The 1,121,265-nt window shown below is 43.3% G+C and overlaps 17 protein-coding genes, 2 long non-coding RNA genes and 7 other non-coding genes across 73 annotated transcripts; 7 read left to right on the top strand and 19 right to left on the bottom strand.

Annotated features, from left to right (window-relative positions):
• Window positions 1-29,220: 29,220 nt before the first annotated feature.
• IGDCC3 (immunoglobulin superfamily DCC subclass member 3) lies at window positions 29,221-134,183 on the bottom strand. The gene is made up of 14 exons (XM_074837418.1): window positions 134,047-134,183; window positions 122,870-123,175; window positions 72,213-72,357; window positions 69,343-69,473; window positions 63,697-63,834; window positions 56,624-56,782; window positions 48,518-48,683; window positions 37,709-37,956; window positions 37,009-37,173; window positions 31,815-32,003; window positions 31,441-31,545; window positions 30,230-30,368; window positions 29,549-29,756; window positions 29,221-29,436 (listed from the first exon to the last, which is right to left on the bottom strand). Exons 1-14 carry the CDS (start codon window positions 134,111-134,113, stop codon window positions 29,272-29,274), a joined length of 2,331 nt encoding a protein of 776 aa, XP_074693519.1. The 5' UTR covers window positions 134,114-134,183; the 3' UTR covers window positions 29,221-29,271.
• A 5,175-nt stretch (window positions 134,184-139,358) lies between these two features.
• Window positions 139,359-244,347, bottom strand: IGDCC4 (immunoglobulin superfamily DCC subclass member 4). 2 transcript variants are annotated; one of them, XM_074837549.1, is made up of 20 exons: window positions 241,906-244,347; window positions 206,164-206,493; window positions 197,042-197,183; window positions 191,350-191,483; window positions 173,071-173,205; window positions 170,239-170,394; window positions 169,318-169,728; window positions 168,410-168,574; window positions 167,154-167,291; window positions 165,535-165,708; window positions 164,701-164,934; window positions 159,396-159,503; window positions 158,467-158,650; window positions 157,654-157,781; window positions 156,720-156,890; window positions 156,062-156,199; window positions 155,462-155,567; window positions 154,247-154,481; window positions 146,248-146,412; window positions 139,359-144,458 (listed from the first exon to the last, which is right to left on the bottom strand). In XM_074837549.1, exons 1-20 carry the CDS (start codon window positions 242,009-242,011, stop codon window positions 143,928-143,930), a joined length of 3,891 nt encoding a protein of 1,296 aa, XP_074693650.1. In that variant the 5' UTR covers window positions 242,012-244,347; the 3' UTR covers window positions 139,359-143,927. The 2 variants fall into 2 exon arrangements, with proteins under 2 accessions (XP_074693650.1, XP_074693651.1); XM_074837550.1 differs by having other exon boundaries at window positions 165,535-165,705.
• Window positions 244,348-265,853: 21,506 nt separating this feature from the next.
• Window positions 265,854-292,113, bottom strand: DPP8 (dipeptidyl peptidase 8). Of its 10 annotated transcripts, XR_012624798.1 has the most exons (21): window positions 292,062-292,096; window positions 289,644-289,913; window positions 287,980-288,092; window positions 286,859-287,032; window positions 285,793-285,961; window positions 284,447-284,557; window positions 283,904-284,032; window positions 281,872-281,933; window positions 280,744-280,844; window positions 279,452-279,629; window positions 277,977-278,136; window positions 276,544-276,623; window positions 275,763-275,915; window positions 274,981-275,116; window positions 274,094-274,239; window positions 273,149-273,295; window positions 272,244-272,396; window positions 269,981-270,123; window positions 269,136-269,247; window positions 267,474-268,547; window positions 265,854-266,563 (listed from the first exon to the last, which is right to left on the bottom strand). XR_012624798.1 is itself a non-coding variant. In XM_074837003.1 (20 exons), the coding sequence occupies exons 2-20, from the start codon at window positions 289,900-289,902 to the stop codon at window positions 268,425-268,427; spliced, it is 2,649 nt and encodes an 882-aa protein (XP_074693104.1). In that variant the 5' UTR covers window positions 289,903-289,913; window positions 292,050-292,113; the 3' UTR covers window positions 265,854-268,424. The 10 variants fall into 10 exon arrangements, 8 of the variants coding, with proteins under 8 accessions (XP_074693104.1, XP_074693103.1, XP_074693106.1 ...); XM_074837003.1 differs by having other exon boundaries at window positions 265,854-268,547; window positions 292,050-292,113; XM_074837002.1 differs by having other exon boundaries at window positions 265,854-268,547.
• A 2,359-nt stretch (window positions 292,114-294,472) lies between these two features.
• On the top strand, window positions 294,473-305,992 carry HACD3 (3-hydroxyacyl-CoA dehydratase 3). Of its 4 annotated transcripts, none has more exons than XM_074838057.1 (11): window positions 294,473-294,603; window positions 294,715-294,757; window positions 296,037-296,110; window positions 298,084-298,248; window positions 299,243-299,294; window positions 299,683-299,793; window positions 300,404-300,531; window positions 301,054-301,166; window positions 301,729-301,835; window positions 302,858-302,989; window positions 303,965-305,992. In XM_074838057.1, the coding sequence occupies exons 1-11, from the start codon at window positions 294,517-294,519 to the stop codon at window positions 304,039-304,041; spliced, it is 1,089 nt and encodes a 362-aa protein (XP_074694158.1). In that variant the 5' UTR covers window positions 294,473-294,516; the 3' UTR covers window positions 304,042-305,992. The 4 variants fall into 4 exon arrangements, with proteins under 4 accessions (XP_074694158.1, XP_074694160.1, XP_074694157.1 ...); XM_074838056.1 differs by having other exon boundaries at window positions 294,502-294,603; window positions 294,715-295,050; XM_074838059.1 differs by lacking the exon at window positions 294,715-294,757 and having other exon boundaries at window positions 294,483-294,603.
• A 156-nt stretch (window positions 305,993-306,148) lies between these two features.
• On the bottom strand, window positions 306,149-319,997 carry INTS14 (integrator complex subunit 14). 2 transcript variants are annotated; one of them, XM_074838055.1, is made up of 12 exons: window positions 319,954-319,997; window positions 319,267-319,533; window positions 316,451-316,558; window positions 314,531-314,686; window positions 313,074-313,192; window positions 312,517-312,659; window positions 310,218-310,310; window positions 309,003-309,147; window positions 308,615-308,748; window positions 308,392-308,510; window positions 307,942-308,007; window positions 306,149-307,005 (listed from the first exon to the last, which is right to left on the bottom strand). In XM_074838055.1, exons 2-12 carry the CDS (start codon window positions 319,486-319,488, stop codon window positions 306,754-306,756), a joined length of 1,557 nt encoding a protein of 518 aa, XP_074694156.1. In that variant the 5' UTR covers window positions 319,489-319,533; window positions 319,954-319,997; the 3' UTR covers window positions 306,149-306,753. The 2 variants fall into 2 exon arrangements, with proteins under 2 accessions (XP_074694156.1, XP_074694154.1); XM_074838053.1 differs by lacking the exon at window positions 319,954-319,997 and adding an exon at window positions 319,642-319,940.
• Window positions 319,998-320,980: 983 nt separating this feature from the next.
• Window positions 320,981-339,285, top strand: SLC24A1 (solute carrier family 24 member 1). The gene is made up of 10 exons (XM_074838052.1): window positions 320,981-321,190; window positions 322,771-323,839; window positions 325,624-325,686; window positions 326,713-326,821; window positions 332,651-332,737; window positions 334,670-334,773; window positions 335,444-335,656; window positions 336,034-336,123; window positions 336,952-337,118; window positions 337,756-339,285. The coding sequence occupies exons 2-10, from the start codon at window positions 322,916-322,918 to the stop codon at window positions 338,003-338,005; spliced, it is 2,007 nt and encodes a 668-aa protein (XP_074694153.1). The 5' UTR covers window positions 320,981-321,190; window positions 322,771-322,915; the 3' UTR covers window positions 338,006-339,285.
• DENND4A (DENN domain containing 4A) lies at window positions 339,284-401,308 on the bottom strand. Of its 10 annotated transcripts, none has more exons than XM_074838046.1 (33): window positions 401,096-401,308; window positions 387,735-387,820; window positions 381,308-381,637; window positions 380,444-380,693; window positions 378,765-378,834; window positions 377,032-377,201; window positions 376,090-376,331; window positions 373,745-373,811; window positions 370,428-370,486; window positions 369,631-369,796; window positions 368,910-369,085; window positions 366,944-367,044; window positions 364,774-364,992; window positions 364,382-364,527; window positions 359,271-359,404; window positions 358,243-358,378; window positions 357,430-357,636; window positions 357,198-357,326; window positions 356,778-356,922; window positions 354,565-354,681; window positions 352,839-352,979; window positions 350,820-351,913; window positions 349,720-349,930; window positions 348,502-348,596; window positions 347,284-347,459; window positions 347,035-347,181; window positions 346,364-346,574; window positions 345,859-346,113; window positions 345,222-345,339; window positions 345,042-345,068; window positions 344,362-344,524; window positions 343,341-343,405; window positions 339,284-343,113 (listed from the first exon to the last, which is right to left on the bottom strand). In XM_074838046.1, the coding sequence occupies exons 3-33, from the start codon at window positions 381,613-381,615 to the stop codon at window positions 342,977-342,979; spliced, it is 5,682 nt and encodes a 1,893-aa protein (XP_074694147.1). In that variant the 5' UTR covers window positions 381,616-381,637; window positions 387,735-387,820; window positions 401,096-401,308; the 3' UTR covers window positions 339,284-342,976. The 10 variants fall into 10 exon arrangements, 9 of the variants coding, with proteins under 9 accessions (XP_074694147.1, XP_074694145.1, XP_074694144.1 ...); XM_074838044.1 differs by lacking the exon at window positions 401,096-401,308 and adding an exon at window positions 397,024-398,249; XM_074838043.1 differs by lacking the exon at window positions 401,096-401,308 and adding an exon at window positions 396,460-397,012.
• A 750-nt stretch (window positions 401,309-402,058) lies between these two features.
• On the bottom strand, window positions 402,059-414,558 carry LOC141928760 (uncharacterized). Its single transcript, XR_012624861.1, has 2 exons — window positions 414,185-414,558; window positions 402,059-411,646 (listed from the first exon to the last, which is right to left on the bottom strand). It is a non-coding gene; the product is annotated as an uncharacterized LOC141928760 (long non-coding RNA).
• Window positions 414,559-415,284: 726 nt separating this feature from the next.
• Window positions 415,285-415,356, bottom strand: TRNAQ-CUG (transfer RNA glutamine (anticodon CUG)). Its single transcript has one exon. It is a non-coding gene; the product is annotated as a tRNA-Gln (tRNA).
• A 254-nt stretch (window positions 415,357-415,610) lies between these two features.
• RAB11A (RAB11A, member RAS oncogene family) lies at window positions 415,611-453,592 on the top strand. 7 transcript variants are annotated; one of them, XR_012624788.1, is made up of 8 exons: window positions 415,611-415,751; window positions 423,872-424,067; window positions 425,024-425,217; window positions 425,723-425,803; window positions 440,682-440,734; window positions 443,771-443,846; window positions 444,686-444,960; window positions 448,100-453,592. XR_012624788.1 is itself a non-coding variant. In XM_074836858.1 (7 exons), exons 1-6 carry the CDS (start codon window positions 415,712-415,714, stop codon window positions 443,813-443,815), a joined length of 609 nt encoding a protein of 202 aa, XP_074692959.1. In that variant the 5' UTR covers window positions 415,611-415,711; the 3' UTR covers window positions 443,816-443,846; window positions 444,686-445,030. The 7 variants fall into 7 exon arrangements, 6 of the variants coding, with proteins under 6 accessions (XP_074692959.1, XP_074692960.1, XP_074692958.1 ...); XM_074836858.1 differs by lacking the exon at window positions 448,100-453,592 and having other exon boundaries at window positions 444,686-445,030; XM_074836859.1 differs by lacking the exons at window positions 444,686-444,960; window positions 448,100-453,592 and having other exon boundaries at window positions 440,682-440,807; window positions 443,771-443,824.
• On the bottom strand, window positions 436,904-743,282 carry MEGF11 (multiple EGF like domains 11). 9 transcript variants are annotated; one of them, XM_074836840.1, is made up of 26 exons: window positions 743,004-743,282; window positions 740,559-740,743; window positions 653,401-653,513; window positions 649,239-649,362; window positions 646,632-646,733; window positions 645,002-645,102; window positions 624,407-624,499; window positions 570,278-570,352; window positions 541,263-541,509; window positions 539,466-539,586; window positions 534,081-534,217; window positions 527,365-527,577; window positions 519,127-519,301; window positions 498,572-498,692; window positions 496,808-496,971; window positions 496,294-496,396; window positions 482,573-482,719; window positions 479,784-479,918; window positions 474,936-475,064; window positions 472,478-472,606; window positions 471,642-471,770; window positions 469,017-469,145; window positions 468,631-468,864; window positions 446,684-446,740; window positions 439,720-439,926; window positions 436,904-439,368 (listed from the first exon to the last, which is right to left on the bottom strand). In XM_074836840.1, exons 4-26 carry the CDS (start codon window positions 649,352-649,354, stop codon window positions 439,208-439,210), a joined length of 3,225 nt encoding a protein of 1,074 aa, XP_074692941.1. In that variant the 5' UTR covers window positions 649,355-649,362; window positions 653,401-653,513; window positions 740,559-740,743; window positions 743,004-743,282; the 3' UTR covers window positions 436,904-439,207. The 9 variants fall into 9 exon arrangements, 8 of the variants coding, with proteins under 8 accessions (XP_074692941.1, XP_074692947.1, XP_074692940.1 ...); XM_074836846.1 differs by lacking the exons at window positions 570,278-570,352; window positions 740,559-740,743; window positions 743,004-743,282 and adding exons at window positions 453,586-453,652; window positions 461,891-462,009; window positions 721,184-721,376; XM_074836839.1 differs by lacking the exons at window positions 740,559-740,743; window positions 743,004-743,282 and adding an exon at window positions 721,184-721,376.
• DIS3L (DIS3 like exosome 3'-5' exoribonuclease) lies at window positions 742,162-759,958 on the top strand. 2 transcript variants are annotated; one of them, XM_074836848.1, is made up of 17 exons: window positions 742,162-742,344; window positions 744,683-744,836; window positions 745,629-745,757; window positions 746,411-746,546; window positions 747,535-747,711; window positions 748,632-748,710; window positions 749,652-749,831; window positions 750,816-750,985; window positions 751,802-751,963; window positions 752,680-752,927; window positions 753,783-753,875; window positions 755,416-755,949; window positions 756,792-756,946; window positions 757,054-757,232; window positions 757,565-757,710; window positions 759,179-759,353; window positions 759,429-759,958. In XM_074836848.1, the coding sequence occupies exons 1-17, from the start codon at window positions 742,215-742,217 to the stop codon at window positions 759,738-759,740; spliced, it is 3,159 nt and encodes a 1,052-aa protein (XP_074692949.1). In that variant the 5' UTR covers window positions 742,162-742,214; the 3' UTR covers window positions 759,741-759,958. The 2 variants fall into 2 exon arrangements, with proteins under 2 accessions (XP_074692949.1, XP_074692950.1); XM_074836849.1 differs by lacking the exon at window positions 742,162-742,344 and adding an exon at window positions 742,619-742,710.
• Window positions 759,959-760,666: 708 nt separating this feature from the next.
• On the bottom strand, window positions 760,667-1,072,506 carry TIPIN (TIMELESS interacting protein). 6 transcript variants are annotated; one of them, XM_074836855.1, is made up of 8 exons: window positions 1,072,495-1,072,506; window positions 767,831-767,989; window positions 766,511-766,604; window positions 765,507-765,582; window positions 764,330-764,452; window positions 763,736-763,799; window positions 761,692-761,898; window positions 760,667-761,323 (listed from the first exon to the last, which is right to left on the bottom strand). In XM_074836855.1, the coding sequence occupies exons 2-8, from the start codon at window positions 767,961-767,963 to the stop codon at window positions 761,166-761,168; spliced, it is 855 nt and encodes a 284-aa protein (XP_074692956.1). In that variant the 5' UTR covers window positions 767,964-767,989; window positions 1,072,495-1,072,506; the 3' UTR covers window positions 760,667-761,165. The 6 variants fall into 6 exon arrangements, with proteins under 6 accessions (XP_074692956.1, XP_074692955.1, XP_074692954.1 ...); XM_074836854.1 differs by lacking the exon at window positions 1,072,495-1,072,506 and adding an exon at window positions 768,919-768,965; XM_074836853.1 differs by lacking the exon at window positions 1,072,495-1,072,506 and adding an exon at window positions 768,841-768,930.
• Window positions 762,708-762,844, bottom strand: LOC141929025 (small Cajal body-specific RNA 14). Its single transcript, XR_012624944.1, has one exon.
• Window positions 772,600-775,858, bottom strand: LOC141928744 (uncharacterized). Its single transcript, XR_012624855.1, has 4 exons — window positions 775,768-775,858; window positions 774,205-774,253; window positions 773,276-773,316; window positions 772,600-772,856 (listed from the first exon to the last, which is right to left on the bottom strand). It is a non-coding gene; the product is annotated as an uncharacterized LOC141928744 (long non-coding RNA).
• Window positions 776,013-817,197, top strand: MAP2K1 (mitogen-activated protein kinase kinase 1). Its single transcript, XM_074837236.1, has 11 exons — window positions 776,013-776,324; window positions 794,793-795,003; window positions 797,752-797,898; window positions 801,049-801,126; window positions 801,661-801,712; window positions 809,002-809,126; window positions 811,982-812,189; window positions 812,661-812,725; window positions 814,166-814,227; window positions 815,227-815,272; window positions 816,280-817,197. Exons 1-11 carry the CDS (start codon window positions 776,245-776,247, stop codon window positions 816,391-816,393), a joined length of 1,188 nt encoding a protein of 395 aa, XP_074693337.1. The 5' UTR covers window positions 776,013-776,244; the 3' UTR covers window positions 816,394-817,197.
• SNAPC5 (small nuclear RNA activating complex polypeptide 5) lies at window positions 818,875-821,406 on the bottom strand. Its single transcript, XM_074838016.1, has 3 exons — window positions 821,259-821,406; window positions 820,713-820,802; window positions 818,875-820,130 (listed from the first exon to the last, which is right to left on the bottom strand). Exons 1-3 carry the CDS (start codon window positions 821,346-821,348, stop codon window positions 820,005-820,007), a joined length of 306 nt encoding a protein of 101 aa, XP_074694117.1. The 5' UTR covers window positions 821,349-821,406; the 3' UTR covers window positions 818,875-820,004.
• RPL4 (ribosomal protein L4) lies at window positions 821,676-827,721 on the bottom strand. The gene is made up of 10 exons (XM_074838012.1): window positions 827,410-827,721; window positions 825,796-825,967; window positions 824,832-824,938; window positions 824,297-824,435; window positions 823,630-823,754; window positions 823,125-823,254; window positions 822,555-822,711; window positions 822,303-822,386; window positions 821,979-822,099; window positions 821,676-821,885 (listed from the first exon to the last, which is right to left on the bottom strand). The coding sequence occupies exons 1-10, from the start codon at window positions 827,704-827,706 to the stop codon at window positions 821,757-821,759; spliced, it is 1,461 nt and encodes a 486-aa protein (XP_074694113.1). The 5' UTR covers window positions 827,707-827,721; the 3' UTR covers window positions 821,676-821,756.
• On the bottom strand, window positions 823,009-823,079 carry LOC141929028 (small nucleolar RNA SNORD18). Its single transcript, XR_012624947.1, has one exon. It is a non-coding gene; the product is annotated as a small nucleolar RNA SNORD18 (small nucleolar RNA).
• Window positions 823,326-823,393, bottom strand: LOC141929029 (small nucleolar RNA SNORD18). Its single transcript, XR_012624948.1, has one exon. It is a non-coding gene; the product is annotated as a small nucleolar RNA SNORD18 (small nucleolar RNA).
• On the bottom strand, window positions 824,503-824,602 carry LOC141929022 (small nucleolar RNA SNORD16). Its single transcript, XR_012624941.1, has one exon. It is a non-coding gene; the product is annotated as a small nucleolar RNA SNORD16 (small nucleolar RNA).
• Window positions 825,019-825,090, bottom strand: LOC141929027 (small nucleolar RNA SNORD18). Its single transcript, XR_012624946.1, has one exon. It is a non-coding gene; the product is annotated as a small nucleolar RNA SNORD18 (small nucleolar RNA).
• LOC141929023 (small nucleolar RNA SNORD16) lies at window positions 826,033-826,133 on the bottom strand. The gene has a single exon (XR_012624942.1). It is a non-coding gene; the product is annotated as a small nucleolar RNA SNORD16 (small nucleolar RNA).
• ZWILCH (zwilch kinetochore protein) lies at window positions 827,728-842,771 on the top strand. Of its 3 annotated transcripts, none has more exons than XM_074838009.1 (18): window positions 827,728-827,805; window positions 828,269-828,320; window positions 829,515-829,607; window positions 829,720-829,838; window positions 830,520-830,716; window positions 831,236-831,315; window positions 831,608-831,763; window positions 832,006-832,077; window positions 832,416-832,509; window positions 833,392-833,447; window positions 834,709-834,811; window positions 835,797-835,876; window positions 836,091-836,247; window positions 837,262-837,290; window positions 837,673-837,809; window positions 838,099-838,194; window positions 838,284-838,402; window positions 839,084-842,771. In XM_074838009.1, exons 4-18 carry the CDS (start codon window positions 829,744-829,746, stop codon window positions 839,173-839,175), a joined length of 1,563 nt encoding a protein of 520 aa, XP_074694110.1. In that variant the 5' UTR covers window positions 827,728-827,805; window positions 828,269-828,320; window positions 829,515-829,607; window positions 829,720-829,743; the 3' UTR covers window positions 839,176-842,771. The 3 variants fall into 3 exon arrangements, with proteins under 3 accessions (XP_074694110.1, XP_074694109.1, XP_074694111.1); XM_074838008.1 differs by having other exon boundaries at window positions 827,734-827,960; XM_074838010.1 differs by lacking the exon at window positions 827,728-827,805 and adding an exon at window positions 827,976-828,033.
• Window positions 841,104-846,941, bottom strand: LCTL (lactase like). 3 transcript variants are annotated; one of them, XM_074838013.1, is made up of 9 exons: window positions 846,852-846,941; window positions 846,215-846,310; window positions 845,494-845,548; window positions 845,238-845,399; window positions 844,251-844,525; window positions 843,768-843,894; window positions 843,107-843,306; window positions 842,505-842,568; window positions 841,104-841,219 (listed from the first exon to the last, which is right to left on the bottom strand). In XM_074838013.1, the coding sequence occupies exons 1-9, from the start codon at window positions 846,939-846,941 to the stop codon at window positions 841,104-841,106; spliced, it is 1,185 nt and encodes a 394-aa protein (XP_074694114.1). The 3 variants fall into 3 exon arrangements, with proteins under 3 accessions (XP_074694114.1, XP_074694115.1, XP_074694116.1); XM_074838014.1 differs by lacking the exons at window positions 842,505-842,568; window positions 843,107-843,306; XM_074838015.1 differs by lacking the exons at window positions 842,505-842,568; window positions 843,107-843,306; window positions 846,215-846,310.
• On the top strand, window positions 1,054,074-1,098,121 carry SMAD6 (SMAD family member 6). The gene is made up of 4 exons (XM_074836850.1): window positions 1,054,074-1,055,657; window positions 1,058,038-1,058,094; window positions 1,059,875-1,059,952; window positions 1,097,220-1,098,121. The coding sequence occupies exons 1-4, from the start codon at window positions 1,054,865-1,054,867 to the stop codon at window positions 1,097,759-1,097,761; spliced, it is 1,470 nt and encodes a 489-aa protein (XP_074692951.1). The 5' UTR covers window positions 1,054,074-1,054,864; the 3' UTR covers window positions 1,097,762-1,098,121.
• The last annotated feature ends 23,144 nt before the right edge of the window (window positions 1,098,122-1,121,265 follow it).

The following is a 1,121,265-nucleotide window of genomic DNA, read 5'->3' as shown; positions in this document are numbered from 1 at the left end:
AACATGGGAGAGAAACAGAAATTAAACATGAGAACTGAAAAGTTCAGGGCTTCTCACTGTTGGGGAAGTCACTTGAGTTTCTTTCTGACGGTTCTAAAAAGAGCAGAAATGGGGATTTTGTTGCGCTTCAGCTGTGTCAGATCTGGGGAGCTGGTTCTGGTTTGTCTCATACAAGAGATAGCTGCCAAGATTTATCTTTGTTGGGTGTTTTGCAGGAAGGGAAACAGAAGTGAGAAAGGTCTGACTGGCTATCTGAAGCTTGGCCAAACCTCACTCTGCACGAGACTCTCAATGCCAGACTAGAGCTGTAGGGATAAATAGCAAGAGCCAGGCTGTCTGCTAGGGGCCTGCACACCTTAAAAATGGGGTTTTGAGCCCAAAAGAGCAGTCCAGACTGCCTGTATTTGGAGCTGAAGGTCTCAAGGCAGTCAGTGGTGGGAGGTGTGCACTTTTGCTGGCCGGTCAGCACAGGGAGGGCCGTCAGCTCAGCCCACGCTGGGCAGTGGGGTGGCACAGCAGGTGGGGGGGGCTCAAGCCCCCAATCCTCCCCTCTGCACCTCCTGCCTGCGTGTGCCCAGAGCCCCCCTTGGGCACGGGTGGGATGTGGAGATGGAGCTGGTCACGCACCACTGCCTAAAAGTGACTGCGCTCTAGCTTGGGAAACAATAAGCCGCTGCCCATAGAATTTTTACGATTAGTTTTTGCTTCCCTTTTAAACACCTGTCATCCTCTTTTCTACATTTTTTTCATGATTCAAACCAGCATATGACAGATGTGTATTGCAGGAAGGCTACGAAACCTTTTGCTTTAGAGGTGAGGGCAGGCAATGAGCTGTGAGATCAGCAGCAATCTGCCCAACTGGAGGTCAGGGAACTGAGGCATAGACACAATTTCACATGGCATGAGCCTGTGCGAGGGGCAGCTCGGTGCCACCAGCTCCTGGGGGCAGCAGGGTCCTGGGGGTCCTTGGCAGGAGGTAGCAGAGGAGGGGAACTGGAAATTAGAATGTGAATGACGTAAAAAAAATAATCTAAAAGAAAGATCCATGAACTGATGATGATGGATGAACCTTCTTGCTTCTCAGGACTGTTTGTTCTCTGAATTGAATGGGGTGTGTAGCTCTGGTGCAACTTGAGCACTGCATGAAGAGTATGTAGGGAGCTGCTCCAGCAACCCCACTTCTGCTGAGCTCCAAAATACCCAACCCAGGACCCAGAGAGGCCTGTCCACACCCTCGCTCCACCCTTAAACTTCTGCAATTCTCAGCTCCGTGGCATTGGAGAGGATAAAGCAGCACTTAAAAGACAAGTTTTGCTTGGAGACATCCAGCCTTCCCCTGCGTCTGAGCATCCCATCTGCTGCGTTGCTCTTTTTTTTTTCACCGAATGATGCCTCTTCGGAGTGAAAACAGCAAAAGGAGAGTTTGGCCTTAGTTAAGTGGGGTGTGGTGTGCCTGCTGTGGCTCTCTGATTTTGTGATTCTCCTCGTACCAGGAGGAGATCGTGCCCTGTGCTGGTTTCCATTTGCCGGCTGATGGCAGCAGCGCATCTGCACAGGGAGACGGGGCGGACAGGGCTGGGGCAGGCAGCTCTGCCTGCTCACCTGCCTCTTCCCTTCGCTGCTCTGACCACACTGCACCAAATATTGCAACTTGGCGTTATAACGCGGCTTCCCGCCGCCCTGCTGCGAACCGGTCATCGCCTCCGATCAAGTTGTACCCAGGAGAGTTATCAGAGTGGCATGGAAATAAGTCTGCTGCTTCGGAGGGGAAAAACTGTGAGAAACTTTCTTTGTCTGTACACCCACCTGCTGATGTGTCCTCTTTGAGCACAGCAGAACTGATGAATCATCTCCAAAAATAAATGCCAGGCACTGAGCTGTTCCTCTTCTAAAGACAGGACTGATACTTCCTTAGGAGCTGGGAGGCGACGGGGCAATTCCCTCTCCCTCGTTTGTCCCACTGCTATCCAGCTTTTCTCTGGGATGTGTCAGTGCATGGCATTGTGTTTAAAGGAAAAGAATATTCCCCTCCTGCCTTCTTAAACACAAACAATGATTTTAGGGGAAAAAAGAGAACAATGCGCTGTTGTTATGTTGTTCCCCACCTCAGCCTCACACTGAAATATTTAAGCTCCCCCATGAATAATGCAGCTTCAGCCCCAAGCTTGTTTTGCACTTCACACTAACCGGGCCCATAAAACAACAGGATTGCTCCCAGCATACATTATGCCATATAGGACATCTCCCACCAAGCAAAGCTTTGTTTTCGCTGCCACAAAGGCTGTTGGGATTTTTTCCCCATCTCCAAGAGAGATAACGAGCATGAGAGCTCTCACTTTAAAATATTAGTGGAAACAAGTCACCTGTGTTTTTTTACCTGGTGCTAACTAGATGTGGTCTGCAGTGCATCTCCCACTTACGGCTCATCCCGTGTAGTTTCTTTTTTATCCAACTGCTGTGCCCTATAGTAGGAGAAAAATATGCTGTATTTAACTGACAGGCAAAGACAAGATGAGCCAGGTCAGTAGTCTGCTCTTTCACAACAACAACAACAGGATTTGTCTGATTTAAAGAAGAAAAAACATGCTGAGTGATTGTGTAGATTGAGTCTCTCTCTGAGCAGTTTTGTGCTGGTGTACTCAGTGCCTGCAAGTGACTATTCGATCTGATTTACACCCAACTGAGAGCAGTCAGGTATTGTCAAGTACTAGGAGACAAATTGATATATTGGGAGTCAGGATTGCTCTGTAACCCAAAATAGGAATTATTTCTTTCTCTTGACTAGGAATTGGGTACCTCAGATGCAACAAGGAGCAGGGACAGCAAGCTATAATGGCTTGAGGTTCACACATACCCTACAACATAGAACATATCCCTTTCCATGTCCTTGCAAACTTCAAGAGAGATTTTTTGTAGCATTTTAATGACTTTGCTATTCAGAACGGGATCCCTTTGGTGTCAGGTTTAGTCACTCCCAGCCATACTGTGCGAAGCTTACCCCTCTCAAAGGAAAAGGAAAAATGAGGCAAGAGAAAAAAAATGTGCCCCCCCCTCACCTTCCCATGAAGATACCTTTACACTCACCCTAAACTACAAAGGTGAGGGTCTTGATGAATTTTGGATTAAAAGGAGCAATGTGCCTCCCTGGACATCTGCTCTGTCGTCAATAATTACATTAGGATCTGTCACATAGGAATTGCCATCTGTGATCCGGTCAGAGGCCTTTCAAAGGGAAGGAAATGGGAGGGTGGAGATCAAGGAATGGTTTGCTGCAGGGAAGAGTGACTTGCAAGCTCCAGAGGTTCATGTTCTCTTCCTTCAGTTCTTCAAATCACTCAATTCCTCCATCAGCTTGAGGGCAAAGGTAGAAAAATCTTGGGTTTTGGAAGAATCTTGAGAAACCTCTGCTGAAGGGAGGACATGAAGCGGGGATGGGTAGGATTGTCTGCAAGGTGGTTAAAAAAAAAAAAGGATAATACTGAGTGAGTGCAAAGGTTCATCCTGACCTGAACCTTCTCCCCAGCAGAAGGTGAGAGTGATGCTCAGAGAAGAATACGGCAGAAGAAAGGCATGCAGGGTGTTCCTAGTGTGCTCTGCATTCTCCATTGTGCTCAGGGGCTTTCCAGGTTAGATGTGGAATGTCTGAGTTGAAGAGAATCAGCCAAACTCTGAAGTCTGGTGCAAACTACAGCAGCACAGAAAGCAAATTAAAAGTGCTGCCTGGACAGGGGGTATTGCCCCTCTTCCAGACTGCACACATCAGGCTTTGACTTCTGAAATGAAGCAAGGTTACAGCTCGCCTTCCCCAGGCTGCCCTCGCGGCACGCTGCGTGCCAGCGCATCTCCCGCCCCTGCTGCTCGTGCTTCCCATGCAAAGGTTGTGGTAGTGACTCCCGGGACCATTGCAAGTGAAGATGAAAAAAATGGTCAGAGGCCTAAAAAAGCTGGGAGAGGTTTTCCAGCTGCTCTGTGAAATTTTGCATCATCTGGATTACAGCACCTGCTAACCCTCTCCCAAATCAGCCCTGTTTGGAAAGATGGGTGTCTCCGGAAACCCATCTGCTACCACGGCTGCAAAAGCAATAACATTAAAACCTCCAGGGACCCAGTGATGCTATTTTCCACACGTTTTGTTTTTCTCTTTATTAGCTAGGTATAAACTTTCCCCATAGAAACCTAAGATTAATCCAATCACCAGCCCATCAGCTATTTATTTAAAGAGGTAAGTCCTCATCTTGTATTTTGGCCATCAATCCCCATTAGTTTCCCTATATGGTTGATTGAATAGTCCATTGCCTGTACTAATAAGCACCCATTAGTTGTCCCACAGAGCTTTAGTTTTATTAGAAACAATTCATGTCAGTCTAGGCCAGACAAAATGCTTTTAGCTGGATTGTTTTGATTGCATTACTTGGAAGGTGGCATCTGAGTGTCTGGAAGGTTACGGAGATGCAGCATCCGACTGAGCTGCTTTTGGGTAGTGCCAGGGCATGTACGCAACGCAGGAGAAATGCGTTGTGAGTGAGGCAAGGATTTGCTGCAAGGGCACACGGAGTGCATTTAAATCCGCAGAAATGGCTCTTTGGTTTGCCCCGTTTAGGTCAGTCTGGAAGGAATCTCCAAGGATTTGAACCAAATGTTCCCGTCACCTTCTGTCTGGCTTTGGCCTTTCAAATGCTGGTGGATCTCAGGATTTGCCATGGGTGTTTCTCTTCCCTTTTCATTCTCTCTTTTTATTCCTCACAACTCCAGAAACTCCCATTTTCACAGCATTTTGGGCTGTGGTAAACTGTTTACAAGCAATTTGGCTCACCGCTCTTCAAAAAAAAAGTGTGGAAGGCAGGAATTGCTGCAAATCACTATTCAGCTGCTCTTCATCACGCCAGCTCTGGCTTCCATCTACCCGACAGCCTTGCTAAAAGGATAATAATGCTTTAAAAATTAGAGTCAGCCAAACAACTACTTCATAAATTCATGGCCTTGCCCTGATCCTTTCCAGAAGTTTTTCTTTCAGATCGAGTCCATGTCAGACCTTGGATTCCTTCCCTTTGGAAATGCTGCTGCTTTTCTACCTTCGGAGCGCTCACTGGGTCACCCAGATAGGCAAAGGGGGGGTACCAATTATCTGTCATTAGCTCAACATAAACAAGCCTTGTTTCGGGATAATCTTGTGATCTCTCCTTCAGAGAACATGGGATAATCTCTCCGTGATACTGGGATTTTGTCCTTGATAGATAAACCCGTCCTGAAATCCTATTAAGAGCTATTCTGCCTCCCCTGAAAAGAGACAAACTCACAGATGAAACAAACTCCTGCCAAACTCAGAAGAGAGCCTTAATGTTGTCTACCTGATGGGCAACAGCTCTGTTTTGCAACAGCTGTTTCCATCTGTACCACTTCTGAAAGCAATTGAAGATCTAACACAGCCCTGGCTTTTATATGGGACCGATGGTCCTTCTCAGCTCATTGAATCCGCCTCGAGGTACCAGCAGACAAATATACTGGGGGCTTGCTCGAGCTGTGCTGGGAAGGCAGCACTTGGTGGAAAGGCTGGCTGAGTGGGTGTTAGAGCATCTCTTCAATCTGCATCGAGGGATGAATTGGCCCGTTGGGTTTTCCACATACCCCAAAGGTGTGGAGTGCTAGAGGAGCTGGGCAGGAGAGCTCCCACCATTGCCAGCCAGAGGTGAGGTTCAGCTTTATCGTTCTTCTTTGTAATTTGGGGAATCTCAGCAGGAAGTACCTGACTGACAGATTCTAGGATTTTCAGCCTGGTCCCCAAAAGAAGACAACCTCTTAGTCTATGTGTCCTTCTCCCAAAATAATTCTGACCCCAGTGTCTGACTTTATCTGTGTGAAGAGAGGGACAGAGATCTCTAAAGCTTTCAGGTTTCATAAAATAGAGATTTCCATCCTTGGAGATGCGTAATGGCTCTGCAAATATTAAAGCCACTGTAAGGCCTAATGTTTCAGGCCCTTTAAACCACCCTGGGAACCTCTGCTTTGGCAAAGGGGCTGTAGAGGGAATATTTGCTGCTTATTATGGCTGAGAAAATATGAGAACCAGTAACCTGGCCAATGCTGAGCCCTCCACAGCTCGTGACATGGATAGCTCAGTCCATGCCCCCTCTTCTCTCTTTTCCTCCCAGCTCCTTGCACCCAGGGCAGTCATCCCAACCACACACCGCAGCACCATCCACCCAAACAGAAGCAGTGAAATCCTTACCCTTGCCTTGTTGCATACAGAGCAAAAGAGGGACCCAGGGCTGCCACAGCAAACCCCGTGAAAAGCATCACAGTGGCCAAACTAGGAGGTGAACCTTGGTGGGAGTTGAGCTGGTGCTCTGACTCCTATCAGAGGAGCCTGATGCCAAACTCATTTAGCTGAGGCCATGCAGAGATGCTGAGCATGGCCGGGACAAGGCTCCTTGGTGCCTGTCACATACCTGGGTGCAGCATCTTCAGCCATCAAAAACTGCAAGTGCAAACATCATCATCTTTGCTTGACTTCTTGGTTTGCAAGGAAAAAAGATCGCTGCATCGATGGGTGCTTGGTGGCCTTCTTGCTCTCGAGTTGACAATATGTTGCCTTTTTTTTCCTCATAGAAAAATGTGGTAATGCAGTGCTGCTGATTTCCCATGAATAAATAAAATCGATAAACATCCCTAACTCAGATAAAAACTGTCTTTGAAGATACTCAGGTCTTCCTATGCCTGGGATTAAAGAGGAGCCTTGCAGAGAGGAAGTTTAATAATACACAGTGGAGGTCAGGATCTAGGGAACGAGAAAAGTTTTTTAGGATCCACATTTCCTTGAGGCACAATTTTGTACCCTGCTTCCATCAGGAGTTTATTATTAATAATGATATTTTGCATTACTACACCTCCTTGGATGTGAAAGCCTTGGAGCCCTTTGCATGGTGACAGTCTGGGTTTTAGCCCAGGTTTCTCCTGTGGTTTGCTTTTTAATCATATGGGGCTTGTTTTAACCTTTTTGTGCCTCTTAAAATAGAGAATTTATTTTTGAGTATCAAATCTGAAAAAGGCAATGTGTTGGCTGGTTTCCCATAGCAGGATCATGCCTTTTGGCTGACATACAGATTTTTAAGATGCAAAGAAATATTGTCTTAGCAGCAGTCTCCCAGACACCACTGCAATAAATACAAACTATCTTTTTAGCAATTCCTGCTCACTCTTCAAATTTAGGGGTTTTATATCATTAAGGAAGTTGTGACAATAAAAGAAAAACAAATCCATCAGTTGTGGGGGGAGTTTGAAAATGTTTTTTATAAGAAAGGAAGATTTGATAAAAAATATTGAGTGAGGTGTAAAAATGAAATCTCTTATTTTAGAAATCTGACAACTCCAGCAAAGTCAAATTGCATCTCAAGGGATGTCGACGGGAAGAGGGTGCCTACCCAAGTCTGGGATTCATAAAAAAGGAAATAAATTAGTCTATGTTGTCTTAGTTTTTTGGGTTTTTTTATTTACTCAGAGCTGTTCAGCCGTGAAGGACTCCAGTCCCTGTTGTGCATCTGTAGGGTTTGTTGTGCCTGGGCATCAGTGTCTCCTGTAGCTGTTTTCATGTCTGAAAATAGTGATGGTGATCTAAATCTCTTGGGTCCTTTTCCTTCACGGTGTTTTGCTTTGAGCCTCCTCTGGGCATTGGGAGGCAGGGAGGTGCTTCCCCCACGAGTCGGGAAGCACATCTCCAGCTCCTTGGGATGTACAAGAAGGGATCTTCAGGCTTCTCCAGTTTTGGGGAGGAAAGTGTGAATATATGATAAGGCCTGTTCCCTTCCAGCGCTGTTGCCAAGTCCCACCAGTTCTACACTTCCCAACCTTTTCTAGTGCCCCTCAGTAATTTCCCTCGGTGCAAACAGTAAATTTAACCCTGCAGATCAATTTTGGTGGATCTGCAGCAGGGTCTGGGTCTGGCACATCTGCCACCAGTGGAGCCACGAGTTGCTGGGTGAAGGATCTCTCCACTGCAGAAACCGCTGGGTCTGTAACATGTCTCCTGTGCAGCATCGTCGCCTGAGGACTGGCAAGCATGTGTCCGATCTTCAAAAATAAATCCATCACAGGAGCAGGGAGCGGATGAAGCTGCTGCAGATATAAAGGTCAAATTATAAAGGCCATGTTAAAATATGCTCATAGGAAATGACAGCTTATAAGTACTCTGTTATCTAATTACTTATGTCAGGCAGATAAGTCTGGACAGCAATTATTTTTAACCTAAATCATGGAAACATCTACTGTAGGAGGTTTCCTGGTTCTCAACATTTTTTTAATTACAATTTTTGGGGCAAAACGTGGAGCTTTGCAGGACAAACAGCTGTCTTAAAGGGTTGGATTTTACTTTCTCTGGAGTCTGAAGGTGGGGATGCTGCTTTAGTTATCTTTTTTTCCCCGCTTCTGAGAAAAGTAAACCCTATGCATTGTAGTCCACGGGCAGCTCGCAGTGCTGAGCCTTGTTTGCATTGCATATGGGGGAGGCTGGAGTTTATTTTCCTGCTGACATTGCTGGAGACAGGCAAAGGAGAGAGCTGTGGCTGAAGACAGAAATTCCTCATGCAGGAGGAGAGCAGCCCCTGGGTCCTGCTGGGCTGGTGAGATGAACATTAGCGTGGTAATTTGGAGAGGCTGAGAGTTGGTCCTTACCCTACCACAGACTCATTATATGACCCTAGGCTGATCGCGGGATTAAGCAAGGGATTGAGAGAGGAGCCACGCAGGAGCACATGGGGCTCGTGGTCTACACAAACACACAAGAATGGAGATCAGAGTCTCTGACTCCATCTCTAACTGCACCCAAAGGGATGCCGTGAGAAGACCCCAAGCCCAGAACAAGAGCATGGGATGGGTAACCATGTTGTCATTTTGCAGGCAGGTATCACAGCCTTTTGCTCCAGCCTGGCATGCAAAATCCAGGTCCTCTTAGTCCAGCATCAGCTTCCAGCCTCTGAATGATCTAAAATCTTCCCTCATGCTGTTGGAGAAGCTTTCTAGCCAAAAATATTTCTCTGTGCCTTTTGGAGAGAGATCTTGGGAGATCCTGGGAGCATGTATCATCTTACATAGCACTTAAGTCTCAGCTCTTCGACCTGTGCCTGGGGGAGCTGCCCCTGCTCTCTCAAGGTCTTTTGAATATCAGCAGAGACGTTCATCATCCTGGGGCCTCAAGAAAGGTATTGATCACGTATGATGAATCGGCACATGTGTCATGCAGGAGGAATGATTAGTTAATGGATGAAAGATGTGAGAGCTCTTGCTTTCATCCCAGGTTGCTGTTTGTTCCTCCTCCCTGATGTGAGGCTCTTCCTGCCCCGGCGGTGTGGGAGATGCAAAGGAGAGTGAGAGATGGGCTGTAGGATGGGAGGCAGTGGGTGTTGGTGGCACCTTCTCCTGGGGACACAGTCTGGGTCTTCCCAGATGTCACCTCCACATTTGGCAGTTGGATTTTGAGGAGAGGGAAGGTTAAATAAAACACTGCTTTTGTCCATGGTAGTGAAACCAAGAGGGCCTGGTGCAGCAGATGACACAGGAGGACCCCTTGATGACATAAAGTTTTTCTCCAGTTTCCCACCAGTGCCATGGAGCTTAGATGGCCCTTTTGTCTGCAGCATAGCCCCTGCAGCTCAGGCCCAACCTGTTACCACAACATCTGAGCACGGCAATGAACATCGCTCCAGCAGTGCCCTTCCAAACCAGATAGATTTCCAAACCAGGGACGTTTATTCTGCAAGCAGCATTAGTGTTACTAGACCAACTGAAACTGCTAATGAGTGGCTTGGGTAAAGATTTACTGGTTCAAATTGAATTTTCCCTCTCTCTCCCACTCTCCAAAGATCTTTTACTTTAGAGAAGCATAATTCGTTTCACCTCCAAGGCTAAAATGTCACCTTCTTTTAGCTTTCCAATTTGGCCTGACACATCCCTGAGCAGCAGGTTTGCAGTGACACTTCAGCCATGTGGCATGGAGAGGTGCCACATGATGTGGTCCATAGGAACCATGAGGGACACGGGTGGGTGCTTGAAGCACCAGTGCTAAAAAATATCCATAGTGGGATCGCTTTGGAACTCCATAGGTTTGGAGACAAAAGGAGGAAGGAGGAGATGCCACGTGCCTCTTGGTCACGCTACTCTCCCAGCCTGCAGGAATTACTGCAAATAGTGATTTATTAAATCTTTGTAAACCAGCACAGTATCACATGTTCCCACTGAGAGCTCTTCTGCATGAGATGTGATTCCAAAGGGCTGTTTCTGATTGATTATTTTCACCCCCGATTTTTTCCCTATATGAACGTTTTGGAAGAAAAGCACATTATTCCAAATGTGATTAAGTCATTTGGAAGAGGATTATGGTGTTTTGGAATAACACCCTCTTATTCCAGAATGAGATCAGTCACACAGGGAGTTAATCGGAACCAGCTATTTTGCTCCTCTGGGAAGCCTCCATCACCATGACGAACAGTCGGACTATGAGAGTCACTCCCACCGCCTGCTGCCCACTGGTGCCTTCTTCCACCCGTGGGGTCTAAGGCCAGCTGGTGCATTATGACTCAATAATTTCAAGATATAATTTAATTACTTCTGGGCTTGTCTCAGGGCTTTCTGTAGTAGTGAAGACCTCAGAGTCCTCCGTAGAAATTGCAACGAGTAAGCATTTTCTGGACCAAAGATCGAGAAGATTCATAATGTGCTGTTGCCTTCATGAGGCATTTGCTTCCCCCAAAACCTCCCCATTTATTTCCGTAAGGGCTGGATCAAACCACACTGGAGGAATCTGTGCTCCACAGCATCATTCTTCCCATCAACTGTGGGGCTGTGCTTCCCCACTGGTGAGCTGCATCCCTTGGCCACAGTCACGAAGGGCACCAGCATCACCCGTAACGCTGCAGCCTCCGCACGCACACGCAGCTCTGCCGCCGCAGCCATCGCACTTGGGATGCAACAGCTCAGAAACAATGGGCTTGCATATGCCACAAATTATTTTTTTCATCCTCTGATATGTATTTATTATTGAAAATTAAAGGGTTTCCTAAATTTTTATTTCCAAGCTGGGCCAAACACAGCTTAGGCAATAAGCAATGCATATTTATTTCCAGCTCGAGCACGAAAAATATAACTTCTTTCCTCGTGTTTCTATAATTTCTTTTCTGTGCATATGCAAATTGCCGGTTTATTTGTGCAAGATTTATGCAGCTAAATGATGGGGAATTATAGAGGCAATTCAGCACTTAGAAAGGAGAGAGACAATTGCTGCAATTTGCTTGTGCCATGCGCTAATTCGTTCAGAAAATGCTTTTGCTCATTTATTTGCACCAAGCACCAATTTCTGCACCCCTAAGCAAGCTTGGGAAATTTTCTTCAGGGTCAATACACTGCAAATGGTATATATTTCTTTCTGCCTGTGCCATCACCTCCCCATAATACTTTATAGAAATTAGTAACAATAATGAAATATAGCTGTGATTTCTCAGTGCTGGAGAAACGCAGCCAGTGCTTGTGAATCAAACATATTTTCTGGTCAAATTGGCCATTTAAGCATGCTGCTCAGGAAGCTTTAAATCTACCTCGATGGATCACTACAAGCTAAACTCCAGGGGAGGAGAAAACACTGTTGGAAGCAGATTTTTTCCCTGATTTTTTCCCTGCCAAAACTGAACCTGCTCTGCGAGGTAATGCTCACAGGTTTGGGGGAACCTCTCACCCCGGCGCGAACTGAAGCATCGTGCATGCTCCCAAGCATCAGCCTGGCTGATGCAGCGAGATGTGGCTTGCAAAGCCAGCAGCAGCAAGAATTGGGGCATTTCCAAGGTTTTCTTCCATGTACCTTCTGGGTGAGGCTGAACAGGGAAATCCCACAGGGCTGGACTCAAAGAATCAGAATCGTTTAGGTTGGAAAAGAACTTTAAGATCATCAAGTCCAACCATAAACCTCACACTGCCAAGTCCACCACTAAACCATGTCCCTAAGCGCCACATCTACACATCTTTCAAATACCTCCAGGGATGGTGACTCAATCACTTCCCTGGGCAGCCTGTCCCAGTGCCTGATAACCCTTTTGGTGAAGGAATTTTTCCTAATATCCAGTCTAAACCTCCCCTGGTGCTACTTGAGGCCATTTCCTCTTGTCCTATCGCTTGTTACTTGGAAGAAGAGACCAACAGCCACCTTGCTCCAACCTCCTTTCAGGTAGTTGTAGAGGGCATAACGTCTCCCCTCAGCCTCCTTCTCTCCAGGCTAAACAACCCCAGTTCCCTCCTTGCAGGACTTGTGCTCTGGACCCTTCACCAGCCTTGCTACTCTTCTTTGGATGCACTCCAGCACTTCAATGTCTTTCTTGAGGTGAGGGGCCCAAAACTGAACCCAGTATTTGAGCTGCAGCCTCACCAGTACCGAGTACAGGGGGACGATCACTGGCCACGCTATTTCGGATACAAGCCAGGATGCTCTTGGCCTTCTTGGCCACCTGGGCACACTGCTGGCTCATATTCAGCCGGCTGTTGACCAACACCCCCAGGTCCTTTTCCACAGGGCGGCTTTCCAGCCACTCTTCCCCAAGCCTGTAGCATTGTGTGGGGTTGTTGTGACCCAAGTGCCAGACCCGGCACTGAGCCTAATGCCTTAGATCTGATGCCCGGATGCAGGATGGAGACAGGACACAGGAACAGAGGTCCAGAGCCCCAGGAACTAACCTGGAGGTCTTGCAAAAGGACTTGTTGTAGTTAAATGTCACAAGACAGCTGGTGCCCAGCATTTAGGAGAAAGGGAAGTGATTTAGGTTTGGCCATTATCAGAAAAACATGTGTGGAGGACGGGGCAATGAGAAGAGCAGCCGTTTTCTATTAGGATAAGAGTAGGTCAGGTGTAGTTAAAACTGGGTAAATGGAGCAGGAAATGTGGCTGTATATTACTCACCCAAGATATATTGCACACATTAGCTTTGTTTGATCGGGTTATTCGGAGATTCGGCGCTCCGAGTGGTGTTTTAGGGTGGCCAAATCCAGGCTTTGTACTCTATTAAAATAAATATATTGCTAGTGTTTAATAAAGTCGCCAAGTTTAAATGTAACCGAAAGTCTGCAAGTGGTCTTTTCTGGAAGTCTGGGGTCTTAATGAATCCATGCCTGTGATGGGCTTTTGAAGGTGGAAGGTGTGATATTAATATTGTTTATGTAGCAAAATGATTTATGAATATTCATTTAATGATGTTACCGGCTTCCAATGTGTTTCTGCTCTTGGGAGCTCTAACGTTTTTTCTATCCTGGCGGAGAGCTGCCTTGTGCAAGGGCCAGAGGCTTTGCTGTAAGCACTCTTGGGCTACCCTGTGCCATAGAAATGTGTCTGGGCTGGTGGAGCAAGGCTGGTCTGAAATTCGGCTGTGAAAACTGCACTGGTTTTGCAGAAGGATTAGGAAAATATGCTTTTCTCTATTAAAAAGCCACACGCAGTGCAGATGGCATTATTGGCACTGGGCAAGTGAAAATGTGTTGGAGGTATTTTTAGTTCTTGAAGCTTCTGAGTCTTAATGAAGAATTGTGTATCCTCTCAAAAGCAGAAAAGTGGAGAAGGAGCCGCTAAGGCAGACAGTCATTATACTCTAACTTGCATTAGGTGATCTTCTAAAAAATAATATCTTTATCTCAAATGTACCCTATGAAGCATCTTCATCTGCATTTACCTTTAATATTTTTTGACCCACCCCTTGGTGCATGGACAAGCTCTTTATCATGTCCCTGTGACTCCTTCCTAACCTCTGGGATAAATATATCTGATAAATATGTGCTTCTGGCACGGCAGCGTCCCTCTTGCCTTTCAGTGATGGAGGACTGAGGTCTAGGTCCCTCTGAGACACTTGGATATACACGGCCGGGCTCAGCCCATGGCTGGGGGATGTGGTGAGGGAGAGCAAACCTCCCTGGGGCTCAAACCCTGCTCTGGGGCTCAGCTCAACTCTGATAGCCCCAGATTTAGGCATCCCAGTGGGAGGGGGAGCAAGTCCAGGCAGGGAACCTCAACCAAGTGTTGGACCCGTTCCTTCGCCACCTGAGACCTCCCAAATCCTGCTCTCCAGGGAGGAGCCTCTGCTGCAGCTAAAGATGTTGCTGCAAACAGAAAACCAAACCAAGTGTCCTGGCTGTGGGGAGACTTTCCCAGCTCCCCATTCCCTGGGCTGCCCTGGGGCGATGCTTGGTGCATCATCTGCAACCGCCGGCCCATCTGCGGGCAGTAAATCCCGCAGCAGCGTTTGGAGCTGACCGCGGCTTCGTTCCCTCTTTGCCTCCGACAAAGCTTTATTGTTTCAGCGTGACCTGCTTTTAGGAGCCCCCTGGGTTCCAGCCATATATCTGTCCTTGCCAAATCCTGGAGGGTGGCTGGGACCTCGGCGGGGTCAGCGAAAGGGTACGTCACGGCTGGATGGCAATTATCCCCTGGGCTGGGAAAAGCCAGGGCCAAGGCTGCACCATGACCTGGAGTCTTTTAAAAAAAATCTTTGAAGGGTCCGAGGCTAGCGAAGCACTGGGTTGCTCTGCAGCAGCATGTCCTCCGCATCCTCCCCCAGGCATCTTCTGCAAAAAAATTTCCCTGCTTCTGCTTAATGGTTACTTTATTTGGACATCACAGAGCAAACACATAACGTTTTGCCCTGCCCTGGGACACCCCTGAGCTGGTGGGGAACAGCCTTTGGCTCTTAGATGGGCCCTTTCTGATGAAATCCCGCAGGACTGAAGTGCCATGCTTCAAATCTGTGGGTTCATGAGTTTTCCCTTTCCCATCTCTGGGCACCTTCTGCCTGGCAGAGCCACTAAATGGGGTTAAATCCAAAAGACACGGCAAACCACAGATGTGCAAACCACTGGGCTTGTGTTAGAAGGGAGATGAAAAGCAGAGTCTGGATGGTAACAAGCAAAAACAACCAAGGTGATTTGTACCCGGGACAGCTCAGGAAGGGACAGCTGGGGAGGGGTCACTGTTCCCTGCCCGAAGGACTGGAGAGGAGGCAACTGCTCCAGAGGGAAGCCTCCACGTGCCTCCTGATGCTCAACAGCACTTTATTTATTTAATCTCCTCCAAGAAAAAGCAGCCCAATTGCCTCTCCTGACTGCAAACAAACTCCATCCCTGGAAGCGAGCGGCAGCACCCGGCCAGCCCCTTCCTACAGCTCCGGTGGGAGTGAAGGCTGCTGGCTCCCATCAATCTGCTAAAATAAAAAAAACATGGGCAGAAGGTGCTAGTTTTGAGGAGAAGGATACTGTCACGCCGGGGAGATGCCAGTGTGTCCTGTATGCATTAATGAAACACTTTCTTTCCGGTTAGGACTTGAAGGATGCTCATTGAAAATCAGGCTGCCATGGAAACGAAAGGTGTTTAGTCTTTTGGGAATGCTGTTGGACGGAGGCAGGGAGAGGTGCGGGAGGGGGGAGGAACAGCCTCTGCAGATGAGGCATTTTAGCAAAACCCTTGCTTTGCCATCGGTTGGTGCCTGTCTGTCGCACACGGCTGCTAATTGTGGGAGAGAAGGGTTTGTCTCTGCTGGATGCTTTTCCCGGCCCCAGGATCCCCCCTTTGCCCTCGGCGTGTCCCTGCATGGATGTGGCACGTGGGCCCTCGTGGCCGCAGAGGCTTTGCTGTAGCAGCGACGTGGGGTCCAGAGGGATCATCAGCCACGGAGCTCTGAGCATCCTTCTGGCTTTTGGCACCAGTTCCCTGATGGGAGGCAGCAGGTTGGGGAACCTTCAGCTGCTCAGAGCCCCCTGGTCCCAGCAGGATGGGTGCTGGCACCCCTATCCCCGACATCCCCTGCCCCACTCGTCACAGATGAAGCCTGGGGAGGTGCTAGCATGGAAAAATAATGGAATTATTGCAGCTCTCCTCCCTGCTCTGTCATGTACCATTCATTTTAATTAATGCAACATATCCACGCTGTGACAGCAGGATTAACGAAGGTTAGGAGGTTATTGCAAAACAGTGTCATCTTCCGACACCTTGTCACTTCCCAGCACTGTCCCCGAACCAAACTCCCTCTCCTTCCCCTTCTTTTCCCCTCTCCATCCTCCGGCTCTTGCTGGGAGCCCGTGGCCGCAGGCAGGAGCTGGGGGCTGAGCCTGCTCCCCCTCGGCCCCATGCAGCCCCTCACCATGAGAAGTACCTACCAATGTGTGTTTTAATTAGGATAATTAAATGAGTTGTCATTTTGCGGCGGGGATCCCTGTTGCACGCACGAAGAAGCTCTTCGTGGTGGCTCATACAACACCCTGCAACATTTGACTGTAGACACTGGTGCTGCCAGAGGTCATTAAGGCTAATTAATTACAATGATACGCAGCGCTTTCTGTTGGGCACTTCTTTAGGGGCTGCCGTGGCGGTCCAGTGCAGCATGGGCAAAGTCAGGGAGCTGTGCGATGGCTCAGCCTGGGTTTGAAGGCAAACTGCAAAGAAATAGATAAAAATTGCAGAACAGCCACCCTTTCTTCCATCAAATGTTCCTGAAATCGGCACATTCCCACAGAAAACCTCAACTTGTGATGGAAAATCCTCAGCGATGGGGGATGGGGCTGCGTGGGGCTTTCAGGGCCCCTGCCCGAAGATCAATTAACCTGTGATTTGGATTTCTCCTCCCGCAGTAGTTAATGCTCTGCCAGTGTTTTACCACCATATCCACATCCGTAATTACAGTGACTACACGGATCAATTAGCAGCTGCTTAAAGCCATTAGCAGCCGGCTGTATGGCCAGTAGCAGCCTGTAGCTCATGGCCAGCAGCCCTGTGCGTGGCAAAACAGCATCGGGAGGGACCCATCCTCCTGGTACCTGCAGAGCGCAGCCCCCTCATGTATTTTAAATTTAAATTTTAATCTTGTGTTCCTCGTTGCACGTCAGTAGTGATGCCCTTAGCAGGGATGCTGGGTGTCCCCAAGGTCTGGGGTCAAAGACTTCAATGTGGGTTCTCTGATGTGTGATAAAATTGGTCTCTGCCCACTAAGATGCACAAAGGTGGGCAGGATGGACTCGCGCTGGCGTTGCACAAACCTGCTTTTTCCTTTCTTCCAATTTGCACTTTGTCGGGCTGCAAATGTTTCATTTCTCTGGGATTTCAGCATCGCCTCTTGGAGTTGGCCAAAAGATGACACTTCTGCTTTGTGATGGGCTGTTGGGGCAAAAATTTGTCCTTGTTCAGTGCTGGAAGAAGACCAACGCCCCCAAGGGTCTGGGACTCTCTTGAAACATCCATTTTCTGAGGGAAAAGCAAAAACCTTTCCTGGTGTCTTATCTACAGGGGTGAGGAAACTGCGGGGGGAAGCAGAGTAGGTATGTGAATGCATTTTCATACCTGAAGCCATAAGGGAAGACAAACATTTTCTCTGTGCCTCAGTTTTTCTGTTGGAAATGTAAATATTGCCCCTACCTGCCCACATAACCTGCAGTGCTTGAGTCACGCAGATTCGGAGCTCGGTGTTTTAGGTTAAAAGGTTTATCACTGGCCACCTCTGGTGGGCTGGCTCGGGTTAAAGGGTGGAGAGGAAGCTCCAGGCTCTTCATGAAGTCATCCTGATGTATTGGCAAGCACAAGCACCTCAAATACAAGGTTTCCATTCCAAATATAAGCATTTTCATTCACTTTTTATCTTACACCAAAAGAGGACAGCGAGCAACATCCAAAACATTCCCCAAAGAGGTCATTTCTTTCAAGGTCTTCCCAAAAAGTGCAGGTTAGAAAAGTCCTGGGAGAAGCTAGAGGCTGTTAACCAAATCTTGTCATATTCAACATGTCACATGCAGGTACTTTTTTCCTCTTTTCCTTCCTCTGATGAAAGGATTTACCAGGTTTAATGGTGGCACGTCCCGACCTGCATGGCCCCATGTCCAGTGTGTCCTCGGTGGCCTGGCTGTCCCTGGGCAGAGCCCGGCGTCCCCAGCTGGGAGGACCCCTCTGCATTTGAAAAATGTAAATAGCTGGGAAGATGCTTTTTGACTTTTTCTCATCATTTTGTAATGATAGTGAAAAAAAAAAAAAGAAGATTAAACTGCTGTGAAAACCGTAATATTTTCAATGGGGCTGAGGGACCCCCTATGCTGGAGACCCCATTGGGGCTGTGCTGGTCCATGGGGTGGTCAGAGGGTCCATGGGGCAACGTGCGGGTCCCTGGGAGAAGCTGGGGGAGTGGCTTTCCCAAACCCAAATCATAAATCACACATGTAAAAAGTCACTCGGGGCACTCTCTAGACCAGAGAGCGGCAACTGTAAATATTTTTAATCTAAAGGGTTATTTTCTCTTTGGGAACTGGATCACTCTGTGTGTGACTTACCTCGTTTCTAGATTGACATACGTGGGGTTTTATAGGCACGTGTGCCCTTGTATCTCATGGTTAGTCAATAGTGCAAAAACATACGGGCTGTCATGTACTTTTCCATGTATTCTTGTTATATAGGATACAAAAATAACTTGAGGGTTAAAAAAAAAATAATCTCGAGGATGGTACTGGTCGTGCTGGATAAAATCCTGTGAACAAAGCAATTGGCATCATTTCACTTGCAAATTGAGCAGCGAAGCAAAATACCATTTATGAAACTGTAATTTATTCTTGGAAAATCAAGCACTTACAATGTCGACTTGTCGCAGGTTAAGTTACAGAAAAGGGAAAAAATAGATTAATGATGAACGTGACAACATTTCAGGGTAAATCATCACAGCTAAAGCCTTTGAAAAGCTTGTACACTCCCTGCACAAACTGGATTTTAATTTTTTTTTCTCCTGAGAACATTAAACCGGCGATTGCTTTGAGGCTTGGTGATGCTGACCGCAGCCGAGCAAGCAGTAGCACGGTCCAGGGAGGTGCCTTCGCCCCTTTTCCCCCATCCTGCTGCATCCCGTGCTGGGGAGCCCTCACTGCCTTCAGAAGCCAAAAAGCAAAGTCTGGATCATTAATTTTTTCCCATGTCTGCAATTAGTCAACCCCTTAAGGATCCTCTTTCTTGCACATGTGCATATTATATTCTTATAATTTGGTCCTGTGCAACTGAAACCAGGCAATGTGGACAAGCAAAGTCACCCCTCCAGTGGGGACATCACTGGTGCCACCACTGGGGCATCAAACCATCATCAGCTCCTCCAGAGGAACCACAGGAGATGATCCATGACCTGGTTCCTTGAAGATGGTCTCCCAAGGTGTCCTTTCTGCCCTGACTTTTACTCCCCATCCCTCTTAGCCCTTTTTCTTCTGACCAGGAGACCACTCCCCACGGCATGGGCACCCCTTGATAGCCAGCAGACACGGTGGAGTCGTTGCAACAGTGATGGGAAGAAAATTAATGTAATTTGCACAGGATGAGGATAGGGCTCATCAGAACAAGTCAATGGGTGATTAGGAGGTCTGGCCTCATCACCTGGTGTGGGGGTATTTCTGGACCATGTAGAGCCGTGAATCCCAGCTTGGGGTTACACTCAACATGCATCTTTTATCTTTATTAAGGGAAATAACAGAAAATAGTCCTACTCCCAGTGATTTCTGCACCAGCACCTTGTAAGGTCTCACCCCCAGTGCTGGATCCTACCTCTGCCTTGGGAATGGGGTCTTGGCAGGGAGGGAGGAAATTCCTGATCTTCCAAACAAAGTTTCAGATAAAGAAATTAATTAAGCGGCTTCAAACGTATTATTGCTGGTGGTGACCGTGTCGTGACCGGTACCTGACACCCTGCAGAAGGGTAGGGGGTGTCTCGAGGAGCGTTTGGGCCCACAGGGTGCTGTGGGGGCAGGAGAGCGCCCGTGGGGCCTGCAGGAGGATGAGGTGGGCAGGCGGAGCGGGCTGGAGGGGACCCTCGGTGGGGAGCCACACCGGTGCTTTCAGACCCACCTGCAAGGGACACCCTTTTCTGACAGGTAGGCAGCTGTGATGAGTTTGCAAGTGCTCAGTGCAGGTGAGGGGACCGGGTCCTAATCCCAGCACCCCCATTCCTTTCCTCCAGCGCTTCAAACACTCTGGGTAAGCCCCTACATGAGGGTTTCATGCAGGATTTAATTCTGCCTTTCATGCTTTGGGCAGGCAGATAACATCAAATGCAGCGGGGTGGCGTGAGCAGAGGTGCGCTCTTGGCACGCCGTTAAATCGCAATCCCCGCGACGAGCTATTTGGGTATTTCCATAATTCGGGCCGAGGCGTCGCTCGTCTCCCTGCGGCGCTCGCCGAAGGTGATGGTAAAACGGAGTTCGCGACCCGAGGAGCTATTGCCGGCTGTAATAGTGTGTCACGTATTAAAGGAGCATGTTTGAAACCACATTATATTATTAAAATTCATAGGAGTGATTTATAGGGGTTTTTAAAAACAGCAGCTTGCCAATATAAATTGGCTTAGGAAAGTCAACTGTAATCCACCCAGGTCCAAATAATGACATTTCCTCCAATACATCCAAAAAGCTGAAAAGCAGAAAATAATATCCAGGCTCCAGAGATAAGGCGAGCACCCAAGGGAAAGAGGACTCTGAAATATTCATGCAGTCGTAGATTGGATGGTGGAAATGGCCGTTCCCAGCGGCTGTGTTTAGGGACTGATGAATTTAGTTACTGTACCTTTATATTTATCGCTCAATAAACAAGACAAGCTCCTTTACGATGCCGAGCAAGACTAATTTAGCTATTTTAGCGGTAAGGAAATGGCTTTCTGGGCAAGACGAGGGTTTGATAGTTTTGTATGAAATTAGGAGACTTTTAATTTAGCCAAGGCAGCGAGCGCTGGTGGGCTCTGATGGAGCTATGAATAATGGGGCTGGAGACCCAGATTTGAGGATTAACCCCCCATCCTGGATCAGGTCTGCAGCGGATTGGGGTGCCCGGCCCCTGTTTTTTTGGGGGACCCCACACTAAGAGCAAGCGCAGCCTTTCAGGGCTGCCTGCACCTGCTGATGAAGATGTCGCAGCTCTTGATTTTTAAAGATTATTTTTTGAGGCAGAGACCATCCCTATAAAGTTTTTACAGCAGCCGTGCTGGAATTAAGCGTGGCTTCATAAAAGTGTCAGCAAATGAAACGGTGATGCCCGAGTGGTATTAGCACTAAAATGACCTTTCGGATAGTTAGGGCTTTATGGGATGTTATAAATCCTCCCTGTGTTGGCAGGGTTATAACTAGGACATTAGCAGGAACATCTTCTCCAGCAATACCCAAGGCAGGAACCCAGCGTTTGGAGCCAAAAATACCCAACTTTTTTTTTTTTTTTTTTTAAGTATTTCTGGAGCTGAAGAGTTGATATGAGATGTTTTCTGTGGAAATTTGAATGTGCGCAGTCAAAATGGGGTTTCTTTTATTAAAGATGGGTTTTGAACACTCAGGTAGGGCTTTTTGAGGCTACTAATATTTCCAACAGCCGAAAAACAAAGCGATTTAAACGCATTGCTTGGGTTTTTTATTTCCTTAGTTTCTAAGACTTTAGATTAATATTGTCAAGCCTTTTTTTTTTATTGCCATGAAGGCACGGAAAGTCCTTTTTTAATGAAAGCCACAAGCTTTATACAATACCTTGACTCTGCAGCTGCTGTCTGAAGCACTGTATTCCACTGAACTTACACAAAAATCCCCCGAGTGAGCTAGCTCTGATCTTTTTTTCACCTCCTGTCTTGCCACTGGGAAATAAAATCAGTTTTTATGCTTGTATTTGTTATGAAGTGTATATTTAGACAATCTGTGCTGCAATTTGGCAGTTTCGAGAGCTTTGGGGAGTTGTTTGAAGCGACTCTTCACTCACCTGCTTATTGAAACCTTCTTTAGAACGTGCTGCTGGGCTCGGACTCATTCATTTATTCCCCGCAGCCCTTTGCTTTGACTGTCCTTTGGCATCGAGAGCAGCAGGAGGAGGAGAGGACAGTGCTGTTCCTGCAGCCAACTCATCAATAAATGGTGTTTTCCCAAAGCAACCTGTCCCGGGGCTGCTGGGATGGGCTTTGCTTTGCCACTAACACCAGGGAGATGCTGGGTCCTCCGGAGGAGTCCACGCACAAGTCCTCACTTGCAAGGCAGTTAATTACTTTCAGCAGCAGCTAATTGCCTCTGCATCCTCCACCCAGCATCAAAATCTTCTGCGTGCTTAGGTGAGCTTTTAGAGGGGACTGAAACTGTTTCTTGTTGCCGTTAAGATGCTCGAAGCATCAACTGCATCAGCTTCCAGCATCCTTTGGGACACGTGGTTTGCTGGAGCGTTGGGTGTTTAGGTTTTATTGCAGGGTACCTGCTGGCTCTCATTAAAAGCCCATCGCCACGAGCGCACCCGGAGTTTGGCGATGCAAGTAGAGACCTGATAAACTCATTGCTTGGTGAAAGAAGGGCTCATCTGCAGCTCGTGTCACTTCTGAAGTAGCTGGTGGCAGCAGCCGCCCTTGTCCTGGGAGGGACTTTCTGTCTGTAGATGGTGCAAATGAAGCAAGAAAAAAGCTAAAGGACCTGGAGAAGGCCAAAGGTGTTGCAATGTTTCCATTCTGGTGGTGAATTGATGCTCGCAGTCCAGGTCCTCAGCTCAGCTGCATGGAGGGGCACTGTCTCCAGCTCCCTTCCCTGCCTTTGCACAGGTAGTGCCTGAAAATGGGGCTGAAACAGTCCAAAAGTACAGGATATTGTAACTAGGTTGGATTTCTGGCTGGTGTGTGGTGGCGGGGCTCTTTCAGCCCCTGCAGGACTGTGTCTCTGTGCCCACTGGGATCAAATGAGCCCCAAAAAAATCACTGTTAGCCCTGTACCAGCTATCTCTTCAAGTGGAATAAAGAAAACGAACCCAGCACTGAGATAGCAGCAACACCCTCCTTTCTCCGTGCAGCACTGCAGCACGTGGGATGGTTGTGAGAGGATGACCCATGGTTCTCAGCCCCCATTTTGGGGCAAGGATACACCTTTTCCATTGGTCCCATGGATGCCGCTGTGGCATCAGGCTTTGGGCTTTATACCTGGCTGATCGGCGCCTCATGGAGATGGGAATGTTGGGTTTAACCACTCTGCCCCAGACGTTGAGGTTTGTGCCGTCCCGGTTGGTGGTGTGCCCGCGGCTCGGCGCTGCCTGTGCCCGGGGATGCCCATCCCACCTCAGCCATCGCAGACCAGTTTGCAGCTGGGCTGGAAAAGGCCAGAGCATGGCTTTAATCCGGGGTTTCTGCAAAGAGCCACCAGGTAAAGCGATCTCCCGTTAGTGCCCAAGGCAGTGGGAAAAGCAGATGGCAGCAATAGCTGAGCAAGAGCCAAGATTAATTGGAAATTAATTTGCACCTTCCAAGCACGAGGTGTCACACCGTGATGCTGGAGCTCCTTGTCTCAACCACCTCCCCAGCTGCCAAAAAGCCACCAGCAGCCCCCAACACTCCAGCCCACCTCCGCTGATGGCTTTGCCTGAGGTTTAAGAGCAAAGCAGCAAAATAAAAACCCCTCAGCCCTTAAAAACTGCATTTTGAAAGCTGCTCTTTGAGAGGAGCCAAATTCACCAGATCTACCCCGAGCTGCCCTGCACGATCCCCACGCTGCAGCTGTGCACGTGCTGCAGCACAAAGAAAGCACCACTCAGGCTGAACCACTCGAGCTCATTTATTCTAGCTTTATTTTTCTTGTACAAGTAGCCACAGGCTAAAATCTAAACAGAGCAAACTACAAAAAAACTGGGTTTTATTTTTTTTTATACAGAGCTAACAATCGTAGGATCAGTGGGATTTCAAATATCAAGACAGTTCAAAGTAAGAAAGGTAGAAAATAAACAGTAGAAAAGTGCTTTGCAATTTGGGTTTTTAATATTACTCCTAACGGTTGATTCCCGAAGAGGACTGGGACAAAGGTTTAGCATCGTTTTTATTATTACTATTACAAATGTAAAGATATTGCGAGTTTAAATGATGGAAATACGATCAAAGTAAAAATCCCTCTTTGCTTTGTAAGTAAGACCCTGATCCAAAGCCCCATGAAATCAGGCTTTTCCCAAACTCGCTGGGCTTTGCACCGGCCCCGTCCCTTCTTGTTACTTGACGCTGAAGCTCAGACTCTGCTCCCAGAGGAAACCCAGAGCCGTTTCACTGATTTCCAGCGTTACGGTGGGTTTTGGTGCTGAGGGCCTGCACCAGCAGCGCTTTCGGCTGGGGATGTTGGTGCTTCACATGTAACCATCTCCCTGCCCGCAGCTCCAGCCCAAGCTCTGTCCCTTTCCTTTCCCTTTTTTAATTTGGCGGGTGAGGGAAATAAATGAGCAAGCATCAAGTTGCTAGATAGGATCTTTAATCTGCCCTCCCTGGTGCAGCACAGGGAGGGATAGATTTCCAAATACTGTTTGCACAGATGAAGTAACTAAGTAAGTAGCTCCCCCACCTCCACTGCCGTTTGTTTTCATAAGCTTTTAATTTCCTTTTTTTTAACTGATCTTCCCAGACTGAAGTGCTGTCAGTCAGCTCAGAGAGGGCTCAGACACTGCACCGATCCCCCCTGAAATGCCCTGGGATGGTTATCTTGGAGGAACACCCCCGCGGGCAGCAAAAACCTTCCCTTCACCATCCAGAAGCAACAACGCTTCGTAGCTTCTCTCCTCCTTTATTGCCAACTTAAAATGTACAGTCCCTTGGTATAATTTTGGGTGGAAGCTTTAAAATTCCCAAACTGGTCCAGCACTTAAATATATCAGCATCTTTACAAAACAAGGAAGAAGAAAGATACGGTAGACAAATAAATACCTGAATCCAACAGCATGAAAATACCCTGTCACAGCATAAAACTATTCCCTGTTCAACTAAAGACAATGTGGATACTATCCCTGAGGTAGCAGCCATCTCTGGTAAACTTGAGAGCTCCAAGAATAAGTTGTGCCCATTATGGGTTACCAAAAAAAAAAAAAGTAAATCAGGTTTTGGATAATTTATTCCTTGCTGTAATTTCATCTCACCACAGCCAGAAAAGCAAGAGGGTTTTTTGAATCTGCCCAGAAAAGACAGCAAGTTGAATTAGTGGAATTATTGGCTTGGAAAAGTACTAGAGGATGAGATTCCTACCCCAAATGTGGGCGGTTGCCAGTGGCTTATGCCAGATCCAACACCTGCTCATAATCCAGCGGTTTCACCTCTAGATAAAACTGATTCCTCCCATCAAGAAAAGGGGGACAAAAAAAAAGAAATAAGAAATCTGGCAAGCTGTTGCTTAAATGTTTTAAGCCTATAAATGAATTATCAGGGCGAAGGGAACACCTGCTGTTAGCTGATCCCTGGCAGGCGGGCAAGGACGGGTGCAAAGGCACCAGTGACAACCGCTGGGACAGTCCGGCTGGTTCGGCCCTCTGGTCCGGGTACACAGAACAATGCCTGGACCCCTTTGCTATGGCACAGCCCCACGGCCACACACCATCTCCCATTTCTGGTCCTGGGTGGTGGGTTTGGTGGCTGGTGGGTTTGCACTGTGGATGCAGCAGAGCTTTGCCTCAAGGCTCAGGAGGGATCATCCCTCCTGGGACGCTGCCATGGTGGCTGCCAGCGGGGAACACGCTTCCAGAGCAGAAATGCTTCTCTTCAACCAACAGCCTGGCCCAAGCCTGAAGGTGATTCCTTTGAAAAAGCTTCTGATTCCATGAAAACAGATACATGATCCTGGAAAATGTGGGAGGAGCGTTTTTGACACCTGTAAAACCGCATCCAAATCACCGGCAGCATGAGGGGACCTGCGGTCCTACATCTGTCCAAGTACGACAAGTCTACCCAAGTACAACATGTCTACCCAAGTACAACCGTGCCCCAAGCACAGAATAAAAATCCAGTGGTTTCCCTCAAACATGAGGCAGCAGTTTGGATGAACCAAGGACAGACTTGAAGCTGTGCCCCACACTGAAACCAAACACAAGCTATTTTTTTTCGTTCTTTTTTCCTTCTTGTTTTACAGATGAAAGGCCAGACATACTGCAGGTGATGTTTTCCCAAGTTTTCAATTGGCACAACTTTGCCTCCAGCCCAGCTCAGGCATTGATGAACGGCAAGAGGGGCTGTTACATGTCGCTTCTCCAGCTAAGTGGCATCTAGAGGTACTCCACAGCACAAAGCCAGAACGTGCCATTTCGAGGGGTTTTTGCCCAGTTTTGTGGACTTGGGAGGCTTGGGTAATTCAGGGAAGACCGTGTCCTCCTGCTGGATTTCCAGACTTGAGCCTCATCCCTTCAGGGGCTGACCTGCCGCAACCATCTACATTAGATTCCAATGATACGGATTGACAAGAGCAGAAAAGAAACCCCAAAAAAGAGGAAAAGCTAAACATCTAAAAAATAGTCTTTAAAGATTTACATCCATCTTCAGCTGTCTCAAACCAACACATAATCTGCACTGGTTTAAGCCATCACATTTCTGCATAATTAAAAAAAAAAGAAAAAGCTCTATTCTTGACATACTATCATATTTCAACTAGTCAAATGGCACAGCATTTCCCTTTAATAAAAGGAAGTAGTGACAAATACTTGTTACTATTACAATATCACAATAATATGATATTAAATTAATAGCATGTTCACAGCTCCAGGAAGTCTGAGCTGAAAGCTAGTCTAAATTCTGTGTTCACTTTGGCAACAGTACTTATTCAATGTGAACGTCGGCGTTACACACACAAAAAAACAATAAAAAGAAAAGCTGGGCTGGAGCAGGATGGCAGGAGGATATTGGGATTTCTTTGATATGAGGTTATAACTCGATCTGTTTGGCATCTCCTCCTCCCTCCTGCCCTTTCCAAGCCCTGGATTCCTCCAGCTCCCACGATGGGCTGGGCTGTGCTACCGGTCTTGCATGGTGCCACCAGTGCCGTCCCCCCATGGTCCCTTCCCAGGCCGTCCCCAGGTCTGGCATTGCGCAGGAGAGTGCATCCCCCCATGGTAGGTGTGAGCAGGAATCAGTCTGACGGCCCATTTAGCCTCTTTAGTGGGGTGTGGAGAGGCTATTTCGGGGTTTAATACATAAGTTTAATTTTTCACATTTTTTCTGCCCTGCAAGATGGCTACAGGAGAATTAATTTTAATGGGAGAGGGCTATGAACACGGAGCCTCAAGAGCATCTTGCTCTCAAGGTCAGTGTCGTTCCACCTGCTTGGACCAAGCTGGATCATTTGATCTGGAAGGACAGAGTCCGGCTCACAACTAGCCCAGCCCAGCCCCAGGACACAGCACAGGGGAAGAGATGTTTGCCTTATTGTCCTGTATATTGTATTATTTACACAGTTATTGGTAGCATCCCATTGCCAAATGGGAAGGTGATGGGGGACGTTTCTGACACAAGGGACTCTCCCACTGCTACCATTTAAAAAAATACAATTATTACTTTTTTTTAAACTTAAACTCATTTCCTTTCCTGATTCCTTTCACCTGTCCTTGCAAACACAGCGACGTTTGATTTACTACCACCTATACAAAGAGTTCAGACCTTCACATTCGCCTGGTTTTAACCAACTCTCCAGCACTGTCTGGCCAATGTCCCTGTCCCCTGTGCATGTCCCCATCTCACCCCATGGCCGATGCCAGTCACACACTGGCTCACAAGGCTGCACCACACCAGGACAACCCAGAAACCACGGTGGCAGGTTGTGGTGGTTGGTCCCTGGAGGGGGGGGTCACGCACAAACCCTCTCTTTGGTGTCGGGAGCTCCTCTGCCCACCCTGGGCATGGGGAAGGGGCAGCCCCCAGCATCCTCTGGTGTAGGGTCCCGCTCTACATCACCACCCAGGAGCCCTCCTCGCCTCATCCCTCCCAGGGAAATGAGCCCTTTTTGGCTCAGCTCATCCTTTGTGTGATCTCCTGCTAGCTGGAAATAGGCTGGAGGACCTGGGAGCAGCTCAGTAGCATCTCAAGGGGTTTGGGAAGTGCTGTATCTGGGTGCCCTTGTAGGTGCTCCTGATGGCAGGGTGTGCTTTGAAGGGACAAGACAGTGACATCCAGGTTCCCACCTCCTGGGGGTGTGTGATGCTGCTCGTGCTGGCACATGCCATAAATCATCCTGCTGGGAATCAGCCTTGGGGAGCGGCACACGGGGCAGGAGGGTGCTCTGGCCCCAGCGCTGGCATCTGAGCACCCTGCACATCCCGCTCCATCCCAAATCCACCCGGGATGGACCAAGGCAGCCACCACCAGTGCCCAAATCAGCCCTGCGGGAGTGCCGATACCGGCAATCCATGGGGCATCGAGCGGCATGCCTGTGACAGCCCCAACAATCTTTAAAGTAAAAAACCATGATACAAATCTCCACCACACAAAAAGAATCACACTGGAGCCCCACTACGTGCCTAAAAGTAAAGCTCATAACACTAGTGAAGCATCTGGCTTCGCATGGGGCTGGGTGGGAGAGGCAGGAATTGGGGGAGAGGACGGACACACACACACACACACACGCACACACGAGTTTCTATCACGCTTGAGGTAGAACATTGCTTTCAAAGGTTTGGAAGTGCTTTACATGGGAACGGCGACAACAAACCCACCGAAGCGGCAGGTACAGAGCGTGACTGCTGAGGTAGGACCAAGCTTGTACTGACCAAGTGCTACGCTACTTGTTTTTTGAACACGAAGGAAGACGCAGGTATTTCTGCTTCCCAGAAGACATTCATTCCGGTTGAGGTAGGTTCTGAGTTCACTCGGGTTGTCTGTCCAAGTCTTTCAGTAGCCCTCAGGCAGGCATCCTTTGACACACACACTTTTTTTTTTTTTTTTTTTTTTTCATATTATTTAGAGTCAATCAGCAAAAAAAGTATCCTGAGAAATAGAGAAAAGTGTACAAAATCATCAAATCCATGGAGAGACAGCCTTCCCGGGCCTCGATATTTGGAGTCAAGTTAGAAGGATTTCTCCAAATCCAGTCTTCTGGAAATAAAAAATAGATCCAAAAAGTAGTCCTAAAGCTGCTGATCAGGAAAAAGTCTGGGACGTCAAGAGAAGGAGGCTCCACCATATCCCCAGTCTGCCAGAGATGGGAGAATTTGCCAAACTCTGCCAAGGAGTCTTTTACTTAGCAGCTGCAGGGAAAATCCATCGTGACCAGTCTCAATAAAGCTGTCGTCGGAAGAAACACACCGAGATGCCCGAGAGAGGTCAGTAAGATAAACTTCACAGAGTTTCCAAAAGGCTGTATACATATATATATATTTATATATATATATAAAAATAAAGCAAAACAAAAAAATAACAATCAGACCGTAGAAATCTTCAATTGACCTGAGATTGACGACTCGTCATAAAGACATCACCAGCCGCGGGTTTGGTTTCTGGTAACTCCTACAAGAGGGTTCGAGTCTTGGCAGTTTTATCCTTCATTGGCGGGCCCCTGGTCAGGAGCCAGAGCAGCAGGGCTGCCGCCGCGGGGGCTTTTCGGGAGGGGGTCTGGCTGCTCCTCAATGATGCTGAACTCGTCCAGAGGGAGTGTGGATATCTGGGTGTCATCGTGGGTGGCTGGCGGGCTGTGAGCCGACTGGAGAGAGAGAAGAGGACATTACGATGACGGTGGCACGTCACCGATGATGTTCTTAGACACAGAGCTGCATCTGCATTTCCCAGGCGTGCTCCCATCCCGCTGGACTTACCGTTATTCCCTTATCCTGCTGCTCCTGGGACGGGGATGCTGGGAATAATCTCTCCAGCTCATTCATATCCAGCTGCTTTCCATTCAAGTCCCGGTCATCCCTGTCCCTGCGAGCGGCCCCGTTCAGGACGAGGCCCGTGGTGCTCCGCTGGCTCCTGGGGATCTGCGGGGTTGACAGCTGCTCCTGCACATTTTTGCACATCAGCAGCCTGAAAAATAAAGAGATGGAGCTTGAGGGTGAGCAAACCCAGTGTCTCACCTCCCTTCCTTCCCCTACGCCTGATTCTGCCTTATCCTTGTGCTACGTGCCTTCACTCCTTAAATCCCTCCTATAAAGTCATGTCTTTTCCCCTCACCATGAAAGGGCTTTTGCTTTACAGGGAGGGTCAGGGCTTGCCAGAGCAGGTAGAGTGATGCTCCCGGGAAGTACCAGGTCCCTCGATGGGGACCGGAGCTGATGGGGTGTATTTGGAGAAGCTCGCTGGGTCTGCGTGCCTGGGAGGGAGTCAGGCAGCACCCCGCGTTCATGGGAGCCGGGCTGTGCAATCACCCACCACAGGATGCATGTCCTGAGATGTGCAACAGCCCATCACCATCCTGGGGGTGCAAGACCCCCGTGGGGATAACCACACGGCATTAGGGACCATCGCCCCTCGTGAGCAGCGGCGTGAGCAACCCCTACCTTCCTCTGTACCCAAACATGAGGAAAAGGACGCAGAATATGATGCACGTGACGCCGATGTGGATCCCAATGATGATGCCGGTCGTGGAGGTTTTATTGTTCTGCTCATCCTTCATGCAGTCACAAGGGGGGTTCAGCACTGCCAGAAGAAGGGAGGAGCGGGGGGTCAGTGGTGCCATTTTCCTATTGCTCCTCCAGCTTTTGAGGAGCTCAGAGCAATAGTTGGAGCCTGGGTGGTGCTGGGAGCTGTGTATGGGGAAAAGGAGAGCAGGGTGGGGGGCTGGGGGGGGGGGGCGGGGGGTCACTGCTAGCCAAAGCAGCTCCCCTGCTCCTGGTGCCCTAGGAAGGCCATCACAGCAAGCATAGGACTAGAAGGTCCATAGAGAGCCAGCACCATTACCCAGGCTGCTGTTACTAGACACAGTTAACGAACATTTTTGCAAAATCTTGTGTCTGAGGTGGGAGGTGAGAGGCAGCCACCACACCAGAGTGGGCTGATGTCTGGTGGAAAGCACCAAGTAGGCAGATGCCGACGAGATTAGTATTTACTCCAACACAGACAGAGGAGTAATAACTATCTTTTGAAGATATTCCCACCAGAAGGCTTAAAAGGCTTTTAAGACCAGCAGGATGTTTTTTACACATAGATGAATATGAAAGGTGTGATCAGTTAGAGATTCCCTCTAGAGATTTCCCCTTTTCTGCCACATAATGCAGTGTTAATGCTCTGCAGCCCTTCTCCTTTCCAAAGCCATGTGCCCTTCCTTCCTGGCACCAGTGAAGGTCAAAACATCCAGGAAAGCGGAGACACTTGGTGCACCACATCTCACCCAAGGATGGCAGCTCTTAGCTTATGCGTGGGGGTTTGTTCATGTTCATGGCCTCACCTCTGGTTTGAGCTTAGGGGACAAAACCATCAATTAGAGGAACATTTAGTTTGTCTTCTCCCTCTTAGTAAAAAAGTCATCAGGTTGGACTGGCCAGTGGGGATAGTGCAAGCCATGGGGCAGAGAATCCACCCCTACCAGCACCAGGTGGTCCCAGCCTCACAGAGTTTTGCTTCATTGTTATTTGTGATGCTGAAAATAATTAAGTGGCTGAAGGTGAGATGGGGCATAGAGCCACGGGTGTCTGGGGGATGTGTCTCGCCTTGCCACCCTTCTGCAAAGCAGTTTTCACAAACCAGCACCGAGACTGAGGTCCTGTCTCACCTGTCCTTTCCACAGTTTCCCTCAAGGACACGAAGCGGACAGTGGAATTTCCATCCCCGTGCTGGTTATAGGCGAGGAGCTTGACTTCATATACCACCGACGCATCTGTTTTGAAGGAGACACAAGAAGGGCATTTCAGGTTTCATCATCAGCATTATCTCCCTCAGTGATACTTACTTAGGAAATGCACATCGTACCAAATACCCACAAGATGCTGCAAACAAGTCCTCATTACCAGGCAAGCACCCCAAAAACCTGGGGGAGGGTTGCAGCATCTCCCGTTTCGTGGCTGTGCAACACATCCCAGCTCTCCCATCACGACAGGCTCTCCCAGGGTCAGGAGGGGACGCGGCTCAAGGCGTCACCATACTCACCCAGGTGGGTAATGTTGTACGCTGTTACGTTGCTGGGCAGTAGCACTGGCCCTGTGTACTGGGAGAGGTGGACCTTGCGGTAATACAGCTTGAAGCCTTCGTGCTGGCCCAGTTTGATGGAGGGCTCCCACGTGGCCTGGATGGTGGTGCTGTTAATGACTTTAATAAAGAGGGATGGCATGGCTGGGACTGAAACAGAGAGAGAAAGACAGTGGGTTGCATGTGCTTTTTTTAGTCTGCGTGATGAGAAATTCCCCATCAGGCTTTCCCTGCGGTCACTGCACCAAAGAATGTGCTAGATGAGATGATTGAGAAAAATCAGATCAGATCAGATCCTGGTTTAACAGCTTTAAACTTCTTCAGGGAGCTGTAGAAGTTTCCAAGGGTTTCCTCTGCTCAGTTCAGCAAGCAAAGAGGCTACTTTTACACTCTGGTTGCAAGCTGATGCTCAGCCCTGTCGGGTCAGGGCAGGAATGCAGCAACTTCGGCAATGCATTCCCAAATTCCATTTTTTTTGCTCTTGCCCTGAGGGTAGCGAGGACCTTTCAGAGTGATTAATCCCCCAGGGAGAAAGGAACCAGAAGGGATGGAGCTGGAGACATCCGTCTTAAAAGCGTGCTAGGTACCTGCACTGGCTTGCAGGGTGTGCAGGAGCTTGCTCTCCCCCTTGGCTTTAGGAGGGAGGTTTGTGATTCTGTGCTGGGGACTTAGGAGAGAACCAGGGCATCTTCATTACCAAACAACTGAGCAGCCTGAGATCCCTGCAGAGCTGTGGCTGGCTTGTTTTAGTAGGCAGGCACTTACCTGGCCTTAGGGGCGCACGGGGGTTTAGCTGGGAAGATGTCCCTGCTGCTGCCCGGTGTCACCGAGGCCTGATTCAAAGTCCACCAGGATCCCCTTTGCTCCAGTCAATGCCCCAAAACCCTGCCCTCGTTCTCGGGGTGTGCTGCAGCAGGAGGGGGGAGTCACGGCCATTCCCTCCCCAGGTCTCCCAAACAGCTGCCCAGCCCCATCTTGCCCCATCAGCCTGGGCTGAGAGGCAAAGATTTGCAAACCAAAGCCAATTTTCTTGTGATGCAGATATCTGGGTTTTCCAAAGCTGGTTCTGCACCAAACCCTGTGCCAGAGCCCTGTGCAGTGCTGGGGCACACAGGACCACATTTCCCCCAAGCCTCTTCCTTCCCCTCTCCCTCCCTTTCTCATACACTGATCACACCAAGGCAGAGATGTGTCTCAGCAGGCCATTTCACTGATGATTTTTTTTTTTTTCACCTCATTTCCACAAAACACCCCCAGGCCAAATGCTCCCATCGGTTCCCCAGCCTTTGGCACCATTCAGAAGGTGCAAAGCACCAGGTGCTGGAGGCTCTGCTCCAGCAGCGGGAGGGAGAAGGGTTTTTGGGCACTGCTGTACCAGGCATCGAGCTCAGCTATACCCTGCAGCAAAATTATCCAGCAGAACAACAGCTCTGCCTTTCCAGCAGCCTCCAGGCTTTGAGGCAAAGCTATTTTTCCAATCCCACATGATTACAAGCTCAGAAGTTCCCAAATATAAGGATTGCTGGGCTTGCATTAAACCGATGCTGCTTTTTGTCTTGTTTTTCCCCAAAGGGTCTCTAAAGGATGAGCAGCACAAACCCAGCCTTTGGCAGAGAGTTCAGCACAGCCACTTAGTGAGTGATGGTGAAAAGCGGATGAAATGTGGCCGTGTCAATCTAAGACTGACGAGAGCTAAAAAGGGCATTTCCTCAATTTAATAGTAAAAGCAAAACCGCACAGCACAACGGTTTGCCTTTTCCCAGGCACTGAGACCTCAAGCTTTCCCACGAGGAGATTTAGGGGAAGGAAAGACATCTCTCCTGGTGAGCAGGAGGGTCTGGGCAATGCTGTCTCTTCTCAAAGTGATGTCCTCCTTCAGGGTGCAGCGGCTTTGCCTGATGCCCTCCAAATACGCATGGCGGGAGGAACAAGTCCCTGCTGACGGGTGAGCATCTCCATGTGGATTCAGGAGGAAAGACTCAGAGACCAGCTGTCCTGGGTCAGGTTAATGAGATCCCATCCTGCCTGAGTGCTGCCAGTGGGAAAAAAATGGGTCGAAGTCCATCTTCTTGCTAGAATTCATTCTGATGTGCATTTCACTGAGGGGAAGGTTGTGCTTAGCATTTTTTGGGCGCAAAACACAGAGTAAATTCTATTTATACCAGAATGTACCATTCTTCCCAAGGCTGCATTTTTCTGCAATACAATTAAATACTCTTTTTTCCTAATTCTCCCAATTCCCTCTAGGGCAAAATTAGGAATTGTCTGGATCCCCCCTCTGAGAAGTTGGACCCTTGCTTACAGCATCATTTTCCAAATCACGTGTGAAAACGCCAGAGAAAGGGAAATCGCATTATCCCATGGACAAAGAAACACTGATGTGGGCCATCCTGATTTGCGAAGAGTTGGCTTTATTTTATGGTTGCAGAGCCTTACATTTAATAAAAACCACAAGAATATCTCTCCTTCAAAGTATGGAATATATAGTATTTATTCAAACTTTGAGTATATATATGTATAATATTGATTATATGTATGCACTCGCAGAATGCATGTGCTGTTTATAATGTTATTACACAAATAAGTGTATACAGATGGAGTATATCTCTGTGTGTGTATAAATATATGTACACACACTAGTGTATAGGTGCTTCACAGAAGTATATGTAAGACAATATGGATCTACTATAAGTGAGGCATCTCCCTCATGCTAAGGGCTGGGATACTTGTTTTCCTCTTCCGTGCTGTTTGGAATTTTCCCCAGGTCATTTCAACTTTCTTCTTGAAGGCGTCTTTAGCCGAAGATGACTAAAGGAACAGTCTTCATCCTAGAAAAATGTCAAAAAGTCCTGGAGAAAACCCTAAAAAGCATTAAAAGACAAGAACAAGGAGTGTGTGCTGCTTAATGAAGTGGAGAGAGTTTGAGATTTAAAATACCATGGCATTTGTGAAATGGTGTAAAGGAGAACGACAGGGAGGAGATAAGAAGACCTCCCTAGTGAGAGAGGTTTATGGAGGACAAGGTTCACTTGGGTACTTCCTCTAGAGCGTCTCCCCTTCTACTTTCCATCCAAAACTATCACTGGCACAAAGGAAGGAGCATCGTGCTTCTAGAAAGCATTGGAGGCTTCAGCCAAGCACACTCTCAGTGTATTCCTAGCCCTGAAAGCTGACCTCTCCAAGGTGAAAGCAGCCCTGCTCCTCAGTACCTTCACCATATTCCTACTCCAGACAACACCAGTATAACACAGTCATTCAGACCAGTCTCCAGCTGGCAACATCTCTGCTGGCCACTCCCAACAAGCGCTGCCCCGGCTCTGCCGAGCTGTTCCTGGCTGCCAGATTCACCCACCACGTCCCTTCCACACAAGGCAGGACACTGCAGCATGGTGACACAGAGGGCCCTGCCACCACAGGGCTTTGGGCACGTCTCTGTGTGCATCTCACGCGCGTCATGCTGAGCCAGGACGACAACACCGAGACACGGCGTGTCGGGGAAATCCCGTCCCTTTCTGAGGCTGTTAGCACAGATCCAGGGGCTCCCTGAGCCCAGGGGAGTCACAGCTCTCTGGGGCACCTCAGGAAGGCATGGGGTGAAATGGCTTGGCTGTGAGAAGAGGCAAATCGACAGCGAAACCTTAATTTGGTGACAAAAGCCACTGGATCCCGGCTCTCTGACCCGCTCTCTCCTCTGTGAGCAAAAGGCAACAGGCACCCGAGTGAAGCAAAGCAAACAAATCAAGCCAGAACTGGGGCTTTTAAATCTCTTTTTATCTTCCTACAAGGCAAACGCAAACTGGGGTTGAGTGATCTTAACCAAGCCAGCTTGTCCATCCTGAACATGGAGTTAATTGCTGAAGCTTTGTTACATAGGACAAGCTTTTTTTAAAGGATAGCAGAGCAGGACAGTGATGCCTTGAAACTTCAGAGAGCCAGGAAATTTATGATCCCATTACTGGATACCTAACTATTTCTGTTGTGATTGAAGGTAATAATGACAAAAAATCCTCTTTAGCTTGACCCAGACTTCTGCAGAGACACCAAGCTCTATGAAGCATGGCTGGCTTCTAGCTCCAGTAGCTGAACTCAGAGCACTGGGTCAAGGAGTTTCAAGTTTTGCCTTAGTCCATCCTTCTGTGTCTAAATTGGAAGGAAAAACAAACTCCAAGGGTGACTGATTCCCTGCAGAGTACCAAGGAAAATAAACTTGCAGGGTAACAACTTGCAGGGTGAGGATTTATTGGCGTTGTTGCTTAAATGCTGTAGTAAACATCGGCAAGGGCTGAAAATGGAATGAGAACTGGATCTCCTATCTGGAAGTCAACACACTCTTTCATTTGATCGTAAATAACGTACTCACACTCAAGGCCCTCTCTGCTGCAAATTCATAATTACTGAGTGTTCATGAGAACGATGCAATGTTCCTAAGAAATTAGTGTCAGTACGTGAGATACAGAGGTGCTGGAGAGGTACATGAGTCTCTTGGAAAATGTTCCTAAAATGCCAGCTGACAGATCGCACTGGGGCTGGGGCTTCTGTCTGGTGTCTGTGTGCAAGGGTCCTGCATTAGAGCACCCACGTTCTTACTGGGGAAGTTAAGTGGTGGCCACATCTGGGAGGCCAAGTCAGAAAAAAAGCCTTGGAGATTGCTCTAACTTCCCACTGAAACAGAAGGCTGGGCCAAGCCAGGGATTTGTAGGTCAGGACAGCTCAGCTCTAGTGTGATTGCTCCAGGGTAGAGCAGAAAAAAATCAAATTTTAAGAAGTGTGGCACATATCAAGTAAGAGCTGTGAGTACCAGAGCTGCTGGAGGATCCTGAGATGCTGTTTGAGCAGGAAATCTGAATTTAGCAAGCAGTTTAGGAAAAGCCCAGAGCAGCTGCAATGCATGAGACCAGCCAGACTTGCACTCACCCTCTGCTACAACATCAGCTGTGTGAGGCAATGCCGTGTTTAAGGCAATCAGTAGACCCCCGTGTAACGATACAAGTGAATTTTACACAATATCCCAGAGTATGAGGAGGAGCGGGAACAAGGAGCATCAACACCACAGGCTGTGCCAAAGCGCTCCGGAGTGGGTATCGGGGTGACTGGTGCTGCTGCTACGCACAGCGGGTTTCAGCATCTGATGGTCCAAGCGCAAAGCGTTCCTTACCTTCTCCCAGCGTGCTCACCACTGTGACTTCTGAGGCTTTGCTGGCACCCCGGGAGGTGTAAGCCTTTATATAAAAGCTATAGCTGGTCGAGGGCTCTAAATCAGTCACTAGCCGCTGGAAGGTGCTTTTGCTGACAGCCTCCTGATACTCCCTCTCTACAGGATCTGAAGGGCAAAGAAAGAGAGAACAGAGCAGCGTTAGGCTTTGCAAGAGGTAAGTATCACAGAATGGTTCCGATTGGAAGGGACCTTAAAGATCATCTAGTTCCAACCCCCTGCCACGGGCAGGGGCACCTTCCACTAGCCCAGGTTTCTCAAAGCCCCGTCCAACCTGGCCTTGAACCCTTCCAGGGAGGGGGCAGCCACAACCTCTCTGACAAGGAGCCTAAACAGATGTTTCAAGTGGTAATTTTGATCCCTAAGGTGGATACATAGCTGCCCACATCATCTTCTGCTGACATTTCTGTGTGCTTTGCTAGAGCCCTAAGCAGGCAGCACGACCTGACCACACAGTTTCACCCTCCCCACCCTTTTGGTATTTACATCAGTGTTACTGCCTTGTCTCTGTCTTTCAGAAACATGGAGATGATGTGGGTAGCAGCACTGTCTACTGCAGCACAGACCTGGTTTACCTTGTGGGCCACGTTGGTAAATTATGGGAAGGCTGAGGATGCTCTGGGCAGTGGGTAGAGCACCGTACCTGCAGCTTTCCGAATGTGCAGCACGTAGCCGATGATCTCCGTGGTGTTCTGCAGAGGCTCTTTCCAAGACACTTGGATGGTGGTTGCAGAGACCGTCTCAGCCTTCACGCTCTGCGGAGGACCGGGCAGCCCGTCTGCCCACAGGACCGTCAGGCGAGCGCTGGCTTGCGTGGAGCCGGCGCTGTTCTCGGCGATGCACTGGTAGATGGCTTCATCCGCCTGGTTGATGCCGTAGATGGAGAGAGTGCTGCATGGGGACACGATGGGGACAAGCAGCTCACTGGGTGCTCTGCAGTGGATGTCCCTCCCCTCCCATGCCATGGCACCCCCCTGTGCTGGCCCTGATGGCAGGGCATCCCACATGCCTCTATTTCCACAGAAAGCTTCCAGAAAGCTGTGGGCTGGTGCTTTCACAGAATCACAGAATCATCTAGGTTGGAAAAGACCTTGAAGATCATCCAGTCCAACCCTTAACCTAACATTGACAGTTCACAACTCCACCAGATCCCTCAGCGCTGGGTCAATCCGACTCTTAAATACGTCCAGGGATGGGGACCCCACCACTTCGCTGGGCAGCCCATTCCAACACCTAACAACCCGTTCTGTAAAGAAATGCTTCCTAATATCCAGTCTAAGAGTCTTTTGGGGAAGGAAAAGCCCAGGAGGTGGACGCATCATTTCTCAGATCCCATGACTGAGCAGATTATCTCTGTCTCAACTTGTAGAGACTGTGGTTCAAGTACAGCCAGATGGGGACACAGGGTGGGACAAGAAACAGCAGGATCTGAAGCCCTGAATTCAGGAAGATCCCAGCCACACTGCAGAGATAGCTCCGTGGCAAGTGCACCTGTACACCCAAACCAGCTTTAACTGTCTTAGTTCCAGTACACACCAGTGAGACCCATCCAGACACTGCACATAGTTGCTAAGCCAAGTACAATCAAGCGCAGCCAGAAAGCCCTCTGGTGATGCTCTAATTGTATTATAGCACATTAGAGCAGTCTTAGGGTAACATCGGGATTAGCTGACTCATCCAGCAGGGTTACAGCCTCAGCTCCTGCTTCTGCATTTTCAGAAACATGATCACCACAAGCCAAAAACCAAAGCTTATGAACAAGTTGCAGGTTTTGTCTGCAAAACCTCTGAGTATCTTTTTGATGCTGGCACATCAAAGCTTGCCCTCCCATCGCAGCAACCAGGACAGTTCCTCCAGCGTGCTCTTACGGCCCTCCATACTGGGCTTAGGTGCCACTTTCAGCCTCCAAGATAAAGACAGGCACTGGCTACCCTGATGGAAAACACCCTAAATGAGGGGGGGAAAGCCAGTGATGTACCAGCTTCCCAAAATTCCTGAGCACGGTACCCATCTCTGTGCCACCTCTGGGAGGGATGTTTAGTGGCTTGGTGGGCACAGGGACAACCAGAGTCCTCGTACACATGGACACCTGAACTGAAGGTCCTTTCTGAGCTGCATGACCCTCTAGCAATGGCTGTGTACAACTGGAGCAAGTTCAGGGCCAGCCCAAGACTTGCACTGTCCAGTATCTTTAAAACAACACCAGCAAATACTGACTCAGAAATAATTGTGCAACACATTAGCTCTATCTTTTCTTAATAACATTTGTTCACAAACAGGGATCCATCAATGAAAGCTCTGCTCTCTCCAGGGCTTGCTCCCGTCCTCAGAAATCAAGCCTGGAACAACGCGATTCAATTTGTGTGAATAAAACACCCCTCACCACTGCCTCCCCTTCCATTTTAGAGCATCACTCAGATGTGCACCACTCTGGATTAATCCCTATTTCTGCATCTGTATTTTTGTGAACTGTGGTTTGCTCTGGCTTGGCATGAATGCTTGGGAGACCATGATGCCTCCAAGCTTCAGCATCATGTTAGCTTCCATGAGCTTTCTGGTTGCTATTTTCCTGTAAAAAATGACCCAAAACTAACCAAATCCACATCCCTTGCTTGCTTCTAGGGAGAAATAAATTATTTTTTTCTCCTGCGGTGAATTCCAGGTGGACTTGGGACTTGACTGCACATGAGTAAATCCCAAGCACCCCTGCTGATGTGAGGGGTACTTCATGCCTTTTTGTGGGTCATAATCAAAGCTGCCTTTTATGTAAATGAAAAATTGTACATTGAAAGTGAAAATGATAAATAACTTGCCACTGCCTGCCTGTATGTCAGAACAAATGCTTCTTCTAATTGCAGCAAAATATTGGTCTTCCTATATTAAAATTTATTATTGCTGTTGATTTAACATTCATATTTCTGCCTTGCAAATTATTGGGGCCATGGTGAGTGAGCAAATGTTTAACAGTCATCTATTTATGTCCTGTGCCTTTGTTTCCTTGGAAACATTGTAAATGGAATATCAAATGTGATGGTTTCAGCTGATATGGTGATTTTAGAGAATCAGCCCTAAGCTCCTCTCATAGCCACGGGCTCAACGTATCTGATTAAATGGAAGGAGAAAGGCAGAGCTGGGAGGGGGGCACAGGGAGGAAGGACACGATGTGTGGCTCAACTGTGTCAACAAGGGCTGATTCCTGTGAGGACAGATGGCAGAAGGCAGGATTACACCGTCCGAAAGCTGTACTTGCAGCTCTGCACAAAGCAGATGTGTGGAAGGAGCAGCAGCACTTCCTTCTGCCCTGTCAATGCAGGGATTATTTCCAGGTGGTCGCTGTGCATCTGGGCACCCAGGAGCAGCCAGGCCGGGCTGGCACACTAGTCAAGAGCAGGATTAAGCTTCCCAAGCATAAAGCAGCCCAGGAACAACGAGGAGTATTTAGGCTTTGCTGCCTCCAAGTGTATTTATTTGCTTTACACAGAGAGAGGAAAAGATGCAGAGGAGGGAAGAGGGGAGTTTGGTTGGAAAGAAGTGCAAGGGTGCAAGGAGCCTGATGGCAACAGCATGATGCTGGAGCCAAAGACATCTCTTCTGAGAGGACTGCAGGGTGAGCAAAGCTCCTCTTGGGTGACACAGATGATGTGCTGGATTGCCAGTGATCCTGGAACAGGACAGCGCTTGGCCACTGGGACCCAGAGCTGGGCAGAGCCTTGGACATCCCAGCTGCCGCTCTGCAGAGGTGCCAGGGTGGTCAGTAACACTGTCACACACAGTCAAAGCAGAAGAAATAAACAAAATAAATTTCCACAAAGTGGACATGGCAGGTAGCTGGAAACTTGCTTTAGGCTTTGAAAAGTTAATTTTCATTGAGATTTACAAGGCTGTGTTTGGATGTACCGTGCAATAAGAGCCTTGGCCATCCATTACCTAGAGCCCACGTTACCTGGAACGATGCTCGGGCAACGGGGTCAATAAAACAACAGGATTTTTGGCTATGCCTATAAACCTGGCTAAGGAGCAGAAACCGAGTGTGGAGAAGTTGGAGAGCAAAATGCCCAATATCTAAACACCAGCTTCATGAGAATCAGGGTTTTCTCTCTCTCTCTGTTGGTCCCTCTAACACCCACAGGCAGACCTCTGAAGGAGGCTGCCAAGCTCCCTGCAAGCCCCGGCGTGAGCTCTGAAGCACACTGGTAGCTGCGATGAGGAGGGCAGGAGCTGGCAGTGAGTTACATGAACCCCAGCATCATCCCAGCTGATACTTCTGCTGTGCGTCCATTTTCATCTTAACTGTTGACAAATTCTTCCTGCCTTCACCCACCGCATCAGCCCCTGGGATGCGGAGGATGCAACGCAGCAGGGTCAGCATTTGGTCCAGCAGCTTTCCCAGGTTTTGCTGCTTTTTGTCTTTTTTATTTTTTTTAAAAAGCTCAAACAAAAGGAAAATATGTAGTTGCTGTGCAAGGAGGCACAGAGCGTCTCTGCCCGTCAGCCATCTGAAATATGCAGTGTCCTTTTATTTCTCCCTGTCAACAGGAAAAAAATCTGTCACTTTGGGACATCTGCTGTTGGAAAACTTTCCCGCGAGTGCCAGACTGGCAGCGCCGCGAGCACGTCAAACGAGGCGAGATGCCAGAAGGCTTTCTGCTGGTCACCAAAGCCGCTCAGCGAGCCGAGGGCTCCATCACATCTCCGCACAATGCCCTGACAGGCATTGATGGAAGTGGGGAGAGGAGCCGCTGCAGATTCACACCCGGCTGAGCTGAAATGAGAGGCCTCCGCTGCTCGAAAGCCGCGGTATTCCCAAGCTGTCTTCCCAGTTCATAGGCAATCAGGATGACTGATCTGGCTCGGGTCAGGGGTCCGGGCCAGTGACCGGAGATCGGCTTTCCAAAGGCTCCTCTGAAAAAGTCTGAGAACTGAAGGAAGCCTCTTCATCGATTCAGCAGCACAAAGAAGAAGAGGGGCCCATCTGGAAGGATATCAGCATGCGTGCGCACACAGGCGCACAAAAGAGGGAGTGTGATGAAATTAATGCAGAGAGCAGGCTGTGGCTAGTGGGGAGAGCGTTTTAAGTGCCAGCAGCTACAGAAAGCCACCAGCGCCTCATTCAGATGCCCCGTCCCCGTGCCCTGCTCTGCTTCCATTTGTTGTGGGTCGTGTTGTGCCGTGCTGCACCGAGTGAACCACTCCTGGGCTGCTGGCCGGTGCCATGCTGGGAAGGAGCTTTTTCCCCTCTGGTGCCGATTGTTGGCAGTTTTGCAGAAATGCCCTGTATTTTGAAGGTTGCCTCGTAACAGGCTGAGAATGTGACGCTCAGCAGCCCAGAGGGACACTGCATATCGTCCCCAGCCCTCTATAAGCGTGTTCTTAAACCTCCAGAAATTAAATATCATGCAGGGTGAAACTGGGTTGTGTTATGCAGGAGAAGGAATCCTTTCCATACAAACTGGTTTATATTTAGCAGGTACTGCAGCCCGCTGGCCAGGATCCCAGCCTGATTCTGCGGTCACAGACTCGTCCTAGTGCAGTTTCTGGAAGGATGCTGCTGGTCCCAGTGGGGCGCACGGTGCCGTGGGGAACCAGCACACACTCCACATCAGTGCCAGATGAAAGGGCCAGCAGACTCTCATCCTGCAAAGTTGGTTGGAGATGCTGCTCCTCACACCCCTGGGAGAGGACAAGGTCTGGCAGAAAGGGGATTTGGCTGTACAGTGTGCTTTCTGCAAATGGGATGCTGTAAAATGGCATCACATTTGCTACAGGAGGCACAGCAGTGGCATCGTTTCATCTTGAAATGCTGACTCTTCTTTGCTGGCTTCATGACACCTGGGTTTGCGCTGTCTTGACACGACACATGCGGTGAGCCCCTTTGGGAACTCACCAGGGCTCAGGCACCAAGGTGGGACAAGCAGTGGCCGGGCTCAGGTCCACAATCTAACCAGACACCAAGTCTCTAGCCTTGGAGACTCTGGGTCCCTTGGTTCAGCTCTAGTCCACATCAGAGGTGGTCTGAGCCTTCCCAGGTGGGAACGGTGGAGCTGTGTCCTCCCATCCCTGCAGAGCTGGGAAGTGTACCCTGGCACAGGCAGGAGACCACAGCCAGAGCTGGCTGCTCCTTCTTACAAGACTTGCTGGTTATCTGGTAAATGCGTTGGCTGCCACTCAATCTGTTTTCACGAGCCAGAGATTGCAAACACAGACTTAACGGAACCCTGTCCCAGGGAGGGAGCAGAAAAGTCTTTACATCTGCAGGACCACAGGGAAGCAGAAAACATCTCAGGAAAAGCTACTGGAAGGGAGGGCAGATGCCTATGTTGGTAGGACTGCTAATGCAGACAGCTGGGAGAGCTATCTGCTGCTAAATGGAAAGTCCCCCAACCCTTTTTCCCAGCAAGGGGCATGCGTGTTGGAGAGGAAAAAGACCCAGCCTAATCCAGGGGAGGCTGATTTTGGGCTGACCCACGATGGGCTCAGTCCTGCTTCAAAGGCTCCTGTGTAAGGACCATTCTCTGCAGACTTACTTTGCTGTATGCAACAGTTTGAAGAAACACTGAAAACCCTGAATCGGTGATGCACTTCAGCAGCTCAGAGGAGCAGCAGACAGAGAAAAATTACACGGGCAACTTGGTAGCAAAATAATTGCGGCCACATGAGAAGGAGAGACTGATGCCCGTTGCTGTTGGCTGCTCCAGGGCTGCTGTAGATCCCTTTTGTGGGATACAGCTGTGTGATCCCAGCACAGGATCCCTGATCAGTGCAGAGAAAGGGCTTAGTGGGGCTTTGGGCGCTCGTGTGGAGACCTTCCTTGTGAAGGCCATTTCCACGTGTCTTCCAAACAAAGTCAAACCCATAAATTATTCTTAAATCAGGAGCAGCTGGTTCACATCTCAGTCTTCCATGTACTTATTTGTCATGCTTCTGGGAACTGAAATATGATTTGCTATATGGTACCCTTCCCATAATAACCAACGTTTTTCAAACTCATTGCATAAACAACCTGCAGGCTTGCCTGTCCTCCCTTAATGTGTCCAAATCCCTACAAATTCAAGTTTGTGGGGTGTGTGCACCACGAAGGGATGTACAAACCCATCTGCATCTCTCCGCACTCAGCTAACGAGGGTTTTATAGAAAAAAGCCATCTTGTGAAGCACAGGCTCTAGTTTCTCTGGGTTTGGTACCAAAAGGGCTGTCTGGTCCCATGTGCTTGGGTGTTTGTGCTTGAGGGTCGCCCTCTGTATCTGTGCTAGGATTAAGCAGCATGACAAGTGCAAGAAAAGCAAAGTTGTCCTAAAGTTTATTTACAGAGGAATATTTTCCCTGATGAAGCTTGAACATTCACGGCCCTTGAAGCGAGTCATTTTCAGAGCACTAAAACAAGCGCAAACGAGTGAAGAAGAATTTAAAAAGGAGACAGTTCATAAGCGAAGGTCACTGAGAAGACCAAATGCCACCTGAGCCCAAGTTCTAACGAAGCCTTTTTCCGGTGGAACAAATGAAGTCCCTTAATTACCATTTTGTAAATAAAATCTTCTTGGAAAATCAATATTTAGAGCCTGCCTTCTCTGAAGATGTTGGCCTTTGTTCCTTGCTATTACGGCAATATAAACCCCATAGTGTGATATACTTCTAGGCTGAAAATTATCCCCTGAACCTGATTGGGTCAAAGAATGGAAGGCAATAAACCTTTCAGAGCAGTAATTCGGGTACTATTTCATGCTTCCTTGTAAATTTTGAAGTAATAACCTAGAAAGCATGATTTTACACAAGCCCACAATTAAATTGGCCACTAACCACCCCTTCCTCCTGCAGCAATACGCCTGCTTTCGGGCTGGGCTGGTGATGCCAGGTGGGAATTTTGCTGGAAATGCTCATGACACCTCTCAGGTATTTGGATTATGATTGATCCAAATCACCCCAGGAACAATAAGGGCAAACGGCATCTCTGATCAACAGAAAAGGACAGACCCTGAAGCTGCTGGACATGGGAATGGCTCCACCAAAGTCAAAAAGGCTCCATCAGCTTCTCCACCCGAAAGCATCACCCTGACAGCTATCAGCTCCATCCCCAGCCCAGGGACTGCATGGCAAGGCAGCCCCATCGTCATCTCCTTCAGTGATTTTTATTCACAGCTTTTAATGGAAAACCCCACAATTCCCTATGCCTGAGCCTTCATGCATTTTTCATTAACAATTATCCGCTATCCCAGAACTGCTTTTGATTTTTGCTAATCATCGATTGGATATTTTGTTCCCACACAGCTGGCATTTTCAAAACATAACAACCACCTCTGGAGAGGGCACAGCAGAAGGCTGATCTTTAATGCTAATGTGCCCAGAAACCGTCAACACATCAGGTGATGAGAATTCACATCTAAGGGACCACAAGGGAAGAGGTGTTTATCGGACACAGCCTGTGAGACTTATTTTACTGTGCTGAAAGGCTGGAAGTGCTTGGCAAGTGATCCTTTGATGTCGTACCAGTAGCCACATCCAATCTGCAGTGAATCTAGTCCTGAAGCTGCTGTCCCATCTCAACAACAATGGGATTCTGAAGTCTCCTGACTTTGAGGGTTTGCTCTCCTTGGGTTTGTAGTTACTGCACACAAGAGACAGCGTAGGGTGACGTAGATGTCAAAGGACCCTTCACAACTTTGTGAAGCAACAGTTTGATGGACAGATCTTCCCATCAGCTCTGAGTTTGTGCAGACAGGCTACTGCCCGCAGGAGCAATGCCTCAAGCTTGCAGGAGCAGAGCAGCACCTTGAACACACCATGTTCTGCAGGTCTGGACCTCACTTCTAGCTGTGTTTGTGTCTTTCGAACAAAGTTGCTCATAACGCTACATTTTGCAATCAATTAGCACATGATATGATTTGGGATGATTTACTCTTTTTTTCTAAAAATCCCTTTGGGGGCATTCAGACCTTTATTGCCATATTAAGCAGAGTTTTAATCCAAATGAATTTTCTAGGAAACCATGTAATCTAATTAAAAAGCTCATAGTGCAGTTTAGTAGCTTCATTACTAGTAGATTCGAGATCCATCTTTACACGGACAAATATTTTCCAAGTGCAATAGACTGATAAATCCAAGGCATAATCACAAACTGATTCTGCCTGGAACTAAGTGGGTTACAGCACTTAGTCATGCCCATGAGAATGAAACAAAGGACAACTTGAAAAAGCTCAGAAAAAAACCCAGCCATTGATCTGTTTCCTCCAATTCATGGAGCACCCAGCCCCGCTGTACCAGCGAGGGCATTTTTCAGACTGACAGCTTTGGAAACCACCAGGCATGGCCACTTGCCTGAAGTTGGGCGTCAGAGTAGACCAAGACTAGTGCTAAAGAAGCCAAAAGTTCAACATCGTCAAGTACAATGGCCTTAGGGCTCAGCTTTACAATCGCGTTACTATAGCTTGAGAAGATGCCATGTGTCAGCTGAGCCCCAGTAACTGGCTGAGCTCCCCCAGCCTGTGCCAGATGCAATGTAATCTGATCAATTTAGCTCACAGTGGAAAAGACTGACACTAAATTGCATTAAATGATTCCCATAAGAAAGCAATTACCTCGATGTTCACCAAGTCGCAGTTCACATGCACGTGTAGTGCAGCTCCAGGCACAGGGACCTAGCCAGGAGACATGACCATGACCAAAGACCCTACTTTTACTTTCCTCAAACAGTGAAGAGGAATGATTTCACAGGCAAAACACCTGGGTGAGATGCAGAGCTGGATTCAGTGTGGGTTTTGTCATGGATTTAACAACCGCTTGTAAGGTCTTTGGTCACTTCTGACTCCACTTTCTGGTCAATAAAAGGGGATGCACTAATTTCCCTTCTCTTTTTCTGCTCTGTTCATATTGTAAGGGCAGACATGCCTCAGAAACCCATGCAGTGAACTAGAAGATCACAAGCCTGGATTGAGGGGCATTATGTCTGTGCACACACGAAGTTCCCTGAAGCTCTAAAAGCTTCCATTTCGGAGAAAACCTCCACTGATTGGGAATATTTTATTACAACTCATACCTTATCCTCCTTGCAACTCACATCCTTCCCTCCTTCATATAACAAAGCTTTAAAAAAGCCTCAAACCTCAAAACAAAAACCCATATTATAGAGAAACTTAGAAAAATAAAGTCATTGTTCTCTCTTGAGGAAGAAGCCATGGTGCCCACACAGCACTTCCCAACAGTCTAAACTGAAGGTCCGGACCCTCCAGCAAGGTTGGGGAGTTGCATTCATGAGATGCATTTGTTAATACAGATAGCAGCTATATGACACCATAGAGTACAAATCTCTACCAATAATTTAGGTTTACAACACAGGCACTATTATTTTTCAGTATACTGTTCCATGCTATTTCCATAGAAACTATGTTGTCAACTTGTAATTTTCACACTAAGTGCATCCCACCATATTATCTTCTCACATGAAAATGCAGTTATTTAGTACTCAAAGAAAACACTCTTCCCCGGTGAGATAAAAGGCTGAAGTTTAGTGAAAATCATCTTCCATGCAAATATTATTTCAAATGTATTTGCATTTGCACACGCAGGCAGGTCAATGTTCAGGGGTTAAAGTATGGTTCCTCCACTGCAGAGTGAGTGTGGTCCCTGCCAACTCCAGGGACAACATTCAGTCCTTCCAGAAATACCCAGATGATGATCAGGACTGAAGACAAACTTTTTCTGGGTTCCTGTATCATTAGTCAAAGTCTAACGCTGATGTCTTGGTACAATAAAGCACAAAGCGCTGAAATGTAAGCTTACAAAGTGCACCTAGCAGGACTAGAGCCCAAGTTAAATCCACAGACCTGCTTCTAAACATTACCACCTTCACATTAGCTCTTTGCTAATGCAAAAAGCCAACATCTCTCCCACCTCCCTTTCCACCGGAGGCCAGACAGTTCAAAATAACAGCTTTTAATTCAGACTCAAAAGCAGGGTGAGGGAGCATTGCATCAGTCTGAGGGATGCATGACAGCAACCCACCTCGCCTGCCGAAGCCGAGCCAGCTCTAAAGCACTCCCTTTTCAAGGTGCTCAAGCAGCAGGGCTGGAATCTCTCTAGATCACTCATGCCCCTCTCGGCCTCGAGCACATTAGCCACTGCCCAGCGCAATGGGGCTATGCCAAAACAGGGCTTGCACAGCTCACCAGGACGCGCTACAGACCCCACTGCTCTCTGCCAGCCTTCACCAACTGGTCCAAAATGAGCTACTGCACACACCTGCCTCAGATCTGCTGTTTGGGCAAAAGTTGAAGCCTGTGTGAGCCAACTTGCTCTTTGCCCAAGAATGACACCTGCAGAGACAGCTACTTCTGGACCATCAGGTGATGTCAGTCCTCCATCTGTGCAGATTGACGCCGAGGAACGGCACAACCCAGCTGTGTGTCCCACACTGCTCTCCATCCCACGCTGCAGTGCCAGAGGCCAGCGCACGAGGACTTACCTGTTGTTATTCTTCAGCTTAATGTGGTCGCTGGTCTCCAGGATCTGCCCGTTCCTCAGCCAAGTGATCTGGGGCGGGGGTTCCCCCTGGGCTACGCACGTGAAGATGGCAGTAGTCCCCACAGGCCTGGAAATGGACTGGGGATGCTGCACAAACTCTGCAGGGGCTGCAAGGAGAAAGGAGAAAGAAGGTGAGAAAAGTCATGATGATCCCACTTTCTCTTGGTACAAAGAGCAACCTTGTAGCTTGGGCTTCAATAAGCCCTGTCTGCCTGGAAATGTGGGATACTTGGCCAACCCAACATAGGCAGCAGATAACCACAGTTTGGATGGTGTGTCTGTAATCAGTGCAGTGCTACAATTTAGTTACCTATCCTGGCACTCACAGCTTCATAGAAGGCACCTGAAGGTCAGCTCAGGGCTGTATGGAAAGCCCAGGTGGGTCCTACATCATTCAGGCAAACAGCAACAGGGTCTAAGCCCGCTCACCTCTCCCCAGTCTCCCACTGAAAGCAACCCCAGTGCTGCAAAATAATCCATATCTGACAAAGGTTATTTAAATGCATCCTGCCTGCTAGGGGAGCAGGCTGGAAGGTCAGTGGCCCCTGGTTGTTTGCACAGACATAAAATGGAAAGTGTATTGTACGTAACCCTTCGTAGCCACGTGGCACCACGCAGGGCCATCGTGCTGGGAGAAACGAGCCCTCTGCTATGGAGGCTTTCAAAAATCAGCACATACTGACAGTACGAAGAGCGGTGAGGAAGGAAGGCTGCAACTACAAGCGGCAATTATAGTATTTGAGGTTGGGAAGATCTGCTGTTTCATCAATGGCGGAGCTAGAGCAATGTCTCGTGGCTTCACCCAAAGGACTCATACGGCATTAGCAAACTGCTTACAAATGGAAAGAAATGTATGGATGTGCATACAGCAATCTAGCAGGTTGTTCTTCCCCCAGTAAATATCAGATTTACTGCAGACTATCCTGGTAGCAATAGACTGGGGAGCTGTTTTTACCCCAGATCTGCAGCCCGGGACCCTTGGGCTCCTGACAAGCCTGGCAGAAGTCTCCACCATCCCTGTAACTGCTGCTCACCTCGTAACCAAATGTTTTCACCTTTAACAATAACATTTTTAAACAGAAAATTATTTCCTCCTTCCAGCAGCTCAAAATAGATTTAAAATCATTTATCAGAATAAACCAGTGTATCAGCCTACAGAAAGCAGGGCCTGAAAGACACTGTCAAATAGGTGAGTTTATTCAGGCAGTTATGCTTCAAATGGCAAAGTGATAAATATACTCCATGTTGCTGCTGAAACCTAAAATCAGGTGGAACTGGCAGCAGCCACAATGAAGACAAACAGATAAGAGGCACGGGCCTGTAATGGATTTACCGACTAGCGTCACGTAATGGATGGCTGATGTTAAATTTTTCCAACAAAAGCAAGATTATCCAGGGAAGCATGTTCAGGGCCACTCTCTGGCATTTTCTAAGCATGGTGTTGGTGGGCTTTGCCACCAGCAGAGATGCTGGGATGGGAAAAGGGAGCAAACTGATCCAGCAAAATGTGCTGAGGGGTGGCCAGGTTGCCGGCGGGAGCAGCTATGCAAGAGCCGAGCCCCATAGTCCATGGCCAAAAACCCCCTCTGGGTTTGCTGCGGGAGCATGGTGTGATAAAGCTCTTTTCCAGCTGCGTGCGTGCAAGGGAAGAGCATCACTACTGCTGCAAAAAAAAGGCCAAAGCGCAGTGCAAGGTGCAGGTCTGTAAGAGCAAAGTCATGAACATTCTAAGTCCTGCAAGCAGAAAGATACAGAAACTCACTGAAGAGCCCATCTACCTCGAGGAGCCCCCTCTTCCATTTTTAATAATCAAAGGGAAGTGGAGCACGGCAGGTCTGACTTATGTTAGCAGTAGGGGGTGTCCGCCGGCAGAGTTTATTGTCAGGCCACTTCTGCTGGCGCTCGGGTCTACTAATGAACCTGATCTCAGCAACCTAATGGACACATATTTCCAGAACCTCCTGCTAAACTTCCCCAGGTGCCAATCGATCCCTTGTCCTTCTTTTTTCTCCTACATTTCCACACCCCCCCCTACATTTTTCCCCCCTTCTAGACTTATAAATGGAAATAAAATTCAGGATGGGTTCAATAAAAGTTGGAAGCATGGATAAGCAGTGGGAAAAACCCCTCTTCACTGCAGTGAATGGTCCCTTTGTGGCATACAGTGAGAGCATTAGAGACTTGATTTTCAAGACTTCCTTAACCTCCCGCCCCCCGCTTTGTGCTGGCGGGGTTTTGCAGGAGCAATTATTTTGCAAGTGGCTGTGCAACTCCCTGCTTTCATCTGAGCTTACAAGTTGCACCCGCAGTACTCGCAGGTGCAAAGCCATGATGCCAAGGAAGGGCACAGCCATCTTCCAGCTCCTTGCTGCAGCTTCATTAAAGATCCTGCCGCTTGGCTCTCTGCCTCTGCCTCCTCCACCCCCACTTCACTAAATCTCAAACCCACCATTTGTTACAGCAGAACCAAAGTTTAAATATGGAAAGAAGCATCCGGCGTAACCCTTCTGGAATCGGCGGCTCTCCTTATCCTCCCTTATTAGCCCGTGTCAAGAGGGAGTAATTGGAGCGGTGTCGCGTGTGACTCGGGGGTAACAAACGTGCAGCTGCGGCCGCTGGCTCGGCGCCAGCGATGCTATTCAGGACCGCGGCCCCTCGGGTTCCTCGGGTCCCTGCTCCCCTCTGCCGTCCCTCCTCTTTGCTGTCTCGCTAAACACAACCAGATCAAAACCCTGGCCCCTGTTTAACTTGCTTAAACTCTCTGGGGAGCAGGTGGCCACTCCTTCAAACAGCTTCCACCTCCGCTGTGCTTGAGCTGTCCCTGCGCAATGCCATCCCTCACTGCAAGACACGGGATGCGCTTCTGCTGTTCCTGCTCCTCCTGGCTTTCTCCAGCATTGCTCTGTCCCTACTCCTTTTGGTGCAGAAGGAGAGGCAGTGTGGAGCTGTAGTGGCAGAAGGGCCCAGGTCACAGCAGAAACTCATGGAGTTAAAAGGCTCCTTGTCCCCATCACCAGCTTCCAACAGCATCAGAGAAAGGACGTGGTCCGGGTGCCACCAGGGTCTTAACATGGGGACAGACACTGCTGCAAGGAGATGCCCCTCTGCTACCCTGGACCTGCCCCGCTGTTCATACTGGCAACCCCAGGCAGGGTGCCCTGAGGCAGCTGCTGGCATATGGCCTCAGGGCGAATGGCTCCTTTCCTGGACAGAAGAACATCTGCTCTCCAACTCCCAGGTCCTCTTCCTGCCCTTTCAAATGATTTCAACAGGAATAGAGTTTGCCACCTCCAGCCCTGGGTTAGTGGGAAAGGAGTAGAAGCAAAGCCCTGCCTTCAGCCAAGCCCTGCCTTCAGCCAAGCTCTCCACCCCCCTCGTCATTCATAATTAATAGAGCATCTTGTCAGTGCTCATCTCACCCTGCACAGAGGTGCAGTGGTCTGAATGCCTCTCCCCCTTCCACGCTACATGCCGGAAAGCCATTGCTGGCGGTGAGAGGAAGCGCTTCTCAGCCCTCCATGAAGATAACAAAAATATTAATGAAGATCACTGTTAAAAGCACAGGATTTGAAACTGGCAAGGAGGAGTGCGCAGGACCCAGCCCTGGCTTGTGAAGTATGAAGAATCTAGAGCACTCATTATTCAGGACTTAATGGGAGGGAGGGGATCATGAAGTTTTAATGAATATTTAAAGACTTGACATTGGTATCAAAAAGCAATAATGCTTAATACCACCCCCAGAATCATTAATGAAGTGCTTCAATAGCTTTTACTGTGTTCAACAAACTGTGATAGCATGAAGATGCACTTTAACAGCGGGTTGTGATGGGAGGCCTCAACAGGCTCCATCTCTTTAGGGACATCTCATCTCAGCAGTGACCTGCCACCAGTCCCACCCCCCCCAAGATAACAGGGAGCTTTGCTGTCCCTGCCGTGAGTTTGTGGCACGGTGCTCGTTGCAGCACCCAACAGCTCACTGAGAAGGGCTGTCCTAAGGATCAGGGAGCACTGAGAGCTGATGCACCCGTGCCAGACGAATCTCTGCCCTGTGCACCTCAGTACGAAGCCATCATTAATTCTCAAGTAGCCAGTGGCAGGGTGAGGGAGGGAGGCTGGGGTGAGGAGAAGGAAGAATAACATGGAAACAACAAAACCTCATAAATTAGGCTACCAGAACCTACAATAAGGGTCGAAAGAAGAAGATGGGTCTACAGGGAAGTCAGTCAAGCACATCATCAGATGACAGGAGATTTAAGACAAAGCTGCTGTCCACATGGCTTCTTTCCATTGACTACAGAGGATGCCCAGATGCTTACGTGAGTAACTTAAATAGTGAAGTTGTAGAGCTGGTGGGACTGCTAGGGCCAAAAATGGGACCTGTGACTGTGTCCTCTGGGAAACAGCCCTGACAGAGAGGTTGTCATGGGGGCTGTACATCAGCCATCAGTGGGTATCATGAAATTCTGGTCCGGGCAAGGTGCAGGCTGGAGCTCTGCAGCAGTGGGACATGCTCCCACATCACCTACCGGCATGCTCCTGGGAGGTTGCTCCAGAGGGCTCAGGCACCCCAGCTCACTCCAGCATCCCAACGGATGAGATCCAAGTGCCCACCTGTCCCTGCGTGGTGGCTTTTCTTGAGAAGGAAAACATGGGCAGGAAGAGGACTGCTCCATGGGGCACGTTGAGCCATGCAGCATGTACTGAAGCTGGTTTTGCAGCATGAATTTAGGGCTAAACTCGAGGACAAACCAAACTCGAGGACAAACCAAGTACCACAGAGCCAAGCCTAAAACACAGCAACTGCAATATATCTGCTGCTGAATTCAACCCCGCAGCCAAGGCTTGCAATGCCAGCCAGCAAGAACGATGGAAGAAACATCAGGAAATGCAGTGGCGGCCGGATCTGCTGGACCAAGGAGCGCTGCCCGGTTCTGCCAGCAGAAAGCAAAGCGAACAAGGCAGTCATTGTCAGCAGAGCCTTCAAAAACATGTCCTTAAGATGGGCATTCATTTATGAGATGGGATCTCATTTTTCTGCATAGCTTTCAGGAGGAAATGAAGCGTGGAGTGGAGAACACTAGTGACCATCTGGCCATTCACAGCCCATCAGTTTGTTATGACACCAAACACATAATAAAGCACAAAAGATTGCACAGGAGGTAGAGAGAGAGTGCTTTGATATATTTTTCTTTCCTTGCCACCGAAGCCTGCTCTTCCCTTGCACCACACGCACGCATACCCTCCGTTTCAGTCGGCGATGCATTCGGCCCTTCGACAACTCCCCCCGTGAGACTTTCATTCGCAGCCCAGCACAAAGCAATATTCAAATGGCTGCGCCAGGATCTGAAGAGAAAATGGAAACTTTCTTGTGTGAGAACCTTACAAAAGAGATCAAAGGAGCCTAAATGGCCAGGGGAGGGCAGGGAGGGAGGGAGAGGGGGATTGACGCCTTCTCCTCTGAAGGGAGGAGGAATTCCCAGGAAGATAATAAGACGGCGTTAGATGATCTGAAGGAGAGCCTGCAATGGGAAAGGACATTACTGCCAGAGCAAGAGCAGAGCCCTGCACCAGGACACCTCTGCCCACACGGCTGCTGTGATGGGGACGAGGACCACCGCTGGCAGCAGGAGGGAGGATGGGGTCTCAGTCCCAGCCTCCCGCTAACTCCTTGCCTTACAACAGGAAACATCGCATTTCTCCCCCAGTTTCCCACCTATAAAACGTGCCTCCTTCAAAAGACGAGGGCCAAGTTAATTTGTGCCTCCAGGCACTTCAAGGGTCCCTGCATAAATGCAGCAAGTACCTGGCCTGGCGTGCTTTGAGGATGCTGTATTGTCCTAGCCCTGTACTAACTTCCTCTCCAACCAGGCTTTTGATAGCCCGCTCTTTGCTTTTATTCTCTTTACGGATGTAATTTGCATCACTGACATCTTGACAAAGATAAAACCCACAGTCTCCCATGTCAGTCATTATCGCTGTTTTCTTCCCAGAGAAACCTGAACAGCAATCATTTGTACCTCTCAGCTGGAAAATTCAGGCAAAATGAGATTCAGAGGAAGGAAAAGCTGTTTCCAGAGGGAGGGTGAGCAAACCTGGGATGAGCCCAACTGCCTGGCCAGGGTCTGCCATTAGCATCCCTAGAGAATGACAGCCCCCCGAAAGACATGAAGCACTTTATGGATTGGCAACACAGGTTGGGGTCCTGGACGCTGCAGCTCATGTCTACGGGCCACACCAAGGACGCACTGGCCACGCTTCTCCATACCACTGCCAACTTCTCTGCTAATGCTGAATGCAGGAGCATCCCCCTTGCACAGTGAGGCTGGGCTCCAATGGCCCTGCGATTACCATTTTAGGGACAAATTCTCATCCTGGTTCCCCAGGTGAAAATCCACAGTAATTCTACCCCAGATGAACTCCAGCACTAGACCAGCTGCTCAGGAGTTGATGTTCATATCTCCAAAGAGACTGAAAACTGACGATCTGTAGCAATGAGAAGTTGTGCTACCTTTCCCCCCCTCATCCAATTGCTAACAGGAGCAGTCAACAGTAGTCAATAGCTGTATTTTTACAACTTCTCAGATTTTCCAAGTAATTTCTTTTGGTTCCGCCTGCCTGCCTCCTGGACATCAGCTTGGCAGTTGGGTTTAGTAGACCTCTACTACGTGCACCACGTGCAGAGCTGGCCTGCAGCAGCTCTAAAGGGTTTGTATCAGTACAGTGAGGTTGTTCTTAATGCCTGGGTTGGTGTTTCTTAATAAAGGGACTCACAGATGTGCCTACCCCCTTGCATTGCTTACCCAGAAACCCAACAGCAAAAGAAACGTCGAGTTTACACCGCCTCTCATGTCTGATCAGCAGCTGGGACTCAGGAGGCACGAGCAGCCCTGTACAAGCACCCTTTCTACATCGCTCCTCGCTGCTCCCAAGGCAAAGGGGAACAGGGATGCCAGCACCCAGGGACCATGGCTGCTGCACAAGCAGCGCGGTGCCGGATCACCGCCAGCGACTCCCGGGACCTGTCAGGTGAGCATCAGGGCTGGAGCAGGGCACTTTCCCCATCACCAGCATGAAAGGTTCAATTAGCTCGCTCCGGCAGGAGGTGTATAATTTTAGATTCAGGATATCATCAGTCAATAGTTAATGAGTGAACTGATGAGAGCGCGAGATGCTTTAAGTGGACTAGCTTGAAGAGGAGGTGAGTGCCTGTAATCAGGGGCGGATTACTGCCATTCAGAGCACGCTGCCAGCTGGGTTTGCCTTCTGAAATACTTGCCTGGCTTCCCTCAGCCTAGAGACTGGTTGCATGAAGCATGTGGAGGGGATTTGTTTGGTTTCTTGAGTGCTGATCTCTACTGTGGGCTGAATCACCCTTTACAAGTGGCATTTCAGGACAGTTGCTGCGGGGAATGGGAGCAACCTGCATCACAACCCCAATAAAGGGTGCTTTATTCACGACGTGGCAAGGGGTTCAGACACAGTGTCAATTGCTAAATAAATCAATCTCACTGACTTTTTGGAAATTATTTTAGACACTGGTGCCATTTCAGTTGGAGAGTAATACTCTGTGATACCCACTCCTGGATATCACTGCAGGAGTGATATCTATCATGCAGAGGGGTTCAAGATGAGAATAGTGCCCATGTCCCCATATCAGTAAGGGCCATGCAGGGGTGAGAAATTAATTTGGCTGATTAATTCAGCCCTGGCTTTCTGTTGAGATGTACAAGTATGATAGCAAGTAACAACTGGTGGCTGTTAAGCCAAATAAGTGCCTGTGATGGGGTGGGAAACCACTGCAACCTGTACATCTGAGGTCTCAGTTGAACGATACCTGGTTGCTATGCATCTGTGTGGGACACAGAGACTTACACCCACCTGGAAAACCCCATGTCTAGCAAAGAAGTCCTTTGTCTGATACCATCAGAGAAGCAAAGTCAGCATCTGTCCATCCCAACCCATCACAGTGCCCAGGCGACATGTAAGTCCTGTGCAGAGGGCACAGCGAAGTGGGCATCACCGCTCCCTGAGCCCCAGGTTTCCTCACCTTGTACAACGAGCCTGCCCTGCGCGGTCCTTCGCACCCGAGTGCCGGGTTTGTTCGCGGCGCACACGTAGATGCCAGAATGTTGTACGGTGAGGTCCGAGATCATGAGATTTCCTGTCCCCAGCACCTGGATCCCCTCCACACCAATCGGGCGGCCATCTGAAAGAAGGGGAAAAGGGTAAGAGTCACATGCTGGACCTCTGAGTGAGGTTCTCCAGGGCACAATCCTCAGTGAGATCCAATCTAAGTACTTAGGGAGTGGTGCCATGCTCTGTTACTGGGATTTGCCAAGTAAAGTCAGTGGGTTTTAGCTGATGCTCTTAGCAGAACTGCCTTCTGCAGAAAACCAGGATCCTCAAGTGTCTGCCCAAAACCAGACTTTGTGCTGCTTCGAAAACCAAGGTACCATCACAGGAAACGTGAAAGCTTTCAGCCACACGTTCAGATTAAGATGAAGCACCCAGAACACTGTCCAACAGAATGGTTAAACCAAGTTAAATCCTATCAGCTTCTTACATTAGACTGACCAGGGATCCAATCAGCTCAACAGCCTGCCCCAAGCAGAGATGCTCCAGGAAGGAGAAGATCAGCCAACCTACAGCAGCACTTCCCCAACGCACTCTCCCAGCTGCCAGCATTTTATGACTTGAGGATTTTCTGAGCCAGAAGTTATGCTTTTTTGCCTAATTACCCTTGACGGGTTTTTGTGGCTTCAGAAACTATGCAAACACCGGATTTTTGACTCTTAGCTCTTCAACACACAATAGCTCAGGGCCAAGGAGCCAAACTCTAAGCTGGTGGTTAGGTCTGCTCAGCTGCTCTAGCTTAGAAGGGCAACTGGAAAGGGCTGCGTCCATCCTGAGTGCTGGGTCTGAAGCAGGCTGGCAGGAGAGCAGCGATGCTTCCAAAAAACCATCCCTGGGCTCCAACACAAGGTCTTAAAAATTGAAGCGCTTAATGTGAAATAGTTCAGTATGAGGGAATTCACCTTTTTCCAACAAAGCCTGTTTTCACTGGAAAATTCCCAGCCAGCTCTAATTACAATGTGTTTCATTAGTATCAGGCTATTGCTTTTTATTGTTTCATTGGTTTGTGTTTTAAGACACTGTCTGACAAAGGCAGCTCTAAATCAGTCCTAGCATGTGTCAGGGTGTCTGAGCGGAGGGACAAGGCAAGGGAGTAGTTTTACTGGAGGAGCAGTTAAAGAGAGCACACTTTCATCAGATGGGAGATGGGAATCCAGTTCCTCTCTTGCCTTTGCTCATGGAGAAAGTTAAAGAAGCTACAAAAATGGGAGAAGCAAGAACCAGCCCTGGTGATCTCCTCACGTGACCATCCCCTGATCACTCCATAAAACTGCACTCCACGACACCAGAAGAGCCTGTGTCTTATGCTTCAGAGTTATGGCTAGTAAAAGGAAAAATTAATCTGAAAAATCCCTCCTGGGAGCTCTGTTGGTCTGTGCCATAATCTTGCTAAGAAAATGGAAGAAGCCAAATAAAACCAGAACTGCTCTGTAGGAAGCAATGGGTCATGGGGAAAGATCTGAGATGCTCTAGCTGGTTTTCACCCCTGTGGACCACCTTCTGAGAGATGCTAGGCAGTGGCTGTTCAACCTGTTTTAAAATTTATCATCATCCAGTGGGCAGAACAGTTTCCAGGGACATTTGGTGCTGAAGGACCTCAGACTCAGGCTGGTTACCAATATTCATGGCACACAACCACTTCAGTGGCTGCATCTGGTGTAATCCAGCAATGGGAAACCTTGATGGAAGACACAGAGGGAAACACAAGTTGCCACGGGGCTGCTGCAGTCACCCCATTATCCCCAAGGATTTCCTTCACAGCCTCTGACGTACAACAACACGGCCCTTGACCGAGACCTGGCTTATGCCTGACCTCGAGCAGGCTTCATGCTTCAACACATGCAGAGCTAGTTAAAAGTTATCTTGCAATCGTATGCTTTAGCTGTAATATCATGCTTTGCATAATAAAGAGTATTATGAGGATTTGGGCCATTCATAACTAAGAGGTTCTGGAATAGCTTGGGAAAACATGAAGGGAAAGCAGCACTCAAGGAGAGGGACAAATTAACCATCAATCCAGAAATGCCACTGTGCAACCTGCTGCCCAGCAAGTGCTTGGATCCCCACGGCAAGAGACGCGATGGGATGGAGAGCAAGTGTCTCTGGCAGCATTAGTGAGAGCAGCGCACGTTCATCAGCTCACAAGCCTGGACCACAGAAGTGAGGAATCCCATTTCAGATTAACAGCAGCATCCTGCTAGGAAACACCAGCAAAACATGGACTGAAAGCTACAAAGCACCTCACAAACATATCTCCTGCCATGCTCTTTATATATTGTTTTTCAGGAAATTTTTAAACTTAAAGGTTTCCTTGCTTCATTAGGCAGGCAATGCCAGACCACTTCATTATTTGCATTGCAAAGAAAAATGCTCAGGTCTTTTAGAGAGAGAAAAACAATGTCATTAAATGATTAAACGATCACATAGCTGGCCAAGCCACTGCAGCAGTAAATGGCCCAGTCATAAAAAGGACAGTAAAACATGACCTGTCCCACATTTAATGAGCGATAGGAAGGAACCATTCCTTTCAAACATCATTTGAACTGAAGTGTAAAAAGGTCTGAATTAAATTAAAATTGAACTTGATTTCATCTTTTAAATTAGACCTCTTGGAAGTCCATATTTACAATAGGTGTAAAAATCAAATCTCTCTCTCAAGGGAGGAACGGGACCAGTGAAAGATGTGAAGTGGCCATACCTGGATGGTTCATCACATCATCGCCTTAAGAAATACCACAGAAATGTGACTTGAATGTCAGTAGTTTTACTGTATTATTTATAACATGCTACATAATTTAAGCATGCAAAGACCCAGCCTGCAGCAGGTACTCCACACAGTCCAAATATCAGCATCGATACATCCTCAGTTATCTCTCTAGCTCCAGATATTAATTAGAGGTGTGGTGGTCTGAAGAAATGTCTCCTGTCAACCAAGCATCTTTTATTTCCCTGAAGAACAAAGCTCTCCAAGCTCAGAAACCTCAGGGGATCTGCCATTTGATTCAGAGTGTGGCCACCTCTAACAGCCAGCAAAGTTCACAGTGCCAGATCATTCCATATGCCTCTTATTCAACTTCTCCTTTCCAAAGAGCGCTGAAAAGGACTTCTGGAGAATTATCTCTCCTTTCCTAGCCTGCTCTATCCTCCTTACTCTACTGTGTCTCACCCAACCTGAGCCATCCTGTGATCAGTTCAAAGGTCTTCAGCTAACACCAAGTCCAACTTAGTAACACCGACAACAGATATAAATAATAGAGTATTTACACAAGAAATTCCTTGCATCCTGAAAGCTCAGCACTTTGCAGAAGTGCTGTGCAGAGGGACTGATGTCTCACACCTGCTTTGCAATGGTTGTTATCTATTTTAACCCTGTTTCCCTTACACAGAGCCCTAAAGAGCAGCTTTGGATCAAGGGATCCAAACCCTGAAAACCCACCTTCCTGGCATCCCTTGCCATCACCAAGTCATGTCTCCATGGAGGAGATCTGAAAAACTGCAAAAGCTAACACTGTTGCTCAGTTCCCAAAACTCTCAGGACCCACGCAGGCTTGAAAACGGTGCTCATTTAACATGACTTTCTACTTCTTTTTATGAAGTCAAACACAAAAAATCTGAGGGCTGAAAACAAGCCAGTCAGGGTGGAAATGTCTGATAGATTCTCTCTTGTTGATCTTCGATTGATGAGGGCAGAAGGTGGAGGTTCAGTTGGTTGTGAAGAGCAGATGGACAACCAATGAATAAAGGAGACCATTCTCAAAAGGGGACAAGGTCCCAAAAGATGCTCCAGCTGTGGATAAGTAGAGGCTTCCAGGTTCCCCATTAGGGTGAAGTCTGGATGAAAGACGCCTGCGGTTTTGAAGCCGCATTATTTATTTTTCCAAGGTGTATGTGATGCTTTCTGGAGACCATTCTCCGCCTGCAAAGCAAGTGATTGGCACACCAGCACCAATTACGGAGACCCGTTAAAACGTGCCAGGCGATATGAATATGCAACAACACGAACGCCTTTCTTTTATAAGTAGCAACTAGAAAGAAAGTAACAACTTTCTAATGTTGATCATTTAGGTCTTTTGTGAATTCTTTGTATTGTGCCATAGTAGCCTTCCACTTTTTAGACACATGGGTCTCCTGCTCCAGCGGACACTGGGCACTGTGGATTAGCATATTTAGAGTACATTGCAACAGTTGACTATTCAGTATGTGAAGTGGTGAAATTTACTCTATTATTTCTAAACACTTACAGGAACGGTGCTCCTGTCAACCAGTCAGCCATCTATTGCAAGCTTCTGTGTCCAATAAGTTACCAATTAATTGGCTCCTACAATTGTTGTATAGTTTACTTCTTGAATGGCTCCCTCTTTAGTAATTTCCTTCCCATTGTGCGACCCTTTCTGACAACTTCTGTATAACGCTATCAGATAATCACTGTCTTTTCTTTCTCGCCTCACTTTTCTATATCTCTCTAAATAGTTTATTATTCTGCCTTGGTACCTTTTATGGAGGCCAGCTCAGTGGCCTGTCAGTTAAAGGGTAAGGATACATTAAAATCGTCATTCATTCAAAAGGCTTTGCAGTAAGTGCCCAGGATATTCATTTGTGCACACATACAGGTCCAAGCCTGAAGTGCGTAGCTCTGAAAGGAAAAACCCTATCTTCCCTGAACAAACCCTTAATGATTTTACATTTCTCTCAGAGCCTGCTCTCTAATGAATGTTGACATTTCATGTAGGGTGAGACACAGGAATTCTGTTTGTGGTCAGGGGCTACAACATATTCCCAAGGAAATTAAATTCAAAATTGATTGTGTGACACTCAAAAACTGGCCCAGAATTTGAATTATTTCCTTCAAGCAAAATATAGCTGCCTTTCCCACTGAAAACCAGCCAGGTTTTAGCAAAGCCAAAGCAAAAAGTGCAGATGTTGTTTATGGCTTGTGTTCCCCTGTACCAGAAAGCTGTAAAGCAAAATTGTTCTTTTGCTCCTTTCTGATAGAAGAAATGCCACAACATCAAAACTGTGAGCAAAGGGGTTCAGAGAGACACTCCAAAACGGCAGCGTGCCCTGTGCAAAGGCCCAGCACAATGGCGATGCCACGACTCTTCTTTATTTTGACCAGACAAGAGAGATGTTCACACATAATTGACTTCTGTTGTTTAAATTAAGTCAGGCCTATTGATAAATCAGCCGCATCTGTCTAAGACTTTGTGGCCATGGATTTTTTTTATTTCTGGGAGTGGATTAAAAGCATTTTTTTTCCTAAGTTAAGTAAATTAACTGGTTATTTAAGCTGAACCAGCTCCGTAGGAGGAATTTCAGGAAGAAGACCTTCACAGGAGGAAGCTGCATGTACAGATGACAGAAGCTCGGAGGACCTCCCTGTCCAGTGCAAACCTCTCTCCCTCCTCCTGATCACACAGACACGGAGACATGAAAGCACTTCTGAAATGGCTACAAAGAGATGACAAACCCACCAACTCATCAGAGAGTCTGTACACCACATCGCTGTCGAGATTGGTGTAATACTAAACAAGATCTTGTGATGCTTTGGACAGGAAACATTCGTGCTGAAGGGGAGGGAAAATAACGGGATCTCTTTCCCATTCAGTAGCTCCAATTCTGCTGCCGTGCTGCAAAGCAGCATGGAGAGGATATTTTTGGTGGAAGGCAATGCTGAGCTCAGGCCATCCAGACAAACACTGCACAAAGCTATTACATCTTCATTATTGCACTGCTCTATAGAGACAAGTGTTTTGAAGAAGGTAATAAGCACTTATAATTAAGGCAATTATAAAGTAGTTTATTATAGTTGAGCGCTAACATAGAGCTGCCTTGTGTCCAAGAGAACCAAAACAGTGATACAGCCTATCTGGGGAATTTTTAAAACAGCATCAATCTGATGGTTATGGCTCTGGAGAAAAAAAAAAACAGTTAGTGGCAGAGACAAGCTGATTTTACAAGCCACCAGAGGATGGAAGCAGGAGGGCAAACATGGAGAAATTGTGCAATTGATGCTGGATACGTGTCCTGGCAGATGGCTCTGGAGTGGGAAGTCACCCTTCCCATGAGCTGGACCCTGACCCTTGGAGAGCCATGGGGGTGAAGTCCCACATCCAGCACAGATGAGACAGGATTACCCCTGTTTGTGCTTCACAGCCACCCGGGGGGACTTGGAGAGATTAGCATCCCAAAAATGACATGACCTCGCAGACCGCAAGGGCTTGGGAAATACTAACTGAACCCAACCTCACAGTGCACAGACACGGAGTTACAAGCTCTGGAGGATAAAACAAAAGCCATCAGCTCTTTGCTCAACACAGATTTCTGTAGGGCAATGGAAGTGTCGCTCTGACCAAAATAGTTTCTGAGCTACTACCACAAAGTTAGAGCCTAAAATAACCCTTGATTTCAGACTGGGAGAAGCATGGCACTTGGCTCTTCCTCACTTGTATGATGCCATCAGACACTGCCTCTGGTTTCCATGCTGATTAAAAAAAAATATCACGGACTCCAGCAGCAAGCATTTGTTTTTCAGAGCTTCAGACACACTACTTAAAACACTCTCTCCCCTCAATTTTTTTTAAAAACTCACTGAACAGCCAGCAAGTTTCTTTCAAGTCTGTTTTATGTGAAAGATGTGTTTGTGTATGATTTTGCTTCTCTGGGCCAACAGTGGTGATGTTTTTGATTCAGCTGAAGAAGATGCTGTCACTTGAGGAAAGATAAAATTATCACCTTTCATGAAACATCTACAGGTTTAACCAACCCACTTCTCTAACAGGTAAAAACAGGATCTTGTCAGAAAGAAAAAACAAAGTGTAGACATGAGGATGAAAAGCACTTCAAGCCTACAATTAACTTCACTGGGAAGGGAAAGGGTGAATCACTTGTTGCATAAAATAGTCAGTGGCACCTACCTATTTTCCACATGATGGCAATGGAGAGGAGGAGGAGGAGGAGAAGGAAATCCCGGTCACTCCCGGGGCTTACCTAGGCGGCTCCAGGAGACAATGGGCCGGGGATTGCCCGTTGCGATGCACTCCAGCACAGCGGTCTGGTGTACCGTCAGCGTGAGGTTCTCCGGACCAACGAGAATCATGGGGTCCTTGTAAACGGTGGAGTGGGAGCCTGCAAGGACAGCATCATCATTAAAAGGCATCTGATTCTCTCTTGTTTAATGGAAACAACAAGGGCTTCATGCATCCTCTAAGTACAAATGATGTGACTGGTGTAATCCTCAATATATTTGGGATGTCCATGAAACAAAAGGAGCACAATGTTTGCATGAGTCACATTGTCTGAACGTTTTTTAAGTGTGAGCTGATATTCCTGGGGAAAACCCCTCCAGCCAACTGACCCAGCCACAAGCAGCCCTGTTAAAACCCAGATATGGGCAGCACAAAGAAGGAACCACGCTGTGAGCTGTGGAGAGCAAATGTGCAGGAAAAACATGATATATAAGAAGGACACAAGCTGCAGGACAGCTCATGCAGACGGGAATGCAAATAACTGAAGGAGCTGCTTTATCTTTCAGCATCTCAAGCCATAAAGTAATCCATGCAGTCCACAATGCCTAAATCTGCCTCTCTGCAAGCATCCTCACTTGCTGCTGGCGTCATTTGCTCCAAAAGCCCTGTCCTGGGACACAGAGAGTGATGGAGGTGCCAGTCCCTGACTCCTGCTGAGGGTCTTTTTGAGAGGAAACTCAAGGAATCTCCTCTGTCACCTGCAGCCCACAGAGTGGTCATTTCCCTGCCTCTTACAGCACCCCTATCCTGGCCTTGGGTGCAGGGAGGGGATGCATCCCATTGCTCCGATATAATTGTGATACAATCATTGCTCAGGATGCAATCGCTAATCATTTATTTGCACTACAGTAGCACCAAGTGGTAGCAACCAAGAATTAAACCCATCGTGCAAAGATGATGCACAGACCCGTAATAAAATAAAACCCTGGACCAAGGACTACAGAAACAAGACAGGCACAAGACAAGCAGAAAAACCCACATTTCACCAGACAGGAGGAGACTGCGGGACAAAAACATCATCCTGTGTCAGGTATACTACAGCTGAACCTGCATCTCCTGAGTCCCCAAGAAGGGCCTTATCCTGGGCCAAAGGCTCCTCAGTCCCATTTGTTGGGAGCAGGAGAAGGGGAAAAGAAGGAGATACTCTCAGTTCTCCATAAGTAGACAGGAACACTGATAATTTCTGCATTAGTCTTCTCCCCATTTCCAACGAGAGTTGGGTTATACTCCAGAAATGCTGAGGTCAAGCAGTGTTCAAGGAATTTCAACAATCTGACAGCTGCTGCTGGCAAAAATGGTTTGTACACCTGCGGAAATACTTGAGCTGGTTGTCTCCTCCTGAGCAGGAGAGAGGCACAAGGAGGGCTGGGGAGCTGAGCTCTGCCACGGGCTGGGCTTTGCTGTAAGGACCATCCCACACCGACTCCTGTACATGGACTTTCCAGTGTTCAAAAAGCTTGTTAAAGAGAAGCGATCCACCAAAAACTATCTGCAAGGGCTTTTCTCCAAGAATAAAATTTCTTTTCTTCCTGCACTTTTTAGCGTTACCCTTTCACAGCAGTTCGGGGGCTGAAGTCAGGACGTTAGCAGGGGGATTTTGCAGCAGTCCAAGGGCAAGCACAGATCAGAGCAGCTCATTTGTTAATCGTTCCTACAGGGGCTAAACAGGGAGCGATAAAGCAGCTCAGAGGTTATGTCTAAATGGGCAAAATCCAAGAAAAATCACCATGTCAGTGTGAGTTAAGAGCTGACTTTCTCACTAAACACATTTCACTGCAAGCCATAAAATGCAGATTTTTTGATGAGAATCGGAATGCACAATAAATTCATATGACCAGCTGGTTAACCCCAAGAGATCTGAAAAACAATACCTTCCCCCTCAGTACCTCGGAGTGCCTTTAAAAACCATGTAGATTTATTGTTCTAAATCACAATACTAAATGTTCACGCTTAGAATAATATGGTATTATCATCGTATTATATAGTGATTTCAATATTTCAAAACATAGAGAAATGAAATGAATTTTCCAAGGTCACCCAACAATATCAGTAAACGGGAGCTGAGACCAAAGCAGAATTTACAAAACACTCTATTTTGACAATAAACTATAAAGAAAAAAAATTACGCTCTGATTTATACTCTGAGTCCTAAATATGCATTCAGGTTTTCAGGTGTGGGCTCAGCTCCCTGAGTTTGGCCAACCTCTGCCCAGCCCTGGAAGTAGCATTTCCACTACTGCTCACTTTCTCCTGCAAAGGCCACGTAATGGTCCCTTAGGGCTCTGCTGCCTCCTCGATGTCGAGCCCAACACCCGCAGCAGTGCCAGCTCCAGGGCCAGAAGGGCCAGTGACCCAGCAGGGATGCGGCAGTCAGACGCCAGCACCACGCAAAGGGGCTGACCGTGCCTGACCATCGGGGAGGAGGTTTCCTTCTCCAATCAGAAAAGCTCTTTGATGCAGGGTCAGGAAGGAAGGAGTGACAAAATGAGGGACTTGTGGCAGGCGAGTGCTGCTGGAGCACAACAGGGTTCAGGGCAACACGGCGGGGATTTATTCTGAAAGGGAAAAAGGCTCTAATGATGCATGTGGTCCCCAGGGACTCTGCCAGTAGCAATCGCAGCGAGGACGGGGAGGTCCCCGCTACCGCCAGGAGTGACAGGCACTCTAGCAGGGACGGGAGCGTCGCCAGCACAGGCTGTTAGATCTTGATCAAAAGGACAGCAGCAGAGAGAGCCGCAGCTCGCACTGAAAAGGTGTCAGGGCTGAGAGGCAGGCAGCCCCTCGGGAGCATCTCCGCTAAGCAGGCACTTGAAAATAATCAATCACTAGGGCTGGAAGACATATCCGTGCCGCTTGCTGCCGGCAGCCCCACCACCGCTGCCGGCAAGAGGAAGGAAAGTGCTGTGAGCAGGCTCCTTCATCCCCCACAGGCAGCCATCCTCCTCCTTTCCAGACAGGCTGTGGCAGTGCCCTGCAGGGAAGGGGCTCCCAGAGCCCACATCCATCCCCTCCCTCCTCCATCCCCAGCCAGGGCTCGGTTTGGAAACCCCAGTGAGGCAGACCTGGTGCTTCTCTGTGGATGAAGCAATGGCTGAAATTGCTGCCCTGTTAAGAAAAGAGGGAGCCCTCCTGCCACCATGAAGAGCAGAGAGCACCATTCCCTTTACCCCTCTATGCGAGACAGAGGTGATGGAGAGATTTGCAAGATTACTGCTTACCCCATCACGCCTAATGACGTGCACAACAGCACTCACATTATTTCAGTATTTACTGACATAACACCCACACCAGTGAAGCAACATCCCTGTGCTACCTCTGCAGCACACCATAGCCTCTGCCGGTGTGCCAAAGCTAGCACATACCTGCTGCCCTGGTCTAACAGATATTTGTGTGCTCTTAGCAAACACCACAGAGCATAAACCTTTTCCACTGAGGCTTAACCCAATCCATGGGCTTGAGAGCATGCAAACGTCCCATTATGGCAGCTCTGCTGACAAGCAGTCACTGAAGCATGGTCCAAGCCCTTCAACAGACACTTACACACGGTGCCTGTATTCATCATTTGACTGCTTTAAGGAAGAGAAAAACCACAAACATTTCACAGACAGGAAACCTGGAAAATATCCATCTGAAATGAGGGATGGTCAGATGAGAACAAGTAGCACTTTCTGCCCTGCGAGAAATAATAACTCAGACTGGTAAACTGACACAACGAACTTCACCACATTGATAATTTACTGCTCTTTTAAACTTCCACGTAGCTACTGTTCACACAGATCAAGAAAACAGATAAGTAACAGGCACCAAAAGCTCCCAGGTCTTTCAGAACCAGTTAACCTGCTTTCTTTCCCCATCAGAGTTGATATATACAGCATCACTCTTTTCTCAGCTTCACCCCATTTCACACGTGCTGCTTTTTTACAGTCAACAGAGGCTAATCTGACATTCGGTACAGGCATTAAGTCTCCTACTCCAGAACCACTGGCCAGGCAGCTGTTCCGGAGGCTGAAGGCAGGCTGTGAGATACGAGCATACGCTGGCAAGCCTCCAGCCACCGGGTACCAGCAGTTATGTGTATCTGATGGACAGAAGGATCACAACTCATGGGGGGCAGACTCTTTGCTGCAAATAAAAAAGCTCACGGAGAAACACACACCCAACCAGCCCTGTGCAGACTTCCCTTGCCTCTTATCTCCAAAGCTGCAATCTCCATTCCCATAGGGAATCTGGGATGGTTCCCGCCCCGGAGAGCCACAGATGCATCCCCACTGCTGTCACAGGGGACCATAGTGGGTACCCTGCATCTCAGGGGGGTTCTGACCTGCATGGAGTCCTGTATCTCAGAGGCCACCCTACCAGCAGGACATAGCCACAATTTGCAGGTGACTACTTCTGTGGCACTCTTATGTTCTCTGAAGTCCAGGAGAAGCAAGTTGTCCTGTTTTCATACAAGGAGGTTGAGCATATCAAAGGCACTTCTGAGAAGAGGGCACGAAGGTGTCATTCACTCCTGGCTGCTTGATCGGGCTGGGTTGTATGACTTGACTTAACACTTTCCACTTCCTTCATAGTAGGAGCAGCTACTGAAACATCAAGCCAGACTTCTGAAGCTAAAAGTGTTTTGATTTAAAAAGACTGACAAATGAAGAAAGCCTAACTAGAAGGTGACAATCTAACCTCAGGTTTAGAAACTGGCTGATTAGTTATTGTTCGAAGAGGCCTCCAAGAGATCAGCTTGGGTCCCTCATGGACAGCTAATGGAGGATGGGCAATGGGCAGGTCAGTGGAGGGCAGCTCAGCTATGGGAGCATGGTAGTGTATTTGCACCCTAATCTTTCCTTCGCTGTGCCCAAGGGCATCACTTTCACATGCCATTTTGTGTGCTTCCACAAACAGGCCAAACCTGTGCACATGCAAAGCGGGGATGTGGGTTGCTTTGGTTTGTCCTTATCGCTTAATCACATCCTACCTCTGGCAGCACGAAACCAAACAGCAAGTATGTGATTTTGGCCTTTTTTTTTTTTGGAGAGGAGACCATAAGGCACTGTTATTTCTTTAGCCAAAGCTTTCAGAGATGAAAACCTGTTTCAGTCACTGATATCAAATGTGGATGGAGAACCAAGTAAAAATTCAGCCTGGGGTGCTCAGGGCTTCTCCTTCTTGTCTTCCAAAGAAAGGTTAGCCTGCTTCAGTCACAAGGCAATGCTGACAGCCTACAGAATATAATTCCCCCATTAGATAAATAATTGAGCACCCTGTGTGCTGCAATTACTTCCAGAGTGAGCAGATCTCATAAGGAAATGATGAATCTTCCACATTTCCAAAAGAATTTATTTAATGTAGAGCTGCTGTAACTCATTTTCTCACCGTCCTCCCTCTACCCCGAAACTGGCACTAATTTACAGGCAAAGAGACAGATTTATCTGCTATCAAATGGACTGATCTGGCAGGAACTAATAACAATCCAGAACAAGGAAGGTGTTATGGCTGGACAAAGGAATGCTTTCAGTGCTCTTAGCCTGAAGATTTCTTAAACTGTCCGGGTCCAGAACAGCAGTGGGAAGAAGACAACGGAAAGACAGTCAGGACAGTGTTTACTGGTACTAACCTGACACGGTGAGTCTGGCCTCCCGGCTGAATTTCACATTAGCAATATTGCTAGCAACACAGTGAAAAATCCCACTGTCTTCTGCTCTCAGTCCTGTAATCTGCAGGACTCCCTTGGGAAGCAGTGTGTACCTGTGGGAAGAGAAAAGCAGAAACAAAAACTTGCAAATCCGGACGTGATGTGAAAGCAGCCTGCAGAGCCGTGCAGGTGAGACAGGCCAGCTCCCCACATCCCAGTGCAGAGGTGCCAACACCACCCGAGTGACGCAGCCCCCGGCAGGCTGAGCCCACACTTGTCACTGCATCAGTTCTTTATTTTTTCCGGATACTTGAGCCTCTGGTCTTTTTTTACAGCAGGGCATGTTCCCTTTCTTTATCTTCTGATGCATCCTGGAGAAAGGATGACTTTTGCTGGAATGCTACAAAGTAGGTACTTCCTATTTAACCTGTGGAAAAGCTTTGGCAGTGCAGTTGCATGTGAACACAGCTGAGGTGGGAGTTATCACTCATCAGCTGAAGCACAGTGACCACAGCAAGCATCAGGGGAAGTGTGTGCTCCATGCTCCCAGCTCCAGGTCCAGGACTCAAATCCACATGACCTTAAAACCTCAAATGAGTGGAGAGGCATGTTTAAAGTAGATATTGAGTGGGCATACATAAATATCAATAAATATTTTATGTATTTAAATCATAGGTACATTTAAATCATGCATGCATACACACATATTTGTATACATACATTACAGGTTGCTTGGCAACCATGTGTTTAAATTGGCTGGTAGTAAGTCATTACACTGTGATGAGTTAATAATCCATTTCCGTCTGGAAGATGAAGTATAGCTTTTTCGATATCAGCATATGGTTAAGTGCCTATAAGCTGCTCCCTGTGCTGGGTTCCAAACGCGCAGCTCAGTGTCAGTGGCAGCGTGACAGCAATCAGTTTTACATGTCCCGAAGTTGATTGCAATCTCTCTGGGACTTTAAAATGTCCATTGTTTTGGATGAATTATACCACAAGAAGCCTTCATTTTTGTTAACAATCTGCCCACAGCATTAGAAGATTCAATTCCAAAGCTATTATTCTGCCTTCAAAGCCTCCAAGTGCAAGACTCAGCATACAAATTTATATACACTTTATACGCAGAAATGCACAAAGCGTGATTAATGCAGAAATCCAATTCAGTTAGAGAAGCAAACCTCATCACCCAGGCCTGTTGGTGTCAGAGATTAATCTATGGAGCTGACAATAAAAACCCTCCCCAGTAACTTTGCTCCTACAAAAAGCCAAATCTGTTCAAAATCAGGTCACTGAATGTAAGGAAACTGCTCCTAGCCCACCTTCTCGAGGGCTTGGGCAAGTTCCCTGAGCCAGTGGAGAAGCAGTGGGGATGAGCATAGCTTGGGGCTCTCTGGATTGGAGAAAAATCTTGGAGCTCCTCAGTCTTGGAGCTCCTCAGTCTTGGAGCTTCTCAGTCCTGGTCACACTTAAATCCCTGTCACATGTCTAACCATCTTCACACCTGTGACCCTGGGCTCAACTGGAAAGGGGTAATAATGCACGAGGGACTTCAAGGGAACTTCTCCTGTCCTGCAACATCTCTTCAGGATGCACACAAGGTGCCAGGCCCAGTTCTGCACCCCTTGTTTCTGCTGATACCACCTTGGACCAGTCACCCTGCTCTACCACATCCCCAGTTTAGCACTTGTATCAGTAAGGAGCCTTCAGAGGAGATCAAGTTTAACGAATCAACCTTGTGCTGGGCTAAAAAAAGCTCAGATGAAAAACACAAGGAGAAACAAAACCTGACAGTTGCAGTTTTCCACAGCACGGTTGGGCCTCTTGGGTCCTTCTACTGTAAGTTCACTGTAACGCTGAAAAGGTCAGGCATTGTTCCAGCCTTTGTGTTTTCTCCTGCCTCCAAAGAACACAACCACGTTCTGCTGCAGAACTGACATTTGTAAGCATAGGGGCTTTCAGGAAAATATTTACAGCTTCCTGGTTTCTCCTATTCCCAACACACAGACGTCAATTTGTGATTCGAGGTGAGACTGATTGTCTCCCACCATCAGTTATGCAGCTCCCGAGCCACAGCTGGGACTGCCGGAGGCTGCTGGCATGGAGCACGCGTTTCCTGCCACCTGTCCTCCATCGGGCCCCACCGCTGCTCCGAGGATCAAACCGTGATGAGGGACGTTTCCGACACAAAGGGAGCAGCCTGTCAAACACAGGAAGTGAGGACGTGCCGTCCCAGGTCTAGGCTGGAGAAGGGGGGCAGCTGGGGTGTCTCTTTAGGAGGGTTCCATGGGAAATGGTGGTCCAGAGCACTGCAAAATGCTCTCTGCAGAGCTTCCCTGCTGCCACACACAAGGGAGTCTACCTGGGAAGGAAAGTCTAGTGGCCATAGTGTAATTCAGCGCTTGAAAGAGTTCAGGACCCACATGAAAGACCCTAAGTCATGGATATGACTCAGAAACAGTTGCACAAAATGGGGCCATGGAGGGATGATGGATGCCAAAGCTACCCTGGCTCTGCTAGGATTTCTGAGTGGGCTCTTCATGCTGGAATGTCAACCTGGAGGAGGGCTGATACTCTCAGGGAAGGTCAGTGCAAGCCCTTGCTCCTTCCAAAATCAGCTAGAGGGGTTTATCTAGCTCTCTTGGGAGATGCAGAATTTCTTCACAGTGTTTGGCCAAAAGGAGCCCAGACAACCCACAACACTAACTGAAAGAATCTTTCATGGCAGAAATGCTGGCCAAGACCCTCAGCCCAGGTTACTTGCATCCTAGCACAACTGTGAGAGCAGTAGCAAGCCTGGCCACCTTTTTCGCCCTGGAGAAAGGACAGCAGTACATGGCTTGGACAGATCCTACCTTTCGTTGTCTGTGTTGACCGGCATGCGATTCTTGTGCCAGAGGATGACCGGCTCAGGCAAGCCGTGGATCTGGCACTGGAATCTTGCTACACCACCTTCCTCCACCACTGCATTCTGAGGGTGGATGTGGAAGTCAGACATCGCTGGAAGACAAAAAGAGAGACAAAAATATTCACATGTGAAGAGAGATACACTGTCAACAACTTCACATGGCCTAGAAACACCCCTGTTTTCCAGAGCTGGCAAATAGGATTGTAACACAAGAACAGAAGGCTGGTTTGCAGCCTAATCTCCTGCATGGAGAAACAAGACTAGTGGTAAATTCTTGCTCTACATCTGCCTCTGCACATTGAACTGACTGACTCAACCAGGACAGGAGATGGTGCTCCATGACCCACATGCTCCACGGCAAGGTCTACGGGGGCAGTGAGATACACAGACACTGCACTGGCACTTATTGGAGGTCATTCTCAACAGCTTCAGCACGCTCTGGACCCAAGCTCACATCAGAAAAGAGATGTCTATCCTTTCTGTTGCTGCCAATATCTTATCTGTTGTAAATATCATTTTGATATGTAGCTTGACTCCTATACTCATTTTGTTTAAATACCTAGACCAAAAAAGCTCCCAGATACCCTAGTAAAACTTACAGCCCTTGATTTCTATCTCTGTTTGGCAGGTGCTCCAGTTCACTGCATACTCTGCCTTCCAGCACCACAGAAGGAACAGTCACATCCCCACACTGCAGAGCAACAGGCTTCAGCCGATAGAAAGAGCAACTGCCAAGAGCTCTGCAGCTCAGCAAACCAAGGCTTTTGGTGTTGGAACCACCCGACAGCAAATGACGAACCTCAGCGTGCCCACGCAGGATGAATACAGACCAGCCAGTTTCAGCACAGCCACAGCTGTAACCATTGTGCGGAAAGACGCTGGCATGCTGTTAGAGCTACATAAATAATACAGTAATTATTACTATTAATTAAGTGGAAGGTGCTGCCTGTTGACTCTGCAATAAACATATTCGAAGCTAATAAACATCCCAGTGGTTATTTAGCTCATGATTCATTTATAGTGCTGCATCTGCAGGAAGATCTCTCACATTATCATACAAAATAAACTCCAAGAGAGCCCCTTGCTCTGCCACCCCAGCCCAATAATATCCTTCTCCCCAGCAAGAAAGCCTTGTTCCCTTTTACATGCGTCAAGTGTAACGAATGTACCTCTGGTAAGGGACAAGCTGCATATGTGTCAGGGCAGCTTAATCATTCATCTGCAAACTCCAGTTGGGCCCAGGCAGATGGGAGATGGCCATTAGCAATCATACATTAAATATGTGTTGCATTAACCCGCACTGCTCCCGCAACCACCACTCTCAACCTGCTGACTGCAGACTTGTTAAGCTGACAGAGTAACATGGAGCAAAGCCGTAGGGTTGGGAAGGCTTTGCAGCCGTGAGGGTGGGATGGGCAGCCAGCCCCAAATTGGGATGCACCGATGGGAGCAGGACCAGGAGGTGGCTGTGAAGTGCTCCAGCCAGATGGGAACACACTAGCACAAGGCAAAAGATCATGCAACTTTGTATTTCCCTTTCCCAAGATGAAAATTAAGGCAAATACCCTCTCTGGTAAGGAACGGAGCGTAAGGGTGGAATAGGAATTTACCCGATTCACACAGATTTAGCCTTGAAATGAGCCTGTTCGTGGGCCACAGCACTCAGCCATGTGGGAAGGAGCCCAAAGGCTGCTGGGGGGTCACCCACACCAGGTAATTGCCCTTCCAAGGTGGCAAGGGATGCTTCAAAAAATGGGGGGGTCCAGGGGTGCCTGTGGCAGGAGACCTCAAGGGACCCCGCAGAATATTTCAAGGCTGCCATTTGGAGGTCCAGACCACGACGAGCATCTTGCAACCAAAGCTTATGAACTCTCACCAATAAATGAATCCAAGAAATAATGAGAATAACACAAAGCTTGTTAATAAAGAAAAAAAAAAAAAAAAAGAAAAAAAGCAGATTCAGATGCCTGCAGAAAAATTCCTTTCAAATGTACAGATGCTCAGTGCTGAGGTTTTTCGGTGGCTGACAGGGTTGATAAGAAGAGGGAGGTGTGAATGAGAACAGCCCTGGCACAGACTTTGCTCTGCTGGCTACAGAATTCATTGCTGTTCCTTTATTTCAATAATATCACCTCTTATAGGTAAAACTGCAGCAATAACCTCTACTCTTAAAGACACTAGTATTAATATTTATCATGAATAAAACATGGGAAGTTATAAATAATTCAGTTATGAGGATGTTAAGTAAAATATTACTCTTCAACAACCCTATAATGTGGCTTTGAAGCACAGTTTTATGTTAAATGCCTAGGAAACACTGTGACCCTTGCCAAGACCAGCTGGTTCGCAGAAGATGCATTAAAAATTCATGCACCTAGCTACAAAATGCTATTTTTAAAACAGGTTTACGAGTTTATTTACAGTTACAGAGACAAAAGCTTTTGTAGCATCTCCTGTAAAACAGCAACAAAACTTGAACGCAAGTGATTACCTGGGATGCTGTTTTCAGCCTGGAAATAAATCACTGGGTGTATGGAGAGGAGAGTGATAGGAGCACAGCTGCTTTACAGGGCATCGTTTGGAGGGGCTAAATCTCTGCTGACCCACGTGGGATTTTTATGTAAGTCCCAACTGCCTGTAACAAACTCGTACAGTGGAGCGCGTGCTCCTATTTGTCACTTGTTTTTCAGCAGCCAACGCCAGGACCTCCGTTATCAGCCGGGTGCTATTGTTTCAGCCGCCACGGAGAAGAGCTGCACACCAGCCCGGGTGGGTTGGCCAGCAGCCAGGGAGCTGCATCTCATTTCTATGCTAATGGCCATAATAATTTTAAAAATAAATACGTGCAATCACAATATTCACCCACGAGCTCCTAAGAGGGGAGTCACCCTCTAATCCATCTGCCTGTGGTCTCTGTCATCCAGCAATGCAGCATCCACGTGCCAATGGAGGGACTGGAGCTGCCTCAGGCCCCTTCTACTGTCGTGAGAGGGGGTGAGTGGCACCCTGTTGCCATTCCACTTCTCTCTGCCATCTCCATGTGTAACACAGTCTGTTGACACACAGAGTGAGTGTAGGGTAGTCATGGAGCCATAAAATCAACCTAAATCACATGCACACTCGTTGCTCCATATTGATGCTCCAAGCCATGGTGTCTCAGTGCTTCTGCTACCATCACACCTGGATTTTGGCCATGGTACACACAGACCAGCACAGGGCAGGGAAAGACAAATCAAAATGGGCTCATAGCAGATGGGGAATGGTCCTAGCAGCCCTCCCACACTGCAGGCACGGGTGAACCTCCTCCCAAAGATGTTGGCCAAGGCTAAATTCAGATTGAGTTGTCTACAGCCACACTGACATAAGGCAGAGGAGTTCCTCTTCATCTCTCCTTCCCCCATGTTGTATCATGGAGGACCTCAACTAGGATGAGGTTGCATCACAGGTGAGGTTCTTCCCTAAAGAGAACCCCATGCTTGGGATCTCCCCCCACCTAACCCTCACTCAGATGCAGTCCCCAAAGGCATGTCCTGCAGGCACAGTGCAGGAGAGCAGCAACTCTCATCCTCATCCATATTCACAGAGGATTCATTCCGGCAAACGAATCTGCTGGTTCTCCCTTAATCAAAGCACAAACACTCTCTCCATCCTAACAGGCCCCGTGGAAAGGCCAGCGGAATAAAAATGAAAATAGGTATCGAGTGAAATTTTCTTTACTTCATGAAAAACTAAATTGAAACCATTAGTGGCCAATCCTTTTTTGCTCAGTACAGCATTAGTGCTAAGCCAGAGATTGACCTAGATTTTATATAGAAAAAGAAAACATTAACTTGGTATGTTAAAGCAAATCCCAGGCCTGTTAGAATCATTAAAACGCAAACATTATTATCAACTGCAGGCACAAGGGGAGGAAGAAGACTTGAAAGGTTCAGCGCCAAGCACGGTGTTAGGAGAGTACGTCGGAAGTCCAGCTAGTTCTGCACTCACATTGCTTTTTGCTTTTAAATGACTTATGGCGAAACAGATACCCAGGTTGGCTCTGACACAACAGAATGCTGGGGAGGAGCTGAGCATCCTCATCACCACTGATGCCATGCAGTCCACAAATGATAGCCCACAAGCGAAGACTCTTTCACCACATTTCTGCCACCAACCTGTTAAATTCAGACCTCTTTCCAATGCAGGCACATGGTTAAAATGCCTCAAAGTTGACACAGTACAAGGAATGAGAGTTTAATGGGGACATGCCTCCAGTATCTGGGCTCCCAGACAGCCCTGCCAAGGAGCGCAAGATCCATTAGCTCCATTACAACTGTTGAAGGTGAAGTCTGGGAGGCAAATGCTTTGCCCAGTGTGAGAGAACAAGCCATGAGCAAAGCCAACCCCTTCCAAGAGTGGCTCCATCCTGATGCTGGCAAGGGCTGCTGATTTTCATACTGAATTTTCCAACAAAATTGAATTTCCCCTTGGGTCAGCAGAAGTCAGGGTCATTTTTAAAACAACCATCATGCCAATTAAACCCAGACCTAAACCACTCTCAAATCAGCCTGACAGCTCCAGCAGAACCAACCCTTGGTATCTGTGATATTTATTAAGCACCCATCCTCCTTGGCACCACAACTCCTTCCCAAACGCCTTCCCTGCCCCAAAGCCAGCAGAGGGATGGAATCCTCTTCCATTCCTGCCTGCCTTAGGAGACCTCATCATTAAGTTAGCAACCTGCTGAGGAATATTTTCAAGGAGGACGTCAGCTGAAGGCTTAGCAGATACAGGTCTCGTATTTGCTCCCCTCCATACTCTGGAAATGGAGGATTTCCCTGCAAGAAAGAACCAGTACAAAACATGGGGGGTGTATAGACACCACAAATCCCATCCTCTCCTCTCTTCCCCCTGCTTTCAAACAGGGACGCTTTCCCAAGTCTTTAAGAAAAAGACACCATATCTTCTTTCACTATTTTTTTCAAAGATGCATTTTTATAAAGATAAAAAAAGCCCAGATCACAACAGCCCGGTGGCTACTCCAGCTGCAGAGCAGCCTCCGTGCCTGCGAGCCGGCCCTGCGTGTCTAATGATGCTATTGTGCGAGGTTGTTGCTGAACTGCCATGAGCCCAATTTTGAATGCAAGTTGCTTTGTGCATAGTGAAGCGTGAACAACAGCGCCGCCCATTTATCTATTTAATTCTCCAGGAGTAGCAGGAGCGGGGGCCTTCACTCACATCTAAAGGGAAGGAAAATCGCCTTTCTCTCAGCTTTGGAAAGGGAGGGAAATATTAAAGAGCAGCCGTACTTCTCCCAGCACAGATGAAAATCCCCTCTGCCCCTGCCCACTAATCATAGGGGTGAAAATCCCAAATCTCTATTGTCCATGCCAGGTCTCAGATCTCAAAAGAAAAGGCGCTGCAAGACTCATGAGAGTTTGAAGCAAGGAAGACATTTTGGAGGAATGTAGCTCATTTAAGAGGAACCAAAATACGTGGTGAGATGAGAGAGGGAGGAAGCCCCATCTCACTTTGTGCTGGACAGATGTAGAGGGAAAGAGGGTCAGTCCTGCACACTTTTTATTTGCAATATTTGCAGACAAATGTTTATTCCTCTTTTGCTTTCGCTGTTGTTTGGCCGGTGCTGATAGGACTGCTCAGAGGAGGGATGGAGGATGGTCCAGGCTCCCCACCCTCTCTGCAGTTTGCATCCTCGTGTCTCTGTTGTTGTCACGCTCATTCAAAGCTGAGTGAAATAATTTAAACAAGGTTGAGAAGACACCCCATCAGATGGACTTCTCTGGTTGAGGAACAAAGTCTCCACCTGGCCTGTTTCTTTTTTTTCCTGCCCTAAGCCCCTGGGATTGGTATGAAAGGGAGATAACCGAGCTAATGCCTCGCAGTGGGACACAGCAGCTGCCCATGGGAGGGAACATGCAACAGATATTTTACAAGAAGAGGGGAAAAAAAATATCTACCGCTTCATGACTCAAGTCCACCAGGAGGTAAATTGCTGCTTGATCTGGGACTATGGTTTCTCAATTTTTTGCATAACATGCAAAATGACTGCAAGACAAATCCAGCTTAGGTCACCTCCCCGCCACACCGCAATGAGCAGTGCCGATGGATCCTACCAACCCATGATTTACTGTTTGTTTTGGTGCTTTGAGAAGCAAGTGGAAAAAAGCACAGAGCCCTACAGGGGTTCTGTGTAGAGATGATAAATATCCTGTGGAAGTAATGAACACATCTCCACTGCACGCAGACCAGGGGTCAGAGGGAACATACTCAGGGGCTCCTGGTTGCTCTACCTACCCTGCTTGAACAAAGGACTAGGGCTGGGAGGAGGATGGGTTGTCCCTGCAAAGGTCCCTACAGGAACTTTATCGTAGCACCTGGAAAACCTTCCAATGCCTGTGCTGTGGCTCCACTCCCCTTCCTGAGGCTGCCCTGAATGCGCTCCCCATCACCAGGACACCCAGCCTCACCAGCACAATCACATGCTCCTCCAAGCTTGTCTCATAGTCCTAAAGAACATTTATATATTTATGGTATTGATTATAGCTCGCTTATTGGAAAAATAACTACACCACCATCAGCTGTTGATGCAGAGGTACTCTCCCGTGAGTGGGAAAGATTTTTGTCTGGATAAATGCAGTCTCTGCACCATGCATGGAAATAAACAGGGGCCATACACCCCAAGGGCTGTTTTATACTGAAGTGTCTTATAATTTCCATAAAGCTCACAAAGTGCTATCCCTCTGGAGAGAGATTGTGCCCACACTGTCCCAGTAAAGCATGCCAGGGAGCATCCCCAGCATCCAACACCCCACCATTCTTGCTGTCTTGACTTGGGAGGATAGAAAGCACCAGGGGAGCTGCGTGTGTCAGATTAAGACCCCGAAAGCAGCCGGCCTTCACCACGCTCTCCCTCATGCAGCAGCACTGCCCAAATGCTGCCTGCTCAGACCCAGGACCCTGGAGCCAGAAATCATCCCGGCCTGGAAAAAGGAGCAGTGAGTCTTGGTGATGCACAAATGCCCTCTCTGAAGCCCAGCAAGCACCCAGGGCTGTCTGAGCATCCTCAAACCTTTCTTATAAACATATTGGTCATTTTACAGAGACAGACACAGGGGACACAAAGTGACACCCATGGTCACAACCCAAATCCAGCATCATCCCTTGAGTACCAATGGCACACTCTATGCATGAGGCAATGCTGCTCCTTATAAATCACTTTGAAAGATGCATCGTGGCAATCCCACGGACCAAATTTCTCACTTTCCTCCACGTTCAGAGCACACGGCAGCATCCCATCCCATTACCTGCTATGCAAAGCGGCATAAGGTGGTTATTCGTCTTCCAGCACCCTCTTGTTTTGCAAGGGAATCGACTAACAAACAGCGCCTTTAGCGCTCTCAAATTGGTTTCAGGGAGAGAAGAAGTTTCTGGCGAAGAGGGAGGCATAGCTGGGAGAGACCTTTATCAGGGAGCGCTATTGCAGTAATTTTTCAAGATGAAATTGCTCTCTGGCTCATGACAGCGTTTAGTGTATCCTGAGGCGACCATTTGTGAAGCCAAACCTGTAGTCCTGCCGCCCTGCTGCTGGAGGGAAGGGGGAGTATTAAATGTCATAAACAACTCTTAATTTGCTTGGGCGGACTGCATATGGGACTAGCGATGTTGCAGTGCAGGAGGAGGTTATCTGTCATCACTACAGTGCTCCGGCACCAAGGGTGAAGCTGGCCGGGCAACACTGGCCGCTGTGACACCTGCCCAGTGGTATGTGTCACTACGAAGGGCTCTTGTGTTTCTGTGGGGTGACTTTTTAAGAAACCCCACCATCACACAAGGCTCCCCAACTCCAAAGCAGGGCTCCCCTCCAGCATCACAAGAAGATGATCCTTCCTGTTGCACCCACAGCTCACCCCGCTTCAGGCAACGGCTTCTTCAGGACCTCACCGCCTCCCAGGTTCCTCTGAAGCACACATTTGCTCTTTGCAAAATACCTATGATTTTATCCTACTCAGGTATCCCTGCAGACCCCAAAAATAACGAAAAAATGATGGGCAAGCTGTCCTGCAAACCTCCGTGAGAGGTTGGCTCAGCAAGGGCAAAGCAAAGCGTACAGCATGCTGCCAGCAGGCAGGTCTCTCCTGCCAGATTCCCATCCGGAGCTCCTCGTGTTTTTCCTACTTCGACACACATAATTAAGACAAATTACATAGTTACCATTTTGATTTGTTGCACAATGACAATGTTTTCCATCCCTCTCCCAAATATTGATGGAGATGGTACAAGAGGAAGCTACTGCGCAGCCGTTTTTGGCCCTGGATCACTTTGTTTGCAGCCAACTCCTTCTGATATCGAGTGTGGACGAGCAATCCAGCTTTTTATCAGCTTGGAGAGGCAATGAGCCATCCGAGCACAAGGCGTTATCCTGCCCCGCCACAGCCCTTGCAGCACCTTGAGGTAGAAACTTCCCTGCTCAGACCTCCCGGTCTGCAAAGCCAGCAACCATCCCTGTTTTTTTGTGCTCGCCAACAAGCACACGCTTCATTTCAGCATCTCCGGAGGCAACGGTGGAATCCAGAAAGGTGAGGGAAAGGAAGCTTTTCATCATGACTGCCCACAGAAATGCCATCAGCTTCGCTTTCAGACAGGGAGCTGTCCTGATTTACAGGCTAATGAATTTTAAATGAGATGCATTTTTTAATTTTTTGTTGTCAGCCCCCATTTTTCTGCTAGCAATCATTCCAATAATAGCTTTAAATTTTCAGCATCTGTTTTTACCAGCTCTCTTGTAATTAGTTTACTAATGTATTTCACTGTGCCTTTGTTATTTTCAGAGAATTACTTCATTCCCAGCTATCAGAGATAGTGCACTTCAGTCTATAAGGAGTTTGGCCTTTGTTCCCTCGTGGTTATTCACATGGGGGAAGATGGCTCAGTGAATGACAAGCCTTTCTATCACCACACATTCTCCATTTAATGTCTTTATACTGGCTCATTAATTACCACAGAAAACTCCTTTCCGAATGGAACCTGTGATTTATAGAAGACTTGGGCAAGGTGCCATTTTTATCGGGCCGACAGCAAACAGCACTAGTGTTGGTAATTCACTCTTCGTTTCCCCTTCTGCTGCAGCAGGGCCAGCCCTGCCATGGTGGGAGTTTTGCCTGGGCAAGGGAGCTCAGCCAGTGCTCGGTGCTGCCGAGCCACGGCCGTCATGCTGCTCCTGCACTGCTGGGATGACCAAGTCCATAGAAAATTGAGCCTCAGCCCATTCTGCCTGTGTACCGTGGTGCCCACTGTACAGAGAGAGATATTCCCTTGGGCAGTGGCTCGATGAGTGCCTGGAGGAGGTGGGACTGCCTCCAAGATGATGCTCTGCATCACTTTATCAAATGTAGTGGTCCAAGGAGTTGCAATGCATACAGCACAACATCTCTTAGCACTCAGTAAAAACCCAAGCACAGCACGAAGAGAGACTCAGGCTTTTGTTAAGGACCAGGCAGTCAGACACGATGGAATCTGTGGTACCTAGACACACCTCTCTGCCATGTCCGTTACACAGCCCGGGCTGGACGGAAGGTTTGAGTCCCAGCTGTATCTCTCAGCCTCCAAAACTTCACATACTTTCAAACCTCCCAGTAGCATGGGGTCCAGTCAGGGGGAAGAGCTGCACCAAGACATAAGGTAAAGGCTCCCTGTAGACCCCAGGCAGCTACAGCACAGGAGAAAGGCAGCTGCCCTGCCTTCAAGAGGGAGTAACCCCAACAACGGTCTCTCTGTCCGATGGAAATTAACTTTAAATCTTTCAGAACAGTATGTCTTTCACCACATCCATACTCTGCTGAGCATGATGAACTGCCCCCTTCTTTATTAAGGAATGAAATAGAAATAGAAACAGTGCACACGTTGACTAAAGAAGTTATTCAAATAGAAGAACAATCACGAAAGGCTGGATTTCCATTGCTTGACACAGAGCAGCCGCCAGACACCATTGCAAGGGAAATACTCAGCATCCCCTGTGCACATGGGGAGGAGAGAGGAGAGACCAAAGGACCTGAGTGCACATGCAGAGTAAGTTGGGTACAGAGTCAGCATTACAAAGGATTGCCCTAAAGCTCCTTTCTGTCCATTTTAACTCTGAATTTCATTCAAATGTAGGTGATTAAAAAATGCTGAGTGCTCCTCTGCTCCCATTCCTTGGTGGTGAGCACAGATATTGCGTTATGATGTTGCCAGGTCCAGATTGAAGGTGATAATATCAAAGATGTAGATAGGACTGAACTGCCATGATACTGAGAAAATCCAGCTTCCTCCAAGGTCTGCTTTTCCTCCTAGCAGCGGCTAAGCCGTTAGCTGTCATCTCATCCCTGTGGCTGAGTTACATATATAAATTCCTGTTCACTCCTTGGCAATAGCAACAGCTTCCTATTTTGCTGGCAGTGATCCAGGGGAAATTCAAGCTGAATTACAACCATTCTTCAGAAAATAGGCCAAATCCACGAAAGCAGGACACATGACCGCAGACGTAGAGCTCGTCCTTTTTCTATTTATTTCGTGGCGAGAAGCCCCGTTGGCTGAAAATAGCTTATCTCTGGAAGTCCCCCTTTCCGTTCGCGGCTGCCGCTCCTGGCTGCTAGCCAAAGTATTACCACCTCAAAGAGGAAGTTCATAGCTCCGGCGTATCAGCTCCACTGTACAGGACGTGTGGTTTGATGTTTTCACCGATTTCTCTCTGCGAGTTCGGAGGAGACAGGGATTGTATTTCTGTGCATGAGCCAGCGAGTGTTAACTCCTTTCCTGCACCTCTGCTCGGATGGTTGTACTTGGGGTTGTACCCCAGCATTGCTTGTCAGCGTATACGCTGTAGTTTGTGTACACACACACACATATGTACATGTATGACACAGCACGGGTGGTTACATGGGCTGGATTCTGTGAGCCAGGGTGCCTCCAGACACCCATTCCCACAACAAGGTGAGAGCTTACATTTCATACCGGGTCCACATGAAGCAGCCACTCCATCCAAAAGCACCTCTGCACCCGCAGCAAGTCCTCTCTCCTCCCCGCGTGCCCCACAGCACCCTAAATACAACCGGCAGACACATCACCATCCCAAAGCATGAAGATGGACAAGTGAGGACACAGGAGAACTGTTATTGGTAAGAAGGATGTGGAGGATGGTCACACAGAGGAAGGAAGCCTTGGCAGAGTTACAAACCACAAATCTCACCATCTTAATCTTCCTTGCTATCACCAGACCATCACCAAACCCGAGGAGCATGGATGCATTCCAGAAAACACAGCTCTCCAGGGAGGACTGGCTTTTTGTTGATAAGAAGCGGGGATGTTTATCTCCCAAACTCACTGTGACACCTCACCCTGGGCCCAGTTTATCAAATTAAACTCATTACCTTTGAGGACTTGTTGAAAAGACATGGCAGGAGAAGAGAGGCAATGCTCCTACCACCCTGCTGTGCCGCTCCCGGCTCAGTGCATTCTTTCCGGCCTGAGCCCAGCAGCGGTGAACAGTGGGACAACACCGCCTGTGAAATCCCCAGCAGCACCAGAACATCCCAGAATATCATGTCAAGGAAGAAAACCAACAGAAAGAGGAGATGCACTGATTTACTGTGAGGCCGCCACACGGCTCTGCCATTTATTGTATGTACAGCCACACCATGTAGGGCTGCACTCACTGGGTGTGTTTTCTGTATATAAGATGGTTTACAACACCAGGTTTCTGTATGGTAGAAAGATAATCTCACCGTGCCTACAGGAGAGTGACGTATAGGTGATCAGCCATCGCCCAATCTCCATACTGTGTCACGACCAAATACAGTATTTTGCAAATATATCTGTTACTCACGAGGAAAAGGAACCAAGTTCTTTCTATGGGGAATTTTTAAAACAAGCAATCAAGCAAAACAAAATTTCAGCTTTGAACACTTTGCTACAGCAATCAGATATATATATCAGATATTTATATTTTTTTGCTTTTTCACCATAGATTAGACAAACACCGGTAACCTCAGGTGGTGTCTCTCCTCTCTTCCCAAAGATCTTTGTTACTTTTTATGGGAACAGGATACGACAAGAAGCCCTGGGTAACACGAGGCGAGGGCAGTGAGGCTCGAGAAGCCTTTGATGAGCGTAATTCCCGAGGGGTTCTCCCGGACGGGATAACTATTAGCTCACAAGGAGAGGCTTGATCGATTTGCTGGGAGGAGAAGAGGTGGGAAGAGCCTGTGTTAATTTCCTACTGTGGAATCTGCAAATATTTTACCCAAATGTTCGTTCTTCGTCATGCATTTGTGCATCCTGCTCGGGCAGGTTGGGATGGGCTGTCAGACTCCCTGAGCCGTGGTCCCTGCCTAGGAGACACAGATTCTCCTGTGGGCTCATGGCTACCACCAGCTAAGCCCTCTGCAAATGCACCAAGCCCCTATGCCCCCCATCGCTCCCCACCCATGCTGCCAAATCACCCCGGCAGCAAAATTCAAAAGACAAGAGGAGATCCTAAAAAGGTACTCAGCACCCGATGCCCAGCCTGGAGAAAGGCTCAGCACTGCAGCTCCTGCTGAACGAAGAGCTAGAAGAATGGCTGGACACTGAAGCAGCCACGCAATCCAAATTTAGATACCAATATTTGCCTTCAAAGGCTCTCAGTGATGGGAGAGCCATACAAACCTGCAACTGCCCAGCTACAAGCAGAAGAGGGATGCAGTCACGGCCCTTTTGCAAAGGCTCCCTGGCTTTGCTGGCTGGGTGCACCCATGGGAGAGGGTGATCTCACCCTGCACAGCTGGGACTCCTCCGTCCCCATCACTGCTCATGCACTGTCAGGGTTAACAACATTTAGTCAACTAACTCCCCCATCGTCACAAAATTTCATTTTAATTAAAGTTTGATAAGGGTTTGGGATGCGCACGCAAGTGTGGAAACCTGCCTGGGCTGGAGCGATGCTAAATGTCAAGGAACAGCAGCATTGCAAAAGTATTGTAGGTTTTAGAGAGCAGGCAGAGGTTAAATGCTGCGCCTGAATGGAGGGGTTGCAGGGCGGGCATTTTTCCTGACTTTGAGCTCTGAACTTGAGCTTTGCCCCGGTGTTTGCAGCACACTGGGGAAATCAGAGCCAAAGCCCTGCAAGCCTGATCTTCAGGGGGCCTCTGCAGGGATGCTCAGCCCCTCCTGCACCAAGCCTGGGGAAATCAGTCCTCTCTCTCCTGAAATATGCATCTTCATCAGAAGAAAACACTTGCCCCCCAAAACAGGCACCTCTCTGGTATTAACAAAAGAGATGAAAACTCAGTAACAAACGTGCAGTTGTAGCACAGACTTAAAGACCTGAAAAACTGCTGGGACACCTGAAATATCCAGGACGGTGATTAAATCTATAAACATTGTGGCCCATAATGATCCCCCAGGAGACCCACTGTGGTACCCTAATAACTTGTTTATGCGACCAAATTGTCCAAGAGGAGATTCTGTGTGGGGGTGCACACCCACGGGGCTGCACACCCCACATGCACATTCAGGTGGGGAATAAAGGTCGGGAAATAGCAAAGTCCATAAGATACTCGCACGGGAAAAGGCAGGAGCATCCTCATGGAAAACATCACCAGGAACTTCACAGCCCTCCCCACCATGAAACAAAATAAATAAATAAAGAGAGCTCCAGGAATTAGCTGTGAGAGTGACAGCGTCGAAGGAAAATAAAAGCAGAAGCAGGGGAAAGAAAGAAAATCCAGCCCGGCTTGCTTTTGTGTCTCGCACAATGGGGCACGTCAGCTCCGGAGCCTCCGCAAGCCATCACCCGCCATCTGGCACTGGGCTGGACCACTAATGGGAGGCCCCAGCGCCCCAGCTGACTCCCAGAGCCACAGGGGAAATCAAGCTGACGAGCTCCCCACATTAAGCTATCTAAATTAATGCAGATGCGTGGCCTGCTCGCGAGAAATTTGGCTGGTGACCGGCGGCAAAGAGAGCGGCAAGAGCCGGTCACGGCGTGCCACGAACCAACCCCACGTCAGCCCAGAGTTACAGCCCAGCCATCGTCTTAAGTGGGGCCGGGGTGGGTGCGAGCTGCCCTTGCTCATTTGCAAGACGAATTGTTGGCAAGGGGAAGCGCAGCCCTTTTCACCAACCGCTCGCAGCTCAGCTGCGAGATGCACAACACCGGCCAGATGCAAATTCTGCAGCAGCGGGGACAGCCCAGATGAACACCGCCTGCCCAATACGTCGCTCTCAAAACCAGCCTTGTTAACTAATGTTCCTGTAATACCGTACTGGAGCAGATCAGCTAGGAAATTACTGTGCATGGGGTATAAGCAGGGAAGGGGATGAAGATGTTGATATGAACGCTCGGGGCCAGGTTCAATAGCAGTACCTCTCCCCAAGAGCAACCCCACTGATTTTAGCAGGGTGGATCCCAGAGGACTAATCACCCCACAGGAACATTTACTGCCATGAATATCTGATTTCCCTAAGTGCTACGGTACAGAATAAGGGCATGAGAGCCTGCTGTCCTGGTGAAGCAAAGGGTTGGCTGAGCACCTTGTCAAGGACACGATATCCAGGTTCAGCGCCTTTCCTTGCCAGCTGTTGCATTAGGAGTGAGAAGAGAACAAGCTACAAGGAATTAAGGATGCACAGCGCTCCCAAGGAATGGAAATGCGTATTGGAGAGCCCGTCTCCAGCCCGTGGTGGACACGAGATCCCACCTCCTCCCCTGCTCCTAACACAGCAGTGGGCTTTGGGGCCAATGCAGAGACCCGTGCCTCCAAAAGCTCCCAGGGTGCTACCCTGGGGACATCTGGGTATGCTGATCGGTACCTAATGCTGTTTCTGTGGTGTAAGATGCAGGTCTGAGCTCTCTGAAGGGACTCGGCTCTGACTGGAGCAAAAAGATCTGCCCCCTCCATCTGGGCACAAACAGAAAAGTCAACCTTCAGGAAAGGTTTTTCTTCTCCCCTTCATCACCAGCTTCAGAGAACTGATGGGAACCCAGCTCCACAGTGGCCCAAGCCAGGGATCAGAGGCAGCGGGGTTAATTCAGACACAGGCAAAGAGCCTAGGAGGATCAACGGAGCATCGCTCAAGCCCAGCACACCAGACTCAAGCCCAGCACACCAGACGGCTCTTGCCACTGTGGTTTCACTACAGCCTGTGCCACGCAGTGACCAGCACTGCCTACCCGCAGCTGGTCCCTCACACACCGCGTTGCTCCCCAGCATGACAGAGGCAAACGATGCCCTCGCTGGCTTTTTGCATGCCTTTGCCATGGCTGTAAGCAGCAGCCTGCTTATTACTAGTGCCAAAAACCAGTCATATACTTCCCCAGGGTGAACTCAACCAGCAGGACCTCCAGAGTATCGCTGTGATAAACCTTGGGCCACGCAAAAACCAAACCTTTTAACAACTGAGGCACATTTCAGCATCCCTAGGTGCAGCTGCTGTTGCACAGTCCAGGGAACCTCTCGGGGTGGCAGCGATGCTTTGCAACAAGCAGGTATTTGGGGATCTATCACCGTCACTGACAGCTGAGCTCCAGCTTACAGCACCGAGGGTAAACCCAGACCCTTTCTAATGACTTTGGATTCATAACCTAGTCCCACAGATGGAAAATTTTATTCCCAAATGCACAGAGACCCACACAGCAGCAGCCTGAGTGATTATGGTCTCTGTTCTGCAGAGCTGCTATCATTTGCAGGGAGGCAGAAACACCCCCATTTTACCTGAAGGGGAGGGTGGTAGCATATGGTAAGCGTAGGTTACACTCAGCCCCAGGAGCAACGCTGTAGCTCTTATACAGCTCACGCCGCCTCCGAATCGTGTTTCAGGTCCGTAACGTCCCATCAGAAGAGAAGCAGAATTTTTGCTGGGGTAGGAGAATGGGAGAAAAACCTCTCCACACAATTAATTTGCCTCCAAATTCAAGCTAGTTGAAATAATATGTTGGTAAACACAAAGCACCATTGGGATAACAGCTGAGCAGAGCTTTATATTAAACAAGCATCCTCAGATGAAAATATCACTCATCTAAAAGGCATCACCATTCATTCATGCTCAATAAAACACAAAATGGTTACAGATAGAGCTGATGGAAAATGAGAGAGAGAAATGGAAGTAAAGGTGAAGCTGCCAGGCAGGAAACAGTACAAGAAGAAAAAAAAAAACCAACACTGTGAAGAGGTTGATTTAGCATTCCACTTTAGGAGAAATTTCAAAAGCAGGTTTTAATATCTGATAAAACTTCACTGCTGGTTGCCATACTGCCTGACAGAAGCACAGAAGGGGACTAATAGCCCTGGCGTACGACATGATAAAACATTTTAAGCCGCATGGCTTTACTTGGACTTGCTACTTTTAAGGACATTTTACGGTTCACTGCTATCCCTCAGTGTCCTACCAACAACCCCTGAGCATGCACAAGCTCTCATCTACCACCAGGCAGGTAGTTTCCCCCAAGGCTGAGTTTTTCCAGCCTGTGGATTGTCACAGTTGAATATTAGCACTTGGCTGCATTGCTGCAAGGAACTGCAAGGGGCTGAGTGCCAGACTGCCCGGGCTGGTGGCTCTGGTCTTCTCGCCTCACATCTGGCTCCTTCGGAGCTCTCCAGGGCCTGTCCTGCTATAACAGGACCCCTTCGAAGCCCCCCATGGTGCAAACCCTCCATCTGACTGGCTGGACGCTGCTGACTTTGCATTAATGAGAGACACGGGGGCTAGGTTTCAAATACACTTCTGTTTTATAGGTGATTTCCCAATCTAATGAAGAGGCAAAACATTATCTGTCTTTTCTCCTCTTATTTCCCAAGGAACAAGAAGGCTTGGAAACATCCTTCTGCTTCACTAATAAAACTCTTATAACCCCCTTCCCTGACAGCCCCTGAGCAAGGGCCCTTTTCCTAATCAGAAGTCTGGGATAAGCAGGGAAAGGAGTGGTGTGATCTGTATTCACAGCCTGTCCTAGCTCAGGTGGTGGCATGAAACATCGGAGTCACACTTGGATGCAGGCTGCAAAAACAGTCCCCTTCATGGGCTGCCCAGGGATTGTTCTTGCCAGTCAATGCATGCAGAAGGCTTTATTGGACACAGCACAGCAAAAGTCCCGCTGCCAAGATTTAAAAGCTATCTGGCCACTCCAGGAAAAAAAATAAATAAAGGGAACTAAAAAAATAAAGCAACTAAAAGGGGGGTTGTTGGCTGGTTTGAGTCCTATTTTGTTTGATTTTTTTTTTTTTTCCAATGGTCTGGTACCAGCGTGTATTTCCTGGCATTTTCAGCCACCTGTCATTTTCAGTTGGATTTTACATTAGGGGAAGAATCAAGAGCCAGACAAATATGGCTGTGGGATGGACAGATCTACCTGCACATCCCCCTGTACAACCGCAGGTCTCAGGGCAGCCCGCAGCTGCACTGCCATGCTGGTGCTGCTGCCAGGACAAACTGCTCTGGTTACTGGACAGACTGTGTGACAGCAGGGACAGAGCTCTTTTGACCCATACCTCTGCATTTCCCAGATTGCCAAACTGATATAGGTGCATGGGCAAAACTGTTGAGACTACAGAGCAGGCTATAGATAACTTGAGGCAGAAGATACCAGCAATTTTTCTAAAAAGCATAGGATCATCAAGGCAACAAATAAACCCAACAGGTATCAGTAAATTCCATGCTATATTTCCAGATGGAAGGAGGAAGAATCAGGACAAAACAGACGGCCTGCACGCAATAATATTTCTTGGTCGCCCCTGGGATGCTGCCCAACACAGAGTGATACTTTATAAATGATCCCTCCCCACATGGGAGACAAGTTCAGCAGGACGAGCAAGAAGAGGCACGAACCCACTGACTCCCATTGAAGCTCTGGGGCTGTGCTAACTGAGAAACGACAGGGTTGGCCAAGGCAGATAATTACCACAAAGCCCTAAATTAGAAGGATGAAGAGGAAGAACATGGGAGAGAGAAAAAAATATCCAAAGGAATATGGCTTAACTATCCTGGAGGAGCCTTCACCGACGGTCCGCTATTGCCTCCATCCACACATGGATATCTTTTAAAACTGTTTCTAAATCCAGGAAAACTCTCCTGGCCACAAGCACAGGGTCAGAAGGGGGAAGAAAAGGGGAAGAAAGCTACCGAGGAGGAGGGTAATTTTTTTTTTTTTTAAAATACATAAATCAAGACAGGGAAAAGACTTCATGCCCCAGAAACCCAAGGCCAGGTTACTCATACATTCAATCATAAACTCCAGGAAGGAGAGGTCTTTCCTTTCTTTCTGCAAAATGCTTTTTTTATGTCAGGAATGGTTTTAATTAGTGTGCCCGAAGCTTGCAAGCAGCTCTGGAAGCTGAGAAGCCTGCCCCATTAATGATCTCAAAGAAGACTGAGCACCCCAGCAGGATTTGTCCCAGCTCCCAGGGACAGCTCATCTCTCTGGCTCCAAAATGGAGAGCAGGCAGGAAAATGGAGCAAAATAAAAAGAGGTGCCCACGCCATGATTGATGGTCAGGTTTCCAAAGGTCCTCAGCATTTCTTGGGAGACCCATCCTCCGCAGAGAACTCCAGTATGGCTATGAGCAGCACCAGCCCTTTCCTCCCTGCTTCTGAACGGTTTGCAGAGGTCAGCACAAAGACCCCTAACAGGCATTTCACCCAGTGCTGCTTCAGGCCACACGTGCCTGAACATTGCTAAGACCTCCAAAAGCAAATACCAGTAATCACTGGTCCAACTGGGCACACCTCCCCTGCTGAAAGGTCCAAGCCATTTGCAGGGTATACATGTGACACCCGTGCATTTTGCACTTCGCCTGGACCACAAGTTTGCTCAGATCGTGGCTTGGCACATGGCAAACAGCTGGGGAAAAGCTCCTTTTGGAGATACCATTACCCTTTCCCTATATTTCTTTATCCCAGCTGATGACAATAACCACTCACTAAAGCAGAGTCTTATTTAAAAGAGCATACACCACTCCCCTCGACACTAAAATAGCAACCTGACCTCAATAAAGTATAAAACAATTAACTTACTAATTAGTCAACAAATAACTGTTTCACCCAAGTAGATACTAAGTTGTTAGGAAATCTATTAGCATTTCTACTGTAATTTCATGCTTTGTTGATGATGAATAAAACAAGGTTGAATGGGACCTATTCACGTCCAGAGCACAATGCCCAGTAGCTGTAAGATAGCTAGTGGGAGACTTCCTCAAAAGAGCCAAATATCGGGACCAGAACCTCTGGCTGGATGGTGGCACCACCACCACAGCAGCACTGAAACCTGGCAGGGATGGTGTGCATGGCCAAAAGGAAGAGCAAAGGCTGAGAAGTTGATAAGGAGGAAGCAAGCTCTGCCTGCACTTCCCATCCAATGTGTAGGACAAGTTCATGCATGCAAGTGGGTCGGGCCAAAAAACCCCCAACATTTTGCTTAAATTAATTCTTTCAAATTCCCCCAGCCAGCTCTACCAAAGGCAATAGAAATCTTACCCAAAAAGCTATTTTTTTTGACACATCTCCATGTGTCCTTGTGCTGTGGTCAACAAGCAAGGCCATCAAAAGCCACCAACCCATATGCATCCCCTCTCCACTTCCTGTCAGAGAAACCAAGCACCCCTCGAGCACAAACCAAAGGTCAGCAGACTGCATGAAGACCCCTAATTTACAGCATGCTGCTACCAGCCCTTCTGCTTAATGTGGGCAAGTGTTAATACAAGTGTCTGTGCTGGTCCCAGGGATGAAGACTGGGGTCTCCCAGGTGACATCCATTTACAAGATCATCTTCTCATGTCAGGATTTGCTCCTTGGTTGCATTCTCAAGATGAACCAGGGGAGATGTGAGTGTCTTCCAGCCCTGCCTACTTCTCACCTGCCCTGGCTGTGAAACCTCGGTGTGCAGGCCTGATGGAACCCCATCATGGGAAGGGACAAGGACACAACTAACTCAAAAAGTAAGACTACAGTCTTGGACACATGTGTTCAAAGATGTTCAAAGACAGCGATGATATACCTAAGGCCAGAAAGAAGGGGTAAAGCATGTAAGCTGCCATTTAACAAAATGTACCAGAACTTCCTCAGGTCTGTGGTCTCTTTCCTACCTGTTGATGAAAACCACCTAGAAAATGAGTGTGAAATTTGGATCCAATACAGTGAATCAAGAGGTGCTCTGGACTGCCAGCCAGTCAAGGCACAGTCTGTCTGCTGGGGGTACATTCAGCATGCAAACTGGTTTCACAGCCATTTGCTAGGGAGGGGAAGGAGGCTGTAGACTCAAGCTGTCTCATTCACACCGATGTACTGGGATTATCAAGCCCCATGGTAAGGGTCTCGAAGGGAAAAAAATTAGTTGCAATGCTTGGATCAGTGAAATACTCTGTAGCCATACACAGCATTTAACTTACACTTCCTTCACCCAAAACCCAGCATCCTGCTTAGCATCACCTTGTGATTCCCAGAGAGCTTCTCAGAGACCTCGCAGCACACCACACCCAGCCAGAAACAGGTCGACACAACCAACTGCCTGCAGAGTGCCTGATTCCACTCGCATCCACCCATCAAACAGAGCCCCTGCCTTCCTTTCATCCTAACGTACGCCAGCTTCAGAAAGAATTTGCATGTTAGAACAATTAGATGTGAAACATTACATGTCTTATCTCAATGATATTACATAATTGGATTTGCAGCATATATAGATAATGAAAGCCAGAGCTTCCAGCAGCCAGAAATATAAATCATAGGCTTCATTTTCTGCAGTTAAAGTTAGGAATATTTTAAGAGGCCCCTGCAAATACGTTGTTTATATTAAGAAATCGAATCATGTTATTAGGCCCTCCATTTATCTAGTAAAATCTTTAAAAAGCTCATAAACTCGTTACTTTATTAGTTCAGACTTATTATATGTATTTGAAGCAATACTCAGAGGTATTGTTAAGCTACTGCAGGCAAGGGTTACAGGTCTTATGTATTTTCCTTTTGGTAATACCAGATGTGTTGGAGGTGGCAGCTGTGCCGGGGGCTTGTTGGGAAGCCCACCGCTCAGAGCAAGCCCAAGCACACTTTTGTGCATTACTGTTCACTGGAGACCTCCAGCACATTTAGCGCATGGGCAGCTTTGCTTTTTCCATGGATAACTCTCCACCTGCCTGCCCACCCCTCCAACCCATCCTCCCCCAGGAGGAAAGGCCACCTGAGAGCTGTCTGTGTAAATGCAGCTGTAATCCTGCTCCAGAGGTAATGATGCCTGGACTTCTTGCACTAATTAACCCAAACGAGTTCCTGCTCTGCATCACTGGAGCACCCACGGAGAGCATGCAGGACCCTAGTGTGACTTGCGTATCAGAGAATCGTTTACAGAGCTGCTCTCGCAGCAATTCATCTCCATCATACTCTCTGATCCGGAAGATTTATGCAAATAGCTTAATGTGTTAATTTACATATTTGATGAATATGCATTGTCGTGCCCATAGAAGTGACAGCAAACATCCTAATTACCAGCACACAAGCCTGATGAGGCTGTAGGATGAAAGGAGCTTGGGAAGCAGAACTGTGCCATGTTTCTGCTGGCTCTGGCTAGGTTACACAGAAGGCTGCTCCGCACGCTGCCCGGCTGCTCCCGGGGCTGCTGCCCCCATCTCATCGCCCAGCTCCTCCGCCGTGCATCGGGACCCTCAGCTTTCATAGGGGCAGGTCAAAGAGCATCCGATCCCAAAAGCCTCCCAGTATTGCCAACACATGTGCTTTGATCTCCAGCCTCACAGCGGCTGGCGTTCCTCCCCAACCCCGCTTGCGGGGATCTGCAAGAGGATCTCGGCTTGGAGTGGAATAAACAAGCCCATCCCCAGCAGCTGCAGAAAAAAGCCTTGACAGGGGACCCCAAAGCATCCTCAAGGCCCAGAGCACAAAGTCACAGATCCCCAAAATGAGGGGGATTTTTTTTCTCCTTTGCCTATCTTGTCATTTTTAACCCACTCTCTTGATTTTTGGGGGTTGCATCTGATTCAGGAAAGCTTAAGGCTCTCCAGAGCAGGATGTATGAACACAAGGGCATGGAGCCTTGTGACCAGCCTCCAGCATGAGCACTCCCAGGCAAGCCAAAATCATGCTCCAGAGTCTCCAAGAGATGTGCAGGACCCCACTAAATCATTTTAGGCAGCACTGCTCCAAGGGGGCTACACTTTTAACAGCTGCTCCAACGCACAGGCAGTGCTTCACATCATCATCCTGGCACCACTGAAGGTTGTGCCCCCAGCCCACAACCTCCACACAGAATTTGGCAGGCTACAGGGTAAAAGGCATCAGCAATGTGGCTTTCGCCACACTGCTTCCTCCATCCCTCTGCTTTCCCTGGGCTCCTTCCTCCCAGAGCAGCTGTGCACCAGGTGAGCTGGCCTGCAGAGAGGCTGGGCAAGGGGCTCACAGCCCCCTGTGACCCCGCAGCTCCTCTCCCCCCTCCCCGATGCCTGCCTGCCTTTGAAGCTCGGCTAATGACAAAATGACATCCTGCTCCCTCCGCCTCCCCCTGCCCGCTAACAGGGGCCCCTTGCCTGACCTTAAAGTGTGACGGCTCCTCAGGTTCAAAGCGGAGAGAGGATGCTCGGAGCTGAGCCCCAGCCAGCTACGGCGACACTGCTTTCAGTGGGGGGCTGGCAGGGGGGTCGAAGGGGCCGCAGCGAGGAGCCCCGCGTCGCCCCGTGCTTCGACTCTCCCCTCTGACCACTCCTCGCTGCCTGGCCAAGAGGAAACCGGCCATTTCGCAGCCCCTGGACGTTGCAAACCACCACCACGTTTTTCCTTGCACTGTGGCCCTGAAAGGCTCAGGAAAAGGCTGCTTTTCTCTGGCTTCTTTTTTTGCCAGCTGTAACGTTAGCAGATTCAATCACTACATTGGGAGTTTTTATCTGGAAATCAAGCCCCTTCCAGGTGATTGGCCACCACAGCTCCCTGTGCCACCAGAGTCTAAATACTTTATAAGGTCTAATTATTGATGCAAGCAGACAGGACACTGATCACTCCTCAGCAGTGTTTCAAAGAGGTAGATCAGATGAGAGCTAGCTCTCTATTTGATATGCCATTAAATCAGGTTCCCCTTACCTGCTTCTAGGCTCAAACACTGGTGAAGACACATGAGACTATTTCTTAACCTGTCTCCTATCTCCTCTTTAAAAAAAACAACACAAAACTTGAACAAAGCCTTCCCAAGCTTTCCAAGCAGACAGAGAAAATATTTTTACTCTCTCCCTCTGCAGTTTAATATCGGCAATCAGTTACCATTGGCTCAGATTTATTTAATGGGATGTACAGCATGAACAAGCAACCGTCTACTATTAGAAGCTGGGGATGCAAAAACTCCATCACTGGTGGCTGCAACCATCGTAAAGGCCATTAAGGGAGCTAGTCTGCCTAAATGCACATAATCAGCAAATTTATGGCCTGTTTCTTCTGTTCCAGTGAGGAATTGGCAGAGGCAACAAAGATGTGTGATGCTGACAGCTTACAGGCAGGGCTGGTGTGCAAGCTTAGAGATACCGTCTGCCCCAAACCGGCAACAGTTTGGTGCACAAATGTGCCACGCATCTCACGACAGCTCCATCGCACACATACACAAAGCTGCCCACTTCAATTTAATTGATTCCCCCAAGGGCTTTGGTATGGGTTTTATAGTGCATAACTAATACTGATAAGCAGGCGTGATAAGGTAGTGTTATTACCCAACTAATGGGTCACTTCATCCACAAATACTTTCTAATTTAATTGAAAACAGGAACATGAGCTGCAAGCAGTCAAAACCTCTGGTATCATCCGCACCAGCATTCCTGGTTTTTTTGCTCTCCCCTTCCCACCTTCAGTAGCTGGTGAACCACGGCAGATGTCACAAAACCTTGTTTTGTGGCTACGGATTCACAGTTGAAGATCTCTGGATTCAATTCAGCTACTCAGCGAGGAAGTGCAGCTCCCAGGAACTTCAAAGAGAATTGCATCCATCACTTTCAGCAGGACTGAATAGACCTTTGCTTATACCTACCTCCCTAAGTCTGCCCTGGAAAGGAAATTCCTTGAATAACTTTCATGTGCTTAACCCTTCGGAAATGGTAGGCATTAATAAAGCCCCTCCTCAGCATCCGCTTGCCTGGCAGAGGTTGGAGGCCATCCGTGTCTGATCGGCAGAGATGTTTGCCGATCATTAGCAGAAAAACACACCTCCGCATTTCCATTCTGCTGGAAAAGAGTGTATTTCCAGTCTCTCCTGAGGACATTCCTGAAGAGCACAGCTACCATTACACAAATTGCTTTAACGAGAGCCTGGCCTCCTCTAATAACAGCTACGGGACCAGACAGACATATCAGATGAACTTCTCAGTTACTGGGGTACTGGAGAAAAACACAGTGACTTCTAATTCACAGAGAATGAAGTATTTTCTCCATTTTCAGTTGGTCTAATGCTAGCCCTCCTCCTCAGGGGTGTTTTTGCCCATTCTTACTGATCCTGTGCTCGGTACCGCAGGGTGCTACCACATGGCAATGCTCTAGCTTGGCTCACACTTGGAAATCAGACCAATCCCTATGGTTGGAACTGAGAATTATAGAAGTATTAGTGATTACATCTCCCCCTTGTACCTCCAAACTCTGCGAGAGGCTACAAGCCCAAGTTCTGCCACTGTTTAACATCAGAAGTTTTCTTTAACTGGGAGAGACAGACCTTAGAGCAAAACTGAGCCCAGTCCAGTGGCAGAGGGCAAGGGCTTGACGTGGTCCAAGTACCAGAGCGTCGCTTGTGCTGTGGGTGGGCACATAAGTGGGCTCACACCGTTAGCGCACGCTTCATCTGTCAGAAAACACTGGGGTTTGCAAAGCTTTGAAAATAAAATGCTTCCAAGCCGGTCTGTGAGTGCATTTCCCTTCATTAGCACTAAGATCAACAATTTAGCAGGAGGCAGCTAGGGGATAGCAAGACCAATCCAAACAGTTTTACTTAAATTCCAACTAAATGAACCCAGTTTTCTGGGCTTTTAGCAACGGAGGGATAATGTATGCCTATTAAAGAGCATGTCAAAGCCCCAGTCACACAGTCTGGGCATTCAGTTAAAGTGAAGGTCACAGATCTGTGCCCTGGGGCCAGAGGAGAAAGGCTCAGAGGAAGAGGAGTGGCCATCTGGTCCCCCTGCTTATGCAGAGGTCACTGCTTTCTGTCACCCCCCCTGTGGCCTCTGACTTCTAGGACTCAAAGAGAAGGAAAAAAAAAAAGCCAGGCATGATGAAAGTGGGGCCCTGATGTGCTGAGACAACTTGCTAAAAGAGCTCTAACTAAAAACAGCCACATGCTCTGCATGGTTAAAGGGACAGCTCTCCCTCTCCCAGCGGCTGCTGCAATGCTGATTCCTGCATGGGAGCATTTTTCCACGTGTGGAAAATAGCTGGGATGAAATACTGAGCATAGTAAAAAAGCCTGCCAAGCCATCAGCACTCCAGCAGCTCTAACGGGGAACCCGGAAGCCTGGTGTAATACACTTGAATACAACAGCACTGTGATCAGGACGGAAAGCAAGGGGAAAAACAGAAGTACAGCCTGTTTGCAAAGCTCTCTGAAGTGCCAGATACTTGCACATGCCTGAAAATAAGATTGATGCTATTCATGCCCGGCGTGCTTGTTTCCTGCTTGGCAATGGCATGTGCACTGAATCGAATCCGCTAATTGTTCCGTCCGCACCATGATTTGCAAACTAGATCGCTTAGGAGCCAAGAGAAAATAAATGAGGTGTTTATTAGAAGGAAGGCTGGTTTCATATTCTTCATAAAAGCAAACCAGCTCTGATTCTCAGCGCCGTCTCCAAATCGCCTTTCTGGTTGAGATGTGACTTTGAGCTGCTAGGGCTTTTATTCCTCCAGAGATACTCATTCAGCATTCAAAGCAGAAAGGCATTATAGTAACTCTGCCATTTATTTTCAGAGTAAACAGGTTTCTTGTTCATTAATTACATGGGTCTTCAGATAACACAGACAATTTCCCATTACCTGGACTCTGTGCAGTTTGTTCCCTGCATGCCAGAACACTGTAGACTTTTTATCAAGCAGTTCTGCTTCATTTTAATCTGTGATTTATCTGAGGGCCCAGCATCGGTGCCTGAAGGGTATTGTTTAAGTAACAATACTGATGTACACATTCCCACATCAAATGTCAAGGGAGAAGAGGGCTGCTCCAGAGGATGCATGGACTCAAAGGAAATCATTAAAAGCCACTGGCCTGCAGAAACTAAATTGTATTCGAAAAGAAAAACTAACAACAGACAGGAAGCTACTGGCAACCAGGCATGGCTTAGGAAAGCAGCTCTGGGGGGAATAGCTCGGTTTCCCCTTACAAACTCTCATCATGGCCCAGATTTCTTTCTTAGGCAGTGACAGACACGAATTTAGATTCCAGTTCATACACACAGCCCCGGTGCATGGATCGGTGTCATTTGGATTTAATTCTTGTTTTTCCCAAAGTGCCGTGGCTTCACACCACATCTCTCTGAGGCAACAGCAAACCTGCCACCGCCTGTGGATGGAGCCAGGATTTCACCAGCCTTCCTCGCTCCCCACCAGCTTTGAAGCCACTGGAAATTAGTGCAGCCCCATCAAAAGCAACAACTCCAATTAAAAGCTGTCGAGACCTTTCCTGCTTTATATCCCAAATGTGCTCCTGTCAAAGCACACCCTCAAGCAAGCACAAATCAATCTCAGGAACACCACAGTTTTGTGACAATAGGAAAAATAGATGCTTCATATTTGCTGACTCTTCCTGTATTTGCTCAGGAAAGAAGAAGTATTTATTCCTAGGATGGGATCTGCAGTGCAATTGACTTAGAAGCTACTTTTAAATTAAAGGAAGAGTGCAGTGCTATGTAAAAGGCTAATTGGCGCAACGCAGGGAGAAAAGAAAGCAAACCATTAGTTTTGTCAGAATAATTTTTAAAAGACCTAATAAAGCAGGACACCGTTATCTCATCCCTGCTGCTCAAAAAAGTCAACAAATGCTACTAACACACCAAGGATGGAGGCAGCTTTCAAAGGTGTTGTGCAAAGAGTCCTCAATCCAGCGGAGCAGCAAAGCACCTACACAATGTACAGCTGAGAGTAAAGTCACCAAGTGTTGACTTCGAGGCCCAGATACTAGAAAAGCTAATGCTCCTGGAAACCCCAAGGAGACGGATACTACAGCCCTCTGGAAAGCCAAGCTGTGCATGTTCCTCCAAGGAGGCTGGACTGGAGCCTATGAGGATAGCAGAGAAAAGAGCTGCTGGTTTTATTTTTTCAGTAACAGGTCATGTTAACAAAGTCTTGACACTATGGAGGTCCTCTGCAAACATGGAGAAGCGGGAGGGAGGGAGACCCTGGCACACCATGACCCCAGGGTACTGGCAGGGACCCACACAGATGCCACTCTCTGCAGTCACATCTTCTCGATGAGTTTCCAGGCCTGCCTGTACCCGTTCTCTGAAGGAATGTGGCATTTTAGGGAATAACTTGGGGCAGGACTTTGAGCCCCAGCATCATCACCTCTTTTCCTCCAGGAAGCCCAACAGTTTTGCAGATCTTCAGGAGCACAGGGCACAAAGCTGTTATCACTGAGCTCTGGAGGCTTCCTAAGATAAAATAGCTACAAAGATGCTATTTCCTTAGGAAACCAATACAAAGCAGAGGGAGAAAGGGAGGATGCCCTCCTAACCTGGCACCAAGCTAGGCACCATCAAACTTTACTAGCAGGCAAAACCACAGCTGCTTTCATTTTGCTGTTGCTTTACCGTGTTTTGATCAAAATCAGACTGCATTTTACGTTACCAACTATCAGCAGAGCAGCTCCTAAGGTCCATGTTCCTGGCTTGCTAATATGGTGCCTTCAGCAATTAGGAGTTAGCTCATAAGAGTGAATTAACACAGCTGGCGCTGCCTGATCCCAGCCCAATTCAGGAAACATCCCACCTAAGAACAGCCAGGTAACAGGCTCAGCCTGGTTTTAAAGGGACTTCAGCCCACAGCTACATGCTGTCCTGATTAGGGATGCTTTCCAAGAAAAACCATCACAGGAAAAATGTCACTTTGCACCATCACCAACATTTTACTCAGGCTGTAGGATCCTCCCACTGAAGAACTGTCAGCTCAAACCACTCGCACAACTCCCAGCTATTTCGTTTCCTTCTTTCCCAAGGCCATTTCTCTGCTTTAGCCACCTCCAACATGTCATGAACCTGCATCTGCAGCCCACATGAAGTCCTCCAGCTCTTCATGACCACAGCAACCCGCCAGGAACCAACCTGGGCTGTAAGGTCCCAGAGACATGCATTGCTTTTCTAGCACTACAGGACTCTTGGTGATACCACATCCAGAAAGCAGTAGCACCAGAAATGCCACTTATCACTCAATAATCGATAGACATCGCTGTATGTAGAGCGGTTGCACAGTGAATTCAAACAGCAGCTCCAAGATAAGCTGGAAACACAGCAGATCTCACAGATCTCTCAAAACGATACAAAATACCAGTGTCTTTAGGGAAAAAACATTTCCAGGGTGCTTCACAATAAGGAAGGGATAGAGGAATTAGATGCTAATTCATCTGCAAATATAATTAAACTCTGCAACACCAAGACTTCATTGTTAATTTAGTTGCACATCCATGTCATATGTGCAACAAATCAGAAACAGGCCTATTAATTTACAACTTTACATATAATATATTCAGAACGTAGCATAAAATGGCAGGAATACAGGCAGTTCCATCTAAAACTCTGCAGTTGGTAAATTAAATCTATCTGCAGCAAAGTAAATTGAAATACATACTGAACTTATTACTGTGTCTAGTTTAATATCTACAAATGGGTTGGATTTCTCCAGGTGAATATTAGCCATATGCAGTGAAAGAAATTTGGCTGTTTCCATCTCTTTTCTCACAATATTGCTCTTGTCCTGGAGGGGCTACTTAGCCCCAACTGGCACTGGGACTTTGGGGTGAATGGCTGGGGTACAGTTGCCAGCACACAAAAGTTTCAAAATTTGACTGTCTTCCACATATTAACAGGAATAAATACTGTATTTTCAAAACACAGCAGTGTCTTGTAGCATCCCTGCAAGATGTCAGACACAAAAACGGAAAAATCAAGATGTTTTGGTCCTTCACAGAAGCACTGAGGTGTCTTCGTACTTAGGTGACCATCAAAGATGCGTTCAGGAAGGTCAGGGATGTCCTACAGGCTACTACAACCAAGGCCTTAGACACAATTCAGGGGGAAGAAAATATTCATGTAAAAAGTTTTTTCCACCCAAGACTGTCTACAGGATCCCTTTGCTCCCAAGCCAGCAGACTCAAAGACAATTGGACCAAACATCTAACCAAGACACCCAGCCTGAGCTGTGCAATGATTTCCTAACTTTATCTAAAGAAAATCCGGATGAGCACATGACACTGTGCTTGAATTTAATTTAAAAAAAAAAAAAAAAAAGAAAAAAATCCCCTTTTTCCACCCCCACCACACTGTTCCTGCCTAACGGGCTTTATTTAAACAGGAGTCACCAATAGCCCTCTCCCCACCCCCCTTAATACTTTCAATCCATAATGCCTGAAAGGCTCTTTCCCTGGACCTTGCACGGTTTATAGGGTTAATTGAATGCACACTGATCTACTAAGTGTCCATAAGAAGAAGCACCATTCTTTAAGATGTCATTTCTCCCCTCAGCTCCCTCCCCGGCCCCCCGGACAATGCTGCGGGGCTGTGCCCGGCCAGGCTTGGCCCCAGTGAGGTATTGTTCCCCGGCCGGGGGGGGCTTTGGAAAACAAAGCAAAACAAAAGAATCCCTGACATGCCTAAAAAAGGAGACTTCATGCCAGAGCTAACCTTTGAAGATTTATTCCCCGCTGCCCTTGTGACCCAATTCAACCTCCATTACTCAGGAATTCCCCAGACAAGCCCCGAAAGGCAGGGATGGAATTTCGGACTTTCTAACTCATTTGTTTGTGCAGGACAGGGTGGTCTGGCAACCCTGGCCAGACAGGGAACTCGTGTGCTGGGAGAGGCTTTATATAAATATACATCTGTATTTATAGGTACTTTAGGTATTATATGTAATTATCATGAAGATTCCCTCTCCCTCTGCTTAAAATTGCAAATCCCCACCTTGCACAATGTGACTGGATTGTAATAGGCTTTTGTGCAGTTGCTTCCCTCAAGCTTTAGAATTCAACGCCTACTTCTGGGGCTGGAAACTGGAAGGGAAAAGAAAAAAAAAAAGAGAGAGAGAGGCTCATCTACATTATAAAACTGAAGCATGTTTCTCTTGAGAATATCTGTAGTGGGGTGAGAACTTGGGAAATGCTCGTTTGGGACATCTGCTCCAAAACACCTCTTGCAACAAAGCTTTGGGAGGGTTGTGGGGTGAGCAGCACCCACAACACGCTGGGCTGGGCAGCCCTTAATGCAGGGCCATGGGAGATACCCAGACAGATGCATCTATGCCTGGCAAAAAGTCAGAGAAACCCTAAAGGAAAGATGTAAGAACCATAAAGTCAAGATAGATCCACCCCCAGGAGTGCTATCTCTGCATCACTCTTCTGTCTGCGGATGGCTTTGCCAACAACACCAGGGGGTGGGGGAAGGAATTCAATTTAACACTAAAAACTTGGAGGAAATAGCTTGGGAAGGAGTCATAAAAATGTCACATACACCTAGTCTCATTAGTCCAGCAAGGGACATGTCCCTCCCACCGTGCTGAACGCAAAACAAGCCAGAGAGCATGATTATCCCAGGTCCAATTCAAGCCTCTGAACGCCATCTCTTGCAGAGCCCTGCCAAACACAGGCTCTCTCTGGGGACAAACACCGCAGCCCCATGGGGTGGTCGCAGCCCACAGGAGCAAGACTGTTGCAGCTGCTGAGGTCCAGGCCAGGAGCGGCACCCTCTTCAGGGTTTCTCTCCCTGGGGTCCGCTTTCTCTCCCTGCACAGTAATGTGGGTGAGATTTTTGGCCCGTATTTTGCTCAGGGCTCACTAATCAGCCATGGTTACCCTTGGACCCTTCTTCCAGGATGGATTTTGCATGCCTCAGGTGCTGGGAACAATGAGTTGTCATACTCTGGAGGAAGGGGGAAAATAATTCTCTCCCCATGGGTAGCGATAGGTGACAAAACCTGGCTGGATGGAAAATAACCACCTGGTTCTCTAGCTGCCCACTGGCCATGTTCTGCAAAAAGAGCTACAAGCTGCCTGCAGAATTCCTCAGCTTGGGAAGAGCTCAGGCCAAGACATCTCTGCCTCAAGCCAACATCTCCCAAGGTGGAGGGGGACCTCCCCAGGGAATGGTTCTTATGCCAGCCCCGCCACATTGTGCTCGGTGGAGAAAACTAACACAGTTAGAGCTGCTGAACACCTCAGAAATCAAGAAGCCAACCAAGGTTTATCTGCAGGAGACCTCAGAGACATTTGTCTCACGGAATCACAAAATCATCTAGGTTGGAAAGGACCTTGAAGATCATCTAGTCCAACCGTTAACCTAGCACTGACAGTCCCCAACTATACCGTATCTCTAAGCGCTATGTTGACCCTACTCTTAAACACCTCCAGGGATGGGAACTCCACCACTCCTTCATGCCGTGGGAGCTCCACACTCCCACAGCATGAAATACTCACACTGCTGCTTTCCTCTTCCAAAAGGCATGATTCTGCCTACTTACCTGGGCAGCAAGGCAGGAGCAGGAGCGCTTGCAAGCCATCAAGCGCAACATGAAAATATTCTGGGCCACATAGATTTTATACCCCAGCATAGATGTGCCTTGTTGGAGAGCAGGTGGTTCTTGCCTGCCTGCAGGACCATCCAACCTCAACAGTGGGCAAAATCTCTGCCCTTCAGTTACAGCACCAGAAGGATTTCACCAGCGCTTGACACTCACAAGCACAGAGCATTTAATCACTGAAGTTGGTTAAGTGCAGTAATTAATGATCTTACCACGATTTGTGTGTTAAAAAGCATTGAATTAGAATGGGACCCTTTGATGTTGGCTTTGAACAAGCACGAATGACTCCAGCAGAACAGGTCTGAATTCCTCCCTGGGCAGGGCACACAGCCCCAACAAGAGACTGAACGCTTTCACACTCCACATCAGCTCTGCGACAGAGCTCTGGACTGTTTCAGCATCATCCTACCCCTCCTATTCCTTCGTGTCCCCTCAAAAATGACAGTGATAGCATTCACCTGCTTCATCAGCCCTGCACGAATTCCCTCGCTAATCTTGGAAAGGCCCTTTGTAGATAGAGGACTGTTCTCAGCTGGAGCTGCGCTGATATACACCAGCTGGAGGTCTGTCCCATTAAGGGGTAGGTGTTGCTCGGCTCTATTTTCAATACCTAGGAAAAAGGCTTGAGAAATGAGGTTATGCACACAGCATGGTGCTGCATGTGAACTAGTAAAAAGAGCTTTACTTCTGCCTAGCTGATGCAGCCCTGAGTGACTGGCTGATTATTCCATCTATATACAGTAAGGCTACACTGTAAATATGTCAGCATCGTGTCAAACAAACCTCAGAAGTGGTAAGTACAAGGTGAGAGTCTGGAATGTAAAAACAATCCCATTTTTTTGCTGGTATCTGCTAAGTACGTTGGCTAAATGTCTAAACTGTTATAGGAAAGAGCTTCAAAGTGACCGTTGTGTAGCAGAGCACACATCTCAGAGATGTATGCAACACAGACCCATGCACCATGCTAGCCAGGGAGAAGTTGTCTGTAAAATTCACTATATCATTATCCAAATCATTTACCAAGTCACAGCAGACATACTAGAAAGTCTCCTGGATTTCTTCTAAAACTGCCTTCCCTAGGAAAGATTTCAGAGGACGTCAGCATTAAATCCCAAGTAGCCACACCACCTGAGCTAAAAAGCCCCACAGACCCAAAATGTCTCCCAAACAAACCCAGGGTAGGCTGAAACACCCTCACTAAGCAAAACTCCATTAAACTCCTGACCTTTCTCATTAAGATAAATGAGGTTTGACTGTCACTTTACCTTGCCACCCTTTCACTTAAAACTGAGAAGGAAGCAGATGCTTCATTAACATCCATCATGGGTGTTCACAGGTCTCGGTGTAAGGAGTAAGCAATCTGCTACCTCTTAGAAATCCTGGGTGACATCCTCCATCGACCTGCAGCGACGCACACTCCTGAAGTCCCTGGAGGGACAAAACTCCAGGTGTGAAACTAGGGCTTTGCTAGGAGCCCATCTCTCACCTCCACGTCTCAAGGCAGCCAGATGCCCAAGTCAAACACCTACAGCTATGAGGTCTGTGTGATCTCTGTATCTGTGGTTAGGCTTAAAGATTTTCTAACTCTTAGCCAAGACAACTCATCCACTGCAGATACAGACCCAGGAATGGAGAACTGTACAATCAAAAACCCCACACACTAATAGAGGTGCATAAACTCCCATTAGCTGGAGAGAGGCTGGGTGGTGAATGAGCTAAATTGGCTGCACTACAGAGCGCTTTCTTTGTTACTGCTTGAGACTTTCTTGCCATGGACTGAAAAACTTCCGACTCAAGGAGCACTGAAAGGTTTCAGGAGGAAAAAAAAGAAAAAAACCACAAAACCCTGTATCTGTTTTCAAAATTTTTTAAATACCCAGGGTTAAGCCACTCATTTGAGGACCAGCAGCTACAAGGCAACTCTGACACAACCTGCAGGACCCAAACAGTAAATGATGTGTATACAACTAGTGGAAAGTTCCAGTCTCTTTTCAGGCCCACAAGGACAAGCTGGATTTAACACACCACGAGATCCCCTGGTCCTTCTCCAGATTCTCTGCTAGAAGGAAACCAGAGGAAATCTGAGCTAGCTCAGTCCAGAGACTCAACTACATGAAAAGCCAGTCTGCTTTAAGCTCTGTTTGCACCCATTGTGCCTCCCTAACATTTTGCAGCACCAAGGAAAATATTTAAACCCTCCTCAGTACACAGGTACCTTTGGGAACCAGTGCTGAGCCCAGTCTGTTTGCCCACTCGGACCCACATTTGTGCGGGTCAGCAGGCATCACATCCTGCTCTGCTGTGCCAGACATCGGGATAAGGGTCCAGCCTCAGGTGAGCTTCAGTTTCCTGCGCTTTTGTCATATTTCGCCATGGTCCATCTCAACCCCATGGTCTTTTTGGTCTATGTGCTTTACCTGAAATATTGCAGGAGCTACCCAGCTTCTCCAAGGAATCTAAGAAGAGGCAAAAGTATCTCTTTGAGAAAGCCAGCAGGAAAAAGACCCTGGAAGGAAGGTACGAGAGCAGCGCTGCAATCAGACCCCAGAAGGACAAGAGCTCTGCATCCCAGGTGGATCCACATGCTGTCGTGCAGGGGGTCATCTCATGCCACCTTTTACCAAACCGCAGCTGTATTGCTCCTCCAATGGGAATGCAAAACAGAGTTTGCATCTTCCAGCACTACTCACCCAAATCTCAGGCAGGAGTTACTACAAGGAGCACTAACAAGGAATAAGAAATTCCCAAGGTGCCAAGATCGTGTAAATGAATCACACTTCAAGGCACAATTCAACCATTCTTGTTCCCACCTGACAAGACATTCAGCAACTTTTCTCCAGTGAAAATACAGCAAGTCTCCAAGTGAGAAAGAGCAATAGATTAGACCCCTTAGAAAAAAGATAAAATGGACTATTGGCTGTTTAAGAGTCCTTGATTTGAGGAGGATGGGATTGTGGTTCAATTTTATCAGCTGCTCAATAGGTGCATTTAATGAACTACATTGCTGGTGGTCTCTCCACTCAGATGGGGATTAGCATTAAACTGGGAGAAAGCAAAGCAATTTGATGGAAAAACACACAACTGGGACAGAGACTACTTCGACCTCCACAATGTCATGGAAATTTGCGGCTGAACCCATAAAAAAAACCCACAAAAATCCCAGATTAAAAAAATAAAATCCCCAAAAGTCACCTTTAAGCAATCCTCCATTTATTTCCCATTAAAAACTCCTGGTTGTATAAATTGGATTCAAATGAACTTATTTACATTTGCAGTAGGAACCTGAAGTCAAGCTGTCAAAATGTCACTCTGTCACTCATGTTTTCATTGCACCCCGTCACAACACTGAGACATTTTCCCCCCCCTCAACAGCCTCCTTGGACACAAGGGAATGAGTGGCAGGAAGGAAGGACGGACGGCTGCTGGGAGGGTGTCTCGTAAGGATGCTGCAGTGGAAAAGTGTTATTTGCCTGTGAATTCTGGCACGCCGGACTCTTATTGTCATTGGCTTTCAGCCAAGCACTCCCAGGACACAAAAAGTCAATTTATGACAGGATTTTCATTGACTCACTACCCCTCATTCCTCACGCTTTTGGGGCAACTTATTATGAAAGCTGGCACCGGCCATATGCGGAGTTTTCACATAAGCGTTCATCCTAATTAACAGCATGTCAGGATGGAGAGTAAATTACAGCAGGCCAGGACTGTGTTCATGGTGAAAAATAGTGTGTTATTAATCTGGAACAATCTATTGTATGTCAAGGATTACATGACCCCTCTCATATTCCTTAAAAAAAAAAAGCCCATGGGATAAAAAAACCCAGTCTTTAAAACCATACAGTTTAGAGCCATAAAATCTCGCTCTTCTAAGTGAAGTTTCCGAAGGCAGTAAAAATCTCCAGAATGAAAATAAATTCCAAGTAAGACCGAGATTTACCACTTGAGGCTAAACATTCAAGGGAAAGCATCAGTAAGTTATTACTTTTCATTTTATAATAGGATGCTAATGGTGCAGCGGAGATGAGGACTACATTTACATCAGTCCCTACACAAGGACAGGGCAATGATAAAGGACCTAATGCCATCTCTTCTGTTTTGTCCCCAGAAGAGCTTTTTCCAGGCTCTCTCCAGGCCCAGCAGCTCCCAAATATTTTGGGACCAACTTTGGAAAACAAGCTGGAGCTGCACACGGGATGGTGAGAGACAGCAGCATTTTAGAGACACCCACACAACCCAAAGGCAGAAATAAATCTCCTTTTTGGCTGCTACCTGATAGATATTCTTGCAGGATCAAGCAACAAAATAACCACAAACTGATACCACTCCTAAACAGAAGTCAGTGCTAACAGAGCTAGGAAAAAAAGAGATTTGCAGCTCTGAGCACCAATGACAAAGTATATGAGCTGCTGATGGAAGGAAGAAACATCCAGCAGCCAGGCTGTGCATGCACCCGACGGTATGGACAAGGTCCAGATCAGCACACAGAGGCAAGAGATAAAATAGGCAATCCCATGGCTTTTGCTTTGCCAGGCTCCCACCCCGGGAATCAGCAGGGCAGTCTCTGAAATCAGGGATTATTAGTCTGAGCAATTTAACACTTAGTCTGAGGAATGCTACCTCTGGGAGGAGAGCCATGGAAATAAGGCACATTAATAGAAAAGCAAAGCAAATGATGGCAAAGCTTCCAAGTAATGCCACTTCCAATAAGGCACAGGAGATGGACTAACCCCTACAGACCATCCAGCCACGTGCAGGGTTTAATCTGTAATGAGTGAGTACCAGTGCGATGGGAGATCTCAGCTGCCTGCCATACCTGGCCCTAGCGCTGGCCTTAGTTCTTCTAGCCAGGCCTGGAAACCTCCCTGGTTTTGCAAACAGGCCCCTATCTCTGGCAGGGAACACAACTGCAGTCCAACAGCACTGAGAAGCACTTAAAAAACACTGCCCAGCAGAAAATAAGGAATAACCCCATGTCTGACTGATAGCACGAGAATTACATCAATACCCCAAAGGATGCACCAGTCTTGGCCATGCTGCTGCCTCTTGGGACCTGGGTTTCACTTGCTGCCAGGAAAATGCCACCAAAGCCAGAATTACTAGGATGGCGTAAGGTCCTGCAACTCCCACCTAGTTGCTTACTGTGCCAGAGCACTTTGCTAGCCTTTCTGGCCCCTGTGCCATGAAGAAAAGCTGGAAAACAGGATGCTTACAGTCTCCAAAACCAGGAGACAACCCAAGGTATCTTTTAGGAATGATCTTTACGTCCAGATTCTGATTTTTAAATATAGCTGCTCCCAATCCAGAGATGGAAGTACATCCCGTGTATCAGAACATCCCATGTTTTACTAATCAGTATTAAAAATAATTAAAAAAAACCCACCTTATTCTCAATACCTATGTCTTGCCCTTTTCTCTGAACCAGCTAGTTTGGACCCTGTCAGAGTCAGGAGATTGCATTAACCAGAGCTGATGTACTAACCCATCAATCCCACACTCCTCAGAGATGTTGCCTTCAAGCTCATTATCCAAAGCCTAAATTGCAAAGAATTAGATACCTACACTCTGCATACCAGCAGGAAAAGGGAAAAAAAAAAAAATCAAATACAATTCACAAGCCCACAATCTAATTAGGAAAAAAACTTCCAGTCCTGAAGCGTATGTCAGTTTTTCATCCTGCAAAATGCATACTAATACCCTCTCCCCTGCACGCTGCGTGGGACTGCCATTACGCTGCTTCCACAACATGCCAGAAGTGATCAGCATTAGGCCTTCCTAATGTGTCTCAGAAACAATAGCAATTACAGAGTCGTCCATTCATATCTAAAAGCTTACCAGACTACAACTTCCCTCAGGAGGCTAAAGACATTTCATCGAAGCAATTATATTTATGTAGCATTAAAGTACTTTCTTTAAAGCCACGGCAGTTACCTTTTTGCATTAGAAGCAGAGCAGTAACGAGGAGCCCTCTCACCTGATCCAAACTCCTTCAAGCATATTTTTTGCCTGTTTAAAGATTGCTAACACACACACACACCTTGAGGTTTTTGCTGCCTTATTTTTAATGTTATTACACTCCCTTACCCAAGGGATCTGACATGCAGATTGGAGCCTATTTACATGACAAGGGACCAAAATGGAAAAAGCTCATCAGTTTATTCAGCTTTCCCAGCTCTCATCATGTCATCAAGGACCTTGTGATGTCTGGCAATGCCGTGAAGCCCCAACTTTCAGCATTTCGCAGTTCTGTCAACCTTAGCTCTTGTTATGTTAAAAGCGAGATGTTTTCAAGCTTTTTTTTTTCCTCCACGAATCACAAATACTAGAAACATGATTTAAGTGTATCATAACAGCTAAAAGTCAATAGACGACCTAAAGGAACTAATAATTTGCTATTTTTTAATATCAAGAATTCAGAACAAGTGTTACAATTTTAGGAGGGGAAAGACAGCGCAAATCAGGTTTTTAATGCTGAAAGCTGTCAATATAGCACATTATTTATTTTCCACTTTTTTCCCCCTTTTTGTACAGGAAGCAAAGCAGCTCCCCAGAAATATTCCACCTATGAATTTCACAGCATGCATCGCAAAAATCAGAATGCGAAGCCTTGGCGTGACATCTCAAATCTCTGCCATTCAACAGCTGATCATATTTTCCCTTTGAGCTGCACCAGTTGCACCCCACCAGCACGCCTGGCTCGTGCAAGGTTGCCAGGAGGTGCCAGTGGCAAGTTCGGCACCCGGGATCCCGGCTTGAAGAGACATTTCCTTCAAAGCAAATGCTGCACTTAGCTCTGATATACAGGGAGGATTTTTTTAATGCCTGAAGCACTAACAAGAGGAATGGATTCCTTGTGTTTGACCAACATTTCCTTGGATCTGGGCTCTCCATCTTCCTTCCTGAGCTCTTTGTGCTGGAGGGCAAGAACTATCACAACTCTGCACACCGGTGCTGCCCAGCTCTGGATCCCAAAAGGATTGCCCAGTGCCTTGCCTGTCCTTTTTGGGTAGGAAACCAGCAGCCTGAATTTTGAAGCTGGCAGAGCATCTTGCAGGCACGAAACCTGTTCCCATGCCTCCTGCCTTCCTGGGTCCTTCCGGGGATGCCGCAAGGCTGGGGCGGCTCCTGGCTGCCTTGCCACGTTGCGGCCAACCGTTGTACTGGCCTAAGGATGAACTTGTTGCCATGGCAGGAGTCGAAGCATGCGTTGCGCTACCGGCATGGCGGCGAGCGGCAGCATGAAGCGCCGGCTGCTCCTCCACAACGGCTTTTTGTTGTTTCTTTCTCACCAAGGCGGCCCTGCCACAATGCGCCCATCCTCTCGCCAGGCTGCAGCAGCCTGGCAAAATCCAGCTGACCGTAAAGCACAAGTAGCACCATGGCCGAGGGCCCAACATCCCAACATCACATTTCTCTGCTGCAAACTCTGCCTCTTCCCTGCCTGCTGCCGGGCACAGCTTGGGAAAGCAGACCCCACGGCACAAGGTGAGCCTCCCAACGCAAAGACAGGACATAAGGGGTTGTCAAAGTTTTGAGGCAAGAGCTCTGTCCAATACAGAGAAGGAAATTTTAGGTGAGGGGAAATAGCATCATTCAAAAAGGAGGTTGTCTCCAGCTAATGCATTTCCTCACTGCTGCTGGGATGTTTGTCGCAGGACAGGCTTAGCTCGGCTGCCGGGTAGTGCCTTTTAAAACTCCCTTACAGCTTTGATTAGCCTTGCTAAAACTAAGGGCATCTCTCATTCATACACTAATTAATGGCAGGCTCAGAAGAGGTTGGTGTTCCTCATCGCTGCAGATTTTAACAAGGAGAAATACAAAGGTAGACTTAAAAATAAAAGCAATGCTCCTTCCTGAGCAGCGGTTTCAGTGCCTCAGAGATTACAAGCCAGCCCTGCTCTGCGTGTCAGCAAGCCTTTCCAAAATAATGAGCCTGCTTCCGTCCCAAGCAGCTCCTGTTGCACTGGAGAAATGAGCAGAAAGGTATTATGGGCTCACACTCACCAGATGGATGTCCTGCTTTGTTCTCCGCTTACAGAAAACCCTACACATACAGTTTGGATTATCTTCATTGTAATTCTAATCACCACCTCTCTGTAAGGGAGGGAGGGAGGAAGGGAGGGATCCTTGCCTCGGTCAGGAGAGCTAATTAAAAGTTGTGAGTCATCCAGACTTCTCCGCCCATTGGAAATGCTTTTGGAAGATCAGGTAATCTCTCATTCTTGAGGGAACCTAGTTAGCAAAAGAAAAATTAAGCAAGCTCCCCTTGGGCAGGGAGCTGTACAAGAACAAATCCCATTTCCCCTGTGGGACGCGGCACCGTGAATCACAGAGGTGCTTCAAACGTATGCAAACTATGCTTTAAAACAGAAAGGCTTGTACATGTTCCCCAGCGCAGAAACACAAACACCTCCTGTGTATCTACACCCACGTTGACTTTTAAAACTCGTTGTTTAAGAGGCTTTTGCATATGAACATACGATGCAAGGACCTCTGTCTTCTCCTAAAAACTTCTGAACCCTCTGGCTGGTTCCCAGATGGTTGGGTAGAAGCTCAAAGGTCTCAGAAAAGCCAGACCCACGAGCCTCGTGAAAATCGACAACCGGCAGCGACATAAGGTCCCTGCAGCGCCCCAACTCCTCAACCCCAAATTAGCTGCAGAGCAATCAGCGCGAGCAGTGCGCCTGGAGGGAACCAGCCTCCTCAGACCCGCTGCGGTGGGAACGAGCTGCCGGTGCTGATAACCGGCTCTGACAGCTTCAAGAGGGGTCAGGGCTCCGTGGCACCAGCTCGGCGCAGTCAGTCTGTGGGCAACAGGCCCCCAAACCCAAAGGGGCTGGGAAAGGCTGGGGAGCACCAATGCCTCTGTCCCTGATTCCTGGAGATACAAGGGCATCGGGAGAATTGCCCAAGGTCACATGGGACGGCAGTAGCAGAGCCAGGCTTCCCAGGGCATCAACCACCACCTTGCTTCAGCCAAAACAGTCAAGTCTGGATCCTTAAGACTTACGCTCAGGCTCTGTATTTTGGATGTTGACTAGCCCCTGTCATTTAGAGGTGCTGGGTGCCTGCAGAGCCTGAGCCCTTGCAAAGATCTAGAGCACCCAGGGGTGTCCCAGGGGACAAGGAAACTGGTTTTGGCTACCATTAAAAGTCCCAGGGGACAAGGTAGCTGTTTTCTCTTTAGCTACCATTAAAAAAAAAAAAAAAAAAGATTGTTTTTATTGTCATCTTTCAAATGGCCAGTCCAGCATTCAAAGACATTGTCTTCTCTCTCCCCTCCCTTTTTTTTTGAGAGTTCAAGCTGACCCCCTTGGGGCCCTGCCTCTCCTCTCCCCCCCAGCATTAGGATCACTAATGAAAGATGAAGTCAGGACTTTCCCTCCCACCCCTTTACGCATTGCCATGGGAAACCATGGTGAGCTGGACATGGATGCTACTCCAAGCAAACAAAGTGCCCTGAGCAAGCACCCTCACCTCGGACGAAGCTGCCATGCTGGGGACCAAAGGGATGCAGCCGCATTGCCTGGCCATTCAGGGCAGTGTCACCACACAGAGCTCAGGACAAGAGCAATCCCCTGGACTCAGGCTGAATGTCCCACTGCCCTCTGGAGAAGACACTGAGCTGCAGGGAAAGAAAAATGGTAATGGGCAAACCACACCAAGGAACACGGGAAAACAGAACTGCCGCTTCCACCTGATCGTTTTGGAGGTTTGCTCAGTACCATTAATCTGTTTGGATTCAAAGCCATTTAGCCTTTGCTTCATGGGAACCCCACAGGCCCTGGAGAACTCTCTTGGCAAAAGGATGCTCCAGTCGATGCTCCTACCTTTCTACCCAAGGCAAATCCAACCAAAAATAGGCATGATTTCACCAAAATGATCTCCAAACTGATTCTGAACCAGCACAGCCTGGGAACCTGGATATTTGCAACCAGCTCATCCCAAACACACATTAGCTCTGATGTTTTGTTGTATGTGAAGACTTAGGCGAACCTGAATCATGTTTCTTCAATGCTCAGTGAAGCCATGAACTCAGTTTGCACATCCTTGGCTTTTCCTTGCCCCTCCTGCTGCATTCATGACATCCTCCTTGAGGATGGTTCACTGTCCCCCTTCCCTCTTTGACACATCTTCCAAATCAGCGTTTTTCCTCTGCAGTCTCAGCAAAGCAGTGCAATCCCTGGCAGGACGAGCTATGGCTTGAGATGAGGATGGGCATCATCTTGCCCACAAAGCTGGGCAGGGAACGCTGCTCAAAAGCTACCAGGCAATTTGCAGTGCCATGCTCCAAGATGAGCAAGGCGACTGAAGAAACACAAGTTCCTGCTCCTGGCCCAAAACATCTCACAGGATCAACCATGACTTGATCCAGTAGGTTTGCTGTCCCTACCCTTCCTGGGCACAGCACACAGAAAAACACTTGGTTTTTCCTCGATGAATAAGCACAGAAGGATCGATCAAATGCAGCGGAGTACAATGCTGCAGCTGAAGTATGCACACACTGAGCCTTTTCTGCTACCGCAACACTGCCACTCATTTACACACCAGCAGCCTAAAACTATCTCTTTTGTACACCCAAATTGATCCTCACTCTTAATTAGTGCTCTCAGTTGCAGCAAAATTTCATTTGTTTCTTCCAAATGTGGCCTGATCCATTGTCCCTCTCCCATGACCTGTGAAAATTAGTCATTGAGCTCAGTGACAGTGGTAAGTGCAAAATGCAGCATCAAAGGCACATAATGGGGGCCTCTTAGGACTGACAAAAAAACACCATTAATCAAGGCATGCTCAAGAGTTGCCAACTTACTGAGGCATGTGAGCGGCACTGGTCCCGAGTGCGGGCCCTCTCGCGGGAGCCTGGATGCAGAGAGATTCGTGGGTGCAGGAGAGCTCCCCACCACCCCGAGGACCTCAGGTAGGTAGGTGCATGTGGGCAGGAACAGCTACCCTAGCATTGCTGCTCCCTGGGCAGATGGTCTCTGCTCGGCAAGTCCCGAAGATTTGCCCACCTGCTTTCCAAAAGAGGTTACAGAGCCGTGCTTTTCCAGGCAGCTCCTTAGTTTAGAGAGTGGGGATGGAGCTCATCTTGTGATATCCAGTGCACTGCTTTAACTGCCCCTACTCCTGTCAGGAGCGATGCATGGGACACCACACCAGATCAGGAGGGAGATGTCAGCATCCCCGTCTGCGCTTCCAGAGCTAACACGGGAGCCTGCAGGTTCCCAGAGCCAAACACACGACACGGTCCATCAGCAGCACCCTACGCCAATGCCCTTGTGTGAGCCCAGGACCAAGCTTATGGGGAAGGCACAAACTGCACAGACAAACCAGAGCGGTGCGAAAGCTGCAGCAAAATCACCCGGGGAATTATCCCAGGGGCCTGAGAGCCCTATGGACAAACCTGCACAGGTACAAAGCCAGGGCAGCCCTGCTCAGCCGGTGAGACAGCAGCGGGGCAGCTGAAAGGGTAGGGACCAGTTTTAGTTGGTGGGGTCAGAGAGAGTTTTAACATCACAAAACCAAAGCAAAGAGGTAAACCTCTGCAAAATTCAAACCTCCGCAGCAAAGCAGTGTGTCTAAACCCTCTCCTGCAAATCCATGTCATTAAACAGAATAACTTGGACTCGGCAAATCCAAATGACTCTCACTTTCAAGGTCCTGCATTCAGAAGCCCACAATGGAGAACAATGAGGGAGAGAAAAAGCTGAAGATCTTGACGCCGCATTCAGAAGGCCATCTGGTCCGGCCGGCACAGCCAGCGCTGGGAACGGGCAGCGTCGTGGGTTGAGATTTAATCTGAGCCACTTATTGAGTGACCTCAGGCGAATCGTTTGACCTCCTTTTGCCTCAGTCAACCCAACTGTAAAATTGGGTTTAAAGCAAGAACCTCTCTGAAAACCATATGCTGTGCCTAGGAGGAGTGGGAGCAGACTCCCTTCCCAGCAACAGGGCTGCGACGGCGGGTAGAGCCAAAACCGGAGTGGAAGAGGCGGTGCATGGAGCAGGGATCCAGCATCCCTCCGTGTCAGGGAGCTCCAGCCAACGGCTCTCCCAGGTCTCATCCCACCAGCCCTGGGAAAACAGCTTTGGCCCCCGTGCAAGGACTCAGCCCTAAGAGAGGATTTGTGAAGTCTGCCCTTGCTCATATCACTGCTGCACCCAAAGGCCCAGACACTCAAAGCAGGGTCTCCAAATCCTGATCTCATAGCGGGCAGGCTGCTGTGGGCAGGGATCAGCACACAAGACACAGCCCTGACAAAATCAGGTATTTTTCTCTACAGCTTCCATGCCCTTTTATTTATTTACATATTTTGCTGTTTTCAGTAACTGTGGGTTACAGCCATGACCAGAGCTTTGAGGCAAATGCAGCGATGTTTTCCTTTAACTCACTGGTTACCCGCTAGATCAAGAGCATTGATTGCTCTGGTCAAATGCCCCTGAAAATCAATTCCTACTCACAGCCTTGCCAATGAACAGTGGCAGCAAAGCAGCCCCCCTCTCACCTGGACACCAGCCTTCCCCCGGCACTGCACACCCTTTGCTTCTTGGCAGGCTTGCAGGGAAGCGAGGGCGCAGATGAAACACCATACCCAGATAATACGGGTCCCCAGTAAACAGAAAATAGCAGCTTACCCCCCTCAGGGTGCTCACAGGGGTGTGCAAACAATGACACTGACAGTAAACCCACCCTGGGTTCAGAGAGGGGAAACTGAGGCACAGCTGGTGCATGGATGTTGCTGGCCACACCAAGGCCAGCTGGGACCCTTGGGGGGCAGAATAAGAGTGAAAGCCATATATAACCATCAGGTCATCTCACCAGCCCACTGGAAAAACGACCATGTAACTAGTAGCATTACAAATCCTTAAGATGAGATGAGCCTAAGTAGATAAAGAGCTGGTCTAGGTGACAGCACCAAAAATATCCCAGGGTGATGACTGCAAGCAGAAGACTAAGGTAGCAGAGACCTGCCCTCCTGAATAAAATAACAGAGGAGGGTGGTCCCACGCTTCAAGAAGAGGCTGGAGCAAAGCAGCAGGCAGAGGGACAGGCAGTGTCACACCACCATGTCATCTCCACAGAGCTGCTCATGCAGGTACTGGCAGAGCATCATCCTGTGTTAAAAAAGCAGACGGCGAACTCAGGAGCAGCCTCATGCTGCAGGTGCGGTCTGCAGAGATGTCAGAACTTCCTCAGCTGTGCTCCAAGAGTTAATTGAGACAAATAACTCAACAGTGCTACCATTAATGAAATTCTTCTGATATATTTCCCCTGAGCTTTCTATAAATGACTAAGTGACATTACTGCCTGCAGTGCAAACCCCCTGTATGAGAGATAACATTGCCGGAGCTAAGGTTGGCGCATCCACGTTGGAAGCCTCGCGAAGAAGTGCAAGATGATATTTAAATAACTATCACACTGCTAAGAAATGAGCAGCCAAAAGAAATATGGTCTTATAATGTGCTCAACTCTCAGGATAAATCCTGGCTGTTACATGCAGACACCGAAATGCAGTGGGTGGTAAGTGACAAAGTCTTTTAATCCCACAAATCTAGTAAAATTCCCAGTCAAATCTCTCTGATCTTCCCCCTGTGACTCCTATATTTGTGCATTTGTTTTGCAGCACACACAGGGCCAAATACTGCAGTACAGATTGGGAGGCAGCATCACATGAGCCAGCATGTCCTAGAGGCAGCCAAAAGAGCTGATGGAGGGAAATAACCCACTCACCCATCATACCCATCCCCTGGAAACCTCCCACAGTCTTTTGGCTTTACTTAATTTCTTTTTCTTTCCTTTTTTTTCAGTAATTCCTCATGTGTATTTTTCCCCTCTGAGACCCACTGCTACAAGCCCAGAACTTGCTTTGGGCTTACCCAGAACCATAAGCATTCAAAGCACAGACAACAAAGAAACATCACTGCATCAGTACTAAGCCCTTCTACTCAGCATTTGAGAAGAAAGGGCATTAAATGCAAGCAGAGCCACAACTGAAAAAAAAAATAAAAATCTTGTTTGTGGATAAAGGAAACTTGGCGTGCAACACCAGGGGCTAAACTGCAATAAAACGCAAGCGACCATTAGCCAAAAGTTCCTGGGATTAACACAACCAATGTTTCCAGAGCCGCAAACCGACACCAGGGCACCTGCTTTCAAAGCATCCCTTTACCTCCAGCACGTGTTTCGCACCACTAAAACGTGTCATCACAAAAGTATCCTGCTTCCAACTGTGGAAACGGGTTCACTTGATCTAAGCACAAGCTATAGGTAGGGCTCTGCTGACAATACGGATACTGTACACACACAAGAAAAACCAACAGCAAACCCACGTGCTTAAGGTCTGCCTTGATGTTTTGAGCCGAGACTCACAATCTGCATCCAAACAGTGGCATTGCCCAGGAAATACCTTGGTGACAACTTTGGTGCCACCTTATTTAAACCTTAATTTAAAATGCTAACTTCATAATGAGTGGAACAAAACTGTGTAAAAACATTTCCCACTCTAATCCTGGTTTGATCCCCCCAGTATGGCCTTCTTTTGTAATTACATCCCTTTGTGATCTCACTCTAATGCCTTGTATCGTGACCCATAAAATAATCAACCCCCTTTGTCTCTCCCTAATCCTTTTAGACTTCCTTCTTGTCTCTACACTCTTATAAATGCTGCCATTATTTGGGCTCAGCAGCTCTTCCCACCACCCCAGAGCCTGGAAAGGGGGCTGCAGGTTAAACCCTGAATATATTCTGTGCAGAGAAGCTGAAATGATGGGAAGACCTTTGCTGCTTTAAAAAATCCACAATTCACAACCTTCTCCCTCAGTCACACAGCTTGGCAGGGAAACCAAACTGCAAGCATGCGTATGCACCAGACCTCCCCCCTTTTTATATTTCGCAGATGACCTTGAGACCCTTGGCCTGGAGGTCGCAGCGGCCAGCACGTTTGCGGGGAGAGCGTGCTTGGTCGCAGGCTAGGGGAGAGGAGCTGCTGCTGCTGTCTGCAGGGATCAATGCAGAGAAGAGATGTAACATCTGCCTTGCCTGGCTCTCAATCCTGCCCTTCTGCCAGCGGGGTAAGTGCCATGGATGGCCAGGCACAGTGGGATGAAGGAGCGGGATTTGGGGCAGGACGCAGAAGGGAAGGGGGTAAGGGAGCAGAGAAGGGCACGGGGATGTGTGCTGCTATGCTTGGCTACCAAAGAGTCCCCCTGCAGCAAGACACAATGACGAAAGAGTCTTTACAAGTTCAGATCTCTCCAGAGCTATTCTCACGTCCCCCAGTACTTCAGATACTAGGCAGGTCCATTCCACCAAACTTCAAGAAACCTCTCTGGCTCTAAGTTGCACAACTGACTGACTTTCCCTCTTTCTTTTTTTTTATAGCACCAGATCAAACACGGAAAATTGCTACTCTCAGGCTGGACGCGTGCAGAGCCTGATCCGATACCCAGTTTGATGGTGATTTCCAATTAGTGGTAACTGCTTGTTATTGAGTGATATAATCAATGGGTCTTACTCCACCGGCCGGGCTGTGATTTATGATGATGTGGAGCCAGCTCCATCAAATTACAGCATCAGCAAAAAGGGCTGGAAATGCCTTGAGACAACATGATCAGAATCAAGTAAGGCCAAGTTAAGCAAAGGGTGGTGATGAGAAGAAAGGCGGCTGCATTTCGGGGAGCTCACCTTCCGAAGGAGCAGACTCTAGCTGTTACTGCTCAGAGGGTATCTTCATCCACAGAGAGCAAAGGCGTGCATCAGCTTCTGGCATGCACAAGGGAAATACAGCTCCTCAAAGAGACCCGCGAACACACAGCCAAGCAGTGCCTCCAGAGAACACTCTGCCTACAAAACTGATTTTAATTAAGACAGCTCAGAGTCATGCGAAATTATGAAACTGTCATTAGGAGAAAGAAAAGATCTGTATTCAATAACCTGATCAGATTATAAAAACATGTTGCATTCCACAACCTTTTAAACTAACACACCAGAGTTTGAACAGACACAGAAACAGCAACCGAAAAAATTCCAACCAGCATGTTAGGCAGAGGGTGGAAATGCCGAGGGCCTCTGCTCAACTCAGCCACGTGTAGGCTTCTTGCTCACTTGTACTTGTTCAAAAGAAGGTTACACTACAAAAATATTATCAATGTGTTTAGCACCTGATCTGCCAATCCACAAACCAGCCAAGGTCCATTTCCCTCTGCTGGGTATCTTCGGTTAATAATGACGACATACAGAAATTCTCCTGAATCTTAGTTAAATAAATTTAATGAGTCAGTTCTTAGGAGGAAGGTTTTAAGAAGTGCCTGCTCCGTGGGGAAACTGCATGCACCTCAAGCGCATCGGGGCCGCACGCGCAGCGGCTGAGAGCAGCATATTCTTCCAGTTAAATTTTACTCAGTGCCAAGTGTTGAAGTAAATTTGAAACATAAAAATATGATATCCAGCCCACATTTCCTGAATGCAAATATGTACATTCCTCCGAGCCAAGAAGATTATATTCCAAGCAATAATACAAAGCCAGGGTCTGTAACGGTGATATGAGACTAACAGCCTGCCTTTGAAGACAGCGAAAAGTGCAGGAGAGCTCTCGAGGGGCTCCGGTCTGTCAGATCCCTTTTATTCCTCAGTAGCATGGCCTTGATCAACTTTCAAGATTTTTGTTTGTGAAAGGTTTTTATTTCTCCTTTGCTTTTGTGTTCAGATGTCAGGCTCAGAGGGAAGAAGAGATCAGCACTGGGATGAGGTTTTACCCACCGGCAGTATTTACTCTGCTCTGCAAAGGTCTGCTTAGTGCTTCGTTTTTTTTTTTTTTTTTTCTCCTTCCAGGCAGCAAGCACCCATTTCTTCGATGCAATGCTCCTGTCATCTCTAAAATGGGGATAATTACCCTCCTCCTTTGTTTGATTTGCTTAACGGGACTTGGGGCAAGGAGAATCACTATTCCTTGTGTGTAACCACCCTGAGACATGGGGGCTCGAAGGTACAATGGTGATTCATTCGTAGGAGATTTCACCTACGTTTAAGCTGAGTCCTAAGTGCAAGTCCGTGCTCCTGCAGTTCAGGCACAGCAGGCGAGCTCGCCCTCAGCAGCAGGTTACATTTGCCCACAACATCCCAGTTTATTCCCATTATCCACAGGCACCTGTGGCATCGAGGTCAGGTGCCCCCTGTTTTGTGCTGGCTTCTCCCAGATCTCTTCTCAGAGCTGGCAAGAAACCAAGCCTGAAGCCAGAATAGAGTCCAGAGCATTTTCAACACAATCTCTTTTTCATTTTGATTCACGTGAAACTATGGCTACAAAAGGAAATGCTATTCAGGAACACACAGCACATCACATACATATTGATGCAGGAGCTGAGATAACAGTGTTTATTGACAATCCACTATCCCAAAGGTAATTCCTTCAGCTCTCATGTCTCCTGTTTACAGGTCCGAGGAGTTTGACATTGTGCGTCAGCCAGCTCCCAGCTCATAAATGCCAGAGCCGTTCACCAAAAGTGCTCCAAGGTTTAGCACCACAAGACTGACAAGTTTGAGATCCAGCTGCTAATCTGGCATGGACCCAAAGCCCTTGGCTCCTGGACAATGTCACTTCTTACACTACTGAAAAGCTAGGTTTGCAGATGGCCACTTCATGCACTCGGGAATTGTTATACACAAGGGCTGGAGTGTTCCCTTGGTGGGCTGCCAGCCGGCCCCGGCGCTGCGGGGAGCGGGCGGCAGCGCTCCGAAAGGCCCCCCCAGTTTGGGGAGCGCAGCCAGAGGATCACAGCCCCAGACTTTACCAGAGACTTTTCCTGCTTTGCACCAAAAAAATCACAGTGCAATTTGCAAACGCAACAGAAGCGGTAGTAAGTGGCTTGCACAGAAAGAACAACGGTAGCTGTTTCCCAGACAAGTTGGAGAACCCTTCAGTAGAACTTATTTAACAAACCAGCATTAGGCCAGGTCTCAGGGCCCTACCAGACACCTGTCCTCACACCCATATATAAATGACACCCAGCAGCGACTTCTGGTTGAATGCAAAAAGGATCAGCAGCTGCACCCCCAGAGCCCACAGAGCCTGTGGGCAAAGCCAGCCACACAACAGGGACAGAAACCACCACAACACCTCAGCTCTGCCGTCAGTCCTGGGACAAACCAACCAGCAACCAGAGCCAGCAAGGGGGAACCCAGCAGCCATGGCAGGAGACCCAACAGGACCCACTGCTCTGGCCATGGCGATGCAACTGGCTAAGGCGGGTACTGTGCAGGGCTGGAGTCACAGCCTGCCCTGTAATTCTTCCTCCCCCACCTTTAAATTTCATTCCCTCACTGACATTTTCATCTCTCTCCTCCTCCCAGCTCCCCCACCAGACAATCTGTCTGGTGTTGTTAGCCTTGCCCCCAAAGGCACTGCCATGCCAGGTAGTAAATAAGACCTTGCTGCCTCCACACTGCCTGCCTTAAATAACAAAATGAAAGAAACCATGACCTTCAGAGGTCTTTGCCTATGGTTTGGAAAGTGCTGCCTGCCAAGCAGAGCCCAGCCGTGCTGCACAGCAAAGAGGCTTCCAAACCCACCACAGGAGATACACGAACCACAGACTACTTCACCACATGACTTTAACATAACTTACCCCTCCGAGACAGGGAATTTACTGCTAGAAGGTGGCTTTTAGTTTTCTCCCTGAGAAGGCCGATTAGCTCTTCTTTCACACCTAGACATCTACACAGATTAGATCCCCACACCAGCTCTAGGTTCTTTTTTCTCTTCCCCCTCTTTAATCCTCCCTCCCTCAACACCCAGCACCCACCACGCTGTCCTCCTGCTTCCCAGCAAAGCCAGTGGCCCTTGCAGGATTGCCCGTACTTACTCGCTGCCTGAATCTTCGCCTTCCGGCTCACCACCAGCCCATAGTGGTTTTGTGCCATACAATCGTACTCGCCTTCATCCGAGGACCCATCTCCCCGGACCCTCTGGAAGCGGGAGACGTAGAGCGACCCGTTGGCCAACATAAAGGCATTCTCGCTGTCCACGATCATCACACCATTCTTCCGCCACGTGATGGTGATGGGCTGGATGCCCTCCACCTGGCAGTAGAGGATCAAGGGTTGCTCCTGCACAGCTATGTCATCGCTAGGCTCCACAACGAACGCCAGCTCGGAGGAGTGGCCAAAATCTAAAATGAAGAGAGAAGGGCAGAGTCAGCGGTGTGTCCACAAGAAGCAGCAAGAGCCAACTGCTATAGCAGCTAACAGGATGATGAAAACATTTGGGATAGCGTGGGCTACAAGATGACTACAGGGTGCAAGTGTTTCAGAGAAACGTGAAACCCTTGGGCATGCTTTGCCCCCCAGGGCTTTGCTCTCAAAATCTTGGGGCAGAATTTCCAAAGGCACAACCACAGGCAGAGACCTTCAAGGCTACCTTCGGAGACTCCAGTGAAGGGGACAGGCAGTGGCTTGCCAAACCCCAGCTCCAACTCATACCCCCCTGCAGATTGCCTCTCCACCTCCCTTTGCAGGGGTGCAGCAATAGGCAACAAAAACTTGCACAGCATGGGGCATCAGCCATTCCCACCCCAGAAGCAGAAGTTTACACCAGTTCAAGAAATCCACTCCTCTCCCCCACATAACCAGATGGGGAGGGGGCTGTGCTGTACCCCAGACAGTCCCACACAGCCAGCATCTTTCTGACAATTCTCCCCCTTGGCAGAGCGGGAGGATGTTTGCCTCTCGCACTTAACACCGTGCCCTTCTGTCGCTTTGGTCTCTCTCACGCTGTAACAGGCAAAAGGATGGTGCTATTCAGTCCTTAATGAAGAGCAAGTTAAGCACCAAAATACAAATGCACAATGTTCTGGCTCAGCGACACAAAAGGTGTCTTGCAAAGCAATTACACTAAACGACGTCCATGAGAGATAAGTTATTGCATAATTTGTACCAACAATAGGCAAACCCTCACTTCCCATCATACAGATACATCCTAATTTACTTCTTTTGCCAACAGAAGGTTTAAACACTACATCTTTGGCATATTATGCTTCACTTGGTCCAGCACACCTTTTTAGGGTATAATTTGCCATACAGTCATGATTAGATGCTACAGAAGACTACAGTAATAGAGCTATTGTTTAAAGATTAGCCCAAAATACAAGCTGACATGAAAGACAAAAAGCGACCAAGAAACAGGAGTCAAATAAATATCTGAAGGGTTTAAATACAGGGATGGAGGTGATTTCTTTTGGTTTTGTTTTTAAAGAAGAGCAATGGACAAGAAATTCCAACAGACTAAGAAAACTACCATTTGATCTGAATATGGGGAAAGCCTTTCTAACAGTTCTTGTGCAACAGCCCATCGATGGGTGGAGGTTTCCAGCTGCTCAAACCTGCAACACAGCTTCTCCCCTCTTTCATGGGCGCAGGGGGACTGACTCCATAGCTGCTCACAGAACTGGGACGCACACGGGCAATTTCTCTTGGCAAACACCAGCCACAGCACAGTTTTTGTAATGCCCGTCCCTAATACAGACTGCCACCAAGGACAAGATCCTACTGCATTAGGCTCAAAAACGGAGTGGAGGGCAGATTGTTGATGCATGGTAAAATAAAAGACATGAGAAGAGGCAGCTATCCTAAAGAAGAAAAAAAAAAGGTCTGTCTTTTCTGCTCTGCAAACCAGTGAGATTTTTTTCTTTTTTTCTGTAAATCCCCATTGCTTTCTACTGCAACTTAAATTGGATTACGGGGGATAAACATTGAGTGCAACCTGAGCCGAGGCAGATGGACGGAGCAGACAAAGAAGGCAGGGGTAGTGCACAGCAGGTCAAAGGTACTGCCGTCAAGGTATGAGTGTGTGCAGGGAATGGACAAACTCTACTTAGTGACAGACACCTAAAACACACACTTTATTAACCCATTAAGTCTTAAAATGTCAGGCTAGCTCCAGCCATCTCAGTGATCTATCGCTCACTGTGACTTCTTTTTTATGAGATAGCCCTGGGGTCCTCTCAGCAAGTTAGACTACAGCCAGCACAAACCCATCAATTACTTTTTTTTGTGAAAATTAAGGAATTAGATGAATGCTCTGCATTCTTCTGCAAAGTGGCCAGAGTCTCAACAGCACCTACCATGCTGGGGTCCCATTCTCTGCATGGGCACTCCTAGCAGTTAGATACAATAAGGACCCCCCCTGAACCGAGGGGGACTTCTGACTCCAGAAAGATTGAACAAGATTTCAGGATTTAGCCTAACAGGCAATCAGAAAAAAACCCTGATGAAATAAATGCCTCATCTTCCCCCAGCTCCCCTGTACTCTTAGATAAAACAGCTTATTATTATATGTACAATAAAAGGAAGAATCAACATAATTACATGTCCTTCCCACAATAGCTGTCATTCTAATAACCATCATTAAGGCCTGTGATTGGAGATAATCATGTTTACCTCCATAAACATTCGGTCCACATCCTAACTCAAGGCTGCACGAGCAGCAGAAGTGATGACACTCATTATTAGGACCAGTGCCCTCAGACACCCTCAGCCGGGGCGGGGACGGACACTGGCTGGTCCTGGGATCCAGGAGAGCGGGACTGTGCCTCAAGGTGCGACACCAGTGTGCAACTGGTTTGTAACACGCAGATACCTCACAGTGTCCAGAAAAAAGCCCAAACAAACTCCTCCTCAATGGGTGCTTTTATCATGAGATGCTTTTCTGACCTTGAAGAAATCCCGCTGACACTTTTCTGGGCCTTCAGGACCAGGTGACTAACTAACCAGACGTATGGGGAGAAGCAAGCCCACCCCATTTGGGGATTTGGGAGAAGCCAAGCTCCATCTTTCACCCTGACACCGGCTTTCCATGCAAACTTAGACAAAAGTCTCTCTTCTCCTGAGATACTTAGATGCTGAAAGATGCAGAGAGGCATCTGCTGCTCTTCAAAAGCCCCTATGCCTTTCCCTGGCACCATGGGCACATCCTAAAGCTGCCTATCTGCATCATTAAAGAGATAGATCTGGAATTGCCTTAAAAAGCTGAGCTTTGGTCCTCAAGGGCCTCAGTATCCCACTCTGCAAAAACTACAGGCTCTGTCTTTCCAGGGGTCAACGTCCAAGTCTTGCAAATGGGTGGCACTGTCGGCAACAACCAAGCTGGCAAGCTGACCTCAGTGTGTTTCTGCACCACCATGGTACCCCACCCCAGCAGGTCGCCAGCACGCAGAAAGCTCTGAGGAAGTGGCCATGGGCTCTTCTCCAGCCAAAGGTCACCATGAAGTCAGCTCCCTTCCCTACAGCCCTCAATCTCATCGCCTCATTTGGGGGCACAGAGTGAGCTTAGTGGGAAGGACACCTCTCTCTCTTCTACAAGGTATCATGTTCCTCAGAGTTTTTGTCAAAAAGTGACGGGCCCTGGGATGCGCACCATCAGGAATTGGTATGAGAAACTAGTCCACAAAAAGCCCAACCTAAGATCCATGTGGCTGATGCAGAGCCACTCTAGAGAGAACTGCATGCAAGGCATGGTAGCAACTGGGTGCCTTACACCTTCTTTGTCCCCTTATAAAGGGCCCCCCTTTATCTATTTGGCTGTAACCATGGGATTATTTGCATTAAAAGTGGTTTTCAAGGATCAGGCTTCAAACAGGGATGTTGGGATTTGGCCTTCCAAGACTGGCACTGTGGGGCTCCAGGTCTCAAAGGTGGACTCTGAACGCAGAGCCCTGCCTCCCCGGGACGCTCAGGATGAGAGACAAAGGGATAGGGACACTCACAGAGGAATCTCCACGGCAGGACAAGAAAGTTCCTAGCATTTTCTCCAGAGGTCAGCTCAGACAGCTGGAAGGAGAGCACATACAAAGCAAGGAGGTAACAGGGGAAGAGAGGGATCCAGCTCCGTTAGCATAAATAACTGTAGTTAGCAGTGAGGCACAGAAATGATGCTGCAAAGTTGGAAGTAAATGACACTCTGAAGGCACATGGAAATGGTAAAAGTGCAATTAATTGAGAGAGACAGAGAGGAAATCGCCAAGGCTGTGCACATTCACTTGGGGTGTCTGAAAGCCCCATCCCTCTCCAACAGCTGGCTGCGTATCCAAACACAGCTCATCCCACACAATGTCCCGGCTACCTCCCTAAACCGACTGCGAGGCAGCGTGAGTCACAGCCTCTCTCTGCTCAAGGCAGAAACTGTAAAAGGCGGCTCACGGCAGCTTGAGTTTGTAGTTAGAGGCAGGGGTGTTACGCAGGCAGCTGAACAGACTGCTTGTCTCAACACCAGCAGGCTGCGCCGGGGAGCGCACGAGGGAAAATAGCTTTGCTTTCTGAAAAAGGATGGAGGGAAAAAGTGTTATTAGCTCTGACATAAAGGCCATAAGAAAATTATTGGAATCCTCATTCTACAAGTCTCCTTTTGAGAAACATTTACCATCTCCCTAAGCAATACAATATGTGACTATATGTGCAAATATTTAACAAAAACTACTTCCCCTATTGATCAAGAAGACAGGCATGCTCAGAGAAACCAATTAGCACTTGTGCTTTTGAACCAAGAGATTTATTTAGTGCTGAGAGAAAGAACTTCGAATTAATGGGAAGCTTAAAAGACACTTTGAAGTACATTTAAAAAAAAAAAGTTTAATTATTTTTTACTTGACACTGTGATTCATGTTCAAAGCTTCAAAAGAACTTGCTCATACCCTAGCATTGCTCTTTTCCATTTGGGAAACATGATTTTGGCTTTCCTTCCTGTGCTTCCGAAAAATACAGCAGCTAATCTCACCACTCTAATTAGCAGTGACATCCATCGCAAAGGACCTCGGTAACATCACAGCTCATCCTCCTGGACCCTGTCCAGACCCACAGCCAGCAGGGCCATCCCTGCCCCAGCAGCACGCGGTCCGGACAGATGACGCCCATATCATTACTCCCGTTCTAGACAGGGAACATTAATCACAGTGAGATGAAATGACCCACCAAGAGCCCAGTCTGAGCTTGTGGCAAGGTGAGATACCACAGGAGCAGTCACGTCCACCCTGCTCTTCCCGGCACAGGATCCTCAGGAGCACTGGCAGGGAGACCGAAGCAGCCCCAGCTCCTCTCTCATCATACCAACCAGCATGACATCCACCTGCAAACTGCCCCTCATGAGCAGAAATTCATCCTCTCATGGTTTACTGTGTTTGTTTCCAGCATAACACAGCATAAATCAGCAGCAACCCACCAGTGAGCCTTACCACCACCGACAGCCACTCTGGTCCTGCTTCAATAAAGCCCCTGGAGTCCCATGAGCCCAGGACCAGAGGTTTTTATAGTCAGGTGGGTATTAGGACCAAAAACCTGGGTGCAGGTTGGGACAGTCCTACAAAAAGTGGCTCCTGTTTTTTTCAGTGGTGTGTTTTTTTTCAAAACCCTTCTGCAAATGGGAGGATATGGAAGGAAGAGATATCTGGACCTGAAAGATGTTCTCCAGCACATTGTAACAGGTTTCAGGCTGATGAAACTGGCAGCCTAAAAATCCAGTTGGTGCCCCCTTAAACCTCCTTGAGGCTGACCCAGACCCTAAGGAGAAAAGCACTACACTGCAGTAAAGTGCAAATTGGCTCTTTAGGGCATCCAGAAAAATTTATATTTAAAGAAGAGGAGAATAGGCTATAACAGGCCCAACATCTTGCCAGTAGTAAAGTTTACTAGCTCAGATTTTTTTATTCCCTTTCCTTTCGGATGGGAGGTTATATAAAGTGATTTTTCCATCAAGGCGCATAAACCACATCCACTTATTAAGTGATTGCAGGAGGTCTCTGTCGAGGATAACACAACCTCTCAGACACCTGATGCAGAGCTCAGAGACATGCCCAGCATCGCTGCCCTCAGCGGGAAGACAGATTTTAGCCAAGGAAGACAAACACAGACCAAAGACCCAGAGAAGTGGCCCCAAATAATTTTCAGATATTCGAGACCAGACTGGGCAAATCCCAGGAGGTCGCTTGTTAAACACAGCGTGGGAGCTGGAAGTATTCACAGCACAAAGACCCTTTCCACGAAGAGCTCCGAGTCCTCACAGGCTCCCCCATCTCTGAAGAAAGCAGGGTGAAACCTGTTAGTATAGCTGGAAAGGGCAAAGACCTTTTCTGAGTTAATTGTCCACAGTAGCTCCATCCACAGTGAGGCATCCAGAGAGCACGGCAGCAAGCCAAGCGTAGGATGTGTTGTTATTTGCATTCCCCACGTGTTTCGCAGCCCTGACCAGATCACAGTCTCACCGCAGAGGGCATCAGTGATACAAATACGGAACACGAAACAACTGTGCACGAGAGGACGGCAAAGGCAGCAGCCAAGACGGGAAAAGCCAGGGCCCCTCCAGGCTTCAGCCCCCAAGGATGCTCTAACACAGGACAGGGAAGAGATGGTTTCAGCTCCCAACCCTGCAAGAAAGCAGCAGGGAGGTGGCTGTCCCTGTGGCCGGTGCCTTGCACAGACCTGGCAGGGAATGGAGTGGCCACGCAGTGGGTGATGGTGCCCGTGGATCAGAGACATGTCAGCTGGGAGGAGAGTGAGGGCACAAGGCTGCTGAGAGACCCACAGGCTCCTCAGCATCACAGTGCCAAAACCCACCAGCCAGCACATTCCCCGTCGCCCAGCCCCTGGCTTTCAGCTGGGTGGCGTGCAAGGAAAGGAAAGGCAAGGTCCTTCTGGAGGAAGAGAAGTTTCTGTGCACATGAAAACCTCTGAAATTCTTCATCACATCCAGGGGATTCAAAGCAAACAGCACTCTCCTCCCTGCCATGCCCTCTGCCATATCACCTTCTCCCCTGCCACTCTGAAATTGAGGATGGAGGAAAGCATTGCCTCGCTCCTCTCAAGGAGCCAAGCATCGCACTGATCCCTGGTTGCTCCAAAACCAGAGCTGTTTCAGCGAAACACTAGCACTTCTCTCCCTTTTCACGTACTCTCAGGTTTCAGCAGCAAAGATCCTTTTGCAAAAGCATCTTCACAGCTCTGCAGAATCACCCGTCACAACCCGCATCCTCCTGACTTGCTGTTAGCTTCATCAACACAATCACACGCGCAAGAACAAAAAAAAAAAAAAAAAAGCCAGCAAATCCTTGACTCTGCTCAGAAACTCTGGTTTTAAATTACCAACACAGGAGCGGGTCTGGGCTGTTAAGTGACTGGGCTCCTCTCAAGTGGAGGGTGCGATACAACAGTGACATCTGATATAATAGCAAGGCCAGATCAGTGTGCTCTGTGCTTTTCTCAGTACACTCGCCTATTTGCCTCTCTCTTCTCTTAAAGTGCAATTATTGACATGTTTGCCTCCTTAACCATCAGTTTTATATGCTTGCCAATGACTCCTGAACATGTGTAAACAATTATTTTTATTTTCTTGCAAAACCAAAATGTTGCATATTCTTTTGGATAAACGGACTCGGGTAGATTTTCATGAGCCCTGCTACATAATTTATTAGTTTCTAAACTCTGTAAAACTAAAAGCTCCAGTAAAGTTCAAATAAGTTTGTGATTTCAAAGTAATTTTGAATGGACTATTCCTGTTCCTGCCCAATGTTATTTGGTTGATTTAAACAGGAATTCTTAATCTGCAAGGGGAGGCTCCTGCATTGTTTTGTTAGATCAAATAAAAGGACAATATCCAGAAGCCCAGGAGTGCAAAGAATGAAATATAGCGGGGGAAAGGGGGCACAGAGAAAAGCATCTTCCGTCCCAGATCTGTTGCAGGCTGAAAAACTAAGCGCATGGTCTGCTCAAACGCGTGCTGGATCAGCTTGCTGCTTCGGGAGGAAAAGCTGGGTGCCGGCAGCAGCTTTGCACAAGCTCCACTACACGCTGCTCCCCATGCCGCAGCCCCGCGTCGGGGCCCCATCCTGCTCCCGCTGGAGCCAGCACTGGATCCTAACACTGAGGCAAGGCGAGCGAGCAGGGTCCAGCCATCCCAGCACGGCGAAGAAAGATGTTTCAAGGCAGTGGGGACAGGGAGGTGCAGGGGAGCAGTGTCCCAAGGGTTTGAGAAGCAAGGAGCTGGGATCACCATGCAGGAACTGCTTGGCACTTCACTCACTGCGACATGGGACTCTCCAGAAACAAGGACTTCGGAGAAAGAAAAGTTCAGACAGAAAAAAAGAGACAGGCTTTCTCATTTGCACGCATAAAATGAGAGCAGTTTTGCAGCTCTCCGTCAGGCACTACTGCTGCTGAGCTGCTCCACGCCAGGCTGACTGCACCAGGGTACGTGGGTGAAAACTGGGGCTGAGCAGAAAGGAGGGGAGCAGGGAATGGGGCCGTAACCTTAAATCTGGGGCCCTCTGCCCAGCTCCTCTCCCTGGGACCCTCTGCCAGCTCCTAAACAAGTGCGGGAGCTTGTGCTGTGCAAGGTCCAGAGCCTGACAGATAATAAGAAGTAGTGCAATTAGAGTAGTTTAGGATTTCTAACTCCCTGTGCGGGGAGTGGCAGGGCAGATCAGGAAGGGACCGACCCGCTCTGCTCCCCTCTCTCTCAACTGCTTTTTATCTACTTCCAATGAGAAGTTTCGTTTCGGCACCCCGATGGCCCCAGCAGACGTCTGAGTCCCACCAGCATGGGGGGCTGCACGCTCGCACCCCTGCGTGAGCTTCGCACCCAGCACAGGTCCCAGACATGGCGCAAAAGTATATGGTTGTGAGACGACCACCTCAATTCACGGGCTGCCTGCTGTGTGTCCACCATGCGGGAAAACCACGTCCTGAGATTCTCCTGTTGAACCGCCCCCCCTCCCGAGAGAGAGACAAAGCCCCGACGTGGGTTTGAATTTCGTATAGTGTCTCTGAGTGTTACCGGGGAAATTATACCTGATACCCTCTATATATATTAAGAAAAAAGACAGGGTATTACACCAATTTAGGAGAAAGCAATCCTTTTTTTGCGTGTAAAAAAACCAACAAAGCCACACAGAGTAGGAATTAGTGAAAGCTTATAGCTTCAATAATTTAGAAGTTAAGCCTACTTAAATATAAATGATGATGTTTAATTCCAAGGCTGTTACTGAGCAGAGCCGGGGAGCCTCTCGTATCCTATGCCTGTCTTTGAATGCCGGGCTCAGCAATAACAGACAAAAGCTGTCCACCACCCAGAACAAAGAGCTCCAGGAAATTAAAAAAAAAAAAAAAAAAAAAAAAAAAAGAAAGAAAATACTGTCTCGCTGCTGAGCCCACTCCAGCACGCTGACCAGCAGCTCGCAACGCCTGGTTCACAGTGACCAGGCCAGCATTTTGGGGAGTTTGAAAACTGCAGGGGTGGGAACAGAGCATCCCGTCCCGCGCAGCGCGGCACCGCTCCCGACACAGCATCCGTCCCTGCGGCGAGGCTTTCTGCTCCGGCGCTGACTGACACCGACACGGGGGGTTTACTGAATTCAGCAGAGCACAGAGGCACGTTACCTCGCTGTTAACTGTGTTTAGAGCATATAAATCCAGCAAACGGGGAAAAAAACCTCCTCAGAACAGAAAAACTTTTAAAGTGTGGCAAAGCACTCTTTAGCGGGGCCAGCAAAACACACCCCAAAGTCAGGAGCCACTGACTGGAAGTCAGGAGCCAACTCGCAGCATAAACAAACACGCAGGGCAATTTGGACAGCAGCAGGAAATAAACTAGACACAAACTCAACTTCCTAAAGCTTTGATTTGAAAAATTCACTTTTCTTTTCCTCCCCCACAAATTAAGTACTTTTTCAACCATCCTCTTGCACTGCTGCGTACCCAGGAATCCCAACAGAATAACGAGACCTGCTTCATTACATTCACTTCACGGATAACTTGTATTTTCCGCGAGTTACACTGGGTTCTCCTCCTCGCTGTGGCTGCTATGAACCACGTGGCGAGATTTATTATGGGAATAGCCCACAGCCTCGTTTCCTAAACACCACGGCAGTAATCTCCGATTAATCTAACACGCGCTTTTCTCCCTCTATGCTGGGCTGCTTGCACATTTTTTAAACAATTCCTACTTTTCTTTAAGGCTGCTAAGCAAAGAGGGGACAGGATGCACACGAGTATTTCACTGCAGAACAGCACCTTTCTCAGATTAGACCCGTGCTTAAGCAGCATCACCAGTAGAAGGAAAATATTGCAATTTATCAGCAGGGCATGTGCACAGTAGGTCCAGGGAAAAATCCCTTTGATGTTTTTGTAGTTCGGCCCTGGTCCGGTGGGTGGTGTTACCAGTTGCGGCTGTCTGAACCGAGCCAGGCATCACAGGAAAGCACAATACTTGTAGGTTTAAAGTAGCTCGTCGTCATCCCTGCAACTTGCAGCCCAACATCTCTTCCGTAGCTACCACCTTTGCTGACCAACGCGACTCGTTTGCTCGGGCACCGTCTCCCGCTCACACCGCCCGTGACGACTTCGGTCTGGTCCCCGAGCGCGGGTGCCCAATCACGCCACTGCCACGGCAGCCACCCCATCGCTCCCCAACGCTGGCCGTGGGGGCAAGAGCCTCCCCGGAGCCCCTCCGCGCCAAGTGGGGTTTCCACCTAAAAACACAGCTTTGGGGAAACACTTAAGGGCTGTTTGCAGATTCAGGTGTTGGATGGGATGATAGAGAAGGCTGCAGCCAAAAGCCACGACCCCAACGTGCCTTCCCGGTGGGACGAGCCCCCCGCTCCCGCCGAGGGATGCTAACACGGCGGTGGAACAGCTCCACGCCGCAACACACGCGTGCCGGGGCCGCGCTCGGTCCCTCCAGCCCCCGGAGCTGTTCGGCCCCGTTCAGCCTCCACGGCGGCCCGATGCCACGGGGACGGGCTGGGAGCGACCAGGGAGGCGTGCAGGGTTGGGACCGGCTGAGGACCAGCAAGGGGGACCGGGACCCGCCGCCAGGCTGGGGAGGGACGTGGGGGACCAGCCACCACGGGGGTGATGAAGGGACGCGAAGTGCGGGAGGGACCGCGGACGGGACCGACCGACCGACCGAGGGGCGAGGGCGGCGGGGAGCAGCCCCGGTGCCGGGCGCGGCGGCGGCAGGTCCGTCCCCCCGCCCGCTCCCCAAGCCCGGCCCGGCTCTTACCTCCGCGGCAGCCGAGCAGCAGCAGCCCCAGCAGGCAGGCGGGCAGCGCGGAGCCCGGCGGAGCCATGGCATCCCGGGCGGGCGGGCTCGCCTCCCTGCGCCCCACGGGGAGGGAGCAGCCCGCGCAGGAGGGAGGGAAGGAGGGAGGCCAGGCGAGAACCACCCCCCAGTTGCGAGAAGGGGAGGGGGAGAGGGGGGGAGGGGGAAAGGAGAGGGGGGGGGGGGAAAGGAAAGGGGGGAAAAAAAAAAAAAAAAAAACGGCAAAAAGCGGATTTCAGCGCTACTCCCCTCCGCGCGAGCACGCCGCCGCGCCGGGCGGGCGGGGGGGCGGCGCTGAGGGAGCGGGGCCGCCGGCGGGCGGGGGCGGGTGGGCAGCGCCTTGCGCCATCTTGCGCATCCGCCGGGGCGCCGGCCGCGCCGCGCAGGGTCCGGCCGGGCTGTGGGTCCCCGCGGTTCCCGGGCGTGGCGAGCGCCGAGTGTCCCCTCACGCGGGCCGCCCGCGGGGACCCTCAGCGGAGCCGTGTCAGCAGAGCCCACTTCACGGGTCTCCCCTCAACGGAGCCCGCTCGTCAGAGGCCCCTCACGGGTCTCCCAGCAGGGATCTCCCCTCGCCGACTCCACGGGGCTGCCTTCACAGGGCTCCCCTCACTGGGGCCACCACACTGGTCTCCCCTCAGCGGTCTCCCCTCATGGGTCTCCCGTGACCAGAGCTCCCCTCACAGGTCTCCCCTCTCTGGGGCAGCCTCGCAGGTCTCCCCTCAATGGAGCCCTCTCATCAGAGGCCCCTCTCGGGTCTCCCAGCACGGATCTCCCCTCACCAGTTCCACTTCACAGGGCTCCCCTCACTGGAGTCACCACACTGGTCTCCCCTTACAGGTCTCCCCTGACCAGAGACCCCTCACAGGTCTCCCCTCTCCCGGGCAGCCTCACAGGTCTCCCCTCAATAGAGCTCGCTCATCAGAGGCCCCTCACCAGTTCCCTCCACAGGGCTCCCCTCAGCAGGGCTACATCACCGGGCTCCCCCTCATCCGTGCCTGCTCACAGGGCTCCCCTCACTGGGCCCACCTCACCAGTCTCCCCTCATGGGTCTTCCCTGACCAGAGCCCCCCTCACAGGTCTCCCCTCAACAGAGTCCTCTCATCAGAGCCCCTCTCGGGTCTCCCAGCACGGATCTCCCCTCGCCAGTTCCACTTCACTGGTCTCCCCTCACTGGGGCCACCTCACGGGTCTCCCCTCCCCAATGCCCTGTCATGGCCTCTCTCAGGCGCGGCCCCACAGTCCCCCAGAGCGGGAAACCCCTCCAGGGGTCCAGCCTGGACTGCCAGGCCCTGGCTGGCCCCACCATGCTCACGGGATGGCAGCCAGCACCCGGCCTTCCTTCCCGAGCTTGTGGTGGTGATATGGGAAGAAGTTTCCTTGCCTAAGTGCCTCTGTCCTGCCCTTCACTGCTCAGAGCAAACTGGTTTCAGCATTGGTGTCGGGGTCTGCCACAGCGGGCAAAGGCAGGGTCCCATCCCCAAGCCCGTGTGGCTGTGCCCCAGGTTGGGGAGCTGCCTCTTGCCTGCCCTTAGGGATGGGACTCAAAAATCTGGCATTAAAACAAGGGAAAACACTGATGAGGCAGTACAACTTCCAACTGGTCCCACCAAGCATCTCACTTTGGGGTTCTTCAAAACAAAACAATGCCTGGAGGTGACTGGTGTTCTCAGGAAGCAGGGCTGCGGGATCGCAGAGTGATGGCCGTGAGGGGATTCTGGGGACAGGAATGAAGAAGAGCTTGGGCTTGTCCCCCACCTCAGTGCTCCTTATTTTAAATGCTATCAGAAGGTGGCTTGCCTGGGTCAGTCACACAGCTGTTGGACCAACCAGCTCACCCTTGAAGAGGCCCCAGTGAGGAAGGACCCAGTAAGGGATGAGTCTGCTCCTAAATCCTGTCACAGCAATCAAGATAATTTGTCTGCCCTCCTGGCAAGAAATGAGGATAACGCGTCCCTGCGTGGCTCTCAGTCCCAGCACCCACACAGTATTTTGCTGCCTCCAGCTGATCCTTCCTGGTCCCTTGGCCCACATTCTCTGCAAACACACCACCAGCAGCAGCAAAAGTCATCTCTGCAATGACAGCTCCAAGTCTTTTGTGGAGTTTGGGGAAAAAAAACAACTGAAAAAAACAAAACAGTGGATTCTAACTAATTTATTTTTTCAGAATAAACACAGAGCTTGATGAAACAGATTACCAAACCCTGTAACCGTGCCCAGAAACCTGGTGAAAAACCTTTTCTAAAGATGAGCAATGCGTGACTCCCCGGGATGGTGCACCCTGAGCATGTTGGAGCCAGCTAACGAGGAAAGAAGACGTCACTACATCTGCTCCACATTAAAGCTTCCCTCATTTAGCGGAGGGCTGAGCTGTACGAGGTTGCTTTCAGCCGGGGAAGAATTTGCTCTGGCTCCATCAGCCTCTCAGTAACATCTGAATTTCTGCGCTGTCCCTGACCTTTTGGCACCAACCCTGCTCCTGTTCCCCAGCCATCTCCCTGGCTCCTGCCGCGGGGCCCTGCCAGCATTTCTGTAACGCTCGCAGCCATCACGGGCTCGTGGCAGCTCCCGGGCGCCGTCGGCACCGGGGATGGCTTGTGGGAATTAATCATTCCAAAGAAAATGAAGTGCCATGTGTTTTACAGGGCTTGTTTCCCCCGGGAACCACAGATTTTGGGTGCTTTTGGTGCCATGAGCCATGGCAAGACCCAGGTGCCAGGGGACATAGCTACATGTTTAGGGCATCACCGAGTTCAGCCTTGCATCTTGCAAATGACACTGGTGACATCGCTGGTGTCACATTCAAAAATCACAAGTGCTGGTGGTCCTGCCAAACAACGGGACTCACGTGAAAAGCTATGAAATTTTTAAAGAAAAAGGCAGGTTTGGGGCTCTTAGAGGCCCTGAGAGCAGGAATCCAGAGCACTCCTGTTTTTCTGTGCTCCTCTGTAACCATGAGGGCTTAAAAAAGTTGCTTTGTACTGGAGGCAGGAATTTGCTTATCACACTGTGAGCAGAAATTGGAGCCTTTTGAAAAGCAGCGGGGTTACAGGAGCAGCAGTGCCCAGCCTGAACCGAGGCTCCAAACCCCTTCCCTGCAGAGCGGTTGTGGAGTCCATCCCTCCGTCCTCCCTCCCAGAGGGACACAGGGTCTGTCTGTCCATCTGTCCTCCCTCTCCACAAGGTTATCCTCCATGAGAGCTGTCCTCAGAGGGTGTTGCTCACCCCTCACCCCTTGCACAGCGAATTTCCATCAGCTCCGATAGTGCTCCTGATTTACACCAATTAACTGCAGACTGAGGTCCCCAAGACACCATTAGTAGTTTCAGTGGATGAAGCGGGAGATTAACTTGTCTGAATTCACTCCATTTATTATTCTATGTGTAATTGTGGTTTCCCTGTCTGCTAACAGCCGGGGAGCTTTACACTCACGTACATACATGCAGGGTTTTAGCAGTGAGCAATGGGGAGGGCAGCCAAAATTGTGGCACCCACCTCGAGGCACTGAACTGAGAGCTGTCCCAGCCACGCTGGGACAGCCCTGGGGCGTGCTCCTGGAAGCTACTTTCCCCAGCAGAAACCATTTTCCGTCCGCTTTTGACTGTGTAAGGACATAGTTGTCATGGTGGCAGGGGCCAGCGCTTGTCACCACACCAAGAGGATGCCTCCTGGCACTTAGCTACCTGGCTGAGGAGGAGCTGCGTGTTCTCCGTTAATTGAAAACAATTGTGCCACTGATCCTGCAGTTTTGCCATCAGTGGAAATGAGTGTGAGGAGCCAGCATGAACAATGAAACCCACACAACTGTACCTGCCACACAAATCACAGAGGTCTGAGTGTTGCCGTAACTGCTGCTCCAGTGCTCTGCTGGAGGGGAGGAGGCTGGAGGAGTCCCCACGAGATGCAGTTTCCACCGCTGAGCGTCTGTGGAGCATCCCTCGCCGCTTCGCTGCATCATGCAGCCCATCACCTCACATTTCCCGGAGGGTCGAGCTGGGCAATGCACTGCACCAGGCACTTGTAACTTACTGAGTTACCTCAGACCCCACCAGCTCCAAGCCCGCTGGTGGTAATACTGCCAGCTGCATCACAGCAGCGATAAAGGCTGGGAAGAGAAAGAAATGCAAACAAACACCTCGCTCTTATCTTCGCTTCTCCATGGTCCTGGCTCCCCTCTAACTGCTGTGTCCGTCTGTCTGTCTGCTCACCCGTGCCACCCCACTGTGTCCCCTCTCAACAGCCTCCCACCAGCGCCTCATGCTGCAAACTGCTTGCTGGAAGTGGGATTTGCAGTCACCCACCCCACCCCACCCCCCCAAGGTCCTTCCTTGCTTCATTTGTGGGGTTACCTGTCATCAGGAGAAAAACCCATCAAAGTTACATACTCTGACAGAGTTCCCTTTAACCACTATCAGAGAACACTACACTAAGTGCAGATTTATTACCTCTGTAATGCAGATAAAATGAGATTTTATGGCTCTGTAGTCTTGGCAGCATAAAGTAATAATGGAAGCTATCTACTCAAGTAGGGAACGCATCCTAGGAGGAAAGGGAGATGCATGGGAGGTTAATCGTGTGTCCTCGGGCACTGCCAGATATCCTCTCGCCAATCTCGCTGGATGCGAGCCACTGAGCATTCAGCCCAGCGCGCCATCGAAGAGAAGCTTCACCGTTCGTTTGCTAGATGCTTCTGCTTATTTTTCACACTAAAAACATTCCCAGCAAGAGGAAGCATGAAACCAGACAAGTATTTTTTCTTATAGGAATCAGTTCAAAACTGAGAAATGAGCAGGCATCAAGAAATGGCTCATGAACCCAAACTCTGCCCGCACCTGAAATCCCAGAAGAAGCACGAGTGTGGCTCCTGCCTCCGGCTCCCACCAGCGAGCTACCCCTCACCGTGGAAGGAGCTCCACCACGCCGCCCGGGGCTGCCAGCTGCAGCGTCTTGTTCGGATCCTTCCAGACGCGAGTTACCCAGAGAAGCACGAGGCCAGATTTGAGCTGCTGGGAAACGCACATGCAGGCCGTCCCTGCGCCGCAAGGCGCAGCTCTAACCAGGCTGCCACCTTGCAGGCCCAACTTTGGCAAATTCACGCAGACAGAGCGCTCTCCGGCCATCCTCTCTGTGTTTTGAGGGGCAGGGCATGGCCCAGCATCTAACAGAAAATTCCCCGGGGTCCAGCCACTCCAAGCACAGCAGCAGAATCCGCCTTCCACGACATCTTTCTCTCGGAGTAAGAGCTGTAACAGACTGAATCGTGAGACAAATCCCACTCTTTTTTTAAAATATTTTATTAATAACCCATTAGTTAAGGAATATAAGGACAATGTCTTCTTACACTTTAACACTAAAGAGTATTTGTGGAGTAAGAACAGTCTCTGAAGAAAGAAAGTTATAATTAAGTACAGCATGGAACCAAACACAGACACAATCTTCAAACGAGATCAAGTTCTGGTTACACATTCTTACGCACTGTGTAGAAAATTAAATTAAATTCCAATACAAGCAAGGGAATACAATAACAGAACTAGATGGTAGATTTCTGCCGGACTAAACACTCCTTTTCTAACAAAAGTATTGATTAGAAAAGACACGATGATCCCTTCAAAACAACTATTTCTAAGGAGATCAAAACCATATATAAGTGCTCTATTAAAATGGTTGTTTTCTTACACAGCGTATTTCATGGGCTGATCTCAGGATTGTTAGCTAATAATGCAAAAAATTCTCAAACCCTAGATTATAAATTATCTCATTTGAACTATTTAAACCAGAACTTTGCTGTCTGTTAAGTAAGAAATAAAATCAACAAAAAGTTGAAAGAGATTTTTATCCAAGTCATGTGTTTCATGTAACAAGGAATTAAAAATGAAAGGATGAGAATTGCAACTCTTGCAGCAGCATGGAGAATATACAGTTGTGTAGCCAAACAGTAACATTAATACTACAAAATTATGCCAGTGAGACAAACCTGACATTTTAACAATGTAAAACAATATACACCAGAAAAATGTTGAACAGCAATAATCTTTAGTGTTACTGAAAGGAAGGAAAGGGAGAAAGAAGCCTGATGTGTAGGAATATAGATTAAGTATGATGGGTAATTAAAGGTATCAACAGTTTGTGTGTCTGTGAGAAATCTGCAAGAAAGCTACTTATTTCATGATAAAAAAATATATGCACTGGTTGTTTCAGCTTCACACATAAAATTTGTATTATCTGTCTTCTTCCATTCATTTCTAGCTGAGACTAGAAAGGTCCCACGTGCGTTCAGGACGGGAGGGACCTGGGCTACAGTCGAGTTGGACAAGGACACCCAGCACTCTGCGTGCACACGCATTCATAGCGAGAACAGCTTCACTGCTGCCGGTCAGCACTGATCTCTTGGCTCTGAGGGAATGGCCTCGATTTCTGTAGCTGAGGTCTGCCATGCCAGTCCACGGCACCACCGTACTTGGACATCCAAACGCTGCCAGTTTCACACGCTGGTACAACTCAGTGGGACGTAACGAGATCAGAATAAGCCTCAGCCTGAGGAGACAAAGTATTTCTGTGCTGCATAAGCAGAATTGTTTGCGCTCTGCCGTATCTCCTCCAAAGCTTTCGGAGCACGTAACTAACTCGGTGGTTTTGTGATTGGCCCAAGGTGATCCAGGTGAACAGTGCCACACCGCACCAGCTTGTGCTGGCTTCAGTGACAGGCAGGGACAGCTTTTGGGCAGAGCAGCAACACTCACCCCATGGCTATATGACTGCTGAAGTCAGTCCAGACAAAGTAGAGGGTGCACGTACATGGGAATGCCCCCAAAACTGTGGCACACTCCTGAATCAGCTGCTGGACTGAGCCTCCACCCCACAGGCCCCTGATGGAAAGCTCAAGGCTGGCACATCACCTGCCCCAGGCACAGTGTCACAACAGGGATCCAGGAGAACTCCGCTGCCCTGGTCATACCCGTTGCTGGCCAAAGTCCTGCTGGCGCTGCCCGCTCAGCAGAAGCGCTCCTTCAGCATGCTTGCAGGCAGATGACTTGGTTTTGGAGGTGAAAGAAGACATCAGGGGTTGGTGTGAGAAGTCACCAGCTCTGGAGTGAGCTTTTTGGTCACTCAGAAGCGACAATGTGGCTTGTACAGGGTCTGTTCTGTCGCTGGGGAAGGGTGAGGACTCTTCCATAAAACTAACGGCGAATGGAGGGTCCAGCTGCAGAAGTCTCCCCCCACCCTCTGCAGCTAACACCCGATACTCCCCGGCTGCAGGGTTTGTACCTCTGCAATCGCATCCGCTCCCATATAACTGTGAATTGCCCTTATTGCCCACAATAACACTTCACTGCCTTACCTGTAACCCTGCTAGGTCATTAGTTTCAAAGTCTTGTGAGTGAGTTCTGAGGTTATTTACACACTTCCTCTGCCCAGTTACAGTTTCTTGCCTTTCTAGCCTCTTGCTCTGGTAGCGCACACACTAACTGCTGCCCAGCCTGCTCACTAGCACTGGTTTCCAGTCTCTGAGACACAGCCTTTCAGAGTCATGGCGTTTCAGAGCATGGAACAGCATTTCTGAGACTCCTCAAGACACCAAGCAGCAGCCGGAGCAACAGAGCAAGTGCAAGGACTGGAAATACAGCTGTTTACCAGAACAGCATGTCATGCTGGGAGGAGACCCTGTAGGAAGGGGAGAAGTAGAAGCTCCAATATCCTTCCCAACAGGGTACATGGAGGCCTGGAAGTACTCCTCTGCTGAAGAGCTGGAGCTAACAGGGTTTGATGGAGGATTGCAAGGACATGGGCTGGTCCAGCTCAGCTCCAAACACAGGGCACGCTGCAACAGGGCTCTTCACAACCAAAGCGGGGATAGGGTGCTGGTGGAGCGAGGTTCTCCTTGCTGCTAGCAGTGATATCTCAGTCCAGATTGCACCACAAGAAGGTTTTTTATAGGATCTCAAGTCAGCACACAGCTCCCCATATAGCTTTGGGGGAATTTCAGTAACAAAAGAGGGAGATGGGCATCTTTCCCCTCATTTTTTAAACAAACAAATGGCCAGATCTCTGAATCCTCCAGGAAGGCAGAACATTTACCAAACACCCAATGAATAGAGTCACCGATCCTTGTTGCCCCCGTGGAGCTGGTCCAAGCTGTAGCATTCGCAGTCAAACTCTGCAAGCCTGGAACAGGGCAGAGACAGGCTCAAGAAAAGGTAGAGAAAAGTTCACCCCACACCAGGAGGCCGGGCTGAGAGACGTGTCAGCAGTAAGAAACAGCGTCTGCAAGGAAGAGTCACTGGATGACTTTCAAACCAGACCGACTGGTATGAGACCAAAGATTTTATTTTAATTTTCAAGCTCTGGTGTTGCTCTGCTCTTAAAAAAAAAAACCCAAACCCAACAACCAAAACCAAAAGCACTTTGGCCAGGACTCTCAGAAGTCACTGGAAAATTTCACTTGTTCATCCAAAGCCTTCAGCAAGTCCACTGCTTACAGAAGGCTGAGAGCTGCTCTCTGGAAATCAAAATCATCTGAGATGCCTCCACTTGGGCACAAAAAAAAAAAAAGAAATAGATGTCCCCAGGATCACAAGTTACTTTTGCAATTGTTGATTCTTTTTTCCCCAAGATAACAAGTTACTTTTGCAATTGTTGGTTCTTTTTTCTCTTCACTAGTATACGCTTGTTCAGGAAAGATGGAGCAGTCTCCTTTGGCCAGCTACTGCAAAACACAGTCCTAGAGAGAAACACAACCCGACTCTCCCGCTGTAGGGAAGGTGTCCTACAGCAACACTTCAAAACAAAGCAAGAGAGACAACAGGTCTGCAGCACTATGCATTAAAAAAGAGTCAACAACCAGTGCAAACATATTCTTTAGAAAAAGGCAGTATAAGAATAAGTTAAAACCTATAATGGACTATAACAAAAGAGTAGATCTACTGCTTTTTTTTCTCCAACAGACATGAGGTAGTTGTGTTGTTAGGGAGGAAAAAATAAAGAAAGAGAGAAGTAGTAAAAATGCTACTCTATACCACACACTACTCCACTTTATAAAATTAAATAATATAAAGATGTTCCAAGGAAATAAAAATACATGTTGTACATTAAAAGGACAGATGTGTACCTAAAATATTAGGTACAAGAACCTACATAAAACAAAGTCCAGGTTGGTGAAATGACCCAGACACTGAAGAAGGTTCTATATAGTACAAGTTGTTAGAGGCACTCGTAGAGTGTGTAATAAAAGGCCACTACATCAGCCTGCTAGTCCTAGATACTGCGGTAGCGTACAAAGAGAGCCTTATCATCCTTTTAACCACGGGAGGGCAGAAAAGGCTGGTGGTTACAGCTCACTGAATTTGTTTGTGTTGGTTTCCACCCCATTGTGGGACTCCTCTGACAAAATCCATCCCGATGCGGCGAGGCAGTAGGTAATGCCAAGGCGCTCCCTGGTGAAGAGACAGTTGAGAAGAATCGCTCAGTGTACCCTGCCTCTTCCCAGCACTAGAAGACGTCTTGTCAGTCGCCTCAAGGACTACAGCGAAGTGACAACCCCAGTCTAACACAGAAGGCTCAGTTCTAGCCATGGTTTCACGTCAGACTTTGGCAGATGGCTCAATCCCGCTCCCACAAACACCGAGTTACTCATCAGCTGCAGTGGGAACAAGATGGGCCCTTACCAATCTACCTACTGATTTCTTGAAGGCAATATGTACAGCTGACAGGTCTGAATCCTGTTCTGGTGAGCTGCTGTGCCGCCTTACCTCCTGCTGGGCTGAGTCGAGGGTGTGCAGCACCTCACAGGGACAGGCCCTTATAGCACTTCTAGCTCTCCCATGATCAAAATCAGATTAGTTCACTCTTTAATGATTGTGGACACATGCCATGCTCTCAGATGCTGAGGATGAACTGGTTAAACCAGAGTTACTACAGAGGGGGGCCTCCTCCAGGGCCGGGGAAAGAGATTGGCACTTGACTGGCTGCACATCCCCGCTGCCTTCCTGGATGGAGTCCGAATCTCCGCTCTCCACCGAATCCAGACTTTCCCCATGCCTGTGGAAGCCGTTGGTGAGCCCACGGATGCAAACGGCCTCTGTTTTGGTAGTCTTTCTGTCGGTACGTAACAGCTTGTCCGGAGCCTGAGCCTCAGAATTGCCCGTGCAGTCCACCAGCACTTGGCTAGAGTCCTGCTGGGTGCTGGGCGAGCTGGGAAGAGCCAGCTCTCCTGAGGGGAGGTCCTCAGGCTCCTGGTCCTCGGTTTCTGTCTCTTCACTCTCCAGGGTGTGCAGCTGGGAGTCGTAGTCTCTATCGGAGGCTGAAAAATCAGAATGGACAATCACCTCTGCTTCCACCTGGTGGAGGTTGGCTGGTGGGTGGCTTTTCTTTGCTTCATTCTGTTATCAAACAGGGAAAATTAAAAAAAAAAAAAAGAAGGTAAATGAAATTCAGATAATTGAGGCTGTGACCCAAGTGAGCACAGAAATGTATTTCTTTTTAATCCCACAGAGTGCAATGGAGTGTACACACGCCTCTATTAAGCATTATCTTGATATGTTTCTCAGAGCTGAAGTCTTAGGAAGCATCTCAAATCACCTCAGGATCATTATTCGTATTTTACGTTTGGGAAAGTAAGTCCCAAGAGAGTGAAGTGATTTGCCCACAGTTTCTTGGCAGGCTGGAGCAACCATTCCTCCAAGCCTCAAAGACCACAATTTCCCCAACTCACCTGTCTGTTTCCTTATTAAGGGCCAGATTTCTAGAGGGCGAGTGGGCAGTGCTCTAGGAAACTGGCTTCCGAGAAAGCTCATGCTACAGACCCACAACTAGATACCAGGGCTCCCTTCCCTGGTTTAATTCTGGCTACATATCACAAAGTGTTTGTTTGTTAGAGCCCTGGTCACAGCTTGCAAAAGTTGATGTAAATTCAAGCACTTGAATTCAGAAAGAAAACAATCAGTTCTCCTCCGCAGTGTTTAAGCAGAGTTCAGGCTCCAAAAATCTGGCTAACAAGCAGGTCATTCTGCCTGATTATCATTCAATAATTTAACAGACAAATTATTCTGGAAGCTCACAAAGAGTTGTCTAGGCAATCAGTGCTCCGATTCTGGGCTGAATGTGATTTAGTAGCAAGAAGACAATTCAAAGTATGGAAGTGATATCCCACGTATAATTTGCACTTTCTGTTAAAGCCAACTTTGTGCATCATTTACATATTTTAACACTTTTCTCCTTTTGTTGACAAACTCTGATGGGTAAGCTGTGCTGTAAACAGTGCCCTGTAATTGGGTTGTAAAACATTGTCTTAACTCCATCCACAATGTTAATTACATCCTGTGTTTAATTGATTTTCACACTACTATCTAGGAAGGAAAAACAGGTAGGTTACCTAGAAGTATTTGCTGGGGGTGGAGAGTGAACTTTTTAAAACAATAACCAAAGAAATCTTCTGGTACAGAGCAGGTGTCAGCTTGCTTTGCTCAGACTGTGGCACAGACATCACGATCCTTGTACAACCTCTCCCAAACACGGGAATGCATATTTATTCCAATGATGCAATACCAGAAACAGGATTTCCTCCCAGTCTGTGCACCCACATAAAGACGACAAGTGTAGTGGAAATTGCTCTACCCTATCTGGAGAAGGAGTTTACATCATCCCTTGATCTTTGACTCCCTTTACAGGCAAAAATGCCACCCTCCTTTGGGCGAACACACTGTAGATCTTAATGACTGTGGTGAGCACTGCAGCTCCTCACTCATTCGGCTGCTTGCTGCATGGCCCCAGCAAAGACTCAAAGCAAACTGCTGGTGCCTGGCTCCAGGTCCTCAGGAACCGGGACTGCCACAACCCTGCAGACAACAAAGCTATCAGACGCCCCTGGGCCATCACTGAAAGAACAAGGCTACAGCACAGGCCCTCCAGGGCTGGCTGGAGTCGAGACAGAAGATCGGGGGAGAGCTGAGGCTTTGAGTGACGTTTGGGAAAAACAAACAGCTTTTACTCAAATCCCATCAGTCTCGCTGGCATACACTCCTATACCCAGGGAAAAAAATAAAGCCCATGATCAGCCAACTAAAGCTAGCTCAGAGAAGAAAACATTTTCTCCAGTGCTGCGAAAAGGAGATGGAGAGCATAAGTGGAAAAAAATCACATCAAAATACACAAGTCAATAAAGACACCCACCATCACGGCATCGTAAACCAGAGCTTGTAACAAAAGCTTCTGTCCTGCGCTGGAAGGGAGCTTCAGGGATCCGTTCACAGCAGAGAGGGGCTCTTTTGTGATAGTGTCCCCGTATCTGGCTAGGCTGTTTGTCCAGGGCTGGTTGGCTGATTTATTCCATGAAGACTGCAGAAGAAAAGTGGGAGGAGAAAAGATCCAATTATCACAGATACCGATTCTTATCCTCCTAAACCTGAAATGAGAAGCAGCTTGAAAAAGGAAAGCGCAACTTGGGAAAAATACCATGGTGTTGGAACACACAAATTAAATGTGGAAAACACTTCTGATGGCATAAAAAAAAAAAATGCTTGCTGCAACGGACTCACAGAGTCGCTGCTTTAGAGCGGGCTTTATTGCTGTTACGTGGTCTGATGCAGAGCAAGTGGATAAAAGTTGCCAGACAGTTCACAACTGGTCGCGTAAGACGCTTTCCACCGATTCTCAAATTTTGAGGCCAACAGGTATATGATGGCACAAAACATCATTTAAAGGTCCACTGAAATCAACTCCCTGCAAAGCTGCAAACAACCCAGAGCACTGCAAAACTGGGAAGGAACAGGGACGGTGGAAATCTGGAGCAGAATGATTATGGCATTTGCTTTGGCACAAGCGATGCTCTGCAGCATGGAGGACCCTCACCTGTGTGCACTGGCACATGTAAGAGCTGCAGACAACGCTAAGCTGCTTGCCCTGTGGTGCAGACAGATTTCCTGCTCTAAGCTAGGGCTTGGGTAAACACTCTGCCATTCCCCATCAACACAGAGGCACAAAATTGGGGGCCTTATTTTTTTTTAATATTTTTTTTTTTTGCAACAGACCACCAAGCAATTCTTAGCTCAGCTTTAAATCCCCTGGGCAACCAGTGTTACCTTGTTTGTAGATCTAATTAAATTATATGGGCTGAACGCAATTTGTTCTGGGTTCTCTCAGCTTCCCCTCGCAATAAACTGTTGAATGCACACCTCTGTGTATGGGAAATGTGTGCCTTTAAGAGCTGAAGTTATTTAACAGCTCAGACTATTAGTTCACAGGCAGAAAAGTATTTTCTTTCCAGGTTCTGATTTTATTGGGCTGTCCTGCATATACCTGAGCTCAGCCTTGGGACTGACTCACACACACATATATATACACACACATGCATGCTCAGATTTATGGAAGACATGAGCCAGTTATCTCTGTGCTGGCTCCACAGATGTTACATGTTGCCTGGACAGAAGTGAGAGGCCGTTGCAAGGCTGAAGCGATGAGAAAATCCTGACCTGACACTTGTGCATGTGTGCATGTGCATACAGAACAGTGGTGGTGTGAGCATGACTGCTGTGTGGGGTGAAGATATATGGCACATCTATTCAAACCCACTAACTGCCAATTGCTCACTGTCAGGCAGGAGAAACCCAGGTTTCAGCTCTGCATATGTGGCCGCCACTTACACAGGCCAGATCTATTCCAACCACCGTCAATGTAGCACAAGTCCGGCCGAGATGGCAAGGAGATTTCTGACATCAGCCTGACCTTGTGTGAGTCATTTGACCTCCTTGTGCCTCAGTCCATCTGGCTGGAAATTAGGTAGAAATACATGACCAGATGTTGTATGTGAGCCAGGCATTCCTAAGTCAGCTATTTAGCAAGAAGTAAATGCTACCTTGTGCTGTTGGGGCTGACAGAAGGCACGTTAAAGTGCTCATGTAGGCAGTGAAGGGCTGCCCGAGCCTTTCCTGAGTGCTTTTTGTCCCCCCCCGACTCAAGTACCAACAGGGCTCCACACCTTGCAGGAGGCAGAGCAGCATTACATCCCAGCACCAACCCCAAGTCCTAGGAGCTTTGCTGCTGCCTCAGGATCAAACCTTAAGAAAACAAGTAGTAAAGGGCCTCGTTTATATGACAGCACCCTGTAGAACAGTGACGTCCAAACCCAGCGCTGTGGATATCAAGTGTTCGTTAATTTAGAAGTGAATGCTGGAGGCAGTGTCTGCCATTCCTCTTTCTGCAATTCTCAACAATATATTCTGAGCCAAGAGCATTCCCTAATTGCTCCCTTTCTAAGTGGACAATCATTAAACTACACATTAATAGCAAGAAATCAAACAAGCGATCACACACAGCTCACAATAAGTAATATCACTAGACGTGAGTACTCAAGGAACGCGTTCAATTTGCTTCTGCTGTCATCTGAAAGGCTTTCTGCAGCTACATCGCTGACTGATGGCTTCTGTGCCTTTTCCAAGGAACATACGTTACTGAGCAAATACTGCCTGGAAATTTCAACGTTGAACCTACACAAATATGCACACATGCACACAAATGTGTGTCCTATTATAGATGCTTACACGCATATTTGCCATCAGAAAGATCTGAGCATCATATGCATACACACACAGAGAGCAAACTTGAAAACCTTCTTGCAGGCATCTTGTGAATACCAAAAAACGTGGAAAGAAACAGGCAGCTCTACTGCAATCCCCAATGGACCATCTGTTAGCGGAAATGTCAATCTGCCATGTTTACATAGGTTTTGATGACTCTGGGAACAGCCTGTTCAGCTCTGGCTGAAATTGGCTGCAATGAAGAACAAACTTGTTTTGTACCAGTTTGCAACTTTCAACAAACAGAAAAACCCATCAACCACACAACATGGCCTATATCCCACATGTTGTTCAAGCACGTTATGTTTGAGAGAAAAAAAAAAAAAAAAAAAAATCCCTCTTGAGGCTCAGTCTCTAAGGTTGGGCAGCAGCAATTAACTCTAGGTCTGTTTTCATCACAGGCCTGAAGGTCTTGTGTGCCTGAAAGCTTCTCTGCTTTTTTAAGCAGTATCTTTTGGTGCTTATAAATGATACTATTTCTTTCTAGTCAAGGGGGGCTAGTGAACGGCTGAAGGAAGGAAATGTTCTCTTGGTTTTTACAATAGAATAACGAAGGCGAGGAGTGTCAGTCTAATACTAATTTAAAGAGGGAAAAATCCCTTTGTCAGTTCACTGCAAACACAAGAATGAAAACTAATAAAAACATCTTCCAATAAAAGGTGTTTCCATTACAGCTAAATCCTTATCAAAGCAAACAAGCCTTTTCATTTTAGCCTTTTCACAGAAACTCTGACTGGTAAAAACGTGCCTAGCTCATGTTACCTTTTCAGTGACAAGTAATGATTTCATGCAAATATGCGAGCTTAGAATGAACACGTAGGAAATGTTGATCTTGAAACCTTCCCTGTTTTATGAGGATGGTTATTTAAACTAGCTTGAAATCTTGTGTGAAACAAGGCTTGGGACATTTCAGATGGGCCCAGCTTTTAAGGGTGTCATAGAAGAGGGAAAGGACTCATTGTTGACTGGCACCACAGCAGCTGGTGGGAGTGGGAAAGCTCCATGTCATGCAAACATACAGCTGCACCTCTAAACAAGATGCAACACAACACAGACCTCTCCCCCCACAAGGTAAAGGAGAATTTCTGCTAGCTGCCAACGGGAGCGCAGCTCTCATCTAAGACTTTTCAGAAAACACTGAGATACTTTTTCCATGCAGAAAAATTTCAACACGAAAATGACAAACAACCCGGGTAGATTCAAGTTCCCTAATGCATTTCAGCTTTTACTTTCCGAGCCACGGGGATGTTTCACGGGAAACGCAGTCCCTGCAGGGAGGAGGCCCACGGGGAGGGAGCAGGGCAGCAAGCAAGGGAGGTTCCGGCTCACAAGAAGCACAACGGCAAACATTTCCAAGCCAAAACACTTGGGTTTGGCTTCATTCAATGAAAAGCTGAAGTCTTCCATGGAAAGCAGATGCTTTTTAACATTCTCCCCCACCCCCTAAATCGCTTGGCCCAAAAGCAGCAGTGACAGAGATGTCTGGAGCTGAGCCATTTTATCATCCTCAGTCCATCTGTCAGGGGAAACAGAGCTGCATCACCACAGCCCGTGCACTGTGCTGTCATTTATAACGCGGGCTACTGGGGGCATCAGTCTGGGGATCACTTGAAAGGGGAAGAGAGTAAGAGAGGAAAATCACTTGCCAGTGTATTTACAAATCCTTGCGTGTGACCACTGGGAAACACACACAAAGGAGGGAAAAGGCACCGCTAAATGGCCGAGCATCCTCCTGCCTAACGGAGCTGCTGGCCACACAGAGGGGCCCCGTGCCGGCAGCTCGGCTGCAGCAGCATCTTGCTGTCCTGCAAACAGGGGCAGGGTGGCCAGGCGGCTCTGCGGACTGTCAGCAGCAGAGACTGTCCCCTCTTCCTCCTTCCTGCACCCCCAGCATTCCTTGTAACAGCTCAGGAGGAATCACGGCCCTATGTCTGAAGGAACTGCTGATCTTGAAAACAACTGGGGGACTTCTCAAAACACTTGCCTGTGATTCTTTGCAGGAGTCAGTTAAATCTCAGCGTCCTTGAAGTCTTCCTGCCCTTGGTCTCACTGTTCTCCAGATCCTACAAAGTGACATTTACTGACTTCCGACTGCTAATGGCATGAGGACAGTCCCTTCTTTGTATTTGTACACCTCCTAACAACACAGAACCTCCAATCTCATTAGAGCTTGGGCTGCCACAAGAATTAAAACCAATGAAGAGTAACCCATGAAATGCTAAGTAACGAGCCAGCATGTGAAAAGCCTGCGAGCACGGGAGCAGCTGCCACTGCCCCTGCCAACGGCAAGTGCCACCCACTCAACACAAAGCAGGTTTCTTGAGGACAGAGAGGCAAGCAGGCAACTGGAGGCCACACAGGCCTGAAGCTGCCAGTTCCCTGGCATCACAGCTACACAAACCTGCCCAACAGGAGCATCGGACTAAGAGTCTGTCCCTGCCAACACCCTGGTGCCATGATATGCTGTTAGATAAAAGGAATCCTCAAGGCATTTCTCAGTCCCTTTCTTTATTGACTAAGACTGAGTGATAGTACATGACCTAGAGTACCTTGGGGAGCTTCCACCTGCCAGACTGGACCAGGAATTTTCTTCCACAAGGATTTTCTCTTTCCTGTGGCTCTACCACATTCCTTGACATGGGTTTTCACAGCCTCAACCACACACAGCATGAAAGAATAAAAGAGAAGGCAACAGAGGCAGCTGGTCATTCTAGGGTACAGAGCTCCTGGCTGCACTCAAGCAGGGTCCGGGGGGTTTTGGCAGCCTAGCTGACATGGCTGCTGGAAGAAGCTCTTTGCAGTGTACAAGACAACCCAGGGAACCTACAACCCACTTTTGGGCCTTGACTTGTAGCATTTTGTCTACAAGCAGGGAGATGGACACACCTCTAGCTGCACCTTGCTCTGATTTACATCTGTAGTGGGGACCAGGCATGTGTGTGCTGGTCCGGCCGTGCCCGTGAGACCTGCCCAACTCCCTGCCACCCAGCCAGGTGAAATCACATCGCCATCCTGACATGGGGCCTACTGGCAACTGCAGCATGAAGATGTTTTTGGCCTGAGTCTTTTCACCCTTGAATATACACGTTAGAGAATGGGGAGGATGCAGCGGTGCTCAGGGCTGGCTCAAGGTGGCACTTCCAGCAGGAACTGGGCAGCGGAGGGAGTGGGGCTTCCTGTGTGGGAACACATCTCCCTCCAGTGCCCACTCCCAGCAACAACAGCCTGTTGCTCCTGGCCACCACTCGAGTTCTCCTTCACCTTCAGGTCATCCTCACCAGTCAGAACGGGTGACAGCACCGCTCTCCGGGTGGCTTTGTGCAGCTGGTCCTCAGCGATCCTTGCTTCCCTATCCACATCCACCAAAAAAACAAGCTCTTTATTTTGCTGGCAAAACTCCTCGGTGAATTTAACCCTTGGTGGCCCTTCCCCATCCAATTATGGGGGCAGAGACACTACAGCCAGAATCGCCCCCTCCCCAGAGCTCTGATCTCTGAACGTAACTCCACTGCTTGGGCACTGCCAGCCTCTGCGACAGATGCTGGGGGCTCCAAAATCTCAGGCTCAGCTCTGAGCGGCTAGGCATTAGCACTGTCCTCTCCAACCCCTGCTCTGCACACAGGAAAATCTTAGTGTAAAGCTTTGCAGACAGGATCGCTGCTTTGGAAGAGAGATCTGGATATGTTGCCCCCAGAAGAGGCCTCCCAAGGGAGGGAGCTTCCCCCTACCCCGACCTGTTCTCAAGGCAAGTCACCATCACTGAAAACATTTGTTCCTTATTTAACAGAAAGAGCTGTAGGAAATTCCTCACACTCTTCGGCTTGGGTCCAGCCAGGCAGCCACATTCCACCGAAATCCATAGATGCGGCTCAGCCACAAGCTGCCTCTCCTTCAGCTGAGCACTGATCTCCCACGGCGCTTGGGGAAGGCCAAGAGCATGGCTTCAGCTCACAGGACTATTAAAACCAGGGGAAGACGTTGCGTTTCCACCCCTGCGCTGCCACTAACAGCAAGGATGGGTCTCGCGGTTAGCCCGGTACCTGAAGTCACCTTCCCTCCAGTGACACACCAGCGCATCGTTAATGCAAACGTGAAATCCCATGCGCTCACAATGCATTTGTTTTACTGAACCTCCTAATTACTTTACATGCTCTCCCTGGGCTACAAAGAGAGACATAAACAGATTAACTAAATTAGGCCAATTAAAGGTTCCCTAATGGAATGAAATGTTTCAGGCAAGCTTCAGAGAGGAAATGGGCAGGGAGGAATGAAAGACAATGCAATGTCAGGCAAACCAAGCAGGACAGGAAAAGACTACTTCAAAAAAATGTTCAAAATAAAACACAATTTCACCTCTTGTATATCTTCAAGGGTATTCCAGTGAACACACTATTTATGGACAAAGTTCCTTTTACTCTAAGCAAAAGAATATCCTGGAAGGCAGAGCATCTGTTCTAGACATCACACTTCCTCACACCATCTATATGCCACAGCAACAGGAAGAGTGCAGCTTCCTGCAGCAGTTTGGTAGCTGCTTCTTGGGGATGAGGGGTCACCGTGCCAGGGGATGGAAAGGGCTGGTAGATGGCACGGGGATCCCAAACTTCCATCTGACAGCCAAGATTACCAGCACCTTGCAGAGCCAGGACAGGATCAGATCCTGGCTTCCCAGCAGTGACACTCTCACGTCCCGCTCAGATGAGGGAGACAAGTGACTCAGATTCGTAAATCCCCAACAGAGTGGACAACGGTGAGACAAGTCTCAAAGTCCAGACATTTATTAACTTCCTACTATGTACTAACTGGATACACGATAATTGGCTAAGTATATAACAAGTTGTGGCAAACAACACAGCATGCCTTGTATTACCTAATAGTAGTGAAGGAAAATGGGAAAAAGGAAAGGAGGGAGATGGAGAGAATAGAGAAATGGACATCACTGGTCTGGGTTCCTGCGTTGATCCCGCCAGCGAGGGTTCAAGGAGGCATCTGTCTTCTCTGCTCCACTTCACTCTCTGGGCGCCCCCTCCCTTGCCCCTGCCTTGATTCATACACAATTTCCTTGGGTCCATCCCCTAGGTCGACCCACATACCTACATATCTCACATATGGGGAGCAGTAAGGTGTTTCATGGGATGATGTAATTAGCAATGATCTTACTAGTCTTTGTTAGCATATTCAGGGATGTTAACTTTAATATGCATTTTGTGGATAATGAAGCAAAGATCATTCACTGGACAGATGGCCCCTGAAGTCTGACCAGGTGCACCAGAACAGAACCGTCCTGTCTCCACAGGGCTCCCCCCTCCAGCTGCACCCTGTGTTACTGAGGCAGCCTTATCAGCTTCGACCTCCACACTATCCACCCCATGACTATAGTTACATTTCTTGCGAGTGTTTGAGACATTCCTTAGCTCAGAGTGTCTCCACTCCCCCCACTATCCTCTATCTCTTTCTCAGGTTGTTTTGCTCAGTCTTTGTTTCTCGCAGGTCTGTTTCTTTCAGGACCTGTTTTTACAAGTCGTTGCTCACAGACACAGCAAACAAAGGCTCTTGCCTAGGGTGGGAGCCCAGTCACCATGTGCATGGGTCCTTACCTTCTTCTTCCCGTGGACGACGTCCTCAGGGAGGCTCGTGTGGATGAGGCTGTGCACTTCCGTCAGTTCCGTGATGTCCCCCAGGGGCACGGGTGCATCCTCGGGGAGTGGCGACATGAGGGACTCCAGCTCATGTGAGTCCAAGGTGGCACTGGGAGCTGCCACCCCTTGCCTGCTCCGGTGGTAGTAAGTGTGGTTGCCAGCTGCCTGGGAATCCAGGCCTGGCAGGGCCTCCCTGAGGGAAAACAAGCACGAGTTGACATCTCTCATGAGCCTCACTTTCCTCTGTCCCAAACAGCCACAGACTGACAAAGCAATCCCCTCCGGGCCACTCAGCCTGTCCCTGTGGAAATGACCAGGCCCAAGTCCCTTCCCTGACGTTCCCGAGGAAGGGGATCCTCTATCCACATCCTACTGTAACACCTTTCGCTGCAGATGCATCTCCACCACCTTCACTACTCCTAAAGCTCATACAAAGCATGGTGCTGGATGCAAAGCCCTCCCCTCACCAGTGGATCACAAGGGCAGCAGACAACATGAGTCCCAGCACCAGAGCAAGTGCCCATGGGGAGCTGTGTCTCTCCTGTCATCTCTGCTTTACAGAGAACAGTTGCAATGCGACAGAGAAGTTTGGTGGCCACATTAGGACGAGACTTCAGAAATTGCTTGTTCCTAGTCCTGAGAGCTGCCCTCACAACTAAGCTGGTTTCCAGTCATGGTCTTTCCAAACGCTTGTGGCTGGATTCAGACCCCCGGAATAGCAAGGGACTTTGGGTTGAGGCTAGTCCTCCTTAAACCAGCCCATCACTCACCGGGAAGTCTTTCATCTTTTTCCCAACTGGAAGTGAACAAACCCCTTCCAAACATTCTTAGAGCTGTCCAACCACAGAAGCAAAATACTGCCCACACTAACAGATGCAGGTAATAATCTAGCAAATAGTGTTTTTTCCCCTTTCTCAGTTTTTTTCTTTCTCTGAAAAAGAACTATTAGTCTAACAATGCAAATTAAAGAGAAACTACTGACAAAAGTGGAAAGACTACACTAAGTATGTTCCTTAGCCCGCTAGCAATCTCAAGACTCAGTCTTTGTATTAACTGGTGTCATACACCATGCCCTAAACACCCCAGCTGAACATGCAGGAGCAGCTCAGAGTGTATTTTGCCTCCTTCCACATCAGCCGCCTCCACCTCCTGCAAGGGCAAGGGGACACCTACCTCTGCTTGCTGTTGCGGAAGCTGGCACACATGCAGAAGAGAATGCAGAGCAGCCCCAGGCAGACTCCCACAATGATTCCCGTGACAGAGTGGATATCCAGAACATCTAGTAGGGGAAGGACAGGTACATCATTTCAGCTGCTAGCAGGAAGAAGGTACAAAGTGCTTTATGTTCAGAGAAGCACCAGCTTCACTAAAACCAATAGGTGATGCCTCTATACACATAAAGGAAGAAGATTACTTAGCAGTGACAATTTAGAGCAGCTTAAAGCAAACTGACATCTATGCACATTCATTAATTTCAAGCTACACAGGCCTAACAGAAAGGCAGCAAGTTGCAGGTGGCATGTGCCCTTTCACAGGAGCTGGGATGGGGAAGAGGGATGAAGTTCAGCTCTGGGATGGGTTCTGGGGCTGCCCGAGGCCTATGAAGCTGCACAGCTGAGGACTCTGCCATGATCCTCTACACGCCATTGTATCTCACACCCTGTGTGGTGCCATCAGGCAATTGCTTGGCAAACAGAAATGCTGCTGCTGACAAATCGCAGTCTTCAGCAACGCAACTCGCTTCCTGCACTGAGACAAAGGGGAAATTCGTACCAGACAACTTCTCCCGGAGGGTGTGCACATCCTTAACGTTTGAATAGGGACCAGATCCCACCACCGTCTTTGCTCCCATCTTGAAGAAGTATCTGGTATCACTTTCCAGGCCATGCACTTCAGTGCTGAAGATATTTCCTGATCAAAAGCAAGTCAAAAGAGGTTTAAAATGTGCAGTTTCAAAAGTATTCAGAGGCTGCAGCAAAGCAGCAGTGGAATTCTGTTGGACCATCAGAAGCGACAGATTTTGTGTCTAAGAAGCTCTAAGAAGTAATTCATACACCTCTTCAGGATTAATGAACTTGCTGCTTAAAGAGCTGATGATACAGACTGTGTGTGGTGTTGCTAGTATACATTCTCCTAGGAATTATTATCTGCCAGCCTGTGTCTGTGGGATGTTTGCTGGATGACAATGGGTACTGCAGCCCTAGACATGTATTACTGCATCTCTCTCAGTAGTCGTGTCCCTGGACTCTCCTATAAGACCAGCATATGCTCCAAGAAAGCTGGCAGCATGAGCTCTCGAATGTTTATTTGTATGTGCTCAAAGGGAGGCAAAAATCAGAGCAGCAGGACTGACCAACCAGGGCTCCGTAGGCAGAGAAGAAGGCAGGAGGAGAACTCAGTGGGGTGTTAAGAGTACCTCAAGGAGGCTCACCTTCTCGCGTCAGCAAGGTCCACATGTCATCTGGCTGCGTGTTGTTGGCGTTGTACAAGATGAGGTACTCCACAATGATGCCGTTGGGCTCGATGGGGGGGCACCAGTGCACCTGGACAGCGTAAGGGTTGAGCGGGTGCAGCCGCAGGTCAGATGGAGGAGTCGAGGGACCTGGCAGAGATAAGTAAAGACCCAGAGTGAAGAGCAGAAAAGAGGAGGAGAGCATTCAACCCGCAGGGCATGACAACTGCTCTCTGCCTTCTCTGAATCCTTCTCAGTGCTGCCACAATCATGTTTGCAAGCATAAAATGCTGAGTGACCTCGGTGGCCGGACATCTCCTCGAACCAAGCTGTGGAGCGTGCAGAGAGGAGGCTGCTGAGCCCAGTACAGGGCAGGACTTGCACATCGTGGCCAGCCAGCCAAGGGAAGCGTGACAGTGCTGATGAAACCATGCAACTCGGTTTGAGACAGTGCAATGTTGGTCATATTTGAAAGAACATTCCTAGCACACCCCTGCTCCTTGCTGCTTTCTTCTCCATCTTCCCCAAAGCCCTTCTTGAGCTGCAGCTAGACCCAGCTAGGGGCATGACACACAGCACCTCCAAAGCCCATCACTGCTGTGCTGTGAAGCTGAATACCAGAGCTCTCCCCGACGAGTAGGGTTTCTCTGAACCCAGAGGTAATCCCCCAGTAACAACAACTGTTGCCCTAATTCTCTTTACATGCTTGTCTCTGTTTACAAAGCAGCACTCCTTCAATGGGTTTGGGAAAGCCACCAGGATGTTTAGCAGTTCTCAGCCTTTTATGCACTCAGGGACACCAGAGCTTGCAGGCGACCTGAGATCACATCTCTCAGGGGTACGATAGGAGGGATTTGACAGAGTTTCAGGGAAAGCCAGGAGAAATCAGCATTCAATTCCCATAAATACTCACGGTCAGGAAGGGTGAACCGTTCCACCACGCTGCCGAAGGGCCCATCGATGCCAACACCATTGGACTGCACAGCAAACTCATACCTGGTGTAGGGCTTCAACCCACTAATGAGAATGTCTTCATCCGAGCTGCCGAAAGAGGACACATTGCCAAGGCTGTGAACACTAGATAATTCTCCCACCCGCTGCCGCTTTTGTACCTTACCAGGAGCACTGTAAGAGATTATCCTAACTCCTACAGTATTTGATTTTTCACCTAAAGCTTCACCTCCTGCAGTCATGTGAATGCAAGAGCACTCAGCTCTCAGATACAAAGTAGGTTCTCAGCCTCCAGGATCATTTCTGATGTACTTGCAGAGGAAAGCTTGAAAACACAACCTGGTTATAGGCTGAAAACCTCCACAAGAATCCAGATTTAAAATGCATCCCCAAATTATTATAATCGCTTAAACTCTAGCAATTTTTAAACCAAACTTTTGAGGACCATCTCACAAATCATGAATGCCTTGAGACTGGCCATAACTGCACCTGGCTGTGTTATTAACAGGGAAACAAGCATGTAAAGGTCCAACCAGAGCAGAAAAGATGCAGACACCAGCCAGTAAATGATCCCTTGGTATTCAAGTCATAGACAAGCGCCAGTGCCACATTTCAGCAGTTCTCAATGTATCTGTGACCAAGGCAGACTTTTCCAGCATGTGAAACACCCAGGATTTTGCTCAGTACTGGAGCTTCCCTGCAAGTTCCTCCTGCCCTGTGTTTATTCCCGACATGAGCAATACATGGCAGATGAACCCTTAGCATCCCTCTTTACCTTGTGTAGTATGTAACAAGAGAGGCATTTTTCAGGCCCCAGGGGCTGAAGCGCACAGTGTAGTTGACAATTTTGACAGTTGTGAAGTCAGGTTTCTTCCACCTGAGCCATATGGAAGTTGAGCTGTTGGACTCTGCATAGACTTGGACTGGAGGCAGCGGAGGACCCTTCTGCACAGGGGGATCTATGGTGCAAGACAAAAAGAGATGTGGAGATGTACATGACAGTAAGGCAAGGGACAACAATCGTGGACACAGAAAACATGGAATAAAACAGGTCTAGGTTGTGAAGCCAGCACTGATATGCTGGCCTCCAGTGTAAGCCTAGATGCCTGGCTTAGCCCCTCTGTGCATGCAGTGGGCCACGCTTTTCCTCACGTGTAGAAAAGATCACAGTGAGGATCCATGCACCAAGGTGGTGGTGTGGAGCACAGGAGGCCAGCTTCAGAGCTACCCAGCTGCCAGGCCCACGCCAGGGTAAGGAGCAGCCCAGACTGTTCACCACCCCACACCAGACCAGCAGAGCTGAGAAAGGAGCCTAGGTCTTCAGAGCTTTTACTTTCTTTATAACACAGCAAAAAGCCTGGCATGCTGCTAATTCACATTCTTGAATCTTTGTAAGAGATAAAACCCAGGTTATTTGGCATTTCCAAGACCATCCCTGAGCCACCAACGGGGCCAGAGAGGACAGGGTGAAGGCCACCCACACCCAGTGTAAGAACAACCCTAATAAGAAGGGGGATATTTTGCTCCTTTCTCTCCTTCCCAATGGAATTTGCAATGACTGCCAAAGGGAGTTTCCTTACATCGGGACTTTCCCAATTTTTGTATTGTCCTTCTTCAAGTTCACCTTCTGTAATTTTACCTCTACCCTTCCTTCGAAGCCACATGCCAAGCAGAAGAGACACAAAAATGAAGGGCATTTCTCACCTACTGCTGTTGCAGGGGCCTTTTCTGTTTTGCCCTTCCAAACCGCTGCATAACCATCTTCGTGTTTATTGAATGCCACCAGCTTCACCTCATAGAGTTTCCCAGGAGCTGGAAAAATCAATCAGGGTTTGTCTGGGGTTATTTTTGTTACCAACCCTCCCCAGTTAGACATGTTTTCTTTGATCTCACCATCTGAGAAAGCAGCTTGAACAGAGTTGTAATTCCCAAAAATACAGCAGGGAGTCCCCCATCCACTTACAGGCTTTCCACACTCAAATACTGTCTCACAACTGCTGCACGTATGATCACAACTACTCTCTAGCTCTCCCCTCACTTTTTACAGAAATTATCAGCAGCAAATGGACTCATCCCAGCCATTGTGTTAACCAGTGTCACGGCCTGCAGCACATCATCTCAGGATCTCCTGATTTTTCTCCCTTACAAACTACTGAAGACACCTATGCATGGTGACTCCTCTTCCTCCCCCATGGAAGTAGATGCACTGCACTGTTTATTCCTGAGCGAGGACACCCTCTCCTCTTCACAATGCACTTCCCATTTCCAAAATCCTTTCTGATTTATTCACTGCTGTGTAGATAATCCTTCCAGCAAGTCCTCATGTGCCCTCTTAAGTCACTGGCAGCTTTTGTTCTACGGTGACTATTTTGCCTCCACAGCAGAGTTTCTTGACTTGCAATCTGAAAAGCAACAGCGCGTACAAAACCCACACTGGAAACCTGAGGGTCCTCATCACACACTCTTCCCATCAGACAGCCGTGCACTCTATGGGGAACCTCACGCTTGGACCCGACAGAGCTGCAGGACAGGGCGCTCTGTCTCCAAGTGGTGCTGCCTTCATCCAAAATTCATTTCCCTCTTTCCTCCAGCCTTTCATCAGCTGAAATACTCCTCTGCTGTGCTAAGTAACATCTCAGGCTTTTTTAATGGAGATGTCTAATCAAGGAAACAACTTGGGAGATACGAAGTTCTCAAATAACACTCGTCAGCTTCTCCCTTAAGCAGTCAGCCCATTCAGAAGCTCAGCGAGAGCAGTCCAGACTGTCTTTGGTTGCCTTGGCTGCAGCACATTGATGAATTTTGTTAATTTGGGACGTGCTTGTTCATTCCCTGCCCTGATAGATCACTGCTCTCTTTGCCAGACAACGTAAGCAGAATAAAACCTTTCTTATTGATGCCAATTTTATTATTACTGCACTGATTACGCTCCCAGAGGCTAATGGTACCAATTACTGAAGGCTTTCTCTGCTCCACAACACATGTTCGCGCTCAGAATATAAAAACAGTTCAGCCACATTTTTCTCCCCAAAAGAATCCCAAAAGCAAACAGTTCTGTCTGCCTCCAAGGAAGCCTGATCTGCATTTCCACACTCTCCGGCCACAGGAAAACATTTCAAAACCACACAAGGGGGATGAGACCAAAGGGCACTCAACTGCCAAACGGCCGGGACCAGGGGCTTGGAGGAACAAAGAACCCCCCAGTCCGTCTCTTGCCAGCACGCACACTCCATCTCCTGCCTGAGCATTTGGCTGGGCTTCACTGGGACGCGAGCTCATCACGCATGATGCGATCCAAAACAATGAGGAAGAGCTCACAGATGTGCTGCAGCTGTGGGCAGCTCCTGTTGGAGAATGAAGTGAAGGAAAGGACAAGTCCTCCATCTTCATCCCTGGGTAGGATCAATACAGCAGCCACTTACACGTGAAGCCAGGGGAGCTCCACTACAAGATCAAGTGATTCACATTCTGAAAATAGGTGTATTTTGGATTTCTCAGTGAGAGGCTTGGCTTCAATTTTTATACACAGGCCCAGATGTTTAAGCTCTTAGAACATGTAGACATAAAGCTCTATCAAGCTGTCAAGAAGCTAGTAGGCAGCATGAAAACAGATGTATTTCACTGCATTCCACCATACATTAAATATAAGCAGAATAATCTAGTCCAGATCATTTCAAATCACTAATCTGGATGACTGCATAATATATTCAATATGCTAAATATGTTGTTTCATTCATTTTTCCAAGGTGTTCATGTTGGGCAGATGCCATATGTCATACTTTCCTGTAAGTGGGAAAATACCCTGATCTCCAGGGAGTCACTCCCAGAGGAATGCACTCTTCCTTCATGGGAACGTGGAAAGCAGGATCAGATCCTTACAATTTATTTTTCATGTAAATTATGGCCCTGGTAGTTGCACACCATTACAGAGACTAACTGCTAGAACATAGATGGAAATCAATGAGACTTTCTCAGGGAAAAGCCCTCCTGGTGATACAGGACAGCTTCCTTTTGATTTTGTGGGCTCATGAAATTGCTGTATTTCTTACGTGCCTTTGAACAGCTGCTCACCTCTCTCACAGGATTTCAGCACATACCTCTCAGACAAGATACAAGGTGTGTTATTAGCAGCGATAACACTCTAAGGAGACATGGCTTGCTCCAGAGGTTAGCATGAACATGGGAGAAAAGTCTTCTCTTATTTCAGACAGCTTAAATGGAGAGAGCTGTGTCATTACCAAAGGCAAAATCAAGAAGCCAGATATTGGGGTAAGGCAAAAGATGAGGAAGTCTTTAGGACAGAGAAGTGGTGGTGGACAAAGCTGGCGCCATTTCAGTAGCAGGACCAGCCAGTGCAAGAGAAAACAAGAATCTTGCACTGGACCAGCACAAGGAACCTTACTGCCAGCCTAAAGTTACAGGAAACTAGGGAAGGGAAATGCAGGCAGGGCTCTTTGCTGGTGTAATAGTTGTGCTATCACACAAAAGAGTAACCATGCTCAAGAAGCTCTGTCCAAAGCTGCTTTCTGCACATCCATCCACCTCTGTCTGAGGCACGCCTCAAAAGGAGCTGTCTCCCCAGAAAGTGCTTCCCCTCTTGCCCTGCTGAGCTCCTGGAAAAAAACAAGGAAAATCAGGAAATCAAACTTGAGCTATGCAGGAACAAGCAGTGGAAGAAGAGTTTTTTCTCTCAGGCCGCAGCCCAAACCAAGCCAAGGGGCAGAGCGCTGGCTCCAGTGGCACTGCAGAGATGTGGAGCCGAAGGGTGTTTAGTGACCATGTTGCAGCAGTACGTAGCCTCCAACGGGGAAATTGGACCTTCTTTGAACTGACATGGTATGCAACCACGTCTGAGCTACAGCCTTGTCTGTGCCTAGCCCTGGGACGTCCTGACACCATTTCAAACACTGGAACAGGCTTCCTAGAGAGACGGTCAATGCCCCAAGCCTGTCAGCATTTAAGAGGCATTTGGACAAGGCCCTTAAGAATTTGCTTTAGCGTTTGGTCAGCCCTGAAGTGGTCAGGCAGTTGGACTAGATGGTCGTTGTAGGTCCCTTCCAACTGAAATATTCTATTCCATATAAACAAAGAATATTCTATTCTAGCTTCATTCTATTCTGGCTCCATTCCAACTCCATTCCATTACAACTCCATTCTAACTCTTATCCCACCCTAACTCTTATCCCATCCCATCCCATCCCATCCCATCCCATCCCATCCCATCCCATCCTCTCTCTTCACCAATCTGTAGTTTCAGCCGTGACACCTCTTCAACAGCCCACCTCCCATGGGCCAGCCTGGGTAAATCTCACTCTCCCACCAGACAGCACCACTCACCACATGCAGCTCCCTCACCCTGACATCAAGAGATGGTCCCAAGAGACAGTGTTAGGCCTCTTGCTTGCTTGTTTTTACAGAGGGATCTTAGGAGAGATTTTGACTGCTGTGCTTCCCAGGCAGACATCCATGAGCTGGGAAATCCCCCCAGCTGATTCCCCATCAGCCAGTGTGCAGCAGCACAGGTCACATTAGGGCTGACAACCTCTCCTGAGACTGCTACCCACTCTGCCTACAAGACCCCTAATGCAGATGTAAGTACCTGCACAGGGTAGCTCCCCTCCATAAAACTAAACCCTTCTAAATCCCAACCACGCCTCCTCCTTGTTTCATGTCCAGACCCCCTGCCTTCCTCAGCACAGCCAGATTCCTGACCCTGTCCTTTACTGTATGCATGCAAGAGCACGTCATTCAACAGTGCAAGGGGGAAAAAAGAGAACATCCACGGCTGGAAGAAACCCGAGCCTCTCTTCCTGACACAAGGATAGCCGATACACGACCGCCAAATCATAAGGAAACCATTAGGGCTTGACGGATGCCCAAATTTAAGGAAGTAATTACAGAAGAACAAGCAGCCTTCTCAGCATCATCATGCCAGAGCATTTGGAACCAATTCAGCCCACTCCCGGGTCCCTCCGCTAACTGACTTGCCAGTGGTTAGAGCTGCGCATGATGATGTTCACATGTGGTTTCCTCAGTGCAATAATTACAGACCTAAATTCTTCAGAGAAACTCATAACTGTTAACACCCTCTCAGTGGCAGGATGGCTGCAACATAGCTGGAAACCTACTTCGTGATGACACAAACTGTCTTTCCAGGTGCTGCAGCCTGGTTTTTACACCATGTATAATATACATGCCAGACGTGCACGATGAACCAGCACAAGAAACACTCGCCCTGCAGTCTCAGCTCACTGGGCAGTAACAGCAATGAAGCAGGGGATGGAAGAACTCTAAGAATCAGAATCCTGTTTCAAGGATGCATCTGCCATGACTCTCTTCTTTCTCTCCATCCTGTATCAATGGGCAAATCAACTAATTGGTACGATCAGATGTTAGAAACGTAACTCCTTATGGGAAACGCCAAGCGCAGTTAGCCAGGGAGGCAGATCTGACTGTGGTGCAGACTTGTTCTCCAGCCAGGGACACTCAACTCTTCTATCCCTTTTCCCTTAGTGGGAGGTGGAGGAGAACACTGACCCCAAATTAGAATGCTGTGAATTAACTCATCTCTGCATTTTAATACAGAGAGATTTCAAATAGCATGCAATTATGGAGTTTCTTAGAAATACACAGGGAAGGAGAGATCATTGTCCTGACTGGAGATTTTCATCTAGGCACTCTTTATAGTGACACAATAAAAAACACTAATTGATTCAGATCCACTTATTAGCGTATTCTAAGTATATTAGTAGCCCCTGGTTAAAAAATACAATCCCTGCTACACTGGCATCAGAAATTTCTGTTTTAAACTCTGCTTAGAACAAACCCCAAGAGCCCCACTCCAGAAATTATTTTGGGTGCTCTTAAAAAAGCTCACAGGGCCCTGGTCCTGTATATCTGCAGCCAAGCAGGTAACTGAGCCTCTTGGAAGCACCCGGGACTGCTACAAAGTGCAGGAGACAGACCCTGGGTTTCCACACCAACTGCTAAGAAGATGTAAACAGCTAACCTAGTCGAGTCAGCTCGTACTGCTTCACTTTCTTCTTTAGTTTTATGGGTCCTACGTCCCAGCTTTCATCTTCAGCACCATCCAAAGGATTTTCATCGCTGGACTCCTCTGGGCCCACTTCTCGGTAGTAGAGCTTGTACCCAGATATCTGGGCATGGTTGGCTGGGGGCTGCCACGTTATCAGGAGAGACTCCATCTTCGCTCGGACTTTTAATTCTGTCGGGGCAAATGGAACTAGAAGAACAAGACAAGAGAAAAATGTTCAGCCACTTGTCTCCATTTCCCTGCTCTACTGAATTCTCCCCGTACTGGGTAGTGAGGGAGGGGTGTGAGGAAAGGCTGTCCCGTGAGTGGGATGTCTCCACCGTCTGACAGTGGAGAATGGTACAGTTATGCTCTACTGTTGACTTTACCAGCTGGGTGATATAGGAAAAAACAATGTCACAAAGTCACTATGGGAGTTTCTCAACGTATTCTGAGATATATTCAATATATTCTGAGTCTTCAACCACTGCCAGAGTCTGGCTTGGGCTCAGCTCTGTCTGGCAGAATTGTCTATTCACTCCCAAATGTCATAACATGGGAGTTCAGGGCTTTTGTTTCTTTCTCTAAGAATTTTCACAGCTGCACATGGAGGGAGAAAAGACCCACTACCCAGGCAAGCAGCAAGATATAGACAGGCTGCTGAACAGAAAGATAAAGGTGGGTACTTTGATTTAACCAAAACCAACGGTTACAATTCCCTAATGAAAGCAAGTACCTCTGATTATGCCTCAAGTTCCCCAGTGTCCTGCACACCCTGCCCCGAATCCCAGGCATTACCCAGCCTCCTACCATGCGTCTGGTTGTCTCTGTCAGGAGTCCGATGCTGGGTCCACTCAGAAGGGGCCCCGTAGCCCACGCTGGTGCTGGCCGCAATGCGAACTTTGTACACTTTGTTGGGATGGAGCGAGTAGAGAGTGATTTGTGTCTCATTTCCACCCACTTCAATGGAGGTAACCTGATCTGCTGAAACCAAGGTGACACCATTGAAAACATGGGTTTCCCAGTCAAAGGGAAATAGAGCTGAGCAGCCACAAAGCCTGGCTACCCCCTGCTGGTCTGCATGCCCTGGGCTGGCTTGGCTTTGCCCAGGGCAACCTCACACCACCATGAAAAACTAGAACTAAACACTGGGCAGAACTGATACCGGGACTGACAGCCCCCTTTATCACATTCAGCACTGCAGGTTGCCTTCAGCACCACTGAGCCTGCCTGCAGGGAGCTGTCAGAAACCTTGCTGCTGCTGACGTGATGGCAGAACATGATGGTATGTTCCAGTGCTTCTCACTGCTGTGTTTAAATCCTCACCTTAATTTGAACCAGAACTGTCCAGCAGCCGTGCTTTCTGCAAAATTCACACCTTCACCCACATCAGACTGAGGTTTTATCACTCCCTCTTCAGCCCACCCAAGTTCGTAAGGGAGATAACAGGAAATTTATGCTGTGAATGGTCTGGGATTTTCACTGTAACAACTAATTGGTCTTGCTAAAGATTCAGATTGCCTGTTTGGTGAATGCAGAGGTCTTGCTTTTCAGCTTCACATGGCGTAAGCTCAGCTGGGAGCGTTGTCCCTGCTATGTAACAGCATATTGCTGAGTGTGATCCCTGGACTGCAAATGTTTCCAAGGTTTTATGATGCCACAGAGCCACATGCAGGCTCAGGGCAAAGAAACAAGAGCCAGGAGTCACAGCGCAGACTACTAATCCAGATCAAACACATGGGAACATGTCCAGCACTTCATCACATTCCCTGTCCTTCTCTTCGCAAGAATCATGACCCTGGGAAGTGAGAAGCTGCAGAGCTTTGATGGTTTTAAGAACAAATACCCAGAAGGATTTGCAAAGCAAGCACACATGGAATTGGAACAGCCGCATCCAGCATAGGTAAACGTTACCATCCCCGCTGATGGCTTCTCAGACTGTCTGACAATATAAATAAAACCGGATCAAACTCAACAACAGAGCAACACAGTCTGGCCAGGATACTTGCCTTTTTTTTTTCCCCAGAAGGATCACTTTTATTAGGCTCCATTTTAAAGGAATCAAATGCATTTACCCTTCTTCCCCAACCAGCATAAACCTCTTCCCCTAAAACACCGATGGCACCAAAGGGTTGCTCATACAGACATTCATGGGGCAGCACAAACACACAAGCATCAGGCCATTCCCCTGGGGACACTGGCTCCTCCACAATCACAGAAAAAGGCACCTCAAAGTAGTGTGAAGTAGCACAGTGCTGCACTGCTGTGATCATCAACAGCAGAGCCAGGCTAAGAGAAGGCTGTTCTCCCTCCTCAGGTAAAAAGGGGTCCCCCCGTTTTCGGCCTTGCACCTCCTGCCCTCGACATGACATGCTGTTAACGCTGCTGGAGTAGAAGACAAAAGTGCCCCCAAATGGTGTTGCCCTCACCTTCCTTGAGGGTGCAGTAGTCAATCTTGTACTTCGTTATCTTGCCGTTACTCAGCTCTGGAGGAGGAGGCAGCCATGTCACACGGATGTCACCAGGAGTCATGCTTGACAGGGACAGCTGAGGGGCAGCACTAGGAACTGGGCAGAAGCAACAAGAAGAAGTCAGTAAAGATGGGAGCAAGACCTCAACACATCTCTGCCAGCTCTGAGTTGGCTGGAGGCCATGACCTGGTCTTGGCCCTGCCACAGCCACCGGTGACATGCTGTCTGTCCCGGGGAGGAACCAATATCCCACAGCTCTTCACCAGCTCAGAGCATCAGTGGGGTGTCTGGGGAGGGAGATTATGGGCTGCTCAGTGCCACCAGGCTGATCAGAGCCTGCTGGCCACGCCACACTGCTCCCTAGGGACCCTGTGTCCACTGCAAACCGGGCGGTTTAGCACAGAGTAGCTCATCAGCCTACGCTGTACTGTGGAGCATGAAGGACACACTAAAGGAAACAGCTCACAGATCCAGACTTCAGTCTGGGAATCCTCATTCCCTTGAGAATCACAGCTCTGTGCTGCAGGCAGCTTTCACGCTTTCAACTCAGCTCTTCAGGCTTCAGACACATACACATGAGACCACGCAGTTCGCTATGTCAGGAGTATTAAAAGCACGTCATGCACCCTGCAGCATAGCGGGAGCTTGCACAAGGTCTGCCAAAACCATCGCTTCTTGCCTCTGTCCTGCAGTCTGTTGAAAGCTGCACATGTCCTCCCCCGTTGGGCAGCTGTCCTTCTGGCACTCTGCCTTTACTGCTCGCAAAACGCTACATGATAAATGGTAAAATCAACACAAACTACTGGCTCTTAAGGGATCCAACCTCAAGGCTGCTCCCACCCCTACAAACTGCAATAGATGTCTGTCTTCAGAGTTGAAATCAAGTCTGGCCCAGAGTTGGGTTTGGAGCAATATCACATTAGCCAGGTGAAAGCCCAGAGGTGCAGTTCCCACAGGATTCTCACAGGCCCCAGTGTCAGTGAGGTTGTTTTCATGCTCTTCATCACCCAAGCTGACGATCAGACCTGGGTGCTTTGGTTTTGGTTGGTTAGTTGGTTTGCTTTTTAAAAGGGCTTCCGACAAGAAGCTGTAGGAGCAGCAAGCAGGTTTAGGTTTCTAGGAGCTGATACTATTCTCCATAGCATATTCAGTGCTCACCATGAAACAGGCCAATAACACTTTTTAGGCACCAGTACCCATCTAATTCAACGCACCGTCCTCCAGGGTCTGAACAATGATGGAAGAGGATGTCCGGCTGGCTCCGAGCTGAGAATATGCGACCACATAGAAGACATAGTTGGTATTGGGTTCTAGGTCCTTGACTTGCAGCTCAGTGGTATCGTTATTGACAGCAAACTGGTATTCCACATTGTCTGTCCCTAGAGCCAAGGAAACACTGATCAGCAGGTCAGCGAACTGCCAAGACACTCCTCGAAAAATCACTTAATTCACAAGGTCCATAAACCCACCTTAAAAATCACTATGTCTTTCTCCAATTTCCCCAGCACCTGCACAAAACCCATCTCTTACATGAATTCTTTGGGCAGAAACATTCAATGCCTCAATGTTAACATCTCCATTTTGACTCAAGCTCCTTAATCCATGCTCAGGCAGCTGCAGTTACCAGCTTAATTTTCAGAGGAGCTCTGGCAACAGTTCAGCAAGAGTATCGGCTTGCTGGCTGTTTGGGAAGACAGACCCCAAGAGATCAGAGTGCTTCACTTCAGATTCTCGATGTGAATAATTTAGTGATTACCCCTGTACACAATGTAGCTGTTTAGTATTTCCATTACTAATCACATCCTTTGCATATAAAAATCAATGAGTTGGAGGAAAAAGTAAAGAACAGAAATAAATTTCCAGAAGTGCCTGGTCCCACTAGAATCAAGACAACTCAGCTACGTGGACACACTACTGCTGGTCCATGAGTTAGTTATGTCAGCTAATCCACAGGCACTGTCACGGGCTGACGCTGACTCAAGAAAATTCCTTTACCTGCAATGGAAAGGGCTAAACTAACCAGAATTGCCTCACACTTGTCACTAACTGGGAAAAACAGTCAACCTGTGCCTTGTGTCTGGTACCTGCCACACAGCTGTGTTGCACCGGAGATAACACCTACCCACAGCACGCTGGTAATGTAACGAGAAGCCGATGATCTGTTCGCTGTTGTACTCTGGCCGCTCCCAGGACACAAGGACTGTGGTGCTGGAGAGGGACACGGCTGACACCTTCTTGGGAGCGCTGGGCAAACCCTCCCGCACGATCACCGAGAGCTTGGCAGTGGCACAAGCCATGCCCAGGCTGTTCTCAGCCACACACTGATAGTAACCAGCATCCTCCAAGCCGATCTGATTGATCACGAGGCTCCCACTGCTCTGCACCTTCACCCGCCCGTTGGAGAGGATGGCCTCGCCGTTTTTCAGCCAGTGAATGGTTGGGGCTGGCTCGCCCTCTGCCTTGCAGACAAACCGGGCTGTGCTGGCTCGGGTGCGAGAGATGGTTTCAGGAGCCTGGGAGATGCTGGGTGTAGCTGGGAGGAGAGAGGACAAGTTAATGCAGGAAGGAGGAGGAAAAGATGGCAAAGCAAATCCCTTCTCCTCCCCACTCAGTGCTATGTTTAATTCAGTAGCAGCTTTGCTTACAAGATAGGATTTGCCAGGCAGACTCTAGAGGCTTAATTTAGACTCTGTCCAAAAGGAAAAATAAATTCTGTATCAATCATGTGCTGCATTCCCTGATCCTAGGCTGTTCTCCCTGCTGGCTTCCACGATACTGAAAGTTAATTGGTGATACAGATTTCCATGGGGGAACCCTGGAGAACAAGAATAAGGCATAAAATGGTTCAGTACATACAAGGAACTAAACCCCAAATTAACGAGGTGACTCTCCCACCAAGACCCATCCCAACTCAGGGCCTCCTGGCTCTAACCTGGCTTCCTTCTTACCCAACACAGGCCACAAATGCAACTTCTTGGGGAGCTCCTGGATGTTGGTCCAGGTAATCTACAGCTACCTGGAGAATTTATCCCACTCTACTCACCAAGGACCCGGAGCTCAGCTGCGGCTGTAACGAACTGCCTGGTCTGGGGTTTGTTAGCACGGCAGACATACACCCCTGAGTGATGGGGCTGGCTGGAAGGAATGAGGAGATTTGTCCGGCCCAGCACAATCACATCTGTGGAAACGGGCTTTCCATCTGCAGGGAGAAACGTGTACAAATGTGGGAGGGAGCCCCAAGCTGCCCTTTATGAGGGCTTGTAAACAACGCATCTACTAGAGCCAGGATCACAGCTGGGGAGTGGAGAGACCCTCACATCCCAAACCCCAGACCAGAGGAGGATTCCTACTGGGACACTCAGTGCTTGACTGAGCATCAGCCAGCCCAAGCCAACATTGGCCCAAGGTTTAGTTTAGCCTGTAATAACCAAGAAAGTTCTGTTTTGTATCAAAATAGTCTCTGATGCCTAGGGTGTGCCTGCAACGAGACCCCCTAGGAATAGCACGTTCAAGGGAAAGCTATGCTAACACACATTTTGGGAAAACTGCTGGATCTGCCTGCTGACCCCCATGCACGAACACACACGCCTCCTCCTCTCACTCCTTAACGCAAATGTCAGCAAGAGCACTGAATCACTAACAGCTCAGGGGCTCTTCCCTCCTCTGGGTCCCGGACACGAACCCAAATTTACTGAGCTTCCCAATTCATTCTTTGCCCCCAGCCTGGCTCCTGATCTGTAAGGTATCAGGAAGACACCTGGTTCTCCCTGGGGCTCCAGTGCTTGGGTCAAAGACATGGGCTGTGAGCTGCCCTCGCCCCATTCTCCTGGCTAGATGCTCAGCCCTGCTGAGTAGGGAGGGAGGAAAGGGTGGCTCCAGCTCCCAGGTCAGAAGCTGAGCCATCCTACACCATCAAATAGCCTCAGGCTCCTCAGCATGTCATGGACAAGGCAGCAGGCTGGTGCTGCGTACTGCTTATTCTCAGCACTGCTCTGATGTGAGAAACACAGGGACCATGGCGTTGGTACCTCTGAATGAGTGTGAGGGAACAAAGCCAAGAGCCGGGGACAGAGTATGGACCAAGCACAGTCTGGCCAAGGAAAGGCTTGGACGGGAGGTCAGGAACCCATGGCCAGCTCTGGCACACGTTCGCAGATTGGGAGAGCCAGCCAATTTGTGCAGTACCTGTGCAACACCAGACCTTGTCCCTCTCCACCTGCAGAAGCACGGATGTCTTTCAGACAGCAAAAACTCAGCACTAGCCTGCCTTTACCTCCCACAGATTCAGCTGAGCCTGTATCTCCAGACAGAAGCAAGCTGCCCACCTCCACTGTGAGCAGCTGCACCTACTTAGCACCATCAGCAGGGAATGCAGCTGAGATCAGATCCTCTGCCCCCTCCACCCATCCTGGGGGTCTTCAGATGGCCTCACAGTTCAGTGGCTGCATGCTCAGAGGAGGAGAAAATCTGTGCACCCCATTTGCACTAGAGAGGCTTGAAAATCTGACTCCAGATGGTAGCAATTAGCTGACACCACCAAGGCTGGCAAGAGCCAAAGTGGCAACCTGGAGTTACAATCCTTGGTGTTACCTACATGACTAATCGTCCAGTAACCAAGCCTGCTCCTTAACAAAGTCTTGGAAAGAAACATGCTTGTATAACACAGAATTGCTAGTGCTGTTAATCCATCTTTTCTAATTGAAGAGTCCACACTGGGAAGCAGAGGGGGACCAAGGAAACACTAAAATAAAGCATGCAAGGAACTGTTTCACCAGCCTTTCGTCCCTTCCCCCTCCTCTTCCCCCCATCCAAAAAACTTTCATAGTGATAATTAACTCTAGTAATATCCACTCTACTACAGGTACCAGTAGCTCTCAGTAAAGCAATGAATAAATGATCTAGCATGGGAAAGCTGAGTATTTGCAATTGTGAAGTGCACAGGATAAACCAGAAACATTTCTGCCAGAACATTTAATCCTTGCTGATTTGATTTCCAAAGTTGTATCCTCTGAGATTTTTTTTGCTCCTTTCTTGTGGGGAAGAGGAAATATTTATATACACTAAAATCACTGCCTGTGGACAAGTCTGGGCTGAAGACCAACCACAATAAATGGTTACAGGGGAGAGAGTCTTAAATCATGACCCCGATTTATGAAAATGACTGAGAGCCCTTTCTGGGGGAGAATCGACTCCTGAGCTGGGAACATCTTCAGTCAGAGCCTCTTAAACTCTGGATGTGACACTCTGTGAAGTGACACTAGCATCCTACTCATGACTTAGGCTATCAGCCCTGGGTAATGTATGGCTCATTTGTACACCTCTGATGAGACCTAAGCATCTTCTTGATCCTTCCATTGCCAATCTGACCACACTAAGATTTTTGAATAAAAACCTCCCAGCAACATGCCCAGCCACTCCAATCATTAACAGATCTTACCGTGTTTTATAATCCTGCAAGATAATCCAAGTTTTTTTCTCCAATGCAATGGCAGATTCCACAGAACCCCCACTAACCTCTGAGTCCCTGGAGGAGTGGCATAGACCAGACCCCACCTCTGTGACCTTCACTGCTCAAGCTCATACAATGAGGATGACTAATTTAGATCAAAAGGCACCCAGGCACTAGAACTTCATATATTTCACAGGTCAAACAACTATAAAGTGAACTGCATGCTTTGTATCTTTCTAGATTTAATTAGTAATTCTAGTTTGTCAAGGACACCCTACACTGCGACACCACCTGAGCCATTAGGAGCTGATGTAACAAGCACCCTTCCTGTCCCACAGATTTTTCTGCTTTTTAATAGATTTTTAAAATAAAGTATCCACAGGTTCCTCTTGACAACAAAAGCTGAATTCTGTCCCTCATGCTCACCCTGTCGTATCCAGGAGACGAAGGGGGTGGGATCAGCAGCTGCCATGCACTCCATCACCACACTCTCCCCAGCCACCACCGTGGTGTTCACCGGCGCGGCAATGATGGTGACATCTCCTCCTGCTGGCTGGGAACCTAATGTCAAAAATAAAAAGAAAAGTCTTGTCCTTCCAAATTGTAAAGTCCCTAGAAAAACACAGAACATAGAGCCCAGACATCTCGGCCGTGCTTCCCCACGTAGTCTCATGTGTGGTAAAAGCTCATGCCCAGTTGGAGGAGAAAAGCAGGTCTTGCTTTTACATGACTACAATATTTTTGCTAAAGAAATGAACTAAGGGGTGCCCTGCAGATTTACTCTAATCATCCTGACCCTAGTGAAAATTAATATGGGGATTTTCACATGGAAAATAAATAAAGTTTCAACCTAGCACCTTCATGGACTGTTGCTAAATGGATGTTTGCGAATTAGATAAAACAAGACACCGCTATCCTCAAACAGAGCAACAGCAACACCACACACCCTTTGCCAAGGCATTGTAACAGCTCAGAAAGAATCTATTAACTTGGTTAAAGAAATTCTAACATCCAGACACTGTACTGTAAAGTGCAATAAAGAGAGGTCAAGCCTCTGTGTCCAGGCCTTCACCTGATGGCACAAAGACTAAATCAGTCATTACACATCTGGAGGAGATAAAGTTATTAGCTTCTACGTGCACAGACAAACAGCCAACATGTAAATCAAAGGAGTGCTTACAGGAAGATCTACAGGCTTCATTGCACAATGTCTTGAGAACGGGATGGGGATTTTTTTTGCTTGAAATGAACCTTCTGCCTGTGTCTGCCCACTGCTGAGCAGAGGTTAAGGGAAGGTTAAGGAAATGCCTTTCCAGTGGCCAAATTTCTGTTGTCAGATAAAAACAACCGGAGCACTCTTGAGCAAACCAGACTGTTCATGACCCTTGACAGTAGCAACCCTGTTCTTCCAGCTCTCCCAAATATGTCTAACTCTGACAGACGCCTTTGTTGTTGTTCTCATGAAAGGAGAAATAGCTGCAGAGGAGTCATGTAGCACAAGAAATTCTTAGGCCTGGTCCAGGTGCTCCCATGACCCAACAGAGAAAGTTGGTGGCAGCACGTCTCAAACAAAGAAAAGCAGGAGCTTTTTGCACAGCACACAGTTAAACTTGCTGTCTCAAGATGCTGCAGCGTTCAAAACCAAGAGGTTCAGACAAGCTCATGAAGGACACATTTACTGGAACTGGTAAATACAAAGGTCTCACTGCAGTCCCCAGCCCAAGATGTTCCCAGATGCTGAGGGAGATATCCAAGGAAAACACCACATCCTCCCTGCCTTTTTTACATGCTTTCCTCTAGCATCTTCTGTGGTCACTTTTGGAGATGGCACCGCAATGGCTGGACCTCTGGCCTGACTCACACTGGCCATTCATGTGGCATCCAAGCAACACTCTTTCGTACTTGACTTTCTTGTGAATATAAACCAGAGAAGCTTTGGCCTCAGCACATAGGCCTGCCTGCAGTGGCAGGAGGCTACACACTGCTGCACCGAATGCGCTGCACTCTGCCCATCCCCAGGCTCACTGCCATTTGCTCTGGTGCAGAAGTCTTGCCAAAGAGAGTTGGTTCAACACTGAAATTTTCTTGCAGCCTCTACACGAGTGAAAGGGATTTCCATCTGTAGTATTATGTGAGCACAGTTTAAAAGGAGCTAGTAAAATCCCTGCGGCACCAAGGGAAAATGGGAGAGAGCAGGAGCCAGAGCTTGTCCAGCAGATGGAAGCAGAGACCGAGGAGCGCCCATGGTCCCCAACCTGGGGCAAGGCTGGACCACACTAAACTGCAACCCCAGCCCTGGGCAAACACCAGCAGTAAGAGCTGCCACCGGGCACGAAGGAAAAGCTAAGCCAGCCACCCTCCTTCCTGTGGAACAAGTAGACTACACAGAGAGCCTGGAGCGTACAATCTCCTTTTGTGCTTCCAGCACCGTGTGGGCTGCCCAGGGCTTTGCTACATTCATGTACATTAGCTGATCACATTGTCCATGGCTACAGATGCTTTCAGCCTAACAGCCATCACGTCCAGCTGCAGCAGGAAAACTTGGGGGACAGAACAGGGACAGGAAGAAATCACATCAGACAATAGATTCAGAGGCCTCATTGAGAAACAGATCAAAGTCCTGGCCACTCTTAACTGAGGCACCAAGGCTGGGCTCAAGAACTACTGAGACAGAAAATGGGCTTAATGTAAAAACAGGCACAAAAGCTTCCACAATGGGCATGTAAGCTGAAGGATCAGAAAAACCCAAGACTCTGGAACAGCAGCTTTCTTTTAACTCCAGCTCGAGTTCAGCAAAGCACTAAAATCCATGAGTAATCATTAGTCCTGCAAAACAACTGAGCACAGGGACTCCAGTGAGACCCAGCCGGACGGGTGAGGATGCTCAGCACATTGCTAATGCGAGGCCTCTACCCTTTCTCTACCCTATACAGCAGAGAGAGTTGAGGCAACATTGGATAAAGAACAAGGAGGAGCTTTCCAGCCAGGATTTGAAAGGAAACACATAAGAAAGCATCAGAAGCAAAGGAAAAGGCTTTTACAGCAGCCATTACAGGGAAGGCCACAGTGCTGGGAAGACACTAGAGAACCCAACGAGTTGTAATGAGGTTGGTTTTAAGAGTGAGCCAGGGAAAGAGGTGCAAAGGAGCCAGGGGAGGAGTTGCTCTCTGCTGAGGGGCTGGCACCATGGCTGGACACAGTCGCACACCTCCGCAGACCCCAGGCTCAGGGCCGGCTCACCCTGCACAGGCCTCAGCAGGCCTCATCTGCCCACCCTGGAGACCCTTTACCCATTGTTGGGCCATGGCAGCTTTTGATGAAAATGAACAGGGCAGCAGTGCCTACACTCCAGGCCCTTGGAGCAGGAGTATATGGGGACAGACTTCCAGCCTACCACAGGAGTGAGCTTCTTTATCCAGCACCACCGGCTGCTGCTGTACCTGCTGGGCAGAACATGGCTGAAACACGTCTGTGAGCATAAAGCTGCCCTTTTCTGCAGTGCTGGGGGAAAAAATAAATTTAGAGCAAAAAATAACACCAGCCAGATGGCAATACACTCTGTGCCAGATTTCCAAGTAGCTTTCTCTACCAAGCTCAGGGCAGAGGAAGAGAAAAAGCTCCTCAAACCTGATTTAAACATTCGTCTCCTGCATTCAGGTGCATGGTCCCAGGTGCTGGCTGGCAAAAGCACCTTACAGGTTATAGAAAATTCACGTGAAGGCGCTTGTCCCATGTCACTTGGTCCCTAGACAGCTGTCTTGTAGTGCTGCCAGTCAGTAGGAGAGGGATTTTACAAGCTGCACAAACCCTCACTCTGAAAGAGCCCCAGGAGCCCAGCTCTGCAATCTCCTGGTTTAGCAGAGCCGCTGCTGTAAAAGCACAGCCTAAAGGTTCACCTTTCCTTGCATTTCTCCTGGCTGGGGAAGGAGCAGCGAAACACTTCACCACACTCACCCGGAACAGTCCCGCAGCAGCACCGCCTGCTGCCCTTCCCTCTGGTGCTGCCCGTCCCGCACCCTGGGTGCTCTGGAAGAGAAAGAGCAAGGAGCTCGCTGAAGGCCGGGTAACCAGCCAGCAGAAACCAGGCCTGGTGACCCAAAGGGCTGACAACTGGCTACTGCTCCATACTTACTCTGCAGAAGGTAGAAAGAGAGTGGTATCAGGGCTTCCTCACAGTCAGACTCAAGGTCTCTCTGACAACCAAGAGCAGTAACAGCCATAGGGATCTGTAGCTCAGACACCTATTTCTGCTTTCTTCTCCCTTGGCCAAAACTCTGGTTTCAGCCTTGAAAAACTATTGGGAAAACATATTAGCCCAGACCCCACATCTGTTTGCCACTGATTATTATTGAAATTATATTACAAAAACAAACAGTTCTGCTTGCTTTCCCAGTACATTCCTGGGTGTGTGCATGGATGAATGCCCCATATACTGCTTGCACACACAAACGCATTTCTTCTCCAGCTTTGTATTTCACTGTGGGTCTGTCAGAGCAAGTCTACAAGTCAAGCCCCTCTTTAAATTGAGCCCCCTTTAGAGTACATTTTTCACTTGTTATCTCAATAGGCTGGTTGGACAGGGTGGATCACAGGTTAACTGCTACGAACTGGGTTTCATTTGGTTTGAAGAGTTTCCAAGAACAGCACTAAGCTAACCAGGAAAACCCCCACACAGGGGATTCCAACGAACATCAAAGAGTAAAACCAACGTGAGTTTTTTGTCTCCACTGCCATTAAGATAATTTCAGGTCAAGAGGGAATATTGTTAGAACCAGAGGAAAAAAGAGCTGCAGTTCCCAAGACATCTTTCACTGCCTGAACAAAACAGGTCACTGAATGCACCTGCGCCATGCTGTCCTTTCTGTGGTACTAAAAGCTTTCACAGTGCTGCTATTTAAAATTTCATCTTTGAGATTCCCCCCTTGCCCCCAGCTTTGTTTTGTTTCTCCGAGTAGCAAAGCTGCTCTAGGCAAAAGCTTTGCATAGCCCAAGGCACAACCCATGGATTCGTATCAACACTCACTGTCACTGATGGCCTTTGTGGACTGTCTGCCCTTCTAAATCAGATGGATTGATTTTACCCTCTCTTACTGAAAAAAACGCCTGTAGGGTGCCAAACGCAGCTCTGGGATGACTCGGAGTAGCGCATAGGACTGAGAGAAATGCTCTGGGCACTGAAAGAGTCAGAGAAGAAGGCTCTTTTCCTGCACAGTTCGTCCACCCATGCACATGCTTGTGTTTGCACAAGGAGATGGCAAGGGTGCCATCACACAGCAAGAGACAAAACTTACTGATAATCTGCAGAAATATTTCAAAATATTCCCCCAGGTTTTATTGTATATGAATGACTCACTACAGCAGACTTCTCAAGTTATGCATTTTTCCACTTCCCTATCATGAGATGGGAGTCAGGCCAAATTTGGGTGCTCCGCTTCTCTGTGCCATTGCCCTCACGGGCATTTCTCAGTGTCTGGAGCTGGGTTCCAGGGCCAGGTAGTGGGCAGGCACCGAGGAAATATAACACATCGCTTATGATCAAGTGTAGTATAAAACCAAAAGGAGGTGGGGAGAGGAGCACAGGGAACCTTGAGCAGCAAGCGAGCCTGCCAGACAGATCTCAGCACACAGGCTGCCTAACCTCTAACGACCCAATCTATCGTTTCAAAGTGAAGGGGAACTGTGAGCAGGGATGTGAAGGGAGGCACCATGGGGAGCTGCTTGGGACAAAGCTCAAAATGATTATTTGAAGTTACAGCCTGAGTTACAACATATGTCAGTGATTTCGAACTCCAAGAGTTTACAACTTGGGTTTGCCTCTAATGCACCCATGCAATGCATCAACTATCCTCTCCACCCTCCCTGCTCTTGTTAGTGCAAAGTATCAGTGAAGAATTCAGGCAGTGCAACAGAAAGAAAATGTTTTTTGTTCAGCCAATTTGTGATGGTTGTTTGCAATGACAAGAGGATGACTTCTTGGACAGGAACTAACACCTCTCTCCTGACTTCATAAACACCCTGCCTCGGCGAAAGTGCTGGAAGGTTAAACATGACTTGCATGGTGACACATTCAGCTCTCAGCTGTCAGCAGTTCAAGATTTGGAGATATCCAGCAATCAAGCAACAATCTTCTGTTCTGCGAACTTTCTCACCCTCTCCGGAGGAGGAGCATGAAACCTTATTCATCCCTGCGAGCCTCCTCCGGGAATAGATTCTAGCACTGAGCAGCTGTTCATTAGAGAAAGTCAATGCTGTCACTGCTGTTATCCTGCAGACAATAAAGGAGCAAATTACCCATTGCAAAGCACACACCTTCAAAAATGCAGGCGCTGTGTTTGCATAGCATTTCCTACTCCCACTCCCTAGCACTCTCCCCTTTCTCAGGCAACTCACAGACCTCCTGGACTGTTCAGGAAGAAAGGTAACAGCAACCACAGAGGAGAAAAAACACTCTCCACATCTGCCTCCCTCCTCCCTTTACACTGTCCTGGAAATTTATCTACAATTTATTTCTACTTCTGGACTAGACCCGGGACAGGAGGTATCTAGCATGTAAAAACTTCTAGGCAGGACACTTGCCTAACTGTATCCTAACACTGTGACATATCTGCTTTGGGGCAATATAAACAATTGCAGATCTCAAAGCTGAACATGCTTAGCAAGAAGCATTTCTTCTTTATAACTGTTCTCATCTGAACGCGGCACTGCACAGCTTTGCAAACAAGAAAGCAAAGCAAAGCAGGCAAGAGAGGAACAGCACAGTGATTTTTCAGAAGTGGCTGGAGATGCTGAATGCTGCCCTTCCGACACACGACAATTCAGGCCTCCCCACAGTATCACAAGTCAAACGCTGTCTCCTCTTCTCCCCAGACACAGCTCTCACAACCACGCATCCTTTCTGAAAATTACCATTTGCTTTTTTGGGTTTTTCTTCCACCTTTGCTATACTAGTCCACGTTGCAGTTTGAATCCAAGTTCTATTTTCCTCCATCATTGAAGCTGGGGAGGGATGATTTTTCGTTTCAAGATTATGGACTCAATTCACTAAACATTTGGTACTGCTCTGATGGTTCTCAGCACAGAAAACTCCTCCTCTGCAGAAGATCAGGCTTTGGTTCACAAGCCTTGCAGGAGCTTTTAGGTGTGTGCCTCAGCAGAAACTCCAGCACTGACAATGCTTGGGTACTGGGATGGCGAAAGCTGTCCCAGTGCATCTGGCAGCACCAATGCCCACAGCCTCTGCCATTAGAAATGCTCCTTTCTTTCCCTCTTCGGGCAGCTGGGTCAGCGCACAAGTCATCCTGGAAGGGAGGCTGAAAAGGAACCTGGCTTTTATTGCACAAGCGATGCTGTATTGGTGTAACGGGGTATTTCTGCCCAGTAATATAAATGAGCTCAGTAAGTCAGTTTTGTACTGTCTTTTTACCTCACATCCTCAAAATATTTTGTAACCAGTCATGCATTTGCCAATGCAAACATTTAAATGAAAAGCTGAACAAGGAAGAATTTATCTCCACCTTTTGGAATGGGGACAGAGTCTCTTCCTACTAAGTTAGTGCTGCAGCAGAGCAGCTACGCAGCATTTGTCATCTTTAAAGCAGCATACAAAGAAACATACATAAATGATTAAAACACTGATGTTCAACCACTTTCTTAGCGCTACTAAGAGACCTCCACATACAGTACTTGTATCTCAAACTACTATCACAAAATCCCCAACAAAGTAGTCAGCAAACAGATCCCAAAATACATGGTGCAACCTGCAGTTCTAATAGCAGGCACAAAACCTGCTCCTTTAATGTCTGCATATACATACATGCGAAATGGAGAATTTAATAGATTAAATACACTTCTATGATTTAAAAAAAAAAAAAAAAAGAGAGCACGAGATATTAATGAGTTTGGATGAGCCGTGTTCATTCACTACCTGGACACGCTCCTCAGACCGGCACCTGCCACAGCTTCTGGTGTCTCTCCACGGAGCGTGTTACACACCAAGTGTGGCAGAAGGAGTTGTTCTAGGAACTGCTTTTCACTTGGCTTGAGAAATAGCCTGTTAAACATTTTCCCCAGCTCTGTGGCCTGTGGCTGGAAGCCTGGGGAGCACGCAGATCCCAGTCCAGACAGGCAGAGCAGCCATCGGGCAGTCCTCTTTCATTCCCCTCGACTTCTTTATACAGCTGACAGATTTCAACTCAAAAATTAAATCCTTTAATGTATTACCTCAGCCACAAGTTGACACCCTGAACTATGTGTAACCAGAAGCCCAGAAAGAAGCTGAGTAGTGGCAGGTTTCCAGGAATTGCCTTGGATTTTTAGGGGGCTCTTCCCCCACCCCCAAAACCCTTGATCCTTCAGGGTGCAGAGTTTTACATGTCCAGGGTACGGTTTAGCTCTGCTGCAAAGCAGTTGGAGTGTGCTTTGCCCACCACTCCACTTCCTGTAAAGCTGTCAACATTGGCTCTCTGTTTGCGTACATGCATTTGAAACTGCTCTTCATCACGCCAAAAGGGACGGGAGCCAGCCAGACTGCACGATGAATTCCTGCTCGCTTCCCCAGCGAGCACTTGGAAGTGCCTACATTTGTACCGCTCCGAGCGGGAGCTAGGCAAAATAAACAGGAGGTGCCATGCTGACAGCCACGGTCATGCAGCCCTGTAGCCCCACTGCACAGAGAGCTGCTGCTTCTTAGGAGAATTAGGGCTCTTCTGGCTTTCTGCCACAGGCCCAAAATCAGTCAAAGGGTTGGAGACCTCAGGCCATGCATCTGAATCCTTAAAAGCCTGCAGATACATCACAGAGAGCTTCTGGGAGGCAGAAGAAGCAGACCATGAGCCAGAATGAAGAGCAATAGGAAACCCAAGCTTAGGGCACAGTGGACACAGACCTACCAGAAGGACCGTGTTGGAGCATCACTGATAATGTCACAATTTTAGATAATAACTATTAATTGAATAAGCCTTTCACCATTCTCATTTTCACAGACCTTAGTGCAAACAAACTGCTTAAAAGAAAGTCGCTCAGTGTACAGTAGGAATTAAGCCTCTAGATCAGATGGAAGGTCAACAAAAAGAAGTGAAGAAGGGAGCAGAGGTACCTCAGTGTCTGCAGCAGTTTGGAGAATGGCAGAGCAGTCTCCCTGTCCTACTCTAAGACCCAGGCAGCTTACGTTACTCAAGCTGAGCCCTTAAAGCACTGCAAGACCCAGCCATTCCCCAGCAGCTCCTGGGAGTACAGACAGGAAACACAAGGACTGCAAGAGGATGCTTTGCAAAGTTATTACTGCAACAGGAACCACCACACTACACCAGGCACATCCCACAGCTGACAACACCGATGCTACTGCAACACGCTGTTCTCAACAGCACAAGGACGTGACCAGACCCCATCCTTGATGCGACCTGTGCTGCTCCAGTCCTTCAACCTGTCTGGCTGCTGCAGGCATCAATCCTTCATACAGCTCCAGCACAGTGCCTCAGCCCTGACCAGCCAGAACGATGTCCCAGCTCCCCAGCAGGGTCAGGCTCTGGTCCAGCAGTTCAAGAGAAAGAGTCCCCGCTGGTCTCTGCCACTAACTGCGCTGCTGTGGGCACATGTCTCAGCATCTCCATGACTCCATCGGCTCAGAGTTCGTAATGTAGCTAATTCACAGAAATGAAGGTGCGAAAGTAAAAGCCAGAAAGTATCAGAAGACCCTTAAGAAAAGCCACAGTATCAGAGATTTAAATATAGACACACACCCCCAAGTCAGTAAAACACCAAATGGCCCCTAAGCTTGCCAACCTCTGGGATTCAGTGGGAACACTCCTTTAAACATCATTACACCAGCTCTCTTTGTCATTTCAGAGGCCAGCACATCACCTTCCAGGGTGATGCAAGAGAGATCTCCAAGAAAAAAGCTGTAAGGCAGGTAAAGATATTCTGTTACCTCTTGCACAGAAACGAGACAGAGACACAGTCAATAGAAGACCCTTCTGGCTCACAGGTCACATGGCCCGAAACTCCTCCTTATTCAGTCACCTCACCTTGTGTCTGTGACTGGACCCATTTCACTCCAATAACTTCCTTCTTGTGCTCAGAGGCTGATGTTTCCCAGGGGCTGACACCTATTTCATCAGATTGATTTGCAATTCAGATTTATTTGCAACCTCAGATCTATTTGCAATTCACGTACATCTAGCAACAGCAGAGAGGGAACAGGCTGGAGGCCCTGGGCTGTGCAGAAGGACACAACCTGCTTTCTTTGTGACCAGGGCTTGTGCTCTGCCCCATTCCGTCTGCCAGAGATGGCCACTCACATTACTGTCATGCACGGCTTTGAAAAGAGAAACGTGATGGGAAGCCACCTCATAGTGTGGTGTCCCTGATGCCAGTATGCAGAATGCTTCCTACAAGCTACGCTTCAAACACACAACATGCTGGGAGCCTACAGTAACACAGTCTGGCAGCAAACGGAGACTGCCAACTTGGAAGGGAGAACTAAAGGCAGATGGATGCATCTGCATTAACTCAGGACAATGAAAATCTGTTTTTCTAGGAAAAGTCTGGAAGGAAAGCTGGCTTTCCATGGGGAAAGATCATTAGTGATATTCACAGATTCTGTCAAAGCCCTTCGGCTGGACTCTTGCTGAGTGTCGCAGAGAGCCCCGATCTGTCTAAGGCTGTGCCTGAAGACACGGTATTTGGAAACACCACCTGCCCCTCCTTATCCCATCCTCCTTCTCTTTTCCTGCTTCTCACTCTCATTCACAACCCATGTGGCATTGCCCTTTGGCTGCACTGGAAATAGAGCTGGGCAAGAACATCTCTCACTTACTGAAGGCAAACTCCCAACTGTGTCCTGAGAGATCCCTGGCATCCAAGATATCCAAGCGAGAGCTTGGAGCAGCACGGCTCAGCTCCTGATTCAGCCTCCCCCATGATTTGGGCCAATTCACCCCATTCTTGTTCCTTAGCACCACTAGGCCTGTAGATACTGGTGGGTCTTTGAGACAGGGACAAGCCTCCTCCATATGTCTGTCCCGTGTCTAAAGCAACGTGACCGTGAGCTTTGCTATGCCTCTGGACACTTGCAACATCTTCACTGCAGCTGTTAGGATGCTGTAAGTGCCACAATGCACCACTAGCCCTCGACTTCAGAGAGCTACTGAGGCTCTGCTGTAACACAGATGATTAATAATTAAGAAGTGCCATCAGGAACCCAACCATATCAACCTTCTTGTCCTGGAGCCCATTGCAAGCTGCTGACCTAATTATGATCTCTATTCTTAGCTCCCTTCCAGGCTCACCATGCAGGCACAGCCTGTTCAGTACCCTCCGGGAGAGGCCGGGTGTGATCCCTGTAGTGCAGATGTGCTGATGCACCACAGGGTTACACCACCATGAAAGACTCTCAGAGGAGGACTGAATGGAGCCAACTGCTTAAATCCCACTTCAGTCCAAGCCTTACCAAACACCAGCTCTCATTTCAGGAAGCCTCAAAAGCGCAGCAGATCTGAACTCATAAGAGATGCATGTGAAGAACACTGGAGGACTGCAAACCATCCCTGAATCCCACCATTCCTGGTCTTCAGGAATTGGAGGCAGAGCTGCCTCTAACACACAAGCCTGGCCATATCTGACAGCTCCAAACATCACGCACAGCCACTGTTGTGTGTGGGAGAGACCAGTTCCCCCTCAGGATCTGGAAACAGCTCACCTACTCCCAGCCATATATCCCTTGTTCTGCTCTATTACCCTTGACACCTCTGTTGCCACTCACTTCGGTGCCAATCCTGGGCTTAGCCGTTCTGCTTAATGGGAGGTGAGGGCTCTGAATTTTGTATCAAACCCTCTGTCACCGCAGGCTGCTAGAGCTGTCAGGAGCGTGGCATATCATAGCCCCACCAAACTTCACAGACAGCTGAGCTGAAACTCCCCCTCCGGCTCCTGGGAACCGGCTGCTGACACTTGAGCTACGAGAAGCTTTCCCTCAGCGATGCGAGCGGTGTGATGCATGCTGGCCCCGTACGAACTCCAGCCAAGGAGGGAGCTGTGTGTTTGGGTGGGTGCCTGACACATGTCTGCACCAGCCCTTCACAAGTTTCACCCAAAATCTGTGGTCTCAATCCTGTTCCATGCATGCTTGAAATCACTAGCATTGCTAGGCTCAGTAAAAGGGAGATGGAGTGGAAGTTTACAGCTCATGTTAAGCAGAAGGTCACTTCTAGCTTTAATGACCTATTATTTATTAAGCTGGAAATGCTGTGTATCTCCTCCCTGATCTTGTCATTCTCTGGAGCCGCACTTACAGTGGTTTGCTTAGCATCCACTGCCACAGTGGAGGATCAAGAGCATTTTCACAACCCAGCAGATGCATTATGCAAACAGCTTCAGATACCTGCTGCCCAGGAAGCTGGAGCTTTGAAACACACATAAACAGAGTCCTCGTGGCTGAGCTTTTGGGATGTGAAGTGGTGAGCAGTTCCCTGCTTAACTGTCAGTAAAGCAAGAGAGCAGAGGGCAAAGAAAAACAGGATGCTAAAAGAAGAGAGGGAGGAGTGACAGAGATCTGTGCCCAGCAGAAGAGGCACAAGTAATGGGGACACAGCAGTTGTGGGCAGGAAGTGGGACGTCCCCTTCTCCAGAGGTGAAGCATCACTTGCTGGTTAAATCAACAACTCACAGTAAAGATACAGCTGCCTTATCCCACCCTGTGTTTTCTCTCTCGGTGCATTTCCATGACCTTCTTGCCTCCTAGAAGCACAGCTTTTAGCAGCCTTCTGTCACACACACAGCTGTGGAAGCTCTCCCCGACACCACCACAGGGCCCTGCTGCCCCTGCCACGTGGGTTCCTGCTGGAGGACGACCACCCCGACCAGGCGGGACCATCACCCCACTCTGCAAACGCTGCCCTTTGCCATCAACGGCAGCACACACACTGGGATCAATGCCCGGCTGCGGTCAGGGAGGTCAGCCCAGAGCAGCACTGACCTGAATCCCAACTTTCCCGTCCCCAGATTGCACGGTACCCGTGTTCAAAGCTGCAAGGGGAGCACAGCACATGTTGTCAGGGCCCAGGCGGAGCGCCAACCCAGCATCCAGCACGTCTTTCGCACATGCAGGGACTGAAAATCCACTTGTGGTAACAGCATGTCTGTTTCTGCGAGGTGGTGGCCAACTGCGAGTGCTGCTCACTTCATCACCACCTTCCCCTCCATCCCCAAAGCTCATCCCATTCAATAGCTGCATTCTCCTACAGCCCTCTGGAGCAGGAACTACCCAGGTCCCAGCAGCCTGAGCCAGGCTCTCCCTTGGTACCTGCAAGCCACTGCAACAGAAACACCAAAAGAACAAAAAACATGAAGGTGTTTCAGCTGCCTCCAAGCTCTGTCCCTGTTATCATATTTCATACAAATATTTGGCTGAAAAATACATTTCCTGGGACACTGCTGCAGCAAGCTGCTACAACTGTCAACGTAAATGATGTTCTGCCAACGGCAATCTCGCAGTGTCATCTCTAATAACACAGTACTAAATCCTGACTCACGGGGGACGTGCTCATCTGCTGGCAGGCTCTTCAGTGGCATGCTCAGCCCAGACCTCAGCCCTGCTGTACGTGCGCCCATCGCCCTGATCTGTCCTCCCCATTCCTGCATTTATTGCAGCACAGGCAGAAGATCATGTGGAGCATGCCCGTGAGACCACTGCCCAAACATCACAGCACAGATGTTTTGTTAGGGTTGGGGAAAGGCTGTTGCATGTTCTGATTCTTGCCAGCCTGGTCTGAGGCAAAGGTTTTACCCATATACATCTCACAGCAATCACAGCTACTCTGCACGCACGGATCAGGAACAGGGTGCAGAAGACACAAGAAAAACCCCACACCCACAATCAGGTACGTATCTGCATCTTCCTCTGCAAGGCACCTCAATGTCCTGCTCACCTGACAGACAGATCTCCAGCACCAAATGCCCAGAATCACTCTCCAGACTGACCCATCACTTCTAAGAGGGCAACTCCAAGCCTCTGACATTATCCCTATTTACAGGGGCAGAAATTGAAGTGGTAAGGAACTGACTCTCCTCTGTGGCTCAACAACAGAGAGGCAAAGAAGAACCCAAGAGTCCTCGCTCCCAGCACCGTGCTTTGTTCACTCTTCTGCAATGCCCATCCTGTAAATGTGAAAAGATACAAACACTCAAATCTACAGGAAGCAGCTGTAGGGTCAGGATCTCAAAATGGATGGTCTTGTTTTAATCTCTTGTATTTCTCCCAGCTCAGTCAAAACTTTATTATATTCTAAAATTGCTAAGATCTTTAACTTTCTTTAGGTCACTTAGGGGACACCACACTGCTTACACATACTCAAAGGGATTAAAAACCAAGGAGGAAGGAGATTTTTTTTCAAGACTCCCAACACTGAAAGTGTCTCCAAGAATTAAAAAGATACCTCCCATTAAAGAGTAGTGAAGACAAATCTGAGGAGGAAGAACACAAATCAATGTCCTACTCTCCACTTTGCAGGACAGTAAAATTTGGGTTAGCTATGGAGAAGAGAGATCCCAGTATCCACTCAGTGGGGAAGATGCAATGGGAGTTAGGGGGAGCGACACTCCTTGTGTCATTTAAAAACAGAATGGATGAAGTCCTTGCAAAAATGTACTGTGCTAGCAGAAGCACAGCCTCTGATGGCTATTTGTGCAGCACTGGGGATGCAAACCACACTGTATCAGCAATAGCGTGGCCAGCAGGGACAGGGAAGGGATCTTACCCCTGTACTCGGCACTGGTGAGGCCGCACCTCGATTACTGTGTCCAGTTTTGGGTCCCTCACTACAAAAAGGACATTGAATTACTTGAGCGTGTCCAGAGAAGGGCAACGAAGCTGGTGCAGGGTCTGGAGCACAGGTCTGATGGGGAGCAGCTGAGAGAACTGGGGGTGTTTAGTCTGGAGAAGAGGAGGCTGAGGGGAGACCTGAAAGGAGGTTGCAGAGAGGTGGGAATGAGTCTCTTTTAATGGAGTAACAAGCGACAGGACAAGAGGGAATGGCCTCAAGCTGCGCCAGGGCAGGGTTAGACTGGCTCTTAGGAAGTATTTCTTTGCAGAAGGGGTTGTTGGGCGTTGGAATGGGCTGCCCAGGGCAGGGGTGGAGTCCCCATCCCTGGAGGGGTTTAAGAGTCGGGTTGACCCAGCGCTGAGGGATCTGGTGGAGTTGAGAACGGTCAGTGTGAGGTTAATGGTTGGACTGGATGATCTTCAAGGTCTTTTCCAACTGAGATGACTCTGTGACTCTGTATCAGTTGTGAGGCAAACACACAGAAAGAGTAGCTCTTATCCCCAAGAAAACACACGAAGAGCAAGCATGTGCATGACACGGAGGGGAAAAGTGAAGTGACAGGCAAAATGACCTTCTGAGACCACACAACGCTGTGTTCCCCAAGCCTTTCTGCTACTCTTTGAGAGCCGCTCTATGAAGCATGACAACACCTACTTGCGTATGTCAAGGACCTGGGAACATGACCAGGACTCACAGGGAATTAACTCTTTATATATGAGTTCAGAGTAGGCCTCCAGAAAAAGGAGCTACAAGAAACAAGACACAACCCCGCCAAGAACTGACCCCAAGCAAAGGCAGAACGCACAGATGAAGCGCCTGGGAAAAGCATCCTGCAGCCAGCTCCTAATGCCCTTTTTGCCAGAGAGCACAGCAAGGCTGCAGTGTTCATTCATCATCTGTCCAGGTGAGGCGTGAAGGGATGGAGCTGCCAGATGTGTTTGGCGCTCCATCCACCAGGGAGCGGTGGAGATCCAAGGGGAAAATCCCTATTTCGACAGCAGGCTCTGTTTCAGGGCTGCGTGACTGTATCCCGCTCTCCCGTCTGCTCTCCTCCCTTCCAGCTCAAAACACCGCTTCCCCAGGGAACGTCTGGAAATTTGCACCATGAAGTCTGCACAGCTGAAACATCTGCAGTGCTTACAGCCCCACCATGCACCACCGCTCTCTGCCCTGCCTATGTAAGGCCAGCGTGTGTTTAGCCACCGACACACAATACAGCCTTCCTCACACGATGGGGAAGTCACACCGTCAAGGGAAATGACACTTTTGGGGTTTTTAGGCCATGCAAATATGAGAGAAGGGGGTCACGCCAATTGCTGCCTCTACTGGGAAAAGGTCTTTAATAAGGGAGATGGAACAATTCCCAGCCATCATATCGGGAACAAGGGGGAGAGGGGGGAGGAAAAGGACAACTGGGCAGAAGAGCTACAGGGAAACGGATTCTTTTGCTACGCACAGCCAGTTCAAATCCAGTGCTGTCAGGGGCAGAGGCATGAGCACGAGATGTTCCCAGGCCTGAGGGCTGGTAACCCAGTGCAAGTGGAAGTGTTTGCATTATAACCAGCACGGCCCCAAAATCTGTCACGAGCACGCAGACTCGGTCATCATCACACAGCGCTGCCCAGTGCTGTCAGTGGGGCAGCAAAGCTGCAGGCTCAGCTGCTAAGGAGACACTAAGTCCCACTGCACAAAGCTTTTCCAGGAGCCTTGGCGGTGCAGCAGGACTGAAAGACTGGACTCCCATCTTACCTCAGCACAAATGACTCACTAGCCATCAGCAAGGAGGGAAAAAGTAGTTCAGTTGCTCCTGCCTGCAGATATGCCAGAGTTTGGTCCCTGAAATTTCCAAATAAGCAACTCAAGCAACACTAAGTAGCTGTATTTCAGGCTATTGTTCTTTTGGCTGGTTTTTTTTCCCCTGGAATTTTTTGTTTGTTTTGGTTTAGTTTGGTTTTATTTTTTTACAACTGGCAAAGGATTTCTGCCTGACCAGTTCACTCCAACTACTATCAGCTGTTTCTGAACAGGGAGGAAAAGACTCCTCAAGCCAGTCCAGGCATCCAAAAATGTGCCTCTGATGGTGAAGTGCTGAAACAAAAAAGGATCAATACCATGCCTGTCACTCGTGGAGGAGTTTGCAGCCTGCACAGGTCACTGCAGTTTCCCATCTGTCTCAGATATACTTCTCCCCAATTATAAAAAACCCCAGAGATTTAACAGGCATGTTTTTCATCACTATCAGCTCAATCTGGTGAAAAACTCAACCTCGCATATTTGTTTTTGCAGCCAGCGGGTGGTGTGGTGCTGCAGAAGCGAGATTTGGGTGAGAACTCCAGGCAGAAATCTGCTCCGGCCGGCTGGTGCGCCAGAAGGAACGCTTCCCATTTAACCTCTTCCATTGCCTCCATTCGCAAAGCAGATCAAACATTGCAGAGTTACAAGATACAATTATGCAGAACGAGTTATGATGCCAAGGACAGCATATTCACCTTTGTAACTTGATCAATATTACTTATCAATAGCGAAACAGATCCAACACGGGAGCTGTCTCTGGAGGGTGGAACTGCCCATAGCAAGCACTCCCCTCGCCTCTGTGCTTCATTAAGTGCATGGAGAATCTGGCAGGGGCTGGCAATTAGATACAGAGCATTCAACTGCTCACAAATTCTCTGCAGATTCCACACAGATTACCTCCACGACACAATCCATTGATCAGAGGTGCATTCTCAGGCCCCACAGTTAATTACACTCCCTGCTGATGGATGAACAGCAAAGCCATCTCTGTGAAAATACATTGGTAGCAGAATGCCAAGCAATGCAATCCTAAACAAAGACAAAAGGGGCTGGGAAGGATTTCAGAGCTTTCAAGGTTAAAGCTGACTACAAAATATACTGGGGTCAGCACGAAGAGGAGACAGACGTGGCAGGGGGGCACTGTCCCCAGAGAAGGGACAGCTCAGCCCGGCTCCCAGCCCTTGTGAGTTTGTCCACTTGCAGGATGGGTATTATACAACGCTGGGGAGGCAGCCAGGCATGCTGGGAAGGATGTTGGAGTCTGGGGACCCCCCCTGCACTGCACTTACGCTCTCAGCTACGTTCTCATGTCCAGACTTGCCCACTGTGCTCTTGGTTTACAAAGAAAAATGCACTAAGAGACTGAGGCCCAGAGTGGGAGGTGAAGGATCCCTCACATCCAAAGCCTTGCTCCAACGGTCTGTGTCACCAGAAGAAATCCCAGCTGAGGCTGTTTCCAAATACCTCAAAACCATCTCTGGAGCCTACCCAACAGCTCAGCAAAGAGCCAGCAACACAGACACAGAACGCAAGTCAGATGTCAATGTGCCAGACCTCCTCTGGACCCTGCTAGGCAACCCAGGCTATACACAGCCCTGCCAACTACTCCAGCCAGCTTGGACAAGCACCTTCCTCTGTCTGTGCCAGCCTTTACTTGTCTTGCCACCCAAGGCCACTGGAGTTAAGATTGCAATAACCTGCACTTCCCCAAGGTGCAAGCAGGGTACCTGACCCCTTCTAAGAGCCCCAGAGCAAAAAGGAGTCTAGGGCTGTTAAAATCCACCTAAAAAAAAAAAAAAGAAATCCCTTGGCACAGAGAGAAACAACCCCATTATTCTTGTTGGCTGCCTAGTCCTGGGGCTGGCCAGAGCAGCCAGCTGTGACTCCCAGGAGGCAATACCTCCCAACCCAGCCTGCTTATCCCATCAGAGTAAAGAGAAATCTTTAATAAAATGACTTCTCTGCAAGTTTTATCAAAGCCTGCCATGTGCAGAGCAACACCAGCAGGAGAGATTGCCACTGATATTTCAGCTCATATATTTTGGCTATCTGGCAGACACATGCCTAGCCCCACGTGCTCCTGCCTGCACCTTACCTTTCAGGACACTGAGGACTGCATCATTGCTGTAGCGTTTGCGGGCGGCGTTGGTTGCCACGCAGTGGTAAGCTCCAGCATCACTCTCCCGCACATCCACGATTTGGAGGACACCATTTGGAAGAGTTATAAACCTGAGTGACCAAAAGGAAGAGTGTGAGTCACGCTATGCCTTGCCCGAGCTATTCATCAATTCAAAACCCTTCTATCCCTTCTTTTTCACCTGTAGATGTACCACGTACAGACCCTGGTAATCACAGCAGAGTGAGACAGACAAATCTTTGAGCTGCCCAACTGGTGGTTCTTAAAAAGCAGCAGGTACAGACCTATCTGTGGCACTGGAGTTTTCACAACATAGGATCTTGCTTTTGGGAGACCAGGCCAACAAGGTTTTGCTGCTACAAGCCAAGTGTATAGTATAAAACAACTACATACACACATACACATTGCTACATGCAGATTTGTAGACATCTCCAAGTGTAAAAGTGCCTTCACACACACTACATTCACCACTTGCTTTTCACAAAGGTTTGGTAGACATCAAAAAAACACATTGCAAGGACATGAAGGGACCAACTGATACACAGCTACACCTTCACAGTCCAAAGCAGCCAGGACACAGCTGTCCAAAGCTCCACCATTCCTGGGTTGTGCTCATTGCTTTTGTTCTTCCAAGAGTTTCTGGCTTTCACAAACTGACAAACTTACAGCCGGGCATTCAGAATCCCCCCGTTTGCCCATGAGGTGCTACTGGGCAGCACTTCCAGGGAGTGAAATGGCTACATGGCTCATACCATGAACACAATCCTTGCTGCATTATACTGAACAAAGCAGATGATTAGCAATTAGCATAAAAGTAGGAGCTGGCTGTCAGTATCTCCATTTTCTGCCTGGATTCCTAGATGGCAGCCTCTTTATTCTTGAATGCAAGGCGCAAAGCCTACATGATCCTTTTTAATTATATATGAGATCCATTTTTAATTGCAAGCCTCTATAAACAGAGCTGCCGAGCTTTGACAAGCAGCTCTGGGTTATCAGTCTTCATTATGAAGAGGACACATTCAAAGGCAATTGCTGAGGGGAGGGATAGCAGCTATTCCACAGGAACAGCAGAAAGACAAGTTATAACCATGAATGCCAGTCCTTCCATCCACAAAGATCCCAATAAGTAAACCCAGTAAGTAAAACTGTGGTCCTCCAGATGCAGAGACAGCTGGAGTGCCATGAATGAGGGTCATGGAATCAGGAGGACCTTAAGAGATCACCCATTCTGTGTTCAAGCCACGGTCACCAACAGCACACCTACTCCTGCAAACATTTATTCTAAGTCTCCAGTAATGGAAATACCTCCCCTGCCCTAAGCAGTCTGTTCCAGAGACAAATATCCCTGCTGCGAGTCTAGCATCTATCCTGAACCTCAGTTGCTGCAATGTGAGCTCATCACTTCTTGTTCTCTTCACAGCTGATGAAGAAACAGAAGAGCAAATAGAGCTCCTCCAGTGACCATACTGTCTCTACTGGCACAGTCCTACAGCCTGATTCCTGGACACAGACTTGCTGAAGCTTCCCATGTACACAAGGCCAACTGCCCCACATCCCTACAGTCATGCTGCCACTCTTGAGAAAGACACTTTTCCAAGGATCGAGCTCCAGAAACCTCAGAGGAGGTGGTACCCTGAAAGCCCTCATCAAGATGCCTCATGAGGATGCAGGAGAACGGAGACAAATATTTGCATCCTCTCAGCTCTGTGGAGGGAAAGCCTCCCACTGCGATAATATTTATTTTTGTCGTGCATCTGCTATTTGATTCTGTAATTAATATCAACATATTTCAAACACCAGGCAAGGCATCTCCCAGCCACAAAAAGACACTCCAATTATGAATCACAGATTCACTGAGGCTGGGAAGGACCTCGGAAAATTGTCTATGGTCTTTCCCCTCTCAGAGCAGGGTCAGCTAGACCAGGTTGCTCAGGACCGTGTCCACGGTCGCACTCAGCCAACTCACTTGGCTTCTCTTGAGGGCAGAAAACAAGCCACTGTGTTTCTAAAGACAGCAGGAGCTGGAGACAAGGGGGAGTGAGTGGGGAGACTCAACACGTAGCTCAAGATGGTCCCTTCGGCGAGGCCAGCAGTAGAGAGATCTGCATTGCTCTCCCCGGGAAGCAAGAAGAGAAGAGAGGCAGGATTTCTCTATCCACAGTTTCTCCCAGTTGCTCACAAAGCCTCTAGCTCTCAGCTGCTCACAAAGCCTCCAGCTCTTCAGGCTCCCAGCAGCTCAGGACTAGAAGCCTCCAGGCTGCCTGCAAGGGCATTCTGCTCCATCCCCAGGCTCTCTGCAAGGAAGCTAAGTTTGCCCAATGATTCAGAGCAGTCGGCTAGCACTAGCTTTCCTTCCACACAAAGGGCAGATCTTTTTGTCTGCTCACCTTCACTAGAGATTAAGCAGAAAACAAAAACCAAAGCATGGACAGACAAAGGCCCTGGTAGAAACAGAAATGCTGGAAGCTCAGCAGTCTCAGGAGTTTTGCTGTTGACTGGTACAGTGCCAGGATCTCATGAGACTGCCTTGAACGGGGGCAAAAGGCAAGCCCCCCACTTGCAGCAGGTTGCTGTTTAAAGGGCAGCACACCCAGAGAAGGGCCTAACTACCATGGGTGCAGAAGGCAGCAAGCTGCAAGAGCAACGGGGCACAAAAATGTTGCTGTTCCCCTCTCTGCTCCTCCCTGAGCAGACTCCACACGAGAGCGCAGACCATTACCAGGGTGACGATTACCAGAGTGGTGCTCAAGAACGGAAATCAAGTACCACTGCCTTGTGTCCAAACCCCACAACCCTACAGCCCAGTGCACTGTGCTGTGTGTATAGCAGAGAATATTCCAGCATTAACAGTCCAATTCCCTTTCTTACATTCTCCCCAGTAAACTGCTGGCACACCCTCCCTCACAGCCTTCTGAAGGTACACAACATAAGACTAAAGCACCGGTCCTCAGCACAAGTTAGAAACCTGCAGCTTCACTGAAGACTCAAAGTTTCCAAGCAAACCCTTTTGCTCGCAGCTCAAGAGCCCTGTCCATGAACATATTAATAAGCCATGTTAAGGCACTCCTGACACATGACAGAAATAAACTCTCCACACAGATAAAATCCTCACTTAGCCAAAATGGGGAAAAAGATACTGTGATTGCAGACCATGTGATCTGTAGGGTATGTGTTTATGTGCAGACCTCCGAAGACCTCCAGTTCCTAGCAAGTACTCATCTTGGCTCTAGAGAAAATAAACAGCACTTTAGAGCCTGGTGTTAAATCCGGCCAGCACCTAAAACAGAGAAGAGACTATGCCAAGAGATGTAGCACACACCCCAAAGCAACTGCAGTCTAGTGAAATTCTGCAAGCCACCTCTCAGCAGCTGCTGCAGATTTAAGACCATATTTTGTAAAAGCACTTCAGAGCCAGAATTGCAAAATACTTCTGTGCCTTACTCACGTATGAAAATTAGATTTTGTCCTGAACTTCAGCAGGGCAGGAAAGATATTCTGTAAACATCAATAAGCACTTCACTACCCTTTGGGTTGTCTAAGTATTTTTAAGCTCAGCCATCAGCACCTTTGAGATGACACCATGCTAGGACCTGTACTCAAGGGCAAAGGCCAAAGAGAGTGCCCAAGGGGAAGATCAACACCAAAAAAAAAAGAAAAAAGAAAAGCAGTATCAGTTTCCCATGATTATTCTATCCCTCTTAAAAGAAATTATAAGTATTGATGTAGTGGCGTTATCTCAAAGGTTGCATCTACAGCCCCAGAGCGTGATTTTGTACATACACCTAACCACACTATTCTGGAATATGAAATCCTCATCCTGACGCCTACCTATCCAAATGATTGCATTTTCACAGGCTCATGAGAAGTGTGCGCAGGAGGGAGTCCACAGTAATCAGGCTGGCCTGAGATCTGGTCCTTAGGCATGATGGCGGTATGGGTAACAGAGAGGTCTGGTTGGCAGCCAATGTTTCCTGGAATTCACTTTAATTCCTTCGAAAGCCGGTTATATTAAATCCAACAACAACCACCAGACAACAACAAAAAAGCAAATCCTTCCGAAAAAGCATATTAGCTAAAACATGATTTAAAAAGTGAGATCTGCAGCCGGAGATTACGCTCTGGCTTTTACAAGGAAAACAATTTTCAGGCTGCCCGTGTTGAAAGCAATCTCCGAGCAAGTAATTTCACAACATCCATCGAGCTGTCTCATTAAAAAGCTATTGCCCTATCTATGGCACACTTTCCGCTGCAATCCCTTCCTTTTTGTTTTTTCTTTCTCTTTTTATTAATTAATTTTCTTCTCATTAAAAAGCAACAGCCTCCTATAAACCTTTAGATGCCACACTTCAGACTCAAGGATGTAAGCCGTTATTCTTACGGAAACAGTCATTGCTGCAAAATTATTCCTAAACCTTACCCCACCCCTCTTTCCTTCCTCTCCTCCTGCCTCTTGGCTTAACTTCCCTGGGAGGGAAACAGCTCCTTCTGCAGAACAGAAAACGAGTTTTTAAGAACTAAAGGACAATGCAGTCACTGCTTCCCTCCAGGAGGGACATCTGCAGACCAACTAACAGCCAACTAATGGTTTATCCTTTTCTCATGCTTGTAACTGACTTTCATTAAGGAAAAGCTATCATGCTGCAGGACTTTTATCTTTCCCCCAAAAAAAGAAAAATCAGGGTCTTTTACTAGACAACCTCTAACCATGGGAATAAAAGAGATGGAAAGACGTCCCAGGTTACTGAGCACACACAGTGCTCTAGAAAAATCATTAACCCTGAGACAAATCTGTGCGGAAAAACAGGGAAGAAAACGACCACCTCTAAAAAACCCACAACCAAAATGAAAGAAGAGCCACATCATGGAGTTCAGCTGGGTACGCCCCATACCCCCAGTGCTGTACCCCCACAGTCAGCTGGAGAAACATTCCTCACACCAGGCCCTAATTCCCCAAAGATATCTACCTCACTTAACTTCACACAAGAGGACGAGCCAAAGGCAGTCCACGCCACAGCCTGCTGCACCCTGTTCCATACACACACAGGCCTTTGCAGGGCGCAGGTTCTGTGCCTTAAGAACTGGCACAGTTTCAAGTTTCTCTATTCACTTTTATGCTGCTGTCTGCCCTTCCACATGCTCTTCTGTTTCCCTCCAGTGCTCTGGATGGGGAGTAAATGGTTGATGTAAACTGTGCTGAAATTGTGCATCTTTGCATACAGACCTTCCAGGCCACTGGAGAACTGAGGCTCGAGTCTCAATTACTTTGTTTATCAGCCAATTTCATTTCCTTGAAACCATCTTTTATACAGTGAACACTTGATCCATCACAGCAAAGGTTCCAGAACAAGAGATCAGTAATAAAAAAGGGCTTGGTTGGGTTTTGTTTTGGTTTTGGTTGTTTGTTTTTGTGGTGGGTTTTTCTGGTGGGTTGGACATTTGGGGGAAAGTTAATTTTATTTAGGTGTTTTAAGGACCTGTTTGCATGGGCCCCTTGAACACCTCCTCTTATGTCACTTAATTATCAGGTCCAAACCTGGTCTATCATCTCTCTCTTCATACTACCTTTTTATGAAGGATTTCCACATCATAAATGGTCAGGTTTTGTTTTGCTTTTTCTCAAGCTGACCCAGGAAAGCAATCAGGGAGTCACCTGGGTTCTGCTGGAACAGCTTCATTGTCCTTCTCCCAGGTGATGACAGGGGAGGGCAGTCCTTCGATCCGACACTCAAACCGGGCCATGCCATTTTCTTCCACTGTCTGCGACTCCGGCTGTTGGAAAAAGCGTGATAATGCTGGGGAAAGAAGAAGGGAAGGAAAGTTAATAACTCATGTGTTTCTGCTGAGAAACGCAAACCTGTTACAATGTATGAGTTAAGAGGACGGCTTTTCTCTCCTAAAGATAGTCTGAAATTAATTCCTTACTTTCCCATGTCCTACAGACCCTCAGCAGTCCTGACAACAGTAACTGAAAGGTTTCAATGTGGAAATTTGCTTCTTGCGTCATTTTCTCCTTTAAGGCAACAGTGTGCGAGAAGACAGGTAATTAGCTGGATTCAGCAGTTACCTCTCTAAATTGCTTCCTTGTCTGTTCACTTGTTCCATTGGGGAAGGACATGTAGAATGAGAAAAAGACGAGGGGAAATGCCACAACCCTGAGAGATGAGAGTTCCCCCTTACCTTGGAGCATTCCCGCAGCCACAGGAAATTAAGGCAAGAGGACAAACAAAGCCAGATGTCAAGTTACTTACACAGAACAACTGTCCACAGGCTGCCAATGCTGGAGACTAGGGGAAGAGACCATAAGGGTTATGATCCTCCTTCTCCACAGTGAATAGCTTTGCCTGCAAAAACCAACTTCACCCTACTCAAGCAGATGGGATGCAGCCAAGGGGAGAGACACAGCCACCTGGCTAAGAGAAGGAGGATGGATTTCAGACATGCCAGGACACTTGTTTGCTTTCCAGGGCTCACCCCTGTCTATATGCTTCTTTCTATACTAGAGAGGCTGAACTTGCTTCAGAGACAAAGCAGTAACGTTTGAGATTGCTCTTGGACTACATCCTTCCCATCGTCCATACACAGCTGCCTCATCTCCCTCCCCTTCCACGCACACAGCAAAACCCTACTGACTTCAGTGGAGCAGAAATCCTCCCCCTGGAACTGTCATCATCTGTCCTATCAACAGTATAACCCAAAGGCATCTCAGTCACACGGTGGAGTTTTGAATATGCATGCAGGCTCCTTGATAGGGACAGAAAGCTTGTATTCTTCTCCACCAGAAGAACTGGCTTCTGCTTTCAATAAGTCTCTGTTAAACTGTCTTTGCTGTTAAACCCACCCTGCAGTACAAATGCATCCAGCAATGCTGTAACACAAGTACCAGAAATCCTGAACATGGCACAATAAACATAAATTTCAGCCAGAAAACAGGCTTGACTGCTGGGCCAAGCACAGCGCTGTGCTTATAAGGACCCCAACTGACCTTCTGGTCCTCCAATACAATTATGTGCTTGTCCCACCACCGCTTCCCAAGATCATCCATCATTGCTTTGGATTTTATAGGACTCCAAAACTGAAGTTTTATTTGCATCACGCACACACAAACATACATGCACACACATACACACTTTAATGCAGTGTTAGCTTGAGAAAGTATGTACAGTTTTGAAAATTAAATGCTTTTACATGACCCATTTTAACCTCGGCATATTCTCAGCTGTCATTAGTGTTTTTCTTTAATTTAAATAGTTATCACATGTTTAAAGCAACTCATTGCTCTCCGCAGCAGCTACAGACTTAATTCTCCCACCAGCTGTCCGCCAAGTCTAGTTTTTCATTTCAATACAAATGGCAATGAAAAATGTTTTCCTGGAAAAAATTGAGAAAGACATTAATATGCAAGGCCCCAATTCAGCCAACTGCTTTAGTATTTTCAAATATACACTGCAGAGTAATTTCTACGGATTACAAGATCTTTTAAGCTCATGTTAATAAAACCTGCTGAACCGAGGAGTTTGAAAGAAAACCCATCAAATGCCAGTGCACATTCCGGATGGCACCATCAAAACAACCTTCCCCTGGCAGCAGATATCCTTAATGCTCTTTCTCGTTATTCTGTTTTCATCCTACAAGTGTAAATGAGAATACTTTGGCAGGCTCCAAAGGGTCATGTACCCGGAAAGGTCACAATGGGAGGCAGGAATCCTTTTAAAAAGATGAACTCTGTAAGCATTTCTGTTTCCTCTGCTTCATGTCAGGTAACCTGTTTCTCTTCTGTTCATTATTAAGTGGCATCATCTAAACTGATATGATGAAGTCTCAAAGTTTACAGCAGCTTTGGACCAGTCTTCAGAGACCAGGGAACCTAAATGGAACATGGTGTGCATGATCAGCAACACCACTGTCACCAACAGATGTGAAAAAGCTCCGTAAATCCCAGCAGGCAGCTCCCCGCTCTCTTAGCTCTCCCTCACGGCTACAGGCACGTATATTTTGTACAGTTTGGTGAGAGATGAAGGATGCTTAGCGAGCCAGGCTTAACTCTGCACATTCTGGCATGAACTGCAAAGGTGTACAAAAGGTGACAGTGCCTCCTGGGCTCCCCGGGGTTACCTAGACAATAACCTGTCCCAAAGCAAGGGGCCGCTGGCTATTCCTCCCCATCACCTGCCAGACCTGTGTCTGCAAGCTTGAAATTCCCTGCTGAGAACCGGATCCTGCCCTTCACCTCCATCCAGCCCCATCTGCCTGCTGTGCTCGGCTCTGGAACGGCTCTTCAAAAGCAAAGAGCCAAGAAATGCACCCGTGACAGATTTCTCATTAGGATGTGGAGGAGCGTGACTAAACAGTGACCCTGATTAGGGAGCGTAGCGTCCCTCTCGCTCCGAGCGGCACGCAGGAACAGCCAGGCTTCCCAAGCAGAGTCACAGCTCCCCAGCAGAGCCCACAAAGCCCAAGAGCTCAGCGGGTGCCGGATGTTCAACCCTGGCAATGCAGAGCAAACTGCGTTTTGTCTGTTGGTGACTTCTCATGATAACTCTTGGGGTGGGATTCAGAGGCTGAGCAGCTCTGTCATATTCCTTTGACAGGATCAGGATAGGGAGAGTGGGGATCAGTGAGGACAGGATGAAAAAAATCACCTCTGCAAGCTCTGAGAGAAGCAACCTGTAGCCTCCCCAGTGAAGGAGAGGATAGGGCACATGAACAGGGATCTTTTGTGCACAGAAAGCGACACCAAAACAAGATAAGAACAGTGAAAAGGTATCTCTGATGCAGGACTGAACAAGAACCCTGGATCTCAGTACTGGCAAGGCTCAGGCAGACACAGACTTGCTGGCCGGCTCATTGCTGCTCCAGGCATCCTCTGCATCAGCTTGAGGCCAAGACCACAGCACGCTGTGTTCCTCCTCTCTCATCCCAAGGGGTACCAGGGTGGAACAGGGGAGACAGAACATGTCCAGCACCTACAGCATGACCCAATCTAGGCTCAGAGCCATGCTGCAAACAGCTGGCGCTGGGAGGAAAGAAAAGAATTGGCCAGCGCAAGGCAAGCAGGCTGTGGAAGGAGAGGACTGGAAAGCAGGTCCTGCTACTCTGATGCACTGCACAGAAGTGCGTGCGGGTCACAGCGAGCACAAGACAGGCTCCAACACACTGCTCACCCTAGGGCCACGGGGATCCTTAGGAGGGGCTGCTCTCCTGCCAGAAAGACGTTGTGATGGAAGGGACTACTGCAGAAGTGCTGCAAGTGAGAGGTTTTCACGTATGGAGGAAGGGAAAGAAGATGCTTGAGGGGAAAAAGGAAACAAAGACAACAGATACATACTCGACATTATTTTCAACTCCTCAGCTAGGGTTTAGCTTGCAAAGCCATCCCGTGCCACAAAACACCTCCCAGCTCTATTGCACCGATTACCTGAACACCTTAATAGGCCACTCAGTAAAAATTACCCACTGCAGGTGAGAAGGTGAAGAGCATTACAGCAAATTGCCCTCAGTAATGTGCCAAAGCACCAGGCTCTGTGCCTTCAGGAATGAAGCACGCAGCTCCCTCCCCACTGACATGTTAAACCCAGCTGGAGCCAAACCGTGTGTGCCAAGACTTTTAGCCCCAAGCCCAGGGGTGACTGCAGTATGGGGAAACACAGCACCCTCCCCCTCTCCCAGCAGCCTGATCCGTGCAGGAGGCTGTGAGCTTGGAAAGACTGCCAGCCAGCAACACTACACCCCAGGCAGAAAATGCAGTCTATGCAAGGAATTCGGCCTTCTGAAACGGACTTGCAGCTCTCTCCCACAGCACTTTGCTCCCAGACTCTCCGTGTGCTCGTCCCCTTTGTATCTTTTACAATTATTAGTAGGTATTTCTAAGATGGGGGCAACTTTGGCCCCCACTGAGATCACGTACACCGCCCAGACGACCTGTCTCTGAACAGCTCACCTCTGAACAGGCCGGGGGGGTGGAAGGGAAACACGCACAGAAAGCCATGGGAGCGATTTACCACGGCCCCACAGCGCGGTGGAGGCAGAGCCAGAACTGGCTGCATGGCCATATGGCAGCACAGGACCTGTGCTGCCCAGTTAATCCGTACAGGGCTTGCTCCTGCCTCTTCACAGACACCAGTTCTCCACCTACTTGAAACAGTATCTGAAAGTCACATCTGCGGATGGTCCAGAGCGTTTCATCTGCCAAAGGATTTCCTGCCCAGCCTGGCTCTGCCTACAGTCACCAGCGTTCACTCACCTATGCACCTAATCTACACAATAAATAGCATAAAATCCATAAAATAAATCCTTAAAATAAGAGTAAATCCCAGTCTGCCTTTCCTCAAATCCCAGACACGCTGTGTGTTGCAGAGAAGAGATGTTCTCTGTGTGGAGAGCGGATCACGAGAGCCTGTGTGCGTTGATTCCTGCTGTGGCCTGTCCCTCCAGGTGCAGTAACACACCAAACCTCTCCTGTGCTTGCTGCCAGCAGCCACACAATGCAACACAGGCCCATTCCCTCCAGGCACAGCAAACATCTTCATCTGACAGTCACAATTACTGTAATTTTCTAGAACCTCCCTCGCACAAAATGTTTAAGCTAAATTAACAGCTTTAACAAATCTTCACAAATGTAGTTATTAACAGTTAGAAAGCTATACCTTCCCACAACTAAAATAACACTCCTGGTATTTCCACGTGGGAGCGTGCAGGGCTCGGAGAAACCCACAAACCTAATTCATCAGCCTGAGCAGCTGTTCAGTTAACAGGCACGCTCACACCAAAAGCAGTCACAGACTCGCTCCTCCTCGTCTGCCACGGCCACCACTGACACGAGGTGTGGATGGCCGACCACGGATGGATCCCCAGTCTGGGGAAGGAAACACGCTGCGGGTCAGAAGCACAGGCTGATTGCAGGGATAACATATCCCACCTGCTGAACAGGTTTTTGTCTACTGGCCTGTACTGATCGGCAGTGCCCAGGGCAATCAGCACAAAGAGTAACTCCAGCCTTGGATACACTACTGTATTCAGCAGCAGGGGGAAAAAAAAAAAAAGGCCTTTACGATCCTCATTTGCACCAGCTGAATGCTAATGTAGCAAGTGCTTCTGCCCAACCCACAAAACAAATCCAAGCGAGAGATGCATTTCATTAATCAATTCCCTCGCTGTTCTCCATTCAGAAATGAATATGTTATGTCAGGTGCATGCGCATGCCACAGAAGCAGCGCTTTCCCTGCGCAGATGATAATAAAAGGAGACCTGAGTACACTCAAGGAGAGAGTTGACCTGAAATTCCCTGTTTCTGGGAGAAACCCAGAATGGGATGGAGAGACACGTCACCTATGTACGCCGCTCTGGAAAAATCCAGGGGCACGGAAGGGCAATTTAAGTCACTCTCCTGGTTTTGAGATGTCTCCACTGTTCTCACTTGTGAGACACCAAACAATAAACCCACATCCATACATTTTGTCAAGGCACAAACCATTGCCATCAGGCAAGAGACACCATGCGAATTTCAACACAAGTCACCCCTAAAAAGGAATATATCCTAATTGAGGGTGGCTGGGATTGGGGCAAGAGCAGCTGAATAAACCCTCCTGGATTAATAACGCCTTTTCTACTCCAGGTCTCCCAACTCCCCAGATGATATCTGTGTGTAGGATCCCTGACTCCATCTTCACAGCCCTCACAAGTCCCTTAACCCCAAAGAAATACTGGAACCAGCTATTTATCTGGCACTACAAATCACTGAAAAGAGGGAGCAGGAGGGATGGGTGACCAGTAATCTGTGGGTGCTGCTGCTAAACATTTTCTGAGCAGAAAAGGAGGACGTGTTGCAAAGGTCAAAGGTATTCCCCTGATCTGGCAAAAGCTTCACCCGCCATCAGGAGTGCTAGTTTCTACAGCACAGTGCTCACAGAGTGAAACACGTGCTCAGTCAAACCTGGACCGCCCTGCCTGGGGTACCAGAGATAAATACATCCCAGTGTACAGTGGGAGTTAGGACATCCACTCTGCATCCTCACTTACCACAGCTCTGAGCAAGTGCGAAAGCACCTCAGCCCTGACGGTGTGCTGTGCAGCTGCATCCATCAACACCTACAGAAGTCACTGTACTAGAGAGGAGTGTTACTGTATTTGCATTATTTTCTAACCTCATCTGTTTGGTAGGTCAAGGAATCATTTATTGGCATTCACACATTTAATATAGCTCCAGGAGCCATTCCTGAATACAAAGGAATTTTATTCTTGAATGCTGCCCAACAATTCAGTGGTTCAGATCTTGGAGTGTCTCAGAGATCAAAACAAAAAACAGCCTGAAGAGCCCTTTCTTTCATCTCTTTCATTATAAAGAGCTACTCACCTCACAAGACAGTTCCCCACACCCAGTGGAGCCACAGACTATGTGTCACGTAGACAACCGTCCATCCCAGCCTCCACACTGCTCTTCACTGACTGGAGTTTCCCCTGGAGTTCAGAGATTTACACCATGCTGAGATGGGGTAAATTCTCCTGTTGGGAACATCTCAGCAAACCCAGTGGCACCTACTGCATTCACCAGCTACTGAGAGAGCTACAGCTGCTTGGCTCTGCCCTGGTCTCAACATGCCTTGCTCGGCATCAAACTCCTCAAGTCCCCTCTATGTTCCTCCCCAAACTGTGCTGTCTGTTCACCAGGGAACCCAGAAGAGACCAACGGTGACCTGGAGGCAGCTGAGCAGATGTGCAGAGCCAAATCCAGTGTGTTAGACCTAGAGCACATACCCAGCACTGCCATTCTCTCTACTCAGGGCTCTGACCTCCTCCCTGCAGCTCTCCAGTTGAACTTGGTCTCAGTTCCTTGCAGAAGAGCTTTTCCAAGTCCTTACAAGACCAGAACAGCAGAACAGGCTGGAAAGTATTTGATCAGCTCCTCATCTGCATTGCTCACAGCTCTTCAGGCCCAGCACCAAGAACTAGGACTACAGGAGGGGAACCCTCAGATTAGCAAAAAGGTGTCAGAAGAGGTTACCCTACCCTGCCTGCCCATTTTAGTTCAAACTCCCCCTTCTGCAGTTTTGACACTGCCAACACCACTCAAATGCACCATTAGAAAGTCAAGAACAAGAACAGCCCAGTAACCTGCATCAGAGAGAAGAGAGGCAGCCACGAGGCCAGGAGCTCTGGGTCTTGTCTAGCCATGGCAAGATTTGTCAGACACAGAAAGAGATAATGGTAGAAGGCTGCCTGGGAGCACAAATCCAATGCCACAGTCTAGTTTGGTCTCTGTGGGAGTGAAGGATCTCATTATAGGTATTTCAGACCACACTGATGCACAAAGATTTCCTTATCCAGAAGCCCTGAGCACACTGCTCTCTCCTGCTGCATAATACAGCTGAAAAGCAGGGTGATGGACACATCCTTCCATACTGGGACATGCTTACTGGCACTGAAGCATTGTAAAACCATTTTGGCTTACCTGCTTTCCTCCCAGACCTGAAATCAGCAGCACTGTGCTTTAAGAGAGCATGTTTGGGAATTGAAATTCAGTGCATCTGTCCCCACTGGGATCCTGGTACCTCCCTTGGCTCCACCAGGCACACAGAGAGCCTCAACACTCCTGCTCACTGCAGTCAATCAGATAAGTTGTTTTACCGAAGATTAAGCTCCTGCTCTTCTGCCACTCACTGCGCTAAAGGCAGAGCTAAGCTTTCACAAATAAAAGCCATCAGAAGGGGAGACATCCAACATCCTGTCCATCAGGACCTCACAGCGCAGAAGATGAAAGACCCCAAGGCCTCCCTTGGTGCATCAGTTCCCAGCTATGTTCACAGTCTTTATCATTTTCATAAGGCCATACTGAGACACACTAAAGCCATCAAAGTCACCAGACATTCCAAATGGGGAGAGCAGTAGGTGCCCCTAGAAGCCTGTTAAGCTCTAAGCCAGCTACTGAGAGCAGGGACAAAGGGGAACTTGGACCACCTGAGTAGAGCCTGGCTTGTTTCCAGTGCTTTTTGCCCCTCAAGTGACCACCCACGTCCACCTGACTGTCTCTCAGTGATTAACTCTCTTTATCAGTGTACCCACACTCTTCACTCAGGGCAGATCCTGATCTGGACAGAGTTGCAGGGCACCCACTGCCACCTCTGGGATGTGGACAGAAGAAAGAGCTCAGCACAGTCGAGCTGGGAGCACACAGCACACCAATGCAAGCGTCCCCGTCCCAAACACAGCCAGTCCTTCCAGCTGTCCCCACGCAAGTAATGCAGGTGCATTCCTGCACACACCGTCCAGGGGTGACTCCTGCAGAGGAAAGGCAATGCTTCCTCCCAACCCCTTCCCCATCACCCAGCCCCTTAGCTTCAGCCAGCACTCACAGATTTAGGGCAGTGCTCCTTATCTATGTCACTGGAGCAACAAGCCCATCATAGGCTTGGCAAGGAGAGCCAGAGCTGTCATAGCCAGACCCCCACAGCCACCTCCCCATGCAGAGGGTGCTGCACTCAGGGCTGCGAAGAGTCGAGCTCTCTGCAAAAACAAGCACTGACTTCTGGAGAGTGAGGAGGGTCCTGTTTTTAATTCATGGCTGATGGCACTTACCTGGGAGAGTTACATAGGATGTTAACAGTGGGATAACAGAAAGACACCATTGCTTGTATGGGGACTATCCCAAATCCCACCTACACATCATTAATAGAATTTCACTTCATAGACACTTTATCTCAAACTCTCTGGGAGGCAGATGGTCTGTATAAACACCAGGAGGGGAAAAAAGAAAATCAACAAAAAACCCGCAACACTTACTTGAAAATCTGACTGCAGCCGTTTGACTGGTGAGAGCCCCTAGGGAGCTGTGAGACACGCAGGAGTAATTACCCTCAGCATCAGCCCTCTCAGGATATTTACTGTCCTTTGCCACGGCCTGGGATGAGATGAAGAGCGATCCATTCGGAAGCACGTGGAGATGTTCCTGCTCCACTAATGGAAAACCATTCTTCTTCCACGTGATATTGATCACCTGCTCAACAGGGGACAGGTTACAGTCCAAAATCACAACTTGGTTTGGCTCCAGTATCACCTTTGCAGGACCAGCACTACAGCTCAGCTCCAGAGAATCCCCTTCCAACAGCCTCCCTGCAAAGAAAAGACAGCGTTGCAGTGGGAGTTGCTTTCCTTGGTTAATCACATCCCAGTTTTACACAGCAAAGGAAGTACGGTTCTCCATGAGTGTGGCTGGAGATAACAAGTGAAATTTAGCCCTGTTAGGTGACCCATGACACTTGCGCACAGCACCCTCCATCACACATTCCTAGGGCTGTACAACCTGCACCATTTCTGCCGCCCCGCACTGTGCCCAGCAGCCACCCATTCTGTCCGCACTTGGTTTTTCCACGCTGGATTCAATCAGAGAAGAACTGGAAGAAGGTGAAGTGACGACAAAAGCAAGAGCAAGCACAGAAGATGCAGCAAGGGCCCCAACCTGCCACGGCAGCCCATGACAAGCAAGGGCTCCCCCTCACCTGCACACCAGAGCCTCCTCCGAGGCTGATCAACCCCCAGAAGACAACTAAGTGCAAGCAAAGGTATTCAAGCCCACCTTGGTACACCAATGCCAATAGTTACAGCTTGGTTGGAGCAGTTCCCCCTCAGGGGGAACTGGCGGCAAGAGCTCAAGCCCAGCTGGAAATCCAGAAAGACAGTGTCTCCCACCAGTTCATGTACTGGGAAACACATTTCAAAGAAAAGTCAACAAAAAAAGGGCTAAAAATGTGACCTGCTGTCTCTGAGCCTTTTATCCCACATAGGTGAATCCAGAATGAGAATGGATGGATGCATCTGCTGCACTAGAAAAAGATATTCCAGCTGCAAGCAGACAGTACACAGAACGTGCCCTTAGGCAACCTGCCTCCTACAGCCGGAGGCCACAGCACTGACCAGCAGCAAGCTAAGCTGAACAGGTCTTGGTCTGGCCGATTTCCAAACCCACGGACTCGTAGGAGAGCTCCACCTCCGAAACAAGGCTCAGCATTTCCTGAAAGAATATTGCCATTAATAAAATGCATTTGCTGTTAGAGTTCTCCAGAGACACTAAGTCAATGTTAGCTGGCAGCGCTGCTTCCACACACCAGCAATTTCAATCTCTGCTGTGCTCAAACCATCACCATCCACTCTTTTTATGGCTCCACTCCAAATTATTTTGTCACTGCTCCAATCAGAAATGTTTCCTGCCTCTATAACAAGTTTATCAACACTGGATATGAACCACATGGCTCCCTGCCCGTCTCCTATCGCAGAAGGCTACAGATTAATTTTATAGGAATTCAAACACCCTATTAAACCTGCTACTACCTACTGCTGATAAAAGGGCTGCATTTTAAAAGAGTGTGTGTTAAGCATGCAATTAGGGGCAATGACACGCAAAATTACACATGGAGAGATGGAATTATTTCAAGGCGTGTGCCGGAAACTGCAGGTGCCCCTGAGAGGAAGGGCCTAACCCTGCCCACATGGGGGGCTGATTTGGTGCCCACCCAAGCCTGCGGGGATGGGAACTTGTCAGGTTTGTCATCATTGCCAGTTTGCAGAATGACCACCGAGAACTTGATGTTGGCCAACTATGTCCCTTCAGTGACAGGAAGCTACACGAGAATCCCACCTGCCTGATGCCTGTTGATTGCCATTATTATGGGACAGAATAGACTCTGCCCCAAACACTGTCATCTTCACCAGGATGTCCACGGGACAATCTCCCAGCCCCCAAAGCCAAGCCCGAGCAGGATGCAGAGATGCCCATTTCACACCATGTTACACAGCCTGCACCACAGCCAGGCAGCTACCACCATCACGGAGCAGCCTGCAATTCTCTGGATGTAGGGTTTTCCCACACGGATGCTTCCACTGTGCTGCTAACTCACAGTCTGCAGGAAGAAGGCACAGAGAGAAGCAGCAGACGTCATTGAGCTCCCAACATGCACACACTGCAACGTAATTTCTGGATTTGTCAGCCAGCACAGCCCTAGCAGGTTCCTTTCTGCCCAGCCCCCTCAGGTCAGGGAGCAAGCTGAGGAATGCCACTAGGCAGGGACTGTCACCAAATGTCCTCCTGTAAGGGCAATTCTGCCTGTTCGTGTCTCCTAGGGAAGATTAGTCCTTTGAGGATCACAGCAAGCTACAAAACTCACTCACTGGCTCTACAGGAGACTGGAAGTAGGGGAACATGAAGCTGAAAGGCTGCCCCAAATGCTCTGGAAAGACACTGCCACTGGAAGCCTTCCATCCAAGACAGCCGGTACAAAAAAACTGTATGAAACGGGGGAAAATTAAGCACAGAGCAAGTTACCACCAAATAAATGCGCAGAAGGTGACATGGTCAAACACAGGTGAGGGTTAACAGTCTGAGTCTGGGGAAAACTCAGCTGAGCTAAGAACAGGAGGCACACCAGAAGCTGCAATGCTGTCACTGCTGTGAGAACCCCCATCCACAGAGGAGCAGCGACCCAGACGCTGCTCTGAAGGGATCTCCCTGTTGCAGCTGCTCCTGGCAGTGTGTCACACGGGGCTTAGTCAGCCTGTGTGTATATACCACCTCCAGGGAGGTAGGGCTGCTAAGGCAAGGGCTGAGGCATGTGATGCAGAGCTTATTTCAAAAGACGTTGAAACTTTGTTGGCTAAATTCTTAATCCTTTGCCTTTCCTTAAATTTGTTGTCTTTAGAAGCACACGTAGACTGAGAGGACAAGGAATTAACTCAGGTCACAAGTCAGTCCCCTTACCCAATGGCTCTAGCTTTCTCTTTGCATCTTTCCCCTTGATTCTTCCTTTACACGTCGCTGCCAGCAGCGACACAGACGCATCTCAGACAGCTCTTGTGCAGCACGAGCATTGTGAGCACTAATGCTGCCTGTGCCTACTCTTACGCTCCTTTAACACCAATCCTATCCTAACGCTGCAGGGCTGGGTGGGCACAGCCATGTGGAATCAGCTGGCTCTGCAAGCTGGGCATCCCACATGCCCTCTGCCACCACACACACACAGGCTGTCCTCCTGCCTCCATATCCTCCATGGGCTCCTGTTCCATGCCAGGCAGGCCTGTTCATCCCTTGGGGAAACAGCCCCTTTATCTGTCCTATTTTCTATTTTCTTCAGACAGCAATTAAAATGGCATTTTGCTGAAAATACTCCTCCTCTTCAAAAGGTGAAGAGCGAGGGGACAGCTGGCTGGCTCAGACAGCCAGGAATAGAGCAGAGATCTGCAGAGCAGCTTCCCACACCAGCACAGGTCAGTAAGAAGCAATTATCAGCTTCTTAAACTTCAATCTCTTAAAAATCAACTCAACCTGTTTGCAGCCGAGTAAGAACAGACAGCTCCATACCTGTATCACAGCAGCAGAAGTATTTGCTTTTTAAAAATATGTCATGATGTTTCTTTATCCCTAAATATCACCTAGCTCTTTTCCCCAAAGTCACAAGCTACCTGGATCCAAGCTTCTGGTTGATATGTTAGAGAAAAAAGGGCCAGTTGCAAAACTCTGTGGGTGCAGAGCTCACCCACACCAAACCCAACAGCCCGGTTCAGGTCTCTCTCTGCTATACCAAGAGAGGAGAAACAACCATTAGAGGGAAATACATTTGAAGCCTGGACCTCCCAGAAGCCCAGGAGCATGCTTGCCAGGGAATGCACTAACACCGGGAGCAAAGGATCCTCCACCAGCAGAGCGGTCTGCTCTATCATCGCTATTTGGTGCACTTGCTGAGCTGGTGATGACAACACCATCTTGAGGGCTATTGACAGGAGGGGGCTGCCTTCCTTCATGCTTTCACACCAATAAACACACGATTGCACAATATCTTTAAAGAGCAATAGTCACTCCTTTCCTGCCAAACTATTCCAACCACATAATCCACCCAGTAACAGCAGAAACCATTTACAAGCAACCAACCTCCAGGGTATCAGTATGTTTCTACTTGCAAGGTTCTACTGCACCAACAAGCAATGTAGGCTCCATGTGACGATGGGAGCTCATGACCATACTCAAACCACTGCCCTTTATACCAGGAGCACCAAAAATGTTTCTAGAGCAAGAAGCCACATAAAAACCCAGATGTACTCACAACCCTCAGGGCTCAACTGAGCACCTGGCAGGAGACCATGACAAGGTCAAACATATGTGATAACCCATCGCTGTCTGTCACTTAACACAGCCCGGGAAGGCTTCCAGCTGGGCAAATGAAGCCCCCAACTGACATCAGGCCGCTCTGACCTGTCCCGAATCATTCAGTTTCCTTCCTGCCCTTTTGGCCCCAAAATACTGCAAGTTCTTGGGGACAGACCATTTGCACATACGGAGGTTGGAGCAGCAGGGCCCAGGACCTGGACTTGCAAAAAGCTCCACTACAACTCCTGTCCTAAGATGTTCAAAAAACTGTATAAACACTCCCTGCTTAAGGAAAAAATACCTTCCAAGCTCTGGAAAACGTAGAAGGAGGTCTGGTTCAAAACACCGCACTAAATTAGCAAACCTGACAATGAGATAAAAGCCCCTTCAAGGGAAGGGATCAGAAGAGAGTAAAATTACTCCAAGCAAGATCAAAGACAAATGAAATCAGGAATGTTAAGTGCTTACAGAAGCTGCTGACTATTTCCAACCTCCATTCTTCACCATATAGTGACAGAAATGGATACGACCCTGTTTAAACACACAGCCACGCGTTCGCGCGGCCTCCTGCTCACCTTCACCCTCTTACCTGCCGGAGGTAATGCAGTAATGAATGTAGTGAAGACTACCCAGAACAACCACCTGCCTCAAACAGCAAATACAGCCGCTCCAACTGACAGTGACATAACACAGAAATGGGCTTCCGAGCCAGAAGCTAGAAGGTCTTTTCACACATCAGTTCAAGGCAGATGTTTCAGCTACAAACCTGTGCTTTGGAGCCTGAGAGCTTTTTGCCTTTGGCTCCTCCTGCATGCAGTTTCAAGCTTCAAAGCCTGGCAGAACTGTAAGTTTTCAGTTCATGGATCTCTAAATTGAGGCCAGCGAACCCCGTACAGCACTGCCCTATGGTGGGCAACATCACATACACATTCAAAGCAGGCTTTTACATCACAGCACACAAAACCACCTGTCTACCAACTACCCAGAGACAACCCAATACGACCGAGAACATCTCAAAACACTTCTCTGGGGGAAAAGGGGCCAAAAGCAGAGTGGTCAGTTGCAAGGAGAGAGGAACAGCGCAGTCTGTGCCCAACCAGTCCCAGGTAACCAGCCAGGTTCATATTAAACTCCATTAAACCCAGCAAACTGCTAAGCTATTCCAAGGCAGACAGTAGCAGCTTTGACATTATAAACCTATGTGCAAATACACACTTACACGTAGATATATACCACATACACATGCATTCACATACACAGAGTTCTGGGGGAATGCAGATGTATTCAAACATAGAACATGCCCCAGAATGGAGAGTCTTTGATGCAGCAAGTAAAAAGCATTTTGTTCCCACGAAAACTGTATTTTCTGACCCAGGCTCTGCAGGGGTTTTTTACTCTCTCCCGTGTTGCTAACCCCTAGGCAACATTACGCACAAAAACAGCCCAGGAGAAAAATGTTCTTTTTCTCTCATTTATTTCCTCACTTCCATCAGCCAGCCATCCACCTCCGGTGTCCAGGCCCAGTGAAGTAAATTAAAAAGTCTCCTGTTGAGTGGTATAAAAAACAGGGCGTTTTCAATGAACAAAGGTTGTAAAATCTTCAAGGCACAAAGCTGTCCTCTCCCCTCCATGGGAGCACAGCCCTGCCAGGAGCATGCTTGATTCCAGATCCAAAGCAGGCATCTGAAAATCCACGTTAAACCAGCCAACGTCTCCCTTCCCAAATCACACATCTCAATGTACAGCCAAATCTCACTCCTATTATTTCCTCTTCCTGACATCGAATGGAGGCAGGAATAACCCAACTTACCACAGAGCAAAGGGGAAAAAAGAATGAATTCTCTTGGTTCTGTAATTTCAAAACTATAAATAACCAAGTGAAGTGTGAGCTAGCAACACAGTGAGGTTTGACAGATTCCTGACAATGCAATTACTTGGTCAGAGGCAAGACCCTCAGAGCAGTGTTTCCACATCCAAGACACACAATACTCCAAGCCCATAGATCTGCTGGGAGCTTGCACTCCATGGCTGAGAACAGCACAAAACCCCACTTGTCTCCTTGTACATAGTGTTATTTCCCTTCCCTGGGATGTAATCACTTAAAACAAGAAGGAAAGACCTAGACAAGGGAGATGCTTGTTCTGGTGAAATTTTGGCTATCAGCAGTAAACATGTCCTTGAGCTCTGTTACACAGCACAAGCAAATAAAAGGTTACTGTTCAACATGAGACAAAATGGCTTTGTTCAGAGGAGGATCAGTTGTGTTTTGGTAATTACTTTAAAAACAAAACATACAGGCATAAAAGGGATGCATTTCTGTGCACTGGTGTATCTATGCTTCTTTTTTTTTTTTTTTTTTTTGTACAGCACCTAACACAGCTGGGATCAGCTGATCCACAATCCCTGAGAAAGGTCCATGAGCAAGCTCCCAAATGGCACATCACAACAAGGACACACGGCGCTGTCATGCTGGTTCAGACAGTCAGTGTATGTCCCAGCTCCAAATGCAGCCCTGCCATAAACTCAGCAGATAAACCCATCCCAGTTACACAGCACAGCTCAGGCTCTTCTCTGGCTAGTGTGAGGACATCCCCAACAGCTCCCCATCACCGCCACAACCAAGCCACCACCCAAAGGGGCTGTTGTAAAGGCAGATGGAAAGGCCGTATTTAGGGGAGATGCACTATCTTCTCTTCAACAAACTGATTCAGCTGGGGCAAATCAAAGAGATTTAGGTGCATACAAGATCCCAAGGCACAATCATTCCTACAAATGCCCAGCCCGGCAATTACAAGGCTTAGACCTTCACTTCAAGGCAGGGGAGGCCCATCTTTAGCACAGCCGAATGAGGCCCCAGGATCAACTCAAGGACAGGACCCAACCCAAAGCAACTAAACCACTGACAGCTTCCAGCGCCTTCACACGAAAACCCTCAAACACTTCCAGCCCAAAACAAATAAAGTTGCACCGAGCCAGACAGGACCCATTACAGCACAGGCCTTGGGAGATTAATACTTCACAGAGAGCAAAGTACAAGGGTTTCTAATCTGACACACTTCCAGAGCTGACATCACTTCTAGTTCTTGGCAGCCGGAGATTTTCCTGGGGAGCCGCTGTTGTGCTGCAGGTCCCACAGCCTGGAGCCTGGCCAGCGCGTTTCCTATTCCACACACATCTGGCACTTTGGAACTGGCTTGTGCACCTTGCAGAGCTCCAGCCAAAGAAAACCTTCCCGGGAGCAAGGAAAGCAGCTCAGGCGAGGTGATCAGAGTGCTTGGTCGTCGTGTGTGTTCTGCGGGATATCAGACGGTAAGAGGAAAGGGCTCCTCTCTCCCCTCCACATCCCACAGGAGGTGGCAGGAATTCAAACTGCAGTTGGGCCTCTGCACTGTCGCCTGTCTTAATTTATGTATTTATTTTGGATGCTGAACTCGTGGAACTCAACAGCACAATTAATCTCATTTAATCAGGAGCGAACTGCACTGAAGAAAAGTGGAGTTACTACTTCCAAAGGGTTTTCCTACCTCTCAGCAAGCCAACTACTGTGCCATTGTTCTGCTCAATGTAACCTTCTGCTGATGATCTTCAGACACTCTCAGAGCTGTAGAAAATCTTTACGTTCTCATTGTCTCATTCAAAGAGCGACTATACTTCAGTGTGTCCCCATTAAAGCAACACAAAGCCCTCTTTCTTCTTGGAAACTTTATGCATTGACAATTAAAAGTCAATAGCTTGGTCTCAGCCTGTTTTTAGAGCAACTGCACTTGGCAAGTAGTGACCCAGAAAGAAATCTGGACAGAGGTCTCTGATGAAGTCTGCACTCTGGGCGCTCAGCAACATCAGCACTGAAAGCAGAACCGGAGGAGCTCTGGGGTTGGAGCATCCAACTCCCATGATCTCTACAGAATGGGAGGCTGAAAGAGGAGCTGGGCACCTAAATCTCCTTGTGCATCAGGTCTTGAGCCTCCCCATGGCACAATAAAACAGAAAACATTTTTCCACTCAATCATAATGAGGCCTGTGAGATGGAGGGGTCAAGAGCCCTACATTCCCTTCTCAGTTACCACATGTTACTGGAACTTTCAGCCTCCATTTAGCCTCTCTGGAACAGAAGGCTCCTAAAACTATCTCCAGGGCTGCTGGAAAGACCATTTTATTAATACTTGATATCCCCGCATAGCAGAGCGGTTCCAGTACTGAGCAGCACTCGCCAGTGGGAAGCAGGCCTTATCCTAATTCTGCATATAAGCAAGCTAGATGGTCTGTTTAATAATGCAGCGTCTCCCACTGCTGCAGGAATATTTATCCAGCTGGCAGCAAGGGACTCTCAGATCATCCCCTGTCACTAAGCAGCTCCCAGCCTTTCATGAGCAGCTGGGTGCCAGACTGCCACAGCGTGCAGCAAGAGACTGCACTCAGAGACTGTCACAGGGTCCCCATGTCAAGGGGTAAGGTATGAGGCTATGTCAGGAGTGATCCCCTCACAGACCCAGCCACAGGGGAGGAGTGTGAGGTGTCATGGTCACTCTCCAGCTTGGGCTCAGGAGCACGGTAGTGCCCCTCATGTCCCAGTGCACATCAGGACCCAGGATGAGCACTGGCAGAGCAAGCTCAGCTCCGTCCATGCCCAGGCCAGCGGAAATGCCCTGGAGCTGGCTGCTGAGCACAGGCTTGGCCATCCCACAGCCTAGGCCAGTCTCAACTGCTATAGGCAGCTCTAGAACTGCATTTTAGACAGGAATACTTTGTAATATGCTCTCAGGATTACAGGCATTGCTCTAAAGTTTTAGGAGGGTCATGGTCCAAACACCCTTCTGAGCAAAGTGTCACGTAGGACCAAACACACTTGAGCCCTGTCAACTGCGTCTGTCCAAGTAGGTGAGCTGGGCATCCCTAGAAAGGTCAAAAGGGAGCCCAGTTACTGCAACAAGACCAGTGGAGGGATTATGCACAAAAATACCCTCTTCCTACAGCTCTACTTCACTTCATTATAAAGATCTTTGCATCTAACAAATCTTTACGAGGCTTCGTGGCTTTGGAACATCGATCCAACCCGTTCACTTCATAGTGGTCCGTTATTATATTTTCACATGTATACAAAGCCCTTCCATTGAAAAGTTAAATTAATCATAATTTATCAATTTGTTGTAGCATGCTCCAAATGCAACTCTCCCTGAAGAACGATGCTGGGCAAGAGCCTCTTGCCTTTGTTCTGTTCAAACCCCCAGTTAAAAACAAGAGAGCAGAAGGGATGGCATGAAAAAAACATTATCTAAAACACATGCAATGCCGCATCGCAGTTTATAGCCATAACTGAAAAGTATGATATTATCAAAAGCTATAATTAAGGTAGATAGGTTAATGACTAGACTCACTTAGATAAAAGCAAAGGCTGCCAAAGCCCTGGTTAAATGAGTATCTTTGTGTATAAATATAACATACCAGGCATCAAGGAAATAAAACAGCTGAAAAGGTCCCTGTCTAAGTATTTTTAAAGACACTTCTGATGCTCCTAATGCTGAAGCCAACTGCAGTTGCTCATTTCAGACACCCAAGACCATCGGAGCCACCAATCCACGGCTCATGTAATCCTGGAGACTGCAACTCAGTAAAGTATCAACTGATTTCTAGGAAGGACTCAATCCTTGTCTTAAACTGGAGAGACATGGATTTGACAGATGGACCACTTGGTGGATAAGAAATTGTCTGGATGGTCACACTCAAAGAGTTGAGGTCAACAGCTCGATGTCCAAGCGGAGAGCAGTGATGAGTGACATTTGCCAGGGGTTGGGGTTGGGACCAGCACTGTTTAACATCTTTGCTGGCGACACGGACAGTGGGATCGAGTGCACTCTCAGCAAGTTCCCCATCAACACCGAGCTGTGTGGTGCGGCCAACACACTGGAGGGAAGGGATCCATCCAGAGGGACCTGGACAGGCCAGAGGGGCCCGTGCAAACCTCATGAAGTTCCACAAGGCCAAGGGCAAGGTCCCGCCCATGGGTCAGGACAATCCCCAGCACAAATCCAGGCTGGGCGAGGAGTGGATGGAGATCAGCCCTGCAGAGAAGGACTTGGGGGTGTTGGTGGATGGAAAACTGACTGCGAGCCAGCAACATGCGCTCTCAGCCCAGAAAGCCAACCGTGTGCTGGGATGCAGCAAGAGCAGTGTGGCCAGCAGGTCAAGGGAGGGGATTCTCCCCCTCTGCTCTGCTCTCGTGAGACCCCCCTACTGGGTCCAGCTCTGGGGGCACCAACATCAGAAGGACACGGACCTGCTCAAGTGGGGACAGAGAAGGCCATGAAGATGCTCGAGGGGCTGGAGCACCTCCCCTGTGAGGACAGGCTGAGAGAGTTGGGGGGCTTCAGCTGGAGAAGAGAAGGCCCTGGGGAGACCTTAGAGAGGCCTCCCAGGACTTAAAGGGGCTACAGGAAAGGTGGGGAGGGACTCATCATCAGGGGGGTAGGGACAGGACGAGGGGTAACAGTTTTAAACTGAAAAAGGGCAGATTTAGATTAGATATAAGAAAGAAATTCTTCCCTGTGAGGGTGGTGAGACACTGGCACAGGTTGCCCAGAGAAGCTGTGGCTGCCTCCTCCCTGAAAGGGTTCAAGGCCAGGTTGGACGGGGCTTTGAGCAACCCGAGTTAATGGAAGGTGTCCCTGCCGATGGCAGGAGGGTGGGACTGGATGATCTTTGAGGTCCCTTCCAACCCAAACCATTTAAGATTCTATGATAAATGCCCTCATATTTCTGTAGAAGCATCAGGTTTGCCCAAACATCTTATCTGTATCTACAAATGATGCCTAGCAGATAGGAATAAACACAAAACCAGCTCTCAAGATTGATTTCAGTTTCATTGAGATGTGTGTTATTCTGATGTATCCCCTGCAAACAAATGGTTCAGAAAGATGAAGCAAATCAACAGCAGTAATAATTTATTCATCGTGCTGAATTGTCAATGGCAATCATAACACTGAAGTGCTTGACTTGTTCACGAAGGTTAAGCCTTTGTATTTTCTCTTCTCTGACCCCAGAAAGGCTTCTGAAACAGCAGCTGAAGTACAGAGCAGGCCAAAATCCAGACTTGTTAAACTCAGCCTTTTCCAGGTCTTCTCCCCAGGGTGTCTCGCACTACAGAGCAGAACAGGGAAAGCCGTCCCTGCGTAACAGTAATATCAGCACTAGCCTCCCTTGCATCAAAGGATGCTTATTTGAAGTGCCAAAGTGACTTCAACACTAAAAATCGCTGAAAACCTCTTCACAATCCTCCACACTCCCCAATCCAGGGAGGGCTGAGCTGTTTCTGTCACTTTCCCACCTGCTCCACACCAAGCACACAGCACACTGAACTTCAGGCTTTGCTCTATAAACATCTCTGAGGAAGCCTCCACCTCCTAGCTGTCATCTTTCCCTTCTTAAAAAACTGATGAGGAACCGCTGAGACAATCTCTGCAGGAGCTGCTGCAAGCGTGGGATGCATGGGGAACTCAGGACAGAGCCTTGGGTTTGCATTCATAAATTTACAGTGTAGAGGCATATTAAAATTACAAGCTTGAACAAGCGTGCTGGAACAATAACACATCAGAGTCCTGTAATTGGGCCCTGAAATACACTTAGTGAAAAATACAGACCAGCTGCAATGTTGGAAATGCTCCTAATGCAATCCAAGGTAATTATTGGTAACAGACCATCGGACAAGTGCATTAATATGCTCTGATCAGAGAGAGAATCAGATGGACAGTCTGGCACAGCAGCTTGTACCTGCAAATTATGTAAATGATTTGAAAGAGCAAAGCCCCAAAGCCCTAGAAACACTAACTCTAATGAAAGTTATTAAATGCTATTTTTGTTATCTGCTGGTGTTAACATTAGAAGGCCCATTTGCTGCAGTGACTATAATTTTGCTGCTGAGCAGCAGTCCAAGCTGAATAAGCCTGGTATTTGCCATTTTAAAGGACCACATCATGCTAAAATGACTGACTTAGATTTACATGATTTCACGGACAACATTCAAGCACATAACTACTTCCTGCACTTTTCACTAATGTTGGAAAGGAAACCCAGTCATTTTGCTTTTGTTAGATGCAGAAGTTCTTGATTTTATTTCATGCATCGTATTGCGTTTGATCTGCAAACAACACGGGAGTCTGAAACGACCTCCTGTTACAACGTTACCTATTTTTGCACTTGAACTATTTAAGTTCAGCATATTTTTAGGATATACTTTCATCTCTACATGCATGAGAAAGCTAAAAGTGTGCAATATGATACAAGCTTCAGCATCATGCCTCTTGAGAACAGTCACTTAACCAGAAACTAGTATTACCAAATAAAATACACAAAGATCCTTCACCTGTGGGCTACAGTTAAAGTATATTTTGTAGTTCTTTTCCCCGCCCTTAGTGGCTTTGTGTATTCCAAAGATACAAATATAAACACATTAAATTGATAAATATTCAGCTCCAACAGTGAATATTTCATCTGTCAACTTCTCACCACCCTACAGAAAAAGAAAATAAAATAAGCATCATACCCAATTTCAAACCTTGGGAAAAGTCAATGCACAGAGGAATGATACAGTGTCCCCACCACAGGTCTGAAACTAGCAGCCAAACTTCCCAGCAAATAAATCCCATCCTCTCTACCAGACAATTCTTTAGCCTTTGCAACTCGAAACTTTTATACACAAAATGCAGTGTAAAGCTCTGGATCAAACTGACAGAGCATATCCTGCTCTCCCTCATTTTAAAGGCCTACAGATACTTGGGCTATGCTTTGTAATTTCCAAAGGCAGGCACCACCTGGAATTTTGTTTTATTTTTTTCACATTGCAAGGCTGTTGAAACGGGGATGGAGAGCCACCCTGGCTGAGTGGGTAAATATTAACCCTGTGATAAGCAGCCTGAGGTCGCAATGCGGGGATGGCTGCTTGAGCTATCCTTAACGAGATGGACATGCTTCCAGCTGTAATGGAGGCTCCAAAGACTCATCCACCTCCAAGGCACAGGCTCAAATCCAGTGAGAGCCAGAGCCAGCCCCAGTGGATTTCATGGCCCAGTTCATTGTCCATTTTGCTTCACAGCAGGTCAACCATGTCATGAGTCACCAAGGACAACAAGAAAGCTTGGCAGCAAAAGGAAGAGGAAGAGCATGTTGCAGGGAAAGGAGGACGTGAGCCCTTTGACTCTGCCCTCGCCTGAGTATACAAGGTCTGTGCTTCCAAGCGTCAGCTTGGCCCAGCAGCCCTAACGCACCCACCACGGCAATATGCAAAGAAGGAAGGCAATGACAGCAGCTGCTCTAATTTATTAGTTGTCTCTGTTCACGCTCACCAACCCTGCACTAGGACTCACTGCTCCATTTGCAACCAGACGGAAACGAGTGTGACTTGAGGCAGTGGGAGAAACACTTCTCCATCACGTGTACCTTCCCCTTCACAGGCTCTGCTTCCAGTTGTCTTGCCTGTCATTAAAAGGAGCTTACAACACCCTGCTGAATGATGTCCTGTAATCAATACAAGTAGCCATAAGATCCCCTGAAAAGGATGTGGAAGCACAGCTCAGCAGCGATATTTATGAGCGCAGGATACCGCAGACCAGAACAGTCCCAACTCTCCTGAGAATTTCCACTATTTACACTGAGATCAGAAAATTAAAATGATATTTTACGCTTAATGGTTTGAACAAGACCTGTGAAGTCCTTCTCTCGGTCCCATTTACAACACAAACACCAATGACAGAGCAGCAGATGGTCAGAAACACTCCCCTAGAATATTCAGGCGATTCAACTTGAATCTGTGCCCAAATCATTTAACTTTAATGGATTCTTTCATTAACAACCAAAGAAAGGGAATATGGTTGCCAGGACATTAAAATCACTTTTTCAATTATACTGTTATAAAATCGAACAAATTAGCTGTAATTCTTAGCTGAAGCCTAAATGGAAGCACGACTTTATGAAAGAAATGAAAATTGATTTGGATTAGTGGGCATCAAGGGCTTTTTAAAAATTAACAAGATTCTTATGACTTCATAGCATGGATGGATTAGCTGGAGGTTTCACTGCCCTGTGTGTGTTACCTGCCAAAGCACGGCAGCTGGCTTCACAGCATTTGTTACAGCGGGTTTTAATTAGACTAAGGGGAGAGGATGCAAGGATTGAAGCTGGAAACAAAGTTCCGGAGAAGCTGGGTGGTATCTGAATTCACCTTCTGGACCTGGCCCAGTAGGGTCTTGGCAAAAACCAGGGAAAACAGAACCTCTAAGCTTTAGCAGCATAAGGACTGCAGGCTGCAGTATTTTGCTTGGGGTGGTCTTGCTGAAGATCAAGGCAAAACTGTACTGGATGCTTCACAAACACAAAATAAAAATCAAGCCCAAGATGCTTGCTGTAAAGAGCACGCAACTTTAATGCAATTAAAAAAACCCCCAAAACACACCACACCACAAAAAAACTCACAAAACCCCAAACCAGGTAAGGGTAACAATGGAGGCAGCAGAAAAAGCAATTCATAAAGGAAACAGCAGCTGTAACACTGGGCACCAGATGCAAGGTAACTACAACACAGAGCAATGGTGTCACTCTAGGAAGGAAGAAAAATGTCCTTTATATTGTATAATATGAACTTAACAAAAGAGATGTTCACTGAATGCAACTTGCATTGATCCTACAGACCAGGAACTCTGAAATACATTTTAGAAAGCCACCCCCCTGCCAGGGAAGGCAGTGATTTGGAACTGCTGCCCAGAAAAAAAGAGACTGAAAACCAAGCTGGACACTTTTACACCTGCACTGGACAAAGCCTTTCTTAAATTTATTTGGGTTTGAAAAAAACCGCACTACTGGGAACAATCCTGTTTTGACCCCTGAGAGATGGACGGGATGTTCTAACGCACACACTCCAGCCTGAACATCTCCAGGATGATGCACTGCGAGAGCACCTGCCAGCTGGCAGAACTGGCCTCTCTAAGGTAAATGCAGCAGAACATTTCAAAACCATTTTCATGAAATCTTGCAACACAAAGCACTTTAGATGACTCCCCTTTACGAGTCAGCATTTCATATTTATTTATTTCTACTCTTTATTGCAACACAGTGGTTGACAATTTGCATCAGTAAAAGCTGGCTTGAAAAGTTAATCTTTCTTTGGACAACCCTCAATATTACTTCTTTGCCATAATCATGCTGGTTTGTCAGCCTGTATCTCACTTTCAGATATGCCACAGGGTATTATTTTCCAATAAACCAAGAGCAGCCGTACCCTTTGAGCCAAGCTTTGTATCGCAATTGCTGTGGGTCTCCATGTCATTGTTAGCAAATACGAGAACACATTTTAATCCAGAACCTTTCAAACTCCATGTGTCTTAAAGTTCTTTTAATGACCCAAAAATCAGGGCACCCTCTGGTTTTCTGTTATAACTAATGGCAAGATTTGTCCTAGTAGAGTAGCAACTACACAGGCAAACATAACACGCACAACCAAGAGCTTTATCTCATCTAGGGCAGTGATCTGAAAAGCCTGGAGTTAAGAGTGCTTTAAGAAAGGACACCCTCAGAGAAGACTATCACTGACAGTCATCTTTCTGCAAGGCAAAGCAGAATGGGCTTCTCCAAACTGATGCTTTAGGCTGAAGGTGACTTAAGCAATATCCTTTTACTTTTGCACCACTGCAATAGCATACGAGCGTGCACGCCTCAAATTACTGTGCTTCCGCTGAACAGCAACAACTGCCAGGGTAGGGAACGGTAATTTCCAGCTAAAAGCACAGGAGCTTCCCGACCCAAACTGCCTAACCCAACCAACTAGCACAGATAAACACATTGAGCTGTACCTGTGAAATCTGGCCTCCAGGCCCATGCTACTCCCAAGCAGAAGCAGGCAGAAAACTGGCACTTCTCACCACATTGTACACACACCAGCACCTTCCTGTGCATCAGCTGTGATTTAAGAGTACCTACGGGGACTTCTGAATATCCGTTTTGACTACTGTCTGTGAGAAGCTTATTATTATTATAATTATTAGTAACAATTATACAACTATTATATATGTTAATATATGTCAACAGAATAAGAATATTAATATATTCTCTACAGAGTATTCCACAGAATTAATGAGATCTAGTAATGAGCCTAACCTCTCTGACATCTTGCTGACACTTATTTCTATGCAAGCTACTAAATTCAGTGTGCATCTGCTCAAGCAGTGCACTGGCTTGCAACTAACTCAATACCTGTAGGTCAAAAGGATGTGAATGCTGATGAACAGAGGCTTGTGCCTTGCTTGGGGTAGTGACGGAGAAGGGAGACAGGCATTTATATTTGTTCCTGCTACCTGTATCATCAAGGTGGTACCCTCTATCGCAGGGACAGGCAGCTCTGAGCAGCCAAGTCTCAACCCACCCCAGCTGTCTGCTGCCCTGAATGCCAGTCAGTCCCCAAGAGCTTTTTGCTATTGTCACATCAATTCAGGTACACTGCAAGGCCATCCCTATCTCCAGTCCCACCTCCTCTCAAAGACCTTCAAGCTTGGCAGTGCTGCAAGCTCAAGGCGACTCCAGTGAGGCTGCTGTTCACAACACTGTTTTGCCAGCGGTCGCAGCTGGGACACAGGGCTTACCATCCTCTGACACCTTCCCACCACACTCAGGTGCCAAGGAAAGAAAAATCAGCTCTCTCCTATGCACTGGGAAAGAAATCACAGGGCAGTCCTAAAGACAGTGAAATATGTCCCAGGATCCTCAGAGCCAGCCACAGTGGGTATACCACAAGGGCAAACAAGGCAACTTTTGTGTTATTTTGCATCCTACCTCCTCTACAAGTTGAGAATTGCGAAGAACAGATTAACTTGCATCATTTCAGCAGCAGACCCCAAAAGCCCTAATTCTAATGTAGTAAACAGCAGCAGAATTCCCACCAACAGAGGGGAGGATTTAGCCCTAGAGAAGTTCAAAACAAAAGCAGCATCTGTGACTCACCCGTGAGACCCACAGCGCACAACAGTGTAAAAATTACATTCACATGGACCTGATGCTGCTTCATGGAAAACAACTCCGGAGCCTTTCTGATTGCAGATCCCACTTCTGAGCATGCTTCTTGCCCTCTTTTGTTCTTTATAGGGTATTTGCATGGAAACATGAGCTCAGTTTCTCAGCTGCTCATCTCCTCCTGCTGTCTATCCTTCCCCAACAGCAGACAGACTTTACAGAGAGCCTGTTTTCATGCAAATAGCCCTGACTGATGGCTACAGAGGAACAGGGCATATGAGAACCTCCCAGAGCAGCTACCATGCTAAGGATACCCCATGTGCATAAAAGCCATCTCACCGTTTCACTGATGAAAGCTGCTGTGTTCATAGGAAGTGTGCACTGGGAGACTTTCCAAGCATCTTCCAAGGAAAGCAAGTCTTTTACTTTGAGACCATGTTAAGAAGGTCCAACTGTGTAGGACGTAGCATCAATCACCAGCCAGAAAAAGCCCTGCTAGCCTGTAGTATCCTCAAACTCGGCACTAGCACGTGGTACCAGGGAAGAAGAACCATCAGTATGAGACTCAGACTCCTTCATAAACACAACAGCTACAGGAGGTTCAAGTTCTGCTCTTGCCCCTGAATCTTCCTGTAATTTTTGCTCTTTTATAAGCATATTACTGTTGTTCCAGTGGGTCAGTTATGTGGAAACTCTAACCAAAGGAGGGAAGCTGGCAGTGACCTGCTCTGGGTATCTAACTCCAAGCGTGAGCCAGACAGCACTGTCAAAGGGCAAAGAATACACTCTGGAAACAAAACCTCTTTGTTCCTCTAATTTTGTTCCAGTTAAGTCAGTTCAGCTGTTCCATATAACCAGTCAAAAACATTCAGCATTTCCCAAAGTATTTTAAGACTTCAAAGTTGTAGGTTTTATTTTGACAGTTTTAAAGCGCATAGCTTTTTTTTCTTTACAGATTTTTTTGCATTAAAAACAAGACTGTTTAATAAATTAAGCTTTACAACAACCACTGCCGCTCTGCTTTCATCATGGCTTCAATTAAAATATTGTTTCTTGAAGACAGCTAACAGCTTCTGGGGAAAAAAAAAAAAAAAAAGAGGGTGTTTCACTGAGAATGTTTTCAATAGACTCAATTTGTTAAAACTTGTGATTAAAACCAAACTCCAAGTAGAGCAGCCTCAATACCAGGGGCGTTTTAAATTTGTCCAAGCTGCTGATCTGAACTCAAAAATTCCCAGCCCTAAATGAACTTACCTAAAAAGTAAACTCTCCAACACTCAACAATGAGGAAAATGTCGGAAAAATACTGTTTAGACCAGTGCCTGGCAGCTCAGTAGAGATGGGAGCTCATCAGGAGCAGGCTGTTCCAGTACAAAACCTTTCTACATAACCCAGGCAACAGATCTGACCTTTTCATCTACAAAAAACAGTCAACCCACCACTGAACTCATTACTGTGGGAGATCTGTCCCTCAGAACTGTTTTGCTCATGGTCTTGGGGCCAAACCTGTTCTGACAGAGATTGCCTCCTGTCAGGAAAGTGCTGGAACAGCTCAGGGACAAGACCCCTGCTGAAACCAAACCTGTCTGAACTCTCCCCACGTAACCTGAGCTTCACACCGACATTGTCACAATACCGAAGGGGAGCCAGGCAAGCAAGCAAGGGACTCCAGTCTTCAAAAGCAAACAAAAGAGGGTTATAAAAACTAATTAGCTGTTTGCACTCACTACTGTGCTTCTCTGCAAAGCTGTAATCACAGCAGTCTTTTTGAAGCAAGTACACCTCTGAGGGCTTCTTACAAGCAGCACTGGGATGGACTGGGCTCGGCCAGCTTCACAGTGCCAACAGCACAGACCCTAATCCCACAGTTTTGAGGCCAAAGCTCCACTCGCACAGTTCACAGTGCAGCCCACAACCAGCTGTGTCAGCACAACCGAGAAAGCAGGATCAAGCAGCCGTGGGGAAGAGCTTTTAAGCCTGTGATGCTGCCAAATGCTTCGTATCACAGCCCTGCCTGTTTGCGTTTCTGCCTTGGGCCCCATCTGTAGCTTCCCATCCATGTAAAAGCTGTCCCCAGGGAGAAGAAAGGCCACTGTCCATTTGTTCAAGACATCTCAAGCGCATCCAGTTTCAAATGAAGTAGGTGGTAAAACTCCTAATGCTAATCTTTTCCATGCAATTCTGAATCTCTCGTCATCTGGGGGCAGGGAAGATCAGAAATGGAAATAGCTGGTCCAGCGGCCCCGATCAGTCACTGCCAGACACCAGTGCAGCTCCTGAGCCCTCCAAGGCAGCATCATGTCTTCACCATCAGAAACACACACATACACTTGATTCTTCTCTCAACAACTTCTTCAGACAAAGTGATCTTACAAAGTAGGTCTCCAAATGCAGTATCAGTTAAATCACTTAGCAATAACACATAAGGAATAAAGTATCTTTAAAATATGGTTACATCCTGTTCCAGAAGTCTTAATGGGCCATATTTTTAGCCCAGGAATAACCTGAAAGCCAGTACAGACATACTGCAGCACTGAAACGATGTCACTGTAAAGCTATTTCATTACAAGCCACAGCTCTCTTTGCAAAGACAATTTCTTCTAATAGCCCAACAAAGCTGGTACAAGGTTTTCCAGCATGCATATGTGTAGGGCAGCCAGAAATGAGCCCAACATATCATGTAAAAGTTTAGAACCAGGAGACAGAAACCAAGAAACACAGGAGATCGGTCCCTTTCAACACACGTCTCAGCAAAGGTCACTGCAATGACTCTGAGCTGGAGGAGGGCCAGGGCACCGTGCGTGCATCTGTTGGAGATCCCACCCAGGCTCCAGGCAGGCATCCTCAGACACATGCTAACTGCAAGATCAGAGGAAGCAGGAGCTCAGGGGAGACCACCCATACTCTTGTGCCTCTCACTACCTGCAGTGACAAACTGCCCAGCACAGCCAAGTAGGTACCAGCTGGCAGAGCTGCACAAGGGAGCACAGACCCTCCTCAAGCAGCCGCTGTTTTCAGAGCTTTGTTCACACCCAGGTCAGCACAACACTGAGCCACCATCACCTGGAGGTGACAGACGACGACACATGGAAGACAGAGGCAAGATCAGGCATCTGGCACCTCAACTTGCTTAAGCTTGATGTAAGCAGCTCTGGAAAGAAAAGGGCAGATGGGGTACAAACCTGGGTCTTAACGCGATCCAGAGATGCCAGTGCCAGGCACTCCAAGGTCACTTCTGCTCATGCACAGGGATTTGAAGAATTCAGCAGCCCCTGCAGCAGCTCAGCCCAAAACCCCTGGCTTGAACACTCCACTCCAACTGCTTGGAAGTCCTGCAGGGCTCATGAGCTCAGACAGGGCTGAGGAGAGGCATCGACACAGCCTCCACCACCCATGACTCTAGAGGGGGAGCTGCATTGCTCTCCTATTCCCTCTAAAGGGCATACAGGTCACAAAGATGTCCCAAGCAAACGTTGGAGAAGCTGAGACCCTGTCGAACTTGGATGGGCAGCGTGAGACTTCATTGTCTCTCAGACTGTAGAGAGAAACTACACTGCGTTTCTGGAAGCTGCTACTCCTGCATGATCCTGGAAGAAAGCTGGAGCAACAGAACACCCATACAGTCCTTATCTCCCTCATTACGAGGAAAAGAAGTTGCCCAACAATCTAAAATTGGCTTTTCCTCTGAATCAGTTCCAAAGCTATCTCAGGAAAGCCATGTTATCTCCCACCAGCCCAAACCACTCCTATTTGGTACTGAATAATAAAGCCATTAGTACTGAGCAATCACACTATTACACTGTTGTTTTACATGGCTATAATTTAACAGTTCCTCACTGTTTGCTTTAGGAAATCTATTCTTGAAAGGTCTATAAAATTATGAACTCTTGCTTCAGTTTGAAAACACATGCACAAGCAGGGATTTCTGTTCTCTAATAAATCACATTTCCCTACTAGTAAACACCAGCTTATAAGAAACATCTTTTGTTTATTGAAAGTAAATGGCATGTGGACATTTTAAACAAAAAGAAGGTGGGAGGCTGAGGGTAGCAAACATTATGTTTTCCACTTTCATTTTGCCTTGTGTCTCAACAAACATTCCTAACAGCTCTGTTTTCCAAACCAACTTTCTCCCAGATGCTATCTGGAATCATAGAAAGGGAAAGAAATATTCAAGATGTGCAAGGACTACTTGACTTTGCACACTCATTTTACACAGCAATCAGTGTTCTGGCTTTGCAAGCCACAGGGAGCATTATTAGGAGTAAGTGATAGCCTTGTAGACTGGTTGGCTTCACCTACAAAGTGGAACTGGGAGGGTTCACTCAGACCCCTCAAGCCGTGGAAGGGGGAACCAGAATTTTGCCAAGCTTTTGTGCCAGGTCAGCTTGCCACCACAGGACCCAATGGATTGCCTTCCACCCAGCCACAACTGCGCCTAAACTTGAAAGATGACTCTCAACACATACAACAGCAAAGATAGAAGGCTAGAGAAAACAGCTATTACAGGCTGCTCAGGACCAGTCACCTGTAGCATCTGAAAAACAAGCTATTACCCTCAATGGTTTTTGACTGTGGTCATGGCTGTTCCCATAAGAAAAGGGCAGCACAGAGAAACTGACCCAAAGAAGACCCAAGGAACTGTGCCAGGATGGTGTACATTCTACTGTTTCTGAATTTTTCATCATCTTAAAGATCAAAGATCTTAATCATCAAAGATCTTTCTCATCCCTCTGCCTTCAACTGATGATCAAGGCATCAAATATTCCTGCACTCTTTTTCTTTGCCTTCTTCCTACCTGCAGTTTAGTGTTCCTTAAACCATATCTGCCTCAGAAGCTCCTTGCCTACACAAGAGGTGCAGCAACACTTCGCTAAAGTGTCAGGATGGGACTAGCTACAGTTAATAATATTTTGACCTGTTTCACTCAAACAGAATATTCCTTGTATCCAAGCATAAATACAGAGATATGTCTCTGTCAGCATCTCGGAAATGACATGCAAATACACGGCTCTATCACAGTCCTTGCACACACGCCACTGAACTTGCTACGTTTGACCCACAACCTTTGTAATTATACATCACAGCACTCGAAAGTACGCAACAACCAAACAGCACCTCCGTAGAGAGAGGGATAATGGGACGCAACTCCACAGCATCGGCTAGGCACCCGTGTTCTCAGAAGACAGAGGTGAAGCACCCAGCATCTTCTACTCAAGTCAGAGGGAAAGCCCCAGGCAAGACACAGCTCAGTCCCCGCTGCCACCTCCCTCTGGCAAGCCTTGACACAGAAGAGACACATCTACATCCGAAGTGAGCTCCAGGATCCTGCCTCAGCTCCCAAAAAGAGGGCTACAGCTGTGTACTTTTGGGAATGTCCATCCTGGTTTTGCTCCTTAAGTTAGTTTGTGAAACTGCTTCATGCAGCCTCAGCAAACACCACCTCTTCCCTTCCTATCTTCGGCCATCTCTTCTCACAACCCATCAGCTGTGCCCTGTCCAGTTGTTTATTACTTCCAGAAATGGCCTCTGGCTAAGCTAAGAGAGTTTGCAAGCCACCATGGATGTGCTCCATGGACCACTGCCCCCAACACAGCTCCTTCTGCCGCTGCCTTTCTCAAGGTTACAGTCTTGCTCTGCATCTCTCTTCTCTTAGAAGAGCTGAACAGAAAAGAGGGGAAAATCCAGTTTGACAAAACCCTCCACACATAAGACTGTTGGTAATTATGTGAAGGAACCTAAAACTTTCTGCTGAGGAAGCCATTAGGAAGTCACATGCACAGAAAACAGGCCTGAACCATCCCCAGGGACAGCAGATGATGTTAAGTCAAATGGCAGATTCTATATATCAATAATCTGCTTTCACAGTCCTGATGAAGAAAGAACTCAACCTTGCAAGCTGGACCTTCATGAGTGTTACCCAAAAAAGGCATTTGCACGGCCACGGATGGAGTCCAGAACACGGCAGCTTTTCACTTCCACCTCATTCACCCCATCCAGGTCTTGAAGGAAATCCTAGAGCACCTGTACAGCTGGGGAACACACACGCAGCCCAAGTCAGCGTGCGCCGTCAGAAACAAGCCCTTTCATGAGGCCTTTTTCTCCTACCCCTGTACAGCTGGCACAACAGCTAAGTCTCCCTGACAGCACATGGATTTCACTGCTACTCACAGCACAAATAAGATAATTAGGCCAGAAATTTTCAAAGTCCTGCACTGCTGTTCGTAATGAGATTCTGCAGTTCACCTGAAAATAAAAAAAGGAAGGAGAAGGGCAGGTAAAGCCCCTTCTCCACCAACAGCCTGAACTCTAACTGTGAAACCATTCATCAAACAGCTTAGTCCAGCTTCCATCAAGAGGTCTGTGCTAGCAGCTGGGAAGTCCACCTACAACTACAATTCTTAAAAAAGAGGATCATTCATATGGGGAAACCAGTGGTATGACACATTTGCCAGTAGAACATAAGCTACAAGCAGAGAAACTGTGATGTTTTAGTCAGTGACAGCCCTTTTATCTTGCTGTGTGCTGGCTTCTCCTCACAAAAAGGGACCAGAGCACATTTCTGTTCTTACCTGAAATGCTGTCTGCAAAGAAAAAGGGCAAAGAACCCTTTTGCAGAGGTGACACTGCTCTGACATGCATCCCAAAACACATGCACTCCTCAGACTGAGCTGAAAGCTTTCACAACTAACAAAATCCCCTGGCATGTATTTAGAACTATTTATTGTATGTTTCTGTTTTTTAAAGTTAAGCAAAAAGCCTCCCTTGTTTGCACCTTTTCTTCATAGGCTGTGGTTCAAGTCTGCAGTGTCCCTCTCCACGACAGGTGTAAAGCGCCATAATATAGAGCAGATATAAAACGCCAGAATGGCTCTGGCTTCAGTCCTACGAGGTCCCCAAGAAATCTGCACATACAGCCCCTCTCTCTGCCCCTTGTGCTTTCCCGCTCTCTTCAAAACAGCCAACCTGTCCCACAGAGCCCCAGCAGCAAGGCCTGGGTGTGCAACTTGTCACCCCAAGATGACACAAACCAACTCTCCCATGCCATATCGTTACAAAGTCACCTACCCCCGAGAAGAAAAGTCAGACTCATCAAACTCCTGCCAACTCTCTTGCATTTCCCAGATAATTGCACAAACCATGAATTAATGAGAAATAATGAGCCAGCACACAGGGGAAGAGCAGACAATTCAGAACAGCAACACAGAAAACTAACGGGAAAGTATGTTTTAATAGCTCACTGCAAACGACTGTCACTGCAAACCTGCATCACCCCAAGAGAGGTTGCACTTCTCTCGGAGGACACAAGGTCCACAGAGTTCACACACCACCCACGCAACACAAGAGAAAGGTGAGGGGGGCTTAGGCCAGGAGTTAATTCTGCAGAAAACAGACAGCATGGGCAGTCCAGACAAAGCACCAGACTCTGTCCAGGCGCAGCTTTGCCACCATCCACCGCCCGGCCTCCAGGAAGTCACAAAACCCATCTGTGCTTCACTGCCTGGCTACAGGCTGCAGCATCTGACACCAGCTCCCTCCAAGGGTGTGGACTACCCCTGGCTTTATCTAGCTATGCTCTGCTCCTTTTTGTTATCACTTAACCCACAAAGGTACATTATCAATACAGCTAGCCAACCAGCCTTGCTTGGACAATAGCAGATAAGAGGGTAGGTTTGAGAAAGAGACATTGAAAATAATAAAACAGGAGATGCTAAACTGTTAAGTCAAAGGAGTGCCCACAGCTAGACAATGCAATGATCTTACCAAGGGCTTGACCATCTCAGGACTTTGTATCCTCCTGGCATAATTTCTCACCTAGCCCTGTTTTAAAAGACAGTATCTGATTGTGATCTGGAAACTCAGTTATCATTGAAAATGCAAAGTAAGCTCTTACAGCTCAGGGATCAGACTGTGTCAGGAGAAATAGCAAGACAATGCCCATATCCATGGCTACTAGGATGCACTTGAAGGTGGAGGAGAACAAGGAACAGTATCATTTTTGAAGATGGTTAGGACTGAGAGTCAGAATGGGTGGGAATTTGCCCTCCTATTTCCAAATTTAAACTTACTTCTATCATAACAACAGGATGAAAATTTATTTCATAGCCTATATTCCAAAATCCCTCACACCTACTTGGCTGTTTAACTTTCCAAGATCTACAGTGCATTTACCCACTGTCAGTGCAAGTTTCTCTTCAGAGCACATAAATCTTTCCTTTTTCCAAAGCTACAGCCAGCTGAAACCTGACAGTTTGAGGACAAAGCAGTAAAAGGACTGGGTCTGCTTCCAAATGGTGAAGGACATGCTCTCAATGCTCCAGTATCTGAGCAGCAGAACGCCTGTGAGGACCATCACACCACTCTGGGGCCCTCCTGTATCAATGGGGTCCAGGCTCGGATATGATGCTTCTCCCTGCTGTCTCTGGGCTTCTACTTGTTTCACCAAAACACATCTAAAAACACCTGGACTTATACTGACATTTCAGCAAAAATGCTCAAATCACCCATTTTTCTCCACAGTCAGGAGAGGTTTTGCCTCTGTGCATCAGACTGCTAGATGAACACTACAGATGGTGGCTGCTCTGGACCAAGGAACACAACCTCATTTATTACTAAAACCAGATTTATTTCCATTAATCTAGACTAATTACTGCTGCTTCTCTTTTAATGAGGTCCTGTGTGCCTCAGCACATAACATCAGCACAAGAGAAATCCTCATCTTCATAACCAGGCAATTTTGGGCCATTTTGAATAGCTCCTCCTCTAGTGTAAGAAGGAAATTATGAGAATGATGCATCTTCCAAAGAACTAGTTTCATTTTAGGGCATGCTGTGTGATCATTCTCACATTCAGGTCAGTAACAGCCTTGCAAAATCTCCTTGACTTTATCCAACTTTTACTACTGCTGAGCAGGGATTAACATTAATTGAGCCCACCCCATATTAGCCAAGGATTATTTGTTAGTCACCAGCCTATAATCACTTGCATTTTCCAGCAGAGACCTTCACATCGCTCAGATAGCTTGTGGGATAATCCAAGTCACATTTTTAATGAAATCTACATAAAAACACACATCCACACCCTTGTCTTCCCCCTTCCAAAATACCCAATTAGTTCAGCTTAGGAAATGCCATAAAAATTAGTACTGTGAAATTTCCAGTCTAACAAGTTTCTGGTGAGAAGAAAATATTCCCTATGAGGGCAGTACTTTTTTAAACCCACAAACTTTAAAATACATAAACAAGTAATCAGGAATTTTCATTTACAGGCCTGCACATACCACATACACATCTCCATATTCACACTGCACCCACACACATCCAGTGTTGATGCACCACAGACAGGTAGGTACTACCACAACTGCACGGCCACACAAACAGATGCATTTTCTACAGCACCTATTCCCCATCTCAACAGGCCTCTACATCCAAAACACACACCTGCAGCACACTGCCCTGCAGCATTTGGACACCTACTCCCTGAAAGTATTCATGCTCAGCCTCTCAGACAGGAATTTTAATACCTCATTTTACAAATTAAAAACTATGATGCAGACAAAGGGTTGCCTGAAGCCACTCTTAAGTGTGTTATGCAGCAGGGAACCAAATGTCTCCCTCCCAAAAAAGTCCTACTGTTGGCTTCCTGCTTCTGAAGGCTCACTGCTCCTTCATGGACACCACAGGGCAGAGGCTGGAGACATCTGCACAAGAATATAAAAACTGCATTGTGTAGGTGACATGGAAATGGGCAGAGGCATCTTTACGAGTGGGAGAGGGCAAAGCTCCATACGCTCCACCTGTGCTTGTGCTGATGGAGGACATGGCTGAGATGTTATTTGGTGAAAGCTGCGGTAAGACTAAGACAGTATTTTTCTATGCAAGTGTAACTACATCGTGTGATTCCAGCTCAGACAACAGCCTTTCTCTTCAAAAGCTATACGGAAGCTGCACATACGTGCCCCATCCCGATTCTTCCTCTGCTTTCCTGCGTGTGAGCATCCTGCTGCAACACCTGAAATCTGCCTCAGCAACAGCTCGGCTGCTCACTAAAGAGGCACTCTCAGAGCTGAAGGTTTCTTTAGTTTTCCCTCTTCTTGGCTCCAATCCCATCACATCTGGAAAGCCACATCGAGCACCGACAGTCCGAGCTGAACAGCAGCTCCACACTGAGCTGCAGGGAAACAGGTGCCCCCAGGGACTCACCGGGTCCAGATCCAAAAAGTCAGGCTCTGAATCAAAGTAGCTTAGAACTTTCCTCTGCTGAGCAAACACCTAACTGCTGAGAAAATCTGGGCTTTTACACACACTACTGTTAGCTACGGAGGGCTTAGATTAAGGGATGGAAAACAGGTGAAAGACTCAAGGACCTGCATGTATTCAGTTTAGCAAACAGCAGGTTACCAGGAAATTTGATCAGTGTACACATACTCAGAGGGAGGCTTTTCATACCAGTGCCTGTCTTCGTATACACCTATAAACCACAGCTAGGTAAATTCAGACTGAATGAAGGGTCACATTACTGAGCGAGGATATCAAACCAGCTTACCGAGGGGCTGTGATGGACAAGCACCCACAAAACATTTTTAAGTCAGAATGGGTGTTGTTCTTGAAGAGATGCTCTTGTCCAAGTACAACCATTAAACCTGAAACAAGAAATTTCCCCAGCTTCCCACAGTACACAGAAAAGTGGCACAACCTCGCTAACCTTAAACCTACAAAACTATCCAAGTGCCTTGACCGGTATAAAAAACAAAGAGTGAGAAGAATTATTTGACAGCTCAGCCTCCTGCCCGGATGCTGAAGTGTTACTGAAGCCTTTCACCCCACACTTAACTCCCTCAGCTGCTAAATAGAAAATCCTGGCAGCAGCCACAAGCCTTAAGTAAATGGGAAGCTATTCTCTGCCAGCAGCTGGGAGAAACTTCCTTCTCTCCCCACTTGCACGTAAAGAAAACCTCACAATAGTACTTGAGGTAATGCTGCTAGCCAGATTTTCAACTGACAGACTCTTGAGGAAAGCCTCCAGATATGAAGTCTGCTCCTAAGGACCCTCTTCAAGTGGATGACATTTGACTTCAGGAACGTACGGCTCATCTCCTCCAGGAAAGGTTTGCTTTGTTTTCAGTACAGAGAAAAGAGTACAAAGGAAAAGAGAGAAAAGTTGCATTTACTGTGACCTAGGAAAAACAGAACTAAATAGTTTTGATCAATATTTTGATTTCTCTGACAAAAGCCGCAATCAACGCTGACATAAACAACTGGTTAGCAAGCGGGGGGGGGGGGGGGGGCAGGAGGGGTAAATCAAACCAGAGTTTCAAGACACTTATCTTTCCATCACAATTGCCACCAATGACAGTAATTTACATGGCTAATAGGCAGTATTATGTTTACAAAATCATTCTTGGGAAGGAGGATCTAAACAATTTTTGCCAACTCAGCAAAGGAGCTCGTACTGGATCAGATGCTGGTTTTCTTTTTCCCCTTTTATCTTCTCTGTGTATTTTGCCAAGATGCTTTGCTATACAACAACACGCAGTGCCTTCACAAGCACACACAAACTTGTGGAGGACATGATCGCCCTCCTATGACAACCTGAATTCTCTAACATCAGGGCTACTTGAGCCTTTACGGCAGAGGAAAACCCCTATCAAGCAGGAAATAATGGAGTCAAGCCAGCAGCCCCAGATCCTCCACCCCATGCTACACTTCTTACCCCACTGCTGAAGATAACCTCAAACAAGTCCCAGCATCTCATACACAAGCCTTATCTCCCATCCCAACACCATGGGCTAAACGCCCTAAACATCAGCCTGAACATGTGCTAATTCTCTGCGCTCCCTGACCCTTGTCTTTTTTAGTCAGAACGAGCTCTCTCAAGGCTTTGCCAGCAGTCAAACAGGCGAGTGGGACTGGTAGGGCATAGAAATGGGCTGCAACTCGCCTGGTCCCTCTGGTTCAACATGATTAAGAGAAGGACTGTACATGTCATCCCTTTAAAGCAACAATGGTATTTCCAGAAAGGTAACAGCACATCCCATTAGCACTACAAGGAGCACACTGGAGTTTTCCACTAGACGATCTCCAAAAAAAGAGACAAGAAGGGGACAAAGATTTCCAAAGGAACATAAAAGCCTTTTCAGTCACAGTAATAACAAATCAGTAAACACTTGACTAGTTTTCATATCAGGCACAATTCCACTTTTGTCTGGAAAATACATGCACCCATTCTGCAATCAGATCCAACTCGCCAGCCAAGAGGCACAGAGAGGACAGTTTTGCATCAAGTGCAAAACTTCATGTAATTTTAAAACCTAAAAGCACTGCTGATGCTTTTGAAAAAGAAGATTTATCATAGCCCTGCATGCATAAACAGCCAGGTTTTGCCAAAACCCTTGGTGTATTCACACAACACAGTACAGGAAATCCATCCCATTAAGTAATGACCTTTTTGGTCACACCAATTAACTTGATCATCTATCGACAGTCAATTTAGAAACTATTGAGGATGCACATTTCCCAGCACACAGTGAAACATAAAGCAGGACCTTATCACATTCCCCCCAACCCACTGCCAGCCTGGGATCACTTCTGCAGCTCAGGTTTGCTTCACCTCTGCTCCAAATTCTGCCATCCCAGCACCTTCCTCTGCAGTTTTGTTTTAACTGTTTAAATTTCCCAAATTCTTACATTTAACAAGGTGCTAGGCCATCCCAACTCCAAAGGGAATGTGGTTCAAAGACCCAAGCAGGAAATGGCAGCAGGAAAGTCAGTCAGAATAAGGGAAAGGGCTGACTGAGACTGAGCACAAATCCAATAGCTTCACACATTAGGTTTTAGTTCTCCCATCAATTTGGGCTGAGAGCAACCTCTGGGGACGCTAACATTTCATTAATGCACCTTTAATATGAACCACCTGTCCTCAAGAAATCCACATGAGAGATCTTGAAAAAAAATTAAAACATTAAAAAACAAGAAAGCATAGAATAAACCAGGTTATTCAATAGCTCAGCTGAATTTAATAAGGCAGTAACAGGCAACTGTGTTTAAAATGCAGATATAGATTTTAAAATATTTTCAGAACATCTGATATGAATATTTCAGTGGAATACAGTAATTGCTTATCATAACCACCACAAAGTATGTTTATTACCCACAGAGATAACACACTGCATCTGCTGGACTTCTCAGATACAGCAGGCCTGTATCACAACAGCAGGATCCCATGGATTAAGAGCAGAAGCGGATCTGACTCAGAGGCACTGAAAGGCACCAGTGACATGAACAAAAACACATCCAAGGGAGAAGCACCACGACCTACACACTCACCAGTCTTGACACCTGCAAACAGGAAAGTGTTAGCTATGCTCAAACAAGGCTGATGACAAGTGCTTCCCTGTTCTCCCAGGGAATTTCTCTTCTCAGCAGCTCCAACTCTAGTAGGTATTTACCTTCCTGGAAGTAAACACTGACCAGCTCTTCCCCTCCCTACATGGCTCTGTTAGTCATCAGAATTAGGAAAATTCAATGGTGTTTCAAGGATGACTTCAGCATACCAGTGAAAGTTAGACAAACTAGAAGAAGCTCTTCGGTCCTTCCCCCACATCTGGTGGGGGGTTTAGCATCTCTAGAAGAGCTCATGAAAACACAGCTCAACTCTGCTTTCTATGAAGATGGTAGATTCAGTTTTAACAACCGTGGATACTCTCACCAAGAAGCCATTAAGTCAGAATAGCCTAAGCAGCACTTAGAGGTCACTTACTCACAGGATTTTAATAAATGCAAGAAGGGTGCTTAGAGTGATGGTGTTCTTCATATGCTTACAGTGTGCAACAGCATCTTCTGCCCAGCTGGAACAAACAGGGAAACTGAGGCAGAGACAGCAAGTGACCAATACAAAGACAACAGAAAGAGCCAATGTCACAGCAGCTCCATGTCCTGTGTTTGGAAAACGCTTTCCAAAGAAGAGAGGAAAGCAAAACAGCTACCAAGCCCTGTGATGTGAATGGTGGCATAACCATAAAACAACAGCATGTTTTAAAGCATAAAAGACTTGAAAAATAAAATAAGTGGATACAAGGACTTGAGAGCCTGATTTCTTTGTCTTGTGACTGGATTACCCTGTCCTACCTGAACAAGTTGCAAGCTCTGTTCAAAGCTCTTCCTGCAGTTGAGGCACTTCAGGTTCCTCCTGCAGTTGGGTTTTCCAGTGCTTCTGCTTCAGTCCATGCAGAAACTGCATCTCTCTCCTCTACCTGATCACTTATTTTCAAAACCCCTGAATTCTCCGTATCCACACTACCTATGATTGACCAGCAAGTCCAAGAATTATTTGGAAAAGGAAAGGGAGATGGACAGACAACCAGACAGCATGACTAGGTAAGTCTCTCTCTTGGAAAACCAGGCTAAAAATACTGTAGACAAGCTGGTCCAGTTCTTCTCCAGAAAGTAACAAAATTGCACCAGAGTTGATTTTGGCCCAACATGCACTTGGCAAATACTGATAACAAGGATTTACCATATCCCCTCTAGTATTACAGCTGACTATAAAGCAAACATTTGCTTCCTACAGATAACAAAATGACTACGATCGCTCCGGGTTTGTAAAGGTTAGGGTTTCTGCCATCACCCAAGGCAGGCCTATAATTCTTAGTGTCCAAGGAGAAAACCCCCACTGGCCTCAGTTTTCCCTCTGGTACCCACTCACCTCAAGCAGAGACACAATTTGGGATGGATTCCAGCAACAAATTACAATCAGATTAAATATTAATTCCCATTTTAATTATATAACCATGACTAGGCTTAATGGCCAGGCAGCCATTTAAACAGGAGAGGAGCATGTAAATCGTGCAAGCTGCATCTCTTACACCGTAAATGCCCAAAGTGGTTCACAAGCCCCTGGATTCCCTGGGAGAACAGCCAGCCTTTGGGAAGGCAGCTCCGAGGGAAACAGAGTTCAAAACACCCAGCAATACGGTATCAGGAGTCACGAATTTGTGAGCCAACATGGGAAACTCAGCACCCTGCCCTCCGGATAGTTATATAATATAGTGATGAAGATCATATGCATGCTGAATACTTATTGATGGATTTTATCCTCTCAACACCTTCGACAGAAAAACGTTCAGCATCTCTACTTTTGTCTAAAGATGGGCCCTGAGGATACCACAGCAGATGAAACAACTGGCCCAGGATCACAGCGGACACTCAAGAGAGATGTTCCGCATGTCACAGCAACACCCAGCCCACCCCAGCAGCTCCCAAATGCAGGTCGTTCTGATGCCCCTGATGCAGAGAGACCTGTGCCGTACCACAGAAGCTGCCTCCAGCTCCAAACCAGGCTGCAAACATGCACACAGGGAGACTCATCTCCCTTCTTCCCCAGGGAAAGGCAGATTGCCAAACATTTTCTTTTTAAATTATTACTTGCGCCACTCTGAAGTGGCTCGCGTACCATCAGCGATACGCCCACCCCGCGTGGGGCCCCCTGCAGCAGATCAAACTTGCTCCAGCTGCCAGCAGAAAGTCTGCTGCAGAAGAGGGGGGAGACATCACGAAATTACAGGTTCTGCTTCATTTTGGACTTCAAGGTAGTGAAAAGACAGGGCACAAAAAAAAAAAAGAAGGAAAAAGGTAGGGAAAACAAAACCAAAACCAAGCCTGAGAGCTTTCTCCTTCAGCTTCACACACCAGAAGAGAAACAGAGAAATGCCAGCAGAAAATTCCCCACTTTCGAGCAGCCTCTGCCGTCAGGGCTTGGAGACCGACCGTCATGACAGCCACAGCACAACAGCAGCCAGCTCCCGCACGAGAAACCTGCCCCTGGAAACACGATACAGGCAAAACCACGCTAACGTGGTGAGCACGAGTGTTTGGCACTGTCGGTGGGGACTGTAAGAAACACCCCTTCTCTGGACCGCTCATCCTGTCCCCTTGCAACCCAGCCCACGGACAGGCGACACTGCCACACCACAGTCAACAGGGCAAGTGGATCTGCATGCAGGTGACGATGTCCTGCAAAGCGCAGTGACCGCAGCAGCAGCGCTGCGCGATCCCCCAACAATGGCAACACTGACTTCCCCAGGCTAAGGCACTAACTGCACGCAGCAGGCTGCCGGGTTACACCGCCAAGACGAATGCGACAGGAAGGATGAAATAAATCAGAACTAAAGTTAGGTGATGTCGAAAAAGGAAATCTGTTGTATAGCAAGAGGGCTCGACCACAAATCCAAATGACATAAACCCAGATGGATTTCAGCTGATCCCTCGGACGGAAAGCTCAGCCCACTTCCCACCAACACGTCCCCTGTAGAGAGCCCCAAGGAAAGCAACCAGCACAACCCCCTTGCCAGAGTCAACTGAAGAGGGGCTGGTTTGGTTTTTTTTTTTTTTTCTTAAACCCTTTCCTGCTACTGCAGGGAAAACAAGTCTCAAAGTAGGACAGGCAGAAGGCTTTCAAAACACTGGATCACATCGCCAGCTAGCGTAAACTGGCACAGCTTCCATCAAGTCCACAGAGGGGGGGACGTTTTCCAGTCTACTTCTCTCCTAAGTACTTCATACCCAGAGAGGCTTGAACTTTGGATCAAAACACGCAGGCTTTGGGATCAAATGCAAACTTTCCCAAAACCATTTCAACCCTCTGCCAAATTAATTTCAGATTGAAACAAGTCCATGTTTTTCTTTACAGAATGAAACCCACCTGTTGGAAAGCACATCCGCATGTACCAAGTGGCACGTCCACAGACTGCATGGACATGCTCACTACCTCGCTATACAGTACATGGCCCATTGAGAGAAAACAAACAGGAACAATTTTCACTAGTTGCTTAATTGCTTGCAAAAAAAGCAGAGAAGCCACAACTGCAAACTCCTGCAAAGCATTTGAAGTTTTGTGTTGAAGCGGGTTTGAAAACAACATCCACTCCACCACCCCCCTTTTTTCCTTTTTTTTTTTTTTTTTTTTTTTAAATCATTGTTCTCCATTACAAGCTTGAGGATCCACTTTGCTGTTTGCTCAAACAGGCAGGAGACGCAGCTCCCACCCACCCCAGCTTTTCCGTTCGTCTGATGGTGGGGTCACCGACTGCCATCTATCTAGAAAAACCCACAAGCACTGATGACAATGGGCCATTTACATGAACCGTTACTCATTTCTACACACGCCCACCGTAACGCTACACCTATATCAAATGATAACCTACGCCTTACAGTAGCTCAGAATGTTCTGCAGAAAGAAAAGAAAACACTGCAGCTGTCCCCCCACACTGTATTCTCCCCCAAAAGGCTATTTTCAAAGCCATAAACATCCTCTGTGCTGTTACTATGTTCTGCCAAACCTGAATGCATCATCAAAAGGAATAAAAATGTACAATGACATAGGGATGGCTCCTCCACCGCAATCCCCAGCTTAGGAGGCTCTTTTAAATGAGAAGAACTCCAGGGCACACACATGGCTCACATTTTTCAGTGCAGCTCTGCCAGCCTACACCTTTCCAATCCCTTCTCAGGGATGCAGACAAAAGCTTTTGCGGGTCTGTGGACGCACAGGGAACGACCCACGCACCCCAAGGTCCACAGCTCCAACGACCCTCGACGTAAACTTCGACAGCAAAGGCAGAAAGCCGGCCAGTGCGACAGGCGTACGTGTACCCACGCACGGAGCCGTTTGCGTAACCGTTGCAAAACACATGGGCACGAGGAACGTGGCTATTCCTGGGTTGCTTCCTCGACCAACGGGAGGGACATCTGCCCACCCGGGTGTCCTGCGCTGGCGGGAGCGGGGCGAGGGGAGGCGTGAGTCCCCACCATGACCCTGCCGGACACCTGGGCCTGCTCCAGGCCAGCCCCACGCCGGACAAGTGCTTCAGCCACCAGCCAGCCTGGCACAGCAGCCGTCCCTTCAGAGAAAACTTGCCGCTAGCAAGGCAGAGGCCCGGGGGTCACTGCTGCTGGCCCGCTCCTTGCCCCAGCCCGGTCGCTGTGGGGGACGCCCTGTGTCACCCCCAAAGGGTGACCCCAAAGGAGGCACCGTCCAGACGTGGGTTGAGGCCACGAGTGTGGTCGTTGCCCGGCTCAGGGGAACGAAAAGCAGCCGGGAGAGAGAAGGGGATGGAGATGGAGAGGGGGGAGGTGAAAAAATGGCCACGGGGAAGGGGAAGGGCGGCTACTGAAAGGGGGGAGAGGGCGACTAGGGGGGAATAGCCACTAAAGGGTACTACGGGAGGGGCGAGAAACTGCGGGGGAGAGGGTCCCGGCCGAGGAGCGCATCCCCACGGGGAGCCGGCGGCTGCCCATGGCCGAGCGGGGTGCGGCGCAAAGGCGAGTGGTGTCGCAGCCCCACGCGCGACCGCGGCCGCCCGTGGGCACCAACACCCCCCCCCTTCCCCTCCTTCCTTCCTCACCCACCTTGCACGGCCAGGACGGCGAGGGCGGAGAAGCAGAGACAAAGCAGGTCCTCCAGCGCCATGTAAGCCCCGCCGGGCGCCGGGAGCAGGGGCCGCCGCGGCCGCATCTACGAGGGGAGCGCGCTCTCCCGCCGCCCCACCGCCATCTTGTGCGAGCGCCCCAGCCCCGCGCTGCCCGCCGGCGCCGCCGGGCCCCGCTGCCGGGGGCGGCCCTGGCCTGCCGCTGCTCCGCCTTTGTCAGCGGGTTCGCCGCCGAGGCGAGGGGGGCTCCTCCCGCCCTCCTCGACAGCGCCGGGACCAACAGGTTGCTGCCAGCCCGCGGCGGGGGGAGCGGCCCCGTTTCCTGAGGGGAGGGAGCGGGGCCGGGCTGCCGCGGCAGGTGCGGGGCTCCTCCGCCGAGCCGCCGGCTCCCCAGACCGGCAGACGGGGGGTTATAAACATTTTATGTGCTTTTTTTATTAATTTTTTTTTTTTTTACGTTTCTCTTTAGTTTTGTTTTTCTTTTTTTTTTTTTCCTTTTTACCTCAGGTGAGCATGGGGGACCCCGCGCTGCTCCCAGCCATCTTCCCCCTCACGATGCTCGGCGGGGCGGACACCTCTGCCAGCCCCTCTGTCCCGTCAGGGCTGCGGGAGCCCTCAGCCACGACCACCCTTGGCCGCCCCCCGCTTCCCGCTGACAGACAGGCACAAGGCACCCAGCAGCTCGCACGGCAACAGCCAGCCCAGGGCTGGTGGCCACCCGAGGGGTGATGGCTGCCCTCCCGCAGGCCTGTGTCTGTGGGGAGGAGGTGAGACAGCCACCCCGCACAGCCCCGCCGGGCTATGGAGGCAACCAGACACCGGTGACCATCTCGCCATCGGTTTGCAGTCCCACGGGGGCTCATTTTGAAGCACAACTCCCTCAGCTGTACATCGTTCATTGGGCTTTTCAGGCGTCAAAAGTCTAGCCTATGCTTCTCAGCTGTCTTGAAAAATAAAGCAGGCTGTCCGCACCCCGTCGCTGCGGAGAGGGGCAGGACCCATCCGCCAGCCAAGCCAAGCAGTGGAAATGAGGCGGGGAGCTGAAGGGCGCTGAAAGATGGAGACCGAGGCCGCTGCCTCCCCAGCTTGGCTGGGTCCCAGACACAAAGTCACGCTGCACGACTGCACATAAAGCCGCAGGTGCAGGTTTAGTCCTAAGGGCAAATGACACCAAGCCCTTCTTTCGGCACCAAGCAGAAGGCAACCGCATCCGGAGCGGGTAGGAGGGGGTCCGCTTTGGCCTCCGAAAGGAGAAGAGGCTGCCCAGCGCACCGGGATGTTTTATCGCAACGGTGTGGAATGCAGAGAGGGCTCCAGCTACGCAGAATATGAAAAAAGAAACCTTTTTAATCCAGACCCTCCTATTTCTTAGCTTGTATAATGAACTATAAAAACTTAAATGAAACCAGAAAGGCTGCGTGGTGGGAAGCAGGTTTCCCGTGTGTATGAGTTATGCAACTGTACGTTAGTACTTGGCACTCTCGGCACAGACAAGCCCTGGGAGCCAGCAGCCCCCTGCTCTGGACTCAGACGTGCAGGGAAGCTTTGCCCAGCATTGGGCCCCTCCTGTTTGGGGGGGCACTCACTGCAAAGGAGGGAGTAATAAGGCCACAACAAATCCACCAACTCTATTCCCGCGCCCTGCGTATACTTACCTCCCTGCGGAAAGAAAAGGGGATGGCAACAGCCACACTCCCTTCTGCACTACTCCAGTGTGGAGCTAAAGATTAACAACCTCTACAAACCCTCCTTTTTCTCTGAGCCTTTCCCACCTGCTCCTTCCTGCATGGGGTGGTTTTAAAGGGGCTGTCAAATTGCTTTAACGAGGCTGTAGAGGAATGTCTCCTCATTGTGTCTGCAGTGGTTTCTTTCAGACACGCCCCTGCCCTTTTTTGCTCAAATCCAAGACATTTCTTCCTCCCTTTAAGCAAGGAAACCTTTACCTAAAAGTCAGGCAAAATATAAATAAGGAAAACTGCCTGTGGTCAGTAAAATACTGCATGCTCTGGTTAATGGCACCTGCCTATGTTAAGGCATTGACCCAGCTCCCTGCTAACAGGTCAGGGTTAGAAGCAGGCACTACCTAGAATCAAGAGACCCAGGTCTAATTCTAGTCTTTGCTCCCTACCTGACATTACAGTGTTACTCGATTCCTCCGCAGCACCTCTCTGTCTTCCTGCATGACAGTGGAAACAGGAATTAAACCAGTATTTTGACAAACCCAAGCTTGCAACAGATATGTTTCTTGAACATCTGTCCCTGGGGAAAAGAAAAATAAACAACTTAGCAAACAGCCCCTGAACTGTGAAAGTGCCTGTAACGTGACCCGGAGCACCAGTTCGTTTCTCACTGACAACACGTGTACTCTGCGAGAGTAACACCAAGTCCCCACCGCCCACCCCTCTCACCCACATCGGCACAGACTGACTGAGCCCGCGACAACCAACGTTTCCGCGAGGCGACTCCTTCACAGCTGCAGCCAGCGCTGGCTGACACGTGCCTTCGCAGGAGCCCGTCCTGCGGCTGCAGGGATGTGTTCCTGGTGTCACACCTCCCACGCAGGCTCAGCCGCCGCGGGGACGCCCTGCGCTGCGTGAAATGACTTCTTGCAGCATTTACAGAGGAAGGAGAGCCTGGAGAAGGAGCCACTTTGTAGAATCGGGAAGCGTCAGGTAACTCCCTGGCTGTAAGTCCATAAAGAACAAAGTAACAGCAGAGGTGCCAACAGAAGGGACATTCCTCCTCCAGATAATGGCATTTCTGCCCCAATACTTATGGCAAGAAAAAGCCCCCATTTATGTGCTGCAGACTCCCCAATGTTCCTGTCCCTGTCAGCAAAGAGTTTCTTTCTACCTTTCAATAGCTGCAAACCTCTGATACTTTGAGCTGAGAAAGTGTGAATGGCAAAGAGTAGCAGCAGCAAGTGGCAGGTGTTTGTAGTTCAGCTTTTGTTCCTCCTTCCGGAGATATAATTTCTGTGCTCCAAAAAAAAATCTTTGGCGGGTCAGGTATATGGACAGTATATTGTACACATCTCTTGGTTTGTGTAAGATCCCAGCAATGAAGAGCTCATTAGGGAAATCCAGCAAGAGCTGCTATAAATTTATCTAGCTCAGCAGGAGCTTTTCCCGTGCCGCCAGCCTGTAGCCAAGGGTGGATCCACACTTTTGGAAGGTTGATGTAGATGCAAGAGGCCTCGAAGCACAGCAGCACATGTTACAGAGTTATCTGAACCAGGATTTCTCCAGGCTGTCAATCCAAACACATGCTAAAGCAGCCCCTGTCCACTTCCCGCTGGCAGCTGTAGGATTCAGACTACCAGGATCCATTTGTGCAAGATACTAAACAAATGCAGGTAAAGAACAACACCTGCTCCCAGAAAAGACTGCCTAAAATAAAAGAAACCCAGAGAACATGGAAAAGCCATTTCAGAGAGAAAGCAATGAGGAACAAGAAGATTCACAGCACATTGTGTGTTTTTATTAAATGGGCAGCACAGTATTGTTGCAGGTCTGGGTTCAGTCTGAATCCTACCGCTGAAAATGCTTTCTGGCTGCCTCCTGTGGGTGGGGGTTCAGCATTAGTGCTTGAATGAGCTCGGAGCTGGACAGAGGAAAGGATGGTGCTGAAAACTTAATTGGCAACAACAATAACAACAAAATCAGTCCCCTGCTAAGGTCCTTGTGCAATCACCCCAGAGTTAGTGCCAGCACAAGGAAAGCAATGGGAATCTACAGGCAGAGGCACGAGGAGGCTTTCAGTGGCAGCACAAAGCTGGATCAGCTCAAACTCCTCACAAAACTGCAACCTCGGTCTTCCCAGAAAAGGAGTCTCTCGGGGACCTTTACCACCAGGACTCGCTTTGTTGCCAGACTTCTTCTGGTCTGGCAGCAACTTTGGCGCTAGAGGGAACGTTGACTTCCAGATGAGAAAAGTGACGGTAGCCTCCTGTTCTGTATGTGCGAGCAATGCCAAACAGGAGCAGCTGGTTGCACATAATAACATGCATTGTGTAAGTGAGCAACACAATAAGCAATTTGCTCGACAACCCAGGGACATCAGGACAATTCTGTATAACAGAGAAGAAAGAAAAGAGGAAAAAAACCTGTGATGACCAAACCCTAAGGGAGCCTCAGTATACTACACATTCATTTCATTATGCTTGCTCTTATAAATATTTATTACACAGCCTATCTCATCATTCTTCCAGGAATGGGTGTTGTGTTATTGTTATACCCAGGGAGGGCTTTCCCTCTTCCTCTGGTCCTGCTGCAAGCGGTCGGCAGTTGCCAAAGATAGATAGGGAGCAAGAGTGTGACATTAATTATGGAAAATGCTACTTAAAATGGGGCTCAGGGGCAGATATTGGCAGGTGCATTGTTAGGAGAAAAACGAATGGAAGAGGAAAAGGCAGCAAGTAATGAGATTCGGAAGCTTGTATTTAAAGTATGTTCACGGCAAAAGGGATTTCTGCAAACAAGGGCCCTGGCCCTACAGCCAGAGCCATGTGCGAGCGGAGACTCTCATACCCTGCAGAAACCTGCGCAGATCCAGGATGAGGGAGTTTTGATTCAGACAAGTGCCAGGCTACGAAACAACAGTGAGGCTAAGGTGTATTCTGAGTATCAACATCACCTGACTGTCTACACGGGGAAAGCTATCACATTAAAGTAACATTAAAAAATTCTAGTATTTATAAATCTTTGCACATAAAACTTGGAGTGGGGTTTTTTTTTGTCTCTTCGATTTGTATGGCTACCTGAGCATCCCCTGTACCCTGCTCCTTGCTCTTACTGGGACTTGTCTCCCAAGCGAGGCTTTGCAAAATCAAATGCCAACTTGCCTTACACAGGGACACATTGGCCGATTCAGTATTCGAGACGAGTGACTTGGGGTGGGTTACTGACGTTCTGATTTAGAAAAACATGCCGAGACAATCCAGGCTGCGTAGATCTTAGATGAAATGAATCTGTTTCATTGCAGTTAGTCTGTCACATGAGTCTTTTTTGTGCGTATTTGTTAACCAGCTTGTTCACCGTCAGCTATAATCAAATAAAGACCCACTAGAAACATCCCAATGTGTTATAAAGCAGTTGCATAAGAACATCACTGTCTTGTAAACATGCATGACTATGAAAAATAGTATTTGCTCATAAACAACATCTGTGGACTTCTCCCTACAGCAGTTACCGAGTACCAATAAAAGTTTTGATCCCTAAATAGTCTAAATTTTATATGCTGCTACGGTACCTACTAACTAAGGCTGGTTTTAGGCATAAAGAACACGTGTAACATCAAGGAACACTGCACAGCCGGGGCTGCCATCAGAAACACCCGTCAGGCTCCTTTGTAGTGGGAAATGTGTTCATGTGCCAAAAACAAGGATCTGTTCCGAAGTTTTATTAGATCTACAGAGCTGGCTATAAAATGCCATGCTAGAAGCTAAACAGCCGAAGCAGGGAGACTGCCTGGTGCACATCATCATGCCACCCTCTTGTGGCTAACCCCAGAAAATATAGCAGTGTACTCCCAAGGACACGGGGTAAATGCCACCAGGTTGTTTTCCAAGTGCCTCACTCCACGCTGATGAGCACACTGCATGTGCAAGCAGCGGGGTCCATCTTTTAGCTTGGTGTCAGTTGAAGCTAGCTCAGGAGCAGAAAGCAAAGTTGGAATAAAACCATTCCTGCACTTTGGAATCTTTGGGATCTGGAGCTGATCTGAGGACGGGATTTCATTCCAGTCCAACACACTGAAGGTCTGCAGATGTTCATGGTGGACAGATGTTTGACTTCTATGTCTCTGGCTATTCTCTACTCAGAAACTGGGACCTTATACCTGCCTTTTGAGATAGTTTTAGCTGTAAAATTCTGTCCTTTGCTAATATTTCACACAGAGACAAAGAACCTGATGCTTTTATGCATTTTTATTCCTGCACTGAGAATTCCCATTGCCCTTTACCTTCCGGAGAGCCCCACAGGTGAGCACCAGGAAGGTGACTGGCCAGCTCTCACACCCCCCTGTCTACATAAATAGTTTTAATACTGTTACTCAGAAATGGCCAGTTTGCACCAAAAGCAGGCACTGGCTTTCGCAGCGTCCTCAGTGCCCTCGTTGTATAACGCAGGCTATTCCCATCCATCAGACAGTTCTGCAAACCTAAATAGATGATGTATTTATTTATGGATTACTGACCACAAGAAAGAGAAGCTTTGCACTATTGTCAACCTTACAGCATTCGGTCTGCTATAAATAATGCATCATTGTTCGGTGTTGGTTTATGGTTTAAGTTCCAATGAGCATCGCGGACCAGCAGACTCAGCAAAGATGAAGGCAGCACGGGGTATTAGTAAGAGAAATAGTACCATCCTGACGAAGAGTATTAGAAAAACAAAGCAAAAATGTAATGTTCTCAGAGTTATTTTAATGTCAACTTCTGCAGCCAAAGACCTGCTTTTACCTCTAATTGAGAATCACACAAATCTATGATTATCCTCTGATTTTCACTCTGCTTTCTCCCAATTGTGAGCTAATTCGATTTCAGATAAACACTAATTAACACAAGAGGTCACCGCCGTGGCCAGCAGGCACCGTTGCAACGTGGCATTCAAACACACCAAGAGATCAAAAGAGCCTCCGCTGCTTCCTTTGAACTACCCAATTAAAATTTTCACAAATAAAGCTATTGTTTTACATCTGCTTCATCCAGGAGGGAGAGAGGGCAGAGAGCTAAGAGATCATTGCCTCTAATTGGGCTGTTTTCCCTCTCTTACAGGTTTCCTCCGTGTGGGTTTTTTCTCTGGACCAGGAGAAGAAAAAGATGTCCAGACCATTTGCGATGCAGCTATTACACTGCAAGGCTACGGCAGGCTGAAAGCAAACCATGGGGAATCTGATTTCCCTCTCATGAGCAAAAAGGGCATCAGTGCCTTTCTTGGAAAGTTTGATTGATAGCCCTTAAGAAGGACTCGTAAAATGTGTCTCTCTCTGGCTATTTAGGCAATTCTCTTTTGAAGATGAAGGAGAATATTAGATTAATCCAACTGCTATAATAGCATTATCTCCTGCTTTTAAAGCAAATATATTTTATGGTGTCCGTACTCTAACGGAAACAACCTGCGGCTGCACAAGCCCTGGGCTGGTGCTTTGCTGCTAAATGTGCCGTGGCCTCCTTGGAAGGGGTTTTCATCCAGCTTCTGGGGAACTGGTGTAAATATCAGACTTGTGCCACCATCCCACGTAGATCGCTTGTGGGGAACAGAGAAAGCATGGCTGGGGCAGACCACGGGGCCTGAATTCCACTCCTATCCATTGGGGAGCTCACTTAAACTCGGGATTAGGGCAGATTAGCAGGAGTGTAGGGAGAAGGCTGCCCGGCAGCTCTCTGGGCTGTACAGACAGGGAACATCAATCTTGAGAGCTGTCAGCCCAGAGCATTCTGGAAAAAAAATACATGGAAACACCGACTGAGTATCTGGTGTTATCAGAGGCAAAGGTTTAGTAACGCTGGGAAGCAGATGGGCGCACCGCTGCGAGAGCACGCTGTATCCCACAGGAGGGTGTGTTCAGGCAAGCCACAATAAAACCCTCACTACCACCATCCAGTATCCCGAAACATCACCAGAGGAGAAATAGTCCTAATGGGAAGGGACTTGAGGAGCAGGTATGTCTTGGCTGGGGCACATCAACTTACCTCCGCATCTGCCTGCTCTGGTCTGCTCGTTGCCAACCCTGAGGAATGAGACAGCTCGAGTCTGGTGGGGACTTAGTCCCTTGGGCAAGGAAGAACCGATTAATGATTATTCACTCCTGGAAAGAAACGTTATCTCCTCTCAGCAGCACTGAAGGGAGAAAAATATCAAGATAGCGACCACAAAGGAGATCAGGCCGTGGCTTATGCTCTCTAATGGCTTAAACTCACCCTCTGGGGAATTAATTTATTGGTGCCAAATGATGAAAGAAGATCAGGACTCCCCAAAACCAGAGTGGTTGCTGTGAGTTTGTGAAGATCAGCTCCTTGCCTGGCCCTGATACTGTGACGAGCTTTGCCTGGCTGCCAGGTCTCCAGGCAGAGCCAGAGAGTGGCTGTACCACGCCTGCCCTTTGCACAGGGCCCCAGAAAGTGGCCAGTCTTCATGATATTTGAAAGATGCCTGGCTTCGCACATCTAGCTTCTCACCTTGCACGTTGCACTGGTCTTTGGGTTGCATCTTCCGCAGCTCCACTCTTGTACCTTCATTCACCAGCTGAGCCAAGCTGACCCTCCGATGAAGAACCTGTGTTACCTTAAAATACTCCTTTTCCCTGTAATGTACTCCTGGATGCTGCAAACAGTACATTGCTTGTCCCAGGATTTAATCAGATTAATTAAGCTGCACTTGTATTAATTTAAATTACAAGTATCTGAGGGCTCAGCCAAATCAAGTGATTTATGGGCCATATCAATCTAATTAATACCACCAACTCTTAAAATAAAAACCTAATAAATGAGTTTATTATACAGATGTAAGATCAACTTATTAGTTTTGGGTCTCTAGTGACATGGCCAATTCGATGAAAGTTTTATATCCTTGTTGGGAAAAGGTCTTTTTTTTTTCCCTTCCCACTTGCTGTATTTTTAAAAAGTATCTTCTACAGGGCAGGGCGAGGGAGAAAGAACACAAGCTCAGTTATCAAAACATTAGCCAAGCCAAGAGATCCCCAAAGCCTTGCTGTACACAAATTGTGTGGGTTTTATAACAGCAAGCGCCCACAGGAGAATAGTTTATCTGGCTTCTTGCAGGCAGACCCTGCCCTGGTCTGCGTGCTTACTGTTAAGCAGTCTGAAACAGTAGTTACCAGGGGATGGGAATGGAAAAGGAATAAGAAGAGAATTAAAAGCGTCTCAGAAGCAAATCTGTGGCGGAGCACGCCATTTGCAGGAAGGAGCTGGGCTGCTGTGGAAGCTGTGCAGCTTGGCAAGGTGACTTTGTCGGGCTGTGACGGTGCCATCTGCAGCAGCTGGAAAGCCAGAGTGCCCTAAAATGTCGCTTGCACAGGGACAACTTAAAGATGCAAAAGTCATCGCAGTGTGGGATTTCAAAAGTTATGGTGGGAAAAAAATAAAAAGAGTGTTTTTCTGCAGAGAAGTGAAATGCCACAGTGAAAGTAATTACAGAGAGTACAGCAGACACAGGTGAAACGAAATACAGAGTTGAAGGTGGAGAGCCAGGCTCGCCCATGCCGTTACCCGTCCCCCCAGCTCGCCGGCTGCTCTCCCCATCATTGCCCTTGGCAGCTCGGCTCTATGTTGACTGGCTTTTCAGCAAGATGCTTTCGCTTCAGTCCTGGAGTTCACGCTCGATTTCCCGAGCTGTAAGATTGTTTCCCTTGCTTTGCAAATCCCCCCTTGGAGCAAACAGCTGCGTGAGAGACACACGGTGGAGAAAGGAGCAGGCTCCATCTCTTTACCCTTTGCTTACAAAATAAGTTCTTCAAACGCGCTTGTCTTATTGTGTTCAGGATAACAACCTTCTCCAGCAAAGAAAAGGGAAGGAACTAGGAGGACTTTCTGGGGGGAGAAAATGGGGCAATTTATGGAATAATTACATAAAGAGAACGCCATCCTGTGTGTCTGTCGCTGTGATTTATTAGTTACACAGAAAATTGGCTGATTGGACCATAAAAGATGGCTGCAGGCAAATCTGAACCCCTTTGCTTTCCTCTTCGCCACTCCACGCACACAAAAGCCAATGAATTAACTCAGCACGTTTGTAACACGCTTGGAGAAATGACACATTTTCACTATTTTAAAAGAGGTACCAGAGCAAAGGTGCTGTAAGGAGCTGTTTATTGCCCACGGCCACATTTACAATTCCTGCTGCAAAGCCGTGGGCTGGCTGCTTACACAGGAACCCTCTGCAAACTCCACCCCACCTTTGCTGATGTACATCAGGGTCTGGGGGTACTTTATTCCATTTCACCTAGCGTTAGCTGGATCACTCCGAAGATTTTTTGCAGTAACCCCTGCCCCCCCTCTGGCTGTTACACATCCTATGTGCCCCCACTATTATACACCCTCTTTCCGTTCACTGCCCCCAATTATCATTTTGCATTTGTCTATGTCCAGCTGCATTTTCCATTTACCAGCTCATTTGGCTAAAACATCCTGATCCCTTTTGCATCAGATCAGGTGGCTTCTACTGCTTTCCACATACCACTCTCATTTGAGTAATTTATATTTATGCTAAAAAAGAAAAGCATTTAGTAACCAAAGGCACTGTTAGCTGGAGGAGGGGGGACCCTGGTTAGGAGGGGACCAGACAGGAGGAAACCTAAACTTCCAGATCCAAGGGGGACAGGATTTGAGCATTTTCATTCCTCTTCAAAGCTCAGGACTGTAGGTCATCCAGGGCTGGGAATTCATTCCTTCCAGAGATGTTTCATCATGGGAAAAACTTCCCCATGGTTTCTTTGTGCAACTACTGTTTGACAGCTCTGCCAGCTCTATACCACCACTTACCAATGTCTTTTTTGAGTGGCTCCCTGCTCAGTCCAAAACAGCCTCTCTGGCCCAACAGCGTGTCTTCGGAAGGAAGCGACAAGCTCACATCTTCCTGCATTCAAACCTGCAGCGACAGCTTGTAAAACTTTTATCCCTTTGGTCTGTGGGCAACCTGCGGTGTATCCCACCCACATGGCCCCGGAGCAGCCTCCAGTCCAAGGACGGGGCACAGAGCAGCACGACGGCATGGAAAGCAGGGGGCTGCCATGGAACTTGGGAAAGAGGGTTGATCCTTAGCTCTACCGCAGCCCACCACGGAGCTGGGCAAGTCTGAAGGTCCCCACGTCCTTCAACTTCCCGCTGGCCAAGGGCAGCCGACGCACGACCGGTCGCAGGGTGAGGTCCCTCAGGTCTGCGCAGGTCGTGTATCACAGTGGTACCTGGAACAGGCAGGCTAAAAATAAGCTGGAAGGCAAAATAGCAACAGCGCATTGGGAAAAACAACCCACAGGATGATTTACAGATGAGCAAACTCCCTGCGAAGCCCAGCGGGGAGGGTTATACCTTACACTTTCCAAAACACAAACTCCTCTCCAATAATTCCTGCTCACCTGTTGTTAATCTGTTGCTAATCTTGCTGCGAGCAATATTATTTGTTGCTTCAGGCCATGGGTTGAGGATCACCAGCTTCTAATGATGATAAGAGCAGAAGAAACATTTATTTTAACTAAAACAGGAGAAATCATCTTTATCCTTCCCGTTGGAGGAAAGTTTCTCGTGGCTGCTGTGTGCAGAACAGCAGGCAGACCTCAGCGACCATACTTTGTAACAATACTGCAGAATTACTTGTTTTATTTAAAAATGCATGAGCTGGAAGAGGAAAGAATTTGCGGTACAAATAGACTTTATTAAAAATAATTATATCCAGGAAGAGCGGGGATAGGATTTATCACAGCTGTGGTTCCAGGCAGCATTTCTACGTGTGGGCAGGGTCATTATAGAAGGTTTCTTGTAAAGTGATGTCTGCTGAATGTGTGGCCAGTTATATCAGAAATTTTCGAATGAAAGCCTGAGCTAATCCAGGAACAGTGTTAAAAGGTGTAAAATGGCCAAATAGCACGGAAATGTTTAAATCTGTCCTTTGCTAAATGTTAATGGAGAAACTCTGCGTAACACAACCAACCTCCAGCAGAAGAATTGGGTCTGGCCAATAAAAGGATGAGAAATGAAAACTAGTTTTATATAAAGATAAAAAGTAACTTTTACTTCAGTGCAGCTTCAAGCTGCATTGAAAAGAGTTGGGTTTCCTTCTTGGACAATCTGTATTAAAAAGAAGACAAAAGATTTTAATTTAGTACAAGGTCGTAGTCTGGCTGCAAAGAAAAGTAAACGTCAGCGTAAATACAAGGGTGAAATTGGGATCACTGAAAACAATAATAATGAAAATCATGTCTGAAAGCAAAAACAGTCCAAGGGGCCGATGCTCTCACAGCGACACAGCACAGGTTTTGGGAGAAAATTGCCCCCCCGGCATGTTTTGCTCCCTGGTTTTCAGGGTCTGCAGTGATCTCGGGTGCGTTTGCACACACGTGTGGGCATGAAGCTGCTCCAGACAGAACAGATGAGACAACCCAAGATGGAAAAGACACAGGGCTGGGACCCTGCTGGGGCTGGAGACGATCCCTGCTGGAAGGGAAAGGCTCCAGGAATGGGTTTTTAGCCCAGGACCAGCAGCGGGGCTGGTGCTGCCTTTCCCAGTGCCGACTGATGCAATACCCAGCCCAAGCCCGCAGACAGCTGCGGCACGGGAGTGGAAATTCCTCCCGACCCAGAGAGCGCACAGCGGGGAAGAGCATAATCTCCGTGATTTACAGGCTGCGGCTCTAGTTTAAAATACATTAGACTCCAACTATTTAATTACTGGGCACTACCAAATCACAGAGACAGAGGAGTCAGTCACGTCTGCTAATGCCAACATTTATCATCCTATTTATCTACTCCAGCTTCTGAGACCCGTATCGAATCACTTTCCTGTATTAGCTAATAACGTATGAGTTTATTCCTTGTACCTCTGGGCGGCCCTCGATGGATATTATAGCACTGCTGGCAGCACACATCCACCTAGGGATAGATAAACTGGTTTAGAGCATATAAAGAATTTTAATCATCAACCAAAACTCAAATCCAAATCAAAACCTTTTTCTCTGCTGTCTCCTGCCCCCAGATACTAATCCTCAGGGGAGAGTAAATGCAAACAGTGCTTGGGCTCACTGTCCAGCCAAAAGGCTGTAAACCTCCTGATATTTCTGAGAAATCATTAAATAACTACATTTTACCTGTATGAAAGGGCATGGAAAAATTAAGTGGTTGTCTGAGAGCTGGGGAGCGGGACAGGGTGCTCTCTGGGCAGCAGTTCACATCCCTCCAGCAACATGTCCCCGTCCCGCTTGCCCATGCAGGGAGGGCAAAAACCAGATGGTGCAGGCATGGGGACAACGCCGGCTCTCGGAGCGCTGTTAGACACGAAATCAGCTGCAAAAGAAATTCAGTAGGTGAAGAAAATTTATCTGTGGAAACATTGGGTGTGCAAGAAACATCGAAACTGCTGGGCAATGGGCGAAGCCACTCCTTGTGCTCAGGCTGTTCCCAGTAAAGTCCCAATAAACCCAGCGTGATCTTCCTCTGCTTTTCCCACTAAGAACTACACACCTTTCATTTTGCTCGCTTATGCTGCTTTCCATAAGGAAAACAAGTTTTAATTGCTCTATTTGGAAACTTTCAAGCAGTCTCATTTTCAGAAGAAATACTCAGCATCCTCTTGGCTTTGCATGTGTGTCTATCCTCAAGCTGGGCATTAAGAAGGAAAAAAAGAGGCTTTTCCTCCTCCCACAGAGTCCCAAAAGAGCACAATAAAGCAAATGTCCTTTTATTCCATGGCAGGTTTCTTTTACTGGTGCCTTTTACTTCCATCACTATGACAGTTATCTCATTATTGCTTATATATTAGAGCCCACCATATATAAATATATAAATACATAAATATATAAATACATTATCTGGTGGTTCATTATTATCACCCTCTATCAAATTTGCCAAGCAGGTGATCCTGCCTTTGAGACTGGTAACACTTAGAAAACCCGAATACCCTGAGCTCTGACCCAGCGCTCGTTACTGAAAAGGCAGCTCGGTAACGAACAGAGCATTGCAGGGAAATTATCTCCAGATCTTCGCAAAGTCCTCTGGAAGAGTTCAGACACGAAGCTGTCTTAATTGATAGTGTGGCCACTTAGGGGAGCAGTATCCATAGAAACTCAGGGGCCTTGACAAGATGACAAACAACACTGCGAGAGCCTAATAATAGCAGAAATAATGAGGTGTGGCCAAAAAACCCAACAACAACAAGCGAGGCATCTCGCGGTATCGAATGGGTGGGCCCAGCCTAATGAAAGCCTGGCAGATAATGGTGACGGCTGGAGGAAGGCAAAGAACAACTGGAGGATTGGAAAAAAAGTCACCGAGGCCAGATGGGATTTCTGTCCTGGGGAAAAGCCCCATGGCAGTCGGTGCTGTTGGGGACATGGCTATGAGGCTCTGCTTTCTGTATACAGCCATAAATCAGGAGCAACGTCAGGGGGAGCATCTCAGGAGCGTGGCAGCGCTCGCGCAGGAGGCCGGGCGTCTTTTGGAAGAGTGACCCCATAGCGTGGCCCTGGGGATGGTGCTTTGGGCTGCTGGGGATGTCCAGCCAAGCTGGGACCCGTGGAGCCCTTAGGAACTGCGGCAGGTGGTCTCAGCCCCTTTTCAGAGCCTCTAGTTGGTTTTAATCACCTCTTGACCCAACTACGGCTCTTTCTGCTTGGCGCAGGCAGAGCGATGCCACTCGTGGCACAACTTTCCCACGCGCTGCGGCGTGCGGCGGGAGAGCCCAGCGCCCACCGATTTGGGGCTGCGTCGCTCCTTGGGCTCATTGTAGCACCATAACTCATTGTTCGGGGAGACCTGACCTTTTTCTTAATTAGCTTAAAACTGCACAATAAAAAAAAAAAAAAAAAGGAAAAAAAAGAGGGGAAAAAAAAAAAAGAAAAAACCCCGTAAAAGCCAGTCGCAAATCAAAAGAGGCAACAGTGAGAGCAAGCAATGTGTCACCACAAGTGTCCGAGTCAATGGAAACCTTGTTAGGTGGGGAACAAGGGTCTCGGCTAACAAGCTCTTATCTGTGTTTTTGTTTCTATTGAAGGTGCATGTCATTAGGAGGAGTGTTAACAAGAGCTCTCAATAGCTTCATATGGCCAATGGCCTCTGAATATTCATGAAGGTGTGAACAGAATGTGGGAAAGCGGTGGAAGAAAAGGCAAGAAAAGCGGCAAGAGGGCTGATTGTGCCAGGAAGAAAGGACCCAGGGCTCTGTGGGAAAAAGGGATCCTGAATCCCTCACACAAGAGTGTATTCCCCAGGCAAAACCTGTCCTTCAAGCTGTGAGGCTGGTATTGATGAAGCAAAAGATGTGGGATTTTTCTGAGCAGTGCTGGCAGGGAACCAGCTTCTGTCATTTTAGGTGACCGTGGCCAGGTTTGGGGTTTTTTTTAAGCTAAAATCATAGTGGCCAAACCTGGAGACTTGAGCATGAACAATGTAAAACCCAGATGTATTTTCCAGCCCTACTTCTACCTGCGGGGCAATGCAAAGCACCTCTTACCCCACCGGTCCTCCCAGGGATGAGCATCAACACCCTGAGACCTGAGGCAGCCTTGACCGCGGACGCTGCAACCTCATGGATGATGCAACTTCAACATACAGCGTTATCCTCAATATTAATGCACAAACCCCAGCAACCAGCCTGGCGGGGACGTGCACGCTGCAGCTGCCCGTCGTGTCTCACAGGGGATGAGGCAGGCACCTATTTTTTGAGATGTGCAACCCTCTCTCCAGGCTTCTTGGGTCCCACGAGGGATCCAGAGGGTCATTTTTGCTGGATGCCCTATACTGAAGTGGGGATGTGCTCACAGGGGATGAAGACAGCAGGTCAAGGAGCACACCCAGACGCTGCTCCAGCGCTCACCAGGTAGAGGGGAACAGCTTGTCTGCACCCAGATATGCACTGCTCAGCACCTGCCTCTCCACACCTCCTGGCATCCCCACCCGGAGAAAAACCCCAGATTTGTCTCTGGCAAGAACCAAGCAGGGCTGCCTGGGGGGGGCCAGGTGGGGAAAGGAAAGGTGCTTTTCCTATAAAACACCTCTGCAGATTTTACAGCTGCTGCTTCTGCACGATCACAGGGCCAGGGATTTGAGCTGGGCTGTTTTAACACGGAGCTCTCGCTCTGCTCATTTTGGAGCAAAATTATACTGCAGAGTTGCCTCTTCTTGAAAGGCTCCAATCTCGCGTGTCAGTCCCAGATAAATAGTTTTCATTCAACAAATCAATGAATAGAAACAAAGTACGGCAAAATAATGTCAAGTCATTTCACTGATAACGACAGCTGCTGGGCTGCACAGGAGAATGGGAGAAGCAGGAGGGGGGTGCGGGGGAATAGATTAAAAAATGTAAAAAGCAGTGAATCACAGCTGGGGGGAAAATCATAAAACCACAAGCCACCACTTCTCCCACACAAATGTACACAGTATTTACTCATCTATTTCTAACAAAATTTAAAGTAGAATAGAAAAGGAAAAGGGAAGAGGGCAACACGATGCAAGTGAACTGTCAAAACCGTCCTTGTTAGAAAAGCAAAAGGGCTTTTTTTCTGGTGCAAAGACCTGACACAGAATGCAAAGCAGCATGGCACCAAGTGCCAAGCAAGTGGGATGCTGCTCCGGCCCCACACCACCACCCCTTCCTCCCACACGTTCTAACTCAACACTTTTTGGTCATTGTTTGCTCGCTGTTGGTTTTCCTTATTAGACGAGCTCTGTGGTGCTCAGAGCTTTGTTGATGGGAAAAGAAGCTGTGAATAAAAAAAAAAACAAACAGGCTGAAAGGAGGTGCTGCCAAACACCCACTTCACAACATACACACCCAGCCACAAAGTGGGAGAAAGTTCCTTGGGCTCAACACCCGCCCTGGAAATCACCTCACCCCCTGCCACCGACAACACGGTGGCATTAAGGGCTACAGGGTGACCTCTCCGACATCTCGCTCACAGCCAGCCACAGCCCCTCAGCTGAGCCCTGCCACTGCCAAACTGCCCCAAAATAACCTAAATTCCCTCCCCACAGGGAGAGGGGGCTTAAGATGATGCTCTGCAAAGTCTGCCTTTTAAATCCCAAGCTGCAGCTGCTCTTTGCTGCATGAAGTCTCCCTCTCGGGCCAGAGGTTCGCAACCTGCCCCAGCTGGGCACCTTCCTCATCTCTCAAATTTCTGCAAGCTTTTGTTTGGTTTTTAAGTTACCTTTTCAGCAAAAAACAGCTTGAAGTTAATTAATGGCTCCTTGCAGCTCCTGGAAGGGCTTCTCATGGACACGGCCCTTGATGAAAACACGGACGCTGCTGAGCAGAGTGATGAGAGCCAAGTCTGACACAAAACGCTGGTTCAAGGGGGTTTTTTGGGCCTCTTTCCCTCACTGAGGATTCATCAGGCAGCTCGGAGCCCCCCATCTCCTACCAGACCCCGAACGTGCAGACTAGCTTCAGCAGCACCTCGCACGGAGTAGGATTTGTCCCTGGAGGGTTGTGGGGTTTGCTTGGGGTGGAAAGGATCACACGCATGAGGCTCCTGTGGGACGAGAGCCCTGGCACGGCACGTGGATGCTGCCCATCCTGCTGCAGACACACAGCACGGAGCCGAGGCGCGGCACTGCTATCCTGCCTTTCCGAAAGCTTCCCTGATACCTTCGCCTGGAGAAACATGACCCTTCGAGAAAGCCACCTCCAAATATGAGAAACCCTGGGAAAATGAGAAACACCAGAAACATCAGCAATGGCCAGGAGTGGCGCCGAGCTGGTAGGAAGCACCAGGAGGATGGTGCTGTGGCTCAGAGCTCATCCAGCAGCTCCATACCCTCCTTCTCGGGTAGGCTGACCCGGCGCTGCTGTGGCGTGCGGGGACCTGAGCCGGCATCTCCGGGGATGGAGCTGCACGGAGGCAGTCGCCAGGAGAGCTGGCTGCCCCGCAGCAGAAGACACCGAGTCTGCGTGTGGGAGTTAAAACTGTAACCCAGCTCAAGTTGTATGACAACATGTCTATTTAGACAATATTTTGCCTGGAAGACCACCTGGAGAAAGCTTCCAGAGGCTCAAACCGCTCTGTTTCTGCTCCATTCCTGCAAGTTTGACTCTCCATTTCAAAGAAGCTTTAAATTTTCAACTAAAACACTGTCAAACACCACTGTAAAAGGCTTAATTTAAAGTGCAACATCTCAAGTTTTCCTCTCATCACGATTTTGCCTGCTGGAGCAGTCTGTTGCGGTTTGCTTTTAAGAGAAGAAATCCAGAAATTGGGAATTCCCTGGGAAATGCGCGGCCCAGCTGGGGCCAGCCTGGGGGTGCTGCGTAGGGAGTGAGTGGGGAAAGCTCACAGGGCCAACGTGTGATGGCTCATGCCTGTTCCGGGGAGCCTGAGTTAAATGGCACCAGTTCTTCATGGGTCTGTTGGCAGGGGCAGCCTGGAGGATGATCATCTTGAGAAAAGACGGCAGGGAGGGAAACACAGCCCTTTAATAACGAAACTGCAAACAGTAGCTGAGATCAATCCCGTAAGTTGAAGAGAAGGTTTATTTTGCCCAAGCTATAAATTCTTCCAGGAAAGATTTTCCCCTTACCCTGTCCCAGATCAGCATTATGACCCCAAACATTAAAAATAAACCATGACTTCAGCCCTGAAGACTCTGCTAAATCTTCACTCCTTTCTCTTGGGTCTCAGAACCCTCCACGGGTACAAGAACTAAGGACTGGAAACTGTGAACCCCCTGTAGGAACAGGCCTTGGGCTGGACCATGCGTGGCATAATACTGAAAGAAGTCACCTGGGGCTGGGGAGCAGTTTTTCCAGAGCAAATATCTTCACATCACGAACCTCAAACCAGGACTTTTTGTGCTCTTACACAGGAGGATTCAACCTGCACTTCTTGGTGCCCTCTTGCACCAAGGACCAATTTTGAGCATCACTTCGTGGACCAGCCACGACAGCAGCACAACCACAGCTGCTGGTATGGGATTTCAGGGTTGCTGCTGTGCCGCGGCCACGTGAAGGTCAAGAGGGAAAGCCCCACTGCACCCCAGGCCAGCATGGTGCAGAGCAGAGACGAGCGCTTTCCCTGACTCCTGGGGTATTTTCTAGCTCCTTCCAGCAGTGAGCAACAGAAAGCACACATGCCCACCAGATCACCAAACTGCAAAGAAAACCCTCTTTTAAAATGTGGTGGAAAACATGTTTTGTTGCAGCCTGAAAAGGCTGTGAAGCGCTCGGGCTCCGGCTGCACCGATGCGGCGGGAGGGACGAGTCTCCATGGGAACCACACGCTTGTTCATCTCAAACAGGCGAGGGAGCAGCCTCGTAAGGTGCCATGGCTGACACCTCGCCAGGGGTGGGGAGAAACTGGTGCTGAAAAGCCCAACGAGTCGGCAGAGCACTCGTGGCGGAAGGGCAACTTGCGATGCCATGGCCATGACTGGGTCCGGGTCAGAGCAGGGGCCCTGCCACTCCCCTGCCTGCAGCCACCATCGACGTCGGTGGATGGAGGTGCACAGGGAAGGGCAGGATTCTGCACCCTGACAGCCCCCCCAGGTGCTGACCCAGCCAGGGTAATGGGAAACAGATTTCCCTCTTCCAAGAAACAGGAAAAATTTTAAAAGATTCCTGGAATTCCAAAGGAAAAGAAATGAAGCAAGGGCTCTGCTGGCATCCTAGAGCCCAGTGTTCACAGCAGGGCTGTTGCTGCTGTAGCCAGAGTGCGACCATGTGCCAGGACAAGCCCTTCTACACCCTCTGCACACACATGTGGGCCCTTCGCGGCACTTTGGAGCATTTTGGGGGCTGCGGGTGAACGAAGAGCCCTGAAAATGATGCCCATGAAAACTAGGATGGGTCTTTTTACCTAGAGCATGAGGACACCTCCCATCAACGATGCCAGTGTGACATTAGAGCTGCAGGCACATGAAGTGGGGACGAGCACCCCTCATGCCCAGCTGGACCCCCCTGCCCCGCACAGCCCCACAGCAAGTCCCACACCAAAGCACCAGGGCACTGATGTTATTTGTGTCTGTATTTAGGGTGACAAAGGCAGGACAATCAGAGCTCACAGCCAGAGAAGTCTGGAATTTAACTTAAAACTTCCTGGGCTCATACATCCAAATGGATTTTTGCTCTTTTCCCACTGACCTCCTTTTTCAAACACTGAAGAGCTCCCACCAATGCCGAACATCTTCCTGCAGGCTTGAAAACACTGTGAGGAGGGCACTCAGGTGGCTCCCTTGGTGCAGGATGGGGCATGACCATGGCTTTCACGTCCCTGATGCAAAATTAATTTGAAGCGCACTAAGCCACACACCTTTCCCGAAGACCATGGCTGCTTTTTGGTTTAACTGGGACCTTTCCTGTGTTTTCAAAAATCAAAGCGTGAGGGTTTTAAGGGGTGTTTGTTCCTGTGCAAGGGGTGGCTACAGAGACAGGAGACACAAAGCTCAGCAGGAGCCCTTCAACCCACCTGCTGAAATACCCTGAGAGTGGTTAAACTCACCCCAAAAACAAGCACCGTGTGTTTTGGTACCACACATTGCGAAGGGCGCTGGGTGCTGCAGCTCGTGCTTCTCTTAGTTGGGGTGTTTTGGACTCTGGGAATGCTCACTTTCACATCCCTCACGTCTCTGGAGAGAAGCGATGGGGAGGGCAAGGAGAAGGGGTGAGTCCCTGCAGCACAGCACCCAAACCCAGATCCCACTGGCGCGGGTGGCCCAAATACTCAGGCAGGGAAAGACAGCTGAGAAGCTATTAAAAAGGAAATTGTGTTTTCAGGCGAGATTAATGCGATTTGCAGGGATGGCAACAGGAGACAACCACCATGTTGAGGTAGGAAAAATCACAGTGGTCAGGATCAGCTTGTCCCTCCCAGCTGGGTCACCTCTCCCCAGCTCGCTGGCCTCTGCCTCTCTGTTTGCCCCAGCTCCTTCCTCTGCTGGATCCCTCCGTGTGGATCCAGCAGTGCCCACACAGAGCATCCAACATGGGGCTCAGCCTCCTGTGCTTGGCAGAATGATAATTAGAAAATAATTACTGCCCAAATGAGGATACTCGGCCGTAGCAGATGGCTTCGGGTGCCTGGCCTGATGCAAAGCCTGTGCCAGTCTCCAGAGCTTAAGAAACGGGCAGAGAGGGGGACAGCCTAATGGCTCATGGAATTGGTTTCCTCCTCTGCTGTGAACACAGGTTGATAAACAGTCACTTAAAAGACCACGGCTTGTTTTCCAAAGTCATTTAGAATTAGAGGGACGGCACAAACGCTCGTTTGTCAGCGCCACGAGGAAATGCAGCGAGCTGCTAATTTGTCAAGCCCAACCTGAGGTACATGTCCCTGCCTGCAGCGCCGGAGCAGGAGCCATCCCCTCCACGGGAGAGCTGCTCCCTCCCATCCAGCTCCAGGCTCATCCCATCTCCAGCCCAGCCCAAGAGGGCTGTGCCAGCTTGGGCCAGGCTCTCCGCTCTGGCAGAGCAGGAACATTTTATAAGCCAGCAGGATAGCACAGATGGAAAATGAGTTTACAATATTCACATTTCCAGGATTAAGACCCATGGGTGTTTCTAACTAGCAGGAAGAACTGCCAGAATTTGTATTAAATGATACTGCTGAAAGCTCACCTTGATTCCTCTGTCTCCAATGACCATGGAAGGGGTGGCTGAAGAGTGGGTGTAGCTCCCCCTGCTCATCCCACCCCAAACTGCAGGACACAGCAAGGCCTTAGGGCACCTGGAAGAGGACAGAAACACTTTTCCGTAATAAAATCCTCCATGGAGAAACCTCCCTCCCTGCTCTTTGGTGATGAAGACACGCCTGCACACCCACCTCACAGGCACCAGCAGGTCCCACCACCAGCCACAGCCCAAAAGCCCACGGCCAGTTGCTGGTGGGACACTCATGTCCCAACTTGTGTTGCACAAAGGCTCCTGAAGAAGCTTTGCCATGTTATGGTAGGGCCTACACAAACCCCTGAGGGAGACACAGTGCAGCCTATCAACACACGGTTGGTTACCTGTGGATTTCTGAAAGCCACCAAAACAGAGGGTGCTTTACTGGGGGTGAAAAACCAGGAACGTGCGAGTAAAAACGTGACTCGTGAGTGCCCCGAGTGCCCCCCCAGCCCTTTTGGGGCAGCACTAAGCATCTGGGGTGCCAGCGAAGCTGTGGATGTGCCGTATCTGGTGCGACAGCTCCGGCTGGTGGCTGCCAAGGGAAGGTGGTTATGCCAAAATGCTTGATCTTCCCGTTTGTATCAATCTACCTAACCACAAGGGACAAGAAAAAAAAATCACAGCTGCTTTTGCTAAACACCCAACATGGATATAAAACGCACACGCACATTTTCCATCATTGCTGCTTTCCACAGCGCAATGAGGGAAGAGATTTAATTACACACAAATTCTACTAAATCAAGAAGAGAGACAGTTGAAAATAGGGGGAAAAAAACCCATTTAATTCAATTTATTTAGCAGCATCTTTATTGCAACAAAGGTTTTGTAATAAAACGCAGCAAAACTAATGTCTCCACTTTACATGATTAAAAGCCATGTAGCTAGAAAGGTGGGGGAGGGGGGGAGACCAATAAACCCACTGGAGTGAGACATGCAATTTTGTTAACGCAAACAGCAGGCACTTCATGTTCTAAAATTAAACACCTGAACTTCTACTGTGCAGAACATCCAAGTAAAAACTGCATGAAGATCTCTCTTCCCCTTCCAAAGGAGCGGCCCTTAGAACCGTGAGGGGGATACAAAAAGTCTTTACAGGGTTCTGGTACTCAAGTAAACAGGCAATTCAAGGCAGTGTCCTAATCTGGCTGATTATTTATTTATACTCTATTATTGCCTTGTCAAAAGTTGAGCGTCACGCCAGCAGCAAAACAGCCTGCCTTACACACGGACACACACAGCAGAAACACAACCCACTTTTCCTGGCAGGGAATAAGGGTTGGGGACCCCCAGGCTCAGAGTTCGTGAATTCTCCGTAATTTGCCACACAGGCTCAGACGTACAGCGCTCCAGGGCTGAAGCATTACTACACCACCCTGCTCAGACAGTGTTTCCATAGCTTATTCCCAAATCCCACTAGTAAGTAGGGAATGCATTTTCTATTCTAATATAATGAAGTTAGTTGATTTTCAAAGCTTTACTTGGTGCTTTGAACTCATTTCATTGAGTTTATAAAAATTAAGCAGTTCTGAGTAGATACTAATTCTACTTTGTTCTGAATAAAAATATATAATTGAAAACAAAGCAGGGTAGAGGGTGCAACTCCAACGCAAAGGGTGAAACCAAACAGCTTTGTGCATTGCACACTCAAGAGGAATTACTGGAAGCTCCGTTAAAATGGGATGAAAGAACGTGCCTCCACCAGAAACAAGCACAACCAATTCCGACTACCGCAAATGAGAAGAAACTGCTGGCATCAGCACTCAACAGCTTCAGTATCTCATCGCTCAGATCCCCATATTTCATACTTTTTTTTTTTTTAAAACATACAAAATTAAAACATTCATCTCAAAGATACCTGTGCAACTGATTTCCACCATGCAATGACGGCTCAATCCTGCTCCTGCTCAGAGCAGGTGTCCTGCTGGGCACAGAGCAGACCTCTGCTGAAGGCAGGGACACACTCACGTCTGGTTTGGGAGCAACAGGGATGGCTCCTCCTCACACGTTTTTGCTCCTCAGACAACCTCCCCTGCACATGCTCCCCCAGGATCTCACTAGTTCTGCTGAAACTCGCATTAACCAAGACATTTTTTAATGTGACAAAGTATAATCCCAAGTATCAAACAGGCTGGAAATCTCTTCTTGAGTGACAATACCACCTCCTGGACTGCAAGGTACGACCTCGTCCTGGCGCAGGTGACTCCAGCGGCGCTGAGCAGGGCAAAGCCACCGTTCTCAGTGCCAGCTCTGGTCATGTGGCCATATGAGGTGCAGGACTATTACACCCCCCTCCCCCCCCACCCACTGCTGCACCCACCCTCAGCACTAACACCTTCCTACCTCTGCAGTCTCAACTTGCCCTTCTTCCCATGTCACCGGGAATTTAGTTGTTGACTACGTAGGGCTGAATCAGACCTCATATAAGGCATCTCTCATACCTTCACCTACAAGCAGGCATTTTCTGCAAGAACTACAAAACTCTGGTGGTAAATCCTCCCAGCACTTCCACAGGATAAGAGAGCATGGGGTCTTAAAGTGCTTAACTACTGTAAAAAGAAAAAAATATTTGTAGGGAAGAAAGAAATACATAAATTATGTTGCAAAATAGAGTACTTACAGTACGTTGTACTTTAATAGCTTTTCGATATATATATTTAAAACAATGGAAGGATGCATTATTAAAAAGTTATATGTCAGCACTTACAATCACACCCTGTGCTAAATCAAAACCTAGCCTGGTTTACTTGCATAACATTTAGTTTTTCAGTTCCCAAAAAAGCACTGTTTGATGAAGGCCATTTTTGTTCTGTTTTTTAAACAAAAGGATCAATTTAGTCTTAAAAATCATATACATTTACATTCAAGGGTCATCACCTCTAGAAAAAGAACAAAACCACCCCAAAAAGCAAGTTAATTTAATATTGAACAAAATATAAACAACCTTGGAAAAGGTGATACTATCCACGTGTAATTTTATACATATATGTATATATGAACAGATATAGATATATGTATATATAATACAGCATAAACACATAAGGAACACAATGGAATTCCATAGTAACAGCTTATACTTGTCTCTACTCACTGTTGTGTTTTTCTGTTCAAATGCATCAGCAGACGTATCCGTCTCAATGCTGACTATAGCACACTCCATAGGGATGCTGCGTTTGCTTCAGTCACAATTAACTACTAAGTGAAGACATTACAGGAGCAGGGCTCCTTCCCTGCCATGCCCTTCCCAAAATAAAAACTGTAAGCCTGTTATTGACCTGCTAATGGTATTTTAACTGATCCATTTATAACCACTGTGATCTGAAAAGCAAAAAACAAAAAAAAAAAGTCCAAACCAAACATTCCCATCTCGGAGGAAATCTGCATTTACTGCATGCCTGTTGGCTTCAGCTATCCTTTGTGTAACCCAAAAAACAGAGCCCGTTCTCACACACACATTTTACAACCGTGTAACTGCACCAGCTCCGATAGCTTTGGTGCATATGTCCAGCAGCCTAAGTGAAAAACGATGCGGTTTGATACAATACAGGCAGATTGTGTTAAATCCCGGAGTTTCAGGATCAAGCTGAACAGTACAAAAGCAAGGAAAATACAAGGTTACAACATGTGGAGTACTAAGAGCGTAAACACTGAGAGTGATTCCAGATTTTTAGAAGATTAAAAGAAAATCATGCTCTGCTTCTCTCTAGCACCAAAACAGAAAGAAAAGGAAGTTCTTAGGTTTCTAAGAAAACCATTAAAACTTATAGCAGTCTCAGAGGCAAGCCCCAAGGGGAGAATTTCCTGGATTAAAGAGAATCATTTTGCTATGGATTTCTATCCTAAACGACCTGCTGCAAGTTAAAAGTGACTTCACACACTTATGATGCTTTTTAGCCAAGCCTGCTGCTTAGTTAAAACCTCACTAGCAAAAACACAACTGGGATTGCATATCCTTTAGGCTTAGCAGGGTTACCTTAAGCTATACAGAAGGGGGTTTCTCAAATACAGCATCATAATCATGCTACACAGCAGTGCTACAAAGGACCCAGGAATGGAGAACTGAACAGAGTACGAGCCTGGGAAACAGTCCCTCAAATAAAGCAGGAAATTCAATGAAACAGTTCATATTGCCTCACACATAGTGTTCGTAAGGTCTCTCCTCACCAAATCCTCTGTAGACCTTTGAATCAGAGTATTGAATTTTAAAATCTTAACAGGATGCATATACCTATATCATGCTGATGTGATGGTAAGCAAACAGTATTGCAAAACCAGCTCCAGAATGAACACCAGGGAAAAACATCAATGAGAAGTGGGCTGCACTTTTAAGCTTGTTTTAAAATTCACAGAGTTTCAGCTCTTTGACTTCAGTTTGTTTGCATCTCAGAATAAAAGACTGCTATGCCCATATCACAGTAAAGTATTATTTCACTTCCCCACTGAAATCAAGTACAATCAGGATAGGATCTCAAGCTGCTAAACAAAAAAAAAAAAAGAAAAAAGAGAAAAAAAAAAGAGTATGATTTATCCTGGGGAGAGAAGAAATCATCAAAAAGAACCTAGCATCAACTAAACTGAACCCAAAATTTAAATTCTTTAGGAGGCAGCTTAAAAGTTGTCTTTCTTAAAAAACAATTAACACCTAGATAGGTGATGTGTCTAACTTGTGACCAGCTTCTAAGGAGCAAGACACATCCCTTTCATGAAGCCAAAAGGCTAGATGATAGCATTTCAAATGTAATACAAGTTGTAACCATTCAGGTAAACTCTTTCCGTGTAGTGAGTAAATCATCCACTATTATGTAATAAGATACCAAGGAACACACTGTAAAAATACATCAATTGTCATAATGCTTTTAAAAAGTGAAGATCTGGTGCTGTAGAAGTATATTATTCTCAGTTTCAGCTCCTCCCCCAAGAGAACACCCATGGTACTGCATTATACCACAGACGTGTGACTTTATTTACATATTAAGCTTTAAAGTTATTAGGTCACTGTACTTTAATTTCCTGTATGGCACCAAATTTACTTTTAAAAAAGTGTCTCCGTGTGTGTGTGTGTGTGTACATGTGTGTACATGTGGCAGGCACCAAAATGCAATGTTCCATCCTGTTTTCTCTAGTTTCCTACATCTCGGTCGGTAAAGCAGCCAGTGGAGCAGAGTTCTGCAGAGGTCAGTTACATTGCCTTCAGGGCAGCAATCCGAGAGCCCAGGTTCTCTTGCAGGTAATACAGTAGATGGAGTTCATAGTGCTCTCCCGACTCAGGTACCCTTATACTGTGTCTCTCCTGAGGGTAGATCTGAAATATAAAGTCATAAGTATCCACAAGAGTTGCAGGCACCAGCATTTAAACCGGTCCCCCAAAACATTCATGTAGTCTCCCTGCATTAACTCAGCCCCTGAGCTAATACACCCCATCACCCTCCACTGCCTGAACCCAGACAACCACGGCACCCTCTGACCCAGCTAGCGCTGCGCTGGAGGCGATAGGCCTGGCTGGAGAGGCAGATCCTGCCCAGAGCCATCACGTAAATCAGTGTGTTCCCAGTTCTGCAGCACAGTGTGGGATACCTGGGCTACATCTGCACAGAACCAACAGAGTTTGATTAAATGCATAAACCTGTTCCACACTGCACAAATGCTGCTCTACTGCCTCCAAACTGCAGATCTCCTCAGGAGCAGCCTTAACCACTCTTAACTGCTCATTTGCCTATTTTTTATTTTTTTAAACTCATAAAATCTTCATTTAAAAAAAGCGTTAGGCTCAAATACTACAGTTTTATCCTGGAATTCCAAGCTGCCCAGCACATCCATGGTACAAATTCCGATTTTGGACTCCTGAGTCAAAGACAGACACATTACCTTTATATGCTGGTCCCAGCCTTACCTGTAAATCATACGGTTTCCCAGCTCTCACTAAAAAGCTGAGCAAAATACTAGTGTGTGCAAAGTGAACATTCTCATCCAAGAATCCATGTAGCAGCAGCAAACGGTTTGGTCTGAGAAAAGCAAGAGACAAACATTTCTAGACAGCATCCCAAAACCCACCAGTCATTTCACAGTCCACAAGTGTCCCTTGAAAACACTTAACAAAAAAAATATTTGCATTGAAGGCAGCAATTTCACTATTGTGAATTGCTCTGGATGGACGTGTCTCCCAAACCTATTCCTTCCTCCTCTAAAAGTCCTTCCTGCATATGCACATCACAGTCAGACATTTCATCTGTTTATCTTCTTTATTCTCAGAAGTATTTCCTAGCTTGGACAATACAACAGCTTAACACTTACTCAGAATCACTGCTGATTTTCAGCTCTTTGGCAAGAAAGCCCATGGTCTCAGCCTGCTCTGCAGTCAACTCTGTACTGATACAGCCTTAGAGCATGCAGAAAGCATTCTGATCAACTAACTTTTATCTAGCTTAATGTGGCTCTAAAGTGCTTATCATATAATTGGAGATATGTTTGTCATTTCTTTAGACATAAAAGATAGTCTTTAATTATGGCTAGGATAAAAGGGATTACACGGAATGGCCTGTAATTATGCAAATGTTCATTCAAGTCTATTAAGTTTATTAGTGTTGGATTTTTGTCTTTTTTAAAAAATTATTATTTAATACTAGCATTTGTGATTCCAGGATTCAATTGCCAAGAAGAAGGAGATAAAAATGTGCCCATGGGGCTTGAACTTTCCTGGTAGGAAGAGTAGAAGGCAAGAGCCAGAACCAAACTTACTCAGAAGGAAACTTCTCGGCTTGCATGGCCACTGATCCTAGGTAATAGCCCTGCTCGTTGTGATCCGGGTGGCCCATGTAACGCTCCGTGTAACCAGTGTCATAGAAAATCCACAGCGTGACGGGTGCTCCGGCAATGGCAACCTGCAAGTTCAACAGGGGTCTCAGCATCAGGAGGGGAACGGCACCACCTGACCACTGATCTGGGGATGTCCCTCCCTCCCACAGCTCTATCCCACTGCCGCTATAACTGCTCAAAACACACTGGTAGGTTTACAATCCACAGGCTGCAGTGGAAAAAGAAAATCAATCCTCACTCTCCCTCCCACAGTTCATACATATCAGCACAGTTCAGCTACAACCTTTGTGTGCTGAAAACAAGGCAGCTGCTGAAAACTAGGAAGATCCTACAGACAAACTAGAAGCAACACTGAACATACCACCTACAAAGCCTGCTGACGGAAGGGGATTTTGTCCAAAATGCAGAGTGCTCTGCTTCTGGGTTGCAAAAACCTTTGTTCATCTGAATGTCTAATAGAAACTGGGGTCGAGAGCTCTCTAGGACTCAGCAAACTACCTTTCATAGCTACCACCAGCTTGCAGAGGCTCGTGAAAAAAAGACCAGTGAGAAAAAAATAGCCCACCACCAAAAAGCCTTTTGCAAGGCATGTATTTTTAAAAGTAAAAATATAACAATCCTTAAGGACTTAAGACAAGTAATTATTAAACCTCCCAGGAATATTCAGGTTGGGCTTAGACAAAGCAAGAGCAGCCACAAAGAACAAAACACATCCCCAAGAGCAGTATCCAGCTCTTACCACACATCTCTACCTTTGAGACTTGCCCAACAGCAGTCTGGCCATTTACTATAGTGGTCTAAAGTCACAAAATCACAAGAGCCTCTTTTCAGTACCTCTCCCCATCCCCAGGTTGCCCTCCTGGCTGCTTCAGAACACACTGCTATGAAGCAGCATAGGCAATTTGATCTGGGAATAGATCAGTCTGCAAAGAAAGTATTCTCTCAGAGCAGGAAAGAGGGGAGGGGGAAGAGAAGGAGGTGTCGTTTTTCAGCAGGATCATTTCCCTTCCTTGGTTGACACCACAAAGAGCTCAGCTGACACAAAGCTGGCAACAGCTGAGACTATATAAGGTACCTCAGCACAGGTGACCTGAGATTGGTATAGCTATACCAGCACAGTTAAGTGATTGCAAGTTCCACAGTCCAACAGTTTAAAGCTCTCTCACACACTTCCAGAGAGGGAATATCCTTCTGTGCTCAGCTGAATGGGGTGAACAGTTGTTCCTCCTCACCCCAGCTCACACGAACAGACTCTCAGATATTCCAGTAAACCTGGCCTACCTAAACAGTCCCACACTCCTCTTACATGCCAGGCTTCTTGGATGGCAAGCATGTTCTGCCCAAAAGCACCCTGCTCACTTTAATGCAGGAAGCCTCATGGACAACACCACACCTTCACATCAGGTTAAGATAATATTTGGCTCATAATCAAACCACAACTTGGAGCTAGGGGAAGCAAGCACAGTGATGGTGCAGTCACACCACGCTCTTTGGGGTGGTTACACTCAAATAAGAACACCACACACTCCTGGAAAGAAAAGCTGCAAATCTGTGTGGAGAGGCAAGAAAGTGCGGCACTTAATTGCACAAATGCAATTTTCTGATTTGAGGCATCTCTGTTAGTATTAATTATTGGGGCTGTACTGGTATCACTGCCTCTGAAAAGCTGAGTCCCACAGCTGTACCAGTACGGACTCAATGCAAACACCAGTCCCAGACACTTCTCGGAGCCTATGACATCAGGCTTAGAGCATCTCATCCCCACACTTCACACAGAAACACAAGTGGAGAGAACCAAGGGTACAACCCAAGATCACACAATAAAACTGCTATTGGAATACCCATTGATTGCTGGCTTTAAAAGGTAATGTGGCTTGTTAGCAGGCACTAGCCTTAAAGAGTGAATAGATTTTCAGATCTGTTGTCTGCAAAGTACCAAAAATATAACCAAAGCCTGGAAGCCTAATTAGAAATACCACGGAAGAAAAGTTTGTTAGAAAAGCAACTTGTCTCCAAAGTCACCCAAATAGAAGAGTCTTGAAGGAAACAGCCAGAGGACTGTGTCCTCCCTTGTCTAGAGCAAACAAAAAAGTCTTTGGTGCTGTGAACACCCATGGGAGGTTACACAATTAAGGGAGAAATTCTGTCTGTACCACTAGAATAAGTACTCAACATATGAACATACCCTGAAAATATCTGACCTCTGCATTAAAGCCATAAGAGAGAGGTAGCCTCCATAGGACCAGCCGTGAATGCCAACACGATCCAGATCGATGAAGTCATACTGGGATGCTAAATACTGCAGCCCTTCCACCTGGTCATCAATTTCTATTTGTCCCTGGGAGAGGAGAGAAAAAGGTAAATTTTGTCAGTTCCAGACAATGGTTACATTCTCAGGATTTCCAAAGGTAACCACCTTCAGACCCTTGCTGCTTCTGTTTGTGCAGCACCCAACCAGCACTCCACTGTGCTAGGCACGTTACACAAAGATGACACCTTTCCCCCATAAGACAATAAATACATCCTAACCCACCTTTTAACTATCCTTTTCTTCATTTGTCTCCTTGCCTGGGGACTAAGATTCTTCAGTGTTTTTGCTGTTACAAAAGTAAGGCTGCATTCTAGCTCTGTGCATGAAAACGCCATTCCCACCGCACAGAGCTACGCTGCAAAGCCAGCAGAACCTGGCACAGGCCCTCTCTGCCTGTACACATGGCCAAACACACGCACCCTCTCCAGCCTGACCCAGGAACTGCCCTAAATAGCAATGCCTGCTGTGAATGAAACCATTCTGCTTCATGTGAGCAGCACAGCATTTCTGGTGGGAGTCAGAAACCCCCTTAGGAACCACCTTGCATTATGCCTGCCAAGCTGGAGTTGGTTCACAACCTCAAACCCTGACATTATATGTCCTTCCCACACGGAGCATCTTTCCTCCCTGCTATGCGCAGTTCCCCTCCCCAAACCTAGGCAGCATCACACAGGCAATGCTGGGCATCTGTGCCAGATCAGTGCTTCAGCTTAGATAATACTGGGACTCAAATCTGTCTCTGGCTGAAAACGAAGAGCCAGACTCAGAGCTCCACTTACCATTTTGTATTTAAAGGCTCCTTCAAACTTCAGCCCTCGGTGGCAGGATCCCCTGTTGTCAATGACAACAACGACGTAGCCTAAAGAGGCCAAAGTGTTCAAACGGAAATACTTGATTCCTTTAAACCGATTGTTCACTAGCTGTACCTGGAATAGAAGAGCAGCAGTGACGCAACCACATACGTAATGGAATCCAGATGTCACCACTTAATCCAATTTCAGATTTTATTTGTATTTACCTTCCTTTAAATGGTTTATACACTTTAATAATATAAAGTTTTCAAGATCCCTCCCTCCCTGCAGGATTCCCTCTCCCTGCTGGTGGTCTGCTGTCAAATAAACTCTCTTCCCCCAGGAACAAGCCATTCTGAACTGAGCTCCACTGCAGCACCAATGGGCACAGCGCAAGCGGGGCGGCTGCTGACTGCACAATGCAAACCTGAGCCTGCAGCTCCGCTCTCCACTCTGTTCTTTCTCAGGAGAAAATCTTTCTCTTCAAGTCTCACTTCAGCTGCCTTGGCCCATAGCAGGGCACAGTAGAGTTGGGGGAACCAAAGAAGGGCTAAGGGGCTGGGAGAAGGACAACTGGGGAGCAAGCTCTCCTCAGCACACACGGTCAGTGCTAACAGAGAGCTCCCCTCACAGACACATGGGGGAAATGTAAACAAAGAGCAGGAGCCCCTGCGGAGGAGGAGATAGTCACTGTCCCCTGTTCTATCTGCACTCCCCTTTCTCCCAGTTCCAGCTCTGTTACTCCACACCTGCTCTCAGACAAGTGGCAGTGCCTTGACCTATGACCTGGAAATCATGACCGCTTACAGCACCTTCAGCCAAGCAGCTACCTATCAAACAGGCAAAACGTTGCATGCTCTCCTCAGCACCAAGCAGGAACTGTTCATCCAGGAGAGCAGCCCACCCCTCTGCTCACCTACACACCACACTCACCTGAGGCCCTCCATAGATGAAGAGCACAGTGGGGTACTTCTTTCCAGGTTGCAGATTGTGAGGTTTGTACATCATCCCATAGAGTGTAAACCCTGAGGAGCTCTCGAAGGAGAACACTTCTGGGGGAATGTAATCAGGAAGAGGGCCTGCCACGGAAGGGAACAGAGAGCCTGGTTTAAAAGGGAATGGATGAATAACGCAGCTCTGCTTTGATCCTGCCCCATCACCAGTCTCACTGCAATCCCAGTGGAGATCTCCCACGCCTTCCAGTGGATGTGGCTGGGACCAGGCAGAGATGGGGAATGCACTAGCCCTAGGCGAGCTTTCTCCTATCACGTTCCCATCTCTGCTCTCCTGTGAGCAACAGTAACTCTTCTCCCCTGACACAGCCATTACAGGTATCCAGTCCCTTCCGAAGCTCACTTAGGACTCAGGACACTAATACAAGGAAAGCACAGGATATGGAGCATACCTTAGGGAACAGAAACACAACAGAAAACTAAAAGCCCAAGAGCTGTCTCAAAGACATGAGTAGGCAGAAGCACACAACTATTTAAGAAGTGGGTGCCCCTTGCCAGAAGCATTATATATGCTCGTTAGCAGGCACATAGCACAGAGTAAATGAGCGCACTTAAACCCCTCCCCTAACACTGAAACTGGCTGTCTGCATCTTCTACTGGCTCTGGCGGTAGAAACTTGGTAATTTCCACTCTAAATTCCTTCATAGGCAGTTTATACCCATTTGTCGCTGAGCTGAAAATGTCACTCCTGTACTTCCAAGAACTCACACAAGCATGAGTTTCAGAGACAAGTCTAGTCACCCACAACAGCAAATCTCAAGCACATTCTGGGGTATCTTTGAGTCTGTGATCCTGGTTGTCCTTTACCTGCTGAATCTAAAATGGTAGCCCAGAATTCTTTTGTCCTGTGAGCTGCATCATCTTCAGGTCCTGTCAGCCGGTAAAGTGACACACAGTGTGGGTTCTTCTGATTACTGTACTTGCTGATGAACATGTCACAATCCTACAGAAAAACGGAACATTACCTTGAACTCCTCAGTGCAGAGGCACAAGCACAAGTGACCATTTCTTTCTGCATTTAGACCTTTCAGAAGATGCTTATGGACCAAATTAAACCAGGAAGTCTGAGCACTTTTGATAACAGCAGATAGACTCTGAGAAGTTACAGTCCTTAGCAAGACTCAGATATTAACACTCCAAAGCCAAAAATACACCTGCAAAACCAAATATGGTATGCAGACCTTGTCACACATTCTCTTCTGGGTAAAGCATTCCCAGCTGAACAGGTTACTGCCCCAGATGCCCAGAACCCTGCCCAACACTGCCACCAGTTCATCTCCTCTGGCGATTGTTCCATAGCCCACTTCAGGTGAAAAGAGCCAGGCTCAAACAGTTCCAAAAAATTCATTCTGGCTCTTTTAGCCTGAAGCAAGCTGAAGAGCAACTGAACTGGGAGATCAAATCTGGTTTCCAGGGTGGGTTTATGCACTCACTGTACAACATGCAGGAGCACACAACACAATGTAAAAATCTGCTTGTTATATTCAAATACAGCCTTGTCTGCTGACTGATGAAGGACAAGACTGGTGATAAGCCACAGCACACCCAGCCAGCCCTGCCTACACAGGGCCTCACAGGCAGACAGGTACCTGGCTGACACAGCAGGCGTGAGAGTAACCATGTTCCGTCAGCCGCTTTACTTCTCCAGGATTCTCGTAGTTAACAACGTACAAGTGATGCTCTAAAGGCGAGTCTTTTGTGCCTTGAAAGTACACCAGTTTTTTGGCTTCATCGACATAGATCTGTCAAAACCAAAACAACACATCCCTCAATACTGTTTCTTGCTAAAACAATACCCAGTTCTACCACCTCCAAGTTTGCCCCCGTCTCACTTCCATAAAGTTGAGTTATAGCCCAACAGTCTACAAGGAATAAGCCAAATGACTGTTCTTACTGTCCACAACTCTGTCAGTTATAATTTGCACTTCACACCTTGTTGCTCAGCTCTCTCATGCAGGTCCTTCACTCTTCCCAGTCTCCCTGGCTAAAAAGAGACAGGGCTAATTTATGCCGATCCTTCCTATCTCTTGATTCCAGGACAGCAGCAGCTGGACACCATCATGACAACCTGCTGCTCATGGAACACGTGGAGTTTCCTCACTGCTGTCTCACAGTATTTTTGCTCCCTTCTCCTCCTCTTTAAGCCTTGCACTTAGTGGGGAAGACTCCTGGTTGACAAGGATCCACACAGGAATGTGCAGGAAAAGAAAGCCGACTAATGTCACCTGTGTTGCTTTCCCACTGCCAAAATCACAACCTCTGGTCCAGAACAGCGTAATCAGAGGTACTGAAGGATGAAAGCACACTGTAGACCAAAAATCCCACACGGTATCTTTGCAGGATATCCACGCAGCAAGAGCAGAGACTTACATTGGATCCATGTCTGCCAAGCACTTCCCATTCTCCACTGGTAATCGCTATCTCCTCTTTGATGGGGCACTTGAAGTCACCTGCAAATAACCAACATAAAAGAGATTTTACAAAACACATGGTCACAATAATACCTCTTCCTCCCAAGCTTTTTTAATAAACTAAACCCAAGAGCAACCTGCCTTTGCAGAAGACCCACGCCTCTGCCAGCTTCCCAGACAAATGTTAGGGCTAGTACTATTTAACATTCTGTGAAATATATGTTAAAGGATTCACAGGATTCAACCTGAGGCCTGGACACCTTGCCTGCTTTTTTTTTTTGTTAGCATTTGTCACTTGCACAGAAATAGAGGTTTTATACTGAAAAATGGGTGTGCAAAGGGAATCTCAGATGTCAAAACATGGGGAATTTTGCAACAGGGTGGGGAACAACTCTGTTTTTATAAGATGGTTTCATTTCCCTTAGAATGAGGGAGATTTAGCGAGAAAAGAAGTCAGATGCATTCAGAGAAATCTAATCAACCCAGGATATAATGCTATCTGGAGAAAAAAAACCCGACAGTTGCATGAAACTACGACCTCTAGTAAAATTAGGTGTATTTTTTGTGCATGCAGAGCTTGGTAAGTGCCTTCAATACACACCAAGTAAATTAACTATCCCAGCATGAAACTGTAAATTAAAGAATACATGCAGAGGAAAAAAACATTCTGGGAACTCTGCACACAGCTATATCATGCATCTGAGCAAGACCAAACTTCGACTGCAGCTCGGAAGCACGTGGTCCTTGAATATTTTTGCTTGAAATGACTCTTCCTGCATTTCCATTTGCAACAGCTGCCAGTAATTTTCTCCTACTAACATCTCCATCTATACAGCAGTACCATGATTGTTTTTAAGAGCAGAGAGGAATTCTCTGAATAGTTCTCATATCACAGGGTTTGCTCTTTGTCAGCCTCTCTGCTACCAATCTGCTTTTAAAAGCTGACAGGGACTATGTTGGTTTTACTTGCAAAATCAAATCCTGAACCACTGTGCACCTATTAGATACACTGGACCCTGCACATCAGAGCTAGCTGTGTTATTGCTATAATGATTAACCTCTGGCAAAGTCAGTGCAGAAACAGTTCCAACATTGACAAGGAAAAAACAACTAAGTGCATTTCACAGTATCATCAGGAGCTTGTTTTCCACTTCATTTTTTGAAACTTTTCCCTCTAGCCCATGAGGAAGAATCAGGGTTAAAACTAAGGCATGCTGAATACAGAATCACCCCTGTAAAATTTCAAGAGGAATGACTGTGCAGTGAAGTGCTTTCCTGGACAACAGCAGGAGTTTCCAATAAGACAATAATTCCTGCCACCTGGAAGGACATTTGTTTCCTCACTAGTTGGCAGCAAATGCCCAATAAAAGCAAAAGAATAATTTCACTTACTTGGAGCAGGGAGGCCTCCACACGACCGTTTATACTTGCTCTCCTTCAAAACTGAGATGACTTTGTATAGGTGCCGGAATCCTGTTTTACACTCAGAGGCAAAAATGAACTCTATCTCATCTTCATGGGTTTGAGGGAAAACATAGAAGATATCATGGATCTGTGGAGACAAAGCAGTGGATTATTGTTATTAGCAGGAGTTTGGCACTGAAGCTGCACATAAGTTCCTCTCACTGCTCGACACAGACAACAGTTCACACTAGCAGGGTGCAGCACTGTCCCTTACTGGGAGAGCCAGTTATGCTCATGAGCCATGGGGTGTCTACAGACAGCTCCACATGCGCTACACAGCTCCAGGCTTTTTGCTAGTCATAAATTCTGGCCAACAAACTGATTAAGTTTCTCTGTACCTGCCTTTCTAGCTTAGATACAAAGGCTGGTCCAGCTCTGCAGACAGCGTACAAGAGCCACCCAGCAAGCCAGAGTTCAGTGGCCTCCTCTGTCCAGTGCTGTCTAGAAGCCCACAAGTGAAGGGTTATTTCAAGAAAGATGAGCTGACATGATCTTCCCACTCATGAAGATGCCAACTCTTGCTTCAAGGGACAATCTTTTGAGGGACGCAGGGGCATTTATCGGCATGGTGTGAGCTGTCAGTCAAAAACCACTCCAGCCAGTAAAAATAATGGAGAAAAGACAGCTCACACCATCCTGAAACCATGCACACTACTAATAAGGAGAAAACGTGGTATCAGAGAGAGCACTTGCTGTATAGGGACCATTCACTGGAAGGCTTTGTGCAAATGATGTCTGCTGCGAGACCCAACTACCTGTCAGTGATTGATGTGCCCAGGCCTTCCTGCACCCTGGCACACCTCCATGGGGATGTCATTGTAGAGACATCAATCTTTATCTGCAGAAGTGTGAACAGCAATCATTTTTACAGCATTAGCCTAGCACACCGGTGTCCGGTCTCACAGCACAGGCCCTAGGGCACACTTCTGAGAACATTACACACAAATCTATTTCACCAGACCATATGTAGTTAAGGAGGGGTTTTAGTGACTGCTAACAGACTCCTGGGACTTGTTCACCCATCATCTAGATACACCCTTGTTGTCTGACAAATACTTCATCTGCTGGCACTGCTAGTGGTGAACAACTGGCACCAAGAAGTCAGAGCATGTCAGCAGGTAACACTGTGGGCAAGGGGCTGCCCTGGGGTGCCAGAGGCCTGGGCTCTGCTCCTAGCTCTGTCTGACCACAAGCAGCCTCAAGCAAAGCAGCTTTGCTTTCACATCCCAAATCTCTCTGTTCTCTACATACTGTTTTTTACAGCAAGAAGCACAGAATACACGCAGAACTTGCACAATGGGAACATTCTCCCAGGCAGGAAAGTAACACCAATGTCACTCAAGTGCTACAAACAGGGTCTTCAACAACAAACTGTCAGAGAAGGCCGAAATTCAAATTCTTACATTTATCCAGATGTCTGTTGTTTCTTCATAAATAATGAAAGGTGTAACAGAATCTGGTACAGCATCGATAAGTTTCTGTCTTTCCATTGCATCATCTTCTGTAGGGATGAATAATGCAGGAGGGATCAAGACTATCTGAAGCCGAGTTTGGGAGCGATCCAGTAAGATGGACCAGATGCTGTTGAGGAGACAGATATTAGAGAAAATAACATGCAACCATGAGCATTAGACAGGCCTGAAAACCTCAACGCTCATTAGCACTAGGCATTTTGAGGGAGTCAAGAACGTTCAATTTCAGATTAAGCACAAAGCCACCTGTAAAATTTCACCCACATAAACAAATCTCTTCCATAACACAAGAACCTATTTCACTTCATTTCAATATTGCATAAGCACTGCAGGTTCAAAAGTTTAATTAATTCTATTCTCCCAGATTTGAATTGTGCTTTAGGGGAGAAAGAAGAGAAAAATCAGAGGGAATAATGAAGCAGAAAAAATTTCAATTGGAATTTCAGGATACTTGTGAAAATACTCATGTTTTAAACCTATACCTGGCAGAGAATAATACTGGCACCTAAATGGATTGGCAGTAGACCCTGCCATACTTCTGATGGCTTTGCATGTAGCTCTAACAATAATCCTGCGAAAAGCAAGATAATGTAGCAAATGTGTCCCTGCACTTCTTCCACATTTGAGGGGGTGAAAAAAAATATTAAAAAGGTGAAAGCCATCTTTAGATTCAAGAACTGAAGTGCAATTCTGGAGAAGCTTCTGGTGAGTTAGAAACACCGTACTACATCATCTACAGGGTTAAAAATGACATGCAAATGTAAGTAGCACTTACAGCAGGTTTTCTGATCAGTAAGTCTGGTCAGCAAGGATGGTCCAGTGGTTAGGGCGCTAGCCTAGGGCCTGGGGGACCTGGGCTCATTTCTCTCCTCAGCCACAGACTTCCTGTGTGACCATGGCAAGTCACTTAGCCTCTCTGGGCTTCAGTTCCCCATCTGTAAAATGGGGACAATAGCACTGCACTCTCTCTCACAGGGATGCTGAGAGGACACATACATCAAAGGCTGCAAGTGCCCAATACCAAAGCAATAGGGCCAGGTACCAGAGAAAGAGACAAGAACTCAGTTTTGGTTTTGGAAAAATTGTCCCCTTTGCACAAACAAGTTTGTAGCAATGTAAAAATGAAAGCAGGCTTAAGCTTGAAGAAGACAGAGACCACTACATTCTGCTTCTAACTGTAATGCCCCAAACCCTCTAAGCAGAGACAGGATTAACATACGCACTATTTTCCTTCTGGCGTCCACCCAGCTCTAGCAATGTACTCTACTCCTTCAAAGAGGATCTCGAACGGCTGAACTAGCTCTTTATCCACAACATCTGCAATCTGTTGACAAAGCAGCAATTCAGTGACACTGAGATGAACCCCCACAACCAGTTTTCATGCACGATGAGAGTCTGGACACAGAAGACTTCTTCTGCGCAGCTCATGTAATTTAGATTGTTCAGCCTTTGCAACACAGGGGATTCAACCCCATCTGTAGCCAGAAACCAGCATAGTAGGCGAGCTGTGCACTGCCAGCACAGCCAGGGCTTGAGAAATCTGGATCGTTTATCTCAGACAAGTCACTTGAACACTCAGTCTCCCCATATAAAGGGGAGGTGATTTGTACCGAGCTATTTTGTAAGGTGTTTTAATTGGTAGATGCTGAACATTCTGCATGACATCCAGTCATCAACGTGGTTCTAATCCATGATATGCAATGCTGCAGTCTGTCCCTGCTAGGACTGGGGACAAGTCACAGCGGTACCCCAAGGGTCAGGACGGCTTTCCCTGCCTTTGCTGGCTGACGTCAGCATCGCTATCCCAGCAGGTGACTGCTGATGGCTGAAGTAGCCCAAGAGTACAGAGAATCCCAATAATGTATGGCTGTTACTGTATCTGTTTGGTAAGATTAACTTCCCAACTGTTTGAAGATCTTGGACTGGGCTATGGAAATTTCTGCATCTGTTAAAAAAATCCCCGGGCGAAAGTAAAGTTCATCTCTTTCCACACGTTCAGGCTTTTGTAAGGTGATACATTGTCTTTGCAATCAAATTTTCCCAATATATCCAGCCAATCAAGAGATCTGTCACATAAGAAGGTCTAACCATCCACACCTAAAATACCCTGCTCTGCAGCTGAGTTCATAAACCAGTGGTAGGGAAGGAAAGCACAGCCTTGAGAAATACTGCTGCACACACAGACACCAAGTATCTGCGTAGGAATGAGCCAAGTGCACTGCCTCCAGAGAGGCCATTAAGCTATCAAAACCAAGGAAGTTCATTTGTACTGAACTGGAAAATGAATTTTACCAAAAAAGAATCACAGAAATTATGTTTATTTGGAAAAACAAGCAGAACATAGAACTTACTCTGCCTTCCACATTGATTGTCACTTCAGATATCTTGAAAGTGACCTTTGGATTTGCTGTACCTATAAAAACAGATGTTAGCAGTCAGGCACAGAGGGCAGACTTGAACTGTGGATTATTGTGGTGTTATTCATACAGAACTGGAAAAGGCAAACAGCAGAATGCTCTTTGATCAAATAGCCTACTTGCACATGCAAGAGACAGCAAAGAACCAGGCAGGGAAAAAAGAGACTGCAAACATGAGGCAGACTCAGTGGATTTAATCCTGCAAACAGATCTGATCAAGAAGCATGCTATGTCACAGCCAGTCTTCTCTCCCACCGTCAAAGGCAGCACATGCTAGTTGGAGGTAAATGCTCAGGAGTGTCAGGACAGCAAAGCAAGCTTTGGTTTACTGTCTGGCTGTTATTCTCAAGGTGGTACACAGAAAGCAATCCAATGCTAAAAAAGCATCCCTGAAAATTAGAGCAACTCACACTTAAAAGCTTATTGCCGTAACTAGTGCAGTTAAAGTAATAAAGCTACATATTTGTGTTGAATATTGAAAATCTAAAGTTAACTCTTCACACAAAGCCAGCAACTCATCCTGCTGTACAGCCCCCGCAGTGCTAAATGTTGGGGCCTGCTCCACAGCAAAGGTGGACTATAAAGAATAAAGCTGATGGCGGTTGAACCACAAAAAGCCACATGTGGCAAATTCCAGGTACTCTGAATATTCTCAATGCTGCTGTGAAGTACTCCCACTTCATCAACCCGGTTTATACACAAAAAACGATGCACTGAGGTGAGATGACCTGCCTGGGGCCCCAGTGCTGGCCTATTTAAGTACTTATCTTCAACCTGTGAAGAATTTTCTCCACTACCTCAAGCTCTGCCCTCATAACAACCCACTGAAAAGGGCTACTGTCCCTGCAGCTCAGACTGGAAACTGAGGCCCAGAGATTAAAGCCTAGATCTTTTTTTTAAAGGGATTTGGGCTTTGGTTGGCTCATTTACCTAAGCTGCTGAAACTTAGCACTGAACAGAATTATGACAAAATACTCTCAGAAATCTGGGGGTACACAAGTGACGAAAAAACACAAGGAGTCATCTTTTGCTTCCCAGGCTAACACTGAACCTTTCTTCCTCCTTAAAACAAGTAGTAAATCAGGATCATAAGCAGAAAATTTTTCCCAGTGGATCAGGAGATCTGCAAGATCTGAAATGAATTCTGCAACTTGGAAAGGTCAGCAAAACAGAAGACATTTCTCCAAAAAATGAAGATTTCAGGAGTGAGGAAAGTGAGTGAGACACTTAGTTAACTGTGAGCAACATGTTCTCCTGAAACAGAAGGGAAATCTCAGAAGAATGAGGGTCAGACTGTTCAAATTTGCCCCATACACCTGACACATGCCAGTGAATCAGTCCCAGCAGGTCTGCATAAGTCCCACTTCCCTGGCTTCCAATGGCACTCCACTCAGTATGCTTCAAGCCTGCCCTCACCCCTCTCTACTGCTGAAGCCTCCAGATCATTTACTGTTTGAAAATATGACAACAGGGGGTTTTCCTGGCAGGCTGTAAGCATGCTGAGTTTGTTGTTCAAAGTCCAAGAGCAATCATGAAAACCAGAGTCCTTCAGAACTTGAACTACCAGGGCATTGCCAGCAGCTAAACAGAAACCCTCCTGAAAAAGCAAAAGCCCATAAATCTGCAGCTTTTCCCTCAGAGACACAGGGCTGTAATGAGAATCAACTCCTCGACAGCTCAGATCTGCCAGGATCTGAGACAACAGCTCCAAAATAGTGACAATCAGATAGAGTTTCCGCCAACTCCTGAGAGACCCAACTCAGAGCTCTTAGTAACCGCATGGCTGGGATATCAGTACAGTCACCAGTGACTAATCTAACCTTCACAGCAGCAGTTTCCCCAAACACACTTCCAGCACCTGGGCCCCAATTCAAAAACTACTCTAGGTTAGGAGAGTCACTGCTGTCAGGCACATGGAATAAAATATGTCTCCCGGAAACAGAGATGTAAGGCATCAGGGTCTCACCAGTTTTGGGGTACCGGAAGGAATCCGTTCTTCTTGTCTCCAGCATGGGTGATGTGACATGAATAATCTCCACCTCTGACTCATCATTTTCTTCATAAAGAATTTGAAGAACTTTACCCCCATTCAGTGCTGTAAATGAATTAACATTTGCTGGTCAGAACAGCTCTCATTATCAGTTATTGCAGGCATCAATACTCATTATCAGTTATTGCAGGCATCAATATTCTCCCAGGAGCACAAGCAGGTTGAAAGGATGAAGAAAAATCCAACAAAGTCTGTGATTCATATTTCATTAAGCAAAACGTTCTGAGACTCTTACAACTCCTACCACTGTTGTGAGAAGGAAAGTCTCTTCCCCCAGTAACATGTGCTCACAAGGCAACTGTAACAAGCCCACCGCTGCGGATAGTTTAAAAGGAGCTACGAATATAAAGTTCCTATCTTGCATAAAGACAAGTAGCAGAAAAAAATAACTGCACTGGACAGCACAGCAGTGGAGCCCCTACTTGTGTCCGTCAGACACACCGGATCCATCACACCTACTTGGCTGTGCCTTTGGGCTCCACCAGTAGCCAGTGTATCTGTCAAACTCCTCCTGCAGCACAAAAGTAGCCACGCCAGCAGATTTTGGATCCTCCTCAACATTGGCCAGTTCTAAAAAAAGACACAAAAGAATTAGTTCATGATTTATTGCAGAATCAAACCAGTTCTGCATTATCCCAAACACGGCCCAAGTTCACCCCCCAAGAACAATTACACAATAATAAATCTGACTTCTCAGCAGATTTCTCTTCTGCTTCCACTCTGCTCTGTTGATTTATTTAGGGAGGATCTAATCCTCTCTGACATGGCAGCTTCTTTTAGGAAAGGAAAGCAATCCTCCCTTCTTACTCCTACCCGATTAGTCTCTCAATTTTCTATGTACTAGTCGAAGAAAGAAAATGCTCTCTCTACCTGAGCTCAGTGAATTGGAACCACAACTTTTAAGCAAATCAAAGAAAAAAAAAGGACAAGACAAACCCTCCTGAACAACTGAAACTGACAATATCAACATTCAGAAAAACAAAAGCATCAATATTTCATTCACTGTACCAAAGTAACAGACTTACATAACATCTCAACATGATGACATATCCATAGGGCTTCAATATTTTTCCTGTTACCCTGGAGGTAACTTAGCAGCGCTCCATAAATAATTATCATCTGAGAAGGAGTCATTGCTACAGTTTATTTTTAATGTACTTACATAATATTTTAATATTTAACATTTAAATAAGCTAAAGAATTATTATAAAGTGTCAGAAATTTTAGTTCAACTAAAATTTAAATTATATAATTTAAATACAAAGTATGATTTTAAATACAAAATGCAGTAGATTTTTAAAAAGTGTTTTTTCCACAGTTTCCTATTTTCTTTCCTCCAGGATACGTGTCTAAAACAGAGTTGGAGAGGGTAAGAAGTGAGGACCTAAGTTCCTGAGCATGAGGGGCCAGCAGAAGCCACAGTGCTATTCAGAAACTGCCTATATTGTTTCTAAAAGGCCCTGCAGCCTGATTTCACTGACAGAAACTTTCCTCCAGCTCTATTCCACCCACAGCTCTTCCACACAAAACAGGCTGTTCCAGTAAAAAGGAATGCACTGTGTTTCAGAAGAGCCCTTCCGTATGTATTCAACAAATAACTCACTCTGCCAGATTCCACAGTGCAGGGAATAGAATCATCCCACAATATCTGCACCAGAGGAAACATGTAGAACGTGACAAACAAGGTGGAATAAACAGTGGCCATTCCCCCAGATTTCAGAAGAACCCCTAGTGCCATTGCTTAATTCAGTCTAGCAAGAACAAGTGCAGAGGAGGTGCAGAGATTTTAATTCAGGATGCATTACCATTGTGCACAAATGTTAGCCTTCTTTCTTCTCTGGTTTCTATATTAGATATCCAGATGTCATTGCTATGGATAAATGCAATCCAATTTGGATCAGCTGGACAAAGCTTGGGATCCATCCGGATATTTGGACAACTGGTCTCTACCAGAATGGGTCTTAAAGGCTGTTGCTGTTTGAAAGAAAAGAAAAAGCACAGTAAGCAATGATAACACATGGACACTTACAGAAGCTAACCTGGATCATCAGAAGGTCTCTAAGACCACAATATCATGGACACTGACTTCAAATACAGATGTTTACAACAGAAGAATCAATTTTAAACACAGAAAAATACTGTGCAGATATTTTACAGGGAAAGTTGTGCTTCTACCATGGTTGCACAGACCCCACCAGGGTCTCTTTCACCAGTGCTGAGGATTAGCCACAAATCAGACGGCAGCTTGCCTAGAGAAGCCTGGCACACTTAAAAACAGCACCCTAAAAAAGGCCTGGCAGAACATAGAATCTTGTCCTCCAAAAGCAATTCAAGGTACAGTAAATTCCCCCTTACAACAGAGTTTGACAGACATTAGGCATTTGTTATAATAATAAGAAATTATTTCAGCTTTGAACTCCAGCTTCAGCACCAGCAGAGTAAAGGTTGCTTGTTCTGCAAGTTACACAGCCAAATCTTGTAACACACACAGCAGTGACTGCTGAACAGTGACCTCTAAACCACAGCTTGGGAACAAAAGCTCCCTCTGACGTGACTTCTCACTACATGAAAGAGCACAGAGCATCACAGCCTTTGCGTTGCTTTTTACTGGCATTGCTACTTGTGAAAAATCAACAAAATCTGGTGTTCTGCCTTGCTGCTGCAGTTTCTACCATTTCTCATAATTCTCCACCTGAGTTTCTACAGCCATGGAAATGCATGCCTTCTCCATGTTTCAAGGGTTATCGAGGCTACTTGCCATGCTCGTGCAGCAGTGACTGATGATCACGCTCTGCTTTCACTCTAAGCCAAAGGAGCTTCTAGCCAGAGGAAAGCAGTACTGCAGAGAACAAGAGAGGTGAGTAAACTCACAGTGAATCCGTGAGGGCCTCCATCTTTTACGTGATAAATTCCACTCCCAGCCTGAAACAGAAAGGTGCCACTTTCTCGGTGGTAATCGTAAGAGGCAATCCCAATGGTGCCAATTCGCTTCCTCTCCCGTAGCAACTCCTCTTCACGAGAGTACATCCCATAGTCCAGGATGGCCTGAATATGGGCAGAGAAGCACAATCAACACCTCTGCTCTGCATCTCTTACTATACTGTCAGAGCGTCTGCATGCCAAGCTTCCAGGAGCAGATGGCTGTGCAGACACCCTCCTCCCCCAGAATCCTGCTGGCGGCTAGAAGCCCGCTCCTGCTTGTGCCTCTGCCATCAGCACTTGCAAGTGCAGGCCACGATCAGATCCTACACAACTGTAAACCTGACAGCCACTTCTCCCATAGGAAGGCCAGTGTTATTTCCATTACTCACTGATATAAGAAAGATGAGACTGAAGGTCTGTTATTTCTAGAACAAGCAGGAGTCTTTGCTAACTTTCACAAAGACACACGGTGACTGGTCTGGTGGGAGGAGAGCACAGCATGAATTTTATGTCTGGCTGACAGCCTCAGGAAATAATACGGGAAAACACACACCTAATTCCACATGGCATTTGTCCCCCCTCCTCCAATCTGTCACAGTGCATGGGGTGGGACTGGTGTGGGCTTGCTATGCACGGAGGTGAGAAGGGTCCCAGTGAGTGGGAAAGGGATCCTCTGCTCCTGCGTGAGTCACAGAGCCACTCACTGATCCTCAGGGGCACTCTCACTTCCCCCTGCAAGACAGTGATTATTGGAGACTACAGGCTCCTTCAGCAATCCCCAGGATCTCACAGCAGAGAATCTGATGCAAATTAGTACTTGCAATCTCTGCCGGCAAAGGAGGAATCATCCAGCACACACAGTTTTTATGACGCACAAAGGCTGTAACTCCAAACACTGATGAGAAAGCTGTGCTTGGTTTTGAGATGGCTGCAGAGGTAACCAAGTACAAGGAGAATCTTAAAATCTTTAAGACGATAATCTCCAAATTTTAACGATGGCTTATAGGTGGAACCCCAAAGCCCGTGTACTTGCTACGCTGCCAAGCAGAAAGAAAAAAATCAGGACCCACCGGAAAAAGATCCAAAAGAGGCTTCCAGGAAAGCAACAAGACGGCAGCTTTGTTTATGGTTTTGGGAATCTCAGAGTAGAAGAGCGTGTTCTCCCTGTTCTCCCCAGACATTGCTATTGTGAAAGTGAGGAGGGGACAAAAGAAAAAAGTATATTAGCTTTCTGTTAATAATCCAAACACTCTCAAAGGATGCCCAGGAACAGTTTCACAGGCCCTTCCTACCAGAGAAAGTACTGACGGTCTCTGCACTGCAGCCTCGGTCTGGGAATTCTGCTTCACAGAAATGCAAGTCACGGAGAAAGCAGAGAACAAGGAACTACACCCAGGCTTACCCCACGCTGCCTGAAGCATATCTGTGTTCTTGAAGGCTGAGGCCCCTTTTATTTTATAAGCTTTTAAAAATCAAGGAAGGCCTTTCTGCTAATTCCCCTGGCTAGAATACAGCATGATGCAGCTTGTGTTTCAAAGATAATGCGTCTTTATGAAGGCTTGAACATCCCTTTCCTGCTCCTTTCCCTGACTGCTATTCAGATTTCTGAAAGCTCAGGCATGTAGGAATCAGCCCAGAGGGAGCCAGATGTGCCCTGGGGAACTCAAGTCTGACCTATAGCTCAGGAAGTGGCACATAGGAAACCAGAGCTCATCCCAGCTGGGGTCAGCCTTAATTCACCCTCATTGTGCTTCAGCTCAGCATTATTCAAGGATTATGACCCCCATCCTCTAAAAGGGGAAAAAGAGACAGATCTTTCTGACTATGTCACAGCACAGCACATGCAAAGCCTCTGAGAATCACAAATTGGAGCTTAAGCAACTAGCCTAAGCAGCAAGCAGTAGGGCTGGAACATGGTTCCGGCTCCTAGGCCTTTGCTCCAGCCATTGCTTCTCACCCTAATGCAGTTTTTCATGGACTTATGTTCAGCTTTTGACAAAAGTGTTCCTCTACCACAAGGTCTGCTCCAAAAAACCACCCAGAAGGTTGCTCACAGCATCATTTACAGTGCCAAAGCACTTCAAGCACAGCTGCAATTTAGAAATGCAGATATAAAGTGAACACTGATTAGTGAAATAATGCAGAAGTGAGTCACTGAGGCCAAGAACAATAAATTACGTTAAGTTCTTCATTATCAAGAACAAAAATACTGTCCCTGCTCTACACTGCCACTTATTCCCTCCAGAATCCCTGGAAAACCTACTACTGTAGCTGAGGCACAAAGGACTTTCAAAATTACATTTATAATCTCTGTTTTGGAAGGAAACTTTGAAGGAGGAAAAGGTTCTACCCACTAGTTGAAATTAAGAGAAAGGAGATCAAACTGACACAGCTTTTAGAGAGGGGACAGTGTACTTGGAGTGAGAGAAAACAGACTGAACACACTTAACCTGCCCTCCCACCTAGGGAACACGCCCCAAAGGACACTTCACAGTTCTGTTCCAGCTCCAGCAGGCCTAAGGGGTCACCTCCAACCACACCATTTCTGGGGGAGATTACATCGCAAGTTTTAATGAGACATTACGATCACAATTGTGACATCTGACCAGCCAATCTGCCCTGAAATCCACTATGATTTAACTGCCACAAACACCCAGCTCTCAAGAACAGTCAAATCCGAACAGCCTCTGCAGTGACTGCTTAGTCAAGACACAGGCTGTTATAGCAAGCTTACCCAGATAGTAGATCCTATCGGAATGAGGTCCTTCAGGGTCATTTTTCTTCACAAATGTGAAGTCATGAGGGGCTTTTGCCATCATGTACCCATGATACTTCCGTGTATCTGTGAGTAGTTTCCGAAGCTGGCTCCAGGAATGTCTCTCTACATAGAAAGGTTCCAGTTTTGGCTGCTCCTCTCTCTGGACCTGCTCCTCACGGCCCGCAGTTTCAAAGATTTCAAGGCCCGGCTGTTCAGTTTCCATGGCTGCTGCCATGTTGCATGTTTCTGGAAAAACAGAATAGCAGAGGTTCAGCACTGCCTTCCAGAAGCCCTGCAAACATTCACTTCAGGCTCCCCAAACACACCACAGCAAAAACATTATAAGAAAACCACCATTTCACGCAAGGAAAAAAAAAACCACAGCAGAATGAAGAGGATTAGGAAGGAGATTTCTGCTGTGGAAAACAAGCTGCCATCACTCAGCCTTTCAGAATGGGACTAAGAACTTCATAGAGCCACACAGATTTATAGTCTGCCTTTTCCACGCCCCCACATGCCAACTACTCATTTCAGTTCATGAAGTGGATAAATTCTTCCCCGTTAAGCTCCTACCTGCCTCTTCCTCCCTGTGAACTGCACAAATATCACCTTGTTACACTGATATCAGAACAGGGGATGATTAGGACCGTAGCCAGATCTGGGACAACCAGCTGCTTAGAACAAACAACATCAGTAGTTTATTTGGAACCACCAGGCCATACACAATGGGCCTAGGCAACTGCACGCCCTTATTCCTGTTATTCTCCTGTAATTTCTTGGGTTTGTTTGCATCTCCTTTCAAACAAGGCTTGAAAGAGTCTAGCAATGATCACCACTATTATATCATCTCAGGGATAATTACAAATACCGTATGGATAAGACTCTTCCAGGAGTGTGAGGCAATACCAGAGGAAAGGAGACACAGTGAAAAAAAGCATTTCCCAAATAAATTTATCTGCAGCATAAGTCTTATCCTCCGGAACAGGTTGTTAATTCAGCAGAAATCTCTTCCTGCAGTCAGTTGTGCTTTACAAAGTATATCTGAGCTGGAATTAACAGTCCAGATGTCTGGTAAGATGAAACCAAGTCCTTCCACTGTAAATCCCAGGTCTGAGGGCAGCTTCAAAAGGATCCAAGCTATAAACTCCCGCCACAAAGTTCATTGCCAAAGGGCCCAAGGTGTAAGGATTGACAATCCTCAAAAGGAGAGTTTTTTCTATACATAGAATAGAAAGACTGCACAACTGTTCTGCACACTGCTAGGGCCCAGCTTGGTGGCCTGAGCCTGACAAAAACACCAACACGGACTAAATAAAGCATTCTCATTGAGCAAACAGGCACTAAGGGACCACAGAAACTCACGGCACAGGCTTGGGTAGCAGAGCTACCCGAGGCAAAGCTCCCTGATGGTCTGGCTCTCCTGCTGCTCTACACAGCAGCTGAGATACCTCATCACAGATGAGCAAAAAACGAGACAACCTACACCTTGGACCAAATCCATTTTAACACAAACTGATAAGAAGGAAAGCAGAGCAAGTCTGGACTAAAAGTTTGGTTCCACTTTTGACAATACAAACACAACTAACACAGGTCTTTCTTTTGTCTGAGTTATTTACAACCAAAACCATGACACAAGTTAAACAGCCCTGTAAAACTGGAAGGCAAACACCTACACAGAACAGTGCTCTGCTCAGACCGCGTTAGAAACTGAGAATGAGACTTCAAACCTAAATCAGAAAACTCTCATCTAATTTGCAGAATTCCAACAACAAAAAATCTCCTTTCCCCACCTACACCCAGATGCTGGTATGTCTTAACCCGACCTACTTCTCACTCTTCCCTCCAAGAAAAGAGAGAAAAACCGAAGAGCAGTAGACTTTAACAAGCAAACAAGAGTGAGAACCGCCACCCGGTGAGGTGATGTTAGTCCAGGGTAACGCGAGGATCTGCCTCCCAGGAGATCACTGCGGGACCTCTACCGCAGACACCTTCTGCCACGTGAAGCATTTTATTTCCACCTTCCTGCAGCCAACAAAGAGAGACCGCCCCGTTCTTCATACCAGCTCAGGGGACTCTCCGGCACTACAACACCGTAGGACGCCTCGTATCCGCAGGTTGCGCCGGAGGGGCAGGTCGGGCCCGAGCGTGATAACGGCCACGAGCCTGCCCCTGCCGCCGAGGTCGGAGGAAGCGGGCAGATCCCGGGAGGGGCCCCTCCACCGCCGAGGGCGGCGAGCAGGCCTGGCCGGGGGCGGAAAGCCAGGTCGCCCCGGGGCAGACCCCCTCCTCCTCCCAACCCCACGGAGTACCAGCAGCTCCCCCCAGGACGGAGGGAAGCCACCTCCCCCGGGAACCCCGGTCCCCACGAGGGTCCTCACCCACCCCGGTACTCACGGCGCTCCGCGGCGGCGATGCAGCCGAGCCGCCCCGCCGGGCCGCTTCCGCTTCCGGGAGGGGCCGCGGGGTCCCGCCAGGCCGGGCAGCGCCCCCTGCAGGAGGGGAGGAAGTGGCGCCAGCTGCGCCGGGCACCGCGGGGTGCGGCCGAGGGCGCCGCCTGTCGGCCGGGAGGACCGGGCTGGGCGGAGCGTGGGGGCGGGACGCGCAACACTCGCCCCGTGAACCGGGATCCGGGACACCCCACCCCCCAACCCCTGCACGGAGGTCAGGTCATGCAAACCCCCATGCCTCCTTCAAAAATCGGCTTTTTTTCCCCCCAAAAAGCTAGCACTTCCACACCGACACGCTTCCCACAGCAAAAATATAAAAAAAATTCCCAGCTGCTAATAACGTGTGTTCAGCCCAGGGCACCCAGAGGCTCCAGTGTAGTGAGCCCCCAGACAAACGTTTCTATACATTTGAATTTCCCTTTGCAAAGCAAAGGCGCTTTTTGGAGAGCAAAGCCTTTTTGATCCCCTATAAACCTGAAAAAATAATGTTGCTGCAGGTGGCAGGTGCCCCCTCCTAAACACATATGCAAGAGAAGCCCCGGGTCACACACAGACCTGGTGGCTGTTTTTCCATCTCCCACGCACTGGCCCAGGGCTTTTGTTGGCCCCTAAAGGGTATATGGGGTTTTCTTTCCAAAATAAGCACCCCAGCAACTATTGCTACAGCTCACACACCTCTGCAGCAGCTTTGCAGCCCCAGGGGCTGGCAGAAGTTGGAAATCCTTCCCTCAGAAGCAGGCTGAGACACAGAGCTGGTGTCTCTTACCTACGTGGAGATTTGCCCAGAAAATGTACTGTGGGAGCACAAGAAAGCGCCCTGAAGCTGGGAGAGGTCGCCCCAAGCTGGGATGGAAGGATGAACTTGCCAGTGCAACGTGGAAGGCCATGGGCGAGGTGTCCTTGTGTGAGCTGCTGAGGGAGCGAGGGGTGGCCTTTTTAAAAGCAGCACCAAAATCAACACTGCCCTTTTTTAGCTTTATTAGCAGCAAGGTCTTGGAGTACATAATAATTACAATGTAAGACTTTAAAAAGGTTGGGGTGTGTGGTCACGGGGCAGGCCACAGAAGGCACGGCATTTTCTAGATTTTTATCAGCCTCCCTTGGCTATGGCTAAAGCGGCTTGAGAAGCTCCCTGTGCCCTTGCAGGAGGCCACCCCTCGGTGAAGGCCTGTGGCACAGTGGGAGGAGAATGGGGGTCAACACCAAGGCAAACTCCAGAATCACAGAATCATCTGGGTTGGAAAAGCCCTTGAAGATCATCCAGTCCAACCATTAACCTCACACTGACCGTTCTCAACTCCACCAGGTCCCCCAGCGCTGGGTCAGCCCGACTCTTAAACCCCTCCAGGGATGGGGACTCCACCCCTGCCCTGGGCAGCCCATTCCAACGCCCAACAACCTCTTCTGGAAAGAAATACTTCCTAAGAGCCAGTCTAACCCTGCCCTGGCGCAGCTTGAGGCCATTCCCTCTTGTCCTATCGCTTGTTCCTTGGTTCAAGAGACTAATCCCCCCTCTCTGCACCCTCCTTTCAGGGAGTTGTAGAGGGCGATGAGGTCTCCCCTCAGCCTCCTCTTCTCCACACTAAACCCCCCCAGTTCCCTCAGCTGCTCCCCATCAGACCTGTGCTCCAGACCCTGCACCAGCTTCGTTGCCCTTCTCTGGACACGCTCGAGTCATTCAATGTCCTTTTTGTAGTGAGGAGCCCAAAACTGGACACAGTAATCGAGGTGCGGCCTCACCAGTGCCGAGTACAGGGGTAAGATCCCTTCCCTGTCCCTGCTGGCCACGCTATTGCTGATACAAGCCAGGATGCCATTGGCCTTCTTGGCCACCTGGACACACTCCCTGTGGGTTCGAGTGATGGTGGGACACACTTGACTGATTTGACGTCCCACATGGTATAAAGCTGCCAAAGGGGGCTGAAAGCCAACGAAAGAGCTGCTAAAGGGGGCTGAAAGCCAACAGTGCCCGAAAGGCGTCGCAGTTCAGTTAAAATACCCGACGCGCTCCCTCACCCAGGTCACTGCCATCACGGCCAACACCTCTAGACCTGGCACCCTGACATGAGGGCACGGGGGAGGCCACACACGGACCGGCGGGGACACACAAAGCCCCGAGGGACCGAAGTGGAGAGTGGGGGGGGGGTGCACCGGACGACGCCACAAGAAGAGCTCCGGGAGGCAGCGGAGCCCACAGCACCCCGGGGAGCGAAGGACCTCCAGCCCTTCCGCGGCGGCCGCCATTACCACCCCCGCCCCTTCCGCGCCGTGCGCAGGCGCAGTAGAAAGGGCCCGCTCCCGCGGTGGGCGCTGTGCGCAGGCGCCGGGAACGCCCCTCCCACACCCCCCCCACACCCCCTCCCCTCCGGTGCCGCCTGGCGGGGAGCGCGGCGGCGCGCGCCATGGCGGGCCCCAGCCTGCGGCCGCACGTGCACTGGGCGCAGCGGCACCGTGAGCTCTACCTGCGCGTGGAGCTGAGTGACGTGCAGGTACCGGGGGGGGGGTGGGGGACACGGATACGGGGTGGGGGGACATAGCGAGACCCCGCGTGTCCCGGGTGCGTGACCTGCCGCCTAACGCTGCTTCTCCCCCCGCTGCAGAACCCGGACATCGCCATCACCGACAACGTGCTGCGCTTCAAAGGTGGGGGCTCCGGCCTGCGCGGGGGGGCTCCTCCAAAGCCACGGCTGCTCGCTGAGCCTGGCGGGGAGAGACCTGGGTGCCCCCCGCCGCGGGGGAGAGACCAGGGTGTCCCCCAGCCATGGGGTGCCGGGGGGGGAGAGACCAGGGTGTTCCCCGCCGCGGGGTGCCAGGTCCCCGTCGCTACCCTTGGTGGAAGGGGCCAAGCTCCGTGCTGGGCGCCGGGCATGTATGGATACGCCATGACACGCACCCATCTACAAACCCTTGTATTCCAGCGCCAGTAATGATAGCAGGTTGTATCTTATCTAATAATAATAAAAAAACCCCTTTCCCCATATTTAAATATCAGTGAAATTTCCATATCTCTCTGCTGTCCTGTCTCAACTGAACCCCTGAGATAACTCACAGCAATTTTTCGTTTCACAAAGACCTTGTTTGCAACTGTTATCAAACCTCTGCATCGGGAACTAGCGCTCGATTTGAAAGGTAAAGCAGATCTCTTCCTAAAAGATGGTTTTGTTTCAGACGGACAGCTGCACGTTGGCAGCACCGTGGAGCTTGTACTGGTTGGCTTCTCCAGGTAGCACTTAGGATATGCTGTAGCTGGTTTTATTTGGGTTTTCTTATTTATTTGGTGGTTTTCTTTAAGATGCATTGTCTAGGAAATGCTGCCTCCCCGGTGAGCCACAGCCAGGGCCATTTGATAGGGTGTTGTCGCACATCGTGTTCACTTCAGGATCAGTTTACGGCATGGAAGGGTGGAAATGAAACTTGGTGTGCAGGTTTTTGGAGCCCTTCCGGAGACAAGACCCGCGTATGCAGGAACTGAGAGATGAACGCACCCTCCTGCCGTTGGAAGGAGACTCCCCACATCACGCTCCTGCGGACCCACCAGAGACGGGTCTCCCTGGGCACTTGCTTGTCGGTGCAGAGCCTGGATTCCCCAAAGGGGGATTTTCAGTTGGATTCCAGTTAGGCATGAGCAGCCTTCTGAGCCCCTCTTTTGGGAATCTCACACGCTGCCTTCCTGCAAGCGAGGACCCTTTTCCAGCCCTGTACAGAGTTGCAGCAGCTTTAGCTGCTGACTCCAGCAGCTGCACCTCTGAGCAATGTTTGGGTTCTTCCCTGTTACTGTGTGGTTTCCTCTTGCCTCCCAGCAAGGCAGGGGGAAGCACTGTAAATAACCGCTGAAGATTTCTATGTATAAAGCGTCCTTTGCAAGTGGGGTGTGCGGAACTGGCTAGGACCTTCACACTGACTATTAATTCTTGTCTTTTAGCTCAGGGTCATGGTGCCAAAGGGGACAACATCTACGAGTTTCAGATCGAGTTCCTAGAACCGGTTGAGCCTAAAGTAGGTATTTTTACTTTTCCAACTCTTTAAAAAAAAAAAAAAGTAATTTTTGAAAAACTTGAAGGGAAAATGGCTGCATGCAAAGTCCATAATATGCTGTTTAGATTTTCCTGGTGACTCTGTAACTGCTACAAACCAAAAGCCATCTGTGGCAGTCTTCTGTCCCAGTGCTCAGCCCTCATCCTGCCTTAATGCAAATCACCTCATTGCATATGGGTCAGCTTGATACCTTACATGTATCAGTTGATAAACAGTAGTTGTAAATTTTTTTAAGGATTTAAAGCAGCAAAATAATGGGAGAATCTGGCAATGTGTTGTCTGATGCAACCTTGACTGGAGAGCAAGGGACCACTGTGCTGCAAAGTGTCAGTGTGATGTTTCATGGCTTCTTTTGCAGCCTGACAAAACAAAGTCATGAGAATTCCTGCTTCTGGTTTGTACAGATTTCTTAGGTTGCCAGTATAGATACGTTGTGGCTCCTGTTGCAAAAAGCTTTTCTTAATTCCTGTTGTAGTCTGCTAGGAGAGAGCTCAGCTGGAAGAGCAGCCCCTCCGTGTTACTCACCAGTGGCCGTAAAGTCTGTCTTTACCTCTCAAAGCTGTTAGAGGCACAGGAAAACTCTGGGCTCTGCTCCCAGAGCAGGATTTGTGCTGCTTATTCCTGGCTGCCTGTTGGGATAGCTGCAGTCAGACTGCGAGCCCCCGTTCACCTCTGCTGCTTCAACAGGGAGGAGACTGCCAGAGGGTGAATTTCTTGGGTCAGTCAGCAGGCAAGTTTCTTGTGTGGCTCCTACCAGGTATTGAGTGGCAGACAATGAACATCTCTTGGTTCCAGGATCTGGTCACCAGTTTGTCGTCCGGATTGTAAAGCAGCAGCTGCCTGTTTCACAGTGTAGGGAGAGGTGCCTGCCACCACCCGTGCTTGTCCTCTGTGCTGGCAGACACGGGCTGTGCTGGGTGCCAGGCCTGGAAGGCAAGCCCTTGACTCTGCAGAGCAGCCTCCTTCCAAAAGTCTAGTCACTCTGAGTCACTCTGGAGGGACTGGAGGAGAACAGACTCTGAAATGTGTGTAACCACAGGTAGTCGGGACCAGGAAGTGTTGCAGTCCAGGGATTTCTCCTTTAGCTTTGATGTGTACCATGAGTACCTCTTGCTGGTGCCAGGCTGGCCACCAGCGAGAGGTGGAGCCTCTGACAGTCAAGAACCAGGCGTGAGTAGCTGTAACTTACAGCTGCAGCCTTCAGATGTCCTACCAGCATCCAGGCAGCCGTGACAGCAGTGCTGCTGTGACGTGCTCAATTAAGAACGCAGCTCATGGCTCTTCTGCATTGGTTTCAGCTGGTTTGAGAGGCAGTCCCACGCAGAGCACCCTGGCATGGGCGCAATGGTGGCAGTAAGGGTGAGCCCTCAAGGTGACAGTGCTTTGGGCTGTAAGGATGGAGGGATTGTGGGCTGCCAGTATGCAGAGTGTGGCTGTGGTGGAGAGGCCTCGTGGGGTGGCAATGACCAGGTCCATCAGCTCACTGTTGTCTCCAGGTGTTTCCTAAGGCTCTTAGCTCTTCCTCGCAGAAGTCCCCTATTTTGGACAGGGACCTGATAGCAGTGTTATTTTTACCACTGGCTAGAGGAAGTGGGTGGCTCACAGTACTAAACGCAAGGTCTAAAGCCAGGATCATGGGTTCTGCCTAGGAAGGCTGGCACCAGGGTCTGTGCTGGCTCTTTGTGGTGGGATGCAATGTTCCTGTGTGGTATGGGCAGGCTTTCAAGCTGCTTGTCAAGGCCTACAGCCATCACAGTTGCCATCTTCAACTGGGCTGCCCTTTGCTTCCATGCCTTGGGTGGCAGAGAGATGGTTGTGCTGCAGCAGTCCATGTCATGTCTGCCTCCTTGACAGGGAGAGCCTGGGTCTCAATTCAGGCTCAGAGCTTGTTTCTTAGGACTTTTGCTGATGTATGCTCCTGTGCCTGCCCTCAGCCTATATGCAGGGTGACTCAAAGGCAACTGAACATCACTGTGCAGAAAAAAGAGAGTAACTGGTGGGAGAGACTCACCAAGCAAGAGAAGCGCCCGCTCTTCCTAGCTCCTGACTTCGACCGCTGGTTAGATGAATCGGATGCTGAAATGGAACTGAAGGAGAAGGTCAGTCCTGTGGACACATGTGGCTTGTGCCGCCAGCTATACAGCCAGGGTGGCTGTTTCCTTGCATGTGAACTTGTGTTCTTCATTTACCTGGAGTTGTTTGGCATGCTGGTTGTTACTGCTGTTTCACACAGATCCCACGTAGAATTGGTTAAACAGTTCAAATTGCAAGCAGGAGTTCAGAAACAGGCACATTTATGGTTTGAAAGAGCAGCAGTTAGCTCAGCACTGGCCAGGGTCTGCAGCTGAAGGCTTGCACCCTTTGCCCTGTGCCTTTGCAGCCCTGTGTCCCAATCCACGTGAAGATCATGTTGATGTGCCATATGGAGCCCAGAGACACCAGTCCCAGACATTACTTGTCTGGAAAGCGGGGATTTCTGAGGCTTTCCTGAGCCACTGGGCTGGCCCTGATGGCATGTTCCCACCATCTGCTAAGCTCAAGCAGCTTTCTGCAGCAGGGAAGCACAAGGCTGTCTTGGAAAAGACTTGAACAGACCACATTTCTGCAAATCTGTTTTACAACAAATGCTGCCCTGTTCCCCTCCACAGCCACTGAGCTTAGCTGAGAGGAGAAAGGGCCGCTGCAATGCCGGGAGCCAGAAAGCTATGGTGAAGGGCAGGCAGAGAGCCTGGGCTGGATGTTCTCAGTTCCCTTCGGGTCACTGGTGGGTCATGAAATGTTTTAAGGAACAGCTCTAAGAAACAGTAATAACTGAGAATTAACACAGAAAACAGCAGGCTTTTTTGGCAAAAGCATCTAATTACTAGAATAAAATACATAGTGAAGGCAGGATAACTAGTTAACACCCTCTGGCTTTCACTGCACCATAATTTCTGGATGATGAATGTGCTGGTTTATGCAGGTGAAAATTTAAACCCTCTAGCAACTGCCTGCTTAGCTGAGTTTTAAACCCGCTAGCTTTGCAGTAGTATAGTTAACAAGTCACTTGCTAATTACAGTAACAGTCTTTAAAACCTTATCCTTCATCCTAAGGAAGAAGAAAAGATTAACAAAATGAAAATAGAATCCAGAGTCCCAAAAGACCGTAAGTAACCTTACCTCTTTAGTGTGTAAGATGGGGTTTAGAAAGCTTCTGTCACTCCTATATGCGAAACCTCAACTCTTACGGAGCAATTTTGACTGGCTTGGTGCATCTTGGAGGGGGGGATCTTTGTATCGTGAGCCATTCAGACTTTTACTAAAAATGGACTGCAGTTTCCAAGGAATTTTAAAAATCTGACTAGGGAGAATTGAGTTCTAGCAGATGATGGTAAAAGCAGACAGAACCCACAGTGCATGCAGCAACCCTTTTATCACAATCAATAGCTTCCCTTGTAAGCTTTATTCTCATAAAGCCTGGTTTGCAGCTGTACTCTTTGCAGAGGTGTTACCATTGTACTCTGCTCACCTGATGTGTTTATTATTGATTTTAGCCTTCAAACACTTGAAGAAGGGATACTTAATCATGTATAATCTTGTACAGTTTTTGGGATTCTCTTGGATTTTTGTGAACATGACAGTACGACTGTTCATCCTGGGAAAAGGCAAGTAACAAGCACTATTTTATTTACACTGGGGGTTTTGTTTTGCTTTTTTAGTACTTTCTAAATAGTGAAATCTAAAGAAAGACCTATTTAGGAAACAAAACCATAAACGCATTACTGAAGCGCACAACAAAAGCCTCTCAAAAGCCATCACAGTGTCAAGGATAGGAAAACATTGTCCTCTTGTAAATCACAACTGCATATTCTGATGAATGATACTTGTATTCTGCCAAGATTACTTCTAACGAAATCAGTTGGAGCAAAATGTCTCACTCACTGCAATGTTAGTATTTTTGAAAATGAGACGGGCAGAATATTTTGTTTTTGAAGCAAGAACGATTCATTCTGCTGAGGTACAGCGCTATTGCTTTTTTTGTAAAGTAATTACCAAAATAGCTCTTGATCCTTCTGTTTATGAAAAGAGCACTTGAGCAGTGTTTCTGGCCTAACTGCTGTGACTTCAAGATAAGGCCTATAAAGAAGTTACATAATTATGCATAATGTTTTTTTCAAATACAACTAGAATCCTGTTATCAAAAGCTATGCTGCTGCACCAGCTTCCTGAACAAGGAAATTCATTTGTTCTCTAAAATGGTTTCCTGTCTTACAGATTCCTTCTATGATACATTTCACACTATTGCTGACATGATGTATTTCTGTCAGACCCTGGCATTAATGGAGATCATGAATTCACTAATAGGATTAGTCAGATCACCGCTGATACCTGCTGTACTACAGGTAATATTTTAAGATTCTTCTTGCTTCTCCCATGCTTAAAGTAAACCTCTATTTTACACAAGCGTTGAGACTCTCCTAAACTAAGTGGTACAGCCTCACTGGCACTGGACTAGAGAATATATTATTCAAGAGGCAGGAATCTCTGCTTCCCAGTCTTAGCTGTGGCAGGCTGTCTTCGCCCCATCACCTAGGTAAGATACTTCAGGACACCAAAAGCAAGAAGCGGCTGATGAAAAGTACATGATTTTGATTTGGTGCCAGTGCCCTTTTTATCCTTGTGGTGGCTGTGCATAAAAATGATGATTGATGATTTAAGACTAGGTCCCTTGGGTTGCACCTAAATACAGAGCAAAATGCGTGCTCATAAGCAGCAGGTCACAGCTCAGCTGCTGAGTTAGTTATGTGCTCAGCGTATGTTTCAGGCATGAAGAGTAGATACGCTGCGTGTTTTCAGCAGCAAGGACTTGCTCTTTCTTTTGGTGAAGCATGTGACTGTTCCTTAATTTGTTTTTCCTTAAACAGGTATTTGGAAGAAACTTTATTTTGTTTGTTGTCATCGGAAGCGTAGAGGAAATGCAGAGCAAACCTGTGGTGTTCTTCATATTTTATTTCTGGAGTATCACTGAGCTGTTCAGGTTTGTGGGATTTTTCTTCTAGCAGCTGTGTACAGAACAATGTGGTGGTTCCCAAGAACTCTTTAAAGAGGATTTTGATCTTTGTACCTTTTGGAAAAGTGGCACTAGTGCATTGGCCCCAGAGGGTAAAATCTCCTTTAGACATGGACTATCACAGCCTTCCTAGGTGGCTCCATCCAAAAGCTGGGACAAGGCGAGTCTGAAAATAATACTGCCCTGAACCTAGGGAACCTGTTGCTTTTCTCCTGGAGAGTTCTGTTGCTTTGAATTGCCCTTGTTAAGTGAGCTGCACTATGCTCTGTTTCTCTCAAAAGTATTTTGAAAGGTTTATTAGGCGAGCCAGACAGTTACATTCATCTGTATGGTCAGAATAATAGCATTAGTTCTGTAAACTGTCAAACAAGGGTGCATTCATCATGATCCATAGGAACAAGTTTTTGAATATTCTTGTGTCATTTGGGAATTATGTTAACTATACAGCATATATATATGCAAGACTAATTCTAGTAGCAGCTGCCATTTTAAACAGTGTCTGTTTCTTCTCACACTGAATTGGCTTTAGGTATCCATATTACATGCTTTCATGCATCGGCATTGAATGGAAACCACTAACCTGGCTCCGATACACTACCTGGATCCCTCTCTACCCCTTAGGAGGCTTGGCAGAAGGTATGTCCAAAAAAGACAGTTTAATAAATAATGAATTCAAGGCTGCGCAAATAATTTTTTTGGCTGCTGGACTTAAAAATGATAGAACAACAGATAAATGGACATTTGCTTTGAGCTGAACCAAATGTAAGCATTTTTGTCTTTCTTACTGAATCTTTTTTTTTTTTTTTTAATTTGATGTGAAAAGAAGTCTTCCTTTTGGGCACTGGAGAGGAAAGTAAAGGCAACAAAAGGTTACCCAAACAAAGTGACCAAGTGTGGCCGCAGTCCACAATAACGCTCATTTCCCTCTGCTGATCCAAAGCAGAGTATTTGCTTTTGTCTGCTGGGCTCGACTTGGGTAGCCTAGCCTGGGTTCACACCAGCTCACAGATCTTGACGTTATCTTGTAAATCACTGCACAGGACAGGCAGGGCTGATTCTTCCTCTGAAAGCAGCATAGCCTGTTCTGAGATAGGCACGGCACTTGCCAGACAGGGCTCTGCTCCATTTCTGCTTGGAGAGTGATTGCTCTGTGGAAGAAGGAGGCAGCTAGTCTTCTTGCTGTACCCCTCTAGAGTGGGGGGCTTTGTGGTGTAGTCTTCTGTCTTAACAGGTCTGGATTATTTTTATTTATTATTTATTTAAGAAGTTTATCACCACTCAGCTTCTAGCTGTAAGAAATGTGTTGTACCTGTCGGAACCTGTTTCTGTGAGCCAAGAGTAGGCTTGGGCATTGCCCACCTCCAAGCACAGGAAAGACTATGACTGATCCATTGCCGTGGGTATTTCTGCATGGTAAATACTGCTGGCACAGGCCCTGCAGGCTACAGCTGTGTCTGAGAACAGTGTCTCACCAGGCAAGTTCATAGACTTTCGTAGCTGACCTGCTCTACTGCCTCTGCTAGCTGCTTTCTGTCATGCCGCACGTTTAAAATTCAGAGCTAGCAAATAAGAAGGGAATATCCTGAAAAAGTTGGTGTGGGCTGGGCAACTGGATATTTTATCTGTGTTTGATAATGATGGTGGCCTTCTGCTTTCAGCCGTCTGTGTCGTTCAATCCATTCCAATCTTCAGTGAAACAGGGAAATTTAGTCTGGGATTGCCAAATCCACTGAACGTCACAATCCAGTTTTCATTTTTGCTTCAAATATACCTTATAGCCTTGTTTTTAGGTAAGATACTTAATTATGTTTCTCACTATTGATATAAAAAGGCCGGTTTCCTCTGAATAAGTATGTTTTTCGAAGAAAATTAAATTCCTGCATCTTGGGAATAGTGGCAACACAAAATTGCTTGAGGTTAAGCATTATCCTTGTTGCTTGTTTATGTAACTTTGTCAGAGATGGAGGGGAACACACCTACACTAAGCACTGGTTGGCCCCCCAAGAGTGAGACCTTGGTAACAAGTTAGCAGCATTATCTACTGATCACTTATCTTAAAAGAATAATTTTTACATGTATTTATAACCTCAGTATACTTAGTTTCACCTTTTACATGGTTTTTGAGCTTTGCAATGATTTAGTGGAAATCTGAACGGAATTTCAAATTAAGGCAATGTTTAACTAAACAGCATTATAATCACTAATGCAACATGAAGTCATGTTTTTCCAGGAACCAATATAGAAAGCTCTTTAAATAGCAGCATATTTAAAGAAAGAATGGTGCTTGATACATACTTGGTTTCTGGTGTTACATTTTTAAACATAAGCTAATTTCACAGTATGCACAGCCAGTATGTCGGGTATCCACAGCTCTGTAGAATCTAACCTAGAATTTTAAATTGAACTTTCAGTAGATTTCTCCCGTTCACAGACATTGCTTAAAGAATACCTTTAGTGAAGTTTCACTCTGAAATACCTGTTTCATCCTTAAATGGTTCTGCACAGCCGGTGTTGGAACTTTTTAAAAGTGACAAACCAACATCCTGAGCAGCCGGGTACCAAACAGCCTGTGCAGCAACTCCTGCCTCACCCAGCAAGAAAAAACTTGCATTAGCTTTCAATGCTATACACTCTGTTAAACCATCACCTTTTCCTGTGGTCGTTGGTTTGTTTGTTTGTTGTTCTTGTGTTTTTAAATTTGGTACAGCCATCTAGGGTTAAAAAGACACAGTGACGTCCTACCTAAACATTTCATTCTTTTTCAGGGGTATTTGTAAACTTCCGTCATCTGTACAAGCAAAGGAAACAGCACCTTGGACCAAAGAAGAGAAAGATGAAGTAAAGGAGGACTGCAATGCTTTCTTATCTAACTTATCTCAATGACAAGATAAGCCTCTAATTCTTACGGTTTTACCCACTGTAAAGAATTTTGTAAAATTAAATGATCACGCTAGATTTCATGATTTCATAGTGAATTCAGGTAACCCTCCCATATCCTGTATTTTGTTCCCTTTCAATCATGTATGCATGGCATTTACCACTGAACAGTAACATTTAAACGTGTATCCTGTCAACTACCATATTAGAAAGAAATCCTATTATCTGCATATAATATGCTTATAAACAGTGGAGCAGCACTAAATAGAAATAGTGTTTATCTTTTAATTGGATATTTGCTCTTTCAATATTGCATGCAGATAGGGCTTCTGATGTGGGGATATATTATTAGCTGGCCCATGCTGTTCCTAGGGTGCAGTCTGAGACCACTGTGAACAGTGGTTGGATGTTTATTAACGGTTGAGGTCAACTTGCTCAGCACATACCCCCTTTTCTTCTGCAGCGTACTGATGCTGCAGAATTCAAACTGGAAGTTGCTAGAGTCGATTTAAATGCTACCAACTTTAGTCTGTTTCTAGTTTAGCTTTAACAGAATAGGAGCGCTATGTGGATCTTAGAATTCCTGCAGCAACACATCCTTATCGAGTCATTAGGGAAAGGAAGCTGCCACTCTGTGACAGGGTCGGAAACACCTTCCTGATCATTAATGCAAGCACTGAAACAGAACAGAACAAGGAAACATAGGTACCAGCTTTCTCCTAGCCTGTGAATAAACCCCAGCAGAACTCCATCCCACCCATGCAAAGGGAAAATGTGGAACTGTCATGGGAGACTTGGGCTCCTCCAATCATTCCTGGCAGGGCTGTAGCTCCTGTATTTAGAGCCTTCAGAAAGGCAGTAAAGATTGCTTTTCTACTTAAACTTAGGGGTGCAGCTGAGAATTTGGTGTATATGCTTTGTTGGCTGGCCCCTGGTGGGATGGAGTAGTGAGTCAAATAAATGGTGTATCATTTTGATAGCATGTATCACATCTCAGTAAGGGCGATCCCATGCAAGGTTTGAAGGGACCCTGTCCTCTGTGCTTGCTTTAAACAACAGCAGCAACAACAGAAAAAGAGAACCTCCTCTCCACGTTCTAGGTCATCTACTCTCTCACCTGGAAACCTTTGCTTCAGTTGGCTTAAATTCAACACGCCCTTCTTCACACCTAGCCTCCTGTAGTTAATTCCAGATCCCTCTGGCCTCCTTAATCCAGTTTGGAAAATGTACAAAAAGTTTGCTCTAAACCGTATTGTGGTTACAAACAGGTTGCTTCACAACTGCCATCGCCCCCAGGGCAATGCAAAGCAACGCCAGCAATCCAGAACTGGCACTGAAGTGGAGATCAGCTTAGTGCCATGTTATTATTATCACCTTTTTCTACTGTAAGACAATATGAATCATCCAGAAAATTATTTTCTATATTAAAGATAACAAACAGCTTACTGCTTGTGATATGGACCCAGTGATTGTTACCATAAAGAAAAGGAAATATGAGATTTTAACAAAGAACTGGTATAAGCTCCACGCTGCATTTCACAAATTGTGTTCTCTCACCAAGAGGCATAATACAACTTTTCTTTAGGGATACTTGAGACTCCTGCTCAGAGGAGAGTGCAGCTTCACTCAGGAGAGCGTTATTTACACACTTAATATTTCACTTAGCCCACACTGTATCTATGTTTGAAGTATGTCAAAGGATTGAATTAGCCGAGTAATGGAACAGCAAGGATCACTTTCATACTTTAATTTCTCCACTGGGCATTTAAACTTCTGTTTTGAAATCCATATGTATTCATACATTGTATTTCTCAGTGAAACTGTGGTACCTAGTGCAAGCTGTCATGGATCTTACACTACTGAATTTTAGTCCTTCAGAAAGAATGTGTTTATATTAATAAAGATTTACAACCAAATTTTGCTTTAGTTCAGTTGTTTGTTCTTTCCCTGAATGTGAGAAGTTGTATAATTTATTATTTAACTCTTGTGATAAACAGCTGAGAGCCGAGCCTTGGCCAGGTCAATGTTTTAGGCCACACAGACTAGTTGCTATGTAAATAGAACAGATCCAATTTAAAATTTCATGAAGAATTACTCTTTATTAATATTACACAAATAAAAAACTTGTCTCACAAGATTAAGTTACTCTCACAAGCATAAGCACTGCAATGCAAGTGATAACTCATTATGGCAGTACAGACTGGTTTTCAAGTCGGGCATAAAATTAGTGACAACACCCTGAAATTAGCTGTGTATCTGATCTGGCACAGTGATTCTCACACGTTTTCTTTGGAATAATCAAGTTGGTGTATAAAGTATAGTAGCTGCCTTTTAGGATACCTTTACCAGTAAGTTCAGTTATGTAGTAACTGCATTTGGGGAGGCCAAAAGCCATGAGCAGTCTGCTGCCTATAATGGCATTTTCTCTCTCCTCACACTAACTCCCACCCTTCATCCAACACAGTAGTTGACTTTGGGACACTTTCCACAGTTTCCAGGTCTGACTAAAGCCACCACAAGCTAGCTACATTTATTTAGAGAGCACTGATGCAGATAAGGGACCCCGTTTTGATAGGGAGCTCTCCAAACAATAATTAAAACAGGCCCTAGAAGTAAACAGGAAAAGAAAATCTGAACCACTTGAGTCTTAATCTACAGAAGTTCCCAAAATGGAGACTCACATTCTTTCAGTGGTGCTACTGGAAAAGTCTGTCTGCAGTGGAGCAATGTTATGATCATAGGCAGCGTATTCTGATGCTCCAGTACTTGCCACTTTAAGCTGCTGAGCAGCATGTGTGAGCTGAAACGCTGCATCAGGATGAGCCGTGTCAGGAAGCAGAGTGCACTCCCGCTCCAGCATGTCTGCCACGCCTTTCAAGAGGTCCAAAAAGCCAAAGGCCAGAGCTGCCTTTCGCAAACGATTAAGTTCCTGCAAAGAAGGAAAACCCTTTTTAAAGCCACTGTAAGCCTTTACATATGGTTTTCTTCTTTTTTTAAAGGCAGGCTTATTCACTTAGAGGAAAATAACCTGAGTGATCGGTACAGCTGCTGGAAACTGCCCGGCTGCTCATGAGATGATAAATGCTTCAGGGCTGAAGATGATAGTGGCACAACCAAACAGTTGGTTTTCCCTTGATCCCTTCCTATAAACCTCCACTTCTCCCTTTTCCCTTTTGTGCATTCAGCTATTGTACCTGCCTGTTTTGTCCGTGTCCCAGCTGGGGGTGGCCTCCAACTGAGGCTTCACAGACTGCTGCCTTTAACCACAGTGTCCAGCAAAATGTATATATATTGATTTTTCTTCACTATAAACTGACAAGTGCTTATGTGCATTTAGGCAGGGTATTCATTCTTGAAGTCTCTGGGGCTACAATAACAGACTGCTTCAGCAGTAAGCTTACAGGAGGAACAATTACCTCCAGCTACAGTCTAGATTATGGATTATTATGATGTGGCCAAATGTGCCTGGAATTTTGTATTTCTCTGCTTCAGTTGTATTAAAAATGTAGGAGACATTTTCAGACTCAGAATGACATCTGTGTTCCTATTCCTCTCCAGTTTATTTCTGCCTGGACAACAGCATAAAATCTGCAAAGAAGTTCACTGTGGAAGTAGCAGGGATCACGAGGGGCACCTGTAAACATGACATGTCTATGCCACCCTGCCAGAGAACACGGTGGCAGCGAAACCAGACGCCCCTGTCTCACCTTAACTCAGCTGTAAAATAGAGCCAGCACTATGTGTGTTTTTGCAGAGCCCTACAAGCCTGCACAGAACATACCAGACACAGACAGTATGTGCCCCTCTGTCAAATGCACCACTATCACTATGGATCAAACTCAGGCCAGCCTAAAATGTTACTCACTTTGTAGAAGGTTTGAGTTTTTTCAGGGAGTTTCCTTGCATTTCTCAAGATCTTCTGTACATCTGTCTGCAGAAAAGAAAATTTGAAAAAAAAAAAATCTTAGCAACTGCTGGGGAAGTTGCAGAAAAAAATCTTCAACTATTTATTGATAAATTATGCTGACCATTGACGATACTGCAGCTCACAAAGGCTGAAACATAAACGGTAATTATACTAAATCCAATAAACTAGGGCAGATGCTACGCTGGAGACACAGCTTTCATTAAACAAGCTATGCTTTCTGATTGCATTTTAATCATGACATTTTAAAGAGGCAGCGTTTATAAAAATGAAAGAAAAGCAATAAAGCAATTACATTAAATGGACAAGACACACACAGACTCCTCTTTGCTGGCAAGATGGCTACTGCTGATCAAAGCGAAGCATCAAGTCTAAAACCTGTGTCATTACCTGGAGGCCACTTGGTTTAATCCATACGGTAACATTCTGTGCGTAACTGCGCTTGTTCTTGGGTTGCAAGGGGAAAGGGCTCTTATTGTCATCCTCTCCGTAAGGATTTTCTTTCGCATCTGGGAGAAAAAAGACAATAAACAGACTTAACAACTAAGACTTGGCAAGGTCATTCACGCAACACTGAATATGTAAGAGTTATTCAAATCAGCGTGAGCAGTACCTGAAATGGGTCCAAGCTGCGCCATCTTTCCGAGCCATGGAAGGGGCTCAGGACCAGGTTCAAAGAGCGACATCATGAGATTTGACTTCTTCTTGCTATCAGCTTGTGAATAGAGCATGCCATACCACTCTGGCCTATCGAAAAGAGCAAATCCCAAAGGCTGAAAATCTTCCACCCCTCTTTGCCTAGAATTTGCCTCCCTCCCACTGTGTAGAGGCCCACTATTTGCTATTTATACTAACAGAAACATATCCACAGCTAAAAATCCACAGCTTTGTCTAGCAGTGCAGAGTTCTCTACAGAATACAGATATAAATAAGCATAATTTATAAATAAAGCATAAATGAGCAAAGTAAGAGATTTTTCAGGCAGACATCCAGCTCCATACCCCAACTGGACGACAGCCACCATGCCTTCCACTTTCAGGCTGCCATGTAATAAAACACAGAAGTTGGGGATTTTCCCAGCAATCTGATTAGCTGAATTCTCATCTTCGGTGTCATCTGTGATCCCAGGTCCCACCTCATCACCTTCTGGGGAAGAATAAAAGCAAACCAAGAGAACATAAGAATAAATTCAATCACACTAGTTCCATTTCCATGACACCACCCTGTGTTCTTCTGACATGGAAGAGTTAATTAATACTTTTGTAGAACGAACAGCTGCTAAATGAACTGTTTGGGCAAATGGCACTATAATGCCATATAAATATTCCACTGCATCCTACTCACAAAACAGTTACCAAAAAACTGCAAATAAAACCTCAGCTTTGAAGAAACTAGAAGTGTAACGAAACGGCAGCAAGAGTCTGGCAACAAATACATGTCTGCTTCTGAACCAAAAGCATCCTGAATTTCAAGTCCTCCTCTCCTATGCAATTTGTGGTCATTATGAGAAACTTACTATGTTTTAGCAGCTGGAATACAGCTGTGACTTAACTGTTAGTATCTTCTAAGGTGAAAGGCCTAGCAAGATAAGAGTGTTAAGACAGAGATGAAAGCATATCTAGAGCTTTCATTCTTCTTTACCAAAAGAAATCTCACTTTCTTTTTGCTCCACTCCAAGGCCATGATAAAAGAAAAGGGGAAGTCCTTATCACAAGCACTCAGGTAGCTGCGAGTCAGTGATATGCTTAACCATCCGTGAAGCCTACACCAGTCATTTGTATAGATACATATATACTCAGCCCCAATGAGCAGCAATTAATGCTCAAGTACAACTGAGCAATCTAGTTGTGATTAAGACCAGATTTTTCACAACAACAAATCATTCCAAGAACCAATTAGATGCAGGCATTAAATATTAATCTTTCATCACATATTTCATGGCCCGTAACTATTTTTAGCTTTAAGTTTAGCCTGTTTTGTTAATAATGATGCTATAGGGACACTGTTCCCTCTATTAACTTTCTAAAGAACACAGTATTCAAAAAAAGAAGGAGCTTGTGTTCAAGGTTTTAATTTTAATGTAACCACACAAACACGTCTTTAGAGACATCTGGCATTTAATAAAGCATAAAACCTGTGCTTCCAGTCTAAACCACCACAGATGTTACAAGGGAAGCTTAAAGCAGTTTTTGCTAAAAGACACAAAACTTGCTCACCTCTGTTAAGTGCAATGGGCAGCACCAAGTGTCTGGACAAGACAGGAGGGCTAGAAATGTCAGCTATATCTACAAAGCCAACAATTTCTAGATCTGTGGGGAGACAACAGGTTTAAGTCAGATTTGGAAATAGCTGAAATGTATTCAGAGTCAATTTAACATTACCATTTCTTACACCACTAAGTTTTCTGAAGCAGTGACTAGAAGTAGCACAACAGAGCCCCAACCCTGACTGGGTGTCTAGGTGTTAAGATACAAATATTCCTACATAATATTACGACACTCTAAGATGAAAACATAACTTTCATCACTCTTTCATCATTCATGAACTCTGCTGCTAGACAAATACAAAATTGTGCACATTGTTTGCTTTCCTTTTGAAGTTATAAGATGGCAATGGATTGTGTACAGTGCAAAAAACAAAGGACTAAACCACATCTACTAGCTTCACACTGGCATCACAGAACCTGCAGGGATTTCCATCAACTCTAGCAGGGTTAGCCCCAGTGGGGCATGTTCTCAGGACTGGGAAGACTAAGTTGTGGTTCTTGAGTTTTACATGCCCACTGGAAGTTTAAATGCAGCTCCATCTCATACAGAGTTTGTGGGCATTTGCTGGTAAAAGACTGAGGCAGCCATGTCCTTCATGCTCAGCCTTGTCTGATTTCCTCCCCACTTCTTGGCTGCAAGAAATATCGTATCGGCTTTGTGTCTCTCAGCCATGTGAAGGTTTTGGATGTGGTTTAGGATTAGCCTTTGACCAGCTCTACACTGGCAGGGATGTAGGGAGTACCTGCTTTGCAAACTCTTCTCTACATGAAGCATGGTGACACATGTGCTCCATGCTGACACACGTTGATGTGCTTTAGCTGTGGACACACATCCATATGTGTATGGCACAATTAGAAATTCAACATGTTTTCAACCTGCACAGCAGCCAGAACTAGGGAGCACAGTCTTCTCCTTGACAGCCCAAGCCACGGACCTGGCCCAAAGGCAATTTGATTGATTTTTCTCATAGCTGAACAACAAACACTTGATTAAAGCCATGGAGGAATTCAGGGGCTGAGCACACCAGACGGTGCATTTTAATGCACACAGAACAAAATTTCCTTCATGCCAAATTCCCATCTTTGGAATGACAGAAGGAACTCTAAGACCAAATGCAACACAAAGCCTCCCTCATCAAGAGACACTGCATGCTCTTTTTCTTTGCTTTTGCTATTTTGGTACAGACGCACTCATTCCTATTTAAACAGTATGCAGCTAAATAAGAAGCGATCACACCCCAAGTGAGAAATGTTTTTTCTCTTGCAGATTTAAAAAAACCCAAACAAATCAAGGCAATCTTGGTGGCAGTAATTTATGGGTTGCAGTTCACTTCCTTGCAAAATTTTACCACTATTGTGTCCTTATTCACATGCAAGCTGTGCACATTTTGTTGATGAACAGAGAAAAAAAAAGAAGTCTACAGGACAGATTCAGGAAATTAAATTGCCAGTAGAGCTAGAAACTCACAAAAAAGACATGAGTTTCTAGTGGCTGAGTGCACTACTGAGGAGCTGAGAGCAATTTTGATGCTATAGTTCAAACTTAATTCTTAAAGCAAAGCAGTGAAGTTCAGTGTATTCTCTCCAAGAAGTGTACCTAGCCATTCATAAGTCACAGGCATGGGCTATCTACAGCCTACCTGCTGTCCCCACTAACGGGAGGGCTGAGAAATGTTTACTTTGCACAGTTGTTTTTAAAAATAACTTACTATTGGTAAGAAGTGCCGGAATGACAGACAAACTATAAAGACAGGGATTTCATAAATCTCAACCTTTACTTCTGCTGCCTCACCAATTCTTCTTGACTTCACTCCTAGTGGATTTCTTGAAGAAACTTCCAGAAAGATGCTAGTTTGTCTCACCTGATAATACAGAGTCCTTCTGATAAAGGCAACTCTAACACAAAATGCAGCCCTTTCTCAAACACACCTCTCCCACTCTCCATGAAGCTTATGAGGGTATTCATGGAAAGCAGCCTGTGGCTGTCTTCCACAGTCTTTGCACATAGAAATTGTCACCCTGAGCTTTGAAAGTCCCTCTTCCCTACTCCAACCCTATTACCAGGTGCACATGGCTGAAACAGGATGATGTTCTTGTCCCCTGGTGCCACATATACCAAAAAATTACACAGTCAGTGATTGATCCTTGCAGAGAGAAAGTGGGTGAAACATATAGGATAAGAGGTGGTAGTGAAAAGGTAGAAATCAAATGGATTTAAGTGAAAAAGCAGTCAAAGATTTGAGAGTTACCTGTATTAATTGCTTTAGGGATGGGGTCTATTTCCTCATCTATAATGAAAGGTTCTGGTCTGGGAAATACTTGCACATCAGATGTTAAGTGGCCGCACTTGAGAACAGCATGGAATGGTGTATAAGCCAGGTCTATTAGCTTTCTAGAACATGATCAGTTATTAAGAAAAACATAATACATATCACATGAAAACAGTTTGTCTAAAGAACACTACTTAGCTCCCAAACTTTTTTTATAACTACAGTTAATTCAATATTTCTAGTGTTGCTAAATTATGAAACAAAGCAGCATATTATCACACTGATGGCAAACTAACAGTAATTGTGGAAGTTAGTATCTTCTCTCTGTCAATCATAAACAGATACTATGATTTGGTTACATAATAATTAAAATAAATATCGACCTTAACCAGTGAAGGTCAAGATGAAAATACAGTTAACAAGATCATAAACTAAATGAAAATTAGAACACCTCATATCATCAGATTTCTTATTATATTTCTTTTCCTTTACAGATACTAACTGGAAACCTTCACAAAGGCGTATTATCTACTAACCCAAACATTGACTGGACATTCTTCAGGCAAAGGGGTCCATCAATGGTGAAAATCTGCCCTTCCCCATTGTTTAAATCTATGAGCCGTTCCAGGCAGTCTAAGGAATCTGTGCTTTGAAGCTGTAAAAAAATAAAGTGAAATGTTTCTGTTTTCTTTTTGTTCTCTTTTTATTAACCAGTATGTTTTCAGAAAATACACACAACACAGCAAAAAGCATCCAATTGGATGCTAACATGATTTTTTGTTATCTCACTCCTTTCTGAATAATCAACATTCTTGGTCTCCCAGGAAATGTACTCCTTATGTTGCATTTATATTAGACCAGATGCAGCATTTGGCACGGTAACAAATAATCATAGAATATCCTGAGTTGGAAGGGACCCATAAGGACCATCGAGTCCAACTCCCAAGACATTGCTTTATCATGCTAGGTTCTGCTTCTAAAGCAGGTTCAGGCAAACAAAAATCCCAGAAGCTCTTAGTCTTCAAGAGCACAGGAATGCCTTAACTAGTATAACATTTTATTGGCAATGTTCAGTTTCCAGCCCCTTCAAAATAACATAATTTTTAGGAGGGAAGGCAGATATAATTACTCCTGAGAAGTTCTTAGAGAATGCTTGTGAAAGCACCTAAACTTGTCAGTAATAGAAGAATTATTTTAAACATTTTCCTAGTTATTCTGAAGTGTAAACAATGCTTCAATCCATCAGCTTAATCAAGAGGATCATCCTTGATAGAGACCTTGAAGCATGCCTAAGTAGAAAATCCTTCTGTGATCGACAGAAGAACACAGGTGTCAAGTCAAAAGCAATGCTATGAATAAAACCTGACCCAAGGAACTTTAGTCTATATAGGCTTCTTTTTAAACATTTTTTATTCAACAGAATTCTAACTACTGTGAAGATTGTTAAAGCTGGTATTGAGATTTTTCAAAGGTACCTGAAGAGAAAGAAAACAGTCACCTTTCCTTCAAAACTAGGGGAAGCTGGTTTGAACACTGGCTTGGAGACTTCAAAATTTTGCTCACTCACATTTCTACATACAGCTATTACTGTTTAAAGTGCTGAGCATCTTTGCAATAGAAGTAATTTATTCAAGAATTTAACTGTAGATTAAGAAAAGCCCCCAAAGGCACTCAATGTAATTAATGCAATAAAAGCAATAATATAAACAGGGAAATAAAGATTGCGTAATATTCCTCAGGGAGAAACTGATATGATTTATAAAGATTCTGATAATAATGCAACAGATAATAACAGTGCAATAATAAACTTTGAAAAAGATACTATGGTTAGATTTCACCAAAGAACTAACACTAAGCACTGGAATGTCAACTCAACTTTAAAACTAAGCACAAGAACATCAAAGTATGTTTTGTGCTGACCTGATCATTAGTTCAGAGAAGACCAATAACTATCCAATGCAACAAAGAAGAAGGTACGTGTTAAAGACATCACCTCTTCGAGATTTGCCATGCACATGACATACAACTTGGATGGGAACGGGAAAGGCAGTGGAAAGCGGTTGCTTTCACTTCGCTGGTTGTGAGTAGCTAGAGAGTGCCGTAGGGAGCCTCTGCCGATCCCCAAGCAGCCATCAGTGACAAGAACAACCTTGAATGGAAGAGGATAGATCAGCATTTTCAAGACAAGACACGTTTCTATCTGCAGAGGGCAACTATACACCAACATTTCAGTAGTCTTGCTAGCGGCATGCACGTCTATACTGAAAATCCCTGCTCACCTGGGAATTTCCATTCCTGAGCTGTGGAAGGAATTGCAAGTAAAATTTCCAGAAACAGGCACATAAATGAGAAACTGCAGATTTAACCACTGTATATTTGCCATGCACATAGTTTAAATCACATGTCATTGTAATTAGGCAATTGCACTGAAATTTAAATTTCATAGCCACCAACACACCATGCTGGGCATAAACATGACCATTTTAAGTGTATACTAGAAGCACAGTGACTATACAGCCCAAAAAGCACCCTGCTGCTGATGGACTCAAGAACTTTAGGTTTATTTTCAGATGGAAGATAAAGCTCATTTCTTCTACAGAATCTAGAGGGCAACCCAACATCCACTACAAGCCACAGAAGCCATACAGTAGGTAGTATTAATTGCCCTAACTCTTTGCAAACAAATACAGCTGCAGTATGTTCACATTTTGCAGCAGAACTATTAAAGCAAAAATATGCATTTTTCCATTCAGTTGCATGTCCAAAGTCACTCCTTGTGGAAACTGCACTAATAGGTTATGTCGAATAATGTAACTATTTACACTCAGTTGAGACCCAGTCATATCCAGAGTAATAAAATAGCTCTTCTTTTCACACTGCACAGCAACAGCAGGCATTATTTTTTGGCTGAGAGGTAAGGAAAATCAAATCCAATCGAAACTCAATGCTACATCAGATTTGTATTCTCTCTTCATCTTCAAACTCTCTCTTTTACAGTCTCTTCAGTTACCATCTGTACCGTTGCTCGCCAGTAACATTTTCCACTACTACAAGATCCTGCACAGTACACTCCTGACTGCCTTTCATCACGTCCTCACCTGAAGGTCCAGTAAAATGAGCCATGACACAAACAAGAGACCAAATTGTTGAGGTCTACATTATGCTTGGTTTTTACATCTTATCCTTGTTAGATTATGAAGCATTGCCTAACCAATAAACACCTATCCTTTTCCTCCTTAAGGAATATTGCTTGCGACATCTTCCTAGCTCACTGAGCTGCAAAATTACTGAACTTAAATCCTAACCCAAAGACCAACAGGCTCTTAAGTGCCTCAGAAAACCAGGGGCTAAAAGCAGACTTTGCCATAAGAGGCAGCAAACTCGTAAGGCTGAGAGCTGCAAGGGCTGAATGGAGTGTGTGAGCAGATGCCTGCCAAATGACTTGTTAGGGAAAGACAACAGATCAAAACACACTCAGCAGTAGTCCCATGCTGTTGCTTGACACCTGGAACTGTTACAAGCCCTGGAAACCATCAGGTACTGGAGGAGAAAGGTTACTGTATGTGTGACTACACCGTTTCCAAACTGACCGAGGCTCCTGGGACAGCAGATTGCATGCAGATCAAATGCCAAGCCTGCAAAACAGTACTCTTGGGCCAGATCTTGTAACCTGCTCCACTACAAGAACACATTGGACAGGAAGCAGTCTAGTTTTTTGCTGTAGAATATTTTAATAAAGACCACCTTCTGCTCATATTCCAGATATATCCAAAATACTAATTCTTTGTCTTCCTGTAGCACCAGCATGCCTGAGAGTATTCAAAGTTTTCAAATTACATTTACATTTCCATCAGCAACTTACAGGGAGTACTAAGTATATGCTAGATCCTAAGAATAGCGAAATCAGTCGTACCTGGCAAGGAATTGCTGCACCCCATTCCTGCTGGACAATATTGCAAACCCCCAGCAGCGCTGACTCTAAACAGGTTTTGTCATAATCATCCATGTTACTTAGGGCTTCCTGTAAAGACAAACACCACTGTCGTTGCTGGGTGAAGTATCACCACCAGGAAACACTGAAAAGTTATTCACGGTTCTGTGGTAAGTCAGTATGTTTGCTTTGCATTGTAACACAGCTGTACTGTCGCACAATGCAAAGTGCTATGTTCTTATATATGACCTGCAAAGTTAAAAAAAAAAGAAAGAAATATAGAAGAAATAATGAATGATATCACAAGACAACAATGACAGCTGACTTTGAAGGAACTATAATATTACAAACACAGCTCTTTAAGAGAAAAAAATCCTTTGCATGTCTCAAAGAAACAGTAAAGTCAAAATCTGAAGCAATGTCGAACATGAAAGATTTAGCTTAGAAAATCCTCTCAGGCATCAGAGCAACTTTAACTTCTTAGGGATTCAGAAAGTAGACCGCAAGGAGCTTGTCTCAGAAAAAATCTTTGGCAGAGAGCGTAACAGAATCCAAAACTCATATCCGCATCCTGTTTCCATAACCATAAACCAGCTTTTCTCCTTAAAGTGAAAACTTCACACTTAACACAGCATCATAAGAAGGGTGTAGCTGTAAAACATGCTAGAGGAGCTTGGCTGGATTCTTGGCTTTCAGAAATTCCTCAGATGAACTCCCAGGGAGGAGAAAATAAATCAAAGAGAATGCACTGGCATTCATCTGCTAAACTGCAAACATACCAGAATATCTTTTAAAATCTCTATGTTCCACAATGGACAAACCTAAACCATGGTGCCCTGTGACAGCGACATGTCATTTTGTCCTAATATTACATATGATAACTAGATACATATGTACAATTTTTACTGGATTCAGAGACTTTCAGTGACTTACTGCATTCATGTGAAATTTCCCTCTTGGACTTTCTCCTTTCCATTTTCTTCCAACTTCCTGTCACATCTGTGAGGCCTAAAATCACTTATTCTCTTTCTCAACCTGCTTCAACCACTACACTCTTAAAAGGATCTTCTCTTCTCTCTACCAAATCACTTAACTCAAAACCTTTCTAAATGGTCCTTTCTGCTGCATTGTTTATCAAGAGCAAATCAACAACTACAGACAAAAACATGAACATCACAGAACCACTTTAAGAGCTTCATCAGACAGCCCTTTCCTCCAGCCCCACTTTTAACTTAATTAGTCACACTCCAGTGGTTACCTGCAAAGGCACGATTTGCAAGGTAGCAAAGTGTTCCAAATGCATTGATCTCACCTATCCTTAAAATAAGGATTGTGGTGGGTTGATCTTGGTTGGGTTCACCTCCTCAAATAGCTGATATTTCTAAACACTTTTCAAAAGAGTTAAAAATGTTCCTGGTAGCGTTTTAGGAGTTCATTTCCAAGTGTTTCCCATTTCTTTCGAAAACAACATCCTGAAATCACTAATCATTCTGGAAACTACACTACAAAGGTAGCTTGGCAAACAGTGAATTCAAGTGTGCTGCCTTAAAAATGACTTGCTGGGTTGACCTGGGCTGGAGGCCAGGTGCCCCCCAATCCGCTCTACCACTCCCCTCCTCAGTCAGGCAGGGGAGAGAAAATACAACAAAAGGCTCCTGGGTCGAGATAAGGACAAGGAGAGATCACTCACCAATTACCATCATGTGCAAAACAGACACAACATGGAGAAATTAGTATAATGAGAAATAAAACCACATCTTAAAAGACACCTTCACCCTGTCCCTCCCTTCTTCCTGGGATCAACTTTACTCCTGATTTTCTCTATCTCCTCCCACCCAGCGGAGCAAAGGGATGGGGAACAGGGGTTGTGTTCAGTTCATCACCCGTTGTCTCTGCCTCTCCTTCCTCCTCAGGGGGAGGACTCCTCACACTCTTCCCTTGCTCCAGTGTGGGTCTCTCCCACGGGAGACAGTGCTCCATGAACTTCTCCAACATGAGTCCTTCCCACGGGCTGCAGTTCTTCATGAACTGCTGCAGTGTGGGTTCCTCCCATGGGGTGCAGCCCCTCAGGAACAGGCTGCTCCAGCGTGGGTCCCCCGCAGGGTCACAACTTCTGCCAGCAAACCCGTTCCAGCGTGGGCTCCTCTCTCCACAGGGCCACAGCTCCTGCCAGGAGCCTGCTCCAGCACGGGCTTCCCACGGGGTCACAGCCTCCTTCAGGCACCCACCTGCTCTGGTGTGAGGTCTCCCATGGGCTGCAGGTGGGTATCTGCTCCCCCGTGGGCCTTCACAGGTGCAGAGCACAGCTGCCTCACCATGGGCTGCACCATGGGCTGCAGGGGAATCTGCTCCAGCGCCTGGAGCAACTCTTACTCCCCTCCTTCTTCACCGACCTGGGTGTTTCACATATTGTCACTCCTCTCTCTGGCTACAATTGCCCTCACAATTTTTTTTTCCCCCCGTGTTAAATGTTTTATCACAGAGGTGCTACCACCACCACTGATGGGCTCAGCCTTGGCCAGCAGGAGGTCTGTCTCAGAGCCAGTTGGCATCGGTTCCATTGGACACGGGGGAAGCTTCTAGCAGCTTCTCACAGAAGCCACTCCTGCAGCCCCCCCGCTACCAAAACCTTGCCACGCAAACCCAATACAAGAATAAAACACTCAATTCAAGACGTTGTGCACAGAATGACAAGAAATCACACAATTTCAACATGATTTGGAAACACACGTGGGGGTTTTGTATTTCTTTTAACGTTGGCAGCTTACTGCTTTTGTAAGCTGCTTCATGCACCTTACCTGGAGCGTGTTGTAATCTCTCGTAAAGGGCACCATCAGCTCCCAGAGCGATGAAAACACCACCAAGGCCGTGAACTCCAGCTTGTAGTTGGTCGCCATGTGTTCAAACAGCATGGTCAGGCCGTGGACTGCCAGGTGTTTCCGCTGGTACTCCTCGGAGCCCTCCACCGACACCGGCCGTGTCATGGAGAGCGACACGTCCATCACCACCACCGTCGGCATGATGAGCTGCTCCTCTCTGCTACCGCCGCGGAGAACAGTGATCCCCTGCATGGAGGGGGAAGAAAATGGCACACATGATTACTGAAGCTGCAGTTATGGAGTGATTCGTCTCGTCCTCTGGCCCCACTGCGCGGTGCGGGAAGCAACAATTACCCTTTTGCCCCCCAAAACGCGGGATTTAGCACAGACTGAGTCAACAGGTCTGCTCCCGCACCACACACAGGATATCCAACCGGCTGTAAAGGCCTGGAAACGGCGAGCGCGGCCAGGGCTGAGCCTCGATGGGGGAAAGGGAGCAGCAGTGGCACTCCGAGGGCCGCGGAGAGGCCCGGGGGCCCCCGGCAGGGAGCCAGCCCTCCCTCCCGAACCTTCCCCCTCAACGGGGCTTCTCCCCGGAGCCCTCCCCCGGGGACAGCTCGGGGTGTTTCGGGGGGTGAGAGGGGGAAGGGAAATGGTGGCGCCCACCCCCGGCCCGCCGTGCCGCCATGGGTCCGTCGCAGAAACCGTCCCCCCGGAACACCGCTGCCGAGGCGGGAAGGGGCCGCTCCCCACAGCCCTCAGCCCTTCCCGCGCAAGGGCTCCCCGCGGCGGGCAGTGAGAAAAACGGTATTTTCATCGGTAAAAGCAAGAGGAGTCTGTAATGCTGCATGCGTTAGGGAAAGCGGTTGAGTTAGATGCCAGTATTGTGGTAACGTACTGCCACGATAAAAAAGGACTGCTATGCTTAGAGAAGAGTTTCTGAATAAGCACCCGGAGCGGCTAAGGGACCTCTTCTCCCCGTTCTGTGAATGTGGGCGTGAGGATGGGGGATTCAATAAACTCTGTTGCAAAACTGTCCATCCAGACAACCGTTTGCTTTAAAATTATCAAATAATTATTTTCTAATTTCCCCGTGAGAAATCTGCTGATTGGATTGTTATGACCATTAAATCTTTGGGCAGAAATGTTATTTCTTCCTTTGTGGAGCTGCACCGTGTCAGCGCCGCTTGGTACAGAAGAGTTACTGAAACACCATCCTGGGGTTGCTCTGCCAACGAGGGACTGCCTGCGCACGGGGCCCTGCGGCGTCCCTCTGCCTTGGTGGTCATGGTGTGGGAGCTGAGCGATTTTTGCAGGAGACAGTGAGTTTTAAACCTCCCTCTGGCATTGCAAAGTAGACTCATGGCAGAGGCCAGCAGAGCTGCTTCTCTGGGCCTGTCAGCTGTACAAGATGCCTCAAAATGAAGCTACGTGCAAGCTGCCTTGTTTAAGTGACCACTGCTCCATGCAGAGGAGCGGTGTGATTTACCCCCGCTGCTCTCTTCTGTAGCTGCTGTGAGAATGATACATGTCTCACAGTTGGTGCTTTCATCTGGTAGTTTGCAATGGAGATAATCGCCTGTCCTCATACTGAGAATAACCTGGAGTAGCAGAGAAAGATATTGTCTTCAGAGATAGACCCAAATCTACACAATGCTATTTAATCTTCTTAGGGACTGCAGGTATTAAACTGGATTGGCTATTCCTCCAGTAATATGTCCTTCACACCTGACCCTCTCTTGTATTAGAACTCTGCTAGCAGAGGCATCGTGAAAATGGGATCATTTTCATCTGCCTCTCTCTGCAACAGCATCTCCCATCTGGCTGTTAAGTATCAAAGAAGCTTCCAGCACTCCGCTCAACCCTCGGTACTCCTCTTCCTTTTGGACAGCATCTTTGGAAGGTAAGCTGTGGAGGTTCATTTGATTAGAAACAGATCTCTTATGACTGAGACAGTCCAACCAGGGAGAAAGGAGTTGATCAGGATTTGACCTGTAAGAGAACTGCTAAACTTACAAGACTAGAGAAACAGAGGCTGATGGTCAGGTATTGTGAAAGGCTGGCGAGCTCTTACAATTGATCCTAGATTTGGATATGCTTCTGCTTGCAAAAGATCTTTCAAGTAGGTCATTTTGGACAGAAGTAAACCCAGTGTTTAAATAGGAGCGTGTGCATACATCTTCTGTTCTCTCTGTGTCATTCTTTTTACTCTCTTATCTTTGTTAGGAAGGGTTATTTTCTAATAATGTGCATTTTGTTATACATATTATGCAGTTCTGCCATATACATGTTTATGTTATTCTTACATATGAAAAGCAAAGCTTATATCATCTATTTATCTAGGTACTCCCATGACCCTCTATTACTGTTGGCCCTAGTGATCCTCCCAACTATTTAAAAGAAGATAATAATGCCTGTCTTGCAAGAAATTTAGGCTGATTACTTCACTGGGTGTTATGCAAGAGGGTAAGTGTGTGCGAACTTGCATGAAGAGCTTATCTGAGAATGGCTTACAAAACTGTGATCACATCCAGCTCAAAAATAATGTAACATTCCCACTCTGGGGAAAAAAGAATCCATAAAGAGTGATATTCTAAGGTAAAACATTCAAGCAGTACTGAAGGGTAAATTTTGTCCAGCCTCAAATCACTCTACTCTCTCCATACTGTCACAGCTGCGGGCTCTGTCACTCTGGCATTTACAATTTCTCTCCCTTCCTAAAAGCTGTTCAAATAATTATGCAAGATATGCTAATTATCCCCTAATAAAAGGTATGATTACAATTCCACTTTGCCAGTTCTGATTTCTGCAGAAAGGCTTGAAAAGATGTAGTCATAGAAACAAATGAATGCTCAGCACCCTCAGTTTTACTAGAACCAAGTCTTCCTCATGCTCTTCTCAAACTGAAAGAAAAAAGCTCACCATTGCTTGGTGTGTGTTCTGTGGGAGTGCAAGGCTGGAGAACCATGGAGCAGCATAGCTGGGAACTGTCAAGCAGTTTTCATCTTCCTGATGAGGTTGCTTGGGTGAATAACTGGTCTGTGAGGAGGGAGGTTTTAACAGCATGATCTTGTCTTCAGAGCGTCACCTTTTCCAGCAGTTTAAAGTAGGTTTCTTGACAGAGCCATGTCCTTTCCTCCTGCAGAACACTGACCCAGTAATTAATATTACAGAATAACAGCTGGACTCAAGTGAAAACACAAGCCGTAATAACTCCTGGATATGGGCATAAGGTGGAATCAGAATTCAGCTCAGATTGGACTGTTTTGGCAGCTCCTCTCTATTAAGCCAAACCTTTGAATATTAATCAACATACCCTACAGTCATAAAAGAAAAAGACTGAAACCTGAATCTAGATCTGCCTGTACTCATTTAAGTCTACTTCTTTTTATTGAAAAATAGAAAAGCAGTCATTGAAGTAATGTTACCCGAATGCTGGAAAGTTGCAGTACTTTATTTTTTACACCAGATTTTCTTTTGCAGGATTTTACACTTTGTGTCATGCAGTTTCACTACTGATGCTTAAGATCAACGAGAATCTCCGATGGTGGATATAAGTGTAAATTACTGATCAAGAGAAGTCTTCAGTGGCTTCTGGACACGGCTTGGATTTTTGAACCTTTAGGAAATGCATTTACCACGGAGAAGGCGGCTACAACGGAACCGAATCCTTTTCTTGCTTGCCATAGTGTTGGCCCTCTCTCTTTATCAGCTCCAGTTCAGCCCCTCTGCCCTTCCAGCACCACACACAGCACCCCAACCCACGGACCCTGTCAAAGTGACCTCCAGGGACCTCCCCAGCAACCAGACTGCTGTAACAAGCAATGTCACAGCAACACCCAAAATAAGGCACTGTGTGTATGTGGATCCTGAGCCAACTGTGCCCATCACTACATCAGTGGATACAACACCACAGCAAGAAAATGTCAGTGAAAGCTACCCAGGTGGAAAGCCACCATATGAGTCTAAAGGAGAATATCCCCAGGACCTATTCAGTGTGGAAGAACGCAGGCAAGGGTGGGTTGTACTTCACATCTTTGGCATGATATATGTATTTGTGGCCTTGGCCATAGTGTGTGATGAGTATTTTGTCCCTGCTTTGGGAGTGATCACAGAGAAGTTGCAGATCTCTGAAGATGTGGCTGGAGCCACCTTCATGGCAGCAGGTGGATCAGCACCAGAACTCTTCACCTCCCTCATAGGTGTCTTCATCTCGCACAGCAATGTGGGCATCGGTACCATTGTGGGCTCAGCAGTGTTTAATATCCTCTTTGTCATTGGCACCTGTGCCCTCTTCTCAAGGGAGATACTCCACCTGACATGGTGGCCCTTATTTAGAGACATCTCATTCTACATTGTAGACTTACTGATGCTCATCCTGTTTTTCCTAGACAGCGTCATTGATTGGTGGGAAAGCCTCCTTTTACTGACTGCCTATGCCACATATGTATTCACTATGAAACAGAACGTGTACCTAGAACAATGGGTGAAGCAGGAGATGAACAAGAGGCTAAATGCTGTGCAGGCAGCATCAGCAGAGGATATACAGAAGGTTGGTGTCCTTATTGTTCAGAGGGCAAGTTGGAAATAATTCATTCTAGCATAAACCACAAAGAAAAACTGCATCTCCTTCACAAAGTGCATATTCAAACAAAACCTCAGAATACAGGTACTGGTCAATAATTATGGTTATAAAATGAGGGAAATGCAATCTAGATAGTAGAGGTTCTAAGAAATTACAGAACACCACTAAAAGGGAGTTCTACTGTTGCAGTTACTAAAGTTACCAGTTGTGGTTGCTTATCTACTTTCAAAGACTTGTGTGGGATTTTGCTTACTCAGTTATTGTAAAGGAGTTTAAAAAAAAAACCCAAAACGCTTTCAGGAACACATTCTTAGTCTGGGAACAAGATCGGACAATTCTGTTAAACAGGGGGAAAAAGGCTTCTGCTAAGAGGCTCTGTCTGGTTGCAGATGAGAGATGTTGGAGGAAATTCTCTTTTCCCTTTCTAAAGGTACGTGTGTTGCTGGGACGCTGGTGGTATCACTTGTTACCCAATCTGCATCACAGAAGAGGATCTGGCAGCCTCTGGCAACCATTGTTACCTCTCCCAGTCAGCATTTGGCAACAAGATTGAAATGTCCAAATCCATTTCCATGCACTGGCCACGGCTGCGTGCACTCAGAGATGATTCTGTAAGCTGCTGGTGCTCAGACGGGGAGTTTTGTGTAACTACCTGTGCCAGATTTGAGACCAGGGCCCTTCACTCATTGTCTTTTGAAGGAAGAGTTGACTGCTTACACAAAGACAGTATCTGAAGGTGTCCCCAGTGCCAGTTACCCTTTCAGACTAGCAGATCTGGCCATGGTCTCTAGAACACTTGGGGCTTTGTCTTCCTGAGTGTGCCTGCCCACTTCTTCCTCCTCTGTCCCTCCCCAACTCTCCTGCTGCCTCTTTGTCCTCTTGACCTGTGCTACTGCCAACTGTTGAGCAGAGACCACTAGATTTCAAATTGTCCTCTGGCATTGGCATGCTTTACTGGTCAGATGTGTGTCACTGGCACTCAAGAATGCCTTGCCCTTTCTGATCTCAGCACTCCACATAATTTAAGGAAAGAAAGGAAGAGGGTTGAGGATAGATGAAGTGGTGCAGAATTGAGAAAGTGCTTTTCTTTCCTCCTCCTGGTCTGTCTTTCAGCCAGTGTTTGTGGCTGGGAGTCCTGAAAGCTCATGTGTTACATTCCAGTGTGATGCATGTGCAGGACACTGCAGCTATACACATACGTCACTGTGGACATCACCAGTCATCACGAATTGAATCCAACCCTTCAGACTGAAGGAAAAAAACCTGCACTTTAAGTTTACAGAGAACTCTCATTAGCGTACAGTAGCATGACAGGGAGCTGCTGGACCTAACCCTTGGGAAAAATAAATTACCTATTTGGAAAATAATGCTGATCACTGGAAAAAAATACCCCTTTGCACCTTCAGTCTGCCTCCGCTGGAAAATGAGTAAGGATACAGATGTTTGGGCATGAAGTCTGGGGCTGCCTATATCCCCAGGAATCAGATGGTAGCAGCCATTTGAGTCCACCTCCAGGTACCCGCATCCTCGCTGAGGAGCTGTAGGTGGAATCCTGTTTCTCTTGGAGGCCACATGGTTTTCAGGAGAGCACGTGTCTTCGGCTCTTTCAGTATCATCCATGCATAGTCATCTACAGATGACAGCTGTCCCACTTTCTCACAGACAGTAGCCTGAAGAGCTGTCATTAGATCCTGAAAAAGCAGGTGAAGCAGTAGTGGTGTTCAGTTGTTTTTGTTCTTGCTTGCTTGCAGAAAAGCAGTGAGACAGTTGCAGATGATGGAGCAAAGAAGCCAGCAGATGTGAGGAAGCTGCAGGTAGGTCTAAGCAACTTTAGGGGGATCTGAAGTCATTGCATTTTGAACCTCTCCCCGTGTCAGGGTGTGAATAAAAGCGTCAACTTCTGTGTCGAGAAACCTGGACCAAAGTCTACTCTGTGCAAAGAACCAGACATGCTTGACACAATATCCACAGCTTACTTAAGAGGACACCTGGCTGAGTTGTGTCCTCAAAGGAATTTTTATAAAAATTAAGAGACAGCTCAGGCTTCTCAAGTGGATTTGACTAGCAGAGTGCTATTCTTTCTATGCTTTAAACAGGCATAGAGAAATTCAGAGCATGACTTTTCTTACCTGGTTTCATGGCCAATTTTCCTCCTGGGCTCCCAAAGCAGAGGTTGGTAGGGTCTGTCCTTCCCCACAGCAATCACTGGAGAGCTCATTCCTCTGCTACTGGTTAAACTGCTGACCCTTTGTCTTCCCCGTTGCACGGAGAGGCCTAGCTGATGTAGTGGCTGCATACGTACGTAACGTAACAGATGTTAGCTTCCTCATATGGATGCTGCTAGTTCCTCTGTGCACTTAACCGACCTCTAGTAATTAATGTTCAGTCAAAAGCTCATTAGGACTCCGGTGTTGACTATATGAACAGAGCACCAGAGCTTTCGAGTTTTAAGTCAGGACACCTGATGTGACCTTGCCTTATAGCAGCACATAAATCTACACAGTTATTAACAAGTTTATGACTAAAAGCACTGCATGCTTTGATTATTAGAATTTATAATAACATTGTATTGATGCTGAGTCTGTGCGAGCCCATTGCATTTATCTAAGGGCAGGCTGGCCTGCTCTCTCAAGAGCATGTCTCTTGCTGTGAACGGTCGGTCCTCATGGCCATCCTGTGAACTTGAATGCAGAGGCTGTTTAAAATCCATGCTGAGGCTGCTCCTCGGGTTGGGGAGATCAGCCTCCACATAAATGCATCCCCAGGGCAGAGGCGAACCAGCGGTGGAGATGTTTTGAGGAGGAAACTGCTATTGACTGCTGCATTGTACCTTTCCATAGCCTGCATCTGCCTTACAGCGAGGCAGCAGCTCAGCCTCCCTGCACAACTCCCAAATGCGCAGCACCATCTTCCAACTCATGATCCACACCCTGGACCCCCTGGCAGACGGTGAGTGAATGCTCCTCGCCTGAGAGACTTGGGTTTGCAGCCCTGAGCACAGAGCAGTTTAACTGGGAATCTGGGGTGTTGGGGATCGGCGACTCATGAAATGCAGCTCTGAGTATCACAGATAATGTTAGGTGGGGGGAGCTCCGCAGCAGTGGGACGTATCCCTTCCGATTGCATGGCTGGCAAGGACAAACTCGTCACATTTTGGCCCTGCCATATCTACTCTGCCTGCACCAAGCTGGTTACTGCTGCGGTGGCAGCTGCTGCTTGAGGGGGGATGAGGGCAGGTAGAGCCACTGCAAACAGTAGTGGTCACTGCAGTCCCCCATCTTCTGCTGTCTCTCTGACAGCAGGGGCAGCAAATGTGAGTTACAGGCTTCCTCCATCTCATAGCATGTCACACCTTCCTCCCTCCTCTTAGCTCAGACCTCACCCAGGCTTTGAACCAGCAGCATTCAGTGCTGACTACATTTTTGAGAAAGAGCTGCTCAGCCTATATCAGCCCCATTTATAATGGGAAGATGAACACAGGGAGAGCTCATTACCTGTACACCTCCCCAGCTGTGCACACAGCCCCTCACAAAGGCATAAACCTAAAGAAGAGGAAAAAGAAGTTAAAACCCTTGAAGAACTGTCATTTTGACAGTGGTTAAAATCCCAGCTGAGATCTAAAACACACACTGTGTTCCAATTGTGATGGTTAAGCCAATCTGTACTTGATTTAGATCAACACTGAGCTCCTCTAAAAGTCCACCTGCAACACTGCGGTATCATCACTGCCATGGTCAGCTGTACCCACAACACTTTGCAGGCAGTGGGCCAACTCCCCGTGCCAAGGGCTGATCGGCTCAGGACTAAGAGACACCTTCTTTTAAACTGCCCAGGGTTCAGGGACACCACATCTCCAGCCAGACCCAGTGTCTTTGTACACAGGATTTTAATGTGCTGCTTTGTATCAACTTTAATACAGAGTGTGGAGGTTCATTTTCACAGAAATGGTGAAGCATGTTCAAAAAATACCTCTTTTTAGATTTTCTTTCCCAGCTCAGCACACACTTCACCCCTCCACTGCCCTACTTGTTCTAAAGAGATTATCTGTTGTCCATTCGAAGAGAGATTGAAGCTAAGCAGATCAACACCTTTCGTGTCTATCACAGAGGTTACAAAAAGGACTCTCCAGATAAAAATCCCAGCTGCACAAACTGACCAAGGGAACAAAGGAGGTTTGATAAGGACAGCAAGACAGATAAGTGTCCACTTTGACAGATTTTAGTGAAGACATCCATCATGTTACAGTCACCTAACAAGAGCCAGACTCATCTAGGTTTGCTCTACTGCCCTTGCCTCCTGTCCCCCCAAAAGGTGCTATCAACAGCACAAGGATAGATCCAAAACCTTACAAGAGGACTTGCCATTGTCTTTAGGATTGGAAAGTGCCAGCCCAGAGGGACTGCTTCCCCTCAGAGCCCCTCCAGCACCTCCTCATCCTTCCTGCACCTCTAAATATCTTTGTGCAGCATCTTCCCAGCCCAGGCCAACACACACTTCACTTTCTGGTGCAGACTGGTGCCCTGGTGAAGCCCTGGGACCTCAGCAGGAGCTGTGGGGGCCTGAGGTTGCCAGCCCAGGCCAAGAAGAGTGCTCCAGTGCTGCCCCAGCCAGTTCAGCCCAGAATACACTGCTGTTGTAAGCCACTGGTCTTGCTAGAGAGGCTGTTATTAAAACGGTTTGTGGATATTGAATAAACAGGACTAGTGGGACAGTTGGATCTTCTCTGAAAGACAACTTCCCCTCTCATTTCAGCTAGGCAGACTTTGAGTTAGTCTCTGTATGCGGCAGCCACTAGATGGGAGTGTGACCATATGTACTTAAGCAAGTCTAATACAACAGGGACCGTGCGAGGATGGGCTACAGTCTCTCCAAAAGGTTATTTCTTAGACCCTTTACTAGAATAATGACACTGAGTTAAGGGCAAAACCTCTGCTCCAGGTACATGCCTCTTCCACTCAACACTGCTAGAACAGGAGACAGCTCCTTAGAGAAGATAATGATAAAGTTACTGATATTACAACAGCACAGCACTCAAAATCAAGGACAACTGTCCCAGGTCCTGTGTATCTTGTAGGAGTCACTCCTTACCCTGATAAATTCATACCTAAAGAAAGGGAGTCTGGAGAAAGGGAATCATTTATGAATAGACTGAGAAACCTAAGTGCCTTGAGGACCTTGGCCAAAAAGATGGAAGTGACTTCCCCAGAATGACTCCGGAAAAGGATTTGAGCCCTCCAAGGCATATCAGGACTGCAAGCTCAGCCTTTGTGTTAATGGCACTGCAGCCCTGTGGTACCCTCAGGACAGCTGGGTGCCTAGTGCCCACTGAGCACCAACAAAACCCCTCCCTTTGCAGTGTGTGCAGCACCGTCTGTACCAGGCACATTTCTGTAATTAGGTTGCAATATAAAAGAAGATCCAGTTTATCTTTCTTCAGAGGTCCTTGTTCCTTCTTGCCAATGCCTGTAGCATCAGAACTTGGAGGCTGTGGTAAAGAATACTACAAAAGAAAAAGGTTGCCAACTATTGCTCAGCAGTTCCTAACTTAACCTACTGAAATTAGGATCTCTGTAAGATTTCCTTTTTTTTTTTTTTTTTTTTTTTTTTTTCCTGCAGTCGCATTTTATTTGGGCAGCACAGAAGTGGTTCCAGGGCAGCAAGGGTCCAAAATATGGAAAAACTGCCAGTACTAGGCCTCCAAAACCAACTTCAAGAGGAGGTTTTAGAAATATGGTAGAAGTCTGAAATACAAACTTTGTTTCACTGTTCCTAATGCAACACCCCTTGTGTGAAAACAATTTCTCATTTGAACAGTGAATTAAGTTCAGAATGTTTGGTTTTTTCTTTTTGTATTAGGAAGGGATCATTACTTAAGTCTTTTTCCCTGTCTACAGGAGACTGGGTGTTTCACTTCAGAAGTTCTAACATTTACATTGCATCCTGAATTATACTTTTGATAGAAGCTTTTATTTTTGAAAGTGCTTTGTTTTTTTAAAATGAGGAATTTCTAGCAACTTTGGTCTTTTCTCCACTTTCTCTGAAAGTGTGTAGAAGCAGAGCATGAGATCTTTTAAAGATATCCGAGTTAGACACCAGAGGGAACTGTTGGGGAATTAAAGGAAGCAAGGATTTTGGAAAGACTGAGGAACCCTCTCTTTTCTGAACCCCCAGTTTTACCATTGGATTATTCTTTAAACTCTAGTCATACAGGGAAGAAGACAGAAGCCTGCTTTTACTTTTGAATGAAGAAAAAGACTCCAGGAGCAAGGTTGTATGCCCCAGTTGACAAGCTAATGATTTTAGAAATTAGACCAGAACAGAGCAGCAGGCAGTGTTGCAGGCTAGAGTTGAGCTAAGACGACTGAAGGCAGCTACACTTTCTACTTGCTTCATCAGAATTCAGTCACTTGTTTTAAGAGAATCATGATACAAAGAAGCAAAAGGAATCATGAGATTTTTTTCCCTTCCACTTTTAGACAGAAGAATCTTCAAATCCTCCAGGTTTATGCCAAATTTTAAAGAAAAAAATCCTTCCTGCTGTTCATGTTGTAAGTTAGTCCTGTTAGATTAAATATTAGAGCCAAAGAATTAATTAAACATACGAGCCAAACTCAAGATAGAAGCTCAGCTGCCACCTTAAGTCCAGCCTGGATGCTGTCAATCCAAAGGATAGGAATCTTCCTGAAGAGCATCTCGGGGCTGCTGAACACAGACACCTCCTTTGTGACAGGCTCTCCAACCAGGGCACGGAGTCACCAGCACTGAGTGCCCCAGGGGACTGCAGTCCTGAGCGAGGATGGAGCCTGCAGTGCTGCTGAAACAGCCAGCACGCTGCCTGGCTCAGCTAATCCCCAGTGCTAGCAAGGACTGAGCGGACAGACATCCTTCCCCCCCATGCTGACCTGCAGATCTGGCCAGCTTAGATCCAGCTCTTCCTCCAATCTCAGTCCATCCTGCATGAAGTGTGTGTCAGAGGAATTAACACCTTTTTAAATGAGGCTGATCTCATGAGAACTGGATAGTAGTCTGGACCTAATCTGTTTATCCTGACAGAGAGATGCTCACAGGCTCTCCTCGGGTCAGCACTCACAGCCTGCAGCCTAGGTGAGGGCAGGAAGCCAGGGGCTTGAATTTATATAATCTCTTTCAGGCTGAGCCTGACCGCCCTGACCCTGCTGACAGAAGCTTTTGCAACAGCTTCTGGGAAAAGCTGAACAGAAAGATGCATTGCCCACTGGTTAGAAGACACTGGAAGCAAAAGGTCACCTCTTCGTTGCCCTGCACCGACGGGTATCCTTGTACTTAGCTTCAGCTGGGGCAGGGGGGAAAGGAAGCAAAGTGCTTCACAGCCCCTCTGGTAGGCTTCAGGATTGACAAGGAGCAGGGAAGGGGCAGGCTCTTTAGTCCCAGCCAGCCTCTCAGAGGAGAAGAGCTCATCCTTTCATCTCTGTCCAGCCATTCCAGTGCTCAGTGAAAATCCCAGTTGGGGAAAAATGTTTCTGTCAGACAATAACAGGAATCTCACCAGGACAGGACTCTTCCCCAGAGGCCTTTAGCGTCTGAGCATGTCCCAGTTTTTGGACATATACCAGAGTCTACTGATTTTCACAAGGTTCAGCTCAGAACGGTAGATCCGCCTGCATGGCTCAGGGCCTCGGACCTGCAATTTCTATTAACTCAATATCATGGTGATGAATAAAATGGCAGCGCCCTGTCCTTGAGGCAGATGACAACAGCGTGTTCTGGTTGCATAGTCAACAGTATAGTAGATTAAATCAGTGTAATAAAACTTTCAGAAGGAATTAATTTACAGCCCTGCACACAAGCCAAACGTAGCATGGCCAGTTTTTTGTGGCTACTGTCCATGTGCAAGCCCTGTGACCCTCAGCTTAGTCATTGGGTAGGCAGCTCAACCGAGGACATAGATTAGAGAAAATGAGGCTTTTCTTTGAGCCGATGACTTGCTCACTTTCAACGGGAGCAGGAATTAAGATATTTCAGCACAGCACCTAACTATGGAGACACACACACACAGTTTCACAGTTCACTGTAAAACAATAATAAAGCAGCTCAGCTGAGCAGAGCCTGGTTTACAGTGGAAGAAGCCCTCAGCAGCCCCAGAAATACAGTACTGGACACTGCACTGGTGAAGGTGATCTCTTGGGTAGCCTGGGCCTTGTTGAACCAGGAATTGAGATCAACTCCAGTAGAGTAGACACTTGTGTATACTTAGAGAAATCAATCGTTTTCCAGATAACTGGAACATAAAAGGTTTTTATTTTCCCTTGCCATCGGGTCACCAGGCTGCAAGCAGCACAGTAAAGCCTCTTCAACAGTCACACGGCGGAAGGAAGGTGTCATTTTTAGCTTGCCTGAAAAATATCAACAGTCCTTTGGGAGCAAAATAATATTGCATTGAAACAACTCCTCGGTTCTTTGTGCATTTGCTTCCTATGAAGTTCAGATATCTCCAAATTACTGACCTGGAAAGGATTTCTCTTCCCTCTTGATTATTTTCTAAATATTAAAGTATTGGTTACATGTCAGATTGTTGGCGTAATTGCCATAGTACTAAGCATTTAAATATAACAGCTATGATCAATGAGCAGCAGCCAAAACCCAGAGCCACAGCCAGAAGGACAGCTGACAAGTCAGTGTTATCTGCAGCCCATGCAAGAGGAAAGGGGCAAGAGAGTGTGCGTGTGTTGGGGGGAGGCAGGCAAAGGGAGGCTTTGCATAGCTGAGAGCTGCTGCTGAATGTATCCTTCTCATCCACAGCAAAATTTAAAGACAGGGTTGACATCCTGAGCAACATAGCCAAGGCCAAAGTAGAGACTCCGACTGGACAAGGAGCTAAACCAGAAGGTGAGTGCAAGAAGAGTCAGTGCTGTCTGCCTTGTTTTGCACTGCAATCCCTCACCTTCCCAGCACCCAACACCCAAGAGCTGGCAAAGAAACACTATGGTCTAACACAGCTTTTCTGATATATCACTGGTCACAGAAGGCTGCTATAATAATGCAGCAGAAATTAATCAATCTACGCTACCAGTGGGCAATAAAAGCCATCCCCACAGGAGTGGTTAGCAAGAGCAACCACACAGAAAATGCTACAAGGATGCAGTGTAAATTGCCACCAGAAGGGTGGAAGAGGGGAAGTCAGGCCTTTACAGACAGCAGTTGGGTGCTGCTATGCTGCTGATCTTTGGCAGACCCTGCAAGGGAGATGGTTGTTGAAACAAAGTACCTTCATTTTAGCTTGGAAATTTGGCACACTTGCAGAAGAGCACAAAAGATTCCTCCAGAGAGAAAAGCCACGCTGAGTTTGTCTATATCAATTCTAAAGGTCTGTGCATGCTCCCTTTTAATAGTTTTTGTCTTTTCTACAACACCACTGATACACAGGCTTTCTGAGCTGATCCAGAGGCAGCAGCTGGCCTGTGCTACAACACGGGTCTATGCTGTCAGCGAGGCTGGAAATTTTGAAAAACAAGCAAACCTTTGTGTGGAAGGTCCCACCTCCACAAGCACCCTGCTGCAGTACAGCAGTCGCCTGAGTACCTCACAGCCCTGGGCCTCACCTACGTGAATGAAACCAAACTTGAGAAAAATACTGTTTAAGAAGCAAGGAAATTCTCAGTGTGAGTTATCAACACCATGCTGACTTCACTGAACTGTGAATTTTCATGCCATGACATGTTCCACAAATGTTGGTCCATAGAGCTGTGGACATTTCAAAAGCATTATTGTTCTGTCTCCCACTCAGGGCTGAAAGTATCCCAGGTGAACTCTCTTCAGGCCTGGTTTCAGAAATCTCAAATGGCACTCACTGAAAATATACATTTCTGAAAATCTCCCCTCTAGACTTTCTCCCTCATGCATCTGTGAGGCACTGTACTGGATTGGCTGACCCAGTTCAGGATTAGATACCCTGTAACACCCCATCCAGGTGCAAATCATGGGATAACATGATCCTACTGACTTGACAGGCTTGACGATGTGGAGGGGATCCCTTAACCTCAACTGCAGCAGTCAGAAAAGGGCCCTTGCTGGGCCTGAGCGGAGCGCCAGGCACTCCCTCTCCCCCCTGCTCTGTGTTACCCGTATTTCTACACACCATTCTGTACAGAGGTTTCTGCATTCCTCTGGGCTAGGCAGGTTAACACAGGAACAGCACAGAGGACTTCAGTGTGAGGTTAATGGTGGGACTAGATGATCTTCAAGGTCTTTTCCAATCCAGATGATTCTGTGACATTGCAGTTACTTCCTTGTATGTGTCAGCACTTTCCTATTTGCATTTGAATACCTACCAAGTGATCAGGGATTAAAGTCTGGCAGCACATAACAGTCATTTCTCAGAAGCTTTAAAGAATATCAGTTCCCTGGAGAATGCCATGCTCTACTAGAAAAAAAAAGGGGAAGGAAAGCTTTACATCCTTTCTGGCTTTTAATGACTTTAAGAATCCAGAATGAAACCAAGAAACACTCATCAGTTGGAGATCGGATAATTAGCATTTCCTTGTTGTTACGCAGGTGCCTCTTCCAGCAGTTTCAGACAGAAGGTCATAGGAGTGCCAAGGTATCATTCTTTGCCAGGTGGGCCAGATTCTGCCCAGTTTATACTAATCACAATCCACAGCAGACAGCGAGGACAAAGACAAAACCTAAGTAGTCAGACTAGGTTTAACATGAAATGCCACACACTTTTGTAAGATGCTCAAAGCTCCCTGCTGATCAAGGGGAAGGTGACCACCGGCTGCTAAAATGACTCAAACCACTATTCCTTCTTACCACTTCTAGGAGAAGAGGAAAAGACGACACCAAGCACCGTTCAGGTAACTCCTGCCAGTGACTCTGAACCCAGCAAAGACAAACAGAAGGCAGATGCGCCGCAAGATGAAAAGGTATTGAAATAAGTACCACAGGCAATAAGCGCGCAGGTCAGACTAAACTTCACATGTACTTTCCTTCTTCCCTCTCTAGAGCTTTTGGCATAGGACCCAACCCATTTCCTGTAACTGGCAACTATAAATAGACTTTGTGTGTAGTGATGAGTTATATCAAGTTGTTAGCTGAAACATCTCAGCTTACAAACACAAATCAGATCCAAAATATGACAACAACTGATACTGTGAAGTATTTTCTCCTCAAATGACTCTTCTGTGGTCAGAGGGGTACTCCAACATGAGGGAAGATATGAGTACCTGCCTGTCCTGTGTTCATCAGTACATGTTTCTGTTTTGTTTCCCAAATTCCTCCTTTCTACTGATGTAATTTAGCTATTCTGATGAGGAAAGGTTTTCAAGAACAGACAGTAAATTGTTTCGTTTGTGTCAAAACACTGTCTAAAGGTTGGCTCTAGTTAACCGATACAAATTAGTTAACATAATACACAGGCACTGAGATAGGGTATATCTGGATTTTGTCCCACAATAGCAAGATGGAGTCTGTGGCTGCCCTCAGCCATGTTACAAATGTGACCTCTGCCAAGGCAAGGCCATGGTGAATAAATGCTGTGCAGCTCCTTGTTAGCGTGAAAACAGATTGGCTTTTTCTCTTTTTTCTGATCTACAGCCCCCTTCAGACAACGATGCCTCAGAAGATAGCAGCTCTGACAGTGAGGAAGACAGTGATGATGACAGCACAGATGATGATGATGATGATGATGAAAATGATGAGCCATTATCTCTTGAATGGCCTGAATCTAGGAAAAAACAAGCAATTTACCTTTTCCTCTTTCCCATTGTCTTCCCTCTCTGGAGCACTATGCCTGATGTTAGAAACCCGGTAAGAATCTATCTTCCTTCTGCTACTGGATTCATTAACTGAACTATAGATTTCCTCTCAGCAAGAGTCCCCAGTTCTATTTTTCTATGTCTAGAGTCTTTGCATACTTGAAGTGCTGTTAATGCTGCAGGGAGTGGGACAGGAGCCCCAGCTGCAGCAGAGCATAGTTCCAGAGACTTAATTTAATAAACCACAAAAGACAAGCAGCCACCGGTCATCTAATCAAGCTGAACAAAACTAAATACAATTAGAGAGACTAGGGTCCATGTTAAAGCAATTGATTGCAGCAAAGTGTTACAGGTGAATAATTTTCATTAGGGATTGTTAACATTCCTGAAACTTCTCCCTGTTTTTCTTTTCAAACTTGATTTTAACAGAACTCCAAAAAGTTCTTCGTGATCACATTTTTTGGATCCATCATGTGGATTGCTGTGTTCTCTTACCTCATGGTGTGGTGGGCTCACCAGGTGAGGCGTTTATTTTCTCTGCAAACAGGACCATTTCAGAATAGGTGGAGAGGGAGGGAACAGGGTCACTATGGCATTTTATCTGATGAATTACAGCTGCGGTCATCCATCAAAACAGTAGAAGCTTTGTTTTGTTAGAACCCGAAAGAGAATTTTCAATTTCATTCTTTTCAATTTGACAAAGACTCATTCTTTTTTGAGAGCTTCCAAGGGAATTTGTGCATCAGCGACAGGAAAAGTGCCATCAAGATTTATCTTAATACTGCCTTTCCATTGATGAATGCTTCTGTGCAGAACATAATTATCCCTTACCTAATTAAAATTCTAGGAAAATGCAGGTTCTGATTCTGGAAGCTGCTAAATGATCTCAACTCCCATTGCCTTAATGTTCACCTGGTATTCTGGGAAATACTACTTGCATCTTGTATTTAGTGATATATTGCACATTCACAGTCTAGTTGATCATGCCATAAATCCAAAGCCTGTCATTTCCCAAAGCTCTTGGACCATACAGAGCTGATGTTAAATCTGGAGAGGGGAAGGTAGGAAACAGCCAGAAGAGGTGAATGTAGGACAGAAGAGTTGCACTGTAACTGGCTTGACCTTGCTTAGTCTTGGCAACACTCCAATCAGACGCTCTACGCTACAAAGCAAATCCAAGATCAACAGACACTATGAAATTTAACTTTTTGTCCTATAAAGCAAAAAAATAGTACCACATTTAAGGGGATTTAGATTATTTTAACTCAAATGGCACAAAAGACAGCATAGAGCAATTAAATTGCACGTTCCAAAACTAACAGCCCTACCCAACTCTGTGTTCGTTAGGTCGGTGAAACAATTGGGATATCAGAGGAAATTATGGGGTTAACCATACTGGCAGCAGGAACATCAATCCCTGACCTCATCACCAGTGTCATCGTGGCACGGAAAGGCTTAGGTGACATGGCTGTCTCCAGTTCCGTAGGCAGCAATATCTTTGATATCACTGTTGGGTGAGTATTAGTTCAATGCTAATAGATGCCTTTCTTCTGGAATACAAAGCTAGCTGGTTTTATTCCAAAAATGGTCTTAATTAATTTCATTTTAGCTGTAATTAAATGAAGGGCAGCTGGGCAACCAGTCACTTTTTTTTTTTTTTTTTAAACTTAACCCAGCCAGGAAAGAGAGATTTTTATAACTTAGTTCATCATCTTCACCTAAGTCTGAATCAACAGAGAATTACTGATTTTTCAAGACAAAAATGCAAAACACCTTTGGCTAACATCAAAGATTTACAGACAGGATACTTATCTAGTTAGAGACAGTCAGATCCCATGCAATCAAGGCTCAGGATCAGTGTCTATCTTTCATCAATAAAGCATCAGGAGTTCTTCATTATAGCATGTCAAGACACTTAATTCATAGGTATTATCTTAAAAACCCTTTTAGATTCTGAGATTGCATAGTGATAGTGCAAGTATTATCCAATGCAATTTGACACGAACAACATCAATTTCAGATTTATGCCAAGTTATACTGATTGCAATCATGTGGTTTTTTCAGTAACAGTTTGGAAAAATTGCTTCGTTATGATGCAGAAAATGAACTGCCTTAAAACATTTATTTCAATTACTTTTCATTTACTTGCAGTTTGCCAGTTCCTTGGTTCCTTTTTTCTGTCTTCAACGGACTCAGCCCAGTTGCAGTCAGCAGCAATGGTCTGTTTTGTGCAATTGTTCTCCTTTTTCTCATGCTCCTATTTGTGATTATCTCAATCGCTGTATGTAAATGGAAAATGAACAAAATACTGGGGTTCACTATGTTTGCTCTTTACTTTGTGTTTTTGGTCATCAGTGTGATGTTAGAAGACAAGATAATATCCTGCCCAGTAACTGTATGACATTTGGACACCTCATGAGGTATATAAGCATGTATCAAAATCAAAAGGGGTTTAAGGTAGCAATTGTTCTACTGAAAAAAACAACCAGAACTATAACAAACTTACTGAGAATAAAATATCTTTAACATACTAAAAAAACAAACCTCATGTGGTATGTCAGTCTCTACTATTTTCCTTTAGGATCAGAAAAGATCAGATAACGATGTGACCAATATCAAACCACATGTTTAGGCATTCATGGAAAGGCTGATACGATATAGATGCGTGAAGTTTTCAGTTTGGCTGATCCCCTCAAGTTAATGGAGCTGAGTTTCAGCACAGAATATTTACTCCTTATAGAAATATTTTCAGGAACACACTCTAAATTACTTAGTAAACTGCTCAAACCCACTGAAATCAATGAACTTCAGCAGGGTCAGACCTCTACGGCTTGCCTTTACAGAACTACTCTGCTTAAAATCATTGTGCGACACCCACTCTGTACCTCAGAAGCGACCTCCCTCACATCGCACGTAAGCAATGAGTACAGCGGTTCCCGAGGTCTGTGCTGCAGCTAGTTTGCCACGACCTCCCTATGCAGAGGTAGTTTCATCCTCTCAGTAAATGCCACAACAAAGCATCCGTAACTGGTGCTCCACATGTACCTCCAGGAAAGTGTACACAAACATGGGCTGTGCTTCCAAAAAAATGCTTTTTGCTGGCCCTGGGAAGCAAGAAGACTGGGAAATGTAATACTAAGGTTTTCGAGGAAAATGCAAAGCAGTAAGAGTTATTCCTGCATGCAGAAAAACACAGGATTTGAGAGTTACAGAGCAACCCTGAAAGCCATCCATATGACTCCTTTTAAATCTGTACCTGATCTTGAAATACAATCCCTAAAATTTATGGTAAGTGCCACCATACAAGTGTGATGTCATATGGATTGACATGTTACTGTAACAAGGCTAAACGGATCTGGGGTTAGAATAGCACAGCACCACTAATAAAAAATAAGACCAGGAACCAGAAACACTACAACAAAAAGTTGAACAGCTTGAGTTTTGTTTTTATCCTGACACTAATGTCTGAAATTTACAGATTATTGTATCCAGCACTAATTCTTGTTAGCACTGTCTTCTACAGAGCCACTATGAAAAAAATGCCACTGACATCAACTATCAACAAACCTGAAAGGTTTATTGTTAACAATGCCTCATGTGAGCAAACAATGTAGTTAAGAGTTGCAGACATTTCTGTCATTCTAATCCGTCTAATAAAATGTTATTGAAAATAACCAGAAAGATTTTAAGCTTTTTATTGACTCACTGTAAAACTTTTTGGATGAGACAGAAAAAAAAAACTTAACATTGTGAACACTGACTTTGCATATTTTAAAGGAACTACAAACCAAAGCAAACATCCAACATACTGGTTTTTGGTAAATAAAATTTAAACATTACATATTTACAAATCTACAACCATTCATTTAAAAAGTGCTGCTTGCAGACTAACAAAGTACCATTTTTTCAATCCCAGTGAGATCATATCCAGAAATACCTCTATTATTACTATTTGCATCTCCCATTTGTTATACAAAGATTTTACATGCAGGAATTTTCCCTTTCTTGGGGTACAAATCATTTAATTTGCCAGTGGAAGTCTAATTCATCAGGCTGCAACTGTACCAACAGCAAACCTTCTCAAAATGGGACACAGTTAGCAGTGTCATAGAAACAGCACAATTTCTATTCACATTTCAGTATTTCATCTCCAATAATTATTCCAGTGGAACCATAAGTAAAGCAAAATATATATTGCACTGCAAATGTAAAACCTTTGTTTAAGGTTTTTGACATAAGCATTATTTAGTACACAAAAGGAGAAAATTCAGTTCATACAAAATTTTAAATTGAAAATATGTCTCAAATACTTTATTTATCCATCTTTGCGATATTGGAAAATATACTCAAATTGCTTTTCTAATAAAGGACAGTGAGATCTGAAAACTGTTTCAACACTGAATTGTATGATGCTTAGAAATTATCCACCTCAGGACCTACATTTTGAACATTATGACTTGAATGAGGAAAATTTCCCACTTAAAGTATATCACTATTCCAACTATATTTTATTATAATATTTCTACAGTGGACTGACTTGCAACAGACTTTATAAACCAATTATTAAGTATGATGATTTCACCTGATGAACTACTACATGATATAGTAATTTAAAAGCACACCCAAATGAACATCAGCAATGCTTCAGGAGTGCCACTCTGAGGATGCAAGAACACAGTAAGATTATTTGTCTGAAGGATGCGCACACAATCCTTCTCATGGTACAGTATATACTCTTCTGAGAATACTGGCAGGACTGTTGATATTTGAATGAAGTGGCAAACTTGTTGGCTTTCTAAGTCTGAGGACAGTTGGAAGCACTTACAAGGGAGCTGGGACTAGAATGGAGAACGTGGGCCACGTATACAAGTGTTGCATCTATTCCTGTGCCCGCACACGCAGTTGCAGTGTCACGTCCTAGTAAGAGGTGGTTAGAGACCAGGCTCAGTTGCTTCCGCCAGACTAAAACAGGAAGCGTGAAGCTTGCTTCATAGCTCAGTACTCTTAACACACCGTGGCAGCTCTGGAAAAAGCACTTGCTCTCCTTCATGGCTTGAAGGTCTTATAAAACAGTGGCTGCCCCAAGTGGTAAATGCCACAGGGAACAGAACTGCAAAGAGCTAGGAATGCTACCGTATACACAGCACAGACATGGGTTTAAACACACAGCAACTACTGTTTGCAACGTTCAGCTGGTAAATACAGTGTACCTACTGCACAGAGCAGAGCATACATGCACACTAATTGGTACTTACAATGAGCATGTTGAAAAAAAAAATAACCTGGTGTTTTCACCATAGCTCAGAAGAATGAAGGGGGTGTGTATCCACCCTATGCTGATACACCGCTTACCTTGTACCTGGGTGAAAAAGGCAGCTGTATTTCATGCATGAGGACTACTTTACAAACCTGGCAGTACAAGAGAGCATCACAAATTGTTAAAATAAATTAAATGTGACAAATGTTGGTAAGTGTAGCATTGCTAGCTCCACCTCAGGGTGGGGGGATACTTTCAAAAAGGTCAGCTACATGATTAGCAGCAAATTAGAGAAGAGGTATTACCCAATGAAAGCTGTATCCAACAAGACTGCATCTTGCCATTATCACCAGCATATACCTGCAGCTCTATAAATTTTAAATCCTTTCTCTTTAGGGCAGCATCTTCTTACTACTTTACAGAGGTCTGGGAGGAGCTTACATAGAGCTTCATAGCAGCATTACTTCTCATTTAAGCCTCTAAGAGGCTGACTCTATTTCATTTAATAAAGTAAATGTGAGCTTTAAAGTTTATCTCCTTTCTGTCTAACTAAATATTGCTGTATTATTACACTTGCAAACTAAAGAGATTTTTAAAAATACCTGCTGGTAGGCAGACTGAAATATAAGGTCTAATGTAACAGCTGAATATTTAGAAGTATTACAACAGCAACAACTAAAAGAAATTAGAATTGGAAAACCAGTAAGATTACTTAAAATAAAGCTATTTGTTAAAGCATGGTTTGATTTGTTTAGGGTGTTTTATACAATTCAATGTCTGTTTTCCCACCTCCATACAAGACTTCTGTTATTTTCTCTGTAGCCTACCTTCTGGTGAGGAGTTGCTATGTGACTGAGAGCACAGAACATTTTTTTAAAATCTCTAGAACAAGAAAACACGAGTCAAAAGCCATGACTCCACCCACAAGGACTGACATAGTTTTTCTTCACAGAGAAAAAAAAAAGTTGTTTTGCCTGTGAAATAGAGACCAAACATTCCAAGTACATTTAGCTATGCACAATATGCCCCAATAAGTTACATTCCCTATATATTCCCTGTAGCAAGTTTGCTGTATGTACTTTAGTTAAAAGCTTTGGATTAGCATTATGTACGTGTCATATTTAGTGTGTTTCAAACACATCCACCAAGACTCTGAACACTGCATGTTTATGAAGAATTCTTCGCAGGCCATCATTTGCTTTGTATTACATCTGTAATGAGGTCACATTAACAAATGCCAACAGCTGAGATGAACTAATTCTGTGACATAATCTGTAGGACTCTTCAATACACTTTCTCTTTACTGGGGAGTGGGGGGTGAAGAGAGCAGGAGAGGAAGAGAAGGAGATTTCTACAGAAGCGTTTTACAGAGACATCAGTGTGTTCATTAGTAGAGTTTTACAGAAGTTTACCATACCTTCCCCTTCTGATTGCTGTGGTAGCATGTTTTCCATGTGTGCATGAGAGAAATCCTGTATCTAGAGTACTGTCTAAGTGAAGGTTAACATCTTCTATTCTGCTTTAAAAACAAATCACTCTTCAAAAAGTAACTGGACGAGTTACTATAAATAGCAGTGTACTGCAAAAAAAATAAGCACTGTATTGCTTATGCAGCAAGTCCATTTAAAATTCACTCCAGTAATTTAAAAAAATTAAAAAAATATCAACTTACTATAAACAATTTAAAATATGTATAATACAACTTTGTATGCTCTTCATAACATCATGAATATTCTATGTAAACAATAGATTTTGAAGAATTTACTTCGCTCACATTAGTTTCAGTGCATTGTTTCTGTCCACCTGTTATTTAATTTTTTTTTAAGAAGGGAACCGTAATATGTTGTCCCAAGTTAAAGAACTGATTTTGTTTAGAATCTGCCTTTCCACACATTGATTTGCAGAAAGGACAAGGGACAGGGAAATAATATTTGGCCCATTTTTCACTCTGTCCATTTCTACAACTGTAGATAGGCCTAGTTTTTCCAAGGCCTTCTGCCATAGTACATTCGTACATACGTTCTTGAACACTGAAGACTGAGATGTTCCTTGTGACTGAAGTGGTTATTTTACACAGGTACACATCATAGATATCACCTCTTTATCTAGGTATATTTAAAGATATGGTTCTCCAAAAATCTTTCTGCATTCCATCACTCCAGTACTTGGTGGTCTATCACAATTATGAGTATTCTTCACTTGATTAGCTGTGAGACGATCATAGGCCATTTTGTACTCTCTGTCAAAAGCATCTGTAGAAATAGAAAAACAGCTTCTATAGATAGTGCTCAAAACCACAACCCAAATACAGTGACAGCTAGTACTCTTATCAGCAGAAAGTAACTGTAAAGTCCTTTTTATTCAGCTCTTACCACAAAATGGCACACATCTAATCTACAGATGGGGGTTTTTTTGGAAGCTGAAAAACTAGTTTGCATATTCATCATCTATGCTTATTTGAAGAATTTATAAAACTTACCTATATCAATGTTATCTCTTCCTAGGGCAACAAGTGAAAGAAACAGTATTTCTCTGTAAAGGCTCCTGAAATTGTAAAAAGAAATGTCAATTTATATACTGCAATAACACACCACAAAACAATCTGTATTAAAAATAGATTGAAGCATTTAAAGATAATTTATTTTTTAAAAGTGGAATTTTGAACACAATTCCTGATTGCCACCTCCAAAATGTCGAAGTTTGTGACCTCTGGAGAACCTGGACTTCCCACACAGAGTCATCACTTGTGGTAGGTCTTTGATGCAGCTTCCAGCACATACCTCCAGTGCATGCAGAGTGAAGCACACACTTAAGGAACTCAACCAAATTCCACCAAATTTGACAAACAGGCAAGGAGCTTGTTCTTCTGCATTTCTACGTTATCTTGAAAAGGCAGGCATAAAAGCAAATGAACACCTTGTCAATGCTTTAGGTGTTGAAAAGCCTGCTATATATTTTGTTATAAATAGAAATCAGTAAATCCAGGCAAGAAATACAAATTCATAGGAAATAGTTTTCACTAATTCCACTGCTAAAAAACCTTCCTAAATACAAGACTTAACCTCTCTTCTTAGCTCCCCTTCTGTTCTCTACTAGAAGCTTAAAAACAAACAAAAAAATCCACCCATGCACCCTAGGAACAGTATAGGGTTTTTTATTTAAAAAAGCCACTAGTATATAAACAACATTTAATAGCAAACATACATGTGTATACACAGTCCCTACTTGATGTCCCAGAGTTAAGAAGTAAAAGAGGTGGCTGTAAAGAGGAGAGGGAGAGGAAAAAGTGAACATATTTTAGAAAAAAAATTGAAGAAACTAAATTTGTGAAAGTTATCACAAAAAGGAAAAATATTTAACAGACTGAGCGATACATTTGAGAAGACTGCTGAAGAACAGTGCTTTTTTCTTTAAAAAACACAATATGAAATTATAACTCATATTACAATAGCCTTATTGTTGCCCAACCTTGCTCCAGTTAGGCATGTTTGTATTCTTACCGCTGTCTCTTAATATGTGGCCATTTGTTCAGTCTCTCCAATATTTGACTCATTGGTCCGTACACATCATTCATCTTAATGCTTTTCACCATACTTCTCAAGAGCTCCTGGTTAAAAGAGTCATCATCTTTTTGCAATAAATGGACCATCGGGTACTTCTGGGCTGAAAAACATTAGAAATGCTGTGAGAATAAATACATTCTTTGTGTAACAAGTAGAAAGTTATTAAAAAAAGGTGGGAGTCTACACAAACTATGAAAACATTGACATATATGTAATGAACAAAGAAGAATAAACATCAAGTTAAAATAATATCAACATAAGGAAACACAAAAAGCACATAAGAGAAAACTCAACAGCTGTAATGGGTCATGAGCTATTTTCAGGCACATGATCCAACACTGGCAACAAAATTCTTAGTAAGCAAATTCTAAAAGTAAGAAAAAAAGCTGAATGGGTGAACTGTCAATGTAAGTTCAGTGTATCACTGAAACATTCCCTCTGATTCCTCCCTTCCCAATGAAGAAAAAGCCACTGGAGATACTGGTCAATGATTTGAAACAGATATGCTGGAAAAATAAATTTGCTCAAGCAGTTTACTGCTCAATATACAAGCACCCTCCCTCCCTCCCAAAAGAAGTCACACAAACTAGAATAGCAACACCAAACTTAACACTCACTCTCAAACAAAAGAGTGCGATTTTGACCTGCAAGACAAAAAGTAGTATGATCAAAAATCAGTTATGTATCTTGTGTGAACTATTCACAAAGACATCTTTTTCCAAAACACATTCTTCAGTTGCATAAAGTGAAAATTGTTCTTTAAAAAAACACCAAAAAACCCAAGAAACAAAGCTTACTCTGAGCATTCCACAAAATATACAGAGGCTGCCTTGGATCCTGATGCAATTTCATATTGTCCCACAGCATCTGAATAAGAACATATTTACTGTCCTCTGACATACAGTTTCGTGGAATCTGAACAGGGGAATGCATAAAGATATTTTATTACAAAGTCATGACAGAGGACTTCTGTATTTAAAATATATCTTCACATCTATAGGCCTCATGGTAAAAAGCTTTAATATTAAAACTGCTGTTAAACCAGAGAAAGCTAAATCTGAACAGGATATCAGTGACATAGCAAATGAGTATTTTGCATATCTTCCTACAGTCCTAAAAATTATAACTTCCCCCTCCTTCTACTGCTTAACTAGTCAAACTGCGATAAAACCAGCTAGAAACTTTTCTTTGTAACTTTTCACAAATTACAGTGTGACTAGTTAAGAGCTAAACACCTACCCCACACAAGTACTGCTGAGCCCAAGTTCTGGAGTTACACATATTTTCCTTCAGTTGACACATTCTTTACCAATTCAGACCTGGGCCCAGCATATTGTAAAACATATTTCTAGGAGTTACTGAATTATCTAATGATTTCCTATATGGGAAAACAAGCATTTCTTGTATATCAATATTCTCTATCTGATTCCATACCTTGGAGTTTTTATTACAGTGCTCAGAAGAAAGTATTAATCCTGGTAAGTTGCTGGGCAGGTCCAAGCGTCTGAAATACCACACCAAATTCCAGAACACAATAGGATGATGATCTACAAAGTCCGCCACTGTTATTGCATGATCCCCTTCGTTTTCAAGTAAGCTCTCAAGCTCCTTCCATACCACTAAAGGACTGAGATAAGGAACTGTTATAGGATCAGGACTAGGTAAGCGCCATTCTAGGCCCAAAGAATCCTGTGGTAAAAAAGAAAAAATGCCATTAGTTGGAATGTAATTATCTTTAAAAAGTCTTATGAATGCTTTTGGTCCATATGAGACACACCAACACCTAAAAGCTACAACTAATATTAAGTAATAAAACCTAATATTTCTTGTAATTTGAGATGGTTAATTCTGTTCTAATTAATGCTGGTTCACATTAATCTATCACACACTTTTTAAAAAAAAACAAACCAACTACATTTAAGGTAGAAAAACTACACACTGTTGGTCCTTGCAAAGTAGCAGGCAGGCTACCAGTAGGAATGATATGGCTGATCTTCTGGTTTTCCTTCTCATCTTCTTCCAGTGGACCAAAAGTACTGATGCTCCTTGCCACAGGGTGACTTGTGCATTCTGACCCAGAGGTATTTTGTCTTCTTCCTGAGGGGATCTGGATACCTCTGGCACAAATATTCTCATGCTGCTTAGATTTGCTAGGGTGGGGGGAGGAAGAAAAAAAAAAAAAGGTTAAGAATCTCAGCTTTTTGTTTTACTCTGAGTGCTCAAACAAGTATACAAGACAGAAATCAATTGGAAATAATCAACCTGACACCTCAAGTTCTACCCTGTCAGCCACCACACTCATGTTACAGTGCAAGTTTTATTTCCCCTTGCACTGTTAATGAACACAAACATCCCATAAAGAGTTCATAAACTCTGCAGAATTACAGATGCCTACATGAATTTTTATACTGGGGATGAAATGGTAAACACCATGCTGAAAAAGCATGACATGGCCAACTCAGAGGTAAGGGAGAGGCAGCAAGGAGATCCTCTCTCAAATCAATTTCTCCTCTTCAGAGAGTATCTTATTAAACTTATTTCTGTTGATAAGGAATACATGCATATCCCCAGAGAACCTGAGTAATGTCTCTGCAGAAAATGCAGGTTTACCTATTTGAATTTATATCCTCTTGAACAGACATTAGAGATGTAGCGAGGCCAACAGTAGCTGCAGCGTTACAGGACTTTCCACTCTGATTTGAAAAAAGTGATGGGAACTGCATGTTTTCTGTAGAAGGGCTGGACTTCAGAAAATAGCTGCAGGGAATGCAAAAAGCTTAATATTATCTAAAAAACCCAAATAAACACTTCACAATTATGAGCATTCAAAACAGAGGAAAATTCTAATAATATTATTACCGTCCAGGTCGCCGAAGATCTCTGATTTCTATGCTTAAAAAAGGCAGAAATAAATTGCCACAGAATGGACACGTGGTATTGAGATTTGAATCATCTGCTGTCCAACCTGCCATGATTTCTTCATCATGAACCAAACAGTCACAAGTTCGACACCGTGAACAGCTTGAGATGAGGACCTGCAGACAGCAGATAACAGAACTCCCTTGTAACACATTCTCAAAACAACTCTTCTTTTACAAAGCTGTAAAACAGCCAAAATCTTTGCCCTTAGATGAATACTACTCACCACCTGCATGCAAGTTCAGGCACATTTCTGTTCCAGGGCTTTAGGCTGGAACATTTGGGGTTAAATTTATGTATTTCAGAACAGCTATTAAATCTTAAATCCAAACTGCATTAGCAGACAGCTGATATGGTAAATGACTGGAATGAGCATTGTCTGAAAAACTTACTAAATGTAGGTCTCTGTTCTACTGTAGCAAGTAGATGGATGTGGAACTATGCTTGTGAAATAAATATACTTCAGTTAAGTGGGTTAGGTGATCCTTTTATGGCTTCCCAGAGTAAAACCAGCTAGTTATTAAATATTTTTATTAACAATAACATGTAATTTGAAATCTGTTTGCAAACAATAGTACAGGAATATTTATGTAGTTACATGAATTATTCTTAGAATTTAAACACTCTTCTGTAGTGACTGCCAGTATAATAAAAATGAGGGGAAAAAAAGAGATGAAAATAACCAGTCATTAATCCAAATCCACTGAAACAACAAAAAAATAAAAAGAAAAAAAGAAAAAGGAGCAAAGCCGTAATAATGAAAAGCAAAATAATCTTACTACAAGCCACAACAAGAAATAGCTAATTATCTATTCTGTATTTTTAAATGTATAGTGCTATTTAAGACTTGGTATTTTCACTTTAAACAAATTTAGCTGCACAAATTTAGCTGCACAAGGGATTTAGATGCCTGAATTCAGTGGCATCCAATTCTCAAACTCTTGAGAACTGCAGCTTTAAGGACCAAAAGATGTGCCTTCAATAAAGACATTTCTAGAGCAGGATTTGAAATTAAACCTACTCTGTCACGGAAATATTTATCTATCTTTCAGAGGATTAGTTTTAAGCTTTGAGCTTTAACAGAGATTCAGATAGCATTTATATTTAAAGACATATGCTTTTCACGTATCAGTTAAAAATCAATAAATTATCCTGTACCTCCATAGCGTAGTTCTGAAACACACTGGTACTACTTGTACTGCAAGAAGATATCAACTCTGATTTATCAGGTAAAGGGAACTTTGAAAGAGAACCTATTAACAGAAGAAACCCGAAGCATTAGTTATTCAGAATATGCATTTTTGGTAAACTGTTTTTCTGGTCAAACAACACTGCAGAAGATGCAACAAATCAGACAGAAAGAAATGTGAAGCTGGAGTGTGAGGCTGCCATCTGCCCAGCACCAACAACGGCAAAAATAAAATCTACCAACATAGAATTTCCATATGTTCAGTTTTCTCCTTGTACAACAGTTGGTAGCTTGGAAACAAATTTTACAGATTAAGTAATTCATATCCACACTTTCTGTCTGGACAAAAACTAGGGAAGGATTAGAGGTGCTGCTTGTAACTGCAGATATCACTGACCCTTCTCTTTGCCGCACTGAACGAGCCAGGCTCCCCTCAGCCTCAGGATGCTCCAGTCCCCCGGCTGTGACGGCAGCCTCCACTGCCCCTCTCCAGTTCCTCCACATCCTACCAACTGGGGAGCCAAATCGGGGCATGCTCTTCTAGGTGCCAAGTGGAGGGCCCTAAGTAGACAGATCTTCCTTTCATCCTGATTCTGCTTAACACACTGTAGTCCGTAGTGACAGTAGTACAGAAATTGATACAACAGTCACTACCAAGTATCCAGTGCAGATTAGGGGAAAAGAAAAAAAAAAAAACCAACAAAAAAGTCTGATAGTCAGCCTCAACATTAGGCTTATAGAAAATTATTATAATTTTCCAAAAAGGATTTTTACTACTTTTAAAAAAAGAAAATCTGATTAATAAAGTTACCATTTGAAAGTTTTTATAGATGTTTTCTGGAACTGTACAACTTAAATAAGATAATTAGATGAATACTGAAAGACCCAAAGGGTCTCCTATTTGCATAGCTGTAGCACCCAGAAACTTATTCAGGGTCAGGATGTTACTGTGCAAGTTATTCCACAAGAAAGAACACCCAAAACAAGGTTCTACAATAAAAATGTCCATAGGTAGGGACATATCTATATGAGTAATAGGTTTGAGGTAGGAAAAGAAAAATTAACCTTCTCCACAAAAAGGTCTAATGACTAGAATGATCCCAAACTGAGAATTATGAAAGAACAACTTCTAAAACTGGAATATTTTAGTTCAGATCAATGAATGCAGGGCAAAAGCAGTCTCTTACCACACTGGTCAAATTGTTTTGATGAGCCATCGTGGGAAGCTGAGCTTTCTAGGCTTGCCCTGCTGAGGCCAATTCCCTTAATTTCTGATGTGGTAGTCTCCTGAGGAGAAGCACTTTCAAAATCATTGCAGACATCTTCATCAGTTAGAGAAGTAGATTCTGAGTCCAGAGCTCCAAGAGATGAAACACTGGCTCGGTCTGAATTTTGATCCTGAGAGAAGAAAACAAATTCCACTGAGAAAAGGAAAGGAAAGCAAAAATATTTCTGAAAATAGAAGGTAGCTGCCTTTGTCTCAGTAAATTCAAGGTGTGAACTCCCCCTCCTTGGAAAACCCTTCAGCTCAGAACCGATGTGAAAGAAGGCAAGTTTCACTCAGGGTTAAATAGCTACATGAGGATTCTTTTTTAAAGGTTCTTCTAATAAAAATATTTAAATGAAAACTTAAGCATTTTAATCCTATAACTCTTTCCCACCATTGCTATAAAAGTTATCAGCAGCCATAGGATACATTAGGGTAGGCAAGGCATCATTATCACTTTAGTTAATTAGTCTCAGGTTGGTTTTAAGCACATTAGGGCAATACAGCAACAGCAAACAGCATCTATTTTCATTCCCAAGGACTGAGAACAAAATGAGTTTTGGTTTGAGTTGGTAACAGCAAAGAACATTCTAACCAAATGACCTCAGCCCAAAATTAGCCTTAAATTACTTTGGTAATCAATACAAGATTTTTTCATAAAAGCAGTAAAGACTTAAAAACATTATTGTTTATTTAAGTATTTTTTCTTTAGGTAAATAAGGGAAGGCAGAGCAGTCTTCTCTGCCCTGTCAACACACCATAGTATACTTATGTTTTCCTATTAAATATACTCCAAACCCATACTAGACCAAAATTTTATTTTATTCAGGACAATAAAATTAGGATCCTGGCAATTCAAGTATGGGTAAAACAACTTAATGCACATAGTCTACCATGACGCATGTCATTCAAGTGGGGATTCATCACATAGGAGTCAGCAATTAAACCTTTACACAGCTTTTCCCTTAATTTATAGCAACTTAGGTTTTCTGGGGGGCGAAAAAAATTATGAAAATTTACCTTTGAGGATGCAGCGTACATTGTAAATTTTGAGTACCATTTGCTAGCTTTCTCTGCAACCCCTTTTCCAGCAGAAAACATGCTGCTTTTTAGAACATCAAACTTAGGTGTTAACAGCGTATCCAAGTTGAATGACGGTGAAGACACAAGTGTTAATGCACTAGCTGCATCCTGGGACTGTTCCTTTGCTGGACTGTTTGGGGAATAAGCTGGGGAGGACCAAAGCCTGTCTCTTGGCCTTTCTTCATATTTTGCATGATAACTCTTGGATTTGGTAAGATTGGATGGCCTTGGGGAGTTTGGGGGAAGGCTGGACCTCCTACAAGGTTGGATTACTGTTGGGCTCTTTTTATTAGCATTTCTGTCATCACAGGGTTTTTGCAACTCGATACTTGGGGCACGACTTGACAAAGGGCTGCTCATATTGTTCATGTACATGACTATTTCTTCAGCTAAATCTCGTCTTGCAGATGGAGTAGAAACACTTCTATCATCATCATCCTCCTCATCCTCTTTCTGTTGTTCTGTCTCGGCAACCAGCAGAGACAGTGGATCAAATCCAGTTTCAACATCTGTCTTTTCAACCGGCTTTACTGGAAAGCTGCTCTTTCTTTGCAGCTTTCTAGATTTTTCACTGGAGGATTTCACTGCTGTAGATGTTTCAGGTTCTGCATCCAAGTCTTCCAGATCAAAGATAACAGGAGACTCTGTTTTATCCGTAAAACTGCAATCAAAAGCTGCGTCTTCATCACTAGATTCTTTCTCCAGGCTTTCTCTCTTAGATCCTAAAGAGGAAGTTCTGATATTAAGAGTTTTTGGCCTTATGCTTTTCTGTAATGCACTAGATAGGATTTTGGCATCAGCTCCTAGTTTTTCAACAATTTCTCCAGGGTTTGCTTCTCGATTTATTCTATTTATCATGAGTCCCACTAAGCCATCTCCACTCAGGTTACGGTTCCTGCTTTCCCATGGTATCTCCCTTAAGTCAGGTTCTACTGCGCTTTTATGTCTTTTTCTTAAGGATTTACTTTTTATAACTTCTGCTTCACTGGCATCCTCAAAAGATGATGTAAACAGCAATCCTACAGAACTCTCTGAAAAACAGATGAAACAAGGTGCTTTATTTCTTGCTATGCAAGAAAACTAAACAAAATTACTAAAGAATGCAAGTTTGTCTCATCTTTCGAACAGTTTACAACACAGAGATGGAGTTCACTATGCTAGTGGTTGAAAAGTTGAGTTGACCATTATCATAATTTTTAAGAAGGGTCAGACAATAAAACATTTAAAAGGGAGCCAAATCATACAACCCAAGTACTTTGAGAGACACCATCAAGAAAAGTCTCAGATGTATTTAGTTTCCTCTTTTGGAGACATACTCCATTATTCAGAGGTTTGAAAGCTAGGGACAGCAAAGGTATCTAGGAAAAGGAAAAAAAAAGCAACACTTTCTAACCTGATGAATTAGAAATGGAGCCCACAAAAGGAGTTTGAGAGATTTCTCTGGCAATATTTGCCAGAGCTTAAAGATGCAGACTTGAAAGTATGATATTACAGTATTTCAGGCACAGCTGACAGTAATATAATAACCAGATTTGACATTACTAAAGACTTGTGAAAATGCCTGAAAGTTTCTTTTAATTGTACTGCATAGAAGCCTCTTGTCTATCCTGAAAGAATTTATTAGTTGCTGGAGGTTATAAGAAAAAAACAAGACCTGGGATTTTGTAAGCAGATGTTAACTACAGCAAAACAAAACAAACAAGAAAAAAAATCTGGAAATGCACAATATTCAGATGCATCTCCCTGACACAGCATATGCAGACTCTAACCTAAACTTGCTCCCACAAATCAGCCACTGCCATTACACCAATAAAATACTGGATGTTTTACAGACAACAGAACTCAGGCACAATACTTAAAGCTCTTGTTAGAAATGGCGTGTGTGTGTATATATATATATATAAATATATATATAAAACTACACAAGAATCAAAATCTATTTTTTCATCCACTCACCCGTGCTAGCTTCTGCTACAGTATTGTCAACGGTACCATTGAGCCGCACTATGCTAGAAGCGGCTTTTTCGTTACTTGAGGTCTGATAATTTAGTTTAGGTAGGCAATCACCACTCCCTTTTGCACTCTCCACTTCGGACACTGTAGATAGAAGAGGACAGAGAGTTCTTTAGAATCAAAGCAACTTAATTTAGGTCTCAAGTTTCCATTACCAATATTAGATGCTTTATGTAGAATTAAGTGACAGCATGTTGTACATATCTCATGACACATAGGCTGATATCTACTTGGGCAGAGGCTTTCAAGCTGGAACAAGTGAACTATGGATATTTAATTCCCAGCATTACTTTTATAACTAGAAGTTCCATAAGCTTCTGTACACGAAGTCCAAGTAACCAGTACTTGCATACCAAAACTTGTGGTGGTTGCAGAGACTAAGACTGCCTTTGTTCACTTGCAAAAGATAGGTGTAGGAGTATTTTCTCCTGCCTTTGCAAGAGCTCAGGGCCAATAAGTCTGTCTTCGTATAGATCTCATTACCCCACGACCATGACTACACAAGAGAAATGAAGCAAGTGTTGTAGTATTTATATTTATGTCTTTGATATGAAAGACAAATTCTGTTGTCAGGTGGCTACCCAAAATAGACAATTACTTCTCTAAAGGAATGCAAGCAACTTAATATTCTCAAGTTGTAATCAAAAGTGCAAAACATTTTCAGCATAGAATATTACTACAGAGAGCCACAAACTTGCCTTAATTATGGCTAAAAATAATATAAGCTTTAGGCAGAATTCACATTTTCTGTGTTCTCAAAAGTTTCATTAAACCTAAATAGCCTGCCTGCCATCTTACAGGTATGTTCTTATGACTGTGGGTAACATTTACACAAATTTTCAAGCAAACTGAAAAAAAAAATACTTATGCTAGAAGGAAGACTGTGGTGAAAAGAAAACACTGAAGTAACTTTTCTGGTTCCATATTTTCTCACACTTTTACATGATTTCCACTTGACAAGGGGACAGTTAACTCAAATATTGGGGGAAAACACACTGAAAAATTTGAATAATCATATTATTAGGAGAACATTTATTATGAAGACTATTTTCAATGAATGTATACGGGAATCTATAGTACTTATACATTTTTACTACACAATCTGATCTGCTCTACGCTTGCATTAAGTCTATGCTGCTCAGCTGCAGTTAAGGGAATCATGAATAGCAGATGTAAAACCTGAAGAAAAAAAAAAAAGTCCACAGCAAATCCAAAGCCCTTCTCATTTCTGATCCATCTCCTAAATTTTGAGAATTCCAGGGAGCTGAGTAATTTAGACCTCTCACAGACCTGCAAAAATTCAGCTGTTTCCTTCTTGTGGGATTTATAAAGAAAACAGACTGGTAGAAAAGGCTTTCTTGTAGATTATACCTATAAAGCAATTTAATTTTTTTAAAAGACAAAAACATTAAGCTGTAATTATCATTAAGCCTTTATATTACCATTATCACTTATTTGAAACAGAGGAGGGAAAAAAGAACTGTAATTTTGAAAGTTAAACCATTAGACATCCAGAAAATTACATTTAGAGGAAAGAACTTAAGGCATGAGCGTAAACTGCCATTATCACATACATTCACTGTAAAAAATTGAGCTGTCCCACTTAGGGATTTCAGCAAAAGCTATTTATCCACAATGAACTAGATATCTGTATTCACAAGATACATACAAGAACTGGAGTCACTCTCTCTCTTGTCCTCTTTTTGTTCTTGTATATCTTGAAGAGAAGTTTTCCCTTGCCTGGCTTCTTTGAATGATGTGTTATTGCCAAAGTCTGAAACTCCCCCTATCATAACAGGACAATGACAGAAGACAGACAATTATGGTATTTAATAGCGTGACATTGTTAGACAGAATAAATTGAATATCCACAGCAATTCAAAGGCCTCTTATCAAGTACATTCCAATTAACAGTGAACATTTTACCACAAAAAAAGTGAGAAAAATGATTGGCTTACTTTTACAGTATAAACATTGAAGCGATGCTCTACAGGATGAAATTAAAGGGGTAAGTTGCAACATTTCTTTTTAAATACTGTACTAAAGCACTGCTTGTCTTTGATTCTGTTGCCTGGTTTATTTGATCAAATTGTCTCATCTTTTCAAGAACTCTAAGAGGCATCTAAACATGGTTTCATTTTAGCGTAGTATGTTTCTCAGAGTTAATGCATGTAATTCTCATGGTTTTATTCTAGAAAGTAAAAAAAATTGAAACAATGCAGCAGCAACCATGAGTTTGTTTGCAAAATATGATTAAAATAAAAATAATCAACGCCACCCAAAAACACCCCTGCAAATGTTCAAGCCAATATCTGGTCATTCTTAAGACAAAACACTGACTCAAGTGTAACTAATATAGTCTCATTGAGTGATTTAAAGAACTTAACACTAATATGGTTGTTCGTCCTCCAGGTTGTTACAAAGCATTAGCACCAAGATAAAGCAAATTAACAAAGCAGAATAAGTTTCTGTTCATTATAAATGTTAAGTGAGCACTTCAAGTCACACTCATTCTGTGTCCTTTGTCCAGGCCAACCTGGAGTCTCCAGCAGCCCCACAGCATCTTTAGTGGTTTTACTCTCCTGCAGTCTAGGAGATAACAGTAAGCACCTGTCCAGGATCAAGAGGCTACAACACAGCTGAAAGTCAGCTTCTTTCCCTCTTTTCCCTAAAGAGGCTGCACTGAATCTCTACAGAGAGGGTAAAGACCTTGTTGCTATTATAAAGATAAGAAAATATTCTGGAATTTATGAAGAAGTTTTTGGATTGCCTGAAGAGTCAGCAGGCATTCTAGCTATGTGCTTTCACGCAAAGAAATATCGAAAAAAATCAGATGATGTCAAAAGCAAATCCCATTAGTTATATAAATGACAGTTACTTAGTAAAGAACTAATTACACTTCCTTAGTTTACATGGTCTGAGTTGAGATCAACACTGCTAAGCTCTTATACAGTGCTTTGCACAGATAGGTTTAAAAAAAAAATCATTAATCAGGAAGGTCAGCTTCATGAAGAACAGGCAGAGATAAAATAAATTCGTTCAAGGTCATCTAGAAGACTAGTGACAGAGCCAGAAGTAGGACTGTAGTCTCCCGAGTCTAGAAGAAACACTTTAGCCATAAGGCCGTCATATCTATTCTGTTTGTCAGGGCAAAGACTTATTTGTACATATTTGGAATCACAGAATAGCCCTGGTTGGAAGGGACCTTGAAAGAGGATTCAAATAACCTTCATACATTTATGCATGTATATTGTAAAGGTCTTCCAAGGTCAGCTACAACTAAACTAACTATATTGCTGGTACTTTAAAATGTACTATCTTACCTTACTAAGTTACAAATACTGTGGGAAGTAGTACCTACAAAAATTACAAACTACAGGTGATCTCTAGCATAATATGGCCATTTGAATATCATGTAAATCTTTACTGGAAAGAAAACCAAAGTTTACAGCCTCAAATATTGTACTTACATTCTAGATAAAAATAAGTATGTTAATTTCAGTTGGTACGCAGAACCTGCAAACAGTACTACAAACTCAAGGACTAGTTCTAGTTGCCTCCTAACTCAGGTCAAAAAAGAGGGCAGAACAAAAAAGGTAAGGCTGGACAGAAGTTTCTGCCAGTTATGAGACTGGCTATTGCATGTAGGATAATTATCACCTAGATCTCAGGTTCATATTTTGTCTCCATGAAGAGCTGATACAATAAATAAAGAGCAGACTATTTTGGATTCAAATACAAAAAAAAGCTGTTTTTTAAAAATCATGCAAGAACTTATTTTTTTTCCTCTAAAATGGTTTTATCATCAAATTCACAACAAGAAAATTATTTCAAAAGCTTTCTATCAGCATGAAAATAAAGAAAAGGATGTGAATACTCTACCAGGAATGGCTGTATGTGAGGTGCTTGCTGGTAGCTTTTTCAATGCTTTTTTAAACTGTGCTATTCCTAAAACAACGTTTCGTATTTTCATCCATAGGAAGTAGCCACCTCGATTGCTTGAAGGCCAGGTACTTTCCAAAACGGCCTATTTTGGAAATATCAAAGTCAAATAAAGTAATCTTAAGAAACAGTCAGGTGTGAAATCATTAACTTAAATAAATTGGGTTACACTGACAGTTCTAAAGTAGACTTCTAAACCTACAAAAACAAAGACAACACAGTTATTCTGTCTTGTATTTCTTCCAGTTACTAGAAATGACAGAATTACATCTGAACTGCTCCCTTATTTTGCTTGCTTCTATTTGCCTGGATAGAATTGCCTTTTTTTTTTTTTTCCCTTCCTCTTTCAAAAATACTTACCTTATTGTAGTAGCCATAAGTAATGGCATTAGGGTCAACACCAGCTTTCTGCATTTCAAAAAGCACTCTCACTGCTAGCACAGGCTGACCATACTGTCCACATAGCTGCATGAGTACTCGGTAGCATACCTGAAAATACACAAGTTAGTATTGTGCTTCTATAGTCAAACACGTACTTCATTCAATAAAACCCATGGGGTATTTCTGGAATTCTGGGGTTGACTTATTTTACCTCATCAGGTGGATCTATTTTTTTGGTATGCATTTTTTGTAGAACGTCATATGCAGTTCTCAGAGCCCTGACTTTTGAATGGCACACTTTCACATACGCAGGAAGGCAGATAAACCAAAGACCATAGCAGTGACGCAACAAACATCTGGACCACATCTGCGGTATGGATGAGTACTTCTTAGCAATTTTATGTGCAGATTTGATTTCCTGTAAAGAATCATAAAGATTATTTGTGTATATTTACATACACATTACACAAGCCTGTATGTTAAAAACTGAACATGTATCATTATACCGACAGAAACAGCAACATTAATATGAACATAATAAAGTGGAAAAAGAAAATGAAAGCAGAATGATGCCAAAAACAATTTCTGTGCAATATTCCCCTCCTAGAAACTTGCATTTCTTTAAATTTATGTCTATTGTTTTTGGACTGCATTTTTTGTAAGAAACGTTTCAAAGTCAGAGCCCCTCTTAAAGCCCTGGACAGCGAAAAGCAATGAAAAAGTGGATGTGGAAGCCCAACAGTTAATGCTCAGGGAGAACAGCGTGAAGAATGTGGAAGGTATAGGGACAGCAGAGCAAATGACAGTCTGTGTACAGGGGCCCTGTGCAATACAGTGTAGGCAAGAAGCACAGGTAAACATCCAAAGAACAATTAGCATGGCTACCCCGCAGTCACTGTAGCAGTGAAGAACCGTTAGTTAGGCTGCAGCCGCTGCCAGTCAGTCTTTATGGCCAAATTCAAGACAAAGGCAGCAAGCTCTCACTTTCCGAAGCGCCTCATGCCACAAGAATACCTGCAAGTACCTGTTTAGTTCTTCTGAACATTGGCGATGGGCTGTTGGGACTACTGGCTTTTGAAGACAGTTTGTTATTTGGTGCTGTGAGAAATCCTTCAGGGCGCTCAAACAAATCCAGTCTTAATACTGGAAATCCATTGTAGCTGTAAAAGAAATGCGTCATTTCACTTCTGTAAGGCAGTTCTAAAGCAAACACATCGCATAATAGCAAATGAAATCAATTGCACAGTTGCACTAGAAGTTACACAGGAAATAGAAAACACAAAAGTAAACCTTTAAAGACACCATTGACAAAGTGGTTTACTAATCCATCTCCATGATTTCATAACCCTGCACAAACAGTCTCTTAACCTGCTATTTCTATGTAAGCAACTTAAATTGATAAATATATTTGCTTTCATAGCATTTTCTTTAATTAATGTGTCAAATGCATTAGTATTGATTCTAGTTAATAAAAAAAATAATCTGTGTGGCTTAGTCCCTACTGAGCTTCACATGACAGATGTTTATAAAAATCAATATGAACAATATCAAACTATCTAAAAGATTAAATTAGATTTTAAGATGTTTCTCAGAAGTAATAAGGAAACCAATAGACAGACTCATTTGACATAATTACTAAATTAGTAACACCAGTTTTCAGTGATTCTTTGAAATACTCTCTCTTTCCAAAGAGCATCTGCAGCTTGTATCGTTATCAGCAGTAGCAGTAGGCCAACAGACTGGGTCCATTAATTTCAATTTTAACCTTAAAAAGTGTCAACAGCTAGCACAACGTAATGTGAACATGCAGCCAGCTTTATTAAGTATTATTGCTTCTGTCTGTACACACACTCAAAATCATTAAAACTTGAAAAGAGCTGGCACAGTAGGCATTTTACACACACATTTTTACTTGAGCAACATAAAGGGACAATCTGTACAGATTTTACAGAAAAATCTGTACTTCGTGGCTATCACAAGAACCTAGAAACTAAACTCTACAAGGGCAGCTGTTAGGATTTGTGCTAGCATCTTGCTGTGTCCTCAGGTTACCTGTATTGTAGAGGGTGCTCTTCGCCATTTGGCAGATGAGGGATCTCAGGTGGTGTTATAAAAACTGTATGCTCACTTTTGTATGACTCATCCAGCTCTATAAGTCGTGTTTCCCCAGTTTTGTCCATGTCTACCTGGAGAAGTTATGTTAAAAGAAAAAGTAGTTACTAGTGTTATTGTATTTTCTGTTGTTACAGCTATAAGGTCAAGCAGGACAAAGTCTGTATTGGCAAAGGACTGCATCTTAAAAGTAAGGATGACTTGCAAAATTATGAGAATAATAAGTGTTGCATCCTTTTTGTAAACTTTACCCCAACACAACAATAATTGTTTAACAATATACTCTGAATTGACTGTTTTCAGGTAAATATTACAAGTAGTTATACAAAGAGGTTAATCTTTCTGGATACAACCATTTCTGGAACCATGTTTCCAACTGCAGCAGTAAGTTGAAATTTATTTTTAAACATGAAAATAAGACCTATTTTTTTCCTCTATTTTAACCACTGAAAACAATAACAAACTTAATCCAATTGTCTGAGATAAACAGAATCTACAAGCAATGCTATCTAGTAATTTCAGTCACTTACATAGTCATTAAGGTCATGACAGTTTGCAGACATTGCAGAAATAAATATGCATTGAAAGAGATAATGGAATAAAAATGTCTGACCTCACTAAATTAAAGGGGGACGGAAGTAACTTTTTATTTTCTCTAAGAAAACAGTAATTGAAAGGTGAAGGGTAGCTTCATGATTTTTTTCTCTTTCGGATAACTCAACAGTTGTATGTGTGAAGACAAAGCACATACTGCGTGGTCCTGTCCTCTCATAGCTAGGATAGAAATGCAGTTCATGGATAACAAAGGCAACTTGTAATAATACTATAATTAAGCATAAATTACAGCTGCACCTGTTTTGTTTTGAGCTTTGTAGCTGGCAATTTGACCATAAATCTTTATTTTGCTAGCCTGACTGTTGCAGAGAGGAGGATAGATTTGCACTCCCCAAATTAATGCCCCTAATTTAAAGACAGCAGCACAGACATATTCCAAGGCTCCAGGCAAATTTCAAAGCATCAAACTGCAGGATCAAGTGGGAGAAAACTGTCCAACAATTTCACTGAAAGAATTCTATTCCATTGCTGGAGACAAAAGTAAAGAACCATAGCAAAACTTGGCCACCCCAAACAAGGTTTTGGGAAACTATGAACTGTTTCCCTTTGAGAAAAAGAACAGACACGCCTTTAACTTACAAGCTTCCTACTGCTACTGCTCGCATTACAGAAACCACTAGGAACAGAGCAAATATAACATGGATTACATTCCACCCAAGAGCCTTTACTTGACATTTGTACTTGTATTTGTATTGTTTTGTCTCTGATTTTCTGTCACCAATTGTGTATCCTCCAATACCTCATAAGCGCTGCTTCTGCTTGTGGCATGAGACACGTCTCCATCTCAAAGAGTTGACGCTATCAAAAACTATTTACTTTGTAGTGCACAGACCATGCTTTTTATTCACATATGGATAGCCCCAGTGTTCAGCTCAAATACTGTCACAGTTTACATTTATAGCCGTTATTGAAATGGTTTAAATGGCAAACAAATTACAGCCAAATGGTACATTATTTCAAAGAAATGAATAAACAACCTGTGGAACCCAAGAATGCATGTTCTTCATGCCTTAAGAGTTTAGCAACAGAGAATTAATGAACAAAAAGAAGTATATTCCACAGTTCTCTCCCTCCAGTGAGGTGGAAATACATCAAATAGTTTCAGTAGAATTCTTGAATATTTAAAATTTGATAAACATACAAAGAGGTGTTCTTAATTACACATTTTACTGCATGAGACAGATGGAAAGTATTAGCAAATCGAACCAGCCAAGTAGCAAGAACATATGGCTCTTGAAAAGTAGGAATAAACGAAACCTTACTTAGTAATTTAAATACTTCTAAGGATGTAAAAACCCCACAGTTACAAGTTTCACCAGTGAAATACAATAAAGCCACTGGCTTAAATATTGAATTGAGATAATTTTTGAATTCCTGGAAAAATGAAAACATGAGAGACAATTACACTATATCTTTCAGTAGACAAAATGAGTAATCAATTACAATCTCTGCTGCTGCTGCCTAGGATAAAATAACATGTAGAATAGATTACTCTTCAGTTTAAACTATTCTTATAAATTATTTGAGGCAGGTCTTAGATTATATTTTATAGATAACTAATTTCACAGTACATAAAAATTGTCTCAACCCAGTGGCTTATAACTAACCATAAGAAAGTGTTGTATCATCTTTCAACCCATGACATCACTCTTTCACACATACCTTTTCAGGTACTGGTTCACCTAGTGAAAGACATTAATACATAAATAAATATTCACTTTAGTGGAATCATTCAAATCTCATATCTATCTGGTCAAAGTAGAGCATCTTGGCTAAAGCTCTAGTTCGTATAGCATTCCTTGGTATACTTCAATATTTTGACTTTGTATGTTACTGTTAAGCATACTATCAGAAATAAGAGAACTCAAGAAAGAGAAGCAGGAAAGAGAAGATGAGGCAGATATATCATCATTCAAAGAAATCCTACATGGGAACACACTCCCTCATGTCAGTGAAAAGCTAGTTTCACAAGCAATTCTAAAGCCATGACAAATCTTAAATGCATAGCAATTCCCATGCCTCAGTTTCCCCACAATTATCACTGGCATAGAAGTAGTTGTCCCATTAACAAAACTGAATGAAATCCTCACTGACAGAAATAGATCAGAGAAGTATAAATGTTTTCCATAAAATTTATTCTCATGGCACAGTCACGAGCATTTTCTTATAGTGGAAAGAAGCTGCCCACGGCCTCAACTAGCAAAATAACTATCACTATTAGAACAGATGAGTCTCTGCTTCAGCTGTACAAGTGGTTACTTAACCTTTTAGAAAAGGTGAAAGCTCCAACAGTTCCACAGATTATGTGCAGTCTCACAGTAGCATCAGCAACCTAAGTATTACTTTTTCAGAAGAATTGTTTGAATTCCCAGACAAGATAACGTTAGCTAGGGCATCAACTTCAGTGCCCTCATAAACCATTCTATAAAATGAAATATAACAGATAGAATTTGACACTTACATAGTCATTGCATTCTGAATAAAAATCCTATTTAACATTAGTCAGAGAACTAACCTGCAACACGATGGAAACTAAGTACTGCTCAACAGTGTTTAGACACTGGGGTATGTATATTCCATTTTTAAACACTAACTGGCATAGAACAAAGCAAGCACTACATGTTAAAGGCTTTTTAACTGAACTATAGGATAACTGAGTGAACATTACAGAAATGTTTGTAATTAAATCCATTTACAACCCACGCATACCTGCAACTCATGCTGTAGAACTGAGAAGCACACTTTTGAGAACTACTACTAATAAAATATTGAGACTAGCAAAAGCCATAGAGCATTAAATACCATTAGACCATGCTTTTTTATTTCTCTCAAACTTAACTGCTTTCAGATTTGTTTTCAAAACAACTCCTTTCAGCTCTTCTGCACTTTCATAGCAGAAATAGCCATAAATAGAAACTATAAATAGCAATTTTCATAGTCTTCAGTATTAATTCCTGTGGAACAAACAGCAGGTGACCTACTTTACAGGCAATCCTAGACAATTGTGCATTACTGAAACAGCGTCCCAGAACAGTATTACAGGTAGCCATTAAGATGACAAGTACATGTGTAATTTCTTATAATATTAATAAAAATTTCTTTCATGTTACAATAGAAGCAAAGAGGGATATAAGATTGTGGGTTTCACTTCAGTTCTTCTGAAAACAAAAACTAAAGTGAAAAAAATTCAAGCAGCCTCAAAACAGTTCTGTAGATCCTCTTTGGAAATACAGTGAGTTTTCAGAAGCTAATATACGTAAAATATACTGTTTAGAAAACTAGGTCTTCACAGTGCTCAACACTATACTAATGTGGACCTTTCTTATAAGTACCTTAGGATTTTTTAGAAATCTGAGTGATACTTCTACAAAAGACTAAAAGGGAAATCCACTTTGAACTGGGAAATCCAACACTTGGTGAGCTCCAGTCCAGCAGAAGTTCTAAGCTTGTTTCAAGAAAAACACCTATTGTGATCACGTTGCACTTTCACTCTCCTTGTCGCATAACCTTAACAATTGCCCTTCCTTCTCATTACAAAGGGGAGAATTAGCATAGCAGCAGATAGCAAGGTGTTCCTTTACTGCAACACAAACACAACAGTAAACAGAACCCACACAAAATGTCAACCTACCTTTGCAGCTTATACATGACACAACATAATAAATCTTGCTGGCTTTAAGAAACCTATACATTTCACATCCATCAATATTTGATAACAACGTCATTGCAAAATATTCTTATCCAAGAGAAGAGTATCAACATAAGCACTATATTTAAAATAGTTACATCAGCAAGCTGGTTTTGGGGAATTGGGGAAAGCAAGTGACAGCAGTATGAATGAAAGGAGAATTGACAGAGATTCATTTTAATTATTTACTTTCAGTACAAGCTTTCTAAAAATTCTCTAATAGTAACTAGAGAATTACTATTAGAAAGAATTGTTTTTAAGCACATTGTTTAAAAAAAGGTCAAAGAACCTTCTATTTATAATGATTAAAAAAATACTCAGACTGCCTTATATCTATTAGTGTGCTGCTCATCAACCCCATTCCTAAATGGGTGCATGAAGTATTACACAAGATATAAAAATGCTTGTAGTCTTATCTAAGGAATATAATTTTCTGATGAAGAAGCTCAAAGTTGCTACTTTACAGTCAGAATATTACACTTCCTACTAAGCTTGCATACATGTGAAAATTAGCACTTCTAATTTGTTCTTACAATATTATATTTACACTTTGAAGAATTTGAAGCAGAAAATGAAACAAAGCCCAACAAAAAAGGAAAATGGAAGGCTCCAGTGGCTAGAAAAAAGGAAGTAGAAGAAAAAAGAGAAATAAACTTGCACTTCAAATATATTCTTCTTGTACTATATCAGATAATGTAAATAATAACAGAAGTTAAAAAAACCTATATTCTTATGAAGACATGCTTACTTTATCTACGCAGTCATCAAAAAATGCAAGGCTTGCATCCTTATCACTAACAAAAGAACACTCTTCAATGAAGCGAATAAACATTTGAGTTTTGGTCATCAGTGTGTAGAACTTCTGATGTGAACGATCTCGACTTTTGAGGAAACCTACGAAATGAAATTAGAAGCATGTAAGAATGCCTAAAACAAAAAGCCCTCACCAAAAAGTCAGCATACATTCTACTACCGAGCAATAACCTTTCTGTAATCTTTCCCACTACTATGCAATTTCTTCTACACTTACATTTCTAACATCATTCACAACACTAACACTGCAACTATTTTTATTCTTTAAATAAGAGAGAATCGAAAATAAAAAATTAATATACATAAAACAAGTTTATGACTCTTCACCTTGTAGCTCAAAGAGAGAACTTGCATCTGTGGCTGTTTCAGAGGGTGCCTCTGTTATTGGCCTGAGATAAGACCTGTAACCTTTAAGTATTGAGGCCATGAAACACAGGAATGCTTCCTGGATCTCCAAATCTAACAGATGCAATTTCTTCCCAGAATTAAAATCATAGTCATTCATTGCTAATTCCATTAATGCATCTTCTCTTGGTCGCTGTTGCACTGTGAACAAAAACAATATTATAACGTTTCAGATCTTTTCTTTTTTTTTTTTTCAATATTGATAAAAAAAATTCTCTTTATCCTACTAGATTCACTGATTACTGAGCTCCATTAAATTTGGAACAGATTAAAATATATGCGATTAAACTCAATCATGGCATGCGACAATGGATTCAGCTTGACCTTATACAACTCATGTATCTCTGGATAATGCCAAAAGCAAGACACATTTACTTCTTCAGCACATTAGTTACTACAGCAACAGAGAGAACCAGTATGGACAGAGCTTAAAAAAAACCCTCAAAGAAAGCTGTTTATAAAAACATGTCAAATTTTATACAAGAGCTGATTAAAGAAGCATATTTTAGGGACAAATACATAGATGGGATGTGTGTTACTTTTTTTTTTTTTTACAGTGCCTTTCATTTCAAAGTATTCCCAAAAAGTGGAAGATACATATTAAGTATCTATACACTCAGAAAAATACCACTCAGATACAAAGTGAAGCCATCAAAACACAACACAATGCAAAACACTGGTACAGAGAGAAAGCAAGCATTTTTTTAAAAAGATCTAGCAAAATCCCTATTCTTAAAGTAGATACTTGTATCAACATTTTAAAGCCATCAGAACTCTAGCTAAGACTTCACTGCTACACACACAAAGTATGGTAATATTCTAATGATGTCTCAAGTGAAAGGATGGTTTCATTACTGTCCTTCCACATAATATAATTATAGTCAACCTCATATTGATACCATGTTAAATTCCTATTATAGAGTAAATTGTTTAAAGATCAGCACCACTATTTTTATAGAGTATAGAGAACATAAGGTTTAAGAATTTTTCTAAAGAAATCCTCACAGTAATACACATCAAAATTTTGAAGCAACAGACAATTTTTATCACCTACACACATTTTCTTGTGCAGCACACACACTTCAAGTTTACCTTCTATACATTTTAACTGGGACACGATTAAATTCTAGTGACCTCAATAGCCAAGAAGGTGTAAACAGCCTTTAAAAAAAGCGCCCTAAATTACAAAGATCTCATGCAATATGCTTTCCAGGTATGTATTTCTCAAACATGCAGTGTTGATCAATCCCATCCTTTTCATACTCTGATTTAAGTCTTAACCACTTGCTGTCTCTGCCACAGCAACTTGATTTTACAATTGTGTTACTGCTCCTTAAGGCTCCCTCCAATGTCTATGGAAAACATTTTCTAAGCAGACAGGTAATGTCAGAGTGCTGATGGACTTCCTTCCCCCTTCACAAACCCTATTAGCTATGACACCCAAGCACATCAGCTGGCCTGGACTACATTTATATTTCCAAATGTTTTGTTTTAAAGAATTTCACTAAACATCATCCCTATTCATATCCCTGCTTTCTCACATCAAGGTTCAATATACCTTGCTCTGCAATATTTGAAGATTCTATCAACAACCAACTTTTTCTTAGAAGCGTCCTGTAATTGTGCTATACATTTTAAACCCCAATGTTTATAAAACATTTGTTATTTCCATCTTAAAATTTTAAGATAAAGTACTGTCAGCTTGAGTGTCAAAGTTATCTCAATTGTCAAGACTTGAGCAGGCTTTGAAGACAAAACAACGGTCTTTATTAGGTCCTGGCCTACTCTTTGCTTTACTATTTCCTTCTCATAAAAGCTCTGCACTTTTTTTGGTACAAGGGTAAGATCAAGCACCTCCTTTATACATACATACATACATACATATATATATATATAAAAGTCTCTTCCACCCTAGAAGCCCCTACATGGGTTCTAATCTCTGGACTTAAAAGCACAGATTTTCCTGCTCTGTACAAAAACATCATGTTTAGTGTTAACGGGTGACTCCAGAACATATTTAATTAGCTATATTTATCTGTTAATATGGCACACTATATCCAGTGTAAATCTTACTATGAACTTTCCCACTCACATTCTGCCAGTTGCTGATATAAATTACTTAAAGTGTTCATCAGATTTTTACACGGTTTCTTTGGTAAGATCTTCCATGCAATAGCTTTCTTATCTCCAGTTCTGGAAGGGGAAAAAAAAAAGTATGAGTATACGCTGGAATATGTGTGTGTATAGCACTGTATTCAAAGAATTTTTTCTATCCCACCAGAGAAATGGGAGAACAGTGAAGTGTATTGAACAATTTGCTCCATTAAAACAGAAATGAGAAGGACTGAAACCAAACCAAAGTCAAACTTGATTTACTATGTGGAGATTTGATCACAGACATCCAAACCAATGCCCCATATTTCAGGATGATGACTATGCAGCCAGTCTTTAGCACTGAAATGAATCCACTTAGAACTCAGGAAAGATGGATTAATAGTATTAAGCACCTACCATTGCACAAGCAGCCACCACACATGCTGTGTTCTGAGCTGTAATTACTTAAACTAGAATGGAGATAATGACCAGAACGCTCATAGTAACCTGAAATCAATTTGATAACTACTTTGTGTTTAATGCATATAGATTTGGATTTAACTATATTATCATGATGAAAAAAAGTTACAACGTTCTTTGTCAACAGAGGGCACCAGCAAACCTCAAGAACCAATCATTCAAAGTTGCAAAAACTGTAAACATTTGTTTTGACACTTTTTTCCATACGATGAAACTGAATTAATCTGTTCTAAGAAAATGCATAGAAAAACAGCTAACTGTAGAATGAAAACAGAAATAACTGGAAATAAATTATTTTCCATTAATATGTAGCTAATTAGACAAATACCAAAAGAAAAGCACAAACATGTCCCTGTTAACCAAAAAGTAACAAACCCAAACCTGAAGTTATCGCAGCCTAATTTGAACTAGCTTCTAAAAACTTCAGAGCAGAATTGCTGTACAACTTGGTATCAGCATAAAATGCTTAACAAAACCTTCTATTTACAAATACTTATATGAAACCTTCTCTAAATCCACACACAGCTACTGAAGCAAAATAAACTCACAAATAAGAAAATTTAGGAAGAAAAAAGTTTGTTAGGCACAGTAATGCTGAAAAACTGGTACCAACAGGAGGATGATACCAACAGGAGGATGATGACCAAAGACTTTGAGAAGTTACATGAAGTATATACTGAGTATATTAAACACTATACTGAAATAAAAGTTTAGTTCTGAAATACAGTTTTGTTTAATTTTGTGTGTTTTAGAATCTGGAATTAGAAGCCTTACCCTCTTGTCTATTTTCGTACCACATCATCACAAGGAAATAATTTTTTGGTTTGAATATCATAACATGGATTGTTTCCCAGTGATTTTAACAGTGCACAGTTGTCCCTTACTAGTATTTCAGATACTAGGTAGTATGACAGAAAAGTGTAGTACACTGTAGAGTTTGGAAGGAGAAATACTATAATACTGTTATTTCAGTTTGTTAATGATGGCATGATCCTAAGTCTTAATGAAGACTCTCTCATCCATGAAAGTTCACATCTCTAATTCTCAACATGAAGTTCCTATACTTCATACTGATATGGAGTATGATTTAATTGTTATAATTTTCAAGCAGATGCCCCTGTGAAGGTACTAGAATTTCTTCAACACCACGGAAGCTGATCATGAAAAACGAAAATGACTATTCTCCTCCAGGGACAATGAAGTGAGACACAATATGGTTAATCCAGGAAATGTGCCAGCGTGTGCAATAAGATTTTAATGTAATAGAATAAAAGGCAATAATGTTCCATGAGGATTGCACCTCCACTCTGCTGTGCTGAACACGAGATAAAATTTCTGGCATGCTCATTTCAAGAAGATGTATTAGGAAGTTCAGAGGTTTAAAACAAACAAAACTCCCCAAAGTTTTGCCAAAAAGCCAGTTTTTGCCTTTGAAAACAGGAAGCAAAAAAACATGGGAAAAAAAGTTGTTAATAAATACTTACTGAGAAATTGTATTGGTATCTAGGTCAACACAGCTAACGTCTGGTGGAGGGTCATAGAGATCAAAGTATCTTGAATCAATTCCCACTATGAATGGGCACGGTGCACTTAACACATCTGCCAGTGCCAAGGGACAGAGAGGAATATATGGGCAAGGCCAGTGGAAGGGAAATATCATCTTAGAGAGACAAAAACATAGGTTAAACATGTATAATAGTATAGTCTATGCAAGTATAAACCACACTTCACTAACTGCCACTTCAAAATTATTTAACGTGGCAGATAATTACTACTGAAAATCTAGATGCAGATTATTAAATGAAAAATGCACTCATTTCTCTAAAATTCAATGTGTTTAATTTGTAGGAAAAAGCCTCTTCAATGCTTAGTGAAGACAGGCAGAAAAATAACATGCATTTAAAATTCTTCTGCAAGAGAGAACGCAGTGCTATTCGAGAAAATCAGGAACTCGTATTTAGTGCATCGTGATGACCAAACAACATGCTTATTTACAATATTTACACACAAAGAACCAACAACAGTTACTCTTCTCTTCTGTCTTTGTGGGATATCATTAGCAACATAAACTTTTCTCTCTAATGATCTTTATTTTTATTCTTAAGTAACCTTTAGGCCTAAAAGCTCTACTGCTAATTTTAGATTTTATCTAAAAACCATTCTTTTCTCCACTTACATGTGTATGATTAAAAGAATGTTACTTACAGAGACTAATGCCTCTGTCACACTAGTAAGGACAGAAGGTCGCAATGAATGGATGAGAATTTTATGTTCCGTCACAGCAAATACAAGTAGAGTTACTGCATTTTCAGGTCCTAAATTCTGAAGTAGTGTAGAAAACTTGCCTCCACTGTTACAGAATATAAACACACTGGTGAGTTACAAGGGACCATAAAAAAAAAAAAAAGAAATGTTCAATAACAGAATGGGAAACAAGGCATTAAAGTAGGATTTTACAAACTTAAATCTGCAAATCTTTCTTTTAAAGAGATTGCAAGGCAGATTACTTGGTAACTTCACTGTTTAGTGAAGAATGGTTACTTTCCAATAGTAACCATGATTCCTTGAGACTCTTCAATCAGTCTAGACTATTTTCAGGACACATGCATGATGATTTTTCTTTTTGAGATGCAATTTACAAGCAGAAAACATACATTGCTTTAATCAGTCTCCTGCACAGAGACATGACATTTAAGACAGTTACAGAACTCCTTCAGTTACCTTGCGATACAAAAGCTGCGCTACCTTGGAAGCCAGGTACCAACTCCTAAAAAGGGGATCTAACAGTCTGTATTCTGCTTCAAGAACCACTAAAATTATTTGAAAACACAGATATTGTTCATTGTCAGGTCTAATCACATAAATAAACTTCAGATACACTAGCTCCAAAAGGCACCAGACTAGGTAATTAACTTGTACAATTACAACACAAAGTACCAAATCTTTTCCACAATGTAAGTCAGAATATGTTTCACAATTAAACAGAAAATACTGCTACTTGCCTCAGTGGAAGGGGTGATGACACAGGTTGGCTAAGAATCAGGTTATCATGTGGAGATAGCTGGAAGATTTTAAAATACATTCTTTTTATTCTGAACTTTGGAAATATTTATTAGAAATTACACAACTATAGCAAAGAACATCTAAAAACAAAATTTAAACTAAGCCAAACCATCTATATCCCAGTTGTGCAGCACTGTTAAGAAGCAGCGTGCAGCACTGTTCATTGGTATCTTTTAGTAAAAACCAGGCAAAGCACACTCTTCCTTTCTTAGTCAGAATTGAATACATTGCATATTCATAAAGAGGAATTTAAACTAGCTAATACTACAAAAATTGAATATATTAACTGCTGAAAAATTAAACCTTCTGTATTTTAAGGGAAGTGAAGATCCATAGTTCAAACACAGCTTTCAAGGGCTGGGGGGAGATTCTTTTTGGATTTAGGGGCAAATAGATGGACAAAAATTCGTGAAAGGGAAAGATGGCAGGTCATAATATAAAGTAATACTTTCTTCAGAAGATATGGGAATTAGGCTTTTAGCTGGTAGAAACGGCTCAGCTCATCTTAGATAGAATCTTTAAAATTTGCATTAGTTGAAGATGCAAGACAAAGATCTTATTAATTCACATTTCTTTCTTACAGTGATGTGACATCAAGAGAAATCATTCATATATTCAGCATGAATAGTACTCAAATGAGTACAAGAATACAGATATACAATCAATTTATCAAAGGTCAGCTGATGTTTTCAGCCATAGTAATCCAAGGTAACAAGATACCAGTTTGCTTAATCCTCCCTGCTAAGTGCTCACACATTTTCTATCTATCATACAAAACCACACATACCAGTTGCAGTAGTAATTCAGTAAGTCACAGCAACTTGTACAACTAAGGTGCGAGTTCCAACCACTTTTAGTAAAATTTCCTATCTGAGTATGTTTCACCTTAGACCCCACTGCAGTCAGAAGATCAGATGAATTAAAAATACAAATGCTGAAGCACTAAGTCACCTAACACTGCTCCTGGACAGACACACAAAATGTATGACATCAACAAGAGTCTCTGCAATTCTGCTTCCTTGCATATTGTACATCACAGAGCTTTTGAAGGCTGATGTTACATTTAGCTTCAGTGACAAATGAGGATGGCCACACCACTCTACATGCTACATTTGTCTTCAAGTAAGTCACCCTGTGACAACCACCACCATTACCTTGTTCGATGAAAGAACTCAGAGACCCCTATTTTTCAGCCTGAGGTAACCTTCATAAACTACCCTCAGAAAGGAAGCATCAGTCTAATATCCCATGACTTTTGTGTTTCAGCAAAAGTAGATAAACAAAATCAAGCATCTATTCAAAGTGCATGTCTCCTTTCAGCAGAAGGGGCACTTACTGCTGCCATTCTTCAGAGGGAGAAATATATTACTCAACACACTCCTGAAGTCTGCAGGTTGTGAAAACATCATTAGAACAGGAACATCTGTGTCATAAGGGGATGTCACACATGGAGAACAGAGTCTAGCAGACTTCAGATCAGAAACAACCTATCAACAATAGCACTCGGGAACATTCCTGAGTATTTCACTAATGGCTATAAATTCTTTGAAACTTAAGTCAGACACATGTCATGTTCTCTCTCACTTGTAACAGACACCAAGAAGGATCTAAGAATGGGTTACACATCCAGACTGGCATACATGTAGTTATTAAAATATATCAGGTCTCATTTTCAGAAAGCATATAGGCATTTACAAGGCATTCTACAGCAACACATATTCAGAAGGATTTGCTATACTAATTATTTAGCAAAAGACTACCATGTTTTTTACATTAACAAGCTTCAGAGAGAAATTACTATTTCTTCAATGAAATGGAATCCTAAAAGCTTGTAATTTTCAAGAATACAGACACTTCCCACACTATTTTTGGGAAAGCATCTTAGATACAATCACCTGTGATTTTATTCAGTGCAGTATCAAACAACTCAAAAGTCCCTGAAAGCAGCTGGAAGGAAGTACTTGCTCACAGACCTCAGCTACCACTGCCTACTTCAAAAGCAGCATGTTCTCCATCTGTACTTTGACAGAGTTCCCTAAAAATTCAGACTAGAACACTTAAATGCTTTTCTCTAAACTCACTTATAGTTCTCTGTAAATGTGTGTTTAGTGTTCCCTAGCACAAATATTTCATTGAATGTGAATACAAAAAATCCCAAGATGTAAAAACACTGGGTTTTGACTTGAACTTTAAAATCATAATAAAAGTGACAGAAGCATCAGATACAGTTTCAGTATAAGTGTTCTTCAACCCCTTTTCAGAAACAGTAATAAATGTCACTTCTTTAGATATCCAAGTACTCTATATTGAATACATTCTGTAAAGACATAACCCAAGATTGCATTTACTCTGAAAGACTTCACCAGCATAAGGGCTACTACATTAAGACTGAAAACTGCACAGGGCTTTCCATATTTTATTTCATACAAGCGTAACAGAGAGTAACATCATTTTGTAACAATTTGTTCAAAATCACAGGATTGGTATAACAACTACAAGCAGAATAGAGTTGACTTTTCTCAGCAATAAAATTTTAACATGTCTCTGCCGGTTTTGCCTCTTAGGAGAAAAAAAAAAATATGAAGATTTAATGACGCTTCACTTAAGAAGTCTTTGAGATAGGGATTTCCTCTCTCCTACCAACAGTGACATCGGTGAAATTTCAAATAATAGGTAACCTAATTCTAGCAATTATACCATTTCACTCACACACAGTAAAATATGGTAGGTCTTGCAGGTAGGCTAGAATAAGGGTCATATTTGATAGAGAGTGCCTCTGTTGAACGTGTGTGGCTCCTGCAGTTTTCAGTAAGAGCTATCCATTATGTAGAGGACAGCAAAAAGCCCTTCGGGAAAATGGGTAATCGTGAATATATGCTTCACATCTGGTTTTAATTTTATTTATTTACTTTACACTCAACCTTCATACAGTAGCAAGAAGAAAACAGTTCAAATGCTATTGCAAAAGTCAAACCAGATGCTGATTTTGAGTAGTTTTTCATTAATTCTCATTTACTCTGAAAAAAAAAGTTCTAAGCTCACTAAACAGTTTCTTATAATATCTCATTAAAGTCCTTAACTAAACTGGAAACAGAACAGTGAGAAATCTGTATAAATTAAGTGTATGAATTTAGGAAAAGAATCCTACACAAAAAATAATTTGAACATAAAAATTACATTTTCCATTTACTAAACTATTCAACAGCTATTTTGTCTTCACTTAAGACATAGCTATTAAGAAGAAATTTACACTTACCTGAACTAGAATTCTTGGCCTCTGAGGGGATGGAAAAGGAACTTTATGCATGAAATGGGAAATGTGTCTAGAGGAAGAGAAAAATACTGATTTAGTAGAAATAAGCTTAAATTGCCTTACCTGAAGACAAAATTATTGCCAGTAAGAGAAATTATATAAAAATGGCACATACTTATTCAGAAGATAGAGAGCAAAAAAAACCCAGCACCCAAACCCTACAGGGATATTTTGACCTTCAAAACCTATTTTTCTACTAGTGACAACCAAAATGGCAGGCTAGATTATCTTTCAGACTACAAGCTTGGTTTGTGAGACTGAAAAATTACATGGAGCTTTTTTTTTTTAAAAAAAAATATTTGTAAAGTAGAAATATTGATGTTTGGGTATCACAATACCATTTTACAATCATGCTTCTGAGACTGGCTGGAAATAGCACTATACCTCAGAGACTAGCACTGGTGATTTGCAAAAAAAAAATTAACATCTGATTATCAAGGAGAGTCATTAAGTTCATCTATTTTCTTCACATCCATTTTCTTCACTTCCAAATACAAAATGTTATGTACGGTTTCTGATGAAAAAAGTGTTAAAGTTTTTCCATATACTACAAATACAGAAAAATGTTTTTAATATTTAAATAAGTTCTCAGTTTTATGAATTGATTAAACATACAAACATTCTAAAAGTGTAGGAGTTCTACATAATACACACTTCACATGAAAAGAAACTACATGCAATCAGTAGAAACTCAGGAAGAAACAGGTAATCCACCATAAACTGCATGCTACAGCACATACTTGACTGTGATTTCAGCAACTCTTACCATTATTATGACACAGACAACCAACCAAATTTTGAAGAAATTCAGACAAACCCACAAATAAACACTGATTTATATAGAAGACTCATTTTACGTGTTTGATTCAAAACTACATTTTTCGAACATCTATTTCAATGTAGCTGCACATTACGCTACCAGATGTATTCAAAAAGCCCCATTTTTACTGTGTTTTTAATTTTGTATACTTCTGCTATGCTTAACTTTTTGTTGCAGTCCTATAATCAATAACTGGCATTAACCAGAAGCAGTCTTGTGCCTCCTCTTCACCACTCCTCAGCTGACCTCCCTTGTGTCAGCATCAGTGTCTGTGCAGCCACATGGCAAATGAGAACGGGAAAGGAATCAGGCTGATGACAGATCTGGGGTTTTGTCTTTATTACCAGTGTATGAAGATGGTGGCAGAAATACGGAACATACAGCAAACATCAAGGGAAAGACCTGCTGCCTGCAGAAGCAGGGCTGACTGAAAATGTTGAAATACATATGTATGGCACAGACAACCTTCATCATCATTAAAATAACTGAAGAATCTAGGCTAGATTCTATATTAACTTCATTCAAGTACAGTGTGGCTATATTTAAATTATCCACAGTAAATTGACCAGTTTACAAATCAGAGAAATCAGAATAAGCAAATAAATCTGTAAAATCAAAATTAATAAAACATTTATTGTATTTACTTCTCATTTTATTAATTCCTGAAACCCAAAACCAAAAATAGTTCCCGGCTTAAAAAAAACCACATAAAAATCTTTTCATTATTGGAAGTATACACTATTAGCATTTTAAAACAAGTATAGTAGATATAAAGTGGAATAATGAAGTGGATAAACAATCACAAAAAATGCTCAATCTACAAAGTCAGTGTCACAAAAGTTAATACTGAAGTTTAGTCAGAAAAAAAGACTGATGGTAATACAATAAAAAAAAGCAAATAGTGCATTCGAAACCTGATGCATTAAAAAGTTACATTAGCCTAGAAATGTTAAATGGTATTATGCATCAATTACAGATATCAGCCACTTTTGGGATGTAAGGATTCCCTCTGCATTTTAAAATGTGAAATCCTTTACATAAGAAGGAAATTAAGTTTATTTATCACAAACAGAGAAGGATTACTAGCGCAAAAAATTCAATCTACTTTATTATCTCTCACTACACAACAAATAGGCATTTGAAAAAATGCAAAACTTAATGTATGCAACATTGAGAAAGGATTTATAATCTTGCTCCTCCTAATCACTCTGCTAAAGGGTGAAAAGCTAATTAAAAAAGGCTTTCAGAGATACCTTTGCATGCACTTAAATCACAAACAAAAATCTAGGCTTTTTCAGGAAATAGGTAAAGATACATTTAATCATTGGAGAAAAACGCTTAATCTAGTGTAACCATTATATTTAATGTTTGATGACTACAGTCAAAAGGATATTATAGGAAGTTTAGAAGTAAAAAAAAGAGCTCTCATCAACTTAAATTACTGCTATGAGTTTTTGAAATTACTTACTTCTCAATGGGTAGGACATGTGGACCAGAAATGGAGTAACGATACAGAAAGGTAAGAAACTTCTTGAAAGCATCAAAGAAAGGCCAGTGAGAGAGCAGACAGATGCATTTATTTGTTTGAACTGTTCTGCATGTGTCTGACTTTCCCTCAACAGCAGCTGCTAATCCCAGTTGAGCTTTTTGTTTCTCTGTGAGATTCTCTTCAGGATACAGTTCATAAAACTGAATAGCAGCACCATATACCTGCAAACAACACAGTTGAAGTCAATAAATCTGCTTCAATCTTCAAAGCAATCTAAGAAACCCTAAACATGCAAGGAAAAATCAACTCTATGTTACTGCTTGAAAAGTTACATTAATGTATCATCTTTTGAAGCAATCTATTCCAGAATATTTTTATGGCTGTGAAAATCTAGACTTGTCTATTATTTATTTAAAACACTTAATGTCATATGAGAAAGAGTAATTCATGAAACTATTTAAGTGAGAGAAAAATAATGATTATACAGAACACAACTACAGTCAACTGCTCCTACAATTGCCTTTAAAGCTATTTTAGGAATCCTTTATAAGCAACTCAAAGCAGTATTCCTCTGACATCCAATTTACTTTTTAGAACAAGTATACACATGCAAGGTTGTTTCCATGCTTGCAATAAAAATAGTATACTTGCATGTATATGCAGTCAGAATTTTTATAGCTCTCTAGTTTCAAAGGGTAACATGACTGGAAAGCAAAGGAGTACATGTTTATATGATCAACAGTCCAGTAGTGAAATAAATGCAAGTCACTCTCTAAAGTAGTCTTTGAATTAAGCCCAAATGAATAGATTCAGGTTTGTCTATGAAAATTTGCATTATCATCATCCTGAACAGATCAACAATCAAATTTAACTTAAACTATTAACAATGATTTTTATTTTTTTTTTAAGCTTTCAAAATACCTTTTCTGCAGAAGCTCCAGTTAGTACAAATGTAGAAAAAACTGGGAGAGGGTATTTACTATTAGATGGCCAACATTCAATTGTTGCACCCATAGGCAGACAAAAAAGAGGCACAGATTCTGGTAAGGGGAATGACTCATAATCCTCTTCGGGATATCTGCATATTAAACCTATAAAGGCAATTTGTAAAGTGGTAGTTATGTAAGGAGTAGCAGAAACATATTTGTAATAGCTCATTCCATAAAAAGATGCACAGAAAAATCATATATGAGCATACACTAACTTCAGGAGGTCAGTAAAGGAAAGCTGTAAATAATCAGAAACAGTGAATAGCTGGAAAGGGGCAGCATGCTTCCAGGGCCTAAGGAGAAATCATCTGACTAAAACATTGGACTAAAGTCCTACTTACTATTCTAGGAACTATTCATAATTAATTTATCTTTTTCTGTTTGCAGGTTATGTGCATCTCAGCTATTATTATAATAGTTCACTTTCATCACTACTATAAGATTTAAAATTTAGTTAAAAAAGGTAACCTGAATAATTGAGAAATAAGACTGATGTTCTCAATTATGAAAACAATTAACTCTTTCCAACAAGTTTCCTGAAAAATTTGATATGTTAGGTATTATTTTTTTTAATATCAGTAGAATCGAACCAATTAACTATGCTGATCCACCTCAGCTGAGGAGTCAGCTAATGTACTATCAGACTAATGTGTTTAGACTTGAGCACAGCTGTAAAACATGAAGTTCTGAAGCAGAGGCTCTTAACACACAGGTCTTCAATTATATCATACAGCTTTAGCAATCTATCCTTTCTTATTGCCAGCCCAGGGGACTCCAAACTGAGAATGAATATTGCGTGAAGGGATTTAAGATTTCTCCGTGTTAGAGAACACAATCGCTACACATTCTTTTCTAATATACAGTGAAATATTAATAGACAATAAAAACTGGTAATCAAGAAGGGCAGAGGGCTTCCCCCACATGCACTCCTCCCCACCAAGAAGCAAAATTTTGCACAAGCTACTACCAGACTTGGGGCCTTCTAAAATTTTTATTCGTTTACAAATTTATTGTCCACCTTTTAGTTAGTCTTAACTACTGTTGTTTACAGAGAGCAGCATCTCAAAGGGATGTAAGTGAATTAAAGCTTAAGTCTGAACCATGCTCAACACTTGCACTCAGACAAAATTGGGGTTTAAAAAAAAAAAAAGAAAACCTAACACATTTCATCAGAGCCATAGCAAATCTAATTCTGTCTTAAATAAAACAACAAAATAAAGATGATACACAATCAATGCCACTGATGTTCAGAGCAGTGTGGAAGTCTGCAGTATTCTTCAAAACATTTCTTAAAGAAAGTGATCATGAAAATGCATCAAACAATTTTAGTGGTATTTTCTTCTGCATTTACATTTATTTATATACACATGCTTAAGAGACCTATCAGCAACAAAAACAGAGGTGGGAGACAGGTTCGTAGAAACCTATCCAAACACAACTAAGCTTCCAATTAGAAGCAAATTTTAAAGCAAAATTATCATGATATATAACTAAGGCTTGTTTTAGGACATTATTTAAAAAGAATTCTTTGGGGAAAGATTCCTTTTTGGATAATGCCAAGACAGTGTCTTTGTCAAATAATTCTTCAATAAAAAACGTATTCCATTACAAACCAGCCTGTACAACCTGAGTTGAAGATAAACAAGTTAAATAGTAGTTACATACCAGCTTTATATGATATGGTGTTGGTTTTTGCCACAGATTTTTTGTAACATAAATATACTGCTGAGCCCCACTGTAAAACAAAAATTATTGGATTACGTGATGAAGTATAACAAAACGGCGTAACAGAAAACAGTGGAGGAAAACCTCCTCTTCCTTGTTTACAAAGAACCATATCTACACACAAAAATATAGAGCATTAAGATACAGGAATTTGGGGCCTGCTACACTATCCTTTCTGACAATGGCGACAAACATTTAACTGAAAGAAAAGTACTGTGTTAGCTCTGAGCTAATCAATCCATGGCAGGCAGTCAGCCTGACCTCTGAAACAGAACTGGTTTATAGGCTGAAGCATGACATTTATAAATTCTTCTCTACAACATTTGTTAACACAACTACAGAATTTCAAGTACCATTGTCATCCATATAAATAATTAAGCCTTTCTCCATTTTGTTAAACTTCTGGCTTAAATGTGTATATAGACAGATATACATTCATACAGGCATGTGTTTATGTATCTATACACACAGTGCAATGTTTCTGTTACTAACTACATTTGTGTATTACTTTAATACTTAACAATTTTCTTTTGGGCCTGCATTTTTATTTTTTATTTTAATCATGCTAATCTTTCAGCATGATTCCTTATTCCATCTGTGATTTCATAGTCTGAAACACTGCGGCATAACGTCATAGTTTTTGCAGCTTTTAAACAACAATTTCCTTTCTGGCATTGTTAATGTTTTTTAAGTATTCTTGAAGTTCTCAATTTCTGGACATGTAAATAAAGAACGTGAAAAGCCACAGAATGGAAAAGACCAGCACCCTTTAAGGGCCCACAAAGCTTTTATGGATGGGAGAAAGATATAACAATTTCCATAAGACAGCACTTGCATAACCCAGTCAATACAGGGACGGGTAGAACTGAAAAATCCATCCACCAATGTCTACAGGCATTTATTTAAAAACAAGTACAGATCAACTTCCATGATCTTTTTTGCATGATACTACTTGCATATGTGGTTAGCATCCTCATCAGCATGCTGACTATTGAGGACCCTATAAAAGCCAGCATATAGGGCTGCAGATTCAATCAGGAGAGACCTAAACATGAAGTTCTGCAAAACAGAGTGCTGTGACACCTGTGGATTTTAGCAGGTCTAGCTCTGGAACCCTACTGAGCAATTAAACCTGCACACAGTCAACAGCATCCAACATCGTTCACATGCAAATTTCTTCAGAGAAAAAGTTTGTGAAACTACTGAGACAAAATGACATTTATAAAATAGCACTGTAGGTAATGGAAGAGTTTAAAAACAAAACAGAAGCTGGTTGTGTGATACAGAACTCCCATCACAACAGTAAAATCAGTATCAGAAACAGCCACGTCTGTAAAACCTCCAATTATACACAAGATGACACAACAGGTTCTTAAGGACTAATCTGAACATGCTGAAGTCAGCATTTTCAAGTCAGCACTAAAAAGACTATTTGCTCCAAGACTTCCAAAAAGACTTTGTTCCAAGTAGGAATCCTCCAACTCTTCCAAGATTCGATTTATCTTTGAAGAGCGCTTATCAAAATTTTTCACCAGGTACTCCGAGAACTATCACAAATACTCCACAAACATTACAGCACTGAATAGCAAGTGTTCAAAATCCAGATTTTTGAATCTTACCATACTATTATTAAGATTCTTGTCAACCTTGCAGAATGTATGTGGAGGGGTTTCTCCTTTGCTTGGTATGATTATACATATATCCGTAACAGCCAACGTATTTTGTGTCATGTTTTCGGATGCTCTTCGGTAAGTGATGTACACTCTTTGTGATGAGGCACTGCCACTAATATTAGCAGGCCGACCATATGGAGTAGTTTGAATTATTTCACAACCTTGCTTTACTCTTTCTTTCCCATCATATAAAACCCTAGTTGAAATGGGATGAACAAAAGTCAGAAGGCACATTTTTTTAAAAACACTCTGAATACTAATACTATATTAAGAATTATAATTGAATAGTACTAATTTAACAGTGGCTCTTGCCTCATCTCTGATCAGAACATTTTTACTGACAAGTTCAGGTCATGTTCTATCAAATTGCATTCTAATAGAAAAGCTTCATGATGAAGCTATACCAGTTTTCCTCATGTATAATTGCTTTTAAGCATTTTGTTTACTGCAAAATAGTGTTATTTTCAACTCTATTAAAGATTCATTGCCTGATCCTAAGAATGCCATACAACTCACCTCTTCTCAATCTGTATTAAATAGGTTAAGCATCTTATCTCAACCCAAATATATACATTAAAAATTATAAATGGCTTTGAAAACTCTAAATGCAAAGGATTACAGTTGTCATTAAAACCCACTCAGAACACATTTTTCCTACCATACTAGGTTACAGTATGCTCAAGTCAACAAATATCTTCCTGTTTAGAGTTTTGCCTTATATAAGTATTGTATTTCAGTAAACCTACTTTATTTGGTCATTAGTCAAATAAACTGCCAAAAATCACCTACTGGGACAGAAAAACCACTCACCCCAAATCAGTAAGTGGGGGCTTATCCCTTCCTCGGCGATAACAAAGGTATATCTGCGGTCCTACAAGACTGTTATTATTGAGATCCGCAGACAGTCCTGAGGGAGTAACATCTATGCATTTATATCCCTGAGGAACTTCCTCCCCCAGAGATTTATTAAGTACTGTTACATCTGTAATAGGTTCTTTTGGTTTAGCGATTTTATGGCAAGCATCGTTGAAGTGGATTTCTTCCTCTAGTGGTTTTGAAATATCTGTTAATCCTGCGACAACAAAGTAGTCAGCAACACGAGCCCCTTTGTCTTCCATCTTCCATTACAAGACGTTATAACTGGTAAGAAAAAAATATGTATCAGTTTTTTTAAAGGCAATTGTAAGATATCAGAAATAATAAAAGTACGCTTATTTTTAAAAACAGAAAATTTGCAATAATATAAAAGAAAACATAATAGAAGAATACAAAAGAAATAGAGAATCCATCATCAGATCATGTAACATTTTTCATTTGCAATCATAATCTTTCCAATTTGAAATTCTGAGCCACAATCATGCAAGTTAATTGTTAAATCTTGGAATGGAAAATCCAGGCAGCCTCTTTTTGTTAACTTACACACTAGAGCAGCTGAACCAACAGAAACAGTAACAGCAAAAATACTGTGCAAAGTTTTTCAAATAGTTCACTAAAAGCTCATGGCTGAGCCAAAAATTAGTTCTCAAGTATTTTGCATATAGTCTATTACTGCACTCTGTTCACCATGACAATGGATCTTCTAAGGCATGATCTACAATTAATTTGCATCCTGAATATTAAATGTACATGCAAAGGCTGTCCTGATTATTCTAAAGATACAACTACAATATTTGCAGCCATCTCACCCTATGGGATTTTGCATCAGATACCAAGGCCAGATCTTCTTGAAGTAATTTTGCAGGCTAAAAGTTTATTTTATTTTTATAGTGTTTTGGAGCTCAGATCCTTGATATGCCAACCCATCCATAGCAAGCAATATACCAGCTTTTATACAAAACATTTAAAACAAGTCAACTTCAATGGACTACAGACCATTGTGAAACAAAAACATTCAAGACCACATGAAGTTTTTCATAATGAAAAGGAATACAGTCCTGCTGTTCCAGCCAAACTGTTTGGGGAAATTACTTTCTTCAGGGAATATATTGGTTAAAAAATTCTTTACAGATTAATTCTTTCTGTATAGTGTTTTTTTGCAATGTTTGCTACCAATGTTGTCAATTGACTTCAGCACAGGACAAAGTAATATCTGTAGGATGAAAAGATGACCTTGGAAACAATGCAGTGCACTACGTATCAGGAGATTTGGTTTCCCCTTTGTCAGAGACTCCTGAATACCTCTGCAAGTCACTTAAGCCCCATGTCTTATTTAATAGCTTGATTTTGCAAATAAAGGAAATACTTTCCACTGTTTCATGTAACATTGAGAAATGGGCTAAAAACGTTCATCTAAGTCACCCATATATGCTCGACTCTCGCTAAAGTAGCTTCAGGAAGTTTACTGTCATCAAGTTCCAGACTTTTTAAACCAGACAAGCTATTAAGACTCCCTTTTGTTGAATTAATTTTGTTGGGGTGTAAAATTTTTATTGCAAGAGAACTGTTACAACACAGGAGTTTCAAAAGCTTGCTAACATTCAGAAACTCAACAAACAGAATTTAAAATTGTTTGAATGGTTGGTACAAGACTTCAGTTTTCATGGCACCTTTATTCCAGTTGCTTTATCTCCCTTTATTTTCTGCTCTAGGTAGCAAGTATTAAGCCTTATCAAACTTCATACCATCATGATTCTTGGATTTTACCAAAAAACCTTTGTTAAACAGAATAAATGTTGACATCTCTCGCTGGTAATTAGGGAAATTATGTCTTCAGTTGATACTGTGCATTTAATCAAATTGTTCCAAGCTGAACTAAGATTTCTAGCACCAGTCCCTGCTCAAGAATAACATCAGTCTGTGCCTGATCACCACTATCAACCTCATCTACCAGTGCAAGAAAGGTAATTCCATCTTCCTGCTCTTATTTTATAGGTTGGTTGTATTTTGCTGGAGTTATTGACTTGACTAGGTTCTAAAGTCACACGGAAATGAACAACAGTTTTTATTTTAAGGTTATTTACATTATTCAATATAACGTCAAGAAAAACCCCCAAACTATCCTACCTTTATTTCTTTCTATATGGTTAACAAGCAATATGGAACACTTTAGAACACATGATTACTGGGCAGCAATCATCAATATATAGCAGTGTAACAGTTTGTAAATAACTGCTCAGCTTGTTTTCTTAGAAGAGAGAATGCAGTTACAAAACTAAGCTTAATTTAACCTAAATTCAGTTATTTCAAAAACATCTGGAATATGTTACTCAATTAGCAGTATATGAGAGTAATAACTACAAACTCAAACTTCTCCTTGAGTGATATATCCCAAGACACACAAATTCAACCACTGCATATGTTGCCTATTATTTCACTGTACATCTGGCTTCAGCAAATTCAGAACAGGCTAGCAACAAATGCATGGAGAGATAAAGAAGTTTCATAAAGCATCTTTAAATTCTAACATAAGACGAAACACTAACATCTTTTAGCTAATGTGACTGAAGTTTTAAATATTTTGTAACATTATCAATTCTCTGTAAAACTTAACTATGGTATACTACATGTTAACTATCATGAAAACTTTCTGTCTTTATCAACCAGAACACACCAAACTCAACAACTAAACCAACAGATAAGCTGTAAGAGTGTTTTTTAAGGTACAATACACTGGGCAAACATTTGCTTCTAAATTAAAAAAAATAAAAATTAGACTAAGCAGCTGCTTTTACGAAGTGTCATTTGAAAATTCATCAAGAAATACTTCATAACATAGATTGGAGAAGAGCTATGGTCAAATACTGCTCAGAAGATAGAGGGGGCTATATCTATCTATTTATGTATATATAAAAATATAAATGCCCAAATATCCCTCAAGAACTGCTGAGGGAAGAAAAGGCTGGCTAAGTAAAAGCTACCAATCAAGCAATTTAAACTCAATGCTTATGCTATCATGAGCTCTGGTGAAAAAGTCTTCCATTAAAAGATCTGAGAAGACAGAAGGTAGACTGAGAGCTGGCTAAGTCTTGCACGGTTGTGTGTGAAAAATACCCACAGGAAAAGTAACCACAGGCTCAGTACAAAGTATCAGAAACATTACAAAACCGAACTTTGCCTTAAAGATTCTGAGTTACAAAAAATATTAATTTTTTTGTTCCTTTTCTCAGCATTATTTTACAAAACTACACCAGTTTCTGGAGTGTTTCACAATGCCTTTCAAGTTGAAAAGAAAACAGTATTTTAGTAATCAAAAATTATACAAATTATGACTGTTAAAATTGCAAGTAAGCCTTATAACTTCAGTGTATTAGCAGCACACTATTCCAGTTTAATTAGCCAAGACAGCATTACAAATAAACAGAAAGATATAGATACGCATTATATCGAAGAATCATACCTATCTCACAGTTTAAGTTTAATATTAATTATTTCATATTAAGTTTATACCAAAGTCTTAAATTCAAAGATTCATTTATTCCCAAAAGCACTTTCAAGAAAAACTGGGACAAGCTCTCTTCTTTTAGAGCCAGTTAAAATTAGAATCCCCTACATACAAACACCTGCTATCATATAAATTTGCTTCCTAAGGTTATAGCAAGTAATACACAAGTCAGCAAGACTTTTATAATTTAATGCAGCTTTTACAGAAGGGAGAAAAAAAGGCCTAGCTGATGATGCATCATCCCTTCAGCTCTTTGCCTTCCGATACAAAGGCTTGCAGCTAAAAATGGGTAAAATGCAGAAGATATCAAAACAATTCAGTGATATTTTATTCAAGCCAACTTAAACTTGACTAGAGCTACTGTGACATTCAATTTTCAACATTGTTTACTGTGAGAGCGGATTTATGCTAACTTTATGTTAACAGACCTCAGAAAGAAAGTATATAATGTGAGTTAATTCAGTGACAAGTAATCATTCACTGAAAAGCAATTTCACATAAACTGATAAATCTGAATAGTTTCTGTAGAAACTCTTACCACGAAGGCATTCCAAAAGCATGTCATAATTATATACATCACACAGTACTGCAAGTCAACTTCCAGGAAAGAAAACAAAACCACGACAGAAACAAAGTCACACTGCACAAGGGAGTTGCTTGAAGCAGCAGATCCCAGATGAAATTCAACAACAGTAAGCAGCTACTATAGCTTCTCTACACCTTAGTCATCTGGGGATGAAACGCTGCGCTTTGAAGACAATGCCATGGGATCATAAGCATAACCTCTTATACAAGTCCCTGGAAACAAGTGCAATACATGGTCTTTGAGCCATCTCGTGACAATAATTTTTAATAGACTGCATATAATTAATACCACTATAAACACCATAAACATCAGTAAGAAAAAATATCCTTGAAAATAGCAAACTGACTTAAGAACATATGAAAAACACGTACAGACTTTACAGATCATGACTATATGAATGTGGGGAAAAAAAAAAAGAGAGCTTTTTAGCCATTTCTAAAAATATGGGAACAGGGGAAACAATCAGATAATCCTGCCACAGATCCACAGACTATTAGCTTGATCACTACGCTGAAAGACAAAGGGAAACTCAGTCTCATTGTTTATTCAATTTAATTTTTAATATCGTATTTCTTCATGAACATTTAGGAAATACTAATAATTTTCTCTGTCACCGCTGTTGTAATTCATAGCTGCTGGCATTTTAGCAACTGTGCAAGAGAGATTAATATGAAAAATTAGCTCTGTGATCTAACACTATAGATCTACTGCTAGTGTTAGAAGAGAACCAGTCTGCTGCAAAGTGCCAAACAGTTTGCTATTACAGGAAAGATGATCAACAGGCTTACAGGAGTTCCATGTGGCCGACTCCTTTGTGATATATAAAATACTGGTGGGACTGGGATTCAGAAAGAGCAGCACATCCGCTAACTTATTTTGCTTCCAACAAAGTTTCTTCTATTTGTTATAAGCTATACATAACTCCCATAGAGAAAACAAACAAAAATTGAAAGGCTTGATTTTATACCAGCTCACATATTTTCAGGTGTCCAAACTTTTTGAATTGATCACATTTTCTATTCAAATACTATAAAAGGAAAGTACACATCAGCTTTTTCCTTACCACATGATGAGTACTAATGCAGACATGCTGTATATTTCACCTGTGCAGCAGCAACAGGCATAATGCTTCATGAAGTAGAGAGTTTACTATAGATGCACTACACAATTTCCAAGGAAAAAAATAGTGATATAATCCATACAACCTGCTCCTACCCACAGACTTTTGTAGAGGTAACTTGTAAGCGGGCTGAGACCAGAAGAACTGCTCTAGCAATGCCAGTTTCTTTCCAGGAGCCAGCTTTCCCAGATAGCAAAAAGGGTTTACTTATTACGTTTTTTGCACATTCAAGAGATACCTGACCTGCAGAAGATAGCAGTAAGGACCATGCAACTCCATTAGAACAGTTTCAGCAGCCCACCTCTGGCAGACACATATACAATAACTGCCTTGTAATCTTTTGATCTTCCTTGTCTTCATTCCCATTCTTTCCTGCATTTTCCTTTGAGAATATTAAATTGCTTATTAATTTGAGCTCCTTTTTAGGTCCATTAACTGTCTAAAGCAGGTGGCACTTTACTTTGTTAGCCTGACTCCAAAAAGACATTGTTTGTAAGCAAGAAACAAATGTCTCCTAGTGTAGTCTGGAAACCAGTGCAGGGCTCTGCAACACACTTTTTGTAAAACAGTGCAAAGCTTTATTAAAAATGGTGACTTTTTTTTTTTTTTTAAAGCATTCATCATATAATCACATTCCAAGAACTTCCTTCCTTTGAGGGCACATAAATAGTAGACAAATAGACAGACAAATCAGTGGCCAATTTTTTAATATTGCCAGTAAAATTCTAAGAGCCCCTAGCATTTCAGTCTCATATGTGTACTGCAGCATTATCCTGGTGAAGTATGCTGCCAACAAACAGAAACGTGGCAGCTAGTCATGCAAGAGCAAAATGAAGTTAACTGGATCAGTCAGTCCTGCTATGGCTACTCAGAACCATTTCTCAGCCATGACACTGCACAAATCACATGACAGCTCAACAGTCTAGAGAACATGTGAATAACTGCAGTTACCCAGGGAAAAACCTTCACCCCATCCCTGCACTTCCGAAGTTGCCTGGCAAAAGTGACAGAAATGCCTTTTTTCTCTCCAGTATTTTCTTCATAGCAAGTAAACAGTCCTGGGAACAAAGCACAAGCACCTCAAATATCACAGGAATTCTCTCAAGTCAGAACATAAGCCTTTTGAAAACTCTTTCAATGTGTTCCTTACCTTTTCATCAGGGCATTGCTTCTACACTTTGCCTCTGTTGCTGTTAGGCAGGCTTTAACATAGACTTCTTGTTAAAGTTTCATTCCCTATAGAAACAGTAAAAACAAAAGTTAAACAATGTACATATTTGTTGAAACTTACTTCACACTCCACTGCACCAGTCACATTAAATGAACTTTGAGAATTGTTGTAGAACTCACTTGCTAAGACAGGGTTACATGTCCCAGCTGTTAAAGTATATGAAACCAAATTTTAAACTTAAACAAAATATCAAGTTCTATGCTACATCTATATTTTAAGAATGTAAACAATGTAATACATTTAATGCTTTAAAGAAACAAAATCAAAGAATAGTTGAGCCAGCCACTTCAAATTATTTCAACTCTTTCACTATCTTCTGATAATAAATACCTTCCAAATCTATTCATAGAAGGTGTTAGCCAGCTCTTTTAGCTCAGTAACCTTTCAAAGTCTGCTTTAAAACATTGTTCCTCTGCAAGATTCTGACATTTAAACAGGTCCTTCTCACTCCACAATTAGCAATACACATGTATGTACTCTTCCACCTAACCACCTTACTCCCATTCTCCATTCTTGCAGTTAAAATCTCCTTGCCATTTACTGTCACAATTCACTGTTTTTCTTCAGCTGTGGTATACTTAGCTTGCAAATAGTAGTATGACCACTTTTAAACATTGGTATGACCACAGACAGCTTGAGCTTGTGTTTTCCACAGAGGCATGCGCAAGGCAGGCAGCCTGTGCTACAGTTAAGCACTTTGAAGCAACAGCTTTCCACCATGGGACTGAGGAGAATACCTCACTGCAGACACTCTCAGACTTCAGTCTCCCCGAATGACTCATTAGCATTAGTAAGGCTGTAGTAAAAAAATTAACTTTGTCTAAATGAGATTACTGTGAGAAGACTTCAGAAAAGCATAAACATAAGCATAACATAAGCAAGGCTGGGAAGAAACACAACTCAGGAGGGTTTATGCAAACCATGAAAGATTTGCTTCCATTCCCAAAGTGGAAAAATTACGGGGAAAACCCCTACACTAGATTATCAGAATTACATTTTTGGGAGCACAAAGGTCAAGGCTCTGTTCATAACTCCAAAGTACAAGACTGATTCTGCATGATCTGAGTTATCAGCACCATTAGTTCATTACTCCTACAGCAAGGAGTGGGGAGGTGACAGACTGGAGAGCGAACCCAGCACCCAGTGCAAGTCTTTCTAATCCATACAGCACTACCAAATACTACCAGTTAAAATCAGTTAGTCAGCAGTAACTGTCTTTAAACATTTTGACACCAGACTACAAAGTAAGAGAGCACGCAGCAGTAGCGCCACACATTTTTGTCTAATGACCTGATCTGTAATACAAAGTTTCCAGAAGTGTCAGAAATTATAATTTTAGGGATCACCTGCAGATCTCAAGCACAGCTGCAAAAAGTCTAAGACATAAGCAGCATTAACACATGAATAATTTCCCCATGGACACTTCAAAAAACATCTTTCCTAGTCAACTATCTGGAAAGCCAACGAGGAGAGTTAAAGAAAGAGAGAAGTATACTTTTAAGCATCACAAGGAACACAGCGATAACTTCTGCCAGTGTACTTGCAGCTCTGTTTCTTAGTACTTGCAGCTTGTAGAACATATTTACAACTAGTTTGTTGTCCTCCATCTATGAAATAAAGGATCTACTTGTTCAAGAAACAAGGTGCAAGGACCTACAACATTACCCCAATACAACTGGAACTTACACCATTTTTATTTTTTGTAGGACATTGCCTGTACTTGCCTGTCTTCACATTTCTGACTACTACAGTTAAACAAATGACAACAACAGAAAGTACTAACAGGGCTAAAGTGATCAATTGCATTACTTTTTAGACCCTACTGAATATATCTGCACTCAATGTTAGACAACAATCAACAAGAAGCCACTAGCCTCCACTAAGCTCCCTCTGGTGTTGCATCAATAGTAGTACTAGTGCTAAGAAACATATTGGCATATAAAAAACCAAAACAACAAAAACCTCAACATTGTTCTGCTCCTACATCACCGGACTGGAATTGCTACCAGTTGCTTTGCAGGCCCATTCACAATCATCTGTACCAACTCACGGTTAACATACTCTGATCCAAACAGCTGAGGAGATAGTCAAGAGAGAAAACTTGGCAACAAAGGATCTCTAAGAGGTGCCCGGGAAACAGAAAAGTGCTGGATAAGAGTGCAGGGACAGAACACAAGACCATGAGCTTGGGAGCAGAAAATAGGAATGCGGGCCAAGAACTAAGGGACAAGCAGATTTGGTCAGCAATGCCTAGGAAGAAAGAAAAATCAGGCTTAAATTCAGAGGCTAATCTAGATTCAGTGAGATTGCTGCAGTCAGCGAGCAGGAACTAGCCATCTAGAGTATCAAAGCTTAGAGGAGGAAGCAGAATAACTGGCAGAGAGAAGACAGGAAGGAACAGCCTTCACCCAGAGGGTGAATGCATCAGGCATTTTCTACATCTTCTATACCTTCCACCATCACTCACCAAGTTTTCCATTTGTTTGTTCTTCATTGCTCTTTTTAGTCTCAATAAAATCAAACCATTTACTGAGAGGGTCTAACAAGGCACAGGCTGCTTCAGTGTTTGTTGCAGTTGTGCCACAGCAAAATCCCACAACATTCAACCCTGACTACAAAAATTCAAAAAAGTGAGATTCGTGAGATTCAACAAGATTCATGACAGAGACAAATCTTAACAAGGCTGGTTTTAAAACTTACACTCTTCTTTGTAGATTACAATGTTTATGGCCAAAAAGCACACCCAAAGATTGGAAACAATTTCTGAAGTACAGCTGTGATTGTAGGGAGGGATGCAGAAAACAATTTATAGCACGTGAGGAGGAGGGAAGCCAAGGTAAGCACTATAAAATGTAAATATTACTTCAACCAAAACACAGTTCAGGAGGGCAGCTAGTCCATGGTTTTTTGTACAACTACTTATTATATGATGACTTTTTAAAAGGAGAAGTCCCCCAAACAGAACATTCTGTTTTCCTTGGCACAGTAGATAAAGGCAAATGAAAGCAGCGTATCTTCCAGTATCGAGCTTCAAACCCAAAATCTGTCACTGAAAATGTCGAAGGGCATCAACCAAGAGTGACAGAAGTGGCCTGCTTTCACCCAGCCACGTCTGGACACACACGCTAACCTCAGTTTAGTTCTGAAGCTATTCTTTACCCAAATTAAAATTTTGAATTAATGGTGTAGTGGAGGTACAGAGAGGTGGGAATTGTTTCTAGCATTTTTTGCTACATTTAAAAATACACTTTAATTGTGACTTAAAACATTTGACATTCTTTTTTTCTCTAGACAGCAAAAATGTCCTGTAATGTAAGAAAACTGGACCCAGACGTGCTGCAAATTAGACACTGAGTGGATGACATGCATAGACTGCAACTGCAGGGCTGTAACTGCTGTTTGCAGATGATCTACACCACACTGGAAAGGTTTAATGTAGAGATAACACTGACTAATACCTTCCTCATCTAGTAAATCTCCACATCCAGTTAGCAAAATGTTCATCATCTACCCCACAGAAAGTTAAGTGTGGATGTACTGCTACCAGTTCAGCTGCAAATACATCTGTCAACTAACACTATTGCTGTGGCAGTTTCCTAGCTGGGTTAGCCAGCAAAGCAATATAAAGCAACATTAGGGTATCCCCCCGATAATCACAGTGTTAGCTGAAGTGTGGTGATGTGCTAAGGTATCTACTGCTGCAGGATTCCAAAGCCAGCTCAAAATACCTCTCTGTAATGTAGAACAGACATATCTTAAAACCCCTTCCCCATCTTCTGGGCCAAAATTATTAAATAACCACATCCTTAAAAGAAAGGCTGGAGGGTACTGGGTCAGGGAGAGTCACCTTATGCGCTAAATATTACGACAAAAGCACTCACAGAAGGGTTTGCCCCCGGTGCTCTACCTAATGACATCTCGCTGTCCTGAATAGGAGTTCAGCATACAAGGGGACTGCAAAGTTGTACAGTTTGTTGGAACACGGCTCCTGTACTGGGATTTAATGGACAGCCCTGTGCTGAGCCTGATTACTTTTGCACTTGCAGGATCTGGACAGCATTGCTGCTTTCACTGTAATTTTATAGTGAAAATATCAAACAGACAAACTTGCTGACATATGGAAGCTACCAGAGGTGGACCAGATCCTGATCTTGGTTGAGAATAATTCCTTAAGCCCACAAGTTTCTTGTGAAGCTCAAGACAAAACCAAGAGTCCAGCCCACAACGCCCTTTTCTTTCTTTGCGTAATGCTTGCACACAAAAAAAGTGGGGGTTTCCTCTTGGGACTTTTTCATTTGCATATACGTACACACAACTTACACAACACACTGCTTGTCCAATCTTATTTCAGATGACTAAATTGAAATAATTTGATTAATTAGTACTAACAATTCCTTTTAAAAAATCAAATTTTACAGTAAAAATTAAATAGTGAGAATATAATTGTCTAATTTACTTCCAAGACTGCCCCTTACTCTTCACATCCTATTTTCATACCATCATTCCTGCTTTTTTCATACCCCTCTTATTGCTCACTTCAATTTCACTCTATTTCAGCCTCTACAGTAGCCTTGCATCTAATACATGAAGGTACATTTTGAAAAGGTAAAAATACGCCATTTAAAAGAGTAGGGCCAACACTTTCATTTCCACTTCTCCTCCACAATTTCCTCCTGGTACTGTTTCTGAGCTCTTTAGGGAACTACCAATGACTAGTTCTGCATCACAGACTGCTACTAAAATGACTGCTACAGATCAAATCTTTCAGCATCACATAGCTTTCACTGTACATTTTAATTTTGACTCTATAGTCTGTGGGGGCACCTTATAAGCACACATACATCAGCAGAATATTTCCAGATCAGTCATAGACGAAGCTTCCAGTTCAGGCTTAGTCTTGTGCCTGATCTGAAGGATAGCAAAAAATATCCAAGGCTTATTATGCAATATAGCAAAGAACCTCATTCACTTTAAGTAATTACTTGGTCAGTACCACTGTTACAAATAGCTTATTTTAAATAGTTGAACAGTGGTGATGCATTCACTGTTTATACATATTCATCTCCTACCTGTTAGCTATCCTCAATTAAAGCAAGGCATAACTGGCTTCAGCTTGCAGAGGATTTGCAAGGATTTGCCACTTTTAGTATGGCATAAAATTTCTATCATGATTTTGCTCACAGTAGCAAATATTATTTATATACAGAATTCATATAGAAGGGAAGAGATGCAAGGCCTTTTCTGTGCCCTTGCCTAAGACCACTCAGGGAGGCTATGGCAGAAGGATGAAGGACAATTACAGCTCAGCCCTCTAAACCACACCTCTACCCTTGCTTTTTGTGCAAGTTCAACCTAAACTTTCTTCAAAGATGCTAATTCTTTACAGGGGTTGGGGGGGGAGATTGTGAAGGGGGAACAGGCTGGGGTTTTTTTGTTTGGGTGGGGGTTTTTTTTGAGAGTCAGCATAAAAAAAAATTGAAATTTCAATACATCACAGAGAAGCCCAATTTAAAAACTTTAACAAACAAGAGAATCATACTGGAAATACACCAATCCACATAAATTGCTTCATGTTTTCTAAAGGCATTTAAACAGAAATTATTTTGGTGTTTTTCTTCGGTCCTTTCACCTTCCTTTTAAGAAGTATTATAGTTCTTTCCAGGAAACTTCAGAACAAATACCTTAAATCCACAGCTACAGATGTATCAGAACCTGAGCTACTGGAACCCTCTGTCAGATAGCAAGATACCTGGAAATCACCAATACCTCAAACATTATGTTTGAACAAGGTTACATCCACTTTTTTTTTCTCCCAATCTCATATAAGTTGTGCAACATTTTAGCCTCCAATTGTTTGGTCATGCTGACACTGTATTTAAAAACTAAGGTCAAAGTTGAGTAAAGGACAATGAGTGGAGAGAACATTTCCTACAAGTCATTTCTGGTGTTTGGCCACAAGTGCAACTGTTTCTACAGTCACTGTTATAAAAAGCATTTCAACCTACTATGACTTGCAAAACTAACTCCAATTCAGTTGCTAGGAAGTATGATGGAAATCAAAAAGGGATATTGAATATGTAAGTGATGTTGCAAATTTCTTTTTCCAGTTTTAAAACCTCAAGATTAACAAATCCCATTATCATTATTCAGCTTGATCTAGATATCATCTTCCTCTATTGAAGAGTCACAAGACGGAGTTTTCTCTAGCTATCATATGCTACAGCAGGAATTTACCTAGAAATTAGTAAACCCTTCAATGCAAAATCCAGTAGATTAAAAATTGCCAGACTGGCTTCTCAACAGTGGTGCCCACAACTCCTTTGTAAGAGTGACACAGAACAGCAGTATTAGTTAGGCACCTTCCTGAGACAACCTCATTCTTGTTAGAGCACCAGCACTACTTGCTACTTTCCCTTTCAAGCACCTATCTTAAATAGGACCAGGCTATTTACATTGTTCCTAATGCCTGACCTGAATCAACTACACTCACCTGAGCCCTATAGTATATACCAGGCTATGTCAATATTTATGCTAGTATTTATGCTTTTACTAACTAATAATTAACTCTGGCTATGTAACTACTAAAGTGCCAATATTGCCATTAACGCATATAGAAATTCCATTAAGCACCATATCGGTGTTATATCCAATTAAAGCATATAGAACAAGCTGTTCACCAGAAATGTGGACCTGCAACCACACTGCTATAAAAAGTATGAAAACTCATGTGTATGAGCATCCTTAATACTGGAAAAACATTTCTAAGTAAGCCTGTATTTTATAAAAAAAGGTCCTAGTGCCATTTGGTTTACTGCTTGCAGAAACAGAACTTATCTTTCGTGCTACTCTCTAGCAAATTCACTGTTTAGAAGAGGCCTTTGGGTAAAGCCTGTTCCAAAGGAGCAAAAGCTGCTCATAAACTTGAGGGAAGTACCTCCTCCAGCTGGACCCTAATGTTTCTAGAATAAGTGAAACACGTACATCACACAAGCTCTTAAGGCTATAGAGAAGCTTAAGCTTTTCTGTTCTGTCTTTAAGGCTCCATGCAATTTTCCCCTTCCCCAAAAGCTAACCACAAAAACTCTAATGCTCTATTTTTTATAATTAAACAATTTCAATGCCAAGTCACAATTACCCCTAGAAAACTTAGCTTCATTTATCAGAGACACAGTTCCACTTTAATGTTCACTTTAAATGAGTTTACAGACTCCTCAATACTCTAAAAGTAAGATAGAGTTTCATCAATACTCTAAATATATGTTGGGTTTTTTTTTTAAGAGAGAAACGGGAGACTCTTACAAAGTAAGACTTTTATGCTAGACATACAAACCAGAAATAATCCATTTACTCCCCCCCGACCTTCCTTGGCTAGACTAACTCAATTAGTTTTCCTAAACCACCACAGATACTTGCCAAGATTAAATATTTGTGTTTAATCATTCAGAAAGTGAAAGATTATGTACTGTAATGTAACACTCTTTGCGGAAACCTCTAGTTGAGCAACAGTTCCAGAAAAAATTGTGAAATGAAGTAAAAAGCGGTCCAGAACACCACGCTTCCACTCAGTTAATTCAAAAAAATTAAACTTCAGAACTAAGCGCCAAGTCAAGACCTCATTTTTAGCAAATCAACATTCTCAGAGGCGGCACATTTTTGAATGCAGCCCGTTTGGAATGACTCCAGAATAACAACCATCGCTAGGAAGTTATCAAATATTATCATCCCCTGGCCAGTAACTTACGCCACATGCAGACATCATGACGGAACAATGATAAAAACGTCAGGGCTAATTTTTACCATCGCGTCCAGCAATGTCGCGTTAATCCAGGTATGCGGTAACCCAGGCTGCGGGAGCCCGGGGGGAAGTCGCAATAAAAACACAGGCGCACAAGGCTGAACACTACCTGTGCAATTCCAGCTGACGCAGCGCAGGCTGCATGGAAAAACCGCACATGTATTTGGGGCACACACACCTCGGCCGGTTTCTCCCCGAGCAGCTCTCCGAGCCCGCCAGCACGCCCCTGCCCTGCCTTTGTAACATGGCAGGTCAGCAGGCAGAGCTCAGCCCCGGCAGCTCTCCGCCCTCAAGAGCGCCGGCCTCCGCGGCCCCGGGGCTGCGCTCCTCCGGCCCGGCCACCGCCGCGGCGCGGGGCGGGGGGGAGCTGGCGGGAACCGTCGGCCCGACGGGGAAAAGGAGAAAGTTTTCCCCCTCCCGCCGCGGCCCAGCGGAAAGTTACCGCCGCCGCTGCGCTCCCCTCAGCCCCTCGCTCGCCGGCGCCCGGCCTCCCTCACCGCCCCCCCCCCGCCCGGCACTGACAGCCCAGCGCCGCCGGCCCCGCGGACGCCCCTTCCCCGCCGGCCCAGGCTCCCGATAGCGCCCGACCCGCGATATCTCCTCGGAGAAACCCCTTCGCCCCCCTCCCGGCGCCGCACCGCGGTGACAGCCCGACGTGCTCCCTCGCCGCCCCGCAGCCCTCACCTCCGGCGGGGGCCGCGCTCCCCGGGACAGAGGGAACGGCCGCCGGCGCCTCCTGCCCCCGGCGCCGAGGAACGGGAGGGTGAAGGGGGGTAGGGGAAGGGGAGGGGGGGGGAAAGCGCCCTGGGTCCCCGCGCCCTTATCTCATCCTAGCGGAGCCCGACTCGCCTTCGCCGCCTCCCCGCCGTGTGGGCGTCTCAGGCGGGATCCCCCCTCCCCTCCGCGCCGCCTCTTCGCGCCGCCATCTTGGCTGTCACGGGGGTGGGGAGGGGGGAAGGCGGGCGCCGACTCGTGATCGCGGCTGGGGAGGGCGCCCGCCCGCTCGCCCGGGTCCTGCTGCTCCGCGGCGGGAGGCGGCGGCGGTGGTGGTGCCCCGCCGCGCCTGAGGCGGGCCCGCCACCACCGCCGTGCCCAACGGCCGTGCGCGGCCGCCCGCCTCGCCTCTGAGGGCTCCCGCTGACAGGGCGGGCCCGGCGGCGAGGGGGCCTCGGCCCGGCGGCCCCCGCCTCCCTCCTTCCCCCCTCAGCGAGGCGCCGGCGGCTCTGGGCCGTGAGGGGGGGAGCGGGACGCCCTCAATCAAAGCCCCTCAGCACAGCCCGAAATACCGCGCGCAGACCACGGCTTCGACTCTGTTCCCCCCACTCCCCCCTGCAGCGTCTCCCGCCCGCCGGCAGCACCTTTAATTTAAACAGAAATTAATCTCCGGCCCGAATACGCCAGTTTTTCGCTCACCTGCGGCGCGCGTCGGCAGGACCCGGAGGAGGTGCCGGCTGTCTGGAAAACAAACAGGGAAGAGAAAACGGGGGATTTTCTACAGGCTTGATGTAACCCGCACCGGGTTGTTGCATCAAAGACTAGAAAAGAACCCCGAGACAAAAATAATCTTTTAAGAGCGTGCGGCTAAGATTAGTGCGGCGTGTCAAGATGTTGCTGAGCACAACAAAATGAGTCCTCCTGCTTGCACCGACACACAGAAATACTACTTTTTTGGCACCTTTTGTACTGCAATCCTGGGTTTCAAAATTTTATACCAGTGTGCTATTTTTGAAGTGATGTTTAGGGATAGGCTCCAACCATACAATTTTGGCTTTGAATTCAAGCTTCCCTCAGTTCTGGACGTTTGGCTCGAGGGTTTAGATGTGGCTTGTTACAAAGACAGAAAATTCGCATGAAGTTCTGAATTTGGACTGTAAACGCTTAATAAGTTCAAACCTCCTGTATTGGTTTATCCCATCCCTCTGAAAAATCTGATAAAATAGGAGAATATAAAAGCAAAAAATACAAAAGAAGACTTTTTTCCCCCACATGCTTTTATTAATATGACTGTTTATAGGAGAAATACTGCTCCTACCCCCCATGTAGGAAACAGAACACCTGACACAAGCCAGTCTCTACCCAGGCAGAAGCACCCGTGTGCAAGCCTGCACATGCAGACACAGCTTTGCGCTGCCAGGTTTGATATTTGTGAGCTTAGTCTGTCTCTTTTTTTCTCAACAGACAGCATACTGAGTAAAGAATGTGTCAACCCCCTATCCCAGGCAGGGACTACGAGAACAACATAGCCCATTCCTTGTATTTCTACATAAAATGCATTTCTAGCCACATCCGTAAAGTCGTTGTCTCTCTCAACAATATACAGTGGGGTGAGAGATCAAGAACCCAGAACCTCATTATTTTTTGCAGCAAACTGGTCTGCATTCCTCAGCGAGCCCTTAAATTATGTAGTGTGTTTGTAGAAATTTTTCTAAATCCTTTGACAATTTCTGGTATACTTTAATCCTGGAAATGTTTTTCAAATAAATAGTAATAATGAAGTCCATCTTCTGGCTTGTGTTAGTAATTTTTGATATTCAAACTGTGCTCTCTGCCCTTGCTCGTTTTTCATGTAGGCATAATTTTTAGGCTTCAGCGTTAACATTCAAGATTAATGGGTCTGTTCCTACTTCTAAGAGTATTGTTTCAGCTGCGTGTACACTGAGGCAAAATCACTGCATTGATGTATGACTAGTTCATGTCTCAGAGTTTAGGTTCATAACCATTAACATACTCTTGACTATTTCTAATGGAAACTTAAATTTTACAGAAATGTAATTCTTAAACATTCTGTGGCAGTTTTCATACTTTTCAGCTCATGTCATAGGTAAAACTTGGTGTAGACGTCTTTGATTTGCTGTTAGTTTATAGCCTGACCTGTTTATTTCCCTCCACCTTTTCTGTCCTTCTAGGACTTATCTGCATTTAATTACATATTGTGTCAATGTCAACAAATTGCAGTCAGGGACGTGGATCTCACCATGCAAGGCCTGATACAAACACCAAACAAAATAGTTTCTGCCCAGTCCTACCATCACAGCTAACACAGTGCTTATCTCTGTCCTGTCTTTCCTGTTCTTACATCTCCCCCCCCTTCCCACCCTATTCCATCAAGCCTCTTCTGCTTTCTCTCCCTGACCTACCTGCTGCTCACTCTCTCTCTTGGCTGTGGCACACTTTCTTCCCCACCAGCACATTTAATTGCAATGTTCCATTTCATTATTAGCTTGTCACCACCTTTATCAAGTCACCGTTCCTAACTTACATCTAGCCGCAAAGCTTTCCTGCGTAGCTTGTCATCCATTTTCCACATTAAGGCTTGTCTAAAGCTACGTGTGAAAGGGTCTGTGAAAAATAATGACTATGGTGCTGTATTTATTTCTGAATAAAGAGCAGCATCGGTGAATAGTGTTACTGTACAGGCAGAGACAGATCTGCTGTGTGCCCAGCTCCTGCAGGCTCATTGCGCAGAGACGTGTCTATGTGTCAGTCAAACAAAGCCTTTCCCTTCGTGGGGTCTTCAGGGATCTCTAGGCAGTGGTCTCTGCACACATGTGGAGACCGACCCCAAGATCATTAAGCCACAGAAGTCTTCCTATTCCAGTTAGTGTTGGATCAGATTCTTGTTGTGCATAGTAAGTTAATTAAACAAGTTAGCAACTGCATGTACTGCAGGTGGGCAGGCATCAAGCATGCTTAATGTGGTATTCTGCTACCTCTCAAGCACAGGGTGGAGCACTGTCAGCCAGATTTAGCCTCCTCAGGAGTGCATCCAGGGAGACGTGCAGGGTTTCTATGGACTGGCAACCACAGAACCATTTTTTTCCATGTTGCAGCCCCAAATTTCTAGCTTGTGGCACTGAAGTAATTTTCAAAGTATGGTTTAGCTTATTTTAAGTGCGTTTTACACATGGGTAAACTCAAGCAAGGCAGAGGACAAGAGGCAGATGGTCAGTGACAGAGCCAGGAATGGAATGGAGAAGCCTGTCCCAGGGCATGGTTTTAACTGACTTTGTCCCAGAATTGTGAGATTTGTCTAATAATTCATAAGGCTTCAGCAGTGCTCAAAAAAAAAAAAAAAAAAAGCAGCTATTACTATTCACAGTAGTTCCTTGCAGAGACTGGCTTCCATAGGCAAAACTATTTCAGTTTCTGAAGTATGCAGTTTGGGGCTTGATCTGTTCACTTTCTTACCAGTTTTATTCCTTTTGAACTCTGTTGGCTGTGCTATGTGCGCTGCTCATTTCTGTCTACAGGGGGGAAGAATGAGGCTCCTAAAGAACCCAGCAGAACATCTTTCAGAGACATGACATATCTGTAACCTTGGTAAAAATAACTGTAAAGATAATGATAATGGATAATTATAAACCATGTAACTGGCAAAACAACACTCTGCATTTCAGAGGATGAATTGCCTTACCCTGTCCAGTAACCCACTTTACGGTGCAGTAATGGATCTACATCCGGAAGGTTATGCGATGAAATGGAGCCTTTGGCAAGCTGGAATCACACTGAAAATGATGCAACGTCTTCATAGGGTTTTTGATATATGCATATTTGAAAATCTGGAACTTATCCCTTTTGACATAAAGAGACTGTCTCTGCTTGGAAAGCTTCTAGGACAGATTATGAAATAATAAAGTATTTAAATATTATGAGGCAGCAGTACAACAGTGCAGTTACCCTTCCTCTTACTGCTGCAAGTATAGTATTTCTGAAAAGCTTTTTGCACTCCAGGGAAACTACTGATTATAAATTATAAAAGAGGCAATAGAATAGCATGCATGTGTGCAAAAAAAAAAAAAAAAAAAGGTTTCAGACCCTTCTCTAGATAAACAACTTACTGAAGCAGCTAAAAATATGGGGAGATGAAACGAGCACAGGTCCTGATCCAAAGGCCACTGAACTCAGAAGAAGCACTGCAGGGGGGTTCATTAGGTGTCAGTGTCATGTATGTCATGAATTACAATTCACAAAATGCAAATAAAGGATGTTATTGTATATGAGTAAGGATAAAGTCTAATTGCAGAGTGTAGGCATTCCACTTGGATAAAATGAGCAGATTTTTCTCCAGCAGGTAGTCTTTCTCAGCAAGGATTTATTGCCAATGTTTATGTGAGAGTTTGTAGTCCCAAAAGTACAGAAATGCTGGGAAACAAAAAGGAAAGAAAATGTATGCAAAGAGGAGACCCAAATGTTTTCAAGTCATTTCTATAAATAAAAATCTGATGCAAACTCATTATCATTTCACTTTTCAGTGCTGATTTGCTTCCTCAGGATTTCAGAGTGTGCATCTGAGAATTTAGGCTGTGCATCATAAAGTTTCCCTCAACAAATGCTAAAACTATTCACAAGGCATTGCAGCAACTATCAAATACTGAATGATAAGAGACCTAGTGGATGGCTATTGGTATTAATCGGGGAGAAAACAGTTAACACTGTGCTTTGCTGTGTTGCTGCGGGTAGGGGTATCAAACAAGTGATGCCATACCTCTTCTCCTGTTGTTAGTAGGCAAATAAATGTGTACAGCTGGAGCATATTTCTGGAATGGCTCTTCCTGTAGACACTGGAAGCACCAAAATAAATATTTGCAGCAGATTTTTTGAGAACGGGAAAGCAGAAGAGTGGCTTGAGGATGATCCAAGTCCTAATGCATCTACCAAAAACAACCTGTTGCCTGTTCCAGCGCTAACCCGTCTTAAGTATTGCTCTCATCAGTAAGGCAAGATAACAAAAGCTTCTCTTTGTGGAGTAATATCAGGAAGGAAATTATGCATGCAGATTCACCAGCAAAAATAGCAGTCTCAGGCTGTAAGTGTACACACTGATACTGCTGTTTTGTTGCTATTTTCAGCAACTTCTGTACCCTCAGGGGTGGGAGTAAGGACCTAACTGCTATCACTGCTGTTCATGCATCAGCCTTAAAGGTTCGATTTGGACTCAGGCTCTCTGGCCCATCTGAAGGTGATTTTGCAAATAGCAGTCTTTTCTCTGAATCAGTCCAATTCATCATCCAGAGTCACACCATGTGATACTATGGTGCTGTGGGTATCTTCTCTCACATCAGATATAAACCACTTTCCTTCACTAGAGATCTCAGTGCCTTATTATTTGCACTTTTATTTATCTTCAATGCCTAGGCCAAGTAATTGCATTCCCTGTATCTAAATGTTCCCCACAGTTTTGTCTGGCTAAGATACTTATTTTAGGCTCTAAACTCTTGTGTAGTCCTGCTGTTTAAAGTTTTTGTATTTTGTTGTAGAGATCACTTATATCATGATGGGTTAAGTGAAATATATCTATCAGTTAACCACTTCTCAGGAGTACTATTAAGCTTAATTAATGTTTGTAGAACACTATTGAGATTCTCAAGAGAAGCAGCTATAGAAGTGCAAAGGATTATAATTAATTTAAAACTACATCATTTTTGAGTAAATGGCTAACAACACAAGCTGAGACTCTCCAAGTAAAACTAATTTATTCGATTCTTAGACAGAAACACTCTGAAATATGTTTTTCCATTTACTACTACCGCTGTATGATGCATTTTGAATTTTATTGTCCTTCAATATCCTTTGGTCTATCCAGGCACATAACACAGCTTGCTTTAAAAGTTCAGGAAACGCTGTCCAACATATGTAAATCAGGTTAAAATAAAACAAACCACCAAAGAACCTAATAAACTCAGAGACAATCGACATCACCATTTGCCTTTAATATATTAAGTATTTGAACCATAAAGCCTGTAATTAATATTATAGAATAATTTCCATCTTTATTTATAAGGCATCTAATTTTCATAAATAGTCATTATCTGGAAATAAACCCAGATCATTAAAATTCAGAAAACTGACAAGCCAGATTGAGATCAGTCAAGATGTACCAAAGAGATTTGCTAGACTCCCTGTTTGAAACTGTTCTGAGAGAAAAATCTCTGCTCTCGAACAAGCTTAAACAGGACACCGCTTTGGAAATACAAGCAGTGCTTCATCCCCATGACATCACTGAACAGAACAGTTATTTTGTACGGTGAGAAAACATTGGGTCACTCTTCTCACTAACTGTCATGGAGGGTTTCCAAGAAATTGCATCTGACACATCTGCACTGAAAATCTGACCCAGATTATAGCTGATGTTCTCATAACACAGCTTTTCTGCTTTTCCAAAACTCTACAGCATTTCAAATACTTTTCAAAATAATACTTCTTTCTCTGAAAATACTTTCAGTACTTACAGTACTTTCAAAATTTTGCATCTAGTCAGAAAACACATTATGCAGAAAAGAAAAAGAAGAAAGAAATGGCACTTCCACCTTTCTATTTGCAAGCTAGATTTGTCACTCCTTGACTATTAGCTAGAGAGTCACTGGTATTTAAAAATATGTCCTTGTTGACTAAAAGAATGCATCTCAGGCCCTGCTGTCAGTGCTTTTGCTATTCAAGATCCAGACCATTTATTATTAGAATTTTTTCTAGGTAGAAACAAAACAACCAATTTTAAAAAAGCTACAGCTACAGAACATACTCAAAAAAATATTGCAATTGCCCTGTTAAGTCAGACCCGTGTCTATCCTTCTTCAGCGTAAGATACTTCTTTGAAGTGTAAGTGTAAGCCCACCAGAGTAAGATGATACACCACAACCTACCCTGTTTGGATGATTTTCTTACTAATTCCTAGAGAAAGGAGGTTGTCTCAAGTACTGAGTCATGGGGATTTCATCTCATTATAGATATTTTTAGTATCTGTTATTGTATCTTGGGTACTTTTAAAATCTGTATCACTGCCCAACTCCTCTCCTAATTATCTGAAATTCTTTTCTTCTGTAACTGCTTTGGAATGTTCCCTCATATTATTACAAATACTGGCCTTATTATATCAGGTCCTAATTATACTCATCTATCGATTCGGTTAGGTAAGAGTGTCCTTGTTTAAAATGTGAGGAACTGCTGAGAAACAGAGGCAAAACAAAGTAACAACATTAAATCTCACTGGTGAGTCACCGTGGATATAGGTCAGATCAAGCTTCTACCCTTTTCTGAGCTCTCTGAAGGTTTGGTCCAGCTTACCTGAAGGAGCTCCTAACCTCAACAGACCCCTCGTGCAGTTAGAATTCAAGCTTATGTTTGTATTCCTTTGCCATAGTAACACTGCTACCTCACCATGGCAGTTTAGAGGAGATGAACACTTAGCAACTGGAGCTACACAACCTGGAGCTGACAAAGGAGATGAGAGTGAATATAAACCAAAGCACCTTGGGAGTAAAATACAGAACCTATTTGTTTAAGCCAGGCTGCCCCAAATAATGCTATGGATCTGCTCAATCTCATCCACTTAAGTCTCAAAATTGATGTGCTAACTGATATAGTTGATCTGATTCATACCTGGGGGAGGCCCTCTGCTGCAACAGTAAGGAGCTCTATATAATGAGGTAGGCAGAGAGAACTGTGGATTAATTAAACTGCTTGATCACCTCTTTGAAAAAAGTAGGACCAAATGTTGATGAAATGCAAGTAATTCACGTAACCAAGTTTGAATTTGACTCATGACAGTACAAAACCGTCTTAATATATGGTGATTTTTAAAAATCACAGTCTGACTCAATACCAAAAAGAATACTTCCAGTATAAATAATGAGATTGGAGGAAATGTCTTTGGCAAGTCAATTTGTTCCATGCTGCTGATGGTTCCTGTTAGTGACAAGGATTTTTTTCAAGAAGGAAACAATGGAAAACAGATGCAAAAGCATTTACCAGAAGGCCAGGCAATGGCAGCTTTTCCAAAATGTCAAGTGTGCAGAGTAGAGTCAATTTAAAAGAGAATTAATTGTTTAAACTGAATTAATTTGACTACAATGAAGCCCTGTTAAGCCATCTCATCCATCCTGCTTCCTACTGGGCTGCTCCTTACAGTCTAAGTCTAAATACTGAGCTTTACTTTCAGATACTTCAGCTGAAAAATCCCTTACCCAGTCATAGTACCAATGTGTTGCTTTTGTAATATATTTACTGCATCCCTTCCAGGAACTCACCCAAAGGATTGTGTTCACCTCCTCCACATTCCCAACTCACACAAGTTAATCCCTGGGTCCACTTTTTTCCCCTCATCCTGTTTCACCTTCATACTTGTGGTGTTTTTCCAGATGCTTCAGGCAATTTCCATCACTGCATTCACCAAATGCATCTTTTGCCTGCAAATCTGTCCTTTGCATAGAGTCCCTCATATCTTCATTTTCAACAACTTTTCTCTTTTGCTTCATGCATTGCCTTGTCGTTGCTTGCCTTTGGGCAAAGGAAGTGACTGAAATTTAGGTCTACAGCTTCTATATGGAAGCTCATTTTCTCAAAAGCATATCCATACCTACTTCCCCTGGAACCAATCATCCCAAAGTGCTTCATTTCCTTCAAGGACATGGGCCTTAATGTTGTAGTACAACAGATTATCACCTGTAGAAGGATTACTCAAGGAAGCGCTGTGCCCGCTATTTGCATTTTGCAGGTCAACACAGATTTACAATGCGATCAACATTTTAGAAGTGACAATAATGGTTACCTGGTGCTCTTTTTCCTTGATAGAGTTATATGAAATGTGAACACCAGCAGAGCCACTGTTGCTCTGAAACCTTCTGTTTCCCATGGTTATAACCATGTCTACCAGTGACAGGCCAAAGCTGTCACTTTTGGTTTCCAGTTTCAACACAGGCAGAGAAACCATCCCAAACCCATCCTTTTCTGTTTAACGCAAAACCATCTGTGCCAGGATTTACATAAATTCCTTTATTTCTTCTATTTCATGGAGGAAAAAGAACTCCTGTCTATTAAGCAATAAACTTAACTGCCCTGGGTCTTGCCTGTATTGGGAATGTATATCAATTTAAATGCATCAGTGTAAAAATCAGTCTCATTAAACGAGCTCAAAGCCCTAAAATAGATTGAACACTGTTTTAACACTTGCATATAGTCATTCATATTAAAGTTATAATTTACAGGAGCTCATAATGAATACAAACAGGAATTAAAACTGCTGAGGTGTAACAACAAAATATCTAGTGTAACTGATTTTTAAAGTGACAGTTAAGAACCCTCTTCTGTGGCGTATTCAAGGCTTTGGAGGAATATAGTTGGTCGGGATATACCACTCCTTGTTTCACAGTGTACTAGAAACAACATATAAAATGTGAACACACTGAGGCCAAACTAACATCTTCGCTCTGCCCACTATACAAAGGGATGTGAACTGAAGTCAGTGAAGAATATCACCATAGAAATGTAATCCAGCAGATGCTCATTTAATTTTTTTTAACCTAAAGCCTGCAACTAACATCAAGCACAGCATATATCTGTTGTTCAGTTGCTGTAACATAAATGCATTGCATCGACTCCACAACAGTCCCAATCGAAAGGGCAGGTCAAACTGGAAGGGATCCTATGGAAGGTCCAGTGAGTGACAATTCATTAATGGTATTTAAATTAAACATTATAGAGCCACAGTAATGTAGCATTTCTTAAATTACTTTGTACACTGTCATTTTCTTGTCATGCAAGGGGAATGACTAATGCACATATGGAAAAATTTGAGGGAGTTCTTAGAAACCATAATGTTTTGCTTGATCATTCATAACCAAATACGTAAAGAACTATTCACCGTATCACTATTGCGCAGCTTGTATTAGATCTCCATAGTTACACTTGGCATAACAAGTTCAAAAACGAAGTGTCTTTGCAGGGCTGATAAGCAGACAGGAAGCAAATGAACATCTGCTACAGCTTTAGATGGTTTTGCCTTCAGCGGCCGCTGAAAAAGTTCAGGCTCTGCATTCCATGGACTGCTTGCTTGGCCTTTGACACTAGCAGCTGTTGAACAGGAGATGTAAAAATGTTATACCTACAGAAAAGGAGGTGCATTATTTTCCAAAGAAGTGTTGGGATATTTAATGGGATTTTTTTCTTTCCCTTTTCTGATCACTAGAAATGCTGGATAGCAGTCACTGCAGATGGGAGTTATCTCCTGAAGGTCAACCACTTCCCATTTTACTATTATTTTTTTCTAATGTTCTGTTTTCCTTTCCAAAACTGCTTTGTTTTGTTTTGTTTTGTTCTGTTTTAAACACCAAAAACAATTGCACCATATACTGAATAGTAATTATAATCATCATAATCTTTGTAAGGAAACCATGTGCTTCCCTGAATCGGGGCTGGGGCTTCCAGTCCAGGCAATCTGTCTTCTTGTAGCATAACAGCATTTCTATAGCATGGAGGGCCAAGGAACAGAGTTGTACAAAATAAGTATCAAACTATTTAGAGCAAACTATTTATTTGTTTAAAGAAAGAGCTGTTGAACAGGATGTTTTAAAAAGGAGCTCAGCCATGCAGTGCAGATTCTCTGCTTGTGTATGTGGAGAAAATCTCTGCTCCAGATAGTTCAGCAGTTCTCCACCTACATATTTGCATGGAAAACTACTAACAGAGAACTGCCAGCAGCATATTTCTTAGAGTATTGAGGCCCATGTACTGTAAATGCATCTTTAGGTACTTCCTCTGAGATTGTAAGTTTGCCTAGGAAATTACAACAGTTGTGATGAAATCGGATTTAGCCATATATGGTAGATCCTTTGGATCTGACACAATGAAATGAAAATGGGTTTCAGAGTAGCAATGAGAAAGATGAAGACGCTACTCCAGAGTTATGTAAGTGTAACTGAGAAGAGAATTTTGCCCAGAAATTCTACATTCTGTGCTTTGAAGTCGTATGCAGTTTTTTTATACGTTCTATTCTTAAACTGCAGATGGATGCTGTTTTGCCAGAAAATAAATGAAATACAAAGATGACTTCAAACATTTGCAGGAGCCATGCTGACACTCAAAATAAAGAAACATCAAGTAACTTTCCTAGTGAGATCATAAAAGCAGAGACACGCTGATCAAAGCGAGAAAATACAAGACTCTTACTCCATCCCTAATACAAGATGCTTTCTCTTTTTGGGACCAGGAATTTACCTGGCACAGAAATGTTCTGACAGTCTACAAATACAGTATATGAGGTGGATACTTTGCCAGTATTTAGTTAGTTAAATATGGGAATATCCACAAAGACAGTAGATTTTAACCCTTGAGACTGGCAAATGACTGACAGGTTATTATTGTTTAATAACAACAACAATAATGATAACAACAACAACAACAACAATAATAATAGTGGTGGCAGTAACATATTCATTCTGGTAGAGCCCTACCATAATCCTGAATATTCTCCACAAACACAGAACAGCAGATTGCATTTGCTCTGAAGAGTGTACTCTCAAACAGGTAAGAACAAGATGAAAAATACTGAATGAATTTTCACTAGGGGCAAATATCTTAATAATTCTGTGATTTTGGAGGGGCTTGGTTGTATTAAGCCAGAAGGAGTAGCTGGGCATGAAAACAGACTATATAAAGCAGGAAAGGCTACATTATTTGCATGATGATAATGCTATTATTGTCTTCTGGATTTCACAGGGAACTGAATTTTTAAAACTGTATTCATATTAGAATAATTAAATGTCTGTCTTGAACTGTGTGCACATTGCATCTAACCAGTTTGGAAACAGGCCAAAACTTGAAGCAATCTTTAGAAGAGTTGCAGAATCAATACATCAATTCCCATTAATTCAGTGTCAAAGGAAACAAATGTGTACCTGTCTGAAGCGTGTGCATTCCCTGCAGAGATGTACTAAAATAGCCATCTCCTGTCTGCCTTCTCTCCCTGTGACCTCCAAATATCAAAAAACAGGGTCAGAATGGGGGAAACCTAGTCTGGCTCCAAAATCTAAAAAAGCCAGTTTTAGTAACACAGTATTCTGGCCAAGTTATACACAAACTCTTGGCCAAATCCAAGACATTCCAAACTCTACCCCATTCACTGCACCAAACTCCTTGTTGCTTCTCTGGTGCTCCAGTCTCTCCAAAATACATCTCCACTCCAGGGCTAAGAACACCTAGGGAAGCTGAGATGGACCTCCTTTTAGTCTTCTAAGCCATAAACTGTAATTCTGCACAGTAGTGAGACAATATTAATGACTAATCATAATCGAGAGTGCATTTTAAACCAGTCAGAATTCTTGATCAATCCAAGCTCCATAAAATATGCTGTGCTCCAAACATCTTGCACATCTTGCTCACTGCACAGCTGGCTACCGAGAAAAATCTTGCCCCAGAACGTTTGCTCAAGCGCAGGAAATGTGTTTTTAGCATCCCAAAGGTGTGTGTACTCACAGAGCTGAGAGTGCAACCTGTCTGGCAACAGCTTTCCAGAGAAAGGAGCAGGCAAGAGGCAATGGGTGATGAGATTAGCCCTCACGGAAGGAGACTCCTGCTTGGAATATCAACACATCTTTTCAGTCTCTCTCATTGTGACTGTTTATGCTTTTATCAAATTTTCAGTTTGCTTCTTCAGCTACGGGACCAGATGGCTCCCATGCATAATGCACTGAATCATGGCAAGGCTTGAGGTATTTGTTATGTATAACAGCAAACACATGCGCTGGACCAGGTTAAACTCTTTCACAGTTAGCATATGGTGCATACTGCATATGGATGGTACTACAGCAGGTATCTATATATACATACAGTCGGAAGATTGGAGTATCTTTTCTTCTTGCAGGTTGTCAGGAAAACGACTGTCATACCTTCAACACAAATCGCAAGAAATAGAGGCAGTGCAGTAACACATGGCACAGGACAGATGCTAGGCACTTCCCGTGATGCGCAGTGCCTGATGGCAAGGAATCCTGGTGGGCCAAGGACAGGAGGCTCTTGTTCCCCCTCTGATTTCCCCTTGCAGCTTGTGATTAAACTGGTGCTGATACCTTGCCTGGTGCCTATTTTCACAGCCAATAGCTGTGGGCAGTATTTCTGACCAGAAGCACCTACTAAAAAAGGAGATAACCACATTGTTTGAGAGCATCTTTGCCTCTGGCATTTTTAAAATAGAAAACAAACCTGGTTTTCTCCTCATTTGCCTCACATAGATCTGGGTTAAATTCAAGTTGTGGCACCCCTGTGAAACTAGAGTGAATGGGAGGGGTGTTTGCAAATGCAACAATCACTGCTCCTTGGAGGGTCAGGGTATAGGGTTTATACAGAATGGGAGTTGTGCTTCAGTGACAAGACCATTAAAACACCCTGTAGTTGTCCCTTGCTGATATATTGCAAATACTCATTTCTGAACACTGTAAGACACTGGAATAATGAAAGATACTTTTTAGGAGGTGAGTGTTTCAGAGAATTCTAGACTGCCATGCTGGGACTCAGTGCAAGTAACAGATCCCAAGGCGGTTGAGGAATATCCCAAATAGCACAACTTGATACAGTGTGTGTGCTCTGGGTTGTGCAATGAAGGAGCAGCCAAGCAGCTGGCCCTTTCCAATGGCCACGCTCCGCCCCAACTATTTTCTGGGTTGAGAAAATTATCCTTTGGCTATTTTTCAGCCTGCTTTTCTTAGAATGTATTTGACATGCCCTCTGTGTTTGGAGTGACAGGACACCTCGTGAGCGAGTGCTGTGCTGGCCTTTGCAGACAGGCACGAGCGCTGGCAAGCAGCAGGACGCCCGTCAGGGACTGGAACAGTGACCAGGAATGTCAAAACTGCAGCCTGTGCAGAGCGGCTCTGATGAAGGTTAACGTGTGTTGCTACCACCTTTGAGGTCAGCACTGGGCTCACTTCAGCAGTCCTATAAATAGATGCCCAAGGTTGACTGAGAAGAGGATTTGGCTCTGATGGATCTTGTTTAGCATTCCCAAGAGAGAAAGGCAGATTCTTTTCCTTTTTCTCTTCCAGCCTCTAACCTTGAGTTGGTCTCTGTGGGAAACATTAGTGGCATTTGCCAAAAGAGCTGCCACTGTGAGCCAGATGCCCTGCTGTGTCGCACAAACCATACGTACATGTTTCTTCAACCCGCAAACCCAGACCTAATTCCACTAAAGACTCAGACTAATTCCTCACTGGCAAAACTAGGGAAAAAACCTAAAAAAACCCTTGAGCCTAATTGCTTGAAAACAGTAGGACACCTAGTGGATTTATAGGGAATATCTTTGGGATTATGAGCAACATTTTGTCACTTTCTTGGCAAAACTAACTATGAACATATTTATAGAGGAATCATTGAAATATCAGGGTTTCTATTTAATAAATTAATCTTGTTATAGCTGTTACAGCTTCCAGTTTGCCTGAAGAAGTTATTGCACCCTATAAAAAAACCAATGAGTATTGTTTGAATTACTTAAAAAAAAAAAAAAATTATGGGGAACTGGATAGTTCCCAAGGTCTGGGAACAGGAGAAAGGGTATTCTGCCAGATCAAAGCCATCCCAGTTGTTCCATTTGACAGGTCTCTAATGATCTTAATGAGCAAAGTTTTATAGACTCAGCCTGGCTCCCCGGATAATTGTACAGCTTCACAACAAGCATCGCCATGCTGAGCACAGCCAGCCAGCTCTGTTGGTTTTTTTCAGCAGTGAATGAATTGGCCACAGAAATCAAACTGCCTTCTTCATTCCCCAGGGCTGATCTTTTGAATCCAAATTAGAAGATGATGGGATGTGTGATAATGCTTGCACTGCTGTCGTTGACATTGTAGTTGTCTGGTAGCAACACCAACATCAAGCAGATTTTGACCCTAGATAGGAAATAAAACCCTGTGGCAGGGTGTAGTAAGAGGAAGAAGATTTTGAGCCATGTCTCAAATTATATCTTGGCCAGCAATTATCCTGGAACTGCCGGTATTATCTTGCTCATATGTCTCTGGAGGCAGCAGACACAGACAAGGAGATGTGTGTGGAGTCCAAAATGGATGCAGGAAACTGATGACTTCATTTTGACAGTCATCACAAGAAACACCAAGTCATCGAGTCTGTTGCATTCAATTCCCGTTCCCAAAGCATACTGAAAACTCTCCTTCCTTTCTGCTTACCATTATATTGTCCTAGTGAAAAAATGTCTCCAGAAGATGGTTAATTTTTCAACAGCCACTCCCTTCCCACTCTTTCTCCAGTGCCGCAGAGATCCCTAGAGAACAACAAAACCAGGATGAGATTTGATTTTGGATAGGTCCCTGTTCAGATCCAGGTCCTTTTTTGTTCCAGCTCTAGGGTTAGGAAAGAAAAGACTGATACAGAAAAGAATTTTGTTTGGGTTCATTTCTTCTTATATAGTCTTTTCTTCTTAGAGCTTTAGAATTAGAAAACAATGTAGCAGATGCTGGAATTCAAGTGGGTTATCAACAGAAAAAATTCGTATTAACTCCATGCATTTTCATTACTCCTACCTCTGGCATGGAATTACCTGAAAAATAGAACTCCTTGTACATCATAGACACTTTAATTTGGTCCAAGGTTTTTAAAAAGAGAGTTGTTCGGGTTTTTTTTAATTTCAGTGGATGGATTTTATACTTGAAGGGGTTTTTTTCTGACTGACATGCCAAACTGGGGGTAGTGAGTGCGAAGAGTATGCTTTTCTCTAATTTAGCAGCTGGATTGGAAAACTCGAATTATCTCTGAATAATTGCAATGATTCATGTATTGTCAGAAAATTGCAAAGTATTGATTTGGTTTCCCCCTTAGGAAATATTTCTGCTCTGATAAAACAGAGTAGGTTCTGGGGCTTTACTTTTGTCCTTCCTGCATTCTGCCCTGAGGAAGCCAGTGGCTCCTTTTCATCTGGGAAACAGGAATTTGGGTCAACAGCTATTCAAGGACAATTTTGAATTATTGCGATTTCCAATTTCAAATCTTTCCCTGAGCTTTGCAAAGTGATGGGCTTTGCAAAGTGTGAGCAGGGATTTCAGAGCCAAAAAAGCTGGGACCAGCAGCAAATACTGGCCATCCCTGTTTCACATTCTTCTATATCCATGTCAAATACCACTGGTGTGTTCTGCAAAGAGACCTTGACCTTGTTGTGGGAATGCTACAGCCATCAAAGATGGTGGCAAATGTTCCCATTTATTAGGCCAGGATTTCTCTCAGGTTCTCAGAAGTCAGTGTCAGGAAGAAAGTGGGAAAATAAAGTGAGAATCAGGTGCAGGGAGAGCATGATGCATAGAGCCTGGGGCTGAGCAGCTCGGAGATGATAGCTCTAACACACATCTGCACATTAATGGTGCTGCCGAGGCAAAAGCTGGGGCCTTTTTGGCAGCTGCTGTATGAATTTCCAGAACAGAACCATAAATACACAGTTATGAGTGTGACCTCTGCTTCTTTTCTTCGCTAAATTGAACATCCAAGGGCCAGCTGAGTATCATTCCTTGTCTCTGCTCCAATTGCTTGGAACGTGCTGCCTCCGCAAATGGTTGTGTCTAAGTACAAACTGAAGAATTACAAGAGAGCGCTAATTCAAGGTTTGCAATGAATTTAGTGTTCCCGCAAGGATGACACTAATGGCAATTAATGCAGCAGAAATGCCAGTGCTGAATGACTGTTCTCACATTAAAAGCTGTCAGTTGAAGAGCACGCAATCCTCTGTTATTTCAGGCCTGACCTCTGCTTTTTGGCCATGTTTCATACGCATGGGAGGTGTCCCAGCCCATCCCGTAACTACAGCAGCATGCTCCGGGAGGGGACACAGAGAAAGAGCAGAGCAGCCAAAAACAGTCCGTGCTGACAGCAACATTTCCTGAGGGTTTGTGTATTCTCATCTGGTGCTTGCCTGAACAGGAACAAAATTAACCCAGGTCTGAACAGAATATAAGACTTTAATTTCTGGAGCTCCCTGCTAGTCCAATGCCATCCTCTTGCCCTTCTCTCTGTTGATTCTTGTTTAGATGCAAAGTTCTTTCTGCTGTTTCAGTTTTCACCATGAAGAACCTGATTATAAACGATCAAATGCATTTAAACAGGCTTAGCTAGAAATAACCCCTGCTGCTGCTCATATACATGGCAATCTGCAGAAATTTTCATGTTACAATGCATGACTGGTAAAAATGCCTCTGCTCTGTAATGTCTTAATTTCAACAAGTGGTAGTAGTACAGCAATGCTTTTTAGCTCAGCCAGGAAAGACGTTATCCTCACTTTGTGCCCCAAAGTCTTACATAGGACGAGCCAGTTCCAGATGAGGAACATCTGCAATTTGGTGCAAGAGGAAGTAATGCTTATGCATATGAAAAATGTAGATAAAGGGTGTTTCTAGGCTCACAAACAAAACACAAAACAGAAAAAGGAGAACAGCTTTTACAGGAGAATAGCTAAAAATACTTCATCTGTGTTATTTTTATTTTTTTAGAACTAATAGCAGCTCTGAAGAATGAAACCAGGCCTGAGAAACATCAGGTGAAAATTAATAGGTTTTTAACAGCAAAGTTCAATGGAGAACTGCAAACAGGATGTGAGATAGAAACCTTAACTACAGAGTTAAAATATGCCCCAGACACTACACATACAAGTATCCGTTATCAATTTTAATGCACTACTCAATGCACTAGGATTGAGAAGCGTGGCAGGTGCAGGACAAGCATTTTTAGACAAGATTTTGGGTGTTCTGGGTTCACCTGGAGATAAAAAGGATGAATCCCAAGACAATGCAGACGTCTACAGACCTGGCTGCTACACTACCTGAGTGCTTTCTGCTCCTGCGAGGTCTGGTGTTGCAATGCCCTTCCAGAACTGGCATGTGCCATTATTCCCATGGGACACGTGGAACAGGCTCTTGGGGATGCGAAGCTCCAAATGCTCGGCAGGTTTGCAAGAAGCTGGAGGTGCACGATCTGCCAGGGCACACCAGAGGCTGGCGGCAGGACATGGGGTGAGCCCAGACTCCTCCGGCCTCACCCGTGTGCTCCTGGAGAGCCTCCACTGGCAGCGCCGTACCCCTGCAGTGTGACACGTCATGTGTCTTTGTTATTAGTGCTTTGTTTTCTGTGCTCAGAAGCTCTGAGGCAGTACGAACTATTTATTTTTAAACGCAAGGGATTACGTTATGGTTCGTTATCTTTCTAGCAGACAGTAACTGATGCACAGTGTTGCTGCTGATGCCTGGGGGTTACTTTCCATGCACAGGAACGATAACACAGTCACTGACTGCAGAGATGGCGATCGTACTGCTGCTGCTAACGACAAGCTGGTGGAAAAAGAGCAGCTTTAAGGGCTTTGGTTTAATTATCTGGACAGAAGTGCTATTTTTATCCTCTTCTATTTAGGTCTCAAGCCTGCACCAAGGGAAGCCGATGACAGAGCCGGTGTCTCCCATGGCACAGGGACAGACAAAGGGGACAGCCTTTTGGGAAGGGAGAAGTGGGGCGGGCAGTGGCATGGTGGTGGGGAAGGGACCTGCGCTCGCGGCCTCTTTGCACCTCACGAGGTGGAAGAGCTCCTTGGCACCTCTTGATGCTGAGCTCCAGTGGCTTTGCACGGCCCTCTCAGCCCAGCTCACAGGATGCATCTGTGATTCCTGGGGGGCTTCCCGCCAACCCACCCCGAACTCCAGGGTGGTTGTGGGCAGCTCTGGGGTGGAAGCCATCCCCCTGCTCGTGGAGGCAGAAGAAGGGGACCCACACCGTGGCTGGGGATAGGGCTGGTGGGCGCCAGCCAGGAGAAGAGGTGAGGTGTGGCTGTCACACCGCTGTGTGTGAAGGAGCCCGGGGAGCGAGGAGAGTGTTTGGCCGTAATTTGGGCAGATGAGGTCGGGAAAAAAGAGGAGAGAGAAGAAAACAATCAGGTTCCACCGAGATTTGAACTCGGATCGCTGGATTCAGAGTCCAGAGTGCTAACCATTACACCATGGAACCGCTCTACCAACACCCCCTCCCCGCCAGCCCTAGTCCCTTCCCCGCCCCCTCCCTCCCGCCGCAGCCCGTCCCCACAACCGTAACCGCCGGGGCCGGGGGAGGCGGGGTACGGGGGTGCCCGTGCGGGCTCCGTGGGCCGGACACACCGCCCGTCCCGCTCCGCGGGGCGCCGTCCCTTTAAGGCCGGGGTGGGGCGGGGCGGCGGTGCTGCCCCGGAAGCAGTTGTCGGCGCTGCCCCGGAAGCACCTGTCCGGGGGGCGGAGCGCGGGGGGCGGAAGCGCTGCGGCGGCTGCAGGGAGGGGTCCGGCTCCCGCTCCCGGTCCTTGGCCAACGCCGCGCCTCGGTGCACCCCACCATGGGCACCCGCGACGACGAATACGACTATCTCTTCAAAGGTAACCATGGCAACCGGTGGGGTCACCTTCCGCAGGGGGTCCCGGCCTTGGCGGGGGGTGGGGAGCGGCCTCTTCATGGCGCGACCCGGGGTGGGGGGGGTGTGTGGTTCCCCGCCGCCTCAGCCAGTTCCCGCCCCGCCGCCGCTTCCCTCGCAGCCCTGGGGAAGGGCCTGCGGCCCGGCGGGCGGGGAGAAGGCCCCGAGCCCCCCAGGCGGGTCCCGGTTGCCGCTGCCCTAACGTGGCCGCCCGGGCAGGCCGCCATGGAGAGCTGCGGGGCGGGGGCGGGCGGAGGCCTCTGGCCAGCCCCGTGTCGGCCTTACCGGTGGGAGGCGGAGGCTGCGCTTCCGCGGGCATCGCCAAGCCCTTGCTCGGGTGTTTCTGGAGCTCGATCGCCCAGGGTGTGCTGGGCGTGAGGGTGTGCCTGACCCGGAACGCGGCGGGGGCCTGGTCGCGCCCTTGCCCCAAAACGTCAGATTTGGACGGGTTTTTGTAGCGGTGATTTGGCGTGGCTGTGTCTTGTCCAAGCCTTCTGCTCCGTGAACAGGCTGAGGTGACGGCCAGCCTGCTGGGATGGCAAACAAAAATCATTAGAGAGGATGACCAAGGTTGATAAAGACTACTTCCTTTTCTAGCTATTAAATAGGACTATAAAGTAAATGAGTTACGTGCTCAGCGTTGGTAGATGATGCAGCTAATTTAATAAAGTAGTACTATTTGCTGCCTTCTGTATGCTGAGCATTTTGCGAGGGGGGAAGGTAACTGCTGTTTCACACCCAGGGCTCTCGTCTCCTGTCCTGGCACCTCATGCGGCACCCAGCAGGGAAGGACAGGAATACCTTGTTTTCCAGGACACGTACCCCTCCAGTCAGCCCTACACAGCAAGTTGGGTTAAAATGCTGCAGGTTGTAGTTAACTACTCAGTTTTCACTCCCCACAGAGTAAATACCAGCCTGCTCTAAGAGTTCATATAGCATGCTGTGAAACACGTACGGAAATGCTGACGTTTTGAAGTTGACTAGCCAATTTTTTTCATCCTACTGCAAAAGCAAGCAAAGTATTGTAAAAAGGGGTTGTTTATTGTGATATGGTATTGTAAATTTGAAGTTAGGATTTAGAGTATTGCTTGTTACATTGTAATGGTGAGAGACTCAGTGCTTGTCATCAAGAAACTGAGGAAAACATCAGTGTGTTTTCTGTACTCTGAAGCTCCTGTAATACCTTTGAGGAATTGCTTTTTTTTTGTTGCCCCTTTTTATCCTATGTAGAAAGTGGCATTATTTCTAACTATAAATTAGTCACCTATATTGCTATTAAAATCAAATCAGGAAGCGCCAAGAAGGGCCTGTTTTGTCAGCTTGCAGCGTTGGCAAGGGCCTTGCTGACCGCTAGTTTAATCGCATCAAGCAATCTTATTGTAGGTACTTCTGTGCACAAGTTATCAAAACCATTGCATTACTTTTACTTGTTCATACAATTCTGTCAGTATGCTTATAATTAATGTTTTAGCTGCAAAGGCCTGGGAATATCAGTGACGCAGAGTTTGTTGGGAGAGGTCCTATCTTTTATTAGATCTGGTTCCTTATGTAATTGGGAAATAATAAAGTTGGGATCTGGTTTTATAGAAAAGTTCAAAGCTAGTTTAACTGATTGCCCCTCCTACAGCTTTTTCTGTTTAGTCTTGTGTATAGAAACTGTTGGGAGTGCAGGGAATGCTGTGAAAATGGTGTTGTGAAGATGAGCAATTCAGATTCTGTAAAGCTAAAGTCAACTATGGGAGGTTTATGCAGTGTCACATAACTGGGATTAATGTGGCAGCTGAAATAACAAATGCAGAGTAATAGGAATTGTGGAAACTTTTGTAACTTCCCAGGGGTGATGGTGGTTCTGAACAAGCTGTCATCACTCTGGAATGATCTTGAAATTATTGTGAGTAGATCTCTGAAATGAATGTCTCATTACCAGGCACTGGTCGCAGAGGCAAGAGATAGGTAAAAACTCTTGGAAGAAAGTTTTTGCGGGGAACATTAAGCCGATGTTTGAACCTGAGACATAGGCATCTTGGGGCTTGAGGGGAAATGTAGGCAGGACAGGAATACCCATTTTGAAAGGGATATTGTAGAATTAAAAAGATGAAGGGCAGCAAAATAATCGGAAGAGAAACCTAATGGATTCATATCCTTATACTGAAGCGATGTGCAACTTTATCAAAATCAAAACAGTGAGTGATAAGGGCAAGTAGGGGAAGTATCTGCTGTTTGTCATAATTTGATGGATAAGGGATATCTGTAATGCTTCTTTTATTGAGCATCGGGCGAAAACAAAAGGACATAAAGTCTCACAGATGTATATGCAAGTTTTGGAGTGATGCATTGCCATGAATACTATAAATGGATTCGAAAGACTGCACAGATTTATAGAGGAAGGAAAATGTCTGTTGGGGTGTTTCAGTGTGATGGTTACAATGGCAAGTCTGAAGGTATTGTTTGTTTGAAGATGCCAGGGCTTGCTGGGGCAAAGATTAGCCTGTTCTGTTACACATAAAGTTTCTCAGACATCAGTTCTTGACAGTCAGACTGGGTGTTGGTCTGTAAGGACACTTAATCCATTAGGACAGTTCTGGGTTTATGAACTTGAAGGGACATGGTAGGTTGGTGGGACTGAGTTCAGAGGCTGACTTGGTTTAAAATAATTGGGTAATATTCTTTAGTCTAGCTGTCTTTTACTACTCTTGAGTTAAACTGCCACACGTCTGTTTACATGAGACGTCTGGTTTTGTCCTGTCAGCCACTGATAGCAGCTGTATGTCAGAATCTGCCTGACTGCTGGTGGGTGTAAGCTGAGCCCACCTATGCTGCCATGCAATAAAATCACAGTACCTGTTACAAAATACCCCTCTCCTGACTCTGTTGCAACACTTGAGCATATGCTAAAGACTAAGCCTAGCTTGTAAAAAGACAATTTCTGTTAAGTTCCTCTTGTCCAGCTACACATCTTTGTATTCTTCCACACTCCTTGGTTTTTGCTGAGAGCAGTGCCTACTGTTCCTAGCACTGCACTTGAGGAAATGCAAGAATTACGAAGTCCAGTTTGTAGAAATCTTGCTCTAATTTTCATGGGAGGAAAATATAATGGTAATATAAGGATACTTCTTTATTACTTAATAAATTAAGCCTGTCTTAAATGCAGGAACTTTTTACTCTTTTGATTAATGTATTTGCAGTAGATGAGTAGTTATCAAAGTAACCCTCACTTGTAGAAGATGGCTTCTGTGTTTTCTATGGACAAAGCTCGAGAGGATTACGTCTGCCCCTTGACCATGTGGAACTCTGGATTTGGGGTCAGACTTCTTGTTTCTGAACGTGGACCTGGCTTGCAGTGACATTCATTTTAGCTGAAACTGGAGTTTTTCCTAATTATATCTGCTTTCTACTTTGCATCATGTTCATTTCTCCAGCTTCCCTTTGATCTTGAGGAAATGCTCTGAAACTGAACAAACTTGTTGGTCTGGGTTTTAGAAAACACATTTTTTTCTTGTGCATTTCATTTAGAGAAATTAATAGAGAAAAGTGGTTGCATGGCACCTATTGGTTTTTACAATGATAGCAAGCCCTTTGCTTTTGCTGCTTTGGATGTGGAGGCACTTTTGTGTATAATAAATGTGCTGGCTTAGCTATTTTACTAGAGGTGTTTGGAGGCCCAGCTCTGCATTACATATCATACGTACAGGTAACGAACAACCCCTACCCCACAGTGCCTTTGAGACACCAGTTCTCCTTGTGACAGAAAATGGGTGAATAAAACAGGGGGGCACCAGTGCGGAGGGAGATTAATGTAAGACATGATCGTGTTGGGTTTATCACCAGCTACCTACAAGGTGTAGAATCAGGTGGGTTATCTTGTTCACATTTCCTTTAAACTCTAGCTGAAGTGGGCAGGAAGAGGTGTTCATCAGCAGGTTTTTCTGGGGGTCATGAAGACGTGTCCAGGCTCTTTATTGATATGCCTCTTAATAGCAGAGCTCAATGCAGAGACTGAGTGGTTTTAGACATTGTAATTCCCTAGTGCTGGTGTATTTGTTTTAAATTGTGTAATATGTGACTTGGGTAATAACTTTTGCCATAGACAATACAAGCTAGTGATGATGGATTTTCTATTTTCAACCTGATTAGGTTGTCAATAACATATTGCATGAGATAATTAAAGTATTCTCTGAAAATTTCAACTAAGTTAGAAGTTTAACAGGAGTAAAATTGGGTGAGTGAGCTGGAATGTTGGTAAAAAATTAATAATCCTTTCTTGACGTAGTTCTCTAAATTGCTTTTCATGCAACTTAGGAAATTGAATTCTTATTTTGGTGTTCTACAGAAATAAAACTGGAATTACAGAATGAAATTTATATGGTAGTGTGAACTTCATACTCTTTTTTTCTTGTTTTTTTTTTCTTTTTTTTTTCCCTCTCCACCAAATGCTTGTCTCAAACCTTTGGGGTGGTTGATGCTGTAGACAGTCAAATGCGTTGATTTAAAGCACGTGGTTGCAAGTATTGAACCGGCACATCACTGAACCAGTAAGACTGACCTGCCTAGTAGTAGTCACTTGGGGCAGGGCGATCACTTTCATGACTTTCAGGACGTGCCAATACAAATCTCCCTTGATTGCGAAGCTTTCTAAGGTGCTGCTCCAGTAAGGGAAGTGCAGGTCCAAAGAGGGTTATTGATGGAGGTTTTCAAGAATAGGTCTTGTGGCTGAACTTGCTTAAATGTTTCCCCTAGACCTCCCTCCTCTGAGTGCTGATGTCGTAAAGGAATTTGCCGATGATGCAAGTTGGGTGGTACAGGGCAAAGTCGGAGTGCAGCGCTGGAAGGGCTGCGTGCTGATGAGGACTGCAGTCCTCCAAATGAGGTGGGATTCAGGATGTGAGGTTTTATGCCTGGGCACCCATAGGAGCTTGGCAAAGTAAAAGTTTGCCAACTTAAAGCTAGAACAATTGGGTCTAATCACAGGCAGACTGAGCCATCAAGGTGATATGGTCAGGAAAAGGTAATAGCAGCTCCAGGTATGCCTAGTAGAGATGGAAATATTAAAATCCCTGTATACATCACAGGGAGGTCCTGCTTAGAATGATGTGTGCAGTTCTCACTGTGTGGAAAAGAAATTCAGAAACTTGTAGGGAAGATGTTTGGGGAAATGGAGAGTCTGTTTATAAGGAAACATTTGAGAAGTTGGTTTATTTAGCCAGTAGAACAAAGCGAGAGCAGATGCGGTTGCTTTCTCAAAATACCCCAGTGTAAACACCACCAGGAGGAGAAACTAATAAGCTAATGGACAATGCTGGCACATGAACACCACCATCAGCTGACCGCTAATTTCTTCTGAAAATTAGAATGCAATTTCTAACCATTAGGAGTGAGTTTCTGCAAGAAAAGGCTAATAAAAATGTGTGTGCAGGAACAATTAGCTTTAACATGGAACTAGATAATGTCATTTCCCTCCCAGAAACTGTTTGTCTGGGATAGTTAGAATGGGAGTCGGCCATCCATGGTCATTCCTACTGTATTTCTATGCTAAGAATATAATCCATGGGAACACTGTGTAGTATAAAATATCAAAACGAAGTGGTTTGATAAAGAAAGCAAACTTAAAATGAATAATACAGTCTTGAGTGGCTGTTAAAGCTGTTTCCATTCCTGATTGTATTCAGAGAGTGATACTTGCTCAGACTGGCAGAAGTGCAGAAAGTGTAAGGAGTCTTAGGTGCCTGCTGACTTTGCAAGCTGTTCTTGTATTCGTGTTCAAGAAGAGCTGCAATGGCCCAATTAAGTAGAGGAAATAGTTGACTTCAAGGAGGAATATTTCCCCTTTTAATTGGGACATATTAATCTGGTGCTGGAAACCATTTGGAACATAAGCAGCATGGGATTCAGACAAGGTGAGGAAAAAAACCTGGCAGAGGAATTAAAGTGATCTGTCTATTGTTAAATGACTTAAAGCTGTGCTTTGAAATACACACTGAACAACAAAAATAAGTTTGGGGGGAATGCTGAATAGGTATATGATGCATCCTGTTGGGAAAAGGAAATCTGTAGACTGCTTTTCTTGTGTAGAAATGTCTTTAGCTGCTGCCAAAGCTAATGCTGGGTGATAGCAGGACTGAGGTGTGCGAAGGGAGCTGACAGCTTTTGCCTCCTAGGAACTTGTTGTTTGTAACGTTCCAGTGAATACAAATATGATGTCATCTAAAACTGTGGCCTCAACCTGCCAAAATAGTATTGAAGAACTTATTTGCCAATGAAAGAGGAAAGCTATGGCAGTTTGCAGGGTGGTGATGGTGCAATTAGGTGCCCTGTCCCCTGCCCAAAGTTTATTACAGTTCAGCATCTTCCGTGCCAGCAGAGCTGTTCAGCTGTGTCAGGGCAGCCGACACTGAACAGTGCTGACCTGTCACGTAGGAAAGCAGAATCCTGTTTGCATTAGCATATGTGCTTGCCACCTACCTGCACTTGTGATCTTCATAAACAGAGGTAGTTAACAGAGCCACTCTGTGCTTTATGCAACTTGGGTAGCTTGGCTGGCTGCGTGCTGTGTCAGCTGGCAGAGGAAGCTGGAAAGATGTTTATTTTGATGAAGTGTTCTCCACGAGGCCATGTTTGAAGCTAGCATTTGCTGCAATTTTCATTTTATGGAGGGTGTTTAAAAGGTGCTGCTCTGCCCTTGCAGTCAGAGAAAATCCCATTTGCCAGAATTGTTTTGCATGATTTAAATAGAAGATGGTGTTCAGAGGTCTGCTGTGTGGTGCAGCAGCAGATGGGAGTATTTGCACTGCTGGACTAAGACTCAGTGGGGGGTTTTCTCATGTGATTGAAGTGTGTTTGGTGCACTCATTCCTCTCTTGTACCATAGAGAATCTTCAACACTGTGTTGCAGCATCTTAAGTGTTAAATGATGTATGTTACTGAGCAAGTATTTCTGGTTTTTTTTCTTTTTAAAAAACAAGTATAGCCGCAGTGGTGGGGGTTTTTTTTGTCACCTGAGCATGTGCTCTTTTGCTTGGACTGGGCTTGGTTCACTGCTGAACTTAAAAGTGATCAGCCTTTCTTGTCAAGGATCTTACTTGTCCTCTTTTTCTTTCATTTCCTTCTGTTACCAATTTGGTATCTTATATTCGTTAAGGGCATAAGATCATACTGAGAGGCTCCAGTTGGTGTGACTCAGGGCTGTGAATGTGTTTCATCCAGTGGCCTGCATCTTGGCAGTGAGTTTTTAGTTACGCTTAAACTTGCACCTTTTAACTCAGCATTACAGGATATTGCAGTGAATCCTCGTGATGCTTTTCTTCCTGTAGGAACTGGACTTTAAACCTCCTAACAATCTCTTGTCAAGCATAGCCAAATCCTTCCAATTAGTTTGCTTGGCACTGGTGCTGTGATGAGTCAAGCTGAGCCGGGGAAGAGAGGGTGGATGGTGGTTCTGAGGCCCAGCGATACCCCAGCAGCATTTTAGAGCAGTTTCAAGCTCTGGCTTAAAGTGGTCAGGAGTCACAGCAGCAGTGAGGGACTGCGGAGGCTGTGGCTCAGCTAAACTGCCCGTCGGGGTGTTGGTGGTCTTGTGGTTTTCTGGGTTTGGTTCTTTTTTTTCCATTCACAAATGGAAACCTCTCTTCTGCAAAGGTACAAAGAGTATAAAATGAAGGCAGAGTCTGCTGCTTGCCCTGTGTTTTGGACTTCTTCAGCAAAACAGATTTCAGTTGCGTGGTGTGGGGTTTTTGTTTTGTTTTTTTAGTTCTAGTGTTGTTACAAAGATGTGAAATCCAAATGGTCCCCAACTTTTGTGGTGACAGTCATGTATATTCTTCCTGGAGGAGAAATGGTTTTCTGTGTTGGGCAAAGGAGACTAAAATGTAACAAAAGTTGATTCGAACAACTGTTCGAACTGCTGGTGAATGTGGCAGCTCTGGTTCTCTAGAAATATCAAGGCTTGGACGTTAGACCCATGATGAGAGTGGTGGTTTTGCCATTCTTTTTCTTCATGCACCATTCCAGAAAATAAATGTTTATTGCAGCTGAATGTCAATGTATTATCTATATCTGGAATCTGATTCTCATGTCATTGTTGTCTTGCAGTTGTACTTATTGGAGACTCTGGAGTAGGCAAGAGTAACCTCCTGTCTCGATTCACTCGCAATGAGTTTAACTTGGAAAGCAAAAGCACCATTGGAGTAGAGTTTGCAACAAGAAGCATTCAAGTAGATGGGAAGACAATAAAGGCTCAGATATGGGACACAGCAGGGCAGGAGCGATACCGAGCTATAACATCAGCGTAAGTGATAGCTTCTATGGCTGAAGAGAAGCTTTTGCTGAGGAGGGTAATTTTGGGCCCTTCCAATTCCTCAGAAACTGTGAACAGGGGGTGTCTGTATTTTATTGTGTAATATCCACAACCTATGGTGGAAGGAAGCTTAAATATTATTCAGCCCTGAAACTTGATATAGTGTGTCCCTGCACATACTGATTTACTTCTCAGTGCTCCCATGATATGTAGCTGGAGGCATTTCAAGCGTAGAATGCAAGAGCTTTGAGAGACTCATTTCAATCCAAGCGATTGATAAAGTAATATCAGTGTTCATGGAGGTTTTATCAGTGGTAACCTAAGACCAGAAAACCCTCCTGTAGCAGCAAGGAAAGGCTGCTCACTTTGCGTGCTTATTTAATTGAAAAAAAACCAGCCATAGCAAAAGCTGGATTTAAGTAAAGCTGGAGGTAATTGTGGGGTGGGAGAACACAGCCTGTTTCTTTTTGAATGCATTACTGTGTGTCTCTCTGATCTGAAAGGAGACCAGCTGTGGTCTTTTGTGAAGAGTTGATCACGTTGACATTTTTCCAACCCAGTGAGTCATTCTAAAGTCTCTCTATCACTGTGGGCTGTGCCTGTACTGCACCCACAGTGATGAGTGGGGGAGAACTTTCAGGAGTGGATCAGAGGTTGAAGGTGACAGTAGCTCCCCACAGATTCCAGAGCTTCATTTTTGGGATACAGGATTCTCCCCACAAACGTGGGGTTTGGCTTACCCCCCAGACTTTGAGCTGTCCCGGCTGCTCTGGTGAGCCTGGGACATAACCCTGGTCTTCACTGTTTCAGGTCCCACATAGCCTGCTTCTGTGTGTTTTTTTGAATAGCTGTCTTAGTAATAACTATTTCCCATTATTGCACAGTAACCTGTCACTTCTAATCATGCTGTTTCTTGCTGGTTTTCTAACATGTCTCTTCACCCACAGGTACTATCGTGGAGCTGTAGGGGCATTATTGGTGTACGACATTGCTAAGCACCTTACTTATGAGAATGTAGAGCGATGGTTGAAAGAGCTGAGAGACCATGCTGACAGCAATATTGTAATCATGCTTGTGGGAAACAAGAGTGACTTGCGCCACCTGAGAGCAGTCCCTACAGATGAGGCCAGAGCTTTTGCAGGTAGGTGAACTCAAAATAACTTCCTAATGCTAACTGTCTGGGGATCTCCCTACCTGGTCTTAGATACAGTAGTCTGCTGGTAGGGGTAAAAAGGAGTGCTGCTGGTGATGTTCTGCAGTGTCACGTAGTTGTGTTTGCTGTTTTTTAATTCAGTCAGAAAGGAAGCCTTGTAGAACAGGCATGCTGATGTGGTTTCAAGAATCAGCCAGAGGCACTTGAAGATTTTAAACCAGGTTTATTCTCTTGCCTGTGCATTGCTTCTCTCTCAGATGCTCACTGGACTGCTCCCTGTGCTTGGGGATGAGTGTAAATCCTAACATTGGTGTTGGGTGGTGTTGCTTTCAGATCATGTAAGGGGGGAAAACCCCTCAACTTCTTACACTTTTTCTTGATACGTGTGTGTCTCATCAGGGAAAATACAAACATAATCTGGTACAGAAGTTCTTCTGGATGGGAAGGAGATATGTGATGTACCCCTCTAATTATAGTATTTCTGTCCACACAGAGAAGAATGGTTTGTCATTTATTGAGACGTCTGCTTTAGATTCTACAAATGTGGAAGCAGCTTTCCAGACTATTCTGACAGGTGAGTCATCTAGTGCTTTGTGTTTCAAGGGGGAAGGGCAGAAGGCTGCTCCGATATGTGGCAAATAAGCATTTCTTTGCCTATAAATTATTTAACATTTTGTTATTTAATCATTCTTCAGAGCCATAAGATTTGGAGTCCAGTTTCGGAGTGTCATAGTTGAAAGGCCAGCCTTGAACTCGGGAATGAATCCTTGTTCACTTTGATCTGCCCCAGGTTTCTAGCCAGCCTGGTTTACATTTCAGTTTCCCATTTGTGTATGGTATAGGGAGTGCCCACAGGAGAGAATTGTCTCATGCAAGCATCAAGTTAAAACAGCCGTTGTTTATCAGGGGAGAAGTCAGTCTAGTTTGTTTCCATTTTTAATGGTGACCATAGCAGTTGCCAAGGGAAAAGGGATGAAAGAGTCGAGATCCTTCCTTTGAGCAATACTGCTACTGGTAGTCTGAGACGCAGTGACTCATGAGCAGCAGGGTAGTCACTGTCATTGCATTTCATAGTCTGGCTGGACTTTTGGCCTCTGTAACATGTGATGGCAGGGAGTGCTGCGGTTTTTTATGCTTTATAAAGTACTTCCTTTTTCTTTAAATCCTTTTTTAGATAGGCAAAACTTGTTAAGACTCTGAGACGTTCAACTACAACTATGTGGGGGACCTTAACTTAACCATGGCTTATAAAGGATAGGGTAGGAATTCACAAATTAGTGTGAAAATCACTGTCATGGGACTTCTACTGCTGTGTACTCCGTCAGCTGTAGTCGGGGCACAGTGGGACAACAGTGGTGTGTGTGGTTTTTGAGCTTTTGTCACTCCAAGCTTTGACAAATGTCTCTCTAAATGTCTAGTCTGGGTCTTCAAAACATCTGAGACACTCCTCTGGTTTGGTATGACTCTGTTCTAGGTGTGCCAGGCAGTCTCTCTGTTTTCTCTGAGTGCCTCCAACATGTTTCCCAGTTGCAAATTTAAACTCCCTCCTTCCCAGTGTAGCATGTGCCAGGCTACGTGATGTGCTTGGTATGAGCAGCAGCCCCACTTCTAAACTGTGTGTCTCTGTTAATCAGATCTCATCACTGTGACATTGGCACCTAGTTAGTTTTGAATTTTTTTTCCCTCTTTGTCAGCTAATGTAGACATTCTTTTAAAAAGACACCAAAAAGGACTTGTTAGCCATACTGAAACATGCAGATGAGGAGGCAGCTAGGAAGTTATTTATTGTAATAAAAGTATAAATTCTGTAGCATTTCTTGAGTTGTTTGAAATGCTTCATGGACACCCTCGCAGTGGAGAGTTGTTAGGCTGCTGGAGTATTACCTGCCTGTGTCATCTGTTTCTTGTCTTGTCCTTAGTTGTACAAGGCTTCTGATAGGTTCTGGTTCTATTGTGTTTTTTACAGTGGGTTCCTAAGCAGTAGTGCTCCTCTCCATATATTAGCAAAAAAGTAAGTGTGGCCATGTTAGATGAATAAACAGCGCATAGGGATGCTTGTCATCTCGCTGCTTCATACAGTGCTGGCTCCAGAGCTTGAGTTTGTTTCCTCTTTAGCCGAACCATGTGGTTCCCTTTTAACTTCAGTGTAGTCATTTGGTTGTAATTCAACATTGCACAAATTAAAAAAAGAGAAGTTACGTTAGCTTATACATTTACTCCCTACATGACTAACTACTAATACCATCAGAGGGTGGATGGCTAAGGAGTGGCTGAATGCGATGGTATCTGGGATGCCTGCTGGCTTTCCTGTTTTATTCCTAAAGGCAGTCCTGTCTAAAATACTGATGAACTTAAACATGGATTTTTTTCAGGAGAAAAACATTTTTATTGTTCACTTGTAACTGCTAAAACCTGACACTTCTTCCTTTATGCATGTGTCCTTGGTAGCCCCTCTCGGGAGTACCTAGACTGAACTTTGAGGTCAGATTCTGGCCAAACGTGCTGTGTGTAACGTAGAACAAAGCCTTGTTGCTTGCTCTGTCAGTTTTCAGAGGGAATTGGGACTCTCAGATGAAGGTTAATTAACCTCTATACTTGTTCAGCACCAGCACTAATAAAACAGAACTGGAAATATATCAGACGTTGTTTATCCCCTCCCAGGGTGGCTGTTGGGCTGTCATAGTCCATATAAACTGGTCACCTAATTTCTCCTGTCTCCTGTTGGACCGTTCTGTTCTCTAATAGTGATGGCTGCAGGGGTGGAAAGTTTCTTGCGTGCCCTGGGCTGCTGCCTTACTTCCACAGAGCTGTGAGCTCAGACGATACGCTGCCGTTGCCATGGGGAAGCAGTTCACCTCTTGGGCACAGGCTAGGCTGTTTCTTTATCTCTCCTCACATGCTTCCAACAGTACCTTTTATTCCAGAAGTTATTTTGGATTCTAATTCGTGGAGGTTTGATTTTTTTTTTTCCTTTGCTTTAATTTTTCTATAAGGTAGAGCAGTCTGTAATGGGAGAACAAGTGATTAAAACTTGCCCTCGGTGGACTCTGGCAGATTGTTGAGGCTGTTGCTTTTCCACAAACGTCAATGTTCCCTGCACGCTGCTGTGACAGTATTTTGGGTAAAGAGCTCTTGGGTATGCGGACAGGATCCTCGTTCAGGCGGGGTTGGTTCAGCTGTGGTGGAAGGAACACTTCTGCTGATTAGTGGGCATGTGGCTCGCTCCAGACAGGAGCTCCTGTTTCAGGGAGATAAAGATGAAGTAAATAATGCATTAGCAGCAGGTTGGCTCCATCTTGGCTGTGACTGGCATGCTAAGGACGAATGTTCTGCCAATAAACTTCTCGATAACACTTCACAGCTGGCTTTTTCTGTTAATGATTTGCTTTGAAGGAAAGAAGGGAGCAGTCATCTGAGGAATGTGGTTTTCAGAGTGACCCTGCAGAATCATGGATAGTCTCTATTTGGCAAGGCTGCCTCCAAGCGCAGTGCCTGTGGGTGGAACGCTCACTGTCCTTTGAAGAAGGAAGTTGGTAAAGCCAAGAGGCTTTGCCACAGGCTGTGAGTGGAGGTGGCTGACAGAAAGGGCAGGGTGCTGCTCCTCCAGCTCTGCTGGGATCTGTAGTGCTGGGAGCTGCCCTGCAGAGACATCCCAGCCGCTCCCGATGCCTTTCAGACAGCTGCTTGGACCTCTCCTGAACAGGGTGTCGTGACTAAAGTCTGTAGCAAGATTCCTTTCTTCTCCAGCCCCAATGAAGCTGCTCTGGCTGGGCCTGTGCTGGAAACTTGAAGAGTACTTCCCTTGAAGTGAAGCAGGGTCTGTGTTAGGCTCATCCACACCTCGATTCTCAGATTAAGCCACTTTGAATAGATGGCTTTGGGCATGGGAAATATGAATCTATTATAGTACAGCCTAAGTGACTATGTGATCTGCTGTTGTTACAGGTGGAAGAAGGGGGAGAAAACTTTTCTTTCCTCTCCCTGTATTACAGAGGACTTCTAGAGGGAGGTTTATCTTATATCTAGTGGGCTTCCTGTCCTGCTGTGGATTCCAGATGAGATTTTGGGGACCTTTTCCTTCTGTGGCTTAAAGTAATGGTCCCTGTCCAAATTCTTCCCTTGCAAGATGTCTAGACTTCAAGGGCTGATTGTTGTGCACACAAAGCTGCTTTGTATCATCTGGCAAGTAGGAGAGACTGGTATTATAATCCTAGCCACTGTGAGCATTCACAGCAGGATAAAGCATCCTTAAAGTAAACTGGAGTCTGCCTCCGTTCCCTGCCTGGCTCTGTGCTGTCTCTGTTTCTGTACTGCATTCTGCTGCCGTTTCATCTCTTAAGGAATCCCATCTCCAAGGAAACAACATCACAGAGCATTAACATCAAAAAATCTAGGGATTTCCTCTCTTGTTAGCTCCATACACCTGAAAATGAATGAAATGCTAGTGCAGACTGAGCAGTCGAGGACTGGACAAGCTCCTCCTAGCCAGCAGTGTCACTTTTTCCCAGCCCTCTTACAGCACAAGGCCTGTCTTGCACAGTTACTGATTATGCACGGATGCATTCTGCTGAATGTGCTCTTAATAAGGTCTCATTCAGTTACTGAGCAGAGCACAGAGTGTAGTGTCTTCATTAAAAAGCGTGTCTTCATCAGCTTGGCATTTCTCTGTGCCGACCAGTTTCAGCGTAGGCTTTGCTGCTGGGCATTTTGCCCCAGCGAGAGCAGGTTTAAGCTGTTCCCACCTCCCCTTTCAGGCCAGCACAGCTGCGTGTGGTGAGGGAGTTTGCAGCTGATCCTGTGAAAGGCAGGTTTTACCCATTTCGGCTTTCATCTGGGGCAGTACGCTGTGGCTGCACAAAGGTTTGCACTGCAGAGGAGGGACAAGCAACAGTGAGCCACAAACTTGGGGCTGTGGCAAGTTGATTCAAGCAGCACAGCTGCTAAATGTCGTTGCAGGACTGCTGGGGAGGCTGTGGAAGTATGTTCCCAGAGTCAGAAGGGATAGACCCTTTCTCAGCATAGAAGTCAATGCTCTTAAGATTGTCTTTAAGGCTTCAGGGCTGTTAAGTGAGGATCTTTGCTGTCAGATGTTATACAGAGGGCACCCTGCTGCAAGTCCTTGCTTACAGGGGTGGAGGAAGTGTGTGACAGCTTGTGTTGGTGACGTGTATGAACTTGTTCAGGAAGTTCTCTGGAAAACTGAGAATTGCTGCTGCGGAAGGTGCTACTGAAGAGTTTCAGAGATGGCAACTTCTCCTGTTGAATGGGAACAGGCAGTGTTCTGCTCTTGGAGGTAAACTGGCTGTCCACCCTGAGCTGGGGCAGGGTAGTGGAGCAGAAAACTTGTCCTGAGGAACACAGAGCAGATCTCTTCCAGCCATGCTCCCTCACTTGCGCACACAGGCACTCCGCTGAGCATTGCTTGAGCATTGTGGAGTGCCTGCCACATGGTGAAGCTGATCTTTATCTGAAAATTCCCACATGGGGTTGCAGGTGGCTTTAGAGATCTGATTTCATGGGATTCACTTCACTTGTGAAGTTGTTTATGTGTAAGTCTGAAAAGAAGAGCGAACTCCAAGGGGTGAAATCAGAAAATCCTTTTATGTGTGCAGCTTGTTTGGTTGCCTCAGTGACTTGATCTGTAACTGAATGTGTACGTAAAATCCATTTTTCTGAGCAGTTTCTCCCTGTCTGAGCTATCAATTTGGAGGCAGATTCTTTCAAAGTGCCACTTGCAAAGGTTAACGTTCCTTGCACAGTCCATAGACACAGCACTATATCTACATGAGAGATTTTTATTTTGCCAGCAGTCCCACGAATGCATGCAGCTCTGCTCTTCCTCTTCCTGGGGAACACTTGCACTCTGTTTGTGTTGGCAGCTTAAATCAGTGCAGGCTTGTTGCATCAAGGTTTTCAAGCCTTGTTTGTCAGGGATCCCTTGTAGCTCCTCGATGTTCGCTCTTCCCATTGTCATAAAAGCAGGCGTGGAGCTGCATGATCAGCCCTTGGCAGCAGAGGGGAACCTCTCTGCGCAAGGTTACTTAATTTCCAGCACTGAAATGATGTCAGGAAGTGCACTAAGCAGCAGCTTGTTAAAATTCTGAACAAAAGCTACTCACTAATGACGGATTTCTGGTAGAACAGACGGTTCGGGGTCAGGTGGGGTGTGTGTTTGGACAGTCATTATCCAGCTGATAAGAGACTTCAGCCCTCCAGAAGAACTTGGGCCTTTGCTTTCTTTGGCCAGTTTGTGAGCTGTGCTCTTCCCCGCTCTGCTCTGTGGGAGGAGTGAGGTGCAGACACCCTCCTCTCCTTCAGCCTGGGCTTAGCTGAAACCTCAGGGCAGGGCAGTGAGCTGGAGCATGCAAATCAGCTGTGGGCATCCCCTCCCTTCTCTCTGGGGCTCTGCTGCTTGGCAGCGCTGGGGTATTTGTTGCCAGCACGCTTTTCGTGCAAAGTAGAAGATGTGATGTTGTCATTTCAGTCGGCTTTTTGCTGAATCTGAAACACTTTCAAACTTTTTTTGTTAAACTGTTTAGCAATCTCATTCAAAAAAAAAACCAAACCAAACCCACCAAACCTTCAATGGTTTTTAAAACTCAAATTTGCAAGTGAGTTCCCCATATTCTATTTTTGGTATCCTTTATTTCCTTTAGGGGGGGTGAAGTGCTACAAGTGCCATACTCTTTTCTTCTGTGCAGCTGAAGTGCTTTTGTAGCTACTCTGAGTTTGTACAGCATGTGCCATTGGCCACTAACAAATCCCAGGAAGCTGGGAAAGCTCCCAGTGCAGGTGTGGAGCATTCCCCTCCTGGCAGCGTCCTGGGGAAGGCACAGGAGTTTAACCCGTGCTCTCTGCTTTATGCTGGGGTTTCTTCATCTGGAGTCCACATTTCTTCTTCATAATTTTGAAGTTTAGCTACGCTAACAGCCATTTTTGTAAAGGGATTTGTGTGCTGCTTAAGGGGCTGAGTCTCCACTTTTGGGCCCCAGTCAACCTTTTCTGAAGATTTAAAACTACTTGGACGATAGGCAAGGTATTGTACGTGATAGGCATGCTGAGAGAGAAGAAACTGCCCTCACAGTCCTATCAGGGAGAGACATTTTGGGTGGTTCTTTTTAATCCTGCTGTTGTCTGTGGATACATCAGTAAACATGTGACCACTGTCCTCAGAGCCTGAAGAACCATCAGAAGGAATTGATGGGACACATAGCTTCTGATTCCTAGCAAAAAAATCTTGTGAGTTCTGTCCATTTATAACTCTTATCTCAAGGGAAGTAAAACAGTGGTTAAACTAATTTCTTTTGCAAAAATGTTTTTCTGAATACAGAAAGCCTCACAGCTGAACTTCTTGTGAAAGCTTCCGTGGATTACCTATATAGTTCCAAAACAATGGGAGATCTTTGTATACCTTTATGCCTGGTTTTCCCCAGGTTTAACTTCCTGATGGTGTTTTGCCGGTGTACAAATAATGACTAGCTCTTTCTCACCTTCCAGAGATCTATCGTATTGTTTCCCAGAAGCAAATGTCCGACAGACGTGAAAACGATATGTCTCCAAGCAACAACGTGGTTCCCATTCATGTCCCTCCAACCACTGAAAACAAACCAAAGATGCAGTGCTGTCAGAATATATAGAATTGTTCACTCTTTCCTAAAAGGCTGTGTATATTCCCCAGGTCCAAGATTTAAATATATTTGTAATTCTTGTGGTTACTTTCTTGTGTTTAGTTACTGCTTATTCCTTCTGAATTTCTCCATGTCTTAACCACTTTGATTTCAGTGTTTATAAATCTATTGCTTCTATGTGGCTGCAGTATTTTCCCAACACCAACTTGTCGGTTTGGGTTCAGTAAATTGTTTGGATCTGAGCTGATCTCTTTCCAACAGGATACCCGCTAGTCAGAGCACAGATGCCTTCAGTGAGCACTTGAAGATGTTATTCTGCTCCTCGCAAAACAATTACTGTCAGGTTAACTAGGAAAATATCTCTGGGCAGGATAATCTTTCCTTGTCTTAAGGTGGTGTATACTGCATCTAAAGCTTGATGAAATGCCCGTTGCTCTGAAGTGCAATTTTAATGTAAGTTAAATGTGTTTGGCTACATCTTCAGATTGTCAAGTTAAGGATTTTTTTATAGAATATTATGGGGGAGAAAAGAGAATTTCTTGTGAGCAAGCAGCAGGGTTCTTGCTACCTGTGAATGCGCTTTTGTGGTTTGGCACCTGCTGCAGAGGAGGTTGTGATGTGAGACGGAGCAGCCGGGGGGACGCTGGTGGGACCCCGGGTGAGGGGCCTCTTACGAAGAAAGCAAAAGCACGAGCTGCATAACTGGTGAAGGGTCACTCTGACACTGGAACCTGCAGCGTGGTTTTGTGCTGCCTTAGACTTGGCCTCCGCAGTGCTGGTGGTATCAGGATTTGAGGATGCCTGTTTTCCTTCATGGTACACAGACTTGAAGGGTGTTGTCACGTATTATATATCACATTTATTAATACATGCCACGTATATTAATATATTCAAATACTTCAGTTGATGAATCAACGACTTCCACAACCTGGTCTTAGTTTGCAGTTCCATTTCATCCTATTTTTAACTTATTCCAGTGGTTTGGTGGATGTTCTTTAACAAAAACATCTGGAGTAGTTTTCCTGCTGGATGCCTTCCTTTGGTGGCCTGTCGCTCCGTACAAATCATCTGTTCGACTCGCTTGTTCAGGGATACGTGAACTGTGCCTTCTGTCCCTGCACTCGCTGCATCTCGCCCCGTCTGTGCTGTTCCCAAACACCTCATTAATACTGAGATTTGGGGGCTATAGGCACTGAATTTCCACAGTATTTAAAAGAACTATTTGTTGTATAAATGCCTGCAGTTATTTATACAATTACAGGGACGGAATTGATTGCAGGGGACGTTTCTCAAACTCTGATATGACCCGCTTGGAACATCCAAATCTGGGCAGGCACTACCAGCTGCGTTTCGTACCCAACCTTTCTGTCTTGCGGTGCTCATGATGTGTAAGGCACACGGAAGGCATTGCTGTAGTCGGTCACTTGTTTTTTTTAATCCATTTCTCCTCCTAGTATTAGTTCTGAAGATGCTATTTTGATCTGTTTGTAAATTACTTTGTATTTTATGCATGTACTGTACCTTGATTCATTATTTTTTTAGATTGATTTAAAATATATTCATTCATGATTCTAATAAAGAATTACAGGGGACGACTCACTATGGTGTTGGGTGCACTTTTTGGGAGAATGGGGGTTTGACCTGAATGTTTTTACTTACTGGCAGCTAGAAAGCTTCTTGGAACAGGCTGTGAGAAGACGCTGGAGTGGAAGTACCCCCAGAAAAGGAACTGAAAGGGTCATGTAACACAGTTGCTGCCTTCACTCAGAGCAGCCTGCAGCTTTCTGGGGCTGCTGCAGGTCATGGCCAATGACAGTTTGGCAGCTTCAGGAAGCTTTTATGCTCTGAAAAGTCTGTGGGTTCACTCTAGTCAAACCTCTGAATAGCTTTTACAAACCTGTTTGTTATTTTGTTGTTTTTTTTTTTTTTTTTTCCCCCACGTTGCCACCAGTAAGAAAATCCAGTGAGACATCAAACTACTGCCTTCTACAGCAAATGATTTCAGCTTTTTGATCCTTTTGGTGTCCTGGGCTGTGTTCCTGGCAGGCTCGGGGCAGAGCACAGGGGGCAGCACTGGTGGCTCTGAGGACAAAGGCAATTTAGGGCCTTTTAGCACTGCAGGAGAGTCAGGATGAGGTGTAAGGCTGGGCCCTTGCTCTAGGAGCTGCTCTCACAGCACTTTCTCTGGCCAGACTAGAACATATTTGGAATTAAGCAAATTACTGGGACAGCCAAGTTCTAAATTTGTCAGCTGGAAATGCAGGATGAGTTTCACTTCGCTTCCTTTTCTGCCTCGTGTAAGCAGGCAGCTCCATTCAGCTGTCACGTCAGGTTTGGATTTCGTATGGTTTTACACAAGACGCTTCCTTCTGCAGCAAACGCACCCAAGCGAAGCCTGTGGGAGTGCACATAAATCGCTGTTGGAGGCCGGGGCCGTCCCCACCCCATGCAGAATTTGCATGTGTGCACGTGCTTCTTCCTTCGCCTTGCAGCAAGCGGTGCTGTGTTTGGGTCCTGGGCAGCTGTGAAATGGCTGCGGGGGCTGTTAGAAAAAGAACGACTCCAATTTTTTATTTCCCCACCAGAACTTTAATCATAAACAGGCCTTAGGCCGTGCAAAACCTGATTTTGTATTTGGGAACTGCTGTGACGCAGAACGTAAAATTTTCATGCAAGAGTTCGCAAAGCCTTCCTAAGCTATCGCCTTCTAAAGCAAAATCAAATGGTGGGTGTACGGAGAGGTAACTTCTGACCTGGTAAAGCCTTTGTCTGGGGTTTGTGGTTTTGTGCTGCTTTTTCCTGGCTAAGCCTGGTGGTGCTGGGCCAGCGGATCCGGCTGGGTGACACTCCTGGGACAAGAAGGTACTTCACAAAGTGCTTTGGGAGAGACAATGCAAAACACTGTTCCATCTGAACACTGACCCAACGGGGTATTGTTCCCGTTCAGTGGCTGATTAATCATTCTTTTCCGTAATTGGCATTACTTCTGTGCTGAAGTGTCTTTTCTCTGCTAATAGGAGACAACTGATTATAACAGAGACTGCTCTGGGGCCCTGAAATGAGCTCTTCGAGTTTCTGGGAACTCTGTATAATAGTGCAAGATTGGCTTTGCTTGCCAAAAGCTTTTGCTGTCATTTACATATTTGAAAGTCCCAACCTTACCAACTAGGAAGCTGTTCAGCGAGCATCGGTGGTTCTTGTTTGATGGGAGTTGAGGTTCTGACTCTTAAGCAGAAAGGACATGGGATTGTTCTGATTTAAAGACATTTTTATTAAGCTAGAATTACTTATTCCATCAGTTCAAACCTGATGAATTTCCAGCCTTAAATAGCTTATTGAGCGTGGCTTGTCAAATAAGAAGATTACATGCTGGGCTCTAGTTAACAAGATTTTTAGAAATACGAAGCACAAATATTGAAGGAGCTTCAGTCTGTAGCAGTCCGCTGTGTTGCCTGGGGGTCGTTAATTCTGAAGGTGTTTCTGCTGCCAATCTGTGCTGGCGATTTATTGGTGAGGCTCCCGGGGAGTGCTGTCAGACCCACCGAGGCAGCTGCTGCGTGTCCCGTCTCTCACTGCTGGCTGCAGGAGGGCAACTGCATTAGGCTGGCTCCTCCAGTGCCTGCCCCATGGCACAGCTGCCTGCTCCTGGCACAGAGCGCTGCCACAGCACCCCCTGAAAATCAGAGAGACCCTGATGTCGATGCTCACCCCCCATTGCTCTCTGTAGGTGTGCATCACGGGGGGGCTTGCTCAGACCCGCTGAGGTTAAACTGCTGAGGAGCTGTGAGAAAGGTGCACACAGAGCCAGTTAGGTTTTGGTTTAAAGCGAGGCCTTACTTGAAATGAACTCCAAATTACAGTCTGAATTACAGCATTGTGTTTTCTGAGAAATTCTGCAACTTCTGGCTTGTAAACCTGGTGCCTGTGGGATTTTGTCGTTGAAGGGGGACAACTCCTTCGTGGCCAGCCCCATCGCCTGGCGAACTCGGACCTGAACATGGGCTGGAAGTTTTAGTCTGTGAATGAGTACGTTTGAGAAATACACACTGAGAGAAATTCAATTTATTTTGTACAAGGTAGAATACCTTCGCACAGTGAACAAATATATTACAAATCTGTCTTGCCTTAAAAAAGTATTGCCATTTTGGTGCCTATTTCCTAAGGTAATGCTAATATACAAGAAGGTACTTTTTTTTTTGTTGGGTTTTTTTTGTTTGTTTGTTTTTCCTGTTAAGCTCTATGCATCCATTGGATTTGGTTTGAAAATCCAGCTTTGAAAAAAAAAAAAAAAAAACACTGAGCACATCTCTGCTTTCTGGAGTCTCATCGCAAACTTTACAGCAACACACACAAACATCAGTCAGGACGGCAGCTGAGACTGCTTGTGCTAGGTGTCAAGGTGGGTCTCTAACAAGAGTGTGCCTTATGGAGCTGCCTTTCTCTTCATATTTTTGAGGTAAGTCTTTCTATTAACGTACATAAAATATGTTCCTACTGGCCCTACAAAATAATTGTCTACTTACATCTCAAATAAGGCTTTCCTGGAAAATAAAATTCCTATTGCTGATCAGTCATTGCCCCCATGCACACATGCAGCATTCGTGTAACTACTGATGCATTATCCTGCAACGTGAAGATCTGCTGCTCTGGAAGCCTGGGGGCCCTCTGGGCTCCCCTCGCCCGTCTGGCTTTGCGCAGAGGGGTTCGGAGCCAACTGCCCGCCGGGCTCCCGGCTCCTCCAGCAGCGCCTCGCCGGGGCTCCCCACGCCCCAACACGGGCCTGCTGCCGCCGGGCTGCCGCGGCTCCGCACCGCCATGCCAGGGGCTCGGTCCCTGGGGTGAGGGCTGGGCCCCACAGGGGTGTCCTGAGTGATCCGGAGCTGGGATCAAGCCGCTGCCCCCGAACTGGAAGGCTCCTCTTCCCAGTCCCCTAGACCAGCAGGTTAGGTGAGCGATCATGCTTTGAGCAACTGATTGGTGCTGGTTTTGTTCTCTTCTACTTCCATCAGAATGGCGAATGTGCAACAGAATTTTTTTTTTTTTATATTTAAGAGGCAATCAACTTGCTACTTCCACGTTTGCCTAATAAAATTACATACTTAGAATCAATACTATTTCATGCTCAAAATCTACAAGGAACTGCTTAACGGCAAGTATTCTACTTTCTAGGTCAATAAAGACTACAAAAAAAAAAAAAATCATGGTGGCTTAGTCCAAAACTTTACCGTGGGCCAACCCCTTGATAATTACTTCACAAACAGCTGCTGAAAAAGAAAACCCAGTTTCAGCTCAATTTAATGACATTTCAGGTAGAATCATCAACGGATAAAGTTGCACTACATGGTAATGCATATCAAATTAAAGGGTGTCATAAATGGCATGCTGTTAAGTGAATCATGATGGGATGGTTTGTAAAGATGGTCGAGAGAAGCCGACGTGTCAGCTTTAGGAAAGGAAACCGAACCAGGGTTAGTGTGTGCAAACCTGCAGTGTCCCAGGGAAGTAAATGAAGCTGCATCAGTTTACACTGCTTGACAAATCCGGTGGTTTTATCTAACAAAATAGAAGCTGTATAAGGAAAATTAAAGTCTATCTGTGCCAATCAAAGTACTTTATAGCTTGTTAAAAGTGTGGTAAGCTGGGTGTGAGACTCATTGTTGAAACTCAAGTCCTTAGCAAAGATCAGTGGACATTTGCCAAGATTTTACCTTTTAAAAGCTGCACAGAATGTGTCTGTGTTAATATTCCTCAACTCAAATATCCTGGTACTGAATATAAAGATGAACATCTCAGTGCTAATTACCAAGCACGATCTGCACAGGTTGCACGTGGTGAGGGCAGTGAATGAGGTTTCCAGACAGTGAAATGACAAGTTTCCCTGCTTTCGTTCAGAAAAATGTCCATTTCCATGACAAAGATGTAAAATACATTCCAGCGTATTCCTAGTCACCTTGTTTCTAACAGTAAAAGGTTTCTTGATGCAGTTGGTAGAAATGTACATCTATAAGTCCTTCTACTTAGCATTTGTGTTTTATTTTACAGCAAAGCCAGGGTTAGAATACACACCATGGAGAGTTTTGCCTGGAGCATGTAGACGCCTTCCTGGGGTGACGTACTCCAGTCGCGCGTGGAGGAGGTTCTCGTTAGTTCCTGTTACCCATATAAAAATGTCTTTATAAATAACATCATGCAGCAGCAGTTGGCCCAAGCTGATGTTGTGTTACGTTAGGTCCTTGCGTAAGACAGTCTGAAGTCCCGTCAGCATCCTGCAGCGCAGAAAAGGATTGTCTTCTCTTTTGCTTCCTCAAAGTTCGTGTTTGCAGCACAGTGCACCAGGGAAGTTCATCCCTTTAAGACTGCTTGTCCCAAGATGGCCCGTGCGTCGGGCTGTGCCTTACGGGGAGGAGGTCGTAGTGACTAGGAATGTGACTGTTCCTAGGCAGGTCGTATGGATTTTGGAGGTAACTGGCACTCCGACCGCGGGCGTCTTGGACCACGCTGACGGTGGGCTCTGGGGAAGCAAAGAAAACTGGGTTATGGTAACTAGCAGCGCTCCCAAAACTAGTTGTATTTTGTCACAAGCACAGAACATCAGCTTCCAAAACCATCTCTTCCCCTCGCAGCTTTACGGGCAGCGCGTGGGGCAGAGCAGGGAGAAAACCACCAAACAGATCCAAGGGCAGGTAGTTCCCACAGCCCTGCAGATAATGTCTTCAAAAGAGCAACGCTGCTGCACTTTCCAAATCTGGCAGCAAGGACAAGCCCGTGTGCTACTTGTGTCGGGAAAGGGAAAAAAAAAATCAGCACCTACAATAAAAACACCAACAGTTGGAACAGACCTTCTGCCTCCCGCCCCGCTTACCAACTTCGTAGATGTTTTTATTGGCTGTCGATGAAGTTGGCATTTCTGAATATGGGGACTCCCTGTGACCAGGCGATTTCATTTCCACGTAGCTGCTCTCGGAGTGTTTGCATGTTAAAATGGGGGGGTCTTTAATGGTGGCGTATGGGTTTTCGCTGCTGTTCAGAGAACAAGTGCTGGAGCTGCACACAGATTCTTTCATATAATCTGCAAAACAAGAGTGGAGTGTGCGTGTTAGAGTTGTTAGCTTGCTTAGGTTAATTACAGCTGAACCTCTGCAGGAAGGGTGGGGGGGACAAGGGGGCAGGGGGGTAAGGAAGATCCTTGAAGCATCCAGCACAGACACCCGACACTTGTGCTCTGGGTGTGTCCAGACCATTGCATCCACAACTCACTAGCAGGAAAGAAATAAAAACCTGCTCGATACCGAAGGTTTTCCTGTAAAAGGTTCTAGTTGTTCATTACTGCAATATTTAATTGGAGGTGGCAATCCTTTCCGTCCCTCCCCCTGATTCCTAAGGAGCTACGTTTTAATCCCACTTCACCTGCCCCACAGACCCACGCATGCGGCCGTGGCGAGGCGGCTCTGCAAGCAGGACCTTCTGCTGGTCCCTGGCCTGCTGGGCCAGCTACAGGGTTAAGTGTCCCGGGGGCTCTGGCCAACATCAAATGCCGTATGTTTGAATGCAAAACATTTCCAGCAGGGTTAGAACTGCATCAGTGCAGCACATGCACGTGTGTCCCCTGAGAGCTCCGGTTTCTGGGGCTATTCAGCTCCAGGAGAAACCGACTTCTTCATCTTCCCACTGCCATTAAGACTGGGAGGAGGCTGCTCCTGCTAGCAGGGAACGCTTGGGTTTCCACGGGGGGGGGGGGCCAAGCCTCCATCTGAGCCTCGCTTTTGCTTGGCCTTTTTTTTTTGCCCCCCGTCGCTCTAGACATCTACTGCTCCTCTCCCCTAGGCTGGAGAAAACAGGAGATGGTGACGGAGGAGGCACTACATGGGGAGAACAAGGTTGGTGTGCGAGTTGTAACCACCGGTCTCCCCTGTCCGTGACCCTGGCTGGGATAGGCCAGCGTGCTGCAAGGTACAGTGCCAGTCTTGCTTTAAAAATAAAAAAAAAACAATAGAGAATAAATAGGTCTTAACATTGACATTCAAGAACGTGCCATTGCTGCTGTGTGCATCCTGCTGGGCAGTGCCATTAATTTAGTATTAGAGCGATGCAATGAAAGATGAGGCATTTTCTTGTGCTGGGTTACAGTACAAAGGCAGATCCTGGTATATATGAAATACTCCCGGTGAAATAGCGGGACTTGCAAAATAGCTGCAATCCCAGCTGCCCCCGCTATCTAGTATGGGAGACAAAAAGAGAAATTCAGGTTAAGAAATAGACAGACAACAAGATATCGCTTCTCCTTTACAAACCTCGTCTCTGTGCCTAGCCGCCCCATCCTGCTAACTCACTCCTCAGGTTCGCCTCGCTCTGTGGTGCGATACTCCCTCCGTCAGCTCTGGGGTTGTGTCTGTGTGTCTGTGTGTGTCCATCAGCCCCCGGGCCTGGTGCCCTTCATCTTGGCTCAGCTGGGGATAGCCCTGAGCCGCCGGCGGCCCGAGCAAGGTATCAGGTTGTGCCCCGCGGCCTGCAGCAAGCTGTTGCATTTCTGTGCTCCAGTTTAGTGATACGAGCAAATCTGGAGAGTTCTCAGCTCTCAGGGTGAATGAAACCAGCTTGGTAGGAAGCTCCACTGCAAAGCAAAGCAGCTGGACCATGCTGGGACCATCAGGGATGTGAGGGCTAGCAGAGGTCCTGGCATCAGTGCAATGTTTAGTGATAAAATTAAGAAATTTGTCTGACTTCAGCCTGGGTGAGATTAACAATGCCTTTGCTTCAAAGTAAAACACGTCTGTTTTGGTACATCACAGGAGATGGGAACCAAAGGAATGCAAATATTCCCCAGCTGCTGGCAGCAGGGTTTGGCCCTCGAGCTTCACCAACCCCATCCCGGTACAGGCAGGTCGGTGAAAATCTGTCCCGTCCTGTCCCTCTAATGAGCAAGACCAAAGGGTTGCGCACATGAGCCAGCTCAGCGTTATTAGCTTTTGCTATGAATATGACTTAAATTAAGGTGCCACGCAGTCTAGGTTCCGTTACTGTTTAAAGGTGAGGAGACAACAGACAAAGACTAACAAAGTCTATAATAAAATTAAAATCTTTAGGCTAAAATACCTGTGCTGTGTGGACTGGTGTTTTCTCCAGTCCCTGGGCAGGTTGTACATGGGTGAACTGTCTCATGTGGGCAAGAAACTGAAAGCTCCAGGCACTGCAGGAGCACTCACCACTTCAGGGACATAACCCCGATGAGGGGGAGAGACTCGGCCCTGAGGCTTTTATTTCCTCCTTAGCCAAAAAAAGGCTCAGCTCTACCTGCCAGCAAGTTACAGCTTCCTCTGGCTACGAGGAGTACGTAGTGCTCGTTAGGAGAGCCTGGGCAGCCTTCCATAAGCCAGCTCTAAATTTTGGGGTGAGAGGACAGGAAGACAGTGGCAAACTTGCTTCTCTGCCTCAAGCCGTGCTGCTCACGGGGAGGAAGGCAGGAGCTCGCAGAAGGTGTCAGCGTGAGCAGGTGCCTGTGGCTCTCGGACCGTGTGAGGCCGAGCGGGCAAAGTGAGCTCCATGTGTGAGTGTGAGGCTGCCAGCGCCCTGAGAGTCCGCTACAAAGCACTCCCTGTCAGTACCATGGCTGGGAGGGAACAAATCAAACCAGAGCTGGGTTTAGATTCATAAAATGTAGATTATAAAAGACTGCTGGCTGGTACTGTGAAAAGGGGAGAGAGTGAGCAGTCCCGCTCCTGCGGTGCTGTAGCAGGCAGGTGAATAGCTGCGTGGGTCAGTGCTGGTTTGTTTATGGAAGTGGGCACATCAGAGCGAGCTGGCATAGGCAAAAATCCCAGCACATCATATGTTTTATTACATCCAGCTCAGCTACTTTTATCTTCCTAAGCTAAAATTCACCTGTACTGCTGCCAGGGCTGACACTACCCCCCAGGCAGGTGTCCCTCAGGCTGTAGCCGCAGCACCAGCCCTTCCTGTCCCAGGAACCTGTCAGCAAATACCAGTGAAATACCACTTGGGCTGCCCAGACTCATTTGGCCTTTCCCAAGAATTGCCTTTTCCCAGAAGAAATTGAGAAACAGCGCGCCTAAGAGCCGATTCCCGCTGACGTAAATGGGAACTCTGTGTCTAGCTGGGGATTAGCCCCTTCGCTCTGGATACAGTATAATTTATGGAGCACCAGTGTATGTTTGGTAACGTGCTATACACCAGGGAGTCATTAGCCCACAAGACATATTATGCGCAAGATTGTGGAGAATTTAACTCTAAAAGATGTAGAAGCATCTGAGTTACTTCATTATTGAGGTAATTTGGGGATAATTAAAAAGTCTGGCATCGATTGTCAGATTTCATTTCCTGACTTAAATTTCACCCAGAACAAATGTATTTAGAAATTCTCAGACCATTCACCCTGCAGGCCATGTGTGAGCTCTGGCGAGGCTGCCTCATCATCCTCCCCAGGCCCACGGGCTCTCGGGGAGGTGCAGAGCCCAGCCCGACCCATGGCACTGCCACCAGCAGCGCTGGCACTCGCTGTAAGCGCTTGATCAGCTGGACACACTAGAGAAGTATGGGGAATATGCTCTAATTTTGAAGTCCCTGTCTTCTGTGTTGCCTGGATACCAATCACCAGACCTTTGAAGGTTTTATTTTTATTACCAGGGACTGGAAATGTACTTGTCCCTCCCACAGACCGGGTTCCTCTCTTTTGCCCTGAATAGCCTCTGGCATACAAATGACAGCCTTGGTGCCTACTGCCACGATTGAAGTGCTAATGAAATATGATGTACACAGGTAAAACACGCTCTCCTACTATTTAATCACATTTATGGATGACGTTCAGTGTAGCGTGCCTTTCTGGCTGCTTTATTAACCTGGCTAACCTTCGCTGCTGCAGGACAGTAGCATAGTGATGGCTTATTGCTGCTTTTCAGGGTGACACAGTTGTGGGGACACATTCCTGCACAACAAACAGATGAACCACACTGCACCAAGGCCCACTTCCCTGAGGTAAGTGCATTAGTGTTTCTAACTGCTGGGATTTTGCTGGCTATTGTGCAAAGCATAGGGGTTTTTCCTTAAAATGTTAGTGCCTGAGGTCACATTATTCCACCCGTGCATCAGCATTCATTTAAAAAAAAAAAACCCTAAGAAATAGAAAAGGACTCAGCTGCAAGGAAAAGCTTGGAACTGGTATCACTGAATACCACGCACAGGAAAGAAACTGCTCTAAAAACCTTGTGACAGTTCAACCACTGTCACCACGTGCCACGGGGCTCCATGCTGGCACCCTGGCCTCCAGCCCCTTGCTGCCCCAACAGACTCCTGCTGCTTCACCAACGCTGCGGTGTGAGCCGGGCTGGTCTGTGGGTGACCTGGCAAACACAAACCGGCCGTGCTTAACCCCCTGGGCCTCCACTAGCAGCATGGCCACTGCATTTCTAGTGACAGATCACAAAAGGGACACCCCTCTCCCGGCTGCCGTGTGCTGGGGACAGCCTCCAGCCAGGCCAGCGCGGAGCAGGGGCTGCAGAACTGCGGGCTCTGGTCTCCTCAGAGGAGAACTGGGGGAAGCAGGGGGTGGACCAGGTCCATCACAGCCTGAACTCAACCTCAGGGGCCCCCCATGCCCCCTCCCTGCAGTGCATCCTGTGCAGTGCAAGCTTTCTCCAGTTAGACCTGGCACACACTGATGGGAAAAGACATCATCTTTAAACTGCGTAAAAGTATATAAAAACAAAGCACCCGCCTGCCAAGTCTTTTTGCTGACAGAATCCAATTGCTTGGGACTGGGAGTTTCTTTTATCTGAATGATCCAGCCTAGCAGATGCCCTCTCTCCATCTTTCAGATGAATTTGGCTAGTCAGGGCCAACGCAAGACCTGGCAGGGCGAGGAGAGCTGCGCACTGAGCATCGGGCACATCACCCGGCTCCTTCTGCTGGGAGACTCATCTGGGATGAGAGCACCCACGCTGCTGCCAGAGCCCCAGCACTGCCTGAGCCCAGCAACTGACCTTCAGAGCGGGCTGTCAGAGAGCCTTAGCCATCCAAAGGCAGATGCTTCTGAGACATCTCAGCTGTTAACTACCTGCAAGGAAGCTACCGAAAATCCCTGGGAAGTCAGGTGTGTCCCCATGTCCCCAGCACCCTGCCCTTGCCAGCGCCAGCCATGCCCGTCTGCAGCAGCTGAGCCGCCACAAGGGAACACATCAACGTTCCTGACATGGCTTTTGGGCCTGATTTTTCAATTCATAAGGAGAGAAACATGTAAAGAAAATGGCTCAGATCCTAAACAATAAACAAAATATGTAGCAGCAGAAAATACACTTCACAGTTTGCTGTTACTGTAATTCTTTTTCTCTTGTTCACACCGGTTTCCCACGCTCTGTGTGACTGTGTCTATGGATGGGAGTTTCTACTTAGTGTGTTCAAAGCAGCTTTTTAACTTTGTAAACACAGTAATTTAGTTTAATCTTGAAATTAATAGTTGCATGTAAAGAGAACAACTAGCTATACTATAATAAGATTCTTTTTCTGAAAAAGAGAATCATTGAAGTAGCTGAAACCAGCGGATTGAGTCAAATATACATATGTAACCCTTTTAATATTTTAAATTCAGCTTTATCAGGAAAGACTCGGTCATGGACTATTGGTTTCCTTTGGTGATTCTGTTTGATAAGGTGACGTTTTAGCAAATATTATGTCACTTTATTTTGTAAGCAGCAGCTACGAAGTGATTAGTGTTCTCTAGGGCTGGTTATAATCTAGTCATTGCTTTTTATGTGGACTAGCTTTCAATATTCCTTGTTAGTTCAGATAAAGGTCTTGCTCTGTAGCACCTCAGCCATGGCAGACCAGTGGGTGTCCTGAAACCAGCTCTGTGTGAAGGTACCATTTTCCCCATTACTCAGCCACTACCAGCTCAAGGACATTACAGAAAGAGGCTGTGCAGTATTCACCTCCTCAGCTGATGGAGGGACATTCCCAGCTGGTGTGTACAGACACAACAGCCTTGAATTCAGCTCAAGGACCTCACCCTGCAACCTGCCTATTCCCAGTGAGACAGACTCCTTGCTCTGTCTTCTGGAGCACAGGCCCAGTGTGCCAAACCCCGGCCCAGTCAGTCAGGAGCTTGTGGGGACCACTGTGCCAAGTGGTCTTGTAGTCTGTACCTAACTGGAATATCTTGAATGTAAACCTGGAGGACAACTGAAATCTAAAATCATTGGGCCTTGTGCTCATGACTCATCTATGATCCCTTTTTAGAACTGCCCCGAAGTCAATGCCCATTAATTGCTTCATGCCAGCATGACTGGTTAATGTACTGAGTGAGGTCTTTTCTCAAGCTCTGCTATAAATCTCTTTCAGCAAAGGCCACATAGCAGGGTCAGCTTGTTTTCCAGTGGCTTTTTTTAAGCTCAGGATGGCCAAGAGCCTTAGGGAGCCACAACTTAGCAGGCATACGCACCAGTCTATCGTCAGCAACTGCCACCAGAAAGCCCCTGTAGGATGGCCAATAGGTCCTAAAAGAGCTTCCCCTGGCCAGACAGCTCCACCTGCACCTCCTGCCCCTGCAGCAAAGCCCTCCCTTTTTGTCTTTATGCTGCTTTGCTGAGCCTATGGCCTTGTAAAGACTTGCATCCATAATTCATGGACCCCAGACATCTGGCTCGGAGTCAGGAGTGCTGCCAGCTGAGCCACGCAGGCATATTTTGTAGGTAATTGCTCTGTCCCTTTCTGTCTCTGCATGGCCACTCTCCCGGGTGCTCGGGTCTCCTATCTCACCTCTTCTACGACACCCTCCTCAAACTCTTTGCCAGGGTGGCTGCAGGCACTGGATACCATACCTTTGAAGCTTTTTTCCATTATGTATGTGTTCTGACGTCTATCCATCCCACAAGCACCTGCATAAAAATGATATATAATGGAAAACAAATAAATATTTATGTAAATTGGATTGCTTTGACTACTGAGCAGCATATATTCTTTCCTCTAAATTGTACATCAAGGTCCTCATTTAGGGAGGCTCTTAAGCACATCCTCAGCTGTAAGCATGCGCTAAGCTTCAGTGGGGATTCTGTGCATGCCTAAAATTATGCATATGCTTAAGAGCTTCCTTTCCAGGGAGGGCTTTCCTGAAGCAGGGTACTGCTCGTTACCAAGAACAGCTATTCATCAGAACAGAAAAAAAAAATCATCTGCTGATACGTTCATTACTGAAACACTGGGTTGGCTTGGTAAAAGAAGCCTAAAACATATCCTTTCAAATCTGAGTCCGCAGGTTACTTTACATCACTCTGTGACTAATTTTAGGCTTGCTTTCATTTGTGGATAGTATGTTACTTAATTCACAATCTTAAATTCTAGAATGTGTGCAATCTTTCTACATTACCTAATATGATTTTGCTTATAAATTTGCACAGTTCAATAACTGATGTGCCAATAGTCCCTAAGTGACTACAGCGGTCTGAAAATGCAGCAACTGAGAGCAGAGAGCTGACAGCAAAGACTTCTGCCTTATGCAATGCTGCAAGAACTTGCTGTTCCTTACAGAAGCAGCGAAAGAAGGGGATGGGAACCTTTTCCATTTTCACTACTGCAAATTATCCTAGATATCAATCAAAAGGAAAATCTGATGTAAACCTTTAAATCTTTTTAACTATAGAATCTGATATTTCTTATTGACTAGGAAAATCAATACAAATTTGGTTACTGAGATAGGAATGTCTTTGTGGCTTATGGGATTCCCAATCAAGTAACTACGTTATGCTGGTAAAAGAGCAAACGACGTGTCCCAGAGGTCCCAGCTATTTGTCCTTGCATGTCCTCTGGTCTCTACAGAAAAAGCAGTCACCACCACTGGCAGTGCCATATCAGTCCTTTTTTCACGACAGCTTTGGTTTTTTGCTAAATAAGAAAAATCACTAAATTAGACAATAAATGTGTTACTGGCACATCAAAACCAAACCCCTTTGCTCCAATTCTCAGAGTGCCCATCCCTGAGCACAGGAAGAGGGCTGGTGGTACACAACTGGCTCTCTATGATGGGGCTCTTTCCCTTCTGGCCAAGAGTGATCCCCCCAAACCATTTGAGCACCTTCTGCTTTGTTTTCCACCACTCCTTCTGAGCCAGTTCCCAGACTCACCCCCTGAAAGATGCAGAGGGAAAGGCTGACTGGGTGCTTTGGGCATAGCGGGGAAGCTCTTTCACATAACAGCATTAGCTGTGTGCTTTATTTCTCTCCTGTATTCTGCTTGGGCAGGGTCCTGAGTGAAGAGGATGGAGCTAATTCACCCCTTGGCTCACATCCACAAGCCTGGGCTCTCTTTCCCAGCAGCAGTGCTCCCAGAGGTCATCCTCCTGCCAGGGCTAAGTAAGCCTCCAGGAGCGCCCCAGTGGTGTTTCAGCCAGCTTCACAGAAGACACAGCGTGCCTCTAGCAAGAAGCAGCTCACACCACACAGAGCAAGCCTGGCATGTAAGAAGCTGGTGAGCACCCAACTGGGGTTATGGAGTGGAGGGGGCCATAGCCATGAGGAAAGAGCAGTGGCAGGGAAGTAAAAGAGATCCAGGCTGAGCCATGGGGAGCAGCATTGCTCATGTAGTGCAACAGCAACAGAAAAGGAACCTCTGGCTTTGGAAGACTGGGATGAATAACTTTGCTCAGGACCATGATCCATCCTTCCAGTCCTCCCCAGTAACTTTAAAATATTGACCAGCCATGCTGGAGTTAGAGACAAAGCAAGCAGCAAAAAACACAGGAGTGATCCTGTAGGACAGTATCCTCGTAACTGTTGGGGATTAATGAGCTGGTTAAAATAAGGACCATGAAGAGTAAGTGACTTATCGAAACAGAGGTTACCCAGGGAACAGTCAGCTGTGCTCGCTGCACAGCCCATCTTTGTACAAGAATGTTGCATCTGTTCTGAGCACCCTCATCAGATCTTTACAGCATGTTCCCACTGTGACTATGAAGGTCTGAATGAAGGCTGGAGCCTTGGGGCTGCTGTGAGGATGCAGCGATATCAACCAGCTCTTTTGGTGGCTCAGAGGGGAAGGACTCCACCTTCTGAGCACATCTCGTTAGCTCAGCTCCATGTGAGCTCCTGCCAGTTCTATTGGAAATGTCAGGCACGTCTGGAAGGGTTTCTGCAGCAGCACCAGATCACTGTGCCTGCTCTGAATAAGCCTAAACTTGCTGTGAGAGCCTTCCCGAGGGCAGGCTGCCGTATTAACACAGGGTTTGTCTGAGTGACCCTGACTTCTGGTTCTCAGCCAGGTAACAGGCAGTCCTTGCCCACACCAAGCTGCAAAATAGCACATTGCCACACTTCAGCTTAGTTGTCACTTAGTCCAGTGTGGCTGTAGAAAACTGAGAATCCTTCTCATGGGAAAATGGCTAAGAAAAGGTGGGGTACACCTGCTAGGAAAGGTACAGGTAGGGCTGGTGCTGCCTTGGGAGGGCTACACGATCCCTGAAATCCCTTCCCAACCTATTCTCTGTAATTCTGCCTTTCTACCTTTAGTCTTCTTTTATGTCTGTTATAATCCTGTGGGTTTTATGACCCATTTTTGTGTATTCATTGCATTCCTCAGGAGGTGAATGATGGATACATTATTTTTTAAACTGAAAAAGTAGTTAATGTGGAAAAGCATAAACAGTCCAGGAATCTGGCACTTCAGGAAAGCCTAGGTTTAAGTTTGAAGCTAAATAGTTGCTGGAGTGGAATCAGCCTCGACTGGAAATATTTTTCCTCACCTCTTGGCTTTGAGAAAAATGCAAAGTCAGCCCTGAATAAAACTTTGTGGCTTTGGTCCTCTGGAATAAATGCAGCTTTGAGTCATTCAAAATGTGCTGCAAATCACACTTTAGTCTCTGCACTGAGGACTGCTGTTAAAAAAAGCATCACAGATAAAACCATTTTTGTCTGCAGCCCACTGTGTCCAGCACTCAAGCCAATGATCATAACAACCTTTTCTGCACTCAGTAGGTGGTTTAGGGCTTTTGACTTGCTTGGAATAGCAGCTGGAAGCTGGACTCTGCAATTGCTTAATGCAGACTGGACTAGAGCAAGAGAGATTAGTCACAGGGCAAACAATTCCGGTTCTGCAACAAGAGAGAGCAAATAGAAAATGCAAAGACAAGCCATTCCTTGAAACTGGTAGGACTAGGCTGCGTTGAACAGGTAGTGACACACAGCGAAGGTGACAAAGCATCTCTTCTTGGCACCACAGAGTCCCCAAACTCTGATCTAAAGCACACGCCCATGAGAATTACTTGTGCAAATGTGCTCATCACTAGACTCCAAGTCCATTTAACAGATATGATTATCTCTCTGACAAAGCCTGATATTTGAAGCTCACAAGCAAATGTGCCAGCAGTAAAAATACAGGCTGTGTTCTGCCCCTTGCATTTCCCAGTTGGAAAGAACACAAACCTGGCAACTTTAGTCCTACAAAACAGGCAAAATAATACCTGCAGTCTGGTGAGATCCACTGTATGTGTATATACAGTGGTTTATACATATGTACACTTTTATATATACGTAGGATATATGCATAGACATGCATACACATATGTAAGACTTTTTCTACACAATTTCTTCCTGTTAGGTTCAAAGAGAGCCCTATTGATATCAGAGGGAACACACGCATTGACTTAGATAAGTGTTACATCGTGGCCTAGGTTAAGACTAGTTTTTCTTGGCATCACGTACAGCAAACAGCCTCTGGCCATCTGACACATGCTCTGACGAGAAGCTGGTGTTGGGTCAGGCAGATTCACTCTCATGTTTTCTTGCCACGTTTGCTCTATCTCCTTGATCTGCGCTGCTGTGGCAGTGTGTAGGACAATCATCTGAAATAATGACCATGGTGGACTCTGAAATGGGCTGTTCCTCTGGCCTTGAGCCCCCTCGGTATGGACAGCCCTTTCTCTGCTCCTTCAGAGAACATCTGTCTTTCTTTCCCTTTCCAAATAAAATGTCTGAGGAATGACTCCTAGCTGAGCAAAGATCAATGATGCAAACCGTGAGCAATCAAAAGGTGTTTTCCAAAGCTGTAAAAGTGCAGCCTACAAGAGCGAGGAGAGCAAAGAGGGGTTAATTAAAGCACTCAAACCTGTTACCTGTGGGATTGCCTTTATGAGCAAATAGAAAGTACATGGTATTTCCAGAAAGCATTCTGTTATCCTCTTTTAGACACAGATGTAGAGATACATTGCTTGGAAGTGAAGAGCTGTGTTGCCAAGCACACAGAAAAGGGCATGATACCACCAGTCAGCTGAGCAGTAGTGCTCTGCTCCTGCTAGAAACAGTGTCCTGACTTCTCCTGAGCTGCCAGCCGCTGCTCCTGAGTAAGGCAGCATCTTCTCCTTGGGAGTAGCTGCTTCTCTTGCTCTCCCTGAGCTGTGAGATCAAAGGGGAGTCTAAGCCTTGATCCAGTGTGGTAGCGAGAAGCAAGGGTTTCCCCATCAGAAGAGTCCCTGAATGCTTACAGCCGGTTTGAGCACAGCCATGACCCTGAAAAGTGACGGTATGCTGCAGTTCAAGATATAAAATGTGTCAGCCTGGGACAGATCTGGACAGCATCCAACTTTGAGCACAGTATTTGATCAGAAGTGCATTTCATAGGTCAAAAAAAAAAAAAAAAGAATTAAGAAAACTCCTTATGATTGCAGGTTTTAGAAGATGAGTGCCCGAGTTAATTTTCACATGGATATTCTTACTACTTCCTTTCCCCCAACTATAATTCATATTTATGACACTTGCAATTTCTAACAAGCCTACAGATATTTTTGTGAGCCTGATACTCTTTCTCATGCGGCTGGTCCAAAGAGCCTGTCCTTCGGGACCAGTGCCTCTGTCGGAGGAGTTGCTGGTGGAAGAACCAGGGAGGTGATCAGAAGAATTGAGGGTTTTCCATCCATTCCGAATTTCTCTTCCATTTCCAATCTTCCCTGCTTCCAGCTCACTTACACATCTGCTCTCTACAATATTTCATGGGGTCACAATAGAGGAGTTGTCCACTGCTATTTTCTCTATTTTTAACTGAATCCAGCCATGCACAACACTTGGCTGCTATTCCAACACATGAGCTGGAGCATCTGTGTCATAAAAACTAAGGCTAATAGTGGGATGAGGTGGTACACCTCTTTAACTCTTCAGTACTTTCATGCATGATGCAGTTTAAAGGTCAAGATCCCCTCTGTGACCTTATTAGGCTTCACTTTTATTTTAAGTTTACAATTCAAAATTGAAGTTTTTCACTTTCTTCTGAAATTTTCCCATGTGAGTGAAATCAGCAGTTTTTATTGCACAAAAGCCACACCATGAAATGAAAACATTTTATAGGTTCATGTAAAAATGGCTTTGAACTGAGCAAGAATTTATCATTACGAAAGTTAGCATAAGCAAGCATTAATTTTGGTACTGAAAGGGAAGAAAAATATATCTCTTTTATATCAATTAGTGTGAAAAAGACATTTTGAAAGAAACAAGGAAAAAAGTATCTGGCATGTAAAATGCCATGGAAAGAATAGTGACTGTTTCGCTGGAGACCACTTAGCTGAAGTATTTATCACTTCTACATCATTCTTACTGCAAAGGCATTTAGCATTGCTTCTGCTGGTAAAATAAAATGCATGAATGCAGGACAAATGTGGCATACAGGGAGTTTAGGACACCGCAAGATAAAAACAAATAAAGCTAGTGAGCAAAGCAGTAAAATGGTAAAAGGAAAATTGACTTGATTTGAGGAGCATTTGGAAATCCTCACTACCCCCAACTCTCCATGTTACGTACAGATAAGCACAAAAGCAGTTCTGCAGTTTATTATACAGAAGAAAACATTAATGTTGATAATGATGGAAAAGGTTTTGCATTAAAGCTTGACAGGTTTGTGATTTTCCTGATGCAGGGAAGACTTGTTCTTTGGAGCAAGGCATGGTGTGTGACCAAAAGAGCAGTGACAAGATGTGATGCCTGGTAGTGCCCTGTGTTAATTCCTTTGCCATGTGAGCCGTGAGATAGTTGACCTTAAAAATCCCATAATACCACTTTCAGTAAGATATTAGTAATCCCAATAAAGGAAAGGGAAAATGCTTTCTGTCACTGACAAGCTAAACTCCAAGTGCTCAGATAGGAAAACAAATTGCATCCAAAGCACTAAATCTGGATAGATTTTGAGATGAGAGCTGCTAAAAACCCTGTTAAAACTGAAGCCAGGGAGAATAAACTCAGAAATGGCAATTAGACTTCACTATTGGCTTGTTTGCACTGGCTGGTTGTTTGAAATTGCCTGAAAAATGGCCACTGTATGATTAACTGGGAGATAACAGGGTGTATCGCACGCTCCAGCTCCTGCCAGAGGCTCCACAGTTTTATCAAGATGCCAGTATTTAGTGCTAAACTTTATGAAGCATGAAAGAAAAAAAAAAAATCCCAAATTTGAATTTTTAATGTTCTAAGTTAGTCCTTGAAAAAAATGTATAGAGTAGATGATAGTGATTCAAACTGAGCAACCGAGGAAGGGAGACCAGAATGAATATTGGCTCTGCTTTCCCAATCCGTGGTTTGTGGTAAAGGAAACAATTTTAATTCTTCATCTTTCACTACTGGCAATTCTGATTGTGAGATAAAGACAGCACTGATATCCTTCATTATTGTTAATGCCTTTATGAAAGGCTGATTTGGATTTGGAATTGCTCTAAAGTCTACTAAAGTGATTAAATTGTTTAAAAATTACTGACCTAGTTCACTCAGATAGCTGTAGGGTCTCCAGTCTGCAGTTTCTCTGTCAAGGATTTTGTTACTGAGCTGTTCAAAAAGTATGATAATGGGTTAATGCTGTAATAAACAGACAGTTCCCACCCAAGACTTCAGCCCAATGATGTCATGAATAAAAATGGGAGATGACTATTACCTTGGTCTCACCATTTGAGTTCTTTATCTGTATGAATTTGACAGTTGTTCACTAGCATTAGGGAAAATCACAAAGGAAAGTCACTTCACCAAGCAATGAACACAAGCATGCTGGAAAATAGAGGATTTCCTTTGGTAACCAGTAATCACGACTCGAATGCCTGTGTACATGGAGTGGCATGCTGGCAGTTTCAAAATAACTAATGAACATGGATGGATCAAAACCACCTACATAACATGCAGATAGGAGCTGCTCGGAACAAAGGGGATTTGCTAACGCATCTGTGTATTTAGTTAGGAGAGATGTAATGGCTACAAGATTTCTCTCAATTCAAGGAAAAAAACGTTGGCAATAACGAAGCATAAAACCCCGTACAGATCTGCCAGCAAAAGCAGAGAGGAGTCCAGGGCTCCCATCCAGATGCTACTGTTGGAAAAACACCTCTTGCAGCATGACAGCTGGGACCCCCCGTGTCCCAGGGCACCTGTGCCAGCGCGGCTGGAGAAGGCTGATATTGTATTAAGCACATCTGTCAATATGCTCTTGATTTTTCTGCCGTTTGTAGAAGCCTCACTTGAGCTAGGTAATGCCTAAGTACAACACCGAGAGGCAAGCACAGCGTCTGTCTGAGGGATGGGGGTTTGGGGGGCCTGGAGTGAGCTCGCTGGAGCATCTCTTATGGCACTCAGTGAAAGGAGAGGGGCTGCTGCTTTGGGGGTGCACAGCTCCACCACAGCAAAAGTGGCTCTACAAAGCGTATGGTGATCAGGTGAGTCCCAGCAAGGAGGAGCTGTGAATCACTGTAGTTGCTAAAGCTGCTGAATTTTCCACCTGGACATTTTTCACTTGAAAGCCACACCTGCTGAAAGTACAGCTGGTTCTGAGGAAGTGTCAGTTCAAGAGCAAATCCCAATCCCATTTCCGGAAAATTAGTTATGAAGCCATCGTTGCTCTTCTGTGTCTGCTCCCAAACTGGAAAGCCTCCTGCCTCTGTTTCAGAGGGTTCAGCTCTGCTATTTTACTATATTTACAAGGAAATGCTTAACAATAAAAGAGGTTAAAATTGAAACAAAGTATTCAAAATTGCCACGACATTTCTTTTTTCCTGATCTGTCATTAATTTTTGCTTAGCTTTCATAATGGGTTTTAAGACATGGAACAAAAAAGCTCACTGATGTGTTCAAGTCCATTGGGATATAAAATCCCAGCTGGTACCCAGCACCTACAGCCAGACCCCAAAGGTATTGTCACCCACCTTCACAGTCCTATTTAACAGCCCTCAGGGCCAAAGCCACCCCACTTCAGGGTGCAGCAGCCCCGCATTATCCCTGTGCCTGCAGAGCACCCACTGTCCCTGGACATTGAGGATGGTTTTGCAGGAAGCCCAGAGTCCCCCGACACTCCTGGAAATACCTGACAGTGCAAGTGTCACCTGAGGGAAGGGGGACGTGGCCCTGTGCTCTTAGGTCAGGTAGTCCCATGTGTCCCCTGTGTGTGTGGTCACAAATATCTTTACGTTGTGCTATCAGCCCAGGAGCCCTGCAAAGGGTGAGGTGCACTGGGCAGGGTGCTGGACAAAGAAACATGATGGGCCAAACCCTGTTTTGGAGAGATTTCCTTAAAGGAAACAGCCAGATGGGATGGGATAAAAGGGCTGTCCTGTGTAGCAGTTGGGGACGGTGCTCTGTGCCATGTAACACAGACAGAATCTCAGGGACAGGGCAGTCACCAAGCAAAGTGGTGGAGCACACCACGACCTGCAAGGAGTAACCATGTCATGGGAGGTGAAGAAATACAGCAGGAAGGAGAAATGCTGGCCACAAAGAGGGGAGGAGGGCATGGGGCTGGGCAGCCATGCAGCTCCTCTGCCCCTCGGTCTAAATAGGGACCACACTGATGGGGCTTAGGGTCAGGAAATCTCTGGCAAAAGTTCCTCTATGGGGACCAGCAGGATCCTCCCAGCCAGCCAGACGTTCTTCCGCAAGCTTCCCCCAAGCTGGGTCACTGAGGATAAAGCTGCAGAGCTCTGCAGCCTCTCCCTTATCTCTAAGGAAAGCACCTGCAACTACTCCTCTCTACCAGGACTACCACATTTAGGACAACTACACTATATATTAAAAAATGCACATTGGCATTTAGAAGCTTTTATCTGATCGCAGAAACTGGGTTTCATTTGGGTGAAGGTTTGTAACAACCAGAGGCAAAACCTTGCCCTCATTGACTGAATCCTGCTGATTGAATTCCATTGATTCAGGATGCAGAAAGTGGTCTGATGTGTTTCTACACCAAATGTAATCTGCCCTGGCTTAGACTGACACGGGAGAAACCACGGTGCGAGCACTGCACAGACACACAGCAGAGAGCACAGGTAGAAAAGGCTGTGCATGCACACACATACACACAAAATGTTGGGTCTCTCTACAAGCAACTGCACAGTACTTTTAGAGTTATTCAGCTGAAGCTTTTACACAAATAGGTTTCATCATTTGCAAAGCATGTAACTGTGCTCCAAATGGGCCAAACTCCAACCTGGAAGAAAGATTTAGGACATGCAATAGTGCAGATACACTGACCACACACACACATAGATGTGTATATATATATATATATATATATAAAAAAGTTTACACACAGGCACACACACAGACAGATATAGATTAACGCCAGCACACTGAAAGAAGCCCATTTCAAATCCATCTGAAATCCAGGCTCTGGCTGAAAGGGACCCTGCTGCTGAGCCACCAGCACTGACCTTGAAAGAGGCATTAATTCAGGGTGGTTCTGTGCCCTGAGCTGTGCGGGAAGTGAAGCCAGATGATCACAATGGTCCCTTGTGGCCCCACAGTCCATGAATCTCACATCAGACAGCACCAGCAGCACAGTGATAGCTATATCTAGTGCCTCATCCTGTTCCTTCTCATTTTCTGTCTCTATATATTCCCACTAAGGTAACATGTGTCATCAGCTCATTAGGCACCTTTGCACCAGCCACTCTTCTCAAGGACATGCCCAGAGCAGAGAGAAAGTTGATAAAGCTGCTTGCCTGCAATATTTCTAGAGCACTCGTTGCCCCAGAGCAGTGGCTGTGACTGCACATCCTTGCTCCTGGCATGGGCTGTGCATCTGGCGTCTCCCAGTTGACAATGCAGGAGTCATTTCTTTATTATTCAGCAGTTCCTTGTACTCCCCCAAAACCGGGAACATAAACACTGACAGCGGATACACGGTACGGAAGGATGGGGCAGTCAGAGCAAACAAGCAAGGCCAAGGTGATGAAAAGCAGATGGGTTTGTGATGTGGTCATAGAGAACGTTCCTGGCCCTACGCTTGGCCCGTGGAAATGAACACAGCCCCTCTAACGGCACTGTCAGTTTTCATCAGAGGAGTCCATGGCTTTCTTCTTCATTTCAAAACTTGCAGCAATAACATGAATGCTGATTTTCAATCCAGCTGCACCACTTGGATCACATTTATTAAAGTCTTGGGCTTTCTATTAAAAGCCGTGTTTTTGCAGGATTTATAAATCAGTTCACAAACCTAAAATTTGGCATGAAGAGCTATGGGCTAGAATTGATTTTTTTTTAATGAAATGATTTGGGGACATTTCTAAGATTTTCAGAATGCAGTAATTATGAAGAAATGTGATTATAGCTGTCTCTGTGCTACTATCATTTCTTAACACTATAATTTGTTAACTCTTTTTTTTTTTTTTAAGATAGAAGATACTTCAATTTTTAGTGTGAAGCAAAATTGCTTTTCTGGAGGAAAAAATACTTCATAGTAAATTTATCCACTAAAAATACTACCTTGTAATGTTAGCAATTTGGTTAAAACTACCTCATGTCTGGCAACTTTTCCTTTAAGATCAACGGGGTACTAGCATGAGTGAGGCAAAGTCATTATCTGCCTGTCTGAAATAGCTGGATAGATCACAGTGGCAAGCTGATCACCAACATGCCATTTGTCAGTGCTCTTAGTTTTTTAAAGAAGTCCATGGTGATTAGGCAAAGAAGTGCTGGCAGGAACTCCATCATACCCTTACCTCCAGGAGAGCAGTTGATAAAGAGTTTTGCCATTAACTTCCCTGACTATTGACTTCAGGTTTCCATGGTCCAAGTCCGTGTTTCTCAGTTTTAGATGGCCATCCTGAACACTCTGCAGCGATTCTGTATTTGCAGTCTTCCTTTTTCTTGGGCAAGTTTTAGTCAAAGGTACATTAATGATGCTTTCTGTGGTTGAATTCCTTTTTATTAGCTGGGTGACATCCAGTCAGACCATTTCCAGTGACCTCTGTTTTGCAGTTTCTAATTTTATGTGAAGTCTTTGGTAGGATTTAGAACTTCCTTTAATAGATGTGAATCTGCTGGCTTTAAAAATTCAGGACATCTAATAGCAATTGATTTTTATGATGTCTGTAGAAGCCAGCAACACCTGGACTCTAGCTGCGATGCTGTTCTCCTTTGGTAGGGAGTGAGGGTGGAATTCAGAGCTCTGCAAAAGCACAAGGTGAGAATCCTCCATTTGCTTGTGACACACCAGTGCAGCTGTCTCATGCTTTATACAGACTATTCTTCAGAAACTTTTGCAGCCTTTTGTAAAAGTGAGATATATTCCAACATTCACGCACAATTCAAAAACTCAGATACAGAGCTGGCATTGAAGCACTGAGAGTGGTTCTGTGAATGAGCCCACTGAACTCCCTGTGGTCTTTAACTCGAGCAATGAGAGCTCTGATGTGAAGACACGGGTATGGAGGTAAGCATGTATCTCTTCTTATCTGCTTTGGAAAATTTTATTGCAGTAATTCTGTGGCACAATTTCACTTGAGTTCATGTGTGATACTTCTTGATAACTTGCAGCATCGTTATTATTTGCTTCTGCACATGTCATAAGAATAAAGGCCAAACCTACTTGTAGGAGCTAATAAACAAAGGTCAAATTTTGGCTTCACTTAAACTGGTAGTAAAATGTCTACTGCTTTCAGTGGGGCCAGCATTTCACCCACACCGACTCTGCAAGCTCGCTCGCATGGGAAGGGCATTTACTGGTAGCAACGTGCTGGTAGTTACAAACTTGGACTGAGATGCAGGAGCCTCTGCCTCCTCCTTAACATCCGAGATGCAGAGCCATCCTCCTGGACCTTGCACAGAAACAAAGCTCAGCCCTCCAAACTCCTGCTGGCAGCTGGAGCAGGGTTTAGGGATACAGGACTGGAAGGGCTTTGATCACTCAGTCCCTGAGTCCAGCCACCTTTTACTGCAAACGCCCAGGCACATGAACACTTGGATAGCTGATCAAGCTCCATTTTAACAGTAATCAGATTTCTTTGTCCCATTAGTCTTACTGGGAAGCTATTCCAAAATCTCACTGATCTGATGTTAGAAATTTAATTTCCAGCTTCGATGCATTCATGGCCAGTTCATCCTCATTTGTTCTTGTGCCATCTCTGTCATCTAACTTAAATAGCTCTTCTCCCTCCTAGTGTTTACCTCATCGTATTTATAGATGGCAATCATACTCCCTCTCAGCATTCATTTTGCTAGATAAAAGAAGCCAAGCCTTTTTTTAGTCTCTTCTCATACACTCCCCCTTACCCTCCCACTTGCTTTTGCCTGCATGTGTTCCAGTCTGAGTGCTCCACTAGCACATCTAACCAGTCCTATACACACCAGGAGGATTTTAAGGCCTCCACTGGTACTTGTCGCTCAGCAACTTCAAAGTTTTTACCTACAGGACACACGTAGGGTCCTGAGCAGTGGCCAAATGTCTGTCTGGCAGAGGGGAAGTGAGGAGGTGAAATACCTTCCTCCTGGTCCCAGAAGAGATGCGGGAAGGCTTGGCACTGCTCCCTTCCTGTGAGGACAGATCTGTCTCACAAACCACGGTCCTTGATGCAATACTGGACCTTTTAGCTTCTGCTGTCAGGCATCCTTGCCCCCCTTGCTTCCCTAGGGAAATGCCCACCGTGTACACTGATAGCAGCAGGGTCAGGAAACGCAGCCAACAGCGCAGGACAGCTGCAGCCAGACGGACCCTTGCTGAGCCGGTACAGGCCTGGGAGAGGAAAGCAGAGACAGCAGGAAGGAAAATAGAAATAATATGTGTATAGTTGGGTGGGAAACAAGAACAGGAAAACGGACATGAGAAAAAACCAAAAAAGATAATAGAGTGGAGAGAACACCAGAGGAAGAGGAGAGAAAAGGTAAAATAAGACACAGAAAGAGAGGACAAGAGGGGCAGGGGGAGCACACGAGAGAGCAAGCCTTCTCAAACCGGAGCAGGGCTGCATCTCCCCCTTGCCCTGTCTTTGTACCTTTGCCCAAGCTGTCTCTCTGAAAGAAGTGACAGAGGAATGGCTCCAGTCCATCGCCTCAAGGCATGATCTCCTTTGAGCACGGGGAGGATAATACATGCAGGGCTCTGGCTCAGCAGTTCAGAGATTCCTCTGCCATTTTTTTCATTTTGCATCTGTGCTGGTTCCTTTGTGACCCCAGCTGGCACTATAAAGAAATGAATCCTCCAAGTACAACTTGTGCACATTTCCCTGCAGAAAGTGGGAATGGCACCAGACAAACCGATTTGGAAATGAAACTCGTTAAGGCAGCCATTAGGGGCTTTATATGCTCTTTTGTCTTACTTGGCCGGAGAACTGCATAGACAGAAGCAGCATATTTTTGGCCATCCTCAGCTATTCAGCACTGCAAAGCAGTCTCATGAATAAGTAAGATGGTGGGAGATCTAAAGGAAATATCAGGACATATATTTTGATAAGTGCCCTGAAAATACCAGATCCATTGTTTTTTCTTTTTGGAATATCAGGGCAACTGCTGACTGACTACTGATAGTACTAGAATAAAGTGAGCAGCTTCCAGGCTAGTCCAAATGCATCACTTGGGTTTTAAACCTTTTTGGCAGCTTAATATTTGAAGTAGCTTGGTGACAAGATGGCACTGCAGGCTGGGAAACCAGGATAGGTGCTTGCTTTGACCTTTTCTGAATTCATTTAAATTACGGCAACAGGATTAGTGGTCCAGACCCACACTCACGGTGTTCATCCTAAATTTGACATTATGAGCGTTTGCATTTTCAATTTGGGGAGCAAAAATGCATGATGCAAGGGGACCATCTACACTGGAAAACATATTTACACATCTGTCTAAACTTTCCTCTGAGAAATCTCTGGAGCCAGCCCTTTTATTACATTTTAATGAGATTTTCTTTTAATAACCAAGAAATGACTTACAGGAGCACACGTAGACATATTTTTGCATGCCCTGTCTCATACAATAGTGTCTTTTTTGCATTAATCTTGTTCTCATGGCTTTCCAGTTAGCAGAGCTACATTTGGATTAAGGGGATGCAGCCTGCAAGTACCATCATTTTTAAAGCTGACAACCTTGATGATATCAATTGCATTTCTGTTTTCCTCTGCTCCATACCCTTTGCCCCACCTTGGCTTATTAAGGCTCTAAAGGAAGAGCTGTCTTACAATGTACTGTATCTAAATCTATAGCTAAAGTGGTGAATTGAGTAATAGTGTTGTCCATGAATGGTCCTGGGCAAGCAACAGCGACATGTGATAAGTAAGGTACTCCTGGATGTTGGAGCAATACAGTCTGAATAGCTCTGCTGGAGAGCCCTAAGTAACAGCCCTGCTCTCAGAATGCCCCCGGACAAGAACAGTGCTCAGCAGCACCCTAGATACCTTCTTGCATCTACCCTCTTGCCTGTGTCAGCGGGAAATTTGTGTGTCTACTGATCTGGGAAACAATGACATAGCAAAGGTAGATTACTGTCTTAATGCTTCATTGATTTGTTATATTAATGGTAATTACAATTACCTCGTTATTTTTCTTTTCTGAGAAGCAAACATACCTTATAGTTGCTAAGGCACTAAGTCTTATTGACCCAGACAGGCATGTGCTGGAGCTCCAGTCCCCATGCACAGAGATTATGAAGATACACAGAGGGAAAAGCAGACCTTTTTGTGTCTGTTAGAGCTATGATGTCAGGAACTGCTACGCTGGATTGTTAAATAATGCTGGCAGACAGCAGGATCCAACAGGCATTGCTTTGGTTGATTTCCTTGAACTGATAAGAACATTGCTACAGTAGGGTGGGATAATATCTACCTTACTGGAGCTGTTTCCATCCAGATTACTGGTAAAGAAGCGTGAAGTCACACCACATGAGAGAGTGTGGTAGCTTGGATTGGAAAAACAATGTACACTGCCGCTACCTTGAGATACGTCTGGGAAGAAAACAAGTCATCACAAAATACTTTGGAAGCCATAACGATTCTTAAGAAACTGAAAACATGCTAGAGACAATGTAGTTTAGAAAACTTTGTTAGAGTACTGAATGTTATAAAACATCTGCAGATGAAATCTATCCTGTATTATGATGGTGTGAAGCTCTTGACTATTAGCATTAAATATAAGATTAAAAAGCAAATATTTAATTAATACAGTGTATCTTTTTGAAGATCTTAAAAAAGTAATTCCTGACAGTCCAGCTGCTTTGCAGGTGAGGGAAGAAACGCAAAACTCAGGAAAAGCATGGTCTGCAACACAGTTTCTTCCTTAAACACATGTAAAAGCTACCGATGAAAATAACCCTTGCAGTTATGAAACAATTAATGAAAACTTTTTTGTTACGAAAAAGGTAGTTAATGTTAGAAACCAAAGTGCTATAACCATATGAGGGAGTCTAAAACATTCTACACAGCTTTTTGTGCAAATGCTTAGAAAAAAAGAAAGCTGCAGCACTGAAAGGCAAACTTGGGCAGTTACATTGTTATGCTTAGAGACATTTTAACTGTTTCCTCACTTTAACTTAGGAACACTTACCAAACAAAATAATTTACCAAGAAAGGCATCATATTTATACTGGCAGTTCTAATGAAAACATCAATCCCAATCTAGTTCCAGCTGAATAACAAATTGATAAATATTTCAAAGTACCATCAGAAGAAAGGCTGAAAAATTTAAACTGAAGCAGCATCATTCAAACAGCCAAGCCCTGTAAGAAGTAAACGAATGGGTTTTAATAAACCATGGGCTTAAATTGTAGGCAGAAAGGTTATAGGAAACATCTTCACAGGGAAAGGGTAATGAAGTGCTGGGGTGGCTGTTCGCGCCCATCACCAGAGGTCTGTAATGAAGGTTGGCAGCAGATGGGTGAGGAAGGACTCTGACCGGCTGGCACTGTCTGCAGGAGGGGGGTACCCAGTCACCATCGCCTCTACTTGCCCTCTGCGTTCCTGCGAACATGCACTTTGCTTTGCTGACATCTTGTGGAGATCAAGATTTAGCTTAATTTACTGCAAAATATCCTGTTTCAGATAAGTGGTTTTATCTGCAGGGTGTCTATTACATAAGTGCTGTGGCACGCAGCTGAGAGGAGAAACGGCACACGCACATGCATATCTGACCGAGCATTTATTTTCTGCTGAAACATGCAGAGCAATTTTTGAGGTCAGCTCTATTTTGTAGTAAGTGCAGAGCCTTTTAGTTCTAGCTATTTTCCGAGGTTGTTGCTAACAAAGTATCTCAGATCAGGATGTGATTCCCCAACTAAAGTCTTTGCATTTAACTTCTTTCAGCTAGCCACTGCCCAGCACAGCAGCCAGGCTGCCAGGATTTTGCCATCTGCCCTAACTATAACTCTGTGATATTTGCAATAGAATTAACAAGAAACAGATACCTCTTGGGGTCTGCAAATGAGAACCGGGGCTGGAACACAAACACTGTGCTCAGTATATGCCCATCACAAACACAGCTGCTCACATACAGCCTTGAACCTGCTAATGAGGGATTGGCGGCTCACCGGGGGAGCAGAGCTCATCCACCCTCCTCACAACCTGCGGTCCCAGTTAAATATAGACACTTGAAACCATGTCTTTCTGCTTTGTAGGTGAGTGTTGATGGCTGAGTCACACCAGCTCTCAGCTCTGCCTTCCCCCTTCCCTTATCTGTCATGCCCTCGCTCAGCTGCAGGCAAGAAGGACCAGCTCAAAGGAAAAGAGGCACAGTCCACTGCCTTGCTGCAAGATAAGAGGGCACATACCGACGGTTATTGTGAGCCAGCTGACACATTACAAGTTCACACCCAGCTTATCTGGCCCTAGCTTGTTTTGTGCACCCGAAATGAGCTGAAGGAAAAGTCTACCAGACTGCCCTACTATTAGCACAGCGTTGAATTAATGATCCTGAGCTTGTACACAAGTCTGCATCACCAAAAATCTTTTCTTCCTTCATTGCATGCAGCACCATATACTCAGAATTACTCCTTCTACACAGTTCCATTTGGTCGATAGTTAAGTACCTACCCAGGCTGATTTACCTTGATAGCACAGTCCATTTTCTACACATTTATTCATGAAGCTCTTATAACTGCTGGCTGGAAATACATCAAATTCAAATCTAATGCTATCCCAGTTACAAAAAATAACCCAAAAAACCCCACAAAAACCCTTTCTTCCCAAAGATGGGAATTTTATACTGCTGTGAACAGTAAGCAAGGACTAATGCCTAAAAGAGAGGGAATGATTTAAATTAAAACAAAACAAGAAACCCCAAAGGTTATGTTAATGTTAATATGGGGAGATCAGTGCTGTGAAGGGATCCATGACGGCAGAGTCCTGCCGTGCGCCCCTCAAGCCTGAGGCTGTGCTCCAGTGGAAGACCCATGAGGTCTGGATGAAGGCCAGAACCTCTATCACTTGAAAGACTGAGCTTCTGCCCCGAGCCAGGGCTGAGGCACAGAGCATTGGCCCCATCCTGCAGCGGCAGCAGGATAGTGTAGTGTGGAAACTGGGCACAAGGCCAACCATGAAAAAAGGGAATAAGTAAGCACTCTGCAGTAAACACAAACCCAGATATCTCAAGCTGCAAAATGGAACTGTTTTCTTCTTCTTGTGTGGATCTTCTCCACCCATACAGAGTGTCACTGGGGGGGCTGAAGACTCCAAGCAGGAGGGTTCACTCAGCCACCTCCTACTACACATCATCTGCAGATCACTTCTGTAAACACCTTGTCTAGGCTGCAGGATTCATGATGCTCTGTTTGTATCAAGCATTGCTTAGGTTTGGCTCTCAGCATAGGAGTCACTCATAGCAGAAAGTTTCAGACCTCAAGCACCACTTCTAGCCCATAACCACATCTTTGTAAAAGTCCTGAAATCTCTGCTGCTCTCCAGCCGCATAGTTTTCCCTTCTGTCCCCATCTCCTTGAATTAACCTGCACTTTAAAATCTTTTGTTGGATGCAATGTACCATTCTCATGCTGGGGAGCACTATTTTGATTTCAGGCTTATTTGGGAAAGTCTGCTCTCAAATCCATGTGCTGTCATTAAGCTCTCCCAGCATGGGAGGTTTTCTTTCCCACTGGCTGCTGGGCAGAGTGTGTATTTTGCTGCCACATCCTTCATCCACAAATGCAGAAGAGTCTAAGGGCTGCCCAGGGGGTTCCCCTTCCTTATAATCTCCCTCACACATATGCATGGATTATCAGCTGAAGACGTAAAGACCAAAAACATCCTCCAGAAATAAATGAATGTGCTGGAAGAAATTACTGCCTCCAGGAGCTAGGAATCTGCATATGTGACTCTATTCAGAAAATAACAACAAGTGTACCCTAACAGGAGGAAACAAACAAAATAACAACACTGGTGATTCAGGTTAGCCATAATGTTATGACCCATACAGGGCTGGATATCGCAGTCATTGTTCAGCCGAATTCCTGCTGAAGTCTGGTGGGTTTGTCTGTTTGTTGCCCTTAATCCACACACAAACCTCCAGGGGAAGGTTGAAATCCCTGTTACCTCTATGTAACACTGCTACTGTCCTTCAGCAGCCTCTGCAGCGCAAAGGCACACGTGCACTCATATACACACATGTTCTTGCCATCCAGCCATGTCATGAGTCTCTATTTCTTATCTGTGATCTTGCCTCAGTATCCAGCTCCCCACTTTCTGCTGGGAAAGATGCACGTCACCACCTTTTGCTGTCTTTCTGCTCTATGGAAGTGAAAGGCTGAAAACAGCATTGGGAAGGCCAAAGTTGAAAAGGTTACTGATGGGTAGAAAGTTTCAGTAGGAGAACGTACTTGAGGACAGTCAGAATTTGGCAGGGAGCTTTCAGAAGCCCTTGTCTAGAATTTGTAAATGCCCTTCTAAAACAAAAACCAAAACTTGAAACAATGCTGATATGTGCAGACAATTTTGAGATGAAGATGAAGCAGTGTGATTTCTAACTTCTTAGTCTTCCTCTGCAAGCTCAGATAGTAGAGTTTTTCAAGGGGGAGGCAGGAAGAAAATTGTTCTTGTGACCTCCAGAAAGAGATGGCTGACCCCACTCAGCCGCAGCTTCCTGAATGATAAAATTTATATTGCTACAAGGACTGCACAAAGAAAGAAAGAAGAAAGAAGAAAGAAAAGGCCCAGTCTCTGCATCCCCATCGCTGACTGAGATGAACAGGAAGGAACCATTATCCAATTTCTTTCCAGAGAAGCCCATACACCACCACTGACCTGGTGCTGTTCGGGGTTGCAAGGACCTGGTACTTCAGGTTTTTTACAAACTGAGCTGACACAGAGCAGCAATGCCACAAGGGCAAGAATTAAATTCATTGTCATTTCCAAAGGACCAGAAGAGATCCCACATTCAATGCAGCTGAAGGATGTGATCCCTCAGATATTTATGATGAATCCAGGAATTCAGTCATCCCCCAAATATTTTTTTTCCTCAACTCCTTAAGTATCGTGTGGCATCAGGAGCTCTGGGATAGGTGGCTGTGTCTGAAATGAATGTGAAGAACACCGCAAAGGGAGATGCAATGCCTACAAAGACATAACCTGCAAGGACAGTCCTGGGCTACCAACGTCTTTGAGCATAATGGCTTCCTCTCTGTGGCTGAGCAGGAAAGTCATCTATCTATGATAACTTTGAAGGATGAGAGTATCCTTTCTCAGCATTAGCCTTTTTCTGGAATTCTTGCAGAGTTTCAGACTGGGATACCATCAGGTCGATTGGAAAGTCTCCAGTCATGGCAAAATATGGAGGAAAAACAGCTGAGAGAATTTTGTTTCCTTGTCTGAAAGGAGAAGCTCAATCACTCCAGTCAGGAACTCCCAACCTCAGCAATATTCCTCCCCTTACTTCGAAATCTGTAAGTTGTGTCTCTTAAGCACGCTGGGTTACACATACATTAAGTAGAAAAGCACACAAATAAATGAGGTGTAGCAAGCTTTGTAAATGAATGGATAAAGTGCCAATATGAAAGAAATGGATTGCTGAAAAGTTCAGAATGTTTTTCCATGCCAGCGGCTGTGATCTGCTCTCTTGGAACTCGGAGCCTCGCTGCTGCTGAGATGTGCCACAGTTGTCTTTTGCATGTTCATGGTCTGGCTCTTCAAATGATGTTGAAATGACAAATTTCAGGCCAAATTGTGCTGGCAACTAGCCAAGGATCAGATGAGCCCTCTCTGGCAACAGTTTCATACATTTCTTACCCAAATGGGCAGCTTAAGCAAGAGCCTGCAAAGCTAAAATTCAAAAATAAGAGGCAATGGGAGGAGGTCCAAGGCTGATTTCCCCCCCCCCCCCCCCATCTTGTAGCTATCAGAAGAAGTAATGCTCTAGTATAGGCTTGAGTGGTCTAAATATGAGTTTAGTCAGTGGTGTTCAGCAGACAGCCCCTGACGTGTGATATGCCATCGCAGGATACCATGCCCCTGACATGAGGGCTGGAGTCATGGTGCCATGAGAAAAGCTCCTTGGTTAAGCCCCAGCTGTAGCCAGGCAGTAATATTGTTGGCTTGGTGGGAGAGGCTCCTTCCAGGTGTATCCTGGGCAGGGAAGTCCAGAAGCTTCCAGCCATTCCACCCCGAGATGGCACAGAAGCCAAGTCAAGAGCCAGCAACAAGTGGCTGGGCCTTGTGCATTCAGACTAGAAAGCAGAAAGAAAAAGTCAACGCAGAACTGGGAAAGCAGAGCTGCCAGGCCAACCTCTGCGTGTTGCAGGAGCTTGTATTTACTTGGACTTACAGTGTCAGCCATGTAAAGGGAAATAAAGAAGCGAAGTGCAGTCAGAGGGCAGCAAACCCCAAGACGATCCCCACTAGAGATAGCTTGGAGGAAACAAGAAGGAAGTAAAGCCATCTCCTGTCTGGCATCCTATCTGATACTGGCCATAGATATGACGGCTTCAAAAAGGAGATCACATCCTCCAAAGTTTAGCCAATCTGTCAACAAAAGCTGTCCTCCACAGCAGTAGCAGAAAATAGAAAGAAGCAAGAAATGTGATCTCAGAATGACTTTTTTTTTGGATCTTAAAGAGCCTTCCTCTTCCTCTCGCCTGCTTTCATCAGCTCCTGTGAAGAAAATTCACACCAGCTGTCTTGACAACAGGGATTGGTCTGCACACAGAAGAAAGTGACAGCGAACAGGACGCCTCAAATCACAAACTGCAACATAGACAAAAATAAAACCTTACGATTGACCCAGTCAATCCCATTCCTGAAGCAAAAAAAGTCTCCTGAAGGTTTCACAAAGGGAAAACTCTGCACTGCTATAGAACGCAGCTGATTTAAAAAAAATGGAGTTGATGTATTCCATGCAGAATATTTCTTGCCTAGGTATATCCTGTATCGTGTTAAATAAACTTTCAAACATAAAGCAGCTTAAATAATTTTTAAGTTATATTTGCTTCCCTGTCCCTGTTAAGTATTAAAAGATCATGGTATTCAGGTGAAGAACAGAAGTGTCATTATTTTTGAGGCTCAGTAACACGTTATACATCACAGAAGCTTATATTTCCCCAACATACAGGAATATGAGTCTATATTTGATTAACATAAAAAGACCCTTACCAGAAAGTGAGTAATCTGTATTAGTCATCCTCATGGCTGGAGTATAAGATACACTTGGCATGTCATGGCCCTTCTCCTTCTGTTTCCGTCGATACCACACAAACAGTGCCAGCAAGACCATAATAATTAGAAGGAGAATAATAATTCCAATGATTGCTCCCACTGAGTGCCTCTCTGATCCAAGAGCAGGGCTAATTTTAGTATAGGGGTTTAATTCTTCCATCATAAGAGCCGCTGTTAAAAGTAATTCATAACACACTGTAAATTGAATCGTGCATTTCATTTCTGAAATACTACTTTTTTAAAACAAGTACATCATCAGAGGGGGAGAGAGGGAAAGAAAAAGAGAGACAGACAGATATTTTACAGGTAGAATTTCACTGTACCTTGATCACATCGGATTCCTTTGAAGCCTGGACTGCAGTAGCAAGTACCTGTGACATGGTCACATGTAGCATTATTCATGCATTCACATAGTTGTTTGCAACCATAACCAAATGTTCCCGGTGAGCACTCTGGGAAGAAAAAGAAAAAGATTGGAAAGAAGTCTACTTTTTTTGGGAATGGGTGAAACACTTGCCATGGAAAATTCAGTAGAAAAGTCTCCCTAGTTTCAGTGTCTTTAGGATAACACCCTAGTGTTAGATTATTATTATTTTAAAGCAGGAGATATATGTATCGCATGTACAATTTGGGGTATTACTTATTAAGCTGTAACTATTTGGAAAAGTCATACAAGACTTCACAAGACTGAAACAATAATACATACAGACTTTAAAAGGCTTGATATATATTACAAGTGTATAGAATTTAAGAAGGTGTGAGCTCAGAAGCCATAGACAACATCTTGAAGAACATATCCACCAATCCCACATATTTTCTTTTCATGGGGGTAGTTACAAAGAAAAGTTTTAATGTTCCTTTATATGACCATAATAGACTTCTACCAAACAAATCCCGCGTGCTTTCATACTTATCCCTACTAGTGCTAGAAGATGTAGGTGGAATTACAGAATTGAGCATCTGAATGGTTTGATTTGCTCTGCTTCTGTATTAGGATTCCTAATACAGAGGAATTTCTATCTTGCCTTTGTGTTTCTATTAAAGACAAAACGATTGAATGTCCAGCTAAGAAATTTATTCACACAATTACCATGATGGGCTATTACAATACATCTGTAGGCAGCTTACTATACTTCTTGAGGCACCATTCAACAATAAATTGAAAGAAACAACTTCTGTCACATCCTACTTATTTCTATGGAGAAGATGCATTGTTGAATGCATGCACATTTGCTATGACTCTTTAGAATATATATAGTTTGTTTTAAGATCTGACTTCTTGTGTGTCACTGCAAATGTTTTGCATAGTATGACAATACCTTCCCAATGTCAGTCTCTAAGTAACTTCTAGTAGTCAGAATTTAATACTAAGTCATAAACAGTAGCCAGCATCTGTGTAATGATTTGCAGTGTGTATTATAGTTGTATCTCTTTCTTTCATCTGCAGGTCCCCAAACAGGGAAAAATAAAATTATTACAATTAATGCTCATTCTGCTATTAACCTGTAGCCTGATTAAAATGAATAAGGCCTAAATTTTTGGACTGTACCACAGAAATGATGTCTGCATTTAGGCATTTCATCTGCAATGAGATGTGACTGCCCATTCAACAGGATTTTGAGAAGGAAGGAGTCTTAATGAAGAAATACTTTTATACTAAACAGTAGAAAAACAAACAAATAAATACATTTGTAATTTGGATAGAAAAGAAAGCTTCAGGCTTCGTACAGAGGTCAAATTATAAGCATAGCTTCTTGTATAAAATCTGCTATGATGCAGTTCTGCTATGCAACTTTTTAGTTTCCTATTTCATTTATGGTTGCAGTAAGGGTGTACACAAATCCACAGTAAGTTGGCCACTTACAGAGTTACAGCCGTGCCATATGTACTCCCCACATTAGCATGCAAATTTGGTCCTGAGATACATGCTTTGCTGAATGCAAGTATGTGCAAAAAGCAAAGATGTCAATTAATTTAGTTATATGTACAAATACTTTCATAAAGATCTATGTAGTCAGATACAGTTAAGAAGCTTTCACTTGCAAATCTAGCAGGAATGTAACTGTATTACCTTACTGCCAAAAAAAGGAACAAAACCCTGTGGAATTAATGTCTTGCTAAGGTGAGATGGATTTCACCCTGCATTTAGAATCCAAGTAAGTGTGTGAGAATTTTCTTTTGATTTACTCTACTGGACAAACAAGTAATTATTCAACTACAGCACATACAGTTCCCACTACCCTAATTCTTTATTCTTAAAAGAACCCATTTGGCACAGTGTGCTAAATATGCCAGCAAGACATTGACAACGATTACAGTAAGATATGCCAGGACCCTTGCAAGGTAATTGAAGTTCACTGTTAAACACTTAGTCACTACTCAAGTTAAACACAGATCCTTCCAAAAATGGCAAGCAACCTTTTTTCCTTAATCTGTTTTCATTGTAAAGATGAATCTTATTTAGTCCACATCTATAACATAACAACTTCTGCAAGAAAGCCCCAATATTCCTTGGAAGGCAGAGTGCAGGAAGGACTTCTTTCTTTTAACCCTTCTGTTTTCCTTCGTGCCCAGGGAAACCTGAGGTTGCTGCTTGCAACAGCATTAGCAAGGCATGATGCAGCCTGTGTTTTTCTGTTAATTAGGTACAAGTTGTTCGGGCAGGCTATATCCAGTCAGCCCTGAGCACAGTGACTTGCTTTTTATCTCATCTAACTTCAGGCTGGGAATGGAAATGCCTAATTTGCAGAGGATTCACTATATTTCTTTATGTTTAAACAGACTGTCCAGATTCCAGAGACGTCTTCTTCTCCCTATGGGTTATATAGGGTGCCTGGGGTTACTGTCTTGCTGACGTCAACACCTTATTTAAGAGCCTGTTTGTGCAAAGAATTCTGAAATACACCCCCGCTGGAGAAATAGAAAAATGAAGTCATGTTGCTACTTACTTTGCTCACATTGTTTGCCTGTAAATCCAGTCCTGCACGTGCACTGGCCTGTGATGTGGTCACAGTCCGCTCCATTCTGACACTGACAAACATTGGCACAGTTTTTTCCATAAAAAGCAGCTGGGCAACCTTTCAGGAATCAGAATAAGGAAAGACTAAGAAATAGGCTGAAGCACAAACTCAGATGTGTTATCAGCACAAAATATGTAGGTCTATAAATCTATGGATTTTCAGCCTCTGTATATTTAATAACATTCATTTGATCATCTAAATGCAGAGATACTACGACAGCCAATTTTCTTGAGGTAGCATTTCTCATATCAGAATTGCCTCTTAAGTGTTTCAGAAGAACGAAAACTTGACCCATCTATACAAACTACATTTTCAAGAAGTAAAAAAAGATGGCTAAACAGAAATTCTCTAAACGGCCAGAGATCAATCCATTACTTGCAAGTGAAAGAGCCTTCTTAAAATGCTCACTAGAATTTGATCTCTTTTGTACAGTGCTGATAATGTAGTACTAGTAGGATGAGAAATCTCAAACATTTTCCTAAATCAGACCACATATACTGGAGCTTTAACAAGCAGGGACATAGACTGTGCAAATTCTGACAATGAATCAATAAACTAAATGATCGATCCATCCTTTATCAAATGCCAAAGGCATAAAAAACCTTGAAAAGCTTCAGGACTCTTTTCTTCAGGGTGATGTGAAGTTATCACAAGTAAGAAGCAGGTGGTTTAACAGGGAAGACTGCAATACTTGGAAGAGACACGAGGTAGCAGCACATACTTTGACAGATTCCCTGGCACAACAGTGTCTCTGAAAGGCTTACGCTGAGTGCAGTAGAGCCCCGTCCAACCTTGAGTACATCTACATTCTCCATCGTAAGGGCTGCACATTGCTCCGTTGTGGCAGTTGCATGAATGAAAGCAATCAGGGCCCCAAAAACCAGTGGGACAAGCTATGAAAATAAAAGACATTTGTCAGCTGACAAAAAAAGCAATGATACTGCGTTAGGGCTGCGGAGGAGCAACAATAAAGGGAAAACCTGTGAGACACCAGCAAAGGCACAACCTCGCATTGCAGAGCTTGGCATCGCTGCAGCAACTCCCTGACAATGACCGGTTCTTCCAAGCCAACGACTGCTCTGCAAACCTGGGTGCCAGCCTGCAACCTCCTCCACGCTGCCAAGCCCTGGCCCAAGGGCTTTCTTCCCCGTGTAGGTCAGGTGGCAGGATCAGGTCTTTGCTGTATATGTGCACTGAGAACCACTGAAACGGCGATGCTCGACACTACATTACTCTAAGTGCTCTAGCCACTCTCCCTGCCTTACTGGCATTATCTGTGAAGACAATTTAGACAGGGTTTTAAGATATGGAGGTAATTTAATTTTCTTTTTGATATTCTGGAATTCTTGCATAATAAAGCACAGCTATTCATGGTTTACTTTTTTATGCAATCAACTACTAAAATTACCACACTCATTTGAAGCATAGAGTGCTACTCAAATTACGTAAAAATGTAAAGAAAACTTCTTACAGTATGAGTTCCCATCCACAAAATCAGATTTCTTTTGTTGATGGGGCTAATATTAAATTAAAATCTCCAGGTCTATTATATATTTCAACAGGTACAATATTAATACATTTTCAGAAGTTATTTTAAGCCTCCCTCCAAAAATGAATGCAGTAAGTTACAGTTATTAGTGCCAGACTAAAAGATCCAAAATGATGATAACCCTTCAATATAACAACTATATTTTTGCTTTAAAAAGCATTTTCCATTGCTTCCTATTAAAGGCACGAATTAATAAGGCATGGTTCCCAGGAAACCTGAAAGTACAGAAATCGTGCCTATTTCCATGTATGCCATTGGCTCCAATTCTGATGATAAATGCAAGTTTCTGGCATATGACAGACATCTCTAAAGCCAGAATAAATAGCAAAAAAACCCTGCCATGACGTAAATCAAACAAAAGGTCACTGAACTCACACAATGTAAAGCTGAACGGGATTTGGCCTAAAGTATTTGTGCTATAAGCAACCAGAAATACTTTTACAATGCCTTTGTAAGCCAGAGCTGCAGGGTCTGATGGCATCTCCAGAACTGGCTCTGGAGTTGGAGCTAAAATTATCTCCTTTGTAGCTCAGTCTCTCGGTCATTCCAGGTTAACTGGTGCGGAGGGAGGTCTGACCAAAATAGCTCAGTACCGGACTCAGGTATGTGAGGCCAGGTGCCGACAGGAGCCTGGTGTGAGGCCAGGTTCACGTTGGGAGATTTACACTTTCTTTACAAGAGGTAACTGAGAAAACAGTCAGGTTCCCACTTTGTTCATCCAAAATACAAAGTAGCTATCGCCAGGTCCTTCTGCCTGCTAAACTGGAAACTGTTGCTGCTGAACTGGCCTGCCTCTATCTGAAAGAAAAAGCATCTTTTTTCAAGGTTAACAGAAACTAACAGTCATTTCCCAATTACATGGCTAAATATAATGAGGAATCTGTGGAGCCTTCTGTCTATTTTTCTTTTTTTTTTTTACTATTTCTGAGTGACAGCAATATTCTGCCTGTGGAAGACACACAATAAAAGCAAAATTACAGCCGTCTGTTTTTATCCGATTCCTACTTTATCACTTGAAGTTTAATATATTTTGCTCTGGAATGCTGTCTAATATGCTAGTTGTATCCTGAATATGAAGTAACATTTCTGAATGATAGGATATTGCTTCCCTCTGTGATCTATCTTCAATTAAGGGATGCTCTCAGGAAATGACACTTTGGGATCAGCAAATGCCAATCTTCTACCTGGGCAATTTTCAAGAAGAAATCCTTCATCCCTCCAAGCCCACATTGACTTTTACAATTAAATTACATTTAATAGAAATATTTCAGCTGCCTAATTTCTCAGTTCTGGGGACTTGCTACATGAAAACTTTTACTGGTTAATAATTTCTAATGCAATAGCTGAAAGAAAATTATTTCAAAAAATAAATAAAAGGGAATCCAGCTAGAAATTAAAAGGGAGCATGGAGCTTTCTTTTTTGATAAGAGTTTGTGACCTCCCTTTCCTGTAATAGAAGCTAGTAACGGCTTCTGCAAATTCCAAATGCAGAAACTAATTCAAGCCAAAGCTAACTTAGAATAATTAAAAGAAACAAGCTATAAAGAGAGTAAGGCACTGGCTGCTGTGATACTTCAGGGACTTCCCCAGAATCTGTCTTTAACTTTCGGAAAACACTAAACAGGAAAATATGTTATTTTAAAGCAGAGGTGGAAGAATTACACTTTGCTTACTCTGAGAGCAGTCTGTCCCTATCCAGCCTGGAAAACACTGACACGATCCATCAATAGGATTGCACGTCCCATTCTCGGTGCACTGACAGACCTCGGCACAGTTCTTCCCGTATTTTCCACTGGGACAGACTGTGAAAATATAAGGCAGTTTACTGAAGGGTCTTCATAATGAATATAAGGAAGTCACAGGACTTAACATTTAGCAATTAGAGATAAAAGTAATTACAACATTTTTCTTTGCTGAAGCCAAATGGGCAAAATTCTTCTGGAAAGAAGGAAAAGGCAGAAAGTATTCAAGTTCAGTTTCTTTGCTTACATCCCAGGCATAAAAACAACAGGAAAAAAGTTGTCTCAAAATCCATTTTTCTGCTGGAAAATGAATCTAATATAGTTAGAAGATTACAATTATTGAAGGGCATTATGAAAGGATGAAAAGAAGAGAGACAGAATAGAGAAAGGGGTTATTGGGAGAGGAAGAGAACATTAAAGTTGAGGAGAATTCAAAGAGTGGTGGCAAATGCATGTAAGTGGCTGGAAGAGATGGATCTGGGGACTTGGCCAAGGGGGTCCCTTGGTGCAAACACTGAAATAGGGTTCTGCGCTGGCTCAGAGGATTACAACCTCAGCAATAAGAACAACAAAAGTAGGAAATGAACATTTTACGCTAAATACCAGCCTAGTGATGAAGTCTCAAGAAGATGAAGAGCAAAAGGGACTCTTACTTTCAGATCTGTCACTAGAACCTAACCCCCTTGTATTGTACAACTGATAGTGACAGTGATAATGGACCAAAAGCCACAAACCTTACCACCTGGCTGCCCTGACGTACTAGCCATGGGTATTGTACTGGGTGACCAGTGCCCATGAAATGGCTGATGGCAGAGATATTTGCAAGAAGAGGCTGAAAGAGCTGTAGTTCTTTCCCCTGCTATCCCACTAGCACCACAAAATGCATCATGCACCATGTGGTGCTGCAATATTGGGTACGCTGGGGTATCCTTCTGGATCAAACAGCAGTGCAAGAGGAAGGTGCCTTTGCTCCTAAGTACACTAGGCTTTGCTGAAGGTCATCTGGGATGCAGGCTCCCAGAATCTCACAGATTCAAATCATGCAAGTGGAGAGTAAACCAGGAGCAAGACTGCCACTTCAGTAAGTATTTTTACCATGTAAGTCTGGCAGAAGACTGCTCCCACAAAATAAAGCACATACCCAATTGCTGAAATATCCTGTTTGTCTTTTGGCATGTATCCACCTATTCCTTTCCAGTAGCCCTTGCTGTAGTAAGTGTACAATTAGGTTGCTGTGCTGGTTTGGCTGGGACAGAGTTAATTTTCTTCACAGTAGCTAGTATGCAGCTATGGTTTGGATTTATGATGGGAACAGTGTTGATGCCACAGGGATGGTTTTGTTACTGCTGAGCAGTGTTACACAGAGCCAAGGCCTTCTCTGCATCTCACCGCACCCCAACAGCGAGTGGCTGGGGGTGCACAAGGAATTCGGCGGGGACACGGCCAGGACAGCTGACCCCAACTGACCCCAGGGATATCCCAGACCATATGGTGTCATGCTCAGCAGATAGAGCTGGGGGAAGAAGGAGGAAGGGGGAGGATATTCAGAGCGATGACGTTTGTCTTCCCCAGTCGATGTTCCGTGTCGTGGAGCCCTGTTGTCCTGAAGATGGCCGAGCACCTGCCTGTTGATGGGGAGTGGTGAATGAGTTCCTTGTTTTGGTTTGTTTGCATATGCAGCTTTTGCTTTACTTATTAAACTGTCTTTATCTCAACCCACGAGTTTTCTCACTTTTACCCTTCCAATTCTCTCCCCCATCCCACCGGGGGGAAGTGAGCGAGCAGCTTAGTTGCCAGCTAGGGTTAAACCGTGACAGTTGCGAATGTGGTTTCCAAGGATTATATATATGTTTGACTGAGAGCTGTTAAACAGGTGTGCTGCATCCTAACAAATTCACTGTTTATTCCTGTTTGTCTACCTAGCTTACTCCTGAAGTTGGAAGCAAAGAAACTCTAAATTTTTTTCAGAGTCATCTTGTAACAGCTTAAACACAGTGACATAAAACTAATAGACACGTAGATCTTCAACCTCCCACTAAATTATTGGAAATCTTTAACGTTAAAGTTGATGGAAAGCTCTGCTCAGTAATGAATGAAATGTTTAATTTCTGTGCTCTTATTGGCTGTGTTCCCTGACAAAAACAGATGTATTTTCAAAACAAGATAAAACATACGGTCCATCTTCGCAAAGAATGTAACAAATGGAACTGGACTTGTATCCTGGTAAATAATAGTGATGTCAAAAAAGTGATTAAGGCACTTCCCTGAATTATGCAACTGTTTTACCACTTCAGCCACTCTCACTTTCTCATATGTAGTCTCTGCAGGTGACCTCAATCTATCCTGACTATGAATCAGCCACAGATTGAAATCCTGAGCTGCAATTCATTTGCTTTTATACAATATGCCATCCTCCACTCTTACTATAGCAGAAGCCTAAGAATGTGCATACTATTGTTTTCTGCATGCATTTCTATACACTATGGACTTATCTGTAGGAGTGGATAAAGTTGGTTTTGGCTTTCAAATTATGTGCTAAACAGAATAGTTCTCTAACTGAAAAGAGATAAAACTAAACACAGTATACAGACACAATAAAAAGAACAATACGATGACACAAAGAGAGAGAAGGAAAGCTCTCATATCACAGAAAGAGGAAAAACTAAAATGATCTGTCAGCCTAGGTTCTCATACCTGTTACACCATTATTCAGTTCCAATGCTCTGTATAGAGCAATTCAATGCAGTATTTTTATTGCATCTTTAAGATGGAGATAGATAACATCACTTAAATGAAAGCTGGATTTTTTATATGTGTGAAAAATAGTTCTCAAAAGACTTATTAAAATATGAGTTGATTTGCACTGCAACATGGAATACTAATGAATCAGGGAAAGATTTGTGATCCAAACACTGCTGCTGACAAAGGCAACAGGTCATACTTTATAAATGAAATGCTTCAGTTCCACACAGTAAGAGCTAGCAGAGGGGTTCCTACTGTGTGAGCACCTCTCATCTCAGTGAAATAGTATGATGCCCTCCAGAATGTCAACACAGAAGGATTATAAAACCAACCCTGCCAAAATGGTTGTTCTCATTAATTTAAGTAAACCTCGTTGTGGATTGACACAGCGACTCTCTTGCAAAGATGTGAGATCCAAATACAAGCACTTTTTCAAATGTCTCCATTTTTAAACAAAGCTGTAAAGAACAGACTAATACTGCTTTCTTCAGGAGCAATCTGATTGCACAATGCAGATAGTGATGTTAATTAGCTATAAAAACTCTGAAGTGGGACTCCAAAAGGCCCTGTGGGATGTCAGGTGTGTTCTAGCAGCAATAACAAGTTATTATCAATCCATCTTGCTACATGATTGTGAAAGATATTGATAAAACAGCTCTTAGTTGCTTGCTGCTCAGAATCCTTAGCACAACCATGTCAACCTGTGCAATTTTGGAGGTTACGCAGCTCCTTGCATGCACATGCTGCTGATGGAAGAATGTTCCCGCTGCCAGAACAGAGACGGCACAAGGAGATGAAAATTCAAAAGCGAAATCTTCGTTTCACGTTTTTCTAATGCAAAACATTAATTAGCATTTTTCTTTCTACAAAATAAAGTTACATGCTAACTCATTATGACAAACTGCAACACAAATTGATTTTAATTAGGACATGAATATTTTAAAATTAATTTGCTGGATAGATCAACATTTCAAAGTAAAACCAGAAGTGCTGAACATCTGAGCAAAAATAAAATAGTTTTCTTAAGAGGATAATTAGCCCTGCTTACGCTTTGAAATCTGGCTAACTTTTCACATAAAATGGACAAATTCACTGAAATATGCTCATTTTAATAAATTAATTGGTATAATGTTTAGTTGACTATACAGCACAGGAAAAAGGAAACATGGTTATACTTAATCTATGTTTAATGATTTTGCGTAAGTGCTGTCTGCAATTTCTAACTTACTGAAAAACAGGTCATTAAAAAGCGTCAGTTCAATTTTTACAGGGGTGGTGACTTCACAAGGGCAGTACCCATTGTGAATAATCTCTTTTAAATCTGTATGTAGAAGATACCCACAGTAGTATGCAGTAACTGAGACTCTGCAGGATACTGTAATGATTCTGCAAGCATTTTTAGCCTAAAACTGTAAATGAAACCTGTGGTTAAAAGTGGACTAACTTTCAAAGGTACAGAAAGGTGATGGACGTTAGGGGGAGTTGAAGCTACTCTTCACCTGTGAAAATTAACTCACCTTGCCTCATTGCAAATTTTTCTGTTTCTTCCACTTGTGTTTGGTGTGCATGATTTTAGCTATTCCCAGTCAGGTCCCAGACAGTGTAAATAAGGTTCCATGCATTAACTGGGTGTTTGGGCTTGTGTACCTGAGCTGGCCTTTACCTTAACTGCTATCTACCTTCCTGCTGAAAAAGAGTGCATGAAGGTGCCTTCGACATTTAGGATTTGATAGGCTTAGCAGAAAGGAAAATGAAACCATTGGATGGCTGATATATTTACAGCAGGTGTCTCATTCCATATTCATTTCAATACAGAGCAGCAGACCTGTTTTATTTATGAAAGCAGGAGCACATCATATTTACAAAAGGGTGACTAAGTACCTATTTGCATTTTCCCTCTGAAGTAAAGAATTGCTTGTGATCTAAACTGCTGAAACAAGGAAAAAAGGCAGGAACCTTGTGATAGGTCTCGATGCAAAGTCACAGACACAGAAGCTTAGGAAAGGAGGTGGTATTTGGAAGTCTTGGGCTCAGTACCTTGGTTGCAGAGAGTGCCCGAGAATCCAGGCAAGCAATCGCAGTGTCCCGACACGTGGTGACAAGGCCCGCTGCTGTGCACACACTGAGGGCATGGCTGGCTGCAGTGGTGTCCGTAAAAGCCAGGGGGACAAACTGAGGACCAAACAAAATAAGCTGTCAAAGGTTTTCAGGAGATTTCTCATTGCTGAGAGCTTGAGAATTCTTTGTCTTAATCCCAACCCCAAATTTCTTAATTTATAAAACCACAATTATGTGAACAGCTGAAATTATGAAGCCTGTTGGATTATTTCATGTCTAATAAAGTGCAAGCTCTGAGTAAAACTGCTCCTGTGGTTCGAACATTCACGCCATCCTATCTCACGTAGTCCTTGGCTATACAATAATACAGCAGAGCTTTCTCAGCAGTCTCTCTCTTTCAAGACATAACTGGAGTCTCTCTCTAGCCTGCTCCAGCTAAACTCTTACAAAACATGGGAGTTTAAGATGTTCAAGACCTCATAGCCTACTGGCAGATATGGTTAATAACACATATTCCAAAGGTTTTAAGATAGGTAAGAAGAGAAACACTCACACACATGTATGAACAACAGAAACTCAGAATGCCATTTCCTTTGGAACTTAAGCTAAGAAATCAGAGAAGGTGTATTAGGGAACTCTCAACATTTTACATCTAAACAACTATGTCAAAAGCTGATTTCTAGACATATTAGGTGCAATACTTGTGTTCAATTGAGACAGTCAGTTTATACATGCCATTGCAGGAGCAGCATCCATCAGTGATGAACAGGATCTAAAAATGGCAGTTATGGTAACAGCATACAAAATCACCTAATTTGCATCTGTAATCACACCAGATAGCTGAGTAAACTTGTCATGAACCGTGTGCTTAATTTGCTTAAAACCTGGATTGAAATTATTATAGAATTTGTACATAAGGTATAGTGCCAAGATTATGGTTCAGTATCTCTTACAAACACTCATTGTCATTTCTAAGCACATGTAGAATGAAATACCACCCACTGTCCAAACATTCACTGCAATAGATAAGCACAAAGAAATGTTAAATTGCAGTAAGTAACTGTAAAAATTACTTTATATGTTTTTATTGTTACTCCTGTGATTCTGTGTTATATAGTTCTGGCTTACTGGTTACTATATCATGTCTGTTCTATTTTTTCATCGAATGAGAATTTTTCTCTTGGTCCGTATGTTCACAGAGGGTGTCAGGTTCTCACACTACTGCTGGAACTTAGCTGACAGGTCTGTTGATGATGCACTAGTTATAAAAGAGCCTGGATCATTCCTGGAGACATTTCTGCAGGCCTAAGAGCAGTAAACTATCCCAGTGTCTCGTAATCCTGATTACACAGACAGAAGAAGATGGCTAAGTGTCATCTTCAGTACTGCTCTTTGCAGGCTAAATTCTGTTTCTCAATGAATTTCCAAGAGAAAAATGGGAATTTTTCTGAGAGTAAACTTAGCAAGCTAAAGCTACCTTCACCTACAGAGGGGTCCTCTACACAAGGTAGTCTTGAGCCTGAATCCCGCAGAAGAGGTGGAAGCGAGCTGAATTCCCTGGCTGTATATTCACAGAGAGGCCTTTGAGCAACACGAGGCAATAGCAGAAGCATCCACAGGACCCCTCTGTTTTCACCCCAGTGGGGAGGAAAATTTCTCCCCATTAAGTCCTTAGCAAACGTCCTCAGGGAGCAGCCTGATTACTGGAGTTGCAAACTGGGGACATGGTCTGCCTCTTGTAGCCTACATGCCATCAGCTGATAAAATGAAGCTGTTTTTTTTTTCATCTCAGAAAGGTCAGAAACTATTAACTTCTGGAAGTTTTGCACTCTTAGGGTTTCAAATCTGTAAAACAATTTCTTCCCCAATTCCCTGAAGCTCTGAGCACCACGTTTTAGCCTTGGAGAGAGGTTTTACAGCTATATAGATATGCTGAAGCACCTGGAAATTGGGGTTTATAATGGAAATGCTTATAGGCCATTAACTACCGCAGTGCTAGAGGTCATCGTTATAATGGCTTTAAATAAAAATTGTCAGCTACAAATTATTTTTAGAGATGAGTGTGTTCTAGTGTCAAGTATAACTGGTGAAATCAAAGGGGATATATGAACTGGGCATGCAGAATGTCTTACAGGAAGAACAAGAGCTGTTGCAGAAAAGAAAAACAAATCCGTGTCTTGTTTACACAGTAAGATGGTTGCGTGTAGTTTGCATCAGTGAGTAAGGGTCCCTAAGGGGCAAATGCAGCTTCCCAGATAAAGTAAATGTGAGGATTTTTATCTGCTCGGCACATTTTAATATGTAGCAGCAGAACATCAGACAGGAGCTATTTCAAGCTGCTGTGTTTCTTCTTCTGGCATATGAGAAAACACTGTCTTGTTATTTTGATAGCCAGCGCTCATCCACTTGTCATTATGAGATGGGTCGTAGCTGACTCTGTTTAGTAGATAACCTATAGCTCACCATGACTTAACTGTAAATCTGGTTTTGCCCAGATCCTGCCACGTTTGGTATGTAAAGGTGTTGCTCTTTCTCTCAGGTCACCTGTGACCTCCAGGTGCTGTGGAAGGCCAGAAGAAGAAACACAAGGCATGACTCAATGCAGTAGAGTCTTGACTTCTTGATCAAGAAGCATTTTTTAGGCTAGCCTTTGCCCTTAGGAAGTCATGAGCTAGAGCAGCTCAGAAACCTGTGGCTCTGTCTGGTGTCATAAATGGGCATTTCTACCTGCTTTGCTTCTGCCACCACATCTATGGAAAATCTCTTACTTCTCTGGCACAAGGGTCCTCTGTATCCTGGTGCACAGTCACAGGTGCCATCCTCTGGGGAGCAGGATCCCCCATTCTCACAGTTACAGGAGATGGAGCAGTTTGGTCCCCAGCGGCCCTGGGTGCATATATTGTCACAGTGGATTCCTAAAGATGCAAAGGCACACGTTAGGTTTCACACAGCTTACTCTGCTTGTTGATCAAAGAAATGTTTGGCTGGACTGATACCTCACAGTACATCACAAAGCAAACAAGAGAGCCTGGAAAGGAAATAGCTATGCTTTTATCTGCTTAATAAAGTGAAAATTAGGAAAATGCCAAAGAGGTGAATTCTGTAGGTGTTACTGGGCTCCTGTTCAGTCCTTAGCACCATTAAAGAAACTCTGCATGTCATCTGAGAGATGAAGGTCAGGAATTGCTTTGAAGTCACAAAATATCTCAAATAACTGGTCTGGAAAAATGCAGTTGATTGAAGCCTGATTACTTAACTGTGGTGAACTGAAAGACCAAAAAAAAGAAAAATCAGGGTTCTGCAAAAACCTGTCCAGTATTTGGATTCTTGAGCATATGTAAATTCAGTTCTATGCTGTGTGTTGTTCACTTCCTGGCTTAAAGTGCTGTGCTCTGGGTTATTATGCACATACCCCACATCCACCCAGAGCTCTCCGAGTTCGGTATTAATGAACCGAGTTCTGATCTAGCAAGAAGCCATATGCAGGCACAGGCTGATCTTTTGCATGTTAAATGGAGACTGAGACCTGCCAATCCAGATCCCAGTGATTTTCAGGGTTGTTGTTTGATATTTATTATTATTAAAAGCAAAGCTTGGAAACACAGAAAGAAGCACACAGCCAGAAAGCTTAATGTGAGGCTTCTGGCATTGTTTCAACTGGTTTTGTTTTAAATGGTGACTTTTAAAAACAACCTTGTGCCATGGCTTGCCACATATAAATGTAATTTAAGGATTTGATCCTGCACACCATTACTTGTCCGAGAGGCTCTTACTCTGCTGGGCTAAGACAGTACCAATACCTGCAATTAGCAGAGCTACTTGCATGATCAAGGGCTCCTTGGGTTGAAAAATTTTTCAGGATCATGAACTAAGAGCGACATCAAGCACTGCCAGCTGCAGGGAGTGGCATTAGCCGTAGCACACTGTAGGTACTGATAACAACAGCAAAAATGAATCACAGACTGGCTTGAAAATTTTCCTAACAACGTTACCACACCAGGTGCCTTACAACTGCACCACCAAGATTTGATGGTATACACGTGCCCTAGCTAGACTTTCAACATGAAGATGTTCTTTATCATCCATGCACATGTCCCCACTGCATAATGGGATAAAGGCAGACAAGGGCTCCGAGAGCCCCAGCCTCAGCCAGAGGTCGGATTAGTGCATTGCTAAGGAGAAATACAATCCCAAGTAATTTCCTCCACCTCTGATAACTTCATCTGGATGCCACAGGTAATGGACTGTATTTGTGAAGCTGTGATCTGTACAGTCACCAAACTTTGAGGATTATTAAATCAGCTAAAAGTCATTATAAACACACTTACAGTGCAGTTTCAAGTTGGTTTTATAAATCTCTGAATTTAATACAGTAAGAAATACTGCAGAGCCAAAATTTCCTTTTTCTGAAGATTAATCACACAATTATAATGTCCGTTCCTAGAAAATCTTAACCAAGTCTGGCAAAAGTACAGTTTGAAATGGGGTTTCTAGTAATACATGATCATAGCTTTATTTATAAAGAGGCATGGTCCATGCTGTAGAGCTTGATAAAACACACATTAAAATACAGTAAAAACATAATACAAGCTCAATCCCTTAATATCTAAGTAAATAAATCTGGAAAAAAGGAATGGAAAAAAAGACAAGGAATAATCAAGAAAAACAATTATTTTAGTACAGTCTTTCCTACTTCCTTTGAAATCAAATACATCCTTGGATTACTTAAACGGTGAATGCTTTGTGTGTGCAATTATGTAATACATCTGCAGTACTCTGTAATTAAAAAGTCATACAATAAATTGTAAATAAATGAATGTATTTCGTATTTATACACACATATATATGATCATTGATAGTTTTGAGAGTCTCAGCATGAGCTCTCAGAAATTAAATTCAGACACAAATGTAGAATAATGTGTATCTTTTCCTCCTGATTGCAGTATTAAAAATACAATTCTCTCATTGTGAATGGACTATTTATAAATGGAGACAATTAAACAGCATTATTTCTTGTCTCTTTTGGCAAAGTTTGGGGAAGAATGACATTGACTCCTTTCTCTTGAAAGGTAGCTGAATTAGAATGCCATGGCTGTTCTTTGCAGCAGCGAAGTCCTTCCTTTAGTAATGAATAATGAGGGATGTCTTCCCGCTCCTAACGAAGGCAATGAGTCATTGTGAAGCCAATTGTTGTGATGAAATGTAAAGGGGGGAAGAGGAAACCTTCTAGAAGACACTGATACCCATTACAGCAGTTATTTATTTATAAATTTTCAGAAAACAACCGAGAAGGTGCTGCAATCAATTTTTATTACTTTATACTACTCTAAGTTAATTCTCATGGAAGACTTCATTTTTGGAGGCTCCTACATATATTGAGTTGCAAATGTAAATGAGAAGTTAAAATTGCATCTGGACATGCATGTCTTACGGAATTGGGCTAAAAAAAGCACCTTAATTTTACAATTCCCTAACTCAACAGCATATGAAGGGAGAGTCCATCCCTCCCAGCTACTTTACAATCGGAGTGAAGCAGCAAGCTTCTTTAGTGTTAAAACTTTAATATTTACTTAGAAACTTGCTGATGAACATTTCTGATAAGCAATTAGTTTTCAATTTCCAGAAATATAAAAAATGCTGAAGTTGGCACATCTCTGTATTATCTCATATTACAACTACAGATTCCTAATTTGTGAACAAATTCCTTGTTTCACAAGCAGGATGTAGAAATTAGAAAGACAACTATCAGAGAAGTCCTTGAAGCTGCAGCAAGCAGTTCTATACATAAACTCTATTGCCTAGATACCAGGAAATTATCTTGCTGCCTGAGGCTGTGGTTCACAATTGCAGATACTACTATGAAATTACACTTCCAAGACCTTCTTAAACAATGTTCTGGGGGTGAATTGTAAATGAAATTCACATAACTTACATAAAATTATAGTTATCCACTATATGTGGTCAAAGGACATTTGCACCCTCATGCAGTAAGCCAGAGCCAAGGTAAGAGAAGAATCTGCCGTGGCTTTTAATTCAGCCTGTGAAACAGCAGCCACGAAACCTCCGTGTCCCGTGTGGATTCGGGGTGCTGGATTTCTGCAAACACTGCCTGCTCTCCAGTAGGATTTCCACTGCTGTCCTTTGGACTGCTCTTACCTGAAATTTAGCTGACCCAGGAGTGGCTTCTCTCCCCCTTCCCCACACCCTCTTCCTTTGCACACACAGTGGGTAGGAAAAACAGCGCCTGAATTGCTGTTGTGTATGCTGTGAAAAACACCGTCTGGAATGAACTTACCCCACTGGAGCAGTCTTGACTGCAGTCTTTTAATGGACAGCTACATGGGAGAGCTGTTCCAAGCTCTTTCTCCTTAAGGGCCCTTCCGGGATAGTTTACTACAAAGTGGGAAAACAACTGCTGTCTGGGACATTGGGAATATCTAGTGTATATCAAGCACAGACTTCTCAAGGGTGAAGCAGTTGGGTGGTGCAGGGATCTTCCAATGCAGAGCTAAGATGGTATCTTGATAAAGGAAAGCAGCAGGGGTAGAGGAGGATGTGTGTGCCTGACAAGAGCACTGGCTGACAGAAACTCATCAAGTCATGTATGTTTTATGGTTATTATATACATCATATATTGTAGTCCAGTTCTGCTCCATAGTGGCTAAAGAAGTGTGTGTCTGGTGACTCAATATTATATAAGCTTGTGTCTGGCTTACATGGAACAGCGTAAATTTTTACCAGATGAAGTCAGTTCTTTGTATTAAAATTTACAAATCAAGCTGTGACGGATTCAGCTAACAGCCACTCAACCAACATGAAAAGGAGCAAGAAAAAGAAAAAGGAAAAAAAACAAACCCAAGCTATACAACTGGGATGTAAGGCATCTGTTGAAGAGCTACTCATATACTGCTTCCATTAATAATCTTCAATGGCTTCAATGAAAGTTTGTCAAAGTAATGCAGATTTAGTACTGCCTGTAACTATATCACACTGAAGGACTTTGGAGGATGAAATTCCTGAAAGCCAGCCACAAGTAGAATTCCCTTTTTTCCCCTCTCCAGCTTACTTGTGCAATTGCACTCATGCTTGGGGATTACAACTCTAGCTCTTCATAAAACCTGCCATTGTTTCTCTGCCTTGTCCCTAGATAGTTGGGAACTAATACTCCAAACACAATAGAAGAGCAAAACTGGATGGAATAAATGAGAACCAGAGGCCTATTTTTGACCACTGCTATCCCCTTGACAGTAGCTTCTGCAGCAGGGCCTGCATGCTGCCCAGCATCTAATTATTTTTCAGAGACATAGGAATTTGATAAATTATAGGATGTAGCTCCCTTCCCCCCATGTACTTTAATTTTATATCTACCAGTGTACAACTGTAATTATTTCTCTGAATAAGATCTTCAGCTTTTTTTTTAATAGTCACAATCTAAAGACAGATGCAACATCAATTAGCAATGACAGGAATGATTTCAGCAGACATTTGAATCCAACACAAACATTGTGCTCTCCTCCACCTGTCTTTCAACATGACATGAAGTCATAATAATCTCTTATTTCTGGCATTTGAATAGCTCTGGAAAGAACTGCTTTTTATGCATAAATAGGCCTTGGATTTATGCAGGCAATACAGCGGAGGCCTCAAGTTTGGTGAGTCATGCTTGGCTTTGATCTGGAATGCCTGGTAGCTTTTGTCCCTGGCACTACTAACTCTTAATGGTGGTTTGTCTACATGTTGACACAGTACATAGCGGTAAAACCACAACAGTAGCAATACCGCTTTAATAGCAGAAAATAACCTAATAGTTATAGCTGCAAGGCTATTTGAGATAAGTAATTGCAGAAAGTGGGCCAGCAAGAGCTTGATCATAGTGAAAAGAGGTATGGGAATGTATCACTGAATGTGACCTCTAGAATGGACCGGTCCTTCATGCGATACCATCCCTCGGTCTCCATCACGCAGGACTGTCCCATCTGCAGTGATGCCTTCGGCAGCTGTAGCACATCTCCTGTCAAACCGTCAGCCCTGGAGGGGTTCCTAGGCAAGTGGCTGTCATGCCAGGGTCAGAGCCAGAGTCCACTGAGGTCACCTGGAGGTCTTACCTTGGCCTCCTAATTCCTACATTTATTTCCAATAATGATTTCTATAATCATACATTCATGTTTTCTTTAACCTTATTCTCTTCTATTTCTTCTGTTTCCCCAGTACTCTTACTGATGTTACACTTATGTTTTCCCTATAAATTCTATTTAAATCAACTTTGTATTTGAGATTAGATCAACGTGCTTTCCTAAGTAGTGAATATTTTGCTACATCAGTCTATAAAATGTAAAAGAGATTTGAATAAGAACCTAAGAAAGAACTGTCCGATCAGCTCTGGATCAGCTGCTCAGAAGGTGTTATGACAGTGTATGAACGAGAGTTCATAAAGAATACTTGATGCTTTTCTATCACTTTTTGCATCTTCATATTTATTCCTACCTGAGGCAAACCCCAAAGTATTTGACTCAGATCCAGTCAGAAACACCACAGCACAATTCATGACAGCTCAGCATTTAAGGATGCTGAAGAACGAGAAAATCTGCTTGGGGAGGGCAGCAGATAGAAGAAAAAACATAAAGGGATCTCTCATAAAATTAAATGGAATCATTAAGAATTGATGGCTGCTCATCCAGTCTGCAAATAAGCTATTTTTGTTTTTATATAGTGAAACTATTCAACAGAGATAACAGCAGCCACATTCACATTATCTATGAACTTTTGTGGTGTTCTCCAAACGCTTTTCCAACTGTGATTTTTTTTTTCAAATTGATGTGGTGGAGCCCTTACCCACCTTGCTAAGCATTGTTCACTGGTGGGCTTCAGAGGGGCAACTTCTGTGTGTAACAGCCCATCAGTCTAAATGAAAGCTCCATGATCTGGTCCTAAATAATCAAGAATAAGCCTTTTCCTGCAGCAAATGAAAAATTCTAAATTGTCTCTTCTCTCATCATTGCATGGGCGATTTATATACCCATTAATGTAAGTGTTTTTCCGAAAGTAATATACTTACAGCCTAATGCACCTCTGTGGAGCACTAATCGTACCCCTATTTTTAATTATCTAGAGAAAACTCCAGATATGAATCAGCCAACTCTGGGAATTTATGCAATAAAAGCTTTTGAGGCAAGAGACCTACCTCACAAGAAATTGAGTAAGTCAAAATGTTTGCTAAAATTAAGGATCATCTGGTTCTCTTTGCTAGAGGATATTCTCCAGGGTGCATTATTGCAGGAAGAAAAGTTGCCACTAGCAGAAAGAGCAGATCTTGAAGAAAACGGTACTAAAAGGAGTCAAGTCCTATGCAGTCCTCCTTCACCTTTAGGACGCTTCCTTTCTACTACTTCTCAAACTCTGGACATGGTTTCAGGCCAGGAAGAAAGAGAAACCTGGGAAAGATCCAAGCAGACCATCAGCAGGTAAGGGAGGAACTTGTAAGTGGGAAAAAATGTATATTGCTTTCCTGACTTTTAAACGTTCAAGCCCCCAAGCTAAGCCATGAGCTAAGAACACAGCTTAGCAAGAGCTGTTGTACAACTGAATGTGTGCAAGCCTTTTGTGTTTATTAATATTGACTGAAATTCAACCTTTCCTCCTTCATGTAGAATGGGAAGGAAGATGTTTACAACATTTGGCACTGCAAACACTTTCACCAATAACATATATACAACATTTTAGCTTGCTGGCTGTTTATTGAATGATCTTTCCTTTTTTTTTTCCTTTCACACACAGCATGCCAGCATCCAGTATTTAGTCTGCTGAAATGTTCACAAATAATTTTTCACCGCTTCTCGCCCACATTTATTTATAGGTGAACGTATTGTACACACAGCCAAGCTTATATATAGAATGCCTCCATATTAAAATGGAAAATGGTTGAATATCTCTAGCATCAAGTTTCATTATTTTAGAACCGATTAAATTAGCATAATCCAGGATGCCATCCAAGCTATATCTTTTCACATAAATTTAAAAGCTGTCCTTTAATAAGTGAAAATAAACACCCAAATAAATACAAAGATAAATGAACTTGTACCTCTTCTGTGTTTGTAAGACTAATACTGCAATCATGTGCATGCATGCTTAAGTTTAGCAGTAGGCTTACTGCAGATGCTAATTATAGTCTAAGGGTCTGATCCAACACCCACTGAATGAGTGGCAAAAATCCAATTGATTTCATGAAAGGTGAAATATATACTAAATCTGGCGCAGGACAAACACAACTAAACCTCACTTAGATGAGAATCTGGAGCCCCCTAGATATCTGCCAAGGAATGCACAGACATAATTAATGTCAGGATATCAATGAAGTCTTTGATATAACTTCATAATTCATATTTTTTAAAATTAGCCCTATATCAGCAGGAACCATACTTAAAGGTTCCTGTCAAAGAGAGAATTTTTAAGCACAGCCTGACATTAAAATCTTATCAACTCACTTGAAATTAAGTCAATGAAAAATTAAAGCTAATTTCTAATAAGCTTATGTTACATTCATAGACTAAAGAGCACTTGTCGAATCTGGAGAGTAAGCATACCTTTTCATATGGAAAAGATTTTCACATTTGAAAGGCAGAGGCCAGAAGAGAGGGTAAAATGCACCATTTTAGACTGACTCTAAAAATGTCTAGATTTTCTGTCTGTTTAAAGCTAATGTAAGGATACAGAATAATCACAGAAATAAATTAGTAATTTAAAAATCTGGGATAAGACTGCCAAAAGTGATAAGTGCAAAATATGGTTTAGATAATGGGGTTAGACATCTAGAAAATGCATGTTTAATAGGAACTTACTATTGCTCCATTCTGATATTTTAGGCTTTGTATTAGAAACCATGAGAGTACGAAACAGTCTGATATGAAAAAAAGCCAACCTACAACATTAGGAATTCTAAAATACTGTGGATCTCTTCAGCTAAAAACCTGTAGGTGCATAAAACAAGTCCTAGATTTTTTCTGGTTTTAAGGCTGTGTGGAAAAGTCAGCTACCAACTACATCGGTAGGCACTTGGAGTTGATCTATTAATGAGAACAGAATTATTTTGGCTTCAACCTAGTACAGCTGAGGACAGGATCTGGCCCTAAGATTATAAACTGGATAGTGCTGCAATGGAGGAAAAGTCATAATAATACAAACAAAATGCATTTGATGGGAAGCTAAATAGAGAGTTAGGTGCTTTTTTCTTGAAAGATTTTTGCAAAGAACTCAGAAAAAGTGAAGTTAAAAATACCTTAGAGCTCACCGTCAAAGCGGTCACTGTTTCTTTAAAATTCAAAAAGGCCTTCCCTTGAGTAACAGACTTATCAGTTTTACTGAATTAATGTGTCCACAGGAGGGAAGAAACATGTTTCTGTGTTTGAGTGACAGTGCAGATGTCACTCGCAGCCTGCAAATTCTCACAAACGCGAAGTCTCATTCCTCAAAGCTCACCTTATCTGTGACCAGCTGACGTTTCCTGACCCCATTAACTTGCTTATACAATCACACGTGGAAATCCCTACAACTCGAGACTACCACAACTACTGTACAGTATTTCTGGATGTGATAAGAGACAATTAGGGTTTATGTTACTGGCAACATATGAAAGTTATTGAGGTTGTAAAGGACAGTGAAATATATATTTTGATTTCCCATATGTAATGGCAAAGAGGGAGGCTGCTCATATGAGACATGAGCGAAGCCTGAAGGTGAAAAGTACCAACATACTAACAAGATGTTTCTTCCTTACCAGCATGTGTCATTTTCATACCTTTATTTGCCAACCTGATTAATTAAGGAAAATCTATGAGGAGTTCTTTTATAATTAACTATGGGATGCACACTTCTATATTTTCCATCTCACATCTATAGTACCATCCTGTCCTTCCCACACGTTTTTGGTATGTTAAAATCTACTGAATAAACTTTGTCTTTGGATATTCAGACAAGCTATTGAGTAAACTAGTTCAGTGGATAATTGAGATAACATCAGAACTGCAGTGTTCTACAAAAAACAGAGCGTGATACAAAAAAAAGACAGACAGAACCAAGATTCAGATAAGACAGCATTTCAGATTAAATGAATTCAGATAAACAGGATTTTAACTGACCTTAACATTTACAGGAATGGAATAGATCCCCCTGCAGATTGCTTCCTATTTAATACCACTGTAATATCTGAAAGGTTAACAAAATACACACTGCCACAATTAACTTGAAGCACATTGACTCGTTACAGGGAGGAAATGAGCTTGCTGTGAAGATCAGCCAGGCCTGTGGCTCTCCTTTCTGTAATCTGTTTGCGAGCGGGATGTCTGACTGTGAAAATGGACAGACTTGGGTCTTAGAGACAGGATGAGCAATGGCTTCCCAGAGTCCTGCTAACCTGGCTCAGGCCAAGCACAAAGGGAGCACCTCCAGAAATTAGAGGACAGGCCAGCAGCTATGACCAATTTAATTACTGAGGGTTGTACTGAGTGAACCAACTAAAGGCTCTGCAGTAATAACCAGTTGGTGTGGGTGAGGAAGCCATTCCTGGTATGAAATACGCTGCCAGCAGCCACCTTGAAGAGAGAGGACCAAGCTGATGGGATTTGCAGTTCCGCTTGCAAAACCCACTTGGCTTAGCTGGAGCCATAACTTCCAGAGCCACGCTGCATTACACCTAACCGAGGAACGCTTCCTCCCCACGTCCTTCCTAGCTTCTGACCCACCCAGCAAGGCTGCCAGGGCAGCGAGTTCCTCTCTGTCCAGTTTTGGGTAATTTATTAAGAGGACACTAATTGAAATTTATGACCTTATCACTGTCACTGAGCATCCAGGAGAGGAGGTTGCATATGGGCAAGATGAGACTGATGCCTGCTTCTCTAGGACCTGTTTGCTTGCAAAGGACTTTCAGGAAACGCTCCACCACGCAGCTTTTCTGCACTTCCACTCTCTCTGCGGATTCAGTGTGTGGAAGATCCCTAATTAACCAAATGTAATTAGCACCAAAGCACTCCATTTTCAAGCATTTTCATTTTAACTTGAATGTATACAAAGTAACACCTCTTCCACAGATGACTAGTGTGTCGGGAGCTTTAAGGTATCTGTGTGCACACAAACACACAGAGCTGCAAGCACAGAAGCGCTGTGTATCTAAAACGCGTGGCAGATCTGGAGTAAGAGAGACCCTTATTAATCTTTAGAAAACAATCAGTATAATCAGTCAGGACTTGATCCTGCTGGGGGCTACACTTTTTAACCTAGCAATAGATATGAACACGTCTTCTTTTGATTTCAGGGGTACTATTTATATACGTGAGGTTAGGCGTATGCAGTACTGGTACAAGCTGGAGAACTCCCTTCGGTGCAAGGCTGAGCCCTTATTGTTATTGCATCTGACATTTCCTTCATGTGGAGGAAAATTCAGCTCTGCGTTGAGTCAGCAGGTCACAGATTCGATTTTGGCCCACATTTGAACAAGTTTCACTCTGCTTGTATCACATGAGAGTTTTTTGCCAATGTGGTTTTGGTCTTTTATGTACAGATGTTATGCTTGCCATGCTATCTACAAAGGCATTTGTGATACAATGTGCCTGTGTACCTGGTTGGGTAATTTTCAGCAATAACAACAGGGCACAATCATCTTTAGATCTGATCTAACTTCTGCCTTTGGCTGCACACATGCAATTCCCCACTGAACTTAATGGAAACTGTATATGCACGTCTCTAAGCAGCTTGTTGCCAGTGTGCTTATTTATGCATACAGCTGGTTTGCACAGCTTTGTGATCTCCTGGTTGATATGTGGGAATCTCTTCATCATCTTCCCATCTGCCAGGTACCCTCAGTTCCTGAAAATTACCTTCCCTCAGCTGGTACACACGAAGGACGTTGTCCTGAATAATAGTCCTGATGGGTGGCAGTCATAACATAATAAAAGGATGGTAGACTGCTATTAACTTACATTGTAAGCTACTCTTTACATGTCTTTTTTCTTCTCTTCCCAGTCTTCCTCCATGCTCCTACCATCTATCAGTCTCTGAAGGTTTATATCAGTAACATCTTGAAATCCACTTTAAAGAAAATGGGTTCAATCTTCCCCTTGATCTTTACATAAAACACTGACATCAAGAGGGAGTCCCACATGTGGAATGAACATACAGAATATGCTGTTTCAGATGAAGTTTTGTGGCTATTAGGTTCAGAAAGCCATGTGAATTTTCTGTCTGGTATGAGTGGGCAGGAAAACCTTCAGATATTCCACGATCCTGAACTTTTCTGATCTTTTTCAGGCCATGCCTAATTAGTACCAAATTCAGAAAGCAAAAAATTAAGCCTGAATTATTTATCACATCATATTTATAAAATGCACTGCAATACACATTATGGGCCTGTTCACAACAGCTACAGATAAGATTAATCTTTCACCGATGCCACAACTCCTTAATATGAAAATATAATTATCTAGCTGAAGAGTTTCTTAAATTACATACTTTCAAACTAGTATGAGCAGAATTTATCCTTGTGTCTGGTGTTAAGCCAAGTGGAAAAAACATTGGAAGCAGAATTGACAAATGGCTCTGTCTATCAACATTTCCAGTGCACACCTTACATGGCCCTGTCAACATCTCAACTCCAACCTGGTCTCAAATACTAATGTAATATTTTCCTCCCTGAAATATGATCCTGAAGAAGGGAGTTCTAGAACTGCAGAGGCACACTGAAGGATAAAGTGCTTAGTTTGCAGTTAGTCCCCTGCAAGTTAATATACATTTATCTTGCCCAATATGGAAATTAAAAAAAAAAAAAAAAAGGATATCACAGACATCATTCTTACCTTTACTTGGAGTAATTTGTACCTGCATTTGATGTCCATTGACAGATGTGCTTGGGAGTAAGCATGGCATTTTTTGGAAATGCCTTTGAGAAATAGCCACACCTTTAGCCTGCTTTGTCTGCAAAATACATTTTCTACAGTTTCCTCTGGAATGCTACATCCAGAAAGATGTGTAATAAACATTTAGAGTAAGTGCGCATAAATATATCTCTTTAATTTACTGTACTTTTAAAAACCATTTTCTCCCTTGAAGAAACTCACAATGACTACAGGAAAGCCTCTCAAGTGTTTCTCTGATGATCATCAATAATGCACAGTAGAGTTTTAAAGCCTGATAGATAGATATATTGATGGTAAAGAGGCTCAAAGAAAGATGAATGCAGTCCACTGAGTGAAGAATACAAGCTGGAGGACTGGCTATTAAAGAGCTTATAAAGTGGATTTTCTTGTGGGAAGAATGCCTTTTTCAGGGATACATGCCCAGTATCTTTGAAAAGTAGAGCGTGTAGAACTTCCTATTTTTGCATTTTATTTAATTCTTAAAAAATTTTTTCCATTGTACGTTCTAGGTATAATTTCATTGCTTTTGCTTCATGCTTCTAGGAGCTGAGCTGCTGTGGTGATGTTCTCTCCATCAGAAAGAGAAGGCATGCATTGGTTTAAGGCATAAATGAAGGCTTAAGGTGACAGTATTCCATATGTTGGCTGCCTGATCAGCCTGCCTTGCTCCATACGTTCTTCCAGCTTGTACTTGTGTAAAGAACAATTACATTTTCCAAATGAATTGCTGTTAATATAAAGACATTTTGATTGTCAGTGCCACTGGTGGTTCTGCAGTTATGGGCAAGAATATAAGTTTATTTCCCTCCAGGGCCTCTACAGAGGTCTGAGGGAGATTAACCAGCATTTTAGGCAGCTAAGTGTGAAATACTGGTTGGGTCAATAACTTGCCCCCCGCTGCTGTTATGTTAGCTGTCAAAAGCTGGCAAGGAGACATATCAATATGGAGTCAAGTGCAGGTCTGATTGTACTGAGATCTCCAGCCTGGACTCTCTGACTTCACTTGAATATTCCTCTCTGCTTCTGTGGAATCACGAGAACTCTTTGTCAAACCAGAATTAATCTGTTCTCCCTAACTACCCTTCTGTGTGACAAGAAGCATGGGAAAACGGGAAAAGTGCAAAGACGCTGTTTTGCGACAAAACTGGGTTCTGTATGATGGAGCAGCTGTAATGACTCTTAGCATTCAGAAAACACCTGTCTGCAGCCCCAGGTATGATGGTACCAGGATTCACTCTACCCTCAACTGCACCTCTGTGGAAAGGGCTATTCAAGGAGAAAAACTCTGCAGGATTTCCAGATGATCTGCATCCCTCCTGAGGGAAGGCTAACATCTGGCTCCAGGATTGGAGCCATCTTCAACTAATCTGAATACAAATTTAATGAATGTCAGTTATTGTCACCATCACAAGTGATTTAAATATGGGTAAGTTCAGCTGATCCTGTCTCAATCTATTATTTAAAAGTTTGCAGTCACAAGTCCAGTGCTATAACTGATGCAATAGCAAAGCAGAACGACCCACCAAAACACCAAAAAGCTCCCAAAACATCAAAACCCCAAGGTTTACAAAGGTAATTGCTAATTTTACCTGTCCAGCCCGCAAGACAGCAGCAGTAACCGGTGACAGGATCACACCCATCTGCATGGCTACAGTCACAGCGTTCACTGCAATTAAGACCATATGTTCCATCCTTCCAAAAATATAAAGAAAAAAGTCTCTCAGTAATCAGTTTTTTGTTCTAAAATGTGCAAAATCATCTATCATGTCGTCCCTCTTAATGCTGAGTTGCATTTTTTAAATTAACATACAGAGAAGATAGAAACAACACAGTGCCTAACACTTCTATATAGAAACAAATAAGGAATCACTTTAAAAAATGATGTTCAGGAAAATGCAGATAAGACAGCAACAGCTCTGGTAAAATATAATGCAATGTATAATATACCTGCTTGACTGCTAGAACCCCAATCTGTTATTGACACATGATTTCCTTCGGATATCTATAGACAAAATGAGATACTGACCTACTATACATTTAGAAGCTATGTGGACTATGGTTTTAAAGGAGATGCAAGACCATCCCAGGACGGGATGTACTTACAGGACAGGGCTGGTCACAGTAGTCCCCTTGCCATCCAGGTGAGCAGAGACAAAAGCCATCAGCTGGTCTGCAGGCTGCTCCATTTGTGCAATAACATGTCTGGTTACAGTTAAGACCCCAATTTCCACTTGAACATGGAACAGAACAATCCACTCCTTGCCACCCTAAAGAAACATATGAGAGAAATAGCATTTGGGATGTTTTCATGAAAAAAAGCGAGGTAGAGACAGCAAGAATGGCAGCTTGCAAACTGCAGCTCTTCAATTCTAGGACCAGTTTCCTTCTGATCTTGGTGTAAATTAAGACTATCTTGGTGTCAAAGACTGACCCTTTAATTATGACCTCCCAACTTCATCTCCCAGCATCTATAGGTATGGAAGGGCGATATAGGTATCACTGTGTTGGCTGTTTACCAGATTTAGGTGTCTGATGACTCCCTGGGAACTGCTTGGGCATCAAGAGAGAGCACAGTACTGTCTGGCAGGCTGGAGACCTGCTGATCAGCGAGAATGCAAGAAACTTGTCATTTAATACTGCCTGTTTCTTAGCTCTTTTTTTTTTTTTTTTTTTTTTGAGAATGCTCTTTAATATAAAGAAGCTATTACACCTAAAAAAAGACCAAGGCCATCATTTCTAACCATTAAGGCTCAAATCTTAACTACCAGCCACACAATGGCTTTCATTACACTGCAGCTGTATGTAATGGAGTTGAGCAGTAACTCATGGTTTATACACCCTCATTAAATGGGGTTCTACAGTGATCCATTAATTCATGTTTGAAATGCCAGATTTTATTGTTATTTGCCTCACTTCTGTTTTAGGGCTTATGTATGCCATACAGGCATAGCTCATGTTGGTATTCTGGGGGAAGGCACAGCTACACGGAGAACATAAGAGACACTGTGCTATGAAGCAGTACAAGATTTCCCAAGTGATTACTGGATACATGGGTTATGCTCACTACCAAGCACAGAAGGGAATTATGGACATATGTGTGGGAAGAAAATAAGTTAGTCTTGCAGAGAGACTCTGGAGCAGGCAAGACTTCTTGTTTCCCCAGAAAAAAGACAGCCACATCCTGCAACCCCCATGCCGGCTCAGGAGACAGAGGATACCTGCACATGGCTGGGGTGTCACAGTGCCAGGGTACAGGGAGGGCAGGGAGCTGAGATGACAGAAGGGCAGACAGTCAGGACCCACCCCACGGTCCCCAAGCGTAGGGTTGGCAGCCAGGATCGGCTAGGAGCCTGCATCACCAGGAAAATCTACAGGAATTAGTCGAGGGTGAAGACAGGCAGGCGCTCTGCAGGTCAGGGTCAGGTCTGGTGAGGATACCCATGGCCAGGCACAGCCCAGTGCAATGGGCTAAAGAAAAGACAGGCAGGAGGCTACCTCTGCTCCCTTGCCCAGCTGTGGCACTCTAGGCATGGAGGGGAGTCTTGGAGAAACAGGGCAGCAAAGTGATAGAGAAAAAACCCAGCAGTCTGGGGATTGTTTTGCATTTCCTCTGGAGAGGAGCTGTGGCTCTGCTAGCACACTTAATTCTGTGGCCTGTTCTTGCAGCAGAGCAGTTAAGTCTGGCCCCTGTTCAGGGCAGAGACAGCACATACAGTCAAGCCCCTGTTGAGTTTTGATACTTGGGCAGACTGTTGAATCACTGACAGGCACAAGAAAATAGTGGACTTACTGACTGCACAGCTGTGCCACTTCAAAAGGGGAGAAGCATTGATGCCAAATTGCAGACAATTGTTAAATTTTGTTTACCTTCTTTGCAATAACACAGGCCATCCACAGGGGAACATGCACCATCATTTTTACAATTACAAACTGATGAGCAATTTGTTCCGTAGGTTCCTGCCATGCAGGTAATGGTGCAGTCATCTCCCTGCAAACCAAAAAAAGTCAGAGTCAGCTAAAGAAATCTGAATTTCAGGAAATTCCCATCTCTGCACAGGGAGTCTTTCTCTTTCGAAACAGTGAACAGAGTGTTATGAGTTGATTGCTGAGTCTTCAGCACTTGAGCAGTCACCGCTGCTTCCCATGTTTATGATGCAATTAGTGCTTTGATTGACTTGGAGGAAAGGGACAAGTTTCTGGCATTCATTCAGCAGGAGGTGGGGAAGTTACAAAAACAAACTTCCTAGAACAGATGTTAGATCATTAAGCAAAACATCACTTACGAAACACTAATCACAAAATATACAGTCTGAAACTGTGCAAAGATTGCTCTGCATTTCTTGGAAAAATATATTCTAAGAATAGGGTTGTTGAAAAGCTAAAGGATCTCATACATGCTCATCTTCCACAGACTGGCAGACAGGAAAACTACATGGCAGGTGCATTAGACCTTTTTGATGTGTAGCTGGTACCTGCATTTGTTTTCAATTAGTTTGCATGAGATTGTGTGACTTTAGGAAGAATACTGAACAAGGAGTGATGTGTATGTCAGAGAGAGGAGGCACACAGAGCAGAACACAGAAACAGTGTCTGTCCCATTTCTGCTCTAGGTGTGGGGAAAGCGAGGGAAAGGAGAGTAAATACTTCTATGTTACAGAAATATAGAATATTTCAACAGTAAATTACAGTACACTGTATGCACTGATTACCTTGTGTGGCTGAAAGGACAGACACAGTTCTTGCTAATATTGTTCATCTGATACAACAAGGGAATTAAAATGTGAGCACAATTCCTTTAAACCTACTTACTGAGTCCCACAGTTGGGTCTGCATAAGTTAGCATATACAAAGTATTTTTGGTCCCTTTCCTCCATGTCCTGATTTTCACATCACAAATTAGCTCCTAAATTTACTTCAGTGAGTCAAACTTTAATAATTTAGTTCTATGTCAGAGAAAGCTATCCTATTTCTAAGTTAAATAGTAACTACATTGCACAATGTGACCTATACCATAGCTCAGGGGAAAAGAGATTGGTCAAAATGTATTTTTGCAGGTGAGAGGCTTCACTGTTTGATAGGAGGATCCATTTATCAGGAGATAAATGCACAAAATGTCAGCTTCCCTATGCCATGGCAAGTACCTCCAGGAGCCTGTATATCACAGCATCAGACACTGAGACAGTAAAAGGAAATATGAACAGATTTCTGAGCACCATAAACCCCCATATGCTTGCTGTAGCAGTTCTGCCTAGCACCAGTATGACTCATCCTATTTTATACTAAAAACTTTGTTTTAGGGGGAAGTAAAAGAAACGGTTAAAATATGTACTGCTCAGAAGTAAATCCAAGTCTCTGATTTTTTGAGTGAAAGCAGTGTTTGTAAAAGATGCTATCTTTGACCTTGGTGGAGTAAAACAAGTTCCTCTGAAAAGGCCTGGCAGTAAAAGGTGCTGTCTTGACAGCCAGAAAATCCAAAGCACGCTGCCCCTCATTACCCTGCCAGCATGCCTACAGAATGAGCTACAGGAACCCAGAGCCGAGCGGGATGGCAGAGGGACATTCAGTCTCCACGCCTAATCAATCCTCTGCCTTTCTCCTGCGTGTGACAATTAGACAGCCAATTAGTGCCACTTAGAAAGCCGTATCTTGTGTGAATGAAACTCCCAACTCATTTCATGTACAACACAGAACTGCTGGTACTGCTAATAATTTCTATGACAACTGACCTTATCTGGATTTGAACTAGTGATCTAGAAGTAAAAGAAAATTCCTCTGAAAAGGAAAGTAGAACAGAGTGATGTGGAGCTAAAATATCGCCTTGGGAACCGGATTAACTAAAACAGCATCTGGGCCACGGGTGGAAGCAGAAGGTGGGTTTCCAGCTCCTCAGCTGCCTCCCCGTGGCCGCAGATCAGCACGGTAAGTTCTCCCTGGCCACGGGCACAACAGGCTGGTGCGGATTCACCAGTTTTCTGTGGACTTACTCTGCGTGGAGAGCAGTCAGACTCAGACACAGACACTTTGGGTATCCCAAGCTATACAAGCTAAACATCAGGCTGTTTCATCTTTATTCAACACGCCTTTGAGTTTTGGCATTTACTTTAATATACTATACTTTATGGACTAACAGAGGTTGGTCATTCTGGCTGTCCACCTCATACGCACTTACTCTGCAAACAAAACTTAACTGAAAAAATAACTGGCTTAATGAGATTTCTATCCCCAGGTTTGACAAGTGAGACCTTCATAGCTCTCTGAGTGACAACTGCCAAATACACTTAACTTCTTAATTACATAAGAGGAAAATGCACTTGAACTATAGCACTGGCTCTAAGATTTTATTAATTATAAATGCACACTCTGTTATTAACATTTTGAACTTGATTTTGGAGAATGACCTATGAAATTAAATGCATTCAGGTACTGTTAAAGAGATGTAAATTCCACCTCCCTCTCACCACCTGCCCAAGTGAATAATGCCACAGAATATGTCTATCCAGTTGTTAATGAGTTACATATTCTATTAAACTGATTTCAAATGTTGTGTATTGAATCTTCACTCTTGCAATATGGTACTTTATATTTCTATCCTATTTAGTAAAATTAATCAACAGCTGTGCTCCTTATGTTGATTATTCTTTCTTCTATTAAGATCAGGAGGTTAATGAGAGTAGTGAAATGCCTGGATTGTGGTGTACAGGATAGGAAGGAGTAGCTAATTCAATCAAATATATACCCCTGAAAATGTTAAAGCTATATTAAGAAATCTAGCTATAAATAACTTGGTATTTTACATCTCTGTTTTCCAAGTCAGAATGATTCATATGGACATCACAAAAGTGCTTCATTTTCTTCAACATTTTCACTTAGAAGGGCCAGTTTATCAAAATATAACCCTGAAATCTATTCAATGTATTATTTCCTAATTCCAGGGGTCAAATCTGACTCTAACATAACTAATGCAAAAACTCTCATTACGTGATGTGGGATCAGGCCCAGCTCCCATAAATGTCCCGCTCTGAGTGCGAAGGAGCACGTTCCTGCCCTCTCCTTTGCATCGCAGCTTCCCTGGCCCCAATCTGAGAGGAAGCACCTCCGTACAACCAAGGACAGGGTGTCCCACATCCCCACACAGCTGCTCAGAAGCTAACGTGAGTGAGCCTTTTTTTGTTTGAAATCCAAATCTGATGGGAGTATCCCAACATAGCAAAGATACAGGTGGGGGATCTGTGATCCCCGGGACCCTAAAAAGCCAGCTTTAAATCAAAATGAATGGCAGCAGTAATGCAAATAACACCACCTGTATGACCTTCTATACCTTTAAGTACTTCAGCAATACTAATTGTTGCTGAAACTAAATGACAGACCTTCCTAGTATCATGAGAGGTCTGGGCATACAGTTCTTGTTATTGTTGATTCTCCCCTAAGTATTGAGGGTTAGGTCCAAGGAACCAAACTCCATTAATAACTCAGGCTGCCAGCTCACATCCATCAGCATCAAATATTAATAGACTCATGAGGTCCAGAGCATACATCTTTCCGGATGGCAGTCAATAATATGTCTTGTTTCTGTTCAGGGAGAGGAGAAGATTTTCTTCCACAAAAATTATTATTGTACAATATTAGCAGAGCTTAAAGACACACTGCTGCCTTAGGTGTTAGCTGTGTTAACAAGCTCTGGACACTTCAGAAAGTGTTTTCCCCGGATTAATGTTGCGCTAACAGATTAGCCTTCTTGTTTCTGTTAAAAATACATTCCTGCTGTAAACAATGACCAACTCCCTTTAAAATCCTCTTCCAGTGTTCAATACAAAGATTTGTATCTATTCCTGTACATTTTGGATCAGGCCTTTAAATCTGTGAAATGCATTTTCAAAGGAAAAAAAAGGGTATCCCAGACCATAAGGGGAGTTAATAACCCAGCAATGGTCAACACCACCTGGCAAAGTCTGCACCCATAGCTAGTCTGTCTCAAAGTTTGACTATCTGAGGATGTGAAATTAAGAATTAAGCTACAATCTACAGGAATAAATTTGCCTTGGAGGGCTAAAGCCTGGTTCCACTGAAGTCAGTGGCAAAACAGAAAATCAATTTTTCAAGGCCTCTGCAATGCAGAAGACTAACAGGGCTGTTATTGAGCTTGGCCTCAAGTTTGCATGATAAAGACCTATGTGACAGGTTTGTTTGAGTGTCCTTAAGGCTTAATCTGTCAAGGTCCTGAAAATCCTCAACTGCTCTGCAGATTATTAGTGGGGACTGACAACACTGAAACGTAACATATTTGAACCTTTGGTAATCTGTAATGACTCCAACTAATCCAAGATTTTGAACACGGTATCTGATTTCCTCCCTCTCGCCCTCCTCGCCTGTTTTGTGCCAGATGAATTAGAGGTGCAACACCTGTCAGCAGCACCAGGGAAGCTCAGTGTGCGGTTCTCGGAGCTCACAGTGCAGGCATTAAATAGAGAGAAGGGCATGGTGCAGTGCCACTTGTACGTCATGATAAACAGATCAGAAAGACAAAACGCAGGTGCTGTTTATACCTGATGTCTGTGTGTCCAGATAAGCTGACTGGTATGGATTTAGTACATAAAAGTATATATTTATATGTACACATATTACATGGCACATCAGTGTGCTGGTACACAGTGTCTGTGCACTGATGCAGATCACAGATACAGTTCTGTATATTTACTTATTTGATTGTGACATTTACAATTAACCCGAAGTGGTTCTCCACAAACATTCCCTCAAGGTAAACATATGGTATCCAGCAACACAAACTGTCAGAACAAACTAATTTCCCTAATGGTGTTCCAGTGGAAATATTAATATGCTCTTCGTAAGCATTATTAGCAGCAGTAGGAAACTTTGTACTTTTTCCGGTCTTCTCCTCCACCCTAGACTCAAACAATTTATTCATGACCTTACTATACAGCATCTTTACTTTTCCAGCCATAATGATGTCCTCTGGCAGAATTCCTTTCCCCTCTGGGTGCTACTAATTACTCCCTGCAGATGCTATTATTGGTGCTAATGATAAGATGCAGAAAAAAGGTTGGGGAAGGATCTTGTGCCCCGTACAAGCCAAGTGTTCAGTTTGCAGGTAGTCACTAAGAACTGACAAATGCTCCTTTACCCACTTTGTAACATTGTATGATGTAGCTGTGCTAGAGTTTGATATACATCTAAAATGGCACAATGAAACCACTGATGACCTTATTCAGTCTCCTTTTCCCTTTGCCCTTTTCATGGGAGAAGATGGGGTAAGGTGGAAAGGATGGGAAAGAGCTTTCTTATATTTAAAAAGTGACTTTACAGCTCATGACTCATCCAAAGAACAACCATTGGCAGTCCTGAATGCTGAAGTCTTTCATTAAATCATAAAGCACTTCCAACAGCCATCTGCACCTCAGTGGCATCACAGTCCTCTGAGCATACTGTAAAACTTGGACATGCCATAAGGACCAAGCACAGCTACTTTTGGGAGTGGGAAGAACTTACCGCTTTGCTTCCTATAAACCAACAACGATTTACAAACATTTACAAATGGATGTCAGCATTTTATTTCACCTCTAAATTTGTGCTAATATGCTAATTCATGCAGTAAATTTCACAGTAAATGCCAAGTTCAAAATTAGTCAGCCTGATAATAATTTTTAAATTTGGTGTTTGATCAAAAGTATTCAGCAAAAGATGCATACAAACAAAATGGAAACTTTGTTATAAAGAGAGTAGTAAGTAAAATGATTATAAATAAAATATATAAAGAGAGTATTAAGTAAAATTATTATAAATAATGTACTTTTAAGTACTTACAGTACTTTATTAAATACTATTTAATTTCATTTGGCTGGTTATAGCCAAAGCCTTTGTTAAGCAAAAACAAAGCTGGGACCACTGACTGTGGGGGGAGTAGAAGTTACCACAAAGTAACTGTGGTTTGTTATTTTCCAAATTGTTTTTACAAAACCTGGCTGAACTTTGTGGATTCCTGTTTTATAAACCCAAATGTATTTGCTGTGGCCTCCTACAGGCTATTACTGGTGTAACACCTGTTACACCCTCAGTAAGGCCACAGGAGAACCTGGGCCCAATTCTTGTTTCTGGCCTGTTGGGCCCCTAGAGCCTCTCACTCCCCCATCTGGGTTTTTCTGTTTCCCATCACACAGCCTCACAATTGATCTGAGATACATTAACAGGATATTTGGGTCATTTTTATTGCAAAACCAGGAGGATTCATTCTATGGTCCCAGGGCAGTAGGGACTTCAGAGCAACAATTATCCATCCATCTTCCCAGAAGGGACCTTCCCCATCACGTTGACCACGCATCCGGGAAGCCTTTGGCCACAGCTTAGAAAAGCCTTTGATTAGGATTTGGCTTCCTGGAGAATAATTCATACATATCAAGACTGAAGAACTTGTGCAGCCTTTCAGCCTGGACGCCATGTATGCATATGTAGAGCTGGAATTAACTGCACAGAGCTCATGGTTTTCATCACAGTAAATCCAAACTCCAAGGCATTTACCATGCAGGATGCAAGGATCTGTGCATCTAAGGAGTCAGGCATTGCACACTGGCTCAGGATTCCTTCAGACTGGGAATCCAGGGCTTGGGCCCTAAGGTCTCATCTCTGAATATGTTCCACTAACTCATGGGAAAGGGGTAACGGCGGCGAGCTGTGCTGACTGCGCTGGTGGTGCCCTCATTCTAGGCACAGAAAAGGTTTTTTCCATGTGTGTGCACCACATCATCCACGTACAGTAAACCCACACCGGCAAACTAAGAGACACTGTGTCTGCAAGACAGGTCTCATCTTCTGAAATAGAGGGTGCACAGAATCTCACCACTCTCCTGTCCTTCAGCATCTTAGCTCCAACATGCTTCTTACATCCAAAAAGAACAATGCTTTGGCACAATAAAAATGATGATGAAGTGCAGCAATACTCTATACGAATAAAGGCAGCAAATTCTAGCTTTGTGAGGGTTTTTTGCCTCCATGAAATCAAGTGAAAACAAATACCAGTAAAACTTTCATTTAAAAAAATGAATTTTGCATATTAAAACTCAGCAAACCTGAGTTGGATTTCTGTCAATGAGCATTATAATCCCCCTCACCACCAGGGAATATTTTTCTAGTTTGCACCAAATATATGTCCAATATCAGTCAGTTATCTGCAATTAAAAAATCCATTCCTACTGTTCAAGCCACCTAAATATGGGCATTAAAAAAAAGAAAGAGAATTCAATAAAGAGAGAAGGCAAGAGATAGCACCCTCCCCCCTGCTTCCCATAAATCAGTGTAGTACTGTTGCTGGCAAAAAAATCTAAATCTAGACTAACTTTACAACGCTTGAATATCAGCCTGGTTTAGTATTTAGGCCTTAACTGCAGAGCACTTTAGTGTCAGCGAGGCAATGAATACAGCATCATATAATTAAATGTATTCACAAGGAAAGTAGTGTGGAGAGTAAAAAAGATGATCATCAACCTCTGAACAAGATTTTTTTATACAGTCAGCACTTTTTACCTAATAAAATATCACAAAACACATTTATCCAGGAGAGACCTCTCCAAAAATAGGAGATTGGATTTAGACTGGGTAAAACAACTCCTACATCATTTCCTCAGGACATTTCATCTGGTGAGATGGTGCATCATACCTGAGAGGACAGCCTCCCACAGGCAGCCTGTAATGGAGTACAAGCAACATCGCCATGCACAGTTCAAAAAACATGATGGAGGTCAGTGTTCAGCTAACTCGGATGGGTGTGCAGAGCCCAGCCAGCTCCAGCAGTTGGCTACATAAGGGCAAGATATGAAAACAAACTCTTAATTCTGTTCACAGTGGAGCTGGGGAGATTGTTTATGGAGCAGATATTTCAGGTGGAAATGAAAACATCTATAATACATGGGTTTAGATTTAGTTAATGGGAAGATATATTATCAAGGCAGGTCAATCATGTCTGTACCAGGAGGATTACTAATATACATTATGGAGCCAGCTGGGTAACCAAGTCCTCTGTTTAGTTAAAGCAATTTAAATCTGGAACAGAGCCACTTCAGATTTATTCAGGTGAGGCAGGGAGTAGGCTCTCAGAATATTTTAAATTTAACTCTGGGGAAGCTATAAAGAGTCAAACATCTGTGGGGCTCATTGCTGTTACTATAACCAACTTTGATCAGCTGCTATTCTAAAATGCTCCAAAAAACATGGCCATATCACAATTAAATGTACCAAAATGTAAAATGGCTCAGGCATAATTTGCATTATTTCAACTTAATAAAAAGTACTTACATGTCTGAGAAGTATATACTTGGTACATGTGCTCTTTTTGGCACTTGTGTCCAAACTGTGGGACGGAAGCTAGCCAAGTATGGCAAAATACTAAATAGCAGTCCTTGAATACTACTGGTAAAGACAAAAAAAGCTGTTTTCTTCTGTTTTTTAATACGGAGGCATCTGAATTGGAGTTATCACTATGGTAAAGGAAAGATTTTAACACACTATCTGCAGTTCCATCATTTTCTTTCCCAGATTTGGGCAGAATAGATCAGTGGCTAACAGAAACCGAAGCCATTTGGAAATATGGAGAAGCATTTCAGTGCAGTGCAGTGTACTTCAGAGTGAGAATTCAGAGCTGGCTATGACAATTCTGCACCAGCTATTTTATGGGAGTATCTTTGTCTGAAAATTAGAGGTGGTTTCTGCTCTGTCCACATAGCCTGAGTGGCCCAGTCCAAGATCTAACTTGTAGACCAGTTATGGCCTCCTGACTTTTTTGCAATAATAAATTTGGGCTCTGGCTGACAAGTCTGAACAGTTCTGCAAAAAGGACATTAGCAAAACCAGGAAATAAAAGGTATCATTTATACTTTCAGCCTCTATGACGTCCTCTGGCAAGAAGATCCACAGTTTAATTATAAATACAAAGGAGAAAAATTATCTTTATTTGTTCGCTTCAAATCCACTGCCTGATTTTTAATTGGGAAACTTCTTATACTGTGAAAAACAGCAAGCATGCATTCCTTCTTCCCCTTCCCCCATGGTGTAAGAGACCTCTCACATATCTACCCTCGGTGACCCCTTTTCTAAGCAAAATCATCCCACTCTCTTATTCTCATTTTATGGAGCCATTTCACAATTTAATTACGCATTCTCTGAAAAGCACTATCTTTGCCTTTAAACCTGCTGTGCAATCATTTAATTGGTTGCCCCTTGTTCCTGTGTTATTAGAAATAGTAAATAACCATTCCTTGTTCATGTTCTATGCACCATCCACAGTTCCATGGATCTCTATCGTATTCCTCCTCAGCCATCTGTTTTCTGAGCTGAGTTCTAGCTTATCAAGTCACTCTTTGTATAGAAGCTATTCCATATAAAAGATGATCTTTGTCACCATTCGCTACTTCCATTATATCCTTTGTAAGCAAGAATCAGCCAAACTGTACGCAGCAATTTCAGATTTAGATATATTATGGATTTACACAATACCACAAAAATGGTTTCTCCATCCTGTTTTGTTCTTTTCCTGATCATTCTAACTATCCTATCTTTTCTATCATTTGTTTTTTGACTGGTGCTGAGCACTCATTTAAGTTTTTCAGAAAACTATCCCCTGTGATTGCCTGATCTCTTTCCCTGAATGGTAGGAATTAAATTAGAACTCCCCTTTTGTGCATTTACTTAATGTTATTTTCCTGTTGTCTATTACTCTGCATTTTTAAACACTGAATTTCAACCTACCCAGTCATTCAGTAACATAAAACTTTTCCTCAAATTTGTTACTGGCTTTATATTTGACAATCCAAATAGTTTTGCATTATTTGCAAACTTTCTTTTAGAATTATTCTACAGCCATACAGTTAAGGATAATGTCCAAGCACAGTTTTAAATCTAAACTTCCCTACCATGCACACTGTCTGCACTCACCAGTGTGGTCACTAGCTGAGACCTGCATCTTTCTGTAGCAGAAGCTGCCAAACAAGTCCAGTACCTCGGTGCACGCCTGACCTCTTGTTCACGCAGCCTAGATGGACTGAGTCCAGGAGGAGTTAAATGAGCTGTACACAGCAGGTATCCTCAGCTGGTCTCTTGCTAAGAGCACTGAAGCCACAGAAGCAGCAATGTGGATGGAAAATATGCAGGTATGGGGCTGATGATGCTAACACCTGTGGTTGACCTTGGTTCTGAGCTGCATGAGCACATGTGAAAGGATCAAAGGGAAAAAAAGAAAGCATCTAAAAAAGAAAAGATATTTTACAGGATGAAATTAATATCATTCAATGTCAACTTTAAGCTAAGGGGGTTTGTGATGTACTTTCTGAAAAGCTGGTAAATAACCTTGCAATCATACACAGGCAGATAAACAGACACCCCCTTCAAACTTTCACAGATTTTGCTAAAACCAAAAACCTAAAGCAAGAAAGTCCAAGATCTGTTAAAATTTCAGTTGCTCTTTGGCATAAGAAAACACACCAGGATTTTCCATTTATACATGTCTGATTGTAAAGGATAAAGTCTTTTCCTTTGACAGTACAGTTAGACAGAAAATAAAATGTAAAACTAACCTGTGACTTAAATCCTATACTTAGGTGGTTTTAATGAAGTCAGTCTGCAATTTGAACTACCGGGAGAGTCAGCTACCAACACTTTTATGCATAGACCCACAGATAGTGTGGATAAAGATATATACATTTAGAAGCTTAATAGATGAAAAGAGACACTGCTATTGGTAAGCAGTTTATTCCTCTGCAAAATTCAGATCAAATAACTCAGTCCGAACAGAATATTGAGTTCCACTGATTCTGAATGAGGCTACAGGAATGGAAATGCAATTTGACATAGCCACATCGCCAATTAAGGATAAAATACAGGAAATATGTCAAATAGCAACAAAGGCAGAGGCATTCAGGCTTTCTATAAGAAGTTGGTTCCTTTGGACCCACTTAGGAAAACTTTGGAGTTATTCAGGTAAATAAAACTGCAGCAGAGCCCAGAAGTAAAAGTAAATATAAGAAGAAAGAGGAGGAGGCCTGGGATTTGCTCACAGTTCTTATCAAATTACAGACACTGTGTGTAACTGAGTAAGTTCTCATTAGTAGAGGCAGTGCCTGAGACAAACTCCACTCTTATATATCTGGGACAATCCTACCGAAGTTAGCAGTTGTGTTCAGGCAAACTTGGGCTGACAAAGTAGAATTTGAGCTGTCACAGACAATTTCTGGAGCTTGTACATTGATAAGAGAGCGAATGAACAAAATGAAATAGAAGTTGTTTGAAAAAGGATCTGAAAAATTTCATTGAATTCAAAGAAAGGGATAGTTTCCACAACTGAGGGAGACCCACTGTGTCTTGTGCACCTAGTGACCTTGTTAAATACTCCGGTACAATAGTTCACCTGCTCAAAAGCATACAACAATTGCCCTGAAGTGAGAGAAGACCCTTCATTATGGCTCATGCCGCCAGGCACTGCCATGAACACTGTCAGGGTTTAGGAAAACACAGGCTCCTAAACACTGTGGCTGCCGGTGCTCCAACAGAAACGTCTAATTGGTCAAGAGGAGCGCCCGGGGGAGGACACCAACAAGCCTAATAGGCAGCAGGCACCTGGTTCATTGATACAAAAATCAGTAGAGAACCGGCTTAGTCTGAAAGCCTGGGAATACACAGGTGGCCTCCCCATAATGATCCTCCCCAGTGGGATCTGAATGTAGGATATCTTCTCCTGTAATACAGCAGAGCCAAAAGAATCCATTTGTGAGTTGTTATTGAAATACTGGTTTTAGCCTGTATCCATTTTCTTTGCACTGAGGTGATGTTCATTGTTTCCTAGTCTACCTGTGGCAGGGCTACCTCAGAAATGGATTGACTTTTCAGAAAGGCACCCGCCATTTAAGAAAGCTGCTGTACAATCTGGGTGGCTTGCAATGCTTGTGAAGGGTGCTGTTCCAAAAGCTCTGAGTGCCTGTGCTGTTTGTCCCCAGAAAGAGTCCTACGGGGACTTTGAAACGGATCACACAGCCACACCACCAAGCTTGACCTGAAGCAATGGTTTGTGAAGGTAAAATGGTAAAATGCCAGCAAATTTGCCAGTCGTTGCTGATAGAAACGGGTTTTGTGATGTACATACTGATCCACAGGGAGCTGGACTGAGACCAAAGTAATTTCATGCAGGCCACTGCACAGCCAAGAGAAGATAATTTTCAATCTGTACTGACCTGGCCTGGATCAGACCTAGTAGCCTTGGGATGCAAAACTTTATAGTCTGTTATTAGTCCCAATGGCCTACAAAAAAATAAAAGTACAGCTATTTTACGCACATAAATATGTACTTTTGTATGCATAGAGAAGTGGGTAAGAAAATTCAGAGGTCATCAATGAAAAGATGCAATTCAGAGGTAGTTTTCTTTGGGTCTATGAATATGCAAAAAATGCTGATAGGTACAAATGATCCCTGACCAACTCTATTTATGTAAGGAATGTACCAAAACATTGGGCATGAGATGTTTTGATTTATGTTAATAAACTAAGACCTTCTGTAAAAAACTTCTGTAAAAACTTCTGTACAACTAGAAAGTGTCAGTTCTTTCATTTCAAGAACAATTTTCCAGCTCACTCTTAATTAGGCTGTACGGAACAGAGTGTTTTTTGTTGCCTGCTTGAGATCCGCTTCTTGTTCCACATCCACTTGTGAAGCAATTTGTAAGCTTAAAAAAAATTATCAGAGGAGTTTTCAGACTTATCTCCATCTAGAAGACACCAAGAAAATGCAAGTTGAAAGGACAGTCCATTCCTCAGAGACCAGAACCAGGAAGGGGGATCTAGGATGCAGCCATAGTTAGTATAGAGGACCCGATTACTAACATTTTCATCTTTATTCACTTTTCAAGAACCAAGTGAATATCATTTTTAATTTTTCTCATCATGGTTTCCCAGGGCACGGTTATCTCTTCCATCTTTTTAAAGTTATTTTAGTTGAATTTCCCATATCCCTGTCTTTCACTTTACCCCCAGACCTCACATCGATATCTGTTATCAAAGAGACTGCATTTCCTTCTTGCTGACTTTGACAAAATGAACTTCTCAAAACTGCTCAGAATACTTTGAAACCGCCAGGTCTTTTTGCTGTCTCTTCAACTGCATCCCACTATTCTCTTTGTATCCAAGGAGGGACTTTCCTTCTTGTGCTGCTTCTTGGATCACCAGCAATAGTCCTCCTGGGTTGGTTTTGCCTTTCCGTTTTCTATGCCTCTATACTTCAAGGGTAGCTGAGGAATTAGTCATGGCTACAGAGGGACATCCCAAAATATCTTAAAATGAAGACTACTAAGAAATTCTGAATAATTGAGGAGAAACAAAGGGAAAACTAATAAATAGGAAAGAGTTCAAAGGCTGGGAGCATGGGAATCAATTTCTTCCACACTTAATATTCAGTCTCTGTTCAGGCAAAATCCTTTCCTTTTTAGGGAGTGTGTTGCATGGTACTTTAAACCTGGTTGTGCAGGGAGGGGATTAAGTGAATTTGAGACCTATGAGCCCATCTGAGTGTCCTTTGCTAGCTAAGGTGTCATAGGAGACTTGACAGAGAGACAGTGTTACTGCAGTGGGGTAGGAAAGGCCAGGGGACTAAGGATAGAAATCTGTGGAAAACAAGGCTCTTTTAGGCTTACTTTTACTATTAATTAATAATTCACTCACTGCCAGCTGCAGCCTACGCTCAAACCCACCTGCACAGTACGGATGCCTTTTTGCATACCCATTGCCACTACTGCTAGATGTTCACAATGGTTTGAGACATTGGATTATGAATACAAATAGGAAACCAATGAGAAGAAAATGCATCTTCCTTGTGCATCTAGGTAATTCATGAAATGAGAATGGGCAAACTATTTCTGCTGCCTGTAATACTCCAGTTAATTGGACAACTGCTGTGCCAGAAAACCTTTTCCCCACCTACAGCAAGTAAAATTTATACTGGTGGTTGGTAACAAGAACATCTTGATAAAATGGTTGAATTTATTTTATACCTATAAATGAAAAGAGCTCTTAACAAAGGGGGGTAACCGATATGCTCGGTAAATCAAGGATAAAAGGACACAGGCTCTATTGAAGATTTTTTCCCCTCGTCTTTTCTTTTTAAACCTTTTGATGAGGTGCCCTGTTGCTCTGAGATGAGCTTCCACTGAAGTACTTTTGGAATTATCTCAAAGAGAAATGGATCATTTAAATGAGTTAAAGCCCCCAAAACAGATCCACTATCTCCAACCTTAGGTTCATTTTTTATATTAAGAATTTTGTGGAATTTATAAAATAACTTTACTACTGAACCAGGGGCTTATAAGACAAAGAAGTCTCATTCATTTTTTCCTGCTCCCTTCTGAAGTGGTGAATGGTACATTTAGAATAAAGATGAAAGCAAATATGTAGAGGAGAGGGAATATTCTGACAAATTTGTGATTATCAACCTTGAGAGTTTAGAAAACACCTACAGGCAATGATTCTTCAAATTCCTCCAGATCTACCTGGGATTTCGGTCCTTCAGGAAAATTCAATTGAAGATAAGATAAGGTGCTCCTTTCTGTTTTTTTTTTTTTTTTTCTTTTAGACAACAGAGAGAATTTTAAAGGTGTAGGACAGGAGAGCAGGCTTTAACTTTTTTTTTAATATAGAGGGAAAGATTGTTTCTTCTGTCCTGTGTGTTTTCTTCAGGGAACAAGAGATACTGTCTGCACCAGAAGGAAGCCAGTCATGGCTGGAATACTCAACGGACTGGACCTGTAAGTTCCTTATAACCTCTATAGGTAACACAAAATTACGGTACCTCTCATTTCTATGGAAGGGTAAATTGGTCATTTTACTCATTAAGTAGCCATGGGGCAGACTAAGACTGGCCTGAGACTGTGTGTGGGGGTGTTGGTACTGACTGAGAGATTATCCATTACAAAGTTTGCTATACATTTGCTATGCATTTGAATAGGTTTATAGCACAATAATATACATCTATTTTTACTAAGTGCTCAAGCTATTGTTTATTGTGTGTTACAGGGGCTGACTTTTACTCTGATGTGCAAGCATGTACATGTAAACCATGGAAGCAATTCGTACCCCTGTGGTAGAGAAAGCATTATGTTGAGAAACTCTGGCATACTAGACAAAATTATGGATTTATAGATCCAGATTAAGCCTGTGTTTCAGTCCTTAAGTGCACAGGTTCCCACTGAGCTCAGCTGGAGATATATATACATAAGCACTTACATAAGGATATATTTGAAAGGCACTATTTTATTATGTTTTTAAAATGCAATTTTGATGCAACGTCAACAGAGGATGTAAAAGGCTAGAGATGCACAGTACTGGGATATATCTTGGAAAGTCTTAGGGAATCCAAGTGACATTCCTAAAGCTGAAAAATCTAGTAAGAGGTCACCACTGCTATAGTTTCCATACTTTCCTGTATTATGATTGGCTTGTATGGGATCTACCAATATAGCCAAGGAATAGAAAAATGTCAAAATGGATTCTTTCATTTTGGTGATGAAGTGCTAGCTTTGCTTGCCAGCATGCAGGGTTCAATAAAAGCAGACAGTTCTTCAAAAAATTGGAGCATAAATAGATGAACTCTTTAAAGTAATATAAGTTCTGTCATCCAGATGTGAAATATAGACCTAAGTGCCCACCGAAGTAAAAGCTGACCGCACATTTCATAGATAAGTGTTAAAGTTTTCTCACAGTGTCTTGGGCTGCAAAATGCTTTAACTACATATCTCCTTGCCACAATGGACAGAATGAAAGCATTTGAAGTTAAACCCATTTTTCAAAGGAAGAAAACAAAGCATCCATAAAGAAACAAAGGCATATCACAGGATGAGGTCTCTAGATAGCCACTGTTTTCAGGAAAATTGCAATTAGCTGTGCAATGCAGAAGGTGAACTTAGTTGTATTTCAATAGCATTTATAATGATTTCAGTAGCTAGAACGCTGATAGGTACGTGCAGGGGGTTGGTTTCAAGATTTCCTTGTGAGACAGAAGGTCAGGATTCCTGTGGTCTCCTGTCATATTTAATTCATATCCTCTGGCCTTCTTCACCACATTTATTGAATTACAGGAATAAAATTCAATGAACCAAAAACAAAAGAAGAGAGGACAGGGCAAATCCTGATTTCTTTTACATCCCTTCTGCACAACTGACTTCAGTGGGCTTGCAAGAGAGCATCTTAAAGCAGATTTTGGAAGGAGGGGGAGGTACAAGTCAGTATAACCCCTCTCACCACCCCCATAATTGCATCCAAGTAATTTATTGCAAGGAGCGACTATTTGCATGTGGGAGTAAGGATCCAATTTCTACCAGTCAAGAATCTCCCCGTATACTTTTTAACGCTAATCTTTGTGTACTCCCCGTGTGTGTTTATCAGATTCCTTCTTGCCACAAATGAGATGGCAGTAAAATGGCTTTTCAAAACGTTCTTCAGAAAAGCATCACTGGCAATTCATCACACGAGTACTAAGAGGCAATCCTCAAATATGTTAAAAATACCAGTTTTAGGGAAGTGCCCTGCTGGCATGCTGATTCCCTGCAATCATCTGAGTTAAACTGATACAAACTTTATCCTCCCTTCACAAGCGAGATGCAGTAAGCACAGGGTTTCCAACAGCCCTGCAGTGTGGACTCAACTACTGGAGCACATCGGGAGTAGCTCTAGAAATGCTCTGTGATCTTGTGGAAGAAGATTTTGTGGTGTCTCCTCTACTCCTATTATCCTATTTTTATTGTCCTGGATGCTGCCTCCAAGAACTGGGCTGTTTTGGGTGTAATTGTGGATCATTCAGATTTCTCAGCTACCTCTTCAGTCAAATCTACACATAGTGTCTGCACTGTGGTTTAGACACCCATACAGTTAAAACAGTGCAATCCCCTAGTGTGAACACAGCCATATCAGGGCCTCACACAAATAACTTGTACCAGTACCAGTAACATCTTTCAGACAGTGTAATTCGTTTTTAGAGCTGGGTATGCGTGAATCTGGTCATTGAGTCTAAGGCAAAATAGTAATCAAAAAAAAAAGATATAAAACGTTTTGAAATTCTATCCAAAACTGCAAGCTCACCAATATTTAGCTTTGGTATTTGAATTCTTGGAAATGTCACAGCTAATAAACATTGTATTATTTTCTAAGCTACAAGGTACATTTTTATTTTAAAACTTGAGTCTGCTTAACTTCAAAAAATTAAGTGTTCTGCTCACGTACATGTCAACCTATGGGATGGCTGCCTTTCCACTTAATACATTTAATAAAGGTGACCAGATGCTTTGTGTTTTTAATGGCTTGTTCTGCATCCCAACAAAATGTCCCTGTTTTGGCTGCGATTGCAGATGATTCATTCTGAAACCCAGCCCAGCTGCCCTGACAAAGCCGAGGCAGGGCACAGTTAAAAAACAAGCCATCTGTGCAAGAGAAGTGGGTTGGAGGAGTGCTTTGTCAGGCAAAGACTGTCATTTCTTGGTCACTATGTTTTCTAGGCATCCAGTAACCCAAAAGTCTATGGGTTCAACCTCTCTGCCTTTGCAGTTCAATTTTGCTGTTATCCCATGTCCCATCTTATTCTCTTCCTTTCCCGCTTACTTAAAAACCCCTCAGCCTGCTCAGCTATATAAGATCGTGTGTAGATGAAACGCTTCTGTAAAATGTAAGATGTTGCTCCCACTTCCATTCTTTCCAATCATATGGCAAAATTCCTGACCCTGTAGCTGCATCAGCCAAGCCTCATGCTAGAAAAAGCAAGAGGGATTAATTTATGGCTTTTCTGAATAATTAGCTCTGCCCAGTTCTGTATTAGCATCACTATTGTCACCGCTGCCAAAAGAGCCATCCTGCGTTCACGAACAGTCGAGCCACTCACTTGCAGGCTAGGCTAATTCAAGGGCAAAATCCTACCTGCAGGCAAAGCTCCCTGCTGCCTCAGCAAGAGGCAGGCAGGCATATTTGAAGGCAAAGTCTGGTCTTGAGTTTGTCATTGAGATAAGCCACTTCAAGCCTTGAGAGGATTCTGGCCCCACAGCATCTTTCACAGGACCTGCAGGTTGCATGGTGAAGCAGTGCTGACCCCTTCTCCCTGCCCAGCCGATGGAGCGTACAGCCGGAGCAGCTCGGCAGGACGCCGCCAGCCCGGGGTAGGAAGTAAAGGTTCCTGTCAAGTTTTCTTTACGGCCTGTGTTCTCTAGCATTTGAAAGAACCGTTGCATCTCAAGTCATCTGGCATGCATACGAATGACAAATATGCTTCAGAGGCAATAAATTAGCAATTTCAAGGCTTTACTTCCCCTCATGGACTAATTGTCAGAGATTATAGTATATTATGAGAGAGCAATGATACTAATGCCTAAATATGCTTCAGTGATTATAGAGCTATCCTCAATAACCAAGCTGTTTAAATGTCAATGCAAGAAAGCTCTTTATTATGAGATTAAATATTATTTTGAAGCAATGCAATAGGAACTTCCCAGGCTTCATGCCTGCAATAATACTGTCTTGGAGCAATATATATTGGACAAACTATGCTTTTTAAAAAAATGTGTACAGTAAAGGGTCCCAAAATATTTTTGTGCTGCTAACTTGAACAGCATTCCTGATAGGAAAGAGGATCTTGCTATCTTTTTATTTTGCATTTGTTACTGACATGCTGCTGCCTTCATTCTTTCCTCCACTTTATATAAATACCTGTGTTTCACCACTGTATAGAGAAGATAAATTCTTGTTTTCTGTTAGTGTGAGTGGGGAAATGAACCTCAAAGCCCTCTTCTTTTTTTTTACATTTCTAAGTACTAGTGTCTTGTGCAAATGCTTTTGACAGTCCTACCCCTCACCTAAATAATTCTGTTTATACTTAGCATTGAGAGAACCCCTGGAAATTACATGGAAGCTCCAACTTTCAGGTTCAGCTGTTGACATAAAGCAGAGAACAAAAGTGTCTTTAAGCCATAACTCCAATTTTACAGTTCTGGAGATGGCAGTTGGTGATTACAAGCTCAGGTGTGGATTTAAAAGGGAGGGAGGTTAAAAAGGCTTTAGCATCCCACTCATCTCATCCAGGACTCCCACACTATGGATCTTGTCACACAGCTGTGCAGCCTTTCCCTGCAGATGACAGCAGCATATGACCCTGCAGAATACCACATGTTTTTTTCTAGAAAATCCTAAACACTGCAGTAGGTGCTGATGGTAGGACATGGCTCCTCTGCTGTCCAGATCCAACATGCCATTCCACTCCCACTGTTTCTAAAGCTACCTGGTATGATGTCTACCATGTCTCATAAATGCAAATCAGAAGAGCTACAACATGGTCAAAGATCACACCTCATGTTCCCTAGTATCTGAAGATATTTATTCACTTCATTTTGAAGTTGTAACTTAACACAATAGAGGGTTACTCATTCAGAAGGCTGCACATTTTAGTTGGCTGCTAAATGTCAGTGGAAGTTCTAGAAACATTGGGAATGTCTTTGATCTGAAGCTCAATTTCTAGTAAACTTAGTAATTATAACTAATAATTACTATAATAATACAGAAAACATATAGATAGGCCTGTGGGGACAGATCATGTAAAATTAAGGATACAAATTACAGACAGAAAATTGCTAATGAAGTTGTGGAATTCTCTCTTAAAAATAATATTTTTTTTTTAGAAAGTATTGTTTCTTAAACATAGCCTCTTCCATGGTGTGTTCCTGAAGTAAAGAGGTGCTTCATATATGGATAATCAGGGAACTTACTAGCAAGAGTTCCATTATGCCCAGCTGTAGCAGGACTGGACACCTGGATCCATGTCCTAGTACTTTCTACTGCAACCTGGCAATCGTTAATTCTGAATTTGTGTTGTTTCATCTTGGCTGATTTCTTCAGCCATTTTATATCTCATCTATAAAACGTAATGCTTGTTTACCTCAGAATGTCTGAAGCTCTTTCTGATGCTCAGGTAAAAGGCACCTGCTGTATATGCTCAGAAAAGACATAAATTGCTCTATCATTTGTAACATCTTAAAAGATCTTCATCTATTAAAATCACAGTGTGACTGACAAGGAAAATGCTGAAAGGCCATGAGATTTCTTTTTCTGCTCTTCCAGGCAGACAATAAACTGACATCTTTTTTGTTATGTCTTGACTTAGAATATATGATGGGAAACCATTTCTTTATCCTTATAACAGTAATAAACTTACAATACTGATATTAAGTAAATAACCAGAAGTAGTAAGTTAACACTGCTCAAAGGAGAATTATGTGGACTTATAATAGAATGGGGAAAAATTACCTGCATTTGGCCACTTTTTACACAAATGTTACTTGAAATCAGATTAAAATCCTCTTTAATTTTTTGCAGGCACCTTATGAAATGTCCCCTTACTCCCAGCTCTCACTTACCATATATCCCGGCGCACACGTACACTGCCCTGTGATGCTGTCGCAATCCGCCCCGTTCTGACAAGGGCAGATCAGCTGGCAGCCTTCGCCGTAGTATCCAGGGGGACAGGTTTCATTGCAGTAGAGTCCAGCCCAGCCAGCTTTGCAGCTACATTCTCCAGACAACGGATGGCAACTAATGAAGACAGACAGACATTAATGAGATGTGGACATGAAAGAAAAATACAGTCTGTAACCAGCAGTAGGACGTTTTACATGCAGTGCCAGCAAGAGTCTCACTAAGAACAGCACAAACCTGAAAACTGTTAAGGATGGTGAACATAAGCAGCCATAAAACTTAGGGAGTGAATAGGGAATATGGTGCTAAGTACCAGCCTGGCACACCACTTCCAAACATCTGGGAAGTGCCACAGCACTGCTAATATTGCACCTTTGAAGTTTATACTTTTCCATTCTCAAATCAATGGGACTTGGATTACTGACATTAACCACAACGCGATTAATCCATACCATTTAATGACATGTATGTGCCATACTAGTTGGCTGTAATACAGTCACATAAAGATGTTCAGGGTTAGGAGAAATTCCAGTGGATGAAGGAATGCAGTCAAGAGAGCTGTGAAGATAAACCTGAGTCCTGTGGCCCAATATTCTATTCTATTCTATTCTATTCTATTCTATTCTATTCTATTCTATTCTATTCTATTCTATTCTATTCTATTCTATTCTATTCTATTCTATTCTATTCTATTCTAATTAGTATTCTAAAAGTGAGTGCCACCTCAGCAGAACCTTTCAGCAGGGAAAGGTAGAAAGGAAAGAGCTTTGGAAGGGAAAAATCTCCTTGGAAAAAGAGTTTTGCAGGGAATATTCAGCCATAGCAAGCAGAACTGATCACTACCTGAAGCCTTGGGATTTATTTAGGGCAGGAGTCAAAAGGAGCCCTGGGACTAAATCTCAGCTGTGCAGCAAAATGAGTCAAGTTCCTTTATGCTGAGTAATCAGCACTGCTGCCCAACATTAATCCTCTGGCTTTCATTTCTATTCAGGCAATTCCACACTGTTGTGAGAGCACACAGAGAGAAAAGTAGAAAGGAGAATCAAGCCCAAAGATCGGACAATGCCTGGTCCTTCTACATGTAGTAGGGAGAAGACTTACTCCTTTGTTCCTCCTGCTATGAAACAGTTTGTCTTTATCCACCGTTTTCTCTTCGAGGAACAGAAAGAGCATCTCCAGGTTTTCTTAGGGTACTAACTTCCCACAGCAGGAAAGCCACACTGAGGCTGTGGCTGGGGGCTAGGAAAGGAGGGGAAGGCTGGAGATGTGTTAAGTCCTGGTTTGAAGCCATGGAGGTTTCTGGGGTATGGGAAGGGAGAGCACAGGGGAATGTCTGGTTTTGGGAGGTGAAGTGGTCGAAAGAGAGAGTAGGCCATGGAGAGGGAATCTGATCTTTGGAAAAAGATCCCCTGTTGTGAGGTCAGCTGCGAGTGTAAGGCTTCACCTGAGAGCTCAGTGTGCTCTGGGGGCCTCTGCACCACAAGACTATACCAAAATAGCACTGTCTAGCTCTCACTGGGGAAGATGAGAAATAATATTGCTACAAATCTGATTTTCTTTATTATTCTCAGAACAAGAAAGAATAGAGTTCTGCAAGGTGGCATCTCTCTATGGACCTGTCTCCTGTTTTTTTGCCTCATAGAAACGGTTTATTTTCCTTTACCATTATTTATTGCTATAGTTTAATATTGCAGATATGACTGAATGGGTTTCTTTACACCTATAAAATTAATATCGTATATGTTAATTTTCAAGGTAACCTCATAAAACGTAATTTCCTAGTATGTTTCTGGAAATTACTGGTAGGAGAGGTTAGTCATATACTGTTGTGACTAAGAATGATCAAATTTTGTGAGTGTCATATGTTTCATCATAAATAGTGTTTTACTGACTAATTAAAACAATTCATCACTTAACAAACTACCATCCATGAAATTCTTCTGACAAAGCAGTGCCTGAAATTATAGTTGTTCACAAAGCACCTCTTAACATTCAGATGAAAATAATAAAAGCTCATTTTTTTCCCCCTCTGTGTCTATTAATCATTACCTAATAGGAGCAGAAAGCTAAACATTAAAGAAATATTTTAAAGTGGATTTTTTGTCTCTCTGTTTTTACTACTACTGCACGTATCATACGGTTCCATGAGAACTGCATCTGTTGGCTAAATTAAATCTTTCAAAGGTAATATATGATCATGGCAGTTTGAATCAGTCTATGACAATTCAATTGAAAATACTATACTCAGTAAGAATTTCAACTCCAGGGTTGCCTCCTTCATCAAAATGGACAGCTTTTTTGCATGGGATGCAAGCTAGGTATTAGGGACTCAAAATAATCCTAAAAAACAAGCAAAAACCCAAACAGGCTTTGCAGAAGAGTTTGCAGGAGACAGGGGCCTTGGACTCCAAAATGAGGTCCAGTAGAAGGTTGAGACCATACTCTGCCCCACTAAAGCCTTGTCCACTCTTTCGTGAGGGTCTGAGCTAGGAAAAGTCCAATGCAGATGTTTGGGTCCCTGCATCCATATAATCTTCTTGTTGAAGCAAGAACAGTTTTGTTATCAGCCTGAGCATATCAGAGTTTTGTTTTTCTCCTAGGTCAAGTGCTTGCAGTCTTCCAGTGCTTTGAAATAGTTATCTTTTGCTGCCGTACCGAGTGCTGGCATTGTAAGATTAGGAAAAATCCTCTGCATTAAATTCCAGAGTTATGGTACCCATAGTTCTGGGTAGGTAGCAATAGTTGGTGAATAAACTGTACAGCAGGGGAAGGGAAACTTCTCCTTGACAGTAGCAAAATAAATCTTTCCAAAGCTTTTGGCAAGCCAGACATTAACACACACCATAGTGTTACGGTAGTGTAACAAGCAAAAGGACCCCAAACCTATGTAGCTAGGTCTGAAATGAGGTTGCAGGCTGTGTCTGGCCAGGGGACACAGACTCGTCTCAGATACAGAGAACACAATGTCCTGAACCAAAACCACTTGTTTGATAATTAAGGTGCCTTGATGCAGTGTTAATTTGAAGATGGCTGAGATTTAGATGCTTAACCAAAATCCAGAAGACAGCTGTTCTCTTCCCAATCCTGCCAGTGAATCTTGGCGATGTAACTTACTCTTTCTGCCTTCATTTTTCCCATTTGTAAAATGATGCCTTTCTTCCTTTGGAAACCCTTTTAAGATCTGCAGCTGTTATCACTAAATAGTACTAAGATTTCATTATTAATTGTTTTTTCTATTCTGGTATGTATGAACTATTCCAGTAATTAAAATCATCAGAGTTATGTACTAAATATATTGCAGCTCATGATGTAGAAATAGCATATGTATGCATGTATGTGTGAGTTAAGAATGCTTCTCTCATACTGGCATTCTGTAAAATCTCATTCTGTTCAAACTATGTACCTAGACATATAATAATAGCTAGGAAATTCGCCTATCATCCATCCAACCATCTCTGCATCCGGACTGTCCAGTGAACTAAATGCATGGTAGTGAAAAGTTTGAGGCACTTAATGGCAAAGGTGTTAAGGCAAAGAACAGGAAATACATCTAGCAATGTGAATTACTTGTATAATTCCTGCCTTCTTGTTCTGAATGTACCTTCCAAGATCATGAGTCCATGTAACATTTTGCCAGCACAGGTTACAGCATATGTAAGGTACTTCTCTATGCCATCGATAAACTGAAATTAAGAAACACAATTCCTCTAGAGAAGGATCACTGAATGGATGGGTAAAAGAATGTGAGGCCTCCAAAAGGATCCCAGAAGGCAAACCCACTAACATCTGCTTTCCAATCACTTGCTGTGAGCAGGAAGGGAACCTTACACTATTGAAAGTGTTTGGCAGTGTTATTCATTAGTATTTTGCATTGAATCTTAACAACTTTTATTTCTTCAAATCTCTTGCATAACAGGAAAGAATAGTGTAGAAAACCTAGAGTGAATGCAAGCAGCCAAGTGTTCCTCTGGCTCTAGGCCAAGTAGAGGTGGAAACTGGAAGCTGTCCACAGCGCACAACACGGCATCAGAAGGAAATTGTTCCATGGCTCTTGCTGCAGTTTGGAAGCTATTGTACAGTCCCTGGCTTTCAAGTCACATTTACAGCAATAAAAGATTTATTTTTTTTTAAATTTACTAGCTGAACTGAAAAAACAGAAAGTGATTTTTGACCTTTAAATTTTTTAAGCATCTAATTTTGAGGAAATCTGAGGAAACCAGGTAACAAGGCAAATTGGGAAAATAAATACTTTAGACAGCACAGTCTGTTCCAAATTCTGAATTTGTTCTCTACACATCTTTCAGTCGAAACAACTTATTCCCAGTGAATTTCCTGACTTTATGTTTATACACTAGCACCAGTCATCTCATCTTAATTAACAACAGCCCTAATCTTTATTTAACAGTATTTTCTGTCTTTTGGTGTCCATACTACATTCAGCCTCCCTTAGTAAAATGCCCTCCTGCTTTTAAAGAAGTTGCCACAATGAGACTGTAGGGCCACTACTTCAGTCCAGCACGTCTTCAAATCCAGCCTCATTCAAGCACATTATTGACTTTGGTCAAGGCAAAACTTTATGAAAGGTCCATGGGGTTTGGTCCTTCCAAACTTCTCAGCATTGAGGCAATAATTAGAGTGTCTGGAGATCTATCCATTTCATTTGACTTTGTCACAGCAGGAAACTGTCAAGGCTTAAGAGGTCACTGTGTTTTCCTTCCCCTCTCATGTCTCTGACCCGGGCAAGACATTACTAAAGGCATATGGCTCCACACTGGTGTTCAAGAGGGGTGGGTGGCTGAGACTATTCCAGCTATTCATTTCCCTTTCTGCTTTTCAGAAGAGCAAGCTGGGATTATGCCTTTCTGACTATTGTAGGCTGTCTCAACATGGGCTTTTCACATAGGGGAATTTTTTACAGGTGTATCCTTCCCTGTGGAAGGACAGTCCAAGCCACCAGTGCATTCTAAATTACCTAATTCTGGGGTTGTTCAAAAGTCCTGTACAAAGTGCCTTTCAGCGTGCTTTGATGCAGAAATTATTGGATGATGTTCTTCAGCCGTTAGGAGGTTAGACTAGATGATCACACTGGTTTATTCAGACATTAAAATAGATAGATCTACGAAGATAGAAAAGCTGATTATGTATTTCTTAATGTTCCTCCCCAACTTGCTCCTCAAAGCTCCCAGAGCTTTCCATTCCAGCCAGCTCTCCAATAATGAGATCAAATGAGTCAAAACCACTGACAGAAGCGTCCCTCACCTTCTTTCAAGTGTTTCTATAGTTATTCTACACACTTAGCTATTGCAACAAGTAGCAAACAGTTTAAACTGCTTCTGGGGAAAATAGATGGCTGTCAGTAAATGAATCACTTTGGAAGACCACAGTTCCAGTAATGATAAAAATTGAGAGGAGGAATGGGAGGAGGTGGGTGGGAAGAGAAGTATGCTGTACGGGACTGGTTAAAAAATCAGTAAAAAGATTTGTTCCGAATATGGAGTGCCTTTGGAGAAGGTCATTTTCCATCAACTCTGACACTCCTGGGCTCAGAAATCGACAGTGCTCTGAGGAGCTCATTGAAAAGTGGAAAGCTGAAATACCATGGATGAATGAAAGAACATTTACAGATCTACAGCTTGGTGATATCTCTTTGTTCCATAACAGCAGTGATAAGATGTAGGAAAAAGGGAGATTTTATCAATGGAGAGACTAGATTCATTTATTAAAGAAACGGAGATACCATCTGAGCAGAGGATGCTGCAAGCGAAGCTGACGGAGCAGTGATGGGAGGGAAGGTATAAAATGTATCTGTCAGACAGCAACCAGGCACAGGTCAGGTACACGGTGTGTAAGAATGACCACATGTCCAGAAAAGAACTGTGGGAGGATTCAATCCTCCACCTTTCTGAGCTCTCTCAAACTTGAGACCTCATCTTTCTTCACAGCTGGATGGTGCTAGTCTGTTCTTTCAGGAAGGATCTTCTGGCAAAACTCCAGAGCACCTCCCAGGTAGTTCTTTGAGTAACCCAGGGAGAACTCCTGCACCCTCAAACCCACCATCTTTCCCCACTTAAAAGACTCTTAATGAATTGAGCACTTAGCTGAGAAACAGCAGCCAGGCTCAGCCTTGCCCGTGGCCTGCAGTCCTTCCACTCTATTTACACCTTTATGGGGAAATGTGCACACAAATGGGTTTCCACAGGCGAGGAGAGGGGGTGAAGACACACTGTGTCAGCTGCTGTCCAAGAGCATGTTCTCACCCTCCCTTACACATGAAGAACAGCTTTCACTGAGGAGCAGTTTACCTTGTATTTACTGCAGTTGAAGTTGTGCACACTGGCAGGTACTGCAGGGTAGTGTGACGTGCAGGAATTTATACCTTAGCTCACTCTGCAATCGTTCTTGAGACATCCCCTACCCTCAGTACAACACAACATTAACCTTTTGTGTATAATGCTCAGCTTGTGTCTTAGATATATTATTTTTTGCAATGATTTTATGATATACAAAATAATTAGAAGTGATAGAAGCCTGTTGTACAGAACTACCTTTGAGGTGTTGAACTCTTCGGATCCTTGCTGCCAAACCCGACAGAGCTAGAGCTATCTTTCTGTAGAGGACTCGTATCATCAGACCTACAAGGCTTTTAAATAATCCATTGTGAGCTCTGACTTTCAGTTAAGCAAAGCCTCACCACTCACAGTTGAACTTGAATTCACAAGAAAGATCACCTGTTTATTTCCAAGACTGAGACAAATAGAGTCTATCTCAAGCACACAAACAGATTTGCCTGAAGTGTTTGTGTGTGTGTGTGTGTGTGTGTGTGTGTGTGCACACGCACACAAATTAGGTGGTATTGCTTGCATACATAATTGAGGAGAGTGTTTATATTTTAGCAGGCTGCAAGATTGCAAGGTAGGATTGTCATCATCAGCAAGACAGTCAGGTCCCTACCTGTCTGGTTTAAAATTGAAGAATGTCCGTATCAAGGGCATATTTGCTTGGGCATCAATTATCCCCACCTCCCTCTGAAGCCTACACAATCCTGAATTGGCTAGGAATGCTTAACAGTAATGGGCAGAAAAAGGAGGAAATCAAGTGGGAACTGAAGGGCTCAGCATCTTGCAGGCATGGTAAGGAAATGTGGGCACTCTAGTCCATCAGAACAGGACAGGGTGTTTTTGCTCTCCAGGCTCCCTTTACTGTGTGTGAGGGAGTGAGGAACTTCTAAATAGCAATTCTGGCAGTCAGCAAACAAAGCAAGGAGTTACAAAAGGTAACAAATAGGATAACAGGGAAGATTCTTCAATTCTTCCTTTTTTTAGGGTTTGGAAAACTTGTTCAAGCCTGCAAAGAGAAAGTAAATTCAACCTATCCCATGTTAGGTGCTCAAGTCTGTTTGTGGATCTGATTCTTAGTAACAAGAACCTCAAGAATCAGATCCTAAAAAATGCAAAAGGAAATAAAACATTGAAACCTGACCTTTTATGTGAGGCTTATTCCATTTTAGGTATCCTTCCCTGATATTTATTTTCTTGAATATTTCACACATGCACATACTGAATGAAGAGTAAAAATAGGCACACATGAGAAGAGAAGAGAAAAGATGTCTATTTTGACAATGTCAGCTCCATTAGAGTTCCATAGACTGACTTGGGGATATTGATTTCAGTCTATTTATACATCTGCCTCAAGTGTTTTCAACAAGGTAATTTGCCACGAGACATAAACTGAAGCAAATTAGGTTTCATTTTGAAAGTCCCCTTGCTGTCTATAGATTTAACAAGAAAACCCATCATAAAAAGAGCCAAAATGATGGATTTGAGTAAATATATCTATATCTTTTAAGCTTCAGTGGGTTATTATACATACATATGGTCATCATTTGATAGTTCTTATGCCTGAAAGACTGCAGTTACAGGATAAGGCCATATGTCAGATTGTTGCGGATTTTAGCAGAACTGTTTAAATAGTTAACAGATACATGCTTAGTAGCTGGCTGGACTGAGGCTTCTGGTTCCAAACCTGAGGTTCATTTAAATCAAAGGTTGCAATCCAGAGGAACTGTCTGTGTTCTTAATTAAAGCTACAGAGAAAAAGGGAGTAGGTGTAGTTAATTGACTTTTTTCCCAATGTTTTTATTTGACCAGCCCCTGCACATGTATGTAATATGATGTACCTACCTGAGAGTGTTGGTAATATTGCAAGGACATCTCTTGTTGCATTTGAGGCCATAAAACCCTTCTGGACACATTCTTTCTTGGCAATAAATCCCTTTAAATCCAGGGTCACACATACACGCTCCATTTACATGGTAACACGTTGCACCATTTTGGCAGTCACACCTTTGCGTGCACTGAAAGCCGTAAGTCCCAATAGGACACTCTTCCTGACACCTGCAATGAAATACGTGAGACAGGATCCAATCAAATACTAGAATCATAGAATCATAGAATGGTTTGGGCTGGAAGGGACCTCAAAGATCATCACAGTTTCATGGCACCTTCCACTAGCCCAGGTTGCTCAAAGCCCCGTCCAACCTGGCCTTGAACCCTTCCAGGGAGGGGGCAGCCACAGCTTCTCTGGGCAACCTGTGCCAGGGCCTCACCACCTTCACAGGGAAGAATTTCTTCCTTAGATCTCATCTAGATCTGCCCTCTGTCAATTTAAAACCATTACCCCTCTTCCTATCCCTACACCCCTGATCAAGAGTCCCTCCCCACCTTTCCTGTAGCCCCTTTAAGTCCTGGGAGGATGCTCTAAGGTCTCCCTGGAGCCTTCTCTTCTCCAGCTGAACCCCCCCAACTCTCTCAGCCTGTCCTCACAGGGGAGGTGCTCCAGCCCCCCGAGCATCTTTGTGGCCTCCTCTGGCTCTACTCGAGCAGGTCCATGTCCTTCTGATGTTGGTGCCCCCAGAGCTGGACCCAGCACTGCAGGGGGGTCTCATGAGAGCAGAGCAGAGGGGGAGAATCCCCTCCCTCGCCCTGCTGGCCACACTGCTCTTGCTGTAGCCCAGCACACAGTTGGCTTTCTGGGCTGTGAGTGCATGTTGCTGGCTCACAGTCAGTTTTCCATCCACCAACACCCCCAAGTCCTTCTCTGCAGGGCTGCTCTCCAGCCACTCCTCGCCCAGCCTGGATTTGTGCTGGGGATTGCCCTGACCCATGGGCGGGACCTTGTACTTGGCCTTGTCGACATTCGTGAGGTTTGCACGTCCCCCCTCTCCAGCCTGTCCAGGTCCCTCTGGATGGATCCCTTCCCTCCAGCATCTCAGCTGCACCGCACACCTCAGTGTTGATGGGGAACTTGCTGAGGGTGCACTCGATCCCACTGTCCGTGTCGCCAACAAAGATGTTAAACAGTGCTGGTCCCAACCCCGACCCCTGACAAATATCACTCATCACTGCTCTCCACTTGGACATCGAGCTGTTGACCTCAACTCTTCGAGTGTGACCATCCTATAGTCTAGTCTGCTTATGAGTTTTACATGGGAATGTTTTTGTTAATGGATTAATTATAAAATCATTGATCATTTATTTAAGTAATATACTGTGAACTGATGGTATCATTGAGTCAGAAGTGATATTTAGGGCATGTAAATTGCTGTTAATTGAAAGTGCATTAATCTCTGTCCAATTATATCCTGCAAAATTCGCATTAGTTCATATTACTGTAGTTAACAAAGTGCATTCTTGTTTCCTGAACCTTGACAATTCCACCCATCAACCATAAGAAACTGATACAGAATAAGATACTTTATAAAAAAACCCTCATCTGTTTGCTTTCCCTTTATTACAGAAGGATTGTGCACCTTCTTTAAAAGCATATGGTCCTCTTAGTGATAATGAGGATTGAAAGGGAACGTGGTCTATTAAGCAATATCGAGTAAAGTGTTCTCCAGAAACACAGAGTTTTACTTTCCCTTTACGCTGTCATTGCACCAGCTTTATACCAACTAGGAGAAAATACAGCCCTTTGTCTTTTGTGTGTACTTCTGAGTAACTAAAGCTCAAATTTGCTTTTCATCTCTTACTCCAGGGATGCTCAATAGTATAAAATCTCAAGACAAACCACTTTCATGCTCCTTAGTGTAGTATCTTCTCCAAAATTGCCAACATTTTTAATATTTGATACACATAAAAATGGAACCTGCAAACACTATACACAGATTGTTTTAAATTGCACCTTCCATGCACTGTTTAAAATATTTCCCTACTGGATACATTATGAAATCTGCCAAAAATTCTGTTTCATTGTCCTACACAACCAGTTTAAGTGTTCATAATATTTCTTACTTTGAAAAGCTCAGCTAAGATCCTAAAGAAAGCAACTGATTCTGTGCTTGACATAATTCAGTGGTTTCAAAATTCTGCAGTGAGTCAGTACTACAGTTTACATGATCTACCGTGAAATACAGATATGCCTTTTCAGTTAATAAAAAAAGAAAAAGAAGCCCAGAAAAGCCCAATTCCCTTATCACATGGATGCCAGATATTGGAAATTGCCTATCAGCATTAATTTAATCCTGAGCATTGATTAAAGTGTATACTGTAAACTCAGTGGGTAGAGGCAATTGTTAAATGTCTTTCGGCAGGTCATTTCACAGCTGGCAGGTGAGAGTTAATATAATGATCAGTAATAAAAGATTAATGTGTGATGCAAGCCAGGCAAAACTGCAATGAACCCAGTCAGTATATAAGAAGAGCATTACTTTTGCCACTTCAGATTATCACATTTTAGTAAAAATAAATGAACAAAGCAAAAGGCCTAGCTGGTGATTTAATTGCAGCAAGCATCAACACCGTTGCTAGTTACACAATCCAAGTTCAGAAGTTCATACGAGACCCAAAGAGAGAGTAGCCTGTGACAAACAGGAAGGGAAAGAGCCCAGAGAATCGCCAGCTGTACTGGCTGTTAGCCCTGCTACTCTCAGGGAAATAACAAGCAAAGAATGGGTAACATTAGGACTGAAACACTTAAAGCAAATGAAATGCAATGAAGAACATATTAAGATGTCTTATGTCTCCATTGCTGTGTACAGCTCTACTAGTTAGCAGGAGAGCACTGTACTCAACGAGATGAATACTTAGTCAATAGTGCACTGTATCATTCTATATTTATAGAAGATGAAGCATTACCTAGCAGGGAGAAAAGCATCTGGAAATGAAATATTGACGACCTAATCCATTTACATAATTAGCCTTTTTCTACTAACAATTTAACCAACTTATTTATTTGGAGATCAAGCAGCTACCGCTAATGAATTTTATACAAAGAATACTAATAATGACTCCTCTGGAACATAGGAATAATCACAGCAGGAATTAGCTTTCTACTTAAACATCTTTCCTTTGCAACATATCAATCTAATGTGTCCATAGCACCATTAACAACCAGATACATTGTTCAATTAAATTACAAAATGAGCTGCTAAGCCCTAGTTATGTTTCTTGTTTAATTTACATTGCTTTCTGCCTATCTGGGGAGATTCGTATTATAATATCCACTGAACTTTAATATGTACTATAATTATTTGGGTTGGGATAGGATAATACGGCTGTCACCTGTAGAATTAATGGAAGCAATTTCACAAAATATTAAACATAAGACAGCCTGCTTAACAGATGAACTTAGAACATACACATTTTTTCCAGATAAATTTTTTTCATGGAATAATGCTGTAAAGTTTTTTAGGCTTTTCTGTTTGTTTGTTTTGAAACAGTGATCACATTTATGTAGCACAGACAAATATTGAAAGGCACCCGAAATACACTAACCTGGAGATTGCCATTCTGTTGATAAAAGACACAGGTACAAATACAGCAACAAGAGAGTAAGTCTGCTCATATTGTTATAACAAATGTGGTATTTATTCTTTTAAGATTCAATCTTTAGATTTAATGGCAATATGGAAAACAAAGCTAAACCAGTATGTTCGCTTTTCCTGTCAGCCACTGAATTCTTAGACACCCTATCCTCAGCTTCTAACTGTGCTTCTGCTATTATTCCTTTCCAGCTTGCAAAACATACATTTACATGACATATCCAGTCATTTTAGCAGAGCACAAAGCTTCCTGAAGTTATTAATAGTGCTTGCCAATTTTCTAGATACTTAGTGTAGTGTTACTTCATGGAAAACAGGTAGGGAACAAAGTGTGGCAATTACACTTACATAGACCTTTACAACCATTTCACCTCCACAGATATTTATCTGTTATTATCTTCTGCACAAGACGATGAACTGTAGTATTACATAATACTTACTGACAATTAAAAAAGATGATAGCAGATAAAGTGTGTTTATATTTTTATTGTTATTCACAATATCTGTTATTATTAAGAAATTTTTTTAGTGCCTTATAAAATTTTAAAGAAAACACTGTTGTGCAGCAGCATTCTCCTGCCACACTTGTAACTATACTGCAACACTGCAACAGTTATATGTGATCCAGAAAGTAAAACAAGCTAAAATGGTGCTGACTGATCTGTTCCATTGTCCACGCTGTATGAACACATAACTAAGGAAAGCAATTTAGACTTTTTAAAGACCTTGTGCCTGCTCCTGCCCTCACTGAAATCAATGGGCAATCTACCATTAGCTACCTGCAGTTAACAGCAAGGCAAAGGTACATGTGCCTGTCCAGAGCAAACCATTACCAGCCATGTGCTGTCCTAGCCCAAGTGAGAGGCAGAACTCCAATCAAATATAATGGGCCTAAGGTTTCACTTCCCTTATTGAAGGCTGATTAAAGGCTGATAGATAAACATGTTTTAACCTTCTGAGTACCTGTTTGAAAGGTGGGAATTTCCAGGCTAATACAGTTTTTCCCTGCTGCTAGAAAATCTTTCCGAACTGCCACTTTACCTAACTTTCTCCTGTTTTCATTCATCCTTCCACACACCTGCATTTCTGCTCTTCTGCCCCTCCCTTCAGTGTCTGTCTTTCACTTCCCTGCCCCAGGATGGGCCAGGTGAGCCATTCCTAGGAGGTTTGCTCTGGTGCAGGTCCACAGTGTGACTTCCCTTGGCTTCTTTTCCATCTCTTCCAACCGATCATGCCTTATTTTCTCCTCCCTGCTTCTGTCTTCTCAAGCAACACCTCTCTTTGGAGTCCAAATCTCTCCCACTTTTTTTCCAAGTACAGATCTGAAGAGCCCCCACTCCCTTTGCTCAAGGACAATCCTTGGGAACTCCTGTGAGGTCTGTCCCATAGTGCCTCCTCTGCTCAGTCTCTCCCCGATCTGCCCTCTCCAGCCCCTCTCTGAGGACAATCAGCAGCAAAACCCTCTGATTTTGACAGCAGGCAGAACTAGGTCTTCTGCTTTCTACTCACCATCTCCTTTCCTCAACCCCAACGGTCCTTTCTCTACTGTTACTGCTGGAGTGTGTAAGTGCTGCCGTTCGGCAACTCCATTACTGTTCTTTCCCTGTGTCACATGCCTGTGGCAGAGCCAGCTCTTCTGCTGCATGTCTCCCTCGCGGCTGGGGGCTGTGTTGGCAGCTGAGCAAAGGAGCTGGCTCAGCTTCAGGCTGCTGGTGGGGAGCTCCCGACAGCTCTGACACTGTTGATTCACCTACAGCCAGAAATCAATCTAAGTCTGCAACAACCAAACGAGGAGACCTAGAGACAGAGGGACTCTGTCAGCCTTCCGGAGCACGGCCACTCCGGGGACAGGTTGGGATTGAAGTGTGGTCACCAGTATAAGTGTCCAGGCTGCACAGTTGCTTTCTTTAGTGAAATTGTCTCCAAAAGGAGAGAAAGAGAAAGCTTTGGTTAGCAACAATAATTATATGGTACCCTATGGCTGAAATCACTGTCTCCAGATGGAGGATGGGGGAAAAGAGACATGCTGATGTCTTCTCCACTAAATTCATTTGAAATAATTAGTATTTCCACCATATTCAACCACATGCAAATCCTGATATAATCTCCAGAGACCCCTCCAATTACCACTGTTGATAAAATGGAAACTTCCATATTTAATGGGAATGAGCACAGCTTTCTGAACCCCAGCACAGTGCTGAAGGTTGGTCTGTTTGTGTGCTATAAAGACCTGCTGATTAGACAATGAAGCAAGAAATGAGAAATTCCAGAGAGCTTTGCTGCATAAAAGTATTATTGTAGCATATGTCTGTATACTGATTCTGGCTTGTTCTAGCTAATAAAAAAAGGTAAGATGTAGGAGAAAGGGCTTTAGTATGGCATACACTAGGGAGCTGTGCCCACGGTCTCTGGACCTAGTGACACAGTCCAAGCCCTAGTGAAAACTGCGTATGAAAGCTTGTTTAGCTGCAGCTTCCCCACCTTTGTTAGCCCTGCTGGCAGGATTAGCTGGAGGGCTAAGCCAGAGTGCGTTACAATCCCACCTTGACTTTGCTGTGTAGTCATTTTGCTGAATCCATGACACCTTTGTAAAACAATATTATCATCTTCTCTGATCGATTTATGGGTGAAGGCTCTTGTTTATAAATTTTGAGGATTTATCGCTTTTTGTTGGTGTCTGAGATGGATAAGTGCTGCAGCAGCACAGAGGGGCTGAAGGAAACGTTGCTGCATTGCTTACTCTTGAGGATATTAATTTGTATAAATATAGTTCATTTACATATCTTGTAAACATGTAATGCTCCCTATTAAATTTATCACTGTAAATATCTAAATTAAATTTAATCCATTAAATTTTAAAAGTTGTATTAAAAAAAACCTGTAAATGGAGAGCATTGCCAATAAAAAGTAATAACATTGCCACATTTATAATGCTTGAACTGTTTCAGAAGGATGAACGTAACTGGAGCAATAGAAACATAACACCATTTTTCAGAGAGTAAGATTGTCCTAGAAAGGCTATAAATATTGCCAATCCATGGTTAAAACTAAAGGCTTTGGGGTTTCGATTTTTACCTGTCTCCTATATAGCCAGCTGAACAGATGCATTTTCCTGTCACGGGATCACAGTGTCCTCCGTTGTGGCATGGACAGTCCTGGCTGCAGTTAATTCCAAACGTTCCAGGAGGACATGGCTGTGCACACACCAGCCCCTGGCAAGGTTGCAGAAAGAGCAGTATTTCAGTCAACATTCATAATGCAATAAATTTCTATATGCAGCTTGGATTTTTATTGTCCTTCTTGCTAAAACTAGATCTAAGTGTAGTGGCAGTATTTTTTCTGTTTAAGATGGACTAAAGACAGTCTCAAAATTCTGCTAACAGAGTAAATGCCTGTCTACCCTATCTTCAGAAAGGATTTTTCTCGCCACTGTACAGTCACTGATAATTCTCTTCTTTGGATCTCCCCCATAAATTGCAGCTGGGGTGGCAGCATATTCACTGCTCCTTGAATAGACGCAGGAAGGCTTGGGAGCGGTTAAAGGCAACCAAAGAAGGCTACAAAGCTGCCTATGTGCTGGTGGGTTTTTTTGTGAAATAGAGAGTCAGAAAAGTTGTTGGACCTACCCTGGGTGTCACAAAGTGAACATTTGGGAAGAAGGGGATTGTTGGAAAGGCTGCACTGGGAAGATGAAGTTCTGCTAGTTGTGACAGTCTATGATGATCTCCCCGGTTCAGACAGCCCCCCTTCATCCAACCATGAAGACAACCAAAATACAACTTCTGGAGAAGTCCTTTACCACTCTTCAGATCCTACCTACTCCATTGCCCCTACTCTCATCAAGCCCCCACACTCATCTCTTCAAGCAGTACAGAATGGCATCTGCCAGTGCTTTGTCCAGGCCGTGCAGGAGGCAGGATGGGAACAAGAGGTTGGGATATTTGTCGAAAGCCACCAGTGACAACAGAAGCAATCTGACTCTCCACATCAGCAGCGCAGCAGCTTTTTGGCCAGAAGACATGAGTTTGCAGTGGAATATCTGCCTAATCCCTGAACACTGGCTGGATGCATCATCCAACATCCTCCCAGCCCCTTATCGCCAACCTTGGAGCCATATCTCAGTCCTTGACCTGTCTCAATTCCGCATCTTGGTGGCTACCTCCTTCTCCCATTTTATGCTCCCAGCCCCCTGCTTTCCTGCCTACTTATTCCAGACTACCCCAAATCCTTATTGCAGACTCCCTTTTAGTCCTCTCCTTCATCCAGACCCAAATCCCCATTTCTGAGTTGTTTCCTCCTTCCCCTCCCTGCTTAACCATCTCCGAACGAAAGTGAAGAAAAGACAGACTGTCATTCTTGGTTGTGCACTCTGACACTGCTCGTAAGGAAGAGCAATTGCTGGGCAAGACTTGTTCCAGCTCCTCAGCCCCAAGGCAGAGAATGTTTACCATGGGTTGTGTCTTTGGAGAATTTACCTGCCAAACTCAGGTAGTTTTCCCCCAAGTATCACATAATGTCCCCTGCCAAGTATCAAGGCCTTACAAGGATTTCCATAGACTTTCTTAGAAGTTGTATGAATGTTTTTTTATGTGAGCAAACATAAAATCTGAGGCTGGCATCCAGCTGACTAACTTCAGCCAAAACAAGTCTGGCAGTGCTGTGATCTGAAGATGGGGTCCCATAATGGAAAATGTTTGGCAACTGTAGCAAGTGGTTCTGCTGCCAGTGCCATGCACAGTGCACAGTGTTTGATAGAAACAGTGTTTTTCTGTCCCTATTATTATTTTGGTTTAATCTCCCAGAAGTCTTATTTCCCTAACCAAGCCCCAGGGGTTCTGAGTTTTAAACAAGGCACATATTAAGACACAACTTATACGAAACATAAAACAGGAACATAATGGCTGCTTTCACTCCTCGGGGTTTTTGCTCAACAGTTTGGGAAGTTCAGCAGTATCAACAACCCCAAAGTGGAGAGGCTGCTCTTCAATGTAATCATAAAAGAGATACTTCAAGCCTTTCCCAACCAGTGATAGGTGGCTTCTTGGCTGTAAAATAGACAGGTTGGCCTCAGTTCAAGAACTTTCAGATTACAGTGTTAAAAAACTGGTGTCTCTGGACTTGAGTAATACACAACACTATATATCTGAAAATGTAAGTATCCATTTATCTTGATAATAAATACTTTCTCTCTTCACGTCTCAAAAGGAACAGGATTTCTATCAACAAATGATGAGAAAGCAATACTCTGTGATGCATCCCCCCGGAGCCAAGAGAATCTTTAGGCATACTTTTTGCATTAATATGTACTAAGGGACTCCAAAACATCCCTCTCTGGAGGATCAAATGTCAGACCAACATTTCCTGCTGCTTATACATCTAATGAGTAAAGTTCACCCCATCAGCACCTTTTTTAAGGCCCTGATCTCATCAGCTTTTGCTTTTGACATTGTTTGATATATTATTACCATTTTGTAGTAGAGAAAAGATTTTTTTCTTCTCCATTTTCTTACACACTCCCGTGTTTAAAATCCACAACAGAAAGAAAAAGACAAAAATAATAATTATAGTTGCTTCCTAAAACCCAGAGGCAATGAAGAAAAAAGTGATTAGCAGAATGCGTTGTATTAACATGGCACCATGATGCAGAGCCTGGAGAATGGGATCTGGGAGCAGACAGGGTGTGTTGCCAGTGACAAATGTTCTGTCACGTAAGGGAAGATTGCTGCTTTTCTGAGCACAGAGATCTAGTCCTTCAAAAGTGCTTCTGAGAAGCATTGTGAATGCTAAATTCAACTTCTCTCCCTACTTACTGAGAGTGCTTGGAGAATTTAATATTGCAAATGAGAAAGATGTATAGAATTAAACCAGTAAATTGTTAATGAGGCCCTAAAGCAGCCACCCACTAACTCCCACAGCCACAAAGACACAGAAGTGGAAAAAGCCCAACATCGTAGTATGCCGGAAGACACATTTTGTTGACTAGTTCAACAATATATGCTGTTAGCCAACATCTTGGTGAAAAACCCATGGGACAGTAAAATCTCACAGGACACAGTTTGTATAATTTGTTGTGCTGCTGGGAGAATCTGCACTGGGTGGGAGGAAGCAGGAGGAAAGAAATATTACAAGTAGTAAAAGAACCAGGCTTTGAAGATGGCAGATCCAAGGAAGAACGTAAGAACCCTAGAATTTCCTCCCATTCAACTTAATGCCTCCCCTTGCATATCCCACAGGCAACCAAGCTCCTAAGGGAGCTGAGCTGCTGTTAATAAGCCTACCCTAGGAAAGGATAAAAGTCTCAGCTCATCCAGCAGAAATAAAATCCAAGTGGATTTGCACTTGTATAAATCCAGAGAGAATTCTCTCCTTCCAACATGATGGTATATTCAATAGATTATGTGCAGTCTCAAGCCTCAAAATCAGCAAGTAAAATTCCTGATGTCAAAGAAAGACTATCCATGGTGTGAAATAAAATGAATACTGTCTAGCAATCCCATCTCACTTGCTCGTTTACAGCCCACTCATGTCTCACTTCCCAAACCATTCCAACCACCAAGAGTTAAAAATATAGCATGAAAAAAAATTTTTTTCTCTCTCTGTGTACTGAATTACCAGCTTTTCATTCAAACCCTGGAGAGACCCTTTATACTTAAATTCTCAACATTTACAAGCTGAGTGCTTTTACTTATAATTTCAGTTTCTTTCCCCAGAATACTTGATCTCTCTCTTCAATTTTCAGTTATACTTGTTTCAAACATCAATTGTTAACTCTAGTGTTTCTCTGGGGACTGAGCAGCCAACAACACAGTTTTCAGGAAAGTCTCTCTGGGCCACTAAAAATGCAGAGAAGAAACTCCAAGCTGTAAGGAACAGGGCAGAAGTGGGCCAGAATACACGACCACAGCTGCTGTGCTGCCCCAGTGCTGTGGTTCTTCTTTAAGGTCTATGCTGCATCCTAAATGACCTCTAAAAACTTCCTGCTCTGTTCTGATATTCTCATATCTCTTCAGTAATTTCTTAACTTTGCGAAAGAAAACTCCTGACAAAATACAGGGAAGGAAGTCTATGGCAAACCAAGTCAGATCCTCAGAAAAACTGGCATGCAGAAGATAAGGGGAGGTGAAAAAAACACCCTAAAAATAGTATTTTTATGTTAATCACTTTATTGATTACTTCTTAGGGGTAGTGTCAGAATGGACTGATAGGCCCTCAAAAATATTTGAATTGCTTTCTTTATGCTTTAGCTCCAGTACTCTTTGAGAAATAAACTTTTCTTTGTCTCCACTGAATGTCAGTTGAGGGTAAGGTGCCATATTCTTACTTAAGTTTCTGAAAAGTTTTGCCTGTTTTGTCATTTGAAAATGAATAACATCATCACCACCTTTGCCATAACTGGCCAAGTTAGAGAGATTCTAACTCACCAGTTAGAGAGAGATTTTCCATACACAGCTTCCACCAAAAATTAGGGGCAGCAATGTTCTCCCATGTTGCTGCCTGCCAGCCACCAGAACCTCATGGTTGGTTCTTCCTAACTAACAGCAGCTGTGTGATCAAATGGAGGCAGCATTTGCTATATTAATCTAAAGGAACACAAACATCTCTCTCAGCCCTTAAATGTTTCAACAAGTATAAGGTCCACTTCAGAAGCCGGAGTTTTACGATGATCTTCAGGGTCTTCCATGTATTAAAATAAACAGTCACAGTACTTGTATGCATTAAAATCCAGTAAGACTGCCAAGAGACTAATTGTCAGATACAGGAAAAATGCCAGGATATTTAGTACAGCTAAATAGTATGTAGGGCTGTGAGACTTGGCAAACCCCAAGAGAGTTAATTATTACATTATTGATAAAGTTGGGGACTTTTAAAATGTTTGGCCTTGCATCCTTGACACAAAGGATGAAAGTACAACCCCTGATGCAAACAAATCTATTGCAATCAATGGGAATTATGCCTGGGTAAGGACAGGACACTGAACTGGTCTGTGTCCTATGTATAGTCCTGCTTTAACAACTGCCTGAACCATTGAATTCCCCCTGGATTCTCCATCTCTCTGTCTCCTGAAGGGGAAAACAGGACAGTGCTTTTGACAATGTTGAGCTGAGCTTTGAGCTTTCTGTCCCGTCTATGGGTGCAGGGAATATTCCAAGGAACTGTAATTCAGAGACAATTTTTTGTCTCTTCTCCCACACAGAAGTGTAATGAGTAGTTACTGCTTGGTTTACTGTTGTTTGTTTAACTCTATGATTGTAGCTACCAGTCATAGCCTGGTGGCTTGTCTGTGTAAGTGCTGTGCACACATAACAAAGGCAGGCCCAGTTTCAGAATTGTTAGAGACTCATGACAAGAAATAGCAGATACGCATCACAAACACAAAGGGAAGGCATCTGCTGAGGCAGTGAACAATTAACTTTCTATTTCAACCCCTAAATGTGGGATGAGTATGAACAAACTACACACCGTCCATCCAGGAGGACAGGAGCACTCTCCAGTGATGTGGTGGCAGACTCCCCCGTTCTGGCAAGGACAGCGCAATTCACACTGAGCTCCGTGACTGCCTGGGGGACAGCGCTCTTCACAACTTCGTGGAGAGAAAAGAAACAAGAAAAGAAAGAGATCATTTAAAAGAACTTACAGGAAACAGCAAATGAGGAAAATTCACAACACAGGTCATCATGGGATTCCGTATGCAAATTATGAAACCTCAGTAAGCCTCAGCTGGCATTACCAATTAGCGAAGATTTCTTTTATTTCTGCTGGGGTTATTTATGTGCCATGGATCCAGTTCTGTAAGGCTAATGCATGTGTGTAACCTTTATGCATGTACCAAATTCCACCCATCTCAGCAGGACAACTCATATCCTTTAAAACAGCCCAGGAAAGTTAGAGTTGCAGGATGAAGCCCTCAGTGGGAATTATGTGACATGTCAATAAAAGAAACTGCAAATACAATGAAAGGATGGGATTAAAATGCTTGAAATGTCTCCAGTCACTACTAAATGTTAACATTTGCAGTGTATAATGAACTGGCAAGAAGTAAGCATCATTTAAAGGCTATTTAAGCTCGTAGGATCTCTCTCAGTATTCATGGGGGGCTGAAGTAAGGCTAGTCCCTGCAAAAACCAGCGTCTCCCACATTTGCACATCGATGCTTTTCAGCATCGCTTCCTTCTCTAATCCCAGGTTCTGAAACTACAGTAGGTTCTTCCCCTAACTGACTATCCTCTGATGAGGATGTTCATACAACATTTCAGGGGATGGCCCTGCAAGTACTTACTGCTGAGACCTGACATACTAATGTCAATGGGACCACTCTGAATAGTAAGCAGAGTCTTTAGCAGCGAGTGCTTCCAGGACTGAGGTCACAAGTCTATAAGGCAATTAGGTACTAAATAAAATATTCAAAAGGCATATCACTTATTTATGAGGGTTAATATTGTCTTTATTTTTTACCTTCCCCTTCATGCAGTTCAACAAATAATATTAGACTGCAAAAGTATTAAGTCACCTGTAATAGATCTCTAACCAAATTCAGTGACTAAATTCTCTTTTCCCCTTAAATAATTTTGAAAAACATAATTACTTCTGAAACTACTGAAAGACCTCTAATGAGAACTGATGTTACACTGTGGGCTATTTTAAACAAGAAACTATTGCTTGCTGTCCTAAAATTAATATGCAGATTTTGTGAATCCTACTGGTAAACTTTCAGTGTGGTGGATGGGGATTTAGCTACATGATTCTCGTTAAAGTTAATAGGAGTCACACCGCTAAATCCCTGCTCACTATGCTTAAAATTTACCCCCTAGATAGTAAGCTGATATAGTTAACAGTAATGCTTCCTCAGTTAGATTGAAAGTCAAATAAATTGGGGATGGTAAGTCCCATTTGATATTGCACTGGACTGCTAATGAGTAGAATGTCCAATTGCTTATAAAAACTCAGCTGTAATTTGGATTGTATTCACACACTGAAATTAGGAACAGGTACAGTTGTTGTACAAGATGGAAATTGTAATGGATTTTTAAGTTCACTTTAGCACTAAATTTTATTTTATTATGCAGACAGGTATAATTAGCAGCAAAAAAAAGAGATTTCCTTTATTTAGTCTCTCTGAAATTCTGTTACCTACTTCTACAAAGGAAAGTGTATAACACATGGATTGTGTAAAGTTTGCCAATTACTCATTCCATTAAAAGCGGTCAAAGCAAGGCTATTATATGATGCGGAGTAAATTACACCTATCATTGAACTTACAATACCCCCGTGTATCCGGGAGCACAGTGACATTCTCCCGTTTTATGGTCGCAGGTAGCTCCGTTGTGACATTGGCATTTAAACTGGCAGCCCTTGCCGTAGCTCCCAGGGTCACAGAGCTCTTCGCAGCGCCATCCTCGGAAGCCATCTGCACAGACACAGGCACCCGTGATGGGGTTGCAGAGCGCCTCATTCTGACACTGGCAGCGGTTGCTGCAGTGGGGTCCCCAGTGATCGCTATCGCAACCTGGAAAACATACAGTCATTTACCGAGATGATTAGGAAAGTGCCTCGCAAGCAGCTCATCCCAGCCTCTTATGTTTCAGTTGGCAAGCAGGCAGAGGCACTGTTAATAGCACCAACTTTCTAAAGGGCCCTCAGACTTTCTGAAACTACCCCCCTGATCAAGCAATGTACTTTAGCATGCAAGGAGACAACAGCACTAACATTATACCTAAATTTGAGGACTTGTTTAACACCCTTATTGGATCAGGACCTAAATCTTTTAATATCCTGTTTCTTAGTGCTCTTAGATAGCTGGAAGGAATGAATTTATAGTGGAATTAGATGCAGAGGATCACATCCTGACTGCAGTGTAGCTAATGGCAGGTAGTATTGCCAAGCAAATCCTGTAGATTTAATAATGTCATCAAATATTGTTTCTCTGAACTGTTCCCGTAAGATAACAAATACGATAATCTAAAGAAGGTTTTCTTCTTTGGTGCTGGGGGCTGCTTTGTTTGTTTATTTGTTTTTTTCTGGAGTAAAGAGATGGCAGGGAAGAAAATATCACTGGAGATGGGATTTCATGAGGCTTGACCAAGTTTAAGGATGAAGGTATGGAGTGTGTATGTCAGGTAATTTCTGTGCTGGTAACAGCATGTCCTAGCAATACAGAAGGGCCCCAAACCCTATGGCCATTGACAGGGAGGGGAGGTTCCCTACAGAACACATTAAAGCACAGTGAGAACCCTTCACATGGCAATTCTGCCTGATCCCTTCTCCCTGTTTGCAGACCATATGCAGGATGAGAGAGGGAAGTCAGCATTACAGAAACAGCTTGATCCTGATTTGCTATAGAAACAGCAATCAGCACCTGCAAAACAGCCGTTTAAGATGTATGCATATTAAACAGACAGCTCAAAGCAAACACCCAGAGGTTAAGGTTTCCCTAGTAAACGGCCTGCAGAAAAGCAAGGATTTCTTCAGTAGTCCTACCCTCCGCTTTGCAGCCTTTCAATATAGCTATGTCAAGGGTGAAGAAATTCATCATTCTATTCAGAATAGAGTTGCTGGCAAAATCCCTGGTAAAGACGCAGTTACAGATCATTTTCCAAGTACAGTTGCCTGTGCTCAGAGAACTGGTTTCAATTATATCAACAACTCTTCTGCTAGTGTGAAATCCACTGCCATGCAGGAAATGAGTGTGTAATCCCAGCAACAGAGCTGTCTTCACAAACTCTTTTATTTGCAAACATGTAAACTAATCCCCAGGTGACACTCGCTGCTTCTCAGGCCTGGACCTCTGTTTTCAGACTTAGCAAGGTAAATGTAAAGCCCACTTAAGCCTGATGCTCTTGTCCTAGAAATTTCATAGCTCTCTCCTTCTATGGTACATGGCTATAAACCCACACTGGATGACTATACCTATCAGTGAATTTTGGCAGTATTTTTGTCCTTCTTCTTGAGAAGCAGGATACTCATTGGTCAGTCTGAGGATATTCAGCAGTAAAAGAAGAGAGACTTTACTCAGTTTGCACTGCTGATTACCAGTTTACAAACTTGTGTTTCTTGAGCAACAGTGTTAAAGGCCAAAATAAACCCATGAGAAGACAATTCCAGGCTCTCCAAAAGGCTCTGCAGGGTCTTACAGGGCGCATGTGCAGAGAGATGGTTTAATGTCCTGCAGAAAGCAGTGCATGCAATGTACCCCTGTGCATACTCCTGCTTGTGCCTCACATAAGATACTTTATTGCTTTGCCTCATTTTTCCCACAGCTGTAAACAGGGATGATAGTTCCTCACTAACACCGCTGGGAGCCGAGCAAACAAAATCTTACTCTTTATAAGTCTTAAATTATTACTGAGAATCTGTGGAAAGAGATGATCCATCTTTATTTCCCATAGACACTCACAAAGACTCTGTAAGCCTTCTGGGACAGGGAGCAAAACTGATGGAGCTGATGGAGTTTCCCAGCAATTTCCATTCCAGAAACACTGATTTGTTTTCCGCAGAACTTGAACATCAAGGGATGCCGTTCTGCACCTCCACAACGGGTACAAATCTGAACGACGCAAGCATAGCCAATAGCCCTTTGCATGGGAAAGTAGAATGCAGGAATCAAACTTAACCCTGCCTGCTTCGGAGACTTGATTCCTACCTTACCACACCCCACTGCCGGACTGTGGGTTGCTCTGGGCTCATATAATTCCAGCTGCAATTAATTTGCTTAATATGAATAAATAATATTCATTGGAAGATGTGGTTTGTATCGTTGGTCTCCCCTGTCTCAGGCGAGTGCCCCAATCATCAGATTTGTCTGCTCAGTTTGTGTTTTCCACTTTGCAAGAAAGTGAAGGAGAAAGCAAACATTTTATAGAATGGGAAAACCATTTCCCATCATCAGTTCAAGCATCTTGTTTCACATTTACAGTGTCTGCCCCAAACACAACTCCTTTACATACGTCAATCTTATTTGAACACTTACTATTGATATTTGGTCACATGCTTGCTTTTTCCCCGTACCAAATTTCACTTCACAATCTAGCCAAAGGGAAGAGCAAAATGCTGAAGTAAAGAGCAGAAATTCCTCTAATTGGTTGTAAAACCATAAAAAACCAAATCTGGATAATAAAAGAAGCCTGCAGTGACCAGAAAACCAGCTGGCAGCTACACAGATTTTTCCAAAGGCTTCTAAGTACAAGGCATCAGTGAGCACACATTGCAAGATTCAGTATGTTTAGCCCAAATTAGCTAGCCAAAATGTTTTAATTATCTAAGAAATAAAACAGCTTGGCATACCAGATAGCTACTAAGAATGTGAATTTCATGGGGATTTATTATGGAGAAGACATAAAAATGAGGATTAAAGTACATCTGAATGCTCATGGAAGACACAGGAAAAACAGAATTACAAAAAGATGGGGCTTGTACCATCTCTCATCTACAGCACCTGATACAGCCTCTGCACTTGTTAGGCTTCTTTTTATGTTCCTAAAACTACCAGCAGGTTTTGACTACTGTTCTCCAAATGGTTTGAAACTGGAGTCATAGTATGTGTGTATAACTGAGGTGAACATCCTGTTGTTTGTCTAAAGATGGGAGCATAGACACACGATGACATGTTGGCCTCTCCTAGGTTTAAGTCTTTACCTCAGATGGCAAAGATTTTCTACTTCTAGCTATCAGTTCAAGTCCTATATATGTCACAACTAGCAGAGCCATTTCATGCAGTATCAATTCATCCACTGTTGATTAATGGCAAAGGGAATTGAGTGAAATTCATTGGCAACGTGTTAGTGTAAAATTTGTGATAATGAAGTATCATCCTCACCTGATTTTACACTGCAGTAATCTCACATGAAAATAAGATCTTTGTTGCTCAAAGTTTATCAGTTCCTGTTGGCTTCTTCTCCCTTTTAAGTCCCATATTGCAGAGACAGACTGTCGAGTGGCAAGTAAATTCTTTACCTATATGATTTCACTGGGATATTCTGTGATAGATTGTGATAACTCGGATCTGCACTGGGTAACTTCTGTACCTTTACAAAGGTAGGCAGATACAGAGTTGATAAGCTAAATCCAAGTACTTACTCATACAAGTAATTCCACTGAGCTCAATAGGGACCACTCATGTGTGAGACTACTCCAGTGGATAACTAGCTATGGGATGGGGGTCTGGTAGTTCCTGCTAGAAAATTAAAAAAGCAGAAGAAACCAAAGACTTAAGCAACCAAGACATATTTTTTCTATAAACATCAGTGTGGCAAATCCTAGCTGGTGTGTGATAGCAATTCCAGTTTCTGAGATACAGGCAAAGCAGCCTCAGAGCCATGGAAGCCCGTTGCACTTCAGGATTGTTAGCACCACTTCTGTGGGCACAGAGAGGCCATTTTAAAATACAACCCAAGCCTAGCACAGTCTAATCCTACTCTTGTTGATCGCCTCTATGTGTTACCATAATAGAGATAAATAATAACAGCAACAACATGTGAACAGAAAGCTGATTAAAGCTTACACAAGAGCTACACTGTAAATGCATATGCCATTAAAAACGTCAAAATGATACAGAGACTTTAACTATACCATCAATAAGAAAAGCAACCTGAGAGTGGTGATGCCAGGGAGGTACAAATGCTCCCTTTAGACTGCATGTGTGGATGTCGATACCATGAGAGATGAGTCTGAAATAGCCAGCGCTCTCTTGGGAGATGCTACATTAAAGGGAGCTGCCATATTTCAAGTCACGTGCTAACATTCCCTGGCAAACGTGCTAACTTACTTACTTTTTCTCCTTCAAAAATATGACTAGAGATTAATTGCCACCAATAAAAATGAATATAACTCTGTAAAGGATGATGCTGGGTGCCTAAGCATAATTACAGTTGTCTGCATACGGTAGTACGACAGGTGAAAGATAAATCCCTTCGTGGAAAGCTTGTTCAACACAGCAAAAGTGTTTTCTTCCTCTCTGCATCTCTAGCCCCACCTCAAAGCCTCAGTAGCTTGTTGAAGTGAGGGCTAATTACAGCAGGCTCTGCATATCCGCCACTATAGTCGTGCATGACATCCTGTTACCAATTCTGTCCTGTTAAATACACAACAAGGACACACTGGAAGTGCTGCTTCACTCCCAAATGGCTGTTTTCCCCTCTAGGAATGATTAGTGAATTGCTGTGTTCTGGGTCAACAGAGCTACCCAGTACTTAGTGCAGCAGCACAAGTCAGACACCAATGGAGCAAATACAGAAGTTTGAAAATTTAGCAGATAAATAAAAGGACTCCCAAGGAAGGGATGACATTCATCAAGTGACTTATCCTGACACGAGAGAGTCAAAAGTGCTCTTCCAGTGCTTTTCCATCACTGCAAGGATACACTGTTAATATGAAAACAGCATCTTCTATCACAGCAGCACCAAAATCTGTGGTCTTAAGGTCTATGTTTATTTTGTTCTCGTTAGCATAAGCCTGCATGTGTCTTTTTTCATAGCTGGTGACCAGCCCTGTCTTCTAGGTGTGCAAAGTCAGTAGGACGCTCATCAACATTCTGCAGAGGCACAGCTGAAGAAAATCAAGTGGTTGCTTTTCTCAGCCTAAGGACTCAGGACCATATTTGGCTGAGGTGATCTTCGATTAATCCACACTTTAAAGGAACTTTCTGCGAATTTGTTAAAGCAAGAATGTAGCTCATGGTCAGTAATCAATATTCTGGAATATTTCCAAATTCAGTTTGAAATGTTTAAATGAGTTACTAGCCTTTAAAAAATGCAAACAAAATAAAATTGGCTTACTAAATCTAGGAGGACGTAGTTTGAACTAGATTATTTTATAATTTATTTTGAAATTAGGGCTATATTGTCCCCACAATATAACTGTACTGCTGTAGAAGGACTATATGAATACTAATTAAGGTGAAATGCAGCCCAAACTCTGGGTGGGGTTTTTTTGGTCTAATTCGGTTTTGGAATCTGACTGGGTTTTAAATGGTTGGCCCAGCTAATGCAAAGCAGGTAACGAAACAGCAAAAGCTAAAACTGCCTGGATGTAGTGAATAAAAAATTAAAATAATCAATTAACTTTTTATTCCCTGCATTTAGCCCAATAGGAAAATTATAGTCCCTGTATTGAGCTGATGTCTACTCACTGTACAAACATGATTCATTTTGGCACAGTTCAACACCTTTGGAAACATAAGCCAAGGCTGCAATAAGTCTGAAACAAGGTCTGTGAAGAGGGAATCCCCTTACAATGACAGTTGACACCACTCTGTGTTTGGCTTTGTGCAGCGCCGAGTCCCTCATGTGCTGGTGCTGCAGGTATACCAATACACTTCTAAAGGCATGAGCCCATATATTGAAAAATCACTCACTGATCTGCTCCATTCTAAACCAAAAAACCTGTTTATCTTATTAGACTGATTACCCTCAGAATTTCTAACACATGTTTATGGATGATGGCTGTCCTCAAAATAACCCAGTTCTTCAGAAATTCCCTTCAAAAATATTCTTATCAATGCTTAGAGGCCAACATTCTAATTCTGTGATTTCAGAATGAGGAAACCTCATCCGTACAGCAGACACACTGGTGGGTACAGACAGATTAGGCCACACTGCTCAAACTGCAGCTGATTTGCTTCTTCATAACCGTATCAAGATACTGATAATCTACCATGCAACAACATGTCTTGCTCAGGTCTTACAAATGAGAGAGGTCCTGTCTGTCAAAGCAACAAATAGGTTGGATTTCTGTAAATAAATATTTTCCTGGGGGACAATGAAGTTAACAATAGATTTTAATAAATAATCCTGCTCCAAATATAATTTAGATTATCTGAACTCTGTCACAGGCAGGTAGTTGGTAGCATTGTTCATTTTCCACTGCAAGATGCTTTGTCCAGTCCCTGACAACTTCTCTGTTATGTAGAATTTACCATCTGCAGTTTCAGCTTCAGGCTCACTCAGTCTGTTGGTTTGAGGAATAGAGGAAAGGGGATTTTGGCTTAAATCAGTACGCTAAAGCAGTAGTTTTTGCTTGTTAAAGTACATTTTTATATCCTTGTCACTGACAGCTGGGACACCTTCCACATACAGAGCAATAGCCTGAAATCTGGCAGAGCACTGTCCCACACCCAGGGGCGTGCTCATGTGTCCCCAGTGAAAATCCACCTGTACCTGATCAAACTATAAAAAATGCAATTTGCAGACACTCAGTGCCACCTCTGGATAATTCATTACCTACATTCCTCAAAGATTTCATCTGTATTAAAAGCAATCTGCAATTAAAAGCTTCAGGGGCTTAGCAGGACTTCTCTTACAATTGTTCCTAGTAGCAGCCATGGGCCACTGCCTGTTTAATCTCCATGCAGTATGTGGCCCACGGAGAGGGTGACAGCCTTCTATTCTTAGTCCATTACCCACATGCCAGAGGTTTGTTCCGGTCCATGCTGATGAACCGTCTGTATATCAGCTTGATGACGTTCTTGAAGGGATTTTTCATATTCTCCATTTGCTTTTTAAGGAAAAACAAACAAACCTTATCACACATAAATAAGGCATTTGACTTATGAAGTTGCTGTCACAAAAATAAGAAAAAGTCAGATTAAAGGTTGGAAGTGCAGCAGTAATTCAGTACTTGAGCCTATGAATTATGATATTTTCTTTAATTATGTGAGCACAGGCTACCTTTTACATGCCCTGGCATCTTCTGTCTTCTGAGCTTGTAGCTTTGCAGCCTTAAGGTTCCTAAACATGGTTTTCTGTGCAATGGTGTATGCACTAGCATTTTTATCTCCAGTGCCAGACTTTCAGTCACAGCATATGCAACTATAATGAAGAAAATGCCAGTCTCAATGTTTATGTCTCTAAGACTGCCCGCAGAATCTATTTTGCATATGTAAATATGCATTTGTGAAACTATCCACCCAAGTGGCAAAAACCTGAGGTTAATCTGAGGCTGACAGAACTTGCAGTCAATCTCATTTTCCAGGTTTATAGATCAGTCTTCATCAGATAGAAAGGAAAAGATGGGAAGGGAACATCAGCTGATTTTTCCCCAAATTGATAGATTATTGCTCACAGGAGGAAATTAATCTAATTCTGAGTTTGGGTTTTTTTTTTCCTTAGAGACAGGAGAACAGCTTTTCATGCTTCAGGAAAGTTTGTACTGATTCTCTCTGAAGTTCATTGTCTGAATCAGATAAGAAACATGTGGCTGATTTAGGTCATGATTTAATCTCAGATGATGATCTCATTAGTCACTGACTCTCCAACATGTGGTACCTAATTCAGTCACAGCACTTTAGAGACCCTGCAGTTTATTTAGTATCCTCTGAGGAAACATTTTCTTTCCAAAGCAATCCTTGTTTAAAGAACATTCCTACAGCATTCTGTAGAATGCTTAGAACAGTTACCTAGTTGTACATTTTTATTTTGGATAAATGAAAACAAAATCACTCTAAGTCAAAGAAAAGTTGAGTGTTTGGATGTCAGCCTTGTCAAATCCCATAATGAACTCAATATATTTTGGAAGCAGCAAAATGGGAGAAACAACTTCTACTCCTGACAGATATCAAAGTGTTGTGTTTTCCGAATTTCCATCATGAGCTATTTTGACAGAGGCTTCAAAAGAAGTGAAAATTAGAACACAAAAAAAATCTGAGAATATTTCCTATTTCTTTTTGTAGAAATTACTGCTCAGTTTAATGAGCCTTTAACTCTACTGACACTCTAGATGTTGCAAGGATTTTAAAATCATGAAACGCTTCATAAGGGAGCGACAACATTCTATACAACACTGGTGGCTTGTCTTCTCATTATAATTTTTTTAGAGAAGATGCTGCATTCTTTAAAATGTTTTTTTAGTGTCATATTAATGGGAGGCAAAGTCTGTTCTTTAATTAGAATTTTACTGTGGTGAATTAAAAAATACATGGGCAGAGTATCAAGAGTCTAATAAAACTAAATGAAGATACTATCTTTCCTCTGTAAGAAACCCAGCAGTCTTTGCTCTGGCAAAACTTCCATCAATACTTCATTATTATTGTCTAGGACAGGATTGTAATAATAAGATCTGCAAGTAACTTACTTCCAAATTCTGTCTTCCAACTGGGTAAAACATTCTCTCCCTCTCTCAACATCTCTAATGGACTTTAGATGTTTTCATTGACTATATAATAAAATTTTCCTGTAATACCTCTGCACAGAAGTACTATCAGTTTTGCCTGCAAGAAGGGGTAGAAACACATTTGGAAATGCCTAAAACACTGCAGGACAGGTATAGACGAAGAGATCAAGCACCATCAACCTTCAAGTGTTGGAGGGGCCACCAGAGAGGCCCAGGAGTGGCAGCAGCAGCATCACTCTAAGGAGATTCAAAGAAAACTACAGAAATAGAGAGGGGCCTTTGTTACTGGAGATTAAGATCTATTAACACAACATCTGTGCCTGGTGTGAAACAGTTCAAAGGCTTATAAAAAGCTACTTGCAAGTATCTACCTACAGCTACTTGCTATTCTAAATAGTGTATGGTCTTCAGCTGAGTGCTTAGCAAGACAGTTGTGGGAGCAGAAGCAAACCCTCTTCCCCTTGGGTCGTTAATGGCAGCTGACTGACAGAGTTTAGAGCAGATCCATAGGCCGGTCCAGCAACTGCAGTAGGCTAGCTGTGCTGGATGCCCTTCGGTTGCACCCGCATCAAGCTCCCTGCAGTGAGCATTGTTCATCACCTGAGGAATCTCCCATGCTGAAAGTAATCCCATCCAAGCACTGAAGTCACCTTCCCCCCTCCTGTGACTGCGGAGTGGTGTTAACTGCAGAGGATCGAGTGGGATCAACCCCGTTTGGCAAAGCTCTCAGGGAGATGTGCTCAGCTCTTTATTTTTCACAGCACATAAACTGAGCATCGGAAGGTCACCCTGCTGATGTGTTGCCAGGTATGCAATATACCTTTATTTGCAGTTAAAGCAGTGCTTAAAGAAGAAAAGCTTCTTGTCACTAAAATAGCAAGCGTTAGAGAGCATGGTCCTTCTCATTCTCATTCACACGCAGGGATGTATGTGTCCGTTCACCTTCGACTGCATAGGTCAGCATGCAAATTGACATGAGCAGAAAGATTGGCCGATCAGTGGATAAAATGGTACTATCAAGATAAACATATGGAAGAAATGCTACAGCTAGCTGGCCAGCTTCAAATTATACCATAAAGATTCACCTTCAAGGGGACATATAAGCACATCCCTCATGCATAACATAACTCACAGTACTGACTCATCAGTCATTTTTAAGGTGGTCAATAAGCAATTTATTTTATTGCATTGATATTGAAATCCAAAGTAAATACTGTGGACTGTGGGACTTGCTTTTATTTCCAACGGTGTAGCTGTAGAGTAAAAAGAACCACTTCTTCCCCTTTGCCACAGTCCCATCCTAATGTCTACTGCCTATGCACTGCTTTTCAGCCAAATAATATCAGCTTAAAGGATGTTCTGCCCCAGTAACTGAATCTAGGAAAAATCTTACCCTCTCTCATGTGAATTCTGTTACCTAAGGACTTCAGGAGAGAATTAGAGCAGCAGAAAGCCTGGTGGCCTTTGAAATAGGGGTGTCTTTTATATCTAGAACAGTTCAAAGGCTTACAAAAAGCTATGTGCAGGTATCTGCACAAGCTACTTGCTCTTCTCTTTTCTTCTAGGCATACTTGAATCTTCACATGGCTCTTTAATGTTACCTAATGTCTTCAAGATATCTTAAATACACTGCTGTCTTTCTCTTACAAACCATTAATAGTAATGTCCCTTTCAGACACATAAAAAGAAACATTTTTTTTTTAAAAAGTCTTGCCCTGTGTAACCCAGTAAAAACTATAATGTTCACTCATCAAAACCACATTGTGAGACTCAGCACAGTCTCTGCAAAACCCTTCTTATATTTACCAACAGAAAATAGCAAGTCTGAAACTATTGGGAAAACAAAAGTGAAAACACTGAAATACTAGAATATTATGCCCTCTTTTCACTGCACTCAGGCACTGAGATGTGGGATGTTCTGTTAATAAAGAGATAATCAGAGAGGTAGACAAATACTGCATAGCTTAAATACCAGGAGTCAAAGCGTGGATGGCTCTGAGTGGGTAGTGGATGGCAGAGGACACGCACCCCAGCACCAAGAGTTTTATGCAGTAAAATCCCAGTGTCCCTAAAGCGGCTCCTTAGACTGCAACACTGCTGCAGCTCTTCTGCACCACCTCTTTAGGATGCTAATGCTGAGAGAGCAAAGCAGCCACAGGTCTCGTAACCTGATCCAGCAGTTTATACTCACATCACAGCCAGCAACAAAATGCACAAGCCCCAAGTGCTGAGCAGAAAATAAAGAAACCGCCACTGCCTGCCTCCCTATGGCTTCCTCTGCATATTGGTAGGGCTTTGGTTTCATTCTGGAGAGCTAGGCAGGAAGATAAAGTCTTGTCTCATAAATTATTGAGATTGGATGTCTAAACCTTGATATTTTATTTTGACTTCCGAACATGTTCAAATGTTGTTCGCAGAAGCATACATTAATGCCAATTTCTAAACCAGAAGTTGCTCTAAACTGGGAAATGAAACTTTTTGTTATGATGTTAAAAACAGACAATTCTTAAACTGTTTTACATTTTGAAAAACAGGATGATCAAAACTGTTCATCCTCACAATCAGTTATGGGTTTGCTGAACTGAAATGTTTTGACAAAATCACAACCATATGGAAGCCAGCGCTTTCGGAACAGTTTCACCCATTGTGGATTACTGCATTAAGCAATCAAATGTCAGGCAGGCAGAAAACAGTAAATCACTCCACATGTTTTTTCATCATTGTTTACAAACAACGTGTTAGTGCCTCCAGCATTATCAGTGGGTCAGCTTCAACGAAACCAGGAAAATGTACACAGCAGCTCGAGTTCCCGGCTCTGCTGTGTCAGTTCTTGGAGGTTCAGTCTCACTTTCAGCAGTCCGAGAAACTGCCTTTGTGAAACAGCTTTCTCTCTGGATTAATTTAATTTCTCTCTTTTTTAGTGACAACTGTCACTGAAAAGTAAAAAGCAAAACAGACATACGTGACTTCCTGGCTGGATGGCAGCAGGGAATCGAATGGGATTTTGCTGGAAGAGAACGCAGCATCTGTGCATTAAGGATTTTAAATGCCAGATTTCCTATAAGGTTCAGATCTCTACTTTTTCCTAGTGGCAGCAGAGCTGTATTTTAAAAAGCCACAGGGAAAAAGAAAGGTTTTTAGATAAGACCATTGTCAAAATTGTCCACAGACCATGCTGGACGGTGCCCATCACAAGCATCTTGAACTCAATCCAGAGCCCCTTACAGTCAGGGAATTTTTTTCTATTGACTATAATGGTCTTTGGTAGGGGCTGGCCATGGTGGGGTAGGTTAGTGCCATCTGGAAAACGGCATTGATGCCACAACTTTTATGTTTCTTTTGCTAAGCAAGGTTCTCTGCTTACTACTGAAGAGCTGAGCAGAGCAAACACAGCATGCACACACCAAATATTAAATAATCGATGAGAAGAAAATGACATGACCCCAAAGTAGACCGTTTTCCTTGCTGATAAACAGGAACCACCCAGGGAAATGTTGAACACCGCCTGACGCTTGTGTAGATGATGATTGTGTAGTAGATGGTGATTTAGGAATGCTGCTGACACACATACACAAAACTGATGACACAGGAAATTAGCATCCGCTCGGCTCCCCCTCCCCCTTTGGAAGAATTTACTAAATATAGCTCACCCTTTAAATATTTAAGGATATCTGCAGAATGTTGTTGTTTTTGAAAGGGTTCCTTCCTGACTGGATTTTCCTCATCAGGCTTAGTAATCAAGTTGTTTTATTTGGAATGGATAATTATTAGTTGAATAATTAATTATTCAGAGTACATTACTAAATAAAATTCAAAGTATGCTGGTATAATAAAAAAATAACAATATGCAACAATTTGGGTTCTAAATTGTGAAATAAGATCAAAATGTGCAGGTTTTTTGCACATTTAATAGAATTGCCTCCATCACCAAAGTCCCATACAAACGCTGACTAATTCTCATGGTCCATTTATGAGCAAGAAAATACATTTTATCACATTTTCATAGAAGGGAAACTAAGAAAGTCAAATTACATTAAACTACAAAGCTACCCAGAAAGTAAATGGTAGCACTGAGATAGAACAGCTCCAAGTTCTAAAGTCTAAATTTATGCTATAAATACTTTATAGTATATTTCTTCTACAGTTATAATTCTGCGCTGAGTTAAACATATGAAAAATTATTCTTTTATGTATATAGAGATTAATTTGTGAAGTGTTTTTCTGTGTCTCATCAATAATAGTGTTTAAAAAGTGTAAACTTGGTACAAACACCATCACTGATATGCAGACCGACGGCTTGGTGCAGGACTTGAGCATCCCGTGGAAGGTACCCAGCCCTGCACATCCACTACCTCCGGATCAACATCATTTCAGCCACTTCTAGCTTGGCGAGTGGCACTCGGTGACGCTCAGGCCACACTACACGGCATTTGGCAACGTGTCTGCGGCACGCACAGGCCTGTCAAGCTGTCTGTAGTCCAGCTCTGTCAGGCAAGGAGAGCAGCAAAGCTCCAGCAATGCTGCTTTAACATGGGCTAGGTACAAATCACCTACACACCTGTGTTGGCAGCTTCGCCGGTAAAAGCCCTCGCTACCCTCGGCTTCACTGCTAGTGGTAATTGGAAAGGCTGGGTAGGACTAACAGGGCTGTCTGCTTCAATCACCCCTCTGATTGCAAAGTGGATGCAACCTTAATAAATGCTTATTCAGCATAATGAGAATCTAATTAAAGATGGCTAAAACAGTAATCACTTCTTCATTTTCTCTAACTGCCATCCCCCGAGCTTCTAGAGTCAAAACCAGGCAGAGGCTGGATGCACAGAGAAAAGGGCCTTGTGATCCAAGGCGTTCCCAGCTGTGTGAAGCCCACCGGCTTGCACCAGAAAACCACAGAAGAGAAATTGAAGAAAATCTTAAAGTCTTTCACAAATGATATATAGCAATTCCATAAAAAGGCTCCACTTGATATGATTCTCTCTCCTCATTTTACAGGTCCCAGCTCTATCGTTCTCTTTAAGGGAACGCAGGATTCTCCAGCCACAGTTTGTTTCCCTGTGTTTTCGTCCATCACCATTATCACTGACATTGGTTTTTACAGACCTGTGTTGATCTTGGGCTCTAACAAAATGAAACCCAAGATAAGTTACACAATATTTGCTGCAAGATTTTCCACAGACTGCACTGGGACCTGGTATGTTTTGCTTCCCTGTTGATTGCCAGGGTCACAAAACTGGAATTTTTGCAAGGCAAGGGATTCAAAAAGCAATAAAACTATGCATATAGAGACTGTTGGAGCTTCTTCAAATATTTGTTAATTAAAATTGTTAAATGTAACAAGAATTAAGTTCATATTGTACCAGAAGGGCTTGTCCTTACAGAGACCTTGTAGCTAGCAAAGTTTAAATGCTTTATTGTTCTGTAACTTGCATATATGCAGACTCCTCTATTTGGCACATCCTTAATTTCTGTCAAACCAGAAGAATTCTAACATTTTCTGTCAGGGAGCTGGTGTAAATCTTGAAGCAAGCTTAAAAAAACCTCTACTGTTGACTCATTTCACTCATTCCTAGGCAGATCTGAAAGAAGGAAGACTTGAAAGCAACATTATGATCTCAAGAATTATCCTCAACTCTTGAAAGACACGCAGAAAATTAAATTGGGGGATCAGTATTAAGGTAGTAGAAATTACTGGGGCTGTGCACTTAAAAGATTAAGAAGGTGACTTCCCACTGAGACTTGAGAATGCAGGTGCACATAATTTCAAAAATCTGCATTTTTAACCTTTTAAATTTGCTAGCAAAGCAAGGAAGTTGTTGAGGAACTGCAGTAAACATGGCAATTCAATCAGCTTCTTCCAGACTGTATCTCACAACTTTCCAATTCTTTAACCCAACAGGTCAGTCAATCACGGAAAGACTCTGGCAGCTGGCAATACAGCAGCTAAGCAGAGTTGAAAGCAACACAGGAACACATTTTTAGCAACTGCGTAACAAAATCTCTTAATTCACTGCAGTGGTGGCTCTGGCCACCAAAGTTCACGGTTGTTGAAACCAATGTCCTGTTCTTTGCTCTTGCTCCTAGAAATTGCAAGAGGACTTGTGTAAAAGAGCTAAAGCCAACTTTTTAATAGCAGTCTGGAAAAGGATTCCCTTTTTGAAAGTTTGGTATCAGTTTCTGTACATTTTTTAAATACAGGGCTCTACAATCAACAATTAACAGGTGATAACACTATTCTTTTCAAGTTTCATAAGCATGTCAGAGATGAACACAGATTTCAAGGTGTTACTTTTGCCTGCTCCAGTCAAGAGACTTCAGGCTAACTCTTAGACCTGTAGACTCTTAAAACAATTATAATCTCATAATGCAAATACTCTGAATTTCGTTAAAAATCAAAACACCACTTGACTGCCAAGCAACGACAAGCACATTTTATATATAAGCTAACTAATTCCATCTTCCAAGCCTCTGAAAAAATAGTAATTGTAGCTTATCATAGCTACACCTAGAAAGATAACCCTGCAATTGATTTCTGCCCGCCCTCCAATTACAGGCGATCCACTGTGATGACTGTTTACATCTCACTTATGGCAACAGGACACAGTCGTGGAGTAGGGCTACGATGCTGACAGCCGTTCTATACACATAACAAATATTACAACAAAGACTTATAAAGCAGATACGCTAATTAAAATCCTGCTCCACAGCCCACTGAAATGAAAGCAAAAGACACCGCTTGTTTTCCAAATGTAGCCTTATAACCCAGTTTATCTTCAGATTTGTTCTGGCAACAGACTGTCTAGCTGCCACCCACAAAATATTGCCAGGTTGAATCTTAGTAAAAAAGATTTGAAACTGTCGATCTAAGTCCTTGTTTTCTCAAGTCTCAATTATTGTAACATTTTCCTTGTGGGAGATCTTTATTACGTCCCATTCGGAGCACAGCTCACCCTAAGCGTAGCTGCCAGCATTCCTCCTCACAGGTTCTGACTGCTTGAGTAACATCCACCTTATTTTACACTATTTACACTAGTGCTGTAAAATTCTTTATCGATGCCAAGGTTTTACAGCTTAATTTTAAGGCACTCAACAGTTGTGCTCAAATATATCTGAAAGATCCTCCACGCTATCCATATGTTCTCAATTGTCAGTGAGGTCAAAACTGGCAGCTTGCTCAGCCTGCCTGAGATACAACCGTAAGTCTTTGGAATTAGGGCTTTTAACAACTCTGCTTTTCCTGATTCTAGTGCAAACCACTCAATCTGTCTTGGCATTTAAACCAAAGACATTTTTATTTGCTGTTACTTTTGACTGGTCTTGGAAATATACTTCAATGAAATACTGTTATTGTAAAACACCTTAAAAACCAGTTTTAGGTCTAGAAAAACTATATGAATTCGACCATGTTAAACTTTTTCACTAGCACATCTGTCAGTGATACTTTGATAATTAGCAACGATCTAAATAATACGGCAGTTAAATCTACAGAATGGTTAATTTTAACTTCAGAACCAAGGAATGCTTGGTACTGTTTTCCTATCAGCATTTCACCACCCCATTAAAGAAGAAAATACTTCCTGTTCTACAAAGGACCTTAGCCAAATTTAATTTACAGCAATCATAATCAAATAGCTGAGGGCTTTTTTCCCCCTAAATATTTTAAGTTAGACATAGTGGAGCAGTTAAGATTTTTATTAGGTTTTGATCTCACATTTCTTGAAAATTGGAGGAATTATTTTTTACTGAGATGGATTTCCCAGGTTATCAACTACTTACTGAACGCTAACATAGGGAAAGGTATTCCTGAGAAAAATAACGAGATTAAAAATATAATAACTTACAGAAATAATGGCCATTACAATTCACAGTGGGATAATGAAAAGCCATTGTGCAACACTTGGAAAGTATGCTGTGACATTAGCAACTACTGGAGAGCCTGATGGCAGAAAACAGTAGCAAAGCTTTACTCAGGGGAATACTTGCACACTCTGTTCTTAAATCTCACTGGTGTGTACACATATTTGAGAAAAGCTCAAAGCCATTCGTCTTGTATAGCTGGTCCTAAAAGTCTGCCATTCATAAGTCAGCATCTATAAAAAACAAAAATAAATGCCTGCGATATCCCAAAAATAAGCAGACACAAGGTTTACGTTTGTATGCACAGACTGGCTAAGGACGATTTACGGGGTAATTGCCTTGGATCGCTTTATTACACATTTGTCTACCTATAAGGTTTTCTACAGACAAGATTTTATCTTAGAAGTGACCAACCCTTTTTAGCAATCAAGTCGTCACATGAGTTTGATATAATCAGGAAACTAGTTTACTACCAATGATTAGTAAAAGTACATTATATTATATAGCACCACCAGTTATCAGCCACACATTTGCCCTAACCAGTCATCCTTTTTGTCCTCAGATCTTTCATAGACGTGAAAGCTCAGAGAAAATATTTGGCTGTAGGTTGAGCAAACCGCAGGAGTATGCAGACCCAAAGAATTCCTGCACTTTGATGCTGCTCTCCTCTACTGAATGTGTGCAAGCAGAACAGGAGGCAAAAAACATGGGATGGAAAGTATTAGACAGAGAAAATAAAATCATTAAGACTAGGAGGAAAGAAGAAGAAAATGTATGTAAGGAAAGAAGAAAGAGAGAAATAGGTTAAAAGAAAGAAAATAAAAAAACTGCATAAAATCCAGAAATAACAGAGAAAAATGAACAGCTGAAAAGAAAGAAGACGTACATTCCTGATGTCCTTGCAAATAGCATTACCAAGGACTCCCTGCTTTAGTGTCCCACATAATATGTCCCTGAAAATAATGAAGGTCACCAGCATATTATAAGAAGTAGCCAGCAATGAGTAGACCATTACAACAACCACAGAAATGATCAATTTGTTTATCCTTGTTAACTGAAAACAGAAAACAATGTGATAAGGGGATGGGCTACATCTTGCACCCCAAGGCTTTCATTCCGCAGCCGCTTCCTTGCCCTGGTGACACACACAGGACTCTTGCTTTTTACTCTTGGATAGGCAGGGAATAATGACTAACTGTAATAAAACAAATAACTGCCTCTTGCACATACAACATCTAATGACTGATTTCCTGGGAGCTGCATTAGCTCTTGCATTAGCTGGATTTTAGAAGTCAATTTTTAAAACTCAGGACAGCATTAAAAAACTGACAAATGCCACTCGGTCACATCCATGTTGTCACAGTTATTGAGGCCTCTGGAGAGAGTGTCAAAGAAATAAAGCAAATTTCTTTTTTGCTTAATTTGTGTCAATTGATTTCCTATTTTTAATTAATAATTCTAATTATGATGCAGCAAATTTACCCAACAGACACAACTAGTTTAATCAGCATGTATTGATTGTAACAGTAGAATTATCCCAATGTTCCTGACACCATTGATTTTCTGTTGCGCGACTGTAAGAAAACAGAAGCTGGACTGTGTTGTCAGCTCACTGTGCTGATGATCTCTAAGCTATGAATTGGTGCTCCTGACCTTACAAATAAAAACACAGACATTATCTACTACTTCAGCACTTCAGAGAAGGAATCTGGTGATTAAGTTATGACACAAATAAGGGGGTTAGTCATAGCCATAGCAGCAGGGAAATAAAGCTGGTAGACACTGATTTGAAGAAAAAAGCTGTAAGAGAGCTGTTAGAAAAGCCTTTGTAAAACTGAGCTAAATCATTTGCTTTAAGTTCCTAATTTGTCCTCACTGTGGACAGCCCCCAAACATCTATTTAATTTTCAGCATATGCTTAAATATCTGCGATAAGCACTTCAGTACATTTTTGAGCATTTTTCCTTATTTTTTTTTTCAACAGCTCATCTATGAAGGTGCTCACAGGGGCAGCAGGGTGGACACTTGCTCACATAGAGCCAATACTCCCTCTAATGTCACCGTGTGACTGTCCCCATCAGCACCCCATTTCTGACTCCAGAAGTAGGGCACTAGGGGTGAGAAAGAAAAGGGATTTTACAGAGAAGGCGTAGTGTGGCCCAAGCTACTGCTTAGCCCCTTTGCTGGAGTCATTGAGAATTCTTCCAATTCTATGCTCATCAAGCTCCAAATTCTGCAGAAATGATACAAAAAGCCACCTGTAACGGCACAGAGAATTTTTAACCATTTGCAATTAAAATGCTCCAACTTTGAAGGCATACAAAGGTTTTTTGCAGCCAGTGGCCCTCCGCTGTGCCTGGCACACCTCCACAGGGCCCTCTGCTTTACTGAAACGTGGCAGAGTCCAAAGGTGTGGTACATCAAGCCTCTGCAATGGAATGAGTGGCCCTAGTTTATGGTGTGGAGCAGCTAAGAGTTCTCACCTATGATTGCCTCACTTAACTACCTATTTGTAGCAAAGAAACCAAAAGTATGGAATCCTGAGGAAAACAGCAACTTCTCACCAGCAGCACAGAACGTGCATGTGTGAGGACACCGACTGTAACTGAGGTGGGTTTGAACTAAACCTCTGCAGCCAAGTTGCTCCCAGGCTTGTATGAAAACATGCAATGGGATCTGAAGGTTGGGCCAAACACCATTACAAAATGGAAAAGAAAAAACAATGTGGCTGCTACTGCCTGAATGCAATGGGACGGCAGAGGCATGTCACCAGTTCACTGCAGGGAACGCAGGGCAGAGTATTCTTTTACCTGAGGTGTAGGGAGGAGAGAGGTGTGAAAGCAAAGTATGACTTTTAATCTGCTTGTTTTGTTGCAGAGCTAATCATAGTCCAGTGAAAAATAATTTACCAAGTTTCCCCGTATTTGTTTTTTCACAACAGTTGACAATGCAAGCAGATTTAGCAGAAAAGCGGCTGTGGTAGAGGTGAAATCACTAGCAATGGAAAAACCACAATTTTTCCTATAGCTGTTAATTCATATTAAACATTTGCTGTTTCTGCTTACTCAAACTATAATGTGTCAGTAATAAACATGCAATTATATTAGTTAGCTTTTTGGCTAAAATATTTGGAACAGTAAAATTGATAGATAATTACAGTAACAGTTATTTGTTCCCTGCCAAACCTGCAGTAAGGCATGCCTGCCTGCAGAGTTATGTCTTTTTAAGCACAAAAAGATAAGCAGTACACATCATACACTTTGAATAATGAGAAAGATTTCCTATGGCCAGCATTTCAGAAGTGGAAACAGACTGTGGTTTGATACAAACCATATCTATTTATGTAAAATGGGATTTTAATTGGAGCTACTTATCCCCGTGATATAAATGAGGCAATGAAAAATGATTGATGCACTCTGGTAATTATTGTTATACCACCTTGCAAACTACAACAAAAAAATCTTTCATGTACATAATGGCTGTTTAAATTTTAATAAGATACAGAACTGCACTTCAGTAGGCAAAATATTAATGGTACATTTTGGGCAATATTTATATTTAAATACAAACAATATTTAACTGAAAAATCAGAATACATGAGGAATGCTGGGTGGATTTATTTAAGTGATAAATAGATCTATTTTGGAAACATACAAAAGAAAGTAAAAATTGCATTAGCTTGTTATTTTTTGCAGTGGAAAGCACAAGCATGACACAGCATAAACTCATTGTCTCCCCAATATAAAAAGTGGCAGTAAGTATGATGGCGTAGATATATGGGGTCTCACAGTAGTCACTGCTGCTGCTTCTTTATTTCTACCTAACAGCAAAGGTTAAGAGTGCAAAATCAGTTTCTGTTCATTATTATACAGAATGAATAGCAATATAAATTCTTAATAATTGTTATACCTATGGGGGAAGTAAAGCAATTCTGCTCATTTAAATGAAATGAAAGTTGAGCACTAAAGCCTTCCTTCTCTTCTTCTCCAGCTATGGAACAATGCCCCACCAGAATGTGAAAACGCACCGGTTCTCTCCATCACAGCTATATCAGACTTTCCGGAAAACTGAACAGCCAATAAGGCTCCAAGAGGCTATTACAGTGTACAAGGTTCGAACAGTGCAGAGACACCAAATACAATAGTCCTATTATAGATAAGTCTTCTAAAGATAGAACAAACTGCAGAAAAGAGTCTGTCTATACAATCAACTAATGCATCATTTGTCAGAAAAGAAATGTCCAGGCTATCTCGAAAAAAATGCCAAGAAGTTGCTTGTAACAGAGGAGTGTATTGAATAAAAGACCAAAGCAATCAAGACCTTCTGTGGTTATAATCTCATTTGTGCATTGACAGTATTTCAGTCAATAGACTGTCATACACTAGCTAAGAGTTGTATTGTAAAAATATTTGGACCATCATATCAAATTTCATAGCTGGTGCCCTACAAGGTCAGAGAGTGGAATCATTAGTCTTAATAGGGCGATTGATCAAACCATAAATCCAGCAAAATCAAATTTTACTTTGGTGTCTCCTACAAAGAAAAATGAAAAAAATAATTCAATTCATATGTATCATAATTTCTAGCAACCAGATCACATTGCATCAGGAAACTCAGTAGCCTACTCTGCATATAAAGCATGATCCCGCTTTTATTGCAATCAGTCGCAAGTTCTCACTCCCTCCTAGGGAAGCAGGGGATAATGAAGGGGAAGAGGCAGGTTTGGAAGGGGGTAGGTCATAACTCTCTGCCATTCTGGATGCAGATTACCACATCCTGCATGTCACTATTGGACCAAGCAAATGCAAAAGCAGAAAAGGAAACTTAGCTTATTTTCCCCCATTTCACCATCTGCAGTTCAATTTATGCAGTGAGAGCTTTTCAACATGTACGCTTAATATACACCTCCATGGAAGCAGGGTCAACACAGTGCATGGGATGGGTCAGACTATCAGGGACATCAGTCCCAAAGATTTCTTTTGTTTATTGACCCTCTCAGTGCACCTGAATCAAGTATGAGAAACAGAATGAAACCCTTAAATCATGTCATTTGGTTTCAGTTTGTATTATGAAACAACTGCACCGTGGAATAAAGGAGAGAACAGTGCTGTTGACTAGGCAATAGGAGTAGTTGGTCTTAAACCACGACAGGAATTCCTTGCACTGCACATTTTTGTATCGCATTGCAGACTTCAGAATATAATTGAACTCTTTGGCTTTTGAGTCCCTTTTCACTGTAAATGCAATATTAATGAATCATATTGAGCTTTCCCAAACAAGAGCAGGGACATGAATAAAAAACCCCCTAACTGTCCTAATTCTACATGGACCTTCCTAATCTGGCTTTATTTAGCCACCAAAAAAGAGGAAAAATACCCAAAGTAGAAGACATTAGCAAATTGTGAAAGATGGATCAAGGGCATTTTTCTTAAATCCCTGATCTGATCAGTTCAAGATATGTCCCTCTTATATAGCCGTAATCACCTGGATACAGGGTTTAGCAACTAACTCTAATTACAGAGATGTTGAGCAGTGATTTTTTTTAAGTGAGAGTTAAGCTGAGAAGAGCTTCTTGACTAGAAGCCAGTGTGCTCAATCAATTAAATCATAAGAGAAGAAGAATCAGACCAAGGGGGGAATGCGTATGTGAGGCTGATCATCAGTACAACTGAACTGTCACCTCAGTGCACGTTGGAATGTGACCATAGAAGTAGATTGATGGATGAATTGCGCTCAGCAGAGAGCAGCCCACAGTGAATTGCTGATAAGATCTCAAAATAAATCTTACAATATTACATGCCAAGGTGGAACTGCAGCCTCTGCAGCCTTGCTGTAGCTCAGAAGCTAAGCAGGTCCTTCTGTCTACCTAGCCTCAGGGGGCTTTCCTGGTCTGAAGGAGGTTCTTCTCCCCATGTTGCTGGGATGTTTGTACAGTGTTAGTGAGGTGTTACACAGCAGCTCATGAAAACTGGAAGCGGAGTGAGTTTAACAAGCCTGGAAAGATTTGGATGAGTTTATGTGACTCAAAGATACTGATTTCCCCTGTAACTACTGTTTTTCTAGATGACAGCTTAATATCTGCCAATTAGAGGAAGGAGAGACTCTGACTGGAGCCACTGCAATCCAGAACAAAAAGGCAACGGTGGGGTGTAAGGGATGTAAGGATGAAGCTGTCTGGTGGGTTGGTTTCTGGGTTCACAGAGGTTATGATATGACCTGCAGAGTAAATATAGAGAAGGTGGATGTCAGACGTCTCACTGATAAAGGTTTCTTTACTGTGTTTAGCTATTTAAATCATCAGTATACAGGGGAATTTTGCTTTAGGCTCCCTCAGTAAAAGGAGAGACAAAGAACTACTGATTTCTTGGCACATAGAGCCAAACCCTAAACAGAGTGGAAAATTCATAGTGAATTCAATAGGTGCCCACAAAGTCCTAAGAAAGAGGAGGCCTGGACTGCTGTCATGATCCTCTGGCAGTGATATGACTCTGGAATCAAAAATCGGTGTATGATTCATGAGAAGATATGTGAACGTCCTTCATTTCTCACTTAGGAAGTTTGTGCTGTAAGAGATGTGCGGCTGGCTCACTCCTGACTAGCTATTACACAACCAAGGGAATGGCTTTACGAATGATTATAAAAATCATTATTTAACTCCTGTGGGAGCTCAAAGACTCACAGATCTGCACTATTCTGAAAAGGCATGAGTTGTGAGACTTGAGCTGTCTCTTTGTCACTTTATTGCAAACAGATGGTTTTGGAATAGGACATCCAAATACAGAGATTTTTGCCCCAAAACTGTGTCCTAAATAAGATTTACGCCGGGTGATTTCTGTCTGGCATGGACAAAACTCCAACATCCCCCTTAATAGTACAGTGCACTTTAATTAAAGACTGTGGGTAGCAAGTTGACTTTTTATAGTGTGTAAAGTCCATAAACCAAAGCCATTTATATAGCTGCCCACTAAACCTCACACCCCTTTAAAGGCATGGTGAGATCTTCCCCAAACCATTGCAATATTTCTGTTCCAAGAGTTTTTAGTATCGGTGATAGATGGCCAACTTGAAAGCAGGAGGAAGAGCAGCTCTTAACTTATCCTTGAAGCTTGAGCTAGTACAAGGAGAAGAAGTATAAAAGAGTCCTCATAGTTCTGTGTCTCCCTTAAGGATGACGGACTCCATTCCTTAACGCCCTTAAGCTGCAAGGAAAGAGAATGGTTTGTGGCATGCAAATGCACAGGGCTGCAAAGCCCAATGTAAACCTCACTAAATAAATTAAAATCTCTTCACCGACCTAAGCTGGCTGTCTGTTAAAACCAAAACACTGAACTGAATTCAGATGCATGGAAATGAGGTGCTGATTTTTTTCTGGAAACCATGCTGGACTCCCTTCTGCACTTCTGGGGTCATTTGTGTCTCCTCTCATGCTGCCCTCTTGCCTCTGAGAGATACCTCATCAGCAGAAAAGGTATCACATTTGTTCTTCATCACTTCTTTCCTTAGAAATTCTCTGCTGCAGCAGATGAGAAACTTGGCAGCAGGGAGGCAGCAGGTGTGCTGAATGCTGCTCTCATCATCCCTCACACTGACTACTCTGCCTCATTAGTTATAACTCTATCGGTAAACCAACCAGGGTATGGGGCCAATATTAGCATGTGACTGCCCAGAATACTTGACTGATATCACACTGTTAGGCCAGCATGAAACAGTGTTTCTTCAAACCATGCCTAGGTGCCATGCAGGGGTTTGCAGAGCCCAAGGACTAATCCCAGTGGGCAGGCTGGATGCAGCCAGTTTATCCGAGACGATGCTAGATTTGAGCTGTACGGACATGACCAAGGCTGTGCCAGTTAACCTCAGGGTCAGAAAATCACCTGGTCCAACATCATACCTACTGTTTCCTTGGCTCCCTTTGTTTGGCAAACGCTAACTGTCATCTCCTGCCTTATATGCAGATCTTTCAGTTCTCAGGGTCTAGGTTGCCTCAAAAAGAAGGACAACCCCTTGCAGATAATATGGAGATAAATTTCATCCTTCCACTAGAAATGTTAAAATAATTTGTCAGATGGTTTAGATCACTCTGTATAAATGCTGTGTCCTCATCAATACACACCACTCTGCCAGTTTTTCTGTCATTCGCAAATTTTATCTGCAGCGACTTTGTATTTACTTCTAGATCATTAACATAAATATTGATAGGAGTGAGTCTAATACCAGAAGCCCACCAAAAATACATTTGATGATTGTTCCACATTGACAGCTGCTTTCTGAGATCTGTCATTTAGCTTGTATTCAATTTTTAATGCATGTTATTGACAATTGCATAGAGTTAATTTTTTAATCAGAATATCTTTCAGAACTGAACCAAATATGTTACAAAAATTTATTATATTTGCACAGCTACTCTAATTAAACTAGCAACTAAATCTGTGATCTCATCCAAGAATTATATCAGGTTTGTATAGGATGATCAATTTCTTGTGAAAAACTAAACCTCATTTTAATTACTATCTTTTAATTTTTCATTGATTGAATCCAACTAGTACCACAATTTATTGTTTTTCCTCCTGGAGTTAACAACGTCTTGTCCAAAATCTGCTCAGGATTGTGAAAACATGTAAGGTTTTGTTTGTTTTTTATTAAAGACATTTTCTAAAATTAGAGGACACCCTGGAGGAAAACGACTGACAACTTGCAATAGAGGCATCCCCAGAATAGTTAGTTACTTGCTGGGCTGGCATATCAAGAAAGCCCAGGGGGAAGAAGGAATATCTGAGTCATCCTCAAAACTCCCCCTTTTCCAGGTCTCAAGCACAAATCAAAGAGCAATGGGGAATTGTTCACATGCTGCTTCAATGCAGGCAGAGATTGATTTTAAGCTGCACAATGTTACACAGGCCTCTTGCTCTGCAGCAGGGCTTGTCGGGAGGGACAGGGAGACCTTTCTGCTCTAAGGGCAGGGCAGAGAATTAATAGCACAGGCTACTGATGTGTGCATTAGCAGCAAAGTAGCTATTGCTTTTTTCTCCAGCTCACTCACTCTTATCCTGTTTTCACAAAGGAATATGATTAAGATGTCAGTTGTTTAGATCCATTTTTAATATCTCCTGATCAAAAGTGGAAGCTTAGATAGCATGTAAGAACTGACTTTGATATTAAAGAGAGAAAGAAGAACAAATAGTTTAATTTGCTTCTTGTCTTTTTTGGCTTGGGATTTTGAAGCAGATGTTCATATGCAAACACAAAAAAAACATCTTCCATCCAAGTCTGAGCACATATCACATGGTTCAGAGAGAGATGTATAGTGAGGACTACAACAGCATGCTTCCTGCTTGCAGTGTCACAAGAATGTCACAATGACCTATGTAACTTGTCTGAACATGGGATGAAAAAAAAGAGAGAATAAACTTTTAAAAAGGAACAAAATACTTGAAGTAACCCACACTCAGAAAACATGTGTAAGTATGCTACTTCAAGCATATCTATAGATTAAAAAATAGGAAAAACACAGATTGAATATTATAGTATGATTTTAACGATGATCTTAAGTGACACAGAAGCAAGTAATGTTAAAAGAAAGGGGCTGATTTCTGGATCTTAAACCGATGAGACCACAGAGGAGCACGTGCAAAGCCTCTGGTTACTCATAAACAGGGGAAACAGGCTCTTGGTATGGCCCAAATTCTAAAAGGCTGGAATGTCACATTTTGAAGAGGGCTTTGATTCTTTTTGGTCTTTGTATGTATTGAGGAATTGACAGCTAAATTGTGGAGACCAAAGCCAGATACAAGGGGAAAACCCAACCAGCAAGGAATCAAACAGAAGGACGTGTGATGTTTCACACATTCACATTAACGCATAACCTGAGAGAAATGGCCCATTGTAGGAAGTACCACCAACCTTCCATCTCCCCCAGGAAGAGGCACACCGCTTGCCAGCAGAATCTCCCTGCTCTCCCAGACTGACGCCAAAGCAGGTGGCAAGCTAACCTGCTTGGGAGGCACGGCCCACCTCGCCTCGCTATTGCCCAGGAAGAGAACTGGCACGGACACAGGCACAGGCTGGGAGCTTTCAAGGAGTAATCCTGCCCCATTCCCGTCAACCATGGAATCATCACAGATGGACATTATCACTGGTCCTACTATTTTCTATGGGTTTATGATTTTTAAAATGCTTTTTAGACATTTAATCCCCACTTCTTTTCCAAGAACCTCAGAAAGACCCCCACAAACACTTGCCAACTGTTTGTGATGAAGATGAAAGACAAAGGGGAAGCAGACTATGAATACTAACAAGTAAAAAGACTTAAGGTCTGGATATAAATCTGAGATGCTTGGTGACAGTGCCACAGCAAGACAGTTCTTGAATTACCTACCATTTAAAAGCCTGTTCCTGTAAGCACGGCTATAGATCCAGACCATACAGGTGTAAGTTATACATGTACATACACACATCCTAAGGGATTTCATGGAGACATTGCCAGTTCTCTCTCTGGTTGTATTTCTGTGGAAGCCAAAATGTGTCATGGGGACTTTTGTATCTCATAGGGACCAAGCACACCTCATGCATCTGTGTCATTAGACCTCAGAGAGGTCTAGTCACAGCAATTGCATTCACCATCATATCGTGTTATAGGCCGAATGTCTCTTCCATGCTTGTTTCTAAATATGTTCGGGTTTCATATAGGAAATGAAAACATTTAAAAATGTTTCTCCATGCTTAGACTTGTCTCGGTAGACCGGTATTTCCTATGTATTAATGGAGCATAAGCTGAGTGCAAAATCTGGCCCTTCATACGATTGGCTATTTTTGGCATTGGGCCCAGATAAGAACAAAAAAATAATTGTCTGAATTTAATCAGCTGATGTTAGTTGGCAGTGCAAGAAGTCTTTATGCAGGTATTTATTTGTCCCAGCAATAACAAGAATATTGGAATTTATATCCAGGAGATAAGAGAGCACCTTGTCACTCAAGCACAGCTAACAAGGGAATCACTATTTGGTACAGACATGTAAATGTCAAATGCTTAGCCTGGTTATTATTGTAAATTCCATTTTTACAACCTTTTATTTTTAGAATGGTCTCTTAATTGATTTTTAATTATATTTTTCAATGACATTTAACTACACATGCTTTGTAAATATACCCACACATATGACAAAATATATTAAAGGAGAAAATACCGATACATTAGAGGTACTATCTTCACAGACTGCACTAAGAAGAAATTCTAGTGTGAGATCAAATTTGTTTTGGGTATAAGTGGGTGCAGTTCTACCACAGACAGATGATACCAGCTGATTTGGTCCTCAGAATGGTAATGATACACTTCAATAACCCATCAGTACAGAGGTGCACTGCTCCTTCCTGACAGTCATCAAAATGGAATGGGAAGGGATGTAAAACAATCACCAGCTCAACTGGCCACAGGGTGATTCAAAGCAACTTCTAATCCACCTCAGCACAAAGCAGCTGGGGAGGCCATGGTTGCTGAAAATAATGTACTATAACATTTTTCACTTATACAGTGTGTGTTATTTATTACAAGGGGCAAAATACAATGCCAAAGTATTATTTAACCTAAAACATGAACAACACAGAGATTTTTAACAGTGAGTCACAGCTATCTAACTTGTAGATCAAAACAGCAAACCAAACCTTAGGAAATGTAACTGCTTTTTATAACTGAAGCTGAGATATGCCCAAGGAAATGTAAATGGTGTTATTTGGCTTTTGCGTAAATAAGGAGTGAGAAGAAAATGAGGAATAACTTTCAACTCTGGGTCCTGAGTGATTACCCAAGTTGAAATTTGGCCAGGACATAGTGACCAAGTGCTGGCTTGACATAAAGTTCTACAAGGTCTTCAGTGGTCAGAAGAGGTCAGGACATCTCTTCTACCTCAGGAACACCATGCTAGAGAAAAGCAGAAGGCAATGCATCTCAGGCGTCCAGTGTGGTGTTTTGGAGGTGTCAGATAGCACAGCCTGAGCACCAGACAGGACTGCAGCACACAGTGCGGCATTAAAAGATATAGCACTATAAATTGCATCCATCCAGTTGCCTAAAACAGAGGTTTGGGATGGGTTAAAAAAGTTAACCCAGTTAACAAATGACAAAATCCTGGGAAGTCTGAAACGCTGTATGAAACTATTCAATTACCTTGAGTTTCTGGCACAGCATCCCTCAGGTTTGGGGTCCAAAGGATCATGGGCCATTCAAGAGAGAAACCATGCACAGGGAAAGGCTGGAACCAGCACCCTCAGATCCCACCACCCAAGGCACCCTACATTAGCCATTGAATTTGTTGGAAGCCACTCACTGTTGTAGTTGCTGTTCCCACTAGTCTCTGCCGGTGCGGTGCTGTGCTCCCCCGGCCCTTCAGAGGTGGCCCTTCCTGACACGGAACGGGGAGAAAAAGGGAGGAGACGAAACAAAGAGAGGGAAGAAGGGGACACAGGAGGGTAAAAGAAGGGAAAGGGAGCATTTGTAACCGAACTCTTCCAACAGCTTCGTTACACATATACACTGGGCACACTTAGGGCCTGCCAGCGACAGCCTTGCATTGGCCCTAACTGGCTCCAGGTCAGGTGTGAAGAAGCTGTTTCACACAAAAGCAGGTTCACGCAAGGGCTGCAGAGCAGGCAGGCACCCGGGGTGGTTTTGCAGGCTGTCTTTAACCTGCAGCCACACGCAGCTGGAAACTTCAACAAACCTGCACTACAGAAATTATTTTCCTCTTTTCCATTGAAAATGCTACTTTTTATTGAAAAAATTACAATTTCTGACTGCAAAACTCAATTTACTTCTTTTAACAATATTTTTCTGCCAAAAGTGCTTTTTTCCCCAAAAAATCCAATTCCCCATAGAAAGAACATCATGACAATTTTTGTAAATGAGTGCCATTGATGTATTTTATGGAAAATCAAAATGATAACTTGAAAAATACCACTTCCTGTGCTTTTATGAAAACACTGTATAACGTTATTGAAGTCAGAAGGATAACAACAGGTGAAGGCCTGCACATTTTTCACTCAAACTTGTATTTGCTGACAATTCACACATACCTTTTACATGGCCAGGATGTCATATTGTTATTAGCAAGGCTGTAATTTCATTAACAGTTACAGAAGCAGTGGAAAACACTGGAAAAAGCAGAATATAGTATTTATCCAATTCCCAAGTTTGACAATTATGGCGGAGGCATAGTGCTTTTGTTGTGGAAGGACCTGATTTCTTCATGTTGTGGAACTCATAAAAACCACAGGACTGGGGAATGACTATATTGATCTTGGATAAGATTCACTCCTGTGCAGAGATCCAGCACAAGCCAGTATATCACATAAATTTTGTTTAAGTCCATACTGGGGAATGAAGTGGCATGCAAATCACGCATTATTGTTAACATAATGCTTTGTTCCTAAATATTGCTACTCCTGAGTAGACTACAAAATTCTTTCAGAGATTATAAAAATAATCCCCGTTCTGCAAATGGGGAGACCGAGACAATGAAAGGAGACAAGACTCGACAAACGTCACCCAGCAGGGAAGCAGAAGGGCTGGGATACATCCAGATGCCAGAGTAGAGATCTGTCTCCTGTCATTGCCCCTATATGTAGTACAAACATACAGTTGACGACAGCTTCTGCCCCACAAAGTGACTTCTCTAAAATGCCTCTTGTAAAGTCTGCTTGCGCAATGGGACCCAAGTGTTCATCACAAAATGCATTCATTAATTCACGCTGTTTATTTTAATTTTAATGGAACCTGATTTAATTGTGTTGTATATGTTCTGTATAGATAACTAATTCTCTTTTTATTTTTTTTCTGTGGATACGTATTTTACATGCTCTTTTTTCCTTGCAGCAGCAGCTTTTGCTCACTCATAGTTCCTCCTATGGGATCTGAGGAAAAGGAATGTAACTGGCATCCCTTTCCACCCTTTAATGAAACTAGGGTTCAGATTACTGTCATACTGTGAAGACTGGTAAAACATCTTTGCTGACAGTTTTAAAACTTCCAGAACACAGAAATTAAGCAAAAATTAATTGGAAATCTCAGAGACAGATTTCAGTAGACAGCAATGCATGCTCAATTCATTAACTCTGAAAAAATGCAAGTGCTACATTTCATATGTGTCACAAGCCCTCAAGAACAATGAAAGTGTTTGTTAACAGACTTTTGGAGAAAAAAGCTAAACCAAGTTGCAGTGCGTGCTGCACTTCTGTGTCTCAGCAAAAGCTGGCTGTAAAATAGAGTAAACTGTGGGTATATTTTAGGGAACTACAAGCATACCTTCAGATCAATCCATTCCTGAACTTGTGCTGATGCTCAGAACAGTAATGGGAAAACAATCCTGCTAAGCTTTCTTGCAGCAAGGATAAAAATCCTTCTTTCATCACAGGTTGGCCCTCTTGTTTTCTGGGGAAGCGAATCGTTGCACTGAGGATCCAACAATTCTTTGTTATTCCTTTTTAAAGTAAACATATATGCACCTGTTCATATGAATGGTTACTTTTTTCTTTGGCCATAAAGTGCCCAAGTGGCCATTTAAGCATATAATGCCTCACCTAATTGCATAACCATGAATATTCATGTACAAATTGTAATTACAAGTGGATGTTCATTGTGCATGTACGGTCTTTGTTTTACTATTTTTAATTGCCAGAACACAAAAGATTTCAAAATATAAGTGAACTGTTGGATTCAGATTTGCAAACTGCCTGCTCAAAGGCTGAACACTAATAAAGGTACTAGCCCAAGGAAATGTGCAATTCAGCTTGGTGCTGTGAACAGTTAAAGCAAGCTAATGCAGATCCCAACCTCGCCTTCCCAGTCCTTGCACATTCAGAATCCCACCAGTTCCCATTTTACTGTGCACATGACCACAAGACAAATTTAACAACAAACCTTTGAAAAGATTCTGGAATTCAGGTTGGCCTAACAGCAGGTAACAGTGAGAAATCCACTTCTCTTCAGACGGATGAAGTGATAGAAATGCAAGGTAGACCGAAAAGAATCGATTTGTCATGACCAGTAAAAGAGAGCTGAAGCTTATGTTTTCATTTCTGATACCTAAACTGGCAAAGCACTTCAGAAGCTGACATTTATTGATCATGCAGCCTCAAAACAATACTGGTGAAGTTCAGAGCCCATACAGGCAAAAGACATGCATTAAATACAACAGGAAAGTTGATAGCAGAAGAAAAATGAGAAATAAATTCCATTTACAGACTTGGCATGTGTGTGGAAAGCATATAGCCACTTTTACCAGCAAGAAAGTGTTGGGATTTTGTTATTACATGGCTTTTTCTTTCATGTTAGGTCACCATTTTGAGATGCAGTGGATGTTGTGCCTGCTAATGTCACTGGCCTCAATCATGCAATCCTTAATCAGGCAGAAATCCCTGCAGTTTTGCCCATATAAGAATTACAGACTCAGTTATAGGTCTTCTGGTGCAGATTTGACCCCTGCTGCCTCCCTGCCGCAGTAAAACTCCTAAATCCGCTTGGATCATTACTTCTACAACTTGCCAGAGGGCATGGGAGTGCAGCATTTATGCTGTTGCTTTCTGGTTTTAACCAAGAGTTGAGGCTTCATCCAGTGACTGTACTGGCCAACATACAGCAAGAGAAATAATCTAAACCAGATACAGGGCTGGTAGGGATTACTTGTCCCAGAATAATCACTCTCTCCACCAACTCTGCCCCCATGCAAAACAACAACTTGCTAGTCCTTGTTCAGCCAGTGCCAGTATGCCTTTTTTTAGAACATAAAAATAGGTTTCCTTAATGGTGTAAAAAGGTTATTAGGATTGTTTATTCTAAGGTCTGAAATATGTATTCAATTCTCAATTTGCTTATATGTCTTTTAATTATATCAACATTGGTGTTCTGTCTTTGTAGTGGTAATTGGAAATTGATATAAAATCAAGACTAGAAAACATTAAGCACTGCAGTGACTGGAGTTGTTTTTCACAGCATTTATCATCTTACTGCTTGTTTTTCAGAATTAAATTTCCAACACAATTCTCTTTTTAACATACAATATTAGGTGAAAATATTAAACATGTTCACTGGCAGATGATGTCTATTTATCAGAGACAAGCACAATAAAAGCCATACCCTGCTAAATTCTAACCCTGCAATTCACTAAATTACATAATTCGGCATTAAAGGGGAAGGGATATACATCTGGGAGATTTTCTGCAGAAAAAATCTTAAAAACCTTTGGCATAGCCTGGATGTGAACGTATAGGAGACCAATGCAAAGAAAACCATGTGTGCTTGGGTGACAAACAGAATGATGGTGGTGTCCCTCAGAATTCACAGTGGAGGTAGTAAACAGGGCACAGAGAGAGAGGAGAGGAGGATGCAGATACTTCTGTTCTGAAACACAAATGATGTGAGCTGTCCGGACAGACAGACTAGTTGAATTTGTTTCTTGAAATGAGATTATGTGTAGGCAAACACATACACAAATGAGATTATGTGTAAGTGGAGAAGGGAAGGAGACCAAAACTGATTTTACAGAGGGGACAGCCATCATTGTCAAGAAGAGGCAAAAGGAAAAGAAGAATGAGGGTGATAGCATTTGGAGGGGGGGGCTTGGCCAAGAAAGAAGTACTATGCCAGACTGAAAACTCTGTGATTGCACTGGAGAAAAGGAGGTCCAGACAGCGCCTGGAACCATGGATTGTGAGCCAGAGGGCAGCTTGCACATTCATATCTGTGAAAAGAGGCCCAGACATTAAGCGAGATTAAAAGTCTTTTCAAAAGAGAAAGAGAAGGAAGAGCGACCCAAGCAAAAGCAAAAGCAAAAGCAGCTCCTGAATGGCACCAATGGCTTCTGATCTTGAAAATGCCTCAAAGGGGAAATGTGTAAGTAGGAAGATAGTATCTATCTGTCCATCTATCTACACGTACATATACTTTCATAACTATAGATAACTAAAGATGGACAGCCATGAGTACAACAAACACAAATCTATATGCACACAGGCACGTACATGCATATATAAAGACACATAAATATACAGGCTATAAAAAAGTGTATTACATATATTTGTATAAAATATGTAAAACAGAGATGAAATATAAAGTATACATACACCTTATTAATACACATTGAATGTATACTGTTTAGTCAGAACCAAAATATTCAGGTGTAAATGTGCACTCAGATATGACATATTCACCTGGATAAAATTCAAAACTTCTTGAAGTCTATACAAGTACTCCTACAATGTTAGTGGCCTGGTTGTATACAAAGGCTATGATTTAAACTGAACTTAAAATCCCCATGATATCAATTCTTCTGAATTGTATTGTTGGAATTGCTTCTTCCAATTCCAAAAGAGGAAGCAAATGTTTAAAATTGTATGAGGAGACATTAATTACAAACTCATCTGAATGCATTGTCATCCCATAGTCATTTGGCCTCAACCCTGAAGTAACAACCGTGTTCTTACATGTAACCAAAGGCCACTTTCAGGATGGGGCTTTAGCCTCCAAGTGGTCTGTAGAAGCTGCTGCATATCAAAGCCGACTCAAGACAGCTGAAATAATTCTCCATTGAAATCCAAATGAACATTTTGATAATGACAAATGCCATACATCATTAGAGTTCTTTATTCAAGGTGCACTTCATGCTTTATTTACCATATTTTAATAGGCAATAATAATGGAATAATAAATGGGGAAAAATATGGGTTTTGTTGTCTTTGTTCAAATTTCTCAGTGTGAGAGAGCAACATGTGTCTAATTTTTCATATATCCTTGAACAGCCTGAAATGACAGATTGCCCATAATCTGTTATAAAATCTCAGTGCCAGAACATGACAATAGATAGCACCATGGAGTGTCTTGGTTATCTCAAAGGGAATAATTTAACACTAACCAATAGCAGAAGGGTGACCCAGTTCGGAGAGGCCTGGAGAGAGATACATTGCTGGTGGCTCCAACCATGTGTGGCTACATGCAGGCACAGTTAAAAGGCAGATTAATAGGCAGTCAGGTGTGAGGAATAAAGCCAAGGAGCCCTACTGTGGAACACACGGCATTTATCCTATTTTGTAAAGCACTTTATGAATTAACCTAGGCTGGTCTTTTTTAAATAGTGAGCATCTGAAGATTCACACCAGCGTTTCTCCAGCCTGATCTGTATTCCAAAACAGTACTGCTCACATAAATCTCAGTGTTGTTTTTTAGTAGAGAGTAAAAGAGAAAAAAGAAAAGCTGCCGTTAAATCAATAGGCTGCATTGCACACCACAGTATATGAAAGTAATAGTGCTGTGCTTATCATTTGTGCTGCCACCAACTAATTGCTGTAACCTGCACTTCATTATCCTCTGTAATATGGTTACAATAACAGAGGAAGACAAATAAGGAATGTTGTCTTTCTACTGGCCAGTCTTTACTCGCAGGGTGAGTTCTTATTCAAATGCATCTATCTGGATGAATAAGATTTACCAGATTACACATTGACTTAAAAGGTTTAATACCAGCAGTGATGGAGAGCTGCCTTAGGAAATATTTTCACAGGCACACGTTTGGGATCTGGCACAAAAAAGTCTTTACTGCTGCTTTTGTACCCACCATGGCCTCTCTTAGCTCTCCCTGCATTTAAGTCAGCAATGCTGGCAGACAGAAAACCTGATTCCTATGAAACACTTAACATGCCTTATGTCTTCCCTGAATCAGGTCTTCCAGTCATTCACACACCAGAGAGGTGGTCTGATTCTTTTGATGTTAAATTAGGTACCATAACTAATAAAACTGCCTACACTGATTATCAAGCAGAAACAGGCAAAGAATATCATGGATAGGAGAAAAGACTCTGGGCTCTGGCAAGAAAGAATAAAAGTATCTGATCATTAATGTGTGTCCTAGTTAAACAAAATCCTTTGTTGCAGCAAAAAAAGAGGAACTGTAGAAAATCTGAATGAAACATCCAATACCCACATTATGGCCACCGGTCTCTGGCGGTGTTCCAAAGGGGAAGAGGAGCCTCCCAACCCTCATCTGTTGCTTCGAAATTCTCTGCAAGAGATCAGTTTTCCCCATTGGATGTAAAGGATGTGCACAGGATCAGAAGGAAGGAGAGAATGGAGAAGCTATCATTACAAAGTCTTTATTTATGCTAATGGTCCTCAAAAACATCCGTGTTCCTATGCAAAGACATATGGACTTTATGAGACACTGCAATGAAAACTCAGAAGTTTCACTAATCGAATGAATACATTTATAAATTGCATTGTTAATTCCACGTAGTCTCACACACAAGTGTATCAAAAGTCAGCACTTACCCTAGGCATACACAACATTCACAAATATGACTAATATTTGTCTACAACAAACAGCATAATTGCATTAAGGCATGAATATGCATAATTAAAGACATCCATAGGTGAAGAAGCATAAAAAAAGCATAACAAAGAAAAATGTTGCTGAACGATTTCCTTTCCAAAGCCTTCCAAACCAAATTTGAGGTAACTAATTGCCCAATATGGTGTGTTATGACAGCCATTCCATAATAAGGGCTGGGAGGCAGCTTCCATTCTTATCCCATGCTGAGCTCTCCTTTAAACTTCTGCATTTTTCTAACTCCTTATGGAGATAAGATACTCTTTTTGTTTTCTGTTTGGTTTCAAACTGGTTATGATCAAGAATCTCTCTTAGAAAACAGTACTACATAAATGTCCATAATTATGTGTAAACTAGCTCTAAATATTTAAGGACCACCATAACACATAAAAGTAAATCTAAACACGACCATGAATCAGTGTCTCATTTGTATTATTTCAAATGCTCTGCTACTTAATGATATTTTGAATTGGTTTATGATTATTATAACCTCCTTGATAGTTAAATCAATCAAATCACCATTGCTGTGGTTCATCAAATATACATCCCTACAAAGTTGGTACTTCCCTTGCATACTGCTAAGGAAAAACAACATTCCTTTATTATATATGTGATTGGCTAGTCTTATTATTCTAGAAATGTGGTGAAATAGTGCCTTGGAGGTAATAGTTAAATATTTTTGCATATGTTTACAGAGTTTCTATTTCTCTTAGAAAGAAAAAGACATAAATTATACTGCACACCGTTATGTAGCCAATGGCATGTATTGACTGCAATATGTTACTCAACACTTCTTCATACCAGGCATTTACATACACTACTAGAAATTCACCCAGCATTTTTTCTTCACAACTATACTGTATCAAACTGATTTTGCTTTTCAATTTTATTAAACCAGTCTTTCAGAAGCTTTTCTACATCTATGTGGATATCAGCTTTTCTGTGAACAGCATTAAAAAGAACTACTTGTCTTAGCACTGCATTGACATTATCATGGTACATTGCTTTAAAATATCACTTGTAACTGTAATATTAGCATAATAAAATGTTTTAAATTTGCCTACTGTGTCTCAGAAATTGCCCTGATGTTGAATTACTTCTCATAGTACATTAACAATTATTCTAATAATTGTCAGGAGCAGTGATGGACATTTTGTTCTCCTAAATGAAGGGAGATCACAGCTCCAAGGACACAGGCAGTTTATTAAATTTCATAACTCTTGGCTTTCGGGTAGGCCATGTGGAAGACTTATACATATATATCAATTACAAGTTTATTGTACTAATATCTTGTAGGATTAGAGCATCTGCAAGCTGCAGTTTTATGCAAAACTCAAGATCAAGGCTTCCCATGCAGTGATTCCCATTACTGCATAATAAAGATGAATGCAACCCAGTGTTGCTCAGAAAGACCGTTAACTAAATGAAGAAAGCAGTTCAGTGAATGTGGAATCTGTACAGGAGCCAAATCGAACTCCCTCTTATAACTCAGAGATGCAACATTTGGGCAGCTGCCCAAGGAAGGAAAGAGAAGAAAAACCAAGTCTGCATGCATTTTTATTTCTCACTGACTATAAGCCTGTGGTTATAAAATCTAACTAAATTCTTCATTTCTTTATATGCGCTGTTCCAGACTCATTAACCCATGTATTCTTGATTATAGGAATGTAATTGATATGCAGGCCATGTTAAATGCATCATGATAACTTTGCAGTTAGGGATATAACATATTCCCACTAAATTTCAGTACGATGCAGTCCAAAGTGAAAACAAGATAAAAAGAATTCAGAAGATGAGAACTCAGTGGGGTTTCATAATCCTGATCATTTGTACGGTTGAGGGGCAGACATCTAAATGACCTGGACAAATCTGCATAAAGTTTTTTTGAAAACATAAATGAATTCCTGAAGTAATGACTCCATCAACACATGGGATTGTATCTCCACCTCTCCCACTCTTCACTTCTGCTTGCAGAAGAAGACTTGCATAATAAGTAGAAACTGCATTTACAATGTACTATTTTTTGAGCCTTTAGGATGAACACTGTTCAACCTGACTACCTGGTGGATATATTTAATAATGTATCACAAATGTGTCTGCTGTGCCGGATTCTAAGAAGAGAAACAAGGAGTGATAGTATCTGAACATTAGTTTGCTACACAACTTTCAAAATATAAAGGGCTGAACACTAATGTAACCCCTGCATTGCACAGTCAAAGTAGAGAATTTGGCATTCACGATGTGTTCCCAATTTGACCCATCACTCTGAGGAAGGTTACCAAAGAATGCTGGCATGGGATGGTTAAGATGCTAGCTTGGAAAGAAGTTACATTTGGTAACCAAAAGTAAAGTTCTGGTCAAATTGAAACAATGATATATACCTGACACGAGACACCAAACCCTCTGAGGTTATCACAGCTGAAAGTGGCTTCAGAAGCTGTTCCTGGACTACGTGGAAGCGCATGAGTGGAGAGAATCCTATGGCACATACCATTCCAGTACTGCTCTCTATAGTGGACTATGCTGTCAGGTCCTGGGTGCGCTGATGGGCCTTGATGGCCCTGCCCAGCCACACCTGGGACCGCCACCCACTGTCCCTGCCCAGGGAGCCAGAGGCTCCATTTTAGCTCAGCCCTTCAGCCCCAGAGACCCTCAGTCCCTGCCTGAGCTATGCTGTAGATGTGTTTGTCTCCGGCTCTGTCCCAGCCAGGCCTCTGCCTGTTGACCCCTGGTCTGATGCCCTGGCCTGCCCTTGGACCAGCGTTGTCATCATGGACCTGCTTGACAGTTGCTGTACCATGCCTGAGTATCTCAAGCAGGTCTCCTAAAACAGACTTTCAAAGGGTGACTCATGAGGAGCAAGCAAGGAAACGTACAAGATGACAGTATGCCACTTTATATATGTCTGCATGAGATTCAAAACATTTTGATCAGTCACCTTCTGTAAACTCAGAAATGGAAGTCAGAGATATCAGCATTGGTCAGCCACAGAAAAAGCCCCATGCTGTACGTAGTACAGATCAAAAAGGTGACAAAACCAGGCCTAATCAAATGTGGCATGGATAAAAGTGCCAATGTTTAATGCTAATGAATTTGTTACAGATAACTCTTTCATCAGTAGGGGCAACACCGCTCACTGGATTGGAAGACGTAGAGTTACTTGCAGATTTGCCAGTATATTGACAGGCAGAGAAGGCATTAACTGCAAACTTAAAAGTCTAGGCATGTTGTAAGTGGCAAATCAGAAAAGCAAAGCTAAGAAATCAAAAAATAAAGCATCCAAGAAGTTCTTAAGGACCCTGTTACTAAACTAGAGATGTATTTCATATATCCTAATAATTTCCCAGTATAATAAATTCATAATTTAAACTGTTGATAATACTTTTTACTTAAACCAGGGTTAAACTTGTACATTTCTGAAATAATGTTTTTTAAATCATAGGTCACTTGTTCATGATAATCAGTCTGTGACATCACTCATGCTAATGTTAAACATATGGTCAAATGTAATACTACATTATTTATTTCTACATTATGTTACACAATCCAAGTGCAAAACATAAAAAAAGTCAAGAAGCTGAAGCCTGCACTTAGTTATGTTAATTCCCTCAAGTATGATGATATTTCATTGTACCTCTTAATAGCCAAATCTTTTCTGCATCTCAACTGCTGCTTGGCAGCCTGGGTAAGAAAGATGTGGGTGATCCATTCCTGTAGCTGAGATCACACCCTGCCTGCAAGTGCCTCACCAGATGGTCAGCATATTGCATTTTCCCCTTGGTAACATCCTTTTTTCTCCCTGCATCTGGAACTCAAGTAGGAAAATACTTATGTTGTTTCCTATAGTGCTGAAGGTAGGGACGTATCCTCAGCTACTGCACAGTGCAGCTACCCATATCTATACAGTATCGTGCTTTAAGTTGAGATATATCTGAATTTTGTATTCTTATTTCACCTTCTCACAGTCTGTTGATTCACCAGTCAGGTAACTACTGTCACTTTGATCAAGAATTTCTACAAAACAATTGCTTATTTGATCTCAGATGCTTGAAGTGTTGCTTATTCTATTCCAGTGCTGCTTTGAAATGGGCTTTTAACATTCATGACTTGCACCTAAGATGCCTTTATTAGTTGATCAAAAGGTTTTCTTGACCCCATTTAAAACTTCTGGAGCTCTTCCTGCCTTCTGCCCCCTAATTAGAGTCACGGTCCCACTGAAGTCCTGAGCTGACGCTGGTTTCCAGAGGCTTGTGTCTGAACAGAAAACACTGAGTCATACGGTAGGTTATTGGTAGCTTTACAGCGAGTCCTGTGAAGTACCAGCGCTCCACACGAGGTCACAAGTGTGAGCTGATGAGATTGTATTCACTTTATTGTTTCCTTGCTCTGAGCACCAAAGGATGTAATAGCTTTTTAAAAATCCTGTGTTTGCATTAACTGATAATGTGTTCTGGATGGAATGACTTCTTTATTGTAACATTTTAGCAACAGCTTCAGAGCTTTGAAAAGACATCATTTTAATATGCACAGTGTTCACCTCCTCAAATAGCTGATACTTCTAAACACTTTTCAAAAGAGTTAAAAATGTTCCTGGTAGTATTTTAGGAGTTCATTTCCAAGTGTTTCCAATTTCTTTAGAAAACAACATCCTGAAATCACCAATCATTCTGGAGACTACGCTATGAAGATAGCTCAGCAAAGAGTGAATTCAAATGTGCTGCCTTAAAAGTGACGGTGGTGAGTTGACCCAGGCTGGAGGCTTAGTGCCCCCCAAAGCCACTCTATCGCTCCCCTCTTCAGCTGGGCAGGGGAGAGAAAATATAACGAAAGGCTTCTGGGTCGAGGTAAGGACAAGGAGACATTACTCACCAATTACCATCATGTGGAAAACAGACTCGACTTGGGGAAACTAGCTTAATGGGAAATAAAGCCAAATCTTAAAGAACACCTTCCCCTCACCCCTCCTTTCTTCCTGGGATCAGCTTTACTCCTGATTTTCTCTACGTCCTCTCCCCCACCGGCACAGGGGCACAGGAAATGGAGATTGTGTTCAGTTCATCACCCCTTGCCTCTACCTCTCCTTCCTCCTCAGGGGGAGGACTACTCACGCTCTTCCCCTGCTCCAGCATGGGTCCCTCCCACGGGAGACAGTCCTCCATGAACTTCTCCAACATGAGTCCTTCCCACAGGCTGGAGCTCTTCACAAACTGCTCCAGTGTGGGTTCCTCCCACGGGGTGCAGCCCCTCAGGAACAGGCTGCTCCAGCGTGGGTCCCCCGCGGGGTCACATCTGCCAGCAAACCCATTCCAGCGTGGGCTCCTCTCTCCACGGGGCCACAGGTCCTGCCAGGAGCCTGCTCCAGCACGGGCTTCCCATGGGTCACAGCCTCCTTCAGGCACCCACCTGCTCTGGTGTGAGGTCTCCCATGGGCTGCAGGTGGGTATGTGCTTCCCCGTGGGCCTCCATGGGTGCAGGGCACAGCTGCCTCACCATGGGCTGCACCACGGGCTGCCAGGGAATCTGCTCAAGCGCCTGGAGCAACTCCTCCTCCCCTCCTTCTCCATGACCTTGGTGTCTTCAGGGTTGTTTCTCTCACATATTCTCACTCCTCTCTTCTCCAGCTGCAGTTGCACAGTTTTTTCCCCCCTTCTTAAATACGTTATCCCAGAGGCGCTACCACTGTCACTGATGGGCTCAGCCTTGGCCAGCGGCGGGTCTGTCTCCTAGTCAGTGGCCATCGGTTCCATCGGACATGGGGGAAGGTTCTACAGCTTCTCACAGAAGCCACTCCTGCAGCCCCCCCGCTACCAAAACCTTGCCATGCAAACCCAATACAGTGACTGTCACTTTTTAAAATGGCTACAGCAGTTGAAGGGAAGATCCCTATAACCCAGGGAAACTGAAATTGCCTGAAATTGCTTCATTTCTGTGATAAAAACTAGTTGCAGAAGAAAATCTTTGAAAGCTCTTCATATCAGGAACATAAATCTCATTTTCAGAAGTGATAGAAAGCTTAAAAGCTGAAGTATCACTGGCTTTAATTGTCTAAAATGTTTGTGCTGCAACTCATTAGATGTATCTATGCTGGTCTAAAATTAGGTAATTCTGGCATTGCTGGCAATACACACAGGGCATCACCAAACTCAACATTGACTGCCAGGCCACTCAAGGAGCAACGTGCAGAGAGTTTCTTGCATTTCACCTGCCATACTAACAGTATTTTAACTTAGGTTAAATCTGGTTTGTTTATGTGTACTTGTACTGTGATCATGTGTAACAGATAGATACATCAATTTTCAAAGTGCAATCTAAGAATTTTGATAATTCCACCCCCAGTTATTCTTTGTTAATGTCTCTAGATGAGGTCAAATTCCTCTTTCACTTTCACAGATTTGTAATACTGTCTTTTCCCTCCAGACCAATTTTGGCTTGTCTATAAACCATTAGCTTCAAGGAGTTACTCCAGAGTAACACCGATGTGCGATCAGAATATAAACCAGAGGGAATTGCCTCTGTGTGCTATACCACTCTACCATGCTCTCCTTCTCCCTTTTTTTTTTTCACTCTCTCCTAGTTATCCCTCCCAGGCATCTTCCAAATCCCTTTATTGGGTTTAGCATTTAACAAAGAAGCAATGAACCCACAGAATTCTCCTTTCACTACTAGAGTATCGTAATAGAATCTTGCTTTATTCACGAATACTGTTTCATCACAGTATCAAACTTGCTCCCAGGGAGGAGTATATTGTCTATATTTTTATTTATAGGTAATAAATAATCATTTGCAATGAAATATTTTTAATTCTTATTTTAACAACATCAAGACCAGCACCTCTAACTATGTATCTAGCACACACACATACTCTGAGAAAGAGAAGGAATGCAAATCCATACCATAAATTAAAAAAAATTAAACCCAACTCCATCCACCGCAGTGGCAGCCTGCCCACTAATCCACCTCCCCAGTACAGAACCAAACTTTTGAGTCTACAGCTGCTGCCATTTCTGAGGTCATCTCACAAAACTACCTTTGTCCTGCATCCATCTCCTCAAAACTATACCCAGAGGGAAAATTATCCTTTGAACAGCTGCAGGGTTTCTATATACATGGACAAGGAGAACTGTGAACTTTCTGCACTGTGGGAAGAGAAACTCTTGGATTGTCAATGACCTAAACCACATATCAGCTCAGAGACTTGGCTAAAAGACCTTACAGTCATGATATTTTGCATATTCAAAAGCACAACAATATCTGGAGAGTTTGATTTGCTTTAAGACATTTAAGATTCCTCTGATCTCTATTCAGAGGGACCGCCAGCATACCTAAATAAAATTTACATTTACATGCGCCAGGATATGGAAAATTGTCTCAAGAATATGAATTTAAACTCTGCAAAACTTATGTAAAACATTTTTTCTGCAAATCTATCTAAAATAGACAATTTGGCAGTATAGGGTGAACGGTTTATTTGCATGCACTTCAGATGACCCACTTAATTCATACCTGGCTTTTCCACATCACTTACGCATTGATCTCAGAACCACGTCACGTAAGACCTTCAGACCATCCACCTTGTCTTGTAGGGCAGCTAAAGTCTCTTAAGCAACAGTGACTGGGGTGCCATATTCCACTACCATTCCACAAATGAATTCCCACTGAAGCCAATGGGATCTCACATAAAAAAATCAATGTTGGATGTGTCCCCAGGCAACATGTTTTCCTCAACCATAGGCTACCTTTTTGGTGATGGACATGAGTTCACATTACTGTTGACAATTTTTACATACCTAATTAATTCCCTGAGCTTCCTATTAAAACTTCATGCAGAGTCTAGCCACAGTCTAGAGGTGGCATTTTTGCTGGAGAAAATTCAACCTATTTGATATATGTTCCTATCACTTTTTAATAAAACAGGAACTAATCTTGACATCTGAGTCAACAGGCATTTCATCCAAGAACAGGATAAAGGTGACAGGATTTGATGGAAAGTTGTGGTTTTTCTATACAGTACACGGAGAGCTCGCATGCTAAGACAGCGCCATTGTACAAAAGCAGAGCAAAACTTGCTTCATACTAATCTATACAATAAACTAAACAGAACTCTTTAAGGATAAATGAACATGTAAGACACAGTGATACAATTCTCTATTACTGATGATGATTTAGGCTGTGAATAAAGCCAGAAAGCCTACTGTCTAGGCCCCTAGGATCCTTTGCTCCCAAATAAAAGAGTGCTCTGCATGGGGACTCTCAGGCATTACGCACACAATTGATAGGCTTTTCAAAAGTTGCTCATAATGACAGCACTTATTCCAGCCAGACACTTACCCATATGCTTAAATTTAAACGTGCTTAAAACCATTTCTATTCAGCAAAGCATGTGATTAATTTTAAGCACGTGTTTAAAAGCTTTGTTGAATTAGGTTTAAATAAGTAGACACTGTGAGCAAGGAGAACAGACAAAAAAGCGACCACAGAGCTGGAGCCAGCCACAGCTAAGCGGAGTCAGGTCTCTGGGACCTGCAGGAATGGGATGCCAGCCCAGCGCAGACTGTCCCCAACACCACCACAGACTCAGTTTTCACACAAATAGCACAATGGTAATGAAAAGTTACAATCTGTTGGTTTAATGTTCTGACCAGCTGCTTTTCAGGCGGTATCGTGGGGTCAGGTTCGAAGGAGTAATAAAGAGGATTCAAAATGCAAGCTTTGCTCCTGTTGGTGTGAATCTTCCCCTCATCTCCACCTGCCCCCTTGTCCCACTTACCCCTTGTCTGCTTGTTCATTAATGGTTCATCTCTGATTTCAGAGAAGTACATGTTAACTGAAATGTGTTTAAACACTCAGGGTTTAGAGCGTTTTCCCCATGAATCTGAGGAAGACCCCTTTTGACGTTCAGTTATGCTTCAAAGCATGTTTGTGATAATTTTTGTGGCAACATTCCTTCTGGGAAGTCCAGGTGACAGCAGGGCTGAGCCAGGGCCTGGCAGAGTCCTGGGGAACATCCCAAGGAGTGTGGTTAGTTGCTCTGTCAGTCTGTCCTAGGGACACTAAAGGGGCCAGGGACAGACTGGATGCTCTAATATCAAAAGTTGCTGCAGTGTGTAAGAGGCTCTGTCTTTTGCATTTCCTTGCAGGGAACAAAGAGAGGCATAAAATCTTTCACTCAGTTGCTGAAGTCTTCATTGTTGCAAAGATAAAGTAGCTGGATAGGAGCTGGAGCCATTCAGCAATTAACTGACATTTAAAAAAACAATTCTTTTGCAACATTCAGGCAACTCTTTATTATCTAGTTAATGGTAGCACTTACCAAAGCTAATTTTATGTGTAATAAAACTTCATTACTACCCTTTCTTCTGAGAGAAGGGGTGCAGAGGACAATTGGAATAAGAAACATATGGTTTCTTATACTTTATCAGTCATATATATGTATATGATGTATCACAGGTATTTAAAACTTTTCTAAAGCCTTTCTTTTTTTCCCTCTTCTTTTTCTGGCTGTGTAACCGCTGTATTCTTTCATGTCAGAGGTCACCTATCAAATTCTACTCTTCTTTTTTTTTTCTGATCACAAATCAATGATGAGGACAACAGAAGGTTAGATCTTTTTGAAAAATAGCACTGATGTTGCTGTTTGCTTATTAAAGGTCTGCAGAGTCTCTCTCAGGCGGAGACTCCTAAGCAGCACGTTCCAAATCAGCAAACTGGGTGCTTGCTGACCCCCCTGATGTGCTGCAGCTGAGGAAAGATGGATTAACTGTCTGCCCAAGCTGCCCTGCTCCAGCCTTCAGATTCTCGCTGGGTACTGGCAGAGTAGCAGTTGGTGTTAAGATGCAAGGAAAATGAAGGGAGAGCGGGGGCCACTGTCACAGTGAAAGGTGACAAGATGACATCGCTTTTAACTCTTTTTCAATCAAAAGAGTTTTTCGGCTAGCCCATCTCAATTCAAGTGGATCTGGTTTTCTATCAGTCACTGTGATTAGCTTGATAATTGTTGTATTCAGAGAGAAAAAAGTGGACAGATTGATATTTCATATGGTATAGATTCAAAAGCATAAAACTCAGATTTTATAAAGAAGTCACAGATTTGTAGAGTACGCATATTATTTTCTAACACAAAGAAAGAAGACAGCAACAAACCTGAACCGGCTCTGCATGGTAATCTTTAAAGGGTCTTCCTCAGTGGGAAAATTTCAGTCTCTATCAGATCACTGCATAATTTAGGTGCTTTTCATGGCTGTTCTGCCAGCCTGACCTCACAGTAAACAATGCTATTTTCTGCAGGTGAAGAGCTACAGGCGAATAGCTATAGGTTCATGCTTTAAAAAGTTGTCCATTGTCACTGCTGAGGCTACATCAATTGACACCCACTGAGGATCTGCTTGTATCACTTCTCTGTAGACTCAAGCAAAAGTAGCTGGACTGTGTGGAAAAGGCACTTATTAAAGTACAAACACTTCTATCACAAAGAAACATCATCTGGAAAGTGCTGGCAAAGTATATTTTGTTCTCTCCTTTTCCTATTTGTTCTAGCAGGACAAGCCAAACTCAGCTGTCACTCGCAATGCTGCAAACAAAACAAGCTGGTATAAATTGACAAAACTCCATCTGGGGTTGAAAGTGCTAATTTACACTGAGTGAGGACCTGAGCCACCAGGTAATTTTACTGGTGTTGCTCAGCTGTAACCCAAAGTAGGATTTTTCTCTGTATCTTTCATTTCTGTTTAAGTTGAACCAATGTTATGAATATGTTTAACAATGAGCACCCCAGGGACAGCTTGGTAAACCAAGCAAGAGAGAGAAGAAAGAAATTATAGATCTGTTTTTCAGACATTACAATGTATGCTCAACGCAGTGATCATGTCTTTATGCATACCATATCCTCACTCTGACAGGGGAATAGACACCTACATTACTGCAAAAGTCAAAGGCACTGAGTGGAGGAGCAGTGATTTTAAAAAAATTGTGATTTGGACCCAATTGTTTTCCGTTCTTTGTAATTACTTTAACTTTCAACATCAGCTTTTCTTGTGAGCAATTCAGTAAGCAAATCAATTTCCCCTTTTCCTAGGAGAGACTCTGTCTAGGTTTAACTTTAGAAAAAAACGCTACGCAATGGGATATTTCAGATGTGTGTTCTTCATCTGAAAGCAGCTTTATTCATTATTTCAGCAGCAGGTATACTCTGTATCTATTTCCATCTAACTTTCCACATACAGGTATATTTACCATATATCTGGTAGTGATATCCTTTAAAAATATAGGAGGGAACTCAAGAACCTCAGCTTTTCACTGTGATATACAGAACTTTCTCCTAATCATGGGATGGCTTAAGATATAAAATATTATGTAGAAACCATTGGAAAGCAATTGCAAACTATTTTAGGCAGGCTTCATTACTATCTCAGCGATCTGCACTGGTGGATTCATGACAACTTTGGTCTCTGTAGTAATTCTAGTAAAATGATACTGCGTGTCTTTGGAATATCTTTGGGAGACACACTTTTTCTGAAAAGCATGTGGCACGTAAAAGCTGTGGGGCAGAACAGCATTGAAGTGTGAAAGCACTCAGCTGGGGCAGCCAGAGGATTGAGTTTCGTGCCAAACTCACCCTGTTGTAGTCTTTTAGACCATGTCGTAGGACTAGATGTTCCTTCATGCTAATTCAGTGCAGTCTTACAGCATTTGCTTTGCCTTAATCACATGCATATGCATATGTAAACTTGGCCTAGGATGTGCTAAATGCTTTTCTAAATATGGATGAACTTCAGAATTGGAGCCTTATCACAGTCATATTCCCACCTTTGTGAAATGTAAGAAGCAGTGGGAGGTGGTTTTCGCTTTGCAGTATCATAAAAATACAATGTTAAAACTGGCTTCGTGCCTATTGTACGGGAAATGATCTGAGAACCTAGCATTTAAAGAGAAGTGGCTGACCTACTGTGAAACATGAATAATGTCCCACATTTCATGCCTTGGTCTGCCCATCAGAATGCCCTCTCTGAGATTTAAGTATTGTTTTTGTATTTCGTCAGTATTTTGAGATGAAAGGTGCTAATGTACCAAACATCATTATTAAATGAAATTCACTGCATAGTTGGAATATCTGAGAGCCTGATGTTATCTGAGACACACTGGGAACTGTGTTACTTCACAAAGTAACTGTATTCCACTTTACAAAGAATCTCAACATTTATATAGCTGAAAGAATGATTTAAAAAATATATTTTTAATTTTAAATTAGACTTTTTAATCAAAGCGGTAGATTGCAGCAGCTACCAAAGCTAAATGAGTGACTCAGTTCCTAGTGAGGATGTTCTTTAAACAGATGAGAAAAGTTTCAGACTGAAAAGTTTATTACAATTATAAATGTCTTCTATAAGTACAAACTAGAAAGGAAGCCTTCTTAGGAATGAGAATTTAAAGTATATTCTTTGCATCAAACGGTGCTGAATTTCTGCTCTTCTTTTTTAGTCCTCTGTTTCTGCTGGACATTTAGAGCCCCTCTAGTAAGTGTGTTTATGAATTTACTCTTGACTGTTTTGGTTTTCTGACTCTCAAAAGGGTCAGTAAATGGTTTTTTTCTGTAAAAGTTTTCCAGTGAGGCAGAGAAAAGAATCTTACTCAATGATCACTAGGGAGATGCACATGGCATGCCAGAGTTGCTGCCGACACTGATGCACACTGATGCTATATAAGGTCTATTTGTCCCTTCAGTTCCATTTCCAGCTATGAAAATTGTAGTAGGTTGGAGGTTTTGTTCACTCTCGGTGATTCCATGCAATTTTACATCACTACAGACTGCACTATCAGTTTATGAATTCAAGCTTTAAAACCCAAGGAGAAGCCTTGATTGTGGAAGTACAAACTCTTGTCATCCTAAATATCTACAGGCATAAGCACATGTTTAAGTCTACAGATTGGCTTTGGGACAGGTGTAGCAGCACAAGCAGCAACATAAGCAAACCAGTATTCACCCTCTCCAGCTCTGACCAGACCAGTGCCCCTGGAAGTCAACAGAAACCCTGCAGTAAGCTGGTATAGAGAGAGATACAGAAAAAGCCCACAAAAAAGAATGAACTTCACTATTCCAAAAATGTGGTCCATATGGCACTACCTATTTGTGTATTTTCTGTTGGCTGACTATTACATACTTCATGACAGATAAGAGCATTAACTGTTCTACCAGTAGAACACATGGAGACCCCACACCACCTCACACACAGAAGTTGCCACTGATTTCCAGCTCTGGACTGGATCCTTCATCTGCCCTTCTGCTTCTTCCTGACTGTTTCATTTGCTTTATTCTTTCCTCCATGTTATCAAGCATCTGTTTGCATACACCAAGAAGAAATTATTGAGCTGTTACTCTGGAATGCCAGGGCTAAAGAACATGAACCCTATTGTACAGTGTATCTTCCTAGTTTATGCAGCTGTTGTGATGATTAATTAGTTAATGCTATGAAATACTTAGAACATGAAGGTACCTAGCTATATAAATGCAAGTATCCATTAATTATTGTTATATAATGTCAAGCAGAGGACGAGTCAGCTAACAGAACCAAAACTCTAGTATGTACTTCCAAACATGTAGAAAAATTCACCAGATAAAACCAAATTTTCTATTAGTATCTTTGTTACATCTATTCAAATTTTATCTATGTATGGAACAGTTTTGCAACTGGACCACTGTTTAATAGTGTCTTCTACATGCTGACTTTAAAAGTGCTATTTTCTTCTGAGCAGAACTTAGCTGATCCAGGTATTTCAACATTTATGACCCTAGCAGTCTCTTTCAAAATCGTAATTGTTAAGACTTTAACGATTTCTATAGTATGCTAATGGAGAGAAGGTGAGCTGGCTAGGCATCTGCTTCTTGATAATAATTATCACAGTAATTAAGTTTTGCCATGGCTGTTAAAAGAAGAATCCAGTTTTGACATTTATAAGAGTGGCATTATGAAAAGCTGAACTCCGAATTATCTCTTTATCATACGACTAAAACAATTACAGATGTTCTATTGATGTATGCTGTGGTCCTCTTCTCAGCACAATAATTATCTTTTAATGAGCCCACATTAATGTAAATTGGATTCATCAGGAAATAAATTTCACAATGAATGTGAGACACTCTACAGGTAACCTTTCATGAAAGCAAAGCAAATACTAATCTTGATCATTTGTGGACTAGAGATTTTCTTTCAGGTTTGAGACAAGTAAAAAAATCCAGGTGGATCACGTTGTTTCCCTGCATTCTAGGCAACTTGAAGGTTTCATGGAAATAAATTGCATTTGTCACTTTTGTAAAATTTGCCTTTGGTAAAGGATGGATAATAATGCACATTTTATCTTGGTTCCTACTTCCATCACACCCTTATTTGCCTCAAAGAGTCATTCGTGCCATGGTACAAATAGCGGGAGTCTCAGTGCCAAAAGCTGCTATTCTTGGGTTATTCCAGCTACAGCGTTCTAGGAATACCTGCTGCCTCGCTGCTTCTGCTAGTACCAGTTCTGCCACATTCTTAAATGACTTGAGTTCTCTGAAAATCAAGCTTCACTGAATAATAAATATCCTGCCTCATATCCACAAAGAAAAGGAAAAGAAAGAACAATTTTCTTTTAATCCTACGAATATATAAAAATATTATATTATGGATATACCACGAGTAATTCTAGTGCTCACAGTCACTTGACAATATTAAACAAGCCAGGGTTAACAAACCATCATAGAGAAAATCAAAATGTGGGTCCCTGCCTAACGACATTCTTCAATCTGTTTTCTGTTTTAATTTCAGTGGAGTTAGAAGATCATCAGTTTGCAAACCAGTCACTTTCAAACATTTAAAACTTGGGTTTGAATTATTTCCTGTTGCTCTTAGAAAAACTGATAAGACCAACTGGTAAATATCAAAACTAGTTGTTTAAAGCAAAAAACATTTTTCTGTTCCTGAAGTTGATTTGCTATTAAAACAGTGAGCTGGAGAACAAGGAATGTCCACTGATGGTATCTTTTGATAGTCTGGCTTTTGGTTCAACAGCTGCCTAATGCTGACAACCAAATATATAATATGTCAATTTTGGAAGAGGCTGGATAGTTTTTGCTATAAGTCTTCAACCTAAGACCATAATGAGAAACTAAGCACATGTACAGACAAGAAGGTGTATCTACTGTGATTCACTGGGATGGAACACGATTCTATGCTATTTTTTAAAACTCCTCTGTATTCTTTACCCTAAGGAAAAAAAAAAAAAAAGCTACTGAAGGAGAAGACACAGTTAAAGGTAAAGCTGGGTTTGTAACAGAATATGGGAGGGAAGCAACTCCCTAAGGATTCAGCTTGGGGTAGATAAGCCTTTGCTCAGATTGTGAAATGCTGAGTGTCCTGATTGTTCCCACAGTCACTAATAAAGGAAACGGTAAGTAAGATGGGGGGCAGGTTGACAGAGGAAATTAATCTTCTCATTAGTTGTGTTCTCCTGTGTCACTGGGCTAAGCATGATACACACAGAGCTGAAATGCAGTCTCTGCCACAAAGAAGTGACTATCTGAGGAGCCGAGGCTGTGATGCAGAGGTGTGAAGACAACCTGCCCTAATGTATGCAAGTTAGTTCCCAAACTTTAGACATCAATAGCACTCTTGAACCTCATATTTAGCCAGAGTCCTGTGTGGGTTCATGCAGCTTATACTAAAATGCCTGCACATCAACCAAGAAATTTTCTGAGTATATGTGTATACCCGGTACTTCACACCAACGGACTGTAGTGCAGACATACATACTTCGTGTCTAAGTCAGGAGGCAACAGATGGCTAAAAACAAAGAGAACAAAAGGGAACAAGGAGACCATCCCAGTCGGTGACAGGCTTACCACTATACTAGATACATAACTGTCATCAAGCTTTTTGTGGGCCTTATCTCTGTGCCAGAAGCAAACAAAAGGTCTATGTATTACTTCGGGTCTATTTTGAGGACTGAAATGTGATTTCACAGGTACACAGGCTCATTTTGGCCTTCTACAGAGAATTATTTTCTCCCACATTAGAATATTTAAAATAATATTCATTCAATTATGGTGACTACATCAGCTATTTTCCCCCTGAATAAAATGGTCCAATGAAATTCATCAGGATATATATATTGAAATGCATGCAAATTGTGTACATACATTTACACTCTCACAGATATGGCAGAAGTCTCCATTAAAAAAACATTCACTTTCTTACTGCAGCATTTGTCTGCAGATTCTAAATGTCAATATTATCCCCAGTGAGAAGAGAAAGGAGGTTGAAAGGTTGGTAGTTTTAGAAAGCTAATTGCCATCCATAAATTGGAGTTATGAACACACCATGCCTTTTGCAGCAGCGAGGCACAGGAACACTGCAATTTTAGGTCTAGCTGCACAACCCAGAATTTACAGAGGCATGCTTTGTATTACCATGATCATCACAGGAAATGAATTCATGTTAATTAGAAGGTACATCAGTAGATTAAAAGAATATTCTTTACAATTTATTAATAATAGACCCTTTGAAATAAAATGGAGAAAAATCCCTGTGTAAAACTGACTTCTACAGATCGTTCCCTGTTTTCATCAAGGACTTGGCCAAGAACATATGAGTGCCCAACACTAGAAGACAAGTTTTAAGTGATTTTTTTTAAGATGTCACAAATAAGAAATAACACTCTATTTGAAGTAGCAGTGATCACCAATTTGACTCCATATGGCATTTTTGTCGCACATCAAAAATGGATGTTAGTCAGAAACTCTCTCCCCCATTTCCAGTGCTAGGAAAAACTGAACACTGAATTTCTTTTGGCAGTAAGACAATATAGTGGATGGAGCATTTCAAAGGTTATACATTAGATTCTCACTGAATGTCACCTGTGACTCTGTGGACAAAACAAAGCCACAGAAATGCACTAGTTTTTATCCAAAATGGGTATGCTATTCCCTTTAAATATATCCCTTTATCAAAACAGTTTCACGAGGATATTTAACTGAAATTAATCTTGGATCTTCAATACTTTCTAATATGTTACTCTTGCTTTATAAGTTTGGCTTTTGGAGTAGGCTGCCAATAAATAAGTGATTTTTTCCACCAGCAGGTTACCTCCTGAAGACAGTTTTCTATGGATGAAGGGAGAAGGGATGTGTTGACAGTCACAGATATCAAGACCATATGCTGCCTAATCTCATCTTGAGCACATACTCTGAACCTCATGAAATCTATGTGATATTTAAATGTATCTACACTACACAACTCCAGATCCATCAGATCTCTTGCTCCATGTTCTTGCTCCACACATATATCCACTTTGCTAGGTGTCCATTTGCCATGACCATTTGCCTAGTGGTTTCAGTGGATTTGCTGAGGTTTTCCTAACTCTGCCTGAGATCAGAGTCCTGATTTATCTTCTGCAACATTATACAAACCAGTTCTAACAAGTTCTACTGTGTCTTACCAAAGTTATTGGGCATTCAGACAAGAATCTGAGCTGAAAAGATGCTGAATTGAAAGCACTACTAATGCAAGCTCTCTGATGTAAAAGATCTTTTTTGTTTTCTTCTTGAAGTAAGATTTATATTGTCACTGTGTGTCTGTGCATGCCTGCTTGCCTGTCTGCCATCCTCACTAGGAACTTGTTTTTACCCTCTGGCCAATTTCAACAGCCTTTGGCAGACTGGTAGAATATCCAAAAATACTGCAGTTCTCAGGCTGCAGATAGACAATGAGACAGAAAAGGATGATTTTATTACTGCCCTGAGGAAAAGAACCTTCTTTTTAAGCATCAAAGGATGCATATGGGACTAATCAGTTGGAGGCAAAGGTTTTAAATTTTGTCTCCTGATAATACAATACCTATCACAACAAAGTGCTAGTTCCTGACCGGGGCTGCAAAACACTTCTGTAAATATGAATATCAACATGTCCCTCTTTGTCTGCAGACTAGGAATAGCAGAGGTGTGGTATCATTTAATAAAACGGCCTTTCTATAATTACAGAGGGATCGCTGCTACAAGTGCAGCCCAGACACCAAATCTGTCTTTTGCCTCTACTGAGATTACAAGTGTGACAAGTGTGATTTGGAGAAACACACCATGATGTTACAATTTCATGCTCAGTTTGCCATGCTTACAATCAGGCAACAGGAAAAAAAGCCTTCAACTGGTAAATGGAGTAAATTTGCTATGGAAATCACTGAGAGAAGATAAATATAGAGTCCTACAATGTCATTTTTACAGTCAATTTTCTCTCTGTATCTGAAGTTTATATCAAAAGAAGGGAAATTACATAAATATTTCATCTGGACTGTAATAGTACTAAATTAGGTGCTCTAGAGATGATTTATATAATGTAGATAGGCTGTCAGTGGCAAATATGAGAATTACAGTAACATTGAAACAGAACCCTCCCTAATTCATGTACAGTAGTAAGTGAGAGCTTATGCAACTTTTAAGTAAACATTTTTTACAGATATTTAAAACGGTTTCAGCTGAGCAGTGTGTTGAAACGATACAGTATTTCTTTCCCTTCATATTGAGACTTTCTTTTGAGGAAACCTGGGGTGCTTTAGTATTAAACCTTATATGAAGTTTTTTTGTCTCCATCATTTGAGTGAGGATGCTGAAGCACAATGTAGTAAACAAACTGCCACTGGTCCCACACCATGTCCATGGTTGGAACTGGCTGCTGGGAATCTGGGCCCCAGAGCTGGCCACCTAGCCAGTTCCTCAAAGCAGTTTGCAAGGGGAAGCACAGCTGGCCTTTCCCAGGGATGCACTGGCCTGGGGCACTGTGAGGCCATGCTGATGAGGGAGGTGTTCTCCTGGATACTCTTTCTTACAGCTGTTAACTCACCTAGTGAAAATCAGATCAGCTGCTAAGCTACATAGTCTCCCTTCAGTGGACAGGACTGCAATGTATTCCATCATTATTCAGCAGGAAGAGGAAGGAGCTCTGTTACCTGCAGCCACAGAAGTAGCAGCAGAAAAAGCCCTTCCTACAGGCTCTGACTCACTAAGACATGTTCTTTTACATTCTTAAGTAACATCTAAAACATCTTTCCCCTATTAGCTGATATTGCAGTAGTGGCAGATGTACAATAAATAATACATTATACAACTGTACTTCAAAGGCCTGAATAGTGCAAGTGCAGTATCTTTCTTAGATTCAGTTTATTTAATGCTTTCCATAAAAAGGGTGTATGATATTTATTTATTTATTTTTCAGCAGAGTGCTTTGACTGTGTGTTGTTCCAGTTTTCATTCTACTGCTTGGTGACCTGGCTGCTCCAGTGAGTGCAAAGGCCATTTGAGAAATAAAATGGATAGAAATACAGTTATTAATCAGCAGAGCTTACTGAAAATGAGCATGCTGCACAAGGCCAAGCCCCAAGGAAAGGAAAAAAGTCATGACATTTCTAGGAATGCCACTGGGAGCTGTGTGGCAAACCTCTAAATAATGAGATGAGAAGGTAAAATTGATGTGGTTTGGGTGGCCTGAGGGGTTAAAAAAACATAAACCCCTGTTTGAGAGGGAAAACTTCCACAGGACTTAACTGTGCGTTCATGTTTTAAAGGAGTTCTCACAGAACTCCTCTGTTCCCATTCTGTTTTGTCTTCTGCTCAGATCTTTTCTAGAGTAACATCCCACGACAGTGCCATATGCCAGAAGGAACACTAGAAGGCAAAGCCCCAAAGCCTCACAAATGAGCTGCAGGGAGGAGGCACAGCCCAGCTCAAAGTAAACTACTAAAAAGGGACATACCAGGGTCATCAAAGCGCTGTTCACTTCTACCACTGAGAGAGCTGGCAAAGAATTACGCTTCCCAGAGCAGCTAACTGGATTAGATAGGTTGAATCCCTGACGAGGGGCTGCACCTCACATTACAAACTAGTCCATGAAGTGAAATTATACAATGACAGGACATTTAACTCATAAGCAAATAACTTGGGCTACAGCCACCCAATGCATGACTCTAATTTTAGAACCACACCATGTCTTGAGCAAGGCCTGCAATTGTTATTGTCATCAGGTGCACATCAGTGCAGTAATTGTTTCTTCAACATCAGTCCCAAGGTGCAATATGTAACTGATGTTGGAACGCAGCCTTTGCATCGCCTGCTGTGAAAGAACATTTCTAAACAACCGGCTGCAATTATAGATGAATAACAATTTCAAATTAACAGCCAACTGACTTTACAAATCTCAGCCCTACAAGACCATCACATATTCAAAAGCTTTTGGAGGTTTATATATATATACACCCATACAAAAATTGATTTCAATATTTAAACAAGTTAATAGGTTCACAACTTTAATGCACAGTAAATTTTCTTTACTGTATCAACTGTACACTGCAGTGGAGATTAAATTAAGAATGTTGTAGCAAAGCATAGACCGCAGTTTATAATAGATTTATAAGTACTGTATGGACATGTTTGTCTTTTCTTTTATTTCCTCGTAAGCGATGTCATTATGGTTGCCATAATTCTTATTTACTCGACTTCTAGGCTGCTGGCAATAACATAAAAATAGATTTTGAGAATTTATGTCATACATGCATCATAAGAAGGCAACAAAAGAGCACAGGTGAGATTTATTTAGGTTTAGAGCCAGTGTTCTTCATATTCATTTTCATGCTAACCCTGTCCCCCCAAACAGAAAAATCAGTCGCCTCGCTTCCCAACAGGCTGAGGACCTGCAGTTCCCACCAAGCCGAACGTTGAGCTTAGTTTTGATACAGAAATTGGAAGACAGCACAAATAAATTCCCACAGGAACAGTGTTGTATTCCCAGTACATTCACTCCCAAAACTAAGGAGCTTGTTTCTAATTCAAAATGTAGTGCATGTAACAAGGCATCTCCTTTCAGCTCCACATAGAGGAGTTCACCTAACAGCACCTAGAGAAACCAACACTGATCCCGAGAGGGGATCAACTAAGACATTGCTGAAGTCATTGGAACTGCACCCGTGTGGGATCTGGACACCAGAGTCGAAAGAACAATATTTCAAGTGCCATTTCACAAGAATAATATCACAGGATATTGTTCTACTAGTGAATAAGTCTTGCAAAGATAGAATTTAATTATTACCTCTTTTCAAGCATGTCTATTTTCAACGACAGTGTCTGGTTTTGCACTTGGCAGGTGCAAAAACGTCCACTCACAACATGCTAGTGAGTACCACTGGTAACTTTTATCAGTGGTGCAGGTGGGCCCTCTGTAGAGGTCTACAGAACTAGGGTCAGTTGTGCAAGGTACCAGAGGTGCAAAACCTGAACCATCATTCTACCCACTTTTCCTTTCATGAGCACCTTTGCTTGTTGAGTGACAAAGCAGGAAATATTTATTACCTTCATGTTCTGGGATGTTTGCTTTAAGAGGACTTTCCTTCCACCTATTATAAATGTTCATAAATCCAGAGTGAAATATTCAATAAAAAAGGGAAGATTTGCAGTTATAGAGAAGAGCTCAAATAAAGTTCATGGTTTCTAAGTAATGCAGCTTTCAATTACCATACCCTTTTTAAACTGTGAAAGATGTAATGTTAATCAAACATGTAATTTGCAAGTGTTTTTCTTTAGTAAATGTCATGTACAAGTAGATATTTAGGATGTAATGCAAAAAGTAATTGCAGTTGGATAACTTTCCATGGTAATATTTATTTACATTAGAGCAGACATGAGTATTCCTGAAAAAGGAAATGAATATTGTGCATAAAATCCTATCCCCACTGAAGTCAATTCCAAAACTCCCATTGCCTTCCAGGACTAGAAATTCACTTTTTATTTAATTCAGTATGTTAACTAATCCCCTTCCTCCTTCTTATTAAATAAGAGTTAAAAAGGGAGTTAGCATAATGGAACTCTATGGATGAAATGTTCAGACTCTCTCCAAGGCAAAAATACCAACTGTTAATGATGAAAAGTGCCTGAAAACCAGAGGAGTGAAGAAGTCAGACATGAACTCTGAAGGCAGAGGTTCCATTCCAGTAGAGTTTCCATTCCAGGCTCCAGTTTGGTGACTAGAGGTGTATCATGTCACCTTTCAGGGTCCCAGGATCCTTACAGATTCCTGGAATAAGGTTTTCAGAGGAGCTGCTTCTTCTATTCAGGCACCCACATCAGGATTAGAGCACCCAGAAACTTCTGTGGGGTGACTCCAGTCCAGATATCTAAATCGTTGTCATGAGTCAGTCCTGATACACTGCTACAAAGTATAAATGATAATGAATTGTTTTATAAGGTTAAAAGCCAAATTCAATTAAAAAGAATACATTTCTACTTCTAATAAAAGAGTGTTCTTTACCTACACCAGCTAGAAACTAACTGCTTTGTCTAACATGCAGGGGTCAACAGGAGAGTATTTTAAGCTGAAATGTCGACTGACAGCGATGCTTATCAAGAGAATTGGGGAACTGTCAACAAGATGAGGAATTGGATGCACCCAGTACGACAACAATCTTTACATTCATGGGAAGAGGTTTCATAATGGGACATCCTGCACTGTGAACTGCAGACTCTCAAACTGCCCATAGAGGTCAACTCTGTGGCTGAGTTAATAGTTTAAAAGTAACTGTGAAGTCCTAAATAGGGGCTTTCATCAGAAAACAAATGTTCTTTCAGAAATTCTTTGCCAGTGGCACATTTCAAATTTCTGCAACATCCTCTTAGGAAGACTAAAGGCTCTGTTCTGCTTTCTGCAGTTATATACACATATTCCCCAGCATCACCACCTTTGCCCTTCCCATGTATTTTCCTAGAAGACACGTGCAGTTCATTAGCTAGAGAGCAGTCAGTACAAGAGCATCCAGGATGGATGACTGAACCCTGGACGTGGGGGCCAAGGTTCACTTGAGTGCCAGTCCCACATACTGAGGAACAAGGGTTCCTCATCCGGCATACAGTGCATGTGGTGGAATGATGAAACCCCACCTTGACCATATATCTCAAAATGTATTTGTCAAGTAGGAGGCAGCTCCGATACTGCACACACGATGTGGCTGGCTTCCTAGTACGTGTTCTGTGGTTCATGCTGGTATTTTCATATAAATAAACTGAACATATTTTTTTTCTTAACTTACCACGAGCTACAGAATTCATGGCAAGGCAACATTTACACTGAATGCATCAGCCAGCAATTTGCCTCCACTTGTTTATGTTTACAAAGCGTTTTCCACTGTTTCTTTTGCCTGCAAAATTGGTTATTTTATCGAAGAAAGCTATCAGCTTCCTTTAGTACTATCTACCTTAGATAAATATATGTCGTATTTTTCATTTTTTGTTTACTTCTAAGCATCTGAGTCTCTCATTTCCTTCAAAACGTATTCTATAATATTTATATTACTGAAATTGGAAAAACAGGCCTCTAGCTATGTGCGCTATTTTTCTACCCTCTTAAATGTAGCAACTATGTTTGATTTTCTTCAAGTACATGATACTGTGACCAATCAATGAACTGCTACAATGGAAGAAGACTCTGCAGAGAGAGGCAAAGGCTACATGTCCTTGAGGCTCAGGGATGAATGAGTGAGTGACTGACCACTGCGATTACAAAGGAAGCTGAACTCCTCTCAACAGAAAGGGAATCGGAGGGTAGCCTTTGTTCTACATCAACCGGCTGTATCAGCTGAATGGCTCAACCACCTGTGTAACTGCTTTTCCCCGAGTTAATCAAAAGAATGCAAATGTATGTCTTCCTGAGTTAGCCAGACCAGCGTGGGGAGCGTATACCTGGCTCAACTCAACATGGAATATAGAAAATGAACAATGGAGAAGATAACTTTGAAGAGATCAATGGGCTCGAGCTGGTTTCAACCCACATACTCCTTTCCAGCAACTGGGGATGCAGGGCGTCATGGTGGTGAACACACTTACAGAGACCAGTAATTAAATTCATGTTTGTATTGTGATTCAGCTGTATACTGCAATTGCTACACTCCGCTAAGTGTAATTTGTACTTGTACTGTAATTTACGTGCATTGCTGTAGCGCTCTGCTAAATCAAAATGCCATGTAACTTCAAATAAGTAAACTTTGTATTAGGCATTAAACTCCCACGCGGGCAGTATCTGCAAGAACCTGGTCAGCACGTATCAGACTCTGACAAGTACCCCTTTCACCTTGGCAAGATTTATTATCAAATCCTCGCTATCAGGTCAGATTTCATACGCCATTGTTTCAGAACACGGCTGGCAGATTATCTGGCTTCTCTTACATGAGCATACCACTGTCTTCAAATCTTGCTCCTACCTCAGTTGTGGTTATTTCTTTCCCCTTTACTCATCTTCTTTTTGACCCCACATTTGTCATTCTTGCAGAAAACTGGAGAAATGATCTGTCTAGTTTTGGTGACACCAACATCTTACTCCATTTCCACTAAAGCAGACTCTCCCATCCTTTTTTTTTTTTTCTCTTTTTGTAGGTAAAAAAGCTGCTATTTTTTTAATAGCCCGTGCTAGGCATAACTCAGCTTGACTTTATCCCGAACATAATTTGACTTCTAAGACATAGTTTGGTCTGCTGTGCAGTTCATTTTTCTATTCCTTACAGGTCTCTACTTATTTCTACTATCTTTTCCTTTGATAACTAATATGAAATTGGCTCTAGGGTCTCCAGCTACAAGTTTCTGCCTCTTAAGCGTAAGTTGCTGATTCCTGACAGTTTTTTTAGAACCTGGACTTCAGGGCATCTATCATATGAAATATCCTGAGTGTGCCAGGCCAAAAGACATTCCAAATGAATTTCCTTAGGTTTGAATGTTTGCTTTATAGATATGTGATTTTTTTTCTTTTTACTTCCCTTGGATTTAAATGAACCAAACAGTCATTATTCAGCCTGACGTTATTTTCTATGACTGGGTCATTTATTCCATCTTCATTATCTACCAATACTACATCTGAAATAGTATTTTCCTGGTTCAGTAATCTGTTGGCAGGAATATCTACTATTTCAGTAACACTTGTTCTCCAAAATATATCAGAGAAATTAAAGCTTGGAAACGATACAAGTCCTAGACGTATTTCTCTCTGTAGTAACATTTGACAGGCCTCTACATAGAGCCAAGTCAAGTGCTAAACCTGCAAAACAGATTTCTAGCACTACACCACCCAAAACTTTTAGCAGCCTCTCCCGCAGTGATTTTGACCTAAACAGATGTTGATGTATCTTTACTATCTTTTATTTCTCTTAAGCCGATCATAACCCTACAGCATAATGCTACCCTGTCAGCTTAACTGTCTTTTATATATAAAGTACAATAAAGTGGCTCTGTGCATTTTTATAATCATATAATTACAGAATTTTGTACAGGAGCCTATGCTTTCACAGATAATGTCTCTTTGCACACAGCATGTGATGACACCTTTAAAACTACAAACCAACTAAGAACTGAAGGAGTCTTGCCTTCCTAAGTGTTTGGGACTTCAAACAACAGCTCTGTGCAGAGTGAGTTTCTCATAAACAGAAGGAACCGATCAGATTCGTGGGTGCAGCTAAATCAGACTGGGTTTTCCAGGCTGGGAAATTTAACTTTAAATTCCTCAATACAGAAAAGTGATTTGACTGACTGGGTCCTTCCAGTTCTCCTTTTCCTCTCTAAAACACCCTCAGGTGCGGAGAGGGGGCTGGCTGCATCTGGTTGTTGACAGTGTTCCTAAAGACCCTGTGCTTATTTCCCATGTTATATGACCAGACTCAAATCAGTCACACCATCACTGTGAAGGCAGCTCCACCTCGCCTGGGGAGGGAGGCATCATTTCATGCACCCAACCAGCGTACGGTCACTCCTTCGCAGTCAGTGTGCACCCTATTGAGGGTCTTGCCTGGCACTAACTTAGCAACATCAATCTGAAAGGAGGTTTTTAACTTTGATCAACCGAGGACAACATCCACAAGAATGTTTTGATCAAATTATGTCAAATTTATATGATTGCATAGTGCCATAGTTTATAAACATAGCAGGAAATAATATTCTCTTTTTGTGAATGTAAGTAAAACATTTCCATTAAGCCTACGGAAGATTTGCATGCACATGAAATACAAGATCAATCTACTACAGAGTTTGACATACAAGGACTTTATGTTTACGCTTTGGCTGATGTTTAGCATGCTGCAGTGCAGCAAATAGAAAAGTGTAGTTGAGCTGTCATGTAAGATAATTGATTTTGACAAGACTACAAGTTAATTCGTCACTATTTTGCAACTTATTTGGAAATTCTTTGCAGCAATGTCCCAGGGGACAGCATGTAATCGCTTGTAAACTGAAATTAGGTCCAGAGTTAAATATCATTAAATCTCAGGTACAGCCAGAGCTCACCATGTGACTACTAATGTGTTACCTTCCCTATTACATCAAGGACACGACTGTAGCAAAGGTTATGAAGATTATTGCTCAAGTTGCAAATTGCTTATAACTAGAGAATTAAGTCGAGATAAATTTCCAGGCAGCCTACAAATAGATGTAAGAGAAAAGCCACTGAATGGACACCTGAAAATCATTAATGTCCCCGTGCACTCACATTTTCTTGCATTTCTCTTGCACGCATACACACACAAACCCTAAGTGAAATAAAATAAAGAGGATTACTAAAGATCATCTCTGTACTAATATAATCAAATCACCACTCACATTAGCCATTCCAATGTTGTATTAGAGTATGAAGGATTGGTAGATATTTTAAATCTGCATTACAAAGACCATATTGTTTGACAGTTTTATTTGAGACCATTAAATATTAATTGCTGAACAAAAGAGTGCATTAAAAAATTATGTTGGATACAAATAATTCAACTCCCTGCAACTAGAAAGAATATTTGCATATTCACCTTCTCTCAAGCCACACCTAATGATCTCACTTTGGCTAGGTGTTGGGGGTCTTGATAGTAATTTCTACCAGAGTGAATGCACATTGCGGTTAGCATTTGACTTAAAGATTAAAGTAAAGGTAGTGGGAATAGTCAAAACATCACACACAGCTTTGTAATGACAATTTAAGTAGCTTCTAGAAATTTCAGCCTGAGTCCACTGTCTGTTTAGGATCTTTTGGGCTGGTAGGAAGGGTATTATATCAACAGATGTTGCTGTTATTATACAGGATGCTTCCCCACCTACATAAAGAAGACGCTGGTTGCTCTCTGTGTTGCAGTGATGGAACCCCTCACTCAGCTGAAGAAACAGTCAGAGCTGCTTGAGAGTGGTTGTGATTTATCAAGTGTTTGTGTCCTGAAACGGCAGCAGGGAGCAGACCCTCCACACCCTTCAGTGCTATACAAAGTAGGTTGCAGAAGCTACAGGCTCTTCTTCCCCAAGGCATAAACTTACTCTACATGTGGCAGAGAGACCTGTCCGTGCATATTTTGATCTCTTGACATGCAATATAAACTGCTTCACCAGGAACTGAACTGAGACTCTTCAGCAAAATCGATCTTGTTTTCAAATAGACAGTACGTTACAGTCAAAAGAACTCCTTAATTTCACTAATTACTTTTTAATGATCATAAGCAAACAAAAGACACTAGGTAGGTGCCATGTGCCAGGAGACTCAGTGCAGTATATGGTCAGAGTCAGAAAACTAATCATCCCCACCTGTTCTTAAAACCTGCCAGCATCTGAGATTGGTTTGGGTTCAATTTCTAAAGAAATGGAGACTCTGTTCATTCTAATTAGGCTTTTGGAGCAGGGACACCTGTACAGAAAAGCTATCTGAAAGTAGGCTCAGATGGTGTCTATGATGGTGACTGATTTTGCAGAAACATTCTTCTGCCCATTACTAGACCTAAAGTGAATTCAAATCCTCTTGTGTTTTATAGACTCTTATTCCCTAAATTTTAGGAAATGCCTCATAAACCTTTTCATTTGTCTCTTCCCCCCCCTCTTTTCCTCCTCCCACTTAAAGATCAAATATAGAAATACATTGCTCAAGTCCCCTGGGGTGTCAGCCTGGCATCCTTTGCAAACGTTGTGTTCACGTAACACAGATTACATTAAATACGTGCTTCTGATTGCCTGTCTGTTTTCTACTATTATGTGACAGGGAGAGCACAATGTGACACTGGTGGCACACTTGGCACTTTCCACTTAAATAGTGACTCAGCTAAGAAAGTAACCACGCTGAATAGTTGTTATTTGGATGCATAGCCTGAAAAGGCAGACTATCGTTTTGAAATACACTAAAGGAACCTTCCCATGATACAAAATGGTGTTGCAGACTCTTAGCCAGGCTACCTAAGGAGCACCAGAGCAATCTAGGGAAGACGGGGAATAACAGAGAAATCAAGGTACTAAAATCTTGCCACTGCTCTGCTTGACAGCCATTTCGTTGTTCTGTTGTAACATCTTACTGTGGGTAAAACAGTGGGCAGCTCCTTGAAACCCACTTCACTCCCTGCCCGGTGGATAGTGCAATCAGGAAGGCAGCTCACTGTGCGGAGCTGCGAGCTCAGGAGGCCTCTCTACACAAACAAGCCTGTGGCCTCCAACTGCCTGTAAGGCAGGCTGGTGGTGAGAGCAAGGGTATCTGACTCTCTTCCTACCCAGGAGTTAGGTGGTATTAAGGGCAATAAGGGAGAGAAGTAAAGAAAAAGAATGGATAAAAGCAGAACGCAAGAGAAAGATGAGATGGAAGGGAGACAATAAGAGACAGAAAGAAACCATGGGGACAAAAGGCAGTCAGAGCCTGGCTCCAGCAAAAAGGAGCATCTCTTAATTTCAGCCTGCTGTGGGAGTAGCACCTCATGACCAGGGTATTTCAGGAACTGGTGATGCCATCCATGCCTCAATACAAATCCCAGCTCCCTTCCCAGTAAGAAAAAAACTTAGCCTGCTTTCTGGCCTGTATTTATTTGAGAGACAAAAAAGTTTTAGCAATGTGACATTGTTCACTGTGAGTTAGTTTCTTTAATGAGATACAGGACCACACTCAACTACTAAAACAAAGAAACTGATTCATGTTTAATGTGTCCAGAGAATCACTGTGTTGAAAGCCAGACATGAAAGGGTGGATGAGTCAGGAAAAACCAGAAAGTCACATTTAATGTGCCATTCTATATTTACCATTAACTGTCAGATGTCCCTTTGTTAACAACAGGGGGCTGCGTGTAAAGTGTTCTGGTAAGAGAGACTTTGGACCTTGAAAAATCTGGCAGCACCATCATCCAGGTGCTACACAACTTGCCCCTTTTACACAGAACATGAAACAATCCCAACTACATGGAAGACAAATTTCTGGGATCATATGGGTGATGTCAGTGGGAACACTGCAAGCAGAAAAAGAACAGGGAGGAAGCCCTTTTCTTCACAGTTTTGAAATATAATTTCATTACCTATAGGTTAGGCCAAGGTTAGTTATGCATCAATGTTTACATATTTAGAGGAAAGTGGAATAACTGTTTTTTTCTCTTAAAACCAAAAAATAATGCAAGTGTAGCTTTCTCTGTACTATACATTTTTTCCTGGAGTTTTAAAGCTTTTACACATTTACAGAGCTCTAGTAGCCTTGTAACGCTGACCTGCTGTGGATGTTTTTGTTCTTTAAATCTTATCAAAATAGCGAATATCTGCAATTCATTTCAGAACTGTGCTCTGCATTAGGAAGTTAATGTACTGATTAATTTACCTAATTACAGTAAAACAAACAATCCTGCAACTGAGGCTGGTCTGTTCACTTACTTAAAATGCAATTACACACAGCCACTGCACAGATAGAATCAGCTACTAGATATCTGAGGACTGGGCCACGATAAAATTTTAAACATTTCTTCTGGTCATATTTCTGTTTTTCAAGTCTGTCTCTTCTGAAATATCATAAGCTAGTTTGACATATAATTTCCATTTCTTTATTGAAACCAGGAAAATATATGGCTCTAGATGAAGACACTGAGAGAGAAGTAAATATAAGCTAACCGGACATGGAGTTGCTGGATAGTAATGAGCATGTTTCCCATGTACAGTGTACAGAGAAAGCAAAGTTTAGTTTCTGTGCAGAGAGCTCACACCAGATCAATTAACTACTGAAATCTCATTTAGGATGGTTAAGAGTTGGATCTGAGCCCCATTCTGAGATCTTCGATGAAATGTAAGTGGTAGAGGAACCTCACAATTCTCCTCACAGAGGGCTGAGCGTCACTGCAAATGCTCACTGTACAGACTCCCATCGACAAAGTAATTTTTTCACAAAGGTGCCATATCCCAAATAGAAAACTTCAAAACATGTGTCCCTCCTGAATCCCACTGTAATGGAAGTATAAGAAGAAACTCTCAGTGATAAAGAAAAATAGGATTTTTAACCTAATTTACTATAATTTTAACTTGCCTTTCTTGAATGTTACGAAACTCTCAATTTCATATACAAGATGCATGACTCATGTACCTGTGCTGATCATTGCTTATTTTATTAAAGTTTTTTTATTAAGTTTTTTTTATTAAGAGTTTATTTTATTAAAGTATTCAACTTCAGTAAAGAAATGTGGAAATTCTGTGTTGTGCAAGCTCAGGAAGCATCATGGAAAATGGTACTGACAGAGCCAGAACATTCCCTTGATCAAGATGAACACCCTCTTGATCAAGACTGGTACCCTGCTCTGACATAGACCTTTGTCATTTTTATTTTACTTTAACATGCTATACTGCTACCCCCATTTTTTTTAAGTGTGAAACACTTACAGGAAAGGTAGAATTTGGACTTTTATCTGCAGCAGAGCACTGTGTGGCAGCCTTTAACTGCAAATTAAGAGTGAAGTCATCCTGCTTCAGTCTGGTTAAAAGACAACTGGAGGGAGTGTCTTCTCAAAAGGCAGCCTTGTTATTGGATTAGAAACAATTCATTTTTATGACTTTTCTAAGAAAAAGTAATTAATATTAAAAATCAGTAATTTTTCTCCTCTACTCTTCAACTTGAGAAAAACATGTTAAGTGGAAAAACAGTTTGGATAGTCCAAAATTCCTGTTTCCACTGAGAGCCCTGTTTACTCCTGAATAAGTCTGATAAAAATATAAACATCCAGTGTAAGAAATTTCTGTAGTACTGTCTGAATAGTAGGCTGGTTTATGTACCAAGAGAGAGTCAATGATCTTGGTATCACTGGCAAGTAATGTAACAAAACAATTGAGGAGTTTTCTTGTGAAAAATTTAAAAGGAAGGAAGAACTGTTCCATAAACTGATACCAAGAGAAGACAATATTTTCTTTACTGGCCATTTTTTTTAAGTACTTAAAATAATTTCTGTTTCAGTATTTTGAATCCTGCAGGACTTGTATAGGGAATCCAGCAGGGCACAGAATAATTTAGAAAATTTTTTGATTCCTACTGAAAACACTGAGAGAACTACAATGTTACTTAAGAATGAATTAAATGAAAGAATTAGTTAGTACTGAATTCTAACAGTTGTCCTCAAAAATTACCAAGTCAAAGACAAAAGTGATTCAATGATAGAATAACAGTTAAATGTGTAATGCCATTGGAAAAGTCAGCACATTTAAATGTTCATGAACCAGATATTTATTAAAACTGTCCTAAGTAGCTGAGAACTAATTCAGAACTAAGAACAGAAGGTACTTGGATCCATCTATCTTCCTGAAAGTGTCTCCACTGTAAAGGAAACTATGGAAATTTGAAAAGTGTAAATCTCTCTAATTTGACCTGATGGTCCTCATCTTGACTCTGCCTGCTTATTTCACCTTAACTGAGCAAAAGGAAAAAGAAAATGGCCATTAAAAACCAAAGGATTAAAAGAAACCATATAACTTCAAGGGAAGCAACTTTCTCACTTGGCAGTTCGCTGGCCACCTAGTGACATTACTGGGATTTCAAAAATGTAAATGAAACAGCATTTGCAAAGATCCTGAGAATCAGAATTGAGATTTAAATTTGAGTTTACATAATGTTTTCCTACAGATATGTGGGTGTTCTGTTTCCCTGCTCTCCCGTTATCACAACACCAGCCCAATCCATGGAATTCCCTATAATTTCATACATCTTTGCAATATTTGTAGTTCTTCCTCTCCATGTCTCTCCCTTGCCACCCCTGCTCAGTATTAATAGACCCTTCCTATGCCATTTAACCCCCAAAGGGTAAAAGACAACAAAAAACCTGTTCTTGTTTCTGAATACCGTGTGCTGCTTGGCTGGCCTGGATATGCATGCTGAATGGTAATCTGACAAATCAAACAGAAGAAATAATTTTGAGCTTGATCTATACACTTTCCCTTCACTACGGAACAAATGTGTGTCTCCCTGCTCTGTCCAGACAATACTTTTCACAAAACTTGCAGGAAGTTGATAATTTTGAACTCTCTACCAACCTGTCAGATCTGGGTGAATTGGTCAGTGCAGAAGACGTGATAGGCACACATGAAGATTACCTAAGTCTCCTTCTGTAATCAGACTAGAAGAAATTTCTGATGAGAGTAGATGTGCCTACTATAAACAACTCAGAAATGGTATTGAGTTTAACCATCTGACAGTGGCTGAGTTTCTGTTGTCATTTATATGAATACAAAATAATTCCACTTGTGTAGTTCTGCATTAATAAAACTGTGATCAAAATGTGATCCAGTGCTCTCCCAAGATGCAACATGTCCTTTACAACAACAAAGCAAATGATGCAAAAGAGAATGAAAAGCAAATTTAAAAAAACATTGATCTTGCAGATACAAAACAAAGTTGGGATAAATATTAGCGTTGATGATTTTCTTTCCATTATCCACAATGTGTTTTTCCTCACAAAGAAGAAGTGGTTTAATACCATCTATCACTCATATAATGGATGAAGCGTGAAAGATGCCTTCAAGCAAGTTAGCAGCTTGGCTGTGCCTCAATTTGTCATAGTCATACACAAAGAAAAAATGCACCTCCTAATACATTTAAACATGTTACATCCTGGAAGAACAACCCAACATCTGGACATCTATAATACAGACTGCAACATCATGACTGCATGTCAAAGTAATTAATTAACATCATTTCTTTCTGCCAGATAGAACACATACATTCACTACGGAACACACAACATTTGATCTTACTAATTTAATGAGAACACCTATTTCTTCTGTAGCAGGTTTCGCCTAGAAACTCATATCCCACACAAACGAGGTTAGGCTCACCATTTGATAAAACAGTAGATGAAATATGAAGAGGGAAAGGGATAAACCCAGAATGATGCAGCAGTGCAGAAACAGGGTTGGGAACAGAACCTAAATTCTTGAATATGAGTAAGGAATTCTAGTACTGCTGAATTTACCCAGACCCCATCCTGTCAAGAGAATTTCCATGGCATTTCAGGATTTCAGAATGAGAATCACCACATAATTCTTTGGATAGGCTCACCATAACAAAGTTCTAGTCTCATATGCAGAAGATTCCCATGGGCTTTCAGAATACTCTGACCTGCTGCTTATATATTCTGTTTTCTATTCTATCTAGCAATTCAGTAAGCCCCTTGCTCTGATTCAGAGATCACTAAAGTTACAGGAATAAAATAATTCATAGAATCATAGAATTGTAGAATAGTTGATGTGGAAAGGGCCCCTGGAGCTGATCTAGTGCAAACCTCCTGCTCAAAGCAAGGTAAGCTAGAACAGGTTGCCAAAGACTCTGTCCGGCTAAATTTTGAATATCTCCAAGGTCAGACTCCACAATCTCTCTGAGCAACCTGTTCCAGTATTAAATCACCCTTACAGTAAAAGAGAGGTTTTTAATGCTTAAATGTAACTTCTTGTATTTCAATGATCTCAGTAAGCTGTGAATCTAAGCACTTCGAAGAGGCCAGGAGCCCAGTGGCCAGGGATGAAAGATGGTGAGACTGATCTTACAGAGTGATGGTCCCTAAAAAACCCTGAACTGGGCTGCTGCCATCAGATTCCATGAACAGGCTAAATAACAAGGCCCTCTTCCCAGTACACTTCTGAATAAGCTCTAACAAAAGTAATTCTTCACCTGATGTTGAAAACAAATTCACCGGGCTCTGTCCCGAAACTCATATTCCAAGATATATCATCTTTAATGAGATACAGGACAGGAAGGAAAAGTTACCAGTTATTCTACCAGTATCCCCAAACTAGAATCTGGGAAATTCCAGTGTCTGGAATTTATCCTAGAAGATGGAAATAATATTTGCAGAAATGCATGTATTTTCTCACTGGTATCCCAACTGAACTAGGTACTATGTAATTGGGAAGCACTAACAGACAGGCTAAAGTACATGATGAAGGTTATTCTGGATTCCCAGGGATTCATCAAGCTTACAGTCACATCTCCCTACTTCCCACCCCAGCAGCAAACCTTGCAATCTCTATGGAAAAATGGACCTTCCTTGTGAATCCTCATGTCTTTCTGCAAACCCACCTCCTTCTAGTTCATTTCTAGCCTTTGGTATCTGTTTAGGAAACTATCACTGCAATCTAAGTGAGACAGGGTATCAGACTTTGGTCCTTGGTTAAAAACTCTCCTGCAATCAGTTTTCATGATTTAGTAACACTGCTACATAATTAGAACACTGCAAGTCTACAGAAAGGGTTCATAAAGGTGAGATTTAAGCAGACAGTAGGAAGGGTAGGAAACCTTTACCTCTATTCCTACCACAAATGTCTGTTGTTTCATGTTTTAGCCATTTCTGTTAAAATTTGAATTTTGCAGACTAATTTCACCTAATCTACCCTGCATTTGACGCACATACCTTTAAGCATTCTGGACAGGGCTTATATAGCCTAGCAGTCTCTGGCCCTTACATGAATAGGCACTGTATGATAGGCAGAAAAGCTATTGAAAATGATGAAGTGCAGAGACTTTTTTGTTGAATGACCACCCTCCAGGATCAAAGAATGAGTGTTTTATCTCCTTTCTGGTTGATGCCCACAGAGATCTTCTTGTATATAAAATACTCTCAGTAATAATACACACATCATTTCTATCTGGCATTTACTGTTGTTCCTAATGGGGCCTAAATCCTTCTTGCACAACACACACTAAAGCTATGAAAGTGGTTAAAACTTACTATTGCAAAGTAGTTAGGGATGGGAACCTTTCTCACATGCTCTCCCTTTTTCACCTTTCTTCGTGAAGTCGCTATAGTTCTTTAAGCATAAGTCTACGTGTGGCAGTAGGTCTCTCTTTATTTTACTCCAAAGCCCAGAAACTCAACATGCATTATTATCTGATTCTACTCATCTTTTAGGTCACTGATCATATTTCATGAGTTCTTGCCATTACAAAGAGAGCGACACCCGTATCTGTGACACTTGGGTCTCTTCCCAGCTTCCCCGACAAATGGTCTTCTCTGTGCTTTCTTGAACAACATTCAAGTCTTTTGAACTCTCATTTTCACTCCCAAACTTTCAGATACTCTGCTGGGTTAACACAGACATGTTTAATAAATAAAATCCTGCAGTTTCTCTGCACTGAATCAAGTCTTTTTGAGCTGTAAAGAAATGACTGGAGGATGTGCTTGTTATAGACCACACATTCAAGGCAATCAAATGGTATAAGGAAGGGTTAAGACTGAAGGTGTAAAGTACTATCATTAGTACAGCAATATGAGTGAACTTTTGACTGTAGAAATTTTCCTTAATGTGCAAAATTTCTGGTATTTCACCTAACATTTTTGTCAGTAACAAAATAAAACCCAACTATTAAAAATTGCACTTTCTTTGCTTGTACTACCCTTCCAGGCCAAGAAAAGGCAGTTTTGGCAGTTGAATGCACTATAACTTCCAGCATCCCACTTCAATACATCGTGTTTAAACATTAAACAGTGTTTATTGAAGCTATAGTGCCGATGACTACTATAGAATAGATGTTTACATCCCTTCATAAACACATAAACAGGTTTCTTTGCTGGCACCAAAAAAAGACAAATGCCACTTTAAGCAGAGCAATTCATCTCTAAATCCTTCTTCTGTCAGGTTATCACCACTGCTTTGCAAGCATCAGATTCTTTCTCGCTTTACTAAATTGTTTGCATGATAAAAAGACATTCTTTCAATATCTCGGCTTCTCCCATTTGAGGCAATTCCTGGTTTGAAGTTTGCCTTCCCTTTATCATTGCTGTTCCTTTTGTTCTCTCAAATTCACTATCTTCACCCTCATTGACCTGGCTGTGGCACCACCCTTCTATCCCCTCTCCTTCTACTTCACTGTCTTATTTTGAGAAAATCTGTAATTTCTACCTGGTAGAATTATCCAGTAACTGCCCACTCACAAGTCTGAAATACTTGGGGCCTCACATGCAGCATAGTGTTCATTTCGCAAAATATCTGAGTTCAGCTATTTACTGTCTCAAGTCCAGTTATCTGCCCACTGAGCTCCTTTCCTATCCCAGCTGCTTCTGGCTGTCCTCTTGCCTTGCTTATTTTTCCATTTTTTTACCCAAATTCCTTCTCTGTCATGCCTCAATCTTTATTTTGCACTGCTTTTTTATCCCATGTTTCCATGCATATCACCTTCTGCCTGCTCTTCTTGGATCTGGCCTCTGTTCATAACTGTATGTTTGTAATCAGTGGTTATGCTACAACAATCTCCTCTGGAGTGTCAGGTATGATGCTAGCACACCACCTGCTCATTTATTTCCTTTGGTCACAACACATTTCCTCATTTTATATGCTTTACCTTACAGATAACTATGGGCCCTCTGCATTCTCTGCCAAAGCTAGATTAGCAGTGAGAGCAAAATGCTCACCTGTGAGCAGTGGTGTGAAGACTCTGTTCTGCCAAACCCTGGATTTACAGTCAGATATGCACTTGTTAAGTCCTCTGCTGTTTCGTTATTTCTCTCCACATCACCGAGGCAGACAAGCTGTCAACAAACATTCATTTCACTGGGGACACAAGATACCTGCTCCTGTGGCAAACTCCATTTCAGTGTTTTATAAGGACTACAAATAAGTATCAGGGTATCATTTCAGGGGTCTAGGAGGGATTTTCGTGAGCGTAATTTAGGAGAACAGGATTTCTCAGAGAAACTTCTGAAAATATTTCACTTCAAAAGTATGCTATCATACTTGCAATAGCACAAACACTGGATAAAACAAAGAAGAAATCTCCCTGAAACTTTCCCATGTTACACATAGTGATTTAAGGTTATCATGGCCTATTCTGGGCACTGAGAAGCTACCAGAAATGCAAATGATTGTAAGGCTATGGTAAAAGGAAACACCAAAGAAAATTTTTACCTAAGTTTTACCTCTACAATGGCACATTTATCTCTAGCTTTTGCTCTAGAAGAGGTCTCTTATTCATACACAAATATTTTATTGACATGGAGATAACTTTTAAAACAATAAATAACAGAATGATTCGATATACTGTCATATAGCCATTAGGCAATGGAGCAAATTGGCATTATCATTCTCTCATTTTAAACTGTCATGTTGCATCACTTCTGCATACTGTTCTGCAGATCTGATCATCACAACTCTAAAGTTAGTAAAGCTGCCTCCAGGCTATATTTTAAATGCAACCCACCCAAGACACCAAGGTCAGCTGCACATTATAGCCTCACTCATCTTTAGCAAAGATATTAATTGATGGCTGAGCTCTTACCCACACCACTGCAGTCTGCCATCCTTTTTCAGCTCTGATACGGTCCCAGTTAATCCACATGATGAATATACTCAACTCCCACAGAATTCAAAAAGAAATAAGGACTCCCCACCTTGTGGAGGCTTATCTAAGATCACACAAAATCAGGGTGAAGTCTGAGAAAAAATTTTAGCATGTAACACTTTCCTTTAGCAAAGATACTGCCTACATTAAACACCAGGTCAGTGAGCAGGCGTAGGAAGGGAGGGGACACAAATGATAGGGGCTTTCATTTTCAGAAAGCTGTTCAGTACAGCAGCCAAAGTATAGTTAAGACACACCCAGCTGTTATTTTCTGAAATAAAGTATTTTAGTATCTTTGCATGTGGATGCTGGAATTTACAGCTAAACAAAGGAAAAATCACTAACAGGGAAAGCTGCGTATCTACATGCTTTCTCCCTGCAACCTTTCCTCCCATGCTTAGGTGTACTCAGTGATGCTGTTTGAATGAATTTACTGACTCTGCCTCAGCTCTCGGGTAATCAGTACACAAGATGGCTTGTGTCTAACACTAGGTGATGAATGACTGCTACTTTCTAGCAAATTTTACCTGCTGGGGGCCCGAGGTAAATTTCAAGTCTCACTTCTGAATGAAACCTTTCATTTTTTTGAATTCAACCTTTAAAGACTGCCTGTAAAATAGTATTGTAACTAGGAAGAACACCATCTTTTGAAAAATCCTAAGAGCACTGAATGGGGCGGTAGGGCCTTTCCCAGTCATAGCACACGTCTTTGGAGACAATTACTCATAACCCAGCAAAAGTCAAAGCAGGCTGGAGGCTTCTCCAGGTTCAGGTGCCTGAAATAGCTCGCAGGGGATTTTCTGATACATTAGTGTTGGACAGTGAGCTGAGCTCTGCCCTCTTCAAGCATTCCTTGAAATACCTCACCATACCTAACACAGAGTGGTTAGGTATGGTGAGGTATTTCAAGGTTTAGAAGATTCTAAAACCTTGAAATAGGGAAAGCTTCTAAACCACTTCTAAAAATGGTTTAGAAGCTTTCCCAAAGACCACTATACCTTTTTTTCTGTTTGTTAGCAAGCAAAAACCCCAGGAATACTTTTGAGTGGGTGTCCACATCTGAGATTTTTGCCTACACTTTGGAAGAGGGAATTCTGCTCTTTTCTCCAAGTGACAAGGTCTTTAGTGACCAGACCATAAAATTATATCAACAGTACTTTGAAACTGATCTAAAGTCTGTTCATTTGTGTAGTGCACACTTAAAGCCACATTATTGTAAGATGCTCCAGCAATGAAATTTAACATTAGCAATTCAGTTCATTAAAAAGGATATTGCAGTAGGTTCTTTCTTTTATAGCTATTACCCTGTCTAACATGAGAAAAACCTCAGTCAATTTAATAAAACTAACAACTCGTCACACATCCAGTGCCCTTCTCTGAAGTCTCCTCTGCTCTCACCAGTTCGGCAGCCAAGGAGAGATGTACATGAGCCAAATTCCCCCTTGCATAACCACACACAACCTGCACGGGAGTGCATTTCGCCCATTCAGTACTAGTAACCGTGGTTTCATTTACTGAAAATTATCCTTAAAGTGTAAAGTTTTAGTCAACCATCAAGCCATTCCCCAGATAAGAGAACAGCTACATTATAAAGTTCACTTTTGGATGTGGCAGGTGTGCTCAAAGTTCAGTGGGGCTCTGCTTTGGGAGAGCAGGCTACGCTGTGCGCTCCGTTACAAACACCTCATCAACACGCCTGTCTTGCTTTGGTACAGAACCTCCATGTATAACCCTGCTTGCTCCCATAGGCTCACACCCATTTCTTTTCTTTGAAATCTAAATGTCTTTTCACACACTCTGAAGCATCAGTCCCTGACATACTGCCCTAATGACAGTGAGGTTTTATACAACAAAGTTTGCCCGCAGCTTCCCTTATTGGTTTTCAGCATGAATTTAGTGTTGGATTCAGAGAGCCAGTAGACTGATTTTCCAGATGTACCCAGCATATACAATTTGGTTACATGAACACAGAATTTCCATACTGCTCATATATAGCTCACCAGGGGCTGGAGAGTGGGTAAATGGGAGGTGATATGCCCAGATAGCCATTAGGTCTTAAACCTGTCCTCTCATCTCCCGTTTGTCAGCTGTGTGCCTTAAAGCAATGTATATGTCTAAATATATCAAAATGATAATTACACAATTGTTGGTTATTAATTATATAACACATAAAATTTTCAATATTTTATTTATCTAGATTAGGAAAGACCCCTTTCTGTATGTCTTTTATCCCCAGCTAAGCACTTGAGGATCAGATCAATACAGACATGTCTGCTGACCACTGCAGCCAACCACAATAATCCCAGCAGCCCCAGTCTGGATCCACACAGTCACTTTCTTGACAGTAACATAGAGAGAAAGTCTATGTACATACAAAGGCTACATCAAGAGAAAGAGAAAAGACTCCACAATGATGTTACTACATCAGGCCAGTTTAGAAGACAAGCTCTTAGTGGCAAAAGCCTCATCACCTACTACTGGGTACAAATGGGAAGTTCATGGCTTTAACAGATCACCTGAATTTTATATGAATATTCACTCCAGTACATAACTTATTATGGGTTTACCTCAATCCAAAGCAGCCAAGCATGGAAAGAACTGGATGCTTCAACAAAGGAGATGATTGTGGTAATATTGTAGTAATTATATATAATTGTGCAGACTTATTCTGATAATATTTTACATTTTAAAAAAAATCTTTCTTAGACAACTGGATGCCCGTTACACTGCATAACCAAATTATGTTCTTATCACATCTCTATCTTCTGGTACTCACCTGTGTGGTAGGTCAAAACATCATCTCTGCCTAGAACCAAGGAATATATTCAGATCACTGACCTGTGTGTCATGCTCCACTCTGCAGGAGGCCTGGCATCAGGCTCAAGCCTCTTTCTTGATAGTGTGGTAAAGCTGACAATGGTTTTAGTTCACTGAAAGAACCACCTGCTGTTGCTCAGCCTGGATGTTACTCAGTAACTCCTGGTCCCTAAATGAGATCCTCATCAGCCTGATTTTTCCCCCCTCATCTCTCAAGTTCCCATTCAGATAATGACTTAAGCATTTATCTAACTTAAATAACATAGGTTGTTCATTACTGACTTTAAGAGGACTATTCATATGCATGAAGTACATTGCTAGATCAAGCCTTAAGAGCAACAGCACACACTGGAAGATAGAACTCCAGGGACTGGAGCAGACAGAGCCAGGCCAGCTCAATTGACTCTTCAAAATCATTCAGAAGAGGCAGTCTGAAAGGAGGGCTGGGACAGCTGGGGGGAAACGATCTGTCACTACCTTGGCTTTAGACGTGAGTAGCTGATTTAAGGAAAGAAGTCCTTTCCCATACTCTGACAGGGAAGATGAATATGAAGGTGAAAAGTAAAAGAACAGAGGGCGCTTAATTTCTATTTTTCGCTCACTTTAGTACAAGACTTAGGACAACTGGCAACTGCTCTATTACTTATCAATGAATCACATAGAAGAAGTATAGAAAGCAATTTCTTCCCAAAGTAAATCTTGGATCAACTTCTCCTTCTCCAGAATCAACTGTTGCCCTTTCCTCAGCCCTGGTTACTGTGGGAAAAGCCAAGGCTAATATGACTGTCCCACTTTTCCATAAGCTTGCAGCACCTCCAAAGCAGTTAACTCATGGAAGTTTAGAGGATACTATCATATCTCTAACAGAGTGAGGAGAAACCGCCACAAACAATTGAGTAGATATTAACAGCTTCAGCAAGAGACAAAATATTCCCACCGAATGAAAAATGATGGATTAGCCCAGTTTAATGCAGCCAAATCGTCTGTGTAAAAATATATACAAGACATGCTGCTGTGCTACTAACCACACGTAACAGCAGCTTGTGTTTACATTTTTATTCCCTGGTTACAGGCTGTCCTGTGTAGGCTGGGCCCATGAAGATATGCTGCTACAGAGACTGCTTAACACATGCAACCTAGGTACACGAGCCCAAGTGCGTGGGCCCAACATCCAGCAGAGGCAAAAATTAAACACAAGCTGTTTACCTGATTACATCAGTTCAGCAGTGGTTGAAGGGAGTTGGCAAATTTTTTAAGTTTAAGGAAGAGCAAATTGTTAGAACTGGAAGAGACAGAAATCAACTCTACTCTGTAACTGCTACGGAAAGATCCTTGTATGAGCTTCTCATTGGAGCTTGTTTTTTACATTTGCATCTCCTTGCATGATGTAGTTGTCACCAAGTCTGCAAATCACATCAAAATTAAGCTGCATTTCAGCTTGACTTCAATGAAAAGTGTATGAAAACTTTAAAGTCCACATGCTATGAATATGAAATTCTGGTTCAGCTAAAGCAATAATTAAGCCTGGATCCCAGATGAAGTTTCACAACTTTAAACAGATCTTTAGAAACTGCATCTAAACTCAACAACTGGAGTGACAAATGAAATCAAATGAAATACATGGGCTTTGGTGGAAACAGAAACTGTACCCGGCTCTGTCACCTCATTTGGCACTTGGATATAAGAGTCACTGAGATACAAACCCATGGCACAGACAAATTCCCATACAAGAAACATGGACAGATGTTCCTCAGGGACAGTAGTGGCCCACTAACAATTTAGAACAGCTGAGGTCTTGCACCTTTGCACCTCTCTGGTGGTTTCCCTGTCAATCCTATCCTAAAAACCTCAGGACAAAAATTTAACTAATGATTCCAGCAGATCAGTCCCTGACATTAGGCTGAATTTTGTTTGAGCCTGTATTCACAAACCAGGAATCTTTCCTTTGAACTTTATCTCTTCTTCAGAAATAGTTCAAAGCATTTTGAGGACATGGAAATGAAAATCAAGCCTGAAAAACACCACAGACTCACTTTAAAATACTCCATTTTTCTCCTGAGACTTCTACTGTTGCTTTCCATAGCTTGTCAAGCAACCTCCCTTCAGATTCAGCAAAGTATCTGCAGTTCTCATTCATCATAAGTCTCAGAACTGAAGCACTCCAGCTGCTCTAGGGCTATACCCTTAAATGGGATCTTGCTGTGATGTTATACTTGCCTGTTGTTATGACCTTGACTATTTTTGACAAGAGATAAAGATGAAATAGGTCCTTGCTCTTAATGACCGTTAGTACAAAACATCCTTTCCAAAGAAAACTATGTTATCCATATGTGTACATTACTGATCAGCCTATGCCAGACAGCAATATTATAATCTCTCTCCCCAGGTGACATAGCATGAAGAAAGATGGTTTGGCATTATTATGCCAACATCTCTTTAATTACACTTTGGGAAAGTACTATATTTTCTCCTGAAGCTAATAGCAAAATAAACAGTTTGAAAACCACTTTATTTTTTCATTACAGACTCTGTGTTTGTTTACTTTGAAATTTCTCAAACTGGTTCTTGCTTTTAATTCAGGGGTCTTGCTCTGAACTTTCTTTTTCCCACCTGTTGTCCAGAGTTTTGTGAATCCCCTAGAATTAACCAGAAAGATTTCTGTGATCTTCCCCACAGTGAAAAATGCTCATGAGAGTCAAAATGGTCTTTAATGATATTGCCTGATGAGTTTTAGCATTTTGAAAGAAATACCACCTTATTCCTTATAGGCCTCATGAATTCAATGAGAGGCTTGTTTAGATTTCACTGACATCTTTTAACCTGTTTCTTCAAAACTGACTCAGCAACATTCTTAAACACCTGCTTCATTTAAAGCAGATTAAAAGTCTTACTCATGTGTCAAGATCAGGATATGCTTAAGTGCTTTGCTGGATTGGGGCCTAACGGCCTGCAAATACAGATGGCTATTATCAAGACCCAGAAGAGGCCAGGTAACCACCAACAGTCAATTATATTCCTACCAGAATTTCAAGCCAGTATATCATACTGTTTGAAGTTAATTGCTTTGAAATAATTGGACAGGTGAGCAGGTAAGTTCACACAGAGCATTTGCAATTTTCCTTTGTATTTAAAAAAAAACAACAGTGCAGATTGCATGGACTAAATGGGCATGATTTTAATAAAACAAGTTAAAAGGGAAGGGAAAAGGTATGGGGTTTTTTTAAAAGACTTTTCCTTTTAATTTTTAGCATCATTAAAACCTTGAAAACATTTTATTCAAGAGCTTCTTTTGTTAATACCTCATTACTTCTCTTTTTATTGTTATGGTAATCAAGCCTTAATATATTGCAGCTTTATAGCATGAAATCAAGGCTAAGCCTGTGGGCATCGACAGATGTACAACAGCATGCAGTAAAACACAGGTATAGAGGCATGCAGAGCTGAATATGGCACAGGGTTTTTTTATAATTGTTTAGCAATTCATCTGAAGTTATTTTAACCTTGACAACAGATGAACTCTAACATGTACCATGATCAGTCAATGGACAGCTGCACCGAATAGCAAGTTTTGTGATTGTAGTCTTACAGGCTGAGTTTTAGGAAAGCATGAAACAAAGTCTGAGAAAGATGATTAAATTGTTTGGATGACTACAGGCTGTAGCTGTAACTATTCAAAACATTTAACTGAGTATATTCTAGCCAAGGGAGAATGGTAACACTGGGAAACTGCATTTAACACCAAAAGCTTGCCTCCCCATAGGAAATCCGTGCTCAGTGTCATTCATACTCTCTCCTGGCACAGGTAGTCTTTGCGGCGCACCAAAAATGAAAAATTTGGGGTTTGAAGTGACACTTGGACCTTGTGCTGGAGCTCTGCTTATGGTTGAATTTCACCCGTCAAATCAAATGAAAGTTATATATTACTTTTAGAAAGTTATAATGGTCTTGTCTGCAGGGTGTTGAAATACTATCTCAAAAAGAGTGAGTGCCCCTAGATCTTTTCCAAGTAACCGACAACAGATGACCCCCAGTGTCAGGTAGGCTCCACTTCTCAACATTGTTTTCAGGAGAGATCATTCAGGAAACAATTACAGCTCCTAGGGGATCTTCTAAATTTAAAGGGAGTGTTTTGGCTAGCGATCCCTTCCCCAGTAAAATAGTTTCAAACAGCCAACATTAAAAGCAATATGCCTGTAACTTAATAAAACCACTGATACTGAGGACTGTACAGGAAAGTCGTATGGCCCCACGGGGCGCGGGGTGGCACGCGTAGAGCCGACAGCTTGGGTTTGTCCAGAGCACAACCCTGCAGGGCCAGCCATTCAGGAACATCCACAGACCATATTTGCCATTGCAAACATCTAACCTTCATGGTAGCTAGCCAAATGTTAATGAAGTAATAGGAAGAAGGCAGGCACAGGTGATACATTATTCCAGTAGAAGTGAAAAATGTTTTCCACATTATTACTGGATAACAGTAAGACATGACTCAATATGTGGATCATTTATGTATCTGAAAAACCTGGTTAACCTCGGTTAGGCAAAGGCTCACAGCTTCTCTCTTGGAAATACTCAGAACAACAATGTACTGTATTCAGCTGATATCTGTTCTATACCTTTTAATTTAAATAAAGTCACCTAACAATAAAGAGGCCAGTCATCCAAATTTCTAGTGTCAAGCATAAAGGTGAGCCGCTCTCTCAGCTGCAGTAAAAGCCAGCTTCTATGAGACCAGTCACACTTACAAGCATTACATCGGACAGTGCTTGTCAGATCAGACCTTAGGACGAGAATGCAAGTTGCCCAGTGTATAACAAATGGAATGAAAGACAGTGGGCACTATAGTCCAGCAAACACACTAATTATATTAATAAAATGAATGTTTAAATTTTGAAGCTAATCCTGGGCTATCATTTATAAAAGTTAACAGGGCATATTTAATTTAGGAATTGGCTAACGCTTCTCTTTCTACCGCTGAAACCTCATAAATGAAATATACTGGATTGCTGCCCAGTGCGGAAATAAAAGTTATGAATAATGTTTCTATCTCAATCATTGTCAGTGCTTTAATATTCCTAATTACTTTAAAAAGCTAAATATTCAATATAGGAAAAACCTTCTTTTTCTTTTTATCTTCACTTGCAAGATTAGTGCAATTTAATAAGAGTCACTGGGTAGTTTCAGTCCACGAGACCATTCTGTACTTTGACATCCTTTCCTCTTCAGTTTTACAAAGGACAGAGTGCTCGTTACTCTGTGTGTACATGTGTGTATTAATGTATACATCCATATATGCGTGTCCATGGTGTCAAAGTATTTTTTTTGTTATTATTTTAACTTCTCTAAGTGCACATGCACTGTATAAATACTCACTGGCTGTTAGGTTAAACATTTCTATTACTAAAAATAACAAAGGATAAAATGAATTCCTGAGATTCTACACAATATTTTACAATTGAAGGTACTATTTTTCTTTTTAAAAATATTGTAATAGATATTCAGTATGTTACGCTGCCCAATTTTTCCCTTGTCTGCATCCCAAAAGGTTGCTTCAAGCCCCAAAGCATTGCCTTTCTTTCTGTCCTTTCACCCTGCTCTCTCCCTCTTGCCTTTTCTGCTGTAACTGAGGAGACATCAGCAAAGCTGCAGACAAAACACCAGTAACTTGACCAGAGAAGAGCCTGCCCCATTACTTCAGCCTCTGGAGGTGTTCATCCCCAGTCACATTTAACTCCTGTTTCCTTCTAATGCCTGCCTTTATAGATCCCTTGTCTGTTATCTTTTTGCCTGGTAATGATGCCTCTTTCTTAGGATCCCAATCAATGTGGGGGAAAGGGAGGATGTAAAAGCAAAATGAAACGTTCATTCAGTAAATGACTCACAGCATCTTTCTCGATGCAGCTTTATTTACTTGCCTGATGCACAAATAGACTTATAATTTAACAAGCTTATTTCCATTGTCAGTAACGTATTGGGCCTGTGTTACATAATATCCCTGATGTTTGTACTGGAAAGAACACTAGCTGTTTCATTCCAGCGTGAACTAATCACATAGACTTCAACTTTTCATTACCAATTAAGAGAGTCTGACATACACAGCTTCCCCAGCTGAAAGAATTGAAAGCCCCAAGTGTGAATTAATTTCCTAGCAAAAGGTGCAGAACTACCACCTCTACCATTTCCCTAACTTCTGCAGCATGGATAATTTAAGGTGTGGATTTCAAGTCAGAAGGTAGAAACTGGGCTGCATGAAAAGTCAATGGCAAAACTCCCACTGGCTTCAACAGGACAAGGATTCTTTCTGGAGAGAGTCCAAATGACTCCAAATACTCCACAAAGCATTTAATGAAGAATGTGTTGTATTAAAGATTTAAGAGAGAAAAAAATTCACAATAGAGCTATATTATCTATATTGGTATCCTAATAACAGGACCGAAAGCATTAAGAGTTTGCTTCACTGCATTTAACACTTCTTTCTAAGAACAAGCAAAAAAGGTGAGTCATTATCGTAGGAAAGGGTATTATCACATAGTAATTGTTGCAAAACAACCAACAGACAACCTTCATTTTCCCACTTAAAGTATCCGAGTTCTAAGACCACTGCTTTAAGGTCTTTTTTTTTTTTAACAGCAGCATATATCTCTATCACATTTTTGTAATCTGTACTCACCACTAGAGCAATCAGTACCTCCCCATCCTGGTTCACAGTGACAAGTGTCAGGAGAAACACATCTTCCATGCACACACTCCTCTGTGCAGAGTGCTGTTAAGAAGAAACAATACACAGCATTGTAAACATATTAAGTGGTTGGTAAACATACAGTAAACTATGCCTTAGAGAGCACTATTTTGTTTAAAGATATTAAACAAAGCAAACACACAAAAAAGAATTACTTGCAAGATTTAATTAATAGGAAGTGACCAAAATAAAATGTAGGTCTCTTGACAGCAATAAACTCATTTGTCACTTCAGCTCTTTGTAATGAAAAACTCTAACACCAGAAATTACTTCGGTTAGCAGTTTTGCTTCATAATAAAATTTTTACCAAACTGACACTTATTATTATTATATTATGGAAGACCAGCTGCTTCTATTGCACTCAAGTTGCTACTGTTCATAAAGATAAAATGGAGCTCAGTTTTGAAAGTATATTAAGATACAAAATAGATTTGTAAAAAATAGCTCAAGGAAAAGAAATAATGTTACTATATGATGCAGTAGCTGTAAGTTCAGCCTTGTCTTTTCAAGGTCATCAAGTTTTCCATAACTAGTGTTCTATATCTTATTTGTCCACTGCTGGATTATTGAAAGTTCAACATCCTCAAAGTCCAAACTATGAAAAACTGGTTGGTTTTACTGTCTCACTTGCCAGGTGACTAGAGATATACATGGGAGAATCTCCTTTTCTTCCCCTCGAGTATGAAGCGCTCATGGTTTTAAGACTTTTCTTCCCCTGTGCTGCTTTGGTGTCTGGCTTACTTTCCAACGTATGCCAGTATGCCCATCACATGCAAAAAAACTTAGACAATACTAAATAACTACTTTGAAGGCTGAACTTTACTGCTTACTACCTTATTTCCATTTTACCACTTCGGACATTGCCAAAAACTCAGTGTCTCAGTGATTCAAATTGGATGGTTAAGTTGGAACATATAATTTCTATCTAGACTAACATGTATGAGTTATTAATGAATATGGTGTAGTGGCAATGAGATCACTATATTGAAATATATATACATATATATCATATATATGATATATATCATATATAATCTATGCTTGTATATACTGTGGTTTTATATCAGATGGGAAATGTGGGTATTGTTCTTACTTAACCAAGAACTGGCTGAAGCTGGAATACAAAAGACTTATTCCAAGACAAAAATTAATTCATTTCTGTCTAAAACAAGGCTGGCAAAGCTGATTTGGGAAGTAGCTTTGTGTTGCTGTACTGAAAACCAGGCTGAACTACCCAATTCATTTTAAATCAGCCAGTGAACCTTCTTAAAGTTGCACTGGGCCTCCATATGAAACACCCTTTCAGTTCCCAGGTGGCTCATGGGTCGAACGTTTTCCACCAAAACCTCGTACATTTGAATGATTCCTGCTGTATTTGACCTCCTGTTTGGACTCCCAGACTGGATCACATCTTGAATCTGCACTCAGGCTTGCATCAAAGTTGGTGGAAACATTTTGCTGTCCATTCTGTGTTTGGGTCACTGCAGGACAAACCTACTAAGCTATTCACAATATATTTAAATCCAACTTCAAATCACAAGTGAACTTTGAATAATCACATGGGACAAATCTTCCTGATCTTTATTCATCAGATCACACGTGACCAGTGATTAGAATGTTGCCTCGTTATAACGACTGCAAGATCTTTCTAGATTAGTCATTTCCTTTCTAGGTTCACTGCACGTCAAAAGTGCAATTTATTCTTATTTCATATCTTGTGTTTAGACAGTATTGCAGGGTGCATGAAATATTGATAGCTAATTCTCTAGTCACTAATTGTCCTAATCTTTTGTGCATTTATTTTACTTGAGTTAGGGTTTCTGAAGACAGTGAGGCATCCTAGTCTACAGCTGTGAGATGAAGTTCAATACAGGGTATGAGAAAAACAGGATTTTCCAATAAAGAAATACATGCCTTCATGCAATCATTGAAAAATGGCTGGTTAGCATCTATGACAAGAAGTCCACATACAGAGCAGACACAAACTTATAATTTGTTACTAAAAGTACAGTGTACTAAAAGATATACAATCTGGTGGGATAGGGATACTTTGAAAATTCTGCCCTGTATAGCTTTATCTAAGAATACGATTCTCATTGACGTAACTCTTACACATTAGTTTTATAGAAATTATGGAAATAGAAACTGAGACTTTTTTGTTCCTTATATGGACATTTACAATAATAAATCACTCTTACATGTAAAACACGCAACTTTTTTATCCTTTTAGTTAGGCCAGGTTCTCAGGTCAAGGCATAATTTGTGAGCAAGAAGGCCGATGGTGGGCTGTTTCTTTGTTCTTCCAAATAACAAAACTCCTGCTCATTACTGGTCTAAATTTAGTTGATTTAGCCACACAAACATATCACACCTTAACTATGATAATATAAATACAAAATAATAATGACTAATTAAGATAATAAAGTTTACTTAATCACTTGTCTGTGGACAGAAATGCTGACTTTCATAGCAGTGCTCCAGTCCCTTGGGAAGAGTGCTATGTGAGACTTACAAGCAAGACTCGGGAGAGTATTTCTCATTCTAAAGCAATCAGGGATATGCAAAATACAAACAAGTACTATAGAGAACTGCATCTTTAGTTTTAGGTGTTTTGAAGTCCCATATACCTGAAGATGACAACATTTAATAAGTATTTAAAGAGTCAAGTAAGGTAAAGTCACTCCTTGGAACTGTGGGTTCTCTCATCTCTGGTTTATTAACTTGCTAAACAAGCAACTATGAGCTCACTAGCATATAGTCATTTACAGCTGTGAAATTACACAGGAGTAATCACATATGTGGGGGTCACAGAAATCCCTCTTTTTTAAAAGGGGAACCTTTGATATAAGCCATTTTATTCAAGGAGGCAAATAATCAGACTGCTGCACTGTCTGATTCAAATCAGGTCTATAAAGGTCTGTATAAAGGTCATATTAGGGTACAACTCTAAAATTTTACCATAGCAAATAAAATTTTGAATTTCCCTTATAAAAGGGAAGTCTTGCCTTGCTCTAATCTTTAGAGTTTAAATTAATTTTTCATTCTATTAACATTCAACATAATAGGATACAATGGTCCCCAAGGCATTCTTCATAATATACTTTGTACAGTGGTTTGCAAATGATCTTACTGGTTAATGGAACTATAAAAATTACTTGCACATAAAGGTCAAGAAAAATAAAGATAAGTATATACTTTCTGACACTGTCCTGTTCAACACTCAGCTAAAGGCCCCTGGAGTAAAGAAAACTTGTGCTAATGCAAGGAATATAATTCCTCCCAGAATAACAGCCCAAGTTCAACCTTTGGAATTCCAGACTTTTTATGTCTGCATTTTCCCTTGACCAATTCTCCTGAACAATCCAGCACCTCATTGATCAGTTTATTATTAGCATTCTCAGCATGAGTTTGAGATCAGTTTGTAGTTTGATTCAGCCTGGTAATAAAATGACCTACATCAAAGCCCTGCCAAAATGCCATCTTTGTAGCAATGCGTTTAGCATGAGTTATTTGGCCATATTCAAGGTTACACAGCAACTGCTCCTTATCACAGAATAAAGTCAACAAAAGGGTTCTGTAACAATTCATTTGATGCTTATCACTTACTTTATAATTACAAGCAGTGCTTTTTTTAACATATAAGGTCAATCCTCAGGGAAATAGACCTAAAGATTAAACTCTCTTCACGCCTGAAATGACTGCATAGATTTCTTTAACACTAGCACTTATTTTTCAATTGTTGTCCTGAATTTGAATTTAGATATATTAAATGGGTTGTCTGTGTCTCCTATCTACAAAGGTATGAAATAGCCAGGATGTTGTTACTGAGGAGTACTCTGCTAAGTGGAGCAGACTCTTCTGCCTGGAGAATACATTCATTGCAGAGTTACTTCCACTGAGTGGCACTAGTTTATCCCAGACAAAAGCAGCCCCAGTCCAGGGATGGAGAGCTACTCTGTCTGCCTTGGTGCTACATTCCTCTGTTATGGTTTAACCCTGCTGCACCGTGTGGTTTATACACTGTTATACCCTGCTCATCACTACATTATCAACCCACTGACTTCTTGTACTCCATTAAGCAAGGTAACTAACACCTGTCACAATTACCCTCTTACCTCTTTCCTAGAGGTGGAAGTGCATTTAGAGAAGTTTCGTTCTAGGGGAATAAGTACAGAGTGATTTAGCTTGGGAAAGTTTTGTTCGTTTGTCCAAAAATATGTGTATTTATTTCACAACAGGCAGAGTCAAAAAAACATGTCTTATGTTTGTGACGAAAGGTGGTAACATTTGCAGTGGTCCTCTGAACCTGGAGGAGTTCACAGCCACTGACCCAGCAAATTCCATCTCCCTCCCACTTCAGCTGGTGGGACTTTGTTGTTCCAGACAAGCAAAATAGCTTCAAAACAAAGAACAGTACAATTACAAAGTCTAATGGAACCCAGCGTAGAAAGCAGAAAACAGGCTTCACGAACTGTACTCCTTCACAGCAGCGCATGCTGCTGGAGAGACGTGCCGGAGTGTTCTGTACAAGCTAGAGAGTTTCCTGGGCTCTGCGGGCTTTCTGCCCAGGGACTGTAGCACAGCCAGGAGGTGACGGAAAGCATAAATAAATGCAGATACAATATAATAATGGAAAACATTGCTAAATAAAGATACAGATGCTACTATATGAGAGCAAAGACATGATGAGAAATCCAGGCACTCTCCTAGAAGTGCACAGAATGAACTGGTCTGTTGTGACTGCACACGTTGCCCCATGACTGCAAGTTTTTCAAAATACTTTTCTTTTCTCTGCCCTACCTTAGGCGGTCTCTGCCAGTTTTTCTTCACTATACACTGATCTCACCCAAACTCTGACCAATTTTGTTTCTTTGCCATGAACCAAATGTAGACCTGTATCTTTTCTATTATGTTGCTGGTATTTTAACTGCAGGTCATCTAACCAAGTTTGCCCCATGCTTGATAGTTGTTGGACTACACAAAGCAGAAATTTAATGGGAAAAGTGTTGTTTTCCTTCACTATTTAATATGTGTCCCTGGAACAATTCAGACCATTTTAGCACATTCCTCCAGTGCCTTGTGCCACTTTTAGGGGAAAGAATAATTTTGTCAGGTGATATAGCAGTTATTTCATGGCCAGTGGTTTCAGATAATGCAGAGAGGTCAAAGAAGATGAAAAAAGATGAAAAAGATGCTTGCCCCTAATCCATTAGGAATCTATTCACTCAGGGCCACTCTGGTGTTTCCATCTTAATGTACTGGCCTGAATCCAGGTTGTGCTGAGTCTATGATATTAGCTTCATTAGATAAGCCTGTAGTCAGCTTTTGGCTAGATTCTCTTAGAAAGTGCTCAGAAAAGGGAGGTTTGATAGTAGAAGAAAGATGACTACAGCTAATGCATCTAGGAAGGTTTTCCTCATTGTTAGATTATTGCTTATTTGTGGAACGGAAGATTCCCTCTCTAAATCACTGACTTTCCATCAGGAATCATGCTGATTAGATGGTTTCCTGGATAATTGTTTCAATGAAGTGGGAGAATAGTTCTTCGCATTGCTTAATGTCTATTTCTGTGGTCATCACTCAGAATACATCCATTAATTTATCACCTTGGATAGCACTTTAACGCAGGGTTTAGCAACTTTATTAGATGAAGATATGAAGACATCTCAAAGCCTGCTCAGGCTTTGAGCAATTTATTGTTTCAGTGTACGGCAGCCCTTTTTTTTCCATCTCCCTCTTGGTATCCAATGAAAGTACTAATAAAAAAATACAAAACCAAGGAGATTAATGTGAGCAAAGGAAAGATGAGACTGATGCAGATCATATAACAGCAATGGGTCACAAGATCAACTCTTTTTCCTGTAGGTGCAATTCCATTAAATTTTTTGGCAGATTTGGAATTAAAGACTACACATCTATGCAATCAGAACAGAATCAATGGTCTTTCTTGTCATCTGGGACATGGGGAGTCTCTGACCATTGCCTTAGTGAGGTATTGATCTGTTCAAAATAGCAGCTAGGTTGTGTTATCCTGTCTTGAGACCCTGCCAAAGCTTAGGGAGTAGACTATGCCAGAGATGACTTGTGAATGTCTGAAGTAAAAGAATCAAGGAGATACGTTTTGAGGATATTGTCTTTTCCCAGGAGCAGAATCTGGCAGATATCAGTGTCATCATTGACAAAAGATCAGTAAATCCCTATATGAATCTGCTAGGAGGCAAAGATTTGTTAATAAGCATAAAATCTACAATAGTTTCAGCTCAGATTTCTATTACCACATAAATGGCAATCTGGGGCTCTGATGACTAATGAGAAGGTGAACATGGGGCCTCCCACATTCTTGTCATGGCTGAGTGTCCCAGGCAGGTGACATGGGCTAGTTTACAGGTCCTGGAATAATTCCAGCCAGACCTCAGTGTTTCAGACTCTCAGGTCCCTCACAGGAGGAATGCTCACAGTTTACTGATTCCTGGAGGATCTGGCACTGATGAGAATCTAGTTTAGTCCATGCTTCAGTCTACTGCGTGCAGTAGGCCTTACTCTAGGGAGGGGTTACGGAAGTAAACTCTACCGGGGGAAGGTCAAGGTAGAGAAGAGACTGTCACTTTTTCTATGTGCCCTGAGAAAAGCAAGACTAGTGGAGCACTTTTTTGCGGTCTGGTCGGTTCTGAGGAATAGTTGAGCTGGAGCAGCACATCCCTGAGATGGGAATGGCATCGCATCAGTGACCATAAAATAGTGCCAGTGCCAGTAATAGAGGAGAAGGTTAGGGCCCTGCAAAAGGAGAGGTCGATGGGAGTCACACATTTAACAGACTCTTTGTGTCATTTTGATGCCCCATTGGCTTCATCTACTCTGGTAGAGAGGGAATAGGAGATAGTACTTACCATTTAATAATGTCTGAACAAGAGCTGAAAAGCAGCCTCCTTGTAGCAGCAAATGTCAGAAGAGCAGAACTGGGGTCAGTAAGCTGAACCGCTCTTTATCTTTGGCTGTGCGAATAACAGAAGAGCTTTGCAGTACTTCAGAGCACAAAAAGGGAATGGTGGGAAGGCACTGCAGGACTCTGAGCACTGAAGTGCATCTGCCCTGCAAAGTGGACAGGTTACAAGCTCGGGTGAAAGCAACTAATCTGTTAGTCTGTAGATAAAGTCACAACCAAGCTCTGTCAAGAGGAATGTGTGCAAAGGCATGAGGGAGTTAAGTTTAAGAACTAGGCAAATTCTGCAGTGAAGTCAAAGCATCTGTCTGAAGCCTGATTTCAACAGATTCATGACTAATGTCACATATAAAGGGAAGACCTCAGACCAAGGTCAGAGATGACAGTCCACACAGGGATGTCTCCTGCTCACCCCCAGTGCTCCATGGGGATCATGAGATACAAGCACCTGCGCTTGCTCTGGGGGGTGGAGAGAGAAATTCCACCTTCTGGTGAAACCCTGACCACACTAAGGTAAGTCATGCTCCCAAATCACTTACTATTTCTAAGGCTCAGTCTTTCGCACTGCCATCACAGAAAGTGAATTTGAGCCCATAGAGAACTCTCTGGAGATCAGCTAAACATTGTTAATTGTTGATCGTTTAAGGCTTGCAACTGATTTTATGCATTTTCTGCCATCGCTTCAACTAGAAATAATCATTGCATTCTACCACGTTGAGAGGAAAGACTAAGGCTGAGATCAATTCTGCTGATCAATGTTCTAATACAATATTATTCTGTGGGGTAATTTCAGCATTTAACTTTTTCTGGTAAACGATTTCCCATTGCCTCACTGCAGGGTTCAAAACAATCATTATCACTAGTTCAAACTGTTAATGAGGTTAAAAGAGATCCTGAATCAGCAGAGCAGAATCTACGACCCAAGAAAGCTTTTCGCCTCCTGTGCCCTCTGTCTACTCCTTCCATTTTGGTAAATTGACCAACTCTTTCCAGCAATTTGTAGAAAATACATTTTCACTGGTTAATTTTCTACTGGAATCTGATTCATCCAACCAGCAAACTTAATGACAATTTGTCTGCAAATTGTGCTTTATATTGCACCTTTAGAAAGAGTGTTACTATCTTTTTCTATGTAATGTAGAAATATTAACATCTACTCTTACACAGTCTTTCATTTTCTCTGGATATGATCTAGCAGACCTCACTCCACCAAAACTAAATGCAGTCAGATAGTATCTGCCAGCAGGAGGCTCCAGGTTTTTTAAGGACAGAAGAGGGAAGAAGTAATTCTGTGCGAAAACCAGTGGAAGTATTCCCCAGTCATTCTGTTCTTAACCTTAGGAGAATTTTTTCTGTTGCCTGAGGGAATGAAATTCTCAACAGGCTGGGGAATAGAGGAGAAGCTTGTACCTAACTAAGATCCCTGGTCCATTCAGCTTTCCTGCCAACACATGGAGAAGCTGCCAAACCTACCAGAAGAAGAGCAAGCATAACCTGATCTACCAAACTACCTGTGATGGCAGATAGTATCAAACTACACTCAACATTCTGCTGAACATTCTAACTGTCCTCCACTCACAGGTATGGGTATTTTTGTCCACAGTCTGGTCTCTCCTAGGAGTTGTGTTGGAATGGAAAGCGAGCTGCCAGTTGTGAGATACAAAGTTAGAAATTACCTAAAAGTGGTAAGTCAGAAATAAATAAACATTTCCATCATAAAAAGACTGGAGGAACATACAGTGCCCTACAGCTAAGGAAGGTGATAACAAAATTACAGATGAACAAGTAAGTACCTGTATCACAGCTGGCAGAACTGTATGAAGCTCATCAGTTTGGGGATGGCATTTCTAGCTGAGTGAGCCTCACTATAAAAATTTCACTAGTATATTACTACTGCCTCACCTCATATCACAACTACCTCTGCTTTCTTACTATGACTGTATCACTCAAATAGACCAAGAATTTACGGGTTCCAACACCAGCTAGGTAGCTGTTTGATTTAAGCAGGGATAGAGGAAGAATATAGAATGCCAAAGAAAATGAGCTATTATTAAAAAAAAAAACAAAACACATTTATAACAAGGGCAAGATTCTCAGAGGTGCTACAGCAGACAGCAAGAAACACAGGGGCAGGACTTTGGCCTAAAGAGTCTAGTAAAATTGCCAAGCCATCCTGCCTTGTTCTCTGGAAATCACCTCAAAATTACAGCACAGCTGCCCACTCAGGGCATTAAGTTAATTTCTTTGTGTACAAATTCCATCATATTACTGTTCCTGTGAAATACTTATTTTTGGATCTGGTAGCATTGCTACATGTCCGTAGTTCTCTGATTACTGACTTGCCCTGAATTGTGGGTCTCATGCCAAGAAAATTCTATTTTCTGTCAGTAAATGACACGGCTCCACTGCTGATTGATTTTCATAGGCAGAGAGTATGTGCTGTGTGTAAGAGTGAGGATGGATGCATCAAAAATGTTGTTCCTAAAAGATCAAAAGTAGATAGATGAAGACATCTGGACTGCATGATACTTCTGGCTATCTTTGCTGAGCAATGCAACACCTAATAAAACTAAATTACACCAACTCTCCTAGATAAATTTTAGTCCTGTAGCACACTGAGTAAACTATTGATTTTTCAAACAAAAATCTTTCTTCATTCTTATTCCAAATTTCATCAAGCCAATCTAACAAAAACCTTTTCTTTGTTTCTCACCAAAATAGGATGAATATGGACACATTTCTAAAGGCAAACCTGTCAATGAGGCCAGAGTATTAGATGGCATGGGCCCTAGAGGGCCAACGCATTTCAGATTTCATTTCAGATCAAGCCACACACTGCAAATGAAGGTCACCCTGATGAAATCAAGGATAGAAATATAGTCTGTTTGAAGATCATGTTAATGTATAAGCTACACTAACGTTACTGGGGATGGAATATTTAAATGCAGATACTTTTCTGACATTTCAAAAGGAACCATAGCAATGTGTTTCAGAGCAACTTACTGAAAAGAACTGCAAAAAAGACCCCAGGAAACAAATTATTATATAATTATGGGGCTGATTCTCATCTCAAGCCACTAGTTTAAACTTTCTGTAACCAACTCTAGATTGCAGAAGGTCAGCTGATTTAGGATCAAGTTGAATTTCTTAATAATGTCTAAGTGTCTAGAGAAACTTTCTACTGATGAGAAACAGTAAAATGTACTTTCTGATTCCTGTGATTCACACTGTTGCCTGAAAATAGAAGATGGGAGCTGGAAATAAAAGCTTTTACCTACATTATCAGAAGCTATTGAAGATGTCTACCCTTTACTATAATCTAAATGTTACATAGCATTTTCATAAACAAAACTACTACACAGTATTTGGTGAAAGAAAAGATAAATTTGGATGCTTTTAAATAATGCTTTCTAAAGGACTTTTATTTAAACTGTAGATTTTCCTAAAACATGACAGCTGTGAATGCAGATGTAGAGATATCAGATCTTAAGATACGTACCAGTGACTTGCTTCAGCAGAGCTTGTGTATGCACTACACTGCTATAACCCAAAGCCTCCTTTTGTTTCTTGATATACTGAATACCAGGTTTAATTTCTTTACAAGTATTCTTATATTATGTTTCGTACAAGGTTTCTTATTTTTAATCAAAAAAAATCTCTTTATTTGACTTAATTTACATGCTTAAGTTGTAAGCTTTTTCAAGTAAGGCTATCTTTTAGTGGTTTTGCACATGGATTTCTGGGCATGACAGTAATAAAAAGTAAATCTTACTATTCAGAAAAGAGAAATCTTGATAAAAAGAAGGAAAGCTTTGGAATTAAATAGATTGAAAATATCTCTTGACTTACTGCATCAGAGAAAGTGTGGTTTGCAAAAGTGAATACCTACGTCAGAAATACTTAGCTTAAGAGAAATTATTCAAAAATGTTTTGTGATCACATCCACAATGGACTGAAGTTTCATGAAAAACTTCCCTGGGGAGCCTTAAAAAAACCTTTATTAAAGTGAAAAGCATGTGCAAAAATACACAAATATGAAGTGGAATGCCATAATCCTGTAACAGAAAAAAAGAGAATGTCTGTGTAAACAGTCGAAGAGTACCTGGTTCTAGAGGAAGTATCCATGGCTGGTTAGAAGAGCTCTGTCTCTAATTAGCCTTTTTGATATCTGATTAATACTCTTACACTGTACAAGAGTATGAAGTGTTAACAGATGCTTTTCAAGCTATCAGCTGACATCATCTTCTTTCACTGAGAACAATTAGGGAACCAGAAATGAACACTGATTTGCCGATTGACTCTATTGCAAACCTAAAACTACCATCTATGTGCACTTTGGGCACCTTTAGTTCACTCCTTTTGCCCTATCACACTCTTTTTTTCTTTTTCTCCAAGAAGAATTCACGCAGTTTTGCTTCACTATCACTCACTTCACTGAAACTCATGCAAATGTCTCAGGAAGGTGCTTTGCTATATAAAGCTACAGAAAGAATTACTACATCCATATGAAAGCAGGACCCAGCCTGCAGATCTGTGGTTACTTCAGCAGCAACAGCTAATGTTTATTATTGTTGAGGTGTTAACACTACTTAGAAATGGTGTATATCCACAGTTCTCAGCCAAGCTGATGGAAACTGTAGCATTCAACACCTTAGAAAGCCAGGCTCCTGATGCAAAAGTATGGTTTCAATAGGAAGAAGTTACTTCTTTTCCAAAGTCCCACAGCGACCTTCTGCACAATTTGGCATCTTAACATTTTTACACTTTGGTCTAAATGATTTATTCTTCAGAGTTGTAAGTACTTTTTATTTCAATGTATGTGATCACTTTCTACAAATTTTTAGGACTTGTTTCATAACAGAGTACTATCTGTTTGCATTAAGCTGCAGAGTAGCTGGCCTATTTTTATAGGCTATCACATATTCATCAGAAATGGATGTAGTTGGAAAAGCAATTGGAAACCCACGGAATAATATATCTTTATCCTACCATGAGACATGGAATATGTGCCACACAAGACAAAGCTAACTGGGAACAAAGGGAACTAAAACCTCTTTAAATTCCCACCCAGTAAACCCACTCCCAGGCACTACCCAGCATTTGAGAAAACATCATCAATAAACACAACTAGTTGGGAATGGTATTCCATACGGCAGGCTCATAGTGTGAACGTCATCGGTATTTTTAAGAGGCACTAATGATTACAGACACACAATCCAGAAGTTCATATAAAAGAAATGTACCTTATGCACAGGAGGATGCTGAAAGCAGTATACTTAAGCCTAACATGCAGCTTTTGGGCCAAATTCAATCTGCCAAGTGCTTCCAGCCAGTCTCAGTCCTGTGATAGAGGAGATGGGGAATAGCTGAACTGTAAGTAAATGCACCCAGGTAGCCAGGCAGGAGGAGGCGTTTGCACAGGTTGACATATTTAGAGCATCCACGGCTGCTGCTATAAATGGCTGAGAGACCAGAGGGTGGCAGGAGCAAGGCCCACAAACCTCAGCCAGCCCGGACAACTGCCACACTGGCTCATCCTTCCCAAGGTTCTGAAGTGAGTGAAAAATATTTATAAAGAGTGGTTCACACCAGTTTTCAAAGTAGTCCCCTGTCACTACTGAAACTGAGAGGTGGAAAGACAAAAAAAAAACTATAAGGAGATTTCATGAGGATCATAGTGATGAGTATGTTTTATTAACTACAGTACAGCTGTATGTACTGGGTCTGGCTGGGATGGAGTTAGTTTTCTGCATAGCATCTTGGATGGTGCTGTGGTTTAGATTTGTGACCAAAACAAGGCTGATAATGCTTACACTTTAGCTATTGCTGAACAGTGGCTGCATGGCATCAAAGCTTTCTCTGCCTCTCACACTGCTGCACCCCCACTCCCAGTGAATAGATTGGGGGTGTGCAAGAAGTTGGGAGGGGACACAACCAGGCAGGTAACCCAAACTAACCAAAGAGATATTTCATGGATTATAACATCATGCTCAGCAAAAAAAAGAGGAGAGGAAGGACTTCCAGGAGATTAGCCATCTTTTGCTCAGTAACTGGCTGGTATCAATCTACCCATGGGAGGTGGTGAGTGACTGATTACATCACTTGTTTTGTTTCTCTTCTCTTCCACTTCTCTTTTGCTTATTAAACATTATTTTTAATCTTGATCCACAAGTTTTATTTCTTTTACTCTACCTTTCCTCTTCCCCTGTCCCACTGGGGGAAGTGGGTGAGAGTGGCTGTGTGGGTCAGTGAGCGAGCCGGTACTGGGGTTAACCCCCAACGCTGTGCTATGCTATCATTCTAGCGCATGCACTTCAGACATTCGTGTAGTGGTAGCGATTCATTTTTATTTTACAGTTTCAATCTTATAAGATGCCTAGAAATGAGGAAGAGGTGTGACTGATGCTTACACCTGGCATAGGTTGCACTAGCATTTTTTTCAGTCAACAAGGAATCTGCTTTAGAACAATGCCCCACATCTGACTGATGGCTTCCCAGACATCTAAGGTTAATGTGTGACAAAGACTCTGGAACTGGTCAGGGGAAGGTTACAGCCACAATAGAAAAGAAGTGGAAAATGATGCTATCTCAGATTTTGAATGTATATCAGAAGCTCTTTTTAAAGGCCATCTAGATTTAGGTAACTTCTTTTCCTCTCTATCTTTCCCCCCTTTTCTACTAAGCTTTAAAACTCTTCAGAGCACAAGGCAAATAAATCTATTAAATGGGAGAAGGATGTAAAGGAGTGGTCAAGAAAATAACTTCAGTTTTAAATGTGTTTAATTACACACATCCATCTTCTTTCTGACCCTATTGATTTCAATAAGTTAACCCAGCTCACCACACATCTGGTCTACTAATGAACTTCAAACTCTTTTGGAGAGAAAAATCTTCTGGAGATCTGTGCCCTTCTCATTCGATAAATGGCAAATGTCCTGTATGTATACGTCCTCAAGAGCCATTCACTCATATACGGGATGGACAGGATCTTGGTTTTGTAAGTCTATGCAAGTGAATAGATACCAGCAAGATAGGAAGGACTGAGCCATAAAGCTACTGTGGTTTAGCACTAGTGCCCTCCACACAAAAGATCAGTGTAAAGTAGAGTTAACAAGTGTATTAAGCAGGAGAATGAGGAAGGGGATTTTGAAAGGGAATCGAGACATAAAGAAGATGTGGAAGTGAGGATGAAGTAGCTGAAGATGTCCATTCACACATGGTGGATCTGTGCTGATTTACAGCAGCTGGGGACCAACCTGTCTTTGCTAAAAGTGAGCAAATTAATGGACTAACCTTTGCGTGGCTTGTTCTTCAAATTCAGCAATGAACTCACATTTATGATTCTTGTGTCTTTTTTCTGATCCTGCTGAAACTTCCAGGCCACTAGCATGAATACTATGAGTAGCTCTGGATCCAGTGCCTCCTTCTGTGTTGACATTCCCAGTATTCTTTTGTGGGAAAGAAGCATATACTGATCCAACTAAGATCACCTAAAGCAGCCAGAAAAGCTTTTTTACTGCTACACTAGCAACAGTCTAAATCTTTTTCTATCTATAATGCCTGCATAATTTTTCCTCTGATATTTATTAAGCCCCTTGAGACATTATATAGCTTCAGCATTCCCTCCTTTACGACTTCATGCTATTTCCATTCCTTTGTATGAACATTTTGTTTCTCCTCCTTCTACTGCATTTCTTCCAGAAGTCCTTCCCTTATTTCATTACTACTCCTCATCAGTATCTTTGCAAACCCATCAGCATACTGAAGCTGACTGCAAATATAAAATGATGGATGGGAGATAAGAATTGATTTTTTCACCTTCCCCTCAAAGAGGTCTCTCCATTACCTTTAGGCTAAATAGTAACCCAGTGTCTTCATCTATGCCACAAAGTGAACTGACCTACTTATAAGGCTGGTCTCCCTCTTCCTGTCCACACACACCTGCCTCTCAGGATGCTCAGAATGAACAAGCAAAGGTCTCTACTGCTTGCAGAGCCGTGGCCTGCCCCACTGTGTTCTGTAAAATGGTGTATCAGACATTGGTATATGGCTCCTCGGTTACATTCTGCAGTATGCTAGCAGAAGTTGAATGCAGATAACCAATTCTGTTGCAAGCTCCTTCTGTTGCTTTCTTATCAATCCACCTGCTCATTCAATAGAAAGCAGGGATTCCTCCCAGTCACCACACAGTGGTAAGAATGTTGCTGCTACTATGACTATAACTACTACTATTAGAAGCAGATTTTCTTAATTCCTGAGCAAGTTTCCCCTTAGATGAGAACACAGGACCCAAATTATTTTCCCCATATTCTTCACTGGAAAAAGATGTATGAAGTCATCTCAAATGCATATAAAAGGGGAAATTTCAAAGCGTCTCCTACCGTCATTTCAACTCTATAGTTAATAATGCTATATGCAGAATGGCCTTCCACACCATTTCCTCACACTCATACATCCCAAATCAGAGAGAGAAAAAGAATGTCCCCTGATACAAAGTATCTATGTACTGCTATATCATTTCCCTTAATTTATGTTGCATTATTGATGCACAGAATGCCGTACTTGAATAATGTAACAGTAAGGCTCTTACAGAAAGCACTAGCACCAGCTTTAATGTGTGTCTATAAAGATAAGAAAAATATATTTCCTAAGTCCAGCAGTTTTCAAACAATATATTTTCAAGTTACAGGAATGCTCACCATGAGGAATTTAAAATTGAGGTGAGGAGGGGGGGACAACATTTCTTCTAAAATGTTAATGAGCTACTGCTTTATAAAGTGAAAATAATCAACAAATCTGACATATGAACAAACATTATGAATATTCAGGAAGTTTAAGCTGCTGATTCAACATTTTCTAAGAGTGTACAACTTTTGCACTGATCACATAAGCTATTATTTTTCTTTTCATCATAAGTACACTCTACTGCGGTGTCAATGTGTTGTCGTAACATATGCATTGAATTGCAAGTATTGTAATTCATCCAGATGGCAGGAAGCTTTGGAATTGTTATTCCTATGGTACAGATGTTTAACAATCCAGCCATATGGCTCCAATAAGGCAGCCTTTTCAAAGATTAGAAAAACTACACTAAACATGCAGCCTTGTAAATTTGAGTGCAATCCTGAGGTATGAATGTTCATATTGCTACAATATAAAAGCATACATCATGCTATGAAGTTGGCATGTCTACTGGAATTACAGACTTTATGAAACATTATTTAAAATCCTGAAAAGAATCAGGTCCTGAATTTGCATAATTTCACCAAGTCAGCTATTAAAAGAACATTCCTCATTTGTTTTTGAAATTCATTAAAGGTGTCAGACACAGGCTAACTGAAAAAATGGGTAAATAACTACATGCAAATATAATAATGTCCCTAACCTCTCGCCTGAATGATCTACCACTCTAGGTAACAAATTGAGATTCAACCAACATGAGCAAGAATTTCTCTATAAAAAGATTTGTCAAAGTCAAGGAGCCCTGATGATGGTTCTGGCAATTATAATGTGGAAAGCTGAATATAGAGAAACAATCTGAGATCAGTAATATCTTGGCCAAGAAATGAAATAACCATGAAATGGTCAATCTATAACTCTACTGAATTTTGGCAGGTTTGAATGACAAATAAATGGCAGCAAATAAGATTGTTAAATCACTAATCCTGTCATTATTACATCCTGTCACACTGCATAGATTTATACATTAGAAAAAGAGTGTAAGGTATAGGAGTGAAAAACAAAACTGTTAAAAACTAAAATATGTCAATCTATGAAGAAAAGGTGAATTCCCAACTTTGTGTTTCATGGTTGTTCTTTTCTGCCAAAGTGTCAGATATAAGATGCTGCTTGCAGTCCCATCTTCCTTTTCTCTCATGCTTGGGTCTCTGACCCTTTGTTACCTAGAAGAAATGTCTTTTTTATATAAATCTGTTGTGCAAGAATAAGATTAAAATGGACAGACTGAACAAAGCATTGGTCTCTCAGACAAAAATATGTATCCACTTAGTATACTGGGGATCTTTCCACCTGACATATTCTTAAAGGGAAGTATTCAATTACCGTCTACTCAAAGGGTAAAAAAAATCATGAGAGAGCCATGTAATATCCCTTTTCTTTCTCCTTTTTTGAGCAGCAAAGTATTGAGAGATGCTTTATCTACCACAGATACTAATCTAAGCAATATAATTTTAAAACATCCTTACAAAAACCTTGAAGGGCAGTTGAACCCTGTGGTTGTTTAAAAAGATATTTTCTGCAGTTCATGCATTTGCTTTGCCAAAAGCTTACCTTAGCATACAAAGTATAGTAAATCATAGTTGCTCTGATTTACTACCCAGGCTATGCTGTTTGTTCTCAGGGACAGCTCAGTGAAAAGCTATGTCATGTATAAGAACATTCAGAGAAGGGGAATAGTTTTGCAAAACTACCAGAATGGTAGCAACCATTTCTAAGACATCAGTGGGAAAAAAAAAAATGCAGTTGTGCATTTGCAGCATTTTTCAGGTGGTATTTTTTGAATACAATTACAACCCAAAAATATTCAAGTCCTTTTAGGCACAAGGACAATTTCATACCCCAAAACTGTTTAACTGAAGTACTAATGGGCTGGTCAGATGTATAACAATTTAAATTATTTGACCTTGTGCCTGAATTCCACATTTTATGGAGCAGTAGCATATACAGATCTCAAAAAGGTGAAGACACCAGAGAAAAGACTGGCAGAGCAAAAAGCTCTGGGTCAACCTGATTATTTAGAACTGAGGGTAGATTTTATTAGACCTAATCCATTTAGTAAGTCCCAACAGGAGGACAAAGATAAAAAAATATATCTGACATTCCTTTAAAAATTAGTAAATGAGAAGGGAAAAGATCAAAACAGTAGCTGAAAGCCTTCAGTCCTGCTTTAAAAGCTAAGAAACAGTCATTAATAGAGATTTAAACTCAGCTTTCTCTAGTCTAAACATGTCACTGTTAATTACAAAGCTATTTAACTTTTGCAAGAAATAAAGACTGCTATTAATGAAAGGAGAACCAATTAGCCTTTAATCTACACACTGTTTTTTAATCAAACTTTCTTTTGATCATCAGACTCACTGCGGGACATATTCTCTCCTCCCCATGTTGTAGTGGCTTCCATGATTGCTAATGGAATAGATTTTAAAGGGCTGGCTGAGTGGGGAGAAGCTCTGCAGGGCTGGAGCTTCCTTCCCTTCATGTCAGTGGGGCTTAGCGGAGGCACACTCATCCCCAAACCATGCCACCCACAGCACAAGCAAGTGGAATGATTTGGATGGTGTCTCTTGACCTCTCTCTTGTAGCAGCTGCCATTAAAGGAGCAGGCACCGAACGTGTCTGGAGGAATGTGTGATGAGTACGAGACTATCTTGTTAGGAAACAGCAGAAAATACCAGTTTAAAGGAAAAAAAGAAATGGGCAAGGGAAGGTAAGGAAAGAGGCAAAATCAGGGAGGTGCCACCAGGAATTAAAATGGGATTCACTGCTAACTATGAAGAACAATGAATGGGAGAAATTGCTTGTTGGCACAGAACGCATTGTGGAAAAACTGAACAAAACTAATGGGACCAGGGCGTGATGTGTTAGAGACAAAAGAGAGGACATGAAAAGCATCACATTAGCTAAATATTGTTGTGCCTTCAAACTATTGGTTGCAGGGTCAGAGAGTTTCGATGAGGTTTTTTGTTTGGGTTGTGGGCTGGGGTTTTTTGTTCTATGTGGCTACCTGTGGTATCAAAACAATAAGACCAAGTCTCTAGAATCAATCATGATAGAGAAGCTCTTCCTTTACATCATTTCCCTCTCAGTTGCACTTGCTGCTCAGATCTCCCAGGATGGAGGATAGATAGAAAATGTCCCTGAGGCACACACTTTGCGATTATGACCATGCAGATAATGAAATATAAGAATCTGACTCCTGCACATGTAATCAACAGAGAGAATGTAAGTACTATCTGCACTGTGTCAAACATTAAACTCCTGGTCTGACCAGATACCTGCTGTCTGTTCTGCATTAGCAAAACTCTGGTGTATGCTGTTCTTTTTCCATAATATAAAGACAAAATTTGCCTGGCAGAAGCAGAATTCTTGAGTATTAATACTAAAAAAAACCCACTTTAAAATAAATTGTTAATATCCTCAAAGAATCAGAAAGTCTGCAGAGATCTCCTGTTGTTGCAACCAGTATGACAACTAAAAAATAAAAAAATCAATAGATTGCAGAGAGAAAAGTGAAAATAAATATGTGCTGTGCCAGACAGGAACTTGAGTCACAAAATTCAAGTTGGTAATAAAAGTATGTGGAACAACTGCTGAAATTATACTGACACTGGAGAAATTTAAAAGGTAAGCACATACTTAACATAGGAAGTATTTTAGCAAAGACAGTAAGTAACATTAGATGTTTTTTAGGACTTGAGTAACAGCATTTCACACTTCAGAAGATCAAATCATTACTCTCTCTGTAAAATAAGGCTAATTCTAATGCCTTATCTCAAAGGGCTGGTAAATGTTCACAGTCCAAAGCCCCTTTAAAGTAATTGTTTGGCATAAAGGTCATTTAAAATGAGATTAGGGTCCGTTCATGGTTTTGAGGTGCTCATATATTACAATGTAAGTACAATATAGGTACTCAGATAAAAACACCAACAGAACTAGATAGTAATAGCTTTAAAGCACTATGTCAAGATATTTAAAGTTAGCTGGATAATTGTATCATTTTCACATTTAAATTATTCTATGGCATTCTAAACCTGTCAATAAAATTTGGATTCTGATGCTGATCAAAATCTCCTCATGTTTTTCTTGTGTCATAATCGTATCCTAACAAGACATAGACAACAGATCCCCAGCTCCACTCTCCTTTTGAGCAAAGTGTAGCAAAAGCGTTCTGTCTCAGAATACTTAGAAAGCTGCAATACTGAAAATGCGTGACATTAATGCACAGGACCTTCTTAATTAACAAAGCTCTTAGGTGTTGCTGAAAGATCCATTTCACTCTTTGTCCCCCTCAGACTGACCTAACACACTCCAGAGCTTTTTATTTTCTTATACAGTGCAATTAGGATAAAGTTCTTCTGACATTTGTGGAGCTTTAAAAAGAGCAAAATTATTGACAGGAATCATGTAAAACACAATGAGATTTTAACTGTTCTTACCTGAAGTAAGAACTTTCAAAGTTAAGAGGCAGAAACTTTACACTGCTTCTTAAACTACGTAATAGTTTGTTCCTAAGAGTGTTCTCAGCTCCCCAAATTTTTTAACATTAGTGAATACTTGGATAAATAACTCCCCAAAGTAAGGTCTGATTCAAGAAAGCACTCAGGAACTTGATTAACTCCCTCCCCAATGATTTCAGCAAAATTTTACTTCGGTGCTTGAAATGCATATACCTGAAGTGACCTGAAATATGCTGTATCTGCAATTCTGAAATCAGTGGGACCTGAAGGTTCTGAGCAGCTCTGAAAATCAGCCCTTAATATTACTACTGCAATACATCTTTAATTTGTCTACAGCTCCTCCAAAAATTACTTTTAATTGTCACATCCAAATCAAAGCTCTGTACATACGTATACAGTAGTCTCCACTTTCATAATATCCAGGGCAGCACTGAGATCTTCGCCGATACATAGTTCTTAGTCCTCTTCGATATGCTGTTTTATAACTTATTCTAAATTGCAAGACAGAAAGCCATTTGACAATATTGAAAATCAATGCCTACTGTTGGAATTATATTTGTGTTAAATTATAGTAAGGATAGCATTCAATAATTATTTTAAAATGCATGAAAGCTTTTGATATTAAAAGCCACAATAAAAAAAAAAATCAATACTTGTTTTGAAACTTGAATTATAACTTATATTATAAACACAGTACTCATGACAGTCAATCACCGTAGCCCTTCCTCGGAATTAAAACATTTCCCCAGTCCCAAAGCAAGGGCAAGGAGCTTCTTCAAGAATAAATGATTCATTTGTGCATATCAGCAGGGTCAGCTATCATCAATGGAATGAACAGAATCTTCTACGGACACCACTGTGTCAGCACGCTACACAAGAAATTACCCCAATGGAAACTACTCTCAATACACAAAATATGAAGTTAACCCCAAGTGATTTCTTCCTACTTGTTAACCCTTCCGAGGCACTAATGCCTTGCAAAATGACTTTATAGGCCCAGTTCAGATTTAAAGCATGTTTTCCCCACCACAATATGTAGTCCACAGAAATTAAAAGGTGTTAAGCATTCTGTAGCTTTTCTAGCCTTATTCATAGCATTAGCAATGATAGCACATTAGAAAAGGAATATTTAACAGTGAACACTTCAAAACAGCTTTGTTCATGTTAGTTTATTTGAAATTACCCAAATTGAACAAAATCTATTGTTCCTCATGTTAGATAAATTGACTGAATTTGTTCTGCTGCATTCCAATCTATACAATAGTGCGGAAAGCTCTGCATCTCTGTTCAATTCCATACATTGTAACACAGAAGCTAAAAAGCAAAACCCCCAGTCAGTCTGGGGCGGTGCTGAACAACCTCTGTGCTACTGAATGCAGAAAAGTTAAGGTACCAATCAGGTTCTAAAACTCCCTTGAAAGATTGCAAATATTAGTGGATGTCTGTTAGGATACTTTTCTACTTGGAATCAGAATGACTATAACAATGATATCTTGCACCCTGGGAAAAAATAACTCTTTGGTATCAGCTTTCATTCAGTGCTAGAAATGGACCCATCCTCATTTTACCTGACTTTCAATACAGATTTGGGTGCAGTAGTCCAAATATGGATCCATTTATAATTATCACTAACCCTCAAGTGCCTGATTCTTCAAGATCTAGGAGCTGCAGGGATTTCATACTGTAGACCCGGACATGCACTGATCACTTGTTAAAGAAAGTTGGTCATGTTTGGTCATGTAATAAACACTTCCCCTCACATGGCAGGGTGAATGCCAAGGATACATACTCCTGAATGGCCCCATAAGACACTGACTACCATTGATCTCACTCAAACTTCATACAAAAACCTCTCTACTTTATTTAATCAGTGCCCTAGAATGCTAAACACTCTGGCTATTGTACTAGAACACATCTTTCTGTACATATCTGGCATATCACAGAAATTTGGACAAATAGAAGGTACACGAGGAGATAAAAAGACAAAATAAAACTAGAATTTCTAGGGATTAGCTCTTACCTATGTCTAGTGCACTTGAACCAGTTCAGTATGTCAGTACATCTTGTATAATAGATCTGATCAAAAGGATGAGCATAAGATTCCTGTACTGTCACAGCATAGCTAGGAGTAGACAGAGAAAGAAAGTGAAAGGCTGTTTGTTGTAACATGAAAAGCTTCAGTTCCCTGTATAGGCTAGTCATCTAACTCCAGCATAAAAAATAATTAAATCAATAATCTTAGAAACTTTGGGCATTATCAAAAAAAACAGAAAAAGGCTTCCTTCAAGCACAGCTCTTCCTGAAATTTTTGGAAACGCATCTAACTTGGGCTCCATAACTGAAATAGCCATAGAGATTTCAGTCTAAGTAATAAACCATTTCCTTCTGGAAAAGAAACAAATGTTACTAAAATTCATGGTAGTTTAGAAGGTGAAAAGGGCATTTGGTTAATTTGATAATGCAAATTTTAAAGGAGAGGAAAGCACTATGTTTTTAAAATATCTCAGTTGCCTTCCTGCCTAGGACTGTTCATTCTTGCTTGTACTCCACAATGCTAATAAGAGCTCATATTAACTTAGCACTGCTGCATTTTGCCAGCATGATGGGATGCTTACATTTTATCATTTTATGATGAAGTAGCATCATTATTTCAAATATTGGGTGCACCAATCAAATAGATCATTTGTAAAAGGTTGAAGAGTGTTTATTTTTCTGCTGCACAAATTTAATCCTTTTAAGTTGTAGCAGAAATAACCTCTGAACTATCTGAAAATTGTAACATGCATTAACTGGTATGTAGATTTGGATCACTGACATACAGTTAGAATAGGACTTCCCTTTGTACAAATGAAGGGATATAAACAAAAATGGGGCAAATTGATTAGAAATCACAGAGCTCCAACAATACTAAGAATTCAGCAATCTCCTTCCCAAAACACTACTTACTCATGCAACAGGTACTGTATGAATTACTATGGTTATACTGAAAGTGTCCGGACCTCTCACATGATATAGGAACACTAATCTCATTGATTTGTTAGTGTCAGCCATTTTTGAACACTGTATGGCCCTAGAGTAAGTGTGTGCACTGCCTAAGAAACTCATAATCTCAGGTTCTGATCTGGAAACAAGCCCCACTTTATCAGATCTACAATATCTTTGGAGAATGATACTGAAATCATTCTAGGCAGGGTCAAGACCCAGGAATTAGATCCTTCAAGTCATTCATTATATTGATTGTTGATTTCCTTCTCATCAGTGGGGCTGCTGATGTGATTAAGCCCTGTGAGATTGCACCCGTAAGGTAATACCAAAATGTTTGCTTGGAGGGTCTGATTGGCTTGAAATCGAAGATTGGACTATTACTGCCCTGCTTGTCATGCCCTTTCCAGACAAGCCAAGATTCTACTAGATGTTGCTTTTGCCCTCTACCACAGTTTGCTGGGTTTGACAATAATGTTTTTACTCCTACTAATGCCAAAATGTAAAATATTTACATTGCTCATTATTCAAGTAAAACAGTAACACTCACAGATCTTGATTATTATTTTATGATCCTGTTTGTTACCCAGCAATTGCCCTAACAATCTTTTCCCTTTGATTTATTAACATCTAAGTAACAAAGTCATCTTGGTCAGCACAACCAATCAATTTTGGTATTTAATTTTTGTTTCTCCTTGATTGGGTCTCTAGGTTGCTGACTTTCTTCAGACAAAATCAATATTTTATTCCTGTGCTCTGAATGCACTTCACCTCACAACGCAGACTGCAAAATTTTATTCCTGTATAGTCTTTGCTTTGCAGTTGCATTACCTACAAACAGTTAATTCTCTAATTAAGGCTTCTAAAATCAAAACACAGTACAATTAAAGTATGATTCCATTTTTGTTCTTGTTAAGGGGTTTATTTTGTTAAAGTGTACAGTAATTCATATTTGTGTGGAACTAAACCACAGATCGGAACTGGAAATTTAGCAAGTTAAACTTATGAGTACAGGAACTTTAGCCTCTGCAAACAGACCCTGCATGAGTGCGAACCCTATCAAAGCTGAAGGATTTCTCTGTACTCCTAAGAACTGCCTTGCGCAGATCCACTTTTAAGACCAGGACACTGTAACAACAGAGAGAACAAGAATTATCAGGGCCTTTAATTCTCAGTGCAGATATTCTTTGATGCTGACACAAATTTGGCAGATACAGCCACAAAGTTCAGGACATACAGAAGAAGCCTGCATGTTGCAGCAGAAAGGGCTTAAAATTAGTTGAAATTTCTAATAGCCTTGCTCAATACAACCAGAAAAAAGCAAGACAGAACAAGGCCACCGTTTCTCTAAATCTCTCCATGATAAACGAAAATGTGTCTGTGCAGTCCTCTAGCTGAAACTATGGAGGAGCTGAGCAGACAGGTAACACAGGGGTACAGGGTCTACAGCTCTAGCTTTGGAACCAATTCTTTGGGATGATCCAAATCCTCAAAGGCACTCAGAAGCACTATTTCTGTCATGCAAATCCATGTCCTTTTGTGAGGCAGGGTGGTATTTAGCAAATAACAGTTCTTATTTTGCCTTTTAAATGTAAAAATCTGAAACATCGAGTAAAAAAAAAAATATCAGAATGTTATACGTTACCTTTCCCAATGACTACAAACATTTGGATCATCTGGGTTTAGGGACAGAGTATTTTTGAGCAGAAAAGACAGAATAAGCCCTTTTAGAATCCACCTGAACAGCATATGCGCCACCATTGTTGTATCTAGATAAAGAAAAGAAAGTACAGCCATTAAAGACAATTTTGAAGAAAACATCCTTCTAGGCCTTTTAATCCTTGCTTTTGTGCAAATCCAAATACTGTGGAGTTATTTACAAACTGAAATACTTGAAAAAGCAATCAACTAAACAGTAAATTTTTTAAAAGTGCAAGTGCATTCTAAAAGGAATCTATATGTTTAAACCTACTAAATGATTGAGCTTGATGATTAAGCTACCCAAGATGATTGATGATTAAGCTACCCAAGATATTGACAGCCCCAGTGATTCTTCCAAAGAACATTTCTGATACTGATTATTTTTACAGCTGTCTGTCTGTACCGACAGAATACATAACTGAGGTACTAAAATAATCTATTCTTCCATCAACCTATAGGTAAATGGAAGAAAACCCAAATACCCCCTTTGATTTACTTAAATGGGTTTTACATCTGTCAATATAGTAGGCTAGATCTGAGACATATGCTTATTATATGACTGAAAGAAAATCAATTCACTTTTCAACTCTTAGATGGGGAATCACCATTTAGAATGACAGAGGTCAACGTACTGGGTCACATTATGCAGAACACTAAACATGAAATAAAAATATTTGCACTGAAATTGGAAATAGATTACATAAAATTCATTAGGTGTGGTCTCTTCACCATCTTACAGTTCATCTATTAAATATGTACTGACTTATACCTACTTATTGCTCATTTGTGGCTTTGAAATCAAAGTTGTGGTGTTTGCCTAGAGGCCCCCAGTGAGATCAGTCAAAAATACAAAATAGATAGGAAATCTGAGGCTGCTTTTAAATGTAACTGCATCAGAGGTGTTAATCTGTTAAACATTGTCAGTAAAACATATTTTTAAATATCCATTTTAGGCATTTATATCATCACATAATCCACCATTCAAATCAAAAGTCCCATAAATTATTCCTGGCAACAAGATTGCCCTAAAAATAGATTGAATCTTCATATGATCATCTAAAAAACACATGGCTCATTGCCTCATGGTCCAGAACAGCAAAAGGGATGTTAAGGGGTTTGCTCTGCATGGCACTGATATATAGCCCAGCATAAAGAAGTCATCACAAAGCAGAATGAAGAGAAGAGAGATAGCCAGGAAAGCTGATCTGAAATTACCTCCTGGTTCAAAGCTGCCTTAGCTAGTTCAAGGACACCCATTGCCTTTAGTGGATTCGAAGTGAAGATCCCAGTGGGAGTAATAGCTCATCTTTTAAATTATTCCTAGAGCTCTGCTAAACCCAAAGATAGGTCTTAAGCCATGTAAGTCATATTAATGTTAATTAACATGATTTAATGTTAATGTTCCTCATGAAATGGATTTAAGTCTACCAGTGACCATTCTCTACCTGCAGGCTGTTTCAAAGTCCCATGGCAACAATGCAAAAGCTTACTCTGGAAATTAAGAGGGCTGACAAGACAAGGACGTGAGAGAGAGTTCTGTTTATTGAAAAGACATTTGCTACACTTGTCCTAGACACTACTTCTCCATGGAGGAAAAGTGTCTTGAACGGCTGACCTGCAAGTGCTCATGGGACGCAAATTCAACAAATGTAATGTTCAAAACCTCAGAGCTTGTTTGAGAGTAGAATTGAACTTTGTTTTAACACCACAGGTACCAATAGATGTGAACTATCCAAGTATGAGGCTCAACAAAATGACAGACAACCCTTTAACCCCTCTAACAAAAATATCTTCAAAAGATGCCTTTAATGTATTATACTAGCTACCATTTGAATAATACCAAAGTACAGAGGACAAGTTTTTCTGAGCACTGTATTTATAGGGTGCAATTTACCCCCTTTTCTTCATTCTCTACACCTTTGATGCATGGCAAGACTGAACAAACAAGACTAGAGGAAAGCCTGCTTCTCTTGCTTTGACCGTTTCTAACGGAAACGGTCAAAGCAAGAGCAAGGCAAAACTGCTTAAGGAAATACAATCCTTAAGAGAGGGGTTTTTAAAATCAACACATAGTTCTGTGCTCAGTTTGCTAACTTCTTGAGAACATCAGCAGCCTGGGTTTATCCCTAAATTAATTAGAGGCAGAAAGACAGCCTGACTTCTACCTAAAGAGAGCAAGCCTTTTCACACCATATTTGAATTCTGTAGTTCGCAGAGTTCTCAATTTATTCTTAAGAAAACAATGTATCAGTTTAGTTTTTAAACCAAACAAACACCAAAGAATTATTTATAAGCCTTAATAGCACACATAGTATTTGTTTACAATGTATTTGAAAGAGGTTTAAAGTTGTTTTCTAAACTTTTAATGCTAATGCAATTTTATTATGTTTATAAATGAACCGCTTTGTGCAATTAATTTTCTAACTTTGTAAGTCAGATCGTATATCAGAAACATCCAACTCTCCAAACACAGCAGAACCTCATTCGTCTCAAGTGTCTCTTTTTCTAACTGAAATGAAATATTTCACTTTGATCACTGTTAATAGAAAAGACCTCATACCAAAACGGAATGGTTGCTATTACAAGATTCAGAATAAAACTCTAAAAATAGGAGCACATATATTAAAAACCAACATCAAAAAAGAATCCAGTAATGACATCCAATACAGATTTTTTTTTTTTAGCTTTTATCACTCCCCATAATACACACTACATTCCTGCATTCCGTTTAATGTTTGGAACATATTCTCCAAGGAGGCAGCATCAGCCTTTCAGGGGGACAATGCCTGAAACTTCATTAAAGATATAGCCAAATTACAGAAACATTTCCAGTGTCTGCCACTGCCACTCTCCCGAGGATAGGCAGCCTTTTGAGCTTAACAAGAAAATAAATGACACATAGGTCCTCTGTGCAGTCCCTAAATGGACTCTAACTTTTTGTCTCTCCAGGCCTGATTTTTCTTTTCAGGAGTGAAAGAAACCAATTTAGGGACAATTTGGCAAGAAAGAAGGTCTTTCAGTACCAAATACAATCTTGTAATTTTTCACAAGTGTCTCACTCTCTGTTAATTATAACTGATTAAGTTAGGTATGTGTTACTCCTTTAAGCCATTTTCATGTACCTTGCTCCTTTTTGAACAAATCTCAGTATTTTACCTTTTCACCTACTGGTCATTGGCTCCATCACAAAAGAAAGGAAACACACTTTCACTGTTAAGCTCCAAATCTTAGCTATAGAAAAACTAGTACATGGCAAGTCACTGATTTATTTATCTGTGGATTCACTTTACAAAAACTGTGGGGAAACTGTGCTGGGGTTTGCAAAGAGACCAGAAGAGGCAGCTGGTATTTTATATTGGATTAAGTACCTGGGAGCGTGGACAAAAGGAGGTTTGTTACTCTCTTGCAGTTTGTACAACACAAGCTGAGGACAACAGCACCCCATAAGGTTAGGACCTACATGTAAAGAAAATAAGACCCAAAGAATCCTTGCTGGGTGAAGCAAGTGTCCTCTAAAGATTTTTCTGAGTGTTGAGGACCTGGTTTTGGCAATATTCCTGTGAAAGAGGACTAGTGCATAGTTTAGGTGGCTGGGAGAAAAAAAGAAAAACAAAACCAAAACCACAGATTAAATTTCTCCTTTGCTTCCTTGGCTGACAGACTAGAAAATTTAACTAAAAATGACCATTAAAGAATTTCCTGTTCAGGGGCAGAAGTAGTGAAACATTTCATTTTGACATTTCTGTCACAAAATTTTTCATAATGCAACTTTGACAAGAAATTCAAACAGAATTTCCAGTACGTGACAAAGTTCTAAACTGACTTCCTTTCTCTCAATTTGCGATGAAATGAGTTCTAAACCAGGCAAAAAAAAAAAAAAAAAAAAAAAAAAAAAGCCAAACACTGATTTGGTGTCCAGCTGTAATTAGGAAAACATTTACAGAAGTGTTTTTCGCTAGCATGCAATATTCTGAAATCCTTATATACTTTTGAAGACCATTCCTTTAGATGTCTAAATGTATATGCAGTCTATTAACCTCACCTGAATTTTTCCCCCAAATTTCTGTGCAATGCATTTTACAAAAAGCCATGTTAAAAAGTCTTACCTCAAAGTGCTAAAAATTCCTAATGGATCCTGTTTTTACAGACCATCAGCACATGAAGACACACAGCACATTAACAGGATAGCAGAAGAAACCTCTTCAGAAGTTGCTTGGCCCTGTGAGCAACCCATTAGAAAAACAGAAAACATTGGGTCAGAGAAAGTGTGTTTGGGGGAGTGGAAACAAATTAAGACAGAAATGAGATAAACCATTCTAAATAATTACTTATCATAAGATAATTGTGCTCTATCAGACCACAGACCACTATCCTGCTTTCAGCCAATAGCAAGTGTCTAGGGAAGAGTGCGAGAAGATAGCTGGTAGTAACACAGCCCTTTTAAACCCTTCTGGCTTCCAGCAATTTGCAACTTTGGGACTTCCTCAGCCATGAGTGGTATCTTTGTGTTTAACAGCATTTGATGGATTCTATTTCAATAACTTATCTAATCATTTTTGATCTGTTAAAATGCAAATGTCAAGCCCCTAAATTTAGTGTCAACAACATCCTGCGATGGCCTCACATCTTAGCCATTTACTGTATGAAATACTTGTTTGTTTTTCTGTCTGCCTCCTCAATTTCATTTGACACCTCCTTGCTCCTCTGTTGGAAATCAATCATTGATTCTCAGACTTTGTTTCCTATCACATAGACAACATTTTGTTTACATGTAGACTTTTTCTTCTGTAATATCCCAACAAGAAAGTTCAGTTGCTTTCAGGAAGTTTGATGAAAGACGTTCCAAAAGTCTTCTAGAAATCCAAATGGATTTTTTTGATCCACATGTTTACTTCAAAGAGCTTTAGCAATTTATGAAGGCTTTACAATGCCATGGTGATTATTCATAAATGTATTATATTTATCAAGAGGTTCCCTAATCCTGTTCTTAATTATAGTTTCTACCAAATAGGAAAATCTAGGTACATGAAAATTAAAATGTATTCTAGTATTTGTGTGTAAGCAATTGAGGAAAATGCAAGAGAATAGTTAAGCCAAAAAACAAAAAGTTGGATTTCACTGAAGAAGCATTAAAGTGACTGAGTGTTTGCTGATTACACTATTTTAGTCTCTAAGTAGTAGCAAGCTTCCAACAAGCTGCCCTCTGTGGCATTCCTCCTTCTCATCCCATCTGAAATTTTCATGATAGTTTAGGCAAGGGATCATTTAAACACACACTTCATTTGGCTCTACATCAGATTTTGTTAGAAACAAGCTGTTATGAAAGCTAAATGAGGCCATGAGTTTCAAAACTGATCAGGATTTTTTGGATGCCTCCATTTATGATTAATAACTTGAGATACCATGAAAGGGCTGAATAATATGCAGAGCTCAGAATGCATGCTAAGAAACAGGTTGTTTTAATCTGGGCAGTGAACTAAGCCACTCAAACTCATAGTCACCTCTAAAAATTGTTGCCATGACCAACACAAATATTGTCAATGACAGGTTGTGGGTTTGTTTGTTTTTAATGAAAATTTAAAGCTGTTTTAAACAAATAAACACTTCCACAAAGGATCAGGTACAGAATACAAAAGCAATGACAATGTGATTCCTATCATCTGACCACAGAGAAATTCAAGTGATAGAAGAACTAGCAGAAACACCAGACTATGCAGTGAGTTGCTGGGTTCCCTCTACTGACATCTTGCACGATTAATGCAGGAAGATAGTAGACAAGAAGCTGCCTCTGTTAACAAAAGATGGTATTTCAGTTAACAGAGTCTATTTAAGCTCCTAGAAGTCATTGTACTGAGAGCAAATTATTATCCCTTACATGCAGGGCAAAACAACTGGTCTATAATCTGTGCTACAAACCCCATGCTGTCAGTATATTCAGCTTTTCCACGTTCTCCTTAAGCACTGCTCTCTCTCAGGTTTGTGTGCATCTCTGCCTGTGATGTCAGAGCAGTTCAATAGCTGGAAGTACCTGGAGCAGAAGTCACTACTATTCACAAATGTCCCTGATACCATTTCCAGACATGTCTCCTGTCACCTGGAGGTGACACAGACAAGGGGAGAAACAGAGCTGGCCAGGCCAGTACAACTGCATTTGACTTTCAGCAGGTTTCCTTTGCAGTATCTTGTGAAGGCCCACGGGCTCACGGCACAGGACCAGTTTGTACAGCTCTGTTCCTCAAAGAGGCCAATCCCAGCAGTGGCACAAGCTAGTAACAGAGCAACAAGATGTACAAAACTAGGATCTTTCTTACCTTACACTTGAGTTCATACAAAGGGGACAAGCCTGTTCCAACTTTGTCCTTCTAGCCATAAGGGTAATGCCAATAAACATAAGCAGGAACATTAACTTTTCAGTATAAAAGTATTCTGTGCTCTCTATGAAAGTTAACCATGCTCCTCTGATCCTCAACCAAAGTTCATTGCTGAAGTTACAGTGAATGTTGGGAATGAAACAAATTTAACAATTCTATGGTAAAAGAATAAAAGCGAAATTTAGAGATTTTCATAGTTTATGGGGATGTCATTAAGGAACAGTATGAAGAGCTGCATCCTGAGTCCTGTTTGCTAAGTCTCAGCAGCAGCCACCTCTGCTACATCATTCAGTGAAATAGGTGCTGTTCAGTACAAATAAAGGAACTAATTCCATTTCCCAAAATGTTGTTTTAGAGGCTTTCTTTAAAAGAGTGGATAAATGCACTGGGGTCCTAACTGCTAGAGTGCCCTCATGACTCTCCCTTATATTCTTTGAACCAGAGTTGCTCAGTTTTCCAAAACTGGGTGGGGGCTGACTTTAATGGGAACCAAATGCCCAAATCTCTTAAGTTGCTTTAAATTTCTAGATTAATATATATCAGTGTGAGTTGCAATTGCTACAGTGAACATTGTTACAGTTTCATGGATATCATATGAAGTCTGAAGATCTGATTCAGCACTAAGCACTCTTATAAGCTGACTTCCACTGGAGTCATTGGGAGCTTGGCTAGAGCAAAGCAGGAATAAATAATGAAGTAAGCTCTTCTCAATCTATCAAATGCTATTTTTGGAAGCTCACGATTGTTCTTTCAGTGCTCTCAGAGGAAAACTAGGTCAAAATACCACAGAGACAGGCCACTAGGCAAGCAATCTAGGCAATTAGTTTAGTTATGGCTAATGAGATATGTTTATCAAGACAAAGGCTGGTATATGAATCTAGGTTTCAGAGGACCTGAGTTTGAATCACACTGTCAAAGACTTAAGGTGTGACACTGGGTTAGCAACGTGTCAGGGCTAGACTGAGGTGGCTGAAACTCCACCCAAGTTCTGCATCTAGTATTTTCTGTAGGCTAGCTCTGAGCCTTCAAAGGCACCTAACCACCATACAACACCAGGCTTTGAAACTTTGGGTGAAATTTAGGACATACAAGTTCTTAAAGTCTCACTATCTTCCATAGGAAACAAGGGAAGAGGACTGACCAAGCTGCCAGGTGCTTTAAGAACGAGCATATTACAAACTGAAAAGTGATTTTAGATATTGCAGCAACAATGTATAAACACATTTGTCATTATCCATCCACTCTATGAGATCAACATCAACACACAAATAAATACAGACACTTATTTTATCAGTACTTGCACAAATTCAATATCCATGCACGCTTGTGCAAAGTGCAAGTACTAATCCAAAAAGCTATTATTCATTACAACACTACATTTCTTTTTCTTAAATTATCGAATAGTTAATCAATAGTCCAGCAGAAATATAATGAAAATATTACATTAACAACACCTAAAAACATTGCTGAAACAGTGCCCAAATACAGATAATTGCTGGCTCCTTTTCAGAAAGGTCAGCTTGGAAAAAAATTATCTGTGATTTTCTGCCCATAATTTTGTACTTGTACTCAACTACCAGTGTAAAATTGGAAGCCAGCCCTTTGAACATTTGGCCCTCTAAGTTATTAATCCAAACACAAGTCCACTGAAACGTTAACGTTCCTTGTAGTGCGTACGCCCTGAACTGATCTTCCAAGCCCTGCCAGTTCGGACAGGGAGATGGCTGACATTCCACCAGCACTTTCTGCCAAGAGCAAGTCGGCGTTGGCAGGCTTCGAAGGCAAACTCCAGGTACCTTGCAGTATTTCAACAGAAGACAACCTCCTGCAAGCTAAGAAATCTTCCCGGGGCAGTCATCTCTGAACCCTCTCAATTAAAACATGGTAAACAAGGAAAGTCAGAAAGAGCTACTTTATGTATTTGCCTGCTTAACCGTCCCACCCATGTCCCACCGTCTGACCGCTGCCGTATGGGGATGGCAGAGGAAGCCAGCCAGTGCCATAGTGTCCCCCCTGCTGATCCCAGTCTTCTTCCATAGTGGAATTTTAAAGCTGTTGAAACTGTGTGGGAGTTGCATTCTCTACTGATTTAACAGTATATTTATATTCACTGTCCCATGCATATTTCAGATATTCCTTCACATATACTACTTCAGAAGAGAAAGTAAGCTGACACACATCAAAAGCTGATCTCCTGAGAACTCAAGTTAGCTTGCTTACATATAGCCACCCACCTAATCCATGTTCAAGATGTCAAACAATTACAACATATGCTTCCTTAGACACTTAGAGCAACAAAGACCTTATATCCCCAGAACACCCAGGATAAATAAAGCAACCTAAGTGTTACAGGCATGCCCAGATGACAAATAATATGTTTCTAAGTATTTAGCTAAACCCCCCCAACTATTCCAACAGAATTATTTTACAGCATTTAAAGAGTGCACATGAAGTTGATCTGAAAATGGGAGTAACAAGCAATGAAGTATAAGGACGTTCAATATACATGCAGTGAAATAAATTAAGTATGATTCTATGAAAGTGCTGTGAAAGTCAGAAACAAAAGCACTGTTTGAAAATGTAGAATATCCTTTACAGTTATATTTTTAAAAATTACTTCTACTTGTCAAGAACAATTGGCCCCTTCTTTTTTGCCTTCATTTATCTCAGAGGAAAATAAAATGAAACAAACAGCAAAAAAGTCCCAAGTACAGTGAACAGCTGAGCCAGGGACAAATTAAGTAACACAGATTGATGGCTGTTGATCTACAGCAATACTATCACATCCCAATGCTACATCTCATATTTCATTTAAAGACCCATCTCTTCTTTTCCAGAAACAGTGCAGTATTTATGGGAGAAGGCTGATTTGCAAGCCTTGGAGCTGCACTGAGAATCCAGATTCAGTTTTTCCAATTTGGCTTTTAACTTGGTGAATGCCTTGAACTTTCAAGGTAGTAATCCAAATAAAATGAAACCAAACATTGGAATAAAATGAACACTGAAACTAAACATGTATTTACAAAAAATGCTGCAGGAAGGGCAAAGCATTTTATCTTCAGTTTCTTCATAAGACAGTAAGGAAATAATGTTTGCTTCCTCTGCATCTGTACCTTTACTAACCCCACTGGTCCAATAGCATATATCTTCATCTGTTCTCCTCTGGGTTTTCCAGTGCTTTATCCTCCCTGGCATTCTCTGCTACAACAGCGCTCAGATGTTCTCTTCCTGCATTCAATTTCCCTTTCAGCCTCTTGAAGTCTTAATCAAAAATTTTTTAACTTCATAGCTATTAAAAACATTGACTGACCCGTACAGAATATAACTTTTTCTATGACTGTCTGCTAAATAGAAGATAAATGTTAAATCAATTTTTAGATTTCTAATGGCTTAGGAATTAGAGTAGCCACTTAAAAACTGCCAATTTTACTTGAAATATGAGAGGTTTCCTCAGAAGCTGCAATAATCCTTTGTACTTTCCTGTGCTTCTTACAGGGCATATCTGGAACACTATCAATACTGGAGGAATGGTATTTGGTTCAATCATGTCAAAGCTAAAAGCCTGAAGTTAGAATTCCATGTAATTTATCTGATTTTCAGAGCACGCACAAATGTCTGTCTATCTGAGAATCAGGCTGGTTACTGAGGTGCCTAGAAATGGCTATAAGCTCTTAGGTTTAGGCATCCAACATGGAAAACAGGCTGAACAGATCTGCCCTTCTCTAGGACAGAAATCTGATGCCACAGAGAAGGTTACGGTGTGTGAAGATGATCGCTGGTGGTCACTGCTATGAGGGGACGTGCTGCAGAATTATTGCTTTATAACCTCCACCGGCTGGTCACATGTGGTGCTGGTAAGAAGGCACCTACTTGAAGTGCCTAAAGCTAGTCTCCCAAAATCCCTCTAAAGGGAGCTCAAGATGCATATTAAACTGTGAGGTCAGGATTATGCCCTAGCAAAGGCCTGACCTCATGTCAAGCAAGACTGAGACAGATACCAAAACCCCTTCCATGACTTGATGTCCCTGTGAACCCAGCTGTGAACCAGACAAGAGTGCTGTGCCAACAGGGCTGGCTGCGGGGCTCAGGAATATAGGTCACTTCAAGAAGCAAAATGTCTTTGCAATCTAGACTTAAACTTGCATCTCTTGACCACCCATCGACTGTAGACCTTCAAGACCCAAAGACAGGCACCATGAATAGCCTTCATTCAGCTACACAACTGCACCTTCACTAAGCTGGGTCTCAGCAGGTTGAGATGGGCAATAGCAGCATCTGCAAATGTTCTTTCACAACATCTTACACTTCTGTGCCTGTTTTCTCCTCTGTGCAGAGCAGAGAGAAGAGAAGAGTGTGGCCAAAATTCCCAGCAGATCCAAACAGTCTCCCAAAATATCCAAATATCCTCACCTTTCCAGGAACCATCACAGACATTGTTAGAGTAATAACTGGAGAGATAAATGAGAACATGACCCCAGCCTTATTTAATTTTACATCACTATGCAAAGCTCTTGACTCTGCTGTCTCCATGACCTACTTTATCTATTGTTTTGTTTTTTTTTTTTTTTTCCAGGAAATTGTTCATTAAGGATGAAAGCACCTGGCTTACAGTAACAGGGCACTGTGCAAATTATCTGTCATAAAGCTCAGAGAGGAACATTCAAAAATACATCACAAAGAGCAAACCCACAAAGAACTGAGGAGCTGCAGGCAAGTATCTTAGGTAGAACGAAGGCAAAGAAGATGCAAGGGCCAAAGCCTCTACTGGTGTAAATGGCTGAACTCCACTGAGCTCACTGTGCCAGTTTGTATCCTGAGAGAATCTGGATCTATCAGCTCAGTCATCAGATACAGATGGTATTGGAGCTACTCAGGTTAGAGCTAGTATTTTCTTTCTGGCAGAAAAACAGTAGCTAGAAAAATCACTATGGACAAAACCAGATTTGAATAACTGGTGCATGCAGCTACCTTGGCTTCTTCTTCCCCCTCCTCCTAAATTTGGCACTGAAATCTAATTTAACTACTTCGAGATAAAAGGTTAACAAAAATTATAAAAGAGAGAATTTATGGGGTAATTTTAGGGCTTAACTTGCATCATTTTACAGATGTACTAATTAAGTTTTTTTCCCACAAGTTAAGACAAATACAGTTTTCTCTCTGTATTCTTCCCTCATCAACATCATGTATGTACCATCTGCTAAGTCCTCTTACTGAGCCCCCTCTCCATAGCTTGCTCTCAGATCCGCAGCACTCAGAGGGTCAAGGAGAACAGTTCCCTACGAGTACTTTGTTAAGCCTTCTGCAGAGGCATAAAAAACTGGAGCTGAAATGTTGCTTATACATTTTTTAAATTAGTGTAATGTAAGTTTAACGCATCTTACTCTGTGTTGAGATTATCTGAGCAAATATCACTTACCTCTATCCTGCTAAACAAAACCAAACATCACAAAAATCCTCCTCTCCACAAAATAGGCACACAAGGTAATGGCTGGCAGGAAACAAGTGCGTTCCCCGCTTTCCTCTCCTCTCCTATCAGAGACAATCTTCAGCACAGTAAAGAAAGCGTAAACATTGAGACTCTTGTATTGGTTAGCAACAAACTTGTATTTGTAAGCATGAGCTAATCTTGGTCTTCCTTCCAGAGCACAGTACTAATGAAGCTCCCCACAGACTGTTCACCTCCTTCCATCTGCCCCCGTTCTTTAGGTACATGCTGCAAGTCCTATTTCCCTCCTCAGCCATTTTTCTGACTTCACCATCTTGTAGGTCTTGTTATCTTACACACTGCTGTTGAAACCCCCTCTGAATAACCCCATCTAAAATTGTATGGGGACTTCTTCCCAAGATCAACAGCCACTTTCCACTTCCCCTTCACAAAACTCACTTCAGGCAATTGCATCTCTATTTGTTTAAGCTGCAACTTAACTAAGTCTGTCTCCAAGGGAACCTGTGCAGTCTCTAGGCTCTTAGCTACACGTTTTAGTATCTGCTGGCACTCCAGGTATGCCATGTGTTGCAGGGTAAAGGGTCAAGATCTTGTAATTTGGTGGTCCATCCTTTACCACAGAAGAAACAAGTTTTCTCTGTGCATGAAAATGTTTAAGTTTAGGAACAGTGGAAGCAAGACTGGTGATTGTAAACTCTCTGCTTGTCACTCATTAGAATCTTACTAGCCTGCACATTACTCTTCTTTCTTAACCACCTTTCCATCTTCCTCCTGTCTTTCATCACACACATCATTGTATCCTTTCACGCCATTCTTTTCTTCAGATATGGAGAAGTCAAAACTATAGCTTATCTCTTCTGAAACCAACATTTTACATGATTTACTACTGTTATACCTGTGACGTACAAAGTTTGAAGATGTTTAACAGATATGTATGAGCCAGCTCCCTGAGACAGAGTAATCACTGTCCAATTAAATAACAGACAGCCACAAGGATAAATAGATAAATACAGCACAAAAATATTTGAATAAATCATCAATTACTGTTTTATATCCCGGACTATTTGAATAACTCCGGAATTGCTCCTGTCACTGATTCTTGAGGACTGTGTTGATAATGTACCTTGCAATATCCTTCAGATTTTCTACCAAGCAGACAAGAAGTTATAGTGTGTACTGGCTTTCTTCCACATAAAGATGGAACACGGAGCTTGAATTTCCCTGCAACACTCATGCTTCCAGGCTTGTGATTGCTGCCCTGTTCTGAACCCCTCTAGGAGAGTGGGTTGCAAGTCAAAACAGAACGTGTGTCTAGACTTTTGGCCTTATGCTCTGCACCTTGGAAATTATTTAGCTTGTTCTATCTTAAGGTATTCTTACTTCACTACTTGTTTCAAAAAGAGTCTCTCTCACGAATGAGGGAAAGAATGCTAGTCTTGCAACCCAAGCACAAGAGCAGGAACCAAGAGTTCAGCTCTGAGGTATTACAGTGATGAGAGCGCTAAAGAAACAGAGTAGAATAGAATAAAGCAGTATTGTGTACCAAGCACACTTGTCAACCAAGGGCCACATGTACACTCTGAGCTGTCCTCACCTCAGTCTTACCCCTGGTAAAATGGAACAAGTCCTTCATCCCAACATCCCCCTTCTGACTGTCATGCATAGAAGAAAAGTATGTGTAAATGCACAGTGTAATGGTTAACTGGATGTTAGTTATTTTTCATAACTTATGCTGTCCAGTCTCATCTACCGAGGAATAAAAACCCCTCATCCTATATGCCAAAGTAGACAACAGGTACAAACGAAGTTTGGGGATATGATGTGTTTTGCTTGGTTTATTTGTTTAAACTTGGAGCCCACCCACCAGCCTAGTAATTTATTTTTCAGACTATTTCAATTCTTTGATTTGCTAACTAGCAAGTCAACCATCAGGTGGGAGTGGGAATGAGTAGGTGGGAACCAAAACAGTCAGAAGGCACTGAAATCTGAAAATTGGAAGTTGATTTTAAAAAAATTATAGTAAACAATTCTGTTATTTTCACACACTTTTTTTAAAAAAAAGTACTGACTCTGACCGTGTATTTTATCTGTCTTTAAGTTCCTCCTCAGAAGGATTTGGTCAAAATATCCCCTTCAAACCTTATAACATCTCAATGAAAACAGGCACAATAAGGCCATCTGAAAGTACAGATACCTGTTTAGCTCTAAAAGATGTTCACACTTCGCAATTTAAACAAATATTTACTAGTAAGGTATCACCTTATTATCATGAATTGAGAGTAAATTGAAATTTCATGCAACTGAATAGGTTAATTACATACACAGACACGTACTTTAAAAACTAGGCTTTTCATGTTCTTAAGTATAAGCAATTAAGGGTAAGAGTAACATTTCATAATTATGTCATTGATCTAAATTCCTTTTCATTTTTCTATGAAAGCGCTATACTTAAATAAGACACATCTGAGGTTGTTCCTGTTTCTCAGATCTGCATTTGTTCTAATCAAATATTCACCTCGTGACTTTTTTGGGGTTTTTTTAGTTTTTACCTTCACATGAAATCAAAATTTTGAAAGTCTGAATCTACCATTAACTTTGAAGAAAGTACTAAAAACTCATCTTAAAAAAAAAAGTCATAGGGAGCTATGGGAAATTCAGTATTAGGCTGGCCTACTAATTAAAATCAACTATGCCATATTACTTCCACTGTTCAAAAGTATCCGCCTACAGATCTAAAATCTTTTCAGAATGATTAAAATCAGGAGTTAAAATCCCAAATCTCTTTCCTCTTTCATGTGGAGCCACACAGAATGCACTTTTCCAGATTTCAAAGTCCATTAAAACATCACCTTTGAAAACAGATGCACAATCAGGCCCAGAAGTGATTTATGCAAGTGAGATGCTCAGAACTGCCAGAAACTATTCATGTTCAAAGTACCCCCAGCAGGCTCAGCTAGGTCCACTTTGTATCACATATAATTAGGATTCTTCAGACCATAAAATCAATAATATAATTAGTAAATGGTATGTTATTTCTCAGAATCTTGCTACAGCGTATCTGTCTTTGATCACGCTAAGCTGACTGCTAATGACATTTAATGTTAATTAATGAAAAGACATGTGATAAAAAGTTCTTTGGAGAATTATCTAATTATGTACCATAAAAAATGAAGTATGTAATAACTGTAATCTATATCAATGACTATTGTTTAGCATACTCTAAGAAGACATTAGGATTACAAGTCACCTTTAGCTACACTTTCTTCTGCCTTCCAGAAACACTTTCTTCAGCTGGTGTGTGTACAACAGATGACCCAGTTCATTAATGAGTTCTGTCTCATTTATAATACCAAAGTCTGCAGGTAAATTCTTCCTCAGCTGTGGGACAGCACCAACAGAATATTTTATGAAATTCACTTATCCTTTGACAATGGATGATTGACAGCAAACCATCACGACTGAAGTTACTGACAAAATAAATAATGGAACCTGCGGAGATTAAGCAGGGATTTCAAAAGAATGACTACAATCCTTAGTGAAGAACGATTACAGAAGGCAAAAGCATTTCATAATCTCATAGGAATGCAACATTTTGCTACCAATCACTTTGACTGTCCAAGACCCCAGCTATCGAGGAACATTTCTATTTAAAAATATTCCAATTTGATGTAACATGTCTAAGTAACTTTTCATGATTGTCAGGCACATGGAGAAAGGCGAAAGGCAATTTTTCATTATTAGAAAATACCATGGGATTCACCAGAAACATTGTATCAGGTTTAATATGTCTGTTTCTAAACTAGAAAGGAAGGGTAGAATAAATGCATTGTATTAACACCATAGGGCAGCTTCTGTAGTTAATATGTCATGTCAATTAGCTCCAATTTCCCGAGACATTTTGGCTTTGATAATATATCTCCTAATGCTCTTGCTAAGATTAGCTCCATATAGTAAATGAACCCCTGGGTTTGGTGAGACTATTCTAATACCAGAATCTGAGTATACACCTCACCTGCAACAACTTTTTTCCCATACAGATGTGTAAAAAAGGAACACTCCTCATATTATCTCATTTTTATCTCTAATAAATGTACAGAGTAGCATAATAATATTCAGAAATCAAATATTCTTACAGCAGCTCTATGAATTCCACCTAGGACATGCCTCATTGTTCAGTAGCACACTATTGTCAGTACAAGCAGGGAACATTGAGCTTGCAAGTAAGCTAAGATTTTCATCTATCTAAATTCCTAGGAAAAATAAGACACATATAGAGGGTAAAATATTAATCTTGCTGCATCTCTAGCAGTTTGGTCTAGTTTGAAAGACAAAATGTGAAATTGCTGAGAGCAGGATGTTGGCTAAATAGGTGCCACTTATGCTTGCCCCAGATGTGATGGAGCTGGCATGCTGTTCAATACAAAGTGATTAATGATTGCTTGCAATCAGTCCTAGAAATCAATTGGCATTGAGTGACATAATGATTCTATGACATCATATAGCCTCACATCTGATGCTTGTTCTTGGGCACACTTCTCCTCATGCTGCCATTTTTGGCACTGTGAGTGGGCTCAAAATATTATGGGCTTTATGATGTTCATGAATAAACAAGTTTTCACATGAGAGCGGTTTCCATTTCTTTCTGCCAAACTTTATTTTTCTGTTCACTCATGACTCCTCCCATCACCACTCTTCAGCATGTCAAATTCAACTATATGAGCAGTGCACAGGAGAAGTTATGTGTTTAAGTTCGGTCCTTTATTTCAATTAATAACCATGATAGATTATAGGAAAATCATATAAATGAGAAAAGGAAAGAAGGTACTACTGCTAGTAGAACCACAAGTGCTGTGAGCCATGTAAAACTCTTTCTCAATTTCAGCTGTACCATTGTTGCATGAGCAGATGATTATTTTATCACTATTTTTGGCACTATCAACAGCAAGTTTTTCCAAAGTGACTGTTCTAAAGCAATTAATGTTTTTAAATGACCCCCAATATCCACTTCGAAATGCACTTTAGGATGCTGTACATTAAAAAAAAAGAAAAATAAAAAAAAAAGAAAAATTTAAAAAAAAAAAAGAGTGCCAACAGAAACTGAGGAATAAAGGGCAGCTTCCTTAATCTGTGTTAGCATGTGATAGATTTCTCCCTGACTTAATTACCATAGTGGACTTCCCTACGTTTGTTCAAGTTTAATTTTATTTTTATTTTTTTCTAATAAGGTGGACAGCAGCAATACATAATGTTTTAAATGGAGTCTCACCACTACCTTGTACAATGGTTCTGGCATGCTTCTAACTGCACAAAAATACCGTACTGATTAGTCCTTGAACTGCATTGCACTTCATATTGGCAGCTCACAGACATCCTATAACCCATGACTATAACCAGATCTCTCTTCTCCTGTCACATCCAAATGATGAACCTCTACCTTATAGCAAAAATTCACATTGTTAGTCCCTGACTGTACATCTTTGCATTTGTTTTATTAAATTTCTTGCTGTTACTCCAGTCCACAACATCATCCCATTCTTCCTGTATTACGATTCAGTTCACCTTAGTACTGAGAAGCTCATTAGTCTCCTTGATTAAATATGGAGTACCATTCTAGCAAGCAAGGAACAGTCAAGGACTCTGATACCTCGTAGCTTTCCCAGATGAAAATCCCATAATATAATAAATGAGCAAAACCTTAGTACAGTCTACAAGGTCGCATACAGTCATTTAGCGTATAATTTAAATTACAATAGACCAAATCTGAAAGAAGGATTCTAGATTCAAACATTCAAGTTACCAAATTCTTCTTAATCACATCAAGTTGCCTTTTATCACCAAAACTTTACATCTAGAACACAGAAATAGAATCTCTGGTTCTGCATTCATATTCATTATAAGCTAAAGAGTATGCATTTCTTCATGAAGAATTAGCTAGATGCTCTTAATTGAATATATAGAAGTGAAAGGAAGCTTGATAAATCTCCTCCTCTATTTTATTATTTGTGGTTTGCTTCAGCATAAGTGGTACTAGTATAAACAACAGAGAACAACTCCTGCATGATAAACAGTCTGTGTAAATTTTTTTACAGAAAAAGTTCTTCGGTCCAGTTTGTAACATGTTCTTTCAGTACATGCATACATGCACAGCATGGAACATCCGCGACGCAAACACAAGCAGTGCAGTACAGGCTAGCATGTGCTAGGAAACAAGGCATCAGTTGATGCATTTGGAGTAAATGATAGCTTAAGTCTTAGTAAAAGATAGAACAACATCATAACTGTCAGAGCAATTTTCCACATCGGTAGTTTAACACCTGAACTATTGTTTATTTTTGCAACTAAACTATTCCCAGTTTCTATCTGTTCTACTCTGAATCAACATCCTTCTGAGATGTGTCATAAACAATGTTTGCCTGAAAGAGCCAAACATAACACCACCGAGGTGGAGACTTAATGAGGAAACAGTAGCTCCTTAAAAAAGAAAAAAAAAAAAAAAAAAAGTAAAAGGTTGGTTCATTTTCTGTAAACATCTGGGTTGTAAATAACTGCAGGCTTCACAGACAGTATAACATTAGACTGACTCTGACTTAATGTCATAAAGATTGCGTTATTAATTTTAATTTAATGGTACCATAATTTTCAGCTTTGCATATGAATATAATCTTATAGTCTGTTACCAGCTATCTCAGGAATGTAGAAGAAATTACGACATTCTTACGTCTTCTACTTTTCACAGGAACAACTGGTTAAGCATCTTTACTTGTCAGGCATTTTTAAAGGTTTTTCATATTTTAATAGCAGTATACAAAGAAAGTTTTATTTTTAAATTAAAAAAACCAGACAACTTCATATACTATTTTTCTAGATTCAAAACATTTTAATTATTTCCATGGTCTAAAAGAAATTAAAAACAAATTGTGAGGTGTAAAAGAATAATTTATTTCCAATGGTTAATCCTTCAAAAAGCCACAGGGAAAGAGACTCAGGATGTAGAAATCATTAATGGAAGAGTGATTGCTGAGTTCTATTCCTAGAAACAAAGAAATAAAGCTACAGCTGGCTCACAGAAGCAGGTAAGTTCTGGCTGACCTACCGTGAGGACTGATGCTCGCACTGCAACTCTGAAAAGGCTCTTTCAGAATCTAATCAAACTACTGTTGTGGGGAAGATAAAGCTCAGCTATAATTTTCTGGAAAATACTCTTTAAATGGTTCCAGTCACACTTTTCTACCTAGCAGCTTTCTTCAAGCTATTTTGATTCATAACTGTTTTCATTTTCATGAAACTGTCCTTAAAGAGCCAAGTGAATATGTCATTCGCACCACCAACTCCTCAGTGCCCAGTTACGGATGGACACGCAGGAGGAAAAGCAGGCAGCGAGCAGCTGACACCTAACTACAAAGCCCAGGCATGTAGTGAAGATCCACATCCCACAAGGAGCACGGACAAAAGGGTGAAACCCCAGCCCCTAGCAAAATACCAGGGGACACAAGGCAAAGGAAGCACCAACTGCCAATCCAATCTCTAAGAAAAAAAAGTATTTCTTTTTACAGAAGCCTAAAGCTTCCCACAGCTGTGCTGGTTGGAACACAGTGCCTTGTCATCCTCATTACTGATATGGAAAACATGCTTACTCCATGACCTTGCAGCATGTGGATTCTGGCACAGAATCTTAAGGACGCTTAGTGTCTATAGATTTGTTTGAAAAATATTATGCAGAAGAAATATAGCCATAAGACTGGTAACATTAACTTGCTTTCTTTTACCTTACCAATAAGGAATCCTGTAGAGTACTGAAGATAGCAAGTCCACATATATGAACTATTTCTCTTTCTGATGTGGGTGGTGAGCCAAAAGTCACCAGGCCAGCAGGAAGAAACAGACAAATACATGAATGAGAGCAGAGGTAATTGTAGCACTTATTTGGATTAGATGCAGATCATCAATGAACTCTTTTGCCACTTGTTTTCTCCTAAGGGAAATCTCACTTTCCCAGCTTTAATTTAATCATGGGAAAAATATGTCAAGTATTGATCACAACTAGCAACTAAAGTCTTCTACAAGCATGTACACATTAACACTATCACTCAGACATGACCTGGAAGAAATCCTCTGTTTGCCTTTCTTCATCCTGATTCCCACTTCTGCTAACAGATTGTCTTATACAGAACATCATTTTCAAACTTGTAAACATCAGTTTCGGTGATGAAAAAGTCCAGGAGGGAATTTGTTAAAACCATTAAATTTATGTTGCTTGTGATGCTAAGCATAACTAAAAGACACTCTTCCAACTATGAAAGCAGAATACAATAAAGCCTCTGAGGAAGTACCGTATATCAACACTGATTTCAATTTATTGCAGATTGAAATAATATTCCAGTCAAGTCTAAAAGTAGGAGAATTTGGCAGAAACACTCGTGAAAATCCTAAAATGGTGCTGTTTGTTCATGACCCTTGAAAAATAAAAGAAAAACAAGTGACACACATCTACAATGCATTAGATTTCAAAGCAGGAACAGAAAATTAATGGACGGAAGATTTCTAAAAATGACCCCCTGCCACTTCCTCCGTACCTGCTCACCCCAGGTCATACTCTCTGCCCTTTAGTCTTTTATCTGTTCCAGGTCACATCAATGACACATTTTGAAACTCATCAGTATTAGAGAAAGGCAATATGTAATTTCACTTCCCTGAGAAAGTTCTCAAGATTTCAAAAATTTCCCATTCTACTTTGAAAAGAATTCAGACCTTCTAGAGCAGAAGTAAGAGTGAATGCCTTTGCCACACATATGTTATAATAAGTATATATAATATCCCCTAAACTCATTTAGAGAGGCAGAAGTTCAAACCCTTGACCTGAATCAAGAACAGGCATTTGAAACTGAGTCAGTTCCTTTCCAAATGTTGGCAATTGAGATGAACAGCCTTTCTCCTTTTGACCAGAAATTCACCCTTGTCAAAAACAGTAGGCCTGCTCTGACAAAAAAATAGCTTCATGTATTGACATCTTCTGATTAAGAAAATGTTATCAATTACCTGTACTCATTCCTTAATACAATCAGCCATCTTTCATCTTTGATTGCATCCCTACTCCGACTTCTGGTTTCAGCGTGGCACACCCAGATGTGTGTACCCCCATAGAACCCACAGAGCAGGACTCACTCATTTCTGCACGAGCTGCCTGACACCTCTCTGACAAAATAGTTAATTCATTGCTTTCTGCCTACCTGCTTCTCACTGATCAGTGTCCTTCCAGGCTATAAACCTTATACAACTATAGGCTCTCTCTTGTAAAACCATTCTGTTTACAACCATTATTTTCAAATATAGAAACATTTTCATTTTCATGATGCTGTTGCATTTTGTAGGTCATATCATATGACAGGTTTTTGCTTTATCTGTATCCCTATATATCTGCAAGTCACAAGACTCTTACACCAAACTCAAAGAAAAACCGACCATGTTTCCAGAACTTTGTTCTGTTGAACCGAATGCCAGCATGTGACATTCCTTGCTTCAGTGAAGACATTCAACAGTTTAACAGTTCTAGTTAGATTAAATCTAACAGTCTGGTTTTATACACAGGTTCTACTTGAGTGGGAAAAAGTGGGGATTAACAGCATTATGCCTAAACCTCTAGTTGCAAAATGGGATCTCTGCATTCAGTAAGAGATGCCTGCCAAGCCACATCGGCAACAAAAAGGTGGGAAGAGAGTCAGCTTCAGCTAACGCCTGGATCCCAAATACAGACAGACAGAACAGTGCACGAACCCAGAGACTGCAGCTGCAGGCTCCCTCTCTGCTGATTTCAGTTCTTTCGTGATGCACAATTTTGACCACTCTACTATAAGCAGACTGTGCAAACACAGACCGGAAGCATCTCCTACCTTGGGCTTATTGTCATAGAAGCTGGACTAGACTCTCTCCAACTACCTTTGCATATTTCTCTATCTCTTTAGACTGAAGATCACTGGGCATCTTTGCAAAATAATGCTCCTACATGGTGGTCTGGATAGCACAAATTTTATGACACCGTTCATAAATCTAAGAAGTCTTTGTATCTTTTTCTTGTCTTCTGGGCCATAAACACTACTGCCATCAACCTGCTCAATTTGCTTTTACATTTCCTCCCCAGTGCATTATTCTACTCCATGGGATTTACACTTCCGCTTGCTCCTGTTATGCCCAGCAACACTGGTTCTGTCCAAAGCTATGCTGAGCTTCTGATCATGATATTCTACTCTTTCTTCAAATCCAAATGTAATCTACATAGTCCTAAAACGCTCTTTAGCATCCAAGTTTGTTGTATTTTCTTATCAAACACATTGGATATCAAAACCAGCCCTAAAACATTGCCTGAAAGATACAAAAAAATGAACAGCCACAGTCATATATTCTGATTTTACACAGACATACACTTGCTGGAAACCTCCTAGAATAACAAACATTTTTCCTCCAAGCACTCCAGTCACCTGTAAGAGGAAGAACTAGAGAAAGTTCCTGAATATTCTGCCCATGGTTTTGGTGTGAGTTACTAAGTAATGACATTGTTAGACCGTTTAATGTTACAGCTTCACTGCTCCTCTAGTACCTGTCCAGACAGTGCCTGACAGAAGAAGATAAACATATTTATAATATACAGCAAAGTGAATAACAAAGAGTTTATATAGTTGTCTCTGACAAAACTGACAAGTTGTGGCTGGCAGCTTTAATCAGCTCCTGGCTGAGCCTGGGAAATTGGAGGGAACAGAGTGCTGACCTTTCTGATGAATTTCTGAAGGAAGGTTAAAGTTTTGTTTACTTTTTTAATGGGAAGAGGTATCAAGTTCTAAGACCTTCAGATAAAAGGAAGATTCCTGTGCAAGAGCATTGTACACCATGTTTAACAAAGTGATTATTGGTTTACCTAAAACTGATTTTTTCAAATAAAGGGATATGGCCTAACGCTACATAGATGAAAATGTCTATAAGGTTTTATGTCACAAATCACTGCCAGATGCTGAAAGTGTACTACATATGATTTTCATGTCTTGAATGTGAAAAATGCAGTATAATATAGTTTAAATTTAATTTTTACAGGTCAGTGGTTCTTAAAACCACCATTTTTTTATTTCCAACAAGTATTCAGCTCCTACTTGTTTCATATGGAAACAATGTGATTTTTCATGTGCATTTGCTTAACCAGTACCAAGAAGACAAATGAAAGTAATTACTAATGATTTGATCAGATATTTCAACATAAGTTAGTATTTATTATTTTACAATATGTATAAAAACTCTGGCATTGGTTTTAAACACTATTGAACATCTACCCTCTTAAAATTAAGCTCCTTGGAATCATGTCTGAGGATTGAGAGATCCAGCAGCACTTTTCCAAATGCTTCACCTTATGGTTTATATCCCCCTGCAGCTGCTACCCAAACTGACACCACAGGGGACTTTGTTTTTCTAAAAAGCCAAAACTGTTTTCTGATTAACAGTATCATATCACAAAAGTATCTGTTCATGTTGCTAGCTCAAGTGTCTACTCCATATGAATGGCTGATACAGAGACCACAAGAATTTAGGAAGGTTGGTGACTTGTAAATCAACACCAATGAGAGTTCTGCAGTAAACAAACTACAAATCCTGTGCGTTTTTATAATCTAATTTACAGATCACTTTCTGTCCACTAACTTTTAAAAAAATGAACTCACAGCTTTAAATCACCACCACACGTATACTCACACACCTTCAAAGTTGTTTGCTGAACTAGTTGCTATATAAGTCACTGTACAATTTTTCAAACAACACCGAAAGAACTTAAGTATTGATTTTTGCCAGAATAGTATAGGATACACCTGATTGTCCATCAAAAACACTTGCACCAGTAAAGTAGTTCCATGTTCTAGTTTGTTTTTTACTTTCCTTACAGTTCTACTTCAACAACTTCTACTTGGAATCAGTGGCAGACACTGAAATTCAGTTATAGGTCTGGGTCTTCCAACTTACACTCATTGTTCATATGGCACTATATGAACATTATATACATGTATACATGTATAATATATACACATAAACATATAACCAGTTCCTTCTGATTGACATCAGTGGAATTGTTCAACTGGACCATTTATTTACTGGGAAGATGACAAAGAACCTCACTGACGGAGGAGTGTTTCCATGATCATCATAATGGAAAGGCACTGACTTGAATTGCGTCTTTTCTATTCTGACCTATTTGGTTAAGAAATGTTTCAGAGACATATGCTTTAATGGTAAGGAAAGACTGTTTATGCTTCCCTTCTGAGATCAGGCTGTGCTGTGTTCTTACAGTGAGGGGATATGAGGATCAGGAGGTAACAGCACATGTAACTAAAGCACACTTCCTGCTGGTTTCAGAGAAAGGCTCCATTTCCTCAGCAGCAGAAAACAGCAAGTGAATTATACCCTTATTGTAACCATGAGACAACCCACACACTACTAAAAAGTTTTTATAAATTGTGATGGATGATAATTCTGTAGCTGCTTCTGTCCACTCCTGCACACTAGTACAACGATCAGCTCAATAAATTAAAGAGGAACATAGAAGTTGCATGAACAAAAAATAGATGTTTGCACTACAAAATTAGTATGTTGCCATTGCAGACCTGTATCCTCATTTAGCTGAGTTACACTCAAAAATATACAAACAATATTATTACTATCATTGTAGGATATCAATCAAAACCATTCCCACCACCTAAAGCATAATAAAAATCAACAAGTTGATTTTACACCAATAAATCTCCTAGAGTGTGAGTCAGAAATATTTACATATATATAAAGCATACATATATATAATCAATATATAAATAATTAAGATTCTGCTTATGGTTGCAAGAATCCATATCCCGATACAGAAATTCAGGAGAATCAGAGCTTTTCTTAAGCTGATAAAACTCACTATATTGTCACTATCATTGCTGTTTCAGAGTACCTGTGAAACTGAAATTATAGGAATACAAGGAGATTTAAAAATGTTACATTTAGTCAAAACAGCAGTCCAAGTATAGTTCAGCTTCCTTACTATTTAACATGTAAAAGAAGCAAGCAGGAGATCCTTGACCACCAAAAAGTGGATGTTTCTTATCATTTAGATGAATGCCTGATTTTTCATTTGAATTACGCCAAATGCTTGACCTCTGAGATATTCATAGAATTATAGAATGGTTTGGGTTGGAAGGGACCTTTAAAGATCATCTAGTTCAGTGCCCCTGCAAGGACTGGGGACATCTTCAACAGGTTGCTCAAACCCCTGTTCCACCTGGCCTTGAACCCTTCCAGGGAGGGGGCTGCCACAGCTTCTCTGGGCAACCTGTGCCAGTGTCTCGCCACCCTCACAGTGGAGAATTTCTTCTTACATCTAATCTAAATCTCCCCTCTGTCAGTTTAAAACTGTTATCCCTTGTCCTATCCCTACACCCCTGATGATGAGTCCCTCCCCCCTTTCCTGTAGCCCCTTTAAGTCCTGGGAGGATGCTCTAAGGTCTCCCTGGAGCCTTCTCTTCTCCAGCTGAACCCCCCCAACTCTCTCAGCCTCACAGGGGAGGTGCTCCAGCCCCCCAAGCATCTTCGTGGCCTCCTCTGGCCCTGCTCGAGCAGGTCCGTGTCCTTCTGATGTTGATGACCCCAGAGCTGGACCCAGCACTGCAGGGGGGTCTCACGAGAGCGGAGCAGAGGGAGAGAATCCCCCCCCTTGACCTGCTGGCCACTCCTGTCTTGCTGCAGTCCAGGACACGGTTGGCTTTCTGGGCTGTGAGCACATGTTGCTGGCTCACAGTCAGTTTTCCATCCACCAACACCCCCAGGTCCTTCTCTTTGAGGCTGCTCTCAATCCACTCCTCACCCAGCCTGGATTGATACTGGAGGTTGCCCCAACTCAGGTGCTGAACCTTCCACCTTTGTGAAAGTGCTGGTTTACATCTTTCCTTTTCATTCCTGTGTAGCTTAAATTTCATTAGAGTTATGAGACAAACTAATCTGAGTGTTTGGATCCACATACTCCAGACTGCTCATCATTTATTATATAAATTTACTATCCATTTCTAAGGTGAACAATTTCTAGCTCTTCAGCATAGTTTAAAAGAGAATTCTGCTACTTTAAAGCATTTGTCACATCTTTAAAACTCAGCTGCTATAGCAGCATTTCAAAACTTTGAAAAATAAATTTAAATCATTTTTTAAATAAATTGTGCTATTCAAAATTCATTCAAATGCAAAGTACTCTGTGATTTTAATTTGACTTTTAAAGGTGTTAGACCAGAGCATCACATGATATCCTTTCTACTTGCCTAAGGGTGTGAGCAGATTTCTTGGGTTGTTTCAGAACTTCAGTAGAATGACACTGATTCAGTTAAGCTAAGGATCTGAATCCAAGTGACTTACATTGCAAGAACTGCACTTGGAAAAGCTCTACGGCTGTAGTCACAGAAAAATCTCATAGTTTAATACATTACTTTCACCAGCTTCAGACTGGAATAACCTCACTGACTGGAGGAGACTTCCTTCCTGGTTAGTGAAATCAGAATCGGCTTCTTGAATCTGAATGTATGATGTATAGGTCACCTCATTTTTTGCATGGAGAGCATATTATATATATATCACTCTAGTGGCAGACTCTGGGAACAAAAGCAGTAAAATATTTCCTCAGGGTAAAATATAGCTCCCAGGAGTCATAAAGCCTGAAGCAAAAGGTTATTTTACCCAAGACATATGCTGTATGTTTTATTATTCTTGGGGGGACGCAGTGGTGTTGTTCTAATATGCTGGTATTCCAATACCTGAGACTTCATCCTACCTGCCCTTTGCAGACCTTGGAAACAAAACATCCTTAATGACACCAATGGGCAGAAAGGGAAGTGAAACAGAGAAGTCAAGACACCAGTGCAGAACCATTGCTGGTTTAGTGAAGCACAGTGAAGAATGATGGATGTAGATAATTACCCGCAATTTGTATCTGAGACAATCTTTTAGACAAAACACCACATAAGGTTTTAGAAGTCCAAGGTGAGATTCCAGGTGGTAGCAATTAACAGTAGGTGAAGCAGTTGGTAGCCCAGATCTTTGGGGAGTGGAACAGACAAGTGCCGGTCAGTATTCCAGGGTTGTCTGTGTCAACATAAGATGGGATGACTGTCTTTTAGTACAGGCTCCAGCCTTCCTCAAGACAGCTAACAAAAACCTCTTTCTGCTTGAAGATATAAACAGCAAGGAAGGAGAAGGATCACACAGGATTAGATTAAGAAGAAATAAAAAAAGATTAAGAAAGAGAATACTGAAACGGAATACTAGTGGAAACTTCGACAAGAAGATCTACAAAATGTATGGGAAGTTTATATAAAAGCACAGTCATCAAGACAAAACATGAGAAAACTCAGCAGAGAAGCAGCCCACGCTGTCCATTGAAAGTCCAATGGGATAATGTTTCCCTACCATCTAAAGCATATCTGGAAGGACATGCAGAATCCCAGCTGAGCTGATTATCCACAGCATCAGGTACTCCATAGGTATGCACGAACAGAGGCTAATAGCTATTACTTTTCCAGTAAAAAAAAAAATCCATTAAAATATTGCTACATTCTCTTATTATGTCTAAACATAATGAATTTTGACATCTACATCTGTCTTCTCATACTTTGCAGCAGATATTGGTTCTAGGAAATACGCTGAATATTTTGGAAGAAAAGTCTGAGGAATAGAGTTGAATGAAGAGGGAAGCCTGACTCGTTACAGCTGGGCTACTCAGTCAGGAGCACAGGATTTATGGCACCTGTGTCAGAGCACTGGCAAACAGTCCTGTTGATTCCAAGCTTCAGGAGGCTAAGAGGGAAAACATTCACAGGCACAATTCAGTGCTCATGTACATACACTCACCATGTGCTACTGCTATAACACACACCAAGGCATGGTGTGGTGCATTTGACTCATCAAAAGTAAAGAGGAAAAATCCAAACACTGTAAAAGCGTGTTCCTCTTTGGGGAACTTCATAAAAATCCAGTTAGGGCAGAAGATAAAATAAGAACCCAAATATTTCAAGCCTGGAAGTGTCCTATTAAAGTATTTCCAACTTCTCTTTGTATGGAATGACTTGCATACAAATCCAAAGGAACTAGATTTAGCTGCTTCTGAACATGCATACAGAGGTTTGGTTTCTTCCTCTTTTTGAACAAAACTAATGAATGGACTAAATTTTTGTAGTTGTTTTCTTTTTCTTTTTTAAATAGAGAAGTACTCACTGCCACCTGGAGAGCTTCTGACAGAGTCACTAGGATCCTCAAATGCAGAAATTACAATCTAGGTAGCAAGAGGAAAACAAGGACTTGAATGCTGAGACAGGAAATAATACAGGTTCACAGAAGCTGAAGGATGAAAGAATTTGATACAACACTTAGAGAGATGACTTAGGGTATAACCCAGGTGAGTAGGCTTACCCAGGATGAATTGCACTCATATCTTCTCTAGTCTTACACACCAATATTCCTCATTCCAGGATGCTGTACATGACAAATGATACCTATACCTTAGGGGAAGATGCTGAAGTGAGAGAAGATTCTGAATTGAGAGGCTCAGATCCTGTTTTCAGCCAGATCACAATCAAGAGACTTACTCCTGCTTTGTTAGTATTTATATGGTGTAGTGCACAAGTCTGAGGGAGGGGTGGAGAACTCTTGTGCTATGCAGTAGGTACAAGCACAGAAAATTCTTCTTTGTCCAGTTAATATCAGCATGTCTTACCTCAAATAGCTAACTCTGTGTTTACACCTACGTAACAGAGATAAAGGTCTATCTGCATCAGTGATTTTAACAAGATCACTCTGTTCTCCTTTGTCCAGTCCCAAGGAATTTTAGTCAGGGGAGAGGAAAAGAAACAAAAAAAAGCAGAACCAGGTTGCACAGTTTAGATGCTTCTTCAGCTCTTTCAATAGCCATGAACAACTGAGGGCAACTCAATGCCACAGAAACAAGAACACTGGTCTCCTATATGTGTTACTGTGAATAGGAAGCACTGAAGGCAAGGACATCTTCAGCTCTCAGTGAGAGCACTTTTTTTTTGTTGAAATATCATTCCTCACTGTTTGGAATGAAACCCATTATTACCAATTAACCTGCTGTGAACCCATATCACTGGCTGAATTGAGCATAATTATTCATCCATAGTAATAGCTAAAGTAAATTCTGGCAATCTCGACTAACATTGACTTCTCCTTTGGGAAAATTTTCAAAGATGCCATGTCCTTGGTTATGTTTTTAAAACCTTTTTTGTGTTAAGTTGCAACCGAAAATGTATCATTATGACTCATTTTTTATTTTGTAATGCTGTTTTCTTTTTTCTTGCACAAACATCTATAACTAATTCTATTATCAACTGAAAAATTACCTCCACATGTCCAGAAAACTGATTCTTCTTAAACAAAGTTTTAGCATCAGTAGCCTGTGTAGGTTGTCTAAAAATAAATTTTTAAATTAGTTGTTACTTTTCATAGCATTTTAACCACACAGTCTGATGAACCACAGCCCTGTGAGCAAATGCAGGCATAAATCCTGGTTTGAATTTATTTCAGGTTGTCAAATGTAATTTACTAAGAGAACGTCTGCCAAAAAAGAATCCAGAGGCAAACCTAAGTTGTCATCTTAAATTAAGTGTGGTTCTTTTTTGTTAATCTTTCTACATAAAAGGTTGTAAAGTAGTGCATTAAAGATGCAGTGGTCCTCTTTCCTAATAAAAAGGCAGAGGTGGAAAAGCAGAATAAAGACAGAATGTTTCTCTAGCTGAGGGAACATGTGCTCAAGACGATTAAGTAAACGCTCGCTTGCTCTCTGAAAACTGCAGTCTCCTGTTTATTCTTAGGCCACATGCAACGTGGGAAATGAACAACCTGAACACACTGAAGAGGAAGAGTAGTAGAACATCTGCATCCACTGAGCATTAGTTTTTTGCAAAGGAGAATTACTGAGAAGGGCTGTGATAGCCCAGCTGGCTGCTGGATATATCATGTCCCCTCCAGACTGCACTGGAACTATGGAACTAATTTCATTAATGACAGGCTGGATTCTGGCTCTCACGGAAGAACCGTTTTACTTTCATAGTCAAGAAACTCTGAATTATTAAACCATGTCAAAACCTTTGAATCTTTGCACCGGTACCCTTCTCTCATCAAAGTAAGGTTGTTCTTGCCTCGAGGGCTCTAATCAAGCAGTTATTGCCTTTTTTTTTTCCCCTGTGGGTTACTATCTCCTCCACATCATCTGTGCCCCAGTTGTTCACCTTAACCATTGCCACCTCTTTGTATTTTCTCCATACACTTCCCCTGTGTAAAACTGTCAAAACTGATCCAAAAAAGTTAGTACCTTTCAGATTCTTCAGAAAGTCTTCTACCACAACTCCTTTACAATTTTAAGACAAGACAACATGTAGTAGCAAAGAAAAGCTCCAGGCATAAACCTGGAGCAAGAAGTACCATGGCAATTACACATAAATGACACAACTGATATTTGAAAAGTGAGAAACGAGCAGCATGTGCATGGAGACACAGGCATTTCAGCCATAGGTTTATTTGTCAATGTAGGGCAGAGCTACAGCATCGCTAAGAGTTTGTGTCAGTTATTTGGGGATTTTTAAAACAGCACCAGCTTGACTTGCCACCAATTGATCTGTTTGTTGTGTGTTCCAAGGCCTAAACATTTGTGTGATGTAGTGCAGTGCTTGGGAACTGATTGTGTACTTTAACAACCAAAATTGGCCACTCCACAAAATTCACATGAATGTACCTTAAAACTTTAGGTAAGTAAAATATTCCAGATGTGGCTGATCACCACTTGAGCTATACAGGTATTTTGCCTCTCTGGTTTACTGTTTTGTTTTCTACCACTCAGCTTTCTTCTGCATTTATACAATTTCTCACAAAATAAGTGGAAGAAGAGGCTTCCTGGATTAACATGTACCATATTTTTCTTTAGGCCTATATTCTGCACTTTAGTATGTTTAATTATTTCCCATGAAAGCGAGATCTCCATTTAAGCACAACATTTCCCACCAAAATACAACAACTCTCCCCAAAGGGCTCCCTGCCCTCTAAACTAACCCAAAGGGCTCATTTTCAAATGTAGATTTAGGGACTGTGTGCAAAAACAGAGCATGGATTGCTTCCAGCAATGCTGTAATTACCCATGCAAATTGGGTACGTGCATGGTTAGTTAAAACCTAATTAATCTGCACCTCACCTGTGCATACCACTCGGGTAGATCTGTATACAACTGGGCTAGGAAGTTCCCTTTTCAGTTTCTATAGCATGCCTTTCTCTGCACTCAGTTCTCACATTTGAAACTGGTCTAGGAGTTCCTGGAGGCTGAAGATACTTCTAATAGGCTGGTGAAAGGTAATTAAGATAAAACTAGCCCCCATCATTTGACTTACATTTGCTATACAGAGGTCCATACCTAAACTTGAAAACATCCAGAAGTCACAAATCAAGCTCAGTAATGCAGAATTGTTATAGCTTCTACCTGCAAAGCCCAACTTTTTAGCTGAAATTCATGAAATGTATGTTTTCAGGCCCAAAGGTCACTGTTTTGGCCTTTGATAACTGCCAGACATACTCCTTTGCTGATTAAGCATCTAATTTCTCTGAGTAGCAGCTAGAGCCTCTGTTTTGAAGACAGGACCTTTCTATACCCCTTTTATAGACAGAATTTTCACCAACGATAGTATCAGTCACCAGGGAAAAATGAGTGTCCTAACAAGACTATTCAATCTCCAGTGGTCTAAATGCTGGGGCTAAGCAAGTTAGAGGCACAGGCACTCTGGTTTTAGTCAGATTTATATGCACCTCTGTTATACCCTTGGCACTTTGCATAGATTAAAAGACAATATTCTACGCAACCAATTAAGATCTTATCATATTAATTGAACTGCTGTTATAACATTACCACAAGCCATCTAAGTAATCACTATATGATAACTCCTTATAAACCAGTTCATTGACCTACCAGATGCCTGCAGAAAAGGTAGTTTTGGCAGTATGCCTTGAAAGCTCAGAACCTGACAATTCCTAAAACAAGGGACCTTTTCCACCTAAATGAAGCCTCTAACTTATCTGTTTCTATTATATGAGGGGAAAACAGGCAGGTTTTCTTCTTTCCAAAATCATTTTTGAAGGTTTAAATAATATCTGGACACTATAGAGAGGAAAAAATAAAAATATGAAGCTGCTACACTTTGTATATCCATAATTACCCATCATCTGAGATCAAGAGGAAGACTGCTTTTATAGGCCAAAGATCTAGGCTCTTATTTAGGATGGGAGAAAAACAGGTACAAGCCACAGATCTGAATCAGGGTTTTGACTCTTGATCCCTTCCATTCAAGCTGAGTGCTTTAGTCACTGGGTTAGTCTGCAACATTTTTGCTCATGTTTTAACCTTGTGTTCCAGGAAACAGCATTTTCCTCTTTCGCCATTCAATTCTCAATCCGCTGTAACAAGCTGAAGACTTAGCAACATGATGTTAAACCTTCCCTCTTCTCTTCCCTTTACATCCTCCAGCTGTAATGTACTTTTGGGCAAATGGATGTATTTGTTCCAAGCTACTTCTGTCTGTCTCAGACACCCTGAATGAAAGGGGCCTGTTCATATGCATTGAAAAATGATAGCTGATATCATGGGACTAAAAGCTACCCAGTATAAAAGCAAAGCTGCCTTTTGAGAACAGGTAAGAGGAAGACTGGGAAGGAAGAGATCTCCTTTGCCCAGTAAAAACAGTAGGACAGTGGCATCAGCCAGACAATCCACCCTCATTTTGTTATGATGTGAAGTTGTCTCTTGGAAGAGGAGACTTAGGAAAGAATATTCTGGTAGACAGAGCACTGGAGCTGTTTACCCTCTACGTATCACAGAGCCTTACAGTTTAAGCCCAAGAGTTTCAGGAACATTTTGGCATGTATTGACAGTTACTGCAGAGTATCACGCCATGTTCCAAGGTGGATTACAGGTGTAGCACAGCTTAGTAAACAGACAGCTATTTTCTGCTGCTTCCAAAGAGCTATGCACATTTCCAGCATCCTGTGGTGATCACTACTTGAATTTAATGGCAAAACCAAAGACTAAGGATAATTGTGAAAAGCCCAGTACACAAAAGAGATGTTCTTTGAGACCATATAAAAGAAACAGATACCTTGATTATGTGGGATGTTCCCCACTGGGCCATATCAGAACTACAGCAGGTGAAATATTTCATTTAAATTACTGATTAGTGTACAGTCTTTTAATTTTTGTCATCACTAAATACTATTTTAAAAAATACAATTCAAACATACCCCAACTGATGGCTTGAAGGTTTCCAAAAGCTGTTTACAGTTGTTTTGCAACATACTGAGTTCCTGGGAAGATTCATGGAACTGAGACAATCTGAGTACTTAACACTTTCCAAGACTTTGAACCTCCAAATTTTCTGTCAAAATCCATGGCATATGTCAGCAGCTTCCTTAAGTTTTACCTCAACCACACATATTGAATGCACAATTATTTATATTTTTTTTTCATACTGAACTACTAATGTTAATGTCCAAGTAAAAGTCTTCAAGTAACATACCATCTGACTGGCACTGTAATCAAATATCTTTTGAATGTCATTGAGTGATAAGTAAAATGACCACTGCCATTTATCTCTATCCCAGCTTGTCTGTCGGTGCCTGGCTTTTATATTATTCATAGAATGGCTATTATCTGAATTCTCACTTATGCAGTACAAAATCTTAAGCTCTAGTCAAAAGCTGCTTAATTTACAATCTCAAGTCTGAGCCATTGATTTCAAGACAAGTACTCCTGCTGAATAAGCCCCTCTATTACCAAAGTGACACACAGGAGACTTCACCAATAACAGATGGGTAACACTAAGATCTATAAGGTCACAGTAATAATGCTATACAGTGATGCAAATCTCAAGTTTCTCTGACAGAACATAGATGAGGCTACTCAGATAACCTGTTTCTTCCCACCTTCTCCTAACATAACAGCTTCTACCTACATCTCTCCTCTTGTTTTCTGTCATTTCCCATTTTGCTTTCCCTAGCCCTGGCTCTGCTGTTCTGCTCCCTACCTTACACAGTCAGCCTCTTTAGTTCATTAACCTCCCAGAAAACTAGACACATTTTTTGTTTTCCTGGAATATAGTATTTTCTCAGTGCTCTGTATCATCTACCTGCCTGCAAAGGCTCCTGTACACCCATCCTGCAACGCACAAGGACTTCACGTTCACCTCCACATGAAAGCAGTGGAAATCACAGCAGAGTGAGGCAAGCCTTGCGCTTTTAGCTTGTTCACTGCTGAGCACAGTGTTGACACAGAAAGTATTAATAACTAACTTAATAAAACACAGTTCTCAAAGAGTGTATAAATTACAGAGAACTGAACGAAAGATTAGATACTTCCTTGTCTTAATAAAATAATTCCTGGTTTTCCAAATAATTTGTGGTCAAACTCTACCCATAGCTATAAACATACCAGCTGCACTGCCTACAGCGAGACATGCACCTCTGTCTGCCTCTTGAATACAGACTAATGTGAAAGAAGTTCTATTAACACTCCAAGATAATAAACTTGAAAAATACATTTTTTTTGCTTAATATGTGTACGTGGTAAATCCAGTAAAACTGAGCAGAACACAACTATCATTCATCTTAGCAGTTCAGCCTGTCATATACCATGACAGAGGAGCTCAGGGGGTTTTTTTACAAGCAGTGAGAAAACCTTGAGTCTGAAAGAAAACCACAAACTTCACAAGGTTGACCATGTTCTTCTTGAAGAAAGATAAATATTTTTTCTGGAATAATCCTCTCTTAACCCACACCAGTGATAGGAGACAAGCTTGATATGACAAGAAATAGTTCAACATGTAGCTGAAACAGAAAGACCACTAGTAAGTTAAGAGAACCGTAAGAAAATTTAAGTTGGGTAGTCCCTAGAAGACAACGTAATACCTGTAAATCCTGTAATGTATGTTACAGGTAACAGCCAAATCCTGACAAGGTTTGTATTTCATTTTGTGAGCGTTCCTCTTTTACATAACGCATGCTGTCAGCAATCATTCTCTGTTTAATATGCACAACAATTCCTCTTCCATGTCACTTACTCAATAATTTGACCCTTTCTACCAAAGAAAAGGGATGTGGAGTCCTAATCTTGCTCTGGGTAGTGCAGGCAGAAAGGTGGGAAGCCATGTAAATGTGTCCTCTACTGAAGAAACCCAGGCAAGCAGAACGCCCACATAGAGAGTGAGGCACACAGATCATCATGGTCTGCACTAGCTGCCACAGGACAGGAGTACATTTGCAAGGGGATGAGCCACATCTAAGCTGGTCGTCACCATCAAAGTTATGATGCATTCATTACTCTTTACTTGCCTAAAATTCTGCATGATACGTGACCACAGTTTTCTTCAGCTCCTCAACATCTCAATACAACACCTACCTTTGGAGAGACAGGAACTGATCCAGGAAATTTTCATATTTATTTGTAGCTACAAAAAACATTGTAAAGACTGCCTGACTGCAAACATGAGCTGTGATTCAATTAGATACTAAAATACATGCCAAAGTACAAGCTCTTTAGTAGAACCAATGAACCCATTTTGAGTCAGGCATGTGGCATGACAGCTACACTGAATCCAGCCCAAAAGCAGAAATTCTATTTCAGTTCTGAAGGTCATGACTGTTTCAGTGATATGCTGCATTTCCCGCTTTGCTTTCACAGCTGATATTCTGGCTTATTTTTGTTAAAATAAAAGTTATGGTACTGGGGACTTAAGAGGAGAGTTTTTATTTCAAAAGCTAAGACACCACCAAAAAGAACATGGATTTTTCAGTTCGAATAATCTTTCCTTTAGGAGGAAGAGATTTAACATAAAAAATACCATCCAACTCTTCTATCTGAACATAGCAGATATTAGTAAACATTATTGCGCCAGTAAGCTAATACTTGTGAAGATAATGCATAAAAAGTTTCAAAGCTTTACCTCAGGACTGTAGGAAGCAAGAGATAACTGCAGCATAAAAATAACAGCTATTGAGCTTGACACTTTTCTTGCTAAGAACAGCCACGATGGAATTTTACCCTTCCCCTTCTTAATTTTTTTACTCCCATAAATCAAAAAAGTCTTACATTAAAAAAATTGGCAAGCAATCAGTCAGAGCAGACTAATTGCTTTTGCTATTTAAAAAGAACCTAATTTTAAATGGCTAAAGTGTTGTGGTTTAAAGTAGCTATTGTACATGTGCATTAATTAATTTCCTAAGGATTTTTATTACATCTCCATGACACAGTCTAATTATCTGATAATGCTTTTTCCCATGTATATGAGAACGACATTGCTACAGCATGTACTTCAATTGTACTCAAAGAGCCTGCAAAGTGTGAAACCAAAGGACTCAAGGTCTGTCTACTCAGCTAAATAACACATCAGAAAGCCCTACTGCAAAATCTTTTCATTCCAAAGGGATACAAGAGATAATCTGTCAAACATCATTGTCCAACTTATGCATTTTTCATACTCTTTCCAAGACACTGAGAAAAAGTGAGAGACGGCGTGCGCATAGTATTTCATTAAATTTTTTCCTCCTTCTTGAACAAAAAATGTAAACACTGCTTTCTTAAACTGGTCAGCATAAAGAATGCAAACAGTGCTGGTTGGCAGTCTCTTATCCTCTACTTCCATCTCTTTCTAATATTTAAAATGGTTTTTTGGTAAGGCTAACTCCACATCACTGGAAGGGTGTTCTGTCAGGTGGTTCTCAAATTCCGGCCTAGCAGCTGGCCATGTAACTTGTTACAACCAGGACATAGGGCACACCAAATTTATTTCCCAAAGTAGTTTTTAAAAGCTGAAGAATAAGTATCACAAGAAGTGGGAGAAATACAGAACATAAAAATGTAGCCTGGTCTCTGGAAAGTACCAAATAAATTTGACCCACAATATGCCATAGGAATTGCAGTTTTCCTCTGTGCTGCTATTCCACAATGAATCAAGATAAGGACTGGAAATCACCACAGTGAAGACCCACGCTAGGGAGAGGTTCCAGGGGGGACTCTCATTCCTTACACTGCCCTGAGTCTATTCTCTATACCACAGGAGAGATGGTCCCAATTTGGAAGGAACAGAAGGGTGTATACCTATATAATGCCCCCAATTCAATTTCCATTACCTAGAAGGAGAAGTCAAAGTCTATCAGTATCAAATGAGAAATATCTAAATGTCAGATTGAAAATAAAGAATAGATGAAGGCTCAGGAGTCTTCTCATTGAGTAAGTCACTGCAGCTGGTAGGTGAAAGAGCTTGGTTCTCAACTACAGCAAAGGCAAAATGAATGATAAATACAGGCCTCAGGAAAAAAAAAACTTCTGTACGTTTTTCTTAATTTTCACTCTGTTTAGGAAAAACTCCAGTGAACTCAAATCTTGGCAATGACTTAGACTAACTTCAAATTAATTTAGCCTAAATACTAGATAGCAGTAGTGGAAGGCTTCCCTGTTAAAATAACAGTAACTGCTACAGTAATAGGTACACATCTGGGCAGCTTTCAGTGGAGAAAAACTGTCAAATAGTAAGTCCTGTCTCAACTCAAACTGCATTTAGCTTGCCTCGTGTTAAATCATTAGCATCCTGTGTACATACTGAGAGACTCAACATTGAAAATATGATCCACTTGCTTTAGACTAGAAACCAAGCCGCAAATGAACATACCACTGTTGGCCTAAGCGTTGCAGAGACTGCTTCACTGAGTTTGTGTGGGTACAAATCAAACAAAATACTGCACAGCATATGGAATATAACCTGGGGGAGGGAAAGCTGGAGATACAGCAAACTAATTTGTAAAGTCTAGGCTGTGTTTGATGCATACAAGTAACTCCCATTAATGTGAAATCAAGTAATATCACACCAAAAAGAGACTACATTCCAAAAGTGGCTAGCTGCTGCCCACTACAACCCACTCCTCTGCAGTGTCTGCTGTACGTTCTGCAGTAGCACAACCTTCTGCTAGCTGCTTCTGCTGAATTCAACTAGTTAAGCTTGTGCCAAAGACTGGCTTCAGGGTGAGCTTGGCATCCTTACTAGGTGAGAAATACACACAAATATTCTGACACATTTCATGCTTCCTTCTTGGGCTTCTTGGCCCTAAGTTCCATCTTAAAGAAACTCTGAATCCAGCAGACAAGTCAACAAATCATATCCCCAGTCCAACAGTGTAAGGCCATTTCTCACATGCTTGAATTCTATACCTACCTTCTCCCAGCAACCAGCACAAGGAGATGTCTGGACACCCCTTTGTTCCCTGCAGGTGTCAGTATGCAGTCACGAGGCTACAGTCATATATTGCAGGGATCGGGATGGTATTACAGCCTCTTGAAGATGTGCACATGTGAATGTACACACTCAAACCCACTTTGCTGGTTCAATAATATTGGTTAAACAATACCTGTAAACTTAAGGTCCAAACCTTCCAGACACTGAACACCCTTAGAGAAATTCTTGCTCCCTGGGGAGATAAAGAAGCTCAGTACTTTACCAGAGTGGGATGGAAAACACAGAAAGGAAAAGGAACATGGACTGTGCGTGATGTGTATATATTATCTTCCGGTTTCCTTGTACTCTGTGTGCTTGGCATGGACATGTGCCCTCTCTGGCAGAGAAAAGGCTATAGAGTGAAAATGTGAGAGCAATAAAACATTGCAGCACTTTAGGGGAAACTGCAAGCAATTTCCATTCTATTGATCTTCTCTGGACATCAGTGACACACTGAGTTTATCGGTAAAACTAAATTCTAGAGCATGTTGCATGAAGCTCTAGTTAAGCTTGTCTGACTGAGTGACGAAAATTTAATTACATTTATTATTGCACTCTAAGATACAGCAAGGAAATATACGCTCACAGCTAAATAAGCGAACTTTGCCATACTTTGTAACTGTAGCATATAGATATAGAACATTCTGGGATAAAAAGGTGCATTCTTTTTTAGTGGTTGATAAGATTAAAACTTCATTGTAAATCATTATCAAAACTGTAATGTTACAAAATGAAATTTTAGCTGTTAGGATTCCCTTAATTGTAAAACCTCTGGGATCTGAGCACTTAAGTCATGCAGCAGCTTCAAATGCTGTACAACACTTTCCAAAGAAACAAATAGAAAAATTGGTACTTAAAAATATCATTATGTAAAAATAGATTTTTAATACTGTTTGTCTGTAACATGAAACTCCTGACAATAGTAAAATGCAGATATTAATTTGCTTCCTTTCATAATGTACATTGCTGCTCAAATAATTTTTGCTGACAGCAAAGGTGCCAAGGAACTTTCACGCAAGTTATTTTGAATGAAGACAATTCTTACCCAGCTCCTTCACTTGCGTATAAATAAGGCAACATTGGCAGACATACTGGGTGTATCAGCAATATTTGACAAAAGTGTCTGGGCTCCCTTGAGTAGAGAAATGTCATTATGGCACAAGAGAAAAATCATTATCTGATCCATAAATGATTACCTGGTGGTGCGATTTTGTCACTCTGTTCACCACTCTTTGCAAAATCTGTGTTTTAAAATAGTCCTGAAAAAAGGGCAGTAGCCCTTCAAAGGATGAACCAGGAACCTGAATCAGCCTTTCTTGTATATGCATATCTCCGCTACGTACCTTCAGAGTGTCAGGACTGTTCTGCTCCATCAAGCATTACAGCACTGGTCCCTCAGTCCTGTAGAACTTGCTTTCCAAAACACCACGTGGACTGTCAGTAAGCACAGACTCATTAGTTTTCATTGTAAGACTTTGCTCCTACCCTGCTGTAAACAGATTAGTTATCTGACATTCTAGTTTTCAATCATACATTTTTAATATTTTTTAGGAGAGCTCCTGTCCTCTGAAATCTGCTCAAAATATTTCTTTGTTTCTTCAGACTCCTGAATATTAAGAATATTTTTTCTATTTTTTTGTGAACTTCTCAGTTACTTTTTTGGCCATCCATATAAAGTACAGCAGCACCCTTCTACTTCAGTTCTGCCCAAGATTATACTGTCTATCCAAAATAATGCTCACATACTCTTGTCAAGATGAGCATAGTCCTTTTCTTTCTTTGGCACAAATGCACGTGCATACCAGTTCTGCTCTTCTGCTACTATTATAAAGCTCTTGACACAACACATGTGTAATCAGGTACACAGGCCGGTGATGATTCCCAGGTATACCTACAAACCTTGTTTAGGGAGCACCTTGAATTCAAATTCTCCATGTCCTGATCTCTCAGAGTATGGCAGAGTTTAGATAAGAATACATTAAAGATGATGTATGAACCAAGGGCCTAATCTTTCAATAATTATTGTTCAAGACAAGTGAGCTATTTAAATAGGTTACTTTACAGAAGACTTAATGTTGTGTTATCATAAATCTATATTTCCATGGCAGAGACACTGTAATTTAATAATAATGTTGTTTAGCTTCTATAGGTTTAGGGTGCAACCTTGTCTCCTTTCAAATCTATATGGACAGACATCTTTTTTACCTCAAGGAATATGTCATGTAATTCAGAGAAGTACTGTACAGGAAAAAGCAGAATACTAAGCAAACTGTGAAGGAAGTGCATTTTACTAAGAAAAGGTCGAAAATAAATGGCCAGGAGGTACTTGACATGACAGGTAACAGGCACTTAAAGCAAGTGGCGTGATTTTTGTAAAAATGCTAGTTGAACATTAAGTCAGTTGGCAAAACAAAATCTTACTGATTCGGAGCTGCCTTAAAGAAAAAGACTCTTTTTAGACATTTTGTATTATCCATCGCTGAAGACGGTCTAGCATATGCTTTAAGCTAACTGTATAAGAACATTCAAACACTTAATATAGCATGGTGTGGAAAGACTCCTCACCAGAGTCTCCACAGTGGGAATGACACATTCTAGAAAAACGATTTCACACTGTGAAAAAAAGAAGAGGCAGAATTTCACTCAGCACGGGTTGTTTTTGTGACTTCCTTAACTGCCAATCGCTGTCTAATTGCTGAAATACAGGTAGACATACGGAACCAGTAAGTGTCTTTACTTGCTTGACTGCAAAACTAAAGCTGCCTAAAAGCACCAGCTAAGCTGTCCAACTTTCTGTAGAGTTAATACTAAGTTAACGCTAAAGAGTATTATTTCATCCAGTTCTGCCCAATGAAGACAGTGTCTTTGAGATAAGAGAAGTAATGTGCTCAACTACTTTAACTACATTTAGAAAGAAAGTCTCTCCAAGGCCTGAAATAAGTGGAAAACATTAATCAGCTGATGGAAGCTGTACTGACAACTTTGTTCTAAAGCTGTTTGTCCAAACTGAGCCTCAACAAATGCCAGATTCAAGACCACTGTTCTGGAAAGTTCATAGGACATGGCCCACTGTGAAAAGTGAGACTTGTTTACAACTGTTTGCTATGAAGAAGGGATAGTAAGGGTACCACATGAAAAAAATTTAGTGTCCTGGGATATCACACAGCACATGTCTCAGGTGCAACCCAGTGAAAGAATAAAGCTGTGGTCATCATTAACCCATGCAACCGTATGCTCTTTGCTCAGCATAAATCCGGGGAAAAAAAACACAAACCAAAAAGAACATAACTTTCTTCTGTAAAAATATAAATTTTATTTCCCCAATAAAATGTCACAATCTGAAATTAATCCTTCCTTACTTCATTCTGTTCTCTTATCTGAGGTCTTTATCAAGGCATCAGCATGCCTGAATAGCCTGCACAGCATGAGCTCCGCTGACAGTTTATTAGTGGAATTAGGTCTCTGACTGTACCCTACTCAACCATCCTGAGTGTGGGGAACATGTAACTTGGCTCAGGAAAATTACCATTCTAATCATGTTGCCTGCTTTCTTTTCATTGCCTTTACTGACCAGCAAAATAAACTATCATATTTTAAACCTAAATTATTCAAAATCTAGCTCTACTGCAACTTGCTAATCTTCTAAATAAAACTATTAATTAGATGCCTAATAAAAAATCATTGAATAGACTTTTACATGGGATTTGAAAAAAAATTTCATGTCAGATTTCACTAATTTCTTTTATTACTCTTTGGTTGATTTTCTTTCCTTTTTCCTTCATAGCTTCTTTCATTCCTTTTAGGTAGGCTTCCAGTGGGACAGATGGAAGAACTCTAGCCAGCAGCTCAATCAGCACAGGACCCACAGTACCCAGTTTAGCTCAGAGCACTAGGAAATCCTATTGTAGTTTTCTTCTGCAGTCTTAGGAGAAAAAAACAACCTAAAGCCTAGTCTTTCACATGTTTTCACACTGTCTACTTGTGTCAGCAGAATTCACTGCCGAGTAACTTACAATCTGAAACTTTTTCTTAACAAGTTTGGCTAACTGCCATTAGACAGAACGGTCACACACACAGCAGAACTAACAGTAAATTGCTGAGAAGACAGTTGAGGATTAACGATTGAGGAGACATTAGACTAATAATGCCCATTTCAAGATTTAATCAAAGGGTAACTTTTTTTTTACTGTGGTATTGGACTGGAAAGCCCTCTCCACAGCACCATCCCATGTTTCCAATGCTTAGAGGTGAAAAACACTAGATATTAGGGATTTTATCCAAAACCCATTGAAATCAATGAAAATTTGCCCATTGATTCCAACTGGCTACTAGTCAAGTCTTCAAGGCAGTTTTTATACATAAGGGAAAGCAATATGCAAAAGGCAACACACTACCTGTACATTAAGGCTGTTCCTCTTAAGACATGGAGCACACATGCATGTCTTTCTGCCTAAGACATTCCAGACAAAAATAAGGATGCTGTTCTCTCCAGTGGTCGATGCTATAACAGAAATTTCACATTCCCTCCATGTATAGGAAAAGGCCAAAGAATTGCAGAGGAAATAAGGCCCCACTGATGGATTCATTTTGCAGGACAAGATGCAGACAGGAGCTGCAGTAAATCTGCATTTCAGCCACTGCAGAGATGTGCTCCAAGTAATTCTTCATGAGCCAGAGTCCAAAGTTAGGTCACAAATTTGCAGTCTCTGTTCCGTGAGATCTGTGTGGCAGTTCACATGCTAATTTTACTACAAGCCTAAACCCAAAGTACGTCCAAAACAAAGATTTGCTCCAGACCCTAAAGTTGGCAATTTAACTTTTCATACTGTGTTCCTAGACACAAGACATAGAGGTGTTTTAATTGAATCCATACATTTTTCTTGGTCCTTTAATGCAGTGCATGTGTGGCTACTATAGTGATCATCCTCCTCAAAACAAGCTTATGGTAGTATTAGCAAGAGACCTGGGTCTCAAGAACCAAAGAAGATAGATTTTGTCTTCAGGAGGAAGAGGGAGAAGTTCATGCCACTTCTTATATCTGGCCAGTGCTCTAGCAGGGTCCCCCTGGCTCCCTCCTTGCTGTCACAGCCACTATTGAGTAGGGTGCATTTACAACCTGGAAAGAACTGAAGCAAGCTTGCCCCAAGATAATTCTCATGCAGAAGTAAACCACAGAGATAATCTTTTTGCTGCCCAGAGAATCTATTTTAAGATATTGGCATTTGATTTAAATAAAACAAAAGCTGTTTGAGATTCATTGTTCTGTCTGCTGAGTAATGAACACCAACATGATAATTACATCAAAATTGATTGGTTTAAAAATGTCTACTTAAATTAATTTGTTATAATACTTATAGAACAGGTTCAGACAAGGTCTAATGCACCAAGGATCAAAAGTCACTCACTTGCAATGCCTGGAGGATGGACACACCCATCGGCAAAGAACATTCCCCATGTCATTCAATGCAGAATATGTTTGTGAAGGATTCTTCCCTTCCGGCACTGATGTTGCTTCATGTGCCATGTGTGCTCAGCACTGCAACTTGACATTAAATTCTCTTATTAAAATACACACGTATTAAAAACAATTCCTCCAGACCAATTTTTTTACAGTCTTTTAGACTCATAATGTGGGAGGAACCAGCAAATAGTTACAGTTTTTTGTCTCCAGCCAAGTTTAAAAGGAAAATACAAGTACACTTTGATAGGAGTAATGCAAAGACCAGATCACCCATCAGAGAGTAGTACTTCCTTTTTTGCCACCTTGCCTTAACCAGGCAATAGTTTGTCACAATCCATACTAGAAAATTACAAGAGATTGGAAGGGGATTTGCAATCTCAGTCATGCTGACTGGCCTATTTGGCGTGTAAGGGAGAGGTACTTTGTCCCATTCTTCATGAATATCCAGGGCATCTGCACACAGGGAAGTCACAGGCAACCATGAACAAAGTACACAACATCTCCCTGGAAAGGTGATGGAACAAATAATCCTGGAAACTACTTCCAAACATATGAAAAACAAGAAGGTGATTTGGAGTAGTCAGCATGGATTTATGAAGGGGAAATCATGCTTAATCAACCTGATAGCATTCCATGATGAGATAGATGACTGGCTTACTGGATGAGAGGAGAACAATGGCTGGTGTTTATCCCAACTTTAGTAAGGCTTTTGACACTCTCTCGGCATCCCAGCATGAAGTCTCCATCAAAACCCAACTAGACAAGCTCCCGAGCAACCTGCTCCAGATGAGCAACCCTGGGAGGGGGTTGAACTAGATGATCTCATGAGGACCCTTTCAACCTCAACTATTCTGTGACTCTGTAACATCCATCATAAATGGCTTATTTACATCCAGTCAGAAGGATGGATGAGATGACCTTTTGGTGATCTTTCCACCTCTACTGGCTATATCAATATCTGTATACAAAGCAGCATCCACAAAGAATATCATTAATCTTTTTTCCATTCCTTCCTTTTTGCCTAGATGAGGATCTATGATGTGTTCTAGGCACTAAATAGTTAAGAGAAACGATATTAGTAATTAAGGCTGCTACTCTAGATGTACTGTTAAGTTTGTCCCCCAACTAAATCACTTTCTGATCCCTTCAGAGATGTCCTTCAGTATCTCTTTCCATTACCCTTAGCTAGCAGGACTGATTTGTGGACCAATGTGTCTAGTGCATTTTCCAGGCTTAGCTCAGTTACTTTACTTCCAGTTGTGTGTGAAGTTCTTTCCAATTCTCTGAGCAGGAATTAGAACTACCTGGCTATTATAGGGAATCATGGCCTTCAGCTGAACACTGCTGATGTTTGTATTTTCCAAATCACTCTGAACCGCAACTTTAAGCACAATTTTCTGGCTGAGGATACTTGAAGTGAGAATTAACTTACTTAGATTTTTAACAGTCAGAAAGCGCTAAACACTTATAAATTATTGCAATTTTTCCTGTACAAGCCATGTTAAAGAGTAAAGTGCTAAGAAAAAGATCCCAGTTGAGGAAATCCTTAAAACTCTTGCTACTCAGGCCAGATAGAAACAGGAGGTTCACAAAAGCAAAACTGCCATCCTTCATCAGCCAGAGAGATGTCACAGCTCACAGCTGAAAGGAGAAAACTCCATACGCAAAAACTAAGCCTGTACTCACCTTCTGCCCACGAACCAAGCGCAGCTGACCTTGGCATGTAGACACAGCAACACTTGGCTTACACCTCTATGCTCATATGAGCATGCTAGTCCCACTGCAACCTTTGAATGAACCACTGACATGAAACCAGCCTAAGAGTTTATGTAATTTCCAGAACAGAGAAAAATCTTTGAGATTAATGTAGGGGTAGGAATTTAAAAAAAAAAAAAAAAAGGAAAAAAAAGAAAAGAAAAGCAGCAGCTTTGAGCTAACAAACATTTCAGGAATATTTTACTTGGCAACCGAAAAAAATCAGAACTTAAAAATCAACACATTTAGAGATTATGTGAAATTTAAGGGAAAAACTAGATGTTTAAAAGCTATTTGGCAGTAGAAGCTGGTTGATCCAAATATCAGAATGGCTGGTCTGATCTAAAAACTGGAACAGAAAGATCATTCTCATGTTTCAATTTTCCAGGTAGATGGAACTTCTGTAAATACAATGTCCTATTTGCTAAGTTTTTAATTTAAGATTTTCAGATAAGCCTCTATTTTATTTCTTTTTAAACAAAGCAAAGCAATGTTTGTAAAAATAATGCCTTTTTTTTTTAATATCTTTTGTATTACTTTCAGAAGTCTCCAAGTGATTTAGGAGAGTACTACCTGTATTAGAAAGTATCACAGGTATTTAGGGAAGTGTTAATACTGGCATTTTCAAAGCCTCTACTTCAAAACTTCGAAGCCTGAAAAATAGGAAGTGTTTATCTTTGCAACAAGCCATGACGAAGAAAAGATTTTTTACAACACTTTCAATATGTCCTCTTGCAAGAGAAATATTCTTATTTGCAAATTTTCTGTTTCAAGGAAATACATATTTCAAACGATCAGTCTGATAGCATGACACTTCATTGTGCAAGTACACAAAGTAGTTTAACTTTTTTATTTCCCGATCCTTATTTTCTTTGGTCTTAGTATTACGTGAATGTATTTTATATTTAACTTTCTCCTTTATTATCTTTTTTAAAAAAGGAAAGGGAAGCTGATGAGAGATCTCTGAAATCTCAGCTCATAATCTTCTCTTATTTTTTTCAGCCTGATGGGAAAACCTGGCAAGGGATTTTACTGCTTATCCAGACTGTGGGAAGGACAGCTCTTCTCCTGTGAGGTGGGAGTTTTGACACATGCATTAGCTAGAAAGATTTTTAAAACCAGCAAATTATTGAAGCATGTTGATTTCTTAATTTTCAGATACTTTGCCAAATAATTTAGGCCACAAGAGTAAGTTATAATTTTTGCATTAGTATTTACATGCTCCAGCTGTGACTCGATGGCATTGAGCTAGGCTCTTCACAAACAAATACTTAATTCTAGATCTGAGTCATCAGGCCACCCATCCCAATTGCTGACATCGTAAGGTTTCATTTACAGAGTATAAATATGTCCTTCTACTCAAAATATATTGGCTGAAAAATATCAGGCAAGAGTTTTAACTATAGATACAAGGGAAAAAAAAAGTATTAAACAGAATCTTCAGAATATTTGATAATTTTTCAGATTCTTAAAATAAAATTTGGTAACCTCTACTCAGTTTGGAAAGCTTAACTGCGCAACCCACTGTGAGGGCAAGAGTTTTCCTTTTAAAGAAAGGCAGTTTACATTTCATCAACTGAACACAAGCTTTATTTCTTTTTTGTTTAAAAGCAGGAAAGAGTAATGCCACAAAGACCAAAAGCCCTCTGTTGGTATATAAAAAACTGCTGTGCTATTGAGTAAAAGCTTGGCCTGAGTTGGAGTCCATTAATAGCTATCTGTACTAGAAAGACATTCATGTATTTTTGTTTGTTTCTGTTCTCCAATTCCTACCCTCCTAAAGAGAGCCAAAGGCTAAATTGTGCTGCTTCTAGTAAAGATTAAATAGCAAGCAATTCAACTTCTGGCACTACACTTTCAAATACGAAAGGGGTTATGTCATGCAAAAAGAAAAGGGTTTTCTTTGGAATTGTGCATTTTTCTTCTTTCATGACATAATGAAAGGGAAGGGTTGCATTTTAAAGCTCTGCAACATTATCAAACTTTGCTACAGTCACACTGTTTGAAAGAAGCCCAGTACATCACCAAAGTTATGTAGATACACAAAATGATAATGAAAAAATAAATAGCAGTTGCTCATCTACCCACGTATACAAATAAGTGCACAGATCTGCCTCATTACTTCATGGTACTTGGGAAAAAATAAATCACTTTCACACATAGAATGTTTACTACGTAGAGTTACTCAGTGAACAGTAGGAAGAATCTGAGGCATAGCAAGTCAGCAAATAAATCACAACTGGCAGGTTTTTTATTTCAGTCACACTGTGGTAAATTCAAATAATTCTAATGAAGTCAACTGTGCTGCATCCAGACTGACCCGCCATTAACAGAGTGGGACAATGTGTTAACGCAGCAAACTGAAGAGATACATTGAAATATTTTTGCAGATATGGTGATGTATAACTTACATCCTTCATTAATAGTTTCTATTTCAAGGTATTTAATTAGTATTATGATAAAACTAACCAAACTGCATACACTGCAACAAACAATCCAAATTGACTTTGCAGGCTGAACAGTTATGCCTCTGACAGCTTTGTGACTGCTTGCAATTCTAATGGCTAGTCTAGCAATTAACGTTCTCTCATTAATCACTACTAATTAACTTCATTGATCCTTAACACTGGGATTTCCACATTAAAGCACGCTGCAAGAAGCATCACATTTGTTATGATATAATATTCAGAGGAAATGAAATAAAGGAAGCAAGTGCTGTGTCAGGGGACAAAAATACCATTTAGGCCAGGATGTTGTTACACCTAAAACTATGCATTGATCTTAGCTTGCTTTTTTTTAACTAAGTCTGCTCTCTTAAAAAGGAAACAGCAACCATTAGTTACATGGACATGAGTACGAGAAAAAAGCCAAACAAAGTTTAACGAATGGACTGCAAAGTTGCTTTGCAGATACACCGCTCTGGCATGAACTCTATCACTTCAAATACGCAGCCCGAAATCCCCATGTTTCCTGAAGCTGTCATTGCTAACTATTGACATTGCAAGTCATTCTGGGTAGGACTCAGTGCCTCACTGTGAGATACAACAGTAATAAGCACCACCACCATGGTCATTGTCCTGTGCTGCAATAAAGACAAATGTTTGACCCCTGATAATACTGTGAAACTACTCACGCACGCACGGCTGGCTACCAGCCTGGCTAGTGACAGGCGGCAGTTGGTTGGAAGGACGTGGAAAGTAAGTAACGATTTTAAGTAAGGATGTAAAAGATGTTAAGGTTCTGTCCAATCTGTAGGAAGGAGTGGGAATGTAAAGATTTTGTACAGTTTCTCTAACAGGTATCTGAACTTTAAATTATAAAATGCATATGCGAATATAAGAATTACAACACTAATCAGGCTCAGGCACAAAGACTGATTCTCTGAAGATAGTATAGCAAGTCAAGAAAGACCAAACTATCAAAAGGAATTAAATTACACTGTATTGTTAAACTAGCTTGTGCAGTTAGATCAATATAGCTTTGACAACATATTTTTATGCCAGGAACATACAATAAAAGCAGATGCTTTCATTGCAGCTGGATGTTCCCAATAAAACATAAACTATCATTGTGCAAAGAACTGAAGGAAAAAAATATCATGCTTATTTTTTAAAGCAATATTTTAATAAACTAGTGACCTGAACTGATTCTAGGGAATCCAAGTGGTCCTATTTGTCACTTGATGCTGATTTTACTGTATGAACTTGAGCCAATGATATTCCCCACACAAGTCTCAGGCTTTCCTCCACTTATAAATTTGAAAACTTCTCTTAGAGATTTTTCTTTTAATGAAGAGCTTGAGAAGGGAGAGCAGTATTCCAAGGTGCAAATGAGGACATTTTACAGCATAAATCATCATCAATAAATGCAAAAATAAATTGGGTGAGAAAAAAGTTCTGTACCTGGCAAACTTTTTGATCTTTTTCCACTGCCTAGTTAGAGATGGTTTGAAGGTGACACCATAAACCACATAAAAGAAGAACATACATTCTCCCTAACTTCAGCTTAAAACACTAGCTGAAAAAGTAGCAAATTCATGGTGTACAGGATTCACCAAAGTTCTTCCAAATCTTCCATGAAGGCTTCCTAAGCTTTCTAAACAGGGAATATATAAAAAAGATGTACTGGATACTGAGCGTGACGGCCAGAAAAGTCCAGTAAGAATTCTATGAAAGCAAACATATAAAGATTTTCAAGATCAAAAGTTGTTCATTTGTGAAGTAAATGCCCAGTATTGTCTCTCAACTTCCTGCCTCATGCCTTTGGATGACACAATCAACAAGGCTTCCTTTGTCTTTTAAGTTCTGCTTGGTTGTACATTAATGCACTAGATAGTACTGAATCATCTGTTCTTGTCTGCAAGTAGTGCTGAGGATTTATAGCTATACAGCGGAAAGTTAGAAGTGACGTGTATGGGCAAAGTTGAAAAGGAGAAAGACAAGGTCATCCACAAAGAGCAGTCCTGAAAAAAGGAAGAAGTAATATTTTAAAGAGAATTAATTATGGGAAAGATATTAATAAACATATCGCAGAGTTTCCATTATATTCTGATCGTTAAAACTGTTATCAGGCATGGAATAGGAAGGTTTTGGTCTATTTATCACTTAGCTCAGTATTTGGTGCATAATTTCAGTATTAATTTCTTTAATGTCCAAGAACTCTCTCAGTCAGAACCTGCTCCCTTTCTCAGCAGGGGCTCCAGTGTTCACTGCTAGAGAGGTCTGGAGAGTTTATACCTCAAGGCTGGGAGTATGGAGCAATGTAGTGGAGCTCTCCAGTTCCTTCCAGCGTACAAGACACAAAGCAGGGAAATGTTGAAATAAGAGGAATGCGAAGTCATAAATTAATGTCCTTTCAACATAAAGAGATAGAGAGATTTTGCAGAAAGCTGCTTTTTATCATATCGTACTCAGTCAAACCAAGGGTAGATCAGATCCTGAGTACCTGTTTTTTGGATATCGTGTGTGAAACAAAGGATAAACAAACTTCAGGTAGCAGCTTGATGATGCAGTTGCCATCATTCGGTTAAGATTGAGATATTGTGATTTTAAAGCTACATCTTTTGCAAATGTTCTCTGTGGCCTTGGGATTTCTACATGCATTTCAGATGGCTCAGCTTGCAAAGGTCTCTCTAAAGTTAGATGCTGTATCCATCAGAGTTCAGTTCAGGAGTTCACTTAACTTACAACACTCTTTTCCCATTGAAATCAATGGGATTTCTGGGTCTAAATAAACAGATATTAAAGTGATTTCCTATAGACCTACAAATTGCAAACTATTGCCAAAAATCCACCCCAGGAGAGTCCCCTCGTTCAGGGTTCATACTCCTGTTTTAGTCACCCAGCCTGGACCCTCCTTAGAATCTGTATGGACTAATCTGGGAGTGACTCAGTATTTCCCATTTTGGAGTGGAGAATGAGACTGAGAACATCTGCTGAAGGAGATAAAACAAAAAAATCACCAACTCACTTTCCTCTCTGATTTCTCTCAGTTACACTCCTTTCTCTGAGCTGCTACCTCAATGCAAGTTTTGCCTCAATGTAAATGAAGATTCCGTAAACCCATTTCTTCTATACTTGTTTCAAGATAAAAAACCCTCATGGGACATCCTATCTGAAGCCTCATCCCAGTCTCAGAGATTCATATCACGTCCAGCCTGCTACACCATATCCACACTGCTTTGGCTATTCTTTTGTTCTCAAAGGCATTTTGAGGTGGCTTCTAGTGTAAAAATAAATAGAACAATGGTATATCTTTGACAGACTGGAAACCAGCAGAGGGTAGGATGAGTAACGCCTGCTAGCTAGAGAGGTGGACAAAACAGGAGCTTTTGCCAATTCTACAGAATGTGGTACATTTGCCCCAGGAAAAAAAGATGCTTTGAAACAACATAGTGCAGTCTTTGTTGTGCAGTGAACTGAATAAAGATCTGATATTGAATGACATTCCATCAAGAGCAGGAGAAGCAAAGATCTGACTTAACCAGGCAGTGCCCACTCGGCCTTCTTAGTAAGTACCAAACATTTTACAGTGATTACCATCAGAGGAGGCACCTTTCCCTCATTCAGAATAATGTAAGCCCATCAGCTGAATATAAAATGCTCCATAAAGTGTTATTCTGACCTATGGCTGTACAACACTGGGTACGACATTCTTCATATAAATGCTTGAGGGCTCTCTCCGCAAAACCTTACTAGGTGTGGTGTTCAAGAATGTTTTAGATATTAACATAATGCAAGTAGCAACTTCAAAGAAGTAGCTGTTGGTAACAAAATAAACATTTTCAAGATCACTGCACAGCTCTGATATAAATTTCAGAAATATTCTCACTTTGATACAAAATTTTTTATCAAAGCTGTCATGGGCAAATTTACCTTTGTAACAAGACTCTGATGCTTGAGAAAAGCACACTGCAAAGGTCACCAATTCCTGACACAGATGTTAAAAAGGTCTTCAAAACCTAGTATATTCTTACCATATCCCAGCACTAGCCATTTCAATTACTGGGTTTGCACCTGATTTCGCAAGTTTCACAACCCAAGTTTGTATTTGATATGCATATTCCGGTATAACTTTGTGTATGTAGAACGTGTTATGATTTCCAAATGCTAGACACAAAAGTTTAAAATAAATAAATAAATAAACCACTTGCCCAAACTTTGTCTTATTCAATCCGTTTAGAGCTCAGAGTAAATGAGCATGTGGTTTACAAGTGAAATACAAAATAAGGTGCAAATGTACTTGCATAAACTGATTTGTATCTATGAGTGATGTTAATTATTTTCTTTGGTGTTAAAAAAAAAAAGTATTACACTCAGCTAGTATCTTTAAAGAGCAAACATCACAAACATCTTCTATCTGGAAGGTATTATTGCCATTCACAATCTCATGTCTAAGTCACAAACTTAGAGGTCAGTATGAGGAATATATATGAACGCAGTTTTGACTGGAATGAGCTGCTGCAATTATCCCCTCTAGTGATTCCTTTTATTGTATGATCAGAACCAGCTCAAGTAATTAATTTATAGCTTTCTCTGCAACTATGATTAGCTTCCCTGTGATAGTCTTCATTAATTTTTTTCTGCCCGTACTCAAGACATGTTCTCCTCAAATAAATGGCGTGATCCTTACCTGTAATACACACAAGGAGTTGACATAGAATATACATCCTATTTCCATAATTAGTAAGCAGTATGAAGTAGAAAATCTACAAATATTCTGTATCAGGCAGCTTAACCACATCTAAAACCAATGTCATTTTTGTTTTCTAGATTATTATGCCCTCCATAAAGCTTCCCATACTAATTAATAATATATATGTTCTATACTATTTTCATTCCCTTTTCCTATCTCCAATTTCAGTGTCCTTTTTCTACATCTTCTGAAAATGGTTTGGTATTTACAAATTTTATTGTAAGGTCTCATGTAGTGGTTATAACTTTATTTAGATAGGTACTTTTAGGTATTGGTGTAGTTTGGGTTTTTTTAATTCTGCTGTGTGCTTAGAGAAAGACATGAATTTACATTAATCCTACAACTCCCATTAACTTTTTAATAAACTGAATACTGACCCTAAGACATAAAAGAAGCTGATGATATTCCAATTGCTGTCATGTATGCTGTACCACCTGATATACCTATCTAAATATATCCCTACTATGAACACTTTTGTCAGCAATATAGAAAAAAAATGGCCTTTCTTTAACCACATGAAAGAAATGCCTATGGAATCAAAATCCCAGGAAATAAAATTTATTGAATATTCACATTTATATGTATAAATATATACACACACACACATGCACACACAGAACTTTTATATATGTGTGTGTACTTATCTCCTATTTACTCCCTAAACTCCCATGCTCACAGACCTGAGAACAGTCCTTCTAATTACATGAAGAACTATACATGAGTGTAATCTTCCTAAAGATCTCTCTCACATAACGGAGGATTTCAGTATGAAATTGTTCTTACTGATGACCAGGACAGCATCATTTAAAGTATTCCAAGGTTTCAGACAATTGGTCAAAGATGATTGGTCACTGTGAATTATCCCTACAAAGTATGTCCTCGTTTTCAAAAGAAGATATAAATGATGTAAATCTTATGTGCTCATCTTGTCAGTTGTTTCCTAAAAACACAAGGGTTAATGAAGCCAGCAAGTACACAAGTTAAATATGGTTTGACTAATATATTTTAAATTGCTCAAAAATATGCTTTTCCATGTTCTGACAAGGGTTACATACATGTACACCTGCTCCAGGAATGTATTTTTTAATATTCAAGTTGAGGTTTTGAGAGCATCAAGTGATATATTTTCTTCTTGATGTACTGATGCATTAAAAGGAATTATGCATGTAAACTTAGCCACAGCAAGAAGAGACCTTATGTCTTATACTGGGCTGAATTTGATTATTCAGATAAAGTTTATAATAAAATGAAAGCAGTGTCAGGAAAAAAAAAAAAAAACAAACCTCCAAAGAAGAGCAAGATCTTCAGTAATGAAATGTTTCCACCTGAAATCTTACACCAAAAGCAATTTGAATGGTCAATAAACCACAGTTCTAACCAGTTCATAAATACAGCAGATGTATTAATGCCTGCCTTTGTTTCCTTCACCCTAGTACTGGTTTACAGGCATTTCAATCGTTCAAGCGAAAGAACAAGGGTACTAGCATTGAGGGGGGGCTCTAATCTCATCATTTAAATGGCTACATAGTAAAAGTGCCTGACATTCACATAATGCAAACCAAATTAAAATACTGGTCTCACAACATTATTGAAATGTTGCTGAGAGTGGGTTCAAACAGCAAGGAGAAATTTGAGAAGAAAGTCATTCCCAAGTCAAGAAAGAGACTGACAAAGCCTGACAGGTAAAAAGTGGGGAAACAAGGTACATACAATTATGTGTGCCACTACTTAGTTACAAAACCTGCTGTCAGATATACAGAGCAGGACTTGCTTAAAGCCGGAGTCATATTACTAGAAAACAACAGGAAGGTAAGCTTCTGTCTTCTCAAAAATGGTAAAACACATGTAACACGTCTTCATTTCAGTGAAGCCTTCCTTACTTTTTGCCCAAAATGTTAACTTCCTGTGCATCACTGCAAGTCAGTGAAGCAATAAAAATTCTCAAAGTAAGTAGACCAGGATAAAATCTAGATGAGCACATACGATTTACATCATGTGAAAAACACTGTAATGTCTGGGGCGGGGCACAGGGTGTGTGGGACACAGGGTGCCATAGCACTGGGACGAGGAGGACCTGGAGACACGATATAGGAATATGTACAACTTCTTTTGACAAACTTCCAGTAATAGACTATGAATTCATATAAAAAGGAGACTAAAATCCAAGCAAAAAAATTACAAACACTTAAAATGCTTTGCAAGCTTCTGTGAGGAAGTGAATTAAGACAGATACTCTCAGAGTTTCAGATTAAAAATAGTGTATTTCTGACACAAAATCATATACGTTCTTTTACCAGTGGCCCAAAACATGGCCCTTGTATGATGCACAAAATTTCCTCCAGGCACAGGACATTCAGGGGAGAATATTTCTTGCTTTTTGAAAGTTAGAAGTTATTCAGTTGACCAAAGATTTTGCATTTAATTTCAAGCTGACTGGAAAATGTTATCGAGTTATCTCCTAACCAGACTGAGAATATAGCAGCAAAATCAAATCACAGGATGAGTTTCATGCTCTCTTACAGTAGTGGTTTAAATTTGCTAAAGTTAATGGTGTCTCTGTTGAATTACATCAGCTTTTTAGCTCTTAAAGAACATACTAGTATAAACTAAAGTATTATCAACTTCTTATCAGCAATCTGTTTTTCAGTGGCCACAAGGCCAGAAAGGAAGACTATTATTATAGATAGAGTCCAGTAAACCACACAGACCCGTACACTCTCAAGAAGTCACAGCTCAAAGTAACCAAAAGGCCTGAAATCCTACTAGATTCCCTAATAGTCCTGGATGTAGTAAACAAAACACAGTCACCAGAAACAATTGCTTTTCTCTCCAAATGTTCTGAAATCTGTCATTATTCTTCTTAAACACTGATCACAGTCATCTAAATCGTACACATTCTATTTTCTGGCCTATTGCTCTGATTGATGCAGAGCTAAAAGATCCTTCTAAAGCATCTTGTATCTGCCCGTTTATACACGGAGTGGACCGAGAGCAGCAAATGCCTTTGTATGCCACTGACTGTTGGTTGGTTTGGGGTAGAATTCCAAATGCCAGTTATCGTGTTACAAGCCCTCAACAGTCTCAGCTGCAGGTCTCTAAAACTCTCTTCTGACTCAGTCAGTGCCATAAATCACAGAAAATTAAGGGCTGGGAATTGGAAAATCTCTACATTCACAATTCCAGTTTCTGGAGTTCCAGCCAGCTATAAGCTGGATGAGCAAAGTCTTGCATCTATGTTTTCCATCATTGGCAAGCACAGGTTTTCCCTGGTATTTATCCTTGCGCTAATCGCCTTCACAGGATTCCACCAGGAATCATGTAGGCTACTGCAAGGATTTGACATATATGGATGTGTGTACCCCAACCTTGGCACGACGTTAGTCTTGCCAAAAATAGAATGCCCCTGGCAATGCAATTCTTTAAAAAGTAAATTTGGAAGGAGTAACAAATGGTAATTAATTGCCTCAAATAAATGGCTCTGGTCTGAGTAGAAACCAGTTTGATTATATAACAAATAAAACCACTTTCCTAGGTGGTAACCCAATTCATAAAGTTAAGCGGAAAAAAAATTGATAAACAAGTTCTTTGCTGTCCTGCACTCTTCTTCCTCATGAATTGTATGTCACTCAGCCTAAGGCTTTACCTGATCTACACCTGCAGATAGACAAAAGCCAGCTAAAGAATATCCAACTTTCCCTCCCTTTGCTGCAATCCAGAGGGGAGCGACACTGGAACCAATTGCCTTGTGCTCTTCAAAGAGGAGACAGAGATGCTCTTTCCCTTTGCTTATAATTCACAATGAAAAAGGCTGTAGAAGTGAACTGACAAAAACAAGAAAGCCTAATTCCTACCCGCTAAGTAACTGATTGTTGTTGCAGGTATGTGAAAAGCAGATGAACAAAAGAGGCAGTGGGGATCGGGTTTTGTGCAAATAAGACGGAAACTGAAAAAGTTCTACTGTCTACCTCCATAGGCATGTTGTTACAAAGATTATTTAAACATAAAGCGTCACATGATTCATGTACAGTTTGGCCTTCCTCACCAGCTTCCCTGGGGTCTTACTGATCTCTACTCTCCCAAGTACTGGGGCACTCTAACCTGACCATACCAATACCACACGCCATTCCATTCTGTCAAGCAAGGGCTGACCCAGTCTACTGACTCCCTGGGGAATTGCTGTAGGGTATCCCACGGATACGGCCTCACTTGCCTGTGGGCCAGTTCGCTCCAGCGCAAGCATCTGCTAGCCAAACAAGTGCTGTCTGCTAGCCAAACAAGTGCTGCAGAACAACACCTGACCACTCCTGACCTCTTTTCCTGCTATTTTCACCCATACAATCCCAGTAAAACCACTGACTTTACTCAACCTTACACAGAACAATATTTGGCTCAATCATTTTCTTTTCTATTGAACATGTTTTGTTTGATCATAAATCAACACAGTGTGATGTAAACTAGCTGATCTTAATCAGAAGTGTACTAAATACCCATTTGACATCTGCATACATTCTTAGGTTCCTGCCTGCTCTGTGTGCACAATTTAATTAGATGAGTAATAAATGTGTCAGATTTATCAATGGTGTAAAACATTTGACTGCAGTGACTTTACATCCTTGATTTGTATTGTTCACAGATGGCTTATTATGGCTAACAGTGTTTACCAATTTATCCCAAAAAAATAATAATAAACTTCTTTCATTTACATTGATTTGTCCAATTTTCCAGGAGGGAAATACAATTAACCACAAATAAGAAGAAAAAAATTCAAAGTTGACTGATGAGATGCTGTTTTAAGACACTCAGTTCAATTATGTTAAAAGCATTCTCTCTTTGTTGCAACAGACTTCCAAAAAAAAACAAACCTGAATGGCAACAGGAATAATGTGAAAGCTCAACTACAAATTAATTGTTAGAATGGCTTCCTTGGTACAATAATAAAAAATATAAATAAAATATTAATAAATACATTTTCTCAAAAGCTTTTTTTTAAAAAAAAAAAAAAAAACACAGAAATTGAAAACCTTGTGTTTTAGACACTGAAGTGGTTGTGAAAGTCATGCTAGTAACAAGGCAATACAAAGGCAAACTCCAGTTCAAAAAGGCTGGTCTGCAGGATTACACACAGTATCAAAGCCAGACTTCCATCCCAATTCAGTCCCCGAAGCAGCCTCTCGTTCTCTGCCACCAACTGTAGAAAGAGCCCAGGAAAACTAAACTAGGAGAATATTCAGGGACACATTGCTCAGGCTTGCCACCGCTAGGTGCTGCAGCTGGCGACAACACTGGACTAGAAGAATTTTCAGTCTGACCCAACACAGCCATTGCTATGTTGTTACATTCTGGTATAGAGTTCCTTAGTGGGAGATAGTCTCAGTGAATTACTTCTTTCCTATCTCCCCAGGTGTCCAGTTGTGTGCTAATATGTTTGAAAATCTGTGCTTAGGTTCCTAAAATGTTAATCCAAAATGCACTAACTGAACAATTCCTTTGAATTTAATTGGGTTGGAATTAGGCCCAATAAACTTCTCTACTTTCAAAAATCATAATAGAGAATAGAATTGACTAGCACCAAAGTTTATTACACAGCCACTGGACACAAATGCATTTGATATAATCAAGTTGCTACTTCTCATATTTTAATTATAGGAAAAGCATTGTAAAAGTCAGACTTCCATTAAAAACAGGCAGTATAACAAGACCTAATAATAAAATTTTTATCAATAGGAATATTCAGAATTAACTTTCTGTGTACAAATTAGATTTTAAATAGCAGGTTCATTTCTCTGGTGATCTAATTTAGGTTTTGGTATCAAACAATGTTTCAAACACATAAAAAACCTCCTATGGTAAATTTTTATCCCTAATGCTTTCCAGCTGGTCTCTAATAACTATTCCTAATTGTACTTGTTAAAAAGTGGATTTATGAATCTCAATTAGACTGGTTTTACTTATCTTACAGCAATTTTCAGTACCAACCAAGACTATTTCAAGACAGAAAAAAGTTTTATGTGGGTGACAGAATAATTATGAAAATAAAAAAGAAAATGCCTTTTATACAACTTAATTCTCAGTAATTCTATTTCAATAATCCAAAACAGAAAATAGGGCATGTAATAACCGTTTTGGGAACTTTCTTCATTCCACAAGTTACAAGGTACTTTTATTACTAGGATATTCAGTTTTGCTTGTGTGCCCTACTGTGAACATAAAGATTTACATCATTCTCAGTGAATCTATTTTAATTTTCTTTGCAAACTTAATATCCTGATTCAGCAAAGTATTGAGATACAAGCTTACTCTAAGCACACACTGAAGACCCCAGTCAATGTAAATTTTCCTGAAATTCATGCAGGACAGCGTCGGCAAAGTTAAGTGTATGCTTATCTTTAAAGTTTAATGTGACTAAATCTTCTGCAGGCACCCAGGTAGCCATTTCAGTATTTTGCTGACCAATGTCCAGTGTTGCGAAAGAAGATACAATACACCCTTGCAAAACAATGGCTTCCCTCCCATGACTAATACATACTCTAATACCATTTCTCACTTGGCCTCAGTAAAAACATATGCTATACAAAATTTTCTGTCAGCACTGTGAAATGTATTCTTAAAGAGATCCTTTACATCAGTTCGGTTGCAGGACTTATGAGAGGTGTTTGCAGTTAGGATTCAGATATTAAACAGTATCAGCCACATCTTTGCATGAGGGTTATCCATCACCCACCAGAAACTTAATTAGTAAACATGACTATGTGCCTGCCGTGCCATGTTTATGAAAAAGCAAAGCTTCCACAGTTTAATAGGAGAAAAAAAATATAAGTGACATAAACTGTTTCGTACTAAAATATATCCCATACATGCAAAGAAACTTCTGCTACGAACACATTTTTTTATTACAGTCTCCTACAACTTTCCCAGATGGACAGGTAGTGGCTATTCCTTGGGGGTCACCATATGTTCTACAATTAGTGAGTCATGTCTCTGATTAACATTCAGATCTCTGACAAATGCCCATGAAACCAGAGCTGGAGACCAAGACCCTTATGCATCAAAAAGGGAAAGAGAGGCCTTTCCGTGGCAAATTCTGAAAGTCAAAATCATTATGCCTAATGCAATAGCCATGGACATTCTCCACTTCTAGCCAATACAATGGATCGGGCTGTCTTATTTCTGCAAGTTTCTATTCATTGCTAGGCTGAATATGGACACAAGAATGCTATTTTTACAACATTACATTACAACATTGTCTGTTGTTGCAGCCAAACACTTTGGCTTGAAAATTTGACTTCAGATAGGTGTTAAGTAATGCACAATAAATTCTCATCTGAAAGAAAAAAAGAAAAAGAAATACTAGAGTGCATGCAAAACTGTGCTCTGGGCACAGAAGAGTTAACACAGGCCTGCTGTCCACTCGACATTTTCCTTAAAAGCTGCTGTGAAAAAATCAGTTTTCTCCCCAGAAGTATTATGATTGAAAGTAGCAACGTGAAAACAGCAATGTTTTTATGGGCTCCTGTGAAGAGGATTCTCCAGTGCTCAGTAGGGCGAATCCAACCTTCTCAAAAATACTGATCCCATTATTCAGTTTTGGTAATTAAAATGTTTTCTAAATGATTGTTCCCCAGCAGGAGGAAATTGATTAATTTTAATGCATTATTGTATTTTAGCATGGAACAACTTTTGCTTTTTTTTTTCCTCCTCTTGTTCCCACCATTTGCAGATGAATTATTTAGATGTGAAGATTTGTCTACTGTATCTGACAGGAAGCTTTAGGGAGTAAGTGGAGAAACCCAAGGAGTGCCTCATCATTTGCAAGTTCAATTTCTTTCTGTTTGGATATTGATTAGCAGAGCACATATCGTGAGGAAGTGGTTGACTAAGGGAACATAGATCTAAATGTGATTTTAACAGAATTTACATATTTAGAAATGCATCTAGGGGATTCATTATATGCTGCTTTTTAAAACAGGTTGTTTGGTTTTGCTCTGTTTTGTTTTTTTTTTTTTTAAATCAGGCCACAGAATCTTACTTAATATATCTGAATAACACTATGAGTACCATTTACAAATGTAGTGCCTCTTTTTTAGGACTAAACTGAGTCCTTTAAAACACACCCACCGACTTCAGTTGGGTTTGGGTTAGGCTGTTAATTACCCACACGAGTGTTACAAAAGTTGAAGAAGCAGACACCTGGATAGCTGACTTCAAACACTTGTTCAAAACTAGATCCTGTCCCATCTGAAGAAAACAATTCTATCAGAGCAAGCAATATTTTAAGTAATTAAAATTATTTTGTGTTTGTGTCCATCTTTTGCAGAACTTTGAGTAGAATCAATGCTGCCACAGATGACCTAACATTAAATAGTTTCTTGAAGCAGTGTTTCTCCTCCTCCCAACATTTTTTTTTCTTTGTAAAAAGGCTTCTGCTTGATTAGAAATTAGAAGAAGGAAAGTCCAATACGATTTTATCAGACAATAAAGGTTTGCTTAAATATCCAGCTCTATTTTCAAGCAGAGTTCAGGTAGATGAGAAAACTGATATATATTCTGATCTTCTGGAATGAAACTATTATCATCCAATTGCACAAAATATAGCAACAAACTGGAACAGAACTAATTGGCTTTAGACTTAGTAGCAACTGTCAGCAGCCACCTCCATAAAATTAAGAGAAACGAGCAGGGTAGACTGGTCTATAGCTAATGTAAGACTAATTCACCTAGGGAGGCATACAGTACTCACAAGAACTTTGCACAGGATCTTGGAGCACTCTACAAATATGTTAAGATTTAAAAAATATCAGGAGCATTAGTATTCCCAGAAAATATAAGGCACTGATATTAAAGGCAGTCTTTGACAAAGCCAAGAACAGGCTTCACCTTTACTGATTCTATAACACATCTCTTTTTCTGGCAGTAGATTTATCCAATAAACAACAGTAACCATAACATTTATTACTTAATATCAAATTCACTAAAGTGCTCAAAGGTCTCAAGCAGAATGAAGACCTATATATTATGTAAAGACATCCAAAGAAACTGTTTGTCCTAAAAAACTTACTGTCCTACATATCTCTGATGAAAGTCTCATCTTCAAGAGAACAGCAAGACTTCAGTGCAGCTGAATATCCCGACTGCTAGCACTTTCCATCATTGTGGACTTAGTTTGAGTTCAGGTTTGAAACTCAGCTCTGACAGAAGCTGAAAACAGTAAAAAGTGATGCCCTTCACAAAGCAAAGTTATGAATGTATGTTACAATACACCAGTGAGCAACACAGAGGCTACATGACATTTTTGGCATACACTGTACAGATTTAACTTCTGTGTACAACCAAAAAAAAAGGAATATTACAGTACGAAGGAAAATGGCATGAAGACCACCTTATCCTATTTCCAAACAGCCTGGTATCTGATGCCTTTGAATAATTAGTTTTAGCTAGATGAGAAGAATTCTTTGTCCATTATGAATTTCTACATAATGAATAACAAGCTATTACGCTAATGCAAGAAAATACTTATTTGTGTCAAAGTTGGGGGCTTTTTTTGTATGACAGGCAACATGCAACACAAGCCTTCTTTTAATTCATACACAGATGTCCAAGATGTTAGCTGGAAAGAAAGAAAGAGTCTGACTAGCAGCTGGGGTTTCAGTATGAAACGCAAACACTCAAGCACTGCTTGCTCATTGAGTGGATCAGATGGTCTAAATGGGGATCATATCTGCTTATAAGAAGATCTTTCTCCCTGTGGCTTAAGAATTTACCTGAAGTGACATCACGTTTTAAGACTGCATTCTCCACACTGCTAACCAGAATGATTCATGAGAGCAGATGTACTAACCCTCACACACACGGAGTCGAGCTTGTAATTTACAACATAGCCTCCTAGCAGTGATATTTTTACGCATACTGACTTACACAATTTCTTCTCCAGAACTCTAATGAAAGAGTTAAGACTTTATGTTACCTTTTATTTTTCCCATGCAATGTAATAAACAAGTGGCATGCAAGCACCCCAGAATATGGAAAAGAGCCACTTTTAAATGAAATAAGTAACCTTTGCGGAAAGAGAGTCAATGTTACTAAATGGGAAATCCAGTGCTAACAAATGTACAATGCTCTCTGTTGGCAATGGCAAAAAAAAAAGCCCCAAAACAACCCAGAAGCATTAACAAGAACTCTAGTAATGTCTTCTAGTGAATTCAGCATCCATGAGTGAATACTGGGCAGGTTTGCTTACTTTTCAGTGACAACTGTTAAGCATCTAATTCATCCCAATTTCACGGAATCACAGAATGGGCGAGGCTGGAAGGGACCTCTGGAGGTCTCCCAGTTCAAGCCCCCTACTCAAGCAAGGCCACCTTGAGCCACATGCCCAGGACAGTGTCCAGGCTCCAAGGATGGAGACTCCACATCCTTGGAGTTTTTTAAGATTACATCCTTGTACTGTATGATTACATTCCTAGCTTTTTGAAATGTGTAAGTGCCTAAAGATACATCTACATACCAAATATTGTCCTTTCAGAGTTTTTATGTCCTTTTGTACTATTTCCTCTTCCAGAATTAAGCTGAATTCCTTTCACTCCCTCTACTTTATTCTCTTTGGTGTTGTCACCAGTAAACTCCCAAATTCTCATTATTCCAAATACCAATGAGGTGTCTGCTGACTATCAGATCCTAAAAAAAAAAAAACCACAACAAAAAAACCAACCAAAAAAAACCAAACTAAAAACCCTGGAAAGCCACAACTGAAAGGCAGCTGGGGATTGCACTGCTGAAGCCAGACACGGACAAACTTGGAGAACAGCAGGCAGGTGGTGAGGGTCCACAGGGGAGTGGGAGCACACAGGCAGCAGGGTCTGCTAAGTTCACAACAATGGCCAAACCGAGGCCATGTTCCATCATGAATTGGCAGAGTAGCACTGAGACACCAGTCCTTCCCCTTTCTGGGTGCTGCTTCAAGCACAGTTCAGCAGGACAGAACAATCAGATGCCAACAACATTTATGTATCCTTCAGGTAAATACAGTGTGCTGTATTACTAAAATGTACACCACAGCAGCACTTTTGCAAGCTCAAAATACATATTTACCTTTATCTTCAGTAGTTTGCACGCTGATATGTTGTGTATGAAAGTCAGAGGCTATTTCATTCTAGAATACTTGCGCAAACATGTTTCTTTTAGAAAAGTCATCAGAACTATGAGTCTATGTTCTGCTTCCAGTGCACATTATTTTAAGCAGGTCTCCTGTGTTTTTGAATGCCTGCATACAGAAGAAACAACCTAAACTTAGCTCTCTACTACTCAGAGAACACAGACCCTAAAATTGTCCTCTGATTAATGTTCTATCAAGTTGCCCTTCAAGTGGAAAACTTAATCCTTAAACAAAGCCTAAAAGAATGCTAGGGAGGATAAGATGAAAGAAAGACCTGCAGGAAAATAAGAGAGCAGAGAAAAAAAAAAAATGCTAAAAAAAATATAGGAGGATGCCTAGATTATCTAGAAACCATCAACTTTAAATGCTGGACAGTAATCAGCGCAACAGCATCCTGCTAACTATTTCTCTTTGTCTCTCTCTTTCTGTCAAGCAAAAGGATTTTGCACACCATACTCAGATCTGACTCTTCACTTTACCATTCTCATTTAACACACTGATTTCTGGGTGAGCCTTTTATCTGTTGCTGAATTTTATTTAGTCATCTCTTTGTCCCCTCTTGTTTATTCTCCTAACTGTGTTTCTTTTTCTTGCTCTTTTCGGTATAGAAGTGATTTTCTGTATCATTCCTACCCACACACCTATGCCTGCCAAGCTATTTTCCATTGCCTTCCTTGTTCAACATTGTTTGCCCCTTAATTTAGTTCCCACGTTTTTTGCATTTTACAGATCAGAGCAAGCTCAGTTTCCAGGCTGCACTCGAATTCTCCATAAACAATCCCATGGCACATTATTTTGAGAAATGAATTTCACTTACATCTGTATCAACTAAAGGGGTACAATATAAATCAAAAAGAAAGATTAAGAAAAATTAAACTTTTCAAAGTTCCTGTGGATTGGAATGGATGTAGCAGCTGCTTCAACTGTTAAGAGCACCCACTCTATTCATTTGTTTGTTAACTGATACTTCGCTATCTTCTGACCACAAACAGCAGATGGTATTTTGTCATTCGACAGACCTCAGTTTACATAAATCACAACTTCTGCCCTGAAGAGTTTCTAATCCAGTGTTAGGTAACAAATGGATGGATCCTCTCCTGCAACAGGCAGCACCATGCAAATGAGTCTCCTTCAATTTGCAACATAAAAATCTTTCTGTATATTTGACCATCATTATTTACTATAAATTAATATATTGTAAATATAATTTACCACTGTTGTAATTTCTGTGATTTATTCCCAGTAGCACTCACTGCAGAGACTGTATCTAATCAATCCTCAATTACTATGCAAATACATCCTATAGGCTACTGATGTCTTTCCTTTCCAACATGTAATACATAATTAATGACAGCTATAATGGCACCAGAAGTGACTGTTAGTAGTTCTACTCAGTGACTGTAGTTACCGTACGTTGCTCCTCAAAACAAAATTCTACATAACTACGTACAGTGGTATTTCCTGTTGTAATATTATCTGGTGACGGTTAGGTCTGCATCCAAAAATCCTAATTCTGGGAAAGCTTACAGTAAACCAGCAAAAGCATCACTCTATAAAAGATACACACATAGCTCTGTCCTGCTTTAACACTACAGCTATCAAAACCCATCATCTCTAAACTAAAGCTCAGAGTTACAAATGATAATTTTCAAATTTGTTCATTCATTCATTTACAATAAAGTTTTTAGTCTTTTTACCTTTCTTTACAAGTAAAATGGAAACTAGTCATTATTATGAAAGGGTGGGATTCATCTCACCAGATCTGAGTAATCCAAAAGTTAGATGCCTGGTCTGGTCTGGTCTGCTAGTCCATCTTGAAGACTAGCAGACTACCAAGGAGTACCTTGGAGGAGAGGGGTAGGCATCATATCCAGAAGGCAAATCATCCTAAAGGTGATACCATCTGCAAAAACAAGCCTCCAAATGCCTAATCCCTTCGCAAATAAACACTGGTATAAAACGCTTCTTCCCTAGCGTTTCAGTGCATGACTAGTCACACTGTTTTGTAGAAGGCAATGCATAATAACACTGAGAAGTAAATTTTCTGATGCTTGAATTGTATCTATAAAATAACTGATTGGCCCTGTTTGGTTGATAAAATGCCTACCTGAAATATGCAGAAAAAGGAAATTGGAAGAGGAGAAGGGATGAAGGACATTGCTACATTGGACATTTTTACTAAGTTTGAGAAATGGTAGGTGTTTAACTTTAATGGTTCTGATTTGCCTTATCCATTTTAACACAGAGAAGTTAATACGATTTCAAATTAATCAGCCAGCACTTCTTTAAAGTGATATTTACAGCTTTCACATTTAAATGAAGGCAAACAAAAGTATAATTTATGCTATAATAATGACATATAAAGTATCATTGTTTTAATTCTTTAATAGAATTAAGCTAGCTGTGGCAAGTAGATAAAACCCCTTTAAATAGTGAAACATTGCCATAGTTTGTCTTGTCAAGGCTCCTGCTTCTAAGAATATTTATGATTTTACTGTTCCTTGAGAACCATAAATGACACAGCATGTCAATGAGACAGTTTCAATCTCAGTCTGGATATTTCCATCCAGAACTAGAGTATAATTCAGTCTCCATCCCCAGATAACCCCAGCCTTTCTCCTTATACTGCTAACAAAGGGCTTAATACTGGACTTCCTCCTGAGAAACAAATTCTATACCTTGTGCTAACCCCCATGACTTCGCCAAGACTGCATGGAATGAAAATGAATGCAGCATTTCATTGTGAATTAAGAAAGCACGAATCAGACCCCAGTGTACAAAGTGCAACGGCAGTTTTCTGGAGTGACTGCCTGTCAAGTAGGTACTAGACTATGATGCACAACTCATTTGACAAAGTGAAGTCACCTACCAGTGTCCTATGCTGCTACCAAAAGCATGTTGGCTGCTAAATGACTTTACTTTTTTTTTCTTTTTCTACCGAGCTTATTTTAGAAAGGTTGTATATCAATCTGGAAAGTGCTGTGAACATGATGTTATCATAATGGTACCATATGCCAGTCGACTACTTACAAATCATCCATGCTTCCCTCACTTGGTAGATTTTAAAAGCATGATAAAGAACTTGATTCTCCTCATGCTTACACTGGCTTTATATCAGTGTACTTTCATGTTTTACGCTGGCAAAAAAAAAGGAGAAATATTTGTACCAAACCCTCTAAAAACTTTTAAAGGCTCTTAAAATGGCTGCATCAAATGGCAGTTTTTACTATTCAAGTATTTGTCTCAAAACCAGGTGTGAGTATTAAAGATTCAAATCTTATGGGAAAAGTAGAATATGCTCCCAAAACACCTTATCTAGCCATGCACTCTACAGAAATAGGTTACAGCCTTTAACTAAAGAGCTTTGAAGCTTTTCGGTAACCTTCCTGTTTTGGCCCCTTAAGGAGGCAACTGTGAATTCCAATACTCCACCTCATAGTTTCTCTGTAGCTTTTTCCTACCTTCCTTGTTCCAGAGAAAGCAGATTCTCATGTGTTCACAACACTCCATAAACCTTGCAAAAAATTATGGACCATAAGACTTGTGATAAAAACAGGAGGTTAGCAGAAGTCTAGATCTTAACAAGGAACCAAAGAAAAAAGGTTAAATAAAACTTCAGCTGCATATCTCAACTTAAAAGAACCTGGACCCATTTCCACTCATATCTACTAGTTAAATCAGAAAAAAAAAAAAAAAAAAAAAAAATTTGTTTACAAATTTCACACCTGTCTAACCTTTAAGCTGTCATACTCTGATAGTTCTCTGGTGCCTTTTTAACCATTTATAATACTTTGCAGAATGACTTTTCAACTTTTCAGGTTGAAAAACTTAGAAAATGAAGTATATGAAGTTAGAGCACAGAACTATTTTCACTCAGCTGCAGTGTCTTACTCCTCTTCCAGGCAGAGCATATCTCTAGCAGTGAATCTGATTTCAGCCTCATGCTATTCATTCATTAGCCTTTATAGTCAGGCTGTTACTAGGAAAAATTCTCAGTGCCAGTTCTTACTGCAAAGGAAGAAGTTAGGCCTACCAGTTCTGATCTTGTTTGCAATCTGGTCCAAGTTGGATGTGCTCTTCTTTCCTGCTGCATTTCTGTGAGCAGGCGAAGTGGTGACCTTCATCTTGTGTCTCTCTCCCTCTCTCAAAAAGAAGCTGTCATACAAATTTCAATACTTTCCCTTTAGAGCAGCAGCCAGACAGGAGAAACTGCACGGAGGGCTTAGCACTACTGTTCATATGTAAGTGTTTGTAAACACACTTTATCTGAGAGAATTCTGGACTTGTCTTTGGACATCCTGACTGAATGAATACCTTAGATGCTCTGGGCTGCAGCTCACTGTTTTACAGCTACTGAGTCTGATCTTCACAAGGGCATGGAATATTGTCTCTTCATGAATTTGGTACGTAGTCATTAATTCCTAAGGTAAGGCTCGCAATTTTAAACTCTAAACAAAATTCCTCCTCTCTATATGCATACACCAATTGTACATCACTCCCAGGAATCACATACAAGTATCATACGGCTAAATTCATCCGCCAATCTTTAAAACTGATTCTATCTGGGATTTACCACCTTTAAGAGTAGCTCTTTTAATTTTCTACAAGCTTTTTCATCTCACTCTCCTTAACATACAGAACTTCCTCACTGAGGTTTCAATCAGGTTTGTGCAAAGCAAAGTACCAATCGCTACTGCAGCACGGTCAGCCTGCACAGTACAGAACAATGAGGGTGAATTTTTTTCATCTTTTCCATTAACATCTGAACAACCCTTTCTAGGGGTAACTCGTTTATTCACAATGTAACTATTCACAATTGTAACTATTTCCTTGATCCCAGGTCTTACATATTAGTCACTTCTGGTAATATGTGAGACAGCCAGGGCAGGACGCAGTTACCTTAACAGGGATGCCAAGCGCTATTTGAGACAGACGAGGAAAACCAAGATATCTGCATCGGGCACCAGATATGATGTGTGTCTCATGGGAACACAGAATGCTGGTGGAACAGCAACTAGAGACCTGGTAGGATACCCTGGGGAACCTAAGATGACTGCGAGACCTGCACCCTACCTTCACTACAGCATGGTCCATCACCATCGGTGGAGAAATTCCCAGTGACTTTGGCTTTGAATTTGAACTGTGCATCATCACAGTTTCCTTTCCACACAGATATGCAAGGGAGAGAGGGGCTGCATAAGTAACCCCATGCCTGTCAGCCCTCCTCTGCAAGACAACCAGAATTGACTTATTTGCATAAAATGACAATAAGAACAAAGTGTGTAAATAGGTAATTCAAACCCACAGTGGTACAGATGGATAGTTTGTGGGAATGCCCCACACACTCTCTATGCACCTGAAAGTCCATGAAGGCCAAGGGCGAGCATACATGTTGCAAGAATTAAAACACAGAAACCACTTCAGGCACCATACTTCCACCCTCCCCAATGCCTGCAGCCCCCATGTTTCAAGAAAAAGAGCTTATAGCTTTTATATAAAGTAATTGTGAACTGTATAAAGTCTCCACTTAAATTCCCGCCCCAGAGATTTGCACAGCAGTACTGTGAAAAGTAGTAATTATATAGAAGCTTTTTAGTATGCAATGGTATGCAGCACTTCTCTTTTTAAGCTGAACAACCAAAGTAGTATCATAAATGTTGTATTTAAATAGTAGCTCAAACCACATGGTTTTGAAAACAATAACCAAGCACATGCTTTGCAGGAGCACAGAATTAGAAATTATTTCACAGACAAGGATAAAAGGTTTGCAAGAATTGTGATCAAGCTACAGAGAAATAGTTTATACAGGCTGTACTTGAAGGTACGCTCACAGTTCCGATATAATTAACTGTTTTCAGAGATTTATAGTTTTGCTGTATGCATTTGCTTAAATATTAATTCTGCTGCCTAGCATTTAAAACACGATGGATTATTCAAATAAAAATGGCTGAATGCCCCATTCATAGTAAAAATGCTTACAGACATGCAACTTATTAAAAGAACACGGGCTTCTATTTGATACTTCTGACTATTAATGTATTTCTAATTGTAAAAACAAGAGATCAAATTAGTCCTTTTTCAAGAAGCAAAAACAGGAGCAACATAATGCATTCCTAATATTGTGTATTTTACCTCAGTCGATTTTTAATTTTTTTTTAACTAAAATTATGAAATTTTATAAAGTAGATGACTGGGTGACTGGAAAGAAAGACAACATTGACATTTTATTTTGAAAAACATATAGTGACCACGTGACCATTTTCAACCTTTCATACGTTAAACATTTTCACCATAAAACTTCTCTAATTCTGTAACAAATTTACTCAGATATTAACAAGAAACAGAAGGAAAACTAAGTTCAACAGTTTGAACATTGAAGAAGCCTCCAGAGGTTGTTACTGACAAATAAGAATTTGTGCACTTGCATTGAAACTAATTTTGCAAACATATATCATTATCCTTAAACACACGTGCTTCTTAGTATTGTCCTCATGCAAAGCCAATTCAGGTGCCCCACACCAACTTTAACAGACTCCAGACCAGGTCCCATGCACGTAAACTTGCTCACAAGCTTTTGCAAGACCAGATCCTCAGTCTGTAAAAGATGACATAAAATCAAATCCTATGATGAGACTGTTCAGTTGGTTTACTCAGCTTTACCTAGCACTACTAGAAGCAAGGCAATACACCTAAAAGAATCCATCCATCAGACATTAAGGAAACTTGTGGGATTTAACAACAAAGTGGACACGTAAGGAAGGTCCAAACGGAGAGGGAGACAGAAAAGCTCTGGCTGTACTCTAAGAGGAGTCTAACAGAACAGGAAGGATTTGGACTGAGGCTTGGATATCCCAGAAGAAATCTTCACAGAATTAATTAACCCCATAATGTGAAATCAAGAGATGCAACATCCAATCACCTGACTTGAGATTTCCATTACCAAAATACAGGACTGAGCATGACTGGGGGGTGGGGGTCTCCCCCATTTGACAGGATGAGGAAGGTAGACAGGCTGCTACATTCTAGTTAATTCATAATTCATATGTTACATATATATGTTCTAAACCAGAGATCATAAAGATGTGAACTGTAGACTTCTTTTTAGTTAACTCTGGACTTTCCTCCTGCTGGGGGGGGGGGGGGGGGGGGGCGGGGGGGGGAGGGCAGGGGATAACCCCAGCTTTCACAGTATCTACTGATCACGGGGGTTATTTAAACCTCCAACCCCTGTGATACTTTGAGAGATGGCTGCCTTGGTTTCACAAAACACCGATCCTCTGCCCACCTCTCTGGGCCAACCAGATGCCCAGTGCTTGCAGATGAATATTAATCAACACAAGCATCAGAACTCTGTGCTGTCACCTGAGGATCTCAGCTGAGCATTGCGTTTGGGAGCTGATGTCCTGACGCTACCCAAACTTCCCTCTCTTACAAGCCATCTGGCAGGGTGACCAGAGTCCTTCCTAGGCAAAAGGAGGGAATGTTTGGCAGCAGCGAGTAGCGTCAGCGCGAGTGAGATTCTACCAGCTTCCCAACCTCAAGGAACAGGCGTCACTTACACACCGCATCCTACAACTTCTCCCTCACGCGTCTCCCTACCCCGAGGACCCTGTTCAGTGCAGGCAAGGGAAGCAGCTATGACCCGAGCCGCGAGTCCCCTCGCCCGCGCACAGCAGCAGCCCGAGGACGGGGACACGCGGGGACCAAACCTGCCTCCTGCAACCAGAAGAAAGTTCGTGCCGACACAACACCCCAGTAAACCACGCGGTGGGGGGGCGGCTTCTGAGAGAAGCGCTGGTAGGGGAGAGTCCTAATAAAGCCGTAAGATCTCACCCACGCACGTATCTCCTACATCAGCACTTCCAAAATCACCGACGAGAACCCACGAAAAGATCGAGGGAAGGGACAGAAACGGGAGGCTGGAGAGAGACTGCCTCCTCCCGGCTCGCCCTGGGTGCCCGGGCAGTTCCAGGAGGAGCAGGGAAGGGGGCTTCCTCCCTTGCAGGCGGAGGGTGCAGAGGAAGCTCCTTGCCCCGCAGCAGCAGCAGTGCCAGGAACAAACATGGGCCGGGGGTGGGGGGGGAGGCGCCGCTGCAGACACAGGGGCTCCGGCACCGCGTCCCCCGCGGCGCCCAGCCCCTGTCCCGACTGGCACCTACCTCGGCGGGACCCGGGGCCGGAGCCCCGCCGTCGGGGCCGGATCCGTGGGGCTGCGGCGGCGGGAGACGACGCTGGGAGAGGCGGCGGCGGGAGGCGGCGAGCGGCAGCCCGGGCTGCAACGGCCGAGCCGGGGCCGCTCGCACGGGTGCACCGCGGTGGTGCCGCTGCCCAGAACGGGGAGGCGATGCTGCTGCTGCGGGGGACTCCGGGCGCCTCTTTGGCTCTGTTAGGAAAGTTACCGCGGCCACACGACCCACCTTAAACCCGCCTCCCCGCAGGACCCGGGGGAGGGGGAAGAAGGAGGAGGAAGAGGAGGAGGAGGAGGGAGGGAGGAGACGGGGGTGGGGGCTCGGAGCCGTTCATTTCCCAGCGCAGAACCAAGTCACAGCAGCATCTCTCAGACTGGCGCTCCGGGATGCAGGGCTGGGCGCTCTGGTGCGGCCCCGGCTCCCGCAGGCACCGGGCTGGGGCCGCTGTCCGCTCCCCTCCCCCGGGATTCTTACCTTTACGCGCGGTACCACGGGGCCAGCTTCAGAGCGCAGAAACTTTCCCATTTCCTGCGGCGCTGAGGCTGATTTTTGGCTTATTCGTTTAGTGATGGTTGGTTTGGCATGTCGTTATTTATTTAACCATTTGTTGTTGGGGGGAAGGGGGATCTAGTCCTGAAGCCTTGGGGTTTGTGTATGTGTTTTGGGTTGTTTTTTTCTCCACCCGATCCAATTAAGATACCTTAAATAGACTAAAAGGACAAAGAATCTGACCGACACCCCGGCATCCCAAGGTTGCCGCCCGAACAGTGCATGTGGGAATGAGGAAGCAAACTCTATAGCTGAGCCAGAAACACTTGGCGGCTCAGCTGAGGGTAGGAGATAGGAGAAAACCAAGGCTGCCTGCCTCCTGCAGCTGAAAGAAGGGGATCTCCAGAGCAGAGACATACCAAACTCCACGGATTTGCTTAGCGGGAGATCATGCAAACTTCTGGACCCATTTCAAGGTGCCTCGGTTTGCAACGACAGGGACGCACGCAGTTGTAGGGGCATGCAGACAGGGAAACACACGGAGCGCTGCTTAAAGCAGCCCCTGGATGGAGAGGAGCTGGCTAGAGCTGATACCAGGCAAGACCGAGGGGATGTTAATAGAGAAAAGCACGATGGAAAATGGAAAATTTACCTCTTCTCTAGCATCCTCTACCGTCCAGAGCATCTGCCCTTGTACTGTCAGATCGACTGCACCACTGCTGCTTTTTAGGGTGGCTCAGTGCCACTGGGTGCGCAGAGGTATCAGACAGGGAACGAATTGCACCCCATGGTTGTAATTTTCTTCCTAAAAGATGTACCAGAAGTTACAAATGTATAATGATAAAAATAATTAGACCAAAATGCTTATGACAGGTGATTTGAACAGCTGCACTAACTTAGCTCTTAAGCAGCAATCTTACACTTGCACAGTCTTTCCAAGATGAAATGCTCTATTTGTGTTATATACTATTACTTATTATTTTGTAATTAGAATAATAATGTTGGCTGAGTTCCTGCCTTTTCATCATTTCAGTATGTAAGAACCATAAGACCAAGTCCCTTTTTGACAATGTACCAAAATGACCAATAGAACTTTTTTGTCATTGTAGCCACATGATGAATCCCCACATTGTACAATATTTTATGTACATATGAGGCTGCCAAAATCCTTTGTCCTGCACTGTGTGTTTCTTGGTAACGTGCCAGTACATGACCGCAGGTGATGGCAGAGTTTCAAAATGGATAAAGATAGTTTGGGCCAGAATTGGTACACCGTTTCTGTAAGGGACTCCCTGCAATCTCCCAGCCTCCCAAAAATCTTCACTCCCGCCACAGCTTTCGTGCCTCCAGGTTCCCAACCTTCCCTCTGAGTGTTGTCCTGGTTTGCAGCCTTCCCAGGATGTTGCACCAGCCACCTAAACCAGGAGAACGGGGCAGTGGAGAATACATGTGTGCGGGAGTGACTGCTGGCTTCCCCACCTCTTTTTTGCAAACCCAGCTCTCTGCTCTCTCGCTAGCTCCACAGGACTATTTTTCTTCATTAGCTATGGTTAAGGCAACCACTACTGGTGCCTGAGGTGAATTCATCCCCATCTTTCCCGACCTGTTTTTAATTATTTTTACAAACATCCTAATAATGAATATCAATAATAAATTAGCAATCATGTTTATTTATTAAATTATTTTCAATATTTAATAAAATTTAATAGATAAAATTTGAACTAGATTTATTGAATAAATAAAGATAATTAGGTTTGGTTGTTTGTATAAGAATATTAAAAACACCAGTTGCTCTATACTGATGGCAGTGTGTTGGACTTAGTTTTGTCACCAGTTTCCAGTTGGGGAACTATTTAGCCTACCTGATTTTTCTTTTTAAAAGGTCTGAAATGTATGGAGAAAAAACAAGTCTGCTTAAAATAAATTAGGCCAGCTTGTTGCTACAATTTTTTTTTACCTTTTTTTTTGTCTTTTGGCATTCTCTTTAAAACTTTCCAAAGAAGTGTCCTGTCAAACTATGGCTGCCCTGGACATCAAAAAAACCCCCAAGATATTACACTCTTGTATGACTGTTTACAGATGTTTGAGACAAAGCATTCAGACGTGCTCTTCTTTCTCATGTAAAAATCCCATCCAGCTCAGTAATTTCATTTGGAAAGTATAGTTCTGGTATGCTCTGCGACATGGTTGTCTCCTTGAAGGGCAGTAAACGTTAGCAAATGTCAATGAATCTGTCTATGGATGTGTTTTACATTTGAGGGTGACTACTATAATATTCATTTATTATTGGTGTCTATTGAAGTGCAACCCCTCTCTAAAAAGACTTTCAGTATAAACAGCATTAGATTGGATCACATTGATTCTAGTTCAGTGGTTCTGTTTTTAAAATGCGCAATTTACAAATAAAGATGTAAAAAGATGGTTTGGCTTTTTTCTTATTATTGTTGACTCAGTGAGTCTAGCCTAGAGTTATAACTCTGTAAACTCAAGCTGAATCTTCAAGCTTAGCTAGATTCTCTCATAAATCAGAATGAGTTGTTGAAATTCTGAAGGACAAAATAACTCTCAGTTATGGGTGCTCAGCCTCAGTTTGGTGAAATGATATCTTTGGTTATCCCCATGCAACCTGAGCACCAACATGAAAATGAGAAAAGAATTTGAAAAAAAAAAAAAAAAAAAAAGCAACAGTGCATTACAAGAGTGACTCTGCAACAGAAAACTGCTTAATAATTCTGCTGATATAGTGTGAGCCAGAGAATTCATTTCCCTCTCCCAGAGCTCAGCTGGGGTGACAGGAGTTTAAAGAAGTGCAGCTCTTTCATAAAAGTAAGCAGGTATGTCCTTCAGTACAGACAATAGAAGTCTGAAAACACTGAAGTCACTGGGAGCTTTGCCACTGGCTTTTGGGGGAGGCAGAATTTTACCCTGGGAGAAGATCTGCTGAGTAAGAAACGGACACTTGTACATCCTTTCCCTTCAGAGTCAAATCACCTTTCAAGAGCATTTTTACTGCTTTTATTTGCTTGCTTCTACATGTCCAATTCAAAACTAGTTCCTATCTACTTTTTCATTTTCCGTATGTTCTTACTTCTTAAAGGGGGAATTGGGCCTCAGAAAATAACAGCATACTAATCGTGTTACTGTTTGTAAAAGCATCAGTTTTCAACACTCTAAAATTATTACACATTTAATATTAAAGCTCAAGAAATTAAATATGCATAATTTGTGTCTGAACAAACAAATTGTTATTTAAAATAATGCTTGAAAAAGAAAAACAAAGCTTTTCAGACATAACATGAATTTTAACTTGTTTTTTATAAAACCAATCAGGGCTTTAGTTTATGCATCATTCGGTTCCCTGCAATAATATGCTGTCTGTGCAATCAGTGATGATAAATGGTACATAATTGTAAACTTGATATTGGTTTTCAATATTGAATTCATCATTCTGTCCTCTTAACACATATTAAATACTTTAAAGAATTTATGTATTTGTTTGATTTATCTGTGATTTTTTTTCCAATATGTAAAATTTATTAGTTTTCTAGTTTTTGAGAAACTAGGAGTAGACAACATCATTAATAATACTGAATAACAGCGTTGGCCTCATTTATGCATGACTCCCTTCTACCAATACAGCGTCCAAATCAAATACAAACATATTAGTTGTAGGCAGTGTAGAAAATACAGTCTTAACTAGAGCCAGTTCTGCATATGTTTTGTTTGACTTCCCTGATCTATCCAAATAATGACTGCAAGAATCTACTCTCATTTAGAAAGGCAACTCCTGCATTCATAGGACTTGCATTTCACTTTATGTCAGAATTGTTGACTAAACTACCGAGCTTGGAGAAGTACAATACCTCAATCCAAAGAGCAAAAAAGCTTAGATATCCTTCAGAATTTGGGCCACTCCAGAGACAACATTAATTTACCTTTTTCCATATTATGAACCTATTTTCCCAAATACAAAGGTTTACTCAAATTGTCCCAGTACTCTTAATGAACAGGTAATGAAAAAAATAATCAGAAAACATTAATCCTGCATAACACTAACAAGAGTATACAGAAGCTGTTCATCTAATGCAAATAGACACTAAGCATATAGGGCCCGATTCAATCGTGTCAATTGTTTTTTTCATTAACACAGCTTTTAAGTCTGTTCCCTATACACAATCTAAAGGGCACTGAAAATTACTTAAGCACTGGCCAGTGACTAGGGCTTTTGTGCAAATCTTCTCCTGTATGAGCTCAAATTCTGCTCTTAATCATGTGTGTATGACCATCATTCTTAGTAACTGCTATTTTTCTTAATCAAGGCATCTGCACTGGACCGGGGCATGAAATTATTTTTTGCTTAATATGACATAAATTTAAAAATAAAAAAAAGGATTGGGTAAGGCTGAAGAAAATAATTATGCAATGTTGCAAATGGAAGAAATAGCATTAATTCAACTGAACTGTAGACGATTACTTCAGGGAGAAATTTGATCTACTAACAAAAATAGCAAAAGAAAGTCAGTTGTACACAGCTATTACTCCTTTTATTATAAAGGAAAATGGATAAAAGACCAGTCTTTCACAAAATTTACGAGTGGAATTCCCTGCTGCAGGATAGCTGTGACAGCTTTGTTGTATAAAAAGATCAACTACTTTGATGAATCAGAATAGCCTAAGCAGTTAAAATAGCTTGGGTATATTACAGTCTCCAAGCTTCATAGCATAAATGGTTAGCAATCTGGAGCACTGAAAAGCAGTTTCAGTGTGTAATTGTACATGAAACATATCAGAATCCCCAAGTACATGCTGGTGACAAGAATGACATTCTGCCCTTATCTGAAGCACATGATACTGGTAAGTATTGGAGAAGGGTATCAAAATAGACTGACCAATCACTCTACAACACCTAAATTCTTATTAAAGTTAATGAGAGTTATGCATATGAATTGAGAAGTGAAGAGGCCCCTCACAATGAAAAAGAAATATGAAAAGCAGCATATATAATGCATAATTAATAGCAATGTCATATAGGTCAACAGCAACTGTTATCTTTGTAGTGAAAATTCCTACGTGGGTAGCCTCAAAGACTACATTTTTTTCTATCAAGAAAACACATACTGCAACTGAAGCAAGAAACCAATTGCTTCCAACCACACCTTCACCTTCTGTTTTTGAGAGTTAAAAAACAATTTATCTGTCAGGCTGCTGCACGTCTCCAGGGAATTCCTCTTAGTACTGGCTGAGGCAGAATCAAGGGTATGGGAGGAATTTAACCAATTCCCAACTTTACACCACCAAACAGGCAGCTACAGGTTGAACATTATCAGCTGTATTTGTAATTGAGTTAAAAGCTGCATAGACTACTACCAATCTCCTGAGTTTGTCCAATCATTCAGAGAGCCATTATTTAAAGACTCTACATTTCCTTAAACTGAGGTTGGCCCAAATTGGAAACCTGGTTGGACCAAATTAGCACTGATGTAAAGCAATAATACTGCAAAAGGTCTTATGTGAAGAAATGTAGTGGTATTAAGCACTAGAATTTCTCCTTCACTGAAACTCCAAGGCTGGAACAGCCATGAGCAAGAACAGACCAAAAAAGGGGCATAGAATCAGCAACTAAAGAAGAATGCTGGTTCACTTCATCTGCCTACACCACGTGGTGAGGTCCCCCAAAGTTCTGCTCCTTCATACAGGAACCTAAGAGACTGCTCTTCCTTAGGAAATTCCCCCCTGGAGACAGATGACCAGAATTCCAAGTGATAGTAAGCTAGATAATAAAGTTAAAATGAAGAATGAATGAGATAGAAATTCACGGCATTCTGAAACAGGTCCATATGATATCTTCATTTATACCTTATTTACAAGTACTTCTAAATATTCTGGGGCAAATTTATCATCAAGCTTAGCTGGTTTTCTTCAAATAGCTGTCTCCAGATAGACATAATATTAAGGACAGAACTTAAATCTGTATGAAATGTACTGTTACAGCAATTGGCATTATTTGGACACACTGTGGAACATCCATTGCTCTGCTATGTTTCTATCAAAAGAAATTTTGAGTTCACTGGTCTTGTATTCGGTGAGGAATGGGTTTTATTACAGAAAGAAGAGATAAGCTGAAAGATGCTGTGAATTTATCTTTCTGATAGATTTCTGCCTGATTTTTTACCCTGAAGTTTTAGGAACTAGTTGAATATGAATAATGAATATAAACATTCTCTTAACTGTACCCCTTTTCTATGGCCATATTTATCTTTAGCCATCATAATTTATTTGCATAAAGGTAGCACCCAGAGTTCGTAATCAAAACCAGGACTTCATTTGATTCCCATATATTCACAGCAATACACAATCTCAAAAAAAAAAAAAAAGCAAGCAAGAGTGAAGGCAAAGTAGAAGAAAACCAACTGCCTACAGTGGCAATAACAAAGCAGGGAATAAAAGCTGGGAATCCTGATTCCTAGTCCAAAACTCTGCCACTTGGACTTGTGTATCTCAGTGCCGTGGTCTACCATCTTCATCTTCAATGGGCTCAGCATGGGACTTCAGGAAAGAAGATTATCTGAATTTTTCTCTGCTTTGGGATTTTTTGTTACTGCTTGAATTCATCATTGCAGAGATGAGCAGCCTACAAAGCCAGTCCATTCTGCAAAAGACCTTATCCTGTTACAGTGAGATCTAACGATACACCTTTAGATTGATTGCAATGACTATTGGACTGGACCACAGATTATTTTATGCCTCACTTTCCTGCCTGCAGAAATGGAAATAGCATTTCACGTGCTGATTAAGTTCTATACAGACTCTAGATCTGTACTGCATATGCTACAGATAAAATTATAATGGATATTTTCAAATTTGGGAATTTCAAGGAATTATATTCACTGACATTTTAATTGTAAAAAGAAAACAAGCAAATCCTAACAGAAATTCCCACAAGTTTTATCTCAGTTTTCAAAGAAAATATAAGAAAACATGGCTGCAAATATTTCTTTTCATTTTCATCCAGCTCAATAGGCATTCACAGAATTTTAAAAGTCAGGATCTGCCAGAAGTTTATTTGCAAAATGACAGCATGCCGCAATGCATTTATTTCTCTGTTTTGCCACTTTACAAGGAAAAAAAATGTATTTCTAAGATATTTTTGGTAGCGTATGACTAAATAGCAAAATTAAAACTAGGAAATTAATAACTACATGGCATTTCAATCCCATCAACTCTAATCAACATAAATCCATTCTAATTAAAACCTGCAAATCCTAAGGATACCAAACAGATAGCCCTCTGTTATAGGGAGGTGGCAACAACAGGCACATCACATACAAATGGAGAGTATGGAAATCTCTGAAAGAGGCAAAGATGAAGCAATACAAAATGTATCCCTATATTTTTGGAATATCATTAGCCCCCAGTAATCTCTAATTGGTGAAAACAAACATAAATTTTGTCCTTTAAAGCTTAAAAAGCACTTTTGCAAGCTAAATGAAGGATCTGAAGGAAGTGTACAACTTCACAGGCTGAAAAAGGTTACTAAGTTTATCACAATCATCAAACCAGAAATAGTACAGTGATGCAAAGCATGTTCTGATCAGCATGATGAATAACACACATCAGTTTAAATGAGAATAATAGAAATTATGTAATTGCACCAGAGCCTTTGTTTCAAAGTCAAAACATCTTAAGTCTTGACTCTGTCTTTAGGACTTGATCAAAAGCCCATGAACATTAACAAGAATCTTTGTGCTGACTCCCTCAGGCCTCACCTATGTCCTTCAAACAGAAGTGGAAAGGTACTGTCCACTGGCTTCACGCATCTTAAATCAATTCAGGAAGCTCCTCACCTCTCCTGTATTTCATTCAATCTTGCACTTACAATTGGCATCAGCTTTAAGTACATAACAATGGACATCAAATCTACCTGGTTCTGGTAAACTTTTCATGTTATACTGTGATCGATAGTTCCCCTCTCGCACTGCTGCACTGTCAGGTAAAAGGGATCCGAACTGAGTTTGGATGTTTTTTATTTGTACACATCTACAGCAGCTGATACTGATACTTTGGGGTTTAAGGGGAGAACCCATCTTCAGTCGGCTCTAAATTAGCTCTTTAAAAAAGGCCTCTTTTGTCTGTTGGCAGTTTTTATCCACAACCAGCAGAGATTAAACAAATGCATTTGCTTGGCAGGCAGTGGTTGTCACCCTGCCAATTAGCTCAACAGGAAGCAAACAACCTGCTGACCTTCCTGGGCAAGCAGTCTCTCTGAGGCAAGCAAATGAGATTGTAGTAAAGGCTGTAGCTCAGACAGTTGTTATTATCATATATCATCACAAACTTATTCTACCATTGCCCTGGAATTATGGCAACAGTACAGAGCCACAGAAGTATAAAGCTGGAGGGAACCAAAGCCATCATTATGTCTAGTGGTTTCCAAACTGTAATTTATGAAATCATAGCGAGCGTTGTCTTTATTGTGTTTTACAACAGCCACTGACACTAAGGGGGTCTGGTGGTCTGTAGAGAAGTCCTCAGAACTAACAATGGTTTGCTAGACTAGAAAGCCTGGGAATCACAGGTTTGATTACTGTGGCAAGGAGCAAGTTACACCTAGACTGCTCCTAACAGACATTTATTTAACTTGTTCTTACAAATTTCCAATGAATGATATTCCACAATCTCTTTATGCAAACCGTGCCAGAATTTAATACAATGATGTTGTTCAAGAATATTTCATGCTAGTTGTAGTTTCCTTTTCAAAATCACAAATTCTGGTGTTGTTTTTTTTTTTTTTTCCTTTTAATGAAGTAGAAGAAAATTGGAACATTGCATATATAAATGCTTGGACAACATTATATTTAGAAAAGCAAGATATTAAAATCGATCATTCTTCTTCAACCTAGCTTATTGTGATGTCCACTGGTACTAGTTTAGTACAATAACTACTCTGATTATGTTTTCAGTGTGAAGCAACCATTATAGTTAGCCTTTGCTTTAATATGGCATGTTCCGAGAGGACTGTCTGGAACAGCAAGAGGACTTTGGTGAATAACAAGTGAGGCAGCTTTAGTAAGGTTCCTTAGCTATGAGCACGCAAACTCTTCAGGTGGAACTTACATATAAGTCTCCCCTGCATGTCATACTACTGGATCAAATAAACAGGAGAAACTGAAAAGTAGACTGAGGTAAAAATGTGTTGGGACACAGGAAGATGCTTTAATAGATAAAAAGCTACAGTCCTTCTTAGATAGGATTTTTCCACTTTGTATTCCTATTGTCTGAAATCAGGCTTGAATAGAAGAAGCTAACTTGATAAAATATAGGCCAAAAAACCCCATATAAGAAAATAATGGAAATGCTGTTATGGACTTTTGTGAGTATAAATAGTTTCGGAAATGAAACTGTCAAGCCCAACATCTGAAATGCTGTAGAAATAAAGTCATTTTAATGGTCAGCCTGCTGCAACCACATAAACATTCTCTAGTTCTTTTCACAGCCTAGCATCTTGTAATTTTTTTTTTTTTAATCTGACATATGGGGAGACATTAGTTGGAGGCTCAAGGGGACAGAATCTAACAGAGAAGCAGAAATGGATCAAGGGAAGATAAGGAACAGAAATCATCAACAGGAGATATTAAATTCCAAAAATGAAACTGAAGGGACGGGACATACCAGAAGAAAAAAAAAAAAAAAAAGGAGGGGTGGTGAGATAAGCTAAAAGATAACATGCTGAACTCAATTTTAAGCAAAAATATTAGGTTGAAATAATCCAAAATTGTGCCTCCATCTTACATGCTTCTAAAGGTAGAGGCTGTCATATCTGAAAGAGTATTCATGTCACCTGACTCTAAATACAGAGCTGTTCTGCCACAGAATTGGGTCTGCTCTTTTGCCCTCAGTTTGCACCAGCAGAAAAACTTTCTCTTACCTGCAGCTGCACTCACTAGTCCAACATGTGGGACACCTCCTCACACTGGTGCTTTGCACTTCCTCAATAGCACACACTACATACTGGAATGTGGAATCAGGACTAGAGAAAGAGTGCGAAAAATATCTAAAATAAGCATCAATATGAAAAACATAAAAAAAATAAGGCAGTCTTTTACTAGATTAGATGAGCATTTTGGCATTTGATGGGCATTCTCATGTCCTTCATGTCCCCAGAAAGTTCCACATCATATCAGCTGCCACATAAAGTAGCTCCATTTCTAGAGCTAAACACAACGTTTTCTGAAGAGGATGTGTTGAAATGCTGTCTTATTACTGAGCTACATTTATAATATCTTAGGCAACCTATAGCAGACTCTTTATGCCAGGAGAGCACAAGCTCAAATAATTCTGTCTGGACCATGCATAGCAGCCACTTTCTGTAACCCGTAAAGGGAGGACATGCAATGTCTTTGCCACTCTCTTTACATTGTCATGTCTGGACTGAACTCTGAGCAGGAAGATCACTACAGTGGGCAGTGCTGTCCCTGAAAGAGTGCTCATGTCACCCATTTCTAAGCACAACAGTCTTTCTCCTTGTTCTCTAGAAAGCAGCTAGGTCACCCTACCACCTTAACTTCAGCTATCTACCTGAAGTGTCAAAGTTAAGTGATGTATCTTACAATGTCCACGGTGGACTTTCCCTTTGGAGACCATGGAGACAGCAAGAGGTGACAGACTGACTGATTGTGCAACTCACACTGGGCTCCCCAGAGAAACCCTGGATCCTGGTCCAGACTATTTAACTACCCATACAAGGTTTAATTTCTTCCCCTGACAATATTTTTTGTACCTTGGTGTGTTTGGTTTTTTTACTTTTTTATTAGCCCATTAGACTGTTTCCTCATTATAATGGCAGCTCACTCTCTTTCAGAAATTTATAAAAACATTATGCTACCTGCCTAATATCTTCATAAACCAGAATGAAATCTACTATTTACAGTCAAGGGTGACGAACCGAGAGAATGGATCTTTGGCTCAAATCCTGGCTGAGCCACTCAGTTGGCATGTGACCCCAGGCAAATAATTTGATCTTCTTTGCTTTAGTTCAAGTAGTTATAAATTTGGCTAAGAAGCATGACCTTTCTGAAAAGCACTAGCCTTTGATCTCTGCTTGCATGAGTAAATGCATCTCCAAAACCTCAGGCTGAATGATGCAGCAAATTCTTTTTCACTTATCTACCCCTAGAAACCATGCAGTTGCTCACATAACTTTAACTCTCCAACATAATAGGGAATTATAACACATAAATGTTGCACTATTTAACTACAGTACAAAGCTTATAGCCCATATTTTTAACACTTTTTCTTCATTCAGAAATTATAGTAAGCAGAGTACTACTGTAGGCTCACATGTGAAGGCTATTGCAACTTGCTTTATTTAAAAAAAAAGAAAAAAGATCAACTATTTATATTGTTCTTTACCATTGGGCTTGAGATAATTTTTCTTTCTATGTTTATATCTCTCTGTAATTAAAATAATTCCTAACTGCCATCCAGGAGAACAAAACCCAAAAAACGTGTTTTCTCAATTTCATTTTAAGTCCATTCCTCAAGAAAGTTCTAGGAGGTAGCTTAAGGTATAATAGAGTAGCTAGGACTGTTTAGTCTTGAGCAGAGAAAGCTCAAGGGGGATTTTATCAGTGTGTGTATGTCCCATCAGAGGGAGTAAAGAAGACAGACCCAGACTCTTCTCAGTGGTGCACAATGACAGGATGAAAAGCAGTGAAACTGAAAACCAGGAAATTCCGCTTAAAACTAAGAAAAACGCCTGGTTTATTGTGATGGTGGTCGGGCATGAAGAGGTTTCTAAGAGAGGTTGTGGAGTCTCCACCCTTGGAAATATTTAAAACCCAAGTGGACATGGTCCTAGTCAACCTGCTCCATGAGGAGGGTCTAGAGACCTCCTGAGGTCCCTCCTACCCTCAACTCTCCCATGGTTCAACACACAGAGGGGCAGGCGACGAGGCGAAGACAACAGTGGTGTGCATTAAGCTGCAGAATCTGACACCTTAGCCACAGTTACTACCCCATCCCATTGCTAACCATGATTCAAATGTGGTCAGAGGAGATGTCATACCATTTTGTGATGTGTTAACAAGTAACACTTTGGCAGTTGTGTCAAATGCTTGGGACTTAGAGGACAGTTACTGATCGTCTCACTTTTACTTGAATTAGACCTTGTGGATGAAAGCAGTGGAGAGAAAAGTACCTTAAATACTTATCCTGCTCCCATGAAAGCAAGTAAAGAAAAAAGGTGCAACTCAGCATCAGGAGCTCAGCAGTGTAAGTAGAAAATAAGCAGCAGTGACTGCTTTTTGTTCTCACAGTTGATGATCCAGATTCTTCCCACCACTATGTATTTTTTCTAGATAGGTGGTTACAGAGGCGTAACTGGAGGCCCTGAGGCTAGTATGAGCAAGGCCATTGGAAGTAATGTCTCAGCTTTCAGCGAGAGACATGTCCTGAGTTTCTTCAACTCCACCACATTTAAACTCAGTAGTTAGCATCACAACAAAATAGTTTTTAACTGATTTGAAAAAGCAGCAGCCACATGGTGAACACACTCTCACCTAGCGTCACTCTAACAGAATCATTTTAGCAATATCAAGAACAAATTTTGCATAATGACTGCAATATGAAGTCATAACAAAACATTTATGATGAAAGCCTTAAGGACAATGACAAAGGCACCCATTAATAAGACATTCAGCAGCAGAGTATACCCAGCAGAGTTGGGCAAATACTGCAATCCATTTCCCTTGGATATTCATTTGAATTTTTAAATGGATTTCTTTTGACTGTTTGCATCCCTTTTGTGCTCACTTTCCATGAATAGCAAATGAGCTTTAATAAGGGGAATAATAATGAAAAACACATTTTAAGCTTGAGCATTTGCCAAATGAAAACCTCAAATTGCACAATCAATGGTTACCAGCACATATGTCATTTTATGACTTTTACACTAAATTGAAAATATTCAGTGTTGGTCAGTTTTCTCACACTTACAGGAAGGAAACACAAATAATATCATTATATACAGAACTGGGCAGCATAAGTTAAAGTATTACTATATACAATTAGGTATACCAAATTATTTGCTGGATAAAACTTAGTTCTTGACTGTAGTTATGACAAAAGTATGTATTTTGAAATTTTGTATTTTTTACTTTGTAAACAATTTTTTTTAAAAAGAGTAAACCGTTATTTAACCAGCCCTGATAGGCAATATGATTTGCCAGATTATTTGCCAGAGGATAGAGCAGTTGTGGGTATAAAATCTTTACTCATAGCCTTTTAGTGAGAAAAATATAAAGCACCTAAGATGCACAGCTGCAGACCAGAAATACAGTATAATATATTTTCCTTTAGTTTCAATATACAAGAGGTTTTCCTTGAGAGCTCAAAGATGTATCTCATCTGTAGAGCAAATCATAACAGCAGAGTTCCCCACAGGTCAACCCCATTTAATTTCTTATGATAGGAGCCTAAGAGGAAATTAATCAGTTTCACCCAGAAACTTCTCCTCGTGATTTTGAAGGCAGGGGTAAAAAAAGTCACCCTTGTAATTCTGTTTTCTATTTACTGTGGCATATAAATAAATAACCTTAGAGCATTATATTGTGTGCACTGACCCCAGATTTCAGCTAGATACACTATAGGGAGCAATCCCAATTTGGTAGTGGGTGGAAAATGTGACCTGTTTGGTCTTTTCATCTCTCATGGTGATTATCCTTTGAACCATACAGGAGCTGCTCCAGAGGCTGAGGCACCACAGCGTCATTTCAATGTAAAGGCTCCAACCAAATCAAACACATTGGGATGACAAAAAGATCGATATGGTGAACTCCTCCTTTGATCTATCTAAACTGTTTCCGTAATTTCTAGCATAATGAATATAAACATGTTTTATGAAAGCAGAAATACTGGAATCCACCAAATTATTATCATCTATAAATAACCTAAAGCTCCTTAATCAACTAAAGCTTAACATTCTAATGATGTTAGTATAAATGCTCTTTTCCTTTAAATAATATTTGCGATCTCTCACCAATAAATATAGTAAAAACCCTGGAATAAATAAAGGTACAGAAAATAAGTGAAACAAAATAGTATATGACTTTGCAATTCAGTGATGTAGTAAACTTTTGAACTGCATCCAAGGAGGAAAAGTGTGGTGGGAAGAAAATCAAATACATACTATAGTAAAAATCAGGTATTGTGATAAATAAATTGCTTTTATGCTTCCAATAATTGTAAACATCATGTAGTTTCACATTCCTGACATGCTTGAAGAGATCTGCAAGACTTTTTTTTCTTGTATTACAGAACAGCATCAGTTTCTAGTTCATTTTGAGAATAAATTTGTCTAGTTATGTTTTAAGCAACTCAGAGCAGTTTGTTCACAGAAGCTGAAAGGTTGAATTTTAGCCTATTAGACACAGTAACGGAAGCAAAAGTTACCATTTCAAGCTAAACTCAATTAAATAGTGCCTCCCAGTGGTGATAACCGGTATCGCAAACTTAAAAGTAGTAAGATGGTTTATGATTGACTGAAAGCCAGACAGAAAAATCGAAAGCCTAACAATGCCCGAATACAAAATCATTTTATTTTCGCGAAAAGGACATTAGCGTGGCTTTTTAAAGGATATGTTTTTAAAACAATTTAAAAGCATAAATGGGGTGATCGAGGTAATTATAGGCCTGTCAGTCAAAGTGCAATACCAAGCAAAATAACAGAAAGTTTAATTACTATGGGATTCGACAAAAATAATTAAAGGAGGGTGATATAATTAATGCCAGCTCACACAGGATTACAGAAAATAGACCTTGTTAAAATAACTTGATATCTTTCTTTGATAAGACTATAGTTTTGTTGAGTAAAACCAATATTGCCACTATAATCAGAATTCTGCTAGGAACGTAAAGCTTTCTGAAAACTAGCTGTTTGTCAGCATATACACAGCTTTCTTGAAAGCTGCAAATCAGCATGGCATGTATTAAATTGACTAAGGAATATTTAATTAGTAAGTCTTACAATTAAATGTTCTTTTCAATTCCCTACTAGGGTCATTGCAGAGATTTCTTTTGCATATTTTTGTGACTGGCACCCCAGGCAGAGAACAGAACACTGATCTAGATCACTTCATAAACTGAGTCCCTGCAAACAATGTATATAGACATAAATTATGTTAAAGTTTAAACTCCAAGCAACAAAGGATGTAAGCCATGCTTACATAGCAGGGATCCTGTCTAGGAAGTACTGACTCAAGAATATTTGAAAATAGTGATAGATGAATAACAGAACCTGAGCTCTCAGCACAATGCTAATTTGAAAAAGAAAAAAAAAAGTCTAATTCTAAGATGTATATACGGGAGAATCACAAATAGGAAGATTTTTACATAGTATCTGTTTCAGGCCACAGTGCAGTTTTCAATTCTCATACAGACAATGCAATGAAGATTTTAAGCAATGGCATTTTCTTCAGAAATAATAAACAAAAATATTAAAGAGTTGCAAAATATGAAAAATTAAGAGTTCTAGCTGTTTAAGTTATCAAAGAAAGAGCAAAAGAGGTCATTAGATGACAGCATAAAAGCAGAAGATAAAAAGAAATTTGATGGGAGAGAGCTTTCTAGTTTTACAAATACATCATGAGGCAAAAAACAAGTTAGCAAATTCAGGCTAGAAACGAAGTCAATTTTTTCCAGCAATAAACATAATTAATCTTGGTGTAGCTCCTTTAAGTAGAAAGAGATTTCCAACAGGGAATATTGCTGATAAACTGAATAATATAAAAGCATGTGCTACATCAGTTAAACTGAGCTTCATGGAGAAGCTAACTGTTCTGACCTAATGGAATAAAATTCCCAGACCTTCAGCTATGACATCACCACATATTTCATCACTCCTGTTAACAAATGGAGGGAGTTTTTATATGTTTCCTCACAAATAAAGGCAAAGAATACTGCTTCAGAAATGCAGCTACATGTAATGGAGCCATTGCCACTGATCTTATGTTCTTTTGCTCAGAAAATACAGGCAGCTTCCCTTATCCACTGCTTATCTCTGCTGCATAGTAAGGAGGAGATTAAATCTCTAAAAGACACTAAGAATTGGCACCCAGTGCACAACTGGGCAAGAACTGTGCATTGTACTTGTTCATGAGTGCAAGGAATGGCATAGTAATCCTGAGACCATTCTGGATGTGGGTACTATTTTTATAATATTTGACATTTACTGAGCCAGCAATCCAGGAGAAGGAATCTCCAAGAGAAAAGGCAGCACTTACTCAGTTTTGTATGAGTTAGAAGCAGATGCTGAATTGCCAGTTGCCTCAAAATTGCTTTAAGAATGGAAGAACCAACTTCAAAGATATGCTATAAGATAATCAAATCTTGCATCCTTTACCTCAGTGATGGAGTTCTTGAAGAAAAAAAAAAGGGCCTTTTTCAAATGGAGAGATATGATTTCTATTTATTCCATGACTGTGCAGATCCCAGACTCTAATACTCTGTCTCTTGTTTGTGTTACTCCATCTTTTTTTCTTCAAACAGCCTGTATTACACCTCATAGCTCACATAACCCCATCTTTGGGCTGTCTGCTGCAGAGCTGTTTATAAGCACAGTAGCCAACTAGAATATAATTTGCTCTATACATTCCTATTTATTTTTCTGTCACCATCTTAAACTTGGCTAATGAAGCCCAATTTAGCTATGCAGCCCACCTCACAGCAGGAGGCAGGGAGGAGGGTAGAACAGCAGGCTTTACAAACCCAAGAAGAATCCCTTTGCAAGAAGGAAACCCAGTAGCTGCTTTGCCAGGGCAGGAGTGAGGTGTATCAAAAGATGTTGGTGCCACTGACAAATACTGGTAAGCAGGTGAACATTAAGTGGTCAACAATATATCACACCTATATTTGTATACCTGCTTTGGCCTTGTGCACATTCCATTTCCAAATATAGATCCCTAATAGCCTATATAATAAACTTTTACTTCTGCAATCAAAATGAGTCTCTTAGGTCATACTGTTTTCAGGCATTTGTCAGATGACTCAGGCTTCAAGCTTGGGTAACTGGAGCCAAAAGCTGGTATTCTCCAATGACCTGAAACATTTCTTTGCCAAAATATTGAGAAATTCCTATCACAAGGCACTACATTGAAATTCTGTACTAATCTCCTGACGTGTTTTTCCAAGCAGGGAGACCTCCTGAGAGGCTCACACTTCCCAACATAGGCAAGAGCAAACATGTAATTGAACTTTAAAGAGACTTCTCTCCCTCATTTAAAATAAAAGCTTCCCTAGCACTCACTGGTGTTATCCAAGGGAGCACTGTATGAAGTAAGGAATACTCTATGAAAAGAGTATTTGTTCTGCTTTCTTTCTGTTCTACCATGGTTTGTTTCTCAAGCACTTAATGAAGGAAAACTGCATGAAGAAATGTATGTCCCATCACTCTGCAGCTGTGCTGCACTCCACCTTCATTCTTCAGCATTTAATGAGATCTTCTGATGCTGACACTTAGACACATTTTTGCAGCTTTTAGAACAATTAAAGATGCTCTTGTTATCCTATTAGTTTTGGCTCTCCCTGCACAACCTTCTTGCCACCTATAAAGACAATTACCAGATGAGCACAGAAGTTTGTCTCTGATCTCACTGGGACAAACTCAATTGTTAGATAAAGTGTAACCAGTTCTCTTTGGCTTTAGTGACTCAGCCTTTGACTTTTACACATGAGGCTGCTCTCCAAAAGAGGAAGGCAAGCAGGAAGGGAAACAGGATTTTAAAATTTTCTGACTAGGATATTAGAAATAAGCATGCAGTTACTCAACAGTATCAGCAATGCATGAACTTGGCTCAAAGGTCTTACATTTTTCTCTGCGAAACAGTGAACAAATGAGAGCAGTGATCTCAGTCACTTTTATTTAATTAACCTTCATTTTATTGCAGTCACTAAATGACACTGAGTAAGCACACTGGTCTGTGTTCTTCACTGTGTCAGCAATCAGCATTCACCACATTACAAACTAAATTAAATATCTTTTCTCCCAAATGTTGTTTTTCTTCCCCCTTCTATCACAAATGGTTATTTCATCTTTGTTCCTACTGAACAAGAGCTCCATCATTTCGGTCTCCATTTCCCCTTTCCTCTCACATCCTGCTTACATAATATGTCTAAAATCATCCCGACTACCAAAACCAAGTCTACACTTTGGTTGTCTCTCACTAAGTTATAACACCTCCTCCTCCTCAATATGTTTGAGAACTTGGCTTCTGCAAATCAGTTTCTTACAGATGGTACTTCCATTTACTGGCACCCATTGGTTACTTAGAAGTATTAGTCATTGGAGATACACGTTTTATCAAACATGTGAAAAATAAGAAGTAGAATAAACAGGAACATACAGTGACATACTGCCTTGGCTCCTTCCCAGTCCTTTTTCCTCACAAGGACAAATACTAGATAGCTTGTACCATGTATTTACCTTTAAGTGAGGTTATGATGTAGGCAATTAATTAAAATTGAGAAAGTATGAATGCTTTTCTAATAGTCAAAATAATCATCTCCAGAATGCCATACTTACAGCATTACAGCCTTATTTACAGAGCACTGACTCAGATCCAGAAAGAGTGCATTGCACCCACGACCTTCCACTGCTTTTCTGTTTGATCTTGATCTAGACTTAATCTCTTAGTGCCTTTACCTTCCTCTCCATAAATGTGAAGAACAGTATTGGTACCTACTGTAAAATTAGTTGACATTAGGGATTGCCTGCACTCCTCACACACCCTAGCCCCGTTCCCCACCTCAACTCCCTGAGTGTTGGCAAGTGATTACACAAAACCAAACCATCTGAGGAACAGACCTGGAATTTCTTGTGGAAGATGCTGTGAAAGACCATGGAGGGTCACACATATGCATTTATGTGGGACTACAGCTTAGGTACAGCAAGACAGTCTTGTTCTGTCCTTGTTCTTCCTTGGACCCTTTTCAATCCTCCAAGTGCCTCCAACACCAAAAAACCACATCACTGCCCTTGTAGTAAGAAACCTAAAAACAAACATAAAAACCCCGCATGTATCTTCACCACAGCCACCCCATCCTCACGCCACTGCAGCCTAATAGAGTTTAACAGGTTCTTCTCGTTTGCCTTCCATGGACATCCCACCCACTTTTCCAGCATCAAATCTCTTGGTTTTTTTTCCTCACTGAAAGAGAATCTGTTCACTCTGCTCACCCAGCCACACAAACGAGGGCTCTCCCAGGGCTCAGCACCTGCCGATGGCTCACTTCCCCCTCATCCCTCACCTGGCCCCGGCTCCTCAGTGTCTCCTCTCAGCTGCCGCCCTGGTTCCCTCAGACTCTCACCTCAGCTCGTTCCCACCCGTCCCTCAGCTGCTGCACCGGTCCCCTCAGCTCGCTTCCACCTGCTCCTCAGCTGTGGCCCCAGTTCTCTCAGCTCGCTCCCGCCTGTCCCCTCAGCTGTGGCCCCGCTTCCCTCAGCTCGCTCCCGCCTGCCCCTCAGCTGTGGCCCCGCTTCCCTCAGCTCGCTCCCGCCTGCCCCCTCAGCTGTGACCCCGGTTCCCTCAGCTCGTTCCCACCTGCACCTCAGCTGTGGTCCTGCTTCCCCCAGCTCGTTCCCGCCCCAGTTCCCTCAGCTCGTTCCCGCCTGTCCCCTCAGCTGTGGCCCCGCTTCCCTCAGCTCGTTCCCGCCTGCCCCTCAGCTCGCTCCCGCCTGCCCCCTCAGCTGTGGCCCCGCTTCCCTCAGCTCGCTCCCGCCTGCCCCCTCAGCTGTGGCCCCGCTTCCCTCAGCTCGCTCCCGCCTGCCCCCTCAGCTGTGACCCCGGTTCCCTCAGCTCGTTCCCACCTGCACCTCAGCTGTGGTCCTGCTTCCCCCAGCTCGTTCCCGCCCCAGTTCCCTCAGCTCGTTCCCGCCTGTCCCCTCAGCTGTGGCCCCGCTTCCCTCAGCTCGCTCCCGCCTGCCCCCTCAGCTGTGGCCCCGCTTCCCTCAGCTCGCTCCCGCCTGCCCCCTCAGCTGTGGCCCCGCTTCCCTCAGCTCGCTCCCGCCTGCACCTCAGCTGTGGCCCTGCTTCCCCCAGCTCGTTCCCGCCTGTCCCCTCAGCTGTGGCCCCGCTTCCCTCAGCTCGTTCCCGCCTGCCCCTCAGCTCGCTCCCGCCTGCCCCCTCAGCTGTGGCCCCGCTTCCCTCAGCTCGCTCCCGCCTGTCCCCTCAGCTCGTTCCCAACCCAGTTCCCTCAACTCGTTCCCGCCTGCCCTCAGCTGCCGCCCCGGTTCCCTCAGCTCGCTCCCACCTGCACCTCAGCTGTGGCCCTGCTTCCCCCAGCTCGTTCCCGCCCCAGTTCCCTCAGCTCGCTCCCGCCTGTCCCTCAGCTGCCCCCCCGCTCCCTTCCCGCCCCTTCACCCAGGCCCTGCCTCGTACGGTTGCACCGCCCCCCGCGCCAGGCGCAGGCGCCCTGGGAGCCGCGGGCCCGGCCGAGGGGGCCGCCGGCTCCCGCCGTCCCAATGCTCCGCACGGAGAAAGTGCTGCAGCTGCGGGGGCAGCAGGGCCGCTCGGTGCGCGTCGTGCGGGAGCACTACCTCCGCCCCGACGTGCCGTGCCGCAGCGCCCTGTGCCGGGCCGCCTGTCCTCGCGGTGAGGGGGCTGACGGCGGGAGGCTGAGGGTCGGAGCTCCTGAGGGAAGAGCCAGGGGGGGATCCGGCCCGCCAGCCCCGGGGGCCCGGCCAGAGCGGGGGGCAGCCTGTCCCCGGGGGGCCGTTGGGCTTCAGCTCACGTAGGCCGAAGCTGCGTGGAAAGGGTGATCCCTGCGGCCTTGGACAGGCGGCGGCGCCGGGGCGGGGAGGCCTGAACGGAACCGGCGGGACCGGGTGCGGGTGCGGAGGGCAGCGAGCGGTGAATAGAAGCGAAGTGAGGCCGGGAGAGAGCCGGGGAGGAGGAGGGGGCCGGTGTGGGCCGCCCCGGGGCCTCGACCCGGCCCCTGTCCTCTGCCGTCCGAGCCGGGTACGGACGGCGCAGAACAACAGCATATAAAGTCTTTGAAAAAACAAACGGTACCAAATCAAGGATATAGCAAAAGCACTCCTTCAGAGAAAATCCTTCAGAAATACACGAGGTGTTAAGAGAAAAAGAGAAGTTGATTGTTACAGGGTTTAACTGTGAACAGTTTACAGGCAGTGATAAAAGGCTAAAGGATAATGCAAGTTTCACGCTTCCCGTTTTTTTAAAAGAGCTTTTAAAAATGCGTTAATTTCTGTAGGTGGTGATTTATAGCGTGAATTAAATTCTATACGTACCTGTTAAGTATGCTTACAATGGGGCCAAGCCGTTATCTTGAAGCGATTGTAATTCTGCATCAGCAGTTATTTCTGTTAAGTAATTAAATGTTACTGCCAGTGTTATATCTGGCCACTTCAGACGCGGGAAGAGTGCCAGCCTCTGTGATATCTAGATTTGTTGTTGTTTTTACATACTGTGGTGCTATGATCTGCATCATAGATCATCATGTGACCTTTGGTTGATATTTAAGGCTTTTTTTGATGTTGTTAAATGGCACAATCAATTTGGTGCAGGAAACTGACTGGCAAATAACTAACATAATATCCAACCTATTTAAATCGACCAAATTATTTGCTTGCCTAAGAGAAAAGGTTGGGAATTTTAACTTTTTTTCTTTTGAACTGTGATTGACATAGATGCTGTCACTTTTGGTTTAGGTGCCTGTTGCAATTGAAGGCGGAATGTAGTGTATTACTGATATCTAGGATGTCAGGACTAGTGAGTTACTGCTCCCTAACATACTGCATTTGGTTATGAGTTCTTTAAGTTACAGGCACACACCAGAAAAAAGTCTTACCTCTCCTGCCATGCTAAACTTCCCCTCTTCTAGACTTAAATGTAAGTTGTGTAGATGAGCATCAGAATATGTCCCTCTGTAATTACTCTAGGTAACTGAGAGGTGAGGTGAACATTTGTTTTCATTCCTGACTGTACACAGTGTGCTGAGCAAACTTATTTCATGCACCGTGAGAGACTGCCTGCATAAATCACATCTGCAGATACTTGTAACGGTGTGCTGTGCCTACTCAGAAGTTATTCTGATCTAGATGTATAGGTTAGGCAAGGATAGCTTAATATGGGCAGATTACATAAATCTTCAAGTGACATTTCACTTTTAATGCTCTTCTGAATTATTAATAAATATTAGCTTTCTTGTATGCATTCTGCCATCATCCATTATATGACTTCAGTGTGAGATGTAGCCATGTTAACTGTATGCAAAATTGTGCTTACTGCATTCACACTTCTAGTGATCACAGTTAATACATTGTCCTGTGTCAGCTTCTAAGAAATGCATGAAAATGACTTGTCAAGATCTATATACTTTTATTATATATAATTTGCCTGCACTATGGTAAGTTCAGCAGTTCAGTGTTTATAATATCATAAGGGATATATAGGCATTGACAGAAAATAAATGGAGATCCCCCCACCCAAAAGTATATTGGGTAATCTTTGAAATATCTAAAGCAATTAAACTCATTAATTTTGAGGTACATTTTAAGATGTCATCTGTGATGGTTTGGTTGTAGTATTTTATGGTATTTTGATTCCATGAAAGATTTTCTGTGGCAGATGTATAGTCTCTTTTTTCATATGGAAGTAGAGAAGAAAGGACTGTTACCTGCATTCTTTAAGTTACATGCTTTTCGTAATGAAAGTGGATCTTTTTCACTCATTTGGATAGAATTTGCACTAAATTTTGGCATCAGTGGATGTGAAAGGGTTCTGTCACAGATTTTAGATATTGTACCACAGAATTGTACCATAGTAGTCATAATTTTGTTCATCGGTAAAAGAGATGCATACACCTTTGAGGATACACAATTCTAATTTCCTGACATCTGAAAGTGTTTTTTAGTAACCAGTATTGCAACTGAAAGTTTAAACCTTTAAACTCTGAATTATATTTTAGATGGCAAATTGTTACCGGATGATGTTACGCATTACGTTGTTCCTGACTGCAAGGTTGTTCAAGATTACCTTGAGATTCTCGAGTTTCCGGAGCTAAAAGGTATTATATTCATGCAAACAGCATGTCAAGCTGTGCAACATCAAAAAGGACGCAGGTACTTACCCTATAATAACTTTTTTTCATTTAGATTGAAGTAAAAATATAACTTTGTAGAATGTATATTTAAGCACAGTAACCTAAAGTCAGCAAATATACTGTGCTTAATTTGGTTTTAGGTCTTTCAGGTGTCTTAATGTAATTTTACAGAAGGGAAAGAACTGTGAACCTTTGTGATCCATGGACATCAGTGCCTGTCATAGTTTTCACTAGGAGTGATATTAAACTGTAGCATTATTAACTAATCAGATGGTTTATGAAAAGAATTAAGGAGACTTTGCAGTAACGATGTATCATGAGCCACAACTAGATTATGGACATGGTTTTGGTTTGCTGTATTAAAGACTGAGCACTTGTCTTTGGGGAGCAATTAATACTATTATATGGTATTTACCTTACCAGACATTAACCTGTGTATTGCCATAACATATAAGAATGCAATTTGCTGTTAAGGTCTTCCTATATTTAGAAATATAGAAAGCACAAACAGCTTTGAGGAAATAGCTCTTGTCCCAGAAGTGACAAAGTAGGTTCCTGAACACTCATGATGTTTTGTGGGGTTCACTGGAAAACAAATACGTTTAAAAATCAGAAGCATTCATAATGGAAACTAGAAAAGCTTGTTTACAGATGTTTTAGGTTTTATCATCAAAGGTGTAATTTAATGAATGCGTTTCTTTGTGTGTGACAGTACTTTTCCTTGATTTTTTTTATCAATATTTTCATCTGGAGTTAAAATAGCATTATCAAAAGAAAGCACAAGATTATATTTATCTTTTTCTTATTCCAGACAGTACAAGAAGTTACGAAATCTAGTAAAGGATGCCCGTCATGACTGTATTGTGTTTGCTAATGAATTCCACCAGCATTCTTATTTGCCAAGAGAGAAGGGAGAATCCATGGAGAAATGGCAGACCAGGTTTGTTTTAACTTACATAGTACTACACTGGACAACATCGTGACATTGTATTTAGGCATATTAGCATGCATTGGATACTTAAGAGTTCATACTCTTGCTCTGCTGAGCTCCAGAACAGTTCGCAATAACTGAAAGTCTAGGTTGTCCTTTTGTGATTAAGAAAGTGTCAATGTTGTTTTCTTAGGAAAATAAACAAAAATGTACTTAATTAAATGCACTAATACTAAAAAAACCCTGGATCATTTTAAAGTTACACAGCCATTTTAAAGGATGCTTTAGCATAATAAATAGATGAGCACACCTTATTGGACTGTTAGATTTAGCGTCTGATAGCCTGCAAACACCATAGCACTGGAGTCTTGGCAGTTCCAACTCGCTTTTTACAAACTTTCACTCAGAGGAACAATATGTTATGTTGCAGCTAGGGCACAAGTGGATGTACTGGCAAGGAAACGTTTTATTTTCGTCTGTTCTCTTGGTGCTTATATATGGCACATAAACCTTATCTCTGTAACAATTTTTATGTAGCTGGGTGTATATATCTCAAAAGTATGTGTGTTAAACTGAAATCTCGTTTATACAAAGCCTGTAAATGTCTTGCAAGTAGCAAATAAGATATGCCAGAAATCTTATTTCAAACTTTGCTTTTCCAGGAGTATTTACAATGCAGCAGTCTGGTATTATAATCACTGCTTGGGTCAGATGCCAGTTGTTATGGTAACAGAAGATGAAGATGCTATCAGGCAGTACGGAAATGAAACAGAAGGAGTGTTTGTGATTTCCTTCAAGGTAACATGCCAGAAAAATAGAAGGTTTCCTTTATGCTGCATCAAAATGATGAAGCAAGTACATTACAGCCCAGTGTATAGTGCAAATCATTTCAGAGTTTAAGAAAACTATGATGCTAACTCATGTCTTCATTTATCAAAGAAAGCAAAGATGTCAGTCATGGGAATGTCATAAAAAAATGGTGGCAGTGAGCAAACCAGAGAACTGAAAAGAAAAACAGCTCTAAAGATAGAGGTCATCTTTCTTAGGGAGCGCTTTTCATTGTTTTCCTTGTTTTTAAAGAATTTGGCATTGATGAACAATGATCGGTTAGCTCAGCCAGCTGAATCTGTAGTGCAAGCAGTCTGTAAACAGCTGTAGCCTAAATATCCATCAGCTTTATTCTGCCAGTTTCCTTTAGCCTTGACTACTTAGGATACAGCAAGGCATGAGAAGATAATGCATTCTTCATTTAGTTGTTGGTCTCTGATACTGCTTGTATTCAGCTGGATATGTGGATGGGGTGTTTATGTTTAGCTGTGAAAGGATGATGAGTAAAAACAGGTCCAGATTTACCTTAAAGTTACATAAAAATGATGATGCTTTGGTTTTTTAATTGCTGGAAATGGAAAGTGGGCCAAATGGAGCATAAAAAAATCATATAAAAAATGTAAAAATAATAGTGGGTTGCCAGTTTGTTTTTTCTGCTATGGCACTTTACAAGAAGTACATATCCTGGATGGGGTATATTGGTAGGAAACATTTATGAATCTCTAGTCTAGGATCCTATCTTAACAGTCATGTGTCCTTTGTTGTATTTAGCAGATGAGTTGGGTTGAATCCAGAACAAATCTGTGGTGTTTAGAGCAGACACATCATTACTGCTTGGAAGTGCTATTTGACTACAGCAGACGAGACAGCTCTTGTCCATTATGGGCTTTCCAAATGCATTATTAAAAGAACAAAGACCTCTAAACACTTTCATGTTTGTTTATATATGTACATACAGAATTACTTGGATAACTTTTGGCCTGACTTAAAGGCTGCCCATGAACTCTTTGACTCTATACTTCAAGCTCGGCGTGAACGGGAGAGTGAAAGCCAAGAAAACAATGGAAAAGAATATCCTGAGCACTTACCTGTGGAAATATTGGAGGCTGGGATCAAATCTGGAAGATATATACAGGTAATCTGCTATATGGAGAGCATACACAGAACAATGCAGTCTTGTGCTTTGTCCCTTTAGTTGCCTGAATTAGACTGATCAGATAAAGAAATATCGGTATAGTGGGAAGAGGGAAAGAAGACAGAAAAGCAAGAGTAAGAGGATGGAAGGGATCCGGAGTCTCAAAATATTTCCCCTACTTCATCTTGTGAACACGTGGGGTTTTTTTTTTCTCTTGGAGAACTTAAAATGAGAATTTCTTATTCAGGATCTTAAATTTGCTATGGATTTTTCTTCAGGTTGATACGTGATATATCTCTAAGTTGAGAAACTAGGTGTGATATGAAGCAGCTGGATCTCATTCTTAAATATAAATAATGCTGCACAAGGGCAGCATTTCTTACTTCATTTGCACAGAGATCCCTCAGTCAGTGAAATTAATTTACAGTTTTATGGCTGTTCGGGGCCTTAATATGGATTGTTGGTGGACAAGTGTCCTTCTCTTATAAATAATTTAAAGAATTAGAGGTAGTAATTTGTTCCTTTCTTGACAATTTCAGCAGCGAGGGGAGCACAGAATATGAACAGAAAGACAGGTTTTTCTTTCTTGTAGGAATAACCCCAGATTCCATACTAAGGCAGGCAGCAAAAGTAACCTTACACTGCCTGTGCTTTGAATAAAAGGACCTTTACCATCTTACAATTAAATTAAGCATTTAAAAGAACTTACCATTCTTTTCCAGAAGTGAGTACTTACAAGTTCTGCATCATATGTTCTCCCCCTACAGAGAGAACAGTTGTGTTCAATATAACCTACATATCAATAAAAACTTCCAGTTTATCTAAAAATAATTGTAAGCCCAAAAATTTTATACTTTAAAGTTGGCTATTTAGAGGTGTGACTGTTTCACTCTGTTTATCGGTTTGTTATTTTCTTTTAGGGTACACTGAATGTCAATAAGCACAGAGCACAACTGGAAGCTTTTGTTCGACTTCAGGGATTTGGCAGCAAAGAAACAGGTGAAAAGACGAGGACTTACTCCATGCCTTTTTGACACTGTCTGCACTTTTTACATGAAGCCATGTAGCTGTTCAGTTATTAAACAAGCTGAGAGCTAAGATACTCTGATGCTTGGGTTATTTTCCCAGGCTAGAAGGGAGGTGGAAGATTAAGCCAGAGGGTGGGCTCCATGAGAAAGCAATACCCTTCGCATCCTCTTTCCTCATCCTTAGCACCTTTGGCCACATTTTGGACTCTTGTCCTACTACCAGGTTTCCCTAGACCTTTTCTGAAGTTGAATACTGATGGAAATTGTTATCCCTGTGCTTTGCTCTAACTTCAGATGACCTCTTATTTGACTGAAATTTGACTGCCTAGATGTTGGCAGGATTAGGAAGCTGATCATTGTGAACACAATAGGAAAAATGCCTTTTGGATCAGATTGGTACACCAGTATTGACTTTCTGGTATGAGTTAGTCATAAATACCTTTGAAGGAAGAGCCCACTATCCTTGTGCAGATATGTGGTCCCAGCTTTCACTAGTAAGTACTTTCAAATGTTCCTGTGACAGACCTTGTAGTCAAACCACTGTTCAATATACTCATCGTTTTTTAAAAAGCTGTTTTTTTCTGGACCCTGCCCAGAATCCTGTGGCAGCTGTTTCCACAACTTAACTGTGTTGTGTGTTTTAAAGCTGCTGCCTAAGAACAATGAACTCATCCTAGTCTATGCTGCTTTTTATCCAAGCGTTCACTTACAGAATTACTTAATATCTCCTTTAAAAAAGAGAAAAAGCTTTTACTTTTCTTGTAATATTAATTACTTGCCAGTAGTCCTTTTTGGAAGAAATCCTATCGCAAATGTCATTTTCTGTTATTTCAGCAGAAAATGCTGCCAAGAGTGGAGGGATTTGAATTTTTTAGCAGTTTATAGTTCTATTTCTTTTTATTTTAAATTTAGAACTTCAAAGTGACATCCTTATTTATGGAGCCAGAGCTCGAAATCGTGCAATCCATGGTGATGTGGTAGCTGTTGAGTTACTACCTTTGCATGAATGGAAAGGAAGGACAGTGGCCCTTTGTGAAAACGAGGCTGAGGATAAAGCACCTGCAGACACCACTGGTGACCCGATGCCCACAGGTAAAATAGTGTGATACAAAGTTTTGTTAAGATTACCTCACCTCCTTGGTCCAAGCTGCGTTGAACTCCTCGTCATATAGTCCCTTCCCTCCGTTTCTGCAATTGTCAGGTTTTGTACTACAGTAAGTTTGAAGTGATTATCCCAAATTAAAGCGTTCCAACATATCCCAACAAGGAGGCCACTAGATTTTATATGTGAAACCCCCCCTTTTTTTTTCTTTAATTCTCAAAAATAGCTGAATTATCATAGTTATCTTCCTAAAATTTTGAGTTTGCTACCCAAACACATGCTGTCACTCTTCACAGCTCTACAAGAGACAAAACTACCATTCTAATACAGACCAATTTACTAGAGTGCCCACTCAAGTCCTCCACTATCACTGTTGGTTATACAGAAAGATAACTGCATCTTTCTCATTCCTTGATGACAAATAATGTTCAAGATGAAAAAATTTTTGTTAGGTGAAGAAGGATCCAGCTCCCATTACAATGTGACATGCCTGTGTACTATGGAAACTTACAGACTTATTTGAAAATATTACTCTGCAGGTATAGCTACATCTTAAAAATTTGCTGAGGTCAGAGTTAAAAGTTACAGGAAGTTAATTCTCCTCCTGCAGGAAAATGCTGTTTGATTTTCATCTTTGCTATTAAAAATTTTCTGTATTTTTTACTAGCATTGGCCACATTTCAGTAGTAGTGGGAATCTCTCTGAATAATTTATGTACTGTATCAGTTGGAATCTATACAGTAAGTTAGTCTCCACATAAATAAAAGCTCATTAAAATCTGGCTGCGCCAACGATAATTTGTAACAAACTTGTATTGTTGTCTGCGTACCATATGTTGTTAGCAATTGTAATACAGATTTGTGGACACATTAGTTCATATTACAAAGCAATGAATCTTCTATACCTCCCACATACTGCTTTCATGTTCCTGTTTAACTCTTTAATGTACCGCCAACAATGTTCCTTATTAAAAGGTAAAGTTGTTGGAATCATGCAAAAGAACTGGAGGGATTATGTGGTCACTTTCCCCTCTAAAGAAGAGAGCCAGTCCCAGGGCAGAAATGCTCAGAAAATCCTTGTTACACCTTGGGACTACCGAATTCCCAAAATCCGGATCAGTACCCAGCAAGCTGAAGCATTACAGGTAATTTGGCAGAAGTGTTTCTCTGTTCTGTGTTTCTACAAAATTGTGCAGGTGTTATATGATCTAATGATGTTTTCGTTGGCAAAAACTGGGTAAAACTATTAATAGAGTTAAGTCTGTGAGAATAGTTCAGTTTCTGCCTTGAAGGAATGCGTTCAATTGCTGTCAAAACCGTGTCAGCTTCAGGTAATAAAGCTTATTTGAGTTCTGAATTTGGGCCACAGTCCAGGTACCCTGAGCATTTATATACTACGTGCTTTGTGTTTTTCTGAGAAATTAGGCATATTAGGGGTATAAATTACAATAGCCCTTGTGGCTTTATTGGATCTATGACTATATATAACTTTGATGAAAGCAGTAAGGAGAGCTTTTCAACAAATTGATAATGAATTATGATGATTAGTGTGCCATTGCTGTAGAAAGAAGAAACACAGTTCATTCCTAGCTGCTTTTACCTTTTAATGTTAGGTACATTGCCTGTTAGGTCCTTGCCTGTGTTACTTCACAGGCAAGAAGTAAATTCCAATTGTGTCTTTTCTGGTATAAGAATATTTGTGTACATCTTGGTTTTGCTTTTATTTTTTGTACTTCAAGATAGAGATTCTCCATATAATGACCCCAAGTGGGTCTTTGATCAGGAAAGAAATGTAATTTTCAGTATTTGTTTGTATGCTTCTCACTGTGGGTTTCTTTTTCCTTTCTATAAAGTTTTTAGAGTTGCCAGTCTCTTCAGATAGCATTGTTGGCTCCTGAAGGAGTATTTATATTGATTGCTTGTCAGGAGCAGATTGCTGTTCTAACAGAATTGTCTTGCAGGATTACAGAGTTGTTGTACGTATTGATTCTTGGGAGTCAACTTCTGTATATCCAAATGGGCACTTTGTGAGAGTTCTAGGAAGAATTGGAGACCTTGAGGGGGAAATTGCAGCTATTCTGGTGGAGAACAGCATTTGTGTTGCCCCTTTCTCAGAAATCCAGGTTAGTCTTTGTGATTAGATACCTTCTTTTCTGTTGATTGCCAGGGCCTTGTTTCTCAGAGGGGGACCCTGTTACTGCTGAATGTCTTAGTTGTCAACAGGTTTTTGAAAGCTGAAAACTATTTATAGATTATTTTTCTGGAATTACTTTTGGATCAGTGGTTCTATAGATACTACAAATTTTCAAGTCAAGAGTGATTTTACGATAATCTGTTCGTTATGAGGAGAAGATTACAAACTCTTAATTCTAATTTGAGGTAGAGTTTTGAGATACTGCTGTCTTTAATGTGTGTTTGTGGTACTGATCCTAAAGGCTTGGTCCTACTGAAATCATTGTCTTAAATCCTTTTATCTTCAACCAGGAGAGGAACCTGCTCTCATAGATAACTATTTTGGTTATACCCACAATTAATTGAAAGAAAAAGAATGTAAAAAACCCAATATGCAGTGGTTATTTTCGCCAGAGCTGCAATATCACAATAATATCAGTTGTTAATAATATGCGTAGCATTCTTTTCAATTCTGTTTCATACTTTCCATAAAGTAAATGTAATAGACTGACTTGGAAAATGCAAGGAAAGAAGAATTTGTCTAGGATGAAAAAGTACACAAAACAAATAATGGTGTAAAAAAGGAAAAGCTAATTAAATCTAATTTGTTAGCTTCTTTTTGTAGAAAAGATAAAAATGTATGTTCGTCAATAATGTTTTTGTACAGATGAGTGAAATGCCTGTAAGTTCTTCAAAGAATCCATGGAAAGTGAATCCAGAGGAGGAAAAAAACCGCCTCGACTTGAGAGATACTCACTTGATATTCAGCATTGACCCAAAAGGCTGTGAGGATGTGGATGACGCGCTCTCTGTTAGAACTCTGCCTAATGGGAATCTAGAGTTAGGTGTCCACATTGCAGATGTAACCCATTTTGTGGCAGCAAATTCTTACACTGATGTTGAGGCTAGAGCAAGGTAAATTATTTTCTAAAAATTAAAAAATTTATAGAGCTTAGCAGTTTGTGATGCTACCTTAAAGAAACATTGGGAGGAAGGAAACATTCTTTCTTCTTTCATGTCATGGAAACAGCTTATTAAAACTAATGTATAACTAATGGTATTCTGCTTTTATGTGGATAAAATATGCCTGCTGGGGAAGAAACTGCTTTCTGACCTACTGCTTCACCCTTTCACTACAAAATTGCTCTTTTCCACAAAGTTATGGTTTATCTTTCCCTAATCACTACTGTTTGCTTTATAATGTTTGTGATTTGAAGTATTTACGAACCACTTGTTTGCACTCTAAGGAGGATGAATCTTCACACAGAACACCCACAAAATGGAATTAAATCTTCTATGAGTTTAATTCCAGAGGTATTTGGCAGGCTTATGTTTTAATACTCAGTCTTGTGTTTTAATATGCCAAATATTCTATTCTTTTGTTGCCACTGTTTTGAACTTAAACTGCTGAATCACTTTATCAAATGCAATCTCTGTAGATGCAAAGATATGTAAATTGTATAGCCAGCAGAGATGTTTGGTATAGCCATTAAATGACCTCTTCATAGTTGAGCCTATTTTGTACAGCCCTAGTTCTGGCCTTAATGGCAGATGAGGATACCGAGGAAGGCAAAATTAGGCTTGTACTATACAAATAGTTATTTAAATAGTTTGACTTTAGTATTGCACATGTGTGGGCTCTGTACAAATAACCTTTTAAAATCATACTCTGTGTCTTGTTTTGCTGAAGCTATGCTAATACCACAAATGGCTTGGGAGAACTACACCAATGAGTCCTTGTGAGAACAGTAAATGTATTTTATTCTTCAGGGCAACAACTTACTATTTAGCAGATCGTCGTTATGACATGCTGCCCTCTGTCTTGAGTGCTGACATATGCTCTCTTCTCAGTGGAGTTGATAGGTAAGATTTTGTAGTGTTTCTGAGAAAAGAGATTTTTACAAGTAATTTAATCATTGCTGCCGGTCTCTGTGTTTATCAGTTGGTTGGATGTTTTTGCATTGTTTACTAAATCCTCAACAGAAAGAATAGTGTACATTAAAAAATACCTTTTGGTGCTACCATAGTTAGGTAGGGTGAATGCTTTGTAATACTTTACCCTGCCAAAATTGCACGTGTGCTGAAGCATTTTGTTTGAGCAGGACAGTCCAGCTGAACACAGATGTAATCCATGCAAGATTCAAACCGTAACATGAAATCTCTGAGAAGACTGAGGTTGGACTTTTTCTTTAAACAAGACTGCGTTCCTGAAAACATTGGTTGTTGGCACATTACCCCATTAGAACAGCTCTTGTAATATTTATGTTTTGTCATTGTTGAATCTTTTCCTGGATGAAATTAAGTACTAACAGAATAATTCTGATGCAGAAGCAAGGTTTAGCCCTGTTGAGGTTTCCAGAGAGTACCATGAATGATTTCTCATGTAGACTTTTTTTTTCAGTGGGAGTTAACACTGAATGTTAAATGTTGAACTCTTAATTCCCTGATCAGTTTTATGGGGCATAACTCAGTCTCCCTTTCTTAGCAGCAGTACTGAGGGCGATTCTTACCCTGCTCTGCCCCAGTTACAGATGCCCAGTGCTGCTTTTAGGCTGGCCTTAGCAGTCACGTCACCATATGATAAACTGAGTTGACTGGGAAAATAAATTGTGATTTTTTTTTTTATTTTTTTTTTTTTTTTTTCCCCGCCCCCCCTGCCCCTTCCCGATTGTGAACACTTGGTGCTTGGAAATGTTACCTTACGTTACCTATTCCATAGTAACTGCTTATGCACTTGCTCTTTGAATTATTTGTTACTATTTGTAAGCCAAGTACTAGGGAGTCACAAAAGCTGAAATACAGTATTATCCTCCAATAATGTTCACCCATACCCTTAGCAATTTGCTCTGTATTTAAACAGCAACCTAAAGATGAAGGCTTCTTTGCTCTTCACTTGTTTTTTCCCATGGGTTTTGGTCTGGACTGTGTGTGCCCACGTGAATGGTCATGTGTTTTACCATTGTCCTATTCCTCAAACATGCTGTTACCCCATTTTATTACAATTTACAGGGTTAGCTGGCTGGCTGGCATGAGGATATGCAGGGTGCAGATGTGTTCATTGTGGATACATCTGGCTAATAAAATAAAAAGAAATAACTATTGCAGTGTAGTTGTGCTTTAAAATAGATGTGTCCTTATATCTTGGGGGTGCTCTGCCTCAACAGGTGATTGAAAATACTGCTGACAGTGGTGGTCCTCATGTATTAAGTTTTGTTACATGAGACTGAAAGGCAAGTGTGTTAATTAGTGGCATTGTTGAGTACTGGTTTGTTTCATGAAGAAAAAGATGCTTCCAGTGAAAAAAAACAGAATAAAACTTGTAAATTTGTAACAGTTGGATGTGCTTGAAATGATAGCTTAAGTCAACGAGACATATTTATAGAATTGTGATCTTATCTTTAAGGTATGCTGTAAGTGTCTTGTGGGAACTAGAAAAAGAATCGTATGAAATGCTGAGAGTCTGCTACAACAAAACCATCATTCGCTCTGCATACAAGCTAGTTTACGAAGCAGCACAGGGCTTGTTAGATGGAGACACAAGCGGTGTTGGTGATATCCTGGAACTGAAAGACTTGGATGAAAGAACTAGACAGAAGAAGTTGGCTGAACTGGTTTGGGCAATATCAAAACTCACCGATATAGCACGACACGTTAGAGCTAAGCGGGACAGCTGTGGTGCTCTGGAACTAGAAGGGGTAGAAATCCGAGTGCAACTGGACGATCAACGTAATATCCATGACCTCATCCCCAAGCAGCCACTGGAGGTGCACGAGACTGTAGCGGAATGCATGATTCTTGCCAACCACTGGGTGGCAAAAAAAATTTCAGAAAATTTTCCTCATCAAGCTTTGTTGCGTCAACACCCTCCACCACGACAGGAATTTTTTACTGAACTTCGAGAATGTGCCAGTGCCAAAGGTTTCTCAATAGACACACGGTATCTTTTATTACTTACCTTACTATCTTTAAAGTTAAGCAATTAACTATTTGGCTATGTTACATTAAAAACCATTACGGTTCTGAATATCAATGTTAATAGACACTACATAGCAATTCTTAAAAAAGATTTTACCATAACCTTTCTGTGAGCAGGAGATGATGTTCTAAGCAGGAGATGCTGCCTGCGTTCTGCTGGCTGCACTGAAAATGCTGGTATCTGAATAATTTTAGACATATCCAAGAAGGATTTGTTCAGTCACTGTGTAGTGGTTAAGCTCTGTAATAATCTTGTTTGCACCATATTTCCTGTAAGAGTAGTGAAAGAAAGTACTTGTTTAAATCAAGTTAATTCTATGTGATACAGTCATTTTAAATGACTCAAATTCAGAATTATTTTGTCAAGATAATATGAGAAGGCTGTGAGCTTCATCACATGGGGAGGCCTCATTCCTGGATAGCACAGAGTGTGAAGGGCATCAGTAGTGCCTCCTTATACTTGGATGTCACCTTGTCCCTTCTGTGCTCTCCTTACAGAACAGAATTTGGACCAGCTCACTGTCTGTTTCACACAGCATAGAATGGGGTTTTGCCCAGTCCTCCTTGATTCTCCAGGTTGCAACAGACAGGCCTGTTGGTGAAAATTGTCTTTTTTCTAAACATTTTTCTAGACCAGAGCTGTTATTAAACTGTGGTGAAAGTTTTAATATTATCCTGCTCATCATTCATATTTTTCTATCAATAACTATTAATTTTCATGTGCTTTTCTATGCTACTTTTAACTATAAGCTATTATGATCAGGGATAGCATAATTTTCTTCAGAATTAACACTCATTTGACAGGTCTAACAAAGCACTGGCTGAGTCTCTGGATAAAGCAAATGACCCACTGGATCCTGTTGTAAATAAACTGTTGCGATCTATGGCCACTCACGCCATGTCTAACGCACTGTACTTCTCAACTGGCTCTTGTCCTGAGGAAGAGTTTCATCATTACGGTATCTGGTCACTTTATTTTTTTTATGCTATTCCTATTTCTGAACTGTTGGGTGGGAGGCAGTTGACTGCTTTGTTTGCTTAACACCACTTCCTTTTTTATTTGTAGGACTTGCCTTAGAGAAGTACACCCATTTCACTTCTCCAATTAGAAGATATGCTGATATTGTTGTCCACAGACTTTTGATGGCAGCAACTCTGAATGAAACTAAAGGAGATGTTAAGGATAATGTATTCAGTAATAAGGATCTTCAGGAATTGTCCAGGCACATCAATAACAGAAACCGGGTAAGGTGGTCGTTGTGTGCGTCTCCATGTGTTTGTACGCTGCCTGGCGGCATGGGATGCCAGTCCTGACTGTGGCTTTTGGGTACTTCGTCAACATAGTATCACTCATTTTTATTTATAATGCTTTGAGGTTTTTTTTACTTAAATATCAGTAAAAGTCACTTCACCCTTCACCTGTACTATAGGTAGAATTTCCTTTTAGATGTAATTTTTCTAGGGGATGAGTATCGGAGTAATGGGAAAAAGAAACTATGGAAATAAAAGCCAAACAAGCTCATTGAAATATTTATTTAGGTGGTTTTGTCTTCTGTTTTTGTGGGGGATGCTTGCAGGCAGCCCAGCGTGCTCAGAAACAGTCCACTGAACTCTTCCAGTGCATGTACTTCAAAGACAAAACCCCAGAAACTGATGAGCGCTGCATAGCAGATGGTGTTATTTACTCAATTCGAACCAACGGCGTGCTTGTTTTTGTACCAAGGTGAGTTGATTAAAGCTTGGACTGAGCTTAAAAATATGACTTAAGTGTCATAGACTGCTTGAGAAAGGAAGTGTCTAGTGTGGCCTGGTGTTGACTGATGACTGCATTTTAGATTTTTATTGTAAATCATGAGCAGTGCTTTTCTGTGCATTGCCTCTGCAAAGGAGTTCCTGTGAGTAAATGGTAAGGCTACGCTGCACAATATGTATTTCAGAACATTAAAAGGACATTTTTTGGCCAAGTAGTTGCTAGGGCAGAACAATAACTGGAATATTCCCCCACACTTTTTTTAAAAAAAATAGAAAGCGATTTTCCAAATCACAAAGCCCTGTGTTCCTTGGTGCTCTTTTCCTTCACTACAGCCTAGTTTACGCAGGCAGGGAGCACCTTTTGAATAGCTCCTCCTCACAGGCAGCAGGGAAGTGTAGAAGAAATGTTTACATGGTGTTTATGGCAGTTTGGCTCTTGTGAGTGCCTGTATCTAAGCTCAACCTGATTTATGCTAGTAGAAAGCAACTCTTTCTATGAAGCTAACATTACATTTTGATTTCTGAGCTTTTGATTCTGTATTTTAAAGTATACTAGATGTGTTCTGCTTATGGTATAAATTGACTTTTGAGTGACTTAAGGTAGTAGTCAGCATAGAACTGGAGAGCAATGCCTTCCATAAGACCTGGCCAGTGCTTTGAGGTGGGGGAAGAGAGCTGCCTTCCCTCCCATTACTGGCTCTGGCTGTTCTGGATTAGTTAACGATCTCTGTGTTTGTGCATTGCTGGTAGCAACACTCTACCTGCCAAGCTAACAGGTATGAGAAATGTAGGCATAAGAACTCTCCTTTAAAAAAAAGAAAGAAACAAAACCTAAAAGATGTTCTACAGGGCTGTTAGGTAAAGCAAACCATTACATGAATACAGCCTGAGGCTGCTTGATCCTGGCCCCAGACCGAGCTTGGATCTAAACCAGCTCAATGTAGGCCGGCTGTCTCCAGCATTCCAGATGGCTTGGCTTGGTTGCATGGCTGGAGAGCCAGAACCTATCCAGCCACGCCAGGCTTCCTCCCAGAGAACCCAGTACACTGCTGGTCTTTACGTAACTTTTTTTAATGGAGAACGATTTCCTCACTGTGCTGTCTGGAGTAACCTGTAATAACTTGCTTGTCTTCTATCATCCAGCCATTCCAGGCTCCACACAACATGTAAAATAATGGATCACTGACTCTATTTTGCTTTCACTTCCCTGCTTTCAGAACATTTGTGTCACTGTCTTCACGCTGTTTGTGTACTCTGGGGGTCTCTTTGACAATGCACATCCCTGTCCCTGAAGGAGGATTATCAAGCTAGTGTTTTCCCCTTTATGGTGCTTTTATATAATCCTAGCTAGCCTTCTGTTATTTTCAAAATTAAGAAAACTGATAAGGGTGAAAAGTGTTAGAACATCTTCTGTCTGCTCATCTGCTTTTTTTTTGTAGATACGGAATCAAAGGTGCTGCATATATGAAGAACAAAGAAGGCTTAATTCTCTCTTGTCAAGATGGCAGGAGCTGTGAGTGGAAGCCTGGATCGCTTCATCGCTTTCAGAATAAAATTACTTCCACTACAACAACTGGAGAATCAGTTACATTAAGCCTTTTCGATCATATTACAGTGAGTATTTAATCTGAAGGAAGTAAGATGAAATAGCACCATGAGAAATAAAGTAGTTTTTGTATTGCTTTTAAGGTGAAAATACTTGTGCAGACTTCCCGCTGCCACGCGGACACCATCAAGCTTGAAATAATCAGGAATGCACCGTACCAGACTTCAGACACAGAGGTTTCCCAGAAGAATCTTCACATAGTAAAATCTGACTTAGTAAAAGAAGTCAGTCAGTCTGCAGAAGCAGCCCAGCATGCCCAAGAAAAAGCAAGAGTTGAAGCTGTTGCTGAAGACTATCAGGAGTACTGCCAGACTAAGGGAGCCAGCTTGTACCAGCTGCTGGAGGAGATCAGGGATTTGGCCCTGTTAGATGTTTCAGCTGACATTAGAACTTGAACTATAACCTAGTAACATCTGCTTGTTGATGTTCTGCTCCTATCCACATGATATGATTAAGTTGGGGTTTTTTTAAAAAAGCAGCCTATTTAAATATTCAAGAGTACTTTTAATATGAAACCAAATGTCTATTTTAAATAAGAATTTTTATCTGATTATGAACATGTATGAGTTTTAAAAAGATTTTATACATGATAAATCTCATCTTCCAGACTAAACAGTGTGGTGAATTCTTTCAACTAGCATTAAAAATGCCACTTTCCCATGTTGTCCATAAATTAAATTCTTAGAAGTTAAGTACTTCCTACAGCTGCTGGCTATCTTCTGCTATAGTTTAGAGAGTTTAACTCAGAGTTACAAGGATATAAAAAAAGTAACCTCCTTCACACTAATCCAGAGTACAGAATTTTGCTGAAATCTCCCAGCTGCACATAGAATCACAGAATCATCTGGGTTGGAAAGGACCTTGAAGATCATCTAGTCCAACCATTAACCTAGCACTGACAGTTCCCAACTACACCATGTCCCTAATGCTACATCTGGCATAAAATAACACCTGCTGACATCAACTTATTTCATCTGCTGTAAGTGCTGCTCTTCATTCTGCTTCTAGAAATCCAGTTTGTGATGCACAAGAGTCTACCCTGTGCTACTGGAGAGGGCGGGCTCAGGGCTTCACCATTCAAGTGATTCTTCTTCATTCCATAGAAGGGAAAAGCAATTGTGCAAGGAGAAGCAAGAGTGTGAGAAGAGGATGAAGCAGAACCTCAAGCCAGAACAGAATCAGCTAAAGGAAGGGAACTAATTTGGTCAAAGCCAAAGCATGTTCCTCTAAGGGGATGTACTTGTCTGCAAAGAGATGTCTGACTAGCACAAGGGATGGGGGGGTTAGAGGGCCTGTAGTTCTAACAGAAAAACCTGAAAAGCAGACTTCTGAAATTTTAATAGCTTCAATTTTATAAGAAAAAAGAGGTACTTGATAAGTTAAAAAAAAAATCCAGGATGCCTGTTCAGACATAGCATTACCCACTGTTACATATACCCTCTATTTAAAAAACCCAAACAACACAACTTTAATAGAAACTTCACCTGTCAATATCCCAGCTAACCGAGTTTGACATCAATTGTAAACAAAATTCAAAGTAGGTTGAGAAACTCATTAACATTTCCTAAAGAATGTTGGGGAAGATGGAAAAGATGTCTCAAATGCAGATGGAGAACTTAGTTCTGTTTTCCAGTGGAGGGAGTTGCTCATCTGCAGTTTCAAGAGAAGAGTTCTGTCCAACTCTACGCAGGTCACTGGGAAGACTTCCAGGAAGCTTCTGGAGTCAGAGTGCAGAGCCAGCAACACTGCAATATAGCAAGATAGTACTTAAAGTAGTGGGTTCTTTCAGTAAAGAAAGTCATTCCAAGTATGGGCATCGGTTACGGGTTTTCACTGGCACGTTCCAATTCTGTATCTCCATCTTCAGCTTCTGGAACACCAGCCCTTGTTGCGGTAACTTGAGTGTCTTTGATAATGTCAGCGGGATCCTGAGCAACTGCGGTATTAAACTCCTCTTCCGAGTAACTAGCAGAGAGTTCTGATGAAAACAAACCAAAAACAATTTTCTGCCATGAGAACACACTGTTGTTGCTTGTTTAACTGCAGTTTCTATCACCAGAGTCACAGCCTGCAGGAAAACCAACTCCAGAAATGACCAGCCAGTTGAGTTTCTTTTCAAAGACAAAGCTATCACAACTTGGCATGACAACCAGGGAGAGGAGTTCTGACTTAGCTTTGGAGGAGTCTAACTACAGGAACACAGTTTAAATTTGAGAGTTACACCTTTTGCTACCTACTAGAAAAGCAATCACTACTATTTCCTTTAAAGTGCCTCAGCTGCATAAGCCTCTCAGGCTACTGACCTTAAGTTACTGACATTAATGCTTAAGTTAGAGGGTTAATTACCGTTGTGTTGTGACTGGCTGTTCCACTGCATCTTTGCTTGCCTGCGTTCCAAGGCCAACTGCCTGTTCTTCTTGATTCGCTGTTGCTGCTCTTCTGTGAGAGTTGTAGCAGTTGTAGCAGACAGAGAATTGAGTTCTTCTGCCTTTCCAGAGCAGGAACGTACATCTTCAGTGGCTGTATCCAGTCCGTTACTTTCCCCTCCATCTACTTAAAAATGAGGGGGTGGGAGGGGGAGGAAGGGCAGAAGTCAACATGTTCAGCCCAGAGATCTACTGCTGAATACCTGTCAAGAACATTTTAAAAGCATTTCCATATTCTACATTTTAAAGTTGTATTGACAGCTGAAGATCATTCTGTAATTTAATTTTAATGGGTAATTTTCTGCCTAGGCCCACATACCTGATACTCACAGTATACAACAAATGCTTGTCAGAGATCCCAAACACACAACAATAATAAATGCCTGACTTAGAGAGGCAGAGCTCTGTGTACTAAGTTAGCAATCATGAGCCGTGCTTGAAGGTTAAAGAGACCGGAAAGTCAGGCAATCCTTACTGAAAGCCAGGTAATTGTCTTCCCACTCCTACTAACAGGACACTGGCCTTTGGGAAGTGGCAGGACTAGTTACAGGAATCAGACAGAGGTTCAGACACTGGATAATCAGTTTTGAATTCAGTGTGCTATTACAGAATATTTACTCATTTGCCAACATTAAAACATGCAAAATAGAGGCAGTCCAACTCCGTTAGACAAAGTTCACCCACCAACAGAGCAGCAGAGCACTCTTTCAAGAGTGCCTAAGGCCAAGTACGCTTGTGCCTCTGCACCACCTTAAGCCTGTGAATAGAAAAGTTAGCTGACAACAAGGTTTTGGGTTTTAATACAATACTCTAGAGCTGGAGTTTTTATTTATCAACTAAGATACCTACTCAAGTTTTTCAACTGAAGACTGACCAGCTGTAGCAGTACACTCCCTAACGCAGTTCGCGAACAGATCAGCAGCGCATTTAAATACAAATGTATGGAACCATCGCACAGAAAAATCTGATAACTCTACAGACACTGTCGGCAGGAACCATTTGCTTTACTCTTTGTGGCTGCTTACGGTTGCATTCCGTTTCTAGCAAATGCAGCCAAGAGTGAAGACAGCCACATGTCATTAACTGCCCAAAGGTCATCCCCACAGGTGAGGCAAGGTTTTACTGTGGGTTAACTCAGCCATCAGAACACCTTTCCCAAGCACAGGCTAAGGTTCACCTGAAGACAAACTGGACAATGAGTAGATAATTGTTTCAAGAGAGACTTACAGTGAAAATGTGAACACCTGCAAAGGACCTTAAGAGCGACTATGAAATTCTTCTGCTAATAAAGTTTCTTTCAAACTACCAGTTAAACTCTGCTCCTCTTTTTATGAAAAAGTTGTTTATTTCTAGTCTAAAAACATCATCTGATTGGAAGAGACCCTTGAATTATCCACTTCTTAAGTAGCTGGATTTTAATATTGGAAGAAGAAATACTCAACAGTAGCTATACGACAAGACTGACAGACAGACATAACAGTGCCCACAAGGATCAGTAAGTGCTTTCCTTGTCGGGGACACACTGACTGCACTGTAACAGCCTGGAGTATAAACACTATAATGAGTCTTTGATTTCTGCATTAATAAGATCCAAGAGCTCTTCAGACCGCACACTCCTAAGAGTACAATACAAGCCAGTATTTTTCACTTAATTGTAGTTTTGGGGGTTTTTTTGAAGAATATTTCTAACTGCTGGTAATAATACCCATTTTCTATATACCTTCAGTATACCATGCCCTTTTTATTTTTTTATATATGTATCTGTATGTAACATTTTAGTCTGAGTACCAATTCAGTTTTGTAATCATAAGTCTCACTGAAGCTTGGTTTTAAACTAGAGAACCACTCAACAATTTCTTCTACATTAGAAAAACCTATCATGATCATTAATTTCTGGTCAGTACGATGTGAAATAAAGTAGTTTTGAGGACTGAACTACTGAACAAACAGCGTAACGAGCATACCTTCATTACTTGCGAAGTCTTCATGTAAAATAGGAAGATCAAGTCTAATCCGCTTTAGGCAGGTCTGCAAATGAGAGATTAACATACTGATATTTCATCTGTAACAAAATCTTTTCTGCAACATTGCTATGTTTTTAATACTACTCCCTATTTCTCTTTACACTTCATTACTGTGAAATAATACTTCTTTCACTACATGTCTGACCCACAACTTTTAATGCTGTGGTTTGTTTTCCTAGTTCTCCATCTACCACCTAGTCAGATGAAGCAGCATTCTTCATAAGTCTTCTTTTGCAGGTTCAAATATTAAAAAACAAACAAAACCCCAAAACCCAACCAGTTCCAGCACTCGAGCAAATTACTTTGGTTAAAGTTGTCCTGTAAAAGTCAAAGCCAATTCTCTGAAGTACTAATTCAAATGTAAACTTAAATACTGGAAAAATCTATTTTTAAAAAGAGAGAAATTAATTTAAACAATATACTCCTTAGCAGTATGCACAACTTAAGTCTTCTTTTGTTACATAATTGCTCTCCTAAACCTATCTTACACTATTCAGTACCGCATGAAGAGAAACTGACAAGAGCAATCCGTACCTGAACTTCCTTTTTGCTTCCCAAAGACTCGACTCGGTCAATAAAATCCTCAAACTGCAATTTTGGAAATAGTCTATGAGCCCAGTGTTCCATATGTTGTATGAGTGTCTTCAGGTCCTCTGCCTAGAGCATAAAAGATGACAGCCAGCTAGTAAAAGTTGACTAAGTCAGTAGAGTGCAGAGAGAAACGGGACAGTAACATTTCTGGAAACGTTAAGCATCTGCAGCTTGGAAGTCTTTTGAAAATTTAAGTAATATGAATGCATGGGTAACCTTTCCTCCCACAACCAGGTCTGTAAGTGCAATTTCAAGCTATGAGAATAGCAATCTGAGTTCAGGAAGAGAGCCTGCATATACTGTGAACACCCAATAGGCTTCTGAGAAGTTGCCCTTAAACAAACCTAGGTTTGAACCCAGACTGAAAAAAAATCCATAGAGGCACAGCTGGCATTTATTTTGATGTTTAGAACACAGAGAAAAATGTACATCTAAATAACTTTATCTAGTAAAGATTTTTGCTCACATTGGCAGTATTACCTAGTTTCTTTGTGCCTCCAGTTGTAAAGAAAAAATTTATACCATGAATGTTCTCTGTAAACCAGAGACGCACAGGGGTCCCTGCAAGTGTGCCAATAGTCTAACGACATTTAAGGAAAAATAAGCTTTGTATGTTTAAGCATATCCAAGACAATCAGCCAGTTTGTAGAGAAAATACTGCTTTCTCTTTGCTTAAGTGGTATGTCACACTTTTTTCAATATTAAAAACTTTGGGATAGAAGTGTCACAACAGCCAGAATACTTTAACGGAGGAAACCGAACATGAAATGAGATGGTAAAGGCATTCCAGACATAGTGGGCAGTCATATTCGTCTGCTCCAATTTCAATAAACCTCTTTCTACAGACAACACAAAAAGAGTCACAGATGTGATATTCTAGTTCTGGAGCAGAGAAAAAGTTTTAAGATCAAAACATGGATTTTGCCAAAATATTCATGGTTTTTTGGTTTTTGTTTTTTTTAAATTTGCAGCTACAAACTCCATCATGGTACATTCAAATACTGCTAGAAAGCTAGCTAACCAGAGTGTAATATCAATTCTCCCCATATCAGATAGGTGGCAATCTATCAAATCTAGATTGACCTCCCAGGAAACAAATCAAAAGCTCACCATGTCATACCTCATGCCCTTTACCCTTGAACTTTACATTGTCAAACATGTGTCTTAGGGCCGGAAGTCCTCTTTCTGAAATTAACCTGGTAACAGGAAATGGGAGAACTTACTTGAAACCCATGCTTTCTTCTTCTAATTGACAAAAACAACAAAAAAACCCACAAACAGAAAACCCCCCAAAAACTCCCAGCACACGAACAAAAACCCCTCACTTTCCTGTAAATAGCCCAAAGCTACAGAATTTGAGACATGTACAGAATTAGAAGTCATTAAGAAAATGCACAAAATAGGATAAAGACTGCTGCAAGACCCAAGACTTTTTTTTTTTTTTTAATTTACCATACATGTATTCCAAGTTCAAGTAGCTTTTTGCTTTTGATTACACTGAAAGAAAATCATATGGTCAGTTCTAGTGTCTATACTGGCCAAGTAAAACTAGTTAGATGTGTGACCAGAGCATTCACCTGTGGCATCACCGACTAGCTTCATCAAGGTATTTAAAATGGAAGAAACTGAAAGCTCAGATTCTTTTCATCACTTATAAAGAACTTACACCAGTTTTAGTGGTAACAGCAAAGAAAATATTAAAATCCTTTACCTTTATACAGAGTTTATCCAGTTTGTACTTAAGTGTACTTCAGATATTGCCTTACAGTCACCATTATACTGAGGTTTTATTTTGAAGTAGACTTTAATTAAATAAAGAAATCTATAGTACTATGTCTGAAGCAAAATAAAGAAGATCCAGCTGGAAAAGTCCTGTGTATAAATATCTTTTAACAAAATATTAGTCATGTACTAAGTCCCAAGGACACTTCAAGAAAGTTAGACAAGTAATAGCAATATATAGGTAGGCAAGGAATAAAAAGGAATTCAGCATGCAAGAGGCACTTTCATCTCCAGAACTCTTGATCTTTGGCTTGACTATGACCAAGCAGGGATCACTGTCATCATTCTCCCACAGTAATATACCAAATTCACCACAGAATGAAATAATCTGTAAAAAATTACCTCTGGGCATCTAGTTTAGGCATTGGTCTTTTAACTGACTTCCTTGTAGCTACAGCAGAATCCTTTGTTTGTGACTGCTGGTTTCCATCTGGTTCTAATAAAGAAAATAACATACTTTAAGCATATACTGCAACTGACATCACCTAGAATTGCATCATGCAAATTTATTAAAGTTTCTACCCTATTAAAAAGGCAGCGTCACAAGTATTCCATTGCAGGTATAGCACTCCAAACAAATGCCTGCATATTTCACCTTGCTTCTCCCACAAGACAGATTGGAAATAAATCCATCTCTTCAAATATACTGAGGAATCAACTTTTCTAGCAAAGTAGGTTCCTTGGAAGAGAAAATTCTTAATTTAGGACTTTTATATTTCTGCTGAGAAATGTATGCTGCTTCTAAAAGTTAAGAAACTGAAATTGTCAATAAACATAATTTGATAGGTGTGTCCCAATATTTCCACTAATAGATCTGAAAGACCACCATCACCACGATAAAAACCAAGGAGGCGATGTGTGACCACAAACAATGTGGCTTTTAAGAACCAAAGTCCATACACTTTTTGATTCGGGCCAGTATATATTATTTGACTGCAACAGACAAGGCAGCACTGTCCATCTCATCTCAGAGCTAGTAATAAATTATCATACTGATTTCTTGATTTACTTTTTGTTACTTTGAACAACAGGAATTCAGAAGTTCCTTCTCTTCACATATCAAGGAATTAAATCTATCCAAAATCCTATTTTCTAGTGAAAATACAAAGCAGGGATCAAGGAAAACATATGTTTAACACTGCAAGCAAATATGAGTAGAAACAAACAATAGTCAAAATAAAAAATCTTTATACTTTCTTTTAGTATATAGTAAGATCTTTTCAGATACAAATAATTAAGTTTTACTGTCCTGAAGTGTCTTGGATTTTTCCTAGGTCATATGCTGTACAAAGTCTACCAACATCTCTCTGGAATACTACACTCACCACTCTTATCTCTTCTGAAATCCAAGTCATAAAGGGTAACTATAGATCAGCACTGTATAATTATCTTCACTAACACTTTGTCAGAGAGCTTGAATTTATTTATAAAGATTCATTTGTGTACATATTTTCATAGAATCTACAAAAATAAACTTTTCCCACAAGCTTAGAAGCACAGAATCAATAACAATTTAAATTTATGAAGTGCTTTCTTATCTTCACAAGACTATTTTTATGGAGTAAACTCAAGGTAGTAAAGTACAACAGCAATAATATTGATTTTACAGCATTTTGTTGTCTATCCTGCAAATCAGGATCTTTAGGAGTCACAGGTGTTCACCTCCATTAGCTTGAGCCCATTCAACATCATCTCTTCCTGGAGAGGCAGGAGGTGGAAGAGGTGGGAACGTTTCATCTTCTGTATTCTCATAATCAGGAAGGTCAAACAAGTTGTTCTCTGAAGGATCTGTCATTGCCACAGATCAGCTTTCTTCCCTTCCTGCAGGAAATACCAAAAGCACATAAAGAGAAGCAGAGAGAAGACAAGGCTGCCACAGAACCACATAAACATCAATTAATATACAGTATGTCTACAGCTTTTTTTCGAAAATATTTGCCAACCAGAGAAAATACAAATTAAGTAGCATATACCATACATGCAGACGACACAATCCAGCCTCACTAGGCCGAATAAAATAAGGGCGTGTCATGTTTCAACTCATCCAAGTTACCTGGGACTAGCAGCTACGGGTCACAGGAATAGAACAAAAGAAATGGGATTTCTAACCAAAGCAGTTTACGAAGACAGCCGTTTGCCACTCACATCCTTGATAACCAAAGACTACGGGGAACAGGTTGATAATTTCCCTGATTTACAGCTTACCCACTTAGAAACGCAGTCTGGAGGAGGATTCCCCTTTTCCGGCTCCTTAAGGGAAGCTAATTCCAGAGACTTTAGCACACCCGCACAACCAAGTTCAGGATGACCCGGCCTCACCACGGCCGCATTCCCGAGGCTTCAAGGAACAGCTCTTTTTAAAGGAACAAGCTGTGTCTCATACGGCTTTAGTAACGAGAGGACACCCGAAGCAGCTCCGTCTACACTGACCTTCGGAGGTGAGCGAGCTCCCTCCGGGCTGCGAGACTCCCACGGAGGCTGAGGGAGTCGAAAGAGGGCAGCGGAGGAGCTCGCCAGAGTCTCCAGGGCCAGACCTCAGAGCTCCAACCCGCCGGGCGCCACACAGGCCCCACTCCCCTCGCACCGCCACAGCAGCCCCGAGGCGCGCGGACACTGGGGCGGGGGCTCTCCCCCTCCCACCGGCGAGAAGCGGGACAAAGAGAGCTCCTCACCCACGTTCTGAGGGGAGACAGCTCCGCTCCGCGCCGCCTCCCGCGCACCCCGAGCCGCCCCACACCTCCCCGGGCTACCTCCGGTTCCTGTCCCGGGCAGCGGCTGCGGCGGCGGGTTGGCAGCGCGCCGCGGAAATATCGCGAGAACCGCAAATCTCGCGAGCTCCCGAGAGGGCCAGCTAAGGAGAGCGGTCAGCCGGCAGCGGGCCAGTGCGCATGCGCGACAGCTCCGTGGCGGCGGTTTTGGCGCCAAAACCCCATGGGCGAGGGGCGGGGCTGTAGCGCTGAGGCGTTTCCAGAGCTGGGGCGGTGGTTTCCTGCGTTGGTCTTCGGGTGAGCTTTAGTGTCACCTCTTCCGGCAGAAGTTACTGCGGATGGGTTTTATTCGAAGCATTTAAGGTTGCTAGGCCCCACGGTGAATCAGTTCCAGGAACAATATTGAAAATAGTGTACATGGATCCCTTTCTCACTTCCCTACCTCTGAGGAAAGGACTTCCAGGACAGGTAGTGATCCCAAGCTTTTTCTCCATACAAGTGCCAGCTAGAGCCTTCTGGTAATTTAAAACTAAACAGTTTGCAATTGGCCAGGCTGTAATAAATACACCAAGCTCTCTGACATTTGGCAGCTGTGTGTTTAAAATGCCATTTAAGGACTTGTACTGCAGGCTGCAGAAACAGAAGAGAGGCTCCAGGCTATCATCTCCAGTGCTGTTGCATCTGAAAAATTCTGTTTCCATATTTTTCAGATCGGTCTATAGAAGTGTATCTGACTTAAATTATAGGCTCTTCATTTAAGCAAAATGTGAGAAATTCATGTCAAATATTAATACATTAAAGGCACTGATTTTCCTTTATTTCTTTAATGCATTCCTTCTAATATGACAAAATCAATTGCAGTTACTTCCCAGTTAACTGTATTATCCTTTAGTCAATATTATTTTAACAATGTTTAAAATGTGTATTTCCAAATGCAGCAGCATCTTTTATAGTCAAGAATACATTAAGTAGAGGGAAAACACATTAATGGATTTGTTAGCATTGAATCCATTTATCTTCTTAGATATGGCCAATTTCTTCTGACCAAGGCACATGAAGTACGAAAATAAACACAAAGATGTACTAATAATTATAGATCAAGTGCTGCTAATTTCCAGCTCAAAACACTGTAAAGATTTGTCATATAAAGTTACTGAAAATCAGATTTCTATATGATGAGCTCTTTACATTGAAAATAATAGTCACTCTTTATATTCAAAAATCTTTACGAAGAAATAAATTCTCTTTCAGGTGTAGCCTACATATCTGATTCATAACAGTGTGAGACATCTTTTCATGTGAATGTTTTCTTTAATATTTAATGTGGGGGTTTTTTATATGTGAAGTAATTGGCTTTTAAATACTTAGCTAATGTCAGTCGACATTATTAGAGGCTCAAGATTTTAAAATTCCCTTAAGTCCCTGCATATTTTCTGCAATACCAACTGTTAAGTGAAAAGAAATAGCATAGTAGGGTTCTCCGGGAGCAAAGGCAGGGAGAAGGTAGTATTAATGTACGTGGCTGGATGGTCTCCATATACCCAGGTCAGTCTGCAGAAGCAGACCTCTGTCCTGTGGTGTTTTGTCTTAACAGATATGAAAAAAAGTTCTGGAAAGGTATAAAAAATACTATACAAAGGTTAAAGCAAAAGATCACTTACAGTCTCTGCAGAGGAGTACAGTGTTACAAAAGCAACCGTATTTATGCAACTTGGATTAATCAATATTTTTTGAAGAGTGTTTAATTAGAGACTGGACTTGATGACCTAGGTGGTTCTTTGCAGTCCTATGTTCCTAATTAAATGAAAAGCATAAGCTGGCAGGCATTGATTATTGTTTTTTCCTCAGGAAATGAATAACCAGCCACATGCTGATAAAATAATAAGTCAGGAAAAAAACCCCATAGCTTGCCTCTATGCTAGAAAACACTTCTGGTTTCTAGTTTAGGTGAAATGGAAATATTACTTGTTTCTGTACTGAATAGTGTAATTTTGTTAGAAAAACTGCAGAAAATTAGCACCTTATTTTATATTTCAGTCTCATTTCCTGTTTTATGTTACACATAATATATGGTAAATAAAATCTGTAAAATGGATAATTAGCTACTTCTACATTTGAAGGGTTTTACTCCTATGGTAGTAGTACATGTCCTGCAGAAACCCTCTAAGTATTATGTTGGCAAACCTGTTCCTGCAATAAACCCTGGGCAAAACTGGTACCGTTGTAGCTGTGTTAGTGGAAGATCACATCTTCAGCAAACTTCAGCTATTTGTGATTTATACCTTGCTAATCTAATCTAAACTTCATATTATACAGTCATCTTAAACATTAATTTCTAAGTTTTTAGTATATTACTAAACATTTAAGATTGTGTTCTGATCCATAGTGATCTTTCCAATTCCTGCTTCCTGAGGAAAACAAGATGTGCAAGACAGCTTGTGATCTCTGGCTGTTTGAAAGTCAGTCTCTCTGTCAGCCCCTTTCTAATAATTTTTGATCCTGTTGGACAATTTAAATCAAATTCGAATCCAGCTTCTTAAATTCCATTGCTTCTGAGACTTAAGTATTTCCTTAAATTGCTTTGTTAACCACTAAATAGATTAAGAAGTATTAAATCTTACAAATAAAAGTTTTCATGCATATGTTTTGGCAGTAAAATATGCAGCTTTATGTGGCAATCGAGTTTTAGAAGTTAGGTTAATTTAGTGATGCAATTAATCTATATAATAATCACTTTTTCCTTTTCATGCAAGAAACTAGACAAAATTCAGGTTTCCATGATGGAAAAGAAGTGATAACGAAGACGAGCTTCTTTGTTCCATTTCTATTTAGAGAGACATATTTTAGAACTATTATTCCAAGCAGTGGTGGAATCAATAAATCAAAAAGTCTCCCTGCTCAGTCTTTCATAGAAATTACACTGTCTTCTATTTTTTCTTCATCTTTTCCTCTGTGATCCACCTTCAGAAACACCTGTTTGTAAAGCAAAATGCAGCTCCTTCCACAGAGAATATTCAAATTCCCAAACCACATGTTTTGTTTTGGCTGGGGAAAGATGCTTATTTTTAGTTGCAAATGCACTGAAGTTAAACCTCTTTGTTTTACAGAAGTTTAAACCAACCTACAACAATCTTGAAACATTTTAAATGTGCTCATCACATAAAACTGGTCGTTCAGGACACCTATCAGTGTGACCACCATTTTAAAAAAACAACAACAACAAAACAAATAAGGTGTCTTATGAGGCTTCCAGCAAATCCCAGAGGCCACTGAGCTTTCAGGTACCTCTGAGGTTCCAGGGATACGATAGTGCCTGAGGAACTCAGCGGGGGCAGAAATGAAAATGATTCCTGCGGTGGCATCAGTCCATATGCCCGTGACTTTATGTCTATATTCAGTCAATTCAGAATATCTTTGGGTTTGTACTATAGGCCAAAAGGACTTTAAAAGAGCTGAGTGAATTCAGTAATTTCTCAAAAATTCCACAGTACTATGTTTGCAGTGCAAGAATGAAGTGCTCCAGAGGAGGGAGCTGTCTCTTAATAGCTGGGATTGGATGAAGGGAGTATGTCTTTGAACTGCAAAGCTGTGAAAAGAATAATTTAATCTTTTCTACTTTAGAAATTAATCAGATGTTAGGAACGATATGGCATTTTCAGATAATGTATAGGGAAGTTCATTCATAATGTCAGTTTCTATAAAAGTATTAATGACTACTTTGAGTAAAATTATTATTTTACTTTTGCAAACCACAAAAAATTAAAACATTAAATTCAGAGCAGTTCTTTATACAAAGTATTTACAAGACAAGTTTTGTAATGGAATTTACTCTGCACTGTTACTGTCAGCTGAGTCAGTCAATGTGATCCACACTTCTTTATTGCTGTGTTTCAAACATTCTTTGTAGCAAAACCTCTGCTTTCCGTAGATGTGTCCAGTTGTTCATCTGTTTGTGTAGGCTTTTTTTCTGATGGAGAAGACTAAAGAATGTTACAAGGACAAAAATAATTCAAACTCTATATGAAAATTCACAATTCACAATTAAAATTCTTCTTTGTTCAGTCCAAATATTTAAAATAAAAACTTCTTTGCAATAATCTTTTCAGAGAAAAAGAGGCCATACTTTGCAACATAGTAGAATAACCATAGTTGCATAACTCGTGGGCAATTATGGCATAGTGCAACTGCAATTATACGAGGCATATATAGTAATTGTGCCTTCAATACCTGTCTAACATTCACATCTTCTCTGCAAAGGAGTTCAGTGTTTCAGACAAAGGAGTCCTTGAGTTTCCCCACACAGAGTTGTATAAAGAGAAAAACAACCTCAGCCACAACTCAATGTCTTCTTCAGAAAAAAAAATCTGGTTTTAGCATAGATTGATACTTCATGACTTACTGTAAATGCTAGTCATTCAATTTTGCTATAGCGTCTTAATCCTGTGGAAAAAACCAAAATAACACATAATTAAAAATTCTCAACCATATAAATACAGATTTCTTCTATTTTAATTTGTGGCTGAACCACCTCATTGGAGTCTAAAACATGTCCACAGTTGTCAAGAAGTTACTCATTTGAGTGAGGATTCTTATGTCTGCATTGTATATGAAAAAGACCCTATCACTTCAAAAGTTAGGGAATCTCAGCAGAAAAAATGTTTTATGGAGTGAGTGCTAAAGAGCATGTGACTGACAACTCCTGCATAAGATGGAGGTCACCGCCTTTGCGCTGAAACCACACATGTAGCGTTTGTTACGGGCTCTGAAAGCAGCAGGAGCGTGTGAACAGTTCCCACTCCTCGCCCAGAGACACAAACGCAGTTCTGAAGCAACCACTGGAGCAGCTGCCTGGCAAGGAAGAAAGGCATTTCTAGGCATTGATCTTTTTCTGCTCTCAGGCAAAAGAAATAAAGCACAGAAATATATCAGTTACAGTGGTCAGCACTGGAACTGCCAAAGAAACTGATTTTTCACTCTTCTACCCAGTACCAAGCCATTAACCACCACCTTAGCAACAAAGTCATTGGGTGCTGCTTCTGTTCTTGGCTCACACATGTCTGTGAGAGATTTCATTTACCACTCAAGCAAATTTACGAGTAACTGTAGAGTCTTTTCGTCTAGATGTGTCACATTTGTCGACAGATTAGAGCACTGTACAGTACAAAACCTTACTATAGTAGTGGTAAGAAATTCTCATCTGTATCAGAAAGCAGAAGAAATCTGCTTAATGCATAACTTCTCAGGTTACAGGCCTTAAAAGAGTTTTCATCTTACTTCAGCTGGATTCAGACCACGAGAAATTAATCTTCCGAAGAAGCACAAACTTACCAAACTTGTTTACACATCTCAGCAGTAGAGGCAGGATTGTAATGTCACTCTGTTCACAAAAGACAGATACATGTAACTCCTTTTATCTCCTGAATCTTATCGTATGATTAGCCTATAAATGTCATTGTTACACTGCAATGTGTAATATCCCAACTGGCTTTGTTGATCCAAACAGGACCATTGGTGGTACTCTAATATTCCATTTCCCTCCCAAGATCTACAACTAAATAACAGGAATCTTTAAATTTAAATTCCCCTTCTTGGAAAGAGAATTTCTATGGAGGAACAGCTGCTACTGACTGAAGAAAAAGGATATCTATTACTCTTAAAGCAATTTTGCCTATCCTGGAAGAGACCACCGTTGGACTGGAGCAAGGCTGTTTGGGCGTGCTTACAAAGGGTTTGTCACAGGCTGTACACGTTTCAGGCTGACGGATCAGCACTGTTTCAGCTGCCCAGGGCACACCCGCCCGCGTCCAGCGGAGCTGTTGCAGGACATTGGCATCTCACCTGTTTGCCACCGCTTCCCCAGTGGGCTCCCACTGCTCCCACTGCTCTTAATGGTGTGGTTCATGCCACAGTATTATGTGGCAGACTTGTTTTCTAAAAAATCAGTTTATAGATGTGTGGAAGCAAGTGGATGTTAAAGCAGTGCTCAGTTTAAATCCCATGCAGAAGCTTTTTTCAGCAGTAACGTGGCTTTTGTTCTCCAAAACGTTAACCACGTATTTGTGATGGTGTTCTTCTCTCCAGAATTACCCATCTAAAACAGACACTGTTCTTTCTGTGGCGTGAGATCACGGCCTTGCTCTCTAATAGTTCAGCACTTGCATGTTCAGGACTTCTATATCTAACCTTAAACTGTCAGAGAAGCAGTGGGTTCATAAAGTACAATCCCCACATACAACACTGATGTTTTAATTTATTTTGTAAATCATACTTCGTCAGCTATACAGTCTTGCTTTTGTATGCCATAACATGATAGAGAGCTCCTGGCAAATAAAGTTTTCTTGGTTTTTAGGTTCACTAAATGTAATTGCAAAAATCTATAGAGACAGAAAATCATAGAACTTCACAAAAATGTACACACGTAAAACCATCATCACATTAATGGGTGGAATATATGTGACCAAATCTGGCCATTCCTAGTAGCTACAGCAGTGCTTTTCATTTTCATACTCATTTTACTATTTATAATTCACAGTTTTGTAACTGCAATCCTCAGTTTCCATTTTTAATTCAGGCATTTACTTTGGGAAAAATTTAGCAGCCGTTAGTACCCCAGCTGAGGCTTATGTTTTAATTATAAATACAGTAGCTACCACATCGGGGTACATTAATGTTTGCATACGAGGGAGATAAATAAACTGCTCCATAAAACATCGTTTTAACAACGGGGTTTCTCTGCGGAGAAAACGACGTCGCTCGTTGGAAGCAGCTATTTTTAATTAGTCGCTATGAGAATTCTCAAAAAATCCAACGAACCCTAAACAAAAGCCCCAGCCCAAAAAGTTTTACGCTAAAGTCATAAACCGTATGAAGTGGGGCAGAGTGGTACGGTACCGGTAACCGGAGGGGAGCGAGTCCCCCGCGACGTGCGAGCCCGAGAGCTGCGGGCAGAGCGCGGTGAGGGCAGGGCTTCAGCGGGGCTTCGCTCCCCTCTAGTGCGCATGCGCCTACCCAGCGTGTCTGCGCACCGGGCAGGCCGGGACGGTACGCGCAGGCGCAGTCCCGACGAAGGGCACATTTTGAGCCCGGGCAGTTTTTCCCCGTCGGGAGCTGCCGGGAGGGAGCTCGGTGCTGCTCCGGCGGGGGAGGTCGGCGCTGGGCGGGCGGGAGGGGCAGCGGAGGCGCGGCCGGGGTCTGGAGGCGGCACTAGCACAGGCACTTGCCTGCTGAGGAGGCTGCCTGCAGCCCGCGGGGGTACCGGCGGTGAGGGGAGCCCTCAACTTTGCTCCGCCGCAGGAAGTCCCTCGAACCTGGCCGAAGTGGGGCCGGGGCTTCTCCGTCCGATACGCTCTGCGCCGTCTGGGGGCGAAAATGCCGAAGAAGAAGCCCGGGCCAATTCAGCTCAACCCCGCTCCGGATGGCTCCGCCGTCAACGGGACCAGCTCTGCAGAGTGAGTGAAGGCGGTTGCGGGGGGGGCCGGGGCTCTGGCGGGGCTGCCCGCGCTCTGCGGCGGCCGCCGTCCCGCGTCCCTGAGGTGAGGGGCGCGGCCGCCCCGGCTGGAGCCTGCCCGGAGCGCTGGGGTGGCCGCCTGGGACCGGCCCCCGCCGCTGCGCCCCCGGGAAGAGCGCGGGTCCGAGTCGGTGAAGTGGCACCAGCGCTGCTGGGTTAGTTTCTCCTTAAGCCGTCTTGCTTTAAACCGGCACGGCCTGGTTTCCAGAAAAATCAAAATTATTGATTCCTGGGGGTGCGTGCCCCCTTCCTGGTAGCTGCCGAGAGTCTCCTCAACGGAATAAGTGGGTGGTGTCTTTGGCAATAAGCAAACTTCTGTCAGATATGCAAGGTAAATAAGCTGGGGAAAAAAATAGAGGAAAACTTGCATAACTCTCTTCTCGTAGTCCATAATGGTATCCACTGAATTCTTAGCTTATATAATTATCTACTAAGTGCCAAATCCTACATTTCTGTTAGTGTATTTCATAAATGTGTGGGAGAAATGATACTGAAAATCACGGATGTGTAAAAAGGTGTTCTGTTTCTCCCCTTGTCCTTGGCTTTAAACCAAACTAACACTAGTTTCAGTAAATCTGTTTTTCACTAATTAGCATGTTATGCTTGATGTGTCAGTGAGCATGTTTGAAGAAAATGCTTCTGAGCTTTCCTGTGTGTAATACAAATATTACACTATAAATGTGTGGAAGGTAGGTCTAAGCAAATCATGGGGTAGGTACACTTGCAGGGGGGGAAAAAGACTGAACATGCATGTTGTTTACAAAGCCTCTGTTGAGGTTTATGGGTCTGGGTGAGCATGGTGGCTTCAGTTATGCAGATAAAGTGCCAGCACTCTAAAGTAATGAAGTGTTATAAAAGGTTTTTCTTTGAGGTTAACAGGTCTGTGTTCATCAATTAATTTTTAGATTAAGGTGATGGGCTAACTCTTAACTGAGCCTCGAAACAAAGACACATCTTGGAAGAACAGATTCCTGTCCCTGTATGGTCAGCTCAGTCCCCTCTTGGATGTGTAAACTGAGCTCTGATATGCTTATGTACAGCTGTGACAGAGGGCATCTGAGACAGAATTGCAGTGAGAGGTACAAGTCTTGGGCTCCACATGTATCATTGTTGCCACGTTTTCAGACAGGCTCAGATCTCATTTAACCACATCTCAGAAGAAAAAAAAATCAGCATCTAGTAGCTCTAGCAGTGACATTTCTAGCAAACTCTTTTGATGATTAACTGAGAGATGAGCTGTTTAAAAACTATTCTTTGGCAGGAGTTACTGATTGTATCTAAGCATTATGATCTGGATATTATGCAGTTTTTGTTCTGGATTGATAGGGGGAAAATATTGTATTTGTCTGCATAGCACTTTCCAGTTGATTTTTCTTCAAGGTAGTTGGGGATATAGTGATTTAGTCTTCAGGGATCCCTGTTGCATATTAGTCTTGTTTTATAGAATAAATCTGATATGCCTATTACTTACTTAATACCTGAAGTTAATCACCAAACATGCAATATATTAACTATTGTATTTCTTCACTCGAGAAATGTCATTAATTTTAAATTGTTTTTACATATCTGATACTCATTTACTTGTTTGGAACCTTTGGAGACTCATGGGAATGTTCAGTCTTGTTTACGCTGATGAACTATCTTGCTTTATTTTCTGTTTTGTATTTTGATTTGTTTCCTAAACTTCTGCTCTTTGTCGTACATAAGACCTTATACCCAGATTTTGCCAGGCTTGGAGATGTATCAAGTGTTTTTAAAAGAAGTAGCTTAGTGAAAGTAAATCCAGCAACCTGTTGTTCTGTAAACAGCCAGAATTAATTAATTGTGGAAATACCCCTCATCCTGCTAATATTAAATCCTCATTGTGAAAGATTTTAAACAGCAAAGAATAGTTGCATCAGATTTTGGAAATGTTTTTGGAATTAAATTGAAAACTGTTTTGTTTTTTTTTTTTCTTCATCTGTAAGATTGTTTCTATTTTTTCCTCTCCTGCTCTGCGCTTTTTTTCCCCTTTGGTTACTGCTTGAAATCAACAGTAGAGGTGTTTGTTGGCCTGTGTACATTGTCAAGCGTTTCAAGTATGCTGTGCATCTGTGGATTACCATATTAACACTTTCTAAAGCTGTGTTCCTGGTATAATGGAATTTTGGCTATGTGAGTCTCCAGTTACTCATTTGCTTCCACCATATACAAACCTGTCATTTTGCAAATGATCTTGGATGCTTCCCTGTTCTTTTTCGGAGAAGAGAACCTCTCCAGACAAAGAATGAAAAAAGCTCAAATTACTTAGCTAAGTAAAATGAAGATGCAGAGCGAGGTGATATGACTGATGTCTGTAAATGCATGAAGGACCTGAATATCCAGAAGGAAGGAACTTATTTAGGCCCAAAGGCAATGGTGGCACAAAATCAAATGGATTTGTATTGGCCATCTGTGGTTGTACATTGGAATTCAGAAACTTTCTATCTGTCAGAGGTGGAAGGTTCTGTAACATATTCTGATGGGTATTTGACCCCCAGAATCTCTTGCTAGTTTTAAAATATTGAAGCTTAATACTTTTAGGAATGAGTACATATGATACTTTGGCTTCCTGGCAGAAAGGAAGGGGAAAGGGAGGAAGTGAAAGAAGGGGCTGGATGATTCAGGATGTCCTGCTTTCCATTCCTGTCTTGTCCTCTATCTTCATCCTTATTTGGTGATGGGAACTCATTGACTAGAGTAAGAAAAATCTGTAGCATGAGGTGTAGGGCTTTAAGAAGTATGCACACGAGGCCGGGTTCTCACTTGCATGACACCTTTCTTTTTTTTTTTTTTTCTTTTCCCTGGCAAGGTTATATAAAGGAGAGTTAGGGTACTTGCAGTTTAAATACATGTATACTGAATATTTTAATGAAAATTTCACATTGTTTTTCTCTGACAACAGTTTTTGTTATTTGTAGCAATTAATTATTTGTATGGGATGTTATGGTTCTTCTAGGGCCTTCCAAATCCCTAGCTATCCTGCTGGACGATAGAGACAACTTAATAAGAGATTTTCCTATGCTGTGAGCATCACTTCTGTTTTTGACACTTCCTGCTGAGAAGCAGTTGCACAGAGAAAACTGAACCTGTGCTGCTGTTCCTGAGCTATGCATTGCTTCAGATCATGAGAATAATACGGAGATGACATTGGCCAGCTGCAGGTTTAATTTAATTCTGGTACTTTTGGAGCTCCACAGTTATACCTCTGCAGAGATTTTGCAGAGAAAACGGGGAAATAAACTGAATAAACCTAAAAGAAGATTAATAAAAGGAGTGCTTCTCTTTTGGATGAACGTGCTAGGACAGTTTACTGTCTTAATGGCCAAAAGAAACAAGAACAGAATCTCCACTTTCAGTTCCTTTCAAACTTCTGACTCCCTTTGAATATGTGACAGTTGTTACCCAATTTCTTTGTTTCTCTAAATCCAAACTAGACCCAGAACGTGATGTAGATGCTCTGCAAAGAAGCAGGAGGGTAGGTTTCAAGATAATGCCACCTTCTGTATTACAATAAGTTTTTTGTTCACAGGAAAAGAAAGTTAATTCATGTCATTCTTTAATTGTATCTTTACAAAAAAAGTAAGCAGAAGGAAGGATCATTTATAATGAGAGAGTTAAATTTGATTTAAAATGCCAGGTACAGCTAGGTTTTTAGCTTGCTGCCAGATAAGGGCGTGTATGATGATGGTATGTACAAACCATGCTGAAACAGAAGTTTCACTGTCTCGTCTCAAATAGGGTTTTATATTGAGGTGTGTGTTTTGTGTGGGTTTTTTTTTTTCCCCCTTGGTGAAAACATAACATGAAACTACTACCTAACTGTTCTCTCACACAGCAGAACAGAATTAGGGTACCTTATTGTTCCCCAACTTTGGTTTCTGCTTTCTTTGACACGTTAAGTCTTTTAATGGCTCATCACTGAATACCTGCGCAGCTGGTGCTATGAAAACATTATGGACATGTCAAATTCTTACTGATTTTCAACTGCTTTGGCTTCTTAAAATTGATATTTAATGAGATCCAAATAGATGCTTGATAATTCTTTTTAAATTCAGAACAAATATCTAAACATGACTAAGTTAAAGTGCTTTTGACTGAGATAGAACAAAATGCAGGAGTTCTGTAGTTACAGTCTTGTAATACATTTTTTTAAAAAATCAGTACTTTTTTTTCATCAGAACCTATTGTCTATAAGTTAGGCTGCATAATGAGTTTTGAAGTGTTCCACAGATCTCAGGAAAGTGCATTAAAATTTATTAGTTAAAATGGTTATATCTAGAAGTGTACATACAGAAAAAAAATTACTAAACCTGTGCCTTGAGATCCTAAATTATGTATAATGAGATAGAATGTCATGGCATATAATGTAGACTATTCACAGCCTGTTTTAAAAGTGCTTACTTGAAAAAGTGAAATAAATAGTCAATACAACATACTTTGTCATGGATCACAACAATCCAATGAGCCACCAACTGAGCATTATAATTATTTTTTTTAGTTCATTTGGCTGTTACAGAAGACATTACTGATTCAGTTAAGCAGTGACAGACATTAATACACATTCTTAAAACTTCTAATTAGAGAAGAGACACTTTCTGATTGCTTTTCTTGTACATCAGTTACATTTGGATATGTCTACAAACCAACTGCTCTAAAGCCTTACTTTTTACCTTGGCTGAGTAATTAAAGACAACTTCTCTGTATTAACTTCTTCTGGTATTATATCTTTAACCTTCCAGAAGTGCCTGGGACTTTGATTAAACATAAAAATGAAAATAATTTTTTTCAGTGCCACTGACTTTATTTTGTGTTGTGTAAGATTCACATTGAAAAGGTGGTTGGGATTAAAACGTCTTTCTTTTTTGCCGTCTGTTTAAAGAATTCCAAAATACAAAAACTGTGTATGTGTTTTAGCAACAACTGGTATCTCCCAAATCAAGCCTAAACTGTGATCTCTGCTCTGGAAAGATGGGGCCAAACAAATCTCAGACATGACATAGCAAGGTATAATATGAGCTAGAATGAGCAGAGTAATATTATTTTCTTGGCGAGGAGGACTAAGGACAGTATGAAAGAATACTTCTATTTTGTGCTTAATTAGATAAAACTGTAAACAAAAAAGCAGACAATGGAATTTGCGTCTTCCTTTAATAGGCTGTAAAGAACTAGGTCTCAGAGGAACTTAAGATACTGTCTGTAGGCCTTTACCACCTTAGGAACTGCATTTAATTTTTTTTTTTAAGGGCATGGCCTGAAAGAAAGTCTGAAGCCAACTGTGAGTGGAAGCAGGTCATCAGGCATAATGCTCTTGTTATTGGTGATCCTTATGCCCATGATGAACAGTTCTGGGTTTTTTCTTTTTTGGAAAAAAAGTTTTAATTATAGTATGTCTGTGCCTTAGAACTGTTCAAACCAAAGAGTAGTTTCATAGAAATGGTTGTCTGGCAAATTCTAGTCATAGGTTAAGAACCACTGTATTAACTTGTCAGCTTTTCGTTGTTGTTTATTCTGTTTAAACTTCATTTAAGGAAGCCTCTGAATAGCTGTCATGACCTCTGGGTACAGCTACCTGTATTTGATAGTCAAAGAACAATTTGGCAATTATGCAGAAGTGGTATGAACTTCAATTTATATTACAATTTGCAAAATAAGTAGTTGCTTACTTACTATGCGTCTTACAATTTTCATGCTTTTCAGTGCAAACTTAAAGACCAAAAAAGCCAAACTCCACTGCAGATGATGGGAGATAATCTGCCTTTCTACTCCTACAAAGCCCAAAGTGAAGTTCCCTTGAGAAAGATACTGAAAAACATGAAAATTGTAAGATTGTATTGGGGGATTTTTTTATTTATTTTTAAAACCACAAAGTCTCTGAGGAGGGGCAGCCCTTCTATGGAATCCCATTGACTTCAGGGGTGCTTTGTGCCTGTGTGAAGTGTTCTGGAAGGTTAGGTCCTGCAATTTTATGACTGATCTAGCCGAGTGCAGTTGCATTGGGTATGTATGTGGAATTACTGCAAGCTTGTAAATATTTTTAAGAAAAAAAACCCAAACAACTTTTTTTTAATCCCCTACTAATGAAGGTTTAACCAAGCTTACAAATACATGTGGTATGAGAGAATGCATTTTAGGCAATCGTAAATGCTAGTTAATTCCAGGAAAACTGAGCTTTTTGTTATTCATAAAATCTTCCAAATTTAGATTAAAACATACTCGTAGCATTCTATTTAAATGTGCATGAGTTTAGCATAGTCCTTCATGGAATTAGAAATAGCATTTTTATAATACTGAAGCTAATAGACCCACATGATCTGCTATAATAAAATAGTGGGAAGTAAGAGCTTGCATCACCTTGCTGACTTCTTATGTTATTTCTGGATGCATGTGCTGAAAAAATTTAAAACTAAGTAAGTGCACACAATTAGTACAGAAATAAATGCAAGTGGCAAATTGACCTGTGCTGTTCTTACTTGCTAGGCAGCTTTTAGTTTACTATTATGGATGTAGGAAAGATTTTAAGACACTTAACACTGTGGTGGCAGTAAATACCAAGTCTTATTAGGTACTTGCACTTATATTTAAGAATAACAACAGTAATGGAGGCATAGTTTAGTTATTATGATGTCTTTTTTCAAAAAGCCTAAATCATTTTAGGAGAGTTAAATAAAAAGTGGGTGTGAAATTAAATGTTGCTTTCCAGTGAGATGAAAGGTAAGGAAAGTGCGGGCTGTAAATATGAATCCAGCCACTTTTCCTTTTCTGTCCTTTACAACACCAATTCTGCAGGTAGTTATGAAGGTGTGATTTCATGATTAAGCATGTGCAAGATCCTGCTCCTTCTAAAGAAGTCGTCTCCTCTCCTTGCTGTGCCCTTGTCTTCCTGATGCTTCTTTTCTTGTAGCAACTCTTACAGCAAGGTAGATGTACATGCTGATCTGAGAATTTACCCACCAAAGAAGCCCAGATTAGTTTTCAGAGGGCTGTCCTCTTGTGCTTGCAGCAGCATTGATGTAGCCACACAGTGAACTTAATCAGGGAAATAATCCAGCTGAAAAATTGCAGTATTTCTTAGTTAATTTTTAAATGGATCTGTTATTTGAATTGGTAATTTAGGAATGAATGGCTAGGGGCAGAATGAGGCAGAGCCACCTCCTTTGGCAGGAATCCTAGAATGGTTTGAGTTGGAAGGGACCTTAAAGATCATCGAGTTCCACACCCCTGCCGGGGGCAGGGGCACCTTCCACTAGCCCAGGTTGCCCAAAGCCCCGTCCAACCTGGCCTTGAACCCTTCCAGGGAGGAAGCAGCCTCAGCTTCTCTGGGCAACCTGTGCCAGGGCCTCACCACCCTCACAGGGAAGAATTTCTTCCTTACATCTAATCTAAATCTGTCCTCTGTCAGTTTAAAACAGTTACTCCTCGTCCTATCCCTACACCCCAGATAAAGAGTCCTTCCCCCCCCCTTTTCTGTAGCCCCTTTAAGTGCTGGGAGGCTGCTCTAAGGTCTTCCCAGAGCCTTCTCTTCTCCAGCTGAACCCCCCCAACTCTCTCAGCCTGTCCTCACAGCGGAGGTGCTCCAGCCCCCTGAGCATCTTCGTGGCCTCCTCTGGCCCTGCTCGAGCACGTCCGTGTCCTTCTGATGTTGGGGCCCCCAGAGCTGGACCCAGCACTGCAGGGGGGTCTCCCAAGAGTGGAGTAGAGGGGGAGAATCCCCCCCCTCGCCCTGCTGCCCACACCGATCTGGATGCAGCCCAGCACACGGTTGGCTTTCTGGGCTGTGAGTGCATGTTGCTGGCTCGCAGTCAGTTTTCCATCCACTAACACCCCCAGGTCCTTCTCCTTGAGGCTGCTCTCCATCCACTCCTCGCCCAGCCTGGATTTGTGCTGGGGATTGCCCCGACCCATGGGCAGGACCTTGCATTTGTTCAGACTTTTGCAGGATTAGGTGACAGTATTCTCAGAGCCTGAGAGATACTATTGAGAGATGTTGAAATTCAGTAATTACAATTTCTGAGTAGCACATCTTTTAATTGAATAGTTTCAGGTCTCTGCCTCAAGAGGAACAGATTACCTCTGAGACTTCCCAGTGTTATCTAGTAGCCGAAGAAGGCTTTAAAAAAGGATTGAAAGGGACTACGTAAACCCAATATGTAGTTGAATTATTTATCTGGCATAACAGTGCTACTGTTGTTAATCTGGGCAAAGGGTCTTTGCTTTAGCACTAGCTAAAAAAAAAGCATGAAAATTGTGGGGAATTTACATGAGACAGGAAATACATTAGCCAGTTATTTGAGTGGATACTGGCTAATATTTCAAGGTATACAGGAGAAACCTTCTGAGGAAGGAATTTTCTTTTATGTATGGTAAACCTAGATGTTCCCTTTAAATTATTAAGTTCTAAATTTTCCAGTAAAAAAGGTTCCCCCCGCCCCTTCTTGCCTGTGTTATCATTTTTACAGCTGCATTTGTTTTCCCATCATTGCTCTGGGAATTGACTGGGCTTTATAAAGTGTACAGATTCCACTGCCAAAACACAAAAATGTCTCTTTGAGGAAGCAATTTAGTTGGCAACGTGAGTTTCTAGCTTGTTGAATTTTTGGGGAGCAGGTTCTTTCTTCCAAAGACTTCAACATTTTTTTTTTTTCAAAAGGAAGCAATGGAATTTTTTTCTGAAGACTTACTTATGTGTTGCTAGAAATTAGCAATCAGACTATTTCTGATTTGATATATGTTCAGTATTACTTAGACAAAATCTTGATTATACTTTGGAATGAATGTGCCAGGCTTTCTGCCAGTTAGTGCCCACAGGAATTGAACAACTGGGAAAGACTAATTCACTGCTCAGTATCTCTTTGCAAACATCTGTTGAAAAGCCGTTGTCATCCTGAGTCTTGTCTGAACAAGAGGAGAGTGAATTCCAGCCTAACCTCTGCCTGCTGACAGCTGGGGAATTGGTCTTTCACTTGGATTCAGTTGCCACACAGGATCCAGCAGGAGAAGGTGTAAAGTGGTGTCCCTGACTGGGTGACACATGCAAAAGGAGTAAGAACGGAAGCAGATTATTTTACTTTAACAGCCTGAGAACTAGGACAGAGATATTCCACCAGTGTGATTCTTTGGATGAACCAGTATCGTCTTAAAAATCTACTTACAGGTTCTTAAAGCAGGCCATTGAAACTTCCTGGCAATTCTTTCTTTCAGTGTTTTTTACAACTCAGTATTGTTCTGTACTTTTCTAGAACTTTTTTTGGATGTGGTGGGAAGATGAGTCAGCAGATTTAATGTAGCAAATAAAACAATTGCAGAATGCATTTTTTTGGGAAGAAATATTCTGTCTGGATATAGATATGTGTGTGCATTTATACATGAATATTTCTATATGTATTGGTACAGTCTATACATATATTAAGTAAAAATTACTATTTTCTTACAGTAAGTGGCTATACTGGCAAATGTTCTGTGTTATGCAATCCATCCATTTGAAATATGGGCAGGGATTTAAACCTTCCATCCACGACTTTATCTGAATCCCAGTTGTGGGATTTTTTTTGTATGTTTTCATCTGCACTTTCTGGCAATTTTCTTTCCCAGTCCCTGATGTGTTAACTGCAGCTTTTGATGAAGTTTGTGCTTCTGTGCTCCTTGCTCAGCTCTTGCACAGAAGGTGTTTCAATTCTAATCCTGTTTTTTTTTGTGGGCCTTGTAAATTGATACTGTAACTTCATCTTTTTTATTATTGTAGTGTCTCTCAAAGGCTGTGTATCTACCACATAAGGGAGTCGTGAAGATACTGTTACCATTACTGTTGCACACAATTATCCCTTGCTTTTATCATTAAATTTAACTCATAGTTCAGAGATGTAAGACAGTGGAAAAGCAGGACTTGTGTAAATACATGTGTTAGCTGATGATCATATTTCTGTGACTTCTGTTTATCCTCTGTTGTGTTTTAAATACCCAGTAAATAAATCTTTTTTTTTCTCCATAAGGGAGTGTTAATTGCCTTACGGTTCTTTTGTTCTGGTTGTGCCTAGTGCTGTGTCATGGTTTCAGCCAGGATAGAGTTAATTTTCTTTTAGAAGCTGGTACAGTGTGTTCTGGATTTAGTGTGAGAATAATGCTGATAACACACCGATGTTTTAGTTGTTGCTAAGTAGCGCTTATCCTAAGTTAAGGATTTTTCAGTTTCCCATGCTCTGCCAGCGAGCAGGTACCCAAGATGCTGGGAGGGAGGATGGCCAGGAGAGTTGACCTGAACTAGCCAAAGGGCTTTTCCACACCATAGAACGTAGTGTTCAGTATAGAAACTGGGGGGGGTTGGCTGGGAGCGGGGGATTGCTGCTCAGGGCCTGGCTGGGCATCGGTCAGCGGGTGGTGAGCAATTGTGTTGTGCATCACTTGAGATTTTTGTTTGTTTTTTTCCTTCAGTTTTATTTCTCTTATATGCTTTTTCATTACTACTATTATTATTATATATTATTATTGTTATATATTAGTTAGGAAACTGTTCTTATCTCAACTCACAAGTTTTACATTTTTATTTTGTGATTCTCCTCCCCATCCCCCTGAGGGGGGAGGAGTGAGTGAGTGACTGTGTGGTGCTTTGTTGCCAGCTGGGCCTAAACCACAACATGCTGGCTGGAAAAAATCAGTGATAGGTGTGCAGATATTTATGAAAGGGAGATTGAGAACTTGGATTCCTAGTTCTGGAGATTTGGCTCTTGAATTTCTTAATTTGAGAAGGCAAAGTTTATTTGTGGCAAACTTTGAATTCAATGCTACAGCAAGTCCTGAGGAAGCCTTTTAACAGAGAAAAACAACCCAAACCACCAGTTGCATTGTTTAGCCACAGAGCTAAACATGTGAAAGGGGTGTCTAAGCCTTGCTGGCAGCGACTGCTGCCACCCAGGATAAAGGGCTTGAACTCCAAGTGGTGGCTGGGAACAGCTGCAAAAAAATCTGGTAGGAAGAGGAACCCAGGGCATGAATTGGCTATCTGTCCATTTGTGCCACTGCTCGCATCTGTGGCTTTACTCTTTGGTGCGCTCCATCTTCAATCCAAACATGTTATTTGGCATGCTTTGGCTTATTTAAGAAAAAATAGTCTGGAATGTTTAATGGGATAGTGGTTAGGCTAAAGCAAAAGAGGGAGGAAGCTTAAAGCAAAGATTCCTACCCAACAGCTCAGCCTATAAGGAGTTTTTGAAGGTAAGCTGTCCCATTTGGTTGGAGACTCCACAGGAGACTTGAAATTGTATTGTGTATTTTTTTCTCTAAAATACCTGCCTTTAAAATACATTCCTTTCAGCTTTAGATAAAAGATAATTTCTACATTGAATTACTCTAGTGGGATACTTTGTTTGGACAGAACAATACTTTTCTAATAGTTTTGTTTTACATACCTTTTACTAAGAAATACATTTTAATGAAATTGCCTCTTATTCTTACTGGGTAATTTTTTTCTGGCAATATTAAACCTCAAAATATGCCCTGCCATATTTGTTGCATTGTGAAAGTGGAATGGTATTTTCAGATGTTAAAATTCGTGCTAGAAATGAGCAGATGTATTGGGCAAGGATATATCCCACTTAAAGGTAAGGGTAGTTTATGAAGGACCTCTAACACGTTTCAAGAACTGAAAATAAGCAGGAATTGAGAAATAGTGTATTTTTCCAAAGCAAGACTCTTTTGCACTTAAAGCATGTTTGGATCTTTTTGAGTTGTTGCTTTAACTGCAAGTTTTATGAGGCTGTGCTGGAGTTAGCCCAGACACAGAGACACCTGTGCAGTAAGCTAGGGGACTAGTCTAATTACTTTTATCTTTCATGTTGTTCTGTGAACTGTTCCTTGTTAAAGGAGAAGTTAAATAAAAATTTGTCTTATTGCCCGGGTTTGGCACAGTCAAACAAAATAGTAGTCTGTCTTTTCAAAACCGCAGAATGTCTTCATGTTCCTAATGCTTTATTTCAGCTCCCTGATTGAGGTTGTTCATGGAAATTATGTAGTGAACTGCCTACTTTCTTCTGTAAATTGACAGTTGTGTAGGCTTGGGGAAAGCATTACTGTCAGTGTTCTGGAAAACAGCCCCCAAGCCTGTATCCTCATGTGACAGTAGATCTGAAAGTGAATGTACTTCTTTATGCTTTCACTCACACTAATTGTTCAGCTTGCAAAACTGATAGTAATAACTTTGAACAACTATTTGACAAATTACCGTTTAAAGACTCTGTCAGACTTTTTTCTTCTACCACATATTTTTTTTCTTCTCTCTCTAAAGTAAGCTTCAGTGTTGAGTACAGCTTTAATGTAGCCTTTAGGCTACATTGAGTATTGATTAACTTACCACTAACATGAATTTTAAAAAATTCTCAGGGATCTGGAGTATTATTAATATCAATTAAGAATAAGGATTTATTTTCTGTTATGACATTATACTAGCAGACTAAAGGCAGCATTTCTCTTCTCTTTACTGATTCAAAGAGAGCAAGTATGCTCTAAAATGTTCATGCATCTCTTCCAGGAGTGCTTTCTTCAGTGCTGGCGTGGCTGCCCCAAAAGCATGAACTGAGAAGTCTCTTCTTGCCTTCTGCCCATCTTTGTGTATAGGGTGAGAGCACCCTAGAATCTGTTACTCCTCCGTGCTCAACCTGTGCGTAGGAAGTACAGGTTTGCTCAGTATCCCCTAACTCACTCACGTATACTACAGTGTCCACCTGTGTGTCATATGCACATGTTCACAGTGGTTATAAATTATGGGGGTCTTGATGTTTAAAAAGAAAGTCCGAAAAAATCTACAAACAAACCTTAAGGAAACAGTATGATAGGCTCAAAAAGTGAGCCGATAACCTGGTGCAGTGATGGTATTGTGATGTATCTTCTGGATAAGACCGTGTGCATCTCTGGGAGGCAGAGAACAGAATGTGTAGTCCAGCATTAACCAGAGGCGTGGCTGTGCACTTACTTTCTTTTGTTGTTGTTGCCACCTAGTATGCTGTGATTCTCCTCAGAAAACCTTCCTCACCTCTGTGACATTCCACAAACTGGCTGCAGAAGGGATGGATGGGGGTTCCCCCAGGATGTCAGAATGCAGTTGTCTTCTGGCCTCCAAAGTGGGGATTTTGCAAAGTGTAAATTGACAGTAATAGAGGTGAAGTTTCTCTGCACGCATCAGAGGGTTGTTGTTTGGTGGGGAAGTGGGGTGTGTTTGTGTGTATTTGGTAGGAGTTTGGTTTTGCATTCTCTTCAAACTTTTGAGGTTACAGAAGTGCCGTGTGACTAGGAGGACACTGCACTGTCAGCATGCTTCCTTGAGTACAAAAAGGAAGAAGTAGTGCTGACTTAATAGGAAGGATCCTACCTGATCAAGTGTGGGTGGAGATAATTCCCCTTCTAGAGCACCTGGTACCTGGTGCTGCACTTGGAGGGGGAAAAACAAGCAAACAACTCCCCCAAAAGCTTGCCCTGAGTCTGTATTTCTTTAAACTTTCCATTTAGTCTGGAAGAGAGAGATCTTACAATAATTGTATCTGAAGTCCAGCGGTTAAGACCCTACACTTTCTACAGTGGTATTGTCTGCTAGCTATACAGAATGGTTACCCATTCCTGCTAGCTGGCTAAGAATATATTCATTGATGGTGTTCTGTGAAATTACACTGTTTCTTGAACACATGGAGGAAACAGCACTGACCTCCCTGTGGCTTCATTCAGATGATCACATTACGAAAGCTGGATTCTTTCCCTAGTGCAGTATGTTTAGTATGTGCTTGGCTTTAAAACTGATAGCAATAAATTCAATGATAACCCGTTGCTTTAGAGTAGTGCTTGGAACAGTGAAGCACTGAGGTGATCTGATGATTTCCTGCTTTGATGGAACTCTGGCAAAGGCATAGCACTTTGACAGTGAAAAAACAACTCCAAGACTGCAGCAGGTAATGGTGATGAATTTTAATAGGAATCTTTGTCTCTGAATAAAAGTTTTATGTAAGATTAAGTAACTACTAGTGCTCCTTCTGGAGGCAGACGTGAGCACACTAGCGTGCTGCTACTTTTAGCCACCAAAACTTCCTTAACATTTTCATGGTGTTCTAGTGATGAACAACTGACTTAAGTATTCCCTCTTCTGTATTTTTTATGTGTTGGTTTAGTTTCATTTGTAAAACTTCATATGCAGTGATGTACTTATCCAGCTGTTTCTGTATGTGCTTTGCACTGCAACTTGGCTGTGATGCTTTTATATAGTGAGAGTCCAGATTAACAGTCATAGTTACTGGCCAGGGGATAGTATTCTTACAGTAGTTTGAGTTCAAAACTGAAACTACCCAAGTACTGCCATCGTAGAAATACTGAGAGTAGATTATCACCACCAATTTTGATGATACAAATACTCTTTAAAAAATGTATCTATTTCCATTTGATTAATATCTAGTGCTTCCAGCAAAGGACCAGAATGAAAAAAATCAATTCTGTCCTGACGTCTGTCATTCAATTATCATAGAACTAACTGGAGATGTTACTTACAGTTACATTCTGAATAGTAACTCTGACAATGCATTTATTGGATTAATATCTTTCACAAAAAGTCTTCAGATTAATTTACTTTAGAGGATTGCTCCTGAGAAATTTGAGTGAGATAGAGAACTTCATTGCTGTCATTGCCTTGCACGTCACTGCAAGTAATGAAGGTTTTGCCATTAGAGGTTAGAACATTCTGGTGATTTGGCTGATGGCCACATTCTAGATAGAGAAACCTGATGTGCTGAGATTCATGGGACCAATGATTTTTCCATCTGTGAGAGCCTTTGGAACCTTCTGACAAGTGTTTGAACAAGGACCCCAACAATAATTTGTACTTTCAAGCAAGGAAATACCTGTATTTAAGTGAATGCCAAGCTTGAGATTGAAATGAGCAATGTAAAAAAGCTTTATAGAGACGTACATTATACTGACATAGATGTGATAAATGCTATCCTAGCAGATTTTTTTGTTACAAAAGCATCAGCATGACCGAGTGTTTTGTTTCACCACACTAGCATTTTGTCTGCTCCAAGTCATGCGCTCAAGTATCTCTGTGTTGTCTCTAAACCCAGAAAACCCCTTCTGCTTGAGAGAAAAACTGAATAGTTGTTTTCTTCAAATGGAGCCAAGAGAAGCCTTGTTGCGTCCTGTTTCTGTGTCTTTATTTTTCCAAATGAGCAGCCCTACCTTCTTCAGTAATCCCTAAAATGACAGCAAGTTCCTTCTTAAAACTTATAAATAAAGATAAAGATCGCTTGTTGCTGCAGCTTACTGGACCAGATTTTTCAAAAGAAACTGAAATTTCCTGTTAAGGTCAGATTTTGGGGGGAGAGTTTGGTTCCTTTGTGGCATTAAGTCTATATACAGACCTCAGAGAGCGCTAAAGGTCTTGCTTGCTGCAGTGCTCTGAAAAACTGGCCCTATATATCAACGGGGCATTTAAAATATTATGTTTAGGAGCTTGATATATTTGTATTTCAGAGATGTTTAACTTAATTCAACAAAACTATTGCTGGTAAATTTATTTGGATGTTCCTTTACATTTTGTTGTATACACTAAATGGCCTTGGTTTCTTTTGAGAGATCCAAGTAGTGGGTGCTGAGCTCTTGTCTATGTGGTCCTGACTTCTAAGCAGTCATGCAGAATAATAGATCTGTCTCCACAAAAGTCACATCCAGTAAAACTGCCTCATTAATTTCATATGTTTTGTAGGCCATACTTTCTGGGCAGTCAGGGTTTTGATACAAGCACAGGGTAAAAGCAAGTAAAAAGTTTATTTTTAATGACTGAACATGAACTATAACGTTGCTCTGCTTCTAATATAGAGAAATATTTGAAGAACCCTATCTTGATAAGTAGCCCCAAAAATACCAGGGATGTCTGTTCTCAATGTCTGCTAGTTGTGTAGGGTTTTACAGAATAAAAAAATAATCTGTACTTCCTAAAAATAGCAACGCTTAACATACTGCCTAATTAAAAATATACTGATTTTATGTATCTTGTCAAGTGTGTGTAGAAGGCTTGCTGTTGTTCAAGCCCGCTCCAAGGGCGAAGCACCTGAGCAAGGCAGCAGCACCTTCCTGGCCTCAGGAGTCCCACCCAGAGCACTTCACCTCCTCCTCACTGATCGCAGGCAGCCTGACCTGGGGAGAGTGTTGGAGTGCTGTACTGGCAGGGTTTGTCTGTGTATCATCTTTGAAAAACACGAGTTATGTCTTCTCACAGTAGTAAACTTCTAGGGTAAAATACAGAGTTTGTGTTCAGCATTCATTGTTCCAGAGTTTATTGTAGGGAAGTAAGAGTGCTTAACTTTGCTCCAATTTCTATCTTGCAATCTTAGCATAAGAAGAGCTAGTTCAGCTGTGTTCTGGAAAAGGCACACATTACTTTGACTTCAGGCTGGGATTTGTTTGCTTTATTGGGCACATCTGAGGGGGGAAAAAAATAATCCAGTGATTAATCTGTTTTCTGTTTTGCATTTAAAAAATGTGTCTCTTTCCTAATGGTTCATCTTCAAAACAGAGTCTGTAAGTCAGATTAACTTGAGTGTTCCTATAAGCCATGCTTATCTACACAGGGAAATTTCTCATTGTGGATACTCTAGGATATCTGTTATGTGATTATATTCTAGTACGATTATACTGGTATAAATCATGGTACGAGGACAGAAGTAAGAGCATGTTTCTTTTTGTAGGATAGCCTGAAAATGAAGTATCTGCTCCACAATGAAATTATTTTTATATTAAGATAGAGACAGTTATGGTAGTATAACCACCATAGAATAAGTACATCAAAATTTACTATGCAAGACTGTTCTGGTTTTGAGCAGTGTTGCCAAAGTAGTTTTGTCCAGGGTGAGTGTTTTGTGAATCTTGTTTATAGTGTTGTCTGTTAATCTTATGCTGGGACAAAATGTCAAAATAACAGACTAAACAGAACTCCCCTTTCCTTCAAAGGTCTCATTCTATTTCCTCTGTTTAGCTCTTCTAAGCATTATCACTTCCCAAGTTAGTTTAGCAATGGCATCCTGTCGAACATATTTAAACTGATAAATGGAGTGCGTCATTGCCTAAACTTTCAGAGTGATTCGGTGTAGTAAGGAGGAGCTGTGAATATTTATATTATTTTTATTTGCCTCAGTTAAACTTTACATACAGTCAAACCAAGATTGTTATCCTGCCTGGAAGTGCAGGCTCTCTAATAGAATGAGTTCAGGGTTTCATCCTACAATCTGTCTTTCTGTTGTGTCTGGGGCTTATTTGTTGTTGCTTCTTGGAGAATTGACCCTGTATCTTCTCAACTGACCAGCACCTTATAGAGCATTCAGAGAATGTCTCTTTGTACAGCATGTTATGAAGTGATGAATAGAAATAGGTTTCTTGATTATTGGTGAAATTTAATTTATTTTTTTGTTTAATGGGAAATGGTTTAGGCTCTGAAGCAGCAGATTCTGTTCCTCAAGTTTTTCATCCTAGCAACACTGTATTCTCTGTAACATTGCATTAAATTTGGCTAAGCAAAACAGATACTTGCTGTTAAAAATTTACTCTTGCAGCAACTTACTGTTGCAGCTGGATGTGGGAAGTTTTAAATGAGCTTTTAAGCTGTCATATTATTGGAATGAAGTGTTTACATAGGATCTAATGAAAAGTTATTAAAAAAAAAATCTTCCTGGGAAACTGAACTTCTGTGTGTAGTCCCAAATTTAACTACTGTTTAAAATTTTTTTTATTTCTATTTTGTGTTGCTTAATGATGTTAAACCTAGGTTTCTAGTAGATGTACCCTTAAAAAAAAGAAAAAGTAATCTTAAGACCTTTGGGCTGTTTCTTTTCCCCAGTTAAAGTTAAAAATAAAAAACAAACTTCTGTGTTTCCAGTGGCCGTGTTTGTTTCCCTGTGCTTGATAACTTTTTACTGATACCTAAATAAGAAGCTTCTGAATGGATTGTTAGTTATATAGTTATGTAAAAATCAGTAGATAAAACATTTAGACAAACTCTGTAGGAAATTGCAACACAATCCTTGAAAACACAAAACTAAAACTAGCGTGATGTGGTGTGATTCATGAGATCTCTGATCATAAATTCTGAGTCATTAAGCCACTCCTGTAGGGAGGGAAACTTAACATGCATGAATTCGGACAGAACCTCAGAGATGGGGAAACAGGGTATCATCTGTTGGTGCTTCTCATTGTTTTATCTGGAATCAAATACTGTTTACTTAGAGTTCCAGTAATTAAGTAGATAATGTATATAGGTGCAAAAATGTAGTGGATTTAATTGCTGACCTCAAAGCTCTATTGCTCTTCCTCTTGCAACACTGCTGGGTAAGCTCAAATAGCTTAATAATTGAGCTGTTCTTTCTCTGTTGTACAGAACAAATTTGGAAGCACTTCAGAAGAAGCTGGAAGAACTAGAGTTGGATGAACAGCAACGAAAGCGCCTTGAAGCTTTCCTTACCCAGAAACAAAAAGTTGGAGAGCTGAAGGATGATGACTTTGAGAAGATCAGTGAGCTGGGAGCAGGAAATGGTGGTGTGGTCTTCAAAGTATCTCACAAGCCTTCTGGTCTCATAATGGCAAGAAAGGTGAGTGCCTCAAAAATAGGAACTTAGGGATGACTTTTATTAAGGACGTTGTCTCTGAAATACAGTGACTTTATTCAGAGAAATAAGTGGGGTTGACACATAAGAATAAAGACTATTTAATGCCAACTTTCAGAGAAATTGATGTGTTTCAAGCAAGTGCAACCCTTCCTACTTTTTATCCTAAACTTCCCAGTTTTTCAGAAATCGTGTCCTGTGTGTTAGTAATGAAAGGATAGGCATTCATTCCCCCTTTATTCTTTTCTTCCCCTTCCCCATTTTGATAAATACAATCTTTTTATCTGGGTATATATCTTTCAAAGAAAATGTGGAAGACTCATGAGTAGAAGGCCTAAAAGAAATTACTGAAAGGTATAAATTAGGTAAAAGTGACAATATCCTGTATTCTGGGCCATAAGTTTAGAGGAATGGAAAAGATATCACCAGTCCTAAGATCTTCCTTCACAGCTGCAGACCCGAAAAGGGCCTCTGGATGATACTGGAAAAAGTGAGAACTCAAAAAACTGAGACTGAGGGAATGCGTTGGAGTACAGTGACATCTCCTGTTCTATAGTTGCATCATGGGGTGCAGGTGGCTTCTGTGCAAAAAGGTACTTGTCCTTCTGGTGAGAGTATTTTTCAGTGATTCAGCTTTATGCTTTACAACCGATAGCAGTTGTGACCTAGTTTGTAAGAGAACTGAGATTTTTAACTGAAATAGCTTGATGTTTTAATCCTCATTTTGTTTATGTGTGGAGCTTTCACTTTCAATATCCCTGGGAACCAAATACAGTAAGGGAAATGCATCTGTGATACTGCCTGATTATTTCTGTTTGGGTACCTCCTGTCTCTTCCTTCCAGGAGCGAGGTTCCTTGCGCAGGTGGCACTTGTTACGAGGCGGTGTGTCAGGACATGTGCCGTGACACTGCAGTGGGTGAGACAGCAGGCAGCTGCTGCAGCTCGTGGGAAACATAACATAGCCTTTGGGAAGGATAAAACACAGGTCACACTCAAATCCCAGATCCCATTATTACACTATGCTGAAAACTTCCATTCTTTTAAATTTAGAAGTCGAAAGACTTTAGGTATTTTTTTTTTTTTAAGAAGAGTACACTGTCATCTTCAGCAAAACTGAAGGAAAACGTGCCTGTGCATAACTGTGCTCAGTACACTGACAGTTTGGAGAGCAGCAAAGAAAAATGCCCGCTTCTGAGGTGTGAGAATTACAAAATACACAAATCACTGAGGTTTCCTTGAACTAAATCAACTTGATTTTTTTTTTTCCACCTCCTGTGGGTTTAACAGGAAATTTTGCCACAATTCATTAATATTTGATGCAACTGAGATGTTTTCTGAACTGCAATTTTTCTTTCCTTTATTGACTAAAATCTGATTTCCATAATATCTCTTAATCTTCCCTGACACAAAAGAAATACACTTCTTTTGTATGGGATGAACAGTCTAGTGGAACAAAGTATTTTATGTAGTCTCCCCCTTACATTTAGATTCAGTTTGGGGAGTTTTTAATTTAAGGCTCAGCTCATTTCTTCCACTAATGCTTTACAAACACCTGTGCAGATATTTTTCAGCAGCTGCTTCTGAGTCAGTGTGTCTTTGACACATTTCCTTTAGACATTTGTTCATGGCTTTTCTTCAACATAAAGAGCTTCAGTTTCTGAACTATGCATAAAAAACAGATAAGTGAAGAAAATGTGCTGGAACAAAGTTTGATGGATAAGTATTTTGTGAGGAGATGGAAATCCCACCTTCTGCAGCATAAGTAACTTGTCTTGAATCTCTTATGCCATAATGAGTATCTCAAATAGTTTTATTGAAATGGAATGTTTTAGGAGTTTTAGTAATTTATTTTACTTTCCTGTCATAATCAGAATTTGAATTCTTGATAAAATGCTAATTTTTTTTGTTGTCCTTTTGAGTTGGGAAACTATACAATCTCTTCTGTTTTGTAATAGATGTTGGTTGAAAGTTTCTTTTGGTTGAATTTTGAAGGAAAAAATAAAGTCATTTGGAATATTGCTATTACTCCTGTAGCTTTCAAAGATGAAAATGTATCCTCTTCAAAAAATGTCCCGTTGGTAAACTTGCTGCATAACTGTCTGGACTTCCTTGTAATTTTTTTTGTAATCCCATGAAATGTTGCTACTGACTTATGGTTAAATTAAAATAGTTAGTCCTATGTGTCGCTGACATTGTCAGTGGTTTTAATAGATTATGCCTTAATAGCTGTCACGCATTAACACCTAACCAAAATAGGAATTTTTTGGCCATTTTTAGCAGGAAATTGTTAAAGGGATTTGGAGGTTGTCTTGCTTAGAGATGACATGGAGGCAGAATGCTTGGGTAACATGAAGAACATCTGTTGGTTTATATAATACAGTTTATTTTAGGGATAACTTCTGCTTCACTTTTTTTTTTTCTCTAAATCTAGTATCTTTCATGGGTGCTGATGTTTCAACTTTCTCGTGCTCTATTGTAGTGTTTTCCTTTCCCTTTTCCACTAAGAAAATAAAGATGGATTATTTTCCAGTTAAGTCACAGAATAATTGTGGTTGGAAGGGGCCTCAGGAGGTCACGTAGTCCAACCTCCTGCTCACAGCAGTCAGATACAAGATCAGAGCAGGCTGTTCGTGGCCTTGTCCAGCTAGGTATTGAAACCCTCTGTGAACAGCCTGGTCCTTCTGAATGGCCCTCTGCCACTAAGAAAATAATAAGAGTGGGTTATTTTACAGTTAATTCATCTAGAGATCAAGCCGGCTATTCGAAACCAGATCATCCGTGAGCTGCAAGTTCTTCACGAGTGCAACTCTCCATACATAGTGGGCTTTTATGGAGCTTTTTACAGTGATGGAGAAATCAGCATTTGCATGGAACATATGGTAAGTACATATTTATATGTCTTAGCTTGAAGTTAAGAGACCACTAACACAAAACCTGAATGTCAACAGGACTTAACAAAATAGACCTTTCTGCATGAATAGAGAACCAAATACCGTGTTTTGGATTTACTGTGCAACTCTGAGGTTGGGATTGATATGATCTGTTTTATTTTCTTCTGCAGTATCTGCTCTTCTGTAGAAGTCGAAGCTGTACAAATGTAGCCTCCCAGTTACTGCTTCTTCATCTGTGGTCCTTTTTGTTTTGTTTTATTTAAAAATATTTACCCAATTCTGCTACTGAGACACTTGGTCTGATTTGGATTTAGTTTTATTTTTACGCAGAATGGTCCAGATCACTCTGATACTACAGCTGTTAGTCCTTAGTAGCTATGATAATCTGGTTTAGTCTTATTTACACAAATCCATATTTTGTCTCCTTTTCTCAAATTTTACAGAAAATGCAAACATAAAGAGTAGTGCGCAGGAAGTGAACCAAGTCCAGAAGAATCTTATACAAATTTTTTAATGCAAAAAATATTTTTAACTGTGTTTCATTTTAATAGAAAAGTACACGTTCTTCTCGACATCTGTTTGCCTTTCTCTAACCATATGGAACTAAACACTAAAAGTAAATTTTCTGTAATTAAAGGTCAGTCAAATTTTTTACCTCGCTTGGTAGAGGATATTTTTAACAATACGAAATACAATAAATCTGAAGACCTTTTTATTTTTTCCCCTGAGAAAACTCTCTTTGGAGAGAAACCTTATTTTTTCTGGAAAGTACATGTGATTGTTTTAATGCTTCTCTGGTCTTATGGAAATTTTTAGAAGAAATCGATGGTTGCCTAGGAACGAGTGATCATGATCCAGTTTTTAAGCATGTGCTAGCCAAAGAGAAGGTGTGCATACCCCAAAATACAAATGGCTATTGGAAATTATAAAGAAGTTCATTTCTCAAAATTGAAAAGAATAATGAAAAATAGGAAAATAGAAGTTAAAAATGACTGTCTGGACATTGTTTCAGAATAAATTACTAGATGTCACAAATGTGCACATCTGCAATTGCTAAAAGAGCATGTATGTTAATGCATGCCAAAAGACAGATGGTGGTGGTATATAATTACATGTAGAAATAAAAGGCCTGAAGAATCACAATTTATTTGTCAAAGAAGAAATTAACAGGAGCGATCAGGGTTTGCAAGTTCCTAAGCAGGGAATGAATGATATATCTGACAGTAGATAACTCTTCAGTTTAAGAGAAGGCAGTATGAAATCTGGTCTTTGAGTGCTGAATCTGGTCTAAGTCAGACTGGATACAAGATTTTACACATAGAACAATTGATCAGTGAGATATGAAATAGAAAGAGAAGGTAGATTATTAAAATTGTAGTCTTAATTAAGCTATTAAGCTGTTGGCTTAATGTGGATCATTAGGTGGAAGTTTTTGGATAAAAGATTAAATGAGACTCTCCATTGTCTTTCTTGTACATATCTTTCAATTACTGCCAGTCAAAATTCTTATTTTTAGTGGTGAGGTACAAAACATAAGTATGAATACGAACAAAAAGTTGGAGGTGGAAAAGGCATGGAACTTGAAGATTTGAGTGTTTATATTTTTAGGTACATAAATTCAAAATTGGTGCATAACCTTGCTTAGCAGCAGGTATTTAACAGGCAAAAGGATTGGAGTCTGCTCCTGAAAGACAGTGAAGGCTGCAGCCAACAGTAGGCAATTGAATTATATTCAGTCTCTTCCAGGATTGGAGCTAGTCCACTTGGAGGGAGAAAAAAAAATAAAAGGTGGTTTTTCTGTATGAAATCTTTGTTAATATACCAGTATCTCAGCAGAGACAGCTGTCCAGAAATGCAGACTGGTTATACAAGAGATTTATATAGACTTTTTTTTTCTGTTGGTGTATTTTTAATTGAGTGTGATATATGTGGGTGTGTTTTTTTACAAAAATATGTGATAAAATAAATACTTACATACTTCTCATAAGAGTTTTAGATTTTTAGTCCTCAAATAATAAAACTTTGCATTCTAGTTTTTCTCTTTACATGTGTAAATGGTGATGAAAACTTCCAAAGGGTAGGTTAAGGCAGAAGGCAATTATTTTCTCTAGTTGGATTTTTGTCTTGAGTACTGGGAGATATCAAATGCTGATATGGACAACAGGATATTGGTTTTTAATTTGAGAAATAACTTTCTAATTTCTTCTTTGATTGTATATTCTCTGTTCTAGAGAATCTAGAACTTATGCACAGGCCTATTGCTGAATCAGTTGCTAAAAATAAATAGCTTTTTTTACAGTTTTCCTTCTCAAAAGCTCTTAGCAACAGTGGAATATATTTGACTTTGGGGGTGCATGCATTCAAATTATTTAAGCTAATAAGATTGTCAAGACAGTTACTTACCACAGAACTTTAAAAACACTTCTTCCTATTTTGGTTCTTTGAGATCTGTGCCGAATCAACCCTCCGTCCTTGAAAGCTGACAGAGTCACCACAGATACGCAGAACTAAGAGAGACCAACTTTCTCTGAGTAGGATCTCACTAGGGAGATGAGGGGAAGAGGGATCTGGGTTTAATTACGATCACGGAATGCCCTTAGCACACATTATATTCAGGAAGAGAACTCTTGTCTTTTCCAGTGTGATGAATTTTCATCTCTGTAATCAGGATCATAAAATCTTCTATGCTGCTTCAGTCCTTCACATTCTGTCTTTGGAAGGGGAGGGAGTATCATGGGATGGCTGTGACAAGAAAAAAACGGATGTTATTGCATTGGACTGAAAGTTACAGAAATCTGTAAAATTCCTAATACTTGGTTGACAGTTTTTGTGGAGAGTACTCCCTTAACAAGTTCCAAACCATGGAAATGCTAGTATGGAAGATCATTGTGTGAAGTGTTTATTTGAGTGGATGTTGTTACTGGCCACATGTTTGTTTAAAATAAACATAAAAGTGACTAATTCCTACTGGGGAATTTTTATTTTTTTTTTTAGGTATGCACCATAACAGTGTTAAATCAAACATGAAAAGGAATACTTTTGTTCTCACCAGATTTAGTCTTCAGACTACAGTCCTGTTTTAAATGTTTTAGAGTGATTTGATTAAGTCTTGACTATTCAAATATTTATTATTTTTAGGATGGCGGCTCCTTGGATCAAGTACTGAAAAAGGCTGGAAGAATTCCAGAGCAGATTCTGGGCAAAGTTAGCATTGCGGTAAGTGTGTTCATCGCTCTTGGAGGCTGGAAGTGGGTACGTTTGTTTCTCGGTGTGGTAATGCCAGATCCAGGAAGCTGCCGCTTCAGGACTGAAGGATGTGGGAGAGAAATATTAACAGATTTTTAATCTGGTTGCTTCTTTTAAAAAGCATTTGTTGTACATGTCATTATTTGGTAGCTCAGGGCACTGAAATGAGTAACGTTCTATTGTGTTTGCTTTGATTTTCTGCTTTTGTCTCAGCTGATGCTTCTGGATGAGAACAGAATTAACACTTCATTAAAAAATTTCAAATGTTACCTTTTTGTATCTATTGTGCAATAAGCTCTGTGTGCAAAATTTCCAGTAAGGGGTTGGTTGACTCTGTTTTTCTAGTCTGAGCTGGAAGTAAAAATTAAACAAAATATTGATTTGCAGTGATTACCTTTTGGGATTTCTGTTATGTTGCATTCAGTTGGAATTCTTGTACAGACAAAGCATGCAATTATCTCTTCTGCTTCATAAATTAAAATGTTTTCTTTCATTTGTCTTTAGGTAATAAAAGGACTCACATATCTGAGAGAAAAGCATAAAATAATGCACAGAGGTGAGATAAAATTTTACACTGTAACTTTTCTTGAATATCCATAAAGTGCTTTTTCTGATTGGTTCTTTATGGTTCCATATGACTTTGGCTCAGAGGGGTTTTCTTGGGTAGTGTAAGGCAAACTTTATTTTAATTGAAATCTCTGACTATTGTGTATCTTCAAATTCTTCTATTTTACTGCAGTTTATCTGGATTTATAATCCATGCTTAAACCTGGTATGCTTGTATTATATGTGCATGCAGGATTTCTGGCTGTTTGAAATTGCTTGCTGCCGGAGTGACTTGGCCAGTTGGGAGTATGTGCTACAGCTGGGAATCTAACTTGAGACTATAAGTACTCCCTTTGCAGTAAAGATAGAAATATGTTGAAAGATCAGAGTGATTCAATCTTTATTTCCCTTAAATACCACATACATCTTCCTGCATTTTCTGGGAGCAGGAGAACACTTTTTTCAACACAAGTAATAAACTTCTAGGGAAACAGACAGGCACAGAAGTGGAGGGTGCAGTCTCGGGCAGTACTATGCACTGAGGAAGCTCTCAAACATTTCTACCTGCAACAGTGGCACTTGGGCCAAGGTAGCCATTGCCTAGTGTAGCTGCACAGAAGATACACCCTGTCTAGTACAGTTGTGGGCAGGATCTTTCTCAGAAACATCAGCACTTGAAATGAGGCAACATATTTGGAGGTAAGCACGTCATGTAGATTCCATTCCTGCACTCAGTTAAGAGTGAGAGAGAAGCAGAAGACAATTAAGGTATCTATGGGGTTTTATAATGGCATAATTAACTCTATGAAGAGAACTGTATTAAAAATCATTGTCCCACTGTATCTATTTCTTCATTGCAAGTGCTAGTCTTTTGATAGTAACAGATCTACTGAGTGTGACAACAAAATCTTTGGAGAGATTCACAATTAAAACCTCTGACCTAAAATTAATTTGACAGTTCAACACTCATTATTGCCATTAAAACTTTTAAAAGAAAGTCACTATTTCTACTAGCTGTCTTACATTCACATGCTATTTATAGACATCTATCATGCTAACTTGCATCTTTTTTAGACTGAAAAGATTTTAAAAACATGGTGAAGCTATATAAAATGAGTGTGTTGCTTCTGCACTCCTGGGATCTTCAGTTAATTTACTGTAAAACAGATGCATTGCCATGTTTTCAGCTTATAGTTGCCCTTTTTAAAATCCAGCTCTTTCATTAATCTGTTGCCTCTTCCATTAAACAATCATGACACTTGATATGGTAAATTAATAAATTCCATTATTCCTGACATGAGTGTAAATTGAAGACTGGAGATGAAGCATATCATGGTTTTGTTTGAATGGCACTATTCATTGCAGTGATCATGCAGTATGTATAAAGCATGCCAACTGTTCGGTGAGTTTTGTACCATATGAGATCAATCTTCAGATTATAAAAATATCTTCATCAGACACTAATATGTGTCTGAGTTTACATTTGTTGGCCAGACCAAAAAGAGTAATTAGCAATCCTGGTTTATACAATCTGTTGTAGGATCACCTTACACAATAAACACAGTCTTACTGTGTTTATTACACGTGTCTGGTTTGCCTTTTTTTAACAATCAAATACAGCTCTCCCTTGAAGAAGGGAGGCTGGAGGTAGACTCTGTAGAGATTTCTAATGGTAGTTGCAAAGTCATTTGTCTCTGTTCAGAGCATAAGGGAGACTCCTGGGAAAGGGTTCATCTTATTTCAGGGCATACTGGAAGAGTTACTGTTGTATCTCATAGTTCTCAATTCAGCCGCAGCAGTGGTTTCTTACCATGTCGGTTGTTGGGGGTTTTTTGAGGCTGGCTTCTGAGACAGAAATTATTATTTTTTTTTTTTTTTTTTTAGTTTTACACTCTGTAAATCATAAATCCAAAATAAAGCCGTCCTGATCTTGTTTAAGTGCAGCTTAACCTCACGGTAATAGCTACATCAGAGATTACATTTAAGTGCATGAACCAACAAAAGTTCTTCTCCATTGCTTCCAATGTTATTGGACTGAATGTGCCCCGCAGTGTAAAATTCCATGTACAAATTGTGATTTTTATTTTTTCAGCTCAGTTTTCATGCGCTGTGCTCTGACATCATCAGGAATACATGACCTTGTACACTTTTTGCAGAAGCTGTCACTGAAATGTGTGATGTCTGATAAAGCGGGAGCTAAAATGGCGTTTTGGAAGTTGATCATGGCTAGTGGTAGCAGCTAAAAGGAAAACCAGTCAGAACGGTGTTTCCATCTCTTGACATATGGAGCTAAACTTGCTTATCTCTTGACATATGGAGCCAAATTTCCTGACTTCTGTCTTTGATACTGTCCACCAGTCTGTTACAGGTTGCCCTTTGTGCATTATTTGTAGATGGCATATGTAAGTTGGACCTCACGTGTAAGCTGGTACACTAGACTGAGCTGTTACAGCTCGTCTTTGTTGAGGAGGGCCCTGGTTCAGCTTCCTGCATGTCAGATTTCTGAGCGAGACTGCAGTGTGAAGTTCTCTTCTGGAGGTGGATTAATCCTGAGTTGTATACTGGTTGTACTGTTGTGTGGTACTCGGTGATTAAGGAGAGACTGGCAAGTGGAAAAACTGTAATCCATGAAAAGTATGTGGACTGAAATGGTGTCAGTAGGGTTTAGTGTTGTCAGAACATGCTTAGATAATGCATGTCTGAATGTTAAACATGGCTTCAGAACACAGGAATACCATTGTAAATGTAGTGACTTCTCTGCTGTTTGACGTATTAGATACTTGGCCTTTTTGTAGTAAAAAAACCCCAAAAAACCTTCTTACATTATAATTTTATTTTCTTAGACTTTTTGAATTTCTTATTTGTTAAGAACTCTTGGAGTCATATGGCCCTGGGTTAAGGATGCTACTTCGTGAAGCTTTTTAAAATTCACGTCTTTCATTAATCTCTTGCATGTTCCATTAAACAAAAATGACACTTGATATGGTAAAGTAATAAATTCCATTATACCTGATGTGAGTGTAAATTCACGTCAAAAGAGCTGTATTGCCTACCCAGCAAACAAATGCACCATTTTCAGTATTCTTGGTTGGGGATTTATTTTTTTATGCAATGTAATGCTACAAAATAAGACATTATTGTGGGGCAGTAAAACACAGGACTTAAAACATCACTATAGGGAAAAAATTCCCAGGAGTGTCTTCCAGGGTAAGGATTCTATAAGATGTTAACAATTTTTCTGTAATGATCAGCATAAGCTAGCAAGCAGCATTCTGAATGCAAGAGACTGCTCTTAGTAAAGTAATAAGGCTGTTCTGAAAGACAAGAATAAAAAATAATCAGCAAAACTTGTCAGCAACATATTTTCTTGGATTGATCAAGAAGTAAGGACAGTCATAAAGGACTGCAAAACGCCAAACAGAATATGGTAGCTGCTCACCATGAGGTTCAGCTTAAACGGCTTCCACATACAGATGTATCCTGGACTAAGTGTGACCTCTGAAGAAAAGTATTCACTTGTCATTATAGACAGCTCAAGGAAGAAGTCAGTAGGGCTTATTAAGGAAGGAATGGAAAATACAGTCTTTTTATAGACTGTTAGCTCATCTGGAGTGCTGTGCTTTGTTTTGGTCCTCTCTGCAATTTCTCTCATGTCTCTTCAAAACTTCTGAAAGACAGACTGGTGGGATATGAAGGCACAGAAAAGGAAGGAGCAAGGAGTGTGACTATGGTAGATGTTTTCATGGTATCTCCTAGTCTGTTAAATAACTATATTTCTAACAGGGGATGTGACAGAAAATGCTACTTCTACAGTCCTGTTTACCTTTGTGGTTAATACCAGAAGGCACTAAATGACAAGGAAAGGAATGTAACTAGTTACGAAGTATGTTGCTGCAGGTTCTTAAGAGACAAACTTTTTTCTTGCTGTGTTTTGTCTCTGGGTGAATAAAAATCCTGTAAGTTTAATCAGAACATAATTTTAGTTGGTTTTGAGCACAGTCTGGAATAAATTCTCTCTGGAAAGTCTCCTTTTGAATAGAAAGTGCTTTGTAAGATTTCTGAACTCCAGTTGCAGCTGGCAGCTCCAGGGTAGGAGGTACCACACAGCAGGGATGCTGTCAGTCATCTGTTCTAGTGTGTTAGATCCTGCAGTCTTCTTGGGAGATCCTGCCTTGGGAAACTGAAATCGATTGGAAGATACCAATAATGTGCTGCAAGACAAATATGTTCTCAAGTGTTGTGCTACTTAGTAACTTTGGTATAAAAGAAATTCTTGCCTGATGGCGTTGTCATAATGTCCAGGGCCACCTTTTTTTCAGAATGAACTAAGTTTGTGCCTGTGGTTGAGAGCAGGGCTCAGGCAGAGGAGGCATACTTCTTACAGAGATTGCAAGACATCCTGTAAATCCTGGAAACTTCTTTGTATTAACTTGCTGCCTTTTCAGTGTCACATATTGATCCCCCTGCACTGGCTAAGGACTTCTCTAGAATTGCATGGCTCTGTTTCTGGGTTGTCTGGGGTGATATGTGAAACATCCTTTCATTTTCTTTAAAACTTAAATACTTCACTTATGTAGCACACTTGGTCTTCCTTTCTAGATTTGTCCGTTTCTTGCAAGTTACAGCATAATTTTGAAGGATGCTTTGGCATTCCTGTTTCATTTGGCAATACAAATCTCTGGTTTCCAGAGAAACTGTTTAAGTGCTCAGACACTCTGGAGTTAAAATAGCATAATGTGCTACATGTAGAGGGGTGGAAAGACAGCAGCCTTCCATACACCACACTTGGATCACACTGGGCACCTTGCAAGGAAAATGAAAATGCTCAAAAAGGCAAGCTTTTATATAAACTCCAGTGAGGACTCGTGATGTGCTGTGCTGTTGTAAGAAAGGTACAGTGTGGGATTATCAGCTAGAAAAACACCGAAGGTGAAAGTTAAATCTTTAAAAGACCAGGTGGATTCTAGAGCATGTAAGATACTTATAAAGATGTCATTTGGTTCACTGACAGTGGAATGCTGGTGTTATTTTTTGCCATTTAATTATGAACATGAAGTATTCATGAGCTGTAGAGATAAGCGAGGATTTATGTCTGTGTTCTGAATTGAACTAGATGTGCGTAGATAAGCAGTACAAATCTAGTGGCCATATCCATAACTTGTTCAGGCTCTGCAGTGCTTCCAGCATACTTTGCAAACATTGTTTTTTCTACCTTGCTTTTACACAGAACTTTAGGTGCAGATTCCTGTGTAGCTGGGAATCTCTAATGTCTGCTGTCTGCTTCACTGCACCATCTGCTTGTTTTTTTTTTTTCTTCCTGCTGGAATTTTAAACTGATAGGTCAAGCTCCTAGACTGGATTCTTCCTTTTCATTGTGAAGTGTACTTGTGGTGAGCTCTCTACAAGCAGTCAAAACTTGCACAAAGGAGACAGAACTTGAGAAGGTTCAGCTGTCGGTCCAGAAGGCCTCTAAAATCTCTTTACTGAAGCCCTGCTCAGAATTAACTAGTATGTAACATTCTGTTTCCTGCCTGGTAAAAAGCTCCACAAACTGCCCAGTACCTCTGCCACTCTTACAGGAGGAAAATCTATTGAGGACAGCAATGTTTATAAGCCAGTTACTACTTTTAATTCCCCATCCCTAGGAAAGTAGCCACAAAATACACACCCGTATTCTTCCATAAGGAGAAGGACTGTACCTGGAAAAAGCAGCTATGATTTTCTTTGTGGTAGAAGAAAGACATACACAGGCACAACTTCCTCTATGCTAAGACCAGGGAGTAGTTTGTGTTGGGTCACTGTGTGGGTTTTCTACGGGCTGATGCTCGCTCCCAGCAAAGTGGACAAGCTGTAGGCTCGCTGTCCTGTAGTTGAACCTGGGAGAACTTGTGTGTACGCAGATCATCACAAAACACTGTTTTCAGTGTCCCTGGACAGCTTCAGTTACCTAGAGAGGCGATGTAAGGACCCAGAAAATGTAGCCACAATTTCCAAAAGCATGTAACTTTATTGAAGTTTCGTTTTGCTCTTTAAAAGGAGACTGGGGGGAGAAACAGCTAAGATGAAGTTTTGTCTTCATTTGCAATCTCCATGGGTCTTGTTCAGTGAGGCATAACCTTCTGCATGGAGATGTTTTTCCAGTGATGAGGAGTCACATTAGTATCATCTTTCTAGTGACATCCTGTTGATGTCACAAACTAAGATCAGCTCCCGAGTCACTGAAATGAAAGCTACCTGGAATACATTTGTGTTTAAAAGTGAAAAGCAAATGCAAATGTGCTACAGACTATAGACTTCTGGATCTGCTTTTGAACAGCAGAGTCTAAAGTGAAGTTCTGATACATTGAGCTGATCTCTTTCTTCAAAAGCAATTTATAGTACCCTTTTTTCTGTAGCATTACTTTACAAATGAGCTGTTGATTACTTATCTCGATAAGGCATTGGTAATGACCAGCTAAGCAGCAAGATATAATAAAAAAACCTTCTTACAGCTGTAAAAGAAATACAGAACAATTGTTCTCTGTACCTTTGCATTCATAAATAGCTGTTATTAGTTGCTTAGCTACCAGTGACCCTTATTAAATTTCCATTTAGAAAAAAGTGATGAATTCAAAATTATGAGGGGGTGCTACCACAGGTAAACAGTCTCAAAGTATTTGAAAAGCAGAATTTCAATAATACAATAGGCTTTAAAAAAACCCAACAGAAACAACAACAACCAAACAAAAACAAGACCACCCCCCCAAAAAAGTCCAATGAAAACCCAACACAGCAAGCACACGCTCCAAGAACTGTTTTGCTGTAGGGTGATTTATGCTTATGTACATATGAAGGCTAAAGTTAGGGATGATAGTGTGGCTGCCATGGTTCATTGACCTTTGTAAGATAAATACTGATTATTTCTAGGCAAAAGAACATCATTAAAGAGGATTTATGCTGACATACGCTTTCAGATTTATTTCAAATGTTTGATCATTGCAAGGAAGATGTAGATGCCCAAACTTAATATTTGAAAGGCAAGAAACCAGGTGAAATCAAAACTTGAAACTAACAGCCTCTTTGCATTGTAATTTAAAAAATTTTGGTTATCTGTATTTAAATAGAGAGCCTGTGAAATGAGCCTGGGTAGGGAACCAAATCTCTTCTCTGAGCACTCCCAGAGAAGGGATAGAATTGTGTCATAGTTAGAAGGGAAGTAAAGGGAGACACATGGTAATTCTCACCTTTCATGTTACTTTCACTGTCAAATTTCCCATTTTATCTATTATATTTATAAATCATCCATTCATTTTTTTCCAGATGTTAAACCATCTAACATTTTGGTAAACTCTAGAGGTGAAATCAAGCTTTGTGATTTTGGTGTCAGTGGACAACTGATAGATTCTATGGCAAACTCGTTTGTTGGCACACGCTCCTACATGTCTGTAAGTACGGATTTTATAGCTTTGAGTTTACTGTACGTTATGGTAGAGTTATCACAATCCCAGTAATCAAACAAGAAACCAGCTATTGCTGTTACTACTGCTGTTCACAGTTCAGTGCTTCCTGCATTCCAGGAATATTCTAGTATCAGATTGTGTGTGTGGGGAAAGAACTGTTGCAAGAAAAGCAAGCAACTTGGAATATTTTATAACACTATGAAAGAGATGCAGTTGTGTCTACGCTGCAGAATCCAATCGGTTAATGCACTTGAGTTTTGTATACATGTCTCCAAAAAAGCCCAGTATTCATAGTCTGCTTTCCTGATGAAGTGTGGTTCTCTTTCCACTCTAGTGTTTTGCTGCGGTCACTTAGGTAGGAAAACTGCTGCCTCACTAGTGATCCTGTTGTGACTGTTCTGGGAACCCAACACGGCTGCAGCAACACGAGAAAGCATGGGAGTGGCTAGTGTGGGCAAGGCCACGGCAACTAATCTGAGACTATTTACAGGGTGTTCTGTATTCCTGTATATGAGGAGTACTTTGCAACTTGCTCTTCAGATGAACTCTTTGCATTATGTGAAAGTCACAGTTAATGGAAATAACAGGTCTCTTATGTACTCACCTTGTTCAGCATACAACCAATTAACTCATACAATCAGAGTGTTCCAAGATTGTGCTGTAGGATCGAAACTGTGTGGGCTTAAACTTGAAGGAAAAAAGCATAATAATGCTGATTCTGCTCAGCATGGGACCTGCATTTCAACATCAAAGAGAGTATTCTCTTTTTTGTCATTTAATATAGGTAACGTGCTTGAAATAAAACTGTGGCTTATGTTCTCACATACATCTAGGGGCTGTTGCTAATTAGCAAAAAAAATTCACAGCTCCATTTCTTGTGGGCCCTTCACATACTACTGGCTTTCCCTTTTTCTTCTAATAGAAGGAATGAGAGCAAAGTACTGTCTACCTTCAGTTTTCTTCAATTTATTGCAGACTGAGATTTAGCTTTGCTCTTTATCTTCATATTTCACAGACCAAGCCATGATGGTGATTTTATTTATTCTCTTTAATAGTGTCTGAAGTACCTTTTCTTGCAGTATCTCCCTTAGCATACTTTATCAAATAACAGCTATAGAATTGTTACGTGCCAAACAACATCCTGTGCTACCATATGAAGGTGTGTACAATCAACAATGTTTAAAGTCTAGAAAACATGTTCAAGTTAATTAGTTTTGTATAACTAGTACTGTGTGTGTTGTTTCCTGCTCTTTCTCATCCACTCACTCCTGTGCACTTAGATTTTATGAAAATCTTTTGTGTATCTTTGTTTTTAGGCATCTTTATCCATTGTCCAGCAATTGTGTAGTTTATCCAGATGGCTTTGGAATTAGCTGAGGTGGGACACTGGAGAAAACTGAAATATAATCTCAGTAAATGTTACAACACTAATGTTACAAAACTATCACCCATTATCACAGAGGGAGGAGACTTACAGTAGTACTGCATTCTTACATTCTATAAGTTTCAAATTACATACATATTTTTCCAAAATATGCATACAGTCAGGCAAGAATCTGCACCATTCTGGTAAAATATGAGCTTGACTTTAAGAAGAGAACAGAAAAGCTGAGTGAATGTTTTCTTTAAGAAATCTTAGTAAATATAGATCCAAGGGTGATGTAGATGGATGTATTAAAATTGTAGAAACCACATGCAGCACTCAGCATAGTTGATAAAGCAAGTGCAAAAACTAAGCAAAAGGAGTTAGTTAAGGACTGATCTTATGTTTTAGTTCTTTAGGCAGAAACAGAAGATGGATACACTGATCAAAACTGGGGATCTTTGGAGCCATGTGACTGGAATATCCAGATACGGTTTCAATCATGATTCAACTGATCAAAAAGTTCTGTACCTAAATATCTTCCCAGTGTTTGAGTCTCCTAAAGACAATACAAAATATATTTTTAGCTGAGTCTGTCTCACCTGCAAACGTTTTTGTAATACTTACATTAGCATGTGCATATATATATAATCTACCCAGATTTTGTGTTTATACCTTTCCAGTTTGTTTTTTCCTGAGGAAAAATTTAAGCCTATTGTGTTTTTGTTTGTCAGGCCATATGTGTGAGTGGTTAAACTGGCAGAACATGTGTCTGTCTTCCTACCTTGTATATATTTTTCAGTCATTATACTGCCAGGAAAAGTCTGTAACCTGCATAATACTTTATCATTCAATTTGTATGTTATGTTTTGTTATCATTTCAATGGATTATAGAGCTCAACAATTTATTTAGAAATTATTTGAATATGGATCTAAAACTGCAGTATGCATGTATATAATAGTCCTTGCATAAATGCATTTCTGATGTAGGGACCTGTCAGAATTGTATCAGCTGAGAAGTGTCACAAACCACAAGATTATTGCTAGAGCACCAGGTCACTTTTGGACCCATATAGAATCAATAAAATTACCTTCCCTCTTCTTCCCAAAGCAGAAAACCAAGAACAGCTTCTCGGGAAAACCAGGTGAATCTTTAGTTGCCCATACTAGTTTTGCCTTCTTGCTCTTTAATTATCCCACCATCATTAATAGTTGCAACATTTAGATATTTTGCTTAAAAAAATAAACAGCAGTATAATAGCATCATTTTAAGTTATTTGCAGTGGTGGTATGCAATGTTTGTGGAACTCCAGATAAGATATTTAAAGAGAAAGATCAATAAATCACTCACTGGAACATGTCATACTAATAAGTTGGGGTTTCATCCTTCATTTTATCCAGGCTATTGCAAAATGCAGTTTTTTTTCTTTCTTGTTACAATACTGTCTCTCCTTCCTTTTTTTTTTTTTTTTTGTAGCCGGAAAGACTACAGGGAACTCATTATTCAGTGCAATCAGATATCTGGAGTATGGGGTTGTCGCTGGTAGAAATGGCTATTGGCAGATACCCGATTCCTCCTCCTGACTCAAAGGAACTTGAATTAATGTTTGGCTGCCCGGTGGAGGGAGATTCTCCAGTCACAGAGACCTCGCCCAGGCAAAGAACACCTGGACGACCAGTGAGCTGTAAGTTACAACAATCTCTTAAATTATTTTCTAATACCCTTCTCTGGCAGCTTAAAGCTCTTCTTTACCTGCTATTGGCCTGCATAGTGTGGCGTGAAAAAAATCGGGATTGTATTGGGCACCTGGCTCAGTCTTGCTGTGAGGAGGTATCTGAGAATCAAGGGCCAGAGACCCTTTTGTTAATGACTGAGCTGTTCATGAGCACCATTAAGATCCCAGTGTGTTGTTATCTCTAAGATGCAGTGCTGACTAAGTACAGTAGGACAGTTCCCAGTGAAGTGAATGGTTTGGATCAGACCTGAAAACAATGTTTCCTTGCATGAAAGCATTACCCTGCTGCTCCACTTTTATTTCCTGTAAATCTACTGGATACCGTGTAAGAATAAAACGTATGACTTAGCTTCTTCAAACACCCTTACCACGGAGGAAGAGTAGCACTGTAATTTTTAAACTTCTACAATTTCTTCTTAGCCTATGGACCAGACAGCAGACCTCCAATGGCAATCTTTGAACTTCTTGATTACATCGTCAATGAGGTAATCAACTCTTTGCACTTGTACTAATACAATTGTAAATTTTTTTCAGTATTCCAGAATTTGAGGGGGGATGGGGTTAGCGTTAGGATAAGCCAGGTCTTCTGATCTTTTATTGTTGCAGTATGAGAAACACATTCTTGTTATATGTGTTGGCTTGATTTTAAATTATTCTCAGGAAAATTTTAGTTCATTTCTCTGCTCCATTTAAGTAGCGTTTTCCAGCCTGGATCATGCAACCTGTTAGGACAATTATTAGCAAATAGTATGATCAAGCATATACAAAACTGTTTTTTAAATTCAATTTGGTTTAGTCTTACGAACTTATCGTATCTTTCAAATAGCTAAGCTGCAAGGCTCGTTAATAGAGATTGGTATTTTAGAATTGATTGTCTGTTTCCAGTATTTTCACAAGTGATAGTGAAACTCATGTGACTCTGCTGCTTCTGTCCTTCCAAAAAAAAAAAAAAAAGGCGCATGCTCATGTTAGCTATCATTTGTAACAGCTGGATAACAGAATTGTTCTAGGTGAATGAATTACAAAAAAGGTTAGTTTAAGCTGAAAAGCTGCAGTGGTTGAGCATTTGGGAAGATTATCTTCTGCCACCTCTGCTCTAGCACAAGCAGTCTCCAGCATGAGCTGCTACATCCAGCAAAGTCTGTGCACCAGTGAGTAACTGAATGCAGGCCATGTCTCAGCTCTCTATGTCCCAGTATCCCAAGTGTAAGTGCTTGAAGGACCCATGGTGTAAGAATCAAAACTTAACTCTGATCTTGCACCAAATGTCATGGAGAACAAGACAATAATATGCAGGTGTATATAGTACCTCATCTTTCTTTACTAGAATTCTTTTTGAATTCAGAACCTGAACAAACTCATTTCCTGGGACAGAATATTTAGATCAAAAGGATTGTGGAACTAATGATGTGCAGGGCATCTTTCCTTCCCCAAAGTGGAGAGATTAGTAGTGAGGGAGAATAACACTGTGCTAATTACTGCCAGCTGCTCTGAGCCTTCTTTAATGACAGCTCAAGGCTGTGTTAACCACATTCAGGTGTGTGTATAGGGGGGAAAAAAAAGAACCCAACCAAAACCACAAAAACCATCCCACACCATAGAAACTGTCTCTTGTCTGATTTATTACTGAAATTCCTAAAATCCAGCAGCTGTGAGAGTAAGAACCAAAATGAGTTGGTGATAAACTCAGTGTCTACTCTTATAAATCATATGACAGCACATCCTTTATTCACGTGCATGGAACCTGAAGGCTGTCTGACATTTAGTTCAGAGCTGAGCTTTGAAAAAAGGCCTGGGTAGTGCTAGGGCTTTACAGCTTTACCCAGATACAGGACATAAAACTGGTAGATCTCTGGGTGGGTTGTGCATTGTCATGCATTAGTTACGCTGAATGACTGCTGATTTTTATTTATTTATTTATTTAGCCACCTCCAAAACTGCCCAATGGTGTTTTTGGTTCTGAATTTCAAGATTTTGTTAACAAATGGTGAGTATTTTTGCTATGGCTAAGCTGCAAAGGGGCACATCTGAGATGAGCCCTGCTGTCTTACTGTGTCAGTAACTTGACAATCAGAGTCCCTACTTGTAGGCCATGGCAAATGTAATTTCAATTAGCAGAATCCTCTTTCTCTAACTGTTAATGTGCCTAAAGCTCATTTTACGGGCACCAGCTTGACAGCATATGTGTCCAAAGAGAACCCCAAAGCTGAGAGATGGGAAAGGGGAACGATTTCTGCTTCTGTGTGCAACTTAGATCAGTACTTTCTCAGCACTGAAGACACCACAGTACTCATGGACAGCACGCAGCACACTTCTAAAGGAGGATCTTTACTTTTAAGGGCAGCCCTCACAGCATTCCGCAGTGACTGTTCCATATGATGCAGAAGTCTTGGAGGCTCCAGATGTTTTTTTCTTTCCCGGTGCTTCACTGAACTAATATCTTTTATCACAGTAGTCATTCTCCTGTTTATTTACTTTTCCAATTGTGCTTCAGTGATACCAGCACTGAACCAATATATTCAGTGCTAAGGGAGGCAGTTCATCACAGTTCAGAAAGCTTATTAAAAGCTACATATATGTATCTACTGTTTCCAAAAGGAAGAACAGTAATGCAATAGCTGTACTTGATACTGAGCTTGAAAAGACTTGGGTAAAAGAAACTTGAGGGATAAAGCAGTTCATATTGTTGAGTTTTTGTTTAAATGGGAACTTGATCTCTCCAGCCTGGTTATAGACATTCACTCCTGCCCCCACTGAACAGTATCAGACAGCTCAGGATTTCATACCTAAAACTGTACCTGTGACACCTACAGAAGGGAATTGCTTACAGACCTTGATCTGTGTTTGAGAGGCACTACATTCCCTAATGCTTTTGTCTAGAGTGGTGGCTTCTTCAGACCAAAGCAGTACACCAACATGATATAACTTGATCTTCGTTTTAAAAGATAATAGTGTGTAACTTGTGTAACACTTTCTGTTTTCCTAGTTTAATTAAAAATCCTGCTGAGAGAGCTGATTTGAAGCAGCTGATGGTAAGTGAAAGTTCTTAACTTGAACTAGGAGCACTCCTCCATGCAGGTTGGATTCCTCAGCTGACCCGAGATGAGGATCAGAGCATATGGCCTGGAGTGTAGTTTGTGGCCCTTGAGGAAAACAGCTCAGACAGTTGGAGGAGGGCCTGCTTTTCTGATCCCGAGATCAAGGGGCTGCAGGCTTCACACACTCCTAGAACAGGGACTGTCAAGGAGACCAAAACTGGTGGTTGTCAGAGTCTGCCATTTGATAATTACACTGAGCATATGACCTAATTAAATTTAACGTCAAAAGAATTTTCTCTTTCTTGGGTTTGTTAGTCAATAATAGAGTATACAGATCATTACTTTTGGGAGGATGAGAGGACAAAATTCCACATACCTTACAGTTAATACATATATCACTTAAATACATTTTTATCATCTGTTGTGAAACACAACATTTGCCTCTATTTTTCTTTGTCAGCTTTGTCTTGCAAAATCTGTAGAACTACCAGACACAAACAAATCTTGCATTTTTTTCTGCATGAAATGATCTTACCAGTTTCAGTGGATCTTTTCATGGCCTTAAGTGTAATGCTAGGACTTAAGTTCTGCTGCAGAAAATCAAGTTTTCCCTGCCCTGATCCTGCTGGACAATAAGGGTGCAAAATGCAATCAGGCTCTTTCTATTACAAAACCCCTTTCTGTGCGCAGGCAGACATTTTCCAGAGTATCATCTCAAGTGGCTGAGTCACATCCTTATCGCATACTGTGGTGTAAGTGCTCTGCAACAGGCACTGTGGAGGCAGTATTCCTCTGGATTACATCGCAGGGTGGACATTTCATATGCTGGTTATTTCCATAATCCTGCAGAAAAGCTCTCCTGGTCACTTCCTGGGGTTTGCCAAATTTTACGGCTAGCTTGAATACTGCAAGTGAACTGGATTTACTGTATTTCATGTTATTTGAAATTACTATTTAACAGATTGAGTGCTTGAATAATAATATTCTTCTCCTCTGCTCAGATTCATGCTTTCATTAAGAGATCTGAAGCGGAGGAGGTGGATTTTGCGGGGTGGCTTTGTTCAACCATAGGCCTTAACCAACCGAGTACACCCACGCATGCTGCTGGAGTCTGAAGGTGGAAGAGCAAATCCTGTACTGTACATCTGTTAACAGCAATGCTATTTTGGTCCTATTTCCTCAGCTTGTACCTGTTCAAACATGTATTTCACCTCTTAAGGAAGAATGTCTTTATAGCATGTGCCAAATGGTTTTAAATTTTGTCATAAACTAATTGGTATTGTATTGGATTACATTCGTTCACTGACCAAAATGTAAGATGTTTAAGTTACAGTGCTTGCTGATTTTAAGTGATTATGGATATTCTTTCTTAATGAAAATATCACTGGGGGTGTTTACCCCCAGCTTGTTTGAACTTTATCAAGATTCTTTGTAAATCGTTGGTACTTCAATCATGCTTACCTAATCTCCCACGCAGAAAGGGTTAGGGATGCTCCAAAACTGTATCTGTTGAGCATGCTTTTGCTGCTGCCAAACTGTATCTGAAAGTTAGGCCTAATGGTTCTGATTTTGCTGTTGATTAGAGATCTCTCTTTCCAGGTAAAGAAGGCAAGAGCTCTGCATTTCTTGGAATGTACAGGGCAATATTCTAATTGTAGACTTGTTCATATTTCTATATTTATTTTTAAAACATATCATCATACTTGGATTTAGTGACGTATGTCTTTCTAATTGATTTTTAAAAGTTAGCTCTTCAAAGTGTCCTACAGAATCAAGACAAAGATCCAAGCAATTTGCTTTCTTTTGACCTAAAGATTCATGACAACTGTGTTTAGTGTCTAAAGTGTATGAAGATCCTCTATTGTTTTATTCTCAGATGTTTAGCAATGGATTCTCTTAATAAATATATTATCAAGTAACTTCCTGAAGCTTTTTTTAAAAACTCAAAAACTTAACCAAAGCCTTAATCTGAAGTCATTGCTGCATTACACACCCTTTTTATATATATTTTTCCACAACCCTGCAGCATCCTGAGTTCCAAGAGGTACAGGATTGCAGGTGTAAAATGACAATGTGTGAAACAAGCTGGAGTTGGTTCAGGCTGTATAGGGGGTTTCTGTGGCCCACCTCAGGGAAGGCAGAGTGCAGGGCTTTTTGTGGGTGTAGCGCTCACACAACTTGTGCTGTGCCTGATGCTCGGTCAGTCCTGGAACCCCTGGGTGGGGGGTGACAGGCGCTTCCTTGGGCAAACCTGCAGTGTGGCACAGAGTGCAGGAAGGGCATCACCTTTTCCCCTCTCCAAGGGCAGACCTGCTTCCCTCCCTCTGTCCTTAACTCACTTCCTCAGGTTATTTTTCTTCAGAAGTTCAGCTTCTGCCAGCTACTGTGCAAGCTTGTTACTGTACAGCAGAACAGGGAGGGGGGGGGTACAGCTACATGTCCTCAGCGCAGTATTGCTCTCTTAGAGCCATGCTGAGCAGCACTGTAAACATTCAGCTCCTTGAAAGGGTGTTTCAGACAAGGAAATGGCTGAAGTTCTTTCCTAAAAGGAATCCAAACAATTCTAGACATGAACTTCCCCTCAGCTGCCAGCATCGAGTGTCAGAGGGGGATAGAACAGCCCTCAGCCCCCCAACAGGCGGAAGTGACTCACAGACATGTCCAGGCCTTCAGCTCGGCCTCACCTGGCTGCGACTGGTGGTAGTAGGGACAAGGCCATGTAGCGTTTGAAACCTGTCCTGAGCTTTATGTGTGAATTATAGACACTAAACACAGAAAAACTACAATAGTACCTTTTAGTATCTGGTAAAAGAAACGCACAGCATGTGAACGGCAAGTTTTTAGAAATTTAACTCCCATTTTGTTTGCTCCACAGACAGCAATCATTTGACCACTGCGAGCACAGTTGTATGTAGCAGGACACCAGGAAAAGTCTTTTATTGCAACATGCAATAGAACTGGTCTATTTTAACCCAAAACCAAGCAAGGGCCTCATTCACAAAAGGCAGCAGGATTTATATCCACAAAAACTCCTCTGGACCCTGCTGGGGACAAATAACATTTTTCAACAGTTGAAATTACCCTTTGGAGATGAAACGTGAAGGAAGGAGAGGCTGGCTACTGTGCTTCTTACAGACCAGCTCCTCACACACATACTGTCAAAGAATTACTTGATGCTCCAAGCTGTAACATTTTTGGCTCTGACTTTTTGGGGTTTTATAATCAGTCAGTCTTGGTGAAAGCTTTGCTGAACCTTCTGCACTCATGTTCTCAGGCCCTTCATTTTCAAAAGCCAGTTAGCTTTTAGTACAGGCTGAAGCTACATTTACATTCCAACATTGTTTCTATTGCTGTAAACCAAATTAAAAGCTAAATAAATGATCTCAACCAGTGGCAGGTTGCATCATATGTTCTGACCACAGCCAGGACATGGGACACTTTGTCACGTTCCCCACCTGCTCTTAAAAGCAAACTTCAGAAGGGTGTTTATTCTATTTTGTCTGAGTGATACCAGAGCCAGCAGCAGCACCATTAGATGCTGAACCACCCTGGCTATAACCGACTTATTTTCCTAGTAAGACAGTTGACAAAGTGGCTGAGTTCAAATATTACTTTTATTGTTTGCTTTTCATCAGCTTAACAGAGTTTGGGTTTCTGCGCTTTAAAACAAGTCTTTAAGAATTGATAAAATAACCAGCTGCATCACATGGTGTCTGCGCTCCATGAGGAGAAAGAACATATTGTCTGTTGGTAAGAGCAGCACAAGCCTGTTACTGTACCAGCACAGAAACTGTGGAGGAGACTTGCCTTTGCATCGCTTACCATTTTATAACTTGTTAAACTCCTCCTACTGCTCCTCAAAGATCGCTTGAAAGAAGGTGACCTTGCAATGACTTACAAAGTTACTGTGAGAAAAAAAGAAAATAACACTAATTTAAAAAAATCAGTTCCTTCTGACAAGTAACAGGGACCAATTGTTACCGTACAATTTGTGGACAAATAAAAGGCTGACTGGCTGCAACTCTGAAAACACAAGAAGTAGAAAACCCTTTGCCATTAGTCAGACCAACAGTACTTAGGACGAGCACCAGGAGGTACAAGGAGCAGCCACCTCGTTACCACACTCAGAATTTGGGCGACAGTGCAGCACCTGCATCTCCCAGGGCACAGACACCTGCATTCTACTGTCACGCTCACAGGGAGCACAAGTCACCTGTGTGGCCCCCAGCACCCCACAGCTGAAAGCCTGCAGACAGTCCTGGACTCATCTTTTCCCACCACCTGTCATAAATTCTCAGTGTAAGCAAATGAGGTTATAATATAATCATTGGTTCAGCAACCAGCCTCCACAGCCTGGTTTTATTTTTCAGCATCAGGAGATCAGAAGAGGTGAATTATTGCTTTTAGAGTGCATGTTAAATTAGTCTGACTTGATTACTGACTTCTCCCGTCCACATATAAAGATGTAGTAAGCTACACTAGGTTGTAAACATGGAACGGATTATGCTACATATTTGTGCAGCAAATTTTCATTTTTTTAACATCTTAAGTCAAGATGTGCCAAGCTTGTGACACTCATGTTCAAGCGTAACCTCCCCAGACTCCCAAGAGCCTTAAGAGTCATATAGTTCATATCCATATACAGGACAAAATGAAAATTGGTTGGTGAATTTTATATGAATGAAGAAATTCCTGAGTCTGTATTGAAAACCATCTCTTTTTTCTCTCAAGAATCGGATTCCTCCTCTTCTTCCTCCTCCTCTTCTTCCTCCTCCTCCTCTTCACGACCTTGAAGGCTTAGGTGCAATTCAGTTTGATTGATAGCAGCCTCATTGTCCATCTGCCCAAGAGCCTGTCACAGTAAGAGTTTATATCACATTTATTATTAAAACCAGCTGCGATTCTGAATGCTGCCCAAATCGCCACTAACGCTGTGCAGTCACAGCCTCTTTTAGACATCTCAGTGCCAGAACTGTTGGCTGCAAGAGCCCAGCGTGGTGCCGAGCACCAGCTCTCCACAGAAGTTTCACCTCCTTCCAGCTGACCACGTATTTAGTAAAAAGTTCAGGTGGTCTCTGTACCTCCAACCCCCACGATCAGTCGGGTAAACCAGCCTGGCATCCTCAAGAGGATTAGACACATTGAATAAACAGCAAACCGAAAGTCCACTAATACAAAGCAGGTTTTTATTTCCCATCCTCCCTGGAAGCAACACGCTGCTTTCAGGGATGGGGAAAGGTGAAACCCTTGAAACATAAACCAGCAACACGCCGGGCAGATGTTACAGCTGAGCTTTTCATTTCACGAGCAGCACGAACAAGGTCAACACCAAGAACTGGAAATGAAAACCACCCCCAGGAACACCCCCAGCCACTCACACCAACACAGCTCCTGTCCCACCCATCACAGGGAGAGGCCAGTCCCTCATCCTTACTCTGTGCATCTCCTCTGCCGCACTGGAGGACGAGGCCGTCGCGCTCGGCTCTCTGGCCCTGATCATAGACTGCAGCGCCAGCTCTTCCACCTGCAAGCGAGGGAACACAGGAGCCATGTGGTCATTCCTTCTCAGACTATTTAGTGTTAAAATTAATCAGCAGCAGTAACGGCAAAGCTTTTCAAAACCTGTTTCACCGCTCTTCCGTTTGAGTAGACAGCAGGACACAGAGGTCCCCAGCGTGCTCACCAGCGAAAGGCAGCGTTTAGCTTAGCGCTTATTTTGGGAGCCGGCTGCCGAGGACAGGGCGGGGGTTACCGGCGCGGAGGCCGCTGCCAACGAGCCCTCAGAGCCCCCAGAGCCGCGGCCAGGCGGCGGCCCGCCGCCCCTTCGCAACTCCCGAGCGTCACACGCGTTAAAAACCAGGAAAATAGAAGAGCAGAGGAGGCCCGGCCCTGCCGCTGCCTCCGGCTGCTCCGTCCCGGCAGCACCCGCCTCCCGCCGAGAGCCCCGCTCCCTGAGGCGGCCCCGCTGCCCGCGGCTGACCCTGAGGCGGGTGAGCTGGTCGTGCAGCGCCGCCTTCACCCGCAGCAGCGTCTCCTCCTCCTTGCGCAGCTCCTGCAGCCGGCTCAGCATCCTCCCTGCGCCGCGCGCGCCGCCCGCCGCCAGCGGGAAGCGCCGGGAAGGGGACGGGAGCGCCAGCGCCCCCTGCAGTGCCGGCGGACCGCCCGCAGCCCCGCCCCCGCGCCACGTCACGCCGCCGCTATTTGCACGACACCGGGCGGCGGCTGCCACCGCGCGGCCGCGTTGCGTCACGGCCCTTTTACCGCGGAAAAGGATAAATTCCCAGCTCCAACCGGCTTTCAAAGGCTGCGAAGACCCTCCCTTATTTTTTACTTTAAGAGTTGCCCTTTTAAAACCCGCTTAAAAATGCACAACCGCCTCAGAAAACAGACGACAGCATTTGTGTTCCAACCCAATTTATTGGCTGTAGAGCGGCGGTACAGCTTGCTGCAGTTGGAGGGATGGAGCACAGCGCAGGGCTCACGCCTCAGCCTTGGCCTTCGCAGCCGTCTTGGCTGTCTTGGCTGCAGTCTCTGCCCTGGGCTCAGCCGGGACCTTGGCCGCGAGCTTGGCCTTGGCCTTGGCTTTCTTCTCTTCCTTAAGTTTATGCTAAAAAAAAAGAAAAAGACAAAAAGATCATCAGCGTATAATCTGAAGTACTAAAAGTAGTTTTGACCATCAGCAGCTCCCCTGCTCGCTCACGTTTTGTGCGTGGCGCAGGATGGTGTTGCGGCGCATCGTTTTGGCATATGGGTTCAACTTGATCATGATTCTCAGATTCTTCAGAGGATTCTTCTTCAGGACTCTACGGCGAATCTTCTTCCTGAAAAGAACAGGAATAGCATGACCTCATTTCACAATTGAAGTGCTGCTGAATTTTCCCTGAAACGCAGGGAACCCCAATTCCTTGTAGTTACACCCAAGAGGTGAAGGAATCCCGGCCCCATCCGACACCCCAGCACAGACATTTCCCTCCCGCTTGGTAATGTAGCCCGCACTTCGCAGACGTTAGATAAAAGTGATTACTTGGGAGGACGCAGCGCCTTCTGGATTTCCTGGCTTCTCATGATTCTCCCAATGTCCGTGTTGGTCATCTTGTGCATCGGCAGGCTGCGAAACAAACGGTCACGGTGTAAGTCAGATGATAAAAAACACAGCTAGTTCAATGAAAATCAGGCATTTTGGGAAGAGTGCTAATATTCATTTTCCTGCTCCAAAGGGAAGAGCCTGAGGCCCACAGGCTGTTTCCCCAGCCCCTCCGGTGTGGGCTGTGCTCACTTGTAGTCGCTCTTCAGCGTAGCAGCTTTGCGCCAGGTGCCGTACAGATCATCCAGCTTGCGGAAGGCGCTTTCTGTCCAAATGCAGAAACGCCCAACGTGGCCTCCAGGAGCAAGTCGCAGCAGGTTCAGCTTGTTCACATCCAGAAGAGTAATTCCTGTGGAAAACCAGACAAAGCCATCCCTTTCGTTTGTCATTAAAATCAAAGAATGCACAACTATGAAATAAACAGCTGAGAAAGTACACAGACACGGGCTTATTGGCTTCTATACCACACACCTATGTATGAAAATCTATCGAATCTTTAAAAATTATCAGCTTTTTTTCAGCAATAAACAGCCTCATTAACTGCTCCAAATGCAGTTTAGGGTTGGCAACAGCTCTAACATTTGTCATAAACCATCTTCCACATCACCAAAACAGATTCTTAGGAAGAATGTATTAGCTACTCCACCAAGTCAGAACTTCCACAAAATCATGTGTTTCAGAAACACGGACCAACGAAGTGGAATCTCATCATTCCGGGCAGTCTCCCAACAAAAGCGTAATCACATCCCAGGTTGAAGTTACCTGGAATATTCCGGAAAGCTCTAATGATACCGTTGTCCTCGTTGTAGATGATGCAGGGTCCCCTGCGCTGGATGCGACGGCGATTCCTCATTTTACCCTTTCCGGCCCGCATACGCTGGGAGGCATAAACCTATAGAAAAGTGAGACTTGTGGGTATTCAAAATAGTCCAAATCCCACTAGTAAGACACAATAAAACTGCTTTAGTCAGAACTTCACAATCATCACTGCTGATCTGAAACACGGACCAGTGAGAAGTTCATCATTCTTAAAAGACGTATTAAATGTTAAGCAATACCAAATTGAAGACAACTAAATACAGAGTAAAGCAGTGTAATAAGAAGTTTACTTTGCCTAAACTCTTTTTTACAGTTTCTTGTAGTTTTGTCACTGAGGGATTTCTAGCAGCATCAAATCAAAACAGAACTACTTGGAATTCCCACTGTTAACAATGGTAGAGTTGAATCACCTGGGTTTTGCGCTTGAGAACAGACCTCATCAACTCACCTTTTTGATGTCGTTCCAAGCTTTAAGCTTCTTAAGGAGGAGAACAGCTTCCTTGGTCTTCTTGTAACTCTCAACTTTGTCCTCAACAACCAGAGGAAGTTCTGGGATCTCCTCAATGCGGTGGCCTAGCGAGGATTTCACAAGACGAAGTTACTCACTGAGCTTAGCTGTATGCGTTTCTCAGTGTATTGCCTCGTGTGTTCAGAAGTGATACAACATCAAAAACAGTGGAAATTAAATTCACGATCTAATACACAGACATAGTCACTACAGGAGTGACGTTCCAGTGGAGTCTTACGTGTCTGCCTCAGACAGTATTTTCTGTACCTGAGGGAATGTTAAGCAAATCTCTGGTTTCCAAGAACAGAAATCAAACTGAACCACCATGCGATTCAAAATTCAACCAGTTTCCATGAAGATTTGTGTCAGCAACGAACACAGAAGCACCTCAGCATCTCCAACTTCCAACACCGTGTAACTGCGAAGTACCTTCACGAGTGGTATGTAACAAAAATACCCCCCCCCACTGAAAAACTGACTGCCTCTTAAACTCTTTAAAAGAGAATTTAGTTATTCATGAGAAAGATTTTGAGAAATCACACAGTAACTGACACTGCTCAGGCAATGTAAAGCCGCAGGCAAATGTTTCCAGAGACACAATTCCCACCTTTAGACATGACCAGCGCCGGGAGAGCCGACGCTGCCAGGGCAGAACAGATGGCGTAACGCTTCTGTGTTGTGTTCACTCTACGGTGCCAGCGGCGCCAGGTCTTGGTTGGGGCAAACATGCGGCCTCCACGACACATCTACGCATCTACAGTTAAGAACAACCTTTCTGAAGCTTCTTTTTTCTAGTTGTGACTCTTTAATCCTTGCTCAGCGTTAACTGTTCGTCAGCCATCTGTACCAGTACGCTGACAGCAGGCAACTGTCACTGAGCACAGAGTAAGACGCAAATTACGACATCACAGCAAGACGGTACACGTCATGAGAGTCACGATAGCTGCTGTTCATTAAAGCAAGGCTGAATGCGCATACAGGAGCTTCTAATCACATCACAAATTTCTCAAACCTGGTGGTCCAGAACCCTGTAGTAGCCATTACCTCAAGAAGTTTCCATTTCACATTTAAATACTTAAAAATAATCTTTCTACTCGGTGAGTTCAGTGCACCCGATGCAAGCGGCAGCTGTGAAAGGATACATTTCCAAAGGCACCCTGGCCAGAGCGGTGAGTTCCACCGCCTCGTACTCGAGGAATACGAGCGACGGCTCTCCCAGTACCCCAAGATTCAGCACTGGTCTGATGACCTGGAACAGAAAGATTTAAAATCAGATAGTGACAACACTGCAATTTCCTCATGGTCGTAGATATGCTGAATTCAAGTCCGCCAATCAGAACTTCCACTGTTATCATGTGTTTCAGAAACACGGACCAACGAAGTGGAATCTCATCATTTCAGTAAAACAAATCCTAATTAACTCTTACCATATTAAAAGATCTGCTTAGGTGAGAATCGAGTACATGAACATGCTCATTTCTAAGCTCGATCCTCAATTTGGAGGTCTGACTTGGCACTGCTCTTCCTATCAGGTTAAAAATTTATGTGAAACACCATCAGAAATATACTTTAAAATGCATGTTCCTAGCACAGATTTCTTGGGAAGCAGAAGCTATTTGCACCTACAAACTTCTGAAGCAACTCTAAGAAATGCCCATTTGCATAAGTTTCTTCCTAGCAAATGGCTCAGGTAAGTCTCATGTGGTCAACATGGAGCAGGGAATATAAAGTGCATTTTTTATCCCAGTTTTGTGCCTGATAGGCTTTCAGACATTTTCTCTTTTTCTTGCAAAAAAGATGGATTGCACTCAAGGACCTAGGCACCACACTTTCAGTAAGATGCATTTCAGATAAGACCCCAAACTACTCCAAAACTTTTACACCACACCTTGCTGTTCTTCAGAATAATAAAAAAAGGTGTATTGCATACAATTGAAAGTCAAATTGTTAATTAATAACCAGAACAGTTGCCTTGCCTTCTATACAGAATCCCACTGAAGAGCGCTTCTCTCATTCCAATTCTAAATTTATTTTGATTTTAGCCCACCTACACTGAAGTCAAAGCCTAATCCAAGCATTTCTGTCCATTTTGTCCATTTTGTGTACCTGCAAGTTCGCTGACAGCGTAGGGCTGCCTGTTGTTCTTGCGCAGGTTGGTGTGAACGAAGTTCACGACGTCAGGGCGAATGGGAGCCTTGAACACAGCAGGCAAAGTGACATTTTTGCCTGAAGCTTCCCCCTTCTCGGAGTAGACGGATATTAACGGTCGAGCACAAGCCTGAAAAAGGAAAAACTCTTAAGCACAAGTAAAATAGATTGCCAGCATTCAAATTCATCAAATATTGCTCAGAATGAAGGGGTCTTCAGTTCATCAGTGCCAGCACACTGACAGCAGGCAACTGTCACTGAACACTGGATAAGACGCAAATTACATCATCACAGCAATCATTTTCACCTAAAACAATGCTCCACAGCACAATCCGTATTCAGGAAACTATACCTGAGGTTTGAAATTCGCTAGATTTCCAAGTCATTTGGGTAAAATTAATCTAAGAATTGAATCTCTGGGCTCTTTAGTACCACCTTCTAAATTTCTTCTCATCGACTATTAAAAAACCTGATACAAAACCCACCTGTGTTTATTCAATTAACCAAAAGCTTGTTATTTAGATTATGTTTAACAGCTGAAATCCTGTAACCAACTTCTCAAATGCAAGAGACTCACAATAACTACAAGCAATCAAACAGTGTCAAAGTGAATTCTTTGTAAAGTCTGAGCCCTCTGAACAAGCCCTGGTGCCTCAAAATTTGTGAGGTGAGAAATTCAACTGCTAACAAGCACCAGCTTCCTTTCAAAAAGCTGAGAAGATGTCCAGTAATAGCTTGCCAGTCTGAACAGCACCCTTTGCAAAAAAAAAAAAAATTTAACATTAACATTATTAATAACTCATGGCAACAGCACAAGCAAAGCATCTTCCTTCCCTTTCCCATCCACAATTCATTTTATAAGTATTAAAAATACTGCAAAACTCAAAACCAACCAGCTAATAGCAGTGGAAGTACTACCTGTGTATCTAACGCTGGTTACCGCAAGGCACTGACCCCTGGAGTCAGTGCAGAGACCCGAACACAAGCGAGCAACAACCTTGATGAGGATGAAGGATCCAGAACACAATCTGAATTGTATTAGTAACAGAAGTTTTGCATTTGCAACCTGGTTCCAGACCAAGGCCTCTTAAAGCCCATTTCGGAATTATCTTTTTTTTTTTTTAGAAAGGGTTTTACAGAAACCGTTCTTTTGACTCTACCTGGGCTCAAAAGCTTCCGTGTGGCTTTGTTTTACTTTAGAGAAACACGTGAGAAAAATAAAAAGCCCTGCCAGAAGGTGATGCGGGCCCCCTCTCCCACACCGCCCGAGCGAAGGGTGATTTCTGCCGAACCAAGCCAAGCTCTCGGCCGCGACCCCCTCTGCGGCCCGCCCCGGCCCCTCTCCGGCCTGCCGGCCTGGCCTCCCCACACGGGCTCCACGCGGCAGGCCGAGCGCTGACGGCCGCAAAATGGCGGCCAGCCGCCCGTCCCACGCCTCCAGTCCTCGGGCTGTCCGCGGCACGGCTCTGTCCGCCGAGCCTGGCTCCCACCAGCCTAAACACAACTACCCACTCCCGATCACCGACAGCCCCCGGCCCCCTGGTGCCCCGCGCTCCCGCGGCCGCGCCTCACCATGGTGGCGGCGGCGGAGCCTCTCGTGCTCCCGCCCGTCCCCGCCGCAGCCCCGACCGGAAAAGGAAGGACGCGTTCATGCCCCTTCACTATGAGCGATGTCCTTCCGCGCCCTGCCCACCGCCTTCTGCCGCGCCGGCCCCTCGGCTCCTGGCCCCAGCCTCGGCCCGAGCCCCTTCGCCAGCGCCACCACGCGCGGTGCCGAGCCCCTCTCTCTCCGGGCGCTTCTGTCGCTCTCGGTCGCCTCCCGAACCGGGGGACTCTTTTCTGGCGGAGGGATTCAGTGTGACGACTCATCCAGTCACAGAAATTATAACATTTTTTAAAGTTTTTCTTTTTTTTTTTTTTTCCACAGAAGGCGTGCGTCGAGAATAAATATAAATAAGACCCACTCCTGTGAGGGAAAAAATAATTTTTTGGCCTCCGTTTGGCACAGCACCCCGGATGTAGTGCCGGGGGGCGGGCGAGGCGCGCGGTTCGGTTGCGCGGCCGGCGATGGCCGCGGAGCGGCGGTGGCAGGCGGCGGCGGGGCTGTACGGCCGCCTCCTCCGGTGGGGCTCGGCCCTCCGCGGGCGCGGGGCGGCGGTGGCAGGCGGCGGCGGGGCTGTACGGCCGCCTCCTCCGGTGGGGCTCGGCCCTCCGCGGGCGCGGGGCGGCGGCTGCCTTGAGGGGCCGCTCTGCTGAGGGGGGCGGCTCGGCCGGGGAGGGGGTGCCGGGTGGGGCTCCAGCTTGTGGGGAGGCTGCTGAGGGTCTGGCTGTAGACCTGTGGTGTTTTTGTTTATGCAGTTAAACTTGCTGTTTAACGAGGAATGCAGAGGAATAAAACTTTATATACCTTAAACGTTTCCTTTTCTTTCAGAATATACGAAGAAGGAAGGGAAAGCATCCCTGAACGTCCGTATCTCTTTGAGGTAAATATAGATGTGAAAGTATAGTCATGTAACTTGAGTCGGCATGTTTAAAATGCGCAGCCATTGATCGACAGCTGAAATATGCGTGGGGATATCATGTAAAAGGCAAAATTTACCTCAGCAATAACTCCTTGGATCTGCCGCTACCTCAGGATGGAGAGGGAGACGCGGGTACCAGAGTGCCGCCCTCCCGGGGCCAGCACCAGCCTTCGCCTCCCTGCTCATTCCTGCGCGCCACCTGATTTTTTGCCCCTGTTAGCTTGCTTAAAATGGTTGTAATGGTTGTGGGCGTGAGAGTGTTGTGGGTTGGGGGTTGTGTAGAGTGCAGAAGGTGGGTGATAGCGTGTGTGGCTGCTGTGAGGAGAGAAAGGAGCTGCCACAGCAGCTGCCCTCAGTCGTATTTTCATGCTTCAAACTTGCAGCTTCTGATGGCACGCTTTTTATCTAAGTGTTTTTATGGGGAATGGGATATCTGTATTAAAATAGCAATTGCTTCTAACAGCTTTTGGAACAGCTTTGGAACAGCTTTTGGCTGGAAAATCTAATGTTATTTTATTGTATTAATCTTGGGCTTTATAATAAGTTTGATAACAGTTTGAAAATAAAATCAGATGATTATTTAAATATATTGTAAAGTGAAGAGCAGATTAGATGTGAAGTATCAAGCAGTACTTCTCTGTGTGTGTAGAAAAGCCTAAGTAAAGATTGATGTTCGTTCCTTTATTCTTGAGAACAGGCTTGAGTTATTTAATATCTCCAAACTGTTTACAGCTCTCATGAGACATCCAGAGAAGTGATCAATTGATATTTAATGTTACTTTAAATGAGTGTTCTCCATCTCAGGGATATTTGGTGACTGCAATTGCTACTTGACAATGATGATCCCTCATATCTCAGATTATCTGAAGTTTTGTTCATTGAACTAAACTTTAGTTTCTTATAGAGTCAACCTGTTGGAGATTAAATTTTCTATGTTGGTTAGTTGAAAGTTGTTGCATTTTCACAGTTGACTCCACCTATGTCATGCTGTAACTGTTCTCCTGAAGAAAGAAAGCCTTAGATTCATGAATGGTTGCAATAGGGTTGGAAAACAGTTTGTGGAATTAGTTAATTTTGCAATTTCTGGTATAAAAAACTTCTGAAACGCAGCATTTATATATAGAGTATTAAAAAATTTTAACTTTTTTTTTTCAGACTGATGTAGAGATCTGTTTGATTGGTGGTAGTTGCAAAAGTCCCATTGAAAGATTTTGGAATGGAAGCAGTGTATATATTTTGCAGAAAGCAGTAAGTGTGTATGAGAGTTGTTTTTTTAAAAAATATAATCTAGACTTTTGCATTCCTATCAAGTATTTTGACATACCTTGCACTTTTTGACTTACCTGTGCATTTCTCTTAGAGACACAATGAAGAAAGTGACCCAATGGAAGAATCAAAAATGGATGATGCTGTTTATGGCTCTGAGCTTTTACCAAAGGAGAGTTCTGGACCAGTGGCTCTTTCTGTAAGCAGAGCAAAGTAAGTGTCAAAGGTCGGCCTCCCCGTTTGATGTAGCTTTCTTTTGCAACTTTTGTCTCTCTTCTTAATATTCAGAACCTGTATTATTTTCAATCCCTCAAATTAAATTACTCATTAGTTTAGTGGGGAGATATGACCATTTTTCATCCTGTGAAATGGTCTCCCCTGGCTAAAAGAGTTCCTAACAAAGTACCTGAGGTACTGGAAAAGCACTTGTGAGCTGTCCCATTAGGTTAACGGGACTGGTGTAGGTGAGCAAAGAAAGCTTACTAAGATTTCAGTGCTTGTTTTTGTAAGGCTTCTGTTAAAAAATAAAATATCTAATCTGGCTCTTTGGCCGTTTTTAAAATACCAAGGCATGGTATCAAAGCATGGTGACTAGTTTGCTAAACTAACTTACCCTTTTAACATGTTTTAAATGTAAGTTTCAATTACAATTTTAGAACCTTTAGTCTAAATTAAAATATTACATTAAGTACATTCTCAGTTATGATGTCTTACTTCTTCTTTTGTGACTTCATTGTTTTACCTGTAAAAAGAGGATTATAATACTGCATTCTTTTTGTAAAATGATTTGATGTCTGCTAACGAAGCATGGTAGATAGGAGTTAAGTTTTATGTAAGGCATCGGTTTAGCTGTACTTGCTGACATCTTAATTTTTTTCCTATTCACATTTCTAGGCAGTTGATTTCCTTATATACAATGGTACAAAATCCAAACATGACCCACCTGAAGATAAGTGAACTGGTTGTGCTTCCTCCCCTCTGGATAAGGTGTGACGGTTCTGATCCTGAACATACTTGTTGGCTTGGAGCTGAGCCTCTCAAAGCTGGCAACAAAATCACAGGGATCAATTTCTATATGGTTACATGTGATGGTAAGGTTCTAATTACACATAAAATTAAATGAGGAAGGCTTAAAAATGTGGGAATATTGATGTAGCAATGCTATATTTGTCCTTTGTGTGATGTTGGCTTGGTACAGCCCTATATTCCTCTTCTTAAAAAACAAAAGAAAAAAAAGAGAGAAAAGAAAAGATATTTTAACCCATGCTATGTGGGGGAAATGACTTTTTAATATACTTAACTCAAGAGTATCTGTGCAGGCCTACCTTCACTCAGGTACCATAACTTGGCAAATTTAAATCGTTACCATTCAACTGCTTATACAAGCACTGACTCTTATTATCAATAATTATCAATATCAACTAACTAATTATTAGTTATCAGCACCAGCTCTTATTATCAATAGTACAAATGCAAGAAGAATGTCTGCTTTCTAAAGGACAACATGAGTCGTACTTGACCGAATGGAATATTTGAGAATTAATTTTAAGTACCAAATTTGATTTGTGTTAAATGTTTTTTTTTGATTCTTACTTTTCTTCCTTTCCTAGGTCCTACAGCTGATAAAACCCATTTTGCAAACCTGGAAGAGCTCAAAATGGCACATAAAAAGAAACATCATTCATCTATTGTAGGTTTTTACGGTCTCTCCAATCTAAGTTTAAAAACTCTGGTTTTGGATTTATGATACTGGTTTTGGGAAGCTTTATAGATTCTATTTAGAAACTCGCCCCAGTGTGATTCTGTAGTATAATAGTCACTTTTGAAGTAACATTTGAGCTCCCTATGTTACAATGCTTTTGTCTGATATTAGCCCTTTTTTTGTGTGTGTGTGAAATGCTTTTAAAATTGTTTTGTATGCATGCAAAATAATCACTGTTGTGGTGGTTTTGTTGTGTTTTTTTAAAATCTGTTCATTCTAGGTGATGACAAAAGGATTTGCTCAGTATGAACTTATTAGAGCTGCTGCAATAGAGGACACAATCGTAGAATCTGAAAGCAATATATCTGTTGATATTACATGGAATACTGTCGATAAGCTTCTGGAGACACCCCCACTAATTTCAGCTGCCACACTGGTAAGTCAGGAAGGAAAAAGCAAACAAACCCAAACTCTTTCCATAGCTTACATCATGAGTAGTGTAAAGGGTAGAAAATAAGCTTGACTCTTGACGTTTTGTGTTTGTTAGTCTTTAAATAAGCAGCACAATGTGTTCATAATCTAAATTATAAATGATGCTGATATGCATTTCACTACTGAAAATTTCAGGACACTTGATTTCTAAAGTTTGAAACTGACGTAAACTTCTGGAACTTTCAGAATATTGCACTGGAGTCCGGGGACCCCAGAAGTCCTGTATATCAGCTATATAGAGAACTGCAGTTTCTCCTTGTAAGTACAAGTGAGAAATTCCGATTTCAGATTTACATGGAATGGTGATTTTACGTGTTAATAACTTACTTCATTTAAAACTTCATCAGATGTTTCAAAGATAACTTTAAGCTTTTATTTTAGAGTAAACTTTGAGTTCAGTTTTAGGAATCTTGAATATAAAGATGACAACCCATCAACACCAAAACCAGGAAATTCAAGAAGTTTCCAAATTCATGGTTAGCTGTATAGAGAGATGTATGATTCTTGGGGAAGCTTACTGCATTTTGAAGTATGACACGTGCAGAACCTCAAACAAGAACTGACTTGTGTTGTTTTGATTTTCATGCTGTGTTTAGGCTTTGGCCGAAGGTTTGAAGACAGGTGTGACTGAGTGGCCTGAGCCATTAGAGTCTGAATCAGCTGTTGAACTGGTCCGGGAGTTTCTGACGGGTAATTGCTGCTTGTTAGATGGGGACAGAGGGACATCACATTTCACAGAAATAAAAGGAAATTCCACATAGAATTTTCAAAGTATTAGAGATGTTGATTTCTCTGCTATAACCACCTGTACAAAGTAGTTAAATAAATTAGTCAGTACACCTTTGTCATCTTCCTTTGTCCTAATATCTTGGATAAAAGTAACAATTGTTTCTTTACAAAATGGCGCACAATGTTTAAAAAACAACTGAGAGAGTTCTGGATGCGACTTTCCAGTTATCTGATGTACACAGGAACTTCTGAACGTGCTAAGTGTTCCTTTGGTGGTGAAAAACAATACAGTGATGACATCTTAAAACGAAGCATCCAAAATTACTGATTCCTTCTGAAAACTGTTGTGAACAATACGTCTCTTGTCAGAAGTTTAAGATATTAGAAAACAAGCCTAAAAAGAGAATCAGATGTAGGAATGCACCAAGAGATTTGCAAATGCAACTGTAAATTTTTTTTAGTAAGTAGATAAAACTTGGACAAAAGATAAAAACAGACAAAAACTCTCTGACAAATACAAGTGGAAGAAAACCAGAGACACTTATTAGACCACCTACTACCCCTTACTGCTTCCCCACTGGAACTTAACAGGTTAATACTTAGATAATAGAATGTAGTAAAGGTATATGGGGGAAATGTATATCTTTTATTAAAAAATATGAATAAATTATTTTTGAGACTATATCCTTACCCAGTAAAAACAATTTAAAAATGGATAAATTTTGTCTATTAGCCATCCAGTCAGTGTATTTGTTAATTATGATGTGCCCAGGGATTTATACAATTGGTTTGATTATTTTTTTTTTTTTCATAGTGGTGAAATTTATTTTTTTCCTCTCCTAGATTTAAAGAGGAAGCTGGATGGATATTGTATATCTGGAAACAACAATGAAACGGAGGTACATGCCATTTCCTACCAATTGCCTTGTCATCTTGTTTCCCTTATAACTGTAGTTATTTCAAACTTTGACTACATCTATTACATATTCTGCGTATGTTATTTATGTATATATGTAAATACACAGGTCTAAAGATGTAAAAAAAAAAAAAAAAAATAGATCTCTTGCTTTCTGTTTCTGCTGTGTAAAAATAATGGAAGGCAGCCTTACAGGCAGAATTAGGAATTCCATAGCTATCCTCTAATAGATAGTCCACTGTAATTTTTACCTTCAGAAAACTTCCCTGTTTTTTTATTCTAAATGGTCTACCAGTGTCCATTATACATATTTTTTATATAACTTGGTGGTATGGAGCTATTTTGATTTGCTTCTTTCCCTTCCTTTTTCACTACCAGAGGCTTGCAAACTGAACTGTAGTATATCAACTGCAATCTCTGACCTTTGTGCCATTGCATTCTATCATTAATTTGCTTTTGTTGCCTAATTTAATGGCTTTGGGCCCATTTAATGGTATCAGTTATATATCTGCCTATTTATTTAGAGGTTTATGATATTCTGAAACAATGGACAAATTGAAATTATAAAAATGTCTTCATGCTTTTTTCCCCTTTCAATCTACAAAGAAAGGTTTGGGTCTTTTTCCTGTTGAGAAACAAGTTGTGTATAGTTGATAAGCTAAAAATATAATGATTTCTGTATCAGCCAAACCAGAAACATTCAGGATCAGGATAACAGGAAAACAGTTCTCTGTTTTGAGAATCTATGTATGTATTAATTCTGGCCTCCCAGGGCACTGCTAGGTACACATACAGCTATTTAATCATCTGTGAGTTCAGTGTAGCGTAGGTCACGTTCCAATTTAGTGCTTGCTGGACTGTATTCTTGCTATTTACTAATGCTCTATGCATTGAGCCCTTGTAAGGTGAAAAGGATCATCCTGAGCCTAAGCAGTTGGTTTTTACTGGACAGTCTGGTTGAGCTTTACTTGGCTGTGATCAAGTCTTTCTGATAGTAGGCTTCAGTTCCTGGTCCAAAGCTAGCAATTATCCAGTGTGATAATTCTGAAGAGAATTAGTCTCACTTTTAAATAAAAATATGCTTCAAAGCTACTATGCACTAGTAGTTTCTGTGTGGTAGTTTCCCTGGAAAAGGAGAAAAATTAATGATGAATCCAGTATTGATCTCTGGAGAAAATTTGAATTCATAAGGTCTTTGAATCTTAGGCATCCTTTTTTTACTTAAGACAAACAAACTCTTTCAGAAAATCAAATGTGACACAGCTGCAGTGGACAGTTCAATAAAATCAATCTTCAGTGAGCGAGGAGACCTGGACTTTGCTGAACAATTATGGTGCAAAATGAAAAGTAAGTGTATTGTGGTTTTTTGCGCCATCTGTTTTCCTTTAATTCTTCTGTTCTCTGTATCTATTATACTGTATTGCTTTTTCAGTGAAATAAATATAAATTTCTCTGAGTTTTAAGGACTGATCAGCTCTTCAGAAAATTTTTACCAATAGGCTTTTTCTGAAAGAGCTAATTTTAGGTATGTGAGATGATGTACTTTCTTACAACATATAAAGGTAGACCAACATCTAGCAGGAGATATTATATTTCATTTTATTTGATTATAAAAGGTACTAAACAATCAGTAGTACTCATCTGGTCTAAAACTGAAAACTGCACACAAACTTTATCATTCTTGTAATACCACTCACAGTCCTTCAGTAAAATACATTTTTATTTATTTAGTACTGTTTTTCAGATTACTAACTAACTTCTGTTAAGCTGTTCCAGAAATTATAACAACTCCTTTCTCTTTGAGGGATAGAGTTACTCAGCTTCTAAATCCTTTTCATTCCTGTTAGTGCAACCGCTGTTGTGTTTGAATCGAAACTAGGTAGCTAAAGTCCACTGTGATGACTGCAGTGTGTCCTGCTTAAGGGCTGTATCTGCTGCACAATGTCTGGAGGCTTGTTCCTTGTTTAGGAAGCAGTTAGTTGGGTAAAGTTCATATTCTAGATAGATGCTGTTCAGTTAAATTTATAAAATGTATTGAACTTCAATGTATAGAGAGAGAATGTAGCCAAAATGTGTTCTATGACAAAATGCTTCTGCCATGTGCTGTTCTCTTAACAGGCATATGCTGTTCAGTAGCCTCTTTTGATCATTGTTTCTTTAGAGTAACTCTTTTTAAAGTCACGATATGACCAACTTAACAAAACCCAGTGTAATCTGTCACTTCAGCTGTCATTCTTTAAAAGATTCTTGCAAGTATCCTTGGCCTATTGTTATTAACAGCTACAGAGAGAGCTGGATTGATAAATAAAATATTGCATCTTTGTTTCTTAAGGTGTCAGTTCCTATCAGGAGTTGATAGAGTGTTTCACACTGATCATAAAATCCCTGGAACATGGTGAGATACAGCCATGGGTATGTATTTGTGTTTCACAATAAATGTTAAAATTTTGAGTTGTTTGAAGTATAGTTCTTGTCACTTAACTGCCCTTCATTTCCGTGTTGTGTTGTTTTAAAATTACTTTCACATGTCACAGTTTGCCTCTATTTCCTTGGTGTTGTACTTCTAAACAATGTTTATGATGTTTTATACGCAGTTACATCACAAGAAAACTTTTCTAACTTTTAGATTCATCAAGGGAGTAGCAGTTTGCTAAGTAAATTGATTCAACAGTCTTATCATGGCAAGATAGAGGTCATTTCCCTCGGTGGCATCACTCCGATTCAAATGCTCTTAGAGATTGGTCTGGATAAGATGAAGAAGGATTATGTCAGTTTTTTCATCGGTAAGCCTGGTATCTGTTAACATCACTAGAAATTCAAGAGAAAAGGTATTCCATACAGGAAATAATTAAGTTTTTGGTAACCTTGATCTCACTTCTGCTCCCATCTGCTGAAGTGCTGTTTCCACCTTCCTTAGTAATTGTACTTTTCAGTTGTATATGGTTTCAAAAGTTAAAAAATTAATTTGTTTCAAAATAACTATAGCTTGCATAATCGTGTATTTCTTTTTCTATTTGAAGAAACCTTTAGAGTGAACCTCAGGTAAAATAAATACCAGATTTAAATAACTATGAGCAGTTTTGTTTTCTTATCTGTTTGCTGTAGGTGAAAAAATAAGAGCCTCATGCTTTTTCTGTCTTTTCCTTTATGGTCTACGTGGGTTAAAAGGAAATCGGGCAAGGGTGTTTATATGTATTTTTATGCAGTAGCTGTGTTTGTACAGTCTGTAGTATTTAGATGTTTTTGATTATTGTTTTATAAATATATTATACTGGAAACAAAAAAATAGGGTGGAAAGATTTTTGTAAAGTACAATTTTTCTTGAAAACATTGTGGCTTTGTTTTCAGTATTATAGCTTTATTTTTTTCTAAATCTGTGAGAGGGGTTTGTGTTTTACTGTTGTTACTAACTTCATTCCCTTCATCTCTTAATTTCTTCATTTCTTTTTTGCTTCGTCATCCCGTTTTCATTCTTTGTTTCATTTGCTGTTTTATTTTCACTATTTGTAAATCTTTATGTCCCAAGATGAGTGGTTGTCTCAAAGTATGTGATAGGTTTCTTCGTTGTGCAGCCTTGGTAGTAAATAAAATACTGCCTCTGACATACCACTTTACAGGCTGGGTTTTTTCGTGTTTTGAATTGAGTAATCACGTCAGTAAATAACATCTCAGTCCTAGGGACCTTGGGCTTTTTTTTAGCAGAATTCCCTGTTTGATTACCTGAATGTTGCTTATATTTCATCTGACATTGTATAGTAAATTGTAATTTTTTTTTTTTCCTCTTGTTAATTTTACAGGCCAGGAACTTGCAACATTAACCTACTTGGTAAGATGCCCTTTTTTTTTTTTTTTTTTTAACTCTGAAAGCACTATAAAGTAGAGCACACTTAGCTGAGGGTGGGATGCAAGTTGTATCATTCTTATAAATTGAGAAACTGAATTGCAAATCATGAGAATGGAACAACATGCTGCAGAAATGTCTTTATGTTGTTTCCTTATTTATATATTATTTCCTAGGTATCTGATATAGGACAGTGTACCTATGTTGATACTTTGATAACATGGAACTTTGTTCTGACTCTTCTGGGCCATTCTTAAAATTTTGGTTTCTCAAAAAGAAGGAGGAAAATTAGTACAGTGAGGTATAGTGTTGTGTGTCTGTAGAAACTGAGTGTCCAGTTAGGAGCAGAAACTGTTTGCTGTTCCAGGATTACTTCATTTCCACATCAGTAGATCTACAAGAACAAGTCCATCGTGTTCAAAAGCTCCACCATATGCTGGAAATAATGGTCAGCTGTACAGTCTTACTTCAGTTTAAGCATGAGAACCTCTTCCCTTTGACACAGTAATTATTTCACTTTTACTTCTTGCTCTTTCAACGACAATAACAAATAGATTCTTTGACAGTTGTAAAGAAACTCTTAAAAAAAAAAAAGCATCCCTCCTTAATGTTGATGATAATGAGACTGCAGAAGTAGCAGTTGAATCCTCCTGCTAAATTTTGCTTTGTGACTAAAACTGAAAACAAAGGAAATAATGAGTCTGAGAGTATAGTTAATCTTGCACAAGGTTTATGCAGTGTTGCACAAGCATTTCTTCAAAGAAAGTTAGTAACTAGTTGATATCTATTGTAGAATCTGCATGAAGTATTATAAGGAAAACCCTCTAAATGAGAAGCATGTGTTTCAACTGCCGATCAGACCAGCTCTTGTCAAGAAGTTCTATCAAAAGTAAGAGCAACTTCAATGTTTGCAGCATTAAAATTCAGATGTGACTGAATACCTGACTGAATTTTGACATTTTCTGATTATTCTCTCAGCGATCACCCAGAAATATGGAAGGTGGACGTAAGTAGTGCGCATGGACAGAAGGAGGCTAAAACAACATGGCAAGTTAGTACTAATCCTCCGGTTGAGCATATGACATCAAACAATACAGGTAAGGAATATTTATGGTGAAATGAAATAATGAAAGTACACACTTCAAACAAATTCAGTTTTTATACTGGGTTCAGTGGGTCTGAACTTCTTCTTACTTTTCAGCAAATGTGAAACGATGTTTTGCCTTTTAATAAAAGGGTGAGATAGTATTGGTAGAATATAAAAGATTTTCAGAAAGTGGTGACTTTCTGCCTTCTCATCTTTGAGTTATGTTTTTAGAATTAAAAAGACAGAATAATTCCAAATATGACATGATTAAGTATTCTCCACAGTATCTTACAACTTCTAAAATCTTTGCTGGTGTATCTGAGAATGGGTTTGAAGAGAAATTTACCTGTTACTGAATGCTGGTCTCTAGTCAGAGAAGCAAGCAGGTGCTAAGGAGGGAAGACATGCCTTGCTGCAATCAAATGTAGAACAAGTGAAAAAGCATGAGAATGGGGAAGAATTAAGCATATAGATTGGTACAGAAATAATTTGCCTTTTTGGGGTGAGGTTTGATACAGGGTAATGCTTTGGTAAAGCTTTCCTGTCATTCTCAATTTTTGTCATGAAGTGCTCCTTTCAGTAAAACTGAAGTTTTGAAACCCCTTCCTGAAGGTGCTACATGAACAATTTATCTGCAGTTTCTCTTTGTAAGGGTAGTGGCTAATCACATCTTTTTCTTTTGTCTCTGCAGGTCTCTTTTCCGATTCTACAGTTAATGGAAGCAATGAAGAAAGAATGTATTTTATTACAATGGCTCAGTGCAGTCAGGTGCATTTCACATAAATGCAGGTTACTCTACAGGCAGGCACTTGAAAGGTACAGTAAAAGGGAAAGTTCAGTATTGTCTGTGTCCCAACAGTATATTTAGAAACACTCTGATTTGAAGAACAATACATCTTACAGAGTTATTTGCTTTAGTATGCTTAAAGTGTGACATACATAGCCATAATTCATCTGTAGGCCTCTAGTTTGTTTATAAATGTGCAATTATGAATGTACAGTGTAATTATTTTGAAAATATAGGAGATATTTTTTGTTCATATATTTACAAACATTCAATAAAGTTCTGCACTTTGGGGTTTTAAATTTTATTTTTATTCATTAAGAATGCAATCAGACACTGTTCAAAGTGTGAATTATCTTAACCCAGCAAAACAAGCAATATTGTCATGTTTTCATGGTGTCAAGTGACATTTCATCATCCAGATATGTTTGGAAAGTTGTTCATCCAGAGCATTGTAAACTTCTGACAGTTTGATTTTCTTTGTCCCTGTATTTATATTTTGGAGTATTCTTGGATACACTTCTCTCTCCTCTTCAAATTCATTTTTTTCCCTCAATGCAAAGTGAATTATTTTAACAGTGTTGTCTTGTGTACTTTTGTATAATTTTCTGAAAAAAATGTTCAGTATAATTGGCTGAGGATAGTAATTTAAATATGTTGGGATGACAGTTGCATACGTTCTTATGTTGATTAGATAGTGTATGTAATGTTTTGGTAGTGTAATTCTAGATAATTACATGATGTAGTATATGCTGATTAAAAGACTTGAGACAAACATTTTGCATAAAAGAAACTATCAGCTTTTGACGAGTAAAAATAAGGAAAACCCCAGTATTTATGCTTTTTAAAAACTATAAATTTCTATAATTTCTGGTTTCTCCTCAGTGAATCTTATTTCTTATCCCTTTCCTAATATTGCATCTTAATAACTCTCAGTTTAATAGTTAGCCTTTGAAGAGAAGGTAAGAACAAGGCCCATTTTGGGATTTATGTACTGATAGTGCACATTCAGTGTAGGCACATGCAGTGTTGAAAATACAGTGCGAGCTAAATAGGAAGGTTGTTTGTTGCTTTGCTTTAGAGGAGTAAATAGAAGGACAATATAGGCAGCTCATCATATTCTGGAACAAATTTTTTATAATCATGTACTTAACTTGTACCTACCTGCTCTAGAAGTGAATCTGAGGTGGAATATTATGTTCTGGAAGTGCTTGCATTACCTATAATACACATTTCTGTGTGTAATATATTATAAAGTCTTATGAGGTAAACCTAGTTCCCTGTAAAAAAACTAGAGCGATAAGAGTCCTTGGTTTAAATCTGACTCAGCAGTTGTCATTTTTGATTAATCACTTCAAATAATTCTTCTCCACACCTAAATAGTAAGGTGTATATTATCCTAACTTTTAGACATGAATAATAAGTTAAAATTTAAGCAGTGTTCTTTGAATATTTAAATGCTTTTCTATTCTAAAATTATGTGTCTGTCTCTCTTCAACTAGCAGTTTCATGCTAAGTAAAAGTCTTACTGAGAACAGACTGAAATCAGAATTTGAAAACAGCTTTCAATCACTTGAAATTTATACTGGCAAGATTGGAATCACTTTAATCTTAGCTAACTGTTGTTCTGGTGAACAAAATGTGTAGTAGTTTTCAAAATAATAAGAAACATAAAATCTACTCCTTAAAATTAGTAGAAAGTAATGCAGAAAGAAAATGTACTTTGGGTGTTGTTAAAAAAAATTAAATTATATTTTGGGAACTGAATAAAAAAAACTGTAAAAGTGCTAGGTGGACAGGTAAAGTAATATTTCTGTATCTTTACAGTGGTATAAAAAGAGGCATCTGTGGTAAACTTTAACCAATATAATAAACCAGTTGCATTTTATTTATTATGCAAAGTGAAGATGTATGTACGCATGCAATTTTAACTATGATTTCGAAGGTAGAATATTAGTAGGACAATGCTGATGAGTATGCAGAGTGTGAAAACTGTAGGAAGAGCAATCTCTGTCACCATTTCCATGTGAGTAATCAGGGAATCTAAAAATTTGAGAAATGAGTAATACGTAAGAAATGTCATCTTCTGGAGTATACTAATTGTTAACTTAGAGTTTATGTAGATTAAGAATTTTTTGAACATTTATGGCTAAAATTATTAACTGTTGGCATTGTCATAAACGGCAACCAAAACAAACAAAAAAATTTCCTAAGTCTGCAAAAGCTGGAGCAAATCCATGACAGTTTTCCCTCTCTTTTTTCTTTCTAAGGTAAATTTTTGAAGCTATGTCAGTGCGCAAAGGGCTGCAAAAATTGTGCTTACTATGAATTAGCTTCAGTGCATTAGCAGTACTCTGCTGTTCCTTTGATTTTTATTCTCCCCCATGAAAGGAAGGGTAGAAAAGAAAATTGTCAAAGAGAAATCCTTGGGAAGCACTTTAGCCTTTTTATGATTGTTTTGCAGCTCTTTGAGAAATGAAATGGGTTTTATTTTGTAGAATTTTGCTCCACAGATAAGCCTCAAAGAGTTCAGTAAACACAGTTAATTCACCTAGGACATATCACTCAGCAGTTGAGGCTAAGTAGGATAAACTTAGGATGACTGCTTTGACATTTTCTACCACGTGGAATTAATTTCATCCTTCTTATGAGACTTTATAATACTTATTTCATCTTTCTTAGAAGTTTCAGAAATGTGCTGCGGTAGAGTATTCTCCTAGTTCAGGAATTATGAAAGATCCTGAATTACATTGGGAAGGTCTTAAGTGAGCTGGATTAGCCTGGCACTGTGGAAATTGCAGGCAAAGTATTTACATGTTCTTGAGCAGCTGCTCTAAGTTGTGCGGTTGTTAGCTTTGTTACCAGGAGTATGAAAGAGCAGAAACATGGCTTAACACTACCTTAGGCTAGTGCTTAGCCCATTTTTTTAATAGTTTCATTGTATGTAGAAGTCAAACATTTTAGATATTTTCTGTCTGTGTGGTTGTCTTAATTTGTCTGGGTCTGTTTTATGTTTGAAAGAGCATTTAGCACTTTTTATTACTTTAAGGAGAATCCTGTCATCCCTAGCCTTATTTTTAAATAGTAACTCTTTCAGTTTGTGTATTCCATTAACATCCAAAGTTGATCCGTTTAGCTGCAGTGATTTTAGTTGGAGAAGGTAAAGAAAGACATTTTTCTTTAGATGCTTGTTGTATTTGAAAGCCATTGTGCTTTCAGGGAGAAAATACCTTTTAGGACCTGCTAATAGTAGTATTCACAGAGAAATTTAAAATCTGAAAGTTACATAATATGCTTTTATAAAACAAAACAGAAGACACATAATTACCTGCAGCAAGGAGTTGGTGTGCAGTAGAGCAAGTGTCCATGGACCTCTGATACCAATTTTCCACCTGAGGAAGTTGACATGTAGCAGTTCTGTTAGACTGTAATATTCTCTCTCACTCACTGCAGCTTCTTCTCTGTCCCTGAATGTTTGTCCCCTACAGTTGGCTTGAAACTATTTTATTCTGCCACTACATGATTTTCTGAAAGTTTCTTTGTGGTCTTATTGCAATATATTTCTTATAGTTGTTTAATAAAATTTTTAAAAGCATTACTATATTCCATATTATTTTCCAATAAGGTAGCACGTATGTGTAATTTTCTGCCTAGAAATCTGATTGAGCACTGGTAACTTATGATTCAGCATTTTTGATTACATCAGAAAGTCCAATTAGAGTTTGGTAAATGCTTTAGAAACAGTAATTGAGGCTGTTTCCACTTTCTCTGTCTCTGAAGGCCTGTGTATTTAACACATTCCTAATTTACAGAGCCAAAGTGTCATTCCATGTGCCGTATTCATGCAAGTTTTTCCATGAAATTCAATGGGATATTTGCCCATATATCGAAGGAAAAAGAGAAAAGAATAAAATTAGCAACTGACATCACCTCTCTTTGATTTGGGAATCCATTTGCAGTGATAATCTTTTTGTAATAGTCAACGGATGCCTTTGGGTATCGTGGTTTGTTCTTGTTTTTAAAATCAACATGATAAAATCCAAATCTTTCGGAGAAGCCTTTGTTCCATTCAAATTTATCCAGCAGTGACCAGGCAGTATAACCTTTGACATTAACACCATCATTTAGAGCTGTAAACAGAAGGTAAATTATTCTGTTAAGCTTGTTGCCTATGTTTGTCATCCTTAAAATATGGTTCTGTAGCTGGTTTTTTTATACCAGAAAGATATTAGGAGAGGGGGAGAAGGGCAGAAAAATGACAAAGTATGAAGTAAGTTAGATTCTTTGAAAATGTTATCTTTAGCTTAGAGGTACTAGAGCTTTAGAAGAGTGGTAATTAGGTGCAATTTCTCCTTTCTAAAAATGGAAACTGATTATTACAGTATTAAATCTCATGTTGGTTATTGTATTTATTAGCATCAGTACATTTGGCTAGGTTGTCATTTTTGTGAAAATTTATTAGTCTAGTTTGCTGTCCATTTTGATCTGTGAATATTTATTCCTCTATGCTTTAAATTACAAGAGTAAAAAATAATCAGAAGGTGAAAACGCTCAAAAAGCTCATGCACTAAAAAGATGTTTTTAAAGTTACCTTTCAGTATTTCATTAATATATCCTTTCAGATATTCTATCCGCCATTCATCACACAGCTGAGTACACTGTACCTTTTCAGAAACTCCATTCTCTGTCACATAAATGAGAGGGTTCCCATACTGTGTCTGCAAACAAAGATTTGTTTAGACCAGTTCATAGAAACAAAATCATCTTATTTTGACACAACATGAGATTCTTAGTGAAATGCATTAAAAGCAATTTTCTAGATTTACTTAATTACATTTAGTAAGGAAAATGTATAACTAGGAATTTAAGTTAACTATGGTTTTTATTTTAAAATTACTGAATTCTATAGTTTTCTGAATTGAAATTAAGGTGGTTTTTTGGCAAAGAAACTTCCCATTATGACAAGACAAATATATAGGTGAAACTGTTGAAAATCTACAATAGTTTAAGTGCAGCTTCTGCATGTAACCAGGCATTTTGTTCACTTTCTTTTAAAGATTTATTCTGTAATCACCTTAATGAAGTTGAGCAATCTTCTGAATCCCCAAGGCACAGAGTATAACCATTTGGGTCCTGGAGCTGGCCATTTTGGGTCCACCAGCTCAGCCAGCTCATGGTCAGTGTGGTAACTTGACGCTCGTAGAAAGGGAAAGCTCTTTTGTAGAACATAACGAGTAGTAAAATGACCTATTCCCAGGAAATCCGATGTGCCTTTAATATAGGTTTTCTCTTGCACTGAGAAGGTTGGTAATCTTGATTTCCCCAGGCCCTGCTGGGCACTCTTCCTACCTATCAAAATAATTACAGGAAACACCTGAGGAGCGCAGAAATTTGTTTTCTTTACCTTACCAACAATAAATATGGTTTTCCTGAACTTAGTGCAGAGGGCAGTTTACTTTGATTGCTTTTTTAACATGAAGTAAACTTTCATGCTTTTAGTTTGGAGAAGTAGGCTGGATACAATACATGGAGAAGACAGTGAATTAGTGTTTTGGCTTTTTTGCCAAAGAGCATGATACTTGTCAACCAAACGCTTGGAAACATAACATGACAAGAATAGAAGTGCTTTGCTGCTGGGTATGTCACATATGTTCTTCATTCTGTGAAACAAAGCTAGTGGAACCGTGTAGAAACACAAGCTCTAGTGATGAAAAACTGCTGGTTCTTTGTCCTCAGGTGGAAAATCCAGCAAAATATTTAACAAGTCCCTGTCTTAGGCCACTAAAAATGGACTATGACTGAAAAGTGAGGTAGTTGCTTCCTTTCCAGTTGGGAGCACTGAGAGGTGCAACTGTTGGGCTCAACAGCAGCTCAAATTTTTAGTTCTAGCATGTCCCCAGACTGCACAGGAGCTGTCTAGCCCACGGGCCATTTGTTGCTTTGCGTTGTCTCACCAGTTTCCTCATACCTGACTAAACCACACGCTGGACAGGGGCTATTCTGTTGTAATATGCTATGAGTGCATCATTTATTCATGTTATAGTCGGTTACTGGAGCTTACCTACATAATTCTTCATAACTTCTGGATAGTCTCCTTTGTAAATTGGATTTGCAAACCATCCCAAATGAAACTGTATATATCTTTCAGCAGCGTCTCTATCTGTTTGGCTATGTGGATCAACAGGTTCACCCCAGCCACTAGTCAGGGAAATTCCAACCATACCTTAAAACACAAAGGGACAATTCTGCAGTTTATGCATAATCTTTTAAGCCCTTAATATAAATAGAAGCATAATTACAGAATGACTCCTTATTACCTTGCTGCTCACTGCGCCATGTGTTATTGTAAGAGTGCCATACCTTCGCATGAGTCTGTAAGTTAAAAAAAAATCATGCACGTTTTAATCTGTTATGCCATAGTCAGTATAGAAAGCTAGTGAAGAACAAGAGCAGTTTTTGCACTAAGGTGGGTGAAAATACCACATAATTTCTTTTATGTATATTGTGGAAGCTTTCATTTCATATAAGTTGTCAAAAAAGCATTTATGCAAGATTCCTTCCCTAGATTCCAGGAGGTCCCCATGAAGGTAATACATAGCATTCAGTATAGTGTTCTGTCTAGCAGCTCCAGGCTTTGCATGTCTTTTGCCAAATTTATTCAGGCAAGCAAAAGTTTATTTTTACAAGAGCTAGGCTTACTGAAAATTCAAGTTCATTTCAACAGGTCAGGATTTTACTCCTTGTTTCTGGAGTAACCTGGATATTTTCTTATTCAGCCAGTTTTACAGTATGTTTCAGAGAGACACTTAAATTACAAGGAAAAATTTAGGTTGTTGTAGCAAAGTGTCACACCAGGCACCTCCCATCTCATGCTACACCTGAGTATGCATTGGTAGTTTAAAGTCAGGTGATAGTTTTGTTGTGCGAGTTGGAAATGACATCATTCCAAAGCTATATTTCTGTTTAAAGAGCCGAATCAAAACAGTCTGCTAAAAATTCTTAATTCACACGTAATTTAAAGAACGATTTTAGTTTTACTTTAATTATGTGGTGTGCTGCTTGGTATGCTCCACATCCACCGAGCTTCAGTCCTGGTGCATGTTCTCCTGTTTCGTAACCCTTTTCAGCAACTGCCTACAAATACAGAGTTAGTTATGCTCTGAACAGCAGAGCTAATGGATTTGCTGCCATCCTATGGACTTAGATCCTGTGCTCCTCTGCACGGTCTGTCTTTCTCTCAATCTCTCTGTCCTCTACAGTCCCCTTTTTCCTTCCCCTCCCCTTGGCTCCCATCTACTACCCCACTGCTTGGTTGATAATATGCTGTGGCTTGTTGGAAGCCACATGTTGGTGACTAGTGTTAGTGGACTGACTCCCCAGCTTGCTCTTCCCTGATGGAGCGCGTGAAGAGCAAGTTATAACTGCCTCTCTCCTTTCTGTGCCTCTCTCCTCTCCACCTGATAATTTTTCCAAACCACTGGAATTTCATGTCTTAAAACTCTGCCCTTGTACAGAATCTGGCCACTGCGATTTTTGGGCACAGTGATTAATGGCATAAGTCCCTCCCTTTCCCTCTCCAATTTTTGACCTACTTTCCTGTAGTGTCACTTTGACAGAATTTTGGGAACAGAACTGTGTAATGGGAATGATTGGAAGGGAAGCATTGATAACTTACCCAAGGATTACTAAAAGTAATCCAGTGTTTCACACGATCGCCAAACTTCTCAAAACACAGATTTGCATAATCATTAAAATAATTTATCATGCTTATATTTTGCCAGCCACCATACTTTTCTTGGAGAACCTTAATAAATAAGAATTTCAAGAATCAATAATGTTATTTAAAGTTCAGCTGCCTATTAACAAAGACTTCCATTTATATTTCAGTAGCTCAGAAGGAAATTTTTCAAAACTTCAAAGTATATAACTACAATGTATCTAAAATGAAAATGAATAGAAAATAATTATAAGCACACTTAAAAGCATGCAGACATCTTTAAAAATGTTACTAAAGTACACTCAGTCCTTAAACTTGGAAATATGTTTTCTATCAGAAGCATTTATATTAGACATTTCACTAATCTAAATATTGTCTAACCTGTGGGAGATCCCAGTGGTAGAGGCTCACGATAGGGATAATATTGTTTTCCAGAAGACTATTAATTGTATCATTGTAGAACTGTATTCCCTTCTCATTCAATTGCTCTGCTGATGAAACGCACAAACAAGAAATTACCTGGATTGTTTTTCAAATACCTGGAAGAATAGCGATCTAAAAATTTTAACTAAGGAATTTTACGTTACAGTGATGGGTGTACTGTAATACATGTGTAATGGTTAAACTCTGTCTGCAGACAAAGAAACAGAAATCTGTTTAACAGTATTGTTAAAAAACTATGGTATGCTCACGATTAAAATTACTTGCCTACAAATGCTGGTAAGAATATGGTGAAATTGTTATGCTTACTTTTGATGCCAGTGGGCATAATCCGAGGCCATGAGATAGAGAATAGGTAGTGATTAACTTTCATCTCCTTCAGTAACTGAATGTCATCCTGTGAAAAGAAAATCCAATTAACGTATCTCAAGTCCGAGCAGAATAACTCTTCAGTTACTCATCTGTCTTAAATAGTACTGAATGCAGAAATCTATAGAAGAGTTGCACAAAAGAGGATTCCATCAGTTATTTTCTGTATTTTCTTTGAGATGATGGCTCTTTCTACTTGTATACTTTCTTTTTAAACATTTTTTTTTCTTGACTCTCCAAAGAAGTCCTGTAATGTTTTGTATGAACAGCTACGAAAACTGAATGTTTTCACTCTCAAATAGAGGACAGAAAAATGAGTTGAGGTATTCTGCAACACAATTATAGTTATGTCAGAATTTGTAATGTGCATGTTTTAAAAAATAATATAAACCTGTAAATCCTGACCTCAAATATTTCAGCTTAGGCACAAAAACATGATTAGGCAGGCTTTCATTTACCATCTCATACTGGAGTTAGCACAGAAGATAAATTCAGTGTAAATACATGTTATTTTTCTAAGGAATCATACGTCTTTGATATTAAATGAAATTAGAAATTGATGGTATATCAGCCAATGCAAAGAGAATTCTGATGATCAAAGCCAATAAAGAGTGCTTTTATGTAAAAAGGACCACATAACTGAACACATATAGGCAAGTTTCAGAAAGTATTTCAAAATACAAGCCCACAGTAGTGAGTAAGTGTTGAAATGCTGTTGTTTATGCCTGAATTCTCCCTGAAAAATAGGTCCAGCGATCATCGTGTCAATCTCTTCTGATGCAACAGCCCAGTGAGTCTCAGAGTTCCAACCTCACTGGGGGTTTTTATTAAGCTGTTCTTTCAAGCTTTTACTTGTTTGAGAGATCAAATGAAATCTCTCCTGCATTTTCCGATTTTAGGATAGTAAGGCATCATTCCTCTTAGTTCTTGCTGAGACCTCTGGTTCTCCTTTGGATTTCTTGTATGTGAAAAAACTTAACAGAATATAACTTTTATCAGATTAGTTGGAATTCTAATTATGTAATATTGACTTATCACAGTCATTTGGACTCTCTTGCCTTGTGTATCTGTCTTTCCTCCAGGACAGTAATTCGAAAATTGTTTTTGATAGTTTTAAGCTTGGAAACATATTGCTAATAAAGCTGCATTGTTTATTTATTTGTTATCCATTCACAAAAATGGAAAACATTCAGACTGAATTTTAAAGCATGCGATGGTTTTATTATTCTTAAATATACACAGAAAATCTTTAAAGCTGCTCAAACACACAAAAAAAGATGCTAATTTTATTCAAAGCTCAACTGTGTTCATTGTTCTAACTAAGCATTTGGATTTCCCACAAAATTTAGAATATTTCTGTGGACAAGAAAATCCTGAAAAACTGAGACATGTTTGGGAAATATTGTAATATTATTGATTCTATGAGATTATTAGGAAAGAAAATTTTACTGAACTAATTGAAATATCCTTTGACTTCCTAAGTTAAATGAGCCTATAGAGCAACCAAAGCATTTTGTCTTTGCTGTTATTTTAAAATGGGAAATCGGTATCATGAAATGGCTCCAGAATGTTTCTAGAGGGATAGTTCCTCTTTAACAATACCTTAACTTTGTAGTAGCCGTCACATGCTGAATCTCCTGTTTCGTTTCTAAACACTTTCCCTTTCTTGTGAGTAAAAGCATCCCAGATACTTGGTCCTTTCCCATCCTTGTCCCAGGCCCCTTCAGTCTGGTACGCAGAACTTCCAACACCCCATAAAAAACCTGAAGGTAAAAAAGAAGTGAGTTAAGATTTAAACATTTCCTGCAAAACTGGTCTTTGTACTAAGTTTTCATATGAGAAACTAATTGATAGACCTTCACAGTTGCATGGCTTGGTGTGAGATGTGCATCATTGCATGTCTACTGAGCAAGAGGCCAATGTTTTCTACGTGAAACTTTTATCAGTGCATGAAAAGGGACTGTCTGAAGATGTGGTACAGACTAAAGGTATCTTGTTCTGATGTACTGAAAAAGGAATCTAATTCTGTCGTATATTAAACCTTGTTACTATTATTTTACAGTGATGAGGTAGTGCATTGATAGAATGGCAGAAATATCTTACTGTAAGAAAAAATTAGGTTCCCACCTCATTTTTGCCTGCTAGTTTTTATGGGTTTTTTGGCGATTACAAGTTTAGCTTATTATGTAAAATATATGGAAAGATTCTGGATTATTTTCCTAGTATTATACAAAAGGATGTGATTAATCCATTTCATAAGTCACTTAAAAACTTGAGCATGAAAAAAAATCTTTTTGTTTTGATTCTGGTTGAATGAAATGTATGTGTATAAATACAATGTGTATTTATACATCTTACATATATGTATGTGTATAAATACACATTAAAGAAAGGACAAGGTTTCATAAAGCAGTACTGAAAGTGAATTAGATAATAGTAAACAGCTTGAAACAAACCCAACACAATTATTTTCTTCACATTCATTTCTTAAGTTAGGTGCATAAGTAAGGCTATTTTTAGGTTATAATTCTTCATTAGCTGTAGATAATTTATGGAAAAGGAGAAGAGTTTTCAGGTGTGATTTGTTATACTGTGCATCTTCAGTTGCAGACAGGAAAGGGAGATCTGGATATGTAATACGAATCTATTAACATTTACTCTGTGTTTACTGTTTTAAGTATATTTCCAGGGCTAGGTGCAGAAGGTGATATTAAGTATGCATTCTGCGAGAGCCTCAATTTTTTTTCTGCCCTTTCCCTGGAAAATGGCAGTAAAACCTTTTGGTAGCTTTCTTGTGCAAATACACAAGTAGATCTAAAGCATTATAAAACCCACAATCAACTGTAGTTCAAAAGTACCAGCTGGAAAAGTGCCATAATAGAAAGAGCCTGGATTATTCTTTGTCCACTGGAAATCCTCAGCTGTATTCAGCCGTATTATTGGCACAAGCATATACCATATTCTGAAAATGTAAGTCTTCATTGCTGTTAATTTCATCGCTGCAAAGTGTTCTCTGCAAGTTCCCACCTGATAAAATAGAAGAGCATTGTCAAGTATTGCCGCTCTACAAAATAGGCTTAGGGTGATCAAAAAGGAAAAGCTTATTTTTTCTGCTGAATGGGTATGATTTTCACTGAAGGCTAAAAGCAATGCTTGGGCTAAGTGGAAGATGCAGTTAAGCTTCTGGCAGGGTAATGAAAATGAGAGAATGAAGTGCAAAATTATAACTATTAGAAGTGCTTGCTGCATATTTTCCATGATGTTACTTATCTCTATTGTATTCTAAAACTCTGTTTGTTGGTTACTATTTTGTTCTGGATTTCAAACTGTCCCACCAGTGTCAGTGACCGGAACCCTGCAAACAGTGATTGTGAGTGGGAGCAAGAAATAAAGTGGTTATGCTGCTAGCATCTTGCCACCTAAATATGTAATGGAAACAAACCTTGTGGAAGTTGAAAAGGAAAATTAATACTTGCAATTGTTGCAGTTTTAATAATTGCAGCTTTTATCTTGATGATGTCCGTTTTATCCAGTTCCAGCATCAATTTCAAATGCTATCATATATGCACTATATTTTTAACTGCTAAATCAGGTTAAGCTATTGGTGAGATGACCAATTTTAATCATTTTAGTTTCAGAAGGGCTTTGTAGAACAGCACTGTTTTCCCCAAATTTATACAATTCCCAAAGGATCTGTTTTACATTCCTGAGCCTTTGTTGGTGAATTTGAAGATGGGGTTAGAAAGTGAGGAAGAGTAGAACAAATATTTAAAATAATCATATTTTGTGTTGGAGCATTGTATAAAAACTAACTACAGCTGGAGCTTTGAAAAGCAGACTGGGATTACAGGATGGGACATGAACAATAAGCCAGTCAATCGGACTGCTTATGTGAGAGCATTTAACAGCCTCAGGGGTCCCAAGAGCAGGTAAATGAAAATACCACGTCCTTGCCTGCCTGTACGAAACCAGCCTTGCTGCAGTTTTTCTGCAACACGCAAGAAGGGAACTGCATTTTACACAGCATCTCTTCTCAGCAGCTCCTCTTGCACAGCCCTGGGGCATGTGACAGAATGAGGGTGGAAAAACCACCTTCAGAATGGGGTGAGCCATGGGAAGCCCGCTGTGTGCTCCCTCACCTTCTCTATCAGGAGATGTCAGTAATGGGAGAGACTGGCCACACAGAACTGAGCAACAGTTTATTTCTGACTTCCTTTTTACTGTGATTTTGTAGCATCTGTCTCCCGCATGTAAAAATTTAGGACCTGTGCCAAAGCCTGGTGGGAATCTTTGCATTGATTTCCCTGGAGTATAGGTCAAGCCTGCACTGATCTGTGATGCCAGATCCAAATAGCCTTGTAATACCTGTGTTGCTTGCAGATTGGTTCCTGACCAAAATGGAAAAACAAGTTTGGCTAAAACCAAAAGGTGAAGGAACTGCTTTTCAGTACATATGATAAATGTATGACCTCAGAGACCTCGTCTCGTGTTCTTCTGCGCTTATTAAAGAGCATTCCATATCTCCTAATTAACACAGGAACTGCACAGCTGGTTTGGGAAAATGCATCTACTGCAACATCAAAGGCCTTGGTTTAAAAGAATCCTCACCTCTGCATTTCTAATATGAACATTTAGATTGCAAGGGAAAAAAAAAAGAGCAAAATACAACCGTTTAAAAAATCACAGGGTCTAAATAGTCTATAAGTATTTTTATTTTGAATATAAAAGGTTGCAAATACATGTGATTTTAAGTTAGACATTGACAGTCAAATTAGCTCTTCAGCCTAGTCAATAAGTTAGTTTAAATTTAGTATTACCCTTCATATTCTTGTTAGCAATGACTGACTGTCATGTGAAAAGAAGCAAGAAGAACAAAAATGTATTCTGCGAGATAGAGATATCATTGGTTTCTGTAGCTGAGGCATTAACCCTATGGGAATAGGACTGTATGCTTTTGCAGGGGTGCTGAGATTTCTGTTCCAAAGCTAGAGTGTAGCTTTAATAACATTGTAGGATATTTATTATGGTTTTAGACATTTGTAACTACTGGATTCATATTGTGGGTAACTCATTTGGAGCTAGGAGAAACAGCTGAGTCAAAATCAGTGTATTTTTTAACTCTTTGGCCTGATAACTCTATTATTGCTCAAGCACAAGAAACACATTGTCAGACACATGATTTTACAACACCCTGTATTGAAGAAAACAGTCTTTTTTTTTATGCACAGGTCATTGTGGAATATTCTATCAGTCAATTTTCAAATGAATACATGCTTTTTGGAACTCTTCATTGCTCTGTTTTTCTGGCACACACCTTTACAAATACAGTAGAATAAACAGCTATTTGAATAGTGCAAAAAGATTCATCAAGTTTAGACTGTAAGGCTGGTACTGTAAAACACCTTTTTGACTCTCTTGTTCTCTAGCAGCTATGTTACCTTCTACCCAATTATAAATCGAGTTATTTTAATTTTCCCCCATTTCTGGCTTACCTGGTGTTCTCCGCAATAGATGTGTCCCAACTGGGAGATTGCTCTGAACTGTCAGAAATTTACCAGGGCATTCAGAATAAATTTACTTTCACGGAATAACTGCACAGAATTAATCCAACTGTCACAAAAACTCGGGAGAAACATCTAGTGGAAAACAGCATTTTGTTCACGTACAGCCAAAACAAAAAAGAACAATCCTTTTGTATTCACAATCAATGCAGCAGGAAAAGGTTTAGCTTAACCATACGAATCTTTTAGCAATGAGGTATTTTCCTTTGTAAGCAAAATTAGCTTTGCGAGTGATCTGTACGTTCATACATAATTGCGCTTGCTCTTGAATAGGGTATTTGTAGACATTTTTCTCTTGGTGCAAATGTCTGTATCCTAGATGGTTTTTGGCAGGGAGATCTCACTGGGAGATTTTGTGAGGTCAAGGGTTTTGTTTTTACATGGTATAATTTTGAATCAGATATTCAGGATACAGTCCTAAAAAATAATATGCTCTTTCTTTTCTCTTGTTTCTAGAAGAATTCATTATGGTGATGTCTTTGTGGAAAAACCTCTCCCAGTCTTGGAGGTCAGCTGTTTAGTTTGAGCTATAGCTGTTCATTCTTTTAGTTCTGTGAGTTATCGTTTAGTCCGCCCTCACAGACAGTCTGCATCAAAAAGACTGTGACACGAGCAAACCCATTGCTAGGGCTTGCTGGGCTGAAACCTTGTGGTTTCAGACATTGCTGCTCACCTGGCTTTCAGGAAGGAAAAGCCCTTCTCTGCTGAGAGAGAAGGGGATGACCCTCCTAGGAACAGCAGTGAAGATAATTACGGCTCCTGTGTGGGAGGCCAGAGGTAGGACAGAGATGCTGCAGAGGGAGGCTCTGGACAACACTGCTACAAAAAGATGCGTGAACCTTTCACCCATCCACCCTAAGGAAAGGGTGTGTGTAAGCAAAGAGAGTCTTTTAGGGGAGCAGAAAAAGCACCAGCTGTGTAGGCTCCAGGTAGCTGGGTGATTTTCTCCCTGCTGCAGTGCACCCACATAGCTACCTGACATTTAGGCTTTCTGTGGGTGGGTGACTCATGACCGTGGAACCTGCTATCCTGTGCCTTTGAAGTGATACAGTTTGTAAGCAAATTCCCATTTATTTATTCAGCTACTTGGTTTTGTATTTTTTAATTTTTTTTTTTTTTTTTTTTTTTTTAAGCAGTACTGGTGCCCTCTCGTGGTCAATTTCTATGAAAAAGCATTAACATTAAAAATGTTGCCTGGTAGTCTGAAATAAGTAAAACCATAGTTCATATACTGACTGTGATCTCAGAAGTGAGAAGGTGCATTGAAACTATAGAGGGAATATCGTCAGGAGCTCCTTGTTCCTCCATGTGAGTCTCTTGGTATGCTTGCTTGACTTCGTGCTCATCAGGAGGGACCACATTCAAGCATGTAGGAGGTGATCCTTCAAAATCAACCAGCTTATACACTTTGTGATTTATAATACACGTAAAGGGCAGTATTGTATACATAGGTCGGCCTACTGCAGATGAGTTTGGTGCTTAAGGCACGTATTAAGTACTTGCTATCCATTTGGCCTGCTCTGTCTCCTGCAGAACTGGGTAGGGCAGTGTACAAGAGTGACTGCAGTGCTGTATGAGTTGTGATGATTAAGGGTGTGCATTAGTCATTGCTTGTTAAATCACAGTTGCACCTAAAAAATACACCAAAAACAAAGGCTTTGACATGCCAGGGGAGAGACTATGACTGTTGAGAGAGCTGCCAGTGGAAGCAGACAAAGACAGATCACCCCTCTTTATGGATGAGAAGCTGAGGCCCAGGGAGATCGGACAGAAATCACCCAGGGTGTTTGTATCAAGCTAGGAACTAAACTTGGATCTTTTGGCTCGCTGCCCAGCGCCGTACGTACAAGCCAGGCTGCTTCAGGGACTAGCTCATGCATCACCAAAGTCATTTGGGGAATCGTCACTGACTTCAGTGGTCAGAAGGAGCAAGCCCTTGGTGTGCATGAAAACATGATTCTTTCAAACTACATTTACCATGGGCTGCTAGAAACCTGATACTGTTCCACTCTGTAAGTTGTGCTTACATGGGTTTTCTTCTGTTAACACAAACTTGTTCTGTGATGTTGTTTCCCAATTTCCTGCATAAAAGCCGCACTTTACAAAAAAAAAAAAAAAAAAAAAGTCATGAGATATTTACATTGCTACAGCTTGGTCATTTTTTCCTCTTGTTTCATCTTGGAAAAGTTTTATTAGCAGCAATTTTTAAAATGTGCCAGAAACACATCAAGGCTATAAAATCTTTTATTTTGTTTTATTGGTAAAAAGAATGTTAAAAAAAATGTACTCAGTGGAGGCCATCCAAAATTGCCCAATGACTGCAGTAAAATAACCTGGAAAGTAGGTTATGCAACTGGCTTACTACAGTGGGTTGTGAAGTCAGGGGAAAGTCATGACTGATTCTCAATTTATGGTTTATTTGCTGTTCACTTGTCTACAGCCTGGAGTAGATCTTCATCCATAAATGATGTAGATATTTATGTATTGTCTTGCTGTGGAATACTACGTGACCATATCACAAAAACTTTGAAGCAAAACCCACTATCTTAAGCAAACTGGTACTTACCCTCCCACTTTATTTTCTATCTATGCTATACTTCGTGTTGCAAAACCTCTTATCTCCAGATAGACAACCAGAGATGGAGTCACCCCTACTAGTAGATACCATAAAACTGATATTTATTTGGTTTTTTGCTTTTAGCCCTTACGTTTTGCCTAGGCCTGAGAAAAAGTGGAAGCTGTCTTTCTAATTCTCTGGCAGCTGTTCAGACAACTAGACCAAATCATCCTCATACAATTATAACCTATCTCCCCAGCTTCCTGATTCTTCATTCTTCCGAGTTGCACTCCCTTTCCAACCTTGAATAGGCCTTTTCTGTCTCAGAGAGAAAAATCCTTTCTTATTATATGGTGACCAGAAAAACACGTAATTTTTCCAGTGTGTGGTCTACTGCAACTACCCTGAGATATTGGAGATTTTTCAAAATCAAAACAAAACCCACTTACAATTGTTCTTGGAACAAGAACACTTGTATAACTGTACTTGTATTTTTCTCTGTTACAAAATTACTTTCGTTGCATTATGTTAGCTGTTTTTGGAAACTTTTTGTCTAACACTCAACTGTACTAATGGCCTGGACTTGCTTTTCAGAGAAAAATAGAGAATTGGAAGCAATTGAGATGAGGATGCTTTGCTTTACAATGAATCATGTTACTTTAACTTAAAGCAGTTGGGAGAATGTAGTTGTTAATAGAGAAGATGTTCAGAACTGTTTCTTATGACTGAGTGCATTCTAAAGGCAGAAAGGAGTGTTTGGAAATGTGGGAGATGTGTTTTATTGCCTATAAAAAGAGATTAAGAACACTGAAGACTCACTCTGCTCTAAAAAGCCTGGTTTTGAACTTGCATATATACACCAGGGTTGCCCAGTAACTTTAGAATAAAGATTGCCAACTTTTCCATGCTTAGAGCAGGGTTTTTTTCTTACATAAATGCTTTTAGCCAGAGTGATGTGGTCATGTTTGCACAGCTCTGCCCTTTACCCAATTAACTCTGGTTAATATGCCTTTTCCCCAGCTCTTTATGCCACCAACTACCGTGGTCTGCTGACAAGCCTGCCTTCCCTTGGACTACCAGGAGGCTCAACACCCCTCTGGGGCAGCTGGGCTGCAGTGCACCGTTAGCAGAATTCTACCATGCAACTGTTTGGTGTCCAGTTTGACAGAGGTACCTCTGCTGGCCGCCCACAGGGAGGATAGCAATCTTCTTGTAGCTGTGGGCAGCTTCTGGAGACAGTCTCCATCTTAAGAAAACCTTCAGAAGTCTGGAAGATCTTGTGTTTGAACTGTGATCCCTGAGATGAGATCAAGATAGGTAACTCTGAAACTTATACCATATTTATTTAGCAGTTCCTACACTATTATGAAAGCTAGTGCTATCACATTTTATGCCTGTTGAGTGCACTGAATAGCTGTTATCAGTAACCACTGGTTTTACTGTGTAATTTCTGGAAAAACTAAAACTGAGAATCTGCCATCTCTGTTTTGCAAAGAAAGATTGTAAAGATTGGCAAGGATAGGGTAAATCTGCAGAATCTATTCCAGTTGTACTAAAAGCTCAAACTTTAAAGGTGTCGTTTTCAAATAAGCTCCAAAATTGTATATTCTTAATAACGTTTCTTGGTGCATGTAGAGAGGTGCAGACACTTCCCCCTCTTGTGGAATGCTGTTCTCCCGAATGGTCAAAACTCATGAGACTTTGCACTGATATGGTCAAAGGTGCATATTGGATTTTGAATGCCCAAGCTCAGTGGATGGCTGAAAATCCCAACCATGGTATATAATAAATGACAGATGTTATAGATACTCCTGGGTGTAATGAAGAAGGTCACAGAAGTTTGCTTCTAAAAATCAATTTTAATTTATCTTTTCCTGCTGACAGCTTCATGCTAAGAGTTGGCCTCCATTTGATGTGAACACTGAGAAGCTGCTGCAGGCTACCACTGATTGGAATTTACTTGTATTAGCCTAATTGCATGCTCCACCATCATCTGTTTGCAATCACAAAGAGGAAGCTTCTGAAGCTTGGGAATGAGAGAAAATGAAGTGTCTTGACAACTACAAAACATCGAGAATGCTTTTGGAGGTTTTCCCATCACTGTGAGTATGAACAAAAAGAAGAAGCTGTATTTTTTTTCCATGTCCATCTTTATACTGCACCCATAACATAAGTACATATAACAACTAGGAATAGTGATAATTAAAGAAGGTCCCCAAGCACTGTAAGTTGATAATGAGTAAGAGTTCATGAATTGTTTTGGAAGGGGTTGAATTAGTTCATTATTGAATTAGTTGAATTAGCTCATTACTAAAATCATACAATTGTTCTTTCTGTGGATATTCAACTTAGCTTATGAAACATTCAAATTCACTGCTTCTGGCTGTCCAATTTAACTACCAGTTTTAAAACACACCCCTTGGGCATTTTATTTTTAATACTATCCTGGAAGGTATGACATTAGTCCTTTTGTCATGCAGCAGGCAGACACAAATTGTAAGGGAGTGGACAGATAAAGCACCTTAATAACGAAAGACACTGAGACTATTTTTGCTTCTGTTCAGGTCTAGATATTTAGGCTGGAGAGGAGAGTCGAGAACCCTGCAGAGCATTTAGCTGTGCTCCACCAAGAGGCAGCATTGCACAGCGCTGGAGGAGCTGGGGGAGAGCGAGGGCAGCCCAGGCTGACCCCGGACTTGCTATCTCGGCCCTTTCACCTGTGAAATGGTTGGAATGGTGATCACCACCCACTCTGAAGACCACTTGGAAAAAAGCTAGTGAAAAAGGGTGCCAGTGAGTTGGAAATCTGTTATTTATGGATGAACTAATACTAGTTCAGTGGCGATCTGCCTCTTTCTGCCTGGCCAGTACATGTGGAGAAGAGCAGCACAGGAATGCAAAAGGTACTCTGCAGCCTTGGGATAGCTGTCAATGGGACTGGGGTGTCAGGTCTGCGAGGGAAAGGAAGATTCTCCTCACATGAGCACAGCCTGAGAGAATTGGTTTCTAAACTGCCAGGCTCCTTATTTCCTAGGTAAACTTTTAAACTTAATGGGGAAAGTGGAAGATGAACTAGGATAATCTCAATTCTTGTACAGCTGGGGTGATCTCTTACAGTGACGGTTGTTTGGTGGCATGGCCTGGTACTTCTTGTAGCTTATTTATTAAAAAAAACAAACCAGCCAAAAAAAAAAAAAAGCAATGGCTTTTACTTTTGCCTTTCCAGGGATAAATTTCAGAGATGAGGCCTTACTAGTACTCATTAGCAACTTCTACTCTAGTAGAATACCAAGGGACGCCAATGGAGATTTAATGAATTCTTAAAGTGAAATATCTGCCCCAATGCTCTGCTGTATCACACACCCCTTATTGTTTTGGGGACTGATCCAAAGCTGACCAAGTAGGTGGAAAGTCTATCTAATTACAGCATGGCCTAGATGATGTTCTGAGAGCCTTTGTCACTTTGTGAAGGGTTACATTTCAGGAGCTTTTTTTCAATTTTAGACAGTGAAAAGGGGAATAATAGAAATAATACATTGAAACATTGCTATGAATCAGAGAATGTGTTTATTATTAAAAAAACCAACCCAACCCTGAGCTGAGATGGCATCCAAGCTCAGAAAAGCATGAGGAGGTGTAACTAGAAGTCTTATAAGATTCTCATCTTAAACTTGACCAGATGTTGGCAGTAAGATCATTATAATTTGTATCTTGTAACCGTCTCCACTGATCATATACATCGCCAGAGCTTCCTAAGGCATGACTTTTGTTTCCCAGTGTATTAGTGAGCCTGCGTGCATTCCTTGGACAGGCATTTCTGCACTGAGAGCAATTCAGTGAGCTCAACTGAGAGCATCAGATGGGTAGTGGGTAGTCTCATTCAGGCTGAGGAAGTGGGTGCTTCTAAACCAGGATAAATACTGGTATCAGGCTTGTGAGTTTCTGTGGATTCTGAGCCTCAATGCTAATTCCTGCAAAAATGGAAAATCAGTGAGCTTTCAGTTCAGCACTTGGAGTATGTCCACTTTCAGAAAGCATAAGTCATTGTGTCTTGCTACTGAACTCATTCCTCCTCACGTTTCCCCATCTGTAAAACAGGACTGAAAATACAGTCTTCCTTCCTGAGAGACTTAACTGCAAAATGCTTTGTGATCCCCATGCTAGAAAAACAAAATAATTGCATCAATGTCTTTGACGGAGGGATCATTTTTTTCCCCTGCTGTGTTTATACAACACTTAGTTAATTAAGTGAAGTCCATGTCTGCAATGGAAGATCCCTGGTGCTATTACAACTGATTTGTATTGAGCTGTAGTACTAATACTGCTAAAGAATAATGGATTGAGGATGGACTTAAGATCCAGACAGTAGCATCAACTTCTGTCTGCATAAATTAGAGGTCTTGCCTTAAACTGTGAGGTGTTACAGTGGGGTAACTTACACTGTGAATTAAGCACATTGTAGTAAATCTGGAGCAGAAGATAGGCTGGACAGTAGTAGATCCAGTTAGGGATGATTTTTTGGTTTTTCTAACTAACTGTCTTGATCCAACACAGGTTGTAGCAGTGCCAGTGTTTCAGGTAGCTGCATCCTAGGATAATAATGGTACTATTTTTAAAGATGCTGCCAAGGGATACTTGAGATCATGTTTGTTAACTTTCCTTTTACTACATCAGACCAAAAAAGAATCTTAGTTACAGTCACTGAGAGGTACATTTTTTATAAGGATTCTAACCAGTTATGCCAAAAATACAGATTCCAAAATATATTTGTAATAATAATAATAACAACGTTAAAGCCTCCAGACATGCCAGATTTCCAGTCTCGTGGATATAAACTGTAAGAATTGTGCATTTTTCTTTCAGCTGTCAGATCCTCTCCTCTGAAGAGAGTATCATTGAGGAACAGTTTGAGACAAGCAATATGGACCATAAGAGTATAAAGAGATCCTGATGGCTGTCACAACAGTAAGTAATTTTTTAAAAAATATTTCTACCATAAGCATTTTTCTCTAAGACTAATGTAAAACAAGCAGTATGACATAGGGAATCATAAATTCATTTCTCTGAGAGGTTGTGCAGGTGGGATTGCAGGCTTGCATAAACTTGAAAATTGTATTTCTCAAATGGGTATCAGACTGGTGGAAGAACTTGAGGTAACATTTTTTTCTACAGAGACAATGTCTCAAAAGAAGAGTTGCTTGGTTTGCAACTTAGATCCAAATCAAAAGGGTGGATATAAATTGTCTTGTTTGTGAGAAGAACAATTATGTAGTCCCTGATTTAAAGTTTATTTAGAGCTCTGCTGATGGTTGATTAACTGCTGAAAAAGAACATTAGCACTGTTGTGTTCCAACAAAAATCCTACAAACATAAAGTTGTTTCAGTTTTTTTCCCATCAGATATAACTGCTTTTTTGGTTTTAAGTGTATATACATAATCACATGCATGTACACTTCTAAATAAGGGCATGCAAACAGAGGTAGGGGGTAATTTTTTCTTCTTTTAAATTGCAAATTTTGGTGAGAATCTTCCAAAATCAAGCAAGCTAGGAATAATTTCATTCTAGCCTTACTCTGCTACACTACTTGACTCCAGACTAGGCCTTGCTTGTTATTTGCCCAGTGGTCTTAGAAGGAGGTGCTTTAAACTACAAAAAACAAAGTTTGAAATGCTATGGATGATCCTGAAAGGAGACAGATGGTTTCTCAAGCTCAGAACTCACAGCAGTGGAAGTTTTGGAGCTCTCTCTTAGTGAAATGGGGTTTTGTTACCACTGGTTTGCTAAAAACAAGAATTTATTATACACTATATTATATTCAGATGATCTCATCTGAATCAAAACAATCTTGTGGGACCTCTGATTCTGATTAAGCATTTGTGCTGAAGGGACCGCACTACCATCCTACCTCATTGGCAGGGGTTTTGTCATGAGACATTCGTTATGTTTTTGAAGCAAATATTTCTGTGATAAGTGTTATATTAAAACCCACAAGGATATGAATAATCCTGTTTTCAGTGAAGAGTTTAAACTGCATGCTATAAATAAAATCAAGGCCACACATTGACTCAAAAAGGTAAAAAAAGAAATACTGAATAGCTCTGTTCATCCTGCCCGCTAAATGGGGAAAAATAGCTTTTAATTGTATCGCACAGGAGAAGTGAATTAGGACTACACAAGGCAACCTTAATTCTAGTGTTTCCAGCTCTTGAATACTTGACTTTTCGACCTTAACATAGGTGGGTGGAGAGGTTGTTATTATTGTTTTATTTGTCATCATGCAGCTGAATTCCACTTGAAAGTACTTGGTGTTTTAAAATTTATTCTGCTAGTACATTCCATTTACTTAGTCTCAACTGCTGGTTTTTAAACTGAGCTAGGAATGACAAAATTCTCCCTTAGAAGGATTGTTTTACTCATTGTGAAGTGAGGCTCTTAGCTGCCATCTTCATTTCTTTCTGGTCATAAAACTCCAGTCATCAGACAAAGATCAGCAAGTCTCCTAAAATGAATAGGCGCCCCAAGGAAAACTGAATAGCCTCCAAAGCAATTGTATCGAAGTGACATCAGCGCTCAGATATTTTCATCTTGGTTATTCCAACAACATCCAGTCAATAACGGGCAGTAGAGCCAGTACACACTGACTCTCTTTATTGCTCCCCCACTGGGAACATGTCTCTTTGTAAGAGACCCGCAGAAAGTCGTAGGTCCAAAACCTAAACTTTGTTCCGTATTGAAGGGCTTGCCTTCAAAGTCCACGCAGTGCGCTGTAGTCCTTTGGCCAGAGCTTGCCTAGTGAGCAACGCCGTGCTGAAATTCTGCCTTGTGATCCTCCAGGTTCTCTCATTAAGTTCTGTGACTGCTGGGCATCAGCCTGGTCATCAGCCTTTATGGATCTTAGATACCTTTTCAGTGTTGTATGGCCAACTACCACCTGAAAATCACCCCTGATGTTGCTACTGACCCATTCTGAGAAGCTGAAAAATTCATTGTATCTGTTATATTCAGTTTCCCAGAGTGGGGTATCATGGTGATAATGCCGATCCCCACTTTAAAGTGCTGTAAGGACTAGAGATTAAAAATTACATTTAGCATCTAAGTATTTTAGCTCTTAAGTATTACTGGTAATTCTCTAAGATCATTCATTCCTTTAACACCACCTAAAGGAATTCTAGCACTATAATCCCTGCTTTACAAATGGGAAGTGGATGCACTGGGCAGGATAAGAACTTGTTTTGTGCCTTCTTAGTGTAGCAGAGGTGGGATAGGAACAGAGGAATACATTGATGTTCTTGAGCCGGTATGTTTTAGCTCTCCTCTCCTGGATTGTACCTTCTGGGGAGAAAGTAATTTTCTCCAACCTTCCCCCATATCCTTACTAATGTCTTTCCATGTAGAAATAATATTTGGAATCTGGGATTGTGCCTTCTGAAGTGGTTTCCATCTTGCTGTCCTCCTAAGAGAACTTTAACCTTTTTTGAATGATCATGTTCAGCTACATATAACTTCAAATCCATAAAAAAACAAGTCCCCTTGTATTTATATACACTGCAGCAAAACGTACCTTTAAGGAGAAAACATTGCTTCACTGTGACTATCTGAATTTATTGGCTATTAGAAGTCTTACAGTGTGTGGCTCACATTTTAGAACTCTGATTTCAAGCTTAATGTGGTCAGGAAATATAAAAATACATTTATTTATGTCATCTACTAAAAATCTCAACCTATGTTACTGCTAGTCTAACCAAATCTGTGTTTATGTTGGAGATGAATGATCGGTTTGTAGCTGCCTGTGTTTTTAGCCAGGCTGAATGGAATGATTCTGCAGCAAACTGTGTGTGTATTTTTTTTAATTTTTTTTTTAAACTTCTTTTTATTTACTGCATGTGGCAGCTATTTCCTTCCTCCCAGAACCCACTGCCCAGTTCTCAAGGGCAGTGCAGCTGTCTGACTCCTATCAAGCTGTGTACGTGGAGTGATGTGATTTATTGAATTGTTCAAGGTCATCAAAATTCAGGCAAATATTTAATTCCTACTGATACCTGTTCACTGTTGCAAGCTTGGATTTGGTTTGCTTTTCTGAGTCTTTGGAGCCTGCACATCAGCAGCTATGTTGGCTGATATTTGCACAAGCTTTACTTGCTATTAATCTTTAGAAAAGTATCTTTGAATAAAACTTCTCCTCCGACATTTGATAACTAGACATTCACACAGGATGTAAGATCCCATTCTAGCCCTCTGGTAATAGCTGGTTAGGAAGAAGCTGCCAGAATAGCTGCCAAAGGCAAAGAAGGATCAGGTTTGAGGCATTTTCCTAAAAGATGCACAGGCTTTTTAGGGTGTGACATTCAGTGGTCCTGAACAGCCACAACATGTCAGTGAAATGATCCACTATAAGGTGTTTTCCACCTTGAAAACTAATTTCTTGAGTCTTTCCCCAAAGAGGTGGATGAATCTGTATTATTTCTGTATTCAGGACTGAAAGGGCTGGAAGGAGTTCGCTGCTCTTACACACTGGAGAGCACAGGAAAGAGCTACTTTAAATCTGAGCAGACAGCGAGTCTGCCTACACCAACATGCCTTGTAGCTTTTTGTTTTGAAGCACCGTATGGTTTTTTTTCTGCCCTGTTCAGTTTAATCCATATTAATTTCTGTCCCAATGGCAAGCTACCTTCTAGTGCTTACAACATTTTGTTACCTACCTGACATGTGCTGAGCTGTATGTACCTGAGCTGACAGAAGCTGCTTCTGCCAAGAAGCAGGAAAGGTATTTCCATACCTGTTGTGTTCTGCCAGCTTTCCTGAGCCATCCAGCAATTAATTATGAGGACTCAGACTAAATTCACTTAAAATGCACCCACCCCTTTTACCCCTCCTTTATGCCTCAGATTAGTTTTTATAGCACATTTTTCAGAGGTCACAGGCAGCATACATATATGGGAGAGCTCACTGTCTTTAGTAAGCTCTTCAGGACAACAGGGCAGTAACTAGACAATCTCCAGAGGTCCCTTATAACCTTTACCATTCTGTAAGCTCCCAGTTTTACTGGCCATGCTTAGCAGATTTACATGCTAGGATAGGAGGGTGCTGTTAATCATCAGAGATCCATCCAAAATAAAAAAAGGTTTGGAAACAAATGAGTTTTGTGCTTTCAGGTTCTGCTCTAAATTGAAAGATGAGGAGAAAAATGATTCAGTGAGTATAAATGAAGCTAGTAGAAGACAGTGGGTAAGGACTCAGGAGCTCTGGGAAGCCTCTTGAAAGGAAAATTAGAGGTCTGAGTCTTTTATCACCAGAGGTAGTATCTAATATCAGATCAAATGTTATAGGAAGAAAAAAGTCATCTTGTATAAAACACCTAAATAAGTGACTGGCAGTCTTTTTCTGAATGGCAGGTGCCTAAAACTTTCCAGTGGAGAGGACTACATCTCTGTAGCAAATTGTAGCTTTCTGACAACAGGCTTTTCTGTCTCAGTCATGTTTCACAGGTTCTTCAGAAGTAGCCCCAGGCTCCAGCTGATTCTGTGAACCACAGGCTGGGAAGAACTGTCTTGCATGGTAAAGACCACATATGCTTTTTTGCAACAGGCACAAAGAACTCTTGTATCATTTTTCCAGTCAAGGGTCCCTTGATAAACACTTTGCAGAAGGACATTTCTCTGTTGATCTGAAGTGACATATTTGAGTAAACCGTGTCAGATGGGCTGCAGCAGCTTCCCTTCTGTTGCCTTCTTTCACTTAAGCTTTATTTTTGTTTTTGGTACACTTGAACTGTTCCTGGGATGAAATAATACACACAGCCATCTCAGCTGACCTTTTATATACTGTAAGAAACAGGTCTGACTCCCCTGAGCCATGAATGCAGGGGTTTTTTGATGTAATTTCCTGGAACAGGTACAGCTGAGACGCTTTCATTGCTGAGACCGGCTCTGCAATGGGCAAGCCCTCTTGGCATCAGCACACTTAACCTTTTTGTTCAGCAAATTTCCCATCCTGTGTAGGTGGACAATGAATACTAATATGATGCAAATGATTTCCGTTTAAATGTGAAGGCTCCCTGATTAAAAACACACTGTCCAGGAACTCTGGGTCTGTTCTATTCCCATTGAACAGAACGCCCTTGTTGCCTTTGACTTTATGATTGCAGAATCAAACTCTTAATTTCAAATAGGTTGCAAGTAAATTTTTTTTTCCTCTGAAACCGAGGGTGAATTACCAACTCAGTAAAGAAGGTGTAAAGAATACAGAGCAAAAAAAGCCAGGAGAATCTGGGGAAAAAAATCAGAGAAGAAAAAAAATAGCATTAAATGTCTTGCTTGAGAGTCCAGAAGTTTGTCAGAAAATCAGAAGCTGAGGTTGGTGGAAGGTATCATGGGACTTCTTTTGATATAAGCAGGAGGAGAGTTGATGAAAAGCTAAATTACTATGCCTGGGAGAATGCTGAAACTTCCATGGTGTCTTGGGTTTGACGTACTCTGAAATGCTGTCTGGATCATGCAGCCTCCTAGCTACTGGGGAAGTTATACCTCGGGATTATGCACCCAGTGACGAAATAATGTTTTAAGTACCTTTCTTTGGGTTTTCATGTTTTACCCGCATTGCTTCTCCCTTCATATATAAAGACTCTTAAAACAACATTAATATGTGTTACAGAACTGAAAATAATATGGATGTACAGAGTTGGGTAGTTCTTTCATGAGGCTATTTTTAATTCATATTAGCTCTAGTTTGGTTTAAAAAATCATACGTACATATATATCTATCAGGTATCAGAGCTCTGCTCATACTGCAGTTTTGGTATACTGTTGTCCTAGTTTGTTTTTATTGAAAGAAAGATACTCTAAAATTATGGGAAAGCATTGCTCATTCTAATAAATACTTTCTAATTAAAACAATCCTAATGCTCTAGTGGGACCATAAATATGTGTAGAGCTACCAGCCCGTGCAATCCTGTGGGCAGAATTGGGGTCTAGGTGATTTTAAAGGAGGTGCTTTGTTTGCTGTAGGAATTCATCCATCTCTGGGGTAGAACTTCCAGTTGTTTTAACAGTATGTATCCAGATTAGTTGCCAAGTCTTGTATATTCTCAGCCCCTAAATGCATATTGTGGAAAAAACCAAAACAAAACCAATTTGGGTAGGCCTTGTTTATAGGTGTGCTTGAAAGAAAACCAGCCAGCAATAATGGCCACCAAACTATTCCATGTAGAAAAATGTGACAGTGCTATAATACAAGGCTTTAACACCAACAGAAATGGAGAGTCTGTTGTTCTGAATGGGCTGTCTCTGGAGTATCCACTTTATGAAAGTTCTTTGACTTCTGTAAGGATTTCTGTATAGGTTAGCTGTAAAGTAGCCTGGGTCTCCTGGGCTCCTTTGCCTTGTCCTGCCACAGAAATCTCATCTAACAGCACTGGTTTGGGAAAGGAGCCATAAAGGAAAAAAAGAACAGGCTGCTTTTGTAGCTAATAACTTCCTTTAATTGGTAATTAAGCTGCCTGCTACTTATAAATGTCAATAAAGGTCAAAATATTTAGAAGCAGAATCATTTTAGTGGCTTCCCATTTCTCATTGCATAAGCTGCCTGTTCAGACCACACACACGCACATTTGAAGATGGTTAAGATTTCAGAGACCTCGTCTTCCCACCAAATTCTTATATAAAGCGGCCCAGAAGGGGACAGAGCAGCTTTAGTCAATAGGAGGGAGGATGTGAACTGAGTCTACTGGGTGAGCATTCCTCACATTTTGGAATACCACCGCAGGCGCTGGGGCTGAATCAGACAAGGGGCTGGCCAGATGGTGCACTCATTTACTCTTTAATTCAGGGAAAGGGGGTTGCATCTCATCCATGTGCAAAATGACTCAAGAAAAAACTGCCTGGTAACAGATTAAATACCAATTGCAGCTTGAAAATTAGAATTAATATAAATCCTGTTGTTTCTATTGAGCAGAGAAAAATACAGAGGGTTCTCTTGGTTTTGCTTGCGGTCCCTGAGTTAACATGTACAAATACTTAATTTCACTGCGTGAATTTGCTGATTTTGTGAGCAGATTCTTCCTACCGAAATGAATCAGTTTACAAGGGGGCAAGTGAGGGGACATTTGGCTTTGAAGAGTGCAGAGAATGTATTCCCAGAGGGATCTTTGATCTTTTTATGGTGTTTTGTTTTTTAAAGTGTGTGTGTCTTGCAGGAGCTTGGTGTTTTGGAAATTAGAGCAATAGAGACTGGACCTTTACATTACACTTTCAGAACACAGCCTCCTTTTAATGCTTTCTCAAAACATCTTCAAGAAGCTCAGGGTCTAATTTACCATTCCATGAGCTCACCGTATAGGACAGGGTGGGTGGGTGTGTTTTTGTGTGTGCAAGTACGAATACATGTGTATGTGAAAAACCTTACATTGATGTGAGGCACATCTAATTCCTGCCTCTCACTATGCTGCATCCAGCACCACACATCAGTGCCTCTCCCTCTCCATGACCTCTAGTTCTGGTTGACGTGAGATCTGTGTTCAGACCAGCCCGATCAGAAAACACGTTCCTCGGCAGTTGTAAAGGTTAGTTGTCCCTTTCACAACAGATGTCCCAGTATGGTCCCTTGCCTTCTCCTGTGATTCTATGTGCCAAATGTGTTGCATGTGACATGATCATTGCCAGAGAGGAAGTGGCAGCATGAGTGGCTTGGTGAAAGAATTGTTGTCACAGTCCCTACGAAGATGTCAGCTGATTACAGATCTCTGACTTTTAGTAGAAAGCAAAAGATCTGAAGTCCTTTTCCATAATTAAGTCCTTAGTGTCCAAGGACTCCATAAGGATTTTCCTTTTGCCTCCCTCTGGCTAGCGGGAGGACGATGCAGTGGTGCTTTGTTGAATCTGGAGGTGGAGATGAAGTGACCAGATAGCTTGTCAGGTAGAGCTGGGAATGGGAAACCGATGATCTTCTGGTCTCTCCTTCCTGCCAGGCTGAACTGGGGATATTGGCGAGGGTGCAACATGCACTCATCTCAGGTTTACTCTTGGTAGCATCAGACTGGATAGGTGGGAGACTGACCTGAAAATTGTCTGAAAGGGATGATGTCCTGTTGGCACATTCATCCTGCCTGGAATCTTGATGTTTGAGCCACCCGTCCCAGCTAGGCACAGCTATAATTAGATGCCAAGATTCCATGCAGTCTTGAGTGTAAATAATAATGCCAGCCAAGCTGAATCTCTGTGTTTCTTGGGGCAGGTGTGCTTACTGGCTGCACTGTGAGATCCATGTTATTGGTTGACTAATAAAGCATTGCTGGTTTTACATATAAATGTGCTTATGCCATAAAAACATAGAAAATGAGGCAGTCATGCTGTATGTGAATCTTGCTTCCTTGTTTGCTCTCTGTGTCAGTCACAGATCTTCTCTGCAAAGATTTTAAGGAAATGGCTGTGAAGAGCAACATTACATATCCAAGTGCTAGCTTTCAAAAGTCAGAAATGCTCTCCAAAGTCATGAGATTTTCTTACAGACCATAAGCTTAAAGCAGATACAGATACTTTCAAAATTGGTTGTTTGCCTTGTGGTTTTGAGCCATTAGACTGTTTTTACCTATTTTCTTCCAAACTTTTATTCTGTAATTGTGGTGGTGAGAAGCTTCTTATTAAAAAACCTGAAAACAGAGCACTCTGAAAATCAATTTCATGATTTCAGAAGCTGCTCATTTGCTAATAATAGCACATAATTATCCCAGAAGAGCAATATAATCCCATATAATTATCCCAGAAGAGCCATATAACTGTTTGACCATCATACCAGAAAAATAGTGTGTATTTTGATATTAAAGACACAAACATGAATTAAATAGTATTTTGAGACTTTTACTTGACTGATATTTCATGGGTCAGTTACACAGCTTTTCTACAGCAGGTCTAGAACCCAAGATCCCATGATGCCATGTAGAGAGTCCTCCAAAAATATTTTTTCTTGACCATCCTCCCACCCCTTGCCAGAGGTCTGGTTTACAATGTGGTCCCACAGACTGTTGCATCAGCACAAATGAAGGGGTGCTGAGTTTCAGCAGTGGAGTTAAATGTGCTGCCATGGCCCCCAAAAATGCCTCCTCTAATTCTGCTTACAGGACTCGGAGGTCTCATCTGGCTGTTCTTCAGTTCATATTGCTTCATCTTTCATAAATTCACTCATAATTCGGCTGGGGGTGGTATTGTGTATGCGTCTGTCTTGTTAACAGCCAAATATATACAAATGAAGATAAACACTCAAGTAATTTAAACTTTCATTTTCATCTTGCAATTTCTGTAATATGATTAGGGTTTGTACTGATCCTTCTGATAAAACTCTTCCACAGTAACAGCACAGCTCTGCACCAAGCAGCCAGTGAGTGCCAGGCTACCAGACACTACCAGGCTATATTTCTGTCTGCGCCTCTCTGTCTGCCCCAATCCATCCCAGTGTCCCACATAGCTTCAGCTAATAGAATTTGCAGATTATTGGAGGAGGAATAGAGGAATGGGAAGGGTGACTTAATTCTTACATCATGACCCTGTGTACCTTCAGTGGGACTGAAGGAAGAAGCAAAAAGATGGAAAGGAATGCAGACAAGATTAAAAAATAAAATAAAAACCCAGAAAGAGGACAAAAGACAATAATTCCAAAGTGTAGTCCTAGTACTGATTATTATCACTCAAAAAATCTATGTATTTTCCTGGGATACAGTGCATGTGAGTGGGGAGGAAGGTATGTACAAAATTTCCATATCGACTATATTTGTTTCTCCTTTGTCTGGGCCTTCCCAGATGGAAATCTTCCTTGTGTGTACCATTGGCACAGAGTATCTAGCCCATCATCCCCTGGGCATGTGCTGTAAAACTGATCTGCATCAGACCTCTATGCACATGCTGCAGAGTTGATCTGTGAATGTCAGTGGTCATTTATGCAGAGTAGTTGCTGTAGCCAGGCTCTTGGGTTTTTGGAAGCCCCTGAATTGGCTAGAGCTTTCAAATTCTGTCCAAACAAAATCTGTAGCTACAAAGAAGGAGGCCTCCATATTTTTCAGGACCTGTGGAAGCCACACACCTGCCAAAGTCATGCCAGGATTGCTGCCTAGTGACATGCAGAGATCACAGTGACTGTTGTAGTGTTCATAAATGTGCGTTCAAAATAGTTCTTTTTGCTACTTGGTGCATCTACTCAATGCCTGTGCATCTTCTACCCGTACCAGGACAGTGGAGGTTAACAAAAAAGAAGTTAGAAGACATGAAGGTGGGAATCTTCTTCAGATCTCCTTGGTGCTACTTGGCATCGTACCTGTTCTCTGTCTTCTGTTAAGCAGTTTAGATGGACACCCCCAAAAGAGCTGGGATGCTCCAGGCTGCCTGCCTGTGAACCCCAGCAGTGGTAGCAAGAGTTAGCCTCTGCTCAGCCCATCTCCCTGTTTTGCTGTAAGTTTTTGTTTAGCTTAGGCTGTGGCGGGCGGTGTGGAAACGCTTGTGATCACTCATTAGGAATTCTTTCCACACTTCCTTTCTCCACTAATTCACATAAATAGTAAATCACTGCTGTCAGTTATGTAACCCTGCGCATCAGCAGTGCAGCTTAGCTCTCACATAACACTGAGCAGTGACAGCTACAGTCAACCAACAAATGGTGCCACACATTTTCCTATATGGTTTCCCAGCACTGCCTGTATGATTTAGATTCCTTAGCCTCTAAAGTACTCCACTGGGTGTCCTTTAATATTGCATTATATTACTCATGATGCATAGTCGATTCCATTGCTTCCATTTACTTTAGCAATGATAAATGTCAGAAACTGTATGAGAAGTTTATAAATTTTAAGTGCTTTGCAGGCAACTGTTACCCAGAGAAATTTTCAAACTGTTTGTTAGTGGTGAAGTGTAAGGGTTGTGGAAAAATAGCTTCCAGAAGCATGGTTAATGAGTTTCAAAACAGGGTAAAATGCATGAATTCTTTATGACTAAGAAGTATATTAGTGTTGGGATTTTCTCTTCTGTAGTAGTCGTCAATTCTGCACAGTTAATATTTTAAAAGGGTTACAAGAATTTAGCAAAAAAACCCTGAACCCAAGAAACTAGCAACTCAGCTTTTCTCACTGTAATGTTCTCATGATGAAGTGCAAAGCTCCTAAAAACTTTCTGTTCATCTGCAGTGCTGCGCTAGTGGGGTTTGAGCATCCCGGCCCGGATGATGTGTGTATACAGAAAGTAACTAGGCAGTTGGAGTGAAACCATGCTTTGGTCAGGCTGGTGTTAATACGAGTCTGCGTCATCCCCATTACTTGTATTCATAGCATCACCATGTGGAGTGAGTTGGAGGCTGTGCAGTGTGGTCTGGCAGCACTTTCTTCACTGGGAATGATTTGGCCAGCCTGTGTATTACTGGTCCCTCTGGCTGTTTGTTGGCCATGGATTAGCCACACTGTAGGATGTAAATAGGTCTCCTGGCCTGCTGTCTCTGCTGCTGAAAGTGGTAAACAACAGCTAGTAAAGCGGGAGGACAAAGAAAATTGGGAAGGAGTTAAGGAAGCTTTACAGGATGCTGTTTTCTCCATTTCCCACAAACAGTGAGGTAAAGCATTCAGTGAGAGGAATATGAGATGTTGGCTTTACTACACAGAAGTGCTAAACCTTTGGGGATGAAATATACTCTGCCCAGAGATGTTCATTCTTATTTAATCATCGCAGGAGGGCCCGCTCGTGTCCTGCCTTCCTCAAAGAGCTCACAGTCTATGAATTAGTCCTGAGGAAGTAGGGTTTGCCCAAGCCCACGCAGTGCTGCTTGGAGAGGTTCAGCATCTACACTCAAGCATGTGGTCTGGGCAGTTGTGTTCATCTTTCACAGTGGCTTTATTGCCTTTGAACTGAACTACTAGTGTAGGGTTAATTAATTTATCAGTTGCTCTGAAGTGCCAGACACAATTGCAGCTTCTCTGGCGACTGTGGAGAGCTTCTGCACATTGCTTTCTGAAGGTCCGATAGCTCCATCTTCTTTGCAGAGATAACCTGTCTGTGCCCCCGTTGAGCTAGCCTAGCCTGAATGATAGCAGTCAAACAGCATAAACAGTCAGCGCAGGCTGATGGAATTAGTGACTAACGAGCTTTGTGAGCCGGTTCTCCTGACCTGACCCTTCCTGCTCCCATCAACTGGTCGCTTTAAGGTAACGGAGTCACCGTAAAGGACCCCCTGAGGTGTAGAAACGGGCAGCATGAATGCTAACCCCGTTGCAGCTAGAGCAAAGATGGTTTTGGTGAGGCCCAGAGGTTTATCTCCAGAAATGGAAAAGTTTTAATGGGATCACAGGCAGCTCAGAGGAACAAGGCAAGCGGCGGAATCTCTCCGATCTTCCTTTGGAGAAAAGGTCCTTGCGTTAGACGGGGCTGTGGTTGGAGACACGTTATCCCGCGCAGTCGCTGCCTTGTGGGTGACCCGCAGGCTGCTGGGGCGAGGGGCTGCAGCTGCTGCGGAGCACAAACTGCCACTGTGCGAGATGCTCTTTGGCCTTGTGTTCTGCTGCAAGCAGCCACTGCAGCAGGTCAGGGCTATTTTAAATCAGACTTTGGCATTTTACTTTCCTGTGTTTTGTGGTTTCTTCTTTCCTTTCCCCTACAGCCTAACCTTTGTAGGGGTGATGGGAGAAGTGGAAGCCCAAGCGGTAAAATATGACCCAACAAGAATATAACGGTTTGCAGAGACTCATTTACTGCAAGAGATATTCAGACCGATTGCAGGCTGGTAGGAAGCCGTGCAGAGACTTGTGTGAGACTCAAAAGTAAATATGCAATAAGGCGATGGGCTGTGTTTGTCCCAGCCTTCAAAGCTGTGTCTGTGAAAGCATGTGAATGATGGGCAGTGTGGAAGATCTTTGAAAGTCTCTAGCAAAAATAATGCATAACTGCTAATATCAGATCCATATGGCATCTGGTATAGCTGCACAAAACCAGTCATCTAGACTTTCTATTCCTTGCAAACTATGCTTAGATTATATACATTGTCCCTATTGTGCATTGTAGGGGATGGTCCCTTTCATATGCCAGCGTCTTATGGCTTTCGTTTGTTCACAGACCTCCCACTAAGTGACTGCTGATTGAAAACCTTTTTACTTTCTTGCCAGGTTTAGCAAAAAGGGCTTGGTGTGCTTAGTGCCTTTGATCTATCCAGGATGAACATTTTCATTGAAAGAGGTAGATGAGTCATTCTATATTTGACACGGAGCTATCTTGGAATACCTCTGGGTTTGCCTTTTCAAGCTCTTTTATATTTTTTTGCATGTGGCTATAAATATTTTGCTCTGCGAGAAGCACGAACCTCTTTTTTGGAAATGAAAGAGGCCTATTCCAAATAGGAAAAACACACTTAGCTAAGGTTTGTGCAGTGCATATTTAGTGGTAGAAGGTGCTGTGTTGGCCCTGCCTTGCTTTTCAATACAATATCCTGCAGTGTGAAATGAATGGCTGTATTTAGAGGTATCTGGAAGTGATGACTGATGTTTGGAGAAGTTACAAGGCTTTTCCTTTTCCACATGAACTCTCCAACCTGGCATTTCCACAGCAGTGAAATACTTCTGGGGCTGAGATCATCTGATTATTATTTCCTGTGTCATGTGCTGAATTTATTATTTTGTTGAATATTATAAATATATTCTTAAGTTGCCTGAGTTTTGGATTCTTCGGCAAAGTTCACTGGCATAACAAGGATATTGGACTTGCAAAAATAACTTTTTCTCCTTGGGGATTATTTAGTTGTGATTAGTGGATGAAAGTCCCAAATGAAGGGGGGGAAAAAAAAAAAGAGGGAGGGCGAGGGGGAAATTCAGTAAAAATGCTATTCTGATATTCTGCCAGCATATTATATAGTCAGTTCAGAAAAAATTGAAATTTGTATTTTTGTACTGAAAACTGTTAAAAGCCAGGAATTCGGACATTTTCTTTCCTTCAGTGTCCATTTTTTTTTCTCTTCTCTTCTTTGGAAAAAGTGAACACAGTTGTGCAGAATCACAGTGTTGTTACTGGGAATTGCACAGGCCAATAATGGGTTCATTGCCTCTTAAATATTTTCACGGAGATTTTAAATGGTTTTTTATACCTCTAAAAACCAAAACAGAACAAAGAGTAAAATCTAGTAAAAGCTCTTCATATAAACATCTGTGTCCCTGTTGACATTAAAATGTGTGAGCAGTCCTTGCAAGACCAGTCAATATAAAACAAGGATATCAGAAATAGTGAAAATCTTCTCATCTCTGAATGTCATTGTTTAGATATAATTCTCTACAAAACTGACTTAAATGTTGTGAAGGTCTCTTGGACTCTTCAGCTGTCTTATAGGTACTCAGAGAAACGCCTGTTCAGGGCTTTTCTTTAGCTTATAAATGAGGGGTGGGAGAAGAAAGAACATTTAAAAAAAAATAAAATCTTGGCATGTGGATTCTTGTGACTTGTCTGTTTGTAACACTGACCATATTTCTTCCTCACTTGTTTTGGAATATTACATGGTATGTAGGTCTTCATTAAGGGATATTTTGTCCTTTGGCTTTTTCTACACATGATTACACAGTAGCCATCCGTTCCCAACATCTGTGTTTATTAAAACCTTTCCAATAAATCTGTGCAGAAAGGAACTGTCCACATTTCCTCTGCGTTCTGCAAAAGATACCGTTTTATTATGAATTGGTTAAGGATTATCCAGCTGAGATGTTTGGTTTTTAGCTAGCTCTTCAACATTACTACTCATTGCCCCAAAAGTTCATTAAAAATGGAGATTGGGTGGACAGGCAGTGCCTCCAAGCCTTTCTAGGACACCGAGGGCACCCTCCTGACGGAAATCACGTTAAACAGGGAAGAGTTAATACAGCCAACATTTGTGGGTGACACATTATGCTTTACACATTAGTGCTTCTGCCTGGAGGTGGAAAAGGCCAGCGAAGGCAGGGCTAGGGGTTTTCCAACCAGGGCCACTTTCCAACGAGAAAATCTAAGAAGCAACTTGAAGAATAAGCTCTTTTGTCTGTTGCATCACATCCCCTGGTGCGGCACACTCTTGCCATGTTAGGGGAGTGCTAGTGGCTGGTGCATGTTTCCACACTTCACACGGGCTAAGAATAAATGTCCTGGCACCGATGACTGGCCTTGGATTTTGTGCAGTACTACGTATTATGTAAGATGGGGCTGTTCTCAAGCAGATTGTTGGCCATGTGATTTCAGACACATGAAGTTGAATGCCTCTGCTTATGGTCTTGGAACCAAAGCCCCACCGCCTAGCTCAGTGTTTTGGAGGGACCTTGTGAGAAGATCTTCAGCAGTAGATGAACCAGAGGCAGCAGCTGTATGCAGCTCTATTTTCTTGGCTGGGCAACTTCACTCAACTCTTTTGCTGAGCACGTTTTTAAGCACAGTTTCACCAATGAGCTAATAGGCTGGCAATCACATCCTTGCAGGTGATGCCAATCTGGGCAGAATTGTCAGTTAGTAGTGTATAGGTACCACCTGAAAATATTAAAAATGCTGATGAGCTTTTATCAGGGAGCTTCTGCAGGACAGATGTATCTTGGAAACCCTTGTGTGGGTGACTTAAATTTTGGGTAGCTCACCCTATTCTGAATGCCTGGAAGGTCCAGCAATTATGAAGACAACCTGAATAAGGATGTGGATTTTGAAACACTTCAGAAGATCAACTTTTGATCAGTAAGTTAAAACCATCTTTAACTCTTGTGGTGCTTCTGCAATATAGTCTGTGACACACTTATTATAGACTAAATTCTCAACTTGATAGGTCTTACCTATCATCAGAAGTATATGTCTTCTGTGCAAGATTTGCAGAAACAGAGGCTGGTGCCCTCCAAGCTTCCAGGTTCAGGACTTATCTACTGTTTTTCTTTGAATAACTTCTAGTAACATTGGCAACAGAGCCAGCACTAATTTATGTTGGGATTGAGAGTTCTGAACAGGTATGAAGACATGGGGTTTCTGAGGTGCCTTTTCTTTTGCTCTCAGTGTCTGTGCTGAGAGTGTCTTGGCCAGATGCAAGGATGTGACTCTCAGTGCTGAGGAACTGGGACTGGTTTTGGAGATGATAGTTACTCAACCTGAAAAGTTGCACAAAGACTTATGAATCAAGAACTGGTCACCATACAATTAAGTGTAGTCAGATGGTGTTACATCATAAGCTGTGATTCTTGGAGCTGAAAGCACCTCACCTCCAGTTTTTCCAGCTCATGCCCACCAAGGAAGGAAAGAGACAAAATCTAAACTACAGACCTAAACATGTTCATATGTGTTGTCCATACATCCATTACATGGTATTGTGACACCACAGGTCTGCCCCTGTATAGCCTTGAAAGATATTATCATTTGTATTCAGAAAAATAACAGTGGCCACTGAAAAGTAGCAATTTACTGCTAGTCACGCCAGGCAATGTTGTCATTTGTGAGAACGGCATGCTGTACTGGTCAAGCACTACAACAGTAGTTGTGTTAGTAACTTCTTATCGTTCATCCAGTACAACCCAGACTCTAGTAAAGCTTCAATTCAGATGTTCAAAGTGCAGAGGATCTGAGAGGCTTTATGGTGGATTCAGTAGAGAATGGACTTTGATATGTGACTTTGAGTGAAAGAATAGTCCTGGGGTTAAGGCACTGACCTTGAGAGATCAAGATTCCCTTTCTTGTTCTTGGATAAAGGATTTATTCTCTCTGGCAGTTACTTCTTTGTCAATAAAACTGTAGTATTTTGTTTCTAATACCAGGGAGAGCCAGTTTTCAAGAAAATAAGAAAATGTCTTGCTCTTCTCCATGATGTGAAAATCAGACTATTGAGGGCAATATATCATAATCTTCAAGCTCCTAAAGCTCCCATTTTCCTGGAATAAGTAGTTCTGAATTGAAAGTTTCCTGGGTATTGATAAACAAATATTTTGCTCAGTTCCTTCTCCGAAGTCTAAGGAAGTTACTGGAAAGAAGGCTCAGGGTCAGTTTTGAGGGGGTAGGTTAGAGATGTTGTTATCTATCAACTCTCTTTAAGTCCCATTGCTGGGATTTTTGTAACACTGTTTTTCCTTTCTTCTCATTTGTGTTTTACATACAAGTCTTGGTATTTTGGTTTAGCCCACAAACAACATGAAGCTGCTTTGAATGCCTTAATTTTTCCTGCCTACTGCAAACCAGACTTTTCCCCAGCATCAATTATCCTGGAGGGAACTGCGTATGTAAAACCACACCAAAAAGTTTGAAGCCCATATAAATGTATTTTCATTTCTTATAAAAGACTGCGTTCTTCTGGGTGTGTTGTCTTTGGGTCACCTTGTTTTTCTCAATCACTGATGACTAAATTGGGGCAGAGGTACTGTCCATTAGACCATCTTCTTCCTTATGGTGGTCACTGGCGAACAGTAGGAGATTTAGTGGTTGCCACTGAGGAGAAAAGAGCTGTCTAGAACTTGTGTAGTGCTTCTCATTTTTACTTATGCCATGGAAACCCAATTTTGAACTGAGGTTATGACAAACTATTTGCATGCAGCCCTCTCTTCCAATGACCAGTGCACTAACGATTGGTTCCTAGGGAGAAAATTCTTCTAAGAACAGACTTTGTTTAAAGTGTCCTGACGTGTCTGGGCAGATTTAGCTGAGATGGCTGATGGGGACACTAGCAGGGACAACCGTGGAAGGTGCTCCTTAATTGCCCCAGTTTACAGCCCAATATTTTAACCTGAACTGCCACTGATTTCAGTTTGTTACTACACAAGGTTGTAAAATGGGACGGGTACAACCCATCAGCTGTCTCTGCCAGTGTCTGGCAACAGAACTTAAGCTACCTCGGGTGATGGTATCTGCAACGATGAGTTAGCACTTTACAGGACAAACTTTCCCTTGCTTGCTAAAGCTACCCCTGAAGCAACCACGACAGTGTGGCAGCACAAACGTTAGGGACTGAGACACTAAATGGTATTTAGATCTCTCTGTTATGTACCTGTGCCATAATGTCAATTTTTATTTCTTATTCTTTGTTTCTTACTAAGCTGGGCGCTGCAGGAAGTAGGGAAAATATAGTCAGGAAGAAGTTCAGTCCACACATGCTCTGATGTTTGCATTTTCTCCCCCAAAGCATTTGCTACTGGGAGTCACTGGAGACAGGATGCTGTTCTATATGGACTTCCAATCTGATGCAGGTTGACTGTTTTCCTGGTTTTAAATACTGTACTACTGGATTTTGGCCAGATCTCCTAGGGCCTATAAGAAGATAACAAATCAAAATGTCTTCCCGAAGGAGCAAACAATTTAAGCATAAGACAAGAAAGACACGGGAACAGAGACAGTCTAGGGAGTATTAAGAACGAGTTTAAAATTTCCAGCTATTAATGAGAAAAGGTCTTTCATTTTTCATCCAGCTCTGGGGAGGACATCTGAAGAGTTTGGATTTCAGTTTCACAGTCTGGGAAGCCATGCTGGCAGGATTGTTGTTTATCTCTCCTGAGAAACAGCATGTTTCAAGTTGATTCTCTATCGAATAAAGGTTTTAAAAAAATATTTTGTTTGCTGCTTTCTCAGCTGTGCACAGCATTTGTCTTCATCCTTTGCTGGTATAATATTATAATAGTTTCTTGTAAGTGCTGAGCCTTTACTGCTGACAGCTGCTGAGAAATGATGCTGTCATGAATCATGCTTGCAAACACAGTTCTGTGATGTGACCAGTTCTCAGCCCCCATAATTAACAGCCAATTACTTCCTCTCAGAGAAGCCAAAACTCAAACAGATGAAAGAAATAGTGTTGTGGAAGCAGTGGGAGCAGATGTATTGTATCAGTTCCTGTGTTCTTTACAAACATACACAGTACTGCGGACCAAACTGAGCATTTGTTTACATCGATATGCAGCTCAGAAGAGTCGGAGTTCCTAATACCGAGCCTGGGTTTGGCCATCTGTGCTCAAAGTGCATGAGGAAAGTGAAAGGGATGAGGGAGGAAAGGTTCATTACAGCTTCAAGACAATATGGTTGCAATAATAGTAGGTCACCACTTCAGAGTTTTTTGGCTATTCCCTCAAGGTAACAGTCCATATTTATTAATGGGTGTGTGTGCACATGCATAAGCACATGTATGAGAGCGCTGTATACTACAGATGCCAAAAACCCAAACCAGAATGTTTACAGTCCCTAGGCTGCAGCCCTGCCTGCTCTTTTGTTTAACCAGGAGACCCAAAGCCGAGCCTTTTCCATCTGGAGTTTGTGTGGCAGAAACCAATGTGGTTTAGAAGACAGAGCTGGGGAATGGGAGCCAGGAACTCCTGACCAGAGCCTGCAGTTACTAATTTACTGAATTTTTCTTCTCTTTATAGATTATTTTTTAACATAATTTAATTTTTGTTGGTTCACTCACATATATTATGCAGGAATAATTTCCTGGGAACAGATTAGAGCCCATAAGATGTTCTTAAACTTTTTGCTTCCTATTTCTTTCATCATTTGGTATGTGCAGTACTTGATTGGGCAACTTAACTGCATGATGGTGATCCTGATTCCTGAATGGCTAACTTTATAAGTAGGAAGAGTTAAATCAGGATTTTGAAAGGACTCTGCTTTGGATCTTTCATTATCAATCCTCCAGGTAGTCCTTGGTTTGTCAACATAACATTCATTGTCAAAATTTGTTAATATCGTGAGATGTACGCAGAAATAATGAGTATCTAAAAACACTTCTATTTGCTTTATCATAGCTGGTGTAAAGGTGGTGGTGGTATCACCAATCTCTTTTCCACAAATATGTGATAGAATTTGAATTAAACAAAAATAATAGTCCCCAAACCATAAGAATGAAAGTGGAGCTTTGATTCCACAAGCTGAAGTTTTAAAAGCATGCACATTTTGTGAAATGTGCATTACATGGTAAAAGCTGTCAGCAGAGATGCAAAAAATGCGAGTATTTGAGACTTCAGCTTCTCTCTATTGAACAAAATAATGACTTGAATGGAAACCTGCTGACCTGGGTCAAAAAGCATGGTGAATGCTGTTGAAGTAAATCTACATGTGCCATAAAATGAGCATTCTTTAATCTTCTGCAATATTTTTTAGCTCTGGATCTCTTCAAAACTGCTACTGCCTGTCTGGTTTTGGAGCAAGCTACTTTTCTGCCTCTCCTTCTATAAAATGTGTTCAGAACATTTACAGGGAGGCTGCAGGAGTTAGTATTTCTATAATTCTCTAAACATTTGAAAATGTAAAATATTTGCAGATGTAGTGCCATATGTAACTACATAGCAGATTTTTGTTCCTTGTATACTACATTGCTGAAGAGTCTCTTGGCTGGCTGTTTTTCAGCTGTGAGACTTTTAAAGATCTCTTTTCGGGGAATGACTCATACAGACTGTGCTCCCAAGTCACAGCTTTACCACTTCCCACCCTGTTTTGTTGTTGCTTTCAGATCTATAGCGGTGCAAAGTGAGAGTCTGCTCCTGTCTTTATACTAGCAAGCATCCTGTGTTCAGCTGGTTCTGTGATTCATGCTCTGGGATTAACAAGCAGTTCAAAATGGATCAAGGAACAGGCTCTCACGCTGTTCAACCTTTTGTAATTTTGTATCAATGCTTTCCTCTGTTGTTGCAAAATAGCTGTGTGCATCTGAAAGGCATGTGAAAGCATTGCCCACCTGCTAACCTTGTCAGCCTGACCAAAACTGAGTTTCCTAATGTCATTTGTGTTATTTTCCTCAATACTTTCCTCAAGCTGATTCGTTCCCTCCTTCTCTCTTCACCACCCCTCCTGCACAGGATTCTAAAAGTTTTATGGAGTTTAACATGGCCTCACCCCCTTTGTAGTTGCATCATGCTGATGAAATAACTAACAGATCATCAACATTATCAAGGTGGATTTATGGACTGTATGGCATTCAAATTCAGACTTTCTAGTCAGCAGAAATCCCCCATGTCTAGTGAAAAAATAGAACGTTTTTCAAAGGGAGAAGTGCTCTGGATGAATGTGAGAGCTTGAGGAAAAATGAAAATTCACTTCTCCAGTTAATGTGCCTGTAAGGAGCATAATTGCCTTAACTTCCTATCTCTGTAGAGCTTTAGAGAAACCCGCTGTCAGGCATATGAGCTTGGGGCACTTCCAAGTGCCATCCCAAACCACTTCCTTTCTGCTATATTTTAATATTTTGCTAGTGTGCTTCCTTCCCATTTATCTTCATCTCTGCCACTGGCAGCCCAGATGAGAAAATAGTTTATACTGCTAACAGTGACTGGGAGGTGACGTTGGGTGGCAGAGCTGTATCTCTGAGTGTATCTCTGACCTGGTGCAGGATGTGATCAGGACTGGGCATTTCTCACCATCCCCAGCATGCCTGTTCCAGGGGAAGAGAAGAGCTTATCAGTCCCTGGAATTCCTGTCACCCTCCCCAGTCAGGCTGCCCAGATACCTCGCAATCTCACACGAGGACAAACCTGGAAGTGCATTTCTGATTTTGGAGATGGCTTTGGTTTTGTGTTTCTGTTGACTCTTGGTTTACACAAACAGCTTTTTCAGTCTTCAGCAAGAATTGGCTCTTTAAAGCCCATTTCTGAGAATCTTGTACCTGCAAAAGTCCCAGTGATTGCCCCAGGGCCTCCACTCACAGCACTGCTGGCAAAAGGGGCTCATAAAGCAGAATTGCTGCTTTAAACCTTCTACATCTCTGGTCTTTTAAAAATTATTGTAATTGGTCTATTTTAGGACAAGCTGTCTGATGACATCCTGGTCATTTTAAAAAAAAAAATTCAACAGGAAATTCTGAATGTGAGTCATGCCTTTGTCTTAGTATTTTTCAAGGATTTTTTGAATTTATTAAAAAAAGAAAAAACAGAAATCCTTGATGTTGACAGAAACGACCACAGAAAGTCCATGCATTGAGAAGTCACTCAACAAAGAATTTCTGTAAGATCCAAATATTTACTTGATACAAAGTCTTTCTAATTAACAAAAAACCACAACTCCCCAAAACCCAAGAGCGAGACTGAGAGAGATGTAGTGGCCCTGCTATTTTTCTTCTACCTGAGAAAGCTGAGTTTTATCGTTGCGTGGTAGGAAAGGTCTGCATTGTGGGACACTGCAAAAATCCCAGATGTTTGTGAATATCAGATGCTTTAGGAACCACATACATGGATTAATCCTGTGCTCCCATCTGGAGTTTACAGACTCCTGACGAATGCATTAACAGTAGCTGCCAGCTCGCTGCATTCCAAGGGCAGAAGTAAACTGCTGTAGAGCAGGATAGAAAACGGAAGCACATTAAGAGGAACTGGGACTCTGTAGAGGCTAGAGCATTCAAGAAAAGCCCTGTTTATATGATTTCACAGTGTTCTCACCTTTAAACTGAACATTGTCTTTATTACAGAAATGTGAAACCTATATCGTAACTAGTTGACAACTGTTAATTTGTGATCACAGGTCTTTATCTTAACGACTTAAGACAGGGAATCATTCTGAGTCACACAAGAAATACCTTTAACAAAAAAACTTGTATCAAAATAATATTTAAAATTTATTATAGTAAACTTTATAATTTTCCTTGTCCTCTTCGTGCCTTTCATCAAGAAGCAACATAAATTATACACTGGGATGGAGGTGAAATCATACAACCTATAAGCAGGTTGTCTTGAAAGACCTAAAGTCCTTTCCCAGGACTTTTTGGGAATGTCCTTGTTCTTGGGAGGGGCATCATCCGTCTTCTGTGTGAGATTGGACTGCTAAATATTCATTCTCAAATTATGGACTTTTAGCTGATGAAATAAACTTCAAATAAAAATGAAGCTGGATTCAGAGTGGTGTTGAATAATGCAGAAGCACTGTTATCAACAACACCAGCCCTGAAAAACCAAGTCAAACTCCCTGACATTGTAGTACTGTTTTAAGAATAACAAAAACTTAAAAAGGAAAAATAATCTTGGGTTTTGTCAGTTTTAATTTGTGGCATCCTAGCCACGCTTTTAAGTTTTCCTTTGTAACTTTGAGAACCGGATTTTTCTTTTCTTTTTTGTAAAGTAAGTGCTGAGGTTCTCCTGAAACTGAAGACAACATCAAATACAAGAAAACTTGGTGTAACTGAGTGCAGGGAACTGGACAGGAGCATGCTACCTGTTAAAACTCTTAACTGCACTTGACGTACAGGGTACTTCCTCTCCAGCCTCAGACTCTGAAACAGGCATCTCTGAAGCAAGGGATAAAAGCACTATGTGGCCAGAGGTGAACAATGGGTTAACTCCTGCTTTCTCTCCCTCCCTTCGCCTGGGTTGGTGGAGGAGACTGAGAAGAAGAAAGGAAATAGGTTGTGATCGCAGAGGCAAAACTGTGCAGTGTTACAGGCACTTGTGTTATTGGGCTGGTCTGGGGGCATGTGTGAGCACAAACAGCAGGCTGCTCAGGAGGTAGGAGGGGGAGGTGAGGCTTCGAAAGTCCTCCTGCAGGCTGCAGGGCCGTGCTTGTGCTGTTTGGGAAAGGTAATGTGCTTAAGGCAGTGGTGCTCTGCCTCCTCCTCCTGCTCCTCTGGCAGTATGGGAGAGAGCAGCTCCTGGAGTGGGCATCCCAGGCAGCTTCCCCCAGCGCTCTGGGAAAACCTGTGAGCACAGAGGAGAGGGGCAGAGGGATGGGTGAGGTGGGACTCTGCTCAGGGCCGCCCCGCTGAGGCACAGCCCGTGGGGATGACCTGTAGGTTCACTTCACAAAATCACACTTCTAATCTGAACTAAAATGCTGTTATGGATACACCTAGAGTTAGCTTGTTACGGATCCTAGCCCTGAGGGAAAGATCTGGCTTCATCAGTTTGCTGTTCTCAGTTATAAAACGCTACCTGATTGCTGTTAAGAGATATGTATGGTTCAGCAGTTGGGGGGGAGAAGGTAGCCCTTGTCCTCCTCTCTGAGGAGCCTCAGGCGCTGGGCCCCTGAAGTGCAGGTGGAGGTGGCTCTGCGTGTGTCAGTGGCCGAGGTACCAGCAGATGGTGCTCAAGAACATGAAATGTTCTCCCAAGGTTTTAGGGCTGTTTAGTTTCTGAGGTTTTGCACTCCAAATGGCTGCTAGTGTACAGCACTGTCACTCAGCAGCTTTGCCATTCTCCCCTCTAGACGAGTGCAGATGCAGACTTGGCTATTCTAGAAGCATTCTGCATTATTTTGCATCAAGGATTTAAGAAAAAAAAAGACCGATGCTGCTTGGGCAAAGGTCTAAGTCAGAGTGTGGAGACAGGACAGCAGTCCACAACCAGTGCTTAAACAGAATAGGAAAAACTGGGTGTTCAGGGATCACTCTTCTCCTGGTTGCCACCATAAGTGGCCATACGCCTGCGGAGCAGCGGGCAGCGCAGCAGAGCCTTTGTGTTGTGCCACTGACACACTTCTTCCAAAACACGCAGATTACGTTTACTTTTGTGTCATTCCTACCACTTCATTTATGGTACTAATCACTCTGATGTGGGGTGAGGTAGTCTTTTCACCGTAAGGTCTTGTTGCAGTTGCTTTGCAAATGAGCATGTTTTTTTCTTTAAACCCCTACTGTATACTTTAAAAAGGAATCCTATGCCCCAAGTCAAGTGAATTAATGTTTTGTGAAGGGAGGGTGTAATCATTTATTAGCGTTGTGCTGGACAAAGTTCTTTGTCTTTGGAGATTTGGCCAAGTGCCCAGATTCAGGCAGCCTCTGACTTTTGCTTTAGTCTCCGAGATAAACTCTCAATGAAACAACGCTGGAGTTGCACCAGCTGACATGGATCCAGGGAGCAAACCCTGTCAGGAGGAACGGTTTGGAGCGATGCCAAGCCCGGCAGAGGTGGCAGAACTTGTTATAGATGTTTGGGGTATTTGTGGGATGAGGGGATGAAGGGATCTGTTTGCAATGCGAGTCCAGGTTCTGGTCAGGTTTTACTTATCGAAGCCGATTTGCTCATCCCTATGACCAGATCTTACTAGAAGAAGGGTCAGTTTCTCTCATCTGTCTTTTTTTTTTTTTTTTTTTCCTATGGAGTATTGAATTTACTCTTGTCTAAATATCAAAACGTTCCTGGCTTGTTTTCAGCATTTGGTTGAGTATTCTGTTTCCTATGGACACATACTCTAGGGCTGACTTAGGCTTTGTTTGAAAAACACCGCCAACTTCAAGGGTAAACCCTTTCCAGTATGAATGCAGTTAATTTAGTATGAATGTCACTTTGAGCGTTTTCCCAACGTAATCTCTTTAAAGGTTAATCATAAAGTGAAAGAATGTGCTCTGGATTCTGACACAATGCCTGACAAATATTTTCAGCAGGCCACCGCTAAAGAAACACAGGTGTGGTCTCACTCTTAATGTCTCTGAAATGGTGTTGTATCTTTGGAGAAACAAAGATAAATTGAGAGCTTAACCCATTGGCTTCTTGGCATTTAAAAAAAATTATTTAACTTCCACTTGTTCTGTTTTTGCTCATCCATAATTCCCTGGGGGAGATTGTGTTTCAGAGAGATGAAATACTCTTGATGTCTTTATGAAAAATGCAAACAATGTGTTATTTTTAATGATGCCTTAGACTTTCTGTTCTGTTGATTTCAGCAGGATGCTCAAAAGCCCAGTATTTACATAGTAAGCTTTAAACTGTTTTGGACTTGAAAACAAACAGTTTAAGGAGATTAAATAATCTTATTGAAATATGTTAATAATTTCTGGGATTAATCCTAACTTTTTTTTTATTCAGACAAATCTATCATTCAGTATTTTTGTTTAAGAGTAAGCTGAAGAAAAAGAAATAGTTATAGAATTGTTTCAGTTTTGCTTCAGTGCCAAAGGGGACGCATGTATCTGTCTGCTTCTAGTAATTTGGGACTTTTTTTTTTTTTTTTTCCAAAGTGCCACCCTGTTTTTCTTAATATAACTTGTCGTTTCCTTCTTTAGTCTTAGAATCTAGAATTAATAGGTTTTGTTTTGTTTTGTTTGTTTCCTGAGATAGGACTGTACAGAGGGAAATGGGATGTTTTATGGAAACATAGGAAATCTTTCCAGCTCCTGTCCTGGTCATGAACACAGCTTCTACTAAATTATATAACGTTACTGTCTGCTTTAGTAGTCTCTTTTGCATTCTCAGAGTAACTACATTTCAGGAGTTGATATTCCAGTGTGGCAAAGCTTCCAGGGTAAGAAGTCTGCCTAGCTCGATAATGCTTCTCCCACCAGTCATTTGAGAGATGAAAGAAAGCTCAATGCAAGGTGTAAATAGGTCTCTTATACAGCAGCTGGTTTACTTGTGCATACAATTTTTGGTTTATCCTTTTAATTATCACTTTAGGTTGTTCTCAACCCAAGTGTGTTCCTACCCTTTCCCTAAACTCTCCAGTTGGGAGAGGGAAGGAGGGAGAGAAGGCAGCAAGAAGGGCTCCCTCCTTCCTCTCACCAGGGTCCTCTCCCTCTGACGAGCCAAGTGCTGAATGGACGGTATGTGTGGCTCTGAGGGAGGAAGCTTGACTGGGGGAATTGATAAACCTTTTTTCCTCCAAGGGAGTTACTGTTTGTTTTTATGAAGCAAAATGCTAGTTAAAAGCACTCAGTATTTTGAAGTTTGGTCCCTCCACTGGATTTTGAAAGCAAGTGTGTCAGACAACACTGTCTGCAGAAAGTCAGGGTCTTCTAACCCTTTGGTCAGTCACTCTTCTGTTAGAGGCCTAATTTTCCTAAGCTCTTCAGTTTTTTTCCTTTCCATGTCTTAGTGAGGTGATCCTGTTATCCCCATTTCACAGGTATGAAAGTAAGCCACAAAAAGCTGGAGGCTTGCCCTGTGTCTTATAGAAAATTTGGGGCAGGGCAAGAAATGAAATTCAGGTTACTAAAGTCCTAGGTTACAGCACTGACCTCTAACCCTCCTTCCCCTAATTACATTGGGAGGTCTCTGGCTAACGGAACATGCACACAAAAACCACACAGGAATGCAGGTTTTAATGCCATCGTTTAGTCCATTGACTTTCACCGAGGAATTCCTTCACTGAGACATGCAGTCTGGGCTTGACATGAAAAACTGATTAAAGTATTTGAAAAAAATAGAACAGTACTTTGCAGTTTCCTCAAATATCATTTCCATTTTCCAGTGTTTGAAATCTGGTCAAATGAGAATTTAGCCTTTTGGAAGTCTGAGAGGGGGAAAAAACCCTCCTACTGATAGATATTCATGCTGTGAACTGGCCATTATGATATTTCATTTGTCAGCATGTACTACAGTCACTTGTTCTGGATCCCTTGGGCAGACTGCCTTTCAAATCAATATTAATTATGTACCACTAGACAGTAGCTAATCTGAAAGAAAGAACAGGTTTCATTTAACAGATGACTGATGGTTACTAGCTTCCCCATGAGTGTGGGTTTTGGTTTTTGTTCTGGTTTCTTTTTTTTCCTTTTGAGAAATCTCCAGTCACAGTACTGGAGCACTGATTGTGTTTTGCTTTGTCTAATAAAATAAAAAAAGTATCACCTTGTTTTCCATAAATCTAATATCAAATTCAGAATTACTGGCATCCTTGTAATTGAAATTCTGTAAGATCCATCAGCGCAGAAGTTCAGCTCCAGCACCTAATGCCTTCAGAGAGCTCACCCCTGGGTAACGTTTTTATTCTTTCTGGCAACTGTCCAGTGAACAACAGAGGAACCTGACGAAAGTGGCTTTGAAATGTGTGTTTATTGCATTGTCATCGTGCCAGAACTAGCCGTTTGTCTGAAATTTGTAAAAACTGCTCCTCATAATCGTCTTGAGTTTCTGGAGAGTGATCTGTAATAACCATGAACTAGATGCTCTGCTGGGATATCTGCGGCTGACAGGTAATTTCTGTTAAGGTTAGATGTGCATCCACTTTCTTTCTTCACTGGGAGTGTAAACTGAAAGATACCTGTTTTATAGATGGTGTAGTAGCAAGGCTGTCAGTAATCAGTGAAATTGAGGATGCTGGATATGTAATTTTTACTGTAAAATTAGGTAGGAGTAAGAATCAAATTAATATAGCTGTTAATGTGAAAATACTCATTGAATTGGAAGAGAGGGTTGGGAAGCTTCTCAGAAGATCTTGCGGTCCATTCCCTCGATCACCTACACCAACATCACTCTTGATGGTTGTTCATCCAACGCTTTCTCAAACCTCCTGTGATCGCAGCTCACGGCCTCCCCAGCTGAACCACATAAGGCTTTTCCCACATGTCTGAAGGGCTCCAGCAGCTCCTTGGCAGCCAGCAGAGTGGTGATTTGCTGGCTGCGGAAAAGAGGTTCCCTTTTTCTGTAGGAACCGAGATATGCAGGTTTGGAAGTAAAATGTGCTGTATGGACTTGCAGAGTGCCAGATCATTAGCAGGCAGATTTTTTTTTTTTTGATAGTTTAGCCCTGAAACTGTAGAACCAAAAAAATGAGAAGCCTAACTAGTGCTTCTGCAAACGGGTTCAAGAAAAAAACTTATGGAGCAATAAGGTATTTCCGACTGTGCTTCTGGTCAGAACCTCAAATCCGTCACATGCCCTAGAGTAGGTGCAGTGTCCTTGCAGCCTTGTCTCCATGCATTTGGAAGTGCTGATATTTAGAATTTTTCTAACATGACTTGTTCCTGGATTTGCAAAGAACAAAGCGTTACTTGATCTGGGCAGATCGTCACTGATACTGCACGTTGCTGCGTCTCTGGTTGCCGCTTTAGCCCTGCCGTCTTGTTTTTCCTGACGGCTGGAATGGCTGGGAGTTTTGGTCCTCCTTTTTGTAGATTACAATATCTATTAATCAACATTCTTGGGTCTTCCTTCATCACCGTAACTCACTTGAGCCCCTTAGCTAGAAGAAAACTCTGTCAACTCTCCGTGTAAACTGAGACATCACTGCTGTGAATAGTGCTGGAATTTTATTTATTAAGTAAAGACTCTTGGATTTCTAGCTTTTGCTTTGGAATGGCAGCCGCGAAACACTACCCTCCCCTGCCTGTCCCTAGAGAAAGGAAGCCTGTAGTATAGCAGGCAGTGCAGGGTCAGGGGTCAATCTCATGATATAGGTGGCCCAACCACAGCTGCGTATCGAAGGCACGCTTTTAAAAGGAAGGAGTATCTTCATGGGGCTTAGCACAAAGTCCTCCATGCCAGGGAAGAAACATCTGCTGAAGGAATCACAAGGGAGACAATCCCTGGTGCTCTGCTCCTGTCATCACTGTACGATGTACCTTTATCCTTATTCTGTAGTTGTAGCTTTGCATCTGTTACGTTTGAATCTTAAAGAAAAACCTTTAAAAATATAATTTCAGTATTAGGTGAAGGTATGGCAGAAACTCACTTTAATTTTGAGGGGTTCCATTTTAGGTAGTAAACTGTACATACTTTGAAAATCATAATACTTACAACTGCAATGTGAACAAAGTTTTAGAGCGCTGTGGTTTGGTTTTTTTTCCTTCCTTGTTTTGCCATCTATATCAATGGGAACAAGTGTTCTCACTAAGAGAGTCGCATTTTCATTATCGTATATATTTCTTTGAAAATTGGGAGAAAACAATGCAGCCAACAGTGTGAACACCATCAAGGAACGCTTATCTTTTAATTCTCAGCACATTAGGAAATATCCCTGGGGAAGCTGTGGGAGGGTGACTTTAAAGTCTCCAGACATTTAGACTAGGGAATTTAAGAATTTAGAGAAGTCCAAAACTAAAAAAAAAAAATTGGAATGGGCATCATGTGCTTCTCATAAGTAGTCATATCTAAACATGGCTGCAAGTTACTCATTAGTGTATATAAAAAAAACCTTTAAAATTAATCTTTGTTATCATTTTGTGGTCCATTTTCTCATATCTTGTGGTCCTTAGTTGAAAACCATACACAATTAGGAGCACAGTGACTTCCTTTTTTGAAAGGGCTGTTGCAAAAATAAAGTTATGTGCTTCCACTTGTACAAGCACAGAAATAAGTACAATTGAAACATAAAAGCAATAAACAAACATTCACAGTTTAAACTTCTGTGGGTTTTTTTGTTGTGTTCGGGGTTTTTTTGTTAAAGTTTCAAACAAACTAGGCAACACTCCAGGAAATGATTCTTAATGTTTTAAATATATTGTTTTAAATTTAGGTGATCCTTCACTTTATTAATCTGGGGGGGGGGGGGAGGGGGGGAGCTTAAGAAACATTGTTGTAGGTTACCTGTTTATAAACTCTGCCTACTGTTATTCCAGGAATAACCGAACAGCACAATTCATGTAAGCACTATCAGAAAACAGATCATCTAAATCAAAGCTTAAAGCTGAAATTCTTGTTTACCATCTTCACCTCATTTACAGTGTTTCTATTCGGGTAAAGATGTAAATAAGATACAAAAAAGAAATTGTTACAGGCCGGATGTGAACCAAGATGCATAGACCTTTCCCAATACAATACTTTGTGTCCTGCTTTTGACCTTTGCTTGTGCAATGACTGCCTGGATTTGCAGGCACAGTCACTTAGAACTCCCTTGTCGTGCTGCGTACAATTTATCCTTGGCTGTTCACGGTGGTTGAGTATCTTCATGATGTCTGAAGGTGAGCCACCTACACAATGGATGGTTGCTATAGGGTAATCTTAGAACCGATGGCTTTGAGGGACCCAGCTCAGCCTTCTGCTGAGTTGTGGGTTTGGTTGGCTTGGGTTAATAAAGTTGGGTCGCCAATATTGCCCATCTTTCTGAGTTGGAAGCATTTCCTTGCGTTGTCCTGCCTGTTTATATCCATCTCTTTTTCCTGTTCCAAACACAGGCTTTGTAGCCAGAACTGTCATTTTGTAAAGCACATTTGCAGTGGCTGCGTTTATGACCAGAGGTACTATGTATCATAATAATGAGTCCCATGCCTCGCAGATTTGAATGTGTTTGAGGATCTGGGTCTAATGAGAACCCAAATAGTGAGACATTATAGTCACTGAGGGTGTCAGTAACATGAAAGTACAAATGGCACTTGGGTTTATATACAGCCTTCTGCAAACCCAATCATTTGATTTGTACACTTACTCATAGGCCATGCTTCTGCAGAGTTTGCAGGATATTTGCATTCTTTACATGTTAAAGGTCTGGCTTTTTCCTTGAATTTTTCCATTAGAAAAGCGTTTTACATTCCTCTGACATCTGCAGTCTAATATCTATTATATATAAATCTGGCTTTATTGGAAATGTCTTTACTTATTTTTCAACTTCGTTTGGAACATTTATTGGAGAAGATACATTTGGCATGATAGGCTGTGATGGAGTACAACTGTGTTTTATCTAGCACTGTTTTCAAGAGAGGAGATTTCTCTAGAGAAGCATGGTTGTCTCCAGTAAAGATTTACTGTCTGTTTGGCACAGCTCGGTACAAGCCTGCAAACCCCACGAGATGGAGGCACTGGGAGACCATAATACACAAGGCCACACTTTTCTCCCTCTCTGGGAGAATTTTTAATCTGGGCCAGCACTTCATTTTGGGGTTTGGCTCAGTAGTGGAAGTGGAGCTACTCTCTAATTTCTGAATGTTAGATGGTGACCCGGTTATTGGATGTTTACTGTGTGGACATGTTGCTTTAGTTTAATAGGAGGCTGTCAGTAAAAACAAGCAGCAAGGAAACAATGTCTCAGGGTGAACCACCCAAATGTCTGGTGCTCTTATGGGTCAGCGTTAGGACTGGTGGCTTGGAGGAGTCTGGCTCAACCTCAGACTGCATTGCTAGAGCTGGTGTGGGTGAGCAGGAATTCAAAGAACAAAGGAGGTCTGGCTAGATTATAAGGGACTCCCTTTCTCCAGAAATTTGGAACTGTTTGAGAGAGCTAGGTTAGCACTGGTGTCAATTTGAATGTTTTGAAGAAACCAATACTGCCTAGTCTACTATAAAGGTGTGGTAGGACACACAAGTTAAGTAGACTGCTGTTTAGTTTGGTGGTTTTGTCTTTTTTTTTCTCTTTAAAGAAAGCCTTTCTTATAACCTTGTTATAACTGATTGAAAACCAAAGTCTGCATTTTAGGATGAAGGATTGCTCTTCTTGTCACCCTGTGAAAATGGGAAGAATTGTAGATACCAAATTCTGGTGTACCTTTGGGGGAAACAGGGTTCACATGCAGAGCACAAGACTTCAGAATAGGGTCTGATGCTAGGAAAATCACATAATTTCCAAAGAATTGATTCCAGGAAAGACTTCCAAGAGGGAATATGAATGGCATGATTATGCACTAGTACAAAAGTGAACTGAAATCAACCAAGCAGTGACTGAGGCCTCGCAGGAAGAGAAATGAATTTTTTTTTCCTAAACTCGCACTTCACGCTGTTACAAGCAACTTCCTGGCTCTCCCAGTACTGACTCTGTAATTTCTTAGATCGAGGATCTACTTTTAAACACTTCAGAAGTTGCACTGACTTCACTGAAATTTCTTCAGGTGTTTCTTAAGCATGTGCTTAAACTTTCAGACTGTGGCCCATGGTACTTAGCTTTTGATTGTTCACTAGTTTAAGTTATAACCTCTAAATTAATTTTCTCTTAGCTGTGTCAAGGCTTTGTTGTAGTAAAGGATTTTAACAAAATGGAACAAATTGAGTGCTATCTGTAGAGTACAGTCTCTCGAGATAGGCTCGTGCTTCATCCTACAGTGTTACTATCCTGTCGTGGCATGATACATTGCCCGTGTTGACAGATCTTAATTGTAAGGTCTGTGTTGTACAAACCAGCATCTTACCAATAAGTCTGTGTACCAGTGTCTTGAACCCTTAATTTAACACAGCAAAAGAAGCCAAGCTCTGAAAGAAGCATGCAGATGAGGTGTCTAATATCTAATGAGATCTAGTCAAGTAACTTTTCCCAGACATTATTAGCTGTTTTTTCACAGGCACGTGCTGCTGGAACACTTTAACTTGTTCCAGAGAATGCAAATTAAATGAAATTCTTTATAGGCCGCTGACTGCTGCTGGGTTTTTTGTTTTATAAATTAATTCCTAACACTTCCAAACTGCCTCCACATACTGAGCCTGAGAATTGAGATAGTTGATGTAACCTGATGTGGGAGAGGAATCACTTTGTTCATGTCCAGTCCACATCCAAGTATCTTTTCCTTCATGGGTCACCACCATCTAAGTGTGTGAGTTAAAAATAGGTGCTGCAGAGCCTGTTCCAGCCAAGGAAGCCTTCTGCTATGAGTATATAGTATCTGAGTGGCATGGGAACCTGAAAGACATTGATGTATGGTTTTCCTAAAAGCTGCCCAATAGAGCTGAAAAGCTTGGTACAGAGCCCTTTGGCAACTGTTTAGGTGGGAGCATGATTTACCCCCTTGCAGTGATACTAAAGCTGTAACCTATATCTACAAATTAAAGTCAAGGATTTATGAACCTTGGAATATTTTACCCATGCCTCTGAACTGCCAAGTGTAACTATTCTGGGCTGTAACCCAAAACATAGTTTACTGAAATTCCACTGCTTTAATGATGACTTTTTTTTTTCCTATAGAAAACAATATGAAACATTCTGCCATCCAAACATAATTACATTCTGCATCTGGAATTTGTTGATGTTTCCTTTTGCTGCTCATATACATTCGATTCAATGAAATGGTTAGCGAATGCCATCGTATCCTAAATCTTAGTTACTGTCGGTTGTTATAGCTCTTGCATTACGAAACAGAACTGTTAGATGGTGAATTCTGGCTGTCACTGTGTGGATTGCTGTCCTGTCCTTTCTCTCATTAAGATTGGAAGAAGTAGGTCACTCAGGCTGAAATATGTCTTGGGAATGAAGATAAAAATCATTTGGATGTACATCTCTCAAGATGGTCCACGTCCTGTGTGCGTAGGCAATGAGCTTCCTGGGGCTCTCAGTCAACAGGGATGCTGGAATCAGTGTGGAAAAGGCACTTAGATCTGCACTTGACACAGGTAGGAGTGTGAATCTCTTACAAAATGTTTGGTGGTGCTGTGGATACTGCAACAGCAGGAAGATGCTACAGCCCTTTGCTTGCCAGTGCCTTTAGGAGAACCCTAGGCCTTCCCTGCTCCCCTTTCTGCCCAGTATGTAAATGTTCTTTGATCCAGGGCTAAGAAAAGAGCTTGTTCTGCATGAGAATTAGTGTTCAGTCAGCAGAGGTGAGCTGCTGCTTGTTCTTTGTTTCCAGATTTAAACATGTGGTAGTGTATATCGTGAGTTCTTTCATCCCAGGGTGATCTATGGCAACTGGGAAGGGTTAAAAGGAGGTATGGCTGTCAGGGACAGAGGCACCAAAGCCTTCAACACATCAGGAGTTGTGTTGTGAAAAGCTCTCTTGAGGCAATGGCAGGATTTCAGGTAACCACAAAATGAGCTCTGAAGCCAGCCTTTAGACGAGAGCAGAGGTAATCCACAAACGTGGCCCTGGTGGAGTACACAGACAATCTAATTTTCTCTGGTTCCTGCTATGGTGGGCAGAGCAAGTGGATGTTTTCCAGATGTTTGGAGAGATGCATTTCTGAAATCGTGTTGTAGGAAAACAAACTACCACATGAAAGGGCGTCAGTGCCAGGAAAGTGAAGAGAATGGCATGCATTAACAGTGTTTAATCCTTCCCTTTTTCTGTTGTTGTATTCTGAGAAGTGGAAGAAGCTTGTGCTGATCAGGAAAGCTCCTGTGTACTAAACCTGTAGCTTTACATGTCACCTTCTGGTGAATTTTCATCAGATGGATTTAAGTAGGTTGTGCACAAGCAGTCCTAATACGGTCTCTAGGCATCTCCACTGTTGGGGATGCCACAGAAATAGCTGAATTGGGAATATGTAGGTGTTCTATTTCTTTTTTCATTAGCCTCATCCCCTAAGCATCTCCAGCAAAAGTCTCCCATGATGAGGATGGTACTGAAGCAGTGCAGGAAGTGGAAGATCATTAGACAACCACAGTTACAAGTCTGATGACTGAATCTTTGAGTGACAGCTGTGTTTAAACAGGAGAAAAAATAAGGGAGCAAAAGTGATTTGATGCAACTACGTGGAAAGGGACATTTTCTCTGCTTGCATAAATTTCAGCAGACCTAAGCTTCCTCCAGCTAAAGGACTCTACAGCCCATCTAGCTACAGAGGAAATTAGGCTGGCCTTTGGGTTGGATTGTGTGTGGATCCTGTGTGAAGGGCATTTGCTCTGGAAGGCATTAAACCACTGTGGTCATCAGCTGAAAATGAGCAGTTCCGTGAGAGTCAGAAACCCCAGGCTGTTTCCTGCCTTTTGCCTGTGCAATTCCGTGGTTTTGGGGGTTTCCGTGTCTGTGTCTTTCAGCATTTTACAATGAAGATCCCTTTCAGTCAGGGCTTTTCTGAAAGTAATTTGGCACAGTTTAGCTACGTGCTTCTTGTCTGAGAGCTCAGGTTCTGAAGTTCGTGCTTAGCTCTGTCTGTCATCAGCAACCACTTTAACCTGAGGTGAGGATACAGGCTCTGAAATCCCCCTCAGGCTATATTTGTTAAAGCAAGATGGTGAAAGGTGAGGGAGGCAGATTACAATGGGTGGAATGAAACCCAAAGGAGTAAATGCACCTTAAACTTTTACTGTGCTTTTATGAAACCTTGAGAGGCAACTTTGTAATTCCTTGCTCTACAGTATATGCTGATATGTTGGCCTTTCAGTCAGTGGAAATTTAACCAGAGCTACCTGTCCAGGAGCAATCTCTCCAAGGAAGCACAGCAGGACTCACAGAAGCAATTCCAGAAAATATTTTGGTAGGGCAGCGCAGTGATGTTAGTCACTAGTCTGTTATCCCAGTAAGCTGCCCCTGTTCTGGCAGCCCCTGCACTGGGTGAGGGTTATCACACCTCCCTTCTCAGAGCTGCCATGCTTTGCGGGATTGCACCATCCCTTTGATCCACTGGTGTCGGGGCATCTGTAATCTCATCCTGGCTCAGTTGAGGGGAAACTGCTAAGCTTGGAGCACTTCTTAACCTTTGTCACTGTGACTTGCAGTTAGGGCACCATTACATGTAGAGCTTTGCTTGTAAATCTGTCTGGTAAGGTCTGGAAGGTGGGCAGAGGACTTGACAAGCAGCCTAAGAGACAGTAACCTCTTCACCTGCATCAGCAACATCCATAACAGAAAAACGATCAGCCCCATGTAAACACACCCAACTCTCTATGCAGTCATACCTTGCTCTCTGAGAATACTCCACCATCACCTTTTTAATGATACCCTTGCAGTTTATGAGCATGAAACAAATGCCAGAACATCGCCCTGGATGGAAAGGAAGGGTATTTGGCGGAACATGGAGCACAAATTTGGAGTAAGAACTGAGAAAGTCCAATCCCTGCAGTCACAGGTCACTATGTCCTCTCATCTTCTCCATGAATTTATAAACAACCATTTTAAAACACAGTAACATTTTTGTGTGGTTTGTGTTTCTCCCATCCTGTTGGAATGCTGTGCCAGAATCTTCCTCCACCTTTTTCTAATTTCAAGCAGAAATTTATTAATGGCTGGCTTATATCCACTGCTTGTTGTGCAAATGTTTTCCTTCAGATGAGATGGCCCTTCTTCCTGCTGTTTGCCCTTCTGATTTATTTACAGAGAGCCTTGCGTACCTCCTCTCAACCTCACTTCTGTTGCATCTTAGAAGGTGCATCTTTGCAGTGCCTGAGGGAGTGGTGCAGAGACTTCTGAGCTGCTGATTCCAGGTGACGTGGAACGGGCTTTGTGTGGGCTTTGCAGCCAGGTCCAAAACACTGTCCATGCTGTGGGGCTTCATAGCTTGAGTTTGTGTCCAGAAAGATTACAGTTGTGTTCCCATCACCTCAGACACAGCCAGACTGAGTGAATGTAAGATGAAAATGTTCCAGTTGTATCCTGAATCTCCTCCCGCCATATTACCTCTTTGATTTGGCCAGGGTGCTTCAAAGCTTTGAAGCGAATGATCACCAACCCCCTGCTGCCTTTCTGAGACTGCAGGCTGTTTAGTGACTGGAAGCAGTCATAGATGATCATACTGAAATTATTCATTCAGCCCTCAGACTTCAGCAAACTAGAAACTACTTGGTGTGATGTAAAACATGGAAGTTATTAAAGTGAAATAACATATCTTTCCATTCTGAAATTTCCTAACCATATGGGAAGTTTCCAGGAATAACTCATACATATCAATCTAGTGCTTGCCAGGAAGACTGTATGTTTCAGAAACTCGTAGGACAGTACCGCAGTTACCCTGTCCTGTCTCACATGGAAAGATTTTCCTTGTGTCCTTTACAAGCACTTGACACTGAGAACAGTGTGCTCACAGCAACAATTACATGTTAATGTAGGTTAATAGAAGTTCATGTGTCTGAGTCTTGAAATGCTTAGCTCTCCTTTTCTGTGTTGCTTGACAGCTTTATTACTGCAAATACTAGGAGAAGCCAGTTCAATATGCTGAACACTATCAAAAGATTTTTCTTTATGGTCTTAAGAGGGCTTATCTGTAATTCCTGGCTGCACAACCTTTGAAAACTATAATGTTACAGACAGTGATTTTTTTTCTTTCTTTTTTTTAACACATGGTTTATTTTTAAATAAAGGCATTCTTAGACAGAATGGGGTCATTGTTAACTCTTTTTTTTTTTTTTTTCTTCCCCCCTAAGCTCTTTTAGGAAAACTGCATATTTGACACAGTTGCTTTGTTTTGTCAGTCTATGGCAATTTCATTGAATTATTAAATCTTAAAAATTGCCTCAAGAGTGCAAAGAGTCGAAATATTTTATTGTGAAATTTCTAAAATGAAACTGCAATTTGTGGTAGCAATTTGTTTTGAATTTTTTATATCATTTCAAAACCAAAATTAAATGCTTCAGAAAGACTCAAACCAAAACCAGTATAATGAAGACTGCTTTTTTCCTTCAAGTTTTACTTTACCATGAATTAAAAATACTACTTTTGTCTGAGCTTACTACGCTTTTTTAATGCAGAATGACCAATTAATAAGAAAAATCTGTTGGTCTCCCAGCACTGCTCCTGGGCTGTAGGTCTGAGCCAGCCAGGGCGGATCTGTCTGCATCATGGCCTGGCCCACAGGCTTGTGGTCACCTACAGGCCTTTATCCTGGCTCATGTAAACTTGCTGGGACGCGCATTCCCCTTTGAGCTGCAGATTCACTGAGGGCAGCAGCCATGTGCTGAGCTCTAAATACAGTTGACAGATCCTCAGCTGACGTAAATTGTCATAAGTGTTCAAGACAGTGAACACGTATGACTAGGTAAAGGCTAAAGGTATCATTGAGAGTTCAGTGCTCTCTTTGGGAGGGCTGAGGAAGACTTGACTGTCATTCCCTCCATGAAGCACAGTTCCTAGCTGGCCAGTACTGCATTAATCTGAAGATTTCTCAAGTCACTTTTTGTTGTTACTTTTGTAATTTGCTAGTTCTAGCTGAGGATTTGCAGTAACACTTTGTATCATGAAACACTTCATTTTAATTTTGCATCCTCTTCCAGCCTGACTGTCCAGCCTGCTTCCATCGCACTCTCCTCTAGAGCTGGAAATAAATGGGACATACTTGTAGTTCTGTGAGAGGAGGGAGAACCCATGTCAGGGATGGGAAAGATGCTGTCTGTCTGGTAGCAAAGGAATGACCCCTGCCCAAAGACCATCCCTTCCATTGAACCACCCACTTAGGAAAGGCATGAAGTGGACTGAACCCAGTGGGACTTAAAGCATATGCCCATCTTTTACTCTGTCCTCTCCATAGCCACCAACTTAAGCATCTGCTCAGCTCACTCGTTAGGACATGGCAACGTGACCATGCATCTAAGCGCTCCACGGGAATGCGCACTTCACTTGCCATTTCGAGAACAAACTGTCTGCGGCCTTGTTGACAATCAAAGGGATGCCTGATGCAGCATCAAGCTGCAAATGATGAGTCAGGCTCTGTGTGTGAGCAATAAAACACCCTTCCCTGGTGCACAGGAGTTGTCAAGAATTCCCAGTAGCAAAGAGCATCTGCAGGAAAGTCTGGCACGCCAGACCCACTGTCTTTGATCTGGCCTGAACTATAGCAAGGACTAGACCTGCGTGTTATTTGTCTAATACTTTTGCCTTCATCTGCAAATCTTGAAACCTGTTTTTGAAAATGATGCCGTCATTACAAAAAGTGATCACATGTTGCAAAGGGGATTTTTATCTCTGAATTATTTTGAAAGCTTCCCCTTTTATTTTAGTTTGAAAAATCAAAGTGCTTAGCTTTTCACTTAAATTTATTTTTTCCCATCCCTCTCTTTGTCCTCTTCAGTTTTACCCCTCGATCTCTAGCACGCATGATTAGCGCACAGTGATGCCTCACAGGCAGATCTGCAGCCCCACGCCATGTGTCTTCACCGTGGGGTCCTGCTGCTGCTGCTCAGCAGGTCCTAGTGGGGCTCAATCAATGAGTCACATCAACAGGTCCTGCCAAGACATTTTTCCATCCCAGCGACTTTTTCACTCACAAGACAAGGCAACTATTAGAAGGATCAATCCACGCTAGATGTAGCAACTCATTGTATGCACACAGGCTTCTTAAAATGTAAGGTATATTTGCTACCTACTACGTGTCCCTGTTCTGTGGCTGCAGCTATATCCATATCGAAGCATAGATATTATGTATATGTTATCAATTACCTGCAGCACTATTCTGCTCTTGAACTGTATCATGAATCTCGACATCGCTTTTTTTATGCATTTACAGCTCTACTCAGATTTCATCCCTAGAAGAAGAACAAAGCGTGTATGTTACATATAACTGAAAAAATATCTAAGTAGAATAGGAAAACCATTTAATTGAATCCTGATACAACTGGGATGTATAAAGAAGCTATAGCTGTAAATGTATTTATAGGTAACCAAGTTTCTGTTAACAGGCACTGGAAATGTTTGGAGATCACTGTGGGCAACTTGGTTCTGGGTTGTCTGGAAAAAGATGACTTGAAAGTTCTATCTTCATACCATGTGAAAATTTTAAAATTCTTCAGGGTATTCAAGCTGAGCACCTGGTAACTGAAACATTTGAAATCAAGCAATTTCTGCAAAAATACAGGGCTTGGTTTTACAAAATGGATGTGCTGATTTCAGAGTAGCTGCTCAAAAGCATGGGATAAGCAGGAGGAATGAAAGGTTGCAAAACTGACTGTAAATTTTTATGCTTAATCTCGCTTCAAGGCATATTTTAGATTATTGTAATGTCAATAGCATTTCTGCTTTATGGAAAATACATACGGAGTCCAGCTCATAGGCAGAGAAGAAGGAACTGTTTAAGCCAGGAATTATAAAGAAACTTTTTCTGAATTTCTGTTCACACACAGTTAAAACCCTCTGTAAGGCAGTGGCTCCCGCCAGGAGCTTCACGCTGTGGAGAGGGGGGCAGTGGGAGGAAGATGGTGGGGAGAACATACTGTTCTACTAGTGCTTTGTTTCAGTAGACCAAAAAAGTGCAACATGACCTTAAGTATATGAACTGGGCAGTTTCTACATCTTTTGCAAATTACAGAACTGAAAGTATCAAATCCTTTGTGTATTCATCTCTTTTTAGATTTGGTGAACCGAAGAGCTCTTTACAAAGAGGTGCTGAGTGCATCATCTCCTTCCAAATCCAGGGTCTGCATGGGTCTCAGCTGTATTCCAAATCCATCACAGCCTTGGAATACATTTAAAACTTTCAAAAATATCTCTCTGAACTTCTTGTTTTCTTCCTCTTCCAAAAGCACAGGCATCAATACTTACTGAGATCAGGGCTGTAGCCAAATAAATACGGTCTTTCTGTATCATGAGCAAGCCATGCTTTTGAGATATGATGTTCCCAGAAATGGTAGCAGACTTTTCAAAATTAAAAACCTCTGGTCATTTTCTTTTTATTTATGTTCCTCTGTTAACAAATGCCTTGTTTGATTACTTTTAAATGTTGTGTTTCTGGACTGAAAATAGAATACCGGCTTTTAACTCTGGCTTTTAATTCTGTATGCCTTATTATTTCAGCTTATGAGAAGGCTGAGAGAGGGTTTTTTTTACAAAGACTGGATTGTTTTAAGATCATTGTAAAGCCAAATGTTTAAATACTGACTGTTTTAACTTACTTCCAATGCTCTGCAGTAATTGGTAGAAAGGTTGAATCTTTTTCTACGACTTCTTAAAAAGTCTTTAGTTGATGGAAAAGTTTTATGTCAAAATCTTGGCTAACTATTAGAACAGTGTACAAGACCCTGGTGGAAATAACTTATATTCTGGGATTTCTCTGACTTGTGATGTTGCTTTTTAGCTAGACTGACTTTCTGATAATGAAACGAAAAAGAAACTCATGAAGCCATGCAGAAGTAGGATTTGGGATTTGGGTATATTTTGGTTAACAGCTGTTTTACATGGCTAATACAAAGGTTATGGGGAAGGGGAATAGATGTCAAGCATTTGCGTGGAATGGTCTGAAAAGAGCCTTAGATCTGCATATCTCTGAATTCTGGGAAAATGTAAATCTCCACCTGAAGTTCATGACTGGCATTTTCTTTAAATACAGCAGGTTCTGTCCATGCTTTGCATGTGAGCAACTGTAATGTTGTTGGTTAACCAGGACCCTGAAATACTCTTCTGATCAAAAAATTGCTTCTATGGATCTGGAGTTGTCTAAAAGGAACTTTTGTCTATAACACGGGCCATGTCTAACAGTTTTTTCAACTTACCTTTTTTTGAACTGAATTAAGGAATAAAATCAGATTCTCCATGAAGTGAAGTCTAGTTATTAGTATATGCTGCATTTTGCTTTTGCATGCCTGCAAATATTTCTGAGATGGAATTTGCATGATCTGTTGTAAGAAAAACACGGGTATTTGCATTCCTATTCTGCTTCCAGATCTTTAACTTGTCCTGAAAATTAAGGAGTTTGTTTGGCTTTTTATTAATAAATATTTTTATAGTTATTTGAAAAGCCTGAGACTAGGAATGAATTACAAGTACACATCGGATGGGATAAGACTGGTGATTTTTTCTGTGTGCTGAAAAGAGTTAGAAACCTTTGAAAAATGTTGTCCAAAGCTTTTAATTGGTATTTAAAGTGTTTATCACTACTTTACTGATAATTAGTGTCTAAATTTGTCAGCTCATATGGCAGAGCTGCAGCTTCTTAGATCAGAAATATGTTCTGTTTTCTATCCAGCTGGTTTCCTGTAAAATGCTGAATTATTCTAGCTTTTATGGGTCATTGTTAAAAATGGCAGGAAGGGTCATTGTTAAAAATGTTTTCAGAACTTTGATAACCAGTTTATCAACTGATTCACATGTTTAATCAGTTAATAGGTTTTCCTTTTCAGTGCATGGGAATTTCTTTGTTTATCTTAACTGAGTAGCTGTTTCTACAGTGGAAAGAACTGTAGCTGACTGATAATCTTTTCAAATATGTGGAGTTTGCTCTTGTGATGCAAGTTATATGGCCAGATCCTGCACTCTTACTCCTAAATCTGTATTCATAGGGAATAGTCCACCGGAATAGAGTGCACCTGAATGAAACCCCAAAATGGTCCGGTATTCTGGGGATGCGGAGCATGGAGCCGTCGTTATTAGGCAGTTTATAACAACACTTGTAAAGGCATTTGGGTATTTAAAAAAGATGGACAGGTGCTTTTGAGAATTTTACAGACTGGTTAAGTGCCAAACATCCATGGCTCCTCCAGTACCTTGTCAACAATTTCTTAACAGGATACTTATCACCAAAAATGCCAATGTGTCTAAAGGTATGTTTAGCATGAAGCATCACCAAGACCTGAGATCCTCTGCCTCTCTGGTGACCTGTTCTAAGGCTGTGCCACCTTTCTTCTGAAAAAGTTTTTCCTATCTGAACCTGCCAAGACACAGTTTTTGGTATTGCACCTTATTCTATCATCTATCTCAAATGAGACTTTTAGCTCTGTTGTGACTATAATTTCCCTTCAAGTAAGGGAAATCAGGGTAGGCTACTTCCTTGTAGACTACTATTAGAGAGCCTGCTACATGATCACCATCTCTTCATCAGACCAAACAGGCCAGGGCCACGCTTCAGATGAAGCCCACTATGTACTTTGCCTTACTTGCTGAGAGCATACTGTTGGCTCGTATTCAGCTTGAAGACAGGATTTTTTTTTCTGTCATTCCCATTGTAATAAGGCCAGTCTGCTCCTGTGTTTATAAACAAACTTTAGGCCAAGCAGAACTGTAAACTTTATTTTTCTTTTTTTGAAATAAATTCAATGATGTTTGCTTTCTATGTAAAGAGTGACTTGGCATGAAATAATACACAATAATAAAGTTGCAAAATTTGAGTTTACATAACATTTATCTGCCCTGAAATTGCAGATACTTACAGAGCCCTGCAGCACGTGGTTGGGTTCATAAGAGAACCATACTCATACAATCACAGCAGCTTCTGGGAATTGGCATAGTATTTGCACATGTGAGAAAGAGTTAGCAGCTTGTTTTATGTGATCTGGTTTCTTTCTAGATATGTTCATTCCAGTTGCTGCATGAAGAAAATGTGTTTAGATGAACACAGGTTGTAAGTCAAAACCCAAGTGACGCTGGAAACCCAGACATGGGAGTTGTAGTGGTATGCCTCGGAGTGGGGAAGGCACAGACATATTAGTAGAAAGTCAGTCCAGCTTGATGGACCTGGTTTCACACATTGTGGCTCACATCTCAGCTGTAAAGACATTTCTAACTTCCTCCTTCGAATCGCAGAGGTGAAATGGAGTATATTCTGTCTTGGGGGAGCACTGGGGACTGTTGATGGAGAGGCATGGTTGGAAAACGCAACTGGGCCTGGTTATGTACCATGAAAAATGTATATCTGGAGCCTGCCATTTCAGGTTTGTATTAAGCCAGGGCAGGACTGCACTACCATCTGAAATGATCCACAGCTTTGTCAGCTGATGTGACGGAGAATGAGCAGGGAAGAGTCTGCAGGGATTCATTTTTTCCTGTGGCCACCAAAAAAGCAGGAGGTGGTGGGAGGGAAGCAATAGGATCTTGTGGGTGTGGGTGAAAAGAAAGCAGAAGATTGGGTTAAGCCACTTGCAAAGCTTGTGTTGAGTCAGCCACTGTTTCATACGGAGCATTGATTCAGTTTTATTTGATAAAGCAAAACTTCCTGAGACTTGAGCAGGTGCTAACCTTTGAGAAGCATTGCTCTGTATTTGCCTGTGGATATTTAACTGTGGATATTGAAAAACAGAGGTACCAGTCCTGCTTGCAGAGTCTAAGTATTTGCATGTTTTAAAAAATGTTATCAAAAAAGATGCTTATTTTAAAAATATTGCTGAGAAATATAGTGAAGATAAATGGAGTATGGTGTTTGAAACCTGCTTTTTTTGGTTGTTTTTCTGTTCTTTTCTACTAAAAAACTACTCTGTTGGAGAGTCAGAAGCAAGTAGGATCTTCCAATTTGTTCTTGAAGGTTTCTGAAATTTAAAACCAATTCATTAGCTACAATGTAAGTGTAGAGCATAGGCAATTATTAGGATTTCAACAGCAAATAATGCAGCCCATGAAACATTAGACTTATTTCCTTCTTGTTTAAAACATTGTAATGCATTTCGCCCCAGCTAAATGTGCTCTTGAGCTTTTATGTCAAAGTGAATCATGATCTAATGCTCACCAGATTAAATCTCAATGTTGCAGTATTTCCTTTCTAATTCTGGCTCTTCCCACTATGATAATATTATTTGTCTAGTCAGTTATGTGCAAGTGTGAATGAGAAGATGTAATTTTTATATGTATGCAAACACCTATAGAAGTGTTGCCCAAGGAAATCGTGCTTCGGTTGTGCTCAGCAGAGCTTGCCTTTAACTGCCGTCAGTCCTTTTTCAGATGCATAAAGAAAAAGCTAAGTTGATAATTAGGTAAAAAGCATAATAAGATCCATGTCTATAAGGCCACCGTGGCCCAAAAGACTTTTATTTGTGTGAATTTCTGGTACAAATGTTAAAGATCCCGGCTACTTAATGGGTTGCTAAGCTACACACCGAGAACATTTGGGTTAATGACCGCTGGGCCCAAAGCCGCCTGCTCAGCCGAGCGGGGCCTGAGTGGAAGAGACAGGCCTGGCCGGGCTGTCAGGAGCCGGCTGACACTGGCGGCCACCTGCGCTGCGGGGTTATTAGAACATTTCATGTCAAAGTGTTTGTGGCGTTGGAGCAAACAGGCCCAATTAACAGGCCTGAAAGCCCCTCTCCAGCCAGCCATCACTAACACTCCAGATAAAATTTGACATCTTCCCCTCCTCCCCCTGCCCCAAACTCCAATTAATTTAAATGGTTTTACTGAGGGACCATGGCACTGCTGAAAAGGCAGAGGACTTTGCTTGGGTAATCAGCTTAAATACCAGTCCGTTTCCTGCCCTTGCTGCTCCAAACTTCCCATTTGGGAGACATAAATACTGTTTTTATTTTTAAATCTTTTTTATCTCCAATTTCCTCCAGTTTTTCTGATGTGCCTTATACAAGACTCCATTTCAAAGGGCAGGATGGTAAAGCCTATAAACTGGATGCAGACGGGAACTTTTAAGTTCAATGTTGATTGCCTTTATTGGAAGGAAGGGGTAATGAGGGGTTTTACATGGAAGAGGTACATCTTCTCTGACAGTCAGAAACTGGTGATAATTAGGAAGAAATCCGCAGTTTCATTTATTTTTATACTTCTTAAACAGTCTTGCCTAAATAAGCATTTTGCATCTCATGCTGTAGCAGCAGATCAATGATTTTTGAAGTTAAAAAAAGGTAACAGCTTGTTGCATATATTTTTATAAGTATATTCATCTGAAGACATGCCAAGGTCTGTGTCAGTTGTAAGACAGGCTTTGAAATGCCAATGCTACAAGACCGTGTATGGACAGATGTTATTGCAGATGCATCTGTGAATTCAGTATGAATATATAGTTCAGGCTCTGCCAGTATTGAATTCTTCACTGTCATTGCTCAAGGGAGTTGCCATCAAGTAGAAGAGTGCTTCGTGGGGTCAGGGTCTTTACTCGGGTGAAACACTTGAGTGTGTTTAATTTTTAGGAATGTGAGTAGTCTGTGCAAACATTCCTATGCTTCAGATTATGCATGCACACAATTTTATTCCTGTATTCACCACGAATTTTTTGTCCATCGTACTCCCCTTCTTAGGCTGATGGGGAAATTCTGTTTTCTAGCAGGAGAGCTTGGGATCAGAGAAATACCTGGCTTTTGAGAGTGTGTGTTTCTTTTAAATGACCAGTAGTTCTCTAACTTAACATTCTCTCTTTTTCTTAACGAGCAGTAGCAGTTGGCCTAGAAGACAAACTGCCTTCCAGCCACAGTCCCCTACCATGGCTGATAGAGCGTGCTTGGGATGCAGGTACATGCTGACCTCCATAGATGGCAGCCAGCAGCAAAAACACGATGGGACCTGCAGTGATACAGTGCAACAAAAGTGAGTTTATCATCCTCTTCCCTGCTGACATGCTGTCCTCTGAAATTCCCTCCCAACTGTTTTAGGGATCTGTCTAAAACTGTCACATGTTTTTATACTAGAGGCTCTAAGTGACACTGCTCAGTAGTCAGAAAATTGTTCTTGGACACTGCACAGATTTCTGGAGGCAGTTACATGTCACAGTTTAGGAAAGGTTCATCCTCTCCGTAAAGCCCAAGGTAGGAACCGTGTGGCTGTTCTGGGATTTGCATGCTTTCATGTGAAGCTTGCAGGTGTATGTGTGCACCTGCACACAGCATGTGTTCGGCAATCTGTGTTCAGGATCTAACGGAAACCTCCTAGGAAACATTCAGAAGCAACTCTGATGTTAAAAAAAATCAAGCTTTTTATCCCATCACTGTAAGGGATCAATCTTTGTTTCAAAAGGAAGGAGCTGGGTGGTGTTGCTATTAATCAGGTTAGTTGATTGGAAATGGCATTGGGTTCCACATCCAGAGTTTTCCTAGGTCTGTTGTAATCACTGCGTCTGGGCTCAGCTCAGCTCCTACAAGGGCACTAAAATAAACTGATAGACATTTGCAAGACTGTTGCATACAGCACTTCCAAAACTAAGCTTAGGTAGCTGAACGGAAGTCAAGCTTTCTTAAACATGAACGTGTTAACAGTAGAGATTAAAGTGTGATTTTTCTTGGGGGGGGGGGGGGGGAAGATATTTTATTCTTCACCTCATGTCAGCCAAGCCAGTATTCACTTCCTTTATCCCAGCCAGAAATGGACAGTACCTTGTCCTGACTGGATTCAATGGGAAAGATGTACTCTGTTCCCAGGTGTTTGATAACTGAACAATTACTAATTTTTATATTTTATTGATGTCAGTTTACACATTTGCTAGCATTTCTTTTTTAAAATGTTATCCTACTGTGCTGCTATTTCTCCAGTGCTGTTTTTCTAGCATTGTTTAATGATGAATCATGAACATTAACTTTATATATGTGTAATGCTTTATATATATACACATATATATTTATATAAAAATCTGGGTGGTGGCAGGGAGAGACTTATTCTGTCTGCTCCATCTTTTGTTTTGATCTAGTTGCTATAGAAATACTAAGATCAATTTTGACAGAATAAAATACTACAAATTACATTGTCGGATTACCTCATTACGGAGGGCTGGCACTTTGGATTGCAACATTACTGAAACGAAAAGCGTGAACGCTACAGGAATTTCTGCTCTATGGAAAAATGTTATTTTTGGACTCTTCAGGAAGGCGTGCATATAAAACCACCGGTTCCCTGGTGAGTGACTGGTCCCTGAGACCTGCAGAACTTTCGTCTTAATTTTTGGTTGTGGTAGGTGACGTCATATTTGGCAACACATTTACCTGAAGCTGCAACTGGCATCTCCCTGACAAAGGCCTTCATGTTTTTTCTGTTAAACGCTTAGGCAACTGATTTCTTACAGCAAGACTGATGGAATGAGTCTTTTTTCTTCCTTTTTTGGTGTCATCTACTACCTGTGTGCCTTTGTATCGATACTACTAATGTTGTTTTAGAGATTCTCCCTCCATGGTCAAATAGGAGGTATTGCACTATGCCTTATGTTCCCAAAACTGGCTAAGATTAGGGACAGCTGCCTTTTAGCTCGTTAGCAGTGAAGGGCATGTGTTTAGAACGAGGATCATTGGGATGTAGTCCCACTTGCAATGGGAAGTCTCTCTGCTGCACAGAGATGACCGTGAAATCTCAAGTCGCTGTGGGTTTCTTTTTTATGCTGATATAGATTACATGTGTTTACATGCGGATATGGGCCTTGCTTGAAGAAGTCTTGCAGTTTGAGTCAGGGAAGTGTCTTGTGCTCTTACTGCTGGTAGAACTTTATTGCTGTGTTAGTAAAAGACACATTTAGTACTAGGTTTTATTCGGGAAACCGTTTATATGTTGGTATTATTTGTATACAGGGAGACAATCTGTGTGATTTGGCAAATGGTTTAGTCATTCTGTTTTTCTTCTAGTCAAGAATATTACTCTTGCTATATCTAATCTAGAGTTGTAAATTGCAGCAGAGGTACAAATCCAAAACAAACATTTTGAAGAATTTGAATGGAGTAGAGCCCCAATTTCCATTTCAGTACTCTCTCTGTTGTCCAATTTGTTAAACTCAAGTGGTCCCATGTGCGAGTAGCATGACTGCCAGAAGTGCTCTCCAGCCATCTGCTTTTTTGGTAAGTCTTTGATTATTTCTTTGTCCATCTTTCTATCCAAAATTAGAACTGGCAACTCAATTGGTTGATTAATATTGTATTTTTTATAATTTAACATTTCCATCTTATGGCTAGGAAATGGCAGCAAAGTAATAAAAAGCACAAGAAATAAACTTTCCTACTGAAGTCCAACTGTACTATGGTGGAGCTTTTTTACCATGTTGTTTCAGCCTTTCAAGAGTAGCAAGAGAATTGAATAGGAAAAGTTTTACTGTTTGTGGGTAATGTCAAACTGGGAGGAAGAGGCATAGCAGCCTGCATTAACTTGATGAGCTGTCTTGGAAATGTGAAGAACTGCCAGGCACTGATAGAGGCATTCGCAATAGAGCTGAACTTAGAAGCTAGCCCTGCATTAAATCTGAACCCAGCCGTATGGTAGAGGAACAAAAGGTAATGAACCAGAAAGCTGGTTCAAAACCCTGTGGGAGAGGCTGCGATCTGTGTCCTACAGCTGGATGGGGCACGTGTTCCGATTGTCTCAACTGAAGCTTAACTAGAGGTGCTGGGCTTCGTCACCAGGAAGGGCTGAAGCCTTGTCCTGTGTTGGTATCTAGAGACAGAAGAGGGAGTCAGGGCTGGAGTGGGCACGGTGAGATGCTACGGTACACCTCGGTGCCCTGCCTCTCGCTGGCTATTCCTCCTGGTTCAGGTTGTTGGAAGGAACCACTAGATCTTTTAGAGTCTGTGGTTCATTTGGGCTGACTTGTAGAATTTAATACATTGGTGGTGAAGGGAAAGTTGGCTTTAAAGGAGGCAGCCTAAAGGACTCCTGAGTTTCAGGGCATGTTGTGGGCAGAGTCCTACTGTGTTTGTACAGCTTCAGGTTTTCAGCTTCACAAGTAGCATCAGTTGACAGAAACTAAAAGGTTTTAGGTGCTTAATGATGAAATTCTCCTGGACAAATGAATGCTGCAAGACAAGCATAGGGTAAATGAGAACTCTAGATCATTGCCCTTGTATTTGCTGCATTTAACTACCTAATGCATGACAGGGTGCTTTTGGATCTGAGCATGCTGGGTTTGTGCTAGGTGGAAGCCAGAGAAGATAGTAATGGATGTGTCCTGTAATGCAGACTTGGCCAGGGCGAATTGCATGATAAATAACTTATTATTAGTTTGTTTGGGGCTGGTTTTTTCCCTTTTAAAATAAATGGCATCAGAATTTTGGTCTGATTAGCAGCATCTTGTGAAAGCACAACAGGTTTGCAGGATAATGATGGAAATCTCATGTGCCACATGCAGAGGTTTTGTATTTCCAGCAGCCACTTTGAACTCCAGTGCTGACAGGGGGTGAGAAAGAGAAGGCTCTTTCTTTGATGCAGGCTCACATTGTAAAATGTGCCATATTCAGATGTTACTGTTGGGGAGACCGGTCGGTCCCCTAACACAATCTCTCAGTCCATACGTTCCTCCTTGTCACCTCTTACTGTGTAAACAAAGGGAAAATGTTTCTTTCAGATCATAAAGGGCTCTGGAAACTTAACTCCCTTTGCATTTCAGGCATTTCCCTCTGATTGTGTAGGAGACATTGGTTTTCATGGCAGTATTATGCAGAAAATCAGAAGTTCCCAAAACTCTGGTGGTTTGGGGATGCTGTGGAGGGTGGGCTGCTCTGACTTGGTGTATCTGGCTGGTCTGCATCTCTTGACTTGCAGGCTGCTAATGGCCCAGCAGTGCTCAGAGCTGTCAGAATGGAGGAGAGGCAAGCACTGTCTCCAAATATGCAAATGCTCAACACATAAAAAATATTTTTGTTTTAAATTATACTAAGGGGGGGGAGGGAGTAATTTAGCAAGTAGGGATGTGGTGGGAGCCAGCCAGGCTGGGGTTTGCTAATATCTGAACTAGGCTGTTGAAAAATGTTCTAAATCTGTCAGAAAGTCCTGAAAGCTCAACTCTGCCCAGTTTAAGTTAGTAGTGACAGGATTGGGCCCTCTATTACTTTTTTATGTGGTGTTATAAATTACTTTCCCATATTTCCAAAAACATTAACGAATCTTTTCAAAGCACATTGTGAAATCATTGTATGTGTTACTGAAACTACTTATCCATATGTACAATAGGTTAATACAATATATGGGCTTTTTCCCTTTGTTTTGCTTTTGCAAAAAACTGGCAAACTAAAAATCTTTCCTCCCCTCCCCTCTTTGATTTCTTCCAGGTAAAATGATGGCAGATGTACTCAGCTCAGTTTCATATAACATATTGCTTACTGGAAGAACGAATTTAGCTCTCTGCCCTTTTACTGTAAACTTGGTTTTGTTTTTATGTATTTGTAATTTCCTTGAAACCATTTATAAACAGGTTAGAAATACCATTTCATGCCATGTGACACTATTAATAATCAGAGCTTTTTATATGGGTTCTTTAGGAATCTGTCAAGTAGGAACAAACTGTATGGTAAACAAACATCTGCAAACTCTTCCTGCTGCACAAATATTCACTGCATTGTTTTGTTATTCCTTAGAGCATTCTGCCTTTACTTATAGTGTTACAGTCAGGGATTTAACTGCTCATTGTCATTTCCAGGAAGACTATTTTATTTTATTCCTTTAGGGTACAAAAAAAAGACATTTTTGCAATAATATTCAAGTTTCGTTTAAAAAATTTAAAATGTCACTGGAAAATTGTGAGAGTTGGGTTTTTGATGACACAGCCAGAAGGCTGCAGCCTGCTTTGCCTGCTTGCTTCAGTGATCTAACAGAGCCAAGACAGTGATTCACTGTCACTGGACTTGATGACCTCCAGAGGTCCCTTTACACCTAAATTATTTTGTGATTCCGTGAAATTGGAAGGTTCCCCTCGCTTTGCTCCTCGTGTCTGACTGCACACCCCCACCACTTCCCTTGTGCTGTTCTGGCGCTTGTACTCCTGTCTGAGCAGATTCAACTCACTACACCTGCAGAAAAAAGAGGATTTCCTGGGCGGTTAGCAGGTCGAGTGTGCTCAGTGAAGGTCTGGTAAATGATGAAACCAGTGTAAAGGAGGGGGAAGGATTGTGTGATGGGGAGTGGTGCTGGAAAAGAGAAGAAGGGAGAGAAGGTTGTGGGACAGCCCTTTTGGCAGCATTGAGCTGTTAGACCAGCTCAGGTGTGTTACTGTACTTACCTCCAAATGGGTTTGTTATATCCATGGCAGTTCATATCTCTTACTGGTCCCATGCAGGGATGTATGGAGACAGTCCTTTGTGAGGTCATGGTCATCTTGTTGATTTCATTATTCAGTTTTAACCTGATGTGAATATACCCCTATATGACCTTGTTATCACGACAACAGAAAACATGAACTTCACTAGATTGGCTCGACCTGGCACAAGGAAGCGAGCAGCCGTGCAGGGTGCCGTTCTGCGGTTTCAGCGGTGAACTTGGTTTAAGAAGTTTGTGGCTACTCGTTTCCATCCCCGGGAACATTGTAATTTGCTCTTTCCTCAGGCTACCCCCTCCTTTTCATCAGCACTGGTGCTCGTATGACCCCATGAGCTGATTAACTTCTTCCCTCCTGGCTAGTTTTCAACCGATGTAGTGAGTTGAGTCAGTTCACTGCAGGGTCAGGCAAGTGCAGGAGCCAGCAGCACTGGAGGGGAGGATGAGACCAAGGCTGAGGTGGCAACTGGCTGCTAGTTCAGCCTGGCCAGTTTAACTGCACCATCAGGTGTTTCACTGCCATTACTTGCGAGACTGTTGTGTAGAGTAGATCACTATATGCTCTACAACTCCCTGCTCTCTTTTGATTACTTGTTTTAAACTGAGAAATTGATCTCGTTTTCAGTGAAGTCTTTTACACATTGCATCGATGATAAACTGTAGCAAAAAGGCAGCCAAGGGCTGGGTGGGAATCTCTGAAAGCAGTGTGTTTTAGGACTGCCACTGAAGTGATCCAGTCTGCCTCTGCATTTGCTGGTGAGGAAACTGCTTCTTTCTGTATCTGTAAGAATATAAGAGACTGGAAGAATACAAGACAGGATTTTTCTAGCCATTGGCTATAGGCTTGACCATCCTACAGTGGCTAAAAATGAAAAATTACCCACAGCCTCAAGAAGATGAAAATTTGATCAGTGCTGGTACTGGCTGAAAACAGCCCCATAATGTCCTTCTGCCTTTCCAGAGATGGACTGACTCTTGTAACGTAAGATGATAGAATAACCTAGAGAGATTTTTTGCTGCATGGGTGGTAAGAAAGGGTAAGTGGAGAAATAATGAAAAACATGAATTTTCAGTGTGGAGGGGCAGATCTTGGGAGGATTTGTGTGTACAAGTTACAGATCTTTAGCCCAGTGAATTACTTTTCGTTTTGGTGAGCAGTTGCTCACATGAGTACTCAATTAATTCCAGTGGGATCTCTCATGAAGGTAGCCTCTTACCAGTAAAATTTAATTGCTCACTATATAGAGAGCATGTTTTCTGCTTTGCTTGTGAATGTGGTAGTTTACTGGCAACTTGTGAAGTAGACTTCTCTTGTAAGGAGGAAATAGTTTACTTTTACAAATGTTCCACAGAAATTCTGGTTTCTAATACTTTTTGTGTGTATATAACAATTCAGAAATTAAACATGAATTGAGAGATCCCCAGCATAATTTTTGAGCTGTAATGTTGTTGATAATGGTATATTTTCTGAATTCTAGCTTTGCCTATTTGAGAGGTAAGGTGTATTTCAGGCAGAGAGTTGGCTGTTCCCTTTTTTACACCTCATGCTCTCTTTGCATTCTGTGTAACCCACTGCCAGATCTCCACCTCAGGAAAGCTGCAGTTATTACTTGTAAAAAGCACTTTGGGCTCCAGTAGAATGAGAGATACAGAAAGAAAGAAGCAAGAAATCATTGATAAACTTGTTTCTGTGAACACTGGCAAACTGTCATTCACTCTGCAAGATAAATACATTGGGTTAAAGGTTTAACATGTGCAGTTAATAGCTGACTGAGAGCAAGGGATGATGGTGGTATTTAAGACCTTAATGTTTTTATTACCTGTGTTTGCTTTGGGCCCATAAGCAATAGATAAAAAAAAAAAAGGGGGGGGGGAAAGTAAAGAGTATTTTCATTTATACATAGCTCTGGATATCTCCTTGGACAGAAAGATGGAACGTTCCTGAACAGTGTTGCAACATATGATTGCTTTGTGACAACACTGCAGTGTAGGTTGGTGTCAGCAAAGAAATGTTCTCCAAGAAATGAAGGGGGTTCAGCAGCACGGCAATGAAAATGCTTTTAATGCTTTCTTCCCTCTAAATGTAAAATTAAGGCACCCACTTTTCTACTCAGTTATGTGCTGATTGGTGATAACCTTTTCATGAACTGTCCTGTGTCTTATGCTTTCACTTGTTAAAATAAATGACATTTATTAAAAGAACAGTAAGAATAACACCAAAACTATATTGTTTTAGGGCATAAATCTACCACTTCAATTGCACGAGCCTGTCAGTGAATTTCTGACACCAAGTTATGTTATTTAATGAGTGCTATTAGGTAGTTCTGTCACTTAATAGGATTGAGGGTTGGAAATGCCATGTAATATCACTTCACTGGAGAAAAAATCAACAAACAGCCCTCACTAAAAACCTCACATCCCCTTTGATGTCAGTAAGACCTGCTGTCACTTCAGAAAGGAACCCGCCGGGGCTGTTTTCACGGGGCTCCAGCTGCCATTTTAGGAGAGGCAACAGTTATTCTTGGCAATTTTACATTAGAGGCACCCAAAAAAAAATTCTCCCACCATCCGACCGAGAGTGAAGAAACATTGAATAGTTACGGCAAAAGGCCCTTTTGCAGGCTCATGTCCATAAAACATCATCTAGTTCAGGGAAACGGGAATATAGACTCTGCGCTTCGGAAATATGCTAATGGCCATTATTGTCATGTGTTGTCATTTACACTCAGGCATCACCTAAAATCCCTGGGTAAGTTCTAGGCTACTTTATGTACCACACAATTAGTGAGATTCGTTTTTTGTCCAGAAGAATTGTTGATGGTTGTGCAGTCATCTGTGTCTCCAGGTGTCCACCTGGTTGCCCTCTACACGAGCTGAGACTGCATCTGAACAGGAAGAAGTGTCAAGGTGTTCTGGGAGAAAGTGGCAACAGCCTAGAGAAAGAATGATGGAGACTGGTAGCAGGTCTTTTTCAGATATTTGCAGGCTCATGCCGCTGGGCAGCTTAAACCCACCAGAGCTTCATCTCTTGGTGTTTTCCCTTCTATGGAAAAAGTCTCTTTTCTGAGAAAATTCCCCACCTCACTGGGAGAACAAACATCAACTACAGGTACAACTGAAGAGTGCAGGAAGAGGAAATATACTCCGCTGAACACTCTGGGACTGAGCATGGTTGGTGACACTGTTCTGTCTTGGTCCAGAAAGTAAAATTCTCACTTTGATGCTGATGTCCAAAGCAAAGGAGCTAATTTACTTCTGCACCAGCTGAGCAAATTAAGTGGGGTTAAAAGCAGAAAAGTTAGATCCCCTTGGAAAATTCAATGGAGAAAGGTATTTTGCCCTTCTTATTAGTTTCACTTTTAAGTCCCTGTAAAGGTTCTGGGGGTGAACACGCTTGCTGTCGTTACCATCATGAGGAGTCCCACGTGTCTTTAGATCTTTGCATCACATGAGCTGGGTTTGCTCCAGAACTCTGCAGAAGCCTTTTCTTTAAATTGCAGTTGCACCTTTTTGTGATCAAGGGTACAGACTATTTTGGCAGTATGAGATTCCTCTGGGACTCTCTCCTGTGTTGTCTGAGCATATGTAGAAGACAAACTAGCAGACTGATCTCAGAAAAGGAGTGGGCAGCAGCCACGACACTTTTGCTGGGCTGCATGTGTTTGCAGGCTGTGGGCTGGTGACTGGTGCAGAGGATGAGTCTGTGTTCCTTAAACTTTGAATTTTCCGTGGATACACTACTGTGTTAAGATATATAGGATGCAGTCAGTACCTTCTGGCGTCTGTGTGCAATGGCAAATAAACTCCCAAATCATTTGGAATAAGGGAAGCTATAACGTTATATCCAAATCAGTTGTACTGGTTTGCTTCTGCTAAATCTACCAAAGTAGTGGGTAAAATGAAAAATGCTGGATAAAGGGTGAACTATGTGTAATTAAATACCAGTTAAGGACATCAAAACCTTTTAAAAACATTGCTGTTGAGAGCTAGCTAGGTAGATTGTATGTGAGCATATTCTAAGTGCCATGTGTGTGTACCTAAAGACAAAGTAAATTCCAGAAGTGAAATACAGCTCCCCTGAAGTCCCTGACAGAAGTCTCTCTCACTTCGGAGCAGTTAGGATTTCATCACAAATCCCACTGAGCCCATTTCAGGTTAGATAGGTTATATGCAGTGGGAACGAGAAAGCCATGTGCAATGTGTTCAGTTTTTATAAAGGGATCTGTAAGCTTGGTAGTAGATGTTCTTCAGTCCTAAGGCATACTTACGGGGTTAAGATACACACAAGTCTTTCCTGTAACAAATCAGATTTGTCATTACTTGAGTAAGTGCTGATAGAGACCTAGGGAGAAGTTAAATCCTCTTCATAACTTGATATAATAATACCAATGACAATGCTTAAAAAGTGAATTAGGCTGCAATATCCTTATTTCTTCCCTTATGACAACTGTTTTCCAAAGCCTGCGGCGGATTTTGGCAATAAAACTGGATCTAGGGATGGAGGGTCTTTCTGAGACTGGACTTTTTGCATTTCATTTTAGATGCTTCAGTTTTGCAGATATTTAGGTGTGTTTTTTATTCAAATTGTTGTGTGGCTGTTTATTATTATGTGTCCAATTCACAGTGTTTCCACGTGGGATTTGTGACTTGAGAAGAAAATGAGTTACACAAAAAATGGCTTTGGCTTTGTTAAGAGTATTGAAAAGTGTGTGCTCTATTACAGCTGAAGACACTTGAGCTGCATAAAAATTGTTCTGTGGGTCAAAGGGATATATGCATGTAGAGAAGGAAAGCGAAGTCCCAGGGTTTGAATCTTTACTATAAAGAAGGTTTATTAAGTGCAGATCTTTTTTTTTGAACCTTGAGAGTGGGATCTAAACAGAAAGTGCCTGGCTAAGCTTAGTGAAGTTCTGCTGGGGTGGGTGGTATTTTTGGAATAATCCAAATGTGCCTTGGGCCAACTTTTTCTGTTCAGAGGGCTGCATGGGTCCCTGGTTTAAAACAGGGTTTTTAAAAAAACCCACTTTTTTAGGGATTTTCTGGGGAAAGAATTGCAATGTGTCATCTCAGTATGCAATTGTTGCAGCATTATGCACAAACAGCTCCACTAAGGGGATATCTATATTAAACATATACCTATTCCCTTTGATTTATTTAATTTATTTCTGCATTCATGGACCCCTGAAATCTTGAGGGAAGTTTTCCATTGGTTAGATGCTGAGACACAGAATAAGATGCAGAAATAAGCAAAAGGTGATTGCATTTGTCTCAGAAGAAGGCTGCCCAGCTGGACTGACAGTTAATACTTCATCGCATCACCTAACCGTGCTTACCCAAGAACTTCCAGCACAAAAACTTCTGCTTCCTTACACAGTGGCCATTAATATTTTGACACTTGTTTTGGTTCTTTCACGTGAGGAAGCATTTAGTGTGTCCAGTAAAACAAAAACACTGCCATGCAAGCCCTCACCTTGATAAAACCATGCTTCATAATGATTTCAGCTATGAAATACATTTTAATAAGGAGCTGGGATTTAAGTGTCCTTTGTTAAATGTCATCCGTGTACATCAGAGGCTTTGAAGACTGTATCAGTGCCCGCACGGCGTGTGTGTAAGGCAGCCTCACCTCCTGGGCAGGGCTTGTCTGTGTGGGAAAGGCACGAGGGGGAGCCGTCCATCAGCAAGCAGCAGCATCGCCCAACCATGCCTGCACCCGTGTCTGAGCGCTGCCAAGGCTTTCTTCCCTCTCTCGTTCTGAAAAGCAATTTATGAGACTTAAATGGGATTTTTAAAAGTGTGGCATGAGCTGATGTAGCAGAGGGATCCAATGGGGATTTGGGAAAAGGGGATATAGGCATATTCTATGTCTTAAGTGAATAAACAAAAGCTGTAGAACCAAGCACACCTGAACACTAACAGTTACTTTCTTTTGAATCCCCAAATTTCCTATGTTAGACTGTTTCTCTTTTGGAGTCTTCTATTTCTTAAAAAGACATATTGCTTTGGAAAAGCAGTAAAACGGCCAGGCTGTAAAATATAATTCTGCTCCCTCTCTCCCACTGGTACCTCCGTGAAAACTCAATGGTCACATATTGCACCGAGAAGAACATCAGTACCTGGACAGAGTCCAGCTGGTCTTCAGACTGCAGAGTTGTCTGATAGCCAGTCTGTGTGTTGGGTGCTGGGGGAACTCCTCTGCTCAGGCAGATGTGTTCAAAAGCTATTTTGAAGCTTCATGGGAGATATTTCTCTGGTACAGTGAAACTAGAATAGTTTCACAAGCAATGGAATATAAGCAGTTTGTGGCGGTGTGTCGAGAAGGACATCGCAAAAGCAAGTGAGGAAGCTGTTGTATGGTCACTTCATCCTGAAATAAGTGTCTGCTGTCAGCAAAAGGGAAATCCCATCCAGCTTTCTTCTAGCCCCAGATGTTTGTTCCTGCTGCCTCCCTTGCCCCAGCATTAGTCTTCAGGACAATGACCTAGATCAGAAAACTGATCCAGCTAAAAACTAGCCAGACTATTGAAAAATAAATAAATAAAACGTAACCAACTTGGGCTTAGGCCAGGCTGAAGAGCCTCTGCAACTTGCAGCTTGTAGGAGTAAAAGTCAGGACAGAACTGTTAAAATTTGCCCATAAAGATCTAGGAGGGAGCCATGCTAAGAAATGAATCACGCGAAGTTCAAAAGCCGACTTCTTTCCCCAAAAGTATCAACTCCCTGCATCAGTAACTTTGCCAAGATGAACGTCTGAAGTGTGTGTGTGCAGCCATTCACCAGCACAGTTTCTTCTATGTGGGAGCTTCTCCCTGCTCAGTGCATTAGCATTTTTTTCCATGGGCACAGGCTAGGAGAGACAGGTTTCTTCACATTCTACTGTATCTGCATGAGAACAGCCTTCAGGAAGAACGCCGAGACACCACAGACTTCATATGTAACAGCTTTGGTGTGGGAACTGTGATCAACTGCTCTTTAAGGTTTTGGCTGGCTTCCCAGTTTTCTGGTGTTTCAGTTCTTGGGATGTCCTTGCACAGAAGTCCAAGGCAATTTATAGCTTGTGTGTCAGGAAACAGCATTCATGTCCATGGTTTTTCCTAGATAACCAGGAAATTTGGAGGCTTTGGGAACTTTTGGGAGGAAAGACTTTAGATATTTATTATTTATTTTTCCTTTTGAAGCAACAAGGCAATGCTCCCACTGCTTGTATCTGAAGTAGGAAGCATTTATGTTTTGGAAGACTGTTCTTTCATACATTCTGTATAAAAGAAACCAAAAAATGAATTTGAACCTCCATCTCCTCCCAAACATCCCTGACCAAGTGTACTAATGGACTGGTTTTAATTTTAAAAGATACATGACTGATCTTTTTAGTTGTGCTGTAAGATTGAGGTCCTGGCTACTAAAAATGCAGTGCTGCTTCCAGATGCTGACGTGTGGTATTGATGACTGGTAGTGAGAGACCCTGAGCAGAGGAGAACTTTTCGTAAGACCAGAGCTGTTAGCGTGAGACTCCTGGGCCCATTCCAGTCAGCCTGCGTGATATTTCCTCTGGAGTTTCAATCGGATTAGATATTCATCTGCTCTTCCTGTTCCAAACTGTTGTTTAGTGTTGATGTGTCCTCTTAAATCGTTGCCAAGTTCCAGCACAGTGGTGGTGAAGCCAGTCCTACGCTATGCTGGGATTTTTTTAAACTTTTGGAGAAGTTTAACCCTTTGTTTCCATTGAAATCAGTGGGACATATCCAGCTGAATGTCTTAAATGGCTTTGAGAATTCCGGAGCTGCAGCAACCAAAAGGCCGAGATCAGGAGCCCGTGGCAGCTCCAGACCTGCTCCCAGCCTGTTCCCCTCTGCAAGGTGCAGAGTGAGTATTTATAATCTCTTTGGGAATGCCTGTGATAAGCAAACTTACTCCAATGTTTGTGAGGTAGTTCAAAGTGAGATGCAAAAAATAAAAATTGGCCTTCGTGGCTTTTGCCACAGGGCAGATGAGAAGGGGGTCTCGCACGCAGCCCGGTGTGGAGTGGGGAGCTGCCCCCCCTGCCCAGGTTAGGGTCACCCCAGGGGGCAGACACACACTGACCTGCACCCATGCAGGAGCTGCCAGTGCTGCAGGGACTAGCAGTTTCTCCTTCTCTATCCGAACAAACTCATTCTTGGTGATATCTGTGATTTCCTTTGCTAGAGAGAGTAACTGGAGCCTGCCCTCAGTTCCCTGGTCGTCCTCGCAATCCGGAGCTTTGCCTTCCAAAATGGGCAGTGCCCTTCAATTTTCTGAGTTGTTGGCTGACCTTACACCGGAATAGCTCTTCTTTTGGCTACATTTTGAAGGGAGCACGAGTGGAGCAAAACAACTGGTGAATGAGTGAAGGGTGCTGCAGAGAAATTGTAACACTGTAGTATTTGAAGATAAAGTGAGCAAAAGAGCATGTGAATAGCTGTCCTGGGTCGGAGCAGAGGTCTGTCTAGTCCAGCAGTCTGTGTCTGAAAGGAACTGAAGACACGTGCAGACTTGCTGCTTTTGCAATGTACATAAATTCTCAGTTCTCAGAGACAATCCTACGGCAAATATTCTGAATATTTAGCAAATTCTGGATATTGTTTGGATATTCTCGAGAAGGTCAATTATATCAGCTAGACTGCAAGCCAAACATCTTTTGTCCTAAATACAGCTGGGAAAGGGTTAGGCATGTGACACAGCTCTGGTTATTCAAATACTTTTGGTGCTTGCAGTCTTTGTGAACTGTTCTTCTGACTGCCACAAGGTATTTCAGCAAGACTTTGTGCCCATCTGAACAGGTTGGGGAGAAATTTAGAAAGTGCTAAGAGAGGCAAAAATCTAAATACTGTATTAAGAAAAATTAATATGAAATGTTATAATGCAAAAGTATTTAGCATATATGCTTTTGCTAGGTCACAATATACATGATTGAGCATATAGTGATTAATTAAAATCCTAGGGCATATGGGCTGGGGGTTAACTTTTTTCTGGAAATGTAAGTGGCAAAAATGTTCCATAAATGGCTTTTATTTTCTAAAAGGACCAGATTTCTTGTGCTGTTTTGTTTTTCTTTTTAGGTCCTTGGAGATACAATATATACATACACCACACTTGGTTATCCACATAGATTTCATTTATTTGTCTTTGCCTGCTTAGTGCAAACTCATTACTTTCCAGTAAAGTCCTCTATTGACACAAAAAGACACTGGGGAAATATAAATTTTTTTACAATAAAGCCTTGTATTCATATAAAATGTTTCTCATTGGTAAAACAAAATAAAGAACCCAGGAACACTAGCATGCAGAAGTTCACAGCTTCTTATACAGTACATGTGCCACAGCACAGGGGACCATGTAGCCACATAATGAGGAACCTAATGCATTTTAAAAATCTAATGACAGGACAGTTGGCTCAATGACTTTGAAAAATTTTTAAAACTCATTGTCTGAGAGTGCGAGGATGAATAACTAATAAGCTGTGAAATGTGTTTGTCTTTAAAATAATATGTTTTGTTCCTTTAAGTTCAAGCCTTTGATTCATTGAAAGGGCTCTGCTGATTTCTAAGGCAGGGAGTTAGGAGTCAAAATGGAATTCAAACTTTAAACTCAGTAAAGGAGCTGTACCTACAAAAGCATTTTGCAATTAAAAAACCCTGAAAACTCAAACAAACATGCAAAACCCTCCCCCAAATCCTCAACCCTTTGCATGGAAGAGATGGCAGTTTTTGCTGTAGTTGTTAGCATGGCATTTTAATTCTAAATAGGACTGCAGCCTTCTGTTACTGTTGCTTGGGAACCACCAATGTGGATATATTCTGTAGGGGGAAAAAAAAAAAGAAATCTGTGTCAGTGTGTAAAATGCTAGTTGTGGATGGAGCTGCTTTACTCCTTTTTTTTTTTTTTTTTTTTTGGTGGCCTCAGAAAGACTAGACTCTTCTGCTTGTTTCTGCATGGCAGTGTGAAGAAATGACAATGGAGAAACATATGTGAGCAAGTTTCACACAGAAATCAGATCCAGGGTCATTTTCTTCTCTGGCAGGTCTGTGATTTGGGGCCAGCTTTGAAGAAATCCGGTCTTCTGCATGCAAGCGTAAGTTGCAAAGGGAAGCATTTTGTCAGGAGACAGAGGCATTTTTTCCACTGGAGTAAATTAAAGCATAAATTAAAGCAGCCTCAAGGTGCAGCCGTGTGCTTAGTAACACCTCAGAAAGGCTCAGTGATCATAAACTCATAGAAAAATTGAGCTTGGAAAGATCTCTGTAGGCCTTGAGTTGAACCATCTGCTTAGAGCTAACTTCCAAGCTAGATGAAGTTGTGCAGGGTATTACTAATTGAGTTTTGAAAAGCCAAAGTTGGAGATTATTTTATAACCTCCCTGGTCCCTGTTCCAGCGCTGAGTCACTGTCATCATAAGGAACTTTTTCCATATGTCCAGGCAGGCTTTCCCATGTCATGCTGTTGCCTCTTGTCCTTTTGCTGAGCACCTCTGAGAACTGTCTGGTTTCATCACCTCTCTCAACCTCTCAGGCAGGTGAAGAGTGCAGATGGTGTCTTCTCATCCTTCTCTTTCTCAGGCTGAACAAGCCCTCAGCTTCTTGTCAGCCCCAACCATCTTACTGGCCCTCTACTAGACTCTTCCCAGTTTGTTGATGTGCAAATATATCCATATCATATGCTGGAGGGCCCAAATCTGGCCACGGTGTTGGAGTTTCGGCCTCATGAGTGCTGACTAGGGAAAAATGGCAGTTCTTTCTGCGTATTGTCTTCCTCTCAATGTCTGTGTGCTTGCTGTGGTTTTGTTTCCTTCTGCCACAGCCAGTGTAAAAGCTGTGCTGCTTCTGCTCGATGGCTGCTGTAGATTCTCTCAGCTGGGCTGTGGGATCTGTACTTGAGGGTGCTTTTGATCTGCAGAGTGAAGTGCTCTGTTAATGTCACATGCATCAGGTCAGTCAGAGAGCTCCTGCGTACGCAGAGAGTTCAGGGTGATTATGGTTTGTTGTGAGGCAGGGGAGTCCCTTAACCGTGGTGGGAGTTAAGTAAACACACCAGGGTGAGAGCAGCCCCCTTGCAGGCAGAGCTGTACTGACTTGAGCATTCACTTTTGTAGGCTGTGAATGAGACCTGAAAAAAATGCTATTCCGAAGGAAGTTCTCTCCATCTCAGAGGATTTTTCTGGCCGTTTGACTATTGTCACTTGTATATGAGCTGTGCCTAGCCTGAAGATACAGCGTTCGTTCAGCTGCTGCCTCAAAAGCTTTGAATCACTCAGGAGAATTAAAAAATATAAAAACGAAGAGATTGGTCTTTCCCTCCCTCTTCTTCTCCCTTGAGTCTGTGGCTAATAGCTTAAATGATTCTTCCTATCCTTGAGCATCCTTCCCTAACTCTCTTCAAAGCCAGAATAAATGCTGTACTTTTAGCATCGTTTGAAAAATGTACCCCTAACACAGAGTTTAGATTCTGGCAGCAAACAAACATTGTTTCAGTTCAAATCCCTTTTTTGAGTGTGAACCAGGCATTCCAACTCCCATGGGAGTACCAGGGTGCTGAGGAGGATGGGAGGAGTATTTGATGACAGATGCCCAAGTTCATAGCCCCTTTCCCCGGACTGAGGCTCTGCCTCTAATGCAGTGAGCTGTGTTAGGAGGATCCGCATGTAATATAGTGCACACGCTGTTCTGGAGCTGAGCATGCTACTCACTGCTAAATTTACAGAGGAGAAAAGCACTGCGTGCCAAAATTACATAAATTCCGCTGTTTTGCTATAGACTAAACCTCATATTCACTAGGTGTGATTACCTCATGCTCACCTCTGCACCTGGGGAGTATACAAGGCCAACAAACAGACAGGCCGAGCCAGAAGAAAAGCTTCCTGGTTCCTGAAATCACTTATTCAGTGAAATAGTGTACGCGCAGTGCCTGAGTTCAGGGTGGGGGCAGGCATAGGGATTTGGAGCTCTGCGTTTATTTGTTGTGTGGGTCAGCCTCTCTAGCAGTGACCACAGTGAGGTCTCCCTGCTGAAAGGCACCGAAGTGTGCTGCGCAACGTGGGTCTGAGCGACGGGGCGAGAGCTGTTGTGTGTGTCCTGGCTTCTCCAGGACAAACACACCACAGCGGAAACCTCCTGTTTTGCTAACATGGCTCCGTTATACACCGCTGTGGTGGTGCACAAGTTCTGTTTCCTGCTCATGTCTCCATGGGGAGTCCTGGTCGTAGGGGCACATGAGACATGAGGTTTTCTTCAATGATGGGCGGCAGGTGCTGGTAGCGAATAAAGACCAAGTCAGGCAAACCTTATTGGTTACCAGAAGTGCCTTTTCAGCCCAAACAGGGTTTTTCACAGTCATTTTTTGTTTGTGATAAAATTTGGTTTTGCAAGTGAAAGCTTGATAGATTTTCTTTCTAAATCAAAATAACTTTTCAAGAAAAACAAGGACCCATTAACTTTCCATTAAATAAAACTTACCGTCTTCCTCAATTGTCCTGAGAGCTTAAAGGCAAAGGCGTGATGACTCTTTATATGGAACAGAAAGCTTTCATTTTTATCTGCTCCATTTTTGCAAGGTATTTTGAGCTGAGCGACACCAGGGACAATGGGAAATCAGGTCAGGCTACAAGATTTGCTGTCTCTTGTAGAAGTGCTGCAAGGCTGTCTCTGAAAGCGACAAAATGAAGGTGCAGGGTCTGGAGCACATGTCTTATGAGGAGTGGCTGAGGGAACTGAGGGGGGTTTAGTCTGGAGAAGAGGAGGCTGAGGGGAGACCTCATCGCCCTCTACAACTCCCTGAAAGGAGAGTGCAGAGAGTGGGGGATGAGTCTCTTGAACCAAGGAACAAGTGACAGGACAAGAGGGAATGGCCTCAAGCTGTGCCAGGGCAGGGTCAGAAGTATTTCTTTCCAGAAGGGGTTGTTGGGCATTGGAATGGGCTGCCCAGGGCAGGGCTGGAGTCCCCATCCCTGGAGGGGTTTATGAGTTCGGTTGACCCAGCGCTGAGGGATCTGGTGGAGTTGAGAACAGTCAGTGTGAGGTTAATGGTTGGACTGGATGATCTTCAAGGTCTTTTCCAATCTAGATGATTCTGTGATTCTGTGAAAATACCCTGAGAGTATCCTCAGGGCCCTAAATCCAGGTGGCCTATTTCTCCAGACCTTTGCAGCTTGCCCAGCTACTCTCTGGTGGTGACTGGAGGATGCACCATCCCTTTGCACTCATGACACGGGTTCTGTAATGCTCTGCATGTTTGGAAGCTGGTTTCCCAGGGAAAAGTTGTTTTTCATGGTCTTATTTGTCTGTGTATCTGTATCCCTTCCTCTTAAATGCTGAAGCTGTTCACCAAAGAGAATTTAACTCTCTCCAAGTTTTGTCATACAAAGAAGCTGCACTGGTGAGGGAGACGCCATAAATGTTTTGGCTATGACATGGTTGCACACCTTGCTAGACACCCGAGAATCCACATGTGAGTGAGGCATTGTAATGTCTCGACCACAGGCTGTGTCATAAAGCAAAATCCATCCAAGTTTCCTTAATTCCAGTGTTCATGAACTACTGGTTTTACTTTCACCCGTCTGCCTTCCCGGTTATTGCTCCTAAACATTTTTGCCACACCCTCCTTCTCTATAGTCTTTTCAATCCTTCCTGGAAATATATCTAAGTCATTAATTAAATCACTTAATGGGAGCATCAAGATAGTTAGAGGATATAACGAGTGATCCTATTACTGTGACCGTTGTCCTGCCTTCCCCAGTCCCCACCCACCTCTTTCATTTTTGCTCCTCTGGCCTGTTGTATCATGTCTCCACGGGAGATTACCATTTCAAGGCAAAGACTGTACCATTGTTTTCTGAGAACCACCCAGGATAGCTAGGGGAGCTCAAGTAATAATAACTATTATTAATAGTGTGGTAGAGGGTGGAATTTGGCTGCTGGATCATTTTTGTGTGGAGGGCCTTTACGCTGAGATATGTTACTATGCTTCAGCGTGTGCTTGCCTTTGGAAAACACAGAGCAGATGGACTTTTCCTCAGTTTTTAAAGTTACTGATCCTGAAAATATTTTTGAGTCAATGTAACTTGAAAATCTCATTTGAAATGAACTCCTCCTATCTCTGTGGCAGGTCTGTTTGTCCCTGGGTGGATCTGCCATTAGATTAACTCAGGCCAGTGTTTGGATGAGCAGCAACATTGGAGATGCTGGCCCAAGAACTGGGAAATGATGATTGTTCAGAACAAGAGTATTTTCTTGCTCGTAAACTGCTTGAGGATAAGTGAAAGTGAGAGAGACTGAGTTGAGATATAGAGGTGCAGAGGTATGTGTGTATGTACCACTGTTCCTCAAGCAGGTTGTCTACCCTGGCAAGCAAGAATATTTTTACATAATTGACTTAATTAGTCCAATCAAACTAGCTATTGTGCAATAAACTGAATATATAAGCTTTCTTCTAGAAGAATGAAACTGTATACATTAACTTGGTTAACAGCTTTTCTTTAGTCACCTGCCAAACACTTGACTTGGTTTATATTGTGACTTGATAAAGAAATGATATCATTAATACAATAATAACAAATTATTTCTATGTAAATCAGTGGACCTTCTACCTGGATCATTTTAATGATTGCCCTCCAGCTCACTTTTTCTTTCAAACAGCATCTTCATATCCAGTAATAACCATTCATTTATTTCTGATTGTTCTGGACTTGATAAAGGAAACAATAAGGGCAGAGCCCTTCAGAATCCAAACAAATCAGTTATGGTATTGCCTTTTATCAGGGTCTTGGAGTTTTGTGTAGTGTTTATCATTTTAATGTGTTTTTTTCCTCAGTTTTTGAGATTTGGAATACAAAGTATTCTTTTATCATTGTTACCATTTTGCAATACCCAAAATATTTTATGCTTTCTGTAGAAAAGCAACATCTCTCACAGTTCAAGTCATCTCTTCATCAAAATATGAGGTTTGCAGTACCATCTGAAGTCAGATGAAATTTGACTTGAGCTGGTACATCCATTGAGGAGAGTTTCCTATCATCTGGGACTGGAACTGAGTCTTTTGACCTCTCTTCCTGGCTATGCCTTTAAGTCACTGTCTGGCTCTTGTAATTTAATTAACTTTTTAGCACTTGCCTGAAAAACAGGGATGATTATTTTATCCTCACAAAGGAGTGTTAAGAAGCTTAATTAAACTGTGCCTTTAAAGTACTTTCCTTGATATGCCACAGATTAGTGTATTAATGTATATCACATGTATTACATATAAGTAGCTTTATACCAAGAACATTAAGTGAATGTATACTTTGGAAAAGGCCTTTGCGTGCATCTCCACTCATGGCAGTATTTTATGTCAACTCACTTGTTTGAGTCAGAAACTTAAATGTAGTAATTAATATCTTTTTGTGCCCGAAAGCCAAAGCTCCACAATTAACAATAATGTGCAGGTGATAATTAAGCTTGTTCTATATCCTGTGCTGATGGTTCTATATCCAGCAGCTGATGATATGGACAATCTGAGCTGCCTGGTCATAGCTGATATTTTAGGGAAGGGCAGTGAGGAAGCTAAGATTGTTTAAAAAAAAGATGATGTAGTCATGCAGGAATGCAGTCATCTGAAAAGTACCTATGATAGATGGGGAAAAAATGCTTCATTCTTCATAACTAGGTCTCTCTAATCGTTCCCTATGATCAACATACCACATGTCAAAAACTGAGTTTACGTGGACCAAGACTTGGCAGATTTTACTGCCAAAGCATCAGCCATCCAGTGATGTGAAGAGCTGGCAAGGTGTTCAGGCTAGCGAGGCAGCCCGCACTTAGGTGATAATTTATGGCTACCTGTAATCTCCTCTAAATAGAAACCATTCATATTCTCACTAGGGAAGCTAGAAATGACCAGACAATGTGAGTTCAGCCAAACCAAGACTTCATATAACTTTACAAAAGACAAACACTCTCTGGTACTGACATTAACAATGGTATGGGCTCTTAGAAAGTGTTCACTTTTAGGTTTTTTTTATTTTAGTATTGTTTGCTTGTGTAATTTCAGAAAGTGGCAGTTTATAAGAGCTGAAAAAGAGTTTTAACTCTTGGACTTTGATTCTGTTTATTTAAAGCATAAAAAAGACTCCGGACCAGCCCAAGTCAGCGCAATGCTGTGCAGTGTTGTTTGTGCACTCCCAACGGGTGACTTGCTGATAATTCCAAATGTGCGTGATACTGAAATTATTAGTCACTGATGCTATCTATCATGGCAGAATTCGTGCAGACATTCTCCTTGCCCCACCCTGTGGTTTGGCATCGTTCTGCCCTTCCCTGGTGTGCTTCTGCCTCCGCTCTGGGAGGTAAAGTGGGTGTTGGCAGGGTAGGCATGGGCCACATCCACCAGGCTGGGGATGCTTTTCCCTCTTCTCAGCACAGGCCCGCAGCCAATTAGAGCTGGTATGTGCAGGAGACAGTGAATCTTGGGAAGATCTTGTGCTTTGGGAGAAAATCTGGTAATTTTAAACAAGAGCAGGGGTTGATCTAAGTCCTTTTGATACGGGGACTGTGCCACCTTGCATGTATGAAGTCTTCCAGGAACAGGTCTGAGGCCTTCTGTGAGATCAGATAAGATCACGGGGAACAGGCTGTTAGAAAGGAGTAAGAGTTCTCCATTTGCAGGTCCTCGGTCTCCTCTTTCAGTATTCCCAGAGCTGGTGGTGTAAAGAACGTGAATGTTATTGCCTGCCTGTAGTCACACACTGAAGCTAACAGATCCAGGTTGAGAATCGTGGTCTAGAGCTACCTTTTCCCCATACCTCATTTATTCATGTGCTGAGATCAAGGATTCCACATGAAATTCTCTTAATTCTGTGGGTGCTGATGTCTAATTTTGGTCTGAGCTATTCTCTGCTCTGCCTGGCAGTCTGTATGTGCTGTTTATCTTGCACATATGCATAGTTATACATTATTATTTATGAATGTTCTTCATTACACTCCTGAAGAGAGTGCAACACTGCAAGGGAACAGAGACTGTTTATTCTTTATATTCAATAATACAATATAGCCTTTAGGTATCGTTGAAACTCAGATCATTAATTCCACAAAGTTTAACCAGTGAGGAAAATTGTACTTGTTTCCCAATTCTTTGTGTTTTATTAACTTCTCTTTTGTGGACCAGCAAGTTCAAGTCTTCTCCCTTTTTTTCTTTTTTAAGTTTTTTTTTCGTAACTGTTAAGCAATTCCACCTGGAGATGTGAAAACTTCACAGGCTATAAAGCTTACATCCTGCAAATCTCCCTAACCAATATTAAAAACATCTAAAGGAGAGGAAGCACTGTTGAAATATTTTGAGTTATGTTTAGGAATGAACACAGGGATTGGATTTGTTCAACAAAATAGTCTTTGCAGTTTTAGGGATGGCCCAATGAATGAATCTCAATGCAGTGGAAGTATGGAAAATACTTTTTACCAGATAGTGGGATGAAACAGCTTCTTTAAAACTGTTAGTAGAGTTAAAGCCATGTGAAAAAGATCTTAAAAGCAGAAGGGCCAGTGGCAGCTGCCACTGCCTTCTGTTAATTGTGGAAGTCCTTCTCTCCCACCAATGACCTTTGAAAGGATGCTTTTCCTTGCAAAGGGGAAACATCTGTTTCTCATGTAAGTTAATACTTAACCTAAGATACACAGTAGAAACACCTTATCAAAAATAGGATAGAGGCAAAGACTGGAAGGATTGGTTTATGCATCCATAGTGGAAGCAGGGTGATACTTTCAATTCAAGCAGAAGAACGTTGGTCTTGGGTTGAAAAATGTATAACTTGTATAAGAAGTGTGGGATTGTTTCTGTGTGTGTATATGTATACCCATATATGTAATTAGTAACTGTTCTAATAGGTTATGCTTTTGGGAATGCTAGCCTTTGCGTTATTAGTCTCATCCTCATATTTAAGATGCTTGAGAAGGTAGCCATGTTACATTGAGTTTAGTCCTGGTTTCTGGTTAACTTGTGGAAGAATGTTCTAGTTACACTTCCAAACTCTTTTGTACTACACCTGCTGTCATACCGCCTGTGCAGTGTGGTGCTCCTGTGGTTCTTTTTTAAGATAAAGATGGAACTCTAAAGCAAATAACTATCTGAAGCAAACCTACAGAATATCCTAGTCCACATAGCAGGCTTACATATCTGCTTGATGAGCAGTGAAAACCAAAGTCTAATGTCATATGAGCATTGTCAGAAGAGTGAAAAGAGCACATGAGTGCATAGTTATGTTATTGAAATATCACCAAGTCTTTGCTTAAATGTAGGCAGCAGTATGTGGAGTTTTGTGGTTCTTTATGCCTTAAAGGAAAACCTTATAATTTGTTTTCCTTCATGTTGCCATAACACTTTGTATCTTAGCAATAAATATTGGGTAAATTTAGTGTTATCTCAAGAAATTTGTGCTCCAGAGATTTACTGTTCCACTCCCACAGTACCTTTAAACCCTGCATTGGTAGTAGGACAGCAATTCCTGGCCTGTGTTAGGACCAATTTACCTCATTTCCTCTGCTTCAGCAAAGTGAGATTGAAGAGGTTAGAAAAATAACAAACACAAAAACTGGAGGAAAGCTATTGCCAACCTCTGTGCACGCTCCCCGAGTCACCCTGCAGAACAAGCCCAAGGGGCTCTGCTCAGCAGAGGTGAGGGGAAATCATTCTTCTTTTGTAGTGCTAAGCAGGACCCCGTTTAAATCCATGCTTGTTACTGTTGTCACGTCTCATCTGGGTGTCTTTAACATGAAATAAAATACTGTTGTGTTAAGGACCAAAAAAAAGTGGAAAATGCACTCATCTGTGTCCTTCACTTGTACTGAAGAATTTTTCATTCCCACCTCAGCTATAATTTGAAATGTGTTAAATAAAAATCTCCAGGAGAGTATCCAGAATAGATAGGCATGTTTAGGTCAGCATACTACTTGGCATTGCCATGGACCTCATCTCTAATTACTAAAGAAATAGTGAGTTAGTGAGTTAAAATACACAGCGACTGTGACCTAAATCATTTCCATTCTGGATACTGGCCTGAAATAAAGAGGGCTTTTCATTAGCATGGCACAGATTTAGTGTCGTGGGACACACAGTTTGTGCTTCAGAGGAAGTGCGGTCAATGGGCCATTAAGTTTTGAAACAGGAGGCAGGCATCTTCTAATCTCAGTGCTGTTGACAATAAATATTGGGGAATAGCTTAATATAGATTCATGATAGCCATGCCAAAGTCATTCAAGTAAACTCAGAGTTGTAATACTATGAATGTGCATGCACTGCATTCACATAATGGAGGGATCATTTGCAGGTCCCAAAGGAAATCTTTCCTTTCAGCCCTGGAAGATGAGAAACCGACTGGGAAATCTAACCCAGTGTATAGATTGAATGGCAATTACTTGTATTGTGGGGATTTGCTTTTCCCCTGTTGAAAATAACTTGTTAAAATCAGAAAACAGTTCCTGAATTTTGGCAGTTTCCCATTTAAAAACAAGTAAACAAACAACCCTCCAAACCAAGATTTACACCTTCTGAAACCCTTCGGGGTATGCACGTGAGGGGAGGCCGTAACAGCTGGGGGAAAGCAGCAAGGCGAGGCGACGTGGTACAGGGGTCCCTGGAAGCAGGGCTGCGCTGCACCGGCGAGGGACAGGAGATGGCTCGCTGTCATGGAGCAGGTCTATGAATCACACTCAAGGTTGCTGCTTTTTGGGCTGTCATTTTAAGTGGTTGTAACTCCACAAGGCTGTATCTAAGCAGCTTGTAGCAGCTGTGTGTGTCAGGGTGGTGGTGGGCTGAAGGAGCCCTGTAGCCTCCTCCTGCCCTGTCTCTTTGGGTGTGCATCCAGCTAAGGTAAGCCACATGAAATGTAAAAGAGCTGCCATTTAAAGAGACATGTATTTTCTGCACGATTACGATGCTCAAATTTACAGAGGACATTTGGGTGTTCCGGTCCAAGGGATAATCTTTGAAAGCCTTAGCCTTCACAACTGAAAACCCCCCAATTTCATTTTATATCGTTAACCCTTAGTGGGAAAAATTTTCAGGCGTGCCCACCCAACATTTGCTGGCAAACTCTTCAGCTGTCACATCCCTAAAGCCAGCGAGGCTGGCAGAGGTGTCGTTCCGTGGTAGCTACTGGACTGTTTTGTGCTGCATGATCAATCACTGCAGCACAAGGTACAGCAAAACTCTGCACCCCATTACTGGCAGTACTAGTTACTGCTTAGCAGCTATTCAGTATATTGTTTCTTCCTTTCTATTCTCCATATGGCCAAGGTCGTGCTTGCAGCAAGCTGTGAAAACTCTAATGTGGAGATGAAATTATTAATTTTCCATGTGTTTTTGTGATTTTCATCAGTTTTTTACCTGAATGCTTCAGTAAAATGTTTTTTCTGATGTCTCCTATTGAAAGGGATGGTTTCTTAATGTCATTTAAAGGTGCGAGTTGGTAGGTCATGATTGTTTTGTAGAATAAATATATTTTTAAAATAAAATAAATGAATCAGGGTACCTAGTCTGAAACAGCTAGAATCTGAATTTTTGGAATTTGTGTCATTAAACACTTCAATACAGTGTTTAACTCTACGGCAGGTCCTTGATAGACTCTAGACTAGTCGTCTGTTCAAGGCTAAGACCAGCCGCTGTCTTCATGAAATTTATTGTTTTGTTCACTGTGCATTTTACCACTTCTTCAACAAAAAAGCTTCTGTGGACAACAGTTTGCCTCACTAGGCTCCTGGAGCCAGACCATCCTATGAACAGGTCCTATGGAAAAATAGCATGTTATCCTGTAATTAGACTGTGTCATAATGTACACACTCAGAGAGGTCAAACAGAGGTTGAGTAGGCAAAGGCAACCTTATTTCTTTCAGTTCCTTGATTTTGACTTTGCAGCCTTAATAAATACTCTTTTCTCAGTTTCTGTATGCATCTGCATCAGGCAGGTTCCTCCTTTTCCGCACTACCCAAGCACTGGCTCTGGTGTTAGTGAGAGTACAGTGACCTGCCCAGGCACTGACTGTAACCTGGGCTGGCTGGTAATTTCTGTCTGTGGTCCCCAGCCTTGGACTGGAAGGACTGTCCACATTTGTTGCTCCAACTCGTGAGAGCTACTGGCAAATGGAGCATGGTCTGGGAGAAAGAAGTCATTGGAGATTTTAGCTATTAAAGTGCCATTCTGCAATGCAGATACATGTACTTTGCTAACTACACTTGGGCAGGCTTATTTAGGACCAGGAGAAAGTGTGAGCTTGCCACAAAAACCTGCCTATCTCATCCCCAGGCAAATTTCAGTTTCCTGTAACGAAGAATGGAGGTGTGAGTGTTCTCAAAGAAAATGTTGTGGCCATTTTGACACCAGGACAAATCAGATTTTTTTCCTGTACTCCTTTTCAGAGACAATTTGGGTTTAAACTACTGTACACAATTCAGCTAGCAGCAGACACTTGCTTGGAAGATCACAACCCAAATGTTGAAAATAATCAAATAATAATTAGTTGGAAATAATATTTTACAAGTCAGGCAATGCTAGTAGTAGGCTGTAGGGATAGGCCTATCTATAGCTATTCTGAGCTGATTAAAACATTCACTGAAACAATCAGAAGTGTGTTTAGTGGGTGCCTGGATGTACTTTGAAGAAGTTTGATCTAGTAGTTGTATGAAAATGCTGAATGGAATTGAAATGGACTCTTGTCCTCTGTTGACTGAGTTTCATGACAGCACAGTATTTACCAAAAATACAGGTAAGGAAAACAAAGCAGCAACGAGAGCTGGTAGTGCTTGGAAGTGAATGCTAAAATTTCTCTGACTTGAAGGAACTAAAAATGCTCTTTTATGGGCTGTTCATCTAGCCTTCACCTTGTAGAAATCCCAGCCTGTCTCAAAGGCTGGATCCTCACCGAACCTGTCCCTCATGGCACGTGGTCCAACCGGCGGTGCTGAGTCAGCTGTGGGGTGTCCTGCTGTCCCCCGGCTCCACAGCTCGTTACTCTGTAAACAACACTGCAAGGGGAGCATAAAGGTTTATATACATACATACATATATATATACACACACGTGGATATGTGTGGATATATATGGACATAAAAAGAAAAAAGAAAGCTACAGCTTGATCAATTTATGATTATTTCTACTGATTATTTAACTCTCAAGGAATGCAAAACTGCTACTCCGTTAAATTACGTTAAAGTCTGGTTTTCTTCAGGCCTGGTTTTGCCTGGCAGCCATCCCTCATGTAGGTAGGCCCCATGGGAGGAATGTGCTCACTACATGTATGTCTGGGAGAAATGGCCAGCCTCTTTGTTTTTTTATTTTAAACCCTCTTAAGTGCATGAAATTTTCTGCCAAACTTAGACAAAATGAGGAAGGAGAGTACAGTATACAGGCTGAGCTTATCTGTGATGCAGTGGGGTCACAGAAACTCTGTGTACAACTCAGGTAGGAACTTGGGGTACAGCTTGGACTGTGGGTCAGTGAGCACAAGTGCATCCCTCCAGCTACTCTTCACTTGAGACCCTGAACACTGTGAGTTCATCCAGCTGTTCAAGAAGCTTCTGGCTTACTGCTCATAGTAACAAATGAAGGCAGTAAATAGCTTTTACCTGGACCTGATTCATGCAGTATGCTCAGAAATGTGATGGCTTGGAGGGGGTTGGCACATCTGATTCAGAGGTATTTACTGCTTTAGTCCGTGCCTCGTACATTTGTGACTGGGCTGCTCTAGATCTTGTGTGGTGGGGTTGCTCTCTGCTTCCAGTGCAGCACAGGGATTCGAGGCCAATGTTTACCAGATGCTAGGTGAACAAAAGTTACCATAAAAATCAAGTTTTGCACTGTTGGAGCTGGAGAAATTTTATGGGGCTGGAGAAATACCACGGCTACCTCAGCATACCACTAGCAGGAGTTTTTATTTCTAGCCAATAAGTAAACCTGAAGACAGAGGAGAAGAGTGCCTACAATGCAAACAGGGCACTACCTTTGTTAGCAGCATCACTGTTCATTTCTGGGGTGAATTTACTGAGAGGAATTAAGAGTATAACATCCCATCTGTCTCCAAACTATTGAAGCACATGCCCAGATGAAGTGACTGAAAAGCAGCTGTGGGAATGGTCCACCTCTTTGCTGACCATCCTTGCTGTCACAGTTACAACCAGCCTGGCCTCCACAGCAATGGTAGTTTCTAGTACCTTTGCTGTACACTCTAGCTACCTTCTTCATGCTGCAAAATATGCCAGGGTTACTTTTTATATATGTGATCTTCTCAGATTGTGCCACACTGTTGAAAAAATTTGAAAATAGAGCTGTAAGGCATTAGTTGTGCAGCTGTTCTAACAAAGTCTCCCGGACTTTGCCCATTTAAAAAAAATTTTATTCAGGAAAACACTGATGCTAATGGGAATTAAAAAAAGTGAAGTCAGGAGAGTTTGTCTAAGTAAGGGCTAAGTTGGAGGGAAGAGCCAAAATTTACAAGCAAAAATTTTGCTTGGCTACAGCAGCATGTAACGGCATCATGTGGGGATGTGGCACCTGGAATCCTGTCCTAAGAGAAAAATACATAACATCGGCTCTCCCAGCCAGGTCTGCAGAATTACTTCAATAATGGAAGGCACCACACAGTGCATGGGGCATGGGAGAGCCACCGCTCAGTTCCAGCTTTGAGTTTTGGAAGTGGATTCACCTTAAGAATGTTTCCATGCTTAGGAGTCAGTCACAGGATTTTCGTTTGGTACTGGCTGAAAAGATGAGGTAAATGTTTTTGAGGCAGCTCTGGAACTAGAAAACAAGACGAAGACAAAACTTGCCCTTCAAAAATGAAGGTTAATGGCTGTTTAAAGCTTCTCAGGTGTACTCATTTTCAGTCTTGTGTCTGTGAGTGAAGATTGTTGGTGCTGAAGGCTGTTGACAGTGGCAGGGTAGGAGCTCCTCTGGCTGTGTGTGCTGTACGAAATCACTAGGAGGGATTTTGCAGACTAGACTCTACTCTAGCCTTGGTGGGGGAGCTGTAAATCTGCAGCCTTCTCACATGCTAGTGCTACCCTTTGTGGGACACTGCAGGTTGTGAGATGCAGAGCTGTTATCTGCACGGGCCGCGGGCTGGAGGTGGGGTTGTGGTCAAGCAGAGACACCTACTCCATGGCAAGTAGACAGCTGGAGTCTCTTTCCTCTTCCAGAAACAAAGGGGCCACTTGCATCTGCCTGGCAGGGGGGTGTGCACTGTCTGGTGTCCCTGCTCCCAAAGTTGAAGACAAGAGTGTTGTGGGTGCCATGGTGAGGAGCCATGAGAAAGGCTGTAGCCTCTTTTGCGCCTTCCAGAGTGTCCATACCTGGCACATGGCCTGGGAAAAGATAAATGTGGGGAATATCCTTGGCAGAACTGACCAGGCAGAAAACTTACAGTGTCTGTCTGAGAGCTGCCTGCTGATCTTTCAGGTTTTGGAACAACAAACTCACCTTCAAAATTTGAAAATTGAGAGTGTGTTTCAACCCAGGATGTTTCAGTGCTTCTATGGAAATAATTTTATGCTCACAGTATTGATATGTTTGGAGCTCTGTGCAAAGAGTTAAGTTATAGTATATTTTAGTTTTTTAATTGACTCCATATCTGCTGGCAGCAGAATAGACATTGATCTGGTTTTTTCCTTTGCTTTATTTAGGAAAATACAGCACATAGTGTTTACTCTGCCTCCATACAGCATTACTTTGTAGGGTGAAAGCAAGGGCGAGACCACAGTGAAGAAATCCCTCATTGTCAATTTTAAAGGCTTCATAATAAATGGTAGGCTTTTCTGGATGGGAATCAGAAATGTTTTCATGGCAGTGTTTTGCTTAACTTTTTTATTCAGATGGGATTTTGTGAACTCTTAAATTTGCTGGTTTGATCATTTAAACATCTCCTTCTGGGCACCAACTACTTGATCAAATTACCAGAGTGTCACTATACCTGACATTTATTTAGAAAGGATTTGAAAGATCAAATTGGTGAGTGTAAACTAAAATTTATCTTTAGTGGTAATAGGCATCATTTCCCCTGATGATAGCATCCAGACTGTCTTTCAGTGGGAGAGGATGAGGAACTGGACTTGTAATTCTGCATGGTGAAAGGCAGAACTGTCTCTACACTGGAGTTTTTACTGAGAAAGGACATTGAGTCCAACCTCAGAAGGAAATGAAAAGGAAGGGATGCCCAGAATTGATCTATTCCACATATACCAGCTGAACTATCTACTGAAGTTGATTTGCACTGGGCCAGGCCAAAAACATTAATAAGTGACACTTAGCTTCTTGTGACTTTCCCTTTTGAGTTCAATTTCTGCGCTTGGGAAGCTGCATTCCTCCAGGATCCTTAGCAAGAGCTTACTGGTTTCTGTGAAGGAGTAATGTTTTGTGTTGCATATGGACTGCTAGCACGACAGTATTATATTGTTTAATTTTTTTCCATATTCCCCTAGGCTTGAGACAATATTGACTTATTGGTCTCTTCACAACTACAGATTTGCCAGCAGTGATGCAGTCCTTTTAAGGGTTACTCATGCTTTCCTCTGAAAACTGTCTAGGCCCTTTGTTTGTTTTTCCTCTTGCTTCTTGTTTGTAGTGCTTTGTTCTTGGAGGTCTCCATGCCTATTGCAGCCTTCCCTGGGAACATTGTATTCAAACAACTTCTGCGATATTGCTCATAAAATGCGCTTTGGCGCAGCTCTGTCTCGCTCCACACTATACCACTGCTCAGTACTTGCCTGCTGGAGAATGTCCTGAGGAGTGAATAGCTTTGAGTAGAGCAACCCCTTTGGAAGGCGTTTGTATTTTCCTCAACTGTAATAGCACCAAGCAAGAGCGTGTGATCATTGTGATTGATGAGCAGCTGAGGTACTTTTTCTGTAAAGTCAGTACCGAGTTCATGTATCTCCTAGAATGACTGCTTCTTGTAATGCATATTTCTTTCACTTCTTTTTAAATGGCAAAACTTCCTTTGAAAAAGAAACCTTGTTACCCTTAATGCTATGCAAACCACCCACAGAGCCTCTTGGTACAATCTGAGGATTGCTGGGGTCCGTTTGTTTATTTTCACCGGGATCACTAACAGTCGCAGTACTATTTTGCTTGCGCTGCTGAAAGATGTCCTGGAGATCTGTTTTATCATCTTAGCACCATAAACTGCTTTCATTCTTTCAATCCTCTTGCAGAATATCATGAGTGGCAGGACGTGTCCTGAATATGGGAAATTTTACTAGGCAGAACTTTACTTGGGAGGTTTAATGTACTCCCAGTGTTACTGATCGAGTAACACTGTCATGCTCCCAGTTCTGTGGTGGACTGAGCTTGTCAACCATTTATTGTATTTAATCGTTAGCTTGGACCGCATGTTTGTGAAGACCATTTTTGTTATTTCTCCACGTACCTTGTGGTTTGAAGTTCTGCTTCACTGTTGCATTTAAACTGTGTGAACTGGTGCACACAAATCTTTAGTTGTCAAAATGCTTACTAGGTCCACTTCAGGGCACGTCCCTGATCACAGTGTGTTTGTGTCAACCTGCTGATCATCCTCCAAATTCCTCTGATTTTGTGGCAGAAGAATCCCATGAGGTTATCCAGGTACTTCAGAACCTGAAGTACAGATTTAATAATGCAAATGCTTAAGACTCTCTCCCCCCTTTTCCCCTTTCTCATGGCTATGGGCCTGGGTTTTCCTTTCCTTTCCTTCTTAAGCAGCTTTGGGGAGGAGGGTGGTCTGTAGTAGTGCAGGTCACCAAAGTTTGGATTGTTTATTCTTCCTTTGCTATTAGATAGGATTCTTTGCTTTGTATCTTTTCCTCACCCCATGAGATATGTTTTTCTCTTCTCAGTGAATGAGAGTGTTTTCCCTTTGCTGGCATAGAAATAATATACTCAAACATGCTTCAGTACAGGAAATCCTATATCCAGCGTGGGGAGGAAAGGCCTTAATCAGTAAAAATTCCATTGTGTTTATATCAATCCTGACCCTCGGTGTCGTTTGGACAAAGCTTTTTAGTCTGGACCCCAGGCACTGGTTGGTGCTCCTGGTTCACAACTATGTCACTGCAAGTCCACAAGGCCCATATAAGCCAGATTTCTGCTCTGTAAGTTATTCTTTATGGAGATTGCCTGGCCTTTCTGTGGGAGGGGCTGAGATAAGGGGCAAGTACGCAGGGAGCTCCTCTTAATTGCAAGCTTTTCCCTTCTTTGGAGAATAGGTTAATCCCCCAGTATTTCCTGAGTATGAATGGCATTTGTAAGAGAAAAAAAGAGAATTTAGGAGAATTTGTGATCTATTTCACAATCCCTATCCTTATTTTCTAGCCCATGCTACAAGCTGGCTGCATCATGATCTTACAGTAATGGTCTGGTCTAGAGGGAAAGAGCCTGGTGAGATACTGGTCCTCTCTGAGATCTCAAAGGGGTGACCTCTGCTGTGTGCCAAGAGTAAAGGTCCATGGTGCAGCCCAAAGCATTTAAATCAGGAGGAGAATTTCCAACCTGCCTGGCCCATTAGTGAAAGCTTTAAATAGAGGATTGACTCTCTGTAGAAAGAGCCCTGCACAAATAAACATTCCAGCAGCACCCTTCCTTCGGCTTTCAGTGTGGTTTTTATCAGGCTTTGAATTAAACCCCTGTCCAATTATTTGAAGGCATGATTTTCAGGAGTCATCCAAAATATAATTAATGGCAACTCCACGCATTCTCTGGGAGTGGAAGGAGAGAATCTTGCTGCTTTATCTTAAAGAGGCAGCTCTGTGTAACTTGCTCATGAGTGTCCGAACAGCACATGCATAACAAGCTGCTGAGCAGAGCATCCTGGCTGAGCAGGCGGGCCAGCCTGGACAGGGGGTCTGGGTCCTGTGTCTGGCCCATCTGGCTCTCTGCGAGATGGGAAGGGTGACCGAGGGACATGACCGAGGTGCAGAATGAGTGCTGGCTGTACACTGTCTCCTAGCCTGATACTGGGGTTGGAGCAAATCCCTGTGGTGTCTGTGGGCAGTGAGTAGAGGCCTCTGCCTTATTTTCCCCTCCTTTCTCCCTCCAACACTCTTTCTTCAGAGCAGCAGCTCCCCAGGGCTCCTTCCTGGCTGCAGGGAAAGCCGGCTCAGCCTAGCACTGCATGCTGCGCTCCCTCCTTCCCTGGCTGCTGCCCGACCCTCTCCCCGACCCTGCCATGGCTCTGGCTGAAATGGTTTCTGCGAGCTCCTTGTATCAGTGCTTTTCTCTAGAGAGAAGGCTGGGATGGTCTGGTTGGGATTGTCCCATTGCTCACCCCGGGATCTGCCAGTAGCTTTTATTTGGGAGGCAGCTGTGTCCCCTTCCCGCGCATTCGAGGCATTCCCACACATGGCATCTCACGACACTCTTACTTGGTGTAACATTTTCATGTTGTAGGTAACAAATGAAAATAAGGCATCTCACCAGCACTTTTCTGAACGTTTAATTAAAGCTGTGCATTTATGACAGGAAATGAGAGCCAATATTTGACCTCTGAATTGTTTATACAATAGATATATGGCTTTTTCTTACCTCATCTCATGCTTGTGTATAAGATACTATGTCAGTACATTCCCAACACGATGCAACGCTTCGTTATATGATAGACATTTAAAATAACAAACTATTTTTTTAATAGTCAGGGGTATCTGCTATAATTCTTGGACTGGGAAATGGGCTGGCCAGAATCTTTTTAGATGCAGATGGCAATAGTTCAGGTACTAGTATTATTGTTATTTTTTGCCAAATAACCAAATTAACATTGAGTAGTTTGGCTTGATGCTGAAAAATTCACTTTTGGAAGTGAATTAGGTTTTTTTTTTCCTTCCAAGTCCTGGCACTAGTTGCAAGGGCCTCAACATTGGAAGAAATAGATTTGGATGGTCTTCAAAGAACACTGCTGTGGTTCTGCCGTTTTTAACTTTTTACCTTGCTGTTCTTTCTCCCCACCTCTTCCCTGGGGAATTGAAGGTAAATGATTGATACTCTCTCTCCTGCTCACTTTCTTTTTTTAAATCTCTTTTGGCTAGACTTCTCCAATGTAGAAATATTTACCAAAAGGAAAATCACAAGGGCGGGGGAATGGAGAGAAAAAAGGGAATTGAGAAATAAAACATAAACATTCAGCAGTCCAGGATGGTGACTTTGTTGGGGAAAGAGGCTGAATTGTTTGTAGAACCTAATGAGATTTAGGATTAGATTTCCTGTATCAGTGGGCAGCCGCTGGGGAAAAGTAAATTCACTGCACTTAATGTACTTTGCAAGAGAGGCATTTATCTTACGTTGTTTGCATATGGCTATACCTAAGGGGTCCCAGGCTTGGTAGGTGCCTGTCCCCAAAGAAATTCCAGTCTAAAACAGAGAAAGAATTAAAAAGACTGGGAAAGGAAATAGGAGCATGGAGAAAGGTGGACACTTGACCAGACCTGCCCATGAGATAGCAGGAAACAGAGCTGAGATGGCCGTTCCTGTCGTGCAGCGAGCCCAGCGGTTGCCACACTGCTTCTGTAAGGAAGGCAAAAAAAATGATCACCAGACCATTGAAGTGACACGATGCAAGGTATAGTTAAATGTGTTTGCTGGAAAGCGCTTATAGAGGGGGTGAAATTTCTATCTGTTTTGTGCTAAATTTTCCGTCAGTCTGAGAGCCAAATATTTAGTCAGGTTTACAGTTTGAGTCCAATTTTATGTGCCAAAGAGATTGAATTTAATGGGAATTTATTCAATGCCTGGAAGGTGACTTTGAAGGTACACAATTAAATTTTGATTTTTTTTTTTTTTTTTTTTTTTTTACTTGACAGGTGTCCATTTTTCAGCTCAGATAAAATATCCAGATTTATAGCTGTTCTCCTACAGTTTTCTGTAAGGACCAAAGCATTTAGGTCCAGGAACAAACAGGATATCTCAGCTAGTCCAGTTTGCACTTGAAATTGTCTTGTACCACATCCTGACTCTGGGTAGATTCAGTCCCCAAGAAAAAGTCTTTTCCTAGCCAAAAAACTTCAATGCTTACAGTTGGTGTGAGCTTTGGGTGAAAATTTTTTCACTATTTCCTATTGTCATGGTTTGTATTGATTGTTAGGTTCAGAGAATCTTCTAGAAATTAATTCATAGGATAGAAATTGGGTCTGTAAGAGAAGGACATGCATCCCCACACAGTGGGTATGGCATTGTTAATTCTTCAGAGACTGTAGGTCTGGGGAACCACTGAAGGCTGTGAACCAGAGTCTGGCCTTTTCCCCTTTGAAATCCAGCCCAGGTGCCTCTGTGTGATGCTGCTGCTGGGCCCTGCCTTAGAGGGGCTCTCCCGGTGCACGCGGGGGCTGCAGCCACATAAATTTCCACCTAACCTCAGGCCAAGTTGAGTTTTTCAGGAGATTCCCTGCAAGGCTGAGCAAGGACAATACCCTACAGGATGAAGCTGTAAGTTTTAATTCCTCAAAACTAGGCTGCATTTTTTTTCCATCCAGGTGGATGGCTTTGGAGGCTTGCTCAGACCTAGCAGGCTGAGCACTGCTGCAGAAACCAGGTAGGTGTGAATTCTGATTCCCTCACTGGCTCCTTGAAAGATTGTAGACAAATCACGAGTCACTCGTGACTTGTTTTTTAGTAGTTGTACCAATATATGTATTTTTTCCTTTTCTCCTCCTAAGCCACATATCACACTCTTGCGTCTTGGCGTCAATGAAGGTTCTGTTTTTCACATCAGTATATGAAAACAATCTTGCCAGATCAACTCTGGCAGCTGTCAGCAGCCTAAGGTGCAGGAAATTCTCCCTTTCAAGAGACCTGGCTCAGTGAAATGTCATCTCTGACGTTAAGGTAGATACGCAGACAATCCAGTATAAGGGGGGCAGGACTTGTAAGACCGCACTTATTCCTCATTGCCAGCTGAAGGTACAGCCTCTTGCTAGGTGCATAGTTGAATTGTTTAGACCTCTGCCTGGGAAACGAGGATGGGAGGGTGACTGATGTTTGATTCCTAGGGTGAAAGTTTCTTCCTCTCTGCCTCTGCCTGGGTCTTTTGGCCAGCCTCTATCAGAGGGAACTCCCATGCTTTCACTTGGAAGAATAAGTGGAGCTGTGTCTCTTTTTTCCATACACAACAAGTGGAGTCAGCTGGTTTGGAAAAAGATCTACCTTGCATCGGCCAACAGGCTAAGGAGGTGTATATTCATCCTCCCTCCCTGAGGTACAAGGAGCTCTGAGGGCAGCAGGGTGCATCTGAGGCACAGCTGCTTCTCGGTTAAAAGAATGATACCCCACACTTTACACAGGCCTTGCTAAGAACATGCACATATTTTGATCCTCAGCAAAGTTGTACCAGGCCATTGTAATTCCATTGTACTAAAAACGTCCTCAATGTCTTGTTTGGTTTTTTTAAGCTAACCTCCATTTCCCTCGGTGATACAGATCCCTTTTCAAACAATCCTCTCCCTTGCCAAAATTCTCCCTGAGACTTAATAACATTTTTTAATATATACGCATAAAACAAATTTCCTTCCCCAATCATTCGTGTGGTTTTTCAACTCATTAAGGGAGTTTCCTCATTCTGTGATGTCAAGAGTCACCCAGATCAAAGCCTTTACTGATATTACAATTAAGCACTCTGCACCATTAAATTCACTTTCCACACTGTCATTTTTATAATAGGTCGGGAAGGAGCTTCATGGTTTGATTTCATTCCAGCCATGGCGCCAGATTCTGATTTCTCATTAGCTCTTACACCATGGTTTGTGAAATACTGAAGTTAACAAGGAGTCTGAATTAATATTGGACTGGCATCTGTCCAGGTGAATTGTGTTCAGTGGACTTGCATGCGTATGAGATGACAGGGCAGTGATATGTTAATGTCAAGAGAAAGTGACAGCTTCAAGATAAGAACGAGGTAATCCCTCTTGCTTCCCCCAAAATACATTCCTGGGTAAACCAAGGTTGTGCACAGCAGATTCAAGCAGTTGCTTTAGTTCTTCATCTTTGCATTGAAAGTATAACATAGAGAAACTCAACTTGAGGGAAGAGAAGGGCCAGACTGGAACTGGATCTCGCAGCAAGAAAGGGAAAGATGGATCTTTCTTCATTGAGTGATAATGGGGTAGTTTTCTGTTGCCTTCCTTGCAGGTTTTTGAAGGGTGTGCTAAGTGCTCTCAGAATGGAAGGGTCACTGGACTGTCTTAGATAAAAAAAAAAAAAGTAGGTGTTTGCTCTTCTTTCTATATGGGGAGGATTGAAAAGGGAAAAGCATATATGTGTGCATGCATGTGCTCACCGTTCCCATTGCTGTTAATGGGAATTACATGAGTGCAAGCATCTGGATTCTGAGTTCATTGGTGCTGTTGCGAACCTGCAAGGATGTGGAGTTTTGCTGACAATTGATACTAGCCTCACTGAGAATCAGCATCCGGCCCTCCGAGAGGAGAATGTATTGCTGGAGAGTTCGTAATCTGGAATGTTAGCCTGCATGACTTTCTCTGCATAGCACAATAACTAACACTGGGTGGGTGTTTCTTGAAAACTATTCAAGCAAATGTCAGAAAAACTGATCCAAAGAGAGTGTTTTCAGGCAAATATTTGGAGATACATAAGCTACACTTCTGCCTCGAGCCATAGAGACGGAGCACTGCAGTCCTGCCAGCTCTGAGGCACTCGGGTGGGAGTCATGCTGTGTAATTTGTAACAGATGACGTTTATTACCTGCATTTCTGTGGAGAGTCAGATTTGAGAGGAAAAGGGGGAAATATTTGACCAAGTTGGGAGCCAGTGATAAATTTATACAAACTCATCCTAAACCTGCAGCTCATGCCACCACCTAATCTAATACATTCTGCTGAGCCAGGCCAAGGACTTGGTTCTGCACCAACAAGATTTACCGTCTGAGCATTTTGGGTTATAGCTACAAACTTTGCACTGAGCTATGAATCCTGCATGTATGTTTTTTTAAAAAAGTGTTGTCTAATGTGTTTTTCCTGGAAGATCCCTCCATGAGCATCCCCATTCCAGATGCAATTTCAAACTGCGGCCAGACAGCTTTAAGGTCTGCTACTGAGTTGGGGTCATGACAGATGATAGCTGTGACAGAGCATCTCTCCAGTACATGTCACGTCTTTCCCCACCCTGGTTCCGACAGACCTGTCTCTGAGCACCCAGGGGATGAAAGGGCTGTGCTGGTATGCAGATGTAGCTACTGTGTCTGGAATTTGTCATACCAGCAGCCCACTAATAGGTGCTTTGCATTGTCACAAAGGGGACTGAACAATCATCTACCAGTTTTGCAGATTTTTTGAACTAGGATGAGGACTCAGGAGCCTTCAGAATGAAAACGCAGTGACACCCCCCAAAGACTCAGACTTTGGGGAACCATCTGTCTCCCCTCATGGGCCAGGCCTGGCCTCTGCACACCTGATCCATGAGACAAGGATCTGGGAGCTCAGTTCAGAGCTGAGATTCATTTCCACGGCAGGCAGAACCAGGCCCCAGATCTCTACACATCTACTTTGGCATTGAGATCTGGTCCCTGCTTTGGAGGAGTTTGAAGCCACCTCTGCTGCTAGGAGCTTTGCGGACTCCAATTCATGATATTGCAAATATAATCAGGTTTCTTTTTACACGGCCTGAGTTCATAAACCAAAAAAGGAGATATAGCTATACCTTAGATGAATTACCTTTGGCAGACATAATATGGATATTAGTCTTAATTCAGTTTTGGTGATACTCTTGAAGACTTAGTAATCCAAACCTAATTTAGCATGAGCAGTGACTGAGCACAAGATGCAGATTGTTGGTGGATCCAAGTCATACTGACCTGCTGCTTTGGGCGTGTAGAATCCAGGCGTGAGTAACAGCTCCTGCTCTGCCCCAGGAGCACTCACCTCCAGGTGCTGTGGGGGGGGAATGTGAGGCAGGGGGCAAGAGAACACGTCTCTTGCAGGGCACACAGGCCCGTACATGCGGCCACATTTACTGCTTTCCTTTGCAGCCCTCTCTCTCTCCAAGTAAGCCTCATTTGAGAGAAGAGAAAATGTTGAGTACTTATACGGCGTTGTGAACTCCACGGTAAACCCACAGTACTGCTGAAACACGTCACTTCATGCAGCACTTTCTCAGGGGTTGCTCAGACAGGGCTTCCTGCCTCCTTGTCCCCAAAGTGCAGGGCTCCTCCAAGCACATGCCAGGGCTCTCCCCTATTTCTGAGCAAAGAGGAAGTCTTCAAAGCAAAAGCCTGGCAATAAATTTTCACTCTAGTGTCCAAATTTCTGTTTGGCCAGAGGCCAAATGCCATGGTGTGGCATTGCTACTTTTGCTCTTCATCAGCAAGAAGTTTTTCTCAAATGCTAGTGAGAAGTCTCAGCAGGTTCATTCCAAGATAATCTTCCCGGGGCAGAAAGCAGAAGTGGTGGTTCCTTGAGCTGGCTAGGAAGAAGAGGTTTTTTTCTGGAATACCTCTGTGTCAGACTTCGCTGCTGCTCTCTGCTTTTTCTTGGGGCTCATTTGGCATCTGGCTTATATTAGAGGCATCTCAGTTACGTGGTTTAACACAGCAAATGGGGACTGGAGATGCAGTAGGCGCAGGACAGAGCCTGTCATTAAGCCACCTCTGTATACCTGTTACCGATTGCTCTCGGTAGTGCGGCCGCCCCCCAGGATCAGTCCTTGGTCATGCTTTGGGAGGTGGGGGTGATGGTAGAGGGAATGTCTCCCTGTTTCCCCTGCTGAGTTTCAGGTTAAAGTCAGAGTTCTGGCGTGGGGTGCAGTGCCTCAGGGATGAGCTCAAGAAGCTGAAGCAAGGGTGGTTCAGGCTGTTACGTTTGTGGTACCTATCAGGAACTGTAATACATTGCAGGCTTGATAGTAACACACTAGTACTTTCAAACAAAAAAGTCTTTTTTTCCTATCCTTTAACAGAAATCCCCTGGAAACAGCAGAACTGCCTTCTGTCTTTCCCCACCCCCCTGCACATTCCTGCAAAAAGTAGGATGAAACTCCCTCTGTTTTAGGCAAAATATTTTGCAATTTTCCAATGACCTTGCCAATAAGAAAATTATTACCCATATATCATGGGAAATGCCTGCTTTCTCACAAGGCTGTAATGTTAAACTATCACCAGTAAAAGACTTTGCTGGCTGCAAGTTTGGCAGGAACACGAAGATCTTCTGGTATGGTACATTACATGAACTATTGACTTGAGAATGCCAAAAACTTCACCCCATTTTAAATGAGCTCCATTTTTTAAAGTAAATCAGCATATGAATTGAATGTGTTTATTCCAGAAAATAAGAGTATCAGCCTCTGTACCGAGTTTACATCATTGCCATTTTTATAAGAGGAATCAATCTTGAGTTAACGGTTGAGTTGCTTAATCATCTCATCAAACAGATTTGTTGAATTCTGTGATCCAACGGACGGTACAGTGACCATTTTGCAACTAAGTGTTAATATTGTCTTGACTAAAAGTGTCCCTTTCGCTGGCTAGTTAATGGTATGTGCATGCCAGGAGCTATTAATTATGGATGAAGAATGGTTTTGTGGTTAAAGTACTGGACTGTGTTGTGGGAGATCTGAGTTCAATCCCAGATTCTTCTTCAATTTCCCTGTGTGACTATGAGCAAGTCGTTTAATCTTTCAGTGCCTCAATTCTCTTTTGGTAGAATGGGAATAATCCTATTTCCTTTCTTCCACCCTTCACTGTTACAATATTTATTTTCACTGTTGCCTGTTCATCACATCTGTAGGACGTAGAAAAAAAGGCCGGTAATGGGAGTGTTAAAACGTTATAAAAACATGAATAATAATTTAGTGTTTCACTTAATTTTTCATATTCCTATTTTATATTGAGGGAGATAATGAAAGCTGGATGGCAGCGCTGTCTGTTTGTATGCAATGACCTACTTGTCCCAGAAAGCAGTATGGCCAAGAAATTGAAACAAGATCTTGTGAAGTGCCATTGCAAATAAATCTGCTCAACTTCCCTTCTGTCAAGGCATCTCACGCTAGGGAAGGCCACTGGGAGTCATTAATTGTATAATGGATATACTTGATTCTTTAAAAGGGCTGTTTTCCCAAAGATTAAAGCAATTATGACCAAAGTGGTTTGAAAAGAAAAAAAACACCCTAAACCAAACAGTGTGAATGATAATTGGGAATGGTTTAAGAAAACTTCAGCAGATGCTGTAAAAGTCACAGTTCTGCAATTGTGGAAGAGGACTTTGGCAATGTGAACCCAACACCCCCTTCCCCTCCTCCAGCCCAGCATAAAAGGGAAATGAAAGCTACTGTACGAATATATGTATGAAAACATACGCTTACATATATATGAATGAAAATAAAAGGAAAATAGGGGACTGATTTATGAAATAAAGATTGTTGATGTAGGAAAATAAGGAAAATCATTACAATTTGTTGATGGAGGCAGTAGAACTGGCCATAGCAACACAGAAAAGAGAGAAGAATTCCCTAATTAGCCATTTCTATATTTAAAAAAAAGTTACATGGTATTTTTAGAAGTTGCAGGAGTACTGAAATAGTGTATATTCCTACACCCAAGATGTTGAACAGCAACTGCTACAGCTCCAGCACTTATATCTGGAAGCTCTGCAAGGTTAGCTGATGAGGTGCTGGAGCCAACATAGACAATTAAATCATCTTCAAGTATCGGGTGGGTCCCAGGCGCTCCGGAGGTAACGCAAATGTTGGGTCAGCATTTACAAAGGGTAAAAGGATGAGATCAGCAGCAGCGCCCTATTTAGCTGGATATTAATTCAGTATAAAATCATATGAACTTATAAGTGACATACTCAGTAAATGTTATAGGACAGAAGCAGAATTAGCATTGATCAACAGGATTTTTAAGAAAGTAGATATTGTCAAAGAAATTTGATACTGGTTTTCAATAGTTTGTTGAAAGTAATTTTACCAAAATGTGATTTCTGTGTAAGGTTTCATATAAAGAAAAGTTTTGTTCATGAAATCTAAATTATATAAAATCAAGATGGTATTTACTAAATAGGGTAAAATCTGGTTAACTGGTATTTCTCAGACAAGTCCTGGAAAATGGAGAAACATTATCCAGTACTAAGGATTTCTGGGAGAATGTCTCAAAAAAGCAGGGTTTTTTTACTGCTGCTGTTCCCTACCTGCTTCTATTCAGGATCTTGGTTTTGTCATACAGAAAAAATGTTGGTAGCATCTGGTAGCGTTAACTGCAAAAGTTAGTGGTTAATAAAATAATAATGAAAATTGAGCAGTCCCACAAGATGATAAATTTTAATCTCAGATTCATTAAATAATGTAGGTCACATGTAGTGGGCCTCTATTTAAGCAAACAGATCCAAGTTATTAACTAACCTTGTCAGTAATTACCATCTGCACCGTTATTTTGGGGAGTTAATACAACTTTTGTGTGAACACGAGTGGATATATGGAGATCAGGTTTTCACCACTGATGTCGTAGAGACCATGCTGAAATATTGGTTTCAACTGATGTGAGTTCAGAAATAAGGTCTAAGAATATTTTTTGTTCTGGAAAACCTGTCTGAGAGTGAGGAATCAAGAAGGTTGAGGCTATTTAATTTCTTAGATTGTGTGAGGGGGACCCACCCAACTTGGTGGATGTTAGGCACGTTGTTTACTAGGAAGAAGAGGAAACAATCTGGAGACTAGAAACTAGCAGTCTAGCAGTACGGTGCTTTTTATTTTACTTTGCATTTCTTAATCCCTGAAGATAGGTAACCATTGAAACGTCTTACACAGATATTCTCACAGAATTCTCTGCTGTTCAAATAAACTGCTTAAAGTTCAACTCGAAAGAAACTCCTGTGCAGTTACAGAGCTAGAGGTTGTGGTCTGCATTTACCAATTGCTTGAGGAAATTGTAATTTTTGTGTATGCGAGAGTCCTTTTACCTTACAATCTATCAATCAGTGTAGTGGCCTCTGTGCTGTGTCAGGAGACATTGTAAGTATTTGTAGATAACAAATACTGTGCGAGAACAACAAAAATCCCCCGTGAACTTCCTCTGTGAACACTGTTCCCCACCAACCTCCATAGACTTGACTCATGGAGTTAACTTAGTTGGAGTCTGCCCTTCCCCAAGTGCAAACTTCCTCCTGCAGCTCAGGTTGGGTGTCGCAGTCAAAACATGATGGGACGGTGATGAAGACACATCTTCTTGATTTCACCAGGAAGCTTCAGAGGTGACAGCATTAGCACAGTGATCTGATTATTATGCAGTATAACATTTCCCTGTCCAGCCCACTTAGGAAGGTTAAAGCAGAGTATCATTTCTGACATGGTGACCGTGCCGGGAGTGCTTCTTCCTTCCATGCCCAATGCCTGGATTTATAACTTAGGTGGTGTCTGAATAGGTGAGACTTTTAATTCCCATGTCATGATGCAAGAAGTCACAGCTGGGCTGTGCAAACAGGGCTTCCTCCTCAAGCCTGCAGTTCTTTAGGTGTCAGCCCTGCGGCACCCACGTGCCACCCTTCCCATCCCTCTGGGACCGAAGCAGCCATCGGGCTCAGTGTGTTGTTTCTTACTTTCTCCCATTCTCTCGACACCTGAAAGCTGACGGTGTGTGGGGGTCATACCCTCAGGTGAGTGGTGAAATGACTGCTCATGCACCCTTCTGTCCCGTGAGTCCCTTCGGGCATTCAACAGCGTTGATCTTCCCAAGGCTGAATGGACGAGGCTGTCCTTCACTCATCAGTGGAGCAGCTGCTTCTCTCCTGTTCGGGTGGCTCAACGCTGACTGCTATTTAGGTGCTTGTAAGTAGAAGGATTACTTTGCAACAGCTCTTCCAAGTGAAGAGTGACACAAGCAAACCATTTTTCAAGCAGAATTATTTCAAGCTAGGAGCTTAACTTTTAGCAACCAGTTCTTTGCCTTCATCCAGTCTCCAGAAATATCAAAGAATAAGGGAATTGTAACTAGTGAACTTGCATGGTCCCCTTGCAAGTGTAATTGGCATTTTAATGAAGGTACTGACACTTGAAAGACGCTATTAACCAATCTAAAATTGTAACTTAACAGACAGCACAGCTTCACAAGAGGTACCAGCTAAGCTTCAGTTAATACTAAAGCAGATCTAGTTCTTGTCTGGACAAAATAACATCATCATCTCAGTTCAAGGAAAAGATTTAGCTTGGAAGCACAGTAACAGACAGTCCCCTGTGCTTGCAGGTGTTCGTCTGGACATCAGTTCAATTTAATAGTTTGGTTTACATAAATAATTTCTTAATGTTCATTCATCTTACTTTATCTTATTCAAGGATGTGGCTACTGAATCCCATATCTGTGAATGGCAGAACCTGGGTTCCTGCCTTAAATTCCTGCAATAAACAAGTGGATGTTCCCTTTAGAAGTATGACAGCATGAAGTGTGTTTTCTTGAAATCACGATCCAGTCCCCTGATAGTGTAGGGATGTAAAACTACTCTTAACCTGAAGAACCTGTGCCTCTGCACGTGATCTTGTTAGTTCTTTTTTGAAAGACAACACAGAAGTTATAATTAGCTTTTGCAAAATGTTTTGAACGAGCAAAGTCTTTCATCCTGTCTGAGTGCCTTTAGAGGCACAGCAGCGAAACTAAGGAACTCATGTGATGGACCTGCAAAGCAAATCTGAGTGTACGTTTCTAAAGGAACTCATTACAACAGCTTGGAGTGATTTAACAACTCTTAAATTGTATTTATATGTTTACTTTAATCTGGCATATGTCTGCTGTATTGCTGAAAAGGGTGGTTCCATCCTCCCAGTCACTGCCTGCTGTTGCTATTCATCCCTGTTCCTCTCTCTTGTGCTGACATTACCATTTTATCGGTTCAGTTATTTTTCAGTTGGATCAGTTCCCTGATCTGGATCACAACTCAGCCACAGAACTACGGTGCTGGCACAGGGCAGATAGCAAGAGCAAGCAGTCGTGGAGGAGGACACAGTGCCAGCATTGACTTATGCCTTATTTAATGACCCTATAATTGCATTGTGGTGTTTTCTACAGCTCTGCTCCACCCCTTTGTAGAAGTTGAAAATAGGATGGAAGACAGAAGTTAGGTGGTCTACAGGATTTAGTTTTGATACTACAAGACCCAGTGATAAATAATGTTTGAGGCATAGAGATAAGTACTAGTATACTATGGCCAGGTTAGGGTTGGGGCAGCCCAAATCAGACTTGAAGAATTTTGTTCTCTTTTGTTTCTGCCTGTTGAATTTGTAAAAGCAATAATTGAGATGAAATGTTTATCTTGAGATCTTTTCACAACCCTCCAAACCCTGTTCTCATAACCCTCCAAGCCCTAGCTGCAGCCAGCCTTTCAGAGGTGGCCAACTACCTGTCTCACCAGCACTGCTGTGCCCTTTCTGTGCTGGCCTCGGTTCCTTGTGTTCACTCTGGTATTTAAGGGCTCCCAGAGTAGAGTGCAATCATATTTTACACCTTTATGCAGAAGCCATCAAAAAAGGAAAATAGTTTAAGGTTTAAATTGTACATCAACTGATAATTCATCAACCTCAGCTGGCTTCGTTTTATCTTGCTTCCATATGCAGAGCATCCACATCTCAAAGAAAGACGCTCAGTTCTTGTGTGTGCAAAAGTCATATGTTTGCATTTTGGTGGATTTCATTTATTTTTGTATCAATTACAGCTGGGTGTGAATGTGTGCAAATGAATGCTCAGCAGGTAGGCACACACTTATTTTTTGTTCCATACAAACATGAGCTACCTTAGAAGGAGATGGTTATTTTTCTGCAAAGTCAAGTGCTTGGATGTTCAGAAATGTCACAGTTAACCTACAGCTGACCCCTTGGCACATGCATTGTGTTATCTGTCTTTAATGACAGGTTTCTAGGGTTTTTTATTCCTTTGTTTTAACCCTTTTCCTCTGAAGTTACTGAACCCTTTGGTTAGGAAAAAAAATCAGTACATAGCAGGGAAAGCTTCAGCAGAAATGGTTAAAGTTTGGCAGGGTTACAGACAATAGTAGAAAGAGTTTCTTTTTGGCAAACTTGGACAATCTTGATAAAAAGAAGGGTTGCAACCTGTGTGTGAGCTAATAGCTCTTACACAATTGTTCATACCCAAATAAAAGCAAGGTTGAGACCACTATTTATTCAATAAACAGGATGCATTTGATTAACCAGAGAAACAATTTGGCAGTACCATGATTTATGTAAAAAGTTATTGAAAGTACAACTAAATTTAAATTAAAAAGAACACATCATCACCACGTTTAATATTTTTCTGTAGCCTAGTTTTGAAAACCATTAGTAGTAATAAACTTTCCTCCCATAAAAGTTCTGCCATTTTAATTTCCAATTAGAACTTGCAAAAGATATATACGTGGCAGTAAAAGTAAAGAAATTAAGTCTCAGACCATGCTGCAGCCTGACACAATGATGCCCCAATGCTCATAAATCAGTTTCTGTTTGTTGTGAACCTCTTAAATCCACACTGGTAAGAGGTGTAGAGGTATTTGTCTCCCATGAAAACATTCTCCCACACCCTTTGTAATTAAAAGTAATCTTAAATTTCATCTAGTTCCATGAGAAAGAGCTTTCATACAGTAATTTGAGTTGGACTCCAGAACGATGGAATGTGAGTTGAAAGCTTAATGAATTTACTCTATAAATCTTTTTCTCTGTTTTTCTTGTCAGTTATATCAGGGCATTACACATATTTTTCCTTACATTGCTAGCTGGGGAATTTTTTTAAGAGAACCTCAGTGCATGTTTTTCTGTGGAACTGCGTCTGCTGAAGTTCATTTTATTAATACTGTAGCATGATTGCTGCTTTTTGGGATCAGAGTTGAATGCCATTCTTTTAATGAAACAAGACTGGGAAAGCTCCTCTTGGTTAAGTGATTTCATGAGTGTTGTTTTAGTTTATTGGCTCTGTAGCATGATAGCACAACAGAGCTTTGGTTATGCTTTCAGCAGTATTATTTATGCAGTGGGATTTACTGAACGCAGGCCTTGAGCACTGCTCTTCCAGCTTCTAGAAAAAGCTTAAGAGTGGAAACCTGCTACGAAGGAGTTGCTGTATATTCTTATTTTTTGTAGTACCACACTGCTCCTGGAAATCATGATCTGAACTCTGTTGTGCTAATAGATGAGAAAAGGTCTTCAGTTCAGGACAAAATGCACACAGAGCTACAAGCAGGGCTTTTTTAGTGCTCAGACTTGCCACATGCTTTTCTTTCAGGTCTTCGTTATTGCTATTTCAAGTTGCCATCATGTGTGTTTCCTTCCAGGTGCACTGAAATTACTATTAAAATGAATAAAGGAACAACAGGAATGATGACAGGATGGAGTGGGGAAGGGGAGCAGAGGGGTGAGGACAAGGAGAAGGTGGGAGAGATTGCCAAAGGAGTTTGGCAATTAGGACTTTAGAGTGACCTCACCATTCTCCCACGCAGAACAATTTTCTGAAACTAGACAGATTTATAAGGATTATGGGAAAGTTTATTTTGTGCTACCTACTGCATTTTGTTATATGTATATATATAAACAGAGCTGAGGTTTCCTTAAACATTTTTACAAAATGTAGTTCAACAGTGTCCAGAAAGATTTAAAAAATCATGAGGAATTTGTGTAAATAAAATAAAATGTTAAAAGAAAGGGAGATTAGCAGGGAAAGCTTGAGGTAGTTACTGATTTGGAGGGGGAAGGAGGGAGCGCTCTTCCCTGTTACTACAGCAGTGTTACAGGGAATGCATGCAAGTTCAGATCCTCTGTGGCAGAACAGGAAAGTGAATGAAGGACAGATCAGATTTTCTGTTACCAGAGCCTGTCCCTTTCCTGGTATTATGTACAGGCGTGTGAAGTGAGGGTAAAAATCCACCATTCTGATCTGGCAGCAACATGAACTCTACCAGCACAGGTATCTGTTAAAGAGAGAAGCTGAGGTTGAGCTTTCCATAACCTCAGATGCTTCTTGGGTTTTTTAGGATCAAAATACAAAACATTAATAATACATTAAATTCCTACATGCTGCTGACTAAAGCAAATAGAAATGCTACTTTTATGTTGACAGCTTACAGGTTTAACTCTGAGCTTTGTGTTTTTTAATAATAAAAAATGATCATAAATGTTCAAAAAGAAACGTCAAAACACACGGTTATAAAGGGCAATTGTGTGTTTAAACAGAGAGACTCCCTGTTTTGTGTTGGCCTTTTGTGCAAGTGCTCTTGCTCCTTTAGCTTCTTTGCTCTGAAGGAGATGCAGCATGGATTGACATCATTATTTTATTCCTTCATCTTTCAGTATGGAAGACTGTGGTCTGTCACCTGTCAACGCTGTCTTTATTATCTTGGAGAAGCTCAGGGGGGAAAAAAGTGCCTTGGGGTGTTTCCATATCAGTGGATGTTGCAGTGTGGTCTCTATAGCCAAAAAAATGTTGAAGTATCATAGGTTTTTGTTACCACTACTTCCATATTTCATCTACAGCAACCTGTCTTTCAGATGGTAGGCAACGAGAGACAGCACATATTTTTTTTTCTTAGCAGACACTGGCCGGGATGGGCTCTCTGTGCTGCAGATCCTGGCCATGCCTCTGCCTGACTTTCCGGGCTCGGTCTAGGACTTGTGGTAGCACTATCGCATTGGTGATGGCTTTTCTTCAGGTTTAGACTTCTGCAGAATTGCCCTGCACAAGTAAAATGGTAGAAGCCCCAGCACTTGTGCTAGGCAAGTACTTGGGAACAGACCTGCTTTGGCACAAAGTTCTTTGAGATGTTTTTTGCCATATCTAGTCTATCAGTGTTAGCTGAATCTGCTTATGTGGTAGCCCAGATTGCTATCACTGGGAAAACTGGGTTGTACTTCTGGTTTGTAGTCAGGGACTTTATCAAATAACTGGTTCTTTTGAACCTTAAGACCCCCCTACTCCAAACATATAAAGATGGAATTGAGACAAAACGCAACCACTGAGATCAGCAGCCAGGAGAGCTGCTACTCCATGCAGAAGTGACTGTCACAAATACTCTGTTGTTTTTCCCAGACGTTTTGCCCTGTCAAGCTAAATTCTACTCCATTTTCATCCTAAAAGGGTGTCAAACTGCATTAAGGTGCCAGTGACACTGGCCAATCTATTTCACAGACTACAATAAAGTCCACTCAGATGTCCAGCAGTTTGGTCTATCAGGGCATCCATAAATAATTTTAATAGCACTCAGTCCAAACCCAGTATTTAGGTTTCTTTGTGAAAAAAAAAAAAAGCAAATTGTGATGATTAATGTAGACGTCCCATGGAAAGCGATGGGTATAAAGGCCTCTTCATTTTTGACAGGTGCATTGTGCGTTCTGGGCTCCCAGCCAAGACACATTGTCATCAAATGTTAATAAAATCTGCAAATAATATACAAAGTATTAAATTGTGCTTATTCTTAGAGTAATTTGAGACGTAAAATTATCAAACCATGCTATACATTAAGGTTCTTAAAATGAAGAAATAGGAAGCAGATAAAAAGACTGGGACAACAAAGAGCATTCAGTGAGCCATCACCTTGTATTAGGAGAATTAAGCATTTAAAACATCTTAGTATTTTTGTTCAGAAGTTCTTCTAATGTAAACAATTAAATCCACAAGTAAAGGGAAGCAGCCTGGGATGGGAACAGAAGAAATTTCCCTACAGCTGCACACTTCAGAAAATAGTAAGTTTTCAGTCTTCTGCTTGTGGCTGGGCCCTTATTCATAAGCACTAAGGCTGCAGCCCCCTACCCCCCGGCCATTTGCGTTTGCACCTGAGAAAAGTACGTGCATTATAACAAGAAACTCAGTTTTCAGGCAGGAGGGCTTTCTGCAGCTGTCCATTCTGTGCATTTGGCCGCTCACCCTGCTTACTGCTGGGATCCTTCCCGGCAGCTCTGGTGCAGCTCTTCGGTATCTTCCTAATGCTCCTGTTTGAAAATGAGATCCATTGTGTCCTGAATGTTTGTGTCTGAGCAAGGGTGTTCAGAAAGCTACTGAATCTTTTGTCTTTTGGTACACTTAGTAACAGGAGACTCTCCTTTAATAAGTATTATATATTCTTTAAATTAAATGTCTTTTAAGAAGTGTTAAATGCATTTAATAAATATTCAAAATTAAATATAATGGAAAAATAAAACCCGGAGTGTAAAGATGCTGTAGAAGCAGCTTGCTGACCACAGGAGTCCTTTATACCTGATTCTTATAAATGGTTACTGTGCTAGGAAAACATTTTGAATCCTGAATAGCGATGTCAGCATAAAGAGAGTACCTCCGAGCTGCTCAGTGCCCCATTTAGCCTCTTTAACACTAGGGCTTTCCTTCCCATCCTGCTTTACAGTGATCTAAAAGAGGTGAAGCTGTTCCCTGTCTCCAGATTGTCTCCAGGCTGGTGTCTGCTGTGGGCAGAGCTAATTTAGAAATGTGTCAAACATAGGACACGTCTTATATTTTAGTCTAGGGCGGGAGGTCTTTGCTGAGAGGATGAATTCACAGAATACAAAAGGCCAACTATCAAATGCAAATGGGACACTTCTGGGTTATCCATGGTAGGATGAGGAAGATGATGGTGCATTGCACCCATCCTGGGATGCCGATATGCCTTAATACCCTGGCTAACAGGTTGCAGAGATCTATCAACATGTGTGGCTTGAAGTTGCAGCCACAAATACTAAGCCCCAAGCACAGCTGCTTCCAAGGCAGAGAAGGTCCCATCAGCATGTTCCTCAAGCAGGACCCATGTGGTGTGGCATTCCCAGATCCCAGAGGGGATAGATATTAGGAAGTATTTAATTATTTTTTTACTTAGACTAGATATTAGGAAGTATTTCTTTCCAGAAGGGGGTGTTGGGCGTTGGAATGGGCTGCCCAGGGCAGTGGTGGTGTCCCCATCCCTGGAGGGGTTTAAGAGTCGGGTTGACATAGTGCTTAGGGACATGGTGTAGTTGGGAACTGTTAGTGCTAGGTTAACGGTTGGACTAGATGATCTTCAAGGTCCTTTCCAACCTAGATGATTCTGTGATTCTGTGGGATCCTCCCTGCCCAGATCCCAGAGGGGAGCTGCAGGAGGAAGAGTGAGTCAGCAGAGCCTCAGAGAAGTTGTGATGCCCGGCCGTCCTCCTGCGTCAGGAGCGCTTGCCCTGTGGTCTGGGAGGTAGGAAGGGCTCATCTGTGTGAGCCTGGCCTCACTTCGCCAACACCAGCTGCTCCTGGAGAGGGTGGGAGGTGCAGGGTGTCAGAAGCAGCCCTGTTCTTCACCTCTGAGACACCTTCCTCTTCCTCCTGCAGCTCACTCCAGTGCCAGGGGCTGGGCACACCTCTGCCTGCTGCAGTGGCTCCCCGGTGGTAAAGCTGCGTGGGGATAGTTCTGTGCCTAGGCCTGGAAACACAGCGGGTGAGCAGGGAGAGGGAGCTGTCTAATAAAATTATGAAGCTTTGGGGACTGCCTTGTGTTATGCGATGGAGGCAAGTTTTTTTGTATGCTTCCAGCACTTGCTGTTGCCTCCCATGGGGCTGTGCCCCCAGAAACACGCACCCACTGCCGAGGTCTGTACTGCTCTTCCCAAGCCTCCCGGCATAAGGATTTTCAATCATATTTTCTTTCCCTGGCAGAGTCCTTCCTGGTTCTTTGCTCAAAGCCTACCCAGAAGGGATTTTCCTTGAAATACCTTTCTGGAATAGCTTCTTTCCCACCCATGCTGGTGGGATGGATGGATAATACAGAAGAGTGTAACGGTGTAAATGCAGATGAGAACAAAACTTTCACACTGAAGCTCTGCGACAAGGCTAACTGAGCTCTCTAATGAGTTATTAATTTTCTCTAGTGGGTTTTGGAGAGTGGAGTTGTTGTCCTGTTTATATCAAGCAGTGAAATAAAGATGGGCTGACAAAGACCTGAGCCCAGGTCCTGTCTCTGCTGGGCTGCAGCTGTTGTCCACCCTCCCACCTTCCCTGCTCTGCTGGCATCTACTGCCACAGGGCAGCTCTCTCCCAGCCTTGTCTGTACTTCTCAAGAATGTAATTGCTTTACTGTCTATCCCCTTAGCAAAGCAGAAATATAGCAACTAAAACTCTTCCTCCTCAAGAATGTGCCTTGCCAATGGCCTTTGTCAGGGCCAGGTTGTTATCAGTATAATGCCTGATGTTTACTTTTCAGTGCCAGTAAATAAATCTCAGTCCTACTTGACCCTTCGCTCTCCAGCCTCCCCCAAGCTGAAAACAAAAATGCTGTTCTGGATACAATCAACCAGTTTGGTTCAAGTCCTGCTTTTCAGGATCTGAGTCTGAAACTGGTGGTCTCTGAGTCTCTTAATGCCATTAAAGCTCAGATTTCAAAGATGTGTGCCTTGGAGCTTTTGGGTTTGATTTAAAGATAAGCCACTCAAGCTATGTTGATCAAGGGAGTGTCTTTATGTGAATTTTCCTTTTCAAATAAATCCAGGCCAAGATTTATCGGATCCTTCTAAAGCATGTGTTACTGGAAGACATTCCTGCCTGCTTCCAGCTCTTCTTTTTTCTTCCTTTAAGGAAGGATCCTGAACTGGCCCTTTCCTTTCTCACAATATCAGAAGCTCTAAACTGGATTGCAGGCGGTTCGTGAAACGATGACATGCCCTCATATGCTGGGGGCTTTGTGTGATTTGTGAAGCCTCCGTGACCATTCCTCACTTTCCTACTTCATTTTTTTTTTTTCTTCATTAAAATTTATGAGTCTTTCTACATCCAGCAAAGCAGTGAAAATAGCCAGGAAAGTGAGAAGTGGTGATAATTAAGGGCTTGTCACCTACCAGCATAATGGGAATCAGTGGATCTGGCTCAGCAAAATGCCACTAGCAATGCTCCTCCACCTGCAGATACAGAGGTGTCACTCTGAGCACCTCCAAGCCATCTCTAACTGAACTGGTTTGAGCAGCACCAGGATAAAAAAATTTTGCAGGAATGATCTGATTGAGTTAAATGTTTCAGACATTTATTTTCAGGTTTTTGTGACAGGTACTGTCTACACTTACCTAATTATTTTAACTCTTCTCCACAAATTTTGACAAAATCAAATTCAGACCATTCAGAATAGGAGCAGATTCTGTTATTTTGGTAGAAATGGTACTTAAATGTAAATGTTTTGGAGATTGTCTTCATACTTGTTTGTAAAACAAATCCCAGGTTTAGGGGGTGGCACGGGGCAATGGAAAGAGTTCTGACTAACTGCTGGATCTCAAGGCAGAGATGATGTTGCTGGGCTGTTGTCGTATGGACAGGCCTGAATCTGTTTCCTCTTCTCATTATTCACCCTAGACTTTTTTCTTCTTTTTCCTTGTTTATGCGCTTAGTTGGTTTTATGCTGCTGGTTTGCATTCTTTCATATTTAAAACACTTCATAAATCCATGTAAGGGTAATTTCCTTTGCAGAGAATTCCAAGTGTTTTATATATTTTGTATATATTTAATAGTTACAAATTGGAAAAACAAAACACCACCTTATGTTTTTTTCCCTCACTTTGCATATTGGCTGAAAGAGGTGGTCCAAACCCCAGACACAGCCGGTTTGGGCTGAATTCTGGGGATTTGCAGAAGGGTGGCTGATGTCCACACCGGTGTACTGCGGCTCCTCTGAAGGGCAGGGATTTTGGAAGGGGCAGAGCGGTGAGGTCCAGGTCTTCCCAGGTGGAGTCACCTGCTCTCCATTACCCATTTTCCAGCTGTACTGAATCACCAGCATTGCTCTCCTGCCAGTTGTCCAGACATCCCTGATCTCTTCCAGGAGAGCAGCGTGTATGAGACAGATCTTACTTTATTAAACAGAAGAGCAAGAGCTGCAGCATCTGTCTAGGACAAAACAAACCATAGAGGTCTCTTTTCTCTACAGATACACTCTGAAGCACAAAAGCACGTACTGTTTCTCTCCCTATGCTATTATGTTTTCAGATGTTATGTCTGTTGATTAAAACTGTCCCATTTGGTTTTTATCCCTTCCTGCCTTTTGTGCTCACTTTGGTTTAGCTCTGCCCCTACAGAAGTCCTGCTGATAGGAATCCCACCCAAAATCCTTCAGTTTGCATGGCTGTAGCTGGTAAAAAGAAAAAAAAAAAACCCTCTAATTTAGAATTTTAAATATTTGAAAGGTGTGCAGAGTCCTAAATTGAGCTGGAGGTGTGGGGAGGGAGAAGCAGCGTCTCCATTCAGGAGGGAAAAGCAAGAGGCCAGGGTCTGGGGGAGGGTGGGTGTATGTGAAAGCAGCCTGGAGAGATCATGTAACCTGAGCCCAGGCCATTTAGGTAGTTTAATGCAGCAGTTCTTTTCTCTAACTGCTAAAATGAGTCCAACACATGGCATGTGTGTACCCTGGGGTACCAACTACCTCCATAAGAAAGCATGTTCCCTGCTAGATAATACAAAAACTGCGATTCCTGAGTGTGTTTTAAAAAGAATAACGCATTTCTATCAGCAGGGATATTTTTACCCTCTCCTATTTTGAATCTTTCCTGGCACTAATGTATATATACATTAGTGTGTGGATTAGTGAATTGGAACCGTTCCTGGTCCTGTGTGGCCGTGTGGTGTGTGCTCATTGGGTGGCAGTGACATGGGCCAGCGCTGCTGCCCAGGGGCTACATGGAGCCCTCCGGGTGCATGCGATATGTTCTCCTCTGCCTCTAGCAGGTTTTTTGCTGTTTCTCCCTGTTCCCTTGCCTGGCTATCAGGGGTTGAGATTAGGCAGTTACTGACAACCTTGTGCAGCACCTTTCTCCACGTCTGGTTGATATTTGCATACGGAGGAGATAGAGCAAGATGAATGCTTTTGCACTGACATAATCTCTCATCGTTGGTGCTTCCAGCAGGTACTCAGGGGAGGAGCAGACATCTTCTGATGCTCCATCCCTGCTTGAGCGGAGCACAGCTCTTCTCTCCCAGACACCTTGCACTGGTAACTGCTGACTATTTACCAACCAGTGCTCCTGGACCCTGAGAAGTCAGCGAGCAGAGTTTTGTCTTCTCTGAGCATTCTCACTGGCCAACACACTGGGTCCTGCTTCAAAATTAGTATTGTTATGTCAGCACCCTCTTCAGAGTCCTCTGGGTATCCCTGACTCCAGGCCTGGGTATCTCAAGAGCAAGATTCCCATTTTATTGACCAGGACCTGTCCTCTGGGCTCATGCAGAGAAGTAAATGGAGATCAGCCTAAGATCTCATCAGCTGTGATGACAAGTTGCCACTCTGTCTTTCAAGAACTGGGCCCTCACTACAAGAAAGACATTGAGGTGCTGGAGCATGTTCAAAGAAGAGCAATGAAGCTGGTGAAGGCTCTAGAGAACAAGTCCTACGAGGAGTGACTGAGGGAACTGGGGAAGAGGAGGCTGAGGGGAGACCTTATTGCTCTCTACAACTACCTGAAAGGAGGTTGGAGTGAGGACAAGTGATAGGACTAGAGGAGACAGCCTTAAGTAGCGCCAGGGGAGGTTTAGACTGGATATTAGGAAAAATTCCTTCACCGAAAGGGTTATCAGGCGCTGGGACAGGCTGCCCAGGGAAGTGATTGAGTCACCATCCCTGGAGGTATTTGAAAGATGTGTAGATGTGGTGCTTAGGGACATGGTTTAGTGGTGGACTTGGCAGTGTGAGGTTTACGGTTGGACTCGATGATCTTAAAGGTCTTTTCCAGCCTAAATGACTATGATTCTGTGCTGGAAACTCACCCCCGTATCTTTCCTGAGCACCAGGGTGCTGATCTCTCTGTAGCCCTTAGGAGCAGGCTCAAGCTAGATGAACTGTGTAGCTGATGTCTACCATGTTTGTTGGATACTCCTAACACCGTGTGCAGGAAATACACATTTTTCTACCTGTGTGAAGCGAATACGGTGCTGCAGGAAGGTCTCAGACTTGCTGGGCATACACAGATTTGAGTGAACGGGACTGCATGTCTGGGTATGGCGTATGGGTGGGATGTGTGGATCACTCTGTGGCCTCCCTGGTGAGAAGGGCTGATAATTGCTTCCTTAGATGGGTGTGAATGGCAGAGTCCAGGCTTCTTATGATCTTTGTGACCTTGAGAAGATTTTCAGTCTTTTCATTCCACGGGAAATCATGGTCAGATAAATGAAATAGTCTGGCAGGGACCTCCAGCTCTCACTGATATTCCCTTTCAGAGCACAGGCAGTGGTTTTGCCCTTAACCAAACTGCTGCTGTTTCTAACCAAATGAGCCAAGGAGCAGAGTAAAGGGAGGAAAGATGGAAATACCTAGAGAAAACTATGCTTTGTGACATTCCAGTGGGAAATGTTTAAAAAATAAATCATAAATACTTAATTTCTGTAGCAGGGGAGATGGTTTCAGGCTATGTGTGCAGTACCACTGCTTCTGAGGAGTTTACTCTGCTCCGAAATGTTTTATCCAAACCAAACTTAGCCTGATCTCTTCCAGGAGGGCAGCATGTATGAGACAAATCTTACTTTAAAAAACAGAAGAGCAAAAGCTGCAGCATCTGTCTAGGACAAAACAAACCATAGAGGTCCTGCAATGGAGAACAGGGAGTTCTAGAAAGGCATTTGGCACAAACAATGACTTGGTTTGGATGCACTGAAAGACTGAGATGGGAAAGAAAAGTGACAGGAATACCCATGGTGACTTTCCTTGCAAACACAGAGCAGATGCACTGCCAGCTAAAGGAGAGGCACAAAAGGACTTCTGCCTTCAGGAGTGTAAAGAGATTTCAGCTACAAGTCAATAAGGGGCCCTCAGGTCAGATGTTCCCAGAAGGACTCCCCTCTCCCTGAGGGGAGAAGAAATCGGAGGAAATGCTGCTTTCTGCTTCTTGCCAAAGCTGCAGGAGCTTGGGATGGGGTTGCAGAGCACTGAGAACAACGTGGGCAATCGTCTTCTCAGGGCCAGGGAAGGACAACGATACACAGGGTGATACAGACTTTCCCAGCCCTAAACCCCAGATAAACATCCAGCTTGATCTCATCCCCTTTCCTTTCTGTCTGCTTCCAGCCCCTAGACCTTCACCCAGACTCAAATTAGATACTGCTTTCTAGAATGATATCTGATTTCAGTATAACATTTCTGAGCAATAGTGAGGCTACCTTTCATGAGAAATTGTTCCAGTATGTCATTACCCTCACAGCTAGAAGATTACATCTTAATTTAAGGTCGAATATGTCTAGTTGCAAGTTCCAGTCATTAGATCTCATTAAACAAGGTTGAAAAGTCCCCCACTATCAGATCCCTTTTTGAAGTTCCTCTGTGTAGTAATAAAATTGTCTCTTAATTTTTGGGAGACGGTCTTTGGAGAGAGGCCTAAACATAGCACTGAACATAATAAAAAGAAGTTTAAATTGGCAGAGAAACCAAAAAAGGAAAAAAAAACCCAACCCCAAAGCCCATCCCTTCCCTCCGAGAACTTTAAGGAACTGAATTAAAAATGAAAGCTGGGAAATTTCAGGTTTGTGGTTGCATCCACCCACCTCTGCTGTCTGTGCTGCAGCTGCAAGAGATACCGAGAGGTCGCCCAAGAGCTGGTTTTTAAATTTACCAAATAAAAAGTGCAGCATTCTTATCTCACATGTAGTGTGCAATGAGTTATGGTGGGGAGAGCAGCTTTGGAGCATTCCTTGGTTTTGTGGGTTTAAGCTAGATCACTAATGTTAATTTAAAATAGATCTTTGTGGTTTAATAGTTCTCCATTTGTGGTGTGGTTATCTGAAGAAGACAATTCTGTCTCTTCAGGAAGACAGAGAATGGGAAAACAAAGACTGTTCTGAAAATATTGTACTGAAAGAGGTGCTGCCATATCAGACAACATGCAGATCTCGAGACCCGCTCCACCATGGTTTTAATGCTCCCGTGATCCTTCACAGCCAGAGTAGGGGTTCTTTGCTCCAGTCCCTTGGTTGGATTCCAGCTCAGATAATTACTCTCTGCCCACTTAAGTTTCTTCCTGCAGTTCCAACTGAATGTTATTTTTTGCTTCCGCCTTTGAAAAGAAACCGATAGTTAGCATAATTGGCACAGAGGTGGCAGCAGTGGTAGAGAAAGCGATCTGTGTATCTACTAGAAGGTATTATTTAATGTAATTAACTGGAGCGTGGATCTGCTGCCTCCCTCTATGGATTCAGCTCCCAGCTCAGACCCAGGCTCTCTGCTCCTCATTTTAAAGCTGGTTCTTCAGGTACTGTAGCAGTTTTCGACTGTACAGGTCTGATCCTGTATTCTGCTGAGCAGCCTCAACTCCCATTGAAACGAAAGAGAACTGAGATGGTTCAGCATCTCCCAAAAGGAGGGGTTTGAATGGGAAATGAGTTGAGGATATGTTTTTTGGATCGGTGTTTGGTTCATGACTCTGGGGTTAAGGGCTTAAAATAATTCTGCTATGAACAGATTTAGAGTTTAGCTACCTTAGAGCTAAATATCTGAAAACATGCTTGACAGCGGGAATCAAAGCCTTCATCAAAGTCTGTCTGTCTGAGGGCTTGACCACAAGTGGAAGTTGTCTGAAATAACGGTTCTCGTCCAGTCCCCTCTAGCACGGATGATAACTCCGAAACGAGTCGTGCTGAACCAGCAGCAGCACTACTATTCACATTATGCTTATTTCCAGAATAAGGCCCATCCAGATAATTAGTCCATTTGATTTTCTCTTTCCATCTTGCCTGATGTGCCAAAGCCACTGTGGCTGTATTTCACCTGCAGTTAGTGACAGAATGACCAGAGCAACAGAGTCCTGCTAGTGTTTATACAAATTACACTAAATCTTCAGAAAGATGGTTTTAGTTTCCATCATTTCCTTTTAATAACTTAGACTGTCTGAATTAGTTAAAGCCCCTGATATATCAAAGGCTGAGAGTGGCTGTTTCTAAATTGAATTGTCTATCTGGAGTAACATTATTGCTAAACCAGTGGAATGTTCCTCCTAATGACTAGGCTCAAGTAAGAGTCAATGAGAGCGATATGAGCGATAGCATTAATATTCTGACTGGAACAGCAAGCTAAAAATATGCAGCCCAGCGTCGGCAGTATTGCTTGCAGGACCTGTGGAGAACGATCATCAAGAGATGCCACCCACAGATCTGCATAGGGTGAGCAAACCCCAGAGGGGGAGGAGGTTCTGTTTTGATACACATCCAAGAGTTGCTCTAGAAACAAGGCTAATAACAGTCTTCTGGGGATGGGCTTTTACTTGTGATGTCTTTGGTTCTCCCTGGCATTTCACACAGAACCAGGAAATGGAGAAAGGTGCACCCAACATCAAAAAGCTTTCAACTAGGCATTTTTGCCTAATATCCTAAGGAAATGAGTCTTGTATGATCACACTGCCTCTGGGGGTGTATGTGTGTGTCTAATAGCTTTTGAATTCGCCAGCCAATTTCAACCAGATTTAGCAAAAGGGTGAAGATCTCAAAGAGGGATATGTTCCTACAAGTCTGAGGAAAACAGGTGGCAGGGGAATGAATGGGAGAGCCCCTGTTAGCACCATGCTGAGGGAGGAGGCCAAGCAGCTCACCTTTTATTTAACACCAGAGATTCACATGGGGAAAAAGGGGTGGAGAAAGATTGGGAGTCAGACAAGTGGAAAATGAGCCTTTGTTAGTTCTGCTTATCATGAATGTGCTTGCTAAAATCTCAGAGTTGATGGCTACTTATATTTGCTGTACCATGTGCTTTCCGGACGATAGGAGCTCTGTGGAGTTGGGCCACAGGACTTCCCTTTTGGTCAACACCTCTGCGGGAAGAGGTTGGCTGCTTTGAGGGGGCTGCGCTGCCTGTGGGGAGCCTGCCAGTGCCCACACTCCTGCTCCAGGCCCTCCTAGACTAATCGTACAGGGTGATGCACGTGCATAAGGACAGCAGAGAACTGTCTTGCCTTTCCAGAGAAGAAGTGGAGGGGACCCCCATGATGCCAGAAGTACTTGCAGTCATTAGAGGTATTAAATCTAACCCTGTGCCCTCACCAAATGTCAATGCCCAGAGTTGCACAGTTTCTTCTGCTGTTCCAAGCTGTATCCTGCCTCACATCCTAACCTGAAAGCCTGTATTTATTGTTGTATGCTGCTAAAGAACTGCTGCTCACTCAGAGATTTAGCAGTTATTTAGTAGTGTCTAGTCCCTCATCTGTAGAGCCTCACAGAAGAATGGCAAGGGTTAAACAATGATTAAAAATGCCCTACTGTATCGGTCCATACTATTATTGTTACTGTTCAAAGCAGTCTTCTCCATCCCTAAGGGCAAGAATGACTTTCATGTGAGATTCCCCAAATAACCGTCTGGGACAGCAGTTGGTTGTCAAAGGCTTTAAGTAGTAAGATCAATTTTTAGTCCTTGTTATGCTGCCTCCAAGGAGATGCAGCACTTTAATGGTAGGAGAGCATATGGAATTTTATAGGGCCCAAAGGCTTTTTGGATGATATTTATAGAGAGTGAACCCTTTGAGCACAAATGTTTGATTCTAATGATCTGTCTGGCTGTACTGCTAATAAACCTTTATACACAGAATTTAGCAGGGACACCTAAGCTAACCCTCCTTCTGCAGGCAAAATCCTCTAGAACATTTACAGACCCTCACAAGTTTGCTTAGTCTCAGCTTCAATATATCCTGCTGGACTAAAACTGAGGTGTACTTGCTGCTGGGATTTACCATCCAACAGAAGAGGGTCATGGAAACTCTTTATTATTATCTGGGTGACTGCCTGCTCTCCAGCTTCTCTGCTAAGTCTAGAGAGCAATTTCTTTCGTAGATGGAGCCCACCACCAGGTTCAAGCATGTCCCTTGCTGTTAACATAAGGAAGGCAGGAAGACGACAGCAGCACTTGTGGGCACAGCAAGTACTTTATTTTATGCTGAGCCTGTAAAAGGACTGCGTGAGCCTGCTGGGAGTGCTTTGCTTTAAAACCCCCTGTTGCCTGATGGGATGTTCAGGTGCTGCTTGCTGCGGGCAGCCCAGCAGCTCAGTAGCAGTGAGCCAGGTACAGGGGCTGTTCGGCCGTGTCTGGTGTGGCGTGGCAAACCTGGGGAACTACATCTGAACATGCACCCAAACAAGCACCCTACCTAGTGTGGAACTGCAAAATGACTCAGTTTGCGTGGCTGTTTTTTTAACTCTGGAGTTTTGCAAGCTTGGATGGCTTGGTTGGTTTTATATACCCAGGTTGCTTCACAGACCCAGTTAGTGTGAGGCCTCATGGATAGCTGAATCACCCAGCTGAGGCAGCCCCTACCTCCTGTGGCAGAAGAGGAGAGTGGGAGTGTGAGGAAGAGCTATGGAGAGCAAGGGATCTCTTATGCCAGCTTTGCCATAGCAACACACAGCTGAGCTCTCAGCAGACCACCCGGACTGGCTTGGAGGGTGTATTTGAAATGGTGAGGAATGGATAGGAAATCCCACTTGTAGCCATACCTGTTCTTGGAAGTACTTGGATATTTCCTTGTTGGCTCTGCATCCTCTTAGAGCAGAGGTCTTTCACACAGGCTCAGCATAAAATAAAATTCTATAATTATAACATATACCCATTCCCAGTCTGCTTGGTCATGTTGGGAAGAACAGTTTCAGTCAATAGCATAGCGGTGCAATGCTTCGGTTAAAGGGCTTTGGTCACCAAAGTGTAAAGCCCTAGGTTAAAAATATAATAGTGTTGGCAAAGTGACTGGCAAATGTAGTTTGCATTTTACTGGCTTGACTAATCCAGCTGCTCTCCTGAGAACTGCTTTAATGAGCTTCCCTGCCTTACTACTACAATGGATAGATTTCAGAACCTGCCATTTCCTTAGAGGAAAAATATTTGTTGCAGAATCTTAGATTCTGCCCATTTTGATTCAACTTTCACTAAGTCCTGTGCTGAAATCATAGACGTGCTTCAGCTGTAGAGCTCACTTCCTAGTGGTTCTGTGGATACACACGGGGACACATTGGGCTCCATTCATTTCTGGGGCAGCCACTTTTTTTTTTTTTTTAAATGAGAAGTTAAATACTGAAAATGATGGTTGTGACATAGTGGGTGGGATTCCCTCAGGGAAAATGTAGTAGGCAGGTTGGATTTCTCCTCCGAGTCCTAACAGATATGGCATTCACACTTGTTAGTGTTTGAAAATTAGTAATGAATAATGTTAATGTGGCTGAACAATCCACTGTCAGTGTTGTTGGCCACATGCAAGGAAGGAGTTTTGAAAAGCATGGGTGGCTCAGAGCCTGCGGTCTCAAACCTTCAAGCTGCAAAACAGTTTGGCCTTGATATGCAAAGCACTTAGGTGCATAATTAATGCTAATTATCTTGTATAGTCACATTTATATCAATGAAACTACTTGCTAGCTTAAAGTTAAGTCTTCAATTCTTCCCTGGATCAAGCAGTGATGTGCAAGACCCTGGAGCTGATGCCTTGTTGCCTTTAGTAGCTCATGCTGTCAGACTCGTCACATTTTATAATTACTGAGCCTCGGTAGTGTTAATTCACACAGGTGGAGTAAAGTTCTTGTCCCATTCAAGTCAAAATCCAGAATTTTACTTCACTCTAAAAAAAAAGATAACCAGGGAAATAGTAGTTGACAGGGTATGCTCTTCTCAAGGATACCTGCAGCTGGCTGAGAAATAAAATAGCAAGCCTTAAAGAAAAAAAATGTGAAGTTGTCTCTATTCTGCTCTCCACATTTGTAAAAAAATTTCACTACTGTTTTCTGTTGAAAGTAGTGAACAACTATGGAAAGGATTGTGGACAATTTCCATCTATTGGCCTCTTTTTTTCTATTTTCAGCAATCAAATAATTCTAATAAGGTGATGACTGCAAAAAAAAAGGCAAGAAAAAAAGAAAAATAGTCATAGGAAGTGATGAAGTTGGAAGTTAGGTGTAATTTTTTATTAAATGCCTTTTCAATAAGAAAACTCTTTTTTGGGGGTGTTTCAGCTGTCTGTAATAAGCCATACAGACTCATTTGAAAAAAATTCATACCTCTGTATAAAATAGTTTATTCCCTCTCATCCAGGAAACAAGGGTGGAGCGTACAGAAAAAGAGCATCTATAAATCATGTCTTTGATGCCAGATGAATGAGATATGAGTTATGAATCATGTATTAGGATGAGAAGGCTATGACTTCCATTATCACAACTGACCAATATCTCTGTTTGCTTTAACTATTCTCATTCCATTAACACATTTTAAATTAAAAAGTTGTACATCTGAAAATATCACACTCTGAGGTTTCTTTGAAATACCTGTTATAACAGGCATTTGAGGAAGAACCAAGAGGCTTAGAAGGCTTAGCATGCGTCGCCTTCTGTGTTAAGGGGTTGATGTTAGTAGATGTAGTCCGTTGGGGTCTAGAGTATTTCTTGATTGAGAATGAGTGGTTGAGGGAAGGGTAAAGTAAGTAAATATTTCATCTCTTTCATTTTTCATACAGGCATGCTTGGAATCCTTCCTCATCAATAGAGGTTTTGCTGGATGTTGGCAATGTCCCTCAGGCAATGCACAAGATTAATACTACTCCCTATCTAATTACAGGTTTACTGACGGATATTACTAAGGCCCCAGCAATGCAAGTTCCTTACGTTGCACTTTTCCCCCTGTCTAGAGCTTACAGAAAGAAAAAGGGGGAAAAAAGTAAGCGTAGTAAGGTATAAAGGCATGACTCAAATTCTCGTTCTGCAGTAATACATAGGCGCGAATATTTTGCTCCTAAAGTAGCACAAGTTTAGAGGTAACTTGTTTTTAAATGAACCATCTAGGTTTATGTGAGAACTAGATGTTTTGTAGTCTGGAGGTGATGTTAGTGAGTAACAAAAGGAGTTTTCTTCAACAGTTTGTTCTCAGTGGCAAATAGCTTTGATCAGACAATGTCTAGTCAGGAATGCTTCTAGGTAGAATTTTACCCCTTGCTCTAGCTGGACCTTTTCTTACTTTGCTTAAGAACTGGGTAAAGAATTCAGGAATTAAACTTATCCATAAACAAAACCAAACAGCCCCTTCCCCCATTTAGATATCAAAATTAGGGGTAGGAAAATACCATCTGTTCAGATTTGTAGTCATGGCAGATTCTAGTGATTAAAGCATGAGCTTTAATGTGATTTTGAGCCACAGTGAATAACCAGGGAAAAACAGAATACACAGCGTTATTACGATTTGACTTTTCCATCCTTAATTATTGTGATCACACTGTCTTTCTGATCTATTATCTCCCTTATTTCAAAGAGTCTGTGTAGCCCCATGTACAGGCAGATTTAATACAGCCATTGTTGTGATGACTTCTGAGTATTTCCCTTGTAGGTGCATGTTGGCTGGAAATTTAAATACTTTCATTCAACTATCAAGTCTCTGTAGGTGGTTTTCTTTCTAGGAAACAGCTTTTTTCTGACAATGTGACATAAAACAGTGACTCAAGACTCCTTCCCACATTAAAAGGGTCCTAGAGGAACTTCTAATTGTTGCGGAAATGCTGATTTAAGGTTCCAGGATAATTTCCATAGACTGGTTTCATGGAATTAATTTTCATTTTCTTGCATAATTAATTGGGTTGAGGCAATTAGTGGAATATACTGCTGTCTTTTATAAGTAGTAGTATGGTAACAGAAGTTTCAGCTTAGGACAGTGTTTTATTGGACATGGTTGTGCTTTGTGCAGGGCTGCACAAAGAAATGATGTTTGTATGTTCAGGAGGGCTGTGCCGGGGTGTGATGGTAGAGGGATTCCCTGTCCTCAAGAGCTTTCACTGCAAGTAGACATGACAGAAAGTGAAAAACGTGTGTTGTGAGCCGGTGTCAACCGATTAAAGCTTAGCTTTCGGCACGCAGCCCTGCAGCAGCCGCCTTGCATCCCAGCGTGGTGAGCAGGTCCGTCCCTCACGTCCCGCGCTCCTTTCCTGCCCTGGGGCTCCGCGGGGGTCGGGCGGGGGCAGCCCCGCAGCGGCAGGGACTGCGGGGCTGCCGGACATCCCGAGTGCCCGGCTCGTGTCTCCACACCACGGCTGGTCTGCACGGCTGCCCGGCGCGGGCAAGGGAAGGAGGCTCTGGGCGGGCTGTTATTAGGCAGAGAAGATCTGTACCCCCAGGTGAGAGGGCGGGGGAGGTGCTCCAGGGCCAAGAAAGCAGCTGCCTGGGCCCCCTCTTCTGAGAGCTTGAAGCTGCATTCTACGCATACTCCTCCTCATCCTCAGCGTGCCTCCTGCTGTGCTGGGAAGGGTCCCCAGGAGGCACAAAGCCCTGTGCTCCTTGCTGTGATGGGGAACCTGCCCAAGGACCCTTCCAGCTCAGGGCTGGAGGAGAGGAGAGCTGGGGGTGCAGCAAAGTCTTGCTCCGCTGGACTTCTCATTTACTCTTTTCCTCCCCTTTATGCGTGTTGTCTTCTAATAATACTTTCTCTATGAATTCATTGCCTACAGCACAGACATTAGATAAATAAAGCTAGAATGGGCCCAGAGCCAGACTGGATTGCATAAATATACTGAAATCTTGAGTAGTTAGGCTTTACTTGCTGAGACAGTTTAAGTACTGCTTGTTACTGGTGCAGGGTTTCCTGACAACTGGAGGAGACTGAAACAGGAGGGCAGGAGGAGGGAGGGGGGTGTGATGGATGGTGCGGTGCTGCTCAGGGGTGTTCCTGTTTGACTCCATGTCAGTCTTTTCAACAGCTAAGCAGTACATTTCCTTCTCCCCTGTTACATCTGTGCTTCGCTGAGATGGATGCAGAGTGACACTGAATTTTCAGTTTCTAAAAAAATAGAGATGGAAGGTAACAGGAGGTAATCCACAGCCAGAAAGCTCTGTCCTCTCCTTTCCATGGGTAGTCATGCCGCTTCTTTTAGAGGCATGTCAACAGCTGTAGGATTTAAACAGGGGACAGGGATGAAAGAGTGTGAAGGAAAGAATTAAACTGCCTGACACCACAGCCCATAGCTGTCTGGGCTGAAGATGGGGAAACCTGTTTGTCTGGCTTTGGCTGCGGGAGGAGGAAAGTAAGGAGGTTCAGAGATGCCTCTTCTTTTAGTAAAACCTGCACACGTCACAGGTCCCCATGGCACAACCCAGGGGCAAGGGGAGAGTGCTGCTTGCTTCAGTGCATGTTCCTTCTTCTCCTCCCTCCAAGGACTGCAGATGAATTGTCTTCCCAGTTTTTTCCAGTCACTTCACCAACTTGTGCATGGTTGGGAAATGTGAAAGACGTGGCTCCAGTTTTTCCTGGACTTTCCCTGAGTTAACTCCATGAGTATTTTTTTCATTTCAGATGTCTGCCATCATTAAAGTTACTGTGTTCTCAGATGTTATTACATTAATACATCATCCAGGCTCCAAGGCTTTTGATGATATATATGATATATTTGTGTCTGACTTCAGAAACCCTGCTGCTCCGGCAACACATCAGTCAGCAACACGCCACCAGTTCAGACCAGATACTGGTGGGCTCAGTTACTGTGGGCCAGCCTTTCTTTTGGTGTAAGCTGGCAAAGCTCCTTTGCGAGGCCATGTGGTGATTTACACCAGGTGAGTGTGCAGCCCTCACAGTCCTTCGTGTTCTGAAACGAGAGAACCTGATTCAAAAGAAAACAAACCTACCTCGCTATCTTGCAGCATGGGGCAGCCAGAAACCATTAGCCCAGCAGTCAGGGTTTGCTGGGGCCGGTGCTATTCTGGGCAGCTCACTTGTGTGCCTTGTAACTCGCAGCTGAAACACACATCGAGGAGCTCAGACCCGACTGGGCTCACTTGGCTTCAGGCTCCTTTTCAGCCTGTTTCAGCTTCTATATATTTGGACAGAAAGCACAGTTGTTCAGAAACATTTGAATTGTGCTGAATCTAAGTGTTCTTCCCAAAAAGGATATTGATGAACTGGCACCTTTATAAAGAGCTTTCTGCTGGGTTACTTCACTCTCCGCTGACTCCCTGCATTTCTGTAACAAGGCTCTCTGTTGCCAGTGGACCGTGGTTCTGTAAAACATTTTGAAATGCCAACAAATTCAGAGACACGGTTTGGAAGCTGTCAGCTGGAATTTGGTAGTTGAGTTTAAACAAGCTGGGCATATCTGCTTACTCCTATTTTATTTGCCTAGGTGTAATGAGAGCAGTGCAGTTAGCATGAATGTGGGTTTTATTGGAAAAGTCTAGGGAAGGTGAATCTGTAAGGAGCCATGCAAAGTTTGTCTCCCCATCCTCACTGCTAACACATTCGGGTCGTTTTATGTCATGTTGCAGGTAGATTGTAGGTGGCCCTAAGGACACTTCCATGTTGCTTGTTGGAAATACCGTTCTTCAGATTCACACAAAAGTGGCTATTTCACTCTTTTTAGTTGTTGATCGGCTTCCAGCTGAAACATAAACCTGAGCTTGTGAGCTCTGGAGGGTTTTAAGGATCTCCAACAGCTTTTTGCAAATGTAAGGGTATTAAACCCAAAAGCTTGGCTAAAATCCAAATGAAGGAGACTTATTCTGAAACCCTTAGGTTTCTCCTATACTCAAGGGAGTTGAAGATATTTTGCACTTCTTAGATCTCACATGATTATAAGTGACTTGCCCAGGTCACCCACAGGAAATCTTCTGGGGAAAAGGACTTACATCTCAGCTTTCTGACTTCTAGGAGGGCTTCCAGATTAAGGGATGTGCTGTGTGGAGATGGGGTGAGGTTCATAACAAGTAATTCCCAGAGCACCCATGAGCTCTGGGGTCCTCAGGGCAGCACCTGCAGGAGTCTCCAGTGGTGGAAGAGGTGTGAACCCACTCTCATCCTCCATTTCTTCCAAGGGGAAACAAAGAAACCCTGTCTTCTTTACCTGACGGTCTGTTTTCATGGAACTTGAGGAATTTAATATCTCTGAGGCTGCTGTTAATGTCAGTGGAATTGGTCATTACAGAGTGGGAGCCTGGGGATTCAACCGGGTTGAATAGGAAACCCTGGCGCAGTGACCGAGGTGACTGACTGCTGCATCCACCGAGGTGAGCAAGAGTCAGATCAGTGACAGGCATGATTCCCAGCAACGTTTGTGGTAAGCCAGTCCTAAAGAGCGGATACAGCTCTTCCTGTGGGAACACAGGCTGAGAGCAGCACGTCTCTTCCTGAGGGAATGTCACCCACTCACAGATATTGGGAGATACCAGTGGGACCTTCTTGAAAGCCCTGATGCTACTTGAGAAGAGACCCTCTGGTTACAGTGCTGTGCCGTGCCATGGATTTTCACACCGGCATCTGGCTCGTCTTGTGTAAAGAAATGCACAGTTTGGCTAAGGACAAAATCCTTAGAGGCCTGAAATGGAGCAGCTCTGTCTTTGACACGTCTGCTCAGCTGATCCAAGTCATACTGCTGCTGTGTTTGGATCTGCAAGCTTTAATAAGCAGGTGTCTAGTGCATTTCTTGGCCTTAGAGCAGGGAAGCAGATACATCTAGGAAAGGCTGGCCAGAAAGCTCCCCGTGGTGTGGGAGTTTGCATGCGGTGTCAGAGAGCATCCATGGGTACGGAGGTGTCTATGAGCTTCGTACTTTTGCAAGCTTTGTTAGCAGCCCTGCTAATTGCTTTGATTTGTAAAGTGAGGGGCTCCGTAAAGCACCTAGCAGGAGAAGAAGCATAGATGAAAAACAGACCTTGATGAAGTGTCTCATTAACTAAAAAGGCAGCGACTTATGGCATCAACCCACCACCCCCCCACGTATATAAAGCTGGTTATAATGTCTTGGCAAATAGGCAATAAACAGACGATCAGAGCACACCTTGGAGCAGATTCAGGTTTGCGCTACTTGCGCTTTATAGGGGCGTCATTCCACTGACATCAGGCTGGGACAGTGCAGTAGGGGACCAGGGCTCTGGCTCTTCTCCCCCGTCTCACTGAGCGTTGTGCTTTTTTCTTCCCATGTGCTGAGGTCACAGTGAAGAAAATAGAAATAGGATCAACTTGAACCAGTGCAAAAAAGTAGCCCTTTCCAGGGATAGCAGAACTCAGGGAGGCAGGGTAGATCATCATGTGCACAACGAGCATTGCCACATAAATCTTTGCTTCCGACTTAACTTCAGTCATTTGGTAGAACAAATTCAACCTGATCAAAACTGACCTGTTCGAGTTTTGCAGTGGCAAGGGTGGCTGGAGCTGACACCTAATGAAAGACACTGGGATTCTATTTGGTTTTGCTAACAGAAAGGAAAACAGAACAGCCACATATCATCCATCTGAAAAAGACTATAATTACCACTCCCAGAAATTATTTCTTATTTAATGAAATGTCTCTTTAGGCTGAACAAAGGAATTTTCAGAGAAGAGAGCACTGAAGGGCGGGACAGAGAACACAGGCAAGAACACAGTTCAATTACAGGGAATAAAATCCTCTTGACATTATGACGCAGTTTGTGGGAGATCTTATTAGAAACCTTGCCAGGCCAGAGCGATGTGTACTTTTTTATACAGATATTCTGTATCTATTTATATTGACCCTACCCGCTGTGAACCACTATCTATAGTTCGCCAAGAGGCATGAGGGACATGCAGCTCATTCCTACATGCAAGTTTCAAAAGGGATCTGCTTTCTTTTCTACCAGCGAAATGTCAGATAAATTCTCGAAGCAGGGATGCTGCCAAGTCTGGGAACACCCTCTCCCACATCGGAAGGGAAAATGTCTGTGGATGAGTCGCTCTGGCAGTGGGAGGGAGGGTGGAAGTAGGGAGCAGTTGGTTCTTTGGAGGTGTCTTCCTCCCCCTGCCCCCCTGTGACTGCAGGGATGGGGTGCTGTTAGCCCAAGTGGAGACACCCCTGGGGTCGGATGGTGGCAAGAAAGGTCTCCCTTCCCCTTGGTGGTGGCTGCAGAAGGTGAGCAGGGTGCTGCAGGAGGTGGTACCCATGGTGGGGACCACCGGCCTTGGTGCGTGACAGAGGTTTATTGCCCCCCATCATGGTGGGGGAGAAGCTTCACCCAACTGTAAGTGAAGCTCATAGCTTCTCAAGTCTCCTGGCTGGACTGAGAGCAAAGCCTTTTGGTCATTCTCCAAGCATTTGAAAGTCTGTGACCAATTTGGCACTGGGAAAACTGTGAGCACTGCCCAGCCCAGCCATTTAATGATGGGCTGGGATGGCTTGTGAGGAAGTGAGGACTCTGCCAGGTCTGCCGCTATGTCCCTGGGACTTCGTCTCCCATGGCATCACCTGGCTGTACAGATACAAGCTTGCCAGTCTCCGCAGCTGGGGTCCGGTGGAGTTGTACGATCGGGTTTGGCACAATCCTTAAGGGCATGCACAGCTTTAGGGGCAATGGGGCAGTCAGCTGAGCTCTTCTTTTTAAACACTTGGTCAGAGTTTATCTCAGTTGAACAGGATGGTTATAAATCTTAGACCAATGCCCCGAATCAGGAGGATGGTATTTTTAGTAGTTTACATAATATTTTTCTACTGATTGGCTTTTGAGAAACGAGGCAAATGTGATTTTCCTTCTAGGAACAGAATTACTGGGTTAAAAAAAAAAATCTTTTCTTTTTTTCCTTTTTCTTCTTTTTTTTAATTTTTAAATTTATTGGTTTTATTTAAGTTCCTCTTTTGGAATACAGTGCTGCTGGTATATCTTTTTATTGCTTGGATTAAATGAATACTATGCACTGTAACAAAGTTACAGTCAGTAAACTACATGGCTGTAGTAAAGTTAGGCTGTGTAGGAAATAACAGTGGATTTAACCTCTAGCGCTGCTATAAAAGTAGCCTGAGTAAATCTGAGGTAAATAATGCAGCTGTGAAAATTACCTTTCTCCAGTTTATGCTGGTGGAAAAAAAAAAACCCTCCTGTAATTAAGTAAGACCCTTAGTCTTTGGTGTTAAGTTTCATGGGCAGATTCAGGGGCAGAACATGGGATCATTCTAAACGCTTAACAAAAAGGGTTACGATCCGAACAGGCAGTGAAAACAAGAACACATCATTTCTGAGTCTGCCTGTGTCAGAGACCATCAGATCAGGTCAAAACCAGCTGAGCAAGGAAAGACCAAGAAAAGGGACAAATCTGGAACCCAGCTACAATGCGCAGTAAGACAGCAGAGGCCAAGTCCTGGTAACCTACAGCCAGGCACAACTGCATGCATGCTGCATCTTTTGAGGAGGTGAATGCTGTGGAAATGTGGTGTTTGGTGGAGCCAGAATATCTCCTGGTGTTCCTGCAGGACCAGGTGGCTCCTGGAGCACTCCCTGCCCAGTTAGGTTGCTCTTCACAGAGCCCCGGCTTCAGTCTGGGCTCTACATCTCGTTGGAGTAGGACAACTGGTGGCCCTAGGGCTTGGGCCAGTGTTCTGGGGCACTTTGGGGATTGTTGTTAATACTGAAAGGCGGGTTGTGACAGAAGAGACACTGTGCTAAACTCTGACAGTCAAGACACAAGGGCCCTTTAGAGCTATTGCAGCAGAAATGGCAGCTCTGGGCCCAAGTCATCAAAGCTCATCAGTATAGGCAGGAAAACAGGCAGCCCGTTGGAATACCATATACTTAATGAGGTTCAGGAGACTTCTGAAATGTATGGTTAAAACTGCAAATGCTAAACTGCCACTACCCTCAGGCCAATTTGAGAAGTTCTTTGCTCTTAGGATTGTTGCATGCTGGCAATCACCCTAACATAATTAAGTAGTTTATTCTATCATGTTTTGATAAATTCCAAACTTCACCCGCTGGCTTACCCTGTGAAGGCTTGGTCCGTATGCTGCCTGATGTTTGTGGTATACAGGGATTTGTTTCTGCTGTTCATTAATTCTTTCAAATTAAATGTACTTGAGAAGGAAAAATATTGATGGAAAAATAAATAGCAACTTTCTCACAGAGGGCTGCAGTGCATTCTGCCTTGAATCCCGATTCACGCTAAGCCAAGTTTTTCTAGTCTTCTGAAATCATAGGTTTTCCTGCTACAAATTGATAAAACATACCTGTTTGCATTTTAAAACTGATATCCAGGTGCAGCACATTGCCGTGAAAAAAGCATAACATGACCTCAGCAGGATTCAGCTTTGGTTTTGGTAATGTCTCTTTGGCATTTGTTAGCCAAAGCAAATGCAAATAACATGCTGGAATGATTAAAGTATTCAGCCTTTGCCTTAGCTAATGTTTTGACTCTGTAAAGTAGGTATAACTTGCACTTGATTCTCAGTCAAAAATAGTTTCTAGCAGCAATTCTGGCTAGAAGAGTGCCAAAAATGAGTGGGAACTGAATATCCTGTGCTTACAGGCTGCAGAGTTAGTGAGAGCCAGGCCTTGGGGTGCAGTCCTGGAGATGTCCAAGGGGGATATTTACTCAACTGTAATTAACTTAATCAGCCACTGGGTATCAGTATTGTCTCACACCAATATATAAAAAAGGGTATTTTTATGGAGCTGAACAACTTGACTGTTAAGGAGGCGTTGCTGAGGACTGAAGCCGGACGTGCTCCACAGGTGTGTGAGCGTGATGGTCAGACGGTGAATCGCCTTCAGCTTTTAGATACCTCCAAAATAATCCTGCCTCCCAAAGCACCACAACGTGTCCATGCAGCCGGTGGGGAGGTGAGTGGCAGCACAGGAACGGGGCGCAGGATATTTGTCAGCAACCTTGCCACCCAGGGAAATGCTCTGCTAATGCTCCTGCCTGACTGTGGACCCTGGAAAGCTGGGCATGGTGTGGGTTGGGATGAGCTCTACCTCTCAGGAAAAGAGCTATGAAGTGTGTGTGTACATGAACTCTAATCGGTGTCAGATGGGATTTGAAGACGTTAAGCCAAGGCATGACCCATGCCAGGGGTGTGAGGGAGTGTGTCTGTTTACATAGGTGCTGTACGATGTTGCAGTGACCTTAGTGCTACCTCCTGGCACGTGCAGATGGAGGAAGAGAGAGCTGTGACCATTTACCCAACCAAATTCCTTTTGTGTGGTGCCACTCTCCTTGCCTGCCTGCCAAAACAGGCACTCAGGTTTGCGTTTCATGGGTTGCTCCAACCAGGATGCACAAAAGATGTAAGGTGCTGCCCAGTTGTTCCATGAACATACCTGGGACCACCCTGTTTGCAGGTTTAGTCCTCAGCCCGCTATGGGGAGGGCTCGGTGGCCACCAGCTTGCTGTGTGATGGACGCATGAGGCAAGAGCTGCTGCTCTGTGTAGGAGAAGCCCATCCAAGCGAGGTTTGTTGTCAGAGCGCTGTGTGCAAGGGCAGTCCCACTGCCCGTGCTTCATCAGCAGGGCATGCTGGCAGAGGCTTTCGCAGGTTTTTCTCTTGGGCCCCTTGCTTTCTTCACTAGGGATGGGACTCCCACACTGGTGGGATTTCTGCCTGAGTTTCCACTCAGTTTTGGCTCCAGGTAACAGTTGCTTCCCTTTTTGCTGCCTTACAGGCTTGCTTCCCTTGCCAAAATGCTAATTTAGCCCTTCAGCTATGTTTAAAAATAAAAAATCCTCCACTTCTCAGGGTAATAAAAGGCCAAAAGGAATATAAAAAGTTCACCAGACTGGTCAGTTCACTCCCTGCTATGTCTTCCCGGGGCGTTGCAGCAAAAACACAGGCACAAAATCCAAAGCAAACAGCTTCCTCCTCCGTCTCCCCTGGAGCCACTGGCTCCCAGCTGCAGCCCGCCCCGAGGTGCCCAGCTCCCTCCTCCACCCCCTGCTTCTCCAGGCTGCCTTGGGCAGCACCAGCATCTTTCCAGGCCACAGTGGCATCTTCTGTAGCTCTTCAGCTGGACTTTTCCGGCTACTTTTCCACCACGTGCATTATTCCTGTTCTTGCTTTCTCCTCTCCTGAAATTTCCCCACTAGCTTCCTGGCTGTTTGGGCACAGACCCAGCAAAGACCCCCAGCAAGAAGGATTTTTCCCCTCTATCTAGTTCCTTCTGGAGTGAGATAATATATCCACATCGTCCCTGCTGTTCCTGCCATTCCCAGGCTACCCCACAAAAAGACCCTGCTAGGCAGCAAGACTGAAGTCCTCTGCTTGACTTTATTTCTGGTTTAGTTCCAGATGTGACATCATTGGAAGCTGTAGAGGGATTTATTTAAAAATACAAACAGGATTATGGCAATGCATTGGATTTCATAGAAGCTCTGTGAGGTTGGTAAAACCTGTAGGATCACAAGATTTGTATTTATTCCTACTTAGTTAAGGTCTTATGTTGTAATACAGGAAACTCAGATAACTAGAGCAGAAAAAAGGTTATTTGAATGGTTGAAAGTTTCAGTGTTTGTTGATCTAGAGTGAGGTTAAGGTCTCATTTCAAGCCCATCTAAGAAAAATAAGAAGTGCTTACCACACAACTTTCCTGTTCCGATTTCTTTCAATCTGCGTTGAGAATAGCTGGCAAGGGATGCAGATTTCCCCTCCACATTGCTCTCTTTTTTGTTGTGCCTTATGAGAATAGGGAAAAACACCTCCTAACGTATTAGAAATGAGAGAACATCCTGAGTGATTATCCTGTAGTCTGAGAAACCTCCTGGGAACGTATCACTTAAGGCCTCTGAAATGTTAACCAAGAGCAGGTGAACTTTTGTAACCATAACTATCTCTGAAGCCGCTGAGTTTTGAAAGGCAAAAGCACGAATGTTGAAAATGGCACAACTCTGCTTGTGGTTTCCCAGCCCTGCGTGCTGGGTCCATGAGTGTCTCTGGAGCTGCAAGACTTGGCAGTGTGGCAGCCTACGGGAATATGCTGTTTGATGGCCTGTTTTGAAATATTTTAAATGTACAGGGCATTTTTGAGAGGTTGATTGCAGAAAAGCTTTTCTTTTATTGCAATAATGTCTGTGGGCTTGCTTCCTGACTTCAGTACTGGTCGTGACCTCAAGTACGGGGGATGCTCTGCTTTAAATTGTGCTATGGATAGGGATTGGAGTTCCTGAATGAGATCCTTTTCTTCCTCAGGTTTTTCATTTTTCACTGAGTGCAACTATATTTTGCCTAAAAAGGTAAAGAGGTGCCACTTTGAAGCAGCGATGGAGAAAGAGAGGTCTTCTTTGGATTGCTTTCTCTCTTTGGGGCAGTGCCTGTTTAATTTTAGAGCTGTTCACTGTATGGAGAGAGAGATAATTTGTTTTCTTCGAAATTAAATGTAATTTCACAGAACTGATTAATCACTAAGATACAAACCATGGGCTGCTTATATCAATGCATAGCTTCAAAAGGCTGAGTCAGCAAAACACGGTACACGGACACTGTCCCATTCCTGGGATTAACCCAGGCCTCAGATTTAAGCATATGCTGCAGTTCCTTGCTGTCAGCCTGCGATAGTCTGTAAGAATTTAGCAAAAGCCATTTTATTGAATCAGGACCGGGTAGGATCAAAAGCAGACCACCACACAGATGTCAAGGAGCATGCCAGCTGGTGCTCGGTGTTTCGGCAGCATGAACCCAACAACATGATAGGGAGTAAAACTGGAATGGAATAAAATGCAGTGGGGACATGGAAACAAGAAAGGGGAAACGTGACTCCAACACTCGAGCAAACAGCATGCAACTAAATTAACTAAAACCCCGACATAAGACGCCCAGTGACTGTTATTCTGCAAAGACATATTTTTAAATGTAACTAATGTTGGGGCGTTGAGTTCAACCATTTTTCACTGCAACACATGCCTTTTCTCCCTTAACGCTTATCCTGTTCACATCAGTTTTGCTTTTTTTTTTTCCATCAAATATCTTTTTTTTTCCTGAACAAGAAAGACCCTAATCATTTCAGGGTGCTTGCCACCTACTATCAGTGGTTATTTTGGGGATAGCTCAGCAAAGCTTTAAAATGTCTGAACTGCATTAAAATGAATTGTTGGCATTCCAGCCCAAACCTCAGGAGGCAGGAATCTGCCATGAGAGCATGGAGGGAAGCACTGCTATAATAAAGCATACATGTAATGAGGTTTGATGTGCTTGAAATTCAAAGTCTGGTCCACATTACGAAACATTCACTGGTTTAACTAAATCAGTTTCAAATTGATCTAATTAAACTCCTAGACAGCCTCAGTGTAGACATCTTCATATTGGTTTTATCCATTCTTAAACCAGTTTAGCTAAGATGTGTGAGGAAAAAAATGTCCAGGAAATCCTGAGGCGGTTGCCATGTGCAGATCTGAGCTCGGTTGCCATTTCAGATTTGTTCTCATGTATCTTGCTTCTTTAGGTTCTTGCGATTCTCATGTTTGTTCTTCTCTAACTCTGAACTCTTGTTGACTTTGGACACCATTAACGGGCCCTGAATCAGAGTGCGGTGCTCTATGGAGGAAGAGGACCACGGCCATCCTAATAATGTAACATACAATAAGCAGCAAACCAGGAGTGCAAGTGGCATGCTGTGAAACCCGTACAGATTTTGGTCTCTTTTTATAAACATAGGACTTGAAATTGCCCTCCAGGCTGGACGTTCAGTGTCCTGAGTTCAGGCAAGCAGTTCTGGTGTGGGGTTTCCAGGCTGGGATCCACAACAGAGTCGGATCCATGACAGATTCACACCATGTGAAGAACTGTGGATCCCGAGCAGCACAGGACTGATAAAATGTACATACGGAAGCCGTTGTCCTCTGTGCTGCTCTGCAAAGAATATCACTATCTTACTGGTCCACCTAGGGAGATTGTGTGTGCCCTGAGTGAAGCACAGCAGTTCACCTCTCAGTCCCAGGAGTCGCTGGTGGCCTTTGGAGAAGCAGCCCTCCTACTTGGCATAATGCAGTGGCAGCCTTCAAACTACCACAGTGTTGCAGGACTGTACCAAGGGATGCGATTGAAAGAATCCCTTCTAGTGGGAAAGAGAAGCTCAGTGTTGAGCTCGTTTGATTTTTCTTTGCTGGAGAAGGAGTGATGATGCCAATTCTGAAGTCAAGCATGGACTTTGCAGAGGTTAATGTACCCCTGGAGACTGTGGAACAAAACTGTCTGTCAAACAAAACTGGTTTTTGGGGCAGGGAGGTGGAGTGCATAGAAGTACATTATATTCTGTTGACCATTAATTGTATAAATAAAACACCACTAAGAATGTTTTTATATGCCACTTTGTTTTCTTATAAAATATAGGGATTCCTGAAGCTGTGTAGAAATTCCATAGTAAACACAAAATCTGGCAAATTATATCCATCTAGTGGAACATGGACAGATACTCGTAACTCTCTGTGGAGTAACAATGTCACGCGAGCAGGAGGGGCTGCAGGTCTTTCCACAGATGACAGGGACAGAGCAGCAGAATAGAAAACTCCTGCAACTCCGACCCCACGTGCCCTCCCTGGGAAAAGGAGCTGTCATTCCTCAGGGGCTAGGGATCCCTCCTCCCTTTCTAAGACAGCACGGTTGATACTTTGTGAGGATTAGTGATTTGAACATGATGTTCTAGCCTTAAAACCCTTCCAGAGAGCAGGAAGGGTTGCAGTTGTTTCTGAATATTTAGTATGGAGAAATCAGTGCTTTGTTCATGTTCATGGTCTCCAGTATTGCCTGGTGCCCAGCAACTGGGAGGCATCAATATGTTTTTTGGAAAACTTTTAGGGCATGTCTGAGTGATTCTGACAGCGGCTGCCTGCCTGTGGCTAATGAAAGGTTTTCACATTCCTTTCCATATGCTTTGAAATGCCAGAGGAAATGTCCCAGTGACTCAAATTATAGGTGTTAGTTGGGAGTAAGTGCTGCATTATTGTTGAACACCTGGAATTGGCAGCAGGCAGGCTGCGTGCTGGAAAAAGAAGGAATTGGACACTCTTAGCTGCCCCTAGGCTTTATGCAGCTGAAATAGGTACGGAGGGGCTGCAAACGGTCATTCAGATGAACCTTGTCCCATTGCCACCCTCTGGTCTGGTTCTGTCTCTCAAATCTTCCCGTTCCCTGCTAAAGCACAAGAGAATTTAGTTTCAGTGTCAAGGCATTCATTCCATGAAGTTAAGCCATGGATGGATTTGGATAGGTATCTTCACAGATATTACTGGATGTTCATGGAGGATAAAGCATATCTGCATTCTGTGGGAAGGACAGCTGGGGATGTTATGCAGTCCCCCTGCTATTTATTTAATTTATTTAACATCTTGACAGTAAAACCATTGGAATCAGGTTTGCCAAAGATACTTCTTTTTCTTCCAACTTATCATCTCCTCTCAACCTGTCTAAGAAAAGCATTCTTGGCATGGCAGAGGCAGCCCTTTATCCCACTGCTTTACCTTTGAAGTTGGGTTCTCCAACACGACTGGTACATGGCCAGGAAAGAAAAAACAAAGTCTGGTACTGCCAGTTGGCTGCACATTCATTGCACAAAGGTGGTATTGAAGGAAAAACTTCCATTTCACAGAAGAAATAGTGGGAGGACAGTATTGTTGTTTCTGTTTACATTACCTGATGCAACACGGAAGCTGCATTCAAGATGAAGGCCCAGGTGTGCTCCGTGCAAACTCATATTGGCAGCCAGCTCCTGCACTGACAGATTTAACACAACAAACAAGTCCCCACCACAGTCAGGATTCTGCGTTTCTTACCGCAAGGTGAGATCTACCATGAGTGTACCCTGGCAGTGTTGGCTCCATCATAGAAACTACCTGTATCTTATTTCCTGTCTTAGTCAACCTGCTGAAAAAAATCCCCTGACAGTGATAACATAGTTTGTACACGTCAACTTGCAAAGTACGTGTAGTTTGGAGCTGTTTGCTAATATTTATATACCTATAATTGCCTTATCTACACTGGTTTACTGGGGGTGAATTAACATCTGGTAAAAATAGTGGTTGAAATGGAACTTCAGAAGGACCAATGTGGTCATTCGGAAGTAGAGGAAAGAGAAAGTACTAGTGAGCTGGGGTCCAGAACCGCTTACCCCGGCGAGGGCTTTGAAATACCCCGCAGTGGTGCCAGTATTGATCTGTCTTGACCACGAGGTAGACATAGAACTGGGTGAAACCCTCACAGAGACACTCGAGGAGAACTGTAGGCAGGAAACTACCAGGGAAATGCTGAAAAATGGAAATGAAAATAAAGCAGGTGGTTTATGTATAACCTCTTTGAGATACTGATGGCACCAGCCTAGCCTTGTTGCTGCAAGGAAATTGTGGAGATTTAACTGGTGTTGGTTTGAGTAGTGTCAACTGCTTGGTGGGTGCATTGAGGGAGAGGGGCTGGGACGTACCCTCTTCCCATGAGGTGGTGCAGGAAGGATCTCTTCTGTCTAAGTGCTTTATAATGAGCACGGGCACATCTACAGCTTGGAAACCACTCTTTAAGTTAGGCTGATACAAATCTGTTTTCTATATAAGGTTAAAAATTCCCAATGTTGTTAATACAATCTTAAACAGCCCCTCTGCCTTTGGCCTAAGACAAATTTTGGCAAGGTCATTTTCAGCCACAGGGCTCCAATACTAACAAGATCAAATGACATCTTGTTTGTGTTGGTGGTAGCCTTTTTGTTCCTTCTCCTGATTTATGACAAGGATTCCTATGGGATTCCACAGTTTGATCCAGAAAAGTCTGAAGTAGTATGTAAGCCAGCATGTAGTTAAGCTTTGCTCTTAATCTTTGCTCTTCTTAACTGGAATTAGCAGAGTTTTACTTAAGCTTTGTTTTCTAAATGTTACCTTTACTAACTGCTGTGCCAAAGTGTTTCTTTTCAATATTAACAGGCTGTGAATCTGTGGTATCCTAAAGCTACCACTGAAAATTTGTCTTTTGGGGCTTATGATAAAGTCCCTGGAGTGTTCTGGGATTTTTTTGGTCTTGATGGCCCTTCTTGTTTCTCTCTGGCTTGAGTAGAAGGTTCCAAAGTGGTGAACCTAGTAGTACCTTTATTAAGGTACATCTGCTATGTGAGATGTTATAGCTGTTTATTTCATGCAAAGACACTATGTAAGTCAGCTGAAATATTATACTTGTAATACAGGCCTTAAGGTCCTGTATATTGTCTCATTGTTTAGGAAACACTTCCTATTAGTGATGAGCTGAATGTCAAGCTGGCCCTTCAATTGGTATAGCCAAGTTTGGAGGAACAACTTTTCTGCAAGCAAAAAGGACTGTGACCATTCACAGTGAGCTTGCAATATATACCATCTTTTTCCATGGGTATGAAAGTGAGCAGTCAAAAAATAAGGAAAAATTTGTCAAAAGTAGTTACTTGGGTTTGCTGGCCATAGAAGTCTGGAGCTAAGATGGACTCCAGCTAGAACGGGAGCCTGTTGTGTTTCAGTCTTGGTTGTTGAGCTTGGCTGCTGAACTCCTCCTTCCAGCTATGATTTGTCATCAGGCTCCTGAGAACAGGGAACCCAAACAGTGTTGTCCTCAAACATTTTGCAATCTCCTCATTCTCCGTGTCTCAACCCACCCCTCGGGAAGCTGATAACCCCTGCTGCTGGGGTTTATTCTCATCTCCAGACATGGAATTCTCTTCCTATGATGGAGGAGCCCTGTGAAAGCATCTGCCCTGCTTTCAGGGGGAGGAGGACTGGCTCTGGATGAGGAGTGTGCTGCCAGCATCTTGAGTTTCAACCTTTTTTTTGCCTTGTTGCACCGTTACAGCTGTGCTCTATGGAAATCAGAGCTCCATGCTTGAGAGAAATAGGTCTACCCATGTGTCGTGTTATTTAGTGTGCTGGAGACTGCATGATAAAGGAAGTTCACAAGCACAGCAGTGCTGTGGTGCTTGAAAACCCATCTGGGATAAATGCTGCTTTGGATCTGTTGTGAATTCAGACTTCCAGCCCAAAATGAAAAATAAGGCCTTGGGGAGAAGTGTCTGGGTGACATTTTGGATTGTGCTTATGAACTAGTGGGGTAGAAAATCTGTTAAAGACCCAAGAGGCTTTAATAGCTTGGATGATGATTTACAGCTGTTTTATTCAGTGATTTATAGACTGCTCCTTATCACAGAGGCAGAATACAAATACTGAATTTAATAAAAGCACACAATTCTTGTTTCTTTCTCACAAACTTACAGACTGAAAGGACATTCCACAGTAAACAGCAGTCTCGTCCCATCATCTAACCTCACACCAAGATTGGAGACTACAGAGCACAGCCAGCATTGCCTGAGCATATCTCTTCCCATATAATTTCCATAATACAGCCCTTTCCTCTGACTGTAATGCAGACTCCCTAAATATACAGCCTGTTACCATAATGCTACATTCCCGCTCCCCCTGTCTGTGATAGGCACCTCAAAATAACATACAAAGACTTAGCTCTCAAGACTCCCAAAGGAAAGCATCAGGGTTTTTTCTGGCAGTGGGCACTCCAGATCTTTGCGCACTCTTCAGCTGGCTGGAGCAGACCAAGATGGGGTCATCCTCACGTGGGCTTCCAGAGTGCTGAGGAACTGATGTGTAACCAGAGCTGCCCGCGTGTTGCACCGATTCCGAGTCCATATCCCAAACAGTTAGCAATTGCCTCGACAAACTTATAAATGGGTGAGGAAAGCGAGCTCTAGATCGGAGGAAGTACATAGCTGAGGTCACCCTGACCTCATGCTCTGCCTGCTAGGCCATGCTGCTTCCTCACAGCTGACCAAAACCCTCCTTTGAAACCTTCCTCCCTACCCTGGGAACTGTAAGAGAAAATCTGAAGTCTCCCCGTTGTGGTGACTGATGTTACCTCCAAGCATGAGCTTGGTTTCTGTGTGCAGGTCCCTCACCGTATCTCCACTGGTGTTGGTGATTAGCTCAAGCACAAGTCGTGCAGGCATCAGCACCATCTGCTAATAGAAAAAAAAAAAATCCATTTCCACATGGTACCTCTCTTCTGGGAAGCCTAAAACAGTGTGTAAACAGGAATTAAGCTTGGATCATCCCAGTGTAATGAGTCATTTTTATTAACTCTGTTTTCAGACTAACACATTTAGCTTTAGAGATGTTAGATGACTTCTCCAAACAAAACCACGAGAGGGTCAGGAAGAGACCCCTAGGATCCTGGTGCTCCCATCCCTGCTAGAAGGTGTCACTGCCTTGGCCCCTGCTGTGATACAATAGTTGTGCTGGTGGTAGAAGAGAGGTGGCGGAGCGGTAATGCTATTCCTTTCCTAAATATCATTGTTGCTAAATATTTCCCAAGTGCTCTAATCTTTCCAGCTATATTGTGATTCTTTGATTTCTCCTCCTGTCCTCAGTAATTGTTTTTTGCAAGTAGAAATAGCCCGAGGTGGAACTGGAAAGCAAACAAGATCACACTGAATAAATCCATCTTCACAGTTCTTTTTTTGTATACGCCTTTATATCAGTTAGGTTCAAAGAAAGTATCTCCTTACTCTGCCTGAACTGTTTAGCATTTTTTATTAACAAAGTCCTCTTTTAGGCTGTAGCCTATTGAGGTTCATTAATCAACAATTGCCATGAAGTGAAAAATTCTCAAACTTCCAAAAATCTTTTTCTTGGAGTGAGTTAATACTAACAATGAAGTTTTCGTTGGCTAACTGTCCCCTGCTTTGATGTGTCTGGGTGAGAAACTAAAAGCCACAAAGGTGTTATAAACTGGGCACCGATCACAGATTTAGACAGGCTGGTATGTGCTTTTAACCAATAAATATATATAGTATTGCAAGAATTAGTATTTGTTTTGTGTGTGAGAGAATTTTTGGCATTTCAATGATTTTCTTATCAGTTTCTCATTAGTTGAACTATTTTATTATTTTCTTTTAAAGAACAGCAAGTTCCCCTCAATGTCCTGAAAATGGCACTGAAACTGGTCACCCAGACCCCATTCCTAGAGTAACATTAGTTTACGTTATTTCTGGCAGGAGCGATAATACAGCTCTTCTTAATTTTGGGAGCAGGCTGTTATTCAAACATATGCCTCTGCAGTTTTGAAAGCTTTTGAGTACCTCTGGAAGCCCTGGCACGGTGAGCTGTACTGGCAACCAGGAGATGTGACCCTGTTCAAAGGTCCATTCCTGGGGCCAGACCTGGCAGGAGAATTTGCTGCTGCCCTTCAAATGGGTGCAGAGCTGATGTGCAGGGCTTTTGCACTGTTATTGCTTAGAGTAGGTGATTTTTTATAAAAACACAGGCAGAGAAAAAGCTTGGGTATTACTTTTGAGAGTGTAAAGTCCCTAAAACTGCTCGAGGTTGCCTCCCCAAGTAAAGCCTTGCTCCTGAGGCCAGTAAAATAAACAGGAAGACTCCAGCAGCCTTCTATGGGCCAGTGAATGGGGACGAAGGACCAAATAGCTCCCGACAGCAGTCAAGCTGCTTAAGTGCTGTTTCAGGCTGGCCAGATCCATGCTCCGAAGGTCAGGAGGAGGCAGAGCATTCCACAAAACCAAGATTGCAGAAGTATGAGCACTGCCCCTCCAGTGCCTACAAACCACAGACTCCAGCAGTCCTCTGCCCTCCAACCAAAGAGAGTGAGAAGTTTTGTACTTCGCTGACACGTTCCTCGGGTTTGCCTTGACTGCTGGTATTGTTCTGATGGCATGAAGTTATTGCTTGCGTCATCTTTCCACATCAATATTGTTATTTTTTAACCTACTATAAAAAATGAGCAGAAGTAAGAGGCACTGCTATATCCTGCATAAATTAGATGTAGTGTTTACCATTGATAATAGTTACCAGGGTGCTGCTTCCTCCAGTGAGTCTGAAGTGGATAAAATCATCCATCTTTGTTTCTGTTTTTGTGTGTGTCTATTTCTGTTGCTTACATTTCAAATTACTGTATTTTTCTAACAGTTAAAGACTGCGTTTTGCACGCATAGCACATTCTATAAAACCCTTGGAAAAAAAATTGGCAGTGTGAATTCTCTCTCCAGTGGGGTTGGAAGGATTTTAAAGTCTCATGAAGGAAAGACCATGCCAGCTTTCTGCATACAAATTCTGCAATAAGTAGTGGTGATCAAATAGCTAATGTGCACGCACACACACAGAGGGAGTACCAGCTGTCAGAGAAAAGCAAGGCTCAGGAACAAGAGCTCGTTTCTTATCTCACATCAGCTCATATTCAAACAGAGTGAATATTTCACTGCAGTAACAGAGGGTTACATGGGTGAGGTCCCTACGTTCAGCATATGGTGTGTAGGGTGCATCAGTGGGATGTGGGTCCTCCCTCCAACTTTGCTGATTCTTTATTGCACAGAGGTGGGTGAATCTCCATGGAGCTGGTTGTGTCCCCTTGGAGGTCCATGGAATCCATTGGGGAAACATAAGCAGCTTGTTCCTTTTAGTGTTATGTGCCTTTTTAGGGCCAGTTTGGGGAAAAACAAGATAAAATGAATGGGAGTGCCACCGACTGTCCCATCACTTGAAAACTTATTGCTGAGATATAAGTAGCAGGCAGTTAGTGATTTGTACCGATGTAATCATTTCGATTCAGTTATATTTAAAATAAATCCAATAGAAAATAGACGGGAATTCTTCCATAGCTGGCGGGTTGCTCCACCATTGTCCTTATTTTTATATCATTTTAATGAGGCTGTTTTTCCACCCAGTTTCCACTCTGTTGGTTTGCTTTCTCTAAAGAGAGTAAACAACTCTACGCAGGAAGGTGATCCGAGTTCCACTGTTAATAATTTGGGGCTTGAATAAGTGAGAAGTGCTGTTTACAAAGAAAGAAAATAGATAAATATAAAAATCAGAAGCTCTGTTTGGTTTTGCAAACAAAAGTAGCCCAAAAATAAACAGGCCTACCCAGCAGAAGAGAAACTCTGAGGGGAAGTGGATGCCAACTGAAGAGGCAGATGTAAAGAGCATTTCCTATTTGGTTTAGCAACTGCAGACTTTTGTCTCCAGTCTGCATGCATTTCCTCCAATGATTCATCATAAATGTGCATTTATAAATAAACTCCACCTTGGCCTGGCACATTGATTGCAGGCTGGTTACTTAGGGGGAAAAAAAAAGTCATACTCCCCATTTTTGAATGATACCTGTGTAGCAATATGTTTTTATAGAACTGTTTCCAGGCTGTTTATTTTATTTATGTTGAGGGATTGTGACTCTGAGAGATGGGACCTGTGGTTTTCTCATTTCATCTGAGTAACGATTCATTAAAGAGCTTATTTAAGCCAGCCCCGTGTTATGCTGCCCGTGTTGTACACGTCCAGGGACTTGGGTTTGGAAGCCGCTCCCAAGCTTTGGGCTGAGATGGCGGGAGGCTGAACGTGGCGAAGCTGGGTGTCTTTGGGGGCTGGAGAAAGGTGTCATTTAGAAGACTGTCTCTTTAGTGGCTTCCCCAGGGACGTGGGGTACGACAGTGGCTGTCAGGAAGGCAGAGTGCGAGAGGCTGAGCAAACCCACAGTGTTTATCCCTATGCATTTTTTATGTTTGTTCAAAACAACAGCCCAGGAAGATTCCCATAGCGGTGTCTGAGAGAGACCCCAGTGCAAGGCAGCTTGTAGCGAAGCCAAGTTATAAGTTATTTCTTCCTCCTTTGAACTCTGACCTTGAACCTGGCCCTGCAGTCTTACCCGCATGGGAAGCTGCTACAGAATTACCTAGAAAAGTTGTAACAACCATACCATGTTTCTGTGGCCCATTAGCACTCTAGAAAGCCAATTGCACTTGGGCTGTGCTCTTGATGGTCAGGGACTGGATCCCTGCCAGCCCAGCCCAGCCATCTACACCATAGACCCCTCAGATGTGGCTCCTTCCTGTCTTCTCCCCCTCAGAGCTCTGCGCAGCTCCTGCCCTGGAGGCTCTTCCATCTCTGCTGCCTTCCCAGCCCCACACCACACTGGGACCCGACCCCAGCTTTGCCACCAGCAACCCCACAGTTTTCTTTGCCTGCCTTGTGCCTACAGTACCTGTAGTTCTCCCATAGTACTTGTCCTACAGGATGAATTTCACAGACTAAGTACTGGAGAGGTCAATTTGCACATTATAAGTGTAGCTGAAGTGTCTTTGAGGAGAGCAGCAGGGTGGCTTAGGCTGAGGTAAGCCAATCTCCTGGTTAAGCCTTCCTACAGACACGTACCCTCATGCTCTGTTTTCATGTGAGTGGAGTTAGGTGTAGTTTTTCCCAAGGAATGTGCCATTCTTTTACACCAGGTGCTGTAGTGGAAGCTTCTGCATTGAAGTGTATTGTACTGCCAGATGTGTGAGTGGCATTCAGGAAACAGGGAACCCTAAAATTATTCTGATTGTAATACCAGCATGGGCATCGTTCACACAAAGTTACGGCTTTGCCATTTTGCTCTTTGAATCTCTCTCCCTTGGAATGAAGGTAGAGGAGCAGTTAAATAAATTTAAATGTTTTTAAGAACAAGAGCTAGTCAATAGTAAATGATCCTAACTTTTTTTACGGGTCTAGTTCTGAGTGTGGTGAGAGCACTCCTGAACTCTTACTGACTTGTGGAGCCGTGGCAAAATCTGCAAACCAAAGGGCTGCTTTCTCTGCAGACAGTGTAAAGGTGCAACGCAGAGAAAACAAAGGCAAGGCAGTCTCAGACTCTGCACAGCACATGATTCTCTAATAAAAAATGTTTGGCCTCTTCTCAGGAATAACATGGCCATGCTTGCAGCTCCAAAAGAAGCCCTGAATGATATTAATACATTCATTAGAACAAGTTCAAAGAAAATCATCTTAATTAGCTTGCCTGGCTGAAACTGAGGTTCATTAATCTAAAGTAGATTAACCTGATGGTAATGCCATTAAAGCTGGCTGGGATATTAATGAAATATATGCAGTTGCAGAGAGCCCAAATGTCCTCCTGCCAGTCGCGGACTGATAAAACTGCCGGCATTTTCTGCAGTTCAGGCTGTTTTAAGGAAGACCTGCCTGCTTTACAGCCACCACCACTCAGCCGTGGCATTGCTTTCAGGACACTTTAAAAGGGGGAGACGATCCCACGGAGAAACTCAGGAAAACAACTCACTTTAGCCTTTTGTGTGAAAAACTTGCTAGAGCAGAGCATGCACGTGCACGTTTGGAACAGGTAGGGATTTGCCCGTGCAGGGAGCATGCAGGCTTTTTATAAGGCAAACTGTGGTGCGGGACTTCGAAAATTTGACCTGCTTTTCAGATATATGTTGGTGCACAGTACGCAGTAAGGATCTAAAAGCTTCCAGAAACCCAGTGAAGACCCAGAGGGCTTAAAATGGCCTTCTCCTTCTCCCCAGGCTCCAATATTCTTAATCTCAACTCTTTTTAGTCTTTGACACATCATTAAAGTGACAGTTCAAGAACAGCTCCGAGATCAAAGGCCTGCAGAGCTTCTATCGTGTTGCAACGCTTTCGGCAACTCTTTCTCCAGGCCTGCTTCTTAACTCCCTCCCTCCAGTCAGGAGGTTGAATCTCTCTTGCTGAAGGCCGGCAGCTGCCAGCGTCCCTTCCCTGCCTGTTGGTCTTCCTGGGGCTCTGCCTCTCCGCTGGGTCACTCTGGGTTTTGCTGGACCAAGGCTCAGCCCAGCTGCTAAATATGGTGTATTCACTAATTTAGGTGTATGTGCGCTGCCGAAACAGCTTCAGGTTTAGGCACGGCTGTATACAAATATATACAAATCCAAAATGCAAATAGGGAGGATTTGCAAAATCAGCTCTGATCCAGAGCGTCAAGAGAAGACACGGGATGGAGTATGAGATGGGGAAGTGGGGAGATCGGGGTTCCTCTCCCAACTCTTTCCTTGGCTACACAGTGCTGCTGCAGGGAAACCTGCTAATCCCGTGGAGAGGCTCCCGGGTTTTGCCACGTGTACGTTTGTGGTGCCTCCACAGGTGCATCGGAATGGCTGATTTCATGCTGTAATGTGCCCCGTGTCCAGCACGGGGTACCGCCGGTGCTGAGCAAAGGAAGCCCAGGCATCACTATTTACATTCTATTTACATACCCCCCACCTACCTAAGTGTTGAATAAGTTCTGCAGCTTCATTGATATATATTTGTAGAAAGCTTTGTGATCCAAAAGTGAAACGAAACATATATGCACACGGTATTGTTCTTAGGACAAGGTCTTAGGACCTTTCTTCCTCTGCAGCGGTTCAGACGTGGATTTTCAGCTGCAGAGGACTGAGCTCTGCCAACTTCACTGTATTGCCTCTCCCTAATGCTGAATATTCGGTGACTAAGTGTCTTTCTCTTGTTGCACTGTAAATGCTGGGTTGGCGCACAGCTTATTTACAAGGTAACACGGTGTGATGCATCATAAAGACACTTTTGAAGAATTTCTGTTATTAAAAACTGCCCATGGAAAGAATTAGGTCAGGTGTTTACAAGTCAAAGCTTTGGGGATAATTAGGTGGAAGGCAGCAACTTTAGAAAAGAGGGTTATTTTCCAGCCCTCCAAGAAGCATGTAGTAATGCATATGTTAGCAGTAACCTCTCATCAGTGAGTTTCCCACCTCCTTACTGCAGGATCTGTTACAGCCATTGCTTTGGGGATGGGGAAGAAAGCGGGGCTTAGAAAAGCCTCCAAAAATACAGAACCCCCTCAGCAAACCTGTTGATGTCCGGGCTTTCTATAAACAGCCGTCAAAGTCCTCTTAAGGGGGCTTCTTGCAAATATAAGCTCTAGCTTGCTAGTGCTGCACAGTGAGGGTGAATTCTATACTACCTTTGAGGGAAGAAAGTTGTTTTCTTTTTAAAAAAAAAAAAAGGCCACTTGTTCCCGGTGGCAGAGTGTGTGTGTGGAGAGGAGGGACAGGACAGGGCGCTGGCTGTTTGTGCACTTCAAGCAGAGCGACCTCCTTGAACCCCACCGTGCACAATGATGCTTTCCATGGAAAGTCTGGCTGTATTACCTTTGGCAAGGGCTGAGGGAATATTTTTGGAAGCTTTAAAATCCTCTGTGGAACATGCTTCATTTTTGTTCGTATACAGTATCTTTATAGTTATTCAATAAAAAAAGGTTTCTGTTTTGCTGCAGTTGGCTGCCTGACCCTTCCCCTTCAGCTCTTCTCCAGCAGTGCCCAGGGTGTCGGAAAGGCTGGTCCTCCCAGGACAAGAAAAAGATCAGGCCTAAAACATCAGCCCCTGCCATATTGTACTGGTTAAAACTCAGTTGCCCCCCTCTCCTAAAAGTTTGTTTAAAGTGGTGAGAATATAACCTGTTCAAAGTGAGACCTCCAAGGGCCTGGTTCCCATTTGCATTTAAGCCTTTATGCGGTGCTGGAGCAGGGTAAAGGGGCCCTCTGTCCTAAATGGGAATCAGACTCCACATCTGCGTTTTTCAAAGTGTCCTTCCTTTCTGCAAGCAAAGCCAGGAAGCGTCTTTTGAATGGCAAAGGGACAATTAAAAAAAAAAAAATCATTTGCAAATCAAGGTTTGCAGGACTGTATGGCACATGCAGTATTACCTGGCGGTGGATAACTGTCTGGGCTGGGTCCCCGGGATCTCACCCCGGAATGCCTGGTAGAGAGGTTGAGGTGTAAAAAACAGGAGGTGTTAAACCCAGTTTTAGCTTTGGTGTTGCATTTGGTAGCTGGAAAGAACAGGGTATGAGCAGGAATGTGGGAAGGCGAATGAATATTAGGGCATCCTAAGAGGATTTTTTATAACTTTTTATTTTACTAGGTTTAGGAAGTAAACACAATTTGCTGGCTCTTCCTCTCTTGGGCCAGCTATGGTGGCTAAACCAGAGCGGTGCCAGGAGGAGAAGGTACCTGCCACCAGCCTGAGCATCCTGAAGCAGGATGAGAAGGGAGCAGGACAGGCAGGGAGGCCAGCCAGGCTCCGACCTGCCGCACGCTGCTCTACACTGGGGATTTTTTTTCAAAATGTTTTCATGACAGCAGATGCAGGTGAAGTCAGGACTTTTAGCAACTGCTTTAGAATTAGTTCTTCTTTTATGTTTTAAGTATATTTGGCAGTGCTTTAGGAAGCAAGGGAAGCATTTGTGTCCCTGTGATACAGATAGCAACAGTGGGACAGGATCGCAGAACCGGCTGAGTCACCATTGGGGTGAGATGCAGAACCCTCTGTTCCTGGCTCCCAGGCTGGCGGGGTGCGTGTACCTGCACGCTTCCCTTTTCCCGAGGGATGGGAATTGAGCAAATCACACCCCATGCGACAGCCATCAACCCTCTGAGCTCATAGGGGGGTCAGGAGGAGGCTTCTGCCTGCTGAGCCTGTGACCCACGTGCTTTCCAGCCACGCTCCTGGCTGAGTCGGGCTGGAGCTGGGGCTGCCTGCCTTTGCCCGAGCCGCAGCACGCTTCGCGCCGCTCTGCCTGATTCGTCTAGACTGAGTGAGAACTTGGCCTCGTGCAGAGAGTTTACAACCTGGATGATGGGCGAGTCTGGTCTTGACTGTGGCTTGTAGCCATACGAGCAGAGGAGACTGAATGTCTCTTCTGCAGAGGCCTGTAATCTTCAGCGGGCTGGTAATTGCCCTTTGCAGATGATAGCACGAACTGATTTGTGAGGGGTGATCGCTGGCATGCAGGTGATGTGGCTCTGCCACTGTCCTCAGGGCAGCATCACGGGGTAAGTGGGCTAAAAGGTGCCTTGGGAAGTCCACTCGTCCATCCCCATCACAGGGCAGAATCATTGTCTGGCAGATATGGGTCTGACTTGCAAACATCCCACCATGGAAATTCTACCTAACCCTTATAATCCTTTTTATAATTGTCCTAATATCTATCCTGAATCTTCCTTGCTGTAGTCTTCTTTGTCCTGCCTATCCTGGACACAGAGGAGGGTGTACCCAAATATGACAAATACAAGCATCTACTCTGTTGCTATGCCAGTTTTGAGTTTGCAGGTTAAAATCACCAGAGTAATGTTTACATAAAATTTGGTTATAATGGCAAAAATCTCTTCTGCTTCACCAAGTTTCAGCCCCAAAAGAATGTGTGAGGATGAGTTAAACCCCAGAGAATTGGGATCTCTAGTAAAAACAAACATGAACAGCCTCTTAGCTATTGCAACTCCACTATCAAAACCCCTTTTCAGAAAATGTTTAGTTAAAGATTTAGTTTGGAACAAACATTGTTAAAGCATGACCATCGGGCTGCTTATTGGAGCCAGATGTTGATTATAAAGACATTTGGGTCCATTCAGTGATTTTGCATGCCCTGATAGGCTAGGGTGAGCAGAAGGATTTGGAAAGCAGTGACTCAGATCCTCAACTTGCCCAAAAATGCACAACCCCACTCAAAGTGCCTCACCCTGTGCCATTTCAGGGAGATGTTCCATAGTGGCCAGCATCCTTTTTGTCTTCCTTTTCATTTTAAGATTTATATATTTTTTTAGGAATGACTGGCCTCTCTCAAGTTGTCCCTCTTGATTTTTCTGTTAATCCTGCATACTTCTTGAATGGTCTTTTAGGAATGCTTCTCCCTGAGGGCTGACTTTCTTAACAATTAAAAAATGAGTATCTGTTGACCTAATCCTGCAAGCTGTCTGGGTGTGACCATCCCACGTTAGCGCGTGGAATGGTGCCCTCAGAAGACGTGCAGAAATCTGACCCCTGTTTCTAAAGCAAAAGGCCAGCAGAGCCAAGCACCCTACAAGCTGCATGCAGGTTTGGCCAAATCCACGAGCTGAAAAAAATCAAAACCAACAAAAGCTTTGCAAGGCTGATTTTATTACTGCTTTTTAGAACTGCTTCTTCCATTTTTACTGCTTGAACTCTGATTACTGGCTGCTTTGTGGATGGAAAGCTGGACAAAGACACTCAGTGGGAGAAAAACAAATGTGAGAGTGGGCCAAAAGTGTGCTTCATTTCCTCCGGACCAGGCTCGCCTGTGCTTTTGGGGCCTGATCCTTGATGGAAATGGTACTTGGAGCAGGTCAGGGCACTGTGGGCTTGGCTGAGGTGTGGGCTGGGACGTAGCCACTAGATCACCATGTGGCTTGTCCCTACCTGTCTCCCCTTGCTCCTGTGCAGGGCAGGGATGTGCCAGCCCCCAGCCTCACACAAGGCAAGCTCAAGGGACTGCAGGCAGGCTGAAGACCCCCCTCTCCAGGGTGGTTAGACCTTCTCTGGGAACAGATCTTTGTCAGGGGGGAGGGCTTGCATGGAGGGGAGCAGCAGCCCCAAACACATAGGGACATGTGTGACACATGGGGGACCGTGGTGCTTTCAAGGCTGAAGGGTTTGCAGCCCTGGGGAGTCAGTCTGATTCTGGCAGGGCTGAGCTGTCCCAAGCTCCATCAGTGCTCTGCAGGGGAGGAGGTAGGCCCCAGCAGGCAGTGGAGGTAGAACCAGGCTTCGTTGGAGCTGGGTGACAAGACCCGGCTGGGGTTCTGATGTGCAAAACCATGTATTTTTTTTTCCATCCCGGACTTCCTTGCGATTAGAAGAGGAGAGGAGAATGGAGGGGAAAATAGAGAACAGCAGGACAGATCCTCACAGCCTCTTCTCCTACCCAGGTGATGTAGCATTTGGGACTCCCACCCGTTCATACTAGGAGCACACCTTCTGCAGCCTGCCCCGAGAGGCAAACCAAATGTGGCAACGGGAAGGAATGGGGGGATTTGCTTCAGAAATGCACTCTGTAAGTAAAACACCATTGCAGGAGATCCCTGCTCTCTCTCTTATCCTGCCTCAGAGGGGACGAGATGGAGACTGCTGTGTCCCCAGAGCCCATAGCTACATGCCTCAGGTAGATCTTGGGCTTAGTGTTGCTGGAAGACACACAGGCGATTGCAGAAAACATCATGGAATGCTCAAGGTGAAAAATTAACTCTGTGATGTGAAAAGGGAGTTTACATTGTCAGAAAAACATGAGTTTCCTTCTCATCAGCTGTTGAAATGTTGCTTTCGCTCTTTCACATGTCCTCTTTGCCTGGGATCGGGAGTGTTTTACAGAGGCGTGTAGCTCCAGCTCATCCAGTGGATAGTCGCTAGCGTCCACCCAAGGGGTGAATGACTGATGCTGTTTACTGGAAGGTTTGGTTCCTTAGAGCTAAGCTTGACAACGCAGCATGCCTAGACAACACGGCAAACTTTGCTCAGTGGGACAATTGTCCAAGGCTCATAAGACTTTCCACTGCCTTGAGATTCTGTGACGTGACTCAGAGTTGTAAACATTGGCACCAGCTGCTCTTCTCACTGAAACCATAAACCCATTAAGGGAAATTTGTTTTCTAAAAATAATCTGATCAATGAAAGGACTCTCTCAGCGTCCCCAGCCCCTCTTCCCCCCTCCCTCGTAATGACTTCCTCGTAAATACATTTGGTTAGAGGAGCACGATGCCTCTTACCAGTCTCCCCGTTGACCCAGCTTCAGTCCTCCAAGTGAAGATTTTTAAGGGGTAGTGTAGGGCCTTATTAAAAAATATGTAGCTCTTTGGGATGAAACAGGGGGAACAGAAAGGAAAGGCATGACTGCAGCACAGTTCTTGTAGGGAGAAGCGAACGTGCCCTGGTGCATGGGAAGATTTAAAATTTCTCTGTCATATTTATAACACTGATGCCTACAGATGGGCAGCACTGCACAGCTGGTGAAGCCAGGCTGGAGGTTTGGCAGGTGCTTTTAAATGAATCCTGTGACATTGCATGCCCTGGATCAACTCTGCTTTTCTTTTCCTGTATCACAAAAGGGAGTCTCAGGTCATCCTTCACAGTTTAAGGGAATCAAAGGAACGTCTCCATATTGTTTCAGATGTCAGCGGAATCTGGATGAAGGTGCGTTGAGCTGGGAGTCAGGCACCTCTGTTTTCTAATCCAGGTTCTTCACTTTGTGCTCTGGTCCTCTGCTCTCTAGCTGTCAAGTGAGGATCGGGCTAATGCAAGGCCATCTGGCAGGCAAAGGCAGATTGGTTGGCTAATACTGTGGAATGCCAAATATTACTGTGTGCATGCTAGTAATTTTGGAAAGCCAGCAATAGTCAATCTATAATTTCCTCTTTTCTTAAGTAATACTCCACTCTATTAACACAGTGTTGCAGAAGGCTCTGTTCAGATACTGCTGTGATTGGATTGTGCAAGAACTCACTAGAAAAAATTTATGCTGAATTCTGCACCAATGTGCATGGCACAAACAGCTGCAAATGAAGTTGGATGTGATTCTGAATATCCCTCAGCATGGATGCTGATCTCAGATGCCTCCACCTGAGGCATCTCCAGCTGATGGGCTGTAAGAGGAGAGCTTTTCTGCTCTAGAAAGGCTGTGACTTTGTATGTCTGGTGTGAGCAGAAGTGGACTAGAGCCCTCAATGTCCATGAGGACTCTCATGGGTCACCCAGACCACCCAGCTCCACAGCCCTTCCCAGGCTTGCAGCTGTGCTCTTCCCAAAAAACGGTATTACCAGTTCAACAACTGACCTTACTCCTGGAGTTCTGGGTCACAGATCTCATCTCTTACCTTTTGAAGGCATCGATACAGTTTCAGAGTAACACATTTATGGTCCAATCTGCTGTAGACAGAAGGGCAAGGTGCATTTGGCAGCAGCGGGGCTGGTTCTAGCAGCGTGTTTTGTGTTCAGTGGGAACTCACGTAGAGGTGAACTGCACTGCTGACCCAAAACCTGCCTCAAGGGGTGACACTCGGAGATCCCACTGTCCCCTGGATGTCATGCTGCTGCTTGTGCAGCCCTGATCTGTCTCAATAGCACCTTAGAGGCCTGTCACAGAGAAAAGCTAAGGAAAAAATTGAAGACAAGCTGGTGCAAGCCATCTTTGCCTTCCTCCTTGCTCCTTCTAATGCCATTTCCTCTCTCTGAATCTGCCCCTAACTTCTTCTGAAGGATCAATATCCTTTTAAATAAATGGAAAGTGATCACCTTGAGCCAGAATCCATGCAGTCATCTGTTGCTGGCTGCAAAGCAGTGCCATGCCGTCATTGTTTTCTCCATCACTGAGTACCCTCCCACAAAGGTCACTTGGTGCTTTCATTCAGAAAGTACTGAATTTCATTACTTTTGCTGCTGACCATATTATTGCAAACTGCAAGTGTGAACCTGTTTAATCTGGATATTAAATGGAGATTTTGAAATAACACAGAACAAAACTGCTGGCTGAGAGGAGAGGTGCCAGCAGTGTATTTGTGACCACAATAGAAAGAAACCTATCACAGGATTAATTCCTGGTGCCATGGGCTGATCTTTTCACAGGGAAGCTTGCAAGAGGGCTCTGAGACTTCGTTTGGCTTGGCACACATTCCTAGTAACTGGACAGATCTTCTCACCTTTTATCTGATCACACTGCCCTGTACTTTGCTACTTGAGACACTGGGGGTTTATTATTTTAATAAACTTGCTCAGTTTTGCCTAAGGCTAGCTTTGAAGCAAGCCCTACCCCTGTAATTGGGGTCTGTGGTGGTTTGGGAGTTTTCCGTGCTATGCTGTTGTTCGATGGTTGCCTGCAGCTCACTCACATTATGCTGCATACCTCAACTGAACTGTTGGCTCCTCCTGAGCAGGGTCAGCTGAGCCTACCTCCAGGCCAGGAAGGTGACCCCATGGGTCCCATCTGTGACCCATGGGTGCCATCTCCCAGGTGAGCACCCTGGGGCAGATGGGGAGCTGCCACACGGGTGCTGCCCTCTTCAAAGCATGTCCCAGTGCGACTGGGAGAGGTGAGAGGTTGGTGGGCAAGGGAGGGAGGCTGTCCGGGACGGGACGGGGTGGGGAGGAAGAGAGCATCTATCACTGCAGCGTGAAGGCTGTGCTCCCCCCGTATCCTGCCCCACAGATAAAGGACTGATACTTTGGGGAAGGGGAACAGCGTCTGCAACTAAGCAGGAAGGAAGGAAAGAGGGAGTAGTATGGAAAGAATAGGGTAGTTTCCAAGAGAGAGATGGGAAAGGAAGGGATGTCTTCAGTGGGGGAGAGGAGGAGCTGGAAGATGTGAGTGTTTGGAGCGGGGTGCCCTTAGGGCAGTGGAGATAACCCAGCCTGGAGCATGAAGGGATGAGGGGAGGAGTACAGGACCCCTGAAGTGGGTGGGTGGAGAGGCCCCAAAGCAGCATCAGTGAGGTGCCCTCAAATCCCTGTTTATCTTCCTGGAAGTTTCCATTGAAAATCCTGGCCAAGTCCCTCCATGACGTCCTTTTGCAGTGGGACAAGCATTGTGTGGGGGTGACTTTCGCTGTCCCCAGATCTGTCTCTTGGGGGAGGTAGGGTGCATTCTGAAAGCCGGGCACCCAAACAGCCAGGAATGTGGGTGCAGTCCCAGCTCATAAAGGGATCATTTCTATATGAGTTTTAACACTACTGTGGCACTGTCGCTGTCCTGATCCCAAGTCTCGCCAAAGATAATTAGTTTATTTTTAATAAGTGCTGAGATTCTTGCACAATCAAATCAAAGGGACTTTAAGATAAAGTTAAAAAGTTACTAAATTAAGAAACTAGGGCTTGTGATCGGTAGAGACCTTTGGAAAGCTGACATAAAGGCATGCTGGGAGTTTAAAAACAGAAGAGAAATTTTAAAAAAACTTCTATTTTTTATTCTTCTGCTGCTGCTGTTAGTAATAGTACAAATCGTAGTACAAGCATTTTAACTCCTGCTTTTTAACACATCCCGTTTTGGGAACGGCCTGAAGAATGATCTGTAAGCTCCAGGAGCTGGCAGTGCTGCCCGTGCCAGGACCAGCCTGGCTCCTTGGCGAGGCAGCAGGCCCAGTGCAGCTCCCAGACTATGCCTCTGCCTCTTGTTTGATGCTACTGCGAGATTTCAGTCGTGCTTTGCCGTGCACAGGCGCAGCCCTTTCTTTTCTAAACATGTGTGCTTTGAAAGGGAAAAGGTTGTTGCCAGCATGTCTGACTCCTTCATCCTGACAACATCCGACCATCCATGTTATCAAGCCTTACTGGGACCTATCAAGAGACATAGTTAAACAAGCTCATGTTTATCTGAGGGAAGCTGTATTAATTGCGCAGTGGGATAAAGAACTGGCCGGCACCAGGCAAATCTCTCGCTGGCATGGGAAAGGGACAGCAGGCCTCCGCTTAACAATGGGCTGCAGCAAAAGAAAGACGCTTAGTGCTGGAGCCTTTTTTTCTTTGCAGACTTCAGTATTTTTTTCTAATAGCTCTTACTCCTGTGTTTTGTTTGCCCTTTTTAAAAATAAGAAAACAGTAACGGCTCTGCCGGCTTTCAGCTGAGCGGCTCCCTTAGAAGCGCCGTTGCAGGAAATGCTGTCGCTCCGGCACAGGGCTGCGGAGCCGGGCTGGGGCTCAGGTGCTGCGACCCCTCCATCCTGTTCCCCGCGCCTGGCGTCTCCCGTTCGCCGCCTCTGCTGCCGTTGGCGGCGACGGCCACGTCTCACCGTGATCCACCCCGGGGTCGCTTTGGGCAGCAAGCTGCTGAGTTTCCATCCAGGCAACCTCAAAGGCTGTGGCACGGTTCTGCTCGGCGAGCCCCTGAGAAAACATGTTTGGGGTTTACTCAATGCTGGGGGGCTTGAGGATGATGCTGGGTGTTGGGTTTCCCGTGGGGGTGCAGAACGGGCTGGGAGCAGTGGTCGCTGCTGGCCGTGGGGAAGGCTTGGTGGTCCAAGGGGACCTTCTCAGCAGGGAGTCCTCAGAGAAGATGCTGGGTTTCCTGAGGGAACAAGACCTGACAGCACTGTTGTTATCCCCATCTTGGAGAAAGTATAAAAGGAGGCTTTTCACCCAAAGCCCATCAAATAATTGGACGGCGAGGAGTGAATAAGAGCGCTGCGTTCAGCGTGGTTTGTGGGCTCATGCTATTCATCAGCTACCTAGAAAACTGGGATGGAAATATTTCCAAATCCTCTTGTTTCACAGGTTTAAACTTGAAAATTGGTACTCCAAATATGTGGTTTACTGTTTTTAAAAAAAACCCCAAACCCTCAGCCAGTTGAAGAAGCGCAGCAGCACGGGGTGAGCTCCGTGGGCAGCGCTGCCCAGCCGTGCCACAAGCTCGGAGCTATTGATTAATTCTCCAAACAAGCTTCTTGCAAACAGCCAAGAGCCATGGAAATGACCCACCTCACCCAGCCAAAGGGAGAATTTCTCCCTGATGGCAGAAACTGGTTCAGTTTGGGCATGATTCACTTATCAGATGAAGGGAGCTGTTAGCCTGCAGAGCCCAGCTGGGCTGGTGGATGGGGAGGGGAGGGAAGCCTGGGCCATGCTGTGCCAGAGGCAGGCGAGTGACCCACCACCCTGGCACCGGAAAGCAGAACAGCCCTGGATCGTGTCCTCTCGTGAAGAAGAAGGCTATCGCCAATTGCCAGCTTTTGTCTGATGATGCTTCACTCAAAGCAAGATGTAAGAAAGGGGAAACTACCAAATGAATCACATCCCTTTTCTAATCTTATTTTCTCTTGGGGGTGGATTTGGGCATGCTCCAAAGCCACAGCCTAATTTAAATCAGGAGAAAGGTGGCTGTGAAGAACGGAGAAGCAAGAAAGCTGGGAAAAATGGTCAGAAATATTTGTCCTTCCATGAATGAATATCTGTCCTAATGGGAAACGGCCACATCTGGTGATAGAAAACAGAGGTTTCTTCTAGACGCTAATCGCTTGCTTTTTATCTGGGATTCACAAGCCATTTTAAATACTGTGTTGTGATGTGACTGGAGGCTTAAGAGGGGGAATGGTTCCTGGCTTCCCCATGTCTGCTGCCCTTCCTAGGGGATGCTGACAAATGTCTTGGGGAGATAGCAAGCAGCTTGCAGGAAGGAGCCTCTTCAAAGTCTTCTTTCCCTTATCTCCCCGCTGGAGTTGTTTTGACAGCGGCTAGTTAGAGACAGGAGCCCTTGCTGGGATGAAGTCAAGATTGCAAGAAAAAAAACAAACCCAAGAGACTGCATCAGCAGCACACGCTATAACTCTAATTTGGAGTGGGCAGATGGAGACTCTGTGATTGCTGCTAGGCCAGGGAAGCTCAGCCAGTCTAAATAGTACTAGAGGTAACGTGAAAGGTCACTCCTGGTGTAGTTCAGCAGTTTTGTGCTGCTAGCGCTCAAATTCATGTTTCAGCTCTGAATGAGCTCCTAGGTTCATGGTGGTTTTTGTGGTAGGGACAACAGCAGTCCCCTGCTTTTCCTTGCCCTGCCAGCTTGGTGAACAGCTCGGAGATCTCATCTGGTTTCCTTGCTCCGTGCCATTTGCAGACGTGTGTTAGCCAGCCCCCGCGCACATCCCTGGCTCGCCTCTCTGCACCGTTGAGCTCTCTCAGAGGTCTCACACTGGCTTCTTTCCCCACCTCCTCTGCCAAGTGCAATGTGCCTGACCCTCCTAGCTTGCTACTGAAATCACTGACAGTAAGATCCTGCGGATGGAGGCTGTCTCGGGGGCAGGGGGGGTCTGTGCTTTCGGCAAGCTGCACGGCACTCACCCACAGCCCATCCGTCCCGGGGACGGACGCTGGGGCACGTAGCTGCTCACTCACTCTTGCAGCCCATGGAGTTGCCTCCCACTTGGCTGTACAAAGGGCTTGCAGCCATGTAAACATGCCCCCAAATTCTTACTCTGGCTTTCCAATCAAATTTGCTGACCAAAGCCGTGCTTGCGAGCAAAGCCAATGCATGCCAGGCCTAAAAAAATCCAGTTTTGATAAATGAAGGCCAAAAGAAGTTTTATGAACCCCTACATGAAAGCTCTGATGGCTCTGCTGCTTCTCCCACCACCATCTCTGCCAGGTCATCAACATGCTGGTGAAAGGCACCCTGGCAAAAAGGACCCATGTCAGGCAGGAATGGGGCTTCATCCAGATGTGCTGTAACTACATGGGCCCTACTTTGACGCCCATCTGTCCAGTCATTTCCATTTATTAGTGCAGTTAAAAAAATTAAACCGTGCCTCTCTTTTTAAAGCTTTTGGCAATATTTTTAGCCCCTCAAGCTATGTAATCACAGCTCCATGACACAGAGAGATAAGCTAAGTATTTAGGAACACAGACGGGATCTGGGATGTGGCCCGGCTAGTCCTGTACCCTCTTTCTGACAGTAGCCGGCAGGAAATGAATCAGAAATTTTTGTGAAAATGGCTGGAAAGATGATAAACCTCTCTCCCCAAATGCCGTCTCATGAACTATTTCACTGTGTGTCTGAGTGTGGCTCCCATCCCTTGCTTCTGTGTGGGACAGCAGTCCTGGCTTCTATGGAGCTCTGAACCTATGCAAGTGTTGCCTTTTTATGCTGGCTTCTGGAGACAACCAGCTCATCCACCTTGCCAGGTCAGCTGAGTCCAGAGGGTTGGTAGTGTGAAAGCCCCAGCTCTTTGTACCCTGGAAGCTACCATGGCTCTCACAGTGCTATTGCTCACAAAGCGCCATCCTGAGAGGTTGCAAGTGCACAACTATCAGTGGAAGTAAACCTGTTCTGCACAGGTGGTTGAAGACCCTTTGTAAGCAATAAAACCCCCACCGTTTCCAAAATCCCTGTGATTTTTCACTTGGTCCAGAAATGTCAGCTGATGGCGCTGAATTTGTTGTTCCTGCTAGAGTATTTCATCTCTATTCATACTTACATGCAAAAAACCCTATCATGCAATTACAGACAGAGCTCTTCCTCATGCCTTCTTTGCCTGCTTGACTTGGCCTAAGAAATTCTCCAAATAATATAATTTCTACATTCTTCAGTAAGAACTACACCATGTGGGGCCTCTCATCCTCCTGTTTCAGAGCCCTCGTCACCCGCTGCCAGGCAAACACCTTGCTGGCACTCTCCCCTTTGCCGTGGGGGCAGTGGGATTGGGCAAAGCTGCTGAGGACCAGGGGGCTTTGATGGTCTGCTGAAAGCCCAGACCTTTGGGTTCAGCACCTCCAGAGTGACTTTCAGCAATTAGCATGCATCAGAAAACCAAGCGTGCAAACACAAGGTTTGCATTCAGAAAGGAAAAGGCTATTCAATTTTTGGCTGGTTTAAAGTAGCATTGGAGCATCCTTGATGTGTCTATAAATAACAAATTATTATTAAAGGGACCCTTTGCATTAGTGGTTACTATGGCAATGAATCATTCGGTCTCTGCTGGTGCCAGATTGAACATTATTGTCTAACGTTCATCCAAACAATATTCAGTCATGGTGCAGTTAGTTAAAGACTTAGCAGATGTTCTAAAGTAAATTCTATTCAGAGCTGTGCGCCCTGGCAAAATGCCATTTTCTAATATCTATGCTGAATATGTAAAGACTACTGAATTTCTCTGTTTAAAAAAAATGTTTGTTAATTGTCTGTACCAAGCCTGTCTAATTAATTGCACATGGATCCACCCTAATGTGCAGGGAGAAATGTAAGTGAATCCATTCTGCCACTATTTCCAAAAGTATAATAAGTGCATGTAAAAGCTGTAATCACTGGCTGTAATGGCTTCCTAGTTGCAGGCTGTTTCGTAGACTATGAAAATATGCTGTGTGGAAATAAACCATTTGTGCATTGGACTGAATTAAAACCAAATGCTTGAACTTCTAATTAAAATTTTTCTTCAAGTCGGGGAAAGGAAAGGCTTAATTACCACCAAAATGCTCTCCTTTTCGTTCATTCTTTTTTTTTCTTTTTTTCTTCCATGTTGTTGTTCATAATTTAGCTATGTCCAATAGTTTTTGGGTACATCTTGCACTACTGCCCAAGCAGTCCCTGAAAGCCAGGTTAGCTTTCCAGGATACCTGCCCATGTGGTCCTCATTGGCTCGGCTTTCAAAGTTTACTGCAAACACATGGATTGCTGCCTACACATTCCAGATGCTAAGTAAGCTTTAGGAAAATGAAAAAAAGAGGGAGAAGTGTGCGTGGGGTGGAGGGGGAATAAACAGAGTTAAAGAGAGATACCATTCCTGGGAGAGACAGAGATGCTAACTTCCATCTTGCATAAGTGGCAGCGCTGGAATCAGTCAGTTTTGTTATTTCTCCCTATCTTGTACGCTGTACAATAGAGGGCTTTTTTTGAACTTTAACATTTGGACTTCTTAACAGACTGTTCTTTAGTGTGGTTTGGGAAGGACAAAAGAAGACTTTTGTTGATTTGGCATAAATTATACAGTGGGTATTTTTGGCATAAATGTTGGAGTTTGATGCTTTTTGTTGGTTTGGCAAAATATACCTTGAAATCACAAAAATATGCTTCTAATTACAGAATGTATGTTGCAGTGATGTGGGACAGTGAAGTAAGGAACCTTTCAGTATTTATATTAACTGAATCAAAAAATTAACCTCTTCCTGTTGAATGTTTACAGCTGGAACCCAGTCAAAGAATCTGAGGCTGGAGCTAGTAATGCCTAATACGTTTCTGCCTCAACAGCAAAGATAAGTAATTCATTATTCAGATGCTAAGCATTCAGCAGGCCAGTCCCAGCAATTAGGGCTTAGACTTGCTTGAGAGGAGAACAGGCAGGTACCGTGGGCCCCAAATTTAAGCTGTGTGGTGATGTTTTATGAACCCCTACATGAATAGAAATCTTGCAGGGAAATAAAAGGGTGAAAATGCAATGAAAACGGGTTCTTGTCTAGACTGAAACCTCCTCCTGCCACGTTTGTCACTCAAGCATTTCGGCAGTCTGCTGGAGTTTGACAGGCAGAAAGCAAAGCTGTTTTCACTGCCCAGGTAGAGCAGAAAGCAAACAAACAGCGTTCTCAGTTCAAGCAAAGCCTGCTTTGGTCAAAGATCTTCTCAGTGCCCATGGTCCTTCAGCAATAACAAGCGGGAAAAAGATGTTTTACTAACTCAAACAGGACCTGGTTCTCCATCCAGCATCGCCCAGCCCAGCTGGATCTCCCTCTGCAAGCCGTCCCGCGCTGGTCCTCTCTTCCTCTGAGCAGGGTGGCAGAGTGCTGACTCTGCCTTGCTGGCCTTGATAAGGATCGTTCAGCAGAGGAGTCAATGACCCTAATTAACAGTGTATGTAATGTTTTGCCTGAAGAGCTTCCTGTGAGTGGCTCTCCCAACATGTCTGTCTTGTTCAGAGATGCTCTTTCTGGAATTACCATTAAATTGCAGCGCTGCGTAATTGCTCCGAACGGTTGTAAATCTCATTTAACCCTTCTCACTGCAGGTTATGGAATGTGAGCGCCGCAGAGCATTTCCAAGGTATTGGATCTGAGTGCGCTCTTTATATAGCAAGAAAGACTTTTCTGTGGGCTTTTTTTTTTTAATGTATATATATTTCTCCTGAAGGGCTTTTTATTAAGCCAGGCAGAAAGTACTGAGTAGAAGTGCAAGAACAACTAACTAATTTAGTGCACCCTAGACAACTCTGAAGGAGATTGCAAAGGTTTACTTGACAAAACAGGCACCAAACATGTCAACATTTGGGAGTGTTACAGAGAGACTATTATGGTTTCAGGCCCTTCAAACACCAGCAGTAGGAAACTACCTCGCCCTGCAGCGTATAGGCTGCAAAATGCAAAAACAATGAGTGTGAAACCCACTCTGGCTGTATATGTGCAACCTCGACTTCAGCAAATCATATCAGCTCTCACGTCATAAAATATAGAAAGGAATAAATGCTTTCCCCTTCCCGTTTCTTTAGGAATGGTTATACAATTCCTGTGGTAAAATCTGCTTTGCTGTGCTGGTTGCTAAGATAATATGATCATGTTTTGAACAGGGGGGGAAGCAGTCTTTTTATTACTGTATATAATGGCTTTTCCTGTTTCTTGGTCATTATAGTTATTCTTTTTCTTTTCTTTTTTTTTTTTCCCACGTTTCTCAGCCCTTCTGAGAGACATCAAGGAAAGACTAAGTTTTCTAAGGTACTTGATGGCAGTCTGTGGAAAATCAGTGGGATGCATGAAGGTAAATTATTGCCACTCTGGAATATTTGTCCCCTGAGAAGTTGGTGGTAGTGGCAATTTTTCTGTTATTGTTCTCCTTTTCTTAAAAAATAAAAGGAGCGCCCTAAGGAGCTATCATATGTGGGTCAAAATGCCAGTTTTACCCATAATGTTCCCTGGTGATGGTTCAGTCGGAGAGAGGTTGGGTTCTCCCAAAAAACACTGGTTCCCCATTCTCAGGCAGCTTTTTGTATGATGGTGAGCAGGGAATGGCATCTCTCCAGGCCTCTTTCCCTACTTACATTACAGAGATAAGGAAATTACAGGGTACTGAAAGTACTTGATGAGCTGGTGTTTTAAAGTGCTGTATATGTATATTTATTCCTAATAATCAACCGGCACCTTTTTAAAGTCTCAGTTCGTTTCCCCCTTATGGTTCTTACTGTATATTCTTATTTTTTTCTCAAATTAATATGAGGAACAGTCTTGCAGGGAAGGCAAACCGATGAAATGGAGAATGTGGCCAGCTGTCAGAGGACTGGGGAGCAGAGGTTTCTGAGGAGACCACAAGCCAAGCTTTTGCCACACCAGGAGTAGGTTACCCACCACTCCCTGTCCTGGCGCATGATGTGGCAGCCTCCTCTGCTGGTGCGGGATCTCGCCGGGCACACGCAGCCACTCTCATGCATGGGGAATGGGGTTCTTGTGTTTGACAGCTTATAATTGCCGTCAGTGTGAGCGACTAACAGCGACTCTCTGAGCCCCTTGTATATAAGAGAGGGACCTCAGCTTTCCACTGATTTCTCCACTTGGGATGATTTCTCACAGAGATCTGAGGAGGAAAAAGTGATACGTTTCCCATTCTTTGAAGAGAGACCTTTAACTTCCGTGGATAAAATAATGTGTAAAACAATGTTTGGGAAAACTTCCAGGGGGCTCGTTTAGGCTTTACAAAGGAACCCTCCGCATTTGAATCCTGATGGGAAGATAAGATAATTTTCCAGCACTGTTTAGTTATCGCATGTGGTATAAACAGCCATCCTCTCTTCATCTCCTGAGAATGCAGTGCTATTTGGGAAATAGCGTTGCGAACAATTAGAGTAACTGGAATAAACTCCACATTCCCCAGGAGATCGTGGACTTTGTCCTCATCTCTTCTTGATGGCTGTCAGTAGGGCTGTGCATCTAAAGGTTGCTATTCATATCTTCAGGGCGATTTGCTGAGGTCTCTAGATGATTTTAGTCTTTTAAAGTAACCCAAACTTGAATTATATGAGCAGTCATTGCCATTAGATCTTTTCTTGGATTCTGCCAGTTCTCCAGAAGATTGTGAGTGCCATTGCTGCTCTGTGCTGGGAGAAGAGCTGGGAGGTCTTGCTTTAACACGCTGGGAGAATTCATCGCACGGGGGTTGGAGGAGAAGGAGCATTTAACAGGCAGGAAAAGCCTTAGGGGAGACGGACCCCATGCTTGCTGCTGAGTCCGCACCAGCGATATAGCTGCAACAGCCTCCTCGGCAAAGGCAGTAGAAGCCTGTGCATGTGTGCTGCTGGGAGGGCATAAGAAACAGGAGGAGAGGGACATGGCTGTGGCCGTTTCTCCTTCATGGGATTTGGCTTTTCTGGCCCGTGCAGCAGGGCTGGGAGGGGAGGGAGCACTGCTGGTCTGCAGAGCTGCAGCATTTTGCTTTCCTGTAGCACCGAGCCTGGGAGGAATTAGGCAGCTTGTTTGTTTGCATCCCATTTTGGATGTGATTTTAAAGGGAAAACCTTGCTCTGTGGAAGCAGCCGAAGCCAGCAGTAACAGTGAGATGCCCTACTCCTTGTCTAGAACTTTTTACTAATAAGTTTTAAAGTACTTCACAGAGAGGTCAGAGATATTATCCTCATTTAATGAGAGGGGAATTATTACTCATTTTGCTCTTGACATTTCTCTCTCACTGCTCTTTTGTTACCAAGCCCCTATAACAGCAAAGAGATCCCTTCCACTCCAGTTTATCTGCAGGGAAGGATGCTGGAGCAGTGACAAAATGACAGCGTTGGTTGGAGACCTGTGACTGTAACAGAGCAGTGGTTAAGTCAGCCAGAGGAATGTTTTGCCAGTTTGTCTCTGTTATTTTTTGTTTGTTTGTGTGTTCAGCAGAGCACTCTGTTATCTTCCGCCCGTCCTGACGCCATGCTTTTCCTGTTTAAAATTCCTACTTCTGATTTTCCCTTTGGGTTTTTTGTGGGTTTTTTTTCTTTCTTTTTTGCTTCCCCAATTGTTCTAGTTTTATGTTCCCAGTGCCAATCACCAAATGATATCTAATGAAAGCATTTGAGGACATAGGCATTTGGTACCTCTGTCTCCTTCTAACATGTATTCCCTGTGCAATCCTTGTTTCACCTCTCTTGCTTGCAAGACCGGCTGAATATTTCTCTGTCTCATTAACTGAATTTTACCTGGTAGTCCGTCTTTGCAAAGGGAGCTCATAATGCAAACACACTGAGAGCAAATTGGTGTCACAAATGATATCTTATACTAGATGTAGAACTGGAGGGAGAAGCAGAAGTTCCTTTCTCTGGTGCCTCATGCGACAGACACTTGTCACACGGCGGGTGCGGTGCCGCCTGGTGCTTCACGCAGGCTTGGCCCGGGGATGGGTTGTGCGTCAGACCGTGCATTTATGTGGGGATGGACCAACATGCTTCAAAGTGCTCAGGAGGCTCTTCTGATACACACTCACTCTAAGTTAGGAGGAAACTTTCTTCCTGGTACCTCACTGCGTGACTCTTGTTGGTGCTGAGTGCACTGAATGGTTTGAAGGTGCTTTCAAGCGTGCTGCTAGTGAAACACAGGCAGCATTGAGACTTGGTGCTACGCAGGTATTATACAGTTGATGCTTTTCAGAGCTGATCTTTGTGCCAGTTGTTGCACAGAAAAGGGGAAGCTCTGTAAAGGGCCCAAACATCCAAAAATGTCCACTGCTGAAAGCTTTGCAGAACCCTGAGACCATGCAAACATTGTGTAGAAGGCACGTGAGAGACACGGGCAGGACAGAGGCTTCTGGGTTGGTGTCACATGTGTCTCCGGAGTAACTCACAAAAGCTGTGTACCAGAATACCGAGTGCTCCCTCCATCAGTGCTCGGGGACTGCAGCCTGCAGAGACTGGGCAGAAAAGAGCCGGTACCTGAGTTTCTAGCCTGTTTTTCAGCACAGAAGACAAAGAAGGACTTTAGAGAAGCTACTGTGATTACAGCACTGTGGATACTCAGTGTAGCCCCACACAGGAACGATGTTATTGCGTGTGGTGTCTGCACAGATTGTGCAGAGGGAAAGGACAAGCACTTGCAGTATTTTCTTAGTTGACAAATTTTAAATTTTTAATAATCAGCTTACGACTCATTTTAAATATCATTTTTGTTTTGTATAGAATAAGGTTTCAAAAAGAAAATATTCAGTAAATGTATTTTCTAGTATAGAGAGATTGAATTTAGAGGGTTACTCAGAATCTGCAGGACCAACCATGGATACAAAGTTCTAGTACTCAGAGATTTTGTAGAAATGCCTGGCTGTCAGAGGCACTAATGGGGCACCTTTTATGTAGTTTTGATGATGCCTGTGACAAATTTGGGCTAGTTTGTCAGGAATAGTATGACAGAATTACAATGTAGTGTGAAAGAATCAAAAAATCAACTGTCTGCAAATGAGGCAAAGTAGAAGCAATATTGCTTTCTTGAGGACTGAAGTAATCTAGGTTCATCAAAAAGACAAGTTACCGTGGTTTGGATCTCTGTGCTATGAATACCAGCAGGAATGCTAAGGAAGCAGTTCTGTGCCTCTCTCTCACACGCACACAAATACACTCAGTATTTTGTAAAGATGTTCTTTTGTCCCTCTCTGCATGGGAAAATGTGTTTTCCACCCAAACATAAATTACTGTGCAAACTGCAGCTTACAATTCAGAAGTCTGCATTTTTAGTGGCACACTGTGCAGATCATTTTGGCAACAGCTCTGAGCAAACACACCAGAAAAAAGCACTTTGGGTGAGCAGCGAAGAAGCAAACACCCTGAATTCACTGTAATGAACTTTTTTGGAAGTCCTGAAGAACGTTTTCACGGCAGGGACTATTTTAAAATACATTCTGGGAATACAGAACTTGGAGAAACAACCCCCCCCAGCAAAAACCAAACCCAGCCCCCTAGACAACAGCAGAAATCCAGAACCTACTCATGCTTGTTCCCAGATCATGAATTAATGCCAGGGATTAACAACCCAAAGGAATCATGATCCCCTCACCCAGACGATCCGAGATTTTTCAGGTTCCCTTAAAGTCTCCTGTTCCAGTATAGTCCCTGATTTGTGGCGTTAAGCTTTTTATAGTTCTGCTTATCCTAGCATTTAAGGTATTTTCAAACTTTCATACACTTTAATTTGTTACATTTGGAATGAGATGCTGGGTTTAGCACATAAGAAGGGTATTTTTGTTGGAGATGTGATGAACAGTTCAGTGAGGAAGAACTTCTGACCATGGCAACCTGCCATCCCACAGGTAGAGCAAAGCACAGCAGTGCACGTGGCGCAGCAGTCCCACCAAAAGGTTCATGTGGACAGGGAACGCCTGGGACCGTCGACAGAGCCGAGCCCTTCACTGCCGAAAAGCCCCAATCTGCCCATCCCCAGGAGCCACCGGGCTGGGAAGGGTTTCCAGCCGGGTTCAGGAGAGCTCACCGCTCAGCTGGATCTCATCCATTCCTCACTGGAATGCGCAGAATGGAAGAGGAAGCCCAATGATCTTCTTGCAGGATAAATCTAGCAAAAGATCAAGTTCAGAGGACGTTTCATTAGGTGAAGAGCTGACCTCAGCCAAGGCTGGGGACTGACTGAGCCAGCAATGGTTGGTAACAAGGGAGAGTGTGGCTGAATTGGTGTGAGGGAAGGTGGGAATGGTACTTGGTGTCCTGCACCCATCACTGAAGGCTCTGGCACCCACAGGCACTGGAACATGGAGTTTGCAGAAAACTTAATAAACTTATCTTTCAGTGTTTGCCTTCCCCCTGTTTCTAACTGATTCTGTGGCAGCTCAGCCCCTGTGCCAGGGAATTGTGTCTGAATTTCCCCCTCTGTATCATCTCAGTACACCTAATGTCTCTGATGGAAAGACTCAGTCTGCTATTTTGGAACAACAAAACTATTTCAGAGGGACAAAACCCAAGTGAATCTGAGAGGTGCTGTGAAGGAGCACGATTTTACTCACTCTGCCATGGAGTGTCGTATGCTTCAGTGCTACTCTTCTGCTGAGAGAATTGTCACAGAAAGTTCAACAACGAGAAGATCATTTGCTGCAGGGAAAGAGTCCAACCTTGGGCAATAAACAAAATTCATTGCACAGTTCTGCACTTCTGTGGATTCATCCCACACTTATTTAGGCATTTCATTGCATGGGATGCCTGAAGTAGAAGTGTAGTTGCTCTTGGCTCCCTCTGTAGTGGAGGAATGCAGGTGAACACCTCCAGGGATTAATTAAGATCTTAGGGAGTAATTAAGGTCTTAGGCAGTGCCCACTGGAGATGCATACAGCTCTCCACTTACTGTGGAGGAAGCCTAAGGTGACCAGACGCATAGGCTTGTGAAATGTCTGTGTAAGGTGGGCTGAATCTTGGCTTGGGACTCACTCGCATACCCTTTCTGAGTTATGCATCATCATAAAATAGAAAATGCAAGCTTGTGGTTTGTGTATTTCTCCCACTTTATAGGTTACTGTATATTTCTCCTTTTCAAGCGTATCACAGCAAACAAATATACAAATAAATATTAGAGAGCAAGACCTTTTAATGCTCTCTCTGTTATTCTACATTTTTTTTGTCCCTACACTGAAGAAAACTTCATGTTAAGGTGTAACAGAGAACTTTGAGGAGGCACTTTGCCTGTGTCTCATATGCCCTTGCGGTGATGCCACAGGCGTTTGCCACCAGCAGTGAAGTCAGCCCAGGGCTTCCTGAACAGGCTCCTGGATCTTCTGCAAGGTGACAAGGTGGCAGCTTCAGCCTGAACTGGAACTGAAGTTGGGCTGCCTACAGGGCAGGATGGATGAGAGCTGCTAGGCGTCAGGGTGGTCCTCAGCTCCAGGATAGCTCCAGTGCTTATACCAAGAGTCAGCACAAGTGTTTGAATACTCTGGGGGACAACTCCTGCAAATGATCTAGTGCTTGAAACCAAACCAAAGCCACGTGTTCGTGCAGAAGGCTGAAGCTGTAATGCTCGGATGCGTGTTGTCCATTTAGGAGAGTTTGCTTACTTGAAGGCTTGAGAACAAGATGTGATTTGCAAAAATCTCTGCTGTACCACAGAGCTCCTAGTCACCGACAAGTTAAACATCTGGCAAATCATATGAAAGGCTATGAGTGCGATGTGCAATGATCTAGTGGTACCCTCAGTGCCTGGAGGGCGACAGCACCACCAGCATCGTGCCGACCTATCACTCTTATGAATTTTTGATACAGTGTAAATGTGCAGCGCATGTAGCACAGCCATTGTAATCCTCTACAAAGAGATTGTCAGAGTTTCAGTATTACACTTTTTGGTGGATGAAGCAGCCTGCTGAGATGCAGAGCCAGTCAATGGTTTGTTTCTTGTCTCATGACTCCAAAATTCAATTAATGTGAGCTCTTTTCAGGAGAAATCCTGCCATATCTGCATCAGGATGGCTTGCACAGAAAGCCATCACACCTTTCCAGTAAAGCATTCATTATCATGCTTGGTGAACACAGTGACAGAGGTTGCAAAAACAAACAAACGAGAAAATGAACCTTTAAAGTGGGACAGGGAGTGGTGGCTCTTGAGAAATGATCTTTCATAAGATTAAGAGGTTGCCGCATAAAAATGCAGCCTTTGCTATAATACCATTAAAATGCAATACACCTCAGGCCAGAAAAACAATCTGCGCAGCTATTTTTAGGAAGCGTGTTGGTTTGGGAAAGTCTCAGAGGAATTCCCTTGCTCTCTGTCCCATCTAAAAAAAAAAAATTGTGGGTCCAAATTCCTGTTCCGTACAAGTGTAGCATTGGGGACGAGGTCAAAATAAGTCATTTCCCGTTTCTTGATTTGCATTTTCCAGCTAGAAAACAAGTAAATAAATACAAACGTATGTGTGAGATGACCTATATTCATGAAAATTCCTTCTGAAGATTTTGTGGAAGATCATCCTGTAGGTACACAAGGATATTGGGTGAGGATCTGGATGAGGATCTTGCTGAATAAGCACAGAGCAAGGGGCCACTTCTACCTCTGGTGGAACTTGTTCACTCTCAGTTACAAGGTTTTGGGGACAGGATTAGGAACAGTTCAGCCCTGTTCATATTAGCAAAAGCTTTGCCACAGGTTAGACATAACATTTAATCTTGACATTTGGACTTTAAAAAGAATTTTAACTTGAGGAAGAGCTGCCTCCCAAATAGTACCAGGGACTGTATCTTTTATCCAAGCTACAGGCCTATCCCATTCTGGATCTCTTTGGCAAGTGTGAAACTAGGAAATGTTACACACGGGTGAACTTCCACGCACTTTGTTCTGTCTATCTGCAAAATGTTAGCTAGTGCTTATGGTATCATTTTGGATTAAAAGTTCTCCTTGACATTTAATTATTATCAGAATTAGTCATTAGTACTGTCGTCATCTCAAGGAGTTTTGCTACTGATGTAGTAGGACCAGACCTTGGAGCCAGAGTTAGGTCAGCACTTCTCATGTGTTCGTAGGAAGGTGGTTGTGTTTGGGATGTAGCATGTGAAAAATATTGTGTTGGGAACAGTTTGAACTGAGGAAATTTATCAATCCGAAAACTTCTTTTAGGCTCCTTTCAGAGAATTTGTTGACCTTACAGGAGTGTCCAAGAGCCCATCTTTACTGAAGGACTAGAGATGTCAGACCCAGGATCCAGTCTTTAGGCTTGCTGAGCTATTAGAATGGGAATTTGATGCCCAACTCTTGGTTGGGAAACCTGAAACCCAGAAAAAGTGCTCACCTTCAAAGGAATGCTGAAAAAACAGTGTTTTTTCCCAAATCTTCCACATTTCCACTAGTGCTTACTCGCGTGTGATTACCCCCTTATGAATTTAGGTGCGTTATCATATCGGTAACACACCAAGGAGCATCTTTAGCCCGTGGCTGTGCTCAGCTGGCTGCTTGCAGCAGCATCCTGTGCTGGTGGGTCTGATGCTGAGCACTGCAGATCCTCTTTTCTTGCAGCAATCGCTGCTTCGCACAGCAACCCAGGGACGGGGGCTCTTGCTAAGCTTGCGGAGGGCCTCGCGCAGGGCCGTGCTCATGCAACCAGCCCTCCTTCACACTGGCTGGACCCAGCACCGCCTCCAGCCCTGCCAGCCCTGGGGCTGGGCAGGAGACGATGCCCCACGCCAAGGCAAGCATCCAGCATGTCCCTCTGGGAATCGGGGGCTCCTGGCTCCCCCCCACCTCTTTCCGCTGCCCCAGGCGCTGACTTTCCTGATTGAGATACCAGAGATTGGGTGGATTATCTACTGGCTGTTTCCAGACTGCTGTTTGTTTGGAGAAATCATATTGGAGATAAGATGTTAAAATAGAGATAATTAAGTTTCCTTGATACGAGCATAATTCTGAATTGAGATTTAAATAGCCTGCTTTGAATTATGCCTTACATGCCTCTCCATGGCTTTGCTTTGGGTCTCTGCTGAAAGAGACGAGGGGGAGAGTCCTGCATTGTTGACATTTGCTCTACAAAAACATTTCCAGCTCTTCTTAGGGCCTTTTTCAGAGAAAGAAACCAGTTCAACCACTTCCCCACGAACATTACGTTCTTTACACAGCCGAAGAGCAGACTGTACTGCTGGGCTGGCTGTGATTCATGCCTTTACGTTTCTCTCATTAACACCTCTTCGTCTCACACTGGGGAAATTTGGGAAGTTTCATCTCAAACAGAGGGCAAATTGAACTGCGAGGAGACCCTCCTTAACAATGTGCAAAGCCCTTACACACCAACGTAAAAGAAAATAGAAAAGCCTTCCAAACCTGAGGGCCCTGCTGTCAATTATGGCAGCCGTGAAACGTAATAAACTTTTTAAACAGCATTGATTGATGTGGGATTCTGTTTACTCTGTTGCTCCAGCAATAAACGCTCTGTCACGCCAGCCCCTCCATCGCCTGGTCTGGGATAACGCGGAGATGCAGAGTTTGCGAGCTAAGGGAGGTTCTGGCAATTCAGGACCTGCTCCTTCCCTGTCCAAAACCCGCCATGTTGTAAGCAGGAGATAGTTTGGAGGAAATGAATAAGCAACTGAAAAGTGAATTCAAAGCAGAAAAGTTTGGGCGATCAACCAGTAGCAATTATCCCCAATCTGCCGGAAACCAAGCTGTCTCAGACTAATTTGAGCTTTCTGAAGATATTAGTCCTCTGGTTTCAATAATATTTCTGAAGCTGGGTAAGAGGCAGCTGAATACTGGGTAACTTTTAAACCCAGGGCAAATTAACATTGCAGCCTCCAAGAGTCTCTGCTGAGCAGCTCGGCGTGGTTATGGCCTGACTTTCTTTCACAAGAGCCGGAGACCGGGGCAAAGGACTTGCCATCCTTCTAACCTTGGTGCCCGCCTGCAGTTAGTGTCAGTGAAGAGGTCTGGGGCTGCCTGGAGCCTCTGAACACGCCAGGGCCGATGCTGACAGTCAGCAAACATCTTCGTCTGCTTAGAAGGGCACTGGGTCAGGGAAATTTTTTGTAGGGGAAGACGTCGCCCCATGCTCTGTTTTCCGCCTCTGTTTCAGGCTGCCTGGCTGATTACAGTGAGATTTCTTGGAGAAGAGGCAGATCAGTGCTTATCCACTCTGCTTTATTGTTAGGCAGAAGCTTTCTTTTCGTTGTCATTAAAAAAGCGTGTGTGTGTGTGTGTGTGCAAAATACTGTGTGAGGCTGATGGACTGCGCAGAGTAGCTTTGAAATTCGAGTGGGCTCCTCTAGGCTATGTTTACCCTACAGCATAATTTGTGTGTGTGAAAGAGCCTCGACTTCTGTTTCAGCAACATTACAAGGATGGAAGTAATACCCTGTGACAGCCGGATCTCCCCCCGCTCTGTGGACATGTTTCTGGAGTGTTTGTTCAGGAGACAGTCTGGCTAAGCAACACGGCTCAAACGTGTCCTAAGCAGATGGGGAAACCATCTGAAAAAGCAGCCCCTGCCCCAAATTCACACGCAAAACCCCTTTTGTGGTCATTGCCCTGCCAGAGCCTTGGGTTGCTGAAGGCTCCAGATCCCTTCCTGCTTATTTCTCTCTGAAAAGTGTCATTGTGTCACTTGGCCACTCCAACATTGGTCACATCACACCATCACAGACATCGGGGGATCTTGGGGCAGGAATGTCACAGCAATTCCAGGCACCTGCCTGCTTCCCTTAAATATCTTAATAAGGGGAAGAGGGTTCACTTGGTAAAACAGACCTGTTGTCTCAAGCAGAGCTTTATAGTGCTATAAAGCAATTTCTACACTTTCAAAACTGATACATCAGTTGTGAAATGGAAGTACTGTAATAGTGTAAGAGAGACCTGAAAATGCAGGTATAACCATCCTGACGCCACCAACAATTTTGCTAATGGTCAGTTGTGCAAGCTTCTCAGAGAGACAAAATTACATCTGTCTCCAAATCGGAGCTATCTGAAAATCTCTGCCTCCCCCACCTTGCCAAAAGAGCACAGTTAAATGTGTTTTAAATAAATTTAAAATGAATTAATTGGAATTATTTGAACTCATTTGAAAAAATCACTCTGTGAGAGCTCCAGATCCTGTTGAAATTTTATCCTTGAGAAAAAGAACAGAAATTCCATAAATGCCATTAAAGGTTTGGGCATTGTGAACTATTTGATATGGGGAAGGAATTTGGGCACCACAGTGATGGGCAAGAGGGTAAAAACCTAAGATGGATGGACAGCTTGAAATTTGGGAGCAGACGTGGAAGTCAGTTCATGTTCAACAGTGACTGCCTTCCCATTCTTGTTAACTTTTACAGGGATGGATTTGAGGGCTTCCAAGTGTCCTGTGCTATCGGTTGGAGATTTTAATAAGCTTTAAATTACCAAAGGGGTTTATGGGTCAGGTGCCTTTGGGGGAGGAATTGCTCACAGACACTGGAACTGGGATTCAAAAGCTGCTCCTGAAGCCACGCAGGCAGGATGCCTGAGTCTCCAGCTGCCAAGCACCCGAATGCCCTTGCCTTGCCCTACTTATCTGAAGAGGCTGTCAGCATGTTCTATAACTAGTGGAAACCACTTTAGAGCTGGAGCCAGACACTGAGGTGCCGGGGTCCACATTTCATTTCTGTGCATGGGAAAGTTCGGAAGCAGATACGGCCAGATCCTTCTCCCAGCAACATTTTTCTGCCTATCTAGTTCTTGGCCCTGAGCTGGCATGTCTGAAGATTGACATAGGTCCTGCTGTTTGTAGATTTTTTTTTTTCTAGGAAAGAGAAAAATGTGGCCATCACAAATTGTTGCAAAAGGTTAAGCTGTAGCAGTTTTTAGCACAATCTGAGAAATTTAATTGTATGTTTGCAGAGAATTTAAGCTCCACTGTGAGAAAAGTGTCCCAGCACACTATAACCCAAAATCTAGCTAAACTTCAGTCGCAGGGTGTTTGAAATTCATCCCATAACAGAGCTATTTAGCTGTAATGACATCGAAGCAGCATATTGGAAAGTTATTCTAAACTGGTTCCTTTTCAACTGTGTAATTAAACAAGTTGTTCATTAAGAAGTGACACTAACGAACCTTGGTTTTGTTGGGATTTGTAGTCTCTGTCCCTTGCATACTTCCCTATCATAATTCTATCTGTGCTGGATGATTTCCTGGGGTCTACCCATCTCAGTCCCTGGCGCTCCCCTGCACGCTCCAGTGCAAACAGGCAGCGGAAGGTGCTGGTCACCACCCGTGTGCTCCCGGTCACCCTTCGGGGAAATGGATCTGCTGCTTGTCCCATGCTGCGGGGCAGCTGCTGTGAAACCTGACGTCTCAAGGTCTCTGTTCCTCTCAGTTATCGGAAGCTGAGCTCAGAAGGTGTGCAAGGAGGGACCAAGAGCCTTGCAAATGGACATGCAGGGTGATGGTTGCTTTAGCGGGCCGGGTGAAAGCTTGCTCATTTGTAGGTACGCCCAGTCACACTGGGGGCTCTCTGGGAAGAGCTTGCCCTCCTCTCTCTGTGCTAAACTGGGAGTGCTTTTCTCCCCGAGTGCCGGGCAAAGCCAACCTCCTCCTGCGGCCCCAGCCAGCCAGCAGACAGGTGAAGGTGCCAGTTTTATGGCAGGGACACGTTCCCAGACTGAGTGCTGTGTAATTTCTCACATCCTCCGAGCCCTCTCGTCTAGGCACCCTGAGGTTGCCATGGAAGCCAAGGGCAGTTTGTCATTGACAACACAACAAACAAACCTTGGTCCGTGGGTTCAACACGACAGGTTATCCTGTATGTATGTTTGTTCAGAACGGCTGCCCTGCATTAAAGAATCAGAAATGTAGCAGCGTTAGCATCCTAACTCCTCTTTCTGGGTTCATGCGTAGGATAAACCCATCCCTAGGTCTTACTCGTGGGACACTGATGCTCAGTTTCTTCCTCTATTTCCTTAAAACTTCTCTTTCATCATGACCTTGGGCAAGTCAATTATTTTTGCTTTGTTTTCCCAAGTGTAAGCAAGACCAGCAGCACCTCCCTGCTCTGGAAGGGTGCTGCGGCGGCAGGTACAGCAGGGCTGCGGGGGTGGTGCAGTCATGGGAGCCTGCTGGGAACGTTGTGTGAGCCAGTGGTCCTACACACAAGTGATCACAAGTCCTCACCTAAAGATGGAATAAAAGAGCTTTGAGACATGGACGCTTTGCACGTGCAGACATTTAGAGTTTCTTTGTCAGGCGAAGTGATATTATTTTAAGGGAAGGAGAATGTTTTCCTAGGGACAGGTTATGCTCCTTAAGAAACACTTCAGATATTATTACTTTACACAGATTTCTGGTTGGGAAAAAACAGAATTTAAAACCAGGCAGAACTGTTAAAATTTATGGTATCAAAATATATTCTGTCAAAATATTTATATCATAAACTAGCATCGTTAACTGTCCCCTCATACTGCTCTTGGGAAAGGAGGGAGAGGAATCTGAGATGTCTGATGTGTAAATTCCTTCATTTATCGCTAGTTTATTGCCTGGCATAGCTACAAAAAGTGGCTTTAGAGTTTGAATGAATACAGATCTGAAGGAATTCCTGTTGTTGAACAGTGCTTCTGTGGGCTAAAGGGGTGTTTTCTAAGTGACATATTTCCAGAGGCACCTACACACATACTTAACGTCCCAACCCACATGCCAGCACATGTTATTAGCCTGCAATTACTCTCCAGGAGTTGAGCAAGCAGATTCTGGTCCCATCAAATTGTGTGGCAGCAGAAAGGGACCTGTGGGGTTTGTGTGTGAAAATATGAGGCTGAAAGATGTATGCACTGAGACCCTGATGCTCTCATCTTCATGGCTTTGCCTTGCCTTTGATGTAAAGCTCTGCAAACTTTGTGTAAAGCCAGATACAGATCCTCAATATGAGCTTCCAGCACACCCCTGTGAAATCTCCTCTCCGCCTTTTTTTGTCCTACACCGTTTAATTAGAAGGTCCCAGGGATATGCCCATTATTATAGAGGCCCCCACAGTGCGATGCTTGTCTGTCCAACATGAATGGAGTTGCACTGATGGAGAGACAGGGACCCTGCACCCTTCCTGGGGGCTGCAACAGGTCTGCAACAGAGTGACCACCCATCTTTAATTGCCATCACCATCCACTCCCCCCCCCCAGCATCAGCAATGAACTTTTTGCTACCAGATCACTCAAGGGAAAGCAAACAGTACTGCAGTCTTTCATAAAAATGAATTGTTCTGCTTCCTGGAATTATTACTTTCTGTCTTATCACTTATCTATTAATTACCAGTGCTTTTGGATGGAAAGCAGCAGATAGACAGGAGTGCATTACACACATGATTTAAGACGCAGGGTTAGAGTGTCACCTTCTTTTATTATTTCACACAAGTTTGGGTCTAACATAGTGATTGTTAATATTTGCGTTCATTTGACTGTGAATGCCTGGAAAAAAAGGCATCTATGAGTTTATTTATCTTGGCAAAGGCAGTCCAATACATACAATGCATCTTTAGTTTTTGTAACAAGTTGAAAACCAGCCTGGAAACGGTGATGTCTGGAGACCGTGGTGAAGTACTTCCCAGGGTTAGAACCCCCAGCAGGGAGTGGGTGTTGTGCTGGACCCTATTTCCAAAGGAGGTGCTGGAGCAGGGTCCTGGGCTCTGTTCCCAAGCCTCTGCCAACCCCAACCCACGAGATTCCCTTAAAAATCCAGCAAATGCATAGTCTTTTAAATCATAACAAGGGAGTTCTTTTTCCCTGCCTTCTACCTTTTGCATTATTGGGGTTCCTGGGTTTTATGCTTTTCTCCGTAACCGTGAAGGCTAGAAAATGACTTCTGAAAAAAATGAAAGTCGAGATTCTGGTATATTCACAGGTCTCCCAGGACCAAGGCCTTACAAAAACCATCAACTATGAGGATACATTTGTAAGAGTTGGCAATGGCAAGGTTTTTATGTCCAAGTGTTTGTGCAAGTGAAAGCCCAGATTTTCATTTGTCTGAAAATTATATGGTGTGATAAGGAAACAAAGTGCATGAAAAATATGGCCAAGAAAAAGCAGCCTGCAGTTTCAGAGATGGGGTGAAGGCCCTGTAAAAATGTGTTCCATTAAGTAAATGAAACTACAGTCTTCCATGTAATGCAGGGGGTGAATCAGCCCTTTTTATTTTCTGGGACATAAGCATGTGAGGAGACACCTTTTCTAGCATGGGGATGTACAGTGAGGGTGTGCAAGAGGTACCTGTCAAAGTAAAATAAAACTTCTCTAAATGTCTCAGATCAGTGCCTGCACAAGTGGGTGATGTGGGCAAGTTCATCCATGTTATTAAATGAAAGAATTAAAAAAAAAAAAATTTGCTGTTTCTTTAACGGGCAGATGAAATCCCACAGATTTTAAGGGATTATTGGGCATTTAGGGCTGCAATCCCACAGCCGCTGGGGGTGTGTGGGGACTGAGCCGGCAGAGACACCGCACCGCAGCTCTGCTGTGTTCCTGCGGGTCGGAGCAAGCCTGTAGCTCATCAGAGGTGACAGCAACAACTATGTGTCTCACCAGAAAATGCCATCACCAGAGTGATTAACCTCAGAAGTACTTGGAGACGGGCGTTCTGTCAAAGGACAAAGGTAGTTCCAGCACTGGGAAGAGACAACTCATAAATAGAGCTGATGGAAAAACGTACTGATTGTTGCTCTCCGGGCTTCAGGCCAAGAGGCGGTGGGCCTGGCTCTCTGCTATCTTGTTTGACCATTTACACCAGTCCTGTGGGGATAAATGAAGCCACTGAGGTTTGATAGCATGCTGCAAACATTTTATTCTTATTTTGCAACGTGTCAGCCTTTAAAGACACCAGTGTGCAGAGTGCAGGGCGGTGGAAATACATCCTCATAACATGCAGAGCCATGGTGACCCCAGAGGCCATGGGAAGGAGCCTGCAGCTCATCTGCAAACTGCTGCCAACCATAAAAGTCACCTCTCCATCCCACTACTCTCCTTTCAGGGCTGGCCAGGGCGTGTGGTGGTCTGCAAGAGGGTCCTGATGCTCCACAGTGCAGGAGGTTTGGGAACCATCGGGCAGAGGGTTTGGGAACCATCAGGAACAAATTGTTGCCTTGGAGTGGCAGCATCCGTGCCGTGAATAGTCCTCAGTGCAAGATTGGGCAAGGGAGATGTTTGAAGGAGTCTCTTCCAGCTCTGCTTCTCCGTTTACAGCACACTTATTCACCCTGTAGGCATCTCCTTGGTGCTGTGATGGCATTTCCTACTCCTTTACGATTAGGATAAGCCTGGAACACGCTAGGGACAAGCCATCACTCCATCTCCTCTGATACTGAGAGAGGAAATCCTGATGTTTGCTGAGACAGGAGTCCAAGACAGGCCCCAAAACCCAACTTAGCAGCTCACACCAAGCCTGGCCCTACACATTGCCAGGCGAGACAGTCACCCAAGTACAACCGTCTGCTGGCAGTCATCACTGCCAGAGCCTGGAGCCCCTTTGCAGAGGTGTGTGTGTGGGGGGGGTTTGACTGGCATGGAGGAAAGGAGAGGTGCGCTGTTACTGATATGCAAGGCCAAACTCTTTTTTTTTTTTCCTCAAAAATGTTTATAATGCTTTACGCAGACAGGGTTTGAATGTCCTCAGGCAGCAGATGTGTCAGTAGTTAGTGATCGCTTGTTACGTTCTGGCACCATAGCAGGAGTGGTGCCAAAGCTTTGGTTGTGAAATCTAAACCCACGTGAGCCAAGTGTCACCGACGTGAGAAAGAGGTCACGTTCAGGAAACCTGCAGAGCACGGGGGCTTGAACCTGAGGACGTCTCAGCCAGCCCTGAGCTGTTCAAGACCAGGTTTCAACTTGCCCACGTTTCCGAACCATTTCTGCTTTCAGCAATTGATATGAGCCTGGTTTTTTTTCAGCTGAGACTACGCCTAGGTTTTAAGAGGAACCGTCAAAAATGTCAAGCATGTGTAAAACAGGGGATCCCAGAGAAGTTGTCTCAGATAACAGGATCCCTCCAGGGAGGAGATAAACTGACCTGGCTAGGGCTGTGCTGGGGGTACAGCATCACCTCGCCGTGACCATGTGCAGGACCCAACCCTCAGAGGCAACCTGCTCAGACCTGGTGTTAAGAGGAAAGCAAATCTCCTTGAAAAGCTCTGGTTGTGGGCTGAGCTCCCATTTTTCTTCTGAAGAGGCTTAGTGGTACCAAGACAGTGCTTTGCAGGCTGATATAATTTCTGAAAGCAGGTTTGAGCATAGATAAGATTGTTTCCAAAGCTATCTGTGTCCCAGCCAAAGGGCCCTGGAATGGGAGCAGACCTGCATTTTATCTCCTAGTGGGAAATGAATAAAATTAGTTTTCTGGAGGGACAGGGTGAGACTGGATGTTTGATAGCCCAACCCCCTGAGTTACAGATCGAGCTAGCTCAAAGTTGGACTTCACTGGCCAGGCTTTGTGTTCCCGTTCTCCTAAACTGTCCCAAAGGTGAATCAATAAAGGAAGTTTCAAGTACAATTGAGGTGAGCACAGATGACAGATCAAGGTTTGAACAGCTCAGTGTGGTGATGGGATGCAGCAGGTATGAACTAAGTCACTGTAATATAAAAAAATCCTCTGAACATTCACCCAGGGTTTTCACTGGATTAAAATCAGATTTTTATGGAGGATTTGTCTCCTTTTACTGTTATTATTTTCCCTTCTCAGCACAAGAGGAATTGGGAAACAGTGTGGCAGTGCAGGACACTGGCAGGGTTTCTAGCTCGCCTGCAGCAGAGGGGTGCGGGAGGAACAAAAGCCTTATATATAAGTAGGATGAACCAACTGACCTCCAAAGGAAAACTTTTATTTTCAGAAGCACTTAAGGCAATTGTGTGTCCAGATCTCCAGTCGGGGGTATCTGAGCACCTGATTCCAGCTTGGAGAGGTAAGTCATGTGAAGGCTGCAAATCTGATTCTCAGTCTGTGACCAGACTTCTAGGCTTCAGCAGCAGGCAGGATTTGGCCTCATCCAGTCATCCAAAATACATCTGCTTGTCTCAAGGGAAATCTAATTTGGTACTTTTTTTAGGATTTGGCCATCGTTAATTATGCCTGCAATTAATGGCATAATGTAGGCTCTGAGAGCTGATGAACTTGAGTCTGCTACAGAGTCAGTTCAGGGCTTGGCTTTGCAAAATGTTTTAAGATGCCATTCTTACGGAAGATGTTTTACCAGGCTCTTTATTTAGGACAAGTCCTAATGGGCATTTGGCTTAAGAAAGAAATAATAGTTACACAGGCTATTTAAACACGACCTGAGAGATTATAGGTTGGCAATGTGTGCTAAACAAAACTATATACTTCTGCAAAATTAAAACGGAATTTAATCGCACAGAGAAACCAATGCACCGAGAAACAGTGAAACATCAAGCTAGCAGAAATCTGGTAGCCGTTGTTTGCTGTCCTGTTATTAACTCTGATTTGTTACTTTAAAAAGCTGCCTCTTATTTGATTTTTCTAGTGTGATCTTACAAAGCATAGCCCTCCTACTCCTCTTGGAAAAGCAGGAAAGCATATTAAGAGCACTGATAAAAGGTAAACAAACCAGGAGACACAAAGTTTCTTGATATGCTCTAATTGAGCTAGTTTCCTTACTTCGGCTTTGAAAAGGAACAGCCATAAGGCATTCTTGAGAGAGCCAAGTGAACTGTTGTTATCTCAAAAAGGTCTCCTTAATGTCTCGCTCGTGGGGGCTCCAAGTCTGCTCCGGCCATTGCCTGGAAGTCTAAGAAAAGAAGTCTACTGGCCTCTGTGATAAAGCACCCATTTTTAGGCCTTGGGAAGGATGGGGTTGTTGACAGTTCATTCCTGTGAAAATTCAGTGCGGTCCAGTCTCCTGATTGTAAATGGAAGGAATATATGGCAGCACTAATGCAAAAGGTATGTGATTAGATAGTCCCGTCTGCTATCTGCCCCAGCTTTCTGCTGATAGGCAGCTCTTGCTGGTGCTAAATGGGAGCCATCAGAGTTGCCAGACTGACGCCAGGCCCTTCATCAACTGCCTCGCAGATAAGGGGAGAAGGCTGCAATCTTCACGTAACACAATGTTTCCCCAGTGGGTGAACTTGAGTATTCCTGGCTGCATCTTTCACAGACATCTTGCGGAGCCAGTGAGGGGGTAATATATAGTTTCATACTGTAAGGAGTCCAAAAGTTCAGTGTAAGAGATCCTGTCGCAGCCACACGCAGCTCACAGTTATCTGCCCGGGCTTTAACCTTCTCTTGAACAAGACTAGATACGGTGCTGGCAGAAGAAGACATACCATATCCCCTTGGACAGTGCCGGCGCTCCAGGCTCTGAGCTGCCCTGCATTCCTCGGCCGGCGGGAGCCTGCCTGGCCACAGCACACCCTGCACGATAACTCGCCTCAAACCTCGTGCTCACAGTAGAGGCAAAAATAGAAAAAAATTATCTGCTGTAAAGGACCCACTTGGGCTCCATGGGGTTGCACCGAGAAAGCTTTGACAGGGTTCCGATCAGCAGCCTCCAGTCACTAATGGTTTGGGCCCTGAAAGGCCACTCTTGGACAGAGTGAAGATGGCTTCAGCACGTACGTGATGGACTCTCCAGGTTTCATGTTGCTCCAGTTTGTTCTCTGAACTCTGTGTACCAGTATATGGTCAGAGTGGAGCAGTTTCTTGCTTACTCTGTGTAGCCGTGGTAGGGTTTGGTCCACAAACCTATTGTGCGGACCCAAACAGATGCTCTTCTATGGGCCTCCCACCCACATAATATCCAAGTCTTTGGAGACATAAGCCAATAAAATCAGCTATCTCAACTTGTGTGGACACTTCTGGTTTCTGCTACTGCTTGGGAGCTGGAATAAGGGTCACAGCCTGTCTCTGCCCTTTACCTGGAGCATGGAGCAAGTGGAGGTAGATGCTCCTGGTACCACAATTCTCTCTGCAGGTTTCCAGAGATCTAGGGACACACAGCAAAGCTTCTTCCGCCATTAGCTTCCCTGCATGCAGACAGCTCCAGTGAATAATCCTTCTAAAGGCTTTTCCATGTGGCCCTTAGGACTGAGGCAGTATATGAAGACCTTCATAAAACCTGTTAACCCTCCTCAATGAGATGTATTGCAATTAGGATCTCAGGTACACTGGTTCCAGTTAGGCAGTCCAGCAGATGACTTGGAGGCACCTCTATGTTATACCAACAAATGCCAGCTGTTTCTAGGAATGTGCTGGAAGCACCAGGTAGACCTGAAAGCTACACAGACAATCGCATTTCCCCCTTAAGCCTTATCTTTTTCCGCACCCTAGAAAAATCTTAGAGCTTATTCATTCATTAAAACAGAAGGGAACTTTCCTCTAATCTTTTCCCGGTGACTCATACGCTCTGTCAGAGCTGCCATTGGAGGTGTGACTGGAGCGTGTGTACATTGACCCAAGTTTTCTCTGTTGTGTTCAGCTTGGGTGCCCCAAACACTGTTTTCATGGCAGAGTGGATTCCATGCTGTCTACCTGGCCACGTGTGTGCCAAGCAGTGGGGTAACGCATGCAGCCGGTCCTGGGGCTAGAACACGAGTTACTTAGGTTTAAAGCAAGCATGTGCATGCCTCCCTTGGGTACAAATCCTCTCTCGATCTGAAGGCAGCCATCCCCATGGCCAAACGTGGTGTGACACAGCCAGCCGGGCCGCTGGCGAGCGATGGCGAGCACAGTGGTGTGCTTGATCAGAGCTATGTGTGGGCTCATGTTAGTCATTGTTTGCAAGTATTTGAGTGATGGCCAGGACTGATATAAACGTCTACAGAGCCTTGAAGATTCATAACTGTCGGCACAGAAGAGCCTCCTACTGAAAATCCTTAACCTTAAAGCCTTAAATCCGGGAGTCAGGCCTTTACTGGCAGCTGTTTGCTGCAGGCACCCAGGGCAGGGCTGCGAGCGGTTCCCCGGCGGTCTGCTGGGAGGTCCTGCTGCAGCCCAACCTCCTGGCTGGAAGTTCAGACAAGCCACACGGTTGGACACTACAAGTTGTAGGTGTGAAACTTGGTTGAACTGAACAGATCTGCAAACGGGGAAAAAAAGTAGGGGTGACATTTGCAGCAAACATTGCACTCGATAATTAATATGCCTCGGCTCATTGCACTACATTTGTTTGGTGCTTGTTTTGTTCTTCTTTTGCTATGTGCTTTTCTTCCTCTGTCTCTTTTTAAAACTGTCTTGTACTTGTTTTTATTGTATTTTCCATGGAGTAACTGTACACCAGTAATTTTGCAGCAAGATAACTGTGAGATTTCACGTTAAGATTGTTTCTGATTTCTTTGAGCTTGCCAATTTAACAAGCTATGTGAAGCTGGAGATAAGTTTGAGCAGTTTCTTAAAATGTACAACTCGGGTGCAATGCATTGCTTAATATAAAAAAGAAACAGCATCATTGGATGGCACTACCACCATCATCCGATGCATGGCTGGCTGAGTCTGGTGCATCACCTCCTCCAGCTAGAGGAGAAGAGCTAAATGAGTGCCTGGAAAGGAAAAAGAAGTAAAAGTGTACTTCTTGCATGCCTGCTGGAAGCCTGTATTTCTGCATGTGTTAGGCCAGGTTTTAGAAGCGACTTTAGAATTTCAACTTTCAGTTTTACACCTGAAAGAAGCAGGGCGACGCGTGCCTCCCAGAGCAAGCTGCCTCATGGGCCTGCACAACCACCCGTAGGTTATGGACATCCTGTCCGGTGCTGATGCAGTGGAGTGTGGGCCATTCATTTCTGGGAGCAAATTTGAAAGCCAAGTTTAAACACGCAGACCACTGTTTATTTCAGTGAATCATGCATGCTTAGGACCTGATCCTGCTAGCTCCGGAACATCTCCTGGGAGATCTCGAGAGCTCTGTCTGATAATGCAATTATCCCTTTTCAATTGGAAGACTAAGGCAGCAGCTCTGTTGCTTGGAGAATTGCAAGAGAGGGCTCAGTGGTTTGGGTTCTGCTTATGAAAACCCATTAGGGGCTAGCTCACCCCATTAATTGCCCACGTAGCATCTTGCAACGTGCATAGATGTGCACAAACAAGTGGTTACATGAACAACAGATGCAGTTAAACACATACATAGGTGCACAGCCATGGGTTGTTTCTGCTTCTTTGCTTGCTGCTTATATCACAGGAAGAGTTTAAGGAGCTGACTTCAAGGCCATCACCATTTGCAGCAGCAGAACCCATCCACATGGGAGATGACTGCAGCATTGCATTTTTTCCCACCACATTGTCCATTTCAAGCCTGGTGGAAAGTTCAGAGCTGCCAGTGGCAGGACTCTCAGGGCTTTCTTTGGGTTTTGAATCCAGCCCTGATTTACTGTAAATCATTCATCACCTTTTTCTTTTTATTCAGACAGAGCAGATCTTGGTGCTAACCAGTGGGCAAGATCTGATAAACCCAGCATGTGCAGGGTCCCTTAGGAAGCAAATGAAGTGTGTACCCGTATTCAGGAGGTTTTATCTCTTTCTTTGACTGTACCTCCTGTTAGTTGCTTGGCAACTAGAATAATATTATTGCACACACACATGTTATATTAGGTATTACCTTCAGTTAGAATTTATTTATCATTTTCATTTAGCAGATTCAAACCCTGCCATTTTGAATACTGCACTAGTTGCCATATGGAGCAGCTGCCAAAAAGGAGGTAGTTCACAGCACTAAAGGAATGAGTCACATTCTTACACACTCAACAGGATTAGACATTTCACTCCTTAATGCTTAAATGGAAGGTCATTAAAACAGCCCTGTGGTTTGGGGAGGATAGCAATTCCATAATACGCTTATTTTGGTGGCAAGTGAAAAACTTGGTTTGAATCTAAATAGGTTCACGCTGTATCATCGCAGAGCAGAGCAGCACTGGCTCTGTTTTGTATCGGAGGGTGCAGTCAGTCTTTGCTGACGCTGTTCTTGTCTTGTTGTGGCCAGCCATGTCTCAGAAAAGCAGGGACTTCACTGAGACTATTTATGATTTATACCGTGGTCCTAGCAGGGTCCTCCTGGACCTGCAATGCTGCAGGAGGCACACGAGAGCCCTTGCTCCGAGAGCACATGGTCCAGGGCTCAGACGAAACAAGGGATATGGGAAACACCGGGGAGAGATCAAGGCTTGAGGGAGACTGTTATGTTTTACATAGGGTCAGTGGTCACCACTTTTTCCAGAGAGAGGTTTTAGAAAGCCATGGTACTCCCCCACACCTCTGGAGGTAGAGTCTTTTTTTGTTTATTATGACAATAGAAATAATTTGCTCTGTGAGCCGCAGAAATAATGAAGCTCTGGTTTCCTCCGTATTTTTGCCTTGTGATTGGATTTCTGCTAACGAAGAAAGTGCAGCCTCCACTTCAAGCTTTTTCTGACATAGTATTTCCATCCTGCCAGTGGCTTCTTTGGTGTTGCATCTTCTGAGCTCGTAGTTTGGTCTTTGCCCAGAGGCAGCGCTCAGAAGCTGTCCTCCTCCTGCCTGTAATGTTCACTGAGCCCGTCCCATGGGGTACAGCTGAGCCTGGCTAAATTAGATGGTGACTGACCCATGACTTTCAAAGTCCCTGCCATGGTTGTGGGGAACATGTGCACGTAGGCACACATCCCCTGAGAACGACTACATAAGCTTTTGTTTCTTAGAAGACCAGGTTCAGACATGAGATGTGTTGTATACTGGATATATATTATCTCCCAGTCTCCCAAACTGAGCTGGGAGAAGGGCCTGGGAGGAGGCTGGAGTGGCAGCGGTGGGGCTGGCTGACCCAGTGGCCGATCAGGACATGGAGAGCATGTGCTGGAAGCAGCAACCGCTGGGTGCTGTTACAGGGTACAAAGCATCTGCAGCAGTTTGAGGAAAAGCACCGTGAAAATCGTTTTCACAGCTAAACATCCCCATATACCTGAAATATGTCAGTCTGTGTCTCTATCGCAGATGTCGACTGTTGCTTCAGTCTGATGGAGCTATGAGCAATTCATAAAACCAAATGCCTTTCACCTTCTAATGCAGTGGTTGAAGCTGAGGGATAGATGATGAAACGTGTTTCTCTTTAATCTGCCTGGATTAGGTATGTTTCATTGCTCACTGGGAAGAAACTTCAACAGGATAAGTGATGTTAACAGCAACTAATCTGATGGTGCCAAAGCAAGTTCCTACAGATCAGTCACATGAAGCTGGTGGAAGAGGCAAAGCCTTGCTCTGCGGTGAGCAAGGGGAACGCTTTCCCAGTCTGTCAGCTGAAGTACATGAACAATGTGTTCTGAAGGCCAAGGGCAAGTACAAATGATCATGATGAAGGTTCCAGCCCCAATCCGTGGGCAAACAATGATTTCATTTAAGAATAGGGAAGAGAATAGAGGTGACCTACCACAGTGTCGGTTGGGGGGGGGGGGTTAATGCCAAGGAGAGGCAGTTATTATATCAAAATGAAGCTGCTATGCTTTCCTGATGGTGGAGATACTAGAAGAAAGTGAAACCTGTAGCTAGTCGGGGATTTTGAGTGAAAGATGCATTGTTTTAAAAATTACTGATTTTTAGGCTCAGGTCTGTTTTGGGAGGGGGAGAAGGGGAGCAAGGTGCTGTTTTATGGTTTGTGAGTGCTTGGAATTGAACACTTGGCTTGCGCCATTTCTTGTTTCAGCAAGATGTCTATTAATTTTGTAAGTTTTAAAAAGGAAAAGGACTAAACCCCTCTGTTTAGCACGTGTACTTGGTGTTCAACCTTTTCTGTTTTACAACTGTGTGTCATTTTTGTATGCATCCCATTCCAAAATTGCTGCTAGATTCTGGTTTTGGCTTCTCTAGCATGATCCAGAGCAACTCTGTTGGCTTCAGGTATCACTTGGAGCAAGATCTGGCACACAGTCTTCTTCCTTTTCTGTTTCCTTGGGAGCTCTGGTCCTGCCTGTAGGTTGGATGTTGTACTTGCCTTCATACAGTCTAAATTTCATCTCACTCACTACTGAAGTAGCTCTTAGCCTCTTCCTGTGTGTTGCCTGCTGCTGGACACCCTTCGTCATATCAGAAGTGGCTTCAGCCTGAGAGTCTGGTCCTGTGCCTGGAGTAAGATTTAAAGGTGAATGGGCAGCACAGGGTACAACTGTGCTTTCATCCGCATTGGCTGCTTGAATTGGACCTTAGAGTCTCAAATAACTGAACTTTTTTTCTCTTTAAAACTTAAAGCTTATGATCTGCAGAACCTGATGGGGCCACCAGAGAAAATGTTGATACCAAAGGACTGTCTCAACCTCCTGCTGAGACTCCTGACTTCCTGCTCTGTGCCTTAACTACAGGGCCACCCCTTGTCCCCTTTGATATGACCATTTATTTGTAGACCAAAAACAAGTTGATGAAAGCTACCAAACAGCATCCAACTTAGAGAAGGCATCTGCTGTGCGTACAGACCTCCATTCAACCAAGCGCCAGGATGGGCAGACTGGACTGTTGTGTTAAACAGCTCTTCTGTGCCACCACAGAGGTGGTTACATTTCAGCGGTGGATAATCACTACATGTGCTTCGGAAGGCTCTTGGGGTTGAAAAGGCTCTATGCAATTGTAGATTTATTTTTTCCCCCTCTAAGGCCAGCATTTGGCTTGGACTATCCAAAGCAGTTAAGTTTATTAATAGTCTGTTGCTGGAGCCAAAGTGACTCCATAGAGGGGAGTTATTCCGTGCAAAACAAAACAAGAAAATAAAACAATGTCCAGTACCTCCATTCTGGAGGGGCGCTCAGAAAGCAGCATTGTTCCACCTTCTCACGTGAAGCAGAGGAGACCTAAGACAGAGCAGCCATTGCAGGAGGAGCGTGAGGTGGTCCAGCACAGAGACGCTCTGCGGCGGGAGGGACATAGAGAGAGCATTCAGGAACGAAATGTGAGTGCCTCTTTTGAAAATGAGTCTGTTCCTGGCCAAGTCACTGGCTTAAGCATTCAGCAAGAGAATCAAAGGGGGGAACTTCACAGGCAGCAGCACAGTCTGTTATTTGATGGGATCCAAGTGCTCATACCCTTGGAAGGCAGCAGGATATGTGAATGCGATTCCCATCATCGCTGGCAAGGTGTATGCTGGGCGGTGAGACTTGCTCCATCTACAAAAGCGCAGTGCAGCTTTTAAGTGTCTCTTAAACCTGAGGTTTAAAGCTCCTCTATTTGGGAACCAGTTGACTCTTTTTTTCAGCCTTCTGCCACTGGTTTCCATCCTAAGAGAGAGATATTGAGATGCTGGAGCACGTGCAGAGGAGGGCAACGAAGCTGGTGAAGGACGTGGAGAATAAATCCTATGAGGAGAGATTGAAGGAGCTGGGACTGTTTAGTTTGAGGAGGAGAAGGCTGAGGGGAGACCTCATCACTCTCTACAACTACCTGAAAGGACATTGTAGAGAGGTTGGTGCTGGTCTCTTCTCACAGGTAATTAGCGACAGAACAAGAGGGAATGGCTTTACACTGCAACAGGGGAGGTTCAGACTGGACATTAGGAGAAAATTTTTCACAAAAAGAGTGGTCAGACAGTGGAATAGGCTGCCCAGGGAGGGGGTGGAGTCACCATCCCTGAATGTCTTTAAGGGTCATTTAGATGAGATGTTGGGGGATGTGGTGTAGGGGAGAACTTGTAGAGTAGGGCTGATGGCTGGACTCGATGATCCCAAGGGTCTTTTCCAACCTGAATGATTCTGTGATTCTGTAATGATTCTGCAGTCAGCAGGGCTCGTTCCTCACCTTACACAGAGCTGGCGGCCGGGTGCTTGCAGACGCAGGAAGAAGGTGCATCAGGACAGCAGAGGAGATACAGAAGACCAAGGTGAAGACAACAGTTGAGGACCAGGCAGACAGACAGCTGTTCTTCCAGGGACTGGGAAGATTAAAGGCAGCCTCTCAGCTCAGGAGAGCCTGGGAAGAAGATGTAGTTTCTTTTTGCAACTGATGTTGTGTTTTTTTGATTCTGACTTCCAAGTCTTCTTCCCACCCTGGCTAATAAAGCTATGTGGGCTGAAAAGGACAAGGAGAGAGAAAGTAGGCTTGCTCCAGCTCTCCACAGTAAGCAACCTGGCGTTGTGAAACACTGGGGACAGTTGTTCATTAGAAAAATAAAGCGTGGAGCATTTCCCATGGCAGGGAGTTCTCCCTAGAAGCATTCTTCATCATGAAAAGCCCAACATTATCCAGCTCCTGCCTTTCCCTTCCTCCAACTAAATATAAAATATTCTTCACGTGCCTTGTTCCGCTGGGGTTTTGCAGCGGTTTGAGCATTGCTGGCTTTTCTCACTGCCATATTTCAACATATGCCCCTTATGACAGACAGCAATGTGCCTTTCATCAGTTTTAGCTCTTGGGTTAATTTTGCCTACAAAGGAAGAATAAGCTGTAAACATCCCTTGGACAGGGGCGCTGAAGCCTGAGATGAGTTTGGGGAATAACAGGATTACAAAATGGCATGAATTTTAGTGACAGTGCAAGGTATCCACTTAATGACAACTTCAAGTTCCAGCAGTTCCAGTAAGGAAGTTTTATAACAACATTAAATCTGGGATAAAAATGGATTATTGGCAGTTGGAAAGTATTGGGGAAAAGGTTTGTTCTAGTTCTGACTGAAACAAATGGTTTACAATTTTTCTGGGAAATGAGGATTTGAACAAAAATGTTGGTTTGGTTGAATGCATGGTTGAATTTGCTTTCAAAACTTTACAGCATTTTAAAAATAGAATGAAGTGTCCTTTAGAAATGGAGATGATTTCAACTCAAAGTGTCCAAATGCTTCATTTTGAAATGCTTTGAATTTTCTTCTAATAGAAATTCAGCATCCATGTATAAGGAAGTGACCAACCTTGGGCTGGGGCATGTCTGAGAGAGCTAATTTTGAATCTTTAACTTAAAATCACTCATCTGGGCGGAGGAGTGCATGACCCATCACCAGCGATGTCTGAGGGAGGGCGAGCTGGCGCTGGGCACCAGGTAGGCTGCAAGGCAAATTAACTCGTTATACCACAGGCTCGTCAGCTTATTTTGCTCCCTTTGAACACCACAAAATTCCTACTTGTTAGTCACTATTTATACAGTTGCACACAGATTCTTTCTTAAGCATTCACATATTTTATGAAGTTTGAAAAGACTTTTAAGAGGCAAAAAGCCTGATGTTTTTAATGAGTTTAACAATAAACAGGCAGAGACTAAAGTGTGCATAGTCCTCGGGTCAAACCCGCACCGAATTTCCACTGGCCTCAGCACAGAGTAGCTTCAAGCCTGCGCTTTCACTTCCAAATCACACTGGGCTGGTGAAAACAAGAGTTTTTACTGGTGCTTCACACATAAATGAAGAATTTTGGAGTACTGGGGGTCACTCAGAGCTTGCTAACAGCTCAGCAGCATGTGCTGGGCGCTGCTTTGGTTTATTTTATGCGGAGGAACTCTTTTGTTTGATGTGTCCTGCTGGCATCCAGCGCAGCGCGGTGCAGAACTGGCAGTAGAAAACCTTCTTCACATGCCTTTACATTTAACTGAGGCAGCTTAACTGTTGCTCAATGAAAGCACAAATCTGCAGCAGAGGCATCGCACCCACGCCAGGGAGAGGAGCTCAGATTCAAGAGCTGGCAGGGAAAGACCCTTATGCAAGGGCAGAGAGATCATTCAGAAATATTCATAAAATACAAGATGAATCTTTAAATATTTATTAAAAACAAAGTTTGAAAGTTAATTCCCCCTCACACATCCCCCATGAAAGAGATTCTAGAGATGAGGAAATGAAACCACAAAGCCAGTAAGTGATTTGCCCGAGGCCTCACCCGTAAATCAGGCTCTGAACTTGAGATCAGCTCTTCCTGCTCCATCCGTCACCTCTCCTGACTCCGTTGCCTCTCTGCGATAAGGCAAAGGGCCAAGCTTGTGCCCACAGCCCCCGAGTGCCACCCGGGAGTGGTGCTCGTTGAGGTTTCAGACCTTGGTTCTGCAGCGAGAACCCTGCAGCTACACAGGGAGCACCAGGGAGCAGCCGTGATCTCATGACTTCTCCCAAATGTTATCATGCTGAGATGAAATGACTTGTCTTCTCCAGCTTGTGAGTGTTTTCATGGCCTTACCAATGAAAAAACACCTTAATTTAGTTTGGTAGGGTGTTCTCTGTAGTTAGTGGAAAGAACGATTGGTGTTGGCGGTTTTGTGCTGAAAAAAGAGTTTTTAAGTCTCTTCTTAAAGTCTTTCTGATTTTGCCCAACTGTTTTGTGATTTCTAACTTGAGTGGCCCATGAGGCCACCAACGGACCAGAAGCCCAGTCCTCCTCCTGGAGACAAACCCAACTATCTCAATTCCCTTTTGCAAGTTGGCGGAGCCTTGGCCCCAGCCCCGGCGAGCACCCATGAGCAGCCAGGATCCCCAAAACCACCTGGGCACCGGGGCCGGCTCACGTCCTCGCACCGTGCTCTGCTGCGGAGCACGGATGTGCCTGCGGAGCCTCGCACTAGATACGCTTCCTCCTGTGGGACTCGCCAGATAACTAGTTTGTGTATTAAAAGCTGTTTACCCCGTGCTTAAAGCAGGATGCTTTCCTTATCTACAAGCAGAGTAAATTCCCCCCCAGTGCCTCCGCGCCGTCATTCCTGGCCCGTTACTGACTCCTGAGCTTGCTCGGCGCTGGTGGTGGCTCTGCGTTATCTCCCGTCTGCTGCGCAGACAGACCCTGCCCGGAGCAGCCTCCGGGCTCTGCAATACCAAGACCAATGTCTTCAAAGACTGAAAATTACTCTGTAATTTGAATCTTTAACAACACATGGAAAAATCTACAGGAACTGGCCTGTATCATGTCTCCAAATGGCTTCATAAATATAACACAGAGGAATTTGGACACTCTCGTGTGTGTCCGTGATGGATGTTTGTATCCTAAGAAATGCATTTTCTGCTTTCCATATCTCTGCAAAGCAGCTCAAATCCACTGTGCAGCTTCTTTTCCCATCCCTCTCTTAACTTCAGCCCCTGTCCCGCATCACCGGCAATTGCATCCACACCAGAGGGCAGGGTTTAGCCCCTGTCACTAATTCCTGAGCCAGCGGGCTCTGGTGGCTCCTCCTGGGCCACCACTATTGTTACCAAATCCCCATTCCCATCTGCCTGAGACGCAGAAGCCACATGTAGAAAGTTCAGATACAAAAAAGCTCCATGGAATGTATTTATCTGAAAACAATAGTGTGTCTGGATGGAAAATCAGTGTTTTACACCAGTCATGTGGTTGTTATTAATGTTTTCCAAAACACGCAGAGGTACCTTATGTGTTAAGTAAGAGTGACCTGTACTATTTTGCTTAAAAAGCAAAATGTGCATCTCTGCATCTAAAACTGCTCTTGTATCTCAGCCCTGTGTTGACGCCCAGATGGCTGCCAGAGGAATTTCCCATTCCCCCAAATCTGCAGTCACGGGGCTTGATTCCAGCCCAAGATGCTGCAGCAAATATTCACGGTTGCGTTTCAGCGCTCCTTTTCCATTCCCTTCCTTACAGCAGGAGAGCATCCTGGAAGTGCCCATCGAGCCTGAGCTGTGGCCCTTGCAGCCCAGCTCTGCTTTCTGCTGCCCTGCGTGGGCTGAGGTGCCACCCCCAGTCCTGCGCTCCCCGGCAGCCGTGCCAAGGGCAGTGCCGGGGATACGCTGGGGGAAGGATGCTTGTAGGTTGGTACTGTGGGCTTCAGCCAGGTTTTACACCCCGTGCTTTAACCAGGCAAAGGAGCAAACCCAGAGGAGAGCTGCCACAAGAGGGAATTGTTTCAAGCAGCTCCGGCAGCAAAGACCGAGCTGGAGGGTTCATTTCCTCGGCCGTAGCGCTGCTGCAGCCCCAGAAACCCAAGATCCGCTGATAGCCATTGAGCAAGGATTTCCATTTTTGGTGCGAGCTCAGACTTAAAATAGACAGTCTTGAGCGAGGAAGAAACTCTGTTGACAGAACATAGGGAACATTCCTCCAGTGTACTTTTGCAAAGGACTATCTCTGTCTTTAATCTCCGCGCCGTTTCCTGCAGGTCTCCCGGGCCCAGCTTCCCTCTCATTGTTAGTGGCGCTTTTGGAAATGACCTCAGGCAGTTTGCAGTGACTGGCGACCCACGGTCAGAATGACTAACCCAGTCTGTCTCCATCCCTTGGACATGTCCCATTGACTAAATAAATGACAGGCACTGACATGTGAATAGAAACAAAAACAGCCTGACAAGAGAAATCTTAACTCTTTGGAGCAAAGAAACGTCTGGACGCGTGTTCAGCCTGCCAGCCGAGCGGAGGGGAATCGCTGCAAACAGTCCTCTTGATGCTAAAAATCCAGCAAACCTCCCCGAGCTGCTCAGGACACATGCAGATTGGGCAGACAAACACCTCTAATATTATTTTTAATTGTTTAAAATTGTTTTCTGAAGCTTTTTATCTCGGCGCATCTTTAATTAAAAGTGCAGCTGTGTATCTTTAATTAAAAGTGCAGCTGTGTGTTTATATGGCCATTTGTGCGTCTGGGTTCAGCATGAATAATTCCACTGAACGTTACAGGCAAGGGTTAACGACAAGAGTGCCTGTCGCAGGATCGTGGCCCTATATTGTACCCAGAGCAGTAGCTCTATAACTCGCCATAGGTGAGCCTATAGGTGCTTCCCACCGCTCCCAACACCCCTCGGACAAGTGATCCTGGTTCCCCTGAGCCCGTACGGAGCCCGCCAGCACACACGGAATGCAGCTTTCGGGGGGATGGAAGGGGAGATGGAAGCTCTAAGGGGGGTGTATGTATTTATGCCTCTCCTCAAGGCCACCAGTGCTGGGTGCTGTCAGACTTCAAGGACTGAATTCCTCATCGGAATCCCCGATAACACATTTTGCCAAGCTCCCTCCAGCCCCCACCCCAGCTAAGCGACACCAGAGTTTGAGAACATGCCACACCATCCCAGCGTGATATATTTTTTTAGGGCCCAGACTAGCTGCCTTTGAAATCTAACAATAGTTTTACCAATAAGAATAGAATTAGTGTTAATAAGCTACATTTGTGGATTTTTTTGGTTGGAAAAGTAGGAAAGTATTCTCTTTAATATAATCAAAATATATTTTAAATGCTGTAATTACAATAATTAATAATGCTGCTTAGCAGTTATTAGCACTCGGTGCATTGTTAGGATGTCTGCATTAGCTAAGGTTTAATAATGAGGTTCATATAAACCCAGAAGAAGAAAATAATGATATGGGGAGTGGTTGTAGTGCTGTGGTCTGATGGCTTCTTGCTTTAATGTAAGTAACAAATAATTCCCTCTGGCTCTCAGCATTTGTGGATAAGGCCATAAAAAAGGAGAAAAAAAAAAAAAAGGAGGAAACCTCAGCTAATAAAAATGCCACCCTTGCTTTATGACTCTGAGAGAAACGTTTGTTGTTTGGCTAATGATGATATTAATAACTTGTGTTGGGATGGTTGATGTCATTCTTTCGTCCTGCGCATTTAACGTTTGCGTCGAGAGCATGGGGACCGTGGGCCCGCGTTCGGCAGCGTGCTGGTCCTCGCTGCGAGGCACCGGCGATCCGGTGGGTCATTGTCACAAACCCTGGCTGGTGTCACAGCGAGGGGGAGTGGGAGCAGGGGTGGGCAGCAGCCCTCCGTTGGAGGTGGCTTCAGGAGGTGTTGGCAGGTCATGCAGCTGAGACAAAAATGATGTCCTAACATGGCTTTGGGAATTATATATTTTGAATGCAAGACAATTTATTGTCTTTCCTCCCACATGACTCTTGTCTTTAGCTGTTGTTGACCAGCTGCTGTCCCCTACCACAGCGCTGGATGAAGCTCAATGAAGAGAGAGCCAGTCCCTTGAAAAGTGGGACAAGAATTGCTGGGACTCAGTTCACACAGATCTGGTGCCCAAGCCCTCAGCCGAGCTCTTCCGCACTCGCACACGCTCCTTGTCTCGCTCTCATTGCTTTTTTGGTCATGGTTCACCACATCTGATCACTGTGAATTAATCATTATTCACTCACTAGCCGAATAAAAAGAGGCTGAGAGCTAAAAACCACTCACTTAATACAAAATTTGTTTTCTATCAGATATTTTCAGCCCGTATCTGCGCCAGCCAGTGCTCCATCCTCTTGTTCTCATCCCAGGTTATCCCGGGATAGCCTGACGGGCCATGGACGCCTTCTGCCATTTCCAGACAGCAGGACAGTTTTGCATCCCTGTGCCAGATTTAGCGCGGGCTGGACTTTGGGTAGGGTGGGTAAGAGCCAGCATGCAGGGTCAGGCTGTGCAATCAGGCCATGGTCCCAGGTAATCGCCCGTGTAAGAAGGTAAATAAATGGTCAGGTTTTGGCTGGGACCCGTCCGCTGAAGGTGATAGGAGCTACGCCAGTTTACACCCTCTGAGGGCTTGGCTGCTAGAGACGGTTGGCACCAAACTACGAGTGAAAGGGTTTAGTGTCATAAATATATGGTGAATTATGGAAAACCCCAGTCGTGGCTCCAGAAGGGTGATAAGGGGTCTGTAGAGGAGACCTGCACCTCCAGAGCTGTTTTCTCCAGGCACAAACCCACGGGTCTGTGCCCACACGCGTCCGTGCTGGTGGCCGGGATGGTTGCCCAGACCCTTAGGGTGGAAGCTGCTGTTTCTGATCATCTCACAGCAGCCTGAGAGGTTGGAGCCAGCAGTTTCCTGGGCAGAGACGGCTTCTCAGCAGTTTAAGGTACAGTAGGACCGACCCCGCGGGGTGCCTGCTCGGAGAGGGGTTTTCTCACTCCATGGTGTGGTAATGAGACGGGGAAGATCCCCTGCAGACCTGACTGGCTTCCAACCAGCATCTCCTTTCTCAGCAAAGCCTGGTCCGTGGGCTGGGTGTCTAAGAAGCAACTGTGCTACTGCTGCGCCAAACTGTGTACTTCTGTGTCCTGGTGTATATTTAAGGATGATTTGCTCTCAGTAACACCCAGCAGTGCCAATGACTTTAGGGTCAGCTCCTTTCCTCCCTAATCCTGCTTTCTATTTTCACATACTTCTGCATGAGCAAGCCCTGGAGATCCTGCAGCCAGCTGCCAGCAGAGATACTCAAAATAGAGTTTCCACACAAAAAAAGATGTAGTTCTGGTACTTTAGCAATGATTGCCTCTGGCTACCTTTGGTCCAGGCTCAAAACAGAGAAGCCAATATTCTCTTTTTCCCATAATGATTTTCATATCCCCATATTGAGGTTGCAAGAAATTTGAGGAAGCATCTGACCAGTGTGTGCTGGTCCCACAGATGTGTCCTGGGACCAGCTTTTGAAGCCTGCCTTTTTTTTCTTCCCTTGCTGCATTCAGCCTCTCCAGCCAATGACTCAGTCACTATTTCTATTCTCTTCCCACTTCTGTTCCTGCTGCTCTAAAGTTTTGGTCAGTGGCAGCAGCTTTTGCTAATGTCTTGTGGCTGCTTCTCTCTGAGTTATTATTGGAGATGCCTACGAAATAACAGTGCTGCTCTTTAAGACGCTACTGCACCACTGCAGAAAATATTTACCAAAGATGTGGTAAGCAGCTCTTTACTGGAGTGACTGGCGTCTGCTCTGAAGCGGACCAGACGCCAGTCACTTCAGCAAAGAGCTGCTGCAACAGAACAAATTGCCCAGGGCAGCAGATCTTGGGAAGGGAGAAAAGCCAGCAGCCCAGTCTGTCTGTCTTTGTGTTTTCTAAGGGAGAAAAATTATCTTTTTACAAGCCTGCCCTAGTTGGCTCTGACCAGCTCTTCCCAGAAAATACCATTGTAAATAGAAGAGCAAACTATTGCATAAACGGACAGGTTGCCATTTATATCTGACCTTTCTCAGATCTGCTTTGATGTCTTCGTCAACCTATGCTTCCTTCTCGTCCAGCCCCACCGTGTTTTTAGCTCCTAGGAGAGCACCACTGGACACCACAAACCTCAATTAAAATCCATTTTTGACATATACGTATACTCCCTCTGCTCTCTGGACCAGGTCCAAATAGAATAATCCTTTTTTTATTCCTGCCTTCCTAGGGAACTTCCAGTTTTGTGTTTGCAAATTGTATGGGTAAATATGGATAGGGGTAGATGTCTTTTTTTTTTTTTTCAAAGACACTGGGCTTGGCATATTACGCAGTTTGTTGCTAGAGCAGCGTGGTGACAGCCTGCAGCGCTGGACTGTTTAGGCCCTTTCCAGCTCAAGAATGACAATTCACCAAAGCCAAGCCAAAAAAAAAAGTAAAGGGCAGTTTCAGAACTGGGTGTTATCTGCCTGGAAAAGGCTCCAGAAAGGCAGACTGTCTCCACAGGCTGCTGAATAAATGCTGATAAAAAGGACAAACTCCTATGTGTTTGTTATGGGTGGTGTGGTTTTTAGATGTATCCTCTGGTGGACGCGGGCGGTTGTTCCCTTCCTATTTGAACAGAGCATCTGTTTTATGTGATATTACTTGACTCCTACAGCCAGACCAGGACAGGAGGAGTTTAATGGCTAGCCCTGCTGTTCTGCCTGCAACCAGGGAAGTAAAGAATGAGGCTGAGGTAGATGCTACGAGTTTCTGGGGGCCTAGAAATCCCCAAACTGCTGCCATGCAGACAGATGGCCGGTCTCAGCACATCCATCTCTCTGCTGCAAGAGTCTCAGAGGCTGCATCATCCTGGACTGGCTGAGCGTGACTTCTCCTCCCCATTCACTTCTCTGTCTTGCACTGGTACCTCCTCATGTGGGTCCTGGGAGACGATCACTGTGCTCACACTGCTGCAGGATACACTAGAGAGTGGTTGCTCATAACTGACCACAAGGTAGGATGTCCTCCTGGATAAATCACTAGATTAAGGCTCAGGAGTCCATGTCTTCATCCTCTCCACCTACATGCCTCATTTTATGAGATCATCATTTCAGAAGGACTCAGAAAATTGCTGTCAGTGGCATCGGGAAAGACACTGAAAGGTTTGATGGCAGGTAGATCTTCCTCCGCATCACCAGCTTCGTTCCAGAGCACAGAGCAGTAATGATGCCTGTCGGTCCCTCCTGTGCCACACTGGTGGTCAGGAGATCCGCGTCCTGCAGCTGTCTAGTGAATCTGTAAAGCAGAGGTAGGGCCACAAGATTCTGTTGCTTTGAGAAACTGTAGCTTTGCTTTCCAACCCTAAGAAGTCCTCAGAAACCCAGGTCCAGAGGACCAGTGGCCTAACCCCCCCCATCTTCTCTACAGCACTCATTGGGTGCATACAGCAGTTTAGGAACTTCTACCCTCGGTCATCCTGGACAGAAGAGCTGCAAATGAAAGCTGGGGAACCTCCTCAGAGGACAGTTCTGTCCCCATGAGCCATTTGGCCTCTCCTAGATGCTGACACCAGGGGCAAACTGGAACTATCAGCTCTGTTTCAGTGAGCGTCCACCCAACAAAACCAACTCATAGGTACTGGGCACTGGAGCAGCAAGCCCATTGAAACCTGGGAGCGGTGTTCCCCTGGATGATACCAACCTCCTGAGCGAGCAGCAGCCCTCAGCAGTTGTCAGTCTGAATCCAGTGCGCTCAGCTGGGGAAAACGGAAAAGAAAGGACTGGTTTTGTGCAGGGGCTCCCTGGCTGGTGAGTGCACGTGGCTGCTTGCAGGTGGACACCCAGGGCGGGTCCTGTGTCCCACCACAGTCCTCTTCAGGTGGAGGTTTTCCAGTCTTAGACTTTCACATGAGCTCTGTTTTCTTCTCCAGCACAGACACTCCCTGTTACCTTGGGGAAATTACTTTCCCCTACACCAGCAAAGGTAATTAGATCTCTGCGTCCCACCGGACTCCGTGGGAGCTGGGCACTGTCGCGTCTCTGAGGGTCCCTCCCACCACAAGCCCTCCGGATGAATACAAGAGGACATTAACAGCAATTCCTCTGCCTCCCCAGAGTGTTGTAAGAAAAAATACGGTGCAGGTAAATTAACAGTGCTTGCGTGGGATCAAGAGGGAGAGCGTAAGGAGGTGGTACAGGGAAACCCCGGAGGTTTGAGGGTTGGGTTTGATTAGGCAGCAGGAACTGGCTGATAAATCAGATCTTGCCCAATTTGAGAATCTGCCCAGCTGGCCAGAGGACGGGCTCGCGCGGGAGATGGCGGCTGCCCGCGCTCAGGAAGCGTATTGGCTGCAGGAGGAGGAATAAAAGTTATTGACATGAAATTTGCTGAACCTCAGAAGAAGTTTGGCTTGGGTTCAGTTCAAGTCCAACGGCTTCTCCGTTTTCCCTGGCTGGTTTGTGCCTTCCCGGTCGGACCTGCCGTGCGCCTGAGTGAGACGCAGCCACGTGCAGGCGGCCAGCAGAAAGCTGGATGGGCTGAAGGCAGCAGCACTCGCCGATCGCCGTCCCCGTAACGGCACGCTTCGTGGAGCTCTTCATCCTTCTCAATGTACAGACAGCTCTGCTTTGCTGAGGTTACGCTGGATTTTTTTGAAGGTGTCTGCTTGAGGCTGCTCAGAGAGAAGTGGTCGTCTCGGCTGGGATTTCAGCACCATTGGGAATGACAGGAGAAGATGCTTCTTCTGCTTCGTGTTTCACCGTGTGCCCTACGACTGACACAAGAGCCAAGGTGTCCTTTGGCTTGTTCTCCCATTGGAAAAGTTGCAATTTAGCCTAGAGGAAACAGCAGATGCAAATGGTTTGGAAATTGTAAGAGGTCTGTGTTCATTGCTGCGGTATTTGCTGCTGTTTCTTCTCCATGGATGGGATCCCGTGGGAAGCTGCACCCCACAGATCTTTCTGCTTCAGCATCCTTTGCCCCCGCTGAGACTAGCAGCGAATGACTTTGGGCTGCGAAGGTCCAGCCCAGCCACCTTCTCCCTGGGAGCGAGATGCACCTTCTGCAATACTCCCCAAAATTTCTCTTTTCACTTTGTGCTGCCTGGAATAGATAGTAATGAAATTTCATATCAAGGATACATTTCTAGTTATTCTGTATTTTTCAAATGGAGAAAGTGTGTGAATAGTCATCTCTGGCTGAATGTGAAATGAGGCAGTGGGGCTAAACAAGGTCCCTCTGGCTGTGTTTCGGGAGAGGGGCAGCTCAAAGGAGATGGAAATACAGCTTTTATTAAGGGGAAAAAAACACCTTTCTCTGCTGTGGAGGCTGGCATTAGGTTTGGATGAAGGCAGCCTTTCTGTTCTACAAAACCTGAGACACCAGTGCTTTCCTTGGATTGCAGCAGGACTTGACTGGGATGGTTTGAGTTTATTTTGCTACAAAATGAAAGCACAGGGGATAATCCTGTACTCATGGCACTGACCTGACTTGTGGTTCAATCCCTGTTCGTCCTGACCCAAGCCAGGGAACTGAACCTCATACCCCATATCTCAGATGGGTGCTCTCATCTCCAATGTTAAAGTCGGACTCTTTCACCCTGAATAACTGCTTAATTATTTAGACAAATTGGCCCAGCTCCACCAAGAAGAGATTTAAAGAAATGGGGCTGCAGTCACCCATAGAGCAGGGTCTTCTTCTGGGATGTGAGAGTCCACGTCCCTGCTCCAAGCAAGGGGCCTCTCCTGGGGTGGGCACCCCCACGGATGGGTGCCATCACCCTCTGGGGAGGACCTGTTGGGAGATTATTTTACCTCTGTGGGTTTGACTAGAAATCCAAGCTTGAGCTCAGGCAACCTTTCCAAGCAGCACTTTGTGGAAACTGGTAGTTTGCTACCAAAAAAAAAAAAAAAAAAAAATTTGGTTTTGCCAAACTCACATTTTCTGACACAAGAAAACATGTTGTCAAAAAACTTCCCAACCACTCTGCTGGGAATGTGCTCTTTGCCATCAGTCCCCAAGGCTGGAGCGCTGGGGTGTTGAAATGTTACTACAGCCCTGGAAACTGTGAGTCAGCTTGTCCCCACCCACAGCAGATACTCGTGGGAAGGGCCTTGAAAAGCCTGGAAACTCAGCAGCTCTTGCCTTGTGGAGTTTCCATTAACCCATTAACATTAATTTCAGGTCTGGTGAAACACAGTATTTGACGAATTTCTATCGGATTTTGTCCTTTCTTTTTCCCCTGGCCCCTTCGTGATTCTTATCAATTTTGGAGGATGTTTAATTTCAACTCATCCCTAAGAAATTTGCCTGCTGTGGCCCCGCTTCACCCCCTGAGCCTCGCGGGACAGGCGGGACCGGGGCAGCAAACGCAGCACCCGCCGCGGTGCCACCGGCTCCCCTGGGGATTTGGATGGGATCACCGGACGGCGAAAATTTCATCCCACTTGGAGGAAAGGTGCCAGCGCAAACTTTGTCAGTGCAAAACCCTCCCGGCTGTATCACTCTGCTGGGATGTAAATGCCTCGACTTGGGCATCTCCTGGCAGGGAGGAGGGTTGTGAGCCATGTCCCAGCTTCACCGGGTGACGACGTGCGGCTGCTCTGCTCCCTGCAGCCTGGCTGGCCACACCAGCGGTGGCCACGGCATGTTGTCACACACATCAGGGTGGCTTCGAGCAGGTGGGGGTGATGCTGCCAGGTGCACGCAGGCTCTGTGTGCAAGCCCTGCAAACCCACTTTCAGGGCACGAGGTCGGCGGGACGTGAACTGTGCTTCCCGCAGGCGAATCCACCGCGCTTGAGCAAAACCCTGTTTTTGCGCGCGTGCAATTTCAGAGCAGTCTGTGCAAACCACTGACCTCGGGCTATCTTAGAGCCATCTGCAAACTGCATTTATTGCTGACTGGAAAACACGTGAAGGTAGCAAATCCCAGGTCTTAACTTGGCGTTATGGTGATGTGAAACAACCCATGCGTTCCCCTGACGTGTGTCCCAGGAGCAGTGGCACAGGATGGCCACAACTCCAGCCCGGAGGAGCCGGGATGGGCTTTGCCGTGGCTGCAGCCTGCCTGGGACGGGGCACACGCTGAGGTGGTGGGGTGAGATCACATCATCTGCACGAAAGGTTTCAAGCTGCCGAGGTCTGGGAGCATGGAGTCCAGCGGTTGTGAAATTCTCCATAAAGGAAAATTCTTCAAACATTTTTTTAACTTTGAATTTATCAAAATGCCTTGTTCTGATTTTAGCTTTTTCCATTTTGAAGATGGTCCAAAGTCCTATCACAGTGTGTTACCGCACAGAATATAACATTTGCAAGAGTAAAATGAAAAGTCGGTTTGAACTGGAAAATCACGGCAATGTCATTAAAACAAAGGAAACGAGACATTCTGATGCTGTCAAAACTTTTTTTCTCTGGTTCCTTTCAAAATCAGCTTCCAGCAAAACCAGCCTAATTTTATGAGGCATTTTAGTTTTTGGCAGAGCCCCTCACTCTGGCGCAGCAGTTTTGTCGTGGTTTCTCTGGCTGGGCTCATACGCTTTGTGCCCCCGTTCCTGGGCGGTGAAATGGGGGTGCAGTGTGTCCCCCAGCCTTCACCGCCTCTCGGCATCGATCAACGGGGTACCCATCTCAACCCCATTTTCAAGGCATTAAAATAATCTAGAAATTGTGCTGTTAAAACATTATTTAAATGGCAATTATTAATTTTGTGTTTTAACCTCTGCATCCTTCTCTTTGACTGGAAACATATAAACTACTAGAGATAAAGAAAAGCAGAAAATGATGGATTATTTTTTGCTACTGAAAACCCAGAGCGCAGTGGTCCGTGCCTGCAGATTTGGGCTCTGATGATGCCTTTGACCGCAGTCACAACGGCCGCGCTGGCCCCTCTCCCCCAGCCGCAGTTTGGTTTTGGGAAGAGGTTGGTGCCGATGCCCTCCCGGCCACCCACCATCCTCCTGGGCCCAAGAGGATTTGGCTTTATATAGTACCTGGGAGATCCATGTCAGATAAGACTGGCAGGTTTTCAAAAGCTTCTCTCCAGCTATTGTGCCAAGACCTATAGGATGTGTTCCAGAGCATCTCCCAGGAATGTTTGTTGTTATGACAGGCAAAAAAAAAAGAAAGAAAGGGGGAAAAAAAGGCAGTGAAAGAGCACATTGCTGTTAATTACTAGAAATCCTTTAATAACCAGCATTACTATAAATTATACATGCATTATGGCAAGTACAATTGAGTGCTCTGTTTTTCTTGCCCACGTTAGAGCACAGAACAATGTACTCTTGTTGCAGGATCTGAAATGGATGGCACTCTGGGTGAAATCAGGAGTTCTGCATCACATACCTGTGCCCGCAGAGATGGTCGGCCGCCCCGCGCCCCGTGAAAGCCCCATTGTTCTTCGCACCATATTGCACACACCATGATTATATAGTGTTGGATAAGCAGTAATACGTTGTTTGCTGAAATAATGACCTGTCCTTAGTTTAAACAGTGCTATATTTAAGATTGATATATATTTAAATGTTGGTAATTGCACATTTGTGACATAATTTGGGTGACATAAAAACGATATTGGAAAGAAAAGCATCAGCCACATTTAGGGAGGTAAATCTTGGGGTCATGCAGGACAGGCCGATGGATGTGGATTTTAAACGAGCGCTGGAACCTCTCTGGAGCAGCCTGGGGATGGGCAGGGATCCTGCCTGGGTCTGAGATCCAGGAAATCCCAATTTCTGCTTCCACGTCTGAAGCTGAATCTTTTTTGCAGGCCTTCCACACCTTTTCACTTGTCTTTATTCCCTAATGTGAAAAAAAAGGCTAAGAGCATTTTCCGGCCGCAGTGGGACCTTGGCTGACTTTTGTAAATAGCTCTAAAGGGTGATCGAGGTGTAAAATGTCGCTGCTCTGCAGGTCGGTGAGAGCGCTGGGTTTTAGCATAGCCACCACGGGACGTTATTTCCACGCAGAGTGAGTCAGTACCCAAATAACATCATCTGTTTTTACTCCCAGTTTGGTTTCTACGTAGGGAGGGAGGCGTTCGGAGGAGGACGGTGCTGCACGGGACTATCAGTCCCCTGCCTGTAGCAGTTAGGAGACCCAGAGGCAGCAGGTTCCTTTATATGAGCTTTTACATTGCATTTTGCACAAGGCAAACCACACATTTCCAAAAACTCACCCAAAAAGGGCAAGGGAAAAGGAGCTTTACCCCTGGTCCTACAGGTCAGGAGGGGCAGAAGTAACCCCAAAGTCAAAAGACAAATTATAGTTATGTTGGTGCAAACCTCAGTAGCACACACGTATGGATTTTAAATGGAGTATTTTGGAATCCCTTACGTTAAGGTGAAGCACGCAAATTAAGTTTGCCATTAAAAAAATTGTACTAAGTTAACCGAGTGTATTTATATTATTATGTTCTTAGGTGTATTTGTGCAGGTTTGGGGAAATGTGGACAAAAGCCTTCAGTTACAGCAAGAGCTACTCGGAGATGCCAAGAGAAGAACTACCAACATTCAGGTTGTCCACAATTTGTTGGTTGAAATACTTTGGTTTTGGGTTGTTTTGGTTTTTTTTTCCTAGCCAGTGAACTGTTGGGAAATAAATAGCCAAGATTTATTTTTGCTCTAAAGTTCCCCAGTCGGTTCTCAGGCTGATCCTCCAACCGAAGCCCCTTTGCTTTCCGCTCTTAGCAGCAGGTTCCCACGGATTCCCACGAGGCCGCTGCCCACGGGCGAGGGGAAAGGCCCCGCTCCGGCCCGCCGTGCCGGTGCCGCCGAGCCCCCGCGCCCCCCCCCCGCTCCCCGAGCAGCGGGACCGGCTGCAGGAGCCGCTTCTGCCACGGTCAGAGGCTGACGTGCCCGTGGAATCCCCGCGGGGGGCAGTGGGGCCGCCTGAACTCCCGCTGCGGGGTCACAAGAATCACCACTTTAGGGTTGGTTTGGGGGGGGGGGGGGGGTCCCATCCCCACGCACAGCTCCCCCGGCGGCACCCTCCCTCCGCCGCCGGCTGCGTGGGGCGGGACGCGGCGCCGCGCCGCCCCCACGGGGCCGCCGCTCCCCCCCGCACCCCACGGGGCCGCCGCTCCCCCCCCCCCCCCGCCCCGCTGCCGGCGCCCGTCTCCCCCGCGGGGCCGCGGCCGGGACACGCCGCCCCGCCCCCCCCCCCCCCGCCGCCCTGGGCCCCCGTGGCGGCGGGCACAGGGACCCGGCGCGTCCCGCGGCGCCCGCGGAATGTCTTTCATTCACGGACACGCCGCGCTGGGGCAAGGGGAGGGGAGGGAGGGGGGGGAGAAAGGGGCGGTGCTGTCGCTGCATCCGGACCAATGAGCGGTGGCGGCGCCGCGCGTCACGCGGCGGCGGGCCAATGGGCGTGCGCCGGGCCTGAACTTTTGCCACGGCGGACAAGTTGATACATCGCGGGGGTGTGTCCCGCCGCGGCGGCTCCGGCGCGGGAGGGGGGGTGGGGTGGGGGGGTGGAGCGGCGTTAACCCCTGCGCCGCCATGACCTACTTTCCCCCGGGCGGGTCCCCCCGTTACACCCCGGCTGGAAGCGTGTGAGGGGGGTGTGTGTGGGGGAGTCGCCTCCCCGGAGCGGCGGGAGGGTTGGGGGGTCGCTCCGTTTTGTTGTTGTCGGACTGGAGGGGGGGGGGTGTTGTCAGCGGGGCGCGTGTCCCTTTAAGAGTTCGGAAACTTGAGCCGGTGTTTGCGCAACGCCCGGTGCCGCGCGGAGCCGCCAAAGTGTCTAGACTGGCACATGATGGGCGGCAGCCAATCGCGCCGCCGCTCGCGAGGGGCCCTGCGCGCGCGCCCCGGCCACACAAAAGCCAGCGAGGGCGGGCGGGCGCGAGCCAGGGAGCGAGCGCGGAGGCGGCGGCGGCGGCCCCGGCAGCCGCGCGCGCGGGGGAGCGCGGGGACCCGCCGGCGCGGAGCGGAGCGGAGCGGAACCGCGCTGCGCCCCCGACCGCGGGACCGGCGGCCGCGCCTCTGGGATACGTACAACTCACGTGCTGACACCGGCCTTCGCTCTGGGTTCTGCTGTTGGTTTTTCGCTTTTTCGATATTTTTTTAATTTTTAAATTTTTTAAAATTTTTTCTTTTAATTTTTTTTTTTTTAAACTACTATTTTCGACCGAAGGGAATCGATACCTCCGAGCGCCAGTTCCCCGCCGGGCGGCACCCCCGCGCCGGGGCATTCCCCCCCTCTTTCCTCCCACCTCCTCCTCCTCCTCCCACGGTGGAGCCGCCGAGGGGCGCAGCCGAGCGCTGCCCCGGGCTCTCCCCGGTGCCGTCGCGCTCCCCCGCCGCTCCCCGCCTGGCCCCGCGTTGGCAGCCGATGTAGGGCACGGCGCGGCGCGCCCGAGCCCCAGCGCCGCCACGGGAGCGGCCCCGCACCGCCGCGGGCGTCGGCGCCGTCTATGCCCCCGCCGCGCTCCCTCCCCGCCGCCTTCCCCCATGGTGCGGCCCTGCCGCGGGCCGTCGGGGAAACCGCCGAGCCGGGTGCTCCGGGCAGCCTGAGATGAGATAAAGCCGGCGGCGGAGCGAGGAGCCCCGCGGAGGAGGAGGAGGAGGAGGAGGAGGAGGGGGCGGCGGGGGGGTGGCGGCGGAGAGCGACGCGACCCCCGGCCGCCCGCGTGTCGTATGTTCAGGTCCAAACGCTCAGGGCTGGTGCGGCGGCTTTGGAGGAGCCGCGTCATTCCGGACAGGGACGGCGGAGATGGGAGCGCCAGGAGCGGCCACGACCTCGGAGCTACCGGTAGCTTCAAGATCCCGGAGAAAAACCCTTCGGCGGAGATCCGCGCGGTAGCGCGCAGCCTGCTGCGGGAGGCGGAGGAGCGGCGCGGCGGGGCGCCCGGCCAGGCGGAACCCCGCGGGGACCCCATGGCGGAGCGGCGCGGGGCCCGGCTCCGCGCCCCGCCGCGGCGGGAGGGCGCCGAGGGGACGAGCCCGCGGCGGGGGCAGGAGAGCGACGGCCGGACGGTGACCTGCTGCCTCTTCAAGGAGCGGGAGCCGGGCGGCCCCCAGCACGCCGCCACCGCCTCCCCCCTCAGCCCCGACGGCGCGACCGACGGCGGCTCCCCGGAGCGGCGGGGCCGGGAGGCGCGGTCGCGGCTGCTGCTGCTGGAGCAGGAGCTGAAGGCCGTCACCTACTCGCTGCTGAAGCGGCTGAAGGAGCGCTCGCTGGACAGCTTGCTGGAGGCGGTGGAGTCCCGCGGGGGCATGCCCAGCGGCTGCGTGCTGGTAGCCCGCACCGAGCTGCGCCTGGGGGGCCAAGCGGCGCCCCCCCACCTTCTCCTGGGCAAACTCTTCCGCTGGCCCGACCTACAGCACCCCGCCGAGCTGAAACCCCTCTGCGAGTGCCAGAGCTTCGGCGTCGCCGACGGACCCACCGTCTGCTGCAATCCCTACCACTTCAGCCGCCTCTGTGGGCCAGGTGAGGAGCGGAGAGAGAGGTGTGTGGGGGGGGTCGGGGTCTTCCCCCCCTCCCGGTTTGGGGATTTGGGGCTTCTGGCCCCTTCCTCGGCTAATTTGAACGCCCGTGGGGATGCCCGGCTGGGATGCGTCTGGCCCGGGGTCCCTCGGGCTGGCTCCCCACTCCCCTCCCAGCCGAGAGCGGTTCCCGGTTATGTTTAAAAAAACCTTTCTCTCTTTTTTTTTTTTTTTTTTCTCCTTCCCCCCCGCCCCCCTCTTCCCGCGGAGGTTCCCCTGCTATTTAGGTGCAGAAGGGGCGATAATATGCAGTTTGCATCCTGCTGGCGCCAGCCTGGCTCGCTGTTTATCGGAGCGGCCGGGGAGCCGCGCAATTACCGCCGCCGGCTTAAAGCCGCAGGGCCCCGCCGGGCGCCCCGGGGGGGGGGGCTGCGGGGGATGCCCTGCCCACGGGGGAACGCCGAACCCGCGTGGAAGCGGCGAGGGGGGGAGCCGGAGCTCAAGCGTTTCTCGGGGATTTCTTAATTTTTACCGTGGGCAGAGGGATCCTGGAGGACACCAACCTCCTGCTGACGGTCCCTTTCTTGGCAAGAGCTTTGATTTCTTTTTTTTTTTAAAAAATGTATTTTGTAATCCGGGATCCTGCCTCGCTTTGCATCACTTCTTTGAAAGAAACTTCTCCGCTGGGTGTGCTTCCCCCGAAGAATGCTAGAGGCTGCAAGCAGCTTTTTTTGCTTCACTTGGAGTAAATGTGCATTTGTGGGAACTGTGCGTTTCTTTTACAACCGGGCAAAGTTTCCAACTCGCTTTCCTGCAGCGGCAGTTGTTTTCCCAGCGGTGTATGGCTCCAAGCCCTCTGCGGGGAGTAGGAGAGAGCAGAGCTTTTATCGAGTGGCTCCTTATCATTTTGATAGTGGGTGGTTGTGCCAGGGCCCCACCTGCCCCGTCCGGGCGCTGGGGATGGCGGCGGGAGCCGGGGAAAGGCCTTGATGCCCTTTTCTACAAGTGTTTGCATGGCTCCTCGCAGAGACTGTCCGTGTTCCCGTTTGTCACCCACTTTACTGTGGGCTGACATAGCTGAGGGGTGTGAAGTCACCTCGGTCCTTCACCCAAGTCCCCTGTGGCGGCAGGTCAGGCTCTAGCCTGGGATCAGCCCGCTGTGCATGGCACAGGTTACATCACCACTGGGACACTGGCACCATTATTTTTTTATTTTGAGACTTTTGAGCACCCTGTGCAAAGAGCATCTTGCCACAGGACAGCTTGCTTGGTTGGGGGAGATGAGGAACCTTTGCTTAGAAGCAGTAGATGTCCGCGGGCCATCCCTGAGCCATCACATGGGGGTTGCTGAGGTTGTTCTCGAAGAACTGATCCAAGCTGAGCTGCAGTTGCTGGGCTGAGTGCCTTGCTTTTGGATTCGAGAGGGAACTGAGGAGACACCCTTGTTGTGGTAGTCTGGGGTCAGTGTGATGCCATTGACTTTTCAGGACAGTTTCTCACCAGAGTCAGTGTCTGCTCAATCCCGGTGCCATGATAGAGCCTAGACGGTTACACACTCCTCAATTTTTGCAAAGTTACAATTCTAGAAGAAAATCACTCCCATCATTCAAAAGAAAAACCCCCTCTAACCAATGCAAGAAGATGATGAAGGACCTTCTTCACCCATTCGTGTGGTCTTGACTCTTACAAGCACAGCAAGAGCCAGTTAGGTGACCTGATTCAGCAAAGTGCTTTTAAGGACTTGCTTAACTTTAAGCGCATGACTGCAGATGCGCAGCTGCTTAAAGCTGAGCGTGTGCTTGGGAGCTTTGCTGGATCGAGGTCAGTGGGAGCGGGGCAGGAGAGGCTGAGTGCTGCCACTGGATCATGGGATGCTTGTTGGAATGGACCAGAGTTACTTTGGTGGCTTGTTGGCTGAAGCCAGCCTGGCTTGTAGTGTCAGGCTTCATCTGCCAAGAAAGGAGTGTCTTTTCGTCACCCGACACCCTTTTTCCATCATTGTGACTAGTATTTGGGGAGCTTTTGTGAAGTCTGTGTATGTGTTTGAGCCATGGTTGTCTTCAATACAGAAGATAAAAGCGTTGTTCTTTGGGAGCAATGTGCCATCTTGTGTGCTTTGGGTCACGGGTGCCCAGGCCGGGATGCGGGGTGGGGACGGAGGGGAGAACCGCAGCATTTTCAGTAGTAAAACTCATTTTGAAAGATCAAGGTGGAACCCCCTTTCTTCAAAGATTTGGAAAACTCTCGGTCTCAAGTTGCATCCAAGTGGGTTTTCTTCCATTGGGTGTTTGTAACCTTGGAAGAGTTCCTACCTGGAAAGAGAAAGCACGAGGGTTTCGTTGATAAACCGAGCACAGCACTAACATAAAGTTTTGTTTTTCCAGAGTCTCCACCACCTCCCTACTCTCGGCTGTCTCCTAATGATGAGCAAAAGCCACTGGGTATGTGTTTTCTCTCTTTTGATCTCCCAGCAGCTCTTTCATGGTGCAGTCCTGGTGTCGGTTCTACGTGGCACATCAGGCAAAAGCCAACAAGTCGGGATTTTATGGCTGCTCATTATTTCTGAGCAAGCATCAGCTGACAGGTTTTAAGAAGTAAATGGATGTCAGTTTATCATACCAAATTACCATGTAGACACATGCATATTTTCCAAAATAATATGAAGCGCTATTTTTAATGAAGGCGTAATGAAAGGTTACCAGACGTCATGTTTTGTCTGCGTGTATAATCTGTGGGATGACGGAGCGAAGGGGGAGTAGGAGCTCCTGGGTGCCATTTCCATAAAGCCCTGGCTGCGCTGTGCCATGGAGGAACCGGCTATTACCCTTCCTCTGCTTATTAAAATGAGACATAAAGTCTTTGAAACTCAGCGCTGTATAATTTCTGAATGGCGTTTCACTTTTCCTGATGAATTATAAAAGCCTTTTAAAAAAAAAAAAAAAAGCTAGTGAAAGCGGCTTGGGTGGGTAGGCTGGGCATGAAGCAAAGGCCGCTGGAGAGCCCAGCACAAAGCAGCCTTGGATCCTGGTCCTCCATGGTGCACGTTGGCTTGGAGGTGGTTCGAATTGGCATCGCTGCATCCTGACCGTCCTTTCTCAGGGCCTGCTTCTCGCTCAAGTAAATGGGAAGCAAAGACACAGGAGGGAAGGGAGGAATCCCACCTCCTTCTTGGGTTTCTTGCTGGGGTCGGTGCTGTGGCTGCGTCTGGAGCGTGGGATTTCTGCCTTCGTCCCATAGTCAGTGGCTCTTGATTTACCGCGGGGGTGATGACGGAGGCGAGCCGCTCTCGCTGCCCATGGGGCAGGGACAGGGAGGAGACGGGCTGGGTTTGCCAGGGCAATAGGAGCGGGACAGCGTGCCTGCCTGTCCCACCCAGCCCCACGGGAAGGCGGGAGCTGCCCCGTGCCAAAGGTGAGTCCCTGCCCTGCCAGGCCCGGGAGCTGCCTGCGACCTGCCTGCAACACAGCCCGTGCGCGCATGCCTGCCGCAGGGACCGGCTCCCTCATCGCTGCAGCCTGTCTGGCACAGGGCAGTGACCACAGCATCCTGAAAAGCAAAATTCGCTGGTCGTGGTTTGGGTTTTTTTCTTTTTAGGTGTGGAGGCAAAAAAAAAAAAGGAGTTGTTCCTCCCTGCACTCCCCCTTCCAAGTTAATTCCCTTTAGAAACTGCTTGTGCTGCAGGGAGAGATGATAGTGAGTGACACGTGACTTTATTAAAACAACAGCCAGGGATTGAAATTTGCTTCACTGGCTTGTTTGATTGGAAAAATAATAGTTAATCTGTGAGCAAACAGTTGAGCACTTAATTAGAGGGGTGTAAGCAAGAGAGAATAACAAAGACTCTTAACTTGTTAAAACAAAGTTTCCTTCGCTTCAGCAAAGAGGAAGGAAGGAAGGAAGCAAGAATAAACAGCTTCAAGAATTTTAATGGTGATAATTAAGTATAGTAACTCTGAGTTGTTTAGAGGCTTAATGTAACTTTATCCAGTAAGCACCAAGTTCCTACTTGTTTGATCAACTTAACTGCAGTTATTTTTGTGGTCGAAGCAATTCAAACTTTGCATTTGCATGGTAGAGGTACAAAGTTAATCGGTGCTTTCTGGTCCGTCAGAGAGTTTCTCTCGGGGAGATGATGGGAAGCTGAAGAGCCACGGGTGCTCGTGTAGCGCTTGCAAACGCAGGAGGACTAAAAGTGCCTTTTTTTTTTTTTTTTTTTTCCAGATCTATCAGATTCCACATTGTCTTACACTGAAACAGAGGCTACAAACTCACCCAACGTCACGCCCGGAGACTTCTCAGGTTGGCAGATGTTTGCGCCTTCCCGCATGCACCCGGGAGCTTGTGGCTGGGACAGGAGAGCAGGAGACGGGGTTGGGGTGCTGCTGTTGGTTTATAGTCTCGGTCTGAAAAGAAGGAAAAGAAGAGCAGCTATTTGAGTTGATTGTTCAGAGACGTCTGCGCTCCGCGTGTTGTGATAAGATGCTGTTTGTGGAATGAGCGTGCTGGGACAAGCAGGGATGTCTGGGAGGTGGCCGCAGGGCGACGTGTGGCCCCTGTGGAAGCCACCCAGACCTCACCTGAGCCCCGGGGTCGTGGGCTGGCGCAGGGTGGGGCTGTGCGCCGTCACCGTTTTCATGGCAGGAGCAGCGAGGCCGTTTCAAACGATGCTGCTTTGTGGTGGTTCTTGCTGAGTCTGTCCAGCTTGCGTTACCTGTTGGGTCCTGGCCCCAAGTGCAAACCCTGCTTTCATGAGCAGGGCTCCCAGCTACGATGCCATTGAAGCTCCCGAACAAAGCTTTGCTTAATTAGGTCCTGGTTTTTGCTCTGCCCCACCCCTGCAACCTTTCATTCATTTAATGGCGCTCTCTAAGGCCCGGGGTGGTTTTACCTGCAAGCAGGCGGAGAGTTGGGGCTTTCATTTGCTTGGCGTTGGGCTCTGGCTGCGGTGATCGTTTCACGTCCTTCCCCTCTGGTGGCCCATCCCAGGCTGGGGGCTGCCTGTGTGGAGGGGAGGAGGGACCTTCTGTAGGACCAGGTTTAATTTCTCTGTAAGAAGTGGCCTGGTTAATGGTCTGAGAGCTAAGATCAAGACAGACAAACCTTCATCCCGGTGAAGCCCCTTGTGCCTCCTCCAGCGGTTGGGGTGGGCTTTGCGGCACCTGGGTGCTGAGTTGCCGGATTGCTGAGCACGTGGTCAGGGTTTGCTGCTTTCTCTGGGGGATGCTGTGGTGGAGGGGGCCCTTGGGGTACTGGTCCGTTAGCCACGGCTTTTCTCTTCTCGTTCTCCGCCTGCAAGAGTTCGTGACCGGTTTGGTGAGACCGGTGGCTCCTTTGGGATGTTTAAACCGATCCCGACTGCTCAGCGCTTTAAAGAGCATTTAAACAGCACAGCACCCCAGTGTCACGGCATGGCGGTGCGTTTCCCTCCGAGGATTTTCTCTTCTCCTTCTTCTTTAAGGTTCTCCTGCCGTGGTGGGTTTTGCCGCGGTGCTGCCGCGTGCCGAATCCAACGTGCCGGCCCGCCTCGCTTTTGTTGTGCTGCCAAGTGTCCATAGCAGGGGAACAATTGATAGCCAGGAGTTGGATCGTTCAGGGCTGTGCTATAATAAATATGCGCTCGCAATTCCTAACAAACATTCCTCAGGCTGGATACACGTCCGTAAAGCTCCCCATGCCCATGGCTTTTATTGTAACTTGATAATTGCCATTAATTATAGCAGCTGAGTTTAAAAACCGGGGTTCCTAAGGATGTAATGGTTTAGCTTCTCTCACAGCAGAGTCCTTTATGGGACATCTGGCGGATTTTCTGGAATAGAAGAGAGAATTTAACTTTTACTTGAACAATATAATGATAACATGTGACCGAGATTGTACTGAAATCGGATACCTCCTCTCCCCCTGTGTAGTTTCCAATGGTGTAACTTTTAATAAGAGTCTGGGGCTGTGTGATTTATTTTTCCCCAGTGCTCATGATTGCTGAAAGAGGATAAGAGCTTCACTGAAGTTAACCCATACTTGTCATCACGGGGAAGCAGAAGGAAAAAAGACCACTTAGACTCTAGTCTATCTGCCATATTTCAGTTTGTTTATTCTCCATTTCGACTTATTTAATAGGTCTGCTTGAAATGTAGGGCTGTGTAAATGATACACAAAGCACGTGGTCTTCCCCGCCTTTTCTTGTGTGTACCAAAGGAGCTCAATGTGCGTTTAACTCCTGTTCCAAAAATAAGTACATTTTGGATCTAGCATCAAGCCACTACTATTTATTGCTTCGGCTTTGATCATCAAAAAGGCTTTTCCTACTAAAACCACAAAATTCAATTTTGGATAACAAAGAGAACCATTCTTCTACTGTTATTTGTTACTTGATGGACTTCTAAACAGGAAGTTTTAGTATGAAGTCAAAAGATCATCTGTGTCATATGTATAAACTTAAAAAAAATCATGCCCTCTTTTTGAAGTAGACCTTTTCATGGCTATAATACCGCTCTTAAAAATAGGAAAAAGTCTTCAATGAACTAGCAGGCTCGCTATAAAATTTGGACTAACAGTCAATGCTAACTGGAAGCACAAGTGGTGAATAGTTGTGCGGATGCGACCTTCTGTGTCAGGAGCTGGATCGATGGATGATACCCCAGAGTCCTCTTCATCTGGAGGTTCAGAGCGTTTGGGTCATGAAATGAAGCTGTCTGTCCAAGAATCAGTGTCCAGCCACAGCATTTCCCTCAGGTTGGGGATGCTCCTGATTTCTCAGTGAGGTACAATGGCTTGGGAAGATCCGAGTTGGTGGGAAAAGGCACTTGGAGGTGTTTGATCCTGAAGTTTCCATCTTCTGAGCTCAAATGGTGTCACATTCAGGCTTGCAGGAGGATGAAGAGCGTCTCCATCTTCTCACCATTAGATTTATTTCTGCAGCCATGTACTCCTGGGGAGCAGAGGTGAAGAAAACGTGCTGGTTTGGGAGTTGTATTTTGAGCCCAGGTGGTTCCCCTGGCTGGGGTTGTGCCCGTCCCCAGGTGCTGGCAGAGCCTTGGCTGGTGTTGGCGTCCCCGCAGCTCTCCCGGCCGGAGCTGGGGAAATACCAGGGAAAGGGCAAAACCCAGCAAGGCAGAAACAAAAGCTCAGCGCCGTGACTCATAATTGGTGGAACATTTGTAGTAATTTTTTTTTTTCCTCCCCTCAGACTTGGCTCCTCTACCACATGCCAAGAAGCTGCTGTACCCGTTAGACTTGCCAGGCTTGTAGAGGGCTGCGCTGCTGCTGCGGGAACTGGTTCAGTACAGTGGGGACGTGCTGGAGCAGATGCTGTGGACCATGGGCTTTGGGATTCCCTGCCTTCCCTTAAATCCCACAGGGCTATCTCCCCTTCCCAGGGAAGGACCCTCTCTTAAAGACCATGAAATAGCCCCGCTCCTTGGCGCTCCCGTTGCACAGCACGCTGCCTCGGTCGGTCTTTCTGGCTAAAAAAGCCCCATAAATTCCTATGAGTAGTGACTAGAGGTCTCGTTAGCAGTGGCATTAAAGTCTGGAGGTCCTAAGGACCATGGAGGAAAGGAAGGGTTGAGCACAGGTAGGAGGGCAAAGCGTGGTGGTGTTGCTTGGGAGCCTCCTGTAGGTCTCGACACTGGCTTGACCATGGCTTGTGGCTGCTGCAGGTCTGGAGCAGCTTGTCCATCCTCTGTAGAGTGCAGAAACGTTGGGGCATCAGGTTTTTTTGGAGCCATAATAAATGAGGATGAGTAATTAGCTGTAGGAACAGACAGATAGTGATGGGTGCAGCTCACTGCTGCCTCACAGCAAAGTCCCCAGCCACTGTGCAGAGGTCCCACACCGGCTGGGTGTCTCCATTGAAGTTACTTAATGAAGACTATGCCTGCAGCAGGCAGTGCCAGACTCTTCTGATAGCTATTTTCCCTCAAAATGAGCCACTCATCACTAGAGCCTGTCTCATGTGTCCCTACATGCCTGCTCGTTACTCCTCACTTAATCGGGAGTCATACCAGTGTTTGCGTGGAAAGTTTCATTGTTCATATGGAAATGCCTTTGTGAAGCGATGTTGCCCGCGAGGCTCGAGCCCTGTGTGTGGCAGGGTTTTCTTCTAAAAGGCTCCTTGCCCTTTCCCTCCTTGCCGAGCGTGGGTGTCCGTGTCCAACCCGCCTCCCTTGAGTTCTGCAGCATGCCAGAGGACCGCATCCTGCACCCCGTCCTGCTCAGCGTTTGAGGATGCTCAGCGCTGGATGGATTCAAATAGGAGAAATGGATCAATGAGGGTGGCTTGGTGCTCGGTGATGCATCCGAGAAGAGAGAAGAGGAGAAATGAGTGCTACCAGGAGAGAAGGGGGAGCTGGGAACGGGAGAAGGGCAGGAGGAAAGTGGGGACAGCAGTGGGGTTTGCACCAGAAGCAAGAGGCTTTGCAGGAGCCCAGGGAAGGTGCTGCTTTAGATTTTTTCAAAAAATACTGGGTTTTTTTTTTTTTTTAGACCCTGAAAATTTGCCTCCAGTGTGCTTAAAGCTCTTCAAGAGTTTCAGCTCTGGTGAACCCATTTGTAGCTGGGAATGTGCATCCGAAAGAAAAAATTGTGAGTTGGTGGTTTGCTGGAGGAGTGATTAATTCCTCTCCGTGCTGCGGAGCTGTGGGGAGCTGTACCTGAAAGTGGAAGAGCACATGTGAGTCTGCTCCGAGCAGCTCTGCTGAAGTCTAGAAGATGATGGGCTCCACGTAAAAATGAGCTTTGCTCAGTGATATGTTCTGTGTTACCCCCTCCAAAGTTGGTGGAGGATAATTGTGAATCAACAGAGAGAGGTGAAACAGAGACACTGAATGGGCTGGAGCTTATTTAAATTATTTTGGATTTTTTTCAAGGCCTGGGAAGGTGGAGAAGTTGCTTGCAGGGGAATGGTGGGACTGAGGGTGTTGGATTTGGGGAGCAGGGTCCCCGTACCCCTGAAAGGAGGAGGAAGGTGGGAGCAGGCCCATCCATCTCGACTGATGACTCAGCCCCGCTGAAGCGATGCCACGGCTCCAAAGTGAGAGCTGGAGGGTTTTTTCTGCTTCCAGCAATATTTAGGATGAACTTAAGGAAGCATATTTTAAAACCCACTGAATGGAGAAAGTGAACGTCTCTCTTCCTCTCCCCCCAGAAATAACAGGCTGCAAGGATTTATGCTAACAAGGAAATTTATGAAGATCCTGTGTGTTAGGAGTAGGAAAAAAAAAAGCCTATTAAATATGTAAGGCGGATATGTGTGGAAACTGGGCAAACATTGCCCTTTCCATATTGGGGGAGAGATTGTGAAATTACCTGTTAATAGAGAGAAAAAAAAAAAAAGATTTCTCATTAATAGGGCGGCAGTTTCTTCTGGGGGTGAAATGTTGGGTTTGCAACTTCCTGATGATTGCCTCTGGCTTCGGCACATCTCGGTGCTGGGCTCCCACCATGGCCCTGGGTGTGGGTGCTGGGTCAGGGTGGCAGCACCGTGGGCTGGGGGCTGCAGGACGGGTCAGTCTGACCCAGCAGCACTGTGGAGCCTTTTTGTCCTTTCTTCCCCCATCCTATTGCAGAAACATAAATCCATTTTTAAAAAAAAAAAAAAAAAGGCAGAGCATATCTGTGCATCCAGTTTAATCACAGACAGATGTTTATTTGGGCCAGTAATGGTTTTGGTTTCCTTTTTCTTTCATATTTAACTTTAAGTTTGCTAGCATGTCTTACCCCGTGCAGTCTATAACAATCAGGGTTTGGCTAAAAACATTTCTTGTCTGAGGAGTGAGCCTGTTGCCAAGAGCTGCTTCTTTGATGCAAAAAAATACATCCTGGAGGTGCTTTGTCAGATGTTTTTATATTAAACATTTTTCCTCCATAGTTTTAGTTTGCCAACGGGAAATAAAGTGCATCTATTTTCCAGTGTGCTTCAGAGAGGAATTCTTTGCTCGGTGTGAAGGTTTTCCCCACGTGGCCGTGGACGGCCGTGAATGTGGGAATCCCCATCGGAGAGCATGACGGCGCAGCAGCATCCTTCCCGATGGTTGGGAGAACTTCAGAACAACAACCTGCCTTTGCATTGGGTTCGTTCATGTGCAGGTTCTGGCACTGCCTGGGGTTGACATCAAAGGCAGCTTTGCAAACTACAGGGTGAATCACAGAATTAATCCCTGAAAGGGAAGGTGGGGAAGCTCTCAGAGACGGCATCCCCAGGCTTTCAGCTTGTCCCTGTCAGAGGGGTGCAGGTGTGTTGTTCTTTTCTACAACAAATGTCTTTCCGGGTTGATGATAAATCCACCGGAGCCTGTAGATTTATGGGAGGGCTGCAGGGTTTTTTGCATTATGTTTGTGTTTACCATGGTGGGTGGCTCAGGTGGCAGCTCCTGCAGCTCACACACTTTTTTTTTCTCTGGAGCAGAAGGGGAAGAGAAGCAATCATTGATCCTGCAGCCGGGTGGGCTCCTTATTGTGTCCAAAGCCTGTTGATGGCAGTGCTTCATCCACGAGCAACATAACCCAGCAGAGTGCTCTGTTTGGGTTGTTAATATGCATAAAAATGTTGCCCAGAGCATTGAGACTGAGCAAATACACTCTTATTTACCAATTGAAGAAAGAGCACCTTAGATCAAGGCTGGGGAAGATGTTCCCTGCACGCAGCTGTTTCTTCATTAAAACCCTGGAGGGCAATTCATGTTGGGCCACCAAACCCAACAGCTGTAGCGTTGAAGTCTTCAGGAGCTTACTCTTGTAGAGCTTGGGGACGACCACACTTCGGTGACGACACACCTTTGTGTTGCCACCTGAGCCCAATGTCCTGTCCGGAGAAGCAGGAGAGAGGTGCCAGTGACCCCATCCATGCAACGCACAGGCCTCCGGAAGGAGGATGAAATTTTGACAGTGGCCGTGCAGCTGTAGAAGGGTTTCTAAAGCAAGCAACACCTGTTCGTAAAAAATGTCCTACGGGTTACGAGCTCACAGTGCAAGCCTTTTGGTCTCGAAATTAATTCTGAGCTGAGCCTGGTTAGTAATGTGGGGAAGGGAAATTAGTTTCGTGAAGGGGGATGGACCACTGGGGAATTTGCTGGAGATGGGAAAAGAGATGATTTGTGCTGAAGGTCTCCCAAGGAGGGAAATAAAGGTTGCTTGGAGGCTTTGCATCCTGTGCAGTGAGAGAGCATCATCCCCAGCCTCCAAAATACTGTCTTCCATGAGGGAAGGAATCTTTTGGGCTGAGAGATGAAGAAATGTCCCGTTGTTATTAGCTGTAGAAATGCTTTGTGAGGGCAGCGCATTGATGGTGCCGAGCAGGGAGGATGGGAGGAGCTCCCACAGTATCCTGTGCTCAACTGGGGCTGCTGGGTCCCAGGGACCTGCCTGCCCCGAGGAGCATCTTTAGTGGAGACAGCCCTGGTGATGTTCTTCATCTGAGCTGATGAAACGGTGGTAAACTCTCCATGTGTTTTTTCCGGCGAGGAGCCAGGGAGTCAGTGGTTTTCCCAGGGTAGATGTGTCTGCTGTTGCAGAGCTGTGAATTGAGCTGAAATCTCCCCCGTCACCATCTCCATTGCTTGCATTGTTTTACGTACAAGAACATCTTTTTGATTGTCATGATGGCTGATACTACTGCTTCAACCCTCCAATACAGACAGCAGTTAGAAAAATGTGGATGATCAGATCTGTCCAGAAGAAGGAGGGAAAAAAAAAGGCAAAACTAGCTGCTAGAGCCTTAGGATCATCTGTCTGGAGTGACACAGATGGCTTGGTGCACAAGGGGTGGAAGGTTGGTCTTACCGATATTTGGCCCTGTGCCTAATGCAGGGATTAAAGCTGCTTTGCAGATGATAGCTCCGCATTTGTGCATGTACACACAGCTCCCCAGCTCTGAAGGAGAATTTGCTGTGAAGGAGCTGGGCAGGATGATGCAAATGAATGTACCATGGGCAGTATTTGGGCAGCACCATTTCCTTGTAGGCAATACACTGAACTTCTCTGTACATTTCTGCAGAGAAGGAGGGAGAATTGCCCTTTTTCTCCTTCTCTTACCTGGAACTGGGATGGCTTCTTGCAGCTAGCTGGGATGTTTTCAGCCTAGAAGTTCCTGGAGTAAGTACAACACCCAGATAAAATATGTTTTTGTCTGTGGTTCATTGAGTAGTTATGATGTTTGGCCTTGAATCACAGAATAATCACGTCCCTTACTTCTCCAAGCACCTAAGCATCACACTTTAAAAAAGAAACATCAGGAAGTAAGCAAGTTACTTAAAAGTAAATTAGTTTAATCTTTGTAGCCAAAACATTACATTCTTGCACTCTATTAGGAGTTGGATATGGCTTTCTAGGTAGTAAAAGTTCTTTTGATGTAAGTCCGGTTGTGTGTTTTAAACAGTGCGTATCTGATGGTACGTCTTTGTTTGAACTTTACTTTTTCTCTGTGCCTGTGTTTTGCTTTTTAAACGGATTTGCTGAATACTGGACATAGTGTATTTATGACCTTTGAAAATGGTGAATGTTTTGAAGGAGGAATTTTGGCTTCTTATAGGGACCTGTAGAGAGAGGCTTGTATTCACAGTTACAGTAATAGATTTTTTTTGTGGCACTTTGATGAGTGAGAGGTGTTTATAGGCTTGATTCATAACTGAGTTACTAAGGTTTTCCACGGAAATAACTTATTAAATCTGTGGCGCTCACCGAAACGATTGAAGTCTGTAGATTTGCTATTCATCAAAGGCACCTCCTTTCCTGGACTCCAATACCTAACTCAGCATTTTACCTCTGGAGGATGCTCAGACCCAAAAAGGCTGTGTGGTGTGGGAGCTTGAGATGTGTTTTAGTAAGAAATAGAAAAAAAAAAAAAAAAAAATTACCCCAAGACAAACTGGAAAGGAGGAGGAAGGAAAAAAAAAAAAAAACCTTCAGGAAAAACATCCCCCGTCGTTCAGAGCTGCTGATGGTTAAACCTGGTTTTTTGGAACACTGCTTATTTGTGTGGATTTTACTTTGCTGCTCAACAGCCGAAAAGTACATCCCTTTACTGCTGCTGGCCAGGCTGCTGCAGGCTTTGAAGTGCCTCGAGCCCCTGGAACCGCAGGTTCAATTTACTGGCAAGGGAGACTCGGCTCTTTGTCCTTCCAAAGTGCTTGGGATCGGCGGGGATTAGGCACGCGGCTGCTGTGATTCCCAGCCCCGCCGAGCACTGCTGTGTGTCCTGCCGTGCCGTGGGCTCCGGGAGGGAGGAGAGGAGCATTCTGCTCCCCAGCCTGTGCGGGGACCGAGGTGTTGGGTGGCGATTGAGGATGAGGAGGGAAGTCAGCTCGTCGAGGTCCCACCTTGCTCACAGGACATCATCTTTGGATGGTGCTTGTTCCAGCAGCGGGCTGCGCTCACTCTTCCTCTTGTTTTACACCTTTCCCTTGGTTGATTCCCCCAAAAATTGGGTGTTTAGCCTGGAAAAAAGCATTGCTACGGGAGCTGAGTGCTCGGAGAGGGGATGTTGATGAGTTGTGCAATGCACTGCCAGCGCTGGGGTCCAGGCTTCGGATGCTGAGAACTGTTGAATTCCTGTTTTGGTGGTTTTTTTTTTTTTTTCCTTCTTTCTGTAAGGACAAAAACACTTTGCATGGAAATGCCTGTCTTGGCTGACCTCTTCCAGAGTTGCTAAACGCTGACTTGTAATGGCCTTTGCAGCTCCTGGGACTGCAGCACGGATTAAATGGTCTCCAGTGTTGAAGCGCTGGAGCATGTTGCTGCCCCGCTGCCCCCTTCCCGGGGGGTGCTTTTCCTTTGGTGAGAAACCGAGCATCGCTTTGGTTCGTCATCCCCGCCGTTGGTTGTGGGGAAAATACCAGCAGCATCAGAGGATATACTTGCAATTAAAACCAAAGCCCTCTTCCTGCCCAAGCATCTCCTTAATCAGCCTTTTTTTTCAGCCGTTTCAAGGCAAGCAGCTTGTGCTGGGCTTTTGCTTCCCCAGCAGTGCTGCGTGGTTGTTCCAGCCCCCCCGTTGCGGGTACGCAAGGCGCTGGGGTTAAGCCTGTATTGGGGTTCAGGGTTGTGTCTCACTCGGGGAGGCTGAGCAGTGGCCGCACTGATCCAGCACGGTGCCCAGGGTGTGTGATGGTGCCGTGACAGCGTGTTGCTCCAGCGCGTTGTGGCCCTGCGTCGGGATGCAGCCAGCTGCTCTCCGCCGTGCCCCGTCACAGCCGGGCCAGCCCAGCCAGCCACCCTGAAATAATGCAATGCAGAGGTCTGGCTGCGATCTGCACTCCTTGTTTAGCTGGTGGTAAACAAACATACTGCTTTTTTTTGTTTGGTTGTTTTTTTTTAAAATGTGTAAGAATTTTAACCCTGACCAGACCTGAATTCCTTCATACAATAAAACCTGTTCCTACCTCTCCACGGGGATACAAACTTTGGCTGGGAACAGACGGGCTGTGATGCTCCTCGGCATTTTGCATTTCAGGTTATAAAAGCCCATGTACGAAACCTGCCAAAAAGTCAAAATTCCCAACAATGCAAGACAGAGGGATCAGTGGAGAATTTATTTTTCAATTTGCAGCAGTTTTCTGTTCCTGGGGGAGCAGGAGGCCTTTCCAGATGGGCCCCTTGCAGCGGAGCCCGTGTGGTCCTGCCCTGCAACATCCCCCAGCCCTCCCCATCCTGCTCCAAGCGCGGTTCCCAGAGCAAACCCTGGACCAAAGCCCTCCTTCCCTTCCCAAGTGGCAATTCGTGCGAGTGCCCTCATGTCACATTTGCTCTCCCAGCTGGATGCCGACGCTCAGCTGGACCCACTGCAGCTTGGCCGTCTCCCCGCCTGGGCTTTGAAGAGCTGGTTGCTGCCCTCCCCTTCCTCCGCCTGCATTCGGGATTTGTGGCTTTGGAGATGTTCCTCCTCCTCAGTGCTCTTTAGCGGCTGAGGAGGATCAGGCTGACCTTTCCTCATGTTGGCTGTGTTTTAGAGGCCGGAGGAGGAGTTGGGGGCTTCATCCTGCTGCGGGGGCATCTCTCAATGCAAGGAGGACCACACCAGCGATACTGGAAATTATTTCTCGCAGCAGCACTGCGGAAGAGTTTGAGACACAACTGTGTCGGTTTTATCTACGTATTCCATTAGCAGGAGCAAAACGTGCCAGCATAAAGGCTATTTTTCAGCTCTTTCCATTTATTAAGGTCTCATTTGCTAAGATTTTTCCATTTGAGGAGCCAAAGAATGTTAAAGACTTTTAAAAAAAATGCCAGCTGCTTTATGCTTTCACACATAGTGATGCAAACCACTGTTGTCTATTTAGTAAAGAAGAAAAAAGCATTGACTGAAGGGTGTGCAAAAAAGCCCTGTAGATGCCTGCACGGAGGTGTAGCATGTGGGTGTGTGGTTGGTGGGTGACGATAACACTGCGTTGTCTTTAGATTTATTCCACCTGCCTCCGGAGGGTCCCGCAGGGATGGATGTGCTGTTCAGAGAACATCGCTTTTCTTTCCTTTATTTCCTTTTTTTTTTTTTTTTCCTTCTGGCTGTTACAAAGCGTGGCCTATTCTGGGGGCGAGCGCTTGGCGCTGTGCTCAGACAACGGTCCGTTTGTGAGATCCTGTGCCGGCAAAATGCAAGTTTGTCCACTTGGAAGAATGAGGCAGTTGATTCGTCTCCCCCCGTGGAAAGGTTGTGGGATCTCGGAGCATCCCTGCCTGCCCTGTCCTGCACACGGACAGTGGTGGCAGGGGACTCCCCTGACTCTGCTTTCCCTCACTTCATAAATGACGTTGGTGTCGCTGGTCCCCAGCGATGCCTTTGGGAGCACCGTTCCGTCTTCCCCCTGAGCTCTGGAGCACACACAGTCATTGTGCCCTGAACTCTTCCTGTGGCTTTTATATCTGTTGCTCTTTGAGTGAGCTCTGTGCGAAAATGAGCTATATGTGGGTTTTTTTTCCCTTTCATCTTAAGATCTAGAGAAGCCATGGCATAACACAAGTTTTTGCAAAAAGGGAACTGTGGAATTACATCGAGCAGCCCCTTGCCTTGTGCTTAGTGCTGGAGATTTCTTTAGGGTCCAACACTTGGAAAAGGGAGACAAACGTGTAGGGAAAGGTCTTTACAGTAATTAAGTCTGAGCAATAAGCAAAGCATATGGGAAGTGCAATACTAAAGTGTTAAAGGCACTTTGAAACATCACACAGGCATAAATGAGTCTGGGGGTTGGCAACACTGCATGGGTTTGTTCCGGTAGCACCCACCTCCTGGGCTTGACTTGGCTGGTGGTGCTCTCAGCTCGTGTCCTAATGCGTGTGTGTTGCCTTGTACAGTCTCTGTGTTGGGGTTTTTGATGGATTAAAACTGTTGCGGCCCTTCTGGTGTTTGCAGGGTGTATCGCTTTGGCTGTCCTTGCCCATCTGAAGAGAGGAGCTCTTCTCAACATCCATGCAGATGTTAAGATCAGTGAGCAGAGCTGTGCCGAGTCTCACAGCTAATACTTGCTGGTACTTATAAAAAGCTCAGGCTCCAAGATTAGATCTGGTTGGTTTTGTCCAGTGCAACAACTTGGTGCATCCAGCTGTGGAGAGCGGGAGCAGATGTGAAAACAGGGAGTTTATGTCTCAGACCCAAACCGTCCCTGTAAAATGTGTGTCTGCAGCTGCCATTGAAGTCTTGAGCTGTTTCTGCCACGGGGCTGATAATGGTAAAACTGAACCCATGAGGTTTTGATTTTCCCCATTTCAAAACTAGAGAACTCTTTCTAATAAGATTTTATGAAGCCCTGAAAACAAAATGCTGTAGTTTTGAGGGGGACGTAAACGTCTGTGCCAGGGTGCAGGAGCAGCCCTTCGTGGGGAGGCCAGGGCTTATTTTTCCCCAAGTGTCTCAGGACTTGCGTTCTGAGATCTGCAAAAAAACCCAACCGAACAAAAAAACCCAACAAAACTTTATGAATCAACCGGGAAGGCAGTAAAAATTAGTAGTAACAAGCTCATTTCAATAGAAATGGGTTTGCTGCTCTGCTGACTGCCAACCATTTATGAGACTGGCTGGATGCCGGTGAGCAGGGTCCAGCACGCTGCATCCTTCCACCCTCCTGCTGCTGGAAATAATTTGTGACTTAAAAAAAATAAATAACACCATTGTGGAGCTTGTTTTATGGTTGGGGCCTGAGCTGGGCAAGGGTGACAGCTCTAGTTAGCTCCGGAGCTTGCAAAACCTGGTTGGGGGCTTTCTCCTTCATCTCAGGTGGGCTTCTGCTGGGTTTCCAGAGTGCAGGTGAGGACACTGGATGCGTGTTGCTTCCAGGCACGTCCAGTCTCTGCTCGCTGGATCCAGTGGATGGGGAAGAGCTGGTCGGGGTGGCCGTGCCAACGCAGGGGTGTTGCAGGGAGCGTTGGATGCTGTTGGGTGCCTCGTGTTGAGTAGCTCAACAGCACTTGGCAAAAGCCTTACGTGGGGCTTTGACATTGATGCCTCAAACATGTCCGCTCGCGTCATGTTTTCTGCCCTTTTTGTCCAGTTTTCCTGTGGGGAGTTTAGGGAAATGCTGCATGCAAAGAAGTGGATAGGTCGGTCAGTCTGAATTACAGCAATAACTAACTCGTTGACCTGCTATAACCATCAGTGGCAACTGATTAACGTGATGTGAATGAGCCCATCAGATCCCTGTGGTGGGATGGCCATCGTGCATTGGTACCTGCCAGCGTGGAGCCGTGGCCTCCCAACGTGAAGAGGTTTGGGCAGCCCCTGAGGGGACCAAGCCACAGGGCTGCTCCCATTCTGGGTCCCCATCCCAGGGTGCAACTGCTCTGGCTCTTACTCCGTCCCTTGGTCCCCATCCTCCTAGTTCAGTCAGAGCCATCAGCGTTCCTGTGGTGTGAGCTCTTGTCTGCAGGGGATGAGATGATCCTGGGATGAGGGGTGGGCAAGAGGAGTCCGTCAGGCCACTTCATGTCCCTCAGTGAGCTGGTGATATGCTGTGTGCTTTGCTTACCAAGCCGGTGTCTTTGGTGGGGACATCCCGGCCCCACTGAAGCCCAAAGTTGTTTCCCAGTGAGCCAGGTGATGGCTTATTTGGAAGACCAGACCCCAGAACAAACCCTTGTCTGACTTGACTTGTCTTTAAAGTATCACGGGAGGTTCCCAGCGTGGGAATCCATCCGACTTTTCCGTTGGTGCTGGGCTTTATTTCAACTCTTGCACAGAGGGATGGTCTGTGCTGGAAGCTGGCGTCTGTGCTGCCCAGCGAGAGCCTCTGTCCGTCCCTGGCACGGCGCAGACGTCCCGGCTGAAGCCGTGCCAAGCGTTGGGGATGGCTCTGGGTCTGCAGGCAGCCGCAGCACAGGACGTCGGGGTGAGTGCGGAGGGGGGCGGCCGTTCGCACCCACTTGGCAGCGCGGCACATCTGTCTTCTCTTAGCCCAGCTGATTTATACCCCTCGAAAGATTTACAGCCATCTCCTGGAAAAAGGGAGCAAACCGGTTTCTGGGATGCCATGGGATGCTCTGCTAAAGCCACTCGCGTGTGACTGTGGAAACTTCCACCCCAGGGGAGGGCAAGGAAATTCCTTTGTGAGTACAAAGTAAGGTAAAGATCCTATGTGCGTGGTGAGTTGCTCTTCCCCCCATTGTTGAGCTATTTTAATGAAAGGGAAATGTCAGCAAAAGTATATTTTTAAAAAAAAAGTAACTCACTCGCACATCACTGGTTTTAGAATAGGAGCGCCCTGGGCAGCTTCTTCGCCTCTGAAACAGGAAAATTAGAGGAGTTTTTTATTTCCAGGTAATTACAGCCACATATTTTAAAATATCCATGGTCTTTTCCATGTTGAATCATCAGTATGGACCTTTAGGGCTGAATTGAGTTCAGCTGTGCTTGAAAGGGTCGGTCATTTGAGACTTTTAACATTAAAGATTTTTGCAAATTAGTTTTGCTCTTGCCATGCTGAATTTGTTTGTGTAAAAAACCTCAGTGGATTTGGTATGTGTCTGTCTTTGAAGGGCTTCGCTTCAAAGGCTGCTTGCACTTGGTATTTTATATGTTGAGCTCTGCTGTCCGTGAAGCTCCGCTGCTTCACGGGGAAGCGTCAGCTAATGACTTCGTTAAAACCTGCAGGAAGGAAAAGCTGAGCATAGCTTTTCGAAGCCATCGAGGAAACTGGATGCCTGGGGCTCATTCCTGATAGGAAACTAGTACCGGAGCTCCGTCAGGGACTCGCATGTGCTGGTGTCCAGTCCACCCCCCATCCTGTAACGCACACGTGAGGATGCACTTGAGCATTCCTGTGCACTAGTTGCATGGAGGCAAGCAGGTATCTACATATATGTATATATATGTAGATGTGGGGGGGGGTATAGCTGGCTTTTTAATTATCCTAAATGAAGCTTGCATGCAAAACCAGGCATGCAGAGCTGGGGCAAGTTGGCCACCCGGCCTGCAAGGTGTTTGGAGCTGAGGAGATGGGTGCTGGGCAGTTTGGAGGGGGTCACCAGTTTGCTGCAGCATTTGCAAAGCCTCCTCCCAGGGCTTTGGGTGGTTGCAGTCGCCTTGGGTTTGGTCTGTGTGATTGATACAGTCCTAAACGTGGTTCCCTCCCTGCCTGATTCCTGCTTGCTTTGGCTGCAGACAGAAGGAGCCCATGGGTGACCTGCATGGCTCGGAGATTTAGGGGTGGTTGGTCCCAGAAAATTCAACTGAGGTCTTTGCAGTCAGAAGCCAACTGCAAGAGATGCTTGGACCATAGCTATTACTTACAAAAAGGTAAACAGTAAAAATGATATTGCAGAGTTTCCTGGTTCTTGGCTTGAAATCTATTTTTTCCAAAAGTTATTTAATCTCGAAAGCAAAAATGTGAGAAACTGTCTAATATTGTTTAGATCAGATCTGTCACCAAACAGGTTTTGCTCATGGTGGGGCAGGAAGCCCTCTCCCATCCAGCCTGACGTATGTGTGCTGCAAATGTTGTTTGTTTAAAAATACATAAGCAGCAGCAATAAAAAAAAAAAAGTCTGTTAATGGAATGGCTGTCACCTCCCAAAGTCTTGGCTGCTGAAGGGAGTTGCTTCAGAGCCCAACACAAAACCGATGAAGGTTTATGTGAGCGAAGCGTGTTGTCCACGTTAAACACAGAGGCCTTGTTCCTGGTGATGCTTCTGGGCTGCCTTATCTCGCCAACTGCAAGGGGCTGCCCTGGCTGGATGTATGCAGGGTGATCAATCAGGGTTTAAATAAGGACAAACTAACCAACACCAGAACATTTCTGAGAGCCAGAAGCTAATCCCAGATCAGCCATGGTTTGAACCACCACCGGTCTCTATCGCTGCCTTGCAGAAAACGTTTGTTTTTCTACTCGTCCCCCCTTTTCTCCCTCTCATTGAGATTTCTACACAATATTATTTTAATCCCAATACTCTTGCCCCTCCTTTTCCCTCTCCCCTTCCCTGCAGGCTCTCTTCCCCCCATGCAGGCTGCAAGAGGCACACAATGAGAAACAGCTGGCTCGAAAAGCGAATTTCCCCTCGGAGGCAGGAGCAAGCTGCGCGGAGGGGCCGGGCGAGGGCGAAGCTGGCACCGCGCGGTGCCGGGGCGTGCTCAGCCCCTGCTTCTCCCTGTCTCCAAAATGCTTTTTCTCCTGGCCCTGTCCTCTTTGAAACACATGGTGTTTTTACGCCTGGGGTTTTGGGCTGGCTTCTGAGCCATCCCACGTCGGAGCATTGCCTGGGTGCCCGGGGCGGGCGGTGCGGAGGGAGGACCGGGATGCAGGATGTGCTGCACGGCTTCCCGGCTCGCTGCCATGGCTCGGCCGCCTCTGGCCATCACAGCACAAGCTTGCTTTGATTAGAGGTTTGTTAAGACATGGTGCTTATTTGTTTCTCAAGCTCTTCTGCGGGTGAGGCTGCCTCGATGCAGATCCCTGGTTTGAGTACTTGCGGCGTGTTGAGCACGGGAAGCCTCTACTGGGATTTCAAGCCCTGTTTTCCACCCTGTTCAGACACCCAGGAAGGTTTGGGGCATTCAGAGGATGCTTCCAAGGCAGGCAAACAAATTGAGGATTTAACTGCAGGCAAAATTGGTCAAAGCATTAACAACTCATACCTCTCTGCTCAGGTCCATCCTTTAGTGCTCCAGAATGGCGCAGGCAGCACAAACTAGAAAGCTGGGGGTTGTACTAAAGCATACATTGGGATTAACAGCTTGGCTTGGGCTCCTCACCTAGGCTGAGGTCTCTGCCAGCCACGCAAGGCAGTGCCCTTCGGTCGAGCCCTGCGGATGGCAAATGGAGCCGCAGATGGGAGTGGTGGTGGTTTATTGCCCTAACAGAGGGGAAGAGCCTTTCTCCAGTGCCTCGGTGGGTGCATTCACCTGAAGGACACAGTATGGGCTTATCTTGGAGCTTTTATTACTGATTTCCCTTTTAAAGTTGCGTTTATTGCTTATGTCATGTGAATAAGCTGAGATATTGTGTAAGGATGTAACATGCAGGCAGCAGAAATGGTTTTCCAAAGTGCTGTATCTTTGTCCCATCTTAACTGACCGTACAGGGATGGGATGGCATGTCCTCGGTGCGATGCTGTGAGTGGTGCCGAGTCGTACGTGACTGGAGACGTTTGTGGTCTCCAGACTGACTTGAATTGGTGCTACAGAGGCAACAGTGAGCATTAAACACAGATGTGCTCCCAGACTTGAAGTATCAGGTCACCCCAATACCTTGAATTATTTTCCTCTGGTAAGATGAAGCAGACAATTCAACGTTTCAGAGCTTCAGAAACGTGATTTTTCTGTCTAGCTCAACCTAGCAGCTCTCTGCAAAAGGGGTGATGAGAAAACATGTGCCCGTGTGTGCCGGGATGCCTGCGTGCCCCTTGGAGTGCTTTGGCCATCACTCCCTCCCTGGGGTACCGTCCGGCCCGGTGACATTCCTGCAGCGAGGAGGGGAAAAATCAGGACTGGGTTCTTGGAAACACGGCGACTCAAGTACTCCCAGAGTGGTGCCTCTCTGTTTTGAGTAAGGTTGTGGGTGTTTATTTGAGGGAAGAGCTGCTCAGCCAAACATCCTGCTTTTAAACTTGCCTTTGCAGCAGTCGGAAAGATGCCTGCAGCTATATTTGTGTGCAGCCTCTGACTGCCGCCGTTGGGAGCGCTTGTCGCTGGGCACGGATGGGATTTGCAGCGAGGGCTTCAGTACGGGCTCCACTCCCTTTGGGGTTTCTGCTGCATTAAAAGCTGCGATTGCCTTGTCTTTGCACTGGAGAAGTGCTGGCTGTTGTAGCACACTTCCATCAAGAAGTCCAGCATCAGGCGGGAAGCTGAGTGTCTCGTAGGGCTCTGAAAATCCCACCCCTTCCCGAAGGAGGGTGTTTGAGCCCTGAGTTTTGAGTCAAAATAAAAGGCAGTGGGAACTGCCAAGTTTGGAGGGGGAGATCTTGGTTTTGGGTCAAAACCACTGTGGTTTTTTTTTCCCCTTGTTTCAATCCCAAACGCAATGCTGCCAGAAACTTGGCTCAGCTTCACCAGCAGAATTAGGAACGTATTTATGTTTCGGGGTTTGTAAGGAAACCTGAAACCAGGTGAGTTTGGCCGAGGCCGGGCTCTCGCTGGGGAAGGCACGTGAGGCTGCACACCGCTCTCCCCATCCTCTACCACTCTCCGTGCTGTGAAGAGGAGTGGAACAAGGATGTGCCTAAAGGAGAGTGCAAGCAGGACTTATTTTTGTAGATGTCTTTCTTAGCAACAGGGCTAAAAAAGAATCGGTGCTCTGCCTCTTAGACTGCACGCGAGAGGAACCCCTTTTTCTGCTGATGCAGAGACGCTTTCGTGGCTGGGATGGTCTCTCTGTTCAGCAGCAGCATGGGTTTGGCCATCACCCTTCAAACTGCAAGAGAAGTTAGTGGCAGCTCTTATGTTTAAAAATGGAGTCTGAGGTAGGGGATGGATGAATATGAGTTGTAACTTTACCATCTCCTGCACACCACAGCATCGTGCTTTTTCAGCCCCTGGTTCCTCTAAGTAGTTCATTTAATCTTATATTGACCACTTTTGATTTTTGCAAAGCTGGAGCATGCGGGTTGTAGCCGTAAAAGACCTTTGGGATATCTCATTTACCTTCTCCAAGGCATGGGGGTGTGCTTTGTTTTTTAGCAATACTGAAAGACACTGAATTCTGAGGGCATCCCTTAGTTAAGCAGGTGCAGCTAAATGCCACCAATTACACATCAATTTTGTGCCTGCCAGTAGAAGGATCCTCTGATGCATTTAAATTCACAGTCCCATGTCCAGCTTATTTTCACATCCAGAGTAACCTATGAGGATGACACATTGCCCATAAGATATGAATTACTTCAGTGAGATGTTGCTTTTACATGTAATTAAGGAACTGATAGTTTTTGGGGTCATTTTGATGCTGTCTGGGTACCAGTCCTCACAGTCTTACAGTAATACAAATGTCCATGTCTGAGCAGTTCTTCTAGATATTTAACTGCAGTCAACAGGGAAAAAAAGCCACTTTTAGAGCACAATTCATCTTCTCTGTAAGGGAGAAGTCTAGAAGTCGGATGAGTTGTGCCCCAAATGTGCTTATTTCTAACCATTTGCTGCTGGGGGAGTGCAGCCATGAAGGTCTGGTCTTGCTCACGTGGACCCGGGATGCTGTGATTTATCCTCAAGTCAGCCGAGGCAGCGGAGAGGATTTGGGTGGTTGCGAGGCATGTGAAAGAAAGAAAATAAACTATTTTTAAAAGAGGGAAATGTACCACGCTGGCCACGGAAACGAACAGCAAAGTTCTCCGCGACTTCAACCAGCGCTGGACTATCTCCATTGTTTAATAGCAGTTGGGAGCATGATGTCATGGGCAGAAAATAGCGCCTGTTGTTATCAGAGTAAAAGTTTAATTTCTTGTAATCTTTTCCTGGGCTGCCGCCCCTTCCAGCATACCCCACGGGAACCTGCGAGCAGATCTCCAGCCCCTTCCTGATTGTTTTTCCAGCTCCATTACACAACGTGCGTTTGTTTGGTTTTGCAAATTGGTCATGAGCAGTGTCAATAGCTGGAAATACACAGAAAGGGGAATGGACTTTATTTGGGTTTTAGGGCCTTCTAAATGAATAGTGCCAAAGTAAATACGGAGTTTTATACTGGGATGCGCTAACTAAACAGCCCTGCGAGCTCGTGGGGAGAGGTTCAATGGAGTACAGCGGGGATGAAACCATCAGGGTACCCTGAGCGTTGAACGGGACTCGTGAAGACTAATGTCCCCTTGGGTCTGGGTGGTTGTTTTTTTTCTTTAATGATGGATTTACAAGGAAGTAAGAACATAAGGGCTGGCAACAACACCCTGGGTGACTTAGCCCACTTGCCTTCTGTCTTTGGAAACTGCATTATGTTTTTATCAAGCTCTGTCTTAAAAAAAAAATCAGATTTCCATTCCTCTGCAACTGCTGCGTCGTCCTGTGATAAAAACCTTTCTAGTGTTTCTACTCTAAATGGATTCATGGCAAGTTTATGCCCATTTATTCTGGATCTCTCTGTAGCTACTCGTTTCCTTAAGCTTTGTAGCACAGGCTGGGAGAGGGCAGGTTAGAGCTTCGTTGCATCATGGGGCTTGAGTTGTACCTGCTCAACAAACTCAAGGACACCTCAGTGAATGAGACATCCCAGGTCTGCATGGTCTGAGCATGGCTCCACAGTCACTTTAAAGCTTTCCCAGCACCTCACATCATGGTGGCAGCAGGGCACTGATTTCTTTGCCATCACTGTTGGCTGCAAGCATTAAAATGACCTCGGTGAGACTATCGCTGGGAAGCAGGGAATGTCCAAAATACCTGTGGCCAGACCCCTCCACCTGATGATTGCATCGTTAAAAGAAGGAATCACACATGAATTTGAAGCTTGTTGGAGCTGTTTCATGGTGCTGATGGCAGAGCCGTACTCTGTGTTTGGATGAGTAAGGCTGACTTCATCACTGATGGCAGACTGGAAGGGCCCAAGCGTTTCTGAAAAAGACAATTTGAACGCCCAGGCCAATTTCTGCTCTGAGTTACAGCTGTCTAAATACAACCACGGTGAAGTCAGTTGAGTTGCTTCAAGTTTCTGGTCAATATTTGGAACAGAATCTGGCTGTCCCCATGTGCAGCATGGAAGAATTTATTTGTAAGAAAAAGAGGAAGATATAATGATGGTTGGAGAATAAATGGGGGTTGGAGAATAAGAGTCAGGCTACCCTGCTCATCATGAATTTTTACTGTCCTGCAGGAACTTTCCCTTTAGAAAACAGGTTGCCTCAAATAGCTGTGGTTGCTTGCTGAGGGCACTGGGTTATGACAATAAATAAAAGTGAACAGCGCTTCTAGAAATGTGAGGAATGTGAAAATATTTAAGTGATTTAGTATGAGAAAACTTTATTTAAACATTTAATCGAAGAGCACACTTTCATCTTCAAAACATTGGTGTTTGAACTCCCATCCAAGTTTTTTCCGGACTTTCTATGCACTTCATCATATACAACAGAAAGCTTTACAAAGTGAATAAAGTTCCAGTTCCCTGTTTCCATTTGTTGTTGTTGCCTCAAACACACCTAAATTACAGTAAAGAAGCTGTTCTGGGGAAAATCTGCTAAACATGTTATTTCCTGCGTTAGATAAGAAAATCTGCATTTATTTGAAGAATTTGAGCTGGGAAACGCCATGTCCAAGCAAATCTCATAAAGCTGCACAGCTTTCCATATGGAAACCACCCTGAATACAGATGTGTCAGTCAGCACAACATCTTTTTTTTCTAATGCAAGAGAATATTCACCTCTGGGAAGTGCATCTCTCCGAACAGCACCCATGAGAGCGGCTGCGGTGGATGGTTGGTGCTGGTTTGGTTGCAGTCATCTGTACCAGTGAGGGATGCAGAAGTCAGCTGTAACAAGTTAGGCTTTGTTTCAAACCTGCCACATGGCATTTGAAAAAAAAAAAAATCATTTAATTCTTAAAATGGATGTGTATTAGTGGATGATTTTGGACTTGGATAATTTTTGACTGTATGACATTAAATCTGGTGCTGCATTTCAAAGAGAAAAATCTCAGGACTTCATAATGCCGACCACTGTGCAGTAAAATAGATTTTTTTTAAACCAGTGACACTGGAGTTAAACTTATTGCAATATCTTGTTGCTGCACATAACCATGCTCTGTTTTGGGGTGAATGAAGGGGATCAGCTTAGTAATTATTTCCGTAAGATTGTGACCTTAGGGCCCCTTGGGTCCAGCATTAGCATTGGAAATGTCCCTGTTTGTGTTCTTAAAACCGCCTAAGCGTGCGCCGCTGCGATGGCCTGCCGTGCTCTGATGGGGAGATTTATGCTTCCTAAGTACATTGTAAAAATTTTATAAAGTAGCTTAAATATTTACACAACAAGCATTTAAGGAAACAGTTATGTCTCTGAAGGAGTTGCTGATCCTCTAGGTCCATCAGACCATGGACATGGGGTTTTTTTTAACTCTCTGACCTCCAGGAATTTCTTTTTTTCACCTAACTGTTTTTAAGCAGACAAACAAATGGAAACTCATACACAGGAACCTATAAATAATGTTAATGACCTGGCTTGTATCCTCAAAAGCCAGGAAATTTAGGAACATGACAGTGAGCTGGCCCTTTGCTCACCGAAGAGTAGAAAATGTGGCTGGGAGGAGATGCTGGCAAGGACAGCACAGGTCCTGGGGGTGACACGTCTGTGTCCCCAAAGAGGGAGGCACGATGGCCACAGCTGCTGAGCCCTGGCAGGAGGCACCTGGCTGAAGGCACAGCAATCGCACGCATGAGGTCTCGTCTCCGTGCAGGGTTTGATTACTGACTTGCAGCTTTGGGGGGCTCCTGTCGCGAGGTTTGGGGGTTCAGGTGGTGCTGATGTTATGGTCCGTAGATGGCTGGTTTGACATGGATGCTCTTTCTGACATGTGCGGTGTCCAAAACACGGGCAGTCGTTGCACGGTGGGTTTTGGGGCGGCATGAACATCTCCAGCACTTTCACCCTCCCCTTGCAATTACTCTGATTATCCAGTCATGCCCCCTGCAGCATCCCACTCGCTGCTGGGTGCTGAGATGACTCGTGCCACACTGCTGGACATGACTTGGGGGGAGCTTTGGCAACAGGCAGGGCTTTGACTGCTTTGCCTTGCACTGACCCCAGGACAACCACCTTTCTTTTGCTCCCAAATTCGATTTTGCAAGGCTCCAGCGATGCTGTATCTCTAGCGTGCCTGCAAGGTGCCTGTGCAGCTTTTATTTCTTGCTTCATCCAGCACGAGGCTGTGCAACTGCCTGTTTTGCAGCCTCAGGAGGTGCTCAGTCCCGCTGTAGGAGCCTGTAGCCGCTGGTGAGGATGAGCTGGGCAGCCTTTGCCTTCCTGGATGTCTTAAGGAAGATGTGAGGGTCCAGCCAGGGGTCCTCTGCTTGGTCTGCTTCGAGGAGAGCAGCCCAGACCCCTCAGGACAGCCATTCCCTTTCATTTAGGGCCGGCAAAGGATGGATGCCCCCTTGGATGGCAATGGAAAAACTTGCTGAGTGGGGAGCAGCGGGGTGGGTGCCTGCCTGCTCTCCTCCCCCTGGCACCCACTGCCCCTTTCTTTGCTCTTCCTGAGATGCACGGGGTTTTTTTTGTTTTGGTCTTTTTTTCCTCCCGCTCGCACGGCAAACGGATGTTTAGATCAGAGAGGAAATAGGATCGCTGTTTTCTCGGCTCCTCATGAAGCAAACAGCCCTTCAAAATAACTCCGGTGTCGTAAGTGCCAGGAAAAATAGCAAAGCCAAAACGTTGTAAGCAAATAATTGGTCTTTTTGTTAAAGGTCTCCTCTTCAGCTCCAAGTTTGCATATTGGAATGGTTGTTTTTAGGTTTTGTTTTGAGGTTTTGCAATGATTTTCAAAGCAAACAGATTCAGTATGTGCCGGACGAGAGATTTTACTGATCCCAGAGTGCTGCTTCCAGGGGATTTCCCTGGGACAGTGGAGCTTTTGGGTGGGAAATTGTAATTACTATAATTCTGGAGCTAATACTTGGCCCCCAAGTGCCCAGTGCTGGGTGGAGGAGGTGACTCCAGAGGATGGGTGCCCTCCAGGGTGTTCCTGCAGCGGGAGCCCACCCAGCCAGGCAGTCCCTGTCCCTTTCCCCGCAGCACCCAGACCCAATGGGCACCCGTGCAGGACCACGTGGGATGGGGGTAGGTGCCACCAGCCCTTCCCCAGACGCCGGCCTCGGGCTGGCTCCTGGTCTTGTGCAGGGGAGCAGGATGTGTTTAAAATATAAAGTGATGAAGTGTCACCTGGACTGAGCTGTTTCTCAGACCCACAGCCGTCTCATCCTAGTTTTCGGCTGCTTGGCCTCTGGGCAAAGGGCTTGCTCGATGCTGGCTTGGAACCACGGGCTGCAGACCCCCAGGGGTGTACCCAAGCCCGCGTGGCTCCCAGGGCTCCACAGACACTGCCACCCATCACTGCCCACTGCTGTGTGGGCATCCAGGTGCTTCCGTGGTGGAAAATCCTGGATTTTGCAGGTTTGGTGGGTCCATTACAGAGGATGCGGGGCCAGGAGTGGATCCTGCTCCCTCTTTATCTTCCTGGGAAAGGCTCATTAGCGTAATGACTGCAGACACTGTGGTGTGCTGAGGTGGAGAACGGGAGAACAGGTACTTTTTTTTAGATTTATTTTATTTTTTCATTTGGAAATGCAGCCTCTCGCAGTCGTGCTGTCACAGTTAAAATAAGGTTTAAATTACAGGGCTGGCTGTGGCTTTTTCCCTTTCTTTCAGAATTTTTGCCAACTTGCAATTTACTTAATGAAATCCTGCTATTTCGTTTAACAGGGATATTTTTTGCAGATGTTGATTTAACCCAGCTTTATAAAATATGTGAACTGTGCAGTTTCTTTCCTATTTTTAACAATTTAAGGATTCTAGTGCAGGAACTTGACAGAGTTTATAACGTCGATAGCATTGGTTTGTTTGTACCTTGCAAATACCAGGGTTGAATGATGAGGCTTTCACATCATCTGCAGCCCCATCGGAAATAGTCAGAAATGTTGCAATAATGAGCAAAAGTTGTCCAGAGTGGGAACTGTCTTGCTCATTGGAGCTTTGTGATTGTATTTCTGCAAAATATCTGACCCTGATTTTACGCTCAGTTATTCTTCAGGTTTTGTGCAGGGTAGCTCTTTGCATCCATGTGAATACTTTATATAGATTACATATATAGAGAGAGAATGGAGAAGAGAAATGGGTCTGGTTTAGGTTGCTGACAGGCTGCTTTTTCGTGTATAATACCAGGCGTATTTCCCCCCAGTATGCCTTACTTTATCTTTTAAAATCAATTTCTCTTGAGGGGAGGGGAAGAATTTGGTATTTCTCTTTCAGTGCTGGGCTGTGTTGATGGGTGTGCAGTCTTGAACTCATTAGCCATAACGAAGCGTTCACATGCTCCGTTAATCTCCCTGTCCTTGATTTACAAAGAGCCCGACCTGCTCTCCTTCCCATTTTCCTCTCAATGGGAAGGTCGTTTACTTTGGTGTACTTAATTTACAGAGTTTATAACTGCGGTCTGTGCATTCCCCCCCTGAATCGTCTTGTGGGGGAGTTGCAACCATGAACCTGGCATAGGTTGGTGTCCTGAAAAGGTTATTTTTAGCTTTAAATTTCAGCTGCCCTCTGAGAAAGATGAGAGCTTGCCCAGGAAAGATGGGAGGGTTTTTAATCTGAACAAAGACCCTGCTTGAGCTCTGCTCATACACCCACAAATTATTTTAGCTGGGTTATATAGAATGAGCGTTACTGGAAATCAGGAGACCCAGAGCTAATGCTGGCAGTGTCTCTGCCGTGTCTCTGGCTGGGTCCCTGCTATAACTCATTAATCCCTTTCTCTTTGTACATCCCGAGTGAAGCCGGAGTGTCGGGGTGTCTGGGATTCATATTAGTGCGGCAGGACAGGATGTATCCCACAGAGTTCTGTGTGTATTTTGGTATTTTTCTATCCCCCCCCCCCCCCCTTTTTTAAAAGAAACTGTGGTTTTTAAAAATGAAAACAAGCCTGTCTTGGCCAAGGAGGGTAATTAGCATGAGTCACCTCCACTCTCCGTGGGCAAATACAGGGTTAGGAATTTTGTCATCTGGGAGATGACTGTGAAGGTGCTTTCGGGGACTTTCAGAGGCCACACATTGCTGCCTTGCCATGTTGCAGTGATGTTTATGAATGCTGTGGATTTCATGCAAATACATCGGTTTTCATCCCCCATCCCCTGCTTATCCCTTGCACAAATTTTCTTGCTGTTCATCCGCACTTTAATAGGTTCACAGCGCCATTCCAGGGAATATAAAAACACGACAATGTGTGTTTGGCCCTTGGGGCTCACCTTCTCCCAGGCTAGCAGAAATGCATGCACTGTACCATATCCGCTCCTCTGGGTTGCCAGTTTGTGTTTTTTTACAGAAAAAGGGCCGGAAGACCCCTCCCGGTGCATCCACCATGGCACCCAAATGGCGCAAGCGTTATTATCCACTGTGTTCCTGGTGGTGTAGGTCCTCCTGCAAAGGAGAAACGGCCAGAGCAGCATCCTCACTGCTTCGACTGTGAATTTGAGGGACCAACTATGGGGCTTAAATCCTGAGATGCTTAAGTCATTGTTTAGTCTTTGCTTTAAGTGGGAGTAAGAGCCCATGGATGCTGGCCATGAGCGGTTGTCAGTGGAGCGAGCTGCTTGCTTGGAGTAAGGGCTGGAATAGACCCAGAAAATGTTTACACATAAATACATGAACTAGCTATTGGAAAATCTGGCGTGTGTGGGTGCGCACGCATGGACGCATCCCTCTGCACGTTCCTCCTGGCCCGGCTGCGGCCATGCAGACGTGCGTGAGTGTGAGAGCAGGAGGGCAGGAGCCGTCCCTGTGCTCCTTTCCAGCACTGCAGGACCCGAGACCTGCCTCTGCCTCTGGGCTCTCCCCACGACTGCTCACAGACTCCATCCCCATTGCTTTGAATTCCTCTCCAACAGATACAAGCCCTAAGACTTCCCCATACAGGTTTATCGTTTCAGCGTGACCAAATTGGCTTGCACACCAGAGGGATTGTTTCCTTGCAAAGGCCACGCTGGCACCCAAAATCCTTTAATTCCCTGTAAAACTTTGGCAAATCCACCACGAGTGAGGACTTGAAGCAACCGCAGGCGGCGTGACATGGAGCCGTGGCTCCCTGTCTTGTGGCGCTTGCTCAGACAGCAAGTCTCGGGGAGAGCTTTATCAGGAGAAGGATCTTGGGCTTTGGCCAGTGAGAACAAAGCCTGAATTTCCATTTCACTCTCAACCCCTGTCTGCTTCCCATATATGTGAGGGCACTGATACCCTGCTGAAAAAAAAAAAAAGCACCTTTTTTAAGGATGCTGGGGGAGAGTTATCAGGCGAGGGGAGGCATCAGCCAGAGCCCTTTTGGGGGTCAGAGGATGGGTTGGGATGGGGGACTCACAGCCAGTCCGGGCACCAGCAGGGATTTGGGATGAAAGCCCAAGATTTTTCTTCTCCCAGAGGTCCCAGGCTGGGGTCTTGTGGCTGCCCAGTGCCAGACTCTGCACCCAGCTGGCCAGGGAGGAGCAAAGCAGCTTATTCCCAGCCCATAGGGGAGAAAAACATTCAATGGGCTCCTGCTTGTGGCCCCCGGGGGAGCCTCCCCGGCCCAGCACTCCTCCATCACAGCTTGTTTTCCAGGTTGGCAATAGTTCCCTAAAGCTTTCGCAGTCCTTGATACTTGCAGTTGTATTGGCATTGAGCCGACAGACATCTGCCTTCAGTGCCTTGGTCTTCTCTCGAGGATGCTGCTTGTGGCTACGTGGCGTCCTTGCTTCAGAGAAATCAGGGTGGCCTTGGGTTTTTTCAGCCTGCTCGCTGCTTCTCACATCATCTGCCTCTGCTCTGAATACCCCGCGGCTTGTTCTCAGGCGCAAATCCGACAGAGGTGTGATAGCGGGGCGAGGCTGGCTTCGCTCTCGCTCCAGAGGGAACGGCTCCGGCTGGAGCGCAATTGCAGGCTCTCAAAATATATCCGACGGTGACGTTTTATTTGGTATTGCTTTGATTTTCCTCCCAGGGAAGCATCTCCGCTCATTTTCTGGTTAGTAAAAATAGAAGGGCGCGGCAAAGCTGCTGCAGTCACAGCCTGCTTCGTTTCCCATGTCCTGTGCAAGCTCTACAGCCCAAAGTTTCCAGCTTTGGTGGTGTTTTGGGGAGCAGGTTTTGCACGACCAGCCTAAGACATCTGAAGGAGGCCTTGTGTAGGGGAACTGCTGAGCATTTGCCTTCTGGAAACGGCAAATTTGGTTGTTACCAGAGGGAGCTGAGCTGTAATTTGGGGCTGGGGCTGTGCTGAGAGTGGTGTGAGTAGGTGATGGTTTGCTGCCTGGCTGTGTGCCCTTTGCAGGACAGCTGCCTTTGTTCGGAGGAGCTCAGTGCCCTTGGTTTATCTAACAACTGGAGGGAAAAAAAAGGCCGCCTTTTTTTTTATCCGCTGCTTTTCTCCAGAGGAGGTGTCAGTGTCAGGTGTCCTGTGCTGGGTTAGTGGTCCTGCTACCACCAGCGATGCTCCAACTCTCTCAGCGGTGAGTGGGGAGGCTCGAGCATCTTCAGGGGCACCTCTGCAGCTGCCTCGGTGACATCCTCACCAGCTCAGCATCTGGCTTCCCCAAACAGCTCCATCACCTCAGTGTCCCCTCCACTCCTGCAGAAACCCCTTCATTTAATGCTGGTGTGAACCGGGCAGGGCTTTGGTTCAGTTACACACTGAGCCTCCCACCTCTGGACCATCACCCTCCAGTACGGTGATTCCCAGGCTCAGCCGGGAGCCGAGTCTGGCACCCAACGTGCTCTGCCCGAGAGGCATGATGGAGGCGGAAAGTGGTGTTATTCCTGTTTCTCTTCAGAGGGACCTACTAATTAGTTTCTGCTTTTAAAATGCTTTGAAGCGCTCAGCCGAAACTTCTCTGAGTGAAAACTATTATTATTTATTTATACCATTTTCCAGAGTCTCTGCTCCGCCGCGGGATGCTCCGATTTGCCTCAGCTCTGGTCACTGAGCAGATTTATTTCCCTCCCCGAGGGCAGCGATCGGGATTTCTAAGAGCACCTAAAAAATTGCTCTGCAAAGCCGAAACGGCTTCGAAAGGCAGAGGAGAGCTCAGGAGGTCCCGCGGGATTTGGCCGGCCTAACTTCTGCCCACCAGCCCAGCCCAAGTCGGATGCGGTTGGCGTAGCCAGGATTGCAGGAGGCGGCCCCCGGATTAATTAATAGCGAGGGCTGGCACGGTGCCAGGCGGGAGCGGCACAGGGAAGGGAGCGTTGGACCTTGCAGCGGCTGCTAAAAGGGAAATCTGCCATCGGGTGATTTATGGGGTGATTTCTCCCGGATTCTCAGCGTTTTTCAGGCTCTGAGAAAAAAAAAAAAAAAAAGGGGTTGCATACACAGTTGTTTGGAGGAGCTGAAAATGTGCAAGTTCTCAACCTAAAAATGAAGAAATGGGATTATTTTTTTTCCCCATTTTTTTTGTCCCAGCATCCCCCACCCTCGCAGTCCTGCCCTGCAGAGGGCATTTGGGGAAATGAGCCTTCTCCCCTCCAAGTGTAGTCGGTGCCTTGCCCAGCTGGCAGTGGGAGGCAGAGAAAAAAGCCAAGCCCAACTAGATGATGCTCAGACCATTTTCAGCAAACCTCCCAATTTGACAGAAAATCAGTTAGTGGAGACTTTCCCCCTCCCTTATCCCCCATATCTTTCTCCAGTTCGTTTCTCTCCCCATTTTTTTGGCTGGTGGGGGCACCCACGGCCAGGCAGTAGGGATGCTACGGAGGCTCACGGAGGTGCCAAGCACGACCCTGGGATTTTGCTGGGCTTGAATTTACCCAGGGCTGTTTTCCAACAGTGGAGAAGTCTCAGCCAAATTCTGGTTGATGACAGGTCTGGTGCTTTCATAATTGGCAGCCAACGTAGGTGATTACGTTTTGGGCTCCTTTTGAAGATGTATTTACATTGTTGTGTTAACTTTTACATGCTAGGTATAAAGCGGTTACATGCACAGCCCAGGAGCTTAAAAGCGATGAATGTGCCTGTGAAAGCTGTGAGCAAGGGAAGCTGAGATTATATGGAGACTGTTTGACTCAAAAAAAAAAAAAAATCACCTAAATCTCTAAAAACATTGGCCTTTAGAAGTAATGCATAAAAATGTCAAGTGAAAAATACCTGAGTTGGGCTTTTCCAGTTTTCTTACTTTCTAGGACTTTTCACCCTTGGCTGAAAAGACCTTTGTAAACCATGCAGGGGAGCTGGAAGAAAAAACCTGCTAAAATACCTTAAAATAATGTTCTGGACTGAGCATTTAATGGCCAGAGAAGGTACATTAGAAACAAACTTCTTGAATTTAGCTTGAAAATAAGCTAACTGATGATGACTTACAAATTTCCGGGCAGAACTAAACATGGCATGTGTTTTTCTTTGAAGGATATGAAAAAATTAGCATGAGCTGATGATTTTGCAGAGTGCTTTCTTTTATGCAGAGAAAATTGTTTTCATCCTAATTCTTGGCATTGGCTCCTGCCCTGTGTTGCTTTTGTTTCTTGGGCTGCCATGGAAATGTCCCCCTTTCCCCCCCAGGCCTCTCCACGCGCCTCTTCCACCATCTCTGTTGCTCGTCAGACCCTTTTTTGAACTAATTTAATTAATTAACCCAGCGCAAGTGTTCTTCTGAGTTAATCATCTAGTGGGTTAACAAATTAAATCATCTCGCAGAGGAGGCTGGAGAGCACCAGAGCTCTGCTCCAAGGTAAGGGCTGGAGGAGGAAGGGGAGGAAGATGCGTCCTCCGTGGTGGGTATGGTGGGAGCAAGGGCTCTTTTGGGCTGTCTTTGGTGCTGGTTTTTGCTGGATCTGAACTGGTCTCCATGGCTGCACGACAGCCACATCCAACGTGAGGAGCGTGCCAGGAGCCGTGCTGGGGTTGGAGGAGTTGGGACCCCGCCACAACAGTGGTGACACCAGATTAATCGTAATAGAAATCATACTCTTGTTTTAGAATTGAGGTATGAGCTGGACTCAATCTTTAGGTCTCTCTCAGCAGAACAAAACAGAAGTCTGGGAGAGAGTTTGATGCTCTGCAGCATGGGGAAGGTCTAGACTCCTGTCCCTATGGCTGACCTTGGTCATCGTCTGGGGAGCTGGTGACAGCTTTCCAGGGCCTCTCTGAATCAGGGAGTAAGTTTGTCGTGGTGAAAGCTGGGACATTAAAGGATCCTCACTTGATTCTGGGCCTTAAGGAAAAGGTCCAGGAAGAAGCCTAGGGCTGTCCAGCTTCCTGCTTGCACCCAGTTGTCATCTCCTTGCACGAGCCCATTGTCCTGCTGGAAATACGCACCTTCTTGCTTCATTGGAGAAACCAAGAAGGGATTAGAAAAGGGGACTAAACTGTCCTTGTCCTCATCAGGACTTCCCCTGACTTTCACTGCGAGGGACAGCATGGAGAACCTCCTGCTGCCTGCGCTCCTCTGGTGTCCTCCAGGGCCACTGCAGGATGACAGCCCAGCTCCTGCCCAGCATCCAGCATTCATTTGCTGGTGGGCTTGGGATGTTGCCTTAAATATATATGGTTGAGCCAACGTTGGAGCACTGCCATGGGCTGGCAGAGCAGCTGCTGGCCAAGATGTGCCTCACAAACTCCTGCGGCTCCTCCAAGGGTGGGAAGGTGCCTTCAAAGTCCCACCTCACTGCTCCCAGTGAGGATGGACAGACAAATGGTGGCCAGTTTGTGGCCCTGTGTCCCCAGGGCATCTGCATGGGGGACCCCCATGCTGGGGACAATGCTCAGCTTCTCCCCGACCCCAACAGGCAGGGTCTTGTGCTGGAGGTAGATGCCATGGTGCTGGTTGCAGTGTGGGGGCTCCTGGAGGGGTGCAGTGATGCATTCCAGCTGAAACTTGTAAGGCAGAGGTATTTTAAGTGTATTGGCTTAACGAAAATGGTTGAGAGCTTTGCTGGGGAAGATTGACAATTAATTTTTTTCTTTTTGCAGGGCCATAAAAATTCCATTTCTGCTGTGGAAAGTTTTAACCCCTTCCTTACACTGGAGTTTGTTTCTAAGGGTATTAATGGGGGATTATTTTAAGAAATGGCTCCCTGGTGAACTGTTAAAAGATTTGCGTGTTCTTTGTGCTGGGCTTTTTATCTGGACCTTGTTCACAGTGGCCTGTGTATGGCTGTAACCATCCTGCTTCCATGCTCCTGTGTGTTGGGTAGTAGAAGCGTGCGTCTGTGCTAGGGCAGAGGGGAGAAAAAAGACTGAGCAAAGAGTCTAAAGTGGAATAAAACTGAATGGAAGGACACTGGCCTTTGAGAAGGGATGTAACTGAGCTCTGTGGCCAGAGGAGCATTAGGCTGCCCTGTGACACAGGAGTATGGGAGGGTGGGACATGAAAATGGGCCGTGGGCTGAGTCGTGGGGACAGTTTTAACTATCCCACTTCATTTCTTCAGGTGCCCAGATGGGCATTGGAGTCCCTGTCACATTTGGAGAGTGCAGTGATTTTTTTTTTTTTTTTTTTTAACATGCATCATCTTCGCTGTGGGCACCTCTTAAATGTGTTTTGAAAAGCTGTGAGCGTGGTTTGGGGTTAGGTGGGGAAGCAGGGGCTGGCATCACTCATTGCTCACGGGGGGTCTGTGTGGAAACACGGTGCCACTTGCGACTGTTTCCTCAGGAGTCTGTGCAAAAATGGGAATGTTCCTCAAAGCACTGCAGCAAACTTCCCTTCCCACCCCCGTTTCCTTAGGCAGCAAGATCTTACTTGCAGCCATGTATTGTGGGGGCCATTTGACCTGCTGAGAAGAGGTTTGGTGGCTTTGGAAGAGCCAAAGCATGAATCGGAGATATTTCATGTGTTTTGTGATCTGCCCATGTTTTCCATCCTGCTTTTAAGTGCAGCATCAAGCAGTGGGACTGTGCAGCATTTTGTTTTGGAAAAAAGCATCTTTCTTTTCTCTTTTAATGCACTGCTTTGAACTTTACTGGCATAAAGCACTGTCAAATCACAAATAATCTAAAACTTCAAGTTATTTTCTTTACCTCCACACTCTGCAGGGAGTGAAAGCAGCAGTGCTGCTAGCGCTGTGAGGTTTTTATTCCTGTACCCAGATTCCTTTTGCCTGAGCCGTGCAAGACTCTTTTCCCATTAAGTTCTGGTTTTGATTCTCCGTCTTGCTTCCTATCTTGTTTTTTTATCTTAAATTGTTTGAATTTCCTTTTGGATGTGTCTGCTGCGAGGCGTTGCTGCAGTGGAGGAAACGGCGACTCGGAGGAACAAGTAAACAAGAGCCAGAGTTTCAGCCCGTCCATCTGATCGATAAAGGTGGCTTTGATGGAAGAGATAGCCCTGACGCCAGCCTAAATGTAGCTGTTAGAAGTTGTAGCTGCCTACAATGATAGTTGTTAAAAATGCGTCATATACCATCGAGGGAGGCACTGCAGGACTAAAATATTTTTCTTTCTTCAAAAAGAAAGCTAACAAGCCTGCCTCTGTTCCAGCAGAAAGGAAAAAAAAAAAAAAAAAAAAAGCTGATTTTCTTGTCTGTGCGTAAAGGGCAGCGTGGAAAAAGAGGAGGAAAAAATGGAATATTTATTTAAAAGGCAGAGGACATGCCTTTCTGCCGGCCGCCCCTGCTGTCTGCTGAGTGGTAGCGGCTAATAGCTGGAGGCGAAACTAATACTTGGCAGGGGATAAGACACAGCACAGGCCCCCTTGTATTAGGGGCTTGCTAAAGTGCTTGCTTTATGTCAGGGCTGCGAGATGAGTTCATCTTTTCAGGATTTGGTTGAGTGCCCTGGGAGATAAAAGAAGGCAAAGGAACCCACCGCTGCACGGAGAGTGGGGCAGGCGGCAAGGGCAGCAATGGATGGGGCTGGGGGAGAAGAGGAACCCTGCCAAAAGCTTTCCAGAGGCAGAGAGGCTTTTCAGATGAGCCTATTAACTGTCTCCTTTTGGGGTGTTTTAATTGCCTGCGGGCCACGGGCAGGTTGCTTTTGCAGCTGGTGCATGTTTTTTAAAGCCTTTCTTCACCCCCAGCCAGGGAAAATGGGTGGGAAGGAAGCTTTTAGCTGCTTGATGTGCAATTACCTAAAACTCAAGTCCTTGCCCATTTGAAGAAGCACAGGACGTCTCCAGGAGTGCTTTGAGCTGGCAGAGCTGTCACTGCCAGGTAGGAGCTGTCATGGGGTGACAGAGATGAGAAGCACATTGACAGGGAGAGATTCACCCCCTGAGATCTGTGCGTGTACGGATGGACTGAAGCTCACGCCATAAATTGCGTGGAAGTGATTTTAGTAAGGCTATCATTTCAGATGCGTGAAAGCAGGAGGTGTAAAAAAACCTTCCCCTGTTTTCAGCATGTGTGTAGATTTATGATTTTGCCAAAATACTTGCCAGTTCCTGGAAAGCAGAGATGGCACCAGGGGTGGTGGCACCTACAGCGAGATGTTCTTGTAGAACAGACACCGGTTTTCCCCTGCTTTGCTTTCCCCAACTAGGTATGTTAGTTTGCAATAAACCATGGGAAACACCTATTTAAATATTTATTGCTGACTGTTCCCCTAATTAATTCAGCTGATGAGGAAACTTGAGTTTTGAAGTTGTCTCATTCTTAGTCTGTAAGGGAAATTCGGGGGCTGAGTGGTAGTTTCTAAAAAATGTAATAACAAAACCAACTTACCTAATGGGCATGCGGGGCTTTGTGGAGGTTGGGAGGTTAAACAGATGCAGAGCTCAGTAATTGCTACCAGCCTCTGGGCCTGGCAGATGAAAAGCTCTGAGCTTGTCTGTAGCCCTCCAGCATCACTCGAGTGGGACAACAGCAAAATTTAGTGCTTGAGAAGAGTTTTGGAAAGGCACTGGGGGCATCTGAGCTGCCTGATGTCCCAGAGGAAAGATCACTGTGGAAACTGGATGCTGTGGAAGATGTACCTGCAGGTGTTGTGTCATTTATGAACTACATCTTGTTTCACCTCTTAAAAGAAAATCTGGAACTATTTGCCATAGTGCATTTTAAAGAGCAGAATGCACTGGCCATCTGCATGGTGGTAGACCAATGAAAGTTATCAGAGAAGGTCAAAACGTTTTCATCCGTGCCAAGCTGTTGATTTCAGGGGTTTGTACAGATGTAGCTAAGGATGGTCTTGCTTCACTAATGTTCAATTAGATAAGATTGTTTGGGTCAGATCTGTGTTAATGCCATAAACTTGGTTAACATCATTTTTGCAGCTACTGCAGAAATACTGCAGAGAGGTTCCAAAAGTTTTTATCACGAATTTCATCAAAGTTTCTGTTCTTGGTGGAGATCTTAGTGCATCGTATTGGCACTAGGGAGCTGGGGGTGTTCCTAACCCAGAATTACATTTGAATCTTCTCTTCCTTCCCTAAAACTTCACATTCACATGGCTGGTGCTTTGCAGGGCATCATGAGATACTTCAGGAAGAGTCAAGTCCAGTTGTCAGTATTTAATGATGTGCTTGGGTACAACATACCCGTCATGCACTTCCCGATGAATTCATTGCCCTTTCAGAGCAAGTTGGGCTGTTCATTTAACTCCTGACAATCCAGGAGGGTCATTTCAGATGGCAAAGGAAATACAGTTATTGGCTATACAGTAAGAATGGGGAAAACCCTTTGTTTTTTCTGATTTTTGTCGTTAGCAGAGTGCAACATTAGGATGAGCTTATTACAAAGTGACTCTTGAGTGGTTTCCACTGAGGATGGCTCAGAAGCACGGAGACACAAAGACCCATTGGTGCCACTGGGGCATGGTGAAGTGTCCCACCTTGCTACAAGGCCTGTGGCTGGGGGACAGGACCTGCTCATTGGGGCAAAGAAACCCAAGTTTGACTCACAGAGCTCCAGGATGCTGCTGTTGCTCTGACCAAGGGTCTTCACCCATTTTCCGGCTGTGCAGAGCCACTAACTCTGAATTTAAGGGGCACATCTCGCCCAGTTGTGTTCAGCAGGGCTTTCCCCATGCCTTCATCACCTCCAGTATTAGGGGGCATAAAGCTGTTGGCTTGCTCCTCCATGGAGGATTGCCGTAAATGCAGGGAGGTGGTGTTGCTTTTCCCAGTGGGGTTGAAGTGTCTGATTGCTGCGGGGTTTCCTTCCCAGTTCTGGATAAAATGTGCATCAAACCAAAAAAGGAGCTGTTGGTGGCCATGCTGGGTCCTAAAAATCATTTAAACAGATGATTGGGGAAAAAGGGGCCAATCTGGCGTTTTCGGGTTGTTTAGACCTGTGACGGGTGAAGGGGTCGGTGCAAGATGATGAGCATTGCCCACAGCAAAGGGCATCCCACTGGTCCCGCTGCCTCCCCACTTGCCCAATTACCCCCCTTTCCCCCATCTTCCTCCCCTTAAATTTGTATAGTTACAACTCAACTTAAACTCTAACAAAGCCGCTTAATTCAAAGATCGTTAATGGGGAGGAGAGCCAGGAGAGCCCCTTCCCCTCCGGGGTAATTTGAGCCTGAAAAGAAACAGGGCTGTAGGGCTGCGCTTGAAATCCGGTGTGTCAATAGGGTCTCTGAAGCAAAATAATGGCATCACCCCGTGTGCGAGTTAATCGGACATGATGGCACGAAGGCAGAGGGGTCAGCAGGCCGCAGGCGCGTGATATATTGTCAGGGAGCTTAATGCCAGGCATGAAGTAGGGCTGACTCGAAGCAGAGCTCCTTGCTTGGAATCCCAGGGTGGTTTCTTGTTAACTGGTATGGTAGGAGCAGGAATGATGTTGAGCAAGAGGTTAATTCTCCGTCTTCAGGGCTCCTTTAGGGCTGAGAGTTCCCATCTTCCTTCTGGAGGCATCATAAATTAAACAGCTTTCTGGCAGTCTGCGTCCCTCCCATCTTCCTTGAATGTAATTCCTAGAAAGAAGAGACATTGTTCTGGAGAGAGTTCCAGTGGCTTTGTAGGAGGACATGTATAGTTCGTAGCAGCTACTCCCCTTTGGCACGAAATGCCTCCTCAGATTTCATGTTCCCCATGGGAACATCAGCATCGCTGTCAAAGAATATTACAGAGCAGAGATAACTGTCGGGTCAGTCATCCAAGCACTTCATGGACATCCCCTGTGTGTCAGCTCAACACAAGTTGCCCTTTGAAGATGGGGGTACACCACTGCAGTGGTGCTGGAGGAACTTGGGACCCTCCAAGCTCGGGGGTGGCTGAGTTGCAGTGGTACACTGTCTGTGCTGGCTCTTGGTGGTAGAGATGCACATATCTTGAGTACCCAGGGTTCTGGCTGCTGGACACAGGACTGAACATTAAATTAGAGAGAGAAAGAGGCATTGAGCACCATGGAAGCTGGTGGGTGGCCTGTTGGGTGACCAGCCTTTGCTTGAGCTTTCTTTGTTGGTGGCATTTGACATAATTGAAGATGGGCTTTGGGTTGAACACAGGTTTTGGGTTGAACACAAGTTCAGTTCCCATGTGAGCAAACCCGATGGATGGGAAGAGCCATTTGCTTATCCTCCATACCTGTCTTTTCCCAGGCAGTCACAGCAAACCCTGACTCTTCTCTGCTTTCCCCCACAGATGCCAGTACGTCGCCCGATGCCGTGAAGAGGAGCCATTGGTGCAACGTGGCCTATTGGGAGCACCGGACGCGCGTCGGCCGCCTCTACACAGTGTACGAACAGTCTGTCAGTATCTTTTATGACCTACCTCAAGGAAACGGCTTCTGCCTCGGACAGCTAAACCTGGAAAACAGGAGCGAGACTGTGAGAAGGACTCGAAGTAAAATCGGTTACGGGATTTTACTTAGCAAAGAACCGGACGGTGTGTGGGCTTACAACCGCAGCGAGCATCCCATTTTCGTCAACTCCCCAACACTGGACATCCCCAACTGTAGGACTTTGATAGTGCGCAAGGTGATGCCAGGCTATTCCATCAAGGTGTTTGACTATGAGAAATCCTGCCTCTTGCAGCACACGGCCGATCTGGATTACGCGGACGGGCCCTACGACCCGAACAGTGTGCGGATTAGCTTCGCCAAAGGCTGGGGACCATGTTATTCAAGACAGTTTATCACGTCGTGTCCTTGTTGGCTGGAGATTTTACTCAGTAACAATCGATAACGGTCGGCCTCTGACGAAAGGAAAAAGAAAAAAAAGACACAGACTATCCCAAATATCATCTACCTAGATTTAATATAAAGTTTTATATATTATATGAAAATATATATTATACTTGTAATTATGGAGTCATTTTTACAATGTAATTATTTATGTATGGTGCAATGTGTATATGGACAAAAAACAGAAAATGCACTTTGGCTTATATAATTCTTTCAATACAGATTTTTTTTAAAAAGAAAAATTATACAGCAAAAATAGGAGAAAAGCCTAATTTTGATGTATGGTTTTTTGAAATATTATTAATACCCAGACAAAAAGCTAATACCAGTCACTCATTGATAATAAAGTATTCGCATTATAGGGGGGGGGTTTAATTGTCTTTTTTTTTCCCCCCCCGATTGAAGTCCACAGCAGTGTCTGCTCAGGTGCTCTGCAGTCAGGGGGGAGTTTCCAGAGGGTCAGCTGCTGTCTCCCATCTCAGCCAGGACCCTTAGAAAAACAATAAATGAGTTGCTGGAAGGCTGCAGTTGTCTCCAAGAGGAGGGTAAATGAGGACACTTTGAGAGCCAGGGAGCAAACGGAGGAGGTGAGGGGGAAACCTCCCATAGCTGTTCTTGCTCAGGGCTCTGGGATCTCTCTGATAACACAAAACATGATGGGGACATTGTGAAGATGAGCGTGCATGTTCGCGTTGCTGCAAATTAATGGTTATCAGTACAAATCAGTGCTGGTGGGAAGAGCAGAATGGATCGTGGCCCTAAAAGCTGCCCAGTAGGACCAGTTTGCATTATCAGCTTTGCACAGGGGTTGTCTGTGAGTCCAGTATCTCACAGAGATATCTGATGGTTGAGAAATAAATGGTGGTTTTGGACAACTTAGGGTTGGGTGGATCCTCAGTTGGAGACACTGTAGCATGGCCTGAATTTCGGGAACCTCGCCAGTAACTTGAAATAAGGCAGAGGTGAGTCGGATGAGTTGTGTGCAGGTTTGTCCTGTAGATCTGCCAGTCTGTCATCCAGGCAATAAACCGATACAGAAGTTTGGGAGATCTTTTGAAAGAATATGTTTGCTCTGAGGAGCAGTTGCGGCCAGAAGTCCTGGTCAAATGAGCTTGTCTCGGCTGATTTAGTCTCTGGAAATCCTGGATAAAATCAGGCACTTTGCTGACTTCGGTGTGAGCTTTGTTGCTGTCAGCGCTGTAGCACCCATGCGCTTGCATAAGGGCAGGTTGGATGTTTTCTGGCTTCGCTTGGTTAGTGAAGTTATTTATTGCCAGTGACTAGTGTTGCCAAGACTTAGAGTTGTCTTACAAATCCCTGTACATTTGATTTTCATAAAGTCCTGGCCTCTGGAGTCCAGTGACTGCAGAAGCACCTCAGCTTTCAGTATTACAGAGGATGTTTTTGTAGCCCTCATATTTGCAGAGAAAAACATGCAATGAGACCTCCTCAGTGGCTCGAAACTCAGAGAGTAAAATAGGACATAAACTTACTATTAAAAAACCCTCCTGACACGTGTCAAGGTCAGGCATTTTGGCAACTGGACTTGGTGTTTCTGCAGCAGCCACAAGCGAGGATGGGGAAGGTGGGGACCAGATCCCACTATGGAAGGGAACTGCGTCCCGCCAGGGAAATGTGCAGACCTGGGGTGGACGTCGGGGAGAGACACGAGCAGGGAATGTTGCAATGACATTTCCGCAGTCATTTTTCAAATTATAACCATACTTGATATTTAATTGGGACCACATTGGTTGAGTTTATGCAGCATCGGTATTAATACTTGACATCATTAATTTTTGTTTGTGTTACAGCCATTGTTGTCAGGGAACGGTGTCAAAACATGTCACTATCGTTTAAAGCCAGTTTTCAAGAGCTTTGCAGGTTTTTTTAATCCCCTTTGGCTTAGATTTGGTGTGTCCTGCCATACCGCCTGCATCACTCACTGTATCACTTCCATGCAGTCGGTCAAGAGGCCATTTTTATGTTTTGGGTTTTTTTAAAGAGATTTTTGTTAATACTGTTCTCGTTTTAACTGGGAAGAACGAGCCAAAAATTGAGTTGCTTCTCCCTGTTCCCTTTTCTCTTCTCCTCTTTCCTGGCATTTCCCACCACCACCACCCAGAAGGTTTTGCATTCACATCCCGAGCTGGCTGCTGCCTTCCTCCCTGTCCACCTCCTTGCATGCACACACAGATGCAGCAGTGCTGTCCATTTTCCACTGGCTTCTTCCATATTTTGGACAAAATAGCACCAAGGATGGACATTATTGTTTGCTTTTATACCACCCACTACAAGGACCTCGTCCCAGTGCCCAGGGAAGCTGTGGTGTGCTATTGATTTTCCCTAACTTAACCCTTTGCATCTGCAGTGCAGCCAGGCTGGTCAGGGGTCTTTCAGCTCCGTTCCAGGTTTGCATCAGTGACAAGAATCTTGTGGGTTGAAATTTGAGGGTTAACTTTGGGGTTTCTCTTGTGCAATCCACTGATTGTGCTTAATTTTTTTATTATTACTCATCCACTTCCTCAGGAATAAATCTGGAGTTTTATTTCAGTTGACAACAAGGCTTTAAAGGGAATAAAAAAGGATTTTATGGTGAGGCAATGAAATAAGACATCAAGTACTCTTTTCTATGCCATTTCTCCCCTTAAATACCTTACTGTAATCATTCAAACTTAAGACCCTTTAAAGAAGCTTTAGGACTTCAAAGCTATTGAACTTCATGCTGGACCCTCACAAAGCTCAGCTGAAACCTTCCCCATGTGATCCCCCATGCTAGGTTTGAACCTCAGGGCTGTTTGGTGGCTATAAGTTAGTACTTGGAGCAGCCCTTGGGGTGGCTGTGCATGGAGGGGACATATCAGGGAAAGAACAATTATTTCCCTGCCAGGGCTTGTAGGAGCAGCTGGGCATCGTTAGGTTTTGCTAACAACCCAATGAGTCTCTCATGTGCTCACAGCCACAGCTGCTGGTGTTTGTTCATCTGCCCCCACCTTTATAAAAACAAGATGGCCACAAGCTTCTGGGCTCTTCTAAACATGGTTCCTTCTCCTGCTTGGAACAGGCATGGTCTTCTAACACCTGAGGTAAGTGGCATGTTCTCTCTTCTTGTTCCTTTAAGGTCTATGGGGGGGTTACACCATTTTAAGGGCAGGACTGAAAGCAGTCCCTTGGCTGGAGGGTGCTGGCGTGTTTCCACCTGAGCTGTGCTGGGACTGAGCTCCTGGTGCTGCTGTGGGTGTCCTGATCCTGGGGTGCTGCAGGGTTTTGTGTGCTTGCTTTAGAGCTGGAGTTGCTATAGCTTTGTCCTGAGAAGGTGGTTGGGTCAGCCATGTGGCTATGTTACTACCAAGTACTTTTTTTGGAGGGATGTGCTGGGCAGTGCAGCAGGGAAGTGGTTTTTTTTCCTGTAATAGTGCTGGGACAGCCATCCTGCTGCTCCAGGGGGTCAAACTCTGAGCTGGAGGAGCTGGGTGTGCCACTGCTCAGTAGCATAGCAGGATCCCTGTAGCACCCCCAGCCCTGCATGGTCAGAGGAGACCTAGGGACAGCAAATCCTGGAGCAAACCCCTCCTTTCCACCTACACTAAAGGGCTTCAGCAATGTACTGACCTTGGAGTTTGCTCCCACTCATCAGTTATTTGTAGAGAGAGGTTGTGGCTTTGTTGTAGGATGGGGGTGTTGCATGGTTTTGGTGCCTCAGCTGATCTTAAATTGGTGAGTCTCACCCCTCCAAGGCAGTGACGACTCCTCAGGTGGAGCTTCCCCACACCACAGCCCTCAAATTTCCTTGTCAAGGAGGAGTAAAGTCTTGATCCTGCAGAAGAGCCTAAGATGAGTCTGACTCATGCTGGCTGCTTTATGGATCATCTGCGGAGGTGGTGGGACATGGAGATGTCCTAAGGTGTTACTCAGGCAGCGAAACTTGCTGGACACATTTATCTGTGAGTGCCAAAGCATTGACATAGGCATCAGCTGGTTTCTCAGGGTGTTACAGGTGCAACCAGGAGCTTGAGGGCTGCACAGTCTGTTTCTGGCTTCCCTGTGCTAAATAGACCCAAAGTCTACTCACATGGAACTCCTGTATTAGTAGTTCTTCTAGTATTGGACCTGACCCCTTATGGGCTTTGATCTGTGGAGTGTGTTTATTTGACAAGATCCTCTTGAGTAATACTGCATTTTAAAACTGTCTGTGCAATAAGCTGCTGGTAGGTCATAGAGGCTGCTGCTCCTCCTCTGAGAAGACTGTTGTCACCCCTGTCCTTGATGCTCATTTGCTACTATGACTGAGAAATACCTTTTCCTAGCCAGAATGGAAAAGAAATTAATCTTAAAAGAAACCACATTCAGCTCTTCTTAAAGAGAAGCTAAGATCCCTTGTGGCACAGGTTTTCCCCCCAGTTCTACAAGGGTCTGTTAGTCTTTAGACCACAATCCTCTTTCTCAGGATTTTATCTCTGCAGTTAAAGTGCAGGAGACTTGTTCAAAGCATAATTAAAAGCTGAATATTGCCCAGCATGTGTGGACTAGTGAGGAAAAAGATAAAAAAAATCACTGCTGGTACAGAGGATGGAGCTGGAGGGCTGTCTTGGGGTGTGATGCTTCTCAACTTCGTGGTCTTTGTAAGTAATGGAACATCTCCAGCTCTTTGGGATGCAAATTAAAGTTTTTAACAAGAGCAGCAGAGTTGCTGAAGTGCTTGTATGTGTATTTGCACTGCCCAAAACTTCAGTGGGACCCATAGGCTCAGGCTTTCTGCCTGCTCCGGTGTTGTAGCTGTGTCTGTCTTCAAGCCAGCGGGTGGGATTGAAGTGGAGGAAGAGCTTTAGCATGGTCCTGAGTCAGAGGATGAAGCAGCCGCATGGTTGGAGCTGCTGCTCTCCCGGTGCCTCCGAGGGTGTGAAATGAGCCTTGGGAGCCAGAGTGGTGTGGGGTTCTTTTTCTGACAAACACCATGACCAAAAATCAAATGTCTCATCCAGGTAAATGGCCCTGTGGAGGGAGCAAGCTGCAGGGATGGGGCTGTGTGAAACTGCTGCTGTGTTTTGGGGGTTTGAACTGTCGAATTTGAGTGGAGCTGGTGGTGAATCTACTGCTACCTGTTTGCGCTGGTTGGTTTCGAAGCTCAGTTTCCCAAGAAACTGGGTGTGGGGTGACTGCAGAGCTATGCTGGGGAGTGAGATTGATGCTGGTGCCTTCACCCCTTTGTGTCCCTCCTGTCCCTTGTCCGAGCTGTTTGGGAGCTGCCCTGTGGGTGAATGTGGATCTAGTCTGACAGATGGCCAGCATGGACCACTTCCCTAGAAAGCAAAAATGAAGATTCATCTCTGTTCCCTCTCACTTGAGGTGGACTGGGTTGCTGAATCTGGCAAAGTGCCCAGGAAGGGAGGTGTCCTGGGGGTGACGTGGCATCGCAACAGGGTCTGCAGCATCACTTGGTGCTGAGTGGCATCCCTGGGCTGGTCTTGGCAGCCCCTGTCCCAGCACTGGGACCGGGAGCCTGAGATACAGCATCCAGAGTTATTTTCTGTAAATAACTTCTTTTGCTTTCCTCAAAGGTCTTATTTTCCGTTTGGTGCATGATGAAGGATTGCTTGCTGCTTTGTGGATAATCCTTTCTATATTCCTGATTTATGTATGTGCTGGTGCGATGCACAAAGTAGCATCTGTACTATATACACTGTGGGAACAACCCAAAATTGCTCTGAAACTCGACTGGCTTACAATTATATTGGATTCTATTAAATTAAAATACATAGCACATATATTACACAATAAACCACAGCTATTTCATGGATCAAATTAAGTTTTATTTGGGCAAATTACAACCTTTCTTACAGTTGGGCCTTTGTGAAACCATTCCTTTTTAATAAAAGCAGGCATTTTTGGCAAATGCTCTTAAAGTGTGCATTCCCAATAATTGCATATACTGTTGCTATTCTTTCTGGGATATGTGTGGCTAATTATCTTCTCCTATTTAGGATAGGTTCAAATGAGCAGTATCTTCCCTTTCCTCCTCCCCCACACCTCCCTTCTGCTGGAATTTCTTATTGCTTTCCATTTTTATTAGCTTGGCTATGGAAGTCAGCAGAAAAAAAAAAACCTTCTCCTCATTAAAAGCAGGAGTGCCTTTCCCGGAATTTCTTGGGGAAATGTGACTCTCACAGCTGCCCTCCGGCCCCGGCTCGGGGGGATGTGGGGTTTGGGGGACAAAGCTGAAAATGAACCTCTGAGAAGTGAGATGAAACCTGGTGTGTGTTTGAGGGAGCTCTGGGAGAGGGGTGTAAAATGCATCCTGTTTGTGAAGGCTCCTTATTTAATAAGTGTTTTTGCTACAGCATTTTCCTGCACAGGGACAGCAAGGGGTGTGTGAGACAGCATGCTAGACCCTGCAAAATGTCTTTTGTAATTGCTCATCCTCACACAAGTTCTGCTAAATTCAAATAAATGGTTCAAAAATTGTGGGGATGGACAGACAGGGTGGCTTGCTTCCATGTGGAAATTCTGTTAAAAAATAAGCCCCAGCTACCCTCTGGTTTTGAGGAGTGCTGCTCTGCTGTTTTTCCTGCCTGTTGCTTTCCGCTTGCTGTCGGGCCAGGCATAGAGCTACCAATTTTTTTCTGGGAATAATTTTTCCCACAGTATTTTCAGCCTGGACCAGGAAACAGAGGAAATGTCCTAAGTGCAGTTGTCCTTGGGTAACATTGGTGTGATTTCTAGACCACCAAGATGGAAACAAACAGCAGAGCAGCATCCGAGCTTCCTGATTCCTGAACAAGACCTCTGCAAATTTTAGACTTGTGTATCTTGACACAGCAGCACCTCTGGGTGTGGGAAGGGTGCTCAGCCCCTTGGCAGGGTGGGACAGGGATGATGGAGCTGTCACTGTAAAAGTCCTAAGCATGTTACATAAAACTTCAAAGCTTTTTGTCAGTTTTCCAAATCCTTCTGGGCACTATTGTCAGAAGATCAAGAACTATTATTTAGCCTCCCAAATCACATCTGGATGCTGTTTATGGGATTGTGTTTGGCATGATTGCATCTGCGGGAGGGGGTTAGCACTGGCAGTGGGAATTGGTGTCAAGGATGCCAGACTGTCTGCTTCCAGGGCCCATGGGCTGGTGGCATCTCCCCATCCTGCTCTCAGCCTGTGGTCCCAATAAAGGATCCTCAGAGCTAATGGTTTCCCTGTTGCTTTACAACTGCTGCCAAGTGTTTGCTCAGAGGTTCCTCATCTGCATGTTGGTGCTTTCCAGCTGCCTGGTGTGTGACAGCCCTGGGGGTGCAAGCAACCTCAGCATCCTCCAGCTGCCAATTTGAGTTGGGTGACAAGTCAATGGCCCTGTGGCATATGTGATGGGACTGTCTGGGTCCTCCACAGTTCCTGTAGAGAGTGGACATCAACTTGTGACACAGGGGAAAGAGGAAATGGGGTTATTCTGTCCATATAAATGACTCCCAGAAATGTCTTTGTTGATTTTTTTTTCAAATAATAAATTGAAAGCATCTCTGACCTGTTGCCTGCTTCCCAGTATGGCCAGGATGGGGTTGCCCATTGCTGCTGCTGTGTAATATGTGGTAGTGGTGCAGGAGACATTGGCATTTGTTCAGTCCCCAGTGCCTCTGCACCATGGACCCATGGTAGGGCAGGAACCAAATGGCCACAAAACACTTTTGATGCCCTGCCCATGTGGCCACAGTGTTGGAGGTCAGTGGGGGCTGTGTAGCTGTGTCACTCAGATGCAGTGGCAGGAGGTCACAGCCTGGCTCTGTCCCTAGAGCATGCCCTCCAGCCTGGCATCACAGGAAAGACCATGTGCAGTGGGAGAAAACCCAAGTGGGAGAGAAAGGGAAGAGTCCCCAAAGCATCACTTGCAACCTGGCTGTGGGTTTTGGGTGGAGAAGATTCTGCACCTTGTTCCTGGTTGTGTTTTTCATCCAACACCCATGCCTTCCATCATCTGCCACCTTGGGTTGTATGTTTTAAGGTCTATCTCGGCACTGGGCTGAGTTGGGTCATGGTGCCGTGCAGTGGGATGACATTTGGGATGTGAGGCTTTACAGGCAGGCGGTACAAACTGCTCTGGGGAGCTAAGTGAAACCCTGACTGTGGTTAAACACCACCATCTGAAGGGCTTTGTGTGGAGCATGCGCTGTGCCGCCTCCCGTGGCAGCAGGGGTATCTGACATGCTACTGCGTTCACTTTTGGGACACAGAATTGAAACCACAACCCATTTCTGGGGAAGATACATGATGAGTATGAAGTGCCTTCTCCCAAAGGGTGCTGGGGGGGAAGGGTGAGAAGAAAACCCCCACTAGTCTCTGGAAATTGCTTTCCTTCCTCTTCTCCTTCCAAAATAGCGTAATTAACAGAAATAAACTTTGCAATGCTGTTAATTTTGAAGGTCTCATATGCCAAGCTTGAACATGCAGAGCTCGACTGAGCAGGCGCTTAGTGCTGGGAATGGTTAATTATTACCCAAACGGTGTCTGAGTTAGTCTGAAAGGATTGAAGAATTATGAAACTGTAACGAGGGAGGCCCATTCTTGGCAAACGCTTACGTGATTCAAATGCTGGGGAATTCAGCATGTTTTTCTTTCTTCTGAGGACTTTGTAAGCCAGCCGATGGTCCAGATTGCGTGGTGGGGATTGAGTGGGACCATCAGTCTAGGGGAGCTGATGCTGTAACAGCTTCTGCAGTTCTTCTATGTCATAGCAGTGGTTTTAAAATAGCTTTGGTGAGTCAATAATTAACCCATTGTTACTTCTTCAAACTCCCAATTGTGTGAATTACTGGATATGATGGTTTGGTGCTGTATCTGTAGGAGAAGCTCTTTACATGATGTGTTTGGCACTGCTGCAGCTGGGACCTTGCAGTGGCCTTTCTCTCTGCTCACCTCTGCAGAGGTCTTTGTGTACTCTTTGGGTTCACACAGGGACAGTTTTCATAGGGAAGGGGTCTGCTTTCCTATGGAGAGCTGTTCTTTGGCCTTGGAAGACCAAGAAAAAAGTTTAAACACACTAGAGGTTTTGGCAGAAACTTCTAGGTTTCCTGCTGAATATCCAAATTGTACAGAATCTTCCTTTCTCTCATCTTCAGACCATGTGTGGTTTGTGTCCAGATTCTTAGATCTTGACCTGTCTGTGTCTGCTTGGAGAAACAGAAAGCATGGTGCCTCGAGAGCTTCTACTTACTCCACTCCTCTAGGCACCATGGTCCATGAACGCATGTTTGGGGTTCACTCTTTCAAGCAGGATTTCAATCCCGAATCTCATAGCAAAGGTGGTGGAAGTGAACAGTCATGTCAATGGGAAGTAGTCTGTAACACTGGTTTCTGAAGGTGCTTTGTTTTGAACAGTTTCAGTGGAATAGCCTCTGCTTTGGACTGCTGTGGTCTTTCTATCTTGATCTCAGTTTGCTTTCCTCCAGTTCAAATCTCTGAAGTATCATAAATAGATAAAGCTGGAAACTGAAGCATATAAAAGTTTAGAAATCCTTTGGTGACCCATGTCCTGATGCTCTTCAAGCTGCCCCATAAAGCCCAGACTCCCCCCCAGCCACTTGCAGGGCTCTCCCAGTCCTGACTGCTCTGAAGTGGAGGAGGCTCCCTGTGAAGTGACACTCTTTGGGAGTTGAACCCTTGGCATGGGAGACTTTAAAAAGCTTTTTTGCTCCTACAGATGTTTTTCCTCAGTTCTAGTGGAACAATTTAAGCATGTGGGAATGCCTTCAGTGCTCTAATATTGGCGGTATGATGCCTTTCTTTCTAAAATGTCTCATGCTTCTTTCCCTGTGCTCATCTGGTTTTTAGCTGCTTCACTTGCAGCTTTTCAAGGAACAGTTCCATGTAGATGGTCAATAAGGCTGTTCTCCTTTGCTCAATGTCTCCCACCAGGAAAGTCCCTGCTGAGTTGTCCTTCTGCTGCAGGCAGTGAACTGCACAAGATTTCCCTCTGGTCACTGCTTCTACTATTTCATAACGGCTAATCCTCCCACTCCTCCAGTTGGTCGAGTGTTTGCAGAGTAATCTGCTATAGGACCTATGCTCTGCTCCAGAAAGTGGGTGGAAGGAACCTTTGACATTGCTGATCTAAAATACTTCTGAAAACTCTGCTGCTTCCTTGGGGGTCCATGTAGTCCCAGTGACAGACTGCTTGGGTGCCTGGTTGGAGCCTCTTGGACAATCCAAGGAACCAGTTCCTTGGAAAAACACAGCTTTGACATCTGGACTCTGCCTCCATGGGTTATGATGCTTGGCAAGGGGGAATAGGAAGGGGTTCAGCTGCCTCAGACATTGCCTTACTTCATTGGCAAGACTTTCCTTCTTTTTAGATTGGAGACAAACACTGTGAGCTGCTGATGTAAGATGAAGGTATGGGTTAGAGCTGGAGACAAATCCACCTGTACCTTCTGGGGTTAGTGGTGTTAGAAGCAGGATGTCTGGCTGGTGTTCAGCTTGCTGTGTAACTTGTTACTAGGCTCTGACATGTATGTGGAGATGAGCTAATTAGTTGGATCAGCAAGCTGTTAGCACCACCAAACTTAGATCTGGAGGGTTTCACGTGTGAACTGGAGGATGAATTCTCAAAGAAGCAACTAAATTACTTCTCCAGAGAAAGGATGCCCAGAATGCTCTTATGAACCAAGAGCTCCTTTCTCCTGTAGTACTAGAGTTCTTGCCTGTCCTTCCTGCTTTAAAAATCAAGAAACTAAATCAGAACCCGATTAGTTTGAAGAATACTCAGCTTTGCAGTTTTCGCCTACAGCTTAGTCTGAAAGGCTGCAGTCTTGCAAGTTGTTCCAGTTCCATCAGATCAGAATTTTCTGGTCAAAAAGTATTCTCTCAATTTTAAGCAACTCCTGGGCTTTTCTTTCAGTTCAGCTGATTGTTTTGGTGTTCTCTGCTTTTGCTGTTTCCTTCCCTTGTGTCTCTGGAGAAAGATCTGTGGGATCTGTGCATAGTTAGTTTCCACTTCTAGTTTCTTGTCTTGCATGTAGTTATTGCAAATCCCAAGAAGCAGGATAACAGGTAGCAAAATTGAGTTTCCACTTCTAGTGGACTCCAATTAATAAAATTAGTATATTTCTGTTATGGGCAGCCAGTGCCTACTATAGCCTTGCTTTGGAAATAGCTTTTTTACAACTTTATGCTGGGGCATGCTCCTTATGCCCAGGTCCTTCTCTCACTGCCACTGTTGGAGCTGTGCTTGGCCCCTTTGGGGCCTGAAAGCATCCTCCTCTGCACCAGGGTTTGGGGGTCGAGGTGTTGCATCCTTACATGGGCTCCCTCTCCCTGCACTCACCCACAGGACTTTTAAAGGCACAAAGTGCAAAGTTCCCACTAGTCTCCTGCACATAAACCTCCAGCAGTTTCTGTAGGGAGAATTTCCCTGCACAAGTGCAGCTCTCCATCCATGGGAAAATGATGGGAGGCCTATTTCTTCCTCTGCTTCCCAGTTTTATCAATCCCTGGAATCTGACACATCACCCACCTGGGTCAAACCTGTGCTGGGTTCAGTAGGGAGTACTTAAGCAGGATTTGTGATGCTGTTGGTATAAGTAACCTATTAAATTGCAGTGCATGTGCAGTAACTTGGGCAGGAAGCCTCTCAACATCTGAGGTGGCTTCAAGTGTGTGGTGTCCTGATAGGAACTGACCTCAGTATTTATTTTTTCTTTAAAAAAAAAAAAACTTGATAGCCATGCCCTTGAATTCTTGCATCAGTAAACATCTCATAAATATGCATATATGAGCTGGCATCAAGCAAGGGGCTGCGCAATGATTTTGGAGCTGGCCAAGATGGTTGTACCTTTTTACTTCTGAAACTAGGCAAGCCGAAATGAAATTTCCAGAAGTTTTTGGTATCAGCTTAACATTCATAAACTTTGGTTTATTAAATGTAAAAGAAAGCTCTGAGGTAATTTTTCAATGTGATGTTGTGAAACATTTCCTTCAAGACAAGTGGTGGTGTGGAGAGGAGGGGTGGGAGGTCAGAGCTGCTTCTTGAGTAAGACTTGGGCAATCCTCCCTCTCACCAAACTACACTCCCCCATAAGAAACCCCCCTCAATCAGTTTAAGCCGATTCAGTACAATGCACCAGAGAAAGGGAAACAAAGTAAAGGCTCATAAAGCCTCCGGACATCACTTCTTGGAGCCGTGGTCCTTGAGTCAACAGAAAACATCTGCAAAACAATCCTGCAATCTTCCATGTGGGCAGGAAAATGGTACAGGGAAATGTAGCAGATGAACTTTCAAAGCTCAGCCTGCTTTTTTACATGGCTGTGAATGAAAAATACTGGAGCAATGTTGAACAAGATGTTCCCTTGTTTTAAAAACACCCCTGGGATTATTGTTTTGAGATAAGCTGGGAAATGTTCTGTTCCCTCCTTTTCTAGACCTGTTGTTGGTAACCTACCCCTCAGGTGGATCAAGGAGAGGGGAGGACTTGGAGGCTGATATTTACTTAAAGCTCTATGGTGCTGGAAGGCATCGTGTGTACACAGGTTCACTGAGCCCCAGGCCCTGTGGTCAGATGTGGGTTTAGGCTGCAGTTTGGGTAGACTTCAGTTGTTGCTGACCCACTACCACTTTGCTGTGCAGCCTCATGTTGCTCCATCCTGACTCATGTCCAGGCTGGGCTGATGTCCTCAGGTGTGGTGGGGATGACACCACCAAACTGGGAATCATGAGAGCACCTGAGAGCCCTGAGCCTCACTATGGAGTTGCACCAGTGTTGGGGGACTGGGTGAACCCAAGGGGCTGTGATTCTGCTGTCCCTTTATGGCATCACTCTCCCACCATGGAGGATGTTTCTGACCACTGGGAAGTTCTTCTGGGAAGGCTGGTGGTGCTGAGCCCCCTCCCTGCCTGGCCCAACTTCCATCCTGGTTGAGCAACACAGGTCCAAGGTCAGCATCCCTCTTCAGGGCTGTGGCTGGGTGCTCCCGCTCCCAAGAGGTGGCTTGTGCCGAAGCAAGCAGAAAAGTAGTACAGCAAAGCAGGATTGCTGCTTGAGTTGCTTTTTTCATTAAAAAGAGAGGGAGGGAGAAACATCAATATCAAACCCCTACCCCCACAAATCCTACCCTTGTCTTGGAGTATTAAAAACATCCTGGAGCTGAGACCACGCTTGTGCTCCTGAATGTTGAAGGAGGATTTCTGCCAAGACACTGACCCCTTGTGGATTTTGCAAATGTCTTTGCATCTCTTTTTCTCTTCGAAAGGCAAAAAAAATTCCCTTTCAGACCTTTGCTTTGTCCCTTGCAATCCAGAGCTATCAGAAGATTTATTATTAAACGGAGGCTCCAGGGTGATTTATGAAATTACAGCTGAGCTGTATTGTGTGCTGGTTACAAATTGCAAAGATATTCCATGGGACGTAAGCTCCAACGAGCACGGGATATATTACACTACGGGGAAAAGGGGAGCTTAAAACCAGCTGGCCAACTGTAACAACTACAGCCACTTCTCTTTGAGAAGATGATATACATCTGGGTTTAATACAGAACATGATGGACTGACACCGGGTTTCGGAATATCTTATACAAACTGGATAATTTTTGCTTGTTTTTTTCCAGAGCTGTTGCACCACTTTATTCAAAGTTATATTCCTTTTTCCTGTTGTTTCTTTGCGTGTTAGCGACTCCTTGTTCAACCTTATAAAGCGCTAGGGATTATTCCTCACTGCTTTCCAGAAGAAGGACTTCTCTGCACTCTTTGAGTGCACACAGCGAGTGCTCAGGCTTGAAAAAGGCGATGCTGCGGTACCATATGTGGAATCACTGAGCTAAATTGACTACCTATAAATATACCCCAGATGTTAATAGGAAAAAGGAAACTGGAACACATTATCAGGAAGGATGTGTCTTCTTTGGAGTAAATCCCTCCCATGGAGACCCCTCCTCTAGCTGATAATGACTGCACTTCTCCAGGAGAAGTCAACTGTGAGCCTTGTTGTGGTGGGTACACTCTGGGGGGTGTGATATATATTAAGGACACCTCCTACAACCTTCTGGTCAGTAGGAAGTCCTGGTGAGCCAGATGCTACGGGTTGTGAAGCTGTTGTTGCTCTGAAGACGAACCTATGCTGGTTGACAACATCTGGTCTAAAATCTTCTGCCATCCACAAAGGCATGTACTGGTCAGGTCTTGGTAGCCCATGAGTGGGAGGAATTGGTGAATTGACAAGATTCCTTTCAAGCACTTTGATCCAAGAGAACAGCAAGGTTTCTGCATGAGCAATCTCATATTCTGGCTTGTTAGTAAGTCATGGCATTTTTGTTTAACTCTCTTGACTGGTAACAGATCATCTAGCACAGATTTTGCTCCCTGGTCTGGTTGAGTGTAGCTCTTAGATCCAACTTCTGTTGTGAATATTCAATGGCAAGTCTAGAATTTCTTACCTTTTTGGTTTAAAGTAGCTGTTATGAATAACTAATCCTGACACCCACTTCCAGTAAATAGTCTTCAAAGTCTGACTGCAGCTAAACTTGTTTCAGCCTTCCCCAAACTTCACAGGCTGTGTCCGTGGTTCCCTGCCACAGCACTCCTGGGAAACATCTATAAATATCCATTCTGAGCAGAAATCCTGCTTTCTAGTAGCTGATGGCGGAAGTACTTTCATTCCCTGAGACCGGCTGCTAGCCCTGCAGTTCTGGGAGGGAGAGTAGGTTGCATCCTTCCTGCTCCACCTCGGTCTCTTGCATCTCTAGATGTGCTTGGGGGGGTGCAACCTCCCAAGCTGAGCTCCTCACCCTTCAGCTTAAATGGACAATTTACAGAATTGTCCTCAGTGGGAGCTGAAATCAATAGTTGTACTTTATCTCCTTTCTGGGCCAACTTCTGGATGGCAAAGCTGTTATACCTCCATGGTTGGTATGATCCCACATGCTCCCAGCTCTGGCTTCAGGCCAGGGCATTCCAGCTCCCAGAAGATCCTGTTTCGGTCACCTTTTTAGGACTCTTTGGGCCAAGGTGTGCTTTGATGTCTGGCAGTTTGGCCCCTGGCACACCCTGTGGTCTGGCCTGGGAGACGTGCTAGGAGGACAAAGCATAAACTATAAATTTCTGCAACACCAAGCAATCCTGGCTGAGCCTCCCTGTTCTAGCAGGGTTATGAAATACCGACATGGTTTTCTCTGAGATACTAATTAGGGATGGACAAACCAGAGGGAAGAAAATAAGAAATCCCTTTGCACTCTTTCTGGGGTTAAAGAAAGTTCAGCTAACTTTCTTCCTCCCTCATGTTATTTTTCCCTTCAGTGCAGGCTCTTCTCATCCAGGTTCCAGCAGGGTTGGGACATGGAGCTGTTGAAGTGCTGGGGGAGGCTGTAGCTGTCGCTGCAGGATTTCCAAACTGGGCTGAAACAAGCCAGTAACCTAAACCTGAGAGTGCCTGTGTGACTTAGAGCAATCCTGACATTGCAGTGCTCCTGGCTCTCCAAACAGAATAAATCAATGTGTTGTGTATCCATCAAAGATCTTGATGTTGCTCAGGGTAGCAGATGTTCTTTATTCCTCCTTTTACAGGTGGGGATGGTGCTTGGAAGGGTCAGGCTGTGCTTGGTTGGTGCTGCAGGATTGCTCTTCTCACCCAAATTGCAGTGTCTGGCTGCTGTGGCCATGGGCTGGAGGCAGCCACACCTGGGACACCCATCCCAGCTTTGTTGATTCCTTCTGCATCTGGTCTTCTGGCTAAAGTGGTGGGCTTGGTAGTGTTAGGTTAATGGTTGGACTTGATTATCTTAAGGGTCTCTTCCAACCTAAATGAATCTATAAATCCTTCATGTAGCATAATGAATGCTCACAAATCCTTTCTGTGCTGCTGACGTTCTCCCTTTGCAGCTCATTGAATGTAGAAAGCAAGCCTTCTAAATAAATAATAATAAAAAGCAGTGCGACTAAATTAACACGCATCAGTGCATGTGTCTTTGGCTGCGCTCAGCTCATCTCATTTTCAACAGGAGCCTCTTTTCGCAGACCTCCCTGCCACAACGTGCTCTCGCAGGGCTGGCTTAGACCCCGCATAGATTAAAACCATGCGATCACAATGGATTTGTCTCTGGCTAATGAAGCTCTGCATCTAGTGCAAAATTCCTCTAATGCATTAGGAAATAGTTATCATTTTTCTTTGGCACTGCATTTGATAAGCAATTGCCTTGGGCCAAAAGCAATGCCAAGATTTTACTGCTTGTTACAGAGCTAAATATGTGACATTGCAACACATGTAATTGGGATAATTTAACACCCCATTAACAGAGTGCAGGAAAGGCCTCTTCTCTTACCATTGTTAGGGTCCACTTTTTATAAATCTTGCAGTCTTTTGGGAGAATGTTTTTTTTTTAATGAGGAACATGTCCATTTTTCCACCAAAGCGACTCATTTTGAAACACTGAGCAGAAGCTTTTTTGCAGCATGGATGGGGCAGCTGCTGATTTTCAACAGGAAGGCTGGAGTCAGCCATATCCCAGTTTGGTAGACTGGGAACTAATGGGTTATGGTCCATAATCCTACTTCTGGTTTCAGGCAAGTCACTTATTTTCAAAGGATTGTAAAATGAAGATAATACTTTGAATTTTATGATCTCTGTCTGGTTCCTGTGACGTCCTTGTCACAAGGTAAGAGATATCTGGAGGTGACTCCTGTTTGGGGAAGGGGAGGTCAGTGATGGGACTGTCACCACCTCCTGTTCTGTGACCTCCAGTGGAGATGTGTGTGCAGAGGTGGGGAAGTCTAAAAACAGGTCTTCTGAACTATCTTAAAGGGTCTTTCAGGGCAATTCTAGATCTCATTAGAAGCAGGAAAGACTGGATGTCACAAGGCATCCCCGTCTGAAGAAGCTGTATTTCTGGTTGAGCCTTGCTTTTGAGCTCTGGGTAATGGGGTGGATGCACTTATGTTTATTTGCATCAGAATACCTGGTTTCTCGATCCTGAGCAGCATCTGCAAGCCTTTTGATGTTCATGAGTATGTGTGCTTGGAGATGGACTTCTGTATGTGGTATTGCACTGAGGAGCTGGTAGCGACAGCCAAATCCAGGAGCTAGTAATTAAACCTGTTAATCTTCTTGGCATGATTGTAGTGGGTTTGGGTGAAAACTTGATGAATTTTTTGGATCCCTCCTTTGGTTAACGTAGGCTGGTTGGTAGATTACTTTACGGGGTAAGGCAGAAGAGGTTAGTTTGCGTCCAGGCTGGCCCTCCTCCCTCCTTCATGTTTGGTGGAGCTTTGGGACACTGGGGAGCACCAGCATGGCCAGTAATCTTGTTTTACCTCCATCTCTTGGACAAGAAGCAGCTCTGGCTTTAGGGCAGTGACTGCAGTACTGTGCCCACTCATGCATTTTCCAGAAAGTCGCCTGTTTTGTTGCTGAAACCCTGATTTAATTAAATTAGCATCCAACTACCAAGCAGGCTCTGAAGGCAGTGGAGTGACTGTTGGTCCCAGAGAGCCAAGCCAAAGACACAGACAGCAAACCAGTGGCTCAGAGGTCCCGCTTTGCTGCCAGCAATGTTTCACTAATTGAAGGGACAGTTTAATTTTAGCCTTTCTGGTGGTGCTGTTCCTTTACTAATTAGATCCAGCCCCATAGAAAAGAAAAATTCACTTGAAACCTGCTGATGGGTTTTGCTCATTCAGCAAAGCAGCAATGGGAACTGGTTTTAGTCTCCAAGTCAGGTCAGGCTGTTTCTGATTAGCACGGTGAAGGCTGCTGGGTCGTCTGTCTGCAAGTGCTGCTCTGCCCGAGCCATCTTTAACTAGAGCAGCAAGACCCAGAGAGCTCTTTTATGGCTCTGTGGTGTGAAATGACCTGATTTGCCATGATCCTGTTCATGTTTTCAGCAACATGTAGATAAAAGACAGTGCAGATGACTTTAAAATTCACAGGTATTGCTCTTTTAACTTGTATCTCCCTCAGTAGGCTCCTTCCTCTATAAAACACGGGTGAGCCTGTCTTTGCAACTGGGAAAAGTCTGTTGAAACGAGTTAGATTGACTTTGTTACGGCTCCAGTGAAAACTTCTAGACACTTATTCAGAAGTCATTGCACTTGCAAAACTGGTCCAAAGTGCTAATCCAAGCAAGCATGGTTTTACTCTTTCAAGGCCATCAAGCTGCTCTTGTTACATGGCCTTGGTTTGCACCATGACATCCCACAGCTCTAGACCTTCTGAGGTTTGATGACTACATTGTAAGCATGAGCTCTGAGCTGAAACCAGGTCTGTGCCACAGAACAAACAGTGTAGGTTAAAAAAAAAAATTCTTTGGCACAAATCACTCTAGTTATATTTGCATTTGAAAAATAATTTCTTCTTCCCCTCCCCCTCAAGCAATAGCTTTTTCCATAGTGTCAGATTCTGTGATTTAATCAATTGCCTTTATAAGTTGTAACAAGGCGCTTTCTTAAATTTAACAACTCCTAAAACCTTGGGTTTGAACGTTGAGCCAATTCTCTGCCTGGCATAAATGTTGCAGGTTACTTCCCCTACTCCATCAAAACACTTTTTTGAATAATCCTCCCCAGGCTTTTTTCTAAATGCTTTTTGATGCCCAGTGGAAAACTTAGAACTACTCAAAATTTGGAAATCTTGGAATTTCAGGGCAAAAGACAGAAGCAATGGTTTTGGAAGCTGGAATTTTTATGAAACTTGAAAACCCTTGTTCAGAGCTACTGGTGTGCTTTGGAGGGAGCTCCTGTCCTGTGGGCTGATGCCACACTTGTCTGTGTGAGACTGGTTCCTTGTTGAGGGTTTTATCTTTGCCTCCGGTACATCAAAGTCTGGAGCATTCTGGTGTCCTGGGTGGTACTGGTGCCCAAGTGGCATTAGTGCACCTTCCCCTAATTAATCACTCTTTGAGGTTGATGAGGGAAGGAAATGGTTGGGGGTTTTGCTTTGTAGGGCTTCTTATGACGCCCACAGCACTGCCTTGCCCCTTGTATCATGGGTCCCAGGACATGGGCAATGCCACTTGTGGGTGTTTGCACCAGCTCCCGAAGTATCCCACTCTCACGAGGAGCCTGAGCCTTCCTCCAGCAAAGCTCCGATGGGTTGTTGCAGTCTGGAGCACCCGTCAGATGGGTCCCATACCCTTGGGTAGCTAATGATGATGCGCAATGTTGCGGTCTGGCCATAAACAGGTTTAAAACGAGCTGAGCTAATTCAGTCAAAGGTGTGGGAGCAATCCAAAGGCGCAGTGAGTATCGCCAGCTCCTCGTTTTCTCCTCAGGGCACCGTCCCGCTCATTAACGGGAGGCTGTTGAATCAAGAGCGCTGTGGCTTGTTTGAACTGCAGGGATGCTCTGCTTACACACGTCTTCTCTGCTTTGAAGGCTCTGTCACTTCTCAGTTTGCATCAGAAACTTAGGCTCTCCCCATCTGCAAAGCCTACCGAGGTCTCCTCTCCCTGCCATGAAAAGGACCTTTCAAACAGTTCCTGAGGTCTCAAGGGCTTCTCTTCTCCTGAAAGCTGAATTGCCTGTTGGTTTTGGAGGCCCACGTTACCCCTGGCAGCCTTCCACAAGTATATTTAGAAAGGAAGATCATACCTTCCATCTCAAAAATAACCAAACCTGATGACTTAATTTAAAGCATGAAAATTAAAAGCTCACTCTTGAACTGCTGAGCAGTTTGGGCTCCTGCAGCCTCTTGCTTGCTTGTTGGCCATGGAGTTTCCCCACTTGACTGTAGGTTTTTCTTGGTCAGCTTTGGGCACCTCGAGTTATTTGAGAGCAGGATTGTGAACCATGGGTCTGTGTCTCCTCTCTGCAGGCACTGGATTTTTTTGTCTGGCTGTGTAACTGGGCATTGCTGTCAGACCTGGACACTAGTCTCATGGGAGACTCTTTGCCATTACTAGCAGACAGATGGTTGTTAAAAAAAAAATTCATGTTAGTAATCAAAAGAGAATTTAACTTTACATTTTCTGTAAGCTTTTCTGAGGCACCGTCAGAGAGTTATATCTGTACATTACTAATAAATGGGCTGGAAACCTGTGTAACCTGCATCCTGGCAGAGAACACCCATCTCTACAGACAGCAATATGTCCTTTACATGGGCTGGAGTTTGGTCGTTTGCTCACATGTAGTTGTGTCATCTTTGGCAGTTTCTACTCACATGGAGTAAGACCTAAGCCAGCTCCAAGCTGTGCCAAGGCAGGGTGCCTGGGTCCCTCCTTACCTCTCACCATGACTGGCTGGGCAAGCCTAGCCCAGCTGCTCAGTTCCTTTACACCTGGTTTTATTTGTAAATCTGGGATAAGCTGAAACCTTAGCACTGAAATTGGGTTCCTCAATTTCTTTTCTGCTGCTTGGGGCTTGACTCTTGTACATATAAAGTATAATATTTAATAACAGCATGGGGATGTTGGAGTTGGGTTAGTTATCAATAAAGCCCTGGAGACCTGCAGAACAAAGATACTGTGATAAAGCCTCCATTTCACTCACTGAAGCTCAGCATTACCTATAGCTGCTGATCACACCACTTTTTTTTCACTTACTCTATCAGCTGTACTATCTGAAGTGTGCTCTGAGTGATTGCAATGTTGAAAGGCCCCAGAGTTAATTGGCATTAAGAATGGTGTAGTATTATTAGGTGTGCCTTAATGTAACAATCTCCATTTTCATGTATTTACTCTGTACTACTGAGTAAACACAGAGATAAAAGAAGGTGGAATTAGCACTTCTCTTGCTTGCACTAAAGCCAAGCTGCATTATTTTCTTTTCTGTGGGTTTAGGCCTAAAAGTAGCTCAGGTATGTGCAAGTTTAAACAAGACAAACCAGGGCCCCATTAAAAATTACTCTCTCCTGGATAATATTCAACACAGGATTAATAGTAAAGAGGCTGATGTCATCTCAAAGCTCCCGTGACCCTTTGCACTTCTTTAGCACGTTGCTGAAATAAAACGTTTGTTACACAGAAGACTTTTCCTGCTGGAAAATGTGATGCTGCTGTCCTTCCAAAAGCAGAGGGAGAGGCATTCGGAGCAATGTGCAAAGAAATTAATTGGGTATTAAGATCTTAACCTGAGAAACCACATTCTCCTAAGAATAACCTTGCTGCTGCGTGGCATGCCATGTGCAATCCCAGCCATGTTCTGCTCATGCTTTCCAGGGTGTCTAACCCCTGTGGCCCTGCAACGTGGTGCAGATGGATAGAACGTGTGTGATTCTTTTATTTTTTTTACCCATGCAGATGGGGAGGGTCCTGTTCGCTGCCCTCTCCAGCTCAGTGAGTGGTTCAGCAGCTGCCAAGCAAGGATGTGCTTTCTTCCCTGTTGTAACACTTTGGTGCTGAGTTGCTCCAGTCTCTGCTGCTGTCAAGTGGGTGTTGTGAGCTGCCAGCGTGCCTGGGATTGGTGGTGTACAGGTGTTCTAGGGGTGCCATCACAGATACTGCGGTGGAATTGCTCTCAATTCCTGCCAGGCTTGCCTTGGCTGGGAATAAAAGAACTGTGCAAGAGTTTGGTGGTTTTAGATGGTATCAGTGATGTTACATGGTCTCAGTGCTGTTCATGAGGAATATCTCCTGCATTTTAACATTAGTTTTATCTTCCTGGCTAAGTTGGGCTCTTAAACCCCAACTTGTCCTTCAAGGGCTTGGCTGAGTCATGTTCTGCGCTGCACCAGTGTGGCTACTGCCAAACAGGGCTGGAAAAGGGCTGAATTAAACCGAAGCATCATTCTAGGCTGTGAGGTTACAAATCCTCTTGATAAGGAATTGGGCGTGCTATAAAATAATTATATAGCGACTCTCATCTCTGAATCTTTACAAACATTAATTAGCGGGTTTCATAAGATCAGTTAACTTGTTTTCCCTGTGCCCGTAGGGACAGGTAAATATTACAGCTCTGCCCTGGTGCACAGTCTGCGACATCGGGAGGGCAAGAACCAGGTATAAATATACAGCGTCATGCTGGGTATAAGAGTGCCTGTCTTGGGTTGTAGTTATCAGTCCTGGGCGCAGCCTCTACTCATGGCTCCCCCCCGCCCCCAAGTCCTTTCTCTTACTTTTATCTTGGGAATCCAATGAGATGCTTTTGCTCCTTCAAGGATGCTGACAGTCACTCTTGGAATGAAGGTTTGTAGTTACAGCCTGTGAATGCCCTTTGTAACAATATCAATACAGCAATGAAAAGACTATTTCAGCTTTTTTATACAGAAATCACCATGAGAATCTATGTGCAAAATCCCCCATCAAGCGAACAGCTACCTGCTTCAATGCCTTTTCCCTGGAGAGCTGGAGGGTCTCAGGCCTGACTCCAGGATTAGTCCCCAGCGGGGTCATGCAGGCAGGGGCTATCACTGTTGTTGAAACGGTCTTTTCATTGCTGTATTGATAGGTGGAATTTAGCATTATTGGCCACACATGATGTACTTCAGTGCAGGGAAAATGGTCCTAATTTCCTGTGCCACTCCCTAAAAAACAAACAAAAAAACCCCCACCAAAAACAGGCTACCACAAAGCATGAGGCAGCCAAATCAAGCAATGAACTTCCCTGCACTGGGCAAGGGCAAGTGCCAGGGCTGAGCAACCTTCTGCATGGAGAGCATCCAACTGGAGATGCAAATATGGGTGAGAGGATGCCAGGAAGCCTCATCTTCTGGCCCAAAACTGGTGGGCTGAGAGTTTTCAAAAGTTTCCCAAAATGGATACAAATGTTGTTATTTTTGGTGCTGTTTGGGGGTGAGTAGCTGTGACTTTGCTGGTGATGCTGCCCCAAAATGTGCAGCCATCCCAGCTGGGGGAGACCCTAGAGGGTGGGTGGGTGGGATAGTCCCCAAAACCTGTCCTGTGTGTGGGGACGTTGTGGGGAAGGTGAGGAGAAGCTGTGGCTGGCAGGGTTCACCACAGGGGTGGTAGCCCTTGAGAGAGTGGTTTGATGTGCGTGGCTCTCAAAGAGGACGGTCCATCAGTCCCCATGTGCCTCTCACAGCCTGTTCAGCAGTAATTCTGCCAGATGTGTCACATCTGAGCACGTGGCACAGGAAACCCCTGCGGCCTCATTGCTAGATGCCTTTGAATGTGGCCCACGCAGCAGCCTGGAGCATCTGTGTCCTGGCGCCACATCCCCACCTGCAGCACCCAGGCTCTCCTGCACTGTGGTGGCTGGAGAGGTGGCCAAGGTGCTGGCATCCTTGCTCTGCCAAATGGTGGGTCAGCATCTCTGCCCACCCCCAGGGAGGGAGCTGGGTGGCAGGAACACCGTGGTTCCCCTGTCCTGGCCAAGCTGGACCCATAAGGGATGTCACCTCTATGAACACAACCACTGCGGAGCAGCTGCTGAGGCTGCTCATCACCTGCAAAAGCTCATCAGCAAGGACAAGCAATGCTCCTTCCTCCAGATAACATTTTCTGATGGTGTTAAGCTCCTTTTCACATAGCTTGATTTTAATTGTTTGCACATCCCGAAGTCCCTGAGGAGTGTGAAAGTGACTGGAAACACCCAGAGAACAACTGTCTCCTGCAGGAGGGCTGATCCTGCTGCTCGGGTGTTCGGAGCCTGG

Source organism: Strix aluco, chromosome 12 (assembly GCF_031877795.1).
Source record: "Strix aluco isolate bStrAlu1 chromosome 12, bStrAlu1.hap1, whole genome shotgun sequence".
In the NCBI taxonomy this organism is placed as follows: domain Eukaryota; kingdom Metazoa; phylum Chordata; class Aves; order Strigiformes; family Strigidae; genus Strix; species Strix aluco.
The sequence above is the reverse complement of the archived record's forward strand: the minus strand, read 5'-3'. Positions and strand labels throughout refer to the sequence as shown.

Bases quoted from the DNA above. Each gene is read 5' to 3' on its own strand.
- LCTL (XM_074838013.1), bottom strand. From the start codon at position 846,941: ATGATAAATTATTTTAATGATTATGCAAATCTGTGTTTTGAGAAGTTT. The intron at 844,526-845,237 runs GTAAGCTCCAGT...TTATTTTGATAG, and splicing joins AGTTATGAAGAATTATGTAG to GTAGGAAGAGTGCCCAGCAG. The intron at 841,220-842,504 runs GTAATTATGTGT...TCAAATTTTTAG, and splicing joins ACACCAACTCCTTGCTGCAG to ATTCCCTGATTACTCACATG.
- RAB11A (XM_074836857.1), top strand. From the start codon at position 415,712: ATGGGCACCCGCGACGACGAATACGACTATCTCTTCAAAG. The intron at 424,068-425,023 runs GTAAGTGATAGC...CTTCACCCACAG, and splicing joins TACCGAGCTATAACATCAGC to GTACTATCGTGGAGCTGTAG. The intron at 425,804-432,726 runs GTGAGTCATCTA...CTCACCTTCCAG, and splicing joins TTTCCAGACTATTCTGACAG to AGATCTATCGTATTGTTTCC.
- HACD3 (XM_074838056.1), top strand. From the start codon at position 294,876: ATGGGGTGCCGGGGGGGGAGAGACCAGGGTGTTCCCCGCCGCGGGGTG. The intron at 298,249-299,242 runs GTCAGTCCTGTG...CTTCATCCTAAG, and splicing joins AAATGGAACTGAAGGAGAAG to GAAGAAGAAAAGATTAACAA. The intron at 299,794-300,403 runs GCAAGTAACAAG...CCTGTCTTACAG, and splicing joins ACTGTTCATCCTGGGAAAAG to ATTCCTTCTATGATACATTT.
- MEGF11 (XM_074836846.1), bottom strand. From the start codon at position 649,354: ATGGTGGCGCATATGCTGTTCAGGTGGATTCTAAAAGGGCTTATTCTG. The intron at 496,397-496,807 runs GTAAGTACATCC...TATTTTTGGAAG, and splicing joins ACTGTGACCAGCCCTGTCCT to GATGGAACATATGGTCTTAA. The intron at 468,865-469,016 runs GTACAGTGAAAT...TACTTTTAACAG, and splicing joins AGGAATCCGATGTGATCAAG to CGGCTCTTATGATGGAAGAA.
- INTS14 (XM_074838055.1), bottom strand. From the start codon at position 319,488: ATGCCGACGGTGGTGGTGATGGACGTGTCGCTCTCCATGACACGGCCG. The intron at 313,193-314,530 runs GTGATGTCTTTA...ATTTTTTTACAG, and splicing joins GCATGGCAAATCTCGAAGAG to CTTCAAAGCACAGATTCCTT. The intron at 308,511-308,614 runs GTACTGCTCACG...TTTTTCTCCCAG, and splicing joins GCAGCTTGGACCCATTTCAG to ATGCGAAAGAAAATCCTTAC.
- SNAPC5 (XM_074838016.1), bottom strand. From the start codon at position 821,348: ATGCTGAGCCGGCTGCAGGAGCTGCGCAAGGAGGAGGAGACGCTGCTG. The intron at 820,803-821,258 runs GTCAGCCGCGGG...CCTCGCTTGCAG, and splicing joins ACCAGCTCACCCGCCTCAGG to GTGGAAGAGCTGGCGCTGCA. The intron at 820,131-820,712 runs GTAAGGATGAGG...TTACTGTGACAG, and splicing joins CGGCAGAGGAGATGCACAGA to GCTCTTGGGCAGATGGACAA.
- TIPIN (XM_074836855.1), bottom strand. From the start codon at position 767,963: ATGACAGATCCTTCAGAGAACAACTTGTTTGACCTTCCTGATTATGAG. The intron at 766,605-767,830 runs GTGAACACCTGT...TTTCTTTATTAG, and splicing joins ATGGGCTCAAGCTAATGGAG to AACCAGATGGAAACCAGCAG. The intron at 763,800-764,329 runs GTACGGATTGCT...TCTCATTTGCAG, and splicing joins GAAGCAAAAAGGAAGTTCAG to ACCTGCCTAAAGCGGATTAG.
- DPP8 (XM_074837003.1), bottom strand. From the start codon at position 289,902: ATGGCAGCAGCCATGGAAACTGAACAGCCGGGCCTTGAAATCTTTGAA. The intron at 273,296-274,093 runs GTGAGTGTGGTG...CTTCTATTCCAG, and splicing joins TCATCTATGGAGGGCCTCAG to GTACAGCTAGTGAACAATCG. The intron at 270,124-272,243 runs GTATGTTCATAT...TTGAACTTGCAG, and splicing joins AGAGGTCAGATATTTTCAGG to GTTGCCATTGCCGGAGCACC.
- MAP2K1 (XM_074837236.1), top strand. From the start codon at position 776,245: ATGCCGAAGAAGAAGCCCGGGCCAATTCAGCTCAACCCCGCTCCGGAT. The intron at 797,899-801,048 runs GTAAGTACATAT...TATTATTTTTAG, and splicing joins GCATTTGCATGGAACATATG to GATGGCGGCTCCTTGGATCA. The intron at 809,127-811,981 runs GTAAGTACGGAT...TTTTTTTTGTAG, and splicing joins GCACACGCTCCTACATGTCT to CCGGAAAGACTACAGGGAAC.
- DENND4A (XM_074838046.1), bottom strand. From the start codon at position 381,615: ATGGAAGACAAAGGGGCTCGTGTTGCTGACTACTTTGTTGTCGCAGGA. The intron at 377,202-378,764 runs GTATGTAACTAC...TTGCCTTTATAG, and splicing joins CACCATATCATATAAAGCTG to GTTTAATATGCAGATATCCC. The intron at 352,980-354,564 runs GTATGTATCTTG...TTCTATCTACAG, and splicing joins AGAGAGTGACTCCAGTTCTT to TGTCCGAAGTGGAGAGTGCA.
- IGDCC4 (XM_074837549.1), bottom strand. From the start codon at position 242,011: ATGCGGCCGCGGCGGCCCCTGCTCCCGGCGCCCGGCGGGGCTTACATG. The intron at 164,935-165,534 runs GTAGGAGGCTGG...TTGTTCTTCTAG, and splicing joins CAGAGACAACCAGACGCATG to TTCCATTTGCCCCGACAGAA. The intron at 156,200-156,719 runs GTGAGCCTCCTT...GCTTTTGATCAG, and splicing joins GACCTTGCTGACGCGAGAAG to GAAATATCTTCAGCACTGAA.
- ZWILCH (XM_074838008.1), top strand. From the start codon at position 827,905: ATGGCCGCGGAGCGGCGGTGGCAGGCGGCGGCGGGGCTGTACGGCCGC. The intron at 830,717-831,235 runs GTAAGGTTCTAA...TTCCTTTCCTAG, and splicing joins CTATATGGTTACATGTGATG to GTCCTACAGCTGATAAAACC. The intron at 835,877-836,090 runs GTATGTATTTGT...TCTAACTTTTAG, and splicing joins ATGGTGAGATACAGCCATGG to ATTCATCAAGGGAGTAGCAG.
- IGDCC3 (XM_074837418.1), bottom strand. From the start codon at position 134,113: ATGGCTCCGCCGGGCTCCGCGCTGCCCGCCTGCCTGCTGGGGCTGCTG. The intron at 63,835-69,342 runs GTTAGTACCAGT...CTGTCCTTGCAG, and splicing joins GGCCAGACTCACCGTGTCAG to GCTCCCACTCCACCGTTTAC. The intron at 37,957-48,517 runs GTAAGTCCTCGT...GTCCCCATGCAG, and splicing joins AAGCTGAAGAATAACAACAG to CACTCTCTCCATCTACGGCA.
- SMAD6 (XM_074836850.1), top strand. From the start codon at position 1,054,865: ATGTTCAGGTCCAAACGCTCAGGGCTGGTGCGGCGGCTTTGGAGGAGC. The intron at 1,055,658-1,058,037 runs GTGAGGAGCGGA...TTGTTTTTCCAG, and splicing joins CAGCCGCCTCTGTGGGCCAG to AGTCTCCACCACCTCCCTAC. The intron at 1,058,095-1,059,874 runs GTATGTGTTTTC...TTTTTTTTCCAG, and splicing joins TGATGAGCAAAAGCCACTGG to ATCTATCAGATTCCACATTG.
- DIS3L (XM_074836848.1), top strand. From the start codon at position 742,215: ATGCTCCGCACGGAGAAAGTGCTGCAGCTGCGGGGGCAGCAGGGCCGC. The intron at 744,837-745,628 runs GTACTTACCCTA...TTCTTATTCCAG, and splicing joins CAACATCAAAAAGGACGCAG to ACAGTACAAGAAGTTACGAA. The intron at 747,712-748,631 runs GTAATCTGCTAT...ATTTTCTTTTAG, and splicing joins AATCTGGAAGATATATACAG to GGTACACTGAATGTCAATAA.
- SLC24A1 (XM_074838052.1), top strand. From the start codon at position 322,916: ATGCATTTACCACGGAGAAGGCGGCTACAACGGAACCGAATCCTTTTC. The intron at 326,822-332,650 runs GTGAGTGAATGC...TCTCATCCACAG, and splicing joins CCTGGACCCCCTGGCAGACG to CAAAATTTAAAGACAGGGTT. The intron at 334,774-335,443 runs GTATTGAAATAA...TCTGATCTACAG, and splicing joins ATGCGCCGCAAGATGAAAAG to CCCCCTTCAGACAACGATGC.
- RPL4 (XM_074838012.1), bottom strand. From the start codon at position 827,706: ATGAGTCGTCACACTGAATCCCTCCGCCAGAAAAGAGTCCCCCGGTTC. The intron at 822,712-823,124 runs GTAACTTCAACC...GGTTTTCCACAG, and splicing joins AGCTTTCCGGAATATTCCAG to GAATTACTCTTCTGGATGTG. The intron at 822,100-822,302 runs GTAATCACTTTT...TGTTCTTTTCAG, and splicing joins AAGGCGCTGCGTCCTCCCAA to GAAGAAGATTCGCCGTAGAG.